This window comes from Mytilus trossulus, chromosome 8, assembly GCF_036588685.1.
Source record: "Mytilus trossulus isolate FHL-02 chromosome 8, PNRI_Mtr1.1.1.hap1, whole genome shotgun sequence".
Lineage (NCBI taxonomy): Eukaryota > Metazoa > Mollusca > Bivalvia > Mytilida > Mytilidae > Mytilus > Mytilus trossulus.
The window spans coordinates 62,793,253-63,946,685 of record NC_086380.1 but is presented as its reverse complement, the minus strand read 5'-3'; the positions used below and the strand labels follow the sequence as shown (position 1 = coordinate 63,946,685).

Genomic DNA, 1,153,433 nt, shown 5'->3' with positions numbered 1-1,153,433 from the left:
GTCTAGGAGCCAGCTGACACACTCATTTGTTGTGTGATTTTCGCGATGTCTTAAAATCGAATAGATGCCGTCCGGTCGGGTTGTTATCTGTTTGATTAAATTTATCAAAGGTACCAGGATTATAATTTAATACGCCAGACGCGCGTTTCGTCTGCATAGAAAATTTTAGATTTTTGACGTACGTAATACGTAACATACCTTAACATTTCAAAAAAAATTCATTGTTAACTCCAGTTGACCATTTAACTTGAAAATTAAAGAAAAATAATATATTTTGACGTACGTAATACACCTTAACTTGGTCGTTGTAAAATTGTGTTGTCTCCCTTTTTCCATTAAGTTCAAATCTGTTTAAAATAGCGTATTTCACGAGCGAGAGTTTACACTTGTCTTATATCTGAACATTATTAACGAAAAAGCAAACATTGCTATCAGGGGACACAGGTATATTTTGGATGATATACAGTTAACAATGATTCCTGTTTTCATAAAAAAGAGTTTCTTTAATTTGAGAATATGGCGTTCCAGAGAGGATACGGGAAAATGAGTTTTTGAACATATTTATTCTTAAAAGGATAAAGTTGATCAAAGATTAAGGACCTTGTACAAGTTCAGTAATTTAAGTAAATATATATACATGTAGGTTGTAGTGTCTTTATAATATTAGGCATATTAAAATACCTGGATTATTTGATCGTTTTGATTGCCATTAACATGAGTAAGGGCTTTTGTTAATATTTGTAAGAATAAAACATATTTTTTTGTCTTATTGATAACTCGACTTTTATTTACTTTTCAATGAATGATCTGTGTCGTGTGTGCCACAATCTATCAAAAAAACTTTTACCTGGAAAATTCATTATGGCAAGTCAAAAAAACATATCGCAGTGTGATAAATTTACCATGTTTAGAATCCCTTGAAGGATGCAGATTCATGAGTGTCAACAGGGGTGTTACAAACAGACGGACCTACGAACCGACAGCGCGATTGAAGATAGCATTGTGTTACTATTACCATTCGAAGCATCCCTGATGAAAGGTAATTACTCTGGAAAAAGAAAGCTGTCGCGGGAAAAGAAAAGGTCGGGGTTTCGACATAAAAAATACCAAGCTACATGTATGTTATCCAAGGCGAGATACGGTATCAAATGATACAGAATGGGTTATAATATCTCAACCATTTATGTCAACGAAGCGTGACTTGATGCTAAGATTATTGGACCCTTTGACGACAATCAGAGTATAAACTTAAACAATTGACTGTCACAGACAATTTTGTGTTGGCTTAGCTGTCAATCAAAACAATATATTACCATAACAGGTGAACCATGCCGAGTAGGGTTTTCGGAAATAATAATCTTAATATTTTTCCTTTTTGCATTGCCTTAAATATTTGAGCTAAATTAGAGGCATAAGCGACAAAAAAGCTGGAAGAAGCAGCATATTTGATTCGTTTAAAATTTCTGTCGTTTCAATTTGGGTAGCTATCAGACTATATCCGTTTCATGATTAAAGAGGGACGAAAGAAACCAGAGAGACTGTCAACCTCATAGATTGAAAATAAACTGATTTCGCCATGGTCTTAAACAAAAAGACACAAACAGACAAATAATAGTACAGAAGACACAACATAGAAAACAAAAGACTACGCAACAATGACCCCACCTAAAACTGGGGGTGATCTCAGGTGCTCCGGAAGGGTACGCAGATGCTGTTTGACATGTAACACCCGTCGTGTTGCTTATGTTATTACAAATCCAATAAAAAGTATAATTCGGTAGGTCACATTCGTTAAAAATAGAAGGTCATTGTAGATAATAGAGATTATAAAAATTTCATATTTTCAATAATCTGGTTTAATTCAATCAAATATTTCTGTGGGTGTGTGGGTGTTGCAGCCGGTAGCTCATTGTCATATTCGGCATGGCCATAGAGGGCGCTCACAGCTTGAATCAGAATTTTGGAATTCCCGTATCAGCTTGAATTAGAATTTTGGAATTCCCGAATCGGGCACTTGTTAATTTGCTGTCGACTAGAAAGCAGGTGTTACACAAATTAATTAAACTTTTAAAAAAAAAAAAAGATGCCAAACAAGAGAAATGCCGTAGGATCGCCATCAAGGGCCATGGGAAGGAAGAAAAGAACGGCTAACAGGACAGGCGGACAGATAATGCAGAACGAGGAAATAACCCAAAAGAAGGACGGAGCTGGCCGGAGAAGAATTGCCAAGAAAACACAAGGGGTCGGACACGTGGTGGCAGAAGGACCGGTGGAAACTACTGGTTTTTCATCAGGTAATAAGTCGGAGGAGGATACACGAGCGTTCACCTCTTTAAGGCACGACCCGTTACACAAAAACTTTGAAATTGCAAATAATTCCATTGATTTCACTCCGTCACAAGAATCTAGCATTCATGACACAGTGGGGGAACACGTGCCTTTTAAAATTAAGGAAAAAATTTGGGAGGGAAAGTTTATTGAGCTGCACTCTCTTTTGAGAACGCAAAAAGCAATGGAAGAGGTGGACGAGGGCGATTTGAAATTAAAAAGGGGGGAAATTTGCATTGAAAAAAGATCGTCGAGTCTTTATTTGTCCATAAATGAATGGACTTCAGCATTCATGGTTTTTATGAGTGTCTACATTGAGAAATACTGCACACGGGCACAGGAATTGTTAAAATATATGCGCGATATCAGACTAGCGGCAACGAGGTCAGAAAACTGGGCCACCTATGACGAGCAATTTAGGCTAAAAATAGAGAAGAATCCAAATTTATCTTGGGGAAATATACACGGTGAAAATTGGCTATTACACATCACATCTCCCATAGTACAAAACAGCGTGTCAGTGCAATCACAGGGTTATAGGACAAATGCACAACATCCGCTAATCTGATGATTATAAATTCCTAACTGTCAGTATTAATTATAAGCCGATTCAACTATAAATTAGTGATAACGTATAATGTAAACATAACCAGTCAAGGTCGTTAAAAACTTCCATTTGTTTGTTGTTAACATAACAATCCTCCCCCTTTTAATTAAGAAGATCAAGATAAACAAGATTAATCTCTAGTGAATGAAAGCAATAAATTCAATTTGCACTCAATTGAACTAAATAGCTACAAGTTTTAATGTTCAATTATGAAATCATAAACCTACAGTTATATCACTGCACTAACTTAACCACAACTATTTACAGTCATATATGTTTTCAATAAGTCTCTCTCAGTCTGGTGCCTTTCTTACTCTTTCTGTGCGGTGCATAACTATAGTATCATTAGCATCTTCAATTGTTTTATTTTCGGTTATTTTAGTTTGTTCGGATTCATTGTTATTTTCCAGAGTTTTCGGTATCGCAAGTGAATTACATGTTGGTTAGGTTATTAATTCAGTGTAAATATTAGATATGGTAATTTCAAGTATGTTTGGTATGTTTTTATTTTCCTGCGGTATGAATTTACGAATCTGAAAAAATATGTCACTTCTAGATAAGTTACTGTTCCGAGTTTATGAACGATAGCTCCTTGTTTCCACTTGTTATTGTCTCTACAGTCTCTTTAGATTTGAACTCCCTACTGGATGCAAAAAGAATATTTGTTTTTACCATCTCCCCATTTTATTATTATTCTCTGTGGAGCTATTGATTTGACATATTTAGAATTGACATCAAATGGTTTAATTGAAAATGAAAAAAATGGTCTACCCTACGTAACCAGGTTTTATTTAAAAAGGTTGGCTTTATTTAAAAAGGTTATTATAATATGGCCTTTATTGCTACAGTGCGATACTGGCATGTTGCACCCTTGAATGTGGGTACAATAATAGAACAGAACAGAAAACGAGTGATTTATAGTGGCCAAAAATCTTTGTTACGGAAAAGAAGGGTAAAGCAATATTACATGAGAACATTAGGGCAAGTGAAGTGTCTTTATACAAAACAAATGGAACTTAATTGTCACAAACTGAAAATCAGGTTTTCTTAGATAATATACAAGGGTTTGTGTAGGGGGAGTCTGTCCTACGCACAACATAATCAACTTTTCCTTAAGAGTCAATAGAGAAAATTTTGTGGAGGTGAGAACCCATGTCAGATTTGGTAGCTGACTTGGGCTCTCATGTGGCGGTCCAGGGAGACTGGTAGTGATTGGGGGATTATTTCACTCGGCCCTTGCTCTGGGCCTGACAAGTTATAAAATTTGCAGCTTTGGAAAATGTGGTTAGTGGTAACGGTGTGGTCTACAGATGGGTGACTCTGGGACCTCCTCCACCTCATCTTATAGAGGGGAGGCCTACACCTGCCAACAGGTGGGGCGCTAACTGGAGCATTGGTAATACGAGTGTTTTCCCCGGTCACTCCCCATGGTAGGTGGTGGTGTAACCGTGTTTAACTACCAGGGGTTTTATGACACTATGTTAACATAGGTCAGCTGATAGCCAGTGTGTATAGGTAATCAGTAGTCACCCTGGCGCCTCAACAAAATATTATAGAATACTCTGTAGCCAAAGTATTGCCACAAAGTAAAAAATGTATATTCTAGTCATGAAAATGTAAATACAAGTTGGTGTAATAAAATGTATGTTAATTCAAAGGATTGTTTTTGTATAAGTTGTATATGAAATACAGAGGATGGAACCTCTACACAAATGAGTATAATATACAGAAAGTCTTTAGTAAGTATTTGGTATTTGTGAATTATAATTCACAACAGAAAAGGGGAGACAACTCTCGATTAAGTTTTAATATGTTTAGAAAATACGTCAACAACTCTGGACCGTTGTTTTTCATCTCATTGTTATTCGTTCAGTATTGAAATAGGGTCTTCATATATGAGTATTGCAATTAATAGAGATTATAAAAATTTCATATTTTCAATAATCTGGTTTAATTCAATCAAATATTTCTGTGGGTGTGTGGGTGTTGCAGCCGGTAGCTCATTGCCATATTCGGCATGGCCATAGAGGGCGCTCGCAGCTTGAATCAGAATTTTGGAATTCCCGTATCAGCTTGAATTAGAATTTTGGAATTCCCGAATCGGGCACTTGTTAATTTGCTGTCGACTAGAAAGCAGGTGTTACACAAATTAGTTAAACTTTTAAAACCCGCCCGCCCTCCCTATGAGAATAGTTGCTGCTGTTTTTTTTTGTTTTTTTTTTATTTTCAGGCATCTGTTTGCTGTATTTGATTGGCATATTATGGTTACCAGTATTCAAGCAGAACCTTCATAGTATTGGACCAATACAGGATAATTTCGAATAAACTTGCGTTTCTATGAATTGGACATTTCCGTTATTAAGCACTTTATTAACATATTATGGACTATTGGGATTTGAGCATCCAGCATTACTTTTAGTTTTTATTAATTAACAATTATATTAATTGGAACGAAAACAAGACATTTTTAAAAAATCAATTATCTTCTTTTATCCTAAGGCGAAGAGTCAATTTTGAATGGGGGGAGGTCCAGGGAGACTGGTAGTGATTGGGGGATTATTTCACTCGGCCCTTGCTCTGGGCCTGACAAGTTATAAAATTTGCAGGTTTGGAAAATGTGGTTAGTGGTAACGGTGTGGTCTACAGATGGGTGACTCTGGGACCTCCTCCACCTCATCTTATAGAGGAGAGGCCTACACCTGCCAACAGGTGGGGCGCTAACTGGAGCATTGGTAATACGAGTGTTTTCCCCGGTCACTCCCCATGGTAGGTGGTGGTGTAACCGTGTTTAACTACCAGGGGTTTTATGACACTATGTTAACATAGGTCAGCTGATAGCCAGTGTGTATAGGTAATCAGTAGTCACCCTGGCGCCTCAACAAAATATTATAGAATACTCTGTAACCAAAGTATTGCCACAAAGTAAAAAATGTATATTCTAGTCATGAAAATGTAAATACAAGTTGGTGTAATAAAATGTATGTTAATTCAAAGGATTGATTTTGTATAAGTTGTATTCGAAATACAGAGGATGGAACCTCTACACAAATGAGTATAATATACAGAAAGTCTTTAGTAAGTATTTGGTATTTGTGAATTATAATTCACAACAGAAAAGGGGAGACAACTCTCGATTAAGTTTTAATATGTTTAGAAAATACGTCAACAACTCTGGACCGTTGTTTTTCATCTCATTGTTATTCGTTCAGTATTGAAATAGGGTCTTCATATATGAGTATTGCAATTAATAGAGATTATAAAAATTTCATATTTTCAATAATCTGGTTTAATTCAATCAAATATTTCTGTGGGTGTGTGGGTGTTGCAGCCGGTAGCTCATTGCCATATTCGGCATGGCCATAGAGGGCGCTCGCAGCTTGAATCAGAATTTTGGAATTCCCGTATCAGCTTGAATTAGAATTTTGGAATTCCCGAATCGGGCACTTGTTAATTTGCTGTCGACTAGAAAGCAGGTGTTACACAAATTAGTTAAACTTTTAAAACCCGCCCGCCCTCCCTATGAGAATAGTTGCTGCTGTTTTTTTTTGTTTTTTTTTTATTTTCAGGCATCTGTTTGCTGTATTTGATTGGCATATTATGGTTACCAGTATTCAAGCAGGACCTTCATAGTATTGGACCAATACAGGATAATTTCGAATAAACTTGCGTTTCTATGAATTGGACATTTCCGTTATTAAGCACTTTATTAACATATTATGGACTATTGGGATTTGAGCATCCAGCATTACTTTTAGTTTTTATTAATTAACAATTATATTAATTGGAACGAAAACAAGACATTTTTAAAAAATCAATTATCTTCTTTTATCCTAAGGCGAAGAGTCAATTTTGAATGGGGGGAGGTCCAGGGAGACTGGTAGTGATTGGGGGATTATTTCACTCGGCCCTTGCTCTGGGCCTGACAAGTTATAAAATTTGCAGCTTTGGAAAATGTGGTTAGTGGTAACGGTGTGGTCTACAGATGGGTGACTCTGGGACCTCCTCCACCTCATCTTATAGAGGGGAGGCCTACACCTGCCAACAGGTGGGGCGCTAACTGGAGCATTGGTAATACGAGTGTTTTCCCCGGTCACTCCCCATGGTAGGTGGTGGTGTAACCGTGTTTAACTACCAGGGGTTTTATGACACTATGTTAACATAGGTCAGCTGATAGCCAGTGTGTATAGGTAATCAGTAGTCACCCTGGCGCCTCAACAAAATATTATAGAATACTCTGTAGCCAAAGTATTGCCACAAAGTAAAAAATGTATATTCTAGTCATGAAAATGTAAATACAAGTTGGTGTAATAAAATGTATGTTAATTCAAAGGATTGTTTTTGTATAAGTTGTATATGAAATACAGAGGATGGAACCTCTACACAAATGAGTATAATATACAGAAAGTCTTTAGTAAGTATTTGGTATTTGTGAATTATAATTCACAACAGAAAAGGGGAGACAACTCTCGATTAAGTTTTAATATGTTTAGAAAATACGTCAACAACTCTGGACCGTTGTTTTTCATCTCATTGTTATTCGTTCAGTATTGAAATAGGGTCTTCATATATGAGTATTGCAATTAATAGAGATTATAAAAATTTCATATTTTCAATAATCTGGTTTAATTCAATCAAATATTTCTGTGGGTGTGTGGGTGTTGCAGCCGGTAGCTCATTGCCATATTCGGCATGGCCATAGAGGGCGCTCGCAGCTTGAATCAGAATTTTGGAATTCCCGTATCAGCTTGAATTAGAATTTTGGAATTCCCGAATCGGGCACTTGTTAATTTGCTGTCGACTAGAAAGCAGGTGTTACACAAATTAGTTAAACTTTTAAAACCCGCCCGCCCTCCCTATGAGAATAGTTGCTGCTGTTTTTTTTTGTTTTTTTTTTATTTTCAGGCATCTGTTTGCTGTATTTGATTGGCATATTATGGTTACCAGTATTCAAGCAGGACCTTCATAGTATTGGACCAATACAGGATAATTTCGAATAAACTTGCGTTTCTATGAATTGGACATTTCCGTTATTAAGCACTTTATTAACATATTATGGACTATTGGGATTTGAGCATCCAGCATTACTTTTAGTTTTTATTAATTAACAATTATATTAATTGGAACGAAAACAAGACATTTTTAAAAAATCAATTATCTTCTTTTATCCTAAGGCGAAGAGTCAATTTTGAATGGGGGGAGGTCCAGGGAGACTGGTAGTGATTGGGGGATTATTTCACTCGGCCCTTGCTCTGGGCCTGACAAGTTATAAAATTTGCAGGTTTGGAAAATGTGGTTAGTGGTAACGGTGTGGTCTACAGATGGGTGACTCTGGGACCTCCTCCACCTCATCTTATAGAGGAGAGGCCTACACCTGCCAACAGGTGGGGCGCTAACTGGAGCATTGGTAATACGAGTGTTTTCCCCGGTCACTCCCCATGGTAGGTGGTGGTGTAACCGTGTTTAACTACCAGGGGTTTTATGACACTATGTTAACATAGGTCAGCTGATAGCCAGTGTGTATAGGTAATCAGTAGTCACCCTGGCGCCTCAACAAAATATTATAGAATACTCTGTAGCCAAAGTATTGCCACAAAGTAAAAAATGTATATTCTAGTCATGAAAATGTAAATACAAGTTGGTGTAATAAAATGTATGTTAATTCAAAGGATTGTTTTTGTATAAGTTGTATATGAAATACAGAGGATGGAACCTCTACACAAATGAGTATAATATACAGAAAGTCTTTAGTTAGTATTTGGTATTTGTGAATTATAATTCACAACAGAAAAGGGGAGACAACTCTCGATTAAGTTTTAATATGTTTAGAAAATACGTCAACAACTCTGGACCGTTGTTTTTCATCTCATTGTTATTCGTTCAGTATTGAAATAGGGCCTTCATATATGAGTATTGCAATTAATCCAGACTACAACAAACTCGGATATATAGTAAAACCGTGGTTCTAAAGTGTTAGATTAGTAACTGGGGCGGATCCAGATATTTCAAAAAGAGGGTTCCAGAAAAAAAGAAAACAAAAAATGTGTGTCTCCTTTACAACAATATTCACGTATTTGTTTTTAATTTTCCAAAAAAAAAAGGTAGACCCCCACCCCTGGTACAGCCACTGAGTAAATTATTTGTTACTTTTTATCCGTTGTACATTGTAAGCTTGCATGGTCTGTAGGCAAACTACCGAAATTGATGCGCAGGATTCCATCAATGATGACCATGAGCTTTGCCTTTTTTAGTTGGTTTTTAAGTTAAATTTCTTTTCTTTTTCATAATTTAAAAAAAAAAATGTTTATAATATATTATTATTGTTCAGTATAACTCGTTTCCTCGATGTATCTAAGCGTCTGGCGTATAAAATTATAATCCTGGTACTTTTGATAACTATCTAACAGCCACTAGTTAGCAATAATTAGACTTAAACGGCCAAATCGAACTGAAAAGTCTTAAACATGTTAAATGACTGAGAAACAAAATTTTTTTTTAGATTTTTCATGTTTTACAGTTCAATTTTCAAATCACAGTCCGTGCTGTAATGTATATCAGTTTAGTCTGTTTAAACTCACTCACCTCACACCACTCACGAGTTGGTTTGAAAAATGAAAAGGAATCGTCCTTTCTTAATTTACCTCAAGGACTGTAATTTGAAAAATTGTCTGAAAAAGGTTTTTAAATATTGGCAATTTTATCATGAAAAACAAAATAAAAACAAATCTTGCATGGCCTTATTCTGCAACCATAGGAACATCTTGTTCTTCATCAATATCATTTATAAATTCAGTCCTTCTCTTTGCAAGTCAAACACATAATTCAACATTACACGAGAGTTTACCTTTACACTTGTCAACCCGTCGACCTATGCATTTATAGACTTTTCAACATGTCGACATGTCAATCTGTTAACCTTTAACCTTTACACTTGTCAACTTGTCGACCAATGCATTTATGTGAGAGATCTGTTGCGCCAAAAATGCGTCCCTTTTTCTCAAATACTACTTGCGCCACCTGTTTTAAAATTACATGGTATCATTTGTGCCAAAAATAAAACATACTATTGCGCCAATTAGAAGAAAAATTTGTAAGGGTTCCGCGGAACCCAGTGTCTCGTCTACTTTTGGTGTAAATCGCAGGCTCAACAACAATGAGGAAAAAAAATCAATAAAAATATTCCTCTTGATACTATCTTATGATTGTAAGACGCTCCTGTCCAAGTTTGGTAAATATCTAGGATAGTTAATGAATCTAATAAATGTTTTGAAAACTTTAACTGCAGACTGGAAGAAAATATAAGTCCATTTAAAAGTAAAATACAGAAAAAATGGAGTTCTCTTTTTACAAAATTTACCTCTGGATACTATCTTATGAACATAAATAAGCTTCTGTCCAAGTTTGGTACAAACCCAGGATAGTTTAAGAAAGTTATTAAAATTTAAAAACAAACTTTAACCACAGAGTGAATGTAATGTTTCCCCGCAGAAAAACTGAGTCCTTTGAAAAGTAAAATATGGAAAACCTGAATTTTATTTTTTTACAAAATATACTTCTGGATACTATCTTATGATCATCATGATCATACACAAGCTTCTGTCCAAGTTTGGTACAAACCCAGGATAGTTTAAGAAAGTTATTAAAATTTTAAAAACTTTAACCACAGAGTGAATGTAATGTTTCCCCGCAGAAAAACTAAGTCCATTGAAAAGTACCTGAAGTTATTTTTTTTACAAAATTTACTTCTGGATACTATCTTATGATCATAAACAAGCTTCTGTCCAAGTTTGTTACAAACCCAGGATAGTTTAAGAAAGTTATAAAAATTCTAAAAACTTTAACCACAGAGTGAATGTTATGTTTCCATGCAGAAAAAAAAGTCCATTTATAAGTAAAATACGGAAAAAATGAAATTTTATTTTTACAAAAAATACTTCTGGATACTATCTGGTAATCATAAACAAACTTTTGTCCAAGTTTTGTAGAAATCCAGTTAAGTTTAAAAAAGTTATTAAAATTTCAAAAACTTTAACCACAGAGTGATATTTGTGGACGCCGCCGACGACACCGACGACGACGGAATGTAGGATCGCTTAGTCTCGCTTTTTCGACTAAAGTCGAAGGCTCGACAAAAATGACTTCCCCCCTCCTTTATTCGGACTTTGAACTGGCAGTTTACACGGCAAATGTTTCCTTTTCTGAAACATACTTTCTTCTTACTGCTGTTGCATGAGTATTTCCCAGTTTAATGTATGTAGTAGCTTATAACTTCACTTTATTGACAAAAAGACAAACAATGAAGGATAAAATACTTAAAACAGTTTAAATAATTCCTGTGGAATGCTTTTGCTCCATTACTAGTACGTCTTGTGGTTTAGAGTTTATCGACTTTTTAACATGTCGACCTGTCAACCTTCTAACCTTAACACTTGTCAACCTTGACGACCTTTCTAAGGTCAACATTCAACCTTTCAAGTGTAAACCTTTCGAACTGTTACTCTGTCAACTTATGTACACACATGACTTAGCCGATTCACTTCTTAAGTTAAACCGATGGAACTACAGTACCGTTTATCTTAATTGACCCGACCTTATGAGGTATAGTCAGATAGTTGAACTCCTATATGTCAGTTCGACAGAATGCCGACCATGCATACCTATGTGTATTCTTATATAATGAGGTCGATAATTCCCACAATACCGAGAAGACAGAAGACGGATAAAAAGGAATGGAAAATATTGACATTCAAATACCAAAAACGTTTGTGGTAAAAAAAAATTCTGCAAATGTGTTTTTTTTCTATTTTTTGTACACATTTTACTTTCGTTCAGCTAAATAAATGTCATTGTTTTTGATAAGGATGCAACCAATTTATTTTTAGGGGAGGGGTAAATGGATAAACTTTTAAGGCAAAATTTCGATTGAACCTATTTTGTCCAAGCTTGCCAACTCCAATAATCTTGTTTTGCGGCCATGTTTTGGTTCTGTCTTTCGATTTTGTAAAATTGGTTTTATCATAAATTCGATCTAGGCCCTCCCAGATAGACATGATTGTTATGAAAAAAGCTTATGTTTAACGCATAAATATAGAATAACCATAAATTGTCTCGAAATATCAATGCTTAGAAACAGCCTCGCTTTCTACCTGTTTCTGAGCCTTGTACAAATAACATCGATATTTCGAGACAATTTACGGTTATTCTGTATTTAATTTTTAATGAAGTCATCGATCATTTACCTTTTATTTTTTTTTTGGGGGGGGGAGGAGGGGAGACTATGACATTGACATTTTGTTTAAAAAATTATTTAATGGGCAGAAATATCTTCATTTTAAATTCCGAGCACCCCCTCCCCCCCTCGAAAATCGAACGGTACGTGCCCGTTACATGAATGTTACTATAGTATTAAAACAATATTATAACTATCCGACTGAAATCTGAAATACAGAAAACGGCGAAGGGAAACAACCACAATTTATATTATGTCTTATAAGTCCGTATAGTTGTAACCCTAAGTTTCTTGCGTTAACGTACGTAGGTTTCGTTTAAAACATAAAATTCTCTCATACATGTAAGACTCATCAGTGACGCTCATATCAAAATAGTTGTAAAGCCAAAGAAATACAAAGTTGAAGTTGAAGTACGGCGCATTCCCCATTTCCATTCTTAATTTTATCATATACATGTTTCATTGATTTCTGTGTAAATTGACGCAAACATTTAAAATTCAAGTTAAAATGAAATGATGAAAGTCTTTACTGTAGGCATGTTCTATTAAAACAAAAAGGTGAAAAAACGTTTTGTACCATGAATGTCACCGAGCCTACATGTAAGAATGTATAACTAACGATGATAACTAACTATGGCATCAATATTTAATTTTTACATAGTATTTGTATTATAAAAATAATACATTGTCATGTAAACATATATTTTTTTTAGATAACGTTTCTGAATTATTAAAACTTTTATAATGTATTTGAAAAAAAATATACCTATATGGTCCAAATACTGATATGTTCCGCCCCGTTAATAACCAAACGAGTATTATACTCATATGGTCCGACCATACGCGTACGGTCGGACCATACGCGTATGGTTCGATATGAGTATACGCATATTGTCATGACCATACGCGTATGGTCAAAATACTCATATGGTCCGGAACATCTACATACAGTCGATAGTCGATGTAGGCCTTGTGTAGGTTAAGTGTACACAAAACTAGGCATTCAGAACTTAAATTTTCCCGTGTATATTTAACAAAAGAAATAATTCTTATATTAAATTGATACTTATAACACTTATTATTAAAGCTTTTTTAAAGAAATAGTTGTCTAAACTTGATATATTTATTTGTTATAAAAACACATTACGTAGCCTTATAATTCATAATAAAAACTCGTCTATCATCATTGCCGAACACATAATGTATTTGAACATGTCTTCCCGAATCGATTGGACGTACATGTACACACTGACAGAAATATTTGCAACTGGTCTTTATATTCAAACAAAAATTCAGTCATAAATGCATTACTGAAAAAGGGTGAGGTTAATTGATTGTTTGTGTAATATCTCAGATCTGTAAAAGTACAATTAGAAATAAAAAAAAACATTACACCCTTCCTTTGCCAAATACTCCTTGGAGAAAAAATACCATTTGAAACAAATAGATGGCGAGTCTACGTTTTTAATGCATAATCATCTTTAAATTACTGCATATCATCCAAAATGACTTTTTTATAGTTGCAACCACTTAACTTTTGAAATAAAGGGGGGAAAGGGGGGGGGGTGTTCTGAGTCTGATTTTTTTCTCGCGCGAAAGATTATAATTAGTTTTTTTTTATGGTACCAATTCAATATTCAACACTTTAATGTATGGGGAAACTTTGGATTTTTTTCAGAATATTTGTTTATTCTTATCAACTGAATGATCCGATTTTTTTAATCAAATTGTGGGAAAATCTATCCCCCCTTTTTTTAAAGTCAAATGGTCGTTCCCTAACTGCTAGAAAAGTTGTTCGAAAATTTGAATTCGGTTCTATGTAATGAACATCTAAATGACATATAGTTTACAAGTGTGAACAAATATTATGTACAGGTAGCTAAACAAGGTGTTTAGATGTGAACAAATTTAACGTGAAACTTGTGTACATTACATTAAACCAAATGTAAGCATGTTTAATGTACACAGCGTTTGGTGTAAACACGGTCTTAGTTTCATGTTTTCATGACATTTCGACGTAACATGGAAAAGTTTAGTCATACTATTAAGTGTTTGCAATTCATTAAGATATTTAAGTTTTATTGCACTATATATGAATATGAACTTTGAATTTTTGGAAAAACTATTGATTTAACTTGATCGCAAGAATTAATTACCTTAGCCGTATTTGGCACAACTTTTAGGAATTGTCTATCCTCAATGCTCTTAAACGCTGTACTTTTTAGGCTTTTTACCTGTTTTGATCTGAGCTTCACTGATGAGTCTTATGTTGAATAGGATGGTTTTATAAAAATTCATATAACCCTCAGAAGTTCGACATAGTAAACTGGTTTTAAATTAATCAAGTTATCTGGATCAAACCTGAAATTATTTCATGGTAAATTTTCTAAATTAATCTTTCAAGTTAAATTCATAACACATTATGAATGAAGCAAACTTCGTGAAGCTGATTATATATTTCCACTTTTATACTCTTACTTTAATTTGTTTTTCCTAAAATTCTCCCAACATATCTCCAAAGGTATCAATATATTGATATGCCTTGAAGAGCTTCAAAATTGTTAAACACGAAATTTCGATTAGACAAAATAATAACTTACCTTTAAGGGGTAATGACTCTTCAACTGAAATTAAATGGTTGTACTGAAGATAATGCTGATATATGTACTAGAATTAAATCAATCAATTAACTCAAGAAATAACTAATTTAAGAAATACGAATAACTCTTTTTTTTACATGTTTTACCAATCCTTACTTTTTACTCAACTTATATTTCTGGATAGGTAGATCATGAAAGCTTATTCAAATTATTTTGCACATATAATCATTATGTGTATATTCTGCTTAAGAATTTTCACTATTACCTTCTCCATTTATATAGTCTTTGGCATTTTAGATAAGGATATTTCTAAAAAAAGAAAGTAAGTTCGATGAGCACATGAAAGACAGCTTAATTGACCATCTTTCAAGTGAAGTTGTTAACGCATTATGATTGTAGCAAACTGCGTAAAGCTGATTGTATTTCAACTTTCATACTTTCACACTTTACAATGTTTTGCTTAATTTCTCACAACATTTCTCCAAGGGTATCAATATATTGGTGTAGCTATAAGAGCTTCAAAATTGTTAAACACAAAATTTCTATTAGACAAAGTAAATACTTACCTTTATGGAGTAATGACTCTTCAACTGAAATTAAATTTTAGTTTGAAATGCTTGTACTGTAGATAATATTGATATATGAAATAGAAATAAATCAAACATTTCACTAAAGAAATACTTATTTCAGATATAGAAATAACTCTGTTTTTTACTAATCCTTACTTTTGACTTAACTCTAATTATTTGATAAGTAGATCATGAAAGCTTTTTCAAATCATATTGCACATACGATCATAATATAGGGTTATTGCATGAATATTGGAGAATATCGTCCTGAATTGAATTTTATGTTGCCTGAGCTTACAAGGGACAATAGCCCCCAATATTTATGCAATAACCCATTTATTGTATAGCAATATAAAATTTGAAAGTTATAATTGGTATAAACTAAGATTTTGTCGTTGATGACATGTATTGCACGCTAGCTTTTGGTTACTTTATGTGGGAAATATTATGTTGCTATGCAATTATGTGTATATTCTCATAAGAATTCTCAGTATTAGCCATTCCATTCAATTGGACATTTTAAATAAGGATTTTACTATAAAATTAATGAACACGTAAAAGCCAGCTCAACTACACACTTTACAATACAATAGACATATCAATAATTTTTGTTTTCATATTCAATAAACTAAATTAAATTGAGAATATGTAAATATAGAATAATATCAATCACAAGGAATAAGTAATATTTTTTTTTTTTTTTTGTCGTCATGCATTGGCTTTCTTATATCATTTAGTAACCCACGCTGAGTATCATACAAAATATACCTTCATCAAGTTCACGTGTGTCGTTTGTTTCCCGTTTTTTCAGTAAAAAAAATACAAAAAACACAACTGCAACTGCTACAGGAACGACAATTCCAATTATAATACCAGCACTGAAATGTATCAACATAAAGGTTAGAATTAAACTATTTATCGGATTTGTAATTACACAAGCAACACGACTGATGCCACATGTGGAGCAGGATCTGCTTATTCTCCCGGATCACCTGTGGTACATCCAGTTTTGGTTGGGTTCGTGGTGCTTAGTCTTTAGTTTTCTATGTTGTGTAAGGCTTTTCTACCTCAAGCATATATTATCTTAGCTGTATTTGATGAGTGTATTTCTGTACTATTATTTGTCTATTTATCTTTTTATTTGTAGCCATAGTATTGTCAGTTTATTTTCGATCTATGAGTTTGACTTTCCCTCTGGTATCGTTGGTCCCTCTTTTATAGAAATTGATGTAGACAACATAGGAATATTACCCTTTCATATCTCATTTTGAAACCTAACATATGACCCTTGACATTAACCACAAAGGAAATTATGACTGGCTATACAGTATGTTCTTTTTTGATTTAAACAAAAGATAAAGAAATGAAAGTCTGTTTCCTGTTTTGGAAATGAACATTACATGTATTCTACAAAACCAAATTGTCTTGATGGATCTATCGAATGCTTTGTTATACAGTATCTTTAATTTGATGTTTATCTTTTGTTTTTAGAATCAATTATCGTTTAATATCAATATTTATACACACTTAAAAGGAGTTACTAGAACACCAAAGAAAATTAAACTCTTGCTCATAGTGTTTTTCATTTCGGAGTTTTAAAATCACATTTTATATGCAATAACTTAAAAGATCATTATCAGACTGAAAACATTGTTGCATAGAGTAGATGTACACATAATGTTATTCATTTAAATTTGTAATCCAATAGTAACATATTTTTCATTAAGGAATTGTCAAAGAGACAAAATAGGAATGTTAAACAAGCTGTCATATTTTTTTCAGACGATCAAATAAAAAGAAACGGAAGGAGTAATTGGCCTTTTTAATAACCCCTACAACCGTTGGACTATATTCATAATTACATTGACATATAAGAGGACCACGACTATGTATTCCTTAGAACTAGACCATCTTGAATCGCAAGTATATGCAAGTCCCCTCTTGACCAACAGTAGATAGAAAGGCTTAACGGCGTTTAAATGATCGTCCTTACTCACATAAAAGGAAAATGAGCTCATGAAGAGATCTGTGACGTACCTCATATATCTGTGATATTTGTAAACTTCTACCAAATTATCAGAATTATTTTAAGCAGACATCTGAGTATATATCAATCCTGCCAATATATCACTAGCCAATGTAAAAAAAAACCAAACACACAACAAAACGTACATTAAAATTCAGTTCAAAAGAAGTCCAAGTCCGATGCATGTCAGAATAGGTAACAAAAGAAACTTAACAAAATGAAAATGAAAATGATACATACATTAACAAAGGACTACTTGCTATAGCAATTAAAATAAAATGCCAGCTCCAGCTAAAGACAATATTTAATGTTAGTTGTTATTTGGCGAACAAAATTGAAAGTAGCGAAACATATATCGTTTTTTGCGAAAGAGCCGGCGAAAATGAAAATGGAAACAATTCTCACCCTGGTGTCTTTATTGATGTATGGTCGATTTGAATAGTTTCAACTAGAAGCTGAATAGCTTGTGTATTATGTATTTGTTCACCTTATATTGACTCCAAACCAAACTTTTAATTCAATTGAATTGAATTAACAAGCCAGATATGTCAAGCCGAAGTCAAAAGACACCCATTCATTGCCCGCTCAAGTGTTTCTTGCAATAGAACAGCCTTCGTTATCACGGTAAAAGTTCAAAGTTACAACAGTAATTATGAAACACCATCTCATGATGATACATTTACATGCCAACTATATAGGGTCTAGGTCAAAAGACGAATAAGTTATGGCCTTGTCATGTTTCATGCGAGAAAATAAATTAAGTTGACCTTGCAGTCGAATTTGAAGGTCACAGGAAGGTCATCACGATACAAGACACTTTCCTCATGATGTTACATCTACATGCTATATAATTTTAAAAGACTTAAACAAAAAAAGCAAATACATTTTTTACCATTATATTCTATCAGAACGTATATTGCATCATTTACTTAGCCAATTTGAGGGTGGGGCATATTTTATGCTTTGATATGTCAACAATTTTTTTTTTGCAACAATGTTAGAGTTATTTAGCACTACAAGTATTTAGTGTTTTTTTACACAAATAAAAATATTAAAATACTAGACTCATCATATTCACTTTCGGGGGTTGCACCTGAGACCCAATATTTTTAAGATCATTATAAAAAAACTTACACTGTATAAGAAAAGGCTATCGATGAACACATCTTTGTCTCAGTTATCACTATTAAATAAGCTATTGGTGATTAGGATTTCAAAAAATATTTAACAGATAAACATCAACACCCATATTTCTGAAAATTTCATGCATTTCAGATATTTTAAAAAATGCAAAATTTGTCATTCGTTTGATGTATAAGAGCCTTAATTTTGGCCATTTTAATAGGGACTTTCCGTTTTGAATTTTCCTCGAAGTCCAGTATCTTTGCGATTTTATTTTTTATTTGACAAAGCTTTAACACCTATATTATTATATGGTTTAAATCTTATATCTTTATATAAAAGCTAAAGATTAAACGACTGTTGTTATGTATTATTTGGGGTGGGTTTTTTTGTTGGGGGAGGGGGTATTGTGTTGGGTACCCCATTTGGCCTATTTAACTATTTACCGCCCAAAAAATACTAGTGTTCGCATTCTGGTTGATAACATTATCTGAATCTCACGCATCTTAGTTTAATCTTATTCATTTATAGAGGATTGGGAATAAAGTTATTTTAACTTATATTAATCCCTTTCCACTATGCGGGTGCGAGTGCTGCCTTGTAGTGGCATAAGCCTGCTCTTTTTCAAAATCTACAAGGGTGTTTTTAGGTGCAAGAGATATTGCTCACGTTAACCACGGGTCAGCCAATTATTGTCCCCTTCCGACGGACTATCATCGTATCTCAAGACCATACTCGCAAATGGTGTCAAGGGAGAGCAGAAAAGTAGGTATCTGAAATCGTCTCTACGGAGCGGAGATCGAACAAGAACAATTTGTGTGTGTAATCCGATGCGCTTACCACTATATCATCTCTCTAATCACAAAGGGCACTGGGGTACAAGACATTATTTTGTGTATGCTGTTAAATCTTTGTGTTTGTTAAGACAATAAGATTATTTTTTTGCATTGTATATCGATTTAAAAAGTGTACACTGATAAATGAAAACTAAATAATTTTGTCGTTAGAAGTAAGAAGTATATAATAAAAAAAAACACCTGGTAATGGTAACCGGAACCAAGGCACAGATCAATATACGTGTAATGAAGGTTTATGGATACTTTCAAACTCCATATTCTGATCTGGTATTTGGTTATCAAGAATGAATGTGGTATAGGTTTTATTTTTTTACAAGTACACAGTTCACGACTGAGTCTATACCTAGACGTATTTCGAAATCGAAGAAATGTTGTTTTTCAGTTTTTCAAAAAGTAGGTCATATGTTCCCGTGTCCATAAAGTACGAAATGGAATGACAGAAAAGAGGAAGTGGACGACAGACTCCTCATCAAAATCTCTTGTTTTCATTTTTGTCATGTGCTTTTTTAGGTCTTTCCACTTTTCTGTGGAAAGACCTATTGGATTTCTTCTGATTATTATTATTTTTCTATTTTTTTTTTCTTCCGCCTAATATTTTTCCTTCGCTGTTTTTTTGTTTCGCAAGATGTCGCTTAGATTTTTGGAATATGATATCGAACAGTTTAAACGCTTTTAAAACCAACTCTGCTTAACCGAATACTTCCCCATATAAGAGTTATCTCCCCGAACACTGTTTTTCTTGTTATCTCTAAGGCTTCGCAACCGTTTAAGAAACCGACAAATTTATTTTTCCAAATTGCTCGTTATATCCTCAGGATGTTCTGTTTTTATTTTGACCTAAGCTATCCGGAGATTCCATATGAGAGTTATCCCCCCTTTTGTATATGATATAAGTGATTTGCATTTCTAACTGGTAAACCATAAGTGATAGAGACCTAGGGTCTTTTGATTTAAGATCCTTGGTCCCAAAAAATGAAAATTAGGTCAAGGTCAAAGGTCAAGGTCAAATTCTAAATTTTGATTTTGGCTTATTTTCACTTTTTTTTCATTAACTTTATCAGATTTCGACAAGTTATTTATAATAAATTGTTAGTTGCGACATGTCGTAACTTATAAATTTTGATTGGAAGGGTGCGTAAACAATAAATGGGAGTTTTTGCCCCTCTTATAATTAGAATTATGTGTAAAGTGATATTACTCATGAACCATACATAATGCAGACCTAGGGTCTTTTGATTTGAGATCCTTGGTTTATGACCTTGAAATTGAGGTCAAGGTCATAGGTTAATTGGACGTTCTAGATTTTGACCTTTGCTCCAAATTCATATTTTTATATCATAAAGCCATCACAACTGACATTTTCAACTGAATCTTAATATTTTCATGTCAAAATAGATCCTTATTGGTTGAAAGATCTTCAATTGTTCTTTGAACAATTGGTTTTTAATCTATATGCGTTTGTTTGTTTCTGTAATACATATATGACGTGGTTTTTGACTTATACATCCCATTATTGTGTTTTTCGTAAAATATCTTTGCATGCTTGTTTTTCGTTTTTGCTATGTGCTTTGTCCATATATTGATTTTTGCGTTTCTTTGATACATGTATCACGTTGTTTTTTCCATACACTTTCCGTCGTTGTTATTGTACCATATTTGATTTGTGTATTATTGTCTTTAATGTGTGATGATGTGGTTGGTGTGTATGCTATTTTGTACCCTTTTTTTAAATATTGTTTTTTTTTTTGTGATTACGATAATAACACATTTGTTTTACTGGTGTACCCCTATTTTTGACATTTTTTTACCTAATATGTCTATTGGTTTTGTTTACGCATAGTTGTCAATATAATGGTATTCGATACGACTGTCATACAAGTGAGAGGTTTAGCTTGCTTCACAACCAGGTTCAGTATACTATTTCTACATGAGGAAATGCCTGTACCAAGTCTGGAATATGACAGTTAGTCTTCGTTTGATGTGTTTTATCTTTTGATTAGGGACTTTTCGTTTTGAGTTTCCCTCGGAGTTCAGTATTTTAGTGATTTTACTTTTTACCATCGAACAGGATGTTTGATCTTGATTTGGACGTAAGCTTGTCAGACTTATTTGTTCCGATTTGAAAAGGCAGTGGAAAAATAACAACTTAACGGCTTTGATACCATATGTATATCTAGTGAAGAATATTGCAGATAAAGGCTATCAAATAACAATCGTAATCATAGTTGATGATATGATAACTATGGCTAGAATAGGATGCAAAGTAGACAATGACGTAGAAAACAGAGCGAGTCATAACAAGGTACAATTCGGACTTTATGTATGTTACATGTATGCCATACATAGTAAAATAACATATTTCATAAAATGACCGGAAATCAATAGTCAAAAACCTTTGGGCAATCGTTCCCCATATTCTTAACTGTCACAATCATTGTAAAGAAAGCTGGTGTAAATATCGACAGAAACAGAATAGTTACAAATCTACTTTCCACTGAAAAGATCCAAATTTTGGAAAATATATTGAAGAAAAAATGTTTGGAAATTGGCACCATGTAGATTACCAAAAGGGCAATGAATCATTTATTAATATGGTAGCACACATATATATATATATATATATAATCAACTTCCAAAATTATGTCTGAGCTTCATAGACCTTAGAAGGTGGAGTTATATTTGCAACAGGTCAGAAAATTGCAGAATTTGGTCATATTCCGCACATGAAAAGTAAAATATGCACCTGGGCGAGAGGTTTTATAGTTTATAGTCCTCTAACTAAACTCTTCATTTTATCATAAAATAATCTCAGGCTTATTAGGTGATTTTGGGCTGGCGTAATATCAAAAAGATCATGTACATGTATCTGAGCTTGCGTAATCGTGTGCGTCTGTCAAAATATCTCTATATACAAATATTTATGGCTTTTTAATAATTAGCGGTGGTGAGAGAACAATGGTCTGAGCGGATTCGTTTTCTTATTGGGTCTTCAAATCTTTATTTAACATTGACAACGTCAAACGTCAATGTTGGGTTGTTATAAACCGCTGATTGGTAAAAATTCAAAAGCTTGTAGATCTCTTGTACCAATGGAAAGATATTCACTTTGGATTTTATTTTTCGGCGGAAATGAAATAAACCCTATTTCAAGTATTAAAAAAGAAGTTCATAGAGATAAAATAGAGAATGAAATCCAGGAATATGTTAAAGAGACAAACCCCCAACCAAAGAACAGGAAACGACTCACTGTCAGAAATGGGTTACAACATAGTTGGAAAAATCACGCACCGGAGGCGGAATTCAGTTGGCAAAAAAAAACGTGTATTTTTTCTGCAAAAAGGTAAATCACAAAAAAAAAACTCCGGATAATTTGAAAACGAGAAGTCCCTTATCAAATTGCATAAAAACACATCAAACGAATGGATAACAACTGTCATAATTACTGAATTGGTACAGGCAGTTTCTTAAGTTGAAAATGGTGGATTAATCCTTGTTTTATAGCTAGCTAAATCTGTCAGTTTTATGACAGTCAATATTGATAATGGTGTGTGAACAAAACAAATAGACATAAAAGGTAAACATGTAAAAATAGGGGTACTGCGAGTAAAACGGTGTTATTCTTTATACTAAATTACGAAACATGAGAATGAATCAAAATTAAAATAATATACAAAACTAACAATGACCAGAGGATCTTGACATAGAACAGACGCATACATGCGGCTGGATTGTACAGGTGTTGTGGAATCTCAACCCTCGTCTTCACATCTAGACAATTTAGAATTGATAAACACACATCAATACACAAACTGTGGTTTCTATTGAACTGATTGAAATATTATGTATCTATCATGTAAAAAAACAAGCATTATTTCTTCCGTTAGGGGTTCAGTGTTTTACCATCATGAGAGAACATAACCGATGCATGGAAACAAATATTTTCAAGAATAAATGGGTTTATTTCCGATGCCATCTGCAATGACTCACATCAGTATCGTATCTATATCCCTTCTGAATAAGTCTATTGAAAGGATTGTTAGCTTTAGAGGTGAATGGCGATATAATTGTGCTCTGCAAGTAATATTAACATAAAAGATTGAACGTCAAATAGCTGCACGTATTTTACAAATGTCTGCATTGTCATGGTCATGTTCATGATGTTTACGAATATCTTGTACCGATGATAAAATTTAGTCAATGTATTTACAAGCTGATAAAATCACAGAAATATCGAACCCCGAGACAATTTTGGTATCGAAAACTCTTGTGATATGATTTCTTTCGTTAAAATCAAATACTTTGTCATCTTTATAAAAAGTAAGTTCATGAGGACAAATATCATTAGTGTACATACTTATGTCGTCATTATTGGGAGCCAATATCATAAATCGAAACTCATGTCAATACATTCTGTAATAAGTGGTGCACAGTTAGTCCCCATTGGTATTTTGATAACTTGACGATTTACGGAATCTTCAAAGCATTATCTAGTACAAATTCAAGTTATCTTTTCTTTAACAGCAAAAGAATGTTGTGATCAGCCAAAGAATGCTGTATGTAAATATTGAATGGGACAAATTTTTTGGTCAGGGTTTATAAGCAGTATGTCGAAGAAGTATTTTGAAATAAATAACAATTTTAACCTTACTTACATATGAATTTTAGAGAATCTACCGTTACCAGTTGGTGCGCTATCACTTTTGTCTGCAAAAAATACATTATAATAAAATGAGGTTTTTTTTTTTTATCAAAAAACCTTTAGTCAGATATATTTTTAAGTAAATGGAATCAAGCGGAAATACCCATGTATTGAGGTTTAAGAGGGAACGAAGGACGAGTCGGATAATTCGAACACACAGTGGCCGTATATTTCACCCAGTATTCAAACTGTATTCAGGAGTTATATTATCAATACCTTGCATAACGAATATATCTGCAAATGAACAAAATGACTTCGAGAAACAAGAAACATATTAACCAGTAAAACGATCATAATTTCGTTCTAAGCATAAACACTAGATTATCAAAACAAAACATTCCATCAAATGTCAATATGCAATGTTCATGAATGAATGTAATTCCCTGGAAATTTTATGTCGAAATGTTTATTTCACATATGCAAAGAGTTAAAATATAATGAAAAAGAAATGTAACTCTAGGATGTTATGTACCCTACAATAAAACACTGCAAATATATAAGGCTTAGAATGGGAAACACAAGACTCAGCAGTGGAGCTCAATTTCAAACTCTATGAAAGGCAAATCATATATTTGAATTTTGAAAAACGAACTCTATAATGCCTAAGCCAATGTAATTTAAACCAGTGAATAGAACAATTACATGTTTTAATCAACATTAAATCAACTTGAAACGAAATATCAATATCATTCCATGTAACCACATAAGAGCAAAATACTTGGCTGGTTATACCCTCAATTAAGTCAACCAACAGCGGCATTTGTCGAGTGGTTGGAAAACCTTAGGAAAGAGATATGGTTTATAATTCAATATTATAGACACGTGTCTCTTCTTCATAAGTGGCATGCAAATCAAATCAATTGTTGATTAAAGTCATGTTAAAGAGCTTTAAAAATTTGTGTTCGGAAGGCTTTGATTTGCCATATTTGAAATTCGACAGAAAGACGATGCTGAAACTTTTTAAGACGCAACAATTTACATCTATATATCGGAAAATATCGTATAAATGGACAATGATATAATTGCAGAAGATCATGCGTATACGTGTGCCTGTTAAAAACATCACTTGCTACTTTCGGTTGAGAAATTGTCATTTCCGGTTTGATTTGTAATAGTTTTTATTAGTTTTGAAAATTCCAAAATTGTCAAATTTGTATATATTTACGCCTGTCATAAGGAAATAATTTGCCACGTCTGGTATGTCGAATATTCCTTCCAGTCGAAAATTATAGGTTTATGTATGGCCATTTAAAAAATGTATAGATTCTAGATAAGTTTCCATAAAACTAATGCAAACGTGAATACTTTGGGATCATACATGATCACTTACGGTTGACATTTGTCAAGGTTATATGACACTCAAGATTTTGCTTTAAAAACTGAAATGATAATCAATGTACTTTAAAATAAAACATGTCAGGCGCAATGACTTAAATAATATGTTTTGGGGTTATTTGAAAGCAGTATATATCATATATTCATCACAATCAAGCACCACTAATACTTTTTTTTTTATTTAACTTCAAATAAGTTTAACAGACAAAATACAAAAACAAGCAAATGTCAAATTGAGAACAGGACCTTGATCTTGACCTTGACCTCATTTTCTAAAAAAGGATCAAGGGACCACAAATACAATTACTCTATGTTTATACGGCTTGTAGTTAATGATTTACACAAATTTAATGACTAATGTATTTTGTTAATGGAGATAACCCTTATAAAATATCACCAAATCAGTCAAAAATACTGAGAATGTAATGAACAAATATGAAAAAGAATTTTATGTTATCGTCATTGGTTACGGAGGCGATACACCAACAAAACAAACAGTGTTTTGGGAAATAGCTCTTACAATACAAAAAGGCTTCACAAAATGAGGGTTTTAACAAGCATAATAACTGTTCGGTATAATGTTCAAATTATCTTAGCAACAACTTACAAATAAACTATATACCACAATAATATATAGTGTTTGGCAGAAGAAAAGAAAATTATCAGATCAAAATCAATAGGTCTTTCTTTAGAAAAGAAGAACTCCCTAATCAATACCACTATCAATATATTGGTAAGGTTGAATGCATTTGTAAAGACCCACTACAAAGAAGTAGCTGTACTTAAATAACAAACAAATGAACGATATCACAAATATCATGTATATTAGAATTTAAAGATGCACAAAAAAGAGTGGTTTGTTATATATGCATGTGGCGTGGTTTTTTGCTTATACATCCGGTTATTGTGCTGTTGTAAAAACTTGTATGTTGCTTGTCTTTCATTTCTTGCTTTTGTCTTTGTCTATATGCCTTTTCGTGTTTTCTTCGTTACATATATGACGAGGCTCTGTAATTATGCATCCCGTCTTTGTGTTATTGTTCTATGTCTAATTTATGCCATTTTGTGCTTCTTTGTTACAAATTTGTTTGTTGTTAAGATTGTAGAACACTATTGACCGATTGACATTTTTACCTATTATGTCTGTTTGTTTTACTCACGCATCGTGCATCGTTTTTGATATAATGGAATTTGCTGCGACTGTCATACAATTGAAAGTTTTAGCTACCTATTAAAATAGGTTCAATCCACCATTTTCTAAATAAGAAAATGCCTGTACCAAGTCAGGAAAGACAGTTGTTATCCATTCGTTTGATGTGTTTGAGCTTTTGATTAGGGACTTAGCGTTTTGAATGTTCCTCGGAGTTCAGTATTTATGTGATTTTACTTTTTGATATGTTCCTTTTTTGTAAATTTGCTAATATAAAACGTTGATTTACATAAGGCAATACGATTGTTCTACCATCAGGCATAATATTGATATACACTTTAAATTTTATGTTAACAAACTGTCAAAAAAATGTTGATTCCGTTGACAGATTTTATTTCATTCCAAGGCATAGATTGCCTAAGCTCTATTGCGCTAAATTTTGTTTATTTCCTGTTTGATTTTGGCCATCTTTCTGTTTTACAAAATGTTTTATTAGAGCACCGTTGATAATTACTATACAAAAAAAAACGCATAGCGGTTAAAAACATCATCGAGTTTGATACGATAGTTATCTACTCGAGACAGTTTCAGTTTCAAATTTTAAATGCGAAGCTCTAATCTTTTTAAACGATATTCAGACAAACTAAAGAAGTTTTTATTGTTTTTTCTATTTATTCAGTATTTTTATTTACCTGTGAATACGTCCTCTTCCAATAAAAATCTCGTTTGTCCTAATGTTACATCATATAGACAGGAATACGAAACATTAAGGTCTTCTTTTGTCAGCTTTTGTATAACTAAGGTGTATCCATCTTTCTCAGCTTTTCCATCATACTTTTTATTTGGTCGTCCTGTTTTGACATCTATAAACAGGGTCTGTTGTACTGGAGTCCATCTATCCCATCCTGCTTCCTTTGGACAGCAGTTTGGAACATGGCAAAATAATGTCACGTTTTGTCCAAAATCTGTTACCTTTCCAATAACTGTCCATTCTAAAACACCTGAAATTGTTTTATTTGAACTAGTCCTATGTTCTATACTTTGAGTAAAACAAAAATATTTTATTAAACATATATAGGAAGATTTACTGTGAGTGCCAATGTGATAACTCTCCATCCATGTCAGCTTTGTAAAAGTACACCATTATAGGTAAAGGTACAGCCTTAAACACGGATCATTGGTTCACACAGAACAGCAGGCTATACAAAATATCAACTGTAAAACCATTCAAACTTGCAAACTAACTGTCTTATTTATATATAAAAAAAACCCCGAGAAACTAGAATTTATTATTAAACACATCAACTAACGTCAACTGATTATCAGGTTCTGACGTAGGAAATTTACAAACACATTATTCGGGTTTAAACGTTTTAATAGGCGCCATCATTCACCCTAATCAGAAATAATAGTGTAACATCAAAATAGAAAGTCTTACTTTAAAATATCAATTCAAACTCCATCAAAAGCATATTAACACACACTGAACAAATAGTATGAAGTATGACACTGTTAATTAAAATCAAAGAAAGAGACAATTCTCCTCAAGGGATATATTATATGTATTATATATTACTATGAAAACAAAGATGACACATTTATTGGTGTATACACAGCAATTCTGAGAACACTAAAATGGTAAAAATTTCGGAACTTACGACAACTCGCTAGCTTTGGACAACATGACAATACACCAAAATATTTGCCTACATAATTTCTCAGACAACACATAACTTGCACGTATCTCAAAATGATGTGTGTGATGAAAGCTGTCATAAAAGAGTCCATATTTAAATTTTGTGTAAGCCACGTGTTGCATTCATTTACATTTCTAAAAATATACCAAAACTGACATAACTGGTTTATGATACATACACATGATGATATTTTTAGTTACCTTGTATCATATGACAATTTGTCAAAATCAGCAACATTAGCAACTTTTTCATGTCCAACATATATATCTGAAAATATAGAAAAAAAACCGGTTATGATCTTTTCTTAGCACTGTTATTTTGACCAAATCTGGTTTCTTATCAAGCCCCCCCCCCCCATTGTATGCTCTGCAATATTAAGAAAATCGAATGTGTAACTAAAACAGACATTACTTATCAATAAGACACTTAGTGTGATCCATTAACCCCAAGTTTGTAAATAACACAGATATACACACTGAAACAAACATTTAATTAAAATTACCAAAGACGCCATTTAAAAGTTCTTTGAAGTATTTAGGAGTCAAATAAAATCCGTGCAGTCTATGTTCACAATGCTCTTTACCTAATACAGGTACGACATTGCATCATATAAGAATGTATGAACAGTACTGCTTTGACCTCTAGGCAAAATCAATAGTTTTTAATTTACAAGTAACATATCTGAAATATATCATCAACTCTGAAAAAGATGTCATATTTTTTATGATTATATTGTTCATGAGAATAAGGACAAAGGCAAATGTTTGACATTTATATACAAGTCTGTGAAACTTTTTGTAGAACGACTTAAATAATTTTCCTTTTTAAAGTAATCAAATTTTTCATTTATAGGAATAAAAATAGAAAATTAAACTTTTAACTCAAGAATTTCAAAGTGAAAACAAATACCTATTCATTAATTTTCAACAAGAAAGTTGAAAACCAATTAAAACATATTAAACTAATTACAATTATTCACGTTATTCAATTGTCACTGTTATTGAATATTTGCTTCCTTTGACCTTTTCAAGTGACAGAGACATTTTTGGGGACTTTTCCCTAATGACATACACACTGTGTCTAAACCACACCGGCACAATTTGCACGGACTTGATGGTATCTAACATCCGGCACAATGACGGAACACCAATAGACAAAAGAAAGGTAGGTTTCTCCTTATTTTCTTTTATTTTTTCATGATATCGAAGAATATATATACATATACAACTGTTTTCTATTGTGAGATGCAATATTTTCTACAACCGTTCTATATTAACGGAGAAATAAGTCAAAATGCATGTCAAAATGACGAATTGAGTGAACCTTGCCTCGAAATTGTTTAATTTCTCGTTAAATTGTTCACATTGTACGGAAAAAAGGTACGGGAAGACAGATATTGACACGGAGATTGCAAATATAGTTATTATGAGCATCTCAATAGTTTTATCTCTGTGTATGGAACGAAAGAAAAGGGTCATGTCAAATTAAAATAAACCGGTTTCGTCAATGTTGATACTGCACTATCACCCGGTTTCGTCTATATATATCACCCGGTTTAAAAAAAAAATGAACAAACAATTTATGAAAAGCAACTTTGGCACGGATTTGAAGATTGTGTTTCGAGAATTTAAATATATATTTATTGTAAAGTAAACTTGGCGTGTTAAAATCTATTTTAAACGGGAACTTTTGGACATAGTTAATTATGATAATACACATTTTCCTAATGAAAGGCGTATCCCTTATTTCACTTAACTTCAAACTAATTTTAAAAGGAATATAATTACTCAATAGCAAACAATGTTATCTAATTATTTGTATCATTATTATATTTTCTTTGTTTATAATAGTAGTCAGTAGTATGTAAAGATGAAAAATAAAAGTATGTGTTTTGATTGTGCCATAATTTTAATTTACTATACTATATTATATACACTTTGCATTCGATCATTGACGAACAGTCCCAAACCGACTATAGTCTATACTGTTTTGCACAAATTAATCATGCATGCAGTCCTGCCACATTTTCTGGTACTATATATACTGTGTTACTTGCGCACAAAAGCGAGTTTTCACACTTAAGCATCCATAACATAGCAGTGAGATTTGTAACTTTCTCCCCGTTTCTGGTAAGCAAATTTATTTTCCTAGGCATGTTTTTCACATTATTTTTACAGTTCAAATTCATTTTTTTTACAGTTCGAATTCGACTGAAAGTTCAAGATAACTTTCGAAAACAATATCTGACAGTTTTGTATTTTCAATGTGAACAAAAGTTGGTTTGCAAAACATGACCGTTATTTATATCTAGATCTTATTTAGAAAAACTTATCCCATACACATTGACAATGAGACAACTTTCTTTTAGACACAAAAATTATGTTGAATTAATCAAGTTTAGGTCAGCGTATGCCTTAAACAATGAGAAAAACACACGAACTGCATGAAAGCAAGCTATAACAGGGCCCTAAATTATAAATGTAAAACATTTCTAACAAGAAAATTACCTGCCTATTTTATGTTCAAAACGCATATGGTATAAAGCAACCAAAAACAACCATGGAATTACAAGTGTGTGACTCGGGAATTGACTGAGTCAAAGTGTTGTCGCTGTACAACAAAAGTAAAAATAATAAAAAAATGATGAATAAACCTTAACTCGTCTTATTATAGAGCCTGTATAGTAAATTCGCGATTTGTGTCAAAACTTGTATCATAGTTAAAATTATTCCTTAAATATAATAAATATACATGTATTCGCAGTTTACTATGAAGTCCACTATCACTGAACTAGTATACATATTTATTAAGGGGCCAGCTAAAGGACGCCACCGGATGCGGGAGTTTCTCGTTTCATTGAAGACCCATTGTGGCCTTCGGCTGTTTTCTGCTCTATGGTCGGGTTGTCGCTTGGAATTTGTATGAACTTTTCATGTTGATAGACATTCTTAAATAATCTGTTGCTTTTTTATTATTTCAGATGACAGAAAACGTTACAATTGAGGCATTAGATGAGTCATTTCATGAACTTATCAATGAAAACTCATCAGCTGTTTCAACTGCAGTCAACAGGACCGATGATCAAGATGTGTTTGTTTGCTGTTTTTGTGGGGAAAAAATAAAAACAAAAAAGTGGTCACAGACGTCATGAAATAAGTCACTCTGACACTGAGAAAAGGAGACATAATGCAAGATCTGTCACAAAACGTTTGCAGACAACGCCCACCATATTGGCCACATGAACACTAATAATTGACATAAACCTTTCAAGTGTGGAAAATGTAATAAACAGTACACATACCAAGGTTCAAACAAGAGGCACTTGAAAGTGTGTATCACTGTTAATGCTATATGTTTCCAGTGTTCAATGTGCCCTAAGAGATTTAACAGGAAAGATCTACTAACTGACCATGTGACAGGAAAGCACACGAAAGGTGTAGCCCAATATCACTGCCAAGTATGCAACAAAGGCTTTCGATACAGATCTAGCAGGTCTATTCATACTAGAAAAAACATCATTGAGGATGAACGATCTGTTATTGATATTTTTATGCCTCAGTTATATTTATAGATAACTCTTAGGAAGCTACTAATTTATTTTAAGAATGATAAAGGGGGCTATGGGGGGGGGGGGGGAGGGGGGAAATTGTCCTGCATTTGTTTTCAGTTTTCATCTCTGTCCTGCTTTTTTTTAAAAACTTTATTTGGTCCTTTTTTAAGTAGTAGCTTATTCCCTTTTTACATAACTTGTTATTCTGCCATTTTCAATCTAAACTTTTGACTTTCCCTTTAAGCAAATTGTACCCACTAAAATCAAATGTAGTTTTTTTTCTACAAATGTTTTTTTCTACAAATGTTACTACGAGAAACACTTTTTTTCTACAATTGTTATTTTTACCATTTTTTTTAATTATTGATTATATTAACTGTTTGTTAAATCTATTGGAAGATTGAAATAAAATTGATTGGAAATTTGAACTCATGATTTCATCAAGCAGAAATAAAAGATGTATTCTATACCCATACGACATTAAGTGTGCCTTTCCCTTAAATGATAACCATGGTAACAACAGTCCTTTTCCATTGGGGACTTCATTTATTGCTTTAAACCGATCAACCAACTTTTTACCACATGTTTTTAGGTTTTTGGAAAGTGAATTTGAACATTAACATGTGGATAGATGTGTTGTATGGCACGGTACGACAAATCATGGACGGACGAATCGATAAAAGGACAGAATTAAACAAGTATCCTCCTCTTTAAGACTGGGGGTATAACATGAAACAGTAAAAATAATGTTAATACTATGCAATACATTTTTAATATCTTTAAATAGAGCATTACTGAAAATCAGTAAAATCAAGACCACGTCGAACATTTTGCAGTATTTTTGTTTCGTCTCTTTTATGAAATTGTCTGACTTGACGAATGCCTCGTGCAGGTTCATTAGGTTGGGATCCGTCTCATTTCTTCCTTTTTTGCTTGCCTCGTTTCCTTGACAACTTGTCAAATTGGTGGTCTCTACAACAAAAAGGGTTGCTAAAGAGGGGAATTTTGTACCATAATTGGCACTAATTAGGTGCGCCATGACCGCATGATACGCCCGTAGTTTTATGTGTGAAGTTATATGCAATAATCAGAAATAGTTTCTGAGATGGGGCGCACCATGTGAAAACCGCTATTCTTTTTTTTTAACAAAAAACTCAATAACTCCAAAATAAATGTTTGAATCATCACCAAAAAGTATAGAGATCTTAAGATTAATATTCATAAGAAGTGAGTAAAATTTGAACAATAATCATAAATAGATTTTGAGATAACTCGCTATAAATGCCCCCTTTTGTTTTACCAAAAAAAAATTCAATCACTCTAAACTAAAATTTTAAATATTTCAAAAAAGTAACAGAAGTTTATAATATTTATATAACTAAGAAGTGCATAAAGTTTGATGCAGTTGTAATACTTCGTTTTTGAGATATGGCGCGACATGTTAAAAAAACCCATATTCCTGTTTCACTTACATTTTCTGTAACTCAAACAGATTTAATTTGATTTTCACTAAAAGGTTTACAGACCGTTTGACCATTATAAGAAATAAATATGTTATCTTGTAAGAAAATAAGATAAGCTGTCCTGAAGTTACGGTGCGACATGTTTATGCTGGACAGACGGATAGATAGACGGACGGACGGACGGACCGAATGACTGATAGATGAAGGAACGGACGGATGGAAGGACGGACGGACAGACGGATGTATAGAATAAAACGTTCTGTCAAAATTGGGACGGGCGTGTAAAAACGCAAAGAAATGAAAAAAAAATCGTAATTAAAGGTCAATAAGTTTTATTAGAGATGACCAGGATATTGACGAACGAACCTATCTCGACGAACGAACGTATTAGGAGCGGTAATTGTGTGTTTACAAACGCACTTAAAACCAAAAGGTGTTGTTATGTAATGGTTATTATGTTTGAATTGTATTCGGATGCAATCACGATAATACAGAGCATGCATTTAGTATACCAATTTTAAATGGTTTTCATGATTTATCGATAAAAATCGTATAAAAGTGTTACGTATTTTACGATATCATATACATGTTGTTTTTATTGTTGTTGAACGCATGATGAAATGTACACCACGCACAGGAGTATTCGAGTGCACCGACAACTTTTACTATACTCATACAGATATGAATGCATAATTTAGATGCTCTGAAACAGTATGTAAATGTGATGTTGTGTGATCCTTTCTTTGTCTGTCTTTTTAATTCGGTATTCAAGTTTTATATGTAATCTCATCGATCAGTTTATATATTAAAAATATATCGTTCAAAAATGATTTTTTTATAAGGAGGAGGTGGCAGTATGTTAAATGTTGTCCTGCATTTTTTTTAGTGTAATCTCTGTCCTTTTTATTTTCACTCTATTCGGTCTTGCCTTTTTATATAAGTTTTTCCTGACTTTTTTCACTCCACGTTCATGTCCTGCCTTTTTCAAATTTCATCCTACCCCACCACCACCCCCACCCCGATTTAATTCATATGGTAGTCTTTTATCATACCTGTCAACCTCTGACGAAGCAATCTGTTTAGTGTTAAACTGGTCATCAGATTTCATACAAGGCTTACTTGGTCCTTTAACAATGCAAATGACGACATTGAAGATCACTTTCATACATCACAACAAATTTATAAGATAAATGCAGATACTAATATATATATATATTAAAATTACAGATAGCGTTTGTGAGGTAAAACCTCATCCCCACCCCACCCCCTGATTTAAATAGCAGATTGTCTATGTTTTTACAAATTACCCATCACTACTTCGTATGTTACGCTTAACTACTAGTGCTACCAACGTGAACTCTGTTACAATTTCTTAGTTCACTATTCATGCTTCGAACAACATTATTATTGGAAAACAAAAATATATATCATAATTGTTTTTTTTTTATCTTACCAAGCTTATGAAAAACCCATACATTATAGCCAAGGCTCCGTGTTGAAGGCCGTACTTTGACCCATAATAAAAGGAGGGTAGTATACCTTACATAATAATGACTTCATTGTTTAGCTAACAAGCAAGCTAACCAAATATTCTACCTTTACCTACACAATCAATGTAATCGGCTGTAATTCTGTTAAATTATCACAAAATAACAATCCAATGTGTCAAAGAGACAACAACCCGACCATAGAACAAACAACAGCAGAAGGTCCCCAACAGGTCTTCAATGTAGCGAGAAATTCCCGCACCCGGAGGCGACCTTCAGCTGCCCCATAACAAATATATACTAGTTCAATGATAATGAACGCTATACTAATTTCCAAATTGTACACACGAAACTAAAATTGAAATAATACAAGACTAACAAAGGCCAGAGGCTCCTAACTTGGGACAGGCGCGACAATGCCTTATTGTGATTTCCTGACATATTCTCCTTTCTTTATTAGGCAAAAACCTTGACTGTTGTTACAAAATAAAATCAGCAAAAATTATTTCTAAATAAAATTCAGAATGGAAATGGGGAATAATTCAAAAAGACCACAACCCGACCAAAGAGCTGATAACAGCCGAAGGCCACTAAATGTCTTCAACTCCGCGAGATATCCTGCATTCGGAGGTGGGCCTCAGCTGGCCCTTCGATAAAATTATGCACTAGTTCAGTGAAAATGGACGCCATACTAGATTTGATTTGATCAGGGTTCCTTGTAATCAGCCTTATCTGGCTTGTATATGGGCATAAGCCAACGAAGATAGATAAATTTCGGAAAAGAAAACAAGATTTAAAATTAAAAATAAATTATATTAATATGGTAAACTTTGATATCAATGCGTTCACCCTTTTATACCCCCCAGAAACACTTTAAGGACCTCAAATTTTAAAACAGAGTCTTGAATATCGAGTGCACCTTTTTCTATTGTAGCAAACATTACATTATTAATGATTGGAGTAAGCTTAAAAACAGGTAATATAATATAACTACATGCAGAACCATGCAATTTCTTTCACTTCGACGATTTTATGTTGGATTAATTTATTAATATGTATAAATTGCCACTCCCGCTTCGTACGATTCGTCAAGTTACGCTTTCGTACGTTCGTTCGTCAATATCCTGGTCATCTCTATTAGGATATCGGCCAAGTCGATTTATTTGTATATTTGTCTGCCTTATCATTTTCCTATATGACTTTTATATATATTTGAAAAAAATGTACAGAAATCGATAAAAAGAACTTGATATTCGGCATTTATTATAATAAACATAATCCATCTCACATAATCCGATTTCCCGGGTGTCCATGTTTTCTCATTTCTTACAATATTTTAATTCGGTATACACTTTATAAGATAAGTGGCGAATCTAGATGAGGTATAGGTTGCACGCCCCGACTCCACCTTTGGTTGCCAAAACTTTATTGATTCCTGTAGTTAACGAATTTCTAAAGCAAAAAATAATCAAAATATTGTTCGACTCGCTACGTTTGGCGGTATGTAAAAGTTGTTCGAAATACGCCCACTTTGAAATAAACTGAATCCGTCTGTCCGTATATATTGTCAAAATATATTGACTTACGTCAGTGTACGATCATCATAACACGATGGCGACAGTACAGACTCGTTTTTTTTTTAATAATGTTTACAAAATAATTATGATTGAATTTTTATCGATGACCTGAGACTATTATACTAATTTGTACATAGCAGTATAGTTACAATTAGTGATAAATACATTTTATTTTAATGCATAGTAGTTGTAATCCTACATTCATTTTCTATGTCGATTATGCATGCATATACATTTGTCTTATTATCAACGTTTATCCGTAAGAAGATTTATTTTTAACGTTGGTATAGAAAAGATTACGTAAGAGTTATACACCGAGGGAAAGGTGTATCTGGATAAGAAACCCCGTCGGCCGGAGGCCCGATGCTTAACCATATATTTGTTAAGATTGAATAACAAGTGAAAAAGAACGGATACTTTTTATCAAACCATGATTAATAAAAAACATTTTTTTTTTAATTCAAAACCCCACTAGTAACCTTCTAATTTTGGCCATTGTTGACCATCTTCATTCAAACTTTGACAATAGTTTAATACTGAGTAGATATTACAAATGTCCTAACTTTGACCATTGTTGACCATCTTCATTAAAACTTTTACACTAGTTTACTGAGTAGATTCTACAAATGTCAAAGTGTCTGTTTTGCAATTTATTCTTAAATACACGTGCTTAACTTGGCCGTAGCTTTTACATAGTTCAAGGTTATCCGTTTATCAATGCATTCCTAAAAACAACATCGCGTTCCTTGTATGCAGTTGCCAGTATGGACGGTTATGAAACTGACGACATTTTAAGTCAGGCATTAGATTTGGCAGAGGAGATTGAAGATGATGCTATATTTATTACCCAAAATACTTATCAGTCTAATGAAGGTAATCATAAATGTATTTTGAATGTTTTATATTAAAAAAAATATCCCCTCCCCCTTTTCCCAACTTAAAACAAACTTCCACACTGGGAAATGTGTGTATCTGGACTAGAAACCCCGACGAATGGACACGCCTAACATAAAGAAATAAAACAAAAAAAACAGAGTACACATGTAGAAATCCACTTTAAAGGGCAGTTATTGTTTTGTTATGGGATTACGAAAAACGCCCCCTTTCTTGTAATGACCATATTCACGTTAATCAAAATCTTTCAAATTTGCAAATTTGACAGGATCTGCTCCTACATACCATTCTGTTATTTTAAATCCAAAACATAATAGACATTAGAAAATTTATATCCGTTCCTGTTTAAAAAAAAAGAAAGATTCTAATTCAACACAGCTCTGTAATGTAAATTAAGATACAGAATTGGCCGAGTTGTGTCGAATGGGTACCATTGGTATTTGTTTTTAATTTTTAAAATGTCGAAAATTTACGCCCTTTTTTAAAAAGATAAAACTTGTGCATACATCATTTATTTAATTGCTGTGTATAACATAAGGTCTTTAATAAGTCGGTTTATCTATTGGTACAAGTAAACCTTCTCATGATGTTCACCACTGGACGTTAAGCAACCAACAATCAATTTATAAATCATGATATTCATTTTATAACTCTTTATAATCGTTACTTTTCCCCACAGATAACATAGCTGAGGAAGGTTCTGACATCGGTGCATTTCAACTTTTACTCGAGGATGAAAGGGAAGATTTACACTAAAAAAAAGTTGTTCCTAAAGGTATATTTACAGTAAATAATATGTTATGCAGCTTCATAAATCGGACTCAACAATGAAAACATGGGCGGATCCAGGGGGATTTGGTTGATTTTATAGCAAATCACTGAAGTGATACTGGAATGCCCCCCTTTTTTAGGGTAGTCATTGCCCCCCCCCCCTCTTTTTTTATGAAAAGATCTGGATCCGCCACTAGAAAAGTTTGTAAAGGGCTGATATAAGGCATTTTTAATGTAATCAAAGACGTACATACATGTAACTAACATAACTTATATACTTCCTTGGTTTAAAGCTTTAATTCCTAAATATCAACTAATTTTAGGTAAACTCCAATCCTTGATTTCTATGGAAAGTCAACGGGGTCAAAATTCTTAATTCGTAACTTGTCAATTCGTAACTTGTAACTGTGTAATTTCTAAATTGTTAATTCAAAACAATTTGCCGATTAAGAATGTTGAAACTACAAAGGTGCAAGTTACAACTTGACAATTTACGAATTAAGCATTATGAATTTCACAGTAACAAGTTACAAATAAACAATTTACGAATTAACAATTTAGAAATTACACAGTTACAAGTTACGAATTGACAAGTTACGAATTAAGAATATTGACCCCGTTGGCTTTCCATAGATTTCAGGATAATTACAGTGGAGATCAGTTCTAACCTCTCATTAAATCTGTCAGAATCTGTCAGGAGAACTGTTCTAGGACAGTACGTAGAACTGTCAGCCTGACACCTTTTAGTCAGTTCTAGGTTAGAACTGTTCTAGCTAGAACTGACTTGGTCAGTTCTAGCTAGAACTGATTTGGACAGTTCTACCTAGAACTGATCCTGACAGTTCTACCCTAGAACTGATCCTGACAGTTCTACCTAGAACTGACCAAATCTTTGGTCAGTTCTACTTCTAGAACAGTTCTGCGGTTAGAATTGATTACAAATTCTACGGTGAGAATTGATTTATAAATTCTACGGCTAGAAATGATTTATAAATTCTACGGCTAGAATTGATTTATAAATCCTACTGCTGAAATTGATTGATAATATATTCTATGGCTAGAATTGATTTATAGTTTTTAAGAAATCTTTGACTAAATATAAAGGCTTCGACAAAATAGCGATTAATATTATAAAGAGTTTTGCTATTTTGCAGTTTTTATTTCAAATTTTTCGTCGGCAAGAGAACATGTTTACCCCCGCCATATTCTGCATGTATGTGACTGTTCCAAGTCAGGAGCCTGTTCTTCAGTGATTTTCTTTTGTTGGTGTATTAAATAAATTATTTGCTTTTCTTTCATTTTTTGAACTTAAATTAGGCCGTTAATATGGGGGGGGGGGGCATTAATATTTCAATTCTTTTACATTTGTCATTCCGGGAGTCAGGATTGCTCGTTTTACATAACAAAATTATCTGACCTTTATAATGTAATACGTTGTTCCGGTGGATCCAGCAGTTTTAAAAGGGGGTGGGTAGGTGGTGGTCCCAACCCAGGAAAAAAAGGGGGTCCAACTATATGTCCTCATTCAAATGCATTGATCGTCAAAAAAAAGGGGTCCCCCCTCTGGATCTGCCATTGATCCACTATAAACTTAAACTGACCATATTTGATATCATCATATAAATCTATATACATTTAGCTGCATACTGCAGGAATCCAGTTTATTTTTAGGCAAGGATACCAATTGTATTGGAAAACATTAATGATTTCAACATTTTATTTGCACTCAATTTGTAATACTAGCATGTCCTCTTTTAATTTAAAATGTTGAATCTTAAACAAATGTGATAACTGTTTACGAGTAGTTTTCATACCTCAGATGGACCTGTTATACAAAAATCTTTTGACCGCATCAATCTAAACTGACCTTATTTGCGCTTTCTTTCTGCAAATCTGCAAATCAAAGTCTTACAGCAATATTGGAAAACAATGACCTTAAAATTTTGTTCGCATGAATTTAAAGTGCCAGCATGTCCTCTTTTTATTCAAAGTATTGAATCGTAAACCAAAATCAGTAGTTTTCATACTTCAGACTGAGTTGTGTAATAAAATCTTTTGACCGCATCAATCTAAACTGACCTTATTTGCTCTTTTTTTCTGCAAATCTATATAACTGCACAGTAATTCAGATATAATTTTAGGTCAAGAGGGACTGTACTATACAAGTTACAGCAATATTGGAAAACAATGACCTCAAAATTTTGTTTGCATGAATTTAAAGTGCCAGCATGTCCTCTTTTTATTCAAAGTATTGAATCGTAAACAAAAATCAGTAGTTTTTATACTTCAGACTGAGTTGTGTAATAAAATCTTTTGACCGCATCAATCTAAACTGACCTTATTTGCTCTTTTTTTCTGCAAATCTATATAACTGCACAGTAATTCAGATATAATTTTAGGTCAAGAGGGACTGTAATATACAAGTTACAGCAATATTGGAAAACAATGACCTTAAAATTTTGTTCGCATGAATTAAAAGTGCCAGCATGTCCTCTTTTTATTCAAAGTATTGAATCGTAAACAAATATTAGTAGTTTTCATACTTCAGACTGAGTTGTGTAATAAAATCTTTTAACTGCATCAACCAAAACTGACCATATTTACACTTTATTATATAAATCTTAATATATAGATAATTATATAGCTGCATAGTAAATCACTTATAAAATTGAGAAAGGAAATTGCAAAAGGTGTTAAAGCGACAACAGCCTGACCAAAGAGCAGACAACAACCAATCACGATGGATTGTATAATTCAAATGACAACATGTCCTCTTTATATTCAAAATATTGAATTGCTTACAAATTTTAGTAGTTTTGATATATCAGACTGAGTTGTTTTAATAACAACATTATTTGACCACATCAGCCAAAACTGAACATATATACTTTATCATGTAAATATATACATGTATGGCCTCATTGTAAACCAATAGTATTCTATGTCAGGATAGATATTGCATGATAAAGACGATACCAAATTTCAAAATCTATTTTGCGTGCCATTATTACCTCTCTGTATCGGAAATACTGCACACTGAATAACGTGAGTAGCAGGTTTTTTAAGTGTGCATGCACCACATTTTTTTATGTTAATTCGAATCGACAGAAAAAAAATATTAGTCATTTTTTATAATTTAATTCTAAATTCCAATTTAAATCTTGGCAAACCGTGAAAAAATGTTGATGACGAAACGGTCACATGACTAACTTTTTTCTATGGGATGATCACAAAATAATGTCAGCCAATCAGAAGACCCGTTACATCCAAAATTAAATTATTAAATAATGAATCGTCACAAAAGTGGCTTTTTAAGTCAGTATAGTTCAAGATGTTGTTTTTTTTAAACAAAACTATTTAACGGCATCATCCAACACTCACATGACTGATTCATATACTTTATTTTAAAATAAAAATTACATGTATGAGCAGTTCTCTTCTTCTTGGAATAATTTGAAGGAGGAAAATGATTGGTTTTGTTTGTAGCCTAAAGTCCAGTGGCAAATGTTTCATTCATGTTCACATTGAGTATATTTTTCTGACGTTCCATCTTCCAGACTCCCAGATTATCTACGAGATAATGCAAATGTAGTCCAAATAATTATGACGTCTGGCAAGGCTATTTTATTATTTTTCTGGGACGCCTTTAACAACACTTTTTTCATTAAAATATCCCATAATTCATCCACTGTACAATTTTCGTTTGAACATTTGTCAAAACAGAATCTTAAATCATGAATGTGAATCCAAGGCAAACAAGGTAAATTAAGATTTAACTTCCATGAATTAAATGCAGAGTTTTATGAAGAGACTGTTAAAAACGGGGAACGAAGAAACGTACACAATGATGTTTCCTATGCAATCTTATAAAAATGTTACTCCGATGAGTTGGATAACCTTCGATATTTGTACATGTAACGTTTGATCAGTAAAACATATAGAAAATCTGCTATTATATATAGCAAAGTAATTGGAAGTGATTTATTTTTTCTAAATTCTAAAGCGCCCTTACTGCAGTGACGTCATTTAGAACTGTTCTACTGTCCTGACTGATTTAGTCAGTTCTGCTGACAGTTCTACGGTAAGAACTGATTTGGACAGTTCTACCTAGAACAGTTTTAGACAGTTCTACCCTAGAACTGATCCTGACAGTTCTACCTAGAACTGATCCTGACAGTTCTACCTAGAACTGATTCTGACAGTTCTACTTAGAACAGTTCTAGGGTAGAACTGTTCTAGCTAGAACTGTTCTAGGACAGGTTAGAACAGTTCTATGACAGATTATTCTGACAGTTCTAATGAGAGGTTAGAAGTGATCTCCACTGTAGGTTGCATTGAATGTTTAGTGGCTCTATCGTCGACATCTGTATAATTATGGTATCCATTAATGTTACAAAGTTATCGCCAACGTTGGGGTACCCCAGTTGCATTCAGTCAAGATCCCCGTATTACGCCACCGAATTCTTCTATCTTTCAGTTATATAAAAGCAAATGTAAGGATGGCACTCTATCAATTAAGCGATTGTAAACCGATCAATTTACCCACAAAACACCATTCAATCCTTACATATGCCAATTGTATTTAAAAAAAAAAGAGAGTTATCTACTAGCTACCAAGAATAGTTAAATATGCTCTGAGACCTAGCGTAAAATTAAAACCACTGTCTCGTGGGTTTCTTCGTAAAAATACGTTGATGAGATGCACATTTGCGTAAAATTAAATCCTAAATCATGCACCTATGTTTATAATTTAAAGATCATAGAAACAGATGTATATAAATAATTCAAAAACGCCAAATCTGCTTCTGACTTTTTCTACTGATTTTTATACGCCCGTTTACGGGACGGATTATACCGTTGTCCGTCTGTCCGTCTGTCCGTCGGTCGTACCGTCCGTCCGTCTGGTCATCAGTCTGGGTTTTTTTTTTTATTAAAAAGGGTGATTTTCAAGTTTTCGGATAATAACTCAAAAGCACTTTCACTAACATGCAAGAAACTTATGTGAACTGTTTATATCTAATGACATGAGTTCCTTTTCGAATTTTTGATTTTTGTAAATTATAGATTTTATGTTTCTGAGTTACAACTCGAAAATATTTTCAGCAGTTTTCATGAAACTTTAGTGAATTGTTTATATTTATTGACGTAAGCTCCTTTCGATTTTTATAAATTTTAGATTTTACGTTTCGAGTTATTCATAAAAAGGGGGGATTTTCCGTTATGAAACTATGGTGACTTGTTTTTATATCTGATAAGATATCCTCCCCACAGTTTGTCATGAATTTCTGATATAACATTGAGAAGATATTAAAATTTTTTCTTTGAAAAAGAGACAGGCATATCATGCGCTCGTTGCACAGTTGTTTATTATAGTTTGTTCTTATGTGTAAGCTCGGTTACACCACTGCTCAAGGTTTGTTGAATATATCTAGAGCGTTCATTATTTGTTCAACCCCGCAATGTGATGTATATTCCTGTCCCAAGTCAGTAGCCTTGGTTCTCGTTGGTTCATGCCTGTCCTGTTTGTTTCTTATAACTTGTTTTGTTATAAGTTAGGCCGTTAGTTTTCTAAAAAGACGTGTTTAATTTTTTCGACAGGTTGCTTAATATGTGGTTGGACATACTGGTACTCGGTTAAGTAACCGCAGCATAAATAGTTAGAATCAACATAGATATAATATGTCAATTGATGGGGGAGCTCATATTGTTTTCCGACAATTTTGTCGTAAAATGAAACATAAAACATTAAACAGTTTATTTCCCCAACAAATGTACTAACTGAAAGCGTGATTTAACTTCTTCATGCTGCTGTTGCTTGACCTAGCTAGGATCAGGATGTCCTAACACAGAAGTCGGGGCGTCTTAATTACCGACTTACATAGAGTATGTTTTTTTTTATTATTTAAGGTCGTATGGTTGAATAAAGTTGCTTACAACCACTTCAATTTAACTTTTGTGGAAAGTTGTCTCAATCGCTATCATACCATTTCTATGACAGGCTGTTCTCATCAAAACTATGTTTAAACCATTTTTCCAAAAATTTACACACTGAGAATTGAAAAAAAACCCACACACACTGAGATTAAACAACTTAAAGACACACACTGAGATTTGCAAAATGCACACTGAGATTTGAAAACTACACTCTGAGATTTGAAAACTACACACTGAGATTTGAAAACTACACACTGAGATTTGCAAAATGCACACTGAGATTTGAAAACTACACTCTGAGATTTGAAAACTACACACTGAGATTTGAAAACTACACACTGAGATTTGAAAACTACACTCTGAGATTTGAAAACTACACACTGAGATTTGAAAACTACACTCTGAGATTTGAAAACTACACACTGAGATTTGAAAAACTACACATTGAGATTTGATAAAGACACCCTGAGATGAAATAAACTGAAAAACACACACTGCATGAGAATTGAAAATTACACAATGAGATTTGTGCGCACATTTTCTCCGTATTTTGATTTTAAACAACTTTGCCTATTTGAAATTCTATGATAAAGAGTTTCATTTTTTATGTTTAACGTCAACTGGATCTTAGCCTGCTTAAATTCTTGTATCCCTGAAATTAATTTAACACAGGACTAAAAATAACAGTAAACAACAAGGATAATATTCGATTTCAAAATGTTATAGCGATAAACATTGTATATAACATATACTGAATTGTTTATAAAAAAAAAAGGTCACATTGTAAAATTGAGGATGGGGCCGAGGTACAATGTAGGAGGGTGGGGGGGGGGTCAAGTGAGAGAATTATTCCAAATTGAAGATGATTGATCGGGTTTTGGACATTTGCCAAGTATATTTTAAAGAAAACATATTTGAAAGTTGTTTTGGAAAGAATAAGGTTAAATTGTTAAAGGGTTGAACATCTTAAGAAAATCATTCCCTCATTGCCTTATAAAACAAGCAAACATACCCTTATCTTTTTGTTTTGCTTTTATATTCCTTTATTTATATACTATCAATTTATGACAGTCTTCCAAAAAGCTTGCATTTTGGAAACGGAGAAGCGAACATCTTTACAAAATGTCCAAGCCAGGATGAATAAATAGGGTGTTGAATCTAAAAACAAATGGTATAGGCGCACAGAGAATTTAATTACTACTTTTTGTAAATTACAAGTATTGTCCAGAAAATATTTTCATCCATCTCTGTGATCAAAAGTTTGTTTGCGAAATTCGGACAAAGCCCCTTTGCAATCATAGCACAGTACTGACATTTCTAGTTAACTCACTTTTAAACAAAAGATCTATTACAATTCAATGGCGGATACAGGACTTTAAAAAAAAATGGGAAATTGGAATCTGAATGCTAAATCCGCGTCTGTATTAAAACATTTTGCCAGCGTTTCAAACTTAGTTTAAATATTGACAACTCGCCTAAAAAAGAATTTATCTATAATAATAACAATTGAAAGACGTATTTAGAAAAAAAAAATGTGTGGTGCAACTTAAAAAAAAACAAAAAAAAACATAGTTCATGTGGTGATCTCTCGATTTCTTTTATATATGTTGCATTTGGTGATTCATGGATGTCATTGCCCATATCCGATCTTTTTTATATAGTGGCCTAAAATGTAAAAACAAATATACTGTTTGCCTCGTAACACTTGTCCTGGGTCCGTTACTGAATATCAGATAAAGTGCATTTTATTGAATAAACAAGTTTTCAATAGTAACCTTGTTTTTTTAGAAAAAGACAATGTGGATTCTAGATTCAGACCCGTAGAGAACGGCGAAGTTGATGCGCAATCGAAACCATACATACCAGCCAATACAATTAAAAAGGCAAATTTGGGCAAAAAACATGTACAATTCATGGCGCCATGGTGCAATCTTGAACGCAGAAGAAGAAGAACGACTCATTCTACAGAAAGATTTACTTTGTCTTACTGATGCTGACATAATATCTCTGTTTCCCAAGTTTATAATGTCTGTCAGGAGAAAAGACTGTGGAGAATATAAAAGTGACACAATTTTTTCGATTATAACATCAATCCAAAAGTATTATGAAATTAATGGAAAAAAATATTTCGCTTCTTTCGGAACCAAAATTCAATAGCATTAGGAATTGCGTCAGCAACACCATGAGAGAAAAAGTACAAAAGGGAATTGGACTTTTTAAAAGACAGGCCCAGGTAATCCCGAAAGAAACGGAAACCATGTTGTGGGAAAACGGGTTTCTTGGATACGGGGATCCGGAAACCCTATTCCATACAATATTTTGGATTATAGGTATCAATTTTGGTCTAAGGGGTGGTCAAGAACATCGCGACCTTTCCATGGAAAACTTTAGGTTAGAGACAGCAGATAACGGGGAACAAGTTTTAGTTTATTGGGAAACAGTGTCAAAAACATACAGGGGAGGACTGGACCATAGAAACATAGAACCTCACACGGCCAGATCATTTCAAAATAGGCAGCAACCAGATAGGTGTCCTGTACACATTTTCAATACATACATCAAGAAATTACCATCAGAAAGAGCAAAGGAAGCTTTTTATTTTCAGCCCGTTTGGTTTTCGAAGCAACCAGTAGGGAAAACAAACTTGAAGTTGTTGTTAAAACTGTGATGGGAAAGGCAGACATAGATGGATTTTACACCAACCATTCTCTAAGGGCAACTACAGCAACTCGTCTATTTAACGCGAACATTCCGGAGCAGCTAATTAGGGAGCAAACTGGTCACCGGAGCAACGCTTTGTGGTCATACAGCCGACCATCTGAACCACAGAAGCGAAAAGTGTCCGAAATCTTGCAACTGGATGAAGATAGTTGCACCAGTATCGGACCGACCATGTCAAAAGAAGCAACCAACAGCAGCAGCCCTACTGCGGCTAAGCAAGCCACCACAATAAGTGCCGAGTCAGTTCCATCGTTTGTTTTCAACAATTCAAACATTAATATCTATTTTAGCAAGTGATGGTGATTAATGTAAATAATTTAATGAAAATAAAAGTGCTTTAAACGTAATACTATGTTGTCTGAGAAGGTACCATTCATAAAGGTTTAAAATTTAGATTTCAAGCAAAGGTGTATTTAAACCTATTTTTTTTATTCCAAATTGATGCTGAACATTTTTCTTACTATGAGATATAAAATCTTATATATTTTATATTGAACTATGTTTTTTTTAATATGTCACGAGACAATTTGTTGTGAACACTTTTAACTATCACTTCAGTTATTTTTATTGGCCAAAAAAATCTATTGTTATGAATAACAATGAACTCGGCTTTCTGGATGTAGAAGCAGGGGTTTCCAGAAACCCCGCTCATTACATCCTGTGGCCAAAATCCATTGTTATTCATAACAATAGATCTATTCAATTTACACTTGTTTCAGAAATAGAAACTGTGAGGTAGAACAATATAACTGGGGTGTAAATACAAGGAATGATTAGATTACTTAAAAAGGTGTCCATTCTTTTGTGCAAGAAAATCACATATCAATTGTGTATTTCGATTTTAAAGACCGTAAACTTTAATTTCAAGTTTAAACATGTTCAACATATTCTCTCATAACTCATATAGAAAACGCGTATTTAAAGAGCTTTAATCTCAATATGCTGTTAACAAATTTCGGAATGCAAAGTAAAATTAAAATATTTGTGTTCTATAAGAGTAGGAATTTGCTAATTATTTATTTGCACCTGAGATTCATATAAATAAAAAGCCGCTGTCCGGTGTACGAACTTGTTTTCGAACGACCCACAAAACTCCTTTTGAACGCTGAAGTTAAATAATCAATTATAATGTAATGCGATTATGATTTTTTTTTTATTTGACCAAACCGGGTTATGCATTTGAAATCTATGAAGAAACCGGGTTGTATACATTGACGAAACCGGCCAGTTCCATTTTGACATGACCCATTTCTTTCGTTCCATACACAGAGTTACAATTATTGAGATGCTCATAATAACCAAATTTGCAATCTCCGTGTCAATATATATCTTATTGTACCTTTCTTTCCGTACAATGTGAACAATTTAACGAGAAATTAAACAATTTCGAGGCAAGGTTCACTCAATTCGTCATTTTGACATGCATTTTGACTTATTTCTCCGTTAATATAGAACGGTTGTAGAAAATATTGCATCTCATAATAGAAAACAGTTGTATATGTATATATATTCTTCGATATCATAAAAAAAATAAAAAAATAAGGAGAAACCTACCTTTCTTTTGTCTATTGGTGTTCCGTCATTGTGCCGGATGTTAGATACCATTGAGTCCGAGCAAATTGTGCCGGTGTGGTTTATACACAGTGATACACTCGTGCAAAAGCATATAAGTTCTGTCAAGTACCTGATACGTCACCGGACGTTTTAATTCGTCTGCTTTAATAAAAATGTCTTTTTCATTAATGGTCAAATAACGCATGGAACTGTCATTGTCGAGGAAAAATGCATATGCAGCATTGCATAAAACTGATATGAAATGCACTGAAAATGCACTGAAAATGCACATTGATAAAAAATAGAAACAGGCAGATAAAAAAAAACGTAGATGTGAATGATAGAAAATGCAGAATTTGAAAAAAAAAACTGAATATGAAATATATTTTACTTAATATATATAAGTGTCCAAAATCAAAGTTATAATAGAAGAGTGGCTACAATGTTTTAGCAAACAAAGAACAAAGAGTGTCAAATATTAAAAATGACCCGATGAGTTAAAGTTTGCCTGGTTTATGAGTTCTGAGGAATCCCTGTTCTTAAACTTTTAAATCAACATCTTGTCTAATTATTTAAAACAAGACAGAAATTATTACAAGTACAATTATTGATCCACAGATTATTTCTTTTAATACAATATTATAGTTGTGTTTTGTAATTACAATAATATTAGTTAGAACTGACAGGTAAGCTTCGTGCAGTTTTAAGTATTATAGAACTTGGTCACTGACATAACTTATTATTAAATGTACCAGGTGGATTATATTGCTGGTCTTGATTAAATAGTTTGAGTTTTGTATTTATTTGCACTGTTTTCCATCTGTGTTTTTTTTAATATTTGCAACTGTTTTTCATAAGCATAGCAGTAATTTCATGCCAGCTTTAGCTGGCACTTATGGTAAAAGCATCGTGTTGGAAAAAAAAGAACAATAACTCTCTCCACAAGACACATCTAAAAAGTTTCGACATTCTCGTTAAATCTTGTACGATTATTTTTTAAATGGCTTTCGAATTTAACGTTTCAACGCCACTTGAAAAATCGGAATAATTTTGATGTAATTAAATACGATATTTATTTTGTTTACCAACACAAGAATTCTTTTTGGTAATTTGTATACTTTTTTAAAAATTTTATTGTACCACGGAAACACCATCTGACGCCATGTTTCGTCTGCGTCTTTCCATTATCAGTGAGGTCAAAACAAATTTCCTAAATAATCACAGGTATTTCATTTAAAAGTAAAAAAAAGTCATAATTAATGATATCATACGTATCGTAAAACTTCCGTCTAGCCATGGAAACACACACAAAAAACTCTGCAAGCAATACATATATATAAATATTTCACAATCTTCTAATTCTCTATTTTCTTTGGCAAACTCTCATCAAATGTTTTCACTGATTATGCCACATATCAGATATCTACCTTATACAGTCCAAGGAGATGGAAATTGTGTGGTTGTATCATGTTGTGCGTGGCGAAGCATCTTATTGCCTTTAGGTATGTACTTTTTTTTTTTATTTCGGTCATGAAAATACCCAAATTGCACCTATATTGTCATATATAGATATAGGAAGATGTGGTGTGAGTGCCAATGAGACAACTCTCCATCCAAATAACATTTTAAAAATTAAACCATTATAGGTTAAAGTACGGCTTTCAACACGGAGCCTTGGCTCACACCGAACAACAAGCTATAAAGGGCCCCAAAATTACTAGTGTAAAACCATTCAACCAACCTTTATTTTTACATACTGGTTCCCAGTTATGTTCTCTGTGTTCCATCTCAAAGAGACATAACTTGGGAATGTTACCAGTAAATATACACATGCATATTGTATAGTCATAGAAAAATTGGTTTGAACTGACCTCCAAATAATCCATGATTTTCTCATGAGGTCAGTACCCAAATCATCAATTACTAAGGAGCAAATTAAATATGTTACCAGCATCCCTTTCTTAAAAAAAATAATAGTTGAAGCATGAGATAATGTCAAATTGTTTGAATATTTGAAGAATTAAAACAAAACATCTGTTTATATTCCAGTTTAAAGGATTTGAAATAAAACAGGTAATGATGTATATGAAATTTGGGTACTGACCTCATGAGATAATCATGGATTATTTGGAGGTCATCAGGTCAAACCCATTTGTCTCTGACTATACATAAACCCAAAGTTAAACTTGTGTATCATGAACAAAGAAAGTCTACAAAATAAGCACAAATGGACTTTTTTCTGGTTTTCATAAAAAAGTTGGTGAAACAAACTGACAATATAGGTGCAATTTGGGTACTATCATGTTAGCAACTTCACTACTACAAATGTATTTTCATGACCGAAATAAAAAAAAAGTACAAACATAAAGCCATTGAGGTGCTTCGCCACGCACAGCCTAATACGACCATTAACGTATATTAAGCAAATGAAAAACACCATTATTTTTATGAAGTTAAAATCAAGCATTTTAATTTGGGACTCTTCAAATTTCAATATGGTCTAATTTGAAAACAGGTATCAGATAAACCCAAACTGTGTTATTCAGCAGCAGTCTCTTACTACAAATCTCCTTAATTTTATATGATAGTCCTACACATATATTAAAAACATGTTAATTTTTATGTTTTCTAGCTTCTCTCAAGTGAAAGTAGTACCTTTATTATCACTATGTATGTGTTGCGTTTCAATAAGAATTGTAACACTTTATAGGTTGCACTTTGTAAAAACAGCTGTTTCGCAAAACACTCCTCTTTTTGGGAGACCATGAATACTCATAAAAAAAAATTGTTTACATACTGGTTCCCAGTTATGCTTTCTGTGTTCCATCTCACAGAGACATAACTTGGGAATGTTACCAGTAAATATACACGTGCATATTGTTTACATTGAAATCTGTGGTAACCTTTCATTCGAGGTAGGGGTAGTTAAGAACATTATTGTAAGTTTGAACTCTGAGAAGTACAGAGCATATGAACGTTAAAAATATGCCACACAGCCCTATATTTTGACATTTGAAAGAAATTGTGGTGCATGTGAATTTTCAATTCTAGGATAAGAGTTTTTTTCAAAACTGCATAGTAAAAGTGGTAGAGTTTTAGCCGTAAAAGAAGTACCTATGGGAAATTGCATTGTCAATATTTACAGAAATGCAACCTATAGTGACTAAACAGTTTAAACAAATACTGTTCAAGAAACCAAACAAGAAGACAACTTGGAACTGCACCAGCCATGGCAGTATATACAATTGAGAAAGAAAATGGATAATGTTTCAAAGCGACAATAACCCGACAATAGAGCAGACAACAGCCAAAGGCCACCAATGTGTCTTCAAAGTAGTGAGAAATTTCCGCACCCGTAGTCGTCCTTCAGCTGGCTACTTAAAATATGTTTACTAGTACATTGATAGTAGGCGTCATTATAAACTATAAACACTCAGATCAGAATTGGATTGACAGTATGTAAGTTACATGTCTTTGGGAATATATATTGAGGACAGTTATTAATTATTCTACTGATATTGCAATTTAATCAATTTCTTTTTACTTTCTTGTAAAACAAATCACACAATAAGCGAAACATGCAAAAAGTCCCAACTTATATGTTATTACTGGAAGTTTCAAACAATGACAAGTGTTGTATGTACCAAATAATGTGCTTCGGTGAGAGAAAAAAATCATGTACAATTTTGGAAATTAAAGGCACAGAAGATCATTTTGCAGCGCACTGGCGCATGTCAGTTGTGAATTAACTTACCAAATATATTGTCTTTATCATGATACTGATGTCGACATTATCAAGGAGTACTCATCTTAGGAATACCCCAAATTTTGTAAAAAAAACAAAAATGTTTTACCATAACCCAAAAGCCAATTATAATCATCATTTTGTGTTTTAAACCTTCTAATACATTTTTTAATTAACTTATACTAAAGTTATTGTCTGGAAACTAAATGTGTCTTTTTGAAAACAACAACGAATTCGAAATGATTAAGCATTACTCGAAAACAAATGTTTGACATGCTTGTATTTCCCGTTTCCATTCCAAATTTTATAATTCTTTTTATTTAATTCTTTTAAAAGTAATCTAACAAAAAAAGTATATGCAAGAAATGAAATAAAACTGACTGTGAATTAGTACATGAAATTGATGAAGAACCCATCAACTTAAAAAGATCAGAAATACTAATGTTTTTTTTGTTCGAGTTAGATTTTTTCACTAAAGCCCTTCAGCGCTATTAATTAAAATTATTTAGTCAAAATTTAACACTAGTATTAAAGTTCTTCATAAAAAATTGGCAAATATTTTCACCAAATTGAAAACTACGGTGTACAGAGAAAAAAATCAACAGGTTTTTTTATAAAAGGTGATTTAGAAAAATTAAGCTATTAATGCTGAAATCTATTATAGGCAATAATTGAAATTTTCAAATTGAACAACAAAGCAAATTAATCAACATGAGCAAAATAGATAGCTGACATTGAAGATACATTTTTGCTCAGATGGCCCATGATAAAATGGGTACTAGAACAGGGACGCTACAATAACTAAAAATAAAATACATAAACTAAAATTAGAAAAAAAACCATACAAGACTTACAAGACTTGCAAAGGCCAGAGGCCCATGTCTTGGAACCAGCACAACAATGCAACGGGGTTACAAATGTTTTGTGAGACAACCCTCCTCTATACCACTTGCCAATGTAGAATAAAGAAATACCCAACAAAATGCATAGTCAAACTTATAATAGAACAAAAGAAAACTAACCAAAATAACTAAGCCAATGATACAAAAATTAATAAAGAACTACTAGTAGACAACACTTTATAAACAGGTATTGTTTTGAAAAGATTATCTTCTCCATTTCTGTGATTTAAGTTATAATTAAAGAGACTTGGTAGATTAGAATTATCTAGAAAAATATTGACAAGATTAATAAAGGCAACAGTAGTATACCGCTGTTGTAAACTCATAAATCCATGGACAAAAACATAATCGGGGTAACAAACTAAAACCGAGATAAAAATGAATCTACATAACTCAAATTGTAAAATTTCCCTTCAAATACATGTTTTTGAATTTTCTAAATTTGAATAGGCGATTAATTTGTTGCAACACAACAAGGTTATCTATCATTTGTTTACATTTGCTTTTCTTCCGTTTGTTCCGTTGATACAGTAAATACAGTCGGACGTATGATTTTTTTCGGGTTTTATGAAACTTCCAGCGTATTAGTTTATCTCGTTTACCTCACCTTTGACAGTTTAATATTGTCATGTCAACACGATACACACATTATTGTAGTTATACATACCTTTTTGATGATAAAACTAAACTTCAACTTCTAGCTAGGTAAACGGCAATTGTTAATTTATCGTAGATGTCTGCCTACTATCTATATATATGACAAGCATGTGACTTCACATCATCTAAATAAACATTGATATCCTTTTAATGACACATATATATATTTATACATGTATTTGTTTAACTGAAATGTTAAACCCCGCCACATTCTGTCTGTTTGTGCCTGTCCTAAGTAAAAAGCCTGTTATTCAATGGTTGTCGTTTGTTGTTGTGTTACTTATTTTTATTAAGTTAATTTGTTGGTACATAAATTAGACCTAGTTTTTTGGTACGAATATTTTTAAATTTGACATTTTGGGGTCTTTTAATAGCTGTTGCATATTTGTTTTTCGTTTACCTTTTTTACATAAATTAGGCTGTTGGTTTTCTCGTTTTATTTTCATTTTATTTTTTTTTACATTCAATTTGTCATTTCTTTGCCTTTTTAGCTGAATATGCCGTATAGGCTTTGCTTATTGTTTAAGTCCGTACGGTGACCTATACATGTTAATGTCTATGTCATATTGGTCTCTTGTGGAGAGTTATCTCATTTGCAATCATACCACCATTCCTTTTTTTATATTGAAGATAAACTTGTTCATTTTCGTTCTTGATCTATAACGTATAGTTTGCACACCGTTTATTATCATTGAAGAACCTACATTTAACACGAATTATCTTCACGACAACATAGTATATTCAGTATGTAATGGCGTATACTCGTTTGGATTCTATTGTCACATTTTGAGACAGGGCTCCTCGTCTATTTAAACTATGTGAGATGACAATATTTAACATCACAAAAAGCATGTTTTTCTAACTCATGAAATCTAGATTAGCACTCACATGATTATAGAATAATTACAATTTGAAATTCCCAATTTGACATATCTAATCAAAGCGCAAATATAATTGTCGTCAGGTCAATGACGTTTTCTATGATTAAAATATAGATTCGATCACTGTATCGAGTTTGATACGATATGTTTTCACTCGAGACAGTTACATTTTCAAATTTAAAACGGAAGGCTCGCAGATCCATGTCGTTGGCAAGTTATTTTCGATTTGTGAGTGTGACTGTCCCGCTTTTATCTTCGCCCCTCTTTTGAGAATAGAAACCAGGAATATGTCAGAGACAACAACTGCACTACAGAACAGAAATCAGCACAAGGCTTATAAAGAATCTGCAATTAAAAATTATAAAACAAAAATAACACAGATCCCAAATTTCATGGACAATAAAAAAAAATAAAAAAATGGCCAAACAATTTTATAAAATATGCATAAATAGTAATATTAATAGACCTTATTACCTATACGATTCAATAAAAATACACCAAACAAATATCCCTGGTAAAAAAAAATATTGAAAATATTTGATTATTTACTAATTGAAATAAGAAAAAAACAAACTATTTTGTTTTTGGTTTTCTATGACTCGAACAATTGAAAACTAGACATAGAAACCAAGATCAAAATTTTATGTTTGCGCTAACGCGAGTTTCGTCTACAAAATCCTCATCAGTGATGCTCCAATAAATTGTTATAAAAGGTATAAGGACAACTGGGTGTGTGATTTCCTCGGAAACGAAACGTCCACCAGCAATTACATCGACCCAATGGTAAACATTGTTATCAAAGGTACCAGGATTATAATCTAATAAGCCAGATGCACGTTTCGCATGTTTCGTTTGCATAAAACATGTAAAAAAAAATGCCAAATAAAGTACGAAAACACATTCCTCAAAGTTTTGCCAAACAATGCTGTATACCTTTTGCAAATTTGACCAAATCAAATTAATCAATTGAAAAAATGAAATTGCACTGAAACATATACTTGTACATGTAATTTAGTGGTTGTACAGAGGAAAATTGTCAGATTAAACTATCGTTGATGACCGAAATGGAAAGGAAAAGACGTTTATAATGCAATAAAGGGATTAAACTTTAACTTTATGCCTGTCTAATCATGTTTTAACAAAAAGAGACATTATTTTGGAAAGTTGATATGCACTACATTTTTTTCAAAGGTCAAAATATGGAACTGTGCGGCATATTTTTAACATTTATATGCCCCGAACTTCTCAAAGAAGAGTGACAGAACGTAAAAAAAGTCAAACTTATAAATCGAAAATAAACTGAGCCATGACCAAAAAAGTAAAAAAAAAAACAACCAACAGACAAATCAATAGTACACATTACAAAACATAGTAAAAAACGTAAAAACATTGAACAACACGAACACCACCTAAAACTAGGTCATTTAGGTGCTCCGATCTAAACGTTTACTCTTATTTCAAAATTCTGCACTATCCCTCTCTTAACTTTGAATTTTCCTCATTATTTAATTCCACCATCTACCATGTGAATGTATACTGGTAAAATATCCCGATCATATGATCTCTATGGTATGAAACATATAGATCATATTTTGAGCAATTAAGTAATCAAATCAAAATATCTATGGATATTATATATCTCCCAAACCGGGGTATGTATTTAAAAATTGCAACCTTTACGTCTAATTACTGATTTACCAAAGGTTTGTAATCAGATATTGACAAAAAAACAATTTTCATCAATCCTATTTAGTTTGAATTTAATATACCACTTTCTTTATAATTGTAATATCGTCAATTAATTTTTTGTCACATCAGGTTGCATACAAAAACGGTAAAAAAAAAGTCTTTGAATTTGACCGTTGTAGACATTTTATTCTACATTTCATTGCAATAGAAAAAAATCTCTGGCATAGGTATAAATATATTTAAGAAATAATATTTTATTCACCTGTGCACTTTATTGTGGGACGACGTGTTATCATGAATGAAAAGTTTTATTGAGTGATGCAATTGCTTACGGAATAACACGTGGTGTGCAGTTAGCCTATCAAAGTAAGGTATTATAATGAAATATAAATCTAATGTAATTATATGTATATAGATATAGGAAGATGTGGTGTGAGTGTCAATGAGACAACTCTCCATCCAAATAACAATTTAAAAAGTAAACCATAATAGGTTAAAGTACAGCCTTCAACACGGAGCCTTGGCTCACAACGAACAACAAGCTATAAAGGGCCCCAAAATAACTAGTGTAAAACCATTCAAACGGGAAAACAAACGGTCTTATCTATATGAACAAAACGAGAAACGAGAAACACGTATATATTACATAAACAAACGACAACTACTGTACATCAGATTTCTGACTTAGGACAGGTGCAAACATTTGCAGCGGGATTAAACCTTTTAATGGATCCAAACCTTCTCCCTTTTTCTGAAACAATAGCATAATATCACAACATAGAAAAACATACCATAACATATCAATTGGCAGACTTAACTCAATCAAAAAACGTATGATTACACAATGAACGAATAAATTTGATCTGCGATATCTGAATACAAATGCACAGTTAAACAAATATTAGAGACAAACATTCATGACCAAAAAGCGAACAAACAAATTTAAACACAGGACATCACTGAGATATATTTAACCAATCAATGTTCACTTTAGAAAAAAAACGTTTTTTTTATAATCTTGAAGTTTATACAAATGTTGTAAGAATAGGTGAAAAATTGAAGATATTACAAATAATCAACGCTGGTGTACAGACAAGATCCATATAAATAAAAAATAACAAAAAAGCATCATAAACAGTATGAACAGGTCGAATTAACAAGAAAATACTTGAAAAGAAATGTATATATATTGGTCATGTTGGTTCTTCATTACATTTAGTTGGAGTTCCCATAGAAGATTTTGAAAACTCGAGGTAACATGGTTATTAAAGGTTGTAAAAAGGAAGAAATAGGTGCAAATTTAGTAGGTTACATTGTAGCCGCTAGAGACGGTTATTTTCTTATATGCAATGAAATATCAGGTACATGTATAGTTTACTTATTATTTTTCTATTTTTCTCATTGGAAACAAAGATTGATTATAAATATATTTCATATCCTCTTTTCAAAAACTGAATTGTTGATTTGGTTAACTTTGTTTTGGCTTTGGTATAATATTAATGACATATTCACCATTTCCATTCTCAATTTTAATCTAAAATCAAATTGACCATCTTCGTAGTAATAACACGCTTTAACGCTTGTTAGTTTCTGTTTATATAGAGGATAATTTTACAGTCTATTGATATTTTATCGTGTGTTTTCTATATTGTGATGTTATACTATTGTTTCGGAAAAAGGGAGAAGGCTTGGTACCAATAAAACGTTTAATCCCGCTGCAAATGTTTTCACCTGTCCAAAGTCAGGAATTTGATGTACAGTAGCTGTCGTAATGTAATTTATACGAGTTTTTTGTTTCTCGTTTTTTTTATATAGATTAGACAGTTGATTTTTTTTTCTCGGTTGAATGGTTTTACACTAGTAATTTTTTGGGCCCTTTATAGCTTGTTGTTTGGTGTGAGCTAATGTTCCGTGTTGAAGGCCGTACATTGACCTATAATGGTTTACTTTTATAAATTGTTATTTGGATGGATAGTTATTTCATTGACACTCATACCACATCTTCCTTAAGGTCTAAATTATAATTCATATATTTTTTTGATAATTTGCCAAAGTATAATTTATAACCTGCTTCTTAAAAAACATTAATGCAAATAATGGGTCACCGGACTTATTCTCACACTACAGGTTGTGCAAAATTGTCAGATTTTGTATAGAATATGCATTGAAAACACAGTTTTCCTCATTAAAACGAAAACTTCACCAAAGAATTTTAAGATAAAATATGAAAAGATGGCTGCAATATTATTTTTATCAGATAAGAAAAAGAAAAATGGGAGTCATTGAAGTCGTTTTCTTGCTACATATAAAATGGTTTAATTCCTAACACATTCTATTGTAAAAATAACACAATCTGAATTATCTGCCATTTGAGCTATCTCCCCTTATTTGGCAACTATGAACAAAATTGAATCAAACAAAAGTATGCGTGTTTTTGTAAAATACAACCAAAATATAATAAAACGTGGTATTTTCTATATTATATACATATTCATTACCTACTAATCTCAAATTTGCACACTTAATAAAAGAGTATGACCTTGTTTTCTAGTATTTCTAAATCCAAGATAGAGGAAGACACCTTATTTACCTCAATTTATAAAGTCTGCAAACAATGTTAAAAGTGCAAAATAACAAAGACTTGTAGGGAAATTCAATGTGATTTTACAACCATGGATTCCTAAAATTGTACGAAATCTTTGTTTGTTAACAGTTCTAACAAAAATGGCCAAAAGGATAAAAAGACCTTTCGTTAATATGTGATTAATTTTTGAGACATTCACACTTTGTACATTTCAGACCTAGGCAAAGGTGTGGCAGGAATTTCCAGTATGTTAACATTGACAAGAATACACAATGCTGTAGCTGCATGTTTAAGTATGAGAAAGTGAGTCTAAATTTATTTCAGCTCACCTTTTCACAGAACCAAAGATTGGCTGTCTAATTAATGTGTTTTTTCCCTTCATTATCTAACCTCTATTGGTAATAGGAACATTGATGAAGTTATACACTATACATTCAGAAATTAACGTGTGCATTTAGAAATGCAAAACTAGTAGAAAAAATATGTTATGTAATTATTGACCTTAATTAGCTCACAATTTGATGAGGGAAAATCACAACTAGAACTATGAATGCAAGTTTTTATTAATGTGAACCTAATACAAAAACTGACATATCTTCACATTAATAAAAATAGTACAATAATTTTTGAATTTATGGTAATCATTTTACATACTGCATGTACTGGGGAGGCAGTTATAAGGACTTTTGAACGGATACTAGTGGTAAAGTTTATTTACCTAGTTGATTACAAAATCAGTGAAGGAATTTTTTGCTCAGTGTGCTTGAAGACCTCCTAGTGGGCTCAAAAATATAATCATAGATTTTCAGATTTTTAAAAAAGTTAAATGATGAGATATTTCATTGTGGTAGTAATATAGGTACTGTTAAAATATACAGGTATATTTTCAGATTATTAATGTTATCTAAAGACTACAGTTTAAAGAGAGAAGCTTTTGGTAATCGACTGTACAATTATCCTTTACATGTCCAGACGTCGACACTAGCCAGATTGGATGTGATTATTCCTTGAATGCTCAGTTTGATATTAGATTGTTTCTAAACATTATATCAAAGCCAAAAATAAATCAATAATTAAATTTTTGAAAAGAATAAGGTTTGGTACCATTGAAATGTTTAATCCCGCTGCAATTGTTTGTGTTTGCACCTGTCCAAAGTCAGGAATGTGATGTTCATAAATTGTCGTCTGTTTATGTGGTTCATTAATTTTACTCGTTTCCTGTTTTTGTATAGATTAGACTGGATTTCCGTTTTGAATGGTTTTACATTTTGAAGTGATTTTTGGGGTCCTTTATAGCTGGCTGTTCAGTGTGAGCCAAGGCTACATGTTGAAGACTGTACCTTGATCTATAATGGTTAACTTTTATAAGTGCTTTTTAGGTTGGAGAGTTGTCTCATTGGTACTCATACCATATTATCCTATATCTATGACATATATATATATTATTTAGTTGATCTGTAATATTCCATTTTTATGCTTTATATATCATGTTACTATGCTATAGAAAAAAATAAAGAGGAAAGGTAGCAACTGTCCACCGAATGATTGATTTAATTCGAGATGAGGTGGTTGAGTGGTCTAGGACACTGGACATAGTGCAAACAAATTTGATGTCACAATGTCTCAGTAGCATTGAGTTCGAAATGACAGGAAAGATTAAAAAATTGTGGAGGATTCAACATTATTGGTCTTTTAATTAAACAAATTATATAAACAGAATGTGTTTTCAGCCTTGTATCACCATCACTCTTTTTTATCATTCTATGAAGTCTTGACTGATGGTTGATATGGTTGCGGTAAGATGTTCTTTTTATTAACAGACTGAAGTGAGAGCTGCCACCTTATTTGTTTTCCAAGCTGTGTCGCTGTTAAGTAAACAAGAGAGTGGTTTAGCAACTGAAGATGAATTACACTTACTAAGATTACTCACTCCCCTGATCAAGTTATACACAGGTAAACAGGTAAGTTACAAGTAAACATACCGCATCAAGGTCCCACCATCATAATATTGAAGTGTAAATGGTCCCACTTTTAAATTTTGACTGTCATTTTATTTTTGCCTATTCAGACTTGATGTGTAAATAAAAAGTAAGTAATTGAGTAATGACTTTATTTAAAGAGGGTGACTCAATTAGCGTTCACTCATCTACAACGTGTCTCTCACTAAGAGCAAAAAGTACCTACATGGTCTGTGTTTATTATCTTTGTCTGTCTAAATCAATATCTAAAACATTTATGAACCAATGGTTTTTATACGACTGCAACATTTGAAAAAAACTTCGTCGTATATTGCTATCACGTTGGGTGTCGTCGTCGTTGTCGTCGTCGTCGTTGTCGTCGTCGTCATCGTTGTCGTCCGAATACTTTTAATTTTCGCACTCTAACTTTAGTAAAGGTGAATAGAAATCTATGAAATTTTAACACAAGGTTCATGACCACAAAAGAAAAGGTTGGGATTGATTTTGGGAGTTTTGGTCCCAACATTTTAGGAATTAGGGGCCAAAAAGGGCCCAATTAAGCATTTTCTTGGTTTTCGCACTATAACTTTAGTTTAAGTTAATAGAAATCTATGAAATTTTGACATATGGTTTATGAGCACAAAAGAAAGGTTGGGATTGATTTTAGGAGTTTTGGTTCCAACAGTTTAGGATTAAGGGGCCCAAAAAGGGCCCAAAAAAGCATTATTCTTGGTTTTCGCACCATAACTTTAGTTTAAGTAAATAGAAACTAATGTTTTAAACACAATGTTTATGACCACAAAAGGAAGGTTGGTAGTGATTTTGGGAGTTTAGGTCCCAACAGTTTAGAAATTAGGGGCCAAAAAGGGACCCAAATAAGCATTTTTCTTGGTTTTCGCACCATAACTTTAGTATAAGTAAATAGAAATCTATGAAATTTAAACACAAGGTTTATGACCATAAAAGGAAGGTTGGTATTGATTTTGGGAGTTTTGGTCCCAACAGTTTAGGATTAAGGGGCCCAAAGGGTCCAAAACTAAACTTTGTTTGATTTCATCAAAAATTGAATAATTGGGGTTCTTTGATATGACGAATGTAACTGTGTATGTAGATTCTTAATTTTTGGTTCCATTTTCAAATTGGTCTACATTAAGGTCCAAAGGGTCCAAAATTAAACTTAGTTTGATTTTGAAAAATTGAATCGGTTGGGTTCTTTGATATGCTGAATCTAAAAATGTACTTAGATTTTTTATTATTGGCCCAGTTTTCAAGTTGGTCCAAATCGGGGTCAAAATTAAACTTTTTTTGATTTCATCAAAAATTTAATAAATGGGGTTATTTGATATGCCAAATCTAACTGTGTATGTAGATTCTTCATTTTTGGTCCCGTTTTCTAATTGGTCTACATTTAAGTCCAAAGGGTCCAAAATTAAACTTTTGATTCTAACAAAAATTGAATTCTTGGGGTTCTTTGATATGCTGAATTCAAACATGAACTTAGATTTTTGATTATGGGCCAAGTTTTTAAGTTGGTCCAAATCAGGATCTAAAATTATTATATTTAGTATTGTGCAATAGCAAGAAAGTTTCAATTGCACAGTACTCAGCAATAACAAGAAATCTTCAATTGCACACTATTGTGCAATAGCAAGAAATTTTCATTTGCACAGTATTGCGCAATAGCAAGAAATCTTCAATTGCACAGTATTGTGCAATAGCAAGTATTTTAAATTGCACAGTATTGCGCAATAGCAAGAAATATATAATTGCACAATATTGTGCAATAGCAAGAAATTTTTCACATTTGAAATTTCATAAATGTAGAGAAAAATTTTCAAACATTCTTTTGAGAGGATTAATATTTAACAGCATAGTGAATTGCTCAAAGGCAAAACAAAATGTTTAAGTTCATTAGACCACATTCATTCTGTGTCAGAAACCTATGCTGTGTCAACTATTTAATCACAATCCAAGTTTAGAGCTGAATCCAGCTTGAATGTTTTGTCCATACTTGCCCCAACCGTTCAGGGTTCAACCTCTGCGGTCGTATAAAGCTGCGCCCTGCGGAGCATCTGGTTTTTGTATGCATATGCAACCTTGAAACTCCCACCTGTCTAATTACATATAGTTATTTCTTGTTTTGAGTTTTTTTTTAATAATCATCTGACAATAGTACTACATGTATTGTAATGTGGAAAGTCTGTCTGCTTTGTCCAAAAAAAAAATGGTAAGGCATCCTGCACTAATTTTATTCTACATTATTGATATGCTTAGATTTGAGCTCACTTTTCTCTAATAACTTCTTGTAAGGTTGCAACTTGAGATACATGACAATCGGTTATGATACTGAAAATGATGGCAGTGATGGATTGTTGTTTAACATTCCGCAGCAAATAGAATGTTTCTTGAGGGGAAGAGAAGAACACTATAATGTGATATTTATATCAACCTTTCTTTGTTCTTATCTGACTCTCAGCAATTTGTTAAGGAGCTAGTTTATAAGGTATCAGTCATCTGGAAAAACATGTACCCAAGACATCTTTATTTAGACTCTGTGTGCTGACTAGGCTTGAGCTCTTCCTCTTGAAATGACTCGATTTTAGAAAAAGAACCAGAAAATATCTTCTTTCAAGACAACTGTTTTACATGGTCTTAGGCAGAAAACTGGCTATCCTACAACTGGTCAATTAAAATTACCTATTATATTTTAAAGGATGATGTATACACATTGATACATTATAAACAATAACTGGTACCTGATTCAATGTTGGTACCAGTATTTTTGTTTGATAATACTAACTAGACAAGTACAGAAACTATTTATGATTATTGCTTAAAACGTCACACACTTGTTACATTGTGTACTTATATTAATCTGAAGATCTGTATATTTTTTCCTGATTATTTATTTCATTTTTGAGTGTTTGAATTTATATTGAGCTTCTTGGTTAAAATATGTTGCGAGCAATTTTTTTTTCTGTCTCTTAAATAAACTTCTATTTGAGCAGGAATAAGGAATGAGTCAGGATATACTTAGCATGACATCCTGTACAACATCCCTATTTTTCTAAAAAACAGTTTTAATGTTTTTTTTCACAAGACAACAGGCCTTTTATGCACTCGTGGCACAGATGTTTATTTTCTTATTTAATGTTTTTATTTATTATGGCTGTATTATTATTTTAAGGCTATGGCAGCAAGTTCAGAAGGTTTGGAAAGTTTTGGATGTCAAGGTTATAGAAAGGAGACTGGGTTACCAAATTTTCTTAGAGACGCTCAGGTAAGAATTTTGTTGATTATTTTTCTGGTATCAAAACAAAGTATACCGTGCTAGAAATGAAATAGTCGTTTTGATATGAACAGATAATAAAACACCAAACAATAGATTTATTAAGATATGTGCAGTTTCTCAGTCAGATTTTAGACATGAAAAAGTATATTTATTTCCCGCTTTGAATAAAACGGGGTTTACTGTTTTACCTCTGTCTGTCTGTCCATCCATCCATCCGTAAGTGAGTCAGTCCATCTGTCCCATGAATATTTTCGTTGCATTTTTCTCAGGGACTACTTTACAAGGATTTCTGAAATTTAGTTTCAGTGTTTATGTAAGTCAGTTATACCGTGTGGTGCGTTTTCAGATTCATCACTAAACAAATCCCTGTTTACGGATAAATTGTATCATTTTACACATGATAGCCAAGTTGAAAATTTTCATCACATTTTTCTCAGGAACTACTTGACAAGGAATTCTGAAATTTGGTTACATGGTTTATATAAGTCACCTTTATCGTGTGATGCGCTTCAGATTCATCACTTGACAACTTCCTGTTAAGGAAATATTTCGGAGGGGGTATCATCAGTAGCAGTAGCTCACAAATTTACTTGTTTGTACTGCTCTGAAATTTTGCCTGTATTCAATTGATATCCTCAGCTTACATTCAAGAGTGATTGAATTATTTGCAGAAGATAAAAAAAAACATCAGTATTCTTAAAATTTACTGAACACTATGTATTGAAACTTCACAATCCTGAATTCATTAAGACGAAAAATTCTGGGAAAAACATTAGAATTTTTTTTGAAATTAACATTGTGGCTATGCAAAATTGCTTTTATAAGCATTAAAATTGAGAATAGAATGTGGAATATGTCAAAGAGACAACAACCCAACCAAAGAGCAGATAACAGCCTTCAACTTGGCAGCGAGAAAATCCTGCACCCGGAAGTGGGCCTCAGCTGGCCCCTAAATAAAAATGTGTATTAGTTCAGTGAAAATGGACATCACACAAAACTCCAAAACATATAAATGAACAACATACAAGACTACTAAGACTTGGGACAGGCCGGAAAATTGCGGAAATATACTTAAACTTGTATCATTTTTATTTACCCAGGTGTTGACTATATGGGAAGGAACAACAAATATTCTGTCTTTAGATGTGTTAAGATGTATCAGTAAATCAAATGGTCAGGCATTGATATCTTTGAAAAATGATGTTGACAATAAACTATCCAGTACACCTTCAGAGTTATCGAAAGAAGCAGAGAAGTTACAAATGGCTTTGAAATCAGTTTTGCAATTTATTACAAAAAATCAGGAAAATGTGGATGTTTTGACTTTTGCTGCCAGAGATTTGTCTTATAGTTTGTCTAGAATATACATGGGTAAGTATAAATTTAATCTGATTTATCTTAATATATCACAAGCGACTGAAAATGACTGATGCAGAAATGCAATTTATATGTATGACTAAATGATATTTTAGTTCATTGTAGTTTTTTTTTATACCACATCTTTTTATTTGAATATTGTTCATGTATCAAACTTTTTCTTGAGTAAGTGTTCAAATGCCAATTTTAATTTTAATTATTAAAGAGGAGATTTTATATTTATAAGGAGAGGCTACAACTATGTAGGGGATGACGTTCTTTTAAAAAAAAGATTGACAGATTTGAAAATGTATGTAAAGATGAAAATGTCTGACAATTGTTTCACAATTGACCATTTACTTCATTTGTTTCAGGAACATTAATGATTGAACATACAGCAAGCTGTGGAATGTCACCATTTGATATCTATGCATGTAAAAGGTAAGAATGTCAATATGGTATAAAACAGAAACTAATGACCACTGTAAAAGATAGTTAGTTTTATGATGTCAGTTTTGTTTAATTGCCAAAAAAAGTTGATGTGTTTGGTTTACAGCAAACAAAAATATAAAAATACAATGGAAGGGCAGACACGAAAATAAAAGACTGATATGTTTTCGGTCCGTGGTAAATTTGAAGAAAAAAATTAGAGGTTATACATTTTCTACATCCAACTTGAAAGATACCCATTTTGTCGACTAGATATTTAACTGTTCTGCTTAACTATGTACTACATGTAGATACATTGAAAACTTATTCAAATGGTGTTTTGAAAATAAAAAAAAACACTTTGTTATTGAGAAGAACATAGTAATTTTGTTTGTTTCTATTAAATTTTGAATTTTTAGTCACTATAGTAAACATTACAGTAAGCATTTATTGCCTTCTTTAACAAAGGGCTTCTTTTGTTCTATTTCAACTGGGTTTCTGACTGTAAAGTCAATATTTTGATGGGGTTCATGTAATGATTAAACTCACAAAAAAAGAATGTCATTTTACCATACAGTTACTTCAACAAACATTTATTTTCATTTTGTAAAGTTGTTATTTCAGTAAAAAGGCAACACAAATGTTGTTATGTGATCTCTTAGAAAGGAGATCTTACAGCAGCATAAAAATAATTACAAGCAAAAGAAATGGTAAAACTTTAAACAAAAAAAGTTTACTGTAGTTTTATTATTATTCATTGCCATTGGGTAACACTTTTGTTGGATATTTTTGGGTCATGTTAACCACTTGATATAATTTAAATGTTTAATGAATTACAGATTTGTAATAAGTTTGGCAAATCCACAAATTCAAATAACCAGAAAATATGCATGTTTTTCTCAATCCACGAAAATTAATTAATTCACTGTATCTACTATTGCAATGAAAAACATAGCTTAGAACTGGACAATGAACTGAAATATGTGGAATTATTTTGAAACCTTTTTGAATTGGAAAAAAGCAAAACATTGATTTATTCCTTTTTTTTCAGATGGTGTGAGCAACAATTATCTTTAGTATCTAACCAAGATCAGTACAGTAAACAAAGCTCTGATATGGACAAAGAACTTGTTTATTGATGATGGTCATTCCCCAGAAATCTGTTTATATATCTGTGATATAATGAACTTGATTTTGTTGATCATGATTTAAGGGGAAATTTGTTTTCCCTGTGTGTGAAAAATAATGATGAAAACATATTTTAATTGACTGTGATCTAGTTGAAATTTTTACAAGTATTGAAGTGTAAAGTCTTTCTTAAAAACATAAAACTAGTTACTGTATAACGTTAAAATAGATTACAAATGTGAACAATATTATTGAATATATGTTGCTGATGATGTGAAAATCATTACTGAAGATGTAGACTATGGAAATATATTGATGATTATTGTTAATTTTAAAATAAATCAATCTGGCATCTATCTATTATGGAATTCATAGTAAGTCATATTCTGCAATAAGACACATTCAGCGAGAAGTATAGTAAATACATATTCTATAAAGTGTGGGTTCTCAATGTTTTTCTGTTGGTCTTTTTCATTTTTAGCCATGGCATTGTCAGTTTGTTTTAGATTTATGAGTTTGACTGTCCCTTTGATATCTTGCGTCCCTCTTTTTTTTTAACTTAAGTTTCAATGATTTATTGAAGAACTGGTTCATCATGTTGTTACTGTACTTTACGCAAGCTAACCAATGTAAATACATGTAGTTTATTTTATTTGTTGAACCATTGGCTTATTTTTATAACCTTAATATAACTGTGCAGAATAGCACTACTTATAAAGGTTACATAGCATAACTATTATCATCTTGCCAAAATGCACGAACGAAGCTCATTCGCCATTATCTTGGCTGAGAGTTCTGTACCCTGAGTAGTGGTTATGATACATTCCACATATTTTGTTATCTATTCTCATCAATGCATACTGATTTCAACGATCTCTTGTGGGAAGGGACACAGAAAGTCTTAAACATGTCTTAAGTGAACACTTTCCATTGGGTTCCTTTCGTAGTTTTTCAACATGGACAAGAAAAGGCCCTCCCCTCAAATTGCACTGCCCTGGTACTTCCGAATTGGTCCACTCAATATGGCCGGATCAGCACTTTGGCTTTTCTTTAAAGTCATATGAAACGAGTGAGTGGTGAAAAATAATGTTTGTACAATTCTTGAACCAATGCATGTATACATCGTAAACTTAGTATTCTGTGCATGATTTTATCATTATTTTCGCAAATATATCATATAATCGTCATTTTTTTTCTTTCTGTTTGTTATGATTTAACAAATATGGCTGCTCATTTAATGCCCTGCTTTGAAGCCGAGTTTTACCGATTGTCACCTTATAGTTAACAAATCACAAAAAGTATGGGTATTGGGCACGTGTTTAACATGTATAATCAGATATTTGTTTATTTCAATGACAGATCCATGGGTATTGTGGTCACCGGATTTTTACGAGGAGGGTTACGCTCGGGTCACTATGCATACGGAAAATATGTCGGCGAATTGCTTCCTGGAAGCAAACAATTAAAAATAAGTAAACTTCTTATTAATGTGGACAAATCAAAGAATTTTCATCAGAAAAAAGTATATGTACATAAGTTGTATAATGAAAACTATCCATTTAGTTATAAAAAACATATACATATTATTTTTTAATTTGAAGTTTCTTATGACTTTAAGTTTCTTTAGATCTATTCCTTATTTCACCCCAGGCTGGCCCTACCGCCTGGATCTTAACCGTATCTCTCCATCCCTATGACCACCTAATCGTTACTTCCAGGCAAAACCTATGATATTTGCACCTTAGATTTATTCTTCAAGGTTACAGTATCGTTAACAGTCGAAATGTTTTGTTTGGCCCGTGGATAATATCAAAACACTCTTTTTTTAAAACAATTAAATCATCTGTATCACCCTGTATAACCCCGATACAGATGAAACCAGACGATGACGCGTTCGAATCGAACACACCGTGTAACACTGAGTTCAGACAGTAAGGAATTCATACTTTAAAAGACAATCCAATATCTATTCTTCGGAGACTTTGCTCCAATATATTCTTTGTCATAATACTCATCAGTTGCTAAAAGGTTTTTAAAAAAATTGACATTTTTATATACAAACATCAAAAAACGCACGACGATATCAATGACAAAACGTGCTTGGTATTTTTAAACATTCAAAACTTCATGTTTCACGTACCTCATAGTTTTTAAAACATACATTTTTGAAAACTTCATATTATAAATTAACAAACTTATGAAGATCGTTTGTTTATGTTGTATCTAGAAACAAAAAAATACACGTTTTTAAGTGTTTTTATTTTCATGGTGTGTACGCTTCGTTGTCATTACATCTTTTTATACTGTACGCTTCGTACACAAGATTGCGTTTGTCAATGATTTTCGCATGTATTAAATTATGCTTTGATATGATTATAACCAATATGCATGTTTGAAAATAATAATTTACCACCATTACATGCAGACAGCAACCCATAATGTCCGTTGTAGTGTCGAAAAACTCTTGGAGGAAATTTTTACATGTAAAAAAAATCCTCATGTATACAAAGGTGTGAATTGGTAGGAAAATACAATAACTCGACAGGTGCAACTATGGCTAAGAATATAGAAACACACGTTCAATTTCTAATTTGATAGCATTTTTGAAAATGTTTACCAAACGACCGTAAATGAGCGGTTAGGTGGTGGGTTGGGTGCCCGCAAACATGTTTAATCCGGCCATATTATGTAGGTTCCTGTCCAAAGCCAGGAGCGAGTAATTCAGTAGTTATATATATTTTTTTGTTCTCTATTTTGTGCATAAATTGGGCCACCAGTTTTCTCTTATGAATTGTACTACATTTGTCATTTACGTGTTTTATAGCGGTGTGGGCTTTGTTCATTGTTGAGGCCGTACGGTGACGTTTATTTCGCAGAAGACCACAGGAACCATATTTATAATCCCTAGTTACCCTTGGCGTCATCGGTAAATTATGGGTTGATCAGCATCAATCATCAACCCAACCTAAGAAATTTGCTGTGTTTCTTCTTTCATTTTGGTCTTTCATGTTGGTACTGAACAATTTATGGACCCTTTTATTTATTTATTACACGCGTACGTAATGGCTGATTGTTAGTTGCTTAACGTTCACTTGCAAATATGTCATGCATGTACAGGATAAGCACAAAGTAGCAACACATACTACATGTAAGTCCTAGAAGGAGGCCCTCCGGAATTACGGAGGGACGTTTGAACTGCCACTGGATAATATGATGTTTATTGAATAAGGACACAAATGTTGCCTTTCAACAGGCTATTTAAGGACCTCTCTTAGAGTTTTTGAGGGTTTCGTACAGTTTATTTAGCATGGTACACTCTGTACACGAGACATTGGATTTTATATTCCCATTCGGACTGGACGTGACTGTACTTTTACATCCCACACAACTAAACGGATAGCCAACTTTGGTCAGTTTTTACTGCCGGTCAGAAAAAGACCAAAGTGATCATTTCTAATAGTATATTTCCCAGTCACTCTTCACCAAATTCTTTCATAAATAAAAAAAAAATGGCCACAATATAGAAAGTTTTGCTGTACCTGTTAAATCAAAACATCACTTAACATTATTACAATATATGCACTCTTATGAGAACTCATAATACCGTACATCCTCTCGATATTGTTTATATTTGGCATTGCACAAGTTCATGTGTTTTATTACGTCTTTACCTAAAAGCGTAGGATATACTGATTAACAATTTAGATACATGATTTACTTCTTAGTTGTTAACCGCTTTGAAATAACGATCAGTTACTACAAATATGTATATGATTTTTGTGCTTTGTACCGACATTTTGAGTTTAGCCAATTACAACTGAACTTTTTTATCATGTTGTGCTGTTACACTAGTGTTCTAGGTTAAGGAGAGGGTTAGGGGTTTACATGTTTAATCCCGCCGCATTTTTTTGTCGGTCCAACGTCAGGATCCTGTAGTACATTGGTTACTCATAAATAAATAACCGTTAGTTTTATCGTTTTAATTTTTCATATTTTTTTTATATCGGGGCCTTTTTTAGCCGACTGTATGGTATAGGTTTTCCTCATTGTTAAATATTGTACATTGGACTATAATAATTGCTTTATACACCCACTTCATTTAAACTTTGGTGGAAAGTTGTCTCACTGGCCATCACATCATTTCTACAAAGCTGAGGGTTCAAAGCTTTATATGTAAAAAAAAAAAACCAACTAAACCAGTTGGAATGCCATCTATGCATGGCATTCGGCAAATTAAGTTCAACGGCTCCTACATGTATGTCTGCTTTCGTCTAGGACCAACATCGGCATTTGGAAGAGCCTCAAACTGTGAAAATTGTGAAAAGGAAGTCATTTTAGTTTTAATGACTGTACTATACTTTTTGAAACTTTATTTCCTCTGGAATATATTAATCAACTGTTCATTTCATCTGGAATAACATAGAAAGTCTCAATAGAAACATTCCAAAGCAGATGTGCGCTGGTTAAATATTTCAATTTTGGCTTTGTATGACAGATATTTTAAGTTCAACTACTTTGACTAAGTTAACAGATAAACATTTACAATAAAATACAGAAAAAAGGGTCGTCGACCCCATCTCGAAAACCTTGACAAGAAAGTGATTTGTGACGATTTTTGTCAACGAACTATACAGTGATTATTTCAAAACGCACAACGAACGCGACACATTTGGTGGAACGAACAATACAGTAAGAGAAAATTTATTTTGTATGATATTGTGTTTATTCTAAGTTCTAGGGCACATTTGAAGGCACGAAGTAATTCAATGTATAGTTATTTGGTATTGCTTAAGGTATCAATACGCAAAGGTGTATGCACAAAAAGATATTCAGCATTGTTTATATCATAAACCGTATGAAATTGCACCATGTCTGTGCGTTTTGAATCTAGTAGTTTTATCAATCATTTTATATTATATCTCAAACTTACAACAACTGTATAATTGAATAAATAAACTAACATGCACATTGACATATTTATATATACTCAAATAAGTTCCAGAGAGGCATTCGAAATTGTTGTCATCCCAAATGTTGTCCTGATTATCGCTTCGAACGCGTCAACGTCCGGATTCATTTGTATCGGGGTTATACGGGGTGTTTATTGCACTAAATGCTGTATAACATTTTACTTAGCATTGTGTAGTATCAAAAAAACTGACCTATTATTAACAATAACTTAAAATTGAAACATGGACAATGCGCATCAGTTCAAGTTCACATGAACCATGTCAGAGGGGAGATTATATACATTATACCTAACTCATCATAGTGTAACCAACTACTTGTAGTATCTGAGGAATGGACATAATTATTGAAACTTAAAGTTGCAAAGTGTCAATTAAACATGTGACCATGGTTCAGTGAACCATGTGCACATATCAATCATTGTATACATCAAACAAACGCTGGTCAATTGTACACTTTTTGAGCCTGTAGGAAAGTGTTCAACCTTTTTTAGCTCGTCGTATTTTAGTATGAATTCATATTACTATAAGACGTGTCACAGTGCTTTTCTATCCCAAATTCATGTATTTAGTTTTGATGTTATATTTGTTATTATCATCGGATTTTGTCTAATTTTGTTTTAGTTCGTTTCTGTTTGTGTTATATTTTAATGTTGTGTTGTTGTTATCCTCTTATATCTAATGCGTTTTCCTCAGTTTCAGTTTGAAACTTGGATTTGATTTTTTCTATCGATTAATGAGTTTCTAACATCGGTATACTACTGCCTTTATTCAACAAACTTTACGTTAATTGTCCGTTTATAAATTTTGAAATTAATAAGAAACTACCGGTAATGTTTCAACTCCCTCAGGCAAAATTGCCTTTAGATTGATTTGGCTATTTATTTTAGGTATTTTTGACATATAGCTCTTCAATGGTTTCGGTGCATATACATCTTCGGATTTCAAATGTTTGGCTTTGAGCGTTCCTGTTAAAGGTAAATCCAGAAAAGGGCTTCGAACGCAAGAAATGATTAAACGTGTTGTTTTCACTTTTTTGTGAAAGCTTGTGCCAAAACGAGATGAAGTGCATCCATTAGTTTACCATGGTCCAGTATTTCATTATGTCTTGATAATGTCAATTACATGACCTATCAAAGTGAAATCCAGACATGAAATCAGCAGTTCAACAGTTTAAAAATAAATGAGATGCAAAAGATACAAAGGAACAGTCAAAGTCCAAAATACACTGAAAACGCTGTGGCTAAACAGGAAAAAGACCAACAGATAAAACACAGTACACTAAGCACAACAAAGGAAACTAGACTCAGTCTGAGTGATACGTAATCCAGCAAAATCTTTAAGGTTAAGCATATCCTGCTCAACATGTGACAACCGTCCTGTTGCTCATAAAGTATAGATCCAAACCTGGTATCAAATCTTTTTTTGTAGGTTACACATGGGAGAAATGGGATTGGATTGTGTAATGGCAATTGATACATATTCGCTATCATCTGTGAAACAGATTTCCATTCATTTAATTAGTTGCTAGCGGATAATCTTCCCTAATGTTTTCTAACAATGGAAGTCGACCTGAATAGTTTGTACAACACAGCGTATTAACTAGAGGTGTTTCTTTAGCATCTTTCTATTCCTTCATATATCCAGTGCAAATTGACTCATATATATGGGTAAAATTTTCGTTAAGGTGTTTTCGATATTCTTGACAAAAACAAGAGAATCAAAGAAATCAGATCTTTATTTTCAATTTCCCCAATCTTAGTAACAATATACCAACTTCACCTCCTACATGTGAGATATACATTTCAAAACTTATTCTGTATTCAATATCTTTCAGCTGCTACTAATTCTTTGTAAAACATAACAAAGCATCGCAAGCAGGGTTTATTTTATTTGTAAACTCAGTATCTGATCAGAAAGTTGATGAACCAGAAGTGTGTCATAGAACGTCTCATCAATTTTATAAAAACAATTCATCGGAAGGTACAGAGACCTTGCTGATACATATTACCTATACTTCACAAATAACACATGAGGGTGTTTAATCATAGTTTCTAAGTACTGAAGTTGTTTTTCATCTTCATAAGGTGCTATGGTATTCTTTTTTTCCTTTGTGTATATTACTTTTACTGTTTTATCTACTTTTGGTAACTTCAACTTGAGGTGACTCGGTTCTTATACAACCCGTCATTGTGTTATTGTGCTATGGTAAACTTTTTATTCTTGTTTTTTTTTCGCTAATGTTTTTTGTCTTTCGATTCTTTGTTGACAATTTGTTTGTTTTTATAACGAACACAGGTTATAACGCAATGTTGACTGTTGTTCGGCTATTTTGGTCTTTTTTACCATTTATGTCTGTTTATTTTTTATCACACATCTCTGTCAATAAATTGGAATTGTCGGCGACTTTCATACACGTGAGAAATGTAGCTAGATATAACAATAGGTTTAATCCACTATTTTCTACATTGGAAAATGTTTGTGTTATATTTTAATGTTGTGTTGTTGTTATCCTCTTATATCTAATGCGTTTTCCTCAGTTTCAGTTTGAAACTTAGATTTGATTTTTTCTATCGATTAATGAGTTTCTAACATCGGTATACTACTGCCTTTATTCAACAAACTTTACGTTAATTGTCCGTTTATAAATTTTGAAATTAATAAGAAACTACCGGTAATGTTTCAACTCCCTCAGGCAAAATTGCCTTTAGATTGATTTGGCTATTTATTTTAGGTATTTTTGACATATAGCTCTTCAATGGTTTCGGTGCATATACATCTTCGGATTTCAAATGTTTGGCTTTGAGCGTTCCTGTTAAAGGTAAATCCAGAAAAGGGCTTCGAACGCAAGAAATGATTAAACGTGTTGTTTTCACTTTTTTGTGAAAGCTTGTGCCAAAACGAGATGAAGTGCATCCCTTAGTTTACCATGGTCCAGTATTTCATTATGTCTTGATAATGTCAATTACATGACCTATCAAAGTGAAATCCAGACATGGAATCAGCAGTTCAACAGTTTAAAAATAAATGAGATGCAAAAGATACAAAGGAACAGTCAAAGTCCAAAATACACTGAAAACGCTGTGGCTAAACAGGAAAAAGACCAACAGATAAAACACAGTACACTAAGCACAACAAAGGAAACTAGACTCAGTCTGAGTGATACGTAATCCAGCAAAATCTTTAAGGTTAAGCATATCCTGCTCAACATGTGACAACCGTCCTGTTGCTCATAAAGTATAGATTCAAACCTGGTATCAAATCTTTTTTTGTAGGTTACACACGGGAGAAATGGGATTGGATTGTGTAATGTCAATTGATACATATTCGCTATCATCTGTGAAACAGATTTCCATTCATTTATTTAGTTGCTAGCGGATAATCTTCCCTAATGTTTCCTAACAATGGAAGTCGACCTGAATGGTTTGTACAACACAGCGTATTAACTAGAGGTGTTTCTTTAGCATCTTTCTATTCCTTCATATATCCAGTGCAAATTGACTCATATATATGGGTAAAATTTTCGTTAAGGTGTTTTCGATATTCTTGTCAAAAACAAGAGAATCAAAGAAATCAGATCTTTATTTTCAATTTCCCCAATCTTAGTAACAATACACCAACTTCACCTCCTACATGTGAGATATACATTTCAAAACTTATTCTGTATTCAAGATCTTTCAGCTGCTACTAATTCTTTGTAAAACATAACAAAGCATCGCAAGCAGGGTTTATTTTATTTGTAAACTCAGTATCTGATCAGAAAGTTGATGAACCAGAAGTGTGCCGTAGAACGTCTCATCAATTTTATAAAAACAATTCATCGGAAGGTACAGAGACCTTGCTGATACATATTACCTATTCTTCACAAATAACACATGAGGGTGTTTAATCATAGTTTCTAAGTACTGAAGTTGTTTTTCATCTTCATAAGGTGCTATGGTATTCTTTTTTTCCTTTGTGTATATTACTTTTACTGTTTTATCTACTTTTGGTAACTTCAACTTGAGGTGACTCGGTTCTTATACAACCCGTCATTGTGTTATTGTGCTATGGTAAACTTTTTATTCTTGTTTTTTTTTTCGCTAATGTTTTTTGTCTTTCGATTCTTTGTTGACAATTTGTTTGTTTTTATAACGAACAAAGGTTATAACGCAATGTTGACTGTTGTTCGGCTATTTTGGTCTTTTTTACCATTTATGTCTGTTTATTTTTTATCACACATCTCTGTCAATAAATTGGAATTGTCGGCGACTTTCATACACGTGAGAAATGTAGCTAGATATAACAATAGGTGTAATCCACTATTTTCTACATTGGAAAATGTTTGTGTTATATTTTAATGTTGTGTTGTTGTTATCCTCTTATATCTAATGCGTTTTCCTCAGTTTCAGTTTGAAACTTAGATTTGATTTTTTCTATCGATTAATGAGTGTCTAACATCGGTATACTACTGCCTTTATTCAACAAACTTTACGTTAATTGTCCGTTTATAAATTTTGAAATTAATAAGAAACTACCGGTAATGTTTCAACTCCCTCAGGCAAAATTGCCTTTAGATTGATTTGGCTATTTATTTTAGGTATTTTTGACATATAGCTCTTCAATGGTTTCGGTGCATATACATCTTCGGATTTCAAATGTTTGGCTTTGAGCGTTCCTGTTAAAGGTAAATCCAGAAAAGGGCTTCGAACGCAAGAAATGATTAAACGTGTTGTTTTCACTTTTTTGTGAAAGCTTGTGCCAAAACGAGATGAAGTGCATCCCTTAGTTTACCATGGTCCAGTATTTCATTATGTCTTGATAATGTCAATTACATGACCTATCAAAGTGAAATCCAGACATGGAATCAGCAGTTCAACAGTTTAAAAATAAATGAGATGCAAAAGATACAAAGGAACAGTCAAAGTCCAAAATACACTGAAAACGCTGTGGCTAAACAGGAAAAAGACCAACAGATAAAACACAGTACACTAAGCACAACAAAGGAGACTAGACTCAGTCTGAGTGATACGTAATCCAGCAAAATCTTTAAGGTTAAGCATATCCTGCTCAACATGTGACAACCGTCCTGTTGCTCATAAAGTATAGATCCAAACCTGGTACCAAATCTTTTTTTGTAGGTTACACACGGGAGAAATGGGATTGGATTGTGTAATGTCAATTGATACATATTCGCTATCATCTGTGAAACAGATTTCCATTTATTTAATTAGTTGCTAGCGGATAATCTTCCCTAATGTTTTCTAACAATGGAAGTCGACCTGAATGGTTTGTACAACATACAGCGTATTAACTAGAGGTGTTTCTTTAGCATCTTTCTATTCCTTCATATATCCAGTGCAAATTGACTCATATATATGGGTAAAATTTTCGTTAAGGTGTTTTCGATATTCTTGTCAAAAACAAGAGAATCAAAGAAATCAGATCTTTATTTTCAATTTCCCTAATCTTAGTAGCAATATACCAACTTCACCTCCTACATGTGAGATATACATTTCAAAACTTATTCGTTATTCAAGAGCTTTCAGTTGCTACTAATTCTTTGTAAAACATAACAAAGCATCGCAAGCAGGGTTTATTTTATTTGTAAACTCAGTATCTGATCAGAAAGTTGATGAACCAGAAGTGTATCATCAATTTTATAAAAACAATTCATCATCATACAGAGACCTTGCTGATACATATTACGTATACACTTCACAAATAACACACGATGGTGTTTAATCATAGTTTCTAAGTACTGAAGTTGTTTTTCATCTTCATAAGGTGCTATTGTATTCTTTTTTTCCTTTGTGTATTTTACTTTTACTGTTTTATCTACTTGAGGTGACTCGGTTCTTATACAACCCGTCATTGTGTTATTGTGCTATGGTAAACTTTTTATTCTTGTTTTTTTTCGCTAATGTTTTTTGTCTTTCGATTTTTTGTTGACAAATTTGTTTGTTTTTATAACGAACAAAGGTTATAACGCAGTGTTGACTGTTGTTCCGCTATTTTGGCCTTTTTTTACCATTTATGTCTGTTTATTTTTATCACACATCTCTGTCAATAAATTGGAATTGTCGGTGACTTTCATACACGTGAGAAATGTAGCTAGATATAAAGATAGGTTTAATCCACTATTTTCTACATTGGAAAATGTCTGTTCCAAGTCCAGACTATGACAGTTGTACCAATCGTTTGATGTGGGTTTTTTTTCTTCACAAAAATTAGTAATATGAACCCTTTAGATAGGAATCAAATGTAAAAAAATAAATGTAAATCAATAGTTTGATTATAAGTTTATTAGAAAAAGAATATTCTATATGAAAAACTGTAACATTATTTATCATCTACAGTATAATTCTTGCACTTCAATGTAAATTTACTGCTTCCTGGAATCTGTGATATCTTTCCAGAGTTTGAAATACACATCTTTCATTAAAGACATAATAGACATTGTAACACTCAAATTTTTGCAAGAATATTTTAATTCAGATTATTTTAATTCAGATTATTTTAATTCAGATTATTGTAATGACCTACTCACAATTTGCCAAATTCAAAAGAAAATTAAAATTTTACCTATTTGTATGGACTATTATTTTTAATAGATATTGATTAATTTGACTCTCATTAAGGTACAACCAGTAAGCCAAAAAATATTTACCTATATACGACTGAAGATGAAACAATATTTTTTTTGAACGTGAAAAATACATATCTGCTGCCGTTCTTTCTTATTTTCTTTTCATTACAGTTTATATTAGCAAAATGTCCATTGCGCATTTTGAATTACGTTATGAACATTCTCAATTAAAAAACAAGAAGTAAAAGACATAATACAATATTCATTTAATCCAAACAAATGTGCTAGTGCATCTCTTGAATAATAACTTAACCGTTTAAAATATTTTATATAGGAATGATCACAAGGCAAACAACCAAGATATAACGATATTGGAATATAAAAACATATATTTAATGAGTCTAGATCACAAAAGATTCTATGCGCTGATTGACAGAAAAGAAAGAAATCTAGAGCTGTATGACAAAACGAGGCCTAAACATAGGCATGTCATTTAAAAAAAGCATTGCCTTCGGTAGCTGAAACCAAGGTATTTAAATAACTTCTAAATGTATTGAAAATGATAAATGTGTAACAAAAATGTCAGAGATGTTTGAATATACATCTTTAGATCAAAGGCAATAATTTATCAACCCTCGGAATCAAATGAACAAAAAAATATAAATCAATTCATTCGTATATTTATGACAAAGAATAAATGTATAGAAGTCTATCATTTCCCAGTGTTGAAAATTCCACAGTTGTCATTGACAATTTGAGAAATACTGTCAAAAGTCAATATTAAAATTTTCTAAAAACAAGATTTTTTTTGATACAGATGGTTTCAAGAACCTATCCAAAATGTGACAAAATCCATAAAAAATAATTGTTGCCTCTTTGTATGGATTGATTATTTAAAAAAAATATTGCGAAATTTAATTTAAAAGATCAAGGTACAGTCAAAAAGCCAAAACGAAATTATTTGAGTTCACGGCTGAAGATGTTACTTCAATTTTCTTGCATGTAAATATCTACAGCCGTATCTTTCTTATTTTCTTTTCATTACAGTATAGGAGTAAATGGCTCATTGTGTGTATGCTGTGAACATTCTCAATTTAAAAAAAGAAGTAAAAAAACATTATACAATAATCATTCATCCAGAACAAATGGGTGAGTGCATCTCTTGAATAATAACAAAACCGTATAATATATACAATAGATAGGAATGAACACAAGGAAACCAAGGATATTACGCTATTGGAATACAAAACACTTACGTTAAATAAGTCTAGATCTACAAATGATTTCTATGTGCTGATTGACTTTTTAACATTACTACTTTATTGTTTTTAAGAATAAAATCATCGTGGCTAATAGAGCATTTTCTGAAATCATAAATTATAAAAATACATTAGTTATTACGTAAAAGTTTTTTTTTCCTTCTAAATTTGAAAAATATTCTAAATGTACAGTCTAAGTGAATTTTATGTTATTCAATACCTACAGACAATGATGTTTTCTATTCTTTATGCTTTTCGTTTCACAAATGCAATGCTTCAAGCTAACAGTTTTTACATTATTTGCATGTTTTGCAGCCAAGGATACAGTGTCATTACATAGAAAATATACATTATAAACACACACACCTCAACAAAAGTTAACATGAAACAAAATATTAAAATCAATTCGGTTTCAGCAGTAGCTATATCAGTTAAATGGTTGGTTAAATGGTTGGTTATATATAGATCTGACATGCAAACTATAATCAAAGTGTATAAAGACTTACTACAAACGTTGCCAAACTTTAAGATTAAACCAGTAAACAATAAAGAAAACTATTTTGTTTTTACTTATTTTGTATTGGAGCAGACATTTGAGTTCACAGTTACGTTCTATATTTTTGCATCAAATTTATTTTATATGTTCAGCTGATTACTTTATTCCCCGAGCTCCAAAACATGATTTTCAAGTAAACAAAGTCAATAAAGTGAACACAGTCATGTAAATCATATTGACTTACTTTTTATGTACATGTATCATATGTTTTAATGCATAAAGTTCCATAAAAGTTTCTATCAAGATATACAAGATTTTGTCAAATTACAATTTTGAAAGATTCCAAAAACAAGAATTTTTAATTCAGATATTTTGAAGGACCTACTCAAAATGGAACAAAATCCTTAAAGGTGTAATACCCCCATTGATTTCCCCCTATTAGTCGTTGATAAATTTGCACTTTTTAAAAAAAATTGCAGAATTTATCTTTAATTCAAATAAAGAAATACTGGGCACATCAGTAAAGTTTTATCCTTTCCAGTACTATAGAAAAAAATTCACATAACATTGCATTGCATATAAGAGAAAAACCATCATTAGAATTTAACCAATAAAATTTCTCCCCTTATTTTATCTGTGTACAAGGTTTAGTCACCATGTAACCTCAAGATTACAAAATTTTCCATAGAAATCCAAAATAAAAAATAATGGTGTTTTGAAATACCCAAGATAATATGTTGATGACACAGAAATGTTTTACTGCAATAAAATAAAGGATTAATTACAAACAATTTTCAAATTCAAGGGAATATATTTTTCGACCTACTTTGATTGCTTATTTAAAAAAAATAGCCAAAAAAGTTTCTATATTTTAGTACTTAGCTGAATTATTTTTACAATTTTCTAGTGAAAAATATATATCTACAGTCTTTTTTTTTCTTTTCTTTTCATTACAGTATACGAGAGAATGGCTCAATGAGTGCATGTTGTGACCATTATCAATAAAAAAATTGCAAGAGTTCCGCGGAACCCAGTGTCTCCCCTACTTTTGCTGTAACTCCCAGCGCTAACAAAAATGAGGAAAACAATAAATAAAAATATTCCACTTGATGCTAACTTTTGATGGTTAGAAACTTCTGTCCAAGTTTGGTAAAAATTTCAGGATAGTGTATGAATCGAATACATATTTTAAAAACTTTAACTGCAGACTTTATGTAATCTTAACTGGAAGAAATACTATGTCCATTTGCAAGTAAAATACAGATACACAGTTACCAAATATAATCAAAATTTCCTTTCTAGATACTAGATTTTGATCATAAACAAGCTTCTGTCCTAGTTTGGTACAAACAAAAATAGTATAAGAAAGTTATTAAATTTTTTTAAAAATTAACCACAGAGTGAATGTGTTGTTTCCTGGCAGAAAACCTAAGTCCATTTAAAAGAATAATATGAAAAAATGGATTTATCTCCATACACAATTTACTTCTGGATACTATCTTATGATCATAAACAAGCTTCTGTCCAAGTTTGGTAGAAATGAAGTATAGTTTGTATATAAGAAAGTTATTAAATTTTCCAAAACTTATACCACAGAGTGGATATTTTTGAACGCCGTCGCCGACGACGACGACATCGACGACGACGGAATGTAGGATCGCTTAGTCTCGCCTTTTCGACTTAAGTCGAAGGGTCGACAAAAAGAAGAAAAACACAATACTAAAAAATTTCATCCAGAACATGTGTTAGGTCATCTCTTGAATCATTATCAAACTTTTATTTATATTTTATAGGGATGATTGCGCACAAGGAAAACAATTTGATATTGATATAATATACAAAACATATATTTATGTAGTCTCGATCTACAAATTATTTATATGCGCTGATTCATATATTTACATTATTACTGTAATGGTATTAGAAAAAAAATCATCATGGCTAAAAGAACATTTTATGAAATTTTGAATTCTTAAATACACGTTATTGCATGTACATACAAGTGTCTTTTTCTAATTTTGGCAGAAATGTGAAAGTAAATGACCTAAGTAATTTTCTGTTGAAGTATTCTATACATACAGGAAATGATGTTTTTTTTCCTGTTTTTATAGTTTTTGTAACACAAATGTAATACTTCAAGCAAACAGTTTGTACATAATTTGCATGTTTTGCAGCAAAGGATACAGTTTCTCTACATAGAAAATCTACATTTCAAATTGTACCCACATTAACAAAAATCAACATCAAAACAAAATATTAAAATCAATTCGGTATCAACAGTAGCTAGATCAGTCAAATTATTGGTCATATATTGATATGACATGCAAAAAATAATAAAAGTGATATACTAGTACTTGTAAAAGTATAAATGACTATCTACAGATTATGCCATATAAACTTAAAAATTAGACAAGTCATGAACAAAAAAAATGATAAATGTTTACTTATTTTGTATGGGTGCTGACCTTTGAATTCACAGTGCATCTATTATGCATCAACTTCAATTGTGATGATCGGCTGATTACGTAAAGTCACTGAGCTCCTAAACATGATATTCAAGTTAACAACGTCAATAAAGTACACACATGTAAATCACATTGACCTACTTTTTATGTAAATGTATAAATTGTTTATAATATATCAACAAAAAATGTGGAGTAAATATTAATGAGACATTCAAGCTCAACAAGTCATTAAACACAAAGTACATCTAAATATAGAAATAAACTTTTGCAATTGACACTTGTCACATACAAGTCTTATCAATTTGTCAAGAAATTTATAACAATGAGTCACAATAAGCATATGTTTACAAATCTATGTAATGTTCCTCCTACTTGAAATTTATGAAAACTAGAAATATACCTAGGATCACATATTAGACTTACGATTACAGGTGACAAAACCAAGGGATCATATCAAAATAAAAAAAACAAAACAACAATACAGAAACAAAATATTAAAAGGTGTCTTCTGTAGAAAAAAAATACATTATAACTGTAATGGTATTTATAGTATTAGAAAAAAAAATCATTGTGGCTTAAAGAACATTTTATGAAATTTTGAATTATTAAAATACACGTTATGACATAAAAGCGTCTTTTAGTAATTTTGGCGGAAATATGAAAGTAAATGACAAAACTAATTTCTTGGTGGTTTATTCCGTACATACAGGAAATGATGTTTTTTTTCTATTTTTCTATTTTTCGTAACACAAATGTAAGACTTAAAGCAAACACATTTTACATAATAGGCATGTTTTGCAGCAAAGGATATTTCAAAGCATACCCACATCAACAAAAATCAACATGAAAACAAAATATTAAAATCAATTCGGTATCAGCAGTAGCTAGATCAGTCAAATAATTGGTTACATTTTGATATAACATGCAATAAATAATAAAAGTGATATACTAGTACAAAGGTACAAATGACTCAATAATCTACAGATTATGCCATATAAACCTTAAAATTAGACAAGTCATGAACAATAAAAATGATAAATGTTTACTTATTTTGTATGGGTGCTGACCTTTGAATCCACAGTGCATCTATTATGCATCAACTTCAACGTGGATGATCGGCTGATTACGTAAAGTCACCGGGCTCATAAACATGATATTCAAGTTAACAAAGTCAATGAAGTACACACATGTAAATCACATTGACCTACTTTTTATGTAAATGTATAAATTGATTATAATATATCAAAGGAAATGTGGAGTAAATATTAATGAGCCATTAAAGCTCAACAAGATATTAAACACAAAGTACATCTAAAAATAGAAATAGACTTTAGCAATTGACACTTGTCACATGCAAGTCTTATCAATTTGTCAAGAAATTTATAACAATGAGTCACAATAAGCATATGTTTACAGATCTATGTAATGTTCTTTTAACTAGAAATTTGTGAAAACTAGGTCTATACCTAGGATCATAATTTAGACTTACGATTACAGGTGCCAAAATAAGGGGTCATATCAAAATACAAAAACAAAACAACAATACAGAAACAAAATATTAAAAGGTGTCTTCTGTAAAAAAAAAATATGTAAGCAACACGTAAAACTACATGTGTCCGAAGAACTTTTCTGGATCTATAATCAGGACCGCCCACAGCCGAATATTTAAACATAAGGATTTTTAAGGACAATTTTTCCTCGCCTGCTACACTTTTTTGTCCCTAACAATCAGATGAATAGATTTGCGTATTAACTTTGTTTTGAAATGATGAACATCGCAGAGAGATCACGGGCTGTTCGGGTTGTTACATCATATTTCTTGCCGATCAATGCTTTAGAATAGAAACATATGGTTGGAACCCTCCCCCTTCATTTGGGTTAGAATCCACTTTTGAAAATGGCTGGATCGACCCCTGCGTCATCAGTGCACTCTATATTAAAATTCCATGAAAATGGTTCCAGTATCGAAACAGGGGTTAAATCTCATGTTTCGAGCGTACCAGTCCCACCGATGTTCACGGGGGCAATTATCAACATCGCGAAAAAAAAAAACCGTCAATTCAAATGATTCCCAAGGTCTCTATTATTTAATTTGCATAAAAGAAACACAACCTGGAACTCGTTTGTCATTTTACCTTTGTTTCTGTTGAAAACATAGATAGTAAGGTTTAATTATTTTAACTATTTGAGAACACCTATTCCTACATCTCAAGTCTGTCGAACATTCTAAAATATACTTCCGGTAAAGAAAATTCCGTTTATAAATAATAGTGTTGTTTTTTGGTTTTTTTTGGGGGGGGGGTCTCGAAGATTGTTTTCTATTAAAACCAAAAAACGTAGACAAAACAAAAGTGTTTGTCCTATTCAGGAAATATCTTCCTCAAATGCAATGAGAAGGACTCAGTAAGTCAAATAATTATCATAATTATTAATGTCGTTTGATTTTGTGAGACTTTGTTTACTCCTAGGTTTTGATTGTTATTGTCTTCTGCAAATATTTTACAAAGCTATTTATGACACATACTAATAATTCTTAGAAAGAAGCAATGATATCTTAATGTTATACAATATAGAATAGAATAGAATAGAATAGAATATTTATATTGCTAAATTTGGGCACCAGGAGGGCATATATCATAAATACAATATTATTATAAACAATAATATATGCAATAAACATACAATAAATATGTAACATGAGTAACGATAATAACAAAAATTAAAAAAACAAAATGATATACTACAGAAAATATACTCAAATAGTACTTCATACAATCGATCAGGTAATTACTCAATGAGAGTCAAAAGAAATAAAAATATTAAGAGATACATAAGAAACCTTTTTACAATTATTTTCAAAAATATAAAGGCTCCAAATAGGCTATTTTTCTACCCTAGCTCTATGCAAACCTAGCATCTCATGTCAAGAATGGACAGTAATCAACAAAGTGGACTAGAATAGACAAACAAAAACAAGTTTGTTAAAAATTAAAAAAAGTGCTGTGATAGAATGTATTCCCCGGTAACAAAGTATGTCGCGTATCACTTTAAAAAAAAGACAATAGTATTCGATAAAAACCCTATACTCTAATATATTTTATAGTATATTTGAGAACATTGCCATTTAAACTAACTGTGTACATTTGATGAGTATTACAAGAATTGGTAATTTGGATTCACACACGATTACTATGTAAATCTTGAATGATGGCATAATGAAGACTATTGCTACTACTGTTTTAATAATACGGCTTATCCGGAATCATTATCTTTGTCTTAGATTTTATAATAATCTCACCTATTTCTTTTTTCATTTCATATTAACTGTAATATTATATATGGCTCAGCATTATCAAATATTAAACTGAACAACAAAAATATATTAGGAATACATCACTCAGACATCAAAGCAACCCAACAATTCAAAAGTAATGTAAACAGTACTCGCAGTACGGTTCGATAACTGAGTATCATTTTATAAAAGTGTTTCTAACATTAATTGGAAAAAGTACAAATAATTAATATCTTTTGAACTAATCAGCTCATTTTTTTTAAAAACCCAAAGAGAATTTGTTATAACGTTAACTGATTTTCTAGTATATAATCCACGATGTATTAAGGCCCATTACATTGTTTATCTAGTTGGGAATTTCAAATAAAAAAAGATACAGGTGTAAGTCTAAAGGGTTAATAATTAATTAACCATAGACTCATCAACATATCTTATCTTCAAGAGGGAAACACTAGTATACAGTAAGAACAAATTGCAATATAAGGAACTTTAAAAACACGAAATAACGAAAATGTCAATGTGGAATTAATCATTGTGACATCAATGTTGACTTGCACTTGCTCGTACAATCAATGCTTCTATTTCCAAATGACCATTCTCATGTGCCACATGAAGAGGATTTCGACCTTCTTCGTCGCACTGGTTGACATCAGCTGAATGTTGTAACAGTTCTTTAACAACATCAACATGTCCATTCTGACTTGCTTTGTACAGAGGAGATACACCAGTATGTGTGCATCTATTGACATCAGCTGAATTTTGTATCAGTTCTTTTACAACAGCAATATGCCCTTCCTCACTTGCTTTAATCAGAGCTGATGCACCATAAATGTCACACTTATTGACATCAGCTGAATGTTGTAATAGTTCTTTTACAACATAAACATGTCCAATTTGACTTGCAATATACAGAGGTGAAGTATCGTATTCGGCACACATATTTACATCAGCTGAATTTTGTATCAGTTCTTTTACAACAGCAATATGCCCTTCCTCACTTGCTATCATCAGAGGTGATGCACCATTATTTGTACACTTATCGACATCAGCTGAATGTTGTAAAAGTTCTTTAACAACATTAACATGTCCTTTCTGACTTGCTATATACAGAGGAGATTCACCAAAAATTTCACACTTATTGACATCAGGTGAATGTTGTAACAGTTCTTTAACAACATCAACATGTCCTTCCTGACTTGCTATATACAGAGGTGATTCGCCATCATTGTTGCACCTTTTGACATCAGCTGAATGTTGTAACAGTTCTATAACAACATCAAGGTGTCCATTCTGACTTGCTATGTGAAGAGATGATACATCATCACTGTCGCAATTATTTACATCGGCTGAATGTTGTAACAGTTCTATAACAACATCGACATGTCCATCATGGCTTGCTATATTCAGAGGTGATACAAGATTGTTGTTACACTGATTGACATCAGCTGAATGTTGTAACAGCTCTTTAACAATATCAATATGTCCTTCCTCACTTGCTTTATACAGTGGTGATACAAGATTTTTGTTACACTGATTGACATCAGCTGAATGTTGTAACAGCTCTTTAACAATATCAATATGTCCTTCCTCACTTGCTTTATACAGCGGTGATTCACCATTGTTGTCACACTTATTATCGTTAGCTGAATGTTGTAACAGTGCTATTACAACAGGAACATATCCATAAAAGCTAGCTACATTTAGAGGTGATACACCATTGTTGTTACACTTATTGACATCAGCTGAATGTTGTAACAGTTCTTTAACAACATTTACATGTCCATTTTCACTTGCTATATACAGAGGTGATGGATCATCATTGTCACACTTATTTACATTAGCTGAATTTTGTAACAGTACTTTAACAACATCAACATGTCCTCCATCACTTGCTACATGTAGCGGTGATACACCAGTGTTGTCACACATATTGACATCAGCTGAATGTTGTATCAGTTCTTTTACAACATCAATATGTCCTCTTTGGCTAGCCCATAATAAAGGAAACCACCCATTATCATCACAATAATTAATATCACTCTCCCTACTTATCAACCATTTGACAAGTTCAAAACTACCGATATGACAACTTCCACCAAGGGCAATAACTTTGTTGTGAATATCTTTAGTACAGACAAGTTCCCTCTGCTTTGTTGGTGCAAGTTTGTTCAAAAATGTTATAAATTTTTCTGTAAACACAGTAAAATTCATATTTCTGTTTTGACACACACTATATACAAAACGATTCCCCCAGTCTTCCAGCAGTCTTTCGAAATATTTATCTATATGTTCATCAGGTATAACTATTACAAACTCTGTTTCTTTGCCCATGCTGTCTGTTTTTCCCCATAGAAATCTCTCTTTGATGAAATCAGTATTAGCATGTTTAATGAAAATAGGCATCATCTTCTCTCCAAAGTACTTAGCAAGGACATCAAACAATTTATCATGGATAATTTTATACGTATTATCCTCCTTGACCACATAGGTCCCTTCAAGTGTTTTAAGATATTTCTTTAAACTTTTGATGGTTGTTCCAGCATTCAGTTCACATTCTCCTAGTAAATCGTGTAGGACTGCTCCTATCTTCTTATCCTTTATGGAAAAGTGTTCTTCGGTCAGCGTGTTGTTGAACATTACACAAAGGACCAAGCTACAATATTTCATTTTACCAGTATCATCTTCTGTATACATTTGAGCAACTTGATGTTCAAAAACGCCAAACGGATTGCAAAAAAAAGAGCTAATGCTTACATCTTTCTCGAGGTTCTGTTTATGATACACGTAACATAAAAACGGTAAAAAGTCATATGCATATTTTTTAGACATTTCAATTGCTTTATCAAGATTTCCCTGAAAGTATTTTCCAACTAAAGCTAATTTTTCGGCATCACTAAGTTTGAATTCTTCTGAACTTAAATCGATGTTACACAATTTGAAAATAGAGAGATTGTTAAACACTTCATCTTTGTATACCTCCAATCTACATGTAGAGATGATTTTACAACATTTGTCTTTTAGAAGAAATTGTATATGATCAAGTCTTTGTGTCCAGTCAGTGTGAATTATTTTATTGAGAGTATATTTGCCACAGACATCATCATAAACAAATAATGTTTTCCTACCATGTTTAAAATATTTTCCAATATCTCCAGGTTTACTACATGGAATTACAGTGTAGCCTTGTTTCCTCATTTCTAGGGCAATGTGTTTAGAAAGAAAGCTTTTTCCAGTGCCGGAGTTTCCAACCAATGTAACGGAACTTTGTTTCAAAACTTTTTGCATGACATGTTTCTCTGCCTTAGTACTAACAAATTGTTGATCATCCTTCTTCCACTGTTCCAAACGTCCTGCGAACTGCTCTGTAAAATTATTTAAAAAAATACAATACTGAATTTAAGTTATTTCTCCATTAAAGGTGCAATAATACCAACAACGCCACATACGGTTGCATGCGTTTTGCTTTTTTCAAAACACCATTTTTTCAGTGTTCCTTAAGATTAATTAATATTTTAAATAAGCTGGTAACTAAAGTTTGTAATTGAGAAAAACAGAGAAAATCAGTAAAGATCTGTCTAAAATTCATTTAATTGATTATTTCAAACACACTGACCGTGATTTTGGTGATTTATTTTCGTTAGAAAATCAAGAATTCCCTAAAAAGTACTGCCAGTATTTACCAAAAGGACAATTAACAAAAAAAATCGATCATCATACATAAAAATAAGAGAGCTTAAAACAACAATTCGACACACATATTTAAGACTAAAGGGAAGATTTTTACGTTCCCTATTGTTAATTTTTCTTTTCTTTGGACATCGATGTTCTTTTGGCGCCGTACGGTGTATTATACATCAACTTATTAGCTGTATCCGTGTTTGAGTGGCGTTGTGGATTTCAATGAGCATAATCTTTGTATCACTTTTAAATTATTTAGTCATCGATTTCGTAACTACAAATACTAATAACTTTAATGAATTTCTCCATAGTTACAAAATATTTAGTTTACAAAATTTGCTGTGCATAGAAAACTTATTTAAAACGGAACAGCATATTCTATATTTTGTACTGAAGTTGTTAACCGAACGCGAAATCTTAAATACAATATGAGCACACTTATCGATCCTATCAAAAACCTCATTCCAAAGGTTACCCATCCACCAAAAGAATGAGATGTTTGAAGATTGTTTTAATTTGTATAATATTGATGCTGGTATCGATAAATCAAAGCCCTGCAAAATATTATAAGTAAACAAATATATGCAATTAAGATTTTCAAGGTACATCAATCTGTCCAAACCTATAGTTTGGCATTGCACACGGTCATTTTTTTCTTTGACTGTTTATGACGGCTTAAGAATAAATTTATAAGATGTTGAATATGTGCGGATATATATTTTAGTCTAGCTTTCTTTCAGAGACAATTTCTGCGAGTGATGTAAGAACTGTACTTTGTGTGTAAGAGATATATAGATAATAGACAACATCAGGTCTGTGTTTTTGCTAAATGTTTTCTACTTTGTATCAATCACGTGAGTCATACTATTTTCAACTGATTAATGGATTGCATTATGATAAATCTCTCTCTTATGTTAGGGGAGGGTTGAACGCATGCAAACATGTGTAAACTTGCAATATTATATTCCACTCCTAAATAAGTATATGGCTCATTGGTGGTTGTTGGTTTATGTCTATAATATTTGTTTCTCGTAAATTGTTGTGTTTTAAATAAGGCTGCTTTCTCAATTGTTTTTTTACATTTTATATTTTTGCCGACTGTAGTACGATATGGGGTTTTCTCATTGTTTGGGGCCATACAGTGTCTTTTGTTTGCTTACATCGACTCCATTTGAATTTTGATTTTGTGATACCACATCTTCTTTATATTGCTTACTTCCGATAGTGATTATTTTCATATATGAAATTAAATAAGAAATGCACATTACATTGTTGTTCTAATCTAAAGGGATTTTATGCAAAAATGTCTTTATTTGAAACAATAATTTAAAAAATGCTATCGAAACCACGACTAATTATGCAAATCAATCGGAGTATTACCCTTAAAGAAAATATCTGGTATGCTACTATTTATCATAATTGTTGCACAGTGCCTGTGACTTTTCTCCTGTTCTGTAGTAATTACAATCCGAAATTTTATATGCTGACACTAATTGTACTGTTTGTTTATGATTAATGTTCTACAACTACGTTTAGTATTCCAAAGCATTTTTTAACTAGTATCTTTCTTTTTCAGGTCGGTGAGGTAGATCTCGAAATAACCCTAAAAAGAACATTTAAATGATATTGATTACAACTGTTTGGTCAAAATTTCTTCAGTATAAAAGAAGTCAAAACATACACACTAGAAAAATGAAATCCCTTCTGAAGAAGAAAATGTTGTATGATTTGTAATGAGACAACTTTCAACAAGAGACTTAATGAGACAGAAATAAGCAGCAGGTAATCTTATCTTTATATCGATTATTAAATCGTTGTTTCGTTAGTTCGAAACTGTAATATCGAGATTATTATAATATAATCAGTAATTATGGATTATTATATTGTTCTCATGATTTATTAAAACGAGATATCGGATAATAAAATCGTTATATATTGGTTACACATATCAAGATTTTGATAAAACTATATCGTTATCTCGATACAACGGAACTGTATTACTGAATTTGCCATTTTGATTTCATCTTACAAATATTCAAATTAATATCAGGAAAAAAAATCATCGAAGAAATTCATTCCATAATTCAAAAAAAAGCTATTTCATAATGGTCACTCGTTTTTCTATTTTTTTGTACCTTCGTTACTTCTCTAATATGTGTAACGGAACATATTGACTATATATCGTTTGTTCCCCTATTTATAAGTTTTCGAATGAGGCATGATGTATATCTGTAATTGGGGGCTGAATGTCCACAACAGTTCATTCATTTATTCAAAATATCAATTCGATTATTCATTATATCAATTCCATTACTCAAAATATCAATTAGATTATTCAAAATATAAATTCGATTATTAAAAATTGGCTATTTCTTAATTTCAACACGTATTTTGGCATTTAGGTCCTCCGTTAACTCTACAATGATCATAGCGGCACAATTGACATGTTTTAACTACTAGTATAAATTTGGGATGAATAACAGCAAAGGTAACGTGACACTAAATTTTAATATTTGTTATATACATAAGATCCATTTTGTTACATCTTGTGATCAATTATATTTGGCTTTCAGCAGGTTAAAAGAACATCAGATGTTTGACCTGTTAGTCAAATGCGTTTTGTATAAATATACTTTTTCACTTTTTTGGTCTTTTGGAAAATGTTGTTTGTGCTATTTTTAGACCCTTCTACAACGAAATTTGTTTTACATACATACGTACCCAGGCGTATAACGAATCTTCGACAAGTGCGTACATTTTTTTAATCGATATTTCTGGTATGTTCCAACCTGTCCTTAACTATTGACAACGAGAATATAATACATTTTCCCAAATTGACCCTTTAAAAATATGTAAATAGATTTTTATTTTCTTCAAATCTTTTTTTTGGGGGTATTATTTATATTTTCTAAATCATATTCTTTACACCAGAAATGCTATTTATAAACAAGTGTATGAGTTAAGTATATAATGACTAGTATATTATATCTCTTTCGGACACGCAAGACAGAGATGTATATTTTACATGCACCTGATAGTTCAAAATGAAAAGTTATAAGTTATCGGCCGTGTACACTGATCAATACCTACAGAAGTGAAACGATGCATGAACTTGCAAGCCCGACAGGAAATCGCTTGAATACCTGGACGTGTCACCTCACAACCCTCGCAATACATTTGGTAGTAATATCTTTAGCTATGCTGGTGATCAGATGAGGGAAGATCCAAATTTATTTGAATACAATTTATAACTTTAAAGAATTACGAACGAATTAGGTTTTCGAAAACAATTTTCACGGAACACTTATTTTTGATTTGAACTTTTTTTTTAACCAATTCCAATATTAACAGTTTTAAAATAACACACTTTACGGTTATTTAAAAAAATAAGAACATTTTCCTTTTCAAGTTAGTTAGTCAGATTAACAACCGTACGATTGACAAGATATCGACACGCAATAGTGCGACTACATCGGTTACTATAGTTTTGGCCCTTTGTGTTTGATAGACATACCATGATTTTAATCGGAGATGACAACAAAATGTCGGAACGCAGAGAACTTATACTCAAAATTTAAAATCGATGGTGATCTCTTATCTATCGGAATCAAACTTAAATACCTATAAATTTGAGCATTTTTATACAGAATGGACATAATATAAATTTTTGATTTTTTGGCGAAGTTTCCCTTTAATACTGACATTAGTGACGAAAAATGTAAAAATATTTACGCACTAGCGTTCAAATATATCATAGGAAGCAAACCACAAGCTTTCCAATAAAAAATAATAATCAGGTTAATTTCACATAATTATTTTTTTGAAAATATAAAACCACTTTGGAGAGAATTTTCAAATTGGTTGTATTTAGTTAAGAGTAAGAATATGTTTGAAAATACGTCTATAAATATTAGAATATCTATATTTTTCAACCACGAATCATTTATCGACAGATGCGTACAGTTTTGATTTAGTTTATTTATCTAAATATACTTTTTTCAATTTGATTATTTATTTTATGAACTTCAAAGTATTCTTAAGATGTATCATATATTGTGTATTCACATCGGTAGCTTGTATTTTTTTACTATGTGTTATTTACATGTCATTCACTTATGTCTTGTAAACTTTATATATGCAACGGAGGTTGAACACCAACATGATCAATAGGAAATAAAAGAGATCTACTTAAACAGTCTTGACTTAGATGAATACAAATAAAAATAAGTATCACAAAAACATAATTGAAAACTGGAACATAACAACAACAAAATGACGCTAAGTACTAATCTGGGAGTACTCGCTGTTTCTGACTGCTAGTTCAAACCCAATAACAACTAAAATAAAAATTCGTAAGGGTTCCACGGAACCCAGTGTCTCGCCTTCTTTTGCTGTAAATCGCAGGCTCAACAAAAATGAGAAAAACAACAATTAACATATTCCTTTTGATACTATCTTTTGATTGTAAAAAGTTTCTGTCCAAATTTGGTAAATAGCCAGGATAATTTATGAATCTAATAAATGTTCTAAAAACTTTAACTGCAGACTGCATTTAAAGTTAACTAGAAGAAAAGCTAAGTCCATTTATTAGTAAAATTCAGATACACAGGCAAACAAAATATTACCAAAATTTCATTCTAGATACTAACTTTTGATCATAACCAAGCTTCTGTCCAAGTTTGGTACAAATTAAAAATAAAATAAGAAAGTCATTAAAAATTTAAAAAAATTTACCATAGAGTGAATGTGTTGTTTCCTGCAGAAAATGTAAGTCCATTTAAAAGTTAATAACGAAAGAATGAATTTATTTTCTTACAAAATTTACTTCTGGATACTATCTTATGATCATTAACAAGCTTCTGACCAAGTTTGGTACAAACCCAGGATAGTTTAAAAAAGCTATTAAAATTTTAAGAACTTTGACCACAGAGTGAATGTAATGTTTCCCCGCAGAAAAACTAAGTCCATTTATAATTAAATTATGGAAAAAAATGGATATTAACTTCTGGATACTATCTTATGATCAAAACAAGCTTCTGTCCAAGTTTGGTAGGAATCCAGTATAGTTAAAAAAAAATATCAAATTTTCAAAAACTTTAACCACAGAATCAATATTTGTGGACGCCGCAGCCGACGAAATAAATCGAAATCTCATAGGTAATGACTATTCCATATTGAGTTATATTAAAACATCATTACGTTATGTCAAAACCATATTAGGTAAAGACAAAATATCTTTAAGTAATAATAAAACAACATAAATTTATATCAGAGTTCATAATGAGACAACTGTAGCGTTCCATAAAAAAACAGTTATAAAACTGCAATAAAGACGCTGTTTCTTTGCTTAATTGAGTGTTTTTATGGTCACTGACGAATATAACTTTTCTTTTATTTTTCTACTCTAGTGATACTGGTATTTAGACTAGTTGACCACCTAGGCATGTTTATAAAATAGAAAAACACATTCAATGTTTACATTATGTTTGAAGTAATTTTGAAACATGACGCCAACAAATCATAGTCTTAAGTCATTCTTAAGGCAAAGGTGAACGGTACAAAAGGGACACTGAAAAGTAAAAAAAAAACAATGTAAAAAGAGAAAGACCAATACTTTTAGAATTGTGCGTTAAAAAACGGAGACAGGACATACCCAATAAAAACTGTAGATGTAAGATGTATCCTCGATACGAGTCCTCAAGTTAATTTATGAATATGACACGCCGGAACTGTCTTGTTATGACCATTTTCATTATAGGATGTGAATTTACCTTCATAAAATGAGCACTCGTCATTATATAATGGGCAAACACCTTTAAATGATGTGCAAATATCCTTATATGATGTGGAAATATCTTTATATAATATTCAAATATCCTTATATGATGTGCAAACATCATATTATGATATGCATACATAATTATATAATGTAAAAACATCCTTATATGATGTGCAAATGTACTTATATAATGTGCAAATATCCTTATAGTAGGTGCAACTATCCTTATATGATGTGCATTTTCCCTCTTTTATGTGCAACCTACTTTATATGATGTGATTGTGTCATTATATGATGTGCATAACATCATATATCATGTGGTTCGGTTCACTTTATTATATGATGTCGAAACGTCATTTTGTAATGTGTTATGTGATCGTTATGGTCAATGAACACGAATACGATTAGAATGATTACTGTTTACGTCTTAACTTATTTCAATCTGCTTCTGCGGAGAAACTAAAATGCCAGGTCAAATCTGTAGCTATCGCAAGCAATTTTAAAGATAAAGTGAGACAGTGATCTTTAGCAAAAAATATACGTTTCACAATTTCGGGGGAAAATTAAGATAAATTAATTTAGGAACTAGTTGGTCCGAGAACACATTTGTTTTAGATATTACTGTAAACGAAAATTAAAAACACCCCAGCTGCGCTTTCTGATTAATATTTTTAGAGTGTATTGAACCACTTTTGGGACAAATTATATCAAAATTATATTAAACTCCATAAGTTGAACTCAAAATATTGACAATTTTATGTTTAGGAGGTGTAGAAATATTTTGGCAGCTTCCACAATGCTAATTTTTTATCTTTTTACAGCTGGTTAAAATTACTACTTTACTTTAAGTTTGTCCCCAGTGTGATTTTATCTCCATACTTGCTTTTTGAGGCATAAAACATGAAGATACATTTAGGAAGGGTATTCCTTTTTATCAAAGTAGCACACTATCCTCACTTAAGGTGGTATGGGTGTCTTCCTCCATCTTGGATTGTAAAAAACAGAGAAACAAAGGTCCCGATTTTCTATCGAGTTGCAAATTTAGATGCAGGAATGAGATATTTAATGTGAATGTTCATTCAAAGGAACCAATTTATAAGAATATAACTTATCAATATTAATATATTTGCAAATGTTGATTTTTTTTTGGATGTTTTTAAAAAATAAATAAATCGGCATTTTAAGGGGAGGTAACTCTAACATGTCTAAAACAGTGCATTTTCTGAAGGATTCTACATGGATTTTTCCTATTTTGTATTTTAGCCGGAAAAAACGTACGAAGACCCTATTTTTCTCTTGATATTCTCAAAGCATTGTCTTAAAGCTATCTTTTCCTTAAGTATTTAACAATTCTATCATTTTGTTTAGTTTCTAATCATAAAATGGTGTTTTTTCTTGTATAATCCATACAAAATGTGTCATTTTGTCACGCCCTGTAGCTTGAGAAAATGCGCGGTGACCTATCATTTTTATTATATTTTTCAACATATATCAATAGATACTACATTTTGGTTCTCGGACCAGTTGAAGAATTTCTCGGCTGTGGCGAAAAAAAGATAAAACAAATTTCGAGTCCCTTATTTTTAGCTTGCTGTTGGCCATGGGTTTGACCAAAAGATTCGTGTTAAAGACAGTTCTTTTACCTATAATTGTTTACTTTTTACATATTGTGACTAGGATGTAGAGTTTTCTCATCGCCACTCATACAACATTTTCTTATTTCTATTCATTGCAACAGCATCAATGAACTCAAAGTCAGTTTTTTATATTAGAATATTTCATAATGATAGCTAAAACAGTATCTACTCTTATATACCGGTACGAATGACTGATTGATAGATTGTAGATTGACTGGTGTTTAATACCACTTTTAACTCTTATTGCTTTTTCGACTCGGTGATATTATATTGGTTGGAGGAAGCCGAAGTCTTCTGAGTGAACCCCCGTTTTTCGGTAAGAAAACTAATAATACTATAATACAATTCGATTAAGATTGATGTAGAGCATATTTGCCACTTGCAGGATTCGCACTCACAAACTCAGTGTTGACAGAATAGAAATACAGATGTTGGACTATTAAGACCACTCGGCCACCGAGCCCACCCTTTCCAAATGGAGTAAAGGACATAAGGAATAATCATAACTGCATTTCATTTGCAAGCAGCTTTTTATTATGTTTTCGTGCATTCATTTCACTGCTTCAAGTATATGATAATGGATGGATGTCTGACGTCTAGTGGCAAATTGATAAGCATATTAGTACGTAAACACGTTAATGTGAAATTATTATTAACCCTGTTTTGTACTAGGCCAACACCCTGAGATGGATTTTTACCATGCCAGTTCACAGAAACACATTTCACATTACCCGATCATATTAATCTTATTCCGAGCCGACCAGTTTTTCCTTTAAATCCTTAATTTATCGTGCTAAGAGAAGAGAAGCAGCAAATTACATTTTTAAAGGTTTTGAAACAGCCGGCGTTCGAACCCAAAAACCTCCCATGAAGGCACCGCCAGTAGACAGTAACCCGTTATATGTAAGGTTTCTTCGAAATCCGTTCATATATACACCTGGAAAAAAGTATTGCAACACCTTGATTTTTTAAAACTTGAAAAATAATGATAACATTAGCAATGAATCGAACAAAATATGTTTGAAAAAAATTACTTATATAACCACAATTTTAATAACAAAATGAACTGTTTTTTGTAAACAAAATTGCATTTTACAACTTTTACTGTAGTCGAACTTTACAATGTCAGACATTTCAAAATTAATCTTCAGATGACTGTTCACATCATGGTTGATCGTTATACGCCAAAGAATTAGTACTTTGTGCGCCGCCTCCATTCAAACGGATAACCGCATCTTAACGTCTACTGATTCCTGCCATCAATCGACTAATTTGTTGCTAAAGCAAAACCATTTCTGATGAAGGGCATTGTTTATTTCATGATGTGTTTGAACTGGGGTGTCCTTTCGCAAACTTTCCGCCCAAAAGTGTCCCATTTATGCTCGATATGGTTCAAAGCCGGGCTACGATCGGGCCAAGGAAGATGAACAAATTCCATTTGAACATTGGATCTTTCTCCACAATGCTAAAATCCAACTATGGCGAGCTCTGCACTACATTGGATACGGAAAGTTCTCCGAAATGGTCTTATCGCACGATAACCAGAAGCGATGAGTTGATAACGAACAGTTCTTGTTAAAAGGCTCCTGCATGGCCACCACTCTCTTTTAAGGATTGTCTTTTATGCAATTGGTTTCCTTCTGACCAACCTTCATTATGCTTGATTTTCTCTAGCAAATGGTATAGGGGATCTTCATTATCTCGGAAGGTCTTTAACAGCTTTATTGCCTGATTTTTATTCTCAAAACGACTTATAGTTGAATGGTGATGACCAACAATACGTGCAGATGTTACAGCGACATCCCTGCTTCTCTTATGCTGATAATCTGCCATCTTGCTGCAGGTAAGAGTTGTCAATAACCCATTACAAGGTGTCAATCACATAACTTTAAAAACTTGCTTATTCAAAGTGTTGAACACAATGAGGATAACAACATCTGTTTGCTGTTTACGGGTACAGTAGTTGCATGTACAGATAAAAACTTATCGAGTCGATATTTATTGATTAAACTCAGGTGATACTAAAATAATGTTTAACTAGTTCTATTTTACCAAATTATATCACAAAAAAATTAAGAGTGTTTGTGTAATTTCAATTTCAATTTGGTGTTGCAAGACTTTTTTCCATGTGTATATAAAACTCCAGAATCTAGTAAACAGGGTAAACGTATTTACCATTGAAAAAGGGATGGGTAATGTTTTTTTAAATGTTTGTTTCCAAATTTCTTGAAATAAATTTTATCTTTTTCGGAAAGGAAACAAAATAATTTGTTGCCATTGAAAATGAGGGAAAGAGTAAAAAATACATAAAGAATGTGGCGGGTTTAACCATGTTGGCAGGATCAAAGCCCTCCCTTACCTGGGACAGTGGTGCAATTGTACAACTTAAGAACGAACTATAAAAATCAGTTGCAAAGGCTCAACTTATCAGATGGATTAAAATAGTCTATCTGTTTGTCCAAGGAACAAGGACATATACGTGCTCCTGTCCACACTAGATGAACAGTCGGTTCCTAACGAATGATAAGATACAGATAATTTGTCTTAGCTTTGATTTCTTTGGTTTTTAAACAGAAAATAAAATGGAACATTTTCAGATCCGTGTCGTAAGCATTGTTTGGACATACTATATCTGTAATTTAATTAGATTGGTGTCTAAATAAACATGAACACATAACATTTATTTATTATTTACTGAGTCCTTGTGTTCTCTTTCAGATATATAGTTGTATTTATCATTTCTCCAAATGAAGATTTACAACTTCAACAGAATAAAAAAATATATTTGAATATAATTATTTCATAGTAAAGGTCCCATTTGGGTATTTTTAAGCTCTAATGAGTTGTATTGTTCTATTGATTACAACTTATCTGTTAAGAGAAACTTTTCCTCTGTAGAATGGTATAATCAAGAACAGATTAATATTTTTTTTTTTAAATTATTGTCATTTTCTGTCATTGGTGGTGGGGATGTTTGATCACATAAGGATACTGGCACATCATAAAATGACATTTGCACATTATATAGAGGTTTTTGCAATTCACATAATGACAAGTGCATATCATAATAAAGGTAAATGCACATCATATAATGAAAATGGTCATAACAAGACTGTTTTTGAGTTTCATTCAATGAGTATGTTATTTTTTGTACTAAATATGCATTGTTGGAGGATTAAATAAATATTCAAATATTCTACATAAATCAACTTACCGCATTTATGTTGAGGAATAACTTTATCATGAATATCTAAAAACAAATGTTAAAGTAATAAATGTATTACATTCAAATTCAGTTTGTTCAAGGCACATGGACATATTTTGCAGATTCTAAATGACAATATATTTAACTATGTTTCTGTTGTTATCATATCTTTTTATTTTTGTTCACATTTTCTATTTTTTTTAAGATCAATTTTCATTTCACGCTTCTCAAGTGGTATATAAGTTATCTACGTATACTTTAACACACGGAGTCGAAGCCGGTTACAGGCTTTTGAAGGGAATCAAAATGTCCATTTCTACGGAAATGGACATAGATAGCGAATTTATCTCTCTCTGACGATTGTAAGGAAAAAGTTACTTTTTTCATGATTAAAAAACACAACATTTTTAAATGTAACACACACAGACACGAACTATAATATAACAATGAATATTTTCCTGACTTGGTACAGGACATTTTAAGAAAAAAAAGTGGGTTCAACCAGGTTTTCGGGCATGCCAAACCTCCCGCTTATGACAATATTAAATATAACATTAAAAAGACAACAGTACATGACAGGACTAAAATACAAATAAGCGGGAGAACATATAGGGCAGCGAAAAAAATGAATTATAGCAAACAAAAGGTAGCAGGTTTAGAATTTTATTCTATAGACATGCGTTTCGTCCACACAAGACTAACTAGTGACGCTCAGATCAAACAGTACGAAAGCCAAAAAAAAGTACAAAGTTAAAGAACACTGAGGACCAAAATTTCCAAAAAGTTGTGACCAATATGGCTAGGTGTATCTGCCTAGGATGAGAACATCAACAATCATAACATACAGAACATTAGATGTAGCTATCTTTGAATATTTAGGATAGCAAATGATGTCCACTGAAAAAAAATTATATCGCAGCTTTAGTAAAAAAGTACAATAAATACAAAATCAATCATAATGAATAAATGCCAATCGAAGACACAAGCAGGACACACAATTACAAACAACATAGACCAAAGTGAAAGTTAATTATTCAAATTATCTTGCGAGTTGCCTCTTATGTAAACCATATGTGCATCTAGAATACTTTTTTTTTTTTATTATTGTGAACAATCATTATGTTCAATGTAATTGCTGGTGGGCGTTTCGTGACGGTCCCTGTAGTCAACACGTATGTATTTATTTCAAATTTCATTGAAATGTTCATAATACTAAAGCTTTTCAGAATCCAGAGTTTATACACCAACCCTATGGTTATCATTAGTAAGGAAAAAATTGCAACCACCTACAATTAAATAACACACTAAAATCCGAATCGAAATGTTTTACTGATTTTTAGCTTGAACTGTGGTTGACAATGAAAACATTAATTGGTACTGAACACTATAAACCCAAAACGGTGACGCTTGCAAACAAAAATATAACAGAACAACATATGATTTAATATTACGTTTCATATGATGCTTTTTAAATTGAATACCTTTGACTTCCAGCTGTATTTTTCTGGAAATCTTTCCAACTTTCACACAATATTCTCCACTGTCATCTGTTTTAACGTTCTTTATTATAAGTTTGTGTGTTGTTCCTTCATTAGACTGTGTACAATGTTCCTCTAGTTTTACAGCATTGCCATATTTCAGCCATTCTACAGGTAGATTTGTAGGGCTTACTTTACAGGTTAATGTTGCATCCTCTCCTTCTATGTACTCAACACTGTGAGGGTTTTCCAGAAAACAATCTGTTTAGATAAATTATCATAAAGATAGACAACTTGTTTGATTCGCTCATGTATGTAACTTTTTATTGGTGTTTTTTAAAGTACTATGAAGTTTTGATTTTACTGGTAAATAATTACACCAGGGTTATCAATATCACAAACAAGTTACACATGAACTCATTTTGATCATCGTTACAAGGGCAGCTTGCGTTATTATAAATCAACACTTCTTCCTTTTTAATTATTTAACATTTTTTCGTATATTTTAAAAAGTAGCTCAAATTCATACTGCTGCACAAACTGTCGCAAATTGACTAAAACAAATCAACAGATTGCCGAAATAACATTTATTAATTGAATATAAGCACCTGCACCTTTATATTTAATTGTTTACAAGTGATTGCAATACATGTTTATGCAATTACAGACTTTTAAGTGGTGTAATAATTGTCATCTTGACGCAACAGATCATTTTTGATAATTTTTACACCCTTATTTCAAATAATTACGAATGTTGGCCGTGAACACTTGAAAACGTGATCTTAGCAGATCTATATGTTTAATTAAATTTAAGATGTAACATTTTTTAATATTGTAAATGAATGCATTCTCAGTTAACTTTTAATGTTAGCTTTCATAAATTGTATTTGAGTAAATATGAGGCAGGGGGAAATATATATAGATCTATAACTATGTTTTTTTTTGTTTTTTTTTATCGTTTTCCGTTTATTGTCATGACATTGTCCGTTCATTTTTGCCACTCATGCGTTTGACTTTCCATCTCTATGTTGTAATGTGTCTATAATTCGAGAGCCTTTTATAAAAAAAATATTACATACTCGAAGACTTCGTTTAAAAATAAAGTTTGAATATTATGCAGAAAAAGGCTTATGAATTCATTCAACATATTTGAAATAGGTTTGATAAATTATCAAGAAAATGTTTATACGTCAGTGTACCTGAAATACATTTAAACACCAGGTTATATATTTTACATGAATACAGCATATCAAAGCTGGTGTAATTTGAATTACTTTCCATTAGGGACATTTTCCGACGATAATTAAGGTGGTATGGGTGTCTTTCGCCATCTTGGATTGTAAAAAACAGAGAATCAAAGGTCCATATTTTCTATCAAGTTAGCAAAATTTGATGCAGGCATGCAGATATTTAATGTGAATTTTCATTTAAAAAAACCAATTTATAAGAGTAAAACTTAGAAATATTAATATTTTTACAAGTGTAGATTATTTTTGGTTGTTTTTTGAATATTTTCAAATTGGTATTTTAAGGGGAGGTAACTCTAAAACAGTGCATTTTCTGAAGGACTCTACATGAAATTTTCCTATTTTGTCTTTTAGCTGGAAAAAACGTATAGTGACCCTATCTGTTCTTTTGATATTCTCAAAGCATTGTCTGAAAGCAATCTTATCCAAGTTTATTTTACAATTCTATCATTTTGTTTAGTTTCTATTCACAAAATATTGATATTTCCTGTACAATCCATACAAAATTTGTCATTTTGTCGCAACCTGTAGCTTGAGAAAATGTGCGGTGACCTATGATTTTTATTATATTTTTGAACATGTATCAATAGACACTACATTTTGACAAAGTATGCACACATTCTATAATTTTTTTTTAGACTCCCATACCACCTTAAAGGGAAAATTCACGATGTTTTACTTATCGTTTAAATATGTTCATTATAAAATAATATATATATTCACAAAGTTTTATCGCTATATGTGCAGTAATAAAAGAGAAATTACAAAAATTATGAAAAAATATTAACTACTTCCTGTAGGTCGTGACATTTTTTCCTGGTTTTTGCATGCCGGGATTTAAAAAAACAATCATTAAAAGTCTTGGTTTTTAATCATATTATAACGTAATCGTAAGCGCGCCATTGACTTATGCTTTATCTAATAACCACCCGATAATTAGAAGATAAAACGCACAGACGTTCAACGGTAAACATTGATGAGATAAATTTTCTATGTTAAACGTATATATTCGAATTATTTTTGTAGACGTTAACACAAAAAGTTATAAATTTATTTGTAATTAATGCATTTCGGACTGATAAGGTGAACAAATTAAAGTACAATAATTTGTAAAGACAATATGTTGGTGTACTCTAATTGACATTTTACTATATCTGCTATGACTAGGATTATCCGATGTGTGCATTCACTGTTCTGTGGCAATACTCGTAGATGGCTTGTTGAAAGGTAAATGGTTATTTGCATTTCAGTATTTAACCACGCCTCTAGGGCACACCTTGCCAGGTGTGACTGTCTATTCGGATCAGTGGATTATAAAACAAGGGAGCATTTATAGTACACATATTTAAAATACATATGCAAGTTGGTGACAAATAAGAATTGATCGCTGTGGAATTATTTAATTATATTTGGTGCTATTATTTATTTGAATTCAAATAAGTTAATTTACTAAGGAATACACGATTTTCGGTTAAAGACGGGAAACTTAATTCATATGTCAGAATGAAATGATATACACCTCTTGTCCTTGATTTATGTCTCATGAAAAAGGGGAACTTAGAAATTAGAAGTAGTTTTACCGAAGCATTTTTATTTGTCTTTATTAGGCGAAAAAATGTACGAGAACACTAACATTTAGACTTTTGAAAGCCATGTATTAATTAATATCTGAAACTATCTGAAGTTAACTCTACCGAAGCGGAATATTATATGTACAAATAAAACAAAATACTTTTGTACTTCAGAGGTTTTAAAAAATTGACAGGAAATTTAAGGATCTTCTTGGAATGGAATCGAAAAATTACGAATAGATATTCTTTTCAAGTATGAAAAACGTCAACCAAATTTATTCATTATCAGGAACGTCCTTATTAAAATTAAAAACGTATAATACTTAAATAACTATTTGACCAACGATGTTTAAAAACAAAAGACAACGAATTTAATGTCATCTTTCCCTTTTTTGAATGTTATTATAAGTCTGTTCAACTGTCAAGACTACCTTTAAAGCAGACAAATATCCGACAATCAGTTTATTCTTTAAATTGCTGTCATTGAATATCAAGAAAGAAAATAAATCCCGAAATTGATTTGAAACTTTAATACTCAATAGTTTTCCTAGAAAATATTCACATCCTCGGGGATTAGTACTGTACGTCCAGTTGTATATATATTACATGAATGTCGGAACAATTGTGAAGATGACGAATTTCTTCCTTTATAAAAGAACAATTTAATTGAAATATAAATCTGTAATTTTACTATGTTCATCACTTCGATGAACCAAAGCAATTTATATATCGACGTTTATTTAAATCAAATTGTTTCTTTTCTTCGTATTTTTCTTTCGGTATACAATAGTCTATCGAATTTGTTGATTACATACTGTTGGTATACGTGGACTAGTCTATTTACAAAACTTTTACCCCGATTTACACAAAATGTATGTTTCTTTCTTATGGTCAATGTATACATGTATATATTTTAAATTGCACTAAAGTTCCGTAACTTTCTATCCAGGCGTATAAACGAATCGTCGACAAGTGCGCACATTTTTTAAAATCAATATTTCTGGTATGTTCCAACCTGTCCTTTACTATTGACAACGAGTATATATGACATTTTCCCAAATTACAATGTAAACCTTGGAAAAAATATGTAAATAGATTTGTATTTCTTCAAATATTTTTTGTTGTGTTATTTTTTTTTTATAAAAACTATTCTTTACACCATAAATGTTATTTATAAACAAGCGTATGAGTTAGTATATAATGACTAGTATATTATATCACTTTCGGACACGCAAGACAGAGTTTATGTTATACATTCACCTGATAGTTCAAAATAGAAAGTTATAAGTTATCGGCCGTGTACACTGATCAATACCTACAGAAGTGAAACGATGCATGAACTTGCAAGCCCGACAAGAAATCGCTTGAATACCTGGACGTGTCACCTTACATGTGTACACCCCTCACAATACCTTTGGGAGTAATACCTTTAGCCATGCTGGTGATCAGATGAGGGAAGATCCGAATTTATTTGAATAAAATTTATTTCTTTACAAAATTATGAACGAATTAGATTTTCGAAAACAATTTTCACGGAACACTTATTTATGATTTGAACTTTGACTTTTTAACTAATTCCAATATTAACAGTTTAAAAATAATAGACTATATGGTTATTTAAAAAAGATAAGAACATTTTCCGTATCAAGTTAGTTAGTCAGATAAAACAACCGTACGATTGACAAGATATCGACACGTAATTACGACTGCATCTGTTACTGTAGTTTTGTTCCTTTGTGGTTTATAGACATTTCGTGACTTTAAATCGGACCAGATGACAAAATGGCGGAACGCAGAGAGTTGATACTCAAAATTTAAAATCGATGGTGATCTCTTAACTATCGGAATAAAACTTTAATATTTATAAATTTGAGCTTTTTTATACAGAATGGACATAATATCAATTTTTTGATTTTTTTGCGAAGTTTCCCTTTAATCAAATCTGACAAGTTTTATTAAAAACGGAAAATAATTCTACGCCCGTAAACGATTTAACGTTACCGTACCCTCTTTACTTGTTGCATGTCGGCAGTGTCAGCGCTTCAAATGGCAAACTTATTTTACACAAAATCGTTGACATGGTAGATGGACACTACAGTACAATATAAGCTGAGCTGGAAATTACAATTGGTGAGTAGAAATAAATAATATTTAAAACATGCCTATCAGACATGAGAATAATCATTGATACGGCCAAGAGTAAGAAGGAAAAAATGTTTACATGTGTTACATTTGTGCATACAGGTATGAATCGACGTTCTAATACACCACATTCTTGAACAATAACTTGTTCAAAGGCAAAGTGAAAATTTTGACTTGTTAAAAAATTGTTCCTGGGATTGGAACCCCCCTTTTTTTGGAAGATCAGTGCATGATTTGAAAAGGTACATATAAACTACGGTTTAAATCCCCCCTTTTAAAAAGGGCTGGATCCACACCTGTTTATTGCTTAACATGTGGGGTATTCACAATGGTTTGGTTGTGCGGGATGGCCTATTACAAGACCTAATCCCCTGATCGAGTAACCCTACATATTCATATGTATTGTAAGTTTAATAATGTATTGATAACTGTCACGTCCTAAAATTTGCATGAAATATTTGTCACTGGATTTTTTATAACCCATAACCAACCAATCTTCACATGTTACAATGATGATGTACCTATTTATATAGCCGCTGGTTGGTGATGTACAATAATTATAATTTATCACATATTTGTTATGAATACATTCAAGGCTTGGGTTTGCATATGCAATAACCTCAAAATTGTCTGGGGCAAAAAAAAAGAGTATATTGATATTGTGCCCTGATTCCAAATGATGTGACAGTATTGCGTTCTTAACGACAATTCTTAACACTTGTGTGATAAGAAATTTAAGATTTGTTCAGGTATGTTTCTTTTAATTGTTATCAATGATTTGTTTTGCTTTACATTTTGTAGAACTAAAATATATGTTATAATCTATACATACTATTTGCCTTGTCATGTTTGTAGTAATATTCAACAAATTATATTTTAAAATAAAAAAGTATTATTAAAAGAATTTGTTGAATTATTATTACTACAAATGTGACAAATCAAATACATGTATTTCAAAAAGAAGATGTGGTATGATTGTCAAGGAGACAACTATCAACAAAAGACCAAAATGATACAAACATTAACAATTATAGGTCACCGTACGGCCTTCAACAATGCGCAAAGTCCATACCGCATAGTCAGCCATAAAAGGCCCCGATAAGACAAAGTAAAACAATTCGAACGAGAAAACTATGTAGTTATATATAAAATAGTATTAATGCTATTGACTTATTTAATTTACAATGATACATGTTGTCAGGGGTGCTACTTAACCAAGTGATTTCAGAATCACTTATTCAAGTGATTTTGGCTGTGAAATATTTTTAAAAATTCTATAAATAGACACAGAATTTTTAAAATCACTGTAACAAGTAATTTGAGAAGACACTTGTCATGTGTACTGTTTTTTTTCTGTTTTTCTTTTTCATTTTTAGCCATGGCGTTGTCAGTTTGTTATAGATTTATGAGTTTGACTATCCCTTTGGTATCTTTCGTCCCTCTTTTAAATAAGTGTTTATAAATGTTTCTTGATATTTTTCTTACAAGCTTGGTTTTTTCATTGGTAAAAAGACAAAAAATCCATTGAAAAAACAACTATGTACAAATAGAATTTGTCTTTTGCTTGATTAGCCTGTCAGTTTTTACAATTTATTTGAAATATGCATTTTCTTGAATAATTCGTAGATCAGGACATAACCTTGAATTAAGTATATCATTCTAACTCTAAAGAAAAAGCAATCAGGTTACCTAATATTGTTGACCTTTGTCTGATAGTCAGAGCAGTTAATGAATATTTGATTACAGAACAATTCCCAAGGGTACTTTTAAAAGCTTTAGCGCACTAACTTACTGCTCAAGCGCACTGGTGAAGTTAATATCCATAGAAAAAAGGATAATTGATCTATGTAGGAAAATTATAGAAAAGTTTGTGAAAATATGGAAAATCAATGAAATTAGCATTTGAAAGTTCAAAGGAAACACCAAAATCACTTTTAAAAATAGGGGATAACTGAATTTATCAAATCACTGAAATAGATGATAATGAAATCACTTGTTTTAGTAGCACCCCTGACAAAATACTAATTCTTTTAAATTTTTTTATAGATAAGATGTCACATTGGTTTGAGCATGATTCCCAGCCAGATTATGAAGAGGCATATATCATGTATCCATAGGAAATATATAGTGTCACTTATAGTTATCAAAGGTACCAGGATTATAATTTAGTACGCATGTTTATGTAGACGCGTGTTTCGTCTACATAAGACTCATCAGTGACGCTCATATCGAAATAGTTATAAACCAAACAAATACAAAGTTGAAGAGCATTGAGGATCTAAAATTCCGAAAAGTTGTGCCAAATACGTCTAAGGTAATCTATGCCTGGGATAAGAAAATCCTTAGTTTTTCGAAAAATTCAAGGTTTTGTAAACAGGAAATTTATAAAAATGACCACATAATTGATATTCATGTCAACACCGAAGCGCTGACTACCGGGCTGGTGATACTCTCGGGGACGAAACGTCCACCAGCAGAGGCATCGACCCAGTGGTGTAAATAGTTATCAAATGTACCAGGATTATAATTTAGTACGCCAGACGCGCGTTTCGTCTACATAAGACTCATCAGTGACGCTCATATCGAAATAGTTATAAACCAAACAAATACAAAGTTGAAGAGCATTGAGGATCTAAAATTCCAAAAAGTTGTGCCAAATACGTCTAAGGTAATCTATGCCTGGGATAAGAAAATCCTTAGTTTTTCGAAAAATTCAAATTTTTGTAAACAGGAAATATATAAAAATTACCACATAATTGATATTCATGTCAACACCGAAGTGCTGACTACTGGGCTGGTGATACAATTGGGGACGAAACGTCCACCAGCAGAGGCATCGACCCAGTGGTGTAAATAGTTATCAAAGGTACCAGGATTATAATTTAGTACGCCAGACGCGCGTTTAGTCTACATAAGACTCATCAGTGACGCTCATATCAAAATAGTTATAAACCAAACAAATACAAAGTTGAAGAGCATAGAGGATCTAAAATTCCAAAAAGTTGTGCCAAATACGTCTAAGGTAATCTATGCCTGGGATAAGAAAATCCTTAGTTTTTCGAAAAATTCAAAGTTTTGTAAACAGGAAATTTATAAAAATGACCACATAATTGATATTCATGTCAACACCGAAGTGCTGACTACTGGGCTGGTGATACCCTCGGGGACGAAACGTCCACCAGCAGAGGCATCGACCCAGTGGTGTAAATAGTTATCAAAGGTACCAGGATTATAATTTAGTACGCCAGACGCGCGTTTAGTCTACTTAAGACTCATCAGTGACGCTCATATCGAAATAGTTATAAACCAAACAAATACAAAGTTGAAGAGCATAGAGGATCTAAAATTCCAAAAAGTTGTACCAAATACGTCTAAGGTAATTTATGCCTGGGATAAGAAAATCCTTAGTTTTTCGAAAAATTCAAATTTTTGTAAACAGGAAATATATAAAAATGACCACATAATTGATATTCATGTCAACACCGAAGTGCTGACTACTGGGCTGGTGATACCCTTGGGGACGAAACGTCCACCAGCAGAGGCATCGACCCAGTGGTGTAAATAGTTATCAAAGGTACCAGGATTATAATTTAGTACGCCAGACGCGCGTTTAGTCTACATAAGACTCATCAGTGACGCTCATATCGAAATAGTTATAAACCAAACAAATACAAAGTTGAAGAGCATAGAGGATCTAAAATTCCAAAAAGTTGTGCCAAATACGTCTAAGGTAATCTATGCCTGGGATAAGAAAATCCTTAGTTTTTAGAAAAATTCAAAGTTTTGTAAACAGGAAATTTATAAAAATGACCACATAATTGATATTCATGTCAACACCGAAGTGCTGACTACTGGGCTGGTGATACCCTCGGGGACGAAACGTCCACCAGCAGAGGCATCGACCCGGTGGTGTAAATAGTTATCAAAGGTACCAGGATTATAATTTAGTACGCCAGACGCGCGTTTCGTCTACATAAGACTCATCAGTGACGCTCAAATCGAAATAGTTATAAACCAAACAAATACAAAGTTGAAGAGCATTGAGGATCTAAAATTCCAAAAAGTTGTGCCAAATACGTTTAAGGTAATCTATGCCTAGGATAAGAAAATCTTTAGATTTTTCAAAAATTCAAAGTTTTGTAAACAGGAAATTTATAAAAATGACCACATAATTGATATGCATGTCAACACCGAAGTGCTGACTACTGGGCTGGTGATACCCTCGGGGACGAAACGTCCACCAGCAGAGGCATCGACCCAGTGGTGTTAATAGTTATCAAAGGTACCAGGATTATAATTTAGTACGCCAGACGCGCGTTTCGTCTACATAAGACTCATCAGTGACGCTCATATCGAAATAGTTATAAACCAAACAAATACAAAGTTGAAGAGCATAGAGGATCTAAAATTCCAAAAAGTTGTGCCAAATACGTCTAAGGTAATCTATGCCTGGGATAAGAAAATCCTTAGTTTTTCGAAAAATACAAAGTTTTGTAAACAGGAAATTTATAAAAATGACCACATAATGGATATTCATGTCAACACCGAAGTGCTGACTACTGGGCTGGTGATACCCTCGGGGACGAAACGTCCACCAGCAGAGGCATCGACCCGGTGGTGTAAATAGTTATCAAAGGTACCAGGATTATAATTTAGTACGCCAGACGCGCGTTTCGTCTACATAAGACTCATCAGTGACGCTCAAATCGAAATAGTTATAAACCAAACAAATACAAAGTTGAAGAGCATTGAGGATCTAAAATTCCAAAAAGTTGTGCCAAATACGTTTAAGGTAATCTATGCCTAGGATAAGAAAATCTTTAGATTTTTCAAAAATTCAAAGTTTTGTAAACAGGAAATTTATAAAAATGACCACATAATTGATATGCATGTCAACACCGAAGTGCTGACTACTGGGCTGGTGATACCCTCGGGGACGAAACGTCCACCAGCAGAGGCATCGACCCAGTGGTGTAAATAGTTATCAAAGGTACCAGGATTATAATTTAGTACGCCAGACGCGCGTTTCGTCTACATAAGACTCATCAGTGACGCTCATATCGAAATAGTTATAAACCAAACAAATACAAAGTTGAAGAGCATAGAGGATCTAAAATTCCAAAAAGTTGTGCCAAATACGTCTAAGGTAATCTATGCCTGGGATAAGAAAATCCTTAGTTTTTCGAAAAATTCAAAGTTTTGTAAACAGGAAATTTATAAAAATGACCACATAATGGATATTCATGTCAACACCGAAGTGCTGACTACTGGGCTGGTGATACCCTCGGGGACGAAACGTCCACCAGCAGAGGCATCGACCCGGTGGTGTAAATAGTTATCAAAGGTACCAGGATTATAATTTAGTACGCCAGACGCGCGTTTCGTCTACATAAGACTCATCAGTGACGCTCATATCGAAATAGTTATAAACCAAACAAATACAAAGTTGAAGAGCATTGAGGATCTAAAATTCCAAAAAGTTGTGCCAAATACGTTTAAGGTAATCTATGCCTAGGATAAGAAAATCCTTAGATTTTCGAAAAATTCAAAGTTTTGTAAACAGGAAATTTATAAAAATGACCACATAATTGATATTCATGTCAACACCGAAGTGCTGACTACTGGGCTGGTGATACCCTCGGGGACGAAACGTCCACCAGCAGAGGCATCGACCCAGTGGTGTACATAGTTATCAAAAGTACCAGGATTATAATTTAGTACGCCAGACGCGCGTTTCGTCTACATAAGACTCATCAGTGACGCTCATATCGAAATAGTTATAAACCAAACAAATACAAAGTTGAAGAGCATTGAGGATCTAAAATTCCAAAAAGTTGTGCCAAATACGTCTAAGGTAATCTATGCCTGGGATAAGAAAATCCTTTGTTTTTCGAAAAAATCAAAGTTTTGTAAACAGGAAATTTATAAAAATGACCACATAATTGATATTCATGTCAACACCGAAGTGCTGACTACTGGGCTGGTGATACCCTCGGGGACGAAACGTCCACCAGCAGAGGCATCGACCCGGTGGTGTAAATAGTTATCAAAGGTACCAGGATTATAATTTAGTACGCCAGACGCGCGTTTCGTCTACATAAGACTCATCAGTGACGCTCATATCGAAATAGTTATAAACCAAACAAATACAAAGTTGAAGAGCATTGAGGATCTAAAATTCCAAAAAGTTGTGCCAAATACGTTTAAGGTAATCTATGCCTAGGATAAGAAAATCTTTAGATTTTTCAAAAATTCAAAGTTTTGTAAACAGGAAATTTATAAAAATGACCACATAATTGATATTCATGTCAACACCGAAGTGCTGACTACTGGGCTGGTGATACCCTCGGGGACGAAACGTCCACCAGCAGAGGCATCGACCCAGTGGTGTAAATAGTTATCAAAGGTACCAGGATTATAATTTAGTACGCCAGACGCGCGTTTCGTCTACATAAGACTCATCAGTGACGCTCATATCGAAATAGTTATAAACCAAACAAATACAAAGTTGAAGAGCATTGAGGATCTAAAATTCCAAAAAGTTGTGCCAAATACGTCTAAGGTAATCTATGCCTGGGATAAGAAAATCCTTTGTTTTTCGAAAAAATCAAAGTTTTGTAAACAGGAAATTTATAAAAATGACCACATAATTGATATTCATGTCAACACCGAAGTGCTGATAACTGGGCTGGTGATACCCTCGGGGACGAAACGTCCACCAGCAGAGGCATCGACCCAGTGGTGTAAATAGTTATCAAAGGTACCAGGATTATAATTTAGTACGCCAGACGCGCGTTTCGTCTACATAAGACTCATCAGTGACGCTCATATCGAAATAGTTATAAATCAAACAAATACAAATTTGAAGAGCATTGAGGATCTAAAATTCCAAAAAAGTTGTGCCAAATACGTCTAAGGTAATCTATGCCTGGGATAAGAAAATCCTTAGTTTTTCGAAAAATTCAAAGTTTTGTAAACAGGAAATATACAAAAATGACCACATAATTGATATTCATGTCAACACCGAAGTGCTGACTACTGGGCTGGTGATACCCTTGGGGACGAAACGTCCACCAGCAGAGGCATCGACCCGGTGGTGTAAATAGTTATCAAAGGTACCAGGATTATAATTTAGTACGCCAGACGCGCGTTTCGTCTACATAAGACTCATCAGTGACGCTCATATCGAAATAGTTATAAACCAAACAAATACAAAGTTGAAGAGCATAGAGGATCTAAAATTCCAAAAAGTTGTGCCAAATACGTCTAAGGTAATCTATGCCTAGGATAAGAAAATCCTTAGATTTTCGAAAAATTCAAAGTTTTTAAACAGGAAATTTATAAAAATGACCACATAATTGATATTCATGTCAACACCGAAGTGCTGACTACTGTGCTGGTATACCCTCGGGGACGAAACGTCCACCAGCAGAGGCATCGACCCAGTGGTGTAAATAGTTATCAAAGGTACCAGGATTATAATTTAGTACGCCAGACGCGCGTTTCGTCTACATAAGACTCATCAGTGACGCTCATATCGAAATAGTTATAAACCAAACAAATACAAAGTTGAAGAGCATAGAGGATCTAAAATTCCAAAAAGTTGTGCCAAATACGTCTAAGGTAATCTATGCCTAGGATAAGAAAATCCTTAGATTTTCGAAAAATTCAAAGTTTTTAAACAGGAAATTTATAAAAATGACCACATAATTGATATTCATGTCAACACCGAAGTGCTGACTACTGTGCTGGTATACCCTCGGGGACGAAACGTCCACCAGCAGAGGCATCGACCCAGTGGTGTAAATAGTTATCAAAGGTACCAGGATTATAATTTAGTACGCCAGACGCGCGTTTCGTCTACATAAGACTCATCAGTGACGCTCATATCGAAATAGTTATATACCAAACAAATACAAAGTTGAAGAGCATTGAGGATCTAAAATTCCAAAAAGTTGTGCCAAATACGTCTAAGGTAATGTATGCCTGGGATAAGAAAATCCTTAGTTTTTCGAAAAATTCAAAGTTTTGTAAACAGGAAATTTATAAAAATGACCACATAATTGATATTCATGTCAACACCGAAGTGCTGACTACTGGGCTGGTGATACCCTCGGGGACGAAACGTCCACCAGCAGAGGCATCGACCCAGTGGTGTAAATAGTTATCAAAGGTACCAGGATTATAATTTAGTACGCCAGACGCGCGTTTCGTCTACATAAGACTCATCAGTGACGCTCATATCGAAATAGTTATAAACCAAACAAATACAAAGTTGAAGAGCATTGAGGATCTAAAATTCCAAAAAGTTGTGCCAAATACGTCTAAGGTAATCTATGCCTGGGATAAGAAAATCCTTAGTTTTTCGAAAAATTCAAAGTTTTGTAAACAGGAAATTTATAAAAATGACCACATAATTGATATTCATGTCAACACCGAAGTGCTGACTACTGGGCTGGTGATACCCTCGGGGACGAAACGTCCACCAGCAGAGGCATCGACCCAGTGGTGTACATAGTTATCAAAAGTACCAGGATTATAATTTAGTACGCCAGACGCGCGTTTCGTCTACATAAGACTCATCAGTGACGCTCATATCGAAATAGTTATAAACCAAACAAATACAAAGTTGAAGAGCATTGAGGATCTAAAATTCCAAAAAGTTGTGCCAAATACGTCTAAGGTAATCTATGCCTGGGATAAGAAAATCCTTTGTTTTTCGAAAAAATCAAAGTTTTGTAAACAGGAAATTTATAAAAATGACCACATAATTGATATTCATGTCAACACCGAAGTGCTGATAACTGGGCTGGTGATACCCTCGGGGACGAAACGTCCACCAGCAGAGGCATCGACCCAGTGGTGTAAATAGTTATCAAAGGTACCAGGATTATAATTTAGTACGCCAGACGCGCGTTTCGTCTACATAAGACTCATCAGTGACGCTCATATCGAAATAGTTATAAATCAAACAAATACAAAGTTGAAGAGCATTGAGGATCTAAAATTCCAAAAAAGTTTTGCCAAATACGTCTAAGGTAATCTATGCCTGGGATAAGAAAATCCTTAGTTTTTCGAAAAAATCAAAGCTTTGTAAACAGGAAATTTATAAAAATGACCACATAATTGATATTCATGTCAACACCGAAGTGCTGATTACTGGGCTGGTGATACCCTCGGGGACGAAACGTCCACCAGCAGAGGCATCGACCCAGTGGTGTAAATAAATATCAAAGGTACCAGGATTATAATTTAGTACGCCAGACGCGCGTTTCGTCTACATAAGACTCATCAGTGACGCTCATATCGAAATAGTTATAAATCAAACAAATACAAATTTGAAGAGCATTGAGAATCTAAAATTCCAAAAAAGTTGTGCCAAATACGTCTAAGGTAATCTATGCCTGGGATAAGAAAATCCTTAGTTTTTCGAAAAATTCAAAGTTTTGTAAACAGGAAATATACAAAAATGACCACATAATTGATATTCATGTCAACACCGAAGTGCTGACTACTGGGCTGGTGATACCCTTGGGGACGAAACATCCACCAGCAGAGGCATCGACCCAGTGGTGTAAATAGTTATCAAAGGTACCAAAATTATAATTTAGTACGCCAGACGCGCGTTTCGTCTACATAGGACTCATCAGTGACGCTCATATCGAAATAGTTATAAACCAAACAAATACAAAGTTGAAGAGCATAGAGGATCTAAAATTCCAAAAAGTTGTGCCAAATACGTCTAAGGTAATCTATGCCTAGGATAAGAAAATCCTTAGATTTTCGAAAAATTCAAAGTTTTTAAACAGGAAATTTATAAAAATGACCACATAATTGATATTCATGTCAACACCGAAGTGCTGACTACTGTGCTGGTATACCCTCGGGGACGAAACGTCCACCAGCAGAGGCATCGACCCAGTGGTGTAAATAGTTATCAAAGGTACCAGGATTATAATTTAGTACGCCAGACGCGCGTTTCGTCTACATAAGACTCATCAGTGACGCTCATATCGAAATAGTTATATACCAAACAAATACAAAGTTGAAGAGCATTGAGGATCTAAAATTCCAAAAAGTTGTGCCAAATACGTCTAAGGTAATGTATGCCTGGGATAAGAAAATCCTTAGTTTTTCGAAAAATTCAAAGTTTTGTAAACAGGAAATTTATAAAAATGACCACATAATTGATATTCATGTCAACACCGAAGTGCTGACTACTGGGCTGGTGATACCCTCGGGGACGAAACGTCCACCAGCAGAGGCATCGACCCAGTGGTGTAAATAGTTATCAAAGGTACCAGGATTATAATTTAGTACGGCAGACGCGCGTTTCGTCTACATAAGACTCATCAGTGACGCTCATATCGAAATAGTTATAAACCAAACAAATACAAAGTTGAAGAGCATTGAGGATCTAAAATTCCATAAAGTTGTGCCAAATACGTCTAAGGTAATCTATGCCTGGGATAAGAAAATCCTTAGTTTTTCAAAAAATTCAAAGTTTTGTAAACAGGAAATTTATAAAAATGACCACATAATTGATATTCATGTCAACACCGAAGTGCTGACTACTGGGCTGGTGATACCCTCGGAGACGAAACGTCCACCAGCAGAGGCATCGACCCAGTGGTGTACATAGTAATCAAAGGTACCAGGATTATAATTTAGTACGCCAGACGCGCGTTTCGTCTACATAAGACTCATCAGTGACGCTCATATCGAAATAGTTATAAACCAAACAAATACAAAGTTGAAGAGCATTGAGGATCTAAAATTCCAAAAAGTTGTGCCAAATACGTCTAAGGTAATCTATGCCTGGGATAAGAAAATCCTTAGTTTTTCGAAAAATTCAAAGTTTTGTAAACAGGAAATTTATAAAAATGACCACATAATTGATATTCATGTCAACACCGAAGTGCTGACTACTGGGCTGGTGATACCCTCGGGGACGAAACGTCCACCAGCAGAGGCATCGACCCAGTGGTGTACATAGTTATCAAAAGTACCAGGATTATAATTTAGTACGCCAGACGCGCGTTTCGTCTACATAAGACTCATCAGTGACGCTCATATCGAAATAGTTATAAACCAAACAAATACAAAGTTGAAGAGCATTGAGGATCTAAAATTCCAAAAAGTTGTGCCAAATACGTCTAAGGTAATCTATGCCTGGGATAAGAAAATCCTTTGTTTTTCGAAAAAATCAAAGTTTTGTAAACAGGAAATTTATAAAAATGACCACATAATTGATATTCATGTCAACACCGAAGTGCTGACTACTGGGCTGGTGATACCCTCGGGGACGAAACGTCCACCAGCAGAGGCATCGACCCGGTGGTGTAAATAGTTATCAAAGGTACCAGGATTATAATTTAGTACGCCAGACGCGCGTTTCGTCTACATAAGACTCATCAGTGACGCTCATATCGAAATAGTTATAAACCAAACAAATACAAAGTTGAAGAGCATTGAGGATCTAAAATTCCAAAAAGTTGTGCCAAATACGTTTAAGGTAATCTATGCCTAGGATAAGAAAATCTTTAGATTTTTCAAAAATTCAAAGTTTTGTAAACAGGAAATTTATAAAAATGACCACATAATTGATATTCATGTCAACACCGAAGTGCTGACTACTGGGCTGGTGATACCCTCGGGGACGAAACGTCCACCAACAGAGGCATCGACCCAGTGGTGTAAATAGTTATCAAAGGTACCAGGATTATAATTTAGTACGCCAGACGCGCGTTTCGTCTACATAAGACTCATCAGTGACGCTCATATCGAAATAGTTATAAACCAAACAAATACAAAGTTGAAGAGCATTGAGGATCTAAAATTCCAAAAAGTTGTGCCAAATACGTCTAAGGTAATCTATGCCTGGGATAAGAAAATCCTTAGTTTTTCGAAAAATTCAAAGTTTTGTAAACAGGAAATTTATAAAAATGACCACATAATTGATATTCATGTCAACACCGAAGTGCTGACTACTGGGCTGGTGATACCCTCGGGGACGAAACGTCCACCAGCAGAGGCATCGACCCAGTGGTGTACATAGTTATCAAAAGTACCAGGATTATAATTTAGTACGCCAGACGCGCGTTTCGTCTACATAAGACTCATCAGTGACGCTCATATCGAAATAGTTATAAACCAAACAAATACAAAGTTGAAGAGCATTGAGGATCTAAAATTCCAAAAAGTTGTGCCAAATACGTCTAAGGTAATCTATGCCTGGGATAAGAAAATCCTTAGTTTTTCGAAAAAATCAAAGTTTTGTAAACAGGAAATTTATAAAAATGACCACATAATTGATATTCATGTCAACACCGAAGTGCTGATAACTGGGCTGGTGATACCCTCGGGGACGAAACGTCCACCAGCAGAGGCATCGACCCAGTGGTGTAAATAGTTATCAAAGGTACCAGGATTATAATTTAGTACGCCAGACGCGCGTTTCGTCTACATAAGACTCATCAGTGACGCTCATATCGAAATAGTTATAAATCAAACAAATACAAAGTTGAAGAGCATTGAGGATCTAAAATTCCAAAAAAAGTTGTGCCAAATACGTCTAAGGTAATCTATGCCTGGGATAAGAAAATCCTTAGTTTTTCGAAAAAATCAAACTTTTGTAAACAGGAAATTTATAAAAATGACCACATAATTGATATTCATGTCAACACCGAAGTGCTGATTACTGGGCTGGTGATACCCTCGGGGACGAAACGTCCACCAGCAGAGGCATCGACCCAGTGGTGTAAATAAATATCAAAGGTACCAGGATTATAATTTAGTACGCCAGACGCGCGTTTCGTCTACATAAGACTCATCAGTGACGCTCATATCGAAATAGTTATAAATCAAACAAATACAAATTTGAAGAGCATTGAGGATCTAAAATTCCAAAAAAGTTGTGCCAAATACGTCTAAGGTAATCTATGCCTGGGATAAGAAAATCCTTAGTTTTTCGAAAAATTCAAAGTTTTGTAAACAGGAAATATACAAAAATGACCACATAATTGATATTCATGTCAACACCGAAGTGCTGACTACTGGGCTGGTGATACCCTTGGGGACGAAACATCCACCAGCAGAGGCATCGACCCAGTGGTGTAAATAGTTATCAAAGGTACCAGAATTATAATTTAGTACGCCAGACGCGCGTTTCGTCTACATAAGACTCATCAGTGACGCTCATATCGAAATAGTTATAAACCAAACAAATACAAAGTTGAAGAGCATAGAGGATCTAAAATTCCAAAAAGTTGTGCCAAATACGTCTAAGGTAATCTATGCCTAGGATAAGAAAATCCTTAGATTTTCGAAAAATTCAAAGTTTTTAAACAGGAAATTTATAAAAATGACCACATAATTGATATTCATGTCAACACCGAAGTGCTGACTATTGTGCTGGTATACCCTCGGGGACGAAACGTCCACCAGCAGAGGCATCGACCCAGTGGTGTAAATAGTTATCAAAGGTACCAGGATTATAATTTAGTACGCCAGACGCGCGTTTCGTCTACATAAGACTCATCAGTGACGCTCATATCGAAATAGTTATATACCAAACAAATACAAAGTTGAAGAGCATTGAGGATCTAAAATTCCAAAAAGTTGTGCCAAATACGTCTAAGGTAATGTATGCCTGGGATAAGAAAATCCTTAGTTTTTCGAAAAATTCAAAGTTTTGTAAACAGGAAATTTATAAAAATGACCACATAATTGATATTCATGTCAACACCGAAGTGCTGACTACTGGGCTGGTGATACCCTCGGGGACGAAACGTCCACCAGCAGAGGCATCGACCCAGTGGTGTAAATAGTTATCAAAGGTACCAGGATTATAATTTAGTACGGCAGACGCGCGTTTCGTCTACATAAGACTCATCAGTGACGCTCATATCGAAATAAAAAAATGTAGTTATAAACCAAACAAATACAAAGTTGAAGAGCATTGAGGATCTAAAATTCCATAAAGTTGTGCCAAATACGTCTAAGGTAATCTATGCCTGGGATAAGAAAATCCTTAGTTTTTCAAAACATTCAAAGTTTTGTAAACAGGAAATCTATAAAAATGACCACATAATTGATATTCATGTCAACACCGAAGTGCTGACTACTGGGCTGGTGATACCCTCGGAGACGAAACGTCCACCAGCAGAGGCATCGACCCAGTGGTGTACATAGTAATCAAAGGTACCAGGATTATAATTTGGTACGCCAGACGCGCGTTTCGTCTACATAAGACTCATCAGTGACGCTCATATCGAAATAGTTATAAACCAAACAAATACAAAGTTGAAGAGCATTGAGGATCTAAAATTCCAAAAAGTTGTGCCAAATACGTCTGAGGTAATCTATGCCTGGGATAAGAAAATCCTTAGTTTTTCGAAAAAATCAAAGTTTTGTAAACAGGAAATTTATAAAAATGACCACATAATTGATATTCATGTCAACACCGAAGTGCTGATTACTGGGCTGGTGATACCCTCGGGGACGAAACGTCCACCAGCAGAGGCATCGACCCAGTGGTGTAAATAGTTATCAAATGTACCAGGATTATAATTTAGTACGCCAGACGCGCGTTTCGTCTACATAAGACTCATCAGTGACGCTCATATCGAAATAGTTATAAATCAAACAAATACAAAGTTGAAGAGCATTGAGGATCTAAAATTCCAAAAAGTTGTGCCAAATACGTCTAAGGTAATCTATGCCTGGGATAAGAAAATCCTTAGTTTTTCGAAAAATTCAAAGTTTTGTAAACAGGAAATTTATAAAAATGACCACATAATTGATATTCATGTCAACACCGAAGTGCTGACTACTGGGCTGGTGATACCCTTGGGGACGAAACGTCCACCAGCAGAGGCATCGACCCAGTGGTGTAAATAGTTATCAAAGGTACCAGGATTATAATTTAGTACGGCAGACGCGCGTTTCGTCTACATAAGACTCATCAGTGACGCTCATATCGAAATAGTTATAAACCAAACAAATACAAAGTTGAAGAGCATAGAGGATCTAAAATTCCAAAAAGTTGTGCCAAATACGTCTAAGGTTATCTATGCCTGGGATAAGAAAATCCTTAGTTTTTCGAAAAATTCAAAGTTTTGTAAACAGGAAATTTATAAAAATGACCACATAATTGATATTCATGTCAACACCGAAGTGCTGACTACTGGGCTGGTGATACCCTCGGGGACGAAACGTCCACCAGCAGAGGCATCGACCCAGTGGTGTACATAGTAATCAAAGGTACCAGGATTATAATTTAGTACGCCAGACGCGCGTTTCGTCTACATAAGACTCATCAGTGACGCTCATATCGAAATAGTTATAAACCAAACAAATACAAAGTTGAAGAGCATTGAGGATCTAAAATTCCAAAAAGTTGTGCCAAATACGTCTAAGGTCATCTATGCCTGGGATAAGAAAATCCTTAGTTTTTCGAAAAAATCAAAGTTTTGTAAACAGGAAATTTATAAAAATGACCACATAATTGATATTCATGTCAACACCAAAGTGCTGATTACTGGGCTGGTGATACCCTCGGGGACGAAACGTCCACCAGCAGAGGCATCGACCCAGTGGTGTAAATAGTTATCAAAGGTACCAGGATTATAATTTAGTACGCCAGACGCGCGTTTCGTCTACATAAAACTCATCAGTGACGCTCATATCGAAATAGTTATAAATCAAACAAATACAAAGTTAAAGAGCATTGAGGATCTAAAATTCCAAAAAGTTGTGCCAAATACGTCTGAGGTAATCTATGCCTGGGATAAGAAAATCCTTAGTTTTTCGAAAAAATCAAAGTTTTGTAAACAGGAAATTTATAAAAATGACCACATAATTGATATTCATGTCAACACCGAAGTGCTGATTACTGGGCTGGTGATACCCTCGGGGACGAAACGTCCACCAGCAGAGGCATCGACCCAGTGGTGTAAATAGTTATCAAATGTACCAGGATTATAATTTAGTACGCCAGACGCGCGTTTCGTCTACATAAGACTCATCAGTGACGCTCATATCGAAATAGTTATAAATCAAACAAATACAAAGTTGAAGAGCATTGAGGATCTAAAATTCCAAAAAGTTGTGCCAAATACGTCTAAGGTAATCTATGCCTGGGATAAGAAAATCCTTAGTTTTTCGAAAAATTCAAAGTTTTGTAAACAGGAAATTTATAAAAATGACCACATAATTGATATTCATGTCAACACCGAAGTGCTGACTACTGGGCTGGTGATACCCTTGGGGACGAAACGTCCACCAGCAGAGGCATCGACCCAGTGGTGTAAATAGTTATCAAAGGTACCAGGATTATAATTTAGTACGGCAGACGCGCGTTTCGTCTACATAAGACTCATCAGTGACGCTCATATCGAAATAGTTATAAACCAAACAAATACAAAGTTGAAGAGCATAGAGGATCTAAAATTCCAAAAAGTTGTGCCAAATACGTCTAAGGTTATCTATGCCTGGGATAAGAAAATCCTTAGTTTTTCGAAAAATTCAAAGTTTTGTAAACAGGAAATTTATAAAAATGACCACATAATTGATATTCATGTCAACACCGAAGTGCTGACTACTGGGCTGGTGATACCCTCGGGGACGAAACGTCCACCAGCAGAGGCATCGACCCAGTGGTGTACATAGTAATCAAAGGTACCAGGATTATAATTTAGTACGCCAGACGCGCGTTTCGTCTACATAAGACTCATCAGTGACGCTCATATCGAAATAGTTATAAACCAAACAAATACAAAGTTGAAGTGCATTGAGGATCTAAAATTCCAAAAAGTTGTGCCAAATACGTCTAAGGTAATCTATGCCTGGGATAAGAAAATCCTTAGTTTTTCGAAAAAATCAAAGTTTTGTAAACAGGAAATTTATAAAAATGACCACATAATTGATATTCATGTCAACACCAAAGTGCTGATTACTGGGCTGGTGATACCCTCGGGGACGAAACGTCCACCAGCAGAGGCATCGACCCAGTGGTGTAAATAGTTATCAAAGGTACCAGGATTATAATTTAGTACGCCAGACGCGCGTTTCGTCTACATAAAACTCATCAGTGACGCTCATATCGAAATAGTTATAAATCAAACAAATACAAAGTTAAAGAGCATTGAGGATCTAAAATTCCAAAAAGTTGTGCCAAATACGTCTAAGGTTATCTATGCCTGGGATAAGAAAATCCTTAGTTTTTCGAAAAATTCAAAGTTTTGTAAACAGGAAATTTATAAAAATGACCACATAATTGATATTCATGTCAACACCGAAGTGCTGACTACTGGGCTGGTGATACCCTCGGGGACGAAACGTCCACCAGCAGAGGCATCGACCCAGTGGTGTACATAGTAATCAAAGGTACCAGGATTATAATTTAGTACGCCAGACGCGCGTTTCGTCTACATAAGACTCATCAGTGACGCTCATATCGAAATAGTTATAAACCAAACAAATACAAAGTTGAAGAGCATTGAGGATCTAAAATTCCAAAAAGTTGTGCCAAATACGTCTAAGGTAATCTATGCCTGGGATAAGAAAATCCTTAGTTTTTCGAAAAAATCAAAGTTTTGTAAACAGGAAATTTATAAAAATGACCACATAATTGATATTCATGTCAACACCAAAGTGCTGATTACTGGGCTGGTGATACCCTCGGGGACGAAACGTCCACCAGCAGAGGCATCGACCCAGTGGTGTAAATAGTTATCAAAGGTACCAGGATTATAATTTAGTACGCCAGACGCGCGTTTCGTCTACATAAGACTCATCAGTGACGCTCATATCGAAATAGTTATAAACCAAACAAATACAAAGTTGAAGAGCATAGAGGATCTAAAATTCCAAAAAGTTGTGCCAAATACGTCTAAGGTTATCTATGCCTGGGATAAGAAAATCCTTAGTTTTTCGAAAAATTCAAAGTTTTGTAAACAGGAAATTTATAAAAATGACCACATAATTGATATTCATGTCAACACCGAAGTGCTGACTACTGGGCTGGTGATACCCTCGGGGACGAAACGTCCACCAGCAGAGGCATCGACCCAGTGGTGTACATAGTAATCAAAGGTACCAGGATTATAATTTAGTACGCCAGACGCGCGTTTCGTCTACATAAGACTCATCAGTGACGCTCATATCGAAATAGTTATAAACCAAACAAATACAAAGTTGAAGTGCATTGAGGATCTAAAATTCCAAAAAGTTGTGCCAAATACGTCTAAGGTAATCTATGCCTGGGATAAGAAAATCCTTAGTTTTTCGAAAAAATCAAAGTTTTGTAAACAGGAAATTTATAAAAATGACCACATAATTGATATTCATGTCAACACCAAAGTGCTGATTACTGGGCTGGTGATACCCTCGGGGACGAAACGTCCACCAGCAGAGGCATCGACCCAGTGGTGTAAATAGTTATCAAAGGTACCAGGATTATAATTTAGTACGCCAGACGCGCGTTTCGTCTACATAAAACTCATCAGTGACGCTCATATCGAAATAGTTATAAATCAAACAAATACAAAGTTAAAGAGCATTGAGGATCTAAAATTCCAAAAAGTTGTGCCAAATACGTCTAAGGTTATCTATGCCTGGGATAAGAAAATCCTTAGTTTTTCGAAAAATTCAAAGTTTTGTAAACAGGAAATTTATAAAAATGACCACATAATTGATATTCATGTCAACACCGAAGTGCTGACTACTGGGCTGGTGATACCCTCGGGGACGAAACGTCCACCAGCAGAGGCATCGACCCAGTGGTGTACATAGTAATCAAAGGTACCAGGATTATAATTTAGTACGCCAGACGCGCGTTTCGTCTACATAAGACTCATCAGTGACGCTCATATCGAAATAGTTATAAACCAAACAAATACAAAGTTGAAGAGCATTGAGGATCTAAAATTCCAAAAAGTTGTGCCAAATACGTCTAAGGTAATCTATGCCTGGGATAAGAAAATCCTTAGTTTTTCGAAAAAATCAAAGTTTTGTAAACAGGAAATTTATAAAAATGACCACATAATTGATATTCATGTCAACACCAAAGTGCTGATTACTGGGCTGGTGATACCCTCGGGGACGAAACGTCCACCAGCAGAGGCATCGACCCAGTGGTGTAAATAGTTATCAAAGGTACCAGGATTATAATTTAGTACGCCAGACGCGCGTTTCGTCTACATAAAACTCATCAGTGACGCTCATATCGAAATAGTTATAAATCAAACAAATACAAAGTTAAAGAGCATTGAGGATCTAAAATTCCAAAAAGTTGTGCCAAATACGTCTAAGGTAATCTATGCCTGGGATAAGAAAATCCTTAGTTTTTCGAAAAATTCAAAGTTTTGTAAACAGGAAATACTGTGAAAGTACTTTTATTCGTGGGGTACCAATTTTCGTGGTTTTCGTGGATGAATTTATCCACGAATTTAAGTGTCCAACGAAATAAAACAACCATTGAGCAAATCAAGACATGGGAAGATCCCCATCGGAAGGTTTGATTACTGAAATGATCAGAGAATATATTGAATAACGCCAAATCTAAGAATTCTTTAATAGCAGTCATAGAACTAAAACCGCATGCATGATTATACCGATTTAGTCTTTAATACCTTAACTGTACAACTTTTGATCTTCTTCTTCTCTCAAAAATATTTTTGATCGATGCAAGTCAGATTTCCAGAGTTGATATGCTAGTATGATAAAGTGTTCATTTTATATCCTCGTAGTTCTCGTACATATGGGAAATAATAATTTCATGCAGGGATTGATTTTGATCAGAATTATTTGACAATTCAAGATACGTTTATAGCATTTGTTTATGTTACTGTTAAAAAAAGTGTTTTCTTAAGGTGACATGTTAATGGCCTAATTAACACCTTCAATGGTCTTCAATATGTTGATCACTTTATCATGAGTTAATTAGTGTTATTACTACGATTTACACGGATCAATGTTTACTTTACAATTTCCTCAATCCAGACTATTTGTAACCTGGCTTTAATTTTTTTTTTTTTAGAAACCTAAAATCCACGAATTTATAAACCCACGAACATGTAAATTTTCCTCAAACCACGAAAATTGATACCCACGAATTAAAGTACTTTCACAGTATATAAAAATGACCACATAATTGATATTCATGTCAACACCGAAGTGCTGACTACTGGGCTGGTGATACCCTTGGGGACGAAACGTCCACCAGCAGAGGCATCGACCCAGTGGTGTAAATAGTTATCAAAGGTACCAGGATTATAATTTAGTACGCCAGACGCGCGTTTCGTCTACATAAGACTCATCAGTGACGCTCATATCGAAATAGTTATAAACCAAACAAATACAAAGTTGAAGAGCATAGAGGATCTAAAATTCCAAAAAGTTGTGCCAAATACGTCTAAGGTAATCTATGCCTGGGATAAGAAAATCCTTAGTTTTTCGAAAAATTCAAAGTTTTGTAAACAGGAAATTTATAAAAATGACCACATAAATGATATTCATGTCAACACCGAAGTGCTGACTACTGGGCTGGTGATACCCTCGGGGACGAAACGTCCACCAGCAGAGGCATCGACCCAGTGGTGTAAATAGTTATCAAAGGTACCAGGATTATAATTTAGTACGCCAGACGCGCGTTTCGTCTACATAAGACTCATCAGTGACGCTCATATCGAAATAGTTATAAACCAAACAAATACAAAGTTGAAGAGCATTGGGGATCTAAAATTCCAAAAAGTTGTGCCAAATACGTCTAAGGTAATCTATGCCTGGGATAAGAAAATCCTTAGTTTTTCGAAAAATTCAAAGTTTTGTAAACAGGAAATTTATAAAAAATGACCACATAATTGATATTCATGTCAACACCGAAGTGCTGACTACTGGGCTGGTGATACCCTCGGGGACGAAACGTCCACCAGCAGAGGCATCGACCCAGTGGTGTACATAGTTATCAAAGGTACCAGGATTATAATTTAGTACGCCAGACGCGCGTTTCGTCTACATAAGACTCATCAGTGACGCTCATATCGAAATAGTTATAAACCAAACAAATACAAAGTTGAAGAGGATTGAGGATCTAAAATTCCAAAAAAGTTGTGCCAAATACGTCTAAGGTAATCTATGCCTGGGATAAGAAAATCCTTAGTTTTTCGAAAAATTCAAAGTTTTGTAAACAGGAAATTTATAAAAATGACCACATAATTGATATTCATGTCAACACCGAAGTGCTGACTACTGGGCTGGTGATACCCTCGGGGACGAAACGTCCACCAGCAGAGGCATCGACCCAGTGGTGTAAATAGTTATCAAAGGTACCAGGATTATAATTTAGTACGCCAGACGCGCGTTTCGTCTACATAAGACTCATCAGTGACGCTCATATCGAAATAGTTATAAACCAAACAAATACAAAGTTGAAGAGCATTAAGGATCTAAAATTCCAAAAAGTTGTGCCAAATACGTCTAAGGTAATCTATGCCTGGGATAAGAAAATCCTTAGTTTTTCGAAAAATTCAAAGTTTTGTAAACAGGAAATTTATAAAAATGACCACATAATTGATATTCATGTCAACACCGAAGTGCTGACTACTGGGCTGGTGATACCCTCGGGGACGAAACGTCCACCAGCAGAGGCATCGACCCAGTGGTGTAAATAGTTATCACAGGTATTAGGATTATAATTTAGTACGCCAGACGCGCGTTTCGTCTACATAAGACTCATCAGTGACGCTCATATCGAAATAGTTATAAACCAAACAAATACAAAGTTGAAGAGCATAGAGGATCTAAAATTCCAAAAAGTTGTGCCAAATACGTCTAAGGTAGTTTATGCCTGGGATAAGAAAATCCTTAGTTTTTCGAAAAATTCAAATTTTTGTAAACAGGAAATATATAAAAATGACCACATAATTGATATTCATGTCAACACCGAAGTGCTGACTAATGGGCTGGTGATACCCTCGGGGACGAAACGTCCACCAGCAGAGGCATCGACCCAGTGGTGTAAATAGTTATCAAAGGACTAGGATTATAATTTAGTACGCCAGACGCGCGTTTCGTCTACATAAGACTCATCAGTGACGCTCATATCGAAATAGTTATACACCAAACAAATACAAAGTTGAAGAGCATTGAGGATCTAAAATTCCAAAAAGTTGTGCCAAATACGTCTAAGGTAATCTATGCCTGGGATAAGAAAATCCTTAGTTTTTCGAAAAAAATCAAAGTTTTGTAAACAGGAAATTTATAAAAATGACCACATAATTGATATTCATGTCAACACCGAAGTGCTGACTACTGGGCTGGTGATACCCTCGGGGACGAAACGTCCACCAGCAGAGGCATCGACCCAGTGGTGTAAATAGTTACCAAAGGTACCAGGATTATAATTTGGTACGCCAGACGCGCGTTTCGTCTACATAAGACTCATCAGTGACGCTCATATCGAAATAGTTATAAACCAAACAAATACAAAGTTGAAGAGCATTGAGGATCTAAAATTCCAAAAAGTTGTGCCAAATACGTCTAAGGTAATCTATGCCTGGGATAAGAAAATCCTTAGTTTTTCGAAAAATTCAAAGTTTTGTGAACAGGAAATTTATAAAAATTACCACATAATTGATATTCATGTCAACACCGAAGTGCTGACTCCTGGGCTGGTGATACCCTCGGGGACGAAACGTCCACCAGCAGAGGCATCGACCCAGTGGTGTAAATAGTTATCAAAGGTACCAGGATTATAATTTAGTACGCCAGACGCGCGTTTCGTCTACATAATACTCATCAGTGACGCTCATATCGAAATAGTTATAAACCGAACAAATACAAAGATGAAGAGCATTGAGGATCTAAAATTACAAACAGTTGTGCCAAATACGTCTAAGGTAATCTATGCCTGGGATAAGAAAATCCTTTGTTTTTCGAAAAATTCAAAGTTTTGTAAACAGGAAATTTATAAAAATGACCACATAATTGATATTCATGTCAACACCGAAGTGCTGACTACTGGGCTGGTGATACCCTCGGGGACGAAACGTCCACCAGCAGAGGCATCGACCCAGTGGTGTAAATAGTTATCAAAGGTACGAGGATTATAATTTAGTACGCCAGACGCGCGTTTCGTCTACATAAGACTCATCAGTGACGCTAAATTACTCTCATACGGTACCTCATTTGTTCATTTGTACCTGTAGCTGTAAATTGTGAAACTGTGGATTCATTCATAATTTTGAGTAACTTATTGCGCTTGGAAATAACGTTGATTAAGCTAACAGCATTATGCCATGATGTTGATGGGATATTCTGATTGGACAAAAAGGAAATTGTGAAATGAACATGTTGAACAAATAGCAAACTTACAGTTTATAGGAAAAAATGTAGGAAATTGGATTAATGAAAATTATTAGTTTCAGTGATTATCTTGCAATCATTGTCAATAATAAATCTAAAAGTGCATCATCATGATCATATATACAGTGTATCTGAATTCACCTTGGATAATTATTCACTTTAAATAAAAAAAATGGATATAATAAGAATTTCTATGCTGGCATTGCTAGTGTTGGCTGCATGTACCACCAGGGAGTGTTAAACCTTCTTGACCTTCCATGAGGGTCTGTCACGGTCTTTCACTATTGGTTAGTGTCATATGCATGATTATGGAAGTTTCACCAACCTAGACAAGCTTTACAGCCCTAAAAATGTGTAGTTATTATATAATAGTCTGAATGTATCTACATGTATTTCGATAATCTTCTAAATAATTGTTCATTCTGAAACTGGCATTTTGTACTAGAACATGTAGTAGTCGAACATATTAAATAATACATGTACTTCAAAGTATCATTTTATGTTGTCTCGCCTTCTTGTCTTGTATTCAGATACTAGTAGCTAACATGTTATGATGTTTCAGTCTGTCGTAATATCATCATGTCCATTGCACATGACCTCATTTTCATGGTTCAGTGACTGCATGTAAAATATACTGTTATTTAATCAATGAAGTGATCTTTTATTATATGTAATTGGATACATTTTATTGTATCTGAGTATCTTTATAATTTCCAATGGTTCGATAGTATAGTGGGAAATTATTGTAATAACGGTACTAGTGAATACTATTGATACAGGTACTTATGTACACGTATATACATACATGTATCACGTGATACTGATTTTTAGCGGGAATATTTTCCCTTGTTGGTCACTTCTAGCCAAGCATCAGACTGGACAACAGTGAAATAAATTTCATGTTCAATTGAATTGTTATTCTTATTTGTATTTAGTAGGGATTTATATTTTACTATAAAGTAACTTGATTTATTATTTCATATAGTATATCTAGTCAGTTATATACAGTCCAAGTGTACCTCTCGAGACGGTCTTCCGAGCATTTGGGTTTGGACACAGGTTTCCAAAATGTTCTACTTTATTTAAAATGTAGTCTTTAAAACTCGTTTTTGTTGATTTTTCCTGGCCGGCGGGATCGTTGATGACAGAGCCCATATTTTTAAACACAATTTACTGGTTTTTCTAAAGAACTCCTTATGAAAGTTTATTTATAGTGCCTTGATACTTATGCTTCATGTATATTGTGTATATATATCATATTTATATTCATAAAATATTGGGTCCATAGTATTTTAGTATTTATTGATATGGCTAGAAATAGTATTTTTTCACTCTGTTCGGTCCTGCCTTTTTTTTAGTTTATCCTGCTTTTTTGTACCTAAATTGTCGTCCTGATTTTTTTTGTTGCAAGAGTCTCATCCTGCCTTTTGTTTTTACTCAAAACTCCTGTCCTGCCTAATTTTTCACATTTCATCCTAGCCCCCCCCCCCCCCATAAAAATCAAATGGTAGCTCCCTTAGATTAAATATTTACAAGTGGAAATCCTTTGAACAGTCTTAAATATTTCCTAAACTGTTTGATACACTTAAATCGGCATTACTATATAAACAAAAATGTACATAAATTATTCCTACTGCTTTCTCGTTTGACTTGTTGAACATTTTTTATTCTTTTTTTAATTACTCATTAATGCAGTATCACGGGCTCTGTTCATTGTTGAATGCAGTACAATGACTAATTGTTTAATGCAGTATTGGCTCTGCTCATTGTTGTAGGCAGAAAAGTGACTACATGTTATTAATGCAACTTGGATTTCAATCTGCTCATTGTTGACGGCAGTACAATGACTTATTGTTATTAATGCAGTAGTGACCCTGCTCGTAAATGAAGGCAGAAAAGTGACTAATTATAATTAATGCGGCATGGGTTCTGCTCATTGTTGAAGGCAGTAAAATGCCTTGTTGTTATTAATGCGGTATGGGCCATGCACTTGTTGAAGGCAGTACGATGACTCATTGTTATTGATTTATTTGCCGTTTGGTCTACTGTGAAGAGTTGTCTCATTGAATCATACCAATTCTGTTTTTACACGAATAAGCTTCTCAGTTACATGTATATATTTATACTTTTCAATTTGCGTTTATTTTCTTGTTAGCTTGCTTGTTTAATTTTTTCATGTTTGCCTAGCTATTTACTTTATACATGTGTTCCTGTTGTAAAATATGCTTATATTGAATTTGATAATTGGTTTTGATATGAAATATCAAGTCAGTTGAACTTGAGAGATCTACAGTGCTCATGTTTACGTTGTTGAATCATACATACCATGCCCGACCCTAAATTTTCTGACTTATGTAAATATAGTTAATATAGTGTTACAAGCAAATATAGTTATACAAGCAATAAAAACTGAGTTGATATTAAAAAAAAAGAAAAAAAAAAGACCTTAACATATGATCTGTATATATATAGTCTGTATAGGTTTCAAAAAGCTCACTTAGCTCACTTATGCTCATGACCAGGACAATTAGTTTACCAACAAGTCAACTTCAATAGAGCAAATAAGGGAATTATGTGCACTTTTAACACAATTATCAAATTACTGTATAACTCACGAAGCAGCAGACAGAGCATGGTACACAATATCCTCTTTACTTTGAAGTGCGATAATGTTATTGTATATATACATGTATTGTTTGTCTCATCATCTAACACAGATGAACATTGAGGTTTAATACCTTTGTATTTTACTATCATATTTATTTTACATGTCGGCACGAACTATGGTCTTCCTCACAACTATTTTTAGAAACAAAACAAATATGCAGTATATAAGTTACTGTTAAGGACTTTTCCAAACAAACACGCATATTATCCAGATGGGAAACTCAATGAATTTTTAAATTTATTTCAAATACTCTTGATCTATTTCCTTCTATTAAAAGGGACATTTAGCATTTGTATCTATATACAAAGCTGATGGACACAATCTTTTTAATTCTATTCGGAATTAATCAACTATGCATCTATATACACACATTACTTAAAGTAATACCATGGAATTTTACTCTGGCACCTAGTTCTTTTAAGTCACAAAATATATTCGACGTAAAACTATTCAAGTTTGAACTTTCCAAAAAAGCGGCACATACTGCTTAGCTGTATCCGAATTTTAAGTACTACTTGGAATGCATGGGGTTGCGAATTTAGTACAGGAAGTGTGGTACTTTTTTGGTATTGATTGATATGATTTTATTTGATTTTTTGTACGTTCTACGTCCTTGGTTTTTAAAATATTGGTCACGTTACTTAAAATTAATAAATAGCCTATAAAAATGTATACAACTTTGAAGGAGTGCCTAGAATAGCATATATTATGTTACAGGTATTGTAGTTTCGTAAACTTTGTAGAGGATACTAAAATTGAGAATGGAAAACTAGTATTAGTGCATATTACAGATTAACAAAGCAATTGAGTAGATTCATGACATACCAGCATCTTGCATTGTTTTTTTGCAGTGACCAATCACTCTAGTTATTACCCAAATCTCCGAATGTGTACACAGATGTTCAATTTTATTGATTAGACTGTTTATTTTTATGAAAAACTTCCTGATTTATTGCATTATATTTTTTAGAAATATTTTAACAAGTACCAAACATATGTGCTATAGAATACATTTTGATCAACTAAGCCGGTTAAGACGAGATAACTCTTTTAATAAACCCATTTATAATTCATGATCGGTTTATCAGTGGATGTATTACTGCTAAAATAATGCGTTTTATGATGATTTAAATATATATATATATAAATATTTATATATAACATGGATAATACAACGAAAGAAGTGATATCTTCAAAAAAAATCTTGCTGATAGTGGATATCATGGAGGGATAACAGCACAACTATGACAAAGCTATTACAAAAGGAAAAATATGATTGTTTAAGATTCAAACATATTAACAAAGAATAATGCCTTCTTAGCTAGTTCACTTAAATGGAGTCCGACCTTTAGGTTGTGGAAAAGGGGTGGATTCTGATGAGTGTGTATAGACACACTCAAGTGGCAAGATTATGGGGTTATGATCGTTTCCCGTAATTGTACGTCGGATCATATTATGTTTTTACTTTCCGGCAGTACCGCAGGAAGTTCTGTTGAGACCATCTCATGTATACCCTGAGTGGCCGGTTCTGAATTGGTACCAGTTCGAGCTTGACTGTTAATGGCCTATGTTTTCAGTGTGCATATAGTGTTTTATAATATAGAAACCAGGAGGTGATGCGAAGAAGACCCGACGTATTTGGGGATCATAACCCTCGTTCTATTAAGGATTTAACCTGTAGGAACTTGAGCATCCATTGCTACCAATGGTGCACATATTTGTCAGTTAAAACAATCATGTCGGCATTCTGTAATCATGTCAGACCTCGTCATTCTAAGTGAACTGTGGCCATTATTTCCACATTAGTTATTTGTTTGTTATGTTTTCGCCTGAAACTGGATTCAAGTTATAAAGGGCTCCAAAATTACTAGTGTAAAAACATTCAAACGGGAAAACCAACGGTCTAACCTATATAAACAAAACGAGAAACGAGAAACACGTATATATTACATAAACAAACGACAACCACTGTACATCAGATTCCTGACTTAGGACATAGGTGCAAACATTTGCAGCGGGATTAAACGTTTTAATGGATCCAAACCTTCTTCCTTTTTCTGAAACAATAGCATAACATCACAACATAGAAAAACATACGATAAAATATCAATTGGCAGACATAACTCAATAAAAAAACGTATGATTACACAATGAACGAATAAATTTGATCTGCGATATCTGAATACAAATGCACAGTTAATTAAATATTAGAGACAAACATTCATGACCAAAAAGCTAACAAGCAAATTCAAACACAAGACATCACTGAGAAATATTTAACCAATCAATGTTCACTTTAGAAAAAAAAACGTTTTTTTTAATATGAGGCAGGCATTACCTGTAAATGGGGACGAAGTCTGTATGAATTATTTTTTTGTAACTTTTATAATATTTGTTAAAAATAAAAAGAAACGGAAATATCGTAACGTTTCCGATTTTGGTTCTGTTGTTAGGGATTTTAGTTGTGACGTTATTTAAGTTATGACGTCATATGCAATGTAAACAAAGAAACGCTATCATCAGGTAACGTTTTTTCATATCAAGGAAAATATGAAATTGGTATTGCGTTCCTTCCTATTTATACTAGACTGATAAATATATATTTTACTCAAAGATTCATACAAACGAGACCGGAACAGGGAAGTACATTGTAGATTTCTGCGCAGGTCCGGGATTTCAAAACATGACATAAAAAAAATTGAACGATTTTGAGTTCATTAGTACAATGAAAAATTCGGGAAATTTTCCCGATTTTTTTTTTTATTGAATTTTCTACTGTTATTGGGGACTTCGTCCCCATATAATCTTGAAGTTTATACAAATGTTGTAAGAATAAGTGAAAAATTGAAGATATTACAAATAATCAAAGTTGGTGTACAGACAAGATCCATATAAATAAAAAATAACAAAAAAGCATTATAAACAGTACCAACAGGTCGATTTAACAAGAAAATACGATTTGAGAGTACTCGCAGTTACTGACAGCTAGTTAAAAGCCAAAACCAATTAATAGTAAAAAATCATGCATCAGAGACTAAAATCGACTAAAACACATCACAGGGATTTAGTATTTTAACGTCATTGATAGTCAAAAAAGACATGACTTGTACAATGCAAAAAATAAATGTATCGACAGGTACAATGTAGTAGTATAGTGAAGAGCGACTTCTATAGAAATAAAAGTTAACGTGTCTGTGTCTCTATACATCTCGCCTCAAAAGATAATGAAATTTAGTTATGTTTTAATTTGTTAATGACAAAATCAATATTAGTGCCAATGTGAACTATATTCAGAGATCTTATTACAATATTGGTACGATAACCCTTACTTATAAGTTTGTTTAAAGGTTCGATGAGTTTACAAGGATCACATAGTGATTTCCTCGCTTAAAGTACAATATTACCATAAAATTTAGGATGTGAAATACCATTTTTAATAAGCTTTCTACAGGTATAGCAAAATTTACTAATCAAATCTTTGTATCTATGAAAGAATTTAGTAAAAGTTTAAAGTAATTTATGGTATCGAAATCCCTGACACAACAATTTACCAGTGATGCATTGATTACGTTCGTTAAAATCTATGACATCAGAACACACACGGGCAAACCGAACGAGTTGCGATATATAAACACCGTATGATGGAGCCAATGGCACATCGCCGTCTAAAAAAAGAAAATTAACAATAGGAAATGAAAAATCGTCTCTTTTGTCGTAAATTTTAGTGTGAAGTTTCCCGTTTGAAATTGAAATGTCTAAATCTAGAAAAGGTCAACTGCTGCTGTTTATGTTAGATTTAGTATAAGTAAGTTCGTTTGGGTAAATTTCTGAAGTATATTTAGAGAACTCTGGGTTATTCAACGAAAACATATCATCCAGATAACGGTAGGTATTTATGAATGTATCAACCAAATGTAACAATGATGGGTCTTTACTGAGTTTGGTCATAAACTGAGATGCATAGCAATATAGAAATAAATCTTCTATTAAAGGGGCACAGTTGGTTCCCATAGGAATACATACTACCTGACGATACACTTTATCGCCGAAACGTACATAAATGTTATCAAGCAGAAAGTTTTGAAGCTTCAATCATATCCTCACATTTCCAGTAAGTGTATCTAGATATAGGAAGATGTGCTAGCATACTTTCCTTTTTCGTTACAGAAAAAGGCCTTAAACGAGTTACAGCAAATAAAATTACAATGAGATTTTTCGAAAGACCATTTTATCAAATACAAAAACTTTTTCTTTATATGATTGTGTGGAAGTGTAGTGTACAGAGTAGAAAAATCATAACTGTCAACAAAATTGTAAGGACCATTGAAAGCATGTATTTTATCTAAAATCTCTTAAGAATTTTTAACACTCCAAAAATAATTAATACCATTATTTTCATAAGCTTTATTACAAAAGTTAATAACCAGTTCTTTCATAGTAGTAAGGGAGGTGGTTTGAAGCACTGATAGATTAGTAGTAGAACACTTACTCGAAGCGGAGATGACACGGAATTTAAATGTTTTTTTTGTGTAATTTCGGTAACCAGTACATGGTAGGGACTTTCAAATGTTCGGAAGATGCTTTAAGCTGGGCAGTGGCAGTGGTATGCTTGTTGACGATTTGACTCGCGGTGGTGCGCACTGACCTGAATGTAGAGGAATTGATAATTTCGTTTTGAAGAACTTTCGTGTAGTATATGCGTCACACCACCACTACATTATTTGCTGCCTTGTCTGCCGGTACGAACACAAACCGCTCTGCGAGTACCTTGAGTTTGTTTTTTGTTCCAGAAATAGGTATATCATGGTTCCTATTAATAATTTCAGAATTGTTTTCCAAATGCGATATTCGAATATCAACAATATTCATAATTTTATTCAAATAACTGTCTAAAGATTTTTTATCTGATTTTTCACGTTTGCACCAATTTTTACAATAGGCAGACAGAGCGTCTTTAATGACCTGACGACACTGTTTCCAATCTATTGTAGATGGAGGACGGTATTTCGGTCCTTTATTTAGAAAAGTTATGACTTCACGGTCATCGACTATGTTGAGGTCTCCTGTGATAACATGACCATAGGGAACATATTTAATACTAGATGTATCGCAATCTCAAGTGGAAGGAACATTATTTTCCATATTGACGTCTGTTGTAATTGACGTATAATTGAAAATCAAATTTCTGCTCGTTTTTTTTTTTATAGGAATACGAAATAATGGGTTGTTCTATATAATCAAAATATGGAGGTATTAAACTATAGACAGAAGAGTCATTGAATATGCTAGACAAATTAATAAAATCAATACCTCTATTTATATATTTTAATTTGAGAAAATGTCGTTTATGATTTTCAGGTTTATCAATAATAGGAAAAAGCCTGTGATGACAAAAGGCTGTAATAATATGGGTGTATTCATAAAATGGGCTAAAAAAAGAAATTTTATCACACTCCAGAAAAATAGCATATAATTTATTTATAGGTATCTGACCCAGTTTGCATAATACTTGATGTCTGCCATTATTGTTTATTATACAAAATAGATCAGCAAGTGTATAATTTATACGATGTTTAATACGTTGATTACGGTTCTTGCGTTTACCATGAGACCTATTATTTCTAAGTCGTTTATCAACAATATTAATGACATCGATATGAGTTTTAGATATGTTCCCCTGCCCTAATATTTTATCATTTAGACCGAGAGGATAAGCTGTTTGAAGTCTTTTTATCCAAAACAATTCGCAAACTTCGCGTGATTTTTCAAATTGCTTGTGCGATTCTCCTGGTTGTTTTTGAACGGTTTCGAGCGGTTGGAATTTTATATATTTCAGATTATGATAATGCCTATCTAAATGCTGATATACTAAACTTTTGATTTTTTTGGGTCCACGAAAGCGGTACAGATGTTCTTGATTTCTTCTGAAATATTCTCGTCCCGTATGCCCCATATATTGAATACCACACTTAGGTTGGGTTCAAGGTACCACATATATTAGGTTTTGAGTTTTTCAGGTAATATCTGTTTTAATCTCTATACATGGGGAAACAGAAATCGTGTTTAAGATTTTTTCTAACTTGAATCCTATAACTTCATGAAATTGACATCGTAATTATTATTATTAACATACTTTTCTTTTTCGGCGACGTAACCTGGATATTCGTGGTTTTCGTCACTAGAAACATATGCACTTACTCTGTTAAAATTTTTTTTTCATTCATTTGGTCAAATTTACTTTTCATGCTAAATATATAATGCAATGTTGTTACTCGTCTGCACAAAAATCTTTTATTTCAAATAATTTTTGGCAAACACCTTTGTTAGATTTGTATTTTACGATCTCTCATATTTTGGATTGCTGGTGATTTTTTTTAACAAATAGACTACTTAGACTACCAGCTTATACATAGAGAAAAATTCTAAAAACTTTTAATTTGTATTATTTTTTAAATTTGTATTTTTTCATCACTAGATAGCTGAAATGTATTGGGAAACTTGCATTTCGGACATATTCTTTGCTTCTGATCTCGAATTAAGAGTTTATAAACTTTTTCAAATGTTGAATACGCAACCAAATCTCCATGTATTGTTTATGTTTCTGGTAAAGGCGATTGATTGGGTATTAGTTTGAGGTAGGCGTGTTTTCGGTAACATTCCTCCAATCAACTGACCTATTTGAAATACATGTGTACGCTGATGCGTGTACACTGGCTATTGGTCCGAGACCACAATTATTTCGGAGTGCATTTCTTTTAGAACATAAATGAAAATAAAAAAAATCCCACCTGCGCTTTCTCAAAGAAACTTTTACAGGGTGTTGTACTACGTTTGGGACAAATTATATCAAAATTATAGAAAACTTCATCGCCTCTAACTCAAAATATGGACAATCATATCTTTAGGACGTCTTGAAATCTTTTGACAGCTTCCGAAGTGCTATTTTTCAACCTTTTTCACCTGGACCAAACTTCTTTCCTATAAAATCTGGACCCAATTTTTTTTACAGTGTAATTTCACCCCTACTTGCAATTTGAGGCACTGAACATAGAGAAATAAATTTGGAAGGGGTATAAAAATTAATGGCAAGTAACCCACTGTCAACACTTGGGACTATATTTGTCTCGGACCTATTGAAACGGCATGTGTGACTGTCTCACATCGGAATCTGTCGTACGTGACCAATGTGTATTGTAGAATTTTTTGTCATGTGGTCAAATTATCTGAGATACAAGTTTTAAAGGCTAAAACTTAAATTTGAATTTTGAAAGATTATTTTCAGAAGTGGTCCCGATATAATATTCTAAAGTGTTAATTAAAAACAAGACTTTTAAAAACCTTTTAAAGGAAAAATGCATATCAACGGAAAATATAACATGAGAAAACTATACTAGTACTAGCATAATAGTCAAAGATATAAAACATGTATTATATGGCTCTGATATTAACTTTAACGTGTTCTGGAAAAAAATATAAGGGTCCGATTATTTGAATTACCTTATAAAGGCATCTCGATCACTTTTGACAAAATATTATTGCATGAATTTTTAATCGATCGCTGATCTTTAATTCTAGAAGTGACTTGTGGCTGTTATAAACACGCAGAGACATTTCTACGCATTCCGGTTTAAGTTTAAGTTTACAATGTAGCAGTTCCCTGCGTTATGATAGACAACATATAACCAAACACCTTTCCCTCTCCCCCATCTACTTCTATTGAATGAAATTTTAAACCCCGACATATGGAAATATAAAAAAGCCAACCTTCTTCTGTAGTTGTGGTGTTAGAAACCTTTATATCATTCATTTTTATGTCGGGGCCTTTTATAGATTACTATGAGGTATTGCCCATTGTTGACGGCCGTAAGGTGACCTATAGTTGGTAATTTCTGTGTCATTTTGGTCTCTTGTGGAGAGTTGTCTCTTTGGCAATCATACCAAATCGTTTTTTATATCTATTGTACACATTTTGTTTTTGTCTCTGGTATAGTCACCTTAAAAGAGTTCCTTGATAGAATCTTAATTGTCAAAATTACTTGTTTTGTGGTTATTTTCATTTCAAATACCATAGATGAATGTAATAGGACAGACAAGGAGCAACCAATGCAATGCATATGCAATGTATTTACTAAATTTGGCCAAACAATTCTACAGGAAAGCTCCAAGTGATTGTATAGGAAGGCTCCGAGTAATTGTACAGTTAACTTGCAAGCGATTGAACAGTCAATAAAAAATATCCGACATGGATAAAATGACTATATTTGGATTTCTACTGGGACAATAGCTTTGAAACTGTCAGACAGGTGAGACTTTATATATCAGAAAAGGTACATTTAAATATTCAGGTAGCAAACATTGATTTTTCGATGTTAATTCGACATTTTTGATCGCTGTTATGCTACTATTTTTATCGTTTTACACGGAGCTCCACCATTCTAAGGAAAACGTTTTGATGCATACATCTTCCTTATTTTGTTATTGGTTCATATTTACATACAGAATGTTTTGCCACCAAACCTTGAAGCAGAAATGTTTAATAGTAACATAAGAGTTCATCAAAGTTTCCATCAAGCATCTTGTCATCTTTCCAATGTTGGAGCCATGCTTGACAGTCTCCCGAATGACCTAATTATTTGACAATCATACAGTTCGGAAACTTCCGTTCCCACATTGTGTTTATATAACCAAGGAGGTATATTTCCATGATATAACCAAGGATATAACTGATAAAATTTGAAGGCTCTCTTAACTAAACAATGTTACGCCATGCAGCGGCCAAATATTTAGCATTTAATTTATCTTTTGGTATCGGGTTTAGAAATATTGATATTGTATACAGATCTTTAAACTATACATACAAAGTTATAATAGATGCAGATCCATTATTTTATTGAATATAAAACATATATATATAGCATATATTAAAAGTGACGATCAAACATCAACAGCTAAAAAACTAATAGTTTTGTATACACAAATTCATCAACTCTTTAACTTTTACCCCTACGGCACCTTTTATTGTATATTGTAAAATAGTCATTTTCGTTTTGCGTTATGGATCATTGATTTTGTTTCCTGTTGACCCGGTTGATACTAGCACTGCCATTGAACTCACAAATTTTAATTTACACCATATATAACATGTGCGGATCCATATTTAAAAAAAAAATAATGCAAGTACGAGTGATTTTTTCGGGGAGATCATCATTTCTATATTTAGATATAATCTTTTAATTTTGTTTACCATTTATCTTAAATGCATCAAATATTTGCCACTGGATGTTAAACAACCAAACAATCAATCAATATGTTTTTATATTTCATCATCTATATATTACTTCTATCTTTATAAATGGTGACCTATTTTTATCCTCATTCATGTACATGGTAATTGAGACAAGAAAATACACTCATTTTAGAACTTTATGCTTTTAGAGAAATGTATAAGTCCGAGATTCTGCTCCACAGTAGACCTTGTGAAGAAATAAAAATCATTTGATTATTGTCAATAAATTTTCCTGGACCGGGGGAAATAAGAGGGGAAGAAAATACGTCATTCCGTTAAAATAACAAATATTGTACATGTATGGTATTCAAATTTTTTTTAAGCCAGTTTAATATGTTGCTGAATTAATTCACGATAAGACGTTTTCGAAGAAAAATAAGAAAAAACATCCACAAATAATGTTTTTGTGAGTGCTAAATTTTGAAATGAAGGGATATCCAAATATAGATGTAACTACCATTATCGACAATAAACATATTTGTACATATTCTTTGAATACACAGATCAGAAGTTTCACTTGTAAATCAATTTTAATCTGTATGTGTACGTTTGTATTAATTAACGGCCAGTTTTAGAAGTCAAATCAAGCTGTGATTATTTTCTGCTCTTGACAAGAAGTGGGAACGACGGTTGGGGAGGGGGTTATTTGGGGGGGGGGGGGGGGGGCTGGTTAGTCTGCCACTGGTGCATATGGGTTAGAAAATAAGCATAAGGATATATATATATATACACTAATTGCTTGAATGAAAATCTTCATACGGTTACCATAGTACTTTATAGTTTTAACACTCAAGTCTGTTTCGACACAGACTGAATGCAGTATCATGATCAGCTTCATGTACGTTGGCGACCTTGGTGGTCTTTAGACGCATCGTTGTGTAAAATGGATAATTGTTTAATGATATGTTGTACAGTACAAAGCAGAGGCGGATTTAGGAGGGCAGGGGGCCCGGCACCCCTTTTTGTGAAAAAAATTGGTTGCTTAAATAGGGAATCACTGAAGCTTGACTGGAGCAGGCCCCCTCTTATGTCAGTCAATGGGCCCCCACTTATGAAAATTCCTGGATCCGCTACTGCAAAGCTATGTTAATAGAAGCGATTCATAGTTTAAAAGAATAATTAGGAAGAAAATAATAACAAAAAAAAACCCAGCTCCAACGGTAATAGTAAAGTAAGACATATCAACAGATTACGAATTAAAACAAAAATACGCATGTGTTAATTTTTGATTTTGCTTCATATCTATGGATTGTCTCGTTGGCAATTATACAACATCGACCTTTTTTAGGTTATGTTTAAGATTTTTACGTTTCTTATTTTCAAATACAAAAAATATGTTCACAAAGGGTTAACAACATTTCAAGGTTAAATGTATGGCAAACATGTTTGTGTGTATATAATTACCATACGTCCTTGCATTTTATAGTTAGTATAAATAAATAAACTAATATTTATTAAAAAATAAGCAACATATATAGACGAATAATTTATTAGTTCCTCAACAAACTACAACAGTAACAAAGAATCAACAGAGGATTTAATCTTTAATTACTTTTTTTTTTATTATTATTTATTCGAGAGATATATTACTTCAAATAAATATATAATTTATCTAAAATACACTAGTACTAATCAAGCAGAAGGGGCGTAACTCGTGGTATCATACCGGCATACTGGACGGATCTAAACATGGTCTGACACTTTGAACGTTAATTTTGAGATTTGATATGTTTTGGTCTGACACGGTCTTAACGGATCTAAACAGCTCGCTAGAAGATTCCGTCTGATTTATCTTGACATGCCTTAACGGACTGATTTACCTAATGAGACTATCAATCTGAACGGAGACTTAACGACCTTACAAGTCTTGAAGTTTTCCTCTAGCGGTAAATCCAGTCAATTAAGATATGATCAGACCAAAATGACCGTTTCGGACTAAAATCGTGCTACAAGTGATAGAACACCAAGCGTGATGAAGGATCAAGAATATACAGCTCTCCCACAAGCAAACAACCCCTACCTGTAAAAATAAAGGGCATACACTACAGACACCGGAACCTCAATTATCTAATATATTTCAAGGAAGTCAGCACTTTCGTGTTTACATCAAATATCATTGACCTCCATTATCACTGAACTTGTGCACATTTTAATATATGAGCCAGCTGAAACACTCCATCGGGTGTTATATTCATGGGCAGTCTCAAAATTGCATAGATGCCCATCGGTCAGGTCGTTTTGTGTTTGAAACATTCCCCACTTCCATTCTCAATTTCATAATATACATGTTTAATTGATGATAAATTGATTGTTTACAAAAATTTTCTTATCCCAGGCATATATTACCTTAGCCAAATTTGACACAACTTTTTCGAATTTTTGATCTTCAATGCTTTTCCACTGTGTAATTGTTTGACATTATGAATATTTTGATATGAGCGTCACTGATGAGTCTTGTGTAGACGAAACGCGCGTCTGGCGTACTAAATTATAATCATTGTATCTATGATAACTATTTACACCACTGGGTCGATGCCACTTCTGGTGAACGTTTCGTCCCCGAGGGGATCACCAGCCCAGTAGTCAACATTTCGGTGTTGACATGAATATCAATAGTGTGGTCATTTTTATAAATTTCCTGTTTGCAAAACTTTGAATTTTTCGAAAAAAACTAAGGATTTTCATATCCCAGGCATAGATTACCTTATCCGTATTTGGCTCAACCTTTTGGAATTTTGGATACTCAATGCTCTTCAACTTTGTTATTGTATGGCTTTATGAATACTTTGATATGAGCGTCACATAGTTGGAGAATTAGTTCATTCTCATACCTATTAATATTTAATTTATGCTTTGACTTAATTAACGCTAATTATGAGTTTAATATTCATAAAATGTGCATCTTGCGCACAACATTTCAAGTATGGTATCTTTGATTAATTTAAACAATCATATGGGTCAATGTCACTGCTAATGGCCGTTTTGTCACAATCAAGGAAGTTAGCAATTTCAGGTTAACATTAAATATCATTGAAATGTTCCTTTCTGTTATTATTTATATAATGATGACGCTATTACAAAACTAAGGTTCATTTTAACTCTTCGCAATGATAATCAGCATGATCAGTTGTTAAGCATTATATTGATCCCTCTGAATCTAGTATTGACTGATGAAATTTGTATCATTCCAGAAGAAATGTGTGTGCACTTGACATGATAGAATCCATTAACAACATAGTTTTAATGGATTCAAGGATATTATTTTATTTTTCTATATACGCTGACTCATATTAATTGTATCACAGAGGTTATTAAAAAATCAACAATAGTGTCTATTTCGGGGGCTTAAATAATGTGTTTGGAAGTTCATTAACACATTGGTTGATACAAAACAATATTGGTACAAAACGATAACACTTGCAAACAAACATAATATCAAAGAACATCTTATTCACGATATTAAAAGTATATTAACCACCCCAAATACCTTTTATTGTCAGGTGTAGTCTTCTGGAAAAGTTTCCGACTCTCACACAATATTCTCCACTTCTGTCTGATGTAACGTTCTTTATTATAAGGTTGTGTGTTGTTCCTTCATTAGACTGTGTACAATGTTCCTCTAGTTTTACAGCATTGCCATATTTTAGCCATTCCACAGGTAGAATTGTAGGGCTTAAATCGCAGGTTAATACTGCATCCTCTCCTTCCATGTACTCAACACTGGGAGCATCTTCCAGAAAACAATCTGTTTAGATACATTAGAATAAACTTAGACTTCTTTGATTTATTTGAACAATCATAAGGATTGATGTCACTGCTAATGACAGTTTCGTCACGACCAAGGAAGTCTGCACTTTCATGTTAACATATGTTTTTTTTATTAAAGTTGTTTTAAAATCGAAAATGTGAATATTTGTGTTATTATAGTTGACTAGTATTTGGTTAACTATAGTAAGGTCGGTTCGAGTGTAATAGTGTGTTCATGCATAAGTGAACTTTGGTGGTCATTCGAGCCATTGCAGTCAAAGTGTACAGTAGCATTTTACCATATGAATAATACTATTAATTATGTTATTTATTTTCAGATTTATAGACCACTAGTACGGGGAAACCAGGATATGTACATGCTGCTTAATACCTGTGTATTTATATGAACGTTCCACAATAATATACTCATATTTAAAATAAAATGTTTGCTTGTCTCTGCAAGTGGCGTCTCCCATGTAAGACTTTATGGTTATTTGATAAATATCTTATGTTTGTTTTGGTTTACAAATTAGAATTAAACAAATATAATTTAAATAGATATAGGAAGATGTGGTGTGAGTGCCAATGAGACAACTCTCCATCCAAATAACAATTTAAAAAATAAACCATTAAAGGTTAAAGTACGGCCTTCAACACGGAGCCTTGGCTCACACCGAACAACAAGCTTGTTCCTTTCCTTTATTGTTTATAGCATGATGACGCTATTCCAAAACTAAGGTTTATTAAACTCCTTCGCAACGATAATCAGCATGATCAGTAGTTAAGAATTATATTGATCCCTCTTAATTTAGTATGGACTGATGAAATTTGTATCATTCCAGAAGAAATGTGTGTGCACTTGACATGATATAATTCATTAACAAAATAGTTTGAATAAATTAAAGGGTATTATTTTATTTTTTCTATATACGCTGACTCATATTAATTGTATCACAGAGGATGTTATGTAGAAATCAACAATGATGTCTATTTCGGGGGCTTAAATAATATGTTTGGAAGTTCATTAACACATTGGTTGATACAAAATAATATTGGTACAAAACGATAACACTTGCAAACAAACATAATATCAAATAACATCTTATTCACTATTAAAAGTATTTTAACCACCTCAAATACCTTTTATTTTCAGTTGTAGTTTTCTGGAGAAGTTTCCAACTGTCACACAATATTCTCCACTGTCATCTGTTTTAACGTTCTTTATTATAAGTTTGTGTGTTGTTCCTTCATTAGACTGTGTACAATGTTCCTCTAGTTTTACAGCATTGCCATATTTCAGCCATTCCACAGGTAGATTTGTAGGGCTTACTTTACAGGTTAATGTTGCATCCTCTCCTTCTATGTACTCAACACTGGAAGGGTTTTCCAGAAAACAATCTGTTTAGATAAATTAAAATAAAATTGACAACCTTTTTGATTTGAATGTATGTAACATTGTATTTGATTGAAACGAAAGCAATCTCTGTTTAACTTTTAAAATTATAATACCAAGGTTTTAACATATCACAAATGACATGAATGAGGGTCGAAAGATACCAAAGGGACAGTCAAACTCATCAATCGAAAATAAATTAACAACCCCAATGGCTAAAAATGTAAACGAAAAACAGACAAATAATATAACACACACAAAAAAACTATAGAATAATCAACACGAACTCCACCAGACACTGACAGTGATCTCAGGTGCTCTGGAAGGGTAAGCAGATCCTGCTCCACATGTGGCATCCGTCGAGTTGTTCATGTTTTAACAAATCCGGTAAAAAGTATAATTTTGTAGGTCACGTTCATGAAAGGGAAGGGGACTGTAGCTACTACATAAGGAACATATCCGATATCATCTGTCAAACGGTTATTCAATAACAGTCAATCAACTCTTGATGGCGTCTGTAAAATTCATGAAGGGATGATTTATACGTCACCATTTGGAACTCTTGTTTTAATAGGATTTCATATATTTTGGCCCTGAGCATCACTGAAGAGACATGTATTGTCGAAATGCGCATCTGGTGCAAGAAAATTAGTACCGTTAATTTTATTTAATAGCCTCCATGTGAGCAGCAACTCTTTATCAAGAAAATCATGATAGGAAATACAAACACGGGAATATCGTATCAAACTAGTCAAAATATTTACTAAATTTTAACATCGGTACAAGGACATCCTTTGTAAATAAACACGAAATTTTCTTATACGTTATAGGTCTCCAATTTCTTATCTTATAGATTTTTATTTTAAAAGTACAAAAATGTCGCCATTCAACTCAAAACTTAAGTAAACCTTTTTACAGATTTATCATGATGGAAAATATTTACAATGTTTTTGTCATATCATTAAAGATGACATATTTTTGTATTATCATTGATTCATTTCCAGGAACTTTGCATCTAAAATAAACATACTTATTCTAAAACCAGATGTAAGCATGATACAGGTTAAGTTCTTTTTATATATTTTATGATTGTATGAAATTAAACCCCTTACGGAAGGGATCGTGTTTGATTTTGAGTTTCTTTTGTTTCCTATTCTGACATCGGACACAGACTTCTTTAGTTTTAATGTACCTTTTAATTTGTTTTTATTATTGTTAATTGGCTACAGGCATAGGGGAAGGTTGAGATCTCAAAACATGCTTAACCCCGTTGCATGTTTGCGCCCGCCCCAAGTAAGGAGACTTTGATCTTTGTTAGTCTTGTATAATTTTTAATGTTGGTTTATTCAAATGTTCTATGGTTTAGTATGGTCTCTATTATCACAGAACTTGTATAAATTTTAGTCTAGGATCCAGCTGAAACACTCTTTCTGGTGCAGGATTGTCGCACTGTCCTAAAATCGAATAGATGCCCTTTGGTCGGGTTGTTGTTTGTTTGCCACATTCCCATTTTGTTTCTCAATTTCATAATATAAATGTTTCATTGATTTATGTATAAAACGAGTCAAACATTTAAAATTCAATTTACAATGATAGTCTTTACCGGATGCATATTCAATTACAACAAAAGGGTAATATACCGTTTGTAGCATTTTTATTGCTGTTATTTTTATACCAAAATAAGTTTTTTTCTTGCATGTTCTTGCTGGCCGGGCCATTGGTTCATGCTTAAATGCCAAAATGTTATTGTACCACAGAAATTACCGAAGTTTGGACAACAACAACTGACGCCATGTTTCGTCTGCTTCATTTCAATGAGGTCAAACTAAATTTCCAAACTAACCACAGGTACTTCATTTAAAACGCACAACATCATAATTAATGATAACATATTTAGCGTAAAAGTTCCATCTAGTCATCGGAACACAGCAAAAACCTCTGCAAGCAATTCATTTCGGTTTTGCGTGGTAAACTTCGATGCACTGTCACTGGTTGACCATGACTACTTATATTCATCTGCCACATACTTCAACAGTCACTCGTCTCAGAAAAATGCACAAGTTTAAAAAGTTTTTCTGTTTAGTATTAAATTTATTTTTAGATCCATTTTGTTACATCTTGTGATCAATTCTATTTGGCAAACGCCAATGGCAGTCAGCAGGGTTAAAGAACATCAGTTGTTCGACCTGTTAGTCAAATGCGTTTTGTTTAAATATACTTTTTCACTTTTTTGGTCTTTTGGAAAATGTTGTTTGTGCTGTTTTTAGACCCTTCTACAACGAAATTTGTTTAACATGCACACGTATAAAAATTGCGGTTTTTATCCAACGCAATCATAGGTTTGAACGTAGTTTTCAATTTAGACTGTTTATATTTTGTTTATATACTAACCACAGGTACTTCATTTAAAACGCACAACATCATAATTAATGATAACATATTTAGCGTAAAAGTTCCATCTAGTCATCGGAACACAGCAAAAACCTCTGCAAGCAATTCATTTCGGTTTTGCGTGGTAAACTTCGATGCACTGTCACTGGTTGACCATGACTACTTATATTCATCTGCCACATACTTCAACAGTCACTCGTCTCAGAAAAATGCACAATTCCCCGTATCAAGGAACAGTGACAATGACTTAGTTATACTGTTGAATGTGATCATGGTTATTCATGCATGTAGCCCAAAGGATAATTCAAAACTTAACAAAAGTTTACAACAAATTTAAAAAAAAAAAATATCACAATATTCTTATTCTAAACTTCTTTTTTTTTTAAGTGTTATAACATTTTATTTGAATTTTACATTTGTTAGAGATACATGAAGTACCGGTACCTTATCCCGGTCTCGTTAACGTTAGTATATAGCATTTCATTGATAAGGTTAGTACTTGTTAGTGCACAATATGTAGACTCTTTAAATTCAAGAGTTTATCTAAAAATGAGGGTACTTTTTTCTCAAAATGAGGATACTCTTTATATGGCCTTCCAAATACCGTTTCGATCCCTAACATCACTGAAGAGACATTTATTGTCGAAATCCGGATCTGGTGTACTAAAATATATTGACACCGTATGTTTGTGGCATAACATCGCGGCCACAAGTTTAACAAGTTTTTCTGTTTAGTATTAATTTATTTTTAGATCCATTTTGTTACATCTTGTGATCATTTCTATTTGGCAAACGCCAATGGCAGTCAGCAGGGTTAAAGAACATCAGTTGTTCGACCTGTTAGTCAAATGCGTTTTGTTTAAATATACTTTTTCACTTTTTTGGTCTTTTGGAAAATGTTGTTTGTGCTGTTTTTGGACCCTTCTACAACGAAATTTGTTTAACATGCACACGTATCAAAAATTGCGGTTGTTATCCAACGCAATTATAGGTTTGAACGTAGTTTTCAATTTAGACTGTTTATATTTTTTTGTTTGGGCTTCGTATCATATTTTCCCTCCGGTTTATATGATCCGTTCATCCTATATTGACTCTTTAAATTCAAGAGTTTATCTAAAAATGAGGGTACTTTTTTCTCAAAATGAGGATACTCTTTATATGGCCTTCCAAATACCGTTTCGATCCCTAACATCACTGAAGAGACATTTATTGTCGAAATCCGGATCTGGTGTACTAAAATATATCGATACCATATGTTTGTGGCATAATATCGCGGCCACAAGTTTAAAAAGTTTTTCTGTTTAGTATTAAATTTATTTTTAGATCCATTTTGTTACATCTTGTGATCAATTCTATTTGGCAAACGCCAATGGCAGTCAGCAGGGTTAAAGAACATCAGTTGTTCGACCTGTTAGTCAAATGCGTTTTGTTTAAATATACTTTTTCACTTTTTTGGTCTTTTGGAAAATGTTGTTTGTGCTGTTTTTAGACCCTTCTACAACGAAATTTGTTTAACATGCACACGTATAAAAATTGCGGTTTTTATCCAACGCAATCATAGGTTTGAACGTAGTTTTCAATTTAGACTCGTTTATATTTTTTTGTTTGGGCTTTGTATCATATGTTCCCTCCGGTTTATATGATCCGTTCATCCTATATTGACTCTTTAAATTCAAGAGTTTATCTAAAAATGAGGGTATTTTTTTTTCAAAATGAGGATACTCTTTATATGGCCTTCCAAATACCGTTTCGATCCCTAACATCACTGAAGAGACATTTATTGTCGAAATTCGGATCTGGTGTACTAAAATATATTGACACCGTATGTTTGTGGCATAACATCGCGGCCACAAGTTTAAAAAGTTTTTCTGTTTAGTATTAAATTTATTTTTAGATCCATTTTGTTACATCTTGTGATCAATTCTATTTGGCAAACGCCAATGGCAGTCAGCAGGGTTAAAGAACATCAGTTGTTCGACCTGTTAGTCAAATGCGTTTTGTTTAAATATACTTTTTCACTTTTTTGGTCTTTTGGAAAATGTTGTTTGTGCTGTTTTTAGATCCTTCTACAACGAAATTTGTTTAACATGCACACGTATAAAAATTGCGGTTGTTATCCAACGCAATCATAGGTTTGAACGTAGTTTTCAATTTAAACTGTTTATATTTTTTTGTTTGGGCTTCGTATCATATTTTCCCTCCGGTTTATATGATCCGTTCATCCTATATTGACTCTTTAAATTCAAGAGTTTATCTAAAAATGAGGGTACTTTTTTCTCAAAATGAGGATACTCTTTATATGGCCTTCCAAATACCGTTTCGATCCCTAACATCACTGAAGAGACATTTATTGTCGAAATCCGGATCTGGTGTACTAAAATATATTGATACCGTATGTTTGTGGCATAATATCGCGGCCACAAGTTTAAAAAGTTTTTCTGTTTAGTATTAAATTTATTTTTAGATCCATTTTGTTACATCTTGTGATCAATTCTATTTGGCAAACGCCAATGGCAGTCAGCAGGGTTAAAGAACATCAGTTGTTCGACCTGTTAGTCAAATGCGTTTTGTTTGAATATACTTTTTCACTTTTTTGGGCTTTTGGAAAATGTTGTTTGTGCTGTTTTTAGACCCTTCTACAACGAAATTTGTTTAACATGCAGACGTATAAAAATTGCGGTTTTTATCTAACGCAATCATAGGTTTGAACGTAGTTTTCAATTTAGACTCGTTTATATTTTTTTGTTTGGGCTTTGTATCATATTTTCCCTCCGGTTTATATGATCCGTTCATCCTATATTGACTCTTTAAATTCAAGAGTTTATCTAAAAATGAGGGTACTTTTTTTTCAAAATGAGGATACTCTTTATATGGCCTTCCAAATACCGTTTCGATCCTTAACATCACTGAAGAGACATTTATTGTCGAAATTCGGATCTGGTGTACTAAAATATATTGACACCGTATGTTTGTGGCATAACATCGCGGCCACAAGTTTAAAAAGTTTTTCTGTTTAGTATTAAATTTATTTTTAGATCCATTTTGTTACATCTTGTGATCAATTCTATTTGGCAAACGCCAATGGCAGTCAGCAGGGTTAAAGAACATCAGTTGTTCGACCTGTTAGTCAAATGCGTTTTGTTTAAATATACTTTTTCACTTTTTTGGTCTTTTGGAAAATGTTGTTTGTGCTGTTTTTAGATCCTTCTACAACGAAATTTGTTTAACATGCACACGTATAAAAATTGCGGTTGTTATCCAACGCAATCATAGGTTTGAACGTAGTTTTCAATTTAAACTGTTTATATTTTTTTGTTTGGGCTTCGTATCATATTTTCCCTCCGGTTTATATTATCCGTTCATCCTATATTGACTCTTTAAATTCAAGAGTTTATCTAAAAATGAGGGTACTTTTTTCTCAAAATGAGGATACTCTTTATATGGCCTTCCAAATACCGTTTCGATCCTTAACATCACTGAAGAGACATTTATTGTCGAAATTCGGATCTGGTGTACTAAAATATATTGACACCGTATGTTTGTGGCATAACATCGCGGCCACAAGTTTAAAAAGTTTTTCTGTTTAGTATTAAATTTATTTTTAGATCCATTTTGTTACATCTTGTGATCAATTCTATTTGGCAAACGCCAATGGCAGTCAGCAGGGTTAAAGAACATCAGTTGTTCGACCTGTTAGTCAAATGCGTTTTGTTTAAATATACTTTTTCACTTTTTTGGTCTTTTGGAAAATGTTGTTTGTGCTGTTTTTAGATCCTTCTACAACGAAATTTGTTTAACATGCACACGTATAAAAATTGCGGTTGTTATCCAACGCAATCATAGGTTTGAACGTAGTTTTCAATTTAAACTGTTTATCTTTTTTGTTTGGGCTTCGTATCATATTTTCCCTCCGGTTTATATGATCCGTTCATCCTATATTGACTCTTTAAATTCAAGAGTTTATCTAAAAATGAGGGTACTTTTTTCTCAAAATGAGGATACTCTTTATATGGCCTTCTAAATACCGTTTCGATCCCTAACATCACTGAAGAGACATTTATTGTCGAAATCCGGATCTGGTGTACTAAAATATATTGATACCGTATGTTTGTGGCATAATATCGCGGCCACAAGTTTAAAAAGTTTTTCTGTTTAGTATTAAATTTATTTTTAGATCCATTTTGTTACATCTTGTGATCAATTCTATTTGGCAAACGCCAATGGCAGTCAGCAGGGTTAAAGAACATCAGTTGTTCGACCTGTTAGTCAAATGCGTTTTGTTTAAATATACTTTTTCACTTTTTTGGTCTTTTGGAAAATGTTGTTTGTGCTGTTTTAGACCCTTCTACAACGAAATTTGTTTAACATGCAGACGTATAAAAATTGCGGTTTTTATCCAACGCAATCATAGGTTTGAAAGAAGTTTTCAATTTAGACTCGTTTATATTTTTTTGTTTGGGCTATGTATCATATTTTCCCTCCGGTTTATATGATCCGTTCATCCTATATTGACTCTTTAAATTCAAGAGTTTATCTAAAAATGAGACTACTTTTTTCTCAACATGCACACGTATAAAAATTGCTGTTTTTATCCAACGCAATCATAGGTTTGAACGTAGTTTTCAATTTAGACTCGTTTTATATATATATATATATATATATATATATAGTAATAATGACATGTATGTAACTGAAAAGAAATATGATAACATGATGTATTATAAATTCTAGTTTATGAAATGAATTTAATTTTTGCTGCAACCAGATAATGGAATTTTTCATATGTGCCTTCTTTATTTATCAATATTTCATGATATTGAAGAAATTCTTTTTTGAAAATTTCAAACATATTAATTTGTTTTGTTTCTTCTGTTCGGATACAAAGTATCCTTTGTATACAGTAAAAAGAATAATTGTTATTAAATCATTAATACTGTAATAACTTGTATCGTTTATTTTGTATCCGTACACAAGTGATGTAATTGATATGATATGATGTCCTATTTTAAGTTTATCAAGTAATAGTTTTATTTGATCCCAAAAGGATTTCAGAAATTTGCATGTTAAAAAGTAGTGCTCATAATCTTCGATGACATCAAAAATATTACATAGCAAAGTTTTAGTTTCCAAGAGAAAAGTAATTGTTTGGTTGGTAAAATGTGGTGCAGAAATTTCCATCTTAACATTTTGAATTATAATCTTGCATATAATAAAAGATATAATTTAGCATTTGTTGTCTTTTGTTTGCGTTGTTTTCCAAGATGAATATGTTGTCCCATTTTTGAAATCCTATTGGTTTTTCATAATATCTATTTTAGAGGGAGTTGTAAATGTCTTTGGAGGAAATGTTTTTAAGTGATACCATTTTTCCTTTTTTATCTTTAAATTGATATTCGGAGTCAATGGCAACTATTGTTTTTATTGATTCTTCTTTAGTTAGCTCGTGTCACTACTGTTTTGGTATTACTTTCATTAATTTAGAATATTCCGAAAACCAGTTAGCATGAAAGGAAAGTTTATCTAAGATCATGTTTTGATTAAATTTTCCTTTTTTATCAATAATGTCATTTAAAAAAGAATTTTAATGTTTATCCAGTTTTTGAAATGAGGCATTTACCGTTTAATTTGATATTGTTATTGCCCCATATCAAATAGATAAGGCCTAGTTCAAAAGACGAACAAAAATATGGCTATTATGTACTTATTGAATAGATTTTGCTCTTATTGAATAAACCAATTTGAGGGTGGGGCGTAATTTTAACTTAAATACCAAAAAATCTATCGGTTAAATTTTAAAAAACTATTGCAGGAACCGACTAGTATAGCACTCCAAATGCTTAGTTTTATGAAAAAATTAAACGACAAATTTCAAAAGAAAACAAATCTTCTTCAAATACTAGAAGCACAGCATTCTCTTTTTGAGGCTGATTCTGATACCCCCTATTAAAGTTCTGGCAAAATTTTAAATCCGGAATAAAAAAAAATTACAAGAAAGGGGTATCAGTGAACCAATATTCACCTCAGCTATCATTATAAGCTATGCTATTGTCAATTAAGGATAAAATTTTAAAAAAATTACAAATTCAACCCTATACCCATATTTCAGAAACTTCCAATTTTGACCGATACTAGTATGTAAAAGATGCCATATTTGAGTTGCAAATTTTTTTTTATACCTATGGTTCAAATCTTTTAAACTTTTACAAGATGTTTAGGTTGGCCTAGTTTATCAATGAGAAAAAATTAAGAAAAATTAAAAGACAGGATTGTTTTGGGGTATAGTGTTGGGTACCCCCTTAAACAGATTATTTTTCATCAATTTGGGAATTGAATATTTTTTTTTATAAAAAAGAAATATACCATACCCCCTCCTGCCTTTTGAAGTTTTCAAATGATCGTTCCCTCAATTTTTCTAACTTTATGTTAATGAAGCCTAGGACATTCGTCCTGAATATGCATGAGCTATTTGCCACTGGACGACGACAATTTATATTTATATAGGACATTGTCTTGGTATAAACCTTGCACATAAGGTAGCGCCTTCCTTATATTACATAATATGTTTCAATTTCTGTTTTGATTTGAGCGCTAATTATGCATTAAATGTAAATTACATGTGCATCTTGCGTTCAACCTCTTAGGTTTAGTATCTTTGATTAATTTAAACAATTATATGGGTCGATGTCACTGCTGATGGCCGTTTTGTCACAATCAAGGAAGTTAGCACTTTCATGTTAACATCAAATATCATTGAAATGTTCCTTTCTTTTATTATTTATAGAATGATGCCGCTATTTCGAAACTAAAAGGTTCATTTTACCTCTTCGCAATGATAATCAGCATAATCAGTAGTTAAAAATTATATTGATCCCTCTGAATCTAGTATGGACTGATGAAATTTGTATCATTCCAGAAGAAATGTGTGTGCACTAGACATGATAGAATTCATTAACAACATAGTTTTAATGGATTCAAGGATATTATTTTATTTTTCTATATACGCTGACTCATATCAATTGTATCACAGAGGTTATTAAGAAATCAACAATATTATTATATGACTATAAATTTTCTGTTTTCTCATTGGCTAAAAGCATAGGAAATCCTCTTTGATAAAACATTATATTCACCGCGGCAAAAATCACGAGAGGTTAATATAAGATTTGGAACAGCGTCCATGTACCTAAATATAGAAACGGGGAATTCTTGTTAGCTATTTAAGAGATGTATGAATAAAATGATTTTTAATTGAACGACCAAATAAATATTAACCAATCAGCGCTCTCGACATAAAATCGTTTCGATCTTACAGACGACAGTTACATGTTTCCGGCAACAAAGTATGGCTGGAGCAGCAGAAGTAGCTACTGAAAAACGCTATTCATCGTTAAATAATGAGGAAATTAAAAAGATTTTGATAGAAAAGGATTCTAAAAATACTCGCCGATCAACAGATTCTAGCGTGAGGACATTTAAATCTTATTTACGAGAGAAAAATCTACCTGAAGATTTCGAGAATTTGCCAAACAATAAATTGGACTTTTGTTTAGATTTTATCCTGAGGCTCGCACGGAGAACGGTGAAGTATACAAGAAATGCCTAAAAATCAAATCCCAAGCATAAAATCAAATCAGTCTAGGCAAAATACTATCTAACCGAGGATATATTTCACAATCTAAAATTATTAAAATGACACTGAGAACTAAAGAGTCATCTAATAAAGCAATTGATAAAGCCGTTGGCCTTGGTGAATATCACATCTCTGGGGTTGATAAATCATTGTATCAACCTCATCAAAAGTCAATAATTGTATAATGTCTATTTTGATGGAAATCATTAGAAGGCGATGATAGCATATTAAAATCAGATTCAAACGGATCCACTAGTTACTTGTAACTAGCTTAACTTTGTTGTTGGAAAGTTTATTAACACATTGGTTAATACAAACCAATACTGGTACAAAACGAGAACATTGGCAACATAATATGAAACAAAATCATATTTAATATGTAGTATATCAACCACCTCAAATACCTTTTATTTTCAGGTGTAGTTTTCTGGAAAAGTTTCCGACTTTCACACAATAGTCTCCGCTGTGATCTAATTTAACGTTCTTTATTATTAGGTTGTGTTTTGTGCCTTCATTAGACTGTTCACAATTTTCGTCTAGTTTAACAGCATTGCCATATTTCAGCCATTCCACCGGTAAATTTGTAGGGCTTATTGTACAGGTTAAAATTGCATCGTCTCCTTCTATATACTCAACACTGCAAGGGTCATCCAGAAAACAATCTGTTTAGATAAATTATAATAAAAAGTCTCATGTGTGTTACAGCGTATTTTAACGAAACCAATCTTTCTTTCATTGAAAAATTATTACATCAGTGTTTTCGATATTACAAAAAGGACGTAAGATAGCAGAGGGACAGTCAAACGCATAAATCAAAAACAAACTGACAACGCCATGGGTAAAAATGAAAAACACAAACAGACACAAAAATAGAACATATGACACAACATAGAAAACTAAAGAATAAGCAACACGAACCCCACCAAAATCTGAGGTTGATCTTAGTTGCTCCAGAAGTGTAAGCAGATTCTGCTCCACACGTGGCACCCGTCGTATGCACATATACGATATATCATCTGTGAAATGGTTATTCCATAACGGTCAACCAACTCGTGATGGCGTCCGTAAAATTTACGAAGGGATGATTTCAACTTCACTGTTTCAGACTCTTGGTTTTATAGCTTCCTTGTTAGCAGCAAACCTCTATCAATAAAATCATGATAGGAAATACAAGAACGGGAATATCGAATCAAACTAGGCAAAATATTTACTAAATTTTAACAAGGACATAAACATGAAGTCAACTTATACGTTCAAATCTATCTTTTCTAATCTTAAAGAAATAATGCTTGTTGAAAGTACAAAAATGTCGCAATTCAACTCAAAACTTAACAAAACTTTTTTACAGACTTACCAAGAAAGGATATAGTTGCAATGTTGTTGTCATGACATTAAAGATGACATATTTTGATGTTTATATTGATTCATTCATAGGGTCGATGCATTGAAAATTAAGACACTTATTCTAAAACCAGATGTAAGTATGATACAAGTTATGTTCTTCTTATATATGTTAGCATATTGATCTATTGTAATACAAATTCATAATATCTAATACAATTTGTAGATTTAGCTAACAAAGTCCTTATACTTGTATAAAGTAGCATTCGTTTATACTGGAAAATTGTTTTGACTTCAAATAAGCTACAATTAATAAATGCTTGCTAATCCCGTTCTGTGATTAATGTTAGATAACTCTGGTTAATTTCCCAATAAATCTATCATGAAGGGGAGATAAAGATTAAGTCTTTCATTTATAGTTTTTTCATCAATGATTAACGGTTCTTTATATTGTATGTAATACTTTTAAATGTTTCAAATTTATGAAATTATATTTGTACATAAACGTATTTGATACACCAATGACAACAACTAAAACATATTGAATTGATACATTTTCTCATTATTAAAATTAAATTATAAACCTAAACTTAATTATAACAGAATGAATATGTTAAAGGGAGACAATACTCGCATAACTTTTTTTCGAATCAGCACATAATAAAAAGGAATGTCACTCTTGCTTACACATGGTTCATTAATATAATTAATTAACTGTGCATTCGAGCTCCTCATTCAATGAAGATTCTAAATTACTAATATTACCAAAAGTTGTTAATCTATAGGATAGTGAAGACTAATGAAAACTAACCCATTGTAAACAATATTTCTTTGAAATTTTTTAAAACTTACTCAGACAATTTTTGAAGCCACTTGACTTTAATAGGTCATAATTAACGCATGTAGTCTACATCAAATGCATAATTAGTGCTTAAGTCAAAACAGAAATTGAAACATATTAGGTATAACCATGAGCTAATGGCCAGACCAGAAAGAACATGCCAAAAAACCCTAATTTGGTATAAAATAACATCCATAAAACTGTTACAAACGATATATTACCCCTTTGTTGTGATAGAACATGCATACAGTAAAGACTTACATTGTTAATTTAATTTTAAATGTTTGCATCATTCTATACAGAAATCAATGAAACATGTTTATTATAAAATTGAGAAACGAAATAGGGAATGAGTCAAACAAACAACAACCCGACAGAAAGGCATTTATTCGGTTTAAAGACAGTGGAGAATTCCGCATCCCAAATAGTGTTTCAGCTGTCTCCTAGACTAAAAATTGTACACGTTCAGTGATAACGGAGGCCATACTGAACTATAGAACATTAGAATAAACTAACAATAGAAATATGTGACGGTGCCATACTTAATGACAAGACTTGTTGAGGGGTTTGTCAACTTTCAGAAGATTGTAAATTTGAATACAATTTTAATTTTGTATTGTTAAGTTTGAAAGCTTCTGATGGTTCTGTGAAGACTGCTATACTGAATAGAAATGCTATTGATAATTTCATCTGAATTTGTCTGACTGACCTAAAAAAAAAGGGCGGGCACTCCAGTCATGCCTTAGTGATTCTCTATATACTCATGAAAAGGGTGACCTGGTCCACTTTGGTCCGCCTATGCATTGAACAGTATATAAGCAGCTATATTATCACTGTTACTTGATATGGGGAATTATGTAGCAGATAAATGAAAGAAGTCGTGGTCAAAAGATAATGCATGGAAGCTTGACGTCCTGCGGCAAATTGATATCATATTCGTACGTGAACATGTTAATGTAAAATGATTTATAACCCTGTTTTTACTAGGCCAACACCCTGATATTGTTAATAACCATGTCAGAGTTGGACGTGGGATCATATAAGGATACTTGCACATAATATAATGATATTTGCACATCATATAAAGATTTTTGCAATTCATATAATGACAAGTGCATATAATATTAAGGTAAATGCACATCATATAATGAGATGGTCATACAAGACAGTTTTGTAGTTCCTTTAATGAGTAGGTTATATTGTTTGTATTGAATATGCCTTGTTGTAGGATTAGGTAAATGATCAAATGTTTACATTAATCAACTTACCACGTGTATGTTGAGGAATAACTTTATCATGAGTATCTAAAACAAATGTTAAAGTAATAAATGTATTACATTCAAATTTAGATTTTGCAGATTCTACATGACAATAAATTTAACTATGTTTCTGTTGTTATCATATCTTATCATTTTTGTTCACATTTTTTTTTCAAGATCAATTTTCATTTCACGCTACTCTAGTGGTATTATAAGTTATCTACGTTCATATCCGTAGATATGTATAATTTAACACAAAAAGTCGGAGCCGAAGAGGAACAGGCTATTGAAATGTATCAAAATATCCATGTCTACGGACATTGACATAGATATGGAGTTTATTTCCGGTGTTAGTTCAAATCTGACGATTTTAAGGGAAAAGCAAGTTGACGTTTTTCCATTATGAAAACACAATTTGAAATTTGGGAATTTACATATTTTTATCGGATGTAGGGTTCTAAATTGATCAGAGTCTCAAATACAAATACTCATATTTAAGACGTTTTTAAAACACAGACAGAAAAACATGAACGGGCCGAATTTGGCGCTAAATATAGTGACTGTTACATCATAGACGATATAACATGAACTTTAGACGTGCGTAAACTGATCAAATTCCAGAAACATACTAGACCGGGGATAAGTTGCAGAAAATTTTTGACGTCCTGAGCCGACGTCATTTTTGTTACTAAAAAACCAAGGATAAACAGATGTATGGGTTTCAAACTCAATGCCAATTGGTTGTTATCGAATGATTTGTTTCACAAATGTCCTCTCGTACCTGAGTTATAACCAGTATTTAAAAAAATAATCAAATTTAGTAGACAAAAATGTCTTAAAATGTCTTTAAATTACTCTATATCTATGTATAAGTCTGAAAATAAGATAATGAGATTTGTATGCTGACAAAGTTTGGTCACTCAGCAGTCAACTCACAACTGTAATTCACTACAGCACTAATTTCGTAGTCTAATGTCCAGCACTCGAAACCACTCGATCACATGTCTTATGTATATCTTTAGATTCGAAGTCCGAGACAAGGTAAAACTGCGACCAGTGAAGTTTCATTTGTATATAGTGGATATGGTCGAGTGGTCTACAAGCGTAGATGTTATTTTATATACCATATATGATAAAAATTCAATTCCTAATACATTTACTAGAATATGAATAAACAGTTTTGACATGAACGATTAAATAAAGGCAACAGTAGTATACCGCTGTTCGAAACTCAAAAATCGATTGTAGAAAATAATAAATCCAGGTTACAAACTAAAATAGAGGGAAACGTTTAAAATTTTAATTTGAGTTTGGATTTTTTTGGTAATTTACTTTTAACATTTGTTTTCAGTCACTCATCTTTTATACATGTAACTCTTTATTAAAATCTTCTTTAACGTTGAATTACAAAATGCTGTATATTGTTATTTTATAAAGAAAAAAGACGATGGAGATAATGATATTTGTAAGCTTGTAGGTTACTTCCACTAAGCATTGGATGAGACATATGTTGAAGTTGGATTTATTGAGAAAAAATTATCCAAATTAAAGCATAGTATTCTTAGCAATTGTGTATCTATATTGGTCCGATGGATGAAAGATCATAACAACATAACCAGATTCTGTTGTTACAAAATATTTACAAATAAATGACTTAATGTTTGACGCACAATGGTGTGCATGTTATTATATGAAAGAGATCTTGACTTGTGCTATTTAAATGTAACTTTATATTACTTTACACCAATTACATTTTTCAGAACGAGCCAAATAAGTGGTTCTTTACCTGAATGCAATTTTTTGATTTGATGTATTTCAAATTCACTTCTGAGTTGTCTCTTATGTAAATATCATATGTACATCTAGAGTACTAATTTGTACGTCTGGTATTTTTGATTATTTTGAACAATCATTATGTTTTTGTAGTGTTCCCTGCATTCAACACTTATGTATTTACTTCAAATTTTATTGAAATATTCAAATATTTTATTGTTTATATAAAACTGAAGCTACTCAGAAACTTAAGTTTATTTACCAACCCCATGATTAATTATTAGTAAGAAAACATGTGCAACCACCTATAATTAGTTAGAGATAATAACGCACTTAAATCCGAATTGAAATGCTTTACTGATTGATAGCTTGAACTGTTATTGTAAATGAAAACATTAATAGGCAACTTTCGAGTTCGATGCGTTTTCGTCAAACACTCTGGTTTTAGTGAACATCCTTCTTGCTTTTAGTGGCATCGTCACTTCCGTTCCAATGTTGAGCGAGTGGTTAACAAATTATTATACTATATTGCACGATTTGTTCGGCAAACTTAATTTTAATAAATGTCAATCAAGCACTGCTATCATTAGGGAATTAATCGAGTTTATCCTGATCAATGACGATCATCAAGACGATTCATGAACGTTAATAGTGCAGGAACATTGGCGACCCCGTCTATCTGGTAAATGACGTCACTTAAGCGAGCCTTATTGACGATTTTTTTCCTGTGCAGGATGAACTCGAAAGTGGTCTTTTGGTACAAAACACTATAAACCCAAAACGATGACGCTTGCCAACAAAAATATAACAGAACAACATATGATTTGATATAACGTTTCATATGATGTTTTATAAACTGAACACTCTTGACCTTTGATACAAAACAATATTGGAACAAAACAATAACATTTGCAAACAAACATAATATCTAACAACATTTTATTCAATATAAAGTTTGTATTCATCCAAAATACCTTTGATTCTCAGCTGTACTTTTCTGAAAAAATTTCCGACTTTCACACAATATTCCCCACTTCTGTCTGATGTAACGTTCTTTATTATAAGTTTGTGTGTTGTTCCTTCATTAGACTGTGTACAATGTTCCTCTAGTTTTACAGCATTGCCATATTTCAGCCATTCCACAGGTAGATGTGTAGGGCTTACATTACAGGTTAATGTTGCATCCTCTCCTTCTATGTACTCAACACTGTGAGGGTATTCCAGAAAACAATCTGTTTAGATAAATTATTATAAAAATAGACTACTTGTTTGATTCGCTCATGTATGGAACAGCTTTTTTGTGTTTTTTAACGTACTAAGAAATTTAGATTTTACTGGTAAATAATTACACCAGGGTTATCAATATCACAAACTAGTTACACATTTAGTCATTTTTATCATCGTTACAAGGGCTGCTTGCGTTATTTTAAATCAACACGAAGACATCTGATACGTTCAGTAATACATCTAATCGAGTAGAGTAATGACATTTTATAATACAAAGAACAAAAATGTCGCCATTCAAATCAACACCTAACGTAAGTTTTAAACAGACTTATTAAAACATGATAGAGTTACAATGTTGTTGTCATGTAATTCAAGATGACATATTCTAGTATAAATATTGATTCATTCATAGGGTCTTTGCATCTAAAACAAACACTTCAAAATCAGTTTTATAAATGATACAGGTTATGTTCATATTATATATTTTATGATTGTATGAAATTAAACCCTTAATGGATGGGATTGTGCTTGATTTTGAGTTTATTTTTGTTACTTTTTCTGACATCAATCACATACTTCTTTTAAACTGAGTTTTAATATACCTTTTGTAATGTGTTTATTATTATAAATTGGCCACCAATTGCATGTTTGCGCCTGGTCCATGTCAGGAGACTTTGACCTTTGACATCCTGATATTTTATAGTTCATATAAAAAATTAAGATGTATTATGATTGCCAATAAGACAACTCTCCACAAGAGACCATAATGACATAAGAAATAGAACATTAATCCCGATAATGGAATAAGAATACAGCTCTCTTACAAGCAAACAAACCTCTAACTGTATAAGGGCATACACTACACTGTTTATATAAATTATAATAAAAATAGACTCGCTCATGTATGTAACAGCGTTTCTTTTTTTCAACGTACTAATAAATTTGGATTTTACTGGGAAATTATCAAACCAGGGTTATCAATATCAGAACCTAGTTAAAGATTACCTATATTTTATCAACGGCACAAGGGCATCTTGCGTAATTATGCATCAATATGAAGACATCTAATGCGTTCAATTATTTCATGTCTTGTAGTTTAGAGTAATATCATTTACTTAGTACAAAAATGTCGACATTCAACACAACACCTAACTTAACTTTTGAACAGACTTATCAAAACATGATAGAGTTACATGTCATGTCATTAAAGATGACATATTTTGGTATTAATATTGATTTATTCATAGGGTCTTTGCATCTAAAATAAATATTTTAAAACCAGTTGTATGGATGATACAAGTTTCGTTCTTCTTATATAGTTTAGGTTTGTATTAAATTAAACCATTTTCGGACATTTTCTGACATCGGCGCAGACGTCTTTTAAACTGAGTCTTAATATACGTACAGGTGTGTGTTTATAATTATAAATTGGCTGAAGGGGAGTTTTGAGATCTCAAAAACAAGTTTAATCCAGTCTTAAAGTTTAAACCTGGTAATACAACAAACAGATGGAAGTTTTTAACGACATTGACTGGCTATACACCTCTTGCACAGTCGGTCCTGGTCCAAGTCAGAAGACTTTGACCTTTGACAGTTTTTTATGATTTTTAGTGTTAGTAAATTTTGATGTTCTATAGTTCATATGAACAAATAAGATGTGTTATCATTGCCAATAAGACAACTCTCTTCAAGAGACCAAGATGACAGTAGAAAAAGAACATTTATCCTGATAATGGAATAAGTAGACATCTCTCTCACTCGCAAAATAGGCACTTTGACACATTTCATCTGCATCCACACATCACAAGTAATACACTCTGAAGTAAATATAAAACAAAGAAGATGTGATAGGATTGCCAATAAGACAAAACTCCTCAAGGGACTAAAATGACATAAGACATAAAAGACTAATTGTGATGAAGGAATAAGTAGACAGCTCTCACACAAGCAAACAATCTCTAAGTGTAAAAATATAGGTTATACACTTCAGGAACGGGAACCTGAATTATCAATGACATGTCAAGGAAGTCAGCACTTTCGTGTTCACGTCAAATATTATTGATCTCCATTATAACTGAACTGGTATATATTTTAATATAAAAGCAAGCTGAAACACTCCTTCGGGTGCGGGATTCTTGCGCAGTCTAAAAATTGAATAAATACTCAACGCTCAGGTCGTTGTGTATTCGAAACAATCCTCATTTCCATTCTCAATTTTATAATATACATGTTTTATTGTTTTCTGTATAAAATGATGAAAACATTTAAAATTCAATTTATAATGTTAGTCTATTTTGTATACATGTTCATTAACAAAAAAAAGGTGAGTCTACGTTTTGTAGTAGTTTAAGGTCTGTTACTTTCGCCAAAAAAGTTATTTTTTTGCATGCTCCTTCTGTCCTGCCCAGTAGTTCATGCCCATGCCTAATATTATTCAATTTCTGTTTTGACATGAGCGCTAGTTATGAATTTTAAATGTTTACGAAATGCGGATCTGCCGCACAACGTCCGAAGTATGGTATCGTTGATTAAATTGAACAATCATTGGGTCGATGTCATTGCTAATTTCGTCACACTGAAGGAAGTCAACACTTTCCTGGTAAAACAAGTATCATTGAAATGTTCCATTCATTTAGTTTTAATTGATTCAAGGATATTATTTTATTTTACTACATACGCTGACTTAAACAAATTGTATTACAGAGATTATAAAGAAATCGACAATAATGTCAATTTTCGGGGTTTAAATTATGTGTTTGAAAGTTAATAAACACATTGGTTGAAATAAAACAATATTGGAACAAAACAATAACACTTGCATACAAACATAAAATCGAACAACATCTTATTCAATATTATGTTTCAATCATCTCAAATACCTTTAATTTTCAGCTGTAGTGTTCTTGAAAAGTTTCCGATTTTCACACAATATTCTCCACTGTTATCTAATTTAACCTTCTCTATTTTAAGGTTGTGTTGTGTGCCTATATTATACTGTTTACAATTTTCGTCTAATTTAACAGCCTTGCTATATATCAGCCATTTTACAGGTAGATGTGTAGTGCTGACGTTACAGGTTAATATTGCATCTTCTCCTTCTATGTACTCAACACTGTGAGGGTCTTCCAGAAAACAATCTATTAAGGTAAATTATAATAAAAATATACACCTTGTTTGATTTGCGCATGCAAGTAACAGCGTGTTTGATTTTAACGAAAGCAAGCTCTGTTTCAATGAAAAAAAATTATACACCAGGGTTAGCAATACCAGAGACTAGTCAAAATATTTACTAAATTTTATCATCGGTACAAGTTCATCATTTGTAAATAAACATGCAATCATCTTATGCGTTCAGGTCGTTTATTTGTAATCTTATTAATCTTTTAAAAGTACAACAATACCGCCATTAAACTAAAAAATCAACCAAACCTTTTGAAACACTTATCAACATGGGATATAGTTACAACGTTGTTGTCGTGTAATTAAAAATGACATATTTTGATATAAATATTGATTCATTCAAAGGGTCTTTGCATCTAAAATAAATATACGTATTCTAATACCAGATGTTAGTATGATACCGGTTATGTTCTTCTTACATATTTTACGATTGTATGACATTAAACCCCTTGCGGAAGGGATTGTGCTTGATTTTAAGTGTCTTTTGTTTTCTATTCTGACATCGGACACAGACCTCGTTTAAACTGAGTTTTAATGTACGTATTGATATGTTTTTATTATTTTACATTGGCTACAGGTATAGGGGAGGGTTGAGATCTCAAAAACGTGTTTAATCCAGTGGCATGTTTGCGGCTGTACCCAGAATAGAGACTCTGGGCTTTGTTAGTCTTGTATGGTTTTTAATGTAGTTCACTCAAATGTTCTATAGTTTAATATGACTTCAATTATCACTGAACTAGTTCACATTTTAGTCTAAGAGCCAGCTGAAACACTTTTTGGTGTTGGACCCTCGTGCTGTCTTAAAATTGCATAGATGCCCTTCGTTCGGGTTGTTGTCTGTTTGAAACATTCTTCATTTCAATTCTTAATTTTATAATATAAATGTTTCATGTTGCACAGATTTAAAATTCAATTTACAATTTAAGTCTCTTATGGATGCATGTTCAATTACAAATAGAGGGTGATACTCCATTTTGTAGTTGTTTTATGGCTGTTATGTTACACCAAAATAAGTATTTGTTTCATGTTCTTTCTGGCCTGGCCATTAGTTCATGCTCATACCTATAAATATTTAATTTCTGTTTTGACTTGAGCGATAATTAGGAGTTAAATGTTGACGGAATGCTCATCTGGCGTACAACATCTTGCGTATGGTATTTGATTAGTTTGAGCAATCATAAGAGTCGATAACACTGTTAATAGCCGTGACGTCACGATCACGGAAGTCAGCACTTTTATGTTAACATCAAATATAATTGAAATGTTCATTTCTTTTATTGTTTATATAATGCTGTTGCTATTCCAAAACTAAGGTTTATTTTAACTCTCCGCAATGATAATCAGCATAATAAGTAGTTAAGAATTATATTGATCCCTCTGAATTTAGTTAGGACTGATGAAATTTGTATCATTCCAGAAGAATCGTGTGTGTACTTGACATGATATCATTCATTAAGAAAATAGTTTTAATGGATTCAAGGATATTATTTTATTTTTCATGAATGTGAAGTTAGCAACCGGTTCGTTGTTCGATATTTGATAGTCAATACCCAACCGGCTGCTAGCAGTCGGTTCGATATTCAAATTTTATAAAAAAAAATATATAATATTTTATAAATTTACAGCATGCTTTTCCTAGACAACAGGAGAGAAAATATACGTTTGAAATTGTTTTATAACTCCTTCAGGTTGTCCTAAACTGTCGTTGTCCTCGAATATAAACCATTATCATTTCTTATGTAAATTGAATATTTGTTTTTATGTAATATAGGTTTTTAATCAATAAAGCAAAATCAACACTGTATGTCATATCTTATATTTCTTAAAAAATCAAAATCAGCTCACTTTAGATATATTTGAGCTGTCTCAGATAAGTTTTCACTATATACTTAAAATATCCAACTGACACTTTTGGCACTTCGTAAACATGGAAGATAAGAAGTGTACTCAAATTTCGTTTAGTCACGTTTGTACCTACATATTAACTATATGTCTGCATACTATTGTTACTGTCCTGTCTTTTTTGTCCTAATTTTGTTTTTTTAGCTGAAAAGTGATAATCTAGGCCCTCCGTAGATATTGAAGATGACATTATTCTGGAAATCCTTCTGATACAAGCTTTATATATACAGATTTTATGATTTAGTTGAATTTTATGGACATTGAATCACCAGTGGGGTCTCACCCTCATTCAAAATGTCTCAGAAAGATTAAGCGATCAGAGGGCTCTCACAATTGCCTTTTGCTTTTTGTCCTACATGTAAGAGTTTAACAATATTAAGCTGAAAAATGGCCATCTAAGCACTCCGTAGACATAGAAGATGACATTATTCTGGGAAATTCATCTTATACAACTTTTATATATACAGATTTAATGATTTAGTTGAATTTTATGGACATCCAAAGACCAGGATGTGTCTCACTCTCGTTTCAGCGGTCTGAGTTTTTTTTTTTTATAGATCTATTAAATATCGAACTGGGAAAACAGGAAGTGTACCCAATTTGATATCCATCAATAGTGTCACAATCATGTACTTTGCGCTGAATATCTATATGTAAAATTAATGTACGCACAGAAACCTGAGGAGGTCTTACAAAAACAATTTTGTGTAGAAAAGTAAAAAAAAAAAAGAACAGCAAGGCTGTTTTTGTATTTATTTTCGTTATACGAAGAGTTGTAATGATCAAAGTTGATAAAGAACATGAATTCTTATATATATTGTTGTAGTTGTAGAAATTCATAGAAGCATCGGTTTTGTTACAAACATAATCACGTTTAAAGATGTGTACTGTAATTTTACACAAATCTATGTCATTGCCATTCTTTAGTATGTGCCGTAAACAAACAAGAACAAGGTAGATAACCTTAGTTTAAACAATATTTTATTCAAATAAATTGAATTGGATTGGGCAACAGGCATAGCCTATGTAAGCCCTCTCCACAAAACAAGGTACAATATATTACATTCAAACAAAGCAACACATGTGCAAACATAAAGACAAAACAGAATTAATTTTCCAAAAATACCTCTAAGCTGACTGGAAAGATGTTTCAAATAGTTAACTCAGATCAAAAGTATGACTATTTTCAAAATAACCTAGATGCCATAATCGCCGTTCTCACCTTACACAAGTCGTACCAGCTTAAATGAATAGTCCATAGAAACCACATAATCCAAAGAATAACTTCATAACAATTTTAATAGCAGGTGACAGCTGAATATAGAAATATGTGCTCTTAGGTTGATAACAACTGACTTTGTTCCAATCGAAATTAAGACGTCACATTATTCATATATGTTTCATACGGCTTATCACTTAGAAAACTGGTGTCATATCAAACGAGAGATGCTTAAATTCCTCTCCATATCCAGAATATTATTATACATGTTTTACGACGACGTAAATACGGAATAAAGACATATTTACAAAATAAAATTGAGAAAGGAAATTGGGAATGTGTCAAGGCGACAAAAACCCGACCATAGAGCAGAAAACAGCCGAATGTCACCAATGGGTCTTCAATGTAGTGAGAAATTCCCGCAACCGTAGGAGTTCTTCAGCTGATCCCTTTAAAATATGTATACTAGTACAGTGATAATGGACGTCATACTAAACTCCGAATTATACTCCAGAAACTAGGTTTAAACCTCATACAAGACTAACAAAGGCCAGAGGCTCCTGACTTGGAACAGGTGCAAAATTTGCATCGGGGTTAAACATGTTTATGAGATCTCAACCCCCTCCTAATAAACGTCTATCCAATGGAGAAAAGTAAACGCATAACAGTACACACTTTAAAATTCAGTCAGTTAAAGAGAAGTCCGAGTTCGATGTCAGAAGATGAAACAAAAGAAAAAAGATAAAATGACAATAATACATAAATAACAACAGACTACTAGCAAATATCTGACATGCCAGCTCCAGACCTCAATTAAACTGATTGAAATATAATGTCTTCATCCTATGAATACCAGGCACGATCCCTATGTGGATATTTTGATATAGAATTAACTGTCAATAGGGTATTTACGCACTCCGAAGCATATTAGGGACATAGTAAACATACATTTGGTCTTAAATTTCGACCTAAATGAAATTGTATTGGAAAAACATAAACATCTTTACTCAATCCAACATTTTTTGTTTGGTTAACGTCTACTTTTTCGTACATTTTATTTAGGATAAATACTCAACATCAAATATGTCAGAAATAAAAATGAAAGTGTGTGTGTTTTTTTTATTAACAAAACAATCTACCGACTACAAAAGTTATTTAAAAAATCATTAGAGCATCCAATATCTTTTAGAACCAATATAATCCTTTTTTAAAGTAGCATCTGCTTTTCATAGAAATACATGACTAAGTATGATTTTTTTTTAACAATGATTAAGGGCAATGATTCCTTAACACGTAAACTCTTTATTTCGATCATGTTGACTTATTTTTAAATCTTACTTTGCTGAACATCATTGCTGTTTACAGTTTATCTCTATCTATAATAGTATTCAAGATAATAATAAAAAAACAGCACAATTTCTTTAAAAATTACCAATTGGGGGGAAGCAACCCAACAACCAGTTGTAGAAACCCAACAACCAGTTGTCAAACTCATCTAAAAATTTCAGGGCAGATACTTTTTGACTTTATACACTAATTACCCCCTGGTCAGAATTGCTCTAAATGCTTTGGTTTCAGAGTTATAAGCCAAAGTCTTCATTTTACGTCCGTATTCTATTTTTAGCCATGGCATCCATCTGGGTCATCTTACACATTTTTAAATCTAAATATCTTAATAATGATTGTGGCTAAGTTTGGTTGAATTTGAACCAGTAGTTTCAGAGAAAAAGATTTTTGTAAAAAATAATTAAAATTTACGAAAAATTGGTAAAAATGACTATATAGGTCAATTACTCCCTAAGGGGCCAACTGAGAATTGCGATCATTTGACTTATTTGTAGATCTTACTTTGCTGAACATTGTTGCTGTTTTACAGTTTATCTCTATCTATAATAGTATTCAAAATAATAATCAAAAACGTCAAAATTTCCTTAAAATTACCAATTCAGGGGCAGCAACCAAACAACCGGTTGTCCGATTCATCTTAAAACTGCAGGGCAGATATATCTTGGCCTAATAAACAATTGTACCATCTTTCTAAATGCTTTGGTTTCTGAATTATAATCCAACATTAACATTTTACCCCTATGTTCTTTTTTTAACCATGGCGGCCATCTTGGATAGGTGACAGGGTCACCGGACACATTTTTTAAAAGTAAATACCCTAGTGATGATTGTGGCCAAGTTTTGTTAAATTTTGCCCAGCAGTTTCAGAGGAGAAGATTTTTGAAAAGTTAACGACGACGACGGACGCCAAGTGATGGGAAAAGCTTACTTGGCCCTATGGGCCAGGTGAGCTAAAAACAGAACACTTCACACCACTCCCCTTTCCCCTTATCAAGACCCTTGTATATCATTATGACAGATAGTTATGTTTGTTCTATTAAACACTTTTTATTTTCAAAAAGAATATTTTTACAAGGTGTTGTTAATAATTGAAATGCACGATATGCTATGCCATGCCTTCTCACACGTCGTCGTACTTTCATTTTATCTTCCTGACAGTGCAATATGATATTTAAATCAGAGCAGTTTTACTACTTGCATAATTGTTAAATTGTATTAAATTCCGTACTCAAATTTATATTAATATAAAAAGTTACATATCATGAATATTGAAAACGGATTTAAATGTTGTCGAAAACATTTTTTTCTGTCAATTTTAGCATTACATATAGTGGCAGCTGAGGCCGAAACAAACACATTTTCTCAGGGTCAAAAACATTTTTTTTCTCCAAAAAGTGAAAACAAATCCCAAATATCCCCCTCCCTCACCCCTCAAAAATTCAAGTGGTTGCTGCCTAAAAACAGCCGGTTTGTTTTGTTTTTTATATGTTTGTTGGTAGCTTTGTTTCAATTTAATACATAATTGACTTAAAATTGTCACAAGGTGTCTTCTTATGTCGTCTGAATACATAATGAATGTTATTGATCCGTAATAAATGTGTTTATGGCATGCCTTACGCGATAGAAGTGCAGACGTGAAAGAAAGAACTTTTCACGTAAACCTCAGCGAAGATTACATTTAATCTGTATATAAAAAAAAAATATTAATAAATATATGAAAAGTAATATATATTTCTAGGAAGGGACGGGCAAATAACTCAAAATACTTCTTGATGTTTCTTTTATAATTTCAAGCAATTACCAACACATTGTTTGTGAATGAATACAATATCCTATGCATTTTTATCCATTAACAGATGCTTACAAAGATTGCAACTTTCCATTTACCGATGCTTAAAAAATGCTACTTGTCATTTTATCTATTATAGATTATTTTTATATTTTACATTTTTGCTAAAGAGATAAAACTGGTATACTTTTTAGTTTGCAAACATCTATTTTACTGCTTACATCGCTCAGAAAAAAATTCTCAGTAAAGAAAAAAAATTCTCAGCTGAGAATATTCTAAACGGTAAGAATATTTGTTATGGCGGATAAAAAAATTCTCATTCTTAGCTGAGTAAAATAATTCATTATGACAATATCTGTTTACTCAGAATTTTTTTTTATGGCGTCGGTGTTCAATTCCGGTGCAAATACCCTATAAATGAATCAATATTAAGCAAAAGTATGCAAAAGTTAATGAACTGACAACAGAATCGTAACTATATCACTATATAAGTATGTTTAAAGGTTTTGTAAGTTTTTGAGGTGAATACTGACATTTTTGTGCTTTGTCAAGAATATTCCCATAAATGTTTGGATGTGAAATACCTGAACGTTTAAGAAGCATGTGTGCATGTTGAATTATATTTACGTATACCGATGATAAAATTTGATAAATTTTTTGACTAGTTTGTGATATCAAAAACTCTGGTGTAATATTTTTTAAGTAATACATCTAAAATCTAATACGTTGTTAAATACAAGAGCAAATAGTACAAGTTGAGATATATCAACACTATAAGATGGTGACAAATTAATGTCACCATCTAAAATTGGATAATTAACGATAGGAAATGAAAAATCATCTCTTACTATCATATATTTTTGTATGAAGCTTCCTGTTAATGATATAGATTTCAAGATCGAGGAAAGGGCAGTGGTCATTGTTAGTATTAGCTTTATTTAAAGTAAGTTCAACAGGATAAATTCCTTTGAAATACATATTGAAGTCGTCATTATTGAGAGCCAATTCATCATCCAAATATCTAAAAGTACGGTTAAATTTTTGTATCAAATGTTGTTTCGAAGGGTCTTTGCTAATTTTAGTCATACATTGTTACTCATAACTATACAAAAACAGGTCTGCAATAAGTGATGCACAGTTTGTCCCCATTGGATTTCCAATAACTTGACGATACCGTAAAGCAATTTATTTTTGCGGATATTTTATTTCGCGTTCCACCCTTTCTTGACCACTTCGCGGCTATTTTATTTCGCGATTTTTTTTAATATACTTGATGAAGTTTAATGAGGAAAGATCCAAGGTTTACATATTCGCGACGATTTATATTCGCGTTATTTTTCAACTCGCGAAAGTCGCAAAAATAAATCGCTCGCGTAAATAAGTTGGTTTATAGTATACGGAATCTCCATAGCGAACAAAGATGTTATCAAGTAAAAATTCAAGCGCATATATAGTATCAAAGCATGTGTATGTTCAGGTAGGTAATGGACATATGACGTTTCCCGTAGAAATCAGTCTTTGATTGACTGATTAGTTATTAAGAAGCACGAGGATAGAGCATGTAAATATTATTATAAAAAATCCTGTTCAGGCTGTGTTGAGCAGTCTGGCTGCAAGGCTAAAGGCGGAAGCAAAGCTTAATGCACAGAGAACTGCTAGGCGGAAGGCAAGAACAGTTTTATGTTTTTGTCTAAAGGAGAAACAATAAAAGATTTCTAGAGACAGAATATTTCTAAAAGAGAAACTAATGTAATAATACGAAGAGAGTGTCTTTTACTTGAATCTTGGATACGTAATAAATTGGGAAAGGTGTCCATACATAACAATTAAGGTTCAGAACTACAAAAGTTGAATTGAAATATAAATTCTGCTATACTTAATATTTAAGGAAAATATATATATATATTTGTTTCTTGTGTAAAGGGTCCTTAAAATAAAGGAATGTATTTACTTGCCTGAACACGACAATATTATAAATTATTGTCAAGTTCTCTACACTTAAGCGGAGAATTGGAATACGTGAAAAAAATTAGTAGTGTAACTAGAAAAGCTGCTATATTAATATGAAGAGTGTTGATTGACAAACAGGCGATACGACTATAATCAATTATCGTACAAATAAATAACGTATCGGGTTAAATACCTTATAAGGTGTATAGAGTGTTTATTCGGATAAACTAAATAAACAAGTTATATAGAATACTTGTGTTGTCCAGCCAGTTCCATCATACAGAAGAACAGAAATCTAGGATACCTTGCCTTTTCGTTTAGTATATTAAAAGCAGATGCATTATTATTACAGAGGATAATTGAGAATAATACCGCGTCATTACAACCGTCAGTTAAAGAAAAAAAGACTCTCCGTTATTTCCGTATCGATATAATGTTCAATATCATACGTTGTTTTTCAGTTGAAAGTACACACGAACTAAACATAGTCCTACAACGTTACAATATAAGAAATATTGAGTTATCAGGGGACCCTCGCCATTGCTCTGTGCACTTTGTTCTAACATTTTTACAAGTTTTGGCTGAAAAGAGACAATCTAAGCTTCCCATAGATATTGAAGATGACATTATTCTGTTAAATCCTTCTAATGCAACCTTTATATATATACAGATTTTATTATACATTTGAATTTTATGGACATTGAAAGGCCAGGGCGGTCTAGCTTTCATTTAAGCGGTCTCAGGTATGTTTTCAATATATATTTTGAATATCAAACTTGCACTATGGACGTTTCGTGAACATGGAAGACAGAAGTGTACCCAAATTCCCTTTAGTCACGTTTGTATCTACCTATCAACTAAATGTCTGCATAATTGTAGAAAGATTCAGAGATCAGGGGAGTATCTCCATTGCCATGTGCCCTTTTTCCTAAACTTTTGACAATATTTGACATGAAGTGACAATCTACGACCTCTGTAGATATAGATCATGCCATTATTCTGGGAAATCCTTCTAATACAACTTTTGTATACAGTGTTTAAGATTTAATTAAATTTTATGGTCATTGATAGACCAGGGGAGTCTCATCCTCATTTAAGCGGTCTCAAGTTGGTTTTCCCTTTTTTTTTTTTTTAGATATCCAACATGCACTTTGAGCGCTTCGTAAGCATGGAAGGCAGTAACTGTACCCAAATTCGGTTTAGTCACGTTTGTATCCCTCTATTAACTAAATGTCTATATAATATTAGAATATTGAGAGATCAGTAAACTCTCACCACTGTCCAGTGCTCTTTGTTCTAAAATTTTGACATTTTTAGCGGAAAAATGACAATCTAAACCCTTTGTAGATATTGAAAATGAGATAATTCCGGGATTTCCTTCTTTTATAACCTATATATTCAGATTTCAAGATTCAGTTGAATTATATGGACATCGAAAGGCTAGGGGGGCACTCTCATTTCAGCGGTTTCAGGTAGGTTTTCACTTATATTTTGTATATCAAACTTGCACTTTGGTTTCTACGTAAACCAGGAAGACAGGAAGTGTGTCTCAATTCCTTTCAGTCACATTTGTATTTACCTATCAACTTAATGTCTGCATATCATTAGAAAGATTGGGAGACCAGGGGGCTTTCGTCATTGCCCTGTGCTCTTTGTCCTAATATTTTGACAATTTTTAGCTGATAAGTGACAATCTAACCACTACGTAGATACCAAGGATGACAATATTCTTTGAAATCCTTCTAATACAACTTTTATTTATACAGAGTTTACGATTTCATTCCGTTTAATGGATATGAAAAGACCAGGTTGGGGGGAGGGGGGGTTGGGGTTGGATTGTCACCCTCATTTAAGCTGTCTCAGGTAGGTTTTCTCTCTATATATATATTTGAAATATCCAACTGGCACTTTGGGCGCCTCGTTAACTTGGAAGACAGGCGGTTGTACCAGCATTCCTTTAAGACACGTTTCTATCTACCTCTAAACTAAATATCTGCATATCATTAGAAAGATTGGGAGTTAAGGAAACTCTCGCCATTGCCATTTATCTATACAGAGTATACTATTTAATCAAATGTTATGGACACTGAAAGACCAGGGGGAGTCCCACACTCATTTAAGCGGCCTCATGTAGGTTTTCACTATATATTTTAAGCATCCATTCGGCACTTTGGGAGCGTCATTAACTTGGAAGACAGGACGTGTATCCACATTCCTTTTTGTCACGTGTGTATCTACACATAAACTAAGTATATACATGATATTAGAAATATTGAGAGATCAGGGAACTCTTGACATTGCCATGTGCTCTTTGTTCTAAATTTTTTACATTTTTTAGCTGAAAAGTGACAATCTTAGCCCTCTGTAGATATTGAAAGTGGAATTATTCTAGGAAATCCTTCTAACACAACCTATATATATACAGATTTTATGATTTAAATTAATTTGATGGACTTTGAAAGATCAGGGGAATCTCATCCTCATTTTAGCTGTCACAGGTAGGTTTTCACAATATATTTTGAATATCAAACTTGTACTTTGGGCGCTCCGGAAAAAAAGGAAAGGCAGGAATAGTGTCTAAATTCATTTTAGTCACGCATTTACCTACCTATCAACTAAATTTGTTCATATTAGAAAGATCTCGTCATTGCCCTGTGCTCTTTTTCCTAAAATTTTGACAATATTAAGCTGAAAAATGACTATCAAAGCCCTCCATAGATATCGAAGAACACATTATTCTTGGAACTCCTTTTTATTAAACTTTTATTAATACAGAGTTAACGATTAAATTTAATTTTATTAAACATTGAAAGATCAGGGTGGGAGTCACCCTCATATAGACGGTCTCATGTAGGTTTTCACTATAGTTTTTTTTTTTTTTTTTTTTTTAAGTGTTATAACAATTTATTTGAATTTTACATTTGTTAGAGATACATGAAGTACCGGTACCTTATACCGGCCTTGTTAACGTTAGTATATAGCATTTTATTGATAAGTTAGTACTTGTTAGTGCACAATATGTATATATAATAATAATAATGAATTGTATGTAACTGAATAGAACTATGATAACATGATGTATAATAAATTCTAATTTATGAAATTTATTTAATTTTTGCTGCCACCGAATTATGGAATTTTTCATATTTGCCTTCTTTATTTATCAATATTTCACGATATTGAAGAAATTCTTTTTTGAAAATCTCAAACATATTAATTTGTTTTGTTTTTTTGTTCGGATATATAGTATCCTTTGTATACAGTAAAAAGAATAATTGTTATTAAATCATTAATACTGTAGTAACTTGTATCGTTTATTTTGTATACGTACAAAAGTGATTTAATTGATATGATATGATGTCCTATTTTAAGTTTATCAAGTAATAGTTTTATTTGATCCCAAAAAGATTTCAAAATTGCATCTTCGATGACATCACAAATATTACATAGCGGAGTTTAGTTATTTTCTAAGAGAAAAGTAATTGCTTGGTTGGTAAAATGTAGTGTAGAAATTTCCATCTTAACATTTTGCATTTATTATCTTGTATATAATAAAAGATATAATTTAGCATTTGTTGTCTTTTGTTTGTGTTGTTTTACAAGATAAATATGTTGTCCCATTTTTGAAATCCTATTGGTTTTTCATAATATCTATTTAAGAGGGAGATGTATATGTCTTTGGAGGAAATGTTTTTTAGTGATACCATTTTTCCTTTATTATCTTTAAATTTATATTCGGAGTCAATGGCAACTTATGTTTTTATTGTTTCTTCTTTAGTTAGCTCTTGTAACCACTGTTTTGGTATTGCTTTCATTAATTTAGAATATTCTGAAAACCAGTTAGCATGACAGTACAGTTTATCTAAGATCATGTTTTGATTAAATTTTCCTTTGTTATCAATAATGTCATTTAAAAAAAGAATTTTACTGTTTATCCAGTTTTTGAAAATGAGACATTTACCGTTTAATTTGATATTTTTATTGCCCCATATAAGCTGCTGTCTTATTTGTTTATATGATAGATGATCTGATTATTTTTCAGATTTTGAATTTATCCATGATGATAGGATTATTCTAAATAAAGAAATAGGTGGAAACCTATTAAAGTCGGTCAATATGAAATTAAATGTATGTGTGTACATGTAATTATATTTAGTCTAGCAACTCACACAGTCAAAGCTAAAACTGTCATTAGAGATGCACATATGATTGTATTTTTATCTCTAAATTCTGTATATATTTGTATGTATATTCTGCTTTTTATATTTGAAATACATGTATCAAATACTTTTTTAAAAACAAAACCAAGATGTCACTTAATCCGTTGCATATATGTTCTTTAAATTGTCAGGGGTAAAGAAAATATGAAAACAGAATTAGACTAAAAAAATGGATAAAACAACAAAAATGCAACATAATACTTTTACAAGAAACACATTTTTGAACAATTCAATAGATAAAGAATTCACGGGCGATTTATATCATAGTTTTGGAAGCACACAATCAAGAGGTGTTTTGATTTATATCAACCAAAAAATTAAGTATGAAATCATAGATAAATATGTAGATCAAGACGGAAAAATTGTTTTAATCAACACAGAAATCGATCAAAATATATTTACCTTTGTAAACCTTTATGCCCAAAACACATGTAAAGATAGAAATATATTCTTTAAAAAAGCTTTAAGTGTCATTGAAAAATATAGTCTTGATATTATTATCATAGGGGGTGATATGAATGAAACGCTTAATATAAAAGATAGAAAAAGTAATAGAAAAGATCAACAAAAAATAAAAATAAGACAATGGGCTAAAAACTCTGATAAAAAACCTAACAGTTATAGATATATGGAGAGCTATAAATCCAAATAAAACGCAATATACCTGGAAAAGGAAAACTAATGAAGTAGCTAGTAGAATTGATTATTTTCTAGTAAGTGAAGATGTGAGACCAAGAGTACTCAGCACTGATATACGACCTGCAACAATTCAATATACAGATCACTTAGCGATTTCACTTAAAATTAAAAACCAATTGTTCAGAGAACAATTGAAAGTCTTTCCACACTAAAGTAATTTGGATAAGAAGGTAGTTTCTTTATACTGATGCGATAAATTAGGGTTTAATTATCTTTTTGAGTGATATAAGGGAGATAATATGTCACATCCGGTCTCATATGATAGCTTCTTTCATACTGATTCCCAAAATATATAGTTTCTATATACTTTTGTATGTAGAATGGGAGATAATTGGCCACTTCCGGTTTGTCGGAAGTCATTTTTAGTCTTCAGTAATCTGTCCATGTATCTATATGACAACTATGGGTACCTTTAGGTAAAAAAAATGCAAAAATAGCTACTTCCGGTTTTCTAAAGGTCACTTCCGGTAGCCATTTTTGAAGATCATTTGTCACTTAACCTTTTGTATGAGGTCATATGTCTTTATAATGAACTTAATTGAAGTTATAATCAAATAACTTCATATCAAGACATTTCAGGGGCAACAACTCCTATAAGATGCAATTTAATTGTATAAGACTAAATGTAACATATCTTCATTACAATAAAACTGACATTTTGCACTTGTTCTTTTATATGTATCTCTCAAAGTGTCGGAGAAAATGCAAAAACAAGCAAAAGTCTCAATTGAGAACTTGACCTTGACCTTTGACCTTGACCTCATTTTCTAAGTTGGGACCCAGGGGACTCAAATAAAAACATTCCAGGGTTATACGGTTTACTGTTTATGAGTTATATAAACATACCAACAAATTTATTTTGTAAAGGTAGATAACTCCTATAAAATTTCATCGAATCGCTTCGATCCAAATGTGCCAAATATTACTGAGGATGTAACGAACAATTTGTAAAAAGAATTTTGTCACTATCTATTTTTGTTACGAAGGAGATGCACACAGATGTTAAACAGTGAATAGGGAGATAACTCTTACAAAGAAAATGGTTCGGCTTAGCAGGGTGAAATTTAGAAGCGCATAAACTATACGATAACATATGTAAAATATCTAAGCGACATATTGCGAAACAAACATTTATCGCAAGAACAAAATTTGGCGGAAAAAATAAATAATAATCAGAAGAAAAACAATAAGTCTTTCCACAGAAAAGTGGAAAGACTTAATTAATCATTGTCAAGGGAACAAAGGAAAGGGATACTTCAAATTAAACAACAATATTCTTAATGACGAATCATTCAAAATAAAAATAAATATTTTGATAGATAAATATGAAAAATTAAGAAATAAAAAAAAGTCTAGCAATCGTGTGGGATCTCTTTAAAATAGAAGTAAGAGAGAAAACTATAGAACATTGTAAATAAAAAGCTAAACATAAAAGAGATGAAATTACAAAACTAGAACAAGAACTTAAACTTTTGAATGAAATTCATGATAACAACCTGGATAGAAAAAATAATAATTTGCCAAATATAATAGATTCAATAAATAAAACAGAAGAAACGCTACAAACTCTATATTCAGATAAAATAAAAGGGGCACACATAAGATCACGAGTTAAATGGATAGAAGAGGGCGAAAAAAATACAAATATTTCTTTAGAAAAATCAAGACAAACAAGGAAAAACATTATTTCTATAAGGGACAGTAAAGGAGAAATAACAGAAGATCAAGGCAAAATATTAGAAACGGGGAGAAATTATTATGTCAATTTATATAAGTCAACTAACCATGATTTAAGAGAAATTGAAAATTATATTGAATAAACTAAAATAAATTACAAATTAAGTACACAAGAAGGTAATGAAATTAACGGCAACCTGACAATAGAGGAATGCACACTATATGTTTTTAAAATGAAACTAAATAAAACACCAGGTATTGATGGTCTCTCAATTGAATTTTATAGAGCTTTCTGGTCCAACTTACAAAACTTTGCTGTAGATGTTTTTAATAATTGCTATGAAAAAAAAGAATTGACAAATTCTCAGAAACTTGGATTACTTACCCTTATATACAAGAAAAACGACCCATTAAATTTAGACAATTATAGACCAATTACCTTACTAAATGTAGATACCAAAATTATAGCATGCTCTCTTGCACAAAGGCTGAAACCAATATTGCATAAAATCATTCATAGTGATCAAAACGGTTAAGTAAAAAACAGATATATTGGATTTAATATTAGACAAATCTAAGATATTATAGATTATTCGGAAAAATTCAATGTAGATGGAGCTATCCTATTTTTAGACTTCACAAAGGCATTTGACTCGCTAGAATGGGAATTTATGTACTGTTCTTTAAAGAAATTTGGCTTCCAGGAATCTCTTTGGAGGTGGATAAATACTTTATACAGAGATATAAAGGGTTGCATATTAGATAATGGCTGGATTTCGAGACCCTTCAACATTGAGCGCGGAATCCGTCAAGGGTGTCCCGCGAGTTCTATAATTTTCGTAATTGCTGTTGAAATTTTAGCTAGTAGATTAAGACAAAATAAAAAATTTAAAGGTTTTCAAATTAAACTAGATAATAAAACCCACACCTTAAAATTAAGCCAGCTTGCAGATGACACCACTTTATTTTTAAATTCAAAACAAGAAGTGTCATTAACTCTGAATATCATAGAAATTTTTGGATCACTTTCAGGCCTAAAGCTTAACCGAAATAAAACAGAAGGAATATGACTCGGCAATTTAAAGTCCTGCAAAGATAAAGTTGAAAATATTAATTTTACACAAAAACCTATAGAAGTTTTGGGAATATACTTTGGACTTAATATAAATGAGTGTAAAAAATTAAACTTGCAACGACAATACGAAAAATCTGAAAAAATAATTAAAGATTGGACTAAAAGAAATTTAACTATGTTAATCTTACCGAATATTACTTATGTTGCATCTGTAACCGAAATTGATAACGAATACTTAGCAAAATTAAAAAAATAATATACAGTTTTATATGGAATAATAAATCAGAAAAGGTTAAAAGAGATATAGTAAGTAAAAATTACCATGCTGGCGGTCTTAAAATGATAAACATAGATAAATATCTAGAAGCGATAAATATAAGTTGGGTAAAAAAACTCATCGATAACGAAGATCTATCACCCAATTGGAAAGTCTTACCAACATTTTATTTTGATAAATTTGGACAAGAATTCCTTATAATTAAAATGAATTTTAACAATATTAATTTGGTCTATAAACTGAAAGAACTAATTCCACAATTTCACTATATTTTTTTAATATCCAATTGGTACTTTGCTCGTTTCGTAAATTTGGAAGACAGGAGGTGTACCCAACTTTCTTTCAGTCATGTTTGTATCTACCTTTTAACTGAATGTATGCCTTATATGAGAAAGATTACGAGATCAAGGAACTCTCGTCATTGCCCTGTGCTCTTTGTCCTAATTATTTTTACAATTAGATGAAAAGTGACAAACTAAGCCCTCCGTAGATATCGTAAATGACATTATTCTGGGAAATGCTTTTAATACAAGCTTTATTTATACATAGTCTATGGTTTAGATGAATTGTATGGACATCGAAAGACCAGGGGGGTCTCACCCTTATTTAAGCGGTGTCAGGTAGGTTTTCACTTCATGTTCCGTTTTGTGTTTTCCATAAATATTTCTATTTCTATTTCTAATTGTTTCTACAGCTCTCAGTTTTCCGTTAGGTTTTAAAAAATATCATATATACAAGTTCATTTTTGAAGTTGTCTAATTGATAAAAAATCTATGTTACTAAAAGACAAATATGCAACTTTGAAAAGTATTTATATTCGAGGACAACGAGAATTTATGACAGCTTCAAGAGTCCTGTGAACAATGAAAATCATGATGTTAGTGTTATCAAGTATATATTTTTATAGCAGCCGTTTGGATATTAAAATCCGAATATCGATTTACGAACCTTCTGCTAAAATCACATACAGTTACTTTTCTATATACGCTGACTCATATGCATTGTATCACAGTCTAGATGTTATAAAGAAATCAACTATAACGTCTATTTTGGTGGATATCATCAGAAGGCGATGATAACATATTGGAATCAGATTTAACAGGATAAACTGATTACTAACCTAAATTATGTGTTTGAAAGTTTATTGACACTTTGTTGATATAGGAAAATATTGGTACAAAACGATAACACTTGCAAACATAATATAGAACAACATCTTAATCAATATTAAATTTTTAATCATCTGATATACCTTTAATTTTCAGGTGTAGTTTTCTGGAAAAGTGTCCGACTTTCACACAGTATTCTCCACTGTTTTCTGATGTAACGTTCTTTATCATGAGGTGGTGTGTTTTGCCTTTAGTATACGATTTACAATTTTCGTCTAGTTTAACAGCATTGCCATATTTCAGCCATTCCACAGGTAGACTTTTAGGGTTTACTTTACAGGTTAATATTGCATCTTCTCCTTCTATGTACTCAACACTGTGAGGGTCTTCCAGGAAACAATCTGTTAAGATAAATCATAATTAAAATATACAACTTGTTTGATTTGCTCATGCATGTAATAGCTTAGTATTTGATTAGAACGAAGCAATCTCTGTTTTCATGAACACATTATTACACCAGGGTTTTCAATATTATAAACAAGTCAAAATAAATTTACTAAATTTGATCATCGATGTAAGGTCATCATTCGTCAAAAATTTGATGTTATCTCATATTTCCAGTTCTTTCATTTCTGATTTTAAAGAGTAAATTTAGAAACAAAGAACAAACATGTCGCCATTCATCTTAAAACATAACCTAACCATTTACCAGACTTATCAAGATATGATATAGTTATAATGTTGTTGTCATGTCATTAAAAGACGGAAAAAAGATACCAGAGAGTCAAACTCATAAATCGAACCAGAGGGATAGTCAAACTCAGAAATCGAAAATGAAATGACAATGCCATGCTCAAAATGAAAAAGGCAAACAGACAAACAATAGTCAAAATGACACAAAATAAAAAAAACTAAAGAATAAGCAATACGAAACCCCCAAAAAACTAGGGGCGATCTCAGGTGCTCCGGAAGGGTAAGATGACACATTTTGGATTCATTCATAAGGTCTTTGCATCTAAAATAAACACAGCTATTCTAAAACAATGAAATTGCTGGTGTAGTTTTCATTCCCCGATGGTATCACCAGCCGAGTAGTCAGCACTTCTGAGCAGACATAGATTATCATTGAAATCGTCATATTTATAAATTAATTGTTTATAAAAGATTTTAATTTTAGAAAAACTAAGGCTTTTTCACCTCTGGAATAGATTACCGTAGCTGTTTTTGGCAATTGATTTAACTTTTAGAAATTTTGGTCATCAATGCTCTTCAACCTCGTAATTTATTGGCCATTAGAATTTTTTGGATTCGAATATCACTGATGAGTCTTTTGAAGACGAAACGCGCGTCTGGTGTAAATACAAAATGTTATCCTGGTATCTATGATGACTTTAATTACAATTAATGGGTCGATGCCACTGCTGGTGGAGTTTTAATTGTATAGTGATGAGTTTATGTACCAGTTGTAAACATTATACAGTTTATGTTCTTTTTATATATTTTATGATTGTACGAGATTAAACTCCTTCCAGAAGGGATTGCGCTTGGGTCTTTGCAACTGAAATAAATACAGTAATTCTAAAACCAGCTATAAGCAGTATTAAGGTTATGTTCTTCCTATATATTTTATGACTGTATGAAATAAAACTCCTTACGGAAATTATTGTGTCTGATTTCGATTTTCTTTTGTTACCTTTTTTGACATTGTGCACATACTTATTTTAAACTGAGTTTTAATGTACGTATTGATATGTGTTTATTATTTTACATTGATTTCAGGTAATGGTAAGTGTTGGGATCTCAAAAACATGTTTAACGCCATTGCATGTTTGCGTCCGCTTCAAGTCAGGAGACGCTGGCCTTTGTTAGTCTTGTATGAGTTTTGTTGTTAATTAACATTCATTAATATGTTCTATAGTTTAGTATGGCCTCCATTTTTACTGAACTAGTACACAATTTAGTCCAGGAGCCAGCTGAACCACTTCTTTGAAAGGGGATTGTTGTGCTGTTTTTACATACGACAGATGCGCGTGTCGTCTACATAAGACTCATCAGTGACGCTGAAATCAAAATAGTTATAAAGCCCAACACTATGTGTTTGAAAGTTAATTAACACATTGGTTGATACAAGGATATATTGGTATAAAACGATAACACCTGCGAACTAACATACTAAAAATAGCACAACATCTTTATCAATAGCAAGTTTTTCACCACCCCAAATACCTTTTATTTTCAGGTTTACTTTTCTGGAAAAGTTTCCGACTTTCACACAATATTCTCCACTGTGATCTGATGTAACGTTCTTTATCATAAGTTTGCGTGTTGTGTCTTCATTATACTGTTCACAATTTTCGTCTAGTTTACCACCATTGCCATATTTCAGCCATTCCCCAGTTAGACTTTTAGGGTTTACTTTACAAGTTAATATTGCATTTTCTCCTTCTATGTACTCAAAACTGGGAGGGTTTTCCAAAAAACAATCTGTTTAAATAAATTATAATAAAAAGAGAACCTGTTTGATTTGCTTATTTATGTAACAGCATATTTGATTTCAACGAAAGCAATTTCTTTTTCACTGAAAAATGTTAACACCAGGGTTTTCAATATAACAAACTAGTCAAAATATTTACTTAATTTTATCATAGATATCAGGACATCATTCGTCAATAAATTTGATGTTATCTCATACTTCGAGTTCTCTCAGTTCTAATCTTAAAGAGTAAATTTAGAAACAAAGAACAAACATGACGCCATTCATCTTAAAACATAACCTAACCATTTACCAGACTTATCAAGATATAATTTAATTTTGAATGTAACGCGTCTTGTGGTTGGCTGACGTTAGTTTGTTATGAGCCCATAGACAGAATTAACTCATGTGTTCGAGACATTGTCAACGTTTTTTCATGGTTTTCAACGGTTTGAATGGAATTTAGAATTAAATTATAAGAAATGACTGTAAGATTTTTTCTGTCTATTCGAAATAACATAAACAATGTGGTGCACACAGTTAAAAAACACGCTACGCGCGTTATTCAGTGTGCACCACTTTTTTTTATGTTATTTCTTCATAGACAGAAAAATATTACAGTCATTCCTTGAATGATATAGTTATAATGTTGTTGTCATGTCATTAAAAGAGGGAAAAAAGATACCAGAGAGACAAACTCATCAAACGAACCAGAGGGATAGACAAACTCAGAAATCGAAAATGAACTGACATTATCATGGCTAAAAATGAAAGAGACAAACAGACAAACAATAGTAAACATGACACAAAATAGAAAACTAAAGAATAAGCAATACGAAACCCCCCAAAAACTATGGGTGATCTGAGGTGCTCTGGAATGGTAAGATGACATATTTTTGATTCATTCATAAGGTCTTTGCATCTAAAATAAACACAGCTATTCTAAAACAATGAAATTGCTGGTGGAATTTTCATTCCCCGATGGTATCAAAGAGAACCTGTTTGATTTGCTCATGTATGAAACAGCGTAATATTTGATTTTTTACGAAAGCAGTCTCTTTTTCACTGAAAAATTTAAACACCAGGGTTTTCGATACCACAAACTAGTCAAAATATTTACTAAATTTGATCATCAGTAAAGACTGGTACATCACTTGTATTTAAATTGATGTCGTCTCATACTTTCAGTACTTGCATTTCTAATTTGCAAGAGTAAATCCTTAAACAAATTACACAAATGTCGCCATTCAACTCAAAACCTAAGCAAAACTTTAAACAGACTTGTCAAGTAGGGATATAGTTACAATGTTGAGTTCCTGCCATTAACATGATATATTTGGTATTTATTCATACGGTCTTTGCATTTAAAATAAACACAGTTATTCTAAAACGATGCCACTGCTGGTGGAGTTTTAATTATCTGGGAGTTTCACCAGTCCATGGCCAGTGGTCAGCACTTCTGTGCTGACATGAATTATCATTGATATGGTCATATCTATAAATTAACTGTTTACAAATAGTCCAGTCAATCTAAGATTTAACCTCAAACTAATTACAAAAGATTTTTTTTAGTTCTCATCTATAGCATTATGTCCTTTATATAAACAGAAAAAAGTTCCATAAAATCTAACTTGAGGAAATTTTCAAATAAGCATTTTAAATTACCTATGAAAATTAACATGGGAAGGGGAGATAACTCTTGCAAAAATGAATCTTTTTTGGTCATTTTTTGTTTTGTTTTTCTTGAATTTAATGTAAATTATGATACTTTGATGGGGTTATAAGTTTGTATTTGACTGAATAATAAAATCTTCTGCTCGTGAAATGTACAAAACCAAAGTGAATTATAATAATGTCAGGTCATTAAAAGTGGGAAAAAAGATACCAGAGAGTCAAACTCATAAATCGAATCAGAGGGATAGTCAAACTCAGAAATCGAAAATGAACTGACAATGCCATGCTAAAAATGAAAAAAGACAAACAGACAAACAATAGTAAACATGACCAAAATAGAAAACTAAAGAATAAGCAATACGAAACCCCCCATAAACTATGGGCGATCTCAGGTGCTCCGGAAGGATAAGATGACATATTTTGGATTCATTCATAAGGTCTTTGCATCTAAAATAAACACAGCTATTCTCAAACAATGAAATTGCTGGTGGAGTTTTCATTCCCTGATGGTTTCACCAGCCCAGTAGTCAGCACTTCTGAGCTGACATGGATTATTATTGAAATCGTCATATTTATAAATTAATTGTTTACAAAAGATTTGAATTTTAGAAAAACTAAGGCTTTTTCACCTTTGGAATAGATTACCTTAGCTGTTTTTGGCAATTGATTTAACTTTTAGAAATTTTGGTCATCAATGCTCTTCAACCTCGTAATTTATTGGTTCTTTGAACTTTTTGGATTCGAGCGTCATTGATGAGTCTTTTGGTGTTAATACAAAATGTTATCCTGGTATCTATGATGACTTTAATTACTATCACTGGGTCGATGTCACTGCTGGTGGAGTTTTTATTGTATCGTGATGAGTTTATGTACCAGTTGTAAACATTATACAGGTTATGTTCTTTTTATATATTTTATGATTGTACGAGATTAAGGTCTTTCCGGAAGGGATTGCGCTTGGGTCTTTGCAACTGAAATAAATACAGTAATTCTAAAACCAGCTATAAGCAGTATTAAGGTTATGTTCTTCCTATATATTTTATGACTGTATGAAATAAAACTCCTTACGAAAATTATTGTGTCTGATTTCGATTTTCTTTTGTTACCTTTTTTGACATTGTACACATACTTATTTTAAACTGAGTTTTAATGTACGTATTGATATGTGTTTATTATTTTACATTGATTTCAGGTAATGGTAAGTGTTGGGATCTCAAAAACATGTTTAACGCCATTGCATGTTTGCGTCCGCTTCAAGTCAGGAGACGCTGGCCTTTGTTAGTCTTGTATGAGTTTTGTTGTTAATTAACATTCATTAATATGTTCTATAGTTTAGTATGGCCTCCATTTTTACTGAACTTGTACACAATTTAGTCCAGGAGCCAGCTGAACCACTTCTTTGAATGGGGATTGTTGCGCTGTTTTTACATACAACAGATGCGCGTGTCGTCTACATAAGACTCATCAGTGACGCTGAAATCAAAATAGTTATAAAGCCTAACACTATGTGTTTGAAAGTTAATTAACACATTGGTTGATACAAGGATATATTGGTATAAAACGATAACACCTGCGAACTAAGATACTAAAAATAGCACAACATCTTTAGCAATAGCAAGTTTTTCACCACCCCAAATACCTTTTATTTTCAGGTTTACTTTTCTGGAAAAGTTTCCGACTTTCACACAATATTCTCCACTGTGATCTGATTTAACGTTCTTTATTATAAGTTTGCGTGTTGTGTCTTCATCATACTGTTTACAATGTTCGTCTAGTTTACCACCATTGCCATATTTCAGCCATTCCCCAGTTAGACTTTTAGGGTTTACTTTACAAGTTAATATTGCATTTTCTCCTTCTATGTACTCAAAACTGGGAGGGTTTTCCAAAAAACAATCTGTTTAAATAAATTATAATAAAAAGAGAACCTGTTTGATTTGCTTATTTATGTAACAGCATATTTGATTTCAACGAAAGCCATTTCTTTTTCACTGAAAAATGTAAACACCAGGGTTTTCAATATAATAAACTAGTCAAAATATTTACTTAATTTTATCATAGATATCAGGACATCATTCGTCAATAAATTTGATGTTATCTCATACTTCGAGTTCTTTCAGCTCTAATCTTAAAGAGTAAATTTAGAAACAAAGAACAAACATGACGCCATTCATCTTAAAACATAACCTAACCATTTACCAGACTTATCAAGATATAATTTAATTTTGAATGTAACGCGTCTTGTGGTTGGCTGACGTTATTTTGTTATGAGCCCATAGACAGAATTAACTCATGTGTTCGAGACATCGTCAACGTTTTTTCATGGTTTTCAACGGTTTGAATGGAATTTAGAATTAAATTATAAGAAATGACTGTAAGATTTTTTCTGTCCATTCGAAATAACATAAACAATGTGGTGCACACAGTTAAAAAACACGCTACGCGCGTTATTCAGTGTGCACCACTTTTTTTATGTTATTTCTTCATAGACAGAAAAATATTACAGTCATTCCTTGAATGATATAGTTATAATGTTGTTGTCATGTCATTAAAAGAGGGAAAAAAGATACCAGAGAGACAAACTCATCAAACGAACCAGAGGGATTGTCAAACTCAGAAATCGAAAATGAACTGACATTGTCATGGCTAAAAATGAAAGAGACAAACAGACAAACAATAGTAAACATGACACAAAATAGAAAACTAAGGAATAAGCAATACGAAACCCCCCAAAAACTAAGGGTGATCTGAGGTGCTCTGGAAGGGTAAGATGACACATTTTTGATTCATTCATAAGGTCTTTGCATCTAAAATAAACACAGCTATTCTAAAACAATGAATTGGCTGGTGGAATTTTCATTCCCCGATGGTATCAAAGAGAACCTGTTTGATTTGCTCATGTATGTAACAGCGTAATATTTGATTTTTTACGAAAGCAGTCTCTTTTTCACTGAAAAATTTAAACACCAGGGTTTTCGAAACCACAAACTAGTCAAAATATTTACTAAATTTTATCATCGGTATAAGGACATCACTTGTATTTAAATTTCTGTCGTCTCATACTTTCAGTACTTGCATTTCTAATTTGCAAGAGTAAATCCTTAAACAAAGTACACAAATGTCGCCATTCAACTCAAAACCTAAGCAAACCTTTAAACAAACTTATCAAGTTGGGATATAGTTACAATGTTGATGTCCTGCCATTAACATGATATATTTGGTATTTATTCATACGGTCTTTGCATTTAAAATAAACACAGTTATTCTAAAACGATGCCACTGCTGGTGGAGTTTTAATTATCTGGGAGTTTCACCAGTCCATGGCCAGTGGTCAGCACTTCTGTGCTGACATGAATTATCATTGATATGGTCATATCTATAAATTAACTGTTTACAAATAGTCCAGTAAATCTAAGTTTTAACCTCAAATATTTACAAAAGATTTTTTTTAGTTCTAATCTATAGCATTATGTCCTTTATATAAACAGAAAAAAGTTCCATAAATCTAACTTGAGGAAATTTTCAAATAAGCATTTTAAATTACCTATGAAAATTAACATTGGAAGGGGAGATAACTCTTGCAAAAATGAGTCTTTTTTGGTCGTTTTTTGTTTTGTTTTTCTTGAATTTTATGTAAATTATGATACTTTGATGGGGTTATAAGTTTGTATTTGACTGAATAATAAAATCTTCTGCTCGTGAAATGTACAAAACCAAAGTGCATTATAATAATGTCATGTCATTAAAAGAGGGAAAAAAGATACCAGAGAGTCAAACTCATAAATCGAATCAGAGGGATAGTCAAACTCAGAAATCAAAAATGAACTGACAATGCCATGCTAAAAACGAAAAAAGAGAAACAGACAAACAATAGTAAACATGACCAAAATAGAAAACTAAAGAATAAGCAATACGAAACCCCCAAATAAACTAGGGGCGATCCCAGGTGCTCCGGAATGATAAGATGACATATTTTGGATTCATTCATAAGGTCTTTGCATCTAAAATAAACACAGCTATCCTCAAACAATGAAATTGCTGGTGGAGTTTTCATTCCCCGATGGCATCACCAGCACAGTAGTCAGCACTTCTGAGCTGACATGGACTATCATTGAAATCGTCATATTTATAGATTAATTGTTTACAAACGATTTGAATTTTGAACAAAACTAAGGCTTTTTACCTCAGGAATAAATTGCCTTAGCTGTATTTGGCATTTGATTTAACTTTTAGAAATTTTGGTCATCAATGCTCTTCAGTGTGCACCAATTTTTTTATGTTATTTCTTCATAGACAGAAAAATATTACAGTCATTCCTTAAATGATATAGTTATAATGTTGTTGTCATGTCATTAAAAGAAGAAATTTTTGTCATCAATGCTCTTCAACCTCGTAATGTATTGGCCCTTTGAAATTTTTGGATTCGAGTGTCACTGATGAGTCTTTTGGAGACGGAACGCGCGTCTGGAGTAAATACAAATAGTTATCCTGGTATCTATGATGACTTTAATTACAAGCACATGGTCGATGCTACTGCATGTGGAGTTTTACTTGTATCGTGATGAGTTTATGTACCAGTTGTAAACATTATACAGGTTATGTTCTTGTTCATATATTTTATGATTGTACGAGATTAAACTCCTTCCGGATCCGGAAGGGCTTGCGCTTGGGTCATTGCATCTGAAATAAATACAGTTATTCTAAAACCAGCTATAAGCATTATAATTCAGGTTATGTGCTTCCTATATATTTGATGACTGTAAGAAATAAAACTCCTTACGGAAAGTATTGTGCCCGATTTCGATTTTCTTTTGTTACCTTTTCTGACATCGGACACATACTTTTTTCAACTGAGTTTTCATGTACGTATTGGTATGTGTTTATTATTTTACATTGATTTCAGGTAAAGGAAAGGGTTGGGATCTCAAAAACATGTTAAGCGCCATTGCATGTTTGTGTCAGCTTCAAGTCAGGAAACTCTGGCCTTTGTTAGTCCAGGATACAGCTGAACCACTACTTTGAATGCGGGATTGTTGCGCTGTTATTTAATACGACAGATGCGCGTGTCGTCTACATTAGACTCATCAGTGACGCTGAGATCAAAGTAGTTATAAAGCCAAACATTATGTGTGTGAAAGTTCATTAACACATTAGTTGATATAAGGAAATATTGATATAAAACAATAACACTTGCGAACTAACATACTAAAAATAGAACAACATCTTAATCAATAGCAAGTTTTTTTCACCACCTCAAATACCTTTAATGTTCAGATGTACTTTTCTGGAAAAGTTTCCGACTTTCACACAATATTCTCCACTGTGAACTGATTTAACGTTCTTTATTATAAGTTTGTGTGTTGTGTCTTCATTAGACTGTTCACAATTTTCGTCTAGTTTACCACCATTGCCATATTTCAGCCATTCCACAGGTAGACCTTTAGGGTTTAATTTACAGGTTAATATTGCATCTTCTCCTTCTATGTACTCAACACTGTGAGGGTCTTCCAGAAAACAATCTGTTAAGATAAATTATGATAAAAAGAGAACCTGTTTGATTTGATCATGTATGTTACAGCGTATTTGATTTTAACGAAAGCAATCTTTTTTTCACTGCAAAATGTTAACACCAGGGTGTTCAATACCACAAATTAGTCGAAATATTTACTAAATTTTATCATCGGTATAAGGACATCACTTGTATTTAAATTGATGTCGTCTCATACTTTCAGTACTTGCATTTCTAATTTGCAAGAGTAAATCCTTAAACAAAGTACAAAAATGTCGCCATTCAACTCAAAACCTAAGCAAACCTTTAAACAGACTTATTAAGTTGGGATATAGTTACAATATTGATGTCCTGCCATTAACATGATATATTTGGTATTTATGCATACGGTCTTTGCATTTAATGTAAAGCCAGTTATTCTAAACGATGCCACTGCTGGTGGAGTTTTAATTATCTGAGAGTTTCACCAGCCCATGGCCAGTGGTCAGCACTTCTGTGCTGACATGAATTATCATTGATATGGTCATATCTATAAATTAACTGTTTACAAATAGTCCAGTCAATCTAAGATTTAACCTCAAACTAATTGCAAAAGAAAAAGTTTTAGTTCTAATCTATAGCATTATTTCCTTTATATAAACAGAAAAAAAGTCCCATAAAATCTAACTTGAGGAAATTTTCAAATAAGCATTTAAAATTTCCTATGAAAAGTAACATTGAAAGGGGAGATAACTCTTGCAAAAATGAGTCTTTTTTTATCGTTGTTTTTTTGTTTTTCTTGAATTTTATGTAAATTATGATACTTTGATGGGGTTATAAGTTTGTATTTGACTGAATAATAAAATCTTCTGCTCGTGAAATGTACAAAACCGAGGTGAATTATAATAATGTCATGTCATTAAAAGAGGGAAAAAAGACACCAGAGAGTCAAATCCATAAATTGAACCAGAGGGATAGTCAAACTCAGAAATTGAAAATGAACTGACAATGCAATGGCTACAAATGAAAAAGACAAACAGACAAATAATAGTAAACATGACACAAAATAGAAAACTAAAGAATAAGCAATAAGAAACCCCCCCAAAAAATAGGGGCGATCTGAGGTGCTCTGGAAGGGTAAGATGACGTATTTTGGATACATTCAAAAGGTCTTTGCATCTTAAATAAACACAGCTATTCTAAAACAATGATGGCATCACCAGCCCATTAGTCAGCACTTCTGAGCTGACATGGATTATCATTGAAATCGTCATATTTATAAATTAATTGTTTACAAAAGATTTGAATTTTAGAAAAAACTAAGGCTTTTTTACCTCAGGAATAGATTACCTTAGCTGTATTTGGCAATTGATTTAACTTTTAGAAATTTTGGTCATCAATGCTCTTCAACCTCGTAATTGGCCCTTTGAACTTTTTATATTTGAGTGTCACTGATGAGTTTTTTGAAACGAGCGTATGGTGTAAATACAAAATGTTATCCTGGTATCTATGATGACTCTAATTACAATCACTGGGTCAATGCCACTGCTGGTGGAGTTATAATTGTATCGTGATGAGTTTATGTACCAGTTGTAAACATTATACAGGTGATGTTTTTTTTATATATTTTATGATTGTACGAGATTTAACTCCTTCCGGAAGGGATTGCGCTTGCACTACTGGACAGAAAAAACAACTGTCCATACCAGTAACAGTCGTTGTACGACTGTCTTAGCCTGTAAAAGACAAGTAATGACTGTCAAATCTGTCATATTTCATTGCAACAGTTCATTTATATCTGTCCCAACTTTTCTACGGGTTATGAAAGTAAAAAAAATGCTACCATCAGTCATTTCAGAACTGTTGCAGTGGTTTACGGTGTTGTCACAGTCAAAATCTATTTATTACAGTATTTCTAATAGTTGCATAATGTCCGTCCCAACCTTTAAACAGTTGGGACAGTTAAAATTTGTTTGTGTCAACCTTTCAGACGTTGATGCAGTCAAAAACTGTTTCTCACAACGTTTTTAGAGTTGGGACAGTCGTTAAATGTTTAAAACAAACCCTTCATAGGTTGATACAATCGGTAAATGTTTTAATACAATTATTTAAGGGTAACGGTAGTCCATCAGTGTAAAAAAAATCACGTCTTACCCGGCTCTCAAGATTTGATTTTGTTGTGAAATATTTCATTACTTTTACTATCATCATCTATTGTGCGATTGTAAACTTTTTTTGCAGTTTATTTTTTTAGTACACCAGATCCGGATTTCGACAATAAATGCCTCTTCAGTGATGTTAGGGATCGAAACGGTATTTGGAAGGCCATATAAAAAGTACTCTCATTTTTAGATAAACTCTTGAATTTTAAGAGTCAATATAGGATGAACGAATCATATAAACTATAAGGAAAATATGTTACAAGCCCAAACAAAAAATATAAACGAGTCTAAATTGAAAACAACGTTCAAACCTATGATTGCGTTGGATAAAAACCGCAATTTTTATACGTGTGCATGTAAAACAAATTTAGTTGTAGAAGTGTCTGAAAACAGCACAAACAACATTTTCCAAAATACCAAAAAAGTGAAAAGAATATTAAAACAAAACGCATTTGACTAACAGGTCGAACAACTGATGTTCTTTAACACTGCTTACTGCCATTGGTGATTGCCAAATACAATTATTCACAAGATGTAACAAATTTGACCTTAATATGAATTTAATACTAAACAGAAAAAAAAATTAACTTGTGGCCACGATGTTATGCCACAAACATACGGTGTCAATATTTTTTTAGTACACCAGATCCGGATTTCGATAATAAATGCCTCTTCAGTGATGTTAGGGATTAAAACGGTATTTGGAAGACCATATAAAAAGTACCCTCATTTTTAGATAAACTCTTGAATTTTAAGAGTCAATATAGGATCAACGGATCGTATAAACTGGAGGGAAAATATGATAAAAGCCCAAACAAAAAAATATAAACGAGTCTAAATTGAAAACTACGTTCAAACCTATGATTGCTTTGGATAAAAACCGCAATTTGTATACGTGTGCATGTTAAACAAACTTCGTTGTAGAAGGGTCTAAAAACAGCACAAACGACATTTTCCATAAGGTCAAAAAAATGAAAAAGTATATTTATACAAAATGCATTTGACTAACAGGTCGAACAACTGATGTTCTTTAACCCTGCTGACTACCATTGGCGATTGCCAAATAAAATTGATCACAAGATGTATCAAAATTGATCTTAATATAAATTAAATACTAAACAGAATTTTTGTTTTTAACTTGTGGCCACAAAGTTATGCCACAAACATACGGTGTCAATATTTTTTTAGTGCACCAGATCCGGATTTCGACAATAAATGCCTCTTCAGTGATGTTAGGGATCAAAACGGTATTTGGAAGGCCATATAAAAAGTACCCTCATTTTTAGATAAACTCTTGAATTTTTAGAGTCAATATAGGATGAACGGATCATATAAATTGAAGGGAAAATATGATACAGTGAAACCTGGGTAAACCGAACCCTGATAAAACCGAATTTCAGTTTAAACCGAACAATTTTCAAAGTCCCACAAAATTTCCCTCCCATTTAACGTTAACCCAACCTGCAAAAAACGAACCCTGTCAACACCGAATTCCGAACGCTTTTTGAAGGTTCGTTAGTAAATTTGTATCTAAAATATACCTGTCAAAATCGATCAAAACCAATCAAAACAATAAAATAGTATTAATAATTTGCATGATTTAATTAAAGCAACATAGGATGGCAGAGTATCCCCGAGGGTATTTAAGGTTTGATGAACGTGTGAGTTGTTATTACAAACTAGTTAGCATGTCTGTTGCCATGTATAAAGTGATTTTATTTTGTAAAGAAACGTTTAACTGGTCAGCTACCCCCATTGCCGATAATGACAAGAAAGGAACTTTCCCTCAGATCAATTAAATGCACCTTACTAAAATAATTACGGCCACAAAATCGTAACTGTCATTCTGTAGCTAAACTGTTTAATTAAATGATGATTTTAAAGCCTTTCACTGGATTAAGAAGTTGTGCAACGATTGCTGAATTCCTTTAGAGGCCCTTTATATTTGATTTGAATGCTCCCGAAGACTTCCGTTAGCTATTTAGCAACGATAAAGTCCGAGACCTCTGCTGTTGTTTCACTGTTATCACGTCATGAAATATCAATCAGCAGGTGACCAGTTTAGTCCGAGAACTCGTGTGTACAACGACGTTTCCGAATCCACGACGGAATCGTCATTTGACAGTGACTGCGAATCTGAATTGGTCAGTGAATTAACGGATGAGAAAATAATTATAAAAAACAAAATCGCTCCACGTCGGACATCTCCCAACGACGAGCGTGATTGGCAGAGTGGCGTTTGATTTATATTTATTTTTTTAGCAAAACGTCCATCTTCATCTTTCTTTTTTTTTACATTTACATCTAAATCAAAACAAAAATAAACTGTCGTCTGTTATGTCACCTATTATCCCTTGTCAGTAAATGCCAAAATTATTTTGGTGTCGACTTCTGTTTACCTCTACAATCCAAACACCTGTGAAAACCGAACAAAACGCAAAGTCCCGTGGGTGTTCGGTTTGGACAGGTTTCACTGAACAAGTCCAAACAAAAAAATATAAACGAGTCTAAATAGATATATATCTATATATATATATTTAAATTAGCAATATTATATATTATACACGGTTTTCGATAAATCAGGAACCATTCAGTTCAATAATTTGTTATCTGCTTTATCATAGTATTTTTTTTCTCATAACATTTTTGAACAAAATATGTTTTGTTATTAGGATAAAAGCATAACCCCTCCCTTTTTAAATTTAATTTCGAATCCCTTAGTGTACTGATATGAATAGTATTTTGCTGGAAAAGTTAAAAAAAAATATATACATTGATGCTAGCGTAAATATTTTATTTTAAAAAAAGACAGGAAATATGTCTGTGAACCAAAAAGTTCAAATTTAATTAAATGTTAAAGTGCCTATGACCTCACTGATCATGCACGAGTGATTATATTCATAAAAAGTGTCCGTGTACCAACTACAAATAGTTCGTGTATCGTCTAAAAAGAGTCCGTGTAACACCAGTTAATGTACTGTTGTTCTATTGCTGCGGGGGGGGGGGGGGGCAAAGACGTACAACATATAATATATTCAAATGATAAAAGCCACGTTTAAAAATCTTGCCTTGCCCTTTCGTTCTTCTTCAAAAATGAGTTACAAGCATCAAAATCTACGTTACGACCATCCCTCAACATGTTTGTTGTTTTAGTTACGACCATCATGCTCCAATGTTTTGAGTGACTATTTACGAAAATTGGAATGTTTTCTATGTATCAAATTTTGTTTCAATATTAACGCACTGACGATTAGTTTGTATGAGACAAGCAGTTAGACTCAAATTAACATCAACTATAAGAATAAAACAATGAAACAACAGAAAAAACTATAGTGCAACAAAAAACAATACGACAATGTTACACACACAGAAATGAACTAGGAGTTTGAATTATTGCGTTTACAACTCTGGCGCATGTTTCGTAATAATAAAAACCTTGCAATTATTTCTGGATTTTGAGTATACATATTTCTTTTATTTCTTTAAATAATAGTGCACACATTGAATATTAAAGTAACAATGTAAGTTGTTACTATATGACATTCTTTTTTTTCTTTTTTTATAGAATGCTGACGCTTATAAAAGAAAATGATATTACTTTACCCGCTCCCAATTATAATCATTATTCAAGAAATATACAGATACATCTGAATATTAGTCTCGACAGATGTTTGTTGTGCCATAAATAAATGTGTTGTGTGCACTGGAAATTATATCGTACATTTAAAAAAATATGTTTAATGCATTCAATGATATTTTGTTTCTTTATTTGCTGTATCAAACAAATTGCATCAAAAAGGTTATCAAGAAATTAACAAAACTTCTACTCTATTTTTGGTGAAAATCTTTATAAAGAAATGACAACATATTGAAATCAGAATTTAGGAGCTTCACTGGTTTCTACAATGAAGCTTAAATTATTTGAAAGGATATTCATTAACACATTGGTTTGTGCAATGCAGATCAAGACAACAGCTTATTGTGTCTTAAAGTTATAAAATTTATAAAATTGTTAATGGAAATTAGGAATTATGAAAAGTTCATGAGTACGGATTACACCAACTTCGAAATATCGAAATAAACCCTTGTTTTAAGCAAATTGTGTTGATATGACCCATGTATATTATTTTAAATACTTAGAATTACTATGGATCGGCACTAAGCCGGTCCATTATATGATATGGGTTTGACCGTGTTTCATGTTATACTGCGGATCAACAATGTTTTTGTCTGCGGTATATGAAAATTGAGGGGGATTTCACAAACAAGGTCATTTTTAGAAACCTTCAAAAAGGTACCATGTTCTTACAGCACCTCATTGTCGGAACATGGATAATTTTTCTCATATTATATTTTATTTTGATAACTATACATACAGTTTTCATCATTTAGAATATTTGTCATAATAAAGATATATTTATTTTCAACGTAAACGATCTCGGAAGTTTGTTTTGTACATGATAGGTAACATATCGTGTTTCAGTACTTGAAGGTGATTTGCAAACCTCTCAAATATTCACATGGTGTTTGTTAATACTGAAAAATTTCACTCCAACCAAACAGATTGAAATGAAAAAATTCTGTCAATATGACAGTCCTTATGAAGACAATAATTTGCTACACTGTCTGAATCTTTTTGATTTAGTTGTAGTATGAAGCCGTTTTTTAGTCTGTGGTATACCCAATGAAAATATGAAGGGGATATGTAGCAAATATAACTGAGTCAATAATTAATATCAACTCATGGTAAAACCCAAATATGGAACGTTTCTATCGTTGTCCTTCATCTTTAAGTCACAATGAAACATTCAAAAAAGCTTATTATTTCTGGTAGTAAGTTCAAATTGATCCTTCGCATTGGTTTGATCAGAATTCGTGTAAAGTATCATACAAAACTACATTCCTAATTTTATGACTGTTTGTTGATACTTTTACATTACACCAAAAGTATATATAAATGCAAACAATATTAATAGGATTTCTAAACCGTTACTGAGAGAAATAATTTGATATCTGTATGCTTTAAGAATTTTATATCTGTATTCAAACGAAGTCAGGGAAGGGATATTTTATCTGTCCATCATAAGTATAAGCCACCTATTTAGTTTAACATATTGTTTTATAGAGGATTAGCAAAAAATTATTGCAACTTATATTTATCCCTTTCCACTTTGCGGGTGCGAGTGCTGCCTTGTACATGTTGTAGCGAAATTAGTATTCTATTTTTACGAAATATACAAGACTATCTTAAATAACATGCAAAGTTTATGGTTCTCTCTAAACACAGGCAAGCCATTTACCGTCCCTTCCGACGATTTTTTTATCGTTTCTCAAGACCACACTCCCGAGTGGTGTCAAAGGAGAGCTAGAAATTCGGTCCTTGAAATGTTCCCCACGGAACGGGGTTCAACTCAGAAACCTCTGTGTTAGTAGTCCGATGCACTAAACACTTCACCAAGGCTCTCAATCTATCTGTTGAAGAATAAGTTATAGTTCAGGAGATTTTTTTCATGAGATTTTGTTCAAAGATGCGTCTTGATAAGTCGTTAGAGTCTAAATCTGAGAAATAATAAATGCATCTGTACTAGTCAGAATCGAGGGTCCTAAAAAAGATTCATCTTGACATAAATTTCATTATTTAAATGAGGTGAAAGGCTTCGTTTAAGACCATATCTGAGACAAGGAATACAAATATTTCGTCATTAGATGCATTGTTTGATAGTCACAAGATGAAGTATCACGTATTGAAAATAAATTAGATGATATTCCGTTTCATCAACTAAACTCAAATGGTATTCAATTTTATCAGTTGAACAACTGAGTTATATCTTGCAGCATTTTATATCAAAACTAAATGAATTGGACCAGTTCTGTCAATTGGGGATTAAAGTCAACTAAAAAAACAGATTGTTTATATAATAGTGTGCACCTACAACCTACATATATGCGGCCCATTAATTTGGTGCATGCACCAATTAACTCTCTTGTGAATGTTTTTTGATAAAAATGTAGCCTACATAATGAAATTGATGGAATGTGAATCGAGATGATGTTTTACATATATATAGGAAGATCTGTTTACTTTGTACTTTTTCAAGACATAAGAAACACGCTCTAACATCACAAGATGCAGTGAACCATCTCTGTTTGATGAAATTATTGCACAGTTTCGATTTTATTCAACAAAAATGTGATCGGGGTTCAGAGATGTAAATGCATGCTTTTAAAAGATCACTATTATTTTTCTGAGGATTTTTTTTTTGCGGATGGTATTTTAATGCAAAATGACGATCCACTGGTATTTCAACTTACCACAATCAATTGTTTTATGAAATTACCAGTAATCTAGAGTTTAACTATAATTTAAGTCAAAACACGTTTTTAAGGTGGTATGGGTGTCTTTCGCCATCTTGGATTGTAAAAAACAGAGAATATAAGGTCAATATTTTCTATCAAGTTAGCAAAATTTGATGCAGGAATGCAAATATTAAATGTGAATTTTCATTTAAAAGAACCAATTTATAAAAATTTAACTTAGAGATATTAATATTTTTACAAGTGTAGATTATTTTTGGTTGCTTTTGAATATTTTCAAATTGGCAATTTAAGGGGAGGTAACTCTAAAACAGTGCATTTTCTGAAGGACTCTACATGAAATTTTCATATTTTGACTTTTAACCGGAAAAAAACGTACGGTGACCCTATCTTTTCTTTTGATATTCTCAAAGCATTGTCTGAAAACAATCTTTTCCTAATTTATTTTACAATTCTATCATTTTGTTTAGTTTCTATTTACAAAATGTTGTTTATTCCTGTATAATCCATACAAAGTTTGTCATTTTGTCACAACCTGTAGCTTGAGAAAATGCACGGTGACCTATCATTTTTATAATATTTTTGAACATGTATCAATAGATACTACATTTTGGCAAAGTATGAACAAATTCTATCATTTTTATTTTAGACTCCCTTACCACCTTAATATACATTAAATTCTAAATTATGGACTTTTATTATTTTTATAATCGTATAGACACAGATTTAACAATTCAAATATACTAATTTGGCTTTGTTACCTACTTTAATAAAAAGTTCAGTTTCATTTGTTTTATATTAAGTTGGTTTCCGTCTGTAAGACCAAGCATAAAACACATTTGCTAAGATTGTTCCCTTTTTTTCTCCAAATAGTAAAATGATGATTTTGATTATAACCCTCAGCTGTTCAACATATTAAACTGTTTTTAAATTAATCATGCTATTTGAATCTAACCTGAAATAAATTCATGGTAAATTGACCAACTCCCAAGTTCAATTCATAGCACATTATGATTGAATCAAGTTTTGTAAAACTGATTATTTTCCCAATTTTATACTTTCTTACTTTTATTTGTTTTTCTAAAAATTCTCACACCATTCCTCCACAGTTCTTAATATATTGGTGAACCTAGAAGAGATTCGAAGTTGTTAAACACGAAATTGTAATTGGACAAAATAATTACTTACCTTTACGGAGTAAAGGCGTTTCACCTGAAATAAAGTTTTAGTTTGAAATGATTGTACTATAGATTGTATTGATATATTTGATAAAAATAAATCAAACATTTACCTGAAGAAATAAATAATTGGAGAAATACGAATACCTTATTTTTTTTTTTATAAATTCTTACTTTCAACTTAACTCTTATTACTGGATAAGAAGAAAATGAACTCTTATCAAAATTCTACTGCACATAGGGTCATAATGTGTATATTCTGCGTAAGAATATTTACAAATAGCTTTTCCATTCGATTAGTTGTTGACATTTTAAATAAGACTTTCACTGAAAAAAAGTAATTTCGAATGAGCCCGCTTACTACGATTAACTACACATGCTACAAGTTTAAATGAGAATGCGTAACTATGTCAGAATATCGTTTCACAAATGATATCGGATATGTTCCTTACGTCATAACTACAATCCCCTTCCCTTTTGTGAATGTGACTTACCGAATTAGACTATTTACCGGATTTGTAATCACATAAGCAACACGACGGGTGACACATGTGGAGCAGGATCTGCTTACCCTTCCAGAGCACCTGAGATCACACTTAGTTTTTGGTGGGGTTCGTGTCGTTTATTCTTTAGTTTTCTATGTTGTGTCATGTGTACTATTGTTTTTTTTGTTTGTCTTTTTCATTTTTAGCCATGGCGTTGTCAGTTTGTTTAAGATTTATGAGTTTGACTGTCCCTTTGGTATCTTTTGTCCCTCTTTTACCCGGAATAAGCAAAACAATAAACTCATTTTTTTTTTATTTTAATCTTTTTTAAAATTTCATTGATGTGTTTTCAATATCCTTTAGTAAACCCCGCTGAGTATCTTACATAACATACTTTCACTTCCGAGTCTTATTTTCCTTTTCTTTATATACAATATTACAATAACTACAACTGCAACTGTTACTGGACCGACAACTCCAGTTATAATACCAGCACTGAAATGTACCAATATTAAGGTTATAGAAATTTATACGGACAACAAGGGAATATTCTTATGTTATAAATCGCACTTTGAAACCTAACATAATACTCTTGACACTTACCAAAAAGGACAGTATAACAAGTGATACAGTATGTTCTAATTGGAGAAAGATAAAGACTTAAATTCTGTTTAACTGTTTTATGTATCAAATTACACTAGAATGCACTCGCGAAATCGCGGGCATTCGGATCGATCTTGAAATTAAGTATGTTTAGTGTTGTAGGAAGAATTTAGATTTTTTTTTTAATGACTTGAGAATTTCAGAAAAAGTATCAAAAGTCATAGGTACTCTGGGACAGCAAAATGTATGTCTGTTATCCCTCTTCTTTTACTTCCAAATTGCTTTCTATGAATTTCTTGATGAACATAGATTTAGTATATAATGAACATTATAGTCAGGAGCCTGTAATTGAGAGGTTATCGTTTGTTTATGTGTTACATATTTGTTTTTCGTTAATTGTTTTTGGTACACAAATATGGCCGTTAGTTTTAAAATATTTTACTGGTTTGAGTTGTTTTACATTGTTATTTCGAGGCCTTTTATAGCTGACTGCCATATGGGCTTTGCTCATTGTCGATGACTTGTAGTTGATAATTTCTACTTCATTTTGGTCTCCTGTGGAGAGCTGTATCATTGGTAATAATACCACATCTTCTTTTTTTTGTTATCAGTGAGTTTTTATCAAAGATTTAATGACCGGCGAATTTCAGAAACGGTATCAAAAGTCATAGGTATTTTAGGACAGGACGATTGCTTTTCTAGCCCGTCTCCTTCTTGTCCGCTTATCTGTATATTATTATTATGAACATTCATTACTTTAAATAAAGACTCAGTTTCAATTCTCAGTTTTCTAATCGATATACGGCGGTCATTGGTACATTATACAGACCCTCTCTTTTTAATAAACTCTGTGACCGCCATGAAAAATACACTTTATTCGTACAATAGTATACGACATAATATGTATGTTCAAAGTATACAGAAAAACGCAAATCGGAAGTATAATCTACCTTGAAATTTCGTCCAATGACGGAAACAATATCCGGATGCCTTTTTTCTCGTTTTTCGCCCAAAATAACTCAATCTGAATAATCATATGAATGGATGACAAATGCGACTTTGCACTGTACCTTTATGACACAGAGGCATGATGATTAATTTATCGTGGAAAGGAGAGAAGCAACACACACGATGAGGTCTTCTCGTTTAATAGTATAGATGTCTAAAAAATCAGGTTAATTGTCTCTATGATGTTTGTTCATTGTTTTAAGAATCGAATATCGATTACTATAAACATTTATTAACACTTAAGGAGATACAGAACACCTACGAAAAGATAAAACATTGCCTGTTTCATTTTGGCGCTTTAAAATGTAATATGCAACAACTTAAAAACATCCTGATCATAAGGTTTACAGTATTGCGTAGAGCAGATGTATAACTATTGTTATTCATTTAATCTTTTAAGGAAACCATATGTGTTTAAATTGGCAAACAAAGGAGAAAACAATGTTCAAAGCGTATTTGGCATTTACAACAGTTGAACTATATTCATTACTACATTGACATATCAGAAGAGGTTATATACCCCCAATTTGGATAACCAAAGACCTAGTGCGTAAGAGGAAGCATAGTTGAACTTGAACTACTTGCATGATATATACACTGTTGTATTTGCAAGTCCCCTTTTATTCTACAATAGAGGGAACGTTATTAGTTTAGCGGCTTTTTAAGGATCTTCTTAACTCATAGAAAGGAACATGTGCTCACGAAAAAGAAATGTTTCGCACAGTCTATAACATGTTTAACGAATAAAAAAAGTATGCATGTTCTGTTTTAAAGCTTCTACCAAACATGGCAAATTAACAGAATGTTATAGTTAGTCTGCCTCAATCACCTCATATGTGTTTCAAATACGCAGAAAGGGCTTCATTAAATAAACAAATAAACTAGTGACAATTATATTATCATTACCAAATTAATGAGAAAAATTGGGACTCTACGATATGTTTTTTCTTTGTATGAATTACATGCGTTATATCGTAGGATACGAGTAATTTATGTATAACATGTAGATTTGTGTGTTTATAAAAACTGACCTGTTTGTTTTTATGCATTTGAAACTTTGGGGATATGATTTACATACATATAAAAATGCAGATAATAAAAATGGGATAAACGACCAATAATGCGCATGATTTACAAGTCAAGGAACAAAGACAACAACAAAAATACACCATTGGATTCAGTGCACATTAAATTACATGAAAACTTGAAATTGAACACTCTAAAAGTAATCGCAGTTTCCAACTTTATGTGGTTTTTTTATTCCGATCGCACTTTTTGGGGAATTTAAATTTAAAACCATGGTTGAAAAAAATCCAACATATGTATGATTACAGATTAATATAAAAAATTGTTTTTCTTAAATTGTGCTTTTTCATATTTTCCGAAGAAGTGAATATCGCATGGTTTGTGAAACGTATGACTGCAACAATGGATTCGTCGGCATTATTTAATCTTAAATCGAATTTTTGTTTTAAATCTTTTAACTAACAAAATAGAAACGTTTGATACTTTTATAGTATTTGTCGTTTTGTATGATGTTTTCTTGTGTATTCATTGGCTTCTCATGTTGTTAACTTTACCATCTCGTATCTTAAAAACAAAATCAGTTACTCACTTTTTATTTTATTGTCTAGTTTCTCGGACTTTACCTGATCAAACACTATTCGAAATTCACCTTGGACTCGTCAAGACTTTAATCAGAGAACCATTATTCAGGAAACATATTACTGTAGTACTAATTAATAAAGATGTTGAATTATTTTCAACTTTGCAACGCACGTGTGAAACGTCTCATTGTTTTGGTGAAATTTGTTACGAAAAAGAAAATTGACACAGGGAAATCCTGGTGTATTTATTGCTGTATGGTCGATTTGAATAGCTCATTGGAGCTTGTGTAATATGTATTTCTGTACTAGATATTTACTCCAAAATAAACTATTACTCAATTGAATTGAACTAACAAGCCAATCATTTCACGTCAAATTTTTATGAAAAATGCATTAAGTTGACCTAGGGGGTCACACTTGAAGGTCACAGAAAGGTCATCACGAAAAAATTTCCTCATGATGTTACAAGACAATTTCTCATGCTGTTACATTCACTTGCCAAATGTCTAAGACTTCGATAAAAAGACGAGAACCTTTCGGCCTTAATGTTCTATTACAAAATGTAGAACATATATTCATATATTAATCTAATTTATCGAGGGTGGGGCATATTTTATACTTTATAAGAAAAAAAATCTTGTGGTTAAAACTTTATACGTTTTTTGCAAGAATACATTGTAACAGAGTAATATAACTACAAATGATTTTTTGGGAAAAAAAATTAAACGGCATTTAAAAACAACTTTTTTAGTTATTTTTTGGTAGATATAAACGTATAAACCTGTATACCAATATTTCTGAAATTTCCAAGCTATTCAGATATAGGCATGTACAACATGCCACAGTTTTTTAGAATTTTTTTTTTTAAACCTATGGTTTGAACCTTTTTATTATTTTTTAACATGTTTAGCTTAAAAATAAACCAAATTGTTTTATTTGATATAGTGTTGGGTACCCGATTAACCTAAATAACTATTTACCACCCAATAAATACGTGTGTTCTGAATCTTACACATCTTATCACAAAGTGCACTGACATACTAAACATTATTATTTATTAAAATTTTGTGTTTACTAACACAATTAGGTATTTTTTTGGGCACTTTTTATTGTTTTAGAATTGATTCATCTTAAGAATTAGAGACTTTTAAATCCTTGATTACATATTTAATCTCTATATGTGTCAATATTTCTAAACTATATTTCATTAATCCTTATATTTCTTAGCAATATAACAGATCTTCACACTTACACTTACGGTTATTACTTGTGTAAGTTTAATTTTGATAAATATTCCATTAACAACAAGGGAAATCTCATTAACAGAGTCCCGAAAAAATTATAAAAGTAAATTCTTAAAAATACCAAACTCAGATGAAATTTTGAAACGAAAAGTCCGTAAACAAATGACACATTCAAAATATCAAACGCATCAAACGAAAGAATAAAGCCTATCATATATCTGTCGTTGTACATGCATTTTTTTTAATGTAGAAAATGCTGGATTAAATCTAGTTTTATAGCTAATGAAACCTCTCACTTGTATTACAACCGCAGCAAATTTTTTGAACTTTTTGTTTAGATTGAATAACAGACGATTCATTCCTAAGGTCTAAATGACAATACTGTTGTAATACTCATTATATCTAAAGACCAAATAATACCATTGGATTGTCGTAGATATATCTTCTGTGTTAGCCAGTAGTAGGTAGGTAGTTCTTCGGACATCTCTAGATGGTCTGTCTGATGATATTAAACTAACTCTATGAATATTACACTCCCCCAACTTATTGGCAAGACCCCCACTGAGGCGGGCCCTGTGAATTTCGCCCAAATACGGAAATCATACCAAATTGATAAAAAATATGCACCAATTTTTTTTTTTTACAACCGATCCCCCGAACAATTTAAAAAAAGTATACAACCTATCAACCCAAACATACCCTGTGTATTCATGGATTTAACTAATCACCGTAAGTTTATACAATGGCATGAATTCCCGACAAATTAGGAACCCATCTAACTGTGCATTGTTCTTCACTGGATCATACACCAACTTCCACTTTCCTTGTAACAAACTAAGACTTGAACGCTTATAATTAAGGGCTGAATTTCTTGGTTGTTCCTAGGATATTGTGCTGATCCACCTTCATTCTCCTTCTTTACTTGTATTGGCTTTATACCTTTACGGAAAGGAATTCCAGAGTCCCGCAGTCTTCTGCTGAAGCAATGGTCACACGTTAGACTGTTGTCCTACGGTCTACTGGTGGCAGCTGCTGATAAAAATACCAACTTTTTTCAGTATTGTCAGTCATTCCTCCGTCAACAACAAGAGAAGGATATGTCGAATCCTGGTATTGCCGGCAAAATGTGACTATACTCTCATCACTGGTCCCTTCTTCTAAAGTGGTATCTGTCTCACCGTCTGAGGTGGAGTCCCAACTTTCTAGGGCCTCCTCGTCACTTGCCTAAGTTGTCTCAGTAACCTTGGGAATGATACTGCTATTCTTAATCGCCAAGAAAGCTTCTCATTATATTTCCTACTGGACCCTCCTGATCCCTTTTTGAGCAATGCTGCAGCAAATAAGTTGCCTTAGAGCACCTCACATGTCTCTACACATGGTATGGCTGGGGTATCCACCATCAAAATATACCCATGGTTGGCACTTATTTTCCAACAAACACTGTCTGCCTCCTTTATTAAAGTGAACCTCCTGTCCACACCAACCTTGATCAATTAATGAATATCCGGTAAAGAGAATCCGACAAGACCTGGTGCCTTTCAAGAATTTCCTCCACTACCAAATACCAACCAGGGATAAGGCTGTGGTCTAACTCCAGTTCACAATGCATCAATATGTTTGCAAGACATTTTAATAAGTAGCAGTCCAATCTGCCTGTAAAATTTTCCTCTTTGTCAGAATTTGAGCACGGCTCTGATTAAATCTCTGCATGCTAACCTTCACCGACATACTGGGTTTTCTGTTCGCCTCTTTGTCCCTGGCACCTACACCTGTGCCCAATATAGCTTCAGCCGCTACTCTGGCTTAGGAAACACTTTCAACATAACATCAAGACAATATATGGCAAGCCAAATAGGCATGAGGTCAGACAGGTAAAGAGTGGGCAGTATATGGACCACACACCTTGTGGCCTACCAACTTGACCAAGTTTTGTCAGTCATTTACCTTAAAAGTATCACTAACAGCAATAGAATTACTTATTTTATGGTATCATGCCCTAAATAGACTGAGTTCTTGACCAAAAATGGCCCTCTGCCGACAGACTTAACTACTGAGAGACTTAACTTCATTTGTGGGGAATCATTTCAGCCTCTTGCCTACTTCCGTTGAAGTTTAAAGGTCCCGTCGGTCTTCTGCTTGACTGATTTATGACGAAAACAGTTTTATCCCTCTCCTGGAAATCCAGACAGTCCTTCCTTCCTTGTCTCAGCTGATAACATTGGTATCACACTCCATCCCATGGAGGCTCTATATAGATGAAGGGACTCCCTGAAACGGACCTACACCCAAAGTTTGGACCTTTCATTTTAAAAAGATTCTCTCCCCACAGTATTGGCAACCTTCTACCCCTGCCTGTCTTCCTGTTGTTGGGACGGTTGATGAGATGCTTGCATTGATCCCCACGTCGTCAAGATTTCATGTCTGTTTTTTCCGGCTCTGCCGTTTATACACTAGCATGAGCCCTCTCATGGCTCAGGGTCCATGGTGGGCTTGATATGGGGTACCTTATTAACATGGTAGGCCTCATGGTGTGTGGTCGACATACCGCCCACTCTTTACCTGCCTGACATCACGCCTATTTGGCTTGCCATGTTTTGCCTGAGTGTTATGTTGAAAACGTTTTAATTAGTCTACTGCCTCCTCAATACTTTTGGGCAGGAGGTTGGAGACTTGCACCACAACTCTTTGTTTTCACTGCCCTGACAAGGCCGTGTTATGGCTTGCTCTTCGATGTTATCTTCAAGGCGGTTTCTAAATGCCCTTGTCGCCAAGGACAAAACACGACCGGCCCAGTCCAAATTGGACTTCTCAGGGTCTGGGAGGTCATTATTAAACTGGACCCGGCCAGTCTCAGGGAGCGCCTTGAACCCAAAAATCTTTTTAGCTTCTCAACCAGCTCCCTATAACTTACCTCCCAGTGTCTTTCAGTTTTAAAGGCATCATATTCGCTCGCCTTTGCAGTAGCAAAGTTCACCCTTGCATTCTTGTGAATCCCAATCACAAACTCCTGCATACCTTGCAAATTTTGTAAAGAAACGTCTGCCAGTAGTCCTTTCCTTCCTATTTAATATTTTTCATGGCGTTGCTGACCTGATACGCCGCCTGAAGTTCCTTGAGACCAACCACTGCTGTCCTGTCCCCTTATACATTCACTATCACTATTCACATCATGCCACTAATTTTCTCTTTAGAATTTTAGAATTAATGGGTTTATTTTCAATACAAAGTATCAGTCAGTCAGTCAATATTAATTTTAAAAAAAACACACCTTGATGATGTACACTGACAATGAAGACCTCCGAAAACATTAATCTATATAATTTATTGTCTTTAATTTGAACGAGATGTGAATACGTTGCAGCAAAATATTCAGGGTGATAACGACTAAGGATTTCCGAAAATAATCTAGAGCTGTTTATAAAAAGGTGAGATACGTGATATGCGATACGGGGTATGTGATACGTGGTATGCGATACTTGGTATGCGATACTTGGTATGTAATACGTGGTATGCGATACATGGTATGCAATATGTGGTATGCGATACAGGGTAGATGATTAAAACTGGACCACAGAACCTTCGGTTTCATTGGATATACAAAACATCTGTATTAGTTCTTAAAATACTATACATATAGATAATCTGCTTTTATTTTATCATCTATTGTCATTAACTTCTCAACATAAATTATTTGCAAAATATATGTCAATCGCAACAAACACCACTGTATCATGCCTTATGTTTTTTAAATTTTGTTTTGGCATTTTGTCAAATACTATTGAATATTATCTAATCAAGTAGCCAATCAAGGTTTTCAACTTATTTTCTTTTCTTTTTAAAATTTCAAAAAAAGAAGTACTAAATTAATTATATAATTACAATCTTACTTCAATCTAATAAAAAAAAAAAAATAGAAATGAACTTGTCATTTTAATGTAAAAATCAAAGTAGGATGGCAACACTTGAAAAATGTGTATTGATCTGCTAATTAGATAAAATACTATATAAATAACACATAGCTAAGAAGGTGATAGAGCAAATTGTTACCCCTAGAAAACATTGTCAACCGCGGCGAAGCTACGATTGACAATTCTTTTTCTAGGGGTAACCATCTGCTCTATCACCCTCTTAGCGATGTTTGATTTAATTCCTTTTACTGAACGTCCTTTCGTTATTGTCTTTTCCAGTTGAATTTTATTAAATTAAAGGCATTTAACTCTGATGTCACGTACATAACTACGTAACGGGTATTTGCAATATTAACATACGTGTTTTATCTTTTTTATGTTTTGACTATCAACTAAAACGTTCGTGTCAAAACGTAGAACTTTTGAAAAGCTTTTAATTACCCGATCTAAATTCAATTCATAGTCTTTTAAATTGTTGAAAGTTGATGATCTTTTCCAAGAGGGTGACATTAAAAAAAATGCCCAACCATGTGATAAAGTTAACTGTTACCCTCGTACAAACATTTATGAGCCAATCAAAGTTTGGCATTTTTATGTGAAGTATAATAATTTTAACTGTTTCATGTTTATTAGGCTGTTCTACACACATACCAGTCAGACTAATTGCCATATGTTTGTAAAGCTGATAATTTTTATTTCTATAAACTTAATGTGCATACTTATTTGAGAAAATTAATGAGTATAAGGATTTAAAACATTTATACCGTCATTGGAGTCACAAAGTCAAACTTTCTTAATAATTTAGAAGCACATTGATGGCAATTAGCTTTAAATAATGTATGATGATCTGGTGGTTTTCTCCTAAGTCTATGTGACTTAAGTATTTTTTACAATTAAAGTTGAACCTCAATGTGTCGATCACGGTTGTATTGTAATCTCGGATGAGTCTAGCTCCCGGTAAAATTCCCGTTTGATCAATGTATAGTTACCTCTGATGATCATGAGTCGAACTCGGTTGATTCGAATCCTCGTTTAGATCGGGTCAATTGTATAGTTATCAAAAGTACCAGGATTATAATTTTATACGCTAGACGCGCGTTTCGTCTACATAAGACTCATCAGTGACGCTCAGATCAAAATAGTTAAAAAGCCAAACAAATACAAAGTTGAAGAGCATTGAGGACCCAAAATTCCAAAAAGTGGTGCCAAATACGGCTAAGGTAATCTACTCCTGGGGTAAGAAAATCCTTAGTTTTTTTAATAATTCAAAGTTGTGTAAACAGAAAATTTATAAAAATGACCATATAATTGATATTCATGTCAACACCGAAGTGTTGACTACTGGGCTGGTGATACCCTCGGGGACGAAACGTCCACCAGCAGTGGCATCGACTCAGTGGTGTAAATAGTTATCAAAAGTACCAGGATTATAATTTTATACGCCAGACGCGCGTTTCATCTACATAAGACTCATCAGGGACGCTCAGATCAAAATAGTTAAAAAGCCAAACAAATACAAAGTTGAAGAGCATTGAGGACCCAAAATTTCAAAAAGTGGTGCCAAATACGGCTAAGGTAATCTACTCCTGGGGTAAGAAAATCCTTAGTTTTTCGAATAATTCAAAGTTTTGTAAACAGAAAATTTATAAAAATGACCATATAATTGATATTCATGTCAACACCGAAGTGCTGACTACTGGGCTGGTGATACCCTCGGGGACGAAACGTCCACCAGCAGTGGCATCGACCCAGTGGTGTAAATAGTTATCAAAAGTACCAGGATTATAATTTTATACGCAAGACGCGCGTTTCGTCTACATAAGACTTATCAGTATAGAACCGTCGTTATAAAATCAATGTAAATTGACCCCGCTGACTCGAAGTTCGAAAGCAAGAACTTCAAATTTTAATTTTCCTATAGTCAACTTTCAAATTCTGTGTGGCAACATCCCGGCGGCACCAGCATATGGAATATATGTGTCTCAATTGCTACGTTACTCTAGAGCTAGCTCAAAGTACGTTGATTTTATTGAACGAGGAATACTGCTGTCTCAAAAGCTGTTAAGACAGGGCTATCAATCAATCAAATTAAGGTCACCTCTCAAGACGTTTTACGGTTGTCATCATGAGCTGATTGGCCATTATTACAAAAGTGTGTCAGTAATCATATCTGGTATTCTTCCTCAGTCATAATAGTCTTCCATCATTACCAAACTGAACAAAGAAATAACACAACGGGTGCCGTATGGGTTGTAGGAAATGCTATCCCTTCCGGAGCACCTAGTTTCACTCCCGGTTTTTAGTGGAGTTCGTTTTATTTCTTATTTCTTATTTATAACTGTTGATGTAAATGTCTCTTGGTTTTGTTAGTCTCTGTTTACTCCTTGGTTTTGATTGGCATTGTCTTACTTCGGACCTAGGTCGTGATATTCGTTATTTTTATCCCTCGATACAACCGACACAGACAAATCTGCTTCATATTTATACCTTTTTTTTTCGAAATGACTACTGATGGTAGGTTGAATACCAAAATTTTTACAAACGCGTTATTTTAATTTTCCTATAGTCAACTTCCATTTCTGTGTAGCAACATCCCGGCAGCACCAGGATATGGAGTATGTCAATCAACTGATACGTTACTCTAGAGCTAGCTCAAAGTACGTTGATTTTGTTGATCGAGGAATACTGCTTTCTCAAAAGTTGCTACGACAGGGCAATGAATCAATCAAATAAGAACATCAGGATGTCACGGCCAAGGCCAGGTGTAAATTTACAATAAATCTAAGGCTTCCATCAATTATGTCTTAAGCCGTCGACCCAATAAGGGACCAGTCAGAACTCATTTCGTTCCGCGAGGTATTTAATCATTTCTATGGATTACACACTTTACATTTGTAAATATTGGTGTATACTATTGATTTTATTTGTGCTGTCAAACCTTGTGGTGTCGAAGTCGAAGGAACCAGACAAACTTATGTGACTCATCGACTCATCCGAGGTCGATTGTGTCGTCATGGATTTGCAAATAAATGATTATGCAATTAAATTTTAGTATCATATATTGTTTTGATGGGTTTTATTTAGATTTTAGTCATAAATCGTAACTCATATCAACACACGGCAGAAATATGTTGTGCACAGTAAGTCCTCATTATAAATCAGATTACTTGACAATATTTGGAATATTGAAAATGCAAGTCGTCGGTTAATAGCAGACCGAATTGATATTCATTTGTTTGTTGGTGCTTAGAAATTACCAAAACGTATATAATATATATATTCAAATTCTGCCTTTTCTAAATGCTCATTTAATTTGAAGTTTGCTATTTTTTAATGAGATTAGTTTTTTTTTGCTATGGTTGTGCAAGTATTGCAATTTGATATTTTTCTATAAAAAGTTCGAAGCCCAAGACAAAGATATGTAGGACAAAAACCAAAATAGTTCTTATAAGAAATACCAGTCTACTGTATCCCGTTCAGCGAAAACATATTGTAAACAGCAAAATAATGTTGTGAGGCAAAACTTGAAAGGGCCAAAAGACAAATGATTATTTGTCTTTTGATAAAAGTCTCTAATGAATTCTAGACAAAAAGCTTGTTGGTAAAGGTTTATAAATAGTATATCGAAGAAGTATTACATATATATAATCATATAACTTTTACTTACATTTGAGTCCCAGATAAACTACTGTTACCAGTTGGTTTGGTTTCACTTTTGTCTGCAAATAAATAAATTATAGAATATTAATCTTTTATATATTTTCTTTTAATCAAAATAACATTAGTTAACTATATTGTTTAAGTAAACGGACACCCACTGATATCTCCTTACAAGTTGTACTAGGGAACGAATGTGGGGTCGGATAATGCAAAGAGACAGTGTTCGTACATTTTATCCATTGATAAAACAGTATTAAGTAGATATTAACGTGTTTGCAAACGAACACAGTGACTTCGAGAAACTAGAAACATATTTGCCAGTGCATCCATTTGTGTCTTTGTTCAACACTAGATTATCATGAGTATTAAAAAAAAAACTTCCAATCAATATCAATAATAAGTGTAATTGACTGTAAACGTTATGCATAATTGTGTGTTTCAAATATACAGAGAGTTTTGTCACTAGTACTTGAATATAGAACTTCTAATAAGAGAACCTGAGAAAATGCAAAAACAAACAAAAACAAGCAAAAGTCAAATTGAAAACATGACCTTGATATTCATCCGAGATATATAGATTCTACCACTGTATCAAATGTGATTCGAAATATATCTACAGTGCAATTATCAAATTTAAAATGCGAGGCTAGCCGACAGATTTAAATATTCAAAATTGAACTGTCGTGAGTGAAACTAAAACATTTTAACGATTGATCTGCACGAAGATGTGTTCTTTTTGTGTGACGTCATCGGGCATGATTGCCTTGTTGAATGACGTAACACTAGCCAATTAAAAGGACAGCAATATAATTTGACGTCATAAAAGAATTTTGCAGAACTGAGAACAAACAAGCTACACGTTGGTTAAATAAAAAAATTGAACAGGCCAGTAAAGGATAAATCGTGGAAGAATTCTGCAATTTTTTATCTACGTGTGGCCATTCTCATTTTCAAGGCAAATCAAGACCAATCCTTTCTTTTGCTTTCAGTTTGAAACGGAAAATACTTGAATTAAAGGTTAAACAGTTGAATGTTTTAAAGCTGTTGTCAGAATATAGAAGATATGTAATTATTCAGTATTTGTACTAGCCTGTGAATACTTCTTCTTCCAATAAAAGTTTACTTTGTCCTATTGTTACACCATACAAGCAGGAATACGAAGCATTAAGATCTTCTTTTGTCAAATTTTGTATAACTAAGGTGTATCCATCTTTCTCAACCTTTCCATCATACTTTTTATTAGATCGTCCTGTTTTGACATCTATAAACAGGGTCTGTTGTACTGGAGTCCATCTGTCCCATCCTGCATCCTTTGGACAACAGTTTGGGACATGGCAAAATAATGTCAAGTTTTGTCCATAATCTGTTACCTTTCCAGTAACTGTCCAATACAAAACCCCTGAAATTGTTTTATTCGAAATGTTCTATTCTTTAAGTAAAATATCAATATTCAAAACAATGATAAATAGATATCAGAATATGTGTTCTGCGTGCCAATGACACAACTCTCCATCCATGTCCGATTTGTAAAAGTACAACTTTGTAGATGAAAGTACAGCCTTCCACACGGAGCCATGATTCATACCAAACAACAAGCTATAAAGGTCCCAACAAATGACAACTGTAAAACCTTTCAAACAGGCAGATTAACGGTCTAATGTATATATAAAAAAGAAAAACTGGGAAGTCGGATCAACCACTTCAAGTACTGAATATCAGGTTCTGATTTGGAAAATGTGCAAACAAATGCAACGTTAAAATTAGCGCCAATTGCAACATTCACCATGACCCGAAACAATACTGTAATATCACAACATAGAAAGACATACTCCAAAATATCAATTGAAATAGTTTACCATTCACTGAACACATAATATGTAGTATGACACTGTAAATTAAAACCACATGATGAGACAATTATCTGCAACTGGCCCAAAACAACGCGAACGTTTATAAGTTTTCCGTAATTTAATATCTATTAACATGAAATCAAAGCAGACGAGTTACACATTTAATGGTTTATACGCAGCAATTCTGAAAATCCATAAATGGTAATAATTTGGTAACTAGCGACAACTCGCTAGTTTCGAAAAAAAACATGACAATACACCAACTTATTCGCCTATATAACTTGTCAGTAAATACATGACTGGCACGTATCTCAAAATTGTGTTTGTGATGAAAGCCAGCATGAAAGAAATTAATATTATTTTTTGTGCTAGCCTCGTGTTCATTTCCTTAAACTTGCATTTATATCTATTGTTTACTGGTTAAGAAAAAATACACAAGCAGATAATTTTAGATACCTTGTATCATGTGACAATGTATGATAATCAGCAAAGGTAGTAATTGTTTCATGTCCAACATATATCTGAAAATATAAAATAAGACGAAACTACTATGTTATTTACTTGTCACTAGCGCAAGGACAAAACTTAGTCTCATAGCAAGCTAATCCTTAAAAAAGTAAAATCACAAAAATACTGAACTCTATTTATGCAAATATATTTTTGTTCATTACTTTAGTTTTGCTTGCTCTCTATGCTTTCTTGCCTTGGTGTCTGCGATATATTAGCAGACACATATCAATGTAAATGATAAATGTGCTTAATATATACTCATTTTCCAACCTGCTGTGTTGAAATTTTTGCCTTTATAATCTTTTTAAATGTATATGTTTATTTGCTGCTGCTTATATAGTCATTTATAATTGTGCCCTTGCTAGTTATTTAGTATTATTCTGAACTATTGTAATGTGCTTAATGCTATTGTTGCTTTATGGTTTACTTTATTTCATTAGATACGGACTGACACAAATGAGTTGAAGATAAAATATGTAAAGTATAGACCACTTTTGAAGTGATGTTTCCAAATATGAGGATGAGATGTTTGTTTCAAATTACCTTTCCTTGTTTATGATTATGGAACATGTACATCATGATGAAGTGACCATACTGTAGTAAGTTTTGCACAATCTCTGCTGAAACCAACTCATTAATATGATATGCATACACACACTCACAATGTACAGTCTAGATTTGTGCTCGATTATTCGATAGTTTTGTTAGTTTTGAGGATATATTGATCGTACATTACATGTAATTAGATTTACATTGTGATGCAAAAATATTGCAACATATAAAAGTGATGCTACATTTGAAGTCAGTCAGGGTTCTTATTCTTTTGAAATTGTCTCACAAGTACGCATTGTTCTTTTAAACGAAAAATATAAACATTTAGATAAATCTTATATATTTACAGCTACATCTCATAAAGAAAATTTATCTTTGATCGCATCAGAGATGTAATGAGTATAAAACATATCTGCCGTCTTTAATAGACAAACGATCATATAAATTTGTAAATTTGACATGGGAGTTTTTAATACATAGATATAAAAGTAAAATCACAAAAACACTGAACTTAGAGGAAAATCAATTCGGAAAGTCCGTAATCACATGGCAAAATCAAAAAATAAAACGCATACAAAACGAATGAACAAAAACTGTCATATTCCTGACTTGATACAGGCATTTTGAAATGAAGAAAACGGTGGATTAAACCTGGTTTTATAGCTGTAACCCTCCCACTTTCATGACAGTCTCATCAAATTCCGTTATACAAAGGACAAACATAGAAACTCCATATCTACATGTAGTAAATTGAACTATTCTGACAGTCTTGAAATATTTGAAAGATTATATAGAATAGCTTTTTTTTTTTTTTTTTTTTTTTTTATCTAAGACTGTTTTGTTTAAAAGAATGAACTCGTTAGAAAGACAACATATATGCTAAATATATTGACAAATCTTACTGGATCAAATTTTAAGGCGAAACAATGGACATTTATATACTTGTTCTGGTGGTGTGATGTTTTCTTTTTGGCCACATAGAACAGTCAGGGGCATTACTTAAACAAGTAACAATTAAAATTACCTATACAAGTAATGTTGAAAACGAGGCTAATTTAAATATAACTTATATAAGTTATTTTTCTGAATATTATTTTTATAGGTGTCCAAGAATACAGATTTTACTAGCTTTAAATAATTTTCACAGTTATCAGGTTATTTTGCCCTTGATATATCAAAACTAATTCTTCAGAAACACTAATTAACTTTCCGACGCACTTATCTTTCATACCGACGCTTCTTGGTCAAAGATTGCTCTCTTGGGACTATTAAATTATCATTTTCCTCTAAAATCTTGAAGGTAGACTGATATAAATAGATAGATACTTGTAAATTAATTAAGACCTGAAGTTATTTATAATTTGTAACCTAAATCAATTACATATGTGCCTTAGATAAGTGTAATTGTTATTTTTTTCAAAAATGTTTAAAATAACTTATTCAAGTAATATTGTTGTCATTATTTTCAAAGTAACCCTTTATCTCTATACTCCTCTCAAATCTGATAAATTCTTTATTTTATGATATAAAATGTTGTTTAAAATCATGAAAACTACATTTAGTCTATGTTTCTATTGAAATTTAAAATAACTCTATTAAGTAATTTTATTATTTTTAAAATAAAAAAATACTTATATAAGTAATTTGAAAAAATAACTTGTTTAAGTAACGCCCCTGACTGTAGAAGGGAAACATGTCTGTGTGTGTTGGAAAGAAAGGAAATGAAATATAACATGAAACCAAAGGAATATGTACATATCATGAACTATTCAGACATTCACTGTTGGGGTTGTTCAAATTAAATTTCCATCTGCACCCAATGTAGTTATTAGAATTTCTTCTGAGTTATCTCCCTTAAACCATTGAGAGTGAATATCCTACACATCAACAGTGAGTGTCTCAGAGTGCAGATTTAATATTTGATTTTAATGTTGGACTATTTATATTTTTATGTATTTATATAATTGTATTTTATGTTTTCGTAGATATGCATTTATTGTAAATAACATTATCTTGAGGTTTTACAGATCTTGAAATTTTTTACAGTTTTACGAAAACTAATTGTTTTAAACGAGAACAATACTGTGTTGAGAAAAGTGCTGCGTCATCATAAAAAAGTACCGAGTCAAATTGATGGGTACAGATATAAAACTCTATTCTAAGATTTCAATATTTGCTATATTGTATAAAATGCATCAAACTATAGTTCTTTAGTAGTTGTTTTCACTTTTCGCCATGTTTAATTCAATTGAAAACCCAATTTGAGTTATATATATACTCCCGTTTTCAGACAGAACATTATCAAGTCTGGTGTTTAAAATAATGTCAAACAGTTTGCCAATACTATTAGTAATTGCTATGCCTCTATAGTTTTCAGGTTTATTGGGATTTTCAGATTTGTACAAAGGGCATATAAAACTTTGAGACCAAGACTTCGGATAGTGACCACATCTACATATTGCATTGAATAGTTTTAGAAAACATCGGACCATGTGGGATTGTGACACTTTCAACATTTCATTACTTATGTTGTACAATCCAGGACTCTTTCCAGATTTGAGCTTTTTCAAAGCCTTTTGTAATTCAGACAAGGAAATTTCAAAATCAAGGGGATTAACGCTTCCAACATTTTTTTCCAAATTCTTTAGTTTTTCTGTAATTTCATTTACTTTGTTTTACAGATTTGGAGAAAGAGATGCCAAATAAGAAAAATATTTGAACCAATTCTCTTCATCTTTATATATGTATTATTGGTTTATTGTTATAAATATTATGGACTATATAGTACATTATGCCTTCTTTAATTAAAAAAAAAGAAATTAATTCACAGTGTAATATATCAAAACTATCACGTAGTTTCTCTTAAGTCCTACGAATAACAATGTATGGTATTGTGCACTGTACTGTTTTTTGTGTTTCCAATCTGTAGAAATCATTAAAATGTTAACTTGGCATGCCATACTTGATAGAAACGTGGACGTGAAAGAAGACACTCTTTATCAAAACGTCAACGGAGATTACATTTACACATTCTTCATTTATAAATACAACGTATTTCAGGAAAAATGTGTATTACTTTTCAATGTTGACACCAATATCAATCTCCTGGATCTAGATTTTTACGGAGAAAAACTACGACTGTAATTTAAAACTGCATAGCAAAGACTGGTGTAATTATTGACAATACTAGAGCACACCCGTGATATCGCAGGTCCGTGACTGAATTAAAGCATATAACTATGCGCAAGCCTTATTTTAGTATACGTATTGTCATCTTGATAAATTCATGCCGATTATAAGATACACAGTTTTCTCTGCTTTCAAATCTTTGTTTGAACCTGTTGAACTGGAACTGATCAATTATTGGGAATATTAATTATTTGAAAAAACAAAAGGTCCTGGAATGGAGTATTTTTTTATCAACAGCATTGTTCTATATTAGTTATAAATAAAGTTGAATTCTTTGATTCGCTGTTTTACGTCATGCCCGCTAAAGAACTGAAAACTGCACCTATATATATAGATACGCCTTTTTTTAGTCCAGATTTTTAGTATTCGTATTGTTATCTTAGAAAGTCTTACTGATTAAAATACCACAATAGGTAACAATTTGACAATTTAGTAGTGTCAAACCTGTGATTATGACCCGTGTATATAGCATATTAATCCTGAATACACCATTTAGTGGTGCACCTGTCAGATGCGGAACGTACAGATAAGGAATAGGTAACAGGTGAATATACTATTGGTATCGGTATCGACTCGACCCGGAACTTCTTAATTATTGGCAATATTAGTTACGTGAAAAACAAAATGGCCTGGAGTGGTGTAATCTTTAATATACACCTTTGTAATACATTAGTTATATATAAAGTTGAATTCTTTGATTCGTCGTTTTTACGTGATGACGGCTGACAATTTGGACCTCTTAAATTTAGTATTATAGATAATATTGTTATCGTACAATGCAGTCCGATGTATCCGCGCATTTTATGCATTTTGGCTTCACTTTGATATAAACTTATAAAAACTAATAAATGGAAATCTTCTAAAAGTATGATTTTACCCACAAGATTATGTGCAACGTGTTTTTCGAAATTTGGCCAGGAAACCCGGGTCCCCAAAAATAGAGTTCTTCCAATGTCCAATGATTTCGTCCATGCCTTCTAAAAATTGTTAAATTTGGAGGAAGAGGATTTTATACGATCTTTTACTAAGTTTCAGTTTGAACAAAGCAGACTTCCAAGGATGCGGGCAAATTTTTTTTGTCATCAGTTCAATGTTATTTACCTTATTTAAAATAAAACTGTTTTCACCTAATAGATTCATGAAGAGGGCAGAACATTTTTGTATCGGCGGGATCGATTGTTTTCAAGCTCGGCTTTTCAGGAGTGATCATTCAGGATCCGGGAATTCTTTTTTCGAATTTCATGATATCGGGATTTACATTTCTCTAAATTCGAGACCTCGGGATTTACATTTCTCTAAATTCGAGACCTCGGGATTTCATACTTTTAAGCCCGGGATTTTGGGATCAGGACACCATTTCTTTTCTCCTTCCCCTCCCCTTCCCATTCTGGCATTCATAATGAATATGGTTAATCATAATTACAATTATATCTTCATTTATGCTTCAAGAACTTCTCAATTTTTACTTTTTCCTTTTCTTATAATTTTGATAATAACAAAAACAATTCTGTTTGTGGCGAAATCATATAATGTGGGATATCATCGGCTGTGCGAGTACAGAAGCCTGGACTGGGTTGCACAAACGTCTATTAAGTTAATAGACTATTAACGTCTAATAGACTATTAAATATCTAATTGACAATTAGTTAATAAAGTGATTTAATAACGTTGCACGAATCACTTTTAAGAATACTATTAACAAATAGACAATTAAGTGACTATTAACATTTCAATAGTCAATTAAGCTCCATTTAATTCTGCGAATTTTATAATTTTTTCACAACGTCATTACGATTTTCTCGATTTTCATAATGTTCACGACGTCATCATGATTTTCACGATTTTTCTAAAATTTTCACGATTTTTCTCAAATTTTCACGATTTTCCTCAATTTTTCATGACGTCAACACGATTTCAGCGATTTTCATCAATATTTCATGACGTCAACACAATTTCAGCGATTTCATCATTTTTCAACGGGGTTGTGTTCAACATCAAAGCAGCTAAATAATACTACGTAGTGCTACGTAGATTTATGACTATTAAACGTGTAGCTAGATTAGCTGCTATCAAAATATTCGTAGCTGTTGGCCAAGTTACACGTTCAATAGAGAAAACAACACAAGCGACATACGTATCTACTTTATACATTAAATGTTACTTAACAATGGTATTTATACGTAGGAAGCGTAAACTTCATGTTGTTTATACCTTCCAAACGTCATTTCAACATACATTCTACATATGAAAGTGAAAATTATTAATTTGGATTGTCTTTCTTTTCCCAAAATCATTTTTAGACCGTTAAACAGGTGAAAACGTATGTATTAATCACTGACTTTGCCTACATAAGAGTGTAAGTCGGTGATTGTTTTTACAGATTCATTTTTTTTTACAGTAGGCTAAGAAATACGATTTTTATAGATAAAATGAAATATATCAGTATCTTTTAATTTAAGTTGACATATTTGATACCTTTTTTTCAAATTGATTTATTTAAGTTTTCGGTGAAGACGACATTTGTATCTTTACAGTTTGGTATGTTAATGTGCAATGTTATTTATCAACCGATGAACACTTATTTAGATTACTAGAAGATCTTTGTAGAGTCCCCAGTCATCAATTCCAATCTTTTTTCAATGCGTTGCAGCACAAACTACAGGAAATCGAACAAACTTTCAAGTTTATGCAAGGAAATAAATCAAGATTTTAAAATTATAAAAAGTCAAAACAGATAAAAGAAAATGTAGCTGATGGCTTTCTGAAAGTTTATTATCTTTCATGCAGAAAGAGCAAGAGCCATTACAACATATGAAAAGTAAATTTGAAGAAATTTCAGTCATTCACTGGTACACACGAGTTCATATTACATTCATTTTTTTTATTGTCTGAGTAAAACCGTTTTCAATTAATATTTTATAGTGCGTTTTTTTCTGTTCTTAATGTTAATATACTGCTGTATCAGGTTAAGGGTGAAGGTTGGCGCCTGTTAAAACGTTCAAATCCGCTGCATATATTATATGCACCTGTCCTAAGTCAGGCATTTAAGTCAGGAACAGAGCTCGTCGTTTGTTGGTATGTTTGATGAATGTTTCTCGTCTTGGTAAATATATTAGACCGTTGGTTTTCCTGTTTGAATTGTGATACACTGGTCATTTTGGGGCCCTTTAAAGCTCGTTCTTATGCTCATTGTATTCTGCTGTTGCTTAGGTATAGTGATGATGTTGCTGTTGCTGCTTTTAAGAATCAAATAAAGGAAATCACATTCAAATCATTGCATGATTTTTTTTTCTATATTTATATGTTTATGAATTTAAAGAAAAATCCCCTCTGTTCGTTCTTCCCTCAAGCAACCACAGCAGCAGCATAACTACGTATGAAGTGAAATGAGAACGACAAAATCATGAGCATTGAAAACATTTTATTAAAAAAATCTTAATATGAGCATTTTAAGCAGCAGCAACAACAACAACGATCTATAATCAACAAAACACTCACAAGAAGGTAGTGAGCACAAGAGCTGTGGAGGAAGTAAAAGCATTACATGGAAACACCTTGTTTATGACTCAACATGAAGCACCAGCAGCAGCGACAATACTTTAAAGTGTGAAATGAGCACTACTACACTAGGCCGATATTTAATAACACAACTTGAAAACGTCACAGAAAGCACCCAAATTAGAATTTTTACCTATCAATACAAAAAAAAAAGATGTGGTGTGAGTGTCAATGAGACAATTCTACATCCTAGTCAAGTTCATATATGAATTTGAGAACTCGGACCTTATAGAAAGCACTCCAACCCGTGAAGCCCTGTCTCGTAGTTGTACCGTTATAACTAAACTCCCAACATTGATCGATTATGTTCCGGAACTTCTTTAATGTACTCCATCTTTTACACTTATAACTATTTCTATACAAATCTACCCATCCGGGAAGTTCAGAACCAAAAGGGCGGAAAGATGTTGGGACTCCAAATCGGCACACCAAGGACGATAAATAAACTAACCTTTTCCTTACAGATTCAATTTAGTTTCGCGAAATGTTGCACAATTCTGAAGCGCAAATTCAATGCATGATTTCTCGAAAAAAAAACTTTAAAAATTAAATGATGCAGTTAGTATTCCTATCATGGTACACCAGTTGCCGCATCACAATGTAAGGAGTATATTCACATAACTTAATGCCATACATCTGATATTTCAGGAAGCTACCATTTGATTTTAGGGGGCGGGGGGGATTGATGGGCTACGATAAAAAAAAAATTGTGTCCTGCATTTTTTTAAAGTTGTAATTTCTGTCCTGCATTTTTATTTTTCACTATACTTGGTCCTGTTTTTTTTTTGCCCAGTTGCTCATCCTGCGTTTTTCAATTGAAACTCATGTCCTGTATTTCTAGATCAAAATTTCTGTCCTGCCTTTTTTTTTAGAATTTCATCCAACCGGAGCTTGTGCAACCTTATCTAAGAAATCTAATGATTAAACAAATGTTTTAAGCTCTTTGATGAAACAAATGTTTTAATCTCATAGATGAAATCCGTTTACATGGTGTCAACAAGGAGGAAACATCGATGTTCATGGTATAAAAGCGTCAAAAGGGGTGTAACAAATCTAGATAACATAAAACTATTTCTTATAGGAAATTGTTGTTTAAAACAAATTCCATTCTTGCTTCGTATCACTATAGTTTCCTATTAATTCTTATCTTTCAAGTTCGTAATCCAGTCGTAGCTGTATAAGTTAAAGCGACTTTACGACAACAATTACATGAACCGTCAATGAGTTTTAGTCTAGGCCTTTTATCTGCAATATAGTATTATGCATTTTCTACACAAAATGTAAAGCTCTGGATCGACTCAGTTTTGAAGAGACCGATAATTTTGATAGACTCATTTTTTTAAGATCAACAAAAAATATTAAAATCCTAATTAATGTACAAAAAATGAACGAAAAAAAAATATGTAACACGGCACCAAACGACAACCACTGAATTACAGGCTCTAGACTTAGGGGACAGGCACATATGTACGTAAAACGGGGTTAAACATGTTAGCGGAGTTCCAACCCTCCCCTAACCTGGAACAGTGGTGTTATAGTACAATATAAGAACGAAATGTAAAAATCATTTGAAAAAGGCTTATCTGTACATATTCGGTCTCCACAGTATTTAATGTACCTTTTGGGAACCCGCAAATATATTTGCTTTTCTCTTTATATCATAGCAACGTTATGTTACATATTTACATATGGCGTTTAAAGCCAAAACGCAAAGATATGCTGATTAAATTTAACTTGGGTTAATTAAACTAAATAGATTTGTGTGGCACTTGTGCTTAATTAGCTAAAACACATGTTGTTGATTGATATAGAGCGTTACTCATCTAGTGTGAACTGGTTATTCAAGTTCCTGACCTGTGAAGTGGAGCTGTAGGAGACTTTATTATATTTGTTTGTCTGTCTGTCGGGTGGTCTATATGTCTGTCTGTCTGTCTGTCTGTCTGGTGGTATTGTCTGTCTGTCTGATTGGTGGTCTTGTCTGGTTGTTTTGTCTGTCTGTCTGTCTGGTGATCTTGTCTATATGTCAGTTTATCTGGTGTTCTTGTCCGTCTGTCTGTTTATCTGGTGTGTATGTCTGTCTGTCTGGTGGTCTTGTCTGTATGTCTGTCTGTTTAGTGGTCTTTTCTGTCTATCTGTTGGTCTGGTCTGGCTGGCTGTCTGTCTGGTTATTTTGTCTGGCTGGCTGTCTGTCTGTGTCTATTTGGTGGTCTTGTTTGTGTGTCTGTTTGGCGGTCTTGTTTATGTGTCTGTTTGATGGTGTTTTTTATGTGTCTGTCTGGTGGTTTTGTTTGTGTGACTGTCTGGTGGTCTTGCCTGTCGGTCTGTCTCTCTGAAGGTGTGACTATCGTGGATAGACGGTCAACAAAGTGAGATGATATTTGTATTTTGAGATCTTTTATTTCAATTATAATATTATAATAATAACATGCTTTGACTTAATAATTAACCCTTGGTATTTTAAACAAAGTATACTAGTAAAATATGTATAGCAGTGTCTCCAGTTATTGAATCCTAAACTTGATATCAGCTCTTTATCTTCATTTGCTTCCATTAATAACGAATATTTTTCTTGCGATTAAATGGTCAATACTGACGAAATATTTTTTTGGAAAGGGATTTGCAACGAGAAAGCAAACATGTGCGAACCAAACACAAATATTTTAAGCAGCAACAAAGTCAAGCACTGAGTAGCATATGACCGAGCATAAATTATAGCGGTGGACAAACATGTATCTCCTATGTTTAGAAAGCGATGCCACAGCAGTGGGTAAAAATCAGTTTAAAAAGACAGTTGCAACAATTCACCATAAATAACTCATAAGAAATAGTCTAAGCTAGGACATAGATTAACGATCTGAGATAGTTAAGCCCGGAATGACGAAGTATAAGAAAATGAAAGACGTAAACATTTCAAAAAGACCACACCAGACCATAAAGCAGATTTCAGCCGATTAATGGCATTGGGCTGTAACTGTTTTTTGTCGGTTTGTTTCTATCAACCAACAAAAGATTGTTTAATTGTCCAATGTATTCGTGATTACCTAACTGAAAATAAACGTTTTCCACTAATTTTGTCTTAATTCAAATATCATAATTAGATTAAGGAAAAATATGAAGATAAAGGCGAAATTATGGCTGAATGCATTTTGGAAAAAGGGAGACAATTCAATCTCAAATATAGTCTTAATTGTGATTTCTTACGTATACTTTATGTATGACGTTAGATATCGAGAATTCTCAAATAGACATACATCTACGTAGCCGCTTATATATTGAACTCAACCCTTAGTCTACTTTTAATTGACACCAAAACTCGTCCAATTCCAAAATACAAGAAATTGCATATGTTGTATTGAAAAAGATAGAAAAGTCTCGAAAAACGAGGGGAATAGGGGAATAAAGAATCATAAGTCTAACATTCCATTATGTTACTAATTTTAATAAAAAGTTTATTGTCGACGTCTACAAAAGAAAATTGACAACTGTAGCCTGCTATATTTATGAGTCTGACTCAATCTAAGTCGATTTTTCTTTTCGTTTATGGAAGGTTGGGAACTCGAATAAATTACTATAGTACTGTATTTGGCACAATCGTGGTAAAATCAGAAATTTTTAATCTCCCATGAGAAAAATTTAGCCGCTAATATATATATTTCAAACAAGATACAAGAAATTACTAGTGCTGTTGAAAGGGATAGAAAATTCTCGAAAAAAATACACGAGGGGAGAAATTAAGTATCACAAATCGGGACAGCCCCGTTATTCAGATGTCCCATTAGTCCGACACCCCATTGGTCCGACAACCCAATAGTCCGACGCCCCATTAGTCCGATACCCAATGATAGTCCGATACCACAAATAGTGTGACATGGAATATTTCACAACTTGAAGAAAAAAAAATGATTTCAAGAGAATAATCCCATCAGTTAAACCTATTCATCCTGATAGTCCTAAAAATAATAATACAAGTAACATATCATTCAATACTTAAAATATTTCAATTTTGCGTGATGTCCAATGGCAAATATTACTGACATGCATGTTCTGGCCGAGAACAATCAGTTGACAGTAAAAAGAAATAGATAGGCCCTGTAATAGTTGCCATCCGGCATGAAAAAAGGTCAATGACACTTGAACTGCCACTACACAATGAAAGTACATACTAGTATTGAATAGAAACCGCCGCGAATTTGCCTTGCAGCAGGCTCAGCCAATTTATCACGGTTGGTTGTTAGATATGTATTAGTGAAAGTGGTCGGATATATTCACACCTGAAAGTAAAGAATGAATGAGACGCGGTGTAGCGAACCTTTTGTCAAACTAAATAAGCTTTGTAAAACTTTATCGAATAACAAACATGACGATACACAGCTATGTATCTCTCTTAAAACAGAGAAATTAGTAAGTTAAGGCTCCAGTTAAGCTTTGAAACTAAGACGATTGTATGCAAGATGCTTAGTTAAATGTACAGAATATTTTGAAATGAACATAAGATTAGTTAGTCTATATATACAACAATGTTTATACACTACTTAAAATTGAAGAGTGAAGTATTTAAAGTTAATACGCGGTACGTTGAACTATAAAGACAGTGGTAAACCAAATAAAACTTTGTATAGTTGGCCGCGTTCTCTGTGAGGAATCTGTAAGAAAAAGTTTACAACAGCAAAAAATGCTCGAAAATCAGAACAAAACTAGCAACTTCCGTTGTGAGTGTCAAAAGAGGTGGTGTTGGTTGCAAGAGTAATTTTCGTGTCGCATGTTTTGCATGTGTTGTTTAACACAATATAAGGTATGGGATAATCTGCATTCAAAATATTTTTTTTCATCTGCTTGACCAGAAATATTTTTTTCCATCAAATTGGGGATCAGAATATTTTTTTTGGAAAAAAACATAATCCCTTTGAAGTTAAATGGTTGTTCCCTGATCACGTCAAAATTTTTCTTTATGAAGAGAGACTGCACTGCTGATGACATTTCTTTTTTTCAGGAGAATGTGTTCCCATTTTCTTATACCAAAATTTGCAATGTTTTCAGTTTCTTTATGTGCATATAGTCTTCGTACTTCTTTGATAGTTATATCCGATCCTGCTAAAATCTGTTTCTGTGATATAAGAACGAATAGTTCAAATACCATGTTGAAAATTATTCTACCAAGGGGTGTCTGGATTGGGGAGGAGGGGTCTTTCATATCTGTATTCCTTATTATGTTTGCCATTTTCTCTATTCTTTATACTTTTGGTCCTTTATTTTAGGATCTCATTTTTCTCTATTCTTCCTCATTATTCTCTAATCTGTAAATCCACATCAACACCCTCATGAAGCTCTGCTCATGAAGTTTATTTCATATCGGTTAAGAATAAGCTTCATTTGTTGGATAAAAAAGGGCCGCATGACAATCATTATTCCTCAGTAAAAAATTCAATTGGTCATTAACAGAATAAAACAGCCCAGAATCCGGTCGTTAACAAACTGTTACATGATAATTACCGGTGGGGCGTGGTTTCCGTCTGATAATGAACGCTGGGGCGTGGTTTCAGTCTGATAATGACCGTTGGGGCGTGATTTCTCTGTAAATGGCCTGTGGAGCGTGGTTTCTCTTTTAAGAAGAGAGATGTCACTGTAATAAACATTTTCCTGTTTTCAATATTATATTGAAGTTATCGCGACAGCGATAATGACCTCGCCTATGGCTCAGTCATTATCACTATCGTAGTCAATACCACTGTCCTGTGGGCAGTCAATATATCGCGATAATGACCAGTTTTTCAAGAACTATTATATAAATATTTTCTATTACGGCAGTTATTAACCTTTGTCGGACTATTAGGGTGTTGGACCAGTGGAGTGTCGGAATATCTGGGCGATCCCCAAAAGTCCAATTATTGTTTATGTTATGATGAACCCTATCCAATGTCAATATCAGATATTTGTTTTGAAGTTTATACCCAAGATATACAAAAGTGTCAGATAGATTCGTGTCATCTATATAACAATTTTCAGTTGCATAAAGAATGTTAGATATGTATTATTGGTTATAAATATTATGGACAATATACACTATAAATTGCCATCTTTATTTAAAAAAAAAATACACTAATTCACTGTTGTAATATATCAAAATTATCACGTAGTTTCTTCTTTATGTCCTACGAATAACACTGTATGGTAGTGTGAAATGTTCTGTTAGTTGGGTTTCTTATCTGTAGTAATCATTAAAATTTTAACTTGGCATGCCATACTTGATAGAAATGCGGACGTGAAAGAAACCACTCTTTATCAAAACGTCAATGGAGATTACATTTACACATTCTTCGTTTATACATCGTATTTCAGGGGAAATGTGTATTAATTTTCAATGTTGACACCACTGCTGTAATTTAAAACTGCCATATTTGTTATAACATAGCAAAGACTAGTTAAATCATTGACAATATTATTATATTGACCTAATCCAAAAAATTATGACGTTTGGCAAGGCTATTTTAATTTATTTCTGGGACGCCTTCCATTGCCCAAATATTGTTATCGTACGATGCAATCCGATGTATCCGCGCATTGCAGAATTATTTTGAGAAGAACATTAGTTTAGTTTGTTTACATACAACAAAGTTTATACACTACTTAATTGAAGAGTGAATTATTTAAAGTTAATACGTTGAACTCTAAAGACAGTGATAAACCAAATAGAACTTTGTTAAATTTACCGCGGTCTATGCATATGAGGAATCTGTAAGAACAAGTTTACAACACCAAAAATGCTGGTAAATCGGAATAATGAAAACTGGGACCTTCCTGTGACAGTGCCAACTATTTATGAAGGGGTGTCTGGATTGCGGGGGTCGTAAATTCCTATCGGTATTCTTTATACTTTTTATGTCACAAATGTATCACGTGGGTATTCATTTTAGCATAATCTATTAAAACGGAAAATAGTCTGGTTAAGTTCGTACTGTTTATGGGGTTAGGATTTATTTGGTCATATCAGAATCATTTTCAGTGTTGAAATTGTCCATTTAAGAAAATAAAAGGCTTACTTGAGGTTAAATTTATATAGAAATTCTGCACTCTTGTGCAATGATTTTTTTACATTCTTGGCAATTCATGCAGCAATTATTTCAATTGTGCTTCATTTTTTAGTTTCTATCGTTTGTTATATCAGACATATTTCATTTTTTTATTTTTTTTAGTTACGAGAGGTAACTATATCCCTCCTACAATTGTTTTTCAATTGGGAATGATTGTTTCAAAGTGACTAAATAACAGAAACTTTAATTTGAAAATAAAATATATTTTCTTATTAATTTAAACAGATATATCTACTTAAGGAGGGGTATTTGCGAAAAATACCAGTCGAGAGAATGTTAAATTTCACAAGCCTTAAGGCTTGAATACAGTTATAATATGAAGTTGGGGTATGATTGCCAAAGAGATAACTCTCAAACACGTGACATACCAAATGACTAAAAGATCAATAAATATAGATATATGACGGCCTTCAACATTCAGCAGAACCAATAACGTATAGTAAACTACATGTAAAAACGACCCCTAAATAACATGACACAAGTTAGGCTAAAAAAGGGATATTCTGCATTTGTATACAAAAGTGAAATGTATTTATACATAAAATCAGATTAATAACGTATAGTAAGCTACATTTGTACATGTATAAAAGACCCCTGTATAACATGACACAAGATAGGTTGAAAAGGAATATTCTGCATATGTATGAAGAAGTGAAATATATTGATGAAAAAAGCATATGAAGCAATGGATGCAAATTAATCCAATCCAGAAACAAATCCTATTTTAGATCTCAAATGTTATGGTTTATGCGGTTTAAAAAAACAAATAACATACTTCATTCAAATACTTTAAATTAAACAAAATAACAAAATAAAAAAAGAACAGGGACCGTTGAATGAGTATAAAGATAAATAACCCAGGACGAACAAGTACTCGTTCGAACACATCAAAATTCTTTTCGAATTCCCACCACCTAGTCGAGCCTAAAATAGCAATTGGTCGTCCCCCCTATGCACAGATATATTTCTTCACATGTAATACTAATATAGTAACTATATCAATGCCCTAATAAAATGCAGATTTCAAATAAGTAAATTCATTACACTACAAACTGTTCAGAGTCTGAATTGACCAGTTTTTGTGCTCGACCAGTAAAATAGAGCACACATTTAACTCGACTAGTTTCGACATTGTCTCGACTGTCCTTAACTGTACTTAAGTGTACTCGACTAGGTCTCGACTTTACTTAATTATTCTGATTCCGTACTTGATGATCTTTGTGTAGTCTGAAATGGTCTTGACAAACGCTCAACCTGTCTCGATCAGTAAGGTTTGATGAACATCCAAGTTGATTTGAAAGAGTGATTAAAAAAACAAAGTGTACTATCGCTATTTTGTCCGAATTGCATATCCTACCTTTTTTTTTACCTATTGTAAAATTAAATTCTTTCATTTCATAGCCATTAATCAAACTACCTAATAAGCTTGAATTTTGTAAGATCAATATTTAATTTAGTTAGATTGGCAGATATAAACCAGTCAAAACTAAATTTGAAGGTCAACACTTGTCAAGACAGGTCGAGGCAAGTCGAGCCTTGGTCAAGACCATTTCAGACTACACAAAGATCATCAAGTACTGAAACAGACTAATTAAGTAAAGTAGATACCTAGTCTAGTACACTTAAGTACAGTTAAGTACAGTCGATACAATGTCGAGACTAGTCGAGTAAAATGTATGCTCGATTTTCTGGTCGAGCACAAAAACTGGTCATTTCAGACTCTGAGCAGTTTGTAGTGTTAGGAGTTTGAACCTCTACTGCAAACCAGAAATTGAGAACCATGAGCCCCTAAAAATGACCTAAAAATGACACATTGCCTTTTAAAAAATTAAAAGAGCCCCACCCCCCTTTTATTACATATAAAAGAAACAAATCAAAGCAAAACTCATGACGATAATTGTATTAACGAAAGGAAAATTATGAATAGAAATCGATATGACCTAATCAGATTAGTTGTTCGTTTTTAAAAATTCAGCGAAATGAATCAACTATAAAACTTAAACAAGTCAATCTCATGATGATCAAATATGCCTAAAACTGTTAGTTTGGATTCAACATATCGCATGACTTTCTTGACATTAAGATAATCAAAATTGCTGCAAAGAAGAAAAGTTTCCAACTTTTAATGTCATTTTACTTGATATTTTCGGCACCGGAAATTGACAACGTTTACCTATGTATTGACACATTATCGGATGAGGGCGTTTCCGTCAAATTCTGTTAAAAACATTAGTAGCACATACAATTTATTGATGTCTTAAAATATATTCATTATATTCATTATGTTCCAATGATATTAAGTTAACAATTAATTTTCGAGAGATGAATAGCTATTGTGTACTTCAGAAACAAGGTTAAAGGAGGTCCACGCTTCCATTGTGAGGACAAACAATATCAAGATAAATGAATTTTCATAATATTTGCATTATGTACCAAAATTATAAAATGAAAGTATAAAAAAAATCGAGGCTGAGATTTTTTTAAATAATTTAATAGTTACAGCAGACCAAAAGACGTAATAGAGAAATATGCGACAATGGCCCCATTCTTTAATTTTATAAAAAAAATCTATCATTTTACATTTTATTGACTCTTATTGATATTTTATAGGGGTTACATATATAAGGATCCAGCTTATCTTGATAGTTGATTGAATCTTTACTTTAAAAACAAAAACTCTTCTTATTTCTAATTATGTCGACCTTGCAAGAAAAAAAAACCTATACAACATTAAAACCCTTTCTTTAAAATGGGGACGATTTTTTTACCTACTTTGGACACCTTTTTTTTTGGACAACTAGCGAGATAACGATGTAAAATTTTTAAAGGAAAATTGAAGGATATGTATTTTCTGTACCCCTTTTTAATATCGCTATTTAATTCTACAGTGCAAAAATTCGATACCCGAAGTTCTATGTTCGGATGTGAAAAAATATGATTCCTTTTATTTTTTTTGTTTAAACATGAATATGATAAAACTCTTATACTTTTTTCTTATAAATGCGCTTAAAATCAACAGCATTTACAACCTTACTTTGCTGTAAACGAATGATTTTTTTTACAAAAGCGCGCCTTTTTTTAGTCGCCGTCGGCCGACGCAAACAAGTTCGGCGTTCTCACTTTGGACGAAAAAGCACATCCGGCTGTCCTACTAAATAAAATCAAGAGTAGTTTACCGCTGTTCCAAATTCATCAATCGATTGAGAAAAAAACAAACCACTTAAACAGGGGGACACATATCAAATATAAGAGGGGAACTACGACGCAACAGAAACACAAAAAAAAATGTAACATACACAGAAACGAACTATAGTATTGCAATGGCCACCTTCCTGAATTCGTATAGGACATTTTAAGAAAAAAATGGTGGGTTGAAACCTGGTTTCTATGGCTAGCCAAACTTAGGACTTTTGTGGCAACACAAAATATAACATTAAAATGTCAAAATTACACGACAGAACTACAATACAAATACATTTGAGAACATATAGGACAGAGAAACACACAAACAATAGCTTACAAAAGGTACTAGATTTACAATTCAATATGTCAGACATGCGCTTTGTCATCACTAGACTAATTAGTGACGCTCAGATGAAAAAGTTCGAAAGCTAAAACAAGCACAAAGTTGTGGAGTTGAAAATGAATAATCTAACACGCCTTTTTATTATATTATCTGTTATAAGTCCACAGAAAACAGATGTTTAGTGCTAGTCACCGCTCCTCGGCATCATCGAGACTTACAAAACTAGTAATGGGACCATTCAAAAGAACGTGTCAAAAATCTTGAAACCCATCCGTTCTTTCGAGCGAAGTTGAAAACAAAACAAAATACGGTTAATGAATTGCGTACAGATGATGGTTTCAAAATGAAAAGAAGCCCCGTTTGAATGATGTATCAAAGATTTTCTTCTGTTTGAAAGGACTTTTGTGGAAATCAATACTCCAAAGGGACAGAATTCTGCCTTTTTATAGATTAATGCAGGGCAACTTTACAGCGGAGTATTTTTCAGATTGAATGTTTTGTGTGTCTAATATATTTGTTTTTGTCACCTCAAGACAGAATAACGGATTTTATAACAAGCTCTTAAAGTTTGGCATATACAAAAGCATTGAATGGAGATTAGTATGAATAAATCTTGTAATTGTACTTATGTTGTAAATTTTGGCCAAATGAATACAAATTGAATGGTACTGTCATTTATATCTGTTTTAATGGAATTGTTTATATATATTTTTTAAAGATAATATATGATTGAAAACAGGTTGTTTATTTAGACTGTATGCAAGAAGTAAAGAAAGAGGTAAATCAGCATGTAGGGATGCGGAAATCAAATGATCTAATTTCTTTAAGTAATGGGGACGTACAAATCTGTATTATAGCCAATGTTTTCACAATAACCGAGTATTGCATTAATGGTGTCATAGGAATTCTTTATATCTTAATGTCACAGTATAAGGAAAAAAGTACTATTACATTTTTTCTAGCAATAGATTGGCTTTTTGTTTACCCAAGGCAGGTGACGGAAGTCAAATTAGTAGTGCTGTGATTGGATGTAAGGGTACAATATATTTTTTTTTACTTTTCTATGAATAACTGCATTGTGTATAGTTACATTATAAATTTTAAAACCCATTGAAATATTCTCTGGAGAATTATTCGAAAGGCTACCAAAATTTCATGGTTCAAAATGACGGTGAAATTTATAACATAAACAAGCTCCTTTGGAAATAAGTTATGATACTATTTGGCTTCAATTTTTAAAATAGAATTATAAACCACTAACACCACACATACCTGTTTTAGCCAGGTTGTTATTATAAAATTTTGGAATTGTAAGTATTATCGCCTTTGGCAGAATAAATAGTACCGTTTTCCCTTCACGATATCCATGGAAATATTCACGCTATCACTTCTTACTCAGATAAAAGAACATTGTTAACCTCTAACTGCAAATACAAACCAAAATGAATAAAATTCGAACTCACTAATGATCCCGTTTCATGCCGATTGTAAGTTCTCTAAAAAGGGGGTCAATTGCAAGGCCCCAAAATATAGGCTACTGTACTAAGGCTACACGAATTTTGCTGAACGTCTCGGGTTCAACTAAAAAGTCCATGTACGAAACCATTGGATTAATGTAAGACACATTCACTTTTACTGTTGGCTATTTTATACCTGGTATATACATATTTCATTTGGAAGAAAAGGTTTGTTTCCCTGATGTCATATACACCAAAATTTAATATTTATAAAAATTAATTATTTTGAATGAGCACAATATTCAAAGGGACTTGTTTCACTATCCATACTCCTTTTTCCCGTATTGAAATTAACCACTGAATTACCCACTCATTTGAGAGCTTACACATGCATTAACCTGTATCCCCATGGCCAGAAACTATTACAAATTTAAAATGCCTGTACAATTTCTTTACATCCATCATATTATATTATTCTTATGGGCAATAATCATATATATACAAACTGTTAAATTATAAATGATAATCCATTGACAATATCAATTACTTCAAAAAATGTCCTCCAACGGAATTAATATCATAATTTAATCAATTTAAAAGTGTCATGGTAGTGATGGTTCATGGATTTAAATCAAAACAAGGTTGTGAGTGCCCCAAAATGTAGAACATTTCAGCTTGCAATGTACAATGGACGTGTTAGACATTTGTGTATACTTTTATATTTAATATGTTTTCTTACCTTTAACTTTTATGAATTACAAATGTTAGCAGAAATGCTAGAAGCATAATAATTTATTTTACATAATACATATATATATATATATATATATATATAATTGGGAATGGATATGGGTAATGTGTCAAAGAAACAGCAGCGCAACCAAATAGCACTAAACAACAGCCACCAATGGGTTTTCATTGCAGCAAGAAAACATGTATTTGGCAAATGTGTATTCATGTGAGGCACACACTGAATTAAGGGTCAATTTTCAATCAAGTTGAAATAGTTTTTCTTCGGCAGTTTAAGATTGTATGTTCATCGTAAGTCCAAGAGGGCAATAAAATAAAAAAATAATTAAAAAGGTTTCAGTATTTTTATTAACAGGATATAACCAAAAAATATAACAGGAACACTTTGCATGATATCTTTTGAAAAGAATTCAAACCAGATATTGACAGTTCTTTACATTGCAAATAATCACTGTGACGTTAGGTGTCATACATGTTCCACAAATTACGCCCTCAAATTTAGAACGAAAGTAGGCCTACTCGGACAAAAAAATAGTGCATTTGATGTCTTTTACTTAAACTAACCAGCAAATTGGCAGAAATGAAACTTTTGGTGAAAGAAAAATATATTAAGACCATTTTGAGCTAAAATGTACTTGATTATGAGTTTGCATTCAAAATTGAGGATAAATGCACTCCATAGTATACAAATTTAAGATTTCTAGAAAACCAGGGGTTAATTTTAGTGGTACCTCTATTCAGACGACCTTTTCTTTTTTATATGATTTTAAACACGTGTTGAAAATTGGCAAGTAGAAAGCTGATACATGAAAGATTCAGGATATACCTGGTTTCTATAAAGATAAACTTAAGGTTAAATATGTAGAAAGCTGTGAAAATTGTAAAATTTGGTTGAACAGATAGGGACTTTTAATCGGTGGTATGACACCTTATAGTCACCATTTTCAGGCATACATACAGTTTGTTTTACATTATTTTTATCGATCATTCTTTTTTTTGTCATTCTCTCTCCCCCCCCCCCCCCCTCATTTTTTTGAGGTTGCTTCAAAAAGTTTTTATATTCATTCCCAGGTAAGAGTAATCTTTTAAGAAGACAAGCACCCCAAAAAAATAATTCAAACATCAAAAATACAGAAAATGGTATTTAAACACCCTGTTTTCCTGGTTGTTGCACTCCTGACACTTACCATATACAACAGTTGAAAGCAAATATATTAAATATAGAAGAATAAGTTGAAGTTTTTATATAATATAATTAAAGTAAATGATATTTTCTTCCCTTTTAGTGTTGAATTTGTTTTAGAAAAATAGTTCCCATGCATTAAAATGCATTATTTTTATATGACAGACATACTGAAAACAACTAAACATAATTTTAGTCATGTTTTTTTCTATCAATTCTGCTTTTATGCATACATAGAAATATACAACAATTTCACCTGTTTGTGTTGTAAACCTGACACTGTTTATGTACAAAAATTATATGAACTAAAGTAGAATAAATCTAACATTTATATTAAAATAATTATATAAAAGGACGTTTTCTTCATTTATTGGTTACGATTGTGGAATTGTTCTAATAAAAAATGTTTAAAAAAAGCCAGAACATCTCAAAATATGTAAAATTATCTTCAATTTTGTTTTCAAAAAGAAGTTGAAGTACATCACCAATTGGTTCTGATCCTTGAACAAATATTTGTTTTGAAATCATAAATTTTCTCCCAGCAAACATACGGTGACCTATGATTGTTAATGTTTGTGTCATTTTGGTCTTTTGTGGATAGTTGTCTCATTGGCAATCATACCACATCTTCTTTTTTTTTTATATATACATGATTTCGGGCAAACATAACTTTTAAATTTGCTTTGATGCATACATAGAAATATAATTCGATTTAAAGAGCTTGACCGTTACATCGCGTTATCAGAGGAAGGCAAGACTTGCAATAGTTCATGCACATGTCAATGTAACGCGCATGTCTTAATTCGATTACACGGGATAATAATTTTACCAGCTAAAGCACTCCTCACAATATTTCGAATGCACGATCTGCTAGGAAATTAATACATATATCTAAGGTCAGATTGTTGTGTTTGTTGTACGCATGATTAATGTGAATGCTTATCCTAATAATTTTTCAATTTCAACAGATTATTGATTAATCAATTTCAAATCGGTCACATTCAATTTGATAATTTATACATTATTGGACAATTTACTAAAGCAAGGATTTACATATAGTATACAAATCTTCGTCTAAAGTTATTATAATACGAGCGAATTTATTTTAATTTATTTTTATGATTGTATAATAAATTTTTGGATCGCATAGTTTTTAATTCCAGTTATATTGATATTTTTGTATCTTTTTATCGAGGTATTAAAATATGAAAACTAGATTGCAGGTATTTCTATTCAATTTACATTTCGTAATGCAGATTAAAATGATAATGTTCCATTATCAGATATGTTAACTATTATTAATAATGGGGTTGTTTTGTGAGACATTTACACCATCAAATGCAATTAATTAATTTATGGTACCATTTATTGTTCTTTAGCGTGTTTAGGACAGCAGTAAATCATAAATTATATTTCAAAGTTGAGCCTCCGTTAAAAGAAACTAGTTGATATATATTTTGATACGGCACCTACAGTAATGTCTTTATTACCGCTTGTTTTTCGGTCAGCCAAATTGCGTTGCATATATACAGCGACAATTCATACAATATGTCTCTGATATTTATATTATAATTTTATTTCAAATAATAATCATAATTTTTTTAAGTAATATCTTTATAACCGATTGTTTTTTTGATTATCCAAATTTCATTGCACATATTTTGATATCTATTTAGTGTATAAAATCAAGGATTTGTATAGTTGTATATTATTTTAATTACATTTGTTCATATTGAAATTTATTGTAAGGTTTATGATGCCTGAGTAGTAAAGGCGTTGAAAGAGGTGTTATAGTTGGGGTAAAGAAAACGGCTTTAGCCACAGAGGTCAAAATGGCTACGCATCTGAAACAGACACTGAAAATTTGTTATGCAGGATTATTTCATTCATCAGCAGGACGTTTTCTTCATTTATTGGCTACGATTGTGGAAGTATGCTAATGAAAAATGTTTTGAAAAAGCCATAACATCTCAAATTATCTCAAATTATCTTCAATTTTCTTTTCAAAAAGAAGTTGAAGTACATCACCAATTGATTCTGATCCTTGAACAAATATTTGTTTTGAAATTAAAAATTTTCTCAAAGCAAACATACATGATTTCGGGCAAACATAACTTTTAAATTTGCTTTGATGCATACATAGAAATATAACATCATTTCAACAATTTCTGTTGCACTCCTGACACTGTCAATGTAGAACAAATATATTATGGACTAAAACTATAAAAGATTATGTTTTGCATTCATAATTTTTTTCAAGGATTTATTCACTTAGTAATGTTTATCTTTAAAAAATGAGAAACAACAAATATAATGAAAAGTAGCAGAAAGCATATAAAAGTGGTGCACCCCTGACTTAAATAGCCATATTGGCAAAATAAAACAATTTTCTGTCATCTTTTTTCAGGAATCTAGTCTCATATACTGCCTCTCCAGAAGAAAAATGTTGCACTCCTGACGATTTAGGGTATGCTCATTAAATTGGCTCTCACAAAGTGGATGCGAGTTCCAGCAGTGACATATTTGTTTGATTGGACAGATGATATATTGTTTTAAAAGTTAAAATGTCTTTTATACATACAATGCAATCTTTGAATTATAAGTACATCATTCTTCACAAATTGGTCATTTTGTAGTTTGCACTCCTGACAGGTTACTATACTGTTTTTGAGTTAAGAAAAAGTGAAATCCTATGCATGAAATGTTTAATCATTATTGGAAATAAAAGGTATATACATTAAAGTTTTTGAAACAGCACCTGCCTTTTGATATAAATCTTTTTATTTTTAAAGGCAACACTTCTTTTTTTATGTGTCAACATGGTGTTGCACTCCTTATGTTTTTAGCATCATTTTCGGACACCAATTCATTATTTTGAAAGATATCTCTTAGATATTTGGTATACAAGTGCAGAATATCATGACACATGATATGGTGTTCCTAAAATCATCCAGACTGTCTGTATATTAAGTTAATTGGCCAAATATGCTGTGCCTCATTTTTTTTAATTCACCCACTTGTATGTGCATTTGCTTTATATTTTACAGAATGGAAAAGATATTCACTATGAATCAAAAATCCAAAACAGAGGACTTTTATATATCAACAAAAAGACTTGCAGTACATGTACATGCATGATATACATTCAACAACAAAAAACTGTAATCAAAGGGAATGTCAACGACGAGTAATGTTGAAAGCAAAATTATGTTGTTAATAGAAAACAATATGACTAGAATATATTTAGGGTAAGAAATCCAAATGTGTCTGTTCAAGGAACAACGTTCACAGTGGGTTATTAACAATGCGTTATGATTTCAATCCCACAAATATGTAACAAAAACACAATAAACATGGTATTTAAACTATATTCAAAAGGAAGACGACTGAAAACATTGTACATGTAACAATCAGAAAAGAAAATTTTCAATGGAATAAATTTGGAATGGAAGTAAAGATTTGTAGTTAACATGTCAAAGAATCATACACAGACTTTAAGGCCAAATGGTATACTTTTAAAGATTTTATTCTTTTATCTTTGTTGTATAATTTTAATTTTTCATTTGGATTTAAAACTTAATTTCAACAATGAAGGGTGAAGTAATATAAAAATAATTTATAAGATATAAAAACAATATAACAGAATAAACTCTCTCAAAATGTTCGTCATATTCATTAGAATGAAGTGTTTTAATAAATTGGACATGTTTTTCAGATAAGAGAATGACCTAAGCAGACCATATTGGAGTCATAGATGGCAATAACAAATTAGTATTTATCATAACTTTAGAAATAGATCAACGAACTTAATTTAATGACAAAATACTTTTTTTTCCAGTACACAACACATCCTGTTAGAGAAAGAATTTTACTGGAGAATGAAAATTTTGATACCCCGAAAAAGCAATTTATATTAAATTTGTTAAGAGAGAGATATGCATGTACAGAATTGTAACCGAGGTGGTTAAAGTGTTTATTATCAGACATTTTTGTTGAACCTGTGCAGGATTGAATAAAAGAAACGTAAACTGACTATAGGTTCAATATGTAGTAAAAAGAGGATTTTTAATTATTCAAGACTCATCAACATTAAATGTGCACAAGTGAAATGTCACCATACATTGTATATAGTAAAACAATCAGTTTTTTTCACTCAGTTGTTTTCATGTTTATATTTCAAAGCAATATTACTGCTGTATAATTTAATAAGATTTCACATTTTATTTTATACGTCTGAGAAACGAATACATCTTCTCTTTGGACTCAAGTGTTTATCTTTATTTTGCATAAGTGTAATATAAAGAAAGCCCACCTTTACTTTTGGGCTAATTCAAGTTCTACCATTCCAGAATTATTTGACTTTTATCACCAGTTACAAATATATGACCTAGCCAACCATACAATACAGCCCCTCTGACTGAAACGAGAAAAGAGATAAAATTTAGAATGGAAATTGGGAATTTGTCAAAGAGACAACAACCCGACCATAGAATAGACAATAACCCGACCATAGAATAGACAACAGCAGAAGGTCACACATAGGTCTTAAATGCAGCAAGAAACTCCTGCACCCGAAGGAACAACATAAAAAAAAAATCCATATGGCTAGCTACATTATATCATTTGAAACATTTCATTGATTTTTCATACGACCGCAAAAATTAAAAAAGAATTTTGTCGTATATTGGTATCATGTTGTGGGCGTCGTCGGCAGCGTCGTCCGAAGACAAACGGTTTCCAGATAATAACTTTAGGATCAGTGAATAGAAATCAATAAAATTTGAACAATGTTTATAAACACAAAATGAAGGTTGGGATTGATTTTGGGATTTATGGTCCAACGGTTTAATAATTAGGGGATCAAATGACTCTAAAACAAGCATTTATCTAGTTTTAGGACACTAAGTTGTGTATAAACATATTTCAATTGCTCTGAAATTGTACTACAATCTTCATTTCCGTTGAGCAGAAGTTTTGGATCTATTTTAAGGGTTATGGGCAAATAATTTAGGAATTAAAGGGCCAAAAAAGAGGCCAAAAACAAGCATTTTTAAGTTTCGGGACAATACTTATGTATAACTGTATGGATCTCTCTGACATTGTACCACAAGGTTCCATATAACAAAGGGAAGGCTTGGATTAATATCCCTTTACATTAAGAAATAAGGAACAACAAAGGGCAAAAATGAAGCATTTTTCTAGTTTACAGGCAATATATTGTGTGTAAGTGTATCATGTGTATGGATCTCTTTGAAATTATACTACAAGGCTTCTAAATAGAAAGGAAAGGCTGGAATTTGGAATTCAAAGGGGTTTCAATTAGTGAATGGCCAAAAAGGGACCCAAATAAGCATTTTTTTACCGCAAGTTTCCAAATTAAAAAGGATGGTTATGGGTGCTTATGACTCAAATCATTGAGCAATTATGTGCAAAAAGGGGGGGGGAAGGACAATTTAGATAATTTTAAAGCAGTAAAGGGGAGGTTATCCAATTAATATTAAAATACACTATTATATATATGTTAGATATCTTGATTACCTCTCTTACACTGCTTGAAAATTATGTATTAAGAAATCATGATTGTCTTGAGGTGTGTAGCTGTAAATTTATGTTTAGAAGTGACTTTAATTGATCTTAATGTTTACCATGCCTGAATGTCATTTTATATTTTATGATTTATTTAAATAAGCAGTAATTGTTTCCAACTTCATTAGAAATTTGAATTGAGATTATTTTTGAAATAGGGAAACTGGTGAGTAGGTGGGACCTGGATAAATTTTTTTCTCATTTCAGATTTCAAAATGAAAAGATTTTTTCTTTAAATATTTGTTTTGAGGGGAATAATATCCAACAGCATAGTGTATTGCTCAAAAGCAAACATATTTCTTTTAAGTTCATTAGCTATAGACCACATTCAATCTGTGTCAGAAACCTATGCTGTATCAACTATTTAATCACAATCCAAATTCAGAGCTGTATCAAGCTTGAATGTTGTATCCATGCTTGCCCCAGCTGTTCAGTATTCGACCTCTTTGGTCGTATAAAGCTGCGCCCTGTTGAGCATCTGGTTTTAAGTAGGACAGTTTTTTTGAAAGAAGTTATTGATTAAAAGTACTATAGATCCCTGATTCACTTTGCCTGCTTAAGTACAGCTCCATGTAAGAATCCTGCAGTTATGCTAGGAGAGTGATTTATGGATATAAAAAATATGTCATTATTTAAATAAAAATTCAAAATATATGTTGATATCAAGATGTCTACCATTTTATAGGTTCCTATGCATTGCTAGAAAAAAAAAATACAGACATTTGATTTATTTGTCTGAGTGTAGTGCATTGTATTAGAAATAAGACAAAAGCTGCAATTTTTTAGGGGGGGGGGGAATAAAAAAAACTAGCTTCCTTGAATGTATAATTGTTAATAAAGTAAAGTTGATATATAAAATTAAAATAATAGCAAAAGAAAATTTTGTGTAAATTTATATAAAGGTTTCAAATTGCAATCAAAGTGAATGAACATTTGTGAAATGAAGCAAAGGGAGTTATCTCTCTTTGCATATATGGCGCTATTTTGTCATGACAACATCACAAGAACAATGGCTGCCCCCAATGCTGCAGAAGACACATGGTCATTGCAAAAGTATTTTGGGGGGACTTGTGATCATGCTGAACACTACCCTTTCAAGACTGCAATAAAACTATAACAGGACATTTACGGTACTGTAAGCTGGGTAACAATGACATATAAGATGAAGCAGAACTCCTCTGTATTAGGGCTGGAACACAGGCACTTGTTTCTATTCATAGGCAGGTCGATTATCCATATAAATAGAAGCAGTCATAAACAAGTGCTTGTGGGCTGGAATCTGGAACTGGTCATCAAAAACGGACAGGGGTACAAATATTTGTCCTACTCATAGACATGTGTATGGCATAGAATTGAAACCAGGCTTGAAGTGTGGGATTCCTGCGCATCCACAGTTTTCCAAAAAGGGGAAACCACAGCGTGGTATGACTGTCAGGATGTGTGAGCTAGCTCAGCTAAGATGTGACTACCTATGCAGATTGGGCACAGGTTTGTATTTACATGTATATAAGTTTTATTAATTTTTCAGACATAATTTCTCTTTTGCAAAGAAGTATGTTCCTTTAGGCATAAGGGGAGCTGTCCACATTCTTTGCATTCAAAATATTTGGAGAAAAATAAGCAGCATTTTGCCAAAGCATGTAAAGGAATAGTCCAAATAATAATGACGTCTTGGAAGGCTATTTTGAATTTGTGCTTTTACGCCTTCCTGTCTTCCTCTTTAAAAGCCTTAAAGAGTTTCAAGATGTCATAATTATTTGGACTAGTATATAGGAAGAAGGGGGTCCCAGGCCAAGTTTTGCCCAAAAATCACAGATTTAAAAAAAAATACTATATATATACGGGTCTAAATTTGCCTCTGTATACCTGGTTTTTGGTCTTTATACATGAATCTGAAGCAAGAATTGGGACATAGATGATAACCTTGTTTTCTGATTGCATGCTGCAAAATTTATCTATGTTGCTAATCATAAATACAACAAGTAAGACAACCCCTCATTCAGCATATCTATGGAATAAAGTCTTTCGGAGAGGTAACTATATCCCTCCTACAATTTTTTTTCAATTGGGAATGATTGTTTCAAAGTGACAAAATAACAGAAACTTAAATTTGAAAATAAAATATATTTTCTAATTAATTTAAACTACTTAAGGAGGGGTATTTGCGAAAAATACCAGTCGAGAGAATGTTAAATTTTACAAGCCGTAAGGCTTGAATACAGTTCTAATATGAAGTTGGGGTATGATTGCCAAAGAGATAACTCTCAAACACGTGACATACCAAATGACTAAAAGAGCAATAGATATAGATCTATGACGGCCTTCAACATTCAGCAGAACCAATAATGTATAGTAAACTACATGTAAAAAAGACCCCTAAATAACATGACACAAGTTAGGCTAAAAAAGGGATATTCTGCATTTGTATACAAAAGTGAAATGTATTTATACATAAAAACAGATCAATAACGTATAGTAAGCTACATTTGTACATGTATAAAAGACCCCTGTATAACATGACACAAGATAGGTTGAAAAGGAATATTCTGCATCTGTATGAAGAAGTGAAATATATTGATGAAAAAAGCATATGAAGCAATGGATGCAAATTAATCCAATCCAGAAACAAATCCTATTTTAGATCTCAAATGTTATGGTTTATACGGTTTAAAAAAACAAATAACATACTTCATTCAAATACTTTATATTAAACAAAATAAAAAAATAAAAAAAGAACAGGGACCGTTGAATGAGTATAAAGATAAAGCACCCAGGACGGACAAGTACTCGTTCGAACACATCAAAATTATTTTCGAATTCCCACCACCTAGTCGTGCCTAAAATAGCAATTGGTCGTCCCCCCTATGCACAGATATATTTCTTCACATGTAATACTAATATAGTAACTATATCAATGCCCTAATAAAATGCAGATTTCAAATAAGTTAATTCATTACACTACAAACTGTTCAGAGTCTGAATTGACCAGTTTTTGTGCTCGACCAGTAAAATAGAGCACACATTTAACTCGACTAGTTTCGACATTGTCTCGTCTGTACTTAACTGTACTCAAGTGTAATCGACTAGGTCTCGACTTTACTTACTTTTTCTGATTCCGTACTTGATGATCTTTGTGTAGTCTGATATGGTCTTGACCAACGCTCGACCTGTCTCGATCAGTAAGGTTTGATGAACATCCAAGTTGATTTGAAAGAGTGATTAAAAAAACAAAGTGTACTATCTCTATTTTGGCCGAAATTGCAAATCCTAGCTTTTTTTTTTAACCAAGATGACTTTAATTCTTAAATTTTACAGCAATACAAGAAAAAAATAAATGAAATTTGATTCAGTAAGCTTGATATATATCTAAGATAGCTGCATAGTTTGATGAAAATCCAAGTTGATTTGAAAAAGTTATTAAAAAAATTAAAGTGTACTATCGCTATTTTGTCCGAATTGCATATCCTACCTTTTTTTTACCAAGATGACTTTAATTCTTAAATTTTACAGCATGCAACAAAAAAGTAAATGAAATTGGATTCAGTAAGCTTGGTATTAATCTAAGATAGCTGCATAAGTTGTTGAAAATCCAAGTTGATTTTAAAAAGTTATTAAAAAAATTAAAGTGTACTATCGCTATTTTGTCCGAATTGCATATCCTACCTTTTTTTTACCAAGATGACTTTAATTCTTAAATTTTACAGCATGCAACAAAAAAGTAAATGAAATTGGATTCAGTAAGCTTGGTATTAATCTAAGATAGCTGCATAAGTTGTTGAAAATCCAAGTTGATTTTAAAAAGTTATTAAAAAAAATAAAGTGTACTATCGCTATTTTGTCCGAATTGCAAATCTTAGTTTTTTTTTACCAACATTACTTCAATTATTAAATTTTACAGCAATACAACAAAAAAGTAAATGAAATGGGATTCAGTATGCTCGATATATATAAATAAGATAGCTGCACAGTTTGATGAAAATCCAAGTTGATTTGAAAAAGTTATAAAAAAAATTAAAGATGCCTATCTGAATTTATAAAATAATTTTTATTTTTACCTATTGTAAAATTAAATTCTTTCATTTCACAGCCATTAATCAAACTACCTAATAAGCTTGAATTTTGTAAGATCAATATTTAATTTAGTTAGATGGGCAGATTTAAACCAGTCAAAACTAAATTTGAAGGTCAACACTTGTCAAGACAGGTCGAGGCAAGTCGAGCCTTGGTCAAGACCATTTCAGACTACACAAAGATCATCAAGTACTGAAACAAACTAATTAAGTAAAGTCGATACCTAGTCTAGTACACTTAAGTACAGTTAAGTACAGTCGAGACAATGTCGAGACTAGTCGAGTAAAATGTGTGCTCGATTTTCTGGTCGAGCACAAAAACTGGTCATTTCAGACTCTGAGCAGTTTGTAGTGTTAGGAGTTTGAACCTCTACTGCAAACCAGAAATTGAGAACCATGAGCCCCTAAAAATTACCTAAAAATGACACATTGCCTTTTAAAAAATTAAAAGAGCCCCACCCCCTTTTTATTACACAAAAAAGAAACAAATCAAAGCAAAACTCATAACGATAATTGTATTAACGAAAGGAAAATTATGAATAGAAATCGATATGACCTAATCAGATTAGTTGTTCGTTTTTAAAAATTCAGCGAAATGAATCAACTATAAAACTTAAACAAGTCAATCTCATGATGATGAAATAGGCCTAAAACTGTTAGTTTGGATTCAACATATCGCATGACTTTCTTGACATTAAGATAATCAAAATTGCTGCAAAGAAGAAAAGTTTCCAACTTTTAATGTCATTTTACTTGATATTTTCGGCACCGGAAATTGACAACGTTTACCTATGTATTGACACATTATCGGATGAGGGCAATTCCGTCAAATTCTGTTAAAAACATTAGTAGCACATAAAATTTATTGATGTCTTAAAATATATTCATTATATTCATTATGTTCCAATGATATTAAGTCAACAATTAATTTTCGAGAGATGAATAGCTATTGTGTACTTCAGAAACAAGGTTAAAGGAGGTCCACGCTTCGATTGTGAGGGCAAACAATATCAAGATGAATGAATTTTCATAATATTTGCCTTATGTTCCAAAATTATAAAATGAAAGTATAAAAAAATCGAGGCTGAGATTTTTTTAAATAATTTAATAGTTACAGCAGACCAATAGACGTAATAGAGAAATATGCGACAATGGCCCCATTCTTTAATTTTATAAAAAAAATCTATCATTTTACATTTAATTGACTCTTATTGATATTTTATAGGGGTTACATATATAAGGATCCAGCTTATCTTGATAGTTGATTAATTTTTTACTTTAAAAACAAAAACTCTTCTTATTTCTAATTATGTCGACCTTGCAAGAAAAAAAACCTATACAACATTAAAACCCTTTCTTTAAAATGGGGACGATTTTTTTACCTACTTTGGACACCTTTTTTCGTTACAAATCTTGATTTGAAGAACTAGTGAGATAACGATGTAAAAATTTTAAAGGAAAATTGAAGGATATGTATTTTCTGCACCTCTTTTTAATATCGCTATTTAATTCTACAGTGCAAAAATTCGATACCCGAAGTTCTATATTCGGATGTGAAAAAATATGATTCCTTTTATTTTTTTTGTTTAAACATGAATATGATAAAACTCTTATATGTTTCTCTTATAAATGCACTAAATCAACAGCATTTACAACCTTACTTTGCTGTAAACGAATGATTTTTTTACAAAAGCGCGCCTTTTTTTAGTCGCCGTCGGCTGTCCTACTAAATAAAATCAAGAGTAGTTTACCGCTGTTCCAAATTCATAAATCGATTGAGAAAAAAACAAACCACTTAAACAGGGGGACACATATCAAATATAAGAGGGGAACTACGACGCAACAGAAACACAACTATAGTATTGCAATGGCCACTTCTCTGAACTCGTATAGGACATTTTAAGAAAAAAATGGTTGGTTGAAACCTGGTTTCTATGGCTAGCCAAACTTAGGACTTTTGTGGCAACACAAAATATAACATTAAAATGTCAAAATAACACGACAGAACTATAATACAAATACATTTGAGAACATATAGGACAGAGAAACACACAAAAAATAGCTTACAAAAGGTACTAGGTTTACAATTCAATATGTCAGACATGCGCTTTGTCATCACTAGACTAATTAGTGACGCTCAGATGAAAAAGTTTGAAAGCTAAAACAAGAACAAAGTTGTGGAGTTGAAGATGAACAATCTAACACGCCTTTTTATTATATTATCTGTTATAAGTCCACAGAAAACAGATGTTTAGTGCTAGTCACCGCTCCTCGGCATCATCGAGACTTACAAAACTAGTAATGGGACCATTCAAAAGAACGTGTCAAAAATCTTGAAACCCATCCGTTCTTTCGAGCGAAGTTGAAAACAAAACAAAATACGGTTAATGAATTGCGTACAGATGATGGTTTCAAAATGAGAAGAAGCCCCGTTTGAATGATGTATCAAAGATGCAGAGAGGCGCCGTCAGTTTTTCAATTGTGTATTGAATTATCTTTAAGGACAGTATCATGTCGGATTTTTTACAATTAAGGCGAAATTTCTTTCTTTCTTTGTTTTCTTTTTGTTTTCTTATTTTTATTCCAGAAGAAAGGAGTGTATTGTCATTCTTACTGTTTACAAATTTATTTATTTTTTAAATACTAAGGCTTTTTACCTCAGGCTTAGATTACCTTATCTGTATTTGCCAACACGTTTAGGAATTTTGGGTCTCAATGCTCTTCAACTTTGAACTTTGGCGCAAGTTCCATATCAGGAAAGTCGCCTCCCAAAACATCAATATTATAATAATAATAACAGTGACACTTAAGTGCGACAAAAACAAACGCAAACATACACATAAACAAACTATTTGACAACTACATGAACAACTGCCATATTCCGGACTTGGTGCAGACATTGAAGAAAAATACTGTGTTGTATATTTGAACCTGCTTGTAAGACTAGCCTGAACAGTCGTTTACATGACAATGTTCATATTTATCGCAAAGATGACACAATTATGTAAGAGAGGGACGAATGATGGACAGTCAAACTCACAAATCAAAAACAAACTGACCACAACATGGCCAAAAATTAAAAAGACAAACACACAAACAATAGTTCACATGACACAACACAGACAACTAAAGAATAAACAACACGAACCCTTGAAAAACTAGGGGTGATCTCAGGTGCTCCGGAAGGGTAAGCAGATCCTGCTCTACATGTTGCACCCGTCGTGTTGCTTATGTGATAACAAATCCGGTAAATAGTATAATTTGGTGTGTCACATTCATTTAGAGAAAGGGATTTTAGTTGCGACGTAAGGAACATAGTCGATATCATTTGTGAAACGGTTTTTCCATAACGGTCAACCAACTCGTGATGGCATCCTTAAAATTTACGAAGAGATGATTTAAACTTTACGATTTGGAACTCTTGGTTTAATAGCTTTCTTGTGAACAGCAACCCTCTATCAAGAAAATCAAGATAGGAAATGCAAGCACGGGAACACGGTATCAATTGGGAGATAGATACCCCGTATGAACAATGATTTAGGTGCTACTTAGAAATGGAAAATACTCACAAGAACATTTATCCCGAAGACACACACACACAAGTTAGATAAAATTCGAAAGAAAATGCAACGACCGATAGCAAATGACACACGCCACAAACAGTGACGCACTTAAGTAACAAATAAATCTTGAAGTTTATACAACTATTTTTCCAATACCCATCCAAACAATACTCATGACAATGACGGTTTTGTAAGTCTATTTCAAGATAACTTGAGCACAAACAATAACATATACAACATTATCCTACCGAAACCTCAAAAGAAACATGAAAAATAAATACATGAATGTTAGATGTATTCCATATCAAGATATGTCTCAGAGCAATGGAATTCACACTCAATATAACATTTATATTCGTGATATGCAATGGAAAGTGATTTCAATGCATTCATGATATATAATGCAATATGCATACATAACAGCTTTAGAAAAAATGTCGCTCGTGAGTTGACACATACAAACATCGTATCGATCAACCAATTCGTAAAATTGAACGTAAAAGTAGCATTTTTTTTATAGTTTTAGTCAGCTATAATACTGGGTTTAAGTATGTTTTCTTGTCAAGTGTTGGAATTTTGTCAGATTTTCGGAATCATTGGTGTTATCCATTTAAATGCCGTTAAACATTTTGCCAACAAACCCCGATATTGTTTGTACAATGTATAATTATAAGCTATCTGTAAAAGTCTTATTAGAATGTTGGATTCTTAATGCTCGCCAACTTTGTACTTTTTATGGCTTTATAACGATTTTGTTTTAAGCGTCACCGATGAGTTTAATGTATACGATTTTGCGTATCAAATTATAATCCTGTTACCTTTGATAATGATATTCACCACTGGGTCGATGCCACTGCTGGAGGTTTCGCCTCCGAGGTTTCACCAGCTTAGTTGTCAGCACTTCCTTGACATTTTTATAAATTTCCGGATAACAAAATCATAAAGTCTTTCTTGAATGTTTGGTCCCCAACGCTCTTCAACTTTGAACTGCTTTAGCTTTATGACTTTTTTATCTGCACGTCATCGGTGAGTCTTGTGAGGGTATCAGCAGCCCAGTAGTCATTACTTTTAAAAGAACAAGCTTTTCATAACGCTAGTTCATATTGATAGGAGATTGATAAAGCAACAAAAAGAGCCAAAAAATATATAAAGTTCAAGGTGCTTGTTTTTGTTTTTAAGATGTACATGTAAGCCATTGACATTTTTCAGGAAAATGTTCTCTCTTGATTTTTCATTGCTTGAGTCCTGAAAAACTATACAAAAACGTATAACAAAGTTTGTAATAGTTATCAAAAGTATCAGGTCTATAATCAAATACGCCAGATACGCGTTTTGTCGAAATATTGTATAAACTGATCGTATATACCATGATTTCATTTTGAATGTATGCTACACGCACGTTGCGTCTACACAAGACTCATCAGTGACGGTCGAATCCAAAGAAGGAAAAACAGCAAAATAAATTGCGAAGTTGAAGAGCATTGAGGACTAAAATTTCTAAACAAAATTGCTAACTACAGCTACGGTAATATATTCCTGATGTAAAAAAGGCTTAGTTTATCAAAAAACTTCAATGGGTTAAATCTTAAAAACAAGCACATTGAACTTTATATTTTTTTTTGCTCTTTTGGTTGCAATTCAATCCCCTATCAATATATACTAGCTTTATGAAAAGCTTGTTCTTTTAAAACTGAGTAGCAAACTTCCTTTTAATCAAGGCTTATCACGTGATGTTACTCTCTTTGATAATCCAAAACTTTAATAAATACACGGTTATCTTACAATGTTCTCTTGTATTGAATAAGTTTTGTCTCAAAACAATATGTTAAATATAAAAAAAAGATGTGGTATGATTTCAAAAGAGACCAAAATGACACAGCAATTAACAACTATAGGTCACCGTACGTCCTTCAACAATAAGCAAAGCCCACACCGCTTTGTCAGCTGTAAAAGTCCCCTAATTGACGATGTAAAACAATTCAAACGAGAAAACTAACGGCCTTATCTATTCTAAAAAATGAACGAAAATCAAATATGTCACACATTAACAAATGACAACTATTTAATTACAGGCTTCTGACTTTGGACAGGTACATACATACATCATTGGCGGGGTTAAACATGATACCGAGATCCCGACCCTCTCCATAACCTGGGACAGTGTTATAACAGTACATTATAAGAATGAAATATAAAAATCTGTTGAAAAAAGCTGAACTCATCAGATGGACAAAAATATAAATAGACGAGGTCGGGTACTTGTACACCCCATCAACAAAAAGACACTAGTAACATATCTGAGAGTACTTGCAGTTAACTGACATCTAGTTAAAAGCTACGAACAACTTAAACACAAATCATGCGTCTAAGACTAAAATATCAATCCGTAATCATCTAACATCAAAAGGATTTAGTGTAGAGACGTCATAAACAGCCAGAGAAAAACATGACCTTGTGCAATGGCAATTTACAGGTATCGACAGATTGTAAATTCATGAATGTTTATATGTATATAACATACTTGTAATATTTAGTTTGCTTTTAATCAACTGGTTACAAAAATATGTTTTAAACCATTAAAACAATTTTCAATGATCTTGTTACAGTGCTGAATTGGTAAGTAACCTTTAAGAATAAGTTTATTTAAAGGAGCGATACGTTAACAATGATCATTTCTTTATTTCCGGGCACGGTCAACAACATTTCCGTAAAAATTAGGATGTGGTATCCCGTTTGTAATACGTTTTTACAGGTACAACTAAACTTCAAAACCCAATCTGTATGTCTATGGAAAAATTTAAGTTTTAGGTTATCTATAGTAACGATATTTTTTGTTTAATAATTTAACAGTAATACATAGACTACGTTTGTTAAAATCGAAAACGCCACAACAGACACGGGCATAGCGAACGAGCTGTGAAATATAAACACCGTAAGGTGGTGCCAAAAGGAACATCACCATCTACAAATGGAAAATTACCAATTGGGAACACAAATCATCCCTTTTGTCTTAAATTTGAAGTTTCCCGTTTAAAACCGAAAATCTAAATCTAGGAAAGGACAGTTATTACAGTTTAAAATAGATTTATTTAAGGTAAGTTTCTTGGGGTAAATTTCAGCAGTTTATTGAGAAAATTCTGGATTATTTAACGAAACAATATCACGTTGACGGTTAGTGTTTTTGAATTTTTCAATTAAATGCAATTTCGACTGGTCTTTACTGAGTTAAGTCATAGAAAAAAAACAAGTCTGCTATCAAAGGGGCCCAATAAGGGCTCATAGTGATACCTACAACCTGTCGATTAACTTTGTTACCGAAACGTGTTTAAATATTATCAAGGAGAAAATTCTCAGCGTGAATCATTTTATCACATCTCCAGTAAGTATATCTATCATATTTACCTTTCACATTAGAGTAGAATGGCTTTATTTGAGTTGCAGCAAATATATTTGCATTCAGATTTAACAAACGACCATTACATTAAATAGGAAAACGTGTGTATGATAAAATAGTGTGGAAGTGTAGTGTCAAGAGTAGAAAAATTAAAACTGTCAACAGAAATAATTTAAAATTTAACTTCTGCTGGTTATTCGTAAGAGTATGAAATTATAGGGGTTCTATGTTTTAAACTAGAGAGGTATAAAGTTTTTTAACGGTAGAGTCATTAAATATACTAGATTAGTTGATAACAAAAATACCTTTGCTAATATATTTAATTTTCAGAAAATGACATGTATGATCATCAGGTTTGTCCATCCGCGGGAACTGTTTATGGTGACAAAAAGCTGTTATTATACGCGAATGTTCATACAGTGGGCTGAAGAAATAGATGGTGTCACACTCCTTGAAAATATCGTGTAGTTTACTTATCGGTATTTGACCCAGTTTTCTTAATAATTGATGCGTACCATTGTATTTAAATTTTGATAAGAGATAACAAAGTGTATAACTTCTACGATGTTTAACTCATTGATTTCGATTGATACGTTTGTCGTGATACCTTTTATTTATCATTTCGTTGTCTTTAACCAATAATACTCATGATATCAATAAAAGAAGTAGTAGAGATGTTCCCTTATCCAAAATTGTCATTAAGGCACAAGGGATACGATGATTAAGGTCGTTTAATCCAAGACAATTCGATAATTTTATTGGAATCTTCAAATTATTAATGCGATTGTTGTTGTTTCTGTATCGCTTCGAGCGGTTTCAATCAAATACATTTAATATTGTGGTTGTGTTTACCTAAATGTTGATAACTTATATACTTTTGAATGTCTTATGTTTTCGAAAGCGGTATAGATGTTCTTGTTTCGTTTAAAAAAAACTCTCGTCCTGTTTGTCCTACATAATGTATACCGCACTTTAGCTTGTTAAGCCCATCAATCGTGAGGATCTGAACAGAATAGTCGAAACCGAGCCGTCACAGATGAATTTCACCAGATTAGTTGCAATTAAGAATTTAAAACCTTAACGTAAAAAAGTAGAGATGAATTAAAAAAAGGGCAAATAAACCTCATGATTTGTTTTAAACAATTACAAACATCAGTTCATATATCACATAATATTACCAAAAAAATAAAAATTATTCTTCACCAATATGAAAAAAAAAAACAATCAAGGGGAGGGGAGTGGTTTTGAATGGCGTTAAACTCAAATGATCTTTAAAGATATAGGTGGTGCTCGTAAAAATTTAAATCGGTAATTATTCGGATTTTGTGCTGTCATAAAAACGAACAACGAACACGATGATCTTCATTTTACCCGATTAGACTTCAAATAACAAATCGGACACATGAGCTATACGTATACTGACTCTTTAAGGTTTAATATCTAATGATTTATAATTATATTCAAATCAAAAGTATTAGAATTTACATAATATTTAGTTACAAAAAATAATCTTTAACGGATAATGTGTTCACAACTAATTAGTTTTCATTATTATTATAAAGTACTAACATGAGAACTGACATGATATATTACAAAACTGAAATTGTTTACCTATAGCTAGAAATCGGAAATATATATATATATATGTATGGTCGCTTATGTCCTGTTCTTACAGGCATGAAAACTTTGGCAGCTTCTGACTTTTGCATCAACAGGTTTCGGGGGCAAAGCAATACCGACTCTCCGTCTTTATGTGGGTCTAATCGTCAGCAGTTATGGTACTTACGAATATTGATTGATATGGAACAAAGCATTGCAAATGTTCTCATGTGTACATAATTAAATCAATGGTTCACATGAGCATCAAAAATTGTAAATTATCAAACAATAAAATAGCAAAAAAAATCAAACTTGAACGTTAAGTGTAGTAATCTTAAAATTTGATTGATAACTATTAAATTTTAAAATGAATTTTATAATGTTGTATTTCAAATATTTTGTGAAACTTGCCAAATGTGAAAAAAGGATTAAACAAATTGATATTGATATTTTAAAACATTTATTTAAATCCCCCTGCTTTCGATAAACCAATAAAATTTGAAAACTTAATACTCTTTTAAAAACTTTTTAGTGTTACTGTGACCAATTTGTACTAACTTTTCAAATAATATAAATAAATCAAACCAAAAAAACAAAAAAAAACACCAACAAATAAACAACAAATAACCATAACTTTACTCACCCCTCATCTAAACATTGTTGTATATCCTAGTAACAGCAGAAAGCGGAATCTGCTAACAGTGGAAAGACAGTGCATGTTACATCTGGACTGTTTTGTCTCATATTCTGATTATAAATGTTATATGAAATAAGTTAATGAAACATTTAAATATTATTTATCTCGATGATAGAAATTATTGTAGCGTAGCAGTCAATTTAAGATTGACAGGTGTAGGTATCTTGATATTTTATGCAAATATATTTTGCAATTCACGTTTTTTTGAAATTGTACTTGCAGATGTCAACATAATACATATTTTCAATTAACTGCTGTCTTATAATGTCAAGAGTGAAATATCAATCAATTAAAATTAAAATAATGAACATTTGTACATGTTCCACATAGATATTTCTAGTCATTCCAACCATTATGACCATATAAAACTGCCAAGCACGTGTACACTTATTTGTACAAGTATCAATTGCTCGCAGCGCACATGATGAAAAACTCAATGAACGGACTAACGGGATTCTAACCCTCAGACTCTAGGTTTTCAAGCAGCGTTATTTTTTTTTTAATACAATTATATTCATAAATGTACACTTAAGCGCTCTAGCCAATAGAGTCAAAGAAGATCTTTCTTATCACAACTAGCTAGGCTTCCTTTATATATCCAGGTCTACAACACTATATTACTGAATATGGCTGTCATACCGAGTCTGAATTCGCATTTGTACACGAAGTGTCTCGATATTGTGTACGTCCAACATTCATGTTTTAAATTTTGAAGTTACTGTAACAGTTATAGTTTTAGTTGAATAATCTGTAATGTCTTATCGGTTGTAGTTTCTAAAAAAACATCTTACACATGAAAATTCCTTGGAAAAAAATTGTATAAAGGTCGAGATGGCGTGTTAGTAACGTTATCATATCACTGTTCATTTATAATAGTGTGTTAGTCGTTGATGGAACATGTTGTGTCGACTAATATAGTGTGTTTGTGATTGTGTTTCTGTGATGAATATCCTGCTTGCGTGTGTCCTGTATTTCTGTCAAGTTGATGTGTTTACTTTGGGTTTGTTTTCGCCTGTTTATGATTTTTGAACCACGGGTCACTACTGTTGCCTTCATTTTACAAATTCTGCCTAGCAGCTGCAAGCTCTTGAATAACGAAAAATTTGGAAAATGTATATTCCATATGCAGGTTAAGTTTTATTAAACAAGTTAATGGAATCATACAAACAAACGTTTCAATACCTGCTGTTTCACTTTTGAATAAATCAAACGGATATAGTTGTCTTAATTATTTAAAATAACTGTTGGTTTGCAAATGCAAATACACATATTATAACTGAACAGTAGTAGAAACTATGGTTATTTATTTGCCTATGAGCAGATGGAGGCTCGGTGGTCTTGACTGTCCAACTGCTATTTCATAAGTCGAGTATAACTGAGGTTATCAATTTAAATGGACAATATTCCCACAGATGGTCAATGGATCCCTCCAAGAACTATGGCTTCTTCGATAAATATCAACTGCCAGCCACAGTATATCCACAAATAATGAGTCTATTTAATACTAATTTCTCAATCAATCAATATATCTATTAATATGTTATCACTGAATCTTTACTTTCAAATGTACTGATTATAATTTCTACAAATTGTGACTTTCTCCGTAACAAAATTAAACGTTAATTAATATTTTTATACTACCTTATTTGCAATAAATATTATTCTTACGGGGATTTAACCAAAATAGTTGTTGTAGAGTGGATGCGATTCCCTAAGTTATGTTACCTTGATTTGTTTATTTAATCAAACAGTCTTCTTTTTCATACAAAACAATTGTTAACATCATCGATACCTCTGATGGTGGACTATCAGTCCCCGAGGGTATCATCAGCTCAGTTGTTAGTACATCGGGACTGACATGATTGAACAAACTTTACTAATTTTGTCCGTTATTAAATTTTGAAATTATTAAGAAACTAAGGTTTCAGCTCCCTCAGACAAAGTTGGCTCTAGATGGATTTGGCTATTCATTTTGGGTATTTTTGACATATAGCTTATCAACGGTTTCGGTACTTATATATCTTCGGATTTCAAATGTTTGGCTTTGAGCGTTCCTGATGAAGTAAATCTTGAAAAGCACTGCGGACGCAAGAAATAATTAAACGTGTTGTTCTCAATTTTTTTTTAAAAGTATAACACAATTAATAAAAAAAAATCTTTGTCGGAGTTTAAACGCTATGTCTGCCATCCAATCTTTATATAAAGATGTAGAACGATTCAAGTTTTTTTTATTTGATGAATACAAATTTAGAATTAATGAAACTAGATCATCTCCTGAGAACCCGGACTCATTTACGTCAAATATTTGGGGTGTTGCAAAACTATAATGGTATTATTTAATTATAATGAAAAGTACACTTTACAAATTGAATGCTTTTAAATCGTTTCTCTGGGTTTATCTTTATCAGGAACGCCCAAAGCCTGGTAATTTGAGGCCATTGATCTATAAATACAGAAACAGTTGTAGTGTAAAATTTTAATTGATTGTTAAATATATTACAATCGAAAGGCTAATTTAGAAATGTATTTGTTTAGAAATGATTTCATGAAATACCTTTCAATACAATATGTTATCGCAATTTGTTCATCGTTACTTGAAATCTCGAAGGTTCCCGAAAAGAGTTGCCATCATTGTAGGAAATTTTGGGCGCTATAAAGAAACAATGATTGTCGTATGTCATCAGACGAATAAATGTCCATGACTCTTCTCAGGTTAAGTGTTAGCTATTCATAAACAGCGATAAGGGTTGAAGCAATCCATGAAGAAGCATTTACAAACAAATGAAAGAGACCCTTTCCTATTGACGTATCTATTTTCGCTTATGTTAGGCCTTTTTAGTTTTTTATTCAGGCGTCATTGGTGACTCTTTTTTAGACGAAGGCAATTGTATATTGTTTAATACTAACGCTAATGAATAAAGTATCGTTCTTTTTTTAATCACCAAACTGTCGAAAGTGCTGTTAATCAGTCTTGAATGTTCAGCTACCTCAGTAGGATATAATTCGTACAATAAAGCACAGTTTCTGTATTGATTTATAATTATCCAGATGTTATTGAAACTACATCAGATGAATATGCAGACATCTTGGTTCTTTCTCTGATTCTTGGGAGTATCTATTTTTAAAACAAACAGTATCACTTACACAAAGACTCATATAAACAAGTTTCAATGCCTGCTACTAAACCCATGAACGAAACACGCGGTTTTAATTGCTCGTTTTATATATAAAAAAATCCACAATTTGGTATGCAAATGTATATAAAAAACAATATTGGTACACAAACAATAGTTAAAACATATGATAATCGATTTGTAATATAGCATACAATATCGCATTAGCCGAGTGGTTGTAGTTGTCCAACTACTATATTACTAGCCGATCAGCATTGTATTTTCTGTATTACCTCATTAAACGATAAGTATTATGTTTATGCATAGCTTTATGTTGATTTGAGATCGAAGGAAATTAATGACAATTTAGAGTTTTCAACAGGTATTCACTATTTACAATGATTGTGCATTTTGGCGGGAGTAAGTGTATGTTCTGACGTATGTTTAGAGTAAAGGTGTTAATTGGATGTTATTGTAGCAATTGTATTGACTTTTAGAATCTGTTATTAAAGAATATTCACCAATCCTTTGAATATTTATAGTGGACAATCTAATAAGACATTGTCAACTCATTCGTCCCCCCTTTTTTACAGTTCATGCAATTGTTTTGTTGTCTGTTATCTTATTTGTCTTATTATTAAAGTTATAAGACTCTACCATCTATAAACAAGTATTCGTTGATAATTTATGAACATAATCATATATTTCTATATAACTGTCTCTTACTAAGTCATCAGCACAAATTTCTTTTAACTTAATATACAGAGATTATTTCTCACCAGGTTATTTTTCTATATGAGAAATTTGAATCTATTAATCTTGAACTCTGACACTTTTCATAGTGATAAAGCACACAGAAGTGTCATAATTTTAATTTTAGTTTCCCTCATAATAAAACATTATCATGATTGTGTAAAATAATATCGTGTCCAAAAATATTTAATCGTTAAAAAGACATTAGTTTTATACAAAAGTCATGAAGTTTTAAAGAATATACAATAACATCATAAACAAAAATATGTTGTGAATTTCACGCTAGTTTTATCATCTCATCTTTATATTAAGACGTAGAACGATACAAGTTCGACCTTTATTAATTTAATGAATACGAATTTAGAATTAATGCAACAAGATCTCCTGAGAACCCGGACTCATTTACGTCATATATTTGCGTTGTTGCAATACTATTATTGTATCATTGAATTGCAATGAAAACTACAGTAAACAAATTAAATGATTTTAAAGCGCTTCTCTGGGTTTATCTGTATCAGGAACGCCCAAAGCCGAGTAATTAAAAGCCAGCGATGTATAAAAAGAAAGGAAAATTTCTCAGTAAGAGATCTGTTGTGTATAAACGACTTATATGCTGTTTTATACAAAACGTTTTCCATAAAAAAAAAATACCAGTTTAGGATACAAATCGTAGAAATATGTTCTCGAGAGAGAAGCATTTCGCCTACAAATTGTTCATTCGTGGCTTTCGAATAATTAAATATTAAAAGGCAAATTAAGGTAACAAATTGAACTAAATGGTTGGCAGAAAATAACTAAACACCTTTACTTTGTTCTTTGTAAACCAATACAAAAACAGATTTCTGACCTATGTTTCTTGATGGTATCACAGATAAGACCATTCGTCAAAAATAGAATCATAAAACGAACCAGCAATTTAAAATTCTTCGGGAACTATTTATTACACAAAGAAGATTCCACTATTACTGAACAAGTATAATTTTTGTTTTGGGGCCATCAAAAGAACGTCTCAGGGAACAGGAGTTTCTCGTTGCACTGAAAACCCATAAGTGGCCTTCGGCTGTTGTCTACTTTTTGGACGGGTTGTTGTCACTTTGACACATTCCCCATTGCCATTCTCAATTTTATTTCACATTAAACAGTTTGGTAAGATATAAAGTTTTGATGCTTAGACTTTTACAATATAAGCTAGTGTAAACAACTGGATATATAAAACACACATTGCAACTATTATATCATGCTTTGGTTCGCCAAAAAATGTATTTAAAACTTTACTTTTGCCAAGGGATATGCACTTTATAAAAATTACCTACATGTATTCATGGATAATGACATTCACTTAAATTGAGGCAACAGGTACTAGTAAGACGTTATAGGATTATACATTTGGAATTATGATCAGAGGTCATAATTCATACTAAAATAAGCCATAATATTATGAATGTATGCAAATAGGATAAATATAGAGAAAATTATGTTTTTCATTTCATCAAATACTTGATCATGTTGATCATTACCATATTGTTTTAAGTTCATCTGTGAACTGAACTGCATTTTTTAATGAATTATATTGTATTTTTCATGGCTCTGCTTCTACACATAAACATTATATATGCAAAAACTTCAACACAAGTATAGTTACCAAGATTGAATTTAAACGGCTGCATGCGAACATTGTGTCTACAGAACATAACTGTAAAATGACTCATACAAACACACGTTACAATACCCGCTGTTCAATTTTTGAAGAAAAATCACGGTTTTAGTTGACTTAATTGTGTAAAATTAACTGTTGGTTGCAAACACCAAATAAAAATATTGTAACTAAAAAATAGTAGAAAATATAGTTATTGATATGAATATGAGCTGATGAAGGCTCGGTGTTGCTTGATTGTCCAACTACTGTTTCATTAGTCGAGTATAATTGAGGTCATACATTCAAATGATCATTATCCCTGCAGAAAGTCAATGGATCCTTCGAAGTACTACGGCTTCCTCAGTCAATAACAACTGCCGGCCATAGTAGATCCACAATTACCGAGAGTCAATTATATACTAATTTCTCAATCTGTCAATATATTTATCAACATTTTATCGTCGAATTTTAAGCAAATAATGTAATGATTTTTGTTTCTGCAAATTGTGACTTTATTATTAACTGGATTTAACGTTAATTGATATGTGTACAAATGTATACTACCTTATTTCCAAGTAATATGATTTTGACGAGCAATTTAACCATATTAAGTTATCATTTCGTCGGCATTTATTCTTAGCCTATTAAATAGATTAATATAAAACTGAAAACAGTATTTTGGAATCTGTTATACAAGATGATTAATTACATTGGACAATCTAATGAGATTTTTCCGGTACATCCGTTCCCGGTTTAATTTAGAGTTCATGCGATTCCCTAATTTATGTTATTTGTTACCTTGAGTTATCTATTAACCTTATCAGCGCTTTAAATCCAGGTTTAATCCATAATTTTTCTACATTTGAAAATGCCTGTACCAAGTCAGGAATATGACAGTTATTGCCCATTCGTGTTTGATGTGTTTTGTCATTTGATTTTGCCATGTGATTAAGGACTTTCCAATGAGATGTTCCTCTGAGATTATTATTTTTGTTATTTTACTTTTCACATACTAAAATTGAGAATGGAAATGGGGAATGTGTCAAAGATACAACAACCCGACCAAATACAAAAAAACAACAGCAGAAGGTCACCAACAGGTCTTCAATGTAGCGAGAAATTCCTGCACCCGGAGGCGTCCTTCGGCTGGCCCCTTAACGAATATATACTAGTTCAGTGATAATGAACGCCATACTAATTTCCAAATTGTACACAAGAAACTAAAATTAAAATAATACAAGACTAACAAAGGCCAGAGGCTCCTGACTTGAGACAGGCGCAAAATGCGGCGGGGTTTAACATGTTTTTGAGATCTCAACCCTCCCCCTATACCTCTAACCAATGTAGAAAAGTTAACCCATAACAATAAGCACATTAAAATTCAGTTCAAGAGAAGTCCGAGTCTGATATCAGAAGATGAAACCAAAGAAAATAAACAAAATGACATGTTCCTGTCCAAATTCAAGAGCAATTATTTCATGCTAGGGCCTTATGTAGCCATTTATACAATATGGCGAAGGCCTAAAGGTGGACTATAATTGCTTTTATCTGCTACATTTGAAATTTGGTGGATAGTTGTCTCATTGACAATCATATTCCAACTCTTTTTTTTAATGCAAGATTTATACATCTATAAAATGATATTGTCACTAAATTTCGGACATTTTTTATATCTTTTGATACTGTCTCTAAACGTAGTCATCATAACAAATCCCTTTCACAGGTGTTACTTGGTATACTGTATTTGTCGTCTTTGGGTGGTTTCCTTTTTAATGAGACATTTGAGTCCATAATCTTGAATCCAGACACTTGTCATTGTGATATAGAACGCAGAAGTGTCATTATTGAAACATTAATCTCCAACATAATAATAGACCATGCAAAATAAGATATTGTAAAAATATATATAATCATTTAACATTCTTTATTTTTATACAAAACATTATTTTATAATATTACTTAATTAAAATATTATTTTTCGGAATTGTTTTGAATACTAGTTTTTACATAAAGAAAACTCAGCCATCACTCAACTTGAATACATTTTTGTTTTGGAGCCAGCACAAGAACACCTCAGGATGCGGAAGTTTCACTTTTTGACGACCCATTGCTGGCTTACAGTTTGGTACAAGCACCTGTCGAACGGAAACATCCAGACGAGCCCAAACATGTCCACGGTGATATGCCTTTCTTTTGCTATGCTCCAGTGGATTAAAATCGTTTGCAAGGAAGAAGCGGCATTATATGATGCAAATTGTCTACCGCAGGTACATTGTATTATTTTTAAGGCGGATTAGCATAATAAGACCGCTGCTTTCTTGCAGACGATTTTAATCGTGCCTTCTTAATATCAAACGGTGATGTTTTCGTACATGACGCAAGCAAATACTTCTATGATATTCATGTCTGGATATTCATACAAAATCGGGCAAAAACCTTTGTTACATCTGAGAAAACTCAAAATGTCTGCCAAACTAACCTCTTCACTGTTGCTGAAATCCCGACACAGTGTCACACCGATTAAATGCATGGAAGAAGGGAAAAACTGCTACACGATGACCAAACGCATTTGATATCATATGTACAGGACGCCATCAAAAGTCTTCATTCTTTCAAAAACCTATTTACCAATTTGTCCATATTTAACCGTGCGAGAACTACAATTCCTAATACTAATACATCTATGTCAGTGCTACTCCAAATTACTTTTTACAACCATTTTTAGCAGCCTGGTATAATGGACAATTATATAATTCGTGTATCTGCTTTTTCATGTTTACAAGGGAGTAGCTTGGAAGTATTCGTATTGAAATTACAAAGAGTATTTCACATTCAGTAGTATAAGCAGTTGCATTAGTCTTTAAGGAGGTACATCTGTCGTCAAGAAACTTGAACAACTCTGTGTTGTTGTCATCTGCACAAAGAAAACTACTCCAAATTCTTGGCGTTCTACCAGAACTAACAACTTTCCGTCTAGCTCCAGAACTTTGCCTTTTGTTATTGTCCCAGTCTTCAAATAATTAATTTAGTTGATATCAAATCGATGTCTACTCTTGGATACTTATCGAAGGAAGTTGTTCTGAAAGGCAGTGTGATATCATTTGCATAATCATCGAATATATTTGACTCAAATGGTGGCAAAAAATCAAATTGCTGCCTCACCCACGATAACTACATCAGAATTTCGACCATGTAAGGGACTACCGCAGAATGTTTGTACCCATTATCTGCGATTTAATACCACATCCTGACACAAAGACAGAGAAGCAGTTTGGTTTTCATGGCTAAAGAAGAAATGAAAAGTCTAGAAAAGAGATCGTAATCAGCGTTCATGTTCTCTACCTTTGTGTTTTGACAAAGAAGTTTCCAGTTTCATTTTACTGCTTTTATATGGAAACATTCTTTTTCATCTGGTTAAAAAAAAACAGATTCTCCTTCGTTTCGCATTTGCTTCAAAAGATTGAACTATTTGGACCTTATATCTTGGTGTGTATGTACATATCTTACCTACTTCTGAATTTACAAGTTCTTTATTTGAATAAATTTTGTACAAATCTGACGACTCTTCTAAAAATGCATTTCTAAACTAGTTCATCACTTAAGAAAGCCTTTAAAGTTTTTCGAAGATACCCTTTTTTGTTCTCGAAGAGTCGTTATGGCGTCGTTCATCTGTTATAGAATGACTCAAACTACTAACTCTTTCAAATTCATCTACCAGTCTACTGACTTCGGGTCAATCTACCATCTTCGACTAAACGTATGGTACCAACATCGCCGTTCACGACTCGTTATTATGCGTGTGTGCCTGATCATTTGTAATATAAAAAATCAACTTGCTGGTCTTACGGACAGTCACAACTACTATTTGCACATTTCATTGCCAGGTGTGGAGCAAAATTTACACGATCAAGACTATGATTATATGGACTGCTTGTAAAAAGTAAAATCACAAAAATACTGAACTCAGAGGAAAATAAATTTGGAAAGTCCATAATCACATGGCAAAATCAAAAAACAAAACGCATAAAAAACGAATGGACAAGAATTGTCATATTCCTGACTTGGTACAGGCATTTTCAAATGTAGAAAATGGTGGATTAAACCTGGTTCTATAGCGCTAACCCTCTCACTTTAATAACAGTCTCATCAAATTCCGCTACATTTACATGGTGCATTAAATAAACAGTCACAATCAATAAAATAGTCAAAATATGGGCACATCAGTCATCAACGTATAACAATCTTACAGGACACAAAAACATCTACTATCTACGAACACATGGATTGCTCTGAGTGTCTGACGTCAGAAAAATAATATACGTCACATAATTTGTCGTTCAATGTATATCTAAATCATGTAATGAGCGTACTACCAAAGGCACATGATCACATACTTGAACGGCACATAGTCATGAATTATATTTTCTATGTTTACGCTTTCATAACGGCTGGCACTATCAATTTAAGCAAACTATATGCAGTTATCAGATGTGCATGTCTATTCCTGATTAATTTGAACATAAATTAAAAGCAGCTGCCATTCCAGGTGTTGCAATATCGACTTCAGTGAGGGTACATGTTCATCCATTATCATGCAATATATCAGTGAGCAGTATAAGCCATTTAAATAAGCAATCTACCAAACATGACATGACGATAAACTTATGTTCTTCGTACACATATCTCTATTCAAACTGAAATTGCGTAGCCAATACCAAATGGTTATAACTGATGTGTACCATGTGTTTAGACAGTTAACCACCTTTTTTCACCTTATCCAGCGAATGCTTGATCATTGCAACTGAAAGGGTGTGTTTGTTTTCATACAGTGCAATCAAAGAAGTAACACTGTATACCCGAACAGAAGGGCCTAAATGCCTAGAGGAATGATTGGTGACCAAGATATGCTTTAGAAATTTCAATTCTCATCTATTTAATGAACTACGATTTCCATCATTGTGCTCTTGTTGTCCGTCGTGTTATTCGTTCTATGTGTATAAATAGTTTGCGCATGCGAAGAATTGTTAAACGCATGTGTACCTTAAAAAATGTTATTCGTAACATCATTTAAAATTCAAAAGCGCTAAGCATGTAATAAATAGTTGAAATGTTTGTGCGTGAATTTTGTAAAATTTTTACAAAAGTGCAACCTAGAAAATGTCAAATACATTTCTATTATGTACGTCACATGTAAATAAGGTACATGTATCCACCAAACCTGATAATATTATTTACTCAAAAAAGGTCAAAGAAAACGTCTTCCAGGAATGTAATTACTTCAATCTTGAAAAAAGCAGTCATTTTAGAAAAGGTGGTGGCCATCTTGAAAAAAGTATATTTTCTCATGGCCAGCAGTTTTTTCTTAAAAAGTATATAATAATGATGCTTCATTTTAATTTCCATGCTTGTATCAACATTTGCACAATTCCATTGATTTTTCTTGCTAATATCTTCCACTATTAATCTTGCCTTTGCTTTTACATTCGGAAAACCTCTGAATGGTGTATTTCTATTCATCTACAATGATGTTTTATATATTTTGATAATAGCCAGTTCAAATTTTTCATGTCAACACCGAAGTGCTGACTACTAGGCTGGCGATACTTTTTGGTTCGAAACGTCTACCAGCAGAGCCAAGTGGTGTAAATAGTTGTCAAACGCACTTGGATTATAATTAGAAACATCAGACGCGCTTTTCTTCTACGTAAGACTCATCAATGACGCTCATATCACAATGTTTAAAATCCGTTATCGACGCATCCGTTTCCGGTCTTTTGTTTACAGTTGATGCGATTCCCTAAGTTACGTTTTTTTTTCACAAGGATTTGTTTTCTTTTTATGGTTTAGCACTCATAAACCCGTTTAACCCTACCACATTCTGTAAGTGCCTGTTCAAAGTCAGGAAACTGTTTTTCAGAGGTGGTCATTGGTTCATGTCTATTAATTTCGTATTTCTTAAATTGTTTTGATATACAGGAGGCCGTCAGTTTTTAAATTGAGGTGTTAATAGTTTTCATGTTAAGACCCTTTATATCCTATTATACGGTATAGGTTTGTGTCATTGTTGAAGGCCATACGGTTGTCTATAATTTCTTACATCTACTTCATTTCAACTTCGTTGGATAGTTGTCTCATTGGCAATAATATTACATCACTTTTTTGTATTGTAAGATTTGAACATCTATAAAATAAATTGCGCGCTAGATTTCGGACTTTTTACATAGGTTATTTATACTGTCTTATAACTTAGTCTTCATACAAAAATTCCCCTTAACATGCTTTACTTGATATACATGTATTTGTCATCGTCGGGTTACCTTTTTAATGAGACATTTGAATCCATTATCTTGAACTCTGACACTTTTCGCAGTAATATTGAACGGAGAAGTGTCATTATTCAAACCTTAGTCTCCTACATAAAAAATTACTATGTAAAGTAATATAATGTCAAAATTCTTTAATTGTTTTCATACATCAAACTTTAAAGATATAAAATTACTTCACAAACAATTATCTGTTGGGATTTACACGCTAGTTTTGCCATCTCATCTCGATATTAAGACGCAGATTGATTCAAGTTCGACCATTTTTTTATTTAATGAATACAAATTAACAATTAATGAAACAATATATCGTGAGAACCCGGACTTATTTACGTCATACATATGCGTTGTTGCAACACTATTACTGTATTATTTAAGTACAGCTATTTGTAAGAGCCAGGCAGGGGGTGATTCATTTATGTCTCAGAACTGCTTTATTCTTTTATATGATAGGCAGCTAAGATTGAAACAAAGATTGTAAGCTTTTTTTTCAATTTTATTGAACGGTTGCTAATTACATGCAGCCATTTTTTTTAAGGAATTTATGATGAAATCAGGCATGGAAAATGTTGACATTTTAGTAGCAACAATTTTATGATAATGACAATTTCAAGAAAGAAAAAAATTTCAACATATAATTATGCATTACTTGAAGTTTATATTTTGATGTTGAGGTTTTGAAAAAAAATTGATATAAGGCTAAAACGGTATTTAAAAAGGTGCAAAAATCTGTATTTTGACATTTTCTGAAAATAGCTTAAATATCATTTTTTAAATCAAGAAAAAATGACATTGAGCAGACAAGTTTATCATAAACTATGATTGCATCTTAAAGTTCATACATTGAGTAAATAAAAACAGAGATGTTTTTTTTAAATATTTTGTTACCATGGCAACAAAAATAGGTAAAATACATAAAAATGACAAAACTCAATACTTGTTCATTATCAAAAATGTTGCTATTTTTTATATATCATTGTAATTAAACAGACAATATAATTTATGATTTGTTTGAAAATGATGAAAAAATTATCTAAGCTTTAATTTAAGTGGCCGAAAGACCATAACAACCAAAAAAAAATAACCTAGCAACTGGTCTGAAGCTGCTGAACTAATTCAGAATCAGCATTAAATACATGTTTTTTTTTGTTATTTGATACATTTAAATAATGGAGTTTGAATTAAATACTCAACAGTTAGATAGTTAATTAACACTTGATCTGCTTTTGTTTACCATGATAAAAAAAATTTCAGATGTTCAGATTTGATACAAACCTTTATGTACCTTATGAGATATCTGTTTTGCAGCCCTGTAAATGGACTTCTTTCAACCATAATCAACAACAATTATATTTCTCTATATTTACATTTGATTTCATGAAAGGGTCATTTGGTTATTGTAATAACAAAGTAAATTTTAAATGGAGAGACAGAGTTAATAATGTAGAACTGCTGAATTTGGTGCATGGTTTCCTCAAACATTTGTATTTTGATCTAGAATCGTAAAAGTAAACAGTACGTGTAAACACTGCTAAAGACTCCTTCATACACTAAGGACCTTCACAATGCCACTAAGGACTAGGAGGAGTGCTGTTATATATATTATTTTTACATATTATGGTAGAGATAGATATCTTATGCAAAAAAATCAAATTGTATAGAAAACAATCATAAATAAAAAAGATATTCAATATTATTTGGACGGTTTAGATTAGCTTGCAGTAACTGCATGTACTCTCATATATGTACTTAGTGTCTTTTTGTTGTTGGTATGTACAAGTCGCCGGTGATGTCCACTTTGTGCTTATGTTTTACGGAAGGATTGGAATCCAACTTACATGTTTCACCTTGCCACATTCTGTATATGTGTGCATTTCCAAAACCAGGAGCCTGAAATACAGTGGTTGTCATTTGTTGTTGTGTTACATTTTTAAAAAAAAATTGTCACATTGATTTTTTTGTTCATTTGTGATTTCGGGTCCCTTTGTAGCTGACTATGCAGTATGGGTTTCGCTCGTTGTTGAAGGCGGTAGAGTGACAAATAGCAGTATTGAACCTAAATTCCTGTCCCTTGTGCTTTTCTCCAGATACTTTTTGTGTACTGAAAACAACAGTGGTTTGTGTTGATAAATATTATATGCTGCATTTCTAGTTTTAGATTAACAAATCAATGATTTTTTAATCATATATTACATATACATGTACTACTGTTTATCTGACTTATTCTTTATTTTAACGTATGCTTTGAAGAGAGAAAAAAAAATGCAAATAAACAATGTATCAAATTTTTATTAAAGTAATTTACTACAACAGCAGTGGCAGATCCAGCCATTTATAAGGGGGAATCATAACCAAGAAAAAATGGGGAGGGGTTCCAACTATATGCTTCCATTCAAATGCATTGATAGTCCAAAACAATGGGGGTTCCAATCCCCGGCCCCCTCTCCCTGGATCCGCCACTGAACAGTGTATCAATCATAATTTCTTTTGAAATGTACAGGTTAATCTTAGGTGGATTTTAAATTAACCGTGATTGTTATAAAAACAATTTATAATTAATCAAAATATCTATTGAAGGAATAGTGATTTTTAAAAGTGTGAATAGGAGGAAGACACCATTTAGACACGTACCTGTTTTTCTTTGATATGCCTAAAAAATCAATGAACCGATTGACACATGCCAAATAGCATAACACCAGTTACTGGTTTAACAGTCATGATCTTTTTATTTTAAGTTATTTTATTTTCAACTAGTTTGATATCTGTTTACAAAGCCTTCATATGGAACTATGTGGCATATGCTTTACTTACTGTTGAAGGTCGTAGGGTGACTTATGATTATTTATTTCTGCTTCAATTCTTTTCTTGTGAAGATTTGTCTCATATCAAAAGTTTCACGCATGTCCGTCAGTACTTTAGTTGTCACGAAGTTGGTTTCCATTTTCTAGTTTTAGTTTGCCTCAACCAAATGTTATGAAACTTATACACAATGCTTATTACCACAAAACAGAGATAAAGTTTGAATTTAGTTGGCGGCACGCCGTTATGCGTTACTTTTCTTTGTTTGATACTTTAAAAATTGTTAAAATCGAGAACCAGAGCAGTTTTATAGGCGGATCCTGGGGGCCCGCCCTCCGCCACCCCCCCCCCCCTTTGTGGGAAACAATTGGTTGATTATATAGGGAATCACTGAAGTGTGACTGGAGCGGCCCCTCCCCTTACAAATAGTTATGGATCCGCCACTGAGTTTAGACCTGTATATTTTTACTTAAATGACTTGGTTAAGTGAAGAAATTTCTGAAAGTAACCATTTGATCTTTAAGGACAAACTTTCTGGACCACGATTTGGACCAACTTGAAAACTGGGTCCATAATAAAAAATCTAAGCACATATTTGGATTCAGCATATCAAAGAACCCCAAGGATTCAATTTTTGGTTGAAATCAAAGTTTAATTTTGCACCTCGATTAAATGGACCCAACTTGAAAACTAACAGGGCCCATAATAAAAAATCTAAGTACATGTTTAGATTTAGCATATCAAAGAACCCCAATTATTAAATTTTTGATGAAATCAAACTTAGTTCAATTTTGAACCCTTTGGACATAATGTAGACCAATTTGAAAACGGGACCAAACATTAAGAACCTACATACACAGTTCGATTCGGCATATCAAAGAACCCCAATTATTTTTGATAAAATCAAACAAAGTTTTTATTTTTGGACCCTTTGGGCCAATTATTCCTGAACTGTTGGGACAAAAACTCCCAAAATCAATCACAACCTACCTTTTATGGTCATTAACCTTGTGTTTAAATTTCATAATTTTTTATTTAAGTTATGGTGCAAAAACTAAGAAAAATGCTTATTTTGGCCCCTTTTTTGGCCCTAATTTCTAAATTGTTAAGACCTCAACTGCCAAATCAATCCCAACCTTCCTGTTGTGTTCATAAACCTTGTGTTTAAGTTTCATTGATTTCCAAATACTTATACTAAAGTTATGATGCAAAAACCAAGACAAATGCTTATTTTGGGCCCCTTTTATGCCCCTAACTCCTAAATTGTTGGGACCTCAACTCCCAAATTCAATCCCAATCTTCCTATTGTGTTCATTAACCTTGTGTTAAAACTGTTTTTATTTCCATTTACTTATACTAAAGTTGTTGTGCAAAAAACAGGAGTAATGCTTTTTTGGGCCCTTTTTTTAGTCCCTTATTCCTAACCTGTTGGGACCAAAACTCCCAAAATCAATGAAACCTTCCTTTTTTGGTCCTAAACCTTGTGTCAAAATTTCATAGATTTCTATTTACTTAAGAGCTTGTCTCACAGAAAACCATGCAAAAGTGTCCAGGAGTGAATTTTGCGGAATCTCTTTAAATTTGGTACACACAACACTTAGACCATCCCAATATCACTTGCAAACATTTTTTGCTTAAATTTTATTGGATAGCCGAGTTTTGTAGCGTCATCATATTTTTACGGGAAAATTGCCAAATTCAAGGTTATTTTATTAATTTAATTCCAACAAATAATCAATTCTAGCCATGATAAATATCTTTTTTGACCAATGCATGGGATAAAGCATTATTAAGGAAATAAAAAAAATGTAAGTAATTAATACATGTATATATTTGATTTTTTTGAATAGTAGGGCCTCTATATTTATTAAACAGGTTATAAGTTATTAGCATTTTTACCAAATTTAGGACCTGAAGAAATACTAAAATATAGAAAAGGTGAAACTGTAATCAAAAGATGAATATATCAAAATGTACTACTATGATATCTTAAAGAAATATAAAAATCCACCCACGGCAAATATTTTGTAATATATTTATTATATATCACTGTACGGCTGTTTTTTTATAGTATTTTTATATAAAAAATCATGAAACAAAATCTTGTTCTTAACACAGAGCCACAAATCAGAGTGCAACTCTTGTTAAAATGAGTGATTTTATACTTCAACTGCTGTTTCTTATTACTAAAAAAAGCAAAATCATAGTAAAACAATAATCAAAGTACTAAAAACTCTCAATGAAAGCTCTATTTAACAAATAAAAAAAAAAGGTTTGATCGAAAATCCAAATTTTTAAATTTGAAACTGCTAATTGCATGTTTTGTTTTTAACCTGTTTCGATGAGTATATCTGGAACTTACTTTTATAGGAACTTTAATAATCATAATGAAAAATAAGCACAGAAATGTGCTGGAATATATTTATGAACATGTAATGTTGTTGGAAATCTTGCTTCTCATTAACTTTCATTTGTGTGTAATTATGCATGTTATTCTGTATTTTGATCCATATATAATACCTGATATTGAGGCTGTCAAATTAGAAAAACACAAAGCATATCATTAGTTAAAATGAAAAAAAAGCTTGGTTACATGTGTAGGTCAGGTTTAAAAGGTGATGACAGAATATTTTTTTGAAATTTCAAATAAAAAATATCCCCATCAGAATATTTTTTTTCAGTGTAAATTACACAAAATATAGCTTTTTCTGTTTGTGTTTTATACAAAAAGACACTGAATACTTTACATTTCTTTTTAATAGCCAATAATGACATCCAAATCATTATCATGATTGTAGAAATTATAGTTCATAAAATCATTGATACTAGCTGACTCGGCAAAAACGTTCAGTTTACAGAAAAAGCAGCCATAGCATTGTCCTTGTACTATTCTGTGTATTTTCACTTCCATTCTGGGTTATAATTGTCACTGTATGTTCACAAAAACAGGATCAACACTTTAAATATCTACCATAAATAGCATAATTCACATTTTGGGTAGGTTCTCTCTATCATCGCTTTCATCTTCAGGCAACTAAGTATTAGTAGTTAATGTAATTTGGACCTTCATTCTGACAATAGCTAATTACGGTGATAATATAAAATTTGAATTTTTCCAGTTTCACAGATAAATGTACATGTATAAGTAGTTTAGGACTTGTAGTGTGAATCTTTACACTTTTCTCTTACTGCGATATAGCCATTCCAACTCCATTGTCTGAATATCTGCTGACATTTTATTCAGTATTGAAAAAAAAAACATTTACAAATTGTTTCAAATGGATAAAAAATAAAGTACATGTTTAACAGATTAAGACAAGGCTGAATTTCCAAGATTCAAAGTGCAAATATTCATATGTGGATATGGTCGCTATATTAAACTTCGCAGTTAAATTTACTATAAATTTCAATGGTCATCAAATGTCCCCCATTTCGTTGAAAAAAAATTGTTGATTTTATGGGAAATCACTGAAACATAAGAGGAACGCCCCTCCCTCTTAGGTCAGTCAGCGCCACCCCTTTCCATTAGGAAAAGTTCAAGGTCCTCCACTGTAAATTAATTGATATTAAATAGCAAATATTATTCATTTTCGTTTTCCTCCTAAAATAACCCTAACTGAAACACGTTAAGCAAGGATGATACATGCTAGAACTCAAAATGATAGCAGAAAGCAAATGTATATACTTTATTCATAGTCTTTATATGTCAAAGTACAGAAAACACAAACTGGAAGTCTAATCTGGCTTAAAGTTTTGTCCAATGACAGGGAAATATTCGGACGCTTTTTTTTTTCGCTTTTATCCAAAATACCCAAACTGAATGATCATAAGAATGGATGACAAATGCGACTATAAATGTTACCTATAGGACACAGAGGCATGATGATTAATGTATTGTGGAAGGAGGAGAAGCAACACACGAAATGAGGTCTTCTCGTTTAGTAGTTTATTTGACACTGGGAAGTAATTAAAAGTGTATTATTCCTAGAAAAAGCGACGTGCGTTACATGCGGTCATGGCGCAGCTGTTTTTTGTTTTGTTTTATAAAAGTACACTCCTAGGATCAGTTAAGAGTACATTCGAACTTTGAAGTTTATCTGAGGTAGTTAATGATTATATTGTACACCTTAGCTGTGCATGCTCCTGATCTATGTAAGATTCAAACAAAAAACCGACCCAACCTCCACTCCTCCCCAAAATACACCAGTGTATATATTTAAATTGTTGAGTCTTTTCAATGAGCAAAGACAGTCATGACAGTACTGAGAGTGAAACAAAGCAAAGCATGCAGCTATTTTACCCTTAGAAAAATGAACATAATTAACAGAATTATATATATTTTTTTACATAAACTATACATGCTATATGATTATCATTTGATTGACTGTTTTGGATGATATGTGTTACCATGGTAACTGTTGTAATAATACTTAACGACTGTAGGTTAGAGCTTATATATACTTGAATACTTTCTTTTTATAAAGGTTTCTAAACAATTGAGAACATTGAATTCACTATACTGCAGAATTCAATAAATAATAACTATGTTTCTAAGGAGAAAACACGTTAACATGGTGATACAATTTAATAGAGCCCCACGCAATGTATTTTTTTTTTGGTCAGGTAGTATTCAAACTTTGTTACTACAATGCTAGCTATGATTTACATATTTTCATTTTTTTTTTAAAAACACACGAGAACATTTTACTATTTCACAATACTTCATGATTCCGAAAAAAATGAATGTTTTTTAGTATTTCTTAACCAAAAATCTAAAAGTCGGGGTTGAACTGCAATCTTAACTAAGATCTGAAGCTAAAACCAACCTATATCGATGTTATTCATGTATATGAAATTTCCGAAAATAAAATTGATTCTATTTATAATATTATCATTATTCTATTCATAATCAGGCTCTCCGACCAAACGTTATATTTTCAAGAATCTACATGTATGATTTTTTTTAAAATAGACCTACCCCCCCTTTTTTCCTCACCTTCGGTTTTAATCCTAATGTTTCATTATATATTACATTTGTTGAACCTTCAGAAAAGAACAGACAAGACTGTGAGGGAGGCAAAGCATGCAGTCATATTCCAACTTAAAAATATAAACCCCGTCTTTATATGATATGTTCCTTGTTTACATAAATTTCTATTGATACATTTTAACATGGATGTTGATATGAGTAATATGTATTTCCATGGTAACTTTTGAAGTCAGCAACTCTTTACGATGGTAATTTAGAGTAGGCTTATGCTTAAATGTATTTATTTTTATCAGTTATGAAACAATTCAGTACCTTTTTTAAAAGCTCTAAAACTGCAATATTCTGCAAATAATAACTCCGTTTCCAAGAAAAAAATCGGTTGCTATGGTGATAAAATTAAAGAAAGTCCCAAGCTTTTTTCTACTTAATTTGGTAAAGTAGTATCCAAACTTCATAACTATAGTGCTAACTTTGCTATACACAGTTGTTCTTTTCTGAAAAAACACCATAGAAAATATCATAATTTCGCAAAAATCCCAAATTCAAAAAAAATTGAAATATGCATTTTTTGGCAAAACTTTTTCAAAAATTATCAAATTTTATTTACATACAATCTTAACTAAAATGATGCTTAAACCGAGTTGTATCAATCTTAGATATGAAAATTAATGAAAAATGCTTGATTCTATTCTTAATCAGGCTCTGAATTGTAGTGATTTAGCTGATTTTTGAAAGATTTTACTATGCCTCACAACCACAAAATATAGTGTCCGTTATCATGGCAACCACTCATTTTTTCCAACTCATATAACACATCAAACGAATGGTTTTCAAGCGCTTCTCTGTGTTTATCTTTATCAGGGACGTCAAAAGCCAAATATGTATAGACATTGATGTATATATACCGAGAATTGAAGTGTAAAATTTCAATTCATGCTTTAATATATATCTTCGCGTCCTGATTTTACCACGACTGCATTTCAGTTATTTTGAACATGTTCAATGTTGGCTGCGCTCATAACAATCATGGAGATCTCACCACGACCTTGCTGTGACCTACACAATCGTCAAAATTTTCATTTATTTACAGATCGTAGTGCGATTGTGTCATAGTTGGACTGCGGTAATTGTATAAATTTTACATGATCTAACGCCACCAGAGAGAAAGGCATAAAAGTTAACCAAAATCGTTGGCCCTCACAAATGAATTGGAATATATACTACAAGGATGATATTCATCATACTGACAATAGGACAGAGTTAACAAGCGACAACCCTGTTTCAAATAGAGCAACAGTTGTGCATTTGGAAAAAATTGCAACGTGTACGGCTAAACACAATTTGGAGTCCGGGATAAATAAGATGAGGGAGAATTATCTATAATTTTGGACACCGTACTGATGACAAATCCAGTAATTTAAATTATGCTGACAATAGTAATGAACCAATGTGTAAGCGTATTAACTCACGAAATACAAAATATTACAAAATAAATAGTGAAGTTGAAATCATTCCTTCGTAACAATTAAAAGGACGCCATCACTTCTTAGTTGACCATCATGGAATATACGGTTCACGGATGATATCGTATATATTCCTTACGTCGAAACGAAAATCCTGTTCCCTTCACACGCATATGACCTACCGAATTAGACTATTTACATTGTTTGTAATAACAAAAACAACAAAAAGCTCCTGAGATCACCCCAGTGTTTGGTGGGGCACGTGTTGTTAAGTCTTTAGATTTCTATGCTGTGTCTTGTGTACTATCATTAGTCTGTTTGTCTTTTTCTTTTTTATCCATTGCGTTATAAGTTGATAGAAAAGTTTTAACGTTAAGGATTCTATCTACAAAAAATTTATAAAACACGAGGGAATTAGATGCAATGTTTATTAAAAATTCCAAGTTTTGCTATATGTACGTTACAATCTTGACTGCCTTGTTTAAACCCTATATAGTGTGCCAAAGACACCAAGATACAGATGACTTTTTCAGCACTCACGTGTAAAATTAGATTAAAATGATGAAACACTGTATACGATAAGGCCTCCAGTGAACAGATGAAAATGAACATAACAAAAGATATTAATACTGTGAAAGTACTTTTATTCGTTGGTATCAAATTCGTGGTTTGGGCAAAAGTAACATGTTCGTGGAGTTTTGAATTTGTGGATTCAGTTTTCTTATTGATAGAGTAAAGAATTGAAGCCGTTAGAAACGAAGATTACAAATGGTCTAGATTGAATGATATTGCAATGTAAACAATTAAATTGTTGCACCTGTTAAAAGCTTTGTGATGACACTAACTAACCCGCGATCGAGTGATGAACAGATTAAAGACCACCAGATATTAATTGGATCATAATCATGTCACTTACAGAAAACAGGAACATAATCAAACGCTATAAATGATTGAATTGTAAAATCAAAATCAAGCCCAGCATGATTTTTTTTTACTGTACAAGAATTATCAGGAAATGAAATTAACACTTGAACATAGCCGATAATCACCGGAAATCTGACTTTTATCGATCAAAAATGTTAACTTATGTAGATTAACAGATCAACAATTGTTCAGTTTAAGTCTTAAAGACTGCATGCGTATAATCCTGCATGCAGTTGTAGTTCATAGCTATATGTAGAGTGCTTTTGCCCTAAGACTTCGTTATAATAGTCTCAGATTTGCCGATATTCAATGTATTCTCTAGATCATATCGGTAGTCAAAACTACATGCGGATTTTTCCATTCCATGTCTTGATTTGGACAAAAATTGTTATATATCGTCAGACACTTAAATTTGTAAATAAAGTCATCCACGAAAACCAAGAAAAATTGATTCCCCATCAATAAAAGAACTTTTACAGTGAGTCAGAAGTAAAATCACAAAAATACTGAACTTGGAGGAAAATCAATTCGGAAAGTCAATAAGCACATGGCAAAATCAGATAACAAAACACATAACAAAACGAATGCTCAAGAACCGTCATATTCCATTATTTTCTACATGCAAAATGCCTGTACCAAGTCAGTTATAAGACGGTTTTCCATAGATTTGAAGTGTTTGACCTTTTATATCTGATTTCGGACTATGACTTTTCCTCTGAGTTTAGTATTTGTGTTATTTTCACTTTTTCTCAAATGATAAAATTAAAAACAAAAACACATCAAGCCAATACATGTTATACTTAGTAACTGATCTATTTAGAAAAAATGAAACTATCTAGTCATGAATTGCATGTAAAACCATGGATATATAAGAAACACAAACATTTGTGGAGCCATATGACATACAGTGACTTATGAAATAGCATAATCTTTGACTTTTCCTTGAGATTTGAAATCTAAATTAAGTTATAATTTCTGTTTCATACTTGTATCTCAAATTGATAATAAGGGTTTGATGACGAAAATATACTGTTGCCGTCATTTTATAAATTATGCTTAGCGGCTGCATGTCCTGGAATATGAACCGTATATTGCTACTAAGGTTGCGGAAATTGATAATTTCGAAATAGAAATCGTCTGATTTGTAATGTATTGTGGTACTGAGGTAGATGTCAGTCCCTTTGTTCGTCTAGCTCAGTAGGAAGTACAATCATGTACTTCGAAAAAACAAATGCTAAATCAATAATGCTCATTATTAGTTATTACATAAAATCAAGATGGCTTCAAATTGCATCAAATTCATGACTTTCATTTCAGAAGATGGAGACAGCTTTGTGTGCAATTTTTCACTAATTATTATTCTTAGAAGTAAATATTTGTTCTATAACAGTATCTTTTATTACACAGGTTAAAGGACTCATACAAACATGTTCCAATACCTGATGTTTAACTTTTGAACAAAAACACAAACCGTTATAATTCACTTTATTATGTAAAACTAACTGTTGGTTTGCAAAACCAAATACACATATTGTAGCTAAAAAGTAATAGAAGCTATGGCCATTGATTTGAATATGAGCAGATGGAGCCTCAGTGTTCTTGATTGTACAACTACTGTTTCATTAGTCGAGTATAACTGAGCTTATACATTCAAATGGTCAATATTCCCACAGAAGGTCTATGGATCCCTCCTAGTACGGAAAGTTGTATACGCCATTGTATAGTTACACGCACTGCCAGTCAATTAAATATTTATTACTCAATCAATTAATATATATCTATCAATATGTTAACACCGAATCTCTAGCATACAATTTATTTATTCGAATTTCTACAAATTGTAACTTTCTCATCAACAGCATTAAAATAGTAAATTAATATTTGTAAACTACATTATTTCCAATTAATATTATTTTGACGAGCAATTTAACCAATGAATTTATTGTTTCGACGTTATCAATGCTTTTTTTTAAAGTATAACACTCAGTTTTTTTTTATACTGTTGAATCTAATATGACTTTGCCGATGCACCCGTTCTCGGTTTTATTTAGAGCTATTATTTGTTTAATCGTGTATGGTTGAGCTCTCACAAACAGGGGTTACCTTATCACATTCGGTTTGTGCCTGTCCAAATTCAAGAGCAAGTATGGCACAGTGGTTGTCATTGGTGTGTCATATATTATCGTGTTTCGTGTGTTGATTTGTTATTCATTGTGCCGTTATTTTTTTAACTTTCATTGTTTTATATTTTTCATGTTAGGGCCTTATATAGCCATTTATACAATATTAAATTTTGTGGATAGTTTTCTCATTGGCAATCACACATATCTTTTTAATGTAAGATTTAAACATCTATAAAACAATACTGTGCGCTAGTTTTCGGTAATTTTTCATACGTTTTTAATATTGTCTCTTAACTTAGTCATCATAAAAAAATCCCTTAAACAGGTGTGACTTGGTATACTTGTATTTTTTTTTATTTTCGGGTTACCTTTTTGAATGAATAATCTTAAACCATGACACTTTTCATAGTCATAATTCAAATTTTATTCCCCGACATAATGATATACTATATAAAATAAATAGCATGTCAAAGTCGTTAAAGAGTCTTGATTTTCATACAAAACTTTTTAAAGAGTATAACATTACTTAATAAAATACATTCTTTGTCGGAGTTTGCACGCTACTTTTGTCATCCCATCTGGATATTCTAAAACGTAAAAAGAGTATAACATTACTTAATAAAATACATTCTTTGTCGGAGTTTACACGCTATTTTTGTCATCCCATCTGGATATTTTGAAACGTAAAAAGAGTATAAGATTACTTAATAAAAACATTCTTTTTATGAGGTTACACGCTATTTTTGTCATCCAATCTTAATCTTTAAGATGAAGACCGTTTCACTTTATTATTTGATGAATACAAATTTAGAATTAATGAAACAATATCTCCTTCGATCGCGGACTCATTCACGTCATATATTTGCGTTGTTGCTATACTATTGTTGTATTATTTAATTACAATGCAAAGTAAACTTTTCAAATCAACTGCTTCTCTAGATTTATCTACACCAGGAATGGCCAAAGCAAAGACAATGATGTTTAAAAACCGAGACATGTAGTTGAAGTGTGAAATTTTAATATGTTACAAGTTATGTTACAAGTTAACGGCTAATTTAGAAATAATTTTATAAAATACTTTTCAGATGTTAAAACAGATTATAGAAATTATTTAATCTGAAATATGTTAAAATATAAATGATTTAAAATACATACTTTAAAATCAAACAGAATATTTGTTTTTCATGTTACATGTTGTATTCGTCTTCTTGACATCCTCAGTAGATAGTTAAAATGCATAAATAATTAAAAATAGTTGGTGATTTAGACAAAAAACTATTTCAACAAAGGTTACTGCAAAAAGATTTTAAAAGTGTAAGAAAAATCTCTCCGTCAGAGATCTCTAAAGTATGAACGAACTACAGGTATATGCTGTTTTATACAAAACGTGATCCATGCAACTACTCCATTTTAAGATATAAACCGTCGAAATATAGATATACGTGTTCCGCCTACAAATCTGCCTTTGAAAGAAGCATACATTTTTATTAATGTCCTTTTTTCTGTTAAACTAATAGAAGGAATAGCGGAAATATTGAAATATAAAAAAAAGAACTAAATTACAGAAATCGCTTAAATTTTACAATTATTTAGTTTATTAATGTTTATCGGTTTACTGATAATACAGGTTTAATAAATGTTAAAATTCCGCATTTATTCTCGAGTCCCCCCTTTTTTCGCTTTGCATTTTGAACTTTGACCGTGTCTGTCACGTGACGTTAGCGCAATGTGATGGCAGTTCTAAATTTTCTAACATTTGAACGGAAAGCTTGTTCAAATTTATTTTTGTAAAATCCAGTTCCATCCTCAACACAGATGAAACCTCAGAAAAGAAATAGGCAACCGCCTACTAGTTTACGATCTGGTGCAGAGAAAAAGTATACTTCTAAGCGTAAAAGATTAAATGTTAGAAAAATGCATGTGCAGTTTGATCCAAAAAGAAACATGGCTCCTCATGGGAATCAAAACATTAATGTGGCGGGTAGTCATTTAACTCAAGTTATGGTAAATACAAGCGCAGACGAAATTATTGCCTCCAACCCAAACCAAAGTGACCGTGCGGACTTGGACGTCATCTTCGAGAGTTTTGATGTCGAGTACAGATTCTCAGCGACCAAAATTATACGATGTCGCCACAACGATCAACAGAGCAGCAGAGGATAATGATTCTAGTATAGTTTCCCAAGTCGAGAAGGTCCCGTCGATTCAGGATAGTCATTGTATGTATACACATACAGGGGGGGCGAAATGCACCCCCTTTTATCATAGGAAGTCCCAGTCGCTAATTACAGGCTCGCACTAGGCCAGTAATAAAATTTCTATAGTTAATCACATTCCGAAAAAGCATCCTTAGCAGATTTGATCTGATTGGGGCTCATATTCCAATAAAGATTAAGGAAAAAAAAAATTGGCGAGGTGAGTTTCTTCATTTGGGTTTATTGCTAAAATCTGCTGCAGTTTTTGGCTGTGATTCTAATTTGGATGGCGATTTTTTTTTTGAAAGGAGGTGCCCTTACTGTGGTCAATAAGAAACCATATTATTTGAACAACATAGAAATTTGGACTTCGGCCTTTATGATTTATATGGCAATTCTATTAGAAAAATGGTTAATGAAAGCCCACGAGTATTTGAAATATATGCAAAGCATTCAGTAAGGGTCGTCTAGCGGTACTACTAATGGTTGGGTCGTGTACGATGATCAGTACCGATTAATAAAAGAGCGCTTTCCATCATCCTCTTGAGGAATTGTGGGTTTTTTGCGTGGTGACAGGGAATGTCAATCAGTCATCGTCTGTAGTCATGAGCAATGATTATCCTTACTCCTTGAATTATCAATCAGCAAGAAATATGACTTAAATGTATCATAGCCTATACAAATTGATGTGTTCACTCGTTTTATAGCTTACTTATCGTATTCTGGTTTACCATCATCTACAATCAATACATGCTTATCCGGGATTATCCAAATTAAAATCATGAATTATTATGTAACTGGCACTGCATGTACTTTTATAGTTTCTAAATGTTCGAGGGAGTTCGAAGGTAGAGTTCCTAATTATCAGGAATTCGCGCTCTTGTTACTTTAGATATTTTGCATAAAATTATACGATCACTTCCATCCGTTTACCCCTCTTATTATGAATCTTGTCTGTTCGCTTATGCATTTAGGTTTGCATTTGTTGCTTTATTAAGAATAGTTGAGCTCGCTGTCGATACGAGTATAGTATCGGAGCCCACACAATTTTTTATTAATGATTTGTGAAATATCAAATATAAATTGCATTTGAAGTTTTGCAGTCCGAAAGCTGACCAGAGAGTACTTCAATGACTTTGGTTATTCCTCAAAGGAAGGCAGATCTTTGTCCTGTGCGCATGGTACGTGCCTTTTGGGGAATAAGATACCCTGCTTCTGACAAACCCCTGTTTTTACATTTTAATGGTCTTCATTGGCTCGTTTTAGATTTATTCCTATACTTAAGAAACCCCCTTTAATTTCCTGGCGTTAAAGGTCACATTCCATCACATTCGTTTAGAATAGACAGAACGTCCCATTATAACACAAAGTGGGGAAGGAATGTTGGGTTTCTGATGCATACACTAGTTACATTTGGATTTGTTAGATATATAGATACGAAGTGTTGTTTACACATCGTTGTCAATATAATGGAATTTGATGCAACTGTCATAAAAGTAAGTGAGTGATTTAGCGCTGGAAAACCAGGTTAAATTCATCATTTTTTACATTAAAAAAATGTCAGAAATATGACGGTTGCTCATCAATTTGAAGTGTTTGAGCTTTGTTTTTATTTATTTGATTACGGAACTTGAGTTCAGTATTGATGTTATTTTCACTTTTTCTCAAATGGTAAAATTAAAAACAAAAACACATCAAGCCCATACATGTAGTACTTAGTAACTGATCTATGTAGGAAAATGAAGCTATCTCGTCATTAACTGCTTGTCTCCGATTCGTTTTTTCTGGATATGCCGTCATCAGGAAAAGTCAAAGTTGAATACTTGTAAGCCATGGATATATAAGAAACACAAACATTGTAGAACGATATGACATAGAAGGACTTATAAAACAGCATGAGCTTTAATTTTTCCTGGATAGTTGAGATCTAAGTTCATTTATAACTTATGTTTCACACTAGTATCTCAAATTGATAATTAGGGTCTGATGAAAAAATATACTGTTGCCTTTATTTAACAAATTCGACATAGCAGCTGCAGGTTCATGAAAATGTACAGTATAGTGCTACTAAGGTTGCGGATATCGATAACTTCTAAATAGGAATCGTCTTATTTGTGATATATTCTGGTACTGAGATTGATGTCAGTCCTTGATGTTCCGCTAGCTCAGTATGAAGTACATCGTAAAAACAAATAATGAATCAATAATGCTCATTATCAGTTATTACATATTATAAAGATGGCATAAAATTGCATCAAATTATATACAAATTATATAAATTAAATTTTACAATTTTTCACTAATTTTTAACTAATGGTTTTGCAAAAGCAAATACAAACATTGTAGCTAATAAGAAGTAGAAACTATGGTCATTGATTTGAATATGAACAGATGGAGTCTCGGTGTTTTGAACGTCCAACTACTGTTTCATTAGTGTATAACTGATGTAGTGAATTCAAATGGACAATATTATCGCAGAAGGTCAATGGATCCCCCCCCCCAGTACGTGTACTTGTATCAGCCACAGTAAAGCCACATGTACTGCCAGTCTATTACACACTAATTCCGTAATCAACGAATATATATTTATCAATATGTTATCGTCGAATCTTTAGCAAATAATGTACTGATCTAATTTCTGCAAATTGTGACTTTATTATCAACAGGATTAAAAAAGTTAATTAATATTTGTATACTTCATAATTTCCAATTAATATTATTTTGACGAGCAAAATAACCAAATTAATTTATAAGATCGTCGTTATTCATCTTCATGCTATTGAATAGAAACATATAATACTCAGTCTAAAATAGTATTTGGGAATCTTTTATACAAGACCCTTCATCAATACCTTTCTACTTTGGACAATCTAATCAGACATTGTCGATACATCCATTCCTGGTTTTATTCATAGTTCATTTGATTCCCTAAGGTATTGTGTTCATTACATTGATTTGTCTATTTAATCGTGTATGGTTGGGCCATCACAAACATGGGTAACCTATCACATTATTCATGTGCCTGTCCAAATTCAAGAGGAAATATTTCACAGGGGTTGTCATTGGTGTGGCACATTCGTGTTTCGTAAATTGTTTTAATATTAATCATGCCGTAAGGTTTTTTTTTTACTTGAATTTAATATGAGGCGGGCATTCCCTGTGAATGGGGACGAAGTCAATATGATTTTTTTTTTAAATCAAACATGTTGAAAAGAGAAACGGAAATACCGTAACGATTCCGATTTTGGTTCTGTTGTTAAGGATTTTAGTTGTGATGTGATTTAAGTTATGACGTCATATTCAATGTAAACTAAGAAACGCTGTCATTGGGTAACGGTTTTTTTTATAACAAACAATTTTTAAAAATGTATTAGTATTGAGTCCCTTTCTTAGACTGATAAATATACATGTTGTTCAAAGTTTCATACAAAGAAGACCGGAAAGATTTCTAAGCAGATCCGGAAATTCAAAAAAACGTGACAACAGTGTTTTAAACGATTTTGAGTTTATTAATACAATGGAAAATTCGGGAATTTTTTTTTTTTTTTATTGTAATAGATTTAGTCCCCATAATAATATTTATCATATAAGGGCCTTTTATACCAATGTGTACGATAATAGGAGGCAGGCATAACCTGTGAATTGGGACGAAGTCAGTATGCATTATTTTTTTAATTCAAACATATTGATAAAAGAAACGGAAATACCATAACGTTCCCAATTTTGGTTCTATTGTAAGCTGTGACTTTCATTAAGTTATGACGTCATATTCAATGTAAACAAAAGAAACGATTATATCAGGTAACTTTTTTTTTATATCAAACAATTATTAAAAATGAATTTGTATTGAGTTCCAATCTTATATTTTACTAGACTGATAAATATATATTTAATTTAAAGTCCCATGCAAACAAGACCGGACAAGAAAGTAGATTTTTGCGCGAATGCAGGGAAAACAGGCACAGGAAGTAGATCTGAATAAAAAAGTTAACGATTTTGAGTTCATTAGTAGAATGAAAAAATTGGTAAATTTCTTCCTTTTTTTTTCTTTTTTTTTCATTTTTCTACCATAATTTGGAACATCGTCCCCATATAAGGAAGCCCTCACCGTAGCCTATAATTGCTTAAATCTACTTCATTTGAAATTTGGTAGAAATAATAAAATAAAATCACAATTCTTTTTTTAATGTAAAATTTGAACATCTATAAAATAATATTATGCGCTAGTTTTCGGACATTTTTTTATATGTTTTTAATACATGTCTCTTAACGTAGTCATCATAAAATAAATACCTTTAAGGTGTTACTTGGCATCCATGTATTTGTCATCTTCGGGTTACCTTTTTAATGAGACATTTGAATCCATAACTTTAAACCCTGACACCTATCATAGTGATAAAGATCGCAGAAGTGTCATTATTAAAATCTTAGTTTCATAATAGACTATGTAAAATAATATCATGTCAACAATATAAATAATCGTAAAACAGTCTTCTTTCTCATACTAAATATTTTAAAAAGTATAACATTACAGAATTAAATACATTCTTTGTCGGAGTTTACATGCTTTTTTTGTCATCAAATCTTATTTTTTTAAGACGTAGAAAGTTTCACTTTATTATTAGAATTAATGAAACAAGATCTCCTGAGAACCCGGACTTATTTACGTCATATATTTGCGTTGTTGCAATACTATTATTGTTTCATTGAATTACAATGAAAAGTACACTTTACAAATTGGATGATTTTAAAGCGCTTCTCTGGACTTTTCTTTATCAGGAACGCCCAAAGCCGAGTATTTTAAAGTCAAGGATGAATTCAAACCGAGACAGTGGAAGTGTTAAACTTTCAAACCAGTGTTTAATATATTACAAGTGAAAGGCTAATTTAGAAATCTATTTCTTAAAAAATACTTTCATAAAATATTTGTAGATGCTATAACAGATTTTAGTACTATACCTGAATTCTTTGTAATAAATAAATGATTTGGAATACATAGTATTTCAATCATATTACATAATATCTGTTTTTCATGTCACATGTGTTTGTCTTCTTTTCATCGGTAGTAAGCATGGTAAGTAGTCGAATGACATGAATATTCAAATTAGTCTAGCATTATGGTCATTTAGAAAAATAACTGTTTTAACAAGGGTTTCTGCAAAAAGATTATAAAAGTAAAAAAAAATCTCTCAAATCTTTTGTGTATGAATAATACTTGTTCCATAAAATAACATCCTTCAAAGATACAAGCCGTAGAAGTATATACACTAGAGAGACACATTTCGTCTACACATGGTTCTTCCGGGACTGTCGAAAAAAAGAATATGAAATGGCCAATTAAGTTACGAAATTGAATTGAATTGATGGCAGAAAATTTCGAAACACCTTTATGCCGGCGTCACGCATTGGAGTATAGACCGGCGTGCACCAGACGTACAAAGAAATTTGGCAAAGTCGGTATACGTAATAGGCGCGTTGCATAAGCTTAAAGAACGTCGAAATTCAAAGGTATACGCTTGGTGAACGCTATGACTCTAGGAAATTTTCAAGCAGCTTAAAATTGTTCATCCAGCTCAAGCGTTTGTCTAGCTAAACACACGTAATACATTCACTACAAGCGCTTTGAAAACTCTACATATAAATTTGAGACACGTTTAGGGCATGTTGTATGGTCTTCAAGAACGTTTGACCTTAATTTAAACGTATGCATGTGTGTTTGTAACAAACACCACATAGTAAAATGTCCCAGAAACAACGCCGAAATTACGTATCATCGTCCCAGATACGACCGGGACGCGTCTAAAATACGTTCAAGAGACTTTCTTTTCCTTCGTAGCGTACATTTTATCTACGTTAGACAAACGTCAGGCATACGTCAACAAACACTACTTGAACGCCTGATAAACGCTAAGGTACGCCAAATACAGGCTGAAAGCTCGCTGTGCACACGATACAGATATGATAGACAGGTTGAATGCATTCAAAATAACTCGTGTATGGGCAGCGTGCTTGATCTTGTACCACGCCCGGCTCACGTCGAAGTTATACGCTGATGTGTGACGCCGGTATTATTCTTTTCTAAAATTTCTTTATACACCAAAGAACAAAGATTCCTGACTCAAGATCATGTTTCGTAATACAGCCCTTGAATGGTGTAAACTTCCCAAAATAACGAATATGGTGTAATGGTGTATGGCATATGGTGTTATGGTGTAAGGTGTATGGTGCTATGGTGTATGGTGTAAGAGGAATGGTGTAATGGTGTTTGATGAATGGTGTGATTGTGTAACGTGCGATCGCAAATGGTATGCATGATGGTGTACGACATTTCATTGGTTGAAAACGAAGTTCTTTTTATTTTATTTTTTTCGAATTGTTAACATAAACAATAATAATAATCTTAACTAGAACACACCCGTGATATCGCGGGTCCGTGACTGAATTAAAGTCTATAACTATGCGCAAGTCTTATTTTAGTATTAGTATTGTCATCTGATAAAGTCATGCCGATTAAAAGATACACAGTTTCTGATTTCAAATTTTCCCGTCGAACTGGAACTTATCAATTATTGGTAATATTAATTATTTGGAAAACAAAAGGTCCTGGAATGGAGTATTTTTTAATCAACAGCATTGTCCTATATAAGTTATAAATAAAGTTGAATTCTTTGATTCGCTGTTTTACGTCATGCCCGCTAACAAATTGAAAACTGTACCTATACGCCTTATTTTCAGTCCAGATTTTTTAGTATTCGTTTTGTTATCTTAGAAAGTCTAACTGATTAAAATACTACAATAGGTAACAATATGACAATTTAGTAGTGTCAACCCTGTGATTATGACCCGTGTATATGTCTCTTTGACACATTTCCCATTTCCATTCTCAATTTTATTAATCCTGAATACACCGTTTAGTGGTGCGCCTGTCAGATGCGGTAATAGGTAACAGGTGAATATACTATTGGTATCGGTATCGGACTCGACCCGGAACTTCTTAATTATTGGCAATATAAATTACGTGGAAAACAAAGGGGCCTGGAGTGGTGTAATTTTTAATCTACACTTTTGTACTTTATTAGTTATATATAAAGATGAATTCTTTGATTCGTCGTTTTTACGTGATGACGGCTGACAAATTGGACCTCGTAATTTTAGTATTATAGATATTTGAAATTAAATTGCATTATGGGTAATTTTGGATCGTGTAGATATAATGGTGAATGGTTCATGGTGTAATGTGTAAGTTGTATGGTGCAAAGTTGTCACGTGTATGGTGTTATGGTACAAGGTGTATTGTGTAATCGTACAAGATGTATGGTGTAATGGTACAAGGTGTATGGTGTAATGGTGTATGAGTGGGAAGTTTACACCATCCAAGAACTGTAATATCACAGAGGAGACTATTTGTTAAATATAGAACCATGAAATGAAATATCAATTTCAAATTCGTCGGGAACTATGTATTACTTAATGTATTTACTCCACTATCACTGAACTAGTATACATGTTTGCTTCCGGACCAGCAGAAGAACTCCTCAGGGTGCGGGAGTTTCTCGCTGCATTGAAGACCCATTAGTGGTTTTGCTAGCGTAAACAACCGGCTATATACAACAACAAAAATGCAACTATTATCTCATATTTTGGTTCACAATTTTCAGTAACAACACTGCATGTAAAATATTACTTTTGCCAATCGATACATATATACGTGGATAATGACATTAACTTAAATTGAGGCAACGTGTACTAATAAAACGTTCCGGAATGATACATTTATAATAACAATCGTATGTCATAATTCATACCCAAACATACTTTGGGTAATTGCAATAGTAATCGTTAATCAGCTGTAATTGATTCACAAGTAATCATTGAAATTATTAATAAGCCAAAAATTTGATTACATGTTATCTAATGTAATCAATTACTTTTCAAAATACCCTGTAATCCTGATTACTTTTTGATTACATTCTGATTACAATGAAACAATTCTTGAACTGTGTTTATGGTTAAAAAAACGGACCTTTTTGTTATTCTTATTTAATAGCTATTTAACTTGTTAAACTTGTTGGTTTACTTTGTGAAGCATGTTAATTGATTTGTATAGTTCAGTAAAAAATAAAATGTTACAGTATCGAAAAGTCATCATTAGCCTAAGGAGAGACATATAATACAGTTATTAAAAGAAATAGTGTACATATATTAACAATTTAAAGATGTACATACATATTTGATAATAACTGTTACATGCAAGTAATATTTTACTTTTCTTTAAACCTGAATTATAATCTTTTGTTAATGCTGTTATTTGTGTCAACTTTGAATTGACTGGTAGGAAACCAACTGCTTGTCGTTGATGGAACATGTGTGTTGTTGTTCTGCAATTTGCATGTTGTTTCGACCGATATATTATGTGTGTGTGTGTGTTTCTGTGATGAATATCTTGTGTGTGTGTGTGCTGTATTTCTGTCAAGTTAATGTGTTCACCTCGTATTTGTTTTCGCTCAATCTATTTAGGGCTTTTGAACATCGGGTCACTACTGTTGCCTTCATTTTGCAAATTTTACCTAGCAGCTGCAAGCTCTTGAATAACAAATAATTTAGGAAATGTATATTCCATCTGCAGGTGAAATTTTACTTAACAGGTTAAAGGACTCATACAAACACATGTTTCAATACCTGCTGTTTCACTCTTGAACAAATCATACGGTTATAGATGCCTAAATTATGTAAAATTATAGTGGTTTGCAAAAACCAAATACAAATAGTGTAGCTAAAAAGTAGTAGAAACTATGGTTATTGATTTGAATATGAGCAGATGGAAGCTCGGTGGTCTTTATTGTCCAACTACTGTTTCATTCGTCGAGTTTAACTACAGAAAGGTAATAATTTCGGATGGCCAATATTCCCGTAGAAGGTCAATGGATCCCTCAAAGACTGTACACTTGTTCAAGCCACAGTATATCCACAAATACTAAAAGTCTATTAAATATTAATTACTCAATAAATCAATATATTTATCAATATGATCTCGTCGAATCTTTAACATAAAATGTACTGATTTTAATTTGTACAAATTGTGACTTTCTCATCCACAGGATTTAAAAACTCAATGAATATTTCTATACTACATTATTTCCAATTAATATTATTTTGACGAGCAATTTAACCAAATTAATTTTATTGTTGCGTCGTTATTAATGCTATTGAATAGATAAGTATAATACTCAGTTTTGTTTTTATATTGGACAATATAATAAGACATTGCCTATATATCCGTTTCAGGTCTTTTTTTAGAGGTAATGCGATTCCCTAAGTTATGTCGTTTGCTACCTTGATTGTCTATTTAATCGTGTATGGTTGAGCACTCACTGAAATGAATGCTTCTTTGGAGTGTAAAAGCGTAGACCGAAATATATTTTTTATGAAAACCGGAAGAGCATCATTCTAAAAATGTGCGTACGGCCAACACTTTAACAACCCTTTGAAGTTACAAAAAGAAGCATTTAATACGTTTAATTACTTTTTAGCTAGAATCATGAAAACACGAATTTTGCCATTTTGTTATTTCATTCACCTGTGAAGTTCATTGTGGGACCTCGTGTTATCATGAATGATAAGTGTTATTGTGTAATGCAATTGCTTAATAAATAACACGTGGTGTGCAGTTAATTAGCCAATCAGAATAACGTATTATTATAAAACGTTAGTCTTCTCGCTTGGATTTATTTACATTGTCTTCCCGGGCCGTTTATAGCTGACTATGCAGTATCGGCTTTACTCATTGTTGGAGGCCGTACGTTGACCTATAGTCATGATAGTTGTTAGTATCTGTGTCATTTTGGTCTCTTCTACACAGTTGTCTCATAGGCAATCATACCGCATTTTCTTTTTTATATACATCTAAAGTAATTATAATCATGTGTAACCCTATCACATTCTGTATATGCTTGTCTAAATTCAAGAGCAAGTATTTCACGGTGTTGTCATTGGTGTGTCATTTTCGTGTTTCGTATATTGTTTGTTATCAATTATATCGTTATTTTTTTATTAACTTGAATTGTTTTTGTTTTGTTTTTTTCATGTTAGGGCCTTATATAGCCTATCATACGATATGGTGAAGTCTTGAAGGTGATCTATAATTACTAACATCTACTACATTCAAAATTTTGTGTACAGTTGTCTCATTGGCAATCATTGCACATCTCTTTTTTTATATTGTAAGATTTGAACATCTATAAAATAATAGTGTGCGCTAATTTTCGAACATTTTTCATATGTTTTTTTTAATACTGTTTCTTAACGTAGTCATCATAAAAAAATCTCTTTAACATGTGTTTCTTGGTATACATATATTTTTCATCTTCGGGTTACATTTGTAATGAAACATGTGAAGCAATTATCTTGAACCCTGACACTTTTCATAGCGATTAGGCAAGTTGAGGTGTCATTATTCAAATTTTAGTCTCCAACATAATAATAGACTATGTAAAATAATAGCATATCAAAAATATATATAATAGTTAAACAGTCTTTACTTTCATACCAAACATTTTTTTAGAGTATAACATTTTTTTATTAAAACATTATTTGTTGGAGTTTACACGCTATGTTTGTCATTCGTCTTAATGTTAAGACGAAGAACGATTCATTTTATTATTTGATGGATACAAATTTAGAATTAATGAAACAATATCTCCTGAGAACCCGAACTTATTTGTGTCATATATTTGCGTCGTTAAAATACTATAATGGTATTATTAAAATACATTTAAAAAGTATTAACACTTTACAAATTGAATGATTTTAAAGCGCTATCCTGGATTTATCTTTATCAGGAACGTTAAAAGCTGACAAATGTAAAGCAAATGATGAATAAAAACCGAGACAGGTGAAAAGTCAAATGAAATTTCAATGGTTTGACATGATACAAGTGGAAGGCTAATCTTTAAATCTCTTTGTTAAGAAAAAGTTTCATTAATGTTTTTTAGATGTTATAAAAGATTTAAAAAAACAATGGATCTAATATATTTGTAATATATAAATGATTTGAAATACATAATATCTAAATTATATAATAGCATATTTGTATATGTGTTTGTCTTCTTGTTATCTTTGGTAGTTGAATTTCATAAATAATTCAAAGTATTCTAGTGGTATGGTCATTTGGATAATAATCATTTTAATAAAGGTTTCTGCAAACGTATTTTAAAAGTTTAAGAAAAAACTCCCTCGGTAAAATATCTCTTGTTAGTGAACGAACTGAACTATATGCTATATACAATACGTGTTCCATAAAACAACACAATTTAAACATACAATCCGTAGAAATATGTATGTTTGAAAGAATCGTTTCGCTCATATTCGGTGATAATATCACAGATAAGACCATTTGTGTAATAAAAAACCATGCAATGAACCCGCAATTTTGATTTCGTCGTGAACTATGCATTACATAAAGAAAACTTTCTTATGTTATCAAAAGTACCTGGATTATACTTAAGTATGCCGGAAGCGCGTTTCGTCTACATCAGACTCATCAGCGACGCTCATATCAAAATATGTATAAAACCAAACACGTACAAAAGTGATGAGCATTAAGAAACATTCCAAACTGTTGTGCCAAATACGACTGAGGTAATATATGTCTGGGATAAGAAAATCCTTAGTTCTTTGAAAAATTCAAAGTTTTGTTAACATGGAATAGGTAGAGCCATTTTCCCGTAAATTCTTTTCATTCGATAAGATAGGTAAATCATATTTTAAATAGCCCGATAAATGCTAATTATAGTACATGAAAATACGTCACGTCATCTATTTCATACCTTGAACAGGTATTCCTACAAAAAACAAGGCCAATAATATTGTTTTTTTTTTTTTTTAATTTTGTTTAATTATTTACACCCTTTTTATGCAAAATGTTCTATACCAAGTTACTTGTTAAGAAGCCAAATAATGGCGAACAAATTAAAATGGGATGCTGTTTTTCTCATTCTGAATCTATGAATATCTGTATTTGTCCTGGTCTTTTACGGTTTTATCGTCTATAAGATAAGATAAGATATAATTTAACCGAAGAACATCTCACACCAGTTGGTCATATAACACCTCGTGTTACTAACACATGGTATATGGCCTTTTCTGGCATTTTAACAAATCGGCCCTTCGTTTGGATAATTTAGGGAGTAACTTCTCGATAGGGAAATTATTATTATGGCATTGCAATGGTTTTACAATTTGACGATTCCCAAATTACGATAAGTATACACTTTCTTGGTAAATCTTTTTCCGATATTAATTTTCATTTAATTCATGTTAGGCAGTAAATAGTATGTTTATCTATATATAAGGCTGTTATATTGTTAAGTCATTCAATATATATCTGTATTGTTGATATTTGATGCATCTTAAAGCTAATATAAGTTGATTGTTATTTCTACAATCATCAATTCGAAGAATTACATACAAAACACACAAACACTTTCGCAAACAGTAAAACCGAATTGAAGATCTCTTTCGAACGAGGCTGCCAGAGGGTATAGGTATGGGTTATGAAGTCAGAAATAAATGGATACTGCTGAGAGAGACTCGGGGAATACATGACGATTCACAACGTTTTGTGAATCTGATGCCCGACGAGGTAGACGGGATTTGGGGATTTATCTAGAATAAGATTAGGGAGCAACGTACCAAGCATTATCTTTAACGTTCAGTAGGTAAATTGGACCGAACACTAATACCATACTGATGATATAACCTGTAATCTAAATAATGCTGGCATTAGCAATTAATCAATTTTTTAGAGTGATAATGATATTAACTTATAAAAATATTAAAAAACGAAACCAGCACTTAATGATGGGGATGTTATTTGGAAGACTACTTAGTTCAGTTTGATTTAATTGCAGCAATTAACACATGGTCTGACAAAGAGAAATCTTTTAAACTAGCTACTAACTTAAAAGGGAATCTACGTTACATGTATATATGTCAAGTTCCTATTAGACTCAAATTCACACATTTGATTATTAACAATGTAAAACATTTATCCAAATTATAAAATAAGTCTAAAATAAACAATATACTGGGTATTGACTTGATAATTTATTTTGTATTCTAGTCTAGACGCCTTCTAATTAACTGCTGCGTTGAGCCCCGAAGACCTCCGATTACCATATAAGTGATATAAAAATAAATGTAGACATAAATATATATATATCAGTCTCGTGCATGTGGTCTTTACTATGTCTGTTTAATTTCATATTATAGATTAAAAATAGGTTTTAATGATCGTTTTTTATATGAATGATTTTTTGTGGATCGAATCAGTCAATCACTACAATGAACCCGGTATCCATCTCTAGCTAAGGGGCTAAATTGAAGTTCAGATGACTTCAGATTATATGAGGTCAAAACATTAGTAATCACTTGCAAATGGATAATTCATAATCACTTTTTTAAGCTTAATTTGAAAAGATTTAAACTGTTAAAAGCTATATCAATTCATTATCCCACTTTCATTAATCATTGAACAAAATAAATCATCATAGATCTAATATATATATATCGTAGCTAGTGCCCCTTGACCCTTTAAGAGGTAACTCCATAAGTATTTTCAGTGTTTCCCTGACAATATTCGGTCCAGTAGCCTCTTCTTCCACAATCAAAACTGCCAAATTTTTGAAAAGAATAGGTAGTATTTGCCTTTTCTCTCGAGTATGATGATTTTCCTGTGTGTTGTTTCTTTGATTTCTCTGTCTGCTCTTTTTTTTTCTTTTATTATTTTCGAAAAAATATTTCCCGCTATAGAATAGTCATGTGCCTTAATTTATACCTAGTGACGTAAACTGATAAACATATACGTTAGTTTGAGTTCGCTATGTAGCAAAGATTGTACAAAAAGAGAATTACTAACATCGCTCGGAAATTTAAAAAAAATGTGTATAAAACTGTGTCTGGTCTGGTCAAATCCTTGTCTCAAGACTTTTAAATTGTTTTAAAGCGTTTTACAATTATGCGGAGTGTTATGTGCTCATTAAGAATTCCACAGTAGAATTTTCATATCACACCCCGTATAACCCCGATACAGATGAATCCGGAAGATGACTCGTTTGAATCGAACACACCGTGTACCAATGAGTTCAGACAGTGAAGAATTGATACTGTTAAAGAAAATCCAGTATATATTCTCCGGGTATTTAGCCCTAATATATTCTTTGCCATAGTACTCATTACTTAATACAACGATTTTCTAATTTGTGACATTTTTATAGACAAAAAATAAAAAAAAAAAACGCACGGAAATATCGATTACAAAAGCATGCTTGGTATTTTTAAATATCCGAAACTTAATGTTTCTCGTGCCTCATAGTTTTTAAACATACATTTGCAAAAAAAATCATAGTAGAAATTAACAAACTTATGAAAATCGAAGGTTTATGTGGTATCTAGAAACAAAAATTGACACATTTTAAAATGTCTTTATTTTCATGGTGCGTACGCTTCGTTATTATCACACCTTTTTATACTGTACGCTTCGTTGACACAATATTGTATTTGTCAATGAGTTATTCATGTATTAAATTATGCTTTGATATGGTTTTAATCAATGATCATGTTTAAAAAAAATATATATATACCACAATAACATGCAGACAGCAAGCTATAATATGCGTTATATTATTGAAACACTCTCGGAGGTATTTTGCAGATGTTAAAAAACATCATTATCTATAGGAAAGTGTTAATTGGTACGGATACACGCGTGCGATTTTCAATTTGATAGAATTTAAATACGACATTATCTACGATTACATCACTGTCCCAGGCTAGGGACTAGTTGGGTGCCCACTAACATGTTGAACCCTGCCACATTCTGTATGTGCCTGTCCTAAAGCAAGGAGCGTGTAATTCGTTGGTGACATATTTGTTTTTCGTTCATTATTTTGTTCAGACATTAGGCCGTTAGTTTCCTTGTTTGCATTGTTTAACGGGACTTTTATAGCTGTCTATGCAGCTGAAGGCCATGCGGTGACATATAGTTGTTCATTTCTGTGTCGTTTGGTATTATGAACATCTGTCTCATTGGCAATCACACCACATCTTCTTTTTGATATAGACAGCAGTAATAACAAAAATAATCAATGGATTATAGGCTTTTGGCCTGCATTTCAGAGGCAGATCCAAAGAGGTCATGTAATACAATAGAGTTACATTAAGGCTGAAATGTTTATCCGCCATGCTCTTTAACTTTGTACTTGTTTGGCTTAATTAACATTTTGATATGAGCGTCACTGATGAGTCTTATGTTGACGAAATGCGCGTCTGGCCTACTAAATTATAATCCTGGTACCTTTTCGACAATACATGTCTCTTCAGTGATGCTCGTGGCCAAAAAGAGGGTAGTTTACCTAACCTAACACTGACTTCAAGGTTCAGGTAGCAAGCAAACCTGCTAAACAAAAATATAACAATTAGCTGCATACTCATTGAACATGGCTGTAACAATCATTGAATGAGTTCACTTTAATATCTATTTTATTTATCCAGATGTAGTTGTAATAATCGTTCGTTTTAATGTGTTTTGTTTTTACTCGCTTTTATCGGTTTTGTAAAATGATTTTTACATGTTTTAGGTATTACTTTGCATGTACTCGTCTAATTTTATATTTAATTAAAAAAATTTCATTAAAACGAAAGATTTGAAAACAAGTTATTCAAAAACATGACTGAAATTATCGTTCTGCTTCATTTGTGATACTACGACCTTTCGTGTATGTAGATTTAACAAAACCTTTTGTTTAGGCGGTCTATTATTAAGTTTGTGAATTTTAAATCAAGGACGCATTGGTGAACTATTGGTCTAATATAATGTATTGTGTTCGACAAACTAATCTAGAAACAAAAAAAAGCGGAGCTAACATGATTGCACTGATTTTTTAATCATATCATGTTATGTGTATTATTACTAATCGTATACCATACAGGTTCTTTTTCCACATATAGGACTAATATAATTAACTGTAAAGATACCCGAATAAAAGCACTAATATATATAGACAATGTGCAAAGGTAGATAACTCAATTACCATTAGCAGACAGTACATGTCTAACAAAATAAAAAAACAATATGAATACAACTACAATGAATAATACAATAAAGTAAAAAATTGAAATGTATAAATCAATTTAACGCACTCCTCTTCTCAAAGCAAAATAATCAACAAAGTAAATTAAAAAAGTCGGAGGTCAACACAAGCTGGAAAAAATGTATAGAACATTGAAATTTGCAATGTATGTACAAATGATGATTTTAATTGAAATCAGGGAATAATGTGATACACTGTCAGAAATTGTTTGAGCTTTTTAAAATAAATGCATTTACTATAATATAATGCATGCATTGACAAGTTAACAACATAAAAATATGTATATTACATTTTGAAGTCACAATGTACAAAGGTTAAACAACGCAAGTTACTCTAGCTTCGTTTTGTCATCGTGCAACGAAGGTTTTGTATTTGTATTTATGTTAGTTTTAGCTCGAGATTAATAATTAACCTGCTTTATATAACCTCAATTGGTTTGCATCCCCTATACATCTTTAATATGTCTGTTAAACGTTTGCTATCTATTGCATTTGTTGTAAAGAAATGTTTGGTTTTATGCAAGAATCGTAAAAATAGAGATAAATGACTATACATATATCAGCTGGTTTTACTGTCGCGCAGAATAATGTATGTGAGCGGCAGAGCGATTTCATGTTTATTTATTATTTTCTCAAAAATACTTATTTTTTTAAAAGTGGGTGCTATTAGTTATACTTTATTACAAACGTAGTCATACGAATGCAAAATATATGTATAGAAATGAAGATCAGCCTTAACCATGTTTACAACTCAATGCCCGGTTAATGGAACCTAAAATATTATTGGCTTTAGTAATGCTGTGTGAAATGTAGATATTTGTTAATAATACCAATATCTTTTTCATTCATTTTAAATGAGATCTCAATTGTTCATAGCATAAACATACTCATAATCATTTTTTTTTATTAGGAACGTCCTTTCACTTGACATTCGATTTAACATCAAGATTGCTTGTAATTTACGTAAGCGCGTCACAGTTTGTGATATCCTGTGGAATATGTTCGTTGTTGTTCAAAATTTGCATGTTGTGTTTTGTTTGTGCACGTTTCTCTATGATGAATGTTCTTGCGTGTGTCTGTGCTGTTTTTCTGTCCCGTAGTGTTGTCACTTTAGCGATTTTTTTTTAAATTTTGTCATAAAGTGTGATATTTGGCTAGCCATTATACCAGGTTCAAATCACCCTTTTTCTTAAAATACCCTGTTCCAAGTGACGGTTATTATCAAAAAGTTTGTTTCTATGTATATATATTGGCGTTTGTTTTCACTTCAGTGTTCCTCTAGTGCTTTTGATTTCTTCTTATAGTAATTGTATTTCCCTCGGTTTTAGTGTGTAACCCGGATTTGTTTTCTCTCAATAGATGTATGACTATTGAAAAACGAAATACTACTGTAACAGTTGTCTTTATTTGTTCAAGTGTAAAGTGCATCATACTCATTTTGTAAAACATATGGTATTGTAGATGGGGCATAAAGGAGTAGGTTCAGTAAGATCCATTTTTTTACCCCCAAATAGGGCAGTTTCACAAAATTGTGAAAATGATTCTTTTTTAACCTATTTATTGGAAAGAAGAATGCTTCTGCTACATAAATATGGGCTGTTTTTTTTAAAATAAAATGCACATATATCGGGTACTAGCACCATAAAGTCATGCTAAATTACTGATATCTTTACAATTTCGGCATTTTATTTGAATTTTAGACGGTGTCCGTCTTAAATGAAAGTGACCGCATTCGTGTTCATTTACAATATTGAGATGTAAGTTGTATTTGATGATAATACATAACATATATGAAGGTTGAGGATGAACACGGATGCGGCCACTTTCGCTTTTGAAAAAAACAAACTGAAAAGTTGGTTAGTCCATACGATTTGTACTATGTCTAAGATTTTACAATTTACATCGTCGGGTCTTTTAAGAACCGAATGTTTCCGAATATAACTGTATTGATGAATGTTATTCACATTGTTATAAGACGCGATTGTGTATTTGTGTATCCAGTGTTCGTGTATTTAGGTATAAAGTTTATTTTGTAATTCTGATCGGATATTGTTTTGTGTCTTATCGTTTGTAGTTGTAATTTTGATTTAATTATATTCTATTTGTATGTAAAAGTTAAGAAATTTAATCACCCACTTCATTAGTAAATTTTTAGTTTAAAGCAACTATGAGCACAGGATTTATTTGTTTTACACATTTCGATTTGGAAGAAAGGTTCACATATAGTCCGGCGGCTACAAGCATATTTCAGACGAACTGTGCACATCCTGCTACAAGCATGAAATTTGGCATAGACCTTCCTCAAATATTACTCTTTTATTTTAGATAGGAAGGCATTTGAAAAAAAATGTCTCACTTCCGATTAAATCCAAAATGGCGGACATCATAATTGAATCAGCCTAATATCTTGTATATAAGACTTGTATGTGAAAAGGTGTTATTATCATGCTACTAGCCTTATATTTGATACAAACCTTTGTTATGTACTACTACTGGATATATCATATAGATCAGATGTCTCCAAAAACCCTACTTCGGTTAAAATCCAACATGGCGGACATTGTACCTAATTAAGCTTAGTTTTTTAGGGAGGGTAATTGAAATGTGATTTAACGTATTGCTACTATCATTATATTGTGCAGGAACCTTTCTTGGGGGCTTCTGATGGATACAATGTATAAGGCATATGTCTTAAAAACCTTTACTTCCGGTAATTTTTTTAAAATGTTAATGAAATGATTTTTTTGTGTGCTGGTCATTACACTTTTGGCTTAAGTTATCCCCAAAACCACTAATTCTATCATGTTGTACATGTTTAATACAAATTTGACACTTCCGGTAAAAATTTGACGTGAATTTCAAAATATCAAAATGCAGTGCACGGGAGATCCGATTTTCCACATTAACAATGACCGCGGCATCCTTTCTTACATCCACAATGTACAAGCTTCTGACAAATAAAATAAACGGTACCAATTTTCTTGCACCCGATGCCATGATGAGGCCTTAGAAAGAGTTTTTATTAAAAGAGATCCTCTTTGTCCCTTCGCCATCCTTTAGTGCCTGGACTGGGTAGCATAAGAGCCACTCCTAAGCTCGTCCCCTTAACACCTGCATTAGTATATTGCACGTTTTACATGCTTGAAAAGATTAGACCAAGTTGAGGGAATAGCCTCAATTATAATTAGCCTTCCTTTTTGTGCAAATAGTTATTTTCTTTCATCGTTAATCATATAAGCTCCATCTGATAAGTTTGTGCGATCTTACAGAAAAAAAAAACGGTGATTTAGGCTGATATATCATCATTTAAACGCATGTTTTCTTACTTTGTTAACCCCATCTGATTAGTTTTTTTTTCAATCTTACAACAAAACCACGTATTGTTTTCAATGACATTTAATTTATCAAATCCATATCTGGTGATGTTGGCTAATCAATCATCATTCTAAATGCTGAGGTCACATCTTCAAACGCCATTTATGTCACTAACACAGTTCCTTTTCAGCAAACGTGTTATCTTTTAATGTTTAGTGAATTTGAAAAGTCATGGATAGATATATATCTTAAGCTTTTTCCACTTCCAAATGCAAACAAAAGTTTTTCTGCCCCATGACATCAGTATCGACTGTTCAAGTCATGACTCAGTTAAGTCTGTGTTTCACTGCATCAGACACATCGATCTTGATTATAGTATCAGTCTCTTCGTGTAAACATGGTGCTAAACTTGAAACATCATCAAGTTTGCCAATTTTGAGGATTTTTTTACCCTGGATTTTTCTGTGTATTCTCTTTCCCCTCAATGTAGCTCTTGTTCTTGTAGCAGCTTTCAAACTACCAGTATTGTCTATGTTCGCATCCGAGACTACATCCACTGTTGCTACAGTTTCAAGGTGTTTCCTAACGAGTATGATGATTGGGTAATATGTCCTTACTTTAATAAAAATAAAAATACCTTGAAACTGTAACAAGAGTTGATGAAGTCTTTGATGGATATGGTAGTTGTATCAACAAATGCTCAGGATACTCTATATTATCCACCACGTGATGTATTTCAAGTTAAGTACCAAGTTCACATTTAGATGCAGACACTGGAATCATGGTGCATGTGTCTGATGCAATGAAACACGAACTTAAACGAGTCATGATTCGAACAGTCGTTAATTATGATGCTGTCATAACTGTTTCCCCACTCCATGACATACGGGTAGACGAACTATGGATTGTGTTTGGGAGGGCAACATACTTTGGATTAATATCTATCAATGGCCTTTCAAATGCACTAGGCAATGAGTGATCACACACACTTATTGTTATCCATGCCTTTACCGGTTGTGATATGGTTCTCTCTTTGCTTGAAAAGAAAAGAAAAGACTGCGTGGGAGACATTGATTGCATTTAAAGATGTGACCTTAACATAAAGAATGATGATTGATCAGCCTTAATCATCGGGGTTTTACGGTAATATCACACAAACTTAACAAATGGGATTAACATGGTTAACGAAGCAAGAAAATAACTATTTGTGCAAAAGGGAAGTTTTTTTTTGGCTTTTCTCTCAACTTATCTTTTCCAGCATGTAAAACATGCAATATACTTAGGTAGGTGTTCAGAGAGACGAGCTTTGGATTGGCTCTTATGCTACCCAGTCCAGGCGGGGAAAAAGAGGATAACTTTAAAAAAAATCTTTTTGAGGCCTTATCATTTTGTCAGAAGCGTGAACATTGTAAATGTAAGAAAGGATGCTGCGGTCGTTGTTAATGTGGAAAATCGGGTCTCCCGTGCACTGCGATGTGTACATGTGGTGGTGACCGTTATTTTTGTCCGAAAATTGTTGTAATTTTAAAAATATTTTAGTACTATTATAGTGTTTTTATTTTGTTTTAATCAACTACCCAATACTCTATATCGAAAATATGGATTGAGGACTCATCTTTGAAATTTACGCCATATTGTGTTGGTTTTTTTACCGGAAGTGTTGTTTTTTTTTTAAACATTTGCAACAGAATAGATCTAATGATTTCGAGAATAACTTAAAGCCAAAATTTGAATGAACAGAAAAAAAAACAACGTTTTGAAAAAAAATTGAATATTACAATAAGAAATTGATAATTCTGTGTCCGCCATTTTGGATATTACCGGAGGTAAGGGTTCTAAAGACATATGTCTTATACATTGTATCAATGTGAGAAGCACCAAAGAAACTTTCCTGCGCAATTTAATGATAGTAGCAATACGTCAAAAAACATATATTACCCTCCATTAAAAATAAGCTTATTTAAGTACAATGTCCGCCATGTTGGATTTTACTAGAAGCAGGGTTACTAAAGACATCTAATCTATTTAATTTATCTAAAAGTAGTAAAAAACAGAGGTTTGTACTAAATATTATGATAGTAGCATGATAATAACACCTTTTTACACATTAGCCTTCAATATTGGGCTCATTCAGGTATGATGTCCGCCATTTTGGATTTTACCGGAAGTGAGACATTTTTTTTCAAATGCCTCCCTATCTGAAATAAAAGAGTATTAGTTGAGGAAGGTCTATGCCAAATTTCATGCTTGTAGCAGGATGTGCACAATTTTTCATAAAGCCGCCGTACTAATAGTTAGATAGTGCATTAAACTGCACAAATAAAGACAAAATTCTATATTAATAAATATTAATTATTATAAAATACATCAAATAACATAATTAGAAACCTAAACCCGATTTTTTTCCAAACAACCTTTAATAAGCAAGGACATTAATTTCAGCAGGAAAACAAATCTCCAATATATGTAGGATTTCCAAGATTTCCAGGATCCGTATTCATACCATGTCAGCATGAGCTTATAATAGTTTTTCTATGTTGAAAAACTGTGATGTCCCTGTTTCACAAAGACATTTTAAGCTGCTTGTTTATTACTGTAACATCGACCTAGATAATAACATAGAGAATTATTATCAATATGGATAAATTACCTGTTTATTTGATGAAGTCTATAGAAAATGCATGTTATATATTTGTCAATATAACATTCACAATACGCGGGGATGAAAGTAAAGCACGAATATCAAAAATTTTCGAACAAAGTAATAATAAAAAATTAAATTTCAAAAGAATGGTTGAATACATTCAAAAAGTTGCAAAAGTAGATGCACTAAAATAGAGAATGAAAATGGGGAATGTGTCAAAGAGACAACAACCCGACCACATAAAAAACAACAGCAGAAGGTCACCAACAGGTCTTCAATGTAGCGAGAAGGTCCCGCACCCGGAGGCGTCCTTCAGCTGACCCTAAACCAATATATACTAGTTCAGTGATAATGAACGCCATACTAATTTCTAAATAGTACACAAGAAACTATAATTAAAATAATACAAGACTAACAAAGGCCAGAGGCTTCTAACTTGGGACAGGTGCAAAAATGCGGCAGGGCTAAACATGTTTATGAGATTTCAACCCTCCCCCTATACCTCTAGCCAATGTAGAAAAGTCAACGCATAACAATACTCACATTTAAAATTCATTTCAAGAGAAGTCCGAGTCAGATATCAGAAGATAAAACAAAATGACAATAATACATAAATAATTTCTTTTTAATTCTATGATTCATTGATGCTGCATGCTAGACAATTTTATCAAAGATCCCATGAATGGAAACATTTGAACGATTTCGGACTCAAACAGAATATGTTTGACATTGGTAGTACCATGTTAGTCATAAATGATAATTGGTTCCACTTCCACAATCTTTCTTTTGTCTCGATAGTGGTAACATGAAGATGATAACTAAACTGTATTATTCACGGAATTTCTACTTGAACTGAGTACCATCCCATGTAATGTCTGTTGACTACGAAATACACACCCTTCCTGACACCTGCGTTGACCCTCAATCGTCTAAGCTTGGAACACCTTACATAATTTGAAACGTCCATATTTGAATAACAAAACATAAAAGCTCAAGATAATTTACTTGTACTAATGATTTTTACAGGTTTTAAATTTTGTGATTCTAAGATTTAATAATTCAATTTTGGATGTAACGCGTCTTCTGATTGGCTAACGTTATTTTGTTATGAGCCCATAGACATAATTCAGTCATGTGGCTGTGACGTCATTAACGTTTTTTTCATGGTTTTCTACAGTTTTAAATGGAATTGAGAATTAAATTATAAGAAATGACTGTAATATTTTTTCTGTCTATTCGAAATAACATAAAAAATGTTGTGCACACTGCTAAATAACCCGCTACGCACGTTATTCAGTGTGCACCAATTTGTTTATGTTATTTCTTCATAGACAGAAAAAATATTACAGTCATTCCGTAAGTAGAAACATCTATAAATACACTATTATGATATATTATCGTTCCACTGGATATTAATCAATAATATTTAGTTAAACAAGATCACTTAGGGAGGTGTCACTTGTTGAAAGATCCAGATCAGGATGTTAACTTGTTACTTAGAGCAGATGGAGGAATGAATCAACCATATAAGACGGGGATGATATTCGTTAAAAATTAATCCGGTGTATAATACACCACGTGCATACACGGAAAAAAAAAGGAAAAAGTTTGGTTTTGGTCAATTTGTAGGTTTGTTTGCATTTTATATCTATGTTCTTATCTTGTTTTGTTTTACAAAATTAGTTTTGAGTCACTTAATATCTTTTCTATACTTTTATCATCTAAACAATTGTTTTTCACGGCAGTTTATAAACATTTCTTGATGACAGCTCATGATCATTTAATGTTGCCGCACAGCCCACCACAGGACCGTACACAACACCATAGTCCTCGGCACTTGAGACTTGTGTTTTGGTTTTTTACTGTTCCTCACGTAGAATATCTTCTTTGTTACTGTGAATTCATTAATATTTGTTGGATACCAATTTTCGTGGCTTTCGTGGGTACAGGGGAACAACGAATTTAAATACTCAACGAAGTAAAAATTTTGTAAAGGAATGTATGTATACTTTGTCAAAACCACGAAATTAAATATCCACCAATATGCAAGTTTTCCTCAAACCACGAAAATTGGTACCCACGAAAATAAATGAATCTACAGAAGAAACACTATTACATGCGATAGTTGTGAGATATTGATAATAAATATGATTCCCACACCTTCTCCGTTCTCAGTGACCTGAGATCACTCCTAGTTTTTGGTGGGGTTCGTGTTGCCTTTTCTTTAGTTTTTTATGTTGTGCCATTAGTACTATTGTTTGTTTGTTTGTCTTTTTCATTTTTAGCCATTGCTTTGTCAGTTTATATTCGACTTATGAGTTTGACTGTCGCTGTGGTATTTTTTGCCTTTTTTTTTTTTCTACTAATCTGACCCTATAAAAGTGATATATCCTTCTATTTTTATATTTTGTGGCGGACATCTAGAAAAAAAAACGTTTAACAAATCTCTAGATGGGTACATTTCATAGCTTGTATAGTACTTGGAATAAAACAAGACATACTTCAATGCAAAGATTGGTGCTTTTATCATCAAACCCACCGATCTGCAAGACTACAATGCAACTTGTCGTCTACCTTCGGTTACTTATTCAGTTATTCGAAATACTATTGAATACATATAACGTTTATATACAGTCTCTTTTAAAGTTTTTTGTAGGGGCTTTTTCCTGAAAACGTGTGCCTTATCAAGAAAAATTGCATCCCTGAATATACGAGGATCTATTCACACTGACTGGTCTTCAATTATGTTAGAAAACTGCCGAGAAATAAAAGACCTGGAATCTGAAATTAAACTGTCTGACGATTCCTTTAATATCGTATCCATGACCTTTTTATTCTTTCTCCTTCATCGATGGTGTAACCCGAATTGAAACATTCAAGGGTGTATTTGAAAAAATAGTAGGAAGTTTTAATCCGACAATTCATCGTTTTGTTCTGCAAATAGATACTCACCGAGTTGTATTGTATATATCGAATACACTACCTTTCTATAATTAAAACAATTTAAAATTCAGTTTCTAGTGTTGTACATATTTTCAATAGATTGTAAGGACCATGCTCGTTCTTTTAGAAAAAAGAAGACTACTGCATTTAACGATCTTTACTAAATTAACGTTCATTTTAGACGCTCCAGTTATACTATTGACAGCCAATAATATATTAAAATAGAAACACATGTGGAGCTAAGTGACAATACGAGGCCTAATGCACAGCCATATTCATCTAAAAGGTAGATACTTAATAATTTCTAAAAAGTATTAAAATGATACATGTTTTACACAAATGTCAGGTCAGGGAAGTTGAGAAATTTATATCTTGACAAATGTTCATCAAATACCGTATACGAGGAATAACAAAAGCTACCGGATTTGTAATAACATGCACAACATAACTGATGTCACTCATGGAAGAGGCCCTGCGTACCCGTCCGGAGCACCTTAGATCACCCAAACTTTTGATGGGGTTCGTGTAACTGAAGTTGTCTATGCTGTGTCTTGTGTACTCCTTTTTGTCTGTTTGTCCTTTTTTTTCTTTTTTTGCTATAGCGTTATCAGTTTATTTTCGATCTATGAGTCTGATTTTGTCTTTTGCATCTGTCGACCCTCTTTTCAAATCAAATGAAAAAAGTAAATATAAATTAATCGTTTGTTTATAGGTTTATTAAAAAAAAATATACTAATATGAAAAAAATACAACATTATTTATTATCTATAGTATAAGTATTGCATGTCTATTTGGTCCAAGAAATGTCCAAAAAACAAAAATAAGTAAATGCACAATGTTTTTAGAACCTACTCAAAATTTGCTTTACTCATTACATTTGTTTTGTGCCTGTTCAAATATAATTATATAAATATATAAGGAATCATTATTAAGCCAAAGACGTTTCTATATATACGTACTAGGCTTGAGATGTTATTACAAATTTCTTGCATGTTAAAAATATATACCTACTGCCGTATCTTTCTTCTTTTCTTTTCAATATAGTATATGATGAAATGTCGTGTATGTTGTGACCATTGTTATTAAAATAAAGAAGTAAAAACATAATACAATCATCATTTCATCTAGAACAAATGTATTAGTGCATCTCTTAAATAATAACTTATTATTTATATGCACTGATTTATCTATTTTGTTACGCTAGTATTTTTTACTATTGAGAAGAAAATCATCATGGCTAATAAAGCATTTTAGGGAATTTCAATTCTAAACGTACATGAGTTATTATTCTACTGTCTTTTTATGATTAACTATGTTGAAAAGTTATATCACAAAAATACGGAACTACAGAAACATTCAAAACGGAAAGTCCCGAATCAAATGACAAAATTAAATGATGAAACACATCAAACGAATGGATAACAACTGTCATACTCCTAACTTGGTACAGGCATTTTCTGATGCAGAAAATGGTGGATTAAACCTGGTTTTATAGCAATCTAAAACTCTCACTTGTATGACAGTTGCATCAAATTCAAGTATATTGACAATAATGCGTGAACAAAACAAACAGACATAATAGTTAGAAACTGTCAAAAATACAGCAGGCAACATTGTGTTACAATCCCAATCACTAACAAAAATAAACTAATATGTTACAATGATGCACACAATGGAATATTTTGTAACACTAACACTAGATAGATTGACAAACTTGTATTACATTATTTTACAATGTACACTGCATGAAATGATACGTTTACAAAATTTATTCATATATTAAATTTCTAGTTTTGAATTTAAGGTCTGATTTATGAAGAATTATTTTAGTAGTTTATGAAAATTTAATAATTTTTTTAAATTTCTTATTTTTTTAAGTTTAATTCCGATTTATGGGTTATTAAACTTGATATTTATTTGAAAAATAATAGCAGTTTAAATTTGTTATTTAAAAGGTTTAAATCTAGTTTATCACCGTTAAATTTGTCATTTAAATATACGTTTATTTTTTATCAAAACTACTAATATCAGACGATTTAACTGAAATTTAATTTAGATTAAATAACAAGTTTATACTGATCAATTTTTGTTCGGTAAATTTGAAATTTAATGCCAGTTTTGGTATACGTTTATTTTTTATCAAAACTACTAATATCAGACGATTTAACTGAAATTTAATTTAGATTAAATAACAAGTTTATACTAATAAATGTTTGTTCGGTAAATTTGAAATTTAATGCCAGTTTTTAGTAACGTGTTTTACATTGTCTTATCGGGGCCTTTTATAGCTGACTATGCGGTATGGACTTTGCTCATTGTTGAAGGCCGTACGGTGACCTATAGTTGTTAAAGTCTGTGTCATTTTGGTCTTTTGTGGATAGTTGTCTCACTGGCAATCATACCACATTTTTTTTATATTATGTTTCTTGTTTAATTTCAATGATGAAGTAATTCTTCTTCTTAAGGGTCAACAAGGCTTTACTACTGTCAGATGAAGACATGTTGTACAAAATAAAATGGAGCTAAAGCGATATTAAGAAAACAAGACGACTTTACGATCGGGCTTATTATAATTGTTCAAAAGGAAGAAGAAGAAAAAAGAAACTTTCGTTGGAAAAATATTAACAACTTACGTAAATCAATATTTAAATCCTGAAAATCCCTAAACCTGTAGATCGAGATTTTCAAGTAAGTAAAAGTCTTCGTCAGATTTCCATGGACGTTCTGGTTATCTTTTATCTCAATCAAAACACAACAAATAACAAGAGCTTGAATAATGGCTAAATTTCATTGATAGATTTTTATCGTCTTTTATAAAGAATAATCCAGTTATGAATAGTTTAAACAACATGTATTTATCGAAGTACATATGTACATATCAACAACACAAATAGAATATATTTTAAGAAACAAGCAGTTTTGGTTATCCCCCTTATTATAAACTAATTATATTTTGACATTTTGACATTTTCCTTTTATTTGATATTTATGATAATCATATATATACTTATTTCTATACAGTTCACTTTGTCAGATTTTTCTTGAATATCGTATTACTTTTTTTATAATATGTATGATGGGATGTAACTCTTTTTGTCAACAATCATATCTGTTTCAGAGGAAAATATTTATTTTAAAAATAAGTTATCTCCCATTACATTGGAAAAGCGTAAAGATTAAGATTATACATTTTAAAATTTGTCTTTCTTTTTTAATATATTCAACACAGTTTTACAGATGGATGGATAATTCTTTGAAAAAAAAATAACCAAATGTGCAGCATACTAGTAACTGTATAAAAGGGCACACTATTAAAAGTAAAAGCTGTTTTAGCGCAAATTTCACAATTTTCACGAAGTAAACGGGATTTTTTCCCCAGTCGTCGTATTTTGCTACTGACTCTTTCGCAAATAATGATACCCGTTTGTACAACATAAATCGCTTTTCCGTAAGTGGAAGTTATGCGGACGCTGAACCTACAAGTCTAATCGACCCCAAAATTTGTAGTCAGCAGGGCATACATGTACTTAAGGTTCATAAAACAACGTGGTGCAGATATCTCTCAAGACTTTTCCTAGAGAGAAGAAATGACAATGCCGTAAAAATCGCTTCCTATAATGCTACTTTTGCATAGGTACTTTTTCTGTACAAAAAATCTGTGGTACTGGAAATGTACTTTCAAAATATAGTACTTTTTTGTTACTTTAAATTTATTGTAATTGTAAGGTACCTGTGTTTTAATCTAAATCCTATTGATATTAAGATGTATTAAAAACCCACCCAAGAGAGAATCAATGATATGGCTTTCCAAAAGCAAGAGACTGACATCAATCAAAATAAAAAAATTGAACTTTTTTAATATACTTTATAAACCAAATAAAAGACCCTCGTATGTTGATCAATGCAAATCCAAAAGTGGTAGATATTTAAGTGCTCATACTTTATCTATTGGAAGAGGGCGATATCTAAAAATACCAAAATAGAGTAGGGTATGTCTTTGCTGTAACAATGGATACATTGAAGATGAACTTCACTTTCTTTTAAAATGTTCCTCCTATAAATATGTGAGAGATAACCTTATTAAAAAATTAGATAATGTTCTATTGAACAACAAAGGAGTAGGTCCAGTAAGACATCTGTTCGGCCCCAAAATATAGCAGTTTTACAAAATTGTTAAAATGTAAACTTTTAGTTATTTATTGGAAAGTAGAATTTTAGTTTAAACATATTTATTTACAGTGGATTGGGAAACATGTTTTGCAACTTATATTAATCCCTCTCCACTTTGCAGGTGCGAGTGCTGCCTTGTAGCGGCATTAGCCTACCCTTTTTCGAAATCTACAAGGGTGTCTTTAACGTGCAAGAGATATGACTCTCTCTTAACAGGGGTCAGCCATTTATCGTCCCCTTCCGACGGACTATCATCGTTTCCTTAAGACCATAATCGCAAATGGTGTCAAGGTTCTGCTACATAAATATGAGCTGTTTTTGACAATACAATGCACATATATTGGGCACTAGCACCTATAAGTCATGCTAAATTACTGAAATCTTCACAATTCCAGCATTTTAGTTAAATTTTAGATGGTTTCCGTGTAAAACGAAAGTGGCCGCATTCGTGTTCATCCAAAATTTTGAAATGGAAGTTGTATTTGATGATAATACATAACATATATAAAAATTGAGGATGAACACGGATGCGACCACTTTCGTTTTTGACAAAAACCATCTAAAAAGTTACATTTTTTCGCATATTTGGTAGATTTTTCATATTTGAGCTTGAATCAGATCGATTTTAATGACTATTTTAAGTTAAAATCTTTCACATAAATTAATTGAATCATATGAAATAAACCGTGACTTAAGTGTTTAAAAAGTGGTCAAAATCTTTCGTCAGATGAAACTGAAATTTGAGGCCAAAATCGGTCTTTATTGGACCTACTCCTTTCCTTCCTTATCATATAACTTGCTTATATCAATTCTAAATAGTAATTCCCAAACAATATTGAAAATTGTCGTCAACTATTTGAATGAATGCTTGTTGGTGAGAAACTCATTATTAAAAGGTACTTGATTTCTGTAATAATGTATATGCTTCCCGTTTATTTTTTTATATTATTTCTCTCATAATTATCCACTGTCACTCCTTCATTGTATATATGTTATTGTAGTTAGTCTTTAATTTGTTGCCATAACCATTTATTGTCAATGTGTTAGTGCTAATAAAGTTATCTTATCTTATCTTATATTCATTAAATATTTTGATTTACTCATGTTACTGTTTATATATATTATATATTATTAAGGTCTCAGACAGGGTATATACTGAGACATTCCCGGCTTAGAGTTTATATCCCCTGAGCCGAAATTAGTTTGATTGTTTATTAATTTGTTATGGTCACTTGTATTTCTAATTCGCCGTCTTGCTTCACCTTTAATAAATCCTCTGAACACATGCTGTGAGTGACAGCTATTTCTGTGCAGAAACAGATAAGAATTTGTTTCTTTAAAATGTATTTCGAGGTCAAGAATGCCATATGTTGTAAATCTTTGACCTTTAATAACATCAACATCTAAGAACGACACTTTTTATCGTTTTTTTATTTCATAGGTGAACTTTAATAAGGGGTTATAATCATTTACAAGACGAAAAAAGTCTATAATTTCATCTAATGTTCCATTATATATTATGAATCCATCGTCTCTATATCTGGCATGATAGAATATTTTGTCTTTTTATTATATTGAAATGCAGAAATAGTTTGATTCATTATTTCAAACATTAGTATGTCACAGATTTCCGGTGAAGGAATTGCACCAATTGCCGTACCTATTATTTGTTTGTAAATTTTCCCATCAAATTCAAATACATTGTTTTCTAAAATGATTCTCAACAAATGTCTTAATACATTGACTGGCGGAGTATTGACCTTGAAGTTCGATTTTTCAAAACTGTCATAGGCTCGTTCAACCGCACGCAATAATGCTTCTTGAGGTCGATTTGTAAACATCTGTGTTATATCATACGAAACTAACAGACTGTTTGCCATAGGTTTAATTTCTCAATGATATTAATGAACGATGTAGTATCTTTTATATATGTGGACTGATTTTGAACTATTGGTATAAGAAAATAGTCAACGTAATGACCTATAAGTTCAGTTACAGAACCACACTGAGTTATAATTGGTCTGACAGGTGGAATTATATTTAATTCATTTAATCCATCATGTTGTATTTGTTTAAACGTCTCAATTAATTCAAGGCGGTGAATTTTGGAAGAATATAAATTCTCCCTAATCGTGCATCTCTTAATGTTTGACCATTTGTTAAAAATCGAAATGATATTTTGTCGATTATGCCTTGATCGTATAATGATTTATCAATGACTTGAATTTTCAGTTCTGCCATGTTAAATGAATCTAATGGCAGTAATGTTGAGTATTTAGTGGTCTTGTGACTTCTGTTATGTAGTCTAGCTTGTCTAAAATCACACAATTTGAATTTTTATCTGCCTTTTTTATAACTATTGTTTCATCATTTTTCAAATTGCGTAGCGCTATTCTTTCGCCCTTGGTAAGATTGTTTTTTACAATTCTTTCTATTGGTAGAAAAGACAATTCAAGCTTGGTTAACTCTATATAATTTTCTAACGTATGGCAAGTAGAGGCAGGTTTATATCATGTATTGCTACGAAATGTATGAATGTCAGTTTTTTTCTTGACTGAACATATACCGACATCGTAATTTTCTAGCAAATTCATTGTAGTCTTTTAGTATAGACATTTTTGCATTTTTGCTAGATTGCGTTGGTATAAATTTCAAGCCTTTCGCCAACAGCTAGGATATATTCCTGATTTGATAATCTGCGTTTTGATAGATTAATTACATGCTTTTTCGCATGTGATGTTGGAATAATTATTTATGGTATATCTTTGTTTTTTTTCCTGAATTCACTTCAACAACTGTTTTCAAAAATAGGAAGTCATAAAGTTAACGAGAAATAAAAAATACAAGGAATAGAAAATAAAGTTGAGAAATAAAATCCTTTCAGATAAATGCAGGGAAGGTTGTATAACGTAGTAAAATAAATATTCGTATTTTCATTATCAATCTTTTACTTTTTTCTTATTATAAATTTTATCTGGACTATTATACTATTAGTATAAGACCATGTTTACACTGGCACTGAAACTGAATCGTTCTTTATTTGAATCGATCTTAAAAAAGACAAGGGCCGCGCGCGTTCACCCAAGTTCGGATTTACGTTGCACAAGCAAGATCGATCGCGATCGATCTTATTTAATCTAGTGCGTTTCACTACAACTTAAAAAGAACCGGTCTGACTTTTATTTTCCTGTCTAAATATAACAAGCACCTGAAAAAAGATCGATCACCGGGGTCTAATAGTCCCAGATTTTATTTTCAAAATCATCATATTTTTTACCAGAGAGAGCAGAAAATACAATGAAACCTGTGGAAGGACAGGGACATACCAATTATACAAAACCCGATAAAACAGTTTAACATTAAGAGGTTTACATAGTCAACACACATCTGGTTACAATTAGTTAACCATAGAGAAAGTTTATATATGTAACAAATTACTGATAACATGCTGAGATAAAATTGTAAAAGTATGTGTAAAATCAGGGCTTATGACTTAGAGTGAAATAAAAAGTTCAATGACAATCTTTATCCTCCCTGCAACATTGTTTTCTCTCACCAATTTCACATAAACCTACATCAATCTTTCCTCTAAACTGTCAAGTAAATACTTGTCAAATAAGATAGACAGTGTTAGAAGAAAACAAAAGGTTTTTAAACTGGTCTTTTATTACTGACTTTTATTTTCTGTTTGCCATGCATGCAGTGGCGGATCCAGAAATTTTCATAAGGGGAGGAGCACTGGCAGTCGAAGAGGGGTCCGCTGCAATCATGCCTCGGTGATTCCCTGTTTTATCAACCATTTTTTTACCTAAAATTGGGGGGGGGGGGCGTGCCACCAATAAAAAAAAACATGTTGGTTGGGTCACAGATTCTGTCACCCGTAAATTAAAGTCTCTGTGTTCAGGGTAAAATCAAATTTTCAGGGACCTGATTTTTTCTATCTGTCTATCTGTCTATCATGTTTTATCATAACATACCGAAAGCTGTTGGTCATCTTCGTTTGAATTGCCTCGCAATTTATTACATTGTATGGCTTTTGCTCAATGTTGAAGGCCGTCTATCAACTTGTTTGTTTAATTTACCGTCATTTGGTGTTTGGCAGATATTTGTGGTATTTGAAAATAAACAATATATTTTTTATTTCTATATTGTAGCCATCCTTCAATTATAAAATATGGGTGCTCGATGAAATACGAAAAGTATCAAAAACATGACATGAACATTATAAAGATTGCAAAAAAGTTAGTATTCAATTTGGGCCTGACTTGAATTAAAATTTAGCATCGCTATAAATAGAGGAACAGCGAGGTAAGCTAGTGTGCATGTTCTTGAGTACTATTGCTATGGTTGGAAGAAGAATCCATAGCGACGTGCTTTGTCTTTTAGTCCTTTGAGATGTGGCAGAAGTCTAGATTGCAGTTTTGTCACTATGCAACCATTACAGATTTAGGGTTGAACATTCGACATTTTTTAGAATTTTAACGGGGAATGTGTAAAAGAGACACCAACCGGACCAACGAGTACAAAGACGGAGTGTCTATTCGTCCGGCTAGACTGGGAAAAAGTTAAAAATCTCTCTTTGCCCGGCCATTCATTTGCGGATGTGCAAATCTTTAATATCAATAGAAGGGTCTTGTGGCACGAAGAGTATACCAGATGAGGTGTCGGATAAAAAACGCCCGTATGCCATGGACGTTTTGAAAATTTTGGGATCGGGATTTTTATTTAATATACATAAAGAAAATAATACATGGAATGTGATTGCTTTAAAACAAATTTCTTTAGTAAAGACGCCAGAAAGACGGCGTATACATGCATGTTATCTGAGTGATTTACCAGACTTAACCTCATGACGGCAAAACGAATTTCGAAAAATTACTACTATACCACTATCCAAGGTTAGGGGAGAGTTCGTATCCAACTAACATGTTTAACCCCGGCACATTATGCATGTATGTGCCTTTCCCAAGTCAGGAGCCTATGATAAAGGCCGTTAGTTTTCTCGTTTGAATTGTTTTACATTGTCATTTCGGTGCCTTTTATAGCTGACTATATATGCGGTATGGGCTTTGCTCTTTGTTGAAGGCTGTACGGTAACCTATAGTCTCTTGTGGAGAGTTGTCTCATTGGCAATCATATAACACATCTTCTTTTTAATAAACCAACTATGCTTGTATGTATTATTTCAAAGTTCTACTACAACGGAGATTTATATATCAATGGGTTGTAATTTTACAATGTTTATATGACAATAAAAGTCAGTGAATGATTTTCATCTCTCGACAATTTTTTTTTTTATAAACGCTGTTTCCTCCTCTAAAATCCAATTAAAATGTTAATACTGTATTTGTGATGAATAAGAAATATGTGAATATCTGATCTGTACGTCCTTTTATTCAATTTGTATCTTGTAGCAGTCATGTGTACTCGTGTATGGTTGAGAAGACACCAAGAAGCGATCGAGTTTGGTCGAGTCAAAAATATGTCAGTTTTTAGGCTAGCTCAACAGGCCCGAAGGGCCAAGTGAGCTTTCCAATCACTTTGCGTCCGGCGTCGTCGTCCGTCGTCCGTCGTCGTCGTCCGTCGTCGTTAACTTTTACAAAAATCTTCTCCTCTGAAACTACTGGGCCAAATTAAACCAAACTTTGCCACAATCATCATTGGGGTATCTTGTTTGAAAAATGTGTCCGGTGACCCGGCCAACCATTAAATATGGCCGCCATGGCTAAAAATAGAACATAGGGGTAAAATACAGTTTTTGACTTCTAACTAAAAAAAAACAAAGAATCGGACAACCCGTTGTTGGGTTGCTGCCCCTGAATTGATAATGTCAAGGAAATTTTACCGTTTTTGGTTATTATCTTGAATATTATTATAGATAGAGATAAACTGTAAACAGCAATAATGTTCAGCAAAGTCAGATTTACAAATAAATCAACATGACCAAAATGGTCAGTTGATCCCTTTAGGAGTTATTGTCCTTTATAGTCAATGTTTAACCATTTTTCGTAAATCTTGGTAATCTTTTACAAAAATCTTCTCCTCTGAAACTACTGGGCCAAATTAATCCAAACTTGGCCACAATTATCTTTTATTATACATGTTTTGCATACTTACAATGTACATAGTATTAAAGATTGTTTATACAGTTTACGTAGCCTTTTCAAAAGTATTGTCAAATAAATGTTGCCGAGCGGAGCGAGGCAAACATTTTTTTGAAGGGTTTTGGAACCGCTGAAGGCCCAACTTGGCAAGAAGCTAAAGACCTGCTGAGTTATTTATTTTTAATACATTTCAAGTCAGGTAATTTATTTTCAAACTACCAAAGAACAAACCATTTATTTTTGTAATTATCAAGGCTGAGTTATTTATTTTCAAAATCCTCCTGTTAACCCTGAAGATATGAGAGGTTTACATGTACATTGGATTTAAATGAAGGTAATAAAAAAAAAGTTTATCTTTCTCTTGTTATAAAAACAGCAAAATGGGGAAAGTGTCATTATCTCATATTTTACAATAATCAACTTATCAGATTTGGTTATTTGTTAATAAAATAACATAACAAGTGATATCTTCTCAACATATCAGCCAACAACATTTTGACTGTCGAACAAAACAAAAAGTATGTTTTCTATTGTCCCTCTTTTTTCATAGCAGTTCAGAAGATAATGGGCATAGTAGCTGTTACTAGATGATGTAATCATATTTCATGGTAGACTTTATTTAACAACTTTATTTAGTTAATTGCAGACCCTGCCTCATTTTCAAGGCAATGTTTGACTACGGGAAACGAAATAAAAAAATTAAAATATGGCACCAACCATTTCATTATCTGGGGATTTTTGGAAAATGTGTTTTAACTCCTCACTAGCCAAAAATAAAAATTGATCCTATTATTTCCAACCCTTTTTTTTACCAGGTAGTTCAGGAAGAGCTTGCGGATAACCAAAAATATGACTAATAAGCAGGACGACGACACAGAAAATGGCTCAAGATAACTTTTAGTCATATGTCGACCCTGCTACAAACAGACACCCTGTAACTCTGTTTAAAAAAAAGATTTTGTTAAACTGGGTTAACAAAAATATATTAAAATTTGCACCACAATCATAAAATTTAAATTAACTGTCATTTGTTACTTTTCATACCACTGCACAATTTTCATGGTATAAAACGAATGACAGTTTGAAAAAGTATAGCTTTTTTTTCAGGTTAGCAGCAAAGAAAAGCTGTATACTCTAAAATTTCACCAAAAAAATCACTCCAAAATCTCACTCCAAAAATTTCACTCCAAAATCTCACTCCAACACTCCACTCCAATACTCCACTCTATAAAATACATTATGCCAAATATTTGTATGATGATCAATCTTGATCTCTACACTATCATTTCCCAACGAATACCTAGTGCATGGATTCTTGATCCCTACTCGAATTCTATTGACATGGTAAAAATTGTCGGGGAGAAGTTGGATCAATGTCAAGCAAGATAGTCCAGCCCGAACTTTTTTTTGTTAAAACGAGTCAGATCAGTCTGTCATGATTGAGTATGATAGGCAATGTGAACATAAATTTGTTTACTCCATACCTTCAAAATGTTACCTCACTTTTCTTGCTCGAATTTCGAGAACTCGGTGATGTGCTTTTACAATGTGAATACCTTTTTATAACTTTTTTGGTAGTCAAATTATATTTTTTGGCGATAAGTCGAAAACATTTTATTTCTTTAAAATTTCTTTTCTTATTCTTATTTGAGACCCTTGTCCTATTTTTTTAAATACAGTTTAGCTTGTACTTGTTTTATAAAATATCTAACTGCTCAAGTTAGCAAGTCTGACACAAACTACAATATCAAAATTTTAAGCAAATGAGTTCAAAAATGTGTACGTGTATTGATCTATAAATAATAGTAATGCGATACATTGCCATTCCTTGTTACAACGACGCTGACTGTTGGGAATTCCTAGTCTTTTTGTGTTAATTAGGTGCAAAGGTCAAAAATGTCGGAAATATCTGACACATTGACAAATGTGGTTTTAACCGCAACAAAATAAATTCTAACACCAGACACTTAATTAGAAATAACCTTGGCCATTCTAAATGTCCCGCCATTTTCATAAATATTAATGAAGGCACTTGAAAGACCTTTTCAAGCTATCCTTAGAGCCGCTCCGGGGGATCAATTAATTATATACCAAAGTAAAGAAAAGGGGAACGTAAAACATCTTCAGTTGTAATTTTGAAGACCTTTCTCCTAAAGACGAAAGTGAAAGTTGTTTTCGAACGTAGTTATCGTATGCAAATGTATCCGTTTATCTCTCTAAAATAATAGCGAAATCTTGTCGTTTTGACTAGGCAACTTATCAATACTTTTATCAGTTTACTACGTACATAACTTCAAATTAACATTTATATTCACGTGTATCTCATTCAATGAAACATGATCAGAGATAAAAATAGATTTTAACTCTAATTCAGGTTTTTTCTTTACAATACAACATATTAAAGAAAAAGGGGGGGGGGCGGCGGGTTAAAGATGAAAAAATATCTATTATTCTAAATACACTGTTGTATTCAGATTTCAAAGGTGAATGTGAAATATAAACCTATACTGTTTTTCTAAGTTTTATATATATTTCATTCCTACTAGAAGGTACATGTAACGCTTCCCGAAACGAAATCTTATAGCTAGAGTTAGAGGAGGGGATAAAGGCATCTGTGCAATGCTAGACGATGTTGTCGTAGAAGTTAGAAATAAAAAGTACATATTCCAGCTCTTGTCGGGACGGAAGTTACGAATCAGATCTACTCTAAAATAGCTTGGTTGATTTTCTAGGCACTTTCATATATATATTGACCTTATCAGTATACACAACAAAAAACATTGCTTCTACTCCCCCTTTTTGGCCCTAATTCCACCACAGAACCATTATAAAAAAAAAATCCAAATTTTCTTGTATGGTATGGAAACTTGTGGTAAAAATTTAGAGAGGCCATTCACTTATAAACAAGTAATTTTCCGAAAAAAAGAATAATGCTTATTTTGACCACTGTTTGGTCCCTATAATTCCTATAACTTTAAAATGCAAGGGTAACACTTTTTTTTTGGTATTGAACCTTGTGGAAAAATTTCATAGAGATCCATTCATTTATACTTAAAATAGTTATTGCCCGGAAACCAACTGCAAATGGCTATGCATGGACGACACCGACGCCGATGACGACAACGTAATAGCATTAAATAAACGCATTTATTTTTTGGTCAAATAAAAAAGTGACCCGTACTGATTTTCGAACTAGTTCTAGACATTGCTCCTATCAATCTTCAAAGGCGGATTTAGAGGAGGGGCCCGGGGACCCGTCCCCCCTTTTCTGGGAAAACTTGGTTGATTATATTGGGAATCACTGAAGCATGACCGGAGCGGGGCCCCTCCTAGGCAGTCAGTTGGCCCCCACTTATGAAAAATTCTGGATCCGCCACTGATCTTTGATAAGTTTCTGTAATTGTTTGTACATGCGTATGCATGCGAGCACTTACAATGCAATATTCCCATAAAACTATTGTTTCTAAAGCCTAACACATTTAAAAAAAAGTTGCTCGGAACATATCTGCAGTCTCCGAACCCTTGCTGACGATATATCTCAGATATAAGTTTTGTTTACATTTGGCAAGAATAACATATATGAGAGGGCTTATAAACTGATGGCCGGACAAACACATGGACAAATCCGGACTCCCGATAATATAATGTTCCTTGTCATGCGGGGTTAACACAGCGCCGACTATTGCTCTCGTTTGAGATCAGACAACGTAAGACAAAAAAGTAAAAAGAGTCGTATTTCTATCCTCAGTGAACTGGAATGTCCTACTATTGCCCGAACACTGTAGTATACGTTCGTAACATATTCCTAAGGCTCGGAGAGGTCGGCAAAGCACCCCCCCCCCCCCCGGACAGTTACGTGGTTTTCGTTACATTCGGGAAAACTCATCCGATTTTGTCTATAGTTGGATTACAATCGTGATTATGTCGTGACAGATTCTGCTTAATCGGATCAAAATCGTAACAATTTTCTGTGTTTTCTGGACGGTGTCCTGTGGAACGGGCATGATCTGGAGAGATTAGTAATTGATGTTTTTTGCCGATTGAGTCCAGATTGTATCCAGAATGCGAACCTTGTTTGACGAACCCGTTCTTGAACAAAATATGGCGACAGTTTTTTTACGGAAATGTCTGCTAAAAAAATAGAACAAATTTTGTATTTGTAATTTACAATGACGACTTTGAGAGAAGATTGCTCACATTAATGATAGACTGTTAATGATGTCCATCGCACTTTAGAGTACCATCGTACTTTAGAGTCCTACATATATATACAATTAATTCAACTACTTAACTATAGTGTTTACATTCCCTCTAAATATGCATGGAATACTTTCCACTAGACATTAAGCAGGCAGCAGTCCAGAGATTTTTTATGTTGCTAATCAATTATTCAAACTATAAACAATTAGCGTTAATTTTAATTTTTCTTCTTTCAACTCTGTACTGTTCCACAGTTAAGTTCGGGTAAATGTGCCCAAAATATACTTCAGAATTTATGTCTTTGAATACGGCGATTAAAACCTGAGAAGATGAAAATCATTTTCTCCTCCACTGTCAAATTAAAAATGTTTTACGTGTAAAACTTTTTAATGACATGTCAATAGATAAACCTATGTTCCCAAATCTATCCGATACTCAAAAACTAGTAGTCCTACTAAATCCTTCTAATATAAACCAAGTGAAAAAACAAGTTCCTTTTTAAAACAGTCTTTAGAGCTGAGGACAGGGGACTCTTAGTTAGTTTTACTTGTATATATATAGATATGTGTGTGTTCAATTCAGTTATTTTATTGTTGTTGTTAATTTTGTTTATGTCACAAGTATAATGTTACTTATATGACAAATAAAAGATATTATCTTAATTAGAATCCAATCGAAAGCCAACACAAAACATCTTTAATTGTTGCCCTATTGGTAACTCGAATAATTCGGGGCCATCTAGCGGTCTATATATATATATATATAGCCGAGTCTAAATTGAAAACTACGTTCAAACCTATGACTGCGTTGGATAAAAACCGCAATTTTTATACGTGTGCATGTCAAACAAATTTCGTTGTAGAAGGGTCTAAAAACAGCACAAACAACATTTTCCAAAAGACCAAAAGAGTGAAAAAGTATATTTAAACAAAAATATATATATATAGCCTATATCGATGTCATAGGACACCGGCCAGTTGAACATGTACACCTCACAATCATTCAACAAACCAGATATGTAGTAGAACTAATACCTACCGAGAAAAAACCCAGACCAAAACACAAGTACTTGGTTGCGATCTGTGAAAAAATGCATGTTTTGACACCGTAAGGTTGTATATAGTACGTACGTGGTGCATGAGTTCTTCGTCATCGTGATGAGTGTGACCAACTTTGAACATGTTAAAAACAATCTTGGTGCGGTCCTGGTGAAATCAGGTTGTTGAAGAAGCGTAGTGAGAACATAGTAAGTACCATCGTAGTAAGAGTGTACTTGAAAACGAGAGACTGCGATACGATATCACAGCGACGTTACCTCAACCTTTTTCACGACCACACGTTCTCACCACGACCAAACCACGCTTCCATTACGACTATACCATGCTTTTCAAGACTATAATACGATTCTAGCACACCATGTCGTCCTCGTCATGGTGTTATTACGACCTGATTACCTTTGTACTACGTACGATCATCATGCTCTATGTGTCCATTGTCGTTGTCACATGAAATCGGGGACTTTCTATACTAGAAAGTCCCTATACTTTCTTTACTAGAAAGTCCCTATACTTTCTATACTAGAAATTCCCTATACTTTCTATACTAGAAAGTCCCTATACTTTATACTCGAAAGTCCCTGATGAAATATATATTCATAACAGGGTCGTAGAAGCGTAACGAGGACGAAGTAGCATCGTGAAAACAACGAAAATTTGTATTTTCATGCCGCTCATACAGCGAACTAACCACGATCTGAATTTACTAAAGATTGCTGTGAGCCGTGGTGTGATCGTGTTCTATTGTGACTCGGGCTTTAACTATGTAACCACTGAACCATGAAGATGAGTTCAAGGTCAGATGATACCTGGATTTGACATGTACACCAAATATAGTACACCTAATGCATACAGAAAAACACACAGACCTAACTATAACCACTAAACCACGAAAATGAGGTTAAGGGCAGATGACTTCTGCCAGTTGGACATATACACCATACAATCCTGACATACAACAAATAAACTAGACCTATTGCTTATAGTATGAGTTATGGACTTGACCGCCCAAACTTACCTTGTTCACTGATCCATGAAATGAGGTCAAGTTCAAATGAAAACTGTGTGACGCGCATACGGATCTTGCAAGTTACATTACCCTATTACTAATAATTAGAGTGAACTGATTAACATTATAATTTTTTTTTTTCAAGTAGTCACTTTATCGTGAAAATGAGGTCAAGGAAAATGGAAAAGTGACAGACGGAAACTTCGAAACATAAGGAATCCATATAAAAAAGTATGAGGCATTCAGGTCTTCCACCTTTTAAAGTGTAAAGCTTTTACGAAATTAGCTAACACCGCCGCCGAAATTGCCAGATCACTATCCCTATGTCGAGCTTTCTGCAACAAAAGTTGCAAGCTCGACAAAAAAATACATACTGCAAATGTTTTCACCTGTCCGAAGTCAGGAATCTGATGTACAGTAGTTGTCGTTTTTTTATGTAATATGTAGGTTTTTCTGGTGGTTTTTTTTTTATAGATTAGACCGTAGTTTTTTCCGTTTGAATGGTTTTACACTAGTAATTTTGGGGCCCTTTATAGTTGTTGTTCGATGTGAGCCAAGGCTCCGTGTTGTAGACGTACATTGACCTATACTATAATAGTTAATTTTTACTTTTTTTAAAATTGTTATTTGAATGGAGAGTTGTCTCATTGGCACTCTCGCCACATCTTCCTATATCTATATATAGTCACTTTATTGTCTTGATTTTGTATGCCACAACCATTTGATGTAAATGTGTCTGTGCTAAAAAATATTGTCTATTATCTATTTACAAAACAGGTACGTACATGTATGATTGCCAATGAGAAAACTATCCACGAAACAGTTATAGAACAATCGCCAAATTTTGAGTTTCTTCAGGAAAATAGTTCGAATATTAACAAATTTGTTAATATTCGAACTATTTTCCTGAAGAAACTCAAAATTTATAAATTGCAAAGATAAAGAAACATGCAATATTATTGCCATTTTCAGAGGCGGATTTAGGCCCCCCCCTTTTTTTGGAAAAAAAAATGGTTGCTTAAATAGAGAATCACTGAAGCGTGACTAGAGCGGGTCCCCTCTTAGGCAGTCAGTGGGCCCCCAATTACGAAAATTTCTGGATCCGCCACTGATTTTTAACTTTGAATGAATTTCCCACAACTAATTCTTAGATAATTTACTGAAACCAAAAGTAATTTCCACTTCAATAAATAGGCATATTAATACATACATATTCCATTGATACAAGTTTCATTGAAGTTCAAATGCAGCTGGTTTAAACGTTTAAATAGACATGCCTACCTTCAACCTAAACTGAGACAGTAGTGAAACATTTCAACAAGATAAAACACACTTGAAAAAATAATGGAAGAAGACTTAACTCATCAAATAGACATGATTTAAGCAGAAAAAAAAATAAACTTTCGACACTGAACTAATAAGTTTAATTAGAGACACAATTAAAACCAAGATAAAAATGCTGGTGGTTTTATTACTAGATAATACAGGTAGTTATAAAAAAAATATGCAACAAGGATGTCGTTGAGACAAGTCTAATCTGGGAAAATATGTCCTTACAAATTATGGCAGACAAGCCTAGCCATAAACAGCTAGATTTATATATTATATTGATTTAAGTGAAAGACATAGTATATAGCCCATAAATTTTTTTGGAAGAACATATAATTATATTGATGCTTAGAGAACATGTGCATAATTAATCTAAGAAAGGTTATTTGCACCATACTTAATCAATAACAAACTTTTAGTTTAATCCAAAATGTATACATCATATATTCATTCCACTGTTTAGAGGGCATATGTACGACACAAGTTTTTCAGAGAGTTTTCCATCTGCTCGAACATATTTACAAGATATCTTTTGAACAGGTATGAAAGCTGACGGTCCAAACACATCATATATATCTCTTGACCAAACTTCTACTGGCTTTCCACAATGGTATCTATAGCGGTCAGGAAGTGGTGCTAACCAGTTGACCTTTGCAAACAAGTGAACCTTACTTTCATTCTCTATGATGAGGTTGTGAAGGTAATAAGTTTGAACAATACCAGGGAGCAGATCCCCTGTACCAATATCTTCCACAATTTGTCCATCTTCTGCATTCCAATATGCCATGACAAATGATGAACGTTTATGTCTAGACTCCCAAGAACCATAAACTTCATTTCTAAGTGTGACAGAGCTACATTTTCGACAGGATTCTGGTAATACCATGTTGGCTAAATCGGGATAGATAATTGTATAAGTGCGTCTTAGAACTCTGTATTCTTCTGCAGTAAGACAATGAGTTGAAACCTTTGAAAACTTATAGGCTGAAATATTTGACCAGTCTTGATTTGGTATCGGAGCACTTCTCCGTGACAAATACAAAATATTACGAATCTCTTGATCCGTTACTTCAATTCCTATTTCAGTGCACCTGTTCAGATCCAAGAAATTTTTTCTAAATAATTCTTGAAAATTATCTGGTAGTTCAATGGAATTTACATATGCATCTCTTGTAAAGCGCCGCATTATCTGTAACTCTATTGCACGGCTGTTGTTTGGAAGTGAGCCAAGGTGTCCATTGTACCTTTCAAAACTAAATAACCAAAAGGAATAGACTGGTCCAAAATCCCTCACACAGCTTGCTAAATGACAGTGAAGATGCATATTAGGTGTGACTTTATCAGTACCATACAGTTGCTCAAATGATCTACAAAATTTCAATATATGTTTTTCAAACCGTCTTATATCTGGTTCTGTAATAAATTTTGATGTAATGATATGACTAGCAAGAACAAATTCTCTCCAAACTTCAAGATCATCTGAAGGCAAAATGTCAATTAGTGCAAAAATTGAAAAAATGTTTGTCCAGTTTTTCCATTGATCAGCTGTAAATCCACCAAAGGATGAAGCTATTTTTCTTGGTATTGATCCAATATTGCTAGCTGCATTAACTGAGTCAACCCTTTCCTGTACTACAATGAGCTGTTCTCGCTGGTAACAAAATTTTTAGTTCAAGCCAAATCTTAATCATTTTTTTCGCAGTTCCCTGATATAAATTATGCATTGGATCCACTATTGACATCCTTATTGGATCAAAATAATCTAATTCCCAGATTGGAGAATATCTTATCCCAAACTGACTCTCAAGCCTGTCTCTCTCAGTTTGGGTTCTAGCACTCTTTACTACATTCATGTTATGTCTATGCTCTAGTAAATTTCTGCTTGGCCATTCATTAACATCAAACCCACCATAACATTTATGTCCTATATCACCTGGAAAAGTTTTGTAACATTTTGAACACCCAAGTGTGGCACCGTGGCCTAAAAATCCACACAGCTTTCTTGTTGCTGGAATGTCACAGCCTACACACATCAAAGCAATTGAATATGGTTTCCTTGTTCTTTTCCTGGTATGATGTTAAAAAAAAAACTTCTTTCCACCCTACTTTCAGCTCATCTATCAAAGGACCAATAAAAGTTTGCACGCTTGGCTCTTTCTTCATGTCAGGTATAATTCCAAGCAGTATAACATTTTTAATTTTAAAACGTTCCTCTCGTGGCAAATTCAAAATAACTGCATACATTACTCCAACTGAGTACTGGACATGTTCATATGGTTGGAACCAGTCTAAATTCAACATTATTCCATAACTTTGTTTGTTTTTCAAGAAATTGTTTTTCTCTGCACTCTGAAACTCCTTCCATATATTTCCATCAAACACATCAGCCAAAAATCCAGGTTCCTGTCTTCTTGATCGCCAAATCTCACATTTTTCTTCAAAATCTGGTCTTTGTACAAAACTAGACAAGGTCAAAGCAATTGATTTGTAACAATAAGTTTTAAATGGGTACAACTTTTTTGTTCCTTGTAATTGAACAACTTTAAGAAGAGGCTCACCACACGGCCTTCTTCTACCAACCTGTGTATGATTTGGAAAAATTACATTATTGCATTTTTTGGATTGTTGTTGACCCTCTACTATTATTAAACAATCTTCATAGTTCATACTTATATAATTTATAACATTTTTTACATACAACAAATTTTGTAAAATTATCTTTTTGAAATCCAATATATTTGTACAACTTATAAATTGTAGCTGGAAAAGCTGATGCAAGTCCAGCAAAGGCAACAACTTCTGCTGATAGAGCATTAAAAAAATCAGATAAAAACAATAATAAATGTTGGACTGCAATATCCGGAATAACATGAGAAGATTGCCAAGTACAGATAAAAATACACAGACAAACAAATAAATAAAAAGTGTTTTTTTTTAAATTGTCATCATTTATAGCATCATGTGAAAAAATATTTAAATAATAAGTGCCACTAGCTGATTCATCCTGCCCATTGAAGTCTGCATCAATGTCAGCTAATGTAAGATTGTTCCAAAATTCTTCATCTTCATCTTCAGATTGTTCATCTCCAGAATTCAAACTAGAATTCAACTTTTGATGTATTTTTTTTTTAATCAATGACACAAAAGGTGATGCATGTAATCCTTCAGTACTTAAATTCTTAGATAAAACTTCATACTCACCCACCTCACATTCTTGGGGATCACTAGTTTTACATCTCCAATTTCTATGCCTAAAATATTTGGTTTTATGATTCTCGAAGTGCCTATTTCCAAACCACTGATTGCAGCCTGGGCATTCTTTTTTCCCTTTCTTTTGTTTATAAGCAATATGCGCACTTGAAGAAGTGGGTTCTGCTCCTCTTTTAGACATTGAGCCTACAAAAATAATTCAATTAATTAATTTAATAAAAGCATAAAAAAAATTAATTTACTATTTCTTTATATTTTTATATATATATAATATATTACATTTAAAATATACATGAGAAAAAAATAATGAAGACAAATGATAAACATGATAAAATAAAATAATCAAATAATTGCAAATTTTTCTTTGAGACTGGCCTTAAATATCAGACGAAATATAATGTATATGCTTTAATACAATCTGTTCATATTTGAAAGCTGTAAGTGTAATGCACAATAGATGTAAAGTTGACCCATATATCTATATAAAAAATATATCTATAGGGGAATGTATAGCTGAATTAAACATTTTCATTCAATCTATAACAAATGCCCCTTGACATATTATTCCTTTCTTACTTTTTATATGTACATGTATATGGAAGCTTTTGAAATTCAACACTATTTTTACTCATGAACATAATTATGAAGAGTAAATTGCTTCACTGAGGGCAGCTGGATATGAAAGTAGAGGTTTAACTCAAATGATTCAGCGCCCTTTATAGGTCTGTCCTCTGATGTAGTGATGGATAGTTAGTGATGATATAACAACTGGATTAAACAGTTTGGGGGAAAATGGACACAATGTTGATACAGGTCTGAATTTGGATTGTAAAAAGAAATATTTGACACATAGGTTTCTGAATAAATGTAGTCAAAGAACTTCAGGGGCAGCAATCTAACAGCACTTTGTCCGATCCATCTGAAAATTTCATGGCAGATAGATCTTACCCTGATAAACAATTTTACTCCTTGTTAGATTTGCTCTAAATGAATTGGTTTTTGAGTTATAAGCCAAAAACTGCATTTTACCCCCATGTTCTATTTTTAGCCATGGCGGCCATCTAGGTTGGTTGGCGGGGTCAGTACGCCACACAGTTTTTAAACTAGATACCCCAATGATTATTGAGGCCAAGTTTGTTTAAATTTGGGGTGATAGTTTCAGAGGAGAAGATTTTTGTAAAAGATTACCAAGATTTATGAAAAATGGTTAAAAATTGACTATAAAGAGCAATAACTCCTAAAGGGGTCAACTGACCATTTTGGTTATGTTGATTTATTTGTAGATCTTACTTTGCTGGACATTATTGCTGTTTACAGTTTATCTCTATCTATAATAATATTCAAGATAATAACAAAAAACAGCAAAATTTCCTAAAATTCCAAATTAAGGGGCAGCAACCCAACAACGGGTTGTCCGATTCATCTGAAAATTTCAGGGCAGTGAGATCTTGACCTGATGAACATTTTTACCCCCATGTCAGATTTGCTCTAAATGGTTCGGTTTTTGAGTTATAAGCCAAAAACTGCATTTTACCCCTATGTTCTATTTTTAGCCGTGGCAGCCATCTTGGTTGGTTGGCGGGGTCACGCCACACAATTTTTAAACTAGATACCCCAATAATGATTATGGCCAAGTTTGGATTAATTTGGCCCAGCAGTTTCAGAGGAGAAGATTTTTGTAAAAGTTAACGACGACGGACGCAGGACGACGGACGACGATGGACGCCGGACGCCAAGTGATGAGAAAAGCTCACTTGGCCCTTCGGGCCAGGTGAGCTAAAAAAGGATGTTTTTTTTAATCTAATAAATGTTTAAAAAAACTTAAACTGCAGACTATATGTATATTGTTAAACAGAACAAAAACTGGTCCATTTATAAGATATATACAGGAAAGTTTACTTCTGGATTATAACTATCTTATTTTATTTATTTTTATTTTGTGCCATGGAGTAGTCAGTTTGTTTTCAATCTATGAGTTTGACTGTCCCTCTCAGGTATCTTTCTTCCCTCTTTTATGATCATAAACAAACTTTAACGTCAAAGTTTGGTAGAAATCCAGGATATTTTAAATTCCAACCAGAATGTGCCCATAGTACTTGTATGCCCCATCCACACTATATTTTCGGTGAAAACAGGAGAAATTCTCTAAGGTGGCATTAAAATTAGAAAGGTCATATCATAAGGGACCGTTCAATATTTATCAGATGGATGGGCCGGTGCAAAATGGGGCAGGGCAAGCACTTTTTTTGTGGAAATATTTGGATGGGCGAGAACTTTTTTAAAAATATATAGTGGATGGGCTTGGACTTATTTTATTGTAAAAAAAATTATCGGTGTGTAGGAAAATCCTTTTGCAGGCACAAAAAACATAAATGACAAGGTCTCAACAATAATTTTCAGTTTAGGCCAAATCCAGGTTATAAAAAAAGCTAAAATTTTCAGTTTTGGCTAAATCCAGATAGTCATCTTTAATTTTTTCATAACTTTTTCAAGTCAACTGGCATTTTAATAAAACTCTACAATTATTTCATTTATATATTGATCTTACAGAATACCAGTGGTTCTTTGGTAGTGTGTTGAATTGCTGTTATTCTATATGGATTTATTAAATAGGTTAAAAAAAAAGCTAAAATTTTCAGTTTTGGCTAAATCCAGGTATAATAGTCATCTTTAATTTTTTTCAAAACTTTTTCAAATTAACTGGCATTTTCATAAAATTCTACAATTATTTCACTTATATATTGATCTTACAGAACAACAGGTTGTTTGGTAGTTTGTTGTTTTGCTGTCATTCTATAGACAATGATGGATTTAATAGAAAGGTTGAAAAAAGGCTAATAAAATTAACGGTAACAATTTACTTGCACCAGATGCACATTTCGACAATTAACAAGTCTCTTCAGTGATGCTCGTGGCCAAAATATTTGAAATCCAAAGCTTATATAAAAGATGAAGAGCTATAATCCAAAAGGTCCAATAAGTATCCGTGAAAGGAATCAGAGTTTTCAGTTTTCAGTTTAGGCTAAATCCAGATAGTCATCTTTAATTTGTTTTATAACTTTTTCAAATTAACATGGATTTCCATAAAACTCAATAGCTAAGTTTAATTTTGGACCCTTTGGGCCCTTATTCTGTTGGGACCAAAACTCCCAAAATCAATACCAACCTTCCTTTTATGGTCATAAATTTTGTGTTTAAATTTCATAGATTTCTATTTACTTATACTAACGTTATGGTGTGAAAACCAAGAAAAATAATGGGTCCCTTTTTGGCCCCTAATTCTTAAACTGTTGGGACCTTAACTCCCAAAATCACTACCAATCTTCCTTTTGTGATCATAAACATTGTGTTTAAATTTCATTGATTTCTATTCACTTTTACTAAAGTTAGAGTGCGAAAACTAAAAGTATTCGGACGCTGACGACGACAACACCAACGTGATAGCAATATACGACGAAAATTTTTTCAAATTTTGCGGTCGTATAAAAATTGTAAGAGTTCCATGGAAACCTGTGTCTTGCCTTCTTTGTCTTAGTCACGTACATGCTAAACAAAAATAGGGGGGATTTACTTCTGGATATTATCTAATGATCATAAACAGGCTTCTGTCCAAATTTGGTAGAATCAAGGATAGTTTCATTTAGGCAGCAACCATTTGATTTTCTGGGGGGAGGGGGGGCTATGGAATTTTTTTCTGGACAAACTATATATCTTTTGGCGACAAGTCGAAAACAAATTTTTTCTTTCAGTTTTAGCATTACATATAGTGGCAGCTGAGTGTGAAACAAACATTTTTTTTTTCTCAGGGTCAAAAACAAATTATTTTTTTCTCCAAAAACTGGAAACAAACTTTTTTTTCCAAAAAAAAAACTAGCATCCCCCCCCCCCCTCCCAAGAAAATCAAATGGTTGCTCAGCCTTAAGAAAGTTATCAGAATTTTAAAAACTTTAACCAAATAGTGAATCTGAGGATTTTTTGCAAAATTGCAGACCTAAAAAGCTTTAAAAAAACCTATCTAGAATAAGGCAGTTGCTATTTGTTCGGCTAGCTGTCAAAAAGAATTATAGACCCCTTGACATAAAGTTATCCATATTTTGAGTGAGAAGTAACGGGGGGGGGGGCCACTTCAAACACTTTTGTTGGTAGGGGTGAGCAGCTGAGACATCACGTACCCCACCCTTTTCATATATTTCGTTTATCAAAAATATATACCTTGCCAAATATTAATGAACAAAAAACAGATCTATTATTTGGATATTTTTCATCTTCTTGTACATTAGAGTTTACAAAAATTTTCTGGTCCCGCTCATTTTACGTTTTTGTTTAGATGTTGCATCTTAACAAAAACGTAAAATGAGCGGGACCAGCAGTCGCAATAATTACACCTTGCTTTCACAGGCGCTTGGGTCTATGATACAGATTTTTTTTTTTATTAAAATATTTAATTTTCTATATTTATAATACATATCTATCACTTCTGTGCATGTCTCACCTGGTTTCGAGTGATTTAAACGACCAAGAGAAAATACCAAATTTTACTATCCATATGGAATTTTCTCTGGGTCGTTTAAATCACACGAAACTAGGTGAGACATGCACAGAAGTGATAGATATGTATTATAAATAAAGAAAATTGAATATTTTAATAAAAAAAAAAAAAAAAAAAAAAAAATCTGTATCTGCTTTCACAATAAATTCTTCACTCCTCTAATGAAGAAATTTCAATTTGAAAAGACAATAAATATTGTTTTATCAGATAAATGTAGTAACACTTCAGATAGTATCACTTTTACTGAGTTTACATTAATTAAAAACTGATTTGTCGTTCCCTCTTGAAGGACGCTAACACTATGCTGTGGAATTTCTTCAAATGTTTCATGTATGCAAACCTTTCAATGTTAATTAGGTGGAAATGTCAAAATGATTGGATTTATTGCATCTATTTCTAACCTCAGTTGAAATACCACACTGAATAAATAGAGTTTAATTGGTTTGACAAATAGCTGATGCATTTACAACTGAGGTTTAACCGCACGAACATTTGATTAGTTTCAGATACTTATAATATATATCCAGCAAGTGATAATATCAACCTATTGATAAATATAATTTGAATTTCTCACCCTTTTCATATATCATGAAGCATGAAATAGTGACCTATTCCAGCAGCTCATCCCTTCCAGTCATTACATAGGAAGTGCACCCCCCCCCCCCTGAGCCCAAATTTCTCTTTTCTTTTTTTCTCCTGATCACATCTTTGTTGTCCCATGCAGTGTATTCATTACCCCACTTTTTATAATCCCATTTCCAACATCCCCACTTCAAGTTTGTAGCCTCAACCCCCACCTTGTATTAAAGGCCTTTCTTAATCAAATAATTTGCATGCGCGTAGCTACGTTTAAGTCAAAAAGCCCGGGCGTACACTTGAATTTTGAAAATAAAAAAAATTATCGACATAGAATAAGAAAAACTGGTCAAAAGCACATCAGCCTTGTGCTTCTTTTTTCAATGGATTGAAATTTTGAATAAAAGGGGCTACATTTTCTCAAATAGATCATTTAATATATTTGTTCGAATCTTTTGTAAAAGTCTAAATCTACTATGAATTCTACGTACTTTTCTTATATTCAAAGCAATTCACTATCTGCTCAGATTTTAAATTCTGTTTGTATTTTTGTCGACCCTGTGATTTATGTCCCAAAAGAGAGACAAAGCGGCGTCAATATTTAGATTGCAATTATATCTTCAATTTTCCTGCATTTTAAGGACAAAATGTATTTCTTTCTGCAATTAATAAGTGGTCGCAGTTTGGGCTTACATTTAGTTATTTCTCAATTACATTAACTACTTGTCCAACCTTCATCGAATTTTATGAAAATGCCAAAGAAACTTTTTCTATGACTAATGTCTAAAGCTAAAATTTGGAAAGCATTTGTTTTCGTTCATTTTTCCGTTCTTTTCTGATAGACAGATAGCCAGACTTTTCTTTACGCAATTAATTGTTTTACATGCTCTATTTATAAACCTTCATAGATCGTCGTGAAATATTCCAGATCAAGAAAAAAATATCAAAAGAAAATTTAAGATTTTTTTTTAAATCCCTTTAAGGGAACGATATATTTTGATTCACTTTTTGTGGGAAGAAATCCTAGATGTTCCATAATTTTTCATATTGCACCTCTTAGTGTTCATTAAAAGGTGCTTTTGTCGATTGTATGCTCACTCACTGCACCCTTTAAACTTATTTAAAAGTAATATTGGTTTGGACGTTTTCTCTAAAACCAATGACCATTAGGCTAGCTTCCAGGTTAACCCGATGATTATAAAGTTAACATATTACAAAATTTAACCAAAAACAAATAAACCATTTACATTCAAAAGTATGTTGCTACCAATGATTTTATACTGACAGGAATCATTACGGTATCTGGTATCTCATTCTCATAGCTTTCGCGGGCGTCGTCCCTTTCGAACCCACTACCAGCAGGTGCTTTATCATTGAGCGGTTGGGAACCCTCATAACCCTCGCCAAGGTTCGGGCGTACACGTAAAAATGACCCAGCTACGCCACTGATTTGGTGAAACTAGTTTTCCGATCAATTATCTTTTATTTCCCATTTTCCTTGTGGTTTTAATTTGTTTGAGTTCCTTTTATAAGATTATATCATTCTTGGAAGTTCATAATATCATGTTCCATTGTCATTCAAATTCTACAAACTGCAAAATTTATCACAAATATTGATATCACCGTTTTCAGTCATGATCCTAAACATGCTAAAATTGAAAATCAGTGATCAGGTTACACACGACCCCTAACAAAGGCGGATCCAGGGGGCCTGGGGGGCCCAGCCCCCCCCCCTTCCTTGGGAAAATTTTTATTGATTATATAGGGAATCATTGAAGCATGACTGAAGCGGGCCCCATCTTAGGTCAGTCAGAGGGCCCCCCCTTCGGAAAAGTTCTGGATCCGCCACTGCCTAACTGAAGATAGTATTAAACAAACTTTAAAACGCACATTATATGACATGCTTATTACAATGGCCAGACAAATAGCCCTGGCAATATTCAAATAGCAACACTGTATATATCTTATTGACCTTTGAATACAAATATTGTTTAATAAGTTTTTATATGGGAAATTTGTATATTTTTGGCCAGATTTAAAAATCATCAAAAATTTAGGGCCATTTTATCCCTTCTCCTTTCGTAACTCATAATTTAACGGTTCTTAGTAGGTCCTTTAATGAATATATACTTACAGTGTTAATATGCTGCTATATACTGCTACATTATACATGTACATGTATGTATACTGTTATCACAATCAACTTTTAGTCATGTTAGTGAGTGTCTGGAAAGAAAACAATATACATGATAATCATGATAATATTTAAATATATTTAAGAAAACTTTAAGAATAATTTTTCATTTAAAAAAATATAGAAAACTGCATGCATAATTAAGAAAGGTACCATTTGATTTGTAAAAGCTACAGGCTATGATGAAAAAAAAATCCTGCATCTTTTTAACTGATGTCATGCCTTTTTCATATTTCACTCTATTCTGTTATGCCCCTTTTTATTTATTAGTTTCTTTATTACTTTATCTTGAATATTTTATCCCCCCCCCCTTTTATAAATCCAAAATATAAATATATACATTGTATATATACAATTTAAATTTATAAGATCAGATATCCTTTATAAATGTACATGTTACAAAATGTATGTATAATGGTTAGTTTATAATAATTTAATGAAGCTATTACAATGTAATTGCTCTTAATTCAAAAAATTTCTGAAAGAGCTTTAAGAGAATCACCAAATTTTTACAAAATAAATCAAAGGTTCTGAAGGAACTGGCCATTTTATACTCACATGATCAACATAACATTTGAAATTATGACCATTTTAATCTAATTTATATTGGGTTTAATATAGAAACGGAGCTAGACTATTTTATTTAATGCAAACATTTATAGGAATTATATACATATAGCCAATAGGGCATTTAGAAAAAGACAAGGATTTCATACATTAAATATTGTAGCTTAAGAAGTCCTGCACTATCGACATGACTAACTACAAAATGTAAGATCTGATTTTAAAACAAATTTTCTTTTTTTTTCATTGTTTAAATGAAGTCTGGCAGTTTTCTAAAGTTGTTCTATTACTGTTCAGCAGTTCAGTGCCTGTGTAACTTGATATGCATGTGCTAGCAGATATATATTTTTGTTTGACTCCAACCAACGATTGTAATTGCAGTATGAATGATTTTTAATAATGACATATCAAAGTGCTAGATTTGATCTATTCTACATTAATTTTGTGAAGATTTTTTGTCTATAATATTAATATTTTGCCATTGAACATGATGAATACAGCTGAACAATTTCTGGTTAGACAGTTCTAATAAAGAATGAAGGATGTGCTAGTCATGACTCCTCCCTTTGCATCAAAATTGCAGCTATAGCAAAAAAAGTATAATTTACTAAGCTTTAAATCTGGAAATTAAATTTCACATTTAGCTTTCATTGGACACATATTTTGATTATATTTATACAGCCCTCCCTTAATTATAAAGATTAACTACATGTATCAGTGGACCATACATGATATTTAAGAGATTGAATTTTAGTTCAGAACCATAATTCGAGAAATTCTCCCTAAAACACAGTTGTAACAAAAATTTGTACCTGTTTATTATTTGCATCACTGTCTTGATATGTCGTCTGGAAGCTTTGCTAGTCTTTCAAGTTCTGAAGATGATGATATTCCTCATAGTAAAATCATTAATACCAGTACTTCCAGTTTCCATCTCCAAATGGAGAACTCAGACTCGGGGTCGGATGACGGTTCGAAAACAGTGGATATAGGTACATCTATACAAGAAAAGGGTCCTTCTGAAAGTCCTCTCCGAAAGAAGCAAAGGAATGCTGTGTTGGCGCCTCTAGATTTGTCAGCCCCTTCAGAACAGTTTATGCCTGGAGCATGCGGTGGACCAGCAGATATGGACACACCAATTTCGATTCGACGAAGATTAACTTCAACACCTAACGCCTTTCACACCAGCGCTGCACACAATAATGTCAACATTGAGTCAGTTAATGAGGTAAAATTAAGTTAAATTACTTGTCACTATTTTGGATAGTTCTGACTTCTGTATACAATTTGTGTAACTCAATTACTGTTCATAATGCATGTTTATATATCACTGTACATGACCGTATGTTATACAAGTTATTAGGTTGAGTAAAGTTTGAACTTTCCATTTAGTCAATAATTTGAGAAAAACCTATGCAGGTGCATTCTCATGTGTGAAAGAGTCCAGGTAACTCACTCAGCTTGATTTATTATGAAAAATGATGTATCTTTATAAATGTATCTGGCCATGTCCCGCGGTTTTTTGCAATGTTGTTGTAATAACAGTGTAAGTTAAGACCCAAAAGTAGACAAGAAAAACACTTTATTATTTATTTCATCAATTTCTAAAGATAACATTTCTCTCATTTATTCCATAAATCCATTATAATTATATAAGTTATATCATATGTATCATCTTAATTTATCAAAAAGGATACATTATCTTATTGGGCTGACAAATGATATCTTAAATACTGGTATTTAGTTTGATTTTTTATCTCTCGGTTGCCTCGCGGTTTTTCCATACAGCATTGTCATTGCGGGATTTTCAAATCCGCAAAGAAGTAATTTTCATCAACACTGACACTGTCAATACAACAGTCACTTCAAGTTCAACATAAGTCTGATTATCGATTTGGTGACCGTATTACTTATAATGTTCTAGACATAACACAATCATTTATCTTTTGAAGCTCATTCTGACATTCAATGATTTATGCCCAATTTTCTCCACAAAACCTAGTGTAGTGAACTGGTGGTATTGGGATCGTTCGCCCTAAAAACATGTTCGCCCTGGGTACGTTCGCCCTGAGTTCGTTCGCCCAGTGAGTCCGTTCGCCCTACTAAAAAATATTGATATTTAGGGCATTGAAGTTGAAAAAACTTTATATTCAGATATCATGAAACGGATTTACAAGTTCATTATTATACTCGGAGATAGTCCTACAGTAGTCTCAGTTATACTGCATACATTCATGATTGACAGAATACAATTATTTTGTTAACAAATATCAATAAAGAGAATTACATTGTACATACCAATTCTACTCTGTAAATCAAAGAGAAAATGATAAAATGATTGCGGCAATATAAATATTCTGTCAATTTGTTAACAAACTTTAACATATTTTGTTCAAATACTTAAAATTATGCGACTGGAAAACAAATAGAAAAAAATAAAAATCTGGGCGAACAGGTATCAGGGCGAACACGTAGTATGGCGAACGTGAATATGGGCGAACGGACCCGGATTCTGAAAAGGTGATGGCTAGTCCAAATAATAATCAGATTATGACTTTTGGCAAGGTTATTTTAATTTATTTCTGGGACACCTTCCTAACACAAAACCTATCAAAGGAGTATGTATTTACACTTTTGGTATTTAGCTGTATTTTGCCTCCGAATGACCTAACATCACCTCTGACGTCAAGCAACAATCACTTTTTAGTTGTGACGTCATATGTTTTGAATTATGAAGTCAAAATTTACGGGAACCTGTGTGATGTTATGTAATGGCGGACAAATTTGCATAAAAGTGTAAATACGTCTATTACAGAGGGTGATAAAGGGTTATTTTCGTGCAACATGTTTTGCCATTTTTATTTCACGTTCATTCGTGAAAAGGGTTCGTTATTCACTGTATTTTGTGAAATGGTGTTAAACAGGGGAGGACGTGGCGTGCAAACTCACTTGTTTTCTGTGGGAAACGGGTCTTGAGCAAATACTAACTAGTCCAAATGATTATGCTGTCTAGGAAGGCTATATTTAACTGTTTAAATTTCGCTTTGACACTTGTGGATGTAAGTTGTCAAAAGAAAAAAAAAATATAATAGCCTTCACGAAGTCATAAGGATTTGGACTAGAGCAAAAACATGTTTGAGTAAGTCTGTAATCAACTTTAGAAACAATTAGCTAGTCTACCATGTCTACAGTACATTGCATTATTGAGTATAAACTTAAAGACTTTAAAGTCTGGAAGTGATTGCAGATGCTGATATTAAAATATTAGCCACTTTAGCACTCTGTCAAATTGGCACTCAAAATTAATGCTCACAAACATGTTTTTTGATAATATTTTGCCAGTGCCTGCAACATTGTCACTGCGTCTGCATTTCAATTAATTACAATGTATTCTGTAAGAATATGTCCCAAGTTTAGAACATGCAGCTCAGTACAAATGTAGTTGTACTACCATACATTTTGCCATACATATACATTTTGTATATTAACAGTAAATCAAAGTTAAAAAGGTATTGATTTGACAGAATTTTAGACTACTATATACATGTAATGTATATTTACAATCTCTCAAAAAGATATATTTATTTATAATTTAGCTAATGAAGAGAATGATGGATGCTCAAACTGAGATTTTGATGAAGACATTGACAGATCAAGGGGAAAAAATTGAAGAATTACATCACTTGTTACAGAGGATAGATTTACATGCAGGAGCTCAGAAAAAAGGAAAAATAAGAGCTGTCCATGTTCCTGCTCATATTAAGGTACAGTGCAATGTATATATACAGCTATACATGTGTATCATGTGTATACACTTATATATTTATTAAAATAAATATCTTGTCTACATTTTCTGATTTCATAATTAGAAAATCTATCAAATGATATACTTTACATGTAAGTCATGCAATTCACTTAGAGAGTGAGACATGCCATTGATAGAACATTGATTTAGGAACATACATGACATATATATATAAAAAAATGTATGTCTTTTTGTTTTATCAGCTTATAATATAATAATAATACTTGCTTATTAAAAAGAATATTACCAACGAGACAACTCTCCGAAAGAGACCAAATGACACAGAAATTAACTATAAGTAACTGTTTTTACATCTAGTAAAGCCCATACCCCATAGTCAGCCTGCTTTAATAAAATCTGCAAATATACCATGTATACCTTATACATATTATATGTAAGTTCAAGTGTCAGGGTAAATTTATACATGCAATCATAAAGTTTCAAATAGCCAAGCAGTGAACTGTGCAAAGTATATATTTCAAGTATTAGGAATCATGGACCCCCTGTCCAATCTTCCCTTTGCATAGACCCAATTTTACAAATATATGTGCAATGTTCCTGGTGTAGACCAGTTTGAAAACATATAAATTCCTCATACATGTATATGATCTCCTGTCAGTACACATTTATTCAATCAAAACAGTCGTGATAGTTAATAAATGATAGTTAATAAACCTTTTTTGTTTTATTTTGCAGCAAGCTGTTCGTGATGCTTACAGGCATAGCACTGCAGAAAAAAATTTAATCTGGACATGTAAAACAGCAGCTGGTTCTATTTTGAAGTAAGTAATAGTAATTACATGAATTTGACATGACTGGGCTGAGTCTTAGGATAATGATACTGGATGAAATATCTTTGTATTTTAATTTTATGGAAAATAATGTAATTATAAGTAGATCCCTGTCAAAATGTAATATTTAAGGAGATGCAGTGTGATTGGTAATGAGAAAACTAAAAAATAGAGTTCTCATGAAGTGAATTTTACTATCAATAGGTTACCATTCATCACATCTTAAACCTTGAGCAAAACCCATGCCATATAATAAGCTACTTTTTATCAAAATGTGAAGCAGTGTACTGATTTATATGAGAAAGAAATTAACGAAAACAAAGTAGTAGGTCCGGTAAGGCTTGTTTCCCTATAAAAACCATTTATTGGTTTAAACTTGTATTTCCTCACACTATTAGTTTTAGTTTAAACATATATATTCATCATCAATACAAATATATCATCATACACAATACACAATAATAATAGGATTCAGAAACAAGCTACATGTGTATATAGCTGATATTAATCCCTTTCCTTGAAATACCAACTCCAGGTAACTAAATTACATAAATATAGCATGCAGTGTTACAATGATATGGAACAAGAATGAATAAGTAACTATTTAACTGAAAAAGAAAGAAGGAAAACAAACCTTAATTTTAAAATATTCAAACCATTAGTGTTTTCTTAATATGCAATTACTTGGCCAATATATATTAACTTTTTAGCTTCTTCTAGGTATTCTGCAGAGGTAAATAAAGAGATGTCTGAGGCTATATGTCTTTATGTCAAAGGACAATTTTCAACAACAGAAGAAGGTGTTATTAAGAGTAAGTACATGTTTTTTTTACAATAGTAATGCAAATTTACTATGATATCTACATGTATATGGTACATTTAAAATAATTTATGCCCTTGCTGCTAGTTGAGAAGCATAAAAGTATAACCCTGTCACTAAGCTACAATAGAATTTAGTTTTAATCAAATGGTATGAAGATTTACACAAAAATTGTTACTACAAAACAGTTCAGTTTCTAATTTAAATGGAATTCCTTTCTATTTTCTCCAGGTATTCCCTCTTTACATATATGCAAGTGGAAAGGGGAGCATCTTTGTCACATTCTTTTTGTCGAGCCTTTGACTTTAGTCGAAAAAGCAAGACTAAGCGATCCTACATTCTGACGGCGGCGTCCACAAATATTCACTCTGTCATGTCTGTGGTTAAAGTTTTTGAAATTTTAATCACTTTCTTAAACTATACTGGATTTCTACCAACATGACCAAACTTGGACAGAAGCTTGTTTATGATCATAAGATAGTATCCAGAACTAAATTTTGTAAAAATAAAATACCTTTTATCTGTATTTTACTTATAAATGGACTTTTTTTTCTGCTGGAAATATTAAATTCACTCTGTGGTTTAAAGTTCATGAAGTTTTTAAAATTTTAATAACTTTCTTATGCTATCAAGAATTTGTTCCAAACTTGAACAGAAGCTTGTATCTAGAAGGAAATTTAACAACATTTTGTATCTAAAAACAGTGTTTATTTGTATTTTACTTATAAATGGACTTAATTTTATTTAAGTTAACATTACATACAGTCTGTAGTTGAAGTTTTTAAAACATTAATCACATTCATAAACTATCCTATATTTTTACCAAACTTGGACAGAACTTTTTACAATCAAAAGATAGTATCAAGAGGAATATTTAGGAGCCTGTGGTTTACAGCAAAAGTAGGCCAAACACTGGGTTTTGCGGAACCCTAACGATTTTTTTATTTGGAATTTGAATATTTTAATCATTCAAGCACTTTAATTTTTATATGAGATCCATTCTTTGACATCTGGTAATTTTAATGCACTTTAGTCAAACGATTGAAAACTTCATTGATGTTATAGAGACCAAAGATAATTGCAGGAAAAAACAACAGAAAAATAATTCAAAACAATTTTATATTTTTATACTAGACAATCAAACAATGAATGACCTATTTTCTGTTTGAAAATTTGCACATTGAATTTATATTGATTTGCTATTGATTAATAGATTAATTACTAAATAGATCATAGATAAAATTAGATTAAAAGGGCAGTAATTCAGTTTCAGTTAAACAGCTGATTGGGCTAATTACAAATACATCTTATAAGTCAAAAGAAAACAAAATGGGAGTACTTAATATTGTCATTAATATTGAAATTGAATAAGACAAAAAAAAAACTCAATAATAAGCCATGGAGGAAAATGGTGATGCTGCCTAATTTCTATACCCCTCCTATAGGAAAATTTTGAAAATATATGTCCCATCAAGTAAATTTCTTTTCTTCCAAGACACGCCACCTAGAGGAAAGGTTCTGTAGTAATACCTGTCACTGAAATGGCTGTCATTTAATGTAATTTACACCAGCATCAAACACCAAAATAAACTGAGTGTGACTAGTCCCACAATCTTTAATTTCACATTCAAATTTTAAAACCCCTCCCCCAACAGAATAAAAAAAAATGGTAGCCTTCCACCCTCAGGTGGGAAATTTAAATGGAATAGTCCTATTACTGACTTGTACATTATATTCACTTTCCAGCTGGTATTGAGACATATTTCAATACCATAAAACAAAGGAGACAAATGGAGGAGGATGGAAAAAAGGCCTCACACAACAGAAAAATGGTTTTGTATGGGAGAAAGAACAGGGTAAGTACAAAACATAGTAACAATTGAGGAAAAAAAACTGTAGAATGATAAACAAGCTTATCTATCCTGTCCTATCAGTCTATTGTGTTGACTTCACAATGCATTTTATTCAAACCATCTTATTTTAAAAAATTGCACTTTCTTTATTAGATTTGACAGATGTTTAAGTCAACATGTTGAAGTTACCATTGAAATGAAATGCTTTTTTTCATAATGATATGTAATGGAATATTTATGCTCAGCATGCTTTACACTTTTGTTTCAAGTGTTTCCATTCATGAAGCTCCAAAGCTTATGTGATTTGTAAAATAAGTAGAAACAAGAGTTTTTATTGTTTTTTTCCCGTGAAAAGATCTTTTTATTTTGCGTTTTTATCCTTTCATCTGTTTCACTTCAGGTAAAAGTTTTGGTTCAAGTTGTTGGCCAAGATAGTTTTTAATAAAGTCCAATCAACTTTAAAATTAATACACATGTGGTCTATGTTATTATATTATATTAAATTTAATGCCAAATTTCATGGTCCACTGAAAATAGAAAATCATTATGGGAGCAGAGTATAAATGTACTATGAACGTGCAGCTTAATTTCATGTTTAGTCACAAATCCTTTTTTTTTTTTTTAAATATTAATTATTCCACAGGATATTTATTGGTCATTCTATAGAATATCTTGTTTTCAACTTATGATTATGACTTAAGTTAGAATTACTGCATGTAGAAAAGATCCCTTTTGTCTAATAGATATAACTAGTCAATTTAAATCAAATTAAACATTTTCATTACAGAAGCTTCAAAATAGAGTTAAGGCCCTTCAAGCAAAGAAACTACCAGTGCCTGAAGAGGAAAAACTAATGAAGGCCATAAAAATTGATTTCATGTCGAGTGAGGACAGTGATTCTGAAGATGAAACGCGCCTTATTACAAGACCTCTGCCATGGCTGTCGAAAGATTTTAAATCTTACATGGATAAACTTGACAGTAAATACCAGAGACAGCTCAATGCACAAGGCAAAAAGTTGAGATCTAAGAGAGTTGTTGGCAGGCCATCAGAGAGGCCTTGTCCCAATAAATCCCAAGACCTGTCATGGGTTTTTGCTTAAGGGCATAACCTACATATTTTTTTGATTATTTTTCTTTTGTTTTTTCTGTTTAATTAAATGCTGAATGATAATTTGAGTGTCTCTGGTATTTGCTGTCTTAGATTTTCCATCTAAGATTTCACCACATTATTTATATATTTTGGTCAATGGGAGATAACTTTGTATATTTAACAGTTTACCAATTGTTATCTCTTTTTAACATGTTTGAAAATTAATGAACAATTAATCTTAAAAGAAATATTATTTTCACTCAATTGTCCAAGTACATTTAATATTTGATAGTCATGTGCATGAAATTTCATAATTTAGTTGATAAAAAATATTTGTGTGCTATTTAATTCAATTATACATATCATAAAATGTCTTTTTTTACTTTTATCATATGTATTCATTTGGGGTGAGATCCTATAAAATTTAAATTAATATCTGAGCAGCACATTGGTTTGAAATTAGCAGCTATGTTATGTTTGCTGTTTTATTTTTTGCTATTTGATGTGTTTGGTTTATTTTTAGATTGAAAATATTGCAAGCAAGGGAGGTTATTCATAAATATTCTTATGATACCAAACTTTGAAAATGCTTATGTTTGCTGTTTGTTATAACCCTTTTGCAATGATTTTTAAACAAGTAATCATGTTAATTTGCCATATACCCAGGGTTTCAGTTGGCGGTCGCCATTTTCGCAATTTGCGAAAAAATAATAATTGTGGCGATAAAAATTCGTCATTTGCGAAAGAATTTGGCGAAAGAAAAATATAGAACGATTTATTTTCCCCCATCTTGTTTATTTACTTTTTTTCGAGTTTCTCGGACTTTACCCGATCATACAATATTCGGAATTCTCCTTGACCTCATTAAGATTTGGACAGAAAATCAATAATCAGCTGATTGCATTTTATAGCTATCGACAACAAAGGACTAATTAATAAATGTGTCGATTAAATTGTTTTGACAAAATGATATGGTTAAATGGCTTCCGTTAAATGTCACATACAGAATTTATTTACCACTTAGATGCACGTGTTTGAGGCAAATTCTCGACGTCTCCTAGTTTAAAAAAGAAAGCTGTTGTTGTGACGAAAAATGTTCAAAAGCAAGAAAAATCTCCGATTTAAAACTTTACTTATCCTTAGTCTTTAATATAGGTAATTGATTAGGGAGACTTCTTGAAATTCGTTTAAGTGACGCACGTTTTTCAAGCATAGTTTTACGTCTCAACTTTTTCATTTACGATGGTCAAGAAAAGAAAACTGTCGTTATGAAGAAATCCATTCAAAAGGTTGGGAACAACCCCTCTAATGAGAGTAACCCTTCAATGTTATGACTACACATGAAATGAGGGATCAATTTCATGTCATAAAAGCTGTTCTTTTGTTGTAATAACAACTTCTTAGTTCAAAAGAGCACATCATTATTTTTAAGGGGGGGGGGGGGGTAGAGAAAGGTAGATTTTAAATGATAAATATAGTTATGTTACTTGGCGAAAAAAATATTAAAGTGGCGAAAAATATATTGTTTTGGCGAAAGAGGTGGCGAAAAAAATAATTGACCCAGGGGAAACCCTGCATATACCATTATTTTGTTGACTAGTTTGAATTTGATGTATATCTTTACTTATTTCAAAAAAGTGTTTTTTGTATATGTTTACATAGTAAAATTATAGTTATTGATATTACGAAAATTTTGACAGTTGGATGTTTTTTCTTGGATATTAATGACATTTGCCTTGTTACAAAACCTCTGACTAGGCTGTCGAAAGATTCTAAATCTTGCATGGATAAACTTGGCAGTAAATACCAGGGACAGCTAAATGCACAGTGCAAAAAGTTGAGGTCTAAGAAAGCCTTGTCTAAATAAATCTCCAGAACTTGCATTTAATTGAGTTTGCTTAAGGGCATATGACAAAAAAATAATCCTTCAATTTTGAATAGGGCCAAATAAAAAGTACACTTTTGGAATTAGCAAAGAAGAAAATGACTTCATGATTTACTTTTGAATTATAGTTTATAAAGATTACCAGTAGATCAGCCTAAGGAAAACCTTTGAAAATAAGTCAGACAGAATATTTTGATTTCTTGAACTTAACTTGAAGATTTTTTTAACTATACAAGATAAATAATTGCTTTCTGATTTCAACATTTGATTTTTACTATAAAAATCATTTACAGGTGCAACATATATTTGTCATTAGATAATGTTATTGTGTTTGTTTGACCTACATATTTTTTATGCCTTATTTATGGTCAATATGTTTTTCTTGTCTTGGCATCAGTCTGTCCCTTTGTTTGTTCTGTTTGTCCTGTTTCAGGTAAAAGTTTTTGGTCAAGGTAGTTTTCAATGAAGTTGGAAGTTCAATGAGCTTGAAACTTAGTACACATGTTCCCTGTGATCTATGATATAATCTTTCTAATTTTAATGCTACATGAGAGAATTTCACCAATTTTCAGTCCACTGAACATAGAAAATGATAGTATGAAGAAGGCATCCATGTACTGGGGACACATTCTTGTATTAATTAAAAAAAAAATGTCTTTTTTAATTGATTAAAAGCTGAATAATAATTTGGGTGCGGTTCATTTAAGTGTCTTGTATTTGCTGTCTTAGATTTTTCATCTAAGATTTCACCACATTATTTATATATATTTGGTCAATGGGAGATAACTTTGTGTATTTAACAGTTTACAAAAATGTTACGTCTATTTTGAATGTTTAAGTATTAATAAACAATTAATCTTACTGTGCCTATCCAATAAGCTTTGTGGTAGAGAATTACCTATTGCCTGACCAGTTTAAAAAATTGTCAATACAATTTGTCCATTTAAATTGTACAATAGGTATTGTGAGAGCTATTATCAACAGTTGGTCATTTAACTACCTGTAGATTTATTTACCTGGTTTGTTTTTGACAGAGCTAATTTAAATGAATGATACATGTAGCTAGCTTGCTTTCCTCATGTTTAATGTCCTGAATAAACTATTATATTTAGGTATGGGACATTTTACATTAAATACAATATTTGTTCTTTTTAATCAAGATATTTATTGTAAATTTATTTATTTTGCTTACAATCACAAATAAATCATTGCTGGTATAGCCCACTTTCATAATGAAGAATAAAGCACTGAAATTTCTATTCACTATAAGCCATTTGTACTTTTTTTGATATATATTGAAAATAAATTTTTAACAGTAATTCCAATTGACGTAGATCCTGAATATTAAATGAAACTCAGCATCACTACTATTCCATTTCAGGAATCTTAATATAACATGAAAATATATCCCATTAGAAAACACTACGCCACACATAATTCATCTTGTAGAATTATTCACATATCCAAAAAATTCCATTTCACAAACACTTTAATTCCATTCAGGAATCAAAAACTTAAAATACATCCCACATTAAAAACACCATGAAGCAAACATATATCTCCTTTTTTATAAACTAAATCCACTGATTGAAATCCCATCTTGACTATTTAGAGACACAAAAAGAAATGGCTTAAAATGTCCCATATCTCATTCAGGACATTGGTCATGATGCATGAGGAAAGCAAGCTAGCTATCGGTCATATAAATTTTACCTTTTAGAAATAGTGAATATTTTTTTACTGGGTAGTTAAATGACCACCTGTTGATGAGCTCTCACAATACTTATTGTACAATTTAAATGGACAAATTGTGTTGACAATTTTTTATTCTGGTCAGGCAATAGGTATTTAAATACCCCAAAGGTGATGAGATAATGACAGTAAAAACATATTATTTTTGTTCAATTTTCCTATGTCCTAGTTCATTTAATATTTGATAATTTTGTGCTTGAAATTTTTTATTTTTTTAATAAAAGTTTATTTGTGTGCTATTTTAATCAATTGTATATATTTGAAATTTACTTTTCCTTCAATTATTTTTTACCTGTATCTTGTGTATATAGCATTCAGGGTGAGGTTTGATAAAATTTGAATTAATGTCTGAGAAGCACATTGGTTGTTCATTTAGCAACTATGTTATGTTTGTTGTTTTATTTTTTGTTTTTGATGTATTTGGTTGTTCCTTTGATTGACTAATAATGCTAGCAAGGGAGATTATTCATTAATATTTTTATGATACCAAACTTGAAAAAAAGCTGGGTATGTTTGCTAATTGTGATAACTCCAATGTTATGATATTTAAACAAGCAAACTCATATAGTAAGCATGTTTCTTTGTCACATACCATTATGTTATTGACTAGTTTGAATTTGATGTAGAACTGAACTTTTATTTGTTTACACGGTAAAATTGTAGTTCCTTGATGTAACCAACATTTTGACAGTATATTTTATTGATAATCAAAACAACTTTGATTGGTCAATATCTGAATAAAATTAATTTGATAAAGACTTTGTTTCTTTTATTAAAGTATATACAAAGGGAGACAATTCAATTTAAAAAAAATATTATTCAATCTGTATAAATATGCCCAAGACAGGATGGCAATAAGATAAAACAGGAAATTGTTGTGTATGATTATGCTTTGTCCAAGGGTTTTTGTTATCTCCTGTATTATATATTGTTGCAATTATCACACATAGAGATAGATAGGCTTGCCCTGAATATATCCTAATATCTTAATTTTGTGTTATGTGCAAGTCTTAAAATTTAAACATTTTAAGTTCTCATATAAAATCAGAGGCATTGGCATTATTTACTTACAGATAAAGGCATACTTACAAACTGGTATTAACCTTTGCAAATAAATGACTTATAAACTTTGGATTATAGTTGTAGTTTCATCTTTACAGACTTTAATGATACTGACAAACCATACATTTGCAATTGGAACCCAAAATCTTATTCTACTGTTATTAAACTGAGGAGCAATCCCTGCCTTCAAGTCTCAAACTTTGTATATATTGATAAGAAAAGTTGAAGGATCCATCATTTTTTCAATAGCTTCAATATTTTAATCATTGAATTTTCCTATTTTTTATTTCATTTTCTTCTTTAATTAGATATTTCCAAACAAGATATTTGAGTTGAAGTTGAAAAAAAAAATCACCCACATCCTTCCTCCAGTTTAAAAATCAGAAAACTTTTCTCAATTTTTATTTCCATGATTGTAATTCCTCAGCAAATTTAACTAGAAATTAAATTCTATATTTATTCAAATATAATTTATATTAAAAATTCTTTAAATTTGAAATTTATTAAAATTTAATTTAAATTAAGATTTCTTGAAATTTGAAATTAATTATAATTTAATTTAAATTAAGATTTCTTTAAATTTGAAATTTTTTTAAATTTAATATATTTTAAAAAATTCTTTAAATTTGAAATTTAATTTAAATTTCGATATCTATAAATTTGAAAATTATTTAAATTTAATTTAAATTTAGATTTCTATAAATTTGAAATTTATTGAAATTTAATTCAAATTAAGATTTCTTTAAATTTGAAATTTATTGCAATTTAATTTATATTAAAGTCTTTAAATTTAAAATTTATTCAAATTTAATTTATACTAAAAATTCTTTAAATTTGAAATTTTTTCAAGTTTAATTTATATTTAAATTGTTTAAACTTGAAATTTATTCAGATATAAAAATATCTTTAAACTAGGTTGAAATTTGGGAATTTATTTGCTTTATTAAATTAAGTTTAAACTTATGTTAAATTAGAAATTTTCCAATAAAGTAAATGCATATATTTTTTTATAATTTAAAATTTAATATGCATAAAATATGCATTTAATTTTATATTAAATGCATCATTTCGTGCAGTGGTATGAGAGAAACACCATGCGTATAGTTGCATCGGAGAAGTCACTCCTCGTTAGAAAACGACACATTTTACATATCTAAACATTCGGCGGACCTCAGCAACATGTGTTGCGCTATATCGTTTCCCAACACAAATCCTCGATATAAGTTCATGTAAGTTTAAGTCCATATGAACGGACTTCAATCACTGGACGTGCGTTTTACTGTTTCTTAACAAAAATCCTAGATGTAAGTCTATATGAGTAGATATTAATTGCTGGACGTATTATAAATTGCTGACTCATATAATGGAGATCCAAGTAACTTTGTTACAATATCGACCAAGCTCATCAGCAAAATTTAAATACAAGATTACACAAATTTACCATAGTACAATAACAAAATGATGGTACACAAATTTACCAATAAATGAACAGTAATTTGACTTTCAATTTATTCTAAACATACAAACAATGTGTTTTGTCTTTATATTTGTTATGCTTTTCGTACAAATGCTATACTTCAGGCAAACAGTTTAAACATATTTTGCATATTTTGAAGCAAATGATTCAGTTTCATTACATAACATAACAAAATCTATATAGGAAAGCATGCACAAAAATCAAAATTAAAACAAAAAATATATATAACTAAGAAGTCGTTTATCATTAGTAGCTAGATCAGATTGATAATTGGTTTTATATGGAGATGTCATAAAATAAAAGAAATGTAATAAACCATCACAAAGTTGAAAATTACTCCCTACATGCACTGTCATATTATCTTTTAACTGTAACCATTCATGAACAATAATTAAAAATCAAATTGCTTGCATTTAAATTAACAGTGACTTACTACCTATACATTATGCATCAATTTCAGATTTAGATTATTTAAATACTTATAGCGTCACGGAGCTTAGAAACAAGATTGGCTCAACGACACAGAACACAAAATACATCTAAAATCAAAATAAGGTCTTTATCAGTTGACCCGTGCCAAATGCATTCGGCTTAACAAATTGTCGAGAAATGTAATTTACGCAAATTACGCAAATTCGGTAATATTATTCTTCATAGTAACAAAGACACATGTGTGAGTTCACACATAATATTCAACGTAACGTTGATTGTTAAATCATCCATAGTATTTTAACCATACAATATAGGTCTCATGAGTTTTCACTGCATACAAAGTTCAAACATGTTTGTAAAATAGTTTGTCTACAACTTCGTCATGTTATTGAGATTGATTTGACATGTACGTGATGAATACCAAGATGTGTTTCTCTTGAATTCAATAGGACGAACAAAAAACACTAAACCATAATCAATCGAATTTCAATATTAACAGATATTATACAAAACTCTTATAATACATACTAATAATTATACTACAGTTCTAGTTATACCTTAGAATTTGGCAAACAAATTAAGGTTATACTTATTTTCAGGTTATGACTCTATATTCTTACATTGCGTTGTGTACAATATATATCTATATTAGTTCAAATATTTACCAAAAAAAAAACACCAACTGAAATTTTTAATATTACAAATGAAAATGTCTAAATCACTTTCATGGTGTTCAAGTTTGAATTTTAACGACACATCAAACAAAGTTTAAACCTTGATGTATTTTGATCTTAATATATTTACAAATGCATATTGTGTTATAACAATACGAGGCTTAAGATATTATTATTTGAAGATTTGTTTCCATTAATATTGTTACGATACGTTGTTCGGTGTTAAAATACACACATAGTCACATATCTTTCTGAAAATTGGCTGATATGTAGGTCCTATTAGACTAGTCAGAAAAAAAAATGCCAACCGAAATATATATACCATGATAACAGCAGAGAAAGTTGGGATTTTTTAGAAAAATATAATATTAAATGTAGTGTTGTGCAATAAACTTATCAATATTTACAAAGTTATGGGTAATCTAACTAGAAACATGCGAACTTATTTCTAAAAAAAATTTCTTCCTTTGGTGTGTGACACTAATGACTGGACCAAAACGAAAACGCTAACAACTGTTTTATTTCTCAAAGGATTTATGTCAAATTCGAATTGTTATAAAAAAAAAATTACCCCTAGAGTTGCTTCCATTTCGGATGGTCGTAACTTTAAGTTATGGCCATCCGCTAACCACCAGTGACAGTTGTATCCAATCGTTTGATGTGTTTGATATTTTTTTTCTTCACAGAAATTAGTATTATCGGGTCCAGTAGACTTACTTCCATTGTATTTAAGGTAGATGTTATTCAATTATGTCTTGTTCTAGCACACATTTTCCAATGGGGATTTAAAACGTATGTCCCCTATAGTCGATGCATTAGTTATATTTTCTACAGTCAATAGTCTACAGAAAAAGTCATGTAAACTAAAGCTTTATTCTTTATCAGAAAAATTTAGAAGTTGGAAGGTTTGATGCTTTTCGTTATTCTAACCCTCTTCTTCCTCTACGCACAGTCGCTTATGCTAGATTTCTGACAACTTTATAATACACGCAGTCTACTGACCGTCTAGGAACATGCCTAAGTAAACCTAACACGTCCAGAGAGAGAGAGAGAGAGAGAGAGAGAGAGGAATTGGCGGTAACATTGGCTGATAAATTAAAATCTCGGATATAATGTATTGATTCGATAGATTGAACATGCTGAAGTGTTTATTTGACATATTCCATTGTTGTGAACAGCTATATATTCCTAAAAGTACAAATATGATGATATCGATTTTATTTATTTCACTTTGAAGGATAATTTTCTCATGTGCAAAGATACAGTATGTCTTGTGTTTCCTATAGGACAAAAGCATGTTAATCTAACATGTTGATAGAAAAAACTAAGTCTTAGTTACTAGTGTTGTACACATCTTTAAAAACTTTGTAAGGACCATTAACCATTTGTATTACAAATATGTAGCTATTACTGTATACTTTTTCTGCGTTTGTAGTTCTTTTCTGGATTTCCATTCTTTTTGAACGCTCCAATTCAAATATCAAAAAGCCGAGATTGTATCAGAACAAAAAATGTATGAAGATCTATATGACAAAACAAGGCTTAAGACAGAGCAATGTCAATCTATGGTACTTTATCTGAGATAAATGGAACCTTAATTTTTTGGAAATGATAGATGTGTTTCACAAATGTCAGGGAAGTGTCAACATATATCTTGCACAATATGACCAAAGACGATAATTCATCAACCTTTAAGATAGGAATCAAATGTAAAAAAATATAAATCAATCGTTTGTATATGAGTTTATCAAAAAAGAATATGGTAATATGAAAAACTAAATCATTATTTATCATCTACATTCTTGCACGTCAATATGAATTAACTGCTTCCTGAATTCTGTGATTTCTTTCCAGAGTATAAAACTACACACCTTCCATTAAAGACATATGAGACTTTGTGACAATAGATTTTTTTACAGTTTCTAAAAGCAAGACTATTTTAATTCGGATTATTTTAAGGACCTACTCACAATTTGCCAAAATCAATAAAATTAAGAAATTATTGATGCGAGCTATACTTAATTGTAGTTTTAACATGGGAAGGCATTATATTCGTATTTTTGCCCGAGCGATAGTGAGTTAGTAACACAAATGCGATACTTCCAGCAGACAATGTTTACATAATTTGCATGTATTGCAGCAAAAAATACAGTTTCATTTCATATCATAAGAAAATCAACATAGGTAAGCATATACACCTCAACAAAAATCAACAAGAAAACAAAATAATACAAACAATTCGGTATTAGCAGTAGCTATATCAGTTAAATGATTGTTTATAAATAGATAAAACATGCTAACTATAAGAAAAGTAATTTACTATTACAAAGTTAAAAATGACTTACTACAGACGCTGCTATATAAAATTCAAATTTTAACATATTGCATCAACAATAAATCAAGGTAAAAATTGAACAAGTTTTGTATGGGAGCTGACTTTTGAATTCGCAGTGACCTAATCTTTAAAATGTACCAGCTTCAATATAGATGATCAGCTGATTACCTATAGTCACCAAGCTCCGAAACATTATTTACAATAAAGTGCAAACATGTTGATCACATTCACCTTCTTTTTTTTGTACTGGTATAATATGTATATGATGCATACACGAAAATGTGAAGTAAATATTAACGAGCCAGTTAGCTCAACAAAACACAAAATACAAAATACATCTACAAATAGAGATAAGGTCTTAATCAATTGACCTATGTCACATGCATGTCTAATCAATTTGTTAAGTAATTTATTACCATGTGTTACAAGAAGCATATTTATACACGTTTATGTAATCTTATTCCTAATAGTCAAAACGATACATATTTGAATTCATACGTTAAACTTAACCAGTATATATTTGATTATCTAAACATCTTCTGTATTTAAAGCATTAAATATGGGTCACAGGAGTTTCCTCTGTATGCACAGTTTGAATATTGGCATATTTGGTATACTAGTCACTGAGACTTATTAGTTCAAATCAAATGCAATAAGAATAACTCAATATGTTAAAAAAATCATAATAATTCTACAAAGCTATTCATGGCACACACTAATAATTCTTTAGAAAGATCTTATAATATCTCAAGGTGTTGGAGTTTATACAAACGTTCAGGTAATAACCAAATAAGAGATTGCAGAAAATAAAATGTTAAGATACATGAGTTTGGTTTTTTTTCAATTATTTTCAAAAATATTAAGACTCCAAAAAGGCTGTTTTGCTCACCTAGCCAATTTATCATCTCATGTCAACAATCATAACAATGGAATATAGTAAAAAAGTTCGACCTATAATTTATTCTTTTCAATTCAAAACGTAAAAATATCGTACTTTGTTAGACTACAATATTGATGGAACTTATAACTCTAATTTTAAGACTTAAAGCCAATGGTCCAAAACCGAGAACCAGAACGATACTTCCAATTGTTTAGGGACATTAGTCAAACTCAATTTAGACTGTCAGTACTAACATTGTACGAGGAATTATGCTCGACCCCTAATGTTACAAAGGTAGAAAATTTGTCAGAATTACGGAAATGTAATGTTTGTGGAAAGGCCTAAGCAATTTCTATGAGAAAAAATGAAGAAGTGCTAAGTCCTAAAAGTCATATGATTTTTGAATGAGTTGTAAATGGGTAAGCAATTCGTCACTAAAGAACAAATATTCCCTTAAAGGGTCTTCCAACAATTTCAGCAACATTTCATTTACTTGAAGATCTAGTTTTGCTGATATGTTTTGCCTGTTAACGTCTTAAAAATATAAGGCATCAACGCAAAAATTGGTAACACATTAATTGTTAAAATGAAATAACCCTTATGATGATAGTTGGGAATTAGCAAGTTGACTCTGTAGCGGATCTCGCTATATCATGCACTGTATAATCCCCCTCTCGTAGCCAGAAATGTTATGCATAAATCAAACAAGAACATATTTGGTAAAAATACTATCATTTCATTTGATATAATATGACAGATCGCTCAACTGAACATTCATGCAAATTAAGTCACACTCACTTTCGTGTTCTTTGATACGGCCCTAAAAAGAATGCCCAATTTTACAGTATAATCGAAAAGAATAAATGAATTATAAACATTGATTCCACTGATGAATCATATTTCTATTTCACTTAACATTTTACAAAATGTCAGAAGATGGTTCACCTAAGGCAACAGTATAACACTGAATGATAACAAACATTGTGAATACATCAATAAGAGACCAACCCAACACAACAAAAGAAAAGTAATTTAGAAAATACTATCATAGTATAACCATACCAACTACAATGTGTTAAATTTTTTAATTCAAATTAGTATGTTTGCAATTCCCCAGTAGTTATTTCATGAATGTGTATTATGTATAAGTTTAATTTCTTAAGAACAAATATCTTCACTGTAATAACGCTGTTGTTTAAAGATAAATTGTCTAGTTCGAAAATTTCATCCTGAAGTTCAAATGGCACCCAAAGTAAATTATCAAACACAAACAAAACGTTTAATTACAACTTAAGAAGCAATTGAGAACTATGGCATTCTCTACCTTAGCAGTGCCGTTCGATAACTAAGTATCAATTTATTAAATTGTTTCAGCATTAATTCATAATCGACAAATAAATAATTGTTATCTTTTGAACTAATCATCTCATTTATTTACTTTTAAGACATAGAGAATATGAAATCATTTAGCTCATTTTCTATATATAATTCATGTGGCATTAAACCATGTTACGTTACTTTTATATTTTTTAATTAAAGAACATGCAGGTATACGTCTGAATGGTTGTTTAATAATAAACCATTGATCTCTTTCCTATAAAAAAAAATATAAAGTTAACAAAAATTTCAATTTGTGGACTTGTCAAAACACCAGAATATGAAAGTAGTCGTGATTGGAGTTAATCACTGCGACATTAATATTTACCATCACTTTTCCTAAAAGCAATGCTTATATGTCAAAATGTGCATTCTCCAGGGTCACAGTAAGATAGTCTTGACTCTTTACTTTAAACCTTCTGACCTCAGCTGAATGCTGTAACATTTCTTTTACAACATCAACATGTCCTTTCTGACTTAATTTATAAAGTGAGGAAGATCGATTATCATTACAGAGATCAAAATCAACATCATACAGATGGGTGCACTCCTAACCTGTACAGCAAGTTAACTTGATAACCAGTCATTTGGACTGGTCAAAGTTAACCTGTGACCGAATAAAGGACTGCTCTGACCAGTCCTAGGACCAAAATCTAGTTAACTTGAAAAGCGGACTTGGTCCTAGGACTGTTTTTATGTCTGCCAAAAAGTTAACTTGGAAACAGGTCCGCTATTGATATAAGTTAACTTCGAACCAGTCCTGTCATAAGTTAACATAAGTTAACTTCGGAACCAGTCCTGTCATAAAGTTAACATAAGTTAACTTGGAAACCGGTCCTGCCACAAAGTTAACTTCTGCTTGGACAAATCCGATCAAAACCAGACCTGTTCCCAAGTTAACTTTTGACTGGTCTGCTCAACACTAAGTTAACTTGTAACCAGGACCGCTCTTCGTTGATTTAAAATAAAAAAATTAATATCTAAGCATTCTTTGTTTCGTAGTATAAACATCGAAAATAAAGTAATTTGAAAATTAATACTTCCGTTTTATGAACAGGATTAAATACAAATAGTTTAAAATAGTACGCACAGAACGTAACACAAATTTATCTGTGATCTGACAATCTATCTATTATAAAAACGATCTCGGTTACAATGATAACATGCACTCAATATATATATATTCCGAGATCAAATTCAATCATATAATGTATATTTTTGAAAAGAAGTATATTTGATGTTAGGTGTACACGTCCTTCATAGTTATACATCCTTGAACTATGCAGCCACAATCAGCAATAATTTAATTCATTTAAATACAAATTTTTGTTCGCCTAAATTAAGGGTGCCAGCATGTCCTCTTTTTACTCAAAATACTGATACGTAACAATATTTCAGTAGTTTTGATGCCTCCAGTTGACTAGTACAACAAAATTATTTGACCGCATCCACCAAAACTGACCATATATGCACTTTAATTTGTAAATCTATATGACCGCATTGTAAATCAGCCATATTTTTTATGTCAGGATTCAAAGTATAATGCAATCATGACAATGGACACCAAAATTGCAATATAATAACAAAAAATTTTGGTTCGCATAAATTTAGGATACCAGCATGTCCTCTTTTTATTCAAAATATTGATTCGTAACAAAATTTCAGTAGTTTTGATACCTCCAGTTGACTTGTACAACAAAATTATTTGACCGCATCCACCAAAACTGACCATATGTGCACTTTAATTTGTAAATCTATATACCCGCATAGTTAATCAGCCATATTTTTTATGCCAGAATCAATGTATAATACAATCATGACAATGGACAGCAAAATTGCAATATAATAACAAAAAAATTTGGTTCGCATAAATTAAGGATACCAGCATGTCCTCTTTTTACTCAAAATACTGATACGTAACAATATTTCAGTAGTTTTGATGCCTCCAGTTGACTAGTACAACAAAATTGTTTGACCGCATCCACCAAAACTGACCATATATGCACTTTAATTTGTAAATCTATATACCCGCATAGTAAATCAGCCAAATTTTTTATGTCAGGATTCAATGTATAATGCAATCATGACAATGGACAGCAAAATTGCAATATAATTACCAAAAATTTGGGTTCGCGTAAATTTAGGATACCAGCATGTCCTCTTTTTATTCAAAATATTGATTCGTTACAAAATTTCAGTAGTTTTGATACCTCCAGTTGACTTGTACAACAAAATTAGTTGACCGCATCCACCAAAACTGACCATATTTGCACTTTAATTTGTAAATCTATATACCAGCATAGTTAATCAGCCAAATTTTTTATGCCAGAATCAATGTATAATACAATCATGACAATGGACAGCAAAATTGCAATATAATAACAAAAAATTTTGGTTCGCATAAATTAAGGATACCAGCATGTCCTCATTTTATTCAAAATATTGATACGTAACAAAATTTCAGTAGTTTTGATACCTCCAGCTGACTTGTACAACAAAATTATTTGACCACATCCACCAAAACTGACCATATATGCACTTTAATGTGTAAATCTATATACCCGCATAGTAAATCAGCCATATTTTTTATGTCAGGATTTAATGTATAATACAATCATGACAATGGACAGCAATATTGCAATATAATAACAACAAATTTTTGTTCGCATAAATTTAGAATTCCAGCATGTCCTCATTTTATTCAAAATATTGATACGTAACAAAATTTCAGTAGTTTTGATACCTCCAGTTGACTTGTACAAAAAAATTATTTGACCGCATCCACCAAAACTGACCATATATGCACTTTAATTTGTAAATCTATATACCCGGACAGTAAATCAGTCATTTTTTTTATGTCAGGATTTAATGTGTAATACAATCATGACAAGGGACAGCAATATTGCAATATAATAACAACAAATTTTTGTTCGCATAAATTTAGAATTCCAGCATGTCCTCATTTTATTCAAAATATTGATACGTAACAAAATTTCAGTAGTTTTGATACATCCAGTTGACTTGTACAACAAAATTATTTGACCGCATCCACCAAAACTGACCATATGTGCACTTTAATTTGTAAATCTATATACCCGCATAGTTAATCAGCCATATTTTTTATGCCAGAATCAATGTGTAATACAATCATGACAATGGACAGCAATATTGCAATATAATAACAACAAATTTTTGTTCACATAAATTTAGGATACCAGCATGTCCTCATTTTATTCAAAATATTGATACGTAACAAAATTTCAGTAGTTTTGATACCTCCAGTTGACTTGTACAATAAAATTATTTGACCGCATCCACCAAAACTGACCATGTATGCACTTTAATTTGTAAATCTATATACCCGCATAGTAAATCAGCCATATTTTTATATCAGGATTCAATGTATAATACAATCATGACAATGGACAGCAATATTGCAATATAATAACAACAAATTTTTGTTCGCATAAATTTAGAATTATAGCATGTCCTCATTTTATTCAAAATATTGATACTTCACAAAATTTCAGTAGTTTTGATACCTCCAGCTAACTTGTACAACAAAATTATTTGACCGCATCCACCAAAACTGACCATATGTTCACTTTAATTTGAAAATCTATATACCCGCATAGTAAATCAGCCATATTTTTTATGTCAGGATTTAATGTATAACACAATCATGACAATGGACAGCATTATTGCAATATAATAACAAAAAATTTGGGTTCCCATAAATTTAGGATACCAGCATGTCCTCATTTTATTCAAAATATTGATACGTAACAAAATTTCAGTAGTTTTGATACCTCCAGCTGACTTGTACAACAAAATTATTTGACCGCATCCACCAAAACTGACCATATGTGCACTTTTATTTGAAAATCTATATACCCGGACAGTAAATCAGTCATTTTTTTTATGTCAGGATTTAATGTATAATACAATCATGACAATGGACAGCAATATTGCAATATAATAACAACAAATTTTTGTTCACATAAATTTGGGATACCAGCATGTCCTCATTTTATTCAAAATATTGATACGTAACAAAATTTCAGTAGTTTTGATACCTCCAGTTGACTTGTACAATAAAATTATTTGACCGCATCCACCAAAACTGAACATATATGCACTTTAATTTGTAAATCTATATACCCGCATAGTAAATCAGCCATATTTTTATGTCAGGATTCAATGTATAATACAATCATGACAATGGACAGCAATATTGCAATATAATAACAACAAATTTTTGTTCGCATAAATTTAGAATTACAGCATGTCCTCATTTTATTCAAAATATTGATACGTAACAAAATTTCAGTAGTTTTGATACCTCCAGCTAGCTTGTACAACAAAATTATTTGACCGCATCCACCAAAACTGACCATATGTTCACTTTAATTTGAAAATCTATATACCAGCATAGTAAATCAGCCATATTTTTCATGTCAGGATTTAATGTATAACACAATCATGACAATGGACAGCAATATTGCAATATAATAACAAAAAATTTGGGTTCGCATAAATTTAGGATACCAGCATGTCCTCATTTTATTCAAAATATTGATACGTAACAAAATTTCAGTAGTTTTGATACCTCCAGCTGACTTGTACAACAAAATTATTTGACCGCATCCACCAAAACTGACCATTTGTGCACCTTAATTTGAAAATCTATATACCCGGACAGTAAATCAGTCATTTTTTTTATGTCAGAATTTAATGTATAATACTATCATGACAATGGACAGCAAAAAAAAGTATACGAGGTTCTCTTCTTGGAATCTATTATGTCGGTTGATTGATTTTGTTTATAGTTAAACGTCAAGTGGCAACTATTTCATTAAAGTGCGAATTGAGTATAATTTTAGGACGTCCCATATAAATATCGGCAATGACAAATCTCTCGATAAATCTGACGAATTTGACGAGATTGTTGATAGTTTTACCACACCGTATGCTTACGGACACTGTACAATTTCTGTTTGGAATATTCTGCGGGAAATAGAATAGTAAATCAAGTTAAATATCAATGAAATATCCATGCAAGTATAAATTTATGCATAAAGTAAAATTTAGGAAGGGACAGGTAAACAACGGGGAACGAAATAACGTAGACAATGTTGCCGATATCCCGTGATATAAGAATATTGTTCCGATGCGTTGGATAACCTTTCTATCCGCCTTCTAATAAAAAAAACTCTGTGTGATCGTATAGCCATTTTTTTATTTATATAAGAAAATAAAAGAGAGCATTTGTATAATATCTAGTAGAGTCTAGCGAGTAAATAATAAATGATATCTGTGGAAAAACAATGCGAATGTTGTTTACATATTTTAATGAAAGCTCAGGTCTGATATGAAAACTCTTATAACGATAATCTGTCATAAGCAGACCTGTCCTCAGGTCTGGTCAATAGCAGACTTGTCCACAGGTCTGGTCAAAAGCAGACCTGTCCTCAGGTCTGGTCAGGAGCAGACCTGTCCCCAGGACTGGTCAAAAGCAGACTTGTCCACAGGTCTGGTCTGGGGCAGACCTGTCCTCAGGACTGATCAAAAACAGACTTGTCCACAGGTCTCTGGAGCAGACTTATCGATAGGTCTGCAGCAGTCCTAAAAAAGCAGACCGTAGGTCTGGTCCACCAACGACGAAGTTAACTTGCTTGACTGCTTAAAAATTCTCAAGTTAACTTAGAAAGCAGTCAACAAGTTAACTCTAAGTTAACTTTTGTCAAGGTTAGGACCGCACCCATCTGTACATGTAACACTGAATAAGTTCATGTACACACTATATCCCGTTGTTATGACAAACGATCTGTAGTAGTAGGGTTCCATCATTACTATATTTGCTAAATGTTGTAATAATTCTTAAACAACATTAACATGCATATTTTGACTTGCTTTAATCAGAGGTAATAAATCATTATTGTCACACTTATTGACATCGGCTGAATATTGTAACAGTTCTTTAACAACATCGACATGCCCATTCTGACTTGCTATAGACAGAGGGGTTACATCATTAATGCTACACTTATTGACATCTGCTGATCGCTTTAACAGTTCTTTAACAACATCGACATGTCCTTTCTCACTTGCTATAAACAGAGGTGATGCACCGTTATTGTCACACTTATTGACATCAGCTGAATATCGTAACAGTTCTTGGACAACATTATTATGTCCATTCTGACTTGCTATAAAAAGAGGTGATACACCATCCTTGGAACACTTAACGACATCAGCTGAATGGTTTAACAGTTCTCTAACAACATAAACATGTCCTTTCTGACTTGACATATACAGAGGTGATGTACCATCATTTGCACACTTATTGACATCTGCTGAATATTTTAACAGTTCTCTAACAACATAAACATGTCCGTTCTGACTTGACATATACAGAGGTGATGTACCATCATTTGCACACTTATTGACATCTGCTGAATATTTTAACAGTTCTCTAACAACATAAACATGTCCGTTCTGACTTGCGATAAAGAGAGGATATACATCATTATTGGTACACTGGTTGACATCAGCTGAATGTTTTAACAGTTCTTTAACAACATTAACATGTCCATTCTGACTTGCTATATACAGAGATGATTCACCATACTTGTTACAATTGTTGACAGCAGCAGAACACTGTATCAGTTCTCTAACAACATTCACATGTCCTTTTTGACTTGCAACAAAGAGAGGGGATGCATCATTATTGGTACACTGATTTACATCATGTGTATGTTTTAACAGTTCTTTAACAACATAAAGATGTCCATTCTGACTTGCTATATACAGAGGTGATACACCATCAGTGGCACACTTTTTAACATCAGCTGAATGTTTTAACAGTGCTTTGACAACATTTACATATCCATTTTGACTTGCTATATACAGAGGTGAAATATCATTTTTTACACACTTATTGACATCAGCAAAATATTGTAACAGTTTTTGAACAACATCAACATGTCCTGTCTCACTTACTTTATACAGAGGTGATACATCATCATTATCACACTGATTGACATTAGCTGAATGTTGTAACAATTCTTTAACAACATCCACATGTCCATTTTCACTTGCTACCAACAGTGGTGATACACCATAATTGTCACACTTATTGACATCAGCTGAGTGTTTTAACAGTGCTTTGACAACATAAACATGTCCATTTTGACTTGCTATAGACAGTGGTGAAATATCATTAGTTACACACTTATTGACATCAGCTGAATGTTTTAACAGTTCATTTACAACATCGACATGTCCATTTTCACTTGCTATATATAAAGGTGATAAACCACTTATGTCATTCTTACAACAATCAGCTGAATGTTGTTCAACATTATTATCATGTCTGTTATCACTTGCGGCGTTATACAGAAGTGACATGGCATTTGTGTTAAATTCATTGACATCAGCTGAATGGTGTATTAGTTCTTTAACAACACCAACATGTCCATTCGCACTTGCTTTAAACAGAGGTGATGCACCATCATTGCCAAACATATTGACATCAGCTGAATGTTGTAAAAGTTCTTTAACAACATCCACATGTCCATTCTCACTTGCTATAAACAGAGGTGATACACCTTTATTGTTACACTTATTGACATCAGCTAAATATTGGAACAGTTCTTTAACAACATCCGAATGTCCATTCTTACTTGCTTTATACAGAGGTGATACATCATAATTTCTACACTGATTGATATAAGCTGGATGTTGTAAAAGTTCTTGAACAACACCAACATGTCCATTTGCACTTGTTTTAAACAGAGGTGATGTACCATCTTTGTCACACTTATTGACATCAGCTGAATGTTGTAAAAGTTCTTTAACAACATCAACATGTCCATTCTCACTTGCTATAAGCAAAGGGGATACACCAGTATTGTTACACTTATTGACATCAGCTGAATGTTGTAACAGCTCTTTAGCAACATCAACATGTCCCTTTTGACTTGATATAAACAGAGGTGATGCACCATCATTGGCGCACTTATTAACATCAGCTGAATGTTGTAACAGTTCCTTAACAACATCGACATGTCCATTCTGACTTGCAACAAACAGAGGTGATACATCATCATTGTCACACTTATTGACATCAGCTGAATGTTGTAACAGTTCTTTGACAACATCCAATTGTCCTGTCTTACTTGCTTTATACAGAGTTGATACACCATCGTTGTCACACTTATTGACATCAACTGGATTTATTGGTTCGTCAATTACATCAATATGTCTTGCCTCACTTGCTATAAACAGAGGTGACACATAATTATTGTCACACTTATTGTCATTAGCTGAATTTTGTAACAGTATTTTTTTACAACAATAATATGTTCATTCTGACTTGTTTATACTAATGCAATAACACTAAAAAAGGGTATGCCACATAACGTTGGAGGCGCCTTATTTTGCTTCAAAGCACCATTCTTTAAGTGGTCCTATAGAATATTTTCGAAATTTGGGATGGTAAAACAAACGCATTAAAGATCCGTCTAAATCCAATTTATTTGACTTATTCAATACGTTGCCTTGATGATTTGTTTTTTAGATTCAAATTATCTTGAATACACTTAAAGTACTGCCGACATTAACCCTGATGAATATACTTTTAATCAATCAAATATTAATAGCAATAACTGTCCCTTTCTAGATTGATATATAGAAATGTTATCCCAGAGAATCTCTACACCAAAAGAAAGGCAAAATTTTATGAAATTTTGTGGATAGTTGTCTCATTTGCAATCATACCTTATCTCCCTTATTTTACAATGTTTAATTCTGATGGTGTTTTTTTCCAATATGACATAAAATGGGGTGTGAAAATTTCATTGTACTAATTTGAAGGTTATCAATGTTGTAAATACGGCGCGAACACAACGCGGGAACGTTACGTATGTCTTATAGTGTAACGCCAAGACTTTGTGACGTGTCACTTGTTTACTTGGGCTTATATAGATCGATTACACATATTAGAGCATGCAACGTTTTATTGCTTAATTCACGTATTCCTGACATTTTGGTGCCGTGTCCAATGGATTTGAATAAACTGAAATCGATTAGGAAAGCGAACAGAAGTGTAGTTACAAGACATTACGGAAAATTGACGATTTGAAAAACGAAACGGAGTTAGCCAGGGTAGATCTTTTAGCAACATTTGAAAGTGTGGAACAGAAGAGGAAACTTTTGGAGGATTTAAATCAATAAATTATTAGTGCAATCGATACAGAAGAAAGTGATGATTGATTACTTTTTTTTAACCATTCTGTTGTGAATTGGCAGCCGACAGTTCGTTTGAAAATTAAAAAAAAAGATTGAAAAAAAAGAACCGCATACCTTTTGACACCAGATACCAATTCAAAATATAATTTTCAATCTATACAAATCATATTTATCGGTTTTATTCATTACTGATTGATTGATGTTAAATGCCACATTCAACACTATTCGCTAGTTTAATGCGGTAAATTGTATTGGTTTAGGTGGCAGGAGTACCGAGAGAAAACTTCGGAACTTCAACAGTTAAACTGACACATCTTGGCAATCTAGCGCCACGTGTAAGTTTTGAAATCACAACATCAGTATTGACAGGCAAATTGAAATCAACAATACATCAAATGTAAGGTGCTTTTCTTCGCTTTGTAATTTTTTTGTTAGTGTGCATTTAACTTAACCCCAAACGGGAGGGATTGTACCTGATATTCATATGATGAAGACATAATCTTTCAATCAGTTTAATTGAGGTCTGGAGCTGGCATGTCAGTTAACTGCTAGTAGTCTGTTGTTATGTATGTATTATTGTCATTTTATCTATTTTCTTTTGTTACATCTTTTGACATCGGACTCGGACTTCTCTTGAACTGAATTTTAATGTGCGTATTGTTATTCTTTTACTTTTCTACATTGGCTAGAGGTATAGGGGGAGGGTTGTGATCTCATAAACATGTTTAACCCCGCCGCAATTTTGCGCCTGTCCCAAGTCAGGAGCCTCTGGCCTTTGTTAGTCATGTATGATTTTAAATTTTAGTTTCTTATGTATGACGTCCATTATCACTGTACTTTTATGCATATTTTAAGGGCCAGCTGAAGGACACCTACGGGTTCTCGCTACATTGAAGACCCATTGGTTGCCTTCGGCTGTTGTTTGCTCTATGGTCGGGTGGTTGTCCCTTTGACATATTCACCATTTCCTTTCTCAATTTTATTTTCTTATTTTTTGTCATTGATGTATACTGAATATTATTTTTTTTCTATTCTAGGGCAATGCAGAGATACGGTAGTTGAAATAACTAGAACACAAGTCCACCAATGACCTTTTTTAATCCTTAAACCTTGAATGTGTACATTTATTTGTAGTGATTTTGAAAATTGAGGCCAACATATGATTATTACACCAAATATTAATTCAGAATATCACGTTCTTCTTAAGGGAGAGGCAAAAGAAACAAGAGGCAAATGGGCAAATTGACAACAACATTGCTAAAATAAAAGAACCGAGAGAAAAACAAGAGAAAACACACTTAAAATATTGAAAACTACATAATGAACAACACTAATCGAGCCCCACCAAAAATCTTGGTGTGATCTCAGATACACCGATAGGATGAGCAGATCTTGCTCTGCGCGTGGGACCTGTCGTTCAAGTAAATATCAAATTTATAAATTGAAAATGGCAGCCCACATTAGTCCAGAGAATCTGAGGTTTAACCTCAAACAAATTGCAACAGAATTATTTTTTCATGAAAAACGAAGATTACAACTATATTATTAACATATCAAAAATCGGCAAAAATCGGACCACGGCAAAGTTGTTTAATTTATGAGAATTAAAAAGGTAAAATTCCAATGAATTTCATGCAACGTAATGCGCGCCATACGTCAAAAGGGAAATAACTTGTACACTGCAACTACAATATGTCAACAAGCGGCATTTGTTTTTTACTTGGATTTGACCCAGTGGAACTTAAAACTGGTGAGTAAAGCTTGACTATTATAATAAATGTATAAAAATAAATACATTTATCATGTTTTGAATCTTTAAAAAAGTATTTGTTTCCCCCCAGTTGCATTATTTTGCCGTATTCCCCCTTCACTTGTCATTTTCAATTCCATCATTTTTTACATTGATTTATTACAATAAATCATGTTTCCTAGTCTTGGAAATTGTTTTAAATGTATAATAACTGTTTACCAACGTTTTTCACTGAAAAAAAGACATTTCTCAGGGAGGTTACGTTAAAAATAAAAAAAAGTATGGAACGCCGTTTGTGACACAAAGAATGAACGAGTAAAAACAAGTATTTGTATTTTCATTCCTATAAATGCTTTTGTAGTAATCTTTGTTGTTGTTTTTAAGTATCTTATAATGACCAGCTGTACGCACTGTGGTGTTAGGCGTTCTATTATCGTTGGTTGGCCGCCAGGAGTACGGTTTATGGATCATATATAACTTATGTTTAAATTTACCATTTTTTTTTTAAATTTTAACAGTGTGGATAACATTGTTTTTTACTGTTTACTTTGCAAATAAAATATGAAATACCTTTATTGTTTTTAATTAACCTATTCATGGGCTAATAATGTAATTTTACTTTTAATCAAATTAAATTTTTATATGGTTGTGATTGAAAAATCAAAACTTTCTGTTTCAGGATGAAATGGTGATCGAAGACAAGTCCGAAAAAAGAAAGCAATGGTTATTTATCCGTTTATACCACTAGAGCAGCAAAATTGAGTGATAGTAAGTTTCATGCAAATATATATTTCTTTGAAGTTGAATGATGAAGCTTATTCTTTTTTATATGACCATCCGTATGTTTGCCCACGCGATCATGTTCACTGTTAAGCAATTAGAACATAATATAACCGTCAAACAAATTTTGAAAAACTGCAGAATTGAGTATTAAAACTAGCGAATTCGATTTGCATCCAGTTACGAACTACAGTGATTAAACATGACATTATTTTAATGATATCAATTGTAAAGTTTTATTAACAATGTGTAGAGCGTGAACTAAACAAATAATTCTTTTCTTTGCTTTGAAACTTAATTATATTCTTCATTCATTTCAGATGTCTGGAAGTAACTGTGTGATATGCAACGAACCTTTGGAGAATGGGCAAGTTCTGATAACGATAAGAGAAAAAGGTGCAAAAACAATCAATGAAGTAAGCAGCAAACATAGACATCAAAACGTATTTGCTGTAGCCGGCCAAATACTACACCAAGAATGTCGAAAAAAGTATACTAATGCTAAAGAGATTCAGAAAATTGGTAAAGAGAATGCTGATAACGATAGATTTGATCGACTCACGCGATCATCACAGTATTTTGATTTTAGAGAACACTGTTTGTTTTGTGGACAGTCAGCGCAAATGTCAGATAGAAAATATGGAATAGAAGTATATCCAGTGAGAACTTTTGAATTCCAACAGAAAATTGATGCAATATGCAAAGACAGAAAAGATTCATGGGCTGCTGATGTTTTGGCAAAACTTGAATATGCACAAGACTTACCTGCAGCAGATGCTATTTACCATCAGAAATGTAGCGTCAACTTCAGGACAGGGAAAAATATACCAATTGATGGAACACCAGAGCAAAAACGAAAAAAGCAAGGTAGACCAGATCACACTGAAGCAAATACAGCTTTTCTAAAAACCATGGATTACTTGCTAGAAAATGAAGAAGACCAATTGACAGTAAAAGACCTCGTTCATCAAATGACACAGTTTTGTGGAGATCTGGCATACACAACAGTACACATGAAATCAAAGATCAAAACACACTTTGGTGATGAAGCTTTTATTACCGACGTCTGTGGAAAACCAAATGTGGTCACTCTTCGTAAAACGGCATCTGTTCTTCTGCAAGAATTTCATCAGAGTAAAAAAACTTCCGATCCTGAAACAGAAAAAAGAGATATTATCAAAACAGCAGCTAAACTTATCAAATCTGATATAAAATCAATGGAATTTTCAAGGGCGGTGTATCCATCACCAGCTACAATAGCATCTTGTGAGGAAAACATCGCATACTTACCTGACAGTCTTAAACAGCTACTTGGTGGAATATTTTCTGAAAAAGATTGCGATCTTAAAGTGGCAGCCATTGGCCAGTCTATCATGCAAGCCACAAGACCAAGATCTCTGATTGCCCCTTTACAGCTAGGTCTAGGAGTTCAAATGCAACACCATTTTGGTAATATTATGAGCGGATCTGGACTTGCAGAGCTCATGGAAACTGTCTATGCACCTAACGCTGTTACACATATGTTTACCGGAAAGGCAGTTGCGAGAGCAGTGCGTGGTCATTTCTTGATTTACAATGCTTTAACTTCATTATTGTTGTGCGAACAGTTTCATGTATCTTCCACTGTCTTGAAAGATCATGACACTGAAAATGTAGAACATCTTTCTTCTCTTGAAGACTCTGAAATTCACAATGAAAACATTTTTATCCAGGATTTAAATAAATTGAGTTATACTTTTGATGAAATCCTAGAACGACTTCTTCCAGTAGACACCCTTGATCAGAATGAGGTATTGATAAAAATACGCGACAGTATATCAACTTTTAGAAAATCACATATCGAAAACCGGACAGCTCGACTATGGTTTCTATATATGGATATGGTGGACTTGCTGCGTAATTTCATCAAAGCTGAAAGAACTGGAAACTGGACCCTTCATCTTCAAACTATTCAAAACATGTTACCATACTTTGCTGCTGCAGGACATAACTTATATCTAAAATCTGCGTATGTTTACCTGCAGCAAATGCATGGGTTATCAAGAACAAATCCGGCAATAAACGAAGCTCTCATGTCAGGCTTCCATGTGATGAGAAGAAGTGATCGGTTTTGGTCAGGTTTATCATCGGATCTGATCATATAGCAAGTTTTGATGAGATGCATTAAAACAACTGGAGGTCTCACCAGAGGTCGAGGGATGACAGATGCGCAGAGATCATTGTGGATTTTGTCTATGCCACAGTGTATTCAGATGAATGAGGCCATGCAACAAGTAACTGGTGTAAACTTTGAAACGAGCGAACAGCACAAAGAAATGTGCATTCCAAGGAAGGTACGGGATACCAAAGACACAACAACATTTCTTGACTTTCTTGGAGAAAGAAGTCCATTTTCTATCGATAAAAATCTGAGGAACATCGAAACAGGAGCAACTGGCGACAGCAACGTAAATTCTGACAATGCACTGGTCATAGGACACAATATAATATCGTCAATGGAAGGTAAATGTATTGACGAGTTTGTATTCAAAAGAAAAAACCAAGTAACAACTCTATCTTCAAAATTAAATATCAAAGTAGATAATGAAGAAATATCTGTCGATCCACAATTGTTGTTTCAACGACTAGTTACTACTGCTAATACCATGTTTCCAGATGTATCTCAAGTCTTTAAGTACGAACTAAGCGCAGTACCAGCTGCTTTGTTTGAACCGTCTGGGTTGATGCGACAGGCACAGAAATCAACATTGGCAGATGAAATATGGAACACGGGAAGTTGTGTATTTTCATATGACCTTGGTACCGATGTTCGCCACGTAATCGACGGTGGTTCCCTGATACAGCGAATCCCATGGGAAAAAGGTGCGACATTTGCAGAAATATGTCAGTTATACATCGACCATATTAATAACAGATATCCCATTCCAATAATTGTCTTTGATGGGTATGGTTCCGGACCAACGATAAAAGATCATGTACATGAACGGAGATCGAAAGGTGTGACTGGTACACACATCTCATTCAAAGATAGCACACCGTTTAAATCAAAGAAGGAAATTTTCTTAGCTAATGGAGAAAACAAGCAAAACTTTATCAATATGCTTTGTAATAAAATGGATAATGAAGGATTTATTTCTCTTCAATCTGCTGCTGATGCTGATGTTCTTATTGCATCAACTGCTGTACGATATGCATCTTGTTACCCTACCGTTGTCGTTGGTGAAGACACTGATGTTCTCATACTACTGCTTTTCCATGCAGAGGAAAATTCTAAACCATTGGTTTTTCAATCCGATAAAATTCGAAAGTCTAAAGTATGGGATATTAAAAAGACTAAAGAGTTGCTTGGAAATGAAATAGTCGATTTGTTACCATTTATTCATGCTATCACAGGGTGTGACACGACATCTAGACTTTACGGTATAGGGAAGAAGGAAGGACTAAAGCGGTTGCGTGAGAATGTCTTTTTTAGAGAGTTAGCTTCAGTATTTTTAAAACAAGATGCAACGTCAGATGATGTAATACAATCAGGACAGTCAGCTCTTGTTATATTATACGGAGGTGATACAGGAGAAAGCTTAGACAAGTTACGCTACAGAAAATTTAACCATAAAGTTCTTACCAATTCTTTGTCTTGTGTACATGTTCAGTCCTTGCCACCTACCTCAGAAGCAGCGTCTCAGCACTGCAAGCGTGCATATTATCAGATCCAAGAATTGACAAATGACTCTGTCCATATGTTAAGATCATCAGACTAGGGATGGGTTCTACAAGGTACATCACTTTGTCCAATTAGAACAATTTTGCCTCCAGCTCCAGATAATTTATTGCACGTGATTAGATGTAAATGCAAATCTGGTTGCGATACACGCAGATGCACTTGTAGAAAAAACGGTCTTGACTGTAGCTCAGCATGTAGCGAATGTAAGGGACTGAACTGTTCAAACTGTAAAGTACTTGAGATTCATGAAGACGAGGACGATAGTGACATTTAATTCTTACATATACATGATTGGTTGGTGATGTGACTCCATAACATTTAAGCAAAAACTTTGAACGAAATTTTGTTTTTATAAGATTTACTTTTATCACAATGTGAATTCAGAAATATTTTATTTGGTCTCCCTCTTCTGTAACTATTCAAACTACATTAATGTGTCAAAATAATGAATACGATGTTTCTGTTGAAGTCTATTCTATCTTTGAGGGATTAAAATTCTTCAAGTTAATATTCGAGATGATTTTTTTTTTAATTTTTAGGTTTATAAATTTTCCAGTTGTCAGCGATTTTCTATTCAAATCAGCGTTTTTTCTCAAAAAAAAACTTACGGCTATGCATTTTTAAGATTTCATCACGATAATACATATAATTGCAACGTTTTAGAAAAAAAATAGGGACTTCGAGTAAAAAATTTTTTTTTTTTTTTTTTTTCCAGTTTTCAGCGATTTTCTATTCAAAATCAGCGTTTTTTGGAAAAAAAACCCAAAGACTATGCATTTTTAATATTTGATCACGATGATACATATGATTGAAACGTTTTCTGAAAAAAATAGGGACTTTGAGTAAAAATTTAAAAAAAATATCATTTTTTCCAGTTTTTAGCGATTTTTACATAAAAATCACCATTTTACCCATAAAACACAAATTTCCCGTGGTCTGTGAAACGCCGATTTTTAATATGTCACTAACAGGTATCCAATGAAACAAAATTGATATAAATTATTTCTGTTGCAATTACTTTGAGGTTGAGCCATTTTTTACCTCAGATTCCCTGGACTACATACAAATTTGACACTCTTAATCAATTTAGATAACTAGTAATAAATGAAATGTAACCCTAAAAATGCTTCTCCAACGTTTGTACTTCTAGAATGCCTACATTTTATAATGCATATTGTAAAACTTGAATCTACTTCCGAGCGATACTTCTCAAAATTTTCGCAAACAACAAGATATATAATAATACCATCGTCATGCCTTATGTATCATGTACTATAGTACGACGGTAGATCAAAACTGACGTGGAAAGGTAACCCCCGGCCACCGAAAGCTTCATTTATATGAAGCCCAGGTGGTCATGTGGTCTAGTGGGATGGCTACAGTGCAGGCGATTTGTCTCAGTAGCATGGGTTCGAATCCCGGCGAGAGAAGAACAAAAAAAATGCGAAAGCAGTTGTACAGATCTAACATTGTTTGGTTGATGTATAGACGAGTTAAATATACAAAATGTGCACAGCCATGTATCACCATCATTGCTGGTGATCGAATGGATAAATCTGTAGTAGAGTTGTCACTGACTCAGACATACCAATAGATATGTTTTTTTTTGTGACTGTATCTTGCATTCATTTGTAGGATCTTTTACTTTTTACTTTCCATTAAAATTACATACAGTCTGCAGTTAAAGATTTTGTTAAAGATTTCAAACATTTATTAGATTCATAAACAAACCTGGATGTTTACAAAACTGGGATTGAAGATGTCTACAAGCAAAAGATAATATCTAGAGGAATATTTAAAACAAACGAAAAACTCCTTATTTTTTTTCATCCTGCGACCTACAGCAAAAGTAGGCGAAACACTGAGTTCTGCGGAATCCCGATGATTTATTTTTTATTTTATCATGGTACTGCGTCTCAAGATGACCAGAAAAAGTAAAATTGGACTCATAAGAAAATTCAAACGGAAAGTCCCAATTATACCCTACGAATAGATAAAAACGTTCATATTCCCAATCTTTAATATAATTTAAGTTCTACTTAAATTCAGTTATCACGGTGCGTTTTACCATATATGTTTTGTTTATTTATTGGTGAGTTTATTATACCATAATCTCATTGGTGGTTACAGGACCTTAAATCTGACGTAACAAGCTTTTTTTTAATTTGGATCCAAGGAGGAAGGCAGGATACAATTGAACTCAAATATAAAACAAAACAAAAATAGTCAGGAAGTATTTAGAAGTATGCAAACTTTTGAAAGTATACTTGGTGGTTGTTACGAACGCATGAATGGTGTTTCGTCATATAGTGACGGTAATTGTTACTTAGTTATTGTCCTTACTTGTTTTTTTTTGTAGTTATATATCACAAACTGTAAAGTTTATATGTCAATTAAACTTTGAATTTGAATTTGAATTTGTTAATATTATGAATTATTTTTGAAGGTTCTCACATCAAGAGCAACGTTAACTGAAATATGGGAGCACGTGGTGACCACACGGAATAATATAATTTTTCGAAGATTACTACCTAGTTAAAGTATATGACAATTGGATATTACTGATACATTTGACACACTTACTAAAGTCGAGAGTTTACTTGTTAGGTGTATAGCTCAGGTGCCCCCTTTTCTCCAATTTTCTTTTCTCTCTCATTACAAATTGTATTTGTGTGGAATGTGTTGGCGTCAACAGGTTAATCAAACGATTATCAGAGTAACCGCTCAGATTTGTTTGTTCAATTTGAAAGTCCTTTATGAAACACACAGATGTTTTATTTATGGTCTTGTTTTTAATGATGGTACTTGTAATTCATAATGTATCGCAGATACTGATTAGTGTCTACTGTGTTTATGTTGCATGACACGTACTGATCTTTAATGCACTATTTTTATTGATAATCTTTTTACAAGATTTCCTGGTATGGATTCCAAGCGACAAAAACAACATTGTTTGTTGTCAATCAAGATTCTCCGAGGAGCAGTAATTTACAGTTTTAATTTAAGTACAAATAATTGTAATATGTATTTTTTTGAAATAATTGAAATAACATTGCATGCCATAAAACTCTAGAAGGGTGACTTCACCCACAGTATGTTCCCAAAAATGATGAGTGGTTGATCATCAGTACCGTTAAATTATTAAAATAGAGCGGGCTACTCACTTAATTTTGCTCTTCTCGTCCTTATCAAACTATCTATTAACTGTACCATTTATGTTATTAACATATGGATCTTCATTTGACACCAACCACATTGTCATTTATAAATTTTAATTAGTGAATTCTTGAAGATAAATCTAAATAAAACTGAAACTCTCAGTTTAAAGTGACGGACATTGAAGAAAAAAATAATTTCGTCTTCAACAATGTCATTGTTACATAATTTACAAATTTGTATCTGATGTATTCCTTTACAGATATAGGAAAATGTGGTGTGAGTGCCGTTGACACAACTCTCCATCCAAATAACAATTTAAAAAAAATAAACCATTATAGGTCGATGTACGGCCTTCAACAAGGAGCCTTGGCTCACACCGAACAACAAGCTATAAAGGGCCTCCAAAATTACAAGTATTAAACCATTCAAATAGGTAAACCAACGGTCCAATCTATATAAAAAAACAAGAAACGAGAAACACGTATGTATTACATAAACAAACGACTGTACATCAGATTCCTGACTTAGGACAGTTGCAAACATTTGCAGCGGGATTAAACGTTTTAAAGGATACAAACCTTCTCCCTTTTTCTGAAACAATAGCGGAAAATCAGAACATAGAAAAACACACAATAACATATAAATTGGCAGACTTAACTTTATGTCTTCGAAGGGATGGGGTAATTGAAAATGTAATGGTTATTGGGTGTAATGCATTACAATTATCCATGTAACTGAATATAATGTGTAATGGAGCATTTTTTAATTTCTTGTAATGGTAATTTAATCAATTACAAAGAAAAAAGCATGTAATGCTCAATTACTTTTGAATTACATTTCAATAACATGTACATTTATGGTGTTAATGATAAGGATTTATGTTTAGTGATATAATTTGTAAAAATTTTCAAATATTGATATCACATACTTTTTAAATATTTGAAGTCTGTAATTTATTCTGAAGTTTTTATTTGACCTAAAGAACTTTTTTTCTGAATAGCCTTATAATTTAAACAATATGTGAGAATCATATATTAGTGTTGTTCAGGTTTTAGAAAGATCTTTAACTAAATAGATTGATAAGTTATTAATCACCTTGTTAAACAAACAAATACAAAACACATGTGTGAATAATCTTTCTTAGACAGTTCATTTAAAATTTAAAATCACTGTACATGATCATTTTGTCAAATTAGTATACACAAAAGGATTATAAAGTAAAAATTGACAGCTGTAAAAAAAAACAGCAATTAATCAGAGTAAAATGTCCAGGGACAATGCCAATTTTACATGAAGTTTGTATAATTAGCAAAATATTGCTAATATTTAGACAATATATTCAATAAACTTAAAAATATTTTCAATTTTGTAACAACCATACTTTTTCATATTTTTAAAGTAAAAAAAAACATTTTTTATTTATTCATAATTTCTTTATTTATATATTGTTTAACAAGTTTGATCGTTGATATCAACATACAGTGTTATTTCCATTGTTTTATGCAATGTAGGTCTACATATAATATTGATGCTGCAGCAAATTTAATAAGTTTATATAAATAAATCGAGAAAAAACTTCAGTTTCTTAATTGTACAATCGGAATAAAATTCGGATCTATCATAGTTTTCATCCGTATAGTTCTGGACAAAATATTCAATTTCATGATGTTTGATATATATTGTGTCTCCCCTAGTTCCACATACTGCTGTCCAATGGTAAAGTTTTTAATGTTAAATCCCAGTCACAAGTGTTTTAATTTACCGTGTACCACATTCTTAAACATGCACATGTGATGGTATAGTTACGTTTGATTTGATACCGTTATCATTTATTGACATTACTCCACGGATTGATTCTCAGTAAACGTTATTTTCCAAAACAAATAAATCTGCTCAAACCTTTGCTTACAACCACCTCAAACTTGCAGTGGTGTGAGAGTTTTTACTCTATGTTAAAGGCTTTGTTGTGATATTGAAATGAAGAACAACAATAAAAGCGTACCGCTGTTCCTTTGATGTGAGATATATGCCCCGTGTTCATGATCTGATTTTTTGACATGGGTTGATTCCCTATCTGCATACATCTGCATGTGCCATGTCAGCAGTATGTTTCTCACGATAAATATTTTAAATATTTTCTTTTGTTTTGTTTTGTGGTGGATATCTGTATTATTGAGAGACAATTATTTCTACTCCAGTAACATGAATGTGAGGGGTGTCCTCCCCCGATTTTCTACATAAAGAAACAGTGAATCCCGATATCTTTACAAATGTAATCATCCATTCCTGCATTCGCGATAACTCGAATTCCAACAAAAAATAAATCCCCAAAGAAGGTACTTCAGCTTATAACAAAATGTATACACTGGTTAGATATTTTAGGTTAATTCAACACTAACATAATAATTATTAACAGAAAATGTATTATTATTGATACCCCCTCGGCATTCCGTCATAACATTTAAAACTACACATTGACAACTACGGCGATAAGGAGTGTACGGTGACCAGATTATTCGGGTTATACTATAAAACCGTGCACTTATAAGGGCCCGGTCAAAAATACCTGAAAGTAGTACATTTTATTTTTTAAATAGTTCCTATGCATAGCTGTATCTATATAAATAGGAACAATATTTGGTTAACACATGTATCAAATGAAAGCTTAAGAAATATGGGTTCACTTGAAACTTTATTGATAACAAAAATCTATGAAATTTAATTTAAGAGGGCATATTTTGCCTGCTTTCCAGATAGGTCAATATCCATTGAGATGAGGAACTCAAATGACGTAATTTAAAAGATATAAGTCCGCTATACAATTGTTGATGCTGTGATTTTACAGATGGACATAATTGAACAATAAGAACTGTTTTATAGAGCTGATGTGATGAGAGAAAAATATGTAAATTTGACCTTGACTAGATTATTAGAAAGGACAAATTTTTCATTGAATTTCATGATTATTATCTGGAATAATTTCATGAGGAGAGTGACATTTTTCACCATCTTTTAGGGTCCCGCAATTTGTGAAAAACAGTATTTTCACTGGCTACCTCGAAAATTTAACCAGACATGTATAAACGTTTCAGCTTCGATATGAGCCATCATACATATTCGAGTAAATGATAGGGACTGAGCAACAGAGGAAGATTTTACCATTACAGCCTTTGAAAAATCAGTGAAGGATCTTGACCCAGATCAGAAGTATACTTGTTCAAGAAATATAATAAACTTTCAGGGAACCAGTACCTTATCATATGCAATTACAGAGTGTTGATTTTGTTAGCACTAGCCAGCAGTTTGGACATGAAATGAATGTTTCTTTATTTGAACATATATTTGATATATAAAAAAAGCCTGACGATAGTTCATTCGGTTGTTTCGGGATTGTTCTTAAATACTCGGATACATCGGGATTTTTCAACTACACATTCTGTTAATAAGATATTTATTTAGGCGCTCCATATAAATAACATGATAAGAATCAATCAAGTTCATATGGACAGGTTACTCTGACATTTTTCTTTAAATAGAGAATCGTGTGAAAGCTGCATGGATTTTTATTATAGGACATTAATCTCGGCCAGGTCAAATATGTTGCAAAATTAGTAAAGGTTGAATCAAGTGCATTTGGTTACTATGCAATTAATCTAAAATAAGTAAAATCACGTGAAGGCCGCGTGGAGTCTGCATGCACAAAGCGTGATAGATATTATTCGGAACCAAATTGTGTTCGGAAATTTTCTTGACGTTTTATTACTGTAACGTATTCCCAATAATTTATTTATTTAGTTATTGATATATGATTTAAATGAGATGTCAAAATACCCCCTTAATGTATTAACAATTTACAGGAACAAATTATCTCTCCTACCAACACATTTTCTGATCATGGAAGTATGATACTAGTACATGTACTTCCAAGTTCTGATCAAGCAATGTCTGCCACATTAGCTCCTGTCGAAAGACTATTTAGAATTGCTGCCTAAGTGTCCTAACCAGAGAGATGCAGACTAAATGACAAAATATTAAAATTTCTAATGGTTATCAAATGCAACCCTTAAACTATGCATAAATATTTAACACATGCATTACATATACATGAATAATATTGCTAAAAAATATTTTGATGAAATGTAATGTTTTATTTTATCTATTACTTTAGTAAAGAAAATGTAATTTAATTAATTACATTTCAAAAATTGTGTAATATGTAATTGATCATTTTCGCAATCTTATGTGTAATTTAATTAATTACATTTCAATGTAATTGGCCCAAAGTCGGATGTCTTTCTTTTTCTATTTCAAGTTCATGGGTACTGATTCTTAATTTGGTTAACCCATTTATTGTTTTACATCAATTTTACAGTAAATATTTGTCAAGGCCAATATTATTTTTTAAATTATCTACAGGTTCTTTATATATTTCCTTGCACCATGCCAGGTTTGTCAATATTTAATTGGTTAGGTCGAATTTCATTATATTTAATTCGGACTTTATTTTAATGATAATTGTCTTTTATATATTGGATTTGTAGTTAACAAATACTCTGGAGTTAAACAAAGATTTTCAAGATTCTTTATTTCTCAAATATCATAAAGTAACAATGTTACAAAGAAGTTCATCAAAGTTATATAACATAACATAAACACACATGACAAGATGAGATGAAAATATAAAATAAAATACAATAAACAGTAGAAGCGAAGAGTGGTGATTAACCAGGAAGACTTACTTGAAAAGTTATTAACCCTGTTAAATTTGCACAGCTTTTTATAAGATAGTTAAATAATGAATAAATGCTTTCAATTAAAAGGTATACATGTATATAATTTATTTTTGTTTCTCGTTTCTCGTTTTTTTAATTAGATTAGACCGTTGGTTTTCCCGTTTGAATGGTTTTACAATAGTAATTGTAGGGCTCTTTATAGCTTGTTGTTTAGTGTGAGCCAAGACTCCGTGTTAAAGGCCGTACGTTGGCCTATACTGTTTTACTTTTATGAATTGTTATTTGGATGGAGAGTTGTCTCATTGGCACTCATACCACATCTTCCATTATCTATTCAAAACCAATTTTGGTTTCACATATTTGATAAAATTTTGGACTCTTCAAATGATTCATTAACGAGGGACTTATTTTGTTCTGAAAGTCTGACTCAAAATTCATTATTCATATTAACAATAATCTCAAGAGGTAGCGCCCTAACTTTCCCATCACTGCTTGGTTAGTTGATCTTCAAGGTACTTGTAGAATAAATTTCGGAGCCATATGACTTTTCCTGCTGCGTTTTGTAGAAAAATAAACGATGAAATACAACAACATCAATAGGCGACGTCACCATTAACAGTAGGACGTGACGTTATGAACCCCCTGTGAAATTTACTAACCCCTTGCGGTCTCATATGGGGTCACCACGTGACGACGCTAAACCAATCACAGCGTGCGATAAATGTGAATTATAACCTTTTATCTCCTTCTTGTGTTATTAATTCAGGTTAATTTATAGTGCCCATTTATTGCAATAATCCATTAAACTGCCTAAACAATCATATGCAATACAGATGAAGTTTTAGAAATCATGAGGAAGTCATCCGCATATATAAAACAGTTAAAGGAACTGTTGTTTAACAAACTAGGCAACAGTTAGAATAAAAAATTCTGATAAATTATTTTTGAAAAGTTTTAAAAAATATAGGCCTTTAATCATCCCATTGACGAACACCAATATCTGATGGAAAGTTTTCAGTTCACGATTAGTTTTAACTCAAAGTGATTTTTTTTTAAACCTATCTTTAATTACATTATAAAATAATTTGGGCAATCCGCTTCCTCAATTAAAAGATGAGGCTAATAGTCAACCCAGTCTCCTGGCAATTACTAAATTTTGTCTTTGAGCTTCATTAATTTTGTATGCCTTATTTTCCTTTCTTTACAGAAATATTGACATTTCTTCTCAGGAAGCATAAGGATTTATTCGCTTTAGATACGATCAGATTATGGTGAACGGAACTCGTAAATGTGGTATTGATCTATCGGTATTTTTATTTTGCAAGGTAAAAATAGTTCAGACATTTCTTAAATCAATATATGTATGCAAAAGCATATATGTTTTTTACACTTAGAATAAAAGTGAAAATATTTTTTTGTTTGCAAGTCACATTTTACTTACTTTTTTTTATACCAGAGCTTCTCTACTTGGAACACATAATATTTTGATACATTTGTACTTGTGTAGTATTAATTTTCGTTTGATTGTTTGAATGTTATTGTTTGTTGTATCTATAATATTGAGCATTATGTTCATAATTGAGCTTACTTTTATGAAATATTTTGTATATCTTAAGTTATGTTTCGTAAAAAATCTTTCGCAAATTATTCCAGGAACTATTTTGTTTAAAATCTAAATAGACAACTAATAATAACAGTCCAAGTGTAAAACGTTGTGGAATTTCAAGATTACATAAGTTTTCAGCATGTGTTTAACCAGATTCAATGGTTATTTGGCATTATCCGAACGAGATAAGATGAACCATTTTACAGAATACAAGTACAATAGTACAAGAAAGATGGTCATGGTCCAGTACGTGTACGACTTCATCATTGAAAAAGGTTCTAGTAGAAATTGAACATCATTGTTCTTTTTAAATTTTTGTTTAGGAATTTCTCAGATTAAACTTGCGCGTAAAGATTCTTGCTAAGCCTTTTTAAGCAGTTTTGTATATCATATTAGTGTGTAAGGACTCAATTCAGCATAGAATTTTACAGTTTTTGATAAAGTATTTATGACACTTATAAAATAATTTGCTTTTGATGATAATTCTTTTCCCCTAGGATATATATAACCATCATTTAATAATTCATAAATGATCATTCAAAAATGGGTTGCATTGATTATCAAAGGATAAAGGATAAAACACTGTTCGTGTTGTAACTATTGCAATGAATTGAATTCTTGGGGGTCAGTTTTTAAGATTCACTACTGAGGTAATTTCTACATGTATTTGAAAAAGGGGGACACAAGCCTATGGCTGCAACATATTTTAAAGATATTTTATTTACATATATACTAAATTATATAGATAAAGGAAGACGTGGTGTGAGTGCCAATGAGACAACTCTCTATCCAACTAACAATTTGGAAAAGTAAACCATTTTGGTTTTAGCAATCATGTCTGTTTAGCTGACACAGTCGGCAAGAAAAAGCAAACTACACCAATAACTGTCAGTAGCATCCGTGCAAAAACGTCAACCACAGGATACCACCTACATGTATATTTGTACCTGTACCAAAGTTAAACGGCAACTACATCTGTAACAATTAGAAGGGTACATGCGTAGGACTCTTAAGTGCGATGGTCAAGCTAAAGTGCGACGGTCTACGCTAAAGTACGATGTTGTATAGGTTGGTTCCCTCCGTAAAACATTCAGTATGCCTTCGGAATATACAAATATGTCAAGAACTTCAATAACGGCCGGGAAACAGACTAGATGTTTATTACGCAATGGTTCCTTGTTTGCTAAGGTACGATGGTATATCACGCTAATAAGCGATGGACCATCAATATAAGAGAAAGGGACCAAAACAAACAGTATACATGGATTTGTAATTTCTTTCTTGCAAAAGCTAGTAGCTAAGGTATAAATATGTGATAATCTTTATAGTTTACCTGTAGGCTTAAGTGATTGTTGGTAAATTTTGAAGACCGACCACGTTTTTTTTATTGCCAAAAGTAATTTAGGTGTCACAAATTCTATATTTTCCGGAAATGAATTTTTAACAATTCGAACGTATCAAATATTTGAATCATTAGTATAGCTCATTGTATACACAATCTATCAATTATGAAAACACCTTATTGTAAATTACAAATACGTTCATTTTCGGAATGTGCAACATTGATATGTATAAGCTTTGATTCAAATGCAAGAGAAAAGAGATCTTGTCCAAGTTTTCTCCATTTTCATAGCGAGTACAATTACATTTTGCATGTTTTTACAATATACAAACTTGTGAATTAGCGGACAATCTTATAATTTATACATGAAAACATGCACCTATATTTTACAGACGTTACTTTTACATAAAATTCACATTATTTTAACGGAAACCTCAGAGTAATTTATAAAACTGCAACTAACATTAACATGATTTTAATGTATCCTTTCGCTTCAAATAAAAGCAGGATAATAGATAATTACAGATATGGGCAAAAGTGAATTCTCACTCAAAAAATGTCCTATCATTTCAACTAAAATCGATATTGTTCCAAAAATTATTACCAAGTAACTGTACGAGCGATTTTTATAAAACAGATAATAAAAGATGAATAATTTCTGTTTATTCAGTCACAATTTTGTATATGGAATTATTATCTATCTGTACTATCTTTAAAATAATTGCAGATACAAGTCATCCTTCCAGCACCCGAAAAAACCTACACATAAGCTTCAGCCGACAAGGCACTGTTTGGTATTAATTGAGGCTTAAACACTTGCTCTCAGCCTGCTTGGTTACAAGTTGTTAAATCATATCTTCCGGCATGTACATTCAGTTTGTATATACGAGTCTTTTAACGTCATAATCCAATTACGTTTCTTACGTCTATACTTTCGCGAATTATCGGACTTTAACGTGTGTAGGCATCGCAATTCAGCGTATACCATCGCAATTCAGCGTATACCATCGCACTTTAGCGTGACCATCGTACTTTAGAGTCCTACACATGTATTGCCATTTACAATATTGACCTTCATCAACTAACTGTTAAACAAAACTGCTGGGGGTATAGACCATTATACAAGTTCAGATGATCCTTTGTATACTTTTACTTTTAAACACCGGAAGCAGTCGAAATCGTTCATTAGGTAATGTAATATCATTCAGTTTTATCAAATGATTAATGTTAGCATGCGTGTAGATGTAGCTTTTAATGTTTCAGGATGTATATGAGAAAGAGTTGTAAAAGACCAATTATTATATTTGATAACTTTAGTATACTGTTGTCGAACAATAAGTTTCATTCAGTAATGATCATCATTTAAATACACTGATACAGAATCGACATGGAGAGTAAACGACGAATAAATATATAGATGCAAAACCAAAAACTAACACAGGTTGTAAAATTAGCAATTTATCATGTTGCTCCAGCAAGTGCATGCAGGAAAGTGGATTTAGAGCTTTCGGTTTTTTAACATGCAGGATATTATGGGCATGTCCTATTTTGGTTTTTGTTTTTTTTCTGCTGTTTATCGTGTATTTTCAGCCAATGTTTAGTTGCATAAAAAAAGTTGGAGAGCAAGACGGACGTCAAGTTGGTTACTTATTCCTTATTCGTTACTTATTCCCTATCCCTATTCGTTACCTATTGGTTATTTATTCCCTATTCTCTATTCGTTACCTATTCGTTATTTATTCCCTATTCCCTATTTGTTACCAATTCGTTACTAATTCCCTATTTCCTATTCGTTACCTATTCCTTACTTATTCCCTATTCGTTACTTATTCCCTATTCCCTATTCGTTACCTATTCGTTACTTATTCCCTATTACCTATTCGTTATATATTCGTTACTTATTCCTTATTCCCTATTCGTTACTTATTCGATTTTTGATATCATTCCCCCTTTTTAATTGTTAATATTCTTATCTCTGGTTTTATTGACAGAAATTCTGTAAAAAAATACCATTCAGAATTATTAGAAAAAGTGACATAACTTTGAATTGATAAATCGTTATTAATGTAAAATTCAATTATTGGATAAGCTAGCACAGCTGGTAGATCTTGCATAAATTATAAGGGTATTTTATACATAATGAAATTAACTATTTTTTTTAAATGAGACCTCTCGTTTAGTTTCTGTATCCGCTGGTGAGCACATATTTATAAACAAAGTATTTTTTGATATATCTTAATAATTGAATATTTATATATCAATGAAAGTTGGTGGGACAAATATTGTGCATTTTACTTAATGTTTTGTTGAATTTGACAAGAATTTTCCATTTGAATAATATCAATTGTATAATAAAACATCGATATGAATCAAATTCTTGTTTGACCTGATCAGTTAGTTTTGTTCTTATTAATGTAGCAATCTCACTTAGTAAAAAGATTGTTAAATAAACAAAGTTTTTAACTTATAAATATAATAAGTTGACCTTTATTTCCTTCTTTATATGTGTTCTTCTCTAGGAACTTTCTTTACTATTGTTTTATGTGTATTTGTCCATCCATAAGCTATTATTGATTTGCCAGATTTGTTTCCAGTTTGAATACATTTTTCAGTTTTAACGCAATCAAGATGATCTTTTTCCCTTTCCAATGTGTAAATTTTCACGATGAACATGATCCTGACATTTTGTGATTGTCATTTGACGTATTGTGAAAAAACATTAATGTCACCATCAATTTTGCTAAGGGATCAAGCAGGATTTTAATTACTTTGGAATGGAGGTGTCGTAATATGAAATTGTGAAAGACAATAGTTTTTAATCACAATGTTTATTCATATCTTTCATAAAGAAGAATTTGAACTTAGAAATAGGTGTCCCGGTTTCATTTGAGATTACTACCGTTCTTTTCCGTATTTGGATACTTTTGGCGAATAAAAAAGGTTGCGGATACTTTTCAGAGTGGACAGCATAAATAAATAGCAAATGAAAGCTTTTTTCGATTATATTTTTATATCGTATCGAAACTATATTGGTCGCAAAACAAATTTTAAAAATCAATTATAATAACAGCATGATCAGTTAAAATAAATTGATTAAACGACAAGTTTATATCCGATTGATTCGAAAAAAAATTGACGTTACGGATGACTGTAGCGCCACCTAATTAATTCCCCTACGTTTGTTGCTAATAGAGCTTGACGACAACGGACGTTTCCAAGGACTTGCTTTCCAACTGTAACTGTACTTTCACTTTTGTTTAAGTAGCAACGTTTTACTTTATTATGACGTTAATGATATTATATTGACGTCACATGAAGACGTTGCACATGACAACATTGAAAGCTGACTTATGCATAATTATATTTGAAAAAGTGAAATTGGAAGGCAATTATGGAGAATCTTTACACATTTGATTTGTTATGGACAAAATGGTATCATTCATATTAACTATCAATATTTAGTGCATTTCTAGCCTTTTTTGAGCACAGCATGGTTAATGCTATAACATTCACCTCAGCACAATTAGATCTTAAATTTGTGGCATCTGTGCAGTTCCATCTGCCCTGTATCTAGCACTTAAGACAACTCGGCCATTCAGGCTACACCCAAATATACCTTTCAGCGATATCTTTACTCGTCAGCTTTTTTTAAGCTAGGGCATTGAACATTTCAAATTCATTCATATTAATTTTAATTTTTTTTATGTCATGTATGTTTTAATCATGTTTTTAAATCTATATTCCTCAAAACTCATTATTTAGCAGAGAAATTAACAATGGCAGTTACGCATCCGCTAGATTTCATTCCCCGTTTTCTAGGCATAGTAATTTGTCACTTTTCACGCTTTCAAAAGACTGGCAATCCCGCGTCACTCTTAGACCCCGATGAGACCCACTTAATTACGTAAGTGTTCTTTTATTTGTATTTTCAAATGAGCGAATTTTATGTTTGCTAAAATTTATTATTAAGCAGAGATGCTTTGCTAAATTTAGTATTCTTGTCTTTCGCCTTTGATTAATGTATGCATTTTCTATATGCCTTTTCGTGTTTCCTAGTTAATATTTCTTTGTTTTAAAGTGATTAAAATAATAACATTGTTTTTACCACCATAACCCTATTTTGACATTTTTACATAATATGTCTTCTTGTTTTGTTCACACATCATTATCGATATCTTTCATGCAATTGTCATACATGTACAAGGTATAACACCACTTATTCGGGCCCGAATACCAGAGATCTAGAGTAGTACATATTTAAGATACATCATAGTATAGACTTTTTGAGACAGAATTTTCTGATAATCTGCAAAAAAGATGATTTTACTATGCTTTTCAAAAATATAACAAAAAAGTTGGTTACATTGCACATGAAAAAACACATTTGTGTGCATAAACAAAAAATTCTATTAGATAGAATTTTGAAATAAATTGTGAGAAGAGAGGTTTTATTACATGTTTTAAGAAAAAAAAGGGGGAACCGAACCAAGCTTCAAGTAAAAATTTAAAAAAAGATCCCTATTAGTCCATTACATTTTTTCGACTAAAAGAGTTATCTTCTCTTAAATGGCTCATTAAAAAAAAAGATTATAACAAAAGAAAATGATAACAGACTTTGCAAGCCAGTCCGCATTGAAAACGATGAAAAAGAGAAAAGATCTTTCCGAAATCTTTCCTTTGCCAACAAAGGTCTCGATGGCGTCAACTTAGGCAATATCCTTCATCATAAATTAATTCAATCGAAAATAGCTCCTTGTTTCGATGACCAGTCTGTACCAATCATTTCGTATACCTATACACAAATATATTGCAACTAAAATGTTCAATTACAAACACGTTTTGCAGGATCTCGATATTGACGACTTCAAGGTAAACCTCCTGATTGCACTTGTGCTAGTTCCCAATTGACATATAATCCTGCTGGCCACGTTATTACTGGTGACCTCAACATTGTTAATAAAACCTCTCTACAAAATGTGTTATCTAAAGGTCCGACATATCGTAAGCATAAATCCATCAACAGGAAATACAACTTTAAAATGTTGATGGATTCGGTCGAGGATTATACCAGGCAATGGGCTAAGCGCGAGAAGGAAGACGTAGACACTCTTTCCGAATGGGTTAATGCATTGAGGTCGTTGACACAAATCAGAATTAAGAAACTGAATTGGTCTATCAATGCCCATGCTACGTCAATCTTTAAAGACTCAAATGTTGCAAAACGCCTTTCCTACCTCCATGACAAATATGTTCTGGTCCCCGCAGATAAAGCCCCAAACAATATCGTGTGTGTACAACTGATTACATTAACTGCTTGATAAACGAACTAGGTATTGACAATTCACTTGGAAACTCAACATATACCCTCACAACACTTACCAAAGAGGAAATCCGGGATCATCAAAGGTGTGTGAAATTTTCCTTTGGAATTTTAACCAAATATGAAGAACTGGATACCTTGACTACATAAGTGTCCTTACAAACAACGGTATATTGCTGGGTCTTTCAAATACTCCTTCATGAAACCTCTTTTTCAATTTTTAACATCTATTTTATCAGCACTGAAAGACGGGCTTCAAAGTTATTGTGAAACTGCCTATTATAGACGTGACGTGAATCAGATGTGGATACTTAAAAACTTCAAAGATCTTTTAGAGTACATACAATTTAACTTTCTTTCATCTTGTAATAGTATTAAAAAATTTGACTGTTCTACGCTTTACAAAAGTTTTCCACATTCCAAAAGACAAATTGAAAGAGTTGGTATTCTTTTGCTTCAACAAAAGAAAGGCCAGCGTAGATACATTATCTTGTCTTATAAATCCTACTTTGTAAAGGATCACTCTTGTTCAAACAAAAAATTCCCTCAAACTGATATTATCAAGATGCTTGACTTCTTGATTGAAAACATATTTGTTACGTTCGGAGGACGTGTTTTTCAACAGACTTTTGGCATTCCAATGGGAACAAAACTGTGCCCCTCTACCTGCCGACATGTTTCTTTATTATTATAAGGCTGACTACATGCAGGAACTTCTTACGAAGAAAAACAAGAAGTAAGAAATATCCGTTAACTCTACTTTCCGCTATATAGATGATGTTCTTTCACTAATTAATTCAAAATTGTGTGACTTTGTGGAAAGCATCTATCCAATCAAACTAAAAAAAAAGGATATTACAAACATAGTTAAGTCAGCATCATATCTTGACTTACATCTAGAAATTGACAATGAGGGTTGGTTGACAACAAAACTTTACGACAAAATATATATCTCCCAATTGATATGATATTCACGTGCTTGCATTTCCTATCATAATTGTCTTGAAAGAGCGTTGCTGCTCACAAGAAAGCTATTAAACAAAGAGTTTCAAATGGGGAAGTTGAAGTCATCCCTTAGCAAGTTTTACGGACGCCACCACGAGTTGGTTGACCGTTATGGAATAACTGTTTCAAAAATCATATCGGATATGTTCCTTACGTCAAAACTACAATCCCCTTCCCTTTCATGAATGTGACCTACCGAATTAGACTATTTACCGGATGTGTTATCACATAAAAAAACACGACGGGTGCCACGTGTGGAGCAGGATCTTCTTACCCTTTCCGGAGCACATCCCTAGTTTTTGGTGGTGTTCATGTTGTCTGTTCTTTAGTTTTCTATATTGTGTCATGTGTACTACTGTTTTTCTGTTTGTCTTTTACATTTTTAGACATGACGTTGACAGTTTATTTGAGATTTCTGAGTTTGACTGTCCCTTTGGTATCTGTCGTCACTCTTTGTTCAAATATTTTGGTTATTACAACACCCTGTATAATCACGATACAGATGAAACCAAACGTTGACGCTTTTGAATCGAACACACCGTGTACCACTGAGTTCAGACAGAAAAGAATAAATACTTTTAAAGAAAACTTATTATCGTTTCTTCTGGTATTTTGCTCCAATATATTCTTTGTTATAATACTCATCACTTAATAGGGGTTTTCAAATATGTGACATTTTTATACACAAACATAAAAAAACGCACGACGATATCAAATTCAATGATAAAAAGTGCTTGGTATTTTTAAACATTTAAAACTTAATATTTCGTGAGCCTCAATGCTTTTAAAACATACATTTTTGAAAATTTCGTAGTTTAAAAGAACTAACTGATAAAGACCGTAGGTTTATGTTGTATCTAGAAGCAAAAAAAAACACATTTTAAAGTGGCTTTATTTTGATATTGTGTAGACTTCGTTGTCTTTACACCTATTTATACTGTACGCTTCGTTGAAACAACATTGCAAATATGTCAATGAATTTTGCATGCTTTGATATGATTTTTACCAATAAACATGTAAAAAAAAATTAAAAAAATCTATCATAACATGCAGACAGCAATTAACCCATAATATCCGTTGTATTGTCGAAACTTTCTTGCAGGTATTATGTATATTTAAAAAAAAAATCCTTATGAATACAAACGTGTAGATTAGTGGGAGAATACAATTACACAACAGATGCATATATTATTGGGCCAGCTGAGCATACAGATACGCACGTTCGATTTTTAATTTAATAGCATGTTTTAAAGTGTTTACCACATCAGATTCAATAAATATAGGAAGATGTGGTGTGAGTGCCAATGAGACAACTCTCCATCCAAATAACAATTTAAAAAAAGTAAACCATTATAGGTCAATGTACGACCTTCAACGTTAACACGAAGCCTTGACTCACACCGAACAACAAGCTATAAAGGGCCCAAAAACTACTAGTAAAAAACTATTCAACATACAGTTTCACCACTGTCCTAGGTAAGGGGTGGATTGGGTGCCTGTTTGCATGTTTAATCCCGCAATATTCTGTTTGTGCCTGTCCAAAGCCAGGCGCGTGTAATGCAGTGGTTAAAGATATTTTTTTTGTTTACTGTTTTGTTCATAAATTATGCCGTTAGTTTTCTCGTTTGAGTTGTTTTACATTTGTAGTTTCGGTGAGTGTTATAGCTGACTATGCGGTATGGGCTTTGTTCATTGTTGAAGGCCGTACGGTGGTCTATAGTTTTTCATTTTTGTGTCGTTTTGTCACTTGTGAAGGGTTGTCTCATTACCACATCTTCTTTTGACATAGACAGCTATTAAAAGCAATCAACGGATGATAGACATTTGGCCTGAATCTCAGCAATAGATCGAAGGGGGTTATGGATTACAATCACCTACCTAACCGTAGACATTTGCTTTGTTGCTTATTTCATAAATATAGGAAAATGTGGTATGAGTGCCAATGAGACAACTCTCCATCCAAATAACAATTCATAAAAGTAAAACAGTATAGGCCAACGTACGGCCTTTAACACGGAGTCTTGGCTCACACTAAACAACAAGCTATAAAGAGCCCTACAATTACTATTGTAAAACCATTCAAACGGGAAAACCAACGGTCTAATCTAATTAAAAAAACGAGAAACGAGAAACAAACTATTATAGGTCAATGTACGTCCTTCAACACGGAACTTTGGCTCGCACTTAATAGTAATCAATAAAAAATGAAACGTTTCAAAGTTGGTATTGAAATTTTTTTTGGCCTTTTTATTTGTTAATTACACGCGTTTTAATGGCTGATTGTTGGTTGCTTAACGTTCATTTGCATGCATGTTCTGGATAAGCACAAAATACCAACACATACTACATGTAGGTCCTGAAAGGAGGACCTCATAAATTACGTCAGTAAAGTTAGAACTACCACTGGATAAAATGAGATATATTGAATAAGGACACAAATGTTACCTTGCAACAGAACTATTTATAGACCTCTCATTCAGTTTTTGCTAGGGTTCGTACAGTGTAGTGAGCGTGGTGCTCTCTCTACACGAGACATTAAAACTTATATTCCCATTCGGACTAAACGTGACTATGTACTTTCACATCCCACACATCTAAACGGATGACCAACTTCAGCCAGGTTTTACTGCCGGTCGGATAAATACCAAAGTGAGCATATCTACTAAAATAATTATCAGTCAACCTTCACTAAATTCTGTCATAGATGAAGAAGAAAAAAATGGCTACAATGTAGAAAGATGTGCTGTACCTGTTAAATCAAATCATCATTTAACATTTAACAATAAATGCACTCTTGTGAAAACTCATAATACCATACATCCTCTCCATACTGTTTACTTATATTTTGTATCGTACAAGTTAATTGTCGATATTTTATGTATATGATTTTTGGGCCTTGTACCGACATTTTGAGTTGAGCCAATTGCAACTGTACATGTTTTTTTTTCTATCATGTTGTGCCTTTACACCAGTGTTTCAGGTTAAGGAGATATGGGGCTCACATGTTTAATCCCCCAGCATTTTTGTTTGCGTCTGTCCGCGCCAGGAGCTTGTAGAACATTGGTTATATAGATCTGTCATATTTTCTTTCGTTAATAAATAATTCATAATTGATTTATCTCGTTTTAAATTTTTCACATCTGTTTTTTATCGGGACCTTTAAAGCCGACTATACAATATACATAGGTTTTCCTTATTTTTGAATATTGTACGTTGGACTATAATGATTGCTTTATACACCCACTTTATCTAAAGTTTGGTGGGAGGTTGCCTCACAGTTTTATATAATGTTGAAAGTCTCAAGTTTGAATAGAAACATTCCTGTCAGATGTATTTAGGTTAAACATTGCAATTTTGGCTTTGGATGACTGATACTTAATGTTCAACTTTTTTGACTGAGATAACAGATAACAATTTACAATAAAATACAAAAAAAGGGTCGCCGAAGCCATCTCGAATACCGTAATAAGAAAGTGATGTTTGACAGTGTTTCAACGAACTGTACAGTGATTATTTAAAAACGCACAACGAACTCCACACATTTGGTGTAACTGACAATACCATTAGAGAAAAAAAATATGCAGCATTGTTTATGTTATAAAACGTATGATAGTGCACTATGCGATTTTCACCTAGCAGTTTTATCAAACGTTCTATGCAATGTTTAAAATTTACAACAACTGTATAATTGAATAAATAAACTAACATGCACATTGCAATATTTGTATATACTCGAATAAGTTTTAAGGAGGCATTCGAAATTGTTGTCATCCCAAATGTTGTCCTTATTATCTTTTCGAACGCGTCAACGTCTGGATTCATTTGTATTGGGGTTATATGGGGTGTACAATTAACCAACAAGTTTTCCTCATACAAACAAACAGTCTAACCATTAAATTGCAAATCTGTCTAGGAAATTGCAGATAAGGGCAAATAACTAGACCGCTTTTGTACTGTGATTGTACAATCAAAGATGGCGGTATACCATGTATCCACCTTTGTATAAAAAAAAGTTTTTACGCATAAGTATAACCTTTCAAAATATGTAGAATATTGAATGTTGTTGGGTATCAAATTAAAGCTGAATGACTAGTGATCCATGTAAAACACTTTTTGACTTATTGAATATTAAAAAAAAATTGAGCAAATTTTAAAAAGAGGGTACATTTTGCCTGTTTGTCAGATCTAAAGTAGAAGTACCTTTTTCGTACATCAGAGGTTCCGTGAACCATTGTTTTTCTTATATGCCATTAAAGGTTGAATCTCTGTAAATATTGACAATGCAATTTCTCGTAGGAACTCCTTTTACGACTAGAACTGTACCACTTTTACTATGAAGTTTTGAAAAAAATCTTATCCTAGAATTGAAGGTTCATTTGCACCACAATTTTTTTCCAAGGTCAAAATATCGGGATGTGCGGCATATTTTCACCGTCTATATGCCCTGAACTTCTCAGAGTTTAAACTACCCTTACCTCGAATGAAAGGTTAACACAGATTTCAATGTAAACACTATGCACGTGTTTATTTACTGGTAACATTCTCAAGTTCTGTCTCTGCGATATGGAACACAGAAAGCTTAACTGGTAACCAGTATGTAAACAAAATTAATTTGCTATGAATATTCAATTTCTCCCCAAAAGAGGCGTGTTTCAGAAACAGATGTATGTAAAAAGTGCAATCTATAGGTTTGTTGATTTTTTCAGAATAACACCATAAAGTGTTGCTTTAAAATGCAGTTATTGCTACTTTATTTGAACTTGAAACAAATTATCTGTACCTGCTTGACACTGAGGAATTTAACATAGAGAGCAATAGGGCCATGGATTAGTGGAATACTTCATATTACAGAGAATCATTAAAAATTTTATTTTGAGAAGCTGTACCTATTCCAGTGAAAATCAGTCTGTCGATTCTGTTTATTGGAAATTTCAACTCGTTAATTGACATACAAACGTGTTTTAGACTTTTATGACAGTAATACAATAAACATGCAGTTAAGACTCTTGGTCAAATAATGCTATGATTTTTCATGTTTTATGGGTTTTCTTATAGTAGCCCTTTTAACAATGCAACTGGTATATATATCATATAAGAGTTCCAAATCTCCCTGTACATGCGATTCTGGACCAGTTTAACAAGTCAGCCACAAGAAATAGGGGTGGAGTGGTGTGTGTGTGTGTGTGTGGCAACAATGTCAATTAATGTTCCGCCACAGGTGAGAGGTTTAGCTAGCTTTAAAACCAGGTTCATATACGGTATGCAATATTATAAAATGTCTGTACAAAGTCAGATATATGACAGTTGGTTCGATGTGTTTGAGCGTTTGATTTTGCCATTTGGTAGGGATTTTCTAATTAGAATTTTCCACGGATTTTTGTTTTTAATGAACTTTATAGTTATATTGAAATGTAATACATTTTGTGCTACATGCACTTTTATACTACATTTTATCACTACATTTTGATTAAGATTTTAATTATCAGATCGAAGGGATTGATTCATTGTCCAAAAAAAAATGTTACACACCACACATGTATTAGATAAATGAACTACTCACCTTCTCTGAGTAGTATTCGTCCGGCGGAATTTACATCTGCAAATTACAATTAAAATAAAAAACGACGTCCTAAAAATAAACTGATGCAAAAAAAAAATGACAAATCAACATTAGACAGTTAGCTCTGGAAATAAAACACGAATTACTAAATGCTAAAATACATTGAGTTCCTGGCCATTTACTTCTAAATTAAGGAGTTTATCTCTCTTATGACAAATATCAGATTCCTTGTGTGTTTGACTGTGTGCATATACTAATGGTTTCCAAGTAATGATTTAACGTCAGTTTTATATTTTGAGAGTTTTAGATATGATAGTATGTACATGTATGTGTTTATAATTTCTGTTACTTTAATTAACACAATGTGTACGTTACGCTGTTAAATATCAACTGTACAAAAAAAATGCATAGACAGCCGTTGTGTAATAGCTAGTACATCTGACTAATAACACAAAGATTCCTGGTTTGATTCCCGTTGCGGGATGAAAATTTCAGAGACTGAATTTTCGGCTCTCCCTTGTCACCATTTGCAAGCATGGTCTTGAGGAAACGTTGAAAGTCCGTCGGATTGAGACAACACATGGCTGACCCATCTTTAGAGAGATATATCTAGCACTTTTAACACCCTCTTGTAGATTTCGAAAAAAGCAGACTATGCCGCTACAAGAAAGCACTCGCACCCGCAAAGTGGAGTGGGATTAATATAAGTTTCAAAACTTGTTTCCCAATCCAATAAATAAATATGTTTAAAATAATGTAAACATGCATCGATTCCGTCATGTGCTGTTCAAAGCGCAGCCATTAGGTTAGTATTTTAAGTCTGGTACCAATAATTCAGAAGAATCATAAGCTATAATAAAATATAAGCTGTATCTAAATCATGCTAATATGTTGACCTATTTTCAGATTGTGTAAAATTTCAAAAATACCTTCATTTCTGTATACATTTTTTCTATGTATTCTTAAATAAATAACGAAAATCACAACTGCTACTAAAACCATAATAATTATGCCAATTATTATACCAGTGCTGAAATATATTGAGATTAAAGTTAAAATTATTAAAAATTAAATTTTTAAGTTAACATGAGAATATTTTACATTTTGGAATTCAAATGATGGATATAACACGGATTTCGTTTGTTACAAGGCAATATAAGTACCGCCACCTGTGTTATGCGAAGCAATATGCGCATGCAGATTCAACTGGGACTTCAAATCTTTAGAGCATTTGCATTCAACCATTTTAAACACTGAAATTTTACTGCTTAAATATGTATTTGCCTATCTGTTCCTCCATGTCTTGTGATGAAATCAAAAATCGCCTAAGCGTGAATCTTCAAGAAGTTATAATTAGAATGATGTCGACAGTTCCAGAAATAACTCTAAATGATAAACATTTTTCATTGTTTTCCACGCATTAACACAATGATGTAGAAAAAAACGAAAAATGGATATCTTCACAGTATTTACACCTAACATTTAAGCCTAAATTAAATTCTAGTGTTGTCAACGGTTAACTGGTTAACCGGTTAACCGTCGGAAGGACCGAATACCGAATACCAAAATTGCTAACCGGTTAACCGGACTTTTTCAATTTTTATAGATTTAATATAAATTTGCTTTGAAATCATTTAATAATTGTATTCTTTTAAAAGTTATCGTCGTACTTATTGTTATTATTATTGTCATACTTTAAACGAAATGCCAACCCAACAATTGTGACTTGAAATGCAAATCAACATGAATTGAATGTATACTTGATTTTACCAGTATCGATTTATAGGCTTTATGATTTCAAATTGAAACACTCCACATTATTTTCAGAAGCATCAAGACATTTTCAATCCGACGAGATTAAGTTCTTACCCCGAGCTGATAGAAAAATTGTCCAAGTTCTAATTATAATTATGTTTTCCTTTTATTTTATATAGCAATCAATATACTGGACCATTGATCTGTCAAATTAATTACTACGACGATAACTTTTAAAAGAATACAATTATTAAATGATTTCAATACACATTTATATTAAATCTATAATAATTGAAAACGTCCGGTTAACTGGTTAGCAATTTTGGTCATCGGTATTCGGTCCTTCCGACGATTAAGCGGGCAACACTAATATAAAACGATTTACTTTTCAGATATATTTCTCTGTTTTCCGATGGCACTACAGTATCGTTTATCTACTTGACCCTTCAACATGAGGTATTATCAGGTAGTTGAATATCCTTTCTGTTAATTCGATAACACGCCCATCATGCAGACCTATTTGTATTCTGGTAAAGAGAGGTCGATAACTTCCCTTTGTCCCAAGAAGACGCAAGACGGATGAATCGGATTGGAAAATGTTGACTTTCAAATACCAGAAATCTGTGTTAAATTACTTTTTTCTGTAATTGTGTTTTTTTCTTACAAAAAATTACATACTTCACTTTGGTTCAACTAAATAAATGTCCATATTTCTTATAAGGGATCATGTTGTCAAAGGTATCAGGATTATAATTAAGTACGCCAGACGCGCGTTTCATCTACATAAGACTCATCAGCAACACTTTATTTCTACGGTAGATGTGTATAAATAAATTTGTTTTATTTCGGACTTTTTTGGAGAAATTTCGATTGGGCCTATTTTGTTCTAGCTATTCAAGACGACCATTTTATATACTACGAATCATCTTATTTTCGGCAATTTTTTTACTCTGCCTTTTGATTTTGTAAACATGCTTCCAAAATTTGTTTCAATTTCATCTCGACAGTCGTGCCCGTTTAATCAAATTTAAGACCCTCCCAAATTGACATAATTGTATAAAGAGGAAACAAAAGTTTAACACATAATTAACTTTTCATTAAGGCATCGATCATTTAATGTTTTTGAAGGTGCTAGTCAACTGTGAAATCAATTTCATTTCTACAAAAACAAGACCAGAAAAATCTAATTTAAAATTCTCAGTCCCCCTCCCTGTAAATGGAATGGTTCGTTCCTGATGCATGAATGTTATTTTAGAATTAAAACAATATTAAAATAACTAATCCACTGAAATCTGACTAACTAATAACCATGGTACTTTAAATAACTAGCAATGGGTCGATGCCACTGCTTGTGTACATTTCGTCCCTGAGGGTATCACCATCCCAGTAGTCAGCACTTCGGTGTTAAAATGAATAACAATTATGTGGTCATTTTCTTTTTATAAATTTCCTGTCTACCAAATTTTGAATTTTTCGAAAAAAAACATGGGAAGACATGGGAATCACCTGATGAAAAACCAAAAAAAGTAGATTGACCACATCATAATAAGTCAGAGAAGGAAAAGCTTACTACAAGACGTTAGAATTATAAGAATGGTAGAGGGAGTATTTGCATGGGAAAAATGTGAAATGAGACACAATTTCACGTTTAACGTAAAATAACTTTTGCCATGAACGTTGCACGAAAAATAAAGACTTTTAGGTGAACCTTTTGAGACTGAGTCACTGTCCTCTTGTATATATGAGCTATCTGTTTTACTTAATAATATTTCCCATTTAGTGTGTACAACTTTATTACATAAATAACTTACAGTTTTTCAAAAAAGTATACATAAAGATATTCTGATTTTTTAAAATGCAAATAAATGAACGACATCATTGGCCTTACCGGCTTATCAGATCTTATCACGAAAACAAAATTAAATCCAATCCGTTCTTAAAGATCCCTGTCTAGTGTTTGATTTTTTTTAGATACTGAGCATGCAAAAAAAGTATTTGAATCACGATGTAAATTTAAATTGAACGAAGCACCTGTCCTGCACGACTGAACATGAAATAAGAAAGGAAAAACACTTTGAACGTGAAACAGAAAACGGCGATCACGTTGCACGAAAGTAACCCTTTACCATCCTCAATTATGAATGGCGCAGATACCAGCTCAGACCACCATCTTAACATAGCCAAAGTAAAAATGAAACTTGCCAAAGGTACCAAAGACGAACAAAAACGTATAAAGTATAATGTGGAGAAGCTCAAAGACCTGTACGTCTCATAGATCAATTTCAAATTGAGCTCAGAAACAGATTTGAAGTACTTACAGATGGATCAGAACTGGACATAAGTAACGAATGGGAAGTGGGAAGAGATATTATCACGGAAGTGTGTGAAGATGTTCTTGGAAGACAAACTAACAAAAAGATAGATTGGATTTCACATGGAACATGGGATAAAATAGAAGAGAGAAGGAAAATGAAGGAAAGGTAAACAATGCAAGAACAAAAGCTCAGAAACAAGAAGCACTAAACAAATACCAGTTGCTCAACAAAGAAGTAAAAAAATCATGTAGAAAAAACAATGAGAGAGTATGCAAATGACCTTGCAACTGAAGCAGAATGTCCTGCATATAAGGACGAATCAAAACCTTGTACAATATAATCAAAACAGTTAGTAGACGCAAGACTACTATGTCTAAACCAGTAAAAAAGATAAAGACTGAAAAGAAAAGTCCTAACCAATCTTAATGAACAGATGAAAAGATGGCATGAATACTTTGTCAATGTCACAAATAGACCAGAACTAGACCAACAAGTAAGAGTACAGCTAGTTTGGGTAAATTTGATCATAAAAATCGAAAACATCAATAAATATGAAGTGAAAAAGGCCATCAAATTACTCAGAAAAGGAAAATCTGCAGGCATAGATTAAATACCACCTGATATTTTCAAATCAAGAGGCAAGGACATAATAGAATACATGTACAAACTCCTAAATATGATCTGGCAGGAAGAAAAGATACCAACAGAATGGTAATAGGGTTTGATAGTGAAGCTGCAACGGAGATTTAGGAATATCTGGGATTTGGAGTGGCATAACATTTTTATCAGTAACTAGTGAAATATTGTGCAAAATTATACTCAGTCGAATTAAAGATGCAATTGATTATGTAGTTAGAGACGAACAAGCAGGTTTCTATGGAACGCCGGAACTGTCTTATAGTGTAAATATGTAATGTCTTTTGTCGCTTTGCCTTTACGTCACGTCATTTCTTTTGTCATGTTATGTGCAGATGCCTTATATCCTGATACGACGTCTCTGTGTTATGTCAGATTAGTAATTTGTTTGGTCAGACAATTGTATGATATGTCATTGCTAAACTTTGTTGTGTAAAATATGCATTACATTATGATGTAACTACTATATATTCTGTGAATACTTCGGAACTTTATGATCAACCAACATTACATTCTCTCATATTTTATCTATGTTGTGTCTATTCTTCTTTTACGTAAGTCAGTTAATAATTGCGTCCGGTCTCAAGTGTTATTGTTATGTCAAATGTTCTAAACGTTTTGTTGTGATACACCTTTGTTCTATGTAAATCTCATGATATTATAGTCTGTTGGCGTTATGTTGTGTTTACTCATATGTATCTCCAGTGAACAACATAATACATCATGGTATAATTCATATGTTTTCTGCCGTACAGTAGGTACTCTCTGGTTTAAATCCAACATGGCGGATATTCTACTTAAATAAGCTTATTTTTTAGGGAGGGTCATTGAAATGTGATTTAACGTATTGCTACTATCATTACATTGTGTAGGAACCTTTCTTTGGTGCTTCTGATAGATACAATGTATAAGATATATGTCTTAAAAACCCTTACTTCCGGTAATATCCAAAATGGCGGACATAGAAATATCATTTTTTTATTCCAATTTTCAACTTTTTTCAAAATGTAAAGAAAATGATTTTATTTTGTGCTGGTCATTAAACTTTTAGCTTAAAGTTATCCCCAAAACCACTTATTCTAGCCTGTTGTAAATATTTAGTTATAAAATTGACACTTCCGGTAAAAATATGACGTAAATTTCAAAAAAGAGTCCTCAATCTATTTCTTTGATGTAGAGTTTTCGATAGAATGATTAAAACAAAATAAAATCACTATAGTACTAAAAAATATTTAAAATTACTTCTATTTGGCCAGGAATACATCTTCTCATATATGTTATGATGGTATGATACTAAACCCCTAACGAGAAGGATTGTGCCTGATGTTTATATGATGAAATCATAATCTTTCAGTCAGTTTAATTGAAGTCTGGAGCTGGCATGTCAGTTAACTGCTAGTAGTCTGTTGTTATTTATGTATTATTGTCATTTTGTTTATTTTCTTTGGTTACATCTTCTGACATCAGACTCGGACTTTTCTTGAACTGAATGTTAATGTGCGTATTGTTATGCGTTTATTTTTCTACATTGGTTAGATGTATAGGGGGAGGGCTGAGAATTCACAAACATGTTTAACCCCGCCGCATTTTTGCGCCTGTCCCAAGTCAGGAGCCTCTGGCCTTTGTTTGTCTTGAATTATTTTAATTCTAGTTTCTTGTGTACAATTTGGAAATTAGTATGGCGTTCATTATCACTGAACTAGTATATATTTGTTAGGGGGCCAGCTGAAGGACGCCTCCGGGTGTGAGAGTTTCTCGCTACATTGACGACCTGTTGGTGACCTTCTGCTGTTGTTTTTTTATTTGGTCGGGTTTTTTTTTTCTCTTTGACACATTCCCCATTTCCATTCTCAATTTTATTATTCACAGTCACTATGACATGCACACATCGCAGTGCACGGGATACCCGATTTTCCACATTTAAAATGACCGCGGTACCCTTTCATACATCCATAATGTACAAGCTTTTGACAAAATGATGAAGCCTCAAAAAGAGTTTTTAAAAAGTTATTCTCTTTGTCCTCGCTTGGAGTGGGTAGCATAAGAGCCAATCCCAAGCTCGTCTCCCTGAACACCTACCCAAGTATATTGCATGATTTGCATGCTAGAAAAGACTAGACCAAGTTCAGGGAATAGCCTCAAAAAGCCTTCCCTTTTGCGCAAATAGTTGTTTTCTTGCTTCGTAAACCATGTTATACCCATCTGTTAAGTTTGTGCGATCTTACAGTAAAACCCCGGTGATTTAGTCTGATTAATCATCATTCTTTTTGTTAAAGTCACATCTTCAAATGCAATCAATGTCTCCCACATAGTCTTTTGTCCCCTTTCAAGCAAAGAGATAACCATATCACAACAGGTAAATGCATGGATATCAATAAGTGTGCCAGATCACTCAGATCACCCGTTGCCTAGTGCATTTGAAAGGCCATTGATAGATATTAATCCAAAGTCTTTTGCCCTCCTAAACACTATCCATAGTTCGTCTACCCCTATGTGACGGAATAGCGAAACAGTAGTGCCAGCATCATCATTAAGGACTGTTCGAATCATGACTCGTTTAAGTTCGTGTTTCACTGCATCAGACACCTGCACCATGATGTTAGTGTCTCCCACTAAATATGAACTAAGTGCTGAACTTGAAATACATCACGTGTTGGATAAGATAGAATATCCTGACCATTTGTTGCTATAACTACCATACGCATCCAAGACTTCATCCACTCGTATTTCAGTTTCAAGGTATTTAATTAAGGTAAGGACAAAATACTAAGTAGTACCCAATCTGGATACTCGTTTGGCCGCAATTCACAATCGGAGAGCTGATTTCCAACAATTACAAAGACTGTGGTATTGTTTATCACATCCATAAATTCTGCAAAAACACATATTTTCTTGCCTTGTTAACCCAATCTGTTTCTTTATTTCGATCTTACAACAAAACCACGTATCGTTTTCAATGACATTAAACTTATCAAATCCATATGGTGATGTTGGCTGGTCAATCATCATTCTAAATGCTAAAGTCACATGTCCAAACTCCATTAATGTCACCAACGCAGTTCCTTTTCCAGCAAACGTGTTATCTTTTAATGCCTAGTGCATTTGAAAGGTCATTGATTGATATATATCTTAAACTTTTTCCCCCTTCCAAATGCAAACCAAATTTTGTCTGCCCCTATGTCACGGAATCGCAAAGCAGCATGACATCAGTATCGACTGTTTGAGTCATGACTCAGTTAAGTCTGTGTTTCACTGCATTAGACACATCGATCTTGATTCTGGTGTCAGTCTCTTCGTGTAAACATGGTGCTCGACTTGAAACATCATCTAGTGGTGGATATGAGTGAACATCCTGAGCATTTGTTGCTTTAACTACCTTGTACTCAAAATTGTATTGAGCAAGCTTCTGTGAATGAAAACTTAAAAGTTCTTTCTTACTGTTGTCATTTCTCAGAAAACTCTGCCAATTTTTAGGCTGTTTTTAATCCTGGATTCGTCTGTGTATTCCCTTTCCCCTAAATGTTGCTTTTCCTTCTTTTAGCAGCATTCAAACTACCAGTATTGTCTATGTTCACATCCAACACTACATCCACTGTTGTTACAGTTTCAATGTGTTTCCTAACGAGTATGATGATTGGATATTACCTTAATAAAATCCCTTGAAGCTGTAACAAGAGTGGATGAAGTCTTTGATGAGTATGGTAGTTGTAGCAACAAATGCTCATGATATTCTATCTTATCCACCACGTGATGTATTTTAAGTGTAGCACCATGTTCACATAAAGAGACTGACACTTAAATCATAGAGCATGTGTCTGATGCTGTGAAACACGAACTTAAACGAGTCATGATTAACAGTCACTGATGATGCTGTCAATACTATTTCGTTATTCCGTGACATAGGGGCAGACGAACTATGGATTGTGTTTGGGGAGGCAAAAATCTTTGGATTAATATCTATCAATGGCCTTTCAAGTGCACTAGGCAATGAGTGATCACACACTTTTATTTCTGACCCATGTCTTTACCGGTTATGATATTGTTCATTCTTTGCTTGAAAAGGAAAAAAAAGACTGCGTGAGAGACATTGATGGTATTTGAAGATGTGACTTTAACATAAAGAATGATGATTGATCAGCCGAAGTCACCGGGGTTTTACTGTAAGATTGTCTTATGCTACCTAGTCTTGACACTAATGGATTTCGAAGCGACAAAGAGGGTCCCTTTTAAAAAAAAACCTCTTTCTTAGACCTAACCATTTTTATAGAAGCTTATAAATTATGGATGTAAGAAAGGATGCCGCAGTTATTTTAAATGTGTTAAATCGGGTCTCCCGTGCACTGCCTTGTGCGCATGTGGTGGTGAATGTGAATAAACGATGTATTCTTGACCAAATAGTACTAATTTTAAATATTTTTTAGTACTAGTGATTTTATTTTGTTTTAATCAATCTATCCAAAACTCTACATCGAAGAAATAGATTGAAGACTCTTTTTTGAAATTTACGTCATATTTTTACCGGAAGTTTCAACTTTATATCTAAATATTTACAACAGGCTAGAATAAGTGGTTTTGGGGATAACTTTAAGCTAAAAGTTTAATGACCAGCACAAAATAAAATCATTTTCTTTACATTTTGAAAAAAGTTGAAAATTGGAATAAAAAAATGATATTTCTCTGTCCGCCATTTTGGATATTACCGGAAGTAAGGGTTTTTAAGACATATGTCTTATACATTATATCCATCAGAAGCACCAAAAAAAGGTTCCTACACAATGTAATGATAGTAGCAATACTTAAAGCACATTTCAATGACCCTCCCTAAAAAATAAGCTTATTTAAGTACAATGTCCGCCATGTTGGATTTTAACCGGAAGTGGGGTTTCTGAAGACTTCTAATCTATTTGATTTATCCAAAAGTAGTAAAAAACAAAGGTCTGTACCAAATATTATGATAGTAGCATGATAATAACACATTTTTACACGCTAGCCTTCGATATTGGGCTGATTTAAGTATGACGTCCGCCATTTTGGATTTTACCGGAAGTTTGACATTTTTTTCAAATGCCTCCCTATCTGAAATAAAAGAGTAATAGTTGAGGAAGGTCTATGCCAAATTTCATGCTTGTAACATGACGTGCACAATTTTTCACAAAGCCGCCGGACTATGAGCATTCATTACGTCATGTGCAAATGCCTTTTACATTTTGTACAAACAATTAATACGTTTTGTGCAAACCTCGTTTACCTTATGTGCAAACAAGTAATACTTTTTGTGCAAACCTCGTTTACCTTATGTGCAAAATTCGTCACCCTATGAGCAAACATCGTTTACCTTATGTGCAAACACCTATTATGTAATGTGCAAATACAGCTTTTATTATGTGCAAACACCAAATGCCTATTACAGTATGTCTAAACATCTATTACGTTATGTGCAAACACCTATTACGTTCTGGTAAACGCTTTTTTGGCACAGATTTAAACAAAGCCCATCAATGATATCTATTTTGAAAATTTATTATTTTTTTTAACCCATTTAATTTTTTCACCAGTTTAAAAAAAAAATGTAACAGTTAAGAAATTCGCTTTTATCCTGCTATTAGCTATTAGTTATTGTATACAAATAACAGGTAAAACACATTTTTTTGGCTTTGTTTGTACAAATTCAGATAAATGGTCATTCTACCCGCTTCCATGTTGATAAATCGGTAATATGTATTTATTTCTAGTAAAAGTTCATTTTGGGGTTTTCTGCGAGTCCGCGTTTCAATAATTGTAAAAAAAAACAGTGACAATGGTTAAGATTTAAACAACTTATTCTCAAATACTTCGTGTAAATTGTAAAAAATATATGTACATTGTCATAAATATAGAATGTATAAGTTCTCGCTGCGAAACAGGAGAAAATTCGGCAAGCCTCGCTTTTCGTCCTGTTTCTAAAGCTCTTACAAAAACAAATCACGTTTACCGACAAAGTACATTCATAATCTATACATTATTCCACAGTTGTTGATATGAATTTATCTTTTTGTTCAATATGTCAACGAATTTTCAACACGGATATAAAATTGTTTTATCAACAAATGTCTGCGCCAAATTTGTGAATGTGATGGCCAGAAACCATTAGTAACAAATGCTTATGGGAAAGAACAAGCCAGATTCCATCAATTAAACGGCTGAAGAGGAGAACTTGGCAATAGATTGGGCACACTTTGGAAAGCATGAAGGTACCATCACTAGACAGGCATTAGATTGGAACCCCCAAGGTCATCGGAGATGGGATCTTACTGCTGGAGAAGATCAAGTCAAAAGGAGCTGGAGGAAATTGGATATATCTGGAGCGAAGCAAAACGAATATAACTTAATAGTGTGAGGTGGATAGCCACTGTAGCAGCCCTAAGTTTTACAAGCTAAGGAACGAGGATTAAGTCAAAAGTCATTTCATATTTCAAGATTGGGACTGATATACAAAATATAGGGCGTGGGGTATTTGAGTGTGGCTACTTAACTTAAATGTTCTTAATTTGATCTATGGTCTGAGGATAATGACTTAATTCATGGAAAATATTAAAATTAAATTGTTGATCATGTTAACCCAACAACTTGTCGTTTGATATTTTTAGGGGCTTTAGAGGGCAGACCCTTTAATCACTCTCTACTGAATCTGCCACTGTAAATTCATTTAGCCAACTACACAAATATGGAAAACAGTTGACGTATATCTACTTGTTAAGGTTATAACTTGAACCAAAAACTTCTCCCAAATTATTTAATTTTTAACTGGATACGTATATAAGGAATCTATCATTATTTCATTTCAGATTACACATACCTTTTGAATTGATAACCTACAATAATCGTAAAATATAAATAGGACCGTATGCTACTATTGTTGAGTTCTTGTACTTAAATATAAAAATGATAGAATGTTTTAGCATAGAGCAAATACAATTATTGTTCTTTATGGTTTTTTTTTATAGTGTGCTGTCATAACTATTCAAGGATTAATGGTGCCTTTTCTGCTTCGAAAGAGAATACGGCGTTACCAAAGCAACCAGTTCACCATCAATGTAAAAAAAATGATTTAACAGTATGGAGCTTATCCCAAACTATGCGTGCCATGCCTCTTTTAAGCTTTGACAATTACGGAGAATTGTTATTAAAGCTCAAAATTAACATTGGTCATTTATTTAAGTGACCATAAATTTTACGAAACATTTAATAATTATATACGTGATATGGTCGATTAAAAAGATGCATAGTTTACATATTCTTATAGCTATAAATGATATTTTGGTTTATAAGAAATATTTAGGTTCGCGATATTTTTCACTAAGTTTATAAAGTATTTTGTTAAGAAATTTTGTGGAAACATATCTATATGCGCATTTTGTTGCTATATTATATTTGTAGATGTAGGTCTCGAAACGAAAACTGATCAATGATATGATGTCGACATCAGTTGAATTTGACAGACAGAAAAGAGGGACGAAAGATACCAGTGGGACAGTCAAACTCATAAATTGACAATAGACTGATAACGTCAATGATAAAAGGACAAACAGGCACACAATAGTACACTTGACACAACATAGAACACTAAAGAATAAGCATCACGAACCCCACCAAAAACTAGGGGTGAATTTGGAAGGATATCAATTATCAAAACTAGTTAAATGTATCCAATTACACATTAAAAGAAAAAAGTACAATGATCTGACAAACTACTGTAACATGAATATGAAAAGTAGAATATTAACAGATGTTCAAGTTCAGATAATAAATAACTAACGAATATTTCTCTGATGAAAACAATTTGCAAACTATATAATCATATAAGTCTCACTTACATTTGAATTTTAGATAATCTGCTGGTACCAGTTGGAGCAGTCGGTGTTGTATCACTTATGTCTGCAATGAAAACTTTATAAACTAATTCATATATGATTTGCATATTAGGGAAAACTTTGATATGATTGGTAGGTAAGACTTCCAGTTGTTGTTCTTGATGTCGTTTATTTTTCGATAGACGACGTTGATCGAACTTTCGAAATTTGAAAATAAGGGAAAAGAGTAAAACGCCTTTTTAAAGGAATTTATTGGTGTATAAACTGGACTAAGTCAACACTTCGGATTTTGTTTTATTTGCGAGTGAATTGGACGAGTTTATACACCAATAAATTCCTTTAAAAAGACGTTTTATTGAAGTATAATAATGTGGTTATCGTTTCATCCCACTACTACAACAACTAGCCAAAACAATAGTTATATGTATTGTTTGAACAGATGAAAATAAACGAGAGAACACAATATGAGTCGTTAAAAGTTGTCATGGACTGGTCGGAAAACACACATCGATCGTACAATTTTATGTGGTTAAGCATTATTCAGTAGATATTCATGTAGTTGGATCATAGGATAATTTTGAAAACGAAAACTATACTACCAGGAAGGAACGAGAAACATACTGATCACCAGGGCACGAAGTATCAATTTCGACCGACAAAACACAAGATCTTTATAATAATATGTTTCCATCGACTTTAATCTAAATGTTCATGAGGCGATTGTCGTTTCCAAGAAATGTTATTTACTATTCATTTTGATATAGAAAACGTTAAAGTAGGGTCAAGTTGATACTGCGATAATCTGATATCAGGATAATAACCAGTTGGAATGAAACAAATGAAAGGATTTTTTTAATAGGGTAGCAAAGTTGACACATTTGGATTGTTCACATGTTTTATTTATGTTCCTATGTTATACCGGTTTGATAATACGAGTTGTGCCCCTTCTACTCGATAATGCATTTTAGATTAATATGTATATATGTTTTTTAATATTAGGATTTGTTTGAAGTATCTTTTGATTAATAAAAAAAAAATTAAATCTTTTGTTAATTCTTTATTTCTTTTCTTGTTTTGTCGAGGAACTAATAAATTATTCGTCTATATATGTTGTTTATTTTTTAACAAATGTTAGTTTATATAAATATATATTGGTAATTAAATGCAAGGATGTATGTTACTTGTATACACACCAGAATGTATGCCATAAACCTTAAAATGTTGTGAACACCGGTGAAAATGTTTTTCGTATTTGAAGATTAGTAACGGAAAATCCTAAACGTAACCAAAAAAAGTTAAGGATCCACAGAAATGCAGCGGAGGCAAATTAACACATGCATATTTTTGTTTTATGTATGACATTTGCTTTAATTCGTTTTCTGTTGATATATGTCCTAGTTAACCGTTGAAGCTGTTGCTTTTTGTTTGCATGTTTATTTCTTTTAGTGCGATTTATACTCTATTTAAGTTGGAAAAAAATATTCCCGACATCCGGAAATTCGAAAAAAGACTTCTCGGATCCCGAAACCTGATCATCATACTGCGTTCATTCAGTCTCTGTCGGGACGGTGTTAAAGTATCACCGTATAGACATTTTCATTCAAACAATGTATCCTTATAATATTTATTTTCTAATCCATATGATAGGTATATTGTACTTAGTATATATATACATATGGCGTTAATAATTCAAACAAAATCTGTTTTAGTTAAACTGGTCGAGTTCGATGGCACGTGCTAGTAATCAACCGGGTCAACAGGTAACAAAATCAATGATCCGTAACGTAAGAAAGTACATGCCTATTATATATTACAATTACTCCCATCATCATTCTTAATAGAAAGGTGCCGTATGGCTAAACGTTAATAAAAAAATTAATGAATTTGTGTATACACGTATTAGTGATGTCTGGTAGTCAGTTTTTAATATACATGCTTAAATTGAGCAAAAAACATGAACTGTTCGGAAGCCGTTTGTTAAGTATTCAAAAGAAACTTTTCGCTTCTCTACTTATATAGTTTAGAGAGTATTCCTTTAAATTGTGTCAGTTAAATAAAGTAGCGTGTATTTGTTTTCTATTTATTTTGCTAATTCACCCCGTATAACCCCGATACAAACGAATCCAGACGTTGACGTGTTCGAAGCGATAATCAGGACAACATTTGGGATGACAACAATTACGAATGCCTCTCTAGAACTTATGTGAGTATATATAAATATGTCAATGTGCATGTTAGTTTATTTGTTCAATTTTACAGTTGTTCTAAGTTTTAGATATTGTATATAACGTTTGATAAAACTGCTAGATGCAAAACGCACAGACATGGTGCAATTTCATACGATTTATGATATAAACGATGCTGAATATCTTTGCGTACATACACTTTTGCGTATTAATACCTCAAGCAATACCAAATAACTATACATTGAATTACTATGTGCCTTCAAATGTGCTCTAGAACTTAGAATAAAGGCAATATCATACAAAATAAATTTTCTCTTACTGTATTGTTCGTTCCACCAAATGTGTCGCGTTCGTTGTGCGTTTTGAAATAATCACTGTACAGTTCGTTGACAAAAACCATCACAAATCACTTTCTTGTCACGGTTTTCGCGATGGTGTCGGCGACCCTTTTTCTGTATTTTATTGTAAATGTTTATCTGTTAACTTAGTCAAAGGAGTTGAACTTAAAATATCTGTCATACAAAGCCAAAATTGAAATATTTAACCAGCGTACATTTGCTTGGAATGTTTCTATTGAAAATTTCAATTTTGTTCCAGATGAACTGAACAGTTAATAAATATATTAAGCCAAAAAAGTTTAGCAACAAAAATATGAAATTTTATTTTATTTCAAAATTGTAACAATATATGATTATAAAAAAATGAAATTATGACATGTCAGAAGCAACATATACAAAGAAGATGTGGTATAATGTTTGCCAATGAGACAACTATCCACAAAAGATCAAAAGACAACTATCCACAAAATGTTTATCACTCACATTCATTATGATATTCTTTGTATGGAGAGCGGGAGGGTCAAAATGCGAAAATAAGTATAGTGTTATTCAAAATCAATTTCTCGGCCAGACCCTATATGCATTAATCAATGGTTGGAAGGTACACTAGGGCTGCCCTAAGTCAATGGATTACTCGTGTGGTCGGAAAAAAATGGTTACGCTTTGATGTAATGCGAAAGTAGCGCTCCTCCCTTGATGATATTTTTTCTTGGTCTACGACTATCGACATATCCCGTGCAGTTGCAATTTGTCGATATCTGTTTGTCAGTCTCTAAACTGTTGACTTATGCACATTTAATCAAGCCACGACATCAGAAACACTCATTCTGGCATCGACCATTCCAATAGCCTTCTGACGCTCATTTTAGGGGAGGCCAGGTTGACGCCCCATGCAATTTTTTCAAACTGTTTTGTGTTTCTTACCAATGGTGTGTTTCTGAACGTTAGTGAACATTTTTTTAACTTTTTTTTTTAAAAGTACAGGTACAGAAGGTGAAACATCAATTAATACGCCTGGAAAGCTAAAATGGCGCAAAATCAATTATCCAGAAAAAAAGTAAGACTGTTAAAAATTACAGGTGAAACTAAGGATTATATCAATGATGTTTAAGAAAAAATATTGCAGAAACAACAAAAGAAAAATTGAAAAAAAAAGTGTTGCTAAACTTTTTTGGCTCAGTATATATTCCAGAGGAAATAAAGTTTCAAAAAGTATAGTACAATCATTAAAACTTTAATAACTTCCTTTTCACAACTTCTAAATGCCGATGTTGGTCCAAATTCGTCTAGACGAAAGCAGACATACATGTAGGAGCCGTTGAACTTAATTTGCCAAATGCCATAGATGGCATTCAAACTGCTTTATTTTTTTTAATTATTTTATATTAGTTAGAACACTTGTGTAACAGCACAACATGATAAAAAAGTTCAGTTGCAGTTGGCTACAACTAAGAAGTAAATCATGTATCGAAAGTGTCAATCAGTATATATATATAAGTCGTAATAAAACGCATGAACTTGTGCAATGCCAAATATAAACAGTATCGAGAGGATGTACGGTATAATGAGTTCTCATAAGTGTGCATATATTGTCATAATGTTAATTGATGTTTTGATTTAACAGGTACAGCAAAGCTTTCTATATTGTGGACATTTTTTTTTATTTATGAAAGAATTTGGTGAAGGGTGACTGGGAAATATACTACTAGAAATGATCACTTTGGTCTTTTTCTGAAGTTGGCCACCCGTTTATTTGTGTGGGTTGTAAAAGTACACAGTCACGTCCAGTCCGATTGGGAATATAAAATACAATGTCTCGTGTAAAGAGAGTACCTCGTTAACTACACTGTACGAACCCCTGCAAAAACTCTAAGAGAGGTCCATAGATAGCCTGTTGAAAGGCAACATTTGTGTTCTTATTCAATATACATCATTTTATCCAGTGGCAGTCCAAACGTCCCTGACGTAATTCCAGAGGGCCTCTTTCCAGGACTTACATGTAGTATGTGTTGCTTCTTTGTGTACTTTTCCTGAACATGCATGACATATTTGCAAGTGAACATTAAGCAATCAACAATCAGTCATTACGTAAGCGTAAAATAAATAAATGAAAGGGTCCATAAATTGTTCAATACCAGAATGAAAGAAGAAACACAGCATATGTCTATGGTTAGGTTGATGATTGATGTTTTTCTCAACCCATAATTTACCGATGACGCCAAAGGTAACTGTATACACATATTATTTAGCCTTACTGTAACTCTATTGTAATTTATGACCCCCTAGGATCAGCATCTGAGATTCAGGCCAAAAGACTTAACCTATAATCCATTGATTGATTTTGATTACTTTCTATATCAAAAAGAAGATATGGTATTGATACAGCTTTTCGCAAGAGACCAAACGAAACAAAAATGAACAACTATAGGTCACCGTATGTGAATTACACGCTCCTTGCTTTGGACAGGAACATACATAATATGGCGGTATTAAACATGTTAGCGGGCACCCAACCCACCACCTAACCGTTCATTGACTTTCGTATGGGAAACACTTTCAAAAATGCTATCAAATTAGAAATCGGACGTGTGTATCTGTATGTTTAGCCATAGTTGCATCGTGCGAGTTATTGTATTTTCCTACCAATTCACACTTTCGTATACATGAGTTTTTTTTTTTATATGAAAAATTCCGTCCAAGATTTTTCGACACTACAGCGGACATTATGGGTTGCTATCTGCATGTAATGGTGGTAAATTATTATTTTCAAACATGCATATTGGTTATAATCATATCAAAGCATAATTTAATACATGCGAAATTCATTGACAAACGCAATATTGTGTCAACGAAGCGTACAGTATAAAAAAGTGTAATGACAACGAAGCGTACACAAAATGAAAATAAAGACACTTCAAAACGTGTATTATTTTTGATTCTAGATACAACATAAACAAAAGAACTTTATAAGTTTGTTAATTTATACTATGAAGTTTTCAAAAATGTATGTTTTAAAAACTATGAGGAACGAGAAACATTAAGTTTTGAATGTTTAAAAATACCAAGCACGTTTTATCATTGATATCGTCGTGCGTTTTTTGATGTTTGTATATAAAAATGTCACATTTTTGAAAAACCTTTTAGTAACTAATGAGTATTATGGCAAAGAATATATTGGAGCAAAATATCCGAAGAATAGATATTGGATTTTCTTTAAAAGTATGAATTCCTTACTGTCTGAACTCAGTTTTACACGGAGTATTCGATTCGAACGCGTCAACGTCCGGTTTCATCTGTTTCGGGGTTATACAGGGTGTAATTGTATCATTATAATATACATTTTGTATTTCACTACTATATATTCTATAAGTTGTAGTGTGATTGATTGTTGGTTGTTTAAAGTCCAGTGGCAAATATTTCATGCATTTTCAGGACCAGCTGTAAGTTAAAGACATATATTGAACTCACCGGTGCATTTTTCACGTGTTATAATAGATAAAAGAATAATTAATTTCTAAAATGTCGAAACATAAAGGAGGCAAGCTAAGGCGCATGGATAACCCGCACTTATCAGTTCTTTTCTCTGTTTTGTCTTAAAAAAATAATGTTCTTTTTTTTTTTATATGTTTATATAATTTACGATAACTGCGGTGTATACGTGCTGTCAGACGAAAGATAAATATGTGCCCTTTGATATTCTTCACCAATTTGTCAATTTTTACATGGATGACAAACACGGTTTTCTCTCAGTACATTTTGCCATCTTCTTGTTTCAATAGGCAATTTGTTATTGGTCGTTCGAAATCGACAAAGAAAAACGGCGTCTTTAAAGTTCAAAATGTTAAAATATTCCTCAAATTCCCAGTTTTTCTTAAAAATTATGTAGTTAATAGCTTTTGGCGAATTTTGAATTCATGAATTTCAATTCTGTAGAAACTGGTCTAACAGTCTTTGCTTTATTACAGTTTTTAACCAATCTTTATCTATAAAATTTTGTAGAGAATGAAGGATGCAAGTCCAAGCTTTGAATTAAAATGGTCATTAAATAGACACACAAATAAAAGAACAAGTGTAAGTGTTGGAATGACATATACAATATATCACAATGTGCATTGTCGAAGAAGTTAAATTTGATTTTACTTTGGTAACTGGACAAAATTGAAGAGAGGCAGCCCAATCTTTTCTCCTTTTTATTACGAGTACAAATAAACTGTTCTTAGTTATTTCGTAAAGCATTTCCTTAAAATAATAAAATCGCGCGTGATCTAACAAATACTCTCATTGCAGTGTACTATACTGCTTTCGATTCATATTATATCAAATTATAGAGCAGTCTAACGGCTCCAACTCAAAATTTGAACCCTTCTAGATTGGGGGTTGGGTCTACCACTTAGTTTGAAAGCTCCAATCATACAAGTGTTTCACCCTTTTTATTGTGATGATTGGGAATTTGCATTTAGCCTTTGGTCACGTGCCGAGTGGCACACGCTGATTTAAAAGTCATTTAACTTCACAATTACAATAGCTATTATAATTGATACCATATATATGAATTATATACTAATATTCTCTTATATCCATGTTCCCTGGGGCCTTAAAACGTCGTTTTAGTGAGAGCCATTAATGCTAAAACTTTCTTCTTAGTGTACTAAGAAATCCATTGCGATATATACACAACGGACTCACATGTATAATACTACTTTTTATTTGATGCATGACATATATAGGAAGAAATTTGAAAGATTAAAGCCTGTATTATACACTCGAAACTACAAAAGGCTGATAATTATGGCATCAAATCATTTGTCACTCATACACAAAATATTCACACTGTCGTTTGCTAAATAGGGACTATGGTATATAAAAGCGACGTAATCGTAAAGATAGATATAAGAAGATGTGCATTGCATATGTGGTATGTGTGCCAATAAGTCAAAAATATTATGTAGTTGTACAATAATTGGCTGTTTGGCAACAAAATAGTTCCATGTTTTTAAAATCAAAGGTTTTGGCATCTTCGCTAGCCAAAGGTTACGATCCACTCTGGAGAGCGGGCGTTTATCGTGACCCTTAGCTAACGAAGATGAGGTTTTTGGATGTCTTCGATTTCACCGTACCTGGTGTAAAATTGTCCCTGGCTATACCGAACGTTGACTTATTATACGAGCTAACCACTATCACACGTACAGTTCTTACAAGCATGGCCCGTGTTATTACTTATAATGCCATACAGCTAGTTTTGTATTGTCTACAATTATGTATCTTTTATTCGTTTTTTTTTATCTATTTAGTTATTGCTTGACACACTTAGAGTTCTAGGTCGCGAACAAGCTTTCCCTGAACTAGTCTATTGGGAAAACTTTTAGGTATGTTGGTACTTAATGCTCTTCAACTTCGTACTTTATTTGGCCTTCTTTGAATTTTTTATTCGGGCGCCGTGACTAATGAGTTTTTTTTTTTTTTAGACGAAACGCACGTCTTCCGCGCAAAAATATATGATGAGTTTATATACCGTTGTGTCAATAGAGAGAAAATTCTTTGATCAAAACACACTCAGGAATAGCAAGACAGTTTACCAAAAGAGTAGTGGGAACTTTACTGATTTTTTTTTATCAAATACTAGTATATTTCTGATAGTTTTCCCGACCTCTCCACCTATTTTCAAACTTGAAAGGAGACCTCTTTCAGCGGCAAGAGTCTGGAACATGTACACATGGCAGTTGCACGTAATAGCTATATAAATATAAAAGAGAAGATGTGGTATGATTGCGAATGAGACAACTGTCCACAAGAAACCAAAATTACACAGACATTTTAAAACAACTATATGTCACCGTACGGCCGTCAACAATGAGCGAAGCCGATACCACATAGTCAGCTATAAAATGCATTTCAAAGATACTATAATTAGAATAAAAGGTTATAGAGTATAACGTACTTACGAAATATGTCATCTTGTAGAATGTGATTTCACAAATATATTATTTTCAAATTCGCAGTTCAAGTCAACGTAAAATCGGTTACACACATTTTTCATGCTATAAATCCATTTCAACAATATCATTTCAAACACACACTAGCTTGCCTTTTCATTAATTTAAATAATACAAATTCAGCTAAATTTTGTTTATTCCCATCAACAGAGAAATCTCACACTTGTCCTAGACGTTAATAATACTCATGCACTTCAATTTTATTAAACAATTTATTGATAGGGATGACAACGCTTTAAAAATACGGTTACATCAGGGTGTAAAAAATGGGAATTTGTTTTAATTTGAATTCAAAGATAGATTTAACAGTAGCTTTAATAGTGAAATGTACTTTTTTTTGAAGACTCGCCTAAATGTATGTTGCATAGATGTATTTGACCCCAACAATTTTATTTATATCATGCTGTAAATTATATTTATAAAACCATTCATTTGTAAATACCGCATATATCTGCTCACTGTTTGAATATAGAAACTTGTCGATTTCAGTTTAATATTGAGACATATCCGAGATTTCTTAATATGTGTGATAAACAAGTAATTGAAGATGAATACCATTTTATTTTAGTATGTGAAAAGTATAATGAACTTCGAAAGAAATTTATCAAACCATATTGTTGGAGGAAACCGTCGAATCATAAACTTTTAAAACGATCAATGCATTTGAATGAGGACATATAGTTGGAACTCGCCCCTTTTTGTTGTGCTTGGTTGGGACCCCAATACAGGCTCATAGTATTTTAAAGCATTTTTTAAATGTTCAAATATAATAAACCAGAGACATATATAACTTGTAATTTATGTCTCTAAATGAACGAATGATAATTTTTACGAATAGAAAGAAAAAGCAAGTCTGTCCGAAAGGTGATTGTCTATTTGATATTTAAAAGGAAAATGTATAACTATAGTGTGTTCATTGTAAACTAAAACCATAATGCATAGAATTGTCTCTGCATGTTTATAACAGTCACAAGTCACTTCTAGAATTAAAGGTGAGCGATCGATTAAAAATTCGTGCAATTATATTTTGTCAAAGGTGATCGAGATGCCTTTATCAGGTAAATCAAATAATCGCACCCATATATTTTTTTTTCAGAACACGTTAAAGTTAATATCAGAGCCATATAATACATGTTTTATATCTTTGACTAGTATGCTAGTAGAGTAGTATAGTTTTCTCAGGTTATATTCTCCGTTGATATGTATCTTTCCTTTAAAGTCTTGTTTTTTTTTCTAACACTTAAGAATAGTATATAGGGACCACTTCCGAAAATAATCTTTCAAAATGCAAATTTAAGTTTTAACCTTCAAAACAAATATTTTGACCACATGACAAAAATTTCTACAATAAACATTGGTCACGCTCGACAGATTTCGATGTAAGACAGTCACACGTGCCGTTACAATAGCCAGTGTACACGCATCAGCGCACACATGTTTGTCAAATAGGTCAGTTGATTGGAGGAATGTTTCCGAAAACACGCCTACCTCAAACTATTACCCAATCAAACGCCTTTACCAGAAACATAAATAACACTTGGAGATTTGGTTGCGTATTCAACATTTGAAAAAGTTTATAAACTCTTTAATTCGAGCTAAGAAGCAAAGAGTATGCCCAAAATGCAAGTTTCACAACAAATTTCAGCTATCTAGTGATGAAAAAAAAAAAAAAAAAAAGAAAACAAATTAAAAGTTTTTCGAATTATATAACTATAAGTCTTTTATCTTGCAAGAACACCCCAATTTAGCGGACAAGCAGTCAAGTTTTTTCTTTTTGCTGTTACTGAATATACCAAGAAAGAAAATAAATCCCGATATTAATTTGAAACTTCGTTACTGAATACTTTTCCAAGAAAATATTCACATCTCTTGGTAACATGCATGTCGGAACAGAATATTTGGCATACAGTACTTCAGAACGATGTTCACATTATAATACATTATACCCAACAATTGTGATGACGAATTCCTTCCTTTGTTCGAGAACAATTTTATTTAAATAGAAATCTGTGATTTTACTTTGTCCATTACTTCGACGAACCAGAGCAGGTTAAATATCAACCTGTTTTTAATTCAAATTGGTTCTCTTCTTCTTCTTTTAGTATACAAAAGTCCATCGACATCCCATGATAACATACTCAGGGGCGGATCCAGGAATTTTCGTAAGTGGGGGCCCACTGACTTACCTAAGAGGGGGCCCGCTCCAGTAACGGTTCAGTAATTCCCTATATAAGCAACCAATTTTTTTTCCCAAAAAGGGAGGGGGCAAAATGCATGTTTATTTATGTATAATTGTCATTTTGCTTATTTTCTTTGGTTACATCTTCTGACATCAGACTCAGACTTTTCTTGAATTGAATTTTAAATGTACGTATTGTTGTGCGTTTACTTTTCTACATTGGCTAGAGGTATAGGGGGAGGGTTGAGATCAGACTCTCATAAACATGTTTAACCCCGCCGCATTTTTTGCGCCTGTCCCAAGTCAGAAGCCTCTGTCTGGTCTTTGTTAGTCTTGTATTATTTAATTTTAGTTTCTTGTGTACAATTTGAAAATTAGTATGGTGTTCATCATCACTGAACTTGTATATATTTGTTTAGGGGCCAGCTAAAGGACACCTCCAGGAGCAGGAATTTCTTGTTACATTGAAGACCTGTTGGTGACCTTCCGCTGTTGTTTTTTCTATGGTCGGGTTGATGTCTCTTCGATACATTCCCCATTTCCATTCTCAATTTTATTCTTTCTTATGTTCAATGTAAAAATGTATATGTTAGCGGCAATAAGTGAAATTAGGCATTAAGCTTAAATCCTAGGCAATAAGCTAACGCCTAGGCAGTTAGTCTATTGCCTAAATGATGTTAGGCATTAGTCTTAAATCCTAGGATTTAAGCTTAAATCCTGAAAAATGTGTGCAGAAATTAAGCTTAATGCCTAAAATATAAATGCGAGTAAATAAAAGACATTTATTCATTTAAATAACAATATATTTGTAAAATAATAACATTATGAGAACTGGGCCAGTTTATCGAAACTGTCCTAAAATTTACCCTTTAAGGTATTCTTAGGACCGAATTTATGATAAAGTTAGGACCGACATGTCTCAGCATGCACATTGAAGCTATCTTAGCATTTCCTTAGCTAGGATGTACTAACCGCGTATTGACATAAAAAAAATAGCAAACGAAAAAAAATTAATATTGTATCAAATTTAGTCAACAACTTTAATTTAAAAAAATACTAATTATTAGAAAATAAATATTAGTTTCAAATTATAATAATCTGTACATGGTAAACTCTATGAAACAAAACATAAGTAGAAAGTATAACTACGTTTTATATTAGAATTGAACAAACTAACTGCAAATAGTTAAAATTTTACATATAATCAGTAAAATCCTGCATTGAGGGAGCTGAAATGGAAATGTCACAACACTCCACAAGAGACTGGAAATAAAATCACTATTAAGGTGGTATGGGTGTCTTCCTCCATCTTGGATTGTAAAAAACAGAGAACCAAAGGTCCATATTTTCTATCAAGTAAGCAAAATATGATGCAGGAATGCAGATATTTAATGTGAATTTTCATTTAAAAGAACCAATTTATAAGAATATAACTTACAAATATTAATATTTTTGCAAATGTTGTTTAGTTTTAAGTTGTTTTTAATTTTTTTTTAATTGGCATTTCAAGGGGAGGTTACTCTAAAACAGTGCATTTTCTGAAGGATTCTACATGAAGTTTTCCTATTTTGTATTTTAGCCGGAAAAAACGTGCGGTGACCCTATCTTTTTTTTGATATTCTCAAAGCATGGTCTGTAAGCTATCTTTTCCTTAAGTATTTAACAATTCTATCATTTTGTTTAGTTTCTTATCACAAAAAGGTGTTTTTTTCCTGTATAATCCATACAAGATGTGTCATTTTGTCACGTCCTGTAGCTTGAGAAAATGCACGGTGACCTATTATTTTTATTATATTTTTCAACATATATCAATAGATACTACGTTTTGGCAAAGTATAAACAAATTCTATCATTTTTATTTTAGACTCCCATACCACCTTAAGATATGTTATATATATTAAAATAATAATATAAAAATATGAAAACTTATTAAAAATTTGTGTTCAAATAATTTGTGAAACTGTTAATAAAGAAAATTTACTAATCCTATATAAAAAAAATTAAAAATGGTGTGAGCAAAAAAAATCACATTATAATGCAATAAGTTTGTAACGACAATTTTCATTGGACGTTGACAAATATTTTGAGGGGTTAGATTCCACGTTCTACCAGTCCGTAACTAAGAAAGCCACCATTTTGAATTCCGATATTTTTTGGGTGTGTAATTTCTCAAAAAATAAACAAGATAGTCGCATTCCGAGCCTCAAAATCTTCTTTTTGTCTACATTGAAACCATTTTGAAGCGTAAGAAAGGTAGAAATACGTTTAGTATTCATGTTTGATAACCAGAGCATACATATGACGTCACATTGTTTAAATGCTAAAGACGATGCAACAGTTTCGCGGACTTTTTCATTTATGCCATTTTCAAGCCAAAATATTTATCAAATGAAATTTATGTTAATATGTGGCATTAGAATGGAGATAACTGTATTGTATTTTAAGCTTGGCCTTCGTAAAACTTGATTTTAATGTCGCAAATATCCGTTTACCTATCTCCGCTCCGCGTCGCTAGGTAAACTCAATTTGCGACAGTAAAATCGACGTTTTACGAAGGCCAAGCTTAAAATACAATACAGTTATCTCCTAATTTTTTTTTTCTACTTTTGACCGTTTTAAATCAGCTCGACTAGTAAAGGGAAAAAAATTACAAATAAATATTCAAATTATTTTATAGAATCTCCCCCTTGTTTAATTGGATTATAACAATCAATTTTTTGAATCTTTTTAATATTTTGTAATATCACAATAATATGAAAAAAGTATGTGTAAATTCTGTTTTTTAACTGCTAAAACTATTGAATAAACTTACTAAATTTAAAGATATGTCAAATGAATGTATATTTACACATAATCATGTTATATAAGAAATAAATTAAGTAACTCCGTTATATCAAGAATAAATCACCAAAATGCATTCATTCCAGATTTCACGTATTGCCTAAAATTATGTTCGGCAATAGGATGGATAATCATCATAAGATTTCAGGTAATAAGCTTAATTCCTAGGCGTTAGCTTATTGCCTAGGATTTAAGCTTAATGCCTAATTTCACTTATTGCCGCTAACATATATATTTTTAAATTGCAACTATCTATAGTTCCGTAACTTTCTATCAAGGCGTTTAAAAGAATTGTCGTTAAGTGCGTATAGTTTTGTTAAATCAATTGTTCTTGTATGTTTCAAACTGTCCTTCACTTTTGACAACGAGTACTTAAATTTCCCCAAATTTACCATTGGAAAAAATGTGTTAGCAAATTTTTATTTTATCAAATCTCTTTTTTGGAATTATTGAAATTTTTATGAATAATATTTTTTACACCAGAAATGTTATTTATAAACAGTAATGACTAGTGTATCACTATCGGACACGCAGGACAGAGATGTATATTATCAAATGATTACCTATGCACCTGAAAGTGTTAAATGGAAAGATTCAAGTTTTCGGTCGTGTACACTGACAGAAGTGAAATGATGCATGAACTTGCAAGTCCGACAGGAAATCGCTTGAATACCTGGCGGTGTCACCTGCCAATACACCTGGGAGTAATACCTTTAGCCATGCTGATGATCAGACAAGGGAAGGTCTGAATTTATTTAAATAAGTTTATTACATTAAAGAATTATGGACGAATTAGATTTTTGAAAACAATTTTCACGGAACGTCAGGGGTAATACTTGTACAAGACATTAGTTAATTGTATTTACTTTACATTAAAGTAAATAAACCCAATTCAGGAGCCTGTTATTCAGTGGTTGTCGTTTGTTTATGTGTTACATATTTGTTTTTGTTCATTTATTTTCATAAATAAGGCCGTCAGTTTTCTCGTTTGAATCGTTTTACTTTGTCTTATCGGGGCCTTTTATAGCTGACTAGGCGGTATGGGCTTTGCTCATTGTTGAAAGCTGTACGGTGACCTATAATTGTTAATGTTTGTGTCATTTTGGTCTTTTTTGGAGAGTTGTCTCATTGGCAATCATACCACATCTTCTTTTTTATATTTAAATAATCTCCCCTTAATTTTTTGTCTGTAGTGTTTTTGTTGATTGCTGTTTATCACATCTTTGTTTGTTTGTAACTCATGTATATTAGTATCAATCAAGTTGTCATCACTGTTGGGTTTCTCGTCTGAATTTTGTACATTAACTCTGTTAGATGCCTAGCTCTTTCCAAGCCGGGCCATTTATAGGGTGCTCATTATGAAGTTTGAGTTTTTGGTCATTGTTGAAGGGTGTACAGTGACCTATTATATAGTGACTAAAAAGAAAATCACTTGGTCTACATGGTTTATGGTTTATAGTTTAAGTTATGAAAGTCGTCTCATCAAAATTCATACCCAGTGGTGGATCCAGGGGAGGGTTCGAACCCCTCTTCTTTGGACAATCATGGAATCGGGACATATAGTAAGTCAGTGTTCCAGCTAGGCCGTTTTCAGAGGGCGCAGCGTCCGCCCTTTTCCGAGTGGCGCTCCGTGCCCTTTTTACAGTTTCCAGGGCGCCCTGCCTTTTTTGAAGCTCGATTGCATATTAATTTGCGTATTGATATGATACGCTAATTACTAAATTTTACCTGGGAAAAGTTTGAGACTTTGTTTACGACTCCAAGCTAATCAATGGTTACAACTGGTGTCATAATCTGTTGTTATAGGTAATCCGTTTATCGGATGGGTCATTAATGATCATCAACATAATTCGTTCAAATAGAATCGGTCAGTCGGCAATTATCTTTGAAGAAATGTGCATACAACAACTCGGGCACAATTTGCGATGTTTACCGTAGTTTCATGGTAGAAACGTAATGACAGAAAGTTGGAAAACCATTATAAACTCGTTGAAGACATTGTTTTACTTGTTTTCTGTAAAATAAACAGAAAATTCAGACGTATTTGTCATTGACTGCCTTCATTTTTGATACGAAAATAACAAAATCGGCCGCCATATTGTGGTCATATTTACATCATATCTACGTACTGTTTATAATCCTCCAAAGAAGGAGCACACCCGAATAAAGAAAAATAACTCAATCTGATTGTTTCCCTAGCATTGAATAGTAAACCCATTTACATATTCTAAAATGTGTCTCTATACTTCTTGCTTAAGAATATATATGTTTAGGTATTTATTTTGAGTTATGGGAAAAGTTAAAGAGGGTCTTAGTAGCAATGTTTGTAGGGTGCCTTGGTCATCTTTTTCTGTATTCTTTATTTTTGATATTATTTTTCACTGTTGCTTTATATCCTAAAATTGTGAATTTACTGAGCACAGCTGTTTTGTGCTGTATTGCCATCAAGCACAGCAGTGGTAGAAAGGTGAAACTGGTAAAATGTGGTAGACCATAGAAACAGGTCTCCTTTCAAAACATGTAAGATACCTGTAAGATCGTTGTGGGGCTCATATGGAAGGATCCTATCCTTTTTAGCCCACCATATTTTGGTACACTTTCAAAAACTGATACAATCATCAATCCTGCATGATTTGGTGCATTATTTCACACAATTAAAAGTTATATATCAAACTATTTGTGTCCTCATCAATTTCCTAACTGATACATGACTGACTCCCAATGACGGTCTATACTAATTTTAAAGGCTTCCACAGTTTTAGATGAAATAACTTCAACTGGTAGGTTATTCCAATCATTAATAATACGTTGTGAGAAATGTCTTAATCGAAAAGAAGTGTTACATCTAGGTTTTGCTAATATCCAATTATGCCCACGGGTATTAGTACTGATGACAGTAAAAAATCTTTCATAAGATATATCTTCGATTCCTTTTAATATTTTGAACGCTTGTATCATATCACCTCTTCGCCTTCTGTGAGTTAGGGAGGGTAGTTTAAGTACTTTTAATCTGTCTTCATAGCTTAAATGTCGTATATCAGGAATTAATTTAGTTGCTCTCATCTGCACTTTTTCTACAGCATTAATATCTTTCTTTAAATGCGGATACCATATTGTATTTCCATATTCCACATGTGGTCGTACCAACGCAACGTATAGTCTTAAAAATGTATATTGATCTTTAAAGTTAAAAGTTCTGTTAATCAGCCCAAGTATACTATTGGCTTTATTTATTTTACTTGATATATGTTGCGAAAATTTAAGATCATTTTGAAAAATAATTCCTTTTCTTGTTCATCTTTAGTAATATCAATATTGTTCATAGTATAAACATTTTCAGGATTATTTCTTCCATAGTGGATTTGTTTACATTTGTTCACATTAAATTTCATGTCCCATAACTTGGACCAATTGTAGAGTGCATCTAGATCATTCTGTAAGACATCAGATTTAGAAGTAGGTGCATACATTTTTGTATCGTCTGCGAAAATTTTTACTATAGACTTCACAACATCTGGTAAATCATTTATGAATATAATAAAAAGAACAGGTCCTAGTACACTGCCTTGGTGCACTCCACTTATTACATTTTGCCATTCAGATTTTTCCCCTTTCACCGCAACTTGTTGTCGACGTTCAGTTAAAAAGTCAGTTATCCATTCTAATATAGATCCTCGAATACCGTATGAATACAGTTTCTTTAATAATCTTTTATGTGGCACTTTATCAAAAGCTTTGGCAAAATCAAGATATAATGTGTCCCAGGATATATTATTATCCATATATAATGACCAGTCTTCCATGACCTCAAGTAATTGTATTATACATGATCCTCCAGAGCGAAAGCCAAACTGTGAGTCTGATAACAAATTATTTGTTATTAAATGATTAATTATTTCTTTCCGTATAACCTTTTCCAAAGTTTTGCAAACAATTGAAGTTAGACTGACCGGTCTGTAATTTCCTGCATCCAGTTTACTACCTTTATTCTTAAAAAGTGGTGTAACTCTAGCATCTTTCCATTCTTTTGGAATTTTTCCAGTGTCAATGGACTTTTGAAATATCAAAGTCAAAGGTTTTGAAAATGTATTTGCCATGCTCTTTACTATTAACGGATGAATATTATCTGGACCCATAGACTTGCTTCCATTTAATAAAAGTAGATATTTTTCAACTGTGTCTTGATTGATCACAAAGTGTTCTAATGATGATTCAAAATTTCTCTCTTCAATATTAGGTATATTATTTGGATTTTCAGCAGTAAATACACTGGTAAAAAAGTCATTTAATACAGTCGCTTTTTCCTTGTCGGAAGTAGTTAAGTTCCCATTTGGTTTCATAAGGTTTGATACTGCTGATTTTGATTTCACTTTACTTTTGACATATGTCCAAAAATGTTTCGGCTCTGTTTTAGCCTTTGATGCCACTAACTTCTCATATTCCTTTTTTGCTTTTCGAACGTTCTCATTAGCCCTGTTTCTAGCAACTTTGTAAAAATCAAAATCTACTGTTCGTCTAGTAGCCAAGTATCTTGACCAGGCCTTTTGTTTGCGTTTTATATTGCTCAGACAATCAAATGTTATCCATAATGGTTTAGGTTGACAACCCGGTTTAGGATAAGTTTTTGGTACATACGTTTCTACACATTTTTTTATATTTTTCAGAAAATATTTTCCACATTTCGCTTATGTCTTTGTCTTCAAAAGAACTATCCCAATCAAAATTGCTAAAGTCTTCAGAAACTTTTTCAAAGTCACATTTAGAATATTTATATTTCGATTTACCAGTTTCATATTCATTGAAAGAGTACAAAAAGTCAAATGTTATGGTAGCATGATCACTTAGTCCAAGTGGAGCATCAATATTTATATTGTCAATATTGCTTTCATCTTTTGTAATAATTAAATCTAGAGTTCTACACATTTGATTTTCCCTAAATCTTGTAGGTTTATCTATATGTTGATATAGAAAATTGTCTCGTAAAGCTTCAATAAAAGTATGTTCATAATGGTCCTCAGAGTGAGGTGTAGTCCAAAAGTTCCAATCAAAATCACGCATATTAAAGTCTCCCGTTATTAAAATATTGTTAAATAATCGAGCTGCTTCATTCAAAAGTCCAATAATATTTAAACATGAGTTTTGATTTGATGGGCTTCTGTATACTGAGCCTATCAACACAGTCTTATTGTCTTTTACCCAATTGCACCATGAAGCATCATCATAAAGCGAATTCATATGTTCATTTGGTGAGACACAGAAATGACTTTTTGCATAAATAATAACTCCCCTTCCTGTATTTTTACTCGGATAAGCTGTATAGCCTTCAATGTTAAATAATGGAGAAATGCAATCTATATCAATATTTGCTTTTGGCAAAATTTTTGTTATAAAAATAAAATCTGGTTTCACAACCTGTATTTGCGCTTCAAGTTCATCATACTGCATATACAGTTCAACTGTGCCAAGCAATGATAAAAAAACTTGTGTGACAAGCTGCTTGACAAGTTTTTCAGCCTTAAAGTAGAAAAATCTAGTTCTATATGGGCTTAAGATGTTGTTTTTGTATAACCTGTGATTCAACGAATAAACACAAATGTTTGATTAACATCTTTTATTAAAATATACCCTTTTCATATTATCATATCGGGTTAAATGCCCTTTTTCAGGATTGGCACCCTGCTGTCCTTTTGAAAACCTAGCTGGAACACTCTAGTTGGAACCACCCCTTTTGTCCTGGGTTGGGCACCCCCCTTTTTTAAATGGCTGGATTCACCCCTAATACCATATTTCCTTAGGCAAAAATAAAAATTATGTTTGTTTCCAACATGTACAATGTAGCTTACAGCTTCTTAGAAACAATTCAAACATTGATTACCTTCTGCTTTTGTCTGCTCTGTAGTCGGGTTGTTGTCTTGTTGGCACATTCCCCATTTCCAGTCTCTAATTTCATTATGAAGTATCTGAGAAACAAACCTAACCATGTTAACATTGTATTAAACTGAAATAACCTAAATCACTTAAATTATCCATGAAATAAAATTAAGGTCAGGTCAACCTAACCTGATAGACAAGTAGACCTTGCAAGGTACTCATATACAATAAAATGTATCCAATTTCATGTAATAAAATGTAACAGTATATTTTACACTCAGTCACTGAACCACACATCCAACTCTTTTACTTTTATAAATGTAAAGCTCTATTAAAAATAGCTTACATCATCACCCCAAGACTGTAATACATATTTCTTGCATATATACAACCAACTTTCATGACTTTCATGTAAGGCGAGACAAAATAAAATGATACTTTGAAGTACATGTATTGTTTAATATGTTCGACTACTACATGTACAAGTATAAAATGCCAGTTTCAGAATGAACAGTAATTTAGAAGATTGTCAAAATACATGTATACTACGGTATTTGAACTACAAATGTATACAGCAAGCTGTCATTTGACTCTAAGTCCAACCAACAACTGTGCCAGGGCTGTAAAGCTTGTATAGGTTGGTGAAACTTCCATCATCATGCATATATGACACTAACCAATAGTGACGGACCGTGCCAGACCCTCATGAAAGGTCAACAAGGTTTAACACTCCCTGGTGGTACATGAAGCCAACAGTAGTTATATCCAAATTCTTATTTTAAATGAATAATTATCCAAGGACTCAGGTGAATTCAGATATATATGATCATGATGATGCACTTGTAGTATTGACAATGATCATGATGATTGTAAGGTAATCACTGAAACTATGAATTTGCATTATTCCAATTTCCTACTTTTTTTCCTATGAATTGTAAGTTTGCTTTTTGTTCAATTCACAATTTCCTTTTTGTCCAATCAGAACATCCCATCAACATCGTGGCATAATGCTGTTAGCTTTATCAACGTTATTTCCAATTGCAATAAGTAACTCAAAATTATGAATGAATCCACCGTTTCTCAATTTACAGCTACAGGTACAAATGAGGTACCGTATGAGAGTAATTTGGTGACACTATATATTTCTTATGTATATACGATATACATGCCCCTTCATAATCTTGCTGGGAATCATGCTCAAACCAATGTGATATCTTATCTACAAAAATATATACATTAAGAATTAAGTATTTTAATATAACATGTATTACATGCGACTTCTATTACATGTATAAAATTAAATAAGTCAATAGCATTAATACTATTGTATATACTACTGTCAATTCAGAAATTAATGTGAGGTTTTTATTATTGCGAAAAATGCGACTGAGTTGTAAACACAATAGTTTAAACGCGCATTTTGTGATATTTTATATGAATTAAACAGGATTTTTCACAAAATCGTAAAAATTAAAATCGCATTTAAGTCTAAAATGACAAATTTCGCAATAATAAATGCAAGCAATAATTTCTGAATTTAGCGTAACTACATGTATTTGATTTGTCATATTTGTCGTAATAATAATTGAACAAATCTTTTTAATAATACTTTTTTATTTAAAAATAGAATTTGTAGAATATTACTACATACATGAGAAAGCAATGGTATGTATAGATTATAACATGTTATAATATATGTATATATTTAAGTTCTACAAAATTTAGAGCAAAACAAATCATTGATAACAATTCAGGGGCGCAGGTCCAGCCATTTTGAAAACCAGGACAAAGGGGGATTCCAATTACATGTCCCCATTCAAATGCATTGATCCTCAAAAAGAGAAAGGGTTCCAACCCCTGGAACCCCCTTCTGGATCCGCGCCTGCAATTTAATGAAACATGCCTGGAAAATTATCTTAAATTTCTTATCACAAAAGTGTAAAAAATTGTCGTTAAGGACGCAATGCTGTCACATCGTTTGGAATCAGGGCACAATATCAATATACTTTTTTTTTTGCCCCAGGCAATTTTGAGGTTATTGCATATGCAAACCCAAGCCTTGAAGGTATTCATGACAAATATGTGATACATTATAATTATTGTACATCACCCACCAGTGGCTATATAAATAGGTACATCATCATTGTAACATACATGTGAAGATTGGTTGGTTATGAGTTATAAAAAGCCAGTGACAAATATTTCATGCAAATTTTAGGACGTGACAGTTATCAATACATTATTAAACATACAATACATCTGAATATGTAGGGTTACTCCATCAGGGGGTTAGGTCTGGTAAAAGGCCACCCCCACAAACAAACCATTGTAAATACACACAATGGTTTAGGCAATACCAGCCCTTTTTAAAAGGGGGGATTTAAACCATAGTTTATATGTTTCTTTTTCAAATCATGCATTGATCTTCCAAAAAAGGGGGGTCCAATCACAGGAACAATTTTTTTACAAGCCCAAATTCTTTCTTTGCCTTTGAACAAGTTACTGTGTAAGAATGTTGTGTATTAGAACGTTGATTCATACCTGTATGCACAAGTGTAACAAATGTAAACATTTTTCCTTCAAACTCTTGGCCGGATCAATGATTATTCTCATGTCTGATAGGAATGTTTTAAAATATTATTCATTTCTACTCACCAATTGTAATTTCCAGCTCAACTTATATTGTGCTGTAGTGTCCACCTACCATGTCAACGATTTTGTGTTAAATAAATTTGCCATTTGAAGATGCCGACATGCGACAAGTAAAGAGGGTACGGTAACGTTAAATCGTTGACGGGCGTATTTTCCGTTTTTAATCAAACTTGTCAGATTTGATTAATTCTCGTCGGAAAATGTCCCTAATGGATATAGTAATTCAAATTAAACCAGCTTTACTATGCTGTATTCATGTAATATATATAACCTGGTCTTTAAATGTACTTCATGTACACTGGCCTTTTTCTGCTATAATATTCAAACTTTTAACGAAGTCTTCTGGTATGTAATATTTTTTTTATAAAAGGCTCTCGAATTATAGACTAATTAAAAAATAAAGATGGAAAGTCAAACGCATGAGTCTGGCAAAAATGAACGGACAAGGGCATGACAGTAAACGGAAAACGAGAAAAGACATAGATTCAAGTTATATATATATATTTTTTCCCTGCCTCAAATTTACTCAAATGCAATTTATATAGCCAACATTAAAAGTTAAATGAGAATGCATTCATTTACAATATTAAAAAATGATACATCTTAAATTTAATTAAACATAATTATTAAGATCACGCGTTTTCAAGTGTTCACGGCCGACATCCGTAATTATTTAATAAGGGTGTAAAAATGATCTATTGCGTCAACATGACAAATTTTTCACCACTTACGACAGTCTGTAATTTCAAAAACATGTATTGTAATCACTTGTAAACCTTTAATATAAAGGTTCAGGTGCTTACATTCAATGAATAAATGTTATGTCGGCAATTTGTTGAATTTTTTTTAGTCAATTCGCGGCGGTTTGTTCAGCAGTATGACTTTGAGCTACTTTTTAAAATATACAAAACATGTTAAATAGGATGAAGTAAGAATTCAAATTGAATATTTTTTTTCATTTAATTAACATGATTAAAGGGACGTGGTAGACTTTCAGTGAACATAAACCGTCTTCTTTCTAATTTTTATTTTATTTTTAAAAGGGGAGCAACCCCTGATAAACAATGGGAAAGTTTCACTCGTTTTGTGTCCAAATGATTAAAATCTGAACACGACTGGAAACGGTCTGACAACATCTTGACGTAACTTTGTATCCATGGTCTTTTTTGGTCTGACATGGTCTTGACGGGTCCAAACAACGATTCAGTCTTTCCCGTCTTGACACGCCTTAACGAACTGATTTACCTGATGAGGCTATCGATCTGAACGGCGACTAAACGATCTTAAATATCTTGACGAATTTCTCTAGCGGTAAATCCAGTCAATCAAGATGTGATCAGCCCAAAATGACCGTTTCAGACTGAAATCGGGCTACTAGTGTTAGGATCTAAAATTATGTTCTCTCTTAACTCTTCTTCATCATAGTATATAAGGGTGCCCACATTATGGAAATAAAGCAGACAATCTTTAAAATCATCATTATCTGTTATGCCTATATCTTTATGCTTTGCCATTCGTCGAACCATCAATGTTGTTGAAAACGATACTTTGTTCTCTTTTCATTATTCAATAACCTGCTGAAAAAAAATTTTGAAGGTATTTTAACTCCCCACCTTTTCATTTTCATTGCCAGTTTTGATATTTCTCTGATATGTTTCTTCTGTTCCTGTTTTTTTTGCATTGTTTGCTACACATTCACTGTGATGAATCTTTTGTGTGGAAACGTTCTGTAATGTAATGATAATATTTCTTTTGTAGTAAGCCCTTTAGTTCACCAAAAAAAAACATCAATATGTGTAAAAACGTTGGGTATAATTCAACGTCTTGACAAAGTAACACACAGATAATCAGTTGTGTCCATAGTTTATCAATAATGTGGTCATTTTTATAAATTTCCTGTATTATAATCCTGGTACTTTTGATAACTATTTAAACCACTAGGTCGATGCCACTGCTGGTGGACGTTTCGTCCCCGAGGGTATCACCAGCCTTGTAGTCGGTGTTGACATGAATATCAATAATGTGGTCATTTTTATAAATTTCCTGTGTCAAAACTTTGAATTTTTCGAAAAACTAAGGATTTTCTCATCCCAGGCATAGATTGTCTTAGCCGTATTTGGCACAACTTTTTGGAATTTTGGATCATCAATGTTATTCAAATTTGTAATAGTTTGGCTTTATTTATATTTTGATATGAGCTTCACTGATGGGTTTTATGAAGACGAAACTCGCGTCTGGCGTACTATATGATAATCCTGGTACCTTTGATAACTATTTACACCACTAGGTCGATGCCACTGCTGGTGGACGTTTCGTTTCTGAGGATATCACTAGCCCAGTAGTCGGTGTTGACATGAATATCAATAGTGTGGTCATTTTCATTAATTTCCTGTTTCAAATAAAGGCAACAGTAGTATACCGCTGTTCACAAATCCATGGACAAAAAACAAAATCGGGGTAACAAACAAAAACCGAGCGAAACGCATTAAATATAGGAGGAGACCAACGACACAACACCGAAACGCAACACACACAGAAACGGACCAAGCATCAGACAAAACACCACGAGAATAACAAATATAACATGAACACCAAACACATGAATTTGGGATAGACAAGTACCGTGCCACGTCTTATCTCAATATCTCAAAAATAAGAGGAAACACAAACGACTCAACGTTAATATACAACACACAGAGAAACGAACAATAATATAACAATGACCATCTTCTTGACTTGGTACAGGACACTTTTAAAGGGGAATAAAAGTGGTGGGTTGAACCTGGTTTTATGGCATGCCAAACCTCGCACTTTAATGGCAAAGTTAAATATAACATTGAAATGACAACATACTATTACAGGGCTACAATACAAATAAATAGGAGAACATATTAGACAAAGAAAAACATGATTAATAGATAACAAAAAGCATCAGGTTTAAAATTCAATACGCCAAAAACACGCCTTGTCCACACAAGACTCACCTGTGACGCCGTCAAAACTTTTAATTTTTCGAAAAAAATAAGGATTTTCTCATCCTAGGCATAGATTGTCTGAGCCGTATTTGGCACAACTTTTTGGTATTTTGGATCATCACTGCTCTTCAACTTTGTACTACTTTGGCTTTATAAATATTTTGATATGAGCGTCACTTATGGGTTTTATGAAGACGAAGACAAAACGCGCGTCTGGTGTGCTAGATTATAATCCTGGTACCTTTGATAACTATTTACACCACTGGGTCGATGCCACTGCTGGTGGACGTTGTGTCCACGAGGTTATTACCAGCCCAGTAGTCAACACTTCGGTGTTCGGTGTTGTAATAAATATCAATAATGGGGTCATTTTAAAAAAAATCCTGCTTACAAAACTTAGAATTTTTCGAAATACTGAGGATTTTCTTATCACAGGCACAGATTACCTAATCCGTATTTGGCTTACTTTTTGGAATTTTGGATTATCAATGCTCTTCAACTTTTTACTAGTTTGGCTTTATAAATATTTTGATATGAGCGTCACTGGTGAGTCTTGCGAGGACGAAACGCGCGTCTGGCTTACTAAATTACAATCCTGGTACCTTTGACAATTATTTACACCATTGGGTCGATGCCACTGTTGGTGGACGTTTCGTTTCCGAGGATATCAGTAGCCCAGTAGTCAACACTTCGGTGTTTTCATGAATATCAATAATGTGGTCATTTTTATAAATTTCCTGTTATAAAACTTTGAATTTTTCGAAAAACTAAGGATTTTCTCATTCCAGGCATAGATTGTCTTTGCCGTATTTGGCACAACTTTTTGGAATTTTTGGATCATCACTGCTCTTCAACTTTGTACTGTTATGATATTGTAATTATTGTATTTATTTAAGTTGGCCTAATTTGTGTTGTATGGCCTGATAGTTGTTTACCAAATAATCCTATAACTGTGCAGTTTAGAATTCACTGGAACAATCACAGATACTTATGGAATGATTGGAACTTTCTATTGGAACTTTCTAGAATAATCCTTATAAAAGATGCGTAATTTAAACTTCTACGTTATTCCAGAAACTTCCGTTGTAACTTTCCAGGATTTTCCACAATGTTCCATTATAGAGTGTTCTAGAATTTTCCATGACAACACTATATATACAGACACTAAAGTTAAACTCTCATAATTAAACTTGGACATAGACATTGATAGACATTTGTATTCACAGCATTTGGATTGACGCTTTTATTCTACAAACAACATCATACTGGATTGTGACCTTAGTAGTGAACATAATATTCAGATTGATTTCCGAAAGATTTCCGGATACAGATACAGATAAAAGAGTGGACTCATATTTTGACAGTTAAGTTATCAGTAATATTTGTAAAATACTTTTGTAAACTTTTGTATATTACGTATTGTTAAATTTTACTATTGATTTGTGTCTTTTGTTGGCTACAATTTAAAGGCGATTTCTGGCCGTAACAGTACTACTTTGGCTTTATAAATATTTTGATATGAGCGTCACTTATGAGTTCTATGAAGACGAAACGCGCGTCTGGCGTGCTAAATTATAATCCTGGTACCTTTGATAACTATTTACACCACTGGGTCGATGCCACTGGTGGTGGACGTTGTGTCTACGAGGGTATCACCAGCCCAGTAGTCAACACTTCGGTGTTGACATGAATATCAATAATGTGGTCATTTTTATAAATTTCCTGTTTCAAAACTTTGAATTTTTCGAAAAACTAAGGATTTTCTTATCCCAGGCATAAATTGGCGTAGCCGTATTTGGCACAATTATTGGGTATTTTGGATTATCAATGCTTTTCAACTTTGTACTAGTTTGGCTTTTTAAATATTTTGATATGAGCGTCACTGATGAATCTTATGAAGACGAAACGCGCGTCTGGCGTTCTAAATTATAATCCTGGTACCTTTGATAACAGTAACGATGTTTACATTTTCAACAAATACTATATAGTAAAGTAATTGGAACTGATATTTTCTTCTAAATTCTAAAGCGTCATTTCTGCAGTGAAGACATTCAGAACAGATTAGGTCAGGTCTGTTGACAGTTCTACGGTAAGAACTTATTTGGTCAGTTCTACCTAGAACAGTTTAAGACAGTTATACCCTAAAACTGATCATGACAGTTCTACCTAGAACTGTTCTAGGACAGGTTAGAACAGTTCTATGACAGATTATTCTGACAGTTCTAATGAGGGGTTAGAAGTTATCTCCACTGTATATACGTATCTTGATAACACTGTTACAATTGTAAACTTGTGTTGTTTATAATATAAATTCAAGTTCTTCGTTAACATAATGTCAATATTTCATTTTATTACTTCAAAAACAAAATTAAGTGTAGAAAATTTAAGGTCCTGCGCCAGGTGTGTAGAGCTTGTTTTTTTTTAAATATAATGCCAAATTTCAAAGCTATTTTACGTAATGTTATAATGATTTATGGCTTTTAAGGCATGACATATCGATGATATGTCGTTTTGTATAAATATTAGATCTATAAAAACTGTTAAAATTGCCTATAAACTTTTCAACAAATTTGACACTTTATTTGTAAAGTAACGTGGGTAATTCGTACCTTTTCGTTTTAAACACGCCGGGGTTCTTTGATAAAATGCAACGATTCCCTGTTGTTACATTTAATTGAGTTGAATATTGAATAAAAAACAAAGCGTATTGAGCATTCAGTCTCGCTAATGTTTTAGCTCTTGTGATTTTTTCATTTCTAATTTGCTACCTTGGTTTGACTCTTTCTAATTGATTATGAGATTTGAACACGTTTATTACAGTCATCTTAATAAATGCTTGCACATTAAAATCCTTATATTCCTATATTGAGTTATTTTCTTTCAGAACGACAGGTCATTCTTTTTCAGAATCAACCCGGACGATACCATGTTTCCATGATATATGCTCCAAGGCATAAACTAATGACCTGTTTGAGGTCATTATTTTCCTTGATAAACATGCAATCTATTATTTACTAGGATTTACTTCAACACTTTATTCGTCTTATAGATTTTTGTTGCCGATTTGGAAATTAATTTTATTCAATCGATGATAGCTGTAAACATGGTAAAAGAAACCGTCATTGTAGTCCCTCATTTTAATTTAAGAGACAAATAACGTGAAGTTTTGTAAATTTATCCGCTACAATGAAGAAACATTATCATATATGTCAGATGAATTTTAATGTAGACTTTCATAAAATAAATCCAGATTTAACATATTAGTGTGTATTGAGTCAAACTGAATAGGTTGATTGATTTTTGGTTGCGTGCTCAACGTTCAGTGGCAAATATTTCATGCATGTTCAGAACGATACACACTGAATAGGAAATCATACTGTGATCTACATGAATTTATATTCGTCTTCGTGTCAGTTTTTAGCTTATTAAAATTTATGTATACCTTTTACTCTATCAAATGATCAACTAATACGATAATCGTATATTCTATTGAATAACATTAACGTAACTTACGAAAGGGTCGGGTGCCGGGGGTATATATATATATATATATCCTGATTATCGTTTAATAGAATGTATTGGTATTCAAAAGACAATCTTTCTGAATTTTTCATTCGATTCAAGAAAAATTGTTAAAAAATAACCACTTTTCTGCTATAGAAATAACATAACAAATAGAGAGAAAAAAACATTCCCCTCCCCATTTTCCATAAGCTTAGTGGTACAATAAAGTACGTATAATGTGTCTTCTAGTGCGTGCAGTGATCTATATAGTTATTCTCTTAGATCAACAACATCCGCACATCTTCATGTACCAAGGCCAAAGTCTGAATACTTCAAAAAGACTTTTCAATATTCTGGTCTAATCATTTGGAATAATTTGCCAAATGATATAAAGGATTTAAGACATATAGAAAGCTTCAAGATGAAATGTACTAATCTCTTTATCATAAAACAAAATGAGTAGACAAACTTTCTTTTTTTTTAGGACATTCTTGCCATGCTAGTTCTACAGTCTGTTTTCATGTTTGTGTGTATATATATATAATTGAGAGTAAATTATATGGCCTTCCAAATACCGTTTCGATCCCTAACATCACTGAAGAGACATATAGTGTCGAAATCTAGATCTGGTGTACTAAAGAAATATTGACACCGAATGTTTGTGGTGCAACATCGTGGCCACAAGTTTACAAACATTTTTTTTTCTGTGACGTCTTAAATTCATATTAAGATCCAGTTTGTTACATCTTGTGATCAATTTTATTTGGCAGTCGCCAATGGCAGTCAGCAGGGTTAAAGAACATCAGTTGTTCGACCTGTTAGTCAAATGCGTTTTGTTTAAATATACTTTTTCACTTTGTTGGTCTTTTGGAAAATGTTGTTTGTGCTGTTTTTAGACCCTTCTACAACGAAATTTGTTTGACATGCACACGTATAAAAATTGCGGTTTTTATCCAACGCAATCATAGGTTTGAACGTAGTTTTCAATTTAGACTCGTTTATATATATATATATATATATATTTGTAATTGTGTACATATTTATTTGTTATTGTTCTATATGCATTGATTGTTATATGAATTATTCATTTAAATGTGTGAAGGCCTTGTGTGAGATTAAGAAATGTATGTTAAATGAGTTACCTTCGTTAGAATTTATTATTATTATATTCTATTTGTCATACACCGTTAGCGGATGGTAACAATACATTTGTGTCTTACTTCATGCAGTTAAAGTAATATTTGTATTGTGTATGGATACTAATTTTTAAAAGGTGTATATCTAAATTATTTTGTGAGTTTTATTTCACATTCTAAATGAGCCGCAGGGCGTATTAAAACCTGAACGCATTAGAAAGGAACATCCCACTTTAGTGGTGTCGGTAAAATAGGATACTAAATTTTACAAATCTTTATAAAATTTAATTTTTTTTGACGGTATATAAGTCAGATAATGCATATTTTAAGATTTTTCTTGTCCTAGAACACACCCTTAGGTTTGTTCTACGACAAGAAAAACCTTAAAATATTCATTATCTATAACATAAATATTGTAATGAAGCCAAAGCAAGGTTTAATTTCACATTGTTTATTTTTGATCTATCAAGCATCCCATTTTGATAAAAAAAAAAAATTATCATTGTTCAAAGAATAGCATTTGCTAATATAGAATAGTGTATGTTAGTATCTGTTTAGATAGTTTGTTAGACAGTTTGTACTTGATTGTCTGCAACTAGGCCCGTAGCCAGGAATTTCCAAGGGGGGGGAGGGGTGTGTTCGTTAGACTCACAAACTCGACTTTATCAGTCACAATTCGAAAAAAACATTGACTTTAACAGTGGTTATTTGTTTTCAAGGGGGGTTCGTCCGAACCCCCCGAACCCCCCTGGATACGGGTATGGCAACATATTTATTATTTCTAATGTTTTTCATCATTGCATTTCCCCGTATCATCAGAATAGCAAACACAGGAGAAAGTAGGTAAGTACATGTATATTTGAACTGCAATAAAATAAGACACGTTGATTTAAAAGAAACGTTCATATCGACAGAAAATCAATTGCGAAGGATTTTGAAAAAAATACAAACTTGTAGTGTCTACATTTAAACAGATACATATACATAAACACCATGTCACTAACCTCTTTTATTATAGACTACATATCTGTCATCTTTCTGCAAACAACAAATGTTTCTCCTAAATGAACTAGGTTGTATTCGGTAATATATTTAAACAGCGTCAGGTTCATGCACCAGCGTCAGCTGATCATTTGATATGTTTACCTGCAGAATGAAAAATATAAAACAAATGATCGAATGGGATGCTAACACAAAAAGCACAATATAATTGAAAACAGGGAATCTGACCAAGAAGTAGCAACACAGAACATCTGAATTTCGACATAAAGTTTTTATCACTGGACGAACGATCGTTTCATAATCTATACTCCAAGCCACTCTAAATAGATATTTTCATTCTGTTATATTAATAGACATTTGCAGAAACTACGTCTTTACCTAGAAATACACTTCGACTAACGAAAACAAGGGGTCATCTCAAAATTTAAAAAAGTAACAATAAAGATTCCTTAGTAAAACTTAATGGTTGTTATTGTTTTGTTTTGTTTTGTTTGGTTGTAATGTTAATAAAATGTTTCGACGATACACAAATGTAGGGGAAATGATTTAAACATATTTGAAAGGCTGTAAGGAGTTTATAGATTATCGTTGTTGGTCTCAACGAGATTGTTTTTCTCGCTTTCACCTCGAGTTGAGATGACCAATGATAATCTGTTTATCGCTATTTTACCTATGACGACATTGTCAATTTCATATCAAATGCATTAGCAACGCCATGTGCCTCTTTGGTTTATATCTCAAGCAAGTAGCATGAGATGAATAATTATCACTACAAAATATCAAAGGAAAAATGCACAAAATAGCGATAATATTGGATATATCACCAAAAATCCCCATAACTTATTCATACATATTATACCTTTGCACCGTGTATTTCTTTAAATTAACGGAAAAGGGTGGTCGTGATAAGTGTACTTTAAAGTAAAATAGTCCCGGTTTTGGATCTAAAGTCATTCCTCGTGATACGATCAGACCGTACCTACCCGTGTTTACCGGAGAAAAATGATTATAGACACTGTGGAAAAAAAACCCGAATATAATCAAATGATTCCAAAGATCTCTATACAAATTAAATAAAAAAAACTCAGAGGACTGTGTACATGTTTCGCTTATGGTATAAACTAATTATAAGTTGATCGTTCATTCTTGTCGAAAATAATAACTAATTGTCCCAGCACAGCCAACGAAATTTCGTGTTTATGAGTCTCGAGTAAAACGTATTAAACAATGTCAATTATTAATGTGTAACTTCATATTTTCTGACAATCCTTGTTGTTCAACAAAAGACAAATATATTTGTTTCAGAACGATGGTTCATATTTGCTCTTAAAAATGACCCAAATTTAAATGCTACCTGAAAGAGTAATTGTAGATCTAATTAAAGGTGTGTTACAGTTTCAGCAAATGTCTTATATGCATAACCATGACATTGACTTTTAAGGAACTTGCTATTCTATATTTTCGTGTCTTTTCTTTTAACCAATGTTTGATTTATCTTCATTCAACTAGTAATTTCTTACCATGTTTAACTTACAAATATAATAACGTATCTGCTTTTTTTTTATATCCTCAAGTTGACTTTGACCATATTACACTTAAGTATCATAATCAAGTTCAATAAATTTACATTTTTATTTTTGTTATAACATTTTCATTCGTTCATGTTTAGTTAATCAATATTATATTTAATTTGATTTGATTATTAAATACGAGACAACAATTATTACGTCGTCGTAACTACAATCCCCTTCCCTTTCATGAATGTGACCTACCGAATTAGACTATTTACCGGATTTGTAATTACATAAGCAACACGACGGGTACTACATGTGGAGCAGGATCTGCTTACCCTTCTGTAGCACCTGAGATCACCTCTAGTTTTTGGTGGGGTTAGTGTTGTTTATTCTTTAGTTTTCAATGTTGTGTTATGTGTACTATTATTTTTCTGTTTGTCTTTTTCATTCTTAGCCATGGCGTTTGCAGTTTGTTTTAGATTAATGACTTTGACTGTCCCTTTGGTATCTTTCATCCCTCTCTTATGTTTCATTCATGATTTTATACTGATTTGTTATTTATTATTTATTATTGTTTGGACATTCTACGAAACAAAGTCATCGATGATGAAGGAAATTAATCTGTCATTTGAAATAATCAAGGTGTATACAAGCTTTACTTGTACAGTAAAAATTAGTAGTAATGAAATTACATTTCTAGCAGCATCGCGCATAAATTGTTTTGCTTTTGAATACAATGTAGCCGGAACAGTGAGCACCCAGTGTATATCTTTATTGTGATAAGCCTTTTCTCCATCTGTTTTGTTTAGTTCATTAAGAATCAACCCCTGGAAATAACCAATAACAGCTGCAATCACATCAACTGCCTTCGTTTTCTTTTTCTTTCCATGTGCCACATTAATGGATTCCTTCAGCCATGTGTACTGGGTTAAAACGTTCTAGAAATATTTATGCATACTTTAAAACGATGAATACATTTTACGAATATTGATTTGATAATAAATATAGAATGTTGATTTGATAAGCAATGTAGAATATTGATTTGATAATCAATATATATATATGCAAATTTGTAGTTGTGGATGTAAGTTGTCTGACAATAAATTGAACAATTTAAAGCAATATGAAACCTCAAATAAAAAAAATAAAATAATGCATATGTTTTTATAACTTAATGGATAGTTTTCGTTAGAAAACATATGTACATATCCTTTTTCGGAAGAAAATTCTTAATTTGTTCATATTTAGAAGAGGATTACTTTATTTCAATTGTTTGCTTTAAGGAAGCAATATGCCGATATATTTTCCGTATGCAACGTGACCTCAGCCTGACCTTCTCGTAAAAATCCGGTGATCGCAATACGCATGGATCTGTTATTAAAATAAACTATTATCTGATTGTACATGTGAAACACGTGCTCAATATCCACGTTTAATTGTTGATTGTTACACAGATATTTTGGGCATGGATTCCCCTTTTTTGGACCTCACTTAAAAAAAAATGTTTGGTGTTCGCAGCACAGTTAAGGTTCATATTGGTTAAAATGCACAATTGTCCCAGAAGAAAACGATGATTACATACGGTGTAATAAAACTTAGTATTTAATGTAAAACACTATAACAAGTTTAATAATTTAATAAAACCAATCTCAAATTGCAACTTTAGACTTGGCGGAGGTGCTAAAAATAGTGTGAAAGTGGTCACGTGACCATAAATTCATTAGTTTACTTTCGTTTTGAAAAAGCCAAAAGTGCAAGTTAAAGATGGGCATGAATCTATCCCAACAAGAACGTTACAAATAGAGTTTCGGCGGTCCGTGTACTCGAAAAGTGCTGCTGCTTAACGATTACATTAATTATAATAAATCCAAACGAGGTATTTAGTTAGTGCATACTGCTGTCCTTATTGACAAAGTTATTTTCAGGTCATTTTAAAATAAAACTGAGGCGATTGAACTTTAAGCAGCAGCAGTTTTTGCAAATTACAGAACCTGACAAGGATTTTCCGCACATATTTGTTGGAAATGAAAGAGTTCTTCAACTTGCACTTTTGGTTTACTTTGAACAAACTTCTATCAACTATTTATTGTTTACATTTCAGACGACAAAAAAGCGTAGTTCTGACCAGGAATACAGACTCTCAATCCGGATTTTCAACATTGCTATTCCGAGAACTTTTTATGGCGGCAAAGTTCAAGTTTATCAATATTGAAACGTTTTAATATTTTCTTTGAGGTCAATCCTTACAGAGGAACAGGAGAGATGTTTCAATGATGCATAGAAAACAAATCTGTAACACTTACCCTATTGTTTTTTCTTGATCTTCAGATGGAAAACTTGATGAAGATGAAAAAGCTGCCTCTGAATCAACAACTTCCTACAGTATAAATGATACACTAGCTGCTCACCAACAAACTAAAAGTGAGTAAACAATTTTAAAATGAAATACATTTTTTTAAATAAAAGGTTTTATAGAAATTGTTGAGTTTTTCATTTATTTTCGGGAGTGTAGGCAATGCTTTACCATAATATGTTCCACCTTGGAAAGGCATATATACAAATTTAATCATCATCAATTTCAATAAAAAAAACTAGGCCAGGGATTGAACCTTGGACCTACACAATACACTAGTTGAGTTGCTCTACTATCTGAGCTACCTAGTTAGCACTATTTGTTATTTTCTAATAATCTAATTTTTTCATGGTTAACTCCGGTTTGAAATGGAATTACGAATTAAATAATTAGAAATATCTGAAATAATTAGTCCGTCTATTCGAAATAACATGAAAAATGTGATGCACAGTTTATTCAGTGGTCACCTCAATTTTTATGTTATTCCTTCATGGGCCGAAAACATATTGCAGTTATTCCTATTTAAAGAACAAATCATCAAATACATGTTTATTATATATGATTTAACTTTCAAAAACATAACACAAATGCTTTTATCCATAACAAGACTTCAAAAGTTGAGTAAGCATGGCGCAAGAAAATTGAAAACTGGAAGTGAACGTTCTTTTTAATCCCACGGACAAATACAGCTTTTTTTCGTATTGTCCCTGGTCGAAGAGCAATAGTAAATCTTGATTTATATCGACAGTGGAATGGTTTAAAGTATTGGACATGCTGATTTATCCGTATTAGGCCTTATCTAAAATTTGCTCATCTCATTTAAATCAAAATATATAGATATATATTCATACACTGTACCTCTTACAGACAAGAAAATGGATGATGTAACTAGTACAACAACTGCAAGAAAGAAAGCGATCAAAAGAAAATTATTTGAGGAAGATAAAGGTAAACACCATTACATTAAATTTTGTTATACATACGATACCTTTCTGTTACAAGATGATATTTTCCAAAAATGGTTCACATATCTGCAGTACACTCCCTAGTATGTTGGCCTGCAATATAAAATAGCTCTAAAGAAAGCACATTATAAGTTATCATATTTTACTTTAAAATAATACCTTGTATCTTATAATTTGATATTTCTTTCAGTCCAGAAATTCCTTTTCTAGTGTAAAATCTTACTTGAAACTTTAAATTACAAGACTCATACCTTTGTAGACTTTTCTTTAAAAAAAATAACACATCAGAATTTACCTTATAGGCAAAGTGTACAAAACATGTCAAGAACAATATAGAAGTTTGATTACAACTGGCCATTAAATTTTCAAGTATAAAATAATTGCATGCTTTTTAATATTTTTGTTTTAGGTGAACAAGATTTCATAAATTGAAAGAAATTACCTACAACAGACAAAATGAAAATGGTGAAGAACTTTATTGTTAACTCCAACAAATGTGACTTTGCTAATTACAATGAATAATTTTGAAGGGCAAAACATTCAAGAAACCAAATAAATGTTAATAAAATTGTTACACGTGTAAAAGCTTACTTAGAAGATCCAATCTTTCAGAATTAAAGTAATACTGCATACCACCTATGGGGAAAGAAATGAAGTTATAATCAGAGTCCAGATTAATTCTAAACTTGCTTAATTTATGTAGCAGTTCATTTATCTGAAATACAAAGTAATATACTACAATGTATATAGACAAGTTAAGTATAAGAAATTTAACAATATTGTGTATATAGCAAATTCATGACGTTTTATTTTTTTTTGGACGGCAAATTTCATGGAGTGCACATTTTTCTAATGACCAACAAATAGATTCATACGCCGAAAAACATTTCACAACAGTCCTTATTACTTTTAAATGTGTTTGTGAGTGATTGGTCGACTTTATACACTATGAATAAATTCTTTCAAATGGCATTTGATCCTTTATATCAATTTTTAGCATGTTTAGAGAATTGTTTTAAAACTAACATCTTTTTGGATTTTGTGTTGCCTTACTTTTATGATTTAAATCAAATGTATAATATAAGTCAATGCTGAAATTTGTTATTTATTACTTCAGCTGTTCCAGATGTTCCAAAACATAGAAGTGAAGTGGACTTCTGCATGGAACTGCTTGGGGAAACAGATGACACTAGAAACGTCATCAAATTTCAGATGTCATTGGAAAAGCATCCGGGAAATAAATCCTTTGCCACATCTCTGGACATTCATATGGCAAAACTGCAGACTTCTGTCAGCAAAGAACATAACAAACTAAAAAACATTTTGTTACATGAAAACACTGATATTGATGCCTCTAGATCTGTTAATAGAAAAATCAGAATAGCAGAAATGTTAATGAAAAAATGGAAAATATACTTCTGGTAAGTAACTGATCATGATAAGTGGGGAAAAGTCAAGAAATCAATTGTTTTAGATTTATAAATCTCCACATGTCTTGGTCGTCATAAAAATTGTCACACTTTCATTAACATTTCTGCTATGGCACCACAGCAAACAATTGTCTGATTAAAGAATATATAGTCTTTTACCTTGAGAGGCTGTATCAACTACTAATGGTCCTGTGTTGTATTATATATGTTTTAAAATAACAACTAGTGATGATTGTCCTTTTATTCAGAGACTTTTCTCAATTTAAAATATTTTGTTGACAATTCTGATAAAAAAATGTCATTTAATCAAACCATGTATTCCTTACTTGCATGTATATGCATGCTGTAGCCTAAATGGTATTATGCAAAAACCAAAAAGCAATAAAGCAAAATAATGTTCATTAATTTTCATTGGCAAAAATCAGGATTAAATGTTCTTAAACGAGGTAATTTTAACAACATCTCATTTTTTAATTTGTTTAATAATATTATTTTAAGTAAATAATATCAATCATTATTGAATATTTATAAAGACTTTTTTTGGTTTAGAAAGTGTTTTGCTGTACAAATGTATCATTATATCTCAAATTTTAAGTTAATATTTTGTAGTGTTTGCAACATGTAATATGTTATGCCTTTTTTTATACATGAGTAAGAACTAATACTATACGGTATGGGCTTTGCTCATTGTTGAAGGCTGCCTGGTGACCTGTAGTCGTTAATGTCTATTAGTTTGGTCTCTTGTTGACAGTTGCCCGATTGGCACTCATACCACATCTTTTTTTTTTATATTTGGATCATATTTAAAAAAAAAATACTAGAGCCTCTCATTTTTTGCGACAATTAATTGATAACTGTCCTTAGATCTTCTCTATAAATTAAGCGTAAAATAAAAAAAACAGTCATTGGTTTGTCATGTAATCTTAAAAATATTTGTATCATAAAACAAGGGATCAAATTTGTTTTTTCTTCTCCATTTTACAAGGACAAAAACTGACATCAAAAGATTATAATTTCAGGGATCAAAGTTTACTCCTGAAAAGTTGACCTTTTTTTATCCGTAATAATAAATGCCATAAAACTGTCATATTTATTTCCAAACGTTTCCTATGTCTGTATGTGCAAATGTATAGGGTATATCATGTGTTCATCTCTATTTTTCAATTTCTTTACAAGTTCCAAATATATACAACTTTATCAGAACAAAATAGAAATGGCGATCAGTGGACTAAAAGTCAGTTATAAAATCTAACCATAATTCTACATGATTAAAGATGTTAACTTCTTGAATAAAGCTGTCCAAAGATTTACTTATTATTATTGATATGAATACTCAATTGTTATGACTTGCAGTGTTTTAATCTTTCATATGTAAACTGCACAATATCAACTCTGGTCACAAAAAAAATCAATACATGAACATGAAATATAGCAAGAATTTGGCACTCAAAATTGTGAGTTACATGTACACTTCATAGAAAATGGGGCCAAATTGTGATGCATCTACTAAAATGAGTGCAAATAACTGACACAATAAAATCAAATTGTAAGTGGATAAAGTATCGAATTATACATGTACAGACATCATGGATAATCTACAAAATTCGATATTTCATAAGGAGCAACAATGGAACTTAGGAAAACGTATGTGAATTTCCCCGATGTAGAATGGGTAGTAATTCTAGGGGATATAGGATTTGAAACGAAGTGTGTTAACCATTTAAAATCCTAGAAATATACTAAAGCCAGGGATAAATATATATCGGCACTCACACCACATCTTCCTATATGTATACATAAATACACACACACACAAGTTGAAATTAAAAACTACGTTCAAACCTGATTGCGCAATTTGGATAAAAGCTACAATTAATAGGTCACTACGGCCTTCAACAATGAGCAAAGCCTCTACAGCATAGTCAGCTATAAAAGGCCCTGATAAGACAATGTAAAACAATTCAAACGAGACAACTTACGGCCTTATTTATGTAAAAAAAGAAGGAAAAACAAATATGTAACACATAAACAAACGACAACCACTGAATTACAAAAAAAACAGTTGACTAAATTAAAAGGTTGTACAACAAAAAATGGAAGTTTTTAATGACATTGACTGGCTATACAGCCCTTGTATGTTTGGTCAACACAGTTCCCTTGAAAAACCCTCTTGCTATGATTCTAAAATATGGCCTGCTGTACTGATCCCAATGCAATCATGCATGTCGAATGTGGACAGGCAACTACATGTATATATAATATTTGGACTAAGCAATTTTTTATAATGAGCAAGTTTATTTCAGGGGGGTCTCATTGAGAAGTTCGGATCCAAGATCCTGCTTACTGTTTTGTCAGATTTCCGTATCCCACTTACATTATATACGTAAGCATTTCTCATTTTTTGTCATTTCCCGGGTCCCGGTAGACCTCATTTACTGTTTTATAATCCTGGTACCTTTGATAACTATTCATGACACAGTAATTTGACTTTCACGTGTTATGTTTAAAAAATTTGCAATCTCATGTCACGCTTAGACACCAATGAGACTCCACTTTCAGCATTTAGATGAAATCCTCTGGTTAATGGTTATAAAATGGAAATGGGGAACGTATCAGAGAGACAACAAACCGACCAAAGAAAAAACAACAGCAGAAGGTAATCAACAGGTCCTCAATGTAGCGAGAAATAATTTGGATTGATAGTGAAGATCCTGTGTTACATGTATTATCAGAGTATCATGGTAAATACATGTCAATATGAAAAAAAGATGGTTTTCCTTTAAATTTTCTCACATAAATATTTAAACATTGTATATGCTTTTTCAAGATAATGTCGTACTGACAATGGCTGAGCAAATAGTTATCAAAGGTACCAGGATATAATTCAGTACACCAGACGCACGTTTCGTCTACAAAAGACTCATCAGTGACGCTCAGATCCCAAAAAAGTTAAAAAGACAAAGTTGAAGAGCATTGAGGATCCAAAATTCCAAAAAGTTGTGCCAAATACGGCAAAGGTAATCTATTCTTGGCATAAGAAAATCCTGTTTTTCGATAAGATTTGCTGGTTCGGTTAAATTATTACATGTATGTGTGAATTGAGCATACACAAACAGACAAAATGTCCTATCATTATTTTAAATATTACAAAATCCTCAAAATAGTGAAAATTTGATTGTTTGAAAATTTATTTTGCATAAATAAAATAAAAATTAAGGTGAGGTGTTTAAACTAGGGTTGGTCTTAAGAAATTTAAGGAATGACAATAGAGCGTGTGATTATGATAATGATATTAGTTATCATGGTGAAATCAATTGTTTACATGTGATGTACATCATTCAAGTGGACAAAGCTTTCTCAGTTTCTGTATTTATGTTCCACACAATAATAGCAAATTGAACAATAGCTACAGTACTAGATCAAGAATTTTGGTCTATTCTTAGTCTAAGCTAGATAATAATTCTCTGGACTAGGTCTACAGGACTACTTTTACAGAGCAACAAAAATCATGTTTCATAGGGATGATTATTTGAAATTTAAAGGTCACAGCTGTGACAGATGGGTTAGAAAACGAATAATTGGCCACGAAAATAATAACAAGTCAATGGCAAGATGTATATACATAATGCATGTAAATACCTGCTTACATTTAGAAAATGCCCATTACATGCATTGATTGGGGTTAAAAGTCAGATTTTATGGCCCTCACAATCCAACAAAACCTTTTGAGGGGCACCTTTATATATTCTTTTGTTGTTTTATGCATCTTCCTAGATGAGGATGCAAATATACTTAGTCCAAATAATTATGACGTCTGGCAAGGCTATTTTAATTTTTTTCCGGGACGCCTTCCCAGAAAAAAAATAAAATAGCCTTGCCAGACATGATGACTATTTGGACTAAAATATACTATGCAACAGAGCCTATGGCAAGATTGGCACTTATAAGTTATAATTATTGTGACTTTAAATAAAAGAGGGTTTATTTAATTCAATGTGTTGTGCAGGGATACTATATTGGACAAATGACATGACAAGTATACATTACTGAGCCTATGGCATAATGCAAATGAGGTATTTGTCCTAAATAAAGCATGTTTACAAGAAGGTAAGGAACTAAAGTCTATAAACACAGCCATAGCATGTGTATTTTCATTTTTTCACTTGATTTTCCTCAAAGAGCTCAAGATTTAAGTTCATTGGGGACGAGACGATTAACAAACCCATGTGTTTCTGTGTTATTTATGTGGAATGATGGCTATTCGGTATTGGCCATGGCAGCACGTGGTTATAATCTGTTCAGAGTGTTCTATCCAAGCACATTACTGTCTGTTTTTCAGCATATTTCTACATTATAAAATACCTTATACCGATAAATTAAATCGAGAGTATCCTTCTAAAAATGTTTCTCCTACCAGAGAATAAAATTTTCGATTTGTTCTCATTGTTTTCTTTCACCAGGTCGTTCAATTCACAAGAAACAAGTGCACGGCTGCTTCAATTAACTCCAATTAACCGATTTGCAAACTGATAGCTTCGCGACTACATAGATTTTCCATATAAGGTAAAAGATTGGCGGGGCTTAAACTCCGCTTGCGATCTTCTTTTGATAAATACAGCTTTATCTCAAATTATTTCCATTATTTGATGTGAAAATACGTTATAATATAAAAAAAGACATCATATGCGATACATTTCATCATGTATGCGATCCTCGTAGCTTACTTATAACTACATTTATTACTGTGTCTGCAAACGTCAAAAGTTGCCCGCCATTATGAATTTTGATCCAGATAGGGGAAATAACTCCTGCAATATTTTTTTTCGGTTTTGCGGGAAAACCACCTTAATGTCGCTGCGTTTTTTATTTATTTACAATTTTCTACAATGTATAGACATATATCATGTCTCAAAAATCCATTACTAGTCGATTATAATACTTGTTTGTACTATCCATACGAGCTCCAAGTGAAAAAAGAAAAAGGTAAGTCTCTTGTGCAGTATGCAAAGCCAGAAAAATCCATCATAAAATCTATCGCAGCAACTACACGTTTCCTAATCTAAAAAAAAATGAAATTACTCATCAGTATAGATAATACAGATTGCCCAATTGAGAAATTATAAAATGCTAATTAAAATTTCTGATTAAATGACTCCTCTTCTTATATTTGCAGGTTCATGCTGTGTCGCAACTGCTGCCATAACATCTAGCAGTAGTAGGACATACTGATTTGGTGAGTCCGGTTAGTTCATCCTAGTGATGTTACATTCCTTTTACCTGTCAACTTGCATATTTAGAAAATAAGTGATAGTAATTGTAGTGTCAAGTTTACATACTATAGTCCAGATATGCGTAAAAAAGTCCAACACTTTAAGGCTCTATCTTTATACTATATCTTGATAACTTTTTTATATGTGCGTCACTGGTGCTTCTTGTGTAGACAAACCGAGCATCTGGTGTACAAACAATCTGGTGAGTTTGAATTAAAGAATAGAACGCCCAAAACAAAATAGAATGGCTTTCACATTCCGAACTTTAATTGTCATATGATACGATTGTTTTTGTCCGCAGTTTGCTTTTTGTGTCCGCTTTTGCTTTTGTCCGATAATTTGCTTTCTGTTATCATACATAAACAGCTTAACATTTATCGCTAGCCGGTACGTTATTGGTTAATATACAGATACCGTTTGAAAGCTTATCCCACTGCCGTACACTGTTTGTGTATTGCTGTCATCAAGTGTTGTATTAACTTTTAAATTCCATTTTCAGACAAACGTGAGCAGCAGAATTAATTTTATTTCTATAACATTAAAAACGTGAATGTGTTAATAAGTCTATCTTGCAACAATGTCAATAATCAGTGAATGTCAAGGTCAATATAAAATTCTGAAGCGTGGACAAACGAGATACCTTTATTGTAAATCGTACAATATTTTGTTATTTCTTTCTGTCGTTGAAATTATTTGTAAAGCTATGATAATTATTAACCTGTCTTTTTGTTGCGAGATTATTTTCGGCGTAAAGGTTATTTCTGTTTTATATCACAAGGGTCCTCAAAGGTTAATGAAACAAACACTAATTTATATATTATTAATAGGAATGAAGTTTTTTCAAAGGTACCAGGATTATAATTTTAATACGTCAGACGCGCCTTTCGTCACTATAAAGACTCATCTGTGTCGCTCAGATCAAAATACTTGGAAAGCAAAACAAGAACATTGAATTGTCACAATTCCTGGGATAAGAAAATCCTTAGACTTTCAAAAATTTGATAGTTCAATGAAATTTATAAAAATTACTATATAATTGATATTTATCGTCAAAACCGAGGAACTGACTACTAAGCTGATGATACTCTAGGGGACGAAACGTCCACCAGCAGTTCAAGTGGCATCGGCCGAGTGGTGTAAATAGTAATCAAAGGTACAAGGATTATGATTTGATACGCCAGACTCGCATTTATGATTACAAATTATTTTTTTGCAAAAATATAAAAAAAGAAAATGTAGTATGATTGCAAAAATGACAGCTCTCCACAAGAGACCAAATAACACAGAGAATTATAGGTCATCGTATTTCCCTCAAAAATGAGCAAAGCCCATACCGCATAGTCTGCTATAAAAGACCCCGAAATGACAAATGTAAATAATTCAAACGAGAAAATTAACGGCATGATTTATGTACCAAAAAATGAACGAAAAACAAATATGTAAGACATCAACAAACGACAACCACTAAATTACAGGCTCCTGACTTGGGACAGGCACATTCATACAGAATGTGGCTGGGTTAAACATGTTAGCGGGATCCAAACCAACCCATGACCTTGGACAGGGGTGTACAGGTAAAACATAAGAACCAGCAAATCAACTAAGAACTTATAAAAACAATCATTCATCTATGACTAAATCATCAATCAGTTCATCAAATATTCAATGGATTTAGTGAAAAGACGTCATTAACAGTCTGGGAAAAAGTACATTGAACAATGCCAAGATACAGGTATAGACAGAATGAGATCCGTGAATGTGTATATCTTTTTAACAAAAATAATATTTAGATTGCTTTTTAATTTACTGATAACAAATATAACATTCATAATCTAAGTACAGTGCTTAATAGTTAACTTTTAAAATAAATATATTTAAAGAATCGATAAGTTTTCCAGGATTTTTCCACATTTCGGGGAATGATGAACAACATTTCCGTAAATTTTAGTGTGGAGTCTCCCTTGCAAAAACTGAAATATCTTAATCTAGGCAAGGACAATCATAACCGTTTAAATTTTTTGCAGAGTTGGGTCACGAACATGTGTGTTGACAAGACTAATGAAATAGGTTTATAATGTAGACTATATTGTGTTCAATACCTCGAGATCAGAATAACAATTTCATGCAGAAATAAAGAAGATGAAAATATGCAGAAAATAGGGTTTCTTTTTTAAATACAGACATGCAGAAGTAAGATGGAAAAAAGGTGTATACCCGATCCTAATATAACCGATCAATTCATTCTGACAACGCTGTGCTACCGGAACAAATACAAACTCGATATTTAGAGTATAAACATTTTAACAATCTAATCGTTTAAAAAGGTGCAGAAACCGCCGTTCTTATAATGGAAAGATGAAGTTGAAGTCTCCGGTAACTTTCTTTCATTTGCGGTAAATGTATTGGCCAACTTGCATTTGGTGGCAGAAACATTTTTTTTTTAAATTTGTCAGTTTATTTCCTTATTGATTTATAACACTTGAGCATTTAAAATACATAGAAAGATGGGTAATACACACGCACGACGTCGCTACGACATTCTACGGTATAAAACAGTTACGGCGTAGAAGTTGTGGCGACGTTACTGTTTACATCAATAACGTCGCCCTATATTCATAATGTTCCGGCTTAGAAAACAAACTTCAACATCTGATGATTTGGGTAATCAAGGATATTTCCTCTTCTGTTGATTTGGGTAATTAATGCTATTTACTCTTTTGTCGATTCGGATAATCAAGGCAATTTACTCCCCTTTCGATTTGGGTTAGCAAGGATATTTACTCTTCTTTTGATTTGGTTAATCAAGGATATTGACAATTTTGTCAATTTGATTAATCAAGGATACTTCCTTTTCTGTCGATTTGATTAATCAAGGATACTTCCTTTTCTGTCGATTTGATTAATCAAGGATACTTCCTTTTCTGTCGATTTGATTAATCAAGGATACTTCCTTTTCTGTCGATTTGATTAATCAAGGATACTTCCTTTTCTGTCGATTTGGGTATTCTAGGATACTTCCTTTTCTGTCGATTTGGGTAATCAAGGATACTTTCTTTTCTGTCGATTTGGGTATTCTAGGATACTTCCTTTTCTGTCGATTTGGGTAATCAAGGATACTTTCTTTTCTGTCGATTTGGGTAATCAAGAGTATTTATTCTTCTGTCGATTTGGGTTATCAATGATATTTACAATTTTGTTGATTTGGTTAATCAAGGATATTTACTCTTTTGTCGATATGGGTTAGCACGGATACTTACTTTTCTGTAGATTTGCGTAATCAAGTATATTTACTCTTTTGTTAATTTAGGTGAGCAATATTATTTACTCTTCTGTTGATTTCGGTAATCAAGGATTTTTTTTCCTCTGTCGATATGGGTTATCAAGGATATTTATTCTTTTGTTCACTCTTCAGTGGATTTTGGTAAACAAGAATATCTACTCTTCTGTTTTGGGTAATTAAGTAGCAGTCTGTCTAAGAATCATGCAAAATGATGAAATAGTGATACACACTGTATCACAGAAATACACAATACTTTTTGTGTTGAAAGATATTGTGAAGTAAGAACTAAATTTGTAATATTAAACCATTGAACACAGTATATTTTTCTTGGTGCTTTATTGAATATTGGACAAATATGAACTTTCCCCACTAACATTGTATTGCAGTATGAGAATTTCACTATTTTCTCCTAAAACCGGATGTTTTGAGGAAAATGTTTATATGCAACCTAAAGAGAATAATTTTCTTTAAAAAATATCAAAAAATAAAATATGTAGCCTAGTCCTGATTTTGAGTAAATTTGATTTCTTTTTTATTCAAAATAGTCCAAGGGAGATAACTCCTTCCAAGAAACATTACTTTCTCTTACATAACAACAGTTGCCATGTGACTGAAAAACATCCAAAGCCTGTATTTTAATAGAATTAAACATAGCTGTACCATTTTTTTTTTGAAAATACAGAGTGGTTCCTATTTAATTAAAAGGAATAAATAGTATAAAGACTATATTTTCTTCATTCACCCCTGAACTGCAATGTTTACAATAACTCATTTCCTGTTTGCAAAGATTTTGTATCTGCTGTGTTTCATTAGATATTACACAGTTTTATTCCGTTTTTACTGTTACGGGAGTCCATATCTTCTTTAAGAAGATACTGTGCATGTCGATGTGGAAATATTTTAGAACATTTTTAGACAAAGGCGATTCCTTTCACAACTTTTCCAGTGCCAGTGGCATGTCATGTTGCCTAGTTGATGTGTATACCATGCTACCGAGTCCGATGCCAGTAAAGAATCTTGAGAATTCCTGTTGTAGTTTTCAATTTATCAGGACTGTATCATAATCAAAGACATCCCAACGAAGATCAGCTAGTCAGACAATAAGACTGCAACTCATACAATGTATAGAAGTACCAAGATTACATAGACAATATCATTGTCAATGTCCATGACTGCATGAGCTAGCAATGAAGCATGACATAACTTGATAACTTCTAAGGACATTTTTGTATGTGCGGCTTTTCACTTGACTGTCTTTTGAATGTGTGGCACAGTGGCCTGTTTATTGAAATAAATGAAAAAAAGCAGTGTACCTGGTGTATGCACCCTCTATCCACTGTAAAAAGGTAGAGCAATAATATAACAGGAGTATACAGGCATGACCAAAACAGAAAGATCCCTAGACCATGGAGTAATAGTAAGTTATAGTAATATTAGCTTAATTTAATTTAAATATTCATTTTTTATGGAGACTATATTTATATTGAGATAATGAATTCAAATGATATTAGAGTGCAATAAAATGTCTAATAATAATGATGTCATTTATTGTTACCTACAGAGAACTAAAACAAATGTTTTATACAATGTAAATCATTACCAAACCCCTCCATTTTCTCAGTTTCATCTCAAAACAAGTACTAGTAACTACATGTACTTCTTAAAACTTTGTGGGAGTTGACCAGCACCATGATAACACACATACAAAGGTAAATTGGCAAAATGTGACTAAAATGTTCATGTACATGTATATGATTTACAATGATTTGGCCTGACTTTGAAAATGGGGTATAGCCTAATAATCTTATTATTGCCAAAACCACACTCATCTCCAAACTATATTTTATACCCTACATGCCGTAATATAATACAATAAAATGTAAAGTAACAGTTACTTGCATTTATTTCAAAGAAATAACTGTATAAAATGTACATGTAATGAACTACATGTACATGTTTTTTCTACAGCATGGATAAGCTACCATTGATCAAATAATTTATTTAAGAAAAAATTACCAGTTACAGATGGGTGCGCTCCTAACCTGTACAGCAGGTTAACTTGATAACCAGTCATTTGGACTGGTCAAAGTTAACCTGTGACCGAATATAGGACTGCTCTGACCAGTCCTAGGACCAAAATCTAGTTAACTTGAAAAGCGGACTTGGTCCTAGGACTGTTTTTATGTCTGCCAAAAAGTTAACTTGGAAACAGGTCCGCTATTGATATAAGTTAACTTTGAACCAGTCCTGTCATAAGTTAACATAAGTTAACTTCGGAACCAGTCCTGTCATAAGTTCACATAAGTTAACTTGGAATCCGGTCCTGCCACAAAGTTAACTTCTGCTTGGACAAATCCGATCAAAACCAGACCTGTTCCCAAGTTAACTTTTGACTGGTCTGCTCTACACTAAGTTAACTTGAAACCAGGACCGCTCTTCGTTGATTTAAAACAAAAATTTAATATCTTTTTTTTCGTAGTATAAACATCGAAAATAAAGTAATTTGAAAATTAATACTTCCGTTTTATGAACAGGATTAAATACAAATATTTGAAAATAAGTACGCACAGAACGTAACACAAATTTATCTGTGATCTGACAATCTATCTATTATAAAAACAATCTCGGTTACAATAATAACAGGCACTGAATATATATATATTCCGAGATCAAAATCAGTCATATTATGTATATTTTTGAAAAGAAGTATATTTGATGTTAGGTGTATACGTTCTTGTTAGTTAGAATACATCCTTGAACTATGCAGCAACAATCAGCAATAGTTTAATTCATTTAAATAATGACTACAAATTTTTGCTCGCCTAAATTAAGGGTGCCAGCATGTCCTCTTTTTACTCAAAATACTGATACGTAACAAAATTTCAGTAGTTTTGATGCCTCCAGTTGACCTGTACAACAAAATTATTTGACCGCATCCACCAAAACTTACCATATATGCACTTTAATTTGTAAATATATATACCCGCATAGTAAATCAGCCATATTTTTTATGTCAGGATTCAATGTATAATACAATCATGACAATGGACAGCAAAATTGCAATATAATAACAAAAAAGTTTTGTTCGCATAAATTTAGGATACCAGCATGTCCTCATTTTATTCAAAATATTGATACGTAACAAAATTTCAGTAGTTTTGATACCTCCAGCTGACGTGTACAACAAAATTATTTGACCGCATTACCAAAACTGACCATATGTGAACTTTAAATTGTAAATCTATATACCAGCATAAAAAATCAGCCTTATTTTTAATGTCAGGATTCAATGTATAATACAATCATGACAATGGACAGCAATATTGCAATATAATAACAACAAATTTTTGTTCGCCTAAATTAAGGGTGCCAGCATGTCTTTTTTTTTACTTAAAATATTGATACGTAACAAAATTTCAGTAGTTTTGATACCTCCAGTTGACTTGTACAACAAAATTATTTGACCGCATCCACCAAAACTGACCATATGTGCACTTTAATTTGTAAATCTATATACCATATATACACGCATAGTAAATCAGCCATATTTTTTATGTCAGGATTCAATGTATAATACAATCATGACAATGGACAGTAATATTGCAATATAATAACAACAAATTTTTGTTCGCATAAATTTAGGATACCAGCATGTCCTCATTTTATTCAAAATATTGATACGTAACAAAATTTCAGTAGTTTTGATACCTCCAGTTGACTTGTACAACAAAATTATTTGACCGCATTACCAAAACTGACAATATGTGCACTTTAATTTGAAAATCTATATACCCAGACAGTAAATCAGTCATTTTTTTTATGTCAGGATTTAATGTATAATACAATCATGACAATGGACAGCAATATTGCAATATAATAACAACAAATTTTTGTTCGCCTAAATTAAGGGTGCCAGCATGTCCTCTTTTTACTTAAAATACTGATACGTAACAAAATTTCAGTAGTTTTTTGCCTCCGGCTGACTTGTACAACAAAATTATTTGACCGCATTACCAAAACTGACCATTTGTGCACTTTAATTTGTAAATCTATATACAACATGACGTACCCGCATAGTATTAATCAGCCATATTTTTTATGTCAGGAATCAATGTATAATATAATCATGACAATGGACAGCAATATTGCAATTTAATAACAACACTTTTTTGTTAGCATAAATTTAGGATACCAGCGTGTCCTCCTTTTATTCAAAATATTGATACGTAACAAAATTTCAGTAGTTTTAATACCTCATGCTAACTTGGAAAACAAAACTATTTGACCAAAACTGATCATATGTGCACTTTTATTTGCAAATCTATATACCCGCATACCATTGTACCGAGCGCCTTAACGTCTTCTCCTGGCGCTCCTGTTCACATTTTAGTAGGACCGTAAATGTACACGTAATCAATAATATTTGAAAACTATTAGTGCAAAAAATATTCTGAATAAATTGAGAATGTCAGAATTTCATCTCTTTATTCATAATAACAGTCACATCATATATAGGAGTTCATGATGGTGTACGTGTAAAAAAAAAATATGCCACATCATCAAAGTACCAACAAATCCGTACCAACACTGACATGTCTTATTTCATTTGTACTATTTACAATAATTAAATACAATAAATTTGTATATGTACATAACATGTATAATCATATCAAAGAGTCAAAGTTTTAAATAATTTTCTTGAAGTTTTGCATATTTGGGTTACCCCTTCTGACAACAACATGCACGACATGTATTGTATCAAATGCCCCTCAGCCAACTTTTCCTTTTTAAATATATGTAAACAAACAAATAAAAAAGCTACACATGTACCTTTTACACCTTTTGAAAAAAGTATTTAAATAAAGTGAGGTGCTTATTCTGTAACAGTGTTAAAGGTCTGATTATTATGATAATATATAATAATGTACATCAGTTGTGCATGGATATGAAATTCAGAACCTGTCATTCAATTAAAAAAATAAACTGCTACCCATCTAACATAGCAACAAAATTGATGCTATTTTTAAGAGTTGTGGAAAAGAAAAAAATCTGGCTAATTTAAATTACCTTTCTTTGTTGCGAGAGATTTACAACTGTTTGATTGAAATTATATCAAATTTGTACCATGACCACTCAAATGACATTTTTTTACTGACTAAATACTAAAAACCACCTCCCCATATGTCATGTATGTTATAAATAATATTAATTGTTATGTAATAAATGTTATAATTACAAATTATTGTATTTACTGATTGAAGATCGTCCTGATCTTTTAACATTGTTTATAATTAACAAAATGAAAACTTCTACGTTATACATGTTCTGATCATGATGAACATGTAAATTATGTTCAACATTTTATGTCTTATTTTTTTCGGTATTTCTAACCAGTGTTACCCACAGTCTACCAAGAAAACTAGTAATGAATAAGGTAAGTGATATTTTTTTAATAAATAAATAATAAATGGATTATAAAACTGATGGTCAATTTTTCAGCAATTCATGTGTACATGTACCTACAATGTCATGAATATATACATGAAATTGTTTCATTAAAGCATATACATTTATCTTGATATTTAAAAAAAATAACTGGTTTATACATTGTTCATGTTTGCATTGAACTTTAAAAAAGGATGTTAGGAATTTTGTAATGTAAAATATTGTACATCCACCCTTGGATTTCAAGCATCACTTGATTTTCTCAACTTTCTCCCTAAATTTGGAGATTGTGTGTATATACATGTATGTATGAGATTGAAAGCAGTTAATAAATTTCTTCAGTTTTCATTAGGTAACATTTTTGCTAACCAAGGTTTCTGATCTACTTCTCTTTAAATTTGATCAAGCGATAGATACAAAGCAAATATTACAAAAAAAAATATGAAGCTAAAAGTTTACTTGTCTGATATATTCGAATACAATATATAAATATCTAATGTTAAATGTTTAAAAGTTTTTTGCTCACATTGTTTTGAAAATATATCAAAATATTAACTTTATAAATGAATAAGAAATCTTTTGAGAAGACATATTTTCATTTCCTCTTGTTTTGAATAATCTTTTGTACATGACTTTTGTATACTGCAATGGGTTTTTAGAAAAGTCAATTACAATAACAGCTGTTAGCTATAGATAATGTTTTTGTCTGTTTCTTACCTCCCCAAATAAATGACCAAAGGTGCTATTGTCACCATTTGGCAGTTGCTGTTATTTCAATATAAAATAGAAGACGTGGTATGATTGCCAATGAGACAACTATCCACCAAAGAACAAAATGACACAAACATTAACAACTATAGGTCACCGTACGGCCTTCAGCAATGAGAAAAGCCCATACCACATAGTCAGCTATAAAAGGCCCCGATAAGACAATGTAAAACAATTCAAACGAGAAAACTAACTGCCTTATTTATGTAAAACAAATGAACAAAAAACAAATATGTAACACATAAACAAACGACAACCACTGAATTACAGGCTCCTGACTTGGGACAGGCACATACATAAATAATGTAGCGGGGTTAAACATGTTAAACATGTTAGCCCCTAACCTGGGACAGTGGTATAACAGTACAACATAAGAACGAACTATAAAAATCAGTTGAAAAAAGTTTAACTAATCAGATAGACATAAATACAACTGGACGTGGCCGGGTATTTATACATCCAGACACAATGAACAGATCTGAGAGTACTTGCAGTTATCTGACAGCTAGTTCAAAGCCACTAACAACTTATAAAAAATCAAGTATATATGAAAGAAAGGAGATGTGGGTTGTAATGTATAAGTCAATGAAACCGAAAACAAACAACATTAGCACATCTATTATGAAACAACAAAGCCAATTGAGAAAGGCAATGTTTTGAATAGATAAGTGGTTCATGTATTTGGTTTATTTGCTCCCTTTTTAACAATGTTATTCCCAACAACCTTAATACTGATAACTCATCAGTGTTACAAGGTATCAAGAACATGAAGAAGGTATGTAGAAAAGAAAAAGAGATAATCCTAACAAATGAAGTATACACTAGGGAGACAGCAACTCAACAACACAAATATGTCACAATTATTTTAAATACCATACAATTATCAGACGTCTAATGTCAAAGCAAGAAAACTGAAATATCTTTATTTCAGTCAGAATATTTCACACAATTTGATCAATAGCACTTTCAAATTTTAGGAACATAATGAAACCAAACAAATAATAATATGGTCATATAAATCTTAAGTCGAAAAATTAATTTTCCAAATATCATGTCATTTCTGAAAGATAAAGCATGTCTTTTGAATACCCAAAAATCTGCCTACTCATCACCAACAAAATAGAGATTTGTTTGGTACTGAAGGTCAAAGGTCGAAGTCTGGTCACTGGTACAGTGTGTACAAATTAAAAAATATAAATATATATATTGTCAGTCAGTATTTTGAAGTACAGATCTGAGAATACTCACACTTGCTAAGAGCTAGATTACTGCCAATAACAATAAGTACAAAAATATGTATGAAAGACTAAAATATCAGTCAGTACACTTACAGTACACATCCAACACCAAATGAATCTAGTGTACAGACGTCTTAAACAGTCAGGCAAAACAAAAGCTTGTGCAATAACGGACTGTTTGCTCTTCGTTTGATATTTTTTTTAATCAAGAATGGTGGCTCTTCGGTCTATTTGGTGAACAAATAAAGTTTTTTCTGTTCTTTTTGGAAATACAGAACGTTTCCTTTTTAGTTTAATAGAGGAATAATGGACATTGAGCAGCATTTTTCTATGAAAAAGTTATTGTTCTACAAAGTCTAACAAAAAAATTTCACGAAACAAATCATTGATAACTTATATTTTTGTTTATGGAAAGGATGACTACTTTCAATAACTGTGCCTTGCAGTTTGAAAGAATGAAATCAAATTAGTTCTTCTAACTTGTACACTAGTTAAACATGTTGAAGTGCGCTTATATATACAAGTCATTTCTTACGGAATTTGTTTTAAAAATGTGACAAACACCTTTTAAATATCCTGCAATGTTTTACATGTTTAAGTGAAAGTGAAAAAAGATGTAAAAACTTAAATCGTAAGTGTTGCTTAGTGCAAAGTTAAAAACCCTTTTGTTTACATGAAGGAACAGGTTTATGACAATAAACAAATGGCAAACTATGGTAGACATTTCTTCTATATTTAAGCTTAAAATCATGAATTTTGCAACAACAATATACTATCTCAAAATACATGTAAACACATTATTTTAAGAAAAACAAGCTAATTGAGTGTTTTTTGTCATGTCTTGAGTAGTAAGTAGTCTTAACAAATGCAATTTATTTATTTTCTAAGGATATCAATTGTGCAGGGTTTCGCTTAACCGGAGCGCCCAGACAGCGGGAAAAATGAGACAGGTTAAACGTAATTGCCAAAATAATAAAAATATTGCTTAGCTAAGGCAGAATGTTAGTGTTGACGACTGTATGCAAAATAAAATTTCCCAATCTAAGTACCAAACAAGCTGCATTAGTGGTTGTTTTGGAAAAAGATCTGAAATTGGCTGGATAACGTTAACAGCATATCCTTTCTCAAAGACAGTATATTTATGCCATTATGGTTCTGTAAGTTTTTCTTTCATTAGTAATCACACGTCATCATCTTTTTTTATAGTAATAGTAACATATTTGAATTGAGAGAAGTTAACAAAAATTTACACCAAATATTTTATTCTGATTATATTGCTGATATGAATTGTTATTACACAATTTGTTTAGAAACATTATATAAAACATTCAGATTCCATTAGATTTTGTTCATCACAATATCTATTATTTTGTATGTACTGTGACTCTCCAAATTTATGGAAACAACTTGAATACATCAGTCAAAGGTGACACGGTCTTAAACGATCGTATTTACAAATATATTAATGAACACATCAGTTACCCTTGTGTGGCTTATTAAGTATTTTGGTCTGAGTGTCTGTTTGTCCTTTCCATGTTTAGCCAGGGTGTTTTCAGTTTATTTTCGATTCATGAGTTTGACTCTCCCTCTGGTATTTGTCGTCCCTCTTTTGGTTCAAATGAAGCATTCCCTTTGAAGTTTGTCCTTGTTTTTGATAAGTAAAGTTATAAGCTTGATACCTTGCATGACTATTTGCACTATCTGAAGCTGTGAATTTATCAATTTGACCTGGACTTCACCATATGTCACTATTATCATGAAAAATAAAAGAATAAATCGAAGATGACAGTATCAAAAATATTTTTCTGCTTTGTTTTCATCTGTCATACTGGCATCTTTCATAACTTATCCAACGGATTTGTTTTGCTCATTATTGAAGGTCGTGGTTACCTTTAATAGTTAATTTAAACATATCTTATGGAATAATTCAGGAATCGAGAAAACACAGGATGAGCGTGAACATTCCAAAATATATTGCTTAGCGAATGGAGTATGTGTGTAGACGACTGTATGCAAATAAAATGTCTTCCAATTAAATCACCGATACCCGCTCTCTTTAGTTTATTAAGGAAATATCTGAAATTAATTGGATAAATGGTTCTTCTTTCTTAATAACCTAATATTTATGTTATTAGGTTTCTGTAAATGTTTTGTTTCTTTAGCAATCATGCGACATCGTCTTATCTTTGTTTTGATAAAAACAGAAATAAATTAACAGAAGTTATCAAAAAATGATACAAAATATCTTTATTCTGATTATTACAAATGTGAATTATCATCACTCAATTAGTGTTTTATTACAATAGATATTCAATATGGTAATCATAACAGTACACTTTGCAGTAGTAACAATCAGTACAAATGTACATGTATATTTGTCTTACCTCCTTTTTGTATTTGGATATGATTGGTTAACGGACTACACGTGGTGACTTTATGTATTTGGTACAAGGTGCCCTTAAATACATAATAAGTTACTATATAGGGTTAGAAACCATATGGAGTTAATAAGTAGTTACTTCCTTTTCTGAAACAATACAAATAGAAATCTGAAAGGTTTAAACAGACAAAGAAACTGATAATGAATGACTTAAAACATTCATAAAACAAAAAAGCTAAAACGTTGTGAATGTCGCCATTAATGTTTTGTATTGACAAATTGTAGATGTTTCTTAAACATGTTAAAACAAAGTATTGCAAACTTCATCACTTTTAATAGGCCGATAGTCTAAAAACCACACTTCGCTCTCACCCAATATGATATTTACTGACCCCATATACATCGTATCAGGTCACTAACACACCATGTAACTAATAATTCAAATATTCACATTAAGAGTTAAATCATTATAAAACAAAAACTGTGTTAGATGCAGCATTGAAATCACAAAAAGAAAAAGAAAATATTCAATATACAGCATGAAAATAATGATAAAACATATACTATAGAACATGGAAGACACGTAAAACTACCATAACAAGATTTTACTAACTCCATGCACAGTATAACACAAATAAAATATATTAATAAAAATTATATGTACAGCAGATACAGACTACAGTGTTATCAGAAAAACACTGTAAAATATAATATTGGAGAAACAAAATCATGAGCATGGGAATCATAAAAAGACATATACTAAAAAATATCAACAATACAGTATAAAAATCATAAAAAAACAAAAACTGTAAAAAATATGAAAGATACAGTATGAAAATCATAAAAGACACAAACTGTAAAAAATAAAAGATACAGCATGAATACTACCATCAGAAAAGAACTGTCAAATTTGAAAGATACAGTTTGAAAATCATAAAATACAGAGACAGAAGTAATAACACGAAGAGCAGTAGATATTAAACAGAGACAGCATTAATGGGATGAATAGCAGTAGATATCAAATGGAGACAGTAGTAATGGGATGAATGGCAGTATATAACAAGCAACGACATAAGAAATGGCATATATAGTAGAAAATATCCTACAGAGACGTAATTAATGGCATAGATAGCAATATATATCAAACAAAGACAGAAGTAATGTGATGAATAGCAGTAGAAATCAAACAGAGACATACGTAATGGCATATATAGCAGTAGATATCAAACAGAGACAGAATTAATGTGATGAATAGCAGCAGATATCAAACAGAGACAGAAGTAATATGATGAATAGCAGTAAATATATAACAAAGACTTAAGTAATGGTATAGATTGCAGTAGATATCAAGCAGAGACAGTATTAATGGGATGAAAAGCAGTAAATATCAAACAGGTAAAAATTCCTTTCACTAACACTAGAAATCAAATAAAACACCATAGAAGAAGATAATTAAAAGAGTACAGACTTTTCCTCATCTGCTTATATATTATCATCTTGAACAGTTACAACAAACCACTGAAAAAACAATTAAAGAGGACATTGTGTCTCCTGTTTGATGTGTTCTGTAACATCATCACTATAGATGTATGTCCATTAACTGTTGCAATATCGAAAGGTAATGTCTCATCTATTCTACACATCTGTGTATTTGCTCCTTTATCTAATAATAAACGTACAATATCATCATGTCCTACTTCGCATGCATAAAATAATGGTGTGGTGCCATCTTTTTTTCTTCTATTTATGCTATCGTTATGGTAGATCAGACAACGGACTACATTTATCCTACCCATAAAACATGCTATGTGTAATGGAGAGGAACCAGCTACTACATCAAAGGCATACTCTAATGACTTGTTATTGACGTATTCCTGTACACCTGGTGATGTATTCTCTACAAGGCTATCAAAAAGTTCTTGTTTTACTTCGTCCAGTGTTGTACTCGGATGGTTATTAATTGCTTCTGTTATATACTGTTTACTATGGATGCTTATATCAGAGTCGGCATTATTCTCTAGCAGTAACTGTGTTATCTCAATGTTTCCATTCTTTGCACTGAAATATAAAGCATTACCGCCATCGTATGTCTGGGCATTAATGTCTGGATTATGTTTCATTAATGGCTGGACAAGACTTGGGCTGTTACTGATACTGGTGTCGTTATTGAAGTATGACGTATTGTCACATGGATCAGAATTTTTCTCTAACAGTAATCTAACTATATCAGTATGTCCTGCACAACTTGCCTGGATCAGAGGACTAAAGCCATTCTTTGAACAAAGATTTACATCAGGATTCTTCTCTAATAATAACTTTACTATCTCAGTATGTCCTGCATAACTTGCCTGGATCAGAGGAGTTAAGCCATTATTTGAACAAAGATTTACATCAGGATTCTTCTCTAATAATAACTTTACTATCTCAGTATGTCCTTCCTGACTTGCCTGGATCAGAGGACTTAAGCCATTCTTTGAACAAAGATTTACATCAGGATTCCTCTCTAATAATAACTTTACTATCTCAGTATGTCCGTTAAAACTAGCCTGTAACAGAGGTGTACATCCATTTTTGTCACATACATTAACATTAGACCACTTCTCTAACAGTAACTTTACTATGTCGGTATGTACCTCCTGACTTGCCATCATCAGTCCACTTACCCCATCATCTCTACACTGATCCACATCCACATCATTACATAATATCCACTTGACCATATCAGTATAACCAACATAACAAATCCATACCAGTGGAGTAGTACCGGAATTAGAACTCCCCTTTGGTTCCCCTGTATCCTTGGTGTTGATTAGTGTGACTTGCATTGACTTGTTCAGCTTTTGTAAGTGTTCTAATAACTTTTGTCTAAATAATGACAATTCCATGTTATTGTTACTGAACACAAATGTCACCTTTCCTGCTAACCAGTCCTTGATAAATCTTTGTAAATATGATTCTAAATAATCACTTGGTATTGGAATAATGAGGTCTGTCTTACTGTTCTTGTAATCTGGTGGTGTCTTCCAAATAAAACGTCTATGTATTAAATCACTATCAGCATGGTCTATTAAACATTTTATGATTTGCTGACCAAAGTAATAGGCAAGAAAGTCAAACAATTTATCATGTATAGTTCTATAAATGCCATCCTGTTTAGAGACAAATGTACCAAAGAGAGTGTCAAGTTCTTTCTTTAGATTTATCTTACCTATGATGTTCATTTCATAAGCCTCACATGTTTCTTTTATAATATTGTTTTCCTCATTTGTAATTCTACCCTGGAACCATTCATCTCTCAGCTGATTATTGAAAATAACTAGTAAAGCTAGACTGCATTTTTTATATTTGCCTTCTTCACCTTTCCAACTTAAATTTTCTAGTTCTTTTACATAAACACTATATGGATTTTTGAAAAAATTGTTGACATCTCCATGTATTCTCTCATAATATAAAGAGCACAACAGTGGAAAACAATCACTATTTTGTGATAACGTATTGATATCAGACAATCCGTTATCAATATATTTGATTGCTATACCATGTTTTTCTGTAGATGTCAGATATAATTGATCTGATATCAAGTTACATTCACAAGATTTAAAAGGTAATAATATATTAAACTTAACATCTTTATAGACTTGTAGCCTACATGTTATAATTATCTTACACCGTTTGTCAGCAATTATTGTGTCAATCACAGGTAGTAGTTGTTTCCAATGCTCAATCTGTTGTTGGTTGGCAGTGAAATTTCCACAAATATCATCTATAATGAAGACTGTCTGTGTACAGGGTTGATAAAAGTGTCTGATATCATCTGGTTGTCTCACGGGTATTATTTTGTATCCTATCTTCATTAAAACTAGTGCTGTGTGTCTTGCAATGAATGATTTCCCTGCTCCTGATGGGGCAGTTAAAGTCAAACAACTGTTTCCCGGTAAACATTTCATGACATACTCACTAGCTCGTGTAGACACAAACATCTTATCCTTCTTTTCCCAGTCTTCTATTTGTCTTCGTATTTGTTCTGATAAAAATATATAGGTGTAGCTTATTTAGATTTTAACAAATCGTTATTCAAACGCCCTGAGTAAACACAATAAGTAAAAAATGAATATTGTTTTGGCTGTTCCGATCGTTCTTCCACGTCATATACTTTTTTTTAGGAATGATCTACCCGAAATCCTAGGCATTTTACTTGAAAATACATGCTTGTGCATCCAAAAGAAAAATAAACGAAAAACAATTATGTAACACAAAAACAAACGACAACAACAGAACTACGGGCTCCCGACTTGGGACAGGCACATACATAAATAATGTGGTGTTGTTAAACATGTTAGCGGGATCCCAACCCTCCTCTAACCTGGTAAAACAGTACAACATAAGAACAAACTATAAAAATCAGATAAAAGGCTTAACTCATCAGATGGACAAAAATAAAAGTGGAGTACGTTATTGTACAAACTTTAGATCGTGTTACGTATTCACTACTTTTACGTCAATTAAATGGTGCGTTTCTTTTATAGGAACGGCAATTATTTGCGTTCACCTAGAGCGCTTCGGTCCACAAGAATTGCCGTATTTGTCCTATTAGAATATATCGTTTGTGATAAAAATTTTAGCATGAAAGTCCAACCCGTGAAAAAATCAGTATGAATTCAAGCACACATCAATTATTTATCAAATTTAAAAAAAAAATACTATGAATTTAGTGCATTTATTAAGTCATCATTTAAAGCAGACATAACACATGATTGATTACATGATTACATTTTGTCATCTCATCAAATTATATACGTAACATTACATGTTCGGGTTTGATTATTTTGAAGGGTTGACGTTGACCTGCATTTGTTCATACTACTCCTTTAGTAGATATTTTTAAAATTGAACATCATACCACACGCTTGTTTAAAAAAATTCTTAAATTGACAACTTTTCTTCAAAATATATTCATTATTGAAAGAAAATTTGAATAATATTGCCTTGTAAAATTATCGAACAATTCTTATAAAATACAAAAAAGTATAAGTAACTTTAAAACTTTTCAAAACTTTATAACCATACATTTTGATGGGTTCTGTAGATTAAGCATCGGTCTTACGTATAACTGCTTCAAAATGAAGCATTCAAAACTGAAAAGCTTGTTGCAATTACAGATTGAAGTGTTTTTTTTTTATTGTACTCGAATAAATTACTTGCCAAAATACATAATTTAATAACATACCTCTTATTTTCTTCGGAATACATTCTTCCTGCATAATTTTCATTTCCAATATTTTCGCTTTTATATCTGAATGGTCTTGTTAAAATAAAATGCAAAAAATTGATTATATTCTATACTGTTGTCAATAAATGTCCTAAAAACATATCATTATTACATGTTCTTTTTTTGCCAGACATCTTAAACAAATCAAACTGAGATAAGACATATAATGCTGATATAAGTGTCATATATCTAATTTTAGTCATATTGCAATCAAACATTTGATTAAAATTGATACTCGTGTATCACCATCACTGCTTGTGATCCGAGAGATAAATCTGTTGTCACTGGTTCAGACGTACTTATACAGTACTTGCAACATTAGTCGTTACTGTTTGATGTAAACTTGATTGATCGGTGAATGATCGGTGACGGATGTTTGACTGATCGATGAGTGATCGGTGATCGGTGACCCATAGATAAATCAAGCAAATTATATGAGAGTTACTGTGACACCGATTAGCGATCGATCAGTACATTAATATTATGCACGGATCGGACGGAAACGTATATATTTAAAATTCTTATGCAAACCGAACTCCACAGTGTTTACATTCGATGAAAGCGGACCTATACGAAGACACCTTTATTTGTTAATTTGTAATCAACTTAGTTGCAATAACAAATAATTACATTAGATGTATGTTTCATTATAATACGTTATTCTGATTGCCTAACTAGCAATCTCGTGATAATCCGTAATCATTGCATTACACAATGCAACTTGTCATTCATGATGACATGAGGTCCCACAATAAAGTGCACCGGTAAATGAAATAAAAACTTTATAAAAGCGTGCTTTCATGATCCTATAGGTAAAAATGTAATTATAAGTATTGAATGCTTTTTTTTTTGGTAACTTTATAGGGTTGTAAAAGCGTTGACCGTGCGCACATTTTTAGTATGAAGCGCTTCTGCGCTTCATACAACATGTACTTCGGTCAACGCTTTTACAACCCTATACATTTACCAAAAAGAGCTTTCGTTTCTTAAATATAAAAATTAAAATAACTATTCACTCATTATATATATATATTACTTAATATTATTAGGTCTTTCCACTTTTCCGTGGAAAGACCTATTGGTTTTCTTCTGATTATTAGTAGGTCTTTCCACTTTTCTGTGGAAAGACCTATTGTTTTTCTTCTGATTATTAGGTCTTTCCACTTTTCTGTGGAAAGACCTATTGTTTTTCTTCTGATTATTTTTTTTTTTTTTCTTCCGCCTAATTTTGTTCTTGCGATAAACAGTTGTTTCGCAATATGTCGCTTAGATATTTGGTATATCATATCGAACACTTTATGCGCTTTTGAAATTTACCCATTGTAAACGAATACTTTTCTTTGTAGGAGTTATCTCCCCAAACACTGCTTTCCTTGTCAGCGTAACTCCTTCGCAACCGTAAAATATTATGACAAATTTATTTTACAAAATTGCTCGTTATATCCTTCGCATGATTTGTCCTATTCTGACCGAAGCGATATGAACGTTCCGTATGAGAGTTTTTCCCCCTGATGCATTTGATATAAGTGATATGCATTTCTATCTTGTAAACCATAAGTGCTAGAGACCTAGGATCTTTTGATTTGAAGTCCTTGGTCCATAAAAAATGAAAATTAGGTCAAGGTCAAAGGTCAAGGTCATATTCTAATTTTTTAATTTGGCTTATTATCTCTTATTTCCAGAAACTGTATAAGAAAATGACAAATTATTTCACCTAAATTGTTTGTTGCGACATGTCATTACAAGTAAATTTTGATTGCAAGTGTACGTTGAACGTAAAAAGGAGTTTTCTCCCCTCTTGTATTAAAAAATATGCGTATGGTGATATAACTCATTAACCAACTATAAATAAGACCTATAGTCTTTTGATTTGAGTTCCTTGGTTTGTGACCTTGAAATTGAGGTCAAGGTCATAGGTTAATTGGACGTTCTAGATTTTAACCTTTGCTTTAAATTCATACAAATACATCATAAAGCCATAGGAACTAACATTTTTAACTGATTTTTCCTATATCAATATCAAAATAGATCTTTACTAGTGGAAAGACCTTCAATTGTTCTCTGAACAATTGGTTTTTAATTTTTTAATTTTTTTCTTCCGCCTAATTTTGTCCTTGCGAAAAACATTTGTTTCGCAATTTGTCGCTTAGATATTTGGTATATGATATCGAACAGTTTATGCCCTTTTGAAATTTACCCTGCGCAAACGAATACTTTTCTTTGTAGGAGTTATCTCTCCAAACACTGTTTTCCTTGTGAGAGAAACTCCTTCGCAACCGTAAAATATTATGACAAATGTATTTTACAAAATTGCTTGTTATATCCTTCGCATGATTTGTCCTATTTTGACCGAAGTGATATGAACGCTCCATATGAGAGTTATTTCCCCTTATGAATTTGATAGATGTGATATGCATTTTTATCTGGTAAACCATAAGTGCTAGAGACCAAGGATCTTTTGATTTGACGTCCTTGGTCCAAACAAATGAAAATTAGGTCAAGGTCAAAGGTCAAGGTCATAATCTAATTTTTGAATTTTGCTTCTTTCCACTTTTTCAGAAACCGTATAAGATATTGACAAATTATTTTTTTCTGAATTGTTATTTGCGACATGTCGTAACAAGAAAATTTTGATTACAAGGGTACGTTGAACGTAAAAGGGAGTTTTCTCCGTTTTGGTATTTAAAAATACGCGTATGGTGATATAACTCATTAACCAAACATAATTAAGATCTATGGTCTTTTATTTTGAGGTTATTGGTTAATGACCTTGAAATTGATCTCAAGGTCATAGCTTAATTTGACATTCTAGATTTTGACCTTTGCTTTTACCTCATGAGTATACATGATTCAGCCATAAGACTTTTGGCAAACGGTATCAAACCATTTAACCTTGAAAAAACAACCGGAAGTGACCTTGTGTAAAACGGAAGTAGCTATTTATTGTACTTTAAAGTATTTAGAACAAGATATTTTTAGAATCAGTGTCAAGTAAATAGTCAAATATTATCGGAAATGACATTTTTCAAACCGGAAGTTAGAAATTATCTCCCTTTTCAAAAATATTGTATAGAAACCATATATTTTTGGAATCAGCATACAATAAGCTATCAATTGAGGATCGAAATGACATTTTAAACTTAATTTTTCACCTTTCGTATTCAAATACTGCTTTTTTTTGGTGGAAACACCTACAATTGTTCTCTGAACAATTGGTTTTTAATTAGTATTATTTTTTTTTTCTTCCCTCCAACTTTTTGTTCCTTCGCAATTTTTTTTTTCGCAAGAGGTCGCTTAGATATATGGTATATGATATCGAACAATTAATACGGTTTTGAAACTGAAATTAATCAAAGCAATACCAAAGTAATTCATATTTAACAAGAATGTGTCCATAGTACACAGATGCCCCACTCGCACTTCCATTTTCTATGTTCAGGGGACCGTGAAACTTAGCATATTGTAATTCAGAGTTAGCATTTTGATGACACAATTCAACATCAGCTGTCTTAACTTTACATTTTGAGCTTCAGCATAACGTTTTATAAATCTCTCATATATGACAGCTGAGGCTTTCCATACTAAATAGTTTACCACGGGCGATATATTCTAATAGGACAAATATGGCAATGATTGTGGATCGAAACGCTCTCGGATAACGCAACTATTTGCCGTTCTTATGAATAAACGTATATTAAATTGACGTAAAAGTACTGAATACACGCTGAAAAGTATGTATAATAACGTACTTGGATATATTTGCATGAATTTAAACGATAGTTTTACTTATATGTCTTATATGTATAAAAACTAAATCATTACAAGTTTTAGCATTGTTTGTTGACATTTCCTTATTTTGATAATACTGGATGCACAAGCGTGTATTTTCCCGTAAATTGCCTATGATTTTGTGAAACTCATTCATAAAAAAGCGTATGACTTGGGAAAACGATCGGAACATGCCCGAACAATATAAATGTTACTAGTACACACCCGCAAAATTGCGGGAATATACTGCTTGTAGACTGTTGTAGGATGAAATTTTGTAAAACATATTATGATTGGAGAATTTAATATAAGGAATCAAAAGCCCACTTCCTTTTTCCAAAGTCTGTTATGTCTTTCCTTTCTGTTAAATTCAATTATTTTTCGTGTTTCTGGCCTTATACCACAATTACTCCCCCTTTGCATTTTTTGGAAAAAGTCAAATTAAATTAAAAATTTGCACCGCTTCAAACATGAAATGAATAATACTGCTTATATACCCGAATTATTCTAATAAAGTGTGCTTCTAGGAAAATCCATTAGTGTTTTTCTTTTTGAGAGCCATATAAACATGCCAATGGTAGGATTCTAATCCCGTATGAATAACTAAGGATCATTCGAGGGGTGATTCGAGGGGCCCTGATCCCGAAATCCCGTGCTTATAAACTTGAAATCCCTTGGTGCGTATATTAACGAAATTCATATCCCGACATCCCGAAATTAAAAACAAATATTCCCGCATCTCGTAAGGATCAATCCCGAAATCCCGAGCTTAAATACACCTGATCCCGACATCTCGAATAAGTCCTGCATCCCTCTAGTCTCTATTCTACTTTCATTTTGGTCAAATCTCTACTTTCACTTTCAAAAATAAATGTTTTATGGGAAGTATGTTTTCTAGTCTGTTCGTCCATTCGTTCTTTCGTCCGTCCATCTGTCCCGCTTCAGGTTAAAGTTTTGTTCAGGTAGTTTTTGAAGAAGTTCAAGTCCAATCAACTCGAAACTTAGTAAATATGTTCCCTATGATATAATCTTTCTAATTTTAAAGCCAAATTGGAGATTTAACCCCATTTCACAGTCCACTTAACACAATATATATGCAACTGGTATGACCCCTTAGATAGTAAACATTTCAGAAAAAAAGAAGACAAAATACAGAGTCTCTGTATATTATAGCCGTAGTTTACAGGTGGATAAATTCAAAAACATAATTTTCTCTAAGGAGGTATAATAGTTGTGGTTCTTGCGATCTAAAAACCATGATATGGAGAACTTTCTGATTGGCTTATTTATATTTCATTTTTATAATCTATCAAACGATTGGTTGTTCTTGTGCATGTTAAAAACTGGATGTCGTTTCTATGTCTAAAAGTCAGTCTGATAACGGAAACAATATCCGGACACCTACTTTGTTGTTTTTCTCCCAGAAAAAAACTCATTGTGAATAATGATATGAATGAATGACAAATGCGACTATGCATGTTACCTAATGAACACAGATGTATGATGATTGATTTATTGTGGAAGGAAGAGAAGCGACACACAAAATGAGGTCTTCTCGTTTAATAGTATATATTTCTTTAGCAAAAATCTAAATACAATTAAAAACCAATTGTTCAAAGAACCATTGATGGTGTGTCCACCAGTAAAGATCTTTTTTGTATGAAAATATTAAAAATTTGGTTTTAAATGTCAATTGAACCGTCAAATGACAGCTTATTGAACGTTGATTCCAAAAATGTATGGTTTCTATGGAAAAAGATATAGATAAGTGAGAGAATTGTTTACCTCCGGTTCAAACGATGTAATTTCCGGTATAGTTTGATAGTTTAATTGACACTGATTCCAAAAAAATATGGTTCTATATACTTTTACATTTATTTAGAACAAAAAATAGCTACTTCCGGTAAACAAAAGGTCACTTCCGGTTGGCTTTTACAAGGTCACATTGCTTGCAACCTATTGCAAAAAGTCTCATGTCTTTATCATGTATACATATGAGGTAAAAGCAAAGGTCAAATTCTAGAACGTTAATTTTGCCAATGACCTTAAGCTCAATTTCAAGGTCATCAACCAAGTACCTCAATTCAAAAGACTTTAGTCCTCTAATTTATATTGTTTATGAGTTATATTATCATACATATGATATTAGAGTTAAAAAGGGAGAAAACTCGCGTCCAATGTCTACGTACCCTTTCGACTAAAATGTATGTGTTACTACATGTCGTTACTAACAATTTTATGAAAATATTTTGTCAATATCTTTTATGATTTCTGAAAATAAGAAAAAACAAGCCAAAATCAAAATTTTAATCATGATCTTGACCTTTGACCTTGACATCATTTTCAATTTTTTGGACCAAGGACCTCAAAACAAAAGACCCTATGCTTCTAACACTTATGGTTTTCCAGTTAAAAATGTATATCACTTATCTCTCTCTCTATCTCTCTCTCTCTCTCTCTCTCTCTCTATCTCTCTCTCTCTCTCTCTCTCTCTCTCTCTCTCTCCCTCTCTGTTGACATAAAATCCACAAATTTATCAAAGCAATACCAAAATAATTCATCTATAACAAGAATGTGTCCATAGTACACAGATGCCACACTCGCACTACCATTTTCTATGTTCAGTTGACCGTGAAATTGGGGTCTAAACTTTTATTTGGAACAAAATAAGAAATATCATATCATAGGGAACATGTGTACTTAGTTTCAAGTTGATGTAGCTTTCACTTCATCAAAAACTACCTTGACCAAAAACTTTAACCTGAATTTCGCATTATCATTGTCTATGTTCAGTGGAGCATGAAATTGGGGTCAAAACTATAATTTTGCATTAAAATAAGAAAGATCATATCATGGGAAACATGTGTACCAAGTTTCAAGTTGATTGGACTTCAACTTCATCAAAAACTACCTAGCCCAAATTTTTAACCTGCAGCTAACGGACGCACAGACGGACGAACGGACGGACGAACGGAGACACAGACCAGAACACATAATGTCCATCTACTATCGTAGGTGGGGCATAAAAAAGAAGATGTAGTATGATTGCCAATGAGACAACTGCCCACAAGAGAACAAAATGCCACAGAAATTAACAACTACATGTATAGGTCACCGTACGGCCTTCAACAATGAACAAAGCCCATACCGCATAGTCATGCACTTTATCAAATTTTACAGTTTTTTTTTTATTTTTCTTTGAAAAACACATATAGATAGAGAGACGCTGTAAAGAACCAAGAAAATCCCTATAGACAAGAAAATAAGTGACGGGTATCATTAATTGTCTTCTTATCATAAGTTATAGGGTCATTGTCTATTAATTACTTTACCAATTTTATAAAATTAAATATTATCCGAGTGGATACACAGATAAACCTGGGCACTATCTTACTTGGTGCTGGAAAAATGGTTGGCTCTGCTGTTAATGATGTTGACGATTTATACTGGAGGCTCTAGGTCAAATTTAATTAGGTTTCATAGACTTTATGTATGAGCGAAAAGTATACAACAGAATCTACCATACTTTATGTTTGGGTTGGGCCCATGCAGTAGCTAGATTCTTCCACCTATCAATTCATTCATATGTAAACATTCGAATTTTATAGATTATTATTCAATTAATAATTTCATTATATTGTTTGGTGGTGTTTTTTTTGGAGGGGGTGAGTATAAATAAACGGGAATTTAGGTTAGACATTACTGGGACAGCAATCCAACGACGAAAAAAAATAACAAAATACATAGTGAGGTTAACAAATTGAACAGATTTCATCAAATAGTTGTCATTAAAATCGAATTCTTAAAAATAACGAAAAACATTAAGTTATGACAATTACCGACGAGGTTCCTGACTTGGAACAGATACACGGAAATATGATTGCCACAATATTATGCTGTATATAAATATATTGACACACAACATAGATAAATGTTTTCTTAAATATTGTTCATAAAAAAAAGTCTGGGTTTAAATCATAAAAAAAAAATTCCAAAGAAAACATGTAAAATATGCGGCAAAACTGTATTCAAGTGTAATATAGAGCGATGATTCTTTTGCTGAATGTTTTCATGGAAAACTTTCTTTGTTTATCATTTTGCCTTTTCAGTTAAATTTCATTAATATTCATCAACTTGCAAGTGAAGAAGAAAAATCCTGGGGATCTGTTGTCATTCATTTCCATAGAATTGCAGTTTCAATTCACATAATTCTGTAATGTTTTACGCATCATTATTGTCTTTCAATTTAACATAAAAACGATCTAACATTTGTTCTATATTCGAAGTCAACACCAACAATCTTCAATTCTGCACACAAGTATATGTCATCCTATCATTGTTTTATTTCGACTTCACGTTCTGTTTTAATAACTTAAGTTTCAAGTCAAGACCAATCTACTTCAAATTTACATCGTGCAGTTTAAAGTCAACACATTGTATGATAAGCCTCTCGTGATGTCATAATGATATAACAGCGTGCTTTCTTAGCTCAACAACACGTACTTGCAATTGTACGTCGTGTAGTTTTGAATGATCATATTGTATGACCAGCCTATCGTGACATTATTATGATATAACATCGTGCTATCATAGCTCAACACCACATACTTTTAACTGTACGTCATGTAGTTTTGAATGAGCATATTGTATGGCAAACCTATCGTGATATCATTATGATATAACATCGTGCTATCATAGCTCAACATTACATACTTTCAACTGTACGTTGTGTAGTTTAAAATGAGCATAGTGTATGGTTAGCCTATCGTGACATTCAAATGATAGCATAGCTTAACATCACAAACTTTCAACTGTACGTTGTGTAGTTTTAAATGAGCATCGTGTATGGTGAGCCTATCGTGATATTCAAATGATATAACAACATGCTATCATAGCTTAACATCACATAAAAGAGGGACCAAAGATACCAAAGGGACAGTCAAACTCGTAAATCTAAAACAAACTGACAACGCCATGGCTAAAAATGAAAAAGACAAACAGAAAAACAATATTACACATGACACAACATAGAAAACTAAAGAATAAACAACACGAACCCCACCAAAAACTAGGGGTGATACTAGGTGCTCCGGAAGGGTAAGCAGATCCTGCTCCACATGCGGCACCCGTCGTGTTGCTTATGTGATTACAAATCCGGAAAAAAAGTCTAATTCGGTAGGTCAAATTCATGATAGGGAAGGGGATTGTAGTTACGACGTAAGGAACATATCCGATATCATTTGTGAAACGGTTATTCCATAACGGTCAACGGACTCGTAATGGCGTCCGTAAAATTTACGAAGGAATGATTTCAACTGCACCATTTGGAACTCTTGGTTTAATAGCTTCCTTGCGAGCAGTAACCCTCTATCAAGAATTCATGATAGAAAATGCAAGCATGGGAATATCGTATTAATTGGGAGATATATACCCCGTATGCAGGTGCTGCTGGAATGTTGCTACTTAGAAATGGAAAGTTCACAATTGGAAAGCTGAAATCATCTCTTTTGTCGTAAAGTTTTGTCTTCAACCGACCCTCATTTTCAATTTCTAGATGTAGGTCAAGATATGAAGCCGACTTAACTGTATCTGTAGTATCCTTTATCTCCAATTCGATGGGATAGATGCGATCCACATAGTCACCAAATTTTGAATTGTTTAGTGAAAGAACGTCACCTATATAGCGGAATGTAGAACTAAAGGATATTGCTAACTTCTTATCTTTCTTCCCGAAGAGGTTCCTGCATGAAGTCAGTCTCATAATAATAAAGAAACAAGTCAGCAAGTAGAGAGGCACAGTTTGTTCCTATTGGGATGCCGACAGTCTGTTGAAAAACACGTCCTCCGAACGTAACAAATATGCTGTCAATCAAGAAATCAAGCATCTTGATAATATCGGTTTCAGAGAATTTTTTATTTGAATCAGAATGATTCTTTACAAAGTAGGATTTATCCCTCCCTAAGACAAGATACTTGTATCTACGTTGGCCATTCTTTTTTACAAAGTAATACCAACTCTTTTAATTTGTCTTTTGGTTTGGAATGTGGAATACTTGTGTAAAGAGTAGAAAAGTCAAATGTTTTAATACTGTTACAAGATGAAACAGAGTTATATTGTATCCACATCTGATTCACGCCACATCTAGAATAGGCAGATTCACAATAACTTTGAAGCCCGTCTTTAATTGATGATAAAATGGGTGTTAATAATTTAGAAAGGGGTTTCGTGGAGCACTTGGAAGACATACTTTCAACTGCACGTTGTGTAGTTTTAAATGAGCATAGTGTATGGTAAGCCTATTGTGATATTCAAATGTTATAACTACATGATATCATAGCTTAACATCACATACTTTTGGTTGTACGTTGTGTAGTTTTAAATGAGCATATCTCGTGGTAAGACTATCGTGACATTATATTGATATAACATCATGCTATCTTAGCGTAACATTACAAAATTTCAACTGTACGTCTTGTTGTTTCGAGTGAGCATATTGTATGGTAAGACCATCTTGACATTAAATTGATATAACATTATGCTATCTTAGCTTAACGTTACAAAATTCCAACTGTACGTCTTATATATAGTTTCGAGTGCGCATATTGTATAGTAAGCCCATCGTGACATTATACTGATAAACCATCGTGATATCTTAGCTTAACATCATGTACTTTCAACGTTGCATCGTGTTGTTTTAATTCAACACATTGTATGGTGGGCCTTTCGTTTCAATATAGTGGTGTAGCATCGTGTTATCTTAACTTAACATCATGTACTTTCAACTGTACATGATGGTGTTTTAAATCAACAGATTGCATGATAGACCTATCGCAATATGACAATGAGATAACATCGTACTATTTCAGCTAAACAATTACTAATTACAAGTCAGCCCCATACATTGTAGCTGTTAAATCTATTTGTTATCATAGCAATCGAAGTAGATTACTGAGCATTATCCATCTGCAAGCTAACATCATGCAACGTCAACTTCACATCATTTACTTTAAACTCAACGTAACGTGTGTTCGGCATATCATCACATCATCGTGACTTATTATTATACTATCACAACTACATCACTTGTCATTGCAATTCAACATTGCGCAGATTCAACTTAGCATATTGTATTTCAAAGTTAGCATTTTGATGACTCAATTCAACATCACGCTGTCTTAACTTTACATTTTTAGCTTCAGCATAAAATTTTGTAAATCTATAATATATGACAATTTATATACTTCTCCTTCAGTAGATATTTTTCAAATTAGACAATATACCACACGCTTGTTTTCATAAAATCTTATATCGAAAACTCCTCTTCTAAATATATTCCTAATTGAAAGACAAATTAAATAAGTTTGACTTGGTAAATTATCGAACATTTTTTTATAAAAATACAAAAAGTAAAGGTAACTTTAAAACTATTCAAATCTCTATAACCATACTATTGATGGGTTCTATAGATTAATCATTGCTCTTGAGTATAACTGCGTACAAATGAAGCATTCAAGACTAACAAGTATGTTGCAATTAAAGTTTGAATTTGTTTGTTTTATTGTACTCGTATTAACTACTTGTCAAAATACACAATTTTAATACCATACGTCGTATAATTATTGGATTACGTTCGTTCTGCTCAGTTTCCATTCCCAATAATATCTCTTTCATATCTGAATATTCTTGTTAAAATAAAATGCAAAATTTTATTATATTCTATACTGTTGTGAATAAATGTCCTAAAAACATATCATTATTACATGTTCTATTTTGCCAGATATCTTAAACTAGTCAATCTGAGATAAGACATATAATGCTGATATAAGTATCATCTATCTAATCTTAGTCACATTGCAATCAAACATTTGATTAAAATTACAGCAAACATCTAATTATGATGATAAAGACGTCACACATCTGCAATGACTTCAAACTTAAAATACTTATTACTTGGACATTAAACATTTGATACTGATTACATACTGTAAACCTGGAAATTTTCGCGCCGTCTTTATTTCGCGATTTATTCACACGATCAAAATTCGCGTCGTTTTGAATTCGCGATTTCCCAGTGCCCTAGATAAATATTTTCATAAATGATTTTAAAAGTGAACCGCTTTGCATATATTTTGAATCAAATGATCAAATCAATCCGACTTCTTGTGTTTTCGGTTCATTATTGTTAGAGTACATTTAAAGTTTGGCTTGTTCCAATGCTCGTAAAAACACATTCACAATGAAAGAAAAGTAAATCTAAATATAAATCAATTGCTTTTAAAACGCAATTGTAAACGGTCTTTCCCCCTTTGAAATTGATTATATGGGGGGGGGGGGGGTTTGTTCGTTTGTTTGTTTGTTTGTTTCGGTATGGGGTCTATATTATTGTGTTACCGGAGAAGTTTCATGTTTAGTTTGGAAAGTTTTTATTTTATTTTAGGTACAGCGCGCGCGCCAGATTGAGGAGACACCACGTGACGCGGGATTATATTAACAAAAACTTAGTCTTTTTATTTCTTTTTAGGTGGGGACGTTAAACAGACAACATCTATAGAGATGGAATGTACACAATGTAATTTCTTTTGTCATTGTAGGAAATTGACATTTTGTTCACAGTTCACCAGCAGTGCATGATTTGGATTTAATTGATCCGGTGTAACTTTAAAACACGTTTAAGGATTATTTTCTTAAAATGTACATTTTTCAGCACAAGTTTTGTAACAGATAAGTTTTTCAATCCAGGAGCGGACATTTTTATTGTAGGATTTCACTGAGATTTACGGACCTAGCAAGCGATTTTTACGGCATTGCCATTTTTTTTCTCTAGGAAAAGCTTTGAGAGATATCTGCACCAAGTTTTTTTATAAACTTTTAGTACATGTATGCCCTGCTGACTGCAAATTTTGAGGTCGATTGTACTTGTAGTTTCAGAGTACATGTGGATTTTTTTTCAGAAGTGACGCAAGAACAATATAAAATTTCAATGTTTCATGAAACATGATTGATTGATCATGATTGATTGATTGATTGATTGATTGATTGATTGATTGATTAGTTGGTTGGTTGGTTGGTTGGTTGGTTGGTTGGTTAAACGGTTAAACACGTTGGATAGGGTCAATTGAAACAGCGAAAAAGAAACAAAGATCTTGGACCCTATATTAAGCACATGAGACTGAAACATGATTGATTGATCATGATCATGATTGATTGATCATGATCATGATTGATTGATTGATTGATTGATTGATTGATTAATTGATTCATTGATTGATTAGTTGGTTGGTTGGTTGGTTGGTTGGTTGGTTGGTTGGTTAAACGGTTAAACACGTTGGATAGGGTCAATTGAAACAGCGGAAAAGAAACAAAGATCTTGGACCCTATATTAAACACATGAGACTGAAACATGATTGATTGACCATGATCATGATTGATTGATTGATTTATTGATTGATTGATTGATTAATTGATTGATTAGTTGGTTGGTTGGTTGGTTGATTGGTTGGTTAAACACGTTGGATAGGGTCAATTGAAACAGCGAAAAAGAAACAAAGAAGATCTTGAACCCTATGATAAACGCATGAGACGGAAACATGATTGATTGATTGATTGATTGATTGATTGATTGATTGGGAAACATGATTGATTGATTGATTGATTGATCATGATCATGATCATTATTGGTTGATTAATCATGATCATGATTGATTGGTTGGTTGGCAAACACACATAAAACTCTTCAAGTAGTGCCCCAAATCACATATGTACATGACCTTGACCTTTGACCTTGTAACCTTTGTCAAGGTCATTGCTTCACAATGTCATTTCAAAAGACCCTATGGGTCAAGGTCATTTGGTTTAAGAGTTTTGTCTTATAATGGCTTTATATAAACCATCAATGGGGATTATGTCCCTTACACAATGGTAAAACCAATACAGTCGAAATGTAACAAAGTTGCCCCTTGAGGTACCAAACATTTTTCACTATGTAAATTTTCTGTATCTATAACCATTCCAAAGTTATAGGGAAATCAAAGACCAATAAAAATCTAAAATACGACCTTGACCTTTGACCTTGACCTTATTTTATTTTTTTTGGACCAAGGATCTAAAATCAAAATACCCTAGGTCTCTATCACTTATGGTTTTCCAGTTTAAAATACATTTCAAAATTTCAAAAACAAAAGGGGAAATAACTCTCATATGGAATCTTCATACGGCTTCGGTCAAAATAAAACAGAACATCCTGAGGATGTAACGCGCCATTTGGAAAAATAAATTTGTCAGTTTCTTATACGCTTGTGAAGATTAAGCGATAACAAGAAAAACAGTGTTCGGGGAGATAACTCTTATATGGGAAAGTGTTCGGTTAAGCAGGGTTAGTCTCAAAAGCGCATAAACTGTTCGATATCATATTTCATTTATCTAAGCGACATCTTGCGAAACAAAAAAAACAGCGAAGGAAAAAAAAGTTGGCGGAAGAACAAAAATAATAATAATAATCAGAACAAAAACAATAGGTCTTTCATCCGAAAGGTGAAAGACCTAATTAGGAATGAATAAAAATAAAAAAACTGTCAGGATTAATGCTGATTAATCGATCCTTTGATCTGATCAATCTTTGTAGTACATTCAACGAATTGATACCTGTATTACTGATTGGCAGGTGTAATTTACATAATTGTTATGAGTGTTGTTAACATAACAATATCCGTAATGTTCGCTTCAGTGAAATAACTGATTTGAGTTAAAGACATGACATTGCTTTTCATTAAGAGATACAGTTATAATTTAAATTATAAATGTGTCGCCTATGAAATCAGTGTTATACAGTAGTCATACAGATATTCTATGCATATACATAGATATACGAAGATGTAGTATGGGTGCCAATGAGGCAACTCTCCTTCCAAGTAACAATTTGTAAAAAGTAAATGTAATTAAAAGAGTTTTTACTTGATATTTTCGCGGTCGTTTTATTTTCGCGTTTTTTCCTACCGCGAAAATAAAACTACCGCGAACATTTCCTTGTTTACAGTATATGATTTACTTATACATATAATTACGTCTTTGACTGTACCTTATATTAATTTGTAGGATCCTTTACATAGATGCTTATGCCTTAAATAGCATGTACTGTAGTACGACGCTAGATTAAAACTGACGTGTAAAGGTTACACCAGGCCACCGAAAGCTTTATTTTTATGAAGCGCAGGTGGTCGTGTGGTCTATCGCACTGGTTACAGTGCAGGCGATGTGGTGTCACGATATCTTCTTAGCATGGGTTTGATTCCCTGAGAGGCAAGAACAAAATATTTGCGAAAACAAATTTACAGATCTAACATTGTTGGGTTGATGTTTAGACGAGTTGTATATACAGAATGTACTCGGCCATGTATCACCATCACTGCTGGTGATCCGATGGAAAAATCTGTTGTCGAGTTGTCACTGGTTAAGACGTACTTATAAATATAACTATTTCTGTGACTGTATCTTACATTAATTTATAGGAACCTTGACTATAGATAATTAACCTGATCTGTAAAAATAACATACTAATGCCTTATATATCATGTACTGTAGTACGACGCTATATTAGAAATGACGGGAAAGGTAAAACACGGCTACCAGAGTTTAATTTTTATGAAGCCCAGGTTGTCGTGAGGTCTATAGCGCCGGTTACAGTGCAGGCAATTTGGTGTCACGATATCTTGTTTGCATGGGTTCAAATCCCGGCAAGGGAAGAACAAATAAATTAGCGAAAGCAAATTTACAGATCTAACATTGTTGGGTTGATGTTTATATATATTTATAGGCGTAAAAAAATTTTTTCACAGACATATATATTTATAAGATAACTAGTAAAATAAGTAACACGATAACAGTACAAGTTGAATCGATTTCATCCTCCATTGGAACTCTTCAGGATAACTATTATGGCGTCGTTATGGGCGACGTCGTTAAGGAGGTTTGTGAAGTCCGGCATTATTCGTTATTAAAAGTTCTCGGAATATAATGTTGATCGGAACACTGTGATGAAAGAACGTTCCAACTCTTTTTGATAGACTTCATCCCGTGTACATTAAGACTAGAGGCTAAAAAGAGCCTGTGTCGCTCACCTTGGTCTATGATAATATTAAACAAAGGACACAGATGGATTCATTACAAAATTGTGTTTTGGTGATGGTGATGTGTTTGTAGATCTTACTTTACTGAACATTGAACATCCCCGCTGCTTACCAATATATCTATCTATAATGAACTTGGCCCTGAAGTTTCAACGGAAACTGTAAATGAAATTTCCAAATTTTATGAAAATTGTTAATAATTTACTATAAAGGGCAATAACTCCTGAGGGTGTCAATTTACCATTTTGGTCATGTTCACTGATTTTTAGGTCTTACTATGCTGTACATTATTGCTGTTTACAGTTTATCTCTATCTGTAATAATATGCAAGATAATAACAAAAACAGCAAACCTAACAACCAGGTGTCTGATTCATCGGAAAATTTCAGGGCAGATAGATCTTGACCTGATAAACTATTTCACCTTCTGTCAGATTTGCTCTAAATGATTCGGTTTTTTGAGTTATAAGCCAATACTGCATTTTACTCATATGTTCTATTTTTAGCCATGGCTGCCATCTTGGTTGGTAAGCTGAGTCACCGGACACATTTTTTAATCTAGATACCCAAATGATGATGTTGGTCAAGTGTGGTTAAATTTGGCCCATTAGTTTCAGAACAGAAGATTTTTGTAAAAGATTACTAAGATTTATGAAAAAAGGTTAAAACTTGACTATAAAGGTCAATAACTCCTAAAGGGGTCAACTGACCATTTTTGTCATTTATGACTTATTTGTAAATCTCACTTTGCTGAACATCATTGATGTTTACAGTTTATCTCTATCTATATTAATATTCAAGATAAAAACAAAAAACAGCAAAATTTTCCTTAAAATAACAAATTCAGAGGCAGCAACCTAACAATGGATTGTCCGATTCATCTGAAAATTACAGGACAGATAGATTTTGACCTGATAAACAATTTTACCCCCTGTCAGATTTGCTCTAAACGCTTTGTTTTTTTTTTATTTATAAGTCAGAAACTACATTTTACTCCTATGTTCTATTTGTAGCCATGGCAGCCATCTTGGATGGTTGGCCGGGTCACCAAACACATTTTTTTTAAACTAGATACACCAAGAATAATTGTGGCCAAATTTGGTTACATTTGGCCAAGTAGTTTCAGAGGAGAAGGTTTTTGTAAAAGTTAACGACAACGGACGCAGGACGACGGACGACGGACTCCAAGTGATGAGAAAAGCTCACTTGGATCTGTTGACCAGGTGAGCTAAACAGTCATTATTTGAAAATGTTTTGTACCACAAGTGTTAAAATGGTCACTAATTGGAGAGTTTATGTATTGTGGGTGTTTGATTTGTTCTTTACGAACTTGCACCCGTTCACATAGGCTATTTCCGGTCTGTATATAATTTTCATGACAACCAGGACATGTGACGTAGTAAATAAGGTTTGTTGTCTTACAAGTCATATAAGCGTTCACGTGAAATTTTCTGCCACTTTTAAATGTTTTTATTTTGCCCGTTTTCAAATAATTTATATCTTGACCGCAAACACAGCAACTTGAATCTCGCAAGACAGTATTTCAAAGTCGAGCTCTGGTTAAGTGTTTCTTTAAGTTTTTGTTGTCTTCGGCTGTAGATCAAGTTTTCTTTCGGTATCAATATTTTCATAGTTTCACTTTCATGTAGAATCGGAAGGTTTGCTTTTATTGTATTAAAAACGTTCCGTGTCTTTTACTTTCTGGGCTCGTGATTCTTGAAGTGTCAGAAGTTTTAATTTTCGTATTCCCCTCTCAATTTGACCGTCTGGGTATATTGTTGTGTCAAATATATATTTAATTCCTTCAAACGTACTTCTCGAATATTATTGTCCGATACTATAGGACACATCCGCCTGGACATACAGTATGATATATTTCGTTTTGTATGGGACGGATGACATGCAAATTTAAGGGTTGATTGGTGTCTGTGGATTTAAAATAAATATTGTTATTTGTCTGCCTGATTTTAAGATAAGTATATCCAAAATTGATACTTGTGTATCACTGGTTTCCATGGTGAATTTAATTGACGGATGTAAGGAGTTGATTAGATCTTTAAACTTGTATCAATCTTCTTCTGCTCCAAAATATTATGCAGCCATTTAAATATCTTTTCAAAAACTGAATGATATTATAACTGAAATTTTGGTCGTATTGGACAGAAATTCGTTGATAAATCTGTTGCTCTAAATATCCCAGTATTTTACGGCTGTACGACCTAGATCATGGGGAATATTTGTGTATAGACATATAACATCAACACTTGTTTATAGTGCTTCTTCCGGAACTATGGAAGGAATGTGATTTAAAAATTCCATATCATCTTTGATATAACTCAGAATTAACGGACATAGATGTTTGATGATAAGATCGATAAAAAAACTTAGTCTTTGAGTTAATGATTCCGGTCCGGCTATAATTGGTCTTAATTTCAGATCAGCGGGACGGTGTTTCAACGTAAACATTGATTTGGTCGAGAACAGACTTTAGTATTTGTGCACTTTTACAAATGTATGTACTTTTGGAAGTCCATAAAAACTACTTTCTTTCGGATCAAAGTCATACAAGTACGCTTTTTCCTTCTCGGTTAGACATTGGTCGTAGTCTTTTATCAGCTTCTTTAATCTCTTTTAAGTTGCTTTATCCGGATTATTTGTTAATTTTTTTTTGTAGTATTCCTCATCATTTAGTTGTCCCAATACTTTTATTTTTAAAAGTCGGTATCTATAATGATGATGGCTCCTCCTTTATCTGCTTCTTTAATGAATATGGAGTTGTCATCTTTAAAACTTTTTAACGCATCCTCTTCATTTCGAGTCAAATTCTGTTTACATTTACGTGTACGGATGGGAAACTTTGTTATTGTGTCAATGTAAGTATCTAAATAATCATTTGCCCGGTCTTGGGGTGTAAATTGATTTGTTTCTTACAAGATATTTTTCATCGTCCTTTTTATTTCCGAATTCTTCTTTTTTAATTCCGGAACGTTTGAATATGGAACGGGAGCAAATTAAAAACCTTTTGCTAACAAATAAATTTCATTTTGGTTAAATGTTCTTTGTAAGAGGTTTATAATTTTGGGGTCTTTTTCCGATTCGGATGTTGGGTTGCAGTTGAAATCGGGTCGAGTGGTTGTAAGTTTTGGCTTTCTCTACAAAAGACTGTCGCTCACCTTTTCCTCGACCTCTGCTGTTTCCTCCATGTTTGGGGATACCTCCACTTCTTATATATTGCGTCACCTGTCCTGGTTGTCATTAAAATTATATTGGACAGACCGGGAATAGCTTCTGTGAACGAGTGCGAGTACATAAAGAACAAATAAAACACCCCCAATACAGAAACTCGCCAATTAGTCCCAATCTTGACACTTGTGGTACAAAACATTTTCAAATAATACCTTTTTTTAATGTAGTCGGCATGAAGTCTATCGAAAGGAGATGGAACGTTATTTCATTACAACGTTCTGATCATAATTAAATCCTGAGAACTTTTAATAAGGAACAATGCCGGAACGTCACAAACCTCTTTAACGACGTTACCTATAACCACGCCATATCAGTTATCATGAAGAGTCCCAAAAGAAGGATGAGATCGATTGAACTGGAACTGTTAACTTGTTACTTATTTTAGTAATTATTTTATTAAACTATATATGGCCTTCCAAATACCGTTTCGATCCCTAACATCACTGAAGAGACAGTTATTGTCGAAATCCGGATCTGGTGTACAAACAAAATATTGACACTTTATGTTTGTGGCACAACATCTTGGCCACTAATTAATTCTTTTCTGTTTAGTTTTAAAGTTATGTTACCTGTTAGTCAAATGCGTTTTGTTTAAATATACTTTTTCATTTTTTTGGAAAATGTTGTTTGTGCTGTATTTAGACCCTTCTACAAAACATATGTATGTTTAACTGTTCGTTTGGTCTGTCCACATATATGTGTCGATTGATAACATATTATAGGTTGCAGTTCTATATTTATAGACAATTTAATTTCCAATAGGAACCAGTTTTACGGCCAACAATGTATCACTTATGTTCAAGTACAATGTACAAATTTTACTAGTAACAAGTAGAATACAAAGTGTATATGCACTACTTTGGTTTTTTTTAAAACATAGGACTGTACAGCATATTTTCAGCATCTGATAGTTTCAGTTGTTACTTAAATTCTGTACTGATCATTATTTTATAGTAATAACTTTGATCATGATACAAATATCAAAGAAAATTTAAATATATGTAATGTAGGTTATAGTTGTCATGTGTGGTCATTTAAGTTTAAAATATCAACACAAATGTAAATAGAATACGTACAATTTAATCGGCTTATATAGCAATTTAATTAAACAGATTTCATTTGATCTTTTTAAATATTGCGCTTCAATGATTTTTCAGTTCCATGACTTATTTTCTTATGAATTCAATAAATCTGCCTTCATAGCCACACATGATTGTTTATAACATATAGTTGAAACGGAATATTATGCTATCTACTTACCTGCATCAAGTTCAAGTATTCTTCTTAGAAATAAACATGCTATGATTGAAAAAAAAATGTCATGGCTTATTGATTTTCTTTAAGCATTGTGGCAGGCTACAACATTGAATATAATCCGTTGACATGATGCTAACACAACAATATTAATGTTAAGTAGCGTTATGACGAATAATCGATCGGAAGTCATGCCGTAAGGGAATTGTATATGCATATATATAACGAATATTGTATATGGAAATACGACAGTTGGCCAAAAGATTCAACACTCGAACGTACTGTTAAATATATCTTCGCCGTGGTTGACAATGTTTTCTCGGGGTAACAATCGGCTCTATCACTCTCTCAGCTATGTGTTATTTATATAATATAAGTCTTTAGCTAATATATGAAAATGCTGTTACAATCGTGTGTCAATAATGTTGTCTGTACTGGTATTGAGAATAATTCTAAATAGGATAATATTGAGATAATATTATCTATATTGTATATGAGTAAAGTTGTAACCCTATATATATTGTTTTGATTATGTCTCAAGAAAAACAGATAAAACCACAATTGTTCAACATATGAAACAATTGTGATGTAACCAAACATGTTTGTATTTCTATTCATAGCGATATCCTAATAGATTTTCTTGTCTGCTTTAATCCTGAATTTAAAGGTTCAAAACATGCAGATTGCAATTACCTTTTTTTTTTTAATTAAATGAAACTAACTGTTTGAATACATGTTGTAGATTGTTGGGTCATACTTTGAAATAGTAGACATGTGTTCCACTTGTAATCTAGTCGACAATGAAAAAAGTCGACCAAAGGGTATTCCTTGATTTTTTTTATTGATGACATTCATTAAAACATTTGTTGTCACAGATCTGCTTATGTATGACGGAAATTTGTATGATCAATCTGTTGACGGTTTGTCATATCATTAATATGAAACAACATTAAATTACATTTCAAAATAATATAGTCACAACACTTTTTGTAGATATTAAAATGATGCAGAAAAGGGTTCGTATATACAAGAATATTAATTCAACAGTCTTAAATAATTTTCAAAACTTGACAGATGTTTGTTATTCTTGTCATAGAAAATTATACTAACCGTAGTAGAGAAAAACGACGGTTATCATGAAAATGAGTAATACTGTTATAATGTATAAACACTGAAACCGATGTCTTTTACCTGCAAGAAGAACGAATTCTGAACAAAGTTGCAAAATATATTTTTAGTTTTAAATTTAATCTAAAAGTTTTAAAACATAAATAGTTTGTGACTTTACCCATATGTATGATTATTTTCATATAAACTTAAACTCTCAACTTAAAGTCATACCTATACTATTTGTATACTGTTCTGCACACATTTCTTTTTAACCTAAAATAAACTGTGCTAATAATTTGAACTGTATTTTCGTCACTTGTGACATAAAGACATTATGTGCTTCACATTGATCAATAAAATAAATTGTCCAACTACCATCTGTTCTATTAAATGTCAAAAACGATTATTTTATTTTCACTTTTAAAGTATTTTATAAACTCAGATTTGTACTGGTTTCTTTATATTTAAAGTATATACACTTTTATAAAGTTTATTTTGAGTTTAGTTATCTACCAATTAACACACATCAAGTATTTAATTCCAGATTTGTCTAGTAAAAGAGGAAAAGGCTAATATAAAAATATGAAATTGCTTATTTAGAAATAAGGCAGTTGTTATCAAAAAGGCCGGTTCCATGAAGGTGTCATACCACCAATTAAAAGTCCCTATCTGTTCAACCAAATTTCACAGCTTTATAAATATTTTACCTTAAGTTAAACTTCATAGATATAAATAAAAGATACTACAGATACAGTTAAGTCGGCTTCATATCTTGACCTACATCTAGAATTTGACAATCAGGGTCGGTTGAAAACAAAACTTTACGACAAAAAAGATGATTTCAGCTTTCCTATTGTGAACTTTCCATTTCTAAGTAACATTCCAGCAGCACCTGCATAAGGGGTATATATTTCCAAATCGAAACGATATTCCCGTGCTTGCATTTCCTATCATGATTTTCTTGATAAAGGGTTGCTGCTCACAAGGACGCTATTAAACCAAGAGTTCCAATTGGTAAAGTTGAAATCATCCCTTCGTAAATTTTACGGACGCCCTCACGAGTTGGTTGACCGTTATGGAATAAACGTTTCACAAATGATATCGGATATGTTCCTTACGTCGTAACTACAATCCCCTTCCCTTTCATGAATGTGACCTACCGAATTATACTATTTTCCGGATTTGTTATCACATAAGCAATACGACGAGTGCCACCTGTAGAGCAAGATCTGCTTACCCTTCCGGAGCACCTGAAATCATCCCTATTTTTTGGTGGGGTTCGTGTTGTTTATTCTTTAGTTTTCTATGTTGTGTTATGTGTACTATTGTTTGTCTGTTTGTCTGTTTCATATTTAGCTATGGCGTTGTCAGTTTATTGTAGATTTATGAGTTTGACTGTCCCTTTGGTATCTTTCGTCCCTCGTTTATCATGAAAAGATATAATTCTAACAGAGGACAATAAGACGATATTTATGATTGCCAATGATAGAACTCTCAATCATAGACCAAATGACGTAAAAGTCACATAAAGCACGATATTCAAAAATTTGCAAACACAATACTGCAGGTAAGCTAGCAAGGGCCCCGAAAGGACAAACGTTTAACAAATATAACAAGAATAGTAGCGGCCTGAAATATGAACAAGACCGTTTGTATGATAAGACAGTATTGTTACAATTGAGTAATAGTATGATTACATTTATGGATCTCGTGTTGTTCATAATTCCTGATTAGTAATTTAACGAGTTATCTTTTTGTTTACTTTTTTACATCGATATTTTACGATTGACTTTCACCTCGTAAAGAATATTTACGGTTGGTTGGCAGGTTCCTTTATTATAAATGATGTGGGAATGTGTTAACTTGCTTAACTTACTTATTTTCTTAATGTGATAACTTGTGTTTTAGCCGTAATCTTCATATCATCATAACCCCATATTTGCCATAGTTTATTTACACGAGCAGCCATATCAGTTGTGCATTGGCTGTTTATTTCACGAGATTACTTATTGATTTAACTAACTTTTTGATCTACCGACCCAAAAGAGATGAATGCACGGCCGACACTCGGCTAACCGAGAGATTAGTCGTTTAATTTATATTGAATATGCGGCTATATCGGCGGTTGGTCTGTTAATCGGATTGGCTAAAGTCTGTTAATCAGGTGTTATCGAGAAAGTCGTTGAAATTTAACTACGTTTCATTGTATAACTTTTCAAATACATGTTCATCATAAAAAATAATCTATGTCTAACAAAACAATTCAATGTACTGAATCCAATGGTGTAATTATAAGTTTTCTAGCTTCGATGCACGATCTATAAAATGAAAAGGCGTGTTACTCATCGATACATGTATACACATTTTACATACATAAAATGTACACAAAATGGAACATTGCTTGAATTTACTTGCATGTAATATTTTGAACATCGAAAAAGACAGGCATTATGTTTGTTAACCATATTGATATAAGTGTGTGAAAAATATACACGAAAATCTAATTTTGGTGACATAAGTCAATCTTTATTCAAAACCTGGTCTGTTAATGGGTCGGATGTATAAAATTCGGTCTGTTAATTGGTCTGTTATGAGTTATGAATGGCAATACAAGTATGTATATGGGGTGTTCATATCGGTAGAGAATAAGATTCGGTTATCCGACAAAAAGACGTCATATGAGATTCATTATTGTTCAGTAATTAAGTCCATCGATCATTAACAGAACAAAACAGACCAGAAAATCGGTCGTTAACAAACTTTTACATGATAATGACTTGCGGGGTGTGTTTTCCGTCTGGTAATGACCGTTGGGGTGTGGTTTCAGTCTGATAATGACTGCTGTGGCGTTGTTTCTCTGTTTAGAGAGATGTACATTTTATAAAGCCTTTTCCTGTTTTTAATATTATATTAAAGTTGTTGAATTGTTTATTATAATTATGTTTTTGTTAACTATAAAATTAATAGAAATTGATTAAGTATTTATATACTGAAAAATTGCACTAATATGAATGGCAGTATTACTAGGACTGGTCTCCACTCTTTGCCATAGAAATCGTACAACTACTCGAGTTTGCTCTAGGCATTTTAAATTTATTAGAATTTTCCAAAAAATGGTTTCTCAATGAAATAAACATAATAGTTCTTGAAAAACTGGTCATTATCGTGATACATGGATTGCCTGTGGGATAGGGGTATTGACTGCGACAGCGATAATGACCTCGCCTTCGGCTCAGTCATTATCAACATCTTAGTCAATACCCCTGTCCTGTGGGCAGTCCATATTTCACGATAATGACCAGTTTTTCAAAACCTATTATTTAATTATCGGATCAAATCGGTAGGCTCAAGACGAGCGGCTAAAATATTCGGAAACAACGCATGAACAATGAAAGATAAAATATACGAAAACAACACATGAACAATGAACAATTTAGACAATGGAAATATACGAGTGCTGGAGTTTTCCTCTGCACTTATATAGAAAGGAACTAAAAGGAATAAAATGAATTAAAACTTAAGATAGCCAAATGTATAGCAGCATTTGCTCCATTCCATTCAGTTCAGAATGATATGTAAACAACATATGATTAAGTAATAGAAGAAAAAAACCAATTGGATGATGCTGACGAAGTAGGGTTTAACGTCCAGTGACAAATATCATGTACATATGAGAACGAAAACATGTTATGCGTCCCCTGTGTTGTATTAGAAAGACACTTTCAGTAGGATTTGAGAACGTGCTACTTTGAACAGACACAAAAATTAAGGCGGATTGAAAACTTTAAAAAAAAATAAATTCATGCGTATTCCAGCGGCCAACCCATATCACGCTATATTGAAGTGACACACCCTTCTATAAAATGCAGAGAGAGTCAAAATTATAATGTTCTTACTAGAAAGATACTGTTGCACCGTATTGTCATTTTTTACTCAAGAACATCTCATTCTTAACTTGCTCAATGGGAACAAATGAAGGTAGCAACCCTATTGTCGTGGCTAAATAACTCTTAACTGACACAATTTCAATTGCTCAACCCATTAGCAGACTTTATTCCCATAATTTTCACTAAAACGTGGAATTATTCACGTTATATTACAATTATGAAATATTTACTAATGTCAATTTACTTTTTAGAACCAAAATACCATTTTGTGTCCTTTAAATGATGTATAAAGGCATAAATACTACATACTTGCGCGACGCCTTTTACTTTTACTGAAAACTGCGCAGACTATGAAATATTTTTACAGGGGGGAATTGTACCCTGATAGATATCATTTTGTCAGACACTTTTCTTTTTTTGATTTGGTTCTTATAATATGCGAAAAATCGGTATATTTGATAGAGTTTAACATTAAATTGTGTGTTTCACTCTTAACAGACGTAACATGAATTGTAAATATTTGATTATGTAGACGCTACATAAAGTACATCTGAAATTTACCCCTGAGTTAGTTTTTATTTCAACCTATACCAACTCTACGGTTCAATGCAAATGTATGTTCGATCAAGCCTCTTACTAGTATTCGATTTCACCTACTACTCGGTTAAAGGTGCGACATCGTTTTACCACGGCCGGTAATCTCAATGCCTATGGTAAATTAGTTTAACAAAAAAGTAGATTCGAAACAGAATAAGATCCGTTGGATTCACCAGTCCATATGATAGACATGAGGTCAAGGTATACAAAAGAAACGTTCTAATGGTAAAGAAGCATTAATAAAGACCTAGGTAGGAATCTTAGGAATAATGGGAGCACTCGTGTCTGACAATGGAGGACAAGTATGGACAGGTCTGCTTCTCCAGACAAGACCTAAGGACCGGTCACCTTGATTGAACAAGAGATGTGAATAGGTCTATCTTACCAGACCAGACATGTGGACAGGTCCGCCTGACCAAACCAGACCACTGAACAGGTCCGCTTGACCAGACCAGACCTATGGAAAAGTCTGCTTTACAGGACAGGACCAGATTAGACATGTCCTAACCTGTTTATAAGTTAACTTAACGCAGTCCTTATGACTTCTCTATAGGTTAACTTTGGAAAAAATTTTGCAGACCTATAGGATATTATTTTCCCTAGCAGACAAGACCTAATGTCTGTTTTTAGGACTGCTGACAAGTTTGCTAGAGCACATCTGCTCCAAGGATAGGTCAGCTCAACCAGACCAGACCTGTTGATGGGTCTGCTTGACCAGAACAGATCAGTGGACAGGTTCGCTTGACCAGAATAGACTTGTGGACAGGTCTACTTGCCCAAACAAAACAAGACCTATGTACAGGTCTCCTTCACTAAACCGGATCAGACCAGACCTGCGGACACGTTTGGTATTAAAAAGAGAAGTCCCATCAGTCAAGGGAACATGTTTACTGTTTAAACTGTCCAATGGATATCCTTTACCAAGTTGATACAAACAATAAAACCAGTCCTGTTTGCAAGTTAACTTTGGATCATTTTAACTTTATCTTGAAAGCAGGCCAGACCAAATTTAACTTTGCACCAAGGTTAACTTTAGCTTAGAGGAGCAGACCTAACCAAAGTTAATAAAATTAACGGTACCAATGTTCTTGCACCAGATGCGCATTTCGACAATACATGTCTCTTCAGTGATGCTCGTGGCCAAAATATTTGAAATCCAAAGCTTATTTAATAACACAAAAAATCCGTATTGTCATGCCAGTACCGAAGTACTGGCTACAGGGCTGGTGAACTTTGAATCATGTTAACTGTATATAATGGACCAAACCAAAGGTAACTTTTATAAGAACCAGTCTGGTTTTACTTTTGATAGCAGACCTGGTCATACATAAACTTGTGTGTAGGACTGCGTGTGGCAAAGTTAACTTCAATTCTTGATATGGACCTGTCCTGCAGATAACTTTTCGGGCAATCATTAAACAGTCCTAGAACCAAGTCTGATTTTTTAGTTAACACAAATCCTGTCCTAGGACCGTCAACAGCAGTCATAAAATCGGTCCTAAGTTAACTTTAACCAGTCATAAAGTCTGTTTATTAAGTGAACTACAGGTTAGGTCTGCACCCATCTGTACCAGAAATGGTTGCAATAGAGGATAATCGTTATAATGGTTGCATGATTAAGCAAATCAACGAAAATATTTAACATGGTATTTCCATATACATGGACAAACTTGATTACTTACACATTGATACACAGCATGCTTTTTAGAAATTGAAACAACTATCATTAAAACTAAATGTAACAGACTACTGTAAATGATTTGCTGCAGCATTAGGAAATACTAATGGTGGTAAATGGGAGCACATGATCTCATATTGTTTAGATTAAAGATCGAATTTGAAAATGTTGTCCAATTTCAATGGAGGCCTCCAAGATCAAAAGGGTTATTCGATGAACTATCGAGATGGAAGATTTAAGTTTACAAGATTGTTTGGAAACGACTTTAAGTTATTGAAAAATCATTTAAACATTTTTTGAGATGGACTAATAATTAGATACATATTACAGCTTTTATTAACCATAACACTTAAATCAACCAAATTGATGATATGCAAAACTTATGGTCCTTTTTGGGGGAAATTTGCAAACTACGGTTTCGTCGGATTTCAAAATTACATTATTTGTCGACATATGAATATTGATCCAGCGGCGTTAGTTAACTTCTCCATAAAAGCTTTACATTCTAGAAGTTGAAAGAACCTGGATGTTTTATAATTTTTATTTAGATGCCTTGTATTATGTTTCAATTTTTTTTTCAAGTGGGATCCCAACCATCCCCCTACCCTGGGACAGTTGTATAACAGTACAACATAAGAACGAATTATATAAATCAGTTGAAAAAGGCTTAACTCTTCAGATAGACAGAAAATACAAGCGGACATGTCAGTTTCGCAGATTTTATTTGACCTTGTTCTCATTTTCACGTTTCATTGCTGGGTGTGCAGTTTTTGTTTCGGTCTGTTTTTCAAACTATAAGAAATTATATATTTATCGTTTGGATTGATCGAAGGTGTACATGCCTGTCGGGTATGTATTATCTGACCTTGAACTTATTTTCGTGGTTCATTTAAGGATTGACTGCAATATGTTTTCTGTCTACTCATATATGGTTTAGTGTGCCTTTGATCATTTTAAAGTTATTTGATAAACCTATGCATATGTATATATGTATAGAAGAAATGTTAAAGTGTGCACCACATTTTTAATGTTATTAGACAGAAAAAAAATTGCAGCCTTTCCGTATAATTTAATTATAAACTGTTGATGACGCCACAGTGGTTGACAAAATCATGTTCATTTACTAAAAGAAAAAGCACTGTCAACCAATCAGAAAACACGTTACATTCAAAATTTGATTGTTAGTCTATGTTTAGTTTTCTTGGATCAGTCTATATCTTAGAAACTCTATTCATCGTACATTGAAACTTAGGTCCCGGACATCTACTTTTCAAGAAGGCTGATTTGCGTAAACATTGAAAATATAAAAATTTTTGTTATGAAACTTACCATTGTAATCATCATCCGCGTTATTGAATCTGTCTAATACTAATGGTGTTAACACGTGGTTGTCTGCTAACCTATTTGTAAAAATATGAAAAGGTCACAATTACTCAATAAATTAGTGGATATACAACAACATGATCAAGACTAGCATAACACACTATATCAACTAGGCACTTAAAACACGGACAAAAAAGCGAACTCTACTGGAAATATATAGTTTATGTCGTTACTTTCTAGTTATAAACTATAAATTTGAAGTTTTGATCGTTTTTATCATTTTTCTATTTTTGTTTTTTATCCGAATGAAAACGGTTATATTAATTTTGAATCCTCACATCAAACAGACAATACCCAAAATTAAAGTTAGTCTTATAATAAAACAGTATCCATATATGGTTTATTGTGCCTTTGATCATTTTAAAGTTATTTAATAAACCTATGCATATGTATATATTTATAAAAGAAATGTTGAATGTTGCGGTTTTAAGACATTATATAAATAAACAGAAGAGCCATTTCACAAACGAATGATCGGTCAGAATGCAAACCAGACCCCCCGGAGTCTCAGTCGACTTTTGAGATCCCCTGACCACACTGAGTCAGATCTCTATTGACTGACCATGACATGACACTCATAGACCCCAAAATTACTTGGTCCAGGGAATTTTTTTTTATAAGAAAATAAGAAACTTTGGCACTAATTGAGAAAAATGAAAAGATGTTGTTCGAATTCGGGCAGTGCTTTTCGTTTGGCATGTTTGGCTTATGCTTCTTTTTACTACGCAGTATGTTTCTTAAATTTTGCCAAATGTTATTGTTTTGTAAGTATACCCCTTTAATTTGCTTGATTCAATTCATTTCGGAGGAATTTATAAGAACGAAGTCATATTCAACTATTAAACTGTAGTTACAATTTATCATTATTTTTTTTTTATTTATTATCAAACTGCTACTTGTAAATACGCAGCCTCTGTTGTAATTATTATACCGTTGTCAAATTTTCAATATTATACAATCGTGTATCGGTTAGTGATGTTAATTTGGATTGTATATCCACGCTATCGCTGTTAAAACATAGTAGCATCGTAACTGTCGTCCCTTTTCAAATTTTAGAACTGAGCTAATTCATATCGGAAATTATTATTTTTTATTTCAAGCTTATCTTTTCAACCTCTGTTGTAAACTATAAAACCTACGCCGTAAAAAAATCAAAATTATTCAAGCGTCTAAACTATTATGTTCGGTTTCAACTGTGTTAATGTACACATTTCAAGATTGGCAAAGTTTAATAAAAATAGATTGATGTGATGGGTTTTACATCATATTCATACTGATGAAGGATTTCCGTTATACGGAATATTTATAGATAATATTATTTAACATGTTTAATGTTTCCTTTTTTATTGCCGTTGTTGTGTACACTTTACTAGGAGTTTATATAAAAAAATGTATTGTGTACATGCATCGTTATTCGGTCTCAATGCAAATATCGTTGATTTATATTCAGACGTTGTATATATACAAATATATATATATTTTATATCCTAGCATTAAAAAGACATTTTACAAAAAGAGATTCCCTTTTTCAGGTAATAGTAAAGAAAACGTGAAGCAATCTCAGAATTAATAATGCATCAAATAATATTTCTTAAAATCAAACCACAATCAGATATTCAAAAATGTTATGATTTGTTAAGGAATTGTAAACAAATGTACTTAAATATGCAAAACGAAATAATTCATTGTAAATTTTGAACAGATATTTAAATAATAATGCACATTTAATTAAACTTCATTTCTTTCTTCAATAAAGAAAAACAAGCTGTTTGACATTAGAAACAATTTTGAAAAGCATATGAAAAATGTTAAAAGTTTTGTAAACGAATTCTAGCACAAAAGATGTTACTGAAGCTATTTTAAAAAAAAAAAACTAAGTATTTAACATGATTATGATCCTGATTTCACATTAGTGCCATTTTAAATGTAAACTGTGGCTTATTATTGAAGAAGAAATATTTGGATGATGATAAATTTGTTAAACGAAATTGATTCCCTTTAGGAAACACAATATGAATATCGTATCACAAATTAAAGTAGTTTGATCACAAACTAGTATTTAAGTTGTCATTAAACTTACAATCTGGTTAACAGTTCATCACTATCACTAGGACACTGCTTATCTATAATAAAAAAAAATATACTTTCTTTGACAAACAGTTATAGAGACAGAATTGCTAAGCACAAATTTAACTTGACTTGTGCAACACATACACTTGCATATTAAATAATGGCACATATCATTACATATTCAGACCAACCTCATATGACACGAACGCATATTAATCATTTTCATTACGGTTTCCGCTAGATTATATTATCAATTTTGACAGTAATAAAATTAACGGTACCAATTTTCTTGCAACAGATGCGCATTTCGACAATACATCCTTTTTACTGACTGGACCTACTTGCATATTAAAAAGAACAAATTAGAACAACTAACTGACTTATAATGCAATGGCTTAAATATGTAATACCTTCAAATTATAGTATGTCACATCCAGTTGCATACGAAAATAGGTCGAACAAAAATATTCCATTGAATTTGACATTTGTAGATAATTGATCTTTCATTTAATTGCGGTGACATATTTCTAGTTCATAAACATATATATATATATATATATATATATATATTGGATACTTCTATAGCAATAATTTGGGTTTCTATTGAATAGTTTGAAACCTTGAGGTTGCTTGGTAACTAAAGCTTGTAGACAAGTTAAAAAAGGCGAAGATTTGATTGGTTAACTTCAACTGATTGGTTTATTTTCTTATTTGCAATGAAATATCATGTGAATTTTTTTTCGAAAGTACTGTGGATTCATTTATTTTCGTGGATATCAATTTTCGTGGATTGAGGGAAAATTATATGTTCGTGGATATTTAATTTCGTGGTTTTGGATAAATCTGTATACAAGCCAATAGAAAATTTGGTATTCGTTGAACATTTAATTTCGTGGTTCGTCTGTTTCCACGAGATCCACGAAAATTGGTATCCAACGAATAATAATGAATCCACAGTTACAGTAGTAGACAGGATAACAATTTACTCATGTCAATTCTTTTTTAAATTTAAAACAAAAACATTTTTTTGGGGGGGATTTTCTATCAATACAAAATAAAGTATTTATATTTAAATTAAATTATTTACTTTAAAAGAGGAAAAAGTACATTTCAAATTGTAGGTACAAAACGATTGTTAACTTATTTTTTTTGAACTGTTAAGGAATGACTGTAATATTTTTTCTGTCTATAAAGAAATAACATAAAAAATGTGGTGCACACTGAATAACGCGCGAAGCTGGTTATTTAACAGTGTGCACCACTTTTTACATGTTATTTCGAATAGACAGAAAAATATTACAGTCATTTCTTGTAATTTAATTCTAAATACAATTTTAAACCGTAGAAAACCATAAAAAAACGTTAATGACGTCACAATCACATGACTAAATTATGTCTATTAGCACATAACAAAATAACGTCAGCAAATCAGAAGACGCGTTACATCCAAAATTAAATTATTTGATATGAAATCAAACAGACCTAACAAATCACTCTGAACGAGATCTATCGATATCTATGTTTATTTTCATATCGGTTTATATGACCGTTGGCAGTCTTCGAATGTCACCTCGACGAAGAATGTGATGGCGTCTAGTTAAGGAATGACCGTACTATTTGTTTCTGTCTATGAAGAAATAACATAAAAAATTTGGTGCACAATGAATAACGCGGGTAGCGGGTTATTCAACAGTGTGCACCACATTTTGTATGTTATTTCGAATAGACAGAAAAAATATTACAGTTATTTCTTATAATTTAATTCTAAATTCCATTTCAAACCGTAGAAACCCATGAAAAAAACGTTGATGACGTCACGGTCACATGACTAAATTATGTTTATGGGCTCATAATAAAATAACGTCAGCCAATCAGAAGACGCGTCACATCCAAAATTAAATTAGATATACAAACATACGATATACTTATACATAGTATCGAGTCTATGCAATGTTCATTAATTTTTTAGACTTTTTGATAATTTGAATATGCGTTTTAGTGTGTTATAAGTCAAATGTTAGAATTTGAGTCAAATGGATGAACCTGAATTTAACAGCTTTTGTCCCTTATACAAACGGGCTTGTAATACACATACCTTTATCATTACAAGGAATTTTGTGACAGGAACAATCTTCTTCCGAGGGTACACAGAAGCAGTTGTTTTTTGGTTTGGTAACAAACTCGTACCCTTTTGACAAGTCGCATCCACAGGTTATGTCACTTTTCCGACTCCCTGTTTGAAAGACGTAGTTTCCCTTTTCGTTACAAAATGATTTTTGAAACACGCATTTGCTGCTTCCATCAGTTGAGAATGGGAAAGGTTGATAGCGTTTGTAGTCACAAAGTGCTTTGTTGAAATACGGTTCGAATATGAGTTTGCTGCCTACAATGCAATTATACAAATGTGAAAACAATTAGTTTTGCTTCCACTACATTGACAATATGGCATTAAATAGTTGCACGTCAATGTTGCGATTGATTAACTGAATAGGAAATGAGTGCAAACAATGGATTCTTTAATTCGACGAATTTTATTTTGTTTATCGCACACAATTGTAAACGATATATTGATGATAATTGTGGCCAAATTTAGGTAAACCTAGTTTCGATGAAGTATACCGTTGTGGTAGTTGTAAGCAACAGACCTTAGGACAAAGAGGATTATCAAAAATGAGAATGTTTAATAGAGCGGATAAAAGAAACTTGGGTCTGATTTTAAGAAAGGAAGAACAGTTTAAAGTGTAGGACAATAAAAAAAAATGTAAGATGTGTGAATTGGGTTGTTTCAATTTACTATGTCATCTCAATTATATCACTTGTTTTGTTTGTCCTTCCTCTTGAAGTTAAGCTATTGTATAGGTCATTAAATTAAAGAAACTGTAGCGTTGAAAGCTACAGTCGTTTTTAATCTTTACATTCACATTTTTCGGAACCTATTTGAAAACGATATGACTATTTTCATGATTTTATTTTAAAAATTGGAATTGAAAAGAAAGAACTTTTACTCTTATTCGGATGCATAATAAAAATAATTTAAGCAAAAGATATCGGTGAAATCTACAAAATGAAATTGTATAAAATAAAATCCGCTAAAATCCATTTCTGCTTTTTGGCGCGTTAAAGTCATTTTAAAACATGACGTCATACAGATTAAAATGTTTATACTGAAAGTTGTTTAATCCACGAACCATCGAAATTCGTATACTATTTGATTAAAATGAAATGTTTAGGTAGGTGTCGTTTTATTTTCCATTCTATTCCATTATTTGCAGTTTTTTGGGCTAATTACAGCAAGTCAACATGGTGGCTCCTTAGTTACGAAATGCCAACTTTGGATTTGATTGTAGCCTACGAGAAAAACATGTAAATTTTAAATGAGAAATGTTGGGTTTTAGTATTGAGAGATTTATGCGTCTACATTGACTTTGAGACATTTTTTAGCGAAAGTGTACTGTCGAAAGTACTAACAAAATCATGCAATTTACAGTTCAATACAGTGAATGTCATTTTTCATGACAGGACGTGTAAAAAACCGACTATACATGATGGGATTTTCTAATATTTGGAGGCGGTACAAGTGCGAATAAATTCTTGCATCGACTTCATTTGAAGGCTGGTTGAAAAATGTCTCATTTGCAATCATACCGTACTCATCTCGTTTTTTTTAGATAATCAGATAAACTTGATTAGATTAAAAATCAGAGTGTTCACAAATAGTTAAGACTTACAGATGGGTGCGGTCCTAACCTTGACAGAAGTTAACTTGGAGCAGACTTGTTGACTGCTTTCTAAGTTAACTTGTGAATTTTTAAGCAGTCAAGCAAGTTAACCTCGTCGTTGGTGGACCAGACCTACGGTCTGCTTTTTAGGACTGCTGGAGACCTATCGACAGGTCTGCTCCAGACCAGACCTGTGGACAAGTCTGCTTTTAACCAGTCCTGAGGACAGGTCTGTCCCAGACCAGACCTGTGGACAAGTCTGCTTTTGACCAGTCCTGAGGACAAGTCAGCTATTGACCAGACTTGATGACAGGTCTGCTTATGACATATTATCGTTATAAGAGTTTTCATATCAGACTTAAGCTTTAATTACATTCGCATTGATTTTCCACACATATCTTTTACTATTTACTCGCTATACTCTACTAGATATTATACAAATTCTCTCTTTTTTATTTGATATAAATGTATTCTTATGTAAATAAAACATGGCTCACATAAAGATTTTTTTTTATTAGAAGGCGGATAGAAAGGTTATCCAACACATCGGAACAATATTCTTATATCACGGGATATAAACAACATTGTCGACGTAGCTTCGTTCCCCGTTTTTTACCTCTCCCTTCCTAAATTTTACTTTATGCAAAAATGTATACATGCATGGATATTTCATTGTTATTCAACTTGTTTGCATTGGATTCACTATTCTTTTTTCCGCAGAATATTCTAACAGAAATTGTACAGTGTCCGTAAGCATACGTTGTGGTAAAACTATCAACAATCTCGTCAAATTCGTCAGATTTATCGAGATATTTGTCTTTGCCGATTAATTGATATATGGGACGTCTCATAATTATACCCAATGTGCACTTTTAATGAAATAGTTTCCACTTGGCGTTTAACTATAAACAAAGTCAATCAAACGAAATAATAGATTCCCAGAAGAGAACCTCATATACTTTTTTAAATAGTACAAATGAATTCAGACATCAGTGTTGGTACATGGATGATGCGGCATAATAGTTTTGTTTTACACATCATCATGAACTACTATATATGTAGTGACTGTTATTATGAATAAAGAGATGGAATGCTGACACTCTCAATTTATTCAGAATTTTTTTTGGCATTAATAGTTTTCCAATATTATTGATTACGTGTACATTTACAGTCCTACTGAAATGTGCACAGGAGCGCCAGGAGAAGACATTAAGGCGCTCGGTACAATACTATGCGGGTATATAGATTTGCAAATAAAAGTGCACATATGATCAGTTTTGGTCAAATAATTTTGTTGTACTTGTAAATCAGCTTGAGATATTAAAAATACTGAAATTTTGTTACGTATCAATATTTTGAATAAAAGGAGGACATGCTGGTATCCTAAATTTATGCGAACAAAAATTTGTTGTTTTTATATTGCAATATTGCTGTCGATTGTATTATACATTGAATCCTGACATTAAAAATATGGCTGATTTACTATGCTGGTATATAGATTTACAATTTAAAGTGCACATATGGTCAGTTTTGGTGGATGCGGTCAAATAATTTTGTTGTTCAAATCAGCATGAGGTATCAAAACTACTGAAATTTTGTTACGTATCAGTATTTTCAGTAAACAGAGGAGTTGATGGCAGTCCTTAAATTTAAGCGCACAAACATTTGTTGCTATTATATTGCAATATTGCTGTTGATTGTATTATACATTGAATCCTGACATTAAAAATATGGCTTATTCACTAGGCGGGTAATACAGATTTACAAATTAAAGTGCACATATAGTCAGTTTTGGTCAATGTGGTCAAATAATTGTGTTGTTCAAGTCAACATGAGGTATCAAAACTATTGAAATTTTGTTACGTATCAGTATTTTGAGTAAAAAGGGGACATGCTGGCACCCTAAATTTATGCGAACAAATATTTGTTGTTATTATATTGCAATATTGCTGTTGATTGTATTATACATTGAATCCTGTCATTAAAAATATGGCTGATTTAATATGGGGGTATATAGATTTACAATTTAAAGTTTACATATGGTCAGTTTTGGTTGAAGCGGGTAAATAATTTTGTTGTACAAGTCAGCATGAGGTATCAAAACTACTGAAATTTTGTTACGTATCAATATTTTGAATAAAAGGAGGACATGCTGGTATCCTTAATTTATGCGAACAAAAATTTGTTGCTATTATATTGCAATATTGCTGTTCATTGTAATATACATTGAATCCTTACATAAACAATATGGCTGATTTACTATGCGGGTATATAGATTTACAAATTAAAGTGCACATATGGTCAGTTTTGTAGGATGCTGTCAAATAATTTTGTTGTTCAAATCAGCATGAGGTATCAAAACTACTGACATTTTGTTACGTATCAGTATTTTGGGTAAAGAGTACATGCTGGCACCCTAAATCTATGCGAACAAAAATTTGTTCTTATTGTATTGCAATATTGTTGTCCATTGTATTATACATTGAATCCTGACATAAAAAATATGGCTGATTTACTATACAGGTATATAGATTTACAATTTAAAGTTCACATATGGTCAGTTTTGGTTGATGCGGTCAAATAATTTTGATGTACAAGTCAGCATGAGGTATCAAAACTACTGAAATTTTGTTACGTATCAATGTTTTGAATAAAAGGAGGACATGCTGGCACCTGAAATTTATGCGAACAAAAAATTGTAGTCATGTGTGTAAATGAATTAAACTATTGCAGATTGTGACTGGATAGTTCAAGGATGGATTATAAACAAGGACGTATACAACTAACATCAAATATACTTCTTTCCAAAGATATACATAATAAAGTGCAAATATGGTTGAATTTGATAGTAAATGGAATTTATATATTTAGTGCCCGTTATCATTGTATTAACCAAGATCGTTTTTATAGTTGATAGATAGTCAGATCACAGATAAATTTGTGTTACGGGCAAGTTTTATGCGTACTTCATTTTCAAATAATTCATTTTGTATTTAATACGGTTTATTAAACGGAAGTATTAATTTTACATTATTTTTGATGTTTATACTACGAAACAAAGATAATAAAAATATTTTTTTAAAATCGACGTAGAGCGGTCCTGGTTACAAGTTAACTCAGTGTTGAGCAGACCAGTCAACAGTTAACTTGGGAACAGGTCTGGTTTTGATCGGATTTGTCAAAGCAAAAGTTAACTTATGTTAACTTTGTGGCAGGACTGGTTTCGAAGTTAACTTCTGTCAACTTTATGACAGGACTGGTTCCGAAGTTAACTTTTGACAGGACTGGTTCGAAGTTAACTTATATCAATAGTGGACCTGTTTCCAAGTTAACTTTTTGGCAGACATAAAAACAGTCCTATGACCAAGTCCGCTTTTCAAGTTAACTAGATGTAGGTCCTAGGACTGGTCAGAGCAGTCATAAGTTCGGTCACAGGTTAACTTTGACCAGTCCAAATGACTGGTTATCAAGTTAACTTGCTGTGCAGGTTAGGACTGCACCCATCTGTATAATTAATATTAATTGAAAATTTTGCTGAAACACATTTTACATTTTTAAAGACAAATGTCAATGATTAGTTACTCAAAATATAATCAAGCACTTAATGTTTAGCAAAAGTTTCTGGCGTTCAATGATTGTGACTCGGAAGCGTAAAGTAAAATATGCATCATCATTGACATTCCACCAGTTGATGCTAGTTATGAGAGACAATATTACATGTATTACCTGTGCTGCTATAATCCAGTCCATCGCAAGTCTCATGATTCTTATTTCCTGGTGAACGAAACAAACACACGTATTGAGTATCACCACAGTTAAACTTTCTCCCTCTAAACCGCCATTCTGCCGCAACTGGGCATCTCACTTCATAGTCAGACTTCACAGTAATAACCTTCAAAATACAAAAAACTTTGGAAATTAACTAGGAGAGGTAGGCAGTCGGTTTGGTATTTTGGTATGTTTTGTCCAATACTCAATGTGCAACCGACCAAAAGTTTAGCTGCGTATTAAGCAGGAATATTCGAAATTATAAATATATCGACCTTCTATATGACAATGTTAAACCTATGTTAAAAGTCTTGCTATGAAACATAACTTAACATACATTGCCAACCAATTATTAAATCCAAGAGTAGCCTTGCATCATATCGATACAATAGTTTTCCTTTTTGACCGTTTGAGAGGTTAAATGCTACTTAAAATGACCCTTTGTTTTCTTCATATCTTAAATGAGTTTATCACTCCTAAATTTGAATGCAACATCATGGACAAGTACATTTTGACTAATTTGAATAAAAGAGGTGGTATGATTACCAACGGAACAACTTTCCACAAGAGTCAAACTGACTCAGAAATTAACATCTGTAGGTCACCGTGCGGCCTTGAATGAGCATAGCCCATACCACATAGTCTTTATTTAGTCAAACAAAAAAGGCCTCGAAATCACAAATGTGAAACAATACAAACGAGAAAACCAAGGACCTAATTAATTTACCAAAAAAAATAACAACGAAAAACAAATGTTTAACGCAGCAACAAACGACAACCAACGAATTACAGGCACCCATATACAGAGTGTTAGCAGGATCCCAACGCCCGATCACCTTGGAAAATGGTTTAACAGTAAACGGATAAATACGAACTATAAAAAAACAGTTGAAAAAGGCTTTAACCCCAGAGATTGATACAAATACCAGAACATATAACAAAGACACAGATCGTTTATAAGCCTGATACCTTTGGGACTATTGGATATATCTGAGAGTACTCGTAGCTACTGATGACAGCAAGGTCATAGCCAAAAACAGTTAATAACAAAATCAAAATCAGTACATATTCAACATCCAATGGATTAAGTGTAAAGACGTCATAAACCATCAGATAAAAATACATGACCTTGTACAATGCCAAGATACAGGAATCGAAAGATTGTAGATCTATGGAAGACTAATTCTAGAACAATAAAATTTAATTTAATTTCTATTTACTGATAACAATGTCAATATGAATACCAATAACACAATATGCAATACTCAATGACCGTGTTAAATTGTTAAATTTTTGAAAAAAATAATTTAAAGGATAGATACGAATACTAGACTGAGTATCGTTTCTGAATATCCGGGTACGGTAAACAACATCTCCGTAAAAATGAGGGTAGGCAATCCCGATTAAAATAAGTAAGGTACAACCAAACTTTTCAACCAAATCTATATTTATTCTCTTTCACCAAAAGTTTCATTTCTGAAAATGTGTTTGTTAGCTTAGGTAAACATTGACATTAAAAGTAAAGCACTATTTGTTTGTTTGAAATTCATGGATTCTTAAATCATTTCGAGTTATTACGGATAATGACGAGCTCATTGCGCCAAAATGCAAACATTAATTACCATTCTGATGTCGGTTCTCTTCTAAGAGTCAATAATTGATCAGCAATTTATCTGAAAGTTATGTTTTAAACTACTGAAAATATATTAAAACAAATGTACAGTTTGAATATGTTCAAAAATTTATTAACGATCGTCAATTATTTTTTCCGTATTGACTGCAGTCTCAACAAAATATTCAATTAGTTTAAAAACATAAGGGAGAAATGTAAATTCGTGTACCATCCCACAATTCCAATACAGTTAGTTACTGGCGAAGCATTCTTAGAAAGGTCATATTATAAAAAGGACATTTAGAATGACACATGTCTCTTTAATCTCGAAATTATCAACTTACTATACGAACCTGAAGAACAAAAATAATGCTTAAAATATTCTTCATTATCTAGCTTTCCTCTACTGTAAAACCATATTCTTCATCTATAATTAAAACACGAGCAAATGAATTTTAAAGGCAGCATCTAAATAATAAATACAAGATAAAGTAAATTTAGAAATAATTGCGATGATTTTGCTGAGCCAATGAAAAATCTTATTACTCGGATGAAAAAATATACAAAAACGTACAAGCAAGACTATCAAAGACAACAGGTTTATGTTACATTATAAATTTATTTATGCTTGATCACAATTAAACTGTTCATGCAACATTCTCAAGTAAAATTAGTGTTATGCAGCAAGTGTATTGTCAAGGTCCCATTTGTTGTACCTGACAATGATCATTACAGAAATTGTACTTTGTGCATCTTGAAAATAATATACAATTAGTGTTTTTGCCCTTTGTTTAATATGTGTGTTCTTTCTAATCTTAATTGTAAAGATAGCAAATACGAAATTATTCCTTTATTTTGTTTCGATTTTGTTATCAAATCAATAGTACGAGAGTTAGTTTCATCAAAGATCTTTTCTTAAACGCACAAGGTGGCAATGCCAGGTGTGATATTTATAAAAACCGTTATATCGTTTTTTAAGATTCCTTAATCAAATAAAATATACTTGTTCGTCAAATGCTCTTATCCGATCGGTTCAACAAAGTTGATTTGTGTCCCTTGATTAGGTTCGTTACCCAGTTCTGTTTACTCTCACATGTCTAAATCGATATGACTTTTGAACTGCGATATACAACTGTTGCCTTTATTTGATACATTTATGCGATAACCTGAATATCAGTAACGTCTCTTGGATAAGATCTTTGATTGAAACTTCGATAAAAGATTTTTGTTCCTTAAAATTATAACAATATTTATTTCCATATTACCAATACGTTTTTAAAACTTGAACATCCTAAACTGCAAGAGACATATTTAATACTTTGGTAAATGGTTTAAAAAATGCAGCTATCAACCTTATTTTAAATTCTATATCTGGTACTCTTGGGTCAAATTGGTTTATTTCAATTCATTATTTAAAATTGATCTAAACTGCTTTTTTAAAGGACGTTTAGAAGAATCGTGTTAACCAGAAATGGCAGGTTCAATGTCATTATTGGCTATAAAAGCAAAATGAGTTTTTAGAATATTTATTTTATTTAAGACTGAATAAAATAATGATCATTATGTCCTTAAATGAGGGCGATTTCCTGCTTTTTGGGGGTAAATTTACCAGAAAGTTATTTGAGTCAATAAGGTGTGATGTCCGGTTACACTTATAGTCATTCTTGTCTTTCTTACAAGATTAATGACTTCAATTGATTTTTTCTATTAATATGAAGCAGATTTATCTGTGTCGGTAGTATATTTAATTTCAAGTTCACTTGGATATATTAAATATAAGTGATCACTGATCCTATTATTATAAAGAAACAGTACATCATCTATATACCGAAAGGTAAAATTAAAAGACTTGGCTAATTTCTTTCCTGTCTTTTGTACCGGCCCTTGGATAACTTCTGGTTCATATAAATACAAAAACAAATCTGCAAGATGAGGAGCGCAATTGGTACTCATTGGGATTCCAATAGTTAATTAAACTCAGTTGAGTAAACTAGATTCGCATTTCAACAATAAGAAAGAGGCGAGTTATAACAAAGGAATATTCAACCTAATAAGATAAAAATAAACTGACAACAACTGTGTATTTGCGCCAGTCGCGCTACTTGTCTACAAAAAGACTCATCAGTAACGCTCGAATCAATATAAGTTGAAAAGACCAAACAAAGTACAGTACATAGTATTAGTGCATAGAACATGTAGAACAAACATTAGTACCCAAAATACAAAAGACAACCTTTATGTCTGACCGATACTAACACCGTCAAAAACCGGGGATTGATCTCAGTTGCTCCTGTAGAGTACACATATCATGTTCCACATGTACAATAGTCACTGGGGTAAAGCTGATGACCGTAACTGCATTCACGGTCATTCCAAGATGTCGGATGAAAAATTAGGTCAATATCTGTATTGTCTGTTAAAGTGTTTCTATATCATATTCCTTACAAATCACATACATTGATACGACGTAAATTCATAAAAGATTCACACGAAAATCAGAAATTACTACCTAGAAATGTGCATGAAACAGGAATTTCGATTTGAAAAATCGCTCAGATGACCGTAAATCACAATCGAGATGACCGTAACAGAATCAGCGATTTATAACAAGGGTGACCATAATTGGTTTTAAGATGACCGTAATTTGTAAATGACGACCGTAACTTTTAAAGGATGACCGTCATTTGTAAGAAATATCCGTATTTATATAACAACCTTTTTGTAGCCAATGCAGTTAATCGTGTTGGTATAAACGTATTAATATGAGAGTATTATCCTATAAGTAGAAGAATCTAAGACGTGCTTCAAGTGCATAGTTCACCATAATTATGTATCTTTTTTACAGTACAGGGTTGAATTTTTAAAATGAATTTGCAACAAGACATGCACATGAACAAGTGGGGAAACCATGCAACAAAAGCGCGATAAAATGACACCTTACAAGTAAAATGAAAAATATGCGGTGCACAGCCTCCAACTACAAGACAAAAGCTTTTTTTTTTTATTTCCGGGATAATAAATACACATTTTGAAATAAATACATGTAATACACGATTGAAATAATTTCATACAACAGATTTAAGGTAAAAAGTTGTCATTGTTGGCATTTGTTTTCTGAATAGACAAGTTTAAGTTTCTGGTCGATATAATGCACTGATATTTGTATTCAAAGCAGGTGTTTGGTTTTATATTCTATATATTTTTTTTATATATTCAATCCCGATATTGCGTTATTGCACTATGGTAAATTTGGGTAATATTGTCTTTCATTTTAGTTAATACGTTTGTTCTAAATGCCATGTTGCGCTTCTTTGTTACATATTTGTATGTTTTATGAAGGATGTTTGCTGCTCAGTTTCCAAATAAATAATTTTCCTTAAAACAAGTACATATTGATAGGGGATTAATTAAGGAATTAAAAAAGCAATACAATATTGGGATCAATGTGCTTGGAATTTTCGCGGGAAAATGTTCTCTTTTGATTTTTCATAGCTTTATCATTGACCAGTTAAAATTCTAAAAAACTATTTAAAAATATAAGATTGCATAAAACCTTTAAAAATGTTTTTTTATTATACATGTTGAGGATTTATAAAAAGAAAAATGGGGGTCATGTGCAATTTTTTTTAAAGTCATTCAAATGGATAAAACCAGAGGATTTCGAAAATATGACAAACATACCAAAATATTACAAGCAAACATCCTTAAGTGGTTAAGATAATAATACAATGTTGACTGCTGTACTTTTGACAGTTGTTTCTAATATGACTGTTTTTCTTCGATAGGTGTTCATTTTATTGATATCTTCTTTATATGGTAATTGAAAGTAATCTTTAAATGCACCTGATGCACAGGTTGCACACGATTACTTACAAAAGTAGATGATAAATATTCGACAACATTGAGGGTTTCTGTGCAATCAATTGATAACTCTGATAATTTGTATTGGATTACATTACTTTACGTTTATTGTAGATTAAATGCTATGAAAGAATGAAAAAAAGTATAAAACCAATTATGTTCCTCAGCTTATCTAAAAGAGTAGAAATTTAGAGCTTTTCCAAATGCATTGATTCCAAATGTTGTGTTGACACTTGTTTTCTTAATGGAAGCTCTAACAGGGGATAAAACCATTGCAATATTCTACTGTAACAGTAAGTGATAATAAACATTAGAACATTCTTGAAATGAAATCGACCATTGCATCAATCGCTTCTTTATATCGCAGATAATATTCTCGATAGTTTACAAATATGTTATGTCATACTTGTTCTTACTTAAGTATGATATTTACTTAGTATCAACAGGTATATTTGTATATAATTCATTGCAGTGCGAGACAAGTCTGAAAAAAATGTATTAAAAAGAATTTGTTTAGCTGAAAGATGGAAATTTATAATTTATAATTATAGGACTGCATTTATCATGTTTATCCTTTTGGTTACATGTCATACAATTGGTAATAAAGAACAATGTATAACCTATAGCAAGATTCTGTATTAAATCTCTTACTTATAGTTATGAAAAGTATGATTATAATTTAGTAAGCCAGACGCGCGTTTCGTCTACATAAGACTCATCAGTGGCGCTCATGTCAAAATACTTATAAAGCCAACAAGTACAAAGTTGAAGAGCATTGAGGATCAGAAATTCCAAAAAGTTGTGCCAAATATGGCTTCTTAGTTAGACATAATTGAAAACACAACAAAGTATGTATCACATTGATTTATAAGTCTATGAACATAGGTAAAGGAAGATGTGGTATGAATGCCAATGGGACAACTCTCCATCTAAAAAAAAATTATTACAGTAAACCATTATAGGTCAAGGTTCGGCCTTCAACAGAGAGCCTTGGCTCACACCGAACAACAAACTATAAAAGGCCCCAAAATTACAAGTGTAAAACCATTCAAACGGGACAAGAAGGTTTTTAGGATGGGATACATGTATTTAATACCAAACAAAAATTGCAATGCATTGCATCATTTTTAAAACGATTTATGTCAACTTTTCACATTTTGATGTCATAAAATAATGATGAATACTACTGGATTTATTATTTATTTTTATGTTATATATGAATATTAAAAACGTCCCAATTAAAATTGTCCATGTGGAATAAACGCATATAAACTTAACAAGAAATGAATTACTGTTACTCAATCGTTGATATATTTTCATTAATAATTTGAAAGATATATTCAACCAGATTCAGAGAACATTGTATTGAGTTTCATGTTCATTTTATAAATCATGCTTTTTTTCTTTTTATTGTTGTATTGAATTTAGCAATCGACAAAAATATCCCGACATTCAGTAAACAAGTTGTTTTGTCCAATCGAAGGTTTCATTTAATGTATATTTAGTCAAGTTTAAACCTATTGTTATCATGCACCAAGTCGTGTCAGACCACTAATTTAGTTTCCAACCTAATCAATGATAATAATAGACTTCGTAAAATAAGTACTGTACTGTTCAAACTTGCAAATCGTTTAACATTATATTACACAAAAACAAAATATCAACAGTATGACATTTCCTTATAAAACATTCTTCGTTTTAATTTAACACAATTTATTCATCTCATTCTGAAAAAGGTCCATCGGTGAAAAAACAAAAATAAAAAAATAACTTTTGTTTAGGATTTTCTCATAGCACACTGATGGGTGTCTGAACTGGTCAAATGAAATACCGACCGCATCATGCTCATGAAGGTCTGTCTTTGAGCATTTATGGCACCTCGAGGTGTGTTATACGACGAACAAAATCCTTAAAATATGTATTCAGTTTGACACACTAAAATACCGTCAATAAATATTTGCATTATTCACATCCGATTTTACCGACCACACAAAAGTGTGATATTCTTTTTTGATGTTTTCGGTTTCATTATGCTCATAGCTTATAAATAAAACTCACTAATTAAACTAGATATATAAACGTTAGAAATTATTTTCTAGTTGGAATACAAATATTACTGCACATGTAATTACAGGAAGCAAAACACAAATGAATTGTAACGATGTTTGAACAATTAAACTCACTAGGTCAGTAATGTTTTGTATCAACTTTATTTATGAAAGACGGAAAATGTTTTTTCTTTGTTAATTTTTTTGTCATTTTTTGGCGGAAAGGCAGATTTTGTTTCAACAGTTTTGTTAACGAACACTTTAGAGAAATGGTCTGCTGTTTTTGTATGACAGTACAACTTTTATAAACCTCAGAATTAGGTATACTTTTTATATCCCGTCCCATTTTACAGTATTCGGCTGCTATTTTATAGAAAATAAGAATATTTGCCATGATCATTGGATCATTCGATAGAGGAAAAGGTATATAAAAACGTAAAAATAAAACTACCAACAGAGAGCATGATATTGTGATACGTTTGCATGTACACTAAAAACAAATATCCACAAGTAAAAGCATGATTTACAATACAATGTGAATAAATGAGATTTTTTAATATCCTACATATAATATGTTAATAGTTATTAAAGGTACCTAGATAATAATTTAATAGGCTAGACGCGCGTTTCGTCTACATTAGAATTAGACAGTGGCTATTTTTGCAGGCTCTGGCAAAATAGCCTCTTAGGTACTATATGTTTATGAAAAATCTATCAAATATGCCAGAAAACGTCTCTTTTCAGATGTTTTTTGTTTCAAAAGTTAGTGGCCGCATTCATGTTATAGTCTCAACCACTTAAATATGTTATGTATTATTATCAAACACGATATATATTTATACATTAACACTGACCATAATGTCGATCACTTCCATTTTAGAAAAAAAACCTTCTAAATTAAGTACAAATGATGAAATTGTGAAGATTTCCGTACTTTTGCCTGAATTAATGATGCTAGATCATTGTTTTGTCACATATTTATGTAAAAAATTAAAGTATCCTCCTTTTAAATAACTGACTAAAACTAGTAAAAACTGCTATATTCTTGGGCTAAGCAAGGGTTTTACCGGGCCTCCTCCTTACGTGTGCCTTCAAATTTGATTGTTTTAAAATCTAACTAACTCGTAAGTGTAAATAAACTTATCAAATATGTAAGACACGTTTTAGATAATTACCGTATAATCTACAGTTCAAGTATGCCTGGAAATTCGATTGTTTCCAAATCCTGAGTGTAAGATATTTTTCAAACATTGATATCGACATCTAATTCACGGTGTCAAATGATTTAAGGTTTAACCTAAATGTTAAATGTTTATTTTAAGAATAGCAAAAGTTAAGTAATCATTGATATTGAAAAGAACGGGTATGAGAACAATACTAGGTTGGTGCTTTGATCAATCTGAATTAAACGTCTAAAAACCTTATGAAAAAAATAAGGAAACATGAAGTTTTTTTTTAAACATACACAATGCATTCTTTACAATGTATGATTATCCGGTTATTAAATTGTATGGATAGGATGCAAATGAGTATCATTAAAAAGCTTGATTAGATAGTCAGTACTTGACCGTATTTTCTAGTATTTCATAACGAAAGACAAGCAAAAGAATCAAAAGGAACATTCAAACTTACACACAGTCTTCATAAAATATTAATTATATATTTGTTTATTCAGCATATCGGTAGAATGTCAGTTAGCTGACTCTACTAGTGTAGTTCAAAGTTTGATAGTTTATACAGTTTCAGCGATACAATTGATATCAAAGCTTTAAATCACTTCAACATAATAATTGTAGGTAGGTAATCTGTGTATTTTTACAGCACAATACTGCATGTAAACATTTAACAAAGTTTGTTAAAAAGGTAATGCATTAGATGTGGTCATTCCACATGAACAATAATATAAGGTTTAAATCAAACAAAGACAAATATTTAATTACTTATTGTAATTGACCTCTTTTGTATTTAAAGTGATACGATATTTGGTATATACTGAGCGACAAAAGAAACAATACACTTATTTATTGTCAAATTTTCAAGAAAGAGGTTTTACAATATAATTAACAATAACAAATGTATGAATGATTAACAATGAAATATGCATACTAAAAAAATAAAGTACAGCGGAGTAACAGTTTTGGCACAATTTCAAAATCAACAGATGAGATAAAATATCTCGAATAACAGTACGCTTCATCACATGTTTACAGTTTGGCATTAATTATTGCTTGGAGCCAACGTCGCATTGACAAGACAATTTCGGAAATTTTAGCCTCAGGCATGTTGTTCCACTCCTGTTGTAATGTTTGGGATAATTCTTGCAGTATTGTTGTAAACCATGGCCGCCCTGACTGAGGTCCATCCGCCGTTGATCCAGTCCTTTGGAATCTCTGCTGTAGCCGATATAATGTCAAGCGTTTACAGCCAATTGCTCTTGACACGGAAGTCATACCCGTAGTGCGGGTGTAAGACGGGTCATTTTGAAATGTTATCTTGAAATTTTGTGAACTTACGACTGGATACAGTAACAGGTTTGGAACAACATCAAATTAAGTCGAATTTTACTAACATATTTCTCTGCTCGTGCAAATTTACCAAATTTAGAATTAAAAAACTGGGAAGAACTCACCTGTTGTACAGGGGGAAAATCAATATGTATGGGACGTAGTTTTACCTAATTTACGCGTGTATCAAGTTTCATTTTAATATCTGTACTTTTAAAATAAAAGTGTATCCTTTCTTTTGTCGCTCAGTATATATTATTACTATCATTTCTTTGTTCACAAGTTAGAGACGATTGTATATTAACAAATCAATTATTGGAACAAGAAGTTGAAACATAAAGTCGTCAAAATAAAGACATGTGTTTTAGTTGAAAAGTTAAGTTGCAAATGGTGTAGTAAAGATATAAGAAATGATAATTACAAACTGAATTTCTAAGTATGGTAGTTCAAAAGTATAACCTAACTCAATATGTTTCTATCATTTATGCCTTTTTGTGCTCCTTCGTTTTATGTGTTGTTTTTATAGTGATATTAAGATGATAACACAATATTGACTGCTGTACCCCTATTTTTTGACATTTGTACTCTTTGAGTATGTTTGTTTTGTTCGTACATCGTTGATATTGTAATGGAATTTGATGTGGCTGTCATACAAGTGAGAGGTTTAGCTAGCTCTAAAACCAGGTTCAAGCCACCATTTTCTACATTAGAAAATGCCTGTCCCAAGTCAGGAATATGACAGTTGTTAACCATTCGTTTAATGTGTTTGGACTTTTGATTTTGGCTTTTGATTTTTTATTTTCCTTTTTGAATTTTCCTCGGAGTTCAGTATTTTTGTGTTTTTACTTTTTTCAATATACATTTTTAATATCTTGTTTTATATGCTAAAGATGCATTTTATGATCTAATAACTGCAAATGTAGATAGGAAATAAAGTTAAACGTCAAAGGTATTTTACCAAAATCGCTTCTGTATTACTTTTCAAAGTAAACTTTAAATAAGGAAAATACACATTCTAATGCAATTTGGATATAACAATTTTTTTCATTGGCTAAAAGTTGACGTCAAATCCACAGTTGACCAGGCGTAACTAAGGAGAGACCCGCCATTTTGAATTGATGAATCAACAAATGTTCGATTACTACTATATATTCGAAAATAGGACAACACCTACCTCGAATTCGCCGTTTTAATGTAATTTTAACCAAATTTGAAGCGTATAGGTAACGTTATAACCTCCAGTGTGTAAGCTTTCATTTGTATGACGTCACGTTTAGACATGAAGTCTTTGTGCCAAAAGCATTCATGAAGTTTCGCGGATTTTTTTTTAATTGACAAATTTAGACATTTTTTCAAGTTTTATCGTATTTTTTCTTTTTGTAATGCATTAGAATCAGAATAACAGTACTGTAGTTGAAGAGTTGCCACCGTAAAACTGCATTTGCGACCGTCAAATCTACAATTGACGGTGGCAACTCTTCAACTACAGTACTGTTATTCCTTAGTTATCATGCAATTTACTATACTTCGCCAATAATTTGAATAGTTAGTATTGGATCAATCAAAATATATATATGCAGTCTTTATAAATTATGTACTCACCTCTTCAAGTGTCTAGCTGTATAGTCAGCTACGTTACTAGCAGTCCATAGTTAGGTAGTGAATGTCACTCAGTTACGTTAATAGCAGTCCATAGTTTCATTGCCAATTTCACTCATACAGTCTGTTTATTTTGTTTGTTATTATAATGTCACTCAATTACGTTACTAAACCATAGCTTAGAAGCGCATCATATTTCACTTATGCAATTTAATAGGACGCTTTTAATCAACTAACTTCAAAATGAATACTATGAGTATGCCGTCTTTGTATTTAGATAAAACAGTTTTGCGTTTAAACATTTATCAAAGTGTGTGAACAAGTATAATAAGATCAGATAAACATCTTGAATAACTTTATGCTACTACTGCTCTATTGGCCCCTTTTGTATTGAAAGATATATGATATTGATATCATTGTCAATTTTAGTATTGCAAAAGTAACATATGGTTGATTATTGATAAAATGACAAATTAATGGGGTCTTAGTATCGTATTTCTGTAAAAGGGTAATTGTTTTATCTTACCTTTTTAGTTATCAAGTTTGAACATTACAAGTGTGTACTTACAACTGTTATATTAAGTGATAGCTGAAATTTTTTCAAAAATAACAAAAAGCACGCTATGATTTGCATGCATACGAAGCTATTTTTTGGATTCATGAATGTAGAATATTCAAAAGCTATATTATAAGAGTATTAGAGGTACTACAGATAAGTCAGGTCACAGGTTAACCTCTTTGCATTTTGTATCCGTCCAAATTCCAGAATAGTTTGATCATCGACTTTATCATTGAGATAAGTCATATCGTTTGTATTTCAAGGTTCATAAACATCTGTACGGTTTTTATCTTTGCAAAACAAAAGAAGGAATATTTAATAGACCTGAACTTTTCGACAAAGGATTTTCTCATCCCAGGCATAGATTACCTTGACTGTATTTGGTACAACTGTTTGGAATTGTAGATCCTCAATGCTCTTCAACTGATTAGCCCTATTCTACACTGTTCAGTATTAATAATTTACCTATACACCTCGTTTACATACCAAATCGTCTGAAATGCTACTGAAGAAGTGTATAAATACCGTTGCCTGTACTAATAAAAGCTACTTACCCCTTTTACAGCTAGTTATGTATTTTTGCATTTTTTGTAAGCCCACATGAATCATTCATTACTTATCTTAAAAGTATGATGAATGCTAGTTTTCATTTTGTTCTCCTTCCATTATCACATCATTATTTTTCCCTTTACTTTTCATTGTCACTTGGTTTAAATCTTACTTCTTGTGTATTCTATATGTATAGAGGGAAACTATTTTGATCTTAATCTCATATTCTAAAAAAGCACAATTACCAGACGTACAGTCTCAAACTTGTTTGATAATAACATAATATAAAAATTTCAAGGCAAATCTAAGCTAAATTTATTTTTAATGTGCGTCTTTATTGATTTGATAAATGTCTGGTGTGTGTATTTGCAATAGGACTATTTTAGACTGATCACAGAACAAATTCAAGATAACAATGTACATAAAAACCATAATGTAAAGTTGTTTTCACTTCAGGATGTACGAGTAATAAGATTAAAATTAAAATTATTCCAAACAGTTATTGACCTGAACACTCCGGTGCATTTAAAGTAATACAACTTTTCATTCGTAAAAATTTTAAGACATATTTGAAAAACACGTTTTGTTTGTCGTTGAATTTTTAATGCTTAAAATATTGTAATGTATTATAAAAAGTATAATCTCAAAAATGCTGATCTCCACGAAAAATTGAAAACGGAAAGTTCCTAATCAAATGGCAAAATCAAAAGGTCATACACATCAACAGAATGGTCAACGACTGTCATATTTCTGATTTGGTACAGGCATGTTCTTATGTAGAAAATAGTGGACTAAACCTTGTTTTATAGCTAGCAAGACTTCTCACTGGTATGATAGTCGGATATAGTTCCATTAGATTGACATCGCTTTGTCGACAACACAAACAGACACAATAGGTAAACATATCATAAGGAAGTACAGCAGTCAACACTGTGTTATAATGTTTAAAAATCACTTAAAGCATGCAAATATTGAAGAAAGAAGCACATTTGGAAAAATGAAAGATAAGGATACAAAAATATACCATTGCACAATAACCCAATGACGCGATGTATAAGAACAAGGCCACGTCATATGTAACTTAGAATGTAAAAAGGCATAAGTACAAAGCATATTAGAAAACAATCATATCTTTAAAATTATGTATCTATGTATTTCTCTGTCCTTGGTGTTTTTGCCTTTTTGAATTGTATTACTCTCAAGTACTTTTGTCATTTAGGTAGTATTAATAACATAACATATTTCAATATTCAACCCACACTTTTCATGATCCGTTCTTTCTTTTTTCTAGGACAACATTGGAGACATATTGACTATGATATGTATAAGACCTCAAAATTATTCCTGCTTACACATTGTACAGATGACACTTAACATATTCGTTCATTGATGGCAATAGGTATCTATATATCAATATTTATATTTTGACGATCTTTTTTCTTTTAATAATATATTGTGCTGTGCAAAGTTGGTATGCAAAATGCCATAATCATCCTTTGAAACATATCAATTAGTATGATGTGATGAACATTTTTTTAATTGAACTTAATGTGATAATATATTGTCAGTGGATATCTCTGATTGTTGTAAAGAAATGAAGTAAATTCTTCTTCTTATTTATATGTTGACAATTGTATATGTTTGATCTCTACAGTTTAAGCATTTGGTGGAACAATGACCAACCCTGTCGTATTTCACTAATTATATTGTTGAACGTGTCGCGGTGCTGGCACTAATAATTTATCAATGATTATGCAATAGGTAAATATGTAGGTTATAAAAAAAGTAGCTGTTCATTGAGATATAACAGATTTGAAGTGATATGGTTATTCAATTGTTGTCATGACTAACATGGATCTTTAAAACTGTTCGGTGTTATTCCATTTGATAAAATTTTGGTAGGTTTTTTCTATATGAATTGGATCTTGAATGAATAAGCATATTCACGTGTGGATAAAAGTATATTCACCGCGCAAAACGTCGCGTGCTTTTACATGCATAATTGTGGTTTAAAAAAAATTGGTGTACAATTAGTTTTGGTAAATAATTTCCATTACATACATCTCTCTCGTAATATGGATTAAACAATTTCTGACTTGTGTTTCTGAAAATAAAGTAAGTAAATTATTTATTATAGTGACATGTGTAAATATGTACAGATTATAAATATACAATATATGATAAATATCAATACACCCGGCCCAATGGACCTATAAGTCACCTCAAATGAAATTAAGTAATTTTTAAAACAATATATCACGTTCTTCAAAATAACAAATTATTCATGAAATTATCTTTTTGTTGACGAAAGTTAACCTTTAATTAATTTTAAAATAAAAATATATAAATATTAAGCTATTTGTAAACAAAATTTCGTCTTTTAGAATATGCCTGTACAATGTATTTGGCTAGTTTTCGAGTATGGCTAATATTTAAAAAAATAAGTTTTTCATTAATGTTCATAGAAATAAAGGAAGTAGTTAACAAAAGTTCACCAAAAACATGTTCTCGTATATCAGAATAGAATGTACAGTCTAGTAAAAAATTAGTTTCAGTTTCTGACACGTCTGCAGTGCAAAATTTGCAAAGTCTTTCTTCTGGTCTTTCACCTATATATCGTCCTGTTTCTATCCTCAGAGGTAATATTCCACACCTGAATTGTGCTAAATGTGAGCGTTCGACTTTGGTTAAATTTAGTTTTACATACTGTTCCTGATTAAAGGCAGACTTAAAAGTTACATAGGTACGAAGTTTTGGTACTTGTTGTATATTGTCATTCCATATGTTTGAATAAAGTCGCTGAATGTTCATTTCTACAGTTTTCAAATTAACAGCTGTTTTTGAATCAAAATAATGTTCTAGATGAAGTTTACAGAAAATGTCCTGCAATTCGCTACACCAATTGTCGGTGCATCGGTTATAGTCTGCATTAAAAGCGATCTTCGTTATGCGATCATCTTCAAACTTGACTAGTCTGTTCCAATACCTCACCATGTTTGTCCATCTTCGAAACTGGCTAGGGACCCATCCAACATCACCATGTAAGGCGAGAGTAGGCGCAAAACGGTGAACACCAAGAAAATATCGTATTGTACGGTTTTGAATATTGTCTATTGTTTGAAATTTTCGGTATCCCCAGACACTTGAGGCGTAATCTAAGATTGGAACTACACACGAGTAATACAGTTTTTCGTAGGCATTGAATCCGAAGTCTTTATTGTTGTGAATTTTAGATATGATTGTTCCTAGTGCTCTTCCACCGCCTTTCGACAAATTTTCGACATTGGTTTTGAAATTTCCGTTATGACTGAATGTAATTCCTAAATATTTGTAATTTTCAACCTTCTCCAATTTGTTTTTACCAATTGTAAATTCGAGATTAGTTTCTTTGGTGTTTGGTTTTCTGAAATGAATACACTTGGATTTATCTGTATTGATTAACACCCTCCAACGTTTACACCATTGGTGAAGTGTATTCAGCATACAATGAAGATCCTCAGCCGACTTTGCAACTAATGCTATATCATCCGCATACAATAATAATGATAACTTCGTTTCAAGTAAGTCAACCCCAAGATTAAGGTCATTAATTTCTTGTACAAGATCGTTTATAAATATGGAGAACAATGTCGGTGATAAATTATCTCCCTGTTTCACACCAGTTTTACAGCAGAACCACGATGTTAGTTTACCGTTTATACGAACACAGGACTCAGAACTTTGGTATATACTTTTGACAGAGTTGTATAACTTCCCATCAATTTTGTTCAGCAAAAGTTTGTATAACATCATATCCCTGTCAATAAAATCAAAACATTTCTTCAGATCGATGAATGCAACAAATACTGATTTATTGTTTCTTATAACACTATTCAAAGTAAATATATGATCTTCACACGATCAAGATGACTGACGAGCCGTTGGTTAATAAAAGAACTATACAATTTGCTAGTGCACGACAATAGACTTATACCTCTGTAGTTCATTGGTACTCGGAGATCTGATGACGGGTCCTTCAAGATTGGACATATGATGGCTTTTCTCCATATGCATATGGTTGAAATTATACTGGTGTCAAATATTAGTTGGAAGAGCTGTTGTAATGTTTGAATGATTATTGGGTACTTTAAAACGCCGTATGGAATTTGTTGAAATATGTGGTTTAATTTACTTTTGTTGGCCGCAGTGAATATCAGTTTGTCAAAAGTCATTAAAATTAAAAATTTACCTCATCAACAGGCAGTAACTGTATACTATTCTAATGTTTGATTTTAATAGTACTCTCTACCTCAGTTGTTTACATCGAAACAAAAAATACCATATTGTTGTTAAGTCTGTTAAGTTTGAATGTAAGACTGGCCCCAATCATGTCAGTATGTCAAAAGCACAGTATAAAATTTCTATATGCGCATTTATTGAAGATAATTTATTTAAGATTTGAGTGATGCATTCTTAAACTGTTCATTATAAATATCATTGTCTATAGCTAAAAGGGGACCCTGTTTCTGATACAGATACATTGATTCGGTTGTTAATCATAATGTTTTGTTTTGTTAATCTTGGCGCTTATTTTGTTGTCTTGAAATGTTTAAGTGTTACTATAGCCGGTTCCGATGCAGCTTTCTATTTGATTGTGCAGTATTGTGAACTTTCCATTTCTAAGTAGCAACATTCCAGCAGCACCTGCATGCGGCGTTTATATATCCAAATTGATACGATATTCCCGTGCTTGCCTTTCCTATCATGATTTTCCTGATAAAGGGTTGCTTCTCACAACGAAGGCATTAAACCAAAAGTTCCAAACGGGGATGTTGAAATCATCCCTTCGTAAATTTTACGGACACCATCTCGAGTTGGTTGACCGTAATAGGATAACCGTTTCACAAATGATATCGGATATGTTACTTTCGTTGTAACTAGAATCCCCTTCGCTTTTGTGAATGTGACCTTCCGAATTATACTATTTTCCAGATTTGTTATCAACTAAGCAACCCTACGTTTGCCACATCTGGAGCAGGATCTGCTTACCCTTCCGGAGCACCTGATGTCACCCCTAGTTTTTGGTGGGGTTCGTGTTGCTTATTCTTTAGGTTTCTGTGTTGGGTCAAGTGTAATATTGTTTGTCTGTCTGTCATTTTTATCCATGGCGTTGTCAGTTTATTCGCGATTTATGAATTTGACTGTCCCTCTGGTATCTTTCGTCCTTCTTTATTAAGTTTGTGTTCCGGCTCTTTTTTTCTCAATACTATATGTACACTATCGAATAGCTGCTAACTTTCTTTTTTAAAGTGGCATATACGTCTTAAATTATTGACTGACTTTATTCCAACGTATATCAGGCATCCGGTTCCTGAATGTGGATTTGATTATAGTTGGAATACACATATGCAGCTTTAACGAGATTATTTGGGTAAATTGAATTAATTGTACTAATTTTATTGTAATCGGTACGCATTTAAGAATACTTGTCCAAAAAAAATCCGTGTTCACACGGATAAAAACTTATTGACTGACACTTATAATTTAAACTACTGTGATTTTCAAAACTGACCTTTTAGGTTTATGCAAATACATGCAGTACCTATCTACTCACACAAATTTTAAAAGAAGACTTTTAACTTATTCTCTTACTGATATTATCCAATCTTATTATGGGTTTGAATTGTATTTAATAAACTTCATCATTGATCAAATATGTTAAAACAAAACAGATGCATGGTATTTTGTTGTTTGTTTCATTTAAAATTGTCTTATCTATTTGAGAGAACAAAATGCAAAATTGCGTCTTTCATCAAAGACCAAAGGCAACTTACCTTGACAACTACCTATTGTGTCAAGTTTCTTATCTTTAAAACAAAATCATAAATGATAAATCCGCAAGTTCGATTCGATAGTTTTTATAAGCCCATTGCAACTTTGGTGATTAAAGGTAAAATGTATTTCGTAAAAAAAGGTCAATTGTTATCTTATAGTTTGTTTCTGTGTGTTGCATTGTCGTTTGTTTTTTGTACCACTTCAGTGTTTCTGTTGTTTCGTTGTGTTCACTTCTTTTTGATGTGTTTCCCTCGGTTTTAGTTTTTAACCCTGATTTGTTTTTGCTCATTCGATTCGTGACTTTTGAACAGCGTTATACTACTAACAGTTGCCTTTATTTAATGAAGAGAAACATAAATTTTCCAAAGATTAGGGTATGTTGATGTGCGCTGATCAACGAGTGCCGGATCTGAAAAATTTGGAAGAGGAGGGAATGATACCATAGAGACATACAGACTAATAATTCGGAAATAAATTGACCACACCATGGCAAAAAAATAAAAATAGACAAACAATAGTGAACAAAACACAACATATAAAAATAAAAAAATAGCAACAGGAACACCACATACATTTGAGGTTGATCTCAGTTGCTCCGTTTTTTTAAACTTATATTACAAGTATGTACTTCCTCCCTTCACTTTGGGTCATCTTCAGGATTCAATTCGACTACAAACCATGTGCATGTATACTGGTAACATATCCAAATCATGTCTCTATGATATTTAAAATTTCCCTCGGTTATGGTTTGCGACTCGTATTTGTTGTATTGTACGTGTCATCATCAATTGTTTCTCGTACTTAACGTTTGAGTTGGCGGCAATAAACGAATCGGTCACTACGATTTTTAATTCTTCATAACTTGCATACTTCCCTCTTTATCGCTACTCTCAATGATTCAATGTTACAGTTGTCGTTTCCACTGTCTCGGGTTATGTTGTTTCGTACATTGTACGGCAGCTTACTATATATAATAGGCGTAAGGATGGTTCCAAATGTATTCTCGCTACCCCCTAACGATTCTAATTCGCGTATGCTACACTTAATTCGGAGAGTTTCTCAAGCTGTCTCCGCTTGACCTCGGTGCAGGTAAATCAATCAAATTTTGAATATATGCGTTCGTGATGTTGTGTTTCTGACCAAACCCCTCTCTTTCAGTATTACTACGGCCTGATAGTAATTTGTATTTGTGTTTGGTAAACAGGGGATACATTGTGAGGTTAAACCCTGGATTTAGATTTTCAAATACGTAAACTTTTTTTAGTCTATTACTGTTTGGTTATCAATTATTTTTGATTGATACGCGCCCAAGAACGTTGCCAGTTTTACAAATTGCCATTAAAATATATGAGATCAATTTTGTTAGCTTGTGGTAGATGCTTGAATTTGTTGCAATAATTGACGATCAGTATTGCATATCAGTTTTCTGCATTGGATATGGAGTATAACATGTAGATGTAGTGTTGATAAAGACATATCTGCTTTATTTGGATTTAAGTTCTGATTAGAGCTAGTTTCATTTGTTGGTCTGTTTTTAACTTGACAAATTACGGACTTTTGTCAAAATACATCCCATATCTAACACCTACCGATCTGAGTCTTATATCTCTGCTTCCATGTTTTCCTCTGCTTTCTCTACTAAAATGTCACTATCAAGTTACGAAAGAATATACCTCTTCATCTTCAAGGTTTCACGTTAGCTTTCAATTTCATCGCATTGTGTTGTTTCTTTCTCAAATTCTTCTTCAATCTATGAAATAAATTTCCTTGCGACTCCTCGATGGCCCACTATAATAGCCTTCTTCTTCGTTATAATCCTCCTTGTCACGGTACAAATGTCACATATGGGTTAACTAAATGTCTGGCCAGTTAGTAAACAAAGGTCTGGTTCGTTTGATTGTGTAATCTCAACTTAATATAGTGGAAATAGAACAACGTTAAAAAAAGATATGGTGACGTTAACAATATAAATGAAAACGCCGTTAAACGTAGTGTAAAAGAAAAGAGGTACGAAAGATAACAAAGGGACAGTCAAACTCATAAATCTAAAATAACTGACAACACAATGGCTTAAAATGAAAAAGACAAACGTTACCACATGCGGTAAAAGTTTGGCGCGTTAGTTAAACTGTCTCTAAATCATCGACAATTTACACCAGATGCGAGTTTCGAGGCTTATAAGTGACGCTCGAATCGAAAAAAATTAAAAGGCCACATAAAGTAAAAGTTGAAAAACATAGAATAACAAAAATTGCCAAATGGTATGCCTTTTACCATCATATAAGTTATTTCTAGACATTTGCAATTTTTGTCGATTTCAGACGTAGGCAAATGTGTAGCAGGAATTTCCAATATGTTAACATTGACAAGAATACACAATACTGTGACTGTATGTTCAAACATGAGAAAGTAAGTCTAAATTTATTTCAGCTCAATTAAAAGAGGCTGTCCAATTAAAGTTGTTCGTTTTTTTTTCATTTTCTTACCTTTATTGGTCATAGGAACATACCTTTTGATGAATTCATACCCTGAAAATCTAGAAATTAATGCGTGAATCCTTGCCCACTAGAAAGAAATATGAAATCTATAAAAGCCATTTGCCTAAGATTTTATGAAGGACAATCCATTCTGAAATTTTGAATGCAAGTGTCATTAATGTTTTCCAACGGCAATACTGTCACATTTTTCCGATGAATGATGGTGATAAAAACGTTACAATAATTGTTGAAGTTATTATAATCATGTTGCATACTGCATGTACTAGGGAGGCAGTGTAAATGACTTTTGAATAGAAGCGAGTGAAGAAAGTTTCTTACCTTGACTAAATAAAAAAGAAATCAGCGAAGTATTTCATTTTACAGTTTGCATAAAGACCTACAATTTGACTCTACTAAAGAATCATACATTTTTATACATTGTTATAAGAAGTTAGCAATATCCTTTAACTCTACTTTCCGCTATATAGATGACGTTCTTTCACTAAACAATTCAAAATTTGGTGACTATGTGGAACGCATCTATCCCATCGAATTGGAGATAAAGGATACTACAGATACAGTTAAGTCAGCTTCATATCTTGACTTACATCTAGAAATTGACAATGAGGATCGGTCGAAGACAAAACTTTACGACAAAAGAGATGATTTCAGCTTTCCAATTGTGAACTTTCCATTTCTAAGTAGCAACATTCCAGCAGCACCTGCATACGGGGTATATATCTCTCAATTGATACGATATTCCCGAGCTTGCATTTCCTATCATGATTTTCTTGATAGAGGGTTACTGCTCACAAGGAAGCTATTAAATCAAGAGTTCCAAATGGTGAAGTTGAAATCATCCCTTCGTAAATTTTACGGACGCCATCACGAGTTGGTTGACCGTTATGGAATAACCATTTCACAAATGATATCGGATATGTTCCTTACGTCGTAACTACAATCCCCTTCCCTTTCATGAATTTGACCTACCGAATTAGACGATTTACCGGATTTGTAATCACATAAGCAACACGACGGGTGCCGCATGTGGAGCAGGATCTGCTTACCCTTCCGGAGCACCTGAGATCACCCCTAAATTTTGGTGGGGTTCGTGTTGTTTATTCTTTAGTTTTCTATGTTGTGTCATGTGTACTATTGTTTTTTCTGTTTGTCTTCTTCATTTTTAGCCATGGAGTTGTCAGTTTGTTTTAGATTTATGAGTTTGACTGTCCCTTTGGTATCTTTCGTCCCTCTTTTGTTATATTTATTTACGTTAAATGGTTAATGAAGAAATCTAATGTTTAATTTAATAAAACTTAAGTGTATATATTTTTTTAAAACTTTACAAAACCTGAGGACAATAGTTCTGTGTAAAATCCCTCATGTCCTTAACAGATTGTTTTTGTTCAGAAACGAGATATTTCATCATGACAGTTAAAAGACAAGTGAGCTTTTGTTTATATAGACTAAGTCACAATTATTTTCAGATTAATAATGTTATCTAAAGACTACAGTTCAAAGAGAAAAGCTTTTGGTAATCCATTGTACAATTATCCAGTACATGTCCAAACCCTCACCAGATTGGAATTAATTATTCCGTGGATGGTCAGTTTTATATTAGATTGTCCCTAAAAATTATATCAAAGCCAAACATTTAAAGTAATCAACCATTCAATTTTTGAAAAGAAGATATGAAATACATATATAATTTAGCTGATCTTTAATTTCCATTTGTATGCCTTATATATCATGTACTTTGTTACGAGAAAAAAAATTAAAGGTATCAACTGACCACCAAATGATCGATTTAAGTCGAGATGAGGTCTAGCACACTGGACATAGTGCTAGGCAATTTGGTGCCACAATGTCTCAGTAGCATGAGTTCTAATTGCCTGGGAAGAGCAAAATTTTGAGGAGGATCTAACATTGTTAAGCTGTTAATAAGACAAATTATGTATACAGAATGAGTGTTCAGCCTTGTATCACCCTTACTCATGGTGCTCAGATGGATATAATCTGTTGTAGAGTTGTCACTGGTTCAGATGTACTTATTTATATATCAATGAATAAAAATACACGCAAAAACAAAAGAGTCGACATACATATTCAACAGTAGACAACTGTTTGTGCAATCTTTAGGGAATATAGAAGTCTGCATGAAAAAGATCCTTTATTTTTACCTATTCGATTTTTTTGAAACTAGTGCATTTATTTCTTCTCATAAATGAAATATTTAAGTGGATGACGAATGGTTAAGATTCCCTATTTACATTCTCAATCTTAAGATGTACATTTTACTATTAACAGACTGAAGTGAGAGCTGCCACCTTGTTTGTATTCTATGCAGTGTTACTGTTAAGTAAACAAGAGAGTGGTAAAGCTACTAAAGATGAATTACACTTACTAAGATTACTCACACCTCTTATTAAATTATACACAGGTAAACAGGTAAGTTTCAGGTAAACCTAATATAATTTTTGCCTATCTAGACTTGTTGTGTTTTTAAAGGTCATTGCTCATTATCTTGGTCTGTCCACATCTGTATCTCAAAAATTGATGGACTTACCCCATGTATTCGTTTATTTTGTATATGTAGGTGCATCTAAGATACTCCCACTAGTCATATTTCTTGTTTTGTGTTTACTTTGGTATTTTAATGCCCTATTTATGGGCATTATGTTTTCTGATCCGTGCGTCTCTTCATACGTCTGTCTGTCCTGCTTCAGGTTAACATTTTTAGTTGAGGTAGTTTTCAGGAAAAGATTGCATGAAATTCAATCAAAACCTTATGGGACCTACTTGATATCTAAATCTTCCAATGCTTATTATGACTCTTTTTGACGATAGAGCATCCGTGTACTATGGACACATTCTCGTTGAAAGTGTTGTAATCAGGTGACAACAAATACTGTTGTATTAGGAAAGGTCTGTCTGCTTTAAACTTAAACAAAAGTAAGTTAACTTCACTTATTATTAGCTCACCTGGCCCAAATGGTCACATTCTCCATTTATTAGGTTCGAGCATCACTCTTTTAAGACATAACACTCATCTGGCATACAACATTTTAATCTTAGTATCTATGATGAGTTTATGGTACCAGACTAACAAACTGAATCAGATATGTAATGTGCATGTTCACAAGGAAACAGTCCACAGAAAAATTATGTCACTGTACATTGACACATTATTCTGACTAGGGTCCAATCATTCTTTTACTTCTTAATGCTGCATGCTTAGTGAAGAAGTAGCAAATACCTTCTTTCAAATTGACAAATCCCTGAAAATTGATGTATTCTTTGTTTTATGATAGCAAAAGGTTTCATTTTTTTTCTCAGTAAAACAATGCCATTTAACACAGGTAATTTGTTTTATAAAATAAATATACTAATCCACTCTTTACCAGAATAAAAGTCTGTTATATTTTCCAAATATACATCAACTGTTGTTTGATACATGTAATCCTCACATCACAACAATCCTACATTTTTTCAAATTTTTTTAAGGCTATGACAGTTAGTTCAGAAGGTTTGGAAAGTTTTGGAGGTCAAGGATATATAGAGGGGACTGGGTTACCAAATTTTCTTACAGATGCTCAGGTAAGAATTTGTACATTTGTTTCTTGTATCGGTATCAAGACATAATAAACCTATAAAGGAAATAGTCCTTTTGAAAAGAACAGATAATAAAAGACCGACCAATACATTTATCAAAATATGTTCAGTGTGTTTTTGGGATACGATTGCTTTCAAGCAATCTGCGGACTTTTACCATTAACTCAGGGCCATGCCCTCACGTCAACCATTTTATTCTAAACATTAAGGAACATCTCAGATTCTTAAGATTGTCTTGCTTAAAAAAAAAACCAAACGGATTGAATCTAAACAACTGTCCTATAATGTTCTTCTCATAATCGTCTTGTTTCGATATTTCCCTCGACTTATATGCGTGTTTTTAACAACATGGAAATCAGAACTAAGCAGTGTTTATATTTAGCATGATTAGTGTTTTTATACATATAGATTGAAATAAACAATTAATTTCCCCGTAGGTGACAATGATAGCCTTTTTTGAGATACAGACTTTATGTAATATATCCGTGTTTCTCGTTTCTGTTTTTTTTTAATATACATTAGACCGTTGGTTTTCCTGTTTGAAAGGTTTTACACTTGTAATTTTGGGGCCCTTTATAGCCTGTTGTAAGGTGTGAGCCAAGGCTTAGTGTTGAAGGCCGTACATTGACATATATTGGTTTACTTTTATAAATTGTTATTTGGAAGTAGAGTTGTCTCATTTGCACTAACACCACATCTTCCTATATCTATATATAGCCATTCAAAATATGAAAATGTGTCAATATTGGTGTTTAAACATCGAAAAATATTCATTAACTACAGAATGCCCTGTCTTTAAATTTTCATAGTTTGCCATTTGAGTGAACATTTCAATGTTCGGAGGGGACCATTTCTGTACATTTTCACTAATATTCGTTATTTCAATAACAGCACTTGTGTCGAGATTGTCATGTTTAAAAATCGATGTTTGTGTCCAAACTCTAGACGTAACCGTGTTTTATTCAAACACAAATTAGCGGAAGTTCAGAAAATGACATATTCTCTGCACAGTAAGTAAAAAGTCGAGCCCACCATTTTTTCCAAGGTTAAACGCAATACAAATATGAAACAGACTCTAGCTTAAAACTAGTTTATCAATTATTCATTTATCACCAAAAAATACGGTTTCACATCAAATTTCAAGTAAAACTACTGTTTTTGACACTTTTAGAGCACTCTGATAAAGCAATGTCGACTGTATAGATTGATATAAACAATTAATTTACCCATAGGCGACAATGATAGCCTTTTTTGAAATACAGACTTTAGAAAGTTGATTTTTTAAACGAAACCTTGCCAGAATCACAGAAAAGATATTTGGACAGTATTTTTTGGTTAAAAAAATATAGGTTCGCGTTGCTTTTCTTAAAGTAGTTTGAACTTATCTCCCATGCCTATCAATTTTGCAGTTAAAAAACGTGTCCTGTCCTAGCGTTGAAAAGACAGCTCATTTCCGTTAGGGCTAAGGAATTTTTGTTTTGCCTATGATATAATGCAGAATGCACGAAATCTCTAATAATAAACAATTACGGGTGCACATATCAACCAATCAGAATTAGCCATACTCTTAATTCTGAATACCATGTTATGCTCATAAAATGGTTGCGCCCATACAATCTAATGGTGTTATATAACCTATAGAAACACGTCAGAGGGAATTCCCTAGTTTTGATAAAATGCGAGAGTCTCTGAATTTCGATAAATCTATTTCTGTAATATAAGAACTGAAGTCGAGTTTTTCTTACATGTTATATGTCACTGTTATACATCTGATATTTGATATTGTACTTCCATGCAGAAATGGAGAACCGTCTAGGTCGTTTAATAATATTGAATATACTTCCTTGCTACAAAATCACAAATCTAGGGTTTGTTTAAGTAATTATGCGAATGCGTATAGTTTTCTTGACTTCAAGGGGTATCAGATTGAATGATTGCTCTGGATTCCCAAATTCATTGATTAATTTGAAACTCATGAGATCCTTTCTATGCCTGTCTGCTATTGAGGGTTATTGTTGTGGCATAATTTTAAATCCTATGCATCATTTAAATTAAAATAAATATAGTCTGAAATGAAAGGTGTAACTAGAACACCCCTTTAGCCGGAATAAACTATCCAGTACACCTTCAGAGTTATCAAAAGAAGCAGAGAAGTTACAAATTGCTTTGAAATCAGTATTGCATTTTGTTATAACAAATCAGGAAAATTTGGATGTTTTGACTTTTGCTGCCAGAGATTTGTCTTATAGTTTGTCTAGAAAATACATGGGTAAGTATACATTTAATCTATATTTTATCATTGTCGAGATTGCCAAGAGTTTTTCTAACATTTTGGATCACAAGCGACTAAAAAAGACTGATGCAGAATGTCACTAAAATTAGGAAAGTTTTCGTGGGTTTTGTGGTAAAAGATTAACCACAAAATGATTAATCAAATGTTCAACGAATAACACATTTTTAATAGGCTTTGTAGGCAGAAATTGGCAAAACCACAAAATCAAATATCCATGAAAATGTAAGTCTTCCTTAATCCATGAAAATTGATAACCACAAAAATAAATTAATCCACAGAAAATGATATTTGATCACATTGAATATAAAAAAAAGATGTGGTATTGAAGTTGGTTTTTACACCACATCTTTTAATTTTGATACTTGTTCATTTTTAAATTTTTTGTTACGTAAGTGTGATAAGTTGCAGATTTTCATTTCTATTAAGTTGGAGGTGTATAAGGTGAGGCTACTGCTGTTTAAAAGGTCATGTTCTTTAAAAAAGGAAAGAATTGACAGATTTCAAAATGTATGTGAGAATGAAAATGTCTGATAATTGTTTCACAATTGACCATTTCTACATTTGTTTCAGGAACATTAATGATTGAATATACAGCAAGCTGTGGAATGTCACCAGTTGATATATATGCATGTAAAAGGTAATGCTTATGGAATGAAACAGAAACTAATAACCGCTGTGAAAGATAGTTAGTTTTATGATGTCAGTTTTGTTTAAATACCACCAGATGTTGATGTGTTTGGTTTACAGCAAACAAAAATAAAACTAGAGGCTCTAAAGAGCCTGTGTCGCTCACCTTGGTCTATGTGAATATTAAACATAGGAAGCAGATGGATTCATGACAAAATTATGTTTTTGGTGATGGTGATATGTTTGTACATCTTACTTTACTGCACATTCTTGCTGCTTACAATTATCACTATCTATAATAAACTTGGTCCAGTAGTTTCTGTGGAAAATGTAACCGGTAGTAAAAATCTACAAGTTTTATGAAAATTGTTAAAAATTGACTGTAAAGGAAAATAACTCCTTAGGGGGTCAATTGACCATTTTGGTCATGTTGACTTATTTGTAAATCTTACTATGCTGAACATTTTTGCTGTTTACAGATTAACTCTATCTATAATAATATTCAAGATAATAACAAAAAACAGCAAAATTTCCCTAAAATTACCAATTCAGGGGCAGCAACCCAACAACTAGTTGTCTGATTCATCTGAAAATTTCAGGGCATATAGATCTTGACCTGATAAACAATTTTACCCTTTGTCAGATTTGCTCTAAATGCTTTGGTTTTTGAGTTATAAGCCAAAAACTGCATTTTACCCCTATGTTCTATTTTTAGCCATGGCGGCCATCTTGTTTTGTTTGGCGGGTCACGCCACACATTTTTTAAACTAGATACCCCAATGATGAGTGTGGCCAAGTGTGGTTTCATTTGGCCCAGTAGTTTCAGAGGAGAAGATTTTTCTAAAAGTTAACGACGACGGACGACGACGGACGCCGGACGCCAAGTGATGAGAAAAGCTCACTTGGCCCTTCGGGCCAGTAGAGCTAAAAATACACTATTCAGGTTCTAATACCATCCATCATTTAGTTTATTCTGTCTCGTTTTTTTTGTAATAACGCATTGAATTAATCATTCATTGTACAAGCATCAGATATTTTTTAAATATATATGCCACTCATGATAGGACATGTGCTTGTTCTCCTCATCTGAAATTAAAAAAATTGACATAATAACCTGAGGACTTGCTTGATTTTTGTGGCCTGAATATTTACTAGTTCACTCTTTGTTATGAGTTGGAATTAAATAAAAATATATTAAGTACTCATAAACCTAAAGTCAATACTTTGATGAAGTTCATGTCATTTTACCATACAGTTACTTCAACAAACATATATTTTCATTTTGTAAAGTTCTTGTTTCAGAAAAGGCAACACACATGTTGTATTTGGCTCTCTAAGAAAGGAGAACTTTGACAGCAGCATAAAAATAATTACAAACAAAAGAAATGATACAACTTAAAAAAAGGTTTACTGTAGTTTTATTATTATTCATTGCCATTGGGTAACAATTTTCATGGATTTTTGTGGGTACCAGTAAACCACTTATTTACATGTTCAATGAATTATACATTTTCAATAAGTTTGGCAAATCCACAAAATCAAATATCCAGTTAAATGCATGTTTTCTTCTCAATCAATGAAAATTGGTACCCAGGAAAAATAATTTATTCACTGTTTCTACTATTGCAACAGCAAACATAGCTCAGAATAGGACAAAGAACTGAAATATGTGGACTTATTTTGTAACATTCTAGAATGGGAAAACAGCAAAACATTGATTTATTCCTTTTTTTCAGATGGTGTGAACAACAATTATCTTTAGTATCTAACCAAGACCAGTATAGTAAACAAATCTCAGATATGGACAAAGAACTTGCTTATGGGTGATGATCACTCTCTAGAAATCTATTGATATATCTGTGATATTATTGAACTTGATTTTGTTGATCATGATTTAAGGGGAAATTTGTATTTCCAGTGTGCGAAAAATAATGATGAAAACATATTTGAATTTTTGACTGTGATCTATATAGTTGAAATCTTTACAAGTATTGAAGTGTAAAGTCTTTCTTAAAAACATAAAACTAGTTATTGTATAATAATAAAATAGATTACAAATGTTAACAACATTATTGAGAATATGTTGCTGATGATGTGAAAATCAATACTGAAGATGTAGACTATGGAAATATATTGATGATTATTGTTAATTTTAAAATGAATCAATCTGGCATCTATCTATTATGGAATTCATAGTAAGTCATATTCTGCAATAAGACACATTCAGCTAGAAGTATAGTAAATACATATTCTATAAAGGGCTAAGTGTGGGTTCGTAATGTTTATTCTTTAATTTTCTATGTCGTGTTATGTGTACTATTGTTTTTCTGTTTGTCTTTTTCATTTTTAGCCATGGCATTGTCAGTTTGTTTTAGATTTATGAGTTTGACTGTCCCTTTGATATCTTGCGTCCCTCTTTTTTTTTAACTTAAGTTTCAATGATTTATTGAAGAACTGGTTCATCATGTTGTTACTGTATTTTACACAAGCTATCCAATGTAAATACATTTAGTTTATTTTATTTGTTGAACCATTGGCTTACTTTTATAACCTTAATATAACTGTGCAGAATAGCAATACTTATAAAGGTCACATAGCATAACTATTATCATCTTGCCAAAATGCACGAACGAAGCTCATTCGCCTATATCTTGGCTGAGAGTTCTGTACCCTGAGTAGTGGTTATGATACATTCTACATATTTTGTTATCTATTATCATCAATGCGTACTGATTTCAACGATCTGTTGTGGGAAGGGACACAGAAAGTCTTAAACATGTCTTAAGTGAGCACTTTCCATTGGGTTCCTTTCGTAGTTCTTCAACATGGACAATAAAAGCCCCTCCCCTCAAATTGCTCTGCCCTGGTACTTCCGAATTGGTCCACTCAATATGGCCGGATCAGCACTTTGACTTGTCTTTAAAGTCATATGAAACGAGTGAGTGGTGAAAAATAATGTTTGTCCAATTCTTGAACCAATGCATGAATACATCGTAAACTGAGTCTTCTGTGCATGATTTTATCATTATTTTCGCAAATATATCATATACATGTACGCAATCGATACAGCAACCTATAGACAAAAATAAAGAAAAAAATAGTGACGGAAATCTTTGTTTAACGGTCGCTTCAAACATATTTTTTTTTATTTTACTTAGGTTTTAAAGGTATATATGTGAAGTTAATACACTTCGGTGATTTGCTGTTCTACTTGGCTTTGCTCTGAATCACCTATTGGGTTAAAATTATAGTGTATCATAACGTTTAACAATATGCTTTTACTATACCAAGCACCGTAATTACTGTCCACATGACAAATAAATCAGTCCATCTGGTTTATACCAAAGTTTATCAAACCACCACCACCCAAGGCGATCAAAGTGACGTTCAATGCATTTGAATGGGGACATGTAATTCGACTCCCCCTTTTTTATCCTGGGTTAGGACCCCCCTTTTTAAATGGCTGAATCCGCCCCTGCACTCCATTACCCGAATAATCTTTTATATCTACCTACCGGGAAAGCGAAAATCATCAAGATTTATTTTTCTTTTTTTTTTAATTAATTGATATTTAATTGTTATTGCCTCTCGCCACGTATCTTTTTGTTTTTAATGTTGTAAGATTTCAGGATAGTTTGGATGGCGTTTCACAGAACTAGCACTATCTGACGAAACAAAAGAATAATATTACTAGGCATGCAAGTTTAAGTTTATTTGTGAGTAATTTCATGAGACTTTGACTCCAAACTGGGAGGGTTAAATAGATCAGCCTTTGCTTCTGTTGCATCGCTTCTGTTCGATTGTCTTCTGGGAATCATTTTTATACGATGACATTTTTCAACTGACAGTAAGATATGGAAGTCGAACATCGTCGAAGTAAAATTAGGCACCCATCGATACTCTTCATTATTTTAAATCTAGTTCTAAGGGATATGTGTTTCTCAAAAACAAACAATATCTGCACGCATAATTAGACAAATAACATTACAATCTAGATTATAATCTCTGTTGCCACTTATTCTTTTAAACATTTCATTAACATTCCAAGAGTTGATAGATAATACGTTGATACTTAAATAAATGATGAAAATTCTGAAATAACTTTAACATGCACAGAAGTTGGTAGATTGCGACACAGATGGAGAGAAAACAAATTATTTTTAATTACTAAATGTATTCTAAAAACTAAAACTATACTTGCTATAATCATTACAAAACATTCTTTTGTTTACTACTTAAGTGAAATCTATATAATTATGCTTGACTTTTACAAGCTTAACGTTTATTTAATATTTCAAAAAGTATAATTGCGGAATTAGCATCAAGGGTAATTTTCTAAGAAGTCGAAGACAACAACGATTAATCGATAGATCGACAAATATATGAAAGTCATCAATATATCGAAATTAAACTCTTTTAACTTGTCATGATAAATTAATAAATTAAATATGCAAACCATTAGTTAAACGGTTCCAATCCGCTATTGTGCATCTAATCATTAAAGTTAAACTTATCCATATGTTTATAGCACTACCAAAAATGGACTTAACATGTTGAGCAGGATCTACTAACTCTTCCGTAGCACCTAATATCACTATTGCCCAGTCCCTTTTTTACCAAGCCGTTGTCATTTTCTCTTAGACTTATGAGTTTGGATTGTCTCCTTTGTAACTCCGAACTCTTAAGTTCACAATTAATTTCACAGAAACGAGATAAAGTGTCATATCGCAACCAAGGAAGGAAGAAATTTCGGAGAATACTGAATGTACAAGTGTGATTACTTAAGTAGTACAAGAGACTCCGCATATTTAAGCAGATATAATAAGTTTAAACTAACAAAATTCATACAAGAGACCCCGCATATTTAAGCAGATACAATAAGTTTAAACTAACAAAATTCATACTATTTGGCGATAGTGATTTTTTTCAATATGTTAATTGAAACATACAAATTTCGTCAATAATTTTTCTAATACTATACCAAACAGACTTATTTCATATTTGCATGGTCAGCAACTGAACACCGATGAGTGGTAACATGTGTGCACTTATAGGATATGCACTATTTCCTGATACTTTGAACTACAATTTTCTATATTCCTGTAGAAGGTCAGGCAAATGACAGTTGTTATCCATTTATTTAATATGTTTGAGCGTTTGATTTTGCCGTTTTACTCGTAGTTTGGTATTTTTGTTTTACTTTTTATACACTGAGCACGACAACTCGTGTGTTCTTGTCCGAAAAGTATATTTGCTGAAAGGCTCTTTTCTCATTTAACGCAAACGAATGGGGCCGCAAACCTGCCGTGCTACCCAAAAATCCGATTTTCATCGGAAACCCTGTTTAACATAGATCACTGGATAAAACCGAGATTTTGATGACAGATCATTTAATTGTGATCAAGTAAAACAAATCAATACGTATGAAAAACAACTTCGTTATTTTATTATTGAATAACAATAAACGTCTTTTACCTGTGTCTACCGTATCTTTGATTACAAGAAGCAGTTGTATGCCAATGACGGAAGTGTTTACTTTTTATAGCACAGAACACGCAATTCATTTGGCGAACACGACACCCTCACATTATCGAGCAGCTGTTTCTTCGCAAAGCATCCTGAACACGCACTGCTGTCGGTTTGTGACCATAATCAATATGATCTATTGCTTTCATTAATTCTTTGAACAGAAATATTATATGCCAGTTATACTTAGCCGAACATTCAACATGTATACATTTTCGATGTTTTTTCACCATATTAATGACATCCCGCCTCGAGACTCCACGATCGTCTGCTAAGTCATATTTGTTTCCAACAATGATTAACGGAACATCGTGCATGTCTCGACTATCCAGAATCTGTTCTCTTAAAGCTTTCATATAACTAAAGCTTTCCTCTGACGTTATATCATAGACCAAGACGTATGCTGTCGCAATGCGAAGATTGAAACCCCGAAAATCCGACCATTCTTGTAAGGAATTAGACGGAAAACACGGGATATATGGACAGTCCACTATTTTTAAATCGTACACGTGTTCGTTGATGACAACTGACGGGAAATAAAAAGATTTGTCATCTGAAGGTTCATAATCCTCTGTAAATGTATGGTGTACAAATTGTTTTACTATGGATGACTTTCCTACACCGGGAGCACCCAGTATTACAATAGTCACTTTTTGATGGTCTGTATAACCATTTGAAGTCATACTTGGTTATTTCACCTACTCATAGATTATATGTTTTGCCTTTATTTATAACTGATTTCCGTATAACAAGTATGTCTTTAGAAGTGTATCCAGTTAAAACAAATTTATCTCTTGAGTAAAACTGTTTAAGCAAGTTTATCTCGACAATTGTATCCTGTTTAAACAAATTTATCTCGGGAAATGTTTTTTTTATATCTTGAAGTGTATCCTGTTAAAACATATTCATCTCTTTAAGTGTATCCTGTTTACACAAATTATATCCTGTTAAGACAAAAACGAGAGTCCTCTAATGGAAAAACATGTAGTTTAACTTTATTATTGTTACACACATAATTCTTATAGTAAATATGGCTTAATTGTCAAAGTATTACTTTTCATCTCACCTGAATATGAAATTCAAAGGGAATTATATACGATGCTTAGACGTCTAATGTAGTAAATCCTGTGTTAAACGCTGATCTTCTAGACATTTACCAATGATTTTAATTCTGCACTGTAAACTTAAATGTCACAACGCAGGTCTATTTCATTGGATTAGAAAATTAATGACCGTTGCAACATAGAAAGAAATCTCTACTGTAATAAACTGTTTTCTAAAATTCAATTATAAATGCTCTTACGTGTACAATTATTGATCGTTGGTATATTAGTCTCAGTAGAATTCGTTGTTGTATGTTTTTGTTTCGTTAAATTGATGTCAATTTCAAAATTGAAATAGATTCCGTATAGTTTCCATATATATTTACATCCCCGTTGTATTAAATCAATTTTTTGGATGAATGATAATTATCTAAATTGCAAGTGAGTTTGCTCCAACACACGCAAACTTCCGTGGATATTATATTGACTGATGATTCGACTGTTGACCATCAATAATTCCGAGAAACTCATCTAAATAAAGCAAAACTTTCAGTCTTCATCATATTGACAATACATTTTTGTAGATATCCAAAGGCAAATCCTATTGTCACAGATGTGCGGTATGTTGATGAATAATAGAGATGTGTAAAGTGACATTATCTATATTTAATTGCTATTAATTTAAAGTAAACATGACATATATTCCATTTCATTTCGGTAAGTTTTAAAATCAAAGGTTCTACGTTAGAATATTGAAGATTCTTCAAATTCTTATATCATTCTGAAGTTCTAGATGCAGTTGTATTTCCTATTGCTACCAATTCCAAATTATGATTAATCCACACATGTTTATATGTTCAGTAAAGCCTATATACGTATGGAATTGAATCCTTTTGCCACTCGCTTAGTTGACAATGCTTTTTGTTTTGTCAGGCAAGCTGCATTCAAATAAAAATGTCTCAACAACCTCGCCTGTAATTAACAAACAAACTCAATACATACAATTCCTTGTCATATTTCGGCATCACACCATATATACATTTATAAGTCGACAATGAATAAATTCTGCATCAAGCATATCCTTTTAAGATTATACATTGTTCTTACGAAGATCTTTACAAAGACACATAACAAAACGTTGTAATTTACAATATGACAATGTACGATGTCATCTTGAGGCTTCAACTTCGTGCTGTCTAATAGCTCCTTTTGATGTTTCTGATCGATTGTAAGAGACAGTTCTTATACAATTGATTTTTCTCTTTGTTTCTGTCTATTCTTCTTATCGATGTTAGGATATCTAATCTAAAATTAAAACTTATTTAGTATGTCACTGTTTATAAACATAGAGATCGAAAGCCGATAGGGAGTGACGAATTAACCATTTAACAACAGAGATTTTTTAATTGATCTTACAACTTAATAAATATTATTAGATGAGGGATTTTGTTCTGTAATTTGTTTCATTTGGGAAATAGCACATGGCCAATAACAAGTCTTTGATCAATATTTCTGGAAACGATATTATGTTCGTCTGTCAATCACAGCACTGGCAGACGATAGATCGTGATTGTAAATCAATTTCCATAATAATCTTTAGTCAATCGATTCCCAGATCGATGCTGATGGGGAAATTCCTCAACACAGACCATTCTTATTAAATTGCAAGCTACTTTTCGTTTTTTTATCGGATTTCAATTTCTTCGCGACTAAATGTAGAATAGCTAAAATGTAAGAGATAACTACATTTACGCCGGAATTAAAGTGGCATTTACAAATATTTCATCTTTTCACTCAATTTTTATGCATTTAAGTTTATACATTGAATTATATATGCGTTAATAAAAAAAATGCATCTTAATATATTTTAAATCCCCTTCAGTTTTCGTCGCTGTTTGTGATTAGTCTTTCAGTTACCAACGTTTTATGTACAAGTTTATATTGACGAAAAAGTGCTGACCGGCTTCGTTAGTACAGCTGATGGATTAGTTTTAGTACGACAGTTATAACATGGGTAGCAGGACAAGTGGTTAACTAAAATAATTTCGAAGACTTGTACTTTTAATTTAGTGAATGCACCTTACTGAAGGGACGACTTTAATTGATATACATCTAGTTCGGTATACTTCAACAACATAAGGAAATTTTTTTTTTGCCTTGCTTCAAATTGGTATTGAAAAAATCGTAAATATCATTGACATTCTTGAATCAAACATTTGCTAAAAGCTATAACTGATTTATAGAAATAGCAAAATTCAATCTGTGTCGAATCTATGGTCCGAGTAACATGCACCACTATTTTTCTTCTGCAAATTTCACAACACGATTTGTTTTATTTATCAGGAAAATATTATTTTAAAACACAACAGTACATGTAACGTCGGAAATAAGCGTTTTTAGGATGTTCGACGTTTTCAGAAGTTTGGACAAAATGTCTTTCGTTTTGTATTTTGTAATGTCATTCATTTTATTCATTTAAGACTTAAACATGTAGTTTATAATTAAAAAAAAAAGAATTCTGGACATTTTGTACTTTTCCTGTATCTAACTTTGATTGTGGTCAATTATAAATTACTTATTGAAATATCAGGTAAAAAAGCCTGCAATAGACAATAGCCTGAGATGCTCGATTAAGATTAGACTTTTTCCCATTTTATCAATATTTTCAACATGCAATATTGATTTTAACTGAAATTTAAGCCTTGAATCCGGAAACCCATGATGAATGCATGGAAACCATATACATGATATATTATACGACTCTTAGCCAAATTACCTGAACACATAAAAATTATATTTTCACAATCAAGTGTGGATTTCAATCAAAAGAGAAGTACAAATTTGACAATATCATCATCGCTGAAATTATAAAAATAGTGTAATACAGAACATAGTACAAACCGTCTTTAAAAAAGAAGATGTGGTATGATTGCCAATGTATATAAGTAAGTTTTTAATCGGCAATTGTTTACTGTAAAATACATAATATGCAATATATAAGTTTTTGCATGCGACTACAACAGACTAAATACAAAGACAGTATATACCATATACCGGTATAACATCAAAATAAGCAAAAAACATAAAATATGCTGTATATATAAAAAAAAAACATTACTAAGAAATTCTTAACTTTCTTAACTTTCTTAACTTTCTGAATGAAATTGAAAACATTTTATTATTAATGCGAAGATAATTGCATTGTCTGTATCACACCAACACAGTTTTAATATATTGTTTTGTTGTAAAGACAGGCATTAAACAGAGACAAAAGTATCTTTTCGATCGATATTCGTTTATTTTACATTGGTTGACTAATGACATGTAATACACTATATGTCTTTGGTTTCAACTTTGACCAAGCTGAATGATTTATGTTCTAAATATAACTGTATATAATTCCTTGGGATGACTTTTGGGTAAAAAATCTTCAAGAAAAAGGTTACTAACTGGAAGCAAAACAATGGTTTATACCTCTTTGACAAAATTTAAAGGAATATGCATTCATTTTAGATGTATTTTTATGTAAAGTTTTCAGGGTGGGGTTTTAGGTAATCAAGATTTTATAATACGAAAAAACGGATTCAAGTATACATTTCAAACATGAAGCAGATAAACTAACATATGGTTATTAAACAATATGAACCATTACTTTTTTCTATTGGAGATACTTTTTTTTTATATTTTTAGAATGCAAACTATGATTCGTATTGGTATTGATGTCAGATTAGACAAATGTAAAAGATTGTGGCTATAATTAAGTATATTCGTTCTAAATCATATTTAGTTATTAACCAGCAGCATTTATATTAAATTGCAAGTGTTAATTGTTTAGTGAATATATTGTATGAATTTTGTAATTTGTGTTCATTTATATATATCTGAATGCTCTTTATAGGCCTTTTGATTAGGAATAAAGATATTCTTATTTATTTGTCACTTGGGATTATACCGAACTCCAAGGAAAAAATCAATCAAAAAGTTCCCGGCTAATCAAATGACAAATCAAAAGCTTTTTAAACATATCAAGCGAATTCGGATAGGACCATGCCACTGTCATAATCCTGACATCATATATAAAGTATGGGTAGCAGCTGCAAGCTCTAAAATGTAGAATGATTCGGGAGATGTATATCCTATGTGCAGGTGGTGTAGGTATATTGCTAGCCTACTAAGGTTGGGGAACTTAATGATAATTTTGAAATTTAAAAACGTCTCGTTTATCATACGTTTTGGTACTAAAATGACCGCTTATGTCAAATTCGAGGTAAAATATACAATTTGGACAGAGACAGCCATGACTTATTTCTATGTTTGTAATTGTAAAACATGTATGTAACTATTCACTGATGCTATTATAGGGAATATTAATGGAACCCAATCAGAAAAGTTTGGATTGGTAATGAACATAACATCATCAATATATCTGAATGTGAACTTAAATGATATGGATTCTTTGATTATTTTTTTCAAGAGTCTGAAGATACCGACTCATATGAAGAAAAAAATGGTCAGCAAGAACAGGCTCACAGTTCATACCCATAAGAATGCGTGCTGGCATCTTGTTTGGCCTGAAAAATCTACACAATGGCTTCAAATTCAACAGACATGCTGATCCTGTGAATAACAAACTATTGCATAAAAATCATTTGTTGTTCTATCATATTTTCCTTTTTTGATAATTATTAACAAGTATTTGTTAGTTTTACTATAGAAATCCTAGCTATTACGACATGTGCAGTTTCTGGGTTCTGGCTCGGGATCAGCAGTATGAATATAGCAGTTAATTGTAAGGGAGGTAACTCAAAATGTAAATAAATAAAAGAGAAAATGCAGAACTTCTTGAAGAAGTTCCCAACACAACGTCAACGAACGACGAGAGTGACAAGAATTTTGACACGAACAGCTTACACAAAAGCAACTACATTAAATGATAATGAATTTGAATACACTGCTCCATTCTCTAGTGCTCGTTTAGGTCACTTTACACAGCCAAAACCTAAGTTGGGAAATTTTCTGAAACAGGACCAAACTTTGTTGAAAATTCTTCAGAAGAATATACCAAAACAGGTATAAGTTGTACTAGCACATATTTAAGGGAGCTACCATTTGAGTTTATAGGGGCAGAGTGGGCGTGGATAAAAAGGGTGATACAGGAGTAACCCAGTTTTGGGTAGGAAAAAAGGACTGGATAAGACACTTTGCAATAAAATAAAAAGCAGGATGACAATTTATGTAAAAAAAAAGTCAAGAGAAACTAACAGATTAAGGCATCACCATATAGATTGAAAAATAGAAAGGCAGGACAAATTACAAACTATAGTATAAAAAAGTGCAAGAGCAAATTTTTCATCCCAACCTAACCCCCTCCAAAATTTTTGTAATAATAATAAAATAAAATTGTAGCTTCCGAAGCTTTGCTGGCCAGTTTAGTTTTTGTAATAGATTTACAACTGGTGGCCACTATACTTTAAAGCATTAAATAAAATCTTCTCATAAGTAACATTGTCATAAATGCACGAAAAGCTGAAACAACTAGCACTGGGACCAGTTATTGCAACATATATTTTTTTTTGATGCTGCTTTAAATAAAAGTTTTCAGTGAAATTGGAAGAACTGAGTAGTTGTCCATAAATTTTTTAAAATGTCCATTTTAAAAAATTTCTGAATTATGTCCATTAGTCATGTTCATAATGTTCCGTAGCTAATAAAAATGCGTATGAATTTATCAAGTTGTTTGCAAAAACTACAATCATGATGATATAAAGAAAGATATATTAGTTAAAATGTGAAATTGTGTTATAAGTTAAACATCTTACAAGAATTATTGCCCTTGAAAGCATATTTTACCTCTTTTTAAATTTGTGCAGAAACCATAATCATGAGGGTATTCTTATCGTGATTTGTGAGGGGGGATAGGACCTTTATCAGGACTCCGGGATCGGGTGTTTTAAATTCAGAATTTCGCAATTGACCCTTTCGGGTCTGGATATTTCTTTATTTGAATTTCGGGACCACAGGATTTCATTTTTTAAGCCAGGGATTTAAGGATTTGGTGTTTTTAAGCCCAGAATTTCGGATCAGGACACCTCCTATCCCCCTCATTTGTCATAGGTCTCAAATAATTATCTTTATTTTTATTTTTGGAGGAGAAAAAAAAACTAATTTGGAAGCCAGGCGTTAAAAAAAACCAAAAGAATTAAAACATTTTGATTAATTAAAAGTTATATAAACCAGAATTTGAATTTTGAATTCAATCACATGCATGACATGCCTGTCAATGAAAATATAATTGTAATATTTTTGGTATAGTTATAGTACTTATTTTACATTTAACAGGCTATTATTTGAACTTGGAATTATTTTTAATTATGGAATTTGCTTGATTTCTTATTATTGATTTTTTTTAATAAATTCCATGTTTATTCTGTACTGAAATGTTCTGTGCTGTGCACAACACTTTCTATTACAAAGAAAATAGTATATTTTCAATATAATGTACTTTGCCGCACACAACACTATCTAACCAAAATACATTGTATGGAAAGTGTTATTAACCACTCAAAAGTTAAATACATAAATAAATTTTAAACACAAGATATTAAGCAAAGTCCATAATTAAACATAATTCCATGTTCAAATAATAGCCTGTTATTTATACTTTTTTTTTAGCATTACCAAACAGTAGAAGATGATCTACTCAGATTTAGTGAGAGGATTGCAATAGAAATTGATGACCTTGGTTTTCAATGTGAAAAAGAGAAACCATATGTACAGACATTTGATGCATGGGGTAACAGAGTAGATCAACTGGTCACCTGTGAAGCATGGAAGAAAATGCACAAAATTTCAGCAGAAGAAGGTCTTATTTCTTTAGGATATGAAAACCCAAAAGAAGAATGGCGGTTAGATTTTATGTATTTATTAAACATTTTGTGGTGTCAGTTCTAATACCATTATTCATGTTTGTGGTGTCAGTTCTAATACCATTATTCATGTTTGTGGTGTCAGTTCTAATACCATTATTCATGTTTGTGGTGTCAGTTCTAATACCATTATTCATTTTGTTCAATAACAGTTGCATCAGAATGGAATTAAAATTATTGTGTTTAAAATTTTGCCTCCATCAGTTAATGATTTGGTGGTTGCAAATACTTGTACAACAATAATTTACTAAGGTGTAGCCAGTACACTAACAATCAGCAACAAACATGACAAAGCCAATCATGAAAATGTAGAATACTGTTTTACATACATCATTGTACATGTGCTATCAAATTTTAAAGTTTCATTATCCCTTATTGTACAATTATTTAAAATTAAGGGGGCTCGCGGGTCTAAATCAACTTTTTTTCTAATATAGGATTTTGCTATTTTTTTCTATGATTAAACTTTATCTTATACCTACATGTAATAGAAAGATAAAATAAAAATATGGGGTCACTGTTCATTTAAGCTTACAAATGAAGCATACATTTTTGTAAATATCATTTTTTATGTTGAACTAATAGGAGAAATATTAGTAATATCAAAATAAAAAAGATCTTTAAAAATACAGAAACCACCTCTTAAATTTTACAATTATTTAGTTTATGTTTCGCTTGTTTTCAAACAATAGGTCACAGATGAGTTAAAAAGATATTTCAATTTAAACATAAAAAAAAATCCATTTTTGCACCAAAGGGAGATAATTTGGAGCTTTTTCAATGATATAAATAATCATTTTTAAAGTCATCTGTGGCCAAACCAAATTGATTTGTCTGGGTGATTTTTGTAACATGTTATAAAGTAATAACTAATAGTGTAATAAATAAAATTTGTAATGAAAAAACAAATGTTTAATTTTTTGCTGATATTTTTGTACCCGCGAGCCTCCTTAACAATAATATGTGAAACAATAGAGTAACACTGTAGTTTAATTTTAGACAGTACATGTATATCAATCATGTCACAAAATTACCATCTTTTGTTTTTAAGTGAGTCCTTGAAGAATTTTATTAGAAATAGCCTATTAGTGTATTGAAACACTTTTATTTAAGAATTGAATGCTTCTTTTTGTAACTTCATTGGGGTGTAAAAGCATTGACCGAAGTACATTTTGTATGAAGCGCGGAAGGGCTTCATTCTAAAAATATGCCCATGGTCAACGCTTTAACAACCCTATGAAGTTACAAAAAGAAGCATTCAATATTTATAATTACATTTTTTGCTAGGATCATGAAAACTATGGTGGAGTTAAATGATAACTGCAATTTGTTTTTCAGACGTTTACATCAGATGTCTAAGCTGTACATATTTGCCTCATCCTCTGGACTTTATAGTTGTCCATTGGCTATGACAGATGGCGCTGCAACAATTATAAGGGTAAGTACTTTTTACTTACATTAAGTTTCCAAATTGATCATGTTCTTGATTCACAGATTTGTGATTGAAGGGGTCATGATATAGATATTTAAATATATGGAAAACAATTAAAATTAAAAAAAATCACCATTTATTTTCTCTTTTCCTGCAATCTTTTCATTTGAGCATTAAGTTTTAAAGTGGAACAAATAAATTAGTTTTGCACCATAAACTTCTGTCTCTGAAGATAGTGGTGTGAGGTGGTCATGTCTTTTACTAATAAATGTTTAAGAGTAGAGAAAAACAAATAGCTGTATATATATTTGGTTTTACACTAGAATTGTTCTATTTTAGCAGACAAAATATATTGACTGTATATTACTGTAAGCCACAATTTATGTTTTTTATGCTTTCTCTGTATAATAATTTATGATATTTTTGTAGAGAATAGAAAATCCAACCAGTCAATTACTGAAGGCTTTTGAAAACTTAACTTCAAGAAATCCTGAAGAATTTTGGACATCTGGACAATGGATGACTGAAAAGAAAGGAGGATCCGATGTAGGTAAGGGGAGACAACTTTAGAGCAGACAGGAAAACCATACAAATTTCAGATGCCAAAAGTTGGATTTCCAGTTGCTTTGGATCTGAAAACTTATTAAGGTTATCCTGGTCATTAGGTTACACAGGGTTGATTACTAATCATTTAGAATTAAATATAGTAATACAAAATTTGCAAGATTAGAATATTAGAAATGCATAAAACTAAGGTTTTTTTTACTCATCTTCTCTTTTAAAAAAAGCATATGATTTGAGAACAGTCTTGACAAATAAAAAAAACCAAAAACAATAATCTTACTTTATAAAGAGAGATGATTTGGTAATATAAAAGATTTTTTTGCAAGAATGTCTACTTTTTCATGAGCAAGAAACAAATATGGTAACCAAATTTTGTTCTTTGCATCTTTAAGGACTTTATTAGAGCTTACTTAAAAAATATATTTTGAATCCTTATTTACTTATGATATATCCAGCCTCCAAAGTTGTTTAACCTCTAACATTCTATCTGTCTTGTAAAATTTGTGTTTTTGAATTTATTTACATGCTATAGAAGAGTCCTTCAAGTTCTGTTCAACAATTGTTTTTCATTCAGCTAGTGGTACAGAAACAGAAGCTGTGAAGCAGGATGATGGAAGTTACAGATTACATGGTTATAAATGGTTCTCCTCTGCAACAGACTCAGATATGGCGTTCACATTAGCTCGTGTAGTTGATAAACAGAACAATGTGATAGAAGTAGGTCTTAAATGTGTATTGTATTCTATGAGGATGACCATTTGCTTTACTTGAGAGGGGGGATTGGACTGAAAAATGACACCCTGAGTAGAGCTAAACGAATACTTGTAGGTGCAGACAGTGTAGGAATCTATGTTCTGCCCCACAAAATGCTAGATATAAGTATGTACAAAATATATAAAATGTAAATGGTAGTGCAAAACAAATTACATTTGAATATTGTATGTAGTCTGGAGCTGGAATATCAGTTAACTGCTGGTAGTCTATTGTTATTTATGTATTATTGTCATTTTGTTTATTTTCTTTGGTTACATCTTTGGACTTCTCTTGATCTGAATTTTAGTGTTTGTATTGTTATGTGTTTACTTTTCTACATTGACTAGAAGTATAGGGGGAGGGTTGAGATCTCATAAACTAGTATATATATATGTTTAGGAGCCAGCTGAAGGAGGCCTCCATGTGCGGGAATTTCTCGCTGCATTGAAGACCTGTTGGTGACCTACTGATGTTGTTTGTTCTATGGTCGGGTTGTTGTCCCTTTGACACATTCCCCATTTCCATTCTCAATTTTATTTACCTCTTATTTCACATGTGAATGTGACATTGTTTTTTTGAGTAAAGCATATTGTATTGAATTGCAATAAAAGTGATGTGGGGTAAACACTAATTAGTAGGTAAACAGACAGAAATCACAGGACAAAAAAGTCACAGGACATAAAGTCACAAATTTGGTAGGACAAAAAGTCACAAATAATCTGTTGACAATTGTTTGAATATGGACCATAATTTGCTATTGGGCTCCGTTTCCTATAACTATAGAAAAGTAATAAAATGTGAATTACTGTAAGAAAAGTTGTAACTACATCTAAAGATGCCATTATTTTTTATCAACATACAAGTGTATGCTACTCTTCCCTAGAAAAAAATTTAAAATATACGAATTTCAAAGATTCTACAACCGTATTTTTGTGTCGTTTCTCGCGTTACTTTTTGCTTCCAAAGAGCATAACGCTGACTGATTTATAGATAATCGTCACCGGCAAATTCGTAACTTTTGCTTTCAAATAACAAAGAACATCGACCAATAAGAATAGTGAGAAGAAAATGCAGAGAACTATAAGTATTTATGTAGCAGATGTAAGAACAGTGGCGTGATTTTTGTGTCCGATTTCGTAACGCAATTTTTAGATGATGTAATCTGCTTTGTTGTAATAGAATTCTTAAAAACAATATGCAAATATGAACTCTCGCGAGATGTTCAAACAGGTAAATCCGAGATGATTTACATTCTTGTTTTGATCTTCGTCATAATTAAGTAAGAAAATTACGTTGTCGTTATGCGTTACATTTCACACGAAACAGAAGTCCAGTTATTTATTAAAATTGTTTTTGTCCATAAGTTCTAACCATTTTCAGTCAAACATGAAACATGTGACTAACATGTGATAACGCCATTACGGCTGGATGTACGAAATACTAGGTCTAAACATTGTTTTTGTTTCCAACGGGATGTTAGCAAACATAATCTGTAGACTTGTTTCGTCTTGTTTAAACGAGGAAAATACAATTGTCAAAGAGATTGTGCCGGTGGTCTGTTATTTTTCCTATGTGCATAATGTTACATACGATCCTATGTGAAAATAAATGCCCAATGACTTGACAAAATCGATTTCAAATTTAACAGACGTTAGAACACACTTCGTTTCCCGATAATGACGTGTCCTTGGAAAATCAATCGAAATTTCATCTCTTATCATTGTACCAATGCTCGTTGGATTGATCTAACTTCAGCAGTAAATATTACTGGATATTTTAGGTGAATAAATATAATTTAATAAAAATTACATGTTAATATACCGTTACACTTGGAATGTACAAAGTTGGAATCTTTGTCACAGTTTTTAATTAATATTTTTTATTCATGTTCTGCAAACACTTATCAGAAACGCAATAAACTTGTCAAAGGAGAAGTAAACTTTTACCATGCATGACTTGAAAGGAAGTACTTTATTGATTTTAGCCCACTAAAGTAGGTTAAAATGTGGAAACCATGTAGATGGTGTACAGGTCACAAGTATCACATTGTGCCTATTTTAAAGATTTTAATTCCAAGTTTAAAGTTTTTTTCTTTACTGGATTTAAAGAATGTTACATTGCCAATGATTTGGAATAAATTGTATATAGCTGGAATATCAAAACCAAATATAAATACATTTTTTTGGCTTAAACATCAAGATACAACGATTATGGTATCCTGTATCAAGGAAGAAAATATGGAAAATTCTGAATAAATTGTACTAATTGTTTTCAAAACAAGCACATATTTAGGAGTTTTATAATACTGTTACATTTAAGATGGATTTTAAGAAAAAGTATACTGTTCAGATTATTTTAAGCAGATTTTGCAATAAAATAAAACTAAAAACTGCTTTCGGTTTCTTATGGTTTCCTGTCAGGTTTAAAAAAAACTTCAATATAACATTGAAAATAGATTTTAAATATTAACATGAAGCAAGTAACACTAGTAATGGTGTTTATTTATGCCTTTTGAATTATATTGTGCAAAATAAAGAAATTAAAGATTGGTTTCCTGTTTGGTTTCATGTCACGTGAATCAAAATGTATTAATTTTTTCTCGAAAAACTCAATTGTTCCATTCATACTATTCTAACACCAACACAACCCACAAAATAAAAGTTAAAATTTTAGAACTTATAAAAAAGGATACAAAAAGAAACCAAAGGCCAAATACAAAATTATAGTCCATATATAAGAGAAATACCTTGAAATATTTACTTTTTAATACATATATTCATATTCAAGTTTAGGAAATGTGTCATTATACTTGAAAAATGATAATTTATTTTGTTTTAATCATGCAAAAGAAAGATTTCTTGGCACCATGAGGTCATTTGAGTGTTAGAATACTTTGACATTTTGTTTTTTTAACAATTATTTGATCATCCTTGATATTTTTTTGATAAATTTTGTCCAAAAAATTGGTTTGTTTACAATAGTTCAAGGAAATACAAAAATATTTTTGTAGAAATTTGTGTTTTTATTTAAAGAAAATAATCAGAAAAAAATAATTGTGACTTTTTGTCCTGTGACTTTTTGTCCGTGACTTTTTGTCTGTGACTTTTTGTTCTGTGACTTTCTGTTCTACATTTGAATGAAACAGCAACTCAATGCCACAAAGCTCTAAAAGACATCTAGAGATCAAAATGAGGTAAATGTAATCAAATAGTGTCAAGCTTTACATAGTCTAAAGATATGAACAAATTTAACAGAGGCTATCAAAGATGTGCGGTTTAAACCAAATTAATTTTAAAACATTTTGTTGAATGATAAGAAGTATGAAGATATAAAATTAGACAACCATGCTTCAATTTACAAATTCTGAAATAAGCCAAATGTTAGGAAAAAATCAGCACTTATATCCTTGTTATAAACAAGGGAAAGGTATATGTATATGCGATTTATAAAAAAATGCTCATTGTTGAAGGATGAACAGTGACCTATAGCTGAATATGTGGTATGTGTTTTGCTCATCGCTGAAGGTCATACAGTGACCTATAGTCATTAATTAATATGTCATTTCAATTTTTGTGTAGTTTTCTCATTGGCAATAATACCACATCTTCTTTTTTATAAGAACAAACAGTTCATATATATTTATTGGATGTAAATTGATATATATTTTTTTCAACAGGGTACCAAAGGCCTATCATTATTTTATTTGGAAACTAAGAAAAATGATGGCAGTTTGAACAACATTCAAATAATTAAATTGAAGGACAAATTGGGAACTCGACAACTACCTACAGCTGAGCTATTATTGGATGGAACTTCAGCAGTAAGGGTAAGATATTTTACTGAAGAACTTTTAAATTTAGAATACAGAGATTATGGTAACATTAAATTGAAAAATTAGTTGAAAAACTAAATTGGGCCAGCATCTTAATCAGAACCTGTAGCACACTTTCAAAATACAAGTTAGTCTGCTATCAAAAAGGAGATGAAAACAGTTATACAGATGTTGTCGGCTGTTTTATTCATTTTCACTTTTCTTTGGTTTCCAACTAGTAACTTTTCTACTTATGAAATATGTTTCATTGACTAACACTCATAATTACCTGTTTGAGTGGAGATCATTGTAACTTATAAACCATATTTGACATAGGATAATTAGAAACACTTGCTGTAACAAAAAAACAATGAATATAAAACATTTTTGGAAAGCTAAGCAAAATTGACATACTTTTCTAAAGTAGTTTAGGTTAAATGGTTTAGTAAACAAAAGGGGAAAGGGGCAAAAGGGGGGGGGGGGTAATTCTTGGTTAAGGCAATTTGTCTGTACTGAAACTTATGTAAGCTTCAGTGATAAATGTTTTTAGAAGTCCTTCCCTAACCCCCTCCTATAATCAGCTTTTATCTCTACTGATGTTTTTCCTCTTGTGTATATATTTGACATTTTAGGTGTCAGAGTTAGGAAGAGGTGTAGCTGAGATTTCCAACATGTTAATAAAATTGAGAATGGAAATGGGGAATGTGTCAAAGAGACAACAACCCGACCAAATAAAAAACAACAGCAGAAGGTCACCAACAGGTCTTCAATGTAGCGAGAAAATCCCGCACCCGGAGGCCTCCTTCAGCTGGCCCCTAAACAAATATATACTAGTTCAGTGATAATGAACGCCATACTAATTTCCAAATTGTACACAAGAAACTAATATAAAAATAATACAAGACTAACAAAAGCCAGAGGCTCCTGACTTGGGACAGGCGCAAAAATGCGGCGGGGTTAAACATGTTTGTGAGATCTCAACCCTCCCCCTATACCTCTAACAATATCTAGGATACACACTGCACTCATGGCTATCTCTAATATGAGAAAGTGAGTTTATTACGAAAATGGTCGACTTTAATTTGAATATACACCAAGTTGAAAAGTGCCATTGAAGTATCATTATCAGATTAGAGATCAACTTGTTTCTTTTTGTTTTTGTGATAGGAGATAAATTATATTATAATTTTTTATCATTCATTGGTTATGATTTTGCTTATATTTTTGAGAACCTTGGAAGGCAGGCTTGTTTTATTTTAAAGCAGTTTATTTAGTACAATGCAATGAAAACTAAAAGTTTAAAAAAGATAGAAAACATCGTTTCTAAAATAAAAAGCTTTTATTTTTGGTCAATTGTTGATTTAAAATAAATTAACAAAGCGGTCTAACTTCTGGACTGAGTGATAAAAGTTAAGATTAAATTGTTATCAATCAATAGACATTCAATGGTATTTTCATACTTTGTGTAATATGCATGAACTCAAGTGAATAATAAGAAAATCATAGCAAAATTCAGTAATGAAGATATCCTCTTCAAAAGTCCTTAATAGTCCAAGTTCTCCTATTTTTGTGGAAAAAATAAAATAGTTATCAAACATGTCAAACTGATCATAATGACTGGAGTCAGATGGATCTTTAACATGTGGACACATTGTATATATGCAATTTTTTCTCCTAAGTTATTAGTATGTAAAATTTAAATCATTGCCATTTTTTGGTACAGGTGGAAAGAAAGATAGCCATGATAGCAGAATGTTTAAAAGCTACTGTTTGCCCTAATTAAAGAGATTGGGATATATTTTTTTAGTTTTTTTACAGATTTTTCTTTTCAGGTATTTGTGCTTCCAGATATAATTACCTTTTTTACATATCATACTGTATACAAACCTATATTTTTTCCTGTCTTTATTTTTATCCCACCAACTTTCAAGGATTTATTTTTGTGCTTTGATGATATCATACCAGAGAAGATCCACATTTGACTTATTGTAAGGATATTATTTCGGTTATTTTTATAGCTTGAAAGTTATAAATTGCTTGCAAAAAATTGTTGGTTTAATCCACTATAACAATAAGCTGCTATCTTGATAATATGACATATAAGATCACAATATTTTCACTAAGTTGATGTTGAACATGTTGAATATTCAGCAATCTAATTTAAATTAAATCTTTGCGCTCACTCATTTTTTATTCTTGACCACTGTGTGAGTGTTAATTTTATGTCTGAAGTTTAAAAAAAATATTAAAATCCTTCCATCCATTCAAAAGTCAGTTAATTTAAATCTTTGTTTATTTGTTTGACTGTTGCTTGCTTAATGATAAAATATTCAGCTTCTTTCAGCTTTACACTGCCTACAATAATGCCTTAAGGCCTAGTTAATTTATCAAGGGGAATTAGCGGTAGATTAACAATCCTGCATAATATTAAGATGCCAGATGATTGGCTTATTTATCTAGAGAGCACTAACTAAATATCTTAATTTGTTGGTATAGATAAAACCAAAAATTTAAATGTTTGACTAATTTACCAAAGGTTTGTATGCAGATTTTAACAAATTCATGAACTACAATTTACTTCAATCCACTAAAATTGGTATCCACAGAAAATAAATGAAATCAAAGTATATCATCAACAACAACCTCTGGTCAGTTTTTCGCAGTTTGTACTGCTCAATGTAATTTTTTCAATAGTAACATGATAGGCACTTTAAATCTTTCAACAATTTCAATATGCATGTAATGTGGGTATCATGCCCTTTGGACGCAGCTGTTTATTGAAGTTAATGTGCCACTTTATTTATAGGTTCATAAAATTGTAGGAAATCTTTGTTTGTTCACAGTTCTAACAAAAAAGGCCAAATGATATGCCTGTTGTCATTAAGTACTAATATATATCTTGGACATTTGTACTTTTTGTAGATTTCAGACCTAGGCAAAGGTGTGGCAGGAATTTCCAGTATGTTAACATTGACAAGAATACACAATGCTGTGGCTGCATGCTCAAGTATGAGAAAGTGAGTCTACATTTATTTCAGCTCACCTGGTCACAGAATCTTGGATCTGCCTAATTTTTTTTTAAATTTTTTTTGCTTATATAATTACCTTTATTGGTAATAGGAACATCCCTTTTGATGAAGTTATACACTATACATTCAGAAATTAATGTGTGCATTTATAAAAACAAATCCATTGGAAAAAAATGAGAGATCTAATTAATGACATTAGCCCACAATTTGATGAAGAAAAAAATCTGTTCTGAAATTATGAATGCACATTTTTATTAATGTGAACCTAATACATAACTGTACTTTTAATACAAATATTACAATTATTTTTGAATTTATTGTAAGCATGTTACATACCTGTACTGGGGAGGCAGTTTTAAGGAATTTTGAACAGATACTAGTAGGAAAGTTCTTTACCTAGTTGATATTTAATAAAAAACAGTGAAGGATTTTTTTGGTACCGTGTGCTTGAAGACATACACAAGGGCTCAAAAATATGGTCATAGCTTTTTAGATTGATATTTTAAAATGATGAGATATTTTATTGTGGCAGTTATATATGTACTGTATAGAGGTATATTTTCAGATTATTAATGTTATCTAAAGACTACAGTTTAAAGAGAGAAGCTTTTGGTAATCGACTGTACCATTATCCTCTACATGTACAGACACTGGCAAGATTGGAGGTAATTATTCTGTGGATGGTCTGTTTAATATTAGAATAATAAAATTGAGAATGGAAATGGGGAATGTGTCAAAGAGACAACAACCCGACCATAGAAAAAAACAACAGCAGAAGATCACCAGTAGGTCTTCAATGTAGCGAGAAACTCCTGCACCCGGAGGCGTCCTTCAGCTGGCCCCTAAACAAATATATACTAGTTTAGTGATAATGAACGCCATACTTATTTCCAAATTGTACACAAGAAACTAAACTTAAAATAATACAAGACTAACAAAGGCCAGAGGCTCCTGACTTGGGGCAGGCGCAAAAATTTGGCGGGGTTAAACATGTTTGTGAGATCTCAACCCTCCCCCTATACCTCTAACCAATGTAGAAAAGTAAACGCATAACAATACGCACATTAAAATTCAGTTCAAGAGAAGTCTGAGGCTGATGTCAGAAGATGTAACCAAATAAAATAAACAAAATGACAATAATACATAAATAACAACAGACTACTAGCAGTTAACTGATATGCCAGCTCTAGACTTCAATTAAACTGACTGAAAGATTATGATTTCATCATATGAACATCAGGTGCAATCCTTCCCGTGAGGGGTTTAGTATTATATCATCATAACATATATGAGAAAAACATAACCTGTGTAATGCCAACAACTTTTTTTTGAATAAATGTGTTTAGTTCTGACGCAAAGACCCTATAAGTGAATCAATGTTAACGCCAAAATATGCAATCTTTAATGGCCTGACAACGGTATCGTAACTATATCCCTTCTTAATAAGTCTATTCAAAGGTTTTGTTAGTTTCTGTGGTGAATACTGACACCTTTGTGCTTTATAAAGAATATTTCCATAAAAAATTGGATGTGAAATACCTGAATGTATAAGAAGTCTGCAAGTTGAACTATATTTACGAATGATGTCCTTATACCGATGATAAAATTTAGTAAAAGTTTTGATTAGTTTGTGATATCGAAAAACCCTGGTGTAATAATTTTTCAGTAATACATAAATTTCTTTGTTAAAATCTAAAACATTGTTACATATACGAGCGAATCATACAAGTTGAGATATATAAACACCGTAAGATGGTGACAAGGGAACATCACCATCTAAAAATGGATAATTAACGATAGGAATTGAAAAATCATCTCTTTTATCATAAATTTTAGTATTCAGCTTTCCGTTAGTGATATAGATATCAAGATCGAGGAAAGGGCAGTGGTCTTTGTTAGTATTAGCTTTATTTAAAGTAAGTTCAACAGGATAAATTTCATTAATATACATACTGAAGTCGTCATTATTGAGAGCCAAAATATCATCCAAATATCTAAAAGTATTATTAAATTTGTTTATCAGATGTTGTTTCGATGGGTCTTTGCTTATTTTTGTCATAAGTTGTAACGCATAACAATACAAAAACAGGTCCGCAATAAATGGTGCACAATTAGTCCCCATTGGAATTCCGATAACCTGACAATATACAGAATCCCCAAAGCGAACAAAAATGTTATCTAGTAAAAATTCAAGGGCATATATAGTATCAAAGCATGTCCAATTGACATAGTTTTTTGGTTTATTGCTACTAAAAAATGACCTAAAAGAGTTTGAACATATATATTCACATTCTGACTTTTTAAATGCCCATTTAATTAGGTGTGTGAATTTTTTCATAATGAGAATGTGAGGCAATGTGGTATACAGGGTAGAAAAATCAAAACTTTGAACAGATTCAAAATTACCAATATAAGCATGCAATTTATCAAGTACTTCCAACGAGTTCTTGACACTCCAAAAGTAATTAATTCCACTATTTTCGAAGGCCTTATTTGAACAATTTATTATCAGGTTTTTAATTGTACCGAGTGTCCTGGTAAGAAGAATAGACAACTTAGTAGTTGAACGAACAATTGCTTGAAGACGAAATAAATCTATATTTGTAAGGTGTTTTGTGTAGCTTTGGAAGCCAATACATAGTTGGGACTTTCATTGCATTTGGCTCTGCTTGTAAAGCTGCAGCTAAAAGTTTGTTTGTTACAGATGTCGTTTTCTGAAAATAGAGTCAGTTGGAATGTTGGTGAATTGGTGATTTCTTTTTTCAGAACCTCAATGTAAAATTTACGTCAAACAATAATAATATTGTTAGCAGCTTTATCGGCCGGGACAAAAACAAATTCCTTTGATGATTCTTTTAGTTTATGTTTGATACGAGAAATAGGTTTATTGTGGTTACTGTTAATAGTAAAATATTCTTTAAAATGTTGAATAGTTACGTACATCAACTATCTTCATTACTGAATTAAAAAAAGAGTCCAAAGATTTTTTGTCAGCTTTTCCCAAAAATCATATTAAACATTATATCAAAGCCAAAAAATCGAAAGTAATTAACCATTCAATTTTTGAAAAGAAGATATGAAATATATATAGATAATTCAGTTGATCTGTAATATTCCATTTGTATGCCTCATATTTTATGTACTTTTTTACGACGCTAGAGAAAAAAATAAAGAGGAAACTTATCAATTGGCCACCAAAAGATCGATTTAAGTTGAGACGAGGTGGCGAGTGGTCTAGTGCATACTGCAAGGCAATTTGATGCCACAATGTCTCAGTAGAAAGAGTTAAATATTGTGGAGGATCTAACATTGTTTGGCTGTTATTTAGACGAATTATATATATAGAATGTGTTTTTAGCCTTGTATCACCATCACTCATGGTGACCAGATGAATAAAATCTGTATTAGAGTTGTCACTGGTTCAGATGCACTTATATGTATTACAATGAATAAAAATACACACAAAAACAAGAATCAACATACATTCTTCAACAGTAAACAAATGTCTGTGCAATTTGTTGCACTTTGACTATAGTAGGGAATATAGAAGTCTGCATGAAACAGATCATATATTTTCCTATAAGATTTTTGTTTGTTTTTTGAAATTTAAATTAGTAAAGAAAAGAAAGAATTTTAAACATTTCAATACTTTTGCATCATTACTTTCATTCATTCACCAGAAATTATTTTCCCTTTCTCTCTATAAATTTGGATTATAGTAGTTAACAGATGGTTTAGATAAACATTTTATTAACAGACTGAAGTGAGAGCTGCCACCTTATTTGTTTTCCAAGCTGTGTTACTATTAAGTAAACAAGAGAGTGGTAAAGCAACTGAAGATGAATTGCACTTACTAAGATTACTCACACCTCTTATCAAATTATACACAGGTAAACAGGTATGTTACAGGTTAACCTAACACTTACTTAGATTACTCACTCCTATTAAGATGTCATACCACCAATCAAAAGTTCCTATCTGTTCAACCAAATTTTGCAATATTCACAGCTTTCTAGATATTTTACCTTAAGTTTAACTTCATAGAAACCAGGTATATTCTGAATCGTACATGTATCAGCTTTCTACATGCCAATTTTCAACAGATGTTTGAAATCATATAAAAAAGAAAAGGTCTTCCAAATAAAAATAACTCCTGGTTTTCTGGAAATCTTAAATTAGTATACTATGGAGTGCATTAATCCTCAATTTTGAACACAAACTCATAAACAAGTAAATTTTAGCTCAAAATGGTCTTAATATATTCCCTTTCACCAAAAGTTTCATTTCTGCCAATTTGTTGGTCAGTTTAAGTAAACAATGACATCAAATGCACTATTTTTCAGATACGTTCTAAATTGGAGGGAGTTATTGGTGGTTTGACACCTTAAGGTGCAAGAAACTTATTTCTGTTCTAAAAATATAAATGATGTCATTGTTAAAGTCATCTTTAAAAATAGGAGTTATCTTCCTTTGTATAGAACAACCAATGCAATATTTAATTTTACTTCTCCCTGTTATATTGAAGCAATCTTTACCCTCAGTGCTTAAAAGCACCTTGATTGATGAAGATGAGGTCTAATCAAATTAAATCTTGTTCACATGTTCCCTTTGATATGATCTTTCTAATTTTAATGCCAAATTAGAGATTTTACCCCATTTTCTAAGTCCACTAAACATAGAAAATGATAGTGTCGATAGGGCATCCATGTTTTAAAGACACGTTCTTGTTGAAAGTGTTGTAATCAGGTGACAAAAAAATACTGTTGTATTAGGAAAGGCCTGTCTGCTTTAAACTAAAAAAAAAGTAAGTTATCCTTCACTAATTGTTAGCTCACCTGGCTCAAAGGGACACATTCTCCATTTATTTATTTCAAGCATCACTTATGATTCTGAAGACATAACACTCATCTGAAAAACTTATGTCACTGTACAGTGATATTGTTCGCTTTAAATTAGTGGAAAATAAAGTCTTTTTGTCTTGGAGAAGAATCCCAATTTGAAAAAAAATGGCTTAAAATTATTCCCAAAAAGGCAACTTTTTTCCCAAACAGTGCAGTCTCTGTAGTAATTGTTGTCAAGCCTGCAACTTTTGTTGCAGAAAGCTTGACATAGGGATAATGATCCGTCGGCGGCAGTGGTGGTTATGGCGGCGGCGGCGGCGGTGTTAGCTCACTTCTTGAAAGGTTTATATTTTAGAAGGTGAAAGACCTGGATGCTTCATACGTGTACAAGTTGCAATTTTGTACAGGTTATAACATGTACAAAAATATTGTACATGTTATATTTGTACAATGCCAAAATACAAGTTATAACATGTACAAAAGTACCTCGTACATGTTTTAACCTGTACAAAATTTAAAAATAATAATAAAGCAGAATATACATTCACGATTGAAATTTATAAATACTAAAGAATAATAATCAAATGCAAAAGAAGGTGCATTATTTACAGCATGCATAAAATACTACATTTTCATATATTTTAGAAACAAGTTTTTTTTACTTGTTGCTACAAGACAGAGACATGTGGCACCTTTGAGTTGCACAAAACTTTCATTCTTCTACATTTACACCTACCAGACTTACAACTGCCTTTCTTACACTGGCAATGCACAAAACTTTGCCATCTACTTAATGATATGTTTTTCTTATCGGCAGGGCCCATATCAATGGACGGAATAGGAATGATAATGTTATCACCTTGGGAGAGAACAGTTAATCTTGTTTTTGAGTTTTTTGTCAAAGTATCAGCTTGTTCCTGCTGGCCAGAAAGGGACCTCTTTTGTGCATGCTTAATGTCAATATTTGACAAACCCTCACTAGTATTAACAGCAGAAATATCACCATCAGAAAGCGCACTCTTACGAGAAAGGGAACCAGTAGATGTCATGCTTATACTTGATCATACTCCCTCACCAACCATGTTAGCATCACTTCATTCAATTACTATTGTTTCTGTTTCTAACCCAATTGTTTGTTCATTGTAATGTTGTTTGCTGACTCATGACCATTCAATTCACCATCAGTTTCAGTGTTTGTGTCAGCAATAACGTCCGTCTCTGACATTGTTTTGTCAGTTTCAATTTCAGTGTCTGTATTATGTTCTGTCTCTGTAAAAGGGTCTTCACTATCAGTATTGTTGGATACAGAACTTGCTTCAAATATTGCTTCTAAGTCTTCTTCTGTTTGAATACCAGGTAATAAAATTGAGAATGAAAAAGAGTTTTAAGAATACTAAATAATGTTTATTGACTACATGTGTATTTTAAAAGTCTTAAGGTATTAAGTAATTATAAAAACTATTCATCTGGCCATTAACTGTATCAAAAAGGTTGGACACTAACATGAATGGACAATAACAAAACAGTGATGAAAATATTATTGAGGTTAATGGCATGTGTTGTTATAATAGAACCATATTTTTTATTTTAAAATTTTGTACAAGTAAAAACCATTTTTCAGCAATGTTTTGTACATGTTATAACCTGTATGAGGTACTTTTGTAAATGTTATAACTTGTATTTTTGCATTGTACAAATTATAACATGTACAAAATTTTTGTACATGTTATAACATGTACAAAATCGCAACTTGTACACGACATATAGATGTCTCATGATACGAAGTTTCCGTCAGTCACTTGTCCAATGTCCTTGACCTCATTTTCATGGTTCAGTGACCACTTGAAAAAAAAGTTCAGAATTTTTGTAATCTTGAATTCTCTCTTATTATAAGTAATAGGATAACTATATTTGGTATGTGCGTACCTTGCAATATCCTCGTGCCCGTCAGACAGTTTTCACTTGACCTCGACCTCATTTCATGGATCAGTGAACAAGGTTAAGTTTTGGTGGTCAAGTCCATATCTAAGATACTATAAGCAATAGGGCTAGTATATTTGGTGTATGGAAGGACTGTAAGGTGTACATGTCCAACTGGCAGGTGTCACCTGTGACCTGACCTTGACCTCATTTTCATGGTTCAGTGGTTATAGTTAAGTTTTTGTGTTTGGGTCTGTTTTTCTCATTCTTTATGCAATAGGTCTACTATATTTGTTGTATGGAATGATTGTAAGGTGTACATGTCTAGTGGGCAGATGTCATCTGACCTTGACCTCATTTTCATGGTTCAGTGGTCAAAGTGATTTTTTTAAGTTTTGATCTTTTTATCTAATATTATATGCCAAAAGGTCAACTATATTTGGTGTACTGAAATATATTATGATCTAAATGTCAGTCCCGTATGTTTTATTTGACCATGACCTCAATTTCACGGTTCATCGCACAGTGTTAAGTTTTTGTTTTTGGTCTATCTTTCTAAAACTTTACGTAATAGGTCAACTATATTTGTTGTATGGAAGTATTGTTAGCTGTACATGTCTGCCTGGCATGATTCATCTAAACTTGACCTTGGTCTTTGTTTAGCTATCTTGGTTAATGTTAGGTTTATGTGACAGTTGTAATAAAGCTTTATACTTAGGACTATCAACATAATATCAATGATTAGTAAAGAAGGCGAGACATTTCAGTGTGTGCACTCTTGTGCATGAATACAAACTGAAAAACACTCATTTAAACAATTTTCTTGCCTAAAATGACTATATGTGCACATTTGAGGGTCTTTTTATGTATCATCACTGACAAAATGGGGTCTTATTTTAAAGCAGGGTTTGACACTTGAAAATGGGTCTGTAAATTGAAGTTTCAGTCAAATTCATGGTTTATTATGAATTTCCCAATTTGATGAAAATGGCGCATATTTTCCCAATAAAAAAGGGTAGAGGTAGTTTTAAAAAAAGCTAACAAAATCACTGCACTGTACATTGACACATTATTCTGACTAGGGCTCAACCATTCTCTTACTTCTTAATGCTGCATGCATAGGGAAGAAGTAGCAAATACCAATTTTCAAATTGACAAACCCTGAAAATTGATGTAGTATTTGTTTATGATAGTTACTAGTCAAACTTCTTCATATTTTTTTTAGTAAACTACTTGTCATTTGATACAGATAATTTGCTATATAGAATAAATGTACTAATTACATATCTAATACCAGAAGAAAGGTATGTCATCTATTCAACAATACTATTCCACATATATCTCAACTGTTGATTTATACATTTAATCCTCACATGCAAACAATCTGAATTTTCTTCTAATTGAATGTTTTTAATTATTTTGAATTTATTATTCATTTCAGGCTATGTCAGTAAGTTCAGAAGGTTTGGAAAGTTTTGGAGGTCAAGGTTATATAGAGGAGACTGGGTTACCAAATTTTCTTCGAGATGCTCAGGTAAAAATTTGGTTGATTTTTTTCTATAAGAATCTTATTTTGTGCTCATCTCAAAACAGAATGTTCAACAGATATAAACTGAAAAATATCAATACTGAATTCATTAACTGGTAAATAACTAGGGAAAAAACACCCTTTTAAATTCTTTTTTATATGCTGAGATGAAAACAAATGCTTTATCAGGCTAAAACCTTAAACTGTCTTATTTACCATGGAAAATCATATTTCTTTTTATCCATCCAGGTATTAACTATATGGGAAGGAACAACAAATATCCTGTCTTTAGATGTGTCATGTTATGATATATACCCTTTCTATTTACCCAGGTATTAACTATATGGGAAGGAACAACAAATATCCTGTCTTTAGATGTGTCATGTTATTATATATACCCTTTTTATTTACCCAGGTATTTACTATATGGGAAGGAACAACAAATATCCTGTCTTTAGATGTGTCATGTTATTATATATGCCCTTTTTATTTACCCAGGTATTTACTATATGGGAAGGAACAACAAATATCCTGTCTTTAGATGTGTCATGTTATTATATATGCCCTTTTTATTTACCCAGGTATTAACTATATGGGAAGGAACAACAAATATCCTGTCTTTAGATGTGTCATGTTATTATATATGCCCTTTTTATTTACCCAGGTATTAACTATATGGGAAGGTACAACAAATATCCTGTCTTTAGATGTGTCATGTTATTATATATGCCCTTTTTATTTACCCAGGTATTAACTATATGGGAAGGAACAACACATATCTTGTCTTTAGATGTGTCATGTTATTATATATACCCTTTTTATTTACCCAGGTATTAACTATATGGGAAGGAACAACAAATATCCTGTCTTTAGATGTGTCATGTTATTATATATGCCCTTTTTATTTACCCAGGTATTAACTATATGGGAAGGAACAACAAATATCCTGTCTTTAGATGTGTCATGTTATTATATATGCCCTTTTTATTTACCCAGGTATTAACTATATGGGAAGGAACAACACATATCTTGTCTTTAGATGTGTCATGTTATTATATATACCCTTTTTATTTACCCAGGTATTAACTATATGGGAAGGAACAACAAATATCCTGTCTTTAGATGTGTCATGTTATTATATATGCCCTTTTTATTTACCCAGGTATTAACTATATGGGAAGGAACAACAAATATCCTGTCTTTAGATGTGTCATGTTATTATATATGCCCTTTTTATTTACCCAGGTATTAACTATATGGGAAGGAACAACACATATCTTGTCTTTAGGTGTGTCATGTTATTATATATACCCTTTTTATTTACCCAGGTATTAACTATATGGGAAGGAACAACACATATCTTGTCTTTAGATGTGTCATGTTATTATATATACCCTTTTTATTTACCCAGGTATTAACTATATGGGAAGGAACAACAAATATCCTGTCTTTAGATGTGTCATGTTATTATATATGCCCTTTTTATTTACCCAGGTATTAACTATATGGGAAGGAACAACACATATCTTGTCTTTAGATGTGTCATGTTATTATATGTGCCGTTTTTATTTACCCAGGTATTAACTATATGGGAAGGAACAACAAATATCCTGTCTTTAGATGTGTCATGTTATTATATATGCCCTTTTTATATACACAGGTATTAACTATATGGGAAGGAACAACAAACATTCTGTCTTTAGATGTGTCATGTTATTATATATGCCCTTTTTATTTACCCAGGTATTAACTATATGGGAAGGAACAACAAACATTCTGTCTTTAGATGTGTCATGTTATTATATATGCCCTTTTTATTTAACAGGTATTAACTATATGGGAAGGAACAACAAATATTCTGTCTTTAGATGTGTTAAGATGTATCAGTAAATCAAATGGTCAGACATTGATATCTTTGAAAAATGATGTTGACAATAAACTATCCAGTACACCTTCAGAGTTATCAAAAGAAGCAGAGAAGTTACAAATGGCTTTGAAATCAGTTTTGCAATTTGTTACAAAAAATCAGGGAAATTTGGATGTTTTGAGTTTTGCTGCCAGAGATTTGACTTATAGTTTGTCTAAAATATACATGGGTAAGTATAAATTTAATCTAATTTATCTTGATAAATCACAAGCGACTGAAAATGACTGATGCAGAAATGCAATTTATATGCATGACTAAATGATATTTTATTTCATTGTAGTTATTTTTTATACCACATCTTTTTATTTGAATATTGTTCATGTATCGAATATTTTCTTAAGTAAGTGATCAAATGCCAATTTTAATTTTAATTATTAAAGAGGAGATTTTATATTTATAAGGAGAGGCTACAATTATTTAGAGGGTAAAGTTCTTTAAAAAAAGGATTGACAGATTTGAAAATGTATGTAGGGATGAAAATGTCTGACAATTGTTTCAAAATTCACCATTACTTCATTTGTTTCAGGAACATTAATGATTGAACATACAGCAAGCTGTGGAATGTCACCAGTTGATATATATGCATGTAAAAGGTAATGATTATGGCTACATGGAATTAAACAGAAATGAAAAGCAACTGTGAAAGATAGTCAGATTTGTGATTTCAGTTTTGTTTAATTGCTACAAAAATGTTGATGTGTTAACTAATCACCGCCTTCATTTATTAGATTTGATTTTGTTCAATGTAAACTTTATGATAATTTACGTTTGAAGTTGGACAAATTTGACATATATATATATTATAGTTAATTGCTTTTAATAATTATTGCAATATGCATTGTGTTTAAATGTAATATCAGTATTTAGTTCTAATATAATCTTAAATCAATCCTAATTCTATCTTACTTTTGAATTATAGTTTTTCATATGTGTTGTCATTTTTATGCTGTTTCATAAATTTCATAAATTCAAATGTGATGTAATTTTTGTGCCTTTAAGCCATTGTATGTGACGTCATTTTTATGATTTATTGCGTTGAGTCCTGGACTGAGTCGGGTGTGTCTATTCTGTGTTGGTCTTAGCATTATGTATTCAGGTTTTGATTTCTGTAATTAGTTATTACTTCAGTTTCATTATGTATTTCTCTTTTATATTCATTTGATAAAATTTACTGTTTGCAAAATCATTAATTGTTCTAAATAATAAGGATGTTCTTATCCCAAGCATAAAAACATATCCATATTTGACACAACCTTTTTCAACTTTTGATCTTCAGTGCTGTATCTGGGCGTCACTGGTGAGTCTTGTGTGGACAAGGCTCGTTTTTGGCGTATTGAATTTTAAACTTAATGCTTTTTGTTATCTATTAATCATGTGTTTCTTTGTCTAATACGTTCTCCTATTTATTTGTATTGTAGTCCTGTAATATTATGTTGTCATTTCAATGTTATATACAGCCATTAAAGTGTGAGGTTTGGCATGCCACAAAACCAGGTTCAACCCACCATTTTTTCCTTTCAAAATGTCCTGTACCAAGTCAGGAATATGGCCATGGTTATATTAATGTTCGTTTCTGTGTGTATTACATTTTAACGTTGCGTCGTTTGTTTTCTCTTATTTTTGAGTGTAAATTCACATTGCCATAAGACGTGTCACGGTACTTGTCTATCTCAAATTCATGTATTTGGTTTTGATGTTATATTTGTTATTCTCGTGGAATTTTGTCTGATGCTTGGTTCGTTTGTGTGTGTATTACATTTCAGTGTTGTGTCATTGTTCTCCTCTTATATTAAATGCGTCTCCCTCGGTTTCAGTTTGTTACCTGGATTTTGATTTTTGTCCATGGATTTATGAGTTTTGAACAGCGGTATACTACTGTTGCCATTATTTATATACAGCAAACAAAACAAAAAACAACTTTTAAGCTTCCGAGCCATCATTTGCTAGATATATACCTCATCAACCATTTCTTTTTTTGAAAAAAAAAACCAAGAGAATAATCATTTATTGTACAAACATCAGATATTTTATATAGGTACCTGTGTTTAATTAAAAAAAATGACATAAAATTCTTAAGATATGCTTGATTTTGTGACCTTCATATTTATTAAAATTAGAGTATCTTTTGATAACTTAAATATATGGACTTAATTTGTAATGTTTTTGAATAGGAAAAAGCAAAATAACGATTCATTACTCTTTTTTCAGATGGTGTGAACAGCAACTATCTTTAGTTTCTAACCAGGACCAATACAGTAAACAAAGCTCAGATATGGACAAAGAACTTGTTTATGGATGATACTCATTTTCCAGAAATCTATTTATATATCTGTGATATCTATCGAACACATACAAGTGACTGATTTTGTTGAGCATGATTTGAGATGAAACTTGTTATTTCCCGATTGATATTAATGAAAACATATAATAATTGACTGTGATCATGTTGAAACCTTTACCAGTAATGACTAGAAAAGTATTTAATAAAAAAGTATAAAGAATTATTGTATAATGTTATAAAAAATTACAAATTAGAACAATATTATTAAAAATATGTTGCTGATGATGTGAAAATCATTACTGAAGATGTAGACTATGACAATTTACTTATGATTACTGTTGATTTTAATTAAAAATGAATTTTATTCCAATTGATGTGTGCTTTGAATGATATTCAGCCAGTTGGTTTAAATTAACTTTATCTTTATGTGTGTTAAAAAAAGGAAAACAACAACGAAATTGGTTCATGAATCTGACGCGCTTTTCTGGATTGTGATCGGGAACCCTCAAAGCAGAAAAATTGAAAGCCTAGGATGTATCAGTGTTGACGAGTTTAATCATGTTTATTACAAAAAAATACCTTAAAAAAAACCCCAAATTTATATAAGGTCAACTTTGCCTGAAGAAGTTTATCACTTTGTTTCTTCATAAATTATAAATTTATAAATGGGCAATTGAATTTAATTAATGCACATCTGGTGCAGAAAAATTGGTATCATTCATTTTATAAAGAAAGGTTTGTTAATAAATTGCTTCTCTCATGTAACCTTTCATTTTCTGATGCTTTGATAAGTCCCACATTAATCATTTGAAGTTTAGATAGCAATGACACCTATTATCCTATTAGATCAAGGGTTTTTATACTGCAACACATATGGGGGGGAAATTCCCTTCTGTTATTAAAGAAGAGGGACGAAAGATACTAGAGGGACAGTCAAACTCATAAATCGAAAATAAACTGACAATGCCCTGGCTAAAAATGAAAAAGACAAACAGACAAACAATAGTACACATGACACAACATAGAAAACCAAAGAATAAAACTCCACCAAAAACTAGGGGTGAATTCAGGTTCCTCTTTTATAACAAATCCGTTAAATAGTCTTATTCAGTAGGTCACATTCATGAAAGGGAAGGGGATTGTAGTTACAAAGTAAGGAAAATATCCAATATCATTTGTGAAACGGTTATTCCATAAAAGAGGGACGAAAGACACCAAAGGGACAGTCAAACTCGTAAATCTAAAACAAACTGACAACGCCATGGCTAAAAATGAAAAAGACAAACAGAAAAACAATAGTACACATGACACAACATAGAAAACTAAAGAATAAACAACACGAACCCCACCAAAAACTAAGGGTGATCTCAGGTGCTCCGGAAGGGTAAGCAGATCCTGCTCCACATGCGGCACCCGTCGTGTTGCTTATATGATTACAAATCCGGTAAATAGTTTAATTCGGTAGGTCAAATTCATGAAAGGGAAGGGGATTGTAGTTGCGACGTAAGGAACATATCCGATATCATTTGTGAAACGGTTATTCCATAAATGTCAACCAACTCGTGATGGCGTCCGTAAAATATAGGAAGGAATGATTTCAACTTCACCATTTGGAACTCTTGGTTTAATAGCTCACTTGTCAGCAACAACCCTCTATCAAGAAAATCATGATAGGAAATGCAATATGATATCGTATCCATTGGGAGATATTTACCCCGTATGCAGGTGTTGCTACTTAGAAATGGAAAGTTCACAATTGGAAAGCTAAAATCATATTTTTTATCGTAAAGTTTTGTTTTCAACCGACCCTCATTGGCAATTTCTAGCCGTATGTCAAGATATGAGGCCGACTTAACTGAATATATTGTACCCTTTATCCAATTGGTATGATATATTATTCAGTGTTGGGGTTAATTAATTCCCCGGTTACAAAATATGTTGCATATTACTTATAGAATTAACTTTGGAGGAGCATAACAAATATCAGTCTGTGAAAAAGCGAATGCAGAAAATTATTCCTTTTATGGACTGGCGATATCGTCTAATATGACATTGTATATATGCAGACGCTCCAGGTGTTTTGGTCAATGAAAAATATATTCCAGGATTATATAATGCGTGTAATGTTTTTTTTCCTGACAACAATAAATTACTAGAGCGTTAAATAGATAAAACCCTACTTTTCCAGGCCGTTTTGATGGAGAAAATCAACTACATCAGTTCAACAAGAATCAAGATAAGATTTTATTAAGAAGATACCAACTTGAAAATATATTATTCAAATACAAACAACAATTTATTCACAAACTATATTCAATAGTAAGATGAAAGTAAACGTGTTTAATTTAAATTGCCGTGTTTGTCTTATGTACATGAATAAACAAATACTACAAATTCCGATATAGATGTGATACTTAAACATATACTAGCAGGATTTTGACATTTACCATTAAACAAAAACAAAATGATCTGGGATTCTGTAAGCTTAATATATATCTAAGATATCTGCATAGTTTGATGAAAATCCAAGTTGATTTGAAAAAGTTATTAAAACAATTAAAGATGCCCATCTGAATTAAAATAATAATTTTTATTTTTACCTATTGTAAAATCAAATTCTTACATTTCACAGCAATACATCAAATTACCAAATAAGCTTGAATTTTGTAAGATCAATATTCAATATAGTTAGATAGGCTGATTTACACCAGTCAAAGCTAAATGTGAAGGCCAAGACTAGTTGAGACAGGTCGAGACAGCTCGAGCCTTGGTCAAGACTCTTACACCAAAATCATCAGGTTCTTAATCAGACTAATTAAGTAAAGTCTAGACCTAGTCGAGTACACTTAAGTTCAGTTAAGTACAGTCGAGATAATGTCGATACTAGTCGAGTGAAATGTGTGCTCTATTTAACTGGCCGAGCACAAAACATTGGTCAATTCAGACTCTGAGCAGTTTGTAGTGTAATGTAAAAGTAAAGATAAATAATCACCTAGTTCATTTTTACGATTTTAGTTTAAAGCAACTATATGCACATGATTTATTTGTTTTACACAGTTTGATTTGAAGAAAGACCGACATAGTTCGTTGCAATATTACTAACACAATTATTTATTAATATTCCTGTAATTGTTATAAAATACACTAAATACTAGCAACATAATTAGAAACCTAATCTTGATTTTTATCCAATTTTTAGAAATTTACCTGTGACGTTACTATTTGTGGCGTTGATTCATTCGTGTAACAGACACACACTTTATAATTATATTAACAAGGTGATTTTGTGCACTGGCCTAGACTTATTAAGTATTCGTTGTTATTCTGTTTGTAACATGTCAGAATGTACTATGATATTGTTTATTTAACATTGTCATAAAGCGCGGAGGTTTAGCTAGCCACAAAACGAGGTTCGCCCAACCATTTTGTTTTCTTAAAATGTCATTTACCAAGTCAGGAATATGACAGTGGTTACCTAATGGTTCGTTTCTATGACTGTTGCATGATTGTTTTTTTGTTTTTTGTTTTACTTACGTTGTTTTCCTCTTGCAGTTGATATGTTTCCCTCGATATTAGATTGTAAACCGGATTTGTTTTCTCTCAATCGATTGGTGACTTTTGAACATTGGTAAACTACCGTTGCCTTTAGTTGTCTATTTATAAGTCAGTTATACAAAAAGGAAATATAATTATAAGTGTACCATTGTTGAAATATTACATAAAAATTACGACACTTTTCAAAATTGCAAGCAAGAACCGAGGACCAAAACTGGTTGCACCGACCTTGTAAGCGTCTCATGTTATGTGTATTATTAATAATCGTCTATCATACAAATATTTATTTAACATATGCCGTAAACAGGCAGAACATGTCTAAAATAGTATAGCTTAGGATTCGTTTTTTAAATTTCCATTCATAGGGACCTATTAAATATCTAATAAGGCATTTATCAGAATACATACAAATACTTTAGGTCTGCCATTTATACACATAACTACATATTTTTACATAACATTTTTACAGTTATGTAAGGGCACGACAGAACTACATACGACAAATAACTTCTATTAAATGTACCAAGAAAAATACGTATATAGAAATAGGAAGATGTGTTTTGAGTGTCAATATGACAACTCTCAATCCAAGTTACAATTTATAAAAGTAAACCATTATAGGTCAATTTATTGTCACTGATGAGTCATTTGTAAACGTTTGCATAGCAATGTCAACATCGAACGATTGTCCAAGGATTGAAAATTATTACAGGGTTAATGAAGTCTCAGTATAGAAACTCCGTTCTGTTATCCGCAAATAGTGGACATATAGTCAAAATGTGTATGTTATTCTCAACTTTTACAATATAAAAATTTTCTAAGTGTTCGATTTAAATAAAATATATCAGTCTCAATCCAGAATGGATTACCGCTTATTCTAATCCTATAGATTGATTTCCAAAATCTAAAATCTCTTAGATCCAAATATTTATCGAAACAAATTAGAGTTTTGAGGATGAATAAGAATTAAGTTTGGCTTGATCTTATTGTTATATTTTTTTTACAGAGAAGATACCGTTTTTTTCAAAAGTTACATGCTTGTATGCTCAGCTTTTCAAAAATACAGTCTATGCTTGAAAACCATGTTTTCACTTTATCATTTCTTACTACTTGTGTATGCATCATGATATAACATGTTCTAGAGTTATCTACTCGATGATAATATATTAACATTGCTGATATGATATAAAAATACATTTGTTATCTCCCTAGTTCAGAAATGACAGCAAGATCACTTTTTTGTTTTATTTACACTTATATATATTTCAAACATTTGATATGTAACTTTGCGGATGTTTCTTTTGATAACACTTTTTCTAAAATATAATGATCAGTTTTCTTGCATGCAGCTGAGTTTACAGAAAAACATACCCCAGACTTCACATCCATAGGTTAAAATTGTCTTTAAAATTTGGTCGTATAAAAAAAAGGAAATTTGAAACACTAGGGATAGAAGATGAAACACTTTCTTGTAATTTAAAAATTCTTTCATAGACTTTTTGTACAATTCACTTTTACATTAAACCAATTTCCTACTCGGTGTGATGCCCAAATATTCATAATTATAAGTCAAACAAATATATCTCGTATAGGTGAAAAGGGAGATTTACATGTCTCAAAATTTGATTAATAGTATTATAAGTATAAATAGGACTTTCTCATTCCAGGTAACCTTAGCCGTATTTGTTATAACTTTTTGGAACTTGAGGTCATTAATGCTCTTTCACTTTGTACTTGTTTGGCGTTCTAACTATTTTCATCTGAGCGTCACTGATGAGTGTTATGTCAGAACATCTGGTTAAAAACAAAATTACAAGGGTATGTCATACTATTCTGCCTTGGAGTACTCCAATTGTAACCTTTTACCTTTCAAACGGCCTCTTTTCACTTGTACTTGTAAACGTTTGTTTAAAAAGTCAGTTATTCTTTTATCATTGGATTTTGCCATTCGGTAAGGGACTTTCCGTTTTGAATTTTCCTCTGAGTTCAGTATTTTTGTGATTTAACTTTTTATCCAATATGGATCCACGGATACTATATCCACACAGTATTATTTATCTAAAATGAGGCCCATTATTAAAAGCTTTTGTACAGTCAATGTAAATTGTAGACTTGGATATACGACCATATATCATTATTTATAAACACTAACCAGTCGTCCATGACGTCCAGCAACTGTTTTATACAATATCTGTAAGGGCAAGATACCGTCTTAGAATCGGTATTAAACTATCTGTATCTAAATGATTAGTCAATATAATCTTCTCTACATTTTACATAGTATTGGTGTCAAAGTGACTGGCTTGTACAATTTAAGTATCAGCATCCACTTTATTATCTTTATTTCTTAGATAGTTAAACGAGATGTTACTGTAGCATCAATCTATTTCTTTTATATTTCTAATGTCTAAGGCTTTTATTTTTTTTTGTCTTATTCTACACTATCAAAGGATAAATATAATCCGGCCAATAGACTTACTACTAACACAAAAGTAGATATTTCTCAACTGTGTCTTTGTGTGTCTTATTCAAAATATTTCTAATGGCCTGAGGATTCATTATGTCTGTTACCTATTTCAAATGCATTATTATTGTATTCTGCAGTAAATTATTTTTTGGTAGACTTGTTTAACAGTTTAGCTGTAAAAGTTTATCATTATCTTTAATGATATTCTGGATAATAACCAAAAAATACAAAATTGGGTTCTTCATTTAAAATTTCAAGGCTGATAGATCTTGACCTATTGAATGTTTTACATGTTTTACCCAAATATCAGATTAACTCTAAATGTTTTTTGTTTGTTAGATCTAAGCCAAAAACTGCATCTACTCTCTATACTTCATGGCGGCCATGTGTGTTGATGGATCAAAACTAGAGAAACAATTCATAAACAAGATACCGGAAGGAACATTCAGTTAAAATTTGAAGTATTTGGTCCATTAATTGCAGAGGAGAATATTATCATAATAGGTAACGACGACGACGACAACAGACGCCTAGTGATATAATAAGTTTATTTTGGTCAGGTTAGCTAACACACTAGGTGTAATGTAGGAAGAATTCACCCAACATCATTGGTTTGTACATCACATAGATACTCACAGAGTTGTGTATATCAATATTGGTTTGCCTGTTCGACTTTAAAGGGTAATTGTCACATTTGTAATTATACACTATATCCTCTATATGATATAGGACGAAAATATATGAACTTTAATAATTCTGCATTTGTTTTAATAGAACAAAAAAAAAAAAAAAAGTAAGTTCAATTTGCTAGTTGGTGATTTTATGCTATACTTCACAAAATAATGAACTGTTTGTGTCCATATCAGTCGATATCGATCAATGGAATGGGGTTCTATGTTTTAATTGAATGATTCAAGAGTTTGAGAATCAATGAACTCAACTGGTAGATTCTTCAAATAGTTTATTAGGTGTTTTAGTATAACGAAGTAAGTTTAAGTTGCTTGTGTAGTATATATTTGTCAATAAATTGTAAAGATCATTCCCGACCGTAAACAAAACAATAAAACTAACACAAAAGGTTGCATTTGAAGTTCCTTTCTGGATTTACTCTCATCATGAACGCTCCAATACTAATATTAAAATGCCAAGAATGTATCAGAACAGAAACATGAAGATATTTAGGATAACACGAGGTCAGAGACACAGTTATGTGACAACCTAATTAGTTATCAAAGGTACCAGGATTATAATTTAGAACGACAGACGCGCGTTTCGTCTACATAAGACTCATCAGTGACGCTCATATGAAAATAGTTATAAACCAAACAAATAAAAGTTGGAAGAGCATTGGGGATCCAAAATTCCAAAAAGTTGTGCCAAATACGGCTAAGGTAATCTATGCCTGGGATAAGCAAATCGTTAGTTTTCGAAGACTTCAAAGTTTTGTAAACAGGAAATTTATAAAAATGACCGCATAATTGATATTCATGTCAAAACCGAAGTGCTGACTACTGGGCTTGTGATACTCTCGGGGACGAAACGTCCACCAGCAGAGGCAACGACCCAGTGGTGTAAATAGTATTCAAAAGTACCAGGATTATAATTTTATACGCCAGACGCGCGTTTCATCTACATAAGACTCATCAGTGACGCTCAGATCAAAATAGTTAAAAAGCCAAATAAATACAAAGTTGAAGAGCATTGATGATCCAAAATTCCAAAAAATTGTGCCAAATACGGCTGAGGTTAGGCCAGGTTGGTAAAATGAACTTAGGGTTCGGACTCGTTAATTAATTTTAGTTAAGGTTCACGAATGGGACAATCCCACATAAATGGTTTTCAAAGGTACCAGGTTTTAATTTAGTACGCCAGACGCACGTTTCGTCTACATAAGACTCATCAGTGACGCTCATATCAAAATAAAAAGTTGGAAGAGCATTGGGGATCCAAAATTCCCAAAAAAGTTGTGCCAAATACGGCTAAGGTAATCTATGCCTGGGATAAGACAATCCTTAGTTTTCGAAAAATTCAAAGTTTTGTAAACAGGAAGGTTTTATTTTTATCTGAGGTAGCTGCAACCTTAGTTTCAATTTTTCAAAAATCACACATGTGTTACACACACATCAGGAGGTCTCGATATGTATTTGGAACAAGAGTGCACACGCTGAAATGTCTCGCCTTCTTTGCTAATCATTGATATTATGTTGATATACCTAAACATAAAGCTTTATTACAACTGTCACATAAACTCCACATAAACCAAGAAAACGAAACATTGATCAACATACCATGAAAATGAGGTCAAGGTCTGATGCCAGACAGACATGTACAGCTAACAATTCTTTAATACAACAACAATAGTTGACTTATTGCTTATAGATTAGGAAAAACAGACTAAAAAACAAATACTTAACACTTAGCAATGGGCCGTGAAAATGAGATCAAAGTCAAATAAAACCTGTGTAACAGACATATAGATCATAAAATATTTCCATAAACCAAATATAGTTGACCTAATGCATAAAGTATTAGAAAATAGACCAAAACTTAAAAAAAATTAACTTTGACCACTGAACCATGAAAATGAGGTCAAGGTCAGATGACACCTGTCAGTTGGACATGTACACCTTACAGTCCTTCAATACAACGAATATACTAGACCTATTGCTTATAGTATCTGAAATATGGACTTGACCACCAAAACTTAACCTTGTTCACTGATCCATAAAATGAGGTCCAGGTCAAGTGAAAACTGTCAGACGGGCATGAGGACCTTGCAAGGTACGCACATACCAATTATAGTTATCCAATTACTTATTATAAGCGAGATTTTAACATTACAAAAAATCTTAACTTTTTTTCAAGTAGTCATTGAACCCTGAAAATGAGGTCAAGGACATTTGACATGTGACTGACGGAAAGTTAGTAACATGAGGCATCTATATACTAAGTATGAAGCATCCAGGTCTTCTACCTTCTAAAATATAAAGCCTTTAAGAAGTTAGCTAACGCCGCCGCCGCCACCGCCGGATCAATATCCCTATTTCGAGCTTTCTGCAACAATAGTTGCAGGCTCGACAACAAATTACACCAAAGACGATGATTAAACAAACGTTTTGATCGGAAACAAACGTGATAAAATAAAAATAAACCAATCTTTCGGATATGAGTTTATTAAAAAGAATATATCTAAATGAACAAGTACAATAATATTTATGATCTGCAGTATAATTCTTGCATGTCTAGGTATTAGAAATTAACTGTTTTAAGATGTATGTCATTTATTTTATGTGTTAGAAAAATTCCCCAAAAGTTTTCTTTTAAGAAATAAGATATATTGTAGCATTCAAATTTTTCAAAGATTCCAAAAACATGAATTTTCAATTCAGATATGAAGGACCTACTCGAAATGGTACAAAATCCATAAACAATTATTTTCACCTGTTTGCATTGATTGCTTATTTAAAAATATAGCCAACAAAAGTGAAGTACAGAGCTGATTTTTTTTTACTTTTTTCTAGTGAAAAATATATATCTACAGTCGTATTTTTCTTATTTTCTTATCCCTAAGGTTATGAGAGAATGGCTCATTGCTTGCATTTTGTGACAATTATCAATAAAAAAAAAGAAGAAAAAACACAACATAATAATCATTTCATCAAGAAAAAATGTGTTAGTTCATCTATTGAATAATAATCAAACTTTTCTAAGATATCCCGCTATTGATATAATATACAAAACATATATTTGATAAATCTAGATCTACAAATGATTTATAAGCACTAATTCATTTATTTACATTAATACCGTACTGCTATTATTTATGGCTAAAATAACATTCTATAAAATTTTGAATTCTTAAAATACACGTTATGACATTAAAATGTCTTTTTCTTATTTAGGTAGAAATGTGACAGTAAATGACTTAAGTATTTTTTTGTTGGTTTATTCTATACATACAGGAAATGATTTTTTTTCTATTTTTATGGTTTTTGTAACACAAATGTAATACTTCAAAAAAACAGTTTTTACATAATTTGCATGTTTTGAAGTAAAGGATGCAATTTCATTACATAGAATATTTACATTATAAGCACGCACACCTCAACAAATATCAACATGAAAACACAATATTAAAATCAACTCGGTATCAGCAGTAGTTATATCAGTTAAATGATTGGTTATATATAGATATAGCATGCAAACTATGATAAAAGTGTATAAAGACTTACTACAAACGTTGCCAAACTTTAAGATTAAACCAGTCATGAACAATAAAGAAAACTATTTTGTTTTTACTTATTTTGTATTAATTGGAGCAGACATTTGAGTTCACAGTTACGTTCTATATTTTTGCATCAAATTTATTTTATATGATCAGCTGATTACGTTATTCCCCGAGCTCCAAAACATGATTTTCAAGTAAATATAGTCAATAAAGTGCACACAGTCATGTGAATCATATTGACTTACTTTTTATGTACATGTATCATATGTTTAAATGCATAAAGTTCCCAAAAAGTTTCTATCAAGATATACAAGATTTTGTCAAATTACAATTTTAAAAGATTCCAAAAACAAGAATTTTTAATTCAGATGTTTTGAAGGACCTACTCGAAATGGAACAAAATCCTTAAAGGTGTAATACCCCCATTGATTTCCCCCTATTAGTCTTTGATAAATTTGCACTTTTTAAAAAAAAATTGCAGAATTTATCTTTGTTTCAAATAAAGAACTACTTGGCACATGAGTAAAGTTTGATCCTTTCCAGTACTATAGAAAAAAATTCACATAACATTGCATTGCATATAAGAGAATAACCATAATTAGAATTTAACCAATTAAATGTCTCCCCTTATTTTATATGTGTACAAGGTTTAGTCACCATGTAACCTCAAGATTACAAAATTTTCTATAGAAATCCAAAATAAAAAATAATGGTGTTTTGAAATACCCAAGATAATATGTTGATGCCACAGAAATGTTTTACTGCAATAAAATATAGGATTAATTACAAACAATTGTCAAATTCAAGGGAATATATTTTTCGACCTACTTTGATTGCTTATTTAAAAAATAGCCAAAAAAGTTTCTATATTTAAGTACTTAGCTGAATTATTTTTACAATTTTCTAGTGAAAAATATATATCTACAGTCTTTTTTTTTCTTTTCTTTTCATTACAGTATACGAGAGAATGGCTCAATGAGTGCATGTTGTGACCATTATCAATAAAAAAATTGCAAGAGTTCCGCGGAATCCAGTTTCTCGGCTTCTTTTGCTGTAACTCCCAGCCCTAACAAAAATGAGGAAAACAATAAATAAAAATATTCCTCTTGATGCTAACTTTTGATGGTTAGAAACTTCTGTCCAAGTTTGGTAAAAATGTCAGGATAGTTTATGAATCGAATAAATATTTTAAAAACTTTAACTGCAGACTGAATGTAATCTTAACTGGAAGAAATACTATGTCCATTTACAAGTAAACTACAGATACACAGGTACCAAATATAATCAAAATTTCCTTTCTATATACTAGCTTTTGATCATAAACAAGCTTCTGTCCTAGTTTGGTACAAATAAAAAATAGTATAAAAAAGTTAATAAATTTTTGAAAAAATTAACCACAGAGTGAATGTGTTGTTTCCTGGCAGAAAACCTAAGTCCATTTAAAAGTATAATATGAAAAAATGGATTTATTTTCATACACAATTTACTTCTGGATACTATCTTATGATCATAAACAAGCTTCTTTCCAGGTTTGGTAGAAATCAAGTATAGTTTGTATATAAGAAAGTTATTAAATTTTCCAAAACTTTAACCACAGAGTGAATACTTTTGAACGCCGTCGCCGACGACGACGACACCGACGACGACGGAATGTAGGATCGCTTAGTATCGCTTTTTCGACTTAAGTCGAAGGGTCGACAAAAAGAAGAAAAACACAATACTAAAACATTTCATCCAGAACATGTGTTAGGTCATCTCTTGAATCATAATCAAACTTTTATTTATATTTTATAGGGATGATTGCGCACAAGGGAAACAATTTTTAAGATAACTCGCTATTGATATAATATACAAAACATATATTTATGTAGTCTCGATCTACAAATTATTTCTATGCGCTGATTCATATATTTACATTATTACTGTAATGGTATGAGAATAAAAATCATCATGGCTAAAAGAACATTTTATGAAATTTTGAATTCTTAAAATACACGTTATTACATGTACATACAAGTGCCTTTTTCTAATTTTGGCAGAAATGTGAAGGTAAATGACCTAAGTAATTTTCTGTTGAAGTATTCTATACATACAGGAAATGATGTTTTTTTTCTGTTTTTATAGTTTTTGTAACACAAATGTAATACTTCAAGCAAACAGTTTTTACATAATTTGCATGTTTTGCAGCAAAGGATACAGTTTCTCTACATAGAAAATCTACATTTCAAATTGTACCAACATTAACAAAAATCAACATGAAAACAAAATATTAAAATCAATTCGGTATCAACAGTAGCCAGATCAGTCAAATTATTGGTCATATAAAAATATGGCAAAAAATAATAAAAGTGATATACTAGTACTTGTAAAAGTATAAATGACTATCTACAGATTATGCCATATAAACTTAAAATTTTTTATGTCATGAACAATAAAAATAATAAATTTTTACTTATTTTGTATTGGAGCTGACCTTTGAATTCACAAGGTATTTATTATGCATCAACTTCAATTGTGATGATCGGCTGATTACGTAAAGTCACCGAGCTCCTAAACATGATATTCAAGTTAACAAAGTCAATGAAGTACACACATGTAAATCACATTGACCTTTTTTTTTTATGTAAATGTATAAATTGTTTATAATATATCAACAAAAAATGTGGAGTAAATATTCATGATCCATTCAAGCTCAACAAGTCATTACACACAAAAACATCTAAAAATAGAAATAGACTTTAGCAATTGACACTTGTCACATGCATGTCTTATCAATTTGTCAATAAATTTATAACAATGAGTCACAATAAGCATATTTTTACAAATTTATGTAATGTTCTACCTTCTAGATATTTGCAAAAACTAGGTCTATACCTAGGATTACATTTTAGACTTACGATTACAGGTGACAAAAACAAGGGGTCATCTTATAATACAAAAACAAAACAACAATACAGATACAAAATATTAAAAGGTGTCTTCTGTGAAAAAAAATATGTAAGCAAAACGTTAAAACTACATGCGTCCGAAGAGCTTTGCTGGTTCTACAATCAGGACCGCACACAGCCGAATATTTGAACACAAGGATTTATCAGGACAATTTCTCCTCACCTGCTACACTTTTGCATTTTTATCCCTAACAATCAATTGAATAGATTTGCGTATTAGCTTTGTTTTGAAATGATGAACATCTTAGAGAGATCACGGGCTGTTCAGGGGGTTGTAACATCCTATTTCTTGCCGATCAATGCTTTTGAATAGGGACATATAGTTGGACCCCTCCCCTTTTATCTTGGGTTGAAATCCCCTTTTGAAAATGACTCTACCCCTGCATCGTCAGTGCACTCTATATTAAAATTCCATCACAATGGTTCAAGTCTCGAAACAGGGGTTACAGCGGATGTTCACGGAGGTGATTATCTACACCGCGAAGAAAAACCCATCAATTCAAATGATCCTCAAGGTCTCTATTATTCAATTTGCATAAAAGAAACACAACCTGGAACTTGTTTGTCATTTTATCTTTGTTGCTGTTGAAAAAAATAGATAGAAAGGTTTTAACTATTTGAGTACACCTATTCTAACATTTCAAGTCTGTCGAACAGTCTAAAATATATATCCGGAATAAAGAAGTCTGTTGATCTTTTTTCTATTAAAACCAAAAATGTAGACAAATCAAAAGTGTTTGTCCTTTTTAGGAAAAATCCACTTTAAATGCAATGAGAAGGACTCGATAAGTCAAATAATAATGATAATAGAAATCATCACAATAATTAATGTCCTTTGGTTTTGTGAGACTGTTTACTCTATGGTTTTGATTGTTATTGTCTTCTGCAAATATTTTACAAAGCTATTTAAGACACATACTAATAATTCTTTAGAAAGAAACAATAATATCTTAATGTTATACAATGTAGAATAGAATAGAAAAGAATATATGTGATGTAAAATTTGGGCACAAGGAGGGCATATATCATACACACAATATTATTATAAACAATAACATATGCAATAAACAGACAATAGATATGTAACATGAGTAATGATAATAACAAAAATAATAAAATATAACAATATACTACAAAAAATACACTCAACAAAATAGTAGTTCATACAAACTATCAGGAAATTACTCAATGAGAGATAACAGAAATAAATATGTAAATATACATGAGAAAGCATTTTACATTATGTTTTAGAAATTGAAAGGCTCCAGAAAAAGCTGGTTTGCTCACCTAGCGCTATGCAAACCTATCATGTCAACAATGGACAATATTCAACATAGTGGACTAGAATAGACAAGCAAAAACAATCTTGTTGATCTTGAGTTATTGGTATTTTTTCTGTTGTCAATTTCTATCATCTTTAGTGTTTGTCCCAAGAAAAGTAGTCATCTTACATTAACCAAAATTGTTCAAAATCAAAATCATCATTGTTAATTTAGCTTAAATTACAATAAACAATTTTACATAAAGAAAATGAAAAAAAATACGTCTTTTACACTTTAAATATCTATACAAACAAAAAGAGGTTTACAGTATTAGTATATAATTATTTTCTTTCATTACTATCTATTACTATACTCTATCATTCAGTAATGTGATATAATGTTTTCTGCGGTGTCGTGTATTACTTTTAACATTGTTTAAAGCAAAGACAATTGTTTTCGAAAAAAAACGTATATTTTATGATAATTGTGATTGGCATACGTTTCCCATGTAAATCGTGAATGATGGCATACTGATGACTATTTCTACTTCTGTGTAACTAATTAGGCTTATCTGGAGCATTATCTTTGTTTAAGATTTTATAATAATCTCAGTTTTTTTTAGAATTGTCACTTAATAGCATAGCATATCTTTTTAAATTGTATACTAACAGAGGTGATATACCATCATTGTTACACTTGTTGACATCAGCTGAATTCTGTATCAGTTCTTTAACAACATCAACATGTCCATTCTGACCTGCTATATACAGAGGTGATACATCATTATTGCCACACTTATTGACATCAGCTGAATGTTGTATCAGTTCTTTAACAACATCAACATGCCCATTCTGACTTGCCATATACAGAAGTGATTTACCATCATTGTTACACTTATTGATATCAGCTAGATGTTGTATCAGTACTTTAACAACATCAACATGTCCATTATGACTTGCTACATACAGAGGTGATACATCCTCATTGTCACACTTATTGACATCAGCTGAATGTTGTATCAGTTCTTTAACAACATCAACATGTCCCTCCTGACTTGCTATACGCAGAGGTGATGTACCATCATTGGCACACTTATTGACATCAGCTGAATGTTGTATCAGTTCTTTAACAACATCAACATGTCCATTCTGACTTGCTATATACAGAGGTGATGTATCCTCATTGTCACACTTATTGACATCAGCTGAATGTTGTATCAGTTCTTTAACAACATCAACATGTCCATTCTGACTTGCTATATACAGAGGTGATGTATCCTCATTGTCACACTTATTGACATCAGCTGAATGTTGTATCAGTTCTTTAACAACATCAACATGTCCATTATTACTTGCTCCATACAGAGGTGATACATCCTCATTGTCACACTTATTGATATCAGCTAGATGTTGTATCAGTTCTTTAACAACATCAACATGTCCATTCTGACTTGCTATATACAGAGGTGATATACCATCATTGTTACACTTGTTGACATCAGCTGAATTCTGTATCAGTTCTTTAACAACATCAACATGTCCATTCTGACTTGCTATATACAGAGGTGATACATCATTATTGCCACACTTATTGACATCAGCTGAATGTTGTATCAGTTCTTTAACAACATCAACATGCCCATTCTGACTTGCCATATACAGAAGTGATTTACCATCATTGTTACACTTATTGATATCAGCTAGATGGTGTATCAGTACTTTAACAACATCAACATGTCCATTATGACTTGCTACATACAGAGGTGATACATCCTCATTGTCACACTTATTGACATCAGCTGAATGTTGTATCAGTTCTTTAACAACATCAACATGTCCCTCCTGACTTGCTATACGCAGAGGTGATGTACCATCATTGGCACACTTATTGACATCAGCTGAATGTTGTATCAGTTCTTTAACAACATCAACATGTCCATTCTGACTTGCTATATACAGAGGTGATGTATCCTCATTGTCACACTTATTGACATCAGCTGAATGTTGTATCAGTTCTTTAACAACATCAACATGTCCATTCTGACTTGCTATATACAGAGGTGATGTATCCTCATTGTCACACTTATTGACATCAGCTGAATGTTGTATCAGTTCTTTAACAACATCAACATGTCCATTATGACTTGCTCTATACAGAGGTGATACATCCTCATTGTCACACTTATTGATATCAGCTAGATGTTGTATCAGTTCTTTAACAACATCAACATGTCCATTCTGACTTGCTATATACAGAGGTGATATACCATCATTGTTACACTTGTTGACATCAGCTGAATGCTGTATCAGTTCTTTAACAACATCAACATGTCCATTCTGACTTGCTATATACAGAGGTGATACATCATTATTGCCACACTTATTGACATCAGCTGAATGTTGTATCAGTTCTTTAACAACATCAACATGCCCATTCTGACTTGCCATATACAGAAGTGATTTACCATCATTGTTACACTTATTGATATCAGCTAGATGTTGTATCAGTACTTTAACAACATCAACATGTCCATTATGACTTGCTACATACAGATGTGATACATCCTCATTGTCACACTTATTGACATCAGCTGAATGTTGTATCAGTTCTTTAACAACATCAACATGTCCCTCCTGACTTGCTATACGCAGAGGTGATGTACCATCATTGGCACACTTATTGACATCAGCTGAATGTTGTATCAGTTCTTTAACAACATCAACATGTCCATTCTGACTTGCTATATACAGAGGTGATGTATCCTCATTGTCACACTTATTGACATCAGCTGAATGTTGTATCAGTTCTTTAACAACATCAACATGTCCATTCTGACTTGCTATAGACAGAGGTGATATACCATCATTGTTACACTTATTGATATCAGCTGAATGTTGTATCAGTTCTTTAACATTATCAACATGTCCATTCTGACTTGCTCTATACAGAGGTGATGTATCTTCATTGGCACACTTATTGACATCAGCTGAATGTTGTATCAGTTCTTTAACAACATCAACATGTCCATTCTGACTTGCTATATACAGAGGTGATATATCCTCATTGTCACACTTATTGACATCAGTTGAATGTTGTATCAGTTCTTTAACAACATCAACATGTCCACTCTGACTTGCTATACACAGAGGTGATGTACCATCATTGGCACACTTATTGACATCAGCTGAATGTTGTATCAGTTCTTTAACAACATCAACATGTCCATTCTGACTTGCTCTATACAGAGGTGATACACCATCATTGTCACACTTATTGACATCAGCTGAATGTTGTAACAGTTCTTTAACAACATCAACATGTCCATTATGACTTGCTCTATACAGAGGTGATACACCATCATTGTCACACTTATTGACATCAGCTGAATGTTGTATCAGTTCTTTAACAACATCAACATGTCCTTCCTGACTTGCTATATACAGAGGTGATACATCCTCATTGTTACACTTATTGACATCAGCTGAATGTTGTATCAGTTCTTTAACAACATCAACATGTCCATTATGGCTTGCTGTACACAGAGGTGATGCACCATAATTGTTACACTTATTGCCATCAGCTGAATGTTGTAACAGTTCTTTAACAACATCAACATGTCCATTATGGCTTGCTGTACACAGAGGTGATGCACCATCATTGTCACACTTATTGACATCAGCTGAATGTTGTATCAGTTCTTTAACAACATCAACATGTCCTTCCTGACTTGCTATATACAGAGGTGATACATCCTCATTGTTACACTTATTGACATCAGCTGAATGTTGTATCAGTTCTTTAATAACATCAACATGTCCATTATGACTTGCTCCATACAGAGGGGATGTATCCTCATTGGCACACTGATTGACATCAGCTGAATGTTGTATCAGTTCTTTAACAACATCAACATGTCCAATCTGACTTGCTGTATACAGAGGTGATATACCATCATTGTCACACTTATTGACATCAGCTGAATGTTGTATCAGTTCTTTAACAACATTAACATGTCCATTATTACTTGCTCTAGACAGAGGTGATATACCATCATTGTCACACTTATTGACATCAGCTGAATGTTGTATCAGTTCTTTAACAACATTAACATGTCCATTATGACTTGCTCTAGACAGAGGTGATGTACCATCATTGTCACACTTATTGACATCAGCTGAATGTTGTATCAGTTCTTTAACAACATCAACATGTCCTTCCTGACTTGCCCATAATAAAGGAAACGAACCATCCTCACTACTGTAGTTAATGTCACTACTCATACTTATCAACCATTTGACAAGATCAACAGTACCCATATAACAAGTTCCTGAAAGGGCTATATCTTTACTGGGAATATCTTGAGTACAAACAAGTTCCTGTTGCTTTGATTGATCAAGATGATTTAAATGTGTAACAAATGTTTCTGTAAATATAGTAGAATTCATGTTTCTGTTGAGACATACATTGTTTACATAACCGTTCTCCCAGTCTTTCATCAATCTTTCTATATATTTATCTACATATTTATCAGGTATTTGTATCACAAACTCTATTTCTGTGCTCATGCTTTCTGTTATCTTCCAAATGAATCTCTCAGCAATGAAATCAGTATGAGCATGATAAAAAAAGAGCTGTAACATCTTCGCACCGAAGTACTTAGCCAGGAAATCAAACAACTTGTCATGGATTATTTTGTATGTACTATCCTCCTTGACTACATAGGTACCTTCAAGTGTTTCAAGGGATTTCTTTAAACTTTTGATAGGTGTGTCTTTAGATAGTTCACATTCTGCGAGGGAATCGTTTAAAACTTGTCCGATCTTCTCATCTTTTATGGACCAGTTTTCTTCTGTTAATGTGTTGTTAAACATCACACAAATTACTAAGCTACAATATTGCATCTTACCAGCATCACTCTCGCCATACATTTGTTCAAGTTGATCTTTGAAAAAATCAAAAGGATTGATAACAAAAGAACTAATGCTTACATTTTTCTTGAGGTTCTGTTTATGATATAAGCTACACAAAAGTGGGAAACAATCATATTTTTCAGACAGTTCCTTCACTTCATCAGTATTGTCCGTAAAGTACACCTCAGCTAAAGCATTTTGTTCAGCAGCATTAATTTTGAATTCTTGTGAACTTAAATCGATGTTGCACATTTTGAAAATAGACAGATTGCTGAAACGTTCATCTTTGTAAACTTCCAATCTACATGTAGATATTATTTTACAACATTGGTCTGTAAGAAGAGATTTAATGTGATCAAGATGTTGTTTCCAGTCATTGTAAATTTGTTGATCAAGAGTATAACGGCCGCAGACATCATCATAGACAAATAATGTTTTCCTACCATGTTTAAACCATTTACCAATATCTTTAGGTTTACTACATGGTATTACAGTATAACCCTTTTTCTTCATTATGAGGGCAATGTGTTTAGAAAGAAAACTTTTTCCAATGCCTGAGTTTCCAACCAGGGTAACTGTACTTTCTGTCAAAACTTTTTGCATGACATGTTTCTCTGCTTCAGTACTAACAAACTGTTGATCAACCTTCTTCCACTGTTCCATGCGATTGTCGAACTGCTCTGCAAAAAAAATAAAAAAAATAAATAAATAAAAATGAACAATGGAGTGTTTCGATAAAATACTTTAAGCTTGAGATAACCTGGTTTCTAAAGTTTGTAAATAAGAAATAGGGAGAAAATCAGTAAAGATCCGTCTAAGTTCCATTTAATTGATAACCTAAACAACACCTATCTTACCGTTATCTCTGTGATTTGTTTTCGTTGAATAATAAAAAAAAATCCCTGAAAAGACTAGAAATGCAGAAATGTACCCAAATGAACATTTTTTAAACAAATCAAATATCAATAGTAATTACTGTCCATTCCTAGATAAAAATAAGTCATCTTTATACAGAAACTCGGCACGAAAATTTACGACATAAGATTTTTGCTTTCCATATTGTTAATTTTTCGTTTTTTTTTTGGACGGCGATGTTCCTTTGACACCGCCTTACGGTGTTCATATACCTCAACTCGTTAGCTATGTCCATGATTTTAGTGGCTTGTTTTTTTTATTTTAATGAGCGTAATCTATGTATAACCGGTGAATTATTGAGTCAGGGATTTCGTAACCACTAATCACTTAAAACCTTTATTAAATTCATTAATAGATACAAAGATTTAGTTTACAAAATTTGCTGTAGACATCTTATTTGATATGGAATAGCACATTCTATATTTTGTAGTGATGTTGTTTACCGAGCCCGAAAAGTTGAATACAATTTGAGTACATTGATAAATCCTATCAATAACATCGTTCTTAAAGGTTACCAATTCATCAGTTGAATTATATTTTAGAATATTGTTGTTATTGGTATAATATTGATATTGGTTTCAGTAAATTAAAACCATACTAAATAAAATTAGTATACACATATGTGCTTTCAAGGTACTACAATCTGTCGATACCTATATTTTGGCATTGCGCAATTTCATCTTTTTTATCTGACTGTTTATGACGTCTTTAAAATAAGCTTAATTGATGTTGAATGTGTATGTGAGATGTATAAGTACCCTGTCAGGTCAGGTCTGTGTTTTTGCTATATGTTTTCTACTTACTACCAAACTGATGAGTTACACTATTTTCAACTGATTTATTAATCGCCGCTCTTATGTTGTGTTGTAAAACCTCCCTCCCAGGTTAGGGGAGGGTTGAGGGCATACAAACATGTATACCCTCGCCATTTTGTTTATGTGCCACTCCCAAGTCAGATGTCTTTGGCTCAGTGGTTGTTGGTTTATGTCTATCATATTTGATTTTCGTAAATTGTTGTGTTATAAATTAGGCTGTTTTCTCAATTGTATTATATTTGTGCGATCTTTTATAGCCGACTATACGGTATGGGGTTTTCTCAATGTTGAAGGCCATACGGTTTCCTATGTTTTCCCACATCCACTTCATTTGAATTTTCGTGGATAGTTGTCTCCATTGTAAGCATACTACATCTCCTTATTTTCATAATTGTTTACTTCCAATGGTGGTTGTTTTCATATATGAAATTAAATATGGTATTAGCATTTCCCTGTTGTAATAATTTAAAGATAATCTATGCAAAATATTTTATTATTTGAAACAATGATTTGCAAAATTCAAGAGAAACCACGACTAATTAGGCAAATCAGGAGGGTTATTACCCTTGAAAAAAATTACTCTAGAATTTATTTATCATCATTGCTGTATCGTGCATATGACGTTTTCCCAGTTCTGTAGTTATTAATATCAGAAATTCACACTAAATGTACTATGTGTTTTACATCCTTCAATAATAAGTGCCAAGTATAGTTTTTCAAAGCATTTCTTTATCTTTTTTTTCCAAGTCTGTAAAGTATATCTCGAAATGATCCTAAATTGAACGTACAAATAATTTGATTGCTACTCTTTGGTCAAATACAAGCAGTATAAAAGAATTCAATACATAAACACTAGAACAAGTCAATAATTAAAAGGATCCAGAAACAAGCTGGTAGTTTATATTAATCCGTTTACTAATTCAAAAAGGAACATTTTATATTGTAATATACGAGGAGTAGAATGTGAAAAAATAATAATTTTACACTTGATGGAAAAAAAAACCAAAACATATAATAAGGTGAACACAAAAGAGAAACAAAAATAATACATCGGATATAATAAAGTGTATGTTGTTGAACAGACACACGTTATTAAGATATAAGTATCACTTGTTTACATACTTGTAATCATATGACAAATCTTTTAATATTGAGTATGAATGTTTGAACTGCCAAAAATATGTTTTGTTCGTAGCTGACATCTGTTTAACAATGTAGTAAAAATTGTTCCGACAAGCAATGTATGATATTGATATTATAAAAATGCTGTTCACGCATGATGTGAAATAAGAGAGGGGGGCAACAAGTAATGGGCTGTTGTTTCTATGGCACCACATACACAAATTGTTGAGGCCGCTATATTTTTAACAAACAAGATGTTGATTTAGAGAACTACATTGCATTCGAAGTCGTGAGTCATAAAATTGACCTTATCTCTTACAAATGTAATAATAATTTCGAGGTTTAGTCACCAGAGACTGGACATAATTCCTGAATGCTCCCACCAAAAAAATGGTCTTAGCATTTTCAGGGAGGAAATTCCATGAACGTACAGTTGCAAGTAAAAAATTATTCGAATACAGGGGAGATAAGTGACAAGTTTCATGTATTATGATGATGTATTGTTGCATGGGATTCTGGAATTAAGTTACGGAGTATGATGATTTTTCATCTTGTAGAAAATTAATTGATCTGTGGGCCTCCCTTCGATCTCTAAGCCTTCCCAACCCGTTTCGAGATATGATCTCTCTAAGGACACCAACCTAGGATCCTCAGTTACGATCGTGGCAGCCTCTGTTTGTTCTTGTTTAATCTTATCAATCAAAAGATGCGTATTGTTCCAGATAACATTAGCATATTCTAATAATGGTCTTATGTATTATAAGTTTATTGTCTCGAGTGTTTGTCTGTCAAGGATGTATTTAAATTTTCGTAGAGGATTCAGTGGTTTGTATGCCTGTTCGGTTATTACATCAATATGTTTATGCCAAGTGCCATCGTTTGAAATATGTTATCCAAGGTGTTTATTGATGGTTATCTCAGTTACTGTACGTTGTCAATGTTAGGTTTTGGATTAACAGGTTTGTGAAGTTTCCGTGAAATTGTCATGATCTCCGTTTTCTGAGGGTTATTTAAAGGTCACTAGCCAATTTGAAATTCATCTATTGATTGTTCCGATATCTCTATTCAAGTTGATTGCCGATTATTGGGGATCATCTTCTATCAAATATAAACTTGTATCATCAGCAAACAACTTAATAGTAGACTGTATATCAGATACGATATCATTGATAAATTAAAAAAATAAAAATATAAGAGGTCGCAGGATCGACCCCTAGGGTACTCCAGTCTTTATATTGCCCCTCTTGGGTGATACATTATTTATTATAACCTTTTGCTTTCTATCAGATAGATAATTTGTTACTCATTCTAAAATAGAAACTTTAATGCCAATAGCTTCTTATTTCTTCAACAACCACTTTTTTTGCCAAACTCTGTCAAATACCTTACTTATATCACAAAACAATACTCTTATTCCTTTCCTGTCATCTTATGCCTACCCAAACTCATTTGTAATATTAAGCAATTGATAAATGACTGAGTTCCCTTGAGTGAAACTACTACTGTCGCAAATACCGCACACATGACGTTTACTATGTACCGCGCTATAAGTAACGTCACGTCACATTGACGTGTTATCAATAGTTATCAACAGGAATCGTGATTATGATTTAATACGCCAGACGCGCGTTTCGTGGCGCTCGAATCCAAAAAAGTAAAAAAACAAAAAAACTAAATAAAGTACAAAGTTGAAGCTCATTGAGGACCAAAATTCCTAAAAGTGTTGCCAAATACAGCTAAGGTAGTATATTCCTGAGGTAGAAAAGCCTTAGTTTTTCAAATATTCAAAAGTTTTGTAAACAGTTATTTTATAAACATGACCATATCAATTTTATAAACATGACCATATCAATGAAAATAACCATCATTCAACAAGAACGAAAAGTCGCGCTCGGATAAAAAGATAAATACAAAGAATGCGAATTTTGTTACGAAATCAGACACACATCCGTCAACTGCACTAAATGCACAACCGCTAACGCAAGGACGAATATAGTCAAGAGCGAACGACTGTGTTTCAACTGCCAAGGTCACCATAAAGTAGCTGATTGTAAATCAAAAAGTAAAAGCCGAAATTGTGACAAACGTCATCACACTAACATACGTAAAGGATGAGAAATCCGAGGAATTGAACAACCCCAAGCCAAAGAAACCGAATATACGGTAGAACATTCTTCCATACCACAAAGAACTACAAATGTACTGTTAAAGACAGCCGTCGCTACTGTTAGTTCGGGAAAACAAAGTGCAGTAGCCAATATTATGTTAGATGAAGGTGCACAAAGGTCCTTCACATCGGAGACACTTGCAGAGAAGTCGTATTTAGTTTTAAGCGGAAACGAAGTAGTGCACCTTTAAGGTTTCCGAAAACAAAATGGACAAGCAAGACACATGAAATCGGCAACAGTTTATACTCAAACAGATGAAAACGAAATAAACCACTAAGCGTTCTTATTATTCCTGAAATTGCAATGCTACTACAAATTCATGAGAAATCCGTTACTTACACGAAACACTGACGAGGACGTAACTTAGCACATCCTGTATCGGACGATGACATGTTCGAAATTGAAATACTTATTGGAGCAGATTATTATTGGATTATAGTTGGAGATGATATTATTAGAGGTGAAGGACCAACCGCTGTTGAATCCAAGCTTGGATACCTCCTGTCAGGACCCTGGATACCTCCTGTCAGGACCCATTAAACCGACATAAATGTTCGGAGATTGAACCACTTTGTGGTGTCATACCACCTTTTACTCCCTCAAATTTAGAATGTATGTGAAAGTAGGCCTACTCGGACAAAAATAGTGCATTTGATGTCATTTTTTACTTAAACTAAACAACAAATTGACAGAAATGAAACTTTTGGTGAAAGAGAAATATATTAAGACCATTTTGAGCTAAAATTTACTTGTTTATGAGTTTGCATTCAAAATTGAGGATTAATGCACTCCATAGTATACTAATTTAAGATTTCCAGAAAACCAGGGATTATTTTTAGTGGTACCTCTATTCGGAAGACCTTTTCTTTTTTATATGATTTTAAACATCTGTTGAAAATTGGCATGCAGAAAGTGTTCTATGAAGTTAAACTTAAGGTAAAATATTTAGAAAGCTGTGAAAATTGTAAAATTTGGTTGAACAGATAGGGACTTTTAATTGGTGGTATTACACCTTGTGTTAAAGATAAGACCGAAAATACTGAAATCGACGAATTTCCAACAATGTACGAAGAAACAGCAATATCTTACAAAACCAAAAGATAATTCATTGATTTCCTTTGGAAAGCAGAACATCGACCGCTACCAACAGAAAAAAAAGCTGTTGCTTTGAAAGGACTGAGAGGGTAATAACACGTTTTCATAAGGAACCAATATTACTTTTAAAATACGCAAAAAAAGATTGATGAGCAGGAAAAGCGAGGTTCATTGAGATAGTTGATAACGAAGAAATCAAATCAACTTTCAAGCTGGATTACATACCTAATCACCCTTTTAAGAAGGATCCAGTCACTACGCCAATCAGGATCGTACTATGATAGTATATGATTGTAATTGAAAACAGACACCAGATAGTGCTAGCTTAAATGACTGCTTACTGAATGTACCGCCGAAACTAAACGAAGTCCCCGCCATACTACTAAGATTCCGCATGAATAAGTATCCAGTATCTACAGACATTGAAAAGGCGTTTCTAAATGTTGGACTGGACTTTGAGGACCAGGACGTAACTAGGTTTTTCTGGTTGAGTAAACCAACAGACCCAAACAGCGATATAACAACATAGAGGTTCAAGTCCGTATTATTTGGAGCTACATGCTTTCCATTTATATTGAACGCCGTATTATCAAAGCACTTGAATAGCCATCTATTTGATTTCATTGAAAAACTTGCCAAAGATGTATATGTAGATAACATTGTATATAGCTTTGAATGAGAAGAAGAGCTGTTAAAATAATTTATACTCGTTCGTAGTTTATTGCAGAAGGGGGATTTAACTTGCGCTTAACAGTCAACTATTACAGGTATTAGTAAAACTTGAAAATTTTATGGACAAAAAATGAACTAGTTAACATCTAAGTATTAGATTGGGATACAGCCAGTGACACATGGGGATTCGTTACGCCAACTCTAAATACATCAAAACTAATAACAAAACGCGAAGTACTTAGACAATCATCATGGATTTATGACCCGCTAGGAATATTAAGCCCTTTAACCGTCCGAAGTAAAATGGTATAATGCGATGCATATGAGAGGTCTAGGTCATATAATCGAAGATCTTTCGAGAAAACCTCGAAATAGGACAATAGAAGACACGCGGTTCAGACTCATTAAAGCAGATTTTAGGCGGATTTTACCGTTTCAAGCAGATTCAACATATGCAATATGTAAATGATGTAGGCTTGTTTCAACATCTCATTGTTCATTTGGTTGGAAATTAAAAGTATGGCAACGTTGCAGCTAACGTTTGCAAATGTAAAAGCAACAGCCCATTCTGTTCAGCCGTCATGTCCTGTAACAATAACGCAAATACGCAAAGAAACATATCGCAAAATGCAAAGATTGGTGATAGTTTACAAGAGTGTAATCTATTGTTTTTCAAACAATTGCAACATATGTTCTTTAAACACAGAAAATAACGTCCAATTAATTCAGTTCTTTTGGATGTTTCAGTAAATGAACTGTTACAGTCAAAGTTAGCCTTCCATACATTTGGTTCATCACTATTTAAACAGTTTTTTTCTTTGCACCAAATGAAGACTGCTTTAAAATTAAATAACAGATCCATGAGAGAAATTTTGAAGGTATTATAGTTTTCGAATATGAACTAACATTTAAACTCTGTATAAAATGCAAAAGCATTTGTCAAATGACCCAAATAAAATTAAGAAATTCAAATTGTTCTCATGTTGAAATTTGAAAATCAAATATAAATATCTTTTCAAAAAAAAAATTGCATCGCAGAAAATGTCTACGACCGGGGAAAAAAGTAAGCTTAAGATATTGGCTTTGCAACAAAAATGTTTTTAGCCTGCAGTTATGCTGGTCCATTAAAGTCGTAAAATACTAAAATAAGCACCTTTTTTTATTTGGCACTCCACTAGGAGAAAAACTTCAACTAGGACAAATTACTACCTGACTCAACGATACAGAATTGAGGAATATCAGAAGGGATATTTAGGAAGCCACAAAGATAATTGTACCCCGACATTACTTTGATCAAGGTTGAGACACAAAAAAGACAACGTAATATATGTAATTCATACCTTAATTTTTATTAACTCTGTATTTACAATGTATCACAGATCAATTTTATTCATTCATTGTGTGTTTATTTGTATCACTTCGTTTTATTATTGAGTTACGTCATTCCAATTAATATTCTATAATGTGTCGTTCTATGTTGTGATGTTAAACTAATGTTTCAGAAAAGGGAGAAGGTTTGGTACCATTAAAACGTTCTATCCTGCTGCAATTATGTTCATCTGTCCTAAGTCAGGAATCTGATGTTGTGTGGTTGTCGTCTGTTTTATGTGGTTCTTAAGTGTTTTTCGTTTCTCGTTTTTTATATAGATTAGACCGTTGGTTTTCCCGTTTGAATATTTTTACACATGGGCCCTTTATTGCTCCGTTTTGAAGACCATACCTTGACCTTTAATGGTTTACTTTTATAAATTGTGACTTGGATAGAGAGTTGTCTCATTCCATACCACATCTTCCTATAGAAATACAAGGACTCTGGTATAAAAGCCTACGGCGCATGCGAGTGTATAGTCGCAAACGGAAAACGTACCCTAATAATGGCAAAGAACAGAGTAGCACCTCTAACACAACTGACAATACCCAGATTAAATTGATGGCTGCCGTTATTTGAAGCAGACTTTTAGCACACATTAGGGACACTTTCCAGATAACCCGTGCAATTATGGAGTTATAGCCAGATAGTGTTGACCTGGTTAAGTTCAAAGAAAACTTAAAAAACATTCATTACATATACCGAGTAAAAAGAATTACAGAGCTAACAGAAGAGACAATTTGGAGATACTGTCCAAGTGAGTCAAATCCAGCTGACTTACTGTCAAGTGGGATAACCGTAGATAACTTCCAAGACAACCAACTTTGGATGCATAGCCTAGATTAGCTCATAGTAGAAGATAATTTACCGAATGGAATAGAGATGAAGCACAAATATTATCCACTATTGCACACTAAGAAGTCGTAGTAGATACCGTACAAGCTACACATAACAACTCATTCACGAAACTTCCTCGAATTGCCGCTTACGTGAGAAGATTTATTACAAACTGTAGAACACGAGCAATACAAAAACGTATGTTAAACACGATCGAAATACAAAACGCAGCGGTAGCGTGGATAAAATACACACAGAAAAAGTTTAATTCAGAAATAATTCAAGATTTACAAACATGAGTGGAAATAATACAACCTTGTAAAACAACTCAAATGCACCTATTGAAAAATATACACAATTCCCGATTTTGCTACCCGTAAAGGACAAATTGACATAACTAAAAATAATTGACGCACAGGATTATCGAGTACCGTAACATTTAGTGCAGCGGCGAAATCTGAAAAGGCGCTTAGTTAAGGAGTTTAATGCACCCAAAGAACACACACCTGGATTTTTTTTTAAATGAAAGAATACATGTTAAACTTATATTTTAAAAATGCCGTAAGAAAATCGTATGGTCGAATTTCCGTAAAAATGGCCTTTTAGAGCGTTATGTAGTGTATAAAAAATAATTCACTGATACACTAAAATATTAATTATTATTACGAATTACAATATTTCGGCTATTTTTTAATTTGATAATGTAAGAATATATAAGTGACGATAAAACTAGTCAATAATTGTTTTCAAAATATTTACCATCAACATTTAAAAAAACGTTTTACTTCAGTAGATGTGGTTAACACGATTTTTACCGGTTTCCGTTAATAGCAGGATAATTATAAAACACTTCATATGTGTTTATTTGGCATAAATATACACTTCGATATTTACTTTATACAAAACAACTTTCGTTTGGAACATTTCTTATTCTATTTACAAGAAATTTTTGATTTGAATAGAACACATCAATCTGTTAAACAATTTATATAATTCCGGAATAACCGTCCGGGACGTTTATTTGTGTTTTAATCCTCACTCCGTTCAGTTCTATCACTGTACAAGCCAAATGTCGATTAGCAATTCACATTGAAATCGATTAATCAATATCAGTTTTAGAGTTTATATTCGTCTTTACACTAGTTTTATATTTGCTTTGTTGTTGATTACATTGTTTTTTGTTATTTTGAATACCCAGAGTGGTTATATATTGTTTTGTTTCATTGTTTACATTGTGTTAAGTAATCGCTTAAAAAATATTCCAGATCTGTTGTGAAAATTTTCCAGATAATGTCAGTTCGGTAGTCCTTAACAACTTACCCCAACAAGTGAGGGAAGTCTTCCTTAGATTGGCTGGAATGCATTATTTGTCAGATTAAAAGCCCCGAAAAATTATATATTTTCACTGACAAAGGCAAAATAAGTTTTATTGAAGCTACTAAACTACGGAAAGATGAGATCTATTTGAAGATTGTAGAAGAGTTGTCATCTATTAATCATTTTTTTTCGGAAAATATTGATGTTAAATACCATAGATCTTGTTGTAAATCCTACACCAGTAAGCAGAATCTATCTTGTTATAAACAAGAGTTTATGGAAACGGAGGAAAACAAAGGTGGTGCTTGCATTTTTTCACCTGCTCCAAGCACATCTAGAATCATAACTACGGATCATGAAATTGAGTCAACGGTTTTACATGAAAATTTTACTGAAAATGCCCTTTATCATTCGACCTGTATAACAAGATATCTACTGAAAACACCCCAAAAAGTAAAAGCAGAACCTTCTGATCACGATACTGCATTTGTGAAGCTGGTATCAGAAATTAATTCAGACCTGATGTAAAACATTATGCTTTTATGATGTCCACCTTGCTTGAGAAATTTCGGTTCTTGCTTCCACAGGATTATGCCGACAAATACAGAACATATAAATTGCAAAATAGAATAATGAATTATTACGGCGATGCAATTGTCATACAACCACAACAAGGCCAGGGTAAATCAAATATCATGTTCAGCAGCTCTATATCTATCGGTGACGCAATCAAAGCTGCAAGTCAGCTAAAATCTGAACTCAAATAAGCACAGTTAGATTTGGAAATAGGAATTTCCAAAAATATAGATTTTACACACAGCTGCCAATATTGTAAGGCGTGATATACATAGCCTTGATCTAAACAATGATTATTACCCAACACCTTCCGAATGTTCTCTGTCATTGTCAATTCATTCAATGCCCCCAAACCTGACCAAACTTATTTGTTGGTTAATAGATGAAAAGTATTTTCAGGCCGTTACAAACCAAAATCATACTACCGTTGAAAAAATGCGAAAATGTATGTCGCTTACAGAAAGCATAGTTCCAATGAGTACTAGTGTTATCACTCCATTTCAAATTGGTCTGTCATAACAATTGTATCACGAATTTGAATCAAAACAATTAGTGGAAACATTAAATGCTCATGGGTTTTAAAGTTCGTATGATGAGGTAAGGCGTTACCTAACAAGCTTATCAAGTCATGAAATTGATAGGATCAAAAATTTCAAATGGGATGCACGCATCTAAAGAAGTTCAAGATTCTTTATTGAATTCTATTAATGAGGGGACACAAAGGGTTTAATCCTGTGTTGATGGTTCTTTGTCGAACGGGCAGTCTCGAAGTTTCTATAACCCGATATCAAAATCTAAACTAAAGTCTTTCGAGGATATGACGAAAAAAACTAAACTAACATGCCGTTCTGGTGACACAGTTAATGTGCATTTCAACCCAGAGTTATTTTTAAGGCGTGCCTTGGCTTTGGCAAATTGTCGAGAGGATGTAACAGTTGAAAAAATTCTGTCCTATCCAATTGGCCCAATCCCAACATCCATGTTCCATGACGATGGTACATTGAGAAAAACTTGCAAGGCAGATTTAGCTCACATACTGGAACAGGATGTAGTAGTCTGTCAAATCCTTCCAATATTCGATATATCCCGAACCACCCATATAAGAGATGGTATAGCAATCTATCAATGCAAATAGGTTTAAAACATTTGGTGAATTGGCTTAAGATGTTGTCAACAATCAGGTTGTTGCTTTCAATATGCTTCAGTGGTTGCTGACATTTTTGATAGATATGATATTCAAAATTCCATTAAAAGCTCTGAACGGGAACATCGATCAAAGTCATTTTTCAATCCAAAGGTGTTTCAAGGAATCGAAGGAAGAATCATTCAGGACTGGAAACAATTTCTTATTTCAGGTGAAAACAAGCAGTCACTTATAAAGTTTCTTGGTGAATTCACTTTGCAATATATGAAAGAAAATAATTGTCTTATGGATGGACAAAAACTGTTACTTGCTGGATCATTTCCCAATCCAGAAATAGTGAAAATTATAAGTCCCAAAGGTATATCAGATTGCAGTAAATTGTCAAATACACAAGAAGAGGCAGATACACGTATTATTCTGCATGCATTGAATGCTGACAAACTGTACAGGGTAAACGGTGTGAACGGTCGCACTATTGTAAAGTCTCCCGATACGGACGTGCCAGTACTTTTAATACATAATTTCCAACAGATGACTCATATATCTGAATTGTGGTTTCAAACAGGAATGATCACTAGCATTAAGGATTGTTGGCGTTATATTCCTGTTCACGAGCTGTGTGGGTCGTTAAATTCAGTTTTGTGTAAAATCCTACCAGCTGTACATGCTATTACAGGATGTGATACTACATCGTCTTTATTTGGCATAGGCAAGAAATCCATGCTAAAGGCACTAAAAGAAGCGCCTGTTGATTCCAATCAATTGTCTCAGATATCTTTATTAGATATGGCAGATTCAGAAGCCGTCAGTCGGAAACTCGCAACTAGGCTTTAGTCTTCTTTCCAAACCAAAATCTGGATGACTGCACATATCGCCAAGTCTGCTATTGGATCGCCTCTACAGTTTGTTTGGAAAGAAGGAAAGTGTGGTCTTGAACCTGTCAAATGTCAGCTGACTTCCTTCAAGATTTGGTGTGCACATGCAAAGGAAAATCAGTTTGCAGTAAAAGTTGTGTGTGTTTTGAACCGAATTTATCCTGTACTGAACTTTGTCAATGTCAAGCATCAGACCTTTTTAAAAACATCAATACACACATGGCAGATATAGATAATGAGGATGATGCTTGATAACCTGAACTATTTATGTCTTAATAATGCTAATTCATACATACACTTGTTTTGCTTTTAGTTTGTGTCCACCTTTTCGGTTGATTTAATATACGTTTAGTTTACTTTGACACTGAAGCTATTTCCGTTTATTATGAATGGACGATCAGGCATTCCGAATTTTAAAAAACGTAAAAAAACGTTGATATTATGCCAACATATTTTATAAACCTTATATGAATACTATTTGATTTTATAACAAAAATATTAATGGCAGCTTTTATCTGAAAAAAAAAATGTAAAAAAATTACGAAAATAACCATCATGCCCATTGAAACTGAAATCAATGAAATTAACTTTTATCCCTCCTTTACCTGACTTTGAACTTTTGTATAGTAGCAAGTCGTCTTTAGACTTCATTTTTATGGGAAAAAAATATTACCAAAGTTCAAGGTCATCCTTGTATGGAAACTAAATGAAGTCATAAATAAACAAAATGTATCATATAACGAAAAACGTCAATATTAACGAAAAAAAATTACGTGTTTTGAAAAAAATGGTATTCACAACAGGTTCCATATGTGTTGAATGAAATATTGTCCTCTGATTGCTAAATATGTTTTATGTTCCTAAGTTCAGCCCAAAATAGACAGTAAAGACAAAATTTTGTAATATTCAATTGTTGACCTTTGACCTCAATTATGCAAAATTCCGACCACTTCTCATGCTTACGGCATCATTAATATTAAAGTTAACAATTTTATCTTTTCAATGATATATAATTTAGCCGTGTGTTCGGTGGGTGTATTGAAATTTTTTTTTTTTGGATTCTACCGCTGGTGTAATTACTCTGCCAAACATATTGGATATAGTCGATACGACAAGAGCAATATACATAAATGCGTGATCTGCAAGAAAGTTGCTAGTCGACTGTATTCGGCTCCAGATTCTTCCTTCGTTACATAAAGACCGACTTACAGAAGCACCCCCGTTTACAGTTACGGGAGTAAATTTTACTGGTGCCTTGAATGATAAAACCACAGATGGACACACCAGTAAAATTTATATTTGTCTATTTACTTTCGCTAACACTCGTGCTGTACATTTAGAAGTAGTGATGCATTTTTCTGAAGATACATTTATATTAGCGTTACGAAGATTCGCCAGTAGAAAATAATTGCCAAAAAATATGATTTATGACAACGGTACAAAATTCATCACAGCCGCCAAGCAATTAACAAAATCATTATCAGTTAAAGAAAACTGAACAACTTCGGCACTGAATGGAAGTTTATACAAAAATGAGCTCCGTAATATGATGGCTTTTGGGTGAGGCTTATTAGACTTACAAAGGACTGTATAAAAAGGAAAAAGGGCGTTTTTGATACATATTGAACTATTAAGTACCATCATTACGGAAATTGAAGTTACATGTATACTCAAGAACCTTTAACAAACGTATCATCCGACGCGTTAGATGAACCGCTCACTACGTTCCACGGACGTAGAATAACATCACTTCCTTACCCTACGAATCAAGATTAGGAACATTCACTAAATGATAAGACACATAAATCTATGAATAAAGTGTTTAGATTATACCACTGATTTTTCAAAGTTGTTGGTGTAAAATGAAACATAAGTACTTAACATCCCTACGATAATATCGTCGCAATACAGGGAACAATAAACAAATGATCAGCATTGGAGACGTGGTACAAATCTATGAAGATTCGCCGAGGATCAAATGAACACTAGCCGTTGTCGAAAAACTCAATGTATGAGGAGACGGACTAGCAAGATCTGCCGTCTTCCGGACCCAAAAATGGACTAACATCGCTTCCTATCACAAAACTGTACCCACTTGAAGTTAGTTCGAAGAGTGATGAGGACAATACGGACTGTGCAATTAAGACATGTCGCAAAGCTAAGATGGTTGTCATGGAGAAGATAAAGAAATGTACTAAGTGAATTATACAAAGACTGTACTGTAAAAAGCGAGATTCAGTTTAGTTTTTCATGGACATAAATTCATTTGAGAAATGTTTAAAGTTTTCCCTTATTTTATTTTCTTGCTGGTTAAATTAAATTTGATTTAGTTATTTTTTGCTAATTTCACTTTTGTGTGGCCCCAAGTATGTTGTTAATACCGCACACATGATGTTTACTATGTACCGCGTTTTATGTAACGTCACGTCACCTTGACGTGTTACTATGGCTTTCTAATACATCCATCAAATAGTCAAGACGTCTTTTATTTCTATCATCCACTTAATGATAACTACATTTCTACTGAGCTTATACCCCGACAATAAACATGTATAACTCTGGTATTCTATAAAATGAATCCACATTTTCTTTTTGTACGAATACTTTTTCACAGCAATGTTGGTGATAAAATTGTATATATCCATTCTTAAAAAAATATAATTGCCAATGTCAAAAAAAAAAAAAAACCCGATCTATTTATGAATTCATTGATAATAAATGCAATTCACAGTATTATCAAAAATACATATTTATCATTACATAACTATGTCCCATATTCGTACGCCGACACGAAAGGTAAACAAAATTTGCGACAAGAATGTCTGCGTACATGTACATATGTACTTTAATCGCAATTAGGTCATCTATAGTGAAGGTTGTAAATTGTACTGTTTTATTGATGAATGAAATGTACATGTGTTTTATTGAGAATGAACAATGAAGAATAGAAATATAAACATTATTTAAATCTATGGTTTTAGTCAGGCAGACCGAACAGAGAGAAGTCTCTCTTTTTGTAGTTTTTGTATTTTTGGAATGTCTGTTTTTTTTCTACTTAGTTAAATAAAGTTCAACTACGTTTAGTGTATTACATATGAAACTAATCAGAATGTAAAGCCAACACAAGATAATGGCTAGTTATTGCATCGATTTAACTTCTTTTAATGTAATTGGTTTTAAAACCGATTTTAAACGCAAATCCATGTTTCTTTGGTCGAAAAAAAATTCAAAGCCGCATCATTTTCTTACAAAAAAACCAAAGTATTAAATCCTATGAAACCATATTTAAAAGGGAATGTGGTGGAGATATTTATTTTTTGCACGGGGAAACGGAGAATTTTAGAGGTTTTGCCATGTTTATTAACAGCTTAACCATTGTTAACAGACATATATTAAAGGAAAAAATAGCAGATGAAAACGGAAGGTATCTCATTCTAATTGTTGAAATTGATTGTGTTTTTGTAAATTATTATGCGCCCACCAAAAGTTAAAAAATGAACAAATTGACTATATTGAAAATACCAAGATTTTGTTCAACGAAATTTTTATCGCAATCTTGTGATGGGAATTTTAATACGATACTAAATCCATCTTTAGACAAACTAAAACACATCTGTCAAATATACGAGTAAATTAGAAGATTTTAAAAAAGAATGTGAGATATGTGATATTTTGAAGACAGCAAGTGTTGGTTCTTGATTATAGAAAATGAATGTATCAACAAATTAGTTGGAAACGACCTTGAAATTGTGTCAAAAGAACAAAATTTTTAACGAAAGGAGAAAGTGAGAAAAGAATTTATTTGGTACAATCCGTTTATCAAAGTTGACAGAACTAGTATTTTTGTTTTACAGATCTTGGTACATGAAAGGCATAATGTTCATTAATGATATTGTAGATAATAAAGGCGAATTTATGTCTCATTACGCTATTAACCAAATATATAGCCTGAACGTTACTTTTGTAGACATTCTATCTATTTAACTTCCTATACAACGTGACTGGAAAGATTTGTTATTACAACAAAACATGTCACCTAACAGCAGCTTATTTGGATTGGTTTTTGGGCATGCGAATACAAAATGCCTATAAGTAAATTATTTTCTAAAGATGTAAAATTGAGAATGGAAATGGGAAATTTTTCAACAACAACTGGACCAAAGAGCATATAACAGCCGAAGGCCACCAATGGGTCTTGAAGCAGCGAGAAACTCTCGCACCCGGAGGCGTGCTTTAGTTGGCCCCTTAACCAAAAAAATACTAGTTCAGTGATAATGAACGTAATTCTATACTCCGAAAAATACACAAAAAACTAAAATTAAAAATCATAAAAGAGGCTCCTGACTTGGGACAGGCGCAAAAATGTGTCAGGTTTAACGATGTTTTTTTTTAAATCTCAACCCTTCCCATATTCCTCTAGCAAATGTTGAAAAAAACAAACACAAACTATTACGCACAGTAAAACTCAGTTCAAAAGAAGTCCGAGTCCGATGTAAGAATATGTATGATAGGTAAGAAAAGAAACTAAACAAAATGAAAATGATATATAAATTAACATAAGACTACTAGCAGTTACTGACATGCCAGAGAACGGGAGGGATTACACTTGAAATTCATATAAGGAAGACATAATCTTTCAATCAGTTTAATTGAGGTCTAGCTTCAATTAAACTGATTGAAAGATTATGTCTTCCTTATATGAATTTCAAGTGACAAACAACGACACAACATTAAAATGTAACATACACAGAAACGAATAAGCAATAGACAAAATCCGATGAGAATAACAAATATCATAAATTTTAGTATTGAGTTTCCCGTTAATGATATAGATATCAGGATCGAGGAAAGGGCACTTTTCATTATCATTCATAGCTTTATTTAAAGTTAGTTCAACAGGATAATGTTAAGGTATACATGCTAAAGTCGTCATTTTTGAGAGCCAATATATCATTCGAATATCTAAAAGTATTGTTAACCTTTTGTATCAGATATTGGTCTTTGTCGGTTTTAGTCATAAATTGTAACTCATAACAATACAAAACAACCAGGTCCGCAATAAGTTGTACACAGTTGGAATTTCGATAACGATTTACGGAATCTCCAAAGCATAGTATTAAAGCATAGTATCAAAGCGTGTCCAATTGACATAGTTCTTTTGTTTATTGTTACTAAAAATGACCTAAAAGAGTTTTAACATAGGTATTCGTATTCTGACTTTTTAAATGCCCATTTAACTAGGTGTGTGAATTTTAGGCAAAGCATATAGGAGAAAAAAATAAAACCTTGAACAGATTCAATATCACAAATATAAGCATGCATATTATCAAGTGCTTCCAACGAATTTGTGAAACTTCAATAGTTATTAAAATCCACTATTTTCAAAGGCCTTATTTGAACAATTCATTATTAGGTTTTTGATTGTACCAAGTGTACTAGTAAGTAGAACAGACACTTTAGTAGTGGATCAATGGCTTGAAGACGAAATAAATCTATATGTGTAAGGTGTTTTGTGTAGCTTTGTAGCTTCGGAAGTCAGTACATAGTCAGAACTTTCGTTGTATTTGGTTCTGCTTGTAAAGAAGTAGCTAAAAGTTTATATAAAAAAGGAGATGTGGTATGATTAACACTGAGACAACTCTCTACAAGAGACCAAAATGACACATAAATTGACAACCATATGTGGCCGTACGCCCGTCTACAATGAACAAAGCACATACTGCATAGTCAGCTATAAAAGGCCCCGAAATGACAATGTAAAACAATTCAAACGAGAAAACTAACGGCCTTATTTATATAAAGAAATAATAATAAAAAAAATATGTTACACATAAACAAACGACAACCATTGAATTACAGGCTCATTACTGAATTTAAAAAAGAGTCAAAAAAATTTCATGTTGGCTTTTTCTCGTTTTATCCATTTCGAACAGTAAGTACGCAGTGAGTCGTGTATGACAATCATTCCAATTATCAATTGACAGGGGACGATATTTAGATCCTTTACGGAGGAATGATTTCAACTCTTGGTCACGAACGATATTGAGGACTCCTGTTATAACATGGGGATTGATATTCACTTTATATCGATCAGGACAAAGGTGGGAAGACATTTTTGATACAGAAATTAGTGACGAAAAATTGACAAATATTTATTCACTGGCTTTTAAATGTACTATAGAAAGCAAACTTCAAGCTTTCCAATATACAATATTTCACAGAATAGACTCACATAATTATCTTCTTGAAAAGAATAAACTTTCATTAACTAATGAATGTACCAGTTGTAAAGAAATATATACTATAGAGCATCAATGTTTTGAATGTCCAGAAAGAAAACAATTTTGGAGAGAATGTTCTAATTGATGGTATTTAGTTTTTGGATAAGGAAGGGTTTCATCAGCTCAGTAGTCAGTGCTTCGGTACTTCGGTTATAACAACGGATGTCAAAGTAGTTCATTATTCAACTGTTTTTTTTTTTGTAGCATTCTTTTTCAACATTCAACATTCGATTTTAATATTCAACCATCAAACAAATTTTGTTAAACCTTTTTATCACTTTTTTCAACATTCAACTTTCGCATTCATCATTAACTATTCGTATTGAACATTGAACATTCGTTTTTAACATTCAACATTCGTGTATAACATTCGATTTTAACTTCCAACATTCGTTTTCAACCTTTATCATTCATTTCAAAATTCAACATTATTTTTCAACATTCGGGTTGAACTATCAACATTCGGTTTCCAACTTTCAACATTCGTTTTGAACATTCGTTTTGAACATTTAACCATCGTTTTCAACTTTCGTTTCCAACATTCAATATTCGTTTCCAACATTCTACATTCGCTTTCAACATTCAATATTCGTTTCCAACATTCTACATTCGCTTTCAACATTCGAATTTCTACTTTCAACATTCGTTTTTAACATTCAACATTCGTTTTCAACATTCGATTTTTAACTTTCATGAACGTGCGCTTGTATTAAAAAATAATAATATTTTGTTTGCTTTTAATTTACTGATAACAAAATCAATATTAAAACCAATAAATACAATAATAAAAGATCTACTGACAGTGTTGAATTTGCAACCTTTCACAATAAGTTTATTTAAAGGATCGATAAGTTTATCAGGATGGTTTCAATAATTTCGGGAACGGCAAACAACATCTCCGTAAAAATGAGGATGTGACATTCCGTTTTCAATAAGTTTTCTTGCACATTTTTCTTAAAAGCTTGAAAAACCATAAATACTGATACCAACAATACAATAAATGTTATTTTTTGGTTATTATTTCATGTTACATGCAAAGCTTCATATTGAGTCCGGGCAATATTCAGTTGTATTAATCGTAAAACCATACATTGCGAAACGGCGGACGACAGACAGTTTGAAAATAAAGTTTTGACAGGCTAGAACACTGTGTGTAATGCGTCACTATGAGATGAAGAATAGTTATACAACTGCAACAAAGGCGCTGGCCCATTGCTTTGTTTAGTGTGTTTTACGGTATATGAACTGATCTTTTCTTCACTGACGAATAGACCATATCCTTTATTTTTCTATTCTAGTGATACAGGTAAACTACTAGTACTAAGACTAGTTGACCAAAGAGCCACTTTATTTAAAAAAAAATCACACTGAATGTTAACATATATTTAAAGTAATTTTGAAAATTAGTATCTCAAGTCGTTTTTAAAGCAAAGGCGAAAGATACGAAATGGACACTCAAACATATAAGTCGAAAAACAAACTCACAGCGCCATGGCTAAAAAAAAAGACCGAAACTTTTAGAATTTTGCGTTAAAAAAGGTAACAGATGGACATACAAATAAAAACCTGCAGATGTATCCTTGAAACGAGCCATCAAGTTAATAATTCATGAGTATGACAGACCAATACTGTCTTTCTATGAACATTTTCATTATATGATGTGCATTTACCTTTATATGCTGTGCATTTACCTTTATATGTTGTGCACTTGTCATTATACATGATGTGCAAACACCTTTATATGATGCGCACTTGTCATTATATATGATGTGCAAATATTCTTATATGATGTGAAAATATCATTATATGATGTGCACACATGATTATATGATGTACACACATTATTATATGATGTACACACATTATTATATGATGTACAAACATCGTTATATAATGTACAGACTTCATTATATAATGTACAAACTTCATTATATAAGGTGCAAACATCATTATCACTGCATGAAATGATTAGTTTAAGGAATCAATAAACTACTTGAAAACTAGTTGTAAGTTCCGAGTTTATTATTTTCCTGGTAGTTTATTGGTCAAGTAAACGCAATATTTAATAGTAGTTTACAAATAGTTTACTGGATGCAGTAAGTTCACGAATCGACACCTGATTTACTGTCCAGTATTTTTCAAATTTATTGAAGTTTAATAGACATACAACTTCAAATTTAATGTAGAGAATACCTGTATAACATGATTTACTACAAATTAAAGTCAAAGATATTCCAAACAGGAAGCTGTTTACTGTGGTTTTAATTCTGATTAAACGTCGAGTTGCAAATTTAATACAACAATAAACTTTCATTTAATGCAAATTGAAATCAGATTCAACTCCATGTTTAAAGATTTAATGTGTGATATAACTAGATTTACTTCAAATTGAAACTCGTTTTGACTCCATATGCTATAAACAAATATGTGTATTATTCGTGTTTGTTGCACTAAATATATGCCAATTGATCTGCAAATGCACTACAGAATATATAAATATATGTGGTATTATTGCCAATGAGACAACTATCCACAAAAGACCAACATGACACAAACATTAAAAACTATAGGTAACCGTACGGCCTTCAACAATGAACAAAGCCCGTACCGCATAGTCAGCAAAAATTCGCCAGTATTACAAATGAAGCCATAATTGTTCAACCTAAGTTACCTCAACCAATAATTCGAATCAAAGACTCATGATTGCCTCAAAATATGAGATAATAACAGTGAGAGAAACAAGCTGTCTGTAATGGAGACTTTGCCTGACTAAAGCGAAAACCTGAATAAAAAAACAATTGTATAACGTATTAACTAAATTTATTCTTTATTTTCAATTTACAAATACATGACATATGAAAGAACTAACATTCCTTTCTATAATGATTTAAAAACAAGAACAATATCTGCATACATATTGAATTATACAATTCTCCAATGTTGTGCATTTTTGATTTTTTTTTGTTATACTGAGCTGTTTTAAGGAACAATAAAGAATAACATTTAAATATAATAAATATTACGATATTTGAAGAATACTATTGTTGTGGTCTGGGAACAGTATGTCTAACATATACATATATATGTTCCTGTTGTGGTGGATTCCATTTTATGACATAACTGATCCTAATTTTAAACTAACAATTGTTTTAATAGAAAGAGTTAGTTCCCTTTGAATACAAAAGTTTGAGCTGAATTAGTTAATGAAATCCAACGCAATTTGGAGGGAAAAAGCACCCAATTATATGCAACCGGTTACACCGTTTTTATAAGAATAATAATTTGACAAAATTTTCATACTGATTTTTTTTATAAGAATCTTAATAAATATGAACGTATTTATAAAACTTTAAGTTAAAACTAAACCTTTTAAATATCCCTCTGCTGTATCGTAGTACCATATTTTATTTAATTACAACACCCGATACCCCAAAGTGAATGTTGTTTATTCTCTTCTTTTGATTTCTTTTGATTTTTTGTAATTGCTAATAATTTCACTCTTTAACTTAAAGTTTTATAAATACGTTCAAAATATTCATCTTATCACATTTCAACTGACATAACATGTAAACTAATAAGTGTAAATCATTCGATTATATGAGTTTGTAACGTTTAAATAAGGTTACAATTAAAGCAAAATTCTGTTCATCTATGTCTGCACTTTAAACATACCTTCATTTTCCTTCGTATTAAAACTTCAAAAATTTCTTCATTTTTTAAAGATACGAAAAATGTTCTTATTCTAACAAGAGTTGTTTCCCTTTCATTGTTCAATTGGTATACCGAATCCGACATAATATTATAAGTCCCTAGTTACGTACGTGTGTATATGTTTAAAATATTATATTTGATTATGCTTTCTTGGACACCAATCAGCAAAATACACAATGAAGAGTTTCACAAAGACAAGGATTTTTAATGTAAAACCAGCTGTTATCTACATGTATATAATTGCTTCCAAAAGGAAAGCAGATTCTCTTTTATTACTACTACATGTACATGGCTTTTTCATATATTGTATAATCACGCGCAAAAGAAACATTACAAATATTGCAATTTAATTTATCCGAAGTTTCTTCCTTTTCCGAAGAATTTCCATTTTGTTTTAAACAATTTACTACTGTGTGTGTGCAAATAAAATAAACTACTTGTTTACGCAGGAGCACATCATATGTTAAAAACAAAAACAACGGAGAAAATTCAATAAAATAATCATTGTTTACATATATTTTCCGTGATGTTATAATTAGGTTTCAAATCAGAAAGATTATAAATTTTTTTGGCCAATAATATGTTATATATAATAATTTTGGCTATTACTACAGTATTGTTGTTGTTGAAGACGGTATGCTGACATGAGGGTGTATTATTGTTCGCATCCATTTGATTTCGTGATGACTGAAATATGTTAACATAATAACTGAAAATTACCAGCGTTTTTCTTAGTTTTTGTAGCTTTGGACATTTAATTATGTAAAAATTAATAACAATTACATGTAGCAATTACGGCATTCCTAAAAAATATACAGTTTAATCAATAACTTTTACTATCTAAACACCCATTCATGTCCTGGCACGACTTCTGGTTTTTTCCTTGAAGAAACTGCCCCAACCTTTCGAACATTATTCTGCCGTCTGCTTCTCTTGCTCAGTTTATTTTCATGTTTCTGGTCTAGTTTTTTGACTAATTTGTCAAAATCGTCAGACCTCCAAGGCAGAGGTCTGACGATAAACGACCCTTCGTCTTCTGAATCGGTTTGTTCAGAAGACATGTACTGTATCTCCATACTTTGTATAACTGTTTCTTTCTGTTCTTTTGGCATGCTTGATTTTTCTTTTAATGCCTTTTTTCTGTTGTTTAATTTCTAAAAAAAAGAATTAAGCTCTAATTAAAATTCCTTTACTTTTATTTTGAATACATAAAAATAGATTCTATATATGCCTTAATAACTCTCCTTCAATAAAGACACTATTATTTTCGTTATTTCTATAAACAATAACGTCCCGCAAAAAGCAATCTTTTTTTTTGTATATAATTACACCAGAGACATGTGTATATATGTCTCTGATTACACCTATTATAAGAATGCCAGATTTTGATTGGTTGATAGCCAGTATATTTTTCGCATATTCTAATATTTTTCCTCATTTCAAACGAATTTGCCTGTTTTTCATCACTGCCGGGGATTTTGCCTGAAATACCATGGTATTTGTCATTTTATATATTCCGTTTTCACCCTCTCGAGCATCCTCCCTAAAAAAAACTTGGATATGACGTTACATAAAAAAGCGAGCCAACGCGTATTATTACATGTATAATTCCCACAGTTTTATGATAATCTCCTCTTAACCTCAAAACTATGCAAAAACATGTTAATGAATTGTAGCTTTCCAGTTATTTCATTCCAAATCTATACGGTGTAATTAAATAGATATATTATGTTATGGATGGGTATTTGTGGAAAAATACCAGTCTTGGGACTGAATTTTTTCGCCTAGCGGCTCGGGAAATTTTACAGTCCCTTGACTGGTATTTTCTGCAAATACCCCTCCATAACATGATATGTCTTTCCAAAAGCGCCTGCAAAATGATGCAACTTCTAGTATGCGATTCTATATCTGACACCATAAGAAATAGTCGACATTTTATTTTATCGGAACACAGATGAATTATCACGTTGTTATTGGTTAAACGCCGTCACGTGGTGACCCCCTATGAGGCCGTATGGGGTTAGTAAGTTTCATATGGGGTTCGTGACGCGTTAATGGCGACGTCATCTATTAATGTTGTTGTGTTTCATTGTTTATTTTTCAACAAAACGCCGCAGAAAAAGTCCAGCGTCCGATAAATTTGTTATACGGTTAACTACTGACCCCCTACGGATCCATAGAGGGTGAATAAAATTCATAGGGGACTCGGCCTCCGGCCTCACCCCCTATGGATTTTACTAACCCTCTATGGATCCGTATGGGGTCAGTAGCGAACCATATAACTTTTATTAGCGTTACGGCCTCACCCCCTATGTATTTTACTAACCCTCTATGGATCCGTAGGGGGTCACATTAGCAACTAATATCACTTATAATAGAAAATGAATTAAGTTTAAAGGGGTCATTAACCATTGTTAATTTAGAGTGATATAAGTATATAATAACAAATGAAGCTGCACTCTAAATCCGTTGGCTGTTATAATAGACTATATATGCAGTTTGCTGAAAATCAAAATTGATGTAACAGAAATCTATATACCACTCCTTTTTTTTGGAACTAATACAGATTAAAGTAATCCGAGAATCAGGGTTTTTTTCCAAATTGTTTTCCATATAAAAAAAACAGTTCTTACTCTTTTCAATCTGCTGTACACAGCCATTTTCTTGTTATGTTCTTCTTGTTTGCCTGTCTCTTCTCTTCGTTTCTTTGCTTTGAACGATTCAAAATTTGTCTTTATTCCTTCTACAAAACAAAACATCTACTTAATGCAATTCAAAATAATAATTAAACAAACGATTGCTTATCTCGAATTGAGACTAAACCGTGTCATTAGATTGTTTTGATGTGATATGATCGAAATGGAAATAAATCTACTAAAGTTACATGATATTATGTATTTGCTAGGAAGTGATTCGATAAAACTAAAACTTATTTATGATATGGAAACTATGTAGCGTTTCAAAGTATTATTGAAAGTTATCAGTACCACAGAACTGCAATTTCGCCAATTTTTATATTATTTATTTTTTTTGTACTACAAACCTCTTACAACCCCCTCCACTTCGTCAGGATATTGACCTTTTACGAATTCAATGATGAAATCGGACATCTCCTTATTCTCTGCAGAATTATATCTGAAAAAAATCATTTGAAAATTAATCTTACTGAACATAATTACAGCTGAACAAAGAAGATAACTTCTTAAGCAAGAGTGTAACAAATGTCGGTACAACTATCAATGTGTGCTGAAAAGTTGTTTGAATCTGAATTGAAGTATGGCAATTAAATAAACTTAAATTATCTTGCAAACTTTTCATTTAAAATGACTTAAAAGTTTAGATTTATACTCGAATTAGAGTAAAGATTGAAAGTAGCTTAAATATGATCATGTTTGGTCTAGTTTTTTATTCAAAAAAAAAATCTGTTTTAATGTCGTTAATCACAGATAATCGACCATAATAATTTCCGAAAACCGAATTGTTAACTGATAAATGTTGACACATACATAACTGATCAATTGCATGTAGATAAATCATGCGTTTTTTCAATTTCCAACGGAATTTTAAAATCATTCAATTATAAACATACTTAAGGATATTGCCAGCATCGTTCTTTGTTTTCCAGATGAATTCCTTTTCAGCCATACCTTGCTGGAAACCACACCGTATTGATTGCTAAAAGGGAAAAGATACGCTCTTATATGCATTTGAATGCATTTAAGGTCAAATGCATTTAATTGCATGCATAAAATGAAAAACTGAGAACTGAACAAATGCATACATGTATGTGTAGAAAGTCTCAAATTATTTAAAAAGTAAAATATATATACATAGAATATCACGATTTCACAAATATTACGTTCTAATAAACACAACAACATGTTTTCAAAGTTAGTAAAATGTCCCAGTTTTTGTACAATTAATACACAAATTGTAAGCGTGCAATATTTATGCGAATCTTTTGCCGACAACAATCATGTTCAACGCTTAGCTTTGTAATCCGTTGGTAAATAAAAATAAATGACAATTTGCTAAAAGTATTGAATTTTCATTTCGCAAGCATAGAAATAAAGATTGTATATAAGCTATCCCTTCCTACATGCACGATAAATAGTTACTTACTGCAATTTGTGCAGGGACGTTAATTTTTTGGCTTCCTTTTTTTGATGCATCTGTTTTTGAGTGTAGCATTTGAATCAAAATATCCACTTTCTTTTCAACATTACTTTGATTATCTTGTACTTTTACCAGCTGTCTTTGCATTTTGATGACTTCACTTGTTAAAGTGTCAATCTAAAAGAAATACAAATAACTAAATCATTTGTAAAACATGAATTACAAAACTTAATGAAGTTTATCATTTAGAAAACTAAAAAGATACGTCATACATATATATATATATACTGTATGTATCCCCAAAAAATCTAAATGTATGAGAGTCATTGACTTTTTACAAGTTGTGTTTATTACAGATTAAAAGCACACCATTATTATTTATTCATACAGATTTAAAATTAATTATGTTAATAAGCATCTATACGCAGGTTTTTACTGTCTTTTATAATTGAACAATATTGAATAATTGTAGCAAATAACTCTCGCGATATTTCACTAAATTCAAGCATTTTGATTATTGTTTGAATTTTAATTTCCCATGTAAAAATTCTTTTGGTATTATCTGCCTCTCTCTAATATATTTTTCTTTTTATGTAAAATTTGAAAATCATGATAACTGGTTTGATGATTTTTTTTGTCCTGACTGGAATGAAATCCAGATGATTTACACGAAATAAAGAGATATGAATATGTATAACTGTCTTATACAAATAATCCGTGTTCAAAAGTCTGAGTAAAAGAACAAATCTGTGCAGTCTTTGAAAATTATAGTCTTTTGATTCCATCAAGGAGGTTACTTAAAGTTCTCATATAACTTCTTTGATTCCAAAAGTCACGATACCAATCCTCTATAAACAGGCTTCTATTGATTCTCAAAATATATTCACTTATGAATGTTATATATAATATAAAACAACATATATAATGAGGTGAATATATGACAGCATGCATTCATTATTCGGATTCGGACAAAGATATAAGTGCTACCAAAGCTTCAAAATGGATACTTAAGAAATTAGAAATCCAGAAAGAAGAATACCGAGTTGAAACCTGTTACAGATCTAAGTTTGCTGTTTCATTCAGAAGATTCTACTTTAGTAAGTATAGTAAATGAACAGGAATATATATTGTACACGGTTTGGGATGTTAATCTAGAATGGTGCAAAAATGCGTGATATTTAAAGATAACATTTATTAATAAATTACAAATAAAGTTTTGTTGGATAATGGGAAAATGCACACAAGTTCAAGAGAATATTTATCATTTAATTGTAAAATCAAATGACAGAAAAATAAACATAAATAAAACAAATTAAAAACGTTTAACTTGGTGTGAGAACAATTTCCTAAAAATATAAATGTTAGGTGTTTAATGTGTTAAGCATATTTGATAAGTGTCCCGCAGCTAATTGATAAATGTGTCAGCTTCGAAGGCATAAAGATAATAGTATATATACTTTTAAAATTAATAGACTTGAACAATTAAGATTGAGTCATTCTGCCTTTATCCGATATAGTCCATTGTTTATTAAAAGAGATGAAAGAAAGCTATTGTATTGAGTAACAAAATATTCACGTGTCACATTTAGTCCAGTTCTGCTATTTAAAGTCGTACAAAACTATTTGGGTCATTAGACTGTGAACCAGAATAAAATGTAATTTGCAGACTATCTTTTAAGGTTAGAGCATAAGTTAACATAATAAAAAATTTTTTTTTTATAAATTTAGAGGAATCGCAATTGTTGTAATAAATGATGTTATCTAGCAATGTAATTTCATTCACATTCGCAAGTAAAATCTTGATAAATTAAAGGCAAATTAAAGTTTGAGATAAAATTAAGTTAAATGATTTAGATAAAAAATTCTTAACTTATAAAAAAAAGTATTTAACTAATTCGTAAAGATAACTTTTGAAAATTCAATTCTCAATTTGATTCTTGATTCAATATTAAAAGTAAACGAATTAAGGGGGGATAACAGATGACACGACTGTTATTTTATGGCTCGTATACTATTGTCGGGTTTTGTATTATTGTTTGATTTATATCGCAAATTATTTGCTGTTATATACCTATGCTGGAAAAGTAATGTAATAGACTGTATTGTAACTATTGTAAACACTTGATTAGACTGTGAACCAGAATAAAATGAAGTAAGCAGACTGGATTATCTTTTAACGTCCTGTTGTCACGCCGAGTCCAAGCTAGTTCCCAAAAAATGTAACATCAATTTGAGTAGTTCCCCGCAAAAAAAAATTGATAAAACCACGAAAGAAAAACTACAACACGAATTACAAAAACGGGATCAAGTTCCCGCATAATAGATCGTTAACAAATTCTAAAATGAGGGGATTCGCCCTTTATTTCATTTGATTTGGTTAAAATATATAAGGTTAAAAGGTGGGGATCTTGACTGTTTACAAGTTCTCAATCAGGAGGGGATGGCATGCAGTGACCCACAGGGCACGCGCCTTTAATTTAATTTTATTTGTTTAATTGTACCATACATAAAATTCATATGGTTTAGGGGTGGGAATCCCGACCGTTTACCTGATAAAAGAACATTCTAATCTGACATTGAAGCGGTCGGGGTGACCCACAGGGACTCACCAAATTTGTTTCATTGTCCTGTGGTCATTTAATACTGAAGAATGCGTGTGTCTATCACTTACGTTTTTCAAGTTAAAATCATTTGAAAATCCATATGGTTCTAAAGTCAACATCACATATTTAAATTGAAATATATTGTAAAATTATAGAACATTTTCAGTTTTTGCCGCAGTTTCAATTATACAATATTCACATAGCTACCGAAAATGAATAAATAATTCCGATTAGTTGCTTTTGACTCCGTTTTAATTAAAGATTGACCATGATACCATACAACTTTAGTTGTATAGCTTTATGTAGATACGCATTGAAACAGCGGATTGATATTGTATATAAATATTGATTTTGCAACAGTTCGTTTAGACAACATGGTAATAGTGCGAATGATTGGTCTTTATTTTCTTTTAAATATTTATCTTATTATGAAAATAAATTAACATGTGTGTACAATAATAATAAGAGAATGATAACAAGGATCAATACTCGAGTTAACAAAGAGATACAGGTGGTTTTGCTGAAAATAGAAAACTCCGATGAATAAATCGGAATGAAGTGTACATCACTGTTTTGTATGTATTTCATTATTTGATGTGCCTTTCTTTTTGTGTGGTTAGTATTTTTAAATTAAAGGACATTCTTGTTGGAGTAAAATATTGTTTCAATTATTTTCATTTTACCGACATGACCGACAAAACTTAGATCACAAAGGAATAAGGATATTTAACACCTAAACACACGTTTATATTGATTTTTAAAGATAATAAAGAAATATTTTTTTTGGATGTTTAATCTTAATTAAAGTCATATTAAAAAAAATCAAAAAAATACTTCAAATACGTTTTTATATCAAAACGGATAGTTTGCAGTAATTAATTTAAGTTCATTTACTTTTTTCTGAAGAAAATTATTTATTTGTCAACATTTAGAAGTTTCCTTTTTTTAAATTGCTTGCATCCATGTGTCCGACATATCAGTGGCGGATCCAGCCATTTTAAAAAGGGGGGTCCCAACTTAGGACAAAGGGGTTGGGGGGTTCCAACTATATGTTCCCATTCAAATGCATTGATTAGGCAAAAAAAAAAGGGGGTTCCAATCCCCGGACCCCCCTGGATCCGCCTATGCATATTTTTCTTATGCAGGTGAACTTAGCTTGACCCTTCTCGTAAACATCCGGTGATCGCAAAATACGCAACGATCTGTCACTAAATTGTAACTATCATCTGATTTTACATGTTATTCAGTACTAAGTCTTCATAACAGACAAAGAGTTAAAAAAATACGATTATAACTTACGATTTGTTTGCCAAATAGAATGACGATTATAATATACCACTTGTTTACCAAAAAATGATACAATCGTCCACAGAAGAATAAGTTATGATATATGCATGCATTGGTTCAAGAATTGGATACTGAAATATTATGTTTCAACAGTCACTGTGTCATATGACTTTGATTAATTATATGCTTTTTATTTATTTATTCATTAATCGGGATCCTGTCCCCAACTATATATCTTTGACAAAATCGTGTCCGTTGCAATTGTACGCAGACAGATAGACAAAATTAAATCACAATATATAACAACTAGTAAACACTGCATTGTGGGAATTTTCATCGATATTAAAGTTTTTAATTACCTTGTTTGCTGATCCTGTACTCTGATCTTTTCTTGATATACCGTCTGTGACAGGTGTAGGTGATCTGCTAGAACGAACATCTCCAGATAAAGGTGTTCTTAGAAAAGTCGGAATGATTGACCTGCTGGAACATGGTGTACTTGCCAAATTCGTTGGGGTACGAGAATTCATTTGAACGGATGGAGTACTAGAACGACTGACTGATACGCTACTGCATTCCAAAACACTGTCATTTACCGATGACATAGACTCATCGGGTATATTATCCTCTGGTCCACCACATGCTCCTGTCATATTATCACTGGTTGATGTTTCCACTCTCTGTCTTTTGTTGCTGTTTTCATCTTCACCAGATGAATAGTATCGTAGATGAAGGCTTTCATCTCCAATAGACACATTTTCGATTTTATCAAGTTCATCGTCACTAGATAGTAAAGATGAATAATCCATCACGATTTATAACTACGATACAACTCTTTTTAAAGAAATACAAAGATCTAGACTAGTAAACTGGCTATCTATAAATGAAGGACAGACTACTTATACTCATGTAATATTATTTAGGGTGTGTGTTTTTATATACTAGTAGGTTGCATAGACAAAGCAAGGAAGTGTAAATTAATTCTGAACGTCCGTGCCCAGAAGTTTTCAAGACAAAGGGAGCACTATATTGGCATGTAGAGTACTTCCATACCCAGACGTTTAATGTATGGTAATAGAAGAACATTTGTTCACAAATGCCCGTGCATCAATGTGCATTGATAACGGGATACGTTAAGAAACAGATCGTCATAGATTGAAACATTATAAAATAAACCACGAAAACACCTAAATAGTATAGCTATACATCGTGAAAAATGGTATACTAGGGCCGTGTCAAGGAAAATTGCATATGACTTGGACGTGTCTTAGGGTGTTTTTATGACACGTCTTAGTACTCAAGTCAGTTGAACGAGTGTTTTAATATTAAAATAAAATATAACAAATTTGCTCCAAAAGTCGGGATATATCCATAGGTGTCTAACAATGGTCTTGGGATAAACCTAGATAAATATATATATATTACAAACATAAAGGAATCTGATGTACCGTAGTTGGCGTTTGTTTATGTAAATAAACGTGTTTCTTGTCTCACTTTATTTTATATAGATTAGACCGTTGTTTTCCCCGTTTGAATGGTTTTACACTAGTAATTTTGGGGCCCTTTATAGCTTATTATTCGGTGTGGGTCAATGCTCCGTGTTGAAGGCCGTACCTTGACCTATAATGGTTTACTTTTATGAATTGTTATTTGGTTGGAAACTTGTCTCATTGGCACTCATATTACATCTTCCTATATCTATATAAAGTTTAAACTTAAATAATAAAATTATTTACATAAATATTAAACTATTATATTGGTATTAGAATAAACAAAATATTAGGGGGAGGGTTGAGATCTCACAAACATGTTTAACACCGCCGTATTTTTGCGCCTGTCCCAAGTCAGGAGCCTCTGGCCGATGTTAGTCTTGTGTTATTTTAATCTTGGTTTCTTGTGTACAATTTGGAAATTAGTATGGCGTTCATTCTCACTGAACAAATATATATTTGTTTAGGGGCCAGCTGAAGGACGCCTCCTGGCGCGGGAATTTCTCGCTACATTAAAGACCTGTTGGTGACCTGCTGCTGTTGTTTTTTTCTTTGGTCGGGTTGTTGTCTCTTTTTTTTTTAAAATAAAATTGATACTTACAACACTTATTAATAAAGTTCTTTACCGAAATATTTGTCAAAACTTGATATATTTATTTGTTATAAAAACGCTTTACGTAGCCTTATTAACCCCTAATCAAGACTCTTCCATCACATGATTCATTTGAAAAGGTCTTCCTGAATCGATCAGACGTACACACTGACAGAAATATTTGCCACTGGTATTTATACTCAAACAACGATTCACTTATAAATGCATTACTGAAAAAGGGTGAGGTCAATTGTTTGTTTGTGTAGTACATGAGACCCGTTCAAATACAATAAAACATAACCCCCTCCCTTTTCCAAATACTCCTTAGAGACAAAAAAGCATTTGAAACAAACAGAAGAGATAGAAATGTAGTGATCCGTAACATCGCAATTATTTTTCTTCGTCTGTAAGCACGCTGATGGCGATCCTACGTTTTAATGCGTAATCGAGACATCTTTAAACTACTGCAAATCATCCAAAATGACTTTCTTAATACTTGATACATTTCTTTTCTTTCCAGTCATTTCAATTTTTTGTTTGTTACTATAGAACAAATTTAGCGTTATATGTTTGTATAACGATTAGTTTTTGTGTGATGCTGCATGTAATAAGAAACACTTTACCAAGATAAACAAATAATGTAAATCGATAACAGATAAATTGTACACAGTATAAAGTACGGAATAAGTAAACAGACAAGTATCTTCCAAATAAAAGAATGCGGATTAGGTAAAGAAGTATGCTAATAGGGAAAGATTGAGTAATGCAAGCTATTGTGTATTATAGTGTTATTAACTGGCTGTTTCTGTAACTGTATTGGAACTGGTATATATTCAAGGTTTGCTATATAGGCCTCGAGACCCGTAGGGTCGAGGGCAAATACAGCTGACAGAGAATCTATAAATAATCCAATGGACTGGCAATGATGTGAGTATAGGGCCTATATTTCCAATACGGACTGGCAATGATGTGAATATAGGGCCAATATTTCCAATACGGACTGGCAATGATGTGAATATAGGGCAAACATTTCCAATACGGACTGGCAATGAATCTTGAATTATATTAAATGCACAATATATGTTTACATGTAATTAAGGATTCATTGCCAGTCCGGATCCGTATTGGAAATATTGGACCGGGCCGAAAAGCAATATATATATAGATCATGGGATTCATATGACTAGGACGACGTGACCAGTATGAAACATGCCGTTTTGGAGGGCTGTGTAATCGTACTTTTTTAATAAAACAAAATACTACGTAGTATATCTTGAAATTGCATCGAATTGTGAAGATCAATAGTAAATGGATGTGTTAAATGATGAACAAATCTTGTGATAATTAGGGCGTAAAGTGTTTTTCAATAAAGTTATTGTATGGTATTTTAATTAAACTAATAAATTTTATCAGACAGCGCTAGAAATGGACCTTTGTTCTGATATCATAAATAGGAACAATATACAAGTATATGTTCTTGTGCTGTGACACACGCTTTAACTAAATATTTTAACAACTGATTGTTTAGCGCCACTTTCAGCACTTTGTGTTATAGAAGGAGAAGAAGACGTCTATTTCCATAAAACGGCTAACAAAGAGCACATTACGATATAAGACATTATTCTAGGCACTAAAGTGCACAGAGAAAACAACAGATGTTCGTCAGGAAACTAACACTGGCAATACATTTTGTACTAGTAAATTAGTATAAAAAAATGTGGACACTAAGATTGTGATATATAGGAACACAACCTTGCAATGCATCGATATGTGATACTGAGTCGAAAAAATATCATTGAAAGCGTAGAATATTTTCTTTTTTATTTGGAATTTATAATACTGGCTTCTCATCTCCGTTCTAAAATGTATAACATTATTTTTCATTTTTTTTCCGGAATTTTTAACCGCAAAACGTGTGTTAAATGTTTACTACGGTAACGGGAGATCTTTGGAGATTCATATACTCATTATTTTAATGCTATATATTTTTTTAATAATATGGTTTTCAGGGGACCCTTTCTGATTCTATACCAAATTAAATAATATTTGATTAATCGGCAGTTCAAGCTTATTCAAAACACACTACTAATGTTTAAAAGAATCCTTATTTCAAGACGTTTCTACAAATTTCGAGAAAATAAAACCAGAAAAAAAAAGGATGTGGGTAGTAATTACCCAGACATGACATAGTGCAATGCTAAAATTTGTTTAACATTTATTTTGACAACTAAGATATTAAGAGATGTATAAGAAAAGAATCTTCTTATATCTAAAATTTCACAGAATGAATCATATTTTTGTGTCACTTTCAATCATTCGTTTCTTTAACTACTTATTTGAAATAAGTTCTTAAACTCAGACATCTGAATAAAAATTACATTCAAAACACACATAATGGTTTCCTGGCACACATTTCACTCATTATAATAGATCTAGCTAGATGTCCGAAAATTTGAATGATTCGCGTGTCTGCTTTAATTTACTTTTATCTATCGTCAAAAGTCCAATTACCACGGTAACAGATAAATGTTTCAACTTTCTTATATCTAACAGCAGGTTGTAATATATTGGATGAATTGATCAACAAGAATATATTGTGTGATCTGATATCGCCTAAATTTTAGGATGAAATCTAGGGTTTGTCCCAGCATGGAAGTATCATATTATCATTTTATATATGCATGCATGGTGACCATCCGCCAGCCTTTGACAGTTTAACCTTGATGGGCTTCTCCTTTATCATGTTTATGCATCTTCATCTGACCGTAATCAATGCCATTTTTTTATAATAGTTTTTTATGTATAATTTATTGTACATACCGTATTGCAAGATTAATAATTTGATATTAAACCTAAAGGAATATGTTTTTTTTCCTTCATGTTCTTTGATGCAAATTTTGAACGAAAATTAATTTGACTGAAAGTTACAACGGATTAAGTAGATAGTTTATATAAGATATGCATACAAGTATTTTGGCAATAAATGAAATGAGACTTCTATCATAATTCAGAAAATGAGGTACATGTATACCTGTTCCTGCGAAAATGATATCTTTTGAAGATAAAATTATGCGCAAATGCTATATGTTAAAAAAACCTCATCGACACAATAGGTCTGCATATGCAGTCATTTAGTCATTCAGTATTTAAACTTAAGTGTATCTACTTTATGTATAAAATGCAATGCTTAGAAAAATAGAAAGGTCCAAAATATCGGGATCTATGTTCTAGTAATTAAATATGTTTTTTCTTCTTTTTACAGACAAGACATGCCACCAAAGCACAAACTATCTACCAGTCATGAGTATTTCAAGAAAAAGAAAAGAAGGAAAATGTGTCCAGGGTGTGGAGGAGAATTTGTCGATAGACATTTTGAAAACCATAAAGTTGAATATTTCTGGGACAACAAATGGAAGTGTAGCAAGTCAAAAAAATCAAAACAAGAAGAAACTAGTTATCAGGAAGTACCAGCAGAACACACTTTATCTGGAATGCACCAGGAAAACCATTGTGAAGAACCAAGCACCTCTGGCGTTAAGCAACCTTGGGCTCATACGCAATCAATGATAGAAGTGAAACGCAGGTTCAAAGATCACTTACGAAGCCTCAGTGGAAGTGAAACCTATCCAGAATCTGACAATGAGGATGAGGAATTTTGGTCTAATGTAACTTTAAACGATATTGATATGGATATTGAAAATGAAAACATTCACGAAATCCAAGAGAAAAAACAGCAGACGGACTTTGATACAGCAAAAACAGAGATGATCAAGTCAACAGTTGCAATATTTCAGTCCATTTGCATTTTTCTTTGCTGTTGGCAATCATTTTATATAATTACAGATACTGCCTTAAGTAGCATTTTGTCGTTTTTATCCACAGCATTTAAACATCTTTCTGCTGAAAATGTTGCACTAACAGGTGTTTCATCAATATTTCCCTGCTCAGTGTATATGTTGTACAAAAATCTCGGCATGAAAAAAGACAATTTTTCGAAATACGTGATATGCAAGAAATGTTTCACTTTGTACAACTATGAAGACTGTATAATACTAATTGAAGGGGAAACGTCTTCAAAGAAATGTTCGAATGTTATGTTTCCAAACCATCGACAAATTGCTAGACGAAATCAATGTGGTGAACCATTACTGAAATCTGTGAAACTAAAGAGCGGAGACATAAAGCTATACCCATATAAGACCTATTGTTACAAATCTGTGAAAGAATCACTATCTACAATGGTAAAACAGAAATATTTCGAAGATAAGTGTGAAGAATGGAGACACAGACGACAGGAACCAGGAGTTATGACAGACGTGTATGACGGAAAAATTTGGAAAGAGTTTGGAGAAGACAAAAATCAACACTTTTTGAAAACTGAGAGAAATTACGGTCTGATGCTAAATCTTGACTGGTTTCAACCATTCGATCATGTTCGATATTCTGTTGGCGTCATCTATGCTGTTGTGTTGAATTTGCCACGAGAAGAAAGATTCAAACTGAAAAATGTGTTTCTAGTTGGCATTATTCCGGACATGTCTGGCGAACCATCAGTCCAAACATTTATTAAACCATTTGTCGAAGAAATGAAAATTGCTTGGAGTACCGGATTTTCTATGCGGTCACACAACAATCCGAAGAAAGATGCAAGTTTTAAATTAGCGTGCCTTTGTGTTGGTTGTGATATACCTGCCACGAGAAAATTATGTGGGTTTTTAGGGCATGGTGCAACACTAGGGTGCTCCAAATGCACCAAAAAGTTCCCTGGAGAAGTTGGGAAAAAAAATTATGGAGGCTTTGATGTACCCAATTGGATATCTCGCTCTTTACCTGACCATCTTCATAACCTCGAGAGAATTAAAGAAGCTACAACAAAAACAGACAAAGAAAACATAGAGAGTCAATTCGGCATTAGATATTCACCTTTATGTGAACTTGATTACTTTGATCCGATTCGTATGTCTGTTATTGATCCGATGCATAATTTATACCAAGGAACCGCAAAAAAAATGATCAAACTTTGGTCAGAACTTAAAATTCTAGAAAGTGATAAATTAAAAATTATTGAAAAGCGTGTTGACTCTGTTTCTGTTGCAGCTAATGTCGGCAGCCTTCCCAGAAAAATAGCTACATCATTTGGCGGTTTCACAGCTGATCAGTGGAAAAACTGGACCAATGTCTTTTCTATATTTGCATTAAAAGGTGTAATACCATCTGAAGACTTAGAGGTGTGGCGGAAATTTGTTCTTGCCAGTCGGTGCATCACAACAAAAACAATAACCACTGTAGATATACTTAAGTACGAAAAACTAATTTTGGAGTTTTGCGCCGGATTTGAGAGGATCTATGGGGATACAAAAGTTACTCCAAACATGCATCTTCATTACCACATGGCAGATTGCATTCGAGATTATGGGCCTATTTACTCTTTTTGGCTATTCAGCTTTGAGAGATACAATGGTCATCTTGGATCGTTACCGAACAATAGCAGATCAATTGAACTTCAAATCATGCGACGTTTTCTTCGAGATTCATTCGTTAATTGCCTACAAGTACCATCTTAACGTCAAAATGTAATAATTGGGTGGAAATTGTGTTTTCGTCATCAGTTGTTATAAACTGACTACTAAAACTTTCAAATAGTTCTGCAAGATTGTCTAGTTTTCATTTATGAAAAAAAACATTCACAGCTCAACTTTCTCACATGATTAAAAAAAATTCGGGTGCTTCGCATGCTAAAGTCCATCATTATTCCTGAAACACATTTCGAGACTTTTTTTTCTCCGCTTTATGAGAAAAGTAAGCGGTCTATTTTATATATATATATATACAACTCGTCTAAACATCAACCCAACAATGTTAGATCTGTAAATTTGCTTTCGCAAATTTTTGGTTCTTCCCTCGCCGGGATTCGAACCCATGCTACTGTGATATCGTGACACCAAATCGCCTGCACTGCAGCCGACCCGCTAGACCACACGACCACCTGGGCTCTCAAATAAAAGAGCTTTCGCTGGCCATGTATTACCTTTCCACGTCAGTTTTAATCTAGCGGCGTACTACAGTACATGATATATAAGTACGTCTGAACCAGTGACAACTCTACAACAGATTTATCCATCGGATCATCAGAATTCATGGTGATACATTGCTGTGTACATTCTGTATATACAACTCGTCTAAACATCAACCCAACAATGTAAGATCTGTAAATTTGCGTTCGCAAACTTTTTGTTCTTCCCTCGCCGGGATTCGAACCCATGCTCCTGAGATATATATCTATGCATATATTTGTATTTAAATCTACGCGTTTTATACGTTCAGACAGGATCTACACATTTTTCAATTACGATGTAAAATGAAGTCATATTCTGATCAGTATACACAATATAGTATACTGCTTTGTGATTCGTCTGCAACAATATTTCAAGAGTTTGGTTTGATACAGTCGGGAATCGAATATAAATACGATTTTTCACATTTGCAGAGAACATACTTGCCTTAGATTTCAGTTCAATGGAGTAGATATACGCTACGGGATTTAGTTCTAAATATTTTAAACCCCCAAAAGGGTACGGTAAACTGTCGAAGCAGTTAACATTTCAGTACTATAAGGCTAGGTTATAGTACTAGGATGAACCTAGCACTGCTTTCGTGTTTGTATAATATTTAGGGGCCAGCTGAAGGACGGCTCCGGTGCGGGAATTTTTCGCTTCATTGAAGACCTGTTGGTGACCTTCTGTTGTTGTCTTTTCTTCTATAGTTTATATGTTTGTTAACATTTGTATATTAATCAGTCTTTTCAATTGTTCAGATTTTATTAAAATTCAAGTATATTAAAACTTTTTAATGACCTTTGTATTGCTTCCCTTGGAGGACACAATTTAATAGCAGATTCTATGAAAGTTGTCCTGTGGTTAACACTATTTCATGGTTTTTGCAGTAAAAATATGTCCACTTAAGCGACAATATTTCATGGCAATGGACATTATTTTAAAAATAATTTTCACAGGACACTATTATATCTTACAGTTGGTTCATATTTTTATTTTTCTTTGGTTTCTTAATCTCAAAGATTGGCCAGACTCTTTCAATTGTTTTGTTTACATGAACAAATACTAGACATAATCATGATCTGTAACGTGTTAACAGTTTAGGAAAAAAGCCATGTCCTTAACATTTTACAGTATTTTACCTTTTCTATTTTTTAACCTTGATTGCATATTACAAATTCGTTTATGTGCAGGCATTGTTGTTGTAGTAAATAGAAAGATATAAACGGTAAATTAACCAATTAGCATGTATCTAATATTTAAGAATAACCAAATAAAACGTTGTTGTAAATGCAGCGCAGTTAGTTCCCCTGGACGCATCTTTTGTAATCAAAGGGAGGTAAACTCTACGAACATAAGGAAACAATTTTGGATTCATACTAAGCAAAACAAGATGTATGCTAAACAATTACAATCTATGCTAATGTATTGCAAAATTTAAAGACCCTAACTATACCGATAATGCAAAGGAATATAAATAATGCCGAATAATATACGAATGATTAAACAGTTTAGTAGCATAATACACCATATTTGATGTTTATAAAAATAAGAGATGTGTCACCAAAATTCAGATGAAAACAAAAGTGGATTTAAGTTATAGGCAACCCGTTACCGTACAGAACGTCCTTCAACGATGAGAAAAAACCCTATACCGTATAGTCGGCTGCAGTAAGCCCCGACATAAAAACTATGAAACAATTAAATTGAGAAAACTAAAAGACATATTTCTTAATAACCCCAAAATTGTTAAATTAAGTACGAGGAAAATAGAATTTGCAATGTAAAAGAAGTTATATTTATGATAATGGAAAGGGGAGAAAAGAATTAGTATAAAATTCTTGAAATTTGACTCCCCAAACATAGTTTTTTTTTAATAAATGATTTATTAGCCGATAAATCCAACCTCAGATTAAATAACTGTTGTCTCAAATGTCTTCTCAAAAGTAATGTATAGTAACTTTCCTCGTTATCCGATAATTCAGTGAACAAATGCAAAGAAGAAAAAAGAATAGAATAACTTGAATATACAATTAATGCTTTATTTTGCTAATTTGCTTCAAACCACTCCTAACTATATGTATACTATAAAAATAACTCTCATTAAAGATGGGGTCAAATGAAATTTAACTAAACTTTTAATTGCAAAAAAACATAACAGATTAAATTCTCATAAATTAGAAGTAGAAATTATTTTAAATTCGCATTATTCGTTATTCAATTCCAACTAAAAAACTTTTTATAAATTCTGATAAACTTGAAATATATTGTATTGTAAATTTACTTTAATGTGAATTAATTTTCAAATCGAAGCAATTCAGTAATTTCTGACAAACTTGTAGTATAATTTGCCTTAAATTTCAAGTATATTTCTAAACTTTAGTAGAAAGAAATTTACTGAAAAATTAAATGTTAGTAAACTCATGTGTTCATGCAGTGTATGTGATGTGTAAATATACTTATATGAAGTGCAAATGTACTTATATAATGTACAAATATCCATATATTAGGTGCAAACATTCTTATATGATGTGCATTGTCCCTTTTATTATGTGCAACCATCTTTATATGATGTGATTGAGTCATTATATTATGTGCATGTTTTCCTATATTGTAGTTCGGTTTACTTCATTATTTGATGTCGAAATGTCTTTATGTGATGTGATTTCATCGTCGTTATGGTCAATGAACATGCTTACGATTAGAATGATTATCTCAACTGATTCGAGCCGCTTCCATGAAGTTATCAAAATGATGGCTCTGTAGCTATCGCAAGCAATTTTAAGGATAAAGTGAAAAGTGGTATTTAACAAAAAAATACTTTTTAAACATTTCGCAGGAAGATTAAGATCAATTAAATACAGGAACTAGTTTGTCCGAGAACACACGGTTATTCCCTAGTGCATTTCATTTAAACAATACTGTTGTACTTGTCCAGATCTTATTATCACCTAACCCGAACTCTCTATTGTGTTCCTGTCAACTTCCGGCGATGAGTACTTCTTGATATCGCAGAATAACTACGGAACTTGATGAAAACAGACGTCTAAACCTCAAGTTGTATCTGTCTTTGACCATATAAGATTACTTGGATAGTTCAGGGTAGGGTAACATTACGTATCTTATTAAGTTCTAGTAGCAAATACTATTATACCGTAAATTAAAATTAGAAAAATCCCACCTGCGCTTTCTCAATTATATTTTTACAGTGTGTTGTTCTACTTTTGGGACAAATTTTATCAAAATTATAGTAAACTACATCATTTGTAACTCAAAATATGGACAATTGTAACTCAAAATATGGACAATTTTATGTCTTGAAATCTTTTGGCAGCTTCCAAAAGCTAATTTTTAGCCCTTTTCAGCTGGACCAAATCATGCAAATCACTACTTTACTTAAAAATTCATGACCCAATCCCCCCCCCCCCCCAAGTGTAATTTCATCCCCTCTACTTGCTATTTGAGAAATAAAACACGAAGAAATAAATATGGAAGGGGTTCCCGGACCAGTTGAAAAATTTCACGGCTGTGGCGGAAATTTGATAAAACAAATGTCTGGTCCTTTATATTTAGCATGCTGTTTTGATCAAAAGATTCGTGTTACAGACCGTTCTTTGACCTATAATTGTTTACTTTTTACACATTGTGACTAGGATGTAGAGTTTTCCCATTGGCACTCAAACAATATCTCCTTATTTCTATTCATTGCAAAAGACACCAATGAACTCAAAGTCAGTTTTAATATTACAATTTTTCATAACGATAGGTACAAAATTACCTTCTCTTGCATAATTATACCGGTATGGATGAATGGTTGATATATTTGTTGATTGATTTGATTAGTGTTTAACGCCTCTTTCAACACTATCATGCTATTTCGAGGCGGTGATTTTATATTGGTTGGAGACTTCCTCAGAGGTGGGTTCCGTTTTTCGGTATGAAAACTAATAATAATAATAGATTAAGATTGAAGTAGAGCATACTTGCCACGTGCATGATTCGAACTAATAAACTCATTATTGACAGACTAGAAATACAGTAGTTCGACTACTAAGACCACCCGGCCACCGAGCCCGCCCCCTTCCAATGGATTAAATGACATATGACATATATCATCAAAACCACACTTGCAATCAGCGTTTTATTATGTTTTTGTGCAAATATTTCATTGTTTAAATAATATGATAATGAATGGATGCTTGACGTCTTGCAACAGATTGATATGCATAGTTGTACGTGAACATGTTAATGTGAAAAGATTATGAAACCTGTTTTGTACTAAGCCAACATTCTGAAATGGATTTTTACCATGCCAGTTTACAGGAAGACATTTCACCTTACCGGGACACATTATTCTGATTCCGAACCGACTAGTCTTTGCTTATCTCCTGACTTTCGCGTGCTTAGAATAAAAGCAGCAAATATCATTATTTAAGTCCTTGGTTTTGAAACAGCCAGGGCTCGAACCCACAACCTACCGCGAATATGTGACCATGAAAGCACCGCCAGTACACAGTAACCCGTTATATAAAAGGTTTCGTCGAAATCCGCACATATGTACGACTCCAGACTCTATTAAACAGGGATAACCATTGAACGGGGTGGATAATATTGTTGTATCAATTTCTTAAAAGAAATTTTATCTTTTGCAGAAACGAAGCAAGATAATGTGTTGCCATGAAAATGAGGGAAAAATAAAACTATAATGAAATTAAAATAGAAATATCCATGTTATTGATTTTTTTTGGATATTTTATTAAAATCGAAAAAATAAAAAAAAGAAGATATGGTACGATTGCCAATGAGACAACTCTTACAAGAGACCAAAAGACAAAGACATTACCAGCTATACGTCACCATACGGCCTTCATCAGTAAGCAAAGCCCATACCACAGCGTCAGCTTTTAAAGGCCCCGAAATGACAATGTTTAACAATTCAAGCAAAAAGAAAATAACGGCCTTATTTGTGTACAAAAAAATAACGATCAACAAATGTGTATCAACAAACGACAACCACTGAATAACAGGCTCTTGAAAAGGGACAGGAACACACATAACGAATGTAGGGGGGTGGTAAACATGTTAGCTGGATAAAAGCCCTCCCCTAACCTCGGACAGTGAAGCAACAGTACAAAATTAGAACGAACTAGAAAAATCAGTTGAAACATATTTAATCGTCTTGTTAACTTATCAGACGTTTAAAATAGATAAACATTTAACAAAAACACAGAGTGGACGTGTCTATTTGTTTGTACCGGGCTCAAGGAAATATATGTGCTTCTGCTCACACTAGATGAAGAGCCGGTGCTTAACCAATCTGATAAGATACAATGCACAGATAATTTGTCTTAACTTTGACTACAAGGATCTAACAACACTTCATTTTACTTTCTGTTCTGATAAATATTACATCAGCAAATGAAATTCAGCCTTCACATTTTTGAAGGTGTATATAAACCCGACACAACCAGAGAATCTCAGCAGAAAATAGAGTGGAGCGTTTTCAGATCCGCGTCGTGAGCATAGCTTGGATATACAATATCTGTAATTTAATTGATTGGTGTCTAAATGAACATGAAAACACTGCATTTATTTAGTATTTACTGAGTCCCGGTGGTCTCTTACAGATACCGAGTTGTGTTTTAAATTTTTCTAAGTGAAGATTTACGGCGGTGGCTTTTCATATTTTGCGTTTGTCTTGAAAAACTACAACAGAATTAAGAAAAAAAACAATGTATTTGCATATAATTTTTTGTCCAATTTGGGCAAGTTTGGCTCTTATGAGTTTTGTTGTTTTATTGATTATAACATATCTAAAGAAAAATCTTTCCTTTGCAAAATGGTATAGACAAAAACAGATTTAAAAATAAATAAATTATGATTATTGTCATTTTCTTTCATTGGTGTTGGGGACGTGAGAGGAAACACTGGAGTTTCTCTAATTGTTTTCTAGTCTACACTTTAAAATAGAAGAAAAACCAATCAAGACACCCTTTCCAAAGACATTAACGTTTCACCTCCCCTTAAAAAAATGCTATCGAAAAATAACACAAATATCGCGTCAATAGTGTATCTAGAACTTCAAGTGTGGAAGTTATTGCGAATTCAATGATATGCATGCCGGTTATGGTCTCATCAATATTTATCACACCTTCATTCAATATAACTAGCTTCAGATGAAAAGTACTCTGCTATAAGAAATTGCTTAAAATAAAGATAGAAGTTTTAAAAGTTGAGGCGAGCAAAGCGAGGCGTAATATTGATGTTATTCGAGTCAAAACAATTATTTTTACTGTAAAGAAGTAGAGAGGGAGTGTACGATGAGGGTCGAGCCCTGATCAGTTAGTGCAAGTATGGACACACCATTCAAGCTTGGTACAGGTATCAATTTTGATATTATTAAATATCTAACATATCATCGGTTTGCGACTCTGAATGTTGTCTAAGATATTGAAAAGTTGAAATTGGAAATTTACCTATTAAATTGTCCAATATCCCAAATCCAATTATATTGTTAGATTCATCATACCAAAGAGCCTAAGAATTGCTTGTTTTTGGTCCTGTGTTGGCCCCTAATTCCTACACAGTTATTGTCTCTCAACAAAGTATTTGAGGACGACAAACACATCGCCATAACATAATACGGCGTCCAATATATAACTATAAACAGTAATATTATTAAATACTACCTTTCTATTATATAAAAATCAAAAGCTTCCGTTATTTCTTATTATCCCCTCTATATGGGGTTGCATATAACTGGTCCATTGTATTAGTCAAAACCCTATCAATATCCGTTTTTTTTCCATTTTTGTTTCTATCTTGAAAAAAAGTGATAAATAAAGAGAAACTTGCACAGCTAAAATGATCATCAAGGCAACATCAAGGCAAAATATACAAAAAATGCACATTTTTGTATTAACTTTCATACAAAAAAAATTCTAACGCTTGGTATAAAGCTATTAGCCTACCCCTTTTAAAATGCATGGCATAAAAGAATTATTTCTTTAATTTAATAACTTTAACCTTATGTTCATTATTGTAGACGCTGTATGTTCATAACTGTAGACACATCGATAAAGACTGTGTGATTCATAATTTGACAATTTCCCAACAATACAGGCATGGGGTAATCGTAATCAGTAATCGTAATCAGCTGTAACGGATTACATTTTGCAGTGTAATCCTATGTAATCAGTAATCATGCTATTTCTGAATACAAGTCATCGTAATGTAATCGATTACAAGTCATCGTAATGTAATCGATTACATTGCAAAAACAGGTGTAATCATGATTACTTTCAGATTACTTTAAGATAACATTTATATGATTTTTTGCTAATTACAAATATTGTATACATATGAAAATAGTTTTTGATAGACAAGATGAAAACAAGAAAATGTAAAGCTTGATTGAACAATCATTAAACTAGTATTCACAATGATGGGACCTTGTTTAATGTGATAAATTGTATCATTTTATAACAAATTTGTATAACTAAGTGTTCTATTTCGTAAACAGTTTACTAAAGGAAATTGCCTCTCTAATATTTCGTTGTGAGATTGAGCTCTTATGATACAAGAGTATGCCTTGAAAGTATTTTTGTCCTTGATTGAAAAGTTCTGATATTAATTTCAATTTTATATAAGTTTACCAAATATTTTTACATAACTTCATTGAAATTTGATTGCAGAAAACTTTTAGTTCCCAATTTGACTTTGATGGTCAACATAAATATATAAGCCCACTTAATTCAAAACAGAAGTTAAAACTTGATTTCATTTATTGACAAATTGAATAAATTTTGTTTTCTACAAATTTGTGTATAATATGTGCTTTTTAATTTAATTTTATCTTTATTAACTTTGAGCCGTACGGCTCATCAGTATAAACAAGTACATGTACAGTGTATACATATGGCATACTATTACAAACAATATGCATTGTAAACAAAATAGGTGACGTCAGAAGTTTCATCATCAATACAAAATATCTTTTATTACAATAAACTGTTTCTTAATTTAAAGAGAAATGTATATAATTTCCTAAGGTACAAAGCTGTTTTGTGTTTTCACCTGACAATAATTCTATTTATTATTAATTAGATCAAGTATTCAAAATTGTCAAACAAATAATGTCAATCAACCACTTTTTACTTTATTGATATTGTTATTAAGACAATAAAATTTTGATACCCAAGCTCACCTATTGTTTGTTAAAAAAATGGAAGTAGTGATTAACACATGTAAAAACATTAATGAATGTGTCAATTATATCCCATCAGACAATAAAACTATATTTAATTAATTTTTCCTTATTTGTTAAGTTTTTTTGTTAACTAGGCATTTGGTTAAAATTTGTAGAAAAAAAATAGTTATATCTTTTACAAAGAGAAAGGACGCTTTTCTATAGCTATTTTATCAAATTACACTGTTACACTGAACTTGTCTATACATTCTTCTAAACATGTTAAATAAGATAAATATATTAGCTTTTTGTGAGGATAAAAAGTTTAAAAAAAACTTTGATATTGCAATATACAATGTAATCATTAGTAATCTAATGTAATCATGATTACTTAAAAAAAAAAGTAATCTAATGTAATCATGATTACTTAAAAAAAAAGTAATCTAATGTAATCAATTGCATATAACATAGGGTGTAACTGTAATGTAATCGATTACAGTTTATTAGCAAAGTAATCGACCCCATCCTAGCTGCAACAATACATGTACATAGTATGATTTTTGTCATCTTATATCGAGGTACCAACATGTTAAATTTTTGTTGTTGTAAAAATAAAAAAAACAACTGTTTTCCAAACGATAGCTGCATATTTGAGCCGGATTTATATTAATTTCGCAGAAGCAGATCGGAATAAGTTATGACATAAAGAGTAATCATTATAATCGTGATCATGTCCATTGACCATAATGACGACGATGAAAGCATATCATATAATGACGTTTGGACATCATATAACGAAGTTAACCGAACCATATGATATAAGATTACAAGCTAATACTATAGCAACATACCCACATCATATACAGATGTTTGCACATAATATAAGGGAAAATGCACATCATACTACTATAATAATTAGCACATCATATAATATTTGCACATCATATTAAGATCTCTGCACATCATATAAGTACATTTGCATATCATTTATCAAGTACATTTGCACAACAAATAAGTATATTTGCAAATCAATATAAGGATATTTGCACATCATATAAGAATGTTTGCACATCATACAAAGATGTTTGCACATCATATAAGAATGTTTGCACATCATATAAGAATGTTTGCACATCATACAAAGATGTTTGCACATCATATAAGAATGTTTGCACATCATATAAGGATACTTGCACAATATATAATGATATTTGCACATATCTGTTAATTAATTGATTGGTGTCTAAATGAACACGAAAACGGTGCATTTATTTATTGTTTACTGAGTTCTGGTTGTCTATTACAGATAGAGAGTTGTGTATTAAATTTTTCGAAGTGAAGATTTACTAATGTTTAATATAAAGGTTTATACAATTCATATAATGACAAGTGCATATCATATAAAGGTAAATGCACATCATATAACGAAAATTGTCATAACAAGACAGACACTAATAAGCATGCTATTTTGATTGTACCAAAGATTCTTTATTGTATGATTAAGTTAATGTTCAAATGGTCTACATCAATCAACTTACCACGTATATGTTGAGGAATAACTGCATCCTGAATATCTAAAAACAAATTTTAAATTTGTAAATTTATTGCATTCAAAATTCAGATTTTGCAGGTTCTACATGGCAATATATTTAACAAGTTTTCTGTTGTAATCATGTCTTATCGTTTTTGTTCACATTTTCTAATTTTTTTATGATCAATTTTCATATTACTCTACTCATGTGGTATTTTAAGTTATCTACGTTGATATCCGTAGATATGTATACTTTAACACCCGGAGACGAAGCCAAAGAGGTACAGGGTATTGAAGGGTAACGTTTGTTACATAGGGTGTTAGTGACCTAATATGATATATACGGTGTCAGTAAATTCCATATGGGATGAGAACGAAGCTCGAACCCCATATGGAATTTACTGACCCCGTATATATCATATTAGGTCACTATCACACTATGTAACGAATTTATTTTGCGACTAATAATATCTTTATGTGTTGAATTTAAACTACAGTTGTCTCATTTGCTATCATCACACATCTTCTTGTTTCTATATTAAAGTGTTCAAGTGTTCAATTTTAAGAACCTTCTTCAATTGGTCTGCACTAAGAAACAAATGTAAACAATACTTATTTATAACAATAACCGTGATATTCCAATATTTATCAGTACGTTCAATACTTTTAAATTATCAAACAGTGCCAAAGTCGTAACTCCATTACTTATCGTGTATTAAAATAAGCCCCGCCTCCCTTCTAACCTAATATGGAATATACATGGTCTCCACGCTGACGCTATTAATCAGTCATATTCCTAGAAATGTATAGGAGGTAGATGATGAAATATCCATATCTACGGAAATGAACATAGATAACGAATTTATCTCCGGTGTTAGTCCAGGTCTGACGATTTTTTTTTTGCAGAAAAGCAATGTGTTTTCATATTTAAAAAACTAATTGAAATTTGGGAATTTTACTAATTTTAACGGGGTGTATGGATCTTAATTTAGCAGAACCATAAAGGTACTCCTATATAAGACGTTTTAAATGCACAGACAGAAACACTTGAACGGGTCGACTTCGGCGCTAAATATAGTGAGAGTTACATCATAGCCTATGTGACATGAACTTAGGTCGTGCGTTAACCGATAAAGTTACAACAATATACTAAACCGGGAATAAGCTGCACAAAATGAATGACGTCCTGAGCCTACGCCATTTTTGTTACTAAGAGAAACAAGGATAAACAGATCTATGGGTTCCAAACTCAATGATCATTGGTTGTTATCATATGATGTGTTTCACAAATGTCCTTTCATAACTGAGTTATAAGCACTATTTAAAAAAATAATCAAAGTCTTTCTATTGTATTTTTTTGTTTTCATACAAATGTATTTATTGTAAACTACAAATATGTCTTAAGGTTTCACAGATCTGCAAAAACTATACAGTTTTAAAGGGAAATAATCCTAAAAGCCCCTTGATTTCACAAATTTAATGGTATATTCATGAATACTCCCTCACCAAAAGAGTTATAAATATTGATAAAGCTAAATGCATGCATGCAGGGTGATATCCTTCAAGTAATTTCTTATAATTATCAAGGTCTTGATACAAAGGAGAAACGGAGAGATGTTTTGAACTATGTAAAGTCAAAGAATTTTAATATATACCATGTTGTATACTGTCTTCAGGACATACATTTTACAGAACAAGATGAATTAAACATTAAAAATCAGTGGAAGGGAGAATGCCTTTTAAATTCATTTACATCCAATCAGAGAGGTGTGGGGATCTTTTTTAATTAAAACTTTGATCTTCAAATTTATAAAGTTAAAAAAAAATTAGGGTGGAAATCTTCTTGGGTTGGACATTACAATTGGAGAACAAAGAATTACCTTAGTAAATATTTATGGACCAAATGAAGACACTCCTATCAAAAGGTGGCCGGCATTATTGAGGAATTTGACAACCAATCTTGTATTTTTTGTGGTGATTTTAACCTCATTCAAAGTTTTAATCTGACACTCATAATTATGTTAATATCAACAACCAAAAGTCTAGAGAAAAAGTATTACAGCTAAAGGAGGAATTTAATCTAGTTTCAAGTTGATCCATTTAGAGAACTATACCCCAATTTGAAAAGATTTACTTGGAGGAGAAAAGAACCTTTAAACAATCTCGTTTAGACTTTTTGTTAGTGATGCTAAAATTGATAATAATTACAGGTCTGATCATTCACCTGTGATCTTTTCTTTGAAGATTAATGAGTTTATAAAAGGCAGAGGCCTTTGGAAGTTTAATAATTCCCTCTTCATGATACTGACTATGTTAAAGAGATAAAAAAATCTCATAAGTATAGTAAAAGAACAAATGCCGTCAAGATATATAGAGATGAAAATTTACAAAATATTGAGAACTCTGAAATGGAATTTACTGTTGATGACCAGTTATTTTCGAAACTCTACTCACAGAAATACGCGGTAAAACTATTTCTTATGCCTCTTATAAAAAAAAGGCGAGTATAAAATTGAAAATGAGATTATTTCAAAATTAAAACAATTAGAAAAAAATGCTCGAACAGTAGAAAAGATTGATCAGAAAAAAAGCAGAACTTAAAATGTATAGACAAAAGAAGGTCAAGGGACAATATGTTAGGTCAGGAAGTCAGTGGATTGAAGAAGGAGAAAAACCTACCGTTTTTTTTTTAAATCCAGAGACTAGAAATTATATTATAAAATAAAACTATTCAAAAATTTACTTTAGATAATTGTGTTATAGTAGCATCAAGCTGTATAGCAGAGAGAATACAATAAGATATAAAGGCGAACATTGTCGATTAATATATGATATTCTACATTTTACTGAAGAAAATAATATTCCAGGAATTCTCCTGCTGATTGATTTTGAGAAGGCATTCGGTTCAATATCTTGGTCATTTCTTTATGATACATTAAGATGTTTTAATTTTCGTGAATCCGTTATATCCTGGGTTAAAACCGTCTGTAACAATATAACAGCTGCGGTGACACAAAACTGTTGTCTGTCAGAATTTTTCACTATAGAGAGAGGCTGTAGATAGAGAGGTCCTTTATCCCCTTATATTTTCTTGCTATGTGCAGAAATACTAGGCATTTTGGTAAGAAATAGTAAGGAGATAAAGGGTATTACTATAGATGATACATAATGTGTATTTTCTCAATATGCAGATGATACATCATTGAAATTAGATGGCTCGCCAGAATCGCTCGATGCATCTCTTCGTATTCTCCAATTGTATGCTGAAATCTCGGGACTTGAGGTTAATATAGAAAAAAACAAGTGTTTTTTGGATAGGTAGCAAAAAACATAGCCAGGACCAAAGGAGTAGGTCTGGTAAGAGCCGATATTGGCCTCAAATTTCAGGTTCATCTAACGAAAGATTTTGGACACTTTTTAAACACTCAGGTGTCTATTTCAATTGATTCAATTAAAAAATGAAAGTGGCCGCATCCGTGTTCATCCTAAAACTTTATATATGTTATATATTTTCATCAAACACAACTTACATTTCAATATTATGAATGAACACGAATGCTGCGCCACTTTCATTAAAGATTTAAAATGTAACTAAAATGCTAAAATTGTGAAGATTTCAGTCATTTAGCACGACTTAATAATGCTAGTACCAGAGATAGATGCATTGTATTGTCAAAAACAGCCCATATTTATGTAGCACAAACATTCTACTTTCCAATAAATAGATAGATAGAAGATTACATTTTCACAATTGTGTAATTCTGTTATATTTTGGGGCCAAAAAGGCGTCTTACTGAACCTACTCCTTTGTGTAAAGTGGGGATTGAAATGGGGCTCCAGTACATTTAAGCTGCTTGGAATGACGTTTTCAGTCGACCTAGATAGAATGATTAATTTAAATTATTGGCCAGTTTTATATATTATAGACAACACTTTGAAAAAATGATAAAAACAGTATCTCGCCCTCTTTGAAAAGATTACCATTTTAAAAACTTTGGTCATAGCTTAATTAAATCATCAGTTTCTGTCTATCTCTAGTCCAGATGATAATATGTTACGTAATTTAACAAATAAAATGTATCCTCTTATCTGGGATTATAAACCAGATAAGATCAATCGAGATCTTTTATGTCAAGATTATTATAAGGGTGGTTTAAAAATGCTAAATTTAAAAGCATTTATACAGGGACTAAAACTTACATGGGTAAGACGTCTGTATAATTCGAATTCAAAGTGGGTGAGATAAGTATCTATTGTGGAGCACATCTGTGATTTTACTTTGTTCATTACTTCGACGAACCAGAGCAGGTTAAATATCGACCTGTTTTTAATTCAAATTGGTTCTCTTCTTCTTCTTTTGGTATACAATAGTCCATCGACATCCCATGATAACATGCTCAGTGGCGGACCCAGGAATTTTCGTAAGTGATGGCCCACTGACTGACCTAAGAGAGGGACCGCTCCATTCACGGTTCAGTGATTCCCTATATAAGCAACCAATTTTTTTCCCAAAAAGGGAGGGGGCAAATTGCATGTTTATTTATGTTTATATGTCATTTTGCTTATTTTCTTTGGTTACATCTTCTGACATCAGACTCGGACTTTTCTTGAATTGAATGAATTTTAAATGTACGTATTGTTATGCGTTTACTTTACTACATTGGCTAGAGGTATAGGGGGAGGGTTGAGATCTCAAAAAAACATGTTTAACCCCGCCGCATTTTTTGCGCCTGTCCCAAGTCCGAAGCCTCTGGTCTTTGTTAGTCTTGTATTATTAAATTCTAGTTTCTTGTGTACAATTTGGAAATTAGTATGGTGTTCATTATCACTGAACTTGAATATATTTGTTTAGGGGCCAGCTAAAGGACACCTCCAGGAGCGGGAATTTCTCGTTACATTGCATTGAAGACCTGTTGGTGACCTTCCGCTTCCTCTTCGATACATTCCCCATTTCCATTCTCAATTTATTTCTTTCTTATGTTCAATGTAAAAATGTATATAATTTTAAATTGCAACTATCTATAGTTCCGTAACTTTCTATCAAGGCGTATAAAAGAATGGTCGTTAAGTGCGTATATATATATTTTTGTTAAATCAATTTTTCTTGTATGTTTCAAACTGGCCTTTACTTTTGACAACGAGTACTTACATTTCCCCAAATTTACCATTGGAAAAAATGTGTAAGCAAATTTTTATTTTATCAAATCTCTTTTTTGGAATTATTTAATTTTTTATGAATAATATTCTTTACACCAGAAATGTTATTTATAAACAGTAATGACTAGTGTATCACTATCGGACACGCACCTGAAAGTTTAAAATGGAAAGATTCAAAATTTCGGTCGTGTACACTGACAGAAGTGAAATGATGCATGAACTTGCAAGTCCGACAGGAAATCTCTTGAATACCTGGAGGTGTCACCTGCCAATACATCTGGGAGTAATACCTTTAGCCATGCTGGTGATCAGACAGGTGAAGGTCTGAATTTATTTAAATAAGTTTATTACATAAAAGAATTATGGACAAATTAGATTTTTGAAAACAATTTTCACGGAACGTCAGGGTAATACTTGTACAAGACATTAGTTAATTTTATTTACTTTACATTAAAGTAAATAAACCCAAGTCAGGAGCCTGTTATTAAGTGGTTGTCGTTTGTTTTTGTGTTACATCAAGGATTTGTATAGTGAGACACTATACAAATCCTTGGTTACATATTTGTTTTTGTTCATTTATTTTCATAAATAAGGCCGTCAGTTTTCTCGTTTGAATCGTTTTACTTTTTCTTATAGTTATCGGGGCCTTTTATAGCTGACTAGGCGGTATGGGCTTTGCTCATTGTTGAAAGCTGTACGGTGACCTATAATTGTTAATGTTTGTGTTATTTTGGTCTTTTGTGGAGAGTTGTCTCATTGGCAATCATACCACATCTTCTTTTTTTATATTTAAATAGTCTTCCCTTAATTTTTTGTCTGTAGTGTTTTTTTTGATTGCTGTTTATCACATATTTGTTTGTTTGTAGCTCATGTATACTAGTATAAATCAAGTTGTCATCACTGTTGGGTTCTCGTCTGAATTTTTTACATTAACTCTGTTAGAAGCCTAGCTCTTTCCAAGCAGAGCCATTTATAGGGTGCTCATCATGAAGTTTAAGTTTTTGGTCTTTGCTGAAGGGTGTGCAGTGACCTATTATATAGTGACTAAAAAGAAAATCACTTGGTCTACATGGTTTATAGTTTAAGTAATGCAAGTCGTCTCATCAAAATTCATACCCAGTGGTGGATCCAGGGGGAGGGTTCAGGGGGTTGGAACCCCCCTTTTTTGGACGATCATGGAATGGGGACATATAGTTGGAACCCCCCCTTTTGTCTTGGGTTGGGAACCCCCCTTTTGTCTTGGGTTGGGAACCCCCCCTTTTTTAAATGGCTGGATTCACCCCTGATACCATATCTCCTTAGGCAAATCAAAAATTATGTTTGTTTCCAACATGTTCAATGTAGCTTACAGCTTCTGAGAAACAATTCAAACATTGATGACCTTCTGCTGTTGTCTGCTCTGTAGTCAGGTTGTTGTCTTATTGGCACATTCCCCATTTCCAGTCTCTAATTTCATTACGAAGTATATGAGAAACAAACCTAACCATGTTAACATTGTATTAAACTGAAATAACCTAAATCACTTAGATTATCCATGAAATAAAATTAAGGTCAGGTCAACCTAACCTGATAGACAAGTAGACCTTGCAAGGTACTCATATACAATAAAATGTATCCAATTACATGTAATAAAATGTAACAGTATATTTTACACTCATTCCCTGAACCAGCTCTTTTAGCTTTTATTAATTTAAAGCTCTATTAAAAATAGCTTACATCATCACCCCAAGACTGTAATACATATTTCTTGCATATATACAACCAACTTTCATGACTTTCATGTAAGGCGAGACAAAATAAATTGATACTTTGAAGTACATGTATTGTTTAATATGTTCGACTACTACATGTACTAGTATAAAATGCCAGTTTCAGAATGAACAGTAATTTAGAAGATTGTCACCATACATGTAGATTCATTCAGACTATTTGAACTACAAATGTATACAGCAAGCTGTCATTTGACTCTAAGTGCAACCAACAACCGTGCCAGGGCTGTAAAGCTTGTCTAGGTTGGTGAAAATTCCATAATCATGCATATATGGCACTAAACAATTGTGACGGACCGTGACAGACCCTCACGAAAGGTCAAAAAGGTTTAACACTCCCAGCTGGTGGTACATGAAGCCAACAGTAGCAACGCCATCACAGAAATTCTTATTATATCCAAATTCTTATTTTAAATGTATAATTATCCAAGGTGAATTCAGATATATATGATCATGATGATGCACTTGTAGTATTGACAATGATCATGATGATTGTAAGATAATCACTGAAACTATGAATTTTCATTATTCCAATTTCCTACTTTTTTTCCTATGAATTTCAAGTTTGCTATTTGTTCAATTCACAATTTCCTTTTTGTCCAATCTGAACATCCCATCAACATCATGGCATAATGCTGTTAGCTTTATCAACGTTATTTCCAATTGCAATAAGTAACTCAAAATTATGAATGAATCCACCGTTTCGCAATTTACAGCTACAGAGGTGAGGTACCGTACGAGAGTAATTTAGTGACACTATATATTTCCTATGTATATATGATATATATGCCCCTTCATAATCTTGCTGGGAATCATGCTCAAACCAATGTGATATCTTATCTACAAAAAAAATTTACATTAAGAATTAAGTATTTATAACTTGTATTACATGCGACTTCTATAACATGTATAAAATTAAATAAGTCAATAGCATTAATACTATTTTATATACAACTGTCAATTCAGAAATTAATGTTAGGTTTTTATTATTGCGAAAAATGCGACTGAGTTGTAAACGCAATAACTTAAACGCACATTTTATGATATTTTATATGAATTAAAAAGGATTTTTCACAAAATCGTAAAAATTAAAATCGCATTTAAGTCTAAAATGAAAAATTCGCAATAATTTGCAAGCAATAATTTCTGAATTTACAGTAACTACATGTCTTTGATTTGTGATATTTGTAGTAATAATAATTCAACAAATTCTTTTAATACTTTTTTATTTCAAAATAGAATTTGTAGAATATTACTACATACATGACAAAGCAATGGTATGCATAGATTATAACATGTTATATTTAAGTTCTACAAAATTTAGAGCAAAACAAATCATTGATAACAATTCAGGGGAGAGTCCAGCCATTTTGAAAACCAGGACAAAGGGGGGTTCCAATTACATGTCCCAATTCAAATGCATTGATCCTCAAAAAGAGAAAGGGTTCCAACCCCTGGAACCCCCCTCTGGATCCGCGCCTGCAATTTAATGAAACATGCCTGGAAAATTATCTTAAATTTCTTATCACAAAAGTGTAAAAAATTGTCGTTAAGGACGCAATGCTGTCACATCATTTGGAATCAGGGCACAATATCAATATACTCTTTTTTTTGCCCCCAGCAATTTAGAGGTTATTGCATATGCAAACCCAAGCCTTGAAGGTATTCATAACAAATATGTGATAAATTATAATTATTGTACATCACCCACCAGTGGCTATATAAATAGGTGCATCATCATTGTAACATACATGTGAAGATTGGTTGGTTATGAGTTATAAAAAATCCAGTGACAGATATTTCATGCAAATTTTAGGACGTGACAGTTATCAATACATTATTAAACATACAATAAATATGAATATGTAGGGTTACTCTAGTCCAAATAATTATGACGTTTGGCAAGGCTATTTAAATTTTTTTCTGGGACGCCTTCCTACAACGTCTCAGAAAAAAAATAAAATAGCCTTGCCAGACGTCATAATTATTTGGACTAGGGTTACTCCATCAGGGGGTTAGGTCTGGTAATAGGCCCCCCCCCCCCAACCAAACCATTGTGAATACACACAATGGTTTAGGCAATAAACAGGTGTGTATCCAGCCCTTTTTAAAAGGGAGGATTTAAACCATAGTTTATATGTACCTTTTTCAAATCATGCATTGATCTTCCAAAAAGGGGGGGGAGGTCCAATCACAGGAATAATTTTTTTTACAAGCCCAAATTCTTACTTTGCCTTTGAACAAGTTACTGTACAAGAATGTGGTGTATTAGAAAGTCAATTCATACCTGTATGCACAAATGTAACAAATGTAAACATCTTTCCTTCAAACTCTTGGCCGGATCAATGATTATTCTCATGTCTGATAGGCATGTTTTAAAATATTATTCATTTCTACTCACCAATTGTAATTTCCAGCTCAGCTTATATTGTGCTGTAGTGTCCATCTACCATCATGGCATGTCAACGAATTTGTGTAAAATAAATTTGCCATTTGAAGATGCCGACATGTGACAAGTAAAGAGGGTACGGTAACGTTAAATCGTTTACGGGCTTATTTTCCGTTTTTAATCAAACTTGTCAGATTTGATTAATTATCGTCAGAAAATGTCCCTAATGGATAGTAATTCAAATTAAACCAGCTTTATTATGCTGTATTCATGTAATATATATAACCTGGTCTTCAAATGTACTTCAGGTACACTGGCCTTTTTCTGCTATAATATTCAAACTTTATCTTTTAACAGTCTTCTGGTGTGTAATATTTTTTTTTATAAAAGGCTCTCGAATTATAGACTAAGTGAAAAATAAAGATGGAAAGTCAAACGCATGAGTCTGGCAAAAATGAACGGACAATGGCATGACAGTAAACGGAAAACGAGAAAAGACATAGATTCTAGTTATATATATATATTTTTCCCTGCCTCACTCAAATGCAATTTATATAGCCAACATTAAAAGTTAAATGATCACGCGTTTCCAAGTGTTCACGCACAGGCACTTGTCTCAGAAAAAAAAATTCCGATATACCTTATTATATATAGGAAATTTTTTGGCACTTGTCTCAGAAAAAAAATAATCCTATATACCTTATTATAATAAGGTTTATAGGAAATTTATTTTCTGAGACAAGTGCCTGTGTGTTCACGGCCGACATCCGTAATTATTTAATACGGGTGTAAAAATGATCTATTGCGTCAACATGACAAATTTTTCACCACCCACGACAGTCTGTAATTGCAAAAACATGTATTGTAATCACTTGTAAACCTTTAATATAAAGGTTCAGGTGCTTACATTCAATAAATAAATGTTATTTCGGCAATCTGTTGAATTTTTTTTAGTCATTTCGCGGCGGTTTGTTCAGCAGTATGACTTTGAGCTATTTTTTAAAATATATACAAAACATGTTAAATAGGATGTAGTAAGAATTCAAATTGAATATTTTTTTTATTTAATTAACATGATTAAAGGGACGCGGTAGACTTTCAGTTAACATAAACCGTCTTCTTTCTAACTTTTATTTAATTTTTAAAAGGGGAGCAACCCCTGATAAACAATGGGAAAGTTTCACTCGTTTTGTGTCCAAATGATTAAAATCTGAACACGACTGGACACGGTCTGACAACATCTTGACGTAACTTTGTATCCATGGTCTGTTTTGGTCTGACACGGTCTTAACGGGTCTAAACAACCCGCTAGATGATTCAGTCTTTTCCGTCTTGATACGCCTTAACGAACTGATTTACCTGATGAGGCTATCGATCTGAACGGCGACTAAACGATCTGAAATATCTGGCCGAATTTCTCTAGCGGTAAATCCAGTCAATCAAGATGTGATCAGACCAAAATGGCCGTTTCAGACTGAAATCGGGCTTCTAGTGAAATAAATTTGATTAAAATAAGTTATATTGGGCATATTAAAAGGTCATCAAATAAATTTTGGCAAGAGGTTTTTGATGCTTGGAAAACCCTTAATCAAATTAGAAAAACAAGATGTTTTGATGAAATTCTATCGTATTTTTTATGGGAGGTAGAAACTTTAAAATTGGTGGTTCAAGAGTCTACTATAAAAACTGGGCAAACGCGGAATTTGGACAATGCAAGATTTGTTAGATGACCAGGGAAAAGTTATGTCATTTCAAAATTTCCAACAATTATATAAATTTAGGCCAAATATTTTACATTATTATGGAATAGCACACTCGCTTAATGAGTAGTTAAACACGATCAATATTAAAGTAGAGTGGAAAAAAAAATCATGCAGTACTACCTTTTAACATAATTATCTTTTTTGAATCAAAAAAAGGCTCAAAGGAAATGTACGGAGTATTGAATAAAAAATATGTTACATTTACTGCAAAGGAAAAATGGGTGAACCATCTTAATATGACTGGTATTAACTGGGAAAAAATACACACTTCGTGTACAAAATATACTAAAAGCACTAAGCTTTGCTGGTTCCAATATAGAATTATCCATAGAATTTTGGAAACTAATTCACTACTTTACAAGATGAAAATAAATAGTATCAACATATGTACATTTCGTAAAGAAGGACCAGAGACCATAGCACATTTATTTTGGAGCTATCCGATGGTCGCCAATCTCTGGCATGCACTAAACACCTGGATTTTTTTAAATGACAAATATTGAACTGCCTTACTGAGAAAAAATAAGAATGTCGAAAATATGTCGAGAAATTTCAAGACAGTATTCAAATGTCAAGTATTTGTCAAGAAATTTTAAGACCATATTCAGAATGTCGAGAATATGACGAATAAATTTCATACAAATTTGATATAAATGAGAATTTGTCAAGAAAAATTAAGGCACACATCATACTTTTTGAGAATGTCGAGTAAAAGTTCATGAAAATCAAGTAAAAAACTGGTCTTTTCAGACTTTTTGACTTTTGTAGCGTATGGATGAAGGATCACATACACATAACCATATTATTTTGTTACAAAAAATTTACAGATAAACAACTGAATGTTTGACGCACAATGGTGTACATGGGATTATAAATTAAAGAGATCATGAATTGTGCTATTTTAATGTCATGAATGTTACTTAATATTATTTTACATTAATTTAATTTTTCAAAACGGCCAAATAAGGGGTTCTTTACCTGAACGCAATTTTTTGATTTGATGTATTTCAAATTTTCGTGTGAGTTGCCTCTTTTTTAAACTATGTGTAAGTGTAGAGTACTAAGATGTACGTCTGATATCTTTAATTATTTTGAACAATCATTATGTTCAATGCCACTGCTGGTAGGCGTTTCGTGACGGTCCCAGTAATCAGCACTTATATATTTACTTCAAAATTGTATTGAAATGTTTAAATATTTTACTGTTTATATATCACTAAAGCTATTCAGAAACAAAAGTTTAAACAATCCCATGATTATCATAAGTAAAGAAACATGTACATCCCCCTATAATTAGTAAGAGATGATAACGCATTAAAATACGAATTGAAATGCTTTACTGGTTTTTAGCTTGAACTATGGGATTGAAAGTGAAAACATTAATTGGTACAAAACACTATAAAGCAATAACGATGACGCTTGCAAACAAGAATATACAAGAACAACATATGATTTAATATAACGTTTCTTATCATGCTCTATAAACTCAATACCTTTAATTTTCAGCTGTATTTTCTTTGAAAATTTTCCAACTTGCATACAATATTCTCCACTATCACCTGATTTAACGTTCTTTATTGTAAGGTGGTATTTTGTGCCTTGATTGGAAATTGTACAATTTTCGTTTAATGATTTTTCTTTTCCATCTTTCATCCAATTTACAGATTGGTCCTTAGAGCGTATTTTACAGGTCAAAGTCGCATCTTCTCCTTCTATGCACTCAATATTGGAAGGGCCTTCAAGAAAATAATCTGTAAAAAAAACCAAAAATTACAAATGTTTAGTTAATCTTTATACCAACTTCATGTTAATAGATGAACATGTTACTCCCAATGGTATCACAAGCAAATTAGTCAGCACTTTTTATAGTGACATGACTTATCATTGATATGGTCATTGCTTGTTACTTATTTGTTAATAAAATGCTGATTTCTTTGCAACAGTTAAGTGGTTTACCCGATATTTTCAAATTCTAACACAAGTACTCAATAAGAATGTATTTTTATAAAGTTATGTCTTTTGTCATGATTTAACGTTTCATACATTTCACTTAAAAACTGTTGTTTATTAAACAATTTTGGTGATTATGATTCAAGACACGTAAATTTGCAATTTGAAAGGAGTATCAACTGTTGTATATCATATCAATACTGTTTTTTCGTTATAAGTATTGAAAATGACTTATTAGTAAATGATTTTGTGTTAATCAAAAAAGATTACTAGGAATTTTGACAGAAAGTGTACAGTTTTCATGAATTATTTTATTCCAGTTACAAAGAATAGTGGCATTAAGGCCCTTATTTTGACCATATTTACTGCAAATGTTAAAGTTATCATACACATTCTTATATTTGTCCTACCTAGACAATGGTACAAGCATTTCGAAAAAAAATCAATAAAAATCACATTGAATGAGTTACCATGGCAACAAACTATGACTTATTTTGCATATGTTATATAAATTCTTGTTTTTCCTTGTTTTTCATCAAACTTGTATTAAATTATAGACTTGAAAAGTTTGTGCTTACCCAAGAAACAACTTTATATTTGGTGAGATTAGGTCAATGGTTAAAACAAAGCTTCTCTTAAACTATTTTGTTACTTCTAGGATACACACGATGTTTCCACAATGGTAACAACGACGGAATACTGCATACATTCTGTATTTTTCATTTTTTTGTGAAAACAATACATATCATGACGCAATTATGCCGTTATCAGATAAAAATGTTATTTTTTAATTCATATTTCTTGACCCTGTGCTTTTTAAACATTATGTGCCAATTTGAGATAGTTGTCAACTGTTTATTTTTCTGGGGCCAAAATCTTTATGTCCGTGCTCCTGTAAGTGTGACATAAATCGTTAGGCCTTGTTCTCTTTCAGTTATCTGATATTTTGTAATCCTTCAAGTCGACGTAACAGGCTTATTGCAGATTTTATTCTCAACCTAGTACTTATTCAAACAAATCCTAAAAATTATGCCCTGAAAAAGATGCCATGCATTTACAAAAAGTTATTTGATATATTAAAAGGTAATATTAAATTCAACTTTATAAGCGGACACATTTTAACTTAATCAACAGAAAAATCAAAATAAATGAACTATTCTTATGTTATTGCTGAGGAGGAGATACTAACGCATTGAAATCAAAATCAAGCGCCAAGTTTGTGATTGGATTCTTATAAATACATTTGTTGATACAAATCAATATAAGTTAAAAAAAAAACAAAAAACATATGCAAACAAACATTTCAGAGAACATCATCTTATTCATACCTTTAATTTCCAGCTGTAGTTTGCGGGAAAAGTTTCCTACTTTTACACAATATTCCCCACTGTCATCTGATTTAGCATGCTTGATTCTAAGGATGTGTTTTGTGCCTTCATTGGACTGTTCACAATTATCGTCTAGTTCAACAGCATTGCCGTCTTTAAACCATTCCACAGGTAGACTTGTAGGGCTTACTTTACAGGTTAATATTGCATCTTCTCCTTCTATGTACTCAACATTGGAAGGGTCTTCCAGAAAACAATCTGTTTAGATAAATTATCATAAAAAATAGAGAGCATATTTGATTTTTTTATGAGTTACAGCGTATTTGATTTTAAAGTAAGACGTTTTGGTTGCACTGGAAAATTAAGTTTTTAGATATCACAAACTAGTCAAAACATTAACTTTTTTTATCATCGGTACTAGGACATCATCCGTAAATAGAAATTAACATTCAAACATATACGTGAAGGTATTTTATTTGTAATCTTTTAGCATAATATTATTGATAAGCTTAAAAATGTCGCCATTCAACATGAAAGCTAATCATATCTTTAAAAAGACTTAGTAAAATGGGATCAAGTTATAGTATATTGTGTTAACTTCATTAAAAAAAACCATATTTTTGTATAAATATTGACTCACTCATAGAATCTCTCCATCATAGACAAACAAATTTATTCTAAAAACCATGATATGATATGGGTTATATTCCTCTCATCTAAATTATTATAGATCATTTGATAATAATCATAGATAATTTGCCTTTATCTAAGATTGTATAAAACTAAGCCCTTGACGGAACGGATTTGGCTTGATTTTCAAATAAAGAAGACATGATCGTTCAATAATTTTTTAATGAGTTCTTGATCTTGCATGTCAATTTCTGCTAAAACTTTTTTTTTGTGTAATAGGACTCATACAAATTGCATACAAAAGGCTATCAATAAAGCAACAATTTATCGTTTTTAAGGTAAATCATAATAAATACATAATAACATATTGAATTTAGAATTAAGATGCTTCGATGGTTCCTAGCTTTAATTATGTGTATGACAAAGTTCTTTAACACATTGGTTGGTGCAAACGATATTGGTACAAAACGATAACACTTACAAACTTAAATAATATATAACGACATCACATTTAATATTAAGTTTTTTAACAACCGCAAATACCTTTAATTTTCAGCTGTAGTTTTCGGGAAAAGTTTCCTACTTTTACACAATATTCTCCACTGTCATCTGATTTAGCATGCTTGATACTAAGGATGTGTTTTGTGCCTTTATTAGACTGTTCACAATTATTGTATAGTTCAACAGCATTGTCGTCTTTAAACCATTTCACAGGTAGACTTGTAGGACTGACTTTACAGGTTAATATTGCGTCTGCTCCTTCTATGTACTCAACATTGGAAGGGTCTTCCAGAAAACAATCTGTTTAGATAAATTATCATAAAAATAGAGAACGTGTTTGATTCATGCGTGTGTGTAACAGTGTATTGATTTAAAAAGTTAGGCTTTTTGGTTTCAATGGAAACTTAAAACACTAGGGTTTTCAATCTCACAAACTAGTCAAAACATTAACTATTTTTTTATTATCGGTACCAGGACATCATCCGAAATTAGAAATTAACATGCAAACATCTTATACGTGAAGGTATTTTATTTGTTATCTTTCAAAAAAATAATATTGACAAGCTTATAAAATGTCACCATTCAACATAAAAGCTAACCTTACCTTTAAACAGATTTCTCAAGATGGGATCAAGTTATAGTATATTGTGGTCAATTTATTAAAGAAAACATATTTTGGTGTTAATATTAGTGTGTAAGTAAGGAAGAAAATTTTATTTATAGTCGGGCATGATATGTAAAATTCAACAGGGTAAACATGGTCTCTGCATCCAAGACAAAGAAATTTATTCTAAAACCATGATATCGTATGGGTTATGTTCGTCTCATCTAATTTATGAAAGATCATTTGATAATAATCATAGATAATTTGCCTTCCTCTATCATTGTATAAAACTAAGCCCTTAACGGAAGGGATTTGGCTTGTTTTCCGTATGATGAAGACATTATTGTTCAATGATTTTTAAGTGAGTTCTTGATCTTGCATGTCAATTACTACTTTTATTTTATTTTTCTGTGTAAACGGACTCAAACAAATTGCATAACAGACTTTATCAATAAAGTAAATAATTATTGTTTTTAATGGAAATCATAATAAAGAGAAAATAACATATTGAATTCAGAATTAAGATGCTTCGATGGGTACTAGCTTAAATTATGTGTTTGAAAAAGTTCCATTACCACATTGGTTGGTGCAAAGCAATATTGGTACAAAACAATATTGATACAACACGATAACACTTACAAACCTGAATAATATATAACGACATCACATTTAATATTAAGTTTTTTAACAACCTCAAATACCTTTAATTTTCAGCTGTAGTTTTCGGGAAAAGTTTCCTACTTTCACACAATATTCTCCACTGTCATCTGATTTAGCATGCTTGATACTAAGGATGTGTTTTGTGCCTTTATTATACTGTTCACAATTATCGTCTAGTTCAACAGCATTGCCGTCTTTAAACCATTTCACAGGTAGACTTGTAGGACTGACTTTACAGGTTAATATTGCGTCTGCTCCTTCTATGTACTCAACATTGGAAGGGTCTTCCAGAAAACAATCTGTTAAGATAAATTATCATAAAAATAGAGAACGTGTTTGATTCATTCATTTGTGTAACAGTGAATTGATTTAAAAAATAAGACATTTTGGTTTCAATGGAAACTTAAAACACTAGGGTTTTCGATATCACAAACTAGTCAAAACATTAACATTTTTTTATTATCGGTACCTGGACATCATCCGAAATACGAAATTAACAAGCAAACAGCTTATACGTGGAGGTATTGTATTTGTTATCTTTCAAAAAAATATTATTGACCAGCTTAAAAATGTCACCATTCAACTTGAAAGCTAACCTTACCTATAAACAGACTTATCAATATGAGATCAAGTTATAGTATATTGTGGTCAATTTATTAAAGAAAACATAGTTTGGTATACATATTGACTCACGCATAGGGTCTCTGCATCCAAGACAAAGAAATTTATTCTAAAACCATGATATGATATGGGTTATGTTCTTCTCATGTGATTTATTATAGATCATTTGATATTAATCATAGATAATTTGCCTTTATCTAAGATTGTATAAAAATCCTCAACGGAACTGATTTGGCTTTATTTGCATATTATGAAGACATAATCGATGACTAATTTTTTTTACTACTATAACTATATTTTTCTGTGTACTCGGACTCAAACATATTACATACAAGAGGCTATCAATAAAGCAACAAATTATCGTTTTTAAGGGGAATCATAATAAACACATAATAACATATTAATTTCAGAATTAAGATGCTTCGATGGTTACAAGCTTAAATTATGTGTTTTAAAAAGTTCTTTACCACATTGGTTGTTGTAAAACAATATTGGTACAAAACAATATTTGTACAAAACGATAACACTCACAAACTTATATAATAAATAACGACATTCATCTTAAAATTAGGTTTTTTAACAACCTAAAATACCTTGAATTTTCAGCTGTAGTTTTCGGCAAAAGTTTCCTACTTTCACAAAATATTCTCCACTGTCATCTGATTCAGCATGCTTAATACTAAGGATGTGTTTTGTGCCTTCATTATACTGTTCACAATTATCGTCTAGTTTAACAGCAATGCCATCTTTAAACCATTTCACAGGTAGACTTGTAGGCCTGACTTTACAGATTAATATTGCACCTTCTCCTTCTATGTACTCAACATTGGAAGGGTCTTCCAGAAAACAATCTGTTTAGATAAATTATCATATAAAATAGAGAACATGTTTGATTCATTCATGTGATACAACGTATTTGATTTGAAAGTAAGACGTTTTGGTTTCACTGAAAAATTAAAACACGAGGCTTTTCAACTTGACAAACCAGTCAAAACATTAACGTGTTTTTACTATCGGTACTAGGGCATAATCCATAATTAGAAATTAACATGCAAACTTCTTATACGTGAAGGTTTTTTATTTGTTTTCTTTTGACATAATATTATTGACAATCTTAAAAATGTCACCATTCAACATGAAAGCTTACTATTTCTTTAAACAGACTTAGTAAAATGGAATCAAGTTATAGTTTATTGTGGTCAATTCATTAAAGAAAGCATATTTTTGTATAAATATTGACCACTCATAGGGTCTCTTCATTGAAGACAAAGAATTTTTTTCTCAAACCATAATATAATATAGGTTATTTTCTTCTCATGTAAATAATTATAGATCATTTGATAATAATTATAAATAATTTGCCTTTATCTATAATTGTATAAAACTAAGTCCTCAACGGAACTGATTTGGTGTGATTTGCATATGATGGAGACATAATCGTTGAATAATTTTAATTTGAATTCTTGATATTGCATGTCAATTACTACAGTAACTATTACTTTATTTTTCTGTGTAATCGGACTCATAAATATTACATACAAGAGGCTATCAATAAAGTAACAAATTATCGTTTTTAAGGGAAATCATTATAAACACATAACAACATATTGAATTCAAAATTAAGATGCATCGATGGTTACTAGCTTAAATTATGTGTTTGAAAAAGGTCTTTAACACATTGGTTGGTATAAAACATTATTGGTATAAAAAAATAATTGGAACAAAACGATAACACTTACAAACTGATATAATATATAACGACATTTATTTAAAATTACGTTTTTTAACAACCTCAAATACCTTCGATTTTCAGCTGTAGTTTTCGGGAAAAGTTTCCCACTTTCACACAATACCCGCCACTGTCATCTGATTTAGCATGCTTGATACTAAGGATGTGCGTTGTGCCTTCATTGAACTGTTTACAATTATCGTCTAGTTCAACACCACTGCCGTCTTTAAACCATTCCACCGGAAGACTAGTAGGGCTTACTTTACAGGTTAATATTGCATCTTCTCCTTCTATGTACTCAACATTGGAAGGGTCTTCCAGAAAACAATCTGTTTATATAAATTATCATTAAAATAAGAGCATGTGATTGTTTCAGTCATGTTTGTAACATCGTTTTTGTTTTCAAGTAAGACATTTTGGTTTAACTGGAAAGTTAATACACAAGGGTTTTCGATGTCCAAACTAGTCAAAACTTTTTCTTTCATCGGTACCAGGACAACATCCGTTATCATAAATTAACATGCAGACATCTTATACGTGACGGTAAGTTACTAGTAATCTTTAAAAATAATTTTATATACAAGCTTAAAATGTAGCCATTCAACCTAAAAGGTACCCATACAGATTTACCAAAATAGGAGAAAGTTATAGGATTCTTTTTCCGTTAACACCCATATATCACAACCACTGATAATGATCATACTAATAAAAAGCAAAACAAGAGTAAAAGGAAAACCACACGTCAGAACCGAAAGCCGAAATCACACAAAAACTTCACCTAAACGCCATGTATGGGCAGACAATTCAGAAGAAAATAATTTCATTCTAATTCATAAAATCAACCGACTGAAATTATTTATTGTTGTCAAATCATTAAAGACGGCATATTGTGGAACAATTATTAACTCACGCATAGGGTCTCTACATCGAAAACATAGACATTAAGTCTAAAACCATGATATGATTTGGGTTATGTTCATCTCATATATTTTATGATTGTATGAAACTTATCTCTTTAACATGTTAAAGGAATGGGTTTAATTTTTATATGATGAAGACATTATCGTTCAATAATTTTAATTGAGTTCTTGAGTTTGCATGTTAATTGTAGTGACGTTACGCACAGTATTGGTGCAACTTAGCGTTACACGACGTTCCTAATAAAATAACGATTTTGACATTGTTCCACGGAAAGTTTCAATCGTTGATCTTATATTCTACTCATGAGAAATGCCACTTAAAGTACAGAGATTTTCGAAGTAGCTTCTTTTAATTTTTCTAATTTTTTCATGCCGGTGCAAATACAAAATTCCATTGAATTTGAACAAAATTTTAATTACAGGAACAATTTTTAATTTTTGCGAAGAATTATAGATACAACAAAAAACAAAACAACAATAAGTTTTGAAGTCTTGTTAAATGATTGAAATATACATGTATATATAAAAAAAGATGTGGTATGATTGCCAATGAGACAACTCTGCACAAGAGACCAAAATGACACAGAAATCAACATCTTTAGGTCTTCAAAAGCAAAGCCCATATCTCATAGTCTGCCATAAAAGGCCCCGAAATGACAGCGTAAACCAATTAAGACCAAGAATACTAACTTCCTATTTTTTTTGGTCCGAGGAGGATAATAAAGAAGATCTCACTTTTGTTTGCATTTCGGATGTTCTACCTGCAACTCAAACAAAAGTACTTATCATATCATTTTAAAGGAAATTAAATGTATTTTCCATTCATATCAGCTAACAGGTGATAAAAATTTGAGATAAAGTAGAATTTCGTTTGATAAAAAGCCTCTGAATTATTCTTTGTGTTATTTTGTCCATCGGGACATTTTATTGGACACGGGAAAAATGACGATGTTTTTAAAATAAGACCGCAGTTACATAATGATGACTTCAGATAGCTTCTTCGGAACATGTATAATTTTTCTGATATTATTAAAATCCATTTTCATATGTTATATATTATGAAATTGAAGACAGAAAGTTTTATTACGGGTTGAGCAGTAAATTGGGACATTTTTTCTCTTTTTTATTTAAACTTTTCTGACGATCTTCCTACTCTTGTAGTTAAAAACGTCTATTACTTCATTTCACTTTAAATGTATACAATAAAGTTGTAAAATTTTAAACCATTCTACTTACTAATGAATCCGCACTGGGTTTTCAAAGACGCACATAAAACAAAATTGTAACAGCGGGACACCCTTAAAATGACGTTATAGGCATCGAAATGAGCATTTTTTTCATCAAAAAAATAGACAAAGCACAAATTCATCCATGTTATTGATTTCTATGGTTTATTTCCTTTCGAATGATATGCATAACATGGCTATTTATTGTATAGGATAAGCGCTTGAATTTGAATAACCCGCCATCTAACCCATATTTCCAAAGTGACACCAATATCGTGCGCAACGTCACTATGGCGGCATCGTGAAAAATTGTGCAAATCCTGCTACTAGCATGACATTTAGCACAAAGCTTCATATAGTATTAATCTTTGATTTCAAATAGGGAGATAAGGCAACTCTTCCGGTAAAATTAAAAAAAGACGGACATTATTCTTAAATTAGCCCAATTAAAGCGGCTATTTGAAAAGGTGTTATAGTCCTGCTACTATCATTATATTCGGCAAAACCTATGTGATGTGCTACTTTTGGATATACTTTATATAGTATATGACTTTAATCAAAGACCTGAAAGCTCTGAGAAAAAATGACAGCACTGTCCCTAATATTGTGATATCTTTTATGCAAGTCTTGGTTTTCACGTTCCGTAATGTTTAACATTGCAACATGTCTCGTAAGCATATAATTGATATTTGTATGTTTCTGTGTGTTAAGTGAAGATGACAACTGGCTGTTTCTTTAATACAATTGAATAGGTCAAGACTACCTGAATGATCTACAGTATCCAATGACTACTGATTTTTTTCTTGTACTAATAAATAGGCCATGACTATTTGAATGATATACATGTACAATATCCAATGACTACTGGCTGTTCTTTTGTACTTATAAAGGCTACCTGAGTGATCTTAAGTATTCTAAGTAATTTTTTTTCTTGCAATTACATTTTTCTAAATCAAGAATACAGACTACTAGTATTCTTTTCAAACCAAATGCTTATAAAGAGCCTGTTGTAAGCAAGCTCTTATACCCCACAAACTCATTAAATAAGTTACTAGTGACAAATGTGTTTCTGTTACTTGAAGAAACTTATATTTCTGTAGATTTAGACAATAGTAAACAGTGTAATATTGTTTTACTAGGTTTTTTTTCTCCTTAAAGATTAGACAAATATGAACACTCCTTTGATTGTTTTATATCATGTCACTCAGGTCGCTTTATATGAAACATGAAACCACTTCTCTGCCATATTGTTTTTATGACAACCCTGCCCTTTACAAGGTTGACCCATGTAATTGGTATTCATGTTTTAACCATATGTCATAGGTGGTTACTTTTGCACTCACAAACAAGCTTTCAGGTCAAATGTCTGTCTCCATCTCAGTTAATGACATTGACAAATCATGTTATTAAACGCAGTTTCAAAAGTGATAATGCTGTTCTCGTGGGTTACCATATACATGATATATATTTAACTTTGCAGTTATTGAAATTTGTGTCAGATTAGAACAATAATCTAGACCTTTAATATTTAGGAATGGATCTTATAGTTTAATAGGGAGCAATAGTATGGGACCCCTTCACGGTAACAAGAATAAACAAGCTTGAAAGGATACAACGTTAAGCGGCAAGATGTATCACCACAGATTACAAGTCAAGAGAAGACGGACGGGATACGTCTCCAAAACGCTTGGAAAACTGGAACTACAACAAGATTTCCAGACAAGGCAACTTAGAAGTTAATATTAATGTAAAAAGTAGTTGAGGAGCGGATATCTTTGCCTAAAAATTGCCAATTCAGGGGCAGCAACCCTACAACCAGTTGTCCGATTTGTCTGAAAACTAGGGGGCAGACAGATCTTAACCTGATAAACAATTTTACCCATGTCAGATTTGCTCTAAATGCTTTGGTTTCAGAGTAATATGCCAAAATCTACATTTTACCCTAATGTTCTATTTTAAGCCATGGCGGACATTTTTGGTTGGTTGGCCGGGTCATGACACATATTTTTTTAAACTAGATACCCCAATGATGATTGTTGCCAAGTTTGGTTTAATTTGGTCCAGTAGTTTCAGAGAGAATATTTTTGTAAAAGCTAACAACGACGGACGCCAGACGCAAAGTGATAAGAAAAGCTCACTTGGCCCTTCAGGCTAGGTGAGCTAAAACGGGAGAAGGTTTGGTACCATTAAAACGTTTAATCCCGCTTGAAATTTTTGCATCTGTCCTTAGTCAGGAATCTGATATACAGTAGTTGTCGTTTGTTTATGTTATTTATACGTGTTTTTCGTTTCTCGTTTTTGATATAGATTATACCGTTTGTTTTCCCGTTTGAATGGTTTTATACAGTCTAGTAATTTTGGGGCCCTTTATAGCTTTTTGTTCGATGTGAACCAAGGCTCCGTGTTGAAAGCCGTAAATTCGTCAATAATCATGATCATAATGGTTTACTTTTATAAATTGTTATTTGGATGGAGAGTTGTCTCATTGGCACTCTCACGACATCTTTCTATACCTATTAGATGCTTTGTTGGTTTATTGCTTAAACTAAGTGTTTGAAAAAGTTACTTAACACAATGGTACAAAACAATATTGGTACAAAACGATTACACATACAAATAATATCATAAAGAACAGCATCTTATTTGATATAAAGTGTGTACCCCCCCTTCCACTCCTAAATACCTTTAACTTTCAGCTGTAGTTTTCTGGAAAAGTTTCCAACTTTCACACAATATTCTCCACTGTCATCTGATTTAACGTGTTTTATATTGAGGATGTGTTTTGTCCCTTCAATAAACTTTTTACAATTATCGTCTAGTTCAACAGCATTGCCATCTTTAAACCATTCCACAGGTAGACTTGTAAGTCTGACTTTACAGCTTAATATTGCATCGTCTCCTTCTACATGTTCTATGTTCTTAACATTTGAAGGGTCTTCCAGAAAACAATCTATTTAGATAATTATCATACATAATAGAGAACGTGTTTGTTTCAGTCATGTGTGTAACAGCGTATTTGATTAAAAGTAAGAAACTGGGAAATTAATACACTAGGGTTTTTGATATCACAAACTAGTCAAAACATAAACTATTTTTATGGGTACAACGACATAATTAGTAGAAATAAATTAACATAAAGACATCTTATACGTTAAGGTATGTCATTTCTAATCTTTTAAAGTAATATCATCTACAATGCATGAAAATGTCGCCATTCAAATCAATAGCTAACCAAACCTACAAACAGACTTAGTTAGAAGGGTTACAGTTACGATATGGTTGTGAGGTAATTATAGATTGCATATGTTGGTTTTAATATTGATTCACTCAAATGATCTTTGTATCGAAAATAAACACATTCATTCTAAAACCAGTTGAAAGGAAGATACGGGTATGCTTTCTTATACATTTTGTTATTACTTTAGAAGCATTTAAAAATTTTCGTGGTTTTGTCTCTATGTAAGATTTCATGGGGAATCAATTTTGTAGTTTTCAGTAAATGGTAGTGGTATTATGAGTACGTTAATTCTTATGATTTTTTTTTTAATTTTGTGGATATTATCTTTCCAAGAAATAAACGAAATTAAATCTTACAAGAACATTTCTACTGTAACAGTTAATAAAACTAAATCTTTACAGAAGGGGTTTGATTTTCATCAGATGAAGATATAATGGTTCAAAAAGAGCTCTGGACCTTGTATTTCAGTAACTGCAAGCAGTCCTTTGTTAAAATATGTATTAATATCATTTTTCATATCAAGTTTAATGTGTTACCTATTCTTGCATGCGATATGATAGATAATATGTTTTATCTACTTTACGTGACTCTGCATTTATGTATGCCGTCATACGACAACATTATCTTATGTCTTTCTGTGCGAATTTCAAACGCGCAATTTTACACCAGTACTGAAATCCTTGCATCCTTTACGGGTAGACTTTACATAGATAAATATTGTCGTATGTGTTACCTATTCTTACATGCGATTTGGACTACTCTTACTGAGTTTTATACATTTGACGTGAAACTGTACTTATGTATCCCGTCATACTTTGAACCACACAATTATTAAGTCTTACCACTTTTTATGTGGAAATACTTATTGTATTTGTTCTGATATTATTAGGTCTTTGTACTTTTCTGTGGAAATACCTATTGTTTTTCTTCTGATTATTAAGTTTTTCAACTTTTCTGTGGAAAGACTTATAGTTTTTGTTCTGATTGTTAGCATTAGGTCTTTCCACTTTTCTGTGGAAAGACCTATTGTTTTTATTCTGATTTTTTTTTCTTCCGTCTAATTTTGTTCTTGCGATAAATATTTGTTTCGCAATATGTCGATTAGATATTTGGTATATGATATCGAACAGTTTATGCGCCTTTGGAATTCACCCTGCGTAACCAAATACTTTTCTTTGTAGGAGTTATCTCCTCAAACACTGTTTTCCTTATGTTCACCACTCCTTCGCAACCGTAAAAAATAACGACAAATTCATTTTACTAAATTGCCCGTATTATCCTCCGCATGATTTGACCTATTTTGACCGAAGCGATATGAACGCTCCATATGTAAGTTATTTCTCTATATGCATTTGACATACGTGATATGCATTTTTATCTTGTAAACCATAAGTCATAGAGACCTAGGATCTTTTGATTTGAGGTCCTTGGTCCCAAAAAATGAAAATTATGTCAAGGTCAAAGGTCAAGGTCATATTCTTATTTTTGAATTTGGCTTATTTCCACTCATTTCCAGAAACCGTATAAGATATCGACAAAAAAAAATTTCTTAATTGTTAGTTGCGACATGAAGTAACACGAAAATTTTGATTGCAAGGGTACGTTGGACGTAAATGTCAGTTTTCTCCCCTCTTGTATTTAAAAATACGCGTATGGTGATATAACTGATTAACCAATATATTTCAGACCTATGGTCTTTTGATTACAGGTCCTTGGTTTATGACCTTGAATTTGATCTCAAGGTCATAGCTGCATGTGACGTTCTAGATTCTGAATTTTGCTTTAAGCTCATATGTATACAATATTAAGCCATAAGACCTTTGGCAAACGGTATCAAACCATGAAACCTTGAAAAAACAACCGGAAGTGACCTTATTTAAACTGGAAGTAGCTTTTTATTGTACTTTATTAATATAAAAGTTTATAGAACAAGATATTTTTGGAATCAGTGTCAAGTAAACATTCAAATATTATCGGAAATACATTTTTCAAACCAGAAGTAAGACAAAATTTCCCCTATTTAAACAAAATGTTGTATAGAAATCATATATTCGTGGAATCAGCGTACAATAAGCTATTGCTTGACATTTTAAACTTAATTTCACAACTTTCATATTTAAATACAGTGTTTTGGTGGAAAGACAGTCAATTGTTCTCTGATCAAATATTCTTTTTAAATATCATTAGGTCTTTCCACTTTTCCGTGGAAAAACCTATTGGTTTTCTTCTGAAATTTTTATTTTGTTCTTCCAGCACATTTTTTTTTTCATAAAATGATGGTTTTGCAAGATGTCGCTTTGAATTTTTTCGCGTATGATATCAGTATGAACAGTTATTGCGCTTTTGAAACTGACCCTGTCAAACCGTACACTTTACGTTTTAGGGGCTATCTCCCCGAACACTGTTTTTCTTGTGTCCACAACTCCTTCGCAACCGTAAAAGATTAGGACAAATTTATTTGACAAAAGTGGTTGCTGTATCTTCAAGATGACGAGTTGGTATGCACCAAAGTACTCCGGAGTCTACATATGAGATTATTTCCCCTTATGCATTCAATATAAGTGATATGCATATAAATTCCTAAACCGTAAGCGGTATCCTCCTAAAATCGCTTTATTGAAGGTCCTTGAGTCCCAACTTAGAAAATTAGGTCAAGGTCAAAGGTCAAGGAAGGTCATGTTTTAAATTTGAACTTTCACTTCAAACTGATTTTCTCAGAAAAAAGTAAGGGATAAAATAAAAAAAAAAGTGAGCAAAATATTAGTCGCGACATAAAAGTAGTCGAGAAAAATTGTGAAAATCATACGCATAGAATTTCGGGGGTTTTCGTGCCACTGAAATGAAAAAAACCAGATTGACTTATTATAGCTTCAAACTTTACAACTCTCGTGATGCGTTCATTCAATTTATCTTAAAGTTTATAAATCATCCAATGCCCACAACCACCAATCTAGCCCCTCCCAACCCCACCACCGCCTCCCCCCCCTTTTTTTTTTAGGAATCCCATTATTTTTGTATTATATAAATGCCAATCCTTCTCTTTTGATGAATAAATTTCTTTCTGAAATACAAATCTATTACTGCAAAATAAATGCTGCTCCAAATCATGTACATGTTTTTCTGAAAAATAATCGAAACAAGTTTTGTTAAAGTACTACAGCACCAGCATTGTTTTTGTGTGCATGCAATAAATGAGTCGACCAGTGGTCAGCGATTGGACAAAAGTTTACTTGTAAAATAAATCGAGAAAATAAATTTTCCGTTAGCAGTATAAATCACGTGCAGTCTGCCTGACGTTCTAATCTGGGTTGAGAAATTAAAATCTATGACATAGTATTCCCTTCAAAGTTGGTAAATAGTAGTAAAATTCTAGAATCAAACATGCATTTACATTTAAAAAATCTGTTGTGAGTGCCTGTAAATGTGTAAACGAAAAAATCATGCATGGTCCGACATCAATGACCCGTTAATGAAAGAAAATTTAATCCTTGAGCACATTCTTTATACATAGGTTTGGTCAGGAATTCGTCTCTCTCTGTAAAGGATTAAAATAACCTTTCTGAGTATATCTGCTTGGTGCACGTGACGTCACAATCGCTGCATCCGGTACTTCCTTAAATGAAATAGGGGTTTCCCCTTTTCGAAAAAAATAAAATGTGCACGTACATTTAAAACCATGCAGGTCAGGTCCGATTTCCTTTAAATATAAAATTGAATAAAATGCACACACAATAAGATCAACAAGTATATAGTACACGACATACATACTGGAAAGCCTACTTAAAAAAAACTTTTATAAAGGAAGATACAAGGATTTTTTTTTGTAATTATGTATATATCCTTACATGTTCCTACACATTTCATAATTTTAATAGAACTAAAATGTTTCACAGAGCAGTTTTCGCGTGTTCCTAGAGGCTGGGTCTCTAGTGTTAAAACGCGAACACTAGGCTCAATGCCGTTTTCACGTGTTCCTTCAGGCTGGATCTCTTGTGTTTAAACACGGACACTAAGCTCTCAATGCCTATTTTACGTGTTCCTTAAGGCTATATCCCTAGTGTTTCAACACGGACACTAGGCTGTCAATGCCGTTTTCACGTGTTCCTAGAGGCTGGGTCTCTAGTATTTAAACACGGACACTAAGCTGTCAATGCCTAGTTTACATGTTCCGTGTGTAAACACGAGCACTTGACTCTCAATTCCCTTTTCACGTTGTCCATGTGTTTAACCGACAACCAACCAACTATTACATGCATGTTGTGGTCCCTTGTGCTTAATTCGGGTGCAATATCTCATTTGTTTCGTGTTTGATTGCTTCAAGCTACACTATCTCACGTGTGTAATCAATCAATCAATCAATCATGTTTTGGAGGGGAAAGACCACCAACAATTTTGTTCTTGCGATAAATGTTTGTTTCGCAAAATGTCGCTCAGATATTTCTCATATTGTATCGTATAGCCTATATGCTTTTAAATTTCACCCTGCTAAGCCGAACTATTATCTTTGTAAGAGTTATCTCGCTATTCACTCTTTATCATCAAATGTGTGCATCTCCTTCGTAAAAAAAAAGATATCGACCAAATTCTTTTTAAACATTGTTCGTAACATCCGCAGAAATTTTTGGCTAATTTGGATCGAAGCGATTCGATTAAATTTTATAGGAGTTATCTACCTTTACGGAATAAATTTGTCGGTATGTTTTTTTAACTCATAAACCGTTAACCTTATTACCCTGGAATGTTTTTATTTGAATCCCATGGGTCCTAAATTCGAAAATTAGGACAAGGTGAAAGGGCAAGGGCAAGTTCTCAATTGCGACTTTTGCTTGTTATTGCATTTCCTCTGACACTTTGAAAGATACATATAAAAGAACAAGTACAAAATGTCTGCTTTATTGTATGCAACATTAAATCTGATACAATTAAATGCATCTTATAGGAGTTGATGCCCCTGCAATGTCTTAATATAAGACTATTTGAATATAACCGGAAGTGACCTCGAGAAAACCGGAAGTAGTTTTTTTTTGCATTTTTTTTCATATAAGATTACTCAGAATCCATATTTTTTGTCTTTTAGATACATAAACCGATTACTGAAGACTCAAAATGACATAATACAAACCGGAAGTGGCCAATTATCTCCCTTTCTACATACAAAAGTATATACAATGTACAAACTATATCTCTTTTTGGAATCAGTGTGAAAGAAGCTATCAAATGAGACCAAAAGTGAAATTTATTTCTTCGGAAGTAGCCTAATATCACACTTACTCCACTCAAAAGTATAATTTAATCATTATTTATTGCATTAGTATGAAGAAGCTATCTTCTAATTAAAATTTCTTTGTTATGGAAAAACTTTCAATTGTTGTCTGAACTACTGGTTTTTAATTCTATTTATTATTATTACTTTTACTATTAAGTTTGTTTTTTGTTATATCTTCTTTACGTGACTCTGGATGTATGTATGCCGTCATACTTTGAACGACAACATTATCTTTTGTCTACCTGTGCGAATTTCAAACGCGCAATTTTACACCAGTACTGAAAACCTTCCATCCTTTACGGGTAGACTTTACATAGATAAACAAAGTCGTATAAGATAAGCAAAATGAGTATGTTAAATTTGATGTATGCCTTTTTGTGCTTCTTCGTTACATTTGTTGTTTTTATAGTGATATTAAGATGATAACACAATATTGACTGCTGTACCCCTATTTTTGACATTTTTAGTCTTTGAGTATGTTTGTTTTGTTCATGCATCGTTGACAATGTAACGGAATTTGATGCGACTGTCATACAAGTGATAGGTTTAGCTAGCTATTAAACCAGGTATAATCCACCGTTTTCTACATTAGAAAATGCCTGTACCAAGTCAGGAATATGACAGTTGTTATCCATTCGTTTGATGTGTATGGACTTTTGATTTTGCCTTTTGATTTTGGACTTTCCTTTTTGAATTTTCTCGGAGTTCAGTATTTTTGTGTTTTTACTTTTTAATATACGTATAGGGGAGGGTTGACATCTAAAGATAATGTTTAACCCCGCTGCATATTTGCGCCTGTTGCAAATCTTGAGCCTTGTATGAATTTTTATTTTAGTTCATTTATGTGCATCTTCTATACATCATTTTAAGTATGGTATCTTTGTTTAATCGGGGTCCATTCCACTGCTAACGGCCGTTTCGTCACGATCCCGGTAGTTGGCAGTTTCATGATAACTTCAAATATCAGTGAAATGTTACTATTTTATTTTGATAGATAGAATGGTGACGTTTTTCCAAAGTTTAGGTTTATTATACCCCTTTGCAATGATTATCATTTAGTAAGAATAGTATGAATCCATCTGGGCATACTGTCGACTGATGAATGTTGTGTCATCCCAAAATAAGTGTTTGTGTGCACTTGACATTATATTTTACTCTAACGTATTTTGAATTTATTCAAGGATATTGTTTTTTTGTTTTATATACGCGGACAGATTTCTTGAAAGAGGTTCTAAAAAATTATTAACAGTGTATATGTTTAGAGGTATAGGGGGAGGGTTGAGATCTCACAAACATGTTTAACCCCGCCGCATTTTTGCGCCTGTCCCAAGTCAGGAGCCTCTGGCCTTTGTTAGTCTTGTATTATTTAAATTTTAGTTTCTTGTGTACAATTTGGAAATTAGTATGGCGTTCATTATCACTGAACTAGTATATATTTGTTTAGGGGCCAGCTGAAGGACGCCTCCGGGTGCGGGAATTTCTCGCTACATTGAAGACCTGTTGGTGACCTTCTGCTGTTGTGTTTTTTTATTTTGGTCGGGTTGTTGTCTCTTTGACACATTCCCCATTTCCATTCTCAATTTTATTGTTGAAATAATGATAACATATTAAAATTATATTTAAAACGCGTCACTGGTTACTAACTCAAATTATGTATTTGAAATGAAAATTCATTAACATATTAACTAGTACAAAACAAAATTGCTGCAAAACGAATATACTTGAAAACTAATATAATATAGAGCAACATCTTATTTAATATTACAATTCTTAACCACCTCAAATACCTTTAATTATAAGCTGTATTGTTCTGGAAAAGTTTCCACTTTTCACACAATATTCTCCACTGTTATCTGATTTAATGTTCTTTATAATAAGGTTGTGTTGTGTTCCTTCATTCGATTGTGTACAATTTGCGTCAAGTTTTACATCACTGCCATCTTTCAGCCATTCCACAGGTAGATGTGTAGGGGTTATTTCGCATGTTAATATCGCATCTTCTCCTTCTATGTACTCAACACTGGAGGGGTCTTTTAGAAAATAATATGTTTAGATAAATTATCATAAAAATAGACAACTGTAATGAATCGCTCTTTTATTTAACAACGTATTTCAGTTTAACTGAGAAAAAAGGTACATCAGGGTTTTCGATATCACACACTAGTCTAACATTTACTATGTGTTATCATCGGTACAAGGCATCATTAGGGCATATTATACGTTCAGGTATTTAATTTCTCATCTGCAAGAGTAATATCATAAACAAAGCATACAGAGATTGTCTTTCAACTCAAAATTCAACCAAACCTTTAAACAGACTTAATAAGATCTCTGGTGGTAAGCAAATGGTCGAAACGTAAAGTTGCAGTTAGACGAACATTGGAGAGAACTCTATGAATATTTTTTTTCTTTTCCAATTTTCGTGGAGTAAAAGGTTTGTTTGAGCTAAACCGTTTGTCTCATACACACCAATTATGAGTGCGTTGATATTGAAATCAAATTTGATACATAAAATCATTCCATTTCCATTTTCTGTAGAATAGTCATTTAGAAATTCGAGCATGATGGTCGTAATTTTAAATGTGTGATTGATAGTATTTCAAAAGTACTGTGCACATAACAATGTTAATAAATTCAAATGTCATATATGGTTTTCTACAAACATTATTATTTGTGTCTCTGATCATGGTATGCAAAAATTAAGTTGAAGTGTTGTAAGAAAGAAACAGTTCTGATGTATTCCAAACGCCCATCATTTAGGAGTAACAATTCGACCTGATCAACTCGCAGTCAGCCAAATAGTATGTAGGGTTGAGTATTAATATATTTTTTCTGTACGTTAAGGCATACAATTGTTCAATACACGTGTTTTTAATTTTAATTTTTATTTACGACATTTTTATTAACTACAATCATATAAAAAGAAGATGTAGTATGATTGCCAACGAGATAACTATCGACAAAAGACCAAAATGGCACAAACATTCACAACTATAGGTCACCGTACGGCCTTCAAAAATCATTAAAGCCCATACCGCATATTCAGCTATAACAGGCCCCGATAAGACAATGTAAAACAATTCAAATGAGAAAACTACCGGCCTTATTTATGTAAAAAGTGAACGAAAAACAAATATGTAACATATAAACAAAAGACAACCACTGAATTACAGGCTCCTGACTTTGGACATGCAAACACATGAATAATGTGGCGGGGTTAAACATGTTAGCGGGATCCCAACCATCCCCCTAACATGGGACAGTGGTATAACAGTACAACATAAGAACGTACTATAACAATCAGTTGAAAAAGGATTAACTCATCAGATAGACAAAAAGTACAAGTGAACGTTGCCGGGTACTTATACATCCCGACACAAAAAGACACTATTAACAGATCTGAGAGTACTCCCAGTTATCTGACAGCTAGTTCAAAGCCACTAGCAACTAATAAAAAAATCATGCCTCTAAGACAAAACATGTCGGCAGCTGAAATTATTGAACGTACATTTTTAACAATCAACTTTTAGTCAACTATTGCAGTTCTTATAAACCATAAGCTTTCATATATTCGGCATTTTTTTTCGTTCCTGATGAAGGTAAATCTACAAATGCGCTTCAGAGTCCTGCAGTTTTCAACGTGTTATTTTATTTTGTATCGATAGCATGACGATCATATATGTCGGTACATCATTGATATTAGTTCTAAGTTTTGGTACGGAATGAACTGAAACCATGGTGTCGCAATAAACATTGTTTTAACCTCGAAAGAATGAATAGTGTTGATATATATTTTACACTACTTCACGCGCTAAATTGAAGAGTAAGATCAAATATATGTAGCTTGTAGACAGAATAATATTATAAGTTAGAACCTCATGTACTTCGGCAACTATCAACTACATATACAGGTTGAACATAATGGTCATGTTATCTTTTTATATTGTATGAATGTATTCAGCTTTGAAAGACCAGCACGCTGAGTTGAAGCAGAAAGTTCTTTCTTTAATATGATCCTGTCTACAAGTTACTAATACATGCATTTGATTTCATTCTTACGTTCAGTGTGTAAAGCGGATAGCAGTGTACAATAGATATCAACAACCTCCTACGTTAAAAGCTTACACAAAGTTCATTGCGATCCAATTGGTTCAGTATTCCATTCCATGCCAAGAAATCCTCGCTCAAACTCCCTTGGACCCCTTGTATACGGCACAATCAGTAGTTACCGATTTGATTTCATTAAACAAATAAATTGATGACCTGCATGTACGTGACGTTAAGAACACGGCTATGATAATAATCATCCGTGTTATTTGCCTTATTTTTTGTTTGCATAATTTCAACGAAGGCTATTTGGCATGGTACCAATAGACGTATTCATGATTTACTATAACCATCGGTAATAGTCATGCCTGAACTTCGTCATTGTATAAGGAATAACTATGATTATCAGCTTAACTTTACCAAATGAGAATACCTCTTCTCAAGATCAAGGCTGTTTTTAAATTCAGGTACGGGCCTGCTCGCGGGTAAGGTCTAGTCTCGAAAACGACTTCATTAACCTATCAATATTTTTAGCTTAATTCGATTACTTACTAATGCTCTTTCGACTTAAATTGTCAATTTTCAATTTTAGATTTTTTTTTAATTTCACCTAGTAAGTACATCCTCAAATAGTTTTAAAACGGGAAGGATTGTGCCTGATGTTCATATGATGAAATCATAATCTTTCAGTCAGTTTAATTGAAGTTTGGAGCTGGCATGTCAGTTGACTGCTAGTAGTCTGTTTTTATTTATGTATTATTGTCATTTTGTTTATTTTATTTGGTTACATCTTTTGACATCAGACTCGGACTTATCTTGAACTGAATTTTAATGTGCGTATTGTTATGCGTTTACTTTTCTACATTGGTTAGAGGTATAGGTGGAGGGTTGAGATCTCACAAACATGTTTAACCCCGCCGCATTTTTGCGCCTGTCTCAAGTCAGGAGCCTCTGGCCTTTGTTAGTCTTGTATTATTTTGATTTTAGTTTCTTGTGTACAATTTGGAAATAAGTATGACGTTCATTATCACTGAACTAGTATATATTTGTTTAGGGGCCAGCTGAAGGACGCCTCCGGGAACGGGAATTTTTCGCTACATTGAAGACCTGTTGGTGACCTTCTGCTGTTGTTTTTTTATTTGGTCGGGTTGTTGTCTCTTTGACACATTCCCCATTTCCATTCTCAATTTTATTAAAACATTTTTTTTCAATAGATGCAAAACCTTAAAACAATGTTAAGGATACTCTTATTTCTTGTGATGTTCATTTTGTTGAAGTTAAAATGACCATAACCAGACCTGTGTTTCTTGTTTTAAAATGAATTCTTCAATTTGCGATATTGATATGGTTATTGAATTCAACCGCTTACAACTATTTTCCTCTTGATTTTTTTATACATTATATTTTGAGTATCAGTGTCTTTTTATTTAATCTTGTATTGTTTCGTTCGATTCGTTCCACTTTTCTCTCGTTTCGCACTTTACAGGTACTTCTCTCTTCATACCTTTCAAATTGATTTGATAAGTGTAACACGGACAAAAATTGCTTTATTATAAGTTGTATGAAAGAATTAAAAAATAACTTCACAAAAATATCATATGATATATTCATATAATAAAGGCCACTTTTAAAATCTTGACTTGTCTATTCTGTCCTATTTGATAAGGGGCTCGACAATCACAACCGACGTTACGACCATCCCTCAACATTTTTGTTCTTTTAGTTACGACCATCATGCTCAAATATTTTAAATGACTATTATACGAAAATTGGAATGTTTTTATGTATTAAATTTTGATTCAATATAAAAGCACTGACGATCAGTTTGGCTAAAATAATCATCAACTATAAGAGGAAAACAACGAAACAACAGAAAAACTAGAGTGAGCAAAAAACCAAACGACAAGGTAACACACACAGAAAGAAATGGGAGTTTGAATTATTGCGTTTACCATATGCATTCTGTCGCATTTTTCGCAATAATAAAAACCTCGCAATATTTTCTGAATCTTGATTATACATATTTCTTAGAGTTCTGTAAATAACAGTGCAAAGATTGAATATTAAAGTGACAATGTAAGTTGTTACTGTATGACATGTTCCTTTTTTGATTTTTGTTATAGGATGCTTTTGCTACTAGAAAAAACTGAGGTTTACTTTACGCCCTCGCAATTATAATCAATATTCAAGAAACATATGGATCCATCTGAATATAGTGTAGACTGATGTATGTTGTGCCATAAATAAATGTGTTGTGTGCACTGGATTAATATTGTACATTAAAAAAAAAAATGTTGAATGGATTCAAGGATATTTTGTTTCTTTATTAGCTGTACCATACAAATTGCTTCAAGGAGCTTATCAAGAAATCAACAAAACTTCTAGTCTATTTTTGGTGAAAATCTTGATAAACAGATTTTAACATATTGAAATCAGAATTTAGATGCTTCACTGGTTACTTCAATGAAAATCAAATTATTTATATGGATATTCATTAAGACAGTGATTGGTACATTGCATTCCAAGACAACAGCTTATTGTGTCTAGGAGTTATAAATAAAATTGTGAACGAAAATCTGGATTTATGGAATATACATACCTTTTATTGCATTTATGAGTACTGGTTCCCCCAACTTCGAAAGTATCAAAATAAACCCTCGTTTTACACAATTTATATTGTTCAAAATTTAGAGTCCAAAAGTGTTCTTTAATTAAAACCAGTCATTCAGCTTTCAATTGATCCAAAATAAATTATATTCAATTTATTTGTAAAACTATAATGTTCTCCTAGACTGGGCACTATTAACACCTATAATAGCAAAAACAAACCCAATATTTGGGGGATATTACTGTTTGTCAGTGCACATTAGACAGCTAGTAATTTACATACGAGTAATGCACAGAGAACTACACAAAGATATTATTTAAGACCAATGTGGGTTGTTTCAATATAACCAGTTCTTATTGTTAATTTCGTTTAGAATCAAATTTTGATTGCAGCATATCCTTTTGTTATCTGAAATTGTTAAAAAATGAGAATGGTAATGAGGAATGTGTCAAAGAGACAGCAATTCGACCAAAGAATAGAATAATTTATTAGCAGTCAAATTTCTATTTCGCCAAAATTATATCCCCATTATGCCAGCTACTTTTTAGAAACGTAAAAAAGGAAGACATTGTATGGATGACGCGATACTAATATATATCTTGTAAATAGATAAATTTATCTAAAGCAAAATTACGATTCTGATACATGTATGCCAGTTGAATTTAAAAAAAACAACATATGAATTTACTAGCTGTTGAGTTGTGTTTTTGTTTATGCATTTATTCAACTTACAACTATTGTCTGTTCGGTTTTCAGATGGAATTTAACAACATTTTAGTAAAGTTTTCGTAATCCCAGATATTACACACAAAAAATGGAGTTGTCTAAAGTAATACATTTTATAGATCACATAAAGCCTGTGGTCAAGTACTTCTATTTTTCTTGTCATTCAAACACACCAAACGTTAATAAAACCTGGATGGAGAAGATGTATTACATATGTTTACTTTGTACGTTTTCAGGACATAAACAAACACGCTCTAACAATAAAAGATGCACTGGACCATCTCCGTTTGATGAAATAATTGCCCAGTTTTCACCACAAAACTATTGTCGGGGTCAGAGATGTAAATGCATGCTCTCAAATAATTAGATCCACTGCAATTTCAACCCACCACAATCAACTATTTTATGAAAATAACAAGTAATCTATAGTTTAAAGGTCCAATACTATAATTTAATTTAAATACGTTTTTTTTAGAAACATTACATGTACATCCTAAATTACGAACTTTTATTATTTTTATCAAAGCCTATAGACACAGATTTAACTATTGAAATATACCAATTTGGCTTTGTAACCTTCTCTATAATAAAAAAAAAATCCATTTTTTTTTTTTTTATATCAATTTGTTTTCTATCTGTAAGACCAAGCATTAGAAATATTTGCTCCCTTTTTTCTCCAAATGGTAAAATGACCATTATGATTTAAACAAAACTTCTGTGGAAAATAATGGTTTTATAAAAAAAAAACAATATACACATCCCTCAGCTGTACAATTCGCTAAACTGATGTTAAAATAATCATGTTATTTGGATCTGACCTGAAATAAATTGATGGTAACTTGACCATCTTCCAAGTTCAATTCATTACATATTATGATTGTATCAAACTGTGTTAAGATGATAATATTTCCACTTTTATACTTTCTTACTTTAAGTTGTAATGCTAAAATTCTCCCAACATTTCTCCAAAGGTATCAATATATTGGTGTACCTAGAAGAGCTTTAAAGTTGTTAAACACGACATTGCGATTATACAAAATAATTACATACCTTTAGGGAGTAATGGCACATCACCTGAAATTAAATTTTAGGTTGAAACGGTTTTATTGTCGATAATTGTGATATATGTGATAAAAATAAATTAAACCTCTAGCTCAAGAAATAACAAACTTTCAGAAATACGAATGTCTATTTTCCTTTTAACAATCCTTACTTTTGACTTCACTCTTATTACTGGATAAGTAGATCATGAAAGCTTATTCAAATGATAGTGCACATATAATCATACTGGGTATATTCTGGGTAAGAATGCTCACTATTAGCTATTAATAAAATATGTGTCGTTGTCTTTACTAAGGTTTGTTTTACTAAAAAAGTATTTTCGAATGAGGACGTTACAGTCAGCTTGTTTAATGCCGAATGGTGACCTAAAGTTGTTAATTTCTGTATCATTTAGGACAGTTGTCTCATTGGAGATTATACCACATCTTCTTATTTTTATATTAACTATACTAATAATGTTTTCATATTCAATAAACTAAATCAAAATGAGATTATGTAACTACATGTATGGTAGAAAATCGATCACAAGGAATAAGGGATACTATTCTTTTTTCGTCATGCAGTGATTTCAAATATCATTTAGTAATCCACGCTGGGTTTCATACACAATATACCTTCATCATGTTCACTGTTGTCGTTTGTTTTCCTTTTTTTCAGTAAACGTATTACAAAAAACATAACTGCAACTGCTAAAGGAACAACTATTCCAATTATAATACCAGCACTGAAATGTATCAACATAAAGGTTGTAGACATTTAAATAGACAACATAACCATGGCGTTGTCAGTTTATTTTCGATCTATGTGTTCGACTGTCATTTTGGTATCTTTTACAAAGAAACTAAGAATTTCAACTTAATTCTAACAGGTGTTTTCCATTCTGTTCGAATTTTTTTTGGGGAAAGTAAAGTCTAAGTTTAGAACCTCAACATTAAATTGTGCTTTTATGTATTTTCCGAAGTAGTGAATGCAAATTTGAGTTTTTTTTTCACAAATTTATCAATTCAAGACTATGAATGAATAGCGCACGAAGTGGCAAACATGTTATGTGACACGTGTAGCTGCACCAATGGATTAAAGCTAAAAAAATATATTTTGGTATGACGAAAACTGTCCAAAACGCAAGACAACCATTGTTTTCGATATTTTTTTTTAAATCTGGTATTGAATTAACACTATCTAGATTCATTTGCAGTATAGGTAGATTGTTTCCGAATGTGTTCAAATAAAATTTTGTTAATGCAGTCCAATTTAAAATTTTCTCTGCAATGAATCTGTATATCCAACCTATTTTTATTGATTATATGTATTCTTCTAAATTTATCATTGTTAATCCCTCATTTAATTTGTCATAGCTTAGAACAGAACAAATAATCTTTTTCGTTGTGTTATTCAATGAAAATTTATGTAGAATTGTTTTAAACTGGTTAAAATACTCTATGATCGAGAAAGATGCTAGAATAATCAATAATTTAGTAACTGTCGTGGTTTTGCTTGATCTTAGATGCTAACATTTCAACAGCAATTACAAAAATTATCGCTCTGCATGTGCACCCTTGTCTAATCCTCGAAATATGCTTACAGGTTTTGAAATCCAACCATTGTTTATAACTGAGCTTTTTTAATATAAGTACATAAAACTTCAATCCATTTCACTATTGAAATTTGGAATTCAAATTACTGTAAAGCTAAAAATATAAAATCCCACTCTAAAGAACTAATAGCTTTTGAAAAATCTCAGAAAAGAAGAGCCCTGTCTTTGTTAAATGTTTCTGCAAAATCAACGATATGTTGACTTTGTCTAATGTTATATCCAATGTATCTATTTTTAACATGTTTGTTTTGATCCCAATGATAATTTATGGAAATATTACTAATTAGTTGTGATAATGAATGAGCTATAATCTTTATAAGAACATTAAACAATGTAATCGGCCAAAAGTAAACGAGAGAGAGAGAGGGTCATTTATTTATTTTTTATGTAGAAAGGAAATAACACCTATCAAAATTTTATTTGCAATTAAACGAAGGAAAAATGTATTACAAAAATAGAGTTAATATATAAAAAAGAAGATGTGGTATGATTGCCAATGAGACAACTATCCACAAAAGACCAACACAAACATTAACAATTATAGGCCACCGTACGGCCTTCAACATTGACCAAAACCCATACCGCATATAGTCAGCTATAAAAGGCCCCGATAAGACAATGTAAAACAATTCAAACGAGAAAACTAATGGCCTTATTTATGTAAAAAAAATGAACGAAAAACAAATACGTAACACATAAACAAACGACAACCACTGAATTACAGGCTCCTGACTTGGGACAGGCTATTCTATCTCTTTAAAAATATACAATAAGATATTGTAGAAAAATTGTATTTGTCTTAAAAAAAAACGGATTATCAATACTTTTACTGTCTACATGTAGGTAATAATATCACTCCTAACATTTATTTATGTTACACGGTATTGATAGAGCATTGACAAATTATTTTATAAGATCTTATTATATGAATTGGGTTTGATTTAGAAAGGGTATTCTATGGCCATTGTTGTAATCTAGTTCGTTCTGTGTGTGTTACATTTTAACGTTGTGTCCTTTGTTTTCTCTTATTTTTGAGTGTGAATTCACATTACTATAAGACGTGTCACGGTACTTATCTATCCCAAATTCTTGTATTTGGTTTTGATGTTATAGTTGTTATTCTCATAGGATTTTGTCTAATGCTTAGTCCGTTTCTGTGTATGTTACATTTTAATGTTGTGTCGTTGTTAATGCGTTTCCCTCAGATTTAGTGTGTTACCCCGATTTTTTTTTTGTCCATGGATTTATGTTTTGAACAGCGGTATACTACTGTTGCCTTTATTTACGGAATACCAAATAAAGTTTTTGGTGGGATATTGGATTGTCGATGAAGATCAATAATCAAGTTAGTATTGTCATAATATTATCCACCAAACCAACTTATGTAGATATTAGCACCTATGAGGTGTAATAGAGAAAACAACACAAGCGACATAAGTATCTACTTTATACGTTAAATGTTACTTAACAATGGTATTTATACGTAGGAAGCGTAAACTTCATGTTATTTATACCTTCCAAACGTCATTTCAACATACATTATACAAATGAAAGTGAAAATTATTAATTTGGATTGTCTTTCTTTTCCCAAAATCATTTTAAGACGTTAAACAGGTGAAAACGTATGTATTAATCACTGACTTTGCATACGTAAGATGGTAAGTCGGTGATTGTTTTTACAGATTCATTTTTTTTGACAGCAGGCTAAAAAATACGATTTTAATAGATAAAATGAAATATATCAGTATCTTTTAATTTAAGTTGACATATTTGATACCTTTTTTTCAAATTGATTTATTTAAAATTTCGGTGAAGTTTACAGTTGTTATGTTAATGTGCAATGTTATTTATCAATCGATGAACACTTATTTAGATAACTAGAAGATCTTTGTCGATTAAAAAATTGTGTCCTGCATTTTTTTAAAGTTGTAATTTCTGTCCTGCATTTTTATTTTTCACAATATATGGTCCTGGTTTTTTTTTGCCCAGTTGCTCATCCTGCCTTTTTTCAATCGAAACTCATGTCCTGTATTTTTTAAATCAAAATTTCTGTCCTGCCTTTTTTTTTTTAAATTTCACCCAACCGGAACTTGTACAACCTTATTTAAAAAATCTAATGATTAAACGAATGCTCTTTGATGAAACAAATGTTTTAATCTCATAGATAAAATCCGTTTACATGGTGTCAACATCGATGTTTATGGTATAAAAGCGTCAAAAGGGGGATCTAAATAAAACATATAGATCACAGAAAAATATTTCTTATAGGAAATTGTTGTTTAAAAACATATTCCATTCTTGCTTCGTATCACTAGTTTCCAATCAGTTCTTATCTGTCAAGTTCGTAATCCAGTCGTAGCTAATATAAGTTAAAGCGACTTTACGACAACAATTACATGAACCGTCAATGAATTGTAGTCTAGGCCTTTTATCTGCAATATTGTATTATGCATTTTCTACACAAAATGTAAAGCTCTTGATCGACTCAGTTTTGAAGAGACCAATAATTTTGATAGACTCATTTTTTAAAGATTAACAAAACATATTAAAATCCTAATTAATGTAGGAAAATGAACGAAAAACAAATATGTAGCACGGCACCAAACGACAACCACTGAAATACAGGCTCTAGACTTGGGGGACAGGCACATATGTACGTAAAACGGGGTTAAACATGTTAGCGGAGTCCCAACCCTCCCCTAACCTGGAATAGTGGTGTTATACATGTAGTACAATATATGAATGAAATGTAAAAATCATTTGAAAAAGGCTTATCTGCAGATATTCGGTCTCCACAGTATTTCATGTACCTTTTGGGAACCCGCAAATAAATTTGCTATTCTCTTTATTTCATAGCATCGTTATGTTACATATTTATATATGGCGTTTAAAGCCAACACGCAAAGATATGCTGATTAAGTTTAACTTGGGTTAATTAAACTAAATTGATTTGTGAGGCACTTGTGCTTAATTAGCTAAAAAAACATTTTGTTGATTGATATAGATCGTTACTCATCTAGTGTTAACTGGTTATACAAGTTCCTGACCTGTGAAGTGGAGCTGTAGGAGACTTTATTATATTTGTTTGTCTATCTGTCTGTCGGGTGGTCTTGTCTGTCTGTCTGTCTGGTGATCTTGTCTATCTGTCAGTTTATCTGGTGTTCTTGTCCGTCTGTCTGTTTATCAGGTGTGTCTGTCTCAGACTGTCTGTCTGGTGGTCTTGTCTGTCTGTCTGTCTGTTTAGTGGTCTTTTCTGTCTGTCTGTTGGTCTAGTCTGGCTGGCTGGCTGTGTGTCTGGTTATCTTGTCTGGCTGGCTGTTTGTCTGGTTATCTTGTCTGGCTGGCTGTCTGTCTGTGTCTGTTTGGTGGTCTTGTTTGTGTGTCTGTCTGGTGGTGTTTTGTATGTCTGTCTGGTGGTTTTGTTTGTGTGACTGTCTGGTGGTCTTGTCTATCGGTCTGCCTCTCTGATGGTCTTATCTGTCTGTATATCTGTCTTTCTTGTGGTATTGTCTGGCTGGCAAATGTCCATGATTAAATCCAGATCAAGTTCGATTTTGTTTGGGTCTTATGAGTTTGGCCGTGTAATTATTTATATGCTGAATACTATCAACGCTAGTCTGTGAACACACTTGTTTCATTCGATATTTCATAAACGTATTTGCAAGAAGTTCTTCCCAAAACATAAACTTCGTTATTTATGTGTTCAACCTTACTGTGGATACTCTTTTAAAGAGATGTTTGGTAAAATATGGCCAGGAGATAGCCACTAAGATGTTCCGTTAATTTTCTTTCTAATGTTAACATCATAGAAGGAACGAACAATCTTTTTATTTGTTTAAAAAATTTTGTGCGGAGGAGCATTTTATTTCGTACAGACAATTTGATGAAGTATATATGAAGCAATAAAGAATAAAACTTTTAAATAAATCCTTTGTTCAACCACAAAAGATGAATGGTAGATATCTAACAATATTAACAATCAGATAGCTAACTTCAAGGGGGAGTAATGTTTGTTTTAAGCAACTATTGGTTACCGTATGACCTTCATTATTGAGGTTTAGTCCAGACCCAGGGCTCAATTTCAGATTGCCTTAATTATGTACTGACAACAATAAACAAACATGAACTATCTTGATATTAAATATACGACACATATATGTTGACGTGAAGTTTTGTATCAACCATAAATATTTGGGCGTATTGCATTTCCGCTAATTTTTCAAAACCCCAATACTACGTTTCCGCAAATTTAAAGTATACGTTTCCGCAATTTGTATTTATTACTTTTCCGGAAATTTACCTTGTAAATTCTTAATATTTGAATATATTAAATACATTATTTGAGTGCCGATTACATAGACAAAGATTCGGACTTTGTTAAATTGCTAACACATTTCTTTGGTTTGGCTTACTTTCAAAGTGACATGATTGAAGAATGCTTTGTTGAATTAATAGCCGATGCTCCATCTTGCGATACATGCATGACGTTTGTCGATTATATATTGGAATTGTGTATAAGATGACAAGACGAGATTACCACCAACCATTTGGACATCACCTCCTGACCAAAGGATAAGAGAACAACGAATGGTGCCGAGCCTTTAATGCCCACCCAAACGAGCAGTTTTATGCTACCCTTCTTAACATTTTTGTCTTTGTCGATGTGTTATTGAAACTACAAACAACATCGTACATAAAGATGAGAACTCTAACTGTAAAAACATCCGTTTGGAAATATGAAAAGGAGATGGACTTCCTTCTCGAACACAATACAAAATTTGTAAACGGTGAATGTACTACTGTAGACTTTGTAAGACGTGTTGGTTACACTGAAATATTCTGCCAGAACTGACTTATGAACTCATATCAAGATATATCTGATAAGTGCTGACTTTTGAACATACGCTTTGATATATATATACATTTTAATGATGAATTTTACTTGCATGTAATGAAGACCTTTAACTTATAAATATTTTTTATTGTGGCTTTGCTTTCATCAACAGATTACTTTTAATATTATTTGCGGTAATAATAAGTAATAATTGATTTTTCCGGAATAGTAACTTTTTTTCCGGAAAAGTAAGATATTTATTTGCGGAATCGTAAACTTTTTTTTCCGGAAACGTCATATTTTTTTTCCGGAAAAGTAATGTCAATTTGCGGAAACGTAAAACGCCGAAATATTTATCTTTAGATATTTTTTATAATTTCACACATGTTGATTCTGACTTGACTCTGAGGTATATCTGAAGTATTTTCGTAGAAAAAAACCCTTCAAAATACTAGTTATGATAACTATACGTCAAATACAACTTTACGTCAAATACAACTTTTAATTAGAGATACAACCTATTTTGGTGTGAATATCGTGGATAGAAGGTCAACAAAGTGAGATGATATTTGTATTTTGAGATTTTTTATTTCAATTATAATATTATAATAATAACATGCTTTGACTTAATAATTAACCCTTGACATTGTTAACAAAGTACAGTACTTGCAACCTTAGGCGTTACTATTTCAGCGATCAGTCAGCGGTCATCGATCTGTCACCGATCAGTCAAGTTCGCGTTAAACTCACGTCAGCAATCTGTCAGACTTATAGTAAAAGTAATTGACTGATCGGACTGATCGGACGGATAGTACCGATCGACCTTGATGACGGATTGAACTTTAATACGTCACATGATAAACTAATACAAATTACGGAACTTAGTCTCGTTTAATCTAATTAAAATGGCGACTCTTGAAAATCGAACGTTCAATTATACATTTTGTTTATTAATTATTTAGCAAAGTTTTATGAATTGAAATGAAAAGAAATGTACAGATAAAACCTAAATTAAAATATCATCATTAAAGAATGGTCTTTTTCGTTTTATTTAGGTTATATATTTTCAAAACCGGCGAGTTCTAAAACGGTGTCTACATCGCGGTTTTATTTTCTTATTTTCCAAACATTCTCGGGAAAACAAAATGAAAGAATCAGTTATTGAAAAATGTAGTCTATTTTTTTCAATATTTTAAATTTTTGTATCCTTATCCTGAGACTACTGTTATAGTAGTCTCAGCCTTATCATCATAAAATTCTTAAAAAAAACTTAATCACGGACTTTCTATATTCTCGTCACAATCGAAGCATTTAAAATAACAAATTACAACAATAACTGCTGTATTTTTTAACAAGAAAAAGAAATAATTTTAATTTTATTTATTGTGTCGGTTTATTTAACGCATCAATGTAAAAATATCGGAAATTGATGAGACTGTCATTAAAGTGAGAGGGTTAGCGCTATAGAACCAGGTGTAATCCACCATTTTCTACATTTGAAAATGCCTGTACCAAGTCAGGAATTTGACAGTTCTTGTCCATTCGTTTTTGATGCGTTTTGTTTGTTTTTGCCATGTGATTATGGACTTTCCCAATTGATCTTCCTCTAAGTTCAGTATTTTTGTGATTTTACTTTTTTTTAAACGATGCAAACAACATAACTTTATATTTTCTGATAGTCTTTTTGTAATAAAAAAGATAACTTCTCCTAAACAATAAAAAGTACATCATTACATCTCAATTCTAATTAGCAGACTTGTCTCAAGATGGTAAAATAACTGATTTTAAATAAAATAGTATCATCTTTAACAAAAAGAAGAATAATTTTGGTTATTCTAAACAATGCGAATAAAATTTTAGTATGATTTCTCTGACATTTCTTTAATTTTATGAACAAAAAAACTATTTCAACTATAAAAATTACAAAATCCAATGGCGGTCAATAATTTTCAGTAAAATGAAACAATATTTGCATTTTAGGAAACGCGTACAAAAATTTTATATCTTTTTCCTAAAAGTAAGCATCTTTTATGAAGAACAGCCAATCTTGATGTACAATAAGTACTAAAATCATATGACGGTTAATAATTTGTATCAAAATAAATCAATAACTACATTCTTATTCCACAAAAATAAAAGTTTATGTATTTTAATTCTCATTATATCTGAATTCTGATTAGAAGACTTGTCTCATGATGGTAAAAATAACTGATTTCAAATAAAATAGTATCATTTTTGATAAAAAGAAGAATAATTTTGATTATTTTAAACATGGCGAACAAAATTTTAGTAGGATTTTTCTGATATTCCTTCAATTTTATGAAAAAAAACTATTCTAAACTATAAAAAGTACAAAATTCCAATGGCGGTCAATAATTTTCAGTAAAATGAAGAAATATTTGTATTTTATGCAACGCGTACAAAAATTTTATATCTTTTTCCTGAAAGTTAGATTATTCTATGAAGAACAGCCAATCATGATGTACAAAAAGTACTGAAATCATATGACGGTTAATAATTTGCATCAAAATAAATCAATAACTGCATTCTTATTCCACAAAAATAAAAGTTTAAGTATTTCAATTCTCACTATATCTCTATTCTGATTAGTAGACTTGTCTCTAGATGGTAAAAATAACTGATTTCAAATAAAATAGTATCATTTTTAATAAAAAGAAGAATAATTTTGGTTATTTTTAACAATGCGAATAATATTTCAGTATGATTTCTCTGTCATTCTTTTAATTTTATGAAAAAAAACTATTCTAAACTATCAAAAGTACAAAAATCCAATGGCGGTCAATAATATTCAGTAAAATGAAGAAATATTTGCATTTTAGGCAACGTGTACAAAAATTTAATATCTTTTTCCTTAAAGTAAAATTATTTTATGAAGAACAGCCAATGTACAAAAAGTACTGAAATCATATGACAGTTAATAATATGCATCAAAATAAATCAATAACTACATTCTTATTCCACAAAAATAAAAGTGTAAGTATTTTAATTCTCATTATATCTGAATTCTGATTAGAAGACTTGTCTCAAGATGGTAAAAATAACTGATTTCAAATAAAATAGTATCATTTTTGATAAAAAGAAGAATAATTTTGATTATTTTAAACAATGGGAACAAAATTTTAGTGGGATTTTTCTGACATTCTTTTAATTTATGAGAAAAACCTATTCTTAAATATAAAAAGTACAAAAATCCAATGGCGGTCAATAATTTTCAGTAAAATGAAGAAATATTTGCATTTTAGGCAACGCGTACAAAAAATTTATATCTTTTTCCTGAAAGTTAGAATATTCTATGAAGAACAGCCAATCATGATGTACAAAAAGTACTGAAATCATATGACGGTTAATAATTTGCATCAAAATAAATCAATAACTGCATTCTTATTCCACAAAAATAAAAGTTTAAGTATTTTAATTCTCACAATATCTCTATTCTGATTAGAAGACTTGTCTCAAGATGGTAAAAATAACTGATTTCAAATAAAATAGTATCATTTTTAATAAAAAGAAGAATAATTTTTTTTTTTTTTTAACAATGCGAATAAAATTTCAGTATGATTTCTCTGCCATTCTTTTAATTTTATGAAAAAAAAACTATTCTAAACTATAAAAAGTACAAAAATCCAATGGCGGTCAATAATATTCAGTAAAATGAAGAAAGATTTGCATTTTAGGCAACACGTACAAAAATTTAATATCTTTTTCCTTACAGTAAAATTATTTTATGAAGAACAGCCAATCATTATGTACAAAAAGTACTGAAATCATATGACAGTTAATAATATGCATCAAAATAAATAAATAACTACATTCTTATTCCGCCAAAATAAAAGTTTAAGTATTTTAATTCTCATTATATCTGAATTCTGATTAGAAGACTTGTCTCAAGATGATAAAAATAACTGATTTCAAATAAAATAGTATCATTTTTGATAAAAAGAATAATTTTGATTATTTTAAACAATGGGAACAAAATTTTAGTGGGATTTTTCTGACATTCTTTTAATTTATGAGAAAAAACTATTCTTAAATATAAAAAGTACAAAAATCCAATGGCGGTCAATAATTTTCAGTAAAATGAAGAAATATTTGCATTTTAGGCAACGCGTACAAAAATTTTATGTCTTTTTCCTGAAAGTTAGATTATTCCATGAAGAACAGCCAATCATGATGTACAAAAAGGACTGAAATCATATGATTAATTTTGCTAATTCTAAACAATGGGAACAAACTTTTAATATCATTTCTTTGACATTCTTTTAATTTCATGAAAAAAACAACCTATTCGAAACTATTAAAAGTTCAAAAATCCAATGGCGGTCAACAATAACCATTTTCGTAGAAATAAGTTCATGTTAACTGAGTCATATAATACAATTATGTATTATATGTCTCTGATGTTTATAATATTTAATACGAAAATATTAATTAACACAAATAATTTAACGCTCTAAGCATCTTATTCTGTTAAACTATTTTTACTTTTTTATTGCAACTAATTTTATTACAAATTATAACGTGTAAATTAAGGTGTCTTCGTAGAGGTCCGCGTTCATCGATTGTAAACACTGTGGAGTTCGGTTTACATGAGAATTTTAAATATATACGTTTCCGTCCGATCCGTGCATAAATTTAATTTACTGATCGATCGGTGACAGTTGTCAGGGTAACTCTTACATAGGTTATTTGACTTATCTGACGGATCCTATGGGTCACCGATCACCGATCACTCATCGATCAGTCAAACATCCGTCACCGATCATTCACCGATCAGTCAAGTTCACGTCAAACAGTAACGCCTAAGGTTGCAAGTACTGTATAACAGATGTATGGCAGTGTCTCCAGTTATTGAATCCTAAACTGGATATCAGCTCTTTATATCTTCCTTTGCTTCTATCAATTACGATTTTTTTTCTTGCGATTTAATGGTCAATAATTTTAAGTTACCAGAATCACTAAATAATAAAAAAAATCAAAACTTCTTTTTCAAGTTTAAGACGTGTATGTTAGCGTAAAGATCGACTAATTGTGCACTGAAGAAATCTCTTTTTTGGAAAGGGAATAAAAACGAAAAAGCAAACATGTGCGAACCTAACACAAATATTATAAGCAGCAACAAAGTCAAGCACTGAGTAGCATATGACCGAGCATAAATTATGGCGGTGGACAAACATGTTTAACTTCTCAAAATTCTCTCCTATGTTTATAAGAAAGCGATGCAACAGCAGTCGGTAAAAATCAGTTTAAAAAGACAGTTGCAACAATTCACATTAAACAACTTGTAAGAAATAGTCTAAGCTAGGACATCTAAGCTAGGACATAGATTAACGATCTGAGATATTAAATCCCGGAATGACGAAGTATAAAAAAAATGAAAGACGAAAACATTTCAGAAAGACCACACCAGACCATAAAGAAGAATTCAGCCGATTAATGGCATTGGGCTGTATCTGGTTTTTGATCCGTTTGTTTCTATCAAACAAAAAAGACTTACACGTACAGTATCAACCAACAAAAGATTGTTTAATTGTCCAATGTATTCATGATTTTCCAACTGAAAATAAACGTTTTCCACTAGTTTTGTCTTAATTCAAATATTCTAATTAGATTAAGGAAAAATATAAAGATAAAGGCAATTTATGGCTGAATGCATTTTGGAAAAAGGGAGACAATTCAATCTCAAATATAGTCTTAATTGTGATTTCTTACGTATACTTTATGTATGACGTTAGTAAAGTCAGATATCGAGAATTCTCTATTACCACCTAATCATGGGACTTCACATCCGATTACATACGAAAATAGGTCGACAAAAATATTCCCTTGAATTTGACAGTTGTATGTAATTAATCCTAAATTTTATTGCAGTAAATCCTTTGCAAGTAATAAACATGTGTCTTTGGTATTTCAAAGCACCATTATTTTTTTTTAATTTGGGTTTCTATAGAATATTTTGGAAACTTGAAGTTACATGGTTACTAAAGCTTATACACAGGTTAAATAAGGGAGAAATTTGTTTGGTTAACTTCCAGTGATGGTTATTTTCTTATATGTAATGAAATGTTATGTGATTCTTTTTCTATAATACTAAACTCATTCCTGACTTTACACAGGCATTTCCTTAAGTAAAATGGTGGATTAAACCTTAATTTATAGCTAGCTAATCTTCTCACTTGTATGACAGTCGCATACAATTCTATTGTATTTACAATGATGTGTGAACAAGCAAGACATAATAGGTAAACATGTCAAAAATAGGGGTACAGCGGTTAAAATTGATTTATACGTGATAATAAATTCCGAAACATATAGATGTATCCAAATTCATATACAAGACAAACAATAGATGATCCTGACGTAGGACAGGCGCAAACATGAACAGGTTTTGTGAGTTCTCAACCCCCTTCCACCTCTAGCCAATTTTTAACACACGAACACACATCAATGTACATAGTTAAAATCACCTCAAATAGTTTAAATATAAACAATCACATTCTGGCCTTTTTAATACACATGTAATTAGGTGTTTGGCATTTTTCTTAATGAGATAATGTTTTTGCTATGGCCATGGCAGTATTGCTCTTTCGGTTTGTTTTTCTTTAAATAGGTCAACATGTTTAAAGCCCCTTCAAAAAAAGATATGCAAGACAAAACTCATAATATTTCTTGTAATTTCTAACAGTCTACTGTATCTTTAACAGCAAGAACAGCGAACAAATGTTGTTTGGCAAATATCAAATGGGACAAAAAGATTGGGTGAGGGTCTATAAATATTGTGTTGAAGGAGTATTGTAAAATATATACTCATATAATTCTGACTTACATTTGAATTTCAGAGAATCTACTGTTATCAGTTGGTGTCGTATCACTTTTGTCTGAAAAAAAATATACATTATAATATAACGACTTTTCTTTTCATAAAAACATTAGTTATATATATATATATATTGGTTAAGTAAATGTAAACACGCGGATATGCCCATAGGCGTTGTAATAGGGGACCAAGGTGTAATCGGATATTCGAACTCAAAATTGTCGCATATTTCACCAAGTGGTCAAACTATCTTCCGTAAATATTAACTAAGTTGCATGATGATATATAAGAAAATATTGCCAGTGCAAAGATCACCACATCATGCTTAGCCTTAATACTAGAGTATTCAAACAAAACGTTCCATCACTATCAATATATATTGTTGATGAATGTATGTAATTTGCTTATTGTTGATATCAAATATGCAAAGATTTAAAATAACATGAACATTTTGGTATTGATATATACTTTTGACGACTAATAGCAGACCATAACAGAAGAAATGCAACAACTCTAGAAGGTTATGTTCATAGTTTAAAACTCTACAAATATATCAGGCGTAGAATGTGAACAATGTCTACATAAGACTCACCAGTGGCGCTCAATGTGAAATACTAGGAAAACTAAATAACAAATTATAAGTTTTAACAGTATGAACTACTCATTGCCTAAACCATTGTAATATATACCAGAGGATAGACAATTTACAGTTTTAATATTTCTAAAACATTAAATAAACTAAAAACCAATTAAAAATAATATTTCATGTTACCACATACATGTAAAAGCTGAATATGTGGGTGGTAAACTCCTTATGTAGGTCGAGTGGGTGGAAAACGTATCAAAGATAGATGGTTTATGAACTAATTTTATATACACGCGTTTCGTCTACATATAAGTGGCATGCACATCAAACCAATTATAAAGCCAGGTCATTTTTAAGAAAATTAATCACGAACATTCCATATAGTTGTGCCAGATAGAACTAATGCAATGTAAAGTAGAAAAAGTGACGTTTTGAATATTTCAACACTTTAGGAACAGTGAATAACTAGAAAGGAAAATATTAATTATATTTCATATTAGCACAAACGTGCACCAAATATTGAATAATCCCATTTGTTATAATAGTTTATCAAAGCCAACTTGCGAACAAAAAAGTCCATTATAAGGGCGTAGCGTCCACATTCAGACTCAACAAATGTTTATTGGTATGTTAAGCTTGTTAATTCTAAAGTCATTATAAACTTGTTCAAATTTCCCGTAATTTTTTTTTCGACAATTCTAGAGAACGACGAAGCTGATTCTTTAAGAAGCAACCATTTTCAATTATAAAAAAAAATTGAAAATACTAAACAAATGGACAAAAATCTCATCGTAAAAAATCTAAGATGCTTGAGTTAAATGTGTCCCAAACACGTAAAACTCAAAAGTATCTGGCATTAAACATGGCTGCCAAAAAAATAAAATAAAAAAAAGCGTTAGAGGTCTCTCCGTATAAATCTTTTTCATAAATGATAAGATGATCAAAGCTACTCCGGCTAAATCAAAGTTGCTTTTAACTTTTCATTAAGGAGACACGGTAGTATTTCCTGATATTATGGGATAATAATAGCTTTTTCGCCACTTTCTCATGCCACTGCTGGTGGACGTTTCATCCCCGAGGGTATCACCAGCCCAGTAGTCAGCACTTCGGTGTTTACATGAATATCAATTATAAGGTCATTTTTATAAATTTTCGGTTTACAAAAGTTTGAATTTTTCGAAAAACTAAGGATTTTCTCACCCCAGGAGTAGATAACCTTAGCCGTATTTGGCACAACTTTTTGGAATTTTGGATCCTCAATGCTCTTCAACTTTGTATTTATTTGGCTTTTTAACTATTTTGATCTGAGAGTCACTGATGAGTCTTGTGTAGGCGAAACGCGCGTCTGGCGTACAAAATTATAATCCTGGTACTTTTGATAACTATCTCCACTGGCCAAATTTCTACAAACACAGTACACTGAAGTACTTCCATTATAACGTTCAGAATTCAATTTGAATATGTATCAAGACAGTTTAGGTTTTTGGGCTTTTGGGCATTAAAAAACTTACGGCCACTAGTGTTTTCTCAAAAAACAATTATTTCATATTTTTCTACACCTGATGCATTCCTCAGTTTGTGAAAGTATGTTCAGTTAATACTGTAGTTTGTGTACACTCTTACTGTTCATATACATTGACTTATATATGATACATAGAAGAGCATCATACATTTGAAATGCAAACACTACTGTGCCACCTTAACAAAGATATAACTTTAAACAAGCCGTGACTTCTATTGTGAATAGACTCTCAAATAGGAGACATATCAAAATAATGAATATAAGTTTGCATTTATTTCTTACCAAACAGGAATTAATGTTTGGACCCTCCCCTAGCTGGCAGACTTTTACTTTTTTCATCTGAATATTTTCAATGAAAGGGTAAACAAAACCCCAATATATGATGTTTCAAGTCAACACAGAAGTAATACATGATGATGCAAGAGGAATTACTAGTATTGGATTATCAACTCGAATTTTTAGTTAATCTGACGGAAAGAAACAGTTTAACCACCAAATTATGTAATTTGATAGTAAAGTCCATTCCACATTTTTCAGCATGGATTACATTCTTCTATCCTAGATTATAAAGGCAACATAACAATATTCTTAAGATGGCATTTTAAAAATATTATTCTAAAAGATATGCCAACACAAAAATAGTGATTTGCGATAGGAACTGGGTCAACTCTAAAATTCCAAAGGTGACGACAGTTAAGAGCCAATCCGCCAGAAAACCATGCAATATTCAGAAAATCGTCCAAATCGACAATCACAACATGACAAATTTTTATATATCATCTCAATCCTTGACATAAAATAAAAAAAATTGGCTACTTAATTTTCGCCAGAATTGTATCTATTTTTAGTAACAGCCTCATTTGCATAATTATGTAAATTCATTAGAAAACCAAGGAAAAATCCAACATTTAATGCCTTTTAAGAACTACCAAGAAGCATATTAAATAGGGGAGTTGAGTTTTTAGAGTAATGTCAGTTGGAACCCATTCATTTTACCATGTTCTGGTCAATACAAATGAAAATTTAAACTATTTGGCACATTGCCAGGAGCACGGACGCAAAGGCTGGATTTTCCATACATGAATTTACATGACTTTTACTTGCTTCTAACTTGCAAGACCCATTCCGTATATGTTTACAACTTATATTAGTTTTAATTATGGTATATTTTTTATAATAGATTAAAATATTAAGCTTGGCAAATGACTAATTAGATATAGGAAGATGTGGTGTGAGTGCCAATGAGACAACTCTCCATCCAAATAACAATTTAAAAATTAAACCATTATAGGTTAAAGTACGGCCTTCAACACGGAGCCTTGGCTCACACCGAACAACAAGCTATAAAGGGCCCCAAAATTACTAGTGTAAAACCATTCAAACGGGAAAACCAACGGTCTAATCTATATAAACAAAACGAGAAACGAGAAACACGTATATATTACAGAAACAAACGACAACTACTGTACATCAGATTCCTGACTTAGGACAGGTGCAAAAATTTGCAGCGGGATTAAACGTTTTAATGGGCCCAAACCTTCTCCCTTTTTCTGAAACAATAGCATTACATCACAACATATAAAAACATACGATAAAATATCAATTAGCAGACTTAACTCAATCAAAAAACGTATGATTACACAAAGAACGAATAAATTTGATCTGCGATATCTGAATACAAATGCACAGTTAATTAAATATTAGAGACAAACAGTCATGACCAAAAGGCTATCAAACAAATTCAAACACACTGAGAAATATTTAACCAATCAATGTTCACTTTAGAAAAAAAACGGTTTTTTATAATCTTGAAGTTTATACAAATGTTGTAAGAATAAGTGAAAAATTGAAGATATTACAAATAATCAAAGCTGGTATACAGCCAAGATCCATATAAATAAAAATGACAAAAAAGCATTATAAACAGTATCAACAGGTCGAATTAACAAGAAAATACGATTTGAGAGTACTCGTAATACATGTTAATTTTTGCCTTGGAAGAATGGTGATTTTAGTCCCGAATTGGCACATTTTGATTTTGATTTTAATTTAATTCGAAATACAATTGTAATAAAATAGCTAATAAAATCATTTAAAAAAGTAAAATAGATATGTCTAAAAATTTAAATAAGACGTTTTTGTACTGCAAGTGCAAAAATCAATCAATATTGGCTGAAACCAGGGAGTACATCTTTTATGCTCTTCCATTGACTTATCTCCCTTGGACAACATGTCAGCTCCCAGTGATGGACTTGGCAGACAAAGTTTACAGCGAAGTTTGCAACTTTAATAATCTAGGAGGAGTATTTGGGCTATCCCATCATTATGCATCTTCATATTACAAACTATTTAAGATATCTGAATGCACTAAAGACCAAATTAGCATTTCCCAAAAGAATAGTTACTGCCAATGCAAGAATCTGCCAATCCTGACAATAAATTACCAGACAATAATCATAACTTAGTGAATAAACATGATGAAAACTATGGTGTAGAATTTCCAACAGGAGTCCTTGTTTTATTTAAGACGAGGAGTGGTTTATTTTCCTATGGTTGTTATATCATCTCGTCTTAGACATGTTAGAATATGCTTGAAGTACAGGGACTTTCATGGAATTCATTGACATCATAGTCAAGCAAGATGTCAACATCTCGTCCAATGTTTTCCAGCAAAGCCAATTTGAAAGCTGACCAAGGATCTTCATCATTTCGTGACAGGGTGTATACAGGATGAGTCATTCCACTAGGATCAGGTACATTTTACAACTCTTAACAATCAATTTTCATAAGTACATCTCTTAACAATCAATTTTCATTAGTTCCTTATACATGTATAAAGGCCGTTTAAGGGGGTTTCATTGGGGGGGGGGGGGGGGGGGGGGGGGTGTTCTGATCCCGGATTTGGCGGAACACCGCTTATTGTTTTGTTAGATTCCAGTATCCCAGCTATACTATGCATCTAACCAATTCTCATTTTTTATAATTTCCCTTGTCCGGCTAGACCTTAATTCCTGTTTTCACGGCACAATAATTTGACTTTCCCCTGTCACGCTTACGAAAAATTGGCAATCCCGCATCACGCTTAGACCCTAATAAGACCCACTATATAGTCAATCTGAAAGTAGGGGACCAACATTTGATACAATAGCCAGATGAAAAAAAGAACAGAGGGAGTTGAAGTTGAAAGGGCATGTGAATATTCTTTTACACCTGACCTGTTTCTAGGACATCTTATCTATTTCCTATAACCAAGTGCAAACAAATAATATACTGTAAATTGAGAAATTATTGTAATGTTTTTATTATTGCTAGAATGTGAAAGGGTAATCATGTAAAACATTTTTTTTTTGTAATTGCAATTTAATTAAAACTCACATTTTGAGTATTTTTTATATGAATCAAACAGGATATTTCTGAATATCGCAAAATTTAAATCACATTTCAGTCTTGAATTATAAAACCGCATTAATAAACCCATGCAACAGTTATATATTAAATGTATATGGCATGAGTCTTGGGACCATTTAATTACAAAAAAGAAATGGGGATTAGAATGGTCAAAATATCCTTGTCAGCTAAGGACAGAATTTAAATTGTTAAGTTATTAACCAGGGTACAATATACATCATGTACATGTATATTTATTTTTTGCTTAAAAAACAATTTATAGACCATAAGCCTGATAAGCATGATAGTAATCAAAATTTATTTCAACATGTTCAACATTAAGCAGGACAATGTTTTTATTCTCTTACCCTTAGTTTAATTTTAAGTTTTTAATGGTAGTTGTACATGTTCAGGTCTCTGTTTATTAAAAAAGCTTCTACCTGGTGGTAAAGCCTCATTCCAAAACATGTTTTACATACAACATACTGTACATGAAACACTAGGTAACTTTATCTAAAGAATAATCTTCTTTAATGATCTATTATACAATGTCAATGAATGTAGGCCATGGCGACTAAAAAATCAAAAGGCATTGCAAACTTTTATAAAGTTCAATTTTGGGACCTTTCATGTACATTGATGTACATGTATGTATAAATGTATGAATTATATTTATAGATAGATATAGGAAGATGTGGTGTGAGTGCCAATGAGACAACTCTCCATCCAAATAACAATTTAAAAAGTAAACTATAGAGCCCTTTTTAAAAGAAACAAAAAAAAAACATGCACAGTGATGCTACACTACCCTACAATTCCTGTGATACAAAATTGAAGAATTATTTTATAGTTTAACACTTTTCATTTGTAGGACTATTGTCATGATAATAGATGCAGGCAATGCTGATGATTTTTGTGAATGTGACAATACATAGCCAGGTCAAACTAAATACATGTAAAGAACAAGATACTGGTAAGATATTATTAACTTATATATTAATTTAACTGTTTGGAAAATATGGTTATCATGACATACAAAGTATATACGTCATCACCTTTATAATAATTATACATCAGTTTTATTGAACATGTCTTTGTTATCTTGGTTTTCCCATTGAAAAATCACTTTTATACTAATTCAATGTGTAGTAGGAATACATGTAGTACATTTGTACATATGTAGGGCGGCTCCTATGTTTTGCATTCAACAACTATTACATTTTCAAGATGGCCACCAAGGATGGCAAAAAAAAAAGTTGTCATCTTTATTTCCTGTCAGTGGTAAACATGTAAATGAAAAATATGAAAAAAAGTGGTATGATTGCCAATTAGAATAAATGACATACAACTTATATGTAAGCTATAGGTCTTCATATGCCATATGGCCTTCAACAATGCACAAGACCAATACTGCATATCTATTTAGCCATAGAAGGCCAAAAAATTAGAAAATGAAAAAATATGAAAGCTAACAGCCTGATCTATATATGTACATGTATGTTTTGTGATTTTCAGATCTAGACTCACAGCTAACTGAACTTTTACAGCAGTCAACATCAGATTGGAAGACTGATAATGCCTCTGACAGAAACAATTTCAACCAACCAAACAAGTAACAGAAACTTTGCATCTTTAAACCACTACTTACATCTTCCATGGGATGATGTTCCACAAAATAACAGTTCATCATTTAAATGAAGATTTTTATGTTATGGATTTTCTTTTACAAGAAAGTTAATGTACACTTGTTTTTATAGTAAAACCTTGCTGTTCAAGTATCAAAAAAACATTTAACTTTATTGAAATTTGAAGATTCATATGACTTGCTTTAATTTTGTTATTTCTCAGGATGTCATGTAGAGGTACAGTTATGACAGTAATCTAAACAGCTATTCAATTTCATTCAAAATTCTTTGAAAATTTGGCACTAGTAAATATAAACTGAAGTAATTTGTTTTTCGTTTAGTTATGGGATTTTTATGGCCAGTTACAAAGTAGTTGGTGCCTTAAGTTTTACCCTTGTACTAAAATTCAGATTTTCCGTAATTCCATAATTCAGTCATTCCGAAACAAACCATTATACAGTGTTTTTTTCTAAACGTCATAGATATTAGCCTGATTTTTGGTATGTAAGTTGACTATGATGAGTTACAGATCAAGTATAAGTTTTGTTCCACTCCCCTAATTTCTGTTGAAATTACCCGCTATGGACTTTGATAAATTGTTGAAAATCACAGTTATATGCACTTTTTTCCTAAACGCTTTCAGATATTGGGCTAATTTTTGGTATGTGAGTTACAGATCAAGTTTAAGTTTCATCATGCTACCCTAATATTTGCTGTAATTTCGGGCTTTGGACTTTGAAAAATTTTGGAAAATCAAAATATAGGGACCTTTCCTCTATTAAAATGCTTTCAGATATTGGGCTGATTTTTGGTATGTGAGCTAACCATGATGAGTTACATATCAAGTCGCTGTGTAATTTTTTCCAGAATTAAGGGTTTTAAACTTTGAAAATTGTTCAAAAATCACATTTATATGGACATTTTTCTATATGCCTCCAGATTTAGAGCTGACTTTTTATATGTGAGACAACCATCATGTTTGTATCCACATGTGTTATTGAAATTGCAGATTTTCAAATGTTTGAGACTTAGCCTTTCGTGTTGCTTTGACACATATAGTTTAAGATACATTTATGATTATCATTTTTGTATTGACTACATTACAGTAGATGCATTTATGATTTTCATGTTTTTATTGACCATAGTGCAGCAACATAGATATATAAGAATCTGGCAAATATTACCTTGTTAGCATACTAGGCTCAAAGGGCCATAAAAAAGTCCATCTCTTAGTGTCTGTTAAAATCATATCTATATTGCAACTGTTTACATTTTTCTCTTTTAAACCATTATTTTAAAAACTTTAGAAGAAGTATCATACATATATGTAATAACATCTTCATGCCTTATATATCATGTACTGTAGTACGCCGCTAGATTAAAACTGACGTGGAAAGGTAACATATGGCCACCGAAAGCTCTTTTTTTGAGAGCCCAGGTGGTCGTGTGGTCTAGCGGGACGGCTGCAGTGCAGGCGATTTGGTGTCACGATATCACAGTAGCATGGGTTCGAATCCCGGCGAGGGAAGAACCAAAAATTTGCAAAAGCAAATTTACAGATCTAACATTGTTGGGTTGATGTTTAGACGAGTTATATATATATATATATATATATTGTATATATATATTGTAAAAACTATCAAAATGTCAAGATCTTTTACTACCCAAAATTTTTCTGAAAAATTTGGACGTAACATCTATGAGCTATTGTCCCTGAAGTGTGTAAATTTACAAATTTTCAGAGTTTTCTGCTAATATCTGACAGCTATATCAATATGATATAAGAAAATATTGCAAAAGTGGTCAGAAAAACTTATTTTTACAGCCTGAACTTATTCTAAATTATTTTAAATTTATTGCTTTTGAATTATGTGTTTTTTATAGTTTTGAGGTGCACAATTTGTCAATTCAAGCTATTTTGGCTCCTGGGAGCCTCTAGATTTGTAATGAATAATTTGTATTTGTATATGATTTTTTTCTTAATGTATTAAATGAAACATTAATTATTCTTTTCCTTTTGTTGTTATACTTATTTATAAATCCAGATCTTATAATATGTCAGATTTTAAAAATTAGACGGCAAAATTGAGAAAATTTGAATATGCAGGCTACCCCATTTTGTTGTGGCATATACTAGACATCAACATTATTTGCCGAGCTTAATATTTTTTTTGATTGAGTATATATAGTTATACTTTGCAAGTAGATATGTTGTTTTACAATAATAAACGGGTCTTGGAGTATTTTGGCTCTTAAAGATGACCAAAATCAGCCATTTTGGACTTGAAGCTAAATAGGACATATTGAAACGGTTAGATTATACATACACTTTATAGACAGCATTGTTATTTCTATGCATTCTTACACCTAAAGTGATGTATTACTAGGAACAACTATCAAAAATTTATAAATATTGCCATGTTTTTTTATTTAAACCATCAAAACATGCCAAAAAAGGCTTATTTTTGACGTTTTCGAGCAATTTCAGCTGTTTAAAGATGGTGCCTTAAAAAAATCAAGATCGGTTCAACATTTCCAAAAAAAAATTTGTGTGGTTAATAACATCAATAAGGTGCACCAATGTGCCAAGTATGAACTCATTTGTCAAAATTGGCATTGGGACGGTTTTGCATGGTTTTCTGGCAGATTGGCTCTTAAGATGTAACAACAACTGCATTGAAAAACAGTTCCAGTAAACAGCCCTGACCGAGATAAGTTGGTGAATTATTTCAAATCTGACAGCGGTAGACCAATTACAACAAAGACTGCTTACTAAAAATCCCCCAAAAATAGCAGTTTTATAATGATTAAAATAATGAGTAATTAGTTTTGATTAAGGTAGTTCGGGGGTTTAAATTTTCGCGCCGTCTGCGCATAAAGTTGCGCATTAATATCGTAAGTGATGTACATTGTCGTATATTTCCATTACAGTAAACTATGATCATTTAAATAATCTTTTTTATTCAAATGCATTGAGAAAGAGTTGAATAACTTTTAAATGCAATTTTAAAACTTAATAAAATTTATTGTTACAATTGTCATTGTTGAAATAGGACTTCCGTTCTAAAAATAACATGGCATGTTTTTGACGAAGGAGAAGAATGAAAAGAGAATAACTCACATTTATAGAACACGTAAACTGCTTTTCATGAATACTGTAATGCAGATCGAAATTATAGTTAACGATCTTCATTTTGGTAGCTTATGAAGCAGTTTCACTCATGTCTTACACTAGAAAAGGTCCGACAAACATGCGAAAGATGATCATGATGTAAACAAATCATGGAAAAGGGGAAATTTAAACTGACAAGTTAGTACTAATGAATTGAATATACATGTTCAAGTGCGATTCACGACCACTGAAAAATAACATGTAAGCGTAAATAATTTCAAAACGATATCCGTGTCGAATAACAAAACAATGACCCCGCCCCCCTTTTTCCGGCTGAAAATTAATTATAAATGTAACCAAAGGCATAGCTCATGATACTTTTATCATGTAATAGATTTGAAATTTGTGGACCTGAGAAATATGTCATCTGCATAGGGTTCAGACCATTTAGGTTTCTGGGAGAAAAGGTCAAGAATCATGAAAGTAAAGGTTTATATACATGTAATTACATGTACATGCTTATGCAAACAGAATTTTCTTGTTGTAAACCTGGAGTATACACCTTTAATATCGCTATTAGCCTACTCGGTTGGCCGACCCGGCTGCTTGAAATTTTGACGCATACAACAACCACTTGTCCATTGTGAAGTCAGATATTTAATTTTATGACGTCAAAATTTTACAAGAACTGTGTGATATCTTGTAATGGCGGACAAATAGCGATAAGGTGTATTCGAATGTGAATGCAGTTGATTTTGCTCAGATTCCAGTAATAACATTTTTGGTTAAGCATGCGCACTTAAAATTTAGACGTGTTAGAACAAAACCAATCTATATAAAACAGATGTTGTATGGTTGCCAATGAGACACCTTCAATGTATCCACAAGATGGCACCTACATAAACAGCCATAGGTCACCGTACGGACTTCAACAATGAGCAAAGCCCATACCGCATGTATATAGTAGTTAGCAATGAAATGCCGGATTTGACAATGTACATGATGTACAACAATTCAAACAAGAAAACAAACGGCCTTATTTGTATATATAAAAAAAATGATTGAAAAACAAATATGTAACACATAATCAAATGACAACCACTGAATTACAGGATCCTGACTTGGGACAGACACATACATGAATAATGTGGTGAGGTTAAACAAGTTAGCAAGATCTAGACCGTATAAACTATTTTAAAAAATGAATCATTTCACAAAACTACCTTTCTAATGTATACCGATGGTCTGGGTTGAGGGTCCTTCATTTCATTCCTATCTTATTCTTCATACCATTTATATCTATTTATTTTTTCCCATTTTTCTGTACTTCTTAGAATTTAACAACCCGTTTTTTCTTCATTGTTACATGTACGTCTATTTTCATTATTTACAAATTTATTGTGAACATTACATGCACTATTCTCTATTCTTTAAAACTTTTCCTTACCCCCTATAATATATTTGATCCTACAGAATCTTCATGAGAGAAAAAACAAAACTTTTACTACCTAAACAGGAAAAGTGGTCTTGTCATAAAGTGATATTTTTCCCAGGTTAAAAGCTTGCTATGTCTCTACACAGTTATTTCGAAGTGCATTTATTTAATATATTATAGACATTAAATGCAAACTTTTTAAAATCACACCTGCGCAAAGTGGGTGTCATATTCTCCTGATGGTTACAGACATTTTTTTAACGTTATTTAGCTTGTCCATTCATGTTCAAAAGTTACAGTATAATTTCAACTCTTTAAATACTTCCTCTTTAAGGCATATGTATTAAAGGTGTATGAAAAAATATTTCAAGATATGTACATTTTTGTAATCAAATTTTTAAAATGATTATATAATTGATTTTCATGTGGAACGCATGGTAATGTTCACACAAGAGTCTTTATTATGTAAATAAAGATAAAATCAAAGGATGTTCCTAAAATGTATCTAATAGGATAGTAGGAACTAACTGATTTTAATCAACTTTGTGTGACCAGAGATTACTAAATTAAAATCCTACGGACCAAGTTTCATGGCAATTATAAGATATATAATATAGTATTGACAAAATGTTTTTAAAGACTTATTTGATGAACATGTATCAAATATGTAGAATGTTTAATAATTATTCAAAAGTCAAATTATACAAATGTTTAAGTATGTGCCTTTTAGCATGTTTTGTAGGTTTTTGAATGAAAAAATGGGGGGGGGGGGGGGGGCTTGTATGAAGAGGTGATATTTTCCTGCAATTTAAAACCTCATGAATGTTTTTGTTGTATAAAAAATCCCACATCATAAGTGGGGGCTAACTGACTGCCTAAAAGGGGACCCACTCAGGTCATGCTCCAGTGATTGCCTATATTATTAATAAAAATTTCCCCAGGGCTGCCTCTGAATCTTCCCTCAATTTAGGCCCCTAGCACATACAATACATTTAAAAATGCATACTACAGCTGAAATTATTAAAATTTACTTTTTGGGGAGCTGATTTCCATTGCATGTTATTTAAGTCTCAAGAGGCATACAAGTATATTTGAACCACTTACTATCCTACAGAAGAAAAGAAAAATAACATGTGAAATACAGCAGTTACAAAAAATATTGTAAAATGTGAATATACTGAAATTTTATGACATACTTTATGTACATACAAACCTCATCACATTTTTCTTGCTCCACAAAGTTTGTAAGACAAGGGTCAAGACTATTCATACAACTCATTCTGCAAATTTATCTGTGATAATCTACTTTTTTCTACATGTAGATTTAGAGTTCAAAAATGAATAATACATATGGATAAAACCCCATATGCTGTATCAAATTACACCACTGTTCCAGGTTAAGGAGAAGGGTTGTCACCTTCAAACATTAACCTCACAACATTATGTATGTGCCTGTCACAAGTCATGAATCTGTAATTCAGACAGTGGTTGTCTTTTGTTGTGTCACATATTTTTTTTTAGTTCATCATTTTGCACACTAATATGCCTTCAGTTTACTCATTTGAATTGTTTTTCTTTAGTCATTGAAGGGCCTTTTACATCTCACTATGCGATAACGGCTTTTGACCTGTAGCCTGTTAACTTCTGTGTCATTTGGTCTTTTGCGGAGACTTGCTTCATTAACAATCCATTATCATACCACATTTTCCTTTTGTATTGAAACACAAATATTGACACATAAAAACCTTTTAGATAGAAGGTCAGAATGAGACTAATGGATTAAACTAAGCCGACCGTCAGCTCACACTTTTCATAGGTTGTCACAAATATGGTTTTTAAAAGCACAATAGTAACCAGATGCTCCGCAGGAGGCAGCTTTATACAACCGCAGAGGTCAACCCCTCTTTGAACAATGAACAACTTCTGTCATTTATTATGCTAAAAAAAATCTCTTGAATGGCCGATGACCCGCACATTTTATTTCAATTTTATAAAATAGAGACATCAAGCTCTACAGTATGAAACTATGAGCAAGTTCTGTCATTTATTTTGCTCTGAAAATTCAATCAAAGAGATTTTAGGTCTGTTTTTCCTATATTTAGCCTATTTGCACTCATTTTCAGAGGTAAAAAAATCTCTTGGATAGCCGATGACCCGAAAATTTTATTTCAATTTTATAAAATAGAGACATCAAGCTATACAGTATGAAAAAACGAGCCACTTCTGTCATTTATTTTGCTCTGAAAATTCAATCAAAGAGATTTTAGGTCTGTTTTTCCTATATTTAGCCTATATTTTATTCTAGTGAAAGAAATTTTATTCCAGTGAAAGAAATGTAGGCTTAAATACCTACACCTGTCAAATTTAACGGAATATTTCTTTTCGACCTATTTTCGTATAAAAAAGGATGTGACGTTCCTTGATTTGGTGGTATTACGTCAAAATACATACACATACACAGTTAATTGCTTTCATTATAATATTCAGAAATCAATTTGAATATGTATCGTGACCGTTTACTTTGCTGCTGTCTTTCAAAAATAACGGCAACTTGTGCTTTCATACAGTGAATACAAAATGTAAAAACAATCTAAAAAATTCTTGTTCACCTGTATGTAAAATTACTTTATATTATTTTACACCTGATTCATCCCTAGGTTTGGGAAAGTATGTCTAGTTGATACTGTATCTTTTGTATAATCACTCTTGACAGATACATTGTCTAAGGTAGGGTACAAAAAAAGAGCAACATACATTTCGGAAAGCATATACTAACATATCATCATAAGGGGCGTTTTTTACCTGAATCCTTACACATATTTTATGTCCGAAATAAAAGAGAGAATTTCTGGTAAGAAACTATTCTTTCGTCTCAAAGTAAAGCTGTATTTACAATGATTTAAAAAAAAAATAGTTTATACATATTTGGCTACGTCCGGTTTAGAAAATAGAATTTTCAGACTCATTTCATAATTTTATATACGCTGACTCCAAATTATCAAGTTTTTATAATACTAAATAAATCCATCATAGATACCAGGAATAACATTTTATATTAACGCCAGACGCGCGTTTCGTCTGAATAAGACTCATCAGTGACGCTCGAATCAAAAATGTTTTTAAAAGGCCAAATAAAGTATGAAGTTGAAGAGCATTGAGAACCAAAATTCTTAAAAGTTTTGCCATAATAGGAAACTTAATTTACTACTTCGAGTTTGTAGAGAATCAATTCCGGTCTCAAAGGAAAGGTTTATTACATGTATGTCCATTCAAATAAATAATGGTTTCTAGAAAATTTTCAATACAATCATAACGACAAATTTATTTGGTTAAAGTAGATATCTCCTATAAAACATCACCGGATTGCTTCGGTCCAAATCAGCTTAAATATTCCTGAACAAATATGAAAATGCATGTCGTCACATCTTTTTTTGACGTAAGAGATTCACTAACCAGAAACAAACAGTGTCTTTGGCTGAACAAGACGACTTTTGAGGATGCAATAACTGTTTGATATATTATTCAAAATATCTTGGAAAACAACTTTATACAATAAGAATAAGGTTAGACGGAAGAAAATAAAATAATAATCAGAAATAGGTAAAAAAAGTAAAAGGACTTTATAATAATCAGAACGAAATCAATAAATCTTTCCATGGAAAATCGGAAAGACTTAATAATCATAACAATATCAAAATGTTTTTCCAATTGAAAAGTTAGAAAATATGATTAATACATTGCAACCATTAATATATTGGTGAGGTGTAATGCTTTGTAAAGACCCAATACAGAAGAGTACCTGTTTTAAATAACAAACACAGAGAAAGCTTTGTCTTTTAAAATGGTTAATTTAATTTTACTTGTAATTGATAAGTTCTACAAGTCTTGTTCTCTCGTGTTTTTAATTGTTAAATGTATGTATATGTTCGCACTGTTAGTTATGTTTTGACCTGATCAATCAATTTCGCAGTAGTCCCATGTGTTGGCATGTTATTTCTTTGATATCGAAATGTTCTTTAAGGATTACTAATTTTGCAAAGCTGAATTAAATGAAAGACTTTGCTAAACCTACTTTTGGGCAAAGATAGCATAACTGTTCAAATGAAATATCATTAAATATGTTTGCCTTTATTAATTAAATGAAAGATTTTATATCATCCCAAAGCATAGCATAACTAAGCATAATTTATCACAATTTATCCAATTTTGCTATATTCTTATTTCATTTTGGCCTTCTCTCTATTTTAGTAGTTGGAATGGGGATAACTTGAGTTAAGGGTATAACATTTGAATATTGCAAGAATATTTTTTAATGTTTTTTTATTATACACACCGCCATCTTACTTATTAAGTGTTTGCACAAATGTTGTACTTACATATGAATACATCTTCTTCCAATAAAAATTTCGTCTGTCCTAGTGTTACACCATATAAGCAGGAATACGAAACATTAAGATCTTCTTTTGTCAGATTTTGGATAACTAAGGTGTATCCATCCTTGAGAGCCTTGCCATCATACTTTTTATTTGATCTACCTGTTTTGACATCTATAAACAGAGTACGTTGATTTGGAGTCCACCTATCCCATCCTGAATCTTTGGGACAACAGTTTGGGACATGGCAAAATAATGTCACGTTTTGTCCAAAGTCTGTTACCTTTCCAGTAACTGTCCATTCCAAAGCACCTGAATATATTGAGCTCAGTTTATTCATTTTATACAGGTATAATACTTTGTGTAAAATATATTTAATACATACAACTATAAGTCCAGGCTAACAAATAAGGTCATTTATCTTCTTTCTACTGAAAATCTCCCCAAACATGTAAATTTTGTTCTATACAGTTATTATTGATTAATATATTACCATTTTTAACAAAATACAACAATGAGAAGTAATAACAATAAAGGGCTGCGCTTTATCGAATGATACGCTCGTTGCTCTTTTAACTTGTCTTATATGCTTTAAATGAATTTATATGATCAACTAGAAATAGTTGCATACAATTTTGCGAAAGTGTTAGTTATTGTCCCAAAATTGGAAAAAAAACCCTTTTTTAAGCATAAAAAAAATTCATAACACGGAAATGTAAAATCTGAAATTTATAAAAATTGAAAGGGAGCTTACATCAATAGATAAAAACAATTCACCAAAGTTTCATGGACATTGGTGAAACTTTGTTTATGAATAAAGCCCCATAAATCCAAAACTTAAAAATCTGAAATTTATAAAAATTGAAAGGGAGCTTACATCAATAGATATAAACAATTCACCAAAGTTTCCTGGACATTGGTGAAAGCCTTTTTGAGTTATTGTCCGAAGTGTGGACGACGGACCCCCTTTTTTATGAATAAGCCCCATAAATCCAAAACTTAAAATCTGAAATTAAAAAAAAAACGAAAAGGAGCTTACGTCAATAGATATAAACAATTCACTTAAGTTTCATGGAAATTTGTGAAAGTGTTTTTGAGTTATTGTCCGAAGTGTGGACGACGGATCCCTTTTTTATGAATAAAGCCCCATAAATCCAAAACTTAAAATCTGAAATTAAAAAAACTGAAAGGGAGCTTACATCAATAGATATAAACAATTCGCTTAAGTTTCATGGAAATGGGTGAAAGCTTTTTGAGTTATTGTCAGAAGTGTGGACGACGGACCCCCCTTTTTTTTATGAATAAAGCCCCATAGATCTAAAACTTAAAATCTGACATTAAAAAAAACGAAAGGGAGCTTACGTCAATAGATATAAACAATTCACTTAAGTTTCATGGAAATTGGTGAAAGTGTTTTGAGTTATTGTCCGAAGTGTAGACGACGGACGGACAGACGGACAATGGTTTATCATAATACGCCCCGTCTAAAAGACGACGGGCATATAAAAAACCCGTACTGCACTAATTATAATAATAATCTGACATGATATGCCGTCCAATATAGAAATTCAATACCTTATCGAATGATCCACTCGTGAATCATATTTTATTTCCGGAAAATGTGGACATTTGTAATCTTGTAAGTCTGATGGCATAGTTCCTCAATCTTTTGAATATACACGTCTGTATAGAGAGACAATATATATCAGAGAGATAGTCAAACTTATAGATAAAAAAAAAACCGACAACTCCTAAACCAAAAAGAAAAAAAGGAAAATATAGAAAACTTAGGCTACGCAACATGATTCCTTACAAACACTTAAGGTTGATCTCATATATCCCCACAGTGTAACAGACGTATCACCCGTTGTGTTCCTCATTTTAGTACAAACCCGGTTAATAATCTAATTCGGTAGATCGCATTTGTTAAACGGTAAGAGTATTGTAGTTACGACATAAGGAACATATCCGATATCATTTGTAAAACGGGTCAGTAAACTCGTAATGGCGTCCGTAAATTTTACGAAGGTTTGATTTCAACTTAATCACGAATTTTTAATTAAATATCTTCCTTGGAAGCAGCAATCTTCTATCAAGGAAATCATGATAGGAAATACAAGCCCGGTAATATCGTCTTAATTGGCAAATATATACTCTAAATGAAGGCGCTGCTGGAATGTTGATACATACAAATAGAAAGTTCACATTGGGAAAATAAAATGATCCCTTATGTCGTCAAGTTTTGTATGGACCTTACCTACATGAAAATACCTTGAAATTCTTTATAGAATGGTTAAAGGATGTTAACCTTAACATGCATTTTGAATAATTATTTTTTGTTATTTTTTTATATTTTCAATAAAAGTTTTTCTTCTGTATGCCACCTGTTTGTGTGTACTTCTAAACTCTTTATTAAAGCCATGGCGTTGTCAGTGTAATTTATATCAATGAGTTTGACTGTCCCTTGGAATCTTCATCCCTCTTTTACGATTATAAATATAATATTTATTTATTTTGATTATTTAACGAATTCATACAATGTAATTTTGGTTAACTGAGCATGTACAGTTGTAAGTTGTAGTTGAAGTATTTAGATATACCAATATCAATTCTTCGATGCAAAGATTATTAACTCGTAGTATTTTGTTTTATCTTTGTCATTAATTTATCTTATAGATGTGGTAAATATGTACCAGACAAGAAAAAGTCTCTCAAACAGGCACAGACAGGTGAACAAACAAACTCCAGATCAATCAGTTACAACAAAATTATAGAAGAAAGAATAGCACCAGAAAACCGAAAGGGATGGTAGTAATTTTTTGTTTTTGTTTACTCATAATGACTGGGATTCAAATGACTGCAAACATCATTACATGTAAGTGTGAACACCCCTTTTCAATTCATTCAATTGTTTAGTTAAGTTTTAAAACTTGCTTTAAAACATATTGTTGACTCTTATTTGTTATACTATACCATTGATACTATTGTTGTTACCTTGTATTATATGAAAATTCATCAAAATCAGCAAAGGTAACAAGGGCTTCATTTTCAACATATATCTGAAAATATGAAAAAAAACTATTGATATCAAACGAATAAATTAACCTTACTTTATGGTTTACTAGTGAACGATATGTCTTCAACAAAGAAACGACAATGGTAGTTAACATTTATAGATGGACATTTATACTTAAATATCATTCCATATAACTCATCGATTATCTATCTTATTTGACAAAACGAGTCTCGTCACAAAATTGAACATCCGCAAATAAGGTCACGGTTATAGTAAGATGTACCTATTGAAAAGAAGTGCCTTGCTCTTCAATGATTATCCGACTGAAAAACAATCGGAGTAGTCAACACTTTCTTTTACTGCAATTCCCCTGTTTATAAACTTTTATATCATATGAAGCAAGTATTTTTTTCGACAATTTTCTGATTATTAATTTCCTTATGTTTTTTTTGGTACAACTTATGACATTGCATGTTTATAACAGTACGATTACCTTTGATGGTGTTATGCATATACGTACAATCTGGTAGTACTTGTATTAGGCACAATATCTTAAAGTATGAATATCTTATTCATTTACATAATGACTAAAATATTCGAAATTACTTTTGAGAATTGTTTGTATTAAAATAATTTTCAATACAGTAAGTAAAAGTTATTGTTTACCGAACCCGGATCATGATAAAACTATTCTAAAATGTTGTCAATTAGATGTATGAATATTGTTTTTATTCGTCTTCATATTGATGTCGTAATCAGAAAATTAAAATTAAACTAAATATTTTTTATATACATATAAATTTATGGCTCAATAATCTATCCATACGCCATGTACGTGTAAATTAGAATTGCTTACGATAATTTTTTTCTCTGATTGTTTATAAATATATTTCCAGTTTTGGAGATTTCTGCATGTTCTATAATGACAACTTATTGTTCATGTTGTTACTGAGATTGTAATAAGTAAACACACGTATATAGTTTAACCTTCATTTATCGAACTATATAATTTATTTAGTAAGAATAGACCACAGATTTACTATCAGGTCATTCTTAGCTGAACTGTCGACCTGAGTTATCGGCATGATTTTCAGACTAAATATAAGAAAATGTGGTATGAGTGCCAATGAGACAACTCTTCATCCAGGTTAACATTTGTAAAAGTAAACTACTATAGGCCAAAGTACGGTTAGGTCACACCGAACAGTAAGCTATGAATAATAACAATAAACTTACTATGAACATGGTATGAAACGCCAAAACCCTTTTTTATTATGACTATTTTCATAATATGATGTGCATTTACTTTTATATGATGTGCAATTGTCATTATATGATGTGCAATTGTCATTATATGATGTGCATTTACCTTTATATGATATGCACTTGTCATTATATGATGTACAAACAACTTTATATGAGCTTATAGTTGAAGTCATTAAATCAAAGAAATGATTCTTTTATGCCTTGCTCTATCATGTCTATGCTCATATGCTCAGCTGTCTAGTTGGGGCGCTTTCATGGTAGCTGGCCGTTGATTCGAGTCACTTGGATCTTCCTTGTCGGAATACATATTTTATCCCTTAATTCAAAACACTTTTCTGTGGAAAAACCAATTGTATTTTTTCTGATTATTATTTGGTATATGATATCGAACAGTTTATGCCCTTTTGAAATTTACCCTGCGTAACCGAATACTTTTCTTTGTAGGAGTTATCTCCCCAAGCACTGTTTCTTGTGTACACTTCTCCTTCGCAATCGTAAAAGATCACAACAAATTTATTTAATGAAATTGCTCGTGATATCCTTTGCATTGTCCTATGTTGACCAAAGCAATATGAACGCTTCATATGAGAGTTATTTCCCCTTATGCATTTGATATAAGTCTTATGCATTTCTATCTTGAAAACCATAAGTAAAAGATACCTAGAATCTTTTGATTTGAGGTCCTTTGTCAAAAAAATGAAAGTAAGGTCAAGGTCAAAGGTCAAGGTCATACTCTAATTTCTAAATTTGGCTTATTTTCACTTATTCCCAAAAACTGTATAAGATATCAACAAATTATTTTTACTAAATTGTTAGTTGCGACATGCCGTAACATATAAATCTTAATAACAAGGCTACGTTGAACGTAAAAGGGAGTTTTCTCCTCTCTTGCTTTTTTTAAATACGCGTATGGTGATATAACTCATAAACCAAATATAATTACGACCTATGGTCTTTTGATATAAGGACATTAGTATATGACCTTGAAATTGAAATATGATTGCAAGTTACATTTTCAAACTGGAAGTACGTATTTTTTTGAATCAGCGTACAGTAAGCTATCATTTGACGATTAATATGACATTTTAATCTTAATTTTACTACTTTCAAATTAAAATACATTGTTTTTGATGGAAAGACCTTCGAACAATTGTTTTTTAATAAGGTCTTTCCACTTTTTCTTGGGAAAGAACTATTGTTTTTGTTCTGATTATTATTACCCGTTAATATTCATTTTTCGCCAAATTTTGTTCTAGCGATTAATGTTTCTTTTGAATAAGTTGCTTACATATTTCTCATATTGCAGCGTTTAGTTTATTTGCTTTTAAATTTCAGCCTGCTAAGTCGAAACCTATTCTTTGTAAGAGTTATCTCCCTATTCACTGTTTACCATTTGTGTGTATCTCCATTGTAACAAAAAAAGATAGCGACAAAATTATTTTTACAAATTGTTCGTTACATCCTCAACAAATTTTGGCTAATATGAAACCATTCGATGAAATTTTATATATGAGTTATATACCATTACACAATAAAATTGTCGGTTTGCGTTTTCAACTCATCAGTCCTTAACCGTATAACCCTGGAATGTTTTTATTTGAGGCCTCTAGGTCCTAACTAAGGAAAGAGGGACGAAAGATACCAAAGGGACAGTCAAACTCGTAAATCTAAAACAAACTGACAACGCCATGGCTAAAAATGAAAAAGACAAACAGAAAAACAATAGTACACATGACACAACATAGAAAACTAAAGAATAAACAACACGAACCCCACCAAAAACTAGGGGTGCTCCGGAAGGGTAAGCAGATCCTGCTCCACATGCGGCACCCGTCGTGTTGCTTATGTGATTACAAATCCGGTAAATAGTCTAATTTGGTAGGTCAAATTCATGAAAGGGAAGGGGATGGTAGTTACGACGTAAGGAACATATCCGATATCATTTGTGAAACGGTTATTCCATAACGGTCAACCAACTCGTGATGGCGTCCGTAAAATTTACGAAGGGATGATTTCAACTTCACCATTTGGAACTCTTGGTTTAATAGCTACCTTGTGAGCAGTAACCCTCTATCAAGAAAATCATGATAGGAAATGCAAGCACGGGAACATCGTATCAATTGGGAGATATATACCCCGTATGCAGGTGCTGCTGGAATGTTGCTACTTAGAAATGGAAAGTTCACAATTGGAAAGCTGAAATCATCTCTTTTGTCGTAAAGTTTTGTCTTCAACCGACCCTCATTGTCAATTTCTAGATGTAAGTCAAGATATGAAGCCGACTTAACTGTATCTGTAGTATCCTTTATCTCCAATTCGATGGGATAGATGCGATCCACATAGTCACCAAATTTTGAATTGTTTAGTGAAAGAACGTCATCTATATAGCGGAAAGTAGAGTTAAAGGATATTGCTAACTTCTTATCTTTCTTCCTAAGAAGTTCCTGCATGAAGTCAGCCTCATAATAATAAAGAAACAAGTCAGCAAGTAGAGGGGCACAGTTTGTTCCCATTGGGATGCCGACAGTCCTCCGAACGTAACAAATATGTTGTCAATCAAGAAATCGAGCATCTTGATAATATCGGTTTCAGAGAATTTTTTGTTTGAATCAGAATGATTCTTTACAAAGTATGATTTATCCCTCCCTAAGACAAGATACTTGTTTCTACGTTGGCCATTCTTTTTTATGAAGCAAAGTAATACCAACTCTTTTAATTTGTCTTTTAGTTTGGAATGTGGAATACTTGTGTAAAGAGTAGAAAAGTCAAATGTTTTAATACTGTTACAAGATGAAAGAGAGTTAGATTGTATGTACTCTAAAAGATCTTTGGAATTTTTAAGTATCCACATCTGATTCACGCCACCTCTAGAATAGGCAGTTTCACAATAACTTTGAAGCCCGTCTTTGATTGCTGATAAAATGGATGTTAATAATTTAGAAAGGGGTTTCGTGGAGCACTTGGAAGACCCAGCAAAATACCGTTGTTTGTAAAGACACTTATGTAGTTTAGGTATCCAATACAGTGATGGAAGATCCAGTTCTTCATCTTTGGTTGAAATACCAAAGGAACAAAGAACAGACCTATGATTATCCAGGATTTCCTCTTTGGTAAGTGTCGTGAGGGTATATGTTGGGTTTCCAAGTGAATTGTCTATACCTAATTCGTTTATCAAGCAATTAATGTAATGACTTTTACAGATAAAAACGATGTTATTTGGGGCTTTGTCTGCGGGGACAACAACATATTCATCATGGAGGTCAGATAGGTGTTTAGCAACATTTGGATCTTTGAAGATTGACGTAGCATGGGCATTGATGGACCCATTCAGTTTCTTAATTCTGATTTGTATTAACGACCTCACTGCCTTAATCCATTCGGATAGAGTGTCTACGTCTTCCTTCTCGCGCTTAGCCCATTGCCTGGCATAATCCTCGACGGAATCCATCAAAATTTTAAAGTTGTGTTTCCAATTGATGGATTTAGGCTCACGATATTTCGGACCTTCTGATAACACGTTTCGTAGAGAAGTGTTATTAATAATGTTAAGGTCACCGGTAATAACGTGTGGCCAGCAGGATTATATGTGAATTGGGAACTAGCACAAGTGCAATCAGGAGGTATAGACTTGAAGTCGTCAATATCGAGATCCTGCAAAACGCGTTTGTAATTGAAAATTTTAGTTGCAATAGGTTTGGTATAGGTATAAGAATTTATTGGTACAGACTGGTCTTTGAAATAAGGAGGTATTTTCGATTGAACTAATTTATGATGAAGGATATTGCCTAGGTTGACGCCATCGAGACCTTTGTTGGCAAAGGAAAGATTTAGAAAAGATATTTTCTCTTTTTCATCTTTTCCAATGCGAACTGTCTTGAAAAGTCTGTGACTAGCAATATCCGAAATTATAGCTTGTAGTTTGTATTGGTTTGAATGAGGGTTTGTAACAGTGGATTCCAAACAAACATTGAACAGAGAATGAAGTTTTGAAAGGGGTAATGAATAAAGTTTCGTGCGAATGTGATGAATACCTAACGGTTTTTTATGCATGGCAGCAAGTCATTAATAGAGACATCATGCAGAGAGGGTGATGTATAATGACGATGGCCATGACTATGTCTACGGAGGAGTCGAGTTGAAAATATTCATTACATTCACCGAGTTACACGAAGGACTAGATATAATACCTATACCATCAATTTTGTCATTGCAGCCATACGGTGTTGCAGTTCCCAATTGTTTAATCCAGTAGTCTTCATTTTGTCTACGGAGAGTCGTTAAAAGATTAGGATTGTTCGAGCTATGGTATATTTTTTCAATAATTCGAACTGTCATAGAAACGATGGAATGATCGGGCTGATTGAAATGCTGGTATAGAATGTCGTTAGCATTGAGGTTAATGTCTGAACTATGACCGCACATACGTTTGTTTAGCCTTCCTTTCGTTTCACCGACGTATACCAAGCCGCAAAGGTTGCACTGTGGAAATGAGGAGAAGGTCAAAGGTCAGTGTCAAGATCGCAATTGAGGTTTTTGCTTGTTTTTGCATTTTCTCCGACAATTTGAAAGAAACATATAAATAAACAAGTGCAAAATGTTTGCTTTATTGTAATGCTATTGGTACCGTTTATGTTATAACATTTGGTCTGATACATCTCAATTGCATCTTATAGGAGTTAGGTCCCCTGAAATGTCTTGATATAAGGTTATTTGATTACAACTTCAACTAAATTTTTTTTAAAGCGATCTGACCTTGTACAAAAGATTATGTGACATATGACCTTAAAAAATGACCACCGGAAGTGGCCTTGAGAAAACCGGAAGTAGCTATTTTTGCACTTTTCATAGAAAAGTAACCAGAATCGATATACTCATAAATTTGGATACATTTCCTTATCACTAAAGACTACAAGTGACTTTCTGTAAACCGGAAGTTGTAAATTATATCCGGGTTAACAGGCAAAAGTATATAAAACTATATTTTTGAATCAGTGTGAAAGATGCTATCATAAGAGACCGGAAGTCATATTAACTGAACCAGAAGTAGCACATTATTTCCTTAAGTTTACATCAAAGCATATCAAAACCATTTATTTGTCGTATTAGTCTACAGAAACTAGCTTCTTTTCAAAATTTCTTTGATGTGGAAAGACCTTCAATTGTTCAGAGTTTTGAATTAGGTCTTTCCACTTTCCCTGTGGAAAGACCTATTGTATTTGTTCTGATAATTAGGTTTTTTTACTTGTCTGTGGTAACACCTATTGTGTTTCTTCTTATTTCGTAACCGAATACTTTACTTTGTAGGAGTTATCTCCCCAAACACTGTTTTCCTTGTGTCCACTTCTCCTTCGCAACCGTAAAACAGTACAACACATTTATTTTATAAAATTGCTCGTTATATCCTTCACATGATTTGTCCTATTAAAACCGACCCAATATGAACGCTCCATATGACAGTTATTTCTCCTTATTTCTTTGATATAAGTGATATGCATTTCTATCTTGTAAACCATTAGTGATATAGATTGAGGATCTTTTGATTTGAGGTTCATTCCCTTAAAAAAAATGAAAATTAGGTCAAGGTCATATTCCATTTTTTTAATTTATCTGATTTTCACTTTTCCCCAAAAACCGTATAAGATATCAACAAATTATTTTTAATAAATTGTCAGTTGGGACATGTCGTAACACGTAAATTTTGATTGCAATGGTATGTTGAATGTAATAGGGAGTTTTCTCCCCTCTTGCATTAAAAATACATTGATGGTGATATAACTCATCAACCAAATATAATTAAGACCAATGGTTCTTTGATTTAATATCCTTGGTTTATGACCTTGAAATTTATCTCAAGGTCATAGCTTAATTCGACGTTCTAGATTTTGACCTTTGCTTTTACTTTATAGGTGTACATCATAAAGCCATGAGACTTTTGGCAAAAGGTTTCATATCATTTATCCTTGAGAAAAACAACCGGAAGTGACCTTGTGTTTTACTTTATTCAAATCAAAGTATATAAAATCAGATATTTTTGGAATCGGTGTCAAGTAAATATAAAATTTTTATCGGAAGTTACATTTTTCAAACCGAAAGTAACAAATTACTTCCCTTATTTAAAAAATATTGTATGACAAACATATGCTTTTGGAATAAGCTTACGATAAGCTATGGTTTGACTATTAAAATGACATTTAAAATCTTATTTTACTACTTTTCATATTAAAATACATTTTAACTGTTCTCTGATCAATTAGTTTTTGATAAATACTTTTTTTTCCGCCAAATTGTATTCTAACGATAAATGTGTGTTTCGCAATATGTCGCTTAGTAATTTCTTATATTGTATCGTAAGGTTTAAGTGATTTTAAATTTCACCCTGCTAAGCAGAATCATTTTTAGGCCGTTAAGCTGCCGTATGCGAGCACCCTGGTTTTGTGTGCTACCCAATAAATGTGTCATTGTTATCATATAGCTGGCTACTATATTATTTATAACTTATTGTACAGTTGTTTCATACTTTTCATTCTGAATTACAAAAAGTATGACCAGAAAAACCTTAAATGATCGTCGATTTTCCCAAAAGTTTTGAAGTTGCACATAGGAAGTAGAGCACATTAGGAATCCTTATGTAGTTTATTATCCCGTGAGCTTTTGGCTAAGATGTCAAAGAACAATTGTATGAAATATTTAATCGCCGAAAATCTTTAAAGACAAGTAGCTAAGATTTCCCAAATTGCAAAAATCGTAGGAATATTGTTTGTCGTCAATACGTAGTCAACTACGTATATATACGTCAGTATAAGTTCAACTGATCACGCTGTTGGCGGCAATTTTGAATAAGAACACGAAATTTTCGCATCTTTTCAATTTGGACGGAGGGGTTCAAATTAGCGGTGGTCCGAGGTCTGCGACCTTCCACTTTTGCAGACGGACTTTCCACTTGGTTACTAGCTACGCCCGACATGCCCGACGGACCTTGAAAGAAAATGAAATAACTTTGCAAACATTTTTACCAAAGTTTCCTAATAAACGATCTCAAACTTATTTTCATCATTACTATTCATGACAGCTATGTTCAATTTGTTCAACCGCTAGCATTATACAGAAAATCGCCGATAAATAATGTGTAAATTCGAGCAAAATCGTAACTCACTATCTGTCAAAAACAACATTGAAAATTAAATGGCTGCCGCGAGAAGACAATACAATATCGGATCCGATTCCGGAAGTGGATAAGGGTAATCCCGGGTTTTCGCTTTCAACTAAAAAAATCCAGACAGGTGACAAAATACATCTATGCATGGTAAATAAATATAAACACTAGAATTGAAAACCAAAAGAAAGAAAAATTTTGTACACCAATTTTAATGTCAAAATCCAATACAATGTGACAGCTGGTAACAGTATAAATTTTCTTTATCAGTGATAAATGTTGGTAATGCATGTTAAATGCTTTTCAAGTTAAACATATTTCTGCAATTTCAAGGGGTATTTTTTTCTCAATTTTGATAGGTCAGTTAAAATAGCTGGAAGTTTCTTATAAAAAAAGATGTGGTACACAAATGTATGATTGCCAATGAGACAACTATCCACAAGAGACCAATATGACCAAATCTTGGTAACGGTCAAGACCCTCCACCCTAAACCATATATATTCATGTATGGGACAATATAACAAATCATATGAAATATAGGTGGAGGTCGTGTGAGAATTTTATAACTGTTGAGATCCTCAATCTAAAACAATACATATTAATGTATCACGGGGACAATATTACAAATCAAATGAATTATAAGGGGTCCCTTTGGTCGCTGTACACCTTCCTGTTGGAGAACTTGGAAAAATTCCAGATCATCACCCCTTGACCATATATATATATAATACTCATGTATAAAACTCCATAACAAACCAAATGAAATATAGGGGAAGTCCCTGTGGTCACCATACCCCTCATGGTTAAGATCTTTGAAACAGATTGGATCCCCAACTCTAAATTAAATGAAATATAGGGGGAATTCCTGCAGTCACTCTACCCCTCCTGATTGAGAAATTTGAAACAGTCTAGCTCCCACCTTTAATTTAAACCATATATATTCATGTATGAGAACTAATCAAATGCAATATAGGGGGAGTCCTTAGGGTCACCATACCCACTCCTGTTTGATAACTTAGAAACAAATGAGATCCCCACCCCTCAACCATATATATTTATGTATTGGACAATACAACAAATCAAACGAAATATAAGGGAAATCACTAGGGCCCCCACCCCCTCCTCTTTGAAAACTTGATAACGGTCGAGATCCTCACCCATAAACCATATATATTCATGTATGGGACAATATAAAAAATCAAATGAAAAATAGGGGTAGTCCCTAGGGTCACCCCACACCCTCTTGTGTGTGTTTTGAGATCTTGTCAAAGATTGAGATACCAACGTCTAAACCATATTCATTCCTGTTTTTCATTAAAAAAAGATTGAATGACATACAAGGTCAATATCATAGGCGACACATATGCATATCACTTTGCTAGACCCTAACACCTGTCATTTTATTCCAAACTAAGACATTATGGACTCGGGGTGAAGGTGGGAGTCATTTACATTTACTCTGGACAGGTCAGTCAGACCTCATCGTTGATCCCTGTAGTAGTAACACTTGTCTGATTTGTAACTTTTGTACTGTACAACACAAACTTAGTTTTCTTTCCAGGGAAGCAAGTTCATTCATACTTTTACAAGCTCGTGCTTAAGTCAACTTGACCCACTAACAGTCAACTAATACGAACAATTACGATCAACTAGAAGAACTGTAATCATTGCAAATTTGTACCACTGCTGACTCATGAAAGACGCATGACCATTCATGGTCATGTGCGTTGCTATTGAAAACCTTGATAAAATATGAATTATTTGCCTTAATGATTAATTCATTAAATGAACTTAAATGTACAATTATATATGAATGTTTAATGTTTGTTCTTTTAAATCTTTAAAAAAAAAGTTGAAGCAACATTGACCCAGTTTTCATAATTATGTTTGCCTTGGTTTTTGGTTAACTGCCTACAGTGCTTACAGTGCTTTGATTTTCTCTCTCCCTATTCACTGTTTTTCATCAGTGTGCATCTCCTTCAAAACAAAAAATAGAGATATCGACAAAATTTTTCTTACAAATTGTTTCTTACATCCTCAGGAATATTTGGATAATTTGGATCCAATCGATTCGATAAAATTGTATAAGAGTTATCTACCTTTAAACAATAAATATGTCGGTATGTGTGTTCAACTCATCAAACGTTAACCGTATAACTCTGGAATGTTTTTATTTGAGGCCCCTAGGTCCTTAGAAACTTAGAAAATGAGGTCAAGTTCAAGGTCAATGTCAAGTTCTCAATTATGTCTTTTGCTGCTTTTTCCATTATCCCTGACAATTTGAAAGAAACATATAAAAAAATAAGTGCAAAATGTTTTCTTATTGTAATGAAGATATGTTACTTGGTTTAATACATTTTAATGTCATGTTTTAGTAGTAAGTGTGTCTGAAATGTCTAAATATAAGATTATTTGATTAAAATAGTTCATTATAAAGCCATATGACCTTGTACAAAAGATGAGTTGCCATCTGACCTTGTAAAATGACAATCGGAAGTGACCTTTAGAAAACCAGAAGTAGCTCTTTTTAATCGATATATTTCGTTATTCAAATACATTTACTTATCACTTAAGACTAGAAGTGACCTAGTGTAAACCGAAAGTGGTTAATTACATTTTCCCGCGTTTCAACGAATAGCGGGAAATATTTGTATTAACGATGCGTATGAATTTTCTTATTTAGTCACGTGAAAATTTTCATGTGCGGGAAAATATTTCGAAAGCCTTCACTTTCTACCCAACAGTCGTAGCGTCAAGTTTATTTTTACATATTTCAGATATGTAACAATTTAGTTTAATTCATGTTTCTGATCATGGTTAGAGTTTTTTTTGTAACGAATTATTGTAACTCAAATTTTGTATATACTGTCCAAGTATACCTCTGGAGACGGTCTTCCGAGCACAGGGTTTGGACGCAGGTTTCCAACTTTTTTCCACTACATATTTGGTATTTAATGTAGTTTGACCCGAGATAACTCGTTTTGGTTGGTTTTTCCTGGCCGGCGGGATCGTTGATGAAAGAGCCTTTGCTTTTATTTGGTATTTAACTAAATATACAACATGTATGTCATATATCAGCATCCAGTAATCATCTATAATTGTATTGATTTATTTATGTATTTATGCTTATCAATTGTATTTTCAACTAATTAAAATCCGGTGTCCTTCAAGCTGTCTGGGTTATCGGCAATATGAATATATTGTTATGTTTTATTATAGCCTATGTATTCAAGGGGAAAAAGGTTAATGTAATACCTATATTTTAATTTGAAGGCAAAAGTATATAAAACTATATATTGTTGGAATCAGTGTGAAAAAAGCTATCATATGAGACCAGAAGTAATATTTATTTAACCGGAAGTAGCACATGATCTCCTTCATTTCCCTTTAAAGCAATTAAAACCATCTTTGTTATGGCATTAGTCTATAAAAAGTAGCTTTTTTCAATATTTCTTTGATGTGGAAAGACCTCCAATTGTTCTCTGAGCAATTGGTTTTTATTTTTTTTTATTTCTTTGCAATGTACTTTTGTTCTTGCGACAAATATTTGTTACGCAATATGTCGCCTCTTTATTTATCATATTGTATTGTATAGTGCATGCGCTTTTAAATTTCACACTGCTAAGACGAACAATTTTTTTTGTAAGAGTTATCTTCTTATTCACTGTTTATTAAATTGTTGCATCTCCGTCGTAGGAAAAAAAAAACGATATTGATCAATTTTTTGTTCTTACTTTTTTGCTACATCCTCAACAATATTTGGCTAATTTGAATTGGAGCGATTCAATGAAATTTTATTTGAGTTATCTACTTCACTAAATTAATTTGTCGGTATTTGTTTAAATCATGTTAACCGCATAACCCTGGAGTGTTTTAATTTGAGGCCCCTGGGTCCTAACTTCGAAAATAAGGTCATGGTCAAAGACCAAGGTCAAGTTCTCAATGCTGACTTTTGATTGTTTTTGCATTTTTTCCAGCACCGTACACAGATATATATATAAAAGAACATGAAGAAAACAAAACTGTTCCTCTCTTAGTATCAACGTTTTGTCATTTGTGGGTAATAACTCCAATAGTAATTTATCTCCATGTTTTGTCAATTCTGAGTAGTACATGTATCTCATACCGCATGAGTTAAAAAGAGTTACCATATGCAGGTAAAGTAGGTATATTGCTACTAAAGTCGGGGAAATTTACAAATTTAAGACTAAATTCGTCTCGTGTTTTTGATTTTGAGATTACCGTTTATTTCAAATTCGCGGCAACTGAGTTTAAATATGAGGCGGCAGAATGTATTTTTCTTCATATTTTTGTTCTGAAATTGATTAACTAAATATATATACAACAACAATGGGAGGGGTAAGGGTTGGTGTTTGATTAATTTGAACTGATGTGTTTGAAGGACAAAATCATGCTAATGCAAAGTTAAAGGGGAGGATAATTTAGATTTTGTAACGACGTAGGAAGGGAGGAAGACGGACAGTAAATAATGGAGAGCAGAAAAGGTGAAAATGCAACCGATTAAAAATACTATTTTAATAACGTAATAACTATTTAGATGACTGATAGTCCACTTGTAGGGGAATCGAATGAGTATTGAGTTATTGGTCGCTCTGTTTTTGCATTATTTAGCACTATAGTGTATATATCCTGTATACAGTATATAACGCATACAAACAAAATTACGATATTTACTCACCCTCGCTAAACAATGGTCTTGCTGTACATTCCACCGAAAGCCTTGTAGACAGTACATGTATTGACTGTGCTGTTGAACACTCTGTAAAAGGAATTCATCATTTAGATCATTTTAGCGGAGTATGTTCGATAAGGTCCTAAAATGGCCCCATTTTTAAGCATAAATTTCAAATTCAGATTTATCGACCGATATCACGATAAATTACAGCAAATACATTGACTAGCTAGGATATAAACCATTTTGTTGAAAATTTTACGTTTCTGTGTTTCATTATGACGTCACAAGTTGTACTCATATTGATTTTTCACGAAAAAATCAATGAAAATGGGTAAATTTTGATAGATTATTGGACAGGAAACATAGAGCGCATACGTCGTCAACAAAGATCTTTTAAAATAATGTGTGTGAAGGCATTTCACATGTCTTATTTGAATCTTCAGCTTGTCGACGCCTGCGCTTTATGTTTCCTGGTCCTTCATTTGGTTGAAATCTAACTGATTTTGTCAAATTTCACCAAAACCCCTTATTTTGACCTTGTTTGGATGTAAAAATCAACGTGTTAGAATTAAATTTTGACAAACACAGGTATGTTTAACTTTTTAACATGTCTTTAAGGCAACTTAAAACATTCATTGTCTTATAACTATGAACTTTATAATTGGGGCCAAATATGGCCCTTACCGAACTTACTCCTTTGATGTGATATTACTTGAGACGCACAGTAGTTCTTATCAAACTCTTATGTGAACGTGTGTTGTCAACCATTTAAATATAAATCAAAATTGTACTTGCAGGGTTAATAATTATTTAAATTCCCACATTATATGAAAGCTTAAATCTAGTTAACCACCACATTTTCCTAAACGTACAAAACCAAATTCTAGTCATCTACATGTTACACAAGCACTAACCTCCGTGATAAACTGAACACACAATTGTTCACAATATCAAAATCATTATGTGAATGACTTTTACCAAACTTATGAATGTAGCTGATTTGGATAATAAAAGATAATGTTGTGTTGAAATTTAACAATACGTTTATCTTTACATAATGTTCTATATTATTGTATAGGACTGTATGAAAATGTGTACCCTTTTAATAATTGCAATCATTATATTGAAAATAGGCAAAGAGTCGATGTTTTTCACATGTGTTGTTATGATTGAAGGCAGAAATAGACTGTTGGCCTTTACATGTCTTGAAGTGACTTTAAAATGTTTTTGTTTTCTTATACAATTTATGATTTCTTTGTTCTTATTGCTTAACAGTAGCTGGTTGAAACGAAATCGAAGAAACGGTTCCTTAATTCAAATATTTACCATGAGAAAGCAAACGAATACAACAATAATGCTAGATGCGAAGAACCTCTGTTCAAATTAAAAAAATATATAGCAAAAAAATCAGAATATCTAAAATCTTTGTCATAATATTGAAACATAAATAGCAGTTGCAACTCAGCTATTTTATATTTCATATTTCATATTTGATGCCCATTCCATTTTGTGATTTAAAATTCATACGCAAATCAAAGGGTTGCTACATTCTACAAGTTAATAAAAAAAAAGACCTATAGATTTATTTTGGAAGGACAAAAATACCCTATTTTCTCATGTAGGCATAGCAAAAATGAAATATATACATACATGTATCAGCATTCCAATTTAAAAAAAGGTTAATATATCGATATCATCAAAGTAAAATCCATTCACTAGTATATCATTCCTTCAGAGTATTTTAAGAAATGAACGAAACTTGAAAAACTAAAATCATTGAAACGTATTTCAACAATCGAAAAAGAAAATCATTTCAGGGGATGTCATGAGTATATGCATACTGGATAAGATCACATTTTGTATCTTTGTAAGTTTTCCTCATGTGCGTTTTTATTGGACTATTGTGTCTTTTGTAATTGTTGGTCCTCAATGCATTTCCGCGTTTTACTTGTTTGGCTTTAACACTATTTTTATCTGAGCGTCACTGATGAGTCTTATATAAATGAAACTAGCGTCTGGCGCGTTGAACTATAATGCTGGTACCTTTGATATCTTTTTAATTCTCTTTAAGAAAGACGTTTTTAATCTAGCTTATGACTAGTGATTTTAATACACCTAAGCATTTTTCTTAATGGGTTGACACATATGATAAAAAGAAATCATGAGATCATTTTAACCGGTTAAAAAAAAAACTATATGCTTTTCTTTGGGTAAACTGGTAGATGAGTGCCAGAAACATGAACAACCATTAAAAAACATCGAGCAAATAAACGATCCGACAGCATTAATTCAGTAATCTTATAATTTTATAAATGTTTTAAATCTTTTAAATCCTGCACACGTTTCTGTTTGGTGTAATAGGGTAATCCTAAGTGATATGTATGTTCCGGACCATATGAGTATTTGGACCATACGCGTATGATCATGATTATATGGGTATATACTCATATGGTCCGATCGTACGCGTATGGTCGGGGTAATTAACACTCTGCTATAGTTTACTTTAAATACGTCTCAACTCTTCATATGGTATGACTGATTGTTCTTTAAAAAGACGCTATCATATAGGTAATGTAATATTAATTTATATAATCGTAACAAAAAGATTAGCTTAAAACAAAATCAGAAGTTTCAAATAGTAAATTTTATTTACTTGTCAAAACTATAATAAACGCATTTTATACCAATGGTAATTGCCGATGGTCATTACCGATGGTTGTTACCGATTTGTTATAACGAGTGAATGGCAATATGTCGACTTAAACAAATATTTCAAAAAATTTCTTAATGAACTGTTACACAAGAAGTCAATTGAAAGTAACACATTTTATTTAAGTCGTCTTGTGAATATGGTGTATTGCAGTCGTGTCACGATATTTGAGATCTAGAGCTCCTTAAAACATCGTAGATATGTCGGAATGACCCAAGACCTCGGTATCACCGTAAGCAGCTGCAAAAAGGCTAACTTTCATTCGCAAACAAATCAAAGATGTAAATGAAAATGATCGTGCACAACGAATAGTAAATGCAAAAAAGCTATGATATTGTGTGGAAGTAACTGTCACTTCAGGCCTACATACAAGAATGTTATTAGCGATGAAAACTAACTAGAGCATCAAGATTTAATGTTTACTTAGTCTTTGATTTATAAAATTAATATATTCATGTAACCGGCATTGCTTTTTTAGATATATTTTGTATTGATACGTTTATAATGTAATTTGGAAAAAAAATACCTATATGGTCCGGCCCGTTAATAACCAAACGAGTATTATACTCATATGGTCCGACCATACGCGTACGGTCGGACCATACGCGTATGGTCGGACCATATGAGTATACGCATATGGTCATGACCATACGCGTATGGTCCAAATACTCATATGGTCCGGAACATGTATTATGTTTTTAACTATCGTATATATGTCACACTTGCAGAGTCTTTGAATCAGTTTTTCATAGATACAATGTAACCAGTTAAACATCGGCATATTTTATGCGTTTCTAACTAACATAAAAATTATAAATAACATCGTTAAGTTTAAAGTATGTTTTGTAAACATACAATTACCGCTCATATAACGTTCATTACGGGACCACAGTTATGCACTATGATGTAATTGTAAGAAAATCAATAAGGCCGCGTTCACACCAAACGCTGTGTACAGTAAACATGTTTACATTTGTTTTAATGAAATGCACACTAGTTTTACATTAAATTTGTTCACATCTATACACCTTGTTTAGCAACCTGTACATAAGTTTCTTTCACACTTGTAAAATATATGTCATTTAAATGTTTATTACGTAAAACAGAATTCAAATGGTCGAACAACTTTTCTAGCAGTTAGGGAACGACAATTTGACTTTAAAAAAAAGGTAAAAAGGAACAAGTAAAAAGACAAATAAATATATCAAGTTTAGACAAATATTTCTGCAAAGAACTTTATTAATAAGTGTTCTAAGTATCAATTTTATATACAAATCGCTTCTTTTGTAAATATACATGGGAAAATTAAAGTTCCGAATGCCTAGTTATGTGTACACTTGACCTACACAAGGCCTACATCGACTATCGACTGCATGTAGCCAGACATGATTTACACTACATGTTAACATTGAGTTTTATCAATGAAAACGTAATGATGTTTAGTTTATGTGTGAGTTACACTTACACAACACTGAGTTTAGGTCAATGTGAACATGGCCTTAGTCTTGAACTTAATTCATTATATTTACGTGAAGAAGATTCACATTTACCACATCGCTATGATTTATTTCATGACTGGGCGGAGTTTAATCCAGTCACTTATCATAGACCAGTTCAACTATAACATGGCGTTTCGGGGATAAACTCATTAATCAAGTGTCCAGTTATGGTCATTGGACCATGTAAAACATCGAAACATTATATGTTTATTTGCAAAAACAATCATGAGACACGGCAGATGATTTTTCTTGTAAAGCAAAGTTTAGAAAATTTTGAATTTGTCACATTTTAGAATTTTTAGATTTGAAAGTAAAGCTTTGACCTCATATGTGTGTTGCTTCTCTTCCTTTCGTAATTTAATCATCATGCCTCTATGTCCTATACGTGTGATGCATAGCTGCATGTGTCATTCATTCTTATGATTATTTAGTTTGAGTTATTTTGGAAAAAAAAAACAAAATTAAGGCGTACGGATATTGTTTCCGATATCGTCATTAAATATATGCAGTTATTATGCCGCGTGAACAACTATAAATGAAGGTAAGAATCCAAGTAACAAAAGATATTAAATACTTATTGAAATCACTGCTCTATTTATCACTATTGTTTTAAATTAATACAATACACTTTGGTATATGATCTTATTACATGTATCTATATTTCTTTGTTCAAAAACCTAGAGACAAATTGATCAATAATGGGACTACAGTACTTGCATAATGGTCTTATTCTAAAGTATTCATTGTCTCCATAACTTAATTTATTACGTTAACTTTAAATTTAAATCACCCATAAACACATCGCTAAATATTAAAAAAAGAAGAAAAAAAAGTTTTTGGAAAAATACTCCAAAAAGTTCAAAATATTAATTTTCGAATTTTGAATTGTAGGTAAAGTCAATGTTCAAGCATGTGAAAAAAGTTATATCTTTTTCGTAAGATAATTTCAGTTGGTTCAAAATAATTCACTCAGAAATATTTGTCAAGATCAGCTTTAATCAAACAGTTTGAAAAAAGTAAATAATGATAAATAAATACAATTAAAAACCAATTGTTCAGAGAACAATTGAAGGTCTTTCCATCAAAACAATGTATTTTGATATGAAAAGTTGTGCAACTAAGTTTAAAATGTCATTTCAATTGTCAAATGATAGCTCCTAGTAAGCTGATTCCAAAAATATATTGTTTCCATACATTATATTTTAATTAAGGGAGATAATTTGTTACTTCCGGTTTGAAAAATGTTACTTCCGATTATATTTGAATAATTACTTGACACCGATTCCAAAAATATCTGGTTCTATATACTTTTATATTAATAAAGTACAAAAAATAGCTACATCCGGTTTACAAAAGGTCACTTCCGGTTGTTTTTTTTCAAGGTAAAATGGTCTGATACCTTTTTCTAAAAGTTGTATATCTTTATCATGTATACATATAGAATAAAAGCAAAGGTCAAAATCTAGAACGTCAAATTAATCTATGACCTTGAGATCAATTTCAAGGTCATAAACCAAAAACCTCAAATCAAAAGACCATAGGTCTTAATTATATTTAGTTAATGAGTTATATCACCAAACGCGTATTTTTTAATACAAGAGGGGAGAAAACTCCCTTTTACATTCAACGTACGCTAGCAATCAAAATTTGCATCTTATGACATGTCGCAACTAACAATTTAGTAAAAATAATTTGTTGATATCTTATACAGTCTTTGGATATAAGTGAAAATAAGCCAAATTCAAATATTAGAATATAACCTTGACCTTTGACCTTGACCTAATTTTCATTTTTTGGGACCAAGGACTTCAAATCAAAAGATCCTAGGTCTCTATCACTTATGGTTTATAAGATAGAAATTCATATCACTTATATCAGATGCATAAGGGGAAATAACTCTCATATGGAGCGGTCATATCGCTTCGGTCAAAATAGGACAAATCATGCGAAGGATATAACGAGCAATTTTGTAAAATAAGTTTGTCATAATCTTTTACGGTTGCGAAGGAGATGCGCTAACAAGGAAAACAGTGTTTGGGGAGATAACTCCTACAAAGAAAAATATTTGTTTACGCAGGGTAAATTTCAAAAGCGCATAAACTGTTCGATATCATATACAAAATATCTAAGCGACATATTGCGAAACAAATGTTTATCGCAAGAACAAAATTAGGCGGAAGAAAAAAAAAAAAAAAAAAATAATCAGAAGAAAAACAATAGGTCTTTCCACAGAAAAGTGGAAAGACCTAATTATTCCACTACTAGTTTTCAACAATTTTGTTGCAAACCTATGCTGCTACTCGTCAGACGTGGTTAACTTTTTGGCCTTGTCATAAAATCTGATTGCATTCATTTAAGAGCCGTCGAATGAATGTTAATCGTAGCAATTAGTTCAATAACTTATACTTATTGATCACATTAAAATCTCTTAAAGAACAATAAATAGCTAGATGTATACCACTGTTGTTATTATTTACGTAACCTTTTTTCATCTCTTAATTTTTTGTAGAATAAAATATTCGAATATCCAAGTATTCATAGGCTAAAGTGCATGTTGCATCGATTTAAAACGGCTATTCTTCGTATGATGACATTTAGTACACATGCGTGGTTTTAAAAAGACCACACAAATGTATTCAGGTAATTTATGATAAGTACAATAGCAGGCATGTAGATATGAAATACATACAACATATTTTACCCATATTTTACCCTGCCAAATAACACTTGCAGTACTTGACCCTGTAAATCTTGTACAATGCATTCTTTACAAAATGTTTACCAAGCTGTCAAATGGTTTATCGATTTAACCGGTCGATAGCTTGATAGTGCATACTTTCTTTTATACAATTATATCACATGGAAGCTTTAAGTCAAATAGCTACAAAAAAAAATTCTCTGCGTTTGAATAGTACGCAATTTTGTGAAACAATAACACAATTAATTATAAATTGTATGCAGTTATTATGCCGCGTGAACAAATAAAGAAGGTGATAATCCAAGTAACAAAAGATATTAAATACTTATTGAAGGCACTGCTTTATTGATCACTATAATTGTTTTAAATTAATACAATACACTTAAGTATATGATCTTATTACATGTATCTATATTTCTTTGTTCAAAAACCTAGAGACAAATCGATCAATAATGGGACCATAGTATTTGCATATTGGTCTTATTCTAAACTATTCATTGTCTCCAGAACCTAATTTATTATGTTAATATAAAATGGAATCACTCATCACACATCGCTAAATATTAACAAAAAGAAGGAAAAAACGTTTTTGGACGAATGCTCCGAAAAGTTCAAAATATTAATTTTCGAATTTTGAATTGTAGGCAAAGTCAATGTGCAAGTATGTGAAAAAGGGTAACAAACATTTCTTATGATAATTTCAGTTGGTTCAAAATAATTCACTCAGAAATATTTGTCAAGATAAGCCTTTATCAAAAAGTTTGAAAAAAAGTAAATAATGATAAATAAACACAATTATTCCACTACTAGTTGTCAACAATTTTGTTGCAAACCTATGCTGCTACTCGTCAGACGAAGTTTACTTTTTGGCCTTGTCATAACATCTGATTGCATTCTTTTAAGAGCCGTCGAATGAATGTTAATCGTAGCAATTATTTCAATAACTCATACTTCTCGATCACATTATAATCTCTTAAAGAACAATAAATAGCTAGATGTATACCACTGCTGTCTTTATTTACGTAACCTTTTTCATCTCTTAATTTGTTGTAGAATAAATTATTCGAATATCCAAGTATTTATAGTCTGAAGTGCAGGTTAAATCGATTTAAAACGGCTATTCTTCGTATGAAGACATTTAGTACACATGCGTGGTTTTAAATAAGACCACACACATGTATTCAGGAAAATTTATGATAAGTACAATAGCAGGCATGAAGATATGAAATACATATAACATACTTTACCCATATTTTACCCGGCCATATAACATTTGCAGTACTTGACCCTGCAAATCTTGTATAATGCATTCTTTACAAAATGTTTACCAAGCTGTCAAATGGTTTATCGATTTAACCGGGCGATAGCTTGAATGTGCATACTTTCTTTTATACAATTATATCACATGAAAGCTTTAGGACAAATAGCTTCAAAATTATTACCCAATGTACCTTCTTTGTGTTTGAATAGTACGCAATTTTGAGAAACAATAACGAATTCATTATGAATTGTTTGCAGTTATTATGCCGCGTGAACAACTATAAAAGAAGGTGAGATTCCAAGTAACAAAAGATATTAAATACTTATTGAAATCACTGCTTTATTGATCACTATTGTTTTAAATTAATACAATACACTTTGGTATATGATCTAATCACATGTATCTATAATTCTTTGTTCAAAATCCTAGAGACAAATTGATCAATAATTGGACCACAGTATTTGCATATTTGTGTTATTCTAAGCTATGCATTGTCTCCAGAACCTAATTTATTACGTTTACTTAAAATGGAATCAATCATAAACAAATCGCTTAATATTAACAAAAAGAAGGAAAAAACGTTTTTGGAAGAATGCTCCAAAAAGTTCAAAATATTAATTTTCGAATTTTGAATTGAAGGCAAAGTCAATGTGCAAGCATGTGAAAAAGGGTAAAATCTTTTTTTTATGATAATTTCAGTTGGTTCAAAATAATTAGTTCAGAAATATTTGTCAAGATAAACTTTTATTAAAAAGTTTGAAAAAAGTAAATAATGATTAATAAATACAATTATTCCTCTACAAAAACGGCTATCCTTCGTATGAAGACATTTAGTACACATGCTTGATTTTAAATAAGACCGCACAAATGTATTACACTAGCAGATATGTAGATATAAGATACATATAACATATTTTACCCATATTTAACCCTGCTAAACAATATTTGCAGCATTTGACCCTGCAAATCTTGTATAATGCATTGTTTTCAAAATGTTAACTCAGCTGTCAAATGGTATATCGATTGATCCGATCGATAGCTTGATAGTGCATACTTTCTATCATACAATTATATCACATGAAAGCTTTAAATCAAATAACTTCAAAATAATACCGAATACATTTCTTCTTTGTGTTTTGATAGTTTTCAATTTTGTGAAACAATAACGAAATTAATTATGAATTGTATGCAGTTATTATGCCGCGTGAACAACTATAAAATGAAGGTGAGAATCAAAGTAACAAAAGATATTAAATACTTATTGATATCATTGCTCTATTGATCACTTTTGTTTTACATTAATATAACACACTTTAGTATGTGATTTTACTATTTAGATGTCTTTGTTAAAAAACCTAGAAACGGTTGTTTATTGACAAATTGGTCAGTTATGGGACCAGAGTATTTGCAAATAAGTGTAATTTTAAAATATGCATTGTCTCCAGAATTTTATAATTATGTTTATTTAAAATTGAATCACTTTTAATCACATCGCTAAATATTGATAAAATGAAGAAAAACATATTTTTGAAAGACTACTCTGAAAAGTTAAAGAGTTTATAACTTTAGTTGGTTGAAAATGATTCACTCAGACATTTTTGTTTAGAGAAACTTTTAGCTGAAAGTTTAAAAACAAAAATAGTGATCAATAAATACACTTATTTCACTACTAGTTTTCAACATTCCTGTTGCTTACTCGTCGGATGAAAAACGGTCATGGTTTACTTTTTGACTTTTTGTTATAAAATCCGCTTGCATTCATTAAGTTATCGTCAAATGAAAATTAATCGTAACTCTAACTTTTTAAATAACTTATACTTCTTGATCACATTAAAATCTCTTTATGAACAATAAACAGCTGTATACAAAATGTACTACTTTTGTCTTTATTTACTTAATCATTTTTTGTATCTCTAAATTATTTTTAAAATAAGGTATTCGAATATCCAAGTATTCAAAGACTTAAGTGCAGGTTAAATCGATGTTAAACGGCTATCCTTCGCATGAAGACATTCAGTACATATTATGCATGGCTTTAAATAAAACCACACAAATGCATTCAGGATATTTATTTCGATAAGTAAATAAACAGGCATGTCGCTATAAGATACATATAACATCTTTTAACCTTATACATAAATAAGCAGTACTTGACCGTATTCCCCATTATCCCATGTAAATCTTGTTTAATGCATGCAATACAAAATGGTTACTCAGCTGTCCAAGGATATATCGATTGATCCGATCGATAGTTTGATAGTGCATACTTTCTTTTATACAATTATATCACATGAAAGCTTTAAGACAAATAGCTACACAATAATTACCCAATGTACCTTCTTTGCGTTTGAATAGTACTCCATTTTGTGAAACAATAACGAAATTAATTATGAATTGTATGCAGTTATCATGCCGCTTGAACAACTATAAAAGAAGGTGAGAATCCAAGTAACAAAAGATATTAAATACTTATTGAAATCACCGCTTTATTGATCACTATTGTTTTAAATTAATACAATACACTTTGGTATATGATCTTATTGCATGTATCTATATTTCTTTGTTCAAAAACCTAGTGACAAATTGATCAATATTGGGACCACAGTATTAGCATATTGGTGTTATTCTAAACTATGCATTGTCTCCAGAACCTAATTTATTACGTTTACTTAAAATGGAATCACTCATAAACACATCGCTAAATATTAACAAAAAGAAGAAAAAAAAGTTTTTGGAAGAATGCTCCGAAAAGTTCAAAATATAAATTTTCGAATTTTGAATTGAAGGCAAAGTCAATGTGCAAGCATGTGAAAAAGGGTGTAATCTTTCTCTAATGATAATTTCAGTTGGTTCAAAATAATTAGTTCAGAAATATTTGTCAAGATAAACTTTCATCAAAAAGTTTGAAAAAATTAAATAATGGTTAATAAATACAATTGTTCCACTACAAAAACGGCTATCCTTCGTATGAAGACATTTAGTACACATGCTTGGTTTTAAATAAGACCGCACAAATGTAAGTATTATGGTAAGTACACTAGCTGATATTATAGGAGTAAACACATTGTTTCTAGAGGTTATTGATGTGTAAACCGGGGCGGTTAACTCACAAACTGAATAAAAAGTCGGAAGGACTTTTATGTCAAGTTTGTGAGTAAGAGACCCGGTTTACACATCAATAACGTCTAGAAAAAATGTGTTTAATCCTTATAAATCTTCAGCCAAACATACGGGATTATTAATTAACATTATTACTTTGATGGCTACTATATGTACCATCAGAAGCACAATGGCAAGTCGTAACTAAGGAGTATGTCGCCATCTTGACTTTCTTAAAAACTTAAATGTTCGATAAATGCAACAGAATCTAAAATGAACTAGCACCTACCTCAAAAACTTCATTTAAATTAGATAATATCCGAATTTGAAGCGTAGAAGTAACGAAATAATCATCCGTCTGAAAGTTTGCAATCGTATTACGTCGTGTTTTGCCATGACGTAAAATCGCCAAATCATTCGTGAAATTTCCCGGAATTTTATTTTAATTTTATTTTTATACATTTTCGTAGCTTTACTGTAATGCATTTATTTTATTTATTTTATTTTTGTTTTATATGCATTAAAATAGAAACAACTGTTATGCAATTGTTTTATAATCTCAACTTGCTGAAAATCCCAGTATCCCTGCAAGAATGTGTATCGCGCATGAATAGATTAAAAAAGTAGTTTCGGAAACATGGTTTATCGAAGTGTAAACAAAAAGAAAAATGCTACTTGACCAATCCAATTCAAGTATTTATAGATATAAGAATTATGTAGATATAAGATACATATAACATATTTTACCCATATTTAACCCTGCTAAACAACATTTGCAGTACTTGAACCTGTAAATCTTGTATAATGCATTTTTTCAAAATGTTAACCCAGCTGTCAAATGGTATATCGATTGATCCAAGCAATAGCTTGATAGTGCATACTTTCCTTTATACAATTATATCAAATGAAAGCTTTAAATGAAATAAATACAAATTAAATACCGAATAAATGTCTTCTTTGTGTTTTAATAGTTCGCAATTTTGTGATATAACAACAATTAATTATGAATTGTATGCAGTTATTATGCCGCGTGAACAACTATAAAAGAAGGTGAGAATCCAAGTAACAAAAGATATTAAATACTTATTGAAATCATTGCTCTATTGATCACTTTTGTTTTACATTAATACAATTCCCTTTTGTTTGTGATTTTACTATTTAGATTTCTTTGTTAAAAAACCTAGAAACGGTTGTTTAATGACAAATTGGTCAGTTATGGGACCAGAGTATTTGCAAATTAGCGTAATTTTAAAATATTCATTGTCTCCAGAATTTTATAATTATGTTTACTTAAAATTGAATCACTTTTAATCACATCGCTAAATATTGACAAAATGAAGAAAAACATATTTTTGAAAGACTACTCTGAAAAGTTTAAAAGTTTATAACTTCAGTTGGTTGAAAATGATTCACTCAGAAATATTTGTTTAGAGAAACTTTTAGCAGAAAATTTGAAAAATTAAATAATGATAAATAAATACTTATTTCACTACTAGTTTTCAACATTCTTGTTGCTGCTACTCGTCGGACGAAAAACGGTCATGTTTTTTTTTTTTTGACATTGTTATAAAATCTGCTTGATTCATTAAGTTCATCGTCAAATGAACATTATCGTAACTATACCTTTTTTGATAACTCATACTTCTTGATCACATTAAAATCTCTTTATGAACAATAAACAGCTGTATACAAAATGTCTTACTGTTGTCTTTATTTATGCATTCAATACAAAATGATTACTCAGCTGTCCAAGGATATAGATATAGGAAGATGGGGTAAGAGTGCCAATGAGACAACTCTCCATCCAAATAACAATTTAAAAAGTAACCCAATATAGGTTAAAGTACGGCCTTCAACACGGAGTCTTGGCTCACACCGAACAACAAGCTATAAAGGGCCCTAAAATTACTAGTGTAAAACCATTCAAACGGGAAAACCATCGGTCTAATCTATATTAACAAAACGAGAAACGAGAAACACGTATATATTACATAAACAAGCAAAAACTACTGTACATCAGATATATCTATTTATCCGGTCAAAAGTTTGATAGTGCATACTTTCTTTTATACAATTATACACATTAACGCTAAAATCAAATAGCTACAAAATAATTACCGAATGTACCTTCTTTGTGTTTGAATAGTACGCAATTTTGTGAAACAATAACAACATTAATTATGAATTGTATGCAGTTATCATGCCGCGTGAACAGCTATATGAAGGTGAGAATCCAAGTAACAAAAGATATTAAATACTTAATGAAATCACTGCTCTATTGGTCACTATTGTTTTCAATACAAAACTCTTTTGTATATGATCTCATTATCTAGATTTCTTTGTTCAAAAACCTAGAGACGGTTGTTTATTGACAAATTGATCAATTATAGGACCACAGTATTTGCATAATGGTGTAATTTCAAACTATTCATCGCTCAATATTGACAAAATGAAGAAAAACATGTTTTTGAAAGAATGCTCGGAAAATTTTAAAAGTTTATAATTTCAGTTGGTTAAAAATGATTCACTCAAAAATATTTGTTCATATAAGGTTTTAGCAGAAAATTTGAAAAAGTAATTCGTGATAAACAAATACACTTATTCTAATACTAGTTTTCAACATTCGTGATGCAAACCTATGCTGCTACTCTTCGGACGTGTTTTACTTTTGAGGTGAAAACCGACAACCGACATTGTAGTGTTTTGTAAAAAATATCAACATACAAAGTTCAATACCAAATCGTAAAAGTTGTCTGCATGTTCAATTTTATTTACGAATGATGTCGTTGTACCGCTAATAAAATTTAGCAAATGTTTTGAAACGTTTGTGATATAGTAAACCCTGGTGTAATAAGTTTTCAGTAATACATCAAGTTCTCTCACTTAAAACGTATACGTTGCACACAAACGAGCAAACTTTAATAGTTGGGATTTATTATCATCATATGATAGTGACAAGGGAACAGCATCATTTACAAAATAGATAATTAATGATAGAAAATGAAATATCATCTGTTTTGTCATACATTTTGGTATTGAGTTTTAGATTATGATATAATGATATCAAGATTGGATTATTAAGATTAACTTTATTTAAAGTGGTTTCAACAATCCAGTTCTTAATATTTAATTTAAATTCCAAAGGAAATAAACCAGACCTGTGCTTATCAAGGAAGTGTCATGGGGTATATTTGGAAGTTTTACATGAATTGTCAATACCTTATTAATTTGTCAAGCAGTTTATTTAATGTAATTTACACACAAACACGTTGTTAATTTGGGCCTTATCTAAGGGACAACAACATACTTGTCATTGAGTAAGGACAGTATTTTGCAACATTTGTGTCTTTAAAGATTGACGTACACAATGTAGCAAGAGTATAGATAAACTTATTCTGTTTCTTAATTTTAATTTTTATCAACCTGTATCCATTCGAAAAGAGGTTCTACCTCAATATTGAGGTTACCGGTAATAACTTCGGCAGCCACATGATATGTGAATTGGAAACTAGAACAGGTGCAGTCAGGAGGTTTACACTTAAAGTCATCAATATTGGGATCCTACAAAACGTTTTTTTAATTGTAAATTTAATTGCATTTGGTTTGGTATATGTATAAGAAATGATTGATACAGACTGAACTTTAAAATAGTGAGATCAGACTTCTACTTGTATCTACAGAACTAAGGCTGCGAAAGTATGTCGTTAGATTAATATAATACCCGTATGTCTTGATAAATCATTTACAGACCGGTCTCCCTAAAATCTTAACTCACCTGTATATGTGTCTGTCTATCTGTATATCTAGCATGTTGGTAGACTGTATGCTAGTTAACTTTTGAAAGCCGTCGTTCGTTTTATAGTAGTGTGCAGTTTGAATGACAGCTACAAATCAAATAACTTCAATACAAATTACTGTAAGTACGCCTTCTTTGTATTGAAATAAAACTATATCACGTGTAGAACCTTAACAAAGAGTATCATGTTCATTACTCTTGAACAAGTATAATAAAAGTTTTAGATCAAACTGACAAAAACTGTAAATGTAATTGAAAGTACTGCTCTATTGATCACTATTGTATTTAAGATTATACGATATAAGTATTGTTATCAATATTTCGTTGCGTAAAAGTATGAGACATTTATTTTATAAAAAACAAGATTAAATATTGGTTCCCAGTATAAGCAGATAATTGTCGTTAAAACATGATGAAAACATAAATGATACATTCACTGTTGGACATAACTTATGCTTATTTAAAATTGTTACGATTAAAACATCGCCTATAATTATAATAATAATGAGAAAAAAACGTGCATATTATCATTTTAATTTCATAGAATACCCATACAAGATGTTTCGATTTTAGCGGTTTTACCTTTAAAATATGGACCTGAACCTTTTAAGACAACTTCAGCTAATTCATTATGATTCCCACAGAATCAATTTATTACGATAGGCTAAGCAGAATGTTATCAGAAACTTTTGACTCGCACAGAAAAATTTTAAGAGGTAAATTAAAAAAGTATTAAAAAAAAAGATATTAAATCTTCCTGAAGCAAGTCCGTTTTATACATATTAATATATTACATAACTCGACCTTTTTCAGTAACTAGTATTAAATCTCATCTTAACATAGTTCTTCACATCTTTTCCACCGCAACACCAACAACAATATTGATTAAAAATTAACCTACTGCTCTTAGGTCAGACGGGATATCTGATTCAATATTCTTGTTGCGAACATATTCTATTTATTTATGGTCGAAAGGAGATTTTATATTCGTCGGACGTATGTTGCTATCACAGGAAGAATGCAAAGAACAATATTCATATGTAAGATTTATCTGTCACTGTACAGGAAACATCCTCTAGAATGAATAACACCGTATCATTTATTGAACCATAAAACCCCCAACATGACACCGTGTGAATGAAGATGACGGTAGTGTTGTGATTTTCAAACAAATAAAGGGAAAAAGTCCAATGCATCAACAGAGTAAGCGTTTCTTGCTATAAATGCATTAGCCTTTAATCATAGGCCGGTGACCAAAGTCGGAATCATAAAATTTTAATCGTCAAAAATGGTACACGGCTATATCATATATCATTGGACTCGGAATTATGTGTACTTTGAAATTCTTCTGGTCGTCAAAAGAAAATAAGGTGCAGTTTTTCAGAAATTTTATGAAAGGTCACCTATCGGCTTTAAGGAAAAACAAAATGTCACATATCTCACTCCAACTTAAATACCCTTTTTACAGTTGAAAACTTGAATCTCCTTTCTTCCTTATTCAATTTTACATTAGAAAGTGGAAACCCATCAATAAATGAGATTTCCGAACACACTTATGCGACTTCATAAAAAGGGGGTAGTTTTCAGTTTTAAATGATGTATTTTTTTCAAGTAATACTAAGAACAACGTCCGTCAAAACTTCACGAAATTTATAGAAAATTATGAACAAATATGTATTTATTAATATTACCATCTAGTGTACCTCAGTACAAGTGATAACTTAGGCCATCATCATTGAATTCGGTACATGCAATTAAAACAGACAACGAAATTATTTCAAAACATACTTTTAATTGATTTTTTACGATGTCATGATGAAATCTATGAAATAGATCGTATTGTTATGCGTTTACTTTTCTACATTGGTTAGAGGTATAGGGGGAGGGTTGAGATCTCACAAACATGTTTAACCCCGCTGCATGTTTGCGCCTGTCCCAAGTCAGAAGCCTCTGGCCTTTGTTGGTCTTGTATTATTTTAATTTTAGTTTCTTGTGTACAATTTGGAAATTAGTATGGCGTTCATTATCACTGAACTAGTATATATTTGTTAAGGGGCCAGCTGAAGGACGCCTCCGGGTGCGGGAATTTCTCGCTACATTGAAGACCTGTTAGTGACCTTCTGCTGTTGTCTTTTTATTTGGTCGGGTTGTTGTCTCTTTGACACATTCCCCATTTTAATTATCAATTTTATTGCATTGATAGGAATATAAATCATTTAAGGATAAATTAACAATTTCAAATAGATATGTTTTGTAATAGAACATTCTTTATTCGTTTGACAATAGAGACATTTCCGGTCATTAAACCCCAAACTAAGTGACGCAAGCTATTTTTGTCTATGCAGGATAGATTAATATAGCATTAAATATACGTCACTTTAATCAGTAATTCAGACCTCAAATGACTTTTGTTGTGGGGGAACGTTATAACGTTGTTCTGACCCTTGGCTGGATTACACATATTCGTAAGGAGAAGGTTTAGCAAATCTCGAGTGTCAGTATTGGTATATAGTGTATAAAGAACACGACAAATTTCCTAAGCCGCAAATCCTATGATAATATTGCAAATATGAATGTTAAACTTCGGACATACAACGTTTGTGCATTTCAAAAGAGTGGTAGAAAAAGCTTTAAGTACCACACAAAACAGGCTTTTATCCAGCATAATTATACATCAATTTTAAACATTTCGACATTGCAAAAGACACTTTGGCCATACCAATTTATAAATGGGGGAATTAACACAACTTAAACATTAGTGTACCTCTAGGACAATGGCAAAAGAACCCTGTATTGAACGAAACGTCTAGTCCTGCTGCTTGCACCTGAAAATATATCTAAACAAATTACAAGGAAAGCCTTCTTTGGTCAATATTTATATCGCACTGCTAATGGTAAAAACAAATCTTCTTTGAATGTTCTTGTATTTTAGAATACAGTTTGATGTCCAGTTAAGGTTGATAGTGGAATTCATTTTAGATGATTTTGGAAAGTAAATACTGTGCTTACTTATTCCATAGATATACATCTAAAGAAGAAATTTGTTAAACTATCTCTTGGCTGTATGTTCTGCACCCTGAGTGGGGATTATAATACATTCCTCTTATTTTGTAATCTATCATTATCAACTTGACTTACATTTAGAAATTGACAAATGATGGTCGGTTGAAAACGGACAAAAGAGATGTTTTCAACTTTCCAATTATGATCTTTCCATTTCTAAGTAGCAACATTCCAGCAGCACCTGCATACGGGGTACATATCTCCCAAATGATATGATATATCCGCGCTTGCATTTCCTATCATTATTTTCTTGATAGAGAGTTGCTGCTCAAAAGGAAACTATTAAATCACGATTTCCAAAATTATGAAGTTGAAATCCTATCTTCGTAATTTTTACGGACGCCATCACGAGTTGGTTGACAGTTATAAAATAATCGTTTCCCAAACGCTATTGGATATGTTTCTTGCGTTGTAACTACAATCCCCTTCCCTTTCATGAATGTGACCTACCGAATAAAACTATTTATCGGATTTGTTATCTCATAAAAAAACGTCAACACGACGGGTGACACATGTGAATCAGGATCTGCTTACCATTCCGGAGCACCTGAGATCACCCCTGTTTTGTGGTGGGGTTTTTTCTTTAGTTTTCTATGTTGTGTCATGTGTACTATTGTTTGTCTGTTTAATTAGTCCTTTACATTTTCAGGCGTTGTCAATTTATGAGTTTGACTGTCCCTTTGGTATCTTTCGTCCCTCTTTTACATCAATTGTACATATTTTAATGACATATTTCGTAACAATTAAGTATTTGTCTCGATATCGGTCACTGAATCGATACACAACTCTGAACTCCTGTGGGTGTATATTAATTTTAAATGCTATTATAATTTAGAAGCAATTGCACCAACTTGTAGATTATTATACGTTGTGCGAATTTTCTCAAACGAAATGTTGTGTTACATATAGACTTCGATAATTTGCAGTTGTTGCCACGGAAATTTGTCATACTATTTAAAAATTCTTTCGTAAGCTACATCTTCAAATCTTCAAATCTTTTTATAATTTGTTAAGTTTGTATCTATTCAAAAGGACACCTCCTGTTAATATGAGAAGGAAGGTCTGCAGCATGTTCTTCATATCACGAATTTTTTAAACATAAGATACTTTAAACTGATAAAATCTAGTTTCTTTTCCAGTTCTTTTCAATGATATTTCAATTAATTGTTCATAGTATAATTTCGAATGATTTCTTCTATAGTGAACGTGCACTGCTTACATTTGATGAACATGTAATTTAATATCAAATACATTTTGCCCAGATGTAAAGCGCATCAATAACATGATTTTGTAGAACACCAGCTATACGGGGTAACCTGTCTTATCCGACATCAGGGTATTCAAGCATTCTGCTTTAACCGACACATTTTCATGGTCCAAAAATAGGCCTATCCTTGTAGAAAAAACCTTAGTATTCCGACATCCTGCTTTATCTCACATTTCCTCCAGGTCCCCGTTGTATTAGTGTCAGTTTATTAGTTGGTGGATGAATTTAAAAAAAAAGAATAGGTTCTAATACGAGGGTCTCACTTCCGATATACAAGGTTACTTTTTCAAGCTTGAAAATATGCGAACAGGTCGGGTGAACTATCAGAAATATACAATATTGCATTTAATTTTCCAAAAGAAATTCTTCGTCTATCATCTTTATTGTTTTCTATGTTGTGTCATCTGTACTATTGTTTTTTTTTCTTCTTCATTTTTAGCCATGGCGTCTTCAGTTTATTTTAAATTTATGAGTTTGACTGTCCCTTTGGTACCTGTCGCCCCTCTTTTATTGGTATTTCCGGCTGTGTTTTTATCAATCAAGTATTTGGTATCCGCTGTTAAATACATACCACATGAAACTAAAACAATACTGGAAAAGATAACATATTTACTAATGCAATATATGAACAGATATTCATTTTGAAAATATAAGATGAAAATTGTAGGATTTTAAAAACCCAAGCGGAACCTCTATCAATGAAGTATTGAAATGGACAACCCGAGATCGGGATACTCCACTTGAAATAGTTTTCCTTTCAGTGTCTACGTCAGTTAAATAATCAGTTCATGACTCACAGAGGAATACAGTTTCGTAAATAACCTTTGCTGAAAGCTTGTTCCTAAAAGAGGTGAAGTGCATCCCTTAGTTTACCATGATCCAGTATTTCATTATGTCTTGATAATGTAAAATACATGATCTATCAAAGTGAAATCCAGACATGGAATCAGCAATTCGTTTCAAACTTAATGAGAATCAAAAGATGCAAAGGAACATTCAATCTCACAAGTCGAAAATACACTAAGAATACAAAGCACAACAAAGGAAACTAGACTGTGTTGGACCACCAATTAAAAATCCCTATCTGTTCCACCAAATTTTGTAATTTTCACAGCTTTGTAAATATTTTACCTTAAGTTCAACTTCATCGAAACCAGGTATATTCTGAATTGCACATGTATCAGCCAATTTTCACCATACCTTTAAAGCCTTCTAATAGATTCACTGACCTTCGAACAGAGGTACTCCAAAAATAACCAATGGTTTTCTGAAAATCTTAAATTAGTATACTCACATGATACTATGGAGCGCATTAATCCTCAATTTTTAAGGCAAACTCATAGACAAGTAAATTTTGGCTCAAAATGGTCTAAGTATCGCTTCAAAAATGTTGTAAATTACAAATTTCTCAAGAAACAAATGTCTCAAAAACAGGCTTGGAAAATTTTGGCAAAATGCATGCTTAAAAATGTCGTATGTGAACTTGAACATTTTTGTAAATAGCAGTGAAATATAAACTTTGACATTTCTGGATTATTTCAGAACTTAAATTATTTTCACAGAAATAAAGAAATGTACAACTATTTTTTTCCCAAAGCCATTCTACAACGATTTTCAAGTTTTCATACAACATTTTGGAAGCAAACTTTACAAACAACTGACATTGGCAATTTTGTAATATGTCTTATTTCACACGTTTTGATTTGTCTAACTGTATGCTATTTTGTAAAACCAAAGTTTTCCTCCCGACCAGTGCATTGGTGTCAAAAAGTATTTTAAGCCAAAAAAGTCATATACGACATTTTAGAAGCCCAGCGACGATATATTTCTCTTTCACCAAAAATTTCCTTTCTTCAAATTGGTTGGTTAGTTTAAGTAAACAAGGACATCAAAAACACTATTTTGTGTCAGAGTAGGGCTACTTTTACAAACGTTCTAAATTGGAAGGAGCAATTGGTGGTCTGACACCTATGATAGTTTTTAATATTTTTGTAGAGAATAGAAAATCCAACCAGTCAATTACTGAAGTCTCAAGCCACAGATTCAAAACTTAACTTCAAGAAATCCTGATGATTTTTGTACATCTGGCCAATGAATGATTGAAAAGAAAGGAGGATCAGATGTAGGTAAGTGGAGACAACTTTAGAGCAGACAGGAAAACCATACAAATTTCAGATGCCAAAACTTGGATTTCCAGTTGCCTTGGATCTGAAAACTTATTAAGGTTATCCTGGTTATTAGGTTACATAGAATTGATCACTGATAAATCATTTAGAATTAAATGTAGTAATACAAAATTTGCAAGATTACAATATTAGAAATGCATAAAACTAAGGGGGTTTTTACTCATCTTTTCTTTAAAAAAAGCATATGATTTGAGAACAGTCTTGACAAATAAAAAAAACAAAAAAACAATAATCTTACTTTATAAAGAGAGATGATTTGGTAATATAAAAGAATTTTCTGCAAATATTTTTACTTTTTCATGAGTAAGAAATAATTATGGTAACCAAATCTTGTTCTTTGCATCTTTAAGGACTTTTTTAGCCGTATTTGGCACAACGTTTTGGAATTTTGGGTCCTCAATGCTCTTCAACTTTGTAATTATTTGGCTTTTTGAACTATTTTGATCTGAGCGTCACTGATGAGTCTTATGTAGACGAAACGCGCGTCTGGCGTATGAAATTATAATCCTGGTACTTTTGATAACTATTTACACCACTGGGTCGATGCCACTGCTGGTGGACGTTTCGTCCCCGAGGGTATCACCAGCCCAGTAGTCAGCACTTCGGTGTTGACATGAATATCAATTATATGGTCATTTTTATAAATTTTCTGTTTACAAAACTTTGAATTAATCGAAAAACTAAGGATTTTCTTACCCCAGGAGTAGATTACCTTAGCCGTATTTGGCACAACTTTTTGGAATTTTGGGTCCTCAATGCTCTTCAACTTTGTATTTGTTTGGCTTTTTAACTATTTTGATCTGAGCGTCACTGATGAGTCTTATGTAGACGAAACGCGCGTCTGGCGTATGAAATTATAATCCTGGTACTTTTGATAACTATTTACACCACTGGGTCGATGCCACTGCTGGTGGACGTTTCGTCCCCGAGGGTATCACAGCCCAGTAGTCAGCACTTCGGTGTTGACATGAATATCAATTATATGGTCATTTTTATAAATTTTCTGTTTACAAAACTTTGATTTTTTCGAAAAACTAAGGATTTTCTTACCCCAGGAGTAGATTACCTTAGCCGTATTTGGCACAACGTTTTGGAATTTTGGGTCCTCAATGCTCTTCAACTTTGTAATTATTTGGCTTTTTGAACTATTTTGATCTGAGCGTCACTGATGAGTCTTATGTAGACGAAACACGCGTCTGGCGTATGAAATTATTATCCTGGTACTTTTGATAACTAATTAGAGCTTACTTAAAACAAATATTTTGAATCTTTATTTACTTATGGTATATCCATTCTCCAAAGTTGTTTAACCTCTAACATTCTATCTGTCTTGTGAAATTTGTGTTTTTGAATTTATTTACATGCTATAGAGGAATCTTCTCAGGTATATATCCTTCAAGTTCTGTTCAATAATTGTTTTTCATTCAGCTAGTGGTACAGAAACAGTTACTGTTGAACAGGACTATGGAAGTTACAGATTACATGGTTACAAATGGTTCTCTTCAGCCACAGATTCAGATATGGCGTTCACATTAGCTCGTGTAGTTGATAAACAGAACAATGTCATAGAAGTAGGTAAAAAATGTGTATTGTATAACATGAGGATGTCCATTTGCTTTTCTGGGGAGGGGGGAATTGGACTGAAAATTGACGACCTGAGTAGAGCTAAATGAATACTTGTAGGTGAAGACAGTGTCGGAATCTATGTTCTGCCCCATAAAATGCTAGATATAAGTGTGTACAAAATATATAAAATATAAATGTTAGTGCAAAACAAATTACATTTGAATATTGTATGTAGTCTGGAGCTGGCATGTCAGTTAACATTTGCTTAGGGCTTTCTGTTCTATGCTCAGGTTGTTGTCTCTTTGATACATTCCCCATTTCCATTCTCAATTTTATTTACCTCTTATTTCACATGTGAATGTGACAGTATGTTTGAATAAAGCATATTGTATTAAATTGCAATAAAAGTGATTTGGGGTATACATGAATGAAACAGCAACTCAATGTCACAAAGCTCCAAAAGACATCTAGAGATCATAATAAGGTAAATGTAATCAAATAGTGTCAAGCTTTACATAGTCTTAAGATATGAACAATTCTAACGGAGGCTATCAAAGATATGCGTTTTAAACCAAATTCATTTTAAAACATTTTGTTGAATGATAAGAAATTTGAAGATATAACATAAGACAACCATGCTTCAATTTATAATTTCTGAAATAAGCCAAATGTTAGGAAAAAATAAGCTCTAACATCCCTTGTATAGACAAGGTAATAGTATATGGGTTTTGCTCAATGTGTAAGGACATACAGTGACCTATAGCTGACTGTGGTATGTGCTTTGCTCATTGTGGAAGGCCATACATTGATCTATTGTCGTTAATTAATGTGTCATTTCAATTATTGTGAAGAGTTTTCTCATTGGCAATAACACCACATCTTCTTTTTAGCTCACCTGGCCCAAAGGGCCAAGTGAGCTTTTCTCATCACTTTGCGTCCGGCGTCCGTAGTCGTCGTCTTGCGTCCGACATTAACTTTTACAAAAATCTTCTCCTCTGATACTACTAAGGCAAATTAAACCAAACTTGGCCACAATCATCATTGGGGTATCTAGTTTAAAAATTGTGTCCGGTGACCAGGTCAACCAACCAAGATGGCCACCATGGCTTAAAATAGAACATAGGGGTAACATTCAGTTTTTGGCTTATAACTCAAAAACCAAAGCATTTAGAGCAATTCTGACATGGGGTAAAATAGTTTATCAGGTCAAGATCTATATGCCGTGAAAATTTCAGACGAATCGATAGTCAATTTTTAACAATTTTCATAAAATTTGTAAATTTTTACTAACACTTTCACTGAAACTACTGGGCCAATCATTATAGATGGGGATATATGTACGCAGCAAGAATGTTCAGTAAAGTTAGATCTACAAACAAATCACCATCACCAAAACACAATTTTGTCACGAATCCATCTGTGTCTTTTGTTGAATATTCACATATACCAGGGTGAGCGACACAGGCTCTTTAGAGCCTCTAGTTTTAAGAACAAACAGTTCATATATATATTTGTTATATGTAAATTGATTTTTTTTTCAACAGGGTACCAAAGGACTATCATTATTTTATTTGGAAACTAAGAAAAATGATGGCAGTTTAAACAACATTCAGATAATTAATTTGAAGGACAAATTGGGAACTCGACAACTACCCACAGCTGAGTTATTATTGGTTGGAACTTCAGCAGTTAGAGTAAGCATGTTCAATGAAAAACATTTAGATTCAGTACTAGTAGATAATTGTAACATTAAATTGAAGAACTACTTGAAATGTAAAATTGGGCCTGCGTCTTATAATGGCCATATCAAATCATGACCTTTAGCACACTTTTATCATGTCTGATCTTTCTAACTTGTAGCTTCTTTGTCCGTGTTAGATGTATCATTGACTTTTAAAAACTCATAAATAGTACCTGTTTGAGTGGAGATCATTATTTTCAAACCGTATTTGACATAGGGTGATTAAAAATATTTGTTGTAACAATAAAGAAAAGAAGCATTTTTAGGAACATGAAAAAACAAAATTACCATATACTTTTCTTAAAGATTATATGTTTACGTTAACAGAGGGGGGATTTTAGGTTTAGACATCTTGTCTGTATTCAAACTTTAATGAAAGGTTGTGTGATAAACCATTTTCTTTCTTCTTGAAAGGAGTTAATTCAATAAGGGCCATATTTGGCCCCAATTATTAAGTTCATAGCTACAAGACAATAAATGTTTTAAGTTGCCGTAAAGACATGTTGGAAAGTTAAACAGAGCTGTTTTTGTCAAAGATTATTTTTAACTCGTTGATTTTTACATCCCAAAAAGGTGAAGATAAGAGATTTTGGTGAAATTTGACAAAATCAGCTGGATTTCAACCAAATTAAGGACCAGGAAACACAGAGCGCAGGCGTTGACAAGCTTGATATTCAAATAAGACATGTGAAATGTCTTCACAAACATTGTTCCAAAAGATCTTTGTTGTCGACGTATGCGCTCTATGTTTACTGTCCAATAGTCTATGGAAATTTACCCATTTTCTTTGATTTTTCGTGAAAAATCAATATGAGTACAACTTGTAACGTCACAATGAAACACAGAAATGTAATTTTTTTCAACAAAATAGCTTATATCCTATCTAGTCATTGTATTAGCTATAATTTATCGTGTTATTGGTCAATAAATCCGAATTTGAAATTTACGATAAAAAAGGGGGCCATTTTAGGACCTTACCGAACATACTCCTTCGATTTTCAGTCAAAGATTTGAGAAGTGAATAGAGTCACATTGATGAAAAATATTGCTTTAAATTCTATGTAACTTGGAGTTAATAATAAAGTGGAGAACGGGAGTTGGTTTCACAAAAAAACTTACGACTAAAATTGATCGTAAGTATACTGATTTCTTCATGACTTAAGACTAATCTTAGTCTTAAGTTCTTTTGTGAAACAGTCCAGAAGCATAAGTATGATGTCTAACTTTGTTATTAGAAGTCCTTCACTACCCTCTCAGTTCTTATCTCTGTAGTTTGTTTTTTTTCGTCTGTATATATTTGATATTTTAGGTATCAGAGTTAGGAAGAGGTGTTGCTGAGATTTCCAATATGTTAACAATATCTAGGATACATACTGCGCTCATGGCTATCTCTAATATGAGAAAGTGAGTTTATTACAAAAATGGTTGACGTAATTTGAATATACACCAAGTTGAAAAGTGCCATTGAAGTATCATTATCAGATTAAAGATCAACTTGTTTGTTTTTGTTTTTGTGATAGGAGATAAATTATATTATAATTTTTTATCATTCATTGGTTATACTGTTGCTTATATTTTTGAGAACCTTGGAAGGCAGGCTTGTTTTATTTTAAAGCAGTTTATTTAATACAAGGCAATGAAAACTAAAAGTTTAAGAAAGATAGAAAACATCGTTTTCTAAAATAAAAAGCTTTTATTTCGGTTAATTGTTGATTAAAAATAAATAAACAAAGCGGTCTCACTTCTGGACTGAGTGATAAAAGTTGGCATTAAATTGTAATCATGCAATAGACATTCAATGGTATTTTCATACTTTGTGTAATATGCCTGAATTCAAGTCAATAATAAGAAAATCATAGCAAAATTCAGTAATGAAGATATCCTCTTCAAAAATCCTTAATAGTCCAAGTTCTACTATTTTTGTGGAAAAAATAAAATAGTTATCAAACATGCCAAACTGATCATAATGACTGGAGTCAGATGGATCTTTAACATGTGGACACATTGTAAATGCAATTTTTTCTCCTAAGTTATTAGTATGTAAAATTTAAGACATTGCCATTTTTTTATACAGGTGGAAGGATAGATAGCCATGATAGTGGAATGTTTAAAAGCCACTGATTTCCCTTATTAAAGGGATTGAGATAGATTTGTTTAGTTCTTTTACAGATATTTCTTTCCAGGTATTTGTACTTACAGATTCATGAGATTATAATTACTTTTTTTACATATCATACTGTATATGAATCTAGATTATTTCCTGTCTTTATTTTTATCCCACCAACTTTTCAGGGATCTATTTTTGTGATATTATACCAGAGAAGATCCAAATTTGACTTATTGTAAGGATATTATTTCTGTTATTTTTTATAGCTTGAAAGTTATAAATTGCTTACAAAAAATTGTTGGTTAAATCCACTATAACGATAAGCTGCTAGCTTGATAATTTGACATATATGTCTAATAATATAATGAAGATCACAATATTTTCACTAAGTTGATGTTGAACATGTTGAATATTCAGCAATATTATTAAAATTAAAACTTTGCACTCACTCATTTTTTATGCTTGTTGGTCTCTGCATGAGTGTTAATTTTATGTCCGAAGTTTAAAAAATAGTAAAATTCTTTTATCCATTCAAAAGTTGTTTGACGGTTGCTTGCTTAATGTTAATCAAATAATTCAGTTATTATATTCAGCTTCTTTAAGCTTTACGCTGGCTACAATAACGCCTTAAGGCCTAGTCAATAAAATAATTGTTAATTTATCAATAGGAATTAGCTGTAGATTAACAATCCTGCATAATATTTAGATGCCAGATGATTGGCTTATTCATCTAGAGAGCACTAACTAACTATCTTAATTTGTTGGTAAAGATAAAACCACAAATTTGAATGTTTGACTAATTTAACAAAGGTTCGTATTCAGATTTTAACAAAACCATGAACTGCAATTTATTTAAATCCACTAAAATTGGTATCCACAGAAAATAAATGAATTCAAAGTAATTCATCAACAACAACCTCTGGTCAGTTTTTCGCAGGTTGAATTGCTCAATGTAAATTTTTTAATAGTTACATGATAGGCACTTTAAATCTTTCAACAATTTCAATATACATGTAATGTGGGTATCATGCCCTTTGGGCACAGCTGTTTTTTGAAGTTAATGTGCCACTTTATTTATAGGTTTATAAAATTGTGGGAAATCAATGTTCACAGTTCTAACAAAAATGGCCAAATGGTATGCCTGTTGTCATTATGTACTAATATATATTTTGGACATTTGTACTTTTTGTAGATTTCAGACCTAGGCAAAGGTGTGGCAGGAATTTCCAGTATGTTAACTTTGACAAGAATACACAATGCTGTGGCTGCATGCTCAAGTATGAGAAAGTGAGTCTACATTTATTTCAGCTCACCTGGTTACAGAATCTTGGATCTGTCAAATTTTTTTTTTAATTTTATTTACTTACCTTTATTGGTAATAGGAACATCCCTTTTGATGAAGTTATACACTATACATTCAGAAATTAATGTGTGCATTTATAAATACAAATCCATTGGACAAAAATGTGAGATCTAATTAATGACATTAGCCCACAATTTGATGAAGAAAAAAATCCGTTCTGAAATTATGAATGCAAATTTTTATTAATGTGAACCTAATACATTAAACTGTACTTTTAATAAAAATATTACAATTATTTTTGAATTTATTGTAATCATGTTACATACCTGTACTGGAGAGGCAGTTTTAAGGACTTTTGAACAGATACTAGTAGTACAGTTTATTTACCTAGTTGATTATAAAATCAGTGAAGGATTGTTTTGCGCAGTGTGCTTGAAGACCTCCTAGTGGGCTCAAAAATATAATCATAGATTTTTAGATTTATTTAAAAGTTAAATGATAAGATATTTCATTGTGGCAGTAATATAGCTACAGTTAACATATATAGGTATATTTTTAGATTATTAATATTATCTAAAGACTACAGTTTAAAGAGAGAAGCTTTTGGTAATCTACTGTACAATTATCCTCTACATGTACAGACACTGGCCAGATTGGAGGTAATTATTCAGTAGATAGTCAGTTTGATATCAGATTGCTCATAAGCATTATACATGTATCAAAGCCAAACAAATCTAAAGGAAGATACAACATATATATATAATTTATTTGATCTGTAAGGTTCCTTTTGTATTGCCTTATATATCGTGTACTTTGTTACAAGACTAGAGAAAAAATAAAGAGGAACGGTATCAACTGGCCACCACATTATCGGTTTAAGTCGAGATGAGGTGGTCAAGTGGTCTAGCAAACTGGACATAGTGCAAGGCAATTTGGTGCCACAATGTCTCAAAAGCATGAGTTCTAATTGCCTTAGAAAGAACAAAAATTTGTGGAGGATCTAACAATGCTGGGCTGTTAATAAGACAAATTATGTATACAGAATGTGTTTTCAGCCTTGTATCACCATCACTCATGGCGATCTAATGGATAAAATCTGTCGTAGAGTTGTCACTGTCTCATCTAGAAGAGTTAAATTAAGCATAAACACATGAGTAGTCCAGCTCTTCTTCTAATTATAAAACGGTACTGATTGTGTTCACTCACTCATTATCTTTGAGAATACATACTGTATTTGTTGTCTCCCTTCTCTTATATAATATTTATTGTCATGTATTGTAATTTCAATGAAAAAAATCAACACAATTATTTGTAGACTTTAATTTAAACTGTAATTGTACTGCTCCTCGGGGCGTCTTGATTGACAAATAAAAATTGTTGTTGTTGTTGTTGTTGTTATATCAATGAATAAAAATACACACAAAAACAAAAGAGTCAAAATACATTCTTCAACAGTAGACACATGTCTGTGCAATCTTTAGGGAATATAGAGGTTTGCATGAAAGAGATCATAAATTTTTCCTGTTAGGTTTAAAAAAAAAAGTTAGTGAAGAAAAGAAAGGATTGAAAATATGAATATTTTCATTTCTCTTCATTCATTCACCAAAAATAATCTTTTTTTCTATGAAATAGTTGACTATTGGTTAAGATGTACATTTTAATATTAACAGACCGAAGTGAGAGCTGCCACCTTGTTTGTTTTCCAATCTGTGGTACTGTTAAGTAAACAAGAGAGTGGTAAAGCAACTGAAGATGAATTACACTTACTTAGATTACTCACACCTCTTATCAAGTTATACACAGGTAAACAGGTATGTTACAGGTTAACATAACACACCAAGGTCTACTTAGATTACTCACTCCTCTAATTAAGTTATACACAGGTAAACAGTTAAGTTTCAGATAAACCTTACATAGTTTTTACATATTTAGGTGCATCTAAGATACTTCCACTTGTCATATTTCTTGTTTAACTTTGGTATTTTAATGCTCCATTCATGGGCATTATGTTTTCTAGTCTGTGCGTCCGTTTCTTCATCGGTCTGTCCTGCTTCAGGTTAAAGTTTTTGGTCGAGGTAGTTTTTAAGTAAAGATTGCGTGAAATGCAATCAAAACCTTAAGGGACTGACTAAATATCCAAATCTTTCAAGGCTTATCTCTACCTTTTTGATGCACAAAATATAGTGCATTGATTATAACATTCCATATATATTTAATTCCGTTGTTTTGACAAATTATGCATACATTCCTGAAGAAAAAATGTAACTTGTTGAACCCTAGCCTGTACCACTGAAATCCACGAAAATTAGTATCCAACGAATATTCATGAATCCACAGTAGTTCACAAGGTAACAGTCAACAGATAAATTATGTCACTGTACATTGACACATTATTCTGACTAGGGTCCAAGCCTTCTCAAACTTCTAAATGCTGCATGCTTAGGGAAAAAGTAGCAAATACCAATTTTCAAATGGACAAATCCCTGAAAATTAATGTATTATTTGATTTATTATAGCAAACAGTATCAATTTATTTAGTAGAACAACTTATCGCTTAACAAAGATAATTTGTTTTATAGAATAAATGTACTAATTCAATCTATATTAAAATAAAGGTCTGTAAGGTCTGTTATATTTTCCACAAGTACATCAACTGTTAATTAATACATGTAATCCTCACATCATGACAATTTTATCATCTTTTCTAATTTAATGTTTTGAATTATTTTGATTTTCTATTTTTTTTAGGCTATGTCAGTAAGTTCAGAAGGTTTGGAAAGTTTTGGAGGTCAAGGTTATATAGAGGAGACTGGGTTACCTAATTTTCTTCGAGACGCTCAGGTAAGAATTTGGTCGATTTTTTTCTATAAGAATCTTATTTTGATAAACTGGTAAATAACTAGGGAAAAAACACCCTTTTAAATTCTTTTTTATGCTGAGATGAAAAAAGTGCTTTGACAGGCTAAAATCTTTAACTGTATATTTATTTACCATGGAAAATCATATTTCTTTTTATCCATCCAGGTATTAACTATATGGGAAGGAACAACACATATCTTGTCTTTAGATGTGTCATGTTATTATATATGCCCTTTTTATTTACCCAGGTATTAACTATATGGGAAGGAATAACAAATATCTTGTCTTTAGATGTGTCATGTTATTATATATGCCCTTTTTATTTACCCAGGTATTAACTATATGGGAAGGAACAACAAATATCTTGTCTTTAGATGTGTCATGTTATTATATATGCCCTTTTTATTTACCCAGGTATTAACTATATGGGAAGGAACAACAAATATCTTGTCTTTAGATGTGTCATGTTATTATATATGCCCTTTTTATTTACCCAGGTATTAACTATATGGGAAGGAACAACAAATATCTTGTCTTTAGATGTGTCATGTTATTATATATGCCCTTTTTATTTACCCAGGTATTAACTATATGGGAAGGAACAACAAATATCTTGTCTTTAGATGTGTCATGTTATTATATATGCCCTTTTTATTTACCCAGGTATTAACTATATTGGAAGGAACAACAAATATCTTGTCTTTAGATGTGTCATGTTATTATATATGCCCTTTTTATTTACCCAGGTATTAACTATATGGGAAGGAACAACAAATATCTTGTCTTTAGATGTGTCATGTTATTATGTATGCCCTTTTTATTTACCCAGGTATTAACTATATTGGAAGGAACAACAAATATCTTGTCTTTAGATGTGTCATGTTATTATATATGCCCTTTTTATTTACCCAGGTATTAACTATATGGGAAGGAACAACAAATATCTTGTCTTTAGATGTGTCATGTTATTATATATGCCCTTTTTATTTACCCAGGTATTAACTATATGGGAAGGAACAACAAATATCTTGTCTTTAGATGTGTTAAGATGTATCAGTAAATCAAATGGTCAGGCATTGATATCTTTCAAAAATGATGTTGACAATAAACTGTCCAGTACACCTTCAGAGTTATCAAAAGAAGCAGAGAAGTTACAAATGGCTTTGAAATCAGTTTTGCAATTTGTTACAAAAAATCAGGGAAATTTGGATGTTTTGAGTTTTGCTGCCAGAGATTTGTCTTATAGTTTGTCTAGAATATACATGGGTAAGTATTCATTTAATCTGTTTTATCGTAATATATCACAAGCGACTGAAAATCAGAAATGTAATTTATATGCATGACTTAATGATATTTTATTTCATTGTAGTTATTTTTTATGCCACATGTTTTTATTTGAATATTGTTCATGTATCAATTTTTTTCTGAAGCAAGTGATCAAATGCCAATTTTATTTTTTATTATCAAAGAGGGGATTTTATATTAATAAGGAGAGGCTACATCTATTTAGAGGGTAACGTTCTTTAAAAAAAAGATTGACAGATTTGAAAATGTATGTAAGGATGAAAATGTCTGACAATTGTTTCACAGCTGACCATTTCTACATTTGTTTCAGGAACATTAATGATTGAACATACAGCAAGCTGTGGAATGTCACCAGTTGATATGTATGCATGTAAAAGGTAATAATTATTGCTACTTGGCATGAAACAGAAACTAATGGCAACTGTGAAAGATAGTCAAATTTGTGATTTCATATTTGTTTAATTGCTAAATTATTTTATATGTTTTATATACTGCAAACAAAACAAAAAAACAACTTTTAAGCTTGCAAGCCACCATTTGCTAGATATATATATGCCTCATCAATCATTTTTTTTGGAAAAAAAACCCAAGAGAATAATCATTTATTGAACAAACATCAGATATTTTATATACATATGGTAGGTACCTGTGTTTAATTTAAAAAAGTGACATAACATTCTTGAGATATGCTTCATTTTGAGGCCTTCACATTCATTAAAATTAAGAGTATCTTTAGATAACTCAAATATATGGACATAAGTTGTAATGTTTTTGAATGGAAAAATGCAAAAAAAATATTTATTACTCTTTTTCCAGATGGTGTGAACAGCAACTATCTTTAGTATCTAACCAGGACCAATACAGTAAACAAAACTCAGATATGGACAAAGAACTTGTTTATGGATGAAACTCATTTTCCAGAAATCTATTTATATATCTGTGATATCTATTGAACACATACAAATGACTGATATTGTTGAGCATGATTTGAGATGAAACTTGTTATTTCCTGATTGATACACATGTATTAATGAAAACATATACTGTGGATTCATTATAATTCGTTGGATACCAATTTTCGTGGATTTCGTGGATACAGGTGAACCACGAAATTAAAAGTTCAACGAATTACAAAATTTCTATAGGATTATATGCAGACTTCGGCGAAACAACGAAATTAAATATCCACAAACATGCAAGTTTTTGGTAATCCACGAAAATTGGTACCCATGAAAATAAATGAATCCACAGTTACTGTAATACTTGACTGTGATCATGTTGAAACCTTTACCAGTAATGATTGGTCCTCCATGAAAATGTATTATTAATTTTTGTATAATGTTATAAAAGATTACAAATTAGAACAAAATTATTAAACATATGTTGCTGATGATGTGAAAATCATTACTGAAGATGTAGACTTTGACAATTTACTTATGATAACTGTTGTTTTTAATTAAAAATGAATTTTATTCCAATTGATGTGTGCTTTGTACGATATTCAGCCAGTTGGTTTAAATTAACTTTATCTTGATGTGGGTTAAAAAAAATGAAAACAACACTGTAAATAATTTCATGCATCCGACACGCTTTTCTGGATTTACCTTCATTGGGAACCATCAAATCAGTAAAAGTAAAAACACAAACATACTAAACTCCGAGAAAAATTCAAAAAGGAAAATCAAAAGGCAAAATCAAAAGTCCAAACACATCAAACGAATGGATAACAACTGTCATATTCCTGACTTGGTACTGGCATTTTCTAATGTAGAAAATGGTGGATTGAACCTGGTTTTATAGCTAACCAAACCTCTCACTTTTATGACAGTCACATCAAATTCCATTACATTGACAACAAGGAATGAACAAAACAAACATTCTCAAAGAGTAAAAATGTCAAAAATAGGGGTACAGCAGTCAGTAAAATTGAAAGCCTAGGATGTATCAGTGTTGAAACAGTTGAAGAGTTTTATGACAAAAAAATACCTAAAAAAAAATCATATAAGGTGAACTTTGCCTGAAAAAATGGAACACTTTGTTTCTTCATAAAATAAAAATTTATTAATGGGCAATTTCATCAATTCATGCTCATCTGGTGCAAAAAATTTGGTACCATTCATTTTATAAAGAAAGGTTTGTTATTAAATTGCTTCTCTCATGTAACCTGTCATTTTCTTATGCTTTGATTAGTCACACATTAATCATTAGAAGTTTAGATAGCAATGACACCTATTATCCTATTAGATCAAGGGTTTTTATACTGCAACACATATGGGGGAAAAATATCCCTTCTGTTATTATAGAAGAGAGACGAAAGATACCAGAGGGACAGTCAAACTCATAAATCGAAAATAAACTGACAACGCTTTGGCTAAAAATCAAAAAGACAAACAGACAAACAATAGTACACATGACACAACATAGAAAACTAAAGAATAAAACCCTACCAAAAACTAGGGTTGAATTCAGGTTCCTCTTTTATAACAAATCCGGTAAATAGTCCTATTCAGTAGGTCACATTCATGAAAGGGAAGTGGATTTTAGTTACAAAGGTAAGGAACATATCCGATATCATTGTGAAACGGTTATTCCATAAAGGTCAACCAACTCATGATGGCGTCCGTAAAATATAGGAAGGGATGATTTCAACTTCACCATTTGGAACTCTTGGTTTAATAGCTCACTTGTCAGCAGCAACCCTCTATCAAGAAAATGATGAAAGGAAATATCGTATCAATTGGGAGATATTTACCCCGTATGCAGGTGTTGCTACTTAGAAATGGAAAGTTCACAATTGGAAAGCTGAAATCGTATTTTTTGTCGTAAAGTTTTGTTTTCAACCGACCCTCATTGTCAATTTCTAGATGTATGTCAAGATATGAGGCCGACTTAACTAAATCTATTGTACCCTTTATCCAATTGGTACGATATATTATTCAGTGTTATGGTTACTTAATTCCCTTCTGACAAAATATGTTGCATATTACTTAACACTTTGCCACGCATTTATTTTTTGATGTTTTTTACTTACCAGGCAACAGTAACGTCACGTTACAGTCGTTTTCCCGCAGAGCAAAAATACGCGACGTTGTTCACTTGGAAATGCACTAGCACGTATGTAAATGTGTGTGTATGGGCCGAAACTGACAATTAAAGCTTTGCTTAAATATTGATTTGTTAATTTGAAACTGTACCTTTTCATATTATAATGATGCTGTCCACCCATCAAAGGATTTAATCGTGTATTTTTGTTTAATCAAATATTAATTGCACCAAAGTTGATGTGAATTGTTTCATTGACAAATCAATATTGCGTATCCCCTAACTGATTTATGCCGTAGAAGTATGTAAAGAAGTCCTGCTTTCTTTCTTGTGAATACATTCCTCCACTGTCTGGAGCACCTTTTGCTTATAATATAATCAACAAACGGAAATGGCGATTAATGCATGGAATCATACAACTTATAAATTTAAAGGAATTCTAAAAATTTTGGGAAAATAAAGAATTCTCACTTAAAAAATGCTGTTATTTCATCTAAAATCGATTTTTTTTTCAAAAAATATTGTGAAGTAACTACATGATCGATTTTTATGAAACAAACACCACAAGATGTAGAAATGTTTAAACTTTTATTGTTTATTTGGAATCGGCCATATGATATAATTCAGGCTTATTTTTTGTTTTTGATAGTTGAACACCAAGAAAAATATTTCTTGAAAATTTTGCTATGCATTTTAATCAAAATTAAATCGTAAATATTTTTGATTGTGTTTACCTCATCAAAAAAGGAAAAGGATCCTCACGAAAATTAAGGCCAAATGAACAAAACCAAATTAAACATTTCTTCATCTTATGGTTTTTATTTGGTAAATATCGGTTGTGTGGTTACTACGCAATATTGTTTTGAAAAATATCAATAGGACATTTTTTTTCAAGTCAAATTTGAGTTTTGTAAGTAATAAGTACCCTTTTTTTAAGTCAAAATTGAATTTTGTAAATAATAAGTATCATATGTAGTGAAGTTTAATAGTCATATAAATAAAGTACAGAATCAATCATCACGGAGTGACAATCACAGAGGTACAGATGGTGGCCTAGTTACCGGGCATTTATAAAGTATGTATTTTGTTTTCTTTTTCAGTCTGTATTTAAGATGATCAACTGTACATTCATTTTAGTGTACTGATAGCTATCAAGATCAAATGGTTCTCTTGTAGAATGGAGCTAATGCACTGTCTTATAAAGAAGAAGATGATTAATTTATAATAACTTTGAATCAAATAAAATTACGGGAGCCAAAACTTAACAGACGAACGACGACAAAGTCATATATACCAAAATACGATAGCATTGATTATTAAACACCATGCATGTCAGGTCTGAACACAGAGTAGATAAGAAAGATTACTCATTACATATTTATTGACACAATTTGGCAGCACCAAATTAAGCCCATGTATTCTGTCTTTTTTCTGAATTCGATAAGAAGTATATGTTAATGGTATTTATAACAAATGTTGGCAAGTTTGATATGTGTTTTCAAATGCACAACATGAATTGCTCTATAATTTCAAATCATTCTGACTCATTATTCTTCCGTGACAACTCCGATCCCAATATTAACATGGAATGTGTTGTGACATTCAGCTGAACATAAATGTTTATCACATTTTTCACATCCCATTTGTGTTGTTTTACGCTTCTTCTCTCCTGTTTTTGTGCAAAGTTTGCATGTGGAACGTTTGCGGCCCAATTTCAAATGAGCGTGTGTTGCTCGCGGTCTCATTGGTGGTGCTGGTGTCCTCAATCGTGCGAAATTCCCTATAAGTTGTGTTGACAAATTTATCCTGAAGTCCAATTGCCTATACCTCTTTTTAGTACGGGCTACTTGCGGAACCTCTGTTTCTGCCTTTACAATAAATGAGTTCACAATACAAAGATCTATTATGAAATTCATTAAATATTTCCACCATTTTTTAGATGGCCTACCAATTGAATATTTTGCACGTAATTGATCAGAGATGTCAACCCCTCTGAAATTTTCCTGGTAATTTGTAACTACGCGCGGCCTTGTAACGCGGGCATTTGTCCCATCTTTCTGTCTCCGGTTTGTTGTATCTACCTACAAATAATTAAAATCATTTAACTATAAAAACTTTAAAAAAAACATTGGCAAGTGTTTCCCTACAAAAAAAAATAATTCACTGGCAAAATAAATAATTTTATTTCATACTTTTCATAATTAAGACATTTAAGGCTGAAATAAAATTTGAATTGATCATTTAATACTATTTGCAATCTTCGCGTTCTTACACACTGTGCTGGTCTGCAAAAGAAAAGTAAAAAGGAGACTTTTTTTATAATTAATGCGTACTGAATACTTAATACTAAATTCCTGAAAACTGCGTACCATGCCGTTCCGTTTGCGTTTACCTTTTACACCTTAAACTACCCTGAATAAGGATGGGGACGGGTAATATCCTCATCTAAAGTATTACACAGGGTCCCCAAAGAAGAACCTGTTATAACTTAACTATGAGAAATATATGAAAAAAGATCTGAAAAAGAAGGATGTAATTATGATAATGATGATATATATGATGTAATAATGATAAAATGACGACGACGACAATGGATGATGATGATGACGACGATGATGATGACGATGATGATGAGTTGATGATGATGATGTGGTTACCTCAATCAATGACTCATTGGAAGCCACAACATCAACTGGTTTCTTGTCCATCCAAACAACGCCCACCATATTGTCTGTTTGTCTTCCTACAAACTGGCCAGTTTGCATCCTCGGGGCGTTCTTTAAATCTTGTGGAAAGCCTTTTCTGTTCTGTCGAATGGTTCCACATCCATATATTCCATTGCTTAACAGATCTTGCAATAATGGTATTGAGGTAAAGTAACTGTCAAAATACAAATGATGGTTTTTATGATGTAGATCTTCAGCCAATTTCTCCACAACACGATGTCCTAAACCCTTTGTACTATCAACAGCCGTCTCCTTTCCCATATAAATATCAAACTTGTGACACTATCCAGATTTACTATCGCACCTCATCCACACTTTGAATCCCCATTTGGTGGGTTTTGATGGTATATACTGTTTGGCTACCGATCTTCCTTTATAAGCCACCATAGCTTCATCAATGGCTTGGTTTTTATTTGGGTTGTATCGTGCTGCGAAGTTTTGGAGAGATGAATCAATAAGAGGGCGTATCTTGTGGAGCTTATCGTGCCCAGGTTGGTCTACAGGGACATCAGTTTCTATATCATTACAATGGATATATTGGTTGAGCTTTTCATACCGTTTTACTGACATGACTTCTTTAAACCCCTGATTCCCTAAATACTTATTATTGGACCAGTAAAAGGAATAATCAGGAAGCTGGTTTATTCCCATTAATATCTGCATCCCTGAAAAAATATACGTGAAATACTAATTCCAGTTTCAACATAAATTACCAAATAAAGTACATGTTGCGTATTAATAATACAGCATTTACTTTTCTTTTCAGAATTTTTCAGATCTTTATTTACCGTGACAACAATGTACAACAATGTACAGTTAAAACAAAATGTGCACTATGTGACCTTTCTTATTTTAGGAATTTTGTTTTGGTATTGACAGGTGCCCGTCATGTGACACACATTTTTTTGACGTCATTTTACGTCCTTGACATTTTTGTTTTGTTTTTCTAACGTGTACATGTTGACGTTTTGTTTTAGTGTAATTGCATTAAAAACCGCTTGTAAATGATTTTTATATTTCGCTAGTTTATTATCTTTGGAATGTATATGTTCTTCTTTAATTATGGTAAGTCTATTCAACTTTGCAAAGGTTTATGATGGCAAATTGAAGTGAATTTGGATTTTTTGCCTGTGTTTTTATGTACATAGTATGTGCAAATATTTAACCAGATATATATCTGGCAAACAGGATTTTCTGGTAAATTTTAACTCTGAAAGGTGTGGAATATAGTTTTAATTATTTTGAATAATATTAACTTATGAAAAAAGCACCTATAAAAGCCGAAATCTCATCCCGGGTGGTATCACTCCAGAGTGGGTCGGGGCCATTTTGAGCTGCATATTGATTTGTTTGGCTCACAATTTTCTCAAGCATATTATCGTCGAAGAAAAGCTTGAAATACTCCAGCTCACTGGCATTAGGGTTCAGATTGTGTGATGGACCAGTGATCTGAATAAAGGGGTCTATGTCAAGTTCTTCGTATGTTTCTCTCCAAACAAGTTCTGCATTTTCGGGAGCTGCATCGTCCTCGTCATTGGCCTCTTCATCTGATACCACGGGTGTATTGTCAGGGGAACCATAATCGACTTCAGCATTATAATTCTCCAGCCATTCATCCCCACTTGATAATTCATTGTCGTCACTGCCCTCATCAGAGTATAAGCTGTTTTGCTCAGACATGTCAGCGTCAGTGAAAAACGGCGGACATTTTGTTTCCGAAATATCTGCTACAGCTGTCGTCTGCTCCAAAAATATCGTACACTGAACGTTATTCGATCATAAAATTGTATTAAAAACAAAGGGGAAGTTTTCAGCAACTCGTTTCTTTTTACAATTTCATTATTTTCGCCTTTAAATTAGAGTAATACCGATTTTACTGTGATGTGTAGAAATGTGTAATTGCGGGGCAAAGGGGTATGTGTAAAATGTGTAATTGCGTGGCAAGGTATTAAAGAATTAACATTGGAGGAGCATAACAAATATCAGTCTGTGAAAAAGCGAATTCAGAAAATGGTTTCTTTTATGGACAGGCGTTATCGTCTAATATGAAATTGTATATATGCAGACACTCCGTCGTCAATGGAAATTCTATTCCAGGATTATATAATGCATCGAATGGTATTTGTTTTTCATACAACAATAAATCACTAGAGCGTTAAATAGATAAAAGCCTACTTTTTCAGTTCGTTTTGATGGTGAAAAAATCACTAACATCAGTTCAACAAGAATCAAGATTAGATTTTATTTAAAAAAAGAAGATACCAACTTGAAATCATATTGTTCAAATACAAACAACAATTTATTCACAAACTATAGTCAATAGTAAGATGAAAGCAAATGTGTTTAGTTTAAATTGTTGTCTTATGTACATGAATAAACAAATACTATAAATTCCAATATAAATGCGATACTTAAAAAAATACAAGCAGGATTTTGACATTTACCATCAAACAAAAACAAAATGATCTGGGATTCTGTCAGCTCAATATATATCTAAGATAGCTGCATAGTTTGAAGAAAATCCAAGTTGATTTGAAAAAAATATTAAAAGATGCCCATCTGAATTTAAATAATAATTTTTATTTTTACCTATTGTAAAATCAAATTCTTACATTTCACAGCAATACATCAAACTACCAAATAAGCTTGAATTTTATATGATCAATATTCAATATAGTTAGATAGGCTGATTTACACCAGTCAAAACTAAATGTGAAGGCCAAGACTAGTCGAGACAGCTCGATCCTAGGTCAAGACCATTTACACCAAGATCATCAGGTTCTAATTAAGTAAAGTCGAAACCTAGTCGAGTGCACTTAAGTTCAGTTAAGTACAGTCGAGATAATGTCGAGACTAGTCGAGTAAAATGTGTGCTCTATTTTACTGGTCGAGCACAAAAATTGGTCAATTCATACTCTGAGCAGTTTGTAGTGTAATGTAAAAGTAAGGATAAATAATCACCTAGTTCATTTGTATGATTTTAATTTAAAGCAACTATATGCACATGATTTATTTATTTTACACAGTATGATTTGAAGAAAGACCGACATAGTTCGTTGCAATATTACTAACACAATTCTCTATTAATATTCTTGTAATTGTTATAAAATACATTAAATACTAGCAACATGATTAGAAACCTACTCTTGATTTGTATTCAATTTTTAGAAATTTACCTGTGACGTTACTATTTGTGGCGTTGATTCATTCGTGTTACAGACACACACTTTATTATTATATTAACAAGGTGATTTTGTGCACTGGCCTATATTTATTAAGTATTCGTTGTTATTCTGTTGGTAACATGTCAGAATGTACTATGATATTGTTTTTTTAACATTGTCATAAAGCGTGGAGGGTTAGCTAGCCACAAAACGAGGTTCATCCAACCATTTTGTTTTAAAAAAATGTCCTGTACCAAGTCAGGAATATGACAGTGGTTACCTAATGGTTCGTTTCTATGACTGGTGCATGAGTGTTTTTTTTTGTTTTTTGTTTCACTTACGTTGTTTTTCTCTTGCAGTTGATATGTTTCCCTCGATATTAGATTGTAAACCGGATTTGTTTTCTCTCAATCGATTGATGACTTTTGAACAGCGGTAAACTACCGTTGCCTTTAGTTGTCTATTTATAAATCAGTTGTACAAAAAGGAAATATAATTATAAGTGTACCATTGTTGAAATATTACATAATAATTACGACACTTTTCAAAATTGCAAGCAAGAACCGAGGAGCAAAACTGGTTGCACCGACCTTGTAAGCGTCTCACGTTATGTGTATTATTAATAATCGTCTATCATACAAATATTTATTCAACATATGCCGTAAAGATACCCTTAAACAGACAGAACATGTCTAAAATAGTATAGCCTAGGATCCGCCGTTTTTTAAATTTCCATTTAAAGGGACCTATTAAATACATAATAAGGCATTTATCAGAATACATACAAATACTCTAGGTCTGCCATTTATACACATAACTACATATTTTTACATAACCTTTTTACAGTTATGTAAGGGCACGACAGAACTACATACGACAAATAACTTCTTTTAAATGTACCAAGTAAAATACGTAGATAAATATAGGAAGATGTATTTTAAGTGTCAATATGACAACTCTCAATCCAAGTTACAATTTGTAAAAGTAAACCATTATTGGTCAATTTATTGTCACTGATGAGTCATTTTTAAACGGTCACATAGCAATGGTAACATCGAATGATTGTTCAAGGATTGGAAATTATTACAGGGTTAATGAAATCTCAGTATAGAAACTCAGTTCTGTTATCCGCAAATAGTGGACATATAGTCAAAATGTGTATCTAATTCTCAACTTTTACAATATAAACATTTTCTAAGTGTTCGATTTAAATAAAATATATCAGTCTCAATCCTTAATGGATTACCGCTTATTCTAATCCTATAGATTGATTTCCAAAATCTAAAATCTCTTAGATCCAAATATTTATCGAAACAAATTTGAGTTTTGAGGAAGTATAAGAATTAAGTTTGGCTTGATCTTATTGTTATATTCTTTACAGAGCAGATACCGTTTTTTTTTAAGTTACATGCTTGTATGCTCAGCTTTTCAAAAATACAGTCTTTGCTTGAAACCCATGTTTTCACTTTGTTATTCCTTACTACTTGTGTATGCATCATGATATAACATGTTCTAAGAATTATCTAGTCGATGATAATATATTAACATTACTAATATGATATAAAAAAATACATTGGGTATCTCCCTACTTCAGAAATCACAGCAAGATCACTTTTTGTTTTGTGTACACTTATAGATATATTTCAAACATTTGATATGTAACTTTTAGATGTTTCTTTTGATAACACTTTTTCTAAAATATATTGATCAGTTTTCTTGCATGCAGCTGATTTTACAGAAAAACATACCCAGACTTCACATCCACAGGTTAAAATTGTCTTTAAAATGTGGTCGTATAAAAAAAAGTAAATTTGAAACACTAGGGATAGAAGATGGTACACTTTGTTGTAATTTAAAAATTCTTTCATAGCCTTTTGGTACAATTCACTTTTACATTAAACCAATTTCCAACTCGGTATAAGTGTGATGCCCAAATATTCATAATTATAAGTAAAACTTATATATCTCGTATAGGTGAAAAGGGAGATTTACATGTCTCCAAATTTGATTAATAGTATTATAAGTATAAATAGGACTTTCTCATTCCAGGTAAAGATAACCTTAGTTGTATTTGTCATAACTTTTTGGAACTTGAGGTCATTTATGCTCTTCAACTTTGTACTTGTTTGGCGTTCTAACAATTTTTATCTGAGCGTCACTGATGAGTGTTATGTCGATGAAACGCGAGTCTGGCGTACTAAATGATAAGCCTGGAACCTTTGATAAATATCGGTTCTGTTCTATCTGAAGACCACTTATACCATTACAGTGTTCACATTTTTGTACATTTGCAATGAAAGAATCAAATAAAACGCAATCTACTTCCAAAATTAAATAATTATTTACAAAAATAACAAACTACAAGGTATATTAAAAAAGGGGAAGTCCATACAATGTAAAAGAAAACAACCAAACGCCCGATTAACTGACGACAGGAATGGAAAATCTACTATCCTAAATCCGACTTGCTGAAGGACTTGTCTGATACTACACTAATCACACATCAATTTACTATTAACTATTCCAGTCACTATCGTGTTGTCACATAATCATCGATGTACAGGTAACTAAATTATTTATAGGACACACGCAGTATATAGTATACTGATACAAACATAAATTTAAAAGACAAAGTTTTTTTTTCTGAAAGGAGTTTTAACACAACTTTTGATTTGTCAACCCTGTATACCACCATTCTCCATGTGAAAATATAATTACAAAAGTACTTTGAACAACACAGTTATTTTATATTTCTTCCTGTGTGTTGTTTAATATTCTGACGCCAAACACGCCACTCTACACTAGCGTCAATTTGAACTGTGCCATTCAGTCACAGGACTTCAAATATTTCAATCCTTTATATATATATACAAATAAGCAATGAATGTGGTTGTTTTATTTGATAGATGCTTTTTTTGCTTCTTTGTTAAATATTTTTTTGTGTTTGTTCTAATTGTCGCATCGTTGTAAATATGATGCACTTTGATACAACTGTCATGCAAGTGAGAGCTTTATCGCTATAACACCAGGTGCAATCAACAATTCTCTATATTTGAAAATGTCTGTTCCAAGTCAGGAATATTACAGTGTTGTTGTCCATTCGTTAGATATGTTTAGTCAAGAGGTAGATTATTCTAGTCGTTTATCATGCGTTGTAAAAATGGCCTCAAAAGGAATATTGTGTTACGTCAAGGCTTCGATAATCTCCAGCTATGCTTGCGGAAATTTTGATGTGATTTGCTAAAATACTCTGTACTCTCCACAACATCTGGTCAAAAACAAAATTACGAGGATATATCATACTATTCTGCCTTGGAGTACTCCAATTGTAACCTTTTACCTTTCAAACGGCCTCTTTTCACTTGTACTTTTATACGTTTGTTTAAAAAGTCAGTTATTCTTTTATCATTGGATTTTGCCATTCGGTAAGGGACTTTCCGTTTTGAATTTTCCTCATAGTTCAGTATTTTTGTGATTTTACTTTTTATCCAATATTGATCCACGGATGCTTTATCCACACAGTATAATTTATCTAAAACGAGGCCCATTATTGAAAGCTTTTGTACAGTCTAGGAAAGTTGAATACTTGGATATACGACCATATATCATTATTGTTAAACACTAACCAGTCGTCCATGACGTCCAGCAACTGTTTAATACAATATCTGTAAGGGCAAGATACCGTCTTAAAATCGGTATTAAACTATCTGAATCTAAATGATTAGTCAATATAATCGTCTCTACATTTTACATAGTATTGGTCAGTTTTACGCCAAAAACTGCATTTACTCCCTATACTTCATGGCGGCCATGTGTGTTGATGGATCAAAACTAGAGAAACAATTCATAAACAAGATACCAGAAGGAACATTCAGTTAAAATTTGAAGTATTTGGTCCATTAATTGCAGAGGAGAAGATTATTATAATAGGTAACGACGACGACGACAACAGACGCCTAGTGTTATAATAAGTTTATTTTGGTCAGGTTAGCTAACACACTAGGTGTAATGTAGGAAGAATTCATCCAACATCATTGTTTTGTACATCCAATAGATACTCACAGAGTTGTGTATATCGATATTGGTTTGCTTGTTCGACTTTAAAGGGTAATTGTCACATTTGTAATTATACACTATATCCTCTATATGATATATGACGAAAATATATGAACTGAAATAAGTCTGCATTTGTTTTAACAGAACAAAGTAAGTTCAATTTGCTAGTTGGTGATTTTATGACATACTTGACACAAAAAAATGAACTGTTTGTGACCATATCAGTCGATACCGATAAATGGAATGGAGTTTTATGTTGTAATTGAATGATTCAAGAGTTTGAGAAGCAATGGACTCAACTGGTAGATTATTCTAATAGTTTATTAGGTGTTTTAATATAAAGAAGTAAGTTTAAGTTGCTTGTGTATTATATATTTGTCAATAAATTGTAAAGATCATTCCCGACCGTAAACAAAACAATAAAACTAACACAAAAGGTTGCATTTGAAGCTCCTTTCTGGATTTACTCTCATCATGAACGCACCAATACTAATATTAAAATGCAAAGAATGTATCAGAACATAAACACATGAAGATATTTAGGATAACACGAGGTCTGAGACACAGTTATGTGACAACCTAATTAGTTATCAACGGTACCAGGATTATAATTTAGAACGCCAGACGCGCGTTTCGTCTACATAAGACTCATCAGTGACGCTCATATGAAAATAGTTATAAACCAAACAAATAAAAAGTTGAAAGAGCATTGGGGATCCAAAATTCCAATTACGGCTAAGGTAATATATGCCTGGGATAAGCAAATCGTTAGTTTTCGAAGTTTTGTAAACAGGAAATTTATAAAAATGACCGCATAATTGATATTCATGTCAAAACCGAAGTGCTGACTACTGGGCTTGTGATACTCTCGGGGACGAAACGTCCACCAGCAGAGGCAACGACCCAGTGGTGTAAATAGTAATCAAAAGTACCAGGATTATAATTTTATACGCCAGACGCGCGTTTCAACTACATAAGACTCATCAGTGATGCTCAGATCAAAATAGTTAAAAAGCCAAATAAATACAAAGTTGAAGAGCATTGAGGATCCAAAAATCCAAAAAGTTGTGCCAAATACGGCTAAGGTTAGGCCAGGTTGGTAAAATGAACTTAGGGTTCGGACTCGTTAATTAATTTTAGTTAAGGTTCACGAATGGGACAATCCCACATAAATGGTTATCAAAGGTACCAGGTTTTAATTTAGTACGCCAGACGTGCGTTTCGTCTACATAAGACTCATCAGTGACGCTCATATCAAAATAAAAAGTTGGAAGAGCATTGGGGATCCAAAATTCCAAAAAAGTTGTGCCAAATACGGCTAAGGTAATCTATGCCTGGGATAAGACAATCCTTAGTTTTCGAAAAATTCAAAGTTGTGTAAACAGGAAGGTTTTATTTTTATCTGAGGTAGCTGCAACCTTAGTTTCAATTTTTCGAAAATCACACATGTGTTGCACACACATCAGGAAAGTCTCGATATGTATTTGGAACAAGAGTGCACACGCTGAAATGTCTCGCCTCCTTTGCTAATAATTGATATTATGTTGATATACCTAAATATAAAGCTTTATTACAACTGTCACATAAACTCCACATAAACCAAGAAAACGAAACATTGATCAACGAACCATGAAAATGAGGTCAAGGTCTGATGCACCATGCCAGACAGACATGTACAGCTAACAATTCTTCAATTCAACAAAAATAGTTGACTTATTGCTTATAGATTAAGAAAAACAGACTAAAAAACAAATACTCAAAAATTAGCAATGGACCGTGAAAATGAGGTCAAGGTAAAATAAAACCTGTGTAACAGACATATATATCATAAAATATTTCCATAAACCAAATATAGTTGACCTAATGCATAAAGTATTAGAAAATAGACCAAAACTAAAAAAATAACTTTGACCACTGAACCATGAAAATGAGGTCAAGGTCATATGACACCTGTCAGCTAGACATGTACACCTTACAATCATTCCATACACCAAATATAGTAGACCTATTGCATATAGTATAAGAAAAACAGACCCAACACAAACACTTAACTTTAACCACTGAACCATTAAAATGAGGTCAAGGTCAGATGACACCTGTCAGTTGGATATGTACACCTTACAGTCCTTCCATACACCGAATATACTAGACCTATTGCTTATAGTAGCTGAAATATGGACTTGACCACCAAAACTTAACCTTTTTCACTGATCCATAAAATGAGGTCCAGGTCAAGTGAAAACTGTCAGACGGGCATGAGGACCTTGCAAGGTACGAACATACCAATTATAGTTATCCAATTACTTATTATAAGCGAGATTTTAACATTATACAAAAAATCGTAACTTTTTTCAAGTAGTCATTGAACCATGAAAATGAGGTCAATGACATTTGACATGTGACTGACGGAAAGTTCGTAACATGAGGCATCTATATACTAAGTATGAAGCATCCAGGTCTTCTACCATCTAAAATATAAAGCCTTTAATAAGATAGCTAACGCCGCCGCCTCCACCGCCGGATCAATATCCCTATTTCGAGCTTTCTGCAACAACAGTTGCAAGCTCGACAACAAATTACACCAGAGACGATGATTAAACAAACGTTTTGATCGGAAACAAACGTGATAAAATAAAAATAAACCAATCTTTCGGATATGAGTTTATTAAAAAGAATATATCTGAATGAACAACTACAACATTATTTATGATCTACAGTATATTTCTTGCATGTCTAGGTATAAGAAATTAACCGGTTTAAGAAGACTGTCATTTATTTTCTGTGTTAAAAAAATTCCCTGAAAGTTTTATTTTAAGAAATAAGATATATTGTAGCATTCCAATTTTTCAAAGATATTTTGAAGGACCTACTCGAAATTGTACAAAATTCATAAACAATTATTTTTACCTGTCTGCATTGATTGCTTATTTAAAAATAAAGCCAAAAAAAGTACAGAGCTGATATGTTTTTTACTTTTATCTAGTGAAAACTATATATCTACAGTCGTATTTTTCTTATTTTCATCTCCTTACGGTATATGAGAAAATGGCTCATTGCGTGCATTTTGTGACAATTATCAATAAAAAAAGAAGAAAAAACACAACTTAATAATTATTTTATCAATAACAAATGTGTTAGTTCATCTCTTGAATAATAATCAAACTTTTCTAAGATATCCCCTTATTGGTATAATATACAAAACATATATTTAATAATTCTAGATCTACAAATGATTTATAAGCACTAATTCATTTATTTACATTATTACCGTACTGCTATTATTTATGGCTAAAATAACATTCTATAAAATTTTGAATTCTTAAAATACACGTTATGACATTAAAATGTCTTTTTCTTATTTAGGTAGAAATGTGATTTTTTTGTTGGTTTATTCTATACATACAGGAAATGATTTTTTTTCTATTTTTATGGTTTTCGTAACACAAATGTAATACTTCAAGAAAACAGTTTTTACATAATTTGCATGTTTTGAAGTAAAGGATGCAATTTCATTACATAGAATATCTACATTATAAGCACGCACACCTCAGCAAAAATCAACATGAAAACACAATATCAAAATCAACTCGGTATCAGTAGTAGCTATATCAGTTAAATGGTTGGTTATATATAGATATGACATGCAAACTATAATAAAAGTGTATAAAGACTTACTACAAACGTTGCCAAACTTTAAGATTAAACCAGTCATGAACAATAAAGAAAACTATTTTGTTTTTACTTATTTTGTATTGGAGCAGACATTTGAGTTCACAGTTACGTTCTATATTTTTGCATCAAATTTATTTTATATGTTTAGCTGATTACATTATTCCCCGAGCTCCAAAACAAGATTTTCAAGTAAACATAGTCAATAAAGTGCACACAGTCATGTAAATCATATTGACTTACTTTTTATGTGCATGTATCATATGTTTAAATGCATAAAGTTCCCGAAAAGTTTCTATCAAGATATACAAAATTTTGTTAAATTACAATTTTGAAAGATTCCAAAAACAAGAATTTTTAATTCAGATTTTTTGTAGTACCTACTCAAAATGGAGCAAAATCCTTAAAGGTGTAATACCTCCATTGATTTCCCCCTACTAGTCTTTGATAAATTTGCACTTTTTAAAAAAAATTGCAGAATTTATCTTTGTTTCAAATAAAGAAATACTTGGCACATGAGTAAAGTTTTATCCTTTCCAGTACTATAGAAAAAAATTCACATAACATTGCATTGCATATAAGAGAATAACCATCATTGGAATTTAACCAATAAAATTTCTCCCCTTATTTTATATGTGTACAAGGTTTAGTCACCATGTAACCTCAAGATTACAAAATTTTCTATAGAAATCCAAAATAAAAAATAATGGTGTTTTGAAATACCCAAGATAATATGTTTATGACACAGAAATGTTTTACTGCAATAAAATATAGGATTAATTACAAACAACTGTCAAATTCAAGGGAATATATTTTCGACCTACTTTGATTGCTTATTTAAAAAATAGCCAAAAAAGTTTCTATATTTAAGTACTTAGCGGAATTAGTTTTACAATTTTCTAGTGAAAAAATATATATCTACCGTCTTTTTTTTTCTTTTCTTTTCATTACAGTATACGAGAGAATGGCTCAATGAGTGCATGTTGTGACCATTATCAATAAAAAAACCATTGCAAGAGTTCCGCGGAACCCAGTGTCTCGCCTACTTTTGCTGTAACTCCCAGCCCTAACAAAAATGAGGAAAACAATGAATAAAAATATTCCTCATGATGCTATCTTTTGATGGTTAGAAACTTCTGTCCAAGAAATGATGTTTTTTTCCTGTTTTATAGTTTTTGTAACACACATCTAATACTTCAAGCAAACAGTTTTTACATAATTTGCATGTTTTGCAGCAAAGGATACAGTTTCTCTACATATAAAATCTACATTTCAAATTGTACCCACATTAACAAAAATCAACATTAAAACAAAATATCAAAATCAATTCGGTATCAACAGTAGCTAGATCAGTCAAATTATTAGTCATATATTGATATGACATGCAAAAAATTATAAAAGTGATATACTTGTACTTGTAAAAGTATAAATGACTATCTACAGATTATGCCATATAAACTTAAAAATTAGACAAGTCATGAACAATAAAAATGATAAATGTTGACTTATTTTGTATGGGAGTTGACCTTTGAATCCACAGTGTATTTATTATGCATCAACTTCAATTGTGATGATCGGCTGATTACATAAAGTCACCGAGCTCCTAAACATGATATTCAAGTTAACAACGTCAATAAAGTACACACATGTAAATCACATTGACCTACTTTTTATGTAAATGTATAAATTGTTTATAATATATCAACAAAAAGTGTGGAGTAAATATTCATGAGCCATTCAAGCTCAACAAGTCATTAAACACAAAGAACATCTAAAAATAGAAATAAACTTTAGCAATTGACACTTGTCACATGCATGTCTTATCAATTTGTCAAGAAATTTATAACAATGAGTCACAATAAGCATATTTTTACAAATTTATGTAATGTTCTACCTTCTAGATATTTGCAAAAACTAGGTCTATACCTAGGATTACATTTTAGACTTACGATTACAGGTGACAAAAACAAGGGGTCATCTCATAATACAAACACAAAACAACAATACAGATACAAAATAATTAAAAGGTGTCTTCTGTAAAAAAAAAATATGTAAGCAAAACGTTAAAACTACATGCGTCCGAAGAGCTTTGCTGGTTCTACAATCAGGACCGCACACAGCCGTATATTTGAACACAAGGATTGATAAGGACAATATCTTCCCACCTGCAACACTTTTACATTTTTTATCCCTAACAATCAATTGAATAGATTTGCGTATTAGCTTTGTTTTGAAATGATGAACATCTCAGAGAGATCACGGGCTGTTCCGGGGGTTGTAACATCCTACTTCTTGCCGATCAATGCTTTTGAATAGGGACATATAGTTGGACCCCTCCCCCTTTATCTTGGGTTGAAATCCCCTTTTGAAAATGACTCTACCCCTGCATCGTCAGTGCACTCTATATTAAAATTCCATCACAATGGTTCAAGTCTCGAAACAGGGGTTAAAGTTCATGATTCAAGAATACCAGTCTCACCCATGTTCACGGAGGTGATTATCTACACCGCAAAGAAAAACCCGTCAATTCAAATGATCCCCAAGGTCTCTATTATTCAATTCGCATAAAAGAAACACAACCTGGAACTCGTTTGTCATTTTATCTTTGTTGCTGTTGAAAAAATAGATAGAAAGGTTTTAACTATTTGAGTACACCTATTCTAAAATTTCAAGTCTGTCGAACAGTCTAAAATATATATCCGGAATAAAGAAGTCTGTTGATCTTTTTTCTATTAAAACCAAAAATGTAGACAAATCAAAAGTGTTTGTCCTCTTTAAATGCAATGAGAAGGACTCAATAAGTCAAATAATAATGATAATAGAAATCATCATAATAATTAATGTCCTTTGATTTTGTGAGACTGTTTACTCCTTGGTTTTGATTGTTATTGTCTTCTGCAAATATTTTACAAAGCTATTTAAGACACATACTAATAATTCTTTAGAAAGAAACAATAATATCTTAATGTTATACAATGTAGAATAGAATAGAAAAGGATATATGTGATGTAAAATTTGGGCACAAGGAGGGCATATATCATACACACAATATTATTATAAACAATAACATATGCAATAAACAGACAATAGATATGTAACATGAGTAATGATAATAACAAAAATAATAAAATGAAACAATTTACTACAAAAAATACACTCAACAAAATAGTAGTTCATACAAACTATCAGGAAATTACTCAATGAGAGATAACAGAAATAAATATGTAAATATACATGAGAAAGCATTTTACATTATGTTTTAGAAATTGAAAGGCTCCAGAAAAAGCTGGTTTGCTCACCTAGCGCTATGCAAACCTATCATGTCAACAATGGACAATATTCAACATAGTGGACTAGAATAGACAAACAAAAACAATCTTGTTGATCTTGAGTTATTGGTATTTTTTCTGTTGTCAATTTCTATCATCTTAAGTGTTTGTCCCAAGAAAAATAGTCATCTATCATTAACCAAAATTGTTCAAAATCAAAATCATCATTGTTAATTTAGCTTAAATTTCAATAAACAATTTTACATCAAGAACATGAAAAAAAATAGGTCTTTTACACTTTAAATATCTATACAAACAAAAAGAGGTTTACAGTATTAGTTTTTAATTAGTTTCTTTCATTACTATCTATTACTATACTCTATCATTCAGTAATGTGATAGAATGTTTTCTGCGGTGTCGTGTATTACTTTTAAAGCAAAGACAATTGTTTTTGAAAAAAAACGTATATTTTAATATGACACCATTTACTGCCCTAAGTATACCAGAGAACATTGCCATTGACACTAGCTGTGTACACTTGATAATTATTTCAACAATTGGTAATTGTGATTGGCATACGTTTCCCATGTAAATCGTGAATGATGGCATACTGATGACTATTTCTACTTCTGTGTAATTATTTAGGCTTATTTGGAGCATTATCTTTGTTTAAGATTTTATAATAATCTCAGTTTTTTAGAATTGTCACTTAATAACATAGCATATCTTTTTTAAATTGTATACTAACTGTTACATTATATATGGCTCACTGAAGTCGACATTATCAAATATAAAACTGAACAACAAAAAGATAATGGGAACACATCAGTCAGACATCAAACTGAACAAAAAAAAGATAATGGGAACACATCAGTCAGACATCAAACTGAACAACAAAAAGATAATGGGAACACATCAGTCAGACATCAAACTAAACAACAAAAAGATAATGGGAACACATCAGTCAGACATCAAACTGAACAACAAAAAGATAATGGGAACACATCAGTCAGACATCAAACTAAACAACAAAAAGATAATGGGAACACATCAGTCAGACATCAAACTGAACAACAAAAAGATAATGGGAACACATCAGTCAGACATCAAACTGAACAACAAAAAGATAATGGGAACACATCAGTCAGACATCAAACTAAACCAACAATTCAAGAGTAATGTAAAAATTACTAGCAGTACGGTTCGATAACTTAGTAACACGTTATCAAATTGTTTCTAGCATTAATGTAGGAAAGTACAAATAATTAAATGTTATCTTTGGAGTTAATCAATTTTAAACACATAGAGAATATTTTATAATTTAGCGGATTTTCTAGTATATAATCCACGATTCATTAGAGCACATACCATTGTTCATCTAGTTGGGAATTTAAAATTAACAAAAAGATACAGGTATAAGTCTAAAGGGTTGTTAATTAGTTAACCATAGACTCCTTAACATATCTTAGCTTCAAGTAGGAAATATACAGACAAAATTGCAATATGAGCATTTGTCAAAACACGAAATAACGAAAATAGCAACGTGGAATTAATCATTGTGACATCAATGTTGACTTGCACTTGTTCCTAAAAGTAATTCTTCTATTTTCAAATGACCATTCATATGTGCCACATAAAGAGGTTTTTGACCTTTGTCGTCGCATTTGTTGACATCAGCTGAATGATTCAACAGTTCTTTAACAACATCAACATGTCCATTCTGACTTGCTATATACAGAGGTGATTCACCATTCTTGTTAAACGTATTGACATCAGCTGAATGTTGTAATAGTTCTTTAACAACATCAACATGTCCCTCCTGACTTGCTATAAACAGAGGTGATGTGTCCTCATTGTCACATTTATTGACATCAGCTGAATGTTGTAACAGTTCTTTAACAACATCAACATGTCCTTCCTGACTTGCTATAGACAGAGGTGACACATCATTATTGTCACACTTATTGACATCAGCTGAATGTTGTATCAGTTCTTTCACAACATCAACATGTCCATTCTGACTTGCTATAAATAGAGGTGAAACACCATCATTGTCACACTTATTGACATCAGCTGAATGTTGTAACAGTTCTTTAACAACATCAACATGTCCTTCCTGACATGCCATATTCAAAGGTGATATACCATCATTGGTACATTTATTGACATCAGCTGAATGTTGTAACAGTTCTTTAACAACATTAACATGTCCATTATGACTTGCTCCATACAGAGGTGATGTACCATAATTGTCACACTTATTGACATCAGCTGAATGTTGTAACAGCTCTTTAACAACATTAACATGTCCATTCGCACATGCTATATACAGAGGTGATGTACCATCATTGTCACACTTATTGACATCAGCTGAATGTTGTAACAGTTCTTTAACAACATCAACATGTCCATTCTGACTTGCTATATTCAGAGGTGATACATAATTATTGTTACATGTATTTACATCAGCTGAATGTTGTAACAGTTCTTTAACAACATCAACATGTCCTTCATGACATGCCATATTCAAAGGTGATATACCATCATTGGTACATTTATTTACATCAGCTGAATGATGTATCAGTTCTTTAACAACATCAACATGTCCTTCCTGACATGCCATATTCAAAGGTGATATACCATCATTGGTACATTTATTGACATCAGCTGAATGTTGTAACAGTTCTTTAACAACATTAACATGTCCATTATGACTTGCTCCATACAGAGGTGATATACCATCATTGATACACTTATTGACATCAGCTGAATGTTGTAACAGCTCTTTAACAACATTAACATGTCCATTCGCACTTGCTATATACAGAGATGATGTACCATCATTGTCACACTTATTGACATCAGCTGAATGTTGTAACAGCTCTTTAACAACATTAACATGTCCATTCGCACTTGCTATATACAGAGATGATGTACCATCATTGCCACACTTATTGACATCAGCTGAATGTTGTAACAGTTCTTTAACAACATCAACATGTCCATTCTGACTTGCTATATACAGAGGTGGTACATAATTATTGTTAAATTTATTTACATCAGCTGAATGATGTATCAGTTCTTTAACAACATCAACATGTCCTCCCTCACATGCCATATTCAAAGGTGATATACCATCATTGGTACATTTATTTACATCAGCTGAATGATGTAACAGTTCTTTAACAACATCAACATGTCCTTCCTGACACGCCCATAATAAGGGAAACCAACCATCATCTCTACTGTAGTTAATGTCGCTATTCCTACTGATCAACCATTTGACAAGGTCAATAGTACCAATATAACAGCTTCCTGAAAGGGCTATATCTTTACTGTGAATATCTTTAGTACAAACAAATTCTTCCTGCTTTGATTGATCAAGTTGATTTAATTGTGTAACTAATGTCTCTGTAAATAAAGTAGATTTCATGTTTCTGTTATGACATACACTGTCCACATAACCGTTCTCCCAGTCTCTCAACAATCTTTTTATATATCTATCTATATATTTATCAGGTATTTTTATCACAAACTCTATTTCTGTGCCCATGCTATCTGTAATCTTCCAAATGAATCTCTCTTCAATGAAATCAGTATTTGCATGATCAAAAAAGAGCTCTAACATCTTCTCCCCAAAGTACTTAGCCAGGAAATCAAACAATTTATCATGGATTATCTTGTATGTGTTATCCTCCTTGACCACATAGGTCCCTTCAAGTGTTTCAAGGGATTTCTTTAAACGTTTGATCGATGTTCCTTTATTCAGTTCACATTCTTCTACTAGATCTTCTATAATTGTTCCTTTCTTTTGATCTTTTGTTGACAGATGTTCTTCTGTTAATGTGTTGTTAAACATCACACAAAGGACTAAGCTACAATACTGAATCTTACCAGCCTCACTCTCCCCATACATTTGTACAATTTGATCTTTAAAAAAATCAAAAGGATTGGTTAAAAACGAGCTAATGCTTACATTCTTCTGAAGATTCTGATTATGATATAAGCTGCATAAAAGTGGAAAAAAATCATATTGTTCTGACAGTTCCTTTACTTCATCGGCATTGTCCTTAAAGTACACTTCAGCTAAACTATTTTTTTCAGTGGCACTAAGTTTGAATTCTTCTGAACTTAAATTGATGTTACACATTTTGAAAATAGAGAGATTGCTAAAACGTTCATCTTTGAAAACTTCCAATCTACATGTAGATATTATTTTACAACATTGGTCTGTAAGAAGAGATTTAATGTGATCCAGGTGTTGTTTCCAGTCATCGTAAATTTTTTGATTAAGAGTATAACGGCCACAGACATCATCATATACAAATAATGTTTTCCTACCATGTTTAAACCATTTACCAATATCTTCAGGTTTACTACATGGTATTACAGTATAACCCTTTTTCTTCATTATGAGGGCAATGTGTTTAGAAAGAAAACTTTTTCCAATGCCTGAGTTTCCAACCAGGGTAACTGTACTTTCTGTCAAAACTTTTTGCATGACATGTTTCTCTGCTTCAGTACTAACAAACTGTTGATCATCCTTCTTCCACCGTTCCATGCGATTGTCGAACTGCTCTGCAAAAAAAATAAAAAAATAAATAAATAAAAATGAACAAAACAAATATGGAATTTATGTTTCATTCTCGAGGTGTAATAACACAAATAACGCCACATTCAGTGGCATAGGTTATGCTAGTTTTAAAGCACTATTCTATTTTGGAGTGTTTCGATAAAATACTCTAAGCTTGAGATAACCTTGTTTCTAAAGTTTGTAAATAAGAAAAAGGGAGAAAATCAATAAAGATCCGTCTAAGTTCCATTTAATTGATAAATTAAACAACACCTATCTTACCGTTATCTCGGTGATTTGTTTTCGTTGAATAATAAAAAAAATCCCTGAAAAGACTAGAAATGCAGAAATGTACCCGAATGAACATTTTTTAAACAAATAAAATATCAATAGTAATTACTGTCCATTCCTAGATAAAAATAAGTCATTTTTATACAGAAACTCGGCACGAAAATTTACGACATAAGATTTTTGCTTTCCACATTGTTAATTTTTCGTTTTTTTTGGACGGCGATGTTCCTTTGACACCGCCTTACGGTGTTCATATACCTCAACTCGTTAGCTATGTCCATGATTTTAGTGGCTAGTTTTTTTTATTTTAATGAGCGTAATCTATGTATTACCGGTGAATTATTGAGTCGGGGATTTCGTAACCACTAATCACGTAAAACCTTTATTAAATTCATTAATAGATACAAAGATTTAGTTTAAAAAAATTGCTGTAGACATCTTATTTGATATGGAATAGCACATTCTATATTTTGTAGTGATGTTGTTTACCGAGCCCGAAAAGTTGAATACAATTTGAGTACACTCATAAATCCTATCAATAACATCGTTCTAAAAGGTTACCAATTCAACAGTTGAATTATATTTTAAAATATTGTTGTTATTGGTATAATATTGATATTGGTTTCAGTAAATTAAAACCATACTAAATAAAATTAGTATACACATATGTGCTTTCAAGGTACTACAATCTGTCGATACCTATATTTTGGCATTGCGCAATTTCATCTTTTTTATCTGACTGTTTATGACGTCTTTAAAATAAGCTTAATTGATGTTGAATGTGTATGTGAGATGTATAAGTACCCTGTCAGGTCAGGTCTGTGTTTTAGCTAGATGTTTTCTACTTACTACCAAACTGATGAGTTACACTATTTTCAACTGATTTATTGATCGCCGCTCTTATGTTGTGCTGTAAAACCTCCCTCCCAGGTTAGGGGAGGGTTGATGGCATACAAACATGTATACCCTCGCCATTTTGTTTATGTGCCACTCCCAAGTCAGATGTCTTTGGCTCAGTGGTTGTTGGTTTATGTCTATCATATTTGATTTTCGTAAATTGTTGTGTTATAAATTAGGCTGTTTTCTCAATTGTATTATATTTTTGCGATCTTTTATAGCCGACTATACGGTATTGGGTTTTCTCAATGTTGAAGGCCATACGGTTTCCTATGTTTTCCCACATCCACTTCATTTGAATTTTCGTGGATAGTTGTCTCCATTGTAAGCATACTACATCTACTTATTTTCATAATTGTTTACTTCCAATGGTGGTTGTTTTCATATATGAAATTAAATATGGTATGAGCATTTCCCTGTTGTACTAATTTAAAGATAATCTATGCAAAATATTTTATTATTTGAAACAATGATTTGCAAAATTCAAGAGAAACCACGACTAATTAGACAAATCAGGAGGGGTATTACCATTGAAAAAAATTACTCTAGAATTTATCTATCATCATTGCTGTACCGTGCATATGACGTTTTCCCAGTTCTGTAGTAATTAATATAAGAAATTCACACTAAATGTACTATGTGTTTCACATCCTACAATAATAAGTGTCAAGTATAGTTTTTCAAAGCATTTCTTTATCTTTTTTTTCCAAGTCTGTAAAGTATATCTCGAAATGATCCTAAATTGAATAAACAAATAATTTGATTGCTACTCTTTGGTCAAATACAAGCAGTATAAAAGAATTCAATACATACACACTAGAACAAGTCAATAATTAAAAAGGATCCAGAAACAAGCTGGTAGTTTATATTAATCCGTTTGACTAATTCAAAAAGGAACATTTTATATTGTAATATACGAGGAGTAGAATGTGAATAAATAATAATTTTACACTTGATGGAAAAAAAAAAACAAAACATATAATAAGGTGAACACAAAAGAGAAACAAAAATAATACATCGGATATAATAAAGTGTATGTTTTTGAACAGACACACGTTTTTAAGATATAAGTATCACTTGTTGACATACTTGTAATCATATGACAAATCTTTTGCTATTGAGTATGAATGTTTGAACTGCCAAACATATGTTTTGTTCGTAGCTGACATCTGTTTAACAATGTAGTAAAAATTGTTCCGACAAGCAATGTATGATATTGATATTATAAAAATGCTGTTCACGCATGATGTGAAATAAGGGAGGGGGGGGGCAACAAGTAATGGGCTGTTGTTTCTATGGCACCACATACACAAATTGTTGAGGCCGCTATATTTTTAACAAACAAGATGTTGATTTAGAGAACTACATTGCATTCGAAGTCGTGAGTGATAAAATTGACCTTATCTCTTACAAATGTAATAATAATTTCGAGGTTTAGTCACCAGAGACTGGACAAAATTCCTGAATGCTCCCACCAAAAAAATGGTCTTAGCATTTTCAGGGAGGAAATTCCATGAACGTACAATTGCAAGTGAAAAATGATTCGAATACAGGGCTGTTTTTGTTCGAACAGGGGAGATAAGTGACAAGTTTCATGTATTATGATTATGTATTGTTGCATGGGATTCTGGAATTAAGTTACGGAGTATGATGATTTTTCATCTTGTAGAAAATTAATTGATCTGTGGGCCTCCCTTCGATCTTTAAGCCTTCCCAACCCGTTTCGAGATATAATCGCTCTAGGGACACCAACCTAGGACCCTCAGTTTTAATACGATCGTGGCAGCCTCTATTTGTTCTTGTTTAATCTGATCAATCAAAAGATGCGTATTGTCCCAGATAACATCAGCATATTCTAATAATGGTCTTATGTATTATTAAGTGTATTGTCTCGAGTGTTTGTCTGTCAAGGATGTATTTAAATTTTCGTAGAGGATTCAGTGGTTTTTATGCCTTTTCGGTTATAACATCAATATGTTTATGCCAAGTGCCATCGTTTGAAATATGTTATCCAAGGTGTTTATTGATGGTTATCTCAGTTACTGTACGTTGTCAATGTTAGCTTTTGGATTATCAGGTTTGTGAAGTTTCCGTGAAATTGTCATGATCTCCGTTTTCTGAGGGTTATTTAAAGGTCACTAGCCAATTTGAAATTCATCTATTGATTGTTGCGATATCTCTATTCAAGTTGATTGCCGATTATTGGGGATCATCTTCTATCAAATATAAACTTGTATCATCAGCAAACAACTTAATAGTAGACTGTATATCAGATATGATATCATTGATCAATTAAAAAAATAAAAATATAAGAGGTCGCAGGATCGACCCCTGGGGTACTCCAGTCTTTATATTGCCCCTCTTGGGTGATACATTATTTATTATAACCTTTTGCTTTCTATAAGATAGATAATTTGTTACTCATGCTAAAATAGAACCTTTAATGCCAATAGCGTCTTATTTCTTCAACAACCACTTTTTTTGCTGTCAAATAACTTACTTATATCACAAAACAATACTCTTATTCCTTTCCTGTCATCTTATGCCTACCCAAACTCATTTGTAATATTAAGCAATTGATAAATGACTGAGTTCCCTTGAGTGAAACTACTACTGTCGCAAATACCGCACACATGACGTTTACTATGTACCGCGCTTTAAGTAACGTCACGTCACATTGACGTGTTATCAATAGTTATCAACAGGAATCCTGATTATGATATAATACGCCAGACGCGCGTTTCGTCTACATAAGATTCATCAGTGACGCTCAGATCAAAATAGTTATAAAGCCAAACAAGTACAAAGTTGAAGAGCATTGAGGACCCAAAATTCCAAAATGTTGTGCCAAATACGGCTAAGGTAATCTATTCCAGGGATATAAAATCCTTAGTTTTCACGTGGTGGATGAAATTCAGCAAACAGATGAGTACATGTTCGATTTAGATTAAAAAAAAATCTGTCAAATTAGAAAACACGTTCATCCTTCCCGGTCGACAAGTCATAATTTAGCTGTCAATACCATCGTTTTTTCAAGCTTGTAATCTTCCTTCCTCTGATACACCCATGCAGACCATGATTTCAACTACAGCCAATAGTGTGCCCGCAAGCGACTCCTATCAAATGAACCCTCAGGCCAATTATTCCATGTCGACATCTCATGTACAATCACATGCAACATCGTTTTATACGAGTAACTATTTTAGATTGGTTGTCCTTTTGGGATTTCATATGAGACATCTTATCACTCAAATCCAACACTCAGCGACGTACAAAAGTTTAACTACTTAAAGGCAATAAAGGAAGAAGCGTTGCAGATCTATGACAAACACTAACTGCGGCCAAGCTATTTCTTTGTTACAAGAGAAATATGGACACACATATAATACTATAATACAAACATACATGCAAGCTGTTCTTGATGTTTTGCCGCTTATTTATACTCTAATAAGCCTTCGCAATTATGATCACAAACCTGAAACTTACGTACGAGGTCTAGAGACACTCGGACAAACTGAAGACACTTATGGTTCACTACTTGTGCCAGTTTTTCTGAACATTTTGCCTGCAGAAAAACGCCAAAAACTCAGCTAGAGAATATAGGTCAATAAACTGGATCTTAAATAAATTACGCAAAGCACTTTTAGAATAGTAAATTTTCATGAAAGCCGGAAAATAAGTTCAAAAAGTAGGAAGCCCACTCGCTACCGTTACACTCTTGATCAACGCAAAATCACGTACAAATAAACTCTTCAAAGATACCAGGATTACATTTTGTATTTACGCCAGACACGTTTACAAATGACTCATCAGTGGCGCTCGAATCCAAAAAAGTAAAAAAAAAAAATAAAAAACTAAATGAAGTACAAAGTTGAAGCTCATTCAGGACCAAAATTCCTAAAAGTGTTGCCAAATACAGCTAAGGTAGTATATTCCTGAGGTAGAAAAGCCTTAGTTTTTCAAATATTCAAAAGATTTGTAAACAGTTTTTTATAAACATGACCATATCAATGAAAATAACCATCATTCAACAAGAACGAAAAGTCGCGCTCGGATAAAAAGATAAATACAAAGAATGCGAATTTTGTCACGAAATCAGACACACATCCGTCAACTGCACTAGATTCACAACCGCTAACGCAAGGACGAATATAGTCTAGAGCGAACGACTGTGTTTCAACTGCCAAGGTCACCATAAAGTAGCTGATTGTAAATCAAAAAGTAAAAGCCGAAATTGTGACAAACGTCATCACACTAACATACGTAAAGGATGAGAAATCCGAGGAATTGAACAACCCCAAGCCAAAGAAACCGAATATACGGTAGAACATTCTTCCATACCACAAAGAACTACAAATGTACTGTTAAAGACCGCCGTCGCTACTGTTAGGTCGGGAAAACAAAGTGCAGTAGCCAATATTATGTTAGATGAAGGTGCACAAAGGTCCTTCACATCGGAGACACTTGCAGAGAAGTCGTATTTAGTTTTAAGCGGAAACGAAGTAGTGCACCTTTAAGGTTTCCGAAAACAAAATGGACAAGCAAGACACATGAAATCGGCAACAGTTTATACTCAAACAGATGAAAACGAAATATACCACTAAGCGTTCTTATTATTCCTGAAATTGCAATGCTACTACAAATTCATGAGAAATCCGTTACTTACACGAAACACTGACGAGGACGTAACTTAGCACATCCTGTATCGGACGATGACATGTTCGAAATTGAAATACTTATTGGAGCAGATTATTATTGGATTATAGTTGGAGATGACATTATTAGAGGTGAAGGACCAACCGCCGTTGAATCCAAGCTTGGATACCTCCTTTCAGAACCCTGGATACCTCCTGTCAGGACCCATTAAACCGACAGAAATGTTCGGAGATTGAACCACCTTGTGGTGTCATACCACCTTTTACTCTCTCAAATTTAGAATGTATGTGAAAGTAGGCCTACTCGGACAAAAAAAGTGCATTTGATGTCATTCTTTACTTAAACTAACCAACAAATTGACAGACATGAAACTTTTGGTGAAAGAGAATTATATTAAGACCATTTGAGCTAAAATTTACTTGTTTATGAGTTTGCATTCAAAATTGAGGATTAATGCACTCCATAGTATACTAATTTAAGATTTCCAGAAAACCAGGGATTATTTTTAGTGGTACCTCTATTCGGAAGACCTTTTCTTTTTTATATGATTTTAAACATCTGTTGAAAATTGGCATGCAGAAAGCTTTCTATGAAGTTAAGCTTAAGGTAAAATATTTAGAAAGCTGGGAAAATTGTAAAATTTGGTTGAACAGATAGGGACTTTTAATTGGTGGTATGACACCTTGTGTTAAAGATAAGACCGAAAATACTGAAATCGACGAATTTCCAACAATGTACGAAGAAACAGCAATATCTTACGAAACCAAAAGATAATTCATTGATTTCCTGTGGAAAGCAGAACATCGACCGCTACCAACAGAAAAAAAGCTGTTGCTTTGAAAGGACTGAGAGGGTAATAACACGTTTTCATAAGGAACCAATATTACTTTTAAAATACGCAAAAAAAGATTGATGAGCAGGAAAAGCGAGGTTCATTGAGATAGTTGATAACGAAGAAATCAAACCAATTTTCAAGCTGCATTACATACCTAATCACCCTTTTAAGAAGGATCCAGTCACTACGCCAATCAGGATCGTACTATGATAGTATATGATTGTAATTGAAAACAGACACCAGATAGTGCTAGCTTAAATGACTGCTTACTGAAGGTACCGCCGAAACTAAACGAAGTCCCCGCCATACAACTAAGATTCCGCATGAATAAGTATCAAGTATCTACAGACATTGAAAAGGCGTTTCTAAATGTTGGACTGGACTTTGAGGACCATGACGTAACTAGGTTTTTCTGGTTGAGTAAACCAACAGACCCAAACAGCGATATAACAACATAGAGGTTCAAGTCCGTATTATTTGGAGCTACATGCTTTCCATTTATATTGAACGCCGTATTATCAAAGCACTTGAATAGCCATCTATTTGATTTCATTGAAAAACTTGCCAAAGATTTATATGTAGATAACATTGTATATAGCTTTGAATGAGAAGAAGAGCTGTTAAAATAATTTATACTCGTTCGTAGTTTATTACAGATGGGGGATTTAACTTGCGCTTAACAGTCAACTATTACAGGTATTAGTAAAACTTGAAAATGTTATGGACAAAGATCAACTAGTTAAAATCTAAGGATTAGATTGGGATACAGCCAGTGACACATGGGGATTCGTTACGCCAACTCTAAATACATCAAAACTAATAACAAAACGCGAAGTACTTAGACAATCATAATGGATTTATGACCCGCTAGGAATATTAAGCCCTATAACCGTCCGAAGTAAAATGGTATAATGCGATGCATATGAGAGGTCTAGGCCATATTATCGAAGATCTTTCGAGAAAACCTCGAAATAGGACAATAGAAGACACGCGGTTCAGACTCATTAAAGCAGATTTTAGGCGGATTTTACCGTTTCAAGCAGATTCAACATATGCAATATGTAAATGATGTAGGCTTGTTTCCACATCTCATTGTTCATTTGGTTGGAAATTAAAAAAGTATGGCAACATTGCAGCTAACGTTTGCAAATGTAAAAGCCACAGCCTATTCTGTTCAGCCGTCATGTTCTGTAACAATAACGCAAATGCGCAAAGAAACATATCGCAAAATGCAAAGATTGGTGATAGTTTACAAGAGTGTAATCTATTGTTTTTCAAACAATTGCAACATATGTTCTTTAAACACAGAAAAGAACGTCCAATTAATTAAGTTCTTTTGGATGTTTCAGTAAATGAACTGTTACAGTCAAAGTTAGCCTTCCATACATTTGGTTCATCACTATTTAAACAGTTTTCGTCTTTGCACCAAATGAAGACTGCTTTAAAATTAAATAAAAGATCCATGAGAGAAATTTTGAAGGTATTATAGTTTTCGAATATGAACTAACATTTAAACTCTGTATAAAATGCAAAAGCATTTGTCAAATGACCAAAATAAATTCAAGAAATTCGAATTGTTCTCATGTTGAAATTTGAAAATCAAATATAAATATCTTTTTAAAAAAAAAAATTGCATCGCAGAAAATGTCTACGACCGGGGAAAAAAGTAAGCTTAAGATATTGGCTTTGCAACAAAAATGTTTTTAGCCTGCAGTTATGCTGGTCTATTAAAGTCGTAAAATACTAAAATAAGCACCTTTTTTATTTGGCACTCCACTAGGAGAAAAACTTCAACTAGGACAAATTACTACCTGACTCAACGATACAGAATTGAGGAATATCAGAAAGAATATTTAGGAAGCCACAAAGATAATTGTACCCCGACATTACTTTGATCAAGGTTCAGACACAAAAAAGACAACGTAATATGTGTAATTCATACCTTAATTTTTATTAACTCTGTATTTACAATGTATCACAGATCAATTGTATTCATTCATTGTGTGTTTATTTGTATCACTTCGTATTATTATTGAGTTAAGTCATTCCAATTAATATTCTATAATGTGTCGTTCTATGTTGTGATGTTAAACTAATGTTTCTGAAAAAGGAGAAGGTTTGGTACCATTAAAACGTTATCTCCTGCTGCAATTGTGTGCATCTGTCCTAAGTCAGGAATCTGATGTTGTGTGGTTGTCGTCTGTTTTATGTGGTTCATAAGTGTTTTTCGTTTCTCGTTTTTTATATAGATTAGACCGTTGGTTTTCCCGTTTGAATATGTTTACACTTGGGCCCTTGATTGCTCCGTTTTGAAGACCATACCTTGACCTTTAATGGTTTACTTTTATAAATTGTGACTTGGAGAGAGAGTTGTCTCATTCCATACCACATCTTCCTATAGAAATACACGGACTCTGGTATAAAAGCCTACGGCGCATGCGAGTGTATAGTCGCAAACGGAAAACGTACCCTAATAATGGCAAAGAATACAGAAGCACCTCTAACACAACTGACAATACCCAGATTAAATTGATGGCTGCCGTTATTTGAAGCAGACTTTTAGCACACATAAGGGACACTTTCCAGATAACCCGTGCAATTATGGAGTAATAGCCAGATAGTGTTGACCTGGTTAAGTTCAAAGAAAACTTAAAAACCATTCATTACATATACCGAGTAAAAAGAATTACAGAGCTAACATAAGAGACAACTTGGAGATACTGTCCAAGTGAGTCAAATCCAGCTGACTTACTGTCAAGTGGGATAACCGTAGATAACTTCCAAAACAACCAACTTTGGATGCATAGCCTAGATTAGCTCATAGTAGAAGATAATTTACCGAATGGAATAGAGATGAAGCACAAATGTTATCCACTATTGCACACCAAGAAGTCGTAGTAGATACCGTACAAGCTACACATAACAACTCATTCAAGAAACTTCCTCGAATTGCCGCTTACGTGAGAAGATTTATTACAAACTGTAGAACACGAGCAATACAAAAACGTATGTTAAACACGATCGAAATACAAAACGCAGCGGTAGCGTGGATAAAATACACACAGAAAAAGTTTAATTCAGAAATAATTCAAGATTTACAAACAGGAGTGGAAATAATACAACCTTGTAAAACAACTCAAATGCACCTATTGAAAAATATACACAATTCCCGATTTTGCTGCCCGCAAAGGACAAATTGACATAACTAAAAAAATTTGACGCACAGGATTATCGAGTACCGTAACATTACTCTGCCAAACATATTGGATATAGTCGATACGACAAGAGCAATATACATAAATGCGTGATCTGCAAGAAAGTTGCTAGTCGACTGTATTCGGCTCCAGATTCTTCCTCCGTTACCTAAAGACCGACTTACAGAAGCACCCCCGTTTACAGTTACGGTAGTAAATTTTACTGGTGCCTTGAATGATAAAACCACAGATGGACACACCAGTAAAATTTATATTTGTCTATTTACTTTCGCTAACACTCGTGCTGTACATTTAGAAGTAGTGATGCATTTATCTGAAGATACATTTATATTAGCGTTACGAAGATTTGTCAGTAGAAAATAGTTGCCAAAAAATATGATTTATGACAACGGTACAAAATTCATCACAGCCGCCAAGCAATTAACAAAATCATTATCAATTAAAGAAAACTGAACAACTTCGGCACTTTTATGGAAGTTTATACAAAAATGAGCTCCGTGATATGATGGCTTTTGGGTGAGGCTTATTAGACTTACAAAGGACTGTATAATAAGGAAATAGGGCGTTTTTGATACATATTGAACTATTAAGTACCATCATTACGGAAATTGAAGTTACATGTATACTCAAGAACCTTTAACAAACGTATCATCCGACGCAAGTTGTTGGTGTAAAATGAAACATGAGTACTTAACATCCCTACGATTATATCGTCGCAATACGGGGAACAATAAACAAATGATCAGCATTGGAGACGTGGTACAAATCTATGAAGATTCGCCGAGGATCAAATGAACACTAGCCGTTGTCGAAAAACTCAATGTATGAGGAGACGGACTAGCAAGATCTCCCGTCTTCCGGACCCAAAAATGGACTAACATCGCTTCCTATCACAAAACTGTACCCACTTGAAGTTAGTTCGAAGAGTGATGAGGACAATACGGACTGTGCAATTAAACATGTCGCAAAGCTAAGATGGTTGTCATGAAGAAGATAAAGAAATGTACTAAGTGAATTATACAAAGACTATACTGTAAAAAGCGAGATTCAGTTTAGTTTTTCATGGACATAAATTCATTTGAGAAATGTTTAAAGTATTCCCTTATTTTATTTTCTTGATGGTTAAATTTAATTTGATTTAGTTATTTTTTGCTAATTTCACTTTGTGCGGCCCCAAGTATGTTGTTAATACCGCACACATAACGTTTACTATGTACCGCGTTTTATGTAATGTCACGTCACCTTGACGTGTTACTATGGCTTTCTAATACATCCATCAAATAGTCAAGACGTCTTTTATTTCTATCATCCACTTAATGATAACTACATTTCTACTGAGCTTATACCCCGAAAATAAACATGTATAACTCTGGTATTCTATAAAATGAATCCACATTTTCTTTTTGTACGAATACTTTTTCACATCAATGTTGGTGATAAAATTGTATATATCCATTCTTAAAAAAATAAAATTGCCAATGTGTACGTTTTGCCATCTTTTCAAATATATTAAATCCAACCGTCTATGCAAAAAAAACAAAACACCGATCTATTTATGAATCCATTGATAATAAATGCAATTCACGGTATTATCAAAAATACATATTTATCATTACATAACTATGTCCCATATTCGTACGCCGACACGAAAGGTAAACAAAATTTCAACAAGAATGTCTGCGTACATGTACATGTGTACTTTTAAAATCGCAATTAGGTCATCTATAGTGAAGGTTGTAAATTGTACTGTTTTATTGATGAATGAAATGTACATGTGTTTAATTGAGAATGAACAATGAAGAATAGAAATATAAACATTATTTAAATCTATGGTTTTAGTCAGGCAGACCGAACAGAGAGACGTCTCTCTTTTTGTAGTTTTTGTATTTTTGGAATGTCTGTTTTTTTTCTACTTAGTTAAATAAAGTTCAACTACGTTTAGTGTATTACATATGCAATTAATCAGAATGTAAAGCCAACACAAGATAATGGCTAGTTATTGTATCAATTTAACTTCTTTTAATGTAATGGGCTTTAAAACCGATTTTAAACGCAAATCCATGTTTCTTTGGTCGAAAAAAAATTCAAAGCCGCATCATTTTCTTACAAAAAAAACAAAGTATTAAATCCTATGAAACCATATTTAAAAGGGAATGGGGTGGAGATATTTATTTTTTGCACGGGGAAACGGAGAATTTTAATGTTTTGCTATGTTTATTAACAGCTTAACAGACATATATTAAAGGAAAAAATAGCAGATGAAAACGGAAGGTATCTCATTCTAATTGTTGAAATTGATTTTGTTTTTGTAAATTATTATGCGCCCACCAAAAGTTAAAAAATGAACAAATTGAGTATATTGAAAATACCAAGATTTTGTTAAACGAAATTTGTATCGCAATCTTGTGATGGAAATTTTAATACGATACTAAATCCATCTTTAGACAAACTAAAACACATCTGTCAAATATACGAGTAAATTAGAAGATTTTAAAAAAGAATGTGAGATATGTGATATTTTGAAGACAGCAAATGTTGGTTCTTGATTATAGAAAATGAATGTATCAACAAATTAGTTGGAAACGACCTTGAAATTGTGTCAAAAGAACAAAATTTGTAACGAAAGGAGAAAGTGAGAAAAGAATTTATTTGGTACAATCCGTTTATCAAAGTTGACAGAACTAGTATTGTTGTTTTTCAGATCTTGGTACATGAAAGGCATAATGTTCATTAATGATATTGTAGATAATAAAGGCGAATTTATGTCTCATTACGCTATTAACCAAATATATAGCCTGAACGTTACTTTTATAGACATTCTATATATTTAACTTCCTATACAACGTGACTGGAAAGATTTGGTATTACAACAAAACATGTCACCTAACAACAGCTTATTTGGATTGGTTTTTGGGCATGCGAATACAAAATGCCTATAAGTAAATTATTTACTAAAGATGTAAAATTGAGAATGGAAATGGGAAATTTTTCAACAAGAAAGAGACAACAACCGGACCAAAGAGCATATAACAGCCGAAGGCCACCAATGGTTCTTCAATGCAGCGAGAAACTCCCGCACCCGGAGGCGTGCTTTAGTTGGCCCCTTAACCAAAAAAATACTAGTTCAGTGATAATGAACGTAATTTTATACTCCGAAAAATACACAAAAAACTAAAATTAAAAATCATAAAAGAGGCTCCTGACTTGGGACAGGCGCAAAAATGTGTCAGGTTTAACGATGTTTTTTTAAAATCTCAACCCTTCCCCTATTCCTCTAGCAAATGTAGAAAAAAAAAACACAAACTATTCCGCACAGTAAAACTCAGTTCAAAAGAAGTCCGAGTCCGATGTAAGAATATATATGATAGGTAAGAAAAGAAACTAAACCAAATGAAAATGATATATAAATTAACATAGGACTACTAGCAGTTACTGACATGCCAGAGAACGGGAGGGATTACACTTGAAATTCATATAAGGAAGACATACTCTTTCAATCAGTTTAATTGAGGTCTAGCTTTATTATATGATAATAAAGTAGGTAGGGGTTTTGTGTTATACCATCAAAAAATATATGAGAAGAACGTAACCCGTATCATGCCAAAATCTGGTTTTAGAATAAATGGGTTTATTTCCGATGCAAAGACCCTATAAGTGAATCGGTATTAAAGCCAAAATATGCAATCTTTAATGACCTGACAACAGCATCGTAGCTATATGCCTTCTTAATACGTCTGTTTAAAATTTTGTTACCTTTTGAGGTGAATGCCGACATGTTTGTGCTTTGTAAAGTTAAATAATTGGATGTGGAATACCTGAACGTATAAGAAGTCTGAATGTTGAATTATATTTACGAATGATGTCCTTGCACTGATGATCAAATTTAGTAAATGTTTTGACTAGTTTGTGATATCGAAAACCCTGGTGTAATAATTTTTCAGTAATACACAAATTTATCTCGCAAAAATATAATACGTTGTTACATACACGAGCAAATCTTTAAAGTTAAGATATATAAACACCATAAGATAGTTACAAGGGGATGTCACCGTCTAAATATGAATAATTAACAATAGGAAATGTAAAATCATCTCTTTTATCATAAATAAAGGCAACAGTAGTATACCGCTGTTCAAAACTCGTAAATCTATGAACAAAAAACAAAATCGGGGTAACAAACTGAAACTGAGGGACACACATTAAATATAAGAGGAGAACAACGACACAACATTAAAATGTTACATACACAGAAACGAATAAGCATTAGACAAAATCCGATGAGAATAACAAATATCATAAATTTTAGTATTGAGTTTCCCGTTAATGATATAGATATCAGGATCGAGGAAAGGGCACTTTTCACTATCATTCATAGCTTTATTTAATGTTAGTTCAACAGGATAATGTTAAGGTATACATGCTAAAGTCGTCATTTTTGAGAGCCAATATATCATTCGAATATCTAAAAGTATTGTTAACCTTTTGTATCAGATATTGGTCTTTGTCGGTTTTAGTCATAAATTGTAACTCATAACAATACAAAACCAGGTCCGCAATAAGTTGTACACAGTTGGAATTTCGATAACGATTTACGGAATCTCCAAAGCATAGTATTGAAGCATAGTATCAAAGCGTGTCCAATTGACATAGTTCTTTTGTTTGTTGTTACTAAAAAATGACCTAAAAGAGTTTTAACATAGGTATTCGTATTCTGACTTTTTAAATGCCCATTTAACTAGGTGAGTGAATTTTAGGCAAAGCATATAGGATACAAAAATAAAACCTTGAACAGATTCAATATCACAAATATAAGCATGCATATTATCAAGTACTTCCAACGAATTTGTGAAACTTCAAAAGTTATTAAATTCCACTATTTTCAAAGGCCTTATTTGAACAATTTATTATTAGGTTTTTGATTGTTCCAAGTGTACTAGTAAGTAGAACAGACACTTTAGTAGTGGATCAATGGCTTGAAGACGAAATAAATCTATATGTGTAAGGTGTTTTGTGTAGCGTTGTAGCTTCGGAAGTAATAACATAGTCGGAACTTTCGTTGTATTTGGTTCTGCTTGTAAAGAAGTAGCTAAAAGTGTATATAAAAAAGGAGATGTGGTATGATTAACACTGAGACAACTCTCTACAAGAGACCAAAATGACACATAAATTGACAACCATATGTGGCCGTACGCCCGTCTACAATGAACAAAGCACATACTGCATAGTCAGCTATAAAAGGCCCCGAAATGACAATGTAAAACAATTCAAACGAGAAAACTAACGGCCTTATTTATATAAAGAAATAATAATAAAAAAAATATGTTACACATAAACAAACGACAACCATTGAATTACAGGCTCATTACTGAATTTAAAAAAGAGTCAAAAAATTTTCATGTCGGCTTTTTCTCGTTTTATCCATTTCGAACAGTAAGTACGCAGTGAGTCGTGTATGACAATCATTCCAATTATCAATTGACAGGGGACGATATTTAGATCCTTTACGGAGGAATGATTTCAACTCTTGGTCACGAACGATATTGAGGTCTCCTGTTATAACATGGGGATTGATATTCACTTTATATCGATCAGGACAAAGGTGGGAAGACATTTTTGATACAGAAATTAGTGACGAAAAATTGACAAATATTTATTCACTGGCTTTTAAATGTACTATAGAAAGCAAACTTCAAGCTTTCCAATATACAATATTTCACAGAATAGACTCACATAATTATCTTCTTGAAAAGAATAAACTTTCATTAACTAATGAATGTACCAGTTGTAAAGAAATATATAGAGCATCAATGTTTTGAATGTTCAGAAAGAAAACAATTTTGGAGAGAATGTTCTAATTGATGGTATTTAGTTTTTGGATAAGGAAGGGTTTCATCAGCTCAGTATACGTAGTCAGTGCTTCGGTACTTCGGTACTTACATTATTTATAACAACGGATGTCAAGTAGTTCAATATTCAACATTCAATTGTTTTTTTTGTAGCATTCTTTTTCAACATTCAACATTCGATTTTAATATTCAACCATCAAACAAATTTTGTTAAACCTTTTTATCACTTTTTTCAACATTCAACTTTCGCATTCATCTTTAACTATTCGTATTGAACATTGAACATTCGTTTTTAACATTCAACATTCGTGTATAACATTCGATTTTAACTTCCAACATTCGTTTTCAACCTTTATCATTCATTTCAAAATTCAACATTATTTTTCAACATTCGGGTTGAACTATCAACATTCGGTTTCCAACTTTCAACATTCGTTTTGAACATTCGTTTTGATCATTTAACAATCGTTTTCAACTTTCGTTTCCAACATTCAATATTCGTTTCCAACATTCTACATTCGCTTTCAACATTCAATATTCGTTTCCAACATTCTACATTCGCTTTCAACATTCGAATTTCTACTTTCAACATTCGTTTTTAACATCCAACATTCGTTTTCAACATTCGTTTCAACATTCGATTTTTAACTTTCATGAACGTGCGCTTGTATTAAAAAATAATAATATTTTGTTTGCTTTTAATTTACTGATAACAAAAATAAATATTAAAACCAATAAATACAATAATAAAAGATCTACTGACAGTGTTGAATTTGCAACCTTTCACAATAAGTTTATTTAAAGGATCGATAAGTTTATCAGGATGGTTTCAATAATTTCGGGAACGGCAAACAACATCTCCGTAAAAATGAGGATGTGACATTCCGTTTTCAATAAGTTTTCTTGCACATTTTTCTTAAAAGCTTGAAAAACCATAAATACTGATACCAACAATACAATAAATGTTATTTTTTGGTTATCATTTCATGTTACATGCAAAGCTTCAAATTGAGTCCGGGCAATATTCAGTTGTATTAATCGTAAAACCATTACATGGCGAAATGACAGACGACAGACAGTTTGAAAATAAAATTTTGACAGGCTAGAACACTGTGTTTAATGCGTCACTATGAGATGAAGAATAGTTATACAACTGCAACAAAGGCGCTGGCCCATTGCTTTGTTTAGTGTGTTTCACGGTATATGAACTGATCTTTTCGTCACTGACGAATAGACCATATCCTTTATTTTTCTATTCTAGTGATACAGGTAAACTACTAGTACTAAGACTAGTTGGCCAAAGAGCCACTTTATTTTAAAAAAATCACACTGAATGTTAACACATTTGAAGTAATTTTGAAAATTAGTATCTCAAGTCATTTTTAAAGCAAAGGCGAAGGATACGAAATGGACACTCAAACATATAAGTCGAAAAACAAACTCACAGCGCCATAGCTAAAAAAAAAGACCGGAACTTTTAGAATTTTGCGTTAAAAAAGGTAACAAATGGACATACAAATTAAAACCTGCAGATGTATCCTTGAAACGAGCCATCCAGTTAATAATTCATGAGTGTGACAGACCAATACTGTCTTTCTATGAACATTTTCATTATATGATGTGCATTTACCTTTATATGCTGTGCATTTACCTTTATATATTGTGCACTTGTCATTATACATGATGTGCAAACACCTTTATATGATGCGCACTTGTCATTATATATGATGTGCAAATATCCTTATATGATGTGAAAATATCCTTATATGATGTGCACACATGATTATATGATGTACACACATTATTATATGATGTACACACATTATTATATGATGTACAAACATCGTTATATGATGTACAAACTTCATTATATAATGTACAAACTTCATTATATAATGTGCAAACATCATTATGTGATGTGCAAATATACTTAGATGAAGTGCAAATGTACTTATATAATGTACAAATATCCACATGTGCATTGTCCATTTTATTATGTGCAACCATCTTTATATGATGTGATTGAGTCATTATATTATGTGCATGTTTTCCTATATTGTGGTTCGGTTTACTTCATTATTTGATGTCGAAATGTCTTTATGTGATGTCATCGTCGTTATGGTCAATGAACATGCTTACGATTAGAATGATTATCTCAACTGATTTGAGCCGCTTCCATGAAGTTATCAAAATGCTGGCTCTGTAGCTATCGCAAGCAATTTTAAGGATAAAGTGAACAGTGGTATTTAACAAAAAAATACTTTTTAAACATTTCGCAGGAAGATTAAGATCAATTAAATACAGGAACTAGTTTGTCCGAGAACACACGGTTATTCCCTAGTGCATTTCATTTAAACAATACTGTTGTACTTGTCCAGATCTTATTATCACCGAACCCGAACCCTCTATTGTTTTCCTGTCAACTTCCGGCGGTGAGTACTTCTTGATATCGCAGAATAACTACGGAACTTGATGAAAACAGACGTCTAAACCTCAAGTTGTATCTGTCCTTGACCATATAAGATTACCTGGATAATTCAGGGTAGGGTGACATTACGTATCTTATTAAGTTCTAGTAGCAAATACTATTATACCGTAAATTAAAATTTGAAAAATCCCACCTGCGCTTTCTCAATTATATTTTTACAGTGTGTTGTACTACTTTTGGGACAAATTTTATCAAAATTATAGTAAACTACATCATTTGTTACTCAAAATATGGACAATTTTATGTCTTGAAATCTTTTGGCAGCTTCCAAAAGCTAATTTTTAGCCTTTTTCAGCTGGACCAAATCATGCAAATCACTACTTTACTTAAACATTCATGACTCAATCCCCCCTCCCCCAAGTGTAATTTCATCCCCTCTACTTGCTATTTGAGAAATAAAACACGAAGAAATAAATATGGAAGTGGTTCCTGGACCAGTTGAAGAATTTCACGGCTGTGGCGGAAATATGATAAAACAAATGTCTGGTCCTTTATATTTAGCATGCTGTTTTGATCAAAAGATTCGCGTTACAGACCGTTCTTTGACCTATAATTGTGTTTACTTTTTACACATTGTGACTTGGATGTAGAGTTTTCCCATTGGCACTCATACAATATCTCCTTATTTCTATTCATTGCAAAAGACACAAATGAACTCAAAGTCAGTTTTAATATTGCAATTTTACCTTCTCTTGCATAATTATACCGGTATGGATGAATGGTTGATATATTTGTTGATTGATTTGATTAGTGTTTAACGCCTCTTTCAACACTATCATGCTATTTCGAGGCAGTGATTTTATATTGGTTGGAGACTTCCTCAGAGGTGGGTTCCGTTTTTCGGTATGAAAACTAATAATAATAATAGATTAAGATTGAAGTAGAGCATACTTGCCACGTGCATGATTCGAACTAATAAACTCATTATTGACAGACTAGAAATACAGTAGTTCGACTACTAAGACCACCCGTCCACCGAGCCCGCCCCCTTCCAATGGATTAAATGACATATGACATATATCATCAAAACCACACTTGCAATCAGCGTTTTATTATGTGTTTGTGCAAATATTTCATTGTTTAAATAATATGATAATGAATGGATGCTTGACGTCTTGCAACAGATTGATATGCATATTTGTACGTGAACATGTTAATGTGAAAAGATTATGAACCCTGTTTTGTACTAAGCCAACATCCTGAAATGGATTTTTACCATGCCACTTTACAGGAAGACATTTCACCTTACCGGGACACATTATTCTAATTCCGAGCCGAACAGTCTTTGCTTATCTCCTGACTTTCGCGTGCTTAGAATAAAAGCAGCAAATATCATTGTTTAAGTCCTTGGTTTTGAAACAGCCAGGGCTCGAACCCACAACCTACCGCGAATATGTGACCATGAAAGCACCGCCAGTACACAGTTACCCGTTATTTATATACCTATATGGAGTTATTTTCTTTCAGAACGTCAGGTCATTCTTTTTCAGAATCAACCCGGACGATACCATGTTTCAGTGGTATATGCTCCAAGACATAAAATAATTACCTGTGTAAGGTCATTATTTTCCTTGATTAACATGCAATCTATGATTTACTTCAAAATTTTATTCGTCTAATAGTTTTTTGGTGCCGATTTGGATATTTATTTTTTAAAGTTCAACCGATGATAGATGTAAAAGAAACCGTCATTGTAGACCCGCAATTTAATTTTAGAAACAAATAACGTGAAATTTGTTGATTTATCGCTATAATAAAGAAACATTATCATATAGGTCAGATGAATTTTAATGTAGACTTTCATAAAATAAATCCAGATTTTACATATTTGTGTGCAAGATTTTGAAAATCTTATTGAGTCAAACTGAATAGGTTGATTGCTAAACGTCCAGTGGCAAATATTTCATGCATGTTCAGAACGATACACACTGAATAGGAAATCATAATGTGACCTACATGTATTTATATTCGTCTTCGTGTCAGTTCGTAACTTTAAAAAAATTATGTATACATTTTACCCTATCAAATGATCAACTAATAAAATAATCTTATATTCTATTGAATAACACGAAGGGGTCGGTGCGGAGGGTAATATATAATTTTATCCTGATTATCTTTTAATAAAATGTATTGCTGTTCGAAAGACAATCTTTCTGAATTTTTCATTCGATTCAAGTAAAATGGTTAAATAAATAACAACTTTTCCGCGATAGAAATAACATAACAAAACGAAAAAAAATCATACCCCTCCCCCTTTTCACTTAGCTAAGTGATACAATAAATAACTTACAATGTGTCTTGTATTTGTCATACACCGTTATCGGATGGTAACAATACATTTGTGTCTTACTTCATGCAATTACAGTTATATTTTTATTGTGTATGGATAACAATTTTTAAAAGGTTTATATCTAAATTATTTAGTGAGATTTATTTCACATTTTAAATGAGCCGCAGGACGTATTAACCTGAACGCATTAGAAAGGAATATCCCACTTTAGTGTTGTCGGTAAAAAAGGATACTTAATTTTACAAATCTTTATAAAATTAATATTTTTTGACGGTATATAAGTCAGATAATGCATATTTTAAGGTTTTTCTTGTCGTAGAACACACCTCGGGGTGTCAGGATTGTTCAAAGAAAGACCTCCCTCCGGTCGGTCTTTCATTTGATCAATCCTGTCACCCCTCGGTGTGTTCTACGACAAGAAAAACCTTAAAATATGCATTATCTATAACATAAAAGGTTTCGTCGAAATCCGCACATATGTACGACTCCAGACTCTATTAAACAGGGATAACTATTGAACGGGGTGGATAATATTGTTGTATCAATTTCTTAAAAGAAATTTTATCTTTTCCAGAAACGAAGCAAGATAATGTGTTACCATGAAAATGAGAAAAAAATAAAACTATAATGAAATTAAAATAGAAATATCCATGTTATTGATTTTTTTGGATATTTTATTAAAATCGAAAAAATAAAAAAAGAAGATATGGTACGATTGCCAATGAGACAACTCTCACAAGAGACCAAAGACAAAGACATTACCAGCTATACGTCACCATACGGCCTTCATTAGTAAGCAAAGCCCATACCACAGCGTCAGCTTTTAAAGGCCCCGAAATGACAATGTCTAACAATTCAAGCGAAAAGAAAATAACGGCCTTATTTGTGTACAAAAAAAATAACGATCAACAAATGTGTATCAACAAACGACAACCACTGAATAACAGGCTCTTGAATAGGGACAGGAACATACATAACGAATGTAGGGAGGGGGTGGTAAACATGTTAGCTGGACAAAAGCCCTCCCCTAACCTCGGACAGTGAAGCAACAGTACAAAATTAGAACGAACTAGAAAAATCAGTTGAAACATATTTAATCGTCTTGTTAACTTATCAGATGGTTAAAATAGATAAACACTTAACAAAAACACAGAGTGGACGTGTCTATTTGTTTGTACCGGGCACAAGGAAATATATGTGCTTCTGCTCACACTAGATGAAGAGCCGGTGCTTAACCAATCTGATAAGATACAATACACAGATTATTTGTCTTAGCTTTGACTACAAGGATCTAACAACACTTCATTTTACTTTCTGTTCTGATAAATATAACATCAGCAAATGAAATTCAGCCTTCACATTTTTGAAGGTGTATATAAACCCGACACAACCAGAGAATCTCAGCAGAAAATAGAATGGAGCGTTTTCAGATCCGCGTCGTGAGCATAGCTTGGACATACAATATCTGTAATTTAATTGATTGGTGTCTAAATGAACATGAAAACACTGCATTTATTTAGTGTTTACTGAGTCCCGGTGGTCTCTTACAGATGGTGAGTTGTGTTTTAAATTTTTCTAAGTGAAGATTTACGGCGGTGGCTTTTCATATTTTGCGTTTGTCTTGAAAACTACAACAGAATTAAGAAAAAAAAACAATGTATTTGCATACATTTTTTTTTATAGTAAAGGTCCAATTTGGGCAATTTGGGCTTTTATGAGTTTTGTTGTTTTATTAATTATAACATATCTAAAGAAAAACCTTTCCTTTGCAAAATGGTATAGACAAAAACAGATTTAAAAATAAATAAATTATGATTATTGTCGTTTTCTTTCATTGGTGTTGGGGACGTGAGAGGAAACACGGGAGTTTCTCTAATTGTTTCCTAGTCTACACTTTAAAATAGAAGAAAAACCAATCAAGACGCCCTTTCCAAAGACATTAACGTTTCACCTCCCTCTAAAAAAATGCTATCGAAAAATAACACACATATTGAATTATAAGTTTAAAATATCGCGTAAATAGTGTATCTAGAACTTCAAGTGTGGAAGTTGTCTGCGAATTCAATGATATGCATGCCGGTTATGGTCTCATCAATATTTATCACACCTTCCTTCAATATAACTAGCTTTAGATGAAAAGTCTCTGCTATAAGAAATTGCTTAAAATAAAGATAGAAGTTTAAAAAGTTGAGGCGAGCAAAGCGAGGCGTAAAATTGATGTTATTCGAGTCAAAACAATTATTTTTACTGTAAAGAAGTAGACATGGAGTGTACGATGAGGGTCGAGCCCTGATCAGTTAGTGCAAGTATGGACACACGATTTAAGCTTGGTACAGGTATACATTTTGATATTATTAAATATCTAACATATCATCGGTTTGCGACTCTGAATGTTGTCTAAGATATTGAAAAGTTGAAATTGGAAATTTACCTATTAAATTGTCCAATATCCCAAATCCAATTATATTGTTAGATTCATCATACCAAAGAACCTAAGAATTGCTTGTTTTGGGACCGTGTTGGCCCCTAATTCCTACACAGTTATTGTCTGTCAACACAGTATTTGAGGACGACAAACACATCGCCATAACATAATACGGCGTCCAATATATAACTATAAACAGTAATATTATTAAATACTTTCTTTCTATTACATAAAAATCAAAAGCTTCCGTAATTTCTTACTATCCCCTCTATATGGGGTTGCATATAACTGGTCCATTGTATTAGTCAAAACCCCTCTCAATATTCGTTTTTTCCATTTTTGTGTCTATCTTGAAAAAAAAGTGATAAATAAAGAGAAACTTGCACAGCTAAAATGATCATCAAGACAACATCAAGGCAAAATAATCAAAAAATGGACATTTTTGTATTAACTTTCATACAAAAAGAACTATAACGCTTGGTATAAAGCTATTAGCCTACCCCTTTTAAAATGCATGGCATAAAAGAATTATTTCTTTAATTTAAAAACTTTAACCTTATGTTCATTATTGTAGACGCCGTATGTTCATAACTGTAGACACATCGATAAAGACTTTGCGATTCATAATTTGACAATTTCCCAACAATACAGGCATGGGGTAATCGTAATCAGAAATCATAATCAGCTGTAATCGATTACATTTTGCAGTGTAATCCTATGTAATCAGTAATCATGCCATTTCTGATTACAAGTCATCGTAATGTAATCGATTACATTGCAAAAACAGGTGTAATCATGATTACTTTCAGATTACTTTAAGATAACATTTATATGATTTTTTGCTAATTACAAATATTGTATATATATGAAAATAGTTTTTGATAGACAAGATGAAAACAAGAAAATGTAAAGCTTGAATGAACAATCATGAAACTAGTATTCACAATGATGGGACCTTGTTTAATCTGATAAATTGTATCATTTTATAACAAATTTGTATAACCAAGTGTTCTATTTCGTTAATAGTTTACTATAGGAAATTGCCTCTCTAATATTTCGTTGTGAGATTGAGCTCTTATGATACAAGAGTATGCCTTGAAAGTATTTTTGTCCTTGATTGAAAAGTTCTGATATTAACTTCAATTTTATATAAGTTTACCAAATATTTTTACGTATCTACATTGAAATTTGATTGCAGAAAACTTTTAGTTCCCAATTTGACTTTGATGGTCAACATAAATATATAAGCCCACTTAATTCAAAATGGAAGTTAAAACTTGATTTCATTTATTGACAAATTGAATAAATTTTGTTTTCTACAAATTTGTGTATAATATGTGCTTTTTAATTTAATTTTATCTTCATTAACTTTGAGCCATACGGCTCATCAGTATAAACAAGTACATGTACAGTGTATACATATGGCATAATATTACAAACAATATGCATTGTAAAAAAATAGGTGACGTCAGAAGTTTCATCATCAATACAAAATATCTTTTATTACAATAAACTGTTTTTTAATTTAAAGAGAAATGTATATAATTTCCTTATAAATTACAAAGCTGTTTTGTGTTTTCACCTGACAATCATTCTATTTATCATCAATTAGATCAAGCATTAAAAATTTTCAAACAAATAATGAAAATCAACAACTTTTTACTTTATTGATATTGTTATTAAGACAATAAAATTTTAATACCCAAGCTCACCCATTGTTTGTTAAAAAAAAATGGAAGTAGTGATTAACACATGTAAAAACATTAATGGATGTGTCAATTATGTCCGTTCAGACAATAAAACTATATTTAATTAATTTTTCCTTATTTGTTAAGTTTTTTTGTTTATTAGGTAGTTGGTTAAAATTTGTAGAAAAAAATAAAGTTATATCTTTTACATAGAGAAAGGACGCTTATCTATAGCTATTTTATCAAATTACACTGTTACACTGTACTTATCTATAATTTTTTTTAAACATGTTAAATAAGATAAATGTATTAAAGCTTTTAAAAAATCACCGAAATTAGCTTTTTTGTGAGGATAAAAAGTTTAAAAAAACTTTGATATTGCAATATACAATGTAATCATAAGTAATCTAAAGTAATCATAATTACTTATAAAAAAAGTAATCTAATGTAATCGATTGCATATAAAATATGGTGTAACTGTAATGTAATCGATTACAGTTTATTAGCAAAGTAATCGATCCAATCACTGCAACAATACATGTACATAGTATGATTTTTGTCATCTTATATCGAGGAACCAACATGTTAATTTTTTTTTTGTAAAAATAAAAACTCAACTGTTTTGCAAACGATAGCTGCATATTTGAGCCGGATTTATATTAATTTCGCAGAAGCAGATCGGAATAAGTTATGACATAAAGAGTAATCATTATAATCGTGATCATGTCCATTGACCATAATGACGACGATGAAAGCATATCATATAATGACGTTTGGACATCATATAACGAAGTTAATCGAACCATATGATATAAGATTACAAGCTAATACTATAGCAACACACCCACATCATATACAGATGTTTGCACATAATATAAGGGAAAATGCACATCATACTACTATATTAATTAGCACATCATATAATATTTGCACATCATATTAAGATCTCTGCACATCATATAAGTACATTTGCATATCATATATCAAGTACATTTGTACAACAAATAAGTATATTTGCAAATCAACATAAGGATATTTGCACATCATATAAGAATGTTTGCACATCATATAAGAATGTTTGCACATCATACAAAGATGTTTGCACATCATATAAAGATGTTTGCACATCATATAAGGATACTTGCACAATATATACTGATATTTGCACATATCTGTAAATTAATTGATTGGTGTCTAAATGAACATGAAAACGGTGCATTTATTTATTGTTTACTGAGTTCTGGTTGTCTATTACAGATAGAGAGTTGTGTATTAAATTTTTCGAAGTGAAGATTTACTAATGTTTAATATAAAGGTTTATACAATTCCTATAATGACAAGTGCATATCATATAAAGGTAAATGCACATCATATAACGAAAATTGTCATAACAAGACAGACACTAATAAGCATGCTATTTTGATTGTACCAAAGATTCTTTATTGTATGATTAAGTTAATGTTCAAATGGTCTACATCAATCAACTTACCACGTATATGTTGAGGAATAACTGCATCCTGAATATCTAAAAACAAATTTTAAATTTGTAAATTTATTGCATTCAAGATTCATATTTTGCAGGTTCTACATGGCAATATATTTAACAAGTTTTCTGTTGTAATCATGTCTTATCGTTTTTGTTCACATTTTCTAATTTTTTTATGATCAATTTTCATATTACTCTACTCATGTGGTATTTTAAGTTATCTACGTTGATATCCGTAGATATGTATACTTTAACACCCGGAGACGAAGCCAAAGAGGTACAGGGTATTGAAGGGTAATGTTTGTTACATAGGGTGTTAGTGACCTAATATGATATATACGGTGTCAGTAAATTCCATATGGGATGAGAACGAAGCTCGAACCCCATATGGAATTTACTGACCCCGTATATATCATATTAGGTCACTATCACACTATGTAACGAATTTATTTTGCGACAAATAATATCTTTATGTGTTGAATTTAAACTACAGTTGTCTCATTTGCTATCATAACACATCTTCTTGTTTCTATATTGAAGTGTTCAAGTGTTCAATTTTAAGAACCTTCTTCAATTGGTCTGCACTAAGAAACAAATGTAAACAATACTTATTTATAACAATAACCGTGATATTCCAATATTTATCAGTACGTTCAATACTTTTAAATTATCAAACAGTGCCAAAGTCGTAACTCCATTACTAATCGTGTATTTAAATAATCCCCGCCTCCCTTCTAACCTAATATGGAATATACATGGTCTCCACGCTGACGCTATTAATCAATCATATTCCTAGAAATGTATAGGAGGTAGATGATGAAATATCCATATCTACGGAAATGAACATAGATAACGAATTTATCTCCGGTGTTAGTCCAGGTCTGACGATTTTTTTTTACAGAAAAGCAATGTGTTTTCATATTTAAAAAACTAATTGATAGTTGGGAATTTTACTAATTTTAACGGGTTGTATGGATCTTAATTTAGCAGAACATAAAGGTACTCCTATATAAGACGTTTTAAATGCACAGACAGAAACACTTGAACGGGTCGACTTCGGCGCTAAATATAGTGAGAGTTACATCATAGCCTATGTGACATGAACTTAGGTCGTGCATTAACCGATAAAGTACAAGGTGACTATGTTGATCGCATCTATCCCATGCATTGGAGATAAAGGATACTACAGATACAGTTAAGTCGGCTTCATATCTTGACTTACATCTAGAAATTGACAATGAGGGTCGGTTGAAGACAAAACTTTACGACAAAACAGATGATTTCAGCTTTCCAATTGTGAACTTTCCATTTCTAAGTAGCAACATTCCAGCAGCACCTGCATACGGGGTATATATCTCCCAATTGATACGATATTCCCGTGCTTGCATTTCCTATCATGATTTTCTTGATAGAGGGTTACTGCTCACAAGGAAGCTATTAAACGAAGAGTTCCAAAAGGTGAAGTTGAAATCATCCCTTCGTAAATTTTACGGACGCCATCACGAGTTGGTTGACCGTTATGGAATAACCGTTTCACAAATGATATCGGATATGTTCCTTACGTCGTAACTACAATCCCCTTCCCTTTCATGAATTTGACCTACCGAATTAGACTATTTACCGGATTTGTAATCACATAAGCAACACGACGGGTGCCTGAGATCACTCCTAGTTTTTAGTGGGGTTCGTGTTGTTTATTCTTTAGTTTTCTATGTTGTGTCATGTGTACTATTGTTTTTCTGTTTTTCTGTTTGTCTTTTTCATTTTTAGCCATGGCGTTGTCAGTTTGTTTTAGATTTACGAGTTTGACTGTCCCTTAGGTATCTTTCGTCCCTCTTTTACAACAATATACTAAACCGGGAACAAGCTGCACAAAATGAATGACGTCCTGAGCCTACGCCATTTTTGTTACTAAGAAAAACAAGGATAAACACATCTATGGGTTCCAAACTCAATGATCATTGGTTGTTATCATATGATGTGTTTCACAAATGTCCTTTCATAACTGAGTTATAAGCAGTATTTAAAAAAATAATCAAAGTCTTTCTATTGTATTTTTTGTTTTCATACATATGTATTTATTGTAAACTACAAATATGTCTTAAGGTTTCACAGATCTGCAAAAACTATACAGTTTTAAAGGGAAAGAATCCTAAAAGTCCCTTGATTTCACAAATTTAATGGTATATTCATGAATACTCCCTCACCAAAAGATTTATAAATATTGATAAAGCTAAATGCATGCGTGCAGGGTGATATCCTTCAAGTAATTTCTTATAATTATCAAGGTCTTGATACAAAGATGAATTAAACATTAAAAATCAGTGGAAGGGAGAATGCCTTTTAAATTCATTTACATCCAATCAGAGGGGTGTGGGGATCTTTTTTAATTAAAACTTTGATCTTCAAATTTATAAAGTTAAAAAAAAATGAGGGTGGAAATCTTCTTGGGTTGGACATTACAATTGGGAAACAAAGAATTACCTTAGTAAATATTTATGGACCAAATGAAGACACTCCTATCAAAAGGTGGCCGGCATTATTGAGGAATTTGATAACAAATCTTGTATTCTTTGTGGTGATTTTAACCTCATTCAAAGTTTTAATCTGCCACTCATAATTATGTTAATATCAACAACCAAAAGTCTAGAGAAAAAGTATTACAGCTAATGGAGGAATTTAATCTAGTTTCAAGTTGATCCATTTAGAGAACTATACCCCAATTTGAAAATATTTACTTGGAGGAGAAAAGAACCTTTAAACAATCTCGTTTAGACTTTTTGTAAGTGATGCTAAAATTGATAATAATTACAGGTCTGATCATTCACCTGTGATCTTTTCTTTGAAGATTAATGAGTTTATAAAAGGCAGAGGCCTTTGGAAGTTTAATAATTCCCTCTTCATAATACTGACTTTGTTAAAAAGATAAAAAAAAAAACTCATAAGTATAGTGAAAGAACAAATGCCGTCAAGATATATAGAGATGAAAATTTACAAAATATTGAGAACTCTGAAATGGAATTTACTGTTGATGACCAGTTATTTTCGAAACTCTACTCACAGAAATACGCGGTAAAACTATTTCTTATGCCTCTTATAACAAAAAAGGCGAGTATAAAATTGAAAATGAGATTATTTCAAAATTAAAACAATTAGAAGAAAATGCTCGAACAGTAGAAAAGATTGATCAGAAAAAAGCAGAACTTAAAATGTATAGACAAAAGAAGGTCGTGAATCCGTTATATCCTGGGTTAAAACCGTCTGTAACAATATAACAGCTGCGGTGACACAAAACTGTTGTCTGTCAGGCTGTAGACAGAGAGGTCCTTTATCCCCTTATATTTTCTTGCTATGTGCAGAAATACTAGGCATTTTGGTAAGAAATAGTAAGGAGATAAAGGGTATTACTATAGATGATACATAATGTGTATTTTCTCAATATGCAGATGATACATCATTGAAATTAGATGGCTCGCCAGAATCGCTCGATGCATCTCTTCCTGTTCTCCAATTGTATGCTGAAATCTCGGGACTTGAGATTAATATAGAAAATCAAGTGTTTTTTGGATAGGTAGCAAAAAACATAGCCAGGACCAAAGGAGTAGGTCCGGTAAGAGCCGATATTGGCCTCAAATTTCAGGTTCATCTAACGAAAGATTTTGGACACTTTATAAACACTCAGGTGTCTATTTCAATTGATTCAATTCAAAAATGAAAGTGGCCGCATCCGTGTTCATCCTAAAACTTTATATATAATATATATTTTCATCAAACACAACTTACATGTCAATATTATGAATGAACACGAATGCTGCGCCACTTTCATTAAAGATTTAAAATGTAACTAAAATGCTAAAATTGTGAAGATTTCAGTCATTTAGCACGACTTAATAATGCTAGTACCAGAGATAGATGCATTGTATTGTCAAAAACAGCCCATATTTATGTAGCACAAACATTCTACTTTCCAATAAATAGATAGAATGAATATTACATTTTCACAATTGTGTAATTCTACTATATTTTGGGGCCAAAAAGGCGTCTTACTGAACCTACTCCTTTGTGTAAAGTGGGGATTGAAATGGGGCTCCAGTACATTTAAGGGGGCTCCTGGGTATAAATGATTTTTTTTTCCGAATATAGGATTTCGATATATTTTTTCATAAATGAACTTTATCATATACTTAAAAGAAAAATGAAATAAAAAAATGGGGTCACCGTTCATTTAAGCTAAAATCTGCCTCTGGAAGAAGTATACATTTTTGTTAATGTCCTTTTTTTCTGTTGAACTAATAGGAGAAAAAGAGGAAATATCGAAATAAAAAAATAACCTAATATAAGAAATTGCTTAAATTTTACAATTATTTAGTTTATGTACAGCTTATTTGAAAACAATAATAAAAAATATAGGTCACCAATGAGTTAAAAAAACATTTCAAATTTAAGGCCAAACAATGGCATTTTTGCACCAAAGGGAGATAATTTGAAGCTTTTTCAATTTTTAAAGTCATCTGGGGCCAAACAAAATCATTTTTTGGGGTTGTTTTTTGTACCATATCATAAAGTAACAACTAATAGTGTAATAAATAAAATTTGTAATGAAAATATAAAGGTTTAATTTTTTGCTAAAATTTTTGTACCCACGAGCCACCTTAAGGTAAAATATATGCTTGGAATGACGTTTCCAGTCGACCTAGATAGAATGATTAATTTAAATTATAGGCCAGTTTTATATATTATAGACAACACTTTGAAAAAATGATCAAAACAGTATCTCGCCCTCTTTGAAAAGATTACCATTTTAAAAACTTTGGTCATAGCTTAATTAAATCATCAGTTTCTGTCTATCTCTAGTCCAGATGAGAATATGTTACGTAATTTAACAAATAAAATGTATCCTCTTATCTGGGATTATAAACCAGATAAGATCAATCGAGATCTTTTATGTCAAGATTATTATAAGGGTGGTTTAAAAATGCTAAATTTAAAAGCATTTATACAGGGACTAAAACTTACATGGGTAAGACGTCTGTATAATTCGAATTCAAAGTGGGTGAGATAAGTATCTATTGTGGAGCAAATAAATTTGATTGAAATAAGTTATATTGGGCATATTAAAAGGTCATCAAATAAATTTTGGCAAGAGGTTTTTGATGCTTGGAAAACCCTTAATCAAATTAGAAAAACAAGATGTATTGATGAAATTCTATCGTATTCTTTATGGGAGGTAGAAACTTTAAAATTGGTGGTTCAAGAGTCTAATATAAAAACTGGGCAAACGCGGAATTTGGACAATGCAAGATTTGTTAGATGACGAGGGAAAAGTTATGCCATTTCAAAATTTCCAACAATTATATAAATTTAGGCCAAATATTTTACATTATTATGAAATAGCACACTCGCTTAATGAGTAGTTTAACACGATCAATATTAAAGTAGAGTAGAAAAAAAAATCATGCAGTACTACCTTTTAACATAATTATCTTTTTTGAATAAAAAAAAAAGGCTCAAAGGAAATGTACGGAGTATTGAATAAAAAATATGTTACATTTACTGCAAAGGAAAAATGGGTGAACCATCTTAATATGACTGGTATTAACTGGGAAAAAATACACACTTCGTGTACAAAATATACTAAAAGCACTAAGCTTTGCTGGTTCCAATATAGAATTATCCATAGAATTTTGGAAACTAATTCACTACTTTACAAGATGAAAATAAATAGTATCAACATATGTACATTTCGTAAAGAAGGACCAGAGACCATAGCACATTTATTTTGGAGCTATCCGATGGTCGCCAGTCTCTGGCATGCTCTAAACACCTGGATTTTTTTAAATGACAAATATTGAACTGCCTTACTGAAAAAAAATAAGAATGTCGAAAATATGTCGAGAAATTTCAAGACAGTATTCAAATGTCAAGTATTTGTCAAGAAATTTTAAGACCATATTCAGAATGTCGAGAATATGACGAATAAATTTCATACAAATTTGATATAAATGAGAATTTGTCAAGAAAAATTAAGGCACAAATCATACTTTTTGAGAATGTCGAGTAAAAGTTCATGAAAATCAAGTAAAAAACTGGTCTTTTCAGACTTTTTGACTTTTGTAGCGTATGGATGAAGGATCACATACACATTACCATATTATTTTGTTACAAAAAAATTACAGATAAACAACTGAATGTTTGACGCACAATGGTGTACATGGGATTATAAATTAAAGAGATCATGAATTGTGCTATTTTAATGTTACTTAATATTATTTTACATTAATTTAATTTTTCAAAACGGGCAAATAAGGGGTTCTTTACCTGAACGCAATTTTTTGATTTGATGTATTTCAAATTTTCGTGTGATTTGCCTTTTTTTTAAACTATGTGTGCGTGTAGAGTACTAAGATGTACGTCTGATATCTTTAATTATTTTGAACAATCATTATGTTCAATGCCACTGCTGGTAGGCGTTTCGTGACGGTCCCAGTAGTCAGCACTTATATATTTACTTCAAAATTGTATTGAAATGTTTAAATAGTTTACTGTTTATATATCACTAAAGCTATTCAGAAACAAAAGTTTAAACAATCCCATGATTATCATAAGTAAAGAAACATGTACATCCCCCTATAATTAATAAAAGATGATAACGCATTAAAATTCGAATTGAAATGCTTTACTGGTTTTTAGCTTGAACTATGGGATTGAAAGTGAAAACATTAATTGGTACAAAACACTATAAAGCAATAACGATGACGCTTGCAAACAAGAATATACAAGAACAACATATGATTTAATATAACGTTTCTTATCAAGCTCTATAAACTCAATACCTTTAATTTTCAGCTGTATTTTCTTGGAAAATTTTCCAACTTGCATACAATATTCTCCACTATCACCTGATTTAACGTTCTTTATTGTAAGGTGGTATTTTGTGCCTTGATTGGAAATTGTACAATTTTCTTTTAATGATTTTTCTTTTCCATCTTTCATCCAATTTACAGATTGGTCCTTATAGCGTATTTTACAGGTCAAAGTCGCATCTTCTCCTTCTATGCACTCAATATTGGAAGGGCCTTCAAGAAAATAATCTGTAAAAAAAACCAAAAATTACAAATGTTTGGTTAATCTTTATACCAACTTCATGTTAATAGATGAACATATTACTCCCAATGGTATCACAAGCAAATTAGTCAGCACTTTTTATAGTGACATGACTTATCATTGATATGGTCATTGCTTGTTACTTATTTGTTAATAAAATGCTGATTTCTTTGCAACAGTTAAGTGGTTTACCCGATATTTTCAAATTCTAACACAAGTACTCAATAAGAATGTATTTTTATAAAGTTATGTCTTTTGTCATGATTTAACGTTTCATACATTTCACTTAAAAACTGTTGTTTATTAAACAATTTTGGTGATTATTATTCAAGACACGTAAATATGCAATTTGAAAGGATTATCAACTGTTGTATATCATATCAATACTGTTTTTTCGTTATAAGTATTGAAAATGACTTATTAGTAAATGATTTTGTGTTAATCACAAAAGATTACTAGGAATTTTGACAGAAAGTGTACAGTTTTCATGAATTATTTTATTGCAGTTACAAAGAATAGAGGCATTTAGGCCCTTATTTTGCCCATATTTACTGCAAATGTTAAAGTTATCATACACATTCTTATATTTGTCCGACCTAGACAATGGTACAAGCCGAAAAAAAATCAATAAAAATCACATTGAATGAGTTACCATGGCAACAAACTATGACTTATTTTGCATATGTTATATAAATTCTTGTTTTTCCTTGTTTTTCATCAAACTTGTAGTAAATTATAGACTTGAAAAGTTTGTGCGTACCCAAGAAACAACTTTATATTTGGTGAGATTAGGTCAATAGGTAAAACAAAGCTTCTCTTAAACTATTTTGTTACTTCGAGGATACGCACGATGTTTCCACAATGGTAACAACGACGGAATACTGCATACATTCTGTATTTTTCATTTTTTTGTGAAAACAATACATATTATGACGCAATTATGACGTTATCAGATAAAAATGTTATTTTTTTATTCATATTTCTTGACCCTGTGCTTTTTAAACATTATGTGCCAATTTGAGATAGATGTCAACTGTTTGTTTTTCTGGGGCCAAAATCTTTATGTCCGTACTCCTTTAAGTGTGACATAAATCGTTAGACCTTGTTCTCTTTCAGTTATCTGATATTTTGTAATCCTTCAAGTCGACGTAACAGGCTTATTGCAGATTTTATTCTCAACCAAGTACTTATTCAAACAAATCCTAAAAATTATGCCCTGAAAAAGATGCCATGCATTCACAAAAAGTTATTTGATATATTAAAAGGTAATATTAAATTCAACTTTATAAGCGGACACATTTTAACTTAATCAACAGAAAAATCAAAACAAATGAACTATTCTTGTGTTATTGCTGAGGAGGAGATACTGACGCATTGAAATCAAAATCAAGCGCCAAGTATGTGATTGGATTCTTATAAATACATTTGTTGATACAAATCAATATAAGTTCAAAACAAAAAACAAAAAACATATGCAAACAAACATTTCAGAGAACATCATCTTATACATACCTTTAATTTCCAGCTGTAGTTTGCGGGAAAAGTTTCCTACTTTTACACAATATTCCCCACTGTCATCTGATTTAGCATGCTTGATTCTAAGGATGTGTTTTGTGCCGTCATTGGACTGTTCACAATTATCGTCTAGTTCAACAGCATTGCCGTCTTTAAACCATTCCACAGGTAGACTTGTAGGGCTTACTTTACAGGTTAATATTGCATCTTCTCCTTCTATGTACTCAACATTGGAAGGGTCTTCCAGAAAACAATCTGTTTAGATAAATTATCATAAAAAATAGAGAGCATATTTGATTTTTTCATGAGTTACAGCGTATTTGATTTTAAAGTAAGACGTTTTGGTGGCACTGGAAAATTAAGTTTTTCGATATCACAAACTAGTCAAAACATTAACTTTTTTTTATCATCGGTACTAGGACATCATCCGTAATTAGAAATTAACATGCAAACATATACGTGAAGGTATTTTATTTGTAATCTTTTAGCATAATATTATTGATAAGCTTAAAAATGTTGCCATTCATGAAAGCTAACCATATCTTTAAACAGACTTAGTAAAATGGGATCAAGTTATAGTATATTGTGTTCAATTCATAGAGAATAATACATGGCAAAATCCGTATCATATGTCGTATCATCCCGAGACATCAATATCAGCCCGAGGGCCTTTAGGCCCGAGGGATGATATTGGTCGAGGGTGATACGGCATGTGATACGGATTTTGCCATGTATTATACGCTTTATCATATATTTCAACAGAAGAGTATTATAGTATATGAACTGTTTTCTTATCCATAGCACTAGGTTACCTGCAGTTCTGCTTTTGTCTTGTTTCAAAGCTTTAAAATAACTGCTCAATTATTTATACGAAGCACCTATGTTACCTTACAATCTGTTGATTTGAAAATATTTTGTTTATTATTGTATATATTGAAGTGTTTTGTATTTTTTATAGTTGCATTGAGTGTGCCAAAAAATATGTTGTAAAAACTTTATGTTCGTGACGTCACATACCAAACAATGACGTCATTCCAAAAATTTACCTATTTTTAGAAAAAAAAATCTTAAGCAAAAAAAACCCCTAAAAACTGACTTATTATAAGTTAAAAAAAAAAAAAAAAAAAAGGTATTCGATACGGGTTTTACCATGCGATACGGGGTATGCGATACGGGTTAGCCATGCGATACGGGGTATGCGATACAGGGTAGGTGATACAGACTGGAAAAAAGAATCTTTATTAGATATACAAAATAGCTGTATTTTGTACTAAATATATGATAAATTAAAAAACAGCATATTTTGGTATAAATATTGACTCACTCATAGAATCTCTCCATCATAGACAAACAAATTTATTCTAAAGCCATGATATGATATGGGTTATATTCCTCTCATCTAAATTATTATAGATCATTTGATAATATTAATAGATAATTTGCATTTATCTATGACTGTATAAAACTAAGCCCTTGACGGAACGGATTTGGCTTGATTTTCAAATGATGAAGAAATAATCGTTCAATAATTTTTTAATGAGTTCTTGATCTTGCATGTCAATTTCTGCTATAACTTTTTTTTTGTGTAATAGGACTCATACAAATTGCATACAAAAGGCTATCAATAAAGCAACAATTTATCGTTTTTAAGGTAAATCATAATAAATACATAATAACATATTGAATTTAGAATTAAGATGCTTCGATGGTTCCTAGCTTAAATTATGTGTATGACAAAGTTCTTTAACACATTGGTTGGTGCAAACGATATTGGTACAAAACAATATTGGTACAAAACTATAACACTTACAAACTTAAATAATATATAACGACATCACATTTAATATTCAGTTTTTTAACAACCGCAAATACCTTTAATTTTCAGCTGTAGTTTTCGGGAAAAGTTTCCTACTTTCACACAATATTCTCCACTGTCATCTGATTTAGCATGCTTGATACTAAGGATGTGTTTTGTGCCTTTATTAGACTGTTCACAATTATCGTCCAGTTCAACAGCATTGCCGTCTTTAAACCATTTCACAGGTAGACTTGTAGGGCTGACTTTACAGGTTAATATAACATCTGCTCCTTCTATGTACTCAACATTGGAAGGGTCTTCCAGAAAACAATCTGTTTAGATAAATTATCATAAAAATAGAGAACGTGTTTGATTCATGCGTGTGTGTAACAGCGTATTGATTTACAAAGTAAGGCTTTTTGGTTTCAATGGAAACTTAAAACACTAGGGTTTTCAATATCACAAACTAGTCAAAACATTAACTATTTTTTTATTATCGGTACCAGGACATCATCCGAAATTAGAAATTAACATGCAAACATCTTATACGTGAAGGTATTTGATTTGTTATCTTTCAAAATAATAATATTGACAACTTAAAAATGTCACCATTCAACATAAAAGCTAACCTTACCTTTAAACAGATTTATCAAGATGGAATCAAGTTATAGTATAGTGTGGTCAATTTATTAAAGAAAGCATATTTTGGTGTTAATATTAGTAGGTAAGTAAGGAAGAACATTTTATTTATAGTCGGGCATGATATGTTAAATTCAACAGGGTAAACATGGTCTCTGCATCCAAGACAAAGAAATTTATTCTAAAACCATGATATCATATGGGTTATGTTCGTCTCATCTAATTTATGAAAGATCATTTGATAATAATCATAGATAATTTGCCTTCCTCTATGATTGTATAGAACTAAGCCCTTAACGGGAGGGATTTGGCTTGTTTTCCGTATGATGAAGACATAATTGTTCAATGATTTTTAAGTGAGTTCTTGATCTTGCATGTCAATTACTACTTTTATTTTATTTTTCTATGTAAACGGACTCAAACAAATTGCATAAAAGAGTTTATCAATAAAGCAACAAATTATTGTTTTTAATGGAAATCATAATAAGGAGAAACTAACATATTGAATTCAGAATTAAGATGCTTCGATGGGTACTAGCTTAAATGATGTGTTTGAAAAAGTTCCATTACCACATTGGTTGGTGCAAAGCAATATTGGTACAAAACAATATTGATACAACACGATAACACTTACAAACCTAAATAATATATAACGACATCACATTTAATATTAAGTTTTTTAACAACCTCAAATACCTTTAATTTTCAGCTGTAGTTTTCGGGAAAAGTTTCCTACTTTCACACAATATTCTCCACTGTCATCTGATTTAGCATGCTTGATACTAAGGATGTGTTTTGTGCCTTTATTAGACTGTTCACAATTATCGTCTAGTTCAACAGCATTGCCGTCTTTAAACCATTTCACAGGTAGACTTGTAGGACTGACTTTACAGGTTAATATTACATCTGCTCCTTCTATGTACTCAACATTGGAAGAGTCTTCCAGAAAACAATCTGTTTAGATAAATTATCATAAAAATAGAGAACGTGTTTGATTCATGCGTGTGTGTAACAGCGTATTGATTTAAAAAGTAAGGCTTTTTGGTTTCAATGGAAACTTAAAACACTAGGGTTTTCGATATTACAAACTAGTCAAAACATTAACATTTTTAAATTATCGGTACCTGGACATCATCCGAAAAAAAGAAATTAACAAGCAAACATCTTATACGTGAAGGTATTTTATTTGTTATCTTTCAAAATAACATTATTGACCAGCTTAAAAATGTCACCATTCAACTTGAAAGCTAACCTTACCTATAAACAGACTTATCAATATGAGATCAAGTTATAGTATATTGTGGTCAATTTATTAAAGAAAACATAGTTTGGTATACATATTGACTCACGCATAGGGTCACTGCATCCAAGACAAAGAAATTTATTCTAAAGCCATGATATGATATGGGTTATATTCTTCTCATGTGATTTATTATAGATCATTTGATATTAATCATAGATAATTTGCATTTATCTAAGATTGTATAAAAATCCTCAACGGAACTGATTTGGCTTTATTTGCATATGATGAAGACATAATCGATGACTAATTTTTATTACTACTATAACTATATTTGTCTGTGTACTCGGACTCAAACATATTACATACAAGAGGCTATCAATAAAGCAACAAATTATCGTGTTTAAGGGGAATCATAATAAACACATAATAACATATTGAATTCAGTATTAAGATGCTTCGATGGTTACAAGCTTAAATTATGTGTATGACAAAGTTCTTTACCACATTGGTTGTTGTAAAACAATATTGGTACAAAACAATATTTGTACAAAACGATAACACTCACAAACTTATATAATAAATAACGACATTCATCTTAAAATTAGGTTTTTTAACAACCTAAAATACCTTGAATTTTCAGCTGTAGTTTTCGGGAAAAGTTTCCTACTTTCACAAAATATTCTCCACTGTCATCTGATTCAGCATTCTTAATACTAAGGATGTGTTTTGTGCCTTCATTAGACTGTTCACAATTATCGTCTAGTTTAACAGCAATGCCATCTTTAAACCATTTCACAGGTAGACTTGTAGGCCTGACTTTACAGATTAATATTGCATCTTCTCCTTCTATGTACTCAACATTGGAAGGGTCTTCCAGAAAACAATCTGTTTAGATAAATTATCATATAAAATAGAGAACATGTTTGATTCATTCATGTGATACAGCGTATTTGATTTGAAAGTAAGACGTTTTGGTTTCACTGAAAAATTAAAACAAGAGGCTTTTCAACTTGACAAACCAGTCAAAACATTAACGTGTTTTTACTATCTGTACTAGGGCATCATCCATAATTAGAAATTAACATGCAAACTTCTTATACGTGAAGGTTTTTTATTTGTTTTCTTTTGACATAATATTATTGACAATCTTAAAAATGTCACCATTCAACATGAAAGCTTACTATTTCTTTAAACAGACTTAGTAAAATGGAATCAAGTTATAGTTTATTGTGGTCAATTCATTAAAGAAAGCATATTTTTGTATAAATATTGACCACTCATAGGATCTCTTCATTGAAGACAAAGAATTTGTTTCTCAAACCATAATATAATATAGGTTATTTTCTTCTCATGTAAATAATTATAGATCATTTGATAATAATTATAAATAATTTGCCTTTATCTATAATTGTATAAAACTAAGTCCTCAACGGAACTGATTTGGTGTGATCTGCATATGATGGAGACATAATCGTTGAATAATTTTAATTTGAATTCTTGATCTTGCATGTCAATTACTACAGTAACTATTACTTTATTTTTCTGTGTAATCGGACTCATACATATTACATACAAGAGGCTATCAATAAAGTAACAAATTATCGTTTTTAAGGGAAAACATTATAAACACATAACAACATATTGAATTCAAAATTAAGATGCTTCGATGGTTACTAGCTTAAATTATGTGTTTGAAAAAGGTCTTTAACACATTGGTTGGTATAAAACATTATTGGTATAAAAAAATAATTGGAAAAAAACGATAACACTTACACACTGATATAATATATGACGACATTTATTTAAAATTAAGTTTTTTAACAACCTCAAATACCTTCGATTTTCAGCTGTAAATTTCGGGAAAAGTTTCCCACTTTCACACAATACCCGCCACTGTCATCTGATTTAGCATGCTTGATACGAAGGATGTGCGTTGTGCCTTCATTGGACTGTTTACAATTATCGTCTAGTTCAACACCACTGCCGTCTTTAAACCATTCCACCGGAAGACTTGTAGGGCTTACTTTACAGGTTAATATTGCATCTTCTCCTTCTATGTACTCAACATTGGAAGGGTCTTCCAGAAAACAATCTGTTTATATAAATTATCATTAAAAAAAGAGCACGTGATTGTTTCAGTCATGTTTGTAACATCGTTTTTGTTTTCAAGTAAGACATTTTGGTTTAACAGGAAAGTTAATACACAAGGGTTTTCGATGTCCAAACTAGTCAAAACTTTTTTCTATCATCGGTACCAGGACAACATCCGTTATCATAAATTAACATGCAGACATCTTATACGTGAAGGTAAGTTACTAGTAATCTTTTAAAATAATTTTATATACAAGCTTAAAATGTCGCCATTCAACCTAAAAGGTACCCATACAGATTTACCAAAATAGGAGAAAGTTATAGGATTCTTTTTCCGTTAACACCCATATACCACAACCACTGATAATGATCATACTAATAAAAAGCAAAACAAGAGTAAAAGGAAAACCACACGTCAGAACCGAAAGCCGAAATCACACAAAAACTTCACCTAAACGCCATGTATGGGCAGACAATTCAGAAGAAAATAATTTCATTCTAATTCATAAAATCAACCGACTGAAATTATTTATTGGTGTCAAATCATTAAAGACGGCATATTGTGGAACAATTATTAACTCACTCATAGGGTCTCTACATCGAAAACATAGACATTAAGTCTAAAACCATGATATGATTTGGGTTATGTTCATCTCATATAGTTTATGATTGTATGAAACTTATCTCTTAAACATGTTAAAGGAATGGATTTAATTTTTATATGATGAAGACATTATCGTTCAATAATTTTAATTGAGTTCTTGAGTTTGCATGTTCATTGTAGTATGGTGGCATCGTGAAAAATTGTGCAAATCCTGCTACTAGCATGACATTTAGCACAAAGCTTCATATAGTATTAATCTTTGATTTCAAATAGGGAGATAAGGCAACTCTTCCGGTAAAATTAAAAAAAGGCGGACATTATTCTTAAATTAGCCCAATTAAAGCGGCTATTTGAAAAGGTGTTATAGTCCTGCTACTATCATTATATTCGGCAAAACCTATGTCATGTGCTACTTTTGGACATACTTTATATAGTATATGACTTTAATCAAAGACCTGAAAGCTCTGAGAAAAAATGACAGCACTGTCCCTAATATTGTGATATCTTTTATGCAAGTCTTGGTTTTCACGTTCCGTAATGTTTAACATTGCAACATGTCTCGTAAGCATATAATTGATATTTGTATGTTTGTGTGTGTTAAGTGAAGATGACAACTGGCTGTTTCTTTAATACAATTGAATAGGTCAAGACTACCTCAATGATCCACAGTATCCAATGACTACTGAATTTTTTCTTGTACTAATAAATAGGCCATGACTATTTGAATGATATACATGTACAATATCCAATGACTACTGGCTGTTCTTTTGTACCTATAAAGGCTACCTGAGTGATCTTAAGTATTCTAAGTAAATTTTTTTCTTTTAATTACATTTTTCTAAATCAAGAATACAGACTACTAGTATCCTTTTCAAACCAAATGCTTATAAAGAGCCTGTTGTAAGCAAGCTCTTATACCCCACAAACTCATTAAATAAGTTACTAGTGACAAATGTGTTTCTGTTACTTGAAGAAACTTATATTTCTGTAGATTTAGACAATAGTAAACAGTGTAATATTGTTTTACTAGTTTTTTTTCTCCTTAAAGATTAGACAAATATGAACACTCCTTTGATTGTTTTATATCATGTCACTCAGGTCGCTTTATATGAAACATGAAACCACTTCTCTGCCATATTGTTTTTATGACAACCCTGCCCTTGACAAGGTTGACCCATGTAATTGGTATTCATTTTTTAACCATATGTCATAGGTGGTTACTTTTGCACTCACAAACAAGCTTTCAGGTCAAATGTCTGTCTCCATCTCAGTTAATGACATTGACAAATCATGTTATTAAACGCAGTTTCAAAAGTGATAATGCTGTTCTCGTGGGTTACCATATACATGATATATAGTTAACTTGTGTAGCATTGCAGTTATTGAAATTTGTGTCAGATTAGAACAATAATCTAGACCTTTAATATTTAGGAATGGATCTTATAGTTTAATAGGGAGCAATAGTATGGGACCCCTTCACGGTAACAAGAATAAACCAGCTTGAAAGGATACAACGTTAAGCGGCGAGATGTATCACCACAGATTACAAGTCAAGAGAAGACGGACGGGATACGTCTCCAAAACGCTTGGAAAACTGGAACTACAACAAGATTTCCAGACAAGGCAACTTAGAAGTTAATATTAATGTAAAAAGTAGTTGAGGAGCGGATATCTTTGCCTAAAAATTGCCAATTCAGGGGCAGCAACCCTACAACCGGTTGTCCGATTTGTCTGAAAACTAGGGGGCAGATAGATCTTAACCTGATAAACAATTTTACCCATATCAGATTTGCTCTAAATGCTTTGGTTTCAGAGTAATATGCCAAAATCTACATTTTACCCAAATGTTCTATTTTAAGCCATGACGGACATTTTTGGTTGGTTGGCCGGGTCACGCCACATATTTTTTTAAACTAGATACCCCAATGATGATTGTTGCCAAGTTTGGTTTAATTTGGTCCAGTAGTTTCAGAGAGAATATTTTTGTAAAAGCTAACGACGACGGACGCCAGACGCAAAGTGATAAGAAAAGCTCACTTGGCCCTTCAGGCCATGTGAGCTAAAACGGGAGAAGGTTTGGTACCATTAAAACGTTTAATCCCGCTTGAAATGTTTGCATCTGTCCTTAGTCAGGAATCTGATATACAGTAGTTGTCGTTTGTTTATGTTATTTATACGTGTTTTTCGTTTCTCGTTTTTGATATAGATTATACCGTTTGTTTTCCCGTTTGAATGGTTTTATACAGTCTAGTAATTTTGGGGCCCTTTATAGCTTTTTGTTCGATGTGAGCCAAGGCTCCGTGTTGAAAGCCGTAAATTCGTCAATAATCATGATCATAATGGTTTACTTTTATAAATTGTTATTTGGATGGAGAGTTGTCTCATTGGCACTCTCACGACATCTTTCTATACCTATTAGATGCTTTGTTTGTTTCTTGCTTAAACTAAGTGTTTGAAAAAGTTACTTAACACAATGGTACAAAACAATATTGGTACAAAACGATTACACATACAAATAATATCATAAAGAACAGCATCTTATTTGATATAAAGTGTGTACCCCCCCCCCCTTTCCACTCCAAAATACCTTTAACTTTCAGCTGTAGTTTTCTGGAAAAGTTTCCAACTTTCACACAATATTCTCCACTGTCATCTGATTTAACGTGTTTTATATTGAGGATGTGTTTTGTCCCTTCAATAGACTTTGTACAATTATCGTCTAGTTCAACGGCATTGCCATCTTTAAACCATTCCACAGGTAGACTTGTAAGTCTGACTTTACAGCTTAATATTGCATCGTCTCCTTCTACATGTTCTATGTTCTTAACATTTGAAGGGTCTTCCAGAAAACAATCTATTTAGATAATTATCATACATAATAGAGAACGTGTTTGTTTCAGTCATGTGTGTAACAGCGTATTTGATTAAAAGTAAGAAACTGGGAAATTAATACACTAGGGTTTTTGATATCACAAACTAGTCAAAACATAAACTATTTTTATGGGTACAACGACAAAATTAGTAGAAATAAATTAACATAAAGACATCTTATACGTTAAGGTATGTCATTTCTAATCTTTTAGAGTAATATCATCTACAATGCATGAAAATGTCGCCATTCAAATCAGTAGCTAACCAAACCTACAAACAGACGTAGTTAGAAGGGTTACAGTTACGATATGGTTGTCAGGTAATTATAGATTGCATATGTTGGTTTTAATATTGATTCACTCAAATGATCTTTGTATCGAAAATAAACACATTCATTCTAAAACCAGTTGATAGGAAGATACGGGTATGCTTCTTATACATTTTGTTATTACTTTAGAAGCATTTAAAATTTTTCGTGGTTTTGTCTCAATGTAAGATTTCATGGGGAATCAATTTTGTAGTTTTCAGTAAATGGTACTGGTATTATGAGTACGTTAATTCTTATGATTTTTTTTTAATTTCGTGGATATTATCTTTCCAAGAAATAAACGAAATTAAATCTTACAAGAAAATTTCTACTGTAACAGTTAATAAAACTAAGTCTTTACGGAAGGGGTTTGATTTTCATCAGATGAAGATATAATGGTTCAAAAAGAGCTCTGGACCTTGTATTTTAGTAACTGCTAGCAGTCCTTTGTTAAAATATGTATTAATATCATTTTGCTAAGTTTAATGTGTTACCTATTCTTGCATGCGGTACGATAGATATGTTTTATCTACTTTACGTGACTCTGCATTTATGTATGCCGTCATACGACAACATTATCTTATGTCTTTCTGTGCGAATTTAAAACGCGCAATTTTACACCAGTACTGAAATCCTTGCATCCTGTACGGGTAGACTTTACATAGATAAATATTGTCGTATGTGTTACCTATTCTTACATGCGATATGGACTACTCTTACTGAGTTTTATACATTTGACGTGAAACTGTACTTATGTATCCTGTCATACTTTGAACCACACAATTATTAAGTCTTACCACTTTTTATGTGGAAATACTTATTGTATTTGTTCTGATATTATTAGGTCTTTGTACTTTTCTGTGGAAATACCTATTGTTTTTCTTCTGATTATTAAGTTTATCAACTTTTCTGTGGAAAGACTTATAGTTTTTGTTCTGATTGTTAGCATTAGGTCTTTCCACTTTTCTGTGGAAAGACCTATTGTTTTTATTCTGATTTTTTTTCTCTTCCGTCTAATTTTGTTCTTGCGATAAATATTTGTTTCGCAATATGTCGATTAGATATTTGGTATATGATATCGAACAGTTTATGCGTCTTTGGAATTCACCCTGCGTAACCAAATACTTTTCTTTGTAGGAGTTATCTCCTCAAACACTGTTTTCCTTATGTTCACCACTCCTTCGCAACCGTAAAAAATAACGACAAATTCATTTTACTAAATTGCCCGTATTATCCTCCGCATGATTTGTCCTATTTTGACCGAAGCGATATGAACGCTCCATATGTGAGTTATTTCTCTATATGCATTTGACATACGTGATATGCATTTTTATCTTGTAAACCATAAGTCATAGAGACCTAGGATCTTTTGATTTGAGGTCCTTGGTCCCAAAAAATGAAAATTATGTCAAGGTCAAAGGTCAAGGTCATATTCTTATTTTTGAATTTGGCTTATTTCCACTCATTTCCAGAAACCATATAAGATATCGACAAAAAAAAATTTCTTAATTGTTAGTTGCGACATGAAGTAACACGAAAATTTTGATTGCAAGGGTACGTTGGACGTAAATGTCAGTTTTCTCCCCTCTTGTATTTAAAAATACGCGTATGGTGATATAACTGATTAACCAATATATTTCAGACCTATGGTCTTTTGATTACAGGTCCTTGGTTTATGACCTTGAATTTGATCTCAAGGTCATAGCTGCATGTGACGTTCTAGATTCTGAATTTTGCTTTAAGCTCATATGTATACAATATTAAGCCATAAGACCTTTGGCAAACGGTATCAAACCATGAAACCTTGAAAAAACAACCGGAAGTGACCTTGTTTAAACTGGAAGTAGCTTTTTATTGTACTTTATTAATATACAAGTTTATAGAACAAGATATTTTTGGAATCAGTGTCAAGTAAACATTCAAATATTATCGGAAATACATTTTTCAAACCAGAAGTAAGACAAAATTTCCCCTATTTAAACAAAATGTTGTATAGAAATCATATATTCGTGGAATCAGCGTACAATAAGCTATTGCTTGACATTTTAAACTTAATTTCACAACTTTCATATTTAAATACAGTGTTTTGGTGGAAAGACAGTCAATTGTTCTCTGATCAAATATTCTTTTTAAATATCATTAGGTCTTTCCACTTTTCCGTAAAAAAACCTATTGGTTTTCTTCTGAAATTTTTATTTTGTTCTTCCAGCACTTTTTTTTTTTCATAAAATGATGGTTTTGCAAGATGTCGCTTTGAATTTTTTCGCGTATGATATCAGTATGAACAGTTATTGCGCTTTTGAAACTGACCCTGTCAAACCGTACACTTTACGGTGTAAGAGCTATCTCCCCGAACACTGTTTTTCTTGTGTCCACAACTCCTTCGCAACCGTAAAAGATTACGACAAATTTATTTGACAAAAGTGGTTGCTGTATCTTCAAGATGACGAGTTGGTATGCACCAAAGTACTCCGGAGTCTACATATGAGATTATTTCCCCTTATGCATTCAATATAAGTGATATGCATATAAATTCCTAAACCGTAAGCGGTATCCTCCTAAAATCGCTTTATTGAAGGTCCGTGAGTCCCAACTTAGAAAATTAGGTCAAGGTCAAAGGTCAAGGAAGGTCATGTTTTAAATTTGAACTTTCACTTCAAACTGATTTTCTCAGAAAAAAGTAAGGGATAAAATAAAAAAAAGTGAGCAGAATATTAGTCGCGACATAAAAGTAGTCGAGAAAAATTGTGAAAATCATACGCATAGAATTTCGGGGGTTTTCGTGCCACTGAAATGAAAAAAACAGATTGACTTATTATAGCTTCAAACTTTACAACTCTCGTGATGCGTTCATTCAATTTATCTTTATAAATCATCCAATGCCCACAACCACCAATCTAGCCCCTCCCAACCCCACCACCGCCTCCCCCCCCTTTTTTTTTAGGAATCCCATTATTTTTGTATTATATAAATGCCAATCCTTCTCTTTTGATGAATAAATTTCTTTCTGAAATACAAATCTATTACTGCAAAATAAATGCTGCTCCAAATCATGTACATGTTTTTCTGAAAAATAATCGAAACAAGTTTTGTTAAAGTACTACAGCACCAGCATTGTTTTTGTGTGCATGCAATAAATGAGTCGACCAGTGGTCAGCGATTGGACAAAAGTTTACCTGTAAAATTAATCGAGAAATATATTTTCCGTTTGCAGGATAAATCACGTGCAGTCTGCCTGACGTTCTAATCTGGGTTGAGAAATTATAATTTATGACATAGTATTCCCTTCAAAGTTCGTAAATAGTAGTAAAATCCTAGAATCAAACATGCATTTACATTTAAAAAATCTGTTGTGAGTGCCTGTAAATATGTAAACGAAAAAATCATGCATGGTCCGACATCAATGACCTGTTAATGAAAGAAAATTTAATCCTTGAGCACATTCTTTATACATAGGTGTGGTCAGGAATTCGTACCTCTCTGTAAAGGATTAAAATAACCTTTCTGAGTATATCTGCTTGGTGCACGTGACGTCACAATCGCTGCATCCGGTACTTCCGTAAATGAAACAGGGGTTTCCCCTTTTCAAAAAAAATAAAATGTGTACGTATATTTAAAACCATGCAGGTCAGGTCCGATTTCCTTTAAATATAAAATTGAATAAAATGCACACACAATAAGATCAACAAGTATATAGTACACGACATACATACTGGAAAGCCTACTTAAAAAAAACTTTTATAAAGGAAGATACAAGGATTTTTTTTTGTAATTATGTTTCACAGAGCAGTTTTCGCGTGTTCCTAGAGGCTGGGTGTCTAGTGTTAAAACACGAACACTAGGCTCTCAATGCCGTTTTCACGTGTTCCTACAGGCTGGATCTCTTGTGTTTAAACACGGACACTAAGCTCTCAATGCCTATTTTACGTGTTCATAAAGGCTATATCCCTAGTGTTTCAACACGGACACTAGGCTGTCAATGCCGTTTTCACGTGTTCCTAGAGGCTGAGTCTCTTGTATTTAAACACGGACACTAAGCTGTCAATGCCTAGTTTACGTGTTCCGTGTTTAAACACGAGCACTTGACTCTCAATTCCCTTTTCGCGTTGTCCATGTGTTTAACCGACAACCAACCAACTATTACATGCATGTTGTGGTCCCTTGTGCTTAATTCGGGTGCAATATCTCATTTGTTTCGTGTTTGATTGCTTCAAGCTACCCTATCTCACGTGTGTAATCAATCAATCAATCAATCAATCAATCAATCAATCAATCAATCATGTTTTGGAGGGGAAAGACCGCCAACAATTTTGTTCTTGCGATAAATGTTTGTTTCGCAAGATGTCGCTTAGATATTTCTCATATTGTATACATGTAGTATAGCCTATATGCTTTTAAATTTCACCCTGCTAAGCCGAACTATTATCTTTGTCAGAGTTATCTCGCTATTCACTCTTTATCATCAAATGTGTAAAAGTAAAAGTTATTTACCTTGACAGAATAAATTTGTCGGTATGTTTTTTTAAACTCATAAACCGTTAACCGTATAACCCTGGAATGTTTTTATTTGAATCCCATGGGTCCTAAATTAGAAAATAAGGACAAGGTCAAAGGTCAAGGAGAAGTTCTCAATTGCGACTTTTGCTTGTTATTGCATTTCCTCTGACACTTTGAAAGATACATATAAAAGAACAAGTACAAAATGTCTGCTTTATTGTTATGAAGGTGTGCTACATTAAATCTGATACAATTAAATGCATCTTATAGGAGTTGATGTCCCTGCAATGTCTTAATATACGATTATTTGAATATAACCGGAAGTGACCTCGAGAAAACCGGAAGTAGTTTTTTTTGCATTTTTTTTCATATAAGATTACTCAGAATCCATATTTTTTGTCTTTTAGATACATAAACCGATTACTGAAGACTCAAAATGACATAATACAAACCGGAAGTGGCCAATTATCTCCCTTTCTACATACAAAAGTATATACAATGTACAAACTATCTCTTTTTGGAATCAGTGTGAAAGAAGCTATCAAATGAGACCAAAAGTGAAATTCATTTCTTCGGAAGTAGCCTAATATCACACTTACTCCACTCAAAAGTATAATTTAATCATTATTTATTGCATTAGTATGAAGAAGCTATCTTCTAATTAAAATTTCTTTGTTATGGAAAAACTTTCAATTGTTGTCTGAACTACTGGTTTTTAATTCTATTTATTATTATTACTTTTACTATTAAGTATGTTTTTTGTTATATCTTCTTTACGTGACTCTGCATGTATGTATGCCGTCATACTTTGAACGACAACATTATCTTATGTCTACCTGTGCGAATTTCAAACGCGCAATTTTACACCAGTACTGAAAACCTTCCATCCTTTACGGGTAGACTTTACATAGATAAACAAAGTCGTATAAGATAAGCAAAATGAGTATGTTAAATTTGATGTATGCCTTTTTGTGCTTCTTCGTTACATTTGTTGTTTTTATAGTGGTATTAAGATGATAACACAATATTGACTGCTGTACCCCTATTTTTGACATTTTTACTCTTTGAGTATGTTTGTTTTGTTCATGCATCGTTGACAATGTAACGGAATTTGATGCGACTGTCATACAAGTGATAGGTTTAGCTAGCTATACAACCAGGTATAATCCACCGTTTTCTACATTAGAAAATGCCTGTACCAAGTCAGGAATATGACAGTTGTTATCCATTCGTTTGATGTGTATTGACTTTTGATTTTGCCTTTTGATTTTGGACTTTCCTTTTTGAAATTTTCTCGGAGTTCAGTATTTTTGTGTTTTTACTTTTTAATATACGTATAGGGGAGGGTTGACATCTAAAGATAATGTTTAACCCCGCTGCATATTTGCGCCTTGTATGAATTTTTATTTTAGTTCATTTATGTGCATCTTCTATACATCATTTTAAGTATGGTATCTTTGATTAATTGGGGTCCATTCCACTGCTAACGGCCGTTTCGTCACGATCCCGGTAGTTGGCAGTTTCATGATAACTTCAAATATCAGTGAAATGTTACTATTTTATTTTGATAGATAGAATGGTGACGTTTTTCCAAAGTTTAGGTTTATTATACCCCTTTGCAATGATTATCATTTAGTAAGAATAGTATGAATCCATCTGGGCATACTGTCGACTGATGAATGTTGTGTCATCCCAAAATAAGTGTTTGTGTGCACTTGACATTATATTTTACTCTAACGTATTTTGAATTTATTCAAGGATATTGTTTTTTTGTTCTATATACGCGGACAGTTTTCTTGAAAGAGGTTCTAAAAAATTATTAACAGTGTATATGTTTGTTGAAATAATGATAACATATTAAAATTATATTTAAAACGCGTCACTGGTTACTAACTCAAATTATGTGTTTGAAATGAAAATTCATTAACATATTAACTAGTACAAAACAAAATTGCTGCAAAACGAATATACTTGAAAACTAATATAATATAGAGCAACATCTTATTTAATATTACAATTCTTAACCACCTCAAATACCTTTAATTATAAGCTGTATTGTTCTGGTATAGTTTCCACTTTTCACACAATATTCTCCACTGTTATCTGATTTAATGTTCTTTATAATAAGGTTGTGTTTCGTTCCTTCATTCGATTGTGTACAATTTGCGTCTAGTTTTACCTCATTGCCATCTTTCAGCCATTCCACAGGTAGATATGTAGGGTTTATTTCGCAGGTTAATATTGCATCTTCTCCTTCTATGTACTCAACACTGGAGGGGTCTTTTAGAAAAAAATTATGTTTAGATAAATTATCATAAAAAGAGACAACTGTAATGAATCGCTCTTTTATTTAACAACGTATTTCAGTTTAACTGAGAAAACAGGTACATCAGGGTTTTCGATATCACACACTAGTCTAACATTTACTATGTGTTATCATCGGTACAAGGCATCATTAGGGCATATTATACGTTCAGGTATTTAATTTCTCATCTGTTAGAGTAATATCATAAACACAGCATACAAAGATTGTCTTTCAACTCAAAATTTAACCAAACCTTTAAACAGACTTAATAAGATCTCTGGTGGTAAGCAAATGGTCGAAACGTAAAGTTGCAGTTAGACGAACATTGGAGAGAACTCTATGAATATTTTTTTTTCTTTTCCAATTTTCGTGGAGTAAAAGGTTTGTTTGAGCTAAACCGTTTGTCTCATACACACCAATAATGAGTGCGTTGATATTGAAATCAAATTTGATACATAAAATCATTCCATTTCCATTTTCTGTAGAATAGTCATTTAGAAATTCGAGCATGATGGTCATAATTTTAAATGTGTGATTGATAGTATTTCAAAAGTACTGTGCACATAACAATGTTAATAAATTCAAATGTCATACATGGTTTTCTACAAACATTATTATTTGTGTCTCTGATCATGGTATGCAAAAATTAAGTTGAAGTGTTATAAGAAAGAAACAGTTCTGATGTATTCCAAACGCCCATCATTTAGGAGTAACAATTCGACCTGATCAACTCGCAGTCAGTCAAATAGTATGTAAGGGTTGAGTATTACTATATTTGTTCTGTACGTTAAGGCATACAATTGTTCAATACACGTGTATTCCCTCATTTTTGTTTTTAATTTTAATTTTTATTTACGACATTTTTATTAACTACAATCATATAAAAAGAAGATGTAGTATGATTGCCAATGAGATAACTATCCACAAAAGACCAAAATGGCACAAACATTCACAACTATAGGTCACCGTACGGCCTTCAACAATCATTAAAGCCCATACCGCATAGTCAGCTATAACAGGCCCCGATAAGACAATGTAAAACAATTCAAATGAGAAAACTACCGGCCTTATTTAATATATGTAAAAAGTGAACGAAAAACAAATATGTAACACATAAACAAACGACAACCACTGAATTACAGGCTCCTGACTTTGGACAGGCAAACACATGAATAATGTGGCGGGGTTAAACATGTTAGCGGGATCCCAACCATCCCCCTAACCTGGGGCAGTGGTATAACAGTACAACATAAGAACGTACTATAACAATCAGTTGAAAAAGGATTAACTCATCAGATAGACAAAAAGTACAAGTGAACGTTGCCGGGTACTTATACATCCCGACACAAAAAGACACTATTAACAGATCTGAGAGTACTCCCATTTATCTGACAGCTAGTTCAAAGCCACTAGCAACTAATAAAAAAATCATGCCTCTAAGACAAAACATGTCGGCAGCTGAAATTATTGAACGTACATTTTTAACAATCAACTTTTAGTCAACTATTGCAGTTCTTATAAACCATAAGCTTTCATATATTCGGCATTTTTTTTCGTTCCTGATGAAGGTAAATCTACAAATGCGCTTCAGAGTCCTGCAGTTTTCAACGTGTTATTTTATTTTGTATCGATAGCATGACGATCATATATGTCGGTACATCATTGATATTAGTTCTAAGTTTTGGTACGGAATGAACTGATACCATGGTGTCGCAATAAACATTGTTTTAACCTCGAAAGAATGAATAGTGTTGATATATATTTTACACTACTTCACGCACTAAATTGCAAATATATGTAGCTTGTAGACAGAATAATATTATAAGTTAGAACCTCATGTTCTTCGGCAACTATCAACTACATATACAGGTTGAACATAATGGTCATGTTATCTATTTATATTGTATGAATGTATTCAGCTTTGAAAGACCAGCACGCTGAGTTGAAGCAGAAAGTTCTATCTTTAATATGATCCTGTCTACAAGTTACTTATACATGCATTTGATTTCATTCTTACGTTCAGTGTGTAAAGCGGATAGCAGTGTACAATATATATCAACAACCTCCTACGTTAAAAGCTTACACAAAGTTCATTGCGATCCAATTGGTTCAGTATTCCATTCCATGCCAAGAAATCCTCGCTCAAACTCCCTTGGACCCCTTGTATACGGCACAATCAGTAGTTACCGATTTGACTTCATTCAACAAATAAATTGATGACCTGCATGTACGTGACGTTTAGAACACGGCTATGATAATACTCATCCGTGTTATTTGCTTTATTTTTTGTTTGCATAATTTCAACGAAGGCTATTTGGCATGGTACCAATAGACGTATTCAGGATTTACTATAACCATCGGTTATAGTCATGTCTGAACTTCGTCATTGTATCAGGAATAACTATGATTATCAGCTTAACTTTACCAAATGACAATACCTCTTCTCAAAATCAAGGCTGTTTTTAAATTCAGGTAAGAGCCTGCTCGCGGAGAAGGTATAGTCTCGATAACGACTTCCATAACCTATCAATATTTTAAACTTAATTCGATTACTTACTAATGCTCTTTCGACTTAAACTGTCAATTTTCAATTTTAGATTTCTTTTTAATTTCACCTAGTAAGTACATCCTCAAATAGTTTTAAAACGGAAAGGATTGTGCCTGATGTTCATATGATGAAATCATAATCTTTCAGTCAGTTTAATTGAAGTCTGGAGCTGGCATGTCAGTTAACTGCTAGTAGTCTGTTGTTATTTATGTATTATTGTCATTTTGTTTATTTTCTTTGGTTACATCTTCTGACATCAGACTCGGACTTCCCTTGAACTGAATTTTAATGTGCGTATTGTTATGCGTTTACTTTTCTACATTGCTTAGAGGTATAGGGGAGGGTTGAGATCTCACAAACGTGTTTAACCCCGCCCCATTTTTGCGCCTGTCCCAAGTCAGGAGCCTCTTTGTTAGTCTTGCATTATTTTAATTTTAGTTTCTTGTGTACAATTTGGAAATAAGTATGGCGTTCATTATCACTGAACTAGCATATATTTGTTTAGGGGCGAGCTGAAGGACGCCTCCGGTTGCAGGAATTTCTCGCTACATTGAAGACCTGTTGGTGACCTTCTGCTGATGTTTTTTTTATTTGGTCGGGTTGTTGTCTCTTTGACACATTCCCCATTTCCATTCTCAATTTTATTAAAACATTTTTCTTCAATAGATGCAAAACCTTAAAACAATTTTAAGGATACTCTCATTTTTTGTGATGTTCAATTTGTTGAGTATCAGTGTCTTTTTATTTAATCTTGTATTATTTCGTTCAATTCGTTCCACTTTTATCTCGTTTCGCACTTTACAGGTACCTCTCTCTTCATACCTTTTTTTTCTTCTCCAAATGGTAAAATGACCATAATGATTTAAACAAAACTTCTGTGGAATATAATGGTTTTATAAAAACAATATACACATCCCTCAGCTGGCTGTACAAATCGCTAAACTGATGTTGAAATAATCATGTTATTTGGATCTGACCTGAAATAAATTTATGGTAACTTGACCATCTTCCAAGTTCAATTCATTACAATTTATGATTGTATCAAACTTTGTTAAGATGATAATATTTCGACTTTTATACTTTCTTACTTTAAGTTGTGTTGCTAAAAATTCTCCCAACATTTCTCCAAAGGTATCAATATATTGGTGTACCTAGAAGAGCTTTAAAGTTGGTAAACACGACATTGCGATTATACAAAATAATAACATACCTTTAGGGAGTAATGGCACATCACCTGAAATTAAATTTTAGGTTGAAATGGTGTTATTGTCGATAATTGTAATGTATGTGATAAAAATAAATCAAAACTTTAGCTCAAGAAATATCAAACTTTCAGAAATACGAATGGCTATTTTCATTTTACCAATCCTTACTTTTGACTTCACTCTTATTACTGGATAAGTAGATCATGAAAGCTTATTCAAATTACATTGCACATATGATCATACTGTGTATATTCTGGGTAAGAATGCTCACTATTAGTTATAAATAAAATATGTGTCGTTGTCTTTAATAAGGTTTGTTTTACTAAAAAAGTATTTTCGAATGAGCACGTTACAGTCAGCTTGTTTAAGGCCGAATGGTGACTTAAAGTTGTTAATTTCTGTATCATTTAGGACAGTTGTCTCATTGGAGATTATACCACATCTTCTTATTTTTATTTTAACTACACTAGTAAAGAAGTATCACTTATAATGTTTTCATATTCAATAAACTAAATCAAAATGAGATTGTGTAACTACATGTATGGTAGAAAATCAATCACAATGAATAAGTGATACTATTCTTTTTTCGTCATGCAGTGATTTCCAATATCATTTAGTAATCCACGCTGGGTATCATACACAATATACCTTCATCATGTTCACTGTTGTCGTTTTTTTTCCTTTTTTTCAGTAAACGTATTACAAAAAACACAACTGCAACTGCTAAAGGAACAACTATTCCAATTATAATACCAGCACTGAAATGTATCAACATAAAGGTTGTAGAAATTTAAATAGACAGCATAACCATGGCGTTGTCAGTTTATTTTCGATCTATGAGTTCGACTGTCACTTTGGTATCTTTTACAAAGAAACTCAGAATTGAACATTCTAAAATTTATCTTAGTTTTCAACTTAATTCTAACAAGTGATTTCCATTCTGTTCGAATTATTTTGGGAGAAAGTAAAATCTAAGTTTAGAACCATGGCTGAAAAGAAACTACAAGCGTATTATGAAAATAAAACATTTTAAATCTGCGTTATACAATTAATATCAAAATTAAATTGTGCTTTTAGGTATTTTCCGAAGTAGTGAATGCAAATTTGAGGTTTTTTTTCACAAATTTATCAATTCAAGAGTATGATCGAATAGCGCACGAAGTGGCAAACATGTTATGTGACACGTGTAGCTGCACCAATGGATTAAAGCTAAAAAAAAAGTATTTTGGTATGACGAAAACTGTCCAAAACGCAAGACAACCATTTTTTTCGATATTTATTTTTAAATCTGGTATTGAATAAACACTATCTTGATTCATTTGCAGTATAAGTAGATTGTTTCCGAATGTGTTCAAATAAAATTTTGTTATTGCAGTCCAATTTTCTCTGCAATGAATCTGTATATTCAACCTATTTTTATTGTTTATATGTATTCTTCTAAATTTATCATTGTTAATCCCTCATTTAATTTGTCATAGCTTAGAACAGAACAATTAATCTTTTTCGTTGTGTTATTCAATGAAAATTTATGTAGAATTGTTTTAAACTGGTTAAAATACTCTATGATCGAGAAAGATGCTAGAATAATCAATAATTTAGTAACTGTCGTGGTTTTGCTTGATCTTAGATGCTAATATTTCAACAGCAATTACAAAAATTATCGCACTGCATGGGCACCCTTGCCTAATCCTCGAAATATGCTTATAGGTTTTGAAATCCAACCATTGTTTATAACTGGGCTTTTTTAATATAAGTACATAAAACTTCAATCCATTTCACAATTGAAATTTTGAATTCAAATTTCTGTAAAGCTTAGAATATGAAATCCCACTGTAAAGAATTAATAGCTTTTGAAAAATCTAAGAAAAGTAGAGCCCTGTCTTTGATAAATATTTCTGCAAAATTAACGATATCTTGAATTTGTCTAATGTTATATCCAATGTATCTTTTTTTAACATGCCTGTTTTGATCCCCATGATAATTTATGGAAATCTTACTAATTAGTTGTGCTAATGAATGAGCTATAATCTTTATAAAAACATTAAACAATGTAATCGGCCAATAGTAAACGAGAGAGATAGACAGAGATAGAGGGTCATTTATTTATGTTTTATGTAGAAAGGGAAATAACACCTATCAAATCTTTATTTGCAATTAAACGAAGGAAAAATGTATTACAAAATAGAGTTAAGCATATTCTATCTCTTTTAAAATATACAATAAGATATTGTAGAAAAATTGTATTTGTCTTAAAAAAGCCGGAATATCAATACTTTTACTGTCTACGTAATAATATCACTCCTAAAATTTATTAATGTTACACGGTATTGATAGAGCATTGACAAATTATTTTATAAGATCTTATTATATGAATTGGGTTTTGATTTAGAAAGGGTATTTTATGGCCATTGTTATATTCTAGTTCGTTCTGTGTGTGTTACATTTTAACGTTGTGTTTCCGTTGTGTCCTTTGTTTTCTCTTATTTTTGAGTGTGAATTCACATTACTATAAGACGTGTCATGGTAATTATCTATCCCAAATTCTTGTATTTGGTTTTGATGTTATAGTTGTTATTCTCATAGGATTTTGTCTAATGCTTAGTCCGTTTCTGTGTATGTTACATTTTAATGTTGTGTCGTTGTTTATGCGTTTCCCTCAGATTTAGTGTGCTACCCCAATTTTGTTTTTTTTTGTCCATGGATTATTGTTTTGAACAGCGGTATACTACTGTTGCCTTTATTTACAGAATACCAAATAATGTTTTTGGTGGGATATTGGATTATCGATGAAGATCATTTATCAAGTTAGTATTGTCATAATATTATCCACCAAACCAATTTACGTAGATGTTAGCACCTATGATACCACATAATCATGGGACGTCACATCCGATCACATACGAACATAGCTCGACAAAAATATTCCCTTGAATTTGACAGTTGTATGTAATTAATCCTAAATTTTATTGCAGTTAATCCATTGCGAGTAATAAACATGTGTCTTTGGTATTTCAAAGCACCACTTAACTTTCAGTGATGGTTATTTTCTTATATGTAATGAAATGTTAATGTGATTTTTTTCTATAATACTGAACCCATCCTTAGTATTGCTTTATTTGAAACAAAGATCTAATCTGCACAATTTTCACACAAATTGAACAAAGCGTAATAAGGGAAAATCAATGGTTTTATTACACTTATAAGTAATGAGACTATCTTCAACAATGTGAAAAACCTATAACTTATTGGGTTATATAAAAGACCCCGAAATGACCTATGCCAAAAAACTGTCACAGTTCCTGACTTTACACAGGCATTTCCTTAAGTAAAATGGTGGATTAAACCTTAATTTATAGCTAGCTAATCTTCTCACTTGTATAACAATCGCATACAATTCCATTGTATTTACAATGATGTGTGAACAGGCAAGACATAATAGGTAAACATGTCATTTATTCTTAATGAGATAATGTTTTTGCTCTTTTGGTTTGTTTTTCTTTAAATAGGTCAAAGCCCCTTCAAAAAAAGATATGCAAGACAAAACTCATAATATTCCTTGTAATTTCTAACAGTCTACTGTATCTTTAACAGCAAGAACTGCTAAAAAATGTTGTTTGGCAAGTATCAAATGGGACAAAAAGATTGGGTGAGGGTCTATGAATATTGTGTTGAAGGAGTATTGTAAAATATATGTTCATATAATTCTGACTTACATTTGAATTTCAGAGAATCTACTGTTATCAGTTGGTGTCGTATCACTTTTGTCTGAAAAAAATATACATTATAATATAACGACTTTTCTTTTCATAAAAACACCATTACTTATATATATATATTGGTTAAGTAAATGGAAACACGCGGATATCCCCATCTCTGACATTAAACCGGGCTGCAAAACAAAAATAAAGAAGAGCGTTAGAGGTCTCTCCGTATAAATTTTGTTCATAAATGATAAGATGATCGAAGCTACTCCGGTTAAATCAAAGTTGCTTTTGATTTCAATAAAGGAGACCCGGTAGTAAGTATTTCCTGATATTATGGGATAATAATAGCTTTTTCGCCACTTTCTTCACTGGCCAAATTTCTACAAACACAGTAAACTGAAGTACTTCCATTTTAATGTTAAGAATTCAATTTGAATATGTATCATGACCGTTTAATTTTTTTGCTTACATTAAAAAACTTACGGCCACTAGTGTTTTATGTATTTTATCACGCAGTGAATACAAAATCAAAAAAAATCTCAAAAAATGTTAGCACCTGTATGCAAAATTATTTCATATTTTCTACACCTGATGCATCCCTCAGTTTGTGAAAGTATGTTCGGTTGATATTGTAGTTTGTGTACACTCTAACTGTTCATATACATTGACTTATATATGGTACATAGAAGAGCAACCTAAATTTTGGAATGCAAACACTTCTGTGCCACCTTAACAAAGATATAACTTGAAACAAGTCATGACTACTATTGTGAAAAGACTCTCTAATAGGAAACATATCAAAATAATGAATATTAGTCTGCATTTATTTCTTACCCAACAGAAATTTATATTTAGACCTTACCCTAGCTGGCAGAGGAATTACTAGTATTGGATTATCAACTCAATTTTTAGTTACTCTGACGGAAAGACACAGTTTATTAAACCACCAAATTATGTAATTTGATAGTAAAGTCCATTCCACATTTAACTATTATTCTAAAAGATATGCCAAAAAAAAAAATAGTGATTTGCGATAGGAACTGGCACAACTCTAAAATTCCAAAGGTGACGACAGTTAAGATGTTACAACAACTGCATTGAAAAACAGTCACAATAAACAGCCCTGACCGAGATAAGTTGGTGTACTATTTCAAATCTGACAGCGGTAGACCAATAACAATAGAAACTGCTTGTTCAAACATCCGCCCAAAAATAGCAGTTTGATAATGATTAGAATAATAAGTAACTAATTTTAATTAAGGTTAAATATTTGAACGTCACTGCGTATTTATACATCCTATCCAATCCTGTAATCAAAACTTGTATAATTCAAAAACTCTTGAAATGTGTAAGGGTCTAGTACGTAGGAGTTACTGGAAATAACTCATTTTCTCTATCATCACTCCTTCCTGCCATCACTTGGTCTATGAATGATTCACTGGGTCAGTAAACTGGCATCAGTTCCTTCTTTTACATTATATCCCGTTCAGTCCAGACACGTATTATTTAATTACATACATGTAGGTGTTTTAGAACGTCTGATTATCATATCCCACTAGCCATGGAAGCACATTTTCGGTTCTACATTTTTTTTTTCGATAGGATAAGTAATACAAAGTTCTTTTATGAATGTTTTCTATTTTTATTGTTTGCATTTAAAAGGAGAAAGTGGATATCTTCTTCCACATACTCCACACAAAGTTAACAAATATAATTATGAGCTGAGATGGTTTTGTGTTTCCCTGTCTCAATTGGAAGATGCTGGTCCTCATTTCTGAATTTTGTTAATCCAATTCTGTGTTTAAAGTTTAACAGCTTCAAATAGAGTTCAAATTTAAAATAATTCTTACATCATTGAACATGTCAAACTTCCATTATTTTATATACAATCCTTTTAGTTTTCTTATGACTATATTTTTAAACAAAGATGTTTTCTTATTTTTTAAACTAATATTTACTCTTATGTAGTAAACTGTTGGGAGTGAGACCCATCAGCTCCAAAACTTTTATAATATAACTAAACCATGAAGTATGACCTTTTTCATGTAGGCTTTAAGAAAGTGCCAGTGCTTCTTTTAGTAAAATGTCTTCAGATTATTATCCATTAAATAAGGATGCTAATTAAAATAGACAATGGTGTAAGTAAATGCCCCACTCCTGCCATGACATCATTGATTGTGCTCCTTCTGGTATTTCGTTAATAATATCTTGAATAAACTTTGGCTGAAATTGTCTCTCTGTCTTACAAATGTCTTACCCTAACATCAATTTGAAAAAATTCAGTCAAATTATGACTTAATTTGACACATAGTTAATTATTAGTATACATGTTTTTCAATATACAATAAAATTTATCACTTACGACAAATTGTCTCAGTTTATAGAAAAGACCAAGAAGCTAAACTGAATCATACTTTTTATTTAAAACAATAAAGTAGTATACATTTACGTGTACAAATATATATCTGTAAGTTTACTGTTTGTCTATTGTTCATGTATGAATTCAAGTTTAATTATGTTTCCTTACAAAATCAAGTAACGTGTATAGTGCTGTTCGTTGTCAGAAAATCAAAACATATGATATTCGCATTGACAATTAATAAACTATTGAATCTTGCTGTTACAATCAGTATCACATTCTTTGTCCGAAAGATTGTGTTGTCAGTGTGAAGAAACCCCTAATGCGCATCTGGTGCAAGAAAATTGGTACCGTTAATTTTACTGACTTTACACAGGCATTTCCTTAAGTAAAATGGTGGATTAAACCTTAATTTATAGCTAGCTAATCTTCTCACTTGTATAACAATCGCATACAATTCCATTGTATTTACAATGATGTGTGAACAGGCAAGACATAATAGGTAAACATGTCATTTATTCTTAATGAGATAATGTTTTTGCTCTTTTGGTTTGTTTTTCTTTAAATAGGTCAAAGCCCCTTCAAAAAAAGATATGCAAGACAAAACTCATAATATTCCTTGTAATTTCTAACAGTCTACTGTATCTTTAACAGCAAGAACTGCTAAAAAATGTTGTTTGGCAAGTATCAAATGGGACAAAAAGATTGGGTGAGGGTCTATGAATATTGTGTTGAAGGAGTATTGTAAAATATATGTTCATATAATTCTGACTTACATTTGAATTTCAGAGAATCTACTGTTATCAGTTGGTGTCGTATCACTTTTGTCTGAAAAAAATATACATTATAATATAACGACTTTTCTTTTCATAAAAACACCATTACTTATATATATATATTGGTTAAGTAAATGGAAACACGCGGATATCCCCATCTCTGACATTAAACCGGGCTGCAAAACAAAAATAAAGAAGAGCGTTAGAGGTCTCTCCGTATAAATTTTGTTCATAAATGATAAGATGATCGAAGCTACTCCGGTTAAATCAAAGTTGCTTTTGATTTCAATAAAGGAGACCCGGTAGTAAGTATTTCCTGATATTATGGGATAATAATAGCTTTTTCGCCACTTTCTTCACTGGCCAAATTTCTACAAACACAGTAAACTGAAGTACTTCCATTTTAATGTTAAGAATTCAATTTGAATATGTATCATGACCGTTTAATTTTTTTGCTTACATTAAAAAACTTACGGCCACTAGTGTTTTATGTATTTTATCACGCAGTGAATACAAAATCAAAAAAAATCTCAAAAAATGTTAGCACCTGTATGCAAAATTATTTCATATTTTCTACACCTGATGCATCCCTCAGTTTGTGAAAGTATGTTCGGTTGATATTGTAGTTTGTGTACACTCTAACTGTTCATATACATTGACTTATATATGGTACATAGAAGAGCAACCTAAATTTTGGAATGCAAACACTTCTGTGCCACCTTAACAAAGATATAACTTGAAACAAGTCATGACTACTATTGTGAAAAGACTCTCTAATAGGAAACATATCAAAATAATGAATATTAGTCTGCATTTATTTCTTACCCAACAGAAATTTATATTTAGACCTTACCCTAGCTGGCAGAGGAATTACTAGTATTGGATTATCAACTCAATTTTTAGTTACTCTGACGGAAAGACACAGTTTATTAAACCACCAAATTATGTAATTTGATAGTAAAGTCCATTCCACATTTAACTATTATTCTAAAAGATATGCCAAAAAAAAAAATAGTGATTTGCGATAGGAACTGGCACAACTCTAAAATTCCAAAGGTGACGACAGTTAAGATGTTACAACAACTGCATTGAAAAACAGTCACAATAAACAGCCCTGACCGAGATAAGTTGGTGTACTATTTCAAATCTGACAGCGGTAGACCAATAACAATAGAAACTGCTTGTTCAAACATCCGCCCAAAAATAGCAGTTTGATAATGATTAGAATAATAAGTAACTAATTTTAATTAAGGTTAAATATTTGAACGTCACTGCGTATTTATACATCCTATCCAATCCTGTAATCAAAACTTGTATAATTCAAAAACTCTTGAAATGTGTAAGGGTCTAGTACGTAGGAGTTACTGGAAATAACTCATTTTCTCTATCATCACTCCTTCCTGCCATCACTTGGTCTATGAATGATTCACTGGGTCAGTAAACTGGCATCAGTTCCTTCTTTTACATTATATCCCGTTCAGTCCAGACACGTATTATTTAATTACATACATGTAGGTGTTTTAGAACGTCTGATTATCATATCCCACTAGCCATGGAAGCACATTTTCGGTTCTACATTTTTTTTTTCGATAGGATAAGTAATACAAAGTTCTTTTATGAATGTTTTCTATTTTTATTGTTTGCATTTAAAAGGAGAAAGTGGATATCTTCTTCCACATACTCCACACAAAGTTAACAAATATAATTATGAGCTGAGATGGTTTTGTGTTTCCCTGTCTCAATTGGAAGATGCTGGTCCTCATTTCTGAATTTTGTTAATCCAATTCTGTGTTTAAAGTTTAACAGCTTCAAATAGAGTTCAAATTTAAAATAATTCTTACATCATTGAACATGTCAAACTTCCATTATTTTATATACAATCCTTTTAGTTTTCTTATGACTATATTTTTAAACAAAGATGTTTTCTTATTTTTTAAACTAATATTTACTCTTATGTAGTAAACTGTTGGGAGTGAGACCCATCAGCTCCAAAACTTTTATAATATAACTAAACCATGAAGTATGACCTTTTTCATGTAGGCTTTAAGAAAGTGCCAGTGCTTCTTTTAGTAAAATGTCTTCAGATTATTATCCATTAAATAAGGATGCTAATTAAAATAGACAATGGTGTAAGTAAATGCCCCACTCCTGCCATGACATCATTGATTGTGCTCCTTCTGGTATTTCGTTAATAATATCTTGAATAAACTTTGGCTGAAATTGTCTCTCTGTCTTACAAATGTCTTACCCTAACATCAATTTGAAAAAATTCAGTCAAATTATGACTTAATTTGACACATAGTTAATTATTAGTATACATGTTTTTCAATATACAATAAAATTTATCACTTACGACAAATTGTCTCAGTTTATAGAAAAGACCAAGAAGCTAAACTGAATCATACTTTTTATTTAAAACAATAAAGTAGTATACATTTACGTGTACAAATATATATCTGTAAGTTTACTGTTTGTCTATTGTTCATGTATGAATTCAAGTTTAATTATGTTTCCTTACAAAATCAAGTAACGTGTATAGTGCTGTTCGTTGTCAGAAAATCAAAACATATGATATTCGCATTGACAATTAATAAACTATTGAATCTTGCTGTTACAATCAGTATCACATTCTTTGTCCGAAAGATTGTGTTGTCAGTGTGAAGAAACCCCTAATGCGCATCTGGTGCAAGAAAATTGGTACCGTTAATTTTATTACTACCACTGGGTCGATACCTCTGCTGGCGGACTATTAGTCCCCGAGTGTATCACCAGCCCAGTAGGCAGTTCTTCGGTACTGGCATAAAAATACGGATTTTTTGTGTTATTAAAATTTGCTGTTACAAAATATTAGAAATAATTATAAATTAAGGAATGTATCTCCCTCATGCAAAGCTCTGATTCCTTTCACGGATTTGGCTTTACTCTTTGGACCTATGGATAATAGCTCTTCATCTTTTATATACGCTTTGGATTTCAAATATTTTGGTCACGAGCATCACTGAAGAGACACGTATTGTCGAAATGCGCATCTGGTGCAAGAACATTGGTACCGTTAATTTTATTACTACAACTGGGTCGATGCCTCTGCTGGTGGACTATTAGTCCCCGAGGGTATCACCAGCCCAGTAGCCAGTACTTCGTTACTGGCATGAAAATACGGATTTTTTTGTGTTATTAAAATTTGCTGTTACGAAATGTTAGAAATTATTATAAATTAAGGAATGTATCTCCCTCATGCAAAGCTCTGATTTCTTTCACGGATTTGGCTATACTCTTTGGACCTTATGGATTATAGCTCTTCATCTTTTACATAAGCTTTGGATTTCAAATATTTTGACCACGAGCATCACTGAAGAGACATGTATTATCGAAATGCGCATCTGGGGCAAGAAATTTGGTACCGTTAATTTTATTACTACCACTGGGTCGATGCCCCTGCTGGTGGACTATTTGTCTCCGAGGGTATCTCCAGCCCAGTAGCCAGTACTTCGGTACTGGCATGAAAATACGGATTTTTTGTGTTATTAAAATTTGCTGTTACAAAATATTATAAATTATTATAAATTAAGGAATGTATCTCCCTCATGCAAAGCTCTGATTCCTTTCACGGATTTGGCTATACTTTTTGGACCTTATGGATTATAGCTCTTCACCTTTTATATATAAGCTTTGGATTTCAAATATTTTGGCCACGAGCATTACTGAAGAGACATGTATTGTCGAAATGCGCATCTGGTGCAAGAAAATTGGTACCGTTAATTTTATTACTACCACTGGGTCGATGCCTCTGCTGGTGGACTATTAGTCCTCGAGAGTATCACCAGCCTAGTAGCCAGTACTTCGGTACTGGCATGAAAATACGGATTTTTTGTGTTATTAAAATTTGCTGTTACAAAATATTATAAATTATTATAAATTAAGGAATGTATCTCCCTCATGCAAAGCTCTGATTCCTTTCACGGATTTGGCTATACTTTTTGGACCTTATGGATTATAGCTTTCATCTTTTATATAAGCTTTGAATTTCAAATATTTTGGCCCCGAGCATTACTGAAGAGACATGTATTGTCGAAATGCGCATCTGGTGCAAGAAAATTGGTAGCGATATTTTTTTACTAATATACACAAAGAAAAAAGTTAAGTATCCCCATATATATTGCATCGCAGTTTTTTTTCTCCAAAAATGGAAATTTGAAAGTAAATATTGATTTTAACAAGAACAATGTTCCTTTAAAAAGATGTGACCATACAGGTTTGAACGGTCATTATGATATCGACGTTTCATGCACGTGAACCATGCCTCCCATGCAAATTACAACATGTACAAAATGCTCTTCAAATTTGAGTATTTATGTCCGCCGATTTGAACATTTTATTCACACTCTGTGAACATGTACGAAGACAAATATCGGAGGCTCAAAGATGGCAGATTATCGGCATGCAGTCATCAGGTTATCTTATAAAACTATTGGATGTCAGATGGGCTACCATTATATTGTAGTCAGCAGGCTTGAGCGGAAACACACCCAAACCAATAATGATAAAGACTTCGCAAGGATCTGGTAGACTACATGTGACATCGTAGCATAAAGACATGACACTGTCACGCATGGATAGACGAATGTCCCAAGTCCTTTAATTAAAAAAAGAATGGTAACCTCATATACAGATATCAAACAGAACCTTGAGGAACCGGTTGAAAGTCAAGAAAGGTAACAAGACGTCCAATGTTAACTGGCCGACATCAACGAATGCGTTTGGCATGGTGCTTATCTGGTAATGGTTAAAATTTGCGGAACTGGAGCAAGATCCATTAGTCAAGAGCAAAGCCGGTTTCTTCTGCGTGTAACAGATGTAAGATTGAGAGTTTGGAGACATAAAAATACAGGATATACCCAAAGGAACACCAAAGCAACAGTCCCTTACGGTGGAAGCTCTTTGATGGTATAGGGTGCATCTCTTATGACTGCAAATTGGAATTGGTAACCATACGAGGAAACCTTAATGGTGATCAAAACATCAGAGAAGGTCTTCGGTCAGTAGTTGTACCTTTTTGAAAGCATCCACTAGCAACAAGACCTATGTTTATGAATGACAATGCTAGGCCGCATCGCTCAAGGGCGGTGACCGCATTTCTTCAAGGCAAAGCAGTAACTGCTTTTCCATGGCCTGTCATGAGACCAGATTTGAATCCGATAAAACTTTTTTGAGTAAAGGCAGCCGAACCAACTGTACAGAATTTACGTCAGTTGAAAAGGCATTGCACCGAAAATGGCGGCAAATACCATAGCAGGAAATCCGACGACTAACTGGAGGGATGAGACGTAGGGCTGAGGCCTGCATCCAATCACGTAGTGGTTTTACCATATGTTAAATATTGAACGATGGATATCGTTGAAAGATTTACAATGAACGTTTTCTAAGTGAAATGTCAATAGTATCATTCAAAACGAACTCAGAAGGTTCATACTTAGAATGGACATGTTTTAGTGTTTAAACTGGGCTTTACTCTCACACCACATCTTTCTAGATTGGTGACAATCTATTCATTAAATAATCTTTGGTGTTTTAATTTGTTGTGTTTTTCTTAAAGCTAATGTTATGTCCTAGCAAGCTTCATTACTATTTTTGCCACCAATTGTAACGGGATCCCATGATCCCTACCGTAATATTTGTAAATTCGAAAACACGTGGGGGTGCTTAACTTTTTTCTTTGTGTAAATTATATCTATTACTAACTTCGTACTTAATTTGGCCTTTTTAACATATTTTTATTAGAGCGTCACTGATGAGACTTTTATAGAAATAATTATTTCAAAAATATATAACTTCTAGTTTAGAAAATATTTTTCCGTCTCAAAGTAGAGCTGTATTTTTACACTGATTTCCAAAAATGTTAGTTATACATATTTGGCTACGTCCGTCCGGTTTAAAAAATGTTATTTCCGGACTCATAATTTTATATACTCTGATTCCAAATTATAAAGTTTTTATATACTAACTGATGCAATAAAAAAAATACATTTGCTACTTCGAGTTTGTAGAAATTTGATTCCGGTCTGAAAAGAAAGGTTCATTATGACCATTCAAATAAAACATGGTTTCTAGATACTTTTCAAGAAAATCATTCCGACGAATTTATTTGGTAAAAGTAGATATCTACTATAAAATATCACTTGATCGCTTTGATTCAAAAAAGCTTAAATATTCCTGAACAAATATGAAAATGAATGACACTGTAAATTTAAAAAAAACCGGATGAGACTATTCTCAGTCAGGTGCGGAATGACGCGAATGACTACAAGTTCTAACTTCAATACTAGTAATAAGATCTTATTAGAGTGTTTACTAATCTTTACCATGAAAACAAAGTAGAAAAGTAACACATGTACTGGTGTATACGCTGCAGTTCTAAGAATACTTACATGGTAATAACTAAAAAACTAATGACAACTCGAGAGTTTGGGTTGAACAGGTTGCAATATCTGTTCGATATAAAATTCAAAATATCTTGCAGAACAACTTTATACAGCAAGAAAGGGGTAAAACGGAAGAAAAGAAAATAATAATCAGAAATATGGAAAATTTAAAAGGACCTTATAATAATCACAACGAATAATTGGAAAGACCTAATAATCATAACAAAATCAAATTGTCTTCCAGTTAAAAACTGGAAAAATAAACATTTAATACCACCTACAATATATAAGTCAGGTGTGGTGCAATTGTAGACCTACTACAAAATAACAAACAATTACAAAAAATACCAGCTTTTAAAATGTGTACACTAAGTTTATCTGTACTTAAAAAGTTCTACAGTTCTACAATTCTAGTTCTCTAACTTCCATTTACCAGTTATGTATACTAATTCTGATAACTAAATGATAGAACGTCCGATTTACTGTTTAATCAGTATTAAGATGGTAATTCAACACATTATTATGACTTTTTTGTTTAATTTATATATGTGTTCAAATTTTGATCATGAGTTAAACGGAACCATATATATAAGAATTTAAAGATGCACAAAAAAACAGTGGTTTTTTTTTGTATGCATGTTGCGTGGCTCTGTGCTTATACGTCCAGTTGTTGTGCTATTTAAAATCTTGTCTATTGCTTGTCATTTTGTGCTTTGTGCTTTGTCTATATGCCTTTTTATGTTACATATATGACAATGGCTCTGTACTTCTACATCCCGTCATTATGTTATTGTACTATGGCAAGTTTTTGCGATTTTGTGATTCTTTGTTACATAATTGTTTGTTGTTTTAATGATTAAGATTATATAACAAAGTCGACTGCTGTATATTTGAAATGTGTACCTATTTTGTCTGTTTGCTTTACTCACGCATTGTTGTCAATATAATGGAATATGATGCGACTGTCATACAAGTGAGAGATTAAGTTATCTATAAAACCAGGTTCAATCCACCATTTCCTACATAATGAAATACCCGTACCAAGTCAGGAATATGACAGTTATTATCTATTCATTCGATGTGTTTGAGCCTTATGATTTTGTCATTTGATTAGGGACTTTTCGTTTTGAATTTTCATCGGAGTTTAGTATTTTTGTGATTTTACTTTTTTATATGTTCCTGTTTTGTTAATTTACTTATATAAAACGTTGATTTACATAAGGCAATACGATTGTTATACTATCAGGCATAATATTGATATATATTTTTTTTACTGTAAGCAAACCGTCAAAAAATGATTATTCCTTTGAACAATGTTATTTTATCTCAAGGCATAGATTGCCTAAGCTCTATTGTTATTTTCTTGATGGATTTTTGCCTTCCTTCTATTTGATTGGAGCACCGTGGATGATTAATATACACATTAACCACATATCTATTTAAAATATTTGAAAACTAATATTCAACCTAAAGAGTTTTATACAATAGTTATCTACTCACAGATTAATTTTCAAATTTTTAAATGCAATGGCTCTTTTGATTTTTAAACGATATGCAGACACACTAACACATGTCTTGGATTGACCGACATTATCGTCATTTTTCAAGACGTCACAAAAGAAAATTCAGAGGACGATAAGAAAATTTGATTTCATAATTGAATACGACTAATAAAGAACTGACATCAAAGGAACACACGTTGATGAAATTAAAATAATCAACAGACCAGGAAAAGGATAAAACGTGTAAGAATTAGACAAACTTGTATCTATCATTTTTTTAAAAGTAAATCAAGACCAACTCTTTCTTTTGTCATTCACTGTGGAACGGGAAAACTTGAGTTTAGGGTAGAACAGTTGAATGTTTTCAAGCTATTGCAAGTATATACAAGATATGTAATCTTAAAGATCTTTTGAATTTTTGATTTATCCCTATCTACTCACCCCAAATCACTATTTATTAAATATTTTCACTAACCTGTAAATACGTCTTCTTCCAATAAAAATTTCCTGGGTCCAAATGTTACGTCATATAAGCAGGAATAGGAAACATTCAGATCGTCTTTTGTTAGATTTTGGATAACTAAGGTGTATCCATCTTTCTCAGCCTTTCCATCATACTTTTTATTATTGTGTCCAGTTTTGACATCTATAAACAGTGTCTGTTGACTTGGAGTCCATCTATCCCATCCTGCTTCCTTTGGACAGCAGTTTGGAACATGGCAAAATAATGTCACGTTTTGTCCAAAATCTGTTACCTTTCTAATAACTGTCCATTCTAAAACACCTGCAATTGTTTTATTTGAACTATTTCTATGTTCTATACTTTGAGTAAAACAAAAATATTTTATTAAACAGATATATGAAGATATACTGTGAGTTCCAATGTGACAACTCTCCATCCATGTCAGCTTTGTAAAAGTACACCATTGTAGGTAAAGGTACAGCTTAAACACGGATCATTGGTTCACACAGAACAGCAGGCTATGCAAAATATCAACTTTAAAACCATTCAAACTTGCAAACTAACTGTCTTATTTATATATAAAAAAGAGAAACTGGAATTAATTATCAAACACATCAACTAACGTCAACTGATTATCAGGTTCTGACGTAGGAAATTTACAAACACATTATTCGGGTTTAAACGTTTTAAAAGGCGCCATCATTCACCCTAATCAGAAATAATAGTGTAACATCAAAATAGAAAGTCTTACTTTAAAATATCAATTGAAACTCCAGCACACACTGCAAAAATAGTATGAAGTATGATACTGTTAATTAAAATCAAAGAAAGAGACAAGACTCCGCAAGGGAGCAAAAAGAGGGACGAAAGATACCAGAGGGACAGTCAAACACATAAATCTAAAATAAACTGACAACGCCATGGCTAAAAATAAAAAGTACAATCAAACAAACAAAAGTACACAAGACACAACATGGAAAACTAAAGAATAAACAATACTAACCCCACAAAAAACTAGGGGTGATCTCAGATGCTCCGGAAGGGTAGGCAGCTCCTGCTCTACATGTGGCATTCATCGTGTTGCTTATGTGCAAATGACGCGAAGGAACATATGGTATATCTCCAATAATAAAGCATATACAAATTTGTATTATATATTACTGTGAAAACAAAGATGACACATTTATTGGTGTATACACAGCAGATCTGAGAACACTAAAATGGTAAAAATTTCGGAACTTACGTCAACTCGCTAGCTTTGGACAACATGACAATACACCAAAATATTTGCCTACATAACTTCTCAGACAACACATAACTTGCACGTATCTCAAAATGATGTGTGTGATGAAAGCTGTCATAAAAAAGTCCATATTTAAATTTTGTGTAAGCCACTTGTTGCATTCATTTACATTTCTAGAAATATACCAAAACTTATATAATTGGTTTATGATACATACACATGATGATATTTTTTAGTTACCTTGTATCATATGACAATTTGCCAAAATCAGCAAAATTAGCAACTTTTTCATGTCCAACATATATCTGAAAATATAGAAAAAAAACGGTTTTGATCTTTTCTTAGCACTGTTATTTTGACCAAATCTGGTTTCCTATCAAGCCACAAATCGTATGCTCTGCAATATTAAGAAAATCGAATGTGTAACTAAAACAGACATTACTTATCAATATGACACTTAGTGTGATCCATTAACCCCAATTTTGTCAATAACACAGATATACACACTCAAACAAACACATAATTAAAATAACCAAAGACGCCATTTAAAAGTTCTTTGAAGTATTTAGGATTCAAATAAAATCCGTGCAGTCTATGTTCACACTGCTCTTTACCTAATACAGGTACGACATTGCATCATATAGGAATGTATGAACAGAACTGAATTGACCTCTAGGCAAAATCAATAGTTTTTAATTTACAAGAAACATATCTGAAATATACCATCAACTCTGAAAAAGATGTCGGATTTTTTATGATTATATTTTTCATAAGAATGTGGACAATGGCAAATGTTTGACATTTATATACAAGTCTGTGAAACTCTTTGTAGAACGACTTAACTACTTTTCCATTTTAAAGTTATCAATTTTTCCATATATAAGAATAAAAATACAAAAATACAACTTTTAACTAAAGAATTTCAAAGTGAAAACAAATACCTATTCATTAATTTTCAACAAGAAAGTTAAAAACGAATTAAAACATATTTAACTAATTACAATTATTCACGTTATTCAATTGTCACTATTATTGAATATTTGCTTCCATCGACCTTTTCAAGTGACAGAGACATTTTTTGGGACTTTTCCCAAATGACATACTCTCGTGCAAAAGCATATAAGTTCTGTCAAGTACCTGACGTTTTAATTCGTCTGCTTTAATAAAAATGTCTTTTTCATTCATGGTCAAATAACGCATGGAACTGTCATTGTCGAGGAAAAATGCATATGCAGCATTGCATAAAACTGATATGAAATGCACTGAAAATGCACATAGATAAGAAATAGAAACAGACAGATAAAAAAAAGTAGATGTGAATGATAGAAAATGCAGAAAAAAAACCTGAATGTGAAATATATTTTACTTGATATATATAAGTGTCCAAAATCAAAGTTATAATAGAAGAGTGGCTACAATGTTTTAGCAAACATAGAACAAAGAGTGTCAAATATAAAAAATGACCCGATGAGTTTCCCTGGTTTATGAGTTCTTAGGAACCCATGTTATTAAACTTTTAAATCAATATCTTGTCTAATTATTTAAAACAAGACAGAAATTACTTCAAGTACAATTATTGATCCACAGATTATTTATTTTAAGTGCCAGTCTTTGTAAGAATCAGACAATTTAGGTAAACATCAAAACATGATTAGAAAATACCCATCCAGCGAATCATGCTATTTAATACTAATCATCATCCTGAGTTAAACAGTATTAGTCTTTCGTTTGTGTGTGTCTGGAAATATAAAATAACTTGGTTAGATATTTGGTTATAATGATAGCAAATTACAGAGTTATCTCCCTTTATTCGTTAATTTCTAGTGCATTTCAACCAAATTGTATCTTCTATTACCAGAACAGAAAATGGAAATGAATGTTATTTTTGTGCATAACTACATATCATGAACCAAAATCAATGTCAAATTGGGTGGGTTTTTTTTGTAATGTTTTCACCATTGCCTGATTCTTAGGCAGACTGGCACTTAATACAATATTATTATAGTTGTATTATGTAATTACAATAATATTAAGTTAGAACTGACAGGTAAGCTTCGTGCAGCTTTAAGTATTATAGAACTTGGTCACTGTACATAACTTATTATTAAATGTACCAGGTGGATTATATTGCTGTTCTTGATAAATGGTTTGAGTTTTGTATTTATTTGGACTGTTTTTCATCTGTGTTTTTTTTTTTTATATTTGCAACTGTTTTAAACAAGCATAGCAGTCATTTCATGTCAGCTTTAGCTGGCACCTATCGGTAAAAGCATCGTGTTGGAAAAAAAGAACAATAACTCTCTCCACAAGACACATCTAAAAAGTTTCGACACTCTCGTTAAATCTTTTACGATTATTTTTTATAATGGCTGTCGAATTTAACGTTTAAACGCGAACTTGAAAAAACGGGACAGATCGGAATAGTTTGATGTTATTAAATACGATATTTATTTTTATTTGTTTACAAACACAAGAATTTTGAAATTTTGGTAATTTTATTGTACCACGGAAATAACTGAAGTTTGGACAACAACATCTGACGCCATGTTTCGTCTGCGTCTTTCCATTATCAGTGAGGTCAAAACAAATTTCCTAAATAATCACAGGTATTTCATTTAAAAGTCAAAAAGTCATAACTAATGATATCATACGTATTGTAAAATTTCCGTCCAGCCGTGGGAACACAAACAAAAAACTCTGCAATACATGTCGGAATATTTTTTTAATAAACTATGGTCATGCGGGTTAAACTCCGGTGCAATGGTTGAACATGACAACTTATGTTCATCTTCCACATAATTCACCATATCAAGTAGCAGTGATAATAACGTTGGTTATACTGTTAAATGTGATTACGATTATACATGTAGCCCACAAAATAATTTGAAATTGAACAAAAGTTTAATAAGAAAATAAAAAAAAAATCAAATTTTTCACAATTTTCTAATTCTATATTTCCTTTGACAAACTCTCATCAAATGTTTTCACTGATTATGTCACATATCAGATATCTACCTTGTACAGTCCTAGGTGTTGGAACCTGTGTGGTCGTATCATGCTGTGCGTGATGAAGCATCATGAAGTTTCTAACATGATAGTACCCAAATTGCACCTATATTGTCAGTTTGTTTCACTAATCTTTATTTTTACATACTGGTTCCCAGTTATGCTCTCTGTGTTCCATCTCCCAGAGACATAACTTGGGAATGTTACCAGTAAACATACACATGCATATTGTATAGTCATAGACAATTTGGTTTGAACTGACCTACAAATAATCCATGATTTTCTCATGAGGTCAGTACCCAAATCATCAATTTGAAAGGAGCAAATTAAATTTGTTACCAGCATCCCTTTCTTAAAAAAATAATAGTTGAAGCATGAAATAATTTCAAATTGTTTGAATAGTTGAAGAATTAAAACAAAACATCTGTTTATATTCCAGTTTAAAGGATTTGAAATAAAACATGTAATGATGTATATGAAATTTGGGTACTGACCTCATGAGATAATCATGGATTATTTGGAGGTCATCAGTTCAAACCTATTTGTCTCTGACTATACATGAACTCAAAGTTAAACTCGTGTATCACGAACAAAGATAGTCTACAAAATAAGCACAAATGAACTTTTTTCTGGTTTTCATAAAAAAAGTTGGTGAAACAAACTGACAATATAGGTGCAATTTGGGTACTATCATGTTAGCAACTTCATAACTACAAATGTTTTTTTCATGACCGAAATAAAAAAAAAGAACATACTTAAAGGCATTAACATCCTTCGCCATGCACAGCCTAATACGACCATAAATGTAAATTTAGCATATGAAAAACACCAATTATTTATTTTGTCAGTTAAAATCAAGCATTTTAATTTGGGACTCTTCAAATTTCAATATGGACTTATTTGAAAACAGGTATCAGATGAACCCAAACTATTTTATTTAGCAGCAGTCTCTTACTACATTTCTACTTAATTGTATATGATAGTCCTACAAAAATATTAAAAATATGTTAATTTTTATGTTTTCTACCTTCTCTCAAGTGAAAGCAGTACCTTTATGGTCACTATTTATGTGTTGCATCTCAATAAATTTTTTACCACTTTATAGGTTGCACTTTGTAAATACTGCTGTTTCGCAAAACACTTCTCTTTTGGGGACACCTTGAATACTCATAAAAATAATAATTGTGTTTACATACTGGTTCCCAGTTATGCTTTCTGTGCTCCATCTCACAGAGACATAACTTGGGAATGTTACCAGTAAATATACGCGTGCATATTATTTACATTGAAATATGTGGTAACCTTTCATTCGAGGTAGGGGTAGTTAAGAAAATTAGTGTAAGTTTGAACTATGAAAGATTCAGGGCATATAAACGTTAAAAATATGCAACACAGCCCTATATTTTGACCTTTGAAAGAAATTGTGGAGAATGTGAATTTGCAATTCTAGGATAAGATTTTTTTTCGAAACTTTATAGTAAAAGTTGTATAGTTTTAGCCGTAAAAGGAGTTCCTATGGGAAATTGCATTGTCAATATTTACAGAAATGCAACCTATAGTGACTAAACAGTTTAAACAAATACTGTTCAAGAAACCAAAAAAGAAGACAACTTGGAACTGCACCAGTTATGCCAGTATATACAATTGAGAAAGAAAATGGATAATGTGTCAAAGCGACAACAACCCGACAATAGAGCAGACAACAGCCAAAGGCCACCAATGTGTCTGCAAAGTAGTGAGAAATTTCCGCACCCGTAGTCGTCCTTCAGCTGGCTCCTTAAAATATGTATACCAGTACATTGATTGTGGACGTCATTATAAACTATAAACACTCAGATCAGAATTGAATGGACAGTATGTAAGTTATATGTCTTTGGGAATATATATTGAGGAGAGTTATTAATTATTCTACTGATATTGCAATTTAATCAATTTCTTTTTACTTTCTTGTAAAACAAATCACACAATAAGTGAAACATGCAAAAAGTCCCAACTTATATGTTATTACTGGAAGTTTTAAACAATAACAAGTGTTGTATGTACCAAATAATGTGCTTCGGTTAGAGAAAAAAATCATGTACAATTTTGGAAATTAAAGGCACAGAAGATCTTTGTGCAGCGCACTGGCGCATGTCAGTTGTGAATTAACTTACCAAATATATTGTCTTTATCATGATACTGATGTCGACATTATCAAGGAGTACTCATCTTAGGAATACCCCAAATTTTGTAAAAAAAAACAAAAATGTTACCATAACCCAAAAGCCAATTATAATCATCATTTTGTGTTTTAAACCTTCTAATACATTTTTTTATTAACTTATACTAAAGTTATTGTCTGGAAACTAAATGTGTCTTTCTGAAAACAACAACGAAATGATTAAGCATTACTCGAAAACAAATGTTTGACATGCTTGTATTTCCCGTTTCCATTCCAAAGTTTATAATTCTTTTTATTTAATTCTTTTCAAAGTAATCTAACAAAAAAAGTATATGCAAGAAATGAAATAAAACTGACTGTGAATTAGTACATGAAATTGATGTAGAACCCATGAACTTAAAAAGATCAGAAATACTAATGTTTTTTTTTGTTCGAGTTAGATTTTTTCACTTAAGCCCTTCAGCGCTATTAATTTAAATTATTTAGTCAAAATTTAACACTAGTATTAAAGTTCTTCATAACAAATTGGCAAATATTTTCACCAAATTGAAAACTACGGTGTACAGAGAAAAAAATCAACAGGTTTTTTATAAAGGGTGATTTAGAAAAAATAAGCTATTAATGCTGAAATTTATTATAGGCAATAATGGAAATTTTCAAATTGAACAACAAAGCAAATTAATCAACATGAGCAAAATAGTTAGCTGACATTGAAGATACATTTTTGCTCAGATGGCCCATGATAAAATAGGTACTAGGACAGGGACGCTACAATAACTCAAAATAAAATACATAAACTAAAATTAGAAAAAAACCCATACAAGACTTACAAGACTTGCAAAGGCCAGAGGCCCATGTCTTGGAACCAGCACAACAATGCAACGGGGTTAAAAATGTTTTGTGAGACAACCCTCCTCTATACCACTTGTCAATGTAGAATAAAGAAATACCCAACAAAATGCATAGTCAAACTTATAATAGAACAAAAGAAAACTAACCAAAATAACTAAGCCAATGATACATAAATTAATAAAGAACTACAACTACTAGTAGACAACACTTTATAAACAGGTATTGTTTTGAAAAGATTATCTTCTCCATTTCTGTGATTTAAGTTATAATTAAAGAGACTTGGTAGATTAGAATTATCTAGAAAAATATTGACAAGATAAATAAAGGCAACAGTAGTATACCGCTGTCCAAAACTCATAAATCCATGGACAAAAACAAAATCGGGGTAACAAACTAAAACCGAGATAAAAATGAATCTACATAACTCAAATTGTAAAATTTCCCTTCAAATACATGTTTTTGAATTTTCAAAATTTGAATAGGCGATTAATTTGTTGCAACACAACAAGGTTATCTATCATTTGTTTACATTTGCTTTTCTTCCGTTTGTTCCGTTGATACAGTAAATATAGTCGGACGTATGATTTTTTTCGGGTTTTATGAAACTTCCAGCGTATTAGTTTATCTCGTTTACCTCACCTTTGACAGTTTAATATTGTCATGTCAACACGATACACACATTATTGTAGTTATACATACCTTTTTGATGATAAAACTAAACTTCAACTTCTAGCTAGGTAAACGGCAATTGTTAATTTATCGTAGATGTCTGCCTACTATCTATATATATATGACAAGCATGTGACTTCACATGATCTAAATAAACATTGATATCCTTTTAATGACACATATATATATATATTTATACATGTATTTGTTTAACTGAAATGTTCAACCCCGCCACATTCTGTCTGTTTGTGCCTGTCCTAAGTAAAAAGCCTGTTATTCAATGGTTGTCGTTTGTTGTTGTGTTACTTATTTTTATTTAGTTAATTTGTTGGTACATAAATTAGACCTAGTTTTTTGGTACGAACATTTTTAAATTTGACATTTTGGGGTCTTTTAATAGCTGTTGCATATTTTTTTTTTCGTTTACCGTTTTTACATACATTAGGCTGTTGGTTTTCTCGTTTTATTTTCATTTTTTTTTTACATTCAATTTGTCGTTTCTGTGCCTTTTTAGCTGAATATGCCGTATAGGCTTTGCTTATTGTTTAAGTCCGTACGGTGACCTATAAATGTTAATGTCTATGTCATATTGGTCTCTTGTGGAGAGTTATCTCATTTGCAATCATACCACAATTCCTTTTTTTATATTGAAGATAAAATTGTTCATTTTCGTTCTTGATCTATAACGTATAGTTTGCACACCGTTTATTTTCATTGAAGAACCTACATTTAACACGAATTATCTTCACGACAACATAGTATATTCAGTATGTAATGGCGTATACTCGTTTGGATTCTATTGTCACATTTTGAGACAGGGCTCCTCGTCTATTTAAACTATGTGAGATGACAATATTTAACATCACAAAAAGCATGTTTTTCTAACTCATGAAATCTAGATTAGCACTCACATGATTATAGAATAATTACAATTTGAAATTCCCAATTTGACATATCTAATCAAAGCGCAAAGATAATTGTCGTCAGGTCAATGACGTTTTGTGTGATTAAGATATAGATTCGATCACTGTATCGAGTTTGATACGATATGTTTTCACTCGAGACAGTTACATTTTCAAATTTAAAACGGAAGGCTCGCAGATCCATGTCGTTGGCAAGTTATTTTCGATTTGTGAGTCTGACTGTCCCGCTTTTATCTTCGCCCCTCTTTTGAGAATAGAAACCAGGAATATGTCAGAGACAACAACTGCACTCCAGAACAGAAATCAGCACAAGGCTAATAAAGAATCTGGAATTAAAAATTATAAAAAAAAATAACACAGATCCCAAATTTCATGGACAATAAAAAAAAAAAAATGGCCAAACTATTTTATAAAATATGCATAAATAGTAATATTAATAGACCTTATTACCTATACGATTCAATAAAAATACACCAAACAAATATCCCTGGTAAAAAAAAATATTGAAAATATTTGATTATTTACTAATTGAAATAAGAAAAAAAAACTATTTTGTTTTTGTTTTTCTATGACTCGAACAATGGAAAACTAGACATAGAAACTAAGATCAAAATTTTATGTTTGCGCTAACGCGAGTTTCGTCTACAAAATCCTCATCAGTGATGCTCCAATAAATTGTTATAAAAGGTATAAGGACAACTGGGCTGGTGATTTCCTCGAAACGAAACGTCCACCAGCAATTACATCGACCCAATGGTAAACATTGTTATCAAAGGTACCATGATTATAATCTAATAAGCCAGATGCACGTTTCGCATGTTTCGTTTGCATAAAAAAATGCCAAATAAAGTACGAAAACACATTCCTCAAAGTTTTGCCAAACAATGCTGTATACCTTTTGCAAATTTGACCAAATCAAATTAATCAATTGAAAAAATGAAATTGCACTGAAACATATACTTGTACATGTAAGAGTGACAGAACGTAAAAAAAAGGCAAACTTATAAATCGAAAATAAACTGAGCCATGACCAAAAAAGTAAAAAAAAACAACCAACAGACAAATCAATAGTACACATTACAAAACATAGTAAAAAACGTAACAACATTGAACAACACGAACACCACCTAAAACTAGGTCATTTAGGTGCTCCGATCTAAACGTTTACTCTTATTTCAAAATTCTGCACTATCCCTCTCTCAACTTTGAACTTTCCTCATTATTTAATTCCACCATCTACCATGTGAATGTATACTGGTAAAATATCCCGATCATATGATCTCTATGGTATGAAACATATAGATCATATTTTGAGCAATTAAGTAATCAAATCAAAATATCTATGGATATTATATATCTCCCAAACCGGGGTATGTATTTAAAAATTGCAACCTTTACGTCTAATTACTGATTTACCAAAGGTTTGTAATCAGATATTTACAAAAAACAATGTTCATCAATCCTATTTAGTTTGAATTTAATATACCACTTTATTTATAATTGTAATATCGCCAATTCATTTTTTGTCACATCAGGTTGCATACAAAAACGGTAAAAAAAATCTTTGAATTTGACCGTTGTAGACATCTTATTCTACATTTCATTGCAATAGAAAAAAATCTCTGGCATAGGTATAAATATATTTAAGAATTGAATGCTTCTTTTTGTAAATTTATTGGGGTGTAAAAGCGTTGACCGAAGTACATTTTGTATGAAGCGCGGAAGCGCTTCATACTTAAAATGTGCACACAGTCAACGCTTTTACAACCCTATAAAGTTACAAAAAGAAGCATTCAATACTTATAATTACATTTTTTAGCTTTGGTCATGAAAACACGAATTTTACAGTTTTTGTATTTTATTCACCTGTGCACTTTATTGTGGGACCACGTGTTATCATGAATGAAAAGTTTTATTGAGTGATGCAATTGCTTACGGAATAACACGTGGTGTGCAGTTAGCCTATCAAAGTAAGGTATTAAAATGAAATATACATCTAATGTAATTATATGTATATAGATATAGGAAGATGTGGTGTGAGTGTCAATGAGACAACTCTCCATCCAAATAACAATTTAAAAAAGTAAACCATAATAGGTTAAAGTACAGCCTTCAACACGGAGCCTTGGCTCACACCGAACAACAAGCTATAAAGGGCCCCAAAATAACTAGCGTAAAACCATTCAAACGGGAAAACAAACGGTCTAATCTATATAAACAAAACGAGAAACGAGAAACACGTATATATTACATAAACAAACGACAACTACTGTACATCAGATTTCTGACTTAGGACAGGTGCAAACATTTGCAGCGGGATTAAACGTTTTAATGGATCCAAACCTTCTCCCTTTTTCTGAAACAATAGCATAATATCAAAACATAGAAAAACATACCATAAAATATCAATTGGCAGACTTAACTCAATCAAAAAACGTATGATTACACAATGAACGAATAAATTTGATCTGCGATATCTGAATACAAAAGCACAGTTAATCAAATATTAGAGACAAACATTCATGACCAAAAAGCGAACAAACAAATTTAAACACAGGACATCACTGAGAAATATTTAACCAATCAATGTTCACTTTAGAAAAAAACCCGGTTTTTTTATAATCTTGAAGTTTATACAAATGTTGTAAGAATAAGTGAAAAATTGAAGATATTACAAATAATCAAAGCTGGTGTACAGACAAGATCCATATAAATAAAAAATAACAAAAAAGCATCATAAACAGTATCAACAGGTCGAATTAACAAGAAAATACTTAAAAAGAAATGTATATATATTAGTCATGTTGGTTCTTCATTACATTTAGTTGGAGTTCCTAGATTTTGAAAACTCGAGGTAACATGGTTATTAAAGGTTGTAAAAAGGAAGAAATAGATTTAAATTTAGTAGGTTACATTGTAGCCGCTAGAGACGGTTATTTTCTTATATGCAATGAAATATCAGGTACATGTATAGTTTTCCTTATTATTTTTCTATTTTCTCATTGGAAACAAAGATATGATTATAAATATATTTCATATCCTCTTTTCAAAAACTGAATTGTTGATTTGGTTAACTTTTTTTTGGCTTTGGTATAATATTAATGACATATTCACCATTTCCTTTCTCAATTTTAATCTAAAATCAAATTGACCATCTTCGTAGTAATAACACGCTTAAACGCTTGTTAGTTTCTGTTTATATAGAGGATAATTTTACAGTCTATTGATATTTTATCGTGTGTTTTCTATATTGTGATGTTATACTATTGTTTCGGAAAAAGGGAGAAGGCTTGGTACCAATAAAATGTTTAATCCCGCTGCAAATGTTTTCACCTGTCCAAAGTCAGGAATTTGATGTACAGAAGTTGTCGTAATGTAATTTATACGAGTGTTTTGTTTCTCGTTTTTTTATATAGATTAGACAGTTGATTTTTTTTTCTCGGTTGAATGGTTTTACACTAGTAATTTTTTGGGCCCTTTATAGCTTGTTGTTTGGTGTGAGCTAATGCTCCGTGTTGAAGGCCGTACATTGACCTATAATGGTTTACTTTTATAAATTGTTATTTGGATGGATAGTTGTTTCATTGACACTCATACCACATCTTCCTTAAGGTCTAACTTATAATTCATAGAATTTTTTGATTATTTGCCAAAGTATAATTTATAACCTGCTTCTTAAAAAACATTAATACAAATAATGGGTCACCGGACTTATTCTCACACTACAGGTTGTACAAGCTTGTGTATAGAATATGCATTGAAACCCCAGTTTTCCTCATTAAAACGAAAACTTCACCAAAGAATTTTAAGATAAAATATGAAAAGATGGCTGCAATATTATTTTTATCAGATAAGAAAAATAAAAATGGGGGTCATTGAAGTCGTTTTCTTGCTACATATAAAATGGATTAATTCTTAACACATACTATTGTAAAAATAACACAATCTGAATTATCTGCCCTTGCATTTGAGCTATCTCCCCTTATTTGGCAAAGATGAACAAAAAAGTATTCGTTTTTTTGTAAAATACAACCAAAGTATAATAAAACATGGTATTTTCTATATTATATACATATTCATTACCTACTAATCTCAAATTTGCACATTTAATAAAAGAGTAAGACCTTGTTTTCTAGTATTTCTAAATCCAAGATGGAGGAAGACACCTCATTTACCTAAATTTATAAAGTCTGCAAAAAATGTTAAAAGTGCAAAATAACAAAGACTTGTAGGGAAATTCAATGTGATTTTACAACCATGGATTCCTAAAATTGTACGAAATCTTTGTTTGTTAATGATGTACACCTCTGAGGAGCCAAAAAATTCTAGAATTAATCTTTTGTTCTTAACCTGGTTTTTGGGTTTAAAAGACTGTAACGAAATAATTGGTGAAGAAAAAATCATATGGTGGTGCACTTCTTTTTTTGCTACGGCCCTTTGAAAATGCCCAATTTTGATGATTTTCCCATTTTTCATCTATTTTCACCTATTTTTGGGCTATTATTGTGAAAAAAATCACAGTTCCACAATTAAACTTTTTTTTATACTTTCTAGAAAGATGAAGGGGACCAATCTGAATAAATTTTACTTAAAAAAATCATAGGTAGGTGTTAATATAAGAAAGTTTTATCATATTTTGGCGTTTTTTGGTGTAAAATTTACCATGCTGTCAAATTTGTATTTTTGTGATTTTTCTCAGTTTTAAGAACAAAATACATTTTTTTTCAACTTTTTTGTTATAAATGATTGACAAAATACATATCTTAGAACTTTGAAAAGACCAAAATGATATGGGACGTACATGATTCTTGTTAAATCATTTGTTGTATCCCTCACCCATTTTCTCAAAAATTTTGATAAATATACTGACTTATTTGGTCGTAAAATTTAAAAACTGGATTACTCAAAAACCGTTCATTGTAAATACACAATTTTTTCACAGAGTTATGTTTGATTATAATATTTTCAAAATTCTTTGATATTTTCCACTTGTATCACATGTTTTGGAAATAATTCAAGAACGAGATTTCAACGAGACTGAACGAGACTGAAAAGTCAGAAGAATACATCCTTAACAGTTCTAACATAAATGGCCAAAAGGCTAAAAAGACCTTACGTTAATATGTGATTTATTTTTGAGACATTCACACTTTGTACATTTCAGACCTAGGCAAAGGTGTGGCAGGAATTTCCAGTATGTTAACATTGACAAGAATACACAATGCTGTGGCTGCATATTCAAGTATGAGAAAGCGAGTCTAAATTTATTTCAGCTCACCTGTTCACAGAACCAAAGATTGGCTGTCTAATTAATGTGTTTTTTCCCTTCATTATCTAACCTCTATTGGTAATAGAAACATTGATGAAGTTATACACAATACATTCAGAAATTATTGTGTGCATTTATAAATGCAAAACTAGTAGAAACAAATTTGTAATGTTATTAGTGACATTAGTAAGCTCACAATTTGATGAAGGAAAATCACGACTAAAATTATGAATGCAAGTTTTTATTAATGTGAACCTAAAGCCTCGGTCACACCTTACCGGATAGCTCGAACGGACGCCTAACGGATAACTTTTTTTCAATCCGTTGTTGTCCGTTAGACTCCCGTTCTTGTCCGTTAGGCGTCCGTCCATATCCGTTGCGTGTCCGTTAAGCGTCCGTTTTATCCGTTGACGTCCGTTCTGTCCGGTGGAAAATTTTGAGCATGTTCAAAACTTTGAACGGACGTCCAACGGATAAAATGTCCGTTTAACGTCCGTTAGGCGTCCGTAAGGCGTCCGTTAGGCGTCCGTAAGGCGTCCGTTAGGCGTCCGTTTTGTACGGTACTCGTCTGTTTTGTATCCGTTACGTGTCCGTTATGCATCCGTTGGAGATCAGGTAGACCAATTCACCAACGAACGTCTACCGGACGCCTAACGGACGCCTAACGGACGACTAACGGATGAAACGGATGTGAAACGGACATTAACGGAAGGATAACGGTAAAACAGATGCCTACTGATAGTTTATTCTCATAAAACCATGCAAGTACAAAGGTTCCAGAGAAGTTGAAAAATATTATACATAAAAAACAAAATATGCGTTAGAAATGCATAAAATTCAAAAATACTAGATGTAAAACGGATAAATGCCAATTGAAATTTCGCGTCAGAAATGCCAATATATGGTATGTTAGATTTTCTTGAGTGTCATGACTATTAATTATTCGTGATGGATCTTGGAGTAAGAGCACGTCTTCGCTACCAAGCAGCTCTTATTCAGGCCAGACTCAACTTAAATGTAGCAAATATAAACCTTATAGCTGTCGAAAGGACCGAACTTAGGCGGGAGGATCGGCATTCCTTTGTACACTTCCTTCGAATACCCACAGAGATGTTCGACGAGATATTGCAGCGGGTTGGGCCTCGCAAAGCCAAACAGAATACCTTTTACAGAAATCCGCTGGAACCAGGACTCAAGTTAGCAATTACACTTAGACACCTTGCTTCTGGAGCAAAATATCATAGCATGCAGTACGGGTGGAGAGTTCCGCATAACACCACATCCGTTTTCATACCAGAGGTACATTGTATAAACAAATTCAGAAAATCAACTTAAACTCTATAAGACTGAATTACCCCACTGCTTTTACCTTGATTCTTTTTAATCAGAGGAGCTCTATATTTGCACACATATCATGCTAAACAAGACGCAATACAAAATAAAATCAACTAAACCAGTTAACTCAAAAAGTGACCCTCGTGTGAAGAAACGTAAAAAAAATTCGGATAAATTGTTCAATTTGTTTGGTACGTGTTACCTTGATAACTGTCCTACTGACCAGACTTTCCCAGAAGCAAATATTATAACATATGTACTAGATACCATGTTCATCTGACGCGCCTTTAATTTTCAGATGGTTTATTTCTTTTAATTTTCAGATGGTTTATTGCCTTTAATTTTTAGATGGTTTATTGCCTTTAATTTTCAGATTATTTTGTTCATCCGTTTTATCCGTTAAGCTTCCGTTAGGTGTCCGTTTTATCCGGTACTCGTCCGTTGGATGTACGTTCGACGTCCGTTCTGTCCGGTATGTATCCGTTTCACGTACGTTCAATGTCCGTTGTGTGTCCGTTAGGCATTAGTTAGATGTCCGTTAGTACACCAACGGACTCCCAACGGATAAACATTTTGTCAACGGATAACTTTTTTTATCCGTTAGGCGTCCGTTCGAGCTATCCGGTAAGGTGTGACCGAGGCTTAATACATGTACTGTCATATTTTCACATTCATAAAAACATTACAATAATTTTTGAATTTATGGTAATCGTTTTACATACTGCATGCACTGGTGAGGCAGTTATAAGGACTTTTGAAAAGACACTAGTAGTTAAGTTTTTTTACCTAGTTGATTATAGAATCAGTGAAGGATTTGTTTGTGCAGTGTGCTTGAATACCTCTTTTTGGGCTCAATAATATATATAATCATAGATTTTTAGATTTATTTAAAAGTTAAATGATGAGATATTTCATTGTGGCATTAATATATAAGGTACTGTTAAAATATACAGGTATATTTTCAGATTGTTAATGTTATCTAAAGACTACAGTTTAAAGAGAGAAGCTTTTGGTAATCGACTGTACAATTATCCTCTACATGTCCAGACACTGGCCAGATTGGAGGTAATTATTCAGTGGATGGTCAGTTTGATATTAGATTGGTTCTAAACATTTTATCAAAGCCAAATAAATCTAAACTAATCAACAATTCAAGGTTTGGTACCATTAAAACGTTTAATCCCGCTGCAGTTGTTTGCCTTTTCACCTGTCCTAAGTCAGGAATCTGATGTTCAGTGGTTGTCGTCTGTGTATGTGGTTTCTCATTTTTTGTTAGACTAGATTAGACCGCTGGTTTTCCCATTTGAATAGTTTTACACAAGTAATTTTTGGGGCCCTTTATTGCTTGCTGTTCAGTGTGAGCCAAGGCTCCGTGTTGAAGGCTGTACCTTGATCTATCATGGTTTACTTTTATAAGTTATTATTAGGATGGAGAGTTGTCTCATTGGCACTCATACCATGTCATCCTATATCTATGAAATGTATATATTATTTAGTTGATCTGTAATATTCCATTTGTATGCCTTATATACACATGTAAAAAAGTATTGCAACACCTTGAATTAAAACTTGAAAAATCAGCCTCTTTTTTTGGATGATATATAATCAGTGATAATAAGATATTTGTATAATATTATTGAAACATAGTTTATGATAACATTGGCATTGAAACGAAAAAAAATGTTTGAAAAAAAAATGATTTATATAACCACAATTTTAATAATTTTAATAACAAAATGAAGTGTTTTTTGTACAAAAAAATGCATTTTATAACTTTGACTGTAGTCGAACTGTAGTCGAACGTTACAATGTCACAAATTTCAAAATTAATCTTCAGATGACTGTTCACATCATGGTTGATCGTTTTACACCAAAAAATTAGTACTTTGCCAAAAATCGACTAATATGTTGCTAAGGTAGCAGCAACCATTTCTATTTCTGAAGAAGGGCATTATTGCTTTCATGATGTGTTTGAACTGGGGTGTCCTTTTGCGCACTTTCCGCCCAATAGTGTCCCATATATGCTCGATATGGTTCAAATCTGGGCTTCAATCTGTCCAAGGAAGATGACCCGAATTTCATTGGAATCTCCACGATGCTAATTTTCAACTTTAGTGAGCTCTGCACTACATTGGATACGGAAAACTGTGTGTCTGTTCGTAAGCAAAGGTCTCTGAAATGGTCTTATCGCACAATAACCAGTAGCGATGAGTCGATCTCGAACAGTTGTTGTTAATAGGCTCCAGTATTTTGCTGCAGTTCAGAGTTGTCGAGGACCCATTACAAGATGTCAATCACATAACTTTAAAAACTTGGTAATTTAAAGTGTTGAAAACAATGAGGATGAAAGCATCTGTTTTGCTGTTTACTGGTACAGTAGCTGCATGTGCAAATAAATACTTACCGAGTGGATATTTATTGATAAGACTAAGGTGATACTTGAATAATGTTTGAGTAGTTCTTTTTTACCAAATTATATCACAAAAAAATGAAAAGTGTTTTTTAATTTCAATTTCAATTTGGTGATGCAATACTTTTTTCCATGTGTATATAAATGTACAATGTAATGACGCTAGAGAAAAAAATAAAGATGAAAGGTATTAACTGGCCACCAAATGATTGATTTAAGTGGAGATGAGGTGGTCAAGTGGTCTAGCACACTGTGCAAGGCAATTTGACGCCACAATGTCTCAGTAGCATTGAGTTGAAAATGTCAGGGAAGAACAAAAAATTGTTGAGGATCCAACATTGTTGGTCTGTTAATTAGACAAATTATATAAACAGAATGTGTTTTCAGCCTTGTATCACCATAACTCTTTTTTATCATTCTATGAAGTCGTTAACTGATGGTTGATATGGTTGAGATGTTCTTTTTATCAACAGACTGAAGTGAGAGCTGCCACCTTGTTTGTTTTCCAAGCTGTGTTACTGTTAAGTAAACAAGAGAGTGGTAAAGCTACTGAAGATGAATTACACCTACTTAGATTACTCACCCCCTGATCAAGTTATACACAGGTAAACAGGTAAGTAACAGGTAAACCTAACGCATCAAGGTCCCACCATCATGATATTAAAGTGGAAAGGGTTCCACTTTTAAAATTGAAATTTTGACTGTCATTTAATTTTTGCCTATTCAGACTTGATGAGTAAATAAAAAGTAAGTAATTGAGTAATGACTTTATTTAAAGAGGGTGACTCAATTAGCTTTCACTTATCTACATTGTGTCTCTAACTAAGAGAAAATAGTACCTAAGGTACTGGGTCTGTGTTATTGTCTTTGTCTGTCTAAATCAATATCTAAAACAATTATGAACCAATTTTATTTTGTATGTGTATGCCTCTGTGAAACTCCTACCTGTCTCCTTACATAGTTATTTCTTGTTTTGAGTTTGCTCTAACAATCAGCTGACAATAGTACTATTGTATTGTGGAAAGTCTGTCTGCTTTGTCCTAAATAAATGGTTAGGCATCCTACACTAATTCTATTCTACATTATTGATATGCTTAGATTTGAGATCACTTTTCTCTAGTAACTTCTTGTTAGGTTGCAACTTGAGGTACATGCCACTCGGTTATGATACTGAAAATGATGGCAGTGATGGATCATTGTTAAACATTCAGCAGCAAATAGAATGTTTCTTGAGGGGAAGAGAAGAACACTATAATGTAATATTAATATCAACCTTGCTTTGTTCTTATCTGACTCTCAGGAATTTGTTAAGGTGCTAGTTTACAAGGTATCAGTCATCTGGAAAAACATGTACCCTAGACATCTTTATTTAGACTCTGTGTGCTGACTAGACTTGAGCTCTTTCTCTTTAAATGACTAGATTTTAAAAAAAGAAGCAGAACATATCTACTTTCAAGACATCTGTTTTTTATGGTCTTAGGCAGAAAACTGGCTATCCTACAACTGGTCAATTAAGATTACCTATCATATTTTACAGGATGACGTATACACATTGATACGTATAAACAATAAATGGTACCAGTATTTTTGTTTTATAATATTAACTTGACAAACTATTAATGATTTTATGATTATTGCTTAAAACTTCACACACTTGTTACATTGTGTACTTATATTAATCTGAAGATCTGTATATTTTTTCCTGATGATTTATTTAATTTTTGAGTTTTTGAATTTATATTGAGCTTTTAGGTAAAAAAATATTGTCTCTTAAATAAACTTCCTTTTGAGCAGGAATAATGTATGAGTCATGACTTCCCGTTAACATCCCTGTTTTTCCTAAAAACATTTATTATGATTTTTTTCGAGACAACAGGCCTATTATGCACTCATGGCACAGCTGTTTATTTTCATTAATGGTTTTATTTATTATGACTCTATTATCATTTTAAGGCTATGACAGTAAGTTCAGAAGGTTTGGAAAGTTTTGGAGGTCAAGGTTATATAGAGGAGACTGGGTTACCAAATTTTCTTAGAGACGCTCAGGTAAGAATTTTGTTGATTATTTGTCTGGTGTCAAAACATAATATACCTTGCTAGAAATGAAATAGTTGTTTTAAAATGAACAGATAATAAAAGACCAAACAATATATAAATTTATTAAGATATGTGTATTTTCTCAGTCGAATTTTAGACATGAAAAAGTATATGTATACCCCCGCATTAAAAAAAGGGGGGTTAACTGTTTTACCTCTGTCTGTCCATCCATCCATCCATCCATCGGTCAGTCAGTCAGTCCGTCTGTCCCATGAATATTTTCGCAGTATTTTTCTTAGGAACTTCTCTCTCAACTTTTCTCAAGGATTTCTGAAATTTGGTTTCAGGGTTTATGGAAGTCAGTTATACCATGTGATGCGTTTTCAGATTCATCACTTAACAACTTCCTTTTTACCGATCACTTGTATCATTTTACACATAATAACCAATTTGAAAATTTTCTTCACATTTTTCTCAGGAACTACTAGACAAGGAATTCTGAAATTTGGTTACAGGGTTTATATAAATCACTTATATTTAGTGATGCGTTTTCAGATTCATCACTCGACAACACCCTGTTCACCTAACACTTGTATCATTTTAGAATGTTTTACACATAATAGCCAAGTTGAAAATTTTCGTCACATTTTTCTCAGGAACTAGACAAGGAATTCTGAATTTTTTTTGCAGGGTTTATATAAGTCACTTATACCGTGTGATATGTTTTCAGATTCATCACTTGACAACTGCCTGTTTACAGAAATATTTAAGAGGGGTTATCATCAGTGAGCAGTAGCTCACAGTTTTACTTGTTTGTACTGTTCTGAAATTTTGCCTGTATTCATATGATATGCTCAGCTTACATTAAAGAGTGTTTGAGTAACCGTTATTTACAGGAGATATATTAAAAACACATCAGTATTCTTCAAGTTTACGGAAAACTATGAATTGAAATTTCAAAATCATGAATTCATTAAGACAAAAATATCTGAAAAAACCATTAGAATTTTGTTTGAAATTAACATTCTGGTAATGCAAAATTTTTTTTTATAAGCCATAAAATTGAGAATAGAATTAGGAATATGTCAAAGAGACAACAACCCAACCAAAGAGCAGATAAAAGCCTGCCACTTGGTCTTCAATGCATCGAGAAAATCCTACAACCGGAAGTGGGCCTCAACTGGCCCCTAAATAAAAATGTGCATTAGTTCAGTGAAAATGGACATAACACAAAACTCTAAAACATATAAATGAACTAAAATTAAAAAAAAAACATACAACTTGAAGACTAACAAAGCCCAGGGACACCTGACTTTTGACAGGAAGGAAAAATGTGGAAATATACTTCAACTTATATCTTTTTTATTAACCAAGGTATTAACTATATGGGAAGGAACAACAAATATTCTGTCTTTAGATGTGTTAAGATGTATCAGTAAATCAAATGGTAAGGCATTGATATCTTTGAAAAATTATGTTGACAATAAACTGTCCAGTACACCTTCAGAGTTATCAAAAGAAGCAGAGAAGTTACAAATGGCTTTGAAATCAGTTTTGCAATTTGTTACAAAAAATCAGGAAAATGTGGATGTTTTGAGTTTTGCTGCCAGAGATTTGTCTTATAGTTTATCTAGAATATACATGGGTAAGTATAAATTTAATCTGATTTATCTTAATGTATCACAAGCGACTGAAAATGACTGATGCAGAAATGTAATTTATATGCATGACTAAATGATATTTTATTTCATTGTAGTTATTTTTTATACCACATCTTTTAATTTGAATATTGTTCACGGATCGAATTTTTTCTACAGTAAGTGATCAAATGTTAATGTTAATTTTAATTATTAAAGAGGGGATTTTATATTTAAAAGGATAGGCTACAACTATCTATAGGGTAATGTTCTTTAAAAAAAGGATTGACAGATTTGAAAATGTATGTAGGGATGAAAATTTCTGACAATTGTTTCATAATTGATCATTTCTACATTTGTTTCAGGAACAATAATGATTGAACATACAGCAAGCTGTGAAATGTCACTAGCTGATATTTATGCATGTAAAAGGTAATAGTTACTGCTACATGGAATGAAACAGAAACTAATGGCAGCTGTGAAAGATAGTCAGATTTGTGATTTCAGTTTTGTTTAATTGCTACAAAATGTTGATGTGTTTAATATACAGCAAACAAAACAAAAACAACTTTTAAGCTTCCAAGCCATAATTTGCTAGACATATGCCTCCTTAACCATTTCTTTTTGAAAAAAAAACCAAGATAATTAATCATTCATTGTATAAACATAAGATATTTTATATAAATATGGTAGGAACCTGTGTTTAATTTAAAAAAAATGACATATAATTTTTAAGATATGCTTGATTTTGTGACCTTCATATTTATTAGAATTAGAGTATCTTTAGGTCACTCAAATATATGGACATAATTTATAATGTTTTTAAATGGAAAAAAGCAAAATAACGATTCATTACTCTTTTTCCAGATGGTGTGAACAGCAACTATCTTTAGTTTCTAACCAGGACCAATACAGTAAACAAAGCTCAGATATGGACAAAGAACTTGTATATGGATGATACTCATTTTCCAGAAATCTATTTATATATCTGTGATATCTATCGAACACATACAAATGACTGATTTTGTTGATCATGATTTGAGATGAAACTTGTTATTTCCTGATTGATATTAATGAAAACATAGAATACTTGACTGTGATCATGTTGAAACCTTTACCATAATGATTGGTCCTCCATACAAATGTATTATTAATTTTTGTATAATGTTATAAAAAGATTACAAATTAGAACAATATTATTAAAAATATGTTGCTGATGATGTGAAAATCATTACTGAAGATGAACAATAGACATTTTATTGATGATTACTGTCAGACTTGGGGTAATTGTAATTGTAATCATTAATCAGCTGTAATTGATTACAATTTCCCAAGTAATCATTGTAATCAATAATCAGCCAAAAATATGATTACATGTAATTTAATTTAATCAATTACTTTTCAAAATGCCCTGTAATTCTGATTACTTTATGATTACATTCTGATTACAATGAAAAAAATCTTGAACTGTGTTTATGGTCAATAAATAAAACTTTTTGTTCTTCTTATTGAATTAATATTCAACAAGTTAAGATAGTTTGGTCTACTTTTTAAAGCATGTTTATAATTGATTTGTATACTTCAGTAAAAAAAATACTGTTACAGTATTCAAAAGTCATCATTAGCCTAACAAAAGACATGTCATACAATTTTATGTCTCTAGAAAAGATATTGTACATACATTCACAATTTAAAGATGTACATATATATTTGTCTAAAATCTATTATATTTAAGTAATATCATACTTTTCTTTAACCCTGAATTATAATCTTTTGTTAATATTGTGATTTTTGTTAACTCTGTATTGACAGGTAGGAAACCAATTAAGGTTTGTTTTTATTGCAATTTCCAATTGAGTATACATAATGTAGCTGTAGGACAATATATATGATAAAACATTAATCAGACATGTGAAAATTTTTATAATTAGCACAAACTAAATTAAAAGTTGGACAAATATCTTGATTAAATTAAGTAAATTTTAGTATTTACTTGGACTGGACATGTAAAGTGCATTGATTTATAGTATTGCATTTTGTTTAAACAATTCTATTAAAATTTTACATAGTTTTTATTTAGTAACTTTATTTTATCCATATTTTAACTTTCATACACTGCACCTTGAAATACATAAAAAGTCTGGAAGAGGTCAGAAGACAAACAGCAAACTCTTTATAAAGCCATATTCAATTGAAATCACAAAATAATTCAGAGATAAATTATGATAAAGTGTAATGGGCGACATAATGTTCATGTATACATGTCAGAAGTGAACTTTTGTGGTTTATTAAATTGATGAAGTTTGAGGTTGTCAATTTATAATATACAAAACAAATCCTTTTGAAAAAGTGCTATAGTTATATTAAACGTCAATTCATTCACATCCTTCAAAATGTTTTTTATTTTTTTGTTTATTCATTGTAATCAGATGTAATCATGATTACTTTGCCAATGTAATCATTAATTTAATCAGACATTTTCAGAAATGATGTAATCGTTAATTTAATTTAATCGTACAAATGACAAAGTAATTGTAATTTAATCAATTACATTGAAAGTAATCGAACCCATCTCTGATTACTGTTGATTTTTATTAAAAACGAATTTTATTCCAATTGATGTGTGCTTTGGTTTAAATTAACTTTATCTGTATGTGTGTTAAAACAACGAAAACAGCACTGTAGATAATTTAATGTATTTGACACGCTTTTCTGGATTTGCCTTCATTGCAGTAAGATTGAAAGCCTAGGATGTATCAGTGTTGAAACAGTTGAGGAGTGTTATGACAAAAAATACCAAAAAAAAAAAACAAATTCAAATAAGGTCAACTTTGCCTGAAGAAGTTAAACACTTTGTTTCTTCATAAATTATAAATTTATAAATGGGCAATTGAATTTAATTAATGCACATCTGGTGCAGAAAAATTGGTACCATTCATTCTGTAAAGAAAGGTTTGTTATTAAATTGCTTCTCTCATGTAACCTATCATTTTCTTATGCTTTGATTAGTCACACATTAATCATTATGCTTTTAGAAGTGTAGATAGCAATGACACCTTTTTTTCTATTAGATCAAGGGTTTTTATACTGCAACACATATGGGGGAAAAATTCCCTTCTGTTATTAAAGAAGAGGGACGAAAGATACCAGAAGGACAGTCAAACTCATAAATCGAAAATAAACTGACAATGCCCTGGCTAAAAATGAAAAAGACAAACAGACAAACAATAGTACACATGACACAACATAGAAAACTAAAGCATAAACAACACGAACCCCACCAAAAACAAGGGGTGATTTCAGGTTCCTCTTTTTTTAACAAATCCGGTAAATAGTCTTATTCAGTAGGTCACTATCATGAAACGGAAGGGGATTGTAGTTACATGGTAAGGAAACTATCTGATATCATTTGTGAGACGGTTATTCCATAAAGGTCAACCAACTCTTGATTGCGTTCGTAAAATATACGAAGAGAGGATTTCAAATTCACCATTTGGAACTCTTGGTTTAATAGCTTCCTTGTCAGCAGCAACCCTCTATCAAAAAAATTATGATAGGAAATGCAAGCACAGGAATATTGTATCAATTGGGAGATATTTACCCCGTATGCAGGTGTTGCTACTTAGGAATAGAAAGTTCACAATTGGAAAGCTAAAATCATATTTTTTGTTGTAAAGTTTTGTTTTCAACCGACACTCATTGTCAATTTCTAGATGTATGTCAAGATATGAGGCCGACTTAACTGAATCTATTGTATCCTCTATCCAATTGGTATGACATATTATTCAGTTTTGGAGTTAATTAATTCCCCGGTGACAAAATATGTTGCATATTACTTATAGAATTAACAATGGAGGAGCATAACAAATATCATTCTGTGGAAAAAGCGAATGCAAAAAAATGGTTTCTTTTATGGACAGGCGTTATCGTCTCATATGAAATTGTATATATGCAGACACTTCATGCAATAAAAGGTGTTTTCATCAATGGAAATTCTATTCCAGGATTATATATAGACAATAATAGTGTCTTGACTTGACATATCAACGATATAAGGATGAGGCTTAGAAACGGGGAAATGCAAGGCTATGCCGATTTGATTGATTTATAGGTTGCACACAAAAAATGTTAACAAGTTAAATATGTTTTTCTAAAAATTTTAAAAGAAACAAATTTAAGTCGTTCCACTCGTCGTTGAATACATAAAAAACAAGAAAAGGTCGAAGAGGTCGTATGAATAATTAAATATATTTTCGGAAACTGCAATTTGAATATTCATGAGGAAAAGTGATATCGGGTCAGTGACTGTATATGACATAGAAATATACAGTCAACGCATTTTGACTGCTCAAATAAAACGAGTGCAGTATAAAATGCGTCGAATGGTATTTGTTTTTCATACAACAATAAGTCACTAGAGCGTTAAATAGATAAAACCCTACTTTTCCAGGCCGTTTTGATGGAGAAAAATCAACTACATCAGTTCAACAAGAATCAAGATTAGATTTTATTAAGAAGATATCAACTTGAAAACATATTGTTCAAATACAAAAAAACAATTTATTCACAAACTATATTCAATAGTTAGATGAAAGCAAATGTGTTTAGTTTAAATTGCTGTCTTATGTACATGAATACACAAATACTATAAATTCCAATATAGATGCGATACTTAAAAATATACAAGCAGGATTTTGACATTTACCATCAAACAAACAAAAAATGATCTGGGATTCTGTAAGCTTAATATATATCTAAGATAGCTGCATAGTTTGATGAAAATCCAAGTTGATTTGAAAAAGTTCTTAAAGCAATTAAAGATGCCCATCTGAATTAAAATAATATTTTTTTATTTTACCTATTGTATATTCAAATTCTTTCATTTTACAGCAATACATCAAACTACCAAATAAGCTTGAATTTTGTATGATCAATATTCAATATAGTTAGATAGGCTGATTTACACCAGTCAAAACTAAATGTGAAGGCGAAGACTGGTCGAGACAGCTCGAGCCTTGGTCAAGACCATTTACACCAAGATCAGCAGGTTCTAATTAAGTAAAGTCGAGAACTAGTCGAGTACATTTAAGTTCAGTTAAGTACAGTCGAGATAATGTCGAGACTAGTCGAGTAAAATGTTTGCTCTGTTTTACTGGTCGAGCACAAAAACTGGTCAATTCAGACTCTGAGCAGTTTTTAGTGTAATGTAAAATTAAAGATAAATAATCACCTAGTTCATTTGTATGATTTTAGTTTAAAGCAACTATATGCACATGATTTATTTGTTTTACACAGTTTGATTTGAAGAAAGACCGACACAGTTCGTTGCAATATTACTAACTACACAATTCTATATTAATATTCTTGTAATTGTTATAAAATACATTAAATACTAGCAACATAATTAGAAACCTAATCTTGATTTTTATCCAATTTTTAGAAATTTACCTGTGACGTTACTATGTGTGGCGTTGATTCATTCGTGTTACAGAAACACACTTTATAATTATATTAACAAGGTGATTTTGTGCACTGGCCTAGATTTATTAAGTATTTGTTGTTATTCTGTTGGTGAAATGTCAAAATGTACTATGATATTGTTTATTTAACTTTGTCATAAAGCGCCGAAGTTTAGCTAGCCACAAAACAAGGTTCACCCAACCATTTTAATTTGTTTTCTTAAAATGTCCTGTACCAAGTCAGGAATATGACAGTGGTTACCTAATGGTTCGTTTCTAGACTGTTGCATGGTTTTTTTTTTCTTTTTTTGTTTGTTTCACTTACGTTGTTTTCCTCTTGCAGTTGATATGTTTCCCTCGATATTAGATTGTAAACCGGATTTATTTTCTCTCAATCGATTGATGACTTTTGAACAGCGGTAAACTACCGTTGCCTTTAGTTGTCTATTTATAAGTCAGTTATACAAAAAGGAAATATAATTATAAGTGTACCATTGTTGAAATATTACATAATAATTACGACACTTTTCAAAATTGCAAGCAAGAACCGAGGAGCAAAACTGGTTGCACCGACCTTGTAAGCGTCTCATGTTATGTGTATTATTAATAATCGTCTATCATACAAATATTTATTTAACATATGCCGTAAAGATACCCTTAAACAGACAGCACATGTCTAAAACAGTATAGCTTAGGATCCGTTTTTTAAAAAAATTCTATTTAAAGGGACCTATTAAATATATAATAAGGCATTTATCAGAATACATACAAATACTCTAGGTCTGCCATTTATACACATAACTACATATTTTTATATAACATTTTTACAGTTATGTAAGGGCACGACAAAACTGAATACGACAAATAACTTCTACAAAAATTTACCAAGTAAAATACGTATATAGATATAGGAAGATGTGGTATGAGTGTCAATATGACAACTCTCAATCCAAGTTACAATTTATAAAAGTAAACTATTATAGGTCAATTTATTGTCACTGATGAGTCATTTGTAATCGTTTACATAGCAATGTTAACATCGGACGATTGTCCAAGGATTGAAAATTATTACAGGGTTAAAGAAATCTCAGTATACAAACTCAGTTCTGTTATCCGCAAATAGTGGACATATAGTCAAAATGTGTATCTAATTCTCAACTTTTACAATATAAACATTTTCTAAGTGTTGGATTGAATAAAATATATCAGTCTCAACCCTTAATGGATTACCGCTTATTCTAATCCTATAGATTTCCAAAATCTAAAATCTCTTCGATCCAAATATTCATCGAAACAAATTAGAGTTTTAAGAATGAATAAGAATTAAGTTTGGCTTGATATTATTGTTATATTTTGTTTACAGAGAAGATAACGGTTTTTTTTAAAGTTACATGCTTGTATGCTCAGCTTTTCAAAAATACATTCTATGCTTGAAAACCATGTTTTCACTATATTATTCCTTACTTCTTGTGTATGCATCATGATATAACATGTTCTAAGAATTATCTACTCGATGATAATATGATAACATTGCTAATGTGATATAAAAATACATTTGGTATCTCCCTAGTTCAGAAATGACAGCAAGATCACTTTTTTGTTTTATTTACACTTATATATATTTTAAACATTTGATATGTAACTTTTCAGATGTTTCTTTTGATAACACTTTTTTTAAAATATATTGATCAGTTTTCTTGCTTGCAGCTGAGTTTACAGAAAAACATACCCCAGACTTCACATCCAAAGGTTAAAATTGTCTTTAAAATGTAGTCGTATGAAAAAAGCAAATTTGAAACACTAGGGATGGAAGATGACACACTTTGTTGTAATTTAAGAATTCTTTCATAGACTTTTTGTACAATTCACATTTACATTAAACCAATTTCCTACTCGATATAAGTGTGATGCCCAAATATTCATAATTATAAGTAAAACCAATATATCTCGTATAGGTGAAAAGGGAGATTTACATGTCTCCAAATTTGATTAATAGTATTATAAGTATAAATAGGACTTTCTCATTCCAGGTAAATATAACCCTAGCCGTATTTGTCATGACTTTTTGGAACTTGAGGTTTTTAATGCTCTTCAACTTTGTACTTGTTTGGCGTTCTTACTAATTTTATCTGAGCGTCACTGGTGAGTGTAATGTCGAAGAAACGCGAGTCTGGCGTACTAAATGATAAGCCTGGAACCTTTGATAAATATCGGCTCTGTTCTATCTGAAGACCACTTATACAATTACAGTGTTTACATTTGCAATGAATAAATGAAATAAAACGCAATCTACTTCCAAAATTAAATAATTACTAACAAAAATAACAAACAACAGGGTATATTCAAAAAAGGGAAAGTCCATACTATGTAAAAGAAACAAACGCCCGATTAACTGACGACAAGAATGGAAAATCTACTATCATATTCCCGACTTGCTACAGGACTTGTCTGATACTACACTAATCACTCATCAATTTACTATTAACTATTACAGTCACTTTCATGTTGACACATAATCATCGATGTACAGGTAACTAAATTATTTATAGGACACACGCAGTGTAGTATACTAATACAAACATAAATTAAAAAGACAAAGTTTTTTTTCTGAAATGAGTTTTAACTCAACTTTTGATTTGTAAACCCTGTATACCACCATTCTCCATGTGAAATGATAATTTAGAAAAAACTTAGAACAACAAAATCATTTTATATTTCTTCCTGTGTGTTGTTTAATATTCTGACGCCAAACACTCCACTCTACACTAGCGTCAATGTGAACTGTGCCATTCAGTCACTTGAAATCAAATATTTCAATCTTTTATATATATATATGTAACAATAACATCTTCATGCCATATATATCATGTACTGTAGTACGCCGCTAGATTAAAACTGACGAGAAAAGGTAACACACGGCCAGCGAAAGCTCTATTTTTGTAGAGCCCAGGTGGTCGTGTGGTCTAGCGGGACGGCTGCAGTGCAGGCGATTTGGTGTCACGATATCACAGTAGCATGGGTTCGAATCCCGGCGAGGGAAGAACCAAAAATTTGCGAAATCAAATTTTCAGATCTAACATTGTTGGGTTGATGTTTAGACGAGTTGTATAAGAAAGCAATGAATGTGGTTGTTATATTTGATAGATGCTTTTTGTGCTTCTTTGTTAAATATTTGTTTGTGTTTGTTCTAATTGTGACATATTGATCACTGCTCTGTACTCCTATATTGACAATTTTACCTATTACATTGTATTATGTCTGTTTTGTACACGCATCGTTGTAAATATGATGCAATTTGTTACAACTGTCATGCAAGTGAGAGGTTTATCGCTATCAAACCAGGTGCAATCAACAATTCTCTATATTTCAAAATGTCTGTACCAAGTCAGGAATATTACAGTTGTTCGTTTGATATGTTTAGTCAAGTGGTAGAATATTCTAATAGCTTATGATGCGTTGTAAAAATGGCCTCATAAGGAATATTGTGTTACATCAAGGCTCCGATAATCTCCAGCTATGCTCGCGGAAATTTTGATGTGATTTGCTAAAATACTCTATACTCTCCACAACATCTGGTTAAAAACAAAATTACCAGGGTATGTTTATCTATTCTGCCTTGGAGTACTCCAATTGTAAGCTTTTACCTTTCAAACGGACTCCTTTCACTAGTACTTGTATACGTTTGTTTGAAAGGTCAGTTATTCTTTTATCATTTGATTTTGCCATTCGGTAAGGGACTTTATTTTTTTTTTATTTTACTTTTTATCCAATATGGATCCACCATGTCCACGGATGCTATATTCACACAGTTTCTTTATTTATATAAACTGAGGCCCATTATTGAAAGCTTTTGTACAGTCAAGGTAAATTGTACTCTTGGATATACGACCATATATCATTATCCATAAACACTAACCAGTCGTCCATGACGTCTAGCAACTGTTTAATACAATATCTTTAAGGGCAAGATTTCGTCTTATAATCGGTATTAAACTGTCTGAATCTAAATGATAAGTCAATATAGTCTTCTCTACATTTTACAGAGTATTGATGTCAAACTGACGGGCTTGTACAATATAAGTATCATCATCCAGCTTATTATCTTTATTTCTTAAACATGTTAAACCAGATGTTACTGTAGCATCATTTCATTATTTTCTATTTCTAATGTCAATGGACTTTGGAAATATTTACGTGTAAAGGTTTTTAAAAGTTTTTTTGTCCTTTTCTACACTATCAAAGGATAAATATAATCCGGCCAGTAGACTTACTTCCAAAACAAAAGTAATTATTTCTGAACTTTATCCGTGTGTGTCTTATTCACAATATTTCAAATGGGGATTCAAAATGTATGTTACTTATTACAAGTGCATTATTATTGTATGCAGCAGTAAATTATGTTTGATCTGACTTTGTTTAACAGTTTTGCTGTAACAGTTTATCATTATCTTCAATAATATTCTGAAAAATAACCAACAACTGCAAAATTTCTTTATAATAACTTTTTAGTGGCCGAAACCTAACAATGGGTTCTTCATTTCAAATTTCAAGTCTGATAGATCTTGACCTATTGAACATGATAACCAACTTTAAGATTTTCTCCAAATGTTTTTTTTTAAACATAAGCCAAAAACTGCATTTATTCCCTATATTTGATGGCGGCCATGTGTGTTAATGGATAAAAACTACAGAAACAATTCATAAACAAGATACCGGGAGGAACGACAGACGCATAGTAATAGAATAAGTTTATTTTTGTCAGGTTAGCTAAAACACTAGGTGTAATGTAGGATGAATTCATCCAACATCATTGTTTTGTACATCACATAAATACTCACAGAGTTGTGTATATCGATATTGGTTTGCTTGTTTGACTTGAAAGGGTTATTGTCACATTTGTAATTATACACTATCTACTCTTTATGATATAGGACGAACATATGTGAACGCAAAAAAGTCTGCATTTGTTTTAAAAGAACAAAGTAAGTTCAATTTGCTAGTGCGTGGCTTTATGACATACTTCACACAAATAATGAACTGATTGTGACCATATCAGTCGATACCGATAAATGGAATGGGGTTCTATGTTGTAATTGAATGATGCAAGAGTTTGAGAAGCAATGAAATCAAGTGGTACGTTATTCTAAAAGTTTATAAGTTGTTTTAATATAACGAAGTTAGTTTAAGTTGCTTGTGTAGTATATATTTGTCAATAAATTGTAAAGATCATTCCCGACCGTAAACACAAACATTAAACTAACACAAATGTCTGCATTTGAAGCTCCTTTCTGAATTTACTCTCATCATGAACGCTGCAATACTAATATTAAAATGCCAAGAATGTATCAGAACAGAAACACATGAAGAGATTTACGACAAAAATGAGGTATAAAACAGAGTCATGTAACACCCTAATGTTTTCTTTTATTCTGAGGTAGCTTTATCTTAATACCAATGTGTTTGAAATGATACATGTGTTTCACACATGTCAGGAAAGTTTCGTTTTATATCTAAAAAAATTTACACCAAAATTAAAAAACCTATTAGATCGGGATCAAACGTGATAAAATAAATATAACCCAATCTTTTGTATATGAGTTTATTAGTAAGAATATATCTAAATGAACAACTACAACATTATTTATGATCTACAGAATATGTCTTGCATGTCTAGGTATAAGAAATTAACAGGTTTAAGAAGACTGTCATTTATTTTCTGTGTTAAAAAAATTCCCTGAAAGTTTTCTTTTAAGAAATAAGATATATTGTAGCATTCCAATTTTTCAAATATCCAAAAAACAGGAATTTTCAATTCAGATATTTTGAAGGACCTACTCGAAATGGTAAAAAATCAATAAACAATTATTTTTACCTGTATTGATTGCTTATTTAAAAAATATAGCCAACAAAAGTGAAGTACAGAGCTGATATTTTTTTACTTTTTTTCTAGTGAAAAATATATATCTACAGTCGTATTTTTCTTATTTTCTTCTCCTTACGGTATATGAGATAATGGCTCATTGCGTGCATTTTGTGACAATTATCAATAAAAATAGAAGAAAAACACAACATAATAATCATTTCATCTAGAAAAAATGTGTTAGTACATCTCTTGAATAATAATCAAACTTTTTTTTATATTTTATAGGGATGATCACAAGGAAAACAATTTTAAGATATGACACTATTGATATATTACAAAAAATAGTCTAGATCTACAAATGATTTATATGCACTAATTCATTTATTTACATTATTACCGTTATGCTATTAGAAAAAAAAATCATCATGGCCAAAATAACATTCTATGAAATTTTGAATTCTTAAAATACACGTTATTACATTGAAGTGTCTTTTTCTTATTTTGGTAGAAATGTGACAGTAAATGACTTAAGTATTTTTTTGTTGGTTTATTCTATACATACAGGAAATGATTTTTTTCTATTTTTATGGTTTTTGTAACACTCATGTAATACTTCAAGAAAACAGTTTTTACATAATTTGCATGTTTTGAAGTAAAGGATGCAATTTCATTACATAGAATATTTACATTATAAGCACGCACACCTCAACAAAAATCAACATAAAAACACAATATTAAAATCAACTCGGTATCAGCAATAGTTATATCAGTTAAATGATTGGTTATATATAGATATGGCATGCAAACTATAATAAAAGTGTATAAAGATTTACTACAAACGTTGCCAAACTTTAAGATTAAACCAGTCATGAACAATAAAGAAAACTATTTTGTTTTTACTTATTTTGTATTGGAGCAGACATTTGAGTTCACAGTTACGTTCTATATTTTTGCATCAAATATGTTCAGCTGATTACTTTATTCCCCGAGCTCCAAAACATGATTTTCAAGTAAACATAGTCAATAAAGTGAACACAGTCATGTAAATCATATTGACTTACTTTTTTATGTATATGTATCATATGTTTAAATGCATAAAGTTCCCAAAAAGTTTCTATCAAGATATACAAGATTTTGTCAAATTACAATTTTGAAAGATTCCAAAAACAAGAATTTTTAATTCAGATATTTTGAAGGACCTACTCAAAATGGAACAAAATCCTTAAAGGTGTAATACCCCCATAAATTTCCCCCTATTAGTCTTTGATAAATTTGCACTTTTTAAAAAAAATTGCAGAATATATCTTTGTTTCAAATAAAGAAATACTTGGCACATGAGTAAAGTTTTATCCTTTCCAGTACTATAGACAAAAATTCACATAACATTGGATTGCATATAAGAGAATAACCATCATTGGAATTTAACCAATAAAATTTCTCCCCTTATTTTATATGTGTACAAGGTTTAGTCACCATGTAACCTCAAGATTACAAAATTTTCTATAGAAATCCAAAATAAAAAATAATGGTGTTTTGAAATACCCAAGATAATATGTTTATGACACAGAAATGTTTTACTGCAATAAAATATAGGATTAATTACAAACAACCGTCAAATTCAAGGGAATATATTTTTCGACCTACTTTGATTGCTTATTTAAAAAAATAGCAAAAAAAAGTTTCTATATTTAAGTACTCAGCTGAATTATTTTTACAATTTTCTAGTGAAAAAATATATATCTAAAGTCTTTTTTTTTCTTTTCTTTTCATAACAGTATACGAGAGAATGGCTCAATGAGTGCATGTTGTGACCATTATCAATAAAAAAAAACATTGCAAGAGTTCCGCGGAACCCAGTGTCTCGCCTACTTTTGCTGTAACTCCCAGCCCTAACAAAAATTAGGAAAACAATGAATAAAAATATTCCTCTTGATGCTATCTTTTGATGGTTAGAAACATCTGTCCAAGTTTAGGAAAAATTTCAGGATAGTTTATGAATCGAATAAATGTTTTGAAAACTTTAACTGCAGACTGTATGTAATCTTAACTCGAAGAAATACTATGTCCATTTACAAGTAAAATACAGATACACAGGTACCAAATATTATCAAAATTTCCTTTCTAGATACTAGCTTTTTAGCATAAACAAGCTTCTGTCCTAGTTTGGTACAAATTAAAAATAGTATAAGAAAGTTATTAAATTTAAAAAAAAAATAACCACAGAGTGAATGTGTTGTTTCCTGGCAGAAAACCTAAGTCCATTTAAAAGTATAATATGAACAAATTGATTTATTTTCATACAACATTTACTTCTGGATACTATCTAATGATCATAAACAAGCTTCTGTCCAAGTTTGGTAGGAATCAAGTATAGTTTATATATAAGAAAGTTATTAAATTTTCCAAAACTTTAACCACAAAGTGAATATTTGTGAACGCCGCAGACGACGACGACGACACCGACGACGACGGAATGTAGGATCGCTTAGTCTCGCTTTTTCGACTAAAGTCGAAGGCTCGACAAAAAGAAGAAAAACACAATACTAAAACATTTCATCCAGAACATGTGTTAGGTCATCTCTTGAATCATAATCAAACTTTTATTTATATTTTATAGGGATGATTGCGCACAAGGAAAACAATTTTTAAGATATCCCGCTATTGATATAATTTACAAAACATATATTTAAGTAGTCTCGATCTACAAATTATTTCTATGCGCTGATTCATATATTTACATTATTACTGTAATGGTATTAGAAAAAAATCATCATGGCTAAAAGAACATTTTATGAAATTTTGAATTCTTAAAATACACGTTATTACATGTACATACAAGTGTCTTTTTCTAATTTTGGCAGAAATGTGAAAGTAAATGACCTATTTAATTTTCTGTTGAAGTATTCTATACATACAGGAAATGATGTTTTTTTTCCTGTTTTTATAGTTTTTGGAACACAAATCTAATACTTCAAGCAACCAGTTTTTACATAATTTGCATGTTTTGCAGCAAAGGATACAGTTTCTCTACATATAACATCTACATTTCAAATTGTACCCACATTAACAAAAATCAACATTAAAACAAAATATCAAAATCAATTCGGTATCAAAAGTAGCTAGATCAGTCAAATCATTGGTCATATATTGATAAGACATGCAAAAAATAATAAAAGTGATATAGTAGTACTTGTAAAAGTATAAATGACTATCTACAGATTATGCCATATAAACTTAAAAATTAGACAAGTCATGAACAATAAAAATGATAATTTTTTTACTTATTTTGTATGGGAGCTGACCTTTGAATCCACAGTGTATTTATCATGCATCAACTTCAATTGTGATGATCGGCTGATTACGTAAAGTCACCGAGCTCCTAAACATGATATTCAAGTTAACAAAGTCAATGAAGTACACACATGTAAATCACATTGACCTTTTTTTTTATGTAAATGTATTAATTGTTTATAATATATCAACAAAAAATGTGGAGTAAATATTCATGAGCCATTCAAGCTCAACAAGTCATTAAACACAAAGAACATCTAAAAATAAAAATAGACTTTAGCAATTGGCACTTGTCACATGCATGTCTTATCAATTTGTCAAGAAATTTATAACAATGAGTCACAATAAGCATATTTTTACAAATTTATGTAATGTTCTACCTTCTAGATATTTGCAAAAACTAGGTCTATACCTTGGATTACATTTTAGACTTACGATTACAGGTGACAAAAACAAGGGGTCATCTTATAATACAAAAACAAAACAACAATACAGATACAAAATATTAAAAGGTGTCTTCTGTGAAAAAAAATATGTAAGCAAAACGTGTAATGTAAGCATTTTTTATCCCTAACAATCAATTGAATAGATTTGCGTATTATCTTTGTTTTGAAATGATGAACATCTCAGAGAGATCACGGGCTGTTCCGGGGGTTGTAACATCCTATTTCTTGCCGATCAATGCTTTTGAATAGGGACATATAGTTGGACCCCTCCCCCTTTTATCTTGGGTTGGAATCCCCTTTTGAAAATGACTCTACCCCTGCATCGTCAGTGCACTCTATATTAAAATTCCATCACAATGGTTCAAGTCTCGAAACAGGGGTTAAAGCTCATGATTCGAGAACACCAGTCTCACCCATGTTCACGGAGGTGATTATCTACACAGGAGAAGAAAAACCCGTCAATTCAAATGATCCCCAAGGTCTTTATTATTCAATTTGCATAAAAGAAACACAACCTGGAACTCGTTTGTCATTTTATCTTTGTTGCTGTTGAAAGAATAGATCGAAAGGTTTTAACTATTTGAGTACACCTATTCTAACATTTCAAGTCTGTCGAACGGTCTAAAATATATATCCGGAATAAGGAAGTCTGTTGATTTTTTTTCTATTAAAACCAAAAATGTAGACAAATCAAAAGTGTTTGTCCTTTTCAGGAAAAATCCTCTTTAAATGCAATGAGAAGGACTCAATAAGTCAAATAATAATGATAATAGAAATCATCATAGACTGTTTACTCCTTGGTTTTGATTGTTATTGTCTTCTGCAAATATTTTACAAAGCTATTTTGGACACATACTAATAATTCTTTAGAAAGAAACACTAATATCTTAATGTTATACAATATAGAATAGAATAGAAAAGAATATATTTAATGTAAAATTTGGGCACAAGGAGGGCATATATCATACACACAATATTATTATAAACAATAACATATGCAATACACAGACAATAGATATGTAACATGAGTAATGATACTAACAAAAATAATAAATGAAACAATATACTACAAAAAATACACTCAACAAAATAGTGGTTCATACAAACTATCAGGAAATTACTCAATGAGAGATAACAGAAATATATATGTAAATATACATGAGAAAGCATTTTACATTATGTTTTAGAAATTGAAAGGCTCCAGAAAAAGCTGGTTTGCTCACCTAGCGCTATGCAAACCTATCATGTCAACAATGGACAATATTCAACAAAGTGGACTAGAATAGACAAACAAAAACAATCTTGTTGATCTTGAGTTATTGGTATTTTTTCTGTTGTCAATTTCTATCATCTTTAGTGTTTGTCCCAAGAAAAATAGTCATCTTTCATTTACCAAAATTGTTCAAAATCAAAATCATCATTGTTGATTTAGCTTAAATTTCAATAAACAATTTTACATAAAGAAAATGAAAAAAAATACGTCTTTTACACTTTAAATATCTATACAAACAAAAAGAGGTTTACAGTATTAGTATTTAATTATTTTCTTTCATTACTATCTATTACTATACTCTATCATTCAGTAATGTGATAGAATGTATTCTGCGGTGTCGTGTATTACTTTTAAAGCAAAGACAATTGTTTTCGAAAAAAACGTATATTTTAATATGACACCAGTTACTGCCCTAAGTATATCAGAGAACATTGCCATTGACACTAGCTGTGTACACTTGATAATTATTTCAACAATTGGTAATTGTGATTGGCATACGTTTCCAATGTAAATCGTGAATGATGGCATACTGATGACTATTTCCACTTCTGTGTAATTAATTAGGCTTATTTGGAGCATTATCTTTGATTAAGATTTTATAATAATCTCAGTTTTTTTAGAATTGTCACTTAATAACATAGCATATCTTTTTAAATTGTATACTAACTGTTACATTATATATGGCTCACCGAAGTCGACATTATCAAATATCAAACTGAAAAACAAAAAGATAATGGGAACACATCAGTCAGACATCAAACTGAACAACAAAAAGATAATGGGAACACATCAGTCAGACATCAAACTGAACAACAAAAAGATAATGGGAACACATCAGTCAGACATCAAACTGAAAAACAAAAAGATAATGGGAACACATCAGTCAGACATCAAACTGAACAACAAAAAGATAATGGGAACACATCAGTCAGACATCAAACTGAACAACAAAAAGATAATGGGAACACATCAGTCAGACATCAAACTGAACAACAAAAAGATAATGGGAACACATCAGTCAGACATCAAACTAAACAACAAAAAGATAATGGGAACACATCAGTCAGACATCAAACTGAACAACAAAAAGATAATGGGAACACATCAGTCAGACATCAAACTGAACCAACAATTCAAAAGTAATGTAAAAATTACTAGCAGTACGGTTCGATAACTTAGTAACACGTTATCAAATGGTTTCTAGCATTAATTTAGGAAAGAACAAATAATTAAATGTTATCTTTTGAGTTAATCAATTTTAAACACATAGAGAATATTTTATAATTTAGCGGATTTTCTAGTATATAAGCCACGATTCATTAGAACACATACCATTGTTCATCTAGTTGGGAATTTGAAATTAACAAAAACATACAGGTGTAAGTCTAAAGGGTTGTTAATTAGTTACTCATAGACTCCTTAACATATCTTAGCTTCAAGTAGGAAATATACAGACAAAATTGCAATATGAGCATTTGTCAAAACACGAAATAACGAAAATAGCAATGTGGAATTAATCATTGTGACATCAATGTTGACTTGCACTTGTTCCTAAAAGTAATTCTTCTATTTTCAAATGACCATTCATATGTGCCACATAAAGAGGTTTCTGACCTTTGTCGTCGCATTTGTTGACATCAGCTGAAAGATTCAACAGTTCTTTAACAACGTCAACATGTCCATTCTGACTTGCTATATACAGAGGTGATTCACCATTCTTGTAACACGTATTGACATCAGCTGAATGTTGTAATAGTTCTTTAACAACATCAACATCCCCATATTCACTTGCTATATACAGAGGTGATGCACCATTCTTTTCACACTTATTGACATAAGCTGAATGTTGTATCAGTTGGTTAACAACATCAACATGTCCATTCTGACTTGCTCTATACAGAGGTGATGTATCCTCATTGTCACACTTATTGACATCAGCTGAATGTTGTATCAGTTCTTTAACAACATCAACATGTCCATTCTGACTTGCTATAGACAGAGGTGATACATCCTCATTGGTACACTTATTGACATCAGCTGAATGTTGTATCAGTTCTTTAACAACACCAACATGTCCATTTTGACTTGCTCTATACAGAGGTGATATATCCTCATTGTCACACTTATTGACATCAGCTGAATGTTGTATCAGTTCTTCAACAACATCAACATGTCCATTCTGACTTGCTCTATACAGAGGTGATGCACCATCATTGTTACACTTATTGACATCAGCTGAATGTTGTATCAGTTCTTTAACAACATCAACATGTCCATTCTGACTTGCTCTATACAGAGGTGATGTACCATCATTGTCACACTTATTGACATCAGCTGAATGTTTTATCAGTTCTTCAACAACATCAACATGTCCATTATGACTTGCTCTATACAGAGGTGATGTACCATCATTGGTACACTTATTGACATCAGCTGAATGTTGTATCAGTTCTTTAACAACATCAACATGTCCATTCTCACTTGCTCTATACAGAGGTGATGTATCCTCATTGTCACACTTATTGACATCAGCTGAATGTTGTATCAGTTCTTTAACAACATCAACATGTCCATTATGACTTGCTCTATACAGAGGTGATATACCATCATTGTCACACTTATTGACATCAGCTGAATGTTTTATCAGTTCTTTAACAACATCAACATGTCCATTATGACTTGCTCCATACAGAGGTGATATATCCTCATTGTCACACTTATTGACATCAGCTGAATGTTGTATCAGTTCTTTAACAACATCAACATGTCCATTATGACTTGCTCTAGACAGAGGTGATATATCCTCATTGTCACACTTATTGACATCAGCTGAATGTTGTATCAGTTCTTTAACAACATCAACATGTCCATTCTGACTTGCTGTATACAGAGGTGATGTACCATCATTGTCACACTTATTGACATCAGCTGAATGTTGTATCAGTTCTTTAACAACATTAACATGTCCATAATGACTTGCTCCAGACAGAGGTGATCTATCCTCATTGTCACACTTATTTACATCAGCTGAATGTTGTATCAGTTCTTTAACAACATTAACATGTCCATAATGACTTTCTCCAGACAGAGGTGATCTATCCTCATTGTCACACTTATTGACATCAGCTGAATGTTGTATCAGTTCTTTAACAACATCAACATGTCCATTATGACTTGCTCTAGACAGAGGTGATCTATCCTCATTGTCACACTTATTGCCATCAGCTGAATGTTGTATCAGTTCTTTAACAACATCAACATGTCCATTCTGACTTGCTGTATACAGAGGTGATGTACCATCATTGTCACACTTATTGACATCAGCTGAATGTTGTATCAGTTCTTTAACAACATTAACATGTCCATAATGACTTGCTCCAGACAGAGGTGATCTATCCTCATTGTCACACTTATTGACATCAGCTGAATGTTGTATCAGTTCTTTAACAACACTAACATGTCCATTATGACTTGCTCTATACAGAGGTGATATATCCTCATTGTCACACTTATTGACATCAGCTGAATGTTGTATCAGTTCTTTAACAACATCAACATGTCCATTATGACTTGCTATATACAGAGGTGATATACCATCATTGTTACACTTATTGACATCAGCTGAATGTTGTATCAGTTCTTTAACAACATCAACATGTCCATTATGACTTGCTATATACAGAGGTGATATACCATCATTGTTACACTTATTGACATCAGCTGAATGTTGTATCAGTTCTTTAACAACATCAACATGTCCATTATGACTTGCTATACACAGAGGTGATGTATTCTCATTGGCACACTTATTGACATCAGCTGAATGTTGTATCAGTTCTTTAACAACATCAACATGTCCATTCTGACTTGCTCCATACAGAGGTGATGTACCATCATTGGCACACTTATTGACATCAGCTGAATGTTGTATCAGTTCTTTAACAACATCAACATGTCCATTCTGACTTGCTATAGACAGAGGTGATGTATCCTCATTGTCACACTTATTGACATCAGCTGAATGTTGTATCAGTTCTTTAACAACATCAACATGTCCATTCTGACTTGCTATAGACAGAGGTGATACATCCTCATTGGTACACTTATTGACATCAGCTGAATGTTGTATCAGTTCTTTAACAACATCAACATGTCCATTTTGACTTGCTCTATACAGAGGTGATATATCCTCATTGTCACACTTATTGACATCAGCTGAATGTTGTATCAGTTCTTCAACAACATCAACATATCCATTCTGACTTGCTCTATACAGAGGTGATGTACCATCATTGTTACACTTATTGACATCAGCTGAATGTTGTATCAGTTCTTTAACAACATCAACATGTCCATTCTGACTTGCTCTATACAGAGGTGATATACCATCATTGTCACACTTATTGACATCAGCTGAATGTTTTATCAGTTCTTTAACAACATCAACATGTCCATTATGACTTGCTCTATACAGAGGTGATGTACCATCATTGTCACACTTATTGACATCAGCTGAATGTTGTATCAGTTCTTCAACAACATCAACATGTCCATTATGACTTGCTCTATACAGAGGTGATGTACCATCATTGGTACACTTATTGACATCAGCTGAATGTTGTATCAGTTCTTTAACAACATCAACATGTCCATTCTCACTTGCTCTATACAGAGGTGATGTATCCTCATTGTCACACTTATTGACATCAGCTGAATGTTGTATCAGTTCTTTAACAACATCAACATGTCCATTATGACTTGCTCTATACAGAGGTGATATACCATCATTGTCACACTTATTGACATCAGCTGAATGTTTTATCAGTTCTTTAACAACATCAACATGTCCATTATGACTTGCTCCATACAGAGGTGATATATCCTCATTGTCACACTTATTGACATCAGCTGAATGTTGTATCAGTTCTTTAACAACATCAACATGTCCATTATGACTTGCTCTAGACAGAGGTGATCTATCCTCATTGTCACACTTATTGACATCAGCTGAATGTTGTATCAGTTCTTTAACAACATCAACATGTCCATTCTGACTTGCTGTATACAGAGGTGATGTACCATCATTGTCACACTTATTGACATCAGCTGAATGTTGTATCAGTTCTTTAACAACATTAACATGTCCATACTGACTTGCTCCAGACAGAGGTGATCTATCCTCATTGTCACACTTATTGACATCAGCTGAATGTTGTATCAGTTCTTTAACAACATTAACATGTCCATAATGACTTGCTCCAGACAGAGGTGATGTATCCTCATTGTCACACTTATTGACATCAGCTGAATGTTGTATCAGTTCTTTAACAACATTAACATGTCCATAATGACTTGCTCCAGACAGAGGTGATCTATCCTCATTGTCACACTTATTGACATCAGCTGAATGTTGTATTAGTTCTTTAACAACATCAACATGTCCATTATGACTTGCTCTAGACAGAGGTGATCTATCCTCATTGTCACACTTATTGACATCAGCTGAATGTTGTATCAGTTCTTTAACAACATCAACATGTCCATTCTGACTTGCTGTATACAGAGGTGATGTACCATCATTGTCACACTTATTGACATCAGCTGAATGTTGTATCAGTTCTTTAACAACATTAACATGTCCATAATGACTTGCTCCAGACAGAGGTGATCTATCCTCATTGTCACACTTATTGACATCAGCTGAATGTTGTATCAGTTCTTTAACAACACTAACATGTCCATTATGACTTGCTCTATACAGAGGTGATATATCCTCATTGTCACACTTATTGACATCAGCTGAATGTTGTATCAGTTCTTTAACAACATCAACATGTCCATTATGACTTGCTATATACAGAGGTGATATACCATCATTGTTACACTTATTGACATCAGCTGAATGTTGTATCAGTTCTTTAACAACATCAACATGTCCATTATGACTTGCTATATACAGAGGTGATATACCATCATTGTTACACTTATTGACATCAGCTGAATGTTGTATCAGTTCTTTAACAACATCAACATGTCCATTATGACTTGCTATACACAGAGGTGATGTATTCTCATTGGCACACTTATTGACATCAGCTGAATGTTGTATCAGTTCTTTAACAACATCAACATGTCCATTCTGACTTGCTCCATACAGAGGTGATGTACCATCATTGGCACACTTATTGACATCAGCTGAATGTTGTATCAGTTCTTTAACAACATCAACATGTCCATTATGACTTGCTATACACAGAGGTGATGTATCCTCATTGGCACACTTATTGACATCAGCTGAATGTTGTATCAGTTCTTTAACAACATCAACATGTCCATTCTGACTTGCTCCATACAGAGGTGATGTACCATCATTGTCACACTTATTGACATCAGCTGAATGTTGTATCAGTTCTTTAACAACATCAACATGTCCATTATGACTTGCTCCATACAGAGGTGATGCATCATTTTTGTTACACTTATTGACATCAGCTGAATGTTGTATCAGTTCTTTAACAACATCAACATGTCCTCTCTCACTTGCTTTATACAGAGGTGATGCATCATTTTTGTTACATTTATTGACATCAGCTGAATGTTGTATCAGTTCTTTAACAACATCAACATGTCCATTCTGACTTGCTCCATACAGAGGTGATGTACCATCATTGGCACACTTATTGACATCAGCTGATTGTTGTATCAGTTCTTTAACAACATCAACATGTCCATTATGACTTGCTATACACAGAGGTGATGTATCCTCATTGGCACACTTATTGACATCAGCTGAATGTTGTATCAGTTCTTTAACAACATTAACATGTCCATTATGACTTGCTCCATACAGAGGTGATATATCCTCATTGTCACACTTATTGACATCAGCTGAATGTTGTATCAGTTCTTTAACAACATCAACATGTCCATTCTGACTTGCTCCATACAGAGGTGATGTACCATCATTGGCACACTTATTGACATCAGCTGAATGTTGTATCAGTTCTTTAACAACATTAACATGTCCATCATGACTTGCTATACACAGAGGTGATGTACCATCATTGGCACACTTATTGACATCAGCTGAATGTTGTATCAGTTCTTTAACAACATCAACATGTCCTTTCTCACTTGCTCTATACAGAGGTGATGTATCCTCATTGTCACACTTATTGACATCAGCAGAATGTTGTATCAGTTCTTTAACAACATCAACATGTCCATTCTCACTTGCTCTATACAGAGGTGATGTATCCTCATTGTCACACTTATTGACATCAGCTGAATGTTGTATCAGTTCTTTAACAACATCAACATGTCCATTATGACTTGCTATACACAGAGGTGATGTATCCTCATTGGCACACTTATTGACATCAGCTGAATGTTGTATCAGTTCTTTAACAACATCAACATGTCCATTATGACTTGCTCCATACAGAGGTGATATATCCTCATTGTCACACTTATTGACATCAGCTGAATGTTGTATCAGTTCTTTAACAACATCAACATGTCCATTCTGACTTGCTCCATACAGAGGTGATGCATCATTTTTGTTACATTTATTGACATCAGCTGAATGTTGTATCAGTTCTTTAACAACATCAACATGTCCATTCTGACTTGCTCCATACAGAGGTGATGTACCATCATTGGCACACTTATTGACATCAGCTGAATGTTGTATCAGTTCTTTAACAACATCAACATGTCCATTCTCACTTGCTCTATACAGAGGTGATGTATCCTCATTGTCACACTTATTGACATCAGCTGAATGTTGTATCAGTTCTTTAACAACATCAACATGTCCATTATGACTTGCTATATACAGAGGTGATATACCATCATTGTTACACTTATTGACATCAGCTGAATGTTGTATCAGTTCTTTAACAACATCAACATGTCCATTATGACTTGCTCCATACAGAGGTGATATATCCTCATTGTCACACTTATTGACATCAGCTGAATGTTGTATCAGTTCTTTAACAACATCAACATGTCCATTCTGACTTGCTCTAGACAGAGGTGATATATCCTCATTGTCACACTTATTGACATCAGCTGAATGTTGTATCAGTTCTTTAACAACATCAACATGTCCATTCTGACTTGCTCTATACAGAGGTGATGTACCATCATTGGCACACTTATTGACATCAGCTGAATGTTGTATCAGTTCTTTAACAACATCAACATGTCCATTATGACTTGCTCTATACAGAGGTGATGTATCCTCATTGGTACACTTATTGACATCAGCTGAATGTTGTATCAGTTCTTTAACAACATCAACATGTCCATTATGACTTGCTATATACAGAGGTGATGTACCATCATTGGTACACTTATTGACATCAGCTGAATGTTGTATCAGTTCTTTAACAACATCAACATGTCCTTCCTGACTTGCCCATAATAAAGGAAACGAACCATCCTCTCTACTGTAGTTACTGTCACTATTCATACTTATCAACCATTTGACAAGATTAACTGTACCCATATAACAACTTCCACTAAGTGCTATATCTTTACTGTGAATATCTTTAGTACAAACAAGTTCCTGTTGCTTTGGTGGATCAAGTTGTTTTAAATGTGTTACAAATTTTTCTTCAAATATAGTAGATATCATGTTTCTGTTGACACATACACTGCTTACGAATCCGTTCTCCCAGTCTTTCAGCAATCTTTCTATATATCTATTTATACTGTTATCAGGTATTCTTATTACAAACTCTGTTTCTGGGCCCATGTTATCTGTTATCTTCCATAGAAATCTCTCTTCAATAAAATCTGTATTAGCATGATCAAAAAAGAGCTGTAACATCTTCTCCCCAAAGAACTTAGCCAGGATATCAAACAACTTATCATGGATTATTTTGTATTTGTTATCCTCCTTGACCACATAGGTACCTTCAAGTGTTTCAAGCGATTTTTTTAAACGTTTGATGGATGTTCCTTTAATCAGTTCACATTCTTCTAGTAAATCTTCTATTATTGTTCCTATCTTTTCATCTTTTGTGGACAAATTTTCTTCTGTTAATGTGTTGTTAAACATCACACAAAGGACTAAGCTACAGTACTGAATCTTACCAGCCTCACTCTCCCCATACATTTGTACAATTTGATCTTTAAAAAAATCAAAAGGATTGCTTAAAAAAGAGCTTATGCTTACATTTGTCTGAAGATTCTGATTATGATATAAGCTACATAAAAGAGGAAAAAAATCATATTTTTCTGACATTTCCTTTACTTCATCAGCGTTGTCTTTAAAATACACTTCAGATAAAGCATTTCTTTCCGCGGCACTAAGTTTAAATTTTTGTGAACTTAAATCTATGCTGCACATTTTGAAAATAGAGAGACTGCTAAAACGTTCGTCTTTGAAAACTTCCAATCTACATGTAGATATTATTTTACAACATTGGTCTGTCAGGAGAGATTTGATGTGATCCAAGTGTTGTTTCCAGTCATTGTAAATTTGTTGATTAAGAGTATAACGGCCACATACATCATCATAGACAAATAATGTTTTCCTACCATGTTTAAACCATTTACCAATATCTTTAGGGTTACTACATGGTATTACAGTATAACCCTTTTTCTTCATTATGAGGGCAATGTGTTTAGAAAGAAAACTTTTTCCAATGCCTGAGTTTCCAACCAGGGTAACTGTACTTTCTGTCAAAACTTTTTGCATGACATGTTTCTCTGCTTCAGTACTAACAAACTGTTGATCATCCTTCTTCCACCGTTCCATGCGATTGTCGAACTGCTCTGCAAAAAAAAAATAAAAAAATAAATAAATGAAAATGAACAATGGAGTGTTTCGATAAAATACTTTAAGCTTGAGATAACCTGGTTTCTAAAGTTTGTAAATAAGAAATAGGGAGAAAATCAGTAAAGATCCGTCTAAGTTCCATTTAATTGATAACTTAAACAACACCTATCTTACCGTTATCTCTGTGATTTGTTTTCGTTGAATAATAAAAAAATTCCCTGAAAAGACTAGAAATGCAGAAATGTACCCAAATGAACATTTTTTAAACAAATCAAATATCAATAGTAATTACTGTCCATTCCTAGATAAAAATAAGTCATTTTTATACAGAAACTCGGCACGAAAATTTACGACATAAGATTTTTGCTTTCCATATTGTTAATTTTTCGTTTTTTTTTTGGACGGTGATGTTCCTTTGACACCGCCTTACGGTGTTGATATACCTCAACTCGTTAGCTATGTCCATGATTTTAGTGGCTTGTTTTTTTATTTTAATGAGCGTAATCTATGTATAACCGGTGAATTATTGAGTCAGGGATTTCGTAACCACTAATCACTTAAAACCTTTATTAAATTCATTAATAGATACACAGATTTAGTTTACAAAATTTGCTGTAGACATCTTATTTGATATGGAATAGCACATTCTATATTTTGTAGTGATGTTGTTTACCGAGCCCGAAAAGTTTAATACATTTTGAGTACACTCATGCATCCTATCAATAACATCGTTCTAAAAGGTTACCAATTCATCAGTTGAATTATATTTTAGAATATTGTTGTCATTGGTATAATATTGATATTGGTTTCAGTAAATTAAAACCATACTAAATAAAATTAGTATACACATATGTGCTTTCAAGGTACTACAATTTGTCGATACCTATATTTTGGCATTGCGCAATTTCATCTTTTTTATCTGACTGTTTATGACGTCTTTAAAATAAGCTTAATTGATGTTGAATGTGTATGTGAGATGTATAGGTACCCTGTCACGTCAGGTCTGTGTTTTTGCTAGATGTTTTCTACTTACTACCAAACTGATGAGTTACACTCTTTTCAACTGATTTATTGATCGCCGCTCTTATGTTGTGCTGTAAAACCTCCCTCCCAGGTTAGGGGAGGGTTGAGGGCATACAAACATGTATACCCTCGCCATTTTGTTTATGTGCCATTCCCAAGTCAGATGTCTTTGGCTCAGTGGTTGTTGGTTTATGTCTATCATATTTGATATTCGTAAATTGTTGTGTTATAAATTAGGCTGTTTTCTCAATTGTATTATATTTTTGCGATCTTTTATAGCCGACTATACGGTATTGGGTTTTCTCAATGTTGAAGGCCATACGGTTTCCTATGTTTTCCCACATCAACTTCATTTGAATTTTCGTGGATAGTTGTCTCCATTGTAAGCATACTACATCTCCTTATTTTCATAATTGTTTACTTCCAATGGTGGTTGTTTTCATATATGAAATTAAATATGGTATGAGCATTTCCCTGTTGTAATAATTTAAAGATAATCTATGCAAAATATTTTATTATTTGAAACAATGATTTGCAAAATTCAAGAGAAACCACGACTAATTAGGCAAATCAGGAGGGGTATTACCAATGAAAAAAATTACTCTAGAATTTATTTATCATCATTGCTGTACCGTGCATATGACGTTTTCCCAGTTCTGTAGTAATTAATATCAGAAATTCTCACTAAATGTACTATGTGTTTTACATCCTACAATAATAAGTGCTAAGTATAGTTTTTCAAAGCATTTCTTTATCTTTTTTTTCCAAGTCTGTAAAGTATATCTCGAAATGATCCTAAATTGAATAAACAAATAATTTGATTGCTACTCTTTGGTCAAATACAAGCAGTATAAAATAATTCAATACATACACACTAGAACAAGTCAATAATTAAAAGGATCCAGAAACAAGCTGGTAGTTTATATTAATTCGTTTGACTAATTCAAAAAGGAACATTTTATATTGTAATATACGAGGAGTAGAATGTGAATAAATAATAATTTTACACTTGATGGAAAAAAAAAACCAAAACATATAATAAGGTGAACACAAAAGAGTAACAAAAATAATACATCGGATATAATAAAGTGTATGTTTTTGAACAGACACACGTTTTTAAGATATAAGTATCACTTGTTGACATACTTGTAATCATATGACAAATCTTTTGCTATTGAGTATGAATGTTTGAACTGCCAAACATATGTTTTGTTCGTAGCTGACATCTGTTTTACAATGTAGTAAAAATTGTTCCGACAATCAATGTATGATATTGATATTATAAAAATGCTGTTCACGCATGATGTGAAATAAGGGAGGGGGGGGGCAACAAGTAATGGGCTGTTGTTTCTATGGCACCACATACACAAATCGTTGAGGCCGCTATATTTTTAACAAACAAGATGTTGATTTAGAGAACTACATTGCATTCGAAGTCGTGAGTGATAAAATTGACCTTATCTCTTACAAATGTAGTAATAATTTCGAGGTTTAGTCACCAGAGACTGGACATAATTCCTGAATGCTCCTACCAAAAAAATGGCCTGAGCATTTTCAGGGAGGAAATTCCATGAACGTACAGTTGCAAGTGAAAAATGATTCGAATACAGGTCTGTTCTTGCTCGAACAGGGGAGATAAGTGACAAGTTTCATGTATTATGATTATGTATTGTTGCATGGGATTCTGGAATTAAGTAACGGAGTATGATGATTTTTCATCTTGTAGAAAATTAATTGATCTGTGGGCCTCCCTTCGATCTTTAAGCCTTCCCAACCCGTTTCGAGATATAATCGCTCTAGGGACACCAACCTAGGACCCTCAGTTACGATCGTGGCAGCCTCTGTTTGTTCTTGTTTAATCTTATCAATCAAAAGATGCGTATTGTCCCAGATAACATCAGCATATTCTAATAATGGTCTTATGTATTATTAAGTTTATTGTCTCGAGTGTTTGTCTGTCAAGGATGTATTTAAATTTTCGTAGAGGATTCAGTGGTTTTTATGCCTTTTCGGTTATAACATCAATATGTTTATGCCAAGTGCCATCGTTTGAAATATGTTATCCAAGGTGTTTATTGATGGTTATCTCAGTTACTGTACGTTGTCAATGTTAGGCTTTGGATTATCAGGTTTGTGAAGTTTCCGTGAAATTGTCATGATCTCCGTTTTCTGAGGGTTATTTAAAGGTCACTAACCAATTTGAAATTCATCTATTGATTGTTGCGATATCTCTATTCAAGTTGATTGCCGATTATTGGGGATCATCTTCTATCAAATATAAACTTGTATCATCAGCAAACAACTTAATAGTAGACTGTATATCAGATATGATATCATTGATCAATTAAAAAAATAAAAATATAAGAGGTCGCAGGATCGACCCCTGGGGTACTCCAGTCTTTATATTGCCCCTCTTGGGTGATACATTATTTATTATAACCTTTTGCTTTCTATCAGATAGATAATTTGTGACTCATGCTAAAATAGAACCTTTAATGCCAATAGCTTCTTATTTCTTCAACAACCACTTTTTTTGCTGTCAAATAACTTACTTATATCACAAAACAATTCTCTTATTCCTTTCCTGTCATCTTATGCCTACCCAAACTCATTTGTAATATTAAGCAATTGATAAATGACTGAGTTCCCTTGAGTGAAACTACTACTGTCGCAAATACCGCACACATGACGATTACTATGTACCGCACTTTAAGTAACGTCACGTCACATTGACGTGTTATCAATAGTTATCAACAGGAATCCTGATTATGATTTAATACGCCAGACGCGCGTTTCGTCTACATAAGATTCATCAGTGACGCTCAGATCAAAATAGTTATAAAGCCAAACAAGTACAAAGTTGAAGAGCATTGAGGACCCAAAATTCCAAAATGTTGTGCCAAATACGGCTAAGGTAATCTATTCCAGGGATATAAAATCCTTAGTTTTCACGTGGTGGATGAAATTCAGCAAACAGATGAGTACATGTTCGATTTAGATTAAAAAAAATCTGTCAAATTAGAAAACACGTTCATCCCTCCCGGTCGACAAGTCATAATTTAGCCGTCAATACCATCGTTTTTTCAAGCTAGTAATCTTCCTTCCTCTGATACACCCATGCAGACCATGATTTCAACTACAGCCAATAGTGTACCCGCAAGCGACTCCTATCAAATGAACCCACAGGCCAATTATTCCATGTCGACATCTCATGTACAATCACATGCAGCATCGTTTTATACGAGTAACTATTATAGATTGGTTATCCTTTTGGGATTTCATATGAGACATCTTATCACTCAAATCCAACACTCAGCGACGTACAAAAGTTTAACTACTTAAAGGCAATAAAGGAAGAAGCGTTGCAGATCTATGACAAACACTAACTGCGGCCAAGCTATTTCTTTGTTACCAGAGAAATATGGACATACATATAATACTATAATACAAACATACATGCAAGCTGTTCTTGATGTTTTGCCGCTTATTTATACTCTAATAAGCCTTCGCAATTATTATCACAAAACTGAAACTTACGTACGAGGTCTAGAGACACTCGGACAAACTGAAGACACTTATGGTTCACTACTTGTGCCAGTTTTTCTGAACATTTTGCCTGCAGAAAAACGCCAAAACTCAGCTAGAGAATATAGGTCAATAAACTGGATCTTAAATAAATTACGCAAAGCACTTTTAGAATAGTAAATTTTCATGAAAGCCGGAAAATAAGTTCAAAAAGTAGGAAGCCCACTAACTACCGTTACACTCTTGATCAACGCAAAATCACGTACAAATAAACTCTTCAAAGATACCAGGATTACATTTTGTATTTACGCCAGACACGTTTACAAATGACTCATCAGTGGCGCTCGAATCCAAAAAAGTAAAAAAAAAAAAAAAAACTAAATAAAGTACAAAGTTGAAGCTCATTCAGGACCAAAATTCCTAAAAGTGTTGCCAAATACAGCTAAGGTAGTATATTCCTGAGGTAGAAAAGCCTTAGTTTTTCAAATATTCAAAAGTTTTGTAAACAGTTTTTTATAAACATGACCATATCAATGAAAATAACCATCATTCAACAAGAAAGAAAAGTCGCGCTCGGATAAAAAGATAAATACAAAGAATGCGAATTTTGTCACGAAATCAGACACACATCCGTCAACTGCACTAAATTCACAACCGCTAACGCAAGGACGAATATAGTCAAGAGCGAACGACTGTGTTTCAACTGCCAAGGTCACCATAGAGTAGCTGATTGTAAATCAAAAAGTAAAAGCCGAAATTGTGACAAACGTCATCACACTTACATACGTAAAGGATGAGAAATCCGAGGAATTGAACAACCCCAAGCCAAAGAAACCGAATATACGGTAGAACATTCTTCCATACCACAAAGAACTACAAATGTACTGTTAAAGACCGCCGTCGCTACTGTTAGGTCGGGAAAACAAAGTGCAGTAGCCAATATTATGTTAGATGAAGGTGCACAAAGGTCCTTCACATCGGAGACACTTGCAGAGAAGTCGTATTTAGTTTTAAGCGGAAACGAAGTAGTGCACCTTTAAGGGTTCCGAAAACAAAATGGACAAGCAAGACACATGAAATCGGCAACAGTTTATACTCAAACAGATGAAAACGAAATATACCACTAAGCGTTCTTATTATTCCTGAAATTGCAATGCTACTACAAATTCATGAGAAATCCGTTACTTACACGAAACACTGACGAGGACGTAACTTAGCACATCCTGTATCGGACGATGACATGTTCGAAATTGAAATACTTATTGGAGCAGATTATTATTGGATTATAGTTGGAGATGACATTATTAGAGGTGAAGGACCAACCGCCGTTGAATCCAAGCTTGGATACCTCCTTTCAGGACCCTGGATACCTCCTGTCAGGACCCATTAAACCGACAGAAATGTTCGGAGATTGAACCACCTTGTGGTGTCATACCACCTTTTACTCTCTCAAATTTAGAATGTATGTGAAAGTAGGCCTACTCGGACAAAAATAGTGCATTTGATGTCATTCTTTACTTAAACTAAACAACAAATTGGCAGACATGAAACTTTTGGTGAAAGAGAATTATATTAAGACCATTTGAGCTAAAATTTACTTGTTTATGAGTTTGCATTCAAAATTGAGGATTAATGCACTCCATAGTATACTAATTTAAGATTTCCAGAAAACCAGGGATTATTTTTAGTGGTACCTCTATTCGGAAGACCTTTTCTTTTTTATATGATTTTAAACATATGTTGAAAATTGGCATGCAGAAAGCTTTCTATGAAGTTAAGCTTAAGGTAAAATATTTAGAAAGCTGGGAAAATTGTAAAATTTGGTTGAACAGATAGGGACTTTTAATTGGTGGTATGACACCTTGTGTTAAAGATAAGACCGAAAATACTGAAATCGACGAATTTCCAACAATGTACGAAGAAACAGCAATATCTTACGAAACCAAAAGATAATTCAGTGATTTCCTGTGGAAAGCAGAACATCGACCGCTACCAACAGAAAAAAAAGCTGTTGCTTTGAAAGGACTGAGAGGGTAATAACACGTTTTCATAAGGAACCAATATTACTTTTAAAATACGCAAAAAAAGATTGATGAGCAGGAAAAGCGAGGTTCATTGAGATAGTTGATAACGAAGAAATCAAACCAATTTTCAAGCTGCATTACATACCTAATCACCCTTTTAAGAAGGATCCAGTCACTACGCCAATCAGGATCGTACTATGATAGTATATGATTGTAATTGAAAACAGACACCAGATAGTGCTAGCTTAAATGACTGCTTACTGAAGGTACCGCCGAAACTAAACGAAGTCCCTGCCATACTACTAAGATTCCGCATGAATAAGTATCAAGTATCTACAGACATTGAAAAGGCGTTTCTAAATGTTGGACTGGACTTTGAGGACCAGGACGTAACTAGGTTTTTCTGGTTGAGTAAACCAACAGACCCAAACAGCGATATAACAACATAGAGGTTCAAGTCCGTATTATTTGGAGCTATATGCTTTCCATTTATATTGAACGCCGTATTATCAAAGCACTTGAATAGCCATCTATTTGATTTCATTGAAAAACTTGCCAAAGATTTATATGTAGATAACATTGTATATAGCTTTGAATGAGAAGAAGAGCTGTTAAAATAATTTATACTCGTTCGTAGTTTATTACAGATGGGGGATTTAACTTGCGCTTAACAGTCAACTATTACAGGTATTAGTAAAACTTGAAAATGTTATGGACAAAGATCAACTAGTTAAAATCTAAGGATTAGGTTGGGATACAGCCAGTGACACATGGGGATTCGTTACGCCAACTCTAAATACATCAAAACTAATAACAAAACGTACTTAGACAATCATCATGGATTTATGACCCGCTAGGAATATTAAGCCCTATAACCGTCCCAAGTAAAATGGTATAATGCGATGCATATGAGAGGTCTAGGCCATATTATCGAAGATCTTTCGAGAAAACTTCGAAATAGGACAATAGAAGACACGCGGTTCAGACTCATTAAAGCAGATTTTAGGCGGATTTTACCGTTTCAAGCAGATTCAACATATGCAATATGTAAATGATGTAGGCTTGTTTCCACATCTCATTGTTCATTTGGTTGGAAATTAAAAAAGTATGGCAACATTGCAGCTAACGTTTGCAAATGTAAAAGCCACAGCCTATTCTGTTCAGCCGTCATGTTCTGTAACAATAACGCAAATGCGCAAAGAAACATATCGCAAAATGCAAAGATTGGTGATAGTTTACAAGATTGTAATCTATTGTTTTTCAAACAATTGCAACATATGTTCTTTAAACACAGAAAAGAACGTCCAATTAATTAAGTTCTTTTGGATGTTTCAGTAAATGAACTGTTACAGTCAAAGTTAGCCTTCCATACATTTGGTTCATCACTATTTAAACAGTTTTCGTCTTTGCACCAAATGAAGACTGCTTTAAAATTAAATAAAAGATCCATGAGAGAAATTTTGAAGGTATTATAGTTTTCGAATATGAACTAACATTTAAACTCTGTATAAAATGCAAAAGCATTTGTCAAAGGACCAAAAGAAATTCAAGAAATTCAAATTGTTCTCATGTTGAAATTTGAAAATCAAATATAAATATCTTTTTCAAAAAAAAAAATTACATCGCAGAAAATGTCTACGACCGGGGAAAAAAAGTAAGCTTAAGATATTGGCTTTGCAACAAAAATGTTTTTAGCCTGCAGTTATGCTGGTCTATTAAAGTCGTAAAATACTAAAATAAGCACCTTTTTTATTTGGCACTCCACTAGGAGAAAAACTTCAACTAGGACAAATTACTACCTGACTCAACAATACAGAATTGAGGAATATCAGAAAGGATATTTAGGAAGCCACAAAGATAATTGTACCCCGACATTACTTTGATCAAGGTTCAGACACAAAAAAGACAACGTAATATGTGTAATTCATACCTTAATTTTTATTAACTCTGTATTTACATTGCATCACAGATCAATTTTATTCATTCATTGTGTGTTTATTTGTATCACTTCGTATTATTATTGAGTTAAGTCATTCCAATTAATATTCTATAATGTGTCGTTCTATGTTGTGATGTTAAACTAATGTTTCTGAAAAAGGAGAAGGTTTGGTACCATTAAAACGTTCTCTCCTGCTGCAATTTGGTGCATCTGTCCTAAGTCAGGAATCTGATGTTGTGTGGTTGTCGTCTGTTTTATGTGGTTCATAAGTGTTTTTCGTTTCTCGTTTTTTATATAGATTAGACCGTTGGTTTTCCCGTTTGAAATTTTACACTTGGGCCCTTGATTGCTCCGTTTTGAAGACCATACCTTGACCTTTAATGGTTTACTTTTATAAATTGTGACTTGGAGAGAGAGTTGTCTCATTCCATACCACATCTTCCTATAGAAATACACGGACTCTGGCGCATGCGAGTGTATAGTCGCAAACGGAAAACGTACCCTAATAATGGCAAAGAATAGAGAAGCACCTCTAACACAACTGACAATACCCAGATTAAATTGATGGCTGCCGTTATTTGAAGCAGACTTTTAGCACACATAAGGGACACTTTCAGGATAACCCGTGCAATTATGGAGTAATAGCCAGATAGTGTTGACCTGGTTAAGTTCAAAGAAAACTTAAAAACCATTCATTACATATACCGAGTAAAAAGAATTACAGAGCTAACAGAAGAGACGACTTGGAGATACTGTCCAAGTGAGTCAAATCCAGCTGACTTACTGTCAAGTGGGATAACCGTAGATAACTTCCAAGACAACCAACTTTGGATGCATAGCCTAGATTAGCTCATAGTAGAAGATAATTTACCGAATGGAATAGAGATGAAGCACAAATGTTATCCACTATTGCACACCAAGAAGTCGTAGTAGATACTGTACAAGCTACACATAACAACTCATTCAAGAAACTTCCTCGAATTGCCGCTTACGTGAGAAGATTTATTACAAACTGTAGAACACGAGCAATACAAAAACGTATGTTAAACACGATCGAAATACAAAACGCAGCGGTAGCGTGGATAAAATACACACAGAAAAAGTTTAATTCAGAAATAATTCAAGATTTACAAACAGGAGTGGAAATAATACAACCTTGTAAAACAACTCAAATGCACCTATTGAAAAATATACACAATTCCCGATTTTGCTGCCCGCAAAGGACAAATTGACATAACTAAAAATAATTGGCGCACAGGATTATCGAGTACCGTAACATTACTCTGCCAAACATATTGGATATAGTAGATACGACAAGAGCAATATACATAAATGCGTGATCTGCAAGAAAGTTGCTAGTCGACTGTATTCGGCTCCAGATTCTTCCTCCGTTACCTAAAGACCGACTTACAGAAGCACCCCCGTTTACAGTTACGGGAGTAAATTTTACTGGTGCCTTGAATGATAAAACCACAGATGGACACACCAGTAAAATTTATATTTGTCTATTTTCTTTCGCTAACACTCGTGCTGTACATTTAGAAGTAGTGATGCATTTATCTGAAGATACATTTATATTAGCGTTACGAAGATTTGCCAGTAGAAAATAATTGCCAAAAAATATGATTTATGACAACGGTACAAAATTCATCACAGCCGCCAAGCAATTAACAAAATCATTATCAGTTAAAGAAAACTGAACAACTTCGGCACTGAATGGAAGTTTATACAAAAATGAGCTCCGTGATATGATGGCTTTTGGGTGAGGCTTATTAGACTTACAAAGGACTGTATAAAAAGGAAATAGGGCGTTTTTGATACATATTGAACTATTAAGTACCATCATTACGGAAATTGAAGTTACATGTATACTCAAGAACCTTTAACAAACGTATCATTCGACACGTTAGATGAACCGCTCACTACGTTCCACGGACGTAGAATAACATCACTTCCTTACCCTACGAATCAAGATTAGGAACATTCACTAAATGATAAGACACATAAATCTATTAATAAACTGTTTAGATTATATCACTGATTTTTCAAAGTTGTTGGTGTAAAATGAAACATGAGTACTTAACATCCCTACGATAATATCGTCGCAATACAGGGAACAATAAACAAATGATCAGCATTGGAGACGTGGTACAAATCTATGAAGATTCGCCGAGGATCAAATGAACACTAGCCGTTGTCGAAAAACTCAATGTATGAGGAGACGGACTAGCAAGATCTGCCGTCTTCCGGACCCAAAAATGGACTAACATCGCTTCCTATCACAAAACTGTACCCACTTGAAGTTAGTTCGAAGAGTGATGAGGACAATACGGACTGTGCAATTAAAACATGTCGCAAAGCTAAGATGGTTGTCATGAAGAAGATAAAGAAATGTACTAAGTGAATTATACAAAGACTATACTGTAAAAAGCGAGATTCAGTTTAGTTTTTCATGGACATAAATTCATTTGAGAAATGTTTAAAGTTTTCCCTTATTTTATTTTCTTGATGGTTAAATTTAATTTGATTTAGTTATTTTTTGCTAATTTCACTTTTGTGCGGCCCCAAGTATGTTGTTAATACCGCACACATAACGTTTACTATGTACCGCGTTTTATGTAATGTCACGTCACCTTGACGTGTTACTATGGCTTTCTAATACATCCATCAAATAGTCAAGACGTCTTTTATTTCTATTATCCACTTAATGATAACTACATTTCTACTGAGCTTATACCCCGAAAATAAACATGTATAACTCTGGTATTCTATAAAATGAATCCACATTTTCTTTTTGTACGAATACTTTTTCACAGCAATGTTGGTGATAAAATTGTATATATCCATTCTTAAAAAAATAAAATTGTCAATGTGTACGTTTTGCATTCTTTTCAAATATATTAAATCCAACCGTCTATGCAAAAAAAAAACCCGATCTATTTATGAATCCATTGATAATAAATGCATTTCACGGTATTATCAAAAATACATATTTATAGTGTAGACCATTATAATATTTTGGTAGGGGATTTTAACTGTACTCTTGACAAAACAATTGATAGAAATCCCTCCCATAATCGTGATGATATAGGTACAAAGGAATTACTTTTTTTATTGTCACAATATGATCTAACAGATATTTGGAGAGACAGATACCCAAAAGATAAACGGTATACGTTTCAGAGAGGAAATTCAAAGTCTAGAATAGACTATATCTTTTGTGATAAAAGTCTGTCAAATAAAGTTTACAATGCTGGTATCGCGCATTGTCCTTTTAGCGATCATGATCTTGTGTCATTCAAATTAAAACTTGATGAAATACAGAGAGGTCCGGGTATATGGATAATGAATATAAATACTATAAAAAGTGAAGAATTTAATAATGCATTTAAAATTTGGTGGCAAACCTGGAAAACTGAAAAAAGTAGGTTCGAAAAAATTCAAGATTGGTGGGATGTAACAAAATCACAAATAAAAAAGTTAACAATGGAAGTAAGTAAAATATTAAACAAAAATTCTCAAAAAAGTTATAATATTAACCTTGAAAAGAAATTAGAAAAGCTTAAATTAAATAGTACTACTTCTGGGGAAATTGAAAATAAGATATCAGAAATAGAATTACTAATTAAAAATTACTATGAGAACAAATCAGAGGCGTCTAAAATAAGGGCGCGTGTAAAATGGGCGGAAGAAGGGGAAAAATCGTCGAGCTACTTCTTCAACCTCGAAAAACAAAACGGAAAAAATAAATTATGGAGTCGAATTAAAACAGACAATGGACATTTTAAATATAATATAGACGAAATACTAAATGAACAAGTTAAATTCTACTCAAATTTATTTAGCTCCGAGGGATGGAATTTGGAAAGTGCTAAAGATTTAACCAGTCACATCGAAAATAAACTAAACGATGACGACAAAAAAATACTTGACCGTGATATTACCGCGGAGGAAATAATGAAAGTTCTAAAAATTATAAAATCAAATAAATCCCCAGGGGAGGACGGGATCATATCTGAATTTTATGTAATATTTTGGAATATCATACAAGAAGAATTTTGTACGTTATTGCAAGAAATATTTAATGACAAAACATTGTCGGATTCGCAATATAAAGGAGTTTTAACATTATTATTTAAGGGCGGGGAACGGGAAAATATACGAAACTGGCGCCCTCTTACACTACCGAATTGCGATTATAAAATTATAGCTAAAATACTAGCTGAAAGATTAAAAATAGTCCTTCCTAAGCTTATACATCCCGACCAAAAAGGGTTTGTAAAAGGTAGACACATAACGGAAGCGAATAGAATGATACAGGATATCATAAAATATATTGACGATGAAGATGAAGAGGGTATAATTCTCTTTTTAGACCAACAAAAGGCCTTTGATAGGATGGAATGGGGATGGCTAGACTTCGTTATGAAGGAATTTAATTTTGGGGACAATTTTCGTGGTTGGGTTCAAATGCTATTAAAAAGTGCAAAGACTTGTATTAAAACAAATGGCTACGTCTCAAAATATTTTTCAATTTCTAGATCAGCCAGGCAGGGGTGTCCTATAGCCCCCTTTTTATATATATTACAGGCAGAGCCCTTGGCCTGTGCAATAAGGGCAGAAAAAGACATTCAAGGCATTATATTGCCTGGAGAAGAAAATGGGGAGCTAATAGAAACCAAATTAAACATGTTTGCAGACGACACCCAATTATTTAATAAAAATGAAAGTTCTGTAAAAAAATCTTTTGAAATATTAGACAAATATGAAAAGGCATCGGGTTCTAAAATTAATTACGAAAAAACTAAGGGAATAAATATTGGCGCAAATAAACGCAGACGACCTACTTTCAAAAAGATAAGCTGGACAACAGATAACATAAAAACATTAGGTATTCACCATGGTTATAACATTGACAATGACAAAATTTGGAAATCAATATTAGAAAAAGTACAAAATTGTGTACACGTCTGGAAAAGTCGAAAATTGACTTACTCTGGAAAAGTCCTTATTGTTAAAAATTTAATTATATCAGTATGTGGTTATGAGTTAGAAATAAGAGGTATACCCGAAAAATACAAAAAAGAATTGAATAAGATAATATGGAATTTTATTTGGGATGGGAAAGTGAATCAAGTAGACCGGAAGGTTTGTTGTTTAGATGTTAAAAAGGGGGGCATGGGAATGGTAAATTTAGATAGTTGGATAGAAAGTAAATATATCAAATATTTATATTCGATATTACATAAGCCATTATCTAGTTGGAATGCAATAGGTAAATTTTGGTTAAAAAAATGTGATAAGAAATTTGAGGATGAACTATTTCTGTGTAAATGTTCTGACCTTTCAGGTCTTGAAATAAAAAACATACCACATTATTACAGAAGCGCTTTACAATCGTGGTCAAAACTGACAAAGATCACACAGAGTATATTTAACGTAATGAAAGTAAAGAAACAGCGATTATTTGGAAACTCAAATATTTTATTTCAGGGCAAACCTTTATTTTATTCTTCCTTTTCAAGAAGTCAGATCAAAACTCTTGGTGATATATGGGACGATAATACCAAAGATTTTAAATCGTGCAATGAAATATATAGACAATTAAAAGATAAACGTAATTGTATTTCGGAATATTCACGAATTAAAAGTTCCATACCACAAACATTCATGCAGATTTTAAAAAATAACGATGATCAACCTGCTTTAAAAAGCAACAAAATAAAAATTTCTGAAAACCTTGAATTTTTAAATCCAGACAATAAAATCATTAATATCAAGGATTTGACATTAAAATATGTTCAATTAAACATTAACATAATTGAGACCCCTAAGTGTCAAACAAAATGGGAAAATTTGTATAGCGAGCATATAAATTGGGAAAAAATTTGGCTAAATCTAAGTAAAATGAATATTAATAGAAAAGTTAAAGAATTTCAATGGAAATGTATACACAGGATTATATATACAGAAAACAGACTGAAAATAATGCGCATGTCTAATGGAAAATGTCACTTATGTGATGAAATTAATAATATTGAAACTCTTGAGCATTTATTTTATCAATGTAACAATGTTAAACCATTGATAGAAACGGTTGTTAGAAATTTACAACTTTGTAACTTTATAAACGACGAGGTTCTCGTTGAAAAGGATATTTTATTAGGAATTTGTACAGAGAATTCGAGTAATTTCATTGTTAATGCAATAATACTTTATTTCAAATGGGCTATTTGGAAAATACGTAATAAATGCAAATTCGATAAAATTAAACTGAATGTGCAGTCTGTACAGGTTATGCTAAAAATGCACATGAAAAACGAATTAAAATTTCTTCTGCTACGCTCGGATATAAAGTATATATGCAAAACGAAAATTAAACTCTTTATCGAAAATTTTTAGGAAGATGTACTTAGTTCAACTGCTCTAAACGAAAGGTGTGTTCGATTCCATATATACTTATCTTATTGTATATTGTGTATAAAGTAGTGAACACTATGTTATTATAACAGAAAGAAAAAAACAGTATCCTTTATTGTAATTATTATTTGAATCTATGTATGTGCATATTCGTTACATAAGTAAATTACCACATATATTATCCTTCGTAATACATTTGTACTCACCACATGTGCTTTATCCTTTTTTATAATCCATATATATATATATTAAAGAATACTTTCAAATTCTGTTCAATCACATCAAAATTCTTCAAGTCAAACAATAACTTACTTTCGCAATCAAATTTTAATGTATTTCCAGTTTAAATCAACACATGTTTTGTTCAGTGAACCGGATATACGATAGTGATGTTATACAGTGATCCTATCAGGTGGGAAAATCAATTGTAATTAAATATAATTATGTATGTAAAACTATTGTATAAACTCATTTGATATTTTCCCTGGTCAAGTGAGGATGTTAAAAAACAGGGGCCCCTAAGTATGCAACCTGGGCTACTTAGGTATTTATAACAGGAAATGATTGAATAAAATAATTGTTATCGTTAAAAAAAAAAAAAAAAAAAAAAAATACATATTTATCATTACATAACTATGTCCCATATTCGTACGCCGACACGAAAGGTAAACAAAATTTGCGACAAGAATGTCTGCGTACATGTACATGTGTACTTTAATCGCAATTAGGTCATCTATAGTAAAGGTTGTAAATTGTACTGTTTTATTGATGAATGAAATGTACATGTGTTTTATTGAGAATGAACAGTGAAGAATAGAAATATAAACATTATTTAAATCTATGGTTTTAGTCAGGCAGACCGAACAGAGAGAAGTCTCTCTTTTTGTAGTTTTTGTATTTTTGGAATGTCTGTTTTTTTTCTACTTAGTTAAATAAAGTTCAACTACGTTTAGTGTATTACATATGAAATTAATCAGAATGTAAAGCCAACACAAGATAATGGCTAGTTATTGTATCAATTTAACTTCTTTTAATGTAATGGGCTTTAAAACCGATTTTAAACGCAAATCCATGTTTCTTTGGTCGAAAAAAAATTCAAAGCCGCATCATTTTCTTACAAAAAAACCCAAAGTATTAAATCCTATGAAACCATATTTAAAAGGGAATGGGGTGGAGATATTTATTTTTTGCACGGGGAAACGGAGAATTTTAGAGGTTTTGCTATGTTTATTAACAGCTTAACAGACATATATTAAAGGAAAAAATAGCAGATGAAAACGGAAGGTATCTCATTCTAATTGTTGAAATTGATTTTGTTTTTGTAAATTATTATGCGCCCACCAAAAGTTAAAAAATGAACAAATTGAGTATATTGAAAATACCAAGATTTTGTTAAACGAAATTTGTATCGCAATCTTGTGATGGAAATTTTAATACGATACTAAATCCATCTTTAGACAAACTAAAACACATCTGTCAAATATACGAGTAAATTAGAAGATTTTAAAAAAGAATGTGAGATATGTGATATTTTGAAGACAGCAAATGTTGGTTCTTGATTATAGAAAATGAATGTATCAACAAATTAGTTGGAAACGACCTTGAAATTGTGTCAAAAGAACAAAATTTTTAACGAAAGGAGAAAGGGAGAAAAGAATTTATTTGGTACAATCCGTTTATCAAAGTTGACAGAACTAGTATTTTTGTTTTACAGATCTTGGTACATGAAAGGCATAATGTTCATTAATGATATTGTAGATAATAAAGGCGAATTTATGTCTCATTACGTTATTAACCAAATATATAACCTGAACGTTACTTTTGTAGACATTCTATCTATTTAACTTCCTATACAACGTGACTGGAAAGATTTGTTATTACAACAAAACATGTCACCTAACAGCAGCTTATTTGGATTGGTTTTTGGGCATGCGAATACAAAATGCCTATAAGTAAATTATTTACTAAAGATGTAAAATTGAGAATGGAAATGGGAAATTTTTCAACAACAAAGAGACAACAACCGGACCAAAGAGCACATAACAGCCGAAGGCCACCAATGGGTCTTCAATGCAGCGAGAAACTCCCGCACCCGGAGGCGTGCTTTAGTTGGCCCCTTAACCAAAAACATACTAGTTCAGTGATAAAGGACGTAATTCTATACTCCGAAAAATACACAAAAAACTAAAATTAAAAATCATAAAAGAGGCTCCTGACTTGGGACAGGCGCAAAAATGTGTCAGGTTTAACGATGTTTTTTTTAAATCTCAACCCTTCCCCTATTCCTCTAGCAAATGTAGAAAAAAACAAACACAAACTATTACGCACAGTAAAACTCAGTTCAAAAGAAGTCCGAGTCCGATGTAAGAATAGGTATGAAAGGTAAGAAAAGAAACTAAACAAAATGAAAATGAAATATAAATTAACATAGGACTACTAGCAGTTACTGACATGCCAGAGAACGGGAGGGATTACACTTGAAATTCATATAAGGAAGACATAATCTTTCAATCAGTTTAATTGAGGTCTAGCTTTATTATATGATAATAAAGTAGGTAGGGGTTTAGTGTTATACCATCAAAAAATATATGAAAAGAACGTAACCCGTATCATGCCAAAAAAACTGGTTTTAGAATAAATGGGTTTATTTCCGATGCAAAGACCCTATAAGTGAATCGATATTAAAGCCAAAATATGCAATCTTTAATGACCTGACAACAGCATCGTAGCTATATGCCTTCTTAATAAGTCTGTTTAAACATTTTGTTACCTTTGAGGTGAATGCCGACATGTTTGTGCTTTGTAAGGTAAATAATTGGATGTGGAATACCTGAACGTATAAGATGTCTGAATGTTGAATTATATTTACGAATGATGTCCTTGCACTGATGATCAAATTTAGTAAATGTTTTGACTAGTTTGTGATATCGAAAACCCTGGTGTAATAATTTTTCAGTAATACACAAATTTATCTCCCAAAAATATAATACTTGTTACATACACGAGCAAATCTTTAAAGTTAAGTTATATAAACACCATAAGATAGTTACAAGGGGATGTCACCATCTAAATATGAATGATTAACAATAGGAAATGTAAAATCATCTCTTTTATCATAAATAAAGGCAACAGTAGTATACCGCTGTTCAAAACTCGTAAATCTATGAACAAAAAACAAAATCGGGGTAACAAACTGAAACTGAGGGACACACATTAAATATAAGAGGAGAACAACGACACAACATTAAAATGTAACATACACAGAAACGAATAAGCATTAGACAAAATCCGATGAGAATAACAAAAATCATAAATTTTAGTATTGAGTTTCCCGTTAATGATATAGATATCAGGATCGAGGAAAGGGCACTTTTCATTATCATTCATAGCTTTATTTAAAGTTAGTTCAACAGGATAATGTTAAGGTATACATGCTAAAGTCGTCATTTTTGAGAGCCAATATATCAATCGAATATCTAAAAGTATTGTTAACCTTTTGTATCAGATATTGGTCTTTGTCGGTTTTAGTAATAAATTGTAACTCATAACAATACAAAACCAGGTCCGCAATAAGTTGTACACAGTTGGAATTTCGATACGATTTACGGAATCTCCAAAGCATAGTATTAAAGCATAGTATCAAAGCGTGTCCAATTGACATAGTTTTTTTGTTTATTGTTACTAAAAAATGACCTAAAAGAGTTTTAACATAGGTATTCGTATTCTGACTTTTTAAATGCCCATTTAACTAGGTGTGTGAATTTTAGGCAAAGCATATAGGATAGAAAAATAAAACCTTGAACAGATTCAATATCACAAATATAAGCATGCATATTATCAAGTACTTCCAACGAATTTGTGAAACTTCAGAAGTTATTAAATTCCACTATTTTCAAAGGCCTTATTTGAACAATTTATTTTAGGTTTTTGATTGTACCAAGTGTACTAGTAAGTAGAACAGACACTTTAGTAGTGGATCAATGGCTTGAAGACGAAATAAATCTATATGTGTAAGGTGTTTTGTGTAGCTTTGTAGCTTCGGAAGTCAGTACATAGTCGGAACTTTCGTTGTATTTGGTTCTGCTTGTAAAGAAGTAGCTAAAAGTTTATATAGAAAAGGAGATGTGGTATGATTAACACTGAGACAACTCTCTACAAGAGACCAAAATTACACATAAATTGACAACCATATGTGGCCGTACTACGCCCGTCTACAATGAACAAAGCACATACTGCATAGTCAGCTATAAAAGGCCCCGAAATGACAATGTAAAACAATGCAAACGAGAAAACTAACGGCCTTATTTATATAAAGAAATAATAATAAAAAAAATATGTTACACATAAACAAACGACAACCATTGAATTACAGGCTCATTACTGAATTTAAAAAAGAGTCAAAAAAATTTCATGTCGGCTTTTTCTCGTTTTATCCATTTCGAACAGTAAGTACGCAGTGAGTCGTGTATGACAATCATTCCAATTATCAATTGACAGGGGACGATATTTAGATCCTTTACTGAGGAATGATTTCAACTCTTGGTCACGAACGATATTGAGGTCTCCTGTTATAACATGGGGATTGATATTCACTTTATATCGATCAGGACAAAGGTGGGAAGACATTTTTAATACAGAAATTAGTGACGAAAATTTGACAAATATTTATTCACTGGTTTTTAAATGTACTATAGAAAACAAACTTCAAGCTTTCCAATATACAATATTTCACAGAATAGACTCACATAATTATCTTCTTGAAAACTAATGAATGTACCAGTTGTAAAGAAATATATACTATAGAGCATCAATGTTTTGAATGTTCAGAAAGAAAACAATTTTGGAGAGAATGTTCTAATTGATGGTATTTAGTTTTTGGATAAGGAAGGGTTTCATCAGCTCAGTAGTCAGTGCTTCCGTACTTTGGTACTTACATTATTTATAACAACGGATGTCAAGTAGTTCAATATTCAACATTCAATTGGTTTTTTTTTGTAGCATTCTTTTTCAACATTCAACATTTGATTTTAATATTCAACCATCAAACAAATTTTGTTAAACCTTTTTATCACTTTTTTCAACATTCAACTTTCGCATTCATCATTAACTATTCGTATTGAACATTGAACATTCGTTTTTAACATTCAACATTCGTGTATAACATTCGATTTTATATTCCAACATTCGTTTTCAACCTTTATCATTCATTTCAAAATTCAACATTATTTTTCAACATTCGGGTTGAACTATCAACATTCGGTTTCCAACTTTCAACATTCGTTTTGAACATTCGTTTTCAACATTTAACAATCGTTTTCAACATTCGTTTCCAACATTCAATATTCGTTTCCAACATTCTACATTCGCTTTCAACATTCAATATTCGTTTCCAACATTCTACATTCGCTTTCAACATTCGAATTTCTACTTTCAACATTCGTTTTTAACATTCAACATTCGTTTTCAACATTCGTTTCAACATTCGATTTTTAACTTTCATGAACGTGCGCTTGTATTAAAAAATAATAATATTTTGTTTGCTTTTAATTTACTGATAACAAAATCAATATTAAAACCAATAAATACAATAATAAAAGATCTACTGACAGTGTTGAATTGCAACCTTTCACAATAAGTTTATTTAAAGGATTCTATAAGTTTATCAGAATGGTTTCAATAATTTCGGGAACGGCAAACAACATCTCCGTAAAAATGAGGATGTGACATTCCGTTTTCAATAAGTTTTCTTGCACATTTTTCTTAAAAGCTCGAAAAACCATAAATACTGATACCAACAATACAATACATGTTATTTTTTGGTTATCATTTCATGTTGCATGCAAAGCTTCAAATTGAGTCCGGGCAATATTCAGTTGTATTAATCGTAAAACCATTACATTGCGAAATGGCAGACGACAGACAGTTTTAAAATAAAGTTTTGACAGGCTAGAACACTGTGTTTAATGCGTCACTATGAGATGAAGAATAGTTATACAACTGCAACAAAGGCACTGGTCCATTGCTTTGTTTAGTGTGTTTTACGGTAGATGAACTGATCTTTTCGTCACTGACGAATAGACCATATCCTTTATTTTTCTATTCTAGTGATACAGGTTAACTACTAATACTAAGACTAGTTGACCAACGAGCCATTTTATTTAAAAAAAAAATCACACTGAATGTTAACATATATTTGAAGTAATTTAGAAAATTAGTATCTCAAGTCGTTTTTAAAGCAAAGGCGAAAGATACGAAATGGACACTCAAACATATAAGTTGAAAAACAAACTCACAGCGCCATAGCTCAAAAAGACCGAAACTTTTAGAATTTTGCGTTAAAAAATGTAACAAATGGACATACACATTAAAACCTGGAGATGTATCCTTGAAAGGAGCCATCAAGTTAATAATTCATGAGTATGACAGACCAAAACTGTCTTTCTATGAACATTTTCATTATATGCTGTGCATTTACCTTTATATGCTGTGCATTTACCTTTATATGTTGTGCACTTGTCACTATACATGATGTGCAAACACCTTTATTTGATGTGCACTTGTCATTATATATGATGTGCAAATATTCTTATATGATGTGAAAATATCATTATATGATGTGCACACATGATTATATGATGTACACACATTATTATATGATGTACACACATCATTATATAATGTACAAACTTTATTATATAATGTGCAAACATTATTATGTGATGTGCAAATATACTTATATGAAGTGCAAATGTACTTATATAATGTACAACTATCCATATATTAGGTGCAAACATCCTTATATGATGTGCATTGTCCCTTTTATTATGTGCAACCATCTTTATATGATGTGATTGTGTCATTATATTATGTGCATGTATTCCTATATTGTGGTTCGGTTTACTTCATTATTTGATGTCGAAATGTCTCTATGTGATGTGATTTCATAGTCGGTATGGTCAATGCACATGATTACGATTAGAATGATTATTGTTTACGTCTCAACTGATTCGAGCCGCTTCCATGAAGTTATCAAAATGCAAGCAATTTTAAGGATAAAGTGAACAGTGGTATTTAACAAAAAATACTTGGATGTAGAGTTTTCCCATTGGCACTCATACAATATCTCCTTATTTCTATTCATTGCAAAAGACACCAATGAATTCAAAGTCAGTTTTAATATTACAATATTTCATAACGATAAGTACAAAATTACCTTCTCTTGCATAATTATACCGGTATGGATGAATGGTTGATATATTTGTTGATTGATTTGATTAGTGTTTAACGCCTCTTTCAACACTATCATGCTATTTCGAGGCGGTGATTTTATATTGGTTGGAGACAGCCGAATTCCTCAGAGGTGGGTTCCGTTTTTCGGTATGAAAACTAATAAGAATAATAAATTAAGATTGAAGTAGAGCATACTTGCCACGTGCATGATACGAACTAATAAACTCAGTGTTGACAGGCTAGAAATACAGTAGTTCGACTAATAAGACCACCCGGCCACCGAGCCCGCCCCCTTCCAATGGATTAAATGACATATGACATATAATATCAAAACCACACTTGCAATCAGCGTTTTATTATGTTTTTGTGCCAATATTTCATTGTTTAAATAATATGATAATGAATGGATGCTTGACGTCTTGCGGCAGATTGATATGCATATTTGTACGTGAACATGTTAATGTGAAAAGATTATGAACCCTGTTTTGTACTAAGCCAACATCCTGAAATGGATTTTTACCATGTCAGTTTACAGGAAGACATTTCACCTTACCGGGACACATTATTCTGATTCCGAGCCGACCCGTCTTTGCTTATCTCCTGACTTTCGCGTGCTTAGAATAAAAGCAGCAAATATCATTTTGTAAGTCCTTGGTTTTGAAACAGCCAGTGCTCGAACCCACAACCTACCGCGAATATGTGACCATGAAAGCACCGCCAGTACACAGTAACCCGTTATATAAAAGGTTTTGTCGAAATCCGCACATATGTACGACTCCAGACTCTATTAAACAGGGATAAACATTGAACGGGGTGGATAATATTGTTGTATCAATTTCTGAAAAGAAATTTTATCTTTTGCAGAAACGAAGCAAGATAATGTGTTAACATGAAAATGAGGGAAAAATAAAACTATAATGAAATTAAAATAGAAATATCCATGTTATTGATTTTTTTTTTGGATATTTTATTAAAATCGAAAAAATAAAAAAAGAAGATATGGTACGATTGCCAATGAGACAACTCTCATAAGAGACCAAAAGACAAAGACATTACTAGCTATACGTCACCACATGGCCTTAATCAGTAAGCAAAGCCCATACCACAGCGTCAGCTTTTAAGGGCCCCGAAATGACAATGTTTAACAATTCAAGCGAAAAGAAAATAACGGCCTTATTTGTGTACAAAAAAATAACGATAAACAAATGTGTATCAACAAACGACAACCACTGAATAACAGGCTCTTGAAAAGGGACAGGAACACACATAACGAATGTAGGGGGGTGGTAAACATGTTAGCTGGATAAAAGCCCTCCCCTAACCTCGGACAGTGAAGCAACAGTACAACATTAGAACGAACTAGAAAAATCAGTTGAAACATATTTAATCGTCTTGTTAACTTATCAGATGGTTAAAATAGATATACATTTAACAAAAACACAGAGTGGACGTGTCTATTTGTTTGTCCCGGGCACAAGGAAATATATGTGCTTCTGCTCACACTAGATGAAGATTCGGTGCTTAACCAATCTGATAAGATACAATGCACAGATAATTTGTCTTAGCTTTGACTACAAGGACCTAACATCACTTCATTTTACTTTCTGTTCTGATAAATATTACATCAGCAAATTAAATTCAGCCTCACATTTTTGAAGGTGTATATAAACCCGACACAACCAGAGAATCTCAGCAGAAAAAAGAATGAAGCGTTTTCAGATCCGCGTCGTGAGCATAGCTTGGACATACAATATCTGTAATTTAATTGATTGGTGTCTAAATGAACATGAAAACACTGCATTTATTTAGTGTTTACTGAGTCCCGGTGGTCTCTTACAGATAGCAAGTTGTGTTTTAAATTTTTCTAAGTGAATATTTACGGCGGTGGCTTTTTATATTTTGCGTTTGTAATGAAAACTACAACAGAATTAAGAAAAAAAACCAATGTATTTGCATACTTTTTTTTATAGTAAAGGTCCAATTTTGGCAATTTGGGCTTTTATGAGCTTTGTTGTTTTATTAATTATAACATATCTAAAGAAAAACCTTTCCTTTGCAAAATGGTATAGACAAAAACAGATTTAAAAATAAATAAATAATGATTATTGTCGTTTTCTTTCATTGGTGTTGGGGACGTGAGAGGAAACACGGGAGTTTCTCTAATTGTTTCCTAGTCTACACTTTAAAATAGAAGAAAAAACAATCAAGACGCTCTTTCCAAAGACATTAACGTTTCACCTCCCCCTAAAAAAATGCTATCGAAAAATAACACACATATTAAATTATAAGTTTAAAATATCGCGTAAATAGTGTATCTAGAACTTCAAGTGTGGAAGTTGTCTGCGAATTCAATGATATGCATGCCGGTTATGGTCTCATCAATATTTATCACACCTTCACACTCAATATAACTAGCTTCAGATGAAAAGTCTCTGCTCTAAGAAATTGCTTAAAATAAAGATAGAAGTTTTAAAAGTTGAGGCATGCAAAGCGAGGCGTAAAATTGATGTTATTCGAGTCAAAACACTTATTTTTACTGTAAAGAAGTAGAGAGGGATTGTACGATGAGGGTCGAGCCCTGATCAGTTAGTGCAAGTATGGACACACGATTTAAGCTTGGTACAGGTATAAATTTTGATATTATTAAATATCTAATATATCATCGGTTTGCGACTCTGAATGTTGTCTAAGATATTGAAAAGTTGAAATTGGAAATTTACCTATTAAATTGTCCAATATCCCAAATCCAATTATATTGTTAGATTCATCATACCAAAGAACCTAAGAATTGCTTGTTTTTGGTCCTGTGTTGGCCCCTAATTCCTACACAGCTATTGTCTGTCAACAAAGTATTTGAGGACGACAAACACATCGCCATAACATAATACGGCGTCCAATATATAACTATAAACAATAATATTATTAAATACTTCCTTTCTATTACATAAAAATCAAAAGCTTCGGTAATTTCTTACTATCCCCTCTATATGGGGTTGCATATAACTGGTCCATTGCATTAGTGGAAACCCCTCTCAATATCCGTTTTTTCCATTTTTGTGTCTATCTTGAAAAAAAAGTGATAAATAAAGAGAAACTTGCACAGCTAAAATGATCATCATGGCAACATCAAGGCAAAATATTCAAAAAATGGACATTTTTGTATTAACTTTCATACAAAAAGAACTATAACGCTTGGTATAAAGCTATTAGCCTATCCCTTTTAAAATGCATGGCATAAAAGAATTTTTTCTTTAATTTAAAAACTTTAACCTTATGTTCATTATTGTAGACGCCGTATGTTCATAACTGTAGACACATCGATAAAGACTTTGTGATTCATAATTTGACAATTTCCCAACAATACAGGCATGGGGTAATCGTAATCAGAAATCATAATCAGCTGTAATCGATTACATTTTGCAGTGTAATCCTATGTAATCAGTAATCATGCCATTTCTGATTACAAGTCATCGTAATGTAATCGATTACATTGCAAAAACAGGTGTAATCATGATTAATTTCAGATTACTTTTAGATAACATTTATATGATTTTTTGCTAATTACAAATATTGTATATATATGAAAATAGTTTTTGATAGACAAGATGAAAACAAGAAAATGTAAATCTTGAATGAACAATCATGAAACTAGTATTCACAATGATGGGACCTTGTTTAATCTGATAAATTGTATTATTTTATAACAAATTTGTATAACCAAGTGTTCTATTTCGTTAACAGTTACTTAAGGAAATTGCCTCTCTAATATTTCGTTGTGAGATTGAGCTCTTATGATACAAGAGTATGCCTTGAAAGTATTTTTTTCCTTGATTGAAAAGTTCTGATATTAACTTCAATTTTATATAAGTTTACCAAATATTTTTACATAACTACATTGAAATTTGATTGCAGAAAACTTTTAGTTCCCAATTTGACTTTGATGGTAAACATAAATATATAAGCCCACTTAATTCAAAATGGAAGTTAAAACTTGATTTCATTTATTGACAAATTGAATAAATTTTGTTTTCTACAAATTTGTGTATAATATGTGCCTTTTAATTTAATTTTATCTTCATTAACTTTGAGCCTTACGGCTCATCAGTATAAACAAGTACATGTACAGTGTATACATATGGCATACTATTACAAACAATATGCATTGTAAAAAAAAATAGGTGACGTCAGAAGTTTCATCATCAATACAAAATATCTTTTATTACAATAAACAGTTTCTTAATTTAAAGAGAAATGTATATAATTTCCTAAATTACAAAGCTGTTTTGTGTTTTCACCTGAAAATAATTCTATTTATCATCAATTAGATCAAGCATTAAAAATGTTCAAACAAATAATGAAAATCAACCACTTTTTACTTTTTTGATATTGTTATTAAGACAATAAAATTTTAATACCCAAGCTCACCTATTGTTTGTTAAAAGAAATGGAAGTAGTGATTAACACATGTAAAAACATTAATGGATGTGTCAATTATGTCCCATCAGACAATAAAACTATATTTAATTAATTTTTCCTTATTTGTTAAGTTTTTTTGTTTATTAGGCAGTTGGTTAAAATTTGTAGAAAAAAAATAAAGTTATATCTTTTACATAGAGAAAGGACGCTTATCTTTAGCTATTTTATCAAATTACACTGTTACACTGTACTTATCTATAATTTTTTTTAAACATGTTTAATAAGATAAATATATTAAAGCTTTTAAAAAATCACCGAAATTAGCTTTTTTGTGAGGATAAAAAGTTTTAAAAAAACTTTGATATTGCAATATACAATGTAATCATAAGTAATCTAAAGTAATCATAATTACTTATAAAAAAAGTAATCTTATTTAATCGATTGCATATAAAATAGGGTGTAAGTGTAATGTAATCGATTACAGTTTATTAGCAAAGTAATCGACCCCATCCCTGCAACAATACATGTACATAGTATGATATTTGTCATCTTATATCGAGGTACCAACATGTTAAATTTTTTTTTGTAAAAATAAAAACTCAACTGTTTTCCAAACGATAGCTGCATATTTGATCCGGATTTATATTAATTTCGCAGAAGCGTATCGGAATAAGTTATGACATAAAAAGTAATCATTATAATCGTGATCATGTCCATTGACCATAATGACGACGATGGAAGCATATAATATAACGACGTTTGGACATCATATAACGAAGTTAACCGAACCATATGATATAAGATTACAAGCTAATACTATATCAACACACCCACATCATATACAGATGTTTGCACATAATATAAGGGAAAATGCACATCATACTACTATATTAATTAGCACATTATATAATATTTGCGCATTATATTAAGATCTCTGCACATCATATAAGTACATTTGCATATCATATATCAAGTACATTTGCACAACAAATAAGTATATTTGCAAATCAATATAAGGATATTTGCACATCATATAAGAATGTTTGCACATCATATAAGAATGTTTGCACATCATATAAGGATGTTTGCACATCATATAAGAATGTTTGCACATCATACAAAGATGTTTGCACATCATATAAAGATGTTTGCAAATCATATAAGGATACTTGCACAATATATAATGTTATTTGCACATATCTGTAAATCAATTGATTGGTGTCTAAATGAACATGAAAACGGTGCATTTATTTATTGTTTACTGAGTTCTGGTTGTCTATTACAGATAGAGAGTTGTGTATTAAATTTTTCGAAGTGAAGATTTACTTATGTTTAATATAAAGGTTTATACAATTCATATAATGACAAGTGCATATCATATAGAGGTAAATGCACATCATTTAACGAAAATTGTCATAACAAGACAGACACTAATAAGCATGCTATTTTGATTGTACCAAAGATTCTTTGTTGTATGATTAAGTTAATATTCAGATGTTCTACATCAATCAACTTACCACGTATATGTTGAGGAATAACTGCATCCTGAATATCTAAAAACAAATTTTAAATTTGTAAATTTATTGCATTCAAATTCAGATTTTGCAGGTTCTACATGTCAATATATTTAACAAGTTTTCTGTTGTAATCATATCTTATCGTTTTTGTTCACATTTTCTATTTTTTTTAAGATCAATTTTCATATTACTCAACTCATGTGGTATTTTAAGTTATCTACGTTGATATATGAGATATGTATACTTTAACACCCGGAGACGAAGCCAAAGAGGTACAGGGTATTGAAGGGTAATGTTTGTTACATAGGGTGTTAGTGACCTAATCTGATATATACGGGGTCAGTAAATTCCATATGGGATGAGAACGAAGCTCGAACCCCATATGGCATTTACTGACCCCGTATATATCATATTAGGTCACTATCACACTATGTAACGAATTTATTTTGCGACTAATAATATCTTTATGTGTTGAATTTAAACTACAGTTGTCTCATTTGCTATCATAACATATCTTCTTGTTTCTATATTAAAGTGTTCAAGTGTTCAATTTTAAGAACCTTCTTCAATTGGTCTGCACTAAGAAACTAATGTAATCAATACTTATTTATAACAACAACCTTAATATTCCAATATTTATCAGTACGTTCAATACTTTTAAATTATCAAACAGTGCCAAAGTCGTAACTCCATACTAATCGTGTATTAAAATAAGCCCCGGCTCCCTTCTAACCTAATATGGAATATACATGGTCTCCACGCTGACGCTATTAATCAATCATATTCCTAGAAATGTATAGGAGGTAGATGATGAAATATCCATATCTACGGAAATGAACACAGACAACGAATTTATCTCCGGTGTTAGTCCAGATCTGACGATTTTTTTTTACAGAAAAGCAATGTGTTTTCATATTTAAAAAACTAATTGAAATTTGGGAATTTTACAAATTTGAACGGGGTGTATGGATCTTAATTTAGCAGAACCATACAGGTACTCCTATATAAGACGTTTTAAATGCACAGACAGAAACACTTGAACGTGTCGAATTCGGCGCTAAATATAGTGAGAGTTACATCATAGCCGATGTGACATGAACTTAGGTCGTGCGTTAACCGATAAAGTTACAACAATATAATAAACCGGGAATAAGCTGCACAAAATGAATGACGTCCTGAGCCTACGTCATTTTTGTTACTAAGAGAAACAAGGATAAACAGATCTATGGGTTCCAAACTCAATGATCATTGGTTGTTATCATATGATGTGTTTAACAAATGTCCTTTCATAACTGAGTTATAACCAGTATTTAAAAAAAATAATCAAAGTCTTTCTATTGTATTTTTTGTTTTCATACATATGTATTTATTGTAAACTACAAATATGTCTTAAGGTTTCACAGATCTGCAAAAACTATACAGTTTTAAAGGGAAAGAATCCTAAAAGTCCCTTGATTTCACAAATTTAATGGTATATTCATGAATACTCCCTCACCAAAAGAGTTATAAATATTGATAAAGCTAAATGCATGCATGCAGGGTGATATCCTTCAAGTAATTTCTTATAATTATCAAGGTCTTGATACAAAGATGAATTAAACATTAAAAATCAGTGGAAGGGAGAATGCCTTTTAAATTCATTTACATCCAATCAGAGGGGTGTGGGGATCTTTTTTAAATTAAAACTTAAATCTTCAAATTTATAAAGTTAAAAAAAATGAGGGTGGAAATCTTCTTGGGTTGGACATTACAATTGGAAAACAAAGAATTACCTTAGTAAATATTTATGGACCAAATGAAGACACTTCTATCAAAAGGTGGCCGGCATTATTGAGGAATTTGATAACCAATCTTGTATTCTTTCTGGTGATTTTAACCTCATTCAAAGTTTTAATCTGCCACTCATAATTATGTTAATATCAACAACCAAAAGTCTAGAGAAAAAGTATTACAGCTAATGGAGGAATTTAATCTAGTTTCAAGTTGATCCATTTAGAGAACTATACCCCAATTTGAAAATATTTACTTGGAGGAGAAAAGAACCTTTAAACAATCTCGTTTAGACTTTTTGTTAGTGATGCAAAAATTGATAATAATTACAGGTCTGATCATTCACCTGTGATCTTTTCTTTGAAGATTAATGAGTTTATAAAAGGCAGAGGCCTTTGGAAGTTTAATAATTCCCTCTTCATGATACTGACTTTGTTAAAAAGATAAAAAAAAAACTCATAAGTATAGTAAAAGAACAAATGCCGTCAAGATATATAGAGATGCAAATTTACAAAATATTGAGAACTCTGAAATGGAATTTACTGTTGATGACCAGTTATTTTCGAAACTCTACTCACAGAAATACGCGGTAAAACTATTTCTTATGCCTCTTATAAAAAAAAAGGCGAGTATAAAATTGAAAATGAGATTATTTCAAAATTAAAACAATTAGAAGAAAATGCTCGAACAGTAGAAAAGATTGATCAGAAAAAAGCAGAACTTAAAATGTATAGACAAAAGAAGGTCAAGGGACAATATGTTAGGTCAGGAAGTCAGTGGATTGAAGAAGGAGAAAACCTACCTTTTTTTTTTAAATCCAGAGACTAGAAATTATATTATAAAATAAAACTATATAGTAGCACCAAGCTGTATAGCAGAGAGAATATAATAAGATATAAAGGCGAAAATTGTCGATTAATATATGATATTCTACATTTTACTGAAGAAAATAGTATTCCAGGAATTCTCCTGCTGATTGATTTTGAGAAGGCATTCGGTTCAATATCTTGGTCATTTCTTTATGATACATTAAGATGTTTTAATTTTCGTGAATCCGTTATATCCTGGGTTAAAACCGTCTGTAACAACATAACAGCTGCGGTGACACAAAACTGTTGTCTGTCAGAATTTTTCACTATAGAGAGAGGCTGTAGACAGAGAGGTCCTTTATCCCCTTATATTTTCTTGCTATGTGCAGAAATACTAGGCATTTTGGTAAGAAATAGTAAGGAGATAAAGGGTATTACTATAGATGATACATAATGTGTATTTTCTCAATATGCAGATGATACATCATTGAAATTAGATGGCTCGCCAGAATCGCTCGATGCATCTCTTCCTGTTCTCCAATTGTATGCTGAAATCTCGGGACTTGAGATTAATATAGAAAATCAAGTGTTTTTTTGGATAGGTAGCAAAAAACATAGCCAGGACCAAAGGAGTAGGTCCGGTAAGAGCCGATATTGGCCTCAAATTTCAGGTTCATCTAACGAAAGATTTTGGACACTTTTTAAACACTCAGGTGTCTATTTCAATTGATTCAATTCAAAAATGAAAGTGGCCGCATCCGTGTTCATCCTAAAACTTTATATATGTTATATATTTTCATCAAACACAACTTACATTTCAATATTATGAATGAACACGAATGCTGCGCCACTTTCATTAAAGATTTAAAATGTAACTAAAATGCTAAAATTGTGAAGATTTCAGTCATTTAGCACGACTTAATAATGCTAGTACCAGAGATAGATGCATTGTATTGTCAAAAACAGCCCATATTTATGTAGTACAAGCATTCTACTTTCCAATAAATAGATAGATAGAAGATTACATTTTCACAATTGTGAAATTCTACTATATTTTGGGGCCAAAAAGGCGTCTTACTGAACCTACTCCTGTGTGTAAAGTGGGGATTGAAATGGGGCTCCAGTACATTTAAGCTGCTTGGAATGACGTTTCCAGTCGACCTAGATAGAATGATTAATTTAAATTATAGGCCAGTTTTATATATTATAGACAACACTTTGAAAAAATTATCAAAACAGTATCTCGCCCTCTTTGAAAAGATTACCATTTTAAAAACTTTGGTCATAGCTTAATTAAATCATCAGTTTCTGTCTATCTCTAGTCCAGATGAGAATATGTTACGTAATTTAACAAATAAAATGTATCCTCTTATCTGGGATTATAAACCAGATAAGATCAATCGAGATCTTTTATGTCAAGATTATTATAAGGGTGGTTTAAAAATGCTAAATTTAAAAGCATTTATACAGGGACTAAAACTTACATGGGTAAGACGTCTGTATAATTCAAATTCAAAGTGGGTGAGATAAGTATCTATTGTGGAGCAAATAAATTTGATTGAAATAAGTTATATTGGGCATATTAAAAGGTCATCAAATAAATTTTGGCAAGAGGTTTTTGATGCTTGGAAAACCCTTAATCAAATTAGAAAAACAAGATGTATTGATGAAATTCTATCGTATTCTTTATGGGAGGTAGAAACTTTAAAATTGGTGGTTCAAGAGTCTACTATAAAAACTGGGCAAACGCGGAATTTGGACAATGCAAGATTTGATAGATGACCAGGGAAAAGTTATGCCATTTCGAAATTTCCAACAATTATATAAATTTAGGCCAAATATTTTACATTATTATGGAATAGCACACTCGCTTAATGAGTAGTTTAACACGATCAATATTAAAGTAGAGTAGAAAAAAAAATCATGCAGTACTACCTTTTAACATAGTTATCTTTTTTGAATCAAAAAAAGGTTCAAAGGAAATGTACGGAGTATTGAATAAAAAATATGTTACATTTACTGCAAAGGAAAAATGGGTGAACCATCTTAATATGACTGGTATTAACTGGGAAAAAATACACACTTCGTGTACAAAATATACTAAAAGCACTAAGCTTTGCTGGTTCCAATATAGAATTGTCCATAGAATTTTGGAAACTAATTCACTACTTTACAAGATGAAAATAAATAGTATCAACATATGTACATTTCGTAAAGAAGGACCAGAGACCATAGCACATTTATTTTGGAGCTATCCGATGGTCGCCAGTCTCTGGCATGCTCTAAACACCTGGATTTTTTTAAATGACAAATATTGAACTGCCTTACTGAGAAAAAATAAGAATGTCGAAAATATGTCGAGAAATTTCAGGACAGTATTCAAATGTCAAGTATTTGTCAAGAAATTTTAAGACCATATTCAGAATGTCGAGAATATGACGAATAAATTTCATACAAATTTGATATAAATGAGAATTTGTCAAGAAAAATTAAGGCACAAATCATACTTTTTAAGAATGTCGAGTAAAAGTTCATGAAAATCAAGTAAAAAACTGGTCTTTTCAGACTTTTTGACTTTTGTAGCGTATGGATGAAGGATCACATACACATTACCATATTATTTTGTTACAAAAAAATTACAGATAAACAACTGAATGTTTGACGCACAATGGTGTACATGGGATTATAAATTAAAGAGATCATGAATTGTGCTATTTTAATGTTACTTAATATTATTTTACATTAATTTAATTTTTTAAAACGGGCAAATAAGGGGTTCTTTACCTGAACGCAATTTTTTGATTTGATGTATTTCAAATTTTCGTGTGATTTGCCTCTTTTTTAAACTATGTGTGTGTGTAGAGTACTAAGATGTACGTCTGATATTTTTAATTATTTTGAACAATCATTATGTTCAATGCCACTGCTGGTAGGCGTTTCGTGACGGTCCCAGTAGTCAGCACTTATATATTTACTTCAAAATTGTATTGAAATGTTTAAATATTTTACTGTTTATATATCACTAAAGCTATTCAGAAACAAAAGTTTAAACAATCCCATGATTATCATAAGTAAAGAAACATGTACATCCCCCTATAATTAATAAGAGATGATAACGCATTAAAATTCGAATTGAAATGCTTTACTGGTTTTTAGCTTGAACTATGGGATTGAAAGTGAAAACATTAATTGGTACAAAACACTATAAAGCAATAACGATGACGCTTGCAAACAAGAATATACAAGAACAACATATGATTTAATATAACGTTTCTTATCATGCTCTATAAACTCAATACCTTTAATTTTCAGCTGTATTTTCTTGGAAAATTTTCCAACTTGCATACAATATTCTCCACTATCACCTGATTTAACGTTCTTTATTGTAAGGTGGTATTTTGTGCCTTGATTGGAAATTGTACAATTTTCGTTTAATGATTTTTCTTTTCCATCTTTCATCCAATTTACAGATTGGTCCTTATAGCGTATTTTACAGGTCAAAGTCGCATCTTCTCCTTCTATGCACTCAATATTGGAAGGGCCTTCAAGAAAATAATCTGTAAAAAAAACCAAAAATTACAAATGTTTAGTTAATCTTTATACCAACTTCATGTTAATAGATGAACATATTACTCCCAATGGTATCACAAGCAAATTAGTCAGCACTTTTTATAGTGACATGACTTATCATTGATATGGTCATTGCTTGTTACTTATTTGTTAATAAAATGCTGATTTCTTTGCAACAGTTAAGTGGTTTACCCGATATTTTCAAATTCTAACACAAGTACTCAATAAGAATGTATTTTTATAAAGTTATGTCTTTTGTCATGATTTAACGTTTCATACATTTCACTTAAAAACTGTTGTTTATTAAACAATTTTGGTGATTATTATTCAATAAATCAACATGCAGACATCTTATACGTGAAGGTAAGTTACTAGTAATCGTTTAAAATAATATTATTTACAAGCTTAAAATGTCGCCACTCAACCTAAAAGGTACCCATACAGATTTACCGAAATGGGAGAATGTTATAGGATTTTTTTACCGTTAACACCCATATATCACAATCACTGATAATGATCATACTAATAAAAAGCAAAAAAAGAGTGAAAGGAAAACCACACGTCAGAACCGAAAGCCGAAATAACACAAAACACTTAACCTAAACGCCATGTATGGGCAGACAATTCAGAAGAAAATAATTTCATTCTAATTCATAAAATCAACTGACTGAAATTATTTATTGTTGTCAAATCATTAAAGGCGGCATATTGTGGAACACTTATTAAGTTCATCTCATATATTTTATGATTGTATGAAACTAATCTCTTAAACATGTTAAAGGAAGGGATTTAACTTAATTTTTATATGATGAAGACATTATCGTTCAATAGTTTTAATTGAGTTCTTGAGTTTGCATGTTAATTGTAGTATGACGGCATCGTGAAAAATTGTGCAAATCCTGCTACTAGCATGACATTTAGCACAAAGCTTCATCTAGTATTTATCTTTGATTTCAAATAGGGAGATAAGGCAACTCTTCCGGTAAAATTAAAAAAGGCGGACATTATTCTTAAATTAGCCCAATCAAAGCGGCTATTTGAAAAGGTGTTATAGTCCTGCTACTATCATTATATTCGGCAAAACCTATGTTATGTGCTACTTTTGGATATACTTTATATAGTATATGACTTTAATCAAAGACCTGAAAGCTCTGAGAAAAAATTACGGCACTCTCCCAAATATTGTGATATCTTTTAAGCAAGTCTTGATTTTCACGTTCCGTAATGTTTAACATTGCAACATGTCTCGTAAGCATATAATTGATATTTGTATGTTTGTGTGTGTAAAGTGAAGATGACAACTGGCTGTTTCTTTAATACAATTGAATAGGTCAAGACTACCTGAATGATCTACAGTATCCAATGACTACTGACTTTTTTCTTGTACTCATAAATAGGCCATGACTATTTGAATGATATACATGTACAATATCCAATGACTAGTGGCTGTTCTTTTGTACTTATAAAGGCTACCTGAGTGATCTTAAGTATTCTAAGTAAATTTTTTTCTTGCAATTACATTTTTCTAAATCAAGAATACAGACTACTAGTATCCTTTTCAAACCAAATGCTTATGAAGAGCCTGTTGTAAGCAAGCTCTTATACCCCATAAACTCATAAAATAAAATACTAGTGACATATGTGTTTCTGTTACTTGAAGAAACTTATATTTCTGTAGATTTAGACAATAGTAAACAGTGTAATATTGTTTTACTAGTTTTATTTCTCCTTAAAGATTAGACAAATATGAACACTTCTTTGATTGTTTTATATTATGTCACTCAGGTCGCTTTATATGAAACTTGACACCACTTCTCTGCCATATTGTTTTGATGACAACTCTGCCCTTGACAATGTTGACCCATGTAATTGGTATTCATTTTTAACCATATGTCATAGGTGGTTACTTTTGCACTCAGAAACAAGCTTTCAGGTCAAATGTCTGTCTCCATCTAAGTTAATGACATTGACCAATCATGCTATTAAACACAGTTTCAAAAGTGATAATGCTGTTCTCGTGGGTTACCATATACATGATATATATTCAACTTGTGTAGCATTGCAGTTATTGAAATTTGTGTCAGATTAGAACAATGATCTATACCTTTAATATTTAGGAATGGATCTTATAGTTTAATAGAGAGCAATAGTATGGGACCCCTTCACGGTAACAAGAATAAACAAGCTTGAAAGGATACAACGTTAAGCGGCAAGATTTATCACCACAGATTACAAGTCAACAGAGGACGGACGGGATACGTCTCCAAAACGCTTGCCAAACTGGAACCACAACAAGATTTCCAGACAAGGCAACTTAGAAGTTAATAATAATGTAAAAAGTAGTTGAGGAGCGGATATAATTTCCTTAAATTTGCCAATTCAGGGGCAGCAACCCTACAACCGGTTGTCTTATTTGTCTGAAAATTTGGGGGCAGATAGATCTTAATCTGATAAACAATTTTACCCATGTCAGATTTGCTCTAAATGCTTTGGTTTCAGAGTAATAAGCCAAAATCTACATTTTACCCTAATGTTCTATTTTAAGCCATGGCGGACATTTTTGGTTGGTTGGCCAGGTCACGCCAAATATTTTTTAAACTAGATACCCCAATAATAATTGTTGCCAAGTTTGGTTTAATTTAGTCCAGTAGTTTCAGAGGAGAAGATTTTTGTAAAAGCTAACGACGACGGACGACGACGACGGACGACGACGAACGCCAGACGCAAAGTGATAAGAAAAGCTCACTTGGCCCTTCAGGCCAGGTGAGCTTAAACGGGAGAAGGTTTGGTACCATTAAAACGTTTAATCCCGCTTGAAATGTTTGCATCTGTCCTAAGTCAGGAATCTGATCTACAGTAGTTGTCGTTTGTTTCTGTTATTTATACGTGTTTTTCGTTTCTCGTTTTTTATATAGATTATACCGTTTGTTTTCCCGTTTGAATGGTTTTATACAGTCTAGTAATTTTGGGGCCCTTTATAGCTTTTTGTTCGATGTGAGCCAAGGCTCCGTGTTGAAAGCCGTAAATTCATCAATAATCATGATAATGGTTTACTTTTATAAATTGTTATTTGGATGGAGAGTTGTCTCATTGGCACTCTCACGACATCTTTCTATATCTATTAGATGCTTTGCCGGTTTCTTGCTTAAATTAAGTGTTTGAAAAAGTTACTTAACACATTAGTTGGTACAAAACAATATTGGTACAACACGATTACTTATACAAATAATATTATAAAGAACAGCATCTTATTTGATATAAAGTTTGTACCCCCCCCCCCCCTTTCCACTCATAAATTCCTTTAACTTTCAGCTGTAGTTTTCTGGAAACGTTTCAAACTTTCACACAATATTCTCCACTGTCATCTGATTTAACGTGTTTTATATTGAGAATGTGTTTTGTCCCTTCAATAGACTTTGTACAATTATCGTCTAGTTTAATAGCATTGCCATCTTTAAACCATTCCACAGGTAGACTTGTAAGGCTGACTGTACAGCTTAATATTGCATCGTCTCCTTCTACATGTTCTATGTTCTTAACATTTGAAGGGTCTTCCAGAAAACAATCTATTTAGATAATTATCATAAATAATAGAGAATGTGTTTGTTGCAGCCATGTGTGTAACAGCGTATTTGATTTAAAGTAAGAAATGTTAGTTTCACTGGGAAATTAATACACTAGGGTTTTCGATATCACAAACTAGTCAAAACATAAACTATTTTTATGGGTACAACGACATAATTAGTAGAAATAAATTAACATAAAGACATCTTTTACGTTAAGGTATGTTATTTCTAATCTTTTAGAGTAATATCATCTACAATGCATGAAAATGTCGCCATTCAAATCAATAGCTAACCAAACCTATAAACAGACTTAGTTAGAATGGATACAGTTACGATATGGTTGTCAGGTAATTATAAATTGCATATTTTGGTATTAATATTGATTCACTCAAATGATCTTGGTATCGAAAATAAACACATTCATTCTAAAACCAGTTGGTAGGAAGATACGGATATGCTTTCTTATACATTTTGTTATTACTTTAGAAGCATTTAAAATTTTCTTGGGGTTAAAGTTTCGTGGTTATGTCTCTATGTAAGATTTCATGGGGAATCAATTTTGTAGTTTTCAGTAAATGGTAGTGGTATTATGAGTACGTTAATTCTTATGATTTTTTTTTTAATTTTGTGGATATTATCTTTCCAAGAAATAAACGAAATTAAATCTTACAAGAAAATTTCTACTGTAACAGTTTATAAAACTAAGTCTTTACGGAAGGGGTTTGATTTTCATCAGATGAAGATATAATGGTTCAAAAAGAGCTCTGGACCTTGTATTTCAGTAACTGCAAGCAGTCCTTTGTTAAAATATGTATTAATATCATTTTGCTAAGTTTAATGTGTTACCTATTGTTGCATGCGATATGATAGATATGTTTTATCTACTTTACGTGACTCTGCATTTATGTATGCCGTTATACTTTGAACGACAACATTATCTTATGTCTTCCTATGCGAATTTCAAACGCGCAATTTTACACCAGTACTGAAAACTTTGCATCCTTTACGGGTAGACTTTACATAGATAAAAAGTGTCGTATGTGTTACCTATTCTTACATGCGATATGGACTACTCTTACTGAATTTTATACATTTGACATGAAACTGAACTTATGTATCCCGTCATTCTTTGAACCACACAATTATTAAGCCTTACCTCTTTTCTGTGGAAAGACTTATTGTATTTGTTCTGATATTATTAATTCTTTGTACTTTTCTGTGGAAATACCTATTGTTTTTCTTCGGATTATTAAGTTTTTTTTTAACTTTTCTGTGGAAAGACTTATTGTTTTTGTTCTGATTATTAGGATTAGGTCTTTCCACTTATCTGTGGAAAGACCTATTGTTTTTCTTCTGATTATTTTTTTTTCTTCCGTCTAATATTTGTTTCGCAATATGTCGATTAGATATTTGGTATATGATATCGAACAGTTTATGCGCTTTTGAAATTTACCCTGCGTAACCAAATACTTTTCTTTGTAGGAGTTATCTCCTCAAACACTGTTTTCCTTATGTTCACCACTCCTTCGCAACCGTAAAAGATAACGACAAATTCATTTTACAAAATTGCTCGTTATATCCTCCGCATGATTTGTCCTATTTTGACCGAAGCGATATGAACGCTCCATATGAGAGTTATTTCTCTATATGCATTTGATATACGTGATATGCATTTTTATCTTGTAAACCAAAAGTCATAGAGACCTAGGATCTTTTGATTTGAGGTCCTTGGTCCAAAAAAATGAAAATTATGTCAAGGTCAAAGGTCAAGGTCATATTCTTATTTTTGAATTTGGCTTATTTCCACTCATTTCCAGAAACCGTATAAGATATCGACAAATTATTTTTTTCTTAATTGTTAGTTGCGACATGAAGTAACACGTAAATTTTGATTGCAAGGGTACGTTGGACGTAAATGTGAGTTTTCTCCCCTCTTGTATTTAAAAATACGCGTATGGTGATATAACTGATTAACCAATATATTTCAGACCTATGGTTTTTTGATTTCAGGTCCTTGGTTTATGACCTTGAATTTGATCTCAAGGTCATAGCTGAATTTGACGTTCTAGATTCTGAATTTTGCTTTTAGCTCAAATGTATACAATATAAAGCCATAAGACCTTTGGCAAACGGTATCAAACCATTAAACCCTGTAAACCGGAAGTAGCTATTTATTGTACTTTATTAATATAAAAGTTTATAGAACCAGATATTTTTGGAATCAGTGTCAAGTAAACATTCAAATATTATCGGAAATACATTTTTCAAACCGGAATTTAGAAAAAATCTCCCCTATTTAAACAAAATATTGTATAGAAAATATATATTTTTGGAATCAGCGTACAATAAGCTATTGCTTGACATTTTAAACTTAATTTCACAACTTTCATATTTAAATACAGTGTTGTGGTGGAAAGACATTCAATTGTTCTCTGATCAATTATTTTTTTTTAAATATTATTAGGTCTTTCCACTTTTCCGTGGAAAAACCTATTGGTTTTCTTCTGAAATTTTTATTTTGTTCTTCCGGCACATTTTGTTCTTGCATTAAAAAATGGTTTTGCAAGATGTCGCTTTGATTTTTTCGCGTATGATATCGAACAGTTATTGCGCTTTTGAAACTGACCCTGTCAAACCGTACACTTTACGGTGTAAGAGTTATCTCCCCGAACACTGTTTTTCTTGTGTCCACGACTCCTTCGCAACCGTAAAAGATGACGACAAATTTATTTGACCAAAGTGCTTGCTATATCTTCAAGATGACGAGTTGGTATGCACCAAAGTACTCCGGAGTCTCCAAATGAGAGTTATTTCCCCTTATGCATTTAATATAAGTGATATGCATATAAACTCCTAAACCGTAAGCGGTATCAACCTAAAATCGCTATATTGAAGGTCCTTGAGTCCCAACTTTGAAAATTAGGTCAAGGTCAAATGTCAAGGTCATGTTTTAAATTTGAACTTTCACTTCAAACTGCTTTTCTCAGAAAAAAGTTAGGAATAAAAAAAAAAAATGTGAGCAAAATATTAGTCGCGACATAAACGTAGTCGAGAAAAATTGTGAAAATCATACGCATAGTATTTCGGGGTTTTTCGTGCCACTGAAATGAAAAAAAACGAACAGATTGACTAATTAAAGCTTCAAACTTTACAGCTCTCGTGATGCGTTCATTCAATTTATCTTTATAAATCATCCAATGCCCACAGCCGCCAATCTAGCCCCTCCCAACCCCACCACCGCCTCCGCCTTTTTTTTTTAGGAATCCAATTATTTTTTTATTATGAAAATGCCAATCCTTCTCTTTTGATGAATAAATTTCTTTCTGAAATACAAATCTATTGCTGCAAAATAAATGCTGCTCCAAATCATGTACATGTTTTTTCTGAAAAATAATCGAAACAAGTTTTGTTAAAGTACTACAGCACCAGCATTATTTTTGTGTGCATGCAATGAATGAGTCGACCAGTGGTCAGCGATTGGACAAAAGTTTACCTGTAAAATTAATCAAGAAAATATATTTTCCGTTAGCAGTATAAATCACGTGCAGTCTGCCTGACGTTCTAATCTGGGTTGAGAAATTAAAATCTATGACATAGTATTCCCTTCAAAGTTCGAAAATAGTAGTAAAATCCTAGAATCAAACATGCATTTAAATTAAATAAATCTGTTGTGAGTACCTGTAAATATGTAAACGCATGCATGGTCCGACATCAATGACCTGTTAATGAAAGAAAATTTAATCCGTGAGCATATTCTTTATACATAGGTGTGGTCAGGAACTCGTCTCTCTCTGAAAAGGATTAAAATAAACTTTCTGAGTATATCTGCTTGGTGCACGTGACGTCACAATCGCTGCATCCGGTACTTTCTTAAATGAAATAGGGGTTTCCCCTTTTCGAAAAAATATAAAATGTGCACGTACATTTAAAACCATGCAGGTCAGGTCCGATTTCCTTTATATATAAAATTGAATACAATGCACACACAATAAGATCAACAAGTATATAGTACACGACATACATACTGGAAAGCCTACTTAAAAAAACTTTTATAAAGGAAGATACAAGGATTTTTTTTTGTTATCGTGTATATATCCTTACATGTTCCTACAAATGTCATAATTTTAATAGAACTAAAATGTTTCACAAAGCAGTTGTCGTGTGTTCCTAGAGGCTGGGTCTCTAGTGTTTAAACATGGACACTAGGCTCTCAATGCCGTTTTCACGTGTTCCTAGAGGCTGAATCTCTTGTGTTTAAACACGGACACTAGGCTGTCAATGCCGTTTTCACGTATTCATAGAGGCTGGGTCCCTAGTGTTTAAAAACGGACAATAGGCTGTCAATGCCGTTTTCACGTGTTCCTAGAGGCTTGGTCTCTAGTGTTCAAACACGGACACTAAGCTCTCAATGTCTATTTTACGTGTTCCTAGAGGCTGGATCCCTAGTGTTTCAACACGGATACTAGGCTGTCAATGCCGTTTCCACGTGTTCCTAGAGGCTGGGTCTCTAGTATTTAAACACGGACACTAAGCTGTCAATGCCTAGTTTACGTATTCCGTGTTTAAACACGAGCACTTGACTCTCAATTCCCTTTTCGCGTTGTCCATGTGTTTAACCGACAACCAACCAACTATTACATGCATGTTGTGGTCCCTTGTGCTTAATTCGGGTGCAATATCTCATTTGTTTCGTGTTTGCTTGATTCAAGCTACCCTATATCACGTATGAATCAATCAATCAATCAATCAATCAATCAATCAATCAATCTATCAATCATGTTTTAGAGGGGAAAGACCGCCAACAATTTTGTTCTTGCGATAAATGTTTGTTTCGCAAGATGTCGCTCAGACTATCTTTGTAAGAGTTATCTCGCTATTCACTCTTTATCATCAAATGTGTGCATTTCCTTCGTAAACAAAAGATATCGACCAAATTCTTTTAACACATTGTTCGTAACATTCTCAGAATGTTTTGGCTAATTTGGATCGAAACGATTCGATGAAATTTTATAGGAGTTATCTACCTTTACGGAATAAATTTGTCGGTATTTTTTTTTAACTCATAAACCGTTACCCTATAACCATGGAATGTTTTTATTTGAATCCCATGGGTCCTACATTAGAAAATTAGGACAAGGTCAAAGGTCAAGGTCAAGTTCTCAATTGCGACTTTTGCTTGTTTTTGCATTTTCTCTGACACTTTGTAAGATACATATAAAAGAACAAGTACAAAATGTCTGCTTTATTGTCATGAAGTTATGCTACATTAAATCTGATACAATTAAATGCATCTTATAGGAGATGATGCCCCTGCAATGTCTTGATATGAGATTATTTTAATATAACCGTAAGTGACCTCGAGAAAACCGGAAGTTTTTTTTTTTGCATTTTTTTTCAAATAAAATTACTGAGAATCCATATATTTTGTCTTTTAGATACATAAACCGATTACTGAAGACTCAAAATGACATAAAACAAACCGGAAGTGGCCAATTATCTCCCATTCTACATACAAAAGTATATACAATGTACAAACTATCTATTTTTGGAATCAGTGTGAAAGAAGCTATCAAATAAGACCAAAAGTGACATTCATTTCATCGGAAGTAGTCTAATATCACACTTACTTCGCTCAAAAGTATAAGTTAATCATTATTTATTGCATTATTATGAAGAAGCTACTTCTTATCAAAATTTCTTTGTTATGGAAAAACTTTCAATTGTTGTCTGAACTACTGGTTTTTAATTCTATTTATTATTATTACTTTTACTATTAAGTTTGTTTTTTGTTATATCTTCTTTACGTGACTCTTCATTTATGTATGCCGTCATACTTTGAACGACAACATTATCTCATGTCTACATGTGCGAATTTCAAACGCGCAATTTTACACCCGTACTGAAAACCTTCCATCCTTTACGGGTAGACTTTACATAGATAAATAAAGTCGTATAAGATAAGCAAAATGAGTATGTTAAATTTGATGTATGCCTTTTTGTGCTTCTTCGTTACATTTGTTGTTTTTATAGTGATATTATGATGATAACACACTATTGACTGCTGTACCCCTATTTTTGACATTTTTACTCTTTGAGTATGTTTGTTTTGTTCATGCATCGTTGACAATGTATCGGAATTTGATGCGACTGTCATACAAGTGATAGGTTTAGCTAGCTATAAAACCAGGTATAATCCACCATTTTCTACATTAGAAAATGCCTGTACCAAGTCAGGAATATGACAGTTGTTAACCATTCGTTTGGACTTTTGATTTTGCCTTTTGATTTTGGACTTTCCTTTTTGAATTTTCCTCGGAGTTCAGTATTTTTGTGTTTTTACTTTTTAATATACGTATAGAGGAGGGTTGACATCTCAAGATGATGTTTAACCCTGCTGCATATTTGCACCTGTTGCAAATCTTGAGCCTTGTATGGATTTTTATTTTAGTTCATTAATGTGCATTTTCTCTACATCATTTTAAGTATGGTATCTTTGATTAATTGGGGTCCATTCCACTGCTAATGGCCGTTTCGTCACGATCCGGGTGGTCGGCAGTTTCATGATAACTTCAAATATCAGTGAAATGTTACTTTTGTATTTTGATAGATAGAATGGTGACGCCTTCAAAGTTTAGGTTTATTTTACCTCTTTGCAATGATTATCATTAAGTAAGAATAGTATGAATCCATCTGGGCATAATGTCGACTGATGAATGTTGTGTCATCCCAAAATAAGTGTTTGTGTGCACCTGACATTATATTTAACACTAACGTATTTTAATTTATTCAAGGATATTGTTATTTTGTTCTATATAAGCGGACAGATTTCTTGAAAGAGAATCTAAAAAATTATTAACAGTGTATATGTTTGTTGAAATAATGATAACATATTGAAATTATATTTAAAACGCGTCACTGGTTTCTAACTCAAATTATGTGTTTGAAATGAAAATTCATTTACACATTAGCTAGTAAAAAAAAAAAAATTGCTGCAAAACGACTATACTTGAAAACTAATATAATATAGAGCAACATCTTATTTAATATTACAATTCTTAACCACCTCAAATACCTTTAATTATAAGCTGTATTGTTCTGGTATAGTTTCCACTTTTCACACAATATTCTCCACTGTTATCTGATTTAATGTTCTTTATAATAAGGTTGTGTTGTGTTCCTTCATTCGATTGTGTACAATTTGCGTCTAGTTTTACATCATTGCCATCTTTCAGCCATTCCACAGGTAGATGTGTAGGGGTTATTTCGCAGGTTAATATTGCATCTTCTCCTTCTATGTACTCAACACTGGAGGGGTCTTTTAGAAAATAATATGTTTAGATGAATTATCATAAAAATAGACAACTGTAATGAATCGCTCTTTTATTTAACAACGTATTTCAGTTTAACTGAGAAAAAAGGTACATCAGGGTTTTCGATTTCACACACTAGTCTAACATTTACTATGGCCGTGTTCACATTGACCTAAATTCGGTGTTGTGTAGTGTAACTCACACGTAAACTAAACACAATTGCGTTCCCATTGATAAAACTCAATGTTTACATGTAGTTTAAATCATGTTTTACCTACACACAGTCGATAGTCAATGTGGGCCTTGTGTAGGTTAAGTGTACACAAAACTAGGCATTTAGGACATTAGTTTCATCGTGTATATATTTAAGGAGGAAACTATTTTTGAGTAAAATTGATATTTTTGATAATTATTAGTTTGTAAAAAAAAAAATACCGTACTTTATTAACCCCTAATCAAGACTCAAAGCAGCATCATTGCCGAACCCATAAGGCAGCAACCAATTGATTTTCGGGGGGGGGGGGGGGGGGGGGGGCTGGCTATTATAGTTGAGTATAAAACATAGAGGCAAGGGGTGGGGGTGGTGAGCTATGGATTTTGTTTTGGAAACAAAAAATGTTTGTTTCACCCTCAGCTGCCACTATATATAATGCTAAAATTGATTTCGACTTGTCACCTAAATTTGTACTGAAAAAAAAAATATCAAATTAAAGTTCTGACCCCAATTTTCACGTTCCACTGAACACAGAAAATGATAGTGCGAGTGGGGCATCCGTGTACTATGGACACAGTTTTGTTTCTCCAAGGTTATTACTTGTAGTATGTAAAATTTAAAACATTGGGAATTTTTTATACAAGTGAAAAGACAGATAGCAGAATGTTTAAAAGCCACTCTATGGCACAATTAAAGAGATTGTGAAAGATTATGTTTAGTTCTTTTACAGATATTTCTTTTCAGGTATTTGTGCTTCCAGATATAATTACCTTTTTTACATATCATACTGTATACGAACCTATATATTTCCTGTCTTTATTCTTATCCCACCAACTTTTCAGGGATTTATTTTTGTGCTTTGATGATATTATACCAGAGAAGATCCACATTTGACTTATTGTAAGGATATCATTTCTGTTATTTTTTATAGCTTGAAAGTTATAAATTTTTTTTTGTTTAATCCACTATAACGATAAGCTGCTAGCTTGATAATATGATATATAAGTCTAATAGTATAATGAAGATCACAATATTTTCACTAAGTTGATGTTGAACATGTTGAATATTCAGCAATCTAATTTAAATTAAATCTTTGTGCTCACTCATTTTTTATTCTTGATCACTGTGTGAGTGTTAATTTTATATCTGAAGTGTAAAAAAATATTAAAATCCTTCCATCCATTCAAAAGTAAGTTAATTTAAATCTTTGTTTATTTGTTTGACTTTTGCTTGCTTAATGATAAAATATTCAGCTTCTTTCAGCTTTACACTGCCTACAATAATGCCTTAAGGCCTAGTTAATAGGGGAATTAGCTGTAGATTAACAATCCTGCATAATATTAAGATGCCAGATGATTGGCTTATTCATCTACAGAGCACTAACTAAATATCTTAATTTGTTGGTATAGATAAAACCAAAAATATGAATGTTTGACTAATTTACCAAAGGTTTGTATGCAGATTTTAACAAATTCATGAACTACAATTTACTTCAATCCACTAAAATTGATATCAACGGAAAATAATTGAATGTGTCAAAATATAAAATTTCAATTTAGGTATCTATGATGAGTTTATTTACAACCACTGGATCAAAGCCACTACTGTTGGAGTTTTAATTCTGCGAGGATATCACCAACCCAGTAGTCGGCATTTCTGTGTTGACTTGAGTTATCATTAATATGTTCATAATTATAAATTAAGTGCATGTTAACAAAAAACTTTGACCTTTTGAAATACTAAGGCTTTTCTACCTCAACAATAGATTACCTTAGCTGTATTTGGTAAAATTTTAGGATTTTTTGGTCCTCAATGCTCTATAACTTTATACTTTATTTGGCCTTTTTTACATTTTTTATTCAAGCACCACTGATGAGGCTTATGTAGACAAAACGTGCGTCTGGCTTAGATATAAAAATGTCAATGCTGTTATCTATGATGAGTTTATTCATGCACTTTAGGCACAGCTGATTATTGAATTTAATGTGCCACTTTATTTAAAGGTTTATAAAATTGTGGGAACTCAATGTTCACAGTTCTAACAAAAATGGTCAAATGGTATGCCTTTCATCATTGTGTATTAATACATATTTTAGACATTTGCACATTTTGTAGATTTCAGATCTAGGAAAAGGTGTGGCAGAAATTTCCAGTATGTTAACATTAACAAGAATACATAATGCTGTGGCTGCATGTTCAAGCATGAGAAAGTGAGTCTAAATTTGTTTCAGCTCACCTGTTCACAGAACCAATGGAGCTGTCTAATTTTTTTTTTATTTAATTTTTTTTACCTTCATTGGTAATAGGAACATCCTGTTTGATGAATTTATACACTATACATTCAGAAATTAACTTGTGCATTTATAAATGCAAATCCACCAGAGAAAAAATGTGAAATCTTTTGCCCACAATATGATGAAGGAAAATCACAAAAGAAATTATGAATGCAAGTTTTTATTAATGTGAACCTAATACATGTACTGTCACATTTTCACATTTATAAAAATATTACAATAATTCTTGAATTTATGGTAATCATGTTATATTCTGCGTGTACCGGGGAGGCAGTTTAGGGAACATATATTTATTCTAGTGAGCTTCCCCCAAGCATGCTCGGGGGATGCCTGGAGCCTTTTAGAGAAGCTTCTTCCATTAAGAAGCAATCAAAATCCAATAAATGTCAATCAAAAAGCAAATCAACTGTGAGTTTACTATTAAGAGCTTTTATAAGAGCTTTTATAAGCTCATAAAAAAGCTTGTTATTTATAGTATTAAGTAAACATAAGCTGCATATGAATTGTTTTGAAATTGCAAATGTTCATTTTTACAAAGAATATTTTATGATTCGTACACTCCAAAATGTAATGCTAGTGCACAATCAAGTTATATTTATTACAAAAACAAAGATTTGATAACTAATTCAATAAGTTTAAAATGCGCTTTTATTGTTACATGCAAGTAGAATTTTTTTTATAATAGTTTTTATATTCTTTAATCATTTCATGTATATATATACCATTTAATAATGTTTTGATTAGTTATGAAGTAGCAGCTGATTTTACATTTAACACATCTAAACCACATAAGCAATAAAAGTAATTCATCAACTAGCTGCGATGCATATATACAGGATTGAACTTTGCTTGACCGCAGTAAATGATAGAGATACAATTTAAGTAAACTGTTTACCTAGACATGTATTAATTCATGTCAAAAATTAGCAGACGATGATTTGATCAAAGATCACAACAGGATAAATTTGTAAAAGTTACTTGCAATTAAAAATAGTGTGCAAACGATCTCTACTCTATTTAATACTAATTAAAAGATTGTTATAGTTCTAACAATTTAACTTAACATATGGCCTTCTCGACAATCATACATATAAATAAATAATCATATTAAAATGGAATTAAATTAGGGAAAATGCTAGAAAAAAAATTGTTTGATAACGAAATATTTTAAACATTTCTTATAAGTAGATAATGAAGAAGAAGCAAATACAAATGTAAACTGCAGTATGTGAATTTGATAGAGAGTAGACGTCACCCATAAAAAACAAAATAAACAGCTGCGCCAAGAGCGCATGATACGCCCGTAGTCTTGTGAAAAACCGTAATAAATGTTTTTGGCATAACACGGGGTTGTACAAGATGTCATGCTTAATATATCCAGACTCATTCCTTATTCCAGCTCAATAGGAAGTTTTAAAATATAAGATGTATATGGAAACCAGTCGCAACATAAACGTGTTAAGTTTTAATAGAGATACGGCACGAAATTTGAAAAAAAACACCCCCTTTTTTACCAAAAAAAATTATGACATACATTAATCCTTTAAATTTGTAGCCAGGACTCATTAAACAGGTATACCCCGGGGTCAATGTGATTATGATATTGTGTATATAACAAGAGTCTTATGATAACATGCCACTTTGTTAATTAGTTTAATTTATACAAAGTTTGAAGGAAATCGATATTGAACAAAGATTGAACAGTAAGTTCACAAATTTTTGGTCAAAACATTTTTACCATTTCCAAGCGGGGGGGGGGGGGGGGGGGGGGGGGTTTCCCGAACCCCCCCTAAACCCCCCTAAATCCGCTAGTGATACATGTGCCTGTCCCAAGTCAGGAGCCTGTAATTCAGTGGTTGTCGTTTGATGCTGTGTTACATATTATTTGTTTTTCGTTCATATTTTTGTACATTAATTAAGCCGTTAGTTTTCTCATTTGAATTGTTTTACATTTGTCATTTCAGGCCTTTTATAGCTGACTATATATGCGGTATGGGCTTGGCTCATTGTTGAAGGCCGTTCGGTGACCTATAGTTGTTAATTTCTGTGTCATTTGGTCTCTAGTGAAGAGTTGTCTCATTGGCAATTACACCAAATCTTCTTTTTTATACAAACTGCTTTTTATTTTTTTATTTTTTCAATGGTTAATAAAAAACTGATATTCATGTTCATATTCATTGTTTATTTCCAAGATACAATCATAGCATATACATGTTCATTTTTTAACTTCAGCTTTTTCATATCACATGCAGTTCTATAATAATACATGTTGTACAGCTTACCTATATTCTTCACAATTAACTTTTAAACTCCATGTACAAACCATTAGATTAATCAATATATTTCTTGTAAATTTGTATTTGGGTAGCAGGTTGCAAAAACCATTTTTACAACATTTCACCATCAAAATTACTTTTTAATATTCTGTACTCTATAGAGAAGATACAATCTAACCAGTTGTCATTTTAATACATACTGATTATAATTAGTAACACCAAGATATTATGGTTGATGCAAAGTTATATATTTCTAATAATTAAGGGGGTCTTTCAGGAATCTGACCTTATCATATGGTGAAGCATGATAAATGAAGGATATCTGATTACATTTAATGGCTTCTTGGTGTTAAAGATAAAAACATGTGGACAGTGCTTTACATTTTATTAATGGGATAATTTGCCAGTTTTATGACTACTGACCTCAACTGACCTCCACTGAGCGTTAGCGAGGTGTAAAATGTGGTCAAATATTATATAATGCCTACCCATGTTAAAATGAGCAAAGAGTATGACATGAAGGAAATATTTCGATTCTAATAGGACAAATACAGCATTTTTATAGATCGAAGCGTACGAAAATACCGTAAAAATGTTTAGCTGTTCCCGTTTCTGTACATTACATTTCATATTTGATAAGTTTTAAAAAATACGAGCAGGGTAAATATATGTTGTTCGATATAACATATATTATAAAAGTTTATGTAATCTACTTGAATGTATATATTTTATAGGATAACGATGGAAATAACTTTAATATAAACATTAAATTTGTGCGCATGTGTCAAACAGATTTTGTGCTCATTAGAACACGGCTTTGTTTACAAAGCGTAATAAGGGCGTCATATTAAAATTACAATTCTACAATGATGCAACACTAGTATTCATTAAAAGCTCTACAGGCATATTTGAAAAGAAACATTGTACTTTACAAACTGTAAAACTGAGTGAGGTTTGTACGATTTTGCATGTACATGTATTTACGGGTAGGGTCTGTCAGAGAGAAAAAAACACATTTTAAAAAGAGAAACATACGAAAAAAGCCCATTATTTGATTTCTGTTTGCTGTTTCATAAGAGACACTGCCACTGGACAATACATTCTCTGTGACAGATTTGGTAAAATGTTTTTGGATTCATTATTCACGCTGTAATTGCTTCACATGATTATTTCAACGAAACACATGATAACTTTTGGTATGAAATTATCAATATCAATCCAATAACTTATCTTCCTAGAAAACATGTCTGACGAAAACCTTCCTTTTTACTTACTTTCTTGCAATTCGGACAATTTTCCACTAGAAGCCGACCAATTAGTAACATTCCAAGCCATATGTGCTCGATTTATTTATAAATTTATCACTTTACTACGAGATTGAAATAACTAATATCCGTTACTGATACTGACTCATTCAATCTGATCATGACATTCTGATTTAGCTTGCATATTTTGTTCAATTGTTTGATTTTGTGTTTATTATGTTTATTATTTCACTCTCCTTCTGGAGACAATAACGAATATATATACCTTACATGCTATAACAATAATAAACTTATTTATGACATCTTTGTTTCGAATAGGTTCTTGCCAAGACATATACATGGCCGACAACCGGAACTCAAATGGAAACTACGTCATTCATCACAATGGGAGCGCAATCAATGTGTATTGTTCATTCGAAAGTAACTATGGTTACACGTACATCTCTAAACAGTCATATAATACAGAACTTAACATAAGTTTATTGTATACCACTTTAGATTTTGCCAAGATTCGCCATAGAAAAAGCAATGGTATTCAAAAAGAAGTTATCGTAGAAAACTTGTCTTCGTTCCAAAGTCGGTCTACTTTATATTTTGGTTACAACGCCAATACTTCGTATCAAGGACCAGATAGGAATAACGCAGGTTTAAAACCGTACTTATTTCTCGGCTTTTTACCAGAGAGTTTTCTGAGAAACTATGAAACACAAGGGTACCGCGCAGCTGGAAAAGACTTCACTTTCAAAAATTGTGCTAAAAATCCGAACAGTTATATCACATTTTACTATAATCCCAACAATACAACACCTGGTAGGCTGGGTAATACCAATCACTTCATGATGGGGTGGATGGATGAATCTGAACTATTGCCAATGAACAACTATATGGATACTGATTTTTACTTTGACTGGGAAATGCACATGGGCGGATGTGGTGGTTTCATGACATCACACTGTCTGTCAAACAACAGAGCGGCAATTGGATTACCATTTAGTATGTATATATAAATTGTTTTATGATGTACTAATTACTTTTATTTCTTTTTATATTAATTGTATATGTTAAATTGAGAAAGGAAACGGGGAATGTCTCAAAGCGACAACAACACGACCATAGAGCAGACAGCAGCCGCGAGAAACTCCCGCACCCGTATGCGTCCATCAGCTGGCCCCTTAAAAATATGTATACAAGTTCAGTGATAATGAACGTCATACTAAACTCCGAATTATACACAAGAAACTAGAATTTAAAATCAACAAGACTTACAAAGGCCAGAGGCTCCTGACTTGGGACAGGCGCAAAATTGCGGCGGGGTTAAACATGTTTATAAGATCTCAACCCTCCCCCTATATCTCTAGCCAATGTAGAAAAGTAAACGCATAACAATACACACATTAAAATTCAGTTCAAGAGAAGTCCGAGTCCGAAGTCTGAAGTCAGAAGATGTAACAAAAGAAAATAAACAAAATGAACAGACTACTAGCAGTTAACGGACATGCCAGCTCCAGACCTCAATTAAACTGATTGAAAGATTATGTAATCATCATGTGAACCTTTGAAGTTCTTTTCTTTACATTTGATATTATCAAACATGTAAAATGAAACGGAATAAAAATTATAAAACGCATTTGTACAAAAAGCCCCTCTTCTAAGCGTTTCATCATTAAAGCTATCATATTAATCCAGTTCTTAAATTGCATATTAACGACTATTAATTTATGATACGAGTATCACAGTACCATTAATGCTCTTTTTTGTTATTGTGCAGGCATCAAACCATGTGACGGTCTTAATTGTCAAAATGGCGGAAGTTGTGATTCATCCGTGTCACCAGCCTGTTGTATATGTGTCGGGAATTACTTCGGTGACAGATGTGAAAATAGTAAGCCATTATATGTTTTCCATAATCTTATGTGTAGATATGTCACGATCAAACATAAACAAAAAGACTTTGACATAGACAAAATAATAATAAGAATAATAATGAGAATTTCATTAGATTAAATTCCAAATAATAGGATTGTTGATAGATAAACAAACCAAACAAAAACAAACAAACAAACAGACAGACACGCATATTAATGACAAAATGATAGACATTAAACTATACATTTAGCATTGAAACAAAATAAAGATTATTAATATTAGTTATAATACTATTTTTTTGACAGCATGGCTCCACAATTAATATTAACAATTCAAATATTATGATTATATATATATATATATATATATATTATATAATTTAAGCCACCAATCACAAACAGTTCATTTACTTGCTCATTGAATTAAAAATGGGGACACTACTAGAAATTTTATTAAACATTTTGATCCTAGTTTTAATCTCGGTAAATGCTATGATAAAATGGAATTCATCTTCCACCTCTTTATGGCATAAAGAACATATTCTATTTTCCAAGTATGTTTTGTTGTATCTACCACGTTCAACATCCATAATTCTATTACTTATTCTTATTTTGGCATATTATTTTGTAACAAAGGAAAATGACAGACTTCGCATACAATTATAATCATTTGTCATGTTGATTACCTGTCAATAAGAAATTGTTTTTTCAAAGACCAATTGTGTGAATTTAAATTGATTTATATCAATATTCACGAAATATCAACAAAATACATGTAAACTGAAAAAGTACAGTGTCTTAATGACATTTTGCCATTTAAGTTAATGGTGGATGGACAGAATGGTCAGTCTGGAGCGATTGTCCGGATACTTGTGGTGATGAGGACCTTACTAGGACTAGATCCTGCACAAATCCTGCTCCAGAAAACAACGGAACAGTTTGTCAAGGGCACACCTCGGAAAAAATTTCATGTACTACAGCAAAATGTCCAGGTTAGATATCCATAACAGAAAGGTGTTGTTTTAGAAAATAGTTTTTTTAGTATGAACAAGCTTTATATAGTATCATAGATCAAACTTATTCGTATTTAAATGTATTATAAAGTGTCTTTTTATGTTGTAATGATTAACATTTATAGACAGTATCTCTGCTTTTGATATAAAGGTAGCACAATTACAATTTTGTATTCAGCGGCTTTTCTACAAAACACTCTTTAAGTATCCATCTACAGGCGTATCAAAATACCAAAGTTTTGTGAGCCAAATGCCACTGATTCGTAAGGAGCAAATCGTTCCAATTGTTTTCTTTAAACTGCAAATGGTATTTATTAGTAAAATGTATTTTCTACTTTAGTTAATGGGGGATGGACAGAATGGTCAGTCTGGAGTGATTGTCCAGAAACTTGCGGTGATGAATACCTGACAAGGACTAGATCCTGCACAAATCCTTCTCCCGAAAATAACGGGACAGATTGTCAACTAAGCAACACGGAAACACTTTTATGTTCTACAGCACAATGTCCAGGTAAGATTACATAAACTGGAGTGCATTTTTGATAAAAAAAATTAAAAAGAGTTACCTGGAGGACAACGTATAAGCAAACAGACTTGTTTTTGAACAAATGTGAAAATTATATTAACGATAGCTTACTTGAAAAAATGCCGTTATTATCACAAATAAATTAAAAGAAATATGGAACTTATAGAATAAGCAATTTCACCATAATCTAAAATAAAAAAAAGACATTTATGTTAACGAATTAGTTATCAAATCTTTGTTTTTGTAATAAATATAACTTAATTGTGCACTAGCATTACATTTTGGAGTGTACGAATCATAAAATATTCTTTGTAAAAATGAACATTTGCAATTTCAAAACAATTCATATGCAGCTTATGTTTACTTAATACTATAAATAACAAGCTTTTTTATGAGCTTATAAAAGCTCTTATAAAAGCTCTTAATAGTAAACTCACAGTTGATTTGCTTTTTGATTGACATTTATTGGATTTTGATTGCTTCTTAATGGAAGAAGCTTCTCTAAAAGGCTCCAGGCATCCCCCGAGCATGCTTGGGGGAAGCTCACTAGAATAAATATATGTTCCCTTAAAAGACTTTGGAACAGATACTAGTGGGAAAGTTTCTTTACCATTTATGATATTCAAATTATAAAATCAGTGAATGATTTGTTTGCACTGTGTGCTTGAATACCTCCTTTTGGTTCTATTATAGGATCATATGTTGTTATTATTTATTTAAGTTAAATGTTCTCTGAAGAAATTTAATGTCTAATTTAATCAAACTTAAGTATAATATTAAATATTTTTTTAAACTTTACAAAAACTGAGGACAATAGTTCTTCAACAACAGCCCTGTGTAAAATCCCTTATTTCCAAAACAGATTGTTTTTGTTCTGAGACGAGATATTTCATCATGACAGTTAAGGGGGCTTGCGGGTCTAAATCAATTTTTATGCCCCACCTAGGATAGTAGAGGGGTATTATGTTTTCTGGTCTGTGCCTCTGTTCGTTCTTCCGTCTGCGCGTCCGTCCGTCTGTCCCGCTTCAGGTTAAAGTTTTTGGTCAAGGTAGTTTTTGATGAAGTTGAAGTCCAATCAACTTGAAACTTTGTATACTTGTGCCCTATGATATGATTTTTCTTATTTAAATGCCAAATTAGAGTTTTAACCCCAATTTTATGGTTCACTGAACATAGAAAATGATAGTGCAAATTTCAGGTTAAAGTTTTTGGTCAAGGTAGTTTTTGATAAAGTAGAAGTCCAATCAACTTGAAACTTAGTGTACATGTTCCCTTTGATAACATCATTCTAATCTTAAAGCCAAATTAGAGAATTTGTTCCAATTTCACGGTCCACTAAACATAGAAAATGATAGTGTGAGTGGGGCATCCGTGTACTGTGGACACATTCTTGTTTTCTTCTAATATAGGATATTGCTTTATTTTTCTATAAATGAACTTATCTTATACTTAAAAGAAAAACAAAATAAAAAAATGGGGTCACCGTTCATTTACGCTCACAAAATGCCTTCGAAAGAAGCATAAATTTTTGTAAAGGTACTTTTTTTCTGTTGAATTAATAGGAGAAAAAGAAGAAATATAGAAATAAAAAAAAATATTAACCTAATTACAGAAATCGCTTAAATTTTACCATTATTTAGTGTATGTACAGCTTATTTGATAAAAATAATAACAAAATTTAGGTCACCAATGTGATAAAAAAGATATTTTAATTTTAATGCCAAAAAATTGCATTTTTGGACCAAAGGTAGATAATATGGACCTTTTCAATGATATAAACATTTTAAAAGTCATCATGGGGCAAACAGAATCGATTTTATTGGTTGATTTTTGTACCATATCATTAAGTAATAACTAATATACTAGACGATGATGAGTGTAATAAATAAAAGTTTGTAATGAAAAAAAACAAAGGTTTAATTTTTTGCTGAAATTATTTTACCTGCTAGCCTCTTTAAAAGACAAGTAAGCTTCTGTTTATAAAAACTAAGTCACTTTTATTTTCAGATTATTAATATTATCTAAAGACTACAGTTTAAAAAGAGAAGCTTTTGGTAATCGACTGTATAATTATCCTCTACATGTACAGACACTGGCCAGATTGGAGGTAATTATTCAGTGGATAGTCAGCTATGGTATAATTTGGTACATGTAGTACATAGATATTTTTTGCCATAGCCAGAAAAAAAACTAGTTTCTTTGATGTAAATGGAAACATGGAAAACGTATATCTAAATACATGTATCAACAAAGAAGAATGCACAAAAAAACCAAAAGAGTCATCATTATACATTCTATTTGGATAGAGAGTTGTCCAATTGACACTCACACCAAATCTTCCTATATCTATTAAAACAACCATCCATGCAATTCGTCCCACTTTAAATCTTGTAAAGAATATAGAAGTCTGCATGAAGGGGACCATATATTTTTCCTATTAGATTTTTTAGAAATTAAATTAGTGAAGTAAAGAAAGATTTTAAACATTCAATATTTTTGCATCATTACTTAATTCTATTATTAAAGCAATAATCATCTTTTTCTCTCAATAGTATTGGTTTGAAGAAGTTGACTGATGTGTACATTTTATAATTAACAGACTGAAGTGAGAGCTGCCACATTATTTGTTTTCCAAGCTGTGTTACTGTTAAGTAAACAAGAGAGTGGTAAAGCTACTGAAGATGAATTACACTTACTTAGATTACTCACTCCTCTTATCAAGTTATACACAGGTAAACAGGTAAGTTTCAGGTAAACCTATCACACCAAGGTATACTTAGATTACTCACTCCTCTTATCAAGTTATACACAGGTAAACAGGTAAGTTTCAGGTAAACCTAACATATTTTTTTGGCTTTCCAGACTTGTTGTGTACTTAAAGGTCTTTGCTCATTATCTTTGTGTATCCACATATGTATCGCCAAAATTAACTGCATGTTTTCGTATGTTTTTTTTAGTATATGTAGGTGCATCTAAGATACTCCCACTAGTCATATTTCTTGTTTTGAGTTTACTTTGGTATTTTTATGCCCCATTTGTCGGCATTATGTTTTCTGGTCTGTGCATCCATTCATTCCTCTGTCCTGCTTCACGTTAAAGTTTTTGGTCGAGGTAGTTTTTGGTAAAGATTGCATGAAATGCAACCAAAACCTTATTGGACTGACTTGATATCTAAATGTTCCAAGGCTTATTATGACTCTAACTTTTTACTGATAGAGCATCTGTGTACTATGGACACATTCTTGTTGAAAGTTTTATAATCGGGTGACAAAAAATAGTGTTGTATTGGGAAAGATCTGTCTGCTTTAAACTAAAATAAAAGTAAGTTATCCTGCACTTATTTTAGCCAAAAGGGATATTTTTTCTATTTATTTGTTTTGAGCATCACTGATAAGTCTTTTGAAGACATAACACTCATCTGGCAAACAAAATTTTAATCTTAGTATCTATGATGAGTTAATTGTACCAGACTTACACATTGAGCCAGATATCTAATGAGCTAGTTCACAAAGTGGCAGTTGGAAAACTTATGTCATTGTTCCTTGACACATTATTTTGACTAGGGTCCAAGCATTCTTTAACTTCTAAATGCTGTATGCTTAGAGAAAAAGTAGCAAATATCAATTTTCAAATAGACAAATCCCTGAAAATTGATGTATAATTTGATTTAGCATAGCAAACAATTTCACTTTTTTTAGTAGAACAACTTGCCATTTAAATGTACTAATTCCATCTATACCAGAATAAAGGTCTGTTATATTTACCACATATACATCAACTGTTGATCCTCACATCAAGACAATCTTATTTTGTTTCTAATTTTAATATTTTTAATTATAATTTTAATTTATTATTTATTAAAATAGGCTATGGCAGTAAGTTCAGAAGGTTTGGAAAGTTTTGGAGGTCAAGGTTATATAGAGGAGACTGGGTTACCTAATTTTCTAAGAGATGCTCAGGTAAGAATTTTGCTGATTTTTTTCAAGACATCATATACCTTGCTAGAAATGAAATAGTAATTTTGAAATGAACAGATAATGAAAGACCAAACAACAAATTTATTAAGATATGTTTGTTTTTTTAGTTGTTATTTAGATATTTGATCACAGTTTACTGTACGGTTGTGAAACTTTGCCTGTAGTCAATTGATATGCTGAGTGTACTTTCAAGAGTATTTTAATATTGCCATAAGATATATAAACAATAACCATTCATTTGAACACCAAAAGGCTTTAATTGATGTCACAATCTTGACTTAGTTAGGAGCAAATACTTAATAATGTTCCTGAAGATGAATAAAATTGATGCTCTAATCTAAAATTAATTTACTACTACAATATACTGACCGGTATATCCTTTCTATTTACACAGATGTCTTGAAATAAGAATCTTATTTTGTGCTCATCTTTAAACAAAATGTTCAACAGATTTAAAATGAAAAATATCAATACTGACTTAATAAACTGGTAAATAACTAGGGAAAAAACACCCATTTAAATTCTTTTTTATACGCTTAGATGAAAAAAATGATTTATCAGGCTAAAATCTTTATCTGTCTATTTATTTACCATGGAAAATCATATTTCTTTTTATTCATCCAGGTATTAACTATATGGGAAGGAACAACAAATATCCTGTCTTTAGATGTGTTAAGATGTATCAGTAAATCAAATGGACAGGCATTGATATCTTTCAAAAATAATGTTGACAATAAACTGTCCAGTACGCCTTCAGAGTTATCGAAAGAAGCAGAGAAGTTACAAATGGCTTTGAAATCAGTATTGCAATTTGTTACAAAAAATCAGGAAAATTTGGATGTTTTGACTTTTGCCGCCAGAGATTTGTCTTATAGTTTGTCTAGAATATACATGGGTAAGTATAAATTTAATCTGATTTATCTTAATATATCACAAGCGACTGAAAATGACTGATGCAGAAATGCAATTTATATGCATGACTAAATGATATTTTAGTTCATGTATCAATTTTTTTATTAACCCTTTCACCGATTGCTGCCCAGACAGAAGCTACTCTGAAAGGATGGCTTTCCTGGCTACTAATACTAAAGTGGGAGATCTTCATAATAAATGTCAATAAAAACTTGTGTGTGGTTATTTGTGTATTTATTTCATTCACTTCCATCATGTTTTGATATTTTTTTTCATAAAATATTAGAATTTTCAAATTTTCTGCATTAGGTGAAATTCTCAAAATTCTGCTCTTTGACCTCAAATCGTAATTTTTTAACAAAAAACAGCAAAATTTTGAAAAAAATTATGAGGCTGTACAAATTCCTCACACTGAACAATGTCCATTCCAAGTGTTTTGCACAAAAAACGACATTTTATGTAAAAAAGTATACTTGTTTGCACTGTTTTAAGCGGGAAACATAAAAGAAGTATTCTGATCTGGTAAAACGGGACTCATTGTCAGCTGTCTGAAGCGTGAATCTTGGTAAACTGGGACTCATTGGCAAAAGGGTTAAGTAAGTGATCAAATGCCAATATTAATTTTAATTATTAAAGAGGGGATTTTATATTTATAAGGAGAGGCTACAACTATTTAGGGGTGACGTTCTTTAAAAAAAAGGATTGACAGATTTGAAAATGTATGTAGGGATGAAAATGTCTGATAATTGTTTCACAATTGACCATTTCTACATTTGTTTCAGGAACATTAATGATTGAACATACAGCAAGCTGTGGAATGTCACCAGTTGATATCTATGCATGTAAAAGGTAATGATTATTATTGCTCCATGGAATGAAATAGAAACTAATGGCAACTGTGAAAGATAGTCAAATTTGTAATTTCATATTTGTTTAATTGCTAAAAATGTTGATGTGTTTTATATACAGTAAACAAAACAAAAATCAACTTTTAAGCTTCCAAGCCACCATTTGCTTGATATATGCCTCATCAAACATTTCTTTTTTTGAAAAAAAAACCCAAGAGAATTAATCATTTATTGTACAAACATCAGATATTTTATATCATTATGGTAGGTACCTGTGTTTAATTTTATAAAAATGACATAAAATTATTAAGATATGCTTCATTATGTGACCTTCATATTTATTAGAATTAGAGTATCTTTAGATAACTCAAATATATGGACATAATTTGTAATGTTTTTAAATGGAAAAAAGCAAAATAACGATTCATTACTCTTTTTTCAGATGGTGTGAACAGCAACTATCTTTAGTTTCTAACCAGGACCAATACAGTAAACAAAGCTCAGATATGGACAAAGAACTTGTTTATGGATGATACTCATTTTCCAGAAATCTGTTTATATATCTGTGATATCTATCGAACACATACAAATGACTGGTTTTGTTGAGCATGATTTGAGATGAAACTTGTTATTCCTCCATTGATATTAATGACAACACATGATAATTGACTGTGATCATGTTGAAACCTTTACCAGTGATGACTGGAAAAGTATTTTATGAAAAAGTATAAAGAATCATTGTATAATGTTAAAATAGATTACTAATTAGAACAATATTATTGAGAATATGTTGCTGATGATATGAAAATCATTACTGAAGATGTAGACTATGACAATTTACTGATGATTACTGTTGATTTTAATTAAAATTGGATTTTAATCCAATTGATGTGTGCTTTGGACGATATTCAGCCAGTTGGTTTAAATTAGTTTTATCTTTATGTGGATTGAAAAAATGAAAACAACACCGAAAATAAGTTCATGCATCCGACGCGTTTTTCTGGATCGTGTTCGGGAACCTTCAAAGCAGAAAAATGGAAAGCCTAGGATGTATGAGTGTTGAAACAGTTGAAGAGTTTTATGTAAAACAAATACCTAAAAAAAAACAAATTCATATAAGGTCAACTTTGCCTGAAGAAGTTTAACACTGTGTTTCCTCATAAATTAAAAAAATTATTAATGGGCAATTTAATTTAATTAATGCACATCTGGTGCAGAAAAAATAGTATCATTCAATTAATAAAGAAAGGTTTGTTATCAAATTGCTTCTCTCATGTAACCTGTCATTTTCTTATGCTTTGATTAGTCGCACATTAATCATTATGATATTAGAAGTTTAGATAGGTATGACACCTTTTATTCTATTAGATCAAGGGTTTTTAAACTGCAACACATATGGGAGAAAAAAATCCCTTCTGTTATTATAGAAGAGAGACGAAAGATACCAGATGGACAGTCAAACTCATAAATCGAAAATAAACTGACAACGCCTTGGCTAAAAATGAAAAAGACAAACAGACAAACAATAGTACACATGACACAACATAGAAAACTAAAGAATAACCAACATAAACCCCACCAAAAACTAGGGGTGGTTTCAGGTTCCTCTTGTATAACAAATCCGGTAAATAGTCTTATTTAGTAGGTCACATTCATAAAAGGGAAGGGGATTGTAGTTACGAAGTAATGAAAATATCCAATATCATTTGTGAAACGGTTATTCCATTACGATCAACCAACTGGTGATGGCTTTAGTAAAAAATATATGAAGGAATGATTTCAACTTCACCATTTGGAACTCTTGGTTTAATTGCTCCATTCTCAGCAGCAACCCTCTATAAAAAAAAATCATGATAGAAAATGCAAGCACGGGAATATCGTATCAATTGGGAGATATTAACCCGTATGCAGGTGTTGTTACTTAGAAATGGAAAGTTCACAATTGAAAACTTAAAATCATATTTTTTGTCGTAAAGTTTTGTTTTCAACTGACCCTCATTGTCAACTCCTAGATGTATGACAAGATATGAGGCCGAGCATAACAAATATCAGTCTGTGGAAAAAGCGAATGCAGAATATGGTTTCTTATATGGACAGGCGATATCGTCTAATATGAAATTGTATATATGCAGAGACTCTATGCGATAATAGGTGTTTTCATCAATGTAAATTGTATTCCAGGATTATATAATGGATCGAATGGTATTTGTTTTGTAGACAACAATAAAAAAATCACTAGAGCGTTAAATAGACAAAATCCTACTTTTCCAGGCCGTTTTGATGGTGAAAAATCAACTACATCAGTTCAACAAGAACCAAGGTAAAATTTTATTAAGAAGATACCATCTTGAAAACATATTGTTCAAATACAAACAACAATTTATTCACAAACTATATTCAATAGTTAGATGAAAGCAAACATGTTTAATTTAAATTGCTGTGTTTGTCTTATGTACATGAATAAACAAATACTACAAATTCCAATATAGATGTGATACTTAAAAATATGCTAGCAGGATTTTGACATTTACCATAAAAAAAAACAAATGATCTGGGATTCTGTAAGCTAAATATTTATCTAAGATATCTGCATAGTTTGATGAAAATCCAAGTTGATTTGAAAAAGTTATTAAAACAATTAAAGATGCCCATCTGAATTAAAGTAATAATTTTAATTTTTACCTATTGTAAAATCAAATTCTTACATTTCACAGCAATACATCAAAATACCAAAGAAGCTCGAATTTTGTAAGATCAATATTCAATATAGTTAGTTAGACTGATTTACACCAGTCAAAACTAAATGTGAAGGCCAAGACTAGTTGAGACAGGTCGAGACAGCTCGAGCCTTGGTCAAGATCATTTACACCAAGATCATCAGGTTCTGAATCAGACTAATTAAGTAAAGTCGAGACCTAGTCGAGTTCACTTAAGTTCAGTTAAGTACAGTCGAGATAATGTCGAGTCTATTTTACTGGTCGAGCACAAAAACTGGTCAATTCAGACTCTGAGCAGTTTGTAGTGTAATGTAAAAATAAAGATAAATAATCACCTAGTTCATTTGTATGATTTTAGTTTAAAGCAACTACATGCACATGATTTATTTGTTTTACACAGTTTGATTTGAAGAAAGACCGACATAGTTCATTGCAATATCACTAACACATTTCTTTATCAATATTCTTGTAATTGTTATAAAATACATTAAATACTGGGAACATAATCAAAAACCTAATCTTGATTTTTATTCAATTTTTAGAAATTTACCTGTGACGTTACTATTTGTGGCGTTGATTCTTTCGTGTTACAGGCACACACTTTATAATAATATTAACAGGGTGATTTTGTGCACTGACCAGATTTATTAAGTATTCGTTGTTATTCTGTTGATAACTTGTCAGAATGTACTATGATATTATTTATTTAACATTGTCATAAAGCGCGGAGGTTTAGCTAGCCACAAAACGAGGTTCACCCAACCATTTTGTTTTCTTAAAATGCCCTGTACCAAGTCAGGAATATGACAGTGTTTACCTAATGGTTCGTTGCTATGACTGTTGCATGATTGTAATTTTTTGTTTTTTGTTTCACTTACGTTGTTTTCCTCTTGCAGTTGATATTATGTAGCCCTCGATATTAGATTGTAAACCGGATTTGGTTTCTCTCAATCGATTGATGACTTTTGAACAGCGGTAAACTACCGTTGCCTTTAGTAGTCCATTTATAAGTCAGTTATACAAAAAGGAAACATAATTATAAGTGAACCATTGTTGAAATATTACATAATAATTACGACACTTTTCAAAATTGCAAGCAAGAACCGAGGAGCAAAACTGGTTGCACCGACTTGTAAACGTCTCATGGTATGTGTATTATTAATAATGGTCTATCATACAAATATTTATTTAACATATACCGTAAAGATACCCTTAAACAGACAGCACATGTCTAAAATAGTATAGCTTAGGATCCGTTTTTTTTTAATTTCCATTTAAAGGGACCTATTAAATATATAATAAGGCATTTTTCAGAATACATACAAGTACTCTAGGTCTGCCATTTATACACATAACTACATATTTTTATATAACATTTTTACAGTTATGTAAGGGCACGTCAGAACTAAATACGACAAATAACTTCTACAAAATGTACCAAGTAAAATATGTATATAGATATAGGAAGATGAGGTATGAGTGTCAATATGACAACTCTCAAACCAAGTTACAATTTATAAAAGTAAACCATTATAGGTCAATTTATTGTCACTGACGATTCAGTTGTAAACGTTTACATAGCAATATTAACATCAGACGATTGTCCAAGGATTGAAAATTATTACAGGGTTAATGAAATCCCAGTATAGAAACTCAGTTCTGTTATCCGCAAATAGTGGACATATAGTCAAATGGTGTATCTAATTCTCAACTTATATAATATAAACATTTTCCAAGTGTTCGATTTAAATAAAATATATCAGTCTCAATCCTGAATGGATTACCGCTTATTCTAATCCTATAGATTGATTTTCAAAATCTAAAATTTCTTAGATCCAAATATTTATCGAAACAAATTAGAGTTTTAAGAATGAATAAGAATTAAGTTTGGCTTGATCTTATTGTTATATTTTTTTTTACAGGGAAGATACCGTTTTTTTTTAAGTTACATGCTTGTATGCTCAGCTATATATATAAATACAGTCTATGCTTGAAAACCATGTTTTCACTATATTATTCCTTACTACTTATGTATGCATCATGATATAACATGTTCTAAGAATTATCTAGTCTATGATTATATATTAACATTACTTATATGTTATAAAAAAACATTGGGTATCTCCCTAGTTCAGAAATGACAGCAAGATCACTTTTTGTTTTGTTTACACTTATACTTATATCAAACATTTGATATGTAACTTTTCAGATGTCTCTCATGATAACACTTTTTCTAAAATATATTGATCAGTTTTCTTGCATGCAGCTGAGTTTACAGAAAAACATACCCCAGACTTCACATCCATAGGTTAAAATTGTCTTTAAAATCTGGTCGTATAAAAAAGTAAATTTGAAACACTAGGGATAGAAGATGACACACTTTGTTGTAATTTAAAAATTCTTAAACCAATTTCCTACTCGATATAAGTGTGATGCCCAAATATTCATAATTATAAGTAAAACCAATATATCTCGTATAGGTGAAAAGGGAGATTTACATGTCTCCAAATTTGATTAATAGTATTATAAGTATAAATAGGACTTTCTCATTCCAGGTAAATATAACCTTAGCCGTATTTGTCATGACTTTTTGGAACTTGAGGTTATTAATGCTCTTCAACTTTGTACTTGTTTGGCGTTCTAACTAATTTTATCTGAGCGTCACTGGTGAGTGTAATGTCGAAGAAACGCGAGTCTGGCGTACTAAATGATAAGCCTGGCACCTTTGATAAACTTCGGCTCTGTTCTATCTGAAGACCACTTATACAATTACAGTGTTTACATTTGCAATGAATAAATGAATAAATGAAATAAAACGCAATCTACTTCCAAAATTAAATAATTACTAACAAAAATAACAAACAACAGGGTATATTCAAAAAAGGGAAAGTCCATACTATGTAAAAGAAACAAACGCCCGATTAACTGACGACAGGAATGGAAAATCTACTATCCTATTCCCGACTTGCTGCAGGACTTGTCTGATACTACACTAATCACTCATCAATTTACTATTAACTATTACAGTCACTTTCATGTTGACACATAATCATCGATGTACAGGTAACTAAATTATTTATAGGACACACGCAGTATAGTATATTGATACAAACATAAATTAAAAAGACAAAGTTTTTTTTTTCTGAAATGAGTTTTAACTCAACTTTTGATTTGTCAACCCTGTATACCACCATTCTCCATGTGAAATGATAATTTAGAAAATACTTAGAACAACAAAATCATTTTATATTTCTTCCTGTGTGTTGTTTAATATTCTGACGCCAAACACTCCACTCTACACTAGCGTCAATGTGAACTGTGCCAGTCAGTCACATGACTTCAAATATTTCAATCTTTTATATATATATATGTAACAATAACATCTTCATGCCATATATATCATGTAATGTAGTACGCCGCTAGATTAAAACTGACGAGAAAAGGTAACACACGGCCAGCGAAAGCTCTATTATTGTAGAGCCCAGGTGGTCGTGTGGTCTAGCGGGACGGCTGCAGTGCAGGCGATTTGGTGTCACGATATCACAGTAGCATGGGTTCGAATCCCGGCGAGGGAAGAACCAAAAATTTGCGAAATCAAATTTACAGATCTAACATTGTTGGGTTGATGTTTAGACGAGTTGTATAAGAAAGCAATGAATGTGGTTGTTATATTTGATAGATGCTTTTTGTGCTTCTTTGTTAAATATTTGTTTGTGTTAGTTCTAATTGTGACATATTGATCACTGCTGTGTACTCCTATATTGACAATTTTACCTATTACATTGTATTATGTCTGTTTTGTGCACGCATCGTTGTAAATATGATGCAATTTGATACAACTGTCATGCAAGTGAGAGGTTTATCGCTATAAAACCAGGTGCAATCAACAATTCTCTATATTTGAAAATGTCTGTACCAAGTCAGAAATATTACAGTTGTTCGTTTGATATGTTTAGTCAAGTGGTAGATTATTCTAATAGCTTATGATGCGTTGTAAAAATGGCCTCATAAGTTATATTGTGTTACATCAAGGCTCCGATAATCTCCAGCTATGCTCGCGGAAATTTTGATGTGATTTGCTAAAATACTCTATACTCTCCACAACATCTGGTTAAAAACAAAATTACCAGGGTATGTTTATCTATTCTGCCTTGGAGTACTCCCAATTGTAAGCTTTTACCTTTCAAACGGACTCTTTTCACTAGTACTTGTATACATTTGTTTAAAAAGTCAGTTATTCTTTTATCATTTGAGTTTGCCATTCGGTAAGGGACTTTCCGTTTTGAATTTTTTTTTTATTTTACTTTTTATCCAATATGGATCCATCATGTCCACGGATGCTATATTCACACAGTTTCTTTATTTATATAAAATGAGGCCCATTATTGAAAGCTTTTGTACAGTCAAGGTAAATTGTATTCTTGGATATACGACCATATATCATTATCCATAAACACTAACCAGTCGTCCATGACGTCTAGCAACTGTTTTATACAATATCTTTAAGGGCAAGATTTTGTCTTATAATCGGTATTAAACTGTCTGAATCTAAATGATAAGTCAATATAGTCTTCTCTACATTTTACAGAGCATTGATGTCAAACTGACGGGCTTGTACAATATAAGTATCATCATCCAGCTTATTATCTTTATTTCTTAAACATGTTAAACCAGATGTTACTGTAGCATCATTCCATTATTTTCTATTTCTAATGTCAATGGACTTTGGAAATATTTACGTGTGAAGGTTTTTAAAAGTTTTTTGTCCTTTTCTACACTATCAAAGGATAAATATAATCCGGCCAGTAGACTTACTTCCAAAACAAAAGTAGATATTTCTGAACTTTATCCGTGTGTGTCTTATTCACAATATTTCAAATGGGGATTCAAAATGTATGTTACTTATTACAAGTGCATTATTATTGTATTCAGCAGTAAATTATGTTTGATCTGACTTTGTTTAACAGTTTTGCTGTAACAGTTTATCATTATCTTCAATAATATTCTGAAAATTACCAACAACTACAAAATTTCTTTAAAATAACTTTTTAGTGGCCGAAACCCAACAATGAGTTCTTCATTTCAAATTTCAAGGGCTGATAGATCTTGACCTATTGAACATGTTAACCAACTGTAAGATTTTCTCCAAATGTTTTTTTTTAAACATAAGCCAAAAACTGCATTTACTCCCTATATTTGATGGCGGCCATGTGTGTTAATGGATAAAAACTACAGAAACAATTCATAAACAAGATACCGAGAGGAAGGACAGACACATTGTAAAGGAATACATATATTTTGGTCAGGTTACCCTTCCGGAGCACCTGAGATCAGCCTTAGTTTTTGGTGGGATTTGTGTTGTTTAATTTTTATTTTTCTATGTTGTGTCATATGTACTACCGTTTTTCTGTTTGTCTTTTTCGTTTTTATCCATGGCGTTATCAGTTTGTTTTAGATTTATGAGTTTGATTGTCCCTTTGGTATCTTTCGTCCCTCTTTTAGCTTACACACTAAGTGTAAGGTATAAAGAATTCACCCAACATCATTGTTTTGTACATCACATAGATACTCACAGAGTTGTGTGTATCGATATTGGTTTGCATGTTTGACTTAAAAGGGTTATTGTCACATTTGTAATTATACACTATCTCCTCTATATGATATATGACGAAAATATATGAACTCAAATAAGTCTGCATTTGTTTTAATAGAACAAAGCAAGTTCAATGTGCTAGTGCGTGGTTTTATAACATACTACACAAAATATAATGAACTGTTTGTGTCCATATCAGTCGATACCGAACAATTGAATGGGGTTCTATGTTGTAAGTGAATGATTCAAGAGTTTGAGAAGCAATGCAATCAACTGGTAGAATATTCTAATAGTTTATCCGCCGTTTCAATATAACGTATGTTCAAGTTGCTTGTGTAGTACATATTTGACAATAAATTGTAAAGAACATTACCGACTGTAAACAAAATTAAAACGAAATCGAACACAAATGTCTGCATTTGAATCTCCTATCTGGATTAACTCTCATCATGAACGCTCCAATACTAATATCAAAATGCCAAGAATGTATCAGAACAGAAACACATGAAGAGATTTACGACAAAACGAGGTCTAAGACACTGTCATGTGACAAGCTAAGGTTTTATTTTAATCTGAGGTAGCTTGATCTTATTATCAATGTGTTTGAAATGGTACATGTGTTACACACATGTCAGGAAAGTTTCGATTTATATCTAAAACAATTTACACCAAAGACGATAAATAAGCAACCTTTTTGATCGGAATCAAACGTGATAAAATGAATATAAACCAATCTTTCGTATATAAGTTTATTAGTAAGAATATATTTAAATGAACAACTACAACATTATTGATGATCTACAGTATAAGTCTTGCACGTCTAAGTATAAAACATGAACTGGTTCAAGAACTCTGTCATTATGTTCTGTGTTAGAAAAATTCCAAAAGAGTCACCGAGCTCCGAAACATGATTTTCAAGTCAAAATAGTCAATAACGTGCACACATGTAAATCACATTGACTTACTTTTTTATGTACATGTATCATATGTTTAAAATGCATGAAACTCCCAAAAAGTTTTCTTTCAAGATATAAAAGATTTTGTCGCATTACAATTTTGAAAGATTCCAAAAACAAGAATTATTCATTCAGATATTTTGAAAGACCTACTCCAAATGGGATAAAATCCATAAACAATAATTTTTACCTGTTTGCATTGATTGCTTATTTAAAAATATAGCCGAAAAAGTTGCGATATATAAGTACAGGGCTGATTGTTTTTACAATTTTCTAGTGAAAAATATATATCTTCCGTCGTATTTTTCTTATTTTCTTTTTAATACAGTATATGAGAGAATGGCTCATTGCGTGCGCATGTTGTGACCATTATCAATTAAAAAAGAAGAAAAAACACAATACAATAATCATTTCATCCAGAACAAATGTGTTAGTTCATCTCTTGAATAATAATCAAACATTTATTTATATTTTATAGGGATGATCACAAGGAAATTATTTGTTTAAGATATCACGCAATTGATATAATATACAAAACATATATTTATTTAGTCTAAATCTTCAAATGATTTCTATGCGCGCGCTGATTCATTTATTTACATTGTTACTGTACTGGTATTAGAAAAAAAAAATCATCATGGCGTAAAGAACATTTTATAAAATTTTGAATTCTTAAAATACTCGTTATTACATAAAAGTGTCTTTTTTTCTAATTTTGGTAGAAATGTTACAGTAAATGACCTAAGTGAATTTTTGTTGGTTTATTCTATACATAGAGGAAATGATTCTTTCTTTCTATTTTTATGGTTTTCGTAACACAAATGTAATTTTTCAAGCAATCAGTTTTTACGTAATTTGCATGTTTTGCAGCAAAGGAGACAATTTCATTACATAAAATATCTACATTATAAACACACACACCTCAACAAAATTCAACATGAAAACACAATAGTAAAATCAACTCGTTATTAGCAGTAGCTACAATCAGTTAAATGGTTGGTTATATATACATATGACATCAAACTATAAGAAATGTGTATAATGTCTTACTACCAACGTTGCCAAACTTTATAATTAAAAAAGTCATTTGTTTTTATCCATTTCGTATTGGAGCTGACCTTTGAATTCAATGTGCAACTATTATGCATCAACTTCAATTTGGATGATCAGCTGACTACGTTAAGTCACTGAGCCCCGAAACATGATTTTCAAGTAAACATAGACAACAAAATGCACACATGTAAATCACAATGACCTACTGTTTATGTACATGTATTATATGTTTAAAATGCATAAAATTCCGAAAAAGTTTTTTTCCAAAATATAAAAGATATTGTCGTATTACAATTTTGAAAGATTTCAAAAAGAAGAATTTTAAATTCAAATATTTGGAAAGACACACCCAAAATTGAACAAAATCCATAAACAATCATTTTTACCTGTTTGCATTGATTGCTTATTTAAAAATATAGCCCCAAAAAAGTTTCTATATTTAAGTACAGGGTTGATTTTTTTTACAAATTTCTAGTGAAAAATACATATCTACATTCGTATTTTTCTTATGTGCTTTTCATTACAGTATATGAGAGAATGGCTCATTGCGTGCATGTTGTGACCATTATAAATAAAGAAAAGAATCATTTCATCCAGAACAAATGTGTTAGTGCATCTATCAAATAAAAATCAAATAATATTCAAACTTTCATTTATACTTTATAGGAATTGTCACAAGGAAAATAATTTTAAGATATCACGCTATTGATATAATATACAAAACATATATTTTATTAGTCTAGATCTACAAATGATTTATATGCGCTGGTTTATTTATTTACAATAATCATCATGGCTAAAAGAACATTTTATAAAATTTTGAATTCTTAAAATACACGTTATAACATAAAAGTGTCTTTTTTCTAATTTTGTTAGAAAAGTGACAGTAAATGACCTAAGTATTTTTTTTTCTATACATACAGGAAATGATTTTTTTCTAATCTTATGGTTTTCGTAACACAAATGTAATACTTCAAGCAGACAGTTTTTACATTCTAAATCAACTCGGTATCAGCAGTAGCTATATCAGTTAAATGGTTGGTTATATATAAATATGGCATGCAAACTATAAGAAAAGTGTATAATGACTTACTAAAAACGTTGCCAAACTTTAAAATTAAGCCAGTCATTTTGTTTTTATGTTTTTTGAGTTGAAGCTGCCCTTTGAATTCACAGTGCATCTATTATGCATCAACTGTAGTGTGGATCATCGGCTGACTACGTTAAGTTACCGAGCTGCGAAACATGATTAACAGGTAAACATAGTCGATAACGTGCAAACATATAGATCACATTGACATTTTTTGTGTACATGTATAATATGTTTAAAATGCATTCAAGGAACTATTATTGAGGCAGTAAAGCTCAATGCCACAGAACACAAAAGATATATAAAAATAAAAATAAGGTATTTATCAATTGACTTATGTCACATGCATGTCTGTTTATAAAGATTAATTTTACCATGAGTCACTATAGGCATATTTATACAAATTAAGGTACTGTTTTTCTTATAGTCACAAAAATACATTTATGAACTAGCATATTAAATTAAACCAATAACTACAGGATTATAAAAAGTCACGAGTTTGCTTTGCGTGCATAGTTTGAACATAAACAATGTCTGTCTATAATTTTCTCAGACATGATGCGTCTTCTATAAATGCAATGAGTCAATTAATAAACATAATTTCTGCAGATATACTACAAAGCTTTTTATGAAACAAATCAATAATTCTCCTAAAATATCCAATGATATCTTAAAGTTTTTGAGTTTATACAAACGTTCGGATAATAACTGAATGGAAAATTGCAGAAACAAAAATGTTACGATACATGAGATAGGTTTTTTCAATTATTTTCAAAAATATAAAGGTTTCAATAAGTCTCTTTTGTTCACCTACATCTATGCTAACTTATTATCTCATGCCAAGAACGGACACATTTTGAAAACAATATAGTTAATTTTAATTAAAGAACATAGAGTTATCAGTATTAGTGGTTGTTAATTAATTAATCATACACTGTCAAAAATCTCTATTCCAGAAAGACATATACCATGTATACAGTCAGAACAAAATTACAAATATATAAATGTGATAAAACACAAAAATATGAAAAGATCCGTGATTTTAATTAATCATTTTGACATGAATGTTGATTTGGATTTATTTGAGTAACAACGATTTTATTTCAAAATGTCCATTCTCATGTGCCACATTTCTAGGATTTTTACCTTTATCGTTACACTTATAGACATCAGCTGAATGTTGTAACAGTTCTTTAACAACATTAACGTGTCCATTCTCACTTGCTATATACAGAGGTGATGCCCTATTATTGTGACACTTATTGATATCAGCTGAATGTTGTAACAGTTCTTCAACAACAATTAAATGTCCTCCTTGACTTGCTTGATAAAGTGGGGAACATCAAAGATATCAATTTTAATGTGAACACACCGAAGAAGGACATGCACAACCTCAACATTGTTGTTGTTTAAAGCAATCTGTAGTGGTGAGGTGCCATCATTACTACATTTATTGACGTCAGCTGCATGTTGTAACAGTTCTTTAACAACAAAAACATGTCCTACCTGACTTGCTATATACAGAGGTGATACACCATTATTGTCACACTTATTGACATCAGCTGAATGTTGTAACAGTTCTTTAACAACATGAACATGTCCATTTTGGCTTGCTTGATACAGAGGGGATGCATCATTATTGTCACACTTATTGACATCAGCGGAATGTTGTAACAGTTCTTTAACAACATTAACATGTCCAGTCTTACTTGCTATATACAGAGGTGATGCATCATCATTGTCACACTTATTGACATCAGCTGAATGTTGTAACAGTTCTTTAACAACATGAACATGTCCATTCTGGCTTGCTTGATACAGAGGTGATACACCATTATTGTAACATTTATTGACATCAGCTGAATGTTGTAACAGTTCTTTTACAATATCAACATTTCCATTCTGACTGGCTATATACAGAGGCGATACATCATTATTGTCACACTTATTGACATCAGCTGAATGTTGTAACAGTTCTTTAACAACATGAACATGTCCATTCTGGCTTGCTTGATACAGAGGGGATGCATCATTATTGTCACACTTATTGACATCAGCTGAATGTTGTAACAGTTCTTTAACAACATGAACATGTCCATTCTGGCTTGCTTGATACAGAGGTGATACACCATTATTGTAACATTTATTGACATCAGCTGAATGTTGTAACAGTTCTTTTACAATATCAACATTTCCATTCTGACTTGCTATATACAGAGGTGATGCATCATTATTGTTACATTTATTGACATCAGCTGAATGTTGTAACAGCTCTTTAACAACATTAACATGTCCATTCTTACTTGCTATATGAAGTGAAGAATTTCCATTTTTATTACAGAGATCAATAATCACATCACTACACTGAAGAAGTTCATGTACAACCTCTATCATATTTTTGTAACAAGCAACTTGTAGTGGTGAGATGCCATTATTACTACATTTATTGACATCAGCTGAATGTTGTAACAGTTCTTTAACAACATCAACATTTCCATTCTGACTTGCTATATACAGAGGCGATACATCATTCTTGGCACACTTATTGACATCAGCTGAATGTTGTAACAGTACTTTAACAACATCAACATGTCTTTCCTGAATTGCTATAGACAGAGGTGATAGACCATTATTGTAACATTTATTGACATCAGCTGAATGTTGTAACAGTTCTTTTACAATATCAACATTTCCATTCTGACTTGCTATATACAGAGGTGATGCATCATTATTGTCACATTTATTGACATCAGCTGAATGTTGTAACAGAACTTTAACAACATCAACATGTCCATTATGACTTGCTATAGACAGAGGTGATACACCATTATAGTAAAATTTATTGACATCAGTTGGATGTTGTAACAATTCTTTAACAACATTTACATGTCCATTCTGACTTGCTCTATACAGAGGCGATACATTTTTATTGTCACACTTATTGACATCAGCTGAATGTTGTAACAGTTCTTTAACAACATCAACATGTCCTTTCTGACTTGCTATGAGCAGAGGTGATATACCATTATTCTTACACTTATTGACATCAGCTGAATGTTGTAACAATTCTTCAACAACATTAACATGTCCTTGACTACTTGCCCAAAATAAAGGGAAACCACCATCCTGTCTATTATAATTAATGTCACTATTCTTACTTATTAACCATTTGACAAGGTCAATAGTACCCATATAACAGCTTCCTGAAAGGGCTATATCTTTACTGTGAATATCTTTAGTACAAACAAGTTCATGTTGCTTTGATTGATCAAGTTGATTTAAATGTGTAACAAATGTCTCTGTAAATAAAGTAGATTTCATGTTTCTGTTATGACATACACGGTAGACATAACCGTTCTTCCAGTCTCTCAGCAATCTTTCTATATATCTATCTATATATTTATCAGGTATTTGTATCACAAACTCTATTTCTGTGCTCATGCTATCTGTAATCTTCCAAATGAATCTCTCTGCAATGAAATCAGTATTCGCATGATGAAAAAATAGCTTTAACATATTCTCTCCAAAGTACTTAGCCAGGAAATCAAACAACTTATCATGGATTATCTTGTATGTGTTATCCTCCTTGACCACATAGGTCCCTTCAAGTTTTTCAAAGGAATTCTTTAAACGTTTGATTGATGTTCCTTTATTCAGTTCACATTCTTCTACTAAATCTTCTATTATTGTTTCTATCTTTTTATCTTTTGTTGACAAATGTTCTTCTGTTAATGTGTTGTTAAACATCACACAAAGGACTAAGCTACAATACTGAATCTTACCAGCCTCACTCTCCACATACATTTGTACAATTTGATCTTCAAAACAATCAAAAGGATTCGTTAAAAACGAGCTAATGCCGACATTCTTCTGAAGATTCTGATTATGATATAAGCTGCATAAAAGTGGAAAAAAATCATATTGTTCTGACAGTTCCTTTACTTCATCAGCTTTGTCCTTAAAGTACACTTCAGCTAAAGTATTTTTTTCAGTGGCACTAAGATTAAATTCTTGTGAACTTAAATTGATGTTGCACATTTTGAAAATAGAGAGATTGCTAAAACGTTCATCTTTGTAAACCTCCAATCTACATGTAGATATTATTTTACAACATTGGTCTGTAAGAAGAGATTTAATGTGATCCAGGTGTTGTTTCCAGTCATCGTAAATTTGATGATCAAGAGTATATCTGCCACAGACGTCATCATAGACAAATAATGTTTTCTGACCATGTTTAAACCAGTTTCTAATATCTCCAGGTTTATTGCATGGAATTACAGTAAAGCCATTTTCCATCATCAACAAGGCAATGTGTTTAGAAAGAAAACTTTTTCCAATGCCTGAGTTTCCTACCAGGGTAACTGAACTTTGTTTCAAAACTTTTTCCATTACATGTTTCTCTGCTTTGGTACCAACAAACTGTTGATCATCATTCTTCCACTGTTTCAAGCGTTTCTCGAACTGTTCTGCAAAAAAAAATTATATAACTTAAGGAGGCTCGCGGGTATAAGATTTTTAGAAAAAAAAATAAACATTTATTTTTCAATACAAATTTTATTAATTACCTTTAGTAGTTGTTACTTTATCATATGGTACTAACATCATTCCAACAAATCAACTCGTGTTGACCCCAGGTGACTTTTAAAATGTAGATATCATTGAAAAAGCTCCAAATTATCTCCCTTTGGTGCAAATGCAATTTTTTGGCATTAACATTGAAATATCTTTTTTAAATCATGGGTGACCTATATTTTTTATTGCTGTTTTCGAATAAGCTGTACAGAAACTAAATAATTGTAAAATTTAAGCGATTTCTGTAATTTTGTTCTTTTTTAATTTTGATATTACCGTTATTTCTCCTGTTAGATCAACAGAAAAAAAGGACATTAACCAAAATGTATGCTTCTGTTGAAGGCAGATTGTAAGCGTAAATGAACGGTGACCCCATTATTGGATTTCATTTTTCCATTAAGTATAAGATAAAGTTCATTTATAGAAAAATATAGCAAAATCCTATATTAGATAAAAAAAATCATTTAGACCCGCAAGCCCCCTTAAGGCAAAAAATCAACTATTAGATTGAATTTAAGTTTAATTATCTAGATTCGATAACACTTTGAGCAGCGTACTCTACGGTTGATTGCCACTTGTTTGTTTCAAAGACAATGTTTCCAAGTGGTGCTATAAAATATTTGAAACCTCCGAGTACTTAGACAATCAAGTTTTGAAATGAGAAAAGGGAGAAATTCAGTTAATAATAAATACTGATGCCGACAAAGCAACGCACATTTTCATAAAAAATAAAACATTAAAAACTTGAGACTGACCAACATAAACCCCACCAAAGGCTCGGGTGACATCAGGTGCTGCAACACATTTAGGAACCCGTCGAGAAAGATAAGCAAATGATAAAAATGAAATTTACAATCATCATACAACTTTGACTCTTAGAATTAATAATAAGACAATATTTCTCAAAGGAAATGGTAGCTTACAAATTGTTCCTCAAAGGTTTGTACCTAATTTCGAAATTTTGCGTTAAAAAAGTTGACAGAATGACCGACAACATACAAGATATAGAGCTAACTTACCTTGTATATTTTTAGGAATAACGTCATCGTGAACCATCAAAATGCCTAAAAATAACAACCCAAAACAAATATCATGAACATGGTACTCTTTGATAAATATTCTAAAAAACACCATTATTTCATTATATTTAAATACAGATTTTGCAGATTCTTCATGGCAATACATTTTACAGTTTTTCTGTTGTGTTCATATTTCTCAAATATGATCATGTTTGTGAGAAAAAAAACAACATATCAAGCTTCTACAGTGATGTAGGATTTTCTCAAGTGAATTGAACTGTGTGTATGACGTCATGAGTCTACGTCATTGAGACCACAAAGAAAAGAAAAAGATAATCAGAGTATCAAAGGTTTTTCAAACTCAATGATATTTCTTCATGATGCGAGAAATCTACCAACAAATCACAACAAAAGTTTAGTTAGTTTAGAGATCTTTCACTTTAAATGGTTTATACTGTATTAAGGTGGTACCCCACATTCTTTTTAAAATTAATTTTGCTCGTTTGATTTTCTTAAACTGTTTTGTCTTAAAAAATACACTGGTTATATAGCAGTTTGACAAACACCAATTTTAATCATTGAGGAGCGTAATAGTCCTTTTACAACACAACGTAATTTAAACGTTAGCTGACTTTACAGAGATATCTCCCTGTAGTGTTAGGTACCACCTTAATCTGATTAAAAACAACAACTTAATATTGAAATCGGAAAGCATTAACTGAGGAATTGTGCTTCTCAATTCTTAATATACAAATCCAATATTTCTAAATAAAAATGGGTTTCTCAAGTCTCAAGCAATATAGCCTATAATTTAGTAGGTTTCGTTAGTTGCATCGGTAAAATTGTTGTTGTTGTTATTGGTTTAGGTAGGCGGCTTACTTATGTATTGCGCCTTAAATTCATATAACATAAATATTATGTATGTATACTTTCAATCCTTAATTTATTTTTAGTATTTCGTTTTGGCGAGTAATAAGATGATACTTTGACGAACATGGTTGACTGAGTTACTAATAAATATATATATGTAGAAGGACGAGAAAACACATAACAGAAGGTACATGAAATAGGAAAATGAAAAAAATGAGATGTACATTATTAATTGATAGGTATCATAAAATTGTTTACACATATGTGTTGTCGTCTGTAATATACTTATATAAAAAAAAAGTATATTTAGAAACATGTTACAAGACATGTGCTAGTTAAATGCTACCAATGTAAGGACATCTCCCTCGACTGATGTAGCAAATAAAGAATCATTAAGAAAGGATTGGTTGTAGTTTTTCCTTTTCCATAACGGCTAGTTGCGTCATTTTTTTCCAAATAAAATAAATTCCATTTCCCTTTACTTTGAGATACTACACGAAGACGACACGAATTATTACAGATAATGGGCTTATGCTATGTTACATCAATCGCGCGTTATTCTACATAAGACTCATTAATGGCGCTCAGATAAAAATAGTTAGAAAGCCAAAACAAGTACAAAGTTGAAGAGCATTTAAGGACCAAAAACGCCAAAACGTTGTGTCAAATACGGTTATGGTAATTATAATAACTCATACTTTTGAAAACAGTCAAATCTTTCCCAATTAATTAAGATGAGACAATTTAAAGCAACAAACAAAGACGAGGGATTTATAAATCTAACCGTTCATTTTTGTCGTATTAATTGTTTTACATGTTGTCGAGTCCTTAAATAGCTGCGTTAAAAACAGTTTTTCACAAAAAAATATGCATTTCCGTCTACTTACAGTTCTTCCTTCGTACTCTGCTGCGCTTCCGCCATTATTTTTATGTGTGACGTCACATACTTTCAATAATGACCCTCAATATACCTCTACATAGAAACATAGCGTCAGTATACTTCCAAATAGAAATGGTTTCAGATACATGACATAATTTTTGAACCACATAATTGTAAAATGCAATGAAAACAGGAGAATATTATATCATAAGTGAGTCCCGCGAGATTTGACCAATAAATTCAGTTTGGCCGCTGCTATCAAGCGTGACATTACGGACTTTAACAGCTCTTGAGTAGAGCGTGGTTGTAGTGTCTAAAGTAAAGAAGTTTCTTACTGTGGAAGTAAGTTTTTTAAATCTAGTTAAATGGAGTTAATGCTTTCAATGTATTTTGTTGATAACATCTAGTAGTTGTGGTTTAATGCTGTTTTTATAGTTAATGTACTAAAATGGAGTTTGCGTCTACATTGGTTGCAACTCGTATTGAGAACTGTCCTGTATGTCGGGAAGTGTTGTATGATTTAAAGCTTTAAGTGGCGTTTGCATAGGTTGCAGCGTTAAATGAAGATATTGTAAGAGATTTTTGTAAAATATATCTAGGGAGAAGAAAGCTCCGAAACTTTGCGTTATTGTCGAGGCATTGGAAATAATAACTTTGAAGGGGAATGTTTTTGGTTTAGTTCATTCTAGGAGTTTAAGAGCACATTTATTTTATTGAATGTTCATGAGTTCATTCAGAAAAAAGATATTTGTATCTTCAATTTATGACGAAGACAGTCCGCACTGCACAATTTGTAATGGGGTTACTAAATTTATTCTTTATAATTTTAGCTATGGCTCAGGTATTGAAGCCGAATTGTTCCCTGGCGGGTAAAAGTTGAATCCCGATCATTTTGAGGGTAAACAACGCAGATGCAGAAGCGATTTTAGAGCTGTCAAGACTGAAAAAAGATGAACCTTTAGAGAGTTTACAAAAGTCGAATTAATTGCACAGTTTGGGAAGCTGACTGGTCATTTATAATTTATTATAACGTGTTCATAAGATTTTCAGAGAACCTTGTATTCAAAGTAAATATGGCTTTAATTTTTGTTTTTTTATAATTCAATTAGCTTCATTTTACCGATAATGCTCTTTTGAACAAACTTTTTGTTAGAAATGTAAATCTGCATCTGGTGCGATAAATTTAGCCTTTGGTTTTTATGTAAATTCTTGTTATTTATTGTCATCAGTAGTTTTGATTTTATTGACGGTAACTTGGCAAGGTACCTCCGAGTTTTTTGCTTTCCACGGTTCGTGATTTTTTACACATTATACATTGTATAATTGTATCTATTACGTTTGATTGATTAGTGCCTTATTTAATTCCAGTTGAATCCGTTAAAGATGTATTAATTCTTCTATGTGGGAAAGATGATAATATTGAGAATGTGAGACTTCTAGTGCATGAACGCATACTGTTGGCCAACTCTGTTGGTGCTAGAGGTAAGAGGTTAAGTACTATTAATCCGAGTACAGATACACCAGCGGCGAAAGGTATGAATGTTTCATTAGGTCTTTCCACTTTTCCGTGGAAAGACCTATTGGATTTCTTCTGATTATTATTATTATTTTTTTTCTTCCGCCAACTTTTTGTTCCTTCGCAATTTTTTTGTTTCGCAAGATGTCGCTTAGATATATGGTATATAATATCGAGCAATTAATACGCTTTTGAAACTGACACCGCGTAACCAAAATCTTTTCGATGTAAGAGTTATCTCCCCGAACACTGTTTTTCTTGTGATCGCTTAATATTCGCAACCGTATAAGAAACTGACAAATTTATTTTTCCAAATTGCTCGTTATATCCTCAGGATGTACTGTTTAATTTTGACCGAAGCCGTATATAGATTCCATATGAGAGTTATCCCCCCTTTCATGTTTGATATAAGAATTTGCATTTCTAACTGGTAAACCATAAGTGATAGAGACCTAGGGTCTTTTGATTTGAGGTCCTTAGTCCAAAAAAATTAAAATAAGGTCAAGGTCAAAGGTCAAGGTCATATTATAAATTTTGATTTTGGCTTATTTTCACTTATTTTCAAAAGCCGTATAACTTATCGACAAATAATTTTTACTAAATTGTTAGTTGCGACATGTGGTAACACGTAGATTTTAGTCGAAAGAGTACGTAGACATTTGATGCCAGTTTTGCCCCCTTTTATATCTAATATTAGTTGTAAGGTAATACAACTCATTAACTATATATAGTAGAGGCCTAGAGTCTTTTGATTTGAGGTCCATGGTTGATGACCTCAAAATTGAGCTCAAGGTCAAAGGTAAATGTAACGTTCTAGATTTTGACCTTTGCTTTTACCTCATATGTATACATTATCAAGACTTGGGACTTTATAAATTTGGTTGCAAGCAATGTGATCTAGAAAAAGACAACCGGTAGTGACCTTTTGTAAACCGGAAGTAGCTATATTTTGTACTTTATTAATGAAAAAGTATATAGAACCATATATTTTTGGAATCAGTGTCAAGTAAACAATAAAATATTACCGGAAGTAACATATTTTAAACCGGAAGTAAAAAATGATCTCCCTTATTTATATCTTTTTGTATAGAAACCCTATATTTTTGGAATAAGCGTTCAATAAGCTGACATTTGACGCTAAAATTGACATTTAAAACCAAATTCTAATATTTCTTATAAAAAAGGACTTAACTGGTGGAAAGACCATCAATGGTTCTCTGAACAATTGGTTTTTAATTTTACCTTTTTTGTTTGGATAAGTTTGCTTGTCCCTCTGTTCTAATTTAGCCCTTTTTAAATGCTTATCGAAGATAATCTCTCCTTACTTGCAACTTGATGTTAATGAACCTTTATGTAGGCTTTTGTTTATTTAAGTGATATATTATTCACAACAACGTATATCATTCACTGCAACACATATATTTCACGGCAACAGATCTAGTCTTGTTTTGTTGCATTTTCAAGAAATCTGGATTTCTTTGCTTAGTAAACTTATTTTTTTACGGAAAACAAGACTTGATAATTAGGTCTTTCCACTTTTCTGTGGAAAGACCTATTGTTTTTCTTCTGATTATTATTTTTTTTTCTTCCGCCTAATTTTGTTCTTGCGATAAATATTTGTTTCGCAACATGTCGCTTAGATATTTGGTATATGATATCGAACAGTTTATGTGCTTTTGAAATTTACCCTGCGTAACGGAATACTTTTCTTTGTAGGAGTTATCTCCGCAAACACTGTTTTCCTTGTTAGCACAACTCCTTCGCAACCGTAAAAGATTACGACAAATTTATTTTACAAAATTGCTCGTTATATCCTTCGCATGATTTGTCCTATTTTGACCGAAGCAATATGAATGCTCCATATGAGAGTTATTTCCCCTTATGCATTTGATATAAGTGATATGCATTTCTATCATTTTAACCATAAGTGCTAGAGACCTAGGATCTTTTGATTTGAGGTCCTTGGTCCACAAAAATGAAAATAAGGTCAAGGTCAAAGGTCAAGGTCATATTCTAATTTTTGAATTTGGCTTATTCTCTCTTATTTCCAAAAACTGTATAAGATAACGACAAATTATTTTACCTAAATTGTTTGTGGTGACATGTCGTTACAAGTTTTGATTGCAAGGGTACGTTGAACGTAAAAGGGAGTTTTCTCCCCTTTTGTATTTAAAAATACGCGTATGGTGATATAACTGATTAACCAAATATAATTAAGACCTATAGTCTTTTGATTTGAGGCCCTTGGTTTGTGACCTTGAAATTGAGGTCAAGGTCATAGCTTAATTTGACGTTCTAGTTTTTGACCTTTGCTTTTATTCTATATGTATACATGATAAAGCCATGACACTTTTGAAAAAAGGTATCAAACCATTAAACCTTGAAAAAAACAACCGGAAGTGACCTTTTGTAAACCGGAAGTAGCTAATTTTTGTACTTTATTAATATAAAAGTATATAGAACCAGATATTTTTGGAATCAGTGTCAAGTCAATATTCAAATATAATCGTAAGTAACATTTTTCAAACCGGAAGTAACAAATTAGCTCCCTTATTAAAAAAAATGTAGATATTTTTTGCATCAGCGAACTAGAAGCTATCATTTGATGATTGAAATGACATTTTAAACTTAGTTTCACAACTTTCATATCAAAATACATTGTTTTGATGGAAAGACCTTCAATTGTTCTCTGAACAATTGGGTTTTAATTTTATATAGTTTTCGTTATTTCGTTTTACACTTAATTTTGTTTTAATGTTGGCACTACTTTCATGGTTTTCTACATTTACAGCTTACAAATGTTATTTAGAGCAAGACATTGTCCTGTATTTGTATTGCTAGTATGTTTTGATATTCTTGATTTTGCTTTTGATATATATTTAAAAACTGTTGCAAGGAAGTTTAGTTATTTTCGTTTTGTGTGTTATAGAAAGTGATTGAAAAGCGGCCCATGGAGACCCATCCTCATCAAATCAGCAGCTGCAAGCAACGAGATAAGACCTGGATGAATTGAAGACAAATGCAAAGGTTTTATAGGTAAATGAAACACTATCTTACGTTAGAACTTTGGCAGCAAGACCAAAACTTTCAACACCGGGAGTATTACTTGCGGCTATCGAAATGTTGGTTGATGGAGCTAACAAAACGAATCATAAAGGCTGTTCTTTATTTTCAAAATCTGTTCAATGTGGATAAAATACGAAGATAATGTTGATTTTTGTGGGCTCGTCTTAAAGTTATTTGGTTCCCAGGAGGACAAGAAGATTTCCTCCTTAATTTTAGACTGGTCAAAATCTAAAAACCATCAGGGTCAAAGGAGAGGCAGGATATATTAGATGCTCCATCTACTTCGGCTCCTGCATTTCCTGTTCCTGGATATGGATATCAGAATCCAGGTTTTGGTTTCCCGTATCCTAATTTTTATCCAGGACCAAACTATAATTCAGGTGGTTTTAGGCCTCCAAGAATGCAAGGAAGTAGAGACAGGAGAGTGTCAAACGGTACATGTATATGTTATAGTCCATCAGCTGGTAGGACAAACATTCAATTCTGTGTTACACCCCAGAGTGCCGCATTTTTTTTGTATAAAGTTAAAGAGTAATATCTGAAGAATATTTTAAGAGGTGTTTGATATTTGAAAAAGTGTCCAAAAGGGGTTAATAGGGGGCTTATTTCAGGGTATATCAAAAAAAAAAATTCACATTATTACAGGAAAATGTAAAAATAACTAATTATTCAGTACTATACTTTTTTTATCAAAAGGAACACATCATATCATATTAAAACGCAGGCTAATTTTTATATCGTAGAGAAAAAAGGGGGAGGGTCATTTCCAAAAGTCATGATTTTGAATGAAAAGAAGCATACGTACTAATTTTCTTGATAAAATGATATATTTTTTTCACATCGAAACATACAGCATAAAGTATATAAAGGCTGTTGAAAAAAAAATAAAGGTAAGAAACAAAAACATAGAATCAACGACAAACACAAACATAAGCAACCAGAAATGCACGATTCTGTCAAAAATTTATACATCGCATTCATGAAATAACTCGCATATTAAAACACACAAAACTGTCAGGGTTTCTAGATTTCTATTTTTTTTTTTTAATTTAACAACCGCATCACCACATTTTAAGGTCACACAGAAGGTCAATCCATAAAATTATCATCAGTTTGGTCACCGGCATTTACCGAATTATCATTATCATCTTTTCCATCATCTGTGTCGTCATCGTTAGCAATATCAACGATTTGATAATGCTTATATCTAAAAGCTTTCGAGCATTGACATACAGCTATCTGTTCAGGATAAACCTTGTTGAACACATGAACATATTTTTTGGCACAACCAGCATTACATGAACAGCACATCAGAATTACCAAAGCATCTAACGCGGGTGGTTGGTCTAGAAAATTGATACTGATCACAGTGCTCTTAATAATCCAACCATAGTTGTTTGGCAACAGACCAGTGTTGTGTTTAAGAGCAGATTTCCAAATCTTCGTCTGAAAGTTGGCTTGTTTAATGTGCTTTAACATTGCATCTTTTCAAAACGTTCTGATCTTTATTTATCGATATTTTTTAATTTCGTAGCCATATATATACACACATGGAAAAAAGTATTGCAACACCAAATTGAAATTGAAATTAAAAAAACACACTTTATTTTTTTTATTTTAATATAATTTGGTAAAATAGAATTAATTAAACATTATTTAAGTATTACCAGAGTTTAATCAATAAATATCGACTCGATAAGTTTTTATCTGCACATGCAACTACTGTACCCGTAAACAGCAAAAGAGATGTTTGTATCCTCATTGTTTTCAACACTTTAAATAACCAAGTTTTTAAAGTTATGATATTGACACCTTGTAATGGGTCCTTGACAACTCTTAACTGCAGCAAGATGGCAGATTATCAGCATAAGAGAAGCAGGGATGTCGCTGTAACAACTGCACGTATTGTTGGTCATCACCATTCCACAATAAGTCGTTTTGAGAATAAAAATCAAGCAATAAACGCTGTTAAAGACCTTCTGAGATAATGAAGACCCCCTATACCATTAGCTAGAGAAAATCAAGCATAATGAAGGTTGGTCAGAAGGAAACTCATTGCATACAAGACAATCCTAAAAAGAGAGTGGTGGCCATACAGAAGCATTTTAACAAGAACTGTTCGATATCAACTCATCGCTACTGGTTATCGTGCGATAAGCGATAAGACCATTTCAGAGACCTTGGCTAACGAACAGACACACAAGTTTTCCGTATCCAATATAGTGCATAGCTCGCCAAAGTTGGAAATTAGCATCGTGGAGGAAGATCCAATGTTCAAATGGAATTCGGTTCATCTTCCTTGGCCCAATCGCAGTTCGGATTTGAACCATATCGAGCATATATGGGACACTATTGGGTGGAAAGTGCGCGAAAGGACACACTAGTTCAAACACATCATGAAATAGACAATGTCCTTCATCAGAAATGGTTGCGGCTACCTCAGTCGATTTATCGCAGGAATCAGAAGACGTTAAGATGCTGTTATCCGTTTGAATGGAGGCTGCGCACAAAGTACTAATTCTTTGGCGTATAACGATCAACCATGATGTGAACAATCATCTGAATATTAATTTTGAAATGTCTGATATTGTAAAGTTCGACTACAGTAAAAGTTGTAAAATGCAATTTTTGGTACAAAAAACACTTCATTTTGTTATTGAAATTGTGGTTATATAAATCTTTTTTTTTCAAACATGTTTTGTTCGTTTCAATGCCAATGTTATCATAAACTATATTTCAATAATATTATACACATATTTTATTATATTTCATGCAAAACAAAAGGCTGATTTATCAAGTTTAAAAAAATCAAGGTGTCGCAATACTTTTTTCCATGTGTATAAAACACGAAACCATCTCGAGTGCTTTGACAACTCCTCGCCAACCTCTTCCAAGGTTTCACCAAGATGGAATAGACCTTCTGAAAACTACAAACAACGTATCAAAAAGCCGAATGCTTTGCTTCTTTTCTTTACCAGGCAAAACACTTACTGAATCACAACCTGTATTGGCGCGAAATCCTGGTAGTTTTCGACAAACATTCTCACAAAATTTGCACACATTGATTGCACATTTAATAATCTGCATTTGGGGGATGTATTTGTCAGGCTTACAATGTTAGAATTGATATGCAATTGTGAAAATAGTAAGCCAATACTTCCACAACAGTGTCAGAAGGTTTTTTTATCAATGGAGTCGTAACCTTTGTCAGCTGCATGTTTTTGCATTTCATTAAGATACATTTTTTATCGGCGTCTTCCTGTTTGATTATAAACTAAAACCGTTCTACACTATTTCATTTTCAACATATCTTTTGTGGCACATTCTTCCATGTGATACAAATAATTCCATACATTCAAGTGTAAATCTATAGGATTGTTCACTCTTTTCAAAACAAAAGAATTCAACAAAAGCAACTAACAAACATTTCTTCCACTCCCAAGAACACAATTGTGATGGTTTAGAACTTATCGTAATGCTTTACCCTCCCAAGGACCTGCCGTTCTAATTTCGTTATGAATATTGTGCGATACTGTTCAGTGACAAAATCAATGCGTGACCACTCTTCGAAACTAAAAGAATGGTTTTCAAAATAACAATTTTTGCCAAATCGAAAAAAGTGCTTGGTATCCTGGAGAACCTATCGCATAACCAACTATCTTGTCTGGGCTATGACAAGCAGGCGACATTTTTGTTTCATCTGCTCTCAATAAAATTGAGAATGGAAATGGGGATTTTTGTTCTTATCAGCCATTAACTGCTTGCCTTTTATTTCCTTTTTTTTTTAAATGTAATCAATGATTTACTTTTTTGAAGATATCGGTTGACTTTTGAATAAGCCGTTCCGTAACGAAAATTTCTGAATCAAATTTTCCCTTTTCATACGCGTTAAGCAGGTCACCCTTTACTTCCAAAATAATTTCAAAACATCAGAAACTGACTCGCTTCATTCGAGTTTTTCTGAGTTCTTTTTGGGCGGATGTTTCAGGGTTAACAATTCCTACCAAGTCTCGACATTTTAATGATATTGAAGCTCTTTCATGTGCATTTAGCAACCAACGTTTATCAGAACTTTTATTTCAACTAAAACCAACAAAGCCATTTTTACTTGTATCTCTAAAAAACCTAAGAAAGTAAAAAGTATTCCAAAATCCCACAACTGACTATTTGACGTTCCTCCAAAGCGATGTTTGTCGATTGAATGACTTAACAATCTGAAGACAATCACTTCATAGCTAAAACACAAAATGTTATCAAGCACACCTTTATTGAGTTCGATAGAATGCACCTTTTCTGAGCACCAAAAAATCACCTTAATTTGTAATTTGTTCATCCTTATTTCGTTACACATTCACCTTATAAAATAATTTGTCTCACAAAAAACATCATAAATCAAAAGTAAATGTTTATTTTCAGTTGCAAATTGATAATGCTTATGTGTGAATACATTCTACATGTTGTATACTGAATCAAAGACGGTAATTTGATGAATTCCGGTATTTTACGAGTATTTGCAAGTACAACTATTTTATTAATTATTTTATTATATTGTAGACGATATATAAATACTGCAAATGATTTAAACATTGCATAATGATTAATTCTCAAGTTTAATTAACTAAAACGGGTAATTGTATAACGAATTTCTTTATGAAAAGAGAAAGTTTGCCTTAATTTGAACCCAAAAAATCGGATTGTTTGTAATGTAAAACGCTTTTTTTTTAAACAAAAAATCTTCCGAGTTACATTTAATATGATAAGTTTTGTATCTGTTTTAGTTGTTTGAACCTATTTTTTTTTAATCGCTTGATATTAAAAATATAATTAAAAATTACTTAGTCGTGATTGCTAAATGAGGGGACCATTGGAAAGGACGTTTTTAATCCTCTTTTGGACACTTTTTTTTTGTCTGACACCTTGTAATTTATCAATCAGATAATGAAGTTGAATACTATCAAAAAAATTCGCGGTACCCTGGGGTGTAACACAAACTAGAGCGCTTTTGTGAACTAGCTGATGGACTATTAGTTTTGCAAGGAGTCAGGACATTTTATTGCAAAATGTCCAAAGTTAAAAAAAAAGACAATTAATTATGTATTTTGTATAATTTTAATCTTTTAGATGCCTTTCCCTTTCCCAGGAGCTTCGATCTCCAGTGATTTTGTTTTTCACGCGGGCAAGGGTTGAGTGTCTCTCTCCTTTATATAATTTTATAAATCTCAAGCAATTTTTCAGAGTAGAAAAGATTTTCTTTTTTGTTAATTTCAGAATATCAGGTGTAATGAACCTTTGGCTAAGAAAGAAAAGTTTGAGCCAGAAATTCCAGATTGGGAGATGAAATCGGGTTTCGATCCATAAGCGTTAAATTAAGAAAGCAAAGTGACATACTTTCAGTAAATTATAAAGGAGAGATCACTTAAACCTCTGATTGCTTACCAAGTGCTGAAGAGGTTGTAAATGGTAGCGACTATGATTTTGAGGATCTGTCTTTTTTAGATTCTTTTTTTTTCAAAGCAGGAAATTTAATATATTGTTCAGAACAATGAGAGAAAATAGGTTTTCCTGGTGAAATGTTGGACTGGATTAAACAGGGGGTAGATATTAGGCCCATGTTTAAACATTTTAAGGGAAATTTTAGGGGTCGCTGTTACGATTCAAGTCTTTCCCAACCTGCTTATTTTCAAAATTTTGCTAGTTGCAAAGGATTTAAGAAATTTTTGTGTGACACTTTATTAGAAAGAATAGCCAATGGATCTTTAACTGTAATTTGCAGAGTTGGGGAATTTGATCCGCCGTTACTTGTTTTACCTATCACTATTGAGCCATCAAAACCACGTATGTGCCATGATGAAAGATACTTGAATTTATGGATTAAGGATGTCCCTTTTTCGTTAGATACTCTGAAAGAGATTCCTTGATTAATAGAAAAGGATTCATTCATGGCATCTCTTGATGATAAGTCTGGTTACGATCATATACTTTTAAATCCCAATTCTAGACAGTATTTTGGAATCCAGTTTGCAGGCTGGTACATGGTTTTTAACTCTCTTCCTTTCGGCTTCAAAGCTAGTTCTTTTATTTATCACACTACTGGTCTGGTTCCAATCAGCCATTGTCGCTCCCTTGGTGTACCTTCTTTATTGTACATAGATGATAGGTTAGTTTGCGAGTTTAAATTGGAAGAAGAAATCAGGGCATGTCGAATTGGTAAAAAGTCTGTACATTCTGTGTCAGGTTCTTGTTAGATTGGGATATTGTTTAAACTTGAAAAAGTGTTGTTTTATACCAACCACGTGTTTGAAATTCTTGGGAATGTTTTGCGACTCAGCTAAACTGGCCTTTATCTTGCCGGAGCAGAAAAAAGAATCATTCAGAATTTTAATGGAATATATCCTTAAAAACAATGGCGTAGTCATTAAAACTCTTCAATTTTTCGCAGGAAAATGTATTTCATTTGTTCTTGCTGTCTTCTGTGCCAGATTGTTCTCAAGGGAAATCAATAGGGCTATAAGCCTTGCTTCTAAAAATAGTAAGAAAATTAATATTTATAAAGAGTTAACAAAGGAGTTGGAATATTGGAGTTTTTTGGATAATTGAAAGGGAACTGCCTCTTGGAGATTAGAAACCCATTTACAATTGATTTTAGCAACTGACTCGTCTTTTTTTAAGTGGGGTGCCTTTATGATTTGCAAAGAGGTTACTTACAATAGGGTTTGGTGACTTTTGAAATACGAATGATAGCTCTCCTATCCACGTTTAGGAGGCAAATGCCCTACTACACTCCCTCTGTTCTGTTAAAGAGAGACTTATCGACTTTCGGATGGACGCGTTTTGTGATAATCTTGCGGTAGGTAATGCTTGGAGTAATCAAGGAGGTAGAGACCCCTCGTTGAATGGAGTTTTGCGAAAGATATTCACTCTTTCAAAACAGTTAGCATTGACCTACGTCTTTTATATGTTAGTTCTACTAGAAACCCTGCTGACAGGGAGTCCAGAAAGTTGAGATTATCAGATGCTATGTTATCTCCTATGAAGTGGAAATTTGTTGAAGAGAGGTTTGGTCCCTACACTTCGGATTTGATGGCATTAGACTCGAATGCTATGAATGATAATAATGGTAATCCGTTAAAACATTTAACAAGTCTTTCAGGTGGTGTTTATGTTTTTTCTCAGGACTTGAATTAGGAAAAAAACCCTTATGTGTCCCCCCTCCCCCCTTTTTGTCTAATTTTTGCCGTTTTTGAAGTTTTGAGCTCAAATCGGGATTTAGAGTTGTACATTTGTGGTTCCTGAGTTGTTTCCAAGACCAGTGTGGTCTGAACTGAATTATTACAGCAAAAAAAAGTTAAAAAGAATCGAAGGCAAAAGAACATCAGTTTTTTTTTGACTAATTATAACGTATATGGCCCGAGAATACAGTTGATTCGTACGGCCTTTTTTTAGACTAAAGAAGTGCCTGAAACGTTTTTTGGTGTGACAAAGTGAATGTTAATTTCAGTCTGGTCAGAAAACTCCAAGAGCTGATGCCAACATTTTTTCAAAAGTGATCATGGAAGGTATACAACATTTTGATTGAAAATTTGCTGTTGGTACAGATGGTCCTAATGTGAAGTTAGGTTATAATTTGAAGTTATATAAGAATACAGAGAATACAGCAGCTGTGTATTGTTCCGGTCGTAAATTTAATTTATACTTCAAGGACATTGTGAGAAAAAGGCAACATTACAGGGTCAACTACAATATTTCTTGTCGAACAATCTGTACAAGGCTCTACTGTAGAATTATTTCATGAATTTGAATGAATCTTTGGTGCTCTTTACCAGAGTAGGAGGGTAACGAGCGATGACTCCCTTGAAAAGGTCAATTGAATATTACATGAGGGGCTTCAATGCCATTTCCAAGGTTTTTTACTCATGTATGTATGTTTATAAATAATTACCTCCAAAAAGAAATGCGCAATACATTCAATGAATTAAACATCGGATTTTCGTTTGAGGATCGCATATAAATGTTCTGCACAGTTTTGTTATACTCCCATTCACATAGTCGGCACTTATGTTTACCCTTGTCATTTCGTACATACTTACGTACGTCCTGAAATCAGTTTGCAAAACCAAATGTAAAGAAACGTATACACACCTAACCAAGTTCGAATTTGAGAGGCATCCCTTTTACAGACCGCTTTTAAAACGATTATGGGTTGTTTTAACATACAAAAGTTAGCAATGAACGTGGTTGTTAAATTTGATATACATGCATTTATAGACTTCTTTGTTAATTTTTTTTTGTTTTGTTCTGATTCAGATTGTAACTGCTGTACCCCTATTTTGACAATTTTACCTATGATGTTTGTTTTGTTCACGTATCGTTGTAATTATAATGGAATTTGATGCAATTTTCATAAAAATGAGAGGTCTAGCGCTATAAAACCAGGTTCAATCCACAATTTTCTACATTTGAATATGCCTGTACCAAGACAGGAATAAAATAGTTGTTGTCCATGCGTTTAATGTGTTTGATCATTTGATTTTGCCATTTGATTAGTGACTTTTTATCGGAATTTAATACTTTGTGAGTTTACTTTTTACGTGTTTTTATAAATGTAAAATTCCTAAATGTGCAAGCAATGACATCTGAGTCCTATGGACACATATTTCCTAATACTGATAGATTGTACGCAATATGTACATACACATTTATTCTATCAAATCTGTATCGTTAAATAAAAACAAACAAATGTAATGTAACTTGGATCTATATCGCATGAAACAAGAAATTTTCAACATTACACATTATTTTCTATTTGTTCAAATCAATTTGATATTTTTTTTAGTTTTTTAATGGAAATTTAGACACTTTGATAAATCCATGAAGAAATAATGTCTACTTTTTGTGTGGAGAATTCTGAAGAAAGCAAATAAGACAAAATTTATCTTCAATAAGTCAAATCTAAATTTACATGGTACATGATGCATTTTGTGATAGATAAATTGATATTATTGGTTGATGTTAGCAAATATTCCCAAGTGAGAAGTTTTTTCAGTGTCATTGCTCACATGAAATTGCAATTCTTCAAATACAGAAATTACAAAGCAAGTTTGTACATTTTTAGGCCATTTTGGTATTTGATGCGACTGTCAAACATTGCTGATCTATTAAACCAGGTTTATACAACTATTTTCTACATAACAAAAATCATGTACCATGCCAGGAATATGACAAATGCTATCAATTCACTTCATATGTTTGAGCTTTTTGATCACTAACTTTACTATTTGAATGTTCCAAGGCGTTCGGTATTTTTATAATTTCACTTTTTAACAGGCCATAAACCAAGCTTTTCACAACAACCAACTGTTATAAATCAAAAAGATTCTTCGAATCTCCAATGTTTTTAGAGACTTTTTGAAAAAAAGGGGAATTTCCCAGTATTGCGGACAATAACTCATAAACAATTTTAACAGTTATCATGAAACTGTTGTGGCTTGTTTATACCTATTGGAGTAAGGTCCTTTTATATATATTCCTGACACAACGTTTCGTTTTATGGAGCTTAATGAATTGAAGTGACAGTTCTTGTCTATTCGTTTTTGATGCGTTTTGTCATTTGATTTTGCCATGTGATTATGGTCTTTCCGTATTGATTTTCCTCTGAGTTCAGTATTTTTGTGATTTTACTTTTTATATATATTTCTGACACAACGTTTCGTTTTATGGAACTTAACGAATTGAATTCATTTTCAAGTAAGGAAAAAACACATTTTTTTTATTTTTTTTTTTTTTGCGTTTAGAGACTTTTGAAAAAGGGGAATTTTCCAGTATTGCGGACAATAACTCATAAACACTTTTAACAGTTATTATGAAACTGTTGTGGTTTGTTGATACCTATTGGAATAAGGTCCTTTTTATATATTTCTGACACATTGTGTCGGTTTATGGAACTTAATGAATTGAACAAATTATCGAAAATTTTCAAGATAGCGACGTGGGTATCATGCTCTCAAGACGGACTTCGTTATTTGTTTTAACATATTAAGACTTGTTATTCGTTAAATATCGTAGGGTTTAATGATTTTGACTCTTCAATTTGTTCGTCAGTTTGTCTGTCAATTTCTTGTCTTCTACGGATACAATCCAACTTTTTTTAAAACTATACACTAGATTTTCCGTGTCTTTTTATAGTGTGTATACCTTTAGAAGATCGTTTGCCATATTGCTTCAATGACATAATCCTCTTTGAACTTAACAGTTTAGCTAAAATTACCTACACAACTGCTATGAAACTACACAAAAAAAAAATAACAACAGTATGTTTGTCTCTTGACAATTTAGGAAAGGAGGTTAAAGTATAATAGTTTTGTCATTGTTCTGATGGTCGATAACTTAGCAAGCAAAATAATAACTGCCAGATCAATTGAGTGGGTATCTGAGAGCATATTGTCTGTTCTACAAGTTCACTTTGTTAATAATCCAGCAGTTAAAACTAAAATTGAAAAAAAAGTGTTAACTTTTTATCGATTATCCAATTTTTAAATCTAGAACTGCAAACCTGTAAGATAGATATAAGGAGATGTGGTATGAGTGTCAAAAGAACAAATCTCCATCCAAGTAACAATTTGTTATAGTAAACCCATGTTGGTCAAAGTAGGGCTTTCAATACGGAGACTTCGCTTTCCCCGAAACACATGGTATGAAGGGACCTACACATGACAAGAGTAAAACTATTAGTACAGAAAAACCAACTGTTATATCCATATAAAGTAGAAACACTAATGAACCACATCAACATACGACAACCACTGATCAACTAAGGTTATATAATCACAAATTTAGTCAAATTGAAGGACCATAAATGCGCCGTAAATGGGTAACTGGCAATCACATGAACATACAAGACACACAATTACATACAGCATCCACCAAACTCTTAAAGAAAAACTAAATGAGAAACATAGAACCAAAACGACACGGGCGACCGAAGTTGCTCCTGAAATATAGGGATATGCTGCTCTCGCAAGACCTCAAAATGTGTTCGTTACATTGAATATTGTCAAGCTGATCTTTATCATTATATTTTGTTTTTGAAGTTGAGGTTACAGCAAATTACCGAGGTTAATGTATTGTGTTGTCCATCTGTCCGTCCGTGCGTTCTCCACAAGACATACAATTACTCAAAAAGCTTACTCGAAACTTTTTATCTAGTGACTTCTGCTCCCTTTGGATTTTAATCAATTTTAATCTTTACGTAGGTTTGTTAATTTACTTTTAACATATAATTTAACATTGTCTTTAACATTGAAATAACAAGTACTGCATGATACTTTTTTTTAGATAGTAATGAAGTTGAAAATAGACTATGGATATAATGAAGTTGATGAGCTCCTATATTACTTAGCATTGCAAAAGGCAGGTGTAGAAACTGGATTGATTGAGTAAGTGTGTTCAAAATTAAAACATAGTATGTTATTAGATTTGTATCTATATTTGTCAAATGGATAAATAGTCACATATCGATTACCAAATTGTTTGTTAAAAATGATTTACAATTTACTAATAGTTTGATGCACATTAATTCATATGTATTTTAATTAAAAAAAAACATTAATAGAGTGCACAAATCGTCCACTTTGAATGGTACCTCATTAAAAACAGAAAAAAAATGTTGTTTTAAAGGAATTAAGATGTCTTGGCTTTCTCAGTGTGGATTTTTGTTATAACTTTAATTTTTCTCCTGCTATTTTACTTATCTTGTTATTTATAGTTTTACCAATGAATTCAATGCTCCTTACTTTGGACAACACATACAGAATATGGGGGTGGATGAACTTGTTTTTTGTACCCAATAACCCCCTTTCCTATGATTGTGGTATAACAGTGCAACACAAGAACAAATTATAAAAGACAGGTGAACAGGGATTTATTCATCAAATAGATGCATATCAAAAACACTTATATCAAAAGCTCAGCCCTGTCGTGGCATGGTACTTTAATGGTTTTTGTAATTTATTTCTCAACGAGGAAATTAAGTGGCTCTTTATACTACAGCAATGTTTTGTTTTTTATATGCTTTAAATTTTGTTTTGAGATGAGAGCCAGTCATGTCTCTAATGTATACCATATATGCGTCTGGTGTACCAAGTTGTAAGCTTGGTATCTTAGTTAATTCTAACACTCATTATGTTCGATGCCACTGCTGTTGCGCGTTTAGTCACAGTCATGTACTCAGCACTGTTTCCTTGAAAGTTTAGTTAAATTTTCAAGTATTTAACTGTTTATATAAAACTGTTGATGACCATTACTTAGCAAATATGTGCATTTACTGATAATAATGAGTAATGAGTAAACGATGATAGAGCATCAAAAATCAAAATTAAAATGCTTCACTGGTTGTTAATCATAAATTTGGTGTTGAATGTGTTCATTCAAACATTGGTTAGTACAATATAAGTTAAAAGGATCTACAAGAAAATAATTTGTAAATAGTGATTAATTAAATATGTTTAGTAAATCTTCATACCTAAAATCATGTTGATAGATAAACGTGTTTTTCTCGATGGTATCACAAGCAAATTATGCACTTGTAGATTGAAATGACTTATCATTGATATGGTCCTTGTTTGTTACTTAACTGCTAATGACATGCTCATTTCTTTGCAAGAGTTAAGTGTTTTTCCGATATTTTCAAATTTTAAGACGAGTACTCAATAAGACGAGTTTTTATAAAGTCGTGTCTTTTTTCATGATTTAATGTTTCATACATTTCAATCAAAAACTGATGTTTATTAAAATAAAGTGATCATCATTCAAGAAAAATAAATATCAATTTGAATGGGGTATCAACTGTTGTATGCCATATCAATACTGTTTTTTTTGTTATCAGTATTAGAAATTATTAGTAAATGATTTTGTGTAATTACAAAAGATAACTACGAATTTTGACAAACAGTGTTTATGATTTAATTTATTGCAGAATACAAACATATTTAATGCAAATTTTAAACTTATTTTACATACTTTTTATATTTGTCTAAGTATTGAACTATTGTACAAGTATTCCGAAAATTAAAAACAACATCACATTGAATGGCTAACCATGGCAACAAACCATGACATCTTATGCATATTTTATATATATTTTGATTTCCTTGTTTTTTTATCAATTTTTTCAATATTATAGACTGGACAAATATGGTCGCACCAAAGAAACACCTTAAAGTTTATACTTGGTGAGATAATGTCAATAAGTGTACCAAAGCTTCTCTTAAATTGTTTTGTTTTTTCTTGAATACATACGATGTTTTCACAATAGTAACAACGACGGAATACTGAATAAATTCTGTATTTTTCATCTTTTGGCCAAAACAATACATATTATGCCGCAGTTATGACTTCATCACATAAAAGTGTGTTTTTACTTATATTTCTTGACCCTGTGCTTTTTAAACAATATGTGCCAATTTGAGATAGTTTATAACCATTCTCCCTTAAGTGTGACATAAAACGCTAGACCTTGTTCTGTTTAAGATATCTGATATTTCTCAATCATTCAATTCGACGTGTCAGGCTTATTGCAGATTTTATTCTTAACCTACTTATTCAAACAAATCCGTAAAGATATGCTATGGTTGCACTGAAAAAGATACAACACATTTACATAAGGCTATTTAATAGATTAAATGGTAATGTTCCGGACCATATGAGTATTTGGACCAAACATGATCATATGCGTATACTCATATGGTCCGACCATTCGCGGACCATATGAGTATAATACTCGTTTGGTTATAAACGGGCCGGACCATATGAGTATTTAGACCATATAGGTATTTTTTTTAATAACATTATAAAAGTTTCAATAATACAAGAACTTTATCAATGATGGTTACATGACAATGTATTATTTTTATAATTCAAATACTACGTAAAAAATAAAAATTGATGCAATAGTTAGTTTTCATCGCTAAGTACATTCTTCCATGAAGGCTTGGGTGAAATTTACTTCCACACGGTATCATACCTTTTTTTTGCATTTACAAGTCTTGGTTGTGCACGATCCTTTGCATTCACACCTTTTGTTTGCGAGTGAAAAGCTAGCCTTTTCGTAGCGCTGCGTACATTGTTAACGGGGTCTTGGGATATTCCGATATGTCTACGGTGTTTTTAAGAAGCTGTAGATCTCAAATATCGTAGCATGACTGCAAAACATCATACTCACAAGATAACTTAAATAAACTATGTTACTTTCCATTTACTTCTTTTGTAACAATTCATAAAGATTTTTTGGAATTTTTTCTTTTGAGTCGGCATATTACCATTTTCTCGTAATAACAAATCGATTTAGACCGTCGGTAATGACCGGTTTTAAATCTGTTTATTATAGTTTTGACAAGTAAATGAAATTAACTGTGTGAAACTTCTAATTTTTAGTTAGCTAATGAATGAGCGTTTCTAAAAAAATGTCTATTTTAATGATAATTTATCTAAACAGATTGATTTCTGGAAGTTCCTTTCAATGTTAGGTACATAGAAGGAGAAGATGCAAAATTAACCTGTAAAGTCAGGCCTGCAAGTCTACATGTGGAGTTGTTTAAAGAAGGCAATGCTGTTAAACTAGACGACAATTGTACAAAGTATAATGAAGGCACGAAACACAACCTTAGTATAAAACACATTAAATCAGATGACAGTGGAGAATATTGTGTAAAAGTTGGAAACTTTTCCAGAAAAATACAGCTGAAAATTAAAGGTATAAATAAGGCAATGTTCTGTGATATATTTGTTTGCATATGTTTTTTCTTGTTTTGGACTTATACCATGTATATTGATTCGTATCAACAAATGTATGTATGAACATTCAAGCACACACTAGACGCTATTAACCAGGGTTCAGTTTAATATCACAGCACCTACAAAGCGGCTACGTAGCTGCTATCAATATCTATGTAGCAACTAATATATAGCTACACGTTCAATAGTCAAATCCTACGTAGCATCACGTAGCTGCTACGATATTGAACTCAACTCAGGTAAGCATTTGAATTTTGATTTAAATGCGTTAGTATCACCTCCACACATATAATATCAGAACAGTTGATTTATTTTGATATTTATAAGCTCGTTCTGTTGATTTAGGGTTTAATGTGTCCGCTTTTAAAGTTGAGTTTAATATTACAGTTCTGGACCATATGAGTATTTGGACCATACGCGTATGGTCATGACCAAATGGATATATATTCATATGGCACCCGTCGTGTTGCTTATGTGATTACAAATCCGGTAAATAGTCTAATTCGGTAGGTCAAATTCATGAAAGGGAAGGGGATTTGTAGTTACGACGTGAGGAACATATCCGATATCATTTGTGAAATGGTTATTCCATAACGGTCAACCAACTCGTGATGGCGTCCGTAAAATTTACGAAGGGATGATTTCAACTTCACCATTTGGAACTCTTGATTTAATAGCTTCCTTGTGAGCAGTAACCCTCTATCAAGAAAATCATGATAGGAAATGCAAGCACGGGAATATCGTATCAATTGAGAGATATATACCCCGTATGCAGGTGCTGCTGGAATGTTGCTACTTAGAAATGGAAAGTTCACAATTGGAAAGCTGAAATCATCTCTTTTGTCGTAAAGTTTTGTCTTCAACCGACCCTCATTGTCAATTACTAGATGTAAGTCAAGATATGAAGCTGAATTAACTGTATCTGTAGTATCCTGTATCTCCAATTCGATGGGATAGATGCGTTCCACATAGTCACCAAATTTTGAATTGTTTAGTGAAAGAACGTCATCTATATAGCGGAAAGTAGAGTTAAAGGATATTGCTAACTTCTTATCTTTCTTCCTAAGAAGTTCCTGCATGAAGTCAGCCTCATAATAATAAAGAAACAAGTCAGCAAGTAGAGGGGCACAGTTTGTTCCCATTGTGATGCCGACAGTCTGTTGAAAAATACGTCCTCCGAACGTAACAAATATGTTGTCAATCAAGAAATCAAGCATCTTGATAATATCGGTTTCAGAGAATTTTTTGTTTTGAATCAGAGTGATTCTTTACAAAGTAGGATGTATCCCTCCCTAAGACAAGATACTTGTATCTACGTTGGCCATTCTTTTTTATGAAGCAAAGTAATACCAACTCTTTTAATTTGTCTTTAAGTTTGGAATGTGGAATACTTGTGTAAAGAGTAGAGAAGTCAAATGTTTTAATACTGTTACAAGATGAAAGAGAGTTAGATTGTATGTACTCTAAAAGATCTTTGGAATTTTTAAGTATCCACATCTGATTCACGCCACCTCTAGAATAGGCAGTTCCACAATAACTTTAAGCCCGTCTTTTATTGCTGATAAAATGGATGTTAATAATTTATAAAGAGGTTTTGTGGAGCACTTGGAAGACCCAGCAATATACCGCTGTTTGTAAGGACACTTACGTAGTTTAGGTATCCAATACAGTGATTGAAGATCCAGTTCTTCATCTTTGGTTGAAATACCAAAGGAACAAAGAACAGACCTATGATTATCCAAGATTTCCTCTTTGGTAAGTGTCGTGAGGGTATATGTTGAGTTTCCAAGTGAATTGTCTATACCCAATTCGTTTATCAAGCAATTAATTTAATGACTTTTACAGACAAAAACGATGTTATTTGGGGCTTTGTCTGCGGGGACAACAACATATTTATCATGGAGGTCGGATAGGTGTTTAGCAACATTTGAGTCTTTAAAAATTGACGTAGCATGGGCATTGATGGACCCATTCAGTTTCTTAATTCTGATTTGTATAAACGACCTGACTGCCTTTATCCATTCGGATAGAGTGTCTACGTCTACCTTCTCGCGCTTAGCCCATTGCCTGGCATAATCCTCGACTGAATCCATCAAAATTTTAAAGTTGTATTTCCAATTGATGGATTTAGGCTCACGATATTTCGGACCTTTCGATAACACGTTTCGTAGAGAAGTGTTATTAACAAAGTTAAGGTCACCGGTAATAACGTGGCCAGCAGGATTATATGTGAATTGGAAACTAGCACAAGTGCAATCAGGAGGTTTAGACTTGAAGTCGTCAATATCGAGATCCTGCAAAACGCGTTTGTAATTGAAAATTTTAGTTGCAATAGGTTTGGTATAGGTATAAGAAATTATTGGTACAGACTGGTCTTTGAAATAAGGAGGTATTTTCGATTGAACTGATTTATGATGAAGGATATTGCCAAGGTTGACGCCATCGAGACCTTTGTTGGCAAAGGAAAGATTTAGAAAAGATCTTTTCTCTTTTTCATCTTTTCCAATGCGAACTGGCTTGACAAGTCTGTGACTTGCAATATCCGAAAGTATAGCTTGAAGTTTTTATTGGTTTGAATGAGGGTTTGTAACAGTGGATTCCAAACATAAATTGAACAGAGAATGAAGTTTTGAAAGGGGTAATGAATAAAGTTTCGTGCGAATGTGATGAATACCTAACGGTTTTTGTATGAATGGCAGCAAGTCATTAATAGAGACATCATGCAGAGAGGGTGATGTATAATGACGATGACCATGACTGCGTCTACGTCGGGGAGTCGAGTTGAAAATATTCATCACATTAACCGAGTTACACGAAGGACTAGATAGAATACATATACCATCAATTTTGTCATTGCAGCCATACGGTGTTGCAGTTCCCAATTGTCTAATCCAGTAGTCTTCTTTTTGTCTACGGATAGTCGTTGAAAGATTAGGATTGTTAGAGCTATGGTATATCTTTTCGATAATGCGAACTGTCATAGAAACGATGGAATGATCGGGCTGATTGAAATGCTGGTATAGAATGACGTTAGCATTGAGGTTAATGTCTGATCTATGACCGCACATCCGTTTGTTTAGCCTTCCTTTCGTTTCACCGACGTATACCAATCCGCAAAGGTTGCACTCTAATCCGTAGACGACATTTATCGATTTACAATTCAGATCATCGTAACTTCTAGTAAAATATGACTTCTTGGTCAAATTGCTAGTGAATTCAGCATCTGTAATTAAAATAGCACAAGTTTTGCAGCCTTTGGTCTCACATTTTGAAATGCGACAGTGTTGTACTGTGTCATCAAAAACCAAAATGTCTTTAAGGAGAACCGAACATGGCTGTATATGTGTAATGTTGCTGTTGTGTTACATCTGAATGAGTCGTGTTTGGGATATTTGTCATGTCTGGTGATGAGGGGACACCTGCCGTATCAGACGACACCGTGTCCATGGTGACGTCTGTTTCGGACCTTTTTATACTGGGCGACGTCCGAGCCAGTTTCCTGTTAGTTCTTCGTAAGTTCATGCTATTGTAGTTTTGCTACTGGGCGGATGATGTCCTCGGGGACAAAATGTCCACCAGCAGAGACATCGACCCAGTGGTAATAAAAGAGGGACGAAAGATACCAAAGGGACAGTCAAACTCATAAATCTAAAACAAACTGACAACGCCATGGCGAAAGACAAAATGAAAAAGACAAACAGAAAAACAATAGTACACATGTAACACCATAGAAAACTAAAAAATAAACAACACGAACCCCATCAAATACTAGGGGTGATCTCAGGTGCTCCGGAAGGGTAAGCAGATCCTGCTCCACATGCGGCACCCGTCGTGTTGCTTATGTGATTACAAATCCGGTAAATAGTCTAATTCGGTAGGTCAAATTCATGAAAGGGAAGGGGATTGTAGTTACGACGTGAGGAACATATCCGATATCATTTGTGAAATGGTTATTCCATAACGGTCAACCAACTCGTGATGGCGTCCGTAAAATTTACGAAGGGATGATTTCAACTTCACCATTTGGAACTCTTGATTTAATAGCTTCCTTGTGAGCAGTAACCCTCTATCAAGAAAATCATGATAGGAAATGCAAGCACGGGAATATCGTATCAATTTAGAGATATATACCCCGTATGCAGGTGCTGCTGGAATGTTGCTACTTAGAAATGGAAAGTTCACAATTGGAAAGCTGAAATCATCTCTTTTGTCGTAAAGTTTTGTCTTCAACCGACCCTCATTGTCAATTACTAGATGTAAGTCAAGATATTAAGCTGACTTAACTGTATCTGTAGTATCCTGTATCTCCAATTCGATGGGATAGATGCGTTCCACATAGTCACCAAATTTAGAATTGTTTAGTGAAAGAACGTCATCTATATAGCGGAAAGTAGAGTTAAAGGATATTGCTAACTTCTTATCTTTCTTCATAAGAAGTTCCTGCATGAAGTCAGCCTCATAATAATAAAGAAACAAGAACAAGCTATGCTAATAATCGTCCGTATTATTTGCTCTATTTTTTATTTCCATAATTTCAACGGAGGCTATTTGGCATGGTACCAATAGACGTATTCAGGATTTACTATAACCATTGTAATAGTCATGCCTGAACGTCGTAATTGTATAAGGAATAATTGTGGCCCTGATAATCAGCTTAACTTTACCAAATTTCAATAAGTCTTCTAAAAATCAAGGCTAAAAATAAGCCGATTGTTTTTTAATTCAGGTACGGACATGCGATGTCGCGGATATGGTCTAGTCTTGACAACGACCTCTATTACCTATCAATATTGTAAGCCTAATTCGATTCCTTACTAATGATCTTTCGACTTAAATTATCAGTTTTAAATTTTAGATTTTTTTTTTAATTTCACCTAGTTAGTACATCCTCAAATAGTTTTAAAACATTTTTTTTTTCAATAGATGCAAAACCTTAAAACAAAATTAAGGAAACTCTTATTTCTTGTGATGTTCAATTTGTTAAAAACGCTTTAAAAAAAATCATTTTGAAGTTAAAATGATCATAACCAGATCAGTGTTTCTTGTTTTAAAATGAATTCTTCCATTTGCGAAATTGATATGGTTATTAAAATTCAACCGCTTACAACTATTTTGCTCTTAATTTTTTATACATTATATTTTGAGTATCAGTGTCTTTTCATTTCATTTTGTATGGTTTCGTTCGATTCATTCCACCTTTCTCCCGTTTCACACTTTACAGGTACCTCTCTCTTCATCCCCTTTTAAATTGAATTGATAAGTGTTAAACGGACCGACATTGCTTTATCATAAGTTGTATGTAAAATTTGAAAAATAACTTCACAAACATATCATATTATATATTCACATAATAAAATCCACGTTTAAAAATCTTGACTTGCCTATTCGGTCCCATTCAATAAAAAGTTACGACCATTCCAATCTACGTTACCACAAGCCATCAACGTTTTTGTTTTTTTAGTAACGACTATCATGCTTGAATATTTTAAATGACTATTTTACGAAAATTGGGATGTTTTTATGTATCAAATTTTATTTCAATATCAACGCACTGACGATAATTACGTATGAGGCAAGCAGTTTTGCTAAACAAAACATTAACTATAAAAGGAAAACAACGAAACAACAGAAAAACTAAAGTGCACAAAAAAACCAAACGACAATGTAACACACACAGCAATAACTTGGAGTTTGAACTTTTGCGTTTACAACTCTGTCGCATTTTTCGCAATAATAAAAAACTCGCAATATTTTATGGATTTTGATTATACATATTTCTTTGAGTTCTGTATTTAATAGTGCAAAAACTGAATATTAAAGTAACAATGTAAGAGGTTTACTTTACCCTCTTCCAATTATAATCATTGTTCAAGAAACATATGGATCATCTAAATATAGTGTAGACTGATGTATGTTGTTCCATAAATAAATATATTGTGTGCACTGGAAAGGATATCGTACATTCAATAAATATTTTTGAATGGATTCAAGGATATTTTGTTTCTTTATTAGCGGTAACAAACAAATTGCACCAAACAGCTTATCAAGAAATCAAGAAATCTATCTTTGGTGAAAATCTTGTTAAAGTGATGATAACATATTGAAATCTGAATTAAGATGCTTCATTTGTTACTGCAATGAAGATTAAATTATTTGAATGAATATTCATTTACACATTCATTGGTACATTGCATACCAAGACAACAGCTTATTGTGTCTTGGAGTTATGAATAAAATTGTGAATGAAAAATCGGGATTTATGGAATATATATACCTTTTTTTTGCATTTATGAGAACTCGTTCCCCCAACATCGAAAGTATCAAAAAAACCCTTGTTTTACACAATTTATATCGTTCAAAATTTAAAGTCCAAAGGTGTTCGATGATTAATACCAGTCATTCAGCTTTCAATTGATCCAAAATAAATTATATTCAATTTATTTGTAAAGCTATAATGTTCTCCCAGACTTGGGACTATTAATGTGTTAACACCTAAAATAGCAAAAAGCAATATATCCTTTTGTTAGCTGAAATTGTTCATTGAATTAAAAAGAAAAAAGAAATGGTAATTGGGAATGTGTCAAAGAGACTACAATTCGACCAAAGAGCAGAACAATTTATTAGCAGTCAGATTTCTATTTCGCCAATATTATATACCCATTACCTTACGCCAGCTACATTTTAGAAACGTAAAAATGAAATCCATTATAGAGATGACGCGTTACTAATCTATATCTTGTAAATCGATAAATTTATCTAATAGCACCATTACGATTCTGATACATGTATGCCAGTTGTATTTAAAAAAAAAAAGAATTTACATTTGTACTAGCTATTGAGCATGTTGAGTATCGTTGATTTTTGGTTATGCATTTATTCAACTTAAAACTATTGTCTGTTCGGTTTTCAGATGGCATTTTAAAACATTCTAGTAAAATTTTCGTAATCCCAGATATTACACACAAAAATGGAGTTTTCTAAAGTAATACATTTTTAGATCACGTAAAGCCTTAGGTAAAGTACTTCTAATTTTATTGTCATTCAAACGCACCAAACATTGATAAAATCTTAATGGAGATGATGTATTACATATATTAACTTTGTAAGTTTTCAGGACATGCACTTAACCATCTCCGTTTGATAAAATTATTGCCCAGCTTTCACCAAAACACTGTTGTCGGGGTCAGAGATTTAAATGCAGGCTTTCAAAAAAAAAAAGCCTACCACAATCAACTGTTTTATGAAAATTACAAGTAATCTATAGTTTAAAAGTCCAATACTATAATATAATTTCAAATACGTTTTTTAGAAGCATTATATTCTAAATTACGAACTTTTATTATTTTTATTAAATCCTATATTCTAGATTCAGCTATTCAAATATACCAATTTGGCTTTGTTACCTTCTCTATAAACAAAACAAATCCATTTCTTTTGTTTTATATCAATTTGTTTTCCGTCTGAAAGACCGAGCATTAGACATATTTGCAAAGGTTGTCTCCTTTTCTCTCCAAATGGTAAAATGATCATTATGATTTAAACAATACTTTTGTGGAATAAAATGGTTTTAAAAAAACAATTAACAGATCCCATAGCTGTACAATTTGCTTAACTGATTTTAAAACAATCATGTTATTTTGATCTAATCTGAAATAAATTTATGGTAACGTGACCATCTTCCAAGTTCAGTTCATAAAACATTATGATTGTAGCAAACTTTGTAAAGATGATTATATTTCCACTTTTATACTTTCTTACTTTAATTTGTTTTGCTAAAAATTCTCTTAACATTTCTCCAAATGTATCAATATATTGGTGTACCTAGAAGCTTTAAAGTTGTTAAACACGACATTGCGATTAGACAAAATAATTACGTACCTTCAGGGAGTAATGGCACATTAACTGAAATTAAAGTTTAGGTTGAAATGGTTTTACTGTCGATAATGCTGATATATGTGATAAAAATAAAACAAACCTTTAGCTCAAGAAATAACAAACTTTCAGAAATTTGAATAGCTCTTTTCTTTTTACTAATCCTTGCTTTTGTGGAATAAAATGGTTTTATAAAAACAATTTACAGATCCCATAGCTGTACAATTTGCTTAACTGATTTTAAAACAATCATGTTATTTAGATCTAACCTGAAATAAATTTATGGTAACGTGACCATCTTCCAAGTTCAATTCATAAAACATAATGATTGTAGCAAACTTTGTTAAGATGATTATATTTCCACTTTTATACTTTCTTACTTTAATTTGTTTTGCTAAAAATTCTCCCAACATTTCTCCAAATGTATCAATATATTGGTGTACCTAGAAGCTTCAAAGTTGTTAAACACGACATTGCGATTAGACAAAATAATTACGTACCTTCAGGGAGTAATGGCACATTAACTGAAATTAAAGTTTAGGTTGAAATGGTTTTACTGTCGATAATGCTGATATATGTGATAAAAATAAAACAAACCTTTAGCTCAAGAAATAACAAACTTTCAGAAATTTGAATAGCTCTTTTCTTTTTACTAATCCTTGCTTTTGTGGAATAAAATGGTTTTATAAAAACAATTTACAGATCCCATAGCTGTACAATTTGCTTAACTGATTTTAAAACAATCATGTTATTTAGATCTAACCTGAAATAAATTTATGGAAACGTGACCATCTTCCAAGTTCAATTCATAAAACATAATGATTGTAGCAAACTTTGTTAAGATGATTATATTTCCACTTTTATACTTTCTTACTTTAATTTGTTTTGCTAAAAATTCTCCCAACATTTCTCCAAATGTATCAATATATTGGTGTACCTAGAAGCTTCAAAGTTGTTAAACACGACATTGCGATTAGACAAAATAATTACGTACCTTCAGGGAGTAATGGCACATTAACTGAAATTAAAGTTTAGGTTGAAATGGTTTTACTGTCGATAATGCTGATATATGTGATAAAAATAAAACAAACCTTTAGCTCAAGAAATAACAAACTTTCAGAAATTTGAATAGCTCTTTTCTTTTTACTAATCCTTGCTTTTGACGACTTAACTAATATTACTGGATAAGTAGATCATGAAAGCTTATTCTAATGATATTGCACATAGGATCATAATGTGTATATTCTGCGTAAGAAAGCTTACTATTAGCTACTTTATTATATTTGTCGTTGTCTTTGATAAGTTTTTTTTTTACTAAAAAAAAGTATTTTCAAATGAGCACGTTAAAGTAAGCTTGTGTAAGGCCGTACGGTGACCTATAGTTGTTAATTTCTGTGTCATTTTGGTCTCTTGTGTACAGTTGTCTCATTGGCAATCATACCACATCATCTTTTTTTATTAAACTAATTCAAATGATATTATGTAACTACATGTATGGTAGAATATCAAACACTAGGAATTAGTAATACTATTTGTTTTTTTGTCGTCATGCAGTTCTTTCTAATATAATTTAGTAATCCTCGCTGAGTATCATACACAATATACCTTTACCAAGTTCACGTGTGTCGTTTGTTTTCCTTTTTTTCAGTAAAAGTATTACAAAAAACACAACTGCAACTGCTACAGGAACAATAATTCCAATTATGATACCAGCACTGAAATGTAATAAAGGTTGTAGAAATTTAAATAGACAATATTGGAATATTACATTTGTTATATCACACTTTGAAACCTAACATATACCTTTGACACTTATCAAAAAGGAAATTATGACAATTGGATAGGTATGTTCTGTTTTATTGTTATGGAAATGCAAATCACATGTATTCTACAAAATCAGGTTATGATGATGGATTTTCCGAATGCCTTGTGATGCAGTCCCTCTGATGTGTGTCTATTGTTTTAGGAATCGAATATCGATACATATTAAGTGTTCGTGTTGCTTAGTGTTGCTAAGTCTTTAGTTTCCTATGTTGTGTTTTGTGTACTGTTATGTGTCTATTTGTCTTTTTCCTTTTTAGCCATTTTTCGAGCATAGTGTTACGTCTACCAAAACCGTTTAAATGTTAAATATACCTTTTTCAAAGGTTAAACAAAAATGTTTTGTAGAATGGGCCTATTTCTAAGCTCGGTTTGAAAAACAGAAAATATATGGATATTCGTTTTTCTAAACTCTGACAGATAGTGTGTTTGTGAATTGAAAACACAAATTATCACTGTCAGAAAAAAAAGTATAGTTGTATTCTATATAACTTAGTTTGTAACCCCAAATAAAAATGTTCAGTGTTAAAATGTGTTTTCCAAGTTTAACCGTTTCTAACAGATTAAATATGTTTTCCCAAAATTTATCAGGAGAATGGCATGTAATAACAAAGTGTTTATTATATTCTGAAATAAAACTATGTTTGGGAAAATAAAAGGAAATAGTTTCCATCTGAACATTTCTTTTTAATTTTCTTTCAAATAATTATGAACAATTTTAAGTATATTTTGAGCTTATTTTCTGTTTTTAAAATTTAGTAGTCTCTTTCATTTGTAAAAGAAAATTGGTATTTCTTTATCTTGTTTAAATAATATTTTGTTAATTAAACTTGTTTCTACTTTATAAATATTTTGTTAAAAGTTATCTTTGTCATAAATGTACAAGACCTTATCTGTTAGTACATTACTTGCTCTTGAACAGTTTGCAGCTTATATATTAACCAATTCTTTGGTCATAGCTTTTTCAAATTGATAATATTCAGTAATTCAATTTGTCTTTTTATTTAGCCTTTGTCTAATAATTCTTTCAATTATATTTCCATATCCATCAATGATATCATTTATGTATATAATATTGCTGTCTATCCAGTTTTGAAATAATATTGGTTTTTTTTTCTGAAATTCTAACAACTGATTTCCCCCAATAACTTTTCGCGGGTTAGTCTGTAGTTATTTGGCTATTTATTTATTTTATCATTATTATTTTTATTCTTAAGTCAAACTTTGATTTTATCAAGATAAAACTCTGGTAGATTTTTTTATATCTGTATTGAATTAACACTATCTAGATTCATAAGTAGATTGTGTCCGAATTTGTTTAAATAAAATCTTGGTATTGCAGTCCAATTTAAATTTCTCTGCAATTAATCATTATATCCAACCTGTTTTTATAGTTTCTATGTAATTTTTTTAATTAATCATTATTAATCCCCCATTTAATTTGTCATAACTTAGAACAGAACAATTAACCTTTTACATTGTGTTATTTAATGAAAATTCATATAGCATTGTTTTAAACTGGTTAAAATACTCTTTAACTATGGTCGATAAAGATGCTAGAATAATCAATGATTTAGTAACTGTGGTGGTTTTGCTTGATCTTAGACGCTAATATTCAACAGCAATTACAAAAATTATCACACTGCATTGGGCACCTTTGCCTTATCCTACGAAATATGCTTATAGGTTTTGATATCCAACCATTGTTTATAACTGAGCTTTTAATATCAGTACATATACTTCAATCCATTTCACCATTGAACTTTTGAATCCAAATTTCTGTAAAGCTAAACATATGAAATCCCATTCTAAAGAATCAATAGCTTTTGAAAAATCTAAGAAAAAGTAGAGCCCTGTCTTTGTTTCTGCAAAATCAACGATATCTTGATTTGTCTTATATTATATCCAATATATCTATTTATAGCATGCCTGTTTATTTATGGAAATATTACTAATTAGTTGTGCTAATGAACGAGCTTTTATCTTTGTACGTTCATTAAATAATGTTATCGGCCTATAGTTATCGAGAGAGAGAGAGGGTCATTATTTTTGTTTTATGTAGAAGGGAAATAACACCTATCAAAACTTTATTTGCAATTAAACAAAGGAAAAATGTATTACAAAAATAGATTTCAGTATATTCTATCTATTTATCAAATATACAATAAGATATTGTAGAAAAATTGTTTGTGTCTTATAAAAACCGGAATATCAATACTTTTACTGTCTATGCAATAATATAACTCCTAAAATTTATTAATATTACTTTGCAAACGGTATTGATGGAGCATTGACAAATTATTTTTAGAAGATTTTATTATATGAATCGAGTTTTAATATAGAAAGTTAATTTTACGGAATACCAGATAATGTTTTGGTGGGATATTGGATTATCGATGAAGATCATTAGTTAAGTTAGTAGTGTCATAATATTATCCACCAAACCAATTTACGTAGATGTTACACTAGTAGCAAGATTTCAGTCTGAAACGGTCATTTTTGTCTGATCATATCTTAATTGACTGGATTTACCGCTAGAGGAAAACGTCAACACTTGTAAGATCGTTAAGTTACCCGTTCCGATCGATAGTCTCATTAGGTAAATCAGGCCGTTAAGGCATGTCAAGATAAATCAGACTGAATCTTCTAGCGAACTGTTTAGATCCGTTGAGACCGTGTCAGACCATGGAAGTATTATATTGACAGGCACTCTAACGAAAAATTAGCACATTCCCATCCCACTGATTTCTTTAAGAAAATAAAAGGTTCCGACTCAGTTTGTCAAGTACGTAATAACTCCTTTGTGGGGTATCTGCGATGCCGCCTTCGCCTGTTCTTTTAACTGAAGCTGTTCTCTTCACGTGATTTGATATCGATTGTCTTATCTACCTACCAATGTAAATAAACACGTAAACTCCCGTGGTTATTTGTGAATCGACATATGAATAACAACATATGTGTCCATTCAATAAATGAAGATCAAAGCTGAAAAGATCGAAAAAATCGGTCCACATTTAACAGAATAACATAAGAAAATTAACTGCATTCGGAAAGAGGGCAAGGTTATTTTTTGTTTTGTTGAGTATGTTTTAATCATTGGAACGTGGAAATCGGGAAATATCCGATTATGAAAATTACATGAGTCTGAATTAAGTAGAGTGTTTGCAGAAAATAATGGGATGCGCGTGTAGTGTGCCAGATATTGCCAGATAACTCAAATTTTAAGTTAAAGATTGAAAACTGTTATCGAGTGTAACACAAATATTTATGGTTTTCTCTATCGTAAAATATCGTAAAATGTTATTAACTTTTTTTATCAAATATGTTTTAAAGACTAAAAGAGGTTAATAATTACATGCATGTGATGACCTCTTCATATCAATATCAGGTTACGAGACATGCAGATGAACTGTTACACCTTTTATAATAATTCCAAAACCTTAAGGTGTCAGACTACCAATTAAAAGTCCCTATCTGTTCAACCAAATTTTGCAATTTTCATAGCTTTCTAAATTTTTTATCTTAAGGTTAACCTCTTACAAACCAGGTATGTCCTGAATCGTACAGGTATCACCTTTCTGCATGCCAATTTTCGGCATACCTTTAAAGCCATATAAGAAAGAAGAGACCTTCCGAATGGATGTACCACTAAAAATAACCCCTGGTTTTCTTGAAATCTTAAATTAGTATACTATGGAGCGCATTAATCCTCAATTTTTAATTTCAACTCATAGACAAGTAAATTTGGGCTCAAAATGGTCTTAATATATTTCTCTTTCACCAAAAGTTTCATTTCTGCAAATTTGTTGGGTAGTTTAAGTAAACAATGACATCAAATGCACTATTTTTTGTCCCGAGTAGGCCTACTTTTACGTTCTAAATTTGAGGGAGTAATTGGTGGTCTGACACCTTAAACATTCAACCTAGTCCGAGATTACTTTGATGTCTGACAGATTTATTTTTACAGATGACTTTAAATATTTCTGGATGCATTTAAAGAGATCACCAGGATGGGCCCTAAGCAGTTTAGTTTTTTTTTTTATCATGGAAACCAAATTATAATTTATTTATTATTTAAAAGCTTAACAGTTCTGAAACATCTTACACCGTATGCTAAGCAATTTCTGTTTCTGTTTCTTGTTTAATTGCATGAAATATTTGTCATTGGACTTTCAGTAAACAATAAATCAAAATATTTGATATTTTTTTCGGATCAGAGCTTTTTAATCTCGTTAACCCTCAACCCCCCCCCCCCCCCCCCCCCCCCACCCACCCATATCCCCGGCCAACTTTTTGATTACATTTTTGTTGCAAATTCTTTCATTAAAATATTTGTCAAAGTTAGCAGTAAAACGCGATAATAATTACTGATAAAAAAAATTCCGTTTACTTTACATGGGAATTTTATGATTTGCAAGCCTAACACGTATATATATAACAGTAACACGTGTTTACCAAACGGCCCTCTCATGAATAAAAATATTACTATTTTAAAATTGATTGCATCTTAAACTGAAATCTTTTTACTCTTCAGTTTTTTTTGTTTTTATTTTTTTTATTTGGTAAAAACAGTCGCGGGAATTTCGTTTCTTTTCTTTTTATTTGTATTTAAGCAGCAATACCCGTAAACTGACATATTTGTCATTCACATGGTCGGTAAAGGTCATTTCCTTGACAATTAAGTACACATCCGGTTATTTTGGTATGTTTCGTAGTTACGATCATTCACGAGGTTCCAAAGATTTGATCGGAACCCATGCATCCATTGACATGTTGAGTTAATTAACAGATACTTAACGATTTTGCGGCATCGCACTATAAACGTTTGAAGTCCGCTTGTTGGAGTTCCTGTCAATATAATACTTCCATGGTCAGACCAAAACAGATCAAATCTCAAAATTAACGTTCAAAAGTGTCAGACCATGTTAAGATCCGTTCAGTATGCCAGTATGATACCACGAGTTACGCCCCTTCTGCTTGATTAGTGCATTTTAGATTAATTATATATATTTATTTGAAGTATTATATCTCTCGAATAAATAATAATAAAAAAAGTAATTAAAGATTAAATTCTCTGTTGATTCTTTATTACTGTTGTAGTTTGTGGAGGAACTAATAAATTATTCGTCTATATATGTTGCTTATTTTTTAATAAATATTAGTTTATTAATTTATATTAACTATAAAATGCAAGGACGTATGGTAATTATAAAGGTACACACAAACATGTTTGCCATACATTTAACCTTAACATGTTGTGAACTCTTTGTGAACATATTTTTCGTATTTGAAAATCAGAAACGTAAAAATCTTAAACATAACCTAAAAAAAAGGCGTGGTGTATAATTGCCAAGGAGACAATCCATAACAAGAGGCTGTCACAACGACAGCAAACCGGATTTATTAGCATTTATTTGTGTCCTGGCAATATCACAAGAACCATTACTGATGATTGGGACAAATATAGTCCCTAGTGTTGACAGTGGGTTACTTGCCATTAATTTGTATACCCCTTCCAAATTTATTTCTCCATGATTAATGCCTCAAATTGCAAGTAGGGGGATAACATTACACTGTAAAAAAATTTGGGTCCAGAATTTTAAAGGAAAGTAGTGATTTGGTCCAGTTGAAAAAGGTTGAAAATGAGCACTTCGGAAGCTGTCAAAAGATTTCAAGACGCCCTAAACATAAAATTGTCCATATTTTGAGTTTGAGGCGATGAAGTTTTCTATTATTTTGATATAATTTGTCCCAAAAGTAGTACAACACACTGTAAAAGTTTCTTTGAGAAAGCGCAGGTGGGATTTTTTTTATTTTCATTTATGTTCTAAAAGAAATGCACTACGAATTAATTGTGTTCTCGGACCATTGGTGAAAGTGAAAATCGTCAATATCAAATTTGACCTCTATTTTGTCATCAGTATCAACATATTAAAATTTGAAAAGCTTAGATTGAATGGTTTCGTGAGTAAATGCAACAACGTGAATGGAAACACCATTTTACGATCTTTCAAGAACCATAACTCGTGAAAGGTAAAAGTCAAAATCGTCATTATTGAACTTGACCTTTATTTTGTCATCAGTAACAACATATTAAAATTTAAAAAGCTTTGGTTGAATGGTTCATGAGAAAATGCACGGACATGACTGGAATCACCATTTTTTAATCTTTCAAGAACCATTATTCCTGAACGGTAAAAGTCAAAATCGTCATTATTGAACTTGACCTGCATTTAGTCATCAGTAACAACATATTAAAATTTGGGAAGCTTTGGTAGAATAGTTCATGTGTAAATGCAGGGACACGACTGGAAACGCCATTTTACGATCTTTCAAGAACCATAACTACCGAACGGTAAAAGTCAAAATCATCATTATTGACCTTGACCTCTATTTTGTCATCCAGTAACAACATATTAGAATGTGAAAAGCTTTGGTTGAATGGTTCATGAGAAAATGCACGGACACGACTGGAAACACCATTTTTCAATCTTTCAAGAACCATAACTCCTGAACGGTAAAAGTCAAAATCGTCATTATTAAACTTGACCTTTATTTTGTCATCAGTAACAACATATTAAAATTTGGGAAGCTTTGGTAGAACAGTTCATGCTTAAATGCACGGACACGACTGGAAACGCCATTTTTCAATCTATCAAGAACCATAACTCCTGAACAGTAAAAGTCAAAATCGTCATTATTGAACTTGACCTTCATTTACAAATGTACTTTTCAGTAACAACATATTAAAATTTTAAAAGCTTTGGTGGAACGGTTCATGAGTTAATGCACAGACAACATTTGATTGCCGCCCGCCCGCCCGCCCGCCGAGCATCCCCAAATCAATAACCGACATTTTTGTCACAAAAATCCGGATAAAAATTAACACATGCGTATTTATGTTTTAATTCGTATTCTGTTGATATGTCCTACTTTACTATAACCGTTGGAGCTGGTTTTTTTTATTTTTATTTTCGTCCTTATTACTATGTTAACTTCTATTACCATAGCTTTGTACTGTACAACATATCATTAAAGCAATTATCTATTTTACACAACAGTGCGTCTAAAGACCATCAAGGTCGCCAACGTCCATGAAGCTGATCATGATACTGCATTCAGTATGAGTCGAGACAGTATTAAAACTATAAAGTACTACCGTATACAGATTTTCATTCAAATAATTAGTATGTATATATATCTTTCATCTAGTGTTGGTGTGTTCCAGGGGGACAATCTTAGTCCAAGTCTTTTTAATGTATTTATTAATGACATAACTAAGTTATTTGATACTTCATGTTGTCCTGTATTACTTGGATCACAGAACCTTAATAGTTTATTGTATGCAGATGATTTACTTCTTGTATCAGAATCAGCTGAAGGGTTACACAATTGTATGAATAAGGTTTATAACTATTGTGAAAATTGGGGGCTTGAAATAAATTATGATAAATCTAAAGTGATGATATTTAATAAAAGTGGACGAATGATATCTAGAAAATTTTATATAAACGACAAGAGTATTGAGTCTGTTTATCAATATAAATATTTGGGTGTTCTATTTAGTTTGAATTGGAGTTTCAAACGTGCCCTCAATGACCTAAATTCTAGAGGTCAGAAGGCATTTTTTAAATTGACTAATATATTTAAAAATACTCCTTGTGACATTCAAAATTTTACATTTATATTTGATCATACTGTAAAACCAGTTATACTGTATGCTTTTGAAATTTTAGGCATGTTTGACACCAGAAAATGTAATAAATATAACAGTGAAAATATGTTTGAACAGATTTTTAATACTGTTCCAATTGAAAAGATTAATCTTAATATGTGCAGATATCTACTGAAAGTAAATAGAAAAACATGTAAACTGGCATTGAATGGTGAGCTAGGCCGTTTTCCATTATATATTGATATTATTATGTCAATGGTTAAGTACTGGATTAGATTATATAATGATAAACCTAAAGATGCTTTATTGTCAGAAGCATTAGCTGAAAATATTACTATGATAGAAAATAACCAACAATGTTGGCTTAGTTGTATTAAATGTATTTTGAATGAATGTGGATTGTCACACTTTTATAAGAATCCAAAATCTATTAAAAATATGTGTTTGTTAGTATTAAGAAAGTGTCTTAAGTGTAAATTTGAAAAACAGTGGTCTCAGCAATTACAAAAAAGTGATAAGTTGAGAACATATAGATTATTTAAGAATATTTTTAAATTTGAAAAATATTTATCTGTTGTTAATAATGATAATGATAGAGTAAGTATGACAAGGTTCAGAACCAGCAGTCATAAACTTCATATTGAAATTGGTAGATACACTATACCAAAAACTCCTATAGATAACAGGATTTGTAAGAACTGTAATATCAATAAGGTTGAAGATGAGTTACATTTTTTATTGAGTTGTCAAAAATTTTCTCATTTAAGGAAGGAGTTAATCTACAACTGTTTAAATAAAAACATTACTAATTCCACAAATATTAATTCTCAGTTTATGTGGTTGTTAAGTAATGAAGACACTGATGTATGTAAAAGTATAGCTAAGTACATAAACATGTGTTTTTTGCTTAGAATATGAGTGTGAAATTTTTGTTTGCTGCTTATAATGTAAAAGCTTATGTAAAATGATTACTTGTATTTTTTACACTAGAGTTACTCCCCTTGGAACACATATACTTTGATACTTGTAGTATTAATTTTAGTTAAGATTGTTTAAATGTTATTCTTTGTTGTATCTATGCTATTAATGATCATGTTCATAATTGAGCTTTCTTTAATAAAATATTTCGTATTTCGTATATCCTTATGCTTATTGTCTAACCCATATGCACAAGTGGCATATTTACCGACCGGGGGCAAAGCCCCCCCCCCCCCCCTACACTTCTTGTCTAGAGCGGAAATTAATCACAGCTTGATTTGACTTCTAAAACTGGCCGTTAATTAATACAAACGTCCGCATACGTGATTAATGACAACTTATCGGTGGGGTGTAAATATTGACACCTGTGTGTAATGTCTCTGCAAAATTAAGTTTTAATGTAAAATGCATGTACATGCATGTTGATTTGAATAGTACGTTATATTAGTTTATAATACAATACAGATTAAGATTGGTTTACAAGTTAAACTTCTGATCTGTGTGTTTAAAGAATAGGTACAAATATATGTTTAATGTCGATATTGGTAGTTACATCTATATTTCAAAATTTAGTACTCACAAAAAACATTATTTGTGGATGTTATTTTCTTATTTTTCTTCGAAAACGTCTGATTGTGAATTTATTCAGCAACATATTTAAAAACTGGCTAAATTTGTTTTGAATACCATACATGTACAATATTTGTTTTTTTAAACGTAATGTTGTATTGCCTTCCCCTCTTATTTCCTCCGGTCCAGGAAAATTTATTGACAATAATCAAATGCTATTTTTTTTCACAAGATCTACTTTGGAGCAGAATCTCGGACTTATACATTTCTCTAAAAGCATACAGTTCTAAAATTTGTGTATTGTCTTGTCTCAATTACCATGTACATGTATGAGGATAAGAATAGGTCACAATTTATAAAGATAGAAAGAATATATAGATGATGAAATATAAAGAACAAATTGATTGATTGTTTGGTTGTTTAACATCCAGTGGCAAATATTTGATGCATTTAAGGCAGGCAAATATTCAGTATAAAGATAAATGGTATAAAAATAAAAGATATATAGATATTCATTTAATCATACGTTTTTTTAAATGAGGTAAGTCTGCCAATTGATATTTTATCGTATGTTTTTCTATGTTGTGATGTTATGCTATTGTTTCAGAAAAAGGGAGAAGGTTTGGATCCATTAAAACGTTCAATCCCGCTGCAAATGTTTGCACCTGTCCGATGTACATTAGTTGTCGTTTGTTTATACGTGTTTCTCGTTTCTCGTTTTGTTTATATAGATTAGACCGTTGGTTTTCCCGTTTAAATGGTTTTACACTAGTAATTGTTGGGCCCTTTATAGCTTGTTGTTCGGTGTGAGCCAAGGCTTCGTGTTGAAGGCCGTACTTTAACCTATAATGGTTTACTTTTTAAATTGTTATTTGGATGGAGAGTTGTCGCATTGGCACTCACACCACATCTTCATATATCTATGTAGAAATGATGATCTGAGCTCCCCTCCCCGAAAACAAAAATCACTCGTACTTGCATATATTAATCTAAAATAAAATCTGGATCCGCACCTGTTATATTTGGCGTAAATTAAAAATTTCTGTTTTAGTTAAAATACTTGAGTTCAATGGCACGTGCTAGTAATCAACCGGGGCAACAGGAAACAAAATCAATGATCCATAACGCAAAAAGTAAATGACTATTTTACAATATACAATAAAATGGTGCCAAATATATTCATTTTCTCCGTGTCAGATATTTTTATTGACTGTACAATCGCGTGCAAGTTAACTGTACAATTACTCGGTGCCTTCCTGTACAATCACTTTGAGCTTTCCTGTAGAATTGCTTGGCCAAATTTATTAAATACACTGCATATGCATTGCATTGGTTGTTCCTTGTCTGTCCTATTACATTCATCTTTGGTATTTGAAATGAAAATAAGCACAAAACAAGTCATTTTGACAATTAAGATTTAAGGAACCCTTTTAAGGTGACTATATCAGAGACAAAAACAAAATGTGTACAATAAATATAAAAAAAGAAGATTTGCCAAAAAGACAAATCTCCACAAGAGACCAAAATGACACAGAAAGTACCAACTATATGTCACCGTACGGCCGTCAACAATGAGCAATACCTCATAGTAAGCTACAATGTATAAAAGGCCCCCGAAATAGCAATGAATGATATAAAGTTTTTTAACACCACAACTACAGAAGAAGGGTGGCTGTTTTTATATTTCCATATGTCGGGGTTTAAATTCCATTCAATAGAAGTAGATGGGGTGGGGGGGGGGGGGGAGGTGTTTGGTTATATTTAGTCTATCATGACGCGGGGAACTGCTACATAGTTGTTAATAATTCGTAAATTATAATTTAAATTTGACCAATAATAAGGAGCATTAAGTCGCAGAAATAATTAAGAGCAGTCTCTTTATGTAGAGAATATACCACATTGAGCTTTTTGAACTTTCTTCTGTCTTCTAGCAATTAACGTCTGCCATATACGTCTGCAAATTCAATAATTACATGTAGTTTAATCCAGGTTAGATTTAAACGATCAAGTTTATTTCTGTATAGTGCATAATTAGGACAAATTCGTTGTTCAAAATTATTTTCCAACTGTTATTTAGAATTCAAATATGCATATTGAAAGTAAATTTTAAGTAAACTAGATACCCCAATGATGATTGTGTCCAAGTTTGGTTTGATTTGGCCCAGTAGTTTCAGAGGAGAAGATTTTTGTAAAAGCTAACGCCGGACGACGACGGACGACGGACGACGGACGCCAAGTGATGAGAAAAGCTCACTTGGCCCTTTGGGCCAGGTGAGCTAAAAAGTAAAAGTCATTTATTTATAAATTATCTTCAAACAATACATAAATATAAATATGAAATTTTTAATGAAAAATTAAGAAAACAAGAATATAAAATGATAATTTTTTTGGTACAAGTGAGTTGAATTCAATTTCGACTTTATTGGTTATAAAAGGTTAAGGGATAAAATCGTGCAATCTTGATATCAATTATACATCGAATTTACATTGTTGACAAATCATGATAATCCGTCAATCTAGAAAAATTACGTTAAAAGCAGGAACAGGAGAATAGATAATTAGATGATAATAAGATATTTTTTTCAAAATTAATATAAAAAATAAGTGTAATTTGTATAAATAAACGTATAACTATCATAAGACCATCATAAGACACCTCTCGCGTTGTCCTAACTTTAAGACCAACTTTAAGAGATGTCCTAATTTAGGACCACTTTGTGAAACCCACTTAGGACTAAGATATGTCGTAAGACTATCCTTAGACATGTCTTAGTCCTAAGACAGCTTCGTGAAACTGGGCCCTGATAATTTGACCACATGAAAAGAAATTCTACAATAAACATTAGTCACGAACGACAGATTCCGATATGAGACAGTCACACGTGCCGTTACAATAAGCCAGTGTACACGCATCAGCGCACACATGTATGTCAAATAGGTCAGTTGATTTGAGGAATGTTACCGAAAACACGCCTACCTCAAACTAATACCCATTCAAACTCCTTTACTAATAATAAATAATACATGGAGATTTGGTTGCGTATTCAACATTTGAAAAAAGTTTATAAACTCTTAATTCGAGATAAGAAGCAAAGAATATGCCCGAAATGAAAGTTTCCCAATAAATTTCAGCTATCTAGTGATGAAAAAATGCAAATTTAAAAACAAATACAAATTAAAAGTTTTTCGATTTTTTCCGTAGTCTATTCGTCCAAAAAAATTCATCAGCAATCCAAAATATGAGAGTTCATCAAATACAAATCTAACAAGACTCTCCAAGGTGTTTGCCAAAAATTATTTGATATAGAAGATGTTTGTGCAGACGAGAAACAACATTGTATTATATAATTAGCATGAAAAGTAAATTTGACCAAATGAATGAAAAAAAAATTTAACAGAGTAAGTGCACATATTTCTAGTGGCGAAACCCATCCATATCCAGGTTACGTCGCCGAAAAAGAAAAGTATAAAATAATAATAATTACGATGTCAATTTCATGATGTTATAATTATGATAAAAGTTAGAAAGAATCTTAAACACGATTCATGTTTCCCCATGTATAGAGATTAAAACAGATTTATAATTTTTATTTTTTAATTTAATTCTAAAATACAAAAGCATGGCTATGATACTTGACAGTTCAGCGAACACTATTACACGATGCTATTGGTTGAAACAAAGGTGAGAGATTCAATTTGCTGGACGGTAATTTTTTTTATCATCAATGCAATTATTCACCGATAATAAAAGGCTTATGAGTGTACAAGTATGACAGAAATACTTTTACTTTATTGATATTTTTTTAACAAATGGAATGCTTGTTAAATTGTTGCAGTCATGGTTACTAGTAACTGTCCACAAATTGCGATATTTCATAGGGTTCATTCAACCTCGGTACATCTAAACACTGCACAAAGGACTAGACAATGCCACTAAAGAATAGGAGAAGTGCTGTTATGTGTATTATTTTTACATGTTATGTTCGAGATTGATATTTAATGCATAAATTTAAAATTTCATAAAAAAAAATCATAAATAAACGATAGTATCGAAACAAATTATGCTTAATATTTATAATTAAATGTGTTTTTCTAATAAAAGAACAAATAATTCTGTTTTTGTTTTACTTCTTTCCCGACAAAGTTATTTGCCACATGTGCACGGCTTTGATTTGCGCCAACTAAATAACTAATAAGTTATAGTGTGGTCCGATTGCTATGCAAGAGAAACGAAGACAAAAGGAATAGATATATTGAATGATAAGTGTTTTGTTTTTATTTTAATTACGACAAAGTTGCGTGTATATATAAATGGATGGTAAAAAATTACGATGGAATTGAGAGAAAAAAATCATGTGGCTTCATCGGGGTTTATGAAAACCACTAGTTTTAAAACAGTTTGATATCTGTTTACAAAGGCTTCATACGGTAGTTATTTTTTTGTATATGTTCGACATTGTTTTTCTAAAAGTAGAAGAAGTTGAAACAATAATGTGTCCCAAGTACACGGATGTTCCACTCGCATTATCATTTTCTATGTTCAATGGACCATAAAATTAGGGTAAAAACTCTAATTTGGCAATAAAATCAGAAAGATCACATATAAATGAACATGTTTACTAAATTTCAAGTGGATTGGACTTGAATTCACCTGACCAAACACTTTAACCTGTAGCGGAACGAATGGACAGACGAACGAATGAACAGACGGATGAACAAACGGACCCACAGACCAGAAAACATAATTCCCCTCTACTATCGTAGGTGGGGCATAAAAATCATTTCCCGATTTTTAATGTCTTATATATGAAAATAAATTATGAAAAGTGCACCATAAGAAACAAACTGGTTAAAGTGTTCCAGCTCCATACAAGTCTATTCTTCAAACGCATGTCCGTCGTCGCCTGTCATCACATTCAAGCACGCTTGTAAGAAATAACAAACAGTATAAAGATACGGGTACAATACATATTATAGATAATGTGTCCGATCACATGAAAAATAAAATTGGTTCCAACGACAAAAAAAACCGCTTCGAAGTATTAGATTCAATTTTCGGTTCTACCGGACTTTTCACAGCCCAATTTCAAGATGAGTTTAATAATAATAAAAAAAGCAAAAAATACCTCTGCCGGCTATCCAAACTTCAACACGTTCTTTAAAAAAATATATATATAAATGTGAAATAAATATTTAAAAATATATATATATATTTTAGTCACTTATTAATATGAACATTCGATATATTGCTCCGGTGACAAATTTATTATTTACCAAAAAATTACACTTGAGAAAATACTTCTTCATTCTGAAAAAAAATATATTAATAAAATTTCAACAATTCCTTTATTAGTATCCAACTTTACCAAACTTGTCGATTTAAACAAACAAACAAGACAGAACCAATTTAATGTCATATTTCCTACTTTTAATATAAATATAAGCATGATAATTCTTTTATCTGACAAGAACACCCCTATTTCATGTATTTAGAGGACAAGCAGTCAAGTTATTCTTTTTGCTGTTACTGAATATACGGAGAAAGAAAATAACTCCCGAAATTAATTTGAAAATTTGATACTCAATACTTGCAGAACGATGTTTACATTATAATACATTATACCCAAAAATTGTGATGACGAATTCCTTCCTTTGTTCGAGAACAATTTTATTTAAATAGAAATCTGTGATTTTACTTTGTCCATTACTTCGACGAACAAGAGCAAGTTAAATATCGACCTGTATTTAATTAAAATTTGTTCTCTTCTCTTTCTTTTGGTATACAATAGTCCATCGACATCCCATGATAACATACTGTTGTGATACGAGGACTAGTCTATTTACAAAACTGTTAACCCAAATTAAACAAAATGCATGTTTCTTTCTTATGCATGTTCAATGTAAAAATGTATAAAATTTTAAATTGCAACTATCTTTAGTTCCATAACTTTCTATCAAAGCGTATAAAAGAATAGTCGATAAGTGCGTATATTTTTGTTAAATCAATATTTCTTAGATATAGGAAGATGTGGTGTGAGTGCCAATGAGACAACTCTCCATCCAAGTAACAATTTAAAAAGTAAACCATTATAGGTTAAAGTACGGCCTTCAACACGGAGCCTTGGCTCACACCGAACAACACGCTATAAAGGGCCCCAAAATTACTAGTGTAAAACCATTCAAACGGGAAAACCAACGGTCTAATCTATATAAACAAATCGAGAAACGAGAAATACGTATATATTACATTAACAAACGACAACTACTGTACATCAGATTCCTGACTTAGGACAGGTGCAAACATTTGCAGCGGGATTAAACGTTTTAATGGATCCGAACCTTCTCCCTTTTTCTGAAACAATAGCATAACATCACAACATAGAAAAACACACGATAAAATATCAATTGGCAGACTTAGCTCAATTAAAAAACGTATGATTACACAATGAACGAATAAATTTGATCTGCGATATCTGAATACAAATGCACAGTTAATTAAATATTAGAGACAATCATTCATGACAAACAATTTAAGCTAACAAACAAATTCAAACACAGCAATGGCAGGACATCACTGTAAAAACTATTTAACCAATCAAAATTCACTTAAGAAAAAAACCGGTTTTAAAGAAATAATTATAATCTTGAAGTTTATACAAATGGAGTAAGAATAAGTGAAAAATTGAAGATGTTACAAATAATCAAAGCTGGTGTACAGAAAAGATCCATATAAATAAAAAAAATAACAAAAAAGCATTATAAACAGTATCAATAGGTCGAATTAACAAGAAAATACGATTTGAGAGTACTCGCAGTTACTGACAGCTAGTTAAAAGCCAAAACCAATGAATAATAAAATAGCATGCATCAGAGACTGAAATCAACTAAAACACATCCCTGGGATTAAGTATTTTAACGTCATTAATAGTCAAAGAAGACATGACTTGTGCAATGCCAAAAATAAATGTATCGACAGGTAGTAGGATAGTGAAGAGCGACTTCTATAGAAATAAAAACTAACGTGTCTGTGTCTCTATACATCTCGCCTCAAAAGATAATAAATTTAGTTATGTTTTAATTTGCTAATGACAAAATCAATATTAGTGCCAATATGAACTATATTCAGAGATCTAATTACAATATTGGTACGATAACACTTACTTATAAGTTTGTTTAAAGGTTCGATGAGTTAACAAGGATCACATAGTGATTTCCTCGCTTTAAGTACAATATTACCATAAGATTTAGGATGTGAAATACAATTTTTAATCAGCTATCTACAGGTATAGCCAAATTTACTAATCAAATCTTTGTATCTATGAAAGAATTTAGTAAAAGTTTTAAGTAATTTATGGTATCGAAATCCCTGACACAACAATTACCAGTGATGCATTGATTACGTTCGTTAAAATCTATGACAGCAGAACACACACGGGCAAACCGAACGAGTTGCGATATATAAACACCGTATGATGGAGCCAAAGGCACATCGCCGTCTTAAAAAGGAAAATTAACAATAGGAAATGAAAAATCGTCTCTTTTGTCGTAAATTTTAGTGTGAAGTTTCCCGTTTGAAATTGAAATGTCTAAATCTAGAAAAGGACAACTGCTGCTGTTTATGTTAGATTTAGTTAAAGTAAGTTCGTTTTGGGTAAATTTCTGAAGTATATTTAGAGAACTCTGGATTATTCAACGAAAATATATCATCCAGATAACGGTAGGTATTTTTGAAAGTATCAACCAAATATAACAATGATGGGTCTTTACTGAGTTTGGTCATAAACTGAGATTCATAGCAATAGAGAAATTAATCTGCTTTTAAAGGGGCACAGTTGGTGCCCATAGGAATACCTACTACCTGACGATAATCGTCGAAACGTACATAAATGTTATCTAGCAGAAAGTTTAAAGCTTCAGTAATATCCTCACATTTCCAGTAAGTGTATCTAGCATACTTTCCTTTTTCGTTACAGAAAAGGGCCTTAAACGAGTTATAGCAAATAAAATTACAATGAGATTTTTCGAAAGACCATTTTATCAAATACAAAAACTGTTTCTTTATAAGATTGTGTGGAAGTGTAGTGTACAGAGTAGAAAAATCATAACTGTCAACAGAATTGTAAGTACCATTGAAAGCATGTATTTTATCTAAAACCTCTAAAGAAATTTTAACACTCCAAAAATAATTAATACCATTATTTTCATAATCTTTATTACAAAAGTTAATAACCAGTTCTTTGATAGTTGTAAGGGAGGTAGTTAGAAGCACTGATAGATTAGTAGTAGAACACTTACTCGAAGCGGGGATGAAACCGGAATTTAAATGGTTTTTTTTGTGTAATTTCGGTAACCAGTACATGGTAGGGACTTTCAAATGTTCGGAAGATGCTTTAAGCTGGGTAGTGGCAGTGGTATACTTGATAACGATTCGACTCTCTGTGGTGCGCACTGACCTGAATGTAGAGGAATTGATAATTTCGTTTTGAAGAACTTTTGTGTAGTATATGCGTCACACCACCACTACATTATTTGCTGCCTTGTCTGCCGATACAAACACAAACCGCTCTGCGAGTACCTTGAGTTTGTTTTTTATTCTAGAAATGGGTATATCATGGTTCCTATTATTAATTTCAGAATTGTTTTCTAAATGAGATATTCGAATATTAACAGTATTCCTAATTTTATTCAAATAACTGTCTAAAAGATCTTTTATCGGATTGTTCACGTTTGCACCAATTTTTACAGTAGGCGGACAGAGCGTCTTTAATGACCTGACGACACTGTTTCCAATCTATTGTAGATGGAGGACGGTATTTCGGTCCTTTCTTTAAAAAAGTTATGACTTCACGGTCATCGACGATGTTGAGGTCTCCTGTCATAACATGATCATAGTGAACATATTTAAAACTAGATGTTTCGCAATCTCAAGTGGAAGGAACATTATTTTCTATATTGACGTCTGTTGTAATTGACGTATAATTAAAAATCAAATTTCTGCTCGTTTTTTTATCAGAATACGAAATAATGGGTTGTTCCATATTATCAAAATATGGAGGTATTAAGCTATAGACAGAAGAGTCATTGAATATGCTAAACAAATTAATAAAATCAATACCTCTATTTATATATTTTAATTTGAGAAAATGTCGTTTATGATTTTCAGGTTTATCAATAATGGGAAAAAGCCTGTGATGACTAAAGGCTATAATAATACGGGTGTATTCATAAAATGGGCTAAAAAAGAAATTTTATCACACTCCAGTAAAATAGCATATAATTTACTTATAGGTATCTGACCCAGTTTGCATAATACTTGATGTCTGCCATTATTCTTAATTATAGATAACAGATCAGCAAGTGTATAATATATACGATGTTTAATACGTTGATTACGGGTCTTGCGTTTACCATGATACCTATTATTTCTAAGTCGTTTATCAACAATAATAATTACATCGATATGAGTTTTAGATATGTTCCCCTGCCCTAATATTTTATTATTCAGACCGAGAGGATAAGCTGTTTGAAGTCTTATAATACAAAATAATTCGCGAACTTCTCGTGATTTTTCAAATTGCTTGTGCGATTCTCCTGGGTGTTTTTGAACGGTTTCGAGCGGTTGGAATTTTATATATTTCAGATTATGATTATGCTTATCTAAATGCTGATATACTAAACTTTTGAATTTTTCGGGTCTACGAAAGCGGTAGAGATGTTCTTGATTTCTTCTGAAATACTCTCGTCCCGTCTGTCCCACATATTGAATACCACACTTAGGTTGGGTTCAAGTTACCACATATATTAGGTTTTGAGTTTTTCAGGTAATATCACAGGAAAAGGAGAGCGAAGAGGTGCTCCCGTTCACTGTTGACCTTATAGTATTTTGAGAAGTTAATCTAAAACAGGTTAGTAATTTTTTGGCATTGCACGGGAAAATTTGTGGATATCCAAGTGCATTTTTGTTAAATAATCTGGCTGTAGTGGCATTACCAATACGTTTTTTTATGCACGTAGATAACCTAGAAATTGTGTTGTTGATAATATTTTGTCCATTCCGTAAAATCATGATTATTTAATAGGGGTATAGGATCAATACATAAGACCGGAGGTTGTAACATTGAATGAGGATCACAGTTACGGAATAGGGAGTTATTAGGAGTGCAGTAAAGAACTCGTACAAAAACTGTAATAAAAAGCCCCACTTAAATATAACAAAACTGAAATGTATAACAAACACAGGGCAGTGGTTGTAAGAAATCTAATAAAAACCATAGCAGGGGGCAATAATAAAAAAATAGAAGGCGTGGATGAGTAACAATACATCCCAACATCGTAAACAATAAAGATATAAACATGTGAAAGCTCTCTCACAGGCAAACAACCAATAACTGAAATATATAAGGGCATACACTACAAGCACGGGGACACATTCTACTGCATCCACACTGCACGAGTAACAAACCCTGCAGTAAATAGATATCGGAAGATGTGGTGTGAGTGCCAATGAGACAACTCTCCATCCAAGTAACAATTTAAAAAGTAAACAAGTATATTTCAAACTGTCCTTCACTTTTAACAACGAGTACTTACATGTCCCCAAATTTACCGTTGGAAAAATGCATCTGTAAGCAGATTTTTATTTTATCAAATCTCTTTTTGGAATTATTTAGATTTTTATAAATAATATTCTTTACACCAGAAATGTTATTTATAAACAGTAATGACTAGTTATCACTATCAGACACGCAAGACAGAGATGTATATTTATCAAATGATTATACACCTGATAGTTTAAAAAGGAAAGTTTCAAGTTTTCGGTCGACTCGTGTACACTGATGGATACGCTCAGAAGTGAAACTATGCATGAACTTGCAAGTCCGACAAGAAATCGCTTGAATACCTTGCCGTGTCACCTCACAATACATTTGGGAGTAATACCTTTAGCCATGCTGGTGATCAGACAAGGGAAGGTCTGAGTTTATTTAAATAAGTTTATTACATAAAAAAAATATAGACAAATTAGGTTTTTGAAAACAATTTTCACGGAACGTCAGGGGTAATACTTGTACAAGTTAATTTTATTTACTTTACATATAAGTAAATAAATCATGTTTGAATAATTTCCCCTTAATTTTATCTGTAGTGTTTTTGTTGATTGCTGTTTATCATATTTTTTTCGTTCATTTTTTCACCTAAATAAGGATGTTAGTTTTCTCGTTTGAATTGTTTTACATTGTCTTATCGGGGCCCAGCTGACTATGCAGTATGGGTTTTGCTAATTGCTGAAGGCCGGGGCCTTTTATAGCTGACTATGCAGTATGGGCTTTGCTAATTGCTGAAGGCCGTACGGTTATCTATAGTTGTTAATGTTTGTGTCATTTTGGTCTTTTGTGTATTGTTGTCTCATTACTTAAATGTAATTTTCCATACATGTAATTGTTAATTCTTAATAGGAGTTACATTTATTTAAAACAAGTTTTTTGCTTTATGATTTACAGTTTCACCAATCCAGACAAGCAAAAAAGGTTATATATATCTTAAATGTATAACATTTGTGTTTGATCACTGCATCCTCTATAAAATTCAGACTAGTATTTTATATTACCCAGTATTGCCCAGTATTACCCACTAAAACCCAGTTATACTCGGGGTTTTCCAGTATTTCCCACTGGGCTGGGCTTGGCAATACTCATAAAACCCGGGTTTTTGCCAACCCTGCAATAATACCACATTTTGTTTTTTATATACTAACCATGTTAACATTGTATTAAACTGAAATAACCTTAATCACTTAAATTATCCATGAAATAAAGTCAAGGTCAGGACAACCTAACCTGATAGACAAGTAGACCTTGCAAGATACTCATATACAATAAAATGTATCCAATTACATATAATAAAATGTAGTACATATTTCTTGCATACAACCAACTTTCATGACTTTCGTGTAAGGCGAGATAAAATAAAATGATATTTTGAAGTACATGTATTGTATAATATGTTCGACTACTACATGTACCAGTATAAAATGTCAGTTTTAGAATGAACAGTAATTTATAAGATTATCAAAATACATGAAGATACATTCAGACTATTATAACTACAAATGTATACAGCAAGCTGTCATTTGACTCGAACCAACAACCGTACCAGGGCTGAAAAGCTTAAGTCTAGGTTGGTGAAACTTCCATCATCATGCATATGACACTAAACAATAGTGACGTCACGGACCGTGACAGACCCTCATGGAAAGTTAAGAAGGTTTAACACACCCTGGTGGTACATGTAGCCAACAGTAGCAATGGCAGCATAGAAATTCTTATTATATCAACATTTTTATTTTAAATGAATAATTGTATTATCCAAGGTGAATTCAGATATATATGATCATGATGATGCACTTTTAGTATTGACAATGATTGCAAGATAATCACTGAAACTATGAATTTCCGTTATTCCAATTCCTACATTTTTTCCTATGAATTGTATGTTTGCTATTTGTTCAATTCACAATTTCCTTTTTGTACAATCAGAACATCCCATCAACATCATGGCATAATGCTGATAGCTTTATCAACGTTATTTCCAAACGCAATAAGTAACTCAAAATTATGAATGCATCTACCGTTTCACAATTTACAGCTACAGGTACAAATGAGGTACCGTATGACATTGTATGAGAGTAATTTAGTGACAGTATATATTTCCTATGTATACATGATATATGCCCCTTCATAATATAGCTGGGAATCAATGTGATATCTTATCTACAAAAAAAATATACATTAAGAATTAAGTAATTATTACATGTATCTAAAATTAAATAAGTCAATAGCATTAATACCATTTTATATATAACTACATGTATTTGATTTGTCACAATTGTAGTAATAATAATTTAAGAAATTCTTTTAATCATACTTTTTTATTTTAAAATAGAATTTGTTGAATATTACTACAAACATGTCAAAGCAAATAGTATGTATAGATTATAAAATGCCCTTTTCCATATTGGCCCTAGTATCATCCCGAGACTCTCATATTGGCCTCGAGGCTTTAGCCGAGGGCCGATATGGGTCGAGGGATGATACCTGGGCAAATATGGAAAAGACATGTTATAATCTTTTTATCATATATTTCAGTTCTCAAATGTGGCATTAAGGAGGCAATGACCTCACATCATTTGGAATCAGGGCACACTATCAGTATATACTCTTGTTTTGCCCCGGGCAATTTGAAGGTTATTGCATATGCAAAACTTAAGGTATTCATTACAAATACATGAAATATGTGATAAATTATAATTATTGTACATCACCCACCAGTGGCTATATAAATAGGCACATCATCATTGTAACAGGTAAAGATTGGTTGGTTATGAGTTATAAAAAATCCAGTGACAAATATTTCATGCAAATTTTAGAACGTGACAGTTATCAATACATTATTATACAGACAATACAAAGAATTCCAAATTTTTCTATACTTGATAATCAGCATAAATTTATTTATTTATTAAACTGTGAAGACAATCAGGTCCTCAATGCTGAAACATTGGTAAATTTATTAAAGTGAATAGGGTAAGTAATTGTATTGTATCTGTATGTAAAAAAATGTTTGTATCTATGCAAATCAATATTCTTTTTTATACCCCCGCTTTAAAAAAAGGGGGGTATACTGTTTTACCTCTGTCTGTCCTTCCGTCAGTCCGTCCGTCCCATGAATATTTTTCCGTCGCATTTTTCTCAGGAACTACAATACAAGGATTTCTGAAATTTTGTTTCAGGGTTTATCTAAGTCAGCTATACCGTGTGATGCGTTTTCAGATTGATCTCTTGACAACTTCCTGTTTACCGAACACTTTTATGATTTTACACATGATAGCCAAGTTGAAAATTTTCGTCACATTTTTCTCAGGAACTACAATACAAGGATTTCTGAAATTTGGTTTCAGGATTTATATAAGTCAGCTATACCGTGTGATGCTTTTTCAGATTCATCACTCGACAACTTCCTGTTTACCGAACACTTGCATATTTTTATTTTTCCTTATTTATGTATGCTCTGTATGCCCCTTGTGACCCTTAATTGGAAATAAAATGTGTTCTGTTCTGTTCTATAAATATGTAGGGTTACTCAATCAGGGGGTTAGGTCTTGTAATAGGCCATCCCGCACAACCAAACCATTGTGAATACCCCACATGTAAGGCAACAAACAGGTGTGGATCGAGCCCTTTTTAAAAGGGGGGATTTAAACCATAGTTTATATGTACCTAAGTCCTTTTCAAATCATGCATTGATCTTCCAAAAAGGGGTGGGGGGTCCAATCACAGGAACATTTTTTTAACAAGCCCAAATTCTTACTTTACCTTTGAACAAGTTACTGTGCAATAATGTGGTGTATTAGAACGTCGATTCATACCTGTATGCACAAATGTAACAAATGTAAACATTTGTCCTTCAACTGTTCAAACTCTTTGCCGGATCAATGATTATTCTCATCTCTGATAGGCATGTTTTAAATTATATTTCATTTCTACTCACCAATTGTAATTTCCAGTTCAGCTTATATTGCCAGTGTCCATCTACCATGTCAACGATTTTGTGTAAAATACGTTTCCCATTTGAAGCGCTGACACTGCCGACATGCGACAAGAAAGAGGGTACGGTAACGTTAAATCGTTTACGGGCGTAGAATTATTTTCCGTTTTTAATAAAACTTGGCAGATTTGATTAATTAGCGTGGGGAAATTTCCCTAATGGATAGTAACTAATTCAAATCAAACCAGATTTACTATGCTGTATTCATGTAATATATATAACCTGGTCTTTAAATGTACTTCAGGTACACTGACGTATAAATTTTTTTTTGATAATTTATCAAACCTATTTCAAATATGTTGAATGATTTCATAAGCCTTTTTCTGCTTATAATTATTCAAACTTTATTTTTTAACACAGCCAGTCTTCTGTAATGTAATACTTTTTTTATAAAGGCTCTCGATTTAAAGACACGTTAAAAATAAAAATGAAAAGTCAAACGCATGAGTCTGGCAAAAATGAACGGACAATAAACGGAAAACGATAAAAGATATAGTTATATATGTTTTCCCTGCCTCAAATTTTATACTCAAATGCAATGTATATAGCTAACATTAAAAGTTAAATGAGAATGCATTCATTTACAATATTAAAAAATGTTACATCTTAAATTTAATTAAACATATTAAGATTACTGGCGTTTTCAAGTGTTCACGGCCGACATCCGTAATTATTAATAAGGGTGTAAAAATGATCTGTTGCGTCAAGATGACACATTTTTCACCACTTACGCCAGTCTGTAATTGCATAAACATGTATTGCAATCACTTGTAAACCATAAAATATAAAGGCTCAGGTGATTTTTTTTAGTCAATTCGCGGCGGTTTGTGCAGCAGTATGTCTTTGAGCCACTTTTTTAAAATATATAAAAAAACATGTTAAATAATTAAATATGAAGAAGTAAGAATTCAAATTGAAAATATTTTTTTAATTTAATTAACATGAATAAAGGGACGTGATAGACTTTCAGTTATCATAAACCGTCTTCTTTCTATTTAAAAAAAAAAATATTCTTAAAAGGGGAGCAAACCCCTGATAAATAATAGGAAAGTTTCACTCGTTTTGTGTCCAAATTATTATAATCTGAACACGTATGGACACGGTCTGACAACATCTTGACGTAACTTTGTATCCATGGTCTGTTTTGGTCTGACACGGTCGTAACGGATCTAAACAGCTCGCTAGAAGATTCAGTCTGATTTATCTTGACATGCCTTAACGGGCTGATTTACCTAATGACTACATAGACTATCGATCGGAACGGGTAACTTAACGATCTTACACGTCTTGACGTTTTCCTCCAGCGGTTAATCCAGTCAATTAAGATATGATCAGACCAAAATGACCGTTTCAGACTGAAATCGTGCTACTAGTGTTAGCACCTATAAGGTGTAATACTGTAACGCCGTAGGGCTATGTTTAGTTCTTGTGTACCTTAGACCGTGTACTAAAACAATTCGTATAATAGTGGGACTTTGACTGTTTATAGTTTTACCGGTCAAAGTTACACCAATATACAAGAAAGGACTTTACTATCCAGACAAGACTACTAAATACAAGAAGAACCTTTAATATAGCCACCACATTATGTTATCTATAAGGGATCGTTGAGTCTCTGGCTTTTGGTAAAAATGAATGAGAAAGTTGGATATACAATATATAATTTATTAATACGTATGTGAAATATTTATAATATGTTATAAATAAAAATGTCTGATTATAGTCAATATATTTCTGGGTAGCTGCCTGATCCTCTTGCAAAATGTATTTTTCTGCGGAAAAATACTGGGAACCTTTATATAGATATGGAAATAACGGACAGTCTTCTTTCTTTAACTGACGGTTGCTATGACGTAGTAATCTTCTCTATTATAACTCTACACAATTTATAAAGTATCTACCCCGATAGGTTATTTATTTGTACGATAATAACTTATAATCTTGCCGTAATGCCGTCAAGTAATCAAATTCCTTTATTATCAGGAATTTTCTATAGGAAATAAATATACATATATTTTTCCTTAAATATTGCGTTATTTGTTTTTAGCTGAATTTATATTTAAATTCAACTTTTGTACTTCTGAACCTTAATTGTTATGTACGAACACCGTTCACAATTTATTACGTAACTAAGTATAAGAAAAGGACACCCTCTTTGTATCATTAAATTAATTTCTCTTTCAGAAATATTCCGTCTCTAGAAACCTTTCCTTGTTTCTCTTTTTAAGACAAATAATTAAAACTGCTCTTGCCGTCCGACTAGCAGTTCTTTTTATTTTTTAGCTTCCGCCTTGAGCCTTGAAGCCAGACTGCCTTGAGCCTTGAAGCCAGACTGCCTAACACAGTCTGTGCATGATGTTTTATAATGATATTTACGTGCAATATCCTCGTGCTTCTCACGAGGTCCCCTATGGTTACCTCAACAACCAATCAGCCAATCAGAAACTGATTTCTACGGGAAACTTTTGTAATTATCTCTTTATTCCGTATTCACATCATCGGGAAATTTGTATAATTATATTCTAGACATGGAGAGGAATTTAAGCATGTCTCGTTTATTATGATACGAGTTTTCTAAGTGATCAGCCACATGAAACAGACATGAATATTGTGCCGTCTAGATTTCGATTGGAACAACGTCAGTTTGTTATCAACTCTAGACCGTCTATTTGTATATTCAGCTGTTACCTTCTATTAAAATTGTTATGAAGTTATTCCTAGGATTATGTGTGTTCTATGGACTATTCATTTAAGCTGGTAGGACTTGTGTATGCCGAGAACGACGATTATTGTATCCAGATTATGTACCTTGTTCTAGACAGTGTTTGTTTACGTCACATTCCAAAGAATGACAATGACATAGATGTGTATAAAATTACAATACACATCTTTAAACGTTATCACGTTTGTAACAAAACCGATGTTACTATGAATTTCTACAACTACAACAATATTTATGTATAAGAATACATATTCTTTATCAACTATGAGCATTACGAATCTTTGTGTAACGAAAATAAATATAAAAACAGTTCAGGTTTGTTTTTGTCTTTTTCTAAACAAGATAGTTTTTGTAAAACCTCTTCAGGTTCCTATGCGTACAATAATTTTTCATATAGATATTCGGTGTAAGGTACAGGAGTCATGGCCGTGACAATACAACCTTATCATGGGACTTCCCATCCGATTACATACGAAAATAGGTCGAAAAAAATATTCCCTTGAATTTGACAGTTGTATGTAATTAATCCTACATTTTTTTGCAGTAAACCATTTGTAATTAATAAACATATGTCTTTGGTATTTCAAAGCACCATTATCTTTTTTTTATCTTGGGTTTCTATAGAATATTTTGGAAACTTGAGGTTATATGTTTACTAAAGCTTATACACAGGTGAAATAAGGGGAGATTTGTTTGGTTAACTTCCAGTGATGGTTATTTTCATTATGTAATGAAACGTTATGTGATTTTTTTTCTATAATACTGGACTCATGCTTAGTATTGCTTTATTTGAAACAAAGATCTAATCTGCAAAATTTTTCAAAATTTGCAATTTAACAAAGCGTAATAAGGGAAGATCAATGGTTTTATTAAACTTATAATTCATGGGACTATCTTCAACAATGTGAATAACCTATAACTTATTGGTTGCTATAACAGACATGACGAAATGACTTATTCCAAAAAACTGTCACAATTCCTGACTTTCCACAGGCATTTCCTTAAGGAAAATGGTGGATTAAACCGTTATTTATAACTAGCTAATCCTCTCACTTGTATGACAGTCGCATATAATTCCATTGTATTTACAATGATGTTTGAACAAAACAAACAGACATAATAGGTAAACATGTCAAAATAAGAATACAGCGGTTTGAATTGTGTTATACGTGATAATAAATTTCGAAACATATAGATGGATCCAAATTCATAAACATGCAGCTGGGTTGAACATGTGTTGTGAGATCTCAAGTCCCCCTTTCCACCTCTAGCCAACTTTTAAAACACTAACACACATCATTGTAAATATGTAGACGAAACGCGCATCTGGCGTACTAAATTTAAAACCTGGTACCTTTGATAACTATTTACACCACTGGGTCGATGCCACTGCTGGTGGACGTTTCGTCCCCGAGGGTATCACCAGCCCAGTATAGTGCGGTGACAGAAGTGTAAAAAGTCGTATAGATCGCGAGTTTAATCTCCCAAAATAACACACGGCTACAAATGGTCTTAACTTAAAGAAAAATATGTCTTCTTTAGTTTTTGCCCTGTCGTCAGAAATTCGTACGGTCACATTTTTCTAAAAAATCGCTTTAATGACTAGTAGTATATTGGAGAGTTTCAATCCCCCTTTTTCAAAATGAAAAATTGAGTATGTTTGTTTACATTTAATTGAAATAGTTTTTCCTGAAGCTATGTTTATATGTAAAAATATTCTATTCAGTATTTTATTTTCTTCTTATCTATAAAATTTGCGAAGTTTGGACTGTTTAAAATTGAGGTAATTTTAATTGCAAATTCAGGCACAAACTTTAGTTTCTTCTTCATAGTAGTAATAAAAATTATCCCATAATATTTTAAGCATATAGTATTTCATAAAACTAATAAGTGATAAAAATTGCGGAACCAAAATATGAAAAAAAAACTAAGAAATCAATGGAAAAAGAATGGAGTAAAAAACTTCAGTTTCAACACGGAACTTAATCACTTGCCTTCCGTCTCATTTGGTGTATTAGTCAATAATTTGCCCTCAACTGATATATGAAATTACTACCCTTTTCGCTATTATATACACATATTTTTAATTAACGTGCACTGATGCATGCCACATACTTTGTTTGTATATGTTTATATTCTATGATTTTTTCTTATAAAACATCAAAAAAGTCTTATTTTTAAATCAAAATAATTGACGGATAGTTTCAGTAAATATTCCGTGATATGTCAAGTCCGTTGCAACTTGATCCATCTATAAATCTAAAGAAAAAACTAAAGTCGTTAAATTTTACGCAGTGTTTAATATGCCCAAAAAAAATCTACTGAATTTTTGAATCAATTTACCAGTATAGGGAAGTCGATATTTGTATCTGCATTGAATAAAAGATTGGATGAGGTGAACATCAAGATGGTACATGCGAAAGTTGTTAATTTGAAGAACTCCGTGCAGGCAATTTATCATCGTTCATGCTACAAAAGTTACACAAGTAAACATATTTGTTCCCCCTTTTAGAGCGAGGAGCTTCTATCTGATATTTAATGACGACATACAATTATCGGACTGTTGTCCCTCAGTTTAGGGTATTGTACGCGTTCTAGAATGTAGTCGTTCAACTGGAGCGCTTATATATTTTGTTGCAACAAAACATTTTAGAAAGATCAAAAACTACTCAAGTTTGAATCAGATGAGCGTATTAAGAATGTTTTATCCGTGTCAGATAAAGTAAAAGTTGAAATAGTTTCCCGTCCATCTTTTAAACTTCAAGCACTCTGTCATTTTGGTTGCATAACAAATTATATGCTAAAAACGAAAAAAAACCAAAAAAACAAAAACCCAATACAAACCCGTGGAAGCATATATCTATGATCACGATAATGCTTTTTTCTAATTTTTTTTGTGCTATTGACAACGATTTAGTTATCATTCCTCATGACACCGTTACTTGATAAATATAGATCTTTTCTTCCGGCTGATTCTTATTTAAAATATTGTACTTGTAAAATGCAGTCTTAACTCATTGATTTCTATAGAAATTCATTGCCAAACAACTTCAACAAGTTCAAGGCAAATATAACATAACATTTTGTAGCAAAATAACTATTTGAGATGCCATATCAGCTGCTAGTCAATTGAAAACTGACCACAAAATCTCAATGGCAACTGTAATAGACACAAATAACGGACAAATATTTTATTCCGCTGCAAGTATACTTAGAAAAGACATCGAAACTCTACAGCAGAATACCCAGATGAATTGTCTCTTCTGTCTTTAATTCAGTCAATGCCTTCGTATTTATTGCAATTCATTAAAATGGTTATTCGATGAAATTGCATACAGCCAAGACTATTCTCTGGAAATGGCACCAGAAAAATTGCGTAAATGCTAAGCAATTGTTGAGTCAATCGTTTGTGTGGCCAATTTATTTTTTACTCCTTTTCATTTAGGATTGGCTTTACAAATGTACCATGGGTTTGGTTCAAAACACCTTGTTGAAAAATTGAATGTCAATGGATTTTATGCTTCTTAAAGTAAACTAAAACGCTATCTAATGTGTTGCGAACCATGAAATTGAGCGAATTCAAGATAGTGTGAACGTCTCGTATAATGTTTCCCTAGCATCTTTGCAGACAAGCATATTAATGTCATCGCACCTTCCTAAACCCCCTTTTAGAACTCTTAAATCTTGGATGAATTAATAGGGATGGTTTGAAGTTGGTATTTATTTTTAGGAACAAATGTCTTCAGACTTTCTACAATACGCTGTCTGTACTTGTAAAGAAAAACTCAAAATAACGTGTTTGTTTTTAGCACCTTTCATGTGTAGACCTGTGGCCACGAGTGAAATGTGTAGAAATATTAAAACATGTCTTGTGACGGTTGATGAAGATGATGGAGATAACGGTTGATTTGGTATAAAACTTGTTGCACTTGTACATACGGTCCCAGCCCCCAGGTTAGGGGAGTGTTGACGCACCCTTTAAAAAGTTAGACCCCGCCACATTCTGTATGTGTTTTTCAAGTCACGAGACGACAATGCAGTGTTTGTCGTGTGTTTCTATATACTATATTTGTTTGTTTCTTATTAATGTTGTACATTAATCAGGCCGTTAGATTTTTCGTTTGTTTTACATTATTCATTTCGGGAATTGAAGACTATGCAGTATGAATTTTACTCATTGTTGAAGCCCGTACGGGACCTTTATTTGTTAACTGAAGTCTTATTTGGAGAGTTGTCTCATTTGCAATCATATCACATTTTTTTTTATATGGAATATTTTTGAAGTTTGTGGTACGTTGCAAGGGAAAAAAGGGGGGATAAAGGTACAAAACCTATAATGAAATAGACATTGACAAGAGTAGACAACACAAAAACAGATAATACTATGGAAGCAATAATAATTGTTAAAAAAAAACCAAAAGCAACGAGAAGTCGATAAAAAAAATCAATTTGAGGTCATATTTGACTGCAGAGTTCTATTGCTTTGGTTTGAAACCTCACCCAATATTATAGTTTAAAAAATAATTTTAAAGTATTGTCCTGCATGACACTTGATTTTTTCCTGAAATTGAATTTTTTCATAAGGTTAAAGCGCTCTATACATTTTATAGGTTGAAAACTTGATTTTTGAAGTTTTGTTTATAAAACGTCGTTTTAGGAATTTTTTGGATAAACAAATCTCAATGATTAAGGTTAATGTATAATAACAAACATTACTAAAGCCAAAACAGTATCATTTGTATTTAGGTAGACTTTAGAAATAGAAAAAAATGTCAAAATTGAAATCCTCCTAAATTTTCACAGATTTTTACATATGACCTTTGACCTCAATTAAAAAAAAATGTGACCATATCAAGTCCTGACGACAAGCATATTATTATAGTACACGATTTTCTCTTTCAAATGATATATTATAAAGGTGTGTGTTCGGTGGGGAGATTAAATTTTTAAAAATCTGCCTTCAGTCACCGCACTAGTAGTCAACATTTCGGTGTTGACATGAATATCAATAATGTGGTCATTTTTATAAATTTCCTGTTCACAAAACTTTGAATTGTCCGAAATACTAATGATTTTCTTATCCCAGGCATATATTACCTTAGCTGTATTTGGCACAACTTTTTGGAATTTTGGATCCTCAATGCTCTTTAACTTTGTACTTGTTTGGCTTTATAAACATTTTTTGATGTGAGTGTCACTGATGAGTCTTATGCAGACGAAACGCGCGTCTGGCGTACTAAATTATAATCCTGGTACCGTTGATAACTATTTACCTCACTGGGTCGATGCCACTTTGGTGGACGTTTCGTCCCCGAGGGTATCACCAGCCCAGTAGTCAACATGTCGGTGTTGACATGAATATCAATAATGTGGTCATTTTTATAAATTTCCTGTTTACAAAACTTTTAATTTTCCGAAATACTAAGGATTTTCTTATCCCAGGCATAGATTACCTTAGCTGTATTTGGCACAACTTTTTAGAATTTTGGATCCTCAATGCTCTTCAACTTTGTACTTGTTTGGCTTTATATTTTTTTTTTTATGTGAGCGTCACTGATGAGTCTTATGTAAACGAAACGCGTGTCTGGCGTACTAAATTATAATCCTGGTACCTTTGCTAACTATTTTTTCTTAATGAGATAATGTGTTTAACTATGGCCATGTCAGTATTGCTCTTTCGTGTTTTATTTTTCTATAAATAGGTGAACATGTTTAAAGTCCCCCCCAAAAAAAAATATATGCAAGAAAAAATTCAAAATTTCTCTTGAAATATCTAACAGTCTACTGAACACCAAAAGAATGTTGTGAACAGCTACAAAATTTGTTTGGCAAATATTAAATGGGACAAATAGATTTGGTGAGGGTCTATAAATAGTGTGTTGAAAGAGTATTGTAAAATTTATATTCATATAATTCTTACTTACATTTGAATTTCAGATAATCTACTGTCATCAGTTGGTGTCGTATTACTTTTGTCTGAAAAAAATACAACTAGTTTTCTTTTCATAAAAAAAACCCATAAGTTATATATATTGGTTAAGTAGAGTAGACGAAAACACGCGGATATCCCCGTCGGCGTTGTAATAGGGGACGAAGGTGTAATCGGATAATTCGAACTCACAGTTGTCACATATTTCACCAAGTGATCAATCTGTATTCCGTAAATATTAACTAAGTTGCATGATAATATATAAAAAATATATTTGCCAGTGCAAAGATTAACACTTTATGCTTAGCCTGAACACTAGATTATTAAAACAAAACGTTCCTTCCAATATCAATATATAATGTTCATGAATGTATGTAATTCACTTAATGTGTATGTCTTATTTTTGATTTCATGTATGCAAAGAGTTAAAGTATAATGAACATTTTGGTATTGAGATATATTTTTGCCGACTAATAGCAGACAAAAACGAAAGAAATGCAACAACTCTAGAATGTTATGTTCATATTTCAAAACTCGACAAATATATCAGGCTTAGAATGTGAGTAATATCTACATAAGATTCACCAGTGGCGCTCAATGTGAAATACTTGGAAAACTTAATATAGAATTTAAAGTTTTAACAGTATGAACTACCCATTGCCTAAACCATTGTAATCTATACCAAAGGATAGACAATTTACAGTTTTAATATTTCTTAAGCATTAAATAAACTGAAAACGAAATATAGATAATTTTTATTATAACCACATAAGAGCTGGATATTTAGGTGGTTATATCCTCATTTAGGTCGAGTTGGTGGAAAAACGTATCAAAGATAGATGGTTTATAATTTAATTTTATAGACACGCGTCTCGCCTATATCAGTGGCAGGCAAACCAAATCACTTGTAAATCCAGGTCAAGTTAATTAATAACCAGCATTCCATAAAGTTGTGCCAGATAGAACTAATGCAATATAAAGTAGAAAACATGACGTTTTGAATATTTCCACACTTTAGGAATAGTGAATAACCAGAAAGGAAAATATTAAGTATATGTCATATTAGCACAAACGTGCACAAAATATTGAATAATCCAATTTGTTATAAAAGTTAATCAAAGACAACTTGCGCATCAAAAAGTACATCAACAGAGCGTAGCGTCCACATTCAGAATCTACAGTGTTTTATAGTCATGTTAAGCTTGTTAATTTTGAAATCGTTATAAACTTGGTCAAATTTCCTGAAAATAATTTGACAATTCTAGAGAACGACGAAGCTGATTCTGTAAGAAGCAACCATTTTCAATTATAATATAAAATTTGAAAATACTATACAAATGGGCAATAATCTCATCGTAAAAGATCTTGGGTGCTTGAGTTGAATGTTTTGTTCCAAACACGTAAAACTCAAAAGTAACTGACATTTCATATGGCTTCAAAATAAAAATTAAGAAAAGTGTTAGAGGTCTCTCTGTATAAAGTTTCTTCATAAATAATACGATGATCGAAGCTACTTCCGGTTAAATCAAAGTAACTTTATCCTTTCAATTAAGGATACACGATAGTATTTTCTGATCTTATGGGATAATAATAGCTTTTTCGCCACTTTCTAAACTGGCAAAATTTCTACATACACAGAAAATCTGAAGTACTTCCATTATAATGTTCAAAATTGAATTTGAATATGTATCATGAACGTTTACTTTTGTGGCTATCATTAAAAACTTACAGCCGCTAGTGTTTTATGTATTTTATCACGCAGTAAATACAAAATGAAAACAAAATCTCAAAAAATCCTTTTCACCTGTATGCAAAATTATTTCAAATTTTTCTACACCTGATGTATCAATAAGTTTGTGAAAGTATATTCAGTTGGTATTGTAGTTTGTGTACACTCTTACTTTTCGTATACATTGACTTAGATATGGTACACAGGAGAGCAACCTAAATTTTGGTAAATCTAGGTACTGCACACTTGTTGAGATGTATAGTAAAAATACCAGATAAAGAAGTTAATGCTCTGATTGACACTGGGTCAGAGGTTACTCTCTTAAAGGACAGCGTTTTTGAAACTTTAGCTGAGAAATCTTACATAATCAGGGAATCTACTATGCATGGTGCAGGCAGAGACATGCTTATGAAATGTAGAATAGCAAATCCTGCAGAATTTTCAATACAACACTTAGCATTTAATGAGAGACTTTATTTAGCACATATAGACTGCGACATGTTATAAGGAGCAGATTTTCTGATAAAACACAGCGCCATTTTGGATGTACCTGCCAAAAAGTTAACTTTAAAGAATACTGAAGTAGAATTGATACTTGGTGGGGAACCAAAACTGGTCCCAATTGTGAACAGGGTAACAGTACATGAAATTATAGTAATACCACCAAATACAGCGATGCGTATTGATCTAAATACAGAGGATGTAGGCTCTGACTATCTGATAGAGCCTAAAAGCAATTCCACTCTACGTATACCTAGAACATTCTGTGCCAAGGGACAAAACAAACACTATGTTTTTTAAACATAACAGATCTAGACCATCCCGTAAAACTTCCTAAAGGAGATGAAGTAGGATACACACAAGAAGTTGGTGTATTTCAATCCTTAAGGGGTGAACCATTACTAAGTGTTGGTACTTGCACAGTCAATAGTTAAACTTAGAACAGTCACAAGACAGGGATACCAGTCATTTAAAGGACCTTTATGAAGATTCCGGTTCTAACTTGTCTAAATCTCAACAGACCTTGTTAAGACAATTGCTTATCAAGTACAGTGATGTTTTCGCCAAAGAAGATTTTGACCTAGGTAGCTTTGATACTATAGAGCACACCATTGGCACCGGGGATGCCAAGCCAATCCAACACAGAATAAGGAGGACCCCTGCTTGCTTTGTTGATGAAGAGGAGGTGCATTTACAAAAAAATGTTGGATGCAGGAGTGATTCAACCTTCCATGTCGGAATGGGCATCAACACCAGTATTGATCAGGAAGAAAGACGGAGGGGTACGCTAGTGTATAGACTATAGAAAATTGAACTCTGTGACTTCCAGGGATTTATTTCCATTGCCTCTCATTGGCGAGTCCCTAGACAAATTGACCAGAAATATCTGGTATTCCAAATTGGACGCAAATAGTGCATATTGGCAAATTAACATTAAGCCAGAAGACAGGAAGAAAACAGCCTTTTTGACCAAATATGGGTTACTTGAATGCGTTAAAATGGCCTTTGGACTTTGTAGTGCACCAGGGACCTATGCCCGAGTGATGAACTTAGTCCTTAGGGGACTAACATGGAAAACAGTTCTAGCTTTTTTGGACGACATTTTGGGTTTAGGACCTTCCTTTGAAGAGCATCTACAAAATCTAGAGGATGTATTTAAAAGATTCAGGGAGTCCGGCCTGAAACTTAAGCCGAGGAAATGCGCTTTATTCAAACCTCTGTTGAATTTGTAGGGAGGAGTGTCAGCAACAAGGGACTTAAAATTGGACAGCAACACTTACAACCAGTTAGTGGTTGGGCTGTGCTTACTTGCACTAAAGAAGTTGAAAGGTTCCTTGGCTTTGTAAACTACCACCGTTCTTTCATCAAAGACTATGCCAAGATTTCAGCACCCCTGTATGAAGTCACAGGGAAAAAGCCATTCTTTTGGACTCACCAGAGACAATTAGCTTTTGACACTTTAAAGCACAAACTACTTGTAGCTCCAGTTCTAGCAATCCCAAGTAGCCTGAAAAACACAGTAATGGAGCTTTGCCATGAGCTGCCTAGTGCCGGACACCAAAGTATAGTTAGAACACTGGCCAAGATTAAGACCAAATATCACTGGTACCGAATGACCTGTGACATCAAGAATTTTGTTACAACATGTGCCACCTGTAACAAATACAAGAAACCTAACAGGTACGGGAGATTTCCTATGACTAATTGCCATGCTGGTTCTCCTATGGAAAGGGTACATTTGGACTTTATGGGACCACTTTCCAAAACAAAGACAGATGAGCCTCAATACATTGAGGACTGATGAGTATATAATCGGCCTTGAGAAAGCTCTCAAAAGCGCTCATGAGATAGCTAGAAATACCTTGAACCAGCCAGGCTAAAATGAAGAAATATTATGATATTCGGGTATTAGAACGGCAGTACGCGGCCGGTTACCTCGTATACGTTTTAGACACAGCCAAGGTGAAAGGTAAAAGTAAAAAATGAAGTTCTCCTTGGAAGGGGCCTGGTATGATAAAAGATAAAATTACCCCTTTTGTGTATAAGGTAAAACTTCAAAGGGTGGTACAAATCATGACAGGCTGAAGTTATGTAAAGATAGGAACATTCCTGCATGGCTGCAGACCTGTCATGAACAGTTTCCACAGGGTAAAGATGCCCTTGCCCCAACGGTAAAAAGTAAGGCAAAGGAGTACTGTGTGTGCAGGGGCCCTGATACAGGTGAAACGATAGGGCAATGCGACCAATGTAAAGAGTGGTTTAACATTACATGTCTAGGTTTGTCAGTAGAAGAGGTAGACGCAATAGAGATATATGCTTGCCTAAACTGTAAACTAATAAATAGGCCACTTTCTGTCCCAGATAGGGGCGGAGAGCAAAATGTACAGAAAGTCAGCAAAGTTAACTTTTCCCTTTTATCAATTCAGTATGGCACCCTATAAACAAGGGAAACTGGATGGCAACAATAACAAGGCCACAGTACTTGAGAGACCCAGTGTGGGTAGAGGGATGACCGTGGAGAGAGGTGATAAGACTTACTACAGAGACGTTGTGGTATCCTCTGTGGAAGATGAGCAGGTGATTGAGGATGCTTCTCAAGACTCACAGGTAGGAGTAAAGACACCTCCAGAGGCCAAGGTGGCTAATGTTTCTTCTCTGAAGGATGAATTGACCAAGCTGGTCGTGACTTTGAAAGTACCTGAGGTGCGAACTACCTCCACAGAACCATTCCAGTCTGGAGCTAATACGCCTGCATTTTACATATGCCCTCTTAGTAAAACTGAGGAAAGGACATGGGTCGGGAGTCAAAAGGACCAATATTGTCCAGTGAAGGGGTGTCCCGTAGTAATACGTAATGTGCGTAGGCATGTGATAGCAGAACATCTAACTGTCATGTTTGAAAACAAGCAACATCCTTCCCTGATGTTGCAAAGGCGGTTTCAACAGTATCGTGGTCAGATGGTCATGGTACTGGCCCAGTGGCTAACCAGAAAGGAGGACGCCACATATGAGGACCCTCTGACCTTCTTGAGACACAACTAAAGAGTCCCTAGTGGATACCCCCAGTCTGAGGAGGAGATGCCTGCATTCAGGAGTGTTTGCAGGGAGATGGGATGGCCTACTTCGGCCTGGTTCAAGATCCAACCAGCCCTGTGTGTATGTTACATTGGAGGGCCATTGCAACCTTAAGCTTGGTGCACAGATTGCCTCCCTCACAGCAGGATATCCTTGCTACTGGACAATATATAGACCAGAGGATAATTGTCTGGACTTAGTACATCTATTTGCCTTGAACAGACAATTCTTAGGGACAGAACCTGTAGTGGAGGTTGTGCCTGCAGCCGTAAAACAAGCAGCTGCTGAGGACTATCCAAAGAAGGAGGAACCTGTTGATGCCCCAAGCCAGGAGGAGGCTGTCGCGGCTCCAAGACAGGAGACGGAAGAATTGCAAGATAGGCATATTGTAATTCTTCGGAATGGTCTAGTAAACCGCATGGTGCTCGTATGTTCTTTAAGGGAGTTAAGGAACATTGCTAAAGAGAGGTTCCCAGGCAGAGGGGAGGTCATCCTGAAGTTTCAGGGGATGGTCCTTGATCCCCTAATTACTCCGAAGGATATACTACAGATGGACGCTAAGCCGACCATTGAGGTTATGTTCTCTGTGGAATCGACTCAACTGTGAGTGAACATTTCCTTCTAGGATAATGTCCAGTTTGGGTTTGCTATAGGAACATAGCTCTGGGATGTGAGGCTTAAGTTACATTTTGATACATATATATATGGATTTTACTACAATATATGGAGGACCTTTATATTGGGATTATTTTACAGACAGAAGATTCTGGAAAGTTATATTGTGTATATTATAGACTGTATTCTACAAGATTTAGAGGAACTATAATACTTGTAAAAGGATTAATTTATATTCTGTGATTTTTTTATGCTGAACTGTGTGCCTCTCATCCCGTGTACAGGGTATATGCTTCAACCGACAAGATCTAGAAACTCCAACTTGACCACTGTACATAGTAGATTAGAAGTGTGTTACATGGTGAAGGTAGGATTGGACCCAAGGTAATCTTTTAGTTGTCATGTGCTAGTATCCTAGTTATGGGAGGGATTGCCTTATCTTTTTTGTCCTTTCTTGTCGGGTTGATGTTTTTATATGTTGTTTATCCCCTTTCCGGTGAACAACATATCTATTTATAATATTTGAAAACTAATAATCAACCTAAATATATAGATTCTACCACTTTATAGAGTTTAATACGATAGTTATTTGCTCGAGACAGTTATATTTTCTAATTTTAAATGCGAGGCTCTAATGATTTTCAAACGATATGCAGACACACTAAAAAATGTCTTGGATTGATCAACATTCTCATCATTTTATTTTTCAAGAAGTCAAAAGGGAAATTCAGAGAAAAATAAGAAAAGATTGATTTCATAATCGAATAAGACCAATAAAGAACTGATATCAAACACACGTTGATGAAATCTAATTAATCAACAGGCCAGGAAAAGAATAAATCGAGTAAGAATTAGAAACAGTTGTATGTATTTATGTTGTTCATTCTTATTTTTTAAGTAAATCACGACCAATTCTTTCTTTTGTCTTTCAGTGTGGCGGGTAAACTTGAATTAAGTGTAGAACAGTTGAATGTTTTCAAGCTTTTATAAGTATATGGAAGATATTTTATCTAACAGATCTTTTTAATTTTTGATTTATCTCTTTTTACTCACACTAAATCCCTATACATTCAATATTTTTACTAACCTGTAAATACGTCTTCTTCAAATAAAAATTTCCTGGGTCCAAATGTTACATCATATAAGCAGGAATAGGAAACATTAAGATCTTCCATTGTTATATTTTGGATAATCAAGGTGTATCCATCTTTCTCAGCCTTTCCATCATACTTTTTATTATTGTGTCCTGTTTTGACATCTATAAACAGGGTCTGTTGTACTGGAGTCCATCTATCCCATCCTGCATCCTTTGGACAGCAGTTTGGAACATGACAAAATAATGTCACGTTTTGTCCAAAATCTGTAACTTTTCCAGTAACTGTCCATTCCAAAACACCTGAAATTGTTTTATTTTGGTAATTTCTAAACAAAAGTTGTTTACTTTTAGTAAAATTAAAATATTTCAAACAATGATAGGAAGACGTTTTATGATTGCCAATGAGAAAACTCCCAATCAAGGTCAGATTCGTAAAAGTACATTATGTATGGCCTGAGGGTATAAATTGTTCTCCATTGACAGTTTGTAAGTTAATTAGGTGGTCATAAAATTATAAATTATAAATATTTTGATTTTTGATAATAATTATTTTCAGAGAAAACCTCTCAAAATGCAAAAAAAATTCTGGAAATATATACGATAAAAATAACTTAATAGCAAACTTAAGCCAGTATGACAGCAAAAAAATGCAAACTATTGAGAAAATTACCTGCAATATAAACAAGAATGTTTAAATTTGTTAAAACCTCTGTAAGAGCTTTTTTCTAGAAAACAAGTGTCAACATATCATTTTGAAACAATACTTTAAAACTGTTTTTAAAATGTTCTAAATGTGAACTCTAAATAAGTTGAGCAGCATGATTGTGTTAAAAATTTCTTCATCATTTTATAGCGTGTAATTGACAGTAATCAGACAGTAATGTAATTACATTTGATGAAGTAATCGATTGTAATCGATTACATACAAGAATAATTGTGATCGATTATTAATCGATTGCACAAAAATCCTTCATGTAATCGATTATTAATCGATTACATTTGTCAGTAATCGTGCCCATCCCTGACTTGAACGTATCTCGAAATGGTGTGTCTGTGATGAATATCGGCATGAAATAATCCTTACTAAATTTTGTATTCATCTACATTTAAAGAGATTTCCGAAAACTTTGCATCTATTGTTAACTTGTTATTTAAACAACATATGATGACATTTGTAGTTACCTTGTATCATATGACAGTTTATAATAATCAGCAAAAGTAGTATTTGCTTCATGTCCAACATATATCTGAAAATATAGAAAAAAGCACAACTGATATGTTCATTACTTGGCACTGGCACTTGAAGCAAACCTGGTAAGAGATCAAGCCAAACCCTCAAACAGACATACATGTGATTGGTCAATGTGATAATAAGTGTAATCAATCAACCCCAAGTGTGTTAACATATATAACGACATAGAACGCAAGAGATGAAAAATCACACACACATAATTTGACAAAGACGCCAGTGAAAAAGTCTGTGTAGTCAGTTCGGTTTAGAAACATTGTTTGGAGTGCATAAAACTGCTTAGTTTATTTTGACAATGTGCTATTTACCAGACACGGATTCATTACTGAAACATATTGAAATTTATCTAACAGTTCTTGATTGACTGGCATATGTACCAATAGTAATTAATTTACATGAAGAACATATCTGAAACACATTAATAACTTTGAACAAGACGTAGGAATATCTATGATCCTATTTGATATTAAAAATGAGCATATTTAGCAGATATACAATGTATATACCAGTCTGAGATACGTTTTTATGGAAAAACGACAATACCATTTTTTATAGAGTAATCGATTTTTGCGATACAAATAGAACGCATAGGTTAATCTAAATTGTCTTAGGCATTAATCAAGGACATAAAATGATTTGTTGATTTTTTGCTCAATTGTGGAATTGAGACGGTGGTCAGTGTTTCTGAGATTTAAGTTATGATTGGTAACCGAGATGAATAAACACAACAGTAGTATACCGATGTCAAATAGTCATACATCGATTAAAGGGACAATATCTGGGTTACAATCTAAAACCGGGAAAATGTCATTTAAAACATTTTGAATGTACAATAGTACATTGTTATCTACGCATAAACAAATGAAGATTCATATCACAAGTGACAACAATTTTTAAATATATAGCCCTGTTTTACAGAGACATTACAAATGAAAAGGAACACAAATTAAATAAGGCCTTTATAAAACAATCATTACTCACCAACGGCTAAACAATGTTGTTGATTCTGCTGAAAACCTTGTAGACAGTACATGTTATATCCTGATTGTATTGATGAACAGTCTGTATAGAAAGAATATGAAAATTATACAATATAAACAGTTGCTGATATCAAAATCTAAATGTGAATGTATCGTCAACCAATCACTACGTGAATGTGTCCTTGAAATATGCTGTCTGTGTCGTTAAACTGCCACTGTAACAAGATGTAAGGCTGAATGTTTTGTGTTGTTATGCCATGTATATATATTTTTTTGTTATTGCCTTCCGTTTTTTTTAAATAGTGTGCCTTGTCTATATGCCTTTTTGTTTGTCTTTGTTGACATATTTGCCTTTCTTGTAATAATAAGGAATACAATTGAGAATGGAAATGGGGAATGTGTCAAAGAGACAACAACCCGATCAAAGAAAAAACAACAACAACAGGTCTTCAATGTAGCAAGAAATTTTTGCACCTGGAGGCTTCCTTCGGCAAAACAAATATATACTAGTTCAGTGATAATGAATGTTGACTGATGTACCCTAATTTTTGACATTAAAACATTTTGTTTTCAACCGACCCTCATTGTCGATTTCTTGATGTAAGCCAAGCGTAACATATACATGTGTGTTGTCAAACAAGAAATCAAGCACTTTAATAATTTCAATCTCAGAGAATTATTTGTTTAATCATAGTTATTATTTGCAATGTTTGATTTATCCTTTTTAAGACAATAAATTTGTATCCAATTAAACGAAAACAACTGTCATATTTTTGATTTTGGGATACACTTTCGTGTGCAGATAGGGTAAAATCATTTATAAAAAAGGGTGCAGAAGTTAACATTGTTACTTAATCCTAATCACTAGAACAACAGATTGCTTTTTCAACAAAGAAAAACTAAATGTTAATCAAATACTCTATATAAAAGAACTAAGGCAGAAATGAAGACAAACAGAAAGCAGAATAACACAATATTAAAATGTCTATGTACCGAGCCATGCCGAAAGTATATTGCCAAAAATGAAATAAATAGCAAAGGTAACATTATCCCTGTCAATAACTAATTCAAACTTCGAAGACAATGTTGAAAGCATTTATCCTGTCCAACTTGAAATAACTGAAACACCACGAATAGCATGATTAAATACTGACTCTTTTTTAGACTAACATTTAAAAAAGATAATGAAATTTAAAATAAAATGAATAGATTGCCAATAAAACAAAATCTGTCAATTATAACTATATTTATAATGTATGAGGGTATTGAACGGCTGATCATCATTGTTCTTTATCAGCTCGTCAAAATGTGTACAGGTACATGTATTCAGTGTTTAGTTATTTAATGTTTAGTCTTCGAGCATCCGCAAGAATCACAAAATAAACGGAAACAAATCTGTATTTATCATAATCATCTTATATCAGCCTCATAATAGTTAGGTATAGAGAATATATATAACTTAGAGGTATCGTTACATGTAACATGCACGTACTTTATAACAGCATGGTAAACGTAAATTTTAAGATGGACATTTTAGTCATTTTAAGATTACAAAACCATCTAACAATTATGTTTTGAAGATATTTTTTTATCACATAATTTTGAAGTGCATATTATTTTACACAGTTTGTAAAAATTTCAAAGTCATTCGTTCCCATATCAAAACAGGGAGTAAATTGATAATGAACTTATGTAAATAACAGGTAATTGATCTAAATATATAGATATTAAGGAGGGGCTAATATGTCAATCATCTGTTGATACGAGAGTCCAGCTGTCAATCTCTGACCAAGGAATAAATACGGTGGTATAATCTCATTGTATTGCAACACAAGTAAATTATACAACATGGAAGTAAAGATCGAAAAGAAAAAGGTATGGAAAGAAAAATCTATTAAAATAAAATCAAACTATGGAAAAAAGTGTAACAGTATCTTTAAAAGCCTTGGTTTTAGTGATTTTAACCAATTTGAAGTTATTGGTGAAAATTTTCAATTCCATAACACTCAAGGATCATGTAGGGCAGTCTATTTTCAAGCAAGTTATGGTCTTGATCTTTTTTATGAACTAGTCTTTTGGTGTCCTAGCTAATGTCAGTCAAAGTATTTTTCTTTTTAAGATACAAATGAAAATTATTCTTTAAAATGAGAATAATTATGTTTAGTATTAAGTATATGCAGCTGGTCAATCCTGTAATTCTCGTATTTAAGACTGTTGAGACAGAGGCGGAGCTATGTCTATATACTAACTACATCACAGACATCAAACTCTCATCAAATGTCATGTTAGTATTGGGCAGTTCACACATATTCCCAACATTAGCGCACCAAAGACCCAGGGTACAGTGTTGGGTTCTATTGAATAATTGATAAATTAATGGTGTCAACACACTCCTTGTGTATTTCCAGTGAAATGTATATACTTATGTTGCATTCATAGGGGTTCTTAGAGGGAATATTCCGATTTTAGCTCATTTCTAATTAACAATTTATTGTTAGCGATAAATTGAAATAGAAAATTTATGGGTACCCCCTTTTGCTTTACTTTATGATGTGTGATTGAAGGGAATATTTTCTACTATACCGTGTCCCAGTGTTAAAATACTTTGCTTCTAAATAAATATATAGGTCTCCAAAGATAAAAGGTGAAATGAGGTTTTGGATTAATAAATTTATCTCTATATTAAAAACACAGTTTTATATTTAAATGAGATAAAGATTTAAAAAATCCATTCAGCAGTTTTGAAGAAAACTAATCTTTGAAGACTGTTGATTGGATTCAGCAAATTCTGACTGTAGTGCTACCTTAAATGTACAGTGTCAGAAGATGTATTTTGTGGATGTGGTTTATCAGTGTTTCTCGTTTCACGTTTGTATGTTGGAAGATTAGACCGTTGGTTTCCCCATTTGAATGGTTTTAAAATAGAAATTTGTGGGGACCTTTATAGCTTGCTGTTCGGTGTAAGCCAAGACTCCGTGTAGAAGACCTTTTGTTTATTTACCAATAATGGTTTACTTTTATACATGGTGACTGGGATTGAGAGTTGTCTCATTGGCACTATAACCACATCTTCGTACATCTTTCAACTCTTTAACTGTCACATTGCATTGAATTAATTGTTCAAAAAGTTATAATCGACTAATTAAAACAGCAACATTATAGATAATTTGATTTGTGCTACTCGGTTCGTGGTTATTTTCCCCTGCATATTTATATGCATATCGAGGAAGATAAAATATTAACCATTAAATCAAAAGTAAAATCAAAACGGAAAGTCCCTAAGCAAATGGCAAAATAAAATGATAAAACAGATCAAACGAATGGACATAAATTGTCATATTCCTGACTTGGTACAGGTAATTTCAAATGTAGAAAATAGTGGATTGAACCTGGTTATATAGCTATAAACCTCTCACTTGTATGACAGTCGCATCAAATCCCATTACATAATGTCAACGGTGCGTGTACAAAAAGACATAATAGGCAACATAGTCAAAATATTGGTACAGCAGTCATTACTGTGTCACAATCTAAAACAAAAAAAAACCAAATATTTAACAAAAAAGCGTATATCAAATTTAAAAACCACACACATTGTTTCGCGTGTTTGACTTCAGAAAATGTTAACGTCACACATGAAGTAAAATAAAATTATTTTGTCGTTCAAATAAATTAAAAAAATATATATAATTTCACATGGGGAATGGTGATATACAGGGTTAAAAAATCAATAGATAGTTCAAAATGAAGAGAAAAACGGACTTTTAAGGGATTTGTAGAATATTTATGTATACAGGAACTCCAGATATATGAAACAAAAATATTGGGGTGTCCTATTTTTTTTCTTTTTATTTGAGAGGGATGTCTAGAAATTTTGTTGCTTAGTGTTCAGAGGCAAACATGGTATGCATATTTAGGAAGATACGTTATGATAGTTATCAAAAGGTACCAGGATTATAATTTAATACACCAGACACGAGTTTCGTCTACATAAGACTCATCAGTGACGCTCAGATAAAAATAGTTATAAAGCCAAAGAAGTATAGAGTTGAAGAGCATCAAGAACCGAAAATTCCAAAAAAAGTTGTGCTGAATATGTTTAACGTAGTGAAGTCCTGATTTATGTGAAATTAACAGCCGGTTCGTTATTTGATATTCGATATGCAATATTCAACCGGCTGCTAGCAGTCAGTTCGATCTTCAAAATTTAGCTAAATATTATAGAAAAAATGGATACTTTATAAAATTAAAATAGGACTGATTAGATACGTTGGACTGGCGAGAGCCCCCTGATCTCTCAACCTTTCTTATATTATGCAGACATTCAGTTAATAGGTTGATACAAATGTCACTTAAAGAAATTTTCGTAGACTTTCTTTCTTCTATATTTATGGCGGGCCAAAAGTGCCAGTTGGATATTCAAAATGTATAGTGAAAACCAACCTAAGTCCCCTTAAATGAGGATGATATCCCTGGTCTTTCAATGTTTATAAGATCATAAACTCTGTATTTATAAGGGTTGTATCAACAGAAGTTCCCGGAATAATTGCATCTTCGATATCTGCGGAGGGTTTATAATGTCACTCTTCAGCAAACAATTGTCAAAAGTTTAGGACAAAGGGCACAGGACAATGATGACAGCCCCCTGATCTCTCAATCTTTCTTATATTATGTAGACATTTATTCAGTTAGTAAGTAGATACAAACAAACGTGACTAAAGGGAATTTGGGTAGACTTATGTCTACTTATGTATGCCCTCCGTAATGATTTTTATCTCAAATTAGTAGATCGAATAACTCACATTAAATCCAAATTCACAAAATAATGAATCCTTCACAAAGTTACACACACCAAAAGTTCATCAATATTGTTTGCTCTGTTATTATGTTGTTTACAGACTGATAAGTAGGGTGTATAGAATATTCACATTTTATCACTTTTCTATAGTTATAGGAAACGGAGCCCAATAGCAAATTATGGTCCATATATGAAAAAAAAAAAAAAATGAAACTAAGTTAAGGTTGCATTTCTGTAAATATTGACATTGCAATTTCCCATAGGAACTCCTTTTACAGCTAAAACTGTTATCCTAGAATTGAAAGTCCATTTGCACCACAATTTTCTTCAAAGGTCAAAATATAGGGCTGTGCGGCATATTTTCAACGTTTATATGACCTGAACTTCTCAGAATTTAACTTACACTAATGTTCTTAACTACCCGTACCTTAAATGAAAGGTTACCATAGATTTCAATGTTAACAATATGCATGTGATTATTTACTGGTAACATTCCCAAGTTCTGTCTCTGTGATATGGAACCCAGAGTGCATAACTAGGAACCAGTATGTAAACAAAATTAATTTTCTATGAATATTCAATTTCTCCCCAAAAGAGGCGTGTTCTCAGAAACCGCTGTATTTCCAAAGTGCAACTTTAAGCAAGAAAAAATAAATTTCAACATATTCTATTCAGAATTTTATAAATGTGGAATAATTTTCAATAATTATTTTTATTTAACAGCTATCAGTTTATTGTCAAAGAAGCTGGGGATTATGCCATACATAACATTGATCCTGATAAATTAGTGGATTGGGATAATGTGGAACTCATTGTAAGTACTTCTGACAACTTCTACATATGGACCATAATTTGGTATTCGGCCTTTGGTTTCTTTTTGTATCCTTTTTTATAAGTTTAATGTGATGAAATATTACGTTTTTAATTATTTGGATCTTTTATTTTTAGTTTTATATTTTTACTTGATTTTTGTATCTTCTTACTTTAATCATAATATTTTGAAATTAGTGAACTATTGTTACCCGTTACAAGAACGCTTTTGCATCACCTTATTAACTTTAAGATGCAAGGCATTGAACGCAAAGTACACAGAAATTTACAGATGAATATAAGAATTCCCAAGTGATAAATTATCGTTGTTATTATTTCAATATACTTTGAACATCTTCCAAGCCCATTGTTGGTTTAAAACCTTCATAACAAAAGGACATTTAATTATTTTTCACATGAATATATAACGCTTTATCGATAAATCAAAAATACCTTTAACACAAAACGTTAACGATCATAATGACATCTCTCAAGTTGCTTAATTGAATAAGATATCAATCAGTAGTCCATGGTATAGTTAATGTATCTTATTATTTAACATAATATTAAATGTTTTGTATTCAATCAATGTAACTAATTAACAATTTACAATTGTGCTAAATTGAAACAAAATACAATGTAGATAAAAACATAATATTTAACATATGTAGGGATTGAGAACTATACGACAAAAAAAGAATATCCAATAAAGACAACGGGTACCGCGATAAAAAATAATTTAATCTAAAATAAAATGTTCCAATAGTTAAGCGATGTATACTGACTGTCCCTTTGGTATCTTTCGTCCCTCTTTTAAACCGTTACGTAAGCATAACCATCGCATTTCGGAGTACCGTGATAGTTAGAAATGCTACATATTATTTATTTATATATGATTTCGACAAACATTAGATTTCTGGACTTTCTGGCATCAGATATTGTGTAATCGTTATCTGTATAATTGAGCCTTTCGACACAAAATGACAAAGACATGCATGTCATTATAAATTTCAAATGTCCATCTTTATCAGCATAATAAAATATACTCCTATTTCATTTCTTATTTTAGAGGAAACTTCGATATTCCCGTTCTTGCATTTCCTATTATGATTTTCTTGATAGAGGGTTGCTGCTAACAAGGAAGCTATAAAACCAAGAGTTCCAAATGGTGAAGTTGAAGTCATCCCTTCGTTACGGAAGCAATCACGAATTGGTTGATCGTTATCGAATAGCCGTTTCACAAATGATATCGGATATGTTTCTTACATCGTAACTACAATCCCCTTCCCTTTCATGAATGTGACCTACCGAATTATACTATTTACTGGATTTGTAATCACATAAGCAACACGACGGGTGCCACATGTGTAGCAGGATCTGCTTTGACTTCCGGAGCACCTGAGATCACCCCTTGTTTTGAGGTGGATTCGTGTTGTGTATTCTTTAGTTTTCTATGTTGTGTCATGTGTACTATTGTTTGTCTGTTTATCTTTTTCATTTTTAGCCATGGCGTTGTCAGTTTGTTTTAGATTTATGAGTTTGACTGTCCTTTTTGCATTTTTCGTCCCTCTTTTTCAACCAAGTAACGAAATACATTCAAATATACACTTATATATAGTTAAACAATTACACATAGTTGACGTCTGTCCCAGGATAATAATAGTTTGTGTTCTTCAACTGTGAACTTGTTTTGCTTTCTACAATATGTAACTCGTTTGATCTGAGCGTCTCTGTTAGGTCTTATATAGACGAAACGCGCGTCTGTCATATTAAATTTGACGCCTTACCTTTGGGTAACGTTTGTATATTTTCTCTTTAAATTTTATTCATTTCTATTTTGCGCTGTTACGCGAGGCGTTTATGTATGAATGTTTGCTCCTGAATGTGTATGTGGACCTCATACACAATTGTATGCTACGGAACAACAATTCTGCAACATACCTAAGTAGGAGAAACACTGAAATCGACACATTTGATAGAGAATTGCTCTTTACAAGAGAACTAAAATAAGGGTTTATGGTGACGTTAAATATAACCGAAAATCTAACGGACGTCGTTATTGATTAGTAGAACGTTTTGCAATTTTTGAATTTGTATTTGTATTTTAAATTTTAATTTGATTTGTATCTTCTTATTCAAATCATGAGATTTTAACAATAGTCTACTACGTATTTTATCTAAAAAGATGATGATATAATCATAATAATATAAAAAAAAGAAGATGTTGTATGATTGCCAAAAAGACAACTCTCCACAAGAGACCAAAATGAAACAGAAATAAAAACATCTATAGCTTATCGATAGGCATTTAACAAAGAGAAAAGCCCATACCACATAGTCAGCTATTTATTGCCCCGAAACGACAATGTAAAATAATTCAAAGAAGAAAACTAACGGCCTTATTTTGGTTAAAAAAAACGAAAAATAAATGGGTAACACATAAACAAACGACCACCACTGAATGATAGGCTCCTGATGGAGTTAAGTACACTAGTAATTACAGATTAATCACATAAGAGTTCCTTAATCATAAATCACAGTTAAAATTGCAATACACTGTGTCTGCCTGCCAAGACAAAGGACCATTTAAATGCCAATCTGATGAATACTTACCGCTTACTTTTCACGACTATGCCATATTTGTTTTAAAGGAGTATACACCCCCCCCCCCTTTCCCCTGAAAAAAAGCGCATTACCCATATTTATTATGTTTACTTTTTTTGGAACATCTATCTGTACTGAATGTAAATAACCTAGAAAAGAATGATCCTATTATTTTGAGTTTGAGCAGCAATCATTCTAAAGTAAAATGAAGCATTACCAGATTTATCTAACATTTAGTCTGCAAATAGCATATTCGACATTAACTCGTATTGAATAACGGTTATCATATATCCGCTAATATAAAAAGGTGCTCGTTGTGATCTTAAAGTTAAAGTCCGTGTCCGTTTTCGGGAATCGAGTTGAATTATTGTGCATCGTTTTGGTGGCTCTGGAAACCGCGGCGTACAAGTCGTATGGGGTTTTGGTTGTCAATCAAAACCTGTTTTGTTATCGATCTGATAAAACAAGCCATTTCAACCGTTTTCACAGTGTGTTCTTATGATATGTTGTTACACCACTATCCCGATTAGGGGAAGGATGAGCGCTCACAAACATATACAACCCTACCACATTATTTATGTGACTGTCCAAATTCAGGAGCATGCAATCCAGAGGTTGTCGTTGGTGCATGTCTGTCATATTTGTTTTGGGTATAAAGTTGTTTTTTGTTTTTTTTTAATTGATTTTTTTATACTTTTCATGGAGTTTCTTTTTGATAGGCGATATTATGGTATGGTATCTTTTCATTGTTGAAGGCCGTATTATTGACTATAATTGATAGCATTCCCTTTTCTAGAAATTTGGTAGTTAGTTGTCTAAATGACAATCATATCTCATCTCCTGAGTTTTATTCTTGGTGCAAACCAAATGCAGAAAATAACACTTAGAAAAACGGTACTACACCGTAAATTCTATAGAACATAGTGAATGAAGAAACATCAAACCTGAACGACAAAATCAAATAACAAAAATGATATTAACTTTTCAGCCATCAAATGCGATTTCGAGGAGACCAGTTTAAAATGACCGATTGAAAGGAGACAAGTTTCAAACAAAAGATTTTTGGTATTAACTTGAAATATGATTCCGATCCTTATTAAAATAAACAGAACATCATAATTAATGAATAGTTTATTTATATTAATAAAAATAAATGACTCATAAGCTAAGATATTCTGTATTTGTTAGACCTACAGTTATGCTGCAAAAGAAATATCTTGCCTTACGCGATTGAAAGCGTTTTACAAGTCGTATAAGGAAGAGGTCATGGCGATTGTATAAATTTTTTCGATTTTGTACATTTATTTGAATAGAATATGGAGGAGACTCATCACAATAATAAAATATGCATGTTTCTCGTATGTCTTCGTAAATAACATTTAACAAACACAGCATATGCTGAACGTGCATACACAGTCGTTATAATATAGTTGTAAATGTGGTTTTTGTCTTTAGAATAAAACGTCCTGCAAATGAACTGAATTCCTATCTCAAAATTTGCATATTTGATTATGATCTTAACCGATCTATACCTTCTATTCGACTATCATTGATGATAAACGATACTCTTACTAAGTTAAATGTGAGGCCAGACAGTTTTAAAGATAAGTTTTGGTTTAAGGGTTCGAAGAATAATACTGCTATTTAAGATTTTTGTTGCAATGCTCTTTATATGTTATTTGATCATAAAAATATAGTCTGGTCAAACCAACAAACCATATGTCTGGAATATTTGTCAATTGTGGACTGTTATCGATGTCAATACTTTATATATGGACCTGTTAGGATTATATTAATCGAGGACGAGTAAGCAGCAACAAGTCTACCTGACAACGACGAGTATGCATTAAAAATGTTCAAAAGTTGATTTTTCTGCATGTAGTAGTGTTTTGTATTGACAAAACGATTTTAAACTTGAACTTGCAATTTCTAATCTTCCAATATATTACAAAAAGTTGAGACATATACAATATTGTTTTTGTGAGGATTATCAAATGTGGTATTTGAATTTGAATTAACAAATACACACGTTCAAAAAACATTGTTGAAAGGTACAAATGTATGGATACATGTATATGAAAAATCTAAAGACAAAAATGAAAAAAATGTATTGCACCAGGCAGTTCAGTTAAGTAAATAAAAAGTCACCAAGGCAATCAAAAGTAACCATTTCTGCCATTAAAAATTTAGATCATGTCTATTAAGTTATTAATGACTAAACATAATATCTACTTAATGTATTTATTTTCCTAAAATGATTGATGTTTTGTTTTGAAATTTTATTCTATGCTTAAACATGTGTACACAAGACGCGCGTTTTTGTCTACTATAACAGTCACAATATTAACGGTACCAATTTCTGCAGCAGATGTGCATTTCAACGATTAAATCTTATTTAAGGGACACACCGGTTAAGATTCAATTTAATACGTTGAAAAGTCAAATACAGTACGAAACTGAGGAGCATTTAGAACCCAAAATTACGAAAGATATTCAGGGAATGCAAAATCCTATACATTGATTGTAAGGCTTTATAAATAAAGACAACAATAGGATACCGCCGTTCGAAATTCATAAACCGATTGAGAGAAAAACAACGATACAACAGAAACACAACTGTAAAGAGCAAACCACACAGAAACGAACATCAAGTATACGTTATGAAATGCGTTTAACGATACTATATACTATTAAAGATTTTCAATAAGAATTTTTTTCAAAGTATTCTCTTTCATTTATTTGCTCTTCTCAATGTAATTTAAAAAAATGAACAACGGACATTGTTGTTGCCTATCTGTTAAGTAAAAGACAGTATACGTTATAACATATAACATAACAACTGCCATAATTCAAATATGAGGTGTATTTGTACGCCTTACAAAGTCACTGTAGGTATTACACAAGTCATCTCAATTAAATAGTTAAATATTTTCTCAGGAATATAGACTTCGTTATATTTATGTCAATTAATGCCTATTTGTTCATGATTTACATTGTGCTATTCGTTTGATATCTGATTGAATTTCTAACATGTCTAAAGTCTTTCAATTAAACACCATATCTACCATTAAGCCAGTATACAAAATTAAATCTTTTGTTTTTAAATCAATTAAGGTTAATACCCATTTTACATTCGTGGTCGATCAGAACAAAATGTATTGTTTAAAATTACAAATGATCAAAGTACGAGAAGTGTGGGGCTTCGAGATAAAAAATGTTATGCAAAGATGATATCAATCAGTTCCATGCAGAACATTAACGAAATACAAGCAGAATGATCTCTGCTTTGTTCTATTTTAAAACTTAACGTATAATACTCATTGGAACTTATATGTATATCCGTCTGATATTATGTGTTAAGAGTATATGCCAACTTATTGGATTTGTTGAACTGACTTATTTGCTATATTGCTAAGTGACCATTTTATTTATCAGGGAGTTTTTGGTTTCTTTTGAATAAAGAAATACATCACATTTGTTATAACATTCGGGTTCTTCATTAATAACTATGGAAGAATTGAATACCATGCTTCATCACAGTATATATCATGTTTCTTTAACAACGGCCATTTTATAATAGTAAATTTATAATTAAGACCATATCAATTATACGTTTTGAAAAGTGTATAAAAATACTAAATTCTATTAGAGTTTTTCAATACGATATTTTGTTCAATTTATTCTCAATCATTTAATTGTACTTCCTAATGTATTTAATACATTTGAACAACGGAAATTGTTGTTGCTTCTCTGTTTAATGAAAGACAGTATAAGTTTAAAACATATGAAATTAAAGAGGAATAACATAACAACTACCATAATTCAAATCTGAGGTGTACTTGTACGCCTTACAAAGTCACTGTAAGTATTAAACAAGTCATCTCAATTAAATATTTAAATATTTTCTCAAGAATACAGACTTCGTTATTAATATCTATTTCAACAAATGCGTATTTGTTCATGATTAAAAAAGCATTGTGCTATTAGTATTATATCTGATTGAATTTCTTAAGTCTTTTAATTAAACACGATATATATCATTAAGCCAGTATACAAAATTAAATCTTTTGTTTTTAAATCAATTAAGATTAATATCCTTTTTACATTCGTGGTCGATCAGAACAAAGTGTATTGTTTGAAATTACAAATAAATATAGTACGTGAAGTGGGGGGTTACGAGATAAAGAAATGTTTTGCAAAGATAATACCAATCAGTTTCGTGCAGAACATTAATGAAGTACAAGCAGAATGATCTCTGCTTTGTTTTATTTTACCAAGAAGCCTTTAGTGGGCAAAACTTAACGTTTAATATTCATTGGAACTTGTATTTATATCCGACTTATATTACGTTTTAATAGTATATGACAACTTATTAGATTTGTTGAAATGACTAAATTGCTATATTGCTAAGTGATCATTTTATTTATCAGGGATTTTTTGGTTTCTTTTGAATAAAGGAATATATCACATTTGTTATAAAATTCGGGTTCTTCATTAATAGCTATGGAAGAATTTAACACCATGCTTCATCACAGTTTTTATATCATGTTGCTTTACAATGGCCATGTTATAACTTATAATTAAGACATTATCAATCATACGTTATGAAAAGTGTATATAGATACTATATTCTATTAGAGTTTTTCAATACGATATTTTCTTCTATTAATTCTCTATCATTTATGTGTACTTCCTATTGTATTCAATACATATGAAGAACGGAAATTGTTTTCGCTTCTTCATTGTTCTCTGTTTTAATAAGACAGTAGAGGTTTAGAACATATGAGATTAAAGAGGAATAACATAACAACTACCATAATTCAAATCTGAGGTGTATTTGCATGCCTTACAAAGTCACTGTAAGTATTAAACAAGTCATCTCAATCAAATATTTGAATATTTTCCCAAGACTACAGACTTCGTAATCTATATTTCAACAAATGCCTATTTGTTCATGATTTGAAAAGCATTGTGCTATTAGTGTGATATCTGATTGAATTTCTTTTAATTAAACACCATATCTATCATTAAGCCAGTATACAAACTTAAATCTTTTGTTTATAAATCAATGAAGTTAAATACCCATTTTACATTCGTGGTGGATCAGAACAAAATGTATTGTTTGAAATAACAATTACCAAAGTACGGGAAGTCAGGGGCTACGAGATAAAGAAATGTTATGCAAAGATGATACCAATCAGTTTCGTGCAGAACATTAATGAAGTACTAGCAGAATGATCTCTGCTTTGTTCTATTTTACCAAGAAGCCTTTAGTGGGAATAATTTGACTTATTATATTTATGGGAACTAGTATTTGTATCTGACCGATATTAAGTTTATAGAGTATGTGGCAACTTATTGGATTTGTTGAACTCATTAATTCGCTTTATTTCTAAGTGACCATTTTTCATCAGTTTTTTTTATTTTGGTTTCTTCTGAATAAAGGGATACATCTCACATATTTGTTATAAACATCGGGTTCTTCATTAACAACTATAGAAGAATTTAATACAATGGTTCATCATAATTGATATAATTCTTTTTTCATAAATATATTTAATGCTTTTATAAATGATTATCTGTAAGCTACAGATGTACAATATTGTCATACTTCTTACTCAAACAAACACATAATTTTGGAGATTTTTGTATCATTATGATAACCTGACCACGCAAAAATATAAAGGTTACGACAAAAAGTTCCATTCTCAATTTTATCACATATCGTAGAGGATTTTGGGGTAAATTTTGTTTGCAGAATTTGAATAAAAAATTTAATTTGCTAAATTTTGCAAGTGTTACTGATGAGTCTTTTGTAGAAGAAACCCGCGTCTGGCGTATATACAAAATGTAGTCCTGGTATCTATGATGAGTTTCTTTACAACCACTAGGTTGATGCCACTGTTGGTTGAGAATTATTTTTCCCAGGGTCTCACAAGCACAGTAGTCAGCACATTTGTGTTCACATGAATTATCATGATATGGTTATATTCATAAATTAAATGTTTACAAAATTTTGAATTTTTGAAATACTAAGGCGCTTCTACCTCAGGCAAAGATTACCTTAGATGTATTTGTCCAAACTTTTTAGAATTTTGTCTTCAATGCTCACCAACTTCGTACTTAATTTCGTCTTTTTGACTTTTTTGGATTCGAGCGTCACTGATTAGTCTTTTGTATACGAAACGCGCGTCTGGCGCATATACAAAACTTAGTCCTGGTATCTATGATGAATTCATTTGGTATTCATTAATTTGATGTTTTGCGACTATCAAGTTTTCCTAAAAAAAAAACAAACAAAAAAACAAACAAAAACTTTCGCGTTAAGAAGCATCGTATCTAGAATTTTAGAATGAGATATAGCCGCCTTAATCATGCTATTAACACTCAACATGATACTCATTTCTGATTTTTGTAATTTTTTATCCATGCATTTGAAACAAATGCCACCCTTTCTAAAATATTACACGCAAGTTTGTAGGTGCAATAGCACCAAATCATAATACGTCAAATCCGGTGGCTTACAAATATCTTCGAACAAAAATATTTAATTGAAGTCGTAATAAGTCTACATAATATTGCATTACACAAATCTGAGTAACAAACATATATCATGAGTGTTTTAAAGCACCATTATTTTGTAATTTGTGTTTTTAATACATAAATTCTGAAAATTTTAGGTAAAATTGTTACTAAAGTTTAAACACAAAAAAAGGGATGAAATATGATTGTCTAGCTTCCAGTGATGGTTTTTTTCTTACAAACATGAAATATTTTGTGAAATTTTGTTTATAGCTCTGGACAGGATAATACGCAACTCATGCCAAAAGTTGTTTTTTTAAACAGAGATTAAATTTGCACATTATATGAAAAATCAATAGAGGAAAATCAATTGGTGTACGAAAAGATGAAACAGTGATTTTTTAAAATTTATTTTAAAAAGGGCACTTTCTGTTTGAAAGATGTTTTTTTTAATTTTACCTCTTTATATGATTTATTTTGAATGACTTCCCTTGAAGTTATCTAACTTTATCTGTTATCTACATTATTATCTCAAATGTTCCAAATATCTCCCCACGGTGGTGCCACTTATCCGTGAAATATTTTTTTAATTGATAAATAAGTTATCATTTGAACATGAAGCAGGTAGGGCTTTTTAAAAACATTAATGTCTTTCCAACTATAGTGCTTTAATTTCAGTAATTATTACTACTTATTCTGTTGAGAATCTGCCAATGATTTTTTTTATTTTAATGAATATACATTAACATGAAGAATTTGTTCATATGATTTTTTTTTATCTTATTGTACTACCAGTTCGTCAATACCTCTACTGATCGACTGTTAGTCCCAGAGTGTATCACCATCTACAAAATGTAAGTGTTCGGCACTGACATAATCATAACAATAATGTCCTTCTTGAATTTTCATTGATACAAAATACAGGAATTTTCAAAATCTGATTTTTTAGCGCTAAAACTCTCACTTTGTAAGACAGTATCATTAAATTATTTAAGCGTATCTCAAGATGAAAGGAAAGCACACCAAATGCATGAGTGTCTACGACACATATCTACATAGCTATATAAATAAAGGAAGATGTGGTATTAGTGTCAATGAGACAATTCTCCATCCAAATAACAACTTATAAAAGTAAACCATTATAGGTGAAGATACGGTCTCCAACACCGAACAGGAAGCTATAAAGGGTCCCGAAAATTACTGGTGTAAAACCATTCAAAAATGATAACCAACGGTCTTATCTATATAAAAACGAGAAACGCGAAACTAAGAGAAATTTCTATGAAGGCAGGATGGTTCACGTTTGATTTATTACTCTTCATTATTACAAATTATAAAAGAAAAAAAGCCGAAGTGAATAGAACATAAAACGTCAAGATGCATTTAAAAAAGGACTAGACGATTTTATATCAATGATATACAAAAGTCAGTTAATCAAAATTTTTATGACATAATCAGTCATGACGACAAAGAGTATTTATTATCTAAATAGTATAGTGTTGTTATCAAGTGGTTGTTATTATACAAATATACAAATGGTTGCTCGGATTCAGAATCATCCTTATTTAAACTTTATTTTTTCAAATATATACGAGCGGAAATTTCGATATTCAAATTTATAATATGATGATCCAGGATTATATTATATGTGTTACTATAAAGAGATATTTTTTTGCAATACAGAAACCGTGAGTGTTAAGCGTAAAATGGATAAACAATAGGAAATATTTTTAAAAAGTCATAACTGCGGAGACATTTAAAAGTATGGTTGAAAATATCAGATTAATATTTAACAACATTGATAGTAAGAAGTAGTCAAATAAAAGGGCTAAAGGATTAACATTATTTTTTTCTTAAAGAATGGTATTTTTGAAAAGTTTATTATTTTGGAATGATATAATCGTGTTGATTTTGTACAGTCTGTTTCCCTTGACTCGATTTTATTGATCTTATAATCTTGGATTTTTTGCATATTCAAATGCAGATCAGTTTCCGTATGCGTCTGTGCAAGTTAATTTAAGACAATGCATTTATCATGTCACGAAACCAAATGATTTGTTCAATAAAAGGACAAATATTTAATAAATAAAAATTTAAACAGAAGTTCATAAAGTAGGTGGACAACATAAGGGCTTGCTTATTTGTAGTATGGTGTGATATTTATAAAGAATTAAATGTTTTTTTACTTATCCAGTACACTTATCAATGATTATAGTAAAATATAAAAATACAAAACAAAAAAAGTCGTTAAAAGTTTAGTCCAAATAAATACTGACTAACATTTTTAATTATATCATGAATCATATAAGAAATTGAGTACAGTATATGATCATCTAACTTTATATTTAAATTTGTTACTAGTAGAAAGATGAATTATGTCTTGTTCTGATAAACAAGATAATAATAATAAGTCAGAATTTTAATTTCTTCTAATAGATATTGGAATATATTTGTTCTAGGTATATTTTAGATCCTACCGAATTCATATGTGTACTGCCAAATAAACATTATTTATTTGTAAGGATACATTAAAAAATGCAAAAGGAAAAGCAAGGGTTAATGTTTCAATGGTTAGATAGATTGTACTTACCTGAAGCTATAGAAACTGCCTAAAAAAAATTTCTTTACAACGCTTTAAACGACACTTCCGAGATACACTGCAATACATCTTCTATATAAATGAACGTTGAGCAAGATATGTCAATATATTAAATAAATCGGCGCATGGGTAAACTTTAATAAACCGTTGTTATCTTGATTTTGAAGCATTTAAATTAATGTTTGTATTGTCCACAAGACCATCTGATATTGTATTATTGTTTGCAAGGTCGTGGCTTATAGTTTTCAGAATCACGGGTTGAAATTTATAACTGATCTACGACAATAAAAAATTACAAAAAGAAAGAAACATACAGAATCGATCACTATAGAAATAGTCTGAAAACAGAATCATAAAAAGAGGCAAAAATATTAAAATTAAACACATATACTCCATCATGTCCAAGGAGCGTAATCAACATACAATGTTAAGTCATACAAATCCTATTTATGTATATGTTAAGTGTAAAATAGTCCTAAATCAACATTTTAAAATGTTTTAGCAAAGAATATGATATATGTGCATATTAAACAAAGGACACCTCATATCTTGACTTACATCTAAAAATTGACAATGAGGGTCGATTGAAAATAAAACTGTACGACAAAAGAGTTGATTTTAGCTTTCTAATTGTGAACTTTCCATTTTTAAATAACATTCCAGCAGCACCTGCATAAGGGATATATATCACAGAGTTGATACAATATTCCCGTGCTTACATTTCCTATCATGATTTTCTTGGTAGAGGGTTGCTGCTCACAGAGGAGCTATTAAACAAAGTGTCCCAAATGGTGAAGTTGAACTCTTCCCTTCGTAAATTTCATAGGACGCCATCATAAGTTGGTTAACCGTTATGGAATAAATGTTTAACAAATGATACCGGATTTGTTATGACATTATCAACACGACGAGTGCCACATATGTTGCAGGATATGCCTGCTCTACCGGAGCACCTGAGTTCCCTCCTAGTTATTGGTTGGGTTCGTATTGTTTATTCTTTCGTTTTCTATGTAGTGTCATGCGTACTATTGTCTGTCTGTTTACCTTTTTCGTTTTTTAGCCATGACGTTGTCAGTTTATTTTTGATTGATGAGTTTGACGGTCCTTCTGGTATCTTTTGTCCCTCTTTTAAAGATAAGTATATGTCAAAATTCTCTGTTTTGGTGATGATAACTTGTTTGTAGATCTTAATTTACTAAAATGTTAGGTGTTTACAATTATCTCTATAATTTATATAATGACTCTGGCCCAGTAGTTTCAGAGGAAAAGATTGATATTTACAAAATTACCAAAATGTATTGTGAAAACTTTACTATGACGGACATTAATTCTTTATGCGTAAATTGTTCTGTTTACAGTTTATCTCTCTGTTTTATGATATTTAAGAGTATAACAAAAAAACCTCAAAATGTCCTTAAACTCACGAATTTAAGTGCAATAACCAAACTACATGTTGTCTGACGTGTCAGAAAATATTAGGGCAGAGAAATATTGACATGATAGAAATTTTACGACATGTCAGATTTGCTCTGAATATTCTAGTTTAAAGATATAAGCCAAATAGTGCATTGTACTCTCATATTCCAAAGTGTTGATAAAAGCTCACTTGGTCCTTTTCGGCCAGGTGAGCTAAAATACAAGAAATTCCATAAATGTAAAAACTACTAAAATATATAAAAAATACTGAGGAAGTAATCAAGGGATTTTTAACGATAACCTGTGAAATGATTACAAGAACTATTCAACCAATTGTTTAGATAACCCTTTTATGTTGACTAAAGCTGAGCTGCTTCCAATGGCTTGGTTGCTATTATCTCAGATGTCTTGTTAGAAATTAACTTACATGATCGCTTATTAGTAAGCAGTGGCTAATTTCCGATTTTGGTGTTTGTTATATTAACTTTAGATTGATTTATAGCTTTTATAACATGTATGAGTATGGGTCTCTAATTTGGTCTTTATAATCTCTCTCACTAAACGTTTCGAAATCTCTTCTCCCTCAAACTGTCTCAATTTGTTTTTTACCTCCTGGTAACTGACTTGTCATCGGTTCTAACGTCTGAAGTTTCGCATTTTACATACTGGTCATCTAAGGCGTTTTAAATGGAATATATAAGGATGACTCGTGAGTGTTCATGTAGGTAATATTTATTAATAAGGAGATGTGGTATTAATGTCAATGAGACAACTATCCACAAGAGTTCTAATAAATAGAAACTACGTTAACAGATCTGATTAGTTTAGAGTGTTACATATTATGTCAAATAATCTATATTTTGTTGATAGAATCTTAACGATATGCTTTGTATGGTACGTTCAAATGCTCATTTACTATTAGAAATAAGTCAAACCACAACAGCTCAAACACATTTGATAAATGTCTTGAATAATGCATTATAGAACCTGTATTTATGTTTTTTTTTCTGTTAACGTTGTTCGACATCACACAACTGATAATTAACATGATGGTCATTGTTTCAATTAAGCTTATTTCAAGAAAATAAAATTCGAGAAGAAATCTTGTTATTACTAAATTTGACCCAGATTTTACATCAGCAATTGTTAATCATACGTTATGGTGTTAGATATACGAATCATATCTAAATTAACATGATACACTCATTATTGGCAAGAATATTGTCTATAACATAGTGCACGAATAGCAAAGAAAGACAGTAGAAGGAGACAGATGCTAGATTAATTCAAATGTGAAATAAGCAAATAATACAAAATATATACAAATCTGTCAAAGGATAATGCAGAAATCAGCTATCAATTATTAATTGACCTAAACAAATGACACTATCAATAAAATTAAAGGTACCAATGTTCTTACACCAGATACGCATTTCGACAATACATGTCTCTTCAATGATGCTCGTGGCCAAAATATTTGAAATCCAAAGCTTATATAAAAGATGAAGAGCTATAATCCAAAAGGTCAAAAAAGTATAGCCAAATCAGTGAAAGGAATCAGAGCTTTGCATGTTTATCAAACGTTTAGAATTACAAACACATCTCATTCAATAATTTCATCAAAGAAAACCATAATGGCACAAAGGAACTCTATAGAAAAGGTACATAATATGCAACAGTAAAACATAAAAATACAAAAAAGACCATGACACAATAACATAATAGCGGGATGAATAAATAGCGAGCCACATCAAACGTCAAATGTGATTTACCAACAAGACAAGAAAGTTGAAATATAAATCACAGAAATTAGCGGATATGCTACTTATGTCGTTAGTACTATTCCAATCTTCCGAATTATAATTATTACCGGGTTTGTACTATCATTAAACATATCGACATGTGCTATATGTGAATCATATGTGGAGCAGGATCTGCTTAATCATCAAGAGCACACGAGAACTCGCACGTTTTTGATGTGGTTAGCGTACTCAGTTTTAGTTTGAAATGTTGTGTTTTGAGTACAATTGTTCAGCTGTTCGTCTTTTCTTCTTTTTCTGTTTTAGCTATGGTGTTGTCAGCTTATTTTCAATTAGTTTGATGTCCCTCTATTAACTTTCGCCTCTCGTTTAATCCCCTACTAATGAAGTCGAAGAGGACATTACTTTTGCATTCCGTTCGTCAGTCCCGCACATCAGTTCTCTTGTTTTATACATATTTGAAGATATTGATTTGATATTGGGTTTATTGTTTTATCATGACATGAGATATCTTGAAGATATTGATTTGATGTTTGGCATACATACAGTGTTATCATGACAAGTAATAGACGAGGTTCGATTGTTTTTCAAGTCTGATGATGTTGTGCAGTGTTATGGACCTATAAATTAGTAATTTCACTAAAATTATTAGTTTGAAAAACTCTTTTTCGTCATGGTTAACGATAATGGTTTGGTTTTATCCAGTTAAAACCATTGACAAGTCATAAATCGAGGGAGAATTTTGATCCAAAACATTGAATTGTTTCCGGAAGGGGACGATGTATTAACACAATCTACTCGAGTAGAATTCTCAATTGTTGATTGTTTCATTTTTGTCAACAAAATATCCCTACATATCGCCAGTTCTCTGGGCTAATAAGCAAATTTATCAACCTTAAATCAATAACAAGGTCAATAATAAACAGGCAGTTTTAAAGTCGTTGAGAAATATGTAGGGAACCTGGAGGCCTAGGGTGTTGACATATGAATGAATTTATATTCACTCAAGGCGAGAATTTAAAAAAAAACTCAAATTTGTCTCCAATGAAGTATATTAGGATATTATTACGTAAGTATTACTGTATTGGCCTTGTTATTGGTCCGAGGCTTGCTATGTTGCAATTGGCCAATACAGCTGGCCTCGGACCAATAACAAGGCCAATACAGAAATACATGTAATAGTATCTTTATTAATTAACTACAGTGTTACAATTTTTTTTTCCATTTCACAAGAGATAGATATTTTTACCCTTGAAGTGGAACTATCCAAATCTCAGTTTCTTTTTATTATATGCAATACATATAATGATATGATGCTGTTTCCAGGTGTTTTCCACATTTTCTCATTTGATGAATTTTTCTACCCTTTCCAGTCACTATAAAGTGTTACAATTTTAATTAAGACGCAACACATAAATAGTAATTGGAAAGGTACTGCCTTTTCATATACTCCCATGCAAAAACAAATTGAGTATATTTAAAAAACAAATGTAAAGGGGCGGATCCAGCCATTTTAAAAAGGGAGTTCCCAACCAAGGACAAAAGGGGGAGGAGGGATTCCAACTATATGTCCCCATTCAAATGCATTGATCGGCCAAAACAAGAGGGGGGTGCTTCCAACCCTTGATCCGCTAATGAAGTAGAAGTTGATATTAATACCACTATCCATAAGCCAAATTTCCTAAAACAGAGATGTTCATAATTACAGAATGCCTGGTTCCGGTTCGGATTTAAAAATAAATGACAGTTTACAAAAAAAAGAGCGAAAGTAAACAGGTCCGAGGTCGTCAACATGGTCAAGGAATGAACTTTGTGACAATCTACTTGTTCCCAAAACCTGCAATTGTTCTATCGTCTGCTTTCAAAATACTATTTAAATGAATGTGACCGTCTTTAACCTGAAATGTTTGCCATACTGACATTTTGAGTAAGTTTTAGATGACTAAATGACAACTGCGTCTTCAAAACAACGGATTAATTTCAGTTTCTGTTTTTCATGACTTTCGATGTAAAAAGCAGAGACGTTCCGAAATCCTGCACTTGTGTCAACTCGGCCAATATAGAATAACTCGGCCAATTCAGAACAAAAATCTATACACATGGAAAATAGTATTGCAACACCTTGACTTTTAAAATCTTGAAAAATCAGCCTTTTTTTTGTACGAAACATAATAAAATATTTGTATAATATTATTGAAACATTGTTTAAGATAACATTGGCATTTACACGAACAAAAATGTTTAAAAAAAAAATTATAATACCACAATTTTAAAAACAAAATGAAGTGTTTTTTGTATAAAAAAAAATGCATTTCACAACTTTTACTGTAGTCGAACTTTACAATGTCAAACATTTCAAAATTAATCTTTAGATGAGTGTTCACATCATGGGTGATCGTTATACGCCAAAGAATTAGTACTTTGTGCACAGACTCCATTCAAACGGATAACCGCATCATAACGTCTTCTGATTCCTGCCATAAATCAACTAATTTGTTGCTAAGGTAACAGCAACCAATTCTGATGAAGGGCATTGTTTACTTCATGATGTGTTTGGACTGGGGTGTTCCTTCGCGCACTTTCCGCCGAAAAGTATCCCATATATGCTCGAAATGGTTCAAATCCGGGCTTCGATCGGGCCAAGGAAGATGAATCGAATTCCATTGGAACAATGATTCTTCCTCCACCATGCTAATTTTCAACTTTGGCGAGCTCTACACTAAATTGGATACGGAAAACTGTGTGTCTGAACGTAAGCAAAGGTCTCCGAAATGGTCTTCTCGAACAATAACCAGTATCAATGAGTCAAATTCGAACAGTTCTTGTTTAAAGGCTCCTGTATACCCACCACTCTCTTTTTAGGATTGTATTGTATACAAAGGGTTTCCTTCTGACTAACCTTCATTATGCTTGATTTTCCCTAGCAAATGGTATAGGGGGTCTTCTTTATTTCAGAAGGTCTTTAACATCGTGTATTGTCTGAATTTTTAATCTCAAAACGACTTATAGTGGAATCGTGATGACCAACAATACGTGCATTTGTAACAGCGACATCACTGCTTCTCTCATACTGATAATCTTACATCTTGCTGCAGTTAAGAGTTGTCGAGGACCCATTACAAGGTGTCAATCACATAACTTTATAAACTTGGTTATTCAAAGTGTTGAAAACAATGAGGATACAAACATCTGTTTTGCCGTTTACCGGTACAGTAGCTGCATGTGCAGATAAGAACTTATCGAGTCGATATTTATTGATTAAACTCAGGTGATACTTAAATAGTGTTTAACTAGTTCTATTTTACTAAATTAAATTATATGGAGTTGCAATACTTTTTTCCATGTGTAAATATTGGTCGAGTTATTCTGTATTGGCCGAGTGTAGTTAATGAATAATAATCAAAATTCATTGAATCTTCTTACGATTGTCCCACATGCCCCGAAAGTCGACAGATGCAAGACTAATGGATTACAATCTAGAGATGCCGACGTTACTAAATATTTGTATAACGCTTGATATAAGACCTGGATTCACATATTTCTTGAGTGCAAAATGAAGGCTTCATATTAATCAGTTTCCCGTCTGCCATATGTCTATCGCCATGTTCATGACTAAGCAACTGCATCTATTAACGAAGGTGATGTTTTCATTCCGTTTATTTGTGCTTGAATATATTGATTTGATTGGTATATGTTTGAAGTATCCCTAATCAAGATGAAATTTGTATCTGTTTTGATCTGATAATTTTGTACAGAGTTGTTGTCCATGGACTAAAAATTCAGGCAAGTAGTTAGCTTTTCACACTTTTTCTTATCATGCCTGATATTTTGTTTAAAAATACACGATGACATGTAACAGATCAAACTTGACTTGACATATAATCTATTGATATTTTAAGCTGTATACACCTTACCGGATAGCCATAAAGGACGCCGAACGGAATTTTTTTTTTTTCCTTTGGGAGTCCTTTGGTGTGATGACCAAAATAAACGAACGCGGTACGAATGCCTAACAGACACACACATGATATGCAAAGAACTGGACAAATTAGATGTCGAAAGTACATCCAACGGACGAGTTCCGCATAATACGAACACATACCGGAAGCGTACACAATACAACTGATAAACAAGAAAAGCGGAAAATAAAACAGCAATTCAATAAATCCGTCCGTGATCTTTTTCAAGTAATCTGCTTTTCTTTGGAAGGGCCACGGAAGGGCCACGGAAGGGCCACGGAAGGGCATAACCTCATCCACATAATCGTCGATGATTGCTTGGTACAGCTGAAATGATATACATTAATTGTTTGTATACGCAAACAACTGATGGGAACCGACTTGCGCACTGTTGTTCCTACCGATGACAGGAGCGTGCCAGATGGTATAATAGTATGAATCCTCTGTTTATAATCATATTCCTAAAAAGCGGAATCAGTAGGAAAAGTTTAAGGTCACATTTACTAAACAAATAGAACAATCCATCCGATTTTGTCGTAAATGCGAGGGAGACCTTAATGTACCTGTTTTCGCTTTTGTGATTTTTATGTGTATTACGTTTATTGGTGTGAAAATATAGCGCTACTCTGATTTTGAGCAATTTAGTAATTCATTCTTTTAAAGTTGAAGTTGATAATGGTAAATACCTATGGTATGAAAACGGATATGGTGTTCAGTAGAACTCTCCATCGGTATATTGTACATCATGCTCCTATATTTGTCTCAAACACATATGTGTCTAAAAGAGGAGCAAAAGATACCAGAGGAACAATCAAACTCATAAATCAAAAATAAACTGACAACACAATGGCTTAAAAATCAAAAAGACAAACAGACAAATAATAGTACACAAGAAACAACATGAAAAACTTAAGACTTAGCAACATGAACCCCAAAACAACTAGGGGGATCAGATACTCTGGAAGGGTAAGCAGATCCTGCTTCGCATTCTGTGCATGTCCTAAAGGTGTTCTTCCATAACTGTAATTGCTTACAATAGTACAGGTTTTAATGATTTTTTGTAAAAATGTGTTCAGCTTTGCTTTGTGGGGGTCAACCTGCTACAATATCTCATCGAATATCTCTTTGGTATTCAAAGAGGTGTACAAAAAGTAAATGCACGAAAATTATGGAACTCCAAGGAAATTTCAAAACGTACAGTTCCTAATTAAAAGGCAAAATGGAAAGCTAAAAAACATGAAACGAATAGATTACAACTGTCCTATTCCTGACAATGTAAAGGCATTTTTGTATGTATAAAATGACAAACAGACAATCAATAGTACACAAAAAACCCGGACATAATAAATAAAGACATAGCATGTATCTAAAAAGTACAACCTTTAGGGTAAATTACTGATTTACCAAAGGTTTGTATTCAGATTTTTACAAAACCAATTTTCTTCATTCAGTTTTTAATTTGACTAAACCAATTTTCATCATTCCGCTTTAAATTTTACAAAACCAATTTTCTTCAATCTGCTTTATATTGAATGTAATATGTCACCTTCTTGATCAGTGTAATACCACCAAATCACATCCGGTTGCATACGAAAAACGGTCGAAAAATATTCTCTTGAATTTGACAGTTGCAGAAATTTTATCCTACATTTCATTGCAGTAAAAAAGAATATGTGTCATAGACAAAGACATGTATATTGGTTATTTCAAAGAACAAACATTTTTTTTGTTGGAGTTCCTATAAAATAATTTGGAAACTTAAGGTAACATGGTTATTAAAGCTTGTATAAAGGGAGACAAAGCGTGTGAACATTTATTTGGTTAGCTGCTAGTATTTTCTTATATTTAATGAAATATTATGTGACTTTTTTTCTTTAATACAGAACAGGATAAATATTTACCCTAGCCAAGCCAAAGATTAATGAAATTGTAGGAAATATTAATTCACTGTACTAACAAAAATAGTCAAACAGTATGCCTTTTACTATTATGTAGTTTATTTTGGACATTTGCACTTTTTGTAAATTTCAGACCTAGGTAAAGGTGTGGCAGGAATTTTCAGTATGTCAACATTGACAAGAATACACAATGCTGTGGCTGCATGTTCAAGTATGAGAAAGTGAGTCTAAATTGGTTTCAGCTCACTTGTTTACGGAACATATGGAGCTGTCTAAATAACCTTTTTCCCCCTTCATTTTATAACGTCTATTTGTAATAGGAACATTGATGAAGTTATACACTATACATTCAGAAATTAACGTTTACATTTATAAATACAAATCCGCTAGACAGAAATGTGAAATCTAATTAATGACATTAGCCCAAAATTTGATGAAGGAAAATCACAACTGAAATTGTGAATGCAAGATTTTATTAATGTGGACCTAATACATGAACTGTCACATTTTCCTATTAATGAAAACACAACAATAATTTTTGAATTTATGGTAATCATGCTACTTACTGCATTTACTGGGGAGGCAGTTCAAAAGACTTTTGAACGGATAGAAGTGGGAAAGTTTCCTTACCTAGTTCAAATTATAAAATCAGTGAAGGATATGTTTTGCACAGTGTGCTAGAAGACCTCCTTGTGTTCTAAAAAATATGATCATAAATTTTTAGATTATTTAATAGTCAAATAATGAGATATTTCATTGTGGCAGTAATATAGGTACTGTTGACATTTAGAGGTATATTTTCAGATTATTAATGTTATCTAAAGACTACAGTTTAAAGAGAAAAGATTTTGGTTATTGACTGTACGATAATCCTCTTCATGTCCAGACCCTGGCCAGATGGGAGGTAATTATTCCATGGATGGTCAGTTATGGTATAATTTGATACATGTAGTACATAGAAATTTTGCCAAAGCGAGAAAAAAACTAGTCGACTATTCAATTTCTTAAATGCAAAAGGAAAAATTGAATATAGATTTACAATTAACATGTATCAATAAAAAAAAGTCCTTAACAATGTATCAAAGAGACAACAACCCGACCAAAGAGCAGACAACAGTCGAAGGCCACCAATGGGTCTTCAAAGCAGTGAGAAAATCCGGTACCTGAAGGCATGTCTCAGCTGGCCCCTATACAAGAATGTGAAGTAGTTCCGTGATAATGAGCGTCCCGCTAAACTCCAAAATATATAAATGAACTAAATACATTATTTAAAAAATATGCATTAAACAGGACATCAACTTTATCTAAAACGTCCTTGACCAAAAGATTTAGCCTTGACGTTCTTTAAAAAAACAAGTATCTATGCAATTTGTCAAACTTTGAATCTTGTCACGCTTGTAGTGAATATGGAAGTCTGCATGAAAGAGATCATATATTTTTCCTATTAGAAATTTAGAAATTAAAAAAGTAAAGAAAAGAAAGGATTTTAAACAATCAATATTTTTGATACAAGGCTTTTATCCTTCACCACAAAATAATCTTCTCTGCTGTAACAGTGGTTATAAGTAGTTGACTGGTGGTTAGGATGTTCATTTTACTATTAACCGACTGAAATGAGAGCTGCCACCTTATTTGTTTTCCTAGCTGTGTTACTGGTAAGAAAACAAGAGAGTGGAAAAGCTACTGAAGATGAATCATACTTACTTAGAATACTCACTCCACTTGTTAATTATACAAAGGTAAACAGGTGTGTGCTAATAAAATGATAGGGTTTCGGGGTTGGAACCGCCCTTTTTTTTTAACGAACAATGCATTTGAAAGTAAACCTATGGTTAGATCCTCCTTTTCTTCTTGGTTGGAAAGCCCCCTTTTTAAAATGGCCGGATCCACCCCTGCTATAGCTAGTCAACTAGGATTGTATTCTTAAGGCACCTGCACCAATGCGGGTACCGGTATTTTTGTTTTATGATATTGAATAGACGAATACCTTCATGATTTTTATTATAACTTCTTGCTATTTAACACACTAAGGCGAGTCCATGAGTCCTGGACTCATGCAAATCTGTCTGGACTTATTGATTTATTTCTATATTGCTATGAATCTCAGTTCATGACCAAACTCAGTAAAGACCCATTCAGAAATACCTACCGATATCTGGATGATATTGTTTCGTTGAATAATCCAGAGTTCTCTAAATATACTTCAGAAATTTACGAAAAAGAACTTACTTTAACTAAATCTAACATAAACAGGAGCAGTTGTCCTTTTCTAAATTTAGACATTTAAATTTCAAACGGGAAACTTCATACAAAAATTTACGACAAAAGAGACGATTTTTCATTTCCTATTGTTAACTTTCATTTTTTAGACGGTGATGTGCCTTTCGCTCCAGCATACGGTGTTTATATATTTAATATTTTCGAAGGGTTAAATATTTCGCAGTGGTGTCTTGCCATGACTTTGTTTGGACTTATTTGTTTGCATTTCGGCCTTGAATGTTTGTCCCTAATATTTTATTAACTGTGCATTTGCATTCACATATCGCAGATCAAACTTATTCGTTCATTGTGTATTAATTTACGTTTTTTGATTGAGTTAGGCCTGTCAATTGATATTTTATCGTGTGTTATTCTATGTTGCGATGTTATGATATTGTTTTAGAAAAGGGAAAAGGTTTGGATCCATTAAAATGTTTAATCCCGCTGCAAATGTTTGCACCTGTCCTAAGTCATGAATCTGATGTACAGTAGTTGTCGTTTGTTTATGTAATGTATACGTGTTTCTCGTTTCTCGTTTTTTTATATATAGATTAGTTTGTGGTTTTCCCGTTTGAATGGTTTTACACTAGTAATTTTGGGGCCCTTTATAGCTTGTTGTTCGGTGTGAGCCAAGACTCTGTGTTGAAGGCCGTACATTGATATATAATGGTTTACTTTTTTAAAATTGTTATTTGGATGGAGAGTTGTCTCATTGGCACTCACACCACATCTTCTTATATCTCTACCTTGTGATGTGTTTTCAGATTCATCACTGGACAACTTCCTGTTTACCCAACACCTGTATGATTTAAAACATGATAGCCAAGTTGAAAATTTCGTCACATTTTTCTCAGGAACTACAATACAAGGATTTCTAAAATTTGGTTTCAGGATTTAGAAAAGTCTGCTATACCGTGTTATGTGTCTTCAGATTCATCACTCGATAACTTCCTGTTTACCAAACACTCGTATGATTTAACACATGATAGTCTAGTTGAAAATTGTCGTCACATTTTTCTCAGGAACTACAATACAAGGTTTTCTGAAATTTGGTTTCATGATTTATACAAGTCAGCTAAACCTTGTGATGCGTTCAGATTCATCACTCAACAATTTCCTGTTTACCGAACACTTGCATATGTTTACACTATTAAAATTATCCACTTGCGGCGGGGGTTTCATCACTGAGCAGTAGCTCGCAGTTTCACTTGTTTTTACTGTTCTGAATTTTTTTCTGTATTCAATTAATATGCTGAGCTTACTTTCAAGAGTGTTTGGGTAACTTTTATTTACAGAAGATACATAAAAAAAACAACATCAGTATTCTAAAAATTGACTGATCACCAGGAATTGAAATGCCAAAATCCTTAATGTATTAAGGGGAAAACTTCTGAAAAAAACTCATTAGGATTTTGTTTGAAATTAACAATGTGCAAATGCAAAATTGCTTTTATAAACTATAAAATTGAGAATTGAAATGGTGAATATGTCAAAAAGACAGCAATCCCACAAAAGAGCAGACAACAAGGCTACCAATTTGTCTTCAATACAGGGAAAAAATCCTGAACCCGTAGGTGGACCTCACTTAATAAAAATGTGTGTTAGTTCAGTAAAAATGGACATCACACTTAACTCTAAAACATATAACTGAACTTAAATTAAAAAACGAACAAGACTAATAAAGCCCAGGGGCTTCTGAGTTGGGACAGGTGGGAAAATAAGGAAATATACTTTAACTCGTTTCCTTATTTTTACCAGGTGTTAACTATATGTGAAGGAACAACGCATATCTTGTCTTTGGATGTGTTAAGATGTATCAGTAAATCAACTGGTCAGGCATTGATATCTTTAAAAAATTGATGTTGACAATAAACTGTCCAGTACACCTTTAGAGATATCAACAAAGGCAGAGAAGTTACAAATGGCTTTGAAATTAGTAATGCATTTTGTTACAACAAATCAGGGAAATTTGGATGTTTTGAATTTTTCTGCCAGAGATTTGTCCTATAGTTTGTCAGGAATATACATGGGTAAGTATTCATTTAATCTGTTTTATCATTGTCATGATTGCCAAGAGTTTTTCCACCATTTTGGATCACAAGCGAATGAAAAAGACCAATGCAGAATGTCATTAAAATTAGGAAAGTTGGAAGCAGAAATTTAATTTATGTGCATGACTACTAAGGATTCATTGTAATTTGTTGGATTCCAGTTTTCATGGGTATCGTGGTAAAATATTTGTATAGGCTTTGTAGGCAGAGATTGATAAAAGCACGAAAATCATATATCCATGACAATGTAAGTTTTCCTTAATCCATGAACATTGATACCCACGAAAAAAAATAATCCACAGTAAATGATATTTTATCTCATTGAAAACAGTTTTTACACCACATCTTTTAATTTTAATACTTGTTCATTTTTCAATTTTTTGTTACGTAAGTGTGATTAGATGCAGATTTTCATTTCTATTAAGAGGGAGTTGTATAACGTGAGGCTACAACTGTTTAAAAGGTCATGCTCTTTAAAAAAAGGAAAGGATTGACATATTTAAAAATGTAAGTGAAGATGAAAGTGTCTAATAATTGTTTCACAATTGACCATTTCTACTTTTGTTTCAGGAACATTAATGATTGAACATACAGTGAGCTGTGGAATGTCACCAGTTGATAATTTATAATAAAATTGAGAATGGAAATGGGGAATGTGTCAAAGAGACAACAACCCGACCAAAATAAAAAAAAACAACAGCAGAAGGTCACCAACAGGTCTTCAATGTAGCGAGAAATTCCCGCACCCGGAGGCGTCCTTCAGCTGGCCCCTAAACAAATATATACTAGTTCAGTGATAATGAACGCCATACTAATTTCCAAATTGTACACAAGAAACTAATATAAAAATAATACAAGACTAACAAAGGCCAGAGGCTCCTGACTTGGGACGGGCGGGAAAATGAGGAAATGCATGTAAAAGGTAATGATTATGGGATGAAACAGAAACTAATGACCGCTGTGAAAGATAGTTAGTTTCATGATGTCAGTTTGTTTAATTGCCAACAAATATTGATGTGTTTGGTTTACAGCAAACAAAAATATAAAATTACACTATTTAGCTTCTGAGACCATCCATCATTGTGTTTTTTTTAACAACCCATTGAATTCATCATTTATTGTACAATCATCAGATATTCTTAATACACATGCCACTCTAAATAGGAAATGTGCTTGTTCTCCTCATCTGAATTTTAAAAAAATGACATAAAAACCGGGTGATTTGTTTGATTTTTGTGGCCTGAATATTTATTAGATTTAGGGTATTTTTGTGGGTACCAGTAAACCACTTATTTAATTTTTCATGAGTTTGGAAAATCCAAAAAATCAAATATCCCGAAAAATGCCTTCTTTTACTTTAAGGTTCCCTATACTTAAGGGGTAGGGTTCATTCATGGTAATGGTTAGGTTTGGAGATGTTTAAGATTAGGTTTATGTTTTATGGTTAGGGTTAGTATTATGATTAGGTATGGGTTAGGGTAAGGTTTTAGGTTTTAAATAGTTTTAAGAAATGCTCTATTAGGGTTGGGACCCCTAAAGTAAAAGGAGGCTGTTTTTCTCAATCCACAAAAATTGGTACCCAAGAAAATTAATTATTTCACTGCATCTACTATATAAACAGCAACATATCTCAGTACTGGACAAAGAACTGAAATATGTGGACTTATTTTGTAACATTCTATAATTGGCAAAACATTGATTTATTCCTTCTTTTTCAGATGGTGTGAACAACAATTATCTTTAGTATCAAACCAAGACCAGTACAGTAAACAAAGCTCAGATATGGACAAAGAAATTGTTTATGGGTGATGCTCATTCTCCAGATATCGATTTATATATCTGTGATAGTATTGAACTTGATTTTGTTGATCATGATTTGAGGGGGAATTTGTTCTCCCTGTGTGTGAAAAATGATGATGAAAACATATTTTAATTGACTGTGATCTAGTTGAAATCTTTACAGGTATTGCATTGTAAAGTCTTTCTTGAAAACATAAAACTAATTATTGTATAAGGTTAAAATATATTGCAAATTTGAACAATATTATTGAATATATGTTGCTGATGATGTGAAAATCATGACTGAAGATGTAGACTATGGAAATATATTGATTTGATGATTATTGTTAATCTTGAAATAAATCAATCAATCTTGCATCTATCTAACATGGAATTCATAGTAAGTCATATTCTGTGATAAGACACATTCAGTTAGAAGTATAGTAAATACATATTCTATAAAGGTCTTAGTTGAACTTAAGTTTCAATAATTCATCGAAGAACTGGTTCATCATGTTGTTACTGTACTTTATGTGAGCTATCCAATGTAAATACATGTAGGTTATTTTATTTGTTGAACCATAGGCTTATTTTTATAACCTTAATATAAATGTGCAGAATAGCACTACTTATAAAGGTTACCTAGCATAACTATTATCCTTTAAGACAAAATGCACGAACGAAGCGTATTCGCCTATCTCTTGGCTGTGAGTTCTGCGCCCTGAGTAGTGGTTATGATACATTCTACATATTTTGTTATCTATTATCATCAATGCGTACTGATTTCAACGATCTGTTGTGGGAAGGGACACAGAAAGTCTTTAACATGTCTTAAGTGAACACTTTCCATTGGGTTCCTTTCGTAGTTCTTCAACATGGACAAGAAAAGCCCCTCCCCACAAATTGCACTGCCCTGGTACTTCCGAATTGGTCCACTCAATATGGCCGGATCAGCACTTTGGCTTTTCTTTAAACATATGAAACGAGTGAGTGGTGAAAAATAATGTTTGTCCAATTCTTGAACCAATGCATGTATACATCGTAAACTTAGTCTTCTGTGCATGATTTTATCATTATTTTCGCAAATATATCATATTTTTTTCTTTCTGTTTGTTATGATTTAACAAATATGGCCGTTCATTAAATGCAGTGCTTTGAAGCCGAGTTTTACCGATTGTCACCTTATAGTAAACAAATCACAAAAAGTATGGGTATTGGGCACGTGTTTAACATGTATAATCAGATATTTGTTTATTTCAATGACAGATCCATGGGTATTGTGGTCACCGGATTTTTACGAGGAGGGTTACGCTCGGGTCACTTTGCATACGGAAAATATGTCAGCGAATTGCTTCTTGGAAGCAAGCAATTAAAAATAAGTAAACTTCTTATTAATGTGGACAAATTAAAGAATTTTCATCAGAAAAAAGTATATGTACATAAGTTGTATAATGAAAACTATCCATTTAGTTATAAAAAACATAAACATATTATTTTTTAATTTGAGGTTTCTTATGACTTTAAGTTTCTTTTGATCTCTTCCTTATTTCACCCCAGGCTGGCCCTACCGCCTGGGTCTTAACCGTATCTATCCATCAATATGACCACCTAATCGTTACTTCCAGGCAAAACCTATGATATTTGCACCTTAGATTTATTCTTCAAGGGTACAGTATCGTTAACAGTCGGACTGTTTTGTTTGGCCCGTGGATAATATCAAAACACTCTTTTTTTGAAACAATTAAATCATCTTTATTGCACTAAATGCTGTATAACATTTTACTTAGCATTGTGTAGTATCAAAGAAACTGACCTATTATTAACAATAACTTAAAATTGAAACATGGACAATGCGCATCAGTTCAAGTTCACATGAACCATGTCAGAGGGGAGATTATATACAGCATACCTAACTCATCATAGTGTTAACCAACTACTTGTAGTATCTGAGGAATGGACATAATTATTGAAACTTAAAGTTGCAAAGTGTCAATTAAACATGTGACCATGGTTCAGTGAACCATATGCACATATCAATCATTGTATACATCAAACAAACGTTGGTCAATTGTACACTTTTTGAGCCTGTAGGAAATAGTTCAACCTTTTTTAGCTCGTCGTATTTTAGTATGAATTCATTAACTATAAGACGTGTCACGGTGCTTTTCTATCCCAAATTCATGTATTTAGTTTTGATGTTATATTTGTTATTATCATCGGATTTTGTCTAATTTTGTTTTAGTTCGTTTCTGTTTGTGTTATATTTTAATGTTGTGTTGTTGTTATCCTCTTATATCTAATGCGTTTTCCTCAGTTTCAGTTTGAACTTGGATTTGATTTTTTTCTATCGATCTGTTTCGAACAGCGGTATGCTACTGCCTTTATTCAACAAACTTTACGTAAATAGTCCGTTTATAAATTTTGAAATTAATAAGAAATTAATGTTTCAACTCCCTCAGGCAAAATTGCCTTTAGATCGATTTGGCTATTTATTTTAGGTATTTTTGACAATAGCTCTTCAATGGTTTCGGTGCATATACATCTTCGGATTTCAAATGTTTGGCTTTGAGCGTTCCTGTTAAAGGTAAATTCAGAAAAGGGCTTCGAACGCAAGAAATGATAAAACGTGTTGTTTTCACTTTTTTGTGAAAGCTTGTGCCAAAAAGAGGTGAAGTACATCCCTTAGTTTACCATGATCCAGTATTTAATTATGTCTTGATAATGTCAATTACATGAACTATCAAAGTGAAAATCCAGACATGGAATCAGCAGTTCAACAGTTTCAAACTAAATGAGATGCAAAAGATACAAAGGAACATTCAAAATCATAACTCGAAAATACACTGAAAACGCTATGGCTAAACAGGAAAAAGACCAACAATAAAACACAGAACACTAAGCACAACAATGGAAACTAGACTCAGTCTGAGCGATACGAAACCAAGTAAAATATGTAAGGTTAAGCATATCCTGCTCAACATGTGGCAACCGTCGTGTTGTTCATATAAGTACAAACCTGGTATAAAATCTTATTTTGTAGGTCGCACACCGGAGAAATGGGATTGGATTGTGTAATGTCAATTGATACATATTCGCTATCATCTGTAAAACAGATTTCCATTATAATTAATAAGTTGCTAACGGATAGTCTTCTCTAAAGTTTTCTCACAATGGAAGTCAACCTGAATGGCTTGTACAATACACAGCGTATTAACTAAAGGTGTTCCTCTAGCATCTTCTATTCTGTCATATATCCAGTGGACATTCACTCATACATATACACATGGAAAAAAGTATTGCAACACCTGGATTTTCTAACACTTGAATAATCAGCCTCTTTTGTTGGATGAAATATAATAAAATATGTGTATAATATCATTGAAACATAGTTCATGATAACATTGGCTTCGAAACGAACAAAGAATGTTTGAATAATAATAATTTATATAACCACAATTTTAATAACAAAATGAAGTGTTTTTTGTACAAAAAAAATGAATTTTACAACTTTTACTGTAGTCGAACTTTACAAGGTCAGACATTTCAATATTAATCTTCCGATGACTGTTCACATCATGGCTGATCGTTATACGCGAAAGAAATAATACTTAGTGCGCAGTCTTCATTCAAACGGATAACCGCATCTAAACGTATTCTGATTCCTGCCATAAATTGACTTATTTATTGCTAAGGTAGCAGCAACCATTTCTGATGAAGTGCATTGTTTATTTCATGATGTGTTTGAACTGGTGTGTCCTTTCGCGGACTTTCCGCCCAATAGTGTCCCAAATATGCTCGATATTGTTTAAATACAGGTTACGATCGGGCCAAGGAAGACGAACCGAATTCCATTTGAACATTGGATCTTCCTCCACGATGCTAATTTCCAATTTCGGCGAGTTCTGCACTACATCGGATACGGAAAACTGTGTGTCTGTTCGTTAGCAAAGGTCTCCGAAATGGTCTTATCGCACGATAACCAGTAACGATGAGTCGATCTCGAACAGTTATTGTTAAAAGGCTCCTGTATGGCCACCACTCTCTTTTTAGGATTGTCTTAAATGCAATGGATTTCCTTCTGACCAACCTTCATTATGCTTGATTTTCCCTAGCAAATGGTATAGGGGGTCTTCATTATCTCAGAAGGTCTTTAAAAGCGTTTATTGCCTGATTTTTACTCTAAAAACGACTTAAAGTGGAATGGTGATGACCATCAATACGTGCAGTTGTTACAGTGACATCCCTGCCTCGCTTATGCTGATAATCTGCCATCTTGCTGCAGTTAAGAGTTGTAAAGAACCCATTACAAGGTGTCAATCACATAACTTTAAAAACTTTGTTATTTAAAGTGTTGAAAACAATGAGGATACAAACATCTGTTTTGCTGTTTACGAGTACAGTAGCTGCATATGCAGATACAAACTTATCGAGTCGATATTTATTGATTAAACTCAGATTATACTTAAATAATGTTAAACTAGTTCTATTTTACCAAATTATATCACAAAAAAATAAAGAGTGGTTTTTTTTAATTTTAATTTTAATTTGGTGTTGCAATACTTTTTTCCATGTGTATATGTGTAAAAGGGTGTTTTCGATATTCTTGTCAAAAACAAGAGAATGAAACATAGAGATCATATCTATAATTTCTTATTAAGATATATTTAATGTATTTTTACCTTTACAATCCATATAAAAAAAGTAGATGTGGTATGAATTCCAGTGAGACAACTATCCACAAAAGACCAAAAATGACACAAACATTAACAACTAAAGGTTACCGTACAACCTTCAACAATGAGCAAATCCCATACCGCATAGTCAGCTATAAAAGACCCCGATAAAATAATGTAAAACAATTCAAAAGAGAAAACCAACGGCCTTATTGATGTAAACAAAATGAACAAATAAAAAAACAAATATGTAACACATAAACAAATGACAACCACTCAACTACAGAATCTTGACTTGGGACAGGCAGATACATAGATAATATGGCAGGGTTAAACATGTTAGCGGATCCCAACCCCTAACCTAGGACAGTGGCATAACAGAACATAAAAACGAACTATAAAAATCAGTTGAAAAAGCCTTTTATTTTTTGTCTATCTGATGAGTTAAGCCTTTTTCAACTGATTTTTATAGTTCGTTCTTATGTTGTACTGTTATACCACTGTCTCAGGTTAGGGGGAGGGGGGGTAGTTATCCCGCTAATATGTTTAAACCACATTATTTATGTATGTGCCTGTCCCAAGTCAGGAGCCTGTAATTCAGTGGTTGTCGTTTGTTTATGTGTTACATATTTGTTTTTCGTTCATTTTTTTACATAAATAAGGCCGTTAGTTTTCAAGCTTGAATTGTTTTACATTGTGTTATCGGGGCCATTTATAGCTGACTATATGCGGTATGGGCTTTGCTCATAGTTGAAGGTCGTACGGTGACCTATAATTGTTAATGTTTGTGTCATTTTGGTCTTTTGTGGATAGTTGTCTCATTGGCAATCATACCACATCTTCTTTTTTATATTTACTCATCAGAAGGACAAAAATACAAATGGACGTGGCCGGGAACTTATACATCCCGACACAAAAAGACACAATGAACAGATCTGAGAGTACTCGCAGTTATCTGACATGTTTAGAATTTATTCTCGAAATACGCGGTCATCATAGTAAATGAATCTCTGACAAACGAGATGATTTTCAGTTTGATGTTTTCAATTTTCCCAATCTTAGTAGCAATATACCAACTTCACCTACTACATATGGGATATACATTTCAAAACTTATTTGGTGTTCAAGAGGCTTCAGCTGCTACTAATACGTTGTAAAACATCACAAAGCCTCGCGAGCAGGGTTTATTTTATTTGTAAACTCAGTGTCTGATCAGAAAGTTGATGAACCAGGGGTGTGTCATAGAACGTCAAATCAATTTTATAAAAACAATTCATCGTAAGGTACAGATACTTTGCTGATAAATATAACGTATAAACTTCACAAATAACACACGATGGTGTTTAATCATAGTTTCTAAGTACTGAAGTTGTTTTCATCACCATAAAGTGTTATGGTATTCTTTTTTTCCTTTGTGTATATTAATTTTACTGTTTTATCTTATTTTGGTAACATCAACTTGAGGTGGCTCGGTTCTTATACCATCCGTCATTGTGGTATAATGTGCTTTGGTAAATTTTGTATTCTTGTTTTTTTTTCGCTAATGTCCTTGGTCCTTCGATTCTTTGTTGACACATTTGTTTGTTTTTATAACGAACAAAGGTTATAACGCAATGTTGACTGTTGTACCGCTATTTTGGTCTTTTTTACCATTTATGACTGTTTGTTTTGATCACACATCTCTGCAAATAAATTGAAATTTTCTGCAACTGGCATACAAGTGATAAGTGTAGCTAGATATGAAAATAGGTTTAAGCCACAATTTTCTACATAGGAAAATGCCTTTACCAAGTCAGGACAGTTGTATCCAATCGTTTGATGTGTTTGACTTTTTTTCTTTACAAAAATTAGTGTTATCCGGTCCAAGAGATTTATTTCCATTTAATTAAAGGTACAAATTATTGAAGTATGTCTTGTTCTGTCACACAATTTTCCAATGGGAATCAAAATGTGACTCCTATGGTCGATTAGTTATATTTTCTGCAGCCAATAGTTAACACAAACAAGTCATTTAAGCTTAAGCTTTATTCTTTATCAGAAAAAATTTCGGTCACTTCCGATTTGGACGGTTTTATGCTTTTGTTTTACTAACTATCTTCATTCTCCACGCACATTCGCTTATGCTAGATTTCTAACAGTTATAATACCCATAATCTACTGACCGTCTAGAAACATGTCCTTTTGTTTTGTTTTGTTAGTTTGTTTGACTTTGAAGGGTAATTTTATCTTTTGCACAGATACACTATTTCTTGTGTTTGTTATAGGTCAGAAGCATATCAATCGAACAAGTTGACAGAACAAAATATGTTTTAGTTACTAGTGTTTTACACATCTTTAAAAACTTTGTAAGGACCATTCACGTTGTTTTTTAGAACAAAATATGTAGCCATTACTGTATATCTTTTCTGGGGGTGTAGTTCCTTTCTGGAATTCCACTCTCCATGAACGCCCAAATTCAATTATCAAAAAGCCGAGATTGTATCAGAATAAAAAAAACATGAAGATCTATATGACAAAACGAGGCGTAGGACATAGCCATGCCAATTTAAGGTTTACATTATCTGAGAGAGATGATAACATAGTTTGAATTTATTGAAAATGATAGTTGTATTGCACAAATGTCAGGAAAATGTCGATATATATCTTGCACAATGTACACCACAGACAATAATTTATCAACACTTAAGATAGGAATCTAATGTACAGAAAATATGAACTAATCATTTGTATATTAGTTTATTAAACAAAAATATGCTAATATGAACTACAGCATTATTTATCATCTACATTCTTTTTCTTGCCCGTCAATGTAAATTTACTGCTTCTTTCCAGAGTATGAAATTCCACATCTTTCAGTAAAGACATAAGAGACATTGTAACACTCGAATTTTCACAGTTTCAAAAAGCAAGAATATCTTAATTCGGTTTATGTTAAGGACAAACTCACAATTCGCCAAAATCAGTAAAAATTCAATTTTTTACCATTGTATGGAATGATGTTTAATTAGATATTGATAAATTTGAATGTCTTTACAGTACAACCAATAAGCCCCAAAATAGTTACTATATTAAAGTAAACGACTGAAGATCTGACTACAGTTTTTTTGCATGTGAAAAATATAGATCTACTGTTGTATCTTGTTTAGTTTCTTTTCATTACAGTATATATTAGTACATTGCCCATTGCGCATTGTAGATGTATGTTCTCAATTAAAAAAACAAGAAGTAAAAAACATAATACAATAATCATTTAATCCAGACCAAATGTACTAGTGCATCTCTTGAATAATAACTGAACCGATTAAAATATATTATATAGTAATGGTCATAAGGAAAGCAAGATATTACGCTATTGGAATATACAAAACATATAATTAATTTGTATAAATCTTCAAAATGATTTCTATGCGCAGATTGGTTTATGTAGCTGTACTGCTTTTACATAGACAATCATCATGGTTAAAAGAACATTTATTTTGATGTTATGTGTACATTAATTTGAACTGAAGGAATTTCATTTAATTCTATACATACAAATGTTTTTTTCCAGTTTTAATGATTTTCATAGCACGAATGCAATAGTTCAGGCATAATACACTTTTTTACTTAATTTGAATTTTGTCCAACAACTTCACATATTTAGATGATATGATAACATAAAGACACATAACTTCAAAATATGCTATTCAAGTAAACATAATCAATGAAGTGCTAACGTGTTGATCACATTCAACTACTTTTTATATACAAGTATAATTTGTTTATCATGCGTAAAATGAAATATTAATGAGCTAGTAAAACTCAATAAAATACATCTACAAAATGTATAATGGACATAAAGTTTTTATCAATTGTCATATGTGACATGCATGTCTTATAAATTTGTCAAGAAATTTGTTTTTGACAACAATTCAGAATAAAAAAAAGCATATTTATACAAATTAATGTAACCATATTCTATATAGTCACAAGGATACATATATGAAATCACACGTTAAACTAAACTAATATCTCCATGATATTTAAAACATCCACTGTATTCCAAGCATAAAATATGCGTCACACAAGTTTTCTTTGCGTTCACAGTTTGAAAAGTAGGTTAGCTGGTCTACAACTCACTGATACATGAACCAATGAGACGAACTCAATATGTCAAATAATAATCATAATAATTTCAGCAGATATTCTACAAAGCTTGTCATGGTATATACCAATAAGTCGTCAGAAAGATCCAATGATATCTTAAAATTTAGGAGTTTATTCAAACGTTCAGGTCATTACGCAATGAGATATTGCAGAAATATAATTGTTTAGATTCTTGAGATAGCTTTTTTAAATTATTTTCAAAAATATAAAGGCCCAAAAGAATCAGTTTTGCTCATCTAGCTTTATGTAAACTTGTCATCTCATGTCAACAATGTTTTGAAAATTTTCGATTCATAAATTATTCTTTTCAATTTAAAATGTTAATATTGATGGAATGTATTAATGTTTTTTAGAGATTTAATTATGTTAATGTAAAGTAGACGTGTGGTTAGACACAGTGAAAAGTGTCAGAAGATGGTTCACTCAAGGGCGACAGTAGTTTCAGATATGGAGTTAAAAAGATATTAAGTATACAACTTAGCACAACATATTAACAAGTATCTAGAAATAAAAATCTCAGTGTTAACATACGACGTACAATTTGTTGAAATTATCTGAATTCATTTTTGTATGTTTATAATTGTACAATAATTATTTCATGAATGTATAAAGTTTAATTTCTTAAGGACCAATACTCTCATTGTAATAACGCTGACGTTTGAGGATAAAATGTGCAGTTTGAATTATTATTCTGAATATGAATTATCATTGATATGGTCATATTTATAAATTAACTTATTACAATACTTTTGCATTTTTGAAATACTTAGGCTTTTCCAATTCAGGAATATAGCACCTTAGCTGTATTTTGCATAATGTCTAAGAATTTTGGTCCTTAATGCTCATCAATTTCGTACTTTATTTGTCCTTTTTAACGTTTTTGGATTCGAGCATCATTGATGAGTCCTTTGTAGACGAAACTCGCGTCTGGCGTAAATACAAAATTTAATCCTGGTATCTATAATGGGTTTATTTATTCAAATGGTACAAAAAAGTGTAGTCCAACAAAACAATGTAAATGTTGTTCAAAAATTTAGAAGCAATTGCGAACGATGGTATTCTCTACTTAGCAATAACGTTCGATAACCTTGTATAAATAATTTTGTCAAATTGTTTCTATCATTGATAATTGTGTGGAAAATGTACGAATAATTCATATAATCTTTTGATCTAAGTATTTCCCTTTTTTTAAATTATTTTAAACACGTAGAGAATATTCAATAATTTAGCCGATTTGCTAGTATATGATATAATCCATGTGCCATTATACCACAGTTCATTGTTTATATGTTAAATTAGATTAAAGAACACAAAGTTATCAGTTTGATGGGTTGTTTATTAAAATGTAATTACTCATAGACTGTTAAAAATCTCTTTTCCAGGAAGACATATACTATGAATACAGTCAGAACAAAATTACAATTTTTACAATTAATAAAACACAAAAATATGAAAAGATCCGTGCTTTGAATCAATCATTTTGACATAAATGTTGATTTGGAATTATTTTTAGTAACAATGATTCTATTGCAAAATGTCCATTTTCATGTGCCATGATAACAGGATTTTTACCTGCCGCGTTACACTTATTGACATCAGCTGAATGTTGTAACAGTTCTTTAACAACATCAATATGTTCATTCTTGCATGCTATATATAAAGGTGATGTACCATCATTGCACACTTATTGACATCAGCTGAATGTTGTAACAGTTCTTTAACAACATCAACATGTTCATTCTTGCATGCTATATATATAGAGGTGATGTACCATCATTGACACACTTATTGACATCAGCTGAATGTTGTAACAGTTCTTAACAATATTAACGTGTCATTATGACTTGCAATACACAGGGGTGATGCACCATTATTGTCACACTTATTGACATCAACTGAATGTTTTACTAGTTCTTCAACCACACTAAAATGTCCTTCCTGATTTGCTTGATCAAGTGCGGAACATCCGTTTTCATCACAGAGATTAATATCAACAGTTTCACACTGAATAAGGACATCTTCAACCGCAAGCATGTTTTTATGACAAGCAATCTGTAGTGGTTAGGTGCCATCATTAGTACATTTATTGAAATCAGCTGAATGTTGCATCAGAAAAACATATACCATTAATACAGTCAGAACAAAAATACAATTTGGAAATTAGTATGGCGTTTATTATCACTGAACTAGAATATCTTTGTTTAGGGGTCAGCTGAAGGACGCTTCCGGGTGCAGGAATTTCTCGCTACATTGAAGACCTGTTGGTGACCTTCTGCTAATTTTTTCTATGGTCGGGTTGTTGTCTCTTTGACACATTCCTCATTTCCATTCTTAATTTTTTTTAATGCATAAAATTGATAAAACACAAAAATATGAAAAGATCCGTGCTTTGAATTAATCATTGTGACTCAAATGTTGATTTGCAATTATTTTTAGAAACACTGATTCTACTTCAAAATGTCCATTTTCATGTGCCATATTGACAGGATTGTGACTTTCAGCGTTACACTTATTGACATCAGCTAAATGCTTTAACAGTTCTTTAAAAATATTAATATGTCCTTTCTGACTTGCTATATATAGAGGTGATACACCATTTTTGTTACACTTATTGACATCAGCTGAATGTTGTAACAGTTCTTTAACAACATCAATATGTCCTCCTTGACTTGCTATACACAGAGGTGATACACCATTCTTGTTACATTTATTGACATTAGCTGAATGTAGTATTAGTTCTTTAACAACATTAACATGTCCATTCTGACTTGCTATATACAGAGGCGATACATCATTATTGTCACATTTATTGACATCAGCTGAATGCTGTAACAGTTCTTTAACAACACCAACATGTCCATTCTGACTTGCTATAATAAGTGAGGAACATCCATCATCAGCACAGAGATCAATATTCAGATCATCACACTGAAGAAGAACATGTACAACATCAACCATGTTGTTGTAACAAGCAATCTGAAGTGGTGGAGTACCATCATTACTACATTTATTGACATCTGCTGAATGTTGTAACAGTTCTATAACAACATCAACATGTCCATTCTGACTTGCTATATATAAAGGTGATATATTATTATTGTTACATTTATTGACATCAGCTGAAAGTTGTAACAGTTCTATAACAACATCAACATGTCCTTCCTGACTTGCTATATATAAAGGTGATATATTATTATTTATACATTTATTTACGTCAGCTGAATGTTGTAACAGTTCTATAACAACATCAACATGTCCTTCCTGACTTGCTATATAAAGTGAAGAACATCCATCATCATCACACAGATCAATATTCACATCGCCACACTGAAGAAGTTCATGTACAACCTCTATCCTGTTGTTGTAACAAGCAATCTTTAGTGGTGGGGTGCCATTACTACTGCATTTATTGACATCTGCTGAATGTTGCAACAGTTCTTCTACAACATCAACATGTCCTTCCTGACTTGCTATATACAAAGGTGATGCACCATTATTTTCAGACATATTTACATCAGCTGAATGTTGTAACAGTTCTTTAACAGCTTTAACGTGTCCATTATGACTTGCTAAAATTAAAGGTGATACACCATTATTGTTACATTTATTGACATTAGCTGAATGTAGTAACAGTTCTTTAACAACATTAACATGTCCTTTCTGACTTGCTATAGAAAGAGGGGATACATCATTATTGTCACATTTATTGACATCAGCTGAATGCTGTAACAGTTCTTTAACAACATTAACATGTCCTTCCTGACTTGCTATATAAAGTGAAGAACATCCATCGTCATCACAGAGATCAATATTCACATCATCACACTGAAGAAGTACATGTACAACCTCAATCCTGTTCTTGTTACAAGCAATCTGAAGTGGTGGTTTGCCATCATTTCTACATTTATTGACATTAGCTGAATGTTGTAATAGTTCTTTAACAACATCAACATGTCCATTTTGACTTGCCATATACAGAGGTGATACACCATTATTCTTACATTTATTGACATCAGCTGAATGATGTAGCAGTTCTATAACCACATCAACATGTCCATTCTGACTTGCTATATAGAGAGATGATACACCATCATTGATACATTTATTGACATCAGCAGAATTCTGTAACAGTTCTTTAATAACATCAACATGTCCTTTCTGACTTGCAAATAACAAAGGAAACCAACCATCCTTTCTACAGTTATCAATGTCACTATTCCTACTTATCAACCATTTGACAAGTTCAATAGTACCAAAATAACAACTTCCACCAAGTGCTGTATCTTTACTGTGAACATCTTCAGTAGAAACAAGTTCCTGTTGCTTCGAAGGATCAAGTTGCTTTAAATGTGTTACGACGTTTTCTGTAAATTCAGTAGAACTCATGTTTCTATTCTGACATACACTGTACACGAATCCTTGCTTCCAGTCTTTCAGCAATCTATCTATATATCTATCTATATGGGTATCAGGTATTCTTATTACAAACTCTATTTCTGTGCCCATGTTATCTGTTATCTTCCAAAGGAATCTCTCTCTAATGAAACTAGTATTAGCATGATCAATAAAAATCTGTATCATCTTCTCCCCAAAGTACTTGGCAAGGAATTCAAACAATTTGTCATGGATCGTTTTGTATTTATTATTCTCATTGACCACATAGGTACCTTCAAGTGTTTCTAGTGAGTTTTTTAAACATTTCATGGATGTTCCAGCATTCAGTTCACATTCGTCTAGTAAATGTAACATGACTGCTTCTATCTTTTTATCTTCTACGGAGAAGTGTTCTTCTGTCAGCGTGTTGTTGAACATTACACAAAGGACCAAGCTACAATATTTTATTTTACCACCAGTATCAGTTTCTGTATACATTTTTTCAATTTCATCTTTAAAAAAGCTAAAAGGATTGCTAAAAAATGTACTTATGCTTACATATTTCTCGCCGTTCTGTTTATGATACAAGCTACATAAAAGCGGGAAAAAGTCAAAATTTGCAGACAATTTAATTGCTTCATCAATATTTCCTTTGAAGTACTGTTTAGCTATATTTGATTTTTCAGCATGACTAAGTCTGAATTCTTGTGAACTCAAATCGATGTTGCACTTGAAAATAGACAGATTGATGAAACGTTCATCTTTGTAGACTTCCAATCTACATGTCGACAATATTTTACAACATGGGTCTGTAAGAAGAGATTTGATGTGATCGAGGTGTTGTTTCCATTCATTGTAAAATTGTTGATTGAGAGTATATCGGCCACATACATCATCATAGACAAATAATGTTTTCCTACCATGTTTAAACCATTTACCAATATCTTCAGGTTTATTACATGGAATGACAGTATAGCCATGTTTCTTCATTATGAGGGCAGTGTGTATGGAAAGAAAACTTTTTCCAATGCCCGACTTTCCAACCAGGGTAACTGAACTTTGTGTCAAAACTTTTTGCATTACATGTTTCTCTGCTACAGTACTAACAAACTGTTGATCATCCTTTTTCCACTGTTCTAAGCGTCTTTCGAACTGCTCTGGAAAGACACAAAAAAAAACAAATATGAAATTTGAGTTTAATGTTTAAAGTGCAATAACATCATCAATGTTAAATACGATTGCTTACGTTATGCTTGTTTAAAAGCACCATTCTTTTTTCGATTGTTCCTATAAAACAATTTTAGTCTTGAGCCAACTTGGTTACTGAAGTTTGTAAATGAGAAAAATGGAGAAAATCAGTAAAGGAACATCGCCGTCTAAAGAAAAGAAAAAATAACAACCTTTTGTCGTTAATTTTACGTGCCGAGTTTCTTTTTAAAAAATAGTTATTATATCTAGGAATTTGTATTTGTTTCTGTAAATATTTGATTTAATACATGAAAATGTTCCTTTGGTTACAGTTCTGCAGTACTAGTCTTTTCCGTCATATCTTTATTATTCAACGAAAAAAAATCACCAAAATAACGGGAAGAAAAGATCCGTTTGAATTATATTTAATTGATACATTCAACAACACTTTTCTTCCCGTTATCTAGGTGATAAAGTTTACAAAGTGTGTTGTTCCTATCTAAAACTTATTTGAAACGGAATAGCACATTCTATATTTTGTAGTGATGTTGTGCAACGAGCCCGAAAAGTTGAATACAATCACAGTACAATAATCAATCCTATCAATAACATCATCCTAAAAGGTTACCAAGTCAACAGTTGAATTATATGTTTCAATATTGTTTTATTGGTATGATATTGATATTGGTTTCATTAAATTAAAAACTATACTTAATATAATAAGTATATTCATATGAACTTTCAAAATACTACAATATGACGATACCTATAATTTGGCATTGCCTAAATTCAGCTTGTTCTCTGACTGTTTATGACGTCTTAAGAATAGATTTGTTTGATGTTGAATGGGTGCAGATTGGTATTTCTGTCTACCTTTCAAGAACAGATACTACGATTTTTTTAAGATTTGTACGTATTTTATTAGATATGTATAAACCATGTCACGTTAAGTAAGTGTTTTCTAGATGGTTTCTATTTACTATCAATCTGATGAGTGTTTTCAACAAATTAGTAAGTGCTAAGTATATCAAAGCCTTTTTTTTTAATTTCAAGTCGGTGCGGTAGATTACCAAGTAACTTTACATGATTATACAAACAATGTGATCATTACTTTTTGGTCAAATTACAAGCAGTATGAAAGAGGTTAACACAAATAAACTAGAAAAAGGAAATTATTTATTTTAAAGAAGATGTGGTACGATGTCTAATGAGACAACTCTCCTCAAGAATCAAAATCACCCATCAATTAAAATTTGTAGGCCATATACTAGAATTTGAAGAGAAAAGTGAGAGTTTTATCTAACTATAAAACGAGATTCAATCCATCATTATCAACATACGAAAATGTCTGTTCCAAGTCAGGAATATGACAGTTGTTATATTCATTCGTTTGATGTGTTTGTGCTTTGGTTTTGCCATTTGATGAAAGACTTAGTACAAATCTGAGAGTACTCGCTATTTTTGACAGCTGCTTCAAAGTCAATAACAACTGATATAAAAGTCATGTCTCTTAGACTAAATTATCAATCAAAAAACCCTAACATCGAATGGATTTTGTGTAAAGACGTCATAAATAGACTGACCATGTTGAATTGAGACCATTCAGAATAAATTTATTTGAAGGACCAATATGTTTAAAGGGGTCATTTTTCAAGAACGCAAAAAATCTCCGTAAAAATCAGGATGAGCTATCCCGCTTAAAATAAGTTAACTTCCACAATCTCATAAAACCATAGGAACAAAGCATCATTTGAAATGCCATAAAAAATGGAATGTTCAAGTTATTTATTGATACAATTTCATGAAACATGCATATGGAAAGATTAAATTCGGTCCCGGCCAGTATATCATTTTTTTTTTTATCTTAGTGCATGTACTGATATTGTGTAGTTGATGAATATCAAATATCTTCTTTTATTGTATTTATACAATAGGTGAAACACTTAAGACTAGATGACCCTAAGGCACTTTATTTAAATAAAAAAAAACATATTTTAGCAGTAATTTAGAAACTTGACGTCAAATAATCATTATCTCCTGTCGTTCTTCAGGCAGAGGCGAAAGATACCAAGGAACATTAAAACTCATATGTCGAAAAACAAACTAACAACGCCATCACTAAAAACAAAAATAAATACTTTTGTAATTTTGCGTTAAAAAGGTGGCAGATAGAATGCAATAGATGTATCATACGTGCCCTGTTTGTACTACAGATGCCTTAGTGTCGGATTAAGTTAATGTTCAAATGTTCTACATAAAAAAAAACTTACCACGTATATGTTGAGGAATAACTTCATCATAAATATCTAAAAAAAAAAAATATAAATGTATTACTTTCAAATTCAGACTTCGCAGATTTTAGATGGCAATATATTTTATATTTTTTAATGTTTTTATTATATCTGATCGCTATTTATTTCAAATCTGATATATTGTGTGATAATCTTTCGTATCACACTACTCAAGAGGTTTTATCTAAGTTAATATCTGTAGATACATGTATATTTTAACACCCTGATTATTGAAGTACATCCTGAGGCGAAGCCGAATGTGAACAGGATAATGAAGGGTGTTAAAATGTCCATATCTACGGATATGAACATGGAAAACGAATTCCCTCCGTATGTTAGTCCAACTCTGGCGATACTTTGAATAATTCTACCTCAAAGTGTAACGTGAAAGCATTGCTTTGTCATAATTAAATTGTCTTTATGGAATTTAGGGAATTTGACATATTTCTAACGGGGTGTACAGATCTGTAGGGCACTAACTTTGGTAAAACCCTACAGGTCGTCAAATATAGAACGTTTTTGATACAGAGACAGATAAATTGAAATGGGCTACAATAAAGTGAGTGTGAAGCAGGATCTGCTTACCCTTCCGCAGCCCCTGAGATAACCCCTAGTTTTTGGTGGGGTTCGTGTTGTTAATTCTTTAGTTTTCTATGTTGTGTCATGTGTGCTGTTGTTTGTTTGTCTTTTTCATTTTTAGCCATGGCGTTGTCAGTTTGTTTTAGATTTATGAGTTTGACTGTCCCTTTGGTATCTTTCGTCCCTCTTTTACATCATAGACGATATGACGTCAACTTTCGTCTTTAGCATAGCTCGGCCAGTAGTCGCATTCATTGACAATGTGGTAGCCAAGTAAATCATTTATATAAAATGTGCGCAAATTACCGACATAATAAGATAAATCGTTAGTGGAATACATATCTTATTACAGACATCATAGATAATCTACAAAATTCGATATTTTACAAGAAGGAACAACCATGGAACTAAGAAAAATTATCATGAAGTCCCCTGGTGAAATGCACAGCAACAATCGGGTATATGGGTTTGCAACAACCCGAGGCTATTGGTTTTGTAACAATGTGCGTTCACTAATTAAAGTCATAGAAATATACTATACCGGGGATAAGGATTTTTCTGAAGTCAAGTTGTACATAATGAATGACATCATCAGCCTACGTCATTTTTGATACTAAGATATGGCTTTAAACTCAAGGACCATTGGTTGTTTCACTATTTGTCATTTTGCAAATTATGATAAAGACTTGGACTAATAACATACTAAAACTAAACCTTGATTTGATTGGCAAAAAACAGTTATTTTGGGGTGAAATATGTGGTTTTAGAGAAGACAAAAAATTGCTAAAAACAGGAAGAGAAGAAAAGTTGTTATTTATGGTCACATTTTTAGACTTAAAGCTTGTTGAAGACAGAAAACCTTATCTTAATTAATTATTATGTAGTCTTCGAGTTATTAATAATTATATCGAAGTAGTTTTGAGGTGAAATGAGTGCATTTTTGTGAACCGACATCGAAAAATAAAAACATCTCCGTTGTTAATGGTTAATTTTCTTGAAATTTGATTGAAAAACATACTATATCATGGGAAATTTTTGTTTTAAGACAGAAATTCCGAAAACAGAAAATGAATAAATATTGATGGTTTTAAAATTTTGAATTAGGATCTAAATAGAATATACTACTACTATCTGATGTTTATCTGAAGAAGTCGTTAAGTTATTAGTATTAAAAAAAATGCCATTCTGTGTGTATAATGTGATTTGTAGAGAACAGTTGTGAAAAGTGGAAAAAATAAAAAGTTCGGTTATTCTTGGTTAAAACTTTTATCATTGGATCTTAAAGACATATATTATTTTATGTTTTATGCATATGTATTTCTCTTGTTATTGATATCAGTAATAATCAATTTGTAGTGTGAAACATTTTGTTTTACACTAATTACAAAACAGGATTGTGTCAATAGTACACGGATGCCCATCCGCAATATCATTTTCTGTGTTCAGTGGACCATGCAATTAGGGGGTCAAAACTCTTATTGAGCATTCAAATTAAAATTGCATATCATAGGGAACTTTTGCTCTAAGTTTTATATTAATTGAACTTCATCAAAATATGCCTGGACCAAAAACTTTAACAAAAAAAAAAATCCTGAGCAGGACAGACGACCAAATGGACGACGGAATAGGACAGACGGACGCCCAGACCGTAAAAAATATTGCCTCTAAGTGAGGAATATAAACAATGCGGATTTTAACATCTTGGTTATTTTCAGTTTGATTTTTAAAAAAAAATGGCGAATTGAAACAGGAAATGTGTCAAAGAGAAAATTATGCCACTATAATTTGTCTTAAACATAGCAACAAAATCTTGCACACAGAGTTTGGCTACAGCTTACCCATAAGTACTTGCGTACACTAGTTCAGACACCACCCTTAACCAATACAAACAAATGAAATATAATTAAAAGTAATTAAAAAAAATAACCCAGAAGACAAACGAAGGCTAGAGGTTTTGACTTTGTTTGGGTGCAATAATGTGGCTGGAGTAAAACGTATTGTGTGAAACTCAACCCTCCCGTAGTTTCTCTAGACGATTTAGAAAAAAAAACCAGAGTAACAGAGTGTCCATGCATCGTCATAAATGTAGCCCTTAATTGTGTCTTTTTTTCATTTACTACTTTTTAACATTTTAATTGCATTTAGTCACAGTTAAACACACACTAATTCATTTAGCAAGCTCTATCAATGTCCACGTTTAATTTCAGATATATATGCTTTAAAAATTGGGAACATATACCAGTTCACTAATTAAATTGGTATGAAATGTAAATCTGATATTGTTTAATGCGGCTTTTGATTTATGTGTATGATTTCAAGATTATTTTTTAATTTGTTTTAAAATCTTTGTTCGTCTCTTTCATTGAGTCCATTAAGTTTAATATAGTAACTGGTGCCTCAAAAATCCCTCTCACTTTTGTCTTCCTTATGTATCCCAATTTTGGATTTTCCCAATTTGAAATGTGACGTTTTAACAATAATATCCTGTTCTTAAAAGATGTTTTGTGATAAAGCAGTTTCTTTCTTGAGTATAAAATGACTGATGTTTATTAAGTCAGATTTTAATCGATGTTTCTGTTTCACCAACATATTGCAACTTGCAAGTATCACACATTAGAACATAAATACAAGTTTGCGTTTGAAATTTGATGTTATATATATGTTGTTATTTTAACCCTTCGGCATGGTCTATAACCTCCTATTGTCGATATCGCCTGTACAGAATATTTGAATGCTACTAGAATATGTTTGAGGTTTTTAGGTCTACTGTAAGCCACTACGGAAAAATCTCTTTTATGGAAATTTAACAAATTTCGTTGTAGAGGGGTCTAAATACAGCACAAACAACATTTCCCAAAACATAAAAAGGTGAAAAAAAGTATATTTCAACAAAAGGCATTTGATTATCACAGGTCGAACAACCGTAGTACATAAATCAGGCGTACTGCCATTGACTATTGTAAAAATAAATGATCAAAAAATTTAACAAATGGATGTTCATATTTATTTGATACAAAAAAAGAAAACAATAAACTTGCGCCATAGATGGTAAACCACAAACATGAGGTGCTATTTTTTTTATTACACCATATGTGGATTTCGACACTTAATGTCTCTTCAGTGATGTTAGGGATCGAAACAGTATTTGGAAGGCCATATAATTTACCTCAAATTAAAAAAAAACTCTTGAATTTAAAAGAGGCGAAATAGGATAAACGGATTTTATAAACCGGGGAGAAATATAATACAAGCCCAAACGAAAAAAATATGAACAAGTCAAAATTAAAAAAAAAACGTTCAAACTCTTGAATTTAAAAGAGGCGAAATAGGATAAACGGATTTTATAAACCGGGGAGAAATATAATACAAGCCCAAACGAAAAAAATATGAACAAGTCAAAATTAAAAAAAACAACGTTCAAACCTATGATGGCGTTGGATACAAACCTCAATTTTAAACATGGGCATGTAAAACGAATGGCGTTGTAGAGGGGTTTTAATACAGCACAAACAACATTTTCTAACAGGTTGAACAACTTATTTTCTTAAACCCTACTAATTGCCAGTGACGATTGTTAAATAGATTGATCACAATATTCAACACATTGATCTATATAGTAATTCAATATCAAACAGAAAACATTAAACTTGCGGTAAAGATGGTAAACGACAAACATGAGGTGCTTTTTTTTTACACCATATCCGGATTTCGACATTTAATGTCTCTTCAGTGATTTTAGGGATCGAAATATATATACATATATAATTATATGTATAATCCGTCTTAACATCAACCCAACAATGTTAGATATGTAAATTTGTTGTCGCAATTTATTTTGTTCTTCCCTCGGCAGGATTCGAACTCCTGAAAATGCGATATTTTGGCGCCAAATTTCCTGCACTTTATCCGACGCGCTGGAATGGTACCACTCGACCATCTAGGCTTCACTATAATAAAAAATTCGTTGGCCGGGTGTTACCTTTCCTCGACAGTTTTAATCTCGCGTCATAATGCATTACATGGTATATAAGGCATAAAAATGAAACTGTAACAGATCAGATGAGTTATCTTTTGTAAAGGATCCGATAAATTAATGCAAGATAAAGTCCCAAAAATTATGATATTATAAATACGTCTGAACAAGTCACGACATATTTAGTCCATCGAATCACCAGCACTGATAGCGATATAAGGCTAACAATACATTCTGTATATTTAATTTGTCTTAACTGAATCCAACAATAGTAGATCTGTAAATTTGCATTCGCAAAGTGTTTATAATAGAACAAAACCTTTACCAAGTTCCATTTATAATACATCTTACGAATAAGTTTGAAACAAGGTTTATCAGTTTTCGCCTAAGAACTGTAAACAAGTTGGTGACTTATGGTCAGAGATAGCGTTTAGATAGTCATTTCTAATCTGAAATTATATGTGTAGATCGTCGTTAGTCGTTTGAGTTACCTTCTCATTTACAAACCACAAATTTTTCTTCTGTATTCAACTTATTTAAAGAAATTTAGATAAACAAAAAATAAACACCTCATACCTAAAGAATATAAATATAAACCTTTAAGGTCCACTTCAGGATAAACAATTGCCAATGAGAAAACTTTCCACAAGAGAAAACAACCATGTGAGTGAGGATGTTAAAAACTATAATAATTCACCATAAAAATATATAACTGTTAAGACAATTAATTGAAAAAAAACACATATGACAGAGAGCAAACAATAACCACCCAGTAATAAAGGGCCTCCTACTTGTGATATTCATATTCATAGTTAGCAGGGTTAACACATTTGCGAGCACACAACGCTCCCAGGAATATAAATAGTTTTGAAATATAAAACAACATAGGTACAAATTGTCAACTCAGTTGGAAAGGAATCGACTCCATGAGATCAGCACGAAGTATATACTTAAATAACAAAACGACACTGAGATTTCATAGGTAGTTCAAAGCTAATTACAATTGACTTTATTTATATGGTTTGTAAGAACTGAGATCGTCGCTAATTACATAAGTAGCTATTAGCTCCGAGGAGTATGAAATTTTCATTTGTGAAAAAATATTCATCAGTCATAAAAAACTTATCATTTTTTTAAACACTATTGGATTTTAAAAATTCTAAACATGCTGTTCAGAAGAAAAATGAAAATACAATTATTTTCTTTATTAGGTTCGGAACAAAAAAAAAGCATTAACTACTTTGAGTTTCAAAAATTAGGTCTTGCAATATCATTTTTTATAAAGGACAAAACATTTGTTTCGAAAACCCCCTACCCGTAAAACAAATCACTGTCGCTTCCCTTATCATAATGGCATAATTATGTAAAATAAAATGTAATTTTGTGACTAAGTTGTTTACTCTGTCTAATTATGAACAATTAACCTTGTAAAGGTTATATACCAACGATTTGGTGAGGAATCAGAGTCTTTGATTGTGAAATAGCGGAACTTAATCTTGGTTTAAAGCTTTATTGAAATATAAAGGGAAGTGATGATTTGTAATATTTTTTTTTATTTGAGATATAAATGTATTGTTTTGTTTCAACAATTTTTTTTTTTTTATTTATTTAACTTTGGCAAATAAGTTTGTGTTGCAGTAAGTTGCAGGTTGTTATCTAAATAGACTATATGCACACTTAATGGATAATTGACAATCACAGACTCAGTCAAAACACATTTACCATACTACATAGACCCAACTCTATAAAAAAAATGGGAAGCACAGACCGGAAAACACAAGCGACCTCAGGTGCGCTGGAAATATCAGCATATCCCGCTCTTGCAAAACCGTCGAAATATTATTGATTTCAACGGACATTGGAATGCTTTCTTTAAAATATGGTTGTCTTACTTACGCATTGTTGTCGATATAATGAAATCATATGCGACTGTCATACTACTGTCTATAAAACCAGGTTTTATCCACTATTTTGTAAAAAAAAAATCAAAGCATATATACTTTTATATCCATATTGGCCCAATGGATAACGGATCACATACATATTACTAGATTCTTTTGTTAAAAACAATTTACATAAGCATAACTGAATGTTGATGCAAAATGGTGTACATGTAGTTATAGACAACACGAACCCCACCAAAAAATTAGGGATGATATCAGGTGCTCCGGAAGGGTAAGCATTGTGTTTGAAATTTCATTTAGATGTTGATTGATACAAAACAATATCGGTACGAAGCAATAATACTTGCAAACGAACATAATATAGAACAAAATCTTATTCAATATTAAGTATTTTCAACCATCTCAAATACCTTTTATTTTCAGTTGTAGTTTTCTGGAAAAGTTTCCAACTGTCACACAATATTCACCACTGTTTTCTAATTTAACGTTCTTTATTGTAAGGCTGTGTTTTGTTCCTTCATTAGACTGTAAACAATTGTCGTCTAGTATTACAGCATTGCCATCTTTCAGCCATTCCACAGGTAGATTTGTAGGGCTTACTTTACAGGTTAATGTTGCATCGTCTCCTACTATGTACTCAACACTGGAAGGGTCTTCCAGGAAACAATCTGTTTAGATAAATTATCATAAAGATAGACAACTTGTTTGATTTGTTCATTTATGCAACAGCGTATTAGATTTACAAAAACAATCTCCGTTAACTTAAAAATAATTACACATGGGTTTTCGATATCACAGTCAACTAGTCAAAATATTTACGGTAGACAGACATCATGCGTTAATAAACATGCAATCATCTTATACGTTTAGGTTTTTCATTTCTAATCTTATAGAATACATTTTGTTTTCAAGTACAAAAAAGTCGCCATTCAACTCAAAACATAATCAAACCTTTTAACAAGAACGGATATAGTTACAATGTGTTTCCATGTCATGAAAATTGGCATATTTTGGTATTAATATTGATTCACTCAAAGGGTCTTTGCATCGGAATTAAAGTATTTTTTTTATAAAACCATTTGTTGGCCTAATTCGGGTAATGTTCATCTCATATGTTGTATGATGGTATGATAGTAAACCCCTAACGGGAAGGATTGCACATAATTTTCATACGATGAAAAAAAGATTATCTTTCAATCAGTTTAGGTCTGCAGCTGGCATGTCAGTTACTGCTAGTAGTCCTTTTTTGAAGTATGCATAGTGTTGTCATTGTACCGGCTTGGTTTCTTCTGTAACGTATTCTGACATCGGACATGAACTACTTTTAAACTGAGTTTTAATGAACGTATTAATTTCTTTGTTTATTCGACGTTGGGTACAGTTATAGGTGAGGGTTGAGATCTTTAAAACTCGTACTACACTGCTGCAAATTTGAGCCTGTCCCAAATCAGGCCTCATTTATTTGTTAGACTTGTATGATCTTTAGATTAGTTCATTCAAACGTTTTGTAGTTAAGTATCACCTTCATTATCACTGAAGTAGTACACATTTTAAAGGGGGTGAACGATACCAGAGGGACCCTCAAATTCAAAGATCGGAAACAAACTGTCAACGACATGGCTAAAAATCATAAAAGACAAATTAGTCCAAAAGAAAACATAGAAAACAAAATACTAATCAACAGGAACACCAACAAAAAACACACTGATTTCAGACTTAAATTATCTGTCTGAAAGTACATGAACACAAACTTATATAATATATAATATAATATTATAATATAATATAGAACAACATCTTATTTAATATTTAATTTTAAATTTCGTATCGACATCGAATACCTTTAATTTGCAGGTGTAGTGTTCTGGAAAAGTTTCCAACTTTCACACAGTATTCTCCACTGTTGTATGATTTGACATTCTTTATTATAAGGTTGTGTCTTGTTCCTTCATTCGACTTTGTACAATTTGAGTCTAGTTTTACATGATTGCCTTCTTTAAACCATTCCACAAGTAGACTTGTAGGTTTTACTTTGCAAGTTAATATTGCATCTTCTCCTTCTATATTCTCAACATTGGAAGGGTCTTCCAGAAAACAATCTGTTAAGATAAATTATCATAAAACATAGAGACCTGTTTCGAATCGATCAAGTTTGTAACAGCGTATTTGATTTTTAACGTAAGAAATCTCGTGTTTCATTGAAAAAAAATAGTACATTACTAATAGGGTTTTCGATATCACAAACTAGTCAAACATTTACTATTTGTTATCATCGGTATCAGTCCACATAAAAATATCTAATACATTAAGGTATTTCATTAATTTCTCATCTGCTAGAGTAATGTTATTTACACAAAATAAAATTGTCGCCTTTCAACTCAAAACCTAACCTAACCTTTAAACAGAATTATTAAGATTAGATAAGACAAAGTAACAATATTGTTGTCAGGTCATTAATGATATCATTTAAGAATTGAATGCTTCTTTTTGTAAATTTATTGGGGTGTAAAAGCGTTGACCGAAGTACATTCTAAAAATGTACGCACGGTCAACGCTTTTACAACCCTATAAAGTTACAAAAAGAAGCATTCAATACGTATAATTACATTTTTTAGCTAGGATTATAAAAACACGATTTTCATGAAGTTTAGTTTTTAAATTCACCTGTGCACTTTATTGTGGGACCTCGTGTCATCATGAATGAAATGTTATTGTCTCATGCAATTGCTTACGGAATAACATGTTATGTGCAATTAGCCAATCAGAATAACGTATTATAATGAAACATACATCTAATGTAATTATATAATACAGTAGTATACCGCTATTTGAAAGTCATAAATCGATTGAGAGAAAACAAATCCGGGTAACAAACTAAACCCGAGAAAACACATCAAATAAAAGGGGAAAAAAACGAAACAACAGAAACCATAAATTGCAACAACAACAAAAAAACGGCATTGTAACACACATAAAAAAAAAACTGGGAGTTTGAATTATTGCGTTAACAACTCTGTTGCACTATTCGAAATAATGAAAAACTCCTGATCTTTTCTTGATTTTGAGTATACATGGCTCATTGAATTCTGTATACAATAGTGCATACATTGAATTTGAAAGTGACAATTTACTGTATGACATGTTCCTTTATTTTTATTTATTTTTTATTGTTTATTGAATGCTAAAGCTATTAAAAAAAAAATTTAATTTACCCCCACGCAATGATAATTATTATTCAAGAATTTTGAGTATTTAAATATAATAAGAAAATGTTTAAATGACTTTTACTTTTTTTTTTACTTGAGATTTTTTCCTACCATTACAGAGTACTGTTGAAGAATTTCTAGTCTATTTTTGATTACCTTAGCCGTATTTGGCACAACCTTTTGGAATTTTGGACTCTCAATGCTCTTCAACTTTGTATTAGTTTGACTTTAGGAATATTTTGATATGAGCGTCACTGATGAGTCTTATGTAGACGAAACGCGCGTCTGGCGTACTAAATTATAATTTTGGTACCTTTGATAACTATTATAGTTTAGTAAAATATAGTAAACTTTCATGTAAAGTGTAATTGAATAGACCAGATTTTTTTGGAGCCTCCTCTATAAAACTTTATTTTCCTTATTATAGAAAAGGTGTAGATTTGATTTACATCTTAATGGATCATGATAATAATTATCACATAAATTGCTGAGAAGAGCCTACTTAAAAACTCTGAGAATGCTCGGAGCTTCTCGTAGGAGTACACTTATGTTTCCTAATTTTTTGTTACTGTCTATTTTTGGTGAAAGTTTTGATAAACAGATGATTACATATTGAAATCAGAATTTATATAATACATTGATTACTACAATGTAGCTTAAATTAGTTGAATGAATATTCATTACAAATTGGTTTGGTTGGTACATTGCATATCAAGACAACAGCTTCTTGTTTCTTGGAAAAAACTAAAACACAAAAATACTGAACTCAGAGGAAATTCTAATCGGAAATCTATAATCACGTGGCAAAAACGAATGGACAAGAACTTGGATGTTCCTGACTTGGTACAGGGATCTTCGAATTAAAAAAAATGATGCATTAAACCTTGTTTTATAGCGCTAGACCTCTCTTTTTGTTGACAGTCTTATCAAGTTCCGTTATATTTACAATGATGCGTGAACTAAACAGGCATGATAAATAAAATAGTCAAAATATAGGAACATCAGTCATCATCATGTAACAATTTAAAAAAGAAACAATTTAACAGAGCACAAAACATCTTGTTAACATAACATTTTAAATGGAAATTTGGAATTATAAAATAAACATACCTTTTATTGCATGTATAAGCAATGGTCCCCCAATTGCGAAAGTATCAACATAAAATCTTGTTTTAGACAATTATTGTTGTTCAAAAATTCCAAAAGTGTTCTATAATTAAATAGTTATCAAAGGTACTTGGAGTATAATTCAATACGCCAGACGCTATAACTAAAACCATCATTCAGCTTTCAATTGATCAAAAATAAATTACAAGTATATTCAATTTATTTGTAAAGCTTAAATGTTCTTCCAGACTGGGCACAACTTATGTTAGAACACCTATAATAGCAAAAACAAAATGCCAATAGCTTGTTTATATTACTAATTATAAGCGCACATTAGCCAGCTAGTAACATACATACGAGTAATGCACAGAGAACTTCAAAATGATATTACTTATGACCAATACAAGTTGCTGCAATATAACCAGTTCTTCTTGTAATCAAAGTTTGTTTGCAATATTTCCTTTTGCTATCTGAAATTGCTTAATAAATACAAAAAATATGAGGATGGTTAGTGGGAATGTGTCAAAAAGACAACAATCTGACCAAAGAGCAGAACACTGAATTAGCAGTCAGACTTCTTTTTCGCCAAAATTAGATCCCCATTACGATGGCTACTTTTTAGAAACGTACATGAAACCATTGAAAGGATGACGCTAAGCTTATTTAGATCGTGTAAATCGATAAATTTATCTAATAGCATCATTACAATTCTGATATGCCAGCTGTATATCAAAACACAAATAAATATTCAAGCTATTGAGCATCACTGATGTTTTGTTTATGCTCAGTCAACTTAAAACTATTGTCTTATCGGTTTCAGTTGATATTTAAAAACATGTTTATGAAATATTTCGTTGAAGAGCAGACAACAACATTTCAGAGGTTGGAGACTAAAACAATTTACCTCAGATAACACGCGCAAAAAATTAAGTTTTCTTAAGTAATACCTTTTAAGAGACCACATTAAGCGTTTAATTCCTTACCTTAGAAATACACATATTTTGTCATTGGATGCAACTTTGATAGTAACAAGTTTCAAAATCAAGTCTTGAAAATGGATTGGAGCAGTTATGACAATTGAGGACTAAAATCAACTCAATAAACATATTGCACCTTGTTTTTTACACCGTCAGCCAACATATGTACGGCCCAAACATTTGATGCATGCACCAATAACTCTCTTGTTAATGTTATTTGATGAAAACAGTAGTCTAAACAATAGAATTTATAGAATATGAATGGAAATGATGTATTACATATATAGATATAGGAAGATATGTTTACTTTGTACTTTTTCAAGACATAACAAACAACTTCTGACATTTAAAGATGCACTGGACCATTTCTGTTTGATGAAATTATTGCCCAGTTTTATAATTTTTTCAACAAAAAATATGATCGGGGTCAGAGATGGTAGTGCATGATTTCAAAAGATCAGTTTTTTCTGTGGATTGTATTTTAATGCAAAAAAAATAAACCCACTGGTAATTCAACCTACCATAATTAACTGTTTTATGAAAATTACTAGTAATCTACAGTTTAATTATTATTTAAGTCAAAACACGTTTTTAATATACATTAAATCCTAAATTACGGACTTTTATTATTTTCATACAGCTTATAGACACAGATTTAACAATTCAGATACACCAATTTGGCTTTGTTACCTTCTCTAACAAAAAGGTTCCATGTCTTTTATTTTTTATATAAACTTGATTTTCCCGTCTGTTAGACAAAAACACAAAAACATGACATATTTGCTAAGGTTGATCCCTTTTTTTCTCCAAAAGGTAAAATTATCAATTTAATTTAAAAATGCTTCTGTGGAATACAATGTTTTAATAAAAAATCACATATACTTCAGCTGTTCAACATAATTAACTGTTTTAAAATTAATCATGTTATTTGGATCTAATCTGAAATAAAAGCATGGTAAATTGACCATCTTTCAAGTTTAATTCATAACACAGTATGGTTGTAGCAAATGAGGGACGAAAGATACCGAAGGGACAGTCAAACTCATAAATCTAAAATAAACTGACAACGCCATGGCTAAAAATGAAAAAGACAAACATACAAACAATAGTACACATGACACAAGATAGAAAACCAAAGAATAAACAACACGAATCCCACCAAAAGCTACAGGTGATCTCAGTAGTTCAGGAAGAGTAAGCAGATCCTGCTCCTGGCACCCATCGTGTTGTGTATGTGATAAAAAATCTTGTTACAAGTCTAATTTGGTTGGCAAAATTCGTAAAGCTGTTATATTTTCGCTTTATACTTTCTAACATTAATTTGTTTTGCTAAAATTATCCCAATATTTTTTCCAAATGTATCAATATATGAGTGTAACTAGAAGAGCGTCAAAGTTGTATTACACGAAATGGCGATTAGACAAAATCATTACTTACCTTTATGGAGTAACGGCATTTCAACTGAAATTAAATTTTAGTTTAAAATGATTGTACTGTTGATAATGCTGATATATGTCATAAAAAAAATCAAACATGTAGCGAAAGAAATAACTAATTTAAGAAATATTAATAACTTTATTTTTTACTAATCCTTATTTTTGACCTAACTCTGATTACTGGATAAGTAGATCATGAAATCTTATTTAGATTATATTGCACATAGGATCATAATGTGTAGATTCTGCGTAAGAATTCTTACAATTATGTATTCCATTCATTTGGTTGTTAACATTTTAAATTAGGATTTTACTAAAAAAACGTAATTTTGAATGAGCACTTTACAGTCAGCTTAAATACACATGCTACAATAGTAAAAATATATCAATAAAAACTTTTTCTTATTTAATAAACATAGTTAAAATGAGAATATGTAACCATGTAAAAATATCAATTACAAGCAATAAGCAATAATAAAAATTCCTTTTTATTTGTTTTTTTTTAAATTTTCATTGATGTGCTTTCTCATATCATTTAGTAATTCCCGCTGAGTATTATACACAACATACCGTCATTTTTGGGGCTTTTTTTTCTTTTCTTTAAATACAATATTACAATAACCACAACTGAAACTGCTACTGGAACGACAACTCCAATTATAATACCAGCACTGAAACGTATCAAAATTAAGTTTATAGAAATTTATACAGACAACTAGGGAATATTCTTATGTTATAAATCGCACTTTGAAACCTTACATAAAACCCTTGACACTTACCAAAAAGGATAGCATGACAATGAATACAGTATTTTCCTTTTGGATAAAAATAAAGACTTAAGTTAGATTCTTTATAACTGTTTTTCATTTAAATTACATGTCTAAAAATCATGTTAATTGTCTCTTTGATGTTTGTCCATTGGTTTGAAAATCGACTATCGATTATTATAAACATGTATTACCACTTAGGGAGGTACAGAATACCTAAGAGAAGATTAGTCATTGTCTGTTTCATTGTGGCGTTTTAAAATATTATATGCAATAACTAAAAAAGACAATGATCAGAATGTTAACAGTAATGTTACAACAGAAGTACACCTATTGTTATTCAATAAATATCTTAATCTATTTATATAGTGGAAGATATTAGCAAGCAAAATCGAGAGAATTTTGCAAATGATGATACAAGCATTAAAATTAGCACGAAGTATCATTATTATATACTTTTTAAGAATTAACTGCCGACCATGACCTCTTTTAAAAAATGGCTATTGTTTCCAGTTCCAAAATACTTATTTTGCTGGAAAACTTTTGCTTTGACTACATTCCTTGAAATTGACGTATTTAAAAAAAAATATATGGTTATGAAACAAATGCGTGTATAACTTTGCGCATGCGCAAAATATGTATAGACATACAGAGTGATTTGCACCCACTACCAGGGCACAATAATGTAAATCGTATTTCATCCATCCGACGAGGATTTGAATTTCGTAGACATAACTTGGTCATCATTTAATTCCTCTAAAAGTCTATTCTCTTCCAAGGAAGTAAGTGTAATTCCTATGATACCACTGTTTGAAAACACGCCCATTCTGTTGAATTGATCAAGCATTCGATGGATATGGCAAAAAAATGTGGTAAACTTTCAAAATCTCGGCCAATTTAAGTGTAGCTGTACAGAACCAACTTTTGGTATTGGCTAAGCATATTCAGTGGGAATGGTCAGATTTGTACGGAGAAGATAAGTTTAGTTTAAACATATTTATTTATAGTGGATTGGGAAATAAGTTTTGCAACTTATATAAATCCCTTTCCACTTTGCGGGTGCGAGTGCTGCCTTGAAGCGGCATTAGCCTACTGTTTTTCGAAATCTACAAGGGTGTCTTTAACGTGCAAGAAAATGGCTCTCTCTCAACACGGGGCAGCCATTTATCGTCCCCTTCCGACGGACTATCATCGTTTCCTCAAGACCACACTCGCGAATGGTGTCAAGGGAGAGCCGAAAACTGAGTTCCTGAATTTTTCATCCCGAACGGGAATCGAAACAGGAACCTTTGTGTTAGTAGTCCGATGCACTAACCACTACACCACGGTTCTCTATGATAAGTTTATCGTTATGTTTGGTGGATAGTACTCTGAAATGGCTTGTTTTTGAAAATAATTTTGGTGATATATAGCATGAAAGTGGATAGACTTATGCCCTCACTAAAGCCGATATTGCAACACATAGAACGCCATATTATTTTCATGTATGTACCTAGGACTAAAAATGCACATCAGATAACTGCGTGTGTTTTCCTTAAATCATCTATGTGTAAACGAACAAAGTTTATTTTTTGGCGTCCACTTATGAATCTTTAAGAACTTCGTGTGCTTTCGGTCGTACACGCATTTTATGAGTCAGATGTCTTACCTCAAAACAGTATATTTACTTACATCACAATTGATCAAATACAAACACAGAATAATGCAATTGTGAAGAGCGATGTTGGTGCCACCAAAGATCCTTTTGAGACGATGGATGAATAGAAAAGTCAGTAGACTGGTAGATGAATTTGAAAAATTCTAGTGGTTTGAGTCATTCAAAAACAGATGAACGACACCATGAAGACTCTACGAAACACAAAAGGATTTCTTTGAAAAGTATCAAAGGCTTTCTAAAGTAATCAACGAGTTTAGAACTCCATTTTCTTTTTTCTAGAAAAGTGGTCAGATTTGTACAAAGTTGACTCTTTAATGAAATTGTTGACTCCAAGGCAGTTGAAATATGTATATAAACTCCAAGTATTTGGTCCGAACAATACAAAGATCTTTTGAAGCAAATGCAAAACGACGGAGAATCTGCTTTTTTATAATCAGACAAAAAAGCATTATTTTCTATTATAGCCGTAAAATGAAATTGGGAATGTCTTTGTTAACTAACAAAGTTGAAAACTTAGTAGTATTAGGGATTGCAGCTCTTGCAGTATTATGTTTGGACAAATTCTGGATAGGTTTGTGAAGGAATAAAGACTTTCGATGGGTTCATGTATATAACATATCAAATGTATTTAGTCCTCGTGCAGCTGATATTTTTTCCTTTCATGCATTCTGTGAATGTGACACTGTGGCAGTATTTGGTGGTGAGAAAATGAAGTAGTGAGCTTGACAGATCTGTGAAGTTTTTCCAGATGTAACGGATGATTTTGCTCGTTTTAATTTTTAATGAAGACATAGCCATGAACAGCATAGAGGCATTTGCTTGCATAATGTACGGTAACATCAACATTTGCTATTAACAAGGCACGATTTGAATCATTTGTCAAAAAGCAGCGCCCTTGTGATGTTATTCCGCCTTTCTCTTTCAGGAGCACATCAAAAGAGAAGCATATTCAGGTGGACTCAACCGGATCTATACATTCGACAGGAACACGTACCAAGTCATGAACACTGGGTTTGGATAAAAGAAAAAAAAACAATAACAGTTTAAAACCAAATGAACTTCTTTGGCTGTCGTTGCACCCTCATATCCTGAACTTTTGAAATACTGATGCAAAAAATCCAGCGGTATTGGTAGCTGTAAACGCTAACGTTCTGTCCCTCTATGTACGGGTTTGTGTATTTGCAACTGTCAGATAATTATAAGAAATGCAACCTGTCTTTTCTAACCAAATTAGGTATTTGACCTTAACAAACAAAGTAAGTGATATCTTGTAAATAATAAAAAAAATGAATAAAATTGAAGTTTTGAACGTTTTAGCCGCTATTTTGGAACCGGAAGTCACTTTTTCGTCATTTATGAATTGTTTCATCGAACTTTAGGAACATACACATACGTTTTATGAAAACTTACTTTGAATAATACTTACAACACAGCTTTCAAAGGATTTACGAAATGTAGCCATTTTTAACCTTTTGCAACCATTTTGGAACCTGAAGTCACATTTTCGGTCATTTAGGTATTGTTTCATCGTACTTTAGGAACTGTAACTTACGCTTTAGCAAAACTTACTTTGGATTATACCTCAAACACAGCTTTCAAATAATTTACGATTTGTAGCCATTTTCAACGTTTTTGCCGCCATTTTGGAACCGGAAGTAACTTTTTTGTCATTTGTGTATTATGTTCTCGTACTTTAGGAACTTTGATTTACGTGTTATCAAAACTTCCTTCGGAATGTGCCAAAAACATAGCCTTTCAAAGGATTTACGAAATATATCCAAGTGGATATGACGTCATTTGCAAAATGAGCGGTGGCCATCTTCATAAATGGATTTTTATTAACCTTTATACCAAATGTCATGCTTGTATCACGATTTGCACAATCATTTCTATAATATCTATCACTTATAGTAACACATTTTCCATAAATGAATTAAAAGTTAAATCATTCAAAAAAGAAAAGTTATAAAATCATATGTGTTGTAATGGTCAAATAAAGGGGGAAAGAAGGACAAATGATTTTTGTCATCGTTAATGACTACTTCAAAAATTGAACTATATTAACTACATACTACTTGATTTATTTCACTTGACTGGGCGGAGTTTAACCGGTTCGCTCATAAGAAACCAGTCCATCTATAGATAGGTGTTTTAGGATAAACTCATCAATGAAGTTTCCAGTCATTATTTTGTTAATCCCTTTGACGACCCTAACAGGTGATTAAAATCAGTTATAATTATAACGGCAATCATCCTTATCACACACATCTTCAAATGGATTGTACTTATGCAAACTAAAACGCAAGCTCCGACCGATCAGTTAAAATGACATTGGTAATATCAGAAGAGGTTATGTATCCCCTATTTGGATTACCACAGTTCTATTGTGTTAGAGGAAGAACAGTTGAACGAGATCTGTTGGCATGAGGTTGTTTTTGCAAGTCCCCTCTTAACCTACAGTGAAATGTAAGTTATCGGTTTAGCGGCGTTTAAAGGACTTTCTTTACTCATAGAAAGGGAAAATGTGCTCATATAAGAGAAATGTTCCGCACAGTCTATAACGAATCTAAAATGTATGCCTGTGTTGTTTTACTACTTCTACCAAACATGTTTAAATAACAGAATGACACCAATCAGGAATCAGAGTATCCTATTGTTATAGTTAGTCTTACTCAATTACTGCATTATTATTTTAAATCAAATAAACAAAAAAAAAATCAGTGACAATATCCTGCTTATATCCTTACCAAATTGATAACAACAAAACCAGAATTTGGACTCCATGATATGTAATTGTATTATATTAATCACCATGCGTAAAATCGTGGGATGTGGATGTGTGTTTTGGAAAACACTGGCATATTCGTTTTTTATGCAATTGGAACTTTTGAGATATGATTTATATTCATATTAAAATGCAAACGATACATATGGGATAATCGACATGATTTACAAGTCAATGCTCAAAGATAACAACAAAAATACCCCATCAGATTCAGTCCACCATACGTTACATGGAAACTAAGGATTGATCACTTTAAAATTAATCTCAGTTTTCAACTTTATTCTAACAGGTGTTTTCTATTCCGATCGATTTTTTTGGGGGAAATGAAAATTTAAATTTAACATGTTTAAAACCATGTTTTAAAGAAACTAAAAATGTAAGATAACCATATAACATGTTTATTCTGCTTTATCCAATTAATATCAAAATTTGTTTTCTTAAATTGTGCTTTTGTGTATTTTCCGAAGGAGTGAATACAATTTTGAAATAAAGATTGTCTCAATTCAAGATTATGACTGAATAACACATAAAGGAGCACACACGTGTAACTGCACCAATGGACTCGTAGTCATTATTTAATCGTAAGTCGATTAAGGTTTTATATATTTTGACTAACAAAATAGAAACTCTTGATAATTTTATAGTATGTGCCGTTTTGTATGATTTGTCCCTGTGTATTATTTGTATTTTTTGGATTCTCATGCTGTTTACATCTCGTATCTTAAAAACGAAATCGGTTACTCACATTTCAATTTATTGTTTGGTTTCTCGGACTATACCTGATTAGACAATATTCAGAATTCACCTTGAACTCGTTAAGACTTTAATCTCAGCAGAAATATAACTGTAAGCAATAATGTACTAATTGATAGAGATGTTGATTGTTTTATTTAATGAAAGTATCTGGTTGAAAGGCGTCACATGATATCAAGTTGACCTTGAGGTCGGCTTTAAAGGTCATAGGAAGGTCGTCATGATACAAGCCACTTTCCTTATGTTTAAGGCTTCTATAAAAAGCAAGAAAAAGTTTGCCTTTATGTTCTATTTGAACAGATATTGCTCTAATTTAATGAGGGTGAGGGCAAATTTTAAACTTTTTAGACAAAAAATCTAATAATTAAATTTTTATACATTTTTGCAAAAATAAAAGATATTACTACAAATGATTATTTCTATGAAAAAAAATTGAACGACATTTTTTCAAAACTAATCTTTTTCTTTAGTTCGGACAAACATTTAAACCCAGAATAAAAAAACTTACATCGTACAACTAAGGGTATATATGAACTCAACTTTGTCTCAGTTATCACTTTCTGTGTGTGTTTCTGTGTGTGTTACATTTAAATGTTGTGTCGTTGTTCTCCTCTTATTATATTTATATTTAATGTGTTTCCCTCATTTTTAGTTTGTTACCCCGATTTTTTTCCATCGATTTACGAGTTTTGAACAGCGGTATACTACTGTTGTCTTTATTTAAACTAAGTATGTTATTGTCAATTAAGGATTATTTTGTTTTTAAATCATTTCTTCGTAGATATAGACATATAAACTTAAGTACCCATATTTCTGAAACTTCCACGCTTTTCAGATATAGGCCTAAGCAAGTACAAAATGCCATAGTTTATTTGAAAAATCTTTTTTATCTACGGCTTGAACCTCTTTATATTTTTAGTATGTTTAGCTACAAATTTAATTCTATTTTTTTTGGTATAGTGTTGGGTACCCCTTTAAATTGTTTAACTATTTACCACCCAATAAATACTTGTGCTCACATGTTGTTTGATAATGTGTTCTGAAATTTACGCATTTTATCACAGAAAGTGCACGAAATACAAGACATAACTATCTATTAAATCTTTTTGTTTTTTTAACTCAATAATGTATTTTTATTCGCACTTTATATTATCTTAATTTACTCGTCATTAGAAATAAGGACCTCGAAATCCGGTGTTTTAGTTATTATATATCAACTCTTTATACATGCTAATATTTCATATCTTAATTTCATTGATCCTTATGTTTTTCAGAAACTTAACAGATCTTCACGCTTTCACTTACGGTTATTACTTGTGTAAGTTTAATTTTGATAAATATTCCATAAACAACTAGGGAAATCTTATCAACAGATTCAATAAAATATTGTGAAAAGTTAATTCACAAAAAAGTCGAACACGAAAAATCTCTAATCAAATGACAAAATTAAAATTGCAAACGCATCAAACGAATGGATAAAAACTGTTATATATCTGACTTGGTACGTGTATTTTCTTATGTAGAAAATGGTGGATTAAATCTCGTTTTTTATAGCCTAAATAAGCCTCTCACTTGTTTTAGAATCGCCTCAAATTCATCAAATTCTATCATGTTAGAAATAAAAATTGCTTAATAAGCAAAACAAAAAATATTAGCCATTCTTAACCGAGGCCAAAGGAACAAAACAATATACTTGTATGGATACTTTCAAACTAAATATTCTGATCTGTTCTTTGGTAATAAGGAATAAATAAGGGATTTGTTGTATATGGAACTGATATTTTTTTTTTTAAAAGCACACACTTCACGATTGTGTTTATACCTAGATGTATTCACATTCGAAGAAACTTTTGTTTCTTCAGTTTTTCAAAATGTGACTCCAATATTCAAATTTACATAAAATACGAAATGGGATGGCAGATGAGAGGTTGTGGACGAAAATACTACTCATAAATATCTCGAGTCGGAAGTGTAATTTACCATCAAACATTAACTTTGATCTTTATTTGGACTTCTGTTTATAAGATTGCACAATTTGCTCCAATTGAGCAGGCAGTTGAAAAAAATAACAACTGATCGACTTTGCTCAAAATTGTTTCGAAACCTGTTAAGCAAAGCTACGAGATGCTGGTGTTAGTTTAGAAAAGAATATTGAAAATAAAGGCTATCAAACAACAAACGTATTCATGGATGATGATAGGATAACCATAGTTGAATACATTTATGCAAATGAATAGATCATAAAGTAGAAAAACGGAGTGAGTCATACTTGAGTACAACGTGGAAACAAGTAAAAAAAATTAAAAAAAAAATTAAAAAAAATACATATTTGCTGATGATACTATTCACCTACAAAATGTTAGCATGTTTGCCATACAGTGACAAATAAAATAACAGGACACCAATAGACGAAAACGTTTCAGCAATCGTTCTCCGTATTCTTAACTGATAATTTATTTATCAAACCAAATAGTTACAGACCTTCTATCCACGTTAAAGTTCAAAATTTGAGAGCTCTTTTTATGAAATATATTTAAGAACCCATATTAGACCATTTGCACTTTGTGAATCAAAAAAGGATAAGGAATCGTTTATTAACACGGTAGCAAATGATGCACCACAAACAAACATTCCTGAGCCTCAGAGTCCTTAGAAAGAAAATGTATGTGTGCAGCAGTCCAGAAAAATGCAGAGTTTGATTTGATTATATTTTTAAAATAAAACGTAAAATAACAACAACAAAAAACAAAAACAAAAAAATGACCGAGGAAAGCGATCTGACACGATAACAAAACAGTGAGAAAATCAGTCACAAGAGGTAGACTTAAGCTGGTCCCTTAAAAAACGTGTACTACTGTGGATTCATTTATTTTCGTGGGTACCAATTTTCGTTGATTAGAAAAACTTCCATATTCGTTGATATTTAATTTCGTGGTTTTGCTGGAGTCTTGCATACAAACCAATAGAAAAATTATCATTCGTTGAATATTTAATTTCGTGGTTTGACTGTGCCCACGAAATCCACGAAAATTGGTTTCCAACGAATAATAATGAATCCACAGTAGTTCAGCAAAAATGGACGTGATACTAAATTTCGAAACATATGAATGAGTCAAATTAAAAAAATATGTATACAAGACGAACATAGGTTCTGGACTTAGAACTAGCGCATTCATGCGGCGGGGTGAAACATGTTCTGTAATATTTCAACCCTCCCGTTTACATCTAGGCAATGTAAAATACACAGACGCACATCAATATGCACAGTTAATACTCAGTTAAAAGGACGTCCAATGTTAGAGCTGGTAACAGAAAAAAAAGAAGCAAAATGACAATGACGCAGACATGAACAGTGGACCTAATCTAACTGACTATCTAGAATGAATCACAAATCCTTCCGTACAGGTTTTAGTATCATACCATCATATAAGAACATAACCTTTATCATGCACACAACTATTTTTCTATGTAGTAAATGGGTGACATATTCCTTCTGAATAGGTCTATTTTAAGGTTTCGTGATCTTTTAAGGTGAATGACGATATGTTCTTGCTTCGTATAGAATATTACTATGCAAGATTAAAATACCTGAACGTATCCGATGTCTGCATGTTGATTCATAGTTATGAGCTATCTCCTTGTGCTGATGATAGAATGCAGTCAATCACAAAAATACAGAACTCCGATGAAATTTGTGATATCGAAAACCCGGGTGTAATAATTTGCCACTAGTACAGAGATTGGTTCGTTCAAATCAAATACTTAGAAGTATAAACAATCAAATCGAAACAGTTGAGATATATACCATAAGATGGTGACATGGAAACGTTACCTTCCAAAAATGCATGATTTTACAATAGTAAATGAAAAATGATAAGGATATCGTGTACCGTAAATTTTGGTAGTGAGTAAACTCATCATAGATACCAGTAAGCTTCCCGTTTATGAAAAATATGTTTAAGATCCAGGAAATGACAAAAAAAGAAATTGTATCACATAAGAAAAATTACTTGACAGGATAACATGTTGATGAGGAGGTTTGGCGAAGAGTTGGAGATTTGGAGATGAACCCAAAATAAATATTTAGGCCCAGGCAGAGTAAACATAAATAATCCGGCCACTTGTATGTTTGAAATAAATAATCTATCCTCATCAAATTTGCCCGATCTTCCTCCTTCAGGGTGCAGACCAATCATTACACGTAGACGGGCGGAAAAAGTAAACGCGGCGTTGACTCTTGTGCACTTCGTGTAAAAGCCGCGTTAACTGTGCGTTAAAATCCAAAATTTCAGTAGACATTAAAAGTAAACATATGCGTTAACGCAAAAATTGCGCGTCTTCTTTATTTGTAAAGAGTAAACGGGCGTTTACTTTAGCGTGTTCTTCTTCGTTAACGGGAAAAAGGGCGCGTCTTACATTATTGTAAAAAGTAAACGCACGTTTTAACATTTAAGACTGGCTCAAATTCAACAAAATTATTTGACTGCATTAACCAAAACTAACGATATTTGCACTTTATTATGTAAATATTTGTAGCCTCATAGTTAATCAGTCAATATATGTGAACCAAAATGGCTACAAAATTTTCAAATACAACAAAATTATTTGACTGCATTAACCAAAACTGACGATATTTGCACTTTATTATATAAATATTTGTAGCCTCATAGTTAATCAGTCAATATATGTGAACCAAAATGGCTACACAATTTTGTTTGCATCAATTAAAAGTGCCAGCATGTCCTCTCTTAATTTAAATATGAATCGTTAACAAATTTAAGTAGTTTTGATACCTTCCGCTGACTCTTAGAAACAAAATTATTGACTGCATCAACAAAACTGACTTTATTTTCACTTTATTTTGCAAATATATGTATTCTCGTGTAGATAAGTTATTATATTTCTATTGCAAGACGGGTTGTATGTAAAAGATGACAGCAGTATTGGAAAACAATGACTACAAAATTCTCTCCGCCTCAATTTAAAGTGCTAGCATTTCCTCTTTACATCCATAACAATGATCTGTCAATTAAGTCAGTATTTCGGGATAGTTTGTATTTAAATTAAAACTATTTAGCAACATCATTCAACTTGTACATGACTGATTTCGTTTGTACTTTATATAATGAAATGTATGATAAGTTATCTGCTCGGAATAGTATATAGTTAGTAAATTATATAAAAATGCCAATTTGACAACCCTCCACAAGATACCAAACGACACCGACATTTACAACTATAGGTCACAATACGACCTTCAACAATGAGCAAAATCAGCTATACAAAATATAAGTAATGACAATGTAAAACAATTCAAACAAAAAAAACTAACTGCCTTATCTATGTACAAAAATTTACGAAAGACAAATATGTTACACATAAACAAAGGACAACCATTGTATTATAGGATCCTGACATGGGACAGGCACATACATATGTACGAGGCGAGGTTAAACATGTTAACGGAATCCCAACTTGGACAGTGTTGTAACACAAGTGTCCAACGAAATGTAACAACAATTGCCCAAATCAAGACATGGAATGATCTCCTATCCGTAGGTTATGATGTGTTCATTTTATATCCTCATAGTTCTCGTACATAGGGGAAATACAAAATTTATGCTAGGCTTTATTTTGATAAGAATTATTTGACAATTCAAGATACGTTTATAGCATTTGTTTATGTTACTGTTTTCTTTAGGTGACATGTGTAAGGCCTTTTTAACACCTTTGATGGTCTTTAATCTGTTGATCACTTTATCGTGGGTTAATTAGTGTTATCACTACGATTTACGCGGGTCAATGATAACTTTGCAATTTCCTTCAATCCAGACTATTTGTAACATTCGTTTCTTAAGGCTTGAATTTTTCAATTATTTTGTTTAAAACTGAATTCCACGATTTTAAAAACCCACGAACATGTACTTTCACAGTAGTATAGATCTAACTCGGCTCTTTTTTTGGTCATCTATTGTCATTAATTTCTCAATATCAATTACTTCCAAACTATATGTCAATCGCAACAAACATCACTAGACCATTCTTTCATTTGTATGTTGCATTTGGTCAAATACCATTGAGCACCTCTTTGAAATTTCGTTCCTCGAGGGATTTCATAATTTCTATTGTTTTCACATGTTTCATTTGTAAAAATTGGTGTATACTATTTCTTTTAATTATTCTGTCGAACCTTGTTGATTCGAAGTCGAAGGAACCAGACAAAATTATGTAACCAATCGGAGGTTCGACTCATCCGAGATGGAGTGTGTCGTCATGAATTTGTCAAATAAATGACCGTGCTGTATATTTTTTGTATTATATTTTGTTTCGATGGGCCTTTTCATATTAAAGTCATAAATTGTATAAATCATATTATCACACGGCTGCAATAAGTGGTGCACAGTCCAAATTTGAATTAAGATTATTTGACAATATTTTGAATATTGTAAAAGTTCAAGTGATCATTTAAAAGCAGACTTAATTGACATAGTTCATTTGTTTGTTGGTGCTTTGAAATTACCAAAAAATAGTACGAATATATTTAAATTAAGATTCCGACTTTTCAAAATGCTCATTAGATTTAAAGTTCGATATTTTTTATATGAGATTAGTTATTAATTGCTATGGCCGTGCCAGAGTTTCTCTTCCATTTTTTCTATAAAAAGTTTAAAGCCCCACAAAAAGATATGTAGGACAAACACCAAAATTATTTTTCATAACAAAGAACAATCTACTATAGCCTGCACAGCAAAATACTGTTGTAAACAGTCAAAGAATGTGTTGATGCAAAAATTGAATGGGACGAAAAACTAATAATAATTTTTCTTTTGATAAAAGACTCAAATGAATTTCAGACACATATTTGTTGGTAAAGGTTTATAAACAGTATGTCGAAGAAGTATTACATATATATTTATAATCATATAACTTTTACTTACATTTGAATCCCAGAGAATCTACCAGTTGGTTTGTTGTCAGTTTTGTCTGCAAAATAAATAAATTATAATCTAATAAGGTTTTCTTTTAATCAAAATAACATAAGTTAGACATATTGTTTAAGTAAATTTAAATTTACTGAGTTCCCCTTTCAAGTTGCACTAGGGAACGGATGTGGAGTCGGATAATTCAAACACGCAGTGTTCGTGCATTTGACACATTGATCAAACTGTATTCTGTAATACTAGCTAAGTTACACGTTGGTCATTTTTGCAAACGAAGGCAGTGAGGTCGAAAAACAAGAAACACATTTCCCTGTGCAAAGAGTATTATTTAGTGCTTTGGTTAAACACTAGATTATTTAAACAAAACCTTCCATTCATTATTGATATGTTATGTTCCTGTTTGATCGTAATTGGCTGGAAACGTTATGTATAATTGTTTATTTTAAATATATAAAGAGTTTTGTCACGAGTACTTGTAAAAAGAACTTCAAATAAGAGTATCAGAGGAAATGCAAAATCAAGCAAAAGTCAAATTGAGGACATGACCTTGATATTCATCCCAGATATATAGATTCTACCACTGTATCGAGTTTGATACGATATTTATCTACTGGAGACAGTAAAATGTTCAAATTCAAAACGCAATGCTCGCTAAATGATTCAATTTTTTGAGCATCAAATGTCGAGAGGGAATACATATCGAACTCGACGTCATAATCGATTTTTGAAGTACTGAGATTAAAGGAACTACACGTTGGTTAAATTAAATATGATAGCCAGCCAGTAAAAAAGTCTTAATCGTGAAAGAAGTCTACATATTTTATCTTCGTTGGCTATTTTTAGAAAAAATACTCGAATTAAAGGTTGAACAGTTGAATATTTAAAGCTATTGCAAGAATATAGAAGATATGTAATGTGACAGATCTTTTGAATCTTTAAATATCCTCATCTTATTCTCAATATTTGAACTTACCTGTGAATACATCTTCTTCAAATAAAAATTTCCTGGGTCCTAATGTTACATCATATAAGCAGGAATAGGAAACATTAAGATCTTCCTTTGTTAGATTTTGGATAACTAAGGTGTATCCATCTTTCTCAGCCTTTCCATCATACTTTTTATTATTGTGTTTTGCTTTGACATCTATAAACAGTGTGCGTTGTACTGGAGTCCATCTATCCCATCCTGCATCCTTTGGACAGCAGTTTGGAACATGGCAAAATAGTGTCACGTTTTGTCCAAAATCTGTTACCTTTTCAGTAACTGTCCATTCCAAAACACCTGAAACTATTTGAGTAATTTTTAGGCAAATGTTGTATATGGAAACTTTCAGTAAAATATGATTTTTTTTTAAATAAAAGCAATGATAAGTCCGGGTTAGCACAAAAAGTTTAAGAACACCCATTTATTTCCTTTACTGAGGTGTCTCATCTTTTGTTTTATTTTGCATACTAAAAGTGTTATATCACACCTTGTTATTCTTATGTTTATAAAGTTATTTGTTTAAACATAAAAGGCATACAATATAAATATACCAATAACAAGATGTAGTTATAGCTTCTCAGCAAATAAATGACAAGCAAGTTTCGCCTTTCGTTTGTAATTAACACGAGGGGAAAAAGCTCTTCTTGAACATTATTGAGGACACGTCTAGCACAATAGTGAAGTTAATGATATACGGTGATTGATAACGCATACAGCATATTTTCGTCAGAAAAGATGACCATAAAAAGTCCGTACGGTGACCTATAGTTGTTAATGTTTGTGTCATTTTGTCTTTTGTGGATAGTTGTCTCATTGGCAATCATACCACATCTTCTTTTTTATAAAACATATTTTTTAAATATTGTCATATCGAATGTATCTCTGAGACTTGCAAAACATTATAAAAGCACTGCTCTGTGTATATATTTATATTGTTATGTAAAAGTAAACATAATAAGTTCATGAAATATGATTTTTAGTTTTTAGCAGCTCTATTCACAGGATATATTTGTGTTACACAGTTTGATTTAGAAGAAAATACATCAAAAACACCATCACAAAATGAATCCCAATTTCATATTCATATTTTTTTAATGTACCAATGACGTCACTTTTTATAACGTTGATGCATGAACGTTCGTGGAAACATTTGTTGTACGAACACAATATCCAAATATGTCCGTTACAAATAAAACATTAGACCGAAATATAGCACGAGAAGATAATCCCTTATAATAATAATTCATCCGTACATTTGTAAAAACGGAAAAAAACAAACGTTATCATAACTTTAATCTGGAACGTACATTTCGGAATATTTCAAATCCAAGTACTGACTAATGAGCTGATGATATATTTGAGTGCTGATAGTCCAACAACTGCGGTATCGTTATAGCACTGAGATTATACATGCAATGCCTTCAAAAAGCTTTTCTTGATTTATCTCCATCATGAACGCTCAATTATTTTTATAAACAGGATATGTGAGGTGAATAAAAGTGTTGACAACCAGGCATAATATTACTATGACAATCAAATACACAATGAGTATTTAAAGGTACACGAGAGCTAAATGAAATCATGTTTGCGAGTGTGGTCAAAAGTAGCATAAACTCATCAATATTAAATTCCGTGTTAGCTTCTCGTTGCATTCCTCAATATTTTCAGTGAATTCCTTAAATTTGCTTTTATATATCTATTGGTAACTTTTATGTATAGTATACACATGATGATATTTTAAGTTACCTTGTATCAAATGACAATTTATAAGAATCAGCAAAGCTAGCAATTGCTTCATGTCCAACACATATCTGAAAATATAAGAAAACACAACCGTCATAATAATAACTTGGTATTAGCATTGAAACTAAACATAAATTCATATCAAGCCATAAACCCCGCTTGTTTGCTCTGCCATTTTAAGAATATTAAGTGTGTAACCTAAACTGACCTAATTGGTCAAGATGATAATAATTAGGTTTTAACGGCTCAAAATGTGTGGACATAGCTCACAAAACTTACTAAAAACTTCAAAAAAGCATTCAATTAAAATTGACAAAGACGTCAATAAAAAAAAGCCCTTGAGTCCATAGAATCTATATATAAGATCGTACTGTATAACGCTAAATCTGTCAAAAAGATCAACAAAACAGGTTTTGTATTTAATACTATATACAGTATATTCAAACTTAATTCCTAACGTTTTTCCAGTTAATCCATATCGTATAGAATTAAGTAAAAAATAAATTTAAGGGCAAACAAAAAGAAAACATTCACTGAACACATAACAGTTTTGAACCCAAGAATTTTACAAACAAAAATGAAAACCTATTCAATATGAATCTTTATGAGAGATTAAAAAAAATCAAAAAAAGATTTAAACAATTGATTATTCACGTTATTCAACTTCCATTATAAATGAAAATTTCCTTCCTGTGACCTTTTTCCAGTGACTCTGTTGCATTTTTTCCCCAGTGATAAACTAGCGTGTCAAAAGTTATGAGGTCGTTTTTGACCTAATACGTCACCAGCGGTGTGGAATCGTCTGCTTTATTTAACATTTGGTATAATTTTCTGAATGGTCCCATAACACAAAGAACCGTCATTGTCATAGAAAAATGACAATGCAGCATTGTATTAACTTGTAATATTTATGAATTTGATGTTCAGTAGTTGTCGTTCGTTGATGTGGTTTATAAAGATAAGAACGTTGGTTTTCCCGTTTGTATGATTTCACTATAGTCATTTTTGGGCCCTTTATAGCTTGCTGTTTGATGTGAGTCATAATTCAATGTTGAAGACCGTACTTCGACCTATAATGATTTTTGCAACAAATTTTGTCTTGGATGGATAGTTGTATCATTAGCACTCATACCACTTTTCTAATATCTATTTAATATATAAAGAGATTGTCACAATTTAGTTTTGATTGTTACTGTTCGTCATTTCCCTTGTGACAGTTACCAAAATGACAACACCCCGGTTGAAAGAGCTAGTCCGTTGAAACATTTGTTTGGAAAAAAATAACATGGTATGAAATGTTTCGCGAAAAACCAGACCATAAGATAATTCAGTATATGTGGCGTAAAATTAAACTTGAACTGTTAAAACAGGACTATGTTACCACCACAAAGGCTCCGAAGGAGACTTCAAATAGCAGCATATTGATAAATATACTCTAAGAGTTTTAAAGACGTCTTTATGATTCGGTTCTTAGACTTCTGGAGCAGATGGTAAGAGCGAAAATAAACAATAAAAAATATCGGATGAGGTTGAATCATTTTATACATATAATTCCAAAGGACTAAATGTGATAGGAACTTTAAAACTGTAAATGTCAGCTATCTGGGAATTGTAATCCCTATATTCAAACAAACAAAAGACTTCCGACAGGCGCAAAACAATATAATGTGGTAGAACGTGTTTTGTAAGATCTTAACGCTCCACATAAATCTCTAGCCGATGTAAAATGTAAAGGCGTTTTGTTTGAACGTTATGGTATATTTGAAACATAATTATTTCATATCGGTTGAGAATAAGATTATTTTATTGGATAAAAAGGGATCACATGACATTCATTAATCTTCAGTAATAAATTCCATCGGTCATTAACAGAACAAAACGGACCAAAAAACCGGTCGTTAATGAACTTTTACATGATATGGACCGGTGGGGCGTGATTTAGGTCTGAAAATGACCGTTGGGTCGTGGTTTCCGTTTGATTATGACTGTGTTGGGGCGTGGTTTCTCTGTTAATGACCGGTGAAGCGTGGTTTCTCTGTTTAGAAAGATGTACCTTTTATAAAACATGTTCCTCTTTTTAATATAACATTTAAGCTGTTGAATTGTTAATTATATTTTTTCGTTAATTGTAAAATTAAAGAGAACATAATTAAGAATTTATATACTACAACGAATGGCAGTATTACTACGACTGGTCTTCAATCTTTGCTATAGAAATCGTACAACTACTCGAGTTCGCTTTAGGCGTTTTGAATTGATGAAACTTTTTCAAAACATGGTTTCTCAATGAAATAAACATAATAGTTCTTAAAAAAAACTGGTCATTATCGTGATATATGGACTGCCCACAAGACAGTGGTATTGACTAAGAAAGTGATAATGACTGAGCAGAAGGCGAGGTCATTATCGTTGTCACAGTCAATACCACTGTCCTACGGGCAGTCCATGTATCACGATAATGACCAGTTTTTCAAGAACTATTATATAATTAGTGTTTTGAAATGTCTAACAGACACCGAAGAGATATTTTTTTACTTCAAATTGTATCATCCCAGGCATAAATAACCTAAGCCGTATTTGGTTCAACTTTTTGGAATTTTGTGTCACAAGTGCTCTTCAACATTTTACTTGTTTGGCTTTCTAACTATTTTAATATGACTCCACTGATGAGTCTTATGTAGACGAAACGCGCGACTGGTGTATTGAATTATAAGCCTGGTACCTTTGAATATTAATTATATAAATCAATTTTGAAGGGAAACTTATTTTACCCTCTGAATTATAAGTTAAGGTGTATGTTTCTTGTGAATTGAGTGCAATAAACAGACCAGAACACAAACGTTCACTTATAATAATCAAATGCTTTTTCTTTTCTATTATAAGTAAATACAATACTTATATTGAATTGACATTTACTGTTATTTGACCCATTACTGTTAACAAAAAATGCATAATGTGTATGATTGGCTTTTCCAAAAACGATGGCTTTCTTAATATCAATTTATATCCAAAAAATATCCCATACATTTTCCGATAGGACATGCACTCTCTCAGATTGTTGAATTTGTTCTTGGATACACACGTTTCATTAAAGTTGATTATTTGATGTATCGTCTCGCAAATCGTGTGTATCAGTAGTCATTGACGTTTATCTTTTTAAAATCATATCAATCCTAGTATATCGTTTTGTATATTCATTTGGCTCTTTTTTATGTTTGAAATCCTTATCTGTACTAAAATGGGTACCGTCAATGTAATTATAATATCATGTATGAAAGTTAAATGTAGTCTATATTTAGTACTTTCTAAAACCTATACCTAATAAATATTTTTGTTTTGAAAAGATCATTGTAACTTATATGTTCGTATTACTTTAATTTGTAGTACTCGATAATGTATTCAAACTTTTAATACGTACCTTTTATAAATATTTTGTCAGATCATATTTGTTATTTACATTTCTAATTCTAAACAGTTCAACAATATTGTAAAGACTGTTTTTCACTGAGGGTTTGAACAATACATTATTCAGACTTTAAATAAAATCTACTGTCACGCACATTTGATTTGCGTGATATGTGATAGTTTTGTCAGTCAACAAGAAATAAAATTTAATTTTAATACCAACTTGACATTTTATAATAGGCTTTCTTTGACAAACCTGTTTTTAGACCAGGGACGAACATTTAACCCAAATGTCTCTTTAAACTAGTATAGATGTGCAAATATATTTTGTTTGTCCAGCTTAGTTCTTGCAGATGCACAATAAGGACAATTCCAATGTGCAGATTTGCACATAGAGTTTGAAATTTTCAAGATGGCGACCATTTCCAGGAAAAACGGCAAAAATGTAAAAACACGAAAAGTGGTCCAATTCAAATGAAAATTAATCCGTCTTTATAAATTTAAAAATGGCTACCTTTGCCATGGGAACTGTCAAATCAACCGTGACAGAAACGACCCCCAAACCTAACACCTGCGTAACAATAGTACGAGTTGTACAACTGATTGCCGTTGGAATTTTTGAGATTGCTGCTGTTATCATGCAGATAAGGCTAAAAGAGTTATATTGACCTATATGGGAAAAAAATAATTTGTCCGTTCAAATTTTAAGCTCAATTCCGTTTAAAAGCTTTTGAAATGTCATCTGGCTTTTAAGCTTTCAAAAAGGACGCCGTAACCATGAAAATAGCAATATAAAAAACATAAAACACCTTGCATATTTGAAGCACAATACTGAAATCAAGAGTATGCATGTGCAAGATACAAGTTAAGATTTAATAATAGTGTGATACGTAAGCTATTGATGAACACAATGAATAGTTAATATGCCACTCCATCAATATGTACACCTGTTGCCTGTTGCAAGTTTGCCTCGAAAAGAAAATTCCACGATAATAAACTTGCGCATTACCTGACACCACATTCTTCCTCGTGTGTGAGTCTGATTTCGTTTCAAACGAAATTCCAAACTCGAATAAAACACAAACACATAAACAATCTTTGCTCACCCCCGGCCAATGAATATGCTCGTTGTTAATTCTACTGACAACCTTGTGGACAGTTCATGTTATACTCTGATCGTTTTGTTAAATAGTCTGTAAACAAGAAATATAATTTACCTTCATCATGTTCATTCATCATTGAAATAAATTTCTATGAAAACATTATCGCAGATTTTAAATTTATACAAAACATGACTTGAGATTCACAAAATATTTATGTGAATATATTTAGTCAACCATTTAGTGATTTAGTATCTAAAATTGTACTTAAGGTAGCACAATACAAAGATTTTATAACTCCAACTCCCAAGTTTTTAAATGCTGTAACTTTCTTAATAATGCTTGAAAATATAAAAGTGGTAGTTTTGGATAGCTTACAGATTACTCATTCAAATTAATGCAATGTTATTATTATGCAACAATTATGTAACCAATTATAATGTTAACTGTGTCAAAATATTTTTCATCAAATTTCCACTTTCATGTGAAATTAGATTCTGCACGTGTATCCCTAGAGGGTTGATTTTATTATATGTTGTTTCTATGGCCATTATCTACAAAAGGGTGTCTCAGATTTCAGATAGAATGTATAGAACAATGTTTACACCTAATTAAACATAATCTTCTTTTATGTTGTTAGGATGTTTACACTAATGAGAGATTTGAGAGAATGAAATACCATAGAGACAATCTGAGACACACTTTTGAAGCCCATGATGTGTTGATTATGATTTTGTTAAAATTTCCTGTATAGATAAAGAGATGATAGAGCTAAATTCATTCAAGTGAACTTACCAAGATTTTGCCACTAATTACATAATAATTGATTACATAATGACTGCATAATTAAAATATTGCATTCATTTAAAAGATTAATCTTTTATCTATCTATGTATACCTCTTTTATTATTTTCTATGCATTCATAAAAAAGTTACAGCATTTCAAAGGTTAGTGATTGGAAGTAAAAAAATCTTTGTATTGTGCTACCTTAAAGAGTTAAAAATAATTCACATCCCTAAGTTGTATGAGGAGCAGTATACCGACCCATTTATCTAAACAATCACTCCTTTCAACTTGAATTACTTCAAATTTTCGTAACTTATAAGAATACTACCATCGGCTTCGGCAGATCAGTGTCACCAAACAATACCTGTTTGGGAGGGACCTTTTTTTTTTTTTTTTTTTTTTTTTAAAGTAAACGAGATTGGCTGAAGTAAAACGTATGATTCTAGTAGATTTGGACGATGCTTTTCGTCTGAAACAGTGACACTCGAATAAAAAATGTTTAAAAAAACAAAATAAAGTACGAAGTTGAAGGACCAAAAATTCTTAAAAGTTTTTAGAAATAAAGCTTATATCTATTCCTGAGGTAGAAAAGCCTTAGTATTTCAGAAATTCAAAGTTTTATTTACAGTTAATTTATAATTATAAACATATCAATGATAATTCAGGTCAACACAAGCTGAATACTAGGCTGGTGATATCCTCAGGAAATTAAAACTCTGCCAGCAGTGGCATCGACCCAGTGGTTGTAAATAAACTTGTTATAGATACCAGGATTGATTTGTTCTATTAACGCCAGACACGTGTTTCATTTACATAAGACCCATCAGTGACGCCCGAATAAAAACGTTAACAAAACAAATAAAGCAATAAATCTAAGTTGAAGAGCATTGAGGACCAAACATTTCTAATAGTTTAACCAAACACAGCTAATTTCATCTATTCTTGAGGTAGAAAAGCGTAAGTATTTAACGAATTCAACGCTTTGTTAACAGTTAATTCATAATTATGAACATATCAATGATAACTGAAGTCAACACAGAGGTGTTGACTACGGGGCTTGTGAATACCCTGAGGGAATTAAAATTCTGCCAGCATTGACAATGACCCGTTGGTTGTAAATAAACTTATCGTAATTTCTTTAATTACTAAATGTGTTGTGTTATCTTTGTCATATATTGTGTGCATTTGTGCTATATATTACTAAAACATGAATTTCATTGCAGTAAAAAAGGAACAGCCATTAAAATTTGATTTTTGTTATAAAATAAATATGAAAGCATCACAAATCAAAGCGGTTCCAGATTTATAAACACATATAATGACAAAGACAAAATAAATAGTTGATACACTAAAACTAGTATCAAACCTAAACCAGAGATCATATGAATTACATGTAAGCAATTATAGGCAATGAACAGCCTATGAAAATTGTATAATCGACCATAGTCACTATAAAAGGCACTGACATCAAATATTATTTGAAACAATCTTGACGCCTATTACTATCATAACAATTCACTGAAAACAATATGAAAAACATGAACCAATGGCAACTACTGATCTACAGGCACATAAAGGATGTGGCGGGGTGAAACAGGTTCCTTCTTGTAGTTGAAAACTTAAGAAATAAAAAATAATAAAACATGGCTGTAATGAAGGCAGTGAAGAGAAATGCTTGCTCAAATATAACTTGATACCAAAAGCAATGATGTTATATGTTAAGATCTTGAAAAATGAACAAAAGCTTATTTAAAAGAGCGACAGAATTTAGTATACCCGACCTTTATAACTGTGGTATATATACAGGTCTTGAATGACTGTTGTTTTTGGTTTCATTATGTTTTAAATATGTTAATATTTTAACTAAGCTTATATAAAAATCTACATGCAGTCCGATTATAGACTTTCATAAACTAAAACCGGAATGTGAAGTTGTGCTGACTTCCGTGTGTATAACTAAAATGAAAAGAAACATGACTGAAAAGATCGCTCCGCTACATTTAAGGTTATACGATCATTATTTCATATATTTTAAGAGATACTTCACAATAAACGTTTATTAATAAATTGAGACCACAACAAAGTACCAATATTTAAATCTTATACGTTGATTAAGTAGCAAAGTTCACAAGCAAAAACCAAGTAGCTTAACCAGTGCACCAATATTATGTAAGCGTCACATGTAATGTGTAAGGCCGTGTTCACATTGACCTTAACTCGGTGTTGTGTTAGTGTAACTCACACATAAACTAAACATCATTACGTTCCCATTGATAAAACTCAATGTTTACATGTAGTATAAATCATGTTTTGTCTACATGCAGTCGATAGTCGATGTAGGCCTTGTGTATGTTAAGTGTACACAAAACTAGGCATTCGGAACTTTTATTTCCCCATGTATATTTAAAACAGAAGCAATTTTTATATAAAATTGATACTTATAACACTTATTAATAAAGTTCTTTGCAGAAATATTTGTCTAAACTTGATATGTTTATTTGTTTAACTTTTTTTACGTAGCCTTATATTAACCCCTTATCAAGACAAACAAGACTCATCCATCTTCATTGCCGAACCAATAATTCATTTGAAAAGGTCTTCCCGAATCGACTTGACGTACACACTGACAGAAATATTTGCAACTGGTCTTTACTCGAACAACGATTCACTCATAAATGCATTACTGAAAAAGGGCGAGGCTAATTGTTTGTTTGTGCATTATCTCAAGTACGTTAAAATACAGTTAGATAAAAACATAACCCCCTCCTTTTGCTAAATACTCCTTGGAGAAAAAATACCATTTGAAACAAACAGAAAAGATAGAAATGTAGTGATCCTTAACATCGCAATTCTATTTCTTCGTCTGTTCTGTAAGCAAGCTGATGCAGCCTACGTTTTTAATGCGTAATCGAGACATCTAAGTCAGATTTTTTTCTCTGGCGAAAACTTATATTTATTTATTTTTTTCTATGGTACCAATTCAATATTTGACACTATAATGTATGGGCAAACTTTGGATTCAGAACTTTTGTTCATTCTAATCATCTGTATGACCCGATTTTTTAAAAATCAAATTGTTGTAAAATTACCCCCCTTTTTTTAAAGTCAAATGGTCGTTCCCTAACTGCTGGAAAAGTTGTTCGAAAATGTGAATTCTGTTCTACGTAATGAACATTTAAATGACATATAGTTTACAAGTGTGAACAAAATTTATGTACAGGTAGCTAAACAAGGTGTATAGATGTGAACAAATTTAATGTGAAACTAGTGTGCATTACATTAAACCAAATGTAAACATGTTTACTGTACACAGCGTTTGGTGTGAACACGGCCTAATTTTAGTAAGTGTCTATCGTAAAGATGTGTATTGCTTTGTTCTACCTGGATACAACTTATACTTTTAAAGGCATATTGACAATTGAAATGAATAAATCAAATTAAACTCGATCTCATACCCAGAGCAAAATGATTAACAAAAATACTCAAGTTAAATTAAAAATGGGGATGTTCATAAAATATGGAAATAGGCATACGTTCGACTAGTTTATTAAATAACGGAATACAACTGCCATATTCCTGACTTTGTACTTGCAGTTTTCGAGGAAAAAAGGGTCAGGACGTAAGGCATTAATATTATGTGTGACAATACTACACATTTTTTATGTTCTCGACTTATTCCATCCAAGCCGTTTTTGTTCAATTTAGTGGGCCTAAAACGTTGAACGTTTCAAAACATAAGAACGAATCAAAACTCTGCAATGTTAGAAACTTTTAAAGCGAAATAAACGGCATTTAAGAATGAATAAACAATGATAAATGTTAAACCCAACATTATAATATTATAATATTAAAAAGTAACATTCTTTAGATGTTCAAAATATTTAATATGTCGGATTGTTGTTTTGATATATATTTTGTTTGGGACGTCATAATTTTTTTTTTATTTCAGTCAAATATGCAAACAAATCAAAGTTTGTCTCATTTTTTTGTCACATTTTTTTATAAATAAAGAGATCTTTATCATTAGGGATAAGGTATTTGTTGTGTGAACTTTACGCAACAATATAATTTCAAGATTGTGTCCCCAGTACACGAATGCCCCACTCGCACTATCATTTTCTGTGTTCAGTGGACCGTAAAAACTCTTATTTGGCATTAAACGAAATTTCAGAAATCATAATACCTCTCTATTATCGAAGGTTGGGCATAAAAAGAAAAACAAATATTAAAAACAATTATTGGCCAATAATTGTTTTGAATATTTGTTTTCTTTTTATGCCCTGTCAACGACAATCAATCCGGTGCATTTAAAGTAATATGATCTTCTTTATTTAGTTTTTTTTTTACAAAAACGCTTTGTTAAATTTGATTGATGATACGATTGTGAAACTTTGATTAAGACAACAATAGTGTACCGATCTGCACAATTAATAAATTGACTTAAGAGAAAAATTCAAGATCACAATCAATAACTGAGAGAATCGCATGAATTTCAAACTTGAACTTTGACGCAAACCCACGTTCATGGACCATGTAGGCGTTTCGTGTTATGTGTATAATACGTATCAAATGAATACACAATGATAAATATTAAACCCAACTGATAAATGTTAAAGGAATGGGTGAACGTGTAGATTGCAAAATTTGTATATTCATTAAAACAGAAGTCTTGGAGTAAAGTTTTAAAAACATGACTGGGTTACTTGTTTCATCGAGCTATTGCATTTAACACAAATACTGATAAAATATGGTATACCAATACGCGTGTATACGTATTAACGAGAAGCACAAAATGAATTATGAAGATAGTAATGGGTATGCAATGTGTATATAAGATGAATATAAAAAGAATTACCTATACCTAGCAAAATAGCCAATACAATACCATACAATATTTCATTAACGTCTAGCCTTTTACAAACCAAAACATAATAAACTGATTAAAACAAATTACACATAAGTTAAACCCATTCATATAGAACTATAAGGGACGATATCATATAGTACTTCGCGGTATATCCTATATAATGCAGATTTATAAAATGTTCACTCACCTTTCTCTTTATATCGAGTTTTATAGCAGAATTTCGAATAGTTTACGTTACTCGCAATCTATAGTTGTGGAGTATGCAATTAGATAGTTTATAATAAAGCTTTGAATCAACTGATTTATTAATTAATACTGTGAGTGTGCAGTATTTGTATTTAGATAAAACAAAAATGTGTTTACAAACTTATAAAGGTTATGCAGTAGTTATAAGCATTCAACATGAACAAGTATACTAAAATCAAACTGAAAAACATATTAAATAACTTATTGGTATTACAGCTCTATTCATTCCATTTGTATAAATGATATACAATATGTGGTATTGTTATTACGATTGCTTTGTGCAAAAGTAATAGACGGTTGATTATTGACACATTGACAAACTAATGGGACCATAGTATATATGTCTATGGTGTATTCTATTATGTTTAATATTTTTTTATTAAACTAGTACATTACAATGTACATAAGACTGTTACAATTACAGATCCTTTAAAATAAAAAAAAGTATAATGTGTATGCGTCTTTTGTATGATATAAAAGTTTACAAATAAGTGCATGCTATTCTATCATCGATAAGGTTGTGGAGCAAATAAAGGAGAAGCAGTTTGTTAGTTTTTCCGGAATTTTAACAATATTGTTTGTGGGTTTTTTGTTTTGTTGTTGTTGTTATGACACGTCAATGTAAGCACTCCTGTCTTTATCATGGCTGTAATTTTTCATTGACGAAAAAAGTAGGAGTCCAATTGGGAAGACATCTGTCGGTGCAAAACATTAAAAATAATTATCATCATAAGATCTTTTTTGACACATCTCGCTACGAGGGTGCTTCGAAATAACAGCCCAGTGTTTGACGGGCTGGATATGTGACCACTGTTTATTCACCACTAAGACCACTTAGCTATAGAGATTCTAAGCATTGTTATTATACTATCTCTTATGTTAAGATATAAGTATGTATTGGAGTTTTTGAGTGGGCTTTGTCCAATTTTGTCGTAACTATGAACAATTGTCAAACTGTGACATATCGGGAAAAGATGCATTTTTCGACTGATTTCCATCATTCAAACTGATTTAATTTGAAAACGAGTTCATGGACCCCTATTTTTCAAAACGGCATTTGGTTTCATTTTGCAGGGAGATTATGTGACCCAAATTTTATAAAACTGTAAATAGAGTTTTTTTTTTTAATTGTGATAAACCTGCAGTAAAAAAATACGTGTTTTCCTCAATGCATGAACATTTGATAAATATGAGTTATTTCTGATTAAAAAATTGGCTATTTTTTAAAGATATTTATAGAATACAGGAATTACCGATTATTTAACAAAAAACAAATTGTTTTTATCTTTTATAACAAAAAAGTTATGTCTTTCTTTCGAAAAAGAAATTACGGCCACAAATCTAAATTTCGAGCAAATATACAAAATTTCGACCTCATTTTACTCAAAAAGTAGCACATGAAGGTATATGTTTTATTACATATTTGATTTAATCAGGTAAAAAATAGCCTATATGCAAATTTTCATGAACTTGTAAATACAGGATCAAAACTGTATCGTATGCCCTTAAGACATGTAAAGTATAAGTTTACTTTGTACACTTTTCAGTATTTGATATAAACCTGTAAACATCTACAGTATACTGAATTGTTTGAAAAGCTAAAAAAGTGTAATATATATTGACCTATGATATACAAGATGCAACACCTAAGTTATGATAAGTATATAACTCATGAAAGAGTATACAGGGATTTTCGGCGTTTGTAACCAGGTGAACAGAAATTACTTATCCTATAATTTTCATTGCCTCTTGATTTAATCTTACTTCTTTTGAATATTCATAATTAGGGGAAAACAGTTTTAGTCTGATTACATTGAAAAAACGAAATTAATATTTTTATTGTATTTTACTTTTTTTTCACAATTAGTGTCACTGAACCATCAAAGGACAATGGACATGGGGGTATCTACTAGTATATACAATATATGAAGCATCCATGTCTTCTACCTTCTAAATTATAAGGCTTTTAAGAAGTTAGTTTACGTTACTGCCGCCGCTGCCGAATCGTTATTTCTATGTCGAGCTTACGGCGACAAAGAAAACAAAATGGTGCGTCTTCAATTGATTGGGTAAATGACTGCAGCTATATCTGCAATCGGCATGTGACAGACTGATCACAGCACAGATTCAGTACAAAAAAGGCATTGGGAGAAAATAACAATATTCAAAATATATAACATTTAACACAAAACTGAAACAGAACTAACTGGTTCTACACTATCTAAATACAATAAGCACAATCAAAGCGTATATTTTAAATAAAAAAATCAAATTACACTCGATAAGTATCCCAAAAAATAAAAAATAATTGAATTGACAGGAGAAAATAATAATATTCAAAATATATGATATGTTATATAGTTGTTTGGATATATATACCATTTTGAACCATAATTCTCATTTATTTCATACAAATCCGTAGCTAGTCTCATTTTTGATAAAATAGATGTCAATTAGTCTAAGGTTGAAATCTTGCTGTATAAAAATTAAATACAGGTGCTTTGTATGTTAATTTTTTAGTTTTATTTTGTGTAATCAACAGTGTTATTATAATCCTGGTACCTTTGATAACTATTATAATCAGTCTTCAGAGTATTATATAATTGTACATACAATTATTATAACACATATGGTGTTTAATATGAGTAAACATGTATAGCCTTAACTGATAGACAAGGATGAATCGATAGCCCTTTTGAATAAGCATGAACAATATCTAGTTTCCTAGAGTAATTTGTGATTCAGATGCGCCGCAAATATTTGTCAAAGTAATGAAGGTAATAAATGTGTCTGGATCAATGTCCTTATCATACCAAAAATGAATTTACTGAAAAAAGATTAAAAATATCAGATAAAAACGACAGTTCTAGAATTTAAAAAAGAAGGCGATGCATGTCCATTTAATGAGAGAAGATAAACGTATGCAGTAAACAAAAAAATCGTGAGAGTCGGACGAAATTCATCAGTTGGAGATCATGTAGAGAGAAGCGACATAATTCATTCACACCAGACGATTGTAGGTGAAAAAGCCTACCTCTTCCGTCAGAGCAGGGGTATGAATAAATATCTTTGTGGGTATTTTTAAGATTATCGTTTATACATGTACATATATAATTAACATTATAAGCTTAACTCACCTAATTAAAACAGTTATCTGACAATTTAGTGCGATTAAAGCCTATCATAAAGTTTACACAACAACCGGAATGTATAGTTGTCCTCACTTCAGTGGGCACCAGTTATTGAAAAGATTTCAATCAAACGTGTTCAAAACAATTATCAACACGTTAACTCCGTGCAATAATAATATAATACGTCTTCGTAGAGACCTTTTACAAAAGTGCTATGTTAAGGTTGTCTGTTGATACGATTGTGAATTTTAAATTACGGTAACAATAGTGTACTGATGTTCAAATTTTATAAATTGACTAAGAGAAAAATTCAAGCAATAACTGAGGAAATCGCATAAACTCCAACAAATGCAAACCAAAGTACATGTAAAATGTTCTATGTAAATACTTATCAAAGGTACCAGGATTATAAAAGCGTTTCATGTTATGTGTATTATTAGTTTTCTAGCTTACAGATGCTTATTCAACATAAAAAACATAAATTAATAACCATAATTACACAAATAACAACACTCATGTACAAAGAGATATAAATCCAATTCATTTAACACAAAACTGAAACAGAATTAACTGGTTCGACACTATCTGAATACAATAAGCACAATCAAAGCGTATGTTTTAAATAAATAAATAAAATAACACACGATAATTATCCCAAAAAATAAAAATAATTGAATTGAAACCAGAACGTGTCCCAAGTGTACGGATGCCCCACCCGCACTATCATTTTCTTTGTTCAGTGAACCGTGGACATGGTGTAAAATCTCTAATTTGGCATTAAAATTAGAAAGATCATATTATAGGGAACATGTTTACTAAGTATCAATTAAGTTGATGGGACAAAAACCAACTCGACCAAAAACTTTAACCTGAAGTTGAACAGACGGACAAACGGACGAACGGACGAACGAATGAACGAATGAACGAACGGACGTATAGACCAGAAAACCTAATGCCCATAAATGGGGCATATTATTAGGGAATTTAAAAAGAGGACAAAACCAAACACTCAACTATATCAACTAAAGGAGGGAATAGAAAACTGTCATACCTTATACTCGGTAGAGACATTTTCCGAAGAATATTCAGCAAAATTAAAAAAGATTCAAAATATACCATATGATATCTATAAAAATATGATGGTAATATAAGTACTAATAATATAAAAGTATCTATTTGTTGAGTTATATCTGTGGTAAGTTAATTGTGTCATTGTCAAGACTTAAATGAGTGTTTTAATTATCGGTGATATACTGATTCTTAGCTGATTTAACGAATGGCACCTATGTTGATTTTTAAAAAATTGTTTCTCCCCCTGTAGTTTACATCTAAACATAGAATACCACAGTATTGTTCAGTCTGATAAGCTTGCATTAAACATTGAGCTCAATAAAATCCATGTATTTCCATTTACGCGTTCATTGCTGATAATTTGTTCAAATGGTTTAATTCATGTGTCGTAGAGCTGGTGAGTATTACATTTCTTGGATATGATTAACACAGGGGACACATTTTCTTATAGCGATAAGGTTGATTCGGTTGTAAATTAACAAAGAGAAGGTGGTATAATGAAATTGAAAAGATTGTGAATAGGGCTTTGTATATTCATATCGGTCGGCTTGACTATATCGATGACATCATTTTTTTTAAATGTTTACCATTGACCCAATTCTAGGCTCGACATCCTCTGGCAATGAATGAGTGTTTATAATCACCATATTACAGGTTGAAATCTATAAGTGTTTGGCTATCTTGACAGATGTTGATGCTGGGTTTGACCAAAACTTCAACCATGACATCTGTCATAACTTCTATCATAAAGTATATCCCCTTAACCTCCTCTTTCGTGACTTCTACCTCTAAACTTACTATATCGAAATATTTGATGATACGATGTCAGTTTTGTGTCACGTTGTTGTTGTCTCGCTTATAGTGTTGTTAAGATTCGAGGTGTTCAATTCCTGTGTTGATTTACCTAAGTATTACGTCAAGTTCAGTTTCCTTCTCTTTCTCTGCTGCTACAGCCTGTTTCGATGTTTTCCTTCGATAGTATATCAAGTTGGTGTTCCTTTTTATTTTTCCCTAGACTACACATAAACTTTCACATACATTGTAGTGTTCTTTCTCGGTGTTTTTAATTAACTTACTTAATCCTTACATAAGCATATTATGCATCATTGTACCTATCTTTTGATTGCTGATTTCCCATAAGTTGATGGTTTTGTTAATATATCCCACAAGCGACAACTTCATGATCATACATTGTCAGTTTCTTTCTGATTTGCATTGTAAGATCAAACATGATAATTTCAGGTTTATCAACATTGCCAGTTACTCTTCCTATAACGGTTTTGATCTCTGTCAATGATGTGTTTGGGTGAAACGGATTGCCAAACACATAGATCTTAGTTTGATTTAAATGAATACTTCTTCTGAGTTGACATTATCTTTCGTTAGTCAAGGTACCCCATATTTCTAAAGTTATATTTTACCTTATTTTTATTTCAGTTGTTGAGTATAGTGTGATGATGCAGGTGATTTCAGTTGCAAGTCTCATTCCACTCTGAAATGAATCCTGTGCCTATCCCAGAGGCGGATTTAGGGGGGGCGGGCAGGGGGACCCCCCCCCCCCTTTTTTGGGGGGGAAAAATTTGGTTGCTTATATAGGGAATCACTGAAGCGTGACTGGAGCGGACCCCTTCTTAGGTCAGTCAGTGGCCCCCACTTATTCTGGATCCGCCACTGTATCCTTTGGTTTGAACTGTTCATAATCCTCTGTGCCTTATATACATGATATATGGTGTCAAAATACTAGTATTCTATCTTAAAGATATACTTACTCTACCAGAAATAGAACAAATAGGAGAACAAACACTATAAAAAGTTATGTCAAATCAACAACAAAAGTTGATATGGAAAATAAATATTGATAATCTACTATAAAACATGTGTACATGAATTCTTGGATATGAACCTCCTTTATCTTATATATCAAAATCGTCATACAAGAACCTTAAATGATATATAGATGTAGTAATGCCCAGTGATCCCCCCTTGTCTTGACCTATTTATATTATTAAACACTGTGCTTGTTGTATTCTTCAGCTTGTCTTAATTAATATTTTATTTTTTTTAAATTGTTACTTAATCATATTGAATTACTTGTAATCATTTGTATGTAATTAATGTTCTGCTCTTTGTGGGCCCTTTGATTAGCAATAAAATATATTTAATTTGATTTGATTTTGTACCATTGTTAATTTATAATTATCCCGTACACTAATTCTCTGATATTTTTTTCCAGTTCCTAATGTTAGTATTACACTTTCGTAGGGACCACCTAAATAATGTAGCAGCTAGGCTATCTACGCGTTCAAAATTCCTACGTAGCCGCTACAATATTGAATGCAAACCTGAAAGTGACAATTTAAATTAAGCGACTTATGGCCAAAAATGAGGCAAAGACACCAATGTAAAAACGTGATGACAAATTCTATTTTAACTTTGGGAAATTGGTTTTTCGTTTGGCCTTTTTACCTACAACAGACTCGTTAACAATCGAACATTTGATTATGAAATGGAAATGACAATCAACATGAAAAGACAAGTTTTCGATACGATGTGTTGATGTCATATCTTAAGATAATTCGTTGTTTCTAAAACATCTGACATAAGAACCGTCAGGACCTTAGCATGACTTATATTTTATCTACCACACACAACATGTTTGAATTACAATGCATTTGTAGTTTATATAACTATTTAGCAGTAAATGGGGAATAATCCAATTTAAATCGTGTTCATTTTATATACAAGTACACACCCGTGATATCGCGGGTCCGTGACTGAATTAAAGTATATAACTATGCCTAAGCCTTATTTTATTAATTGGTATTGTCATCTGATAAGTCATTTCGATTATAAGATACACAGTTTTCTCTGCTTTCAAATTTTACTGTTTCAGTTATTGGAAATATTAATTATTTGGAAAACAAAAGGTCCTGGCTATCCAGGAATGGAGTATTTTCTAACCAACATCATTGTCCTATATTAGTAATCTTAAAAAGTCTTGCTGATTGCTGAATAAAACTACAATAGGGAACAATTTGACAATGATTGAATTTAGTAGTTTCAGTCCTTTGATTATGACCCGTGTATATAGCAAAATCCTAAATACACCGTTTGGTGATGCGCCTGTCAAATGCGCAACGTACAGATAAGGGAATAGCTGAATATACTATTTGTATCGGTATCGGATTCGACCCGGAACTTGATAATTATTGCCAATAATAATTATGCTGAAAACAAAAGGGTCTGGTGTGATGTAATTTTTAATCCACACCATTGTCCTATATTAGTTATATATAGAGTTGATTTTTTTGATTTGTCGTTTTTACCCGATGACGGCTGACAAATTGGACCTCGTAATTTTAGTATTATAGATATACAGATCGATGCGACTAGTGTGAATCTAGCCGGCGTTAATATTCATGAGTCTAGCCGTCAATAATATTAAGCCAATAGGTGTCTTCTGCAAGGTCTGTGTCATTGAAAATGAAAGTAAATGAAAAGTTTAATTGCCTCCGTACACACAAAACAGAACAATAATGATTCATTAAAATTTTGTTATTATTATATCAATGTAAACTATAATGATTAAAAAAAAAATGATTAAATATAGAGAAATAAAAGGGAATTAATTGTAATATGGGCATTCCATATTCTGTTCGTTGTCTACAAATACAAATGTATAGTCCAATCCTAAAACTAAAATATACAATACATACGATAGTATCATCCATTTAAAAGGATCAGAAAAAAACAAACATAGTTAATTAAAGGAATATAAAAACAGAAAAAAAAAATAGAAACTTTCAATCACTATTTCAATGATATAATTCTTAAAAATCATGGAGATCAATCAGAGTCTTTAATCTCAACATTACCATTCCATATTATTGCCTCTAAAATGGCCCATAGCACTCATGCCCTAGACCCGTACGAGTTAATCAGGAAAGGATAAGGGTGGTATATAACAAATTCCAAAATGAACTATTGCCGGCTGGCCAAACGAAGAGATTCTCCGCGTGGACAATAATACCAGAGGAAGAGGTACTTAATGCCTTTAAAATGGCCCACATACTCTAGACCCTTACGAGTTTGTCAGTAAACGCTTAAATTGGGGGATATGGTATCCCGGTATACAACGAATTCGAACTGAACTATTGCCGGCTGGCCAAACTAAGAGATTTTCCACATCTACCATTATACCAGAGGTTAAAGTTGGTATTGCCTCTAAAATGATCCATAGCACTTATGCCTTAGACCCGTACAAGTTAGTCAGGAAAGGATAAGGGGGGAGTACCCTGGTATATCACAAATTCGAAGTGAACTATTGCCGGCTGGCCAAACGAAGCAATTCTCCACGTGTGCAATGATACCAGAGAAAGAGGTACTTATTGCCTTTAAAATGGCCCACAGCACTTATACCCTAGACCCGTACGAGTTTGTCAGTAAAAGGTTAAAAGGGGGGATATAGTATCCAGGTATACAACGAATTTGAACTGAACTATTGCCGCCTGGCCAAACTAAGAAATTCTCCACATCGACCATTACACCAGAGGTAGAGGTGGGTATTGCCTCTAAAATGGCCCGTAGCACTTATGCCCTAGACCCGTACGAGTTAGTTGGGAAGGATAAGGGGGTACCCTGGTATATAACAAATTCCAAAATGAACTATTGCCGGCTGGCCAAACAAAGAGATTCTCCGCGTGGGCAATTATACCAGAGGAAGAGGTACTTATTGGTTTTAAAATGGCCTATAGCACTTATACCTAAGACCCGTACGAGTTTGTCAGTAGAGGGTTAAAAGGGATATGGTATCCCGGTATACAACGAATTCGAAATGAATGATTGCCGACTGGCCAAACTAAGAGATTCTCCACATCGACCAGTATACCACAGGTAGAGGTTGGTATTGCCTCTAAAATGATCCCATAACACTTATGCCCTAGACCCGTACGAGTTAGTCAGGAAAGGATAAGGAGGGATACCCTGGTATATAACAACTTCGAAAATGAACTATTGCCGGCTGGCCAAACGAAGAGATTCTCCATGTGGGGAATGATACCAGAGGAAGAGGAACTTATTCCCTTTAAATTGGCTCATAGCACTTATACCCTAGACCAGTACGAGTTTGTCAGTAGAGGGTAAAAAGGGGGATATGGTATCCCAGTATACAACGAATTCGAACTGAACTATTGCCCGCTGGCCAAACTTAAAGATTCTCCACATCGACCATTATACCAAAGGTAGAGGTTGAAATTACCTCTAAAATGGCCCAGAGCACTTATGCCCTAGACCCGTACGAGTTTGTCAGGAAAGGATATGGGGGGTTCCCTGGTATATCACAAATTCGAAAATGAAATATTACCGGCTGGCCAAACAAAGATATTCTCCACGTGGGCAATGATACTAGAGGAAGAGGTACTTATTGCCTTTAAATTGGCCCACAGCACTTAAACCTTAGACCCGCACGAGTTTGTCAGTAAACGCTTAAAAAGGGGGATATGGTATCCCGGTATACAACGAATTGGAACTGAACTATTGCCGGCTGGCCAAACTAAGAGATTCTCCACATCGACCATTATACCTGAGGTAGAAGTGAGTATTGCCTCTAAAATGGCCCATAGCCCTTATTCCCTAGACCCGTACAAGTTTGTCAGGAAAGGATAAAGGGGGGGTGTACCCTGGTACATCACAAATTCGAAAATGAACTATTGCTGGCTGACCAAACGAAAAGATTCTCCACGTGGGCAATGATACCAGAGGAAGAGGTACTTATTGCCTTTAAAATGGCCCACAGCACTTATACCCTTCTAGACCTGTACGAGTTTGTCAGTAGAGTGTTAAAAGGGGGATATGGTATCCCGGTATACAACGAATTCGAACTGAACTATTTGCGGCTGGCCAAACGAAGAGATTCTCCACGTCAGCAATGATACCAGAGGAAGAGGTACTTATTGCCTTTAAAATGGTCCACAGCACTTATACCCTAGACCCGTACGAGTTTTTCAGAAGAGGGTTAAAAGGGTGGATATGGTATCCCGGTATACAACGAATTCGAACTGAACTATTGCCGGCTGGCCAAACAAAGAGATTCTCCACTTGGGCAATAATACCAGAGGGAGAGGTACTTATTGCCTTTAAAATGGCCCAGAGCACTTATATCCTAGACCCGTACGAGTTAGTCAGGAAAGGATAAGGAGGGATACCCTGGTATAACACAAATTTGAAAATGAACTATTGCTGGCTGGCCAAACTAAGAGATTCTCCACGTGGGCAATGATGCTAGAGGAAGAGGTACTTATTGCCTTTAAAATGGCCTATAGCACTTATACCCTAGACCCGTACGAGTTTGTCAGTAGAGGGTTAAAAGGGGGTATCGTATCTTAGTTTACAACGAATTCGAACTGAACTTTTGCCGGCTGGCCAAACTAAGAGATTTTCCACATCGACCATTATACCAGATGTAGAGGTGGGTATTGCCTCTAAAATGGCCCCATAGCACTGATGCCCTAGACCCGTACGAGTTAGTCAGGGAATTATAGGGGTGGTACCCTTGTATCTCACAAATTCGAAATGAAGTATTGACGGCTAGCCAAACTAAGAGATTCTCCAATTCGGTCATTCTACTAGAGGTAGAGGTTGGTATTGCCTCTAAAATGGCCCATAGCTCTTCTGCTTTATACCCGTGGTAGTTAGTCACTAAAGCGGAAGGGGGCACCCTGGTATATTACAAAGTCGAAATGAACTATTGCCGGCTGGCCAAACTAAGAGATTCTCCACGTGGGTCATTATATGAGATATAATGATAGGCATTGTCTCTAAAAAAGTAAATTGCACCTATGTCCTAGACCCGTACCTTTTGGTCAGTAAAGGGAAAGGAGAGTACTCTTGTTTATCACAAAGTAAAAAATACTATTGTCGGTGGGCCAAACTTAGAGATTCTCCTTGTAAGCCATTATATCAGAGATTGACGGAGGTGTCTTCTCTAAAAAGGTCCATGGTTCTTATGACCTAGATCCGTTCGTATTGGTTGGAACTATGTAACGGGAGTACTCTTGTTTATCAAAATGTTCAAATGTACTTTTATTGGCTAGCCATTTTTAGGCCAATTATTACCTATACCTCTGTATCTTGATCTATGTGGCGAAGGTCGTAGTTTGGTAAGTCGGCTATAATTCATACCGACTTTGGGATAAATAAGGGTATCCCCTTACCTTTTCTTCTGGTACGGGTACGGGTCTAGGACATACGTGCAAATTTAGAGGCAAATTGCCAACTTGTTCCTCATGGCCCATGTGGAGAATCTCTTAGTTTGGCCATCCGGCAATAGTTTATTTTGTCTTTGTAGTGAATCGGATTACTACATCACACTGTTTATCTCTGCTGACAAACTCGTACGTCTAGGACATAAGTGCTATGAGCCATTAGACAACTACTATCTCTATCTATGGTTTCATGATTAAAGGTGACAATATCTTAATTTGGCCAGCAGGCAATAGTTCATTTCGACTTTGAGATAAATAAAGGTACCTACCTAACCCTTTCCTGACTAATACGTAAGGATCTAGGGCATAAGTCATATGGGTCATTTTAGAGTAAATGGATACCTATTCCTCTGCTACAATGGCCCACGTTGAAAGTTTCTTAGTTTGGCCAGCCAGCAATAGTTAATATCGACTACGGGTTACTACCATTTAACCCTCTGCTGAAAAAGTCATACAGGTTTCGGCTATCGTTAAGTGGGAAAATTTGGCAACTATATAGCTTACAATAACAAAGGCGACTAGCATTTATGTATCTCTATTCAAGCTCTAATTTCAGCACGTCAGACTTAGATGACGTGTGACGTTACAGTGAATAGCGGCAACGAGAACGTTACGTATGTTAGTTACTTACAACATATTGGGGCCGCACATGAATTACTTAACAAAAAATAAAGTAAGTGATTACAAATTAAATTATTTAAGTTCTGTGATAAACAATTTAACTTTAAAGTTTCTATATAAAATATTTATACAGTCCATGGTTTATATGCACCTAAATGTCCATATGCATATAACACATTAACTTTTAACTTTTCACAATTTTCATTAAACACGCTGCAGTCCATGTTTTTATATTCGTCTCTGCCTCACACTGAGCTGCTCTATTTTCAACTTCCAAAGAATTTAGTTTTAATGGATGAGTTTGTTGATTGGTCTAGATATCACACCAGTTTTTGTTCGAATTATGGCTGATCGTGTAAGTCCATCTTTGCCGTAAAATGATTAGTCAATTACCGCCGAAGTCAAATTTCTCTTGGTACATAGTCATGAATCTTAACAACATCTCCGACTTTAATGTTCTGTATGTTTCGATCTGTGTATCGGTAATGTTCACTGAGCAAATTTAAGTATTCCTCTTTCCATCTTTTTATTTAGTTTTTAAGAAATAATGAAAGAAACTTCGATTGTCTAGTTACCGATAGTGTCTTTGGTTCCTGGTTGTAAACTACAGTCTTCAAGTCTGTTATATGGTAGCGTCCTGGTCCTTCTTCATCATAATAAATGGGACGGAGTAAGGGGTTCGTCGTTTGTTTGATCCGATGAAATGTGTGTTGGTGGGCGATCATTAAGTTTGCTTTCTACTTCAGTAAATACCGTGTTGACTGTATCTTCGTTATTCCTATCAATCTCTCTCACCACTGTCGAACCAAATTGTTCAATACCAATTGAGCTTTTCGGTTACAGTGGAGATCACTTCTAACCTCTCATTAGAACTGTCAGAATAATCTGTCATAGAACTGTTCTAACCTGTCCTAGAACAGTTCTAGCTAGAACAGTTCTGCCCTAGAACTGTTCTAGGTAGAACTGTCAGGATCAGTTCTAGGTATAACTGACTAAATCAGTTCTAGGTAGAACTGTCAGGATCAGTTCTAGGGTAGAACTGTCCAAATCAGTTCTAACCGTAGAACTGTCAGCTGAACTGACTAAATCAGTCAGGACTGTAGAACAGTTCTAAATGACGTCACTACAGTAAGGGCACTTTAGAATTTAGAAGAAATAAATCACTTCCAATTACTTTGCTATTTAATAGCAGATTTTCTATATTTTTTACTAATCAAACGTTACATGTACAAATATCGAAGTGAACTGAAGGTTATCCAACTCATCGGAGAAACATGTTTATAAGATTGCATAGGAAACATCATTGTTTACGTTTCTTCGTTCCCCGTCTTTAACAGTCTCTTCATAAAACTCAACATTTAATTCATGGAAGTTTAATCTTAATATACCTTGTTTACCTTGGATTTACATTCATGATTTAAGATTCTGTTTTGACAAATGTTAAAACGAAAATTGTACAGTGGATGAATTATGGGATATGTTAACGAAAAAAGTGTTGTTAAACGTAAACAAAAACTATGTAGGCTACATTTGCATTATCTCGTAAATAATCTGGGAGTGTGGAAGTTGGAACGTCAGAAAAATATACTCAATGTGAACATGAATGAAACATTTGCCACTGGACTTTAGGCTACAAACAAAACCAATCATTTTCCTCCTTCAAATTATTCCAAGAAGAGAACTTCTCATACATGTACTTTTCATTTCAAAATAAAGTATATGAATCAGTCATGTGAGTGTTGGATGATGCCGTTAAATAGTTTTGTTTAGAAAAAAACATCATGAACTACACTGACTTAAAAAGTCACTTTTGTGACGATTCATTATTTAAAAGGCTAATTTAATTTTGGATGTAACGGGTCTCTGATTGGCTGATGTTATTTTGTTATCAGCCCATAGTAAAAAGTTAGTCATGTGACCGTATCGTCATCAACGTTTTTTCATGGTTTGCCAAGGTTTAAATTGGAAGTTTATAGAATTAAACTAAAAGAAATGACTATAATTTTTTTCTATCTATTCAAAATAACATAAAAAATGTGGTGCATGCACACTGTTAAAAAACCTGCTACTCCCGTTATTCAGTGTGCACCAAATTTTTTATGTTATTTCTTCATAGACAGAAAAAATATTACAGTCATTTCTTAAATAATAATATTATCGATACAGAGAGAAATTAAGGGCGCGCTAAATCGATTTTGCAATTTGGTATTGTCTTTATCATGCAGTATCTATCCTGACATAGAAATATTATTGGTTTACAATGAGGCCATACATGTATATATTTACATGATAAAGTATATATGTTCAGTTTTGGTTGATGCGGTCAAATAATGTTGTTATTAAAACAACTCAGTCTGATATTTCGAAACTACTGAAATTTGTTAGCAATTCAATATTTTGAATATAGAGAGGACATGCTGTCATTTGAATTATACAATCCATCGTGATTGGTTGTTGTCTGCTCTTTGATCGGGTTGTTGTGGCTTTGACGCCTTTCGCTATTTCCTTTCTCAATTTTATAAGTGATTTACTATGCAGCTATATAATTATCTATATATTAAGATTTACATACATGACATAATAAAATGTAAATATGGTCTGTTTTGGTTGCTGCAGACACATAATTTTGTTATACCAGTCTGTCTTCAGTATGAAAACTACTGATATTTGTTTATGATGCAATATTTTGATTTAAAAGAGGACACGCTGACACTGTTAATTGATGCAAAAGAAATTAGGTGTTCCAATATTTCTATCATTTGTATTATACAATCAATCCTTACATAACAATATGACAGATTTACTATGCAACTAAAAGAGTTACATAAAAAAGAGCAAATATGGTCAGTTTTGGCTGATGTAGTCATATATGGTCAGTTTTTGGTTGATGCTATCAAATATGGTCAGGTTTGATTGATGCAGACAAATAATTTCAGATATGAAATCTAACGATGTTTGTTTCTGATGCGATATTTTGAAAAAAAAGTAGGTAATGCTGGCACTCTCAATCGATGAAATTTTTTTTTTGTTGTCGTTAATTTCCAATATTGCAGTTATTTATATACTACAGTACCTCTTGACCTAAAATTATAACTGAAGTACTGTGCAGCTATAAAGACTTGCATAAAAAAAGCAAATATGGTCAGTTTTGGTTGATGCAGTCAGTAGATTTTATTACACAACTCAGTCTAAAGTATGAAAACTACTGATATTTGTTTACGATTAAATACTTTGAATAAAAAGAAGACATGCTGGCACTATAAATTCATGCGAACGAAATTTTGAGGTCATTATTTTCCAATATTGCTGTAAATTGTACATGTATAGTACAGTCCCTCTTGACCTAAAATTATAACTGAAATATATATAATTATTGTGCAGCTATATAAATTTGCAGGAAGAAAAACAAATAAGGTCAGTTTAGATTGATGCGAACAAAGTTTTGAGGTCATTGTTTTCCAATATTGCTGTAACTTGTATATTACAGTCCCTCTTGACCTCGAATAATATCTGAATTACTGTGCAGCTATATCATGTGTATATAGATTTGCAGAAAAAAGAGCAAATAAGGTCAGTTTAGATTTATATGGTCAAAAGATTTTATTACAAGACTCAGTCTGAAGTATGAAAACTACTGATATTTGTTTACAATTCAATACTTTGAATAAAAAGAGGACATGTTGGCACTTTAAATTCATGCGAACAAAATTTTGAGGTCATTGTTTTCCAATATTGCTGTAACTTGTATATTAAAGTCCCTCTTGACCTAAAATTATAACTGAATTACTGTGCAGCTATATAGCTTTGCAGAAAGAATGAGCAAATAAGGTCAGTTTATATATAAAAAAGAAGATGTGGTATGAATCCAATGAGACAACTGTCCACAAAAGACCAAAATGACACAAACATTAACAACTATAGGTCACTCTACGGCCTTCAACAATGAGCAGAGCCCATACTGCATAGTCAGCTTAGATAGATGCCGTCAAAAGATTTTATTACACAACTCAGTCTGAAGTATGAAAACTACTGATATTTGTTTACGATTAAATACTTTGAATAAAAAGAGGACATGCTGGCACTTTAAAATCATGCGAACAAAAATTTGAGGTCATTGTTTTCCAATATTGCTGTAACTTGTATATTAAAGTCCCTCTTGACCTAAAATTATAACTGAATTACTGTGCAGCTATATAGATTTGCAGATAGAAAGAGCAAATAAGGTCAGTTTAGATGATGCGGTCAAAAGATTTTTGTATAACAGGTCCGTCCGAGGTATGAAAACTACTCGTAAACAGATATCACATTTGTTTAAGATTCAATATTTTAAATTAAAAGAGGACATGCTAGTATTATAAATTGATTGCAAATAAAATTTTGAAATCATTTAATGTTTGCCAATATAATTGGTATCCTTGCCTAAAAATAAACTGGATTCCTGCAGTGTGCAGCTAAATGTATATAGATTTATATGAAGAAATCTAATATGGTCAGTTTAAGTTTATAGTGCACTACAGCACTGTAGTGGATCGATGGCAGATCCAGAGGGGGCGACCCCTTTTTTGGACGATCAATGCATTTGAATGAGGACATATAGTTGGACCCCCCTTTTTTTTCCTGAGTTGGGACCCCCAACCCCCACCCCTTTTAAAACTGCTGGATCCGCCGGAACAACGTATTACATTATAGATGGTCAGATAATTTTGTTATTTAAAACCAGCCA

The 1,153,433-nt window shown here is 32.2% G+C and overlaps 14 protein-coding genes and 8 long non-coding RNA genes across 28 annotated transcripts; 7 read left to right on the top strand and 15 right to left on the bottom strand.

Annotated features, from left to right (window-relative positions):
• The first annotated feature begins 57,299 nt into the window (after positions 1–57,299).
• LOC134727854 (acyl-CoA dehydrogenase family member 11-like) lies at positions 57,300–67,087 on the top strand. The gene is made up of 8 exons (XM_063592249.1): positions 57,300–57,372; positions 58,841–58,928; positions 59,516–59,621; positions 60,446–60,586; positions 63,771–63,863; positions 64,976–65,246; positions 65,606–65,672; positions 66,712–67,087. The coding sequence occupies exons 1-8, from the start codon at positions 57,300–57,302 to the stop codon at positions 66,797–66,799; spliced, it is 927 nt and encodes a 308-aa protein (XP_063448319.1). The 3' UTR covers positions 66,800–67,087.
• Positions 67,088–193,341: 126,254 nt separating this feature from the next.
• Positions 193,342–215,797, bottom strand: LOC134681250 (uncharacterized). Its single transcript, XR_010100586.1, has 4 exons — positions 215,752–215,797; positions 204,109–204,209; positions 203,240–203,263; positions 193,342–193,605 (listed from the first exon to the last, which is right to left on the bottom strand). It is a non-coding gene; the product is annotated as an uncharacterized LOC134681250 (long non-coding RNA).
• A 1,043-nt stretch (positions 215,798–216,840) lies between these two features.
• On the bottom strand, positions 216,841–258,359 carry LOC134681251 (uncharacterized). Its single transcript, XR_010100587.1, has 3 exons — positions 258,263–258,359; positions 218,051–218,115; positions 216,841–217,143 (listed from the first exon to the last, which is right to left on the bottom strand). It is a non-coding gene; the product is annotated as an uncharacterized LOC134681251 (long non-coding RNA).
• Positions 258,360–330,779: 72,420 nt separating this feature from the next.
• On the bottom strand, positions 330,780–339,595 carry LOC134681249 (uncharacterized). The gene is made up of 3 exons (XR_010100585.1): positions 339,457–339,595; positions 338,021–338,112; positions 330,780–330,947 (listed from the first exon to the last, which is right to left on the bottom strand). It is a non-coding gene; the product is annotated as an uncharacterized LOC134681249 (long non-coding RNA).
• Positions 339,486–349,706, top strand: LOC134681248 (uncharacterized). 2 transcript variants are annotated; one of them, XM_063540788.1, is made up of 6 exons: positions 339,486–339,872; positions 342,241–342,408; positions 343,146–343,231; positions 343,961–344,052; positions 345,807–345,916; positions 346,701–349,706. In XM_063540788.1, exons 1-6 carry the CDS (start codon positions 339,486–339,488, stop codon positions 347,013–347,015), a joined length of 1,158 nt encoding a protein of 385 aa, XP_063396858.1. In that variant the 3' UTR covers positions 347,016–349,706. The 2 variants fall into 2 exon arrangements, with proteins under 2 accessions (XP_063396858.1, XP_063396859.1); XM_063540789.1 differs by lacking the exon at positions 339,486–339,872 and adding an exon at positions 340,861–341,209.
• A 15,053-nt stretch (positions 349,707–364,759) lies between these two features.
• Positions 364,760–368,003, bottom strand: LOC134727853 (ankyrin-3-like). Its single transcript, XM_063592247.1, has 2 exons — positions 367,997–368,003; positions 364,760–367,158 (listed from the first exon to the last, which is right to left on the bottom strand). The coding sequence occupies exons 1-2, from the start codon at positions 368,001–368,003 to the stop codon at positions 364,760–364,762; spliced, it is 2,406 nt and encodes an 801-aa protein (XP_063448317.1).
• A 173,988-nt stretch (positions 368,004–541,991) lies between these two features.
• On the bottom strand, positions 541,992–542,651 carry LOC134682035 (ras-like protein family member 10B). The gene has a single exon (XM_063541634.1). The coding sequence runs from the start codon at positions 542,616–542,618 to the stop codon at positions 541,992–541,994; it is 627 nt and encodes a 208-aa protein (XP_063397704.1). The 5' UTR covers positions 542,619–542,651.
• Positions 542,652–547,777: 5,126 nt separating this feature from the next.
• On the top strand, positions 547,778–1,081,117 carry LOC134681246 (acyl-CoA dehydrogenase family member 11-like). 5 transcript variants are annotated; one of them, XM_063540785.1, is made up of 13 exons: positions 547,778–548,048; positions 549,651–549,883; positions 551,243–551,342; positions 551,766–551,886; positions 746,754–746,896; positions 748,436–748,585; positions 945,888–945,982; positions 955,019–955,118; positions 955,611–955,751; positions 956,878–956,970; positions 957,613–957,883; positions 958,683–958,749; positions 1,080,675–1,081,117. In XM_063540785.1, exons 1-13 carry the CDS (start codon positions 547,809–547,811, stop codon positions 1,080,763–1,080,765), a joined length of 1,845 nt encoding a protein of 614 aa, XP_063396855.1. In that variant the 5' UTR covers positions 547,778–547,808; the 3' UTR covers positions 1,080,766–1,081,117. The 5 variants fall into 5 exon arrangements, with proteins under 5 accessions (XP_063396855.1, XP_063396853.1, XP_063396856.1 ...); XM_063540783.1 differs by lacking the exon at positions 1,080,675–1,081,117 and adding an exon at positions 959,191–959,394; XM_063540786.1 differs by lacking the exons at positions 945,888–945,982; positions 955,019–955,118; positions 955,611–955,751; ... (2 more) ...; positions 958,683–958,749; positions 1,080,675–1,081,117 and adding exons at positions 749,942–750,036; positions 752,602–752,701; positions 753,713–753,853; ... (2 more) ...; positions 756,517–756,583; positions 757,023–757,530.
• On the bottom strand, positions 613,723–623,072 carry LOC134681491 (uncharacterized). The gene is made up of 5 exons (XM_063541128.1): positions 622,623–623,072; positions 618,484–618,550; positions 617,301–617,438; positions 616,891–617,000; positions 613,723–615,411 (listed from the first exon to the last, which is right to left on the bottom strand). Exons 1-5 carry the CDS (start codon positions 623,070–623,072, stop codon positions 615,094–615,096), a joined length of 1,083 nt encoding a protein of 360 aa, XP_063397198.1. The 3' UTR covers positions 613,723–615,093.
• On the top strand, positions 620,000–629,909 carry LOC134681490 (uncharacterized). The gene is made up of 2 exons (XM_063541127.1): positions 620,000–620,028; positions 627,608–629,909. The coding sequence occupies exon 2, from the start codon at positions 627,615–627,617 to the stop codon at positions 629,907–629,909; it is 2,295 nt and encodes a 764-aa protein (XP_063397197.1). The 5' UTR covers positions 620,000–620,028; positions 627,608–627,614.
• LOC134682034 (uncharacterized) lies at positions 647,082–649,780 on the bottom strand. Its single transcript, XR_010100767.1, has 2 exons — positions 649,445–649,780; positions 647,082–647,883 (listed from the first exon to the last, which is right to left on the bottom strand). It is a non-coding gene; the product is annotated as an uncharacterized LOC134682034 (long non-coding RNA).
• Positions 650,257–657,565, bottom strand: LOC134681489 (immunoglobulin superfamily member 22-like). Its single transcript, XM_063541126.1, has 6 exons — positions 657,562–657,565; positions 656,910–657,167; positions 655,647–655,904; positions 654,474–654,731; positions 652,689–652,946; positions 650,257–650,273 (listed from the first exon to the last, which is right to left on the bottom strand). Exons 1-6 carry the CDS (start codon positions 657,563–657,565, stop codon positions 650,257–650,259), a joined length of 1,053 nt encoding a protein of 350 aa, XP_063397196.1.
• LOC134681247 (uncharacterized) lies at positions 658,142–664,144 on the bottom strand. Its single transcript, XR_010100584.1, has 3 exons — positions 664,048–664,144; positions 659,290–659,547; positions 658,142–658,340 (listed from the first exon to the last, which is right to left on the bottom strand). It is a non-coding gene; the product is annotated as an uncharacterized LOC134681247 (long non-coding RNA).
• Positions 695,903–699,511, top strand: LOC134682033 (uncharacterized). Its single transcript, XR_010100766.1, has 3 exons — positions 695,903–696,435; positions 697,941–698,042; positions 698,585–699,511. It is a non-coding gene; the product is annotated as an uncharacterized LOC134682033 (long non-coding RNA).
• On the bottom strand, positions 760,691–763,374 carry LOC134681245 (piggyBac transposable element-derived protein 1-like). Of its 2 annotated transcripts, XM_063540780.1 has the most exons (3): positions 763,246–763,374; positions 761,906–762,639; positions 760,691–761,329 (listed from the first exon to the last, which is right to left on the bottom strand). In XM_063540780.1, the coding sequence occupies exons 2-3, from the start codon at positions 762,233–762,235 to the stop codon at positions 760,796–760,798; spliced, it is 864 nt and encodes a 287-aa protein (XP_063396850.1). In that variant the 5' UTR covers positions 762,236–762,639; positions 763,246–763,374; the 3' UTR covers positions 760,691–760,795. The 2 variants fall into 2 exon arrangements, with proteins under 2 accessions (XP_063396850.1, XP_063396852.1); XM_063540782.1 differs by lacking the exon at positions 763,246–763,374 and having other exon boundaries at positions 761,906–762,931.
• LOC134682032 (uncharacterized) lies at positions 821,050–831,691 on the bottom strand. Its single transcript, XR_010100765.1, has 3 exons — positions 831,529–831,691; positions 824,404–824,670; positions 821,050–821,213 (listed from the first exon to the last, which is right to left on the bottom strand). It is a non-coding gene; the product is annotated as an uncharacterized LOC134682032 (long non-coding RNA).
• Positions 850,780–866,500, bottom strand: LOC134681488 (uncharacterized). Its single transcript, XM_063541124.1, has 3 exons — positions 866,433–866,500; positions 852,256–852,320; positions 850,780–851,093 (listed from the first exon to the last, which is right to left on the bottom strand). Exons 1-3 carry the CDS (start codon positions 866,498–866,500, stop codon positions 850,780–850,782), a joined length of 447 nt encoding a protein of 148 aa, XP_063397194.1.
• LOC134682030 (uncharacterized) lies at positions 867,196–872,317 on the top strand. The gene is made up of 4 exons (XR_010100764.1): positions 867,196–867,295; positions 869,114–869,253; positions 870,594–870,686; positions 872,052–872,317. It is a non-coding gene; the product is annotated as an uncharacterized LOC134682030 (long non-coding RNA).
• Positions 890,175–944,558, bottom strand: LOC134681487 (ankyrin-1-like). Its single transcript, XM_063541123.1, has 16 exons — positions 944,543–944,558; positions 943,321–943,563; positions 936,105–936,248; positions 932,412–932,669; positions 926,534–926,569; positions 898,199–898,435; positions 897,092–897,787; positions 895,583–895,732; positions 894,221–894,445; positions 893,702–894,049; positions 892,712–892,960; positions 892,424–892,564; positions 891,821–892,168; positions 891,524–891,772; positions 890,930–891,079; positions 890,175–890,584 (listed from the first exon to the last, which is right to left on the bottom strand). Exons 1-16 carry the CDS (start codon positions 944,556–944,558, stop codon positions 890,175–890,177), a joined length of 3,900 nt encoding a protein of 1,299 aa, XP_063397193.1.
• LOC134682029 (uncharacterized) lies at positions 950,593–952,984 on the top strand. The gene is made up of 4 exons (XM_063541633.1): positions 950,593–950,600; positions 951,376–951,489; positions 952,294–952,464; positions 952,826–952,984. Exons 2-4 carry the CDS (start codon positions 951,409–951,411, stop codon positions 952,892–952,894), a joined length of 321 nt encoding a protein of 106 aa, XP_063397703.1. The 5' UTR covers positions 950,593–950,600; positions 951,376–951,408; the 3' UTR covers positions 952,895–952,984.
• LOC134681486 (ankyrin-3-like) lies at positions 965,170–977,540 on the bottom strand (the record flags this gene model as incomplete). Its single annotated transcript, XM_063541122.1, is given in 6 exon segments — positions 965,170–965,221; positions 971,530–972,521; positions 972,732–972,910; positions 973,193–974,623; positions 975,749–975,849; positions 977,506–977,540. Coding segments are annotated over 6 exon segments (2,790 nt in total), but the record flags the coding sequence as incomplete, so codon positions are not given.
• Positions 1,081,118–1,091,948: 10,831 nt separating the features above from the next.
• Positions 1,091,949–1,126,317, bottom strand: LOC134727852 (uncharacterized). Its single transcript, XM_063592246.1, has 9 exons — positions 1,126,224–1,126,317; positions 1,124,466–1,124,780; positions 1,123,490–1,123,535; positions 1,106,254–1,106,258; positions 1,105,705–1,105,962; positions 1,104,274–1,104,531; positions 1,097,387–1,097,422; positions 1,092,798–1,095,085; positions 1,091,949–1,092,650 (listed from the first exon to the last, which is right to left on the bottom strand). The coding sequence occupies exons 1-9, from the start codon at positions 1,126,315–1,126,317 to the stop codon at positions 1,091,949–1,091,951; spliced, it is 4,002 nt and encodes a 1,333-aa protein (XP_063448316.1).
• Between the last annotated feature and the right edge of the window lie 27,116 nt (positions 1,126,318–1,153,433).

What these genes read in the sequence shown, in the direction of transcription:
- LOC134727854 (XM_063592249.1), top strand. Translation starts at nt 57,300, where the DNA reads ATGGTTATTAAAGGTTGTAAAAAGGAAGAAATAGGTGCAAATTTAGTA. An exon ending in AGTTATACACAGGTAAACAG is followed by an intron (nt 60,587 to 63,770) that starts GTAAGTTACAAG and finishes TATTATTTTAAG; the next exon opens with GCTATGGCAGCAAGTTCAGA. An exon ending in TTTGTCTAGAATATACATGG is followed by an intron (nt 65,247 to 65,605) that starts GTAAGTATAAAT and finishes CATTTGTTTCAG; the next exon opens with GAACATTAATGATTGAACAT.
- LOC134681248 (XM_063540788.1), top strand. Translation starts at nt 339,486, where the DNA reads ATGTCGTCTGGAAGCTTTGCTAGTCTTTCAAGTTCTGAAGATGATGAT. An exon ending in ATGTTCCTGCTCATATTAAG is followed by an intron (nt 342,409 to 343,145) that starts GTACAGTGCAAT and finishes TTTATTTTGCAG; the next exon opens with CAAGCTGTTCGTGATGCTTA. An exon ending in GCAGCTGGTTCTATTTTGAA is followed by an intron (nt 343,232 to 343,960) that starts GTAAGTAATAGT and finishes AGCTTCTTCTAG; the next exon opens with GTATTCTGCAGAGGTAAATA.
- LOC134682035 (XM_063541634.1), bottom strand. Translation starts at nt 542,618, where the DNA reads ATGACTTCAAATGGTTATACAGACCATCAAAAAGTGACTATTGTAATA.
- LOC134681246 (XM_063540785.1), top strand. Translation starts at nt 547,809, where the DNA reads ATGCAGAACTTCTTGAAGAAGTTCCCAACACAACGTCAACGAACGACG. An exon ending in GCATGTTCAAGCATGAGAAA is followed by an intron (nt 945,983 to 955,018) that starts GTGAGTCTAAAT and finishes TTTTATTTTCAG; the next exon opens with ATTATTAATATTATCTAAAG. An exon ending in ATTTTCTAAGAGATGCTCAG is followed by an intron (nt 956,971 to 957,612) that starts GTAAGAATTTTG and finishes TTATTCATCCAG; the next exon opens with GTATTAACTATATGGGAAGG.
- LOC134681491 (XM_063541128.1), bottom strand. Translation starts at nt 623,072, where the DNA reads ATGGATTATTCATCTTTACTATCTAGTGACGATGAACTTGATAAAATC. An exon ending in AAAAGTACAAGATAATCAAA is followed by an intron (nt 617,439 to 618,483) that starts GTAATGTTGAAA and finishes TTCTTTGTTCAG; the next exon opens with CTGTAATTATGTTCAGTAAG. An exon ending in TGTACAGCAGATTGAAAAGA is followed by an intron (nt 615,412 to 616,890) that starts GTAAGAACTGTT and finishes TCTTTTTTTTAG; the next exon opens with AAATTAAACAACAGAAAAAA.
- LOC134681490 (XM_063541127.1), top strand. Translation starts at nt 627,615, where the DNA reads ATGCCACCAAAGCACAAACTATCTACCAGTCATGAGTATTTCAAGAAA.
- LOC134681489 (XM_063541126.1), bottom strand. An exon ending in ACTACAGCTGAAAATTAAAG is followed by an intron (nt 655,905 to 656,909) that starts GTATTTGAGGTT and finishes TTATCTAAACAG; the next exon opens with ATTGTTTTCTGGAAGACCCT. An exon ending in ACTACAGCTGAAAATTAAAG is followed by an intron (nt 654,732 to 655,646) that starts GTATTTGCGGTT and finishes TTATCTAAACAG; the next exon opens with ATTGTTTTCTGGAAGACCCT.
- LOC134681245 (XM_063540780.1), bottom strand. Translation starts at nt 762,235, where the DNA reads ATGGGAAAGGAGACGGCTGTTGATAGTACAAAGGGTTTAGGACATCGT. An exon ending in CCAATGAGTCATTGATTGAG is followed by an intron (nt 761,330 to 761,905) that starts GTAACCACATCA and finishes AATTATTTGTAG; the next exon opens with GTAGATACAACAAACCGGAG.
- LOC134681488 (XM_063541124.1), bottom strand. Translation starts at nt 866,500, where the DNA reads ATGGTATCTAGTACATATGTTATAATATTTGCTTCTGGGAAAGTCTGG. An exon ending in TCAGTAGGACAGTTATCAAG is followed by an intron (nt 852,321 to 866,432) that starts GTAACACGTACC and finishes CTATATTTTCAG; the next exon opens with ATATATGTTGGACATGAAAA. An exon ending in AAATTGTCATATGATACAAG is followed by an intron (nt 851,094 to 852,255) that starts GTAACTAAAAAA and finishes AAACAATTGCAG; the next exon opens with GTGTTTTAGAATGGACAGTT.
- LOC134681487 (XM_063541123.1), bottom strand. An exon ending in TATTAAACTAGACGATAATT is followed by an intron (nt 932,670 to 936,104) that starts GTACAAAGTCTA and finishes TTTTTTTTACAG; the next exon opens with ATTATTTTCTTGAAGGCCCT. An exon ending in TGGTAAATGGTTTAAACATG is followed by an intron (nt 897,788 to 898,198) that starts GTAGGAAAACAT and finishes ATTTTTTTAAAG; the next exon opens with ATCAAATTGTACAAATGTAT.
- LOC134682029 (XM_063541633.1), top strand. Translation starts at nt 951,409, where the DNA reads ATGGCGGAAGTTGTGATTCATCCGTGTCACCAGCCTGTTGTATATGTG. An exon ending in CGGTGACAGATGTGAAAATA is followed by an intron (nt 951,490 to 952,293) that starts GTAAGCCATTAT and finishes TTGCCATTTAAG; the next exon opens with TTAATGGTGGATGGACAGAA. An exon ending in TACTACAGCAAAATGTCCAG is followed by an intron (nt 952,465 to 952,825) that starts GTTAGATATCCA and finishes TTTCTACTTTAG; the next exon opens with TTAATGGGGGATGGACAGAA.
- LOC134727852 (XM_063592246.1), bottom strand. Translation starts at nt 1,126,317, where the DNA reads ATGACGGTTGTGTTTTCTTATATTTTCAGATATGTGTTGGACATGAAG. An exon ending in ACTACACCTGCAAATTAAAG is followed by an intron (nt 1,104,532 to 1,105,704) that starts GTATTCGATGTC and finishes TTATCTAAACAG; the next exon opens with ATTGTTTCCTGGAAGACCCT. An exon ending in ACTACAACTGAAAATAAAAG is followed by an intron (nt 1,097,423 to 1,104,273) that starts GTATTTGAGATG and finishes TTTTTTTTTTAG; the next exon opens with ATATTTATGATGAAGTTATT.